Here is a 1,153,433-nt window from a genome sequence, read left to right as displayed (position 1 = left end):
TTATTTTAAATTAAATATTAATGTTTAATGTTGTGTACATTATTATTTATAGTGTTCAGGGTCAGTTAAATAATTTTTGGTATAGGGTAATTTTTTAGGGTTCTGGGTCAATTTTCGGTTTGTGAGTAAAGGTGTATTTATTGGGATTTGGGCGTTTTTTCAGGTTGTGGGTAAAGGTGTATTTTTTGGGGTCAGGGTCAGTTTTTAGTTTGTGGGTAAAGGGGTATTTATAGGGTTTAGGGTCAGTTTTCAGTTTGTGGGTAAAGGGGTATTTATAGGGTTCAGGGTCAGTTTTTAGGTGTTGGGTAAAGGGGTTTTTTTTAGTTGAGGGTCAGTTTTCAGTTTGTGGGTAAAGGGGTATTTGTAGGGTTCAGGGTCAGTTTTCAGTTTGTGGGTAAAGGAGTTTTTTAAAGGTTCTGGGTCAGTTTTCAGTTCTTGGGTAAAGGTGTATTTTTTGGGTTGAGGGTCAGTTTTCAGTTTGTGGGTAAAGGGGTATTTGTAGGGTTCAGGGTCAGTTTTCAGGTTGTGGGTAAAGGAGTTTTTTAAAGGTTCAGGGTCAGTTTTCAGTTCTTGGGTAAAGGTGTATTTTTTGGGAACAGGGTCAGTTTTCAGTTTGTGGGTAAAGGGGTATTTCTGGGGTTCAGGGTCAGTTTACAGTTCTTGGGTAAAGGGGTATTTTTAGGGTTGAGGGTCAGTTTTCAGTTTGTGGGTAAAGGGGTATTTGTAGGGTTCAGGGTCAGTTTTCAGTTTGTGGGTAAAGGAGTTTTTTTAAGGTTCAGGGTCAGTTTTCTGTTCTTGGGTAAAGGTATATTTTTTGGGATCAGGGTCAGTTTTCAGTTTGGGGGTAAAGGGGTATTTTTGGGGTTCTGGGTCAGTTTTCAGTTCTTGGGTAAAGGGGTATTTTTGGGGTTGAGGGTCAGTTTTCAGTTTCTGAGTAAAGGGGTATTTGTAGGGTTCAGGGTTAGTTTTAAGTTTGTGGATAAAGGGGTATTTGTAGGGTTCTGGGTCAGTTTTGGGCTTTGGGGTGAAGGGGTATTTTTAGTGTTCAGGGACAGTTTAGGGTATTTTGGAGTGCTGGTGTATAGTGTAAAATAAAACACTTATACATTAAAGCTATTACAGGAAAATGAAAGAAATATAACTTTACATTATTAAGTTTTACTTTTATCTAAAAAATATATGTATTAGCATCTTTCCAGACAGTAGCTAGAGTGGAGTTGGAATTCTAATTATTAATTGGTTAGTGTCCAGCACCAACACTGATATTACCTACACTGGAGTTGGATTACTAAATAAACATTGGTCAGTGTTCACCACATTTTATGATATTAGCTTGACTGGAGTAGCAATAGGACATATTAAATTGGTCAGTGTGCAGCACATTTGCATACATTTGTTTATTACTGTCTTTTAATATAAAAAAAAATGCTACATGGATGTTTTCAAAAAACTTTATTAAACAATTTTCAATAAATTTTATTGTGTACTACAATACAATCACAAACAAAAATAACATCACATTATTTTGAATTTTAGTATTCATAGAATAACTCATTTACATTTATATACATGTTGTCAATAATACAAATAAAAGTGTTTACAACATTATTTCAGTAAATTTAACATATTCCCATCATTCACTTACAGTTACAAGTATTTATATTGAAATACATAAAAAAATGAAATTTAATACATTTTGTACATTAATATTTAATAATGTTAATATTAAATATTAATATCATTAAATATATATAAAACATTTTTTATTTTAACAAGTAACATGACTATTATTACATTTGTTAGAAGAAATTGAAATACAAAATAAAATATTTGTTGGTATATTTCTCAGAAAATGTTGGTTTACAATTAAACATAGAAATCTATTTGGTTGTAAACTTTATAATTGTATAGGGAAACAATATGTTTAATTATAATATCTGGTATTGCCAAAATATTAGTTAAGCAATTATAACTTTTGTTATACTTAGAAATTATTGTAAAACATTTTGTAATAATTAATAAAAATAATAACTTTTGTATTTAATATTATTATTATTAATTGATAAACATAAACATTCATTTATTATTTTCTAAAAAACATACATTCACAGATAAAATAAAAACTTTTTTTCTGGCCATTGTTTATATAGTAAATGGTTCTAATTGTCATATTAATAACAATAAATAAGTTATATTATTTATTATTATTAATTATTACCATAAACATTTATAATGTTTACTGAAAAATAAACACAAACTTATTCATATAAATGTACACAATAAACAAATATTTACATCTTTTATTCAAAGTCTTACATATTTATTTAATAGTATTAATATATAATAAATATTATATATTAATTTATATTAAATATATTTATTTTTCTTAAATAAGGAAAATTGTAATGAGTATAGTGTATTAATTTGTTACATTATACATGTGTATGTATTATATTTTTAAACTATTAACTTGTATTGTCTATTATACTTTTACACAAATGGGTTAAGGGGACTACTTTTTTACCGCGTAAGGTTATTGCGCTCCATTCTGGACTGGAGAAGCTCGCGGTTGGGAGTTGCTTCGCGTGGAGAGAGGTAAGGTTATTTTTACCTACAAATTATAAGTAAGTGGTCATGTTTGAGGGTATAATCGAACTTTGTAGTGTATTTTGGTGTATGTTTTTATTGTTTAAGTAGCGTTTTGGTGAAAAGTCTCTGTTATAGATGTGTCGTGATTTTTTTGCTTCAACTGTTATTTTAAGTGTTACGAAATGTCTTCTTACATGGTTAATGTTAATTGTTAGTATATTTACAAATGTGAAGGGGGTATTTGTGGGTGGGTTTCGTTATGTATGTTATTTTACAGGTTCCGGTTCCTCGCATGAAAACTACATGGAAGGAAGCGTGTTTTTTTACGGAGAAACAAATGTTTGACTTATTATGCTTATATTTTGACATTTATCTCCTATTTTTCGTGTTTGCCAGGAGCGGTTTTAACACTTTTTCTACCTTTTTCGGGTTTTTTGGAGGGTTTCGATTAGGATTGATACATTGATATGCGTGACCGTTTTTTAAAAGTTGTGTGTATATCACTTCAAATACTAAAGTGTCCACACTACTGTTTTCGGGATTTCCAGGAGCGTTTTTTTAAGTTTTATACTTTATTTTCGGGTTTTTGAGGGTTACCCATATTGGAATTCTAAGATATTGGATTGGATTATATGGATTGCTTTTTGCTTGATTGCGTCTTTCTCATCTCCAAAAATTGTAAGTATTTAATTTACATTTATCATTGGGTGGGAAATGTTGACTTTTAATGTTATGTGTATGTGTGATGAATTTATAAACATTGCATATTTGTTACAATTTTTTTTTCTAAATTTTAATATGTTTGTCAAACAAATATGTATTATTTATAATTGATTATATATGTTTATGACATTTAAATTTTACGATTATTGTAAGAAGACATTAGTATATTTAGTTGACATTTTTATAGTAGACTTTTAGCTATTATTGACAGGTATTCTAATCCTCTAGTTGTAGGGTATAATGTGACTTGACTTTGAAGTAGTCGGAACATTTGTTTAGTTTGTTTAGTGAGTTTTGGACCTATTTGTGACACTGATTGTTCCATTCTTAGTTCCTGATAGCTTTGTTCTTTTTTCAAAGCTTCTAGAAGGTTATGGAATGTGGGTTTGCCTCTGTTTGTAGTTGCTTGGAAAGCATTATGCCACCCTTCTACACTGTTGTTTGTTTTAGCCTCTTGGTTTAAAGTACTAAGATAGACATTCCACCAAGGGATTTGGAATTTGGGCTGGCGTCGATGTCCAGATCTGTGCAACCTTCCCACCCAAGTGTCTTCAAAATAGTCCAGGAATGGGGTTAGTTTATCCTCATTCCTCTTGTAATATGTGCTGTCAATTAATAAATTGTAATGTTCCGCTACATCTGTAACTGGGACGTAGGCCAGGGCTATTAACTTTTTAACTTGATAGGCAAAGGTGCTATCTGTAGAATATAGTACACTCTAAGTAGATTTTTGGAGATGCCTCCATATGCTCTGATTAAAATGATAATAGCAACCCTGGATTGCTGTGTGGGGAAATGTTCTCAAAATGCTATTAATCATAGCTAATTCGAAATCAATAATTATTTTTTCAGGAAAATAATTATTGATTTCCGTTTTGAGAACATTTAATATTTCTGTGTAAGTGTTTTGCTGTTTGTTGGGTAGCAAACAGTAAATGAAAGGTATGTTAGAATTATGGTATAAACCGTGGATGGAATACAGTTGATAAAAAGGTTTTGGGCATGGTTTAAATGTTCCATCCATCATCCATTGGATTTTTCGTAAATTACTTGCAGTTGCAAACATAATTATTCTGTTTGTACTGCTTTCATTATCAAAAAGGATAAATTTATCTTTATTGTGTGTGATGGCCATTTCTGGTGAAATAATTATTTCCTCAAAAGTTGTTGGGTTGGGTTGGGTTGTGCTAGTGAGTCGTTTAGTGCGTGCAATTGTGCGTTTCAGGGAGTCAATAGAGGGTAGTTGACCTGAAGCATGGGCTGGGACTTTTACCAGTTCTTCTTTAAGGATTTGTGTTGTTGCTTTATCACTTTGTGTGCTAGCACTTTTAATACTTTCTAAAGCATCTCTAATTTCAATTTCTGTGACATTTGGGGGATGATTGTGTTCCCTAGTAAATAGCACATTAGTTTCCTCTGTAGTAGCCCTCCCATAACATTTGTTGGAGTAATATTTGGTACATTTCCAAAAAACTTTTCTACCACTTTGTCTTTCCTGATTATACACATAACCCATGTAGCATAATAGTAATTTATTTTTCTGAGACATGACAAATTCTGCACCTTCAGTCATTTTGATTTACTTGTTCTAGGAAAGAGTAGAAAGAAACAAAATCAAAACACATATTTTTACTTTTGTGCTGCTAACATCATTAATGATGTATTTATACTTACAGTTAATCAAAGTAGTAGTCACAAAAGCAGAAATGTCTTCTGAAGGATTTTCTTGTATGTATTTCTTTATTTGCTGTTGGTATGAAAATATAGAAAAGCCACGTTAATGTTTAAACATAACAAACGTATTTCCTACTAAAAAGCAGTTGTCATTTTTGCTTACTTGTACATTTGATATAAAAATTACATATACTTACTTCTTTAAATAGTACAGTTGTAGTAATTGGTGGAGTACATCAAGTTAGTACAGGTCTGATCTGTAGAGTAGATAGAAGAAATAAATGAAAATTATTATAATTTTTATATTGAACCATTTGAAAAAGGGAAATATTTAAAAGTATACTAACTTGTTAATAAGTCGTTTTCTTTGTTGTAGGCAGAATAGCTGTATGATGTATTCAGAATATCTGTAGAGGAAATATATAATAGATAACATGTTGTTAAGAACATAGTGTGTGTTATTTTCGGCAGTTTTAGAGAAATGACAAGTATACTTACATTTTTTACAAGGGTATTCTTGTATATTGGTATAGTTTGTGTTGGATGTTTTCATAGGATATGTAGAATAGATGTATGATGTTTTCTGAATATCTTTAGAGGCAATTCAAAATATATAACATGGTGTTAAGAATATAGTTAGCGTTTTTGTGACCAGTTTTAGACACATTACAATTATACTTACATTTTTCAGAAGGGTACTCTTGTCTTTTGTTATAGTTGATGTTGGATCTTTCAAATGATCTATAGGGAAGATGTAAAAAGCAAGATATGTTACTTAGAAATGTGCAATAAGAAAATTGGCAGTTTTATAACAAACACATCTATACTTACATGTGTAATTAGTGTATTTTTATCCTTTTTGGTGTAGAAATAGGACAATCTCAGTATATCTGTAAATATAATGTTTTTAAAAATTAAATACTCTTGTAAATTAGTGTTTAAAAACAGCAGTTGGTGTATAACAGAGCATTATTATATACTTACTAACTGATTTTGCACGTGAAGAAATATGACCATGTAAGTGGAATTGTGTTGGAGTAGTTTCTATCAGAAATGTAGGAAGAGAAGAAAATAAAATAAGTGTAAGAGTTAGGAGATGTAAGGGAAATAGTGCACTTCTAATTTAGATTTCTAAAAAATGCAGTGTGACTTACTTGATTAATTAGCTAGTGAGCTGGATCTTTAAAGATGTTTATTCTGCAACAAAATCTTCAGAGTGTTGGCATCTACTTTCCAGAGAGGTAGCAGCAACAAATGGTAGAAAGCATGTATCCCTTTTATAGTATAGGTATTATGTGTGCTTTGATTTGATTGGTTGTAGGATGTAAGGAAGCATTGTATAGGCTAGTTTGAATTTTTTTTAGTTAATTGGAGTGTTTGTTGATGTGAGAATGGTGGTATGTGGTGATTCCCGCATTAAAGCAGGTTCGTTTTTAAATGAAATAGATTTTTATGTGAAAATAAATAATGAAAATGTTTGTTAAATGCAAAGAATATTTTGAAAATGATAAAATGCATGTAATAGAATGTATAGCAAATGTTGAATAATAGTAATTTTATGTAAGTAACAGGTATTATATGTGAAATGTTTTTTGTATAGAGCAATGACTTTTATTGATGATTAAGATGGTATTTTGGAAATGAAAGTGTTCAGACATTAACTCGATATTTTTTTTAACGATATTTTGGTAGTCTATATTTTTGTTGTCGATATTTTTGTAGTGTTAGGGCTAATTTCATGTCCAACGATATATTTGTAGTCGATATTTATTGAAGCGATATTTATGTATTCGATATAGTAAGTACTCGATATTTTTTACTCGATATTTTTGTAATTTGTGTAATCAGTATATAAAGTCGATATTTTTGTCGTCGATAATTTGTCAACGATATTTTGGTAAGTCGATAATGTGACCGTCGATAATATTTCAGTGATCCATTTTACTGACTACCCTGCAGATGCTCCCACTCTCGCTGGTTTGAGAGTACATCTTTTACTGTTTGCAGATGACACCTTAATTTTGTCTAAAACACAAGTCATCTGCAAAGAGCCCCCAATAGATTTGGTCTTTTTTTGCAAGGACCATGATCTTGTTGTCAATGTTGACAAAAAAAAGTTCATGGTGCTGCATAAGTATAAATCTGTCAAAGCTAGAGTAGAAATTAACACTGAGAATCTTAAACAAACTGATTCTTTTACATATTTAGGTGTTACAATGGGCAAAAGGATGAATTGGAAGCCACAGATGGATTTGCTATTCCTGAGGCACAACCAACTGGTAGGGGAGCTTTTGAAAGAACACTGTTTATCTCAAACTAAACCAGTTGCTCACGTTTTAGCTATATACCAAGGGAAGGTCAGGGCCTCAACAATTTATGGTGCTGAACTATGGGGGTTTGAAAATGTAGTTTCTTTAGTCCAAGCGCAGAATACATTTCTTAGTGCATTGATCGGCCTCCCTCAGTCCACCCCTCTTAGGCCATTATATCAAGATTTGAGGTGTATTTCGTTTGAGGAGGCCGCGGGCTTTAGACCTCTTGCCTATTGGCGAAGGTTTTGGACTACCCCGGAATTAGCACCCTATGTGCAAGCTGTTAAGCATATTAGAAATGCTGATAAAACTAATAAAATATCTTGGTTACAAAGGATTACGGCTACCTTAGCGGACATGGGTCTCACCCATTTGTGGCATGACCCAGAAGGGAATATTTTCCCTTCAAAAAAACATTTTAAAGCCTTATATAGGGACATGGTAAATTTTAAATGTATTTTCCAGGTGAATGCTACTTCACTAACAGGTCTCTTTCTCGAACATAAAATTGATTACCGGTTGGAAGCCTACTGGGACATCATAATGAGTCCCGGTTATAGGAAGCTCTATCATCAATTTAGAGAGGGCACTCTCCCCTTAAAATCGTTTTCAAGTAAGTGGGGGACGGCAGAAGACTTAAAATATTACTGTTGCTCCTGCATGGAAGAGACTTCATCGCTTGTTATGTTTGTATGTCCTGCATATAAGGGTCCTCGCCATAAATGGCTCAAGCCAGTCTGTGCTAAAATCGGAACAAGATCTTGCCAGCTGCCTTACATATCTTGAGAACTGATACAAGTGAGGTCATAGTTATTGCTGTGGCTAAATCTTGGAGCTGGACGTGGATCCTTAGAAGTAACAGGTTGCAGGCATTATATAACTGATGTTATTTGACACGGCTTAATAGTCTGTATTTATTAACTTGCACATGAGAATGCGGTCCTTATGCAACCCTGTGTATTTTTTTTTTTTAACGTGATATGTTTTCATGGGACCTTTTACGAATTTTACTATGTGATTGTTTTAAAAGTCATTTCTGGATTCTTAATACTTAGTTTTATGTGTCTTTTATGATTGTTCAAATCGAAAAAAGACTAATTGAATTGGAGTTTATGAAACCTGCCCGTCTATCCCCCCATAGTCCTAGATAGTTTAACTATGAATGCTCAAAAGTGAATCACCAGTTGCAACAGGCCCTCGTGTCTAGGCCTAGGGATCCACAGGTGGTGACTTCCTTAAGGAACATGTAAGGCAGCCACTTCCTTGAGGAGGGAAGAGGTTCTGGACCAAAGATGGGATCTGCTGGCTTACGTGGCACAGGAAAAGAATAGTAAACTTATCTGGGCGGCTGTCAAGTACATGTAAGCAATAGATCAGATGTTAACGCCAATCAGTTGCCACATAATTAGTGAGGCCTGGAAGGTGCATTTCGCTACGATAGATGTGGTCACATCATTAGAAAGAGAGATACCTTTGGTGTCCATCCCTAAAGGGGTAACAGTGTCCCTGGCCGAAGTAATGGAGGTCATCGATCAGAGCGTGAGTGGCAAGGCCCCGGGACCTAATGGGGGTAACAATAGATCTTATTAAACAAAACCCTAATCTTTGGGTCTAGTTCCTTCTCAATGTTTTTAATAGTTTAACTTGCTCCCCTTACCATGCACCTGGTCAACTTCTGTTATCGTACTAATTTTTTAAAAGGGTGTTTGTTCGCAACCTGGTTTTTACAGACTCATTTCATTGATAGACTACACATTAAATATCCTGGGCAGGGTTCTGTACAACAAGATCAAAGACAGGGCTGAGGAGAATTCTATATTGCACCCTTGTCAACATAGTTTTATAAATGATGTGGGCACAGTAGATCAGTGTCTAAATTTAACTATAATTATTGGGAAATATACCATTGCTCAATGCTCACCCATCTACCTGCCATTTATGTATTTGACCTCAGCATTTGACTATGTCAACTGTTCAAAGCTGTGGTCAATCCTTTTAGACCCTTACGCAGGATGTCCCAAGAATTAAAGGGTCCATCCTGCCATCTTTATTGTGCACAGGCGATGCGGTTATAATGGGCCGTACCCGAACAGCATTGAGCCTTTTAGTACGGGAGTTAATGGATTTTATGGTCTCCCTAGACTTACACACTAATTATACCAAATCTTTATCATGTTATGTGGGCCAAGGAAGTATAAAAAGAATAACCTCTCTGCTGGTAGTCATAGTTTACAATGCACTAACACTTTTACTTACTTGGGATTGGTTTTATGCTGCTAACCGCCTGTGGATGGACCATACTGTTACTGCAGAAATATGTTTTCTAAGTCCTTTAACACAGTACTTAGTCTACCACATCCGAGGAGAGGGAGGCTATTTTACATATTATATTTTTTTAAGGCTCAGTGCACACCCACAGCAACCAATGGGGCTGAGGTTTGGGGCATCTCTAATTGTCGTAACATTCAGGTCCTGTCATAAGATTTTAGGGCTCCCAATTTCCTCTCCCCAAAATGTGTGTCATTGTGAATTAAATCTACACTATGTTGAAGATAATATTGGAGCCCGCCCTGCACTGTTTTGGCTCGCTATATGGAAAAAACAGTTGGCGTGTCTTACAAGAGACATAAAAATGGGCTGCCTCAATTGCGATAAAGGTATGAAAATTCCATGGTTAGCTGGGGTGAGATCCAGTTTGTGTCTTATGTTGGCTATAGATACGCCTTTGATAAACCCAAGGATTTTGGCACAGAAAGCAAAACGGACTTACATAAGAGTTATAACGAAGATAGAGTGGCCAAAGAGACCAGCAAACCAAGCATGACCTTATTCTTAAATATGGAGATCGATTATAAATTAGCTGGGTATCAGACCAAACCCATGAGCTGCTGGGAATGTAAACTCTTTTTTGGCCTTGGGCAGGTACGGTCAAGTACTTATTGCACTTTCCTCTGGGTTTTTGCGCTAACCTTGAATCCTCTCCCTGCTATGCGACGGACGTTCGGGCCAATCTTTTTTTGTTTTACATATTTTTATCGAAAAACACAATTTAAAGATACAATAAAAACAACCTAAAACGGAGCAATCGTCAGGAATAGCACATCATGTAAAATAAAATCATCACACATACGACTAGTGAAATTACAGTAAACAATAATAATGACATACAGGCACAGAATGATATTAAATCCTCAAGGGGACTCCCTATTGACATTACATGCAGTGTCCTTTGCAAAAGGGGTACATAAAAGTCCTCTGTGCTATTTCCATGGGCCCCATATTTTAGTCCATTTGCCTGGGCAACCTCTGCCTTCATTTATCACCCTTTCAGCTTGCATGCACCAGTCCATGTCTCCAGCCCAGTCCGTACGTTGAGGCACAACTCCCCCTTCCATGTTCTGGCAATGTTCCACTTAGCTATGATACAGCCAAAAGGGATCTATGACAGAATTTCGACAGACAGAATTTCGACTTACACAAATATCAGTGTAATTATATCGATTGCAAGAATATCGACGCCCTATGTACAACATGGTAAGTACCAAAATATCGAAAAAATAATATCGATGTTAAAAATATCGTTGTCAAATATATTGTTTTTTTGGGTTTAAAATAACATGAAAAATACTGTAAATAATACTTATAAATTACTTAAACATATTTAAATATATTTAATAATGCTAAAAAAAAATAATAATACATATTTAATAAAAAAAAATATTAACAAATCATATATAATATATACTTACTTAACAATAATTACTATTCCCACTCCAGAGGGTGCAACAGTAGAGAAAGTGTCGGATAGCGTAGGGGTAAAAATTACTATTCCCACTCTAGAGGGTGCAACAGTAGGGAAAGTGTTGGATAGCGTAGGGGTTAAAATTACTATTCCCACTCCAGTGGGTGCAACAGTAGGGAAAACTGACCCTGAACCCTAAAAATACCCCTTTACCCAAAAACTGAAAACTGACCCTGAACCCAAAAAATACCCCTTTACCCAAGAACTGAAAACTGACCCTGAACCCTAAAAATACCCCTTTACCCAAAAACTGAAAACTGACCCTGAACCCTAAAAATACCCCTTTACCCAAAAACTGAAAACTGACCCTGAACCCTAAAAATACCCCTTTACCCAAAAACTGAAAACTGACCCTGAACGCTAAAAATACCCCTTTACCCAAAAACTGAAAACTGACCCTGAACCCTAAAAATACCCCTTTACCCAAAAACTGAAAACTGACCCTGAACCCTAAAAATACCCCTTTACCCAAAAACTGAAAACTGACCCTGAACCCTAAAAATACTCCTTTACCCAAAATTAATTAATATTACATTTAAATTACTTCCCACCCTATTCCCCTATAAACCCACAACCCGCTCCAGTAGTAAAACATATAATTTAGTTAAAAATATACATAAATTATCAATTAATTATTCAATTAATCAATTAAAATAATTCATTGACAATTAATATTTAATTGCAAAATAAATTAATCATTAAAAAAATAATTATTTAATTACAAATAAATTACTTCCCACCCTATTCCCCTATAAACCTACAACCCGCTCCAGTAGTAAAACATATAATTTACTTAAAAATATACATAAATTATCAATTAATTAATAAATTAATCAATTAAAATAATTCATTGCCGATTAATATTTAATTGCAAAATAAATTAATCATTAAAAAATAATTATTTAATTACAAATAAATTACTTCCCACCCTATTCCCCTATAAACCTACAACCCGCTCCAGTAGTAAAACATATAATTTACTTAAAAATATACATAAATTATCAATTAATTAATCAATTAATCAATTAAAGTAATTCATTGCCAATTAATATTTAATTGCAAAATAAATTAATCATTAAAAAATAATTATTTAATTACAAATAAATTACTTCCCACCCTATTCCCCTAAAAACCCACAACCCGCTCTGGTAGTAAAACATATAATTTACTTTTATATATTTTTTATTTATAAAAACATATTAAACACATATTATAACAATTAATTTAAATACTTAACTAAAATTTCTAACACATATTAGTAAATCGAAATTACTTACATCGATATATATGCTATCGATATAAGTAATGTCGATATTACTTACATCGATATATATGCTATCGATATAAGTAATTTCGATATTACTTACCTTAGGGTCGATATTCTGGCCATCGATATTCTGGACATCGATATTCTGTCCCTTCGATATTAGCAACTCGATATAAGTGTAAGTCGAAATTAAAGATTCGATATTTTGACTGTGTACCAGCCAAAAGAGACCCACAGTTGTTCGGTGTGGTTAAGATTGCCTATCTTCTAAAGGGGATGAGACGGGGAGATCGAAACCTTTCTTGATGACTTTGGTAAGTGCGCTATACGCTTGTAGGTAACAGAATGTTTTCCCCTCATGTAGATGGTATTTTGCCTGCAATTCAGCAAATGAAATCACCGCCCCCTTCACCCACATGTCTGCGGAGAGGCCAATCATGTCCCATTTAACAAAACCAGAGAACCTCGACAGCATCCCAAGGTGGCAGAATTCCAATAATGGCGTAACTTGTGAGATTTTACACTTCCAGCCCAGCGTGGCTGTAGCCGCCTGCCAGATCGAGACTTTAGTGGAGGTGGCTGGAAAGACAGGGAAGTGCTTTGGTCCACCATACAGCGCCCTCATGTAATTGCCCACCGTCATGTTAAAGCGGTCCATTCTGTACGCTGGATCCGTAATGGGGCCGTGGGCCCAGTGATTGAGGACCACCAGCTGCGAGGCCCAGTAATATGGTTTAATTGCAAGAAGTGCAATTCCACCATCAGACCAACTATGTAGGAGTTTAATCAGAGCAATTCAGGGAGTGCCGCCATTCCATAATAGAGTAGGGACCTCAGAATCAATCTTGAAAAAATATTGTGGGGAGACAGGATAAGTTGTATTCTGCATGGTGTATAAAAAGCGGGGAAGCGCCATCATTTTGAAGAGGGTGGCCCTACCAAGTAGGGTAAGGGGCAGCGCCCTCTAATATTGCATGTCAGCCCGGAGGCGCCGCAAGGGAGGAAGGAGGTTTCTCCTGTGAAAGACCTCCAAGTCTCTTGTGGCATATATACCCAAATATTGGAAGCCCTCCATAACTATACTGGCCGCACAGCCCGGGGGAAGCCGTGGAGGATCACCAAGGAGGACATATATAATGGACTTGTGCCAGTTGATGGTGTAGCCCGAATACTTCCGAAAAAGGGTAAGGACATGGAGCACTGCATGGAGCGAAGACCAAGGTTTGGCTAAATATAAAAAAAGTCATTGGTGTAGAGGGATATTCTGTCTGACCAATCCGGAGACCAATTCAGCCCACAAATAGATGGGTCTTCTCTAATCCACACCGCCAAGTGCTCCAGTGCAAGATGGAAGAGCAGTGGTGACAGGGGGCAGCCTCCCTTATGGCCTTCCCAAGCGAAAAAATTGCCAATCGGCCACCATTGACCGAAACTCGGGCAAAGGGACTGGTATATAATTAACGCATCCAGGCCATAAAACGTGGACCAAAGCTGTATCTCTCCAGAGAGGCAAATAAAAAAGGCCATTCCATCATGTCGAATGCCATTTTACCATCTAAGGATACTATTATCGCGTCTTCTTGTATGGTGAAGGCCCTACCCAATACTCCGAAGAGGCAATAGAGGTTGAGCGCCGTGTTTTTGTTCGGCATAAAACCGGATTGGTCCGGGTGGATTAGCTTATGGAGATGAAGCGACAGAAGAAGGGCCAAAAGTTTAGCTAGGATTTTAACCTCTGGATCAAGGTGGGGAAATTGGTCGATAGGCACCGTATTGGGTTTCCCTTCTTTCCCATCTTTGTATATGACTATAATGTTCGCCAAACGTTGTGTCTCGAGCAGACTCTCAAGCTCTATGCTTTCATCATACATTCATATTAAATATGAAGTCAGAACTGCTGAGACCGCTTTGTAGAGCTCAATTGGAAGGCCACTAGGCCCCATGGACCTCCCAGATCTCAATGCACCAATAGCTTTGGACACCTCCTCGGCATCAAGAGGAGCGTCAAAGTCTGCCACATCCCGTGGGTCCAACCTTGGTAGGGGGAGTGTAGAAAGCAGGTCAGCGGCCTCCTCCTGCTTAGAAGTAGACGTAGGGACAAAGAGACGTTCCAAATGATTGGAGAAGACCTCTGCAATTCTGTCCCAATCACTATGTCTCTCTCCGTCCGGAGCCCTAATTTCAGCAACCCATCTGTAAGCAGTTTCCTGCTTATCTAACCACTCCAACAATTTACTGACCTTGTCTCCTATTTCGTACACCCGGCACTGGGTTGAGCGGTAGTGCGCCCGGGGTGCCTTGCTGGCTAAGTCATGATATTCCCTCTGTTTCACTGCAAGCCTGTTAGAAGTATCTGGAGAGGCAGTTGCGATAAGATCGCGTTCAAGATTGGCCACTTCCAGTTCAATGTCCTCTAGTCGCTTATGTTTCTCCTTTCAATGGCCTGCTACTGCAGCCACTCCACACCCCCTAATCACCTTCTTATAAATGTTAAATGTTAAATGTCGTATACTTGTAAAGCGCACAGCTGCCCCAGCAAAGGGGCGTCCCGGCGCTGTATACCGCTGGGGAACCCATCCTGGCTTTCCCTGTGAGATGGTCCCTCCTGGGCATCTCCAAGGTGAAGACAAGCATCCCCGGCGCTGATGGGGCCGTTAGTAGAGATTAAGCAAGCTATTGCCCAGAGTTGCTGAGTGGGACCCATGGTTGGAGTAGGCACCGAGGCGAGAATTATCAAGTCCGCTGACCATGGCCCAAGACCCTGCCGCGTCGGGAATCGAACCCTGGTCCCGGGTCGACCTCTGCTTCCGGGTCTGCCGCCTCTAACCAGTGACCCACACCACTCTATTGAGTCTATTAAGCCTCCCATAATGTCACATCCGAGTCGACGGACCCTAATTTTCTGCAAAATAATCCGACAGGCCTTTAGCAGCTCATCCCTTATCTCCGGGACTCAGAGGTACCATGGGTTAAGGGCCATGTCTCAATGAGAGCGGTGAGGAATACCGCCATAATGAGCCAGGATCGGGGAATGGTCAGATATGCCCCTGGGTAAAAAGGTTATGTCACTAAACATCGAAAGTTGAGAGGCTTGGCAGAAAAGATAATCAATACGAGACAGGCTGCCATGAACCCCGGAAAGCAAGGTGTATTGCCGATCTGAAGGGTGGAGTGTGCGCCACGAGACGATCATTTCTAGATCCGTTAAAAAGTCTGACAATAATTTCCCCTGTGGTTCAGTTCGTCGGGATGGCAAATGGTCCTGTTCTCCGACCAGGGCGGCATTACAGTCACCCCCTAATAAAATGTCCCCCTCTGGTAAGTTCAGCATGTGTGAGCCCTGAGCTGTCAGAGTGGAGGAATGGAGTTTGGGGGTATATATAGTGAGATCACATTGAGAGGCGGTCCTCCCAATCCTTGGACACAGTGACAAATCGCCCATAGGGATCACGTGTGATTGTCTTAACCTGAAAGGGAAGGGAGGATCGTGCAAGGATACCCACCCCGCTGGACCCAAATAATCGAGCAGTTTGTAGCCCCAGAGATTCAGTGCTTTGTATGTGGTGCCTGGGATATGTGTCTCTTGATGAAGTAAAAGGTCAAGGGAATGACACTTCAGATATTGTAAGACTAACAACCTTTTAATCAAATCACCTAACCCGTTCACATTCCAAGTGATCAATTTGAGTTGGGCCAGAGAGGTGGAGAATACAGGAGTGTCAATCATACGGATCATGAAGCAGGAGCCCCATCTCCCCACGGCCAAATAACAATAGTGCACAATGCAAAACAGAGTAAAAATATATAACGGAAATCACAGTGCGCATCAGCTACTACCGTGCACGTGTGCATAATCATCACAGACAGATTCTCAAAACAGGAAACAAAAAATAAAAAAGTCTCTTAAGAAAACACCCTGTAACCCTGCCCCCCCCCCCCCTGCCTCCCTGCAATGTGGACTCAGAACTGCCCACCACCCCAATTTGCAGAGCGCTTGGATACCCATAAAGAACCCAATTAGAGGGAAACATTGTGATTGCCCAAAATAGAGTGTATTGAATCAAATAGCTCCAAGTCAGACGACTATAGCCCCGAGCGCTTCAGAAAACATGTCCCAACATTTCTATTTCCTCGAGAGGCCTAGTCCCAGATAAACAAATGTCTTGAAATACTCATTTATGAAAGAAAGAAATACAGATTGACCTGTATACAATTAGCCGATGATTCTTATCCACAACAACCCAGGAGTGTGGCCCAGGGACACAGTCAATGTTGTCAATTACAAAATATAAAAAGTGAACCCCAGTTCGTGTTGAGTGTAGCCATATCTGTACCATATGAGTTCAGCCAATTTTCGCTTGAAGACGTTCGGAATTCGTGTGGGTGATCACGGAAAGCAGCGTCCCGGTCCGGAGATGATAGCGCCACCCCTCCAACCAGTCCCAGGCCTCCTCGGGGACTGGAAGAGGAGCGGCTTGGACTTGCCGTTCACCTGCACACAGAGCTTCTCCGGGAAGAGCTTGGTGTATTTCAAATTGTACCTCCTGAGAACACGTTTAACTTCCAGAAAAGAGTGACATTTCAGCTGCACCCTGTAGGTAAAATCTGGAAAACAGGTTGCACTTGAATTCTCGAATTTCAGGGGAGGTCCATTCCTCACAGCCTGGAGGATAACGTTGCAGTCATGAAAATTGAAGATTCGCGCCAGGATGTGACGAGGGGGAGAGTCCGGCTTCGGAGGGCCTCCAGGTACTCTCTGGATGCGTTCGACAGAGAAGTAGTTGGAGAGGGACCGTTGGTTCAGGCCAATCTTTATTACATTTTCTATTTTTCGTTGGGTATTTTGAGCAGTATACAAAGTTATTTTTACTCCCCTTTTTTAAGAAATATTTTAATGTTTTTTATACACGAAGGGGCTGTTTTGAAAACTCCTCTCCGAGCTCGTAACACGATGAACACTGTACGATTGTATTTTAACAATTCTGTAAGTCTTATTATTTTATGCGCTTTTAACAGTTGTGTATCTGTATGTTTGATTGTTTACACCATTTGTCTTTTATGGATATGTTTTATCCGGATAAAGTCATGAAATGTGTGACAAGGATTTTTCTAGCCCTAAAATCGAGTACGGTCCTCCCACCCAAGTGGGTGAGGAAAAACCAAACAGCTTAAAAACAGGTGGTGCAGAATTAACGCAAAAAACATGTGCTAATTTTGCTCCACCTTTGTTAAAGTCAGGGCCTAAGTGCCCCTAAGTGGCAACAGGCATGTTCACCTAATTTCTGTGGCATGGGGCACTGTGGTATTATAAAAAGGGCCACAGACACTTCAGTAACCCTGTCTCTAATACAAATCTTGCCAGAGCATATTTAGCGCCAAAGGAATGTCAAGGGGTGTTATCTCATTTGGCATGGGCCCATATTAATGAGAAAGCACGTTCCCTCGGTCCCATGTTACAGACATGGGCGCAAAGGATCTGTGTGGGTGGGGGGGGGGGGGGGGTCACTGACTGTGCGACACAATGTTGTGGAGCACACTCAATGCGCCCGTGAGACTGCACCTTGAAAGGGGATACAATGAATGTCGCCTGCACAGTGAAAGGCAGACCGTGGCTTCAAACTGACAGTCCCGCCTTTTAATAACTGTGCTGACCCCAAGGCAAGCACGAGTTAAATAAAGAGAATTGCTAGCGTAAACAGCGACAGGGCGCCCTGTTTGTAATTCTGGGCCCGGTTGATAAATACTTTGGAAGTCTTTTTTACAGACAAAGAGGTTCTCACGGTATTTGTATGAGCACCCAGGGCAATCACAGAGTATACCACTTCTCTCTCTCTCTCTCTCGGCCACCCTCTCTCCCCTCTCTTTCTCTCTTTCTCTCTATATCTCACACTCTCTCTTTCACTTGCTCTACCTCTCACTCCCCCGATTTATGACAGCGCTGGCTGACGTGTGCTACTGGTATCACTCAATGCAGCACTGTATTTAGTTACAAATATCTATTTCCATAACTTGATAAACGAGGGACACAGTGTAGAATGTTTCATTCTTGAAACATTTGTCTACCAGGCCAAAGGAGGTACTTTTCTTCCCTAGTTCAGATGACTTGCATAGTTAAACGCTTGTAAAAACAGCAGCATCGGCAGGAAGACCGAAAGACACGGAGCCACTTCAAAACCTGGACAAAACGGCAGTCTAAGGTTCAGCCCTAATCCTCATGACCTCTGTCAGCAGCACAGAACGTCCATTGACATACGCCCATTTTGTCGCAAATTTCCACCGCCCAATTGTGTTTTTTCACTCTGTCTCGTATATGTACTTCCAGATGTGCATCCCAGAGAATATTAAACGGAGTGAATGAAAGAAATGAGTTAATAGAGTTATAATAACTGGGCATGCTTGTCTAGTTAATGTCAATTGCAGATCACTCAAGCAGATTTAAACATCTCATTTCCTGTAAAGGAAAATAAATAGAGACAATATTTTTATATGAAACCATGTCGTAATAAACCTCTTCATCCTCATTTACAAGAAGTTTGACACTTTGCTTTGATGAAAGTTCTCCGTAGTCAGTCAAATTGAATGGAAAGATATTTTACTCCCAAGAAAGAATTTGAAGTAGATTCACATTTCAATATTATCTGTTTACACTGTGTTTGTACCATTTGAACCAAACATAGGGGCCTATCACGATGGCGGGCGGCACCTTAACGGAATGCGGGACCGTCTGCTAGGGATGCGGTGGTCTAACCGCCACTGTGGCGTGGCAAACCATCAGCCTGATTCATGTACGGGCCGTTTTGCGTGTCCCTAATAGCGAATCATAGCGATTCGCTATTGAGGACACGCAAAACGGCATTCATGTAGGAATTGCTACTTAAATAGCGATTCCTACATGTTCTTTATTTGCGAGTAGCAATTTGCTACTCGCAAATACTCCCCATTCATTCCTATGGGCCAAGAGGCCCATTGGAATGAATGGGGATTTGCGAGTAGCAATTTGCTACTCGCAACTGAGATAGCGATTTTAAGGGTGACAGGGGTGTCCAAAGGACGCCCTGTAGCACCCCTAAAATGCACTTTTGGACAGGTGTTGCGCACACACATGTCCAAAGGACATGTGTGTGTGCTACATGCAACTTTGAAAAATGCTTTTAAAAGCATTTTTCTGAGTTTTTGCTATTTACCGACAGGTCTGACCTGTCGGTAAATAGCGGCCCCAAATGTCCAATATCGCTATTTTGTTGTGTGTCATGAATAGCATTTAAGGAATCTCTATTAGAGATTCCTTAAATGCCATTCCACGCAAATATGCGAATTCCTAAATAGCGATTTTTGCATTTGGTATCATGAATACCAAATGCAAAAATAGCGCTCGCAAAGGGCCAGATTCTGAGAATCTGGCCCTTTGCGAGTGCAATTTAGCTACATGAATCAGGCTGCATGTTCCCAGCATTGTGGCGGGCAGTGCTTACAGCAGCGCCCACCACAATGCTGGGAATGCACATCGTGCATTTGCATGCACAACGTGACAGGCACCGCATGGTGCCTGCCACCTTGTGCATGCATATGCAGGGGGTACCACAGGTACCCCCATGTGCACCCCCACCCCCCCAACATCCAGTGGGCCCACAACGGGCCTCTGCAGGCAAAGACCACATGCATTTCCATGCTGCTACGTCGCCATGGAAAGGCACATCTCCGCAGGCATTGTAATATGGATGGTGGTGTCTTGCAGACACCGCCCCCATATTAACCTAGTTTTCCGCGAAAGTGGCGGACGGTCTTTCTGTCCACCATGGACCTCCAGCCTTTATAATATGGCAGGGGGTCTTTGCTGTGTGGATGACGGGCGGATGGCCTCCGCCGGCTCGGCGGTGACTACTGCCGGCCCGGCGGGGGCGATCCGCCTGCCACCCTAATGGGCCCCTTAGTGTGTCATACAGTTAAGCACCATCTTTGACCATAATTGTGAAGACTAAACGCTTTTCTGTCCGTTTGTTAACAAAAAAATAATTGGACAGTGTTATAGTGGTGGGATGTATATATCTTCTTAAAATTTGACCAAGTGACTGAATAGAGCAAGAGCACAAGAGCTCTGTGGTATTCTGCCCCAGAAGAAAATATTGGGTAAAAAGTCAGATCCAAATGGGGCATTTTAGTGCATAATGTTCACATAAATTGGATAAAAATTCAGAGATTCTGTAAGGGTTCTAATAAAATATCTCAATACATTTCAGTATGTCAGACAAATGCCTACTCTTCCCCTATGGTATTGGCCCTCACACACCCCGAAATTGCTTTGAAAAAATGGTGGTGCACGTATGGAATTTTCAATTTTTCCTTTCAAGATACCAGATTTTCATTTTCAATGAGTATATTTTTGGTTCAAAAACATCAGGGTGTCAAAGTCAAATGCATCTTTATTCGATTGCTATTTCATACAATAGTAAAAGCACATATATAAAACATACATATTAATTATAATAAGAAATATAAAGTGAACATCCTGTACATAAATCACTATTCAATTGATTGTTAAGGCAATAATAAAATCACTAAAAGCAAACACATTATTACATGAAATAGCAATAAAAGCATAGTTAAAATAGTTTGCAAATTCAATGATAATGCAAATATCATACTTTTCCTAAGGATAGCTACTTGCTTTAAAAACATTCCTACCTTCCAGATACTTTGTACATTATCCAAAACTTGTAAAGCAGCTGGGCGGCATTGTCTAATCCTCAAAAAATTAGGATTGGGACAATCCACACATTCCTCAATTCTCTCTAGAATTTACAGAATGAAAAAACACGTGTATGGTGGATTGAACTGAATGTTTGTCACATGGACACAGTTGCATTTCTCGAGCCTAGTCATTTGTTATTGGAAAACGAACAATTCTATGAAAGATCCCAAGCCTAAATCTTGTCAATAAAAACCGATCATAACCCCCAGGAAGACCTGTTTAATATGGCTGAATATTTAAAGTAGTTCAAATCAGCTGGTTCTGTGGACGCTAGGCTTTAAAATCTCTGATGACAATCTTAACGTGTCCAAAAGTTGGAGACCCTTTTTTTTCAAATCCCTTCTCCTAACCATCTGTAAGGTGCTTGGGTCTGTAAAGTATTCAGAATGTCTGAAATCCTCCATAAAATCACAGACATACCTCACCCAAGTAATCTTTAAGGTCCCTTCCAATTTCAGATTATCCGTCAAGATATCTATTTTTGTCGAGACTCTATACCACAGGAGGATGGGCTCTAATTTTATGAGGTCAGAAATATGTTGCAGGCCCAGTTCTGCATGACAAACATATGAGGAAGTACTGGTTGAGACAGACAAAATGCATCTTAAAAACGTGTTTTCTACTGTTTGCAACGGATACGTGTCAGCAAAGCCCCAGACACCTGCTCCATGCATAGCTGTGGAAAGGCTCTTAGCTTTGTAAATCTTGATAAGCTCCACCGGGGTCGCCCACCCAATTTTCTTGAGAAATTTACAAGTGCATTGGTATTTCTTGAAAATGCTAGTTTTGTTTGTTGATACGGCTTGAGCCCATAAATCTTTTTGATCAAAGAATATTCCAAGATATGAGAATCATTTGTGGGTTCTATCTTTTGTCTGTCCACAAACATGTCCTTACATCTTTGGCTTCCATGACCACACCTCATTATGAAAGTCTTTGATATATTAGCCCTAAGGCCAAGACCACTCATAAAATTAGAGAATTTATCTAACACCCTCTGCAGACCTACTTGCCTGCGTGACATTAGAACCGCATCATCCGCATAAAGGAGAGCTGGTATGAGAGTTAATCGAGGAAAATCATAGGTATCCTTAATCAGCGCCTCTTCCGGTACATTAATATAAAGATTCAAAAGAAAGGGGGCCAAGACACATTCTTGTCTGACCCCCTTCTTTATAGAAAATGGGGCGGTGCATTCGCCACTCAGACTAAATCGTACTGGACTTCACAATATAGGCGCCCAAGAAAAATAATTATTTGCGGTTCCACCCTCATCACTTCCAGAATCTCCCAAAGCTTCACGTGCCGCACAGAATCAAAAAGCTGCGGTGAAGTCCACAAAAGCTAAAAACAGCCTACGCCCTTTCACCTGCGTGTATTTCCCAACAAGGATGACTAAGTTTAAGCTCTGTTCAGTTGTGCCCAAGCCCTCAGGGAAACCATATTGGATATCAGAGAGAACCTTATTATCCTCAGCCCAGGCGCGTAAACGTTCTAAAATTATATGGCGCACAATGTTGACAAAAGAGTCCAGTAATGAAATGGGCCAATAACATCCTGGGTCCTGACCATTCCCCTTTTTAAAAATTGGCACAATAGTGGATTCTGTCCAAGTTTAAAAAAAGGGGGTAGAACAACTGGCATTAATTGGGCCCCATAGAGTCTAATTTGACTTAAACAAATCGACCGGCACCCTGTCCGGACTGGGTGCCTTCCCACCCAGGTTTGCAGAGATAGCCCGGTTAACTTCATCCAGTGTAAATTGGAGTTTAGAGTATTGGGTTATAGAATCCGAGGACATTTTCTCGTGAATGGTCTCAGGACTACCCACAAGATCATATATCCTTGCAAAGTGGTCAACCTATTGTTCCTCACTTATAGCAATTTCCATTGTAGGACCACCTCCGGGGTTCAAAAAGGATACTTTATCAGCTTTCCAGAAAGCCAAGCTGTCTCGCATTAATGAGGCATTATGCAGGGCTTCCCAGGCTTCATTTTGCAGAGCGATTTGTCTTTTCTTAAGCGCTAATCTATAGCCAGCTCTTGCCTGCCTCACACCATTTGGATTTCTAGGGGTCGTGTGTAATATATTTTTTAGCTTAGTATAGGCTTGAGTGCAGTTTGAAGCAAACCATTACTGAGTTTTCCTTTTTCTAGTATTCTGAACAAGTAATACCTCCCTTACAGCAGCTGAAATAAGTTGAAAGGAGGTCAGGATACTATCCGGGGCAGCTAAATCGCATATGCAAATCTCAAATGCCGATTTACAGTTCCTTAGGAGTTGTTTTGTGATCAGAAGAGGGTCCACCAGTGACCAGCGCAAGGTATATCCATTTGTCTTATCCATTATAATATTGGCTAGGGCCTGGTCAATTTTGTCATGCCTAACAGATTTACATATCAGCAATGAAACAGAAAAGCATAATGGAAAGTGGTGACTTTGCAAATTGTCACCAACAGTGAAAGAGCGAATTCTAGATGTATGGCTATTTGACAAACATACATAATCTACAGTACTATACAGACCTCTTTCATTGAAAGTATACCACATGGAAGCAGATCAATCATATGTCTCATTCGCAAAACCTAAATCAAAACTGAAGACCATTTCATTATACAGGGTCCCCAGTGCAAAAAGGCAAAAATGGGTGTTACTGGTCCCCTCTACATATGTAAAACCGCAGTTTTCCATCCACATTTGGGCATAGAGCACAATTAAAATCCCTGCTCACAATAACCATATCTTTAGTACTTTTACCACAGTTTTTAAATCCTTAGTCAATTTTGTTACTACCAGCCCCACTTTTTCAGGGGGAATATTATTATGAATGTTTTCCAACAAGGTACGTTGTTTTCTATCAAGGTCAATTACAATTAACTGGCAATAGATCTCCTCCAGGTACAAATCTATCTTTTTTTGCATTCAACATTTTTGCAATATAGGTACAAAGCCCTCCCTTTGCCCTTCCACTTAAACCCTCAACTGCCGGGTTGTGAAATGTTTGGTACCCATAATGTGAATTCCCTCTTTAGTCCATGTTTCCAGGAGGCATAATGTCATAGAATTCTATAAAAACACACCAGATACATTTAGTTAGCTTAGAATTCAAACAAGAAATGTTCCATGAGACAAGGTTGCAGATTGTTTCATCCCTCCTACCAGATGGAATAGTTAGCTCTTTAGTGGTTAATGTTAAGCCACCATCATTTGCGAGTACCTCAACAGGGGTTATGAGTTTAAAGGTGTCACGAACCAAGACAAGACCACCGGCGTCGATGCTGTACCCAACGCCCACCCACCAGTGCACCACCCGAAGGACTACACTCTTCTAGGCAGCGCACCAGCAGGGGGGAAAGGGGAAGTGGAGAAACAAGAGAGAGACAGCCTGGCGTGAATTGTCGATGTTGAGCACACAATGGAACAGCTGAGTTGCGTGTTGGCCTGTATTGAATAAATACCCTTTTTAAGCATACATGTGAATTTTGCATTACTTAGTATTTTAATTTTAATACAATACACACACTAGTTAGCCACTTAATCCAGACTTTTGCTTCTCTCTAATATGAACTGCATTTGAAGATGAATTTTGTATCTGCAATGACAAAACTATACTTAACTCTACTCGGGTTATTATAGTTGCCATCTATATTATTATTTTATTTAACTATTAGAGTACCTCTTCAATATACAGCTCTGTAGAAGTCAATTCTGTATCTCTTCAATATACTGCTCAGTAATAGTCAACAAATCCTTAGGTACTGTGTTTCAGAAATTAATAATGTCTTAATCTCTGAAACCAACTAATTACAATTGTTGCTAAGTTGTGAGCCTCGAATACTTGAAATAGGAGATTGTGTTTAAACACTATAATTGGTGTAAACAGCTCTCACCACAGCTGCGCAGGAACTATATACAATGTTGCCGTAACAGGACTTGGTTCTTGGCTTTGTTCTGGAGATGCGGCGTTGAATCCCACGTTGCGCATACATACTCTGGTAAAACTCACTACAGGAACTAAACTATACGGAAAATGAAGACGCGACTTGAATAAGCGCTTCAGTTCCAATACCATACCTCTAACAGGAACTTCTAGAAATTCAACCAGAAGCACAATAACGGAGACACCTTACTCTGGTGCGCTGACGTTTGAAGTGCGCAGTTCTTTTTCTAAATGGGCACATTAAGCACCTGGATGAGCGCGAGCCCATAAAGGCTAGAACGCTAACTTCCTCCTGTGAGGATGCCAGTCTCTGCCATGTTAGATTTCTGTAGAATCAAAATGCACTGTTTGAAAAACAGTCTAGTCACCTTTAATGTGTTTCTCTTGTGAAAGTCTTTCCTATTAGGTTTCAAACTAGATTTCTTACATTGTACTTGCTTCTGGACAGGGGTTGTTTGACAGGTTGTGACAGAACCTCCCGCCAAAGGAAGTTCCTCCACTTTAGGTTTTGATGGGAAGTTTTTATGAAAATCTTTTACTAACCTAGGAGCGTGCACGTTCACTGTTGGTTCCCAAGATCGTTCATCTGGACCAAAACCCTTCCAATCAACCAAATAATACAACTTCCCTTTGGTTAGTCTCAAATCCAGTACCTTGCTGACCTCAAATTCCTCCTCTGAATCAATTTGTAATGGTCTAGGGTTTCTTTTTAGTCTCACATGGGGTGGATTTTTTTTAAAAGGGAGATGTGAAAGGCAGGATGAATGTTTAACTGTTTTGGAAGCTGTAATTTCACCACCACTGGATTAATTTTCTTGGCTACCTTAAAGGGACCTATAATTCTTGGTTGAAACTTTCTGTACCCTTTTAGCCTCAAATGTTTAGTAGACAGCCAGACCCGATCTCCCATTTCAAAAGCTGGACCCACTCTCCTTTTTCTGTCAGCTAGTTTCTTGTATCTAGTCTTAGCCTTCAGCAAATTTTCTGGAGCCTTTTTATGAGAGCATTCCAGTTGCATTAACATGTCTTTAACTACTGGGACAGTGTCATCTTTTTTCCCTGTCATTAAACTAGGATGTCTTCCGGAATTTAAATAAAACGGGGTATAACCTGTTGAGTCATGCTCCGCATTATTATATGCAAACTCAGCTGTCCAAAGTAATTCTGACCAGTTTCCCTCGGTTCCAACAAGTAGAGTCTCAAATACTGTTCCATCTCTTGATTGACTCTTTCTGTCTGACCGTCAGTCTCGGGATGAAAACTGGTAGAATATCGCATGTCAGCTCCCAACCCCAGCATGTATTTTCTCCATGACTTGGACACAAATTGAGTTCCCCTGTCTGAAATAAGAATCTGCGGGATTCCATGAGCCCGAATGATATGCTGGTTGAACAACTGAATCAATTGGAGGGCAGTTGGAACCGTTTTCAATGGAATGAAGTGACTCATTTTTGAAAATGTGTCTACTAAAACCAATAATGTGGTGAACCCTTGACTAGGCGGAAGGTCAACTATCAAATCTAGGGTCACAGTGTGCCATGGGTGAGGTGCAGTAAGAAAAGGTTGTAATAGGCCTTGAGGTACTTGTCTGTTAGATTTTCCATTTAGGCATAGTTCACAAGTGGATACATACTGTGCTACATGAGCCGCCATGCCTGGCCACCAAAAATGTCTTTTTACTGAAGCTAGAGTCCTTTTAATGCCCTTATGACCCGCAAATAGATCGTCCTGACAGGCTATTAAGGCCTTGTCTTGTAACTCTTTGGTCTGTAGATACAAAGCTTCATCATAATATAGAACACCGTTTTTGAGTGTTTTTCTTTCATCGTCTGCAACCCATTTAGTTAACTCAGGAAGTGATCAATGATGGGTAATTTCTTCTGCAAATTCGTTTAGATGAATCACTCCAACAATTTTATTTAAAGGAATGATTCGATCTTCTGAAGGAGTTTTCACCTCTTCTGACATGTTCATGCAAGATAAGGCATCGGCCTTCCCATTCTTCGCTCCAGGTTTATACGTAATTACAAAGTAAATTCAGAGAAGTATAAGAGACCACCTCAGTTGGCGTGGTGTTAACGTTTTTGCCGATTTCAAAAACTGTAAATTACGATGATCAGTAAACACTGTTATGCAATGTTTGGCTCCTAAAAGGTAGTGACGCCTATCCTGAAAGGCTTCTTTGACAGCTAATAATTCCTTATCAGCTATCGAATAATTGATCTCTGGTTCAGACAGTTTTCTGGATCGATAGGCCACTGAATGAAGTTGACCCGTCTGCTTATCCCTCTGAGACAAGATTCCTCCTGTAGCAAAGTCTGAAGCGTTGGTTTCTACGAAAATGGCTTGTTCCGGATCTGGGTGAGCCAAAGTTGGTGTTGTATTGAATGCCTTTTTCAGGAATTGAAAGGCTGTTTCTGCGCTTTCTGACTAATCAAATTTTCTTCCCTTCTTTAACAGCTGTGTGATAGGAGAGACTCTAGCAGAAAAATTGGGAATAAACCTTCAATAAAAATTGGCAAGGCCAAGGAAACTTTGAATCTCTTTCACATTCCTTGGGGAAACCCAATATTGTATAACCTGGACCTTGGTGGGATCCATGGCCCCCCATCCTGCCAACAACACAAATCCCAAGAACTCTACTTGTTCCACGTGGAATGAACACTTCTCCGGCTTCACAAAAAGGTGGTTCTCTAAAAGTTTTTCCAAAATGGCTCACACGTGTTTTACATGATCTTCCAAGCAATCTGAGATGCTTAGGATGTGGTCAATGTAAACCACCACCACCCTGTCCAAAAATTCACGTAATACATTGTTAACAAAATGCTGAAAATCTGCTGGTGCATTGCTCAAACCATAAGGCATTACCTGGTACTCGAAAAGACCATACTTAGTGCGAAAAGCCGTTTTCCACTCGTCACCTTCAGCCACTCTCACCAAGTGATAAGCCTCATGAAGGTCGAGTTTAGTGTACACCTTTGCCCCTTTGACCTGATCCAGAAGTTGCGAAATCAAAGGCAGGGGGTATCAATTTTTTACGGTCACCAAGTTCAGGGCCCTATAGTCTATGCACATGTGGAGGGTTCCATCCTTTTTTGGCCGAAAAAATAATGGTGACGAAACTGGAGACTGTGATGGTCTGATAAACCCAATTCTCTGATATTCCTCTAGATATTCTTTTAAGTACAAATGTTCTGCTTCTGTCAAAGCATATATGCGACTGCACAGCAGATTTGCTTCTGGCTCCAATTCTATTTTGCAGTCGTATTCACGATGTGGGGGAAGACGCTCTGCATTTTTTTTTTCAAAGACGCTTACCAAGTCTTGATATTCTTTAGGAATTTCCTTCAAGTCTAGTAGGCACAAATGGTTTTGTTCCCTGAGCTAATTTTGTGGCGGCCGATTTCACATGCCTTTCTCTGACATGAGCAAATCAATTGGCTTTGCAAAATTCTCATGTCATTTCCATTGTACTTTTTTCCCAATCTATTTTTGGGTTGTGTTCTGACAACCAGGGCAACCCCAAGATTAGTTGAAACTGCAGTGCATCTATGAGATTAAACCTCAGGAACTCACAATGACCCTGCAAGCCGATCAACTCTAAAGTTTCAGTTTCCTCAACAATAGGGCAAGAAGTGAGATCAGAACCATCCACTGCCTTTACCATCTCAAATTGTTTCTTTTTAATAGCATGTATTCCGATCTCCTAAGCATATTGTTGATCACAAAAATTGCCGGTGGCTCCTGAATCAATCATTACTGACACTGCCTTCACTTCTGTGGACCCGAACTTGTCTGTAAAAGACACTATTAAATGTGGAGCAGCAGGTTGCAATGTGTTAGCTAATTGTTGAGATTCTTGAGTTAACTCTTTAACCTTTCCCATCAGGGCAACTCCCTCTACTGATGGGATCTGTCTTTTAACCCTTGGTTAGTCTTCGTTTTTTTCGGGCAGTCTCTTACAAAATGTCCCGAAGCTTTGCAATACATACAGACATTTTTTTTACGTCTCATCTCCTTCTCATCTTTAGTGAGAGGGCCTCCAATAGATCCAATCTGCATGAGTTCTTCTCCAGGGAAAGTTTCAGATTTACTGTTTTCGGTTTTAGCTCTATCAAAGCGAGGAATAAAACCACGGTAATCTTTTTCTTCTCGGATTTTCTTTCAAAAAGACATTGTTCTAATTGGAGCACCAGATCAATTAATTCAGATATTTCTTGCGGCCTCTTAAGAATTTGTACCAAGGCGTCTTTCAGCTCGTCTTTAAGACCACGATAAAATATCGCTGACCGTTTACTCTCGGGCCAGTTTGTTTCAACAATTAACTTGTTAAACTGAGCGATGGACGCCACCAGGTCTCGATTGCCTTGTTTTAAATCTAACAACTCGTTGTCAGTGGCCTGATTGGCTGTTCTTCTATTAAAGATTCTCAGAAACTCTTTCTTAAAACAATCAAAATCAAAAAGAGCTGGGTCATTGTGTGCAATCATGGGTATTTGGCGGCATCGCCACTCATGTAGGACAGCATAAAGGCAACCTTAGTTTGGTCCTCTGTGAACACAGCAGATCTACATAAAAAATAGAGAGAGCATTGTGTGAGAAAGACTTGAGCCTTACGTGGATCGCCACTGAATCTTTCAGGGGTAGACAGTGGAACTATAGGTGCTACAGAATGTATGACTTGAGTTGCTATCTCAGAAGATGATCTCCTATCAGTCCCTAATCTGGGCGAGGTGGAAGTTCCTGAGATTAATTCTTCCATCCTTAATCTAATTGGTTGAGTTTCCTGTTGGGACCTCTTTACCTCTCCCCTGAGACTCCTATGTTCTTCAGCCGACTGCGTCAACTGGTTTTGCAACCCATCTAGAATGCCCGCTAAAGCCTTAAGGTCAAACCCCTCAGCCATATTGACTCAGGTGGTAGATGTGGCACTTCAATCTGTCACGAACCAAGACAAGACCACCAGAGTCGATGCTATACCCAACGCCCACCCACCAGTGCACCACCCGAAGGACTATACTCTTCTAGGCAGCTCACCAGCAGGGGGGAAAGGGGAAGTGAAGAAACAAGAGAGAGACAGCTTGGCGTGAATTGTCGATGTTGAGCACACAATCGAACAGCTGAGTTGCGTGTTGTTAATTAAACAAGAAGAATCCTACTCAGAGTGCACACCTCAGGGATGGGGGACACTCAGTGTTGTGAAAAATACCCCTCACACACCAACAGGCCCCTTGGTGTCATGCTTCATCATCGGGGTCTTCGCATCCCGCTAGAGGGATGCGGCGTGCTACAACCAGCGACTACGCGGGAGCACTATTGGAGTTGACTATGTGTGGTGTGTGTTAAGTGCAAGTGATGGGGTATCGGAACATGTGAGTGAAGGGTGTGGTGAGAATTAAAAAGTACCTGGCTAGTGGGTTCTATGAAAAAACTTTATTCAAGACCCCTAGCTGGTGCTATTAAAAAGATGTGCAAAGTGAGGTCAGTTGTCTTTATTATGGACATTACCTCTGGTGTGCGTCGACATGTTTCGTAACTGGCGTTCCTTCTTCAGGACGGGGGCACAACTTCCCAACCCTACTCACGTGTTTTTAAGAAAAAAATGTTTTCTCTTAAAGTAGAAAAAAGTGAAATTATTTACAGTGAAGAAAAGAGGCTAAAATGTCCCTACAGCGGTTTTTTGGGGTCATGCAGTTGCATGTCCTAAAAAGAAAAAGAAAAAGGCGAGTCAGTTTGGTTACCACAAGGGGCTGGCTCAGACAGGTGCAGTCACCTGGAGCCCCAAACGGTTAAATAAACCTGTAAAAAGAAGGACAGACATAACACGCAACATAGATGACACATTAATAGTTTGTAATGGTTCTGTAAAGCATACTCATAATGACTGTTGTGTCCTGCCTCATGAGCATATCCAGAACGCCAGGGTAGGTAGGTGGATTTCTAATCTGTGTGGGTAAAGAGTTGGTTTCAATATTTTTACTCACTGTCTGGGTTCGTGCTAGGTAAGTCTCTGAAACTATGGTCAACAACAGCCTTATGGAGGCCAACAACAGCCTTTTTTAGGCACACGCCAGACCACACGAGGAAGGAACCGGAAAGGCAACACCGTGGCTTGGGAGGATCAGGACCAGCCCAATGCCCGGACAACCAGGAGCATGACCGGGTCCCTCCCCAACCAGCCATCGACAAGCAAGAGAGGGACCTAGTAGTCAATCTTACACCATTGACACTAACGGCGACACAGAAAAATGTATTGAACAAAGGACTAGGGTTTGTACCGACTCAAAAACCAGACATCTTCAGACTCAATATGGAACTGCAAGAGTTTTTTCGGAAACTGAAGCTACAAGCTTTCTTTAAAGACAAACCACCGCCTGAGGACAAAACAGATACGAGTTTAAAATTGAAATCAACCTTCACCCCACCGGATTCTACAATACCAGTAGAAATTCTAACATTTGAAAAAGCGGTCATCACTGAGGTCAATCAACTCAACATGAAAGAAAGGAACCCCTTCCACAACACGAGTGGTGATGAACAACAAGCACTGAGGGAGTTAACAAACAATAGCAAACTTGTTATTAAACCAGCGGATAAAGGGGGTGTCATTGTACTACAAACCCTAGAGGCTTATGACACGGAGTGCATACGTTTACTATCTGATGAACGCAACTACAAAATTTTGAACGATGACCCAACTGAAAGACTACGCATCAGGATTGGCGGCATGGTGGAGGAAGGCCTAGCCCACGACTGGCTAAGTAAAAAAGAGGCTGAGTTTTTACAACAACCATCACCGCGAATACCGTACTTCTATTGCATCCCCAAAATCCATAAAAACATCAACAACCCACCAGGGAGACCTATCGTCTCCGGGATTGGGTCCATTCTGGAGCCCCTGTCGAAATTTGCGGATGCATTTCTCCGTCCTTTGGTACAATCCACTAACACCTATTTGAAAGACACCAAGGCAGTCTTACAACTACTGGAAGACAAGGAATTTGATCCATCAAAACAGCTCCTACTAAGCCTCGACGTAGAGAGCTTATATACCAGCCTTCCTCATGAAGAGACATTGCAAATCATAGAGGAAGTACTCTTCAGCAATGTATGGAAATTCCAAACCCCGAGGAATTTGGTCTTGGAATGCATCTCCATGGCTTTGAAAGAAAATTTCTTTCAATACAACCAGACCCTGTATCTACAGACCCATGGAACAAGCATGGGTAGTACATTTGCTCCGAGTCTGGCTGGTCTGTATGTTTACCACCTGGAACAACATAGAATCCTACATACAGACAACCCATATCACTCCCAGATCAATACCTGGAAAAGGTATATAGACGACATTTTCATCATTTGGGATGGCGATTTCGACAGTGCTTCCATTTTTGTGACATGGCTCAACAACCAGAACAGATATCTGAAATTCACTAGCACTGTCTCCAGCACGTCTATGATTTTCCTGGATTTAAACATATACACGGAGGATGGTAGGCTGAAGAGTACAACCCATTTTAAACCCTCCTCCAGGAACTGCTTACTACGGTACGACAGCTTCCATCCCAGACACCTCAGGGAGAATCTACCGTATGGACAATTCCTGCGTCTCAGAAGAAACTGCACAGAATTGAACCAATTCAACAAACAGGCCAAAGATCTGAAAACGAAACTAATACAAAGACAATACCCCGTCAGAACCATTAAGAAGGCAATGAAACGGGCCAGGAACAATCACAGGGATGCACTTCTTGAACACAATCCACAAGACAAAGGAGTGATCAAAAGACCAATATGTGTTACGACCTACACAACCATGTCTAACGAAGTATCAAAAGTGATAAACAAACACTGGAGGATACTGAACTGTGGGAATTTGGATTTCGAAAAACCATTGTATGCACATCGCAGGGGCAGAAATATTAAGGACATACTGGTACATACAAGACCCCGTCAAAATCCAACTGGCAGACAGACCATCATTGGAGTCCAAGGACACTTCCCCTGTGGAGACTGCAGTAGTTGCCATTTGACTCAAAAAAGCAAGGTCATAACTTTCAGAAATGGTACATCATGGGAACAACGACAATTTTCGAACTGTAACACAAAAAATGTTGTCTACATGATAACATGCCCATGTGGCCTGGAGTATATAGGCATGACCACCCGACCTGTAAAAGTGAGAATAGGAGAACATAAAAGCAACATACGCTGCAAAAAAACAACCACAAAGATGGCGTCTCACTTTCTGGAACGACAACATTGTGTCAATGATCTTCATTGGACCGTAATTGAACGTTTGCAATCAGAAACCGGCCTCTTTCAAAAAGAGCAACGATGGGTTTTTCATTTGGGCACCCACATTGAAGGCCTAAATGATGATATTCCATGGGGCCATCTGTCCGGGTGAAACCTGAAAAACCTGAAGGGTTTGCAAGTTATGGCTGTAACTCTATTTTGAGAAACAAGGGTTATTATGAAACTGTAAACGTGCTTGAGTGGTCTCTTTTTCAAAAAAACTCTATGTTAACACTCACTGATCCATCCCATGCGTTTGTCCCAAGTACCGCATCACAAGTTTCCCAATAACCCACTCGAATTTTGATTTCAATAATATTGAAATGTACCTGTAGAATAGTGTAACCAACAAAAGCGCATATTTCATAGACTACACCATCTACCCATGCGTCCAGAAGTAGCGACTGACGGCCGTGTCTATGATTGGCGCGCATGCGCCCAACTGGCTCAACAGTCACTACCGGATCTAACATGCTCAGAATGACACATGTTACTCTGAAAACAGGTGCATGGTTATGATAGGCGCAGGGGCGGACGCTCCTTATTTGGTCTATGCACCATATCCGTCAATCAACGAATCAGAAAGCACCTTGAGGCCCATATATAACCTCACCCTGAACGCTAAGCATTACCAGCGGAGCAGCGTAGGGTGGTAGAAGGAGGCCGACTCAGGCGGATTTTGTGAGTATTCAAAGACAACCTTTCAGAGACTTACCTAGCACGAACCCAGACAGTGAGTAAAAATATTGAAACCAACTCTTTACCCACACAGATTAGAAATCCACCTACCTACCCTGGTGTTCTGGATATGCTCATGAGGCAGGACACAACAGTCATTATGAGTATGCTTTACAGAACCATTACAAACTATTAATGTGTCATCTATGTTGCGTGTTATGTCTGTCCTTCTTTTTACAGGTTTATTTAACCGTTTGGGGCTCCAGGTGACTGCACCTGTCTGAGCCAGCCCCTTGTGGTAACCAAACTGACTCGCCTTTTTCTTTTTCTTTTTAGGACATGCAACTGCATGACCCCAAAAAACCGCTGTAGGGACATTTTAGCCTCTTTTCTTCACTGTAAATAATTTCACTTTTTTCTACTTTAAGAGAAAACATTTTTTTCTTAAAAACACGTGAGTAGGGTTGGGAAGTTGTGCCCCCGTCCTGAAGAAGGAACACCAGTTCCGAAACATGTTGACGCACACCAGAGGTAATGTCCATAATAAAGACAACTGACCTCACTTTGCACTTCTTTTTAATAGCACCAGCTAGGGGTCTCGAATAAAGTTTTTTCATAGAACCCACTAGCCAGGTACTTTTTAATTCTCACCACACCGTTCACTCACATTTTCCGATACCCCATCACTTGCACTTAACACACACCACACATAGTCAACTCCGATAGTGCTCCCGCATAGTCGCTGGTTGTAGCACGCCGCATCCCTCTAGCGGGATGCGAAGACCCCGATGATGAAGCATGACACCAAGGGGCCTGTTGGTGTGTGAGGGGTATTTTTCACAACACTGAGTGTCCCCCATCCCTGAGGTATGCACTCTGAGTAGGATTCTTCTTGTTTAATTATCAGTGCCCGTGGAGTAAGAATCCTATCTCTATACTCTACCTCCCCCCATTGTTACTTTTTGTTCTAGGCAGCGCAGAGCTGCGGGAGTTTTTTCTCCGACAATATCACACACACATAGAGACACACACCATAGTTCAAAGAAGCCAGCGGTCCTTTCAAAATGGAAGACGAACACGGCCTCACCTTTGCAGAGGACGAAATTGATAAGTTCTATCAGACGGCAACCTTTTTGAAGGCTTAAGCAACCAGGAAACTGGTCCAAACACTAACGATTGGAATGAGTTGCTCAACTTAAGACGCAGCCAAATAAAAGCAGCCCTTCATGGTTTGTTCATGACCGAATACCTTCGCAATAAAATGGCACCACCAGGCCTAATTGTTAAAAACAAACCACTGATTTTTCAAAATGACTTGGTTTTTAAAAAGGAGTGGTCATTGATATCTTGGCACTGCTCAAGAGACTGGCTGGTACTAATAGTAAAAACTGCTGCCAGAATAACTCAGGAACTCAAAATTGAAATTAACAAAATAGAGGTCCAGCTCAACACGTACATTACCCCAGCAGAGTTGAAAACCAGACTGGACAAATTGAACCAACAGATGACAGACTTCGAATTCACCTTGAAACAGAGCAAAATGAACAAACTGGCCAAGGATGTGGCAAAATTTACACCCGAAAATGCATATCCGTATACAAAAGCGGATTATGTCTCTAAAAGTACCTACAGTGACGTGGATAGCGACGTCTCGGATAACGGCTCCTCAGGATCGAATTCAAGCAGCAATAGAGGATCCAGACAACGCAGAGGAGGATGGAGACAAAGGAGACAGCAATTCCCCAGACAAAGGGGATGGAGGGGTTACCAACCACAAACCCAATATCCACAATACTTAGGCCCAACGCAATTCAACCCTTTTCAATTTGGGCCACCACCAGGAGCACTGAGTTACCCACAATGGAACCCGGAGTATAACGAAGGTTACTATGGTCAACAACAGCCTTATGGAGGCCAACAACAGCCTTTTTTAGGCACACGCCAAACCACACGAGGAAGGAACCGGAAAGGCAACACCGTGGCTTGGGAGGATCAGGACCAGCCCAATACCCGGACAACCAGGAGCATGACCGGGTCCCTCCCCAACCAGCCATCGACAAGCAAGAGAGGGACCTAGTAGTCAATCTTACACCATTGACACTAACGGCGACACAGAAAAATGTATTGAACAAAGGACTAGGGTTTGTACCGACTCAAAAACCAGACATCTTCAGACTCAACATGGAACTGCAAGAGTTTTTTCGGAAACTGAAGCTACAAGCTTTCTTTAAAGACAAACCACCACCTGAGGACAAAACAGATACTGGTTTAAAATTGAAATCAACCTTCACCCCACCGGATTCTACAATACCAGTAGAAATTCTAACATTTGAAAAAGCGGTCATCACTGAGGTCAATCAACTCAACATGAAAGAAAGGAAAGGAACCCCTTCCACAACACGAGTGGTGATGAACAACAAGCACTGAGGGAGTTAACAAACAATAGCAAACTTGTTATTAAACCAGCAGATAAAGGGGGTGCCATTGTACTACAAACCCTAGAGGCTTATGACACGGAGAGCATACGTTTACTATCTGATGAACGCAACTACAAAATTTTGAACGATGACCCAACTGAAAGACTACGCATCAGGATTGGCGGCATGTTGGAGGAAGGCCTAGCCCACGACTGGCTAAGTAAAAAAGAGGCTGAGTTTTTACAACAACCATCACCGCGAATACCGTACTTCTATTGCATCCCCAAAATCCATAAAAACATCAGCAACCCACCAGGGAGACCTATCATCTCCGGGATTGGGTCCATTATGGAGCCCCTGTCGAAATTTGCGGATGCATTTCTCCGTCCTTTGGTACAATCCACTAACACCTATTTGAAAGACACCAAGGCAGTCTTACAACTACTGGAAGACAAGGAATTTGATCCATCAAAACAGCTCCTACTAAGCCTCGACGTAGAGAGCTTATATACCAGCCTTCTTCATGAAGAGACATTGCAAATCATAGAGGAAGTACTCTTCAGCAATGTATGGAAATACCAAACCCTGAGGAATTTGGTCTTGGAATGCATCTCCATGGCTTTGAAAGAAAATTTCTTCCAATACAACCAGACCCTGTATCTACAGACCCATGGAACAAGCATGGGTAGTACATTTGCTCCGAGTCTGGCTGGTCTGTATGTTTACCACCTGGAACAACATAGAATCCTACATACAGACAACCCATATCACTCCCAGATCAATACCTGGAAAAGGTATATAGACGACATTTTCATCATTTGGGATGGCGATTTGGACAGTGCTTCCATTTTTGTGACATGGCTCAACAACCAGAACAGATATCTGAAATTCACTAGCACTGTCTCCAGCACGTCTATCATTTTCCTGGATTTAAACATATACACGGAGGATGGTAGGCTGAAGAGTACAACCCATTTTAAACCCACCTCCAGGAACTGCTTATTACGGTACGACAGCTTCCATCCCAGACACCTCAGGGAGAATCTACCGTCTGGACAATTCCTGCGTCTCAGAAGAAACTGCACAGAATTGAACCAATTCAACAAACAGGCCTAAGATCTGAAAACGAAACTAATACAAAGACAATACCCCGTCAGAACCATTGAGAAGGCAATGAAACGGGCCAGGAACAATCACAGGGATGCACTTCTTGAAGACAATCTACAAGACAAAGGAGTGATCAAAAGACCAATATGTGTTACGACCTACACAACCATGTCTAACGAAGTATCAAAAGTGATAAACAAACACTGGAGGATACTGAACTGTGGGAATTTGGATTTCGAAAAACCATTGTATGCACATCGCAGGGGCAGAAATATTAAGGACATATTGGTACATACAAGACCCCGTCAAAATCCAACTGGCAGACAGACCATCATTGGAGTCCAAGGACACTTCCCCTGTGGAGACTGCAGTAGTTGCCATTTGACTCAAAAAGGCAAGGTCATAACTTTCAGAAATGGTACATCATGGGAACAACGACAATTTTCGAACTGTAACACAAAAAATGTTGTCTACATGATAACATGCCCATGTGGCCTGGAGTATATAGGCATGACCACCCGACCTGTAAAAGTGAGAATAGGAGAACATAAAAACAACATACGCTGCAAAAAAACAACCACAAAGATGGCGTCTCACTTTCTGGAACGACAACATTGTGTCAATGATCTTCATTGGACCGTAATTGAACGTTTGCAATCAGAAACCGGCCTCTTTCAAAAAGAGCAACAATGGGTTTTTCGTTTGGGCACCCACATTGAAGGCCTAAATGATGATATTCCATGGGGCCATCTGTCCGGGTAAAACCTGAAAAACCTGAAGGGTTTGCAAGTTATGGCTGTAACTCTATTTTGAGAAACAAGGGTTCTTATGAAACTGTAAACGTGCTTGAGTGGTCTCTTTTTCAAAAAAACTCTATGTTAACACTCACTGATCCATCCCATGCGTTTGTCCCAAGTACCGCATCACAAGTTTCCCAATAACCCACTCGAATTTTGATTTCAATCATATTGAAATGTACCTTTAGAATAGTGTAACCAACAAAAGCGCATATTTCATAGACTACACCATCTACCCATGCATCCAGAAGTAGCGACTGACGGCCGTGTCTATGATTGGCGCGCATGCGCCCAACTGGCTCAACAGTCACTACCGGATCTAACATGCTCAGAATGACACATGTTACTCTGAAAATAGGTCCATGGTTATGATAGGCGCAGGGGCGGACGCTCCTTATTTGGTCTATGCACCATATCCGTCAATCAATGAATCAGGAAGCACCTTGAGGCCCATATATAACCTCACCCTGAACGCTAAGCATTACCAGCGGAGCAGCGTAGGGAGGTAGAAGGAGGCCGACTCAGGCGGATTTTGTGAGTATTCAAAAGACAACCTTTCAGAGACTTACCTAGCACGAACCCAGAGAGTGAGTAAAAATATTGAAACCAACTCTTTACCCACACAGATTAGAAATCCACCTACCTACCCTGGCGTTCTGGATATGCTCATGAGGCAGGACACAACAGTCATTATGAGTATGCTTTACAGAACCATTACAAACTATTAATGTGTCATCTATGTTGCGTGTTATGTCTGTCGTTCTTTTTACAGGTTTATTTAACCGTTTGGGGCTCCAGGTGACTGCACCTGTCTGAGCCAGCCCCTTGTGGTAACCAAACTGACTCGCCTTTTTCTTTTTCTTTTTAGGACATGCAACTGCATGACCCCAAAAAACCGCTGTAGGGACATTTTAGCCTCTTTTCTTCACTGTAAATAATTTCACTTTTTTCTACTTTAAGAGAAAACATTTTTTTCTTAAAAACACGTGAGTAGGGTTGGGAAGTTGTGCCCCCGTCCTGAAGAAGGAGCACCAGTTCCGAAACATGTCGACGCACACCAGAGGTAATGTCCATAATAAAGACAACTGACCTCACTTTGCACTTCTTTTTAATAGCACCAGCTAGGGGTCTCGAATAAAGTTTTTTCATAGAACCCACTAGCCAGGTACTTTTTAATTCTCACCACACCCTTCACTCACATTTTCCGATACCCCATCACTTGCACTTAACACACACCACACATAGTCAACTCCGATAGTGCTCCCGCGTAGTCGCTGGTTGTAGCACGCCGCATCCCTCTAGCGGGATGCGAAGACCCCGATGATGAAGCATGACACCAAGGGGCCTGTTGGTGTGTGAGGGGTATTTTTCACAACACTGAGTGTCCCCCATCCCTGGGGTGTGCACTCTGAGTAGGATTCTTCTTGTTTAATTATCAGTGCCCGTGGAGTGAGAATCCTATCTCTATACTCTACCTCCCCCCCCCATTGTTACTTTTTGAGTTGCGTGTTGTGCCTGTATTGAATAAATAACATTTTAAGCATACATATGAATTTTGCATTGCTTAGAATTATAATTTTAATACAATACACACACTAGTTACCCATTTAATCCAGACTTTTGCTTCTCTCTAATATGAACTGCATTTGAAGATGAATTTTTTGTCTGCAATGACAAAACTATACTTAACTATACTCGGGTTATTACAGTTGCTATCTATATTATTATTTTATTTAACTATTAGAGTACCTCTTCAATATACAGCTCTGTAGAAGTCAATTCTGTATCTCTTCAATATACTGCTCAGTAATAGTCAACAAATCCTTAGGTCCTGTGTTTCAGGAACTAATAATGTCTTAATCTCTGAAATCAACTAATTACAATTGTTGCTAAGTTGTGAGCCTCCAATACTTGAAATAGGAGATTGTCTTTAAACGCTGAAAATTGGTGTAAACACCTCTCACCACAGCCGCGCAGGAACTATATATAATGTTGCCGTAACAGGACTTGGTTCTTGGCTTTGGTCTGGAGATGCGGCGTTGAATCCCACGTTGCGCATGCGTACTCTGGTAAAACTCACTACTGGGAACTAAACGGTACGGAAAATGAAGACGCAACTCGAATAAGCGCTTCAGTTCCAATACCATACCTCTAACACGAACTTATAGAAATTCAACCAGAAGCGCAATAACGGAGACAGCTTACCCCGGTGCGCTGACTGTTAAAGTGCGCAGTACTTTTTCAAAACGGGTGCATTAAGTACCTGGATGAGTGCGAGCCCATAAAGGCTAGAATGCTAACTTCCTCCTGTGAGGATGCCAGTCTCTGCCATGTTAGATTTCTGTAGAATCAAAATGCACTGTTTGAAAAAGAGTCTAGTCACCTTTAATTTGTTTCTCTTGTGCAAGTCTTTCCTATTAGGTTTCAAACTAGATTTCTTACATTGTATTTGCTTCTGGACAGGGGTTGTGGCAAAAGGCCTCCTGGGACACACCTAGAGACATGATACTTAGACCTCCACAGTCTTCCCCTTGCCCTGTTGGAACCTGTGAGGCTAATTAGATACCTACAGATGATTGAGGATTAGCAGGGATAGGTTCGTATGTATAGAGTTTATAGTCTCGTAGTCTCTTTGGGTCAAGCTCAGGTTTAGGAAAAGAGTATCCTGAATAAGCCACACAGTTACCCTGTCAGTCTATACCATCAAGCGAATGAAGAATTTCATAGCGATTACTAAGTAGAATCGCATTGCTGCACTGCCTAATCCCTGGGAATATTTGCCCCCACCACGATTGCCATAAATCTCTGAGGAGTTGCTAGACATACCCCAACTGGAGGATATTTATCCCCTGCGCCGTGATGTGACTATTTCCGTACCTATCCATGATTAGTTGCATGAGACTTGGAGACTTAAAGGTTAAGACCACGCAATCATCAGGTAGGGACTTAGATGATTACCCAACCCAACCCACTCGCCATGCCATTTTAAACTCAGAGAAGAGCATGTCTTTAATACCAGTCAAGGAACTCACTAGATGTAGACATTTGTTCCGCAGTGTTGACAAATGTTTAAGGACATTGGGTAATAAGAGTAGAACATTTGCCAGGACAACCACATAAGGAGGTACTTCCTGGGGGAAGATGCAGATTCAAATTTGGGTTGGTAGCAGCTCATTCCCTAGATCTCGAGAGGTCTGTATGGTCGAGTGTCTCACCCGGTCCCCCAATTTATGCCTCTCCTTAGCAGTTGAAGGCCTAATGACTTTGAGCCAGTTGAACCATGCTGAAAACCAGGTTGGGCTAACAGGGGGATGTTACTGTTTGATGCAGGGAATCAGCCCAAACTGGGTCTTTGACTCTACCAGCAGATGTACTAGGACGGTGATCATTATTAAGACCCATATTACTTGTAGGGACACCACTCTCTTTTCCCGTTTTGCTCATTGGTGCTGTGCCAATACCCCTGTCTGGGCATGCATCCATATGGCGTATGGAGATGTTAATGATAGACTCCTCTAACCTAGCAAGTCTAGCTTCAATTTGGGATAATTTATGGGATAAAGGGTCCAACAGAGCTACAATCATTGACTCTAACCTTTTCCATGGTTCCTCCTCACTGGGCCCTGAAAAAAATCCCATTTGCAATATTCGCTGTCATTACACTATGTCCCTGTCTGCATGCACTTTCAGTGGTGTTAACTTTTCTCCTATTTTCCTTTGGTGATTGTTGTTTATTTTCCAATAAGCCTTTGGCCTTCCTTTTCTTAGACGGCGGTTCATGGCTATTACCTTGGCATATTTTTGCCTTCTGGCACCTTGTTGTAACATTTGGCCCACTTAATCTTCTTATTGGCTCAGGGGATATATTTAACTCAAGATCCACTCCTATAGCCTGTGAGTGATTGCTTTGGGGGACCGTCCTTCTGATTGAGAAATCCTAGCTGTGGACTACAACTCTGTGAATGCTGTGGTTCCAAAGATAACCTGCGCTCTGTGAGTTCTATCTCATGGATCAGTGCAGATTCTGCCCCCAACAGGAAGGCATTGAGTGTCTCCACAACCCCTGCACCAGTTTTACGCTTTCTCATTTTGACTAGGCCCACGTATTTGAAATATTACAGTGTCAGCACAGTGCCTTCCACAAACTATGATCTTCCAGTCATTTTCATAATGTTAATACTATGGTCCAGCCCGGCCTCCTTTGGCCCGTCTGGCCTCTGAAAGGCGCAGACGGGCCACCCTTTGCCCTACCTTCGCCCAGGCGTGGGCCGGGCATGACTGCATGCGTTCCGCGCTGCGGGAGCCCGCAAATGCTTTTAATGGCGCCTCCAGGTGCTTGGGAGTGGCGTTGGCGGTAGAGACCGCAAAGGACCCTGGGACTGATAGTCCTTGTCCCCCAGCAGTGGCAACAACAAGTTACTGGCTTCCCATGCTGCGGGAGCCAGCAAATGCTTTCAATGGCGTCTCCAGGTGCGTGGGAGTGGGGTTGGCGTTAGGGACCGCACAGGATCCTGTGACCGATAGTCCTTGTCCCCCAGCAGTGGCAACAACAAGTTACGGGCTTTCCACGCTGTGCTGCGGGAGCCTGTGAATGCTTTTAACAGTGCCTCCAGGTGCGTGGGAGTGGCCTTGGTGGTAGAGACCGCACAGGATCCTGGGACCAATCGTCCCTGTCCCCCAGCAGTGGCAACAACAAGTTACGGGCTTCCCATGCTGTGGGAGCCCGCAAATGCTTTTTTTAACGGTGCCTGCAGGCGCGTGGGAGTGGCATTGGCGGTAGTGACCGCACAGGATCCTGGGACCGATAGTCTTTATCCCCCAGCAGTGGTACCAACAAGTTACTGTCTTCCCGCGCTGCTGGAGCCCGCAAATGCTTTTAATGGCGACTCTAGGTGCGTGGGAGGGGCGTGTGCGGTAGAGACCGCACAGGATCCTTCGACCGATAGTCCTCGTCCCCCAGCAGTGGCAACAACAAGTGACGGGCTTCAGGGTGTCAATTTCATCAACCACTCACATGCACTAATGTCACAAGTGGACATATTCTTTCTTTCATGTTCTACAATCACAATCAGATAACAGGGAAGGGCATCATATGGTAATGATTTTCACCTCCATTATGCCAGCATTGGTAGTGTAAGAAATTGGAGGCCATGTTATCAAGAAAGGGTGATACATTATCGCTGCTTTTATCGGCAGGAAACTGCTGCTAAAGCGGTGATAATGGGCTTGATAATATGCCCTTGTGAATTCCCATAGAAGCCCAGTTGAACACCAGAACCTGGGCTTCTATGGGAATTCACAAGGGCATATTATCAAGCCCATTATCGCCACTTTAGCTGCAGTTTCCTGCCGATAAAAGCGGCGATAATGTATCGCTCTTTCTTGATAATATGGCCCTGGGTTATTAGGTGTTGGTAGGAGGAGTAAGTACCCACCTCAAGCAACAATCACAATTCTAGTCAGGTTGGACCCTGAAAGCTACTACATTAACCTGAGCTCAGGACCCCTGTTAGCAATGGTACAGAGCAGACAGACTTAACTTGGAGGCAATGTGTAAAGTATTTATTCAATTCTGAAACAATAATAAAGACAAGATGCCAAACAATAAAATCAGAAAAATAGAGTAGAATTGACTAAGAAAAATGACACCAAAAATGTTGAAATCCAAATAAGGGGAACCGGGGTATGGATTTTTTATGCTTTAAGTAAAAATAGCACCAAAAAGAACAAAGTGCCAATGATTGTCAATAGTGGCAGTAGAGCAGGACTTAGCCTAAATTTGCTGCTGGCTGTGAAGAAGCACAGATTGGACACACCAACCAAATTTAACCTGGCCAAAATATTTTTCCTTCACACTTATGTGCTGATTTTGATGTGTATGTTAATATGGAGTAAAAGCAATTTTGGAGGCCGAAGTATTTCCTTCAGAATTGGTATTTGCATGGTACTTCTCTCCTTAAAATGTCTTCAGACTGCCCATTACCCCAAAATTATTGGTGATAATTACATTTCTTCCCTCAACAGTTTACCTCTTGTTGGAAGGAAAATGTTTTAGTCGAGTTATCCATGCATTGTATGTCTTAAGTTAGCATATGCGGCACCAGTTACATTCAGCTGCTATTTTGAACCATGACCGAGACCGAAACAAATTTTTGTCTCTCCTATGCTTGTCCCAGCAGAAAGCTGCTGCAATAGTATCCATTTCTCCAAGGTTGAGTTTTGCTGTACTAATAAATACAATGTCTTTGTCAGCACATACCTTTCCCACTAGATAGGCCTGCTCCCATCTATTGAGCGGTGGGTGCAGCCAGAGTGACCTTGGTGCTGAGATTGCATGTGCCCGGTCTCAGGAACAAAACCCAACCTTCTGTATATCCTCTGTTAGCCAGCTACCAACTGAAAATTTACAGTCAGGGTGTGTCTTCTTTGATTCTGAAACTGTACATAATGTATTATCATGCTCGCTAAAGTCAGCCCCTCTGCAGCAATTAAAGGAGGCTGGTCAGACCGGACACCACTCGAGTGTACCTGAAGTGACAAGGTTTGCCGGGTAACAGTTTTTAAGCTCTCCAACGTATGTACATATTAAGGAACTTATACTGATGAGGATCGAGAGCGAAACATTTACTGCTTCACATTTTGTAACTTTTCTCAAAACGTGCAGAAGTGAAACAGTGAAAACGGGAGCACGTGTCAACTGTAAAACGTGACACCTAAATGGGTGGAGCCGCATCTTCCAACCATGGACTACTCAATAGCCAAAAAGTATATAAACCACACCCGTTGTTCGATCAGTTTTGTTTTTGAGAGTTATTTACGCATGTCCATTCTGTGAGGCAGGTACCCTTTTCTAGCGTCGGATTCTTCTTTTGCGACAACAAAACATACTACGGAGTTGTAAGTTGTTTGATTATGGCATAGTAGATATTCATAATACGTAGCTGTTTGTAAATATTTAAAGATTTGTATTACGAAAAAAAAGTTATTGGTCATCTTTGCCATTTATATGTAACGTCAGAAGCTTGTATTGAGAAACACCTAGAACAGAGGAAATACTGTTCCTTTTCTGGCTCCTTTGAGGTTATATACTGTGACTATGTACATTGTAATAATCAGAGTATAGCAAACTTCAAAGGTATTGGTGACCCGTCGACGCAAAGACTAAAGATTCATATGTAACGTGAACAGCTTCTCCTTTTTACTCTGTTTCCCCCTTAGATCATATACTGTGAATATGTATATTATAAGATTCACTGTAATAATGATCTGAGAGGAGTTTCTGAGCTGTCGGCGTGAAGACAAAAGATTTCGAAGTTCTGAAAAAAAATCTTTGAACATATTCACCGCTGAAAAATATTTTGTTAATGATCTTGTTTTGTGTTTATGACTTTGTTTTCCTTTTCCCTTTTTATGTGACAACAGTGAAACTCTCTGTATTGTAGTAGAGTGTCATATTTTCACACAAGAGGAATTGGAAATTTGTCGCCTCCAGTAGGAAACCATCTGAAATACAGCTTACTGGCCTTTAAAACTTACTTGATCAGATATTTTTACAGTGAGAATATTTTTCGAAATTACAGTTTAAAAAAAGATTGTTACATAGATACTTTTTTACTGGATGCCTTTGATAAACCCTACATTTCTTAATTGATATTTTTGTATTTCTCTTTTTCTTTGTTGAGCTTCCTATTCTTGTTCTGCATATAGAATATATAAGAATAGTATTGTATATATTACTACTTTCCTATCTATTCTTAAAGGAGTATGTGATCTGTTAGCAGAGAAGTGAGCAACCTCTAAGCACAACGAAAAAACTTTCCCTACTTCTACAGAATAGAGATTGTAAAAAAATGTTTTTTTGTTGTGCTCCCTATTCTTCTTCTACTATGGAATACTATAAAGTCACATGTATTTTTTAATACTGTGAGCTTATAGTACTTCAGAGGGGTTAGAGATCTATCTCTGCGACATATTAACAACATTTACTACAGTTATTTTCGTTGCTAACTTACTACCTCACAGTTTGTAACACTGCTAATATTTTATAAAACAGTAGTCCCTAAAAAAACTTGTATACATAGTGCTTTATTTAATGTTTTGATGAAGCGTACATTTCTAGGTAATGTGATGTCATTTGTATTTAACAGCTTTTTACTTGTTATTGTTGTTCTGACCTGAGATGATGTAGTGCAGGAGTGTTTCTTGTAGCACTTCTTTTCTACTTTATCTAAAAGTAACTGATGCCCTCTTATATTAACAAGAATATGGGGCAACACTTTTACAAACTATGGGCGACAAAAAAATGGAGGGTGTGGCCACACTTAAGGGATATTTAATGGATTGCGTTTTTATTTGTCACCCCTCTGATATATACAGCTACACTTTCCTAAGAAAGTATATTTGTGATTGCTTAGTAAAAACAGTTTGAAACCTAGACTTAATTTTTTGCAGCGCAATCACACCTACTATTTTCTTGCAATGATATAGCACTACCCGCGACAGAAGTAAGCACCGAACTATAACTATACATTATAAGTAAAAATTTCTCCCGAGAAGTAGGATACTCAGAACCTTATTTAAATGAAGACTACAACAGCTCGCTTTCTTTTTCAACTCCCTCCTCCATATTATATTATTTGCTCCAATGATGTAGCACTCCAAGTCAAAAAAGTAACCACCATGTTATAAATGAATACTGCTCCTATGAAGTATCCCACCGCTGCCTTCATAGAAAGAAGACCGCAACACACTGTTATTTTCCCGGCGTGATTTGTAGGCCCCACGCAAGTTATATAAATGGCCCTTAAAATATATAAAAAACTATTTTTACCTTTACAGGCCCTGTCCACCTCCTTGTGACCACTATACAGAGTTAATAGTGTTCCTACCCTCCCCTCAACTACTTTGTTTTCCCGTACTCCTTTGAAGTTCATCACCAAATGGCTGACAACATTGAACCGTCCCCAGCCAATAAGGAGCAACTTGTACTGAAAACACTTTAGCCAATAAAAAATGTCCATGGTGTTCCGCAGGGGGGAATGGCTGCCAACACTTCTACATTTAATGGTTCACAGCCAATGAACATTAGGTTTGGGAAGGTCCTGCTTGGAACACGTTATCCAATGCCCAATGAGATGTCCATGATACTCCACGAAGGGGGAAGGATCTGCTGACAACGCCTCTACTTTCAATGATTTACAGCCAATCAACATTAAGCTTGGGAAGGTCCTCCTTGGAACACGTCAGCCAATCAGATGCCCCTCCTAACCTGCGGAGGGGAAGGGAATGGCTGGCAACACTTCTACTTTCAATGGTTTGCAGCCAATGAACATTAAGCTCTGGAAGGTCCTCCTTGGAACATGTCAGCCGATCAGATGTTCTTGCTACTCCGCGGAGGGGAAGGGAATGGCTGGCAACACTTCTACTTTCAATGGTTCGCAGCCAATGAACATTAAGCGTGTTGTTGGAACACCTCAGCCAATTAAACATTCATTTATTCCGCGCACAGGGAGAGAACATGCCCTTCAACATAATATTACAGTTTCTCTAACAAAGTGACACCTATCCTTGATAAAAGTGAACACCGCATTATAAGTAAACATTACTCCACATTATATTAAAGGAAGGCCGCAATATGGCGCATTGTTGTTTTCCCCATATCATTTCCACAGTCTACTGAACATTGCCGCAATACCGCCCGACGTTGTTTTGCAAACGTGATTTCCACGGCCTATGCTACATTCACACTACCTGTGTGGGCTTTCCAGAGCCTACAAAACCTTGCCGCAATACCGCGCACCATTGTTCTGCAGATGTGATTTCCACGGCCAATGCACCAGTCAAATTTCCTGCCTCTGCACCGTACGGCGCCATCTCAGCGCCATGTCAGCGAGCTACCAGTTTCACCACAACAGTGCGCTAGATACCAGTATCGTAAACAAAGTTTGGTTTTTTTTCGAAATGTGAGCCTGCAAGTACATAATGGTGGAGGCTCTGTAACCTATCAAGAAAAGAGGGGCCCATTTATACCCAAAAGGAATAGGGCACTATACAGTCGTAGAGAATTAAATCCCTTTGGGTAAATCCAATTAAAAGCTAATCATCCTACAAACGGTTTACCACACACATCAGATATTACACTCTTTTATCTCACTACTCTGCCACACTGAAGTTTTTACCAATATAGCCAAGGAAAACAAATAACAAAAAAGTTACAAAATTAACACATCCATTTATTAATCATAAAACACTATTTCATTCTTAAAAATAGCCCCACAGTCAATATGCATAGTATATTCAAAGCAATAGAACACAATACATTAAAAATCGATAGAACAACATATGTAAAAAAGAGAGTAAAATAACGAGACAAATATGATATGTCTTTACAGCATACACATTCGACATATAGCGATATCACAAGCACGGAGCTCAGTACTTTATATTTGGTATTCTTGAGCCATGCCTGAGTAGGCGGATTGTGTACTTAAAATTGGGTGTCAACGTATTTCAATGGTTCGGTTTGTAAGTCCATCTTTATCAAGACCTATGCATTAACTCTCTGTGTTTGTTAACCAAATTGTAGGGCCACCTGCATATTAAAATATAACCACAATTATTTCTATTCTAAAGAAACAAATTAAATAAATACTAATATGTGCATTATTTCTAATATAACATCAGCTAGAAAAAAAATGTCTAAACTAGAAACAATCATCTGTTTTTTTATTTTGTTTAGAAAAAGGCAAAAGTTAACCTATTTTCCACATGTGAAAAAACTTGTATAGCAACCAAACCTAGTGCTTAATATGGCACAAACTTCTAACAAGCTGTATTTCCAGTTTTATAGAGGAAAATGGGCTATTGGCTAATCCTTAACCCCATGGACACTCACAACTCTTCACTCAACATCCACATCCATACCAATGAAAAAAACGACATACCTCACCTCTTCATGCAAGGTAGGATCCCTTTTGTGGGCAATCAATTGTCTGTCACTCAGGGGTATGAATTAAATCCCACCCAAGTCTGTTGAGGCTTCCCCGTAATTTATCTGTAGGCAAAAAGAGTGGAGAGCATATTAATATGCTCCTACAATAGCATCAACGCCAAATTGTTCAATTGTGTTGCACATGTGATAGAAATGCCCTAAGGAAGCTTTAACCACACTATAAGTTGACGACTGGTATCACAATGAAAATGCTATAACTAGACTCCTTTAAACTGCAGATATTCTAGAAGGCTGGCAAAAATAATTTGCAAGATGGATACAAGGTCCAGAAGGAAACAGAATTATAGAAAAGTGTCAAAAGAAATAGCGATTTGAACAGGAAAGAACGATCAGTGTGGGTGGTAATTCCGCAATAGTGAAACAAAAAATAATTTTAAAAAAAACCTGCCACTAGCATTGCGGAACCTACAGCAAATAATAACACAGTATAAATAGCTTTGCAGATAGTGATGGACACCATGTTGGACGAGCACCACATTGTGCTGTTGGAAGGAGAGAGAGGGGTGTGTTCCTTTCCCCCATTGGTGGCCACCTTGGAGTGTGTTCTTCCTATATATTACACTCATGGCTTGCTTTGTTACTCCATTTCCGCATTGTTGATGGTGAATATTTCCTATATTGCCTTGTATGAAACGGTCTGCCTGAACGGACTACCCTCTGAGGTTTTTTGTATGAATCAGCCTGCCTGAACTGCCTTCCCTCTTAGGATTTATAGACACAGATTGCCTCCTTGGAGTTTGTTCTTCCGCATTTGTCCCACACATCTGACTGCTTAGTTTGCTCTATCACCGCATAGTTGAGATGTCTCAGAGTGGCGGTCCAGTGATGTGTCTGGAACGGACGGCGCAAAATGGTGGATCGCGAAAGGAGCCACCATTTTATTGTTTCTTGTCCTCTTCCTCTGTCGGTCGGGCTTCATCCTGCCGACTCTCAGACACTGTTCCTCAGCTGGACGGCCTTATCTCTTTCTCCCCTCCTAGGCCCCTGTCTCTCCTGCCACCTATCTCCTCTACATCCCCTCCCTCTCTCTACCCCCTTGGATGTCTTATTTCTCCGTTCACTCTGTTGAAAAGTAATATACAATCGTTTTTAGCGTAATCGTTGTGAAAATGGAACCCTGAGTGAATTTTCTATTTTGCATAGTTACAACTAATAGTATATGTAGTAGTTCTTTGTACTTTATATCACTAGTTTGTGATTCTGAGCTTTCCTGTTTGCATATCTCTCCTGAGTGACTTTACAACGTATACATTTCCTTTTCTGTTATCTGTATCTGTATCTCTTCCTTGTGTTACTCTTCAACTCGCTGACTCCCTCCCTTTGTCCTCCCTGACCCTTGCCTTTTGTGGATCCTGTCTTTTTCTGGATCGCTAATTTATCCTGCTATTGAATGTGTTTTCTTTCTGTAATTAATGCGATTTTCTTTTGCTGTTTGTTCCCCCTCTGTTGACCTGCCAGTTCCCACCCGCCCCCTTGCCCCCTGTCCCTTATTGCCCTTCGACTAAGCACTCCTTTTCCCCTTGTTTGGGAAATATCCAATAATCTTACTCTGGAGTCTCAGTGACCCCTCTGAGAGAGTCCACAGCGCTAAAGGAGCCACTCACAGTTGAGGCATGGTATGGCGCCCCTTACTAAAGCACTCCCTCTTCCCTTGTTGGGGAAGTATCCAGTAGGTAGGCCTTGAGGTCTCAGAGACACCTCTGAGAGAGTCAACTGTGTAAAGGGAACCTCACGCAGTGGAGATGTGGGAAGGATACCACTTCCCCTGGGATCACAGCTTACCAGACCTTGGACAAGGTTGTTACCTGTTTACCGGTTTGTGTCCCCTTTACCCTCCCACCTTTCATGCACTCTCATCCACCCCTACCGCTTTCCCTCTTTGATTCTTTATCTACTTCCCCTGCTCCTATTCCCTCCCCCTTAATCTCTCCCCTTGCCTACTACGCCGCCTAGCCCCCTGTCCCTTGTGCCCCTTAACTAAGCACTTCTTCTCCCCTTGTTGGGGAAAGATCCAATTACTTATACTCTGGAGTCTCAGTGATCCCTCTGAGAGAGTCCAAAGCACCAAGGGAGCCACTCACAGTTGAGGTATGGAATGGTGCCCCTTGCCAAAGCACTCCCTCTCCCCTTTTTGGGGAAGGATCCAGTGAGTAGGCTTTGGAGTCTCAGAGACCCCTCTGAGAGAGTCCACTGCATAAAGGGAGCCTCTCACAACAGAGTTGGGGGAATGATACCACTTCCCTTGGGATCACAGCTTACTGGACTTTGGCTGCAGCTATTACTCGTCTACCGGTTTTTGCCCCGTCACCCTACCACTCTTCGTTGATGCTGCGTCTCTCACCCTCCCCTCCTCTATCCCTCTTTCGTTCGCTGTCTACTTTCCCTGAACCTCTCCCCTTGCCTGCTCTTTCCCGTACGCATATTGTCCTTATTGCTTGTCTCAACCTAACATGTAACTATGTAGCTATGCTCTAATAACTATGTAACCTTTGTAACAATGCAACCTGCAAATATGGTCTGATACTCATGTAAAGCGCTCTGATACCTCCGGGTCTAGCCAGCTCTATATAAAGCCTTTCAAATAAAAATAAATAAAATAAAACCCTCTTATACAATTGTTCTCTTTTTTCCCCTACTCCTTTCAACTGAGTCACAAAATGGCTGTCACCACTTCCTAGTTTCAACCGTTCACAGCCAATGAGCCGCAAGCTCGTGCTCGTAACCCCTCAGCCAATCAGATGTCAGAATTCTCAAATATTAATATCTGTAAATTTGACATTTCTCAAAAACTACTGAACGGATTTACCCCATTTAAACAAAAGCATGCTTTCTGGACCAAGACCTTTCTCCCTGCCGACTTTGGTGTAATTTCATTCAGCAGTTTGACCTGTAGCCTTGTCTAAAGTTTCCCATGCGAATTGCATGGAGAAAACACGTTTTGGGACCCTCCTTTTTTCTCAGGCCCCTTGACCAATCACCCCCAAACTTTGAAGATAGGAGCTGATTTAAAAAGAGAAACTTTTTGGAACATTTTGTAAAGATTCGTCAAACTACGCCAAAATTATAAGCACATGAAAAAATGCTTTTTCTATGGGAACGTGGTCCTAACTATAACTAATCACTGACGGCTGCCAGTAGGTAATATATATATATATATATATATATATATATATATATATATATATATATAGATATATATATATATATATACACAGGGGCTGCTCAGAAACAAAATGTGCCATTTTCCAGATACTTTCAGCCAATTCCGTCCACAAACGCCAAAGTTATTAGACATAGAATTTTCAAAAATCCCATAGAGAAAAAATCCTAACTATATATACCTACTGGCGACCGCCAGTAGGTAATATATATATATATATATATATATATATATATATATATATATATATATATATATATATATATATATATAGGCAAAATCTTCAGACCTCCACTCAAAATCCTAACTATATATACCTACTGGCGACCGCCAGTAGGTAATATATATGTATATATATATATATATATATATATATATATATATATATATATATATATATATATATATATATATATATATATATATATATATATATATATATATATTCACTGAAAAAACCATAGGTTATAGACCATATATAGTTAGGGATTAGCATTTACAAAACCTTATTTTACTCGCATAAAACCATTGAAATTTCATATATAGTTAGTTGCGCTAACTATATATCGCGCACCCGCAATCCACTGCTGATGATGTCACATATTACATCATTCATGACATGGTCAGTGACATCACTGATGACATCACTGATGACATTATCCAGTGACTGTATGTTTCTGTAAAGTTAAAATATGTCTTACATATTGAAGAATGAGTGGATGTATAAGTGTCTGGATGAAGGATTTAGTAGGTGCATGACTGACTGTATGAGTGAGTCTCACTGAGTGCATGAGTTAGTGACTAAACTGTCTTAATTTGTGCATCATTATGTCTGTTGTTCTGTAAACTGCTGCATGTGTTGATCAGTAGCTATATGAGTAACTATATGGGTTATTGATTGGTTGCCCAAGTATTTGTATGGGACACTGAGTGTGTGTGTGGGTGGCTGGGAGGTGTATGACTCTGTGCATAGATGTGTGAGCAGTGGATTCACTAGATGTATGGGTTCAAAAGAGCATGTGGAAACAGCTGTATGGGTGGTTGACTGTGTGCATGAGTCTATTGGTGAGTGAATGGATATCTTAGTGCTACATGTCAAAGTAAGTACATATGTAAAACACAGTACATGTGAGAGTTGACATATATAAATAACTGTGCATGAGAGCCAGTGAATGTGTGAGTGGCAGTATGGATCATTGTGAACTTGTATCAGGGATTGTATAAGAGAGTAAATGTGTGTTAGTATATGTTTGAATAAGTAAGGTGTGTATAACTGTATAGTTGAGGAAATGGAGGTGTGATTGATTCTTTGCATGACTGACTAGGTGTGTGAGTAACTCCATGGATGAGTGACAGTCTGTGAGTGTCTGTTTACACTGATTGTATCTAAGGTTATATTAGAGTCTGAAGAGGTTCATCGTATTATCACATGAATGATATCATCAGTGATGTGATCAGTAATGTCAAATGAGATGTCATCAGTGATGTCATTTGAGATGTAAATGTGTAAATGTAAATGTAGGTATACTTATATAGCGCAACCTGTCACCACAAAGGGCATCCTGGCGCTTGCCTAGGGAACCCGTCCTGGTATTCCCCTGTGAGAAGCCCCGATAGGGTGTCCACAGGGTGAAAGTCAGGCATCCCGCCGCGAGGGGCCGTTGTGGAGATTAAGCAAGCTATTGCCCAGAGTCGCAGAGTGTGAACCCGTGAGTCAAGGAGGCACCGGGACGAGAATTATCGAGTCCGTGGAATTTTTAGCCCAAGACCCGCCGGGGCGGGGAATTGAACCCTGGTCCAGGACCGATCTCAGATTCCGGGTCTGCCGCCTCTAACCCCTGAGCCACACTTCTCCAGATGTCATCAGTGATGTCATTTGAGATGTCATCAGTTATGTCATCAGTGATGTCATTTGAGATGTCATCAGTGATGTCATCAGTGATGTCACTGACCATGTCATGAATGATGTAATATGTGACATCATCAGCAGTGGATTGCGGGTGCGCGATATATAGTTAGCGCAACTAACTATATATGAAATTTCAATGGTTTTATGCGAGTAAAATAAGGTTTTGTAAATGCTAATCCCTAACTATATATGGTCTATAACCTATGGTTTTTTCAGTAAATTTTCAAGGTTTTGTAAATGCAAATTCCTAACTATATATGTTCTATAACCTATGGTTTTTTCTGTGAATTTCATTGGTTTTTTAAAAGCTAATATCTGTAGCTGTAAAATGTATTCTTCTTTAAATCCCAAAATATATTTTAGATGTTTATTGATAATTTTTTTTTTTAATATTTGTTTTCTTCGCTTCCGGTAAGCGAACCGGGAAGCTTTCCGTTAGCTCATCTTGATGCCGCGACCTAGTCCGCGAACCGGTAAACGTTTCGTTAGCGCAACTGTGACGCGTCGCAGAAGCGCGACGTATCACGTTGTCGCGTAATGCGTCTTATGACGCGCCGCGTTAGCGCTCCCGGAAGTGCTCCGGACCGCGAACCGGAAACGATCCGGGACGCGGTGCGCACCGCGTAACGTAAGCGAAACAGGTCATGTGACTTGTTTATCAAACTTTTCATTGGTTCATTTCACTTTTGGTTTCCAAATGATGTATGACTAGGCCATGTGACCTAAAAATAACACTTTTCATTGGTTCAGAACTTTTGCTTTTCCCAAATCATGAAAACCCCTCCTTCTTTCCTCACTCTGACTTTCATCTTGGTGAGAGAAAGACCATTTTCCAGTAATTCAGCAATGGCTTCTATCCTTGCTTCAGCTGGTGGACCCCCACCACCACCTCAACCTCCTCATGAGAAGAGAGGACCACCAAGTCAATTCATCTCCAACAGAGAGGAGGAAGAGGAGGACCTAGAAGAAGAGGACATAGATGAACCTGAATTTATACAGGAGTTGCCCCGTGTTTCCCGAAGGAAAACAAGTTTTATATGGCAGTTTTTTTCCATCCCTCAAGGGGAGAAGAAGGTCAATGCGAAGTATGCCACCTGCCTCATCTGCAAATACCGATTATCTAGAGGCACTGATAAAAAGTATAGTATGGGCAACTATACTATGCATCGCCATATGGCCAGGTGGCATCCATTAAACTACAGCCGGGCAGAGTTAAGGGACCTGCAAGATAATCCCCCGACAACTCCTGTGGCCTGATCAACGTCAACTATCTCTTTGACAGGAAGAGAGGCACAGGAAACTGTGCCAAACATACAGCAAAACTTCAAACACATGAAGTTTACCTGCATATATTGTGGTGCTATGCTCTCATGTGGAAACATGAGCGTGAAATTAATCAACATTGCGTACGAAAACCACAAGTGCCCTAACCCACCCAAACAGTAATTTTTTTTTTGCTCCTGTTGAGCCCTTTTCAATGCCTGTTTTTTGTTGTTTCCCCTCCATGAAAAACACAAAAAAAATAAAACTGTTCTAAAAATACAAAAAAAACAAAAAATGTTCAGAAAATAAAAAAATAAAATAAAACAAAAACATTAAAAAAAAGTTCTTTTCAGAACTACCTCCCCTTTCAAATAAAATTGCTAGAATGTTTAGCACTCTGGCAAGCTCTATTTCTTTTGGTTCGCTTTCCGGTTCGCTGCCCGGTTCGCGAACTTGAAGCGAACCAAAAAAATATTTGTAAAAAAAAAGAAGAGTTAGTATAAGGGAAGTAAACAGAGAGTAATGTTAAAAGAAAGACAGCTATAGGGAGTAAACCAGAGATACTGTTTAATAGATCTATTTATTAATTCAGGATGACGATAAGGTGTGATCTCTCCTGAGGTTTGTTTAAGGTGAGACCTACTCAGGGTTACAGATCAATTTTACACTTGTTGAAGAATACAGAGCAGATAATGCATGTGAAGGCCTACCAATGAAGTAAGTCATGTCCTCTTATTACATCATTCATGACATGGTCAGTGACATCATCAGCAGTGCATTGCGGGTAAAAAGAGTAGAAAACATTTACCTTATAATTCTTGTTACCTTTTTAAAATATTTGTTCATACTTTCAATCTGTAAAAGAGAGAACAAACATTTCCAAAAATATTAAAACATGTATTTAAAAATTAGAAAAGAAAAGGGAAAAGGTTCAAGAAGAAACAGTTTTTCAACAACTTTGACATTTACAGAAGCCTCTGCTTCTCTACGCCCCCTACACAATCCTAAAGATATATATTTTAAACAAACAGTATCTTCATGCTGATGAACTGAGGCCTATTTTGGAACATGGTGCTTCTTTTGCACTCCTGATGTCTCACAATAGTGATGCAATACCAGTGCAAAAAAGATGTAAAGCCATCATAAAATTGTGTCTAACATTTTAAATGATTGTTTCAGGATGCAAATAAGATGTGTGCTTTCAAGAGCTTTCTTTGATGTGAGGCCTATTCCTTTTTTTAAAAAAAAACAGTACCCTGCAGTACAGCACTGTAAGCATTAAAATTGACACTTACAGAAGACTCAGTTTCTCCATATCTACCTCACATTTCTAAATGTATATCATAAGTACAAAAAGCAGAACATTAATTATACATGTTAAATGGTTTATTTTTGCTGTTCTCAGAATGTATCAAATTTCACTTAAATCAGTGACTTGAAGGTATTCATCATGTAACAGCGGGGAAAAAAAACCACAATCAAAATGATTGTGTTTAAAAAACCCATACAACCTAAGAAATCTGAATTCAAAAGTCCTTAAAATTAACTTACTTTCAATGACGTCGAAGGATGTCCTATGAACAGCGTCCACTCTGTTGTGCTATAAATATTTTCAGCCCGCCACTTTCTGAAAGAAAACCTCCATCGTTTTGAAAAATATGTTACATACAAGAAAAGACTTCTCACATTCTACCACATGTTTCCACTAGGCCAAATCATGTTGCAGCGATTCACAAGTCTTGTAATTCTTCCAATCAAATCCCGTCATTTTCTATTTTCGCAACTTTCAAAAAGAAAACATTTAAGATTATTTTCACAATCCTGGACTATTAATATCTCACCCTTTTTTGTCACTCATGTTCTCCTTTTCCTATGACACTGATACTGCTTACTATGAAGCAGACTTACTTGCATCAGGTTTATATAGTTGGATTTTTAAATTGACATTATAATTAAAAGTTTTGGACCAATAATCTAGACAGCATTGCAGACTTACATTCCCTCTACTTGATGAACCTTTTGCAATTCTTCACAGGAAATCCCGAGATTCTTTCTTTAAAATTTTGGTTTTAAAAACACCAGGTAAGAATTTTTAAGGTCAAACGGCAATTTTTTTTTGAAAGTTACAACGGAATCATTGCAGAATGACCAGCCGTTTCGAGACTTTAAATAAGCTGTATAATGGCCTGATGTTGTTGAAGGACCATCGTGATAGATAATTGCTACAGTTACAAAAGTCCTTCCTGATATTGACAGCTGAGAAGCCACAAAATTTTTTATTAAAGTTGACAATTTTGATCCATCAGGCCTACATCGTTGGATCATTAAAATGACATACTGGCCATATCTACGTATAAATAATGTTGACATCATTTCAGATTTACATTGGCTACACTCCATGTTGTGATCCGCTGCATTTACTAGCTTATTAAAGGAGACTGATTTACTGTCTGGCAAAGTTAAATATATAAATCTTTCTGAGTCTACACTAGTAGTACTTGATACCATACAGTTCTCGCAGTCATGCTGCCATTGATAAGAAAGCCCAAACAGGTGATCTACATCTACACCCTCATCTTGCAATACATCAAGCATATACATTAAAAACTCCTGACAATCTTGCTGATTATTTTCAGAGAAGTCTGTTTGACCTGAACATTCATCTAACAGATAACGAACTTCAGACACACTTTCTACTTTTGTTCGATCAGTGCTACATTTCTCAAAAACAGAATTCAACAAACAGCATAAAATTTGTTCTGAATTCAACAGAATCTGTTCTTTTAAACTCTCTAGTGAAAAGAGAACATTAACCACTACATTTGCATAGCAGTTGACACCAGAACTGTTTTCAAATTGAAAACCGACAACATCTTCAACAGAATCCACTTTCTTTCTGCTAACAATTTTCGGTTCATTGACTTTTGGTCTTTTTGCTACAACCTCCCTACTATTACTGATATTTCTACGTTTCCGGCCTACCACACGTTTCTCAAACAAAGGATATTGAGGCAAATGTGGCGCATACTCTCTTCTTAACCTATTGTATTCCTTAACACAATCTAGATCCGCACAAATGTTTGTGACATCACAGTCAATCAAGTACAATCCCGATAAAGTTCTAACTCGTGACAATGCCACATATGCCATACCCTCCTTGAACACAGAACTGCCAATATTCACCAATGCACTGTCTACACTTAAACCTTGCAATTTATGGATTGTCACCGCATATGCCAAGCAAACAGGAAACTGTTTACGGCGAACATATAAGTCTTTAACAAGCAAAAACCTAGCAGAACAACGACCAATTAGCTGTACTTCCTCAATGCCATCAAATTTAATTTTTAAAAATTCTATTCCATCTCTATTTCTGTATTTCTCAAAATCAACAACATTACCCATTGATCCATTTACCAGACCTCTTTCAACATGTAAATTCCTTCTCAAAATGATTCGGCAATTTAAACACACATTCAAAGTCTTTTCAAAACCCGCTGTTTTAGATATAGTCTTCTCTAATGAATCCAATTTTGATTTCAAACTCTCTGACAAAATAATTGTTGATCCCATATGCTCTATTTTGTCAATAGCTTCAAGTTTCACAATCTCTTGCTTTTCTAAATTCAACATTTTGTTGTTGAAGATGGCACATTCTGCAAGAGTTGGCATCAAACATATTCCGGATTTCTTCTCAGTAATTTTCTGAAAAACATTCTCAGGCACAATCTCTTGTTCGGGATATAAATTTGAAAGTAATCGTGCATTTAAAGCTTCTTTTCCATGCTCGGTCACTTTTCCAATTCTAATATCTTGTAGAATATTCTTGTAATCTTCATCCTTCGCCTGACGCATATTTTCATGCAGTTCAGCATAATTGAAGTTTAACCATATATTGACGTTGCCAATGCTCCCTAGGCACTTCCTGGTATCTTCATGCGTGAGTATTTTGAACACAGGTTGACCTTTTACTGGTGTCAGCTGCAGAAGATCTCCGAAAACAATGATGTGTTTGCCACCAAATAACACATCATATTCAGTTTTAAGTACTTCTTGCATTCTCAAATGCACAAAGGCAAGCATGACATTGGAAACCATGCTTACTTCGTCAATGATAAGTAGTTTCATTTTCCTCAAGACTCTTGAAACTTCACAGCAAGCATCCCCAGATAACTTGTGGTATTGTAATTTGTTGTCATGCTCCACTGGCAGCATCAGTAGACGATGCAAAGTAATACCTTTAATGTTATGTGCTGCCAGTCCAGTAGGAGCGGTGACAACACAAGACAGCGATGACTCAGTCCTTTCCTGCAAATAACAAGAAATTGCTTTAATGAGGAAACTTTTTCCAGTTCCAGCTTCTCCACTCACGTACAGTCGGACAGGCTTCAACGATGTACATGAGCACTCTTTCTTCTCATGACTTAATCCGTGCTCAATTTGCTTGGTAACTTCATCATATATTTTCCTCTGCTCAACGTTGAGTTGTTTTTCCAAGTCTTCTAAGTTAACTGAATCCTCCTGAGCATGTGCCATGGCTCTTTCCACTTCATTCATAGCAGTGGCAGCTTCATTTTCGATAATAGGTCCTCCAAGTGGATCTTGACTCAATGAAACAGAACTCTGACTATCCTGAGAACTGTCTCTGGCAATCTCGGCTGCAATCGTTGCTTCCTGCTCAATTTCCAAAGTTAGCATTTCTTGATATTTGGGAAAAGCAGGACATTTTATGGTCTCCTTAGCAGCAGTGAAAGAGTCTTCGTAACAGAGGAAATCTCCAAGCAGTTCCTCTTCTGCACGCCAAGGCTTGAAAAGTTGCAAAAGTGCTAAATAGAAAAACTCCTTTTTTTCTGGAGATTCGCCACTCAATTTTCGCATTTTCTTTGCTTGACCAGGCATCCCTCACTTCCAATTACAGCATACACTCCTTTCTCAATATCTTCTTTGATGTTCCTCTTGAATATATAATTTTGTAGAACCTCATATAGACAAACATTCTCAAGGTAACTGCTTCGATTTGGATAATATGTATCCAACATGTTGGTCTTCAAAATGTCTGTACTGTTTGGTTCCTTTTCTGCCAAATACTCAATTTCCCGGACAGGTTTTAGAACTCAATTTCGTGTTGCAGCAAGACCAAGACTCGCCCAAACGATACTCCTGGATTTGGCATAGAGACTTGCTGAAGACAATCGATCAGAACATTCGTAAGCTCCGATTTCTCGATGCGACAACATCTTCAGACTGAAACTGTACAACTTCTTGCTGAGGCTCTTTTCATGGGAAATGTCCTCCCACATATCCTTCAGTTCTGTCTTTTCTTTTTTGGTGATGTAAGATGTCACATACCGAGCCACAGCCATACAGTTGTCAGCCACAAACTGTATATCCATGTTAGCATTCCACATGGACAAAATCACTGGGTTGTAGTCGTTGATGTACTTGGACTCTTCGTTCCTTTTCAAATTGTATGTATTTTTGGGTGATTTCCTCGTCACATTATGTCGCAATGAAGACATCGAACTGTTCACTCTTCCTTTAGAAATCACCGGTCGTGGAAAGTTGAAACGACATTTGGTGTAGAACTTGTCCTTGTTTCTGAATTTACGACGACAGTACTTTCCACAACGATGGCTTTGGAAACGTAGAACTTGTTCTCTTAGGCTTTTCTTCTCCGTTGCATTTGGAACAGCACACGTAGAATACTGTTCTATGAAATTCATCACTAAGTCATCCGGATCTGTTCAAAATTTAGGTGCATCCTTGATCCACAACAACATATGTATATGAGGAGCACCTCTTGCTTGGTACTCCTTTCTCCAGAAGAAATCCAACACCTCTCCAAGAGGTGGATTCTTCTTATTTGTGATGAAAGACATCATAGCTTCAAATCTATGATTGAAGTACCTGCATACATTCACTGGATCAAAAGAACACAGTTCTCCAGGTGTCTTGAATTCAATGTTTTCAATATTTCCATTTGCCTCTCGTAGAAATTCAAGTAAGTCTTCCCAGCCATACTCGGCACAGCTCAGAGTGAGGAACCATGTCGGAGTTCCTAAGTTCCTCAGCATACATTTTAAATCACCATGACGACGGTACCAGTACTCATTAGTACCACGCTGACACGCCATGAGATTAATTAAGTGAGAATCCAAAATACTGTCTTGGACATTGATTTTATGCATAAAATCACTTGCCGAGATGTTTCGCATCTGTATACCACTTTTTAAGATGTGGTTCACTGCATATGACAGTCCAGACAGATCGCTTTCAAACAGGAGATGAAACAAATAGGGAATGCATTGACGAAACCTAGGATCTTCTGCATACAATCGTAAAGTCCGGTATTCAGATGCAGGAATTTGATGAGGTCGCTCATCATATCTTCCTCCTCGACCTGTGGGAAATAGCTGTGGGAAACACCGAGCTTCCAAACTTTCCTCCCAAACACTAATGGGACTCCCTTTGGCTTGTTTCATTTGAAACAACTCAATAGCATTCCCCATGACTTCCTTGGAATGCAAATAATGAACACTATAATGTTCATATATTTCTTCACTTTTAGAGGCCTCTACTTTCTCAATTTGGCCAGCACACAAATCGCTATCCTCTTCATCACTTACTTCCTCTTCTGCAACATATACATTCTTATAGTACTTATTATTTTTCTTCAAATACAATGTTGCCTTTTTGACTTTCCTAACATCCACTAAATCTTGCCATATTTTCTTATTCTTTGTCGGAACCCCATTAACCAAGATAACCAGAGGTTCCTCTTCCACTTTTTCTACTCCAATTGTGTTAATGTTTTTGTTCAAATCTAGAGGCAAATAAACAACTCTTCCCTTTAATCCTCTCTGTAAATCTGCTGGAGGCAACTTCCCTGTCTTTGGCTCCATTCTTACAATAGCCTGAAAGGGATGGATACTTTGAATCAAAATAGATTCATAAGTATTTAAATCCTTCAATTCAGAAGGAATCTCAACCAATTCCAGATTATTAGGAACTGCCCTAGCAGGCATCTGGTTTTGGTTTAATTTATTACAACAATAAGTACACACACGTTGATCCGATCCCAAATCAAAATAATTTTCTACCATCAAGTATGTGGCAAAATCCTTCCATTCACTATTATTTTCCCTTTCACTTTTTGCATATAAATCCACTAACTTAGTCTGATTCTTATAATAAGTGCGTCGACAACATACACAAGTGAAATTAGGCCTCTCACTTGATTTCATCTGAAACGTGGCAATTTCCTTCTGAAAATTATCTGTACTGGAAACCTGTACATTATCTTCAACATTACCCTCTACTTCTGGGTCAATTTGAACATTCTCATCTTTACTACCAAAGTAACAAAACTCAATTTCTTCACAAATATTCTTCACATCTATTTCAGAACCATAATTGCTAGACTCTTAGCATAATACAACATTCTCACTAATTTTCTCACTTTATTATGATGCACTGCTAGCATCCTGAAATGATGAAAAACACTCTGGCATACTCTCCTGGAAAGACAAGCCAGTGAATGACCACGCAAACCTGTCATTTGTCTCACTCTGCAAGGATCTAAATCTTGCAACAACTTCATTTTCTGCTTCAAACTTTTCTTATTAAATGTCCGTATAAAATCACAAAGCAAATTGATGGAAACCTGTCGCACACTGCAAATAGAACTACACTTCCAAATGTACACAGGACCCTTAGGACGTCTTCCTAAAACCTCATCACTTAGCGCCTCTTCTGTCTCTGTTGTCACAAGTTTTTCTTTTTCAACTGGACAACCATCCTTCACTTCATAAGCTCGACCACTGGTGTCAACTGCAAACACCAAATCATTATCCTGAAAATAACTCTCCTCATTAAAAAATGCCTCACAACTTGAACTATGCATCCATTCTCCGGAAAACACTTCACAAAAGTTACTACGATTTACTACTCTCTTCCATCTACTTTTTGTTTTGAAATCAGAAATTACCTTGCTTAGTTTCCTAATTCTATTAATTACCAAAATAAACAACTTTCGCTTAATTTCAAAAGCATGATCAATAATTTTCTCTACATTTTTCTTCTTCTTATAAAATGCCACTTTCTGTTGGCCTTTCTTAATATTTTTTAATAAATTAACTATTATCCCGTCACGGAACATTCGTTTTCGAATGTCCCTAAACTGTTGTTTCCTTCTACTATCATGCACAGAGTTATCTCTTCCTCTACCAGTAACATTTTTGATGGGTCTTTCCTTTACATTTAAATTGCTTTTCTTTTTCTGAACTGAAACATTTTTGGGATAAATTCTTTTTTTACTAAAAATATTTCTTAAGAATGATTTTGTGCTCTTACCCGGAGCTTTCTTGGTGTTTTGAAAAGTATTTGGGGAAGAGGACTGCTGCAATAAAAGATCATCCTGCTGTCTTTGACGTTTTCTAGCCTTTCTAATTCGATTTTTCGTTGGCATTTTTCAAATTAAGAAAAGATCTGCAGTTGAATCTGTGGAAAAATATAATAAAAAATGTTATTAACCACTATTACCAAACAGTAAATGAATAACAGTCATCAAAAACTTAATGCCCTACTTATTATTTAACATAGCAAATATTTTGCACCAGCACTGCATCACAAAAATGACACACAGTGGTACAAAACAGGCATACAACAATCATAAATCTCTCCCTAATATTTTAAATGATTAATTCAGGATGACGATAAGGTGTGGCCTATCTAAAGGTTTGTTTAGGCCCAGATCTTTGGACTGGGGTGAATGTGTTTCATTGATCCACATTCGGTCCATCACCTGTTTTGTTTGTTTGAGGTGAGGCCAACACATGGTTCCAGATAAGATTTTCACTGAAGAAAACAAAGGAGATAATACATGTGAAGGCCTACCAATGAAGTAAGTCATTATTTGAAATCAATTACATTTCTGGATATGTCCTGCTAGAGCTTCATAGGTTGTTTTGGGTCATATTTATAAGGCATTTGAGTGTCTATGATGTTATTTTACCCTTTTTAAATGGAAAGCGTACCTCATGGGGCAAGTTTCTTGTAAATACGCTTCCACTTGCGCTTGGCAAATTTAGATTTTGATTATGGGAGTTACATAGCCATGTTAATAATGTCCAAACAATGGTGCTAGGGCATTCCAAAAAACGCTTTCATGTGTCTCAAGGACATTTTCAGTCATTTCCTCTTGAATGCAGGTATACAATTGATTTATATGCTGTGTTTAAAAAACGATTTTTTGAAATCAATTACATTTCTGGATATGTACTGCTAGAGCTTCATAGGTTGTTTTGGGTCATATTTATAAGGCATATGAATGTCTATGATGTTATTTTTCCTTTTTAAATGGAAAGCGTTCCTCATGGGGCAAGTGTCTTGTAAATACGCTCCCACCTGTGCTTGGCAAATTTAGATTTTGATTATGGGAGTTACATAGCCATGTTAATAATGTCCAAAAAATGGTGCTAGGGCATTCCAGAAAACGCTTTCATGTGTCTCAAGGACATTTTCAGTCATTTCCTCTTGAATGCAGGTATACAATTGATTTATATGCTGTGTTTAAAAACGATTTTTTGAAATCAGTTACATTTCTGGATATGTCCTGCGAGAGCTTCATAGGTTGTTTTGGGTCATATTTATAAGGCATTTGAGTGTCTATGATGTTATTTTTCCCATTTAAATGGAAAGCGTACCTCATGGGGCAAGTTTCTTGTAAATACGCTCCCACCTGCGGTTGGCAAATTTATATTTTGATTATGCCCTTACACCATTTTTGGGACATTATTAACATGCCTATGTAACTCCCATAATCAAAATCTAAATTTGCCAACCGCAAGTGGGAGCGTATTTACAAGAAACTTGCCCCATGAGGTACGCTTTCCATTTGAAAAGGGTAAAATAACATAATAGACACTCAAATGCCTTATAAATATGACCCAAAACAACCTATGAAGCTCTAGCAGGACATATCCAGAAATTTAATTGATTTCAAAAAATCGTTTTTAAACACAGCATATAAATCAATTGTATACCTGCATTCAAGAGGAAATGACTGAAAATGTCCTTGAGACACATGAAAGCGTTTTTTTGGAATGCCCTAACACCATTTTTTTGACATTATTAACATGGCTATGTAACTCCCATAATCAAAATCTAAATTTGCCAACCGCAAGTGGGAGCGTATTTACAAGAAACTTACCCCATGGAGAAAGCTCTTCAATTTAAATGGGAAAAATAACATCATAGACACTCAAATGCCTTATAAATATGACCCAAAACAACCTATGAAGCTCTAGCAGTACATATCCAGAAATGTAATTGATTTCAAAAAATCGTTTTTAAACACAGCATATAAATCAATTGTATACCTGCATTCAAGAGGAAATGACTGAAAATGTCCTTGAGACACATGAAAGCGTTTTCTGGAATGCCCTTGCACCATTTTTTGGACATTATTAACATGGCTATGTAACTCCCATAATCAAAATCTAAATTTGCCAAGCACAGGTGGGAGCGTATTTACAAGAAACTTGCCCCATGAAGAACGCTTTCCATTTAAAAAGGAAAAATAACATCATAGACACTCATATGCCTTATAAATATGACCCAAAACAACCTATGAAGCTCTAGCAGTACATATCCAGAAATGTAATTGATTTCAAAAAATCGTTTTTAAACACAGCATATAAATCAATTGTATACCTGCATTCAAGAGGAAATGACTGAAAATGTCCTTGAGACACATGAAAGCGTTTTCTGGAATGCCTTAGCACCATTTTTTTGACATTATTAACATGGCTATGTAACTCCCATAATCAAAATCTAAATTTGCCAAGCACAGGTGGGAGCGTATTTACAAGACACTTGCCCCATGGAGAAAGCTCTTCAATTTAAATGGGAAAAATAACATCATAGACACTCATATGCCTTATAAATATGACCCAAAACAACCTATGAAGCTCTAGCAGTACATATCCAGAAATGTAATTGATTTCAAAAAATCGTTTTTAAACACAGCATATAAATCAGTTGTACACCTGCATTCAAGAGGAAATGACTGAAAATGTCCTTGAGACACATGAAAGCGTTTTCTGGAATGCCCTAGCACCATTTTTTGGACATTATTAACATGGCTATGTAACTCCCATAATCAAAATCTAAATTTGCCAAGCACAGGTGGGAGCGTATTTACAAGACACTTGCCCCATGAGGAATGCTTTCTATTTAAAAAGGAAAAAATAACATCAAAGACACTCAAATGCCTTATAAATATGACCCAAAACAACCTATGAAGCTCTAGCAGTACATATCCAGAAATGTAATTGATTTCAAAAATCGTTTTTAAAAACAACATATCTGTTTCAGCTTACATAAGAGACCATGGAATGGACTCCATGTACAACAATAACTTGTGTTACTGCATGCCAGAATGCTACACCGAATATGCAATTACAATTTCTCAAAGAAACAAAATCTATTTGTATATCACTAGAGACAAAGCCACATTTTAAAAACACAGCTTTCTTCATCATTTTCTCCTTAAATCATACTATTCTCTATCTAAATTAAATAAATCTTTTCTCACCTTAGCAAATACTTTTTGAGTTTTGAAAACAGTCTCAGAAATACACCAAATTGTCTTCAGCAGAAGAAAAAGGATGCACTCCAGAGGCTGCAGCTATTGAAAGCACAGAAATACAGATATTCATTTCACATATCTCTCATATTAGCCAATCATAACTCTTCCCTCACTTTTTTCAAATCAAAACCCTTCCCCCCTCTGCCCTCTCTGCCTTTTTTCCATAGCAACCACCTCCTGGAAGACCTCTCATGTTTGCAAATTCACACAACAATGTTTCAATTGAACTCTGAACTCTCAGTGCACCTGCGTATCCAGTGCAATCTTTCATTAAATGTTTCTTCCTTGACCATTCAAATTACATATTTCAAAGAACACATCCATGCACCCTAACTTTCTGTTTTCAGAAATGGAAATGCACCAATCACTGCTAATGAATCATTAGCATTGGAAATCCACAGTTTTTTTCTTTACAAACTCCTACTGTTTCAACTGCCCTTTCATTACCACACTTCATCTGACTGCAGCACAACCTTCTCCCGCCATGTTTAATGTCTGGATTGTTGGACATAGTTACATCCACTGGGCTCAAAGGTATGCTGAGAACAGAAATTTACCTAACCTCAATTTACAAGATGTGGAAATTAAGTGGTTGGGCCAAAGAGGATTAAAATGTCACCAATTGATACCATTGGTGAAAACCTTTATGCATTTGCCAAAACCTGACCTGGTAATTGTGCACTGTGGAGGTAATGATTTGGGCACTTTGACTGGGGTAGGTCTGGAAATGCTTTTAAAGGACACCTTTGAGCAATTAATGGCACTTTTTCCTCAAACTGCCTTGGTATATTCCAATATATGCCAAAGACAGAAATGGAGGTGGTCCAACCAATTTTGTCCACAAATTGAGAAAGCGAGGAAGCATGTAAACAAATCTGTTTCAGCTTTCATGAGAGACCATGGAATGGGCTCCTTGTACAACAATAACTTGCGTTACTACATGCAAGATATCTACAGAGGAGATGGAGTTCACTTCTCAGATGAGGGCAACAGAATTTTCATTCTGAATTTAAGACTGTGCATTGGTACCTACTTATAAGTACCTAAATGTACCATAAACCCAAAATCTCTTCTCAGAGCTACCCTTCATCTGATCACTCACAATTATTATTTTTTTCTAACTTTTTTCACTAATTTTCCACAAAATATGCTCCCCGGGCCGCTACCCGGTTCGCTAACCGAAAGCTAACCTCGCGGAATTTTTTTTAAAAATGTTTTTTTTCCGCACATATAAGCCTCCTCAGCCACCCTCAGAAAACCTAGGGGGTCAAGATAAGTCTACCATGACCCCTTCTACCCATTCTAAACATTATTTGCCCTCCATCTTGTATCTTAATGCGACCGAAACACAAAATGGTGGGCTCCCGTGACGCTTTAGGTTCGCGGACCGGACCGTTTCCCGGGAAGCGGTCCCAAAAAAAGGTGGGAAAGTAATTTACAGAAAACGACTAGAGACACTCTCACCAAATATAGATTAGCTCATACTACATAACAATCCCTTTCATTTTCACAAATTTGATTGAAATTTCATTTAGCCATTTAGCCTGTAGACCTCTCTAAGTACCGTGAGGTAAATTACTTCACAAAACACATCTGAAGTGTTAGAATTGACAACCAATGAAAATGTTACTTTCATTTTCAACTTTTATTACCTGACATTTGATTGGTTATATACCTGAATATATATAAAGGAAGAGAAGGAAACACAGCCATTTTGACTGCTACTTCGTGAAGTGCACAACAAAAAATCAACTGATAACTTCAACTTATATTTAAAAGGTAAGATATTATTTATAAAACTTAAGTATGTTCTGTACTGAAACCTAATTAGAAAAACATTTGCAGAGAATTATATTCTATCACTCTGTAATACTTATAGAAAAAAATAGACTTCTCTGTTTTAGTTATGGCAGGGCCATTCCAAGGATTTGCAAGACCATAGGCTAAAAAGGAACGTGCGCGAAGCCCCCTCCAATTTACATAAGTGGCCCCTTGCAAGGAGAACATTCACAGGCACTTCATAGGTGTGAGAATTGATTGTGGTCTAAAAGTTAAAACTGTGGGGGCGCAAAAATGCTGGACAATGGGCCCCCTCAGTGCCTGTGAATGGTCTCCTTGCAATTGAGGGAGCGTCTCCTTCTCCCTCCCCTATACCTCCTGACACCATCCATGGGAGGCCCAAGGAGGGGGCCCCCTGCAATAGACCTTAATTGCAGGCGACACCTTTCTTTGTGAAAAAAACACTATATAAATAACCAAACTGCCAATCTGTACTGAAACCCAACAATGCCCTTTTTGTACTGATATATTTTTTAAAAATTCATTTTTCAGAATTGAAAATGGAAGCACAACAAAAGAACATGAAAACTGAAACAGAAGAAAAAATTGAGACACAAGATGACATGGATTTCTACGACGACACAATAAATAATGAACTTGTGCAATGCGTAGATGCAGTAGATTTTCTACTAAAAAATGAAGAAAAAAATGATCACGATTTTTTAGATTTTCTTTTAAATTTTGAAAAACAAAATGAAAAATAAATTTTTATTTCTTAATTCAATAAATAAAAAAAAATACTTTTAAAATAAAGAAAACAAAAAAAACCAACAAAAACAACAAACAATTAACATACAGTATTAGAAAAGTCTATCATTCTTTTATCCTTATAGTACGCTGCCCAGAACGCTTTCCGGTTCGCGAACCTGGCACTCACCACGCAAAAAAAAAAAAATTTTTTTTTTGACCCTCCTGGGCCCTTTTAAAACCTCCACATAAAACCTAGGGGGTCAACGAGGATCTACTATGCCCCCTTATGGTAATTTCCCCCTTTGTTTTGGCCTCCTCTTGTCTCTCGATCCTACCGAGAGACAAGATGGCGGCCGCTCCGGACTGTTTAGAATGTTGACAGACACCGGAGAGCCAATCAGCTTCGCTTCGCAAAGTTCCGATACGCGAAAAGTTCGCGAACCGGAGCGCTGCCCGGAGCGCTGTTACAGATATATATCTTGTTTTAAACGTTAATTTCTCAAAATCCACTGAAGCACATATATTGAGACCTAGCAAAGGCACATCGGGCTAACAGTCCCTACAATTTTCCCAAGTTTTGTGGAAATCCATTCAGCCGTTCGGGCTAAAAGTGAGGCCAACCGCCCTATGGAAATTAACATGGGAAAAACGCGTTTTGGGACCCCCCTTTTATCTCAGCCCCCCCTTGCCAAAACCCCCCCAAATTTCCGGGAGCTGCTCAGAAACAAAATGTGCCATTTTCCAGAAAATTTCAGCCAATTCCGTCCACAAACGCCAAAGTTATTAGACATAGAATTTTCAGAAATCCCATAGGGAAAAAATCCTAACTATATATACCTACTGGCGACCGCCAGTAGGTAATATATATATATATATATACATATATATATATATATGTCCAAACACCTCCTTCACTTGAAAAGAGCAGAGGCCACCAATGAGGACAGTAAGGAAGCACTTTATTCAGATCAAACCGGCGAATGCATTTCGGCAGCCATTGCGCCTTCCTCAGCGCTATATATATATATATATATATTACCTACTGGCGGTCGACAGTAGGTAGTTATAGTTAGGATTTTTTTCAATGTTAAATCTCAAAATTCTATTTTGAATAACTTTTGCCCCGGTTGACAAATCTGCCTGAATATTTCCTCAAATTTGCCTCGTCGAGCTCCAGGCCTTCCATGAAAGTTTGGGGGGGATTCGTCAAGCGGGGGCCGAGATAAAAGGGGGGTCTCAAATCGTGTTTTCCCCATGTTAATTTCCATAGGGCGGTCAAACTCACTTTTAGCTCGAACGGCTGAATGGATTTCCACCAAACTTGGCAAAATTGTAGGGACTGGTAGCCCGATGCGCCTTTGCTATGTCTCAAGATATATGCTCCAGTGGTTTTTTAGTAATTTAGGTTAAAAAAATATATATATCTATAGGCGCGCCCCAGTACGCGCTCCGGGCACGCCACACGACTTGCGTGCGGAAAGGTGATTGGCTCTCGGGTGTCTGTAAACATTCGAAACAGTCCGGAGCGGCCGCCATCTTGTGTCTCGGTAGGATTGAGACACAAGAGGTGGCTAAAACAAAGGGGGAATTGACCATAAGGGAGCAGGGTAGACCCCCCCTGACCCCCTAGGTTTGATGTGGGGGCTTTTTTCGTTTTGCTCGGGGAGAGCACCCGGTACGCACACCGGGGAGCGCACCTGGGAGCGTACCATGGGGAAAAAAGAATGACAGACTTTTCAAAAATTGTATGTTTATTAATTGTTCTTTTTGTTGTTTTTTTTTTTTATTAAGTACCAACATGTAGGTACCAATGCAGAGTCTAAAATTTTATATACACCGTCTCCTTTGTAGATATCTTGCATGTTGTAACAGAAGTTATTGTGGTATATGGAATTCATACCATAGTCTGTCAGGAAAGCAGAAAGAACATGGAGGCAGAAGATGATAAAGAGATGTTAAATACACATTGTAGATAATATAGTGGGAGAAAAGAAGTAACTATGAGCAAACTTACTAAGTAACACAAACAAGTTGCACAGTATACTATAAGTCTCACTTTATATTATAAACATTTTGGAACTACTTGATGAATTACATATAAAAATGAATAATGTCTCGAACAATTTTTGATTATTAAATATAAATTTATTGTTCTGATTTTTCAAAATTTAAAATAACTTCTAACATTAGATCATCTGGTATGTCCTCATTTTGTTTGAATGATTCTATTGATTCAACACTGTCAAGTAATTGTTGGTCCAGAGACTGATCCATAAAGTCCAAGTCATCCATGTCTTCCTCTGGATTGTTCTCAACAACAACTTCGAAAGAAATATTAATTTTGTCGTGATTTCCTTCCATTTTCTTGCTGTAAATTGCATAAAAAATAACTATATCAGTAGAGTTAGGGTACTGTTGGGTTTAAGATCAGACAGGTACTTCTGAGTTTTTAACAGTGAAGTAATTTTTGGGTAGTGTATGGTTTCAGGCAGGAAGTAGAACTATTAAAAAGTGCATGTGGTGAAGCATAAGTAAATTCATAATTATACCAGAGAAGCCTAACTCAATTCATAAGTTTAACAGAGAATCCTATCTCAATCTATAACTATTACAGAGGGAAAGTATATATCTATCAGAAAACGTTTTGTCAAATTAACTGAAAGTGCACAACATAGTTCCCCTTCAAAAATATTAACTTACCTTTTTCAAAGCAGTTGAAGTTTTAAATATCCCTCAGGTACTATTTGTCAAAATGGCTGTGTTTCCCTCTCATTTTTCATATATATTGATGTACATAACCACATGTCAGTATATAAAAGTACAAAATGTAAGTAACATTTTAATTGGTTGCAAATTCTAACCCTTTCATATGTGTTTTTGTCATGTAATTTACCTCAGGATATTTAGACAGGGCTACAGTCTAAATGGCTCAATGGAATACCATCACATTTGGGAAAATGGTAGGGACTGGTATGTAGTAGGGTCTATTCTATATTTGGTGAAAGTCTGTCCAGTGGTTTGTATGTAATTTCGTTTCCCACCTTTTCTTAGGGAACGCCTACCGGTGCGCTCCCCGGTACGCGCACCGGCAGCGTTTCGGGAGTCCCCCATTTTGTGTTTCGGTACAATCGAGACACAAGATGGAGGACAAACAATGTTGGGAATGGGTAGAAGGGGGCACGGTAGACAGACCCTGACCCCCTAGGTTTTCTGAGGGGGGCTTTGGAGGCTCATATAGGCCCAAAAAAATTTTTTTTTTGAATTTTCTGCGGGGGGAGCGCCCGGTACGCGCACCGGAAAGCGTACCGGGGAGCGTACCATGGGGAAAAATAGTGAAAAAAGTTAGAAAAAGATAATCATTTGGAGTGATCAGAGGTAGGGTAGCCCTGAAAAGAACTTTTGGATTCTGTGGCTGATTTAGGTACCTACAAGTAGGCTCCAATGCACAGTCTTAAATTCAGGAGGAATATTCTATTCCCCTCATCTGAGAAGTGCACACCATCTCCTCTGTAGATGTATTGCATGTTGTAACGCAAGTTATTATTGTATATTGAACCCATTCCACAGTCTCTCATGTAAGCAGAAACAGATTTATTCACATGTTTCCGTGCTTTCTCAAATTGTGGACAAAATTGGTTGGACCAGTTCCATTTCTGTCTTTGGCATATATTGGAATATACCAAGGCAGTTTGTGGAAAAAGTGTCATCAATTGATCAAATGTGTCCTTTAAAAGCATTTCCAGACCAACCCCAGTCATAGTGCCCAAGTCATTTCCACCACAGTGCAGTATTAAGAGGTCAGGGTTTGGCAGATGCAAAAAGGTTTTCACCAATGGTATCAATTGGTGACATCTCAATCCTCTCTGGCCAATCCACTTGATTTCCACATTTGATAAATCAAGGTTGTGAAAATTTCTGCTAGCTGCATACCTTTGAGCCCAGTAGATGTAGCTATGTCCAGTAATCCACACAGAATACATGATGAGAGAAGGTTCTGGTGCAGTCAGATGAAGTGTGGGAATGAAATGGCAGTTGGAACAGTAGGAGTTTACAAAAAAATAATTGTGGAGTTTCCCTGCTCTTGAATCACAAGCAATGATTGGTGGATTCAGATAGTTGAAAACTGAAAGTTAGTGTGCATGGTTGTGTTGTGTGAAAGAAGCAATTTGAATGGTTAAGAAAAAGTCACTAAAAGCAATAATGCCCTGGATAAGCTGGTGTATTGAGAGGTCAAGCATCCTTGCTGACTTAATTTGCAACATTGTAGAATAAACTTTTGAACCTGAGAGTTCAGTTAGGAGGGAGTTGCTATGGTAACAGATAGAAAGGTCTGAGAGGGGGAAGGGTGTTGGTTTGAAAAAAGTGAGGGAAGAGTTTTGATTGGTTGAAATGAGGCATATGTGTGTAGAATTAGAGGTTTTCTCTGCCAGTCTTGGTTTCAGTGTATTGAGTGCACACCTTTTGCTCTGCTAAAGAAAAATTGGTGTGTGTGTCTGACACTGTTCTCAATCTCCCAAAGCATTTGTAATGGTAAGTAATGATTCATTTAATTTAGATAGACACTTGTTTGCTCTATGGAGAAGATTTGGAAGCAGATAGTGATAGTTTCAGTAGTAAAATTGAATGCTTGTACATAGGACTTGTGCTGTGTTTGTAAAAAGTTATTTAAAACACGATTTGGGGGTAAATGGATGGCTTATATTTTTGAGAAGAAATTAATAGTGTCTGCCTCTGTAAAGAAATATAGTTGAATGTTTTAGAATTATGTCACCTGCGTTATCTCAAATTAGGAAGTAGATTGAGATTTTTTCTTGTTGGTTTGTGGCATGTTTTTAGGAAATGCTTGATATTAAAATATGCAAGATAGAGGAATTGTCTTTTGTGAAATAGTGAGGTTTCAGTAGTGAAATTAAATGCTTGTACATAGGACCTGCGCTGTGTTTGTAAAATGTTATTCAAAAAACGATTTTGGGGGCAAATCAATGGTATTTACATTTGGGTGCTATTTATGATTGCCTTGGGGTGCTGGAGCGTCACTTTTAACATGGGAAAAAAGTGACGCACCAGTGGTGCAAGGCCTTCATAAATAAGGCCCTGAGTTTCTTTGCTGTTGGTTTGTGTCTTGCTTTTTGATAATGCTTGCTATGAACATTTGTAAGATAGGGGATTTGTATTTTGTGAAACAGTGAGGTTTCAGTAGTGAAATTGAATGCTTGTACGTAGGTCCTGCGCTGTGTTTTTTAAATGTTATTCCAAAAACGATTTTGGTGGCAAATCAATGGTATTTACATTTGGGCCTTATTTATGATTGCCTTGTGGCGCTGGAGCGTCACTTTTAACATGGGAAAAAAGTACTGCACCGGTGGTGGAAGGCCTTCATAAATAAGGTCCTGAGTTTCTTTGCTGTTGATTTCTGTCTTGCTTTTTGATAATGCTTGCTATGAACATTTGCAAGATAGAGGATTTGTATTTTGTGAAACAGTGAGGTTTCAGTAGTGAAATTGAATGCTGGTACATAGGTCCTGCGCTGTGTTTCTAAAATGTTATTCAAAAAACGATTTGGGGGGCAAATCAATGGTATTTACATTTGGGCCTTATTTATGATTGCCTTGTGGTGCCAGTGCGTCACTTTTAACATACGAAAAAAGTGACGCACCGGTGGCGCAAGGCCTTCATAAATAAGGCCCTGATTTTCTTTGCTGTTGGTTTCTGTCTTGCTTTTTGATAATGCTTGCTATGAATATTTGCAAGATAGGGGATTTGTATTTTGTGAAACAGTGAGGTTTCAGTAGTGAAATTGAATGCTTGTACATAGGTCCTGCGCTGTGTTTCTAAAATGTTATTCAAAAAACGATTTTGGGGGCAAATCAATGGTATTTACATTTGGGCCTTATTTATGATTGCCTTGTGGCGCCGGTGCGTCACTTTTAACATGAGAAAAAAGTGACGCACCGGTGGCGGAAGGCCTTCATAAATAAGGCTCTGAGTTTCTTTGCTTTTTTTTTTTTTTTTTTTTTTTAGTATTTTTTTTTTTTCTCATATTCGCCCTTGGTGACCATATAATAACGAATATTTAGAGGTAATGACTGAGACACTGACCCAGATTTACTGGGGGGGATTTTAGTGGTTCTTACCAGAGTATCCCACAGTGCCAAGCATCCATACCTCAATGATCGTCAGGTGGTACCAACTGGGCTAGCATACTGCTCAATACAACCCAAATTGTAACCGACATCTCCCTTGTTGGGTATGTATAACAAAAAAAGGATCGAGAAAAATGACCCAGCAAGTAGCAAAATCATAGGACATGGGGGAAAAAAAAACCCCTTAGTATTATAGTCTATGATTACCAGTTCAAAAGCAGCCAAAATGTTCTCTTGTGTTGGTTACCTACTCTAGCCATGTCTAGTTTGGACATCTGTAGCATTGCTGCACGCCAGTCAGTGAAGAGAGGAGGTGTCTTATCTTTCCAATGTCTGCAAATTTCTCTTCTGGCCAACAAACAGCTATAGAATACCAATTTTTTACACATCCCGTCAAGCTCTGGTATAATACCAAAGAAAACTAACATGGGGCTAGGGCTAACTTGTGAACCTATTGCTATCGAGAGGGAAGAACAAATTTAATTCCAAAATAATGATATAAACGGACACTCAAAAAACATATGAACATCTGATGCTGCTACCAAGCCACATCTAGGACATGCCACCTGATCATTATTGGGGAACTTTGATAGACGCAATGGAGAGTAATACACTCTGTGCAATGTGAACAAGTGATTACGACGGAGCCAAGATGGTTTAACAGTCTCTCCCAGTATCTTAAATGATTTTAGCCACAGACCCTCCACATCAGTATTGGTGATGTATGATTCCCATAGCGAGAGGGGTAGCAGAAAATCGCCATCAATCTCATCCAGAATAAGGTTGTACCAAAATGTAATCTCTTTTTTGAAAGGTGGTTTATCCTTCAGATGGGTAACTATATTGCTATCGATGCCTATTTTAAACCTACCCCTGCCTTGACTGTAGGCCTGCGACCAACTCTGGATTTGGAGGAACTTAAATTGTGAGAAACGAGTTCCTATTATAGAACTCAGGGTCTCCCATGAGAGTAAAGTTCCTTCAACAAACAATTCCCCCCATGATGTGAATCCGGCCTCTCTAACTGGGAGAGCTAAGCTATCTAAAAGCCAAGACGGCGCTCCTGGGGAGTCCCATAGCGGGGCCCTACCAAGATGGTAATCCAATTTGAGTGTTCGTCTTAGGCTCGCCCATGTTCTGGCAAGGTCTCTCAAGACCTTTAGCTTTACTTTTTTAAAGTATTTAGGGTCGCCAAACTTTAACAAAAAGTTCGTCGGCCCAATTTTTTCCCCCTTAAGGAGTGCAGAAAATAATTTCCCGCACCCAGCAATGTTAGGGGTCTTTAAGAGCATCCTGATATGGGAAAGTTGAAAGGCCCATCCATAGAATTGTAGATCTGGTGCTGCGAGGCCCCCTTTTTCTCGACGACGTCTTATCTTCTTCCAAGATAATCTAGGCGTATGACTATTCCAGATGAATCTATTTATTTCGGTTTGGAGTTTGGCAATCAGAGATGGATCAAAAAAAAGAGGGATAGTATTAAACAAAAACATAATCTTCGGTAAAATAGACATTTTGACCAAGTTGGACCTGCCTATCAGGGAGATAGGTAGGGCAGACCATAATCTCATCGATCTTCGAGCCTCCTTAGCCACCTGAGCAAAATTTAAGGGGACAATCTTATTTATGTCAGTATAAATGTTTAACCCAAGATACCTGAGGGTAGTACTAGGCTGTACCCCTGCGACCGGTACGGGGTGATTCCAGACCATGATGTCCGTTTTTGAAGCATTCACTTCATATCCTGATATTGCACCAAACTCTTCCGCGAACATCGTCCGCATACAATGCAACCTTCTTCTCCCATCCTTCGAAAATAAAAGGTTTTATATTAATGTTATCCCGAATTAATTGAGCAAAAGGTTCAATATATAAATCAAACAGAAGTGGTGAGAGAGGACACCCTTGACGGGTTCCTCGAGTGATGTTAACTGACTCAATGAGTTCACCGTTAACCAATAATGAGGCAGAAGGGTTTTTGTATAGTAGCTTAACAGCTCTCCTAAAATTATCACCTAGATTAATCTTTTTCAGGACTTCCTCTAAATATATCCAGTTTACCCTGTCAAAAGCTTTTGTAGCATCCAGAGTAAAAACAGCTAAGGGAAGCGATGCTAGTGTGGCCATGTCTATTGCACCGATAAGATCATAAGTCAATTCGTAAAGTTGCCTTCCCTTTACGAATCCTTTCTGGTCCACATGCAAGATGTTATGTGCAACTCCCCCCAATCTATTTGCAAGCACAGATGCAAAGATCTTGTAATCTGTGCTAAGGATTGAGATTGGCCTGTATGACCCACAGCTAGTTGTAGGTTTACCCAGTTTTAAAATCAAAGTTATGGAGGCCCTATCCCAAAATGCTGGAGGTAAGGCGCCATCCAATAGAATACTGTTAAACAGGTCCGTTAAGTGGGAGAGAGTTGTTGTGCAAATTAATTTATAAATTTCGGAGGGTAGCCCATCGGGTCCTGCAGCCTTACCTTTTTTACTTTTAGAGATGGCGGAGCTTACTTCCTCCTGTGTAATGGGGCGATCTAAGGCAACCCTTTGTTCTAAATTTAGGGTCGGAAGAGAGATACCAGATAACCAGTCCCTCGCTTGGCTCGGTTCTACTCTCTTATCCTCTTGATATATTTCAGTGAAGAAACTTCTAAAGGCTCCACTAATTTCCTCATCTGTAGAGTATAATACTCCATCCTTACAGATGGAACTAACATTGTTTCGGGCCCTATCTGTTTTAGACTTCCATGCTAGGAGCTTTCCGGCTCCTTCCCCATATTCAAAATGGTCCAGCTTGCTGACCTCCCATCTCTCTAAAACCCGAGCATTGAGAACTGAGGAGAGATCTCCTTTTAAGACCGTTAATCTGTCTTGCAGCTCCACTAAGGGGGTCCCTGATGCTACCGGACTTGAATCAATCTCTTTTTGAAGCCCTGCGATCTCTAGTTCAAGAGAGGCTACTGCTTCCCTATAGGTTTTGTTTTTATATGCCGATAGATTGGTTAAATAACCTCTTAGTGTGGCTTTGAAAGCGTCCCAGGTAATCCCAGGTAAGGCAGACCCCTGATTAGTCTCCCAGAAAAACATAATTTCCTGATTTAATGCTTCTATGATATTGGGTGAAGCAAGAATTGATCTATCAAAGGACCAATTTCTTAAAGAGGGGCTAGAAGGAGCCTCAAGTTCAAGAAGGATGGCTGTGTGGTCAGAAAGGTGAAAAGGTAAATGGGCGATTGATTTTACCTGTTTAACCAAAATATGACTGATCAAAATGAAGTCTATCTGAGACTGATGATGATATTTATAGTTCTTAAATGTGTACCCCCTTTGCGACCCATGAAGTGCCCTCCAGATGTCAATATAATTCAATGCTTTCATATTATTTAACAAAAACATCCTAGTTTTAGATAGAATTTTAGCCCTATTGGAGGATGATTTGTCCAATACTGGATCCAGAACTATATTATAGTCGCCTGCTAAGATAACGGGCTCTGGAAATAAATATAGTTGTGAAAAAAGTGTAGTCAAAACTGATGGATCGTCCTGGTTTGGGCCATAATATCCTACTATCCTAAACGATGCACCCAAGATAATAACAGAAGCTATTGCCCATCGACCATAAGGGTCTACCTGTTTAGAGATTAGCCTTGCCCTAATAGATTTTTTAAAAAGAATGGCCACCCCCCCTAATATGTGAAGTTTGTGATGTAATGACGCCAAAATCTATCCATTTGTTCTTACGCAACAGATTTTGCATTTCGTTTTCTGCCAAGTGTGTCTCCTGGAGCACTAGTACTTTCGCAGCAGAATCTCTAAGATATTGCATGATGATGTTTCTTCTTGGCGTAGTCCGAAGACCATTAGTGTTCCAGGATAAAATGCGTAAGTTATGCATTATGTTGGAAGAAAATTACAAGGACCGAGGGCCAATACTGCCAGACAAAGGAAAATGAGCTGTATAGGTTCATGTCTTTCCCCTCCAAAAAATGCTTTAAAGGACGTTTAAGAGGACAGTTTTTACTTTCCCCCCCCCTAGACCCCCTCCCCCCCAAACCCCCCACCCACGGGAAACCCCCTCTCTATCTATCTGGTCTCACCAGAGAGATAGCACACCGCTATGGACCCCTGCCACCACCAACCATGTACCAAAAATTAGGAGGAAAAACCTAAGTGAAGTAGAGTGAGAAATAGGCCCTAAGTGACTGTAAATCTTATTACCCATTTTATCAAAAAAGTGCTAACCGATAGTAAAAGTGTTCCACCTATATATTATTATTTTTGTCCCCTTTTTTTTTCCTTTTTTCTTTTTTCCCTCCCCCTTTTTTTTCCTTTCCGCCCTGTTTTTTTTTTTTTTTTTTTTCCTTCATCTCAGCCTGCCCAAGATTGTTTCAGTACGTACTATGTAACTCATAAATGTTCTATTTAGAGTATTTTAATCACTTTATATCAGTATAGATGAAAAGTCTAGGCCTTTTGAGATTTATATTAGCGAAGTCAAGATCGGCTTTAGTAAGCCAAAAGTAGACTCACCAGAAACCAGGCAGGAGCAGAAGAAGGAGAAAAATAACTAGTATAAGCTCAAAAAACAGATAGTATAGAGCTACATTACTTAGGAGACTCCGTCCTCCTTCCCATACTTAGGAGGAATTCGTCTGCGGCCTGCACTGGTGGCGCAAGGCCTTCATAAATAAGGCCCTGAGTTTCTTTGCTGTTGGTTTCTGTCTTGCTTTTTGATAATGCTTGCTATGAATATTTGCAAGATAGGGGATTTGTATTTTGTGAAACAGTGAGGTTTCAGTAGTGAAATTGAATGCTTGTACATAGGTCCTGCGCTGTGTTTCTAAAATGTTATTCAAAAAAACGATTTTGGGGGCAAATCAATGGTATTTACATTTGGGTGTTATTCATGATTGCCTTGTGGCGCCGGTGCGTCACTTTTAACATGGGACAAAAGTGACGCACCGGTGGAGCAAGGCCTTCATAAATAAGGCCCTGAGTTTCTTTGCTGTTGGTTTGTGTCTTGCTTTTTGATAATGCTTGCTATGAACATTTGCAAGATAGAGGATTTGTATTTTGTGAAACAGTGAGGTTTCAGTAGTGAAATTGAATGCTTGTACGTAGGTCTTGCGCTGTGTTTCTAAAATGTTATTCAAAAAACGATTTTGGGGGCAAATCAATGGTATTTACATTTGGGCCTTATTTATGATTGCCTTGTGGCGCCGGTGCGTCACTTTTAACATGGGAAAGAAGTGACGCACCGGTGGCGCAAGGCCTTCATAAATAAGGCCATGAGTTTCTTTGCTGTTGGTTTCTGTCTTGCTTTTTGATAATGCTTGGTATGAACATTTGCAAGATAGGGGATTTGTATTTTGTGAAACAGTGAGGTTTCAGTAGTGAAATTGAATGCTTGTACATAGGTCCTGTGCTGTGTTTTTTAAATGTTATTCCAAAAACGATTTTAGTGGCAAATCAATGGTATTTACATTTGGACCTTATTTATGATTGCCTTGTGGCGCTGGTGCGTCACTTTTAACATGGGAAAAAAGTGACGCACCGGTGGCGCAAGGCCTTCATAAATAAGGCCCTGAGTTTCTTTGCTGTTGGTTTGTGTCTTGCTTTTTGATAATGCTTGCTATGAACATTTGCAAGATGGGGGATTTGTATTTTGTGAAACAGTGAGGTTTCAGTAGTGAAATTGAATGCTTGTACATAGGTCCTGTGCTGTGTTTCTTAAATGTTATTTCAAAAACGATTTTGGTGGCAAATCAATGGTATTTACATTTGGACCTTATTTATGATTGCCTTGTGGCGCCGGTGCGTCACTTTTAACATGGGAATGAAGTGACGCACCGGTGGCACAAGCCCTTCATAAATAAGGCCCTGAGTTTCTTTGCTGTTGGTTTGTGTCTTGCTTTTTTATAATGCTTGCTATGAACATTTGCAAGATAGGGGATTTGTATTTTGTGAAACAGTGAAGTTTCAGTAGTGAAATTGAATGCTTGTACATAGGTCTTGTGCTGTGTTTCTAAAAAGATAATTTCTCTATGCAGCAAAATGTTTTAACCAAGCATTATGCAGAAATATGAGTAATCTGAGGAAACATAGATGACATGATTGTGAAATGTGTTAATATATTTTTTGAATCATGCAGATACTATCTAATCAACCTTTTTCTTTATAATATTCTAGTCTTGCGTTACTCTCTATTACACCTTTTGTCTGTTTTATACCGTTTCTCTTTCTCTTTCTGACTTTTTTTTATCTCTCTTCCTGGTACACCCTCTGTCTGTCCTATTTCTTGTAACATCCTGCCTCTGATTTACTTCCTCGTACTCCCTCTCTGAAACTTACTCTCTGTCTCTTCCTTTACAGGCTCTCTCTGTTTTAGTCTCTTTTACAACCTTTTCTCTTCAAACACCCTCTCTCTGTGTTAGTTCTTGTTACACTCTTTCTCTGTTTTATACCCTGTTACATCCTTTTTCTGAATTACTCCCTTTTTTGACTTACTTCCTTTCCCTATTACATTCTTTTTCTGTCTTTCAACATATTATACACTCTCTTTGTCTTAGTCCTTTTGTATGTTTTACTCCCTCTACCTGTTTCTTTGTCTGAGTCTCTGTGTTTTTGTGTTACTCCCTCTAGCTGTTTTCTTTGTCTTACTCCTAGTTATATAGTTGCTGTGGTATAAACTTAGATATGTTGTTATTTAGTGTTTATATTGTTTGCTTATTGTGATTGCTTTGTTGTTTGCTAATAGTGGTCTATAATGTGTTATTTTTTTCTTTACCACAGATTGAAATCAACATTTAAAAAGTAAGCAAAAATGCCGTCAAGTAAAAAGGGAAGAAAAAATACCATACGGAAAATTACAAAATTAGCAACGGAAGTAAAGGAATCCTCTACAACAAGTACTTCAAAAAACACCCAAAAAGGTCCTGGTAAGACAACTAAGTCTTTTTTTCGCAACATATGTAAAACAAAAAAAATTTTAACGGTAATGTGAAGATCCAGAAGGAGAGAGCAAATTTGAAAAGGAAGAAGAGGCCCTCAAAAAATGTCTCTATTGGAGCAGGAGAGAAGAATATGGATAGCAATAGAAGATTAAATCAATTTAGGGACATTCGTAGACAAATGTTTCGCAATAGAGTAGTTTTAAATTTGCTAAAAAATTAAAAGAAAGGTAAACAGAGAGCTGCTTTTTACAAGAAAAAGAAAAGTGTAGAGAAGATTGTTGATCAGGCTTTTGAAGTTATGAAAAAATTATTAATTTTAGTAATCAATAGAATTAGGATACCTAATAAGGCAATTGATGTTTTCAAATCGAACAGTAGATGGAAAAGAATAATTAATCGGAATAATTTTTGTGAAGTATTTTCTGGAGAATGGATGCATAGTTCAAGTTCTGAGCCATTTTTTTTTTTTGTAAAATCTTTATTTATGTTTTAGGAGCACAAAGAAAAACAGCGGAGACCCCGCACAATTCCCCACGCAGGGGGCACAATCAGAAAGTAAAGAGTCGCGGCATTCTATGATAGCGGATTTGCATCGAGTCCGAAGTCAGTCAATGCCATAAGCAGTAGTGCAATAGTGCCGGAGCAACTGCTACAGGGCAATGTACGCTAAAGAAAGCCAAAGATGGTTAATCTTCCGTGCCCAGGAATCCTCGTATCTAGATTGAGAAGCCTTGGACTTCCCTGTGGGTACCGCAACAAACCCAAGAACCAAGAAACTAAACAGTCCCCCCCCTCCCCAAACCCCCCAAGGTGGTGACTCCAGACATGCCATTCAAACACACAGATCCCACACTAAACCTGAAAGAGGTGCAGTGACCGCAATGAGGCTGGACAGACCGCAGAAGGCAAACCTTTAGAGAGATAGTTAACCAAGGGGCCCCTCCGGAACTGGAAATTCTTGAAATTACCCAGGAAGATGTCCGCCACTCTCTCCATGCTGAGCAGCCTCCAGAGCCGTGCGTGCCATAAGGAAATTGCGGGCGCCTCCGTCTTTTTCCATGCGGCGGCTAGAGTAAGCTTGGCCGCTCCAAGGCAGAGCCACAGGATCTGTTTGTCAGCGCGCATCTGATACTCAAGGTCTGGCTCACGAAGGCCCAACATGACAGAAGCCATAGAATCCTCCACAGGATAGCCAAGCATATCCCTGATATGTGAGAGAATCTCCTCCCAGTACGGTCGAATTACCGGGCAATCCCACCAAATGTGGCGGAAATCCCCAAGTAGGCCACAACCCCTCCAGCACCAGTCAGAGGTGGCCGGGTATATGCGATGTAGTCTTGCCGGGCATAGGTATCAGTTCATGAGCGTCTTGAGGTGGGCTTCCCAGATGTAACGAGTGATTAAACGCTGCTAAATCCCTCCACAGTGCCGACCATTCTTTATCGGAGATATATCTCCCCAAGATCTCTTCCCATTGTCCCATGTAGCGAGGACGAGGCGTCACCGCTGAGGTGAGCAAGAGCTGGTAGATAAAGGAGATGACCCCTTTCATGGCAGATGTCCGAAGTATGAAGGCCTCAAAGGGCGACAGGTGTCTCGTAGCCGCCTCCAGAACCCCAGGTGACGTGGCCCAGTGGAGTAACTGGATAAGGCGATATCGTTCCGAAGGGGGGAACCTCGTAGTCCCTCATGCAGTTAGCAAAGGAGAGGGGCTCTTGGCCGTGAAATAGATGGGTCAAAGCCCTGCAACCACCCTCCCTCCAAACATCGAAAGGCCCCTCTCGCAGCGCCGGCGAGAAGGCTGGGTTAAAGTGTAAAGGCGTGAACGGAGAAGGAAACGTGGTCCAGTGCTCATCAGCGGCCAGTGTATCCCAAACCTTCAGAGTGGTACTAGTTGGGGTACTAATGTAGGTGTTCAGAGGTCGGTCCCTCTTGGGTTTCCAGGCCAAGTCCCAGACCGATCTGCCAGTGACACTCCGGTCCATGTGCAGCCAGTGTTTCTCCGCCGTTTGTTGGGACCATTCCACCAGCACTCTTAGTTGTGCCGCTTTGTAATAAAGCTGCAAATCAGGAAGGCCCACGCCTCCCTCCTTCCTTGAACATCGCAAGACCGCGAAGGAGAATCGAGCCCGACCCCCTTGCCATACAAACCGTAACATCTGGGTCCTAAGGCGTCGAAAAAAGTCACTGTCGAGTGGAATGGGCAATGCTAGGAAGATATTTAGGTAGAAGGACCATCTTAATGGCATGGATTCTGCCCAGCCACGATAAGAATTTAGGTTTCCACCGTTCTAAGTCCGCTCGTGTCTTCGCTAATAAGGGTGGGAAGTTAGCCGAGAACAACTTCCCAACCGTCGGCGTCAGATGTACTCCTGGATAGACAATCGAGCCGGTGGCCCAGGCCAATGGTGTCAAGGGGCGCACTCGTTCCACCTCCGACTGTGAAAGCGTAAGGTTCAGGACATATGACTTGTCGTAATTGACTTTGAAGCCGGCCACCTCTTCATAACGCAACAAGGCCTCCCTGATACACGGTAGCTAGTGTACCGGATCCACGACAGAGAACAAGATATCGTCCGCAAAGAGCGTAATTTTATGTTGTTCCCCAGTAAACGGAAGGCCCCGGATCCCCTCGTGCTCCCGCACCGCTATCGCTAACGGCTCAATGCTCAGCGCGAAGAGCAGGGGGGAAAGAGGACAGCCCTGTCTAGTGCCGCGAGAGTGCGGGAAGAACGCCGACAGATGGCCATTCACCGCTATCCGAGACCAGGGACAGCAGAAATTCGCCTTCACTATAGTGATGAACTTATCCGAGAAACCGAAAGCCGTCAGAGTATTGAACAAGAAGCCCCAATTCACACGGTCAAAGGCTTTTGCAGCGTCAAGACCAACGAGTCCGCCGGGATTCGGAACCTGTCTACCTTTTCTATTAAGTGAACCACCCTTCGTGTGTTGTCGTGGGTCTGGTGCCCCTTAATAAACCCTGATTGGTCTGGGTGTATAATCGCTGGCATTAAATCCTGTAGCCTGTGTGCTAGGATCGCGGAGTATAATTTGGCGTCGATGTTAAGAAGGGCTATGGGGCGGAATGAGGAGCAAAGGGCGAGGTCCTTCCCTGGCTTAGGCAAAACCGATATCACGGCCTCCCCAAGGGAGCCGGTTGAAGAACCTGTACTGGCCATGTCATTAAAAAGGGAAACGAGAAAATCGCATATCTCCGTGGCATGCGATTTGTAAAAAGGGCGGTGTAGCCATCTGGTCCGGGCGACTCGTGAAGTTTCAAGTCTTTGATGGCATCCAGTACCTCCTCCCTAGTGATCGGGGCCTCCAACAGTTCGTTCCATTCCTTAGATACCTGTGGAATGGGTAGGCGCCGCAAATACTCCCGTTGATCATCCGCGTTGAGCCCTTCCCCCGCATAAAGATCCGCATAGAAGCCGCCAAATATGGCCGCTTTCGCTTCATCTCGGTGCTGCAAATCGCCCGACGCATCGCGGATCCCTCCGATATACTCTCGCTCCCTCTTATCACGCAATTGGCGAGCCAGGTGTCTCCCCACCTTATTCCCATGGGAATATGATAGTCTTCCCAGCCTCAACAATGTAAATTCTGCCCTGTTATTGTAATAGGCCCTCAATTTCCCCCGAACCGCCGTCAATGGCCGGAGGGTCAACCTCGAGGGGTTAAGCTTGTGGGCCTGTTCGAGGACTGCCAGCTCTGCTTCCAACTCCTCCCGCTCCCGGCGCTGCAGTCAATTGAGATGCGCGTTGAGGGCCAGGCAGGTGCCCCTGATCGACGCTTTAAAGGCATCCCAGGTAGTGGAGACTGAAGTATCAGACACCGGGTTGAGATCAAAAAAGTCCCTGATGGCTCTCCGCAATTCCTTGTTAGAGGTATCGTCCCTGACCACCGAAGCTGGGAAATACCATTTCCGCTGCCCGTCGCCAGCCGGCGACCAGCGTAGGTTGAGCACGAGCAGACTATGATCAGAGACTGATAATGGAAGAATGCTAGAGTCGAGGACATCTCCCCTAAGGGCTTGACTTAGGAAAATATGATCCAGCCGTGAATAGGAGTGGTGAACATGCGAAAAGAATGTGTAGTCCCGAGACATGGGGTGTGTGGAGCGCCAGCTATCAAATAACCTCAGTTCCCCCACCAGCTGCTGCGTTGAAGCAGAAAACACACCCGTGTCAGCCCTGTTGGCACCAGAGCTGTCTACCTCTCTGTCCCACACCAAATTAAAGTCCCCCATTAAGAACAAGTGTCCCTCAGCAAAGTCACCCACCTTCTGCAGCAAGCCTTGTAGGAACCCATTCTGACCCGCATTGGGAAGATACACCACCACAAATGTACAAGCCTCCCATGAATAAGACCCTTCACCATCAGCCAGCGGCCATCCTTGTCACTGCGCACGTCCAGAGGCTGAAAGTGCAGCGCTGCGCGGAAGAGGAGAGCCACCCTCCTATGTTTTGTGGATGCCGAAGACCTGTATATAAGGGGAAAGGCCCTATGCCGAAGGCGCAGCTCGTCCTTGCGTGCCAAATGAGTCTCCTGAAGACCCACAACATCCAACTGATGGTCAATCACATATTTCCATACCTTCTGACGCTTTTGCGGGGAATTCAAGCCTTTAATATTCCATGTTCCAATACTAAGAGGCATTTTGAAACAAGAAACCCGCCCTCTCTACAATCACCTCATGAGTCTCCCCTCCCATACCTCCAACCTCACCAACCACAGAAAAAGCAGGATAACGTCCCAGAGAGCCCTCCCAACCCCCACCAGCCAGATAGGAGTTCGTCAGCGACCCCGAGTCAAATCTCATCCATCCCATGCACACCACAACCATCCGCACGCGTTCCAGGTGCACACTCCACCACTCATCCAATTCCCCACCACCATCCCCCCTCCCCTTTCCCCCTTCAACTCCCCATCACCTCCCCACAGAACCACCCCCCAAAAGGAACCCCAACACAGATCCAAAACCAACAGAACAAGCAAAAGGTGTAAAGACCAAACCACCCCTGAAGGTGGCAGTCCAAGAAGTCCAGGAAGTCCTCCAAGGGGACACCTGTTGGTGCGTCCCATTGACCACATACTGGGGTGTCTTCCCACAAAGTACAAATAAACCCACGGTACCTGCATGATCATGTCCCTCCGGCGCCAGTCAGTCCACACTCCGCGGCTCATGCTGCCCCGGGGCCAAGCTGTGAGGCCACCAGAGTGGCCGATGTGACTGAAGCCACCACCTCATCCCTTTCTTGGAGACTGGTCGCTCGGTCTGGTATTCTTCGCTCCACCTCTCCGCCCACTCTCTGCCAAGAGGAGGACCGCCGCCGTCTTCGCGAAGGAGAGCCACCGCTCCCAGGGGGAGGGTCCGTGTCGTCAATGCCCAAGAGGTCCTTCGCTACCTGCAGTGACCTGATCTGCGCAAGCCTATTTTGCCATCGGAAAATGATGCGGAACGGATGGCCCCAGGAGTAAGCAATGTTGCGTTCCCTCAAGAAGGCGGTCACAGGTCGAAACTCACGCCTCTTCTGTAGAGTTGACGCCGCCAAATCCTGATATAATTGAGGATGATGACCCCGGGACTGCAATGAAGGAGTCTCCCGGGCCTTCCGCAGAATGCGCTCCATCAACTGAAAATCGTGGACACAGACCAAGATGTCCGGCGGAGGGCCCCCCGTGCCTGGGCAGCCCGACCCTATGTGCCCTGTCCATCTTGATCTCGTTGAGTTCCTCATCATCCAAAATCTGTAGAAACAGTGCCAGGACATAGCCCCTCAGATCGCCAGACTCCCCGTCCCAGGGCACCGATCGTATGCGGATGTTGTTCCTTCGGGAACAATTCTCCAGATCCTCCGCATGCGCTTGAAGGTCCAGGTTTTGCTCTGTGTGCCGAATCACATCTTGCTGCAACTGGTGCACATCGTTCGCCACATTCAAATCATGATCTTCCAAGGTGGCCACCCTCTCACGGATACCGTCCACATCCCTTCTCACCTCGCGGAGGTCCGACGCCAGCTGGGAACGCAGTTCGGAGATATCTTCCTTAATAGAGGTGAAAAGCTCTGTCATGAATGCCTTGGTAGCTGGAGCCTCATCGTCTCTTGATGCAGCCGAGGCGCTCGTCCCAGGAGACGGCGGCTGCTGGGATCCCTTGGACGGGCCGTCCTTGCCAGGCTTCCCTCTCCGCTGGGTAGCTGCCATCTCAGCCCCCCTGGCTGCTGAAAGCCGCTCCTGGTTGTCGTGCGAGTCCACCCCAATGCTCAACTCTGGCCGATGTTTCTGCTCGACGGATCACCAGGAGGGAACCCCTCGTCCAGACCACAAACTATACTCTGCACAAGTTAGATGCCTTTGTGCTCCGCCGCGGCCCACAGGAAGGTGGGTTACCACGACCGCCCCCCCCGTCGCGACCGGGCCCGAGCCGCCCGAGTTCAGCAGCCAGCTCCTGACCCTCCTTGAGCTAGATGGGCGCGGGTGCCAGGTCTCCCCAAAGTTTATTCCAGGCCAGGGGCACCCCCGCCGGGCCCAGCCGCAGTCCAGAATCCACGGAGCTCCGCAGGCTGACACCTGTGCCCAGGCCTCCAATCCTCAATGGCGTTCCCTCGCCGCAGCACTCACACCAGCCAAGCGGGGGGAAGGGCGTCCCCAGCGAGCCGTGTGGCACCTTGCTCCAGTCACCCTTAGATGTAGGCTAAAGACCGGTCGGGACACTGCAGAGCAACCCGCACTCCCCCGCAGGCCAAGGTAGATCCTCCTCACCTTCCCTCTACCTCGCGGAGAACCACGGTGGCATACAGCGCAGGATCAATAGGAGTGAAGGGCGCTGTACTAGCGCGGCGGGTCACCACAGCATCTGACCCTCCACCGACAGTCGCCCGCCACCGGTCAAGGCAAATCTTTCCCTCCTTCCCCCTACCTTGTGGAAAACCGCGGTGGAAGACAGCGCAGGTTCAAGAGGGGGGAAGGGTGCTGCGTGAACGCGGCGGGTCACTGCAGAGTCCGACCCTCCGCCGACGCTCGCCCTCCACAGGGCTGCTTCCAAGCTCCGGCCCCGGTGCGATCTTGAGGTCGGGGACCTTCAGGCTGCTCACCGACTCAGTCCTCACAGCGCCGCTGCTCCGCCGTGCCAGTCCCCCCCCGGCGTGGGCCCAAGACCAGTCAGGGCTCCGCTCCGCAAGTTATGGGGGGGGCGCCTCGTGGCAGTGCTGATGTCTCTCGCCGGGCGCCACGGGTCCCAATTGAGCCCGAACCTTTCGCCGTAGCTCTCCAACTGCAGGCCGGCTCCCCAGCTCCGGCGTCCGCCTCCTATGCGAGGGCGGGGATTCCTAGGCTGCTCTCTGCCTCCACCTCTGCGGCGGTCCTGCTCCTTCTTGCTGCCTCTTGGGACCCGACCACTCAGCCCAATTGCTCTCCTGGATGGCAAGAGCAGTCCTGGGGTGTGGGCTCCCAAATAAACACACTGCTCCGGGGTGCTAAACAAGGGTTAGCGGTAATCGGCGCCGGAGGGACAGCAAAACGTGTCTCACTCCGTCGCCATCTTGGCCACGCCCCCTCTGAGATAATTTTTAATGAGGAGAGTTACTTTCAGGAAAATGATTTGGTGCATGCAGTTGACACCAGTGGTCGAGCATATGAGGTGAAAGATGGTTGTTTGATGGAAAAAGAGAAACTTGTGTCTAGAGATGCAGAAGAGGTGTTAGCTGATGAAGTTTTAGGGAGACGTACTAAGGGTCCAGTGTACACATGGAAGTGCAGTAGTATTTGTAGTGTGCGACAGGATTCAATCGATTTGCTTCGAAATTTCTTACTTACATATAGTAAGAAAAGTGTAAAACAGAAGCCTTGCAGACTCAGAGAAAACACAGGTTTGCATGGGCATTCACTGGCTTGTCTTTCTAGAAAAGTATGTCAGAGTGTTTTTCATCATTTTAGGATGTTAGTAGTGCATCAAAATAAGGTGAGGAAATTAGTGAGAAGGTTGTATTATGCAAAAAGTCCAGCACTTAAGCTTAAACAGTTAAACAGTGCTCGTTTGCATGGATCTGAAGTAGATGTGAAGACTATTTGTGAAGGAATTGAGTTTTGTTATTTTGGGAACAAAGAGGACAGTGTAGAAATGGATATAGTAATGGATGGTAATGTGGTAGACAATGTACAGATTTCAAGTACAGAAAAATTTGACAAGGAAATTACCAAGTTTAAGGTGAAATCAAGTGAAAGGCCTAATTTAACTTGTGTGTGTTGTCGGCGGACTCATTATAATATTCAGATTAGGTTAGTTGATTTATATGCAAAATGTGAATTGGAAAATAATAGTGAATGGAAGGATTTTGTAAGTTATTTGTTGGTGGAGAATTCTTTTGATTTGAGTTTTGATCAGCGTATTTGTAATTATTGTTTGAAAAAATTAAATGAAAATAGAATGCCTGCTAGAGCTGCTCATAATAATCTTCAGTTGATAGATATTCCTTCCGCATGGATGGATTTAAATACTTATGAATCAATTTTGATTCAATGTGTCCATCCTTTTCAAGCTATTGTTCGCATGGAGCCTAAGATAGGGAAATTACCTCCTACAGATTTACAAAGAGGCTTAAAGGGAAGAGTTGTTTATTTGCCTCTAGATGTCAAGAAAAATATTGATACAATTGGTGTAGAAAGAGTAGAAGAGGATCCTCTGGTTATTCTAGTTAATGGGGTTCTGACAAAGAGTAAGAAAATCTGGCAAGATTTAGTGGATGTTAGGAAAGTCAAAAAGGCAACGTTGTATTTGGTCAAAAACAATGAGTACTATACAGATGTAAGTGTTGGAGCAGAGGAAACAGCTACAGAAGAAGACAGTGATTGTTCAGTTGGCCAAATTGAAAAAGTTGATGTGTCTAGAAGTGAAGAAATATATGAACATTATACTGTTCATCCTTTGCATTCCAAAGAAGTAATGGGGAATGCAATTGACTTGTTTCAAATGAAAGCAGCAAAAGGAAGTCCTATTAGTGTATGGGAACAAAGTTTGGAAGCTCGTTGTTTTCCACAGTTATTTCCAACAGGTCGAGGTGGACGATATGACGATCGACCAGTTCAAATTCCTGCAGCTGAATACCGGACTTTAAGATTATATGCTGAAGATCCAAGGTTTCGTCAATGCATTCCGTATTTGTTTCATCTTCTGTATGAAAGTGATTTGTCTGGGCTTTCTTATGCAGTTAATCATATACTAAAAAGTGGAGCTCATCTGCAAAATGTTTCTGCGAGGGACTTTATGGAGAAAGTCAATCTGCAAACAGTATTTTGGAATCTCAGCTAATCAATCTCATGGCATGTCAGCGTGGAACAAACGAGTATTGGTTCCGTCGTCATGGGGAATTGAAATGTATGCTAAGAAACTTAGGAACTCCTACATGGTTCCTCACTCTTAGCTGTGCTGAGTATGCATGGGACGACTTACTTCAATTTCTACGAGAGGCAAATGGAAACATACAAAATATAGAATTGAAAACACCTGGAGAACTGCGTTCTTTGGATCCAGTGAATGTTTGCAGATATTTTAATCATAGATTTGAAGCTATGATGTCTTTTATTACCAACAAAAAAAATCCTCCCCTTGGAGAGGTTTTGGATTTCTTTTGGAGGAAGGAATATCAAGCGAGAGGTGCTCCTCATATACATATGTTGTTATGGATTAAAGATGCACCCAAATTTGGAACTGATTCGGATGACACAGTTATGAGTTTCATTGAAGAATATTCAACATGTGCTGTTCCGAAAACTACACAAGAAAACAGTTTAAGGCAACAGGTTTTACGTTTTCAATCTCATCGTTGTGGAAAGTACTGTCGTCGAAAATTCAAAAACAAGGAAAAGTACTACACGAAATGTCGTTTTGCATTTCCACGACCAGTGATTTCTAAGGGAAGAGTAAATAATTTGATGTCATCTCTACGACATACTGTGACGAGGAAATCACTCAAAAATACATATAATTTAAAAAGAAACGAAGAGTCCAAGTACACCAACGACTACAACCCAGTGATTTTGTCCATGTGGAATGCTAACATGGATATTCAGTTTGTTGCTGACAACTCTATTGCTGTGGCTCGATATGTGACATCTTACATCACAAAAAAAGAAAAGACAGAACTGAAGGAAATGTGGGAGGACATTTCACATGAAAAGAGTCTAAGCAAGAAATTATACAGTTTCAGTCTGAAGATGTTGTCGCATCGAGAAATTGGAGCATATGAATGTTCTGATTGGTTATCATCAGCAAGTCTCTATGCCAAATCAAGAACAATCATTTGGGTGAGTCTAGGTCTTGCTGCAACACGAAACCGAGTTTTGAAATCTGTACAAGAAAGGGAATATTTGGCGGAGAAAGAACCAAACAGTACAGATATTTTGAAGACAAACATGTTGGATACATACTATCCAAATAGAAGTACTCACCTTGAGAACACTTGTTTGTATGAAGTTCTGCAAAACTACATTTATAAGAGGAACATCACAGAAGATATCAATAATGGAAAATATGCTGTCATTGGGTATGAAGGATTTCTAGTGAAGCAGAGAAAAGGCCATTTGATTAATCATCGAAAATTGAGTTGCGAAGCTCCAGACAAAAGAGAATTTTACTATTTAGCTCTTTTGCAACTCTTTAAGCCATGGCGTACATAAGAGGAACTACTTGGAGATTTTCTCTGTTATTAAGACTCTTTTAATGCAACTAAGGATATCATAGAATGTCCTGTTTTTCCAAATTATCTGCAAATGTTGAACGAAGAAATAGAGCAAGAAACCACAATTGCTGAAGAGATTGCTAGAGACAGTTCTCAAGACAATCAGAGTTCTACTTCATTGAGTCAGGATCCACTAGGAGGACCAATTATCCAAAATGAAGCTGCAACTGCCATGGATGAGGTGGAAAGAGCTATGGAACAAGCTCTAGAGGATGTAGTTAACTTAAAAGATTTGGTAAAGCAACTAAACGTTGAGCAGAAAAAGATATATGACGAAGTCACAGAACAGATTGAACATGGATTCAGACATGAGAAAAAAGTGTGCTCATGTACATCATTTAAGCCTGTTCGACGTAAGTGGAGAAGCGGGAACAAGAAAAAGTTTTCTGATTGAAGCCATTGCAACTTATTTGCAGAAAAGGACTGAATCACAGCTGTCTTGTGTTGTAACCGCTCCAACTGGACTGGCAGCACATAACATTAAAGGGATTACTCTACATTGTTTACTGATGTTGCCAGTTGAGCATGATAATAAATTGCATTACAACAAGCTATCTGGAGATGCGTGTTCTGAAGTCTTGAAGAAAATGAAACTTCTTATCATTGATGAAGTAAGCATGGTCTCAAATCTAATGCTTGCTTTTGTGCATTTGAGAATGCAAGAAATTCTTTGAACAGAGTATGATGTGTTATTTGCAGGAAAACACATTATTGTTTTTGGAGATCTACTGCAGTTGACTCCAGTAAAAGGACAACCAGTGTTTAAAATTCTTACGCATGAAGATACCAGGTAGTCCCTTGGAAGCATTGGAAACGTTAATATATGGTTAAATTTTAAATATGCTGAACTGCTTCAAAATATGTGACAGGCAAAGGATGAAGATTATAAAAATATTCTACAAGATGTAAGAATCGGAAAAGTAAGTGAGCTTGGGAAAGAAGCTTTACATGCTCGATTAATTTCAAATTTGTATCCAAATGAAAACATTCTTCCAGAGAATATTTTTTAAAAAATGACTGAGAAGAAATCTGGGATATGTTTGATGCCAACTCTGCAAGAATGTTCGATCTTCAACAACAAAATGTTAAAGTTGGAAAATGAAGAAATTGTGAAACTGGAAGCAATAGATAAAATAGAGCATATGGGTGCAACAATTGTTTTGTCAGAAAATTTGAAAACAAAATTGAATTCATTAGAGAAAAGTATTTCTAAAACAGCTGGTTTTGAAAAGACTCTGAATGTGTGTTTAAATTGTCGTATCATTTTGAGAAGGAATTTAAATGTTGAAAGAGGTCTGGTAAATGGAGCAATGGGTTATGTTGTTGATTTTGTGAATTATAGAAATAGAGATGGAATTGAATTTTTAGAAATAAAATTTGATGGCATTGAGCAAGTACAACAAATCAGTCGTTGTTCTGCTAGATTTTTGCTTGTAAAAGACTAATATGTTCGCCGAAAACAGTTTCCTGTTTGTTTGGCATATGCGGTGACAATTCATAAATCTCAAGGTTTAAGTGTAGATAGTGCTTTGGTGAAGATTGGAAGATCTGTGTTTAAAGAGGGTATGGCATATGTGGCATTATCACGAGTCAGAACTTTATCAGGATTGTAATTGTGAGTGTGATGAGACAAAGATTTGTGCAGATCTAGATTGTGTTAAAGAATACAATAGGTTAAGAAGAGAGTATGCTCCACATTTGCCTCAATATCCTCGTTTGAAAAACGTGTGGTAGGCCGAAAAAGAAGAAATGAGAACAATTGCAGTGAGGTAGTAGCAAAAGGACAAAAAGTAGATGAAAATGTAATTCAAAACAGAAAGAAAAAGGATTCTGATGAAAATGTTGTTGGATTTCAGTTTGAAAACAGTTCTGGTGTCAACTGCTATGCTAATGTAGTGGTTAATGTTGTTTTTTTTCTTCAAACTTTACAAGAACAGATTGTTGAAAATCAGGATCAAAGATTGTGTGGTTTATTGAATTCTGTGTTTGAGAAATGTAGCAGTGATAGAGCAAAAATAGAAAGTGTAACAGAAATTCGAAATATTTTAGATATGTGTTCTGGTCAAGATAAATTTTCACAGAACATTCAGCAGGATTGTCAGGAATTTTTAATGTATATGTTTGGTGTTTTGGAAGATGAAGGTGTAGATGTAGATAACCTTTTTAGCCTTTCTAATCAATGGCAGCATGACTGGCACAATTGTAGTTTATCAAGTACTACTAGAATAGACACTGAAAGATTTATATATTTGACTTTACCAGTTTGTATATCAGTGTCATTTAATAATCTAGTTGAAGCAGCAGATCATAATATAGTGTGTACCCAATGTAAGTGTCCAATGCTGTCCACATTATTTATACAAAGTTATGGTCAGTATATCATTTTAGTTTTCCAACGATGTAGACCTGATGGAACTAAATTGACTACTCGTATCAAAAATTTTGTGGCTTCTCAGTTATCAATTTCAGGAAGAACCTTTACAACTGTAGCTATTATTTATCATGACGGTCCTTTGACAACATCAGGACATTATACATGCTGCTTTAAATGTCAAAAAGGTTGGAGTTACTGCAATGATTCTCATTTGACTTATAAACAACGTTTGCCTTATGACTTTAAAAATTCTTACCTAGTGTTTATAAAACCAAAGTTTTAGTAATTGGCCTTTGAAGATGGGAGTAGTTAATAGAAGTTAGTTAGTTAGTTAGTCTAATGTTTATTTATTTAATTATTATCTCATATAGGTACTGTAAGTGGATCTCATAGTAAGTGATATCAGTTTTATAGGAAATGTTGAACATGAGTGATCAAAAAAGGGAATATGAATATTTTAAGATTGTGAAAATGTTATATGAGCTTTTCTTTGAAAACTTTGGGAAAACGGTAATTTTAGAGTTTAATTAGAGAAATTTAAAATGTACTCATATATCTGACACTGTTTGGCCGTAAGGAAAGTGTAAGGTATGATGTTCTTAGATCTTTTTTCATAGGAAGTCGATGAAATGGAAGTTTTAGAGAACAGCAGACTTTTTTTCCACCAAAAGGATCTTCACTATCTACTATTTGGCCTCAAGGAAAAGTAAGTGAATCAAAGATTAGTGAACATATTCTATTATATGTTTTTTTTTAAACACAATCTTTTAGATTGTGGTTTTTTTTCCGCTGTTATATGATGAAGAGTTTGAACTCACTGTTTTAAGTGAAATTCAATATATTCTGAGAACAGCAAAAATAAACAATGTAACATATTGTATAAGTCATTCTATAGTTTGCATTGTGTAATATATATTGCATTCCCATTGTCTCACACTCATTTTCCTTTTTCCACCCTTATTCAGCTCTCTTTACTCACTTACACTGCCTTTCTTTCACTTTGTTTCAACGCTGTTCCTTTACTCCACTTCTTTCACAACTCCTCAATCCAATTTCAACTGTCTGCATTTCCTCTCTCCCTTGCACCACTTTTCAGCTTTCTCATATTCTCTCAGTACCACTGCTTTAGTTCTCTTTCCCTCTCTTTCCTCTTTTGCTCCTTTACTCTTTTTCCTTTCTTCACTCATTATACTGCAGTTCACTCAGTCCTTCCCTTTGTCTTTCTGTGTACTTACTTTCTCACTCCTTTTTCCTCTATCGTTCTATATTAACCTTATTCCTTTCATCCTTTCACTCTGTAACTCCCCTTCACTCACTCTCAGTCATCTTCCATTCCTCTTTCTTATTAATGGATCCTCATTTAGACTCCTTTCCCTTATTTTCCTTTTACTTTCTTCTCTTTCCTGATTTCATTTTGGTATCTCACATTCTTTTAGTGTCTTACTTATCTTCAGTAATTTGTTCTCCTTCGATTTCTTTTTCCCTCTTTTTTGTCTTTCTACATTACTGTATTTCTGTTTTTGTATCCTTCACTCCTGCTTTATTTCTTAGTACACTTTTTTTGATTTTTTACCTCTTGACCTGTTTCTTCTATTTTAAAATATATATTTTACTAATTATAACTTGTTTTTTCTTTTGTCTTTCACAGATACAAAGTTTAGTGTAAACATGCAAGTAACTTTCCATTATTTATATGGTAAGTGTGACTACAAAATGTAGTTTGTCATCACCCTTTGCTTTAACCTCACTACTTTTCTCTCACCCTACCTCACCCCTGTTTCCTTAAACTGCTGCCCTCACTTATTCTTATCCTTAATGTTTATTTCCCTTATTCACTTTTATCCACTCTCTTTCACTTCTCTTTACTTACACTCACTGCTCTTTTCTTTCCCTCCGTTACCGCTGTTCCTTTTCTCTGCTTCCGTCACTACCCGTCATTCCCCATCCTTTACTTTCCTTCCTTTTACTTTCATCACCCATTCACATTCTCCCAGAACATCTGCTCTAGTCTTCTTCCTCTTTCTTCTCTTCTTTTGCTCCCTTATTCATTTTCCTTTTCTCAGTTACTTCCTCTTATACCTTTTCTCTGTTTTACTATCTGTTACACAGTCCCTCTGGTTTTCTCCCTCTAGCTCTCTTTCTCTTTACACCACTCTCTTTGTCCCCATTCCTCATGCTCACTCCTTCATTATTTTTTTTATTTTTGGGGGGGGGGGGTGCGCTGACGGGACGCGCCCCGGTACGCGCACCGGGGCGCACACCGGTACGCGCACCGGGAGTGCTCCAGAGTGAAATATAAAAAAAAATGAATATACTTTAAAAAAAATATATTATATTAATATACAATATAGGATTCATTTTTAGAAAAACATACCTTTCTAAGCTATAGACATTTGCTAATAAATAACCTTAGAAATTCACTAAAAAACACATAGGTATGAGGCCCTATATAAAGTTAGGAATTAGCAGTTAAAAAACCTATGAAATTCACAGAAAAAACATAGGTTTCACACCAGTTATAGTTAGGAATTAGCATTTTAAAAACCTATGAAATTCACTGAAAAAACCATAGGTTTCACACCAGTTATAGTTAGGAAATAGCATTTAAAAAACCTATTAAATTCACTGAAAAAACCATAGGTTTCACACCAGTTATAGTTACCTGGAAATTTTACTGACATAACACCATTGAAATTCCCACGTTATGGTTAGTTGGACTCACTATAACTTGTGCGTGTAATGCACTGCTGATGACATCACATATTACATCACTCATGACATGGTCAGTGACATCACTCATGACACCATCCTTGTGACAGAGTGACTGACCTCCTTTCACTATAAAATAACCCTTGAAACAAATATTCAAAAATAGAAACTAACATTTTCAAAAAAGTGGAGATACCGATACCAGTTACAACAACCAATTCAGTAATTCCACCATTTATATACACATCCACTCATTCGCCAACAGTTCTATATAGTCATTCATACATATACTCACTCATCATATGTAGTGAGAAACCTATACATCCGTTAACACACCGACAGTCTTCCAAAAGTTGCTCACACACATACTCACACATGCAAATAAACTATTGAACATCCATTTTTTTTGCATATACAGCTATACACACACTACCACCTTACTTCTAAGGAAACTTACACATACTTACTCTCTTAAACAATCACTCATAGAAACACATACTTATTAAAACAAGAACTCTTTCAATCTCTCACTCTCACATATACTCACTTATATACATCAATACTCACATATACTAGATTAAAACATATGTAGTTACTGATAAAGACACTAGTGAGGCAGTCATTCACTCACTAACACATACATATACACACTCATTCACCCATACAGTCCGGCACATATGCTGTCTTCAAAACACATACAGGGAGTCAGTCATTGATGAATCTATGTGCTAAGTAACACCCCCACCAAATCATACAGACACTTTTACTGGATACTAAAAAAAACCATCTAATAACCCATATACACACACATGTAGCTACTCACCAACCAATGCAGCCACTTATACACAAAGTGAAACACTGATACAAACATTTAAATATTTAAACAATACTCGCTAATATATGTATTCACTATGATACACTTAATAAGCCAGTTAACCAATCAATTTTTTTTTTTTTAAAACATCCATTAAGACACTTATTGAAACATTTATTCTTCCATTGACCTTTACATATACATATATAAAACATGTTTATTTTTCAGAAAGATACACATTCACTGGATGGTGTCATCAGTGATGTCATGAGTGATGTCACTGACCATGTCATGAGTGATGTAATATGTGATGTCATCAGCAGTGCATTACACGCGCAAGTTATAGTGAGTCCAACTAACTATAGCATGGGAATTTCAATGGTTTTATGTCAGTAAAATGTCCAGGTAACTATAACTGGTGTGAAACCTATGGTTTTTAGTGAATTTAATAGGTTTTTTTAAAATGCTAATTCCTAACTATAACTGGTGTGAAGCCTATGGTTTTCTCAGTGAATATATATATATATATATATATTACCTACTGGCTATCGCCAGTAGGTATATATAGTTAGGATTAATTCCCTATGGGATTTCTGAAAATTCTATGTCTAATAACTTTGGCGTTTGTGGACGGAATCGGCTGAAATTTTCAGGAAAATGGCACATTTTGTTTCTGAGCAGCCCCTGAAAATTTGGTGGGGTTTCGTCAAGGGGGGGCTGAGAAAAAAGGGGGGTCCCAAAACGCGTTTTTTGCATTGGGTTTTCCATAGGGCGGTTGGACTCACTTTTAGCTCGAACGGCTGAATGGATTTGCACGAAACTTGGCAAAATTGTAGGGACTGTTAGCCCGATGTGCCTTTGCTAGGTCTCAATATATGTGCTTCAGTGGATTTTGAGAAATTAACGTTTAAATCAAGATATATATCTGTAACAGCGCTCCGGGCAGCGATCCGGTCCGCTTACTTTTCGCGTTTCGGAACTTTGCGTGCAGAAAGCTGATTGGCTCTCCGGTGTCTGTCAACATTCTAAACAGTCCAGAGCGGCCGCCATCTTGTCTCTCGGTAGGATCGAGAGAGAAGAAGAGGTGAAAAACGAAAGGGGAATTTAATGAAAGGGGGCAAGGTATCCCCCTCTTGACCCCCTAGGAATGTTGTTGGGGTTATTAAAGGGTCCCGTGGGGAAAAGAAAAAAAAAATGATTTTTCACGGTAGAAGCGCTTCACGGGCCGCGAACTGGGCCGCAAACTGGTAGCGAAACGGGAATTCGCCATTTTGTGCTTCGTTTTAATTGTTTAGAGATAAAAATTATCGCCGCACATCGGCCACAATGCATGAGTATCGTTGAAAAGTCAGCGATATTCATGCATTATCCAGCAAATGCTCTTAGCCGTGTTATCCACCTTCCATTGGATAACATGGTTAAAAACTGCTCTGTGCGTGAGCTTTTTTTTTTTTTTTTTTGCTGCGTGACGTTTGTTAACGTTCGATTCGATGGAAATCAGGAAGTGTTGACCACCATTTTGTCACTGCGAGTAAATATTTTGTTATAAATGAATCCTTATTGAAAAACATTGTCTGCGCCATCTTGCCTTTTTGTCCAATGCCACAATTGTGTCGTGCACGGCAGCCATTTTAGATGCCTTGACCAGGCCCACTCTCTGCACGCCGCCGATACTCAGCATGGCTTCCCACCCTCGCAAGCATCTCCCCCACGCACTGGTCATCCCCGCTCTGTCTCTCATGCATGGGCCATATACTTCCCCCCATCTGCGCTGCTCTTCTCTGAGAATCACACCCTGTGCCCTCCCGACACCTCTCTTTCACCCTATTCACTACCGCACCCTCTGACACTCCTCTTCCTCTGTGTCCGATTGTCCAGGCCGGACCTAGGCTATCACCTACCCCTGCGGATGTAGTTTATGGCCCCAGCTGTAGAGAATTCAGACATGCCAACCCTCCCGATTCAGGCGTGTGACTACTGATTTCAGTGCTAGTCTCCCGCCTCCCGATTTCTGGAAGCAAAAACTCGGGGGCATATTACCAACAACTAGCGATAATTTTTGTCTCTTATTTGTTTAGAGACAAAAATTATCGCCGCACATCGGCGATTTTTATCGCAGATAAACCTTGCTATTATCGCAGAAAAGTCAGCGATATTCATGTATTATCGAGCAAATGCTCTTAGCCATGTTATCCACCTCCCATTGGATAACATGGCTAAGAACTGCTCAGGGCAGGTGTTAGATTTTGGAGATATTCGCGCTTAGCGCGAATATCTCCAAAAGTTGGTAATAGGAGATAGCGATGTTAGGGACTGTTTCCAGTCGCTAACATCTTGGCACGCCCGCTTTGCATGTCATTAGTGATAAGTATCACTGACATGCAAAGCGGGGCCCAAGATGGTCGCTATCTCCTTTTAGCTGTCACTAACTGGTGTTAGCGACAGCTTGGTAATAGGGAGATATTTTTATCTCCGCTTTCTTGGCTTTTAAAGCCAAAAAAGCGGAGATAAACCCCCTTGATAATATGCCCCACGATTCCTTGGGGGTTTCAGCTGACAGGGCTTGGTATTGTGTTACATGGTAATTTTTCCAGGAAACGTCAGAGGGTCGATGCAGGGGTTCTAGAAGAGGTGATAAACCATTTAAGCCTCATGAACAAGCGCATGGTCTTTTAAAGATTTGTGAAGTACTCGGGGCGGCGGTGTGTGTGTGCCCTCTTTCAGGAGCGGGCGGGGGGGCACTGCCAGCAACTTGCCAGGTCAGGTAGTGTTCAACACGTGCATCACCCTTTCTCTGCCTGCTATTGCGCTCCATGCTTCGGAAAGGTAAGAAAAAGAACGTGCATTTGAGTTTGAAATGTCCGATCCTGCAGCAGCACACTTCCAAAGCCCACACATGACAATAACCCGATTCAAGGCCCCATTCACCCGTTTTTAAAAAAATAGATAACACTCCAACAAAGTAAGATTATAAAACTTTATTAACTATTAACTATAACGAACGGAACAAAAACTAAAAACATTTAAACATTTTTCAACACAAAAAGCAACAATGGTTAGAAGCTGTCTTTTGTGCGAATAGTCCCAAGGCAGCACAACGTGCAGAGTTCTGGACGGCACCCAGGTGATGTCGCCTGGGTGCCGCACTGGTTTTGGGATCCTACAATGCAGCACAGAAAAACAGCGTGGGGCGTCCCGGGTGGTGCGGGGGGAGGCCTCGTCAGTAGCGGTCTGTTGTGCGAATAGTCCCAAGGCAGCAGAACGTGTTGAGATGTTGATGGGACTGTGTCCAGTGTCACATGGCTGACACAACATGTACGACAGGCACCCAGGTGATGTCCAGTAAACTGCCGCACTGGTTTTGGTATCCTACAATGCTGCTCCGAAAATTGGCGAGCGGCGGCCCGGGGGTGGGGGAGGCGGCGTGAACGGGCCTCCCCAGGTGGCGGCCATCTAGCTGAGTTGCGCTCGCTTTTGCGGCTACAGCGTCTCGCTCACCATGTTGTTGAGTTGCTTCCACTCTTGCAGTGCAGCGATAGGCGGCTGCCACATGGCTCTTAAAATGGCGGACGGCTCCTCGGTTTTGGGCCTGGTCCACTGAAATGGCCCTGGGACACCTTGGAACTCGGACGCTTGCCTGCTAGGGCTTGGGCTCCATTCTCGAAAAGCGTCCCCTCAGCCGTGAAGATTCTACAAAAGTTTTGGGGGCCCCCGACTCCCGCAGGCTTCCGGTGGGGAGCGGCTGCCATGATTGCTCGCGGAATGACCACGACGGAGCCACGAGATGGTGGTGCTCTCATGCTGACGCCAGTTTCAGTCTGAATGATCCAGAAACAAGGTGGGGCTTTCATCGTTTGGGAAAAAAAAATGTTCTAAACCAATGAAAAGTGTTATTTTTAGGTCATATGACCAAGCCTTCCATCTTTAGGAAACCAAAAGTAAAATGAACCAATGAAAAGTTTTATAAACAAGTCACATGACCTGTTATGCGGCATAGGGCTACAAAAAGCGTAGAAAATCCGTTGGCACGTGAGGCGGCGTCAGTAGCGGACCGATGTGCGAATAGGCCGAAGGCAGCACAACGCGCCGAGATCCGGATGGCACCGAGGTGGTGTCCAGCAAATTGCCGCACTGGTGTGGCCATCCTACAATGCTGCGCCGAAAGACGGCGTGTCCAGCTGAGTTGCGGTCACTGTTGCGGTACAGTGACTCGAACGCGCTGAGATCCGGATGGCACCGAGGTGGTGTCCAGCAAATTGCCGCACTGGTGTGGCCATCCTACAATGCTGCGCCGAAAGACGGCGTGTCCAGCTGAATTGCGGTCACTGTTGCGGTACAGTGACTCGAACGCGCCGAGATCCGGATGGCACCGAGGTGGTGTCCAGCAAATTGCCGCACTGGTGTGGCCATCCTACAATGCTGCGCCGAAAGACGGCGTGTCCAGCTGAGTTGCGGTCACTGTTGCGGTACAGTGAGTCGAACGCGCCGAGATCTGGATGGCCCCGATGTTGTGTCCAGCAAGTTGCCGCACTGGTGTGGCCATCCTACAATGCTGCGCTGAAAGTCGGCGTGGGGTGCCCCGTTGGCTTATGAGGTGATGTCAGTAGTGGACCGATGTGTGAATAGGTCGGAACCAGCACAAGGCGCCAAGATCCGAACGGCAAGTCCTGGATGTTGAGTGCCTCAGTTGAGAGTTCAGAGCAGTGCTTGTAAGACTATCTGAAGTTTATTATAAGAATCAGAGTAAGTTGAAGACTGTCTGAAGCTTATTTGCACCTTTTGCAGCTTCACTATTGCCCAAGGTGGTGTTCAGCGGAACTTTTTTCCTTTTCCTTTCTGCTTCTTTTCCTACAATCCGTTTCATCTGAAGACACGACCAGGTCCCTGAATGTGTGTAGGGGGACGCTATTGAGTGAATGAAAATGGCGGCTTGTCCAGCTGAATTGCGGTCACTGTTGCGGTACAGTGAGTCGAACGCGCCGAGATCCAGGACCGATGTGTGAATAGGTCGGAACCAGCACAAGGCGCCAAGATTCGAATGGCAAGTCCTGGATGTTGAGTGCCTCAGTTGAGATTTCTGAGCCGTGCTTGTAAGATTGTCTGAAGCTTATTTGCATCTGCTGCAGCTTCACTATTGCCCTTGTGTGGCCAAAGGTCGCACATGACATAGGCGGCCGGCTCCCGAGGTCCGGCGGAACTTTTTGCCTTTTCCTTTCTGCTTCTTTTCCTACAATCCGTTTCATCTGAAGACACGACCAGGTCCCTGAATGTGTGCAGGGGGACGCTATTGATTGAATGAAAATGGCGGCTTGACACAAAGCTGACTCAAGCGTTACTGTTGATGCTATACAGACAAAAATTGGTTTTCAGTTTGTACATTCTTCATGTTTTTTTTTTCCATCCAAGTCTGATTAAGAGTTTGTAGAAAAATGGCTTCAGATTTTCCACATACTACTCTTCAACATTCTTCCTAAATGTAACAATGTGAAACTCACTAGGAGAACGGCTGTTTCTGTTTCCTTTCAAAATGCTGCCAACAATATTTTCTGAATGGAAGACACCATCTTGTAGCATAAAGGGCCGAAAGGGGTTCTGGTCTGGCCGATGGTTGGTGGAGACATTTTGACTATATCTTGGACCTGCCCGGCCTCGCCCAAAATGGCGCCGGTATAAATGGGACTCGTAACTCCTTGCCCGCAAATGTATATCTAGAAAATGTTATTGTAAGTGGCCCTGTCCTATTTTAATTACAAAATGTATGTCCACCGATTCCGCAACTGTTAGACACCTTAGTTCTTGCAACCTAATGGCCCGCTCGTTACGTTCCTCTACAGTGTAAATGTCTCCTCATCATATACGATTTCAGTTTGCTCCGTGGCCGGCCCACGTGGTTATAGGCCCGTATTTGTATACTGACATTTTCACAATAAAGGTTTTTAAAACAAAACACGGTAGTAGTATTTACATTGGTAAAGTTTTTACTTTTAGTCACTGTTTTCGAATCAGTAAAAGGCAAGTGAAATAAAGCAGTCCAATTACATGACGGATAAAAGGTATAATATGTAGGAACGCAGTAAAGATAAATGGTCAAGGGCAGTTGTGTTTTTCATGTCTGCAACATAAAGTGATCGATAAGAATCTGATAATCAGGCGTATCGGCGACTAAGACAGCAGGCCGAATCTCTTTTACTCAATGGTTCCGTCATGGAAGGAAGAAACGCCCTTTTTCTCGAAAAAGGAATATATTTTACTTGTAAGACAGTTGTAAATTTTCCGGGAAAGTACATTAGCCTGGAATATTATAACATATGTTTGAAAAAAAAATATTCGAAAACAATAAAAAGCGTAATTTTTAGGTCATATGACCAAGCTTTTCATCATTAAATTAACAAAAGTAAAATGAACCAATGAAAAGTTTTATTAACAAGTCACATGACCTGTTATGCTTACGTTACGCGCTGCGCGCTGCGCCTCGGATCACTTCCGGGTGCGCTAACGCGGCGTGTCATATAACGCATTACGCGACAACGTAGGTCAAGAATATAGTCAAAATGTCTCCACCAACCAGCGTTCAGAACACAACCCCTTTCAGCAGTCCAAAAAGTTCTGTTAAATGACAACAGAGGGGACAGGCAACAAGAACCATCAGTCAAAGAGGGGAGGGCAAGTTCTTCTCTTCTGGGTCATGTTGGGGCGCTACCGGAACTGATCGAATTGGTAGTCTACAGTGTTTCTGGATGTTTCAGACTAAAGCTGGCGTCAGCATGAGACCACTACCATCTCGTAGCTCCGTCGTGGCCATTCCACGAGCAATCATGGCAGCCGCTCCCCACCAGAAGCCTGCGGGAGTCGGAGGCCCCCAAGACTTTTGTAGAATCTTCACGGCTGAGGGGACGCTTTTCGAGAATGGGACCCAAGCCCTATCAGGGAAGCGTCCGAGTTCCAATGTGTCCCAGGGCCATTTTAGTGGACCAGGCCCAAAACCGAAGAGCCGGCCGCCATTTTGAGAGCCATGTGGCAGCCGCCTATCGCTGCACCGCAAGTGCGGGAGCAACTCAACTACATGGTGAGCGAGACGCTGTAGTCGCAAGAGCGGGCGGTAAACAGCTGAATGGCGGAAGAGGCACAGTGTAGCAAAAGCGGGCGGAATGGCAACTAAAACGGTAAAGGGGCGCCCCACTACAGCTTGTCTTCAGGTGAAACGGATTGTGGGACAAGGTCCAGAATTGAAGAGTCATCAAAAGGCAAAAAGTTCCGCCGGACCCCGGGAGCCGGCCGCCTATGTCGGGGGCGATCTCAGGCTACACCAGTGCTATAAGACTTGGGGAGGGTGTCGGAGCCAAGCGTCTTATCCGAGTCCATGGCCATCACACCGCCCCTCAGGGGCCTCCGTCAAGCTGTTTAGGAAGGTAACATATCACATTGTTTTCTAATGCAGTCAGGTCCACAAACGACACTCACTTACTTTGAGAATAGTGAAGCTGCAGTAGGTGGAAATAAGCTTCAGACAGTGTTACAAGCACTGCTCAGAACTCTTAACTATGGCACCCAACATCCAGAACTTATGCTATTTGAGAATGGCAGTGACATCGAAGCAACTCAGGGACCAAAACCATTAACGTACTTTCACGTATGAAAATCTTACTTGGGGAGGGGGCAGGAGCGAAGCGCCCCCTCCCAGTCAGCGCCACCACACCGTATGTTGAAAATTTGAAGCCATTGTTCTACAAAGTCAACCAAACTTGGATTGAAAAATCTAGAAAAATGTACAAACTGAAAACCAGTTTTGGTCTGCTTAGCATCAGTAGCAACGCTTGAGTCAGCTTTGTGTCAAGCCGGCATTTTGATTCAACAAAGCACAGGCATTGAAAAAGGCTCAAACTCAGAACTCTGAACTATGGCACCCAACATCCAGGAGCTTGCCATCCGGATCTTGGAGCCTTGTGCTGCTTTCGATCTATTCACACATCGGTCCACTACTGACATCATCTTATAAACCAATGTTATGTAAATAGTTTTTTAATAAAATGTTTTACCCTGTTTCTTTGCTGGTGTGTTGTCTATATTTTTAATATTTGCATAGGGTTTGTCATTATTTTGTGCGGGATGGGTGATCGAGCCGAGCTGTCTTGCAGCTCTCATGGTGTGGAGCTCAGTTCATCTCACTATTTTCGTATTTCTCATGAAGGGTTGTTCCTAATATTTCTATTTTAGCGAGGTCAAAAAGAGATCCAATTAGTGGCCTACTGATTTTGCTCGATTACTTTTATTTTTTTACACGATTTTTCACTATCTGCAAAGACTAAACAGAGTATTGCGACTTTGTGCTTGTTTGTAAATAGAGAATGATCCAAAGAGAACCAATTCTAAAACAGTAAATGCTTGGACAACAATCAATCAAATGGAGAGACAAGCAGGCACGACGGATTACAACGGGGGCAAAGGCTTGCGTTAACTACCGTTCACTATCTGCAAAGAGAGAGTACTACTAAGACAAAAGAGGGGAGGGGGGGGTGCAGCGTTCAAAGCACATCAGCGTGCATAAATACGAAAATGTTTTTATCTATCACGTACTTGACATTTTAAAGCTTTTCATATTTGCTATTAAAAAAACAATGAAATTCACAGAAAAAACCATAGGTTATAGTGGATATATAGTTAGGAATTTGCATTTAGAAAACCTTGAAAATTCAATGAAAAAACCATTGGTTTTAGGCCATATATAGTTAGGGATTTGCATTTACAAAACCTTATTTTACTCGCATAAAACCATTGAAATTCCATATATAGTTATAAGCGCTAACTATATATCGCGCACCCGCAATCCACTGCTGATGATGTCACATATTACATCATTCATGACATGGTTAGTGACATCACTGATGACATCACTGATGACATCTCAAATGACATCACTGATGACATCACTGAAAACATCTCATTTGACATGACTGATAACATCACTGATGATATCATTCATGTGATAATACGATGAACCTCTTCAGACTCTAATATAACCTTAGATACAATCAGTGTAAACAGACACTCACAGACTGTCACTCATCCATGGAGTTACTCACACACCTAGTCAGTCATGCAAAGAATCAATCACACCTCCATTTCCTCAACTATACAGTTATACAAACTTTACTTATTCAAACATATACTAACACATATTTACTCTATTATACAATCCCTGATACAAGTTCACAATGATCCATACAGCCACTCACACATTCACTGGCTCTTATGCACAGTTATTTATATATGTCAACTCTCACATGTAATGTGTTTTACATATGTACTTACTTTGACATGTAGCACTGAGATATCCATTCACTCACCAATGCACTCATGCACACAGTCAACCGCCCATACAGCTGTTTCCACATGCACTTTTGAAACCATACATCTAGTGAATCAACTGCTCACACATCTATGCACAGAGTCATACACCTCCCAGCCACCCACACACACACTCAGTATCCCATACAAATACTTGGGCAACCAATCAATAACCCATATAGTTACTCATATAGCTACTTATCAACACATGCAACAGTTTACAGAACAACAGACATAATGATGCACAAATTAAGACAGTTTAGTCACTAACCCATGCACTCAGTGAGACACAGTTAATCACTCACTCATACAGTCAGTCATGCACCTACTAAATCCTTCATCCAGACACTTATATATCCACTCATTCTTCAATATGTAAGAGATATTTTAACTTTACAGAAACATACAGTCACTGGATGTTGTCATCAGTGATGTCATCAGTGATGTCACTAACCATGTCATGAATGATGTAATATGTGACATCATCAGCAGTGGATTGCGGGTGCGCGATATATAGTTAGCGCTTATAACTATATATGGAATTTCAATGGTTTTATGCGAGTAAAATAAGGTTTTGTAAATGCAAATCCCTAACTATATATGGCCTAAAACCAATGGTTTTTTCATTGAATATATATATATATATATATATATATATATATATATATATATATATATATATATATATTCACTGAAAAAACCATAGGTTTTAGCCCATATATAGTTAGGGATTAGCATTTACAAAACCTTAATTTACTCGCACAAAACCATAGAAATTTGCATATATAGTTAGATGCAATAACTATATATCGCGCACCCGCAACCCACTGCTGATGATGTCACATATTACATCATTCATGACATGGTCAGTGACATCACTGATGACATCACTGATGACATCTCAAATGACATCACTGATGACATCTCAAATGACATCACTGATGACATCTCAAATGACAACATCCAGTGACTGTATGTTTCTGTAAAGTTAAAATATGTCTTACATATTGAAGAATGAGTGGATGTATAAGTGTTTGGATGAAGGATTTAGTAGGTGCATGACTGACTGTATGAGAGAATGATTAAATGTGTCTCACTGAGTGCATGGGTTAGTGTCTAAACTGGCTTAATTTGTGCATCATTATTACTGTAGTTCTGTAAACTGCTGCATGTGTTGATCAGTAGCTATATGAGTAACTATATGGGTTATTGATTGGTTGCCCAAATATTTGTATGGGCGAGTGAGTGTGTGTGTGGGGGTGGCTGGTAGGTGTGTGACTCTGTGCATAGACGTGTGAGCAGTTGATTCAGTAGATGTATGGGTTCAAATGTGCATGTGGAAACAGCTGTATGGGCGGTTGACTATCTGCATGAGTGCATTGGTGAGTAATTGGATTACTCAGTGCTACATGTCAAAGTAAGTACATATGTAAAACACAGTACATGTAAGAGTTGACATATATAAATAACTGTGCATAAGAGCCAGTGAATGTGTGAGTGGCTGTATGGATCATTGTGAACTTGTATCAGGGATTGTATAAGAGAGTAAATATGTGTTAGTATATGTTTGATTAAGTAAGGTGTGTATAACTGTATAGTTGAGGAAATGGAGGTGTGATTGAATCTTTGCATGACTGACTAGGTGTGTGAGTAACTCCATGGATGAGTGACAGTCTGTGAGAGTCTGTTTACACTGATTGTATCTAAGGTTATATTAGAGTCTGAAAAGGTTGATCGTATTATCACATGAATGATATCATCAGTGATGTGATCAGTAATGACAAATGAGATGTTATCAGTGATTTTATCAGTGATGTCATTTGAGATGTCATCAGTGATGTCATCAGTGATGTCACTGACCATGTCATGAATGATGTAATATGTGACATCATCAGCAGTTATTGCATCTAATATATATGCGAATTTCTATGGTTTTGTGCGAGTAAATTAAGGTTTTGTAAATGCTAATCCCTAACTATATATGGGCTAAAACCTATGGTTTTTTCAGTGAATTTCAATGGTTTTTTAATAGCAAATATCAAAAGCTGTCAAATGTCAATTACGTGATAGGTAAAAACATTTTCGTGTTTATGCACGCTGATGTGCTTTGAACGCTGCCCCCCCCCTCTTTTCTCTTAGTAGTACTCTATCTTTGCAGATAGTGAAGGGTAGTTAACGCAGGCCTTTGGCCCCGTTGTAATCCGTCGTGCCTGCTTGTCTCTCCATTTGATTGATTGTTATCCAAGCATTTACTGTTTTAGAATTGATTCTCTTTGCTTCATTCTCTATTTACAAACAAGCACAAAGTCGCAATACTCTGTTTAGTCTTTGCAGATAGTGAAAAATCGTGTAAAAAAACAAAAGTAATCGAGCAAAATCAGTAGGCCACTAATGGGAACTCTTTTTGACCTCGCTAAAATAGAAACATTAGGAACAACCCTTCATGAGAAATACGAAACTAGTGAGATGAACTGAGCTCCACACCATGATGGCTGCAAGACAGCTCGGCTCCGCCACCCACCCCGCCCAAAATAACGATAAACTCTATGCAAATATTATAAATATATACAACACACCAGCAAAGTAACAGGGTAAAAGATTTTATTAAATAACTATTTACATAACTATTTTATACTTTTTGTTGCCTGATCCGGCTAGCTCAATCGATCGAGCATGAAAATCATGCACTCTGATAGCAAGCGTTGCTGCTGATGCTATGCAGACAAAAACTGGTTTTCAGTTTGTACATTCTTCAAGATTTTTCCATCCAAGGCTGGTTGAGAGTTTGTAGAACGATGGCTTCAGATTTTCAACATACGGTGTGGTGGCGCGGACTGGGAGGGGGCGCTTGGCTCCTGCCCCCTCCTCAAGTCATGTTGCCCTGGTGTGGCCTAAGATCGCCCCCGACATAGGCGGCCGGCTCCCGAGGTCCGGCGGAACTTTTTGCCTTTTGATGACTCTTCCATTTTGGACCTTGTCCCACAATCCGTTTGACCTGAAGACACGCTGTAGTGGGGCGCCCCTTTACCCTTTCAGTTGCCATTCCGCCCACTTTTGCTACACTGTGCCTCTTCCGCCATTCAGCTGTTTACCGCCCGCTCTTGCGACTACAGCGTCTCGCTCACCATGTAGTTGAGTTGCTCCCGCTCTTGCGATGCAGCGATAGGCGGCTGCCACAGGACTCTCAAAATGGCGGCCGGCTCTTCAGATTCGGGTGTGGTCCACTAAAATGGCCCTGGGACACCTTGGAACTCGGACGCTTGTCTGCTAGGGCTTGGGCCCCATTCTCGAAAGCGTCCACTGAGCCTTGAAGATTCTACAAAAGTCTTAGGGGCCCCCGACTCCCGCAGGCTTCTGGTGTGGAGCGGCTGCCATGATTGCTCGTGGAATGGCCACGACTGAGCTACGAGATGGTGGTGCTCTCATGCTGACGCCAGCTTCAGTCTAAAACATCCAGAAGCACTGTAGACTACCAATTCGATCAGTTCCGGTAGCGCCCCAACGTGACCCGGTAGGGAAGAACTTGCCCTCCCCTCTTTGACTGATGGTTCTTGTTGCCTGCCCCTTCTGTTGTCATTTAACAGAACTTTTTAGACTGCTGAAAGGGGTTGTGTTCTGACCGCTGGTTGGTGGAGACATTTTGACTATATTCTGGACCTACGTTGTCGCGTAATGCGTTATATGACACGCCGCGTTAGCGCACCCGGAAGTGCTCCGGTGCGCGAAGCGCAGCTTCCCGGAAGCGATCCGGGGCGCGGCGCGCAGCGCTTAACGTAAGCATAACAGGTCATGTGACTTGTTAATAAAACTTTTCATTGGTTCATTTTACTTTTGTTATTCTAATGATGAAAGACTTGGTCATATGACCTAAAAATTACGCTTTTTATTGCTTTCGAACATTATTTTTTCTTAAACATATATGTTATAATGTTCCAGGCTAATGTACTTTGCCGGAAAATTTACAACTGTCCTGCAAGTAAAATATATTCCTTTTTCTAGAAAAAGGGCGTTTCTTCGTCCCATGACGGAGCCGTTGAGCAAAAGATGCTCGGCCTGCTGTTTTAGTCGCCGATACGCCTGAATATCAGATTCTTATCGATCACTTTATTTTGCAGGAGTAGAAAACACAACAGCCCTTGACCATTTATCTTTACTGCGTTCCTGCGTATTATACCTTTTATCCATCATGTAATTGGACTGCTTTATTTCACTTGCCTTTTACTGATTCGAAAACAGTGACTAAAATTAAAAACTTTACCAATGTAAATACTACTACCATGTTTTGTTTTAAAAACCTTTATTGTGAAAATGTCAGTATACAAATACGGGCCTATAACCACGTGGGCCGGCCACGGAGCAAACTGGAATCGTATATGATGAGGAGACATTTACACTGTAGAGGAACGTAACGAGCGGGCCATTAGGTTGCAAGAACTAAGGTGTCTAACAGTTGCGGTGGACGTACATTTTGTAATTAAAATACGACAGGGCCACTTACAATAAAATTATCTAGATATACATTTGCGGGCAAGTTCCATGGGTGACGTTAATTCGAACTTTCAATAGTACAGTAATCAATAACACATCAGAACTTAATATCAATAGGGATGTCGAAATATTCAATCAATTCTCGTCCCCGCCCGCCATGTGCTTCAAAACTGCATACCTATCTCATGATATCAAGCAACCAGTACACAACAAGGAGTTACGAGTCCCATTTATACCGGCGCCATTTTGGGCGAGGCCGGGCAGGTCCAGGATATAGTCAAAATGTCTCCACCAACCAGCGGTCGGACCAGAACCCCTTTCGGCAGTCAAAAAAGGTTCAGTTAAATGGCAACAGAAGAGATAGGCAACAAGAACCATCAGTCAAAAGAGGGGAGGGCAAGATCTGAAGCCATTGTTCTACAAACTCTCAACCAGCCTTGGATGGAAAAATCCTGAAGAATGTACAAACTGAAAACCAGTTTTTGTCTGTATAGCATCAGCAGCAACGCTTGAGTCAGCTTTGTGTGAAGCCGCCATTTTGATTCAATCAATAGAGTCCCCCTGCACACATTCAGGGACCTGGTCGTGTCTTCAGGTCAAACGGATTGTGGGACAAGATGCAGAAAGGAAAAGGAAAAAAGTTCCGCCGGACCCCGGGAGCCGGCCGCCTATGTCATGGGCGATCTTTGGCCACACCAGGGCAATAGTGAAGCTGCAGCAGGTGCAAATAAGCTTCAGACAGTGTTACAAGCGCTGCTCAGAACTCTCAACTATGACACCACCTCCGTGCCATCCGGATCTTGGCGCCTTGTGCTGGTTCCGACCTATTCACACATCGGTCCACTACTGACACCACCTCATAGGCTAACGGGGCACCCCACGCCGACTTTCGGCGCAGCATTGTAGGATGGCCACACCAGTGCAGCAACTTGCTAGACACCACCTCGGTGCCATCCAGATCTCGGCGCGTTGTGCTGCCTTCGGCCTACTGTAGCCGCAAGTGCGGACGCAACTCAGCTGGATAGCGAGTGAAACACCAAGGGGCGCCCCACTGCGGCCGAGGAGCCTCCATCTTGGGGGCGACGCAAAGCATCACATTGCTTTCCAATGCAGTCAGATCCTCAAACAGCCCCCACTGACTGACGCGACCTCACAGGCCAACGGGGCGCCCCACGCCGACTTTCGGCGCAGCATTGTAGGATGGCCACACCAGTGCGGCAACTTGCTGGACACCACCTCGGTGCCATCCGGATCTTGGCGCGTTGTGCTGCCTTCGGCCTATTCGCACATCGGTCCGCTACTGACGCCGCCTCACGTGCCAACGGATTTTCTACGCTTTTTATAGCAGCGCGTAACGTAAGCATAACAGGTCATGTGACTTGTTTATAAAACTTTTCATTGGTTCATTTTACTTTTGGTTTCCTAATGATGGAAGGCTTGATCATATGACCTAAAAATAACACTTTTCATTGGATTAAAACATTTTTTTTTCCCAAACGATGAAAGCCCCACCTTGTTTCTGGATGTTTCAGACTGAAGCTGGCGTCAGCATGAGAGCACCACCATCTCGTGGCTCCGTCGCGGTCATCCCGCGAGCAATCATGGCAGCCGCTCCCCACCGGAAGCCTGCAGGAGTCGGGGGCCCCCAAGACTTTTGTAAAATCTTCAAGGCTCAGGGGACGTCCGAGTTCCAAGGTGTCCCAGGGCCATTTTAGTGGACCAGGCCCAAATCCGAAGAGCCGTCCGCCATTTTAAGAGTCCTGTGGCAGCCGCCTATCGCTGCACCGCAAGAGTGGGTGCAACTCAACTACATGGTGAGCGAGACGCTGTAGCCGCAAGAGCGGGCGATAAACAGCTGAATGGAGGATGAGGCACAGTGTAGCAAAAGCGGGCGGAATGGCAACTGAAACGGTAAAGGGGCACCCCAGTACAGCAGACGAGCCTCCACCTGGGGAGGCCCGTTCACGCCGCCTCCCCCCCCCCCCCCCCCCGGGGCGCCCCACGCCGTTTTTCGGAGCAGCATTGTAGGATGCCAAAACCAGTGCGGCAACTTACTGGACATCACCTGGGTGCCATCCACATCTCAGCACGTTCTGCTGCCTTGGGACTATTCGCACAACAGACCGCTACTGACGAGGCCTCCCCCCGCATCCCCCGGGACGCCCCACGCCGTTTTTCGGAGCTGCATTGTAGGATACAAAAAACCAGTGCGGCACCCAGGTAACATCACCTGGGTGCCGTCCAGAACTCAGCACGTTGTGCTGCCTTGGGACTATTCGCACAAAACACAGCTACTGACCATTGTTGCTTCTTTTTTCAAATTTTTTTTTTAATGTATTTACTGTTTTTGTTGCGTTGTATATATTTATAAGTTATTAAAGTGTTATAATCCTACTACTTTGTTGGAGTGCTATATATTTTTAATGTGACACATAATTGTAAAAACTTTGATGTACAAAGAGGCATCCCTGGAATCTTCCGCTTCAGGCTCAGACCCACACACCCTCACAGTGAGAATCCCCTCCCCAAGCACAATACAAGATGGTTATCAAATAGTAGGAACGCGTGTGGTGTGACGGATCTCATCGGGTGGGGGCCTTGATCTACTGTAACTCCTTTGAAGAGGGGTGATTCTCTACAGCTGGGGCCATAAACTACATCTGCAGGGCTAGGTGATAGCCTGGTACCGGCCTGGACAATCGGACACAGAGGAAGAGGAGTGTCAGAGGGTGCGGTAGTGAATAGGGTGAAAGGGAGGTGTCGGGCGGGCACAGGGTGTGATTCTCAGAGAAGAACAGCGCAGATGGGAGGAGGTTTCTGGCCCATGCATGAGAGAGAGAGCGGGGGTGACCAGTGCGTGGGGGAGATGCTTGCGAGGGTGGGGAGCCATGCTGAGGATCAGCGGCGTGCAGAGAGTGGGTCTGGTCAAGGCATCTAAAATGGCTGCCGTGCTCAACAAAAGTGTGGCATTGCAAAAAAGGCAAGTTGGCGCATACAATGTTTATCAATAAGGATTAATTTATAACAATTATTTTTAACAAAATATTTACTCGCAGTGACAAAATGGCGGTCAACAGTTCCTGATTTCCATCGAAGCGAACGTTAACAGACTTCACGCAGCAAAAAAAAAAAAACGCTCACGCACAGCCGCTGGAAGACATGTATCAACATATATGAGCCTCCTCAGCCACCCTCAGAAAACATAAGGGGTCAGGATACGTCTCCCGTAACCCCTTATACCTAGTAATTTAATTAAATCGAAACACAAAATGGCGAATTCACGTTTCGCTACCAGTTTGCGACCCGGTTCGCGAACCGAAAAGCGCTTCTACCGTGAAAAATCAAATTTTTATTATTTGCCCCAAGGGACCCTTTAATAACCCCAACATCATTCCTAGGGGGGTCAAGAGGGGTCTACCTTGCCCCCTTTCATTAAATTCCCCCTTCGTTTTTTTCCTCCTCTTGTCTCTCGATCCTACCGAGAGACAAGATGGCGGCCGCACCGGACTGTTTAGAATGTTGACAGACACCGGAGAGCCAATCAGCTTCGCTACGCAAAGCTCCGTTACGCGAAAAGTACGCGATCTGGAGCGCTATCTGGGACGCTGTCACAGATATATCTGTTTTTTTAAACGTTAATTTCTCAAAATCCACTGGAGCACATATATTGAGACCCAGCAAAGGCACATCGGGCTAATAGTCCCTATAATTTTGCCAAGTTTCGTGTAAATCCATTCAGCCGTTCGAGCTAAAAGTGAGGCCAAAGGCCCTATGAAAAAATGAATGGGAAAAACGCGTTTTGGGACCCCCTTTTTTTTTGGCCCCCCCTTGACAAAACCCCCCCAAATTTCCAGGGGCTGATCAGAAACAAAATGTGCCATTTTCCTGAAAATTTCAGCCGATTCCGTCCACAAACGCCAAAGTTATTAGACATAGAATTTTCAAAAGTTCCATAGAGAAAAAATCCTAACTATATATACCTACTGGCTATCGCCAGTAGGTAATATATATATATATATATATATATATATATATATATATATATATATATATATATATATATATATATATATATATATATATATATATGTGTATTAGGGTCCATTCTAAGCCTCCTTGAAAGGCTTCTATTGAGCATGCTGCGGTGAAGCCACACTGTTGCAGCCCGTCTGTAAATGTTCAATGTTCTCGGAATGGGGCACTTTCCCTCCTTGGAAAATACACTCAGCTCACCCCGTCCTGCGTCACCAGTAGTGCACCAAATCTTCCATTCCCTAATTTAATGGGAAAATGCAGAAACAAGGGTAAAATGGTAATAAGCTTATCCAAAGAAGTCCATCCCTAACTACACTCACTTCTCTTCTGGTGCACCACCCTTCTGTTGAGGACACAAATTGTACCTTTCTACTCCAGGTATTGTTTTATCTTGAAGAAGAATCTAAAATTCAGGGGGCATCACAGACTGAGACTCAGGTTTCTGTGAATCAGATGAAGGGGAAACCTGAGCAGCCTTAATATCTGGGGGCACTGCGGCATCCAAAACATCATTTTCTTCCTCTGTCTGCGTCCAAAATATTTGGGCATCCGAGAACGGAAGAAATCTGGGGACTTTTTCTGTTTTGTGGTCTCCAATGCCATCGCGCACCCAGGCTTCGTAGGGAAGGGGTAGCTGCACCTGTCGGCAGTAGGAAGCATGCTTCCAATGCTTCCGGTCTTCCACACTTACTGCTGTCCTTGTGATGAGGACCATATAAGGTCCCTTCTACCTATGCTCCAAACTGTCTCTTCTCTAGAAACTCTTGATCAAAATATATTCTCCACGTTGAATTGTGTGCCCAGGGACCTCGGATGCTGAAGATAACACCTTGTGTATCTGTTGGTGAATAGAGGGCAAGCTTTTAATGAGTTCATACGAATAATCAATCAATAGAGTTAAGTCAAGTTAAGATGATTTATTTCAGCCTAACAAGGCTATAAAAGCACGGTGTATTATTACATATCTGGTAGTCCTTATTTAAAATGCCTCCCCATTTATTTGTAAAAGCACATAGGGGAAACTGCCTAAACTGTAGATATAACTTTTTAGCAAGGACTGGCTGTATCTCATCAATGGCAGATTCTAACCTATATTGGAGTTTTACTTCCAAGAAGGTTGCTGTCAATGGGGCGCTAGGTGGCACATGACCAAGATGGCCGCACGCCTGTGAGGCTCTGGACACCTGGCAAATTGCCTTGTCATTTATGCTGATCAAATGACTGCATATTTCCACCTCAGCATAGAAATAGTCCATTGAGGATGCCTACTATCTGTCGCTCCAGGCTCAGCTTCTGATAGCGTCCGACAGCGCTGCCATTGGCTGGGGAAGCTGCTTGTGACAACGGTGACGACCTGTGGTGCCCAGCGTGCGGCTGTACTGGCTACGAAAGACTCGGGCTCTACACACGCCGCCTGGGCCGCGAGATTAGTGGGTCTTCCACTCCCTTGCCGAAGAGGTCTATCAGAACCACTGACGGCCCTACCTGAAGCCGCGAGGCCCGCAGCGGCGACATTAAACTCCCCAACCCCCCCGGACAAGATAGCGGTGAGTCAAACTGCACTTGCACATGCTCCTACCTGAGGCCGCTAGGCCCGCGGTGGCGCCATTCAACTTACCGACCCCGCAGATAAGATAGCGGTGAGGCTGACTGCACTCGCACATGCTCTGAGTGCATCACTCCTTTGCTGATGGCCTTTGGCGCCTGCCATAACTGACCGCTGGAACCTCGGCTCCCCGCAGTGTGCCGCAGCTCCTGATGTCCTGCTTCCCCCTTCACTCCGTGCATTTGCTGTGCTGCATCCTCTGGAGACTTCGCAGGGGCAGCAGTTTGAGATGCTTCCATACACGCTGCGAGGGGCTCATCTGCCGCCATTGCCACCTGCTGCGCCCACCGGAGCCATTGAAGGCATTTAGTACTTGGCGCACATTACCGCCTGAGGTGAGGCAATTTGTGACCCCAGCCAGACACGCCATCACACTGGCAGGCATTCTGTGACTACACCTGCCTGAATCTAAGTAATTTCTCAGCTTGTGCCTTGTGCCACGGTGAGGGAAACCCGAACTGGGCCCCCACACAAAATCTGCTGCCATTGCCACCTGCTGCGCCAACCGGCATCGCTGATTGTACTTGCCGCTTCTTACCGCCTTAAACAGGACAGTTATGGATTTGGCTAGGCACGTCACCACGCTGGTGAGATTTCCCTGAAGGTAAGTTCAAAGAGGACACTCTTCTGTGGTAAAGGGTGCGTGTATGTCACCCTAATTAGCAGAGAGAAGAAAGACTAAAATAGAGAAGAGGTAATAGAAAGTGGGTGAAAGAAGGAAGAGAGGCAGATGTGTATCCCCAGTTTCAAGGATTCAATCCTGAAGGGGAGGGCCAAGTCTTGCCTCTTATTCGCCCTCACAGACCCAGTAGGATGTCATGCTTCATCATCGAGCTTTTTTTGCTGCTCGTCAGGCCGGCGCAGCAATGCCTGACGGGCCCCGAAGGTTCTCTTTCACGGAAATCTTTTAAAGATAAAAAGCTGTTTGATGAATTCTGGTGTGGGGGTGGGGAAAGAGCGAGAAGGGGTTCAAAGAGAAGTGGTGGTGTAGTGCGTGCAAGGGAGGGTAAAATTACCTAGGGGTATCCACTATTGGGAGATTTATTCTTGTGGTGCCCCTGGTAGGCAAAAAAACCAAAAGGTTGGTGAGTTACGTTAGGGCTTAATGTGCCAGGGTAACTAAACACAAGGTTGACATGTTTTACGCTTATGGAAGTCCTAGTGATCTGTAGCATTTTTTTAGGACCTAAAAGGAAGTGTAAGTGCACGTCAGTGAGGAAGAAGGGGTTTTGTGGTGATAACCCAGTCAAATGTGTGTGGTAGCTCTTGGTGGACCCTAGGAAGAAGTACCTAGAAAAGTCAAGTGATTTCTATAAGTAGATCTGTCCACGTGATGCCCTCCTATAGTAGGTTGGGAAGTTTCCAAAGGCTACGCTTCACTGGTTGTGCCCGCATCTTGGTGAGGTTAAGATGGGTGCTCGCTCCAGTGCACCTACCCTCTCCAGCGGCTGCCTGAAAGTGAATTCTGTGAATACACCTGCCTGAATCTACACCCTTTATCAGCCTGTGCCCTATGCCACAGTGAGGGGAATCTGTGCCGTTCCTCCGCTCAATTCTGCACGCAGGTGGACCATCTGCTGCCATTGCCACCTGCTGCGCCAGCCAGCGCCTTTGATTGTACTGGGCGCTTGGTGCCTCTTACCGCTTCAAACGGGACAATTCTGGTCTATGCTACCACCACTCCGGTAAGAACTCTGTGAATGCACCTCCCTGAACCTACGCTTTTTATTAACTTGTGCCCTATGCCTCGGTGAAGAGACCCTGTGCCACCCCTACGCACAACTCTGCACGCAGGTGGTTCACGCTATTCTCTACTATATACTCCCTCAGCAAGGTACTGCTCGTCTGCTCCACTGATGCTGTTAACTGCACTGTGCCCTAGTTACATTGCTCCTGGCATCCACACCAGAGACTGACTTCTCGGTCCCTTGTTGCTGGACCCCCTTGCCCCACCCAATCTGCGGCTGTCATATACCGGGACCTCCACCTCTGCCGATGCGCACCAAACTGCTGACCCTTATCCCGGTATTAGCCTGGCCTCCCTCTCCGTCCCTCTTGTAGAGGAACATGTCCACGTTGGACTTTGCCTCCCTTCTGTACCAGGTCACTTTGCCTGTTAGGCAGACAACATGGGGAAGCCCGAAGGCTGACAAACTAAACTCCCCTTTGATGCCAAGAGATCTGTCACACGATCTTGCACTGAAGATTCGGATCCATCAACCGCAGCGTCTTCCCCGGTCCCCCCCAGCTCTGGAAGACGAGGTCAAATCATTACTACTGGACATGCACCTCAGCCTGACTGACCTCTCCACCAAAATGGACTCAATGAGCACGCGCATGGACTACATAGTCCAAAAGGTGGAGAAACATGATAAGTGGATCAAGGAGGCAGAGAAGCGTATTTCGGATAAGGAAGACACTACCTCGCAGATGTCCCGCCAAATGTCCCAGATGGCTAAGCTCTTAAAGGTGATTGCTGCCAGAACAAGGACTTGGAGGCTAGAAGTCGGCGCAATAACATCAGCGTTACAGGAATTCCAGAGAGCACAAACACCGGTAGGATGGAAGTTTTCCTTGAACATCTACTATGCACCACCTATGGAGCGGAAGCCTTCTCATCTCAGTTCATAGTGGAGCGCACCGATCCCTCATCCATGCCCAGCCCCGGGGGCTAATCCGAAGCCGATAATTGCTTGCCTACTAAATTACAGACACCGGGACGTTGTGCTGAGGCTGGCCAGAGATCATCAGAACTTACAATTCGGGGGCACCAGCTTCTCAATCTACCCCGATTTCACGATGGCGGTGCTGGAGGCCTGCCGTAAACTTCTTCCAGCCAAGCAAAGACTCTGAAAACTTCAAATTGAATATGCTTTGCTCTATCCAGCGCATCTGAGAGTCACCTACAGGGATAAGTATCACTTCTTCACGAATAAACAGCAGGTGGATGACTTTCTTCGCACCATCAAAAAGAACACTCAGACAAGGGACTCTCCAGAGCACCTCTCTGAATTCCCATCATTGAGTGCTGACTGAATTTCGCTTTTTGCCCCTCTGGTCGTGAATTACCTCCCTATTTTCTGTCCCGTGAAGAGCCTTGCCACCCAGTTGCAATTTGCCCTCCTATCTCTGCAACACACCAGCCCTACGTTGCTTCGGCCATACTGCTGGGGACTCTGGTGAGTGATGTCGAGTTGTATACACCCTTACTAGACCCAGATGGTTCAGGACTACACCATCCTATGCTCCTCTCTCTGGCCACAGATAAGTTCTGCATCTGAATGCATAATGACTGTATCATTTCACTGTTACAAGTTCTCACCTTTATAATGCTTATGTAGGCACTATCTGTCCCCCAACTACTGATGCCCCTTGGGGTTGTACTCCCCCCTTTTCTTCCCCTCCCCTTTTTTTAAGGGGGGGGGGGTCTGTAATTTCCCTCTTTTTTTAAATGTTGACTGTGATGTGCCTGGTGGTTGTTTGATCATGGTACTATGTTTGCCAAGTACCCTCTCCCTTGACCATCAGCACTGGGGGAGGCTTTCACTGCACACTGCCGCACCTCCACATGGGAGGTCCCCCTAGATCACTCTACTTTTGCAATGACTCTTTCCTTATTGCACAGTTGCAATGTGTTAGTTGTGTTTGGTGATGGTGGTACTGCTGGCACATTTGGGGTGCCGCTGTGGGGGAGAGAGAGGGATTTATGTTCACTGCATTGTTTTTTAAGCTTTTTGACAGGCACAGACTCTGTCCGATGGCATGCATGGTATGATATTCTCTGCAGGTCACTTATTCACCCTAATAGTGTACCCCTTCCTGTAACAGCATGCTGAGCCCCTATGCTGTACCCTAATCTCCTGGAATGTTCAGGGCATTCGGGACCCTCGGAAATGTAGGCACATCATCTCTTACCTGGACAGACATCATGTACACATTGAGGTATTGCAGGAAACCCACCTTGACCCCTCCTGCTCTCCCACATTTTCCAGTAAGTGGGTCATGAAAGGTGTTTTCTCCTCTTACTCCACATACTCTAGGGGGGTAGCCATCCTAGTCAAGGGCAACTCACCCTTCATCCTGAGAGGTGCACAGCAGGATCGCATGGGGTGTAGCTGTCTACTCTGGGGCATGCTTGGGACTCAATCGGTCACAATAGTGTGTAGTTACGGTCCAAATACAGATGACCCGCATTTTCACACCACACTATGGGGTCGAATTCTGCAAGTAGGCTCCACTCATATTATTTGGGGGGGAGACTTTAACTCTGCTTTCAATCTGGCGATGGACAGGTCAAATCCCCCCCCATTCACTAAACCAAAACACCGGCAACCATACAGGGAATTCTCGCATCCCATGGGCTCACTGATGTCTGGCGAGAGGGTACCCATTATACTGCCCTCCATGACTCAAGGGCCAGATTGGACTACTGGGTAGTTTCCTTGGGCGCAGTTTCCTGGACTGAGCGTGCCACCCACCTTGCCAGGACTTATTCAGATCGGGCGCCAGTTCTCATAACTATTGCTCCAACGGATATGCGATCCGCGCCCCAAATCTTGCGGCTTGCTCCAGAGGCTCTACTTGATACGTTGTTCAGAGTGGAAATAGGTGAGGAGATCACCTCCTTCTTCCAGACTAATATTGATTCTGTTACTCCGGTGGGTGCAGTGTGGGAGGCTTGTAAGGTCACAATACTGGGGGCCTGCATGGCCAAAAGCTTTGGGGTCCTGCGTGACCTGCGCCGTACCCTTCATAAACTTGAGAATGAATTTAAACAGAGGCTGAACTCTGGGGACTGAACTCGGGTCAAAAGCTCTCTACATTCAAAGAAAAGCTCACAGAATATAAGGAAATGGCTGCATCAGAAGCACGTTTTTGCGGAACGTGCTAAACTGCGCGAAAATATGGAGAGGACGAACGCCCAGGCAGGCAGTTGGTGCAAATGATACGATGCCCTAGATTTGACAATTATGTCCTTGAGATTACAGATTCTGAGGGAATACAGCACAAAGACAGTCAGGGTATTCTGCGCCCCTTCACTGACTTCTATGCTACATTGTACAGCACTTGTAGAACCGAACCCCCTGACTTTGTCCCCTTCCGGCAAGATATCACTTTGGGCTGGTTGGGTGATACGCAAAGGAAGTTCCTTGCTCCTCCCTTTGAAAATGATGAAATACACAAGGCAATCATGCAAATTAAATCTGGTAAGGCCCCAGGCTCTGATGGCCTTCCTGTCAATTTTTATAAAGCTTACATAGCCCAGCTGCTTCCCATCCCTAAATTGTTTTTAATGAAGTGCTGGAAGTTGGCTACCTGCCCTCCTCCATGAGGCTATCACTAATTTCGTCCCTTCTTAAGCCCGGCAAAGCGGCAGATTGCTGCGACTCATATAGACCCTTATCCTTACTTGATAGGGACACTAAAATCCTTGCAAAACTTTTAGCTAACTGCCTTAGGCTTCGGATGGATAAACTGGTGCTCCCCGACCAGGCAGGCTTTGTTTCTGGGCGAGCGACCTCGCATAATCTATGAACGCTTTTTTCCACTCTGCACACGATAGACCCAAAGATACCCATTGCTGCGGTATTCCTCGACACTACAAAAGCGTTCGACTCAGTGGAATGGGACTATCTTTTAGGGATCTTACAAAACATGGGTTTCCCACAGGGATTCATATCCTGGGTTCGCCTCCTCTATACTGAGCCCGTTGCCAAAGTCCTTATTAATGGTCACTCCTCGTCTTCCTTCCCAATATCTCGAGGTACCCATCAGGGATGCCCGCTATCGTCACTCCTATTTGCTTTAGCAATTGAGCCCTTGCAGCTAAAGTCAGGCAATACCATCAAGACAAGGCCCTCCACTGCCCATCCCGACATATCCTGATTTCTCTGTACGTGGATGATATCACGTTATGCATTAGAGAGCCCTAGACGAACTCAACCCAATGCTCCGTGAGTTTGTGTGATTTGGGGGTCTGTCTGGGATCCATATAAATTGGTCCAAATATCAACTCTTCGCCCTTAACTCCTCAGTTACGGAATTTGCCCCGGACTTTCCAATTGAGTGGTGCCCTGACGAGGTTACATATCTCGGAATCTGGATTTCCGGAAATCATGATGAATTGATGCGCCTTAACTATGGCCGTACTCTAGATGGGATACGGGACAATGTTACTCACTGGATTGTCCTTCCACTATTCATCGCAGGCCATATGTCCTTAATTAAAATGGTTATCCTTCCTAAACTCCTTTATCTTTTTACAAACGTACCATACAACCCAGGCAGGGATTTTTTTCGATGCTCCGCACAGAGCTTGTTCGCCTCACTTGGGGAGGTAAGCAGCCCAGAGTGCAGTGAGACACCCCCACTAACCCCTACGCACAAGGGGGGTTCAATATCCCCAATTTTGAGCTTTATTATATTTGCGCACAGGCTCATTATGCACACATCTGGTTCCAGCCCCCTAGGTACATGCCTCAAGTGGCAGCCGAGCACTGGCTCTCAGACCCCATCCCATTAGATTGCGCTATCTACGCTGCTGATGCTAACTGCACGGAAACTACAACCCCGATCACTACCACTGCCAGGGTGTGGCAACTTATTGTTACAAGAACCCGGGCCCTTATGCTCTACTCGCCTTTGCTTCCCTTGTCATACCATCCAAAAATGCCAGTCCTACTGGAGGGAATATTTAAGAAAACTCTAGCTAAATATGGGATTCGAACTTGGGGGGACCTCTACTAGGGCAAATTACGAACCTCTCAGCAGCTCTTCGCCACACTACCTCCCTCTCCCATGGACCTCTTTTTATACATCCGATTATGGCAGGGATTCAAAGAACACACTCCTTCCTTCCCCAATGAGCCACCTGAGGTCGCTGCACTTTGCCTTATATTGGCCGAAGATGCGGCACCTCATCTTGTTTCTTCCATCTATCACTCTTTGTACACCACTCAGTACGCTTTTCCAACCATTCCAAGGAAAAATGGTCCGCAGAATTGCAGCTCACCATAACGGAGGAGCAAAGGACTTACTGCTGCGGGCAAACGGAACATAACACCTCTAGTAGCCGCCTCCGGATACTCCACTATAAATACCTACACCGTACATATTATACACCTGCTAGGCTCTATCGCTTTCGATTGCGTGATGATGATAGGTGCAGTCGATGTGGGGATGCAGGGGCTGACTTCCTCCATCTGGCATGGGACTGCGCTGGTGTGCAGGGGTACTGGACTCAGGTATTGGAAGCCCTGGAACAATTGACATCGCTACAACTCCCACACATTCCCCTTTTTTGCCCTTCTTGGCTATACCGCAGCCATAGCAGTGACACACAGAAAATTCTTCTGCTTCAGCCTCCTCCTCGCCAAACGTCGTATTGCATGCAGTTGGGGCCCAGGCCGGGTGCCAAAGTTTAAGAAATGGATCTGAGATATGGTATTTTGGCAGGACCAAATGTACGCCTTTGCTGAGCTGCTCCCACTTCCCTCCCGGCCTGTGACAACTGGGGACCCCTCACAACATATCTGCTAACAAACCCAGTTTCTGAAGTTGATGACACACAGCCTAACACTGTGGCAACTGCCTGTGCCACCAGACCCTTGACAGGTTGAAACACGTTCCCCTGTTCCCCCCCTCAATCCACCCCTCCTCTAATCTCACCCAACGAATAAATACTGCTATTATGTGTCTTATGTGGTCTCTCCCATGATGTTGTCTCTAATGCCCCATTGTATAGATCATTTGTGTTTTAATGGCCCTCAGGTCAATTATGTTGGTCTATTGTACCCGCTTCACCTGTACACTTGCATTGATACTCTGTCTATACTCTTGCCTGCCTGCTTTCTATTTTTTTTTAAGTATAAATACATTTATAAAAAAGTTAAAAAAGGTTGCTGTCAATATGCCAGTCGCGGAACTCCCCTGCAATAAGGTGCAATAAGGTGAGATTATATTCCTTATAGTTTTTTAACAATGCCTTCCTGGATGTTGTCGGGCAACTATGTTTGGCACTAACCCATAGATCACCCATTCCCATAGCAATTAAGGAGTTTTTACTATGGGCCAACCATGGAATTTTGCTTGCTCCCTGTATGTTAACCACTTCCCTCTCTTACTCTCTACAAGTATATCATTCTAGAGTGCTCCAAAAGCGACGCCTGTATAGAAAGGGTCTGAGGGCGACCTTTACTTCAATTGGGCCAACTCCATGACCCATTTGAAGCGGTGTGAGCGGTGTGCTTTTGGGGAGACCCAGGAGTTGTCTGGCAAAAGAATTCTCAAGCTTAGAGAGACAGTCAACCCGCCAATGGCCCCAGCTTTCCGCCCCATACAAAGCAGCCTTATACATTTCTAATACCGGCCCAATCGTTTTATGATTGCACTTCCTCTGCATCTTTGCTAGCCTCCCCGTTGTCTGGGTCAATTTTAGACTTGCCTGTTTTATATGTACACCCCACTCCATTTTTCAGTAAGTGACAATCCTAAGTATACACAAACATAAACTTTCTCTAAAATGTCCCCATTTATCTGGGGATTGGGACTTGTAGAGTACCCTGCATTAAAAGCCATATATTTCGTTTCTGTGTATTTATCTCCAGGCCCCCAACCTTGCAGAATAAGTGGAAAGTGTCCAAAGCCCTCTGTATTCCTATAGGGGACTTTGACAACAGGTGGGTATCGTCGGCAAATATTAGGGCTGGTACCTTGCGGTTCGCCAACCTTGGGGCATCTATATCCCTATCTACAGTCAGAGCCTCCACTAGGCTATTGATAAATAGGCAAAAGAGAGTTGTGGCCAATACACACCCTTGTCGTACGCCTCTGTCTATGGGTATGCGATCATTAAGCACTCCATTTTTCCCATACCTAATTTGGGCAAAATTATGTTTATGAAGTCTTTTCAAATGGTAGCAGAGATTCGGGGGGCACCCAGTTCAAGTAATATACACCCACATGCATCAAACTCCCGTTTTGCGTTTCCAAATTTGCGATTTTTACCGAATCGCAAATATGGATTCGCAAAACGGGATGCATCATTGAAAGTGCTAAATATTTCCGATTCTGTAAAAATCGCAATTATAACAGAATCGCAAATATTATGCGCATTCAAAATTGCGTATTCGCTATTCCCATTGATTCCTATGGGCCAAAAGGCCCATAGGAATCAATGGAAATTGCGAATTCGCAATTTTGAATTTGCAAATGTTGATGCATTCCATGGGTGCAGGGGGGGGGGTCCAAAGGACCCCCCCCCTGCACCCCTGAAATGTATTCTTAAATGGATGTTTCACACACACATGTCCTAAGGACATGTGTGTCTGAAACATGACATTGTTTAAAATGTAAATTAGAACATTTTAAAAAAAATTCGCAAATTACCACGAGGTTCAACCTCGTGGTAATTTGCACTTGCAAACATTGTATTCGCAATTTCTTTTCAGAATGATGCATTGCATTTAAGGAATCGCAAATTTGCGATTCCTTAAATGCAATCGCATTCTGGAAAGTCGCAATATTAGCGATTTTCATAAAAAAATAATGATGCATTCCAAAAAGCATTTTTGGAATCGCAAACGGCCGATTTTAAGGAATCGCACCGTTTGCGACTCCAAAAATGCTTGATGCATGTGGGCAATAGTCCATAATTTCGCCCTTGGTACTAAATCAAATGCCGATTTTAAGTCCACAAAGATCATGTAGAGTCTGCCACCCTCAAAGATCACTCTCTTCCAGTGCAATACTTGCAACCTGAAGATTTGGTCAATAGTGGACATTTTTGCTTTAAAACGGCCTGATATGGACTAAGAATAGTATGTACCTCCATCCAACTCTGTAATCGGTCCAGCAGCACTCGCACATATATTTTCTGAGTAACATCAATGAGATTGATGGGCCGATAATTTGCTGGATGGAGGGGTGAGCCCTTTTTATAATTCTGGATATTTTCCGCCCTTAACCAAGTCGTGGGGATCGCCATTCCCTGAAGGATAGCATTAAATAGAGTCCATAAGTATGGGGCCCAGATACTAGGTTCCGTGCAAAAAAGATCACCGGGGATCTTGTCAAGACCTGGGGCCTTTGCAGGAATTACCCAACTTAAAGCCTCCGTTATCTCTTTTAGGGAGATTTATTTGGCATCAAAGCAAGATAACTGTGAGTGGGGACATTCTGACCTACATCACCCTCTACCCTAGAATATATGGACTGAAAATGGGCCTTCCAGATGTCTGCCCCTAATCAAATAAAATCATAGGATATTTGTTAAGAGCACACATCAATCGAAAGTCTCATGGCGCTGGTGGGTGACTCTGAGAAGAACTAGATTTGGTGCAGTTAGATGTCAAACAGCCATGTCTTTAAATTCTTACGAAAACAGTTGTGATCTTTTATGGTGCGTAGATGTGGGGGCAGTTTGTTGTTCCAGAAGGACAGAGCAAGGAAGGAGAAAGATCTCCCTCCACTTGTAGTGGTACAAATTCTGGGAGACGCGAGGAGTGCTTGGTTACTGGATCTCAAAGTTCTGCCAGGTTGATACCAGCTTAACTTTTTGGCCCAAAAACCTGGGCCTTTTACGTACATATTCTTATGCGTTAAGCAAAGAATCTTAAAGCGTATACTTTTTTTTTTTTTTACATTTATTTATGGTTTCGGAACTCAAATGAGATCCACATAAAAAGTTGAACAATTAGATACATTTACATACAATCATGAATAACATTCAGAATAGAAATTTACATTTACATACAATCATGGGTAAAATGCAGCATAGAAATTTACATTTCCAACATTTTAATATAAAACTAAGAAACATTTGAAAAAGTTAAAAATGTTATAGCAAAACATTTCATTAGGGGGGTTACAGATGGCATCTAAAAAAGAATTAGCAGAGGAAATGCCTAATTGGAGACAAATGGGTCTCAACCACTTGCGCCTGAACGTAAGTAGAGCCGGGCACACAAAGAGGACATGATTAATGTCCTGAATTGAATTATTACAGAGATCACATAAAGCTGAGGACCTGTACCATCTGGACATCAAATAATTCAACAGAAGTAGATCCTGCCTCAGTAAAAACAAGAATCGCTGTACTCCATGAGGGAGGTTCCAGGTGACATATGGTTGGGCTATTCTCATTTGGCAGGTGTCAATAGCCAGATGGACGCCTTTTTTCGAAGTACGTGATTCCCTATCCAACCTGAAGCTTAATTCCCAAGAGGACAACTTCAAGATGGATTTCAACTGATGTTTAGTTAAAGTAAATAGAACCGATTCGTCAAGTTGAAGGAGATCAACTACATTTCTAAAACTTTTTTACAATTGACGAATATTCTTTAAGGTTTCCAAGCAGCTCCGTTTTTATGATATATCTTAGGGTGCCTGGGTCCCCCTGTGCAAGATTAAAAACCCAACGCACTATTTCCGCTAAACCTTGAACCCAACTACTGCGTAGGCCGAATTCCAGTCTAAATGCGGCTATGGAGCTCGCAGAATTGACCATAGTAAGACTACGCAAAATTTTGCCTTCCGTAGAGTTTAAGAAACCCCAAGTTTTTATATGAACTATTTCCATACCATAAAGTAATGATGCTGGAATTTTTGCTCGGTAAACCTCCAGCAAGATTGAAAAGTGCCTTCTGCCAGTAACCTTATAAAGTGAGACTAGACTTCTGCCTTGAATAATTGTTTCCCGCGTAATATTGTCTAAATGAGCCTTCTCACTTAAATTGCCCATAACAACTTTTTCGAGGAAGACATGAGGTGGTACCACTTCCAATCTTTGTCCTCCCACCGATCATGGGAAATTAGCATGTTTCAACTTTTTCCTCCCCGTCATGCACATTACTTTGCTTTTTGAAACATTTGTCTTCAGGTGGTGTGCCTCGGCATATTTATGAAGAGCGTGCAGACAGTTATTTAGACCTTTAGGTGTTAAGTCTAGGATCAGTATATCGTCTGCATACATTAAACAAACAATTGGAACACCCCCCAACACCGGAGCTATTCCTTCACTTGCAGACAGAGCATGGGGGAGATCAGCTATATAAAGGGAAAACAATAAAGGAGCCAATTAACAGCCTTGTTTTAACCCATTGGCTGTAGTAATTACTTGCGAAAGACCTCTTTCCCCACCTAACAATACTCTGCACCAGGTATCCGAATGTAAAGCTCGTATTAATTCGAGGAGAGTGGACGGCATGCCAAGATTTGATCATTTCCACCACAGCAAAGATCGATCTAATTTATCAAATGCTGTGGAGAAATCTATAAAGGCGCCATAGACTCTCCCTCCACGAATCTTGACGTATTTCTCTGTTATAACCTGCAGTGCCGTCAGATTGTCTAGAGTGCTATGTCTTTGCCTGAACCCAGTCTGCTCAAAGGGCAAGATTTCATCCCTAGACACCCAATCATTAATTAATTTGAGGATACATTTTGTAAAAACCTTGCCTATGGCATCCAAAAGGGCAATTTGACGATAATTTTGTGGCATGTTACGGACTCCCTTCTTATAAAGGGGGACTAATATGCTCCCCCTCCAAGAGGGGAGAACAGTTTTACTAGAGAAACAGAAGTTAAAAACTGGAAAAAGAATTTTACTCCACATCTTACTATGTTGTTTTATAACCGAGATGGGGAGCTCATCCGGACCCATTGCACCAGAAGAGCGCAAGCCCTTAATGGCTAGTTCAGTGTCCTTTTCGGACGGTGGTCCGTAAGGAAAGTTGTCCACTTGTGATCTTCTGTTCTCATGGACCCTGCCATTACTAGCATATAAGTTCTCGATATACTCAACCCAAATGTGTTCTTCGATGGGAATTGGCAAAGATCTAGATCTTAATCCACAGCCCTCCCCTATTAATGACCAAAATTTCCTAGCTTGACCATTATGAGCAGCCTCCCTAAGTTTAATCCATAGGGCATCTTCTTTCCCCCTTTTTAATTTAGCCTTCTTCCTATTCCTTCGTCTTCTCAATTGGACTATTCTATGGTACCTTTCGGGGGTATATGCAAGGTATTACTCTCTTACCAATTTATTTATTTCAATATTTAAATATCGAAGACAGCTGGGGGCTGCTTTAGGATTTTTTGCAGGGGGGGGGTTTCTTTGCAATAGAAATTACTTTGTTCAAGAGGTCGGAAAAACATATTAATTCACATCCATCCCAGAGAGCCAAATTCTCCACAGCAGCCTCTAAAATACTCGTCAGGCCCTCACTGGCCTTAAAATTCCAGTAACATCTCCCAGAATTAACTCCGAAATTTACCAGTTCACTATTTATGAGCCACGTATCCACAGCAGAAGGGTTTAGATTTGCAGTGATGGCAAGTACCTTATGATCACTAAATTCTGTATCAATTACCAACAGGTCTTTCAAAAGATAAAAGGAAGTACTACCCACTATCACATAATCAAGAATAGATTCACTATTATTGGATTTACTATTGTTAGATTTATGTGTAAAATTTGCCGGTATATCAGAGGGAAGCCTTCCATTTATTATAAAGCAATCTGCCTCTAATGTTTCCTCCAGCAATAATTTCCCTCTCTTATTGGTCTTAATATCACCAGGGAATAAAGCTTGTGGTATATGCAATGATTCCTCCTTAAGCTTATTCCTAAACAGCTCTAGGCTACAATTAGAGATTTTACAATTAAAGTCCCCTAATAGTAATATGTGAGGGGGGAATTGAGAGTCTAAAAGATTCTGTATGAAGGAAAAGACCTTCTTTAAACCAACATTAAAACAAGCATCTGGAGGAATATAAGTATTTATCGTACCAGTGATTTTCCTGGGTCGTCGTTGACAAGGTTTGACAATGTTATTGGCTGAAACAATTTATCAGAGTCTAAAAAATTGTCAAAATTCCATCTTATTTTATTCGAGAGTAGACAAGCAACTCCACTCTTGGCATGGCCTCTCCTAGATGGGGTGGCAGTGCCATCCAACACATAATAGTCCTTTAACGTAAAAAAAATGTTCATCAACCCAAGTCTCCTGGAGACAAATTACGTCTGCTTCTAATGTGTATAAATAAGATAATTTTTCAGGACTGTTTTTTATTCCTGCTGTATTCCATGAAATTATTTTTAAATCAGTGTTAAAGATAGGAATACGGTTTAGGAATAGGGGTAGATTTGCTTGACAAGACACCTGGCAATCAATTCAATTTAAGACTTTCTTCTACTAAGTTTGGTAGACAAGGGAGTGGGTTTTTGTAAGTCACGTACCTTTCATTTTTTGAAATACAGATTTTTAATTCATCAGTTTTTGAGGACCAGTCTGTGTTGCCTGCAGTTACAGCAGGGAGTGAGGGCAGATTTATACGACTGTCGTTGCGAGGTTTCATGAGCGTATACGTTTTCTTACAGGCAGCCAGTGTAGAAGTTTCAGGCTGGGTCCGATAGGGATCTTGGTGGGAGATCAAGTACCAGCCTCGCTGCGGTGTTTTGCAGAACCTGCATCCTTGAAAGAAGGTTTTCATTAGTGGAAGCCAGCAGGGACGTTCCCATGGTCCATACAACTGATAATAAATCCCTGGGCTAGGGGTTTTCTCGCAGGAATCCATTTGAAAATGTTGCGCAAGTTACCCATAACACCAAAGCAGGAGCCAACTGTCTTATCAATGTGGTCTATCATTGACAATTTGTTGTCAATTTGAAAGTGCAGATTACGCACCGACTGAGTTGGAGTAGTCAAAGGCCAGGTGACCAATGCTCATAAGCCTTGCCTAAGAGCATTATCTTGGTTTTTCCTCCATTCAGCTGCAGGTGGTTGGTGCACATACACATCTCGATTTGAGACACACAGTCTTTGAAACGGGATTTAGATTCTAATGGGTCTGGACCAAGAGTGACTAGGATCTGAGTGTAGTCGGCATACAACACGACATCAAAGCCATAGGATCTAATCACTTTGGCCAGAGGGGTCACATAAAGGTTGAAGAGTGTCGGACCTAAGATAGAGCCCTGTGGTACTCCCATCCTGACGGATCTGCTACAAGAGATGGTATTTGCCACCTGTACTATCGTAGTACCATTGGTTAGATAGTTTTTGAGCAACAGTAAAGCCGTTCCCCTGACACAAATCTCCCAAAGCCGAAGTTCAAGAATGCTGTGGGAGATGGTGTTGAACCCTGCAGATAAATTTAGCAGGACAAGGACAGATGAACGCTCCCGTCCAATGCCAGCCTGATATTGTCAGTAACCTCCAGCAAAGCTATTTCGGTACTGTGGGCTGCCCTGAAACCAGCTTGTGAGGGGTCAAGCAATCCATAGCTATCAAGATGGACAATGAGCTGTTTATTGACTAGTGACTCAAGCATCTTACCGAAGTCACGGAGCAACAGACTTCTGCCTCTAGATTTGGCTCTATTGCAGATTTACCCTCTGTGGAGCCAGTATTTATAGGATTCCAAAAAGTCCTCATGTGCCTAGTGCTTAGTGCATTTCTCAGGCTTTCCCATTCTCTCTTCTTCCCAATTTCTTTTTGCCACTTTGGCAATATTTTTGTAAACTAACCGCTTAGCCTTTATTTGCAACTTGTCTTTGGGTTTAATGGCTAAGACAAGAGTTTGCTTGGCCTTGCGACAATTGCCATCGTACCAGGGGTGTCTAGCTACCCCCTTTTCCTTTAGTTGTATATTAGGAAAAAAAATATTGGCCAGTGCAGCTACTAAGCCTTGGTGGTTTTCTGCAATTTCAGTAAACGAACTGATAAAATCAGCATTCCCAATCAATTTTCAGCCTTCAAAAATGGAATAACAAGTTGATAGAGGGAGGCTAGCTTTTCTTGGGATCGACAAAGTGTACCCCATATTACTCTTTTCCTACAACTGGTTAAAGTTAGCCCAGAAGCAGTTGGAGAGTAGCCCTTAGAAGCATTTGAAGAATCAGTGTATTATGATCACTGTTGTGTCTGGGCTTGATCTTAAAATCTACCACCCAGTGCCATAATTTTGTGTCCCCCAGAATATAATCAAGGATAGAGGGGCAACCTGATCAATTATAAGTAAAATTGTCTGGGGAGTCAGATTTAAAATGCCCATTGCATGCCCTGAGAGAGTGGTTCAATGAAAAGGTGTTCATTTGGATTACCAGTGGTGTCCAAGCCTGAGTTACCGGGGCATTCGGCTCTGGGAAGGCCCAGTGCAAGTCCTCCTCACTGGGGTTACCCGCATCCAAATCTGTCAAAGGTTCATTCTGACAATTTAGATCACCAGCCAGAATTACCAAATAATTATCAAGAATGGTAGGCAAAAAGGATGACAGAAGGTCAAGAGTAGCCGACTCTTGGCCATTTGCTACAGGGCGATTAGTCACAGCTATCTTGAACCTGGCAGGAAAACTCAAAATAACACAAAGACTGTCACTAGAGAATGTCTCTACCTGTTTTCCTGAGCACCCTAGGTGTGTGGCAATCCAGGTGCAAAGGCCCCCCTATGCTGAAATTTACATAGCCATGTTTGTGGGTAACATCCCTGGCCCAAGTTTCCTGGAACATACAGATGTTGTTATTTGTATAAATGCTCCCCATTCCGAATTGTCTAGTTTGGAAGAGAGGCCTGTAATGTTTCATGATAATATTTTGTGCTTAGGTAGCGTATTCAATGACTGACTGGGGCCTCTAGACTTCTTACCTACTGGCCTTGGGCCAGTACCAGCAGTAAGATGATCAACTGCTGGGGTTGTCGATATTGAGTTCACCTGCTGGTGGCCTTTTTACACCAGCAGCATTAAACTTTCTTTGATACAAATATTAGGATTCCCATGTAATTCCTCACCTTGTACTCTTCCCACTCCCTTGACCTTCCCACGCCACTTGAGCTAGGAGGGCAGTATTTCCAGTATAGGCTTGTGCTCGGGCTGTGATTGATGGTTCACTATTATCTCGTCGGTTGGCCATGGAGCTACTCTTAGTGCATCTCCCTGAGGATATCCTCACATTAGGCCAGTGCAGTGACATGGGATCTACAGTCTCTTAAACTGTCAATTGATTGCTAGATGCCACTACGGTCAAATTGCCCCTTGGAGTATCCCTATTGGCAGCTGAATCCCCATTTGATGGCTGTAGTCAGTCATTTTTGTCTAGGTTATTGAGGTCATCATAGTAGTTATTCAAAGAAATGGTGTATCTCTGTTGTGTCCACCCCCTCCTCTGTCCCCCCCTAGTAAAGGCTGCATGGGGCCAGATGGCTTGTAAAAATAACCCAATGGTAATATATTGATCCTCCTTTGTTCTATTGACCAGTTACCTGCCCTATCTAATATTGTTTGAACTAGGTCTGGTGACCCAAACGTTAATACTACACAGTCACTCTCTAGTGACTTTTTAGATCTTCCTAACCAGCCAATACGTCTAACCATCTTAAACTCTGAAAAGAGCAGATATGTTAATCCCGACCTTGCACTAATCACATGCAACAATTTGTTTTTTTAGTGTTATCCAATGTTTCCTGGCACCGTGTGGTAACGTAGGTACATTAGCCAACACAATAGTGCATGGTGCAGCTTCTGGAGGGAGATGTAATGTGTTTATACCAGGTGAACCTTTCTGTGGCTGATTTTCTTGTCTTTGAGTACCTTGTGAGGGGGTTTCCTTTCTGGTTGCATAATTAGATCTACTATGGGGGACTTCCTTTGAACACTCAACAGTCGTTGTTGAATGGTACTTTGGGTCTGCGTTGTAACATGTGGCCTAGCCATATCCACCATGTGGTGGCACTTGAGTGAGGGATCCAATGGGGCAGTTTGAGATGCTTTCATCGGGCCGGGGCCAGAAATTCCTGGCTCTACACTCATAGATCCATCATTCCTATTTTGCTGGGCAGACTTAGTTCTACAATGACATATGTTGGTCAGGTGTGACTGAGTAGTCTCAGCGCCCATCATACTCATCTGGGTCAGTTGATTTATATGAGCACTAAATGAAAGCTTTTCTACCTTATCTATGCTCACTTCCAATGTGGATAACTTTTGCATCAGTGGTTTTAATTAGACTGAAACAACCTCTCCCATTTTTGACCAAAACGCCCGCTATCAATACTCAGTAGGGGGGGGCAAGTGATGGTATGATAGACTCTTGTTAGTGTAGCTAGTAGTTGTACGATGTCCCTCCTCCTCCCCCTCCTCCTCGTCCTCTGTTATTTTGCTTTTACGTCTTCATATTGGTGCAGGTGGGATTGCTTGTTAGAACCCTGTCCTCTTCTTTTCCTTGACTAGGTTAAGGGACTACTTCCCTGGCTGGTTTTACTTTTTTGCCCCCTGGTTTTTACTTTGGGCCGGGTTTATGTATCACTTGTCTTTGAGGCTTTATTGTGTTCAGGTACCTCACTAGGCGATACGCTGGTCAAAGTGAAACTATGTTGGGAGTTAGTGAGCTCTACATGGTCAGACATTGTAGGCTTGCTTAGTGGGAATTGTGACTCAAGTGACAATCTTTGCTCTGTGAGAGCGATTTCATGAATGAGGGTTGACTCTGCCCGTAATAGAAAAGCATCCAAAGTCCCCACCACTCCCTGACCTGTTAGTGATTTCTGTTTCTTCAATGTTTTCTGTGCCATTTCCTGTACTGATATCCATAGTGGTAACAATATAAAACCATGTATACACAATATAGAAATATGTAACAACTGAATTAAACCATCAAATCCTCGTAACTTAGTCCCAATATTCGCATTAGTGTCCATAAAAGTCCGAGTCCCCTGATATAAATGATCTAGCCTAGCCTCTTTCGGCCTCTGACGGGGTTGGAGGGGCCCGGTTTTGGCCCGCCTGTGTGACGTCCCATGCTGCAGGAGCCCTGGCATTGTTTTTAGGCGCCTCCTGGCGCATCTGGAGTCCGGTGCGGTGTGCGTGCCCCCCAAGGATGCCGGGAAATGAAGTCTGCTCACTGCTTCACTCTCGGCTCCCTACTTGCAGAGAAACCGGGTCCTGGTGAGTACTGATAGTAATGCCGGTAGTGGTGACTACAGGCAGCAGCAGGTAAACCAAAACAGGCATCAATCAATAGAGGATACTCTATTTCTGAGTACTTCTTTGGTCTACAGACACCCCACACCCGAATGACCAAATATCACCTTATAGGGTGATAATCCTGTTCTAGAATGGGCTGTCTCTGGTGGACAATAGTGCGAGAGGTATGGAATCTGCCCATAGAAACCCAGTACTTTCTTTGATTTTGGCCAATTTTAGCTTGAGAGTACTGTTGTGCGTCTCAACTAAACCTGCTGACTGAGGGTGACTTGCTGCCTGGAATTTTTCCTTGATGCACAGACCATCACACACTAGTTGAATCACGTTCACTTTGAAATGACTTCCGTTGTCAGTCCAAATCAAAAGGGGCAAACTGTAGCGCAGGAAAAACTCCTTAATAAAAGCCTTTGCCGTTGCCATGGCAGTGTTTTCTTTCGTTGGCTAAGCCTTAATCCATTTACTAAATGCACAAACTACCACTAACACATATTTTTAATTATCAACTCGCTGTAGCTCTATATAGTCCAGTTGGAGAACCTCAAAAAGGGAAGAAGGAGGTGTAAAACTACCAGAAGGTGTAGGGGTACCCTTTTCAGGATTATATTTTAAACAGATCATGCAGTGCTTCACTAAATGAGCAGCAGCCTTTGAAATATTATCATTTTGCCACACATGTTCTTATACTTTGCAAATGCCTTTAGCACTAACGTGGGCAGGACCATGTGCCTTTGTAACTACGCTTAGTATATATGCATCTGGTAGCATCCATCTCTCTTTCTCTGATTTATCTGTCCAGCATCCCTAATTATCTAGACGCCCTGTGCTCTCCTACCATACTGCCAAAACCTCTGCTGTTGCCTCACTTTGTATCCCTCTGACACTCTCCACTGAATTCTCAAACATACCAACATCAAGTACCCATCTAGGAGGACCTGCCATGAACATTTTCGCTGTTCTCGAACTTGCTGTCTCTTTCGTTGTCTGATCTGCAAAGGCATTTCCCCTTCCTGCAACATCCGTATTTGCTATCTGAGCACTACATGTAACTATTGCCAATCGTTTGGGAAGAGTCAAAGCTGTCAGGAGTCTCTCTATCAGCGGACCATGCTGAATTTTGATCCCAAGCGAAGTCATGAATCCTCTCTCTGCCCAGAGGCGTCCAAAATCATGGGCCACCCCTAAGGCATACTGGCTGTCAGTATAAATATTGACAGTCAGTCCTGTACTGGACTCACATGCACGCAAAAGAGCTATCAGCTCCACAGCTTGTGCTGATTGATGAGGAATATGTTATGTCTCAACTACAGTGCGCATTGTGGCAATAGCATACACCCCTGTAGTGGTGCCATCTGACAATTTGAAACAAGAGCAGTCGACATATAGTTCCCCCTGAGGGTCAGATACGGGAACATCAGACAAGTCTACCCATCCCTTTGTCTCCTCCTTTGTCCTAAACAGACAATCATGGATATCTGTGTCCTCTTACTCTGAAGGGAGGGGCAGTAACGTAGCTGGGTTCAGTGAAGCACATATTTTAACAGAAATGTGAGGTGCAAACAATGTTAATTCGTATCCAGTCAGATGAGCACTGGTCAGGTGCCGCGTCTTTATTTTATTCAAAAGTACATCCACAGCATGCGGTACCATTACTGTGAGATCATGATTGAGAGCGAGCCCTGACGATTGTCGTACAGAAACAGCCGCAGCTGAGGCGGCTCTTAAACAGCTCAGCAGGGCACTGGCGACAGGGTGAAGAGTAGCAGAAAAATAAGCACACAGCCGCTGCTTACCTCCAAAGGCTTATGTTAACCCTGAAAGTGCACACCCAGCCATTTTGTGTACATACGTAGAAAAACAGAAATTGGGGTATACCCAAATAACCCACCCGCCCCTGGGTGAGAAATACAACACTGCAAAAAACATAAATGGGATCGGAGGGATCAATTTTCCATAATTTTAAATGATAAGGGACTCCAAATTCCCTTATACTCAGAACAAAAAGTCTCCACACCAATTTTAATTTACATCAATGATTGCATACCTATTCATAAGCAGGATTATCAATTTTATTTATAGTAATCCATCATACAAGTAAATGCTTTTGGATAATCATATCAATAACATATAATTTACACATATATATACACATATATCACAACAAATATATACAACTTATAACAGAAACACACAAAAATTATTACATTCTTATCAGAAACATTTTCACCCAGAAAGTCGCACTAAAAAAAGACCAGTGCCCCCCTATTTGTTCAGGGAGCACACTAAGAGGTAGTCCTGTAAATACATAATCAATTCTAATAAATCCAGAACAATAAATCAACGAGTGTGATGAATCAAGATCTACTAATTAGAACAATATCGTCAGACTCCTCTTGTGGAATGAAGCATGTCGACGCGGACACCTTTTGGCCTCCAGGTATCTTGGCCTCCTCAGGATGAGGGTGAAATGAAAAAGTCCTAAATAAATATACCACAATTAACTACCAAGGTATGACACCTATAACTGTCAATATCTCTGTGACACCATTACCCGAAGTGAACAGGACCACCAGCTGCTAGTAAAAAAAAGATAAGGGCCAAAAGACCAAAACAGTGAATGGAAGCAACAGCAGTAAACTCCCCAAAAAAAGACACCAGACTTATGTTTGCCAAGCAAAGCAATGCTCCTCGTGAAGCTACTCGCCCAATGGAAGGTGCAAGGAATGATGCAAGACCCCAGTGCTCAAAAGTACCTAAATATAACTAATAACCCTGCAACTTCCCACAAGTGAAAGCAGTGAGTCCAAACAGCACAAAAGTGCAGACTTACTGATGTCCACCTCTTTGTTGGGCTTATAATTACTGTCGGGCAATTCAAGGGTCCTATTTCTAAAATAAATACGAGCAGTCATATATGTGGTCAGTGCTCAAACACCATTATCAAATCTCATTACACTACACCTTAGCGCAGGGGCGAGTGATTCTCTTACCTTAACACCAGGGAGAAAAAATCTCAGCCCATGGGCGCTCAACCCGGGAAAATCTCTTCCCTTTCATTTCTCAACGATCTCCCGATTCTGCCATAAAAGAACACATAAGTGGCTTCAGTACTAAAGTCGCATCTAACTTTTATCGAAACTACAGGTTACACCCCGCCCTACAAAATCATAAAATTCCATACCTGATTCCTAAATGATTTGAAAACGGGGACAGCACTTGCTTCTTACTCCTACCAGACGCACGCCGTAACTCAAGCGGGCACCATTAAAGTAACCGGCATTGATGCCTCACGTGATCAGGCTCCTAACGCCCCACGTGATCGGGTGAACTCAAAGTAATAAACAACGGACTAAGGAATTCCATTCTCTCCTACTTGCCAGTCCCAAACTGTGAACTCGCTAAAAGCTCACTACCTGAAATAATGAATCACGGTCCCATAACTATCAGACCTCCAGGGGATATGTATGAATGAGTATACACTACGCGGGAAACCCAAACAAATAACAGAAAGTCGAAGGAGGAAACAGAACCGAAACAAAAATTGAAGGAAGAAAAAATACACAATCACACTTCCATTCATAAAAGATATTAAAATACCACCAATATATCAAATATCGATCTAGCTAACTTTCTTCAAACCAAAACATCTGGCACATATATTTACATATTCACTGCAGCTAGTAGGACCACAAATCGGGGAGCATGGCAACACAGAGATAGCCTTCCAATCTATATAGTGTCAAATATGTATATACACAATTACAAAATGAATTTTACTTATCATACACGTATACACATACATACACAAAATACAACCACATATACAAAAAAAATGTTTGAAAAGAATTTTCTAGTATGTACAAAAAATCTAAAAAGGGGAACAACATCACTGACACATGTCTTAGCTCTATACAGTACACATGGCTAACAAGTGGTACATTAAATAGCGAAACCAACATTCTGTTACATCCAGGGAATCACAAAATGTCACCATAAAGTTTAAATCAAGGCCCATATTTCATCACGGTCATTTAAACCAAGAGTCGCAGTATGATACTTTTCTATCTTACGAGCCTCCATCCTGTTTAATGTTCTTTGTAAAGATACCCTGTTTTGTGATTTAATCACTAGGAGCACTGATGGCATTTTCACTGTGACTCTGCTCATTGAAATGTTGAACCAAGGGAGCCCCCTGTGTGTTACAACGAATTCTGGATTGATGTTGCATTATGCTCATTTTCACCGCTTGCGTTGTTTGTCCTATTTACACTTTGTCGCAAGGGCATAAGAGGCAATATGCAACATTTTTCGTGATACAATTAGAAAAGCCATTCTGTAAATGCTTCATGTTGTTCAACATCACATATTTAGAATTACTCGTATGTGGACAAACACTGCAGTTGTTACATTTGAAATGCCCAATAACCGGTGGGAGTCCTAACATTATTTCTTATGTCCCCTTTATTTTGTTTTTCACGCATTGCTTTTACTAGATGTTGTCGTATATTTCTTCCTTTACGGAAGCCAAACAATGGTTTAGGAATATCAAAATGTTGTATAAGCTTCCAATTCCTCAAAATAATCTGTTTGTTCCTATTAGCTTTCGGATTATATGTCAACACACACGTTATCCGGTCAGTAGTCTGTTTTTCCTTGGCAATCAAAATAGTGTCACGAGGAGTAAACCACACTCTTTTAAGTGCAGTTCTCACTAACTTTTTAGGGTAACCTCGATTACATAGCTTGATTTGTAATTTTTCTGGATTTTCGAAGTAATCCTTATTCCTCGAGCAATTCCGGCGGATCCATAAAAATTGCCCATAAGGCAAATTTTCTTTTAAAGATCTGGGATGGCCACTCGAAAAATGTAATAGTGTATTACCGTCCGTAGGTTTAGTAAACAGACTAACTTCTAGGGACCCGTCATTATTGTATACATACACATCCAAAAAATTGATTTTAGTGTTGCTGTAAGTGATGGTAAATTTGAACCGAACGTGTATTAAGCCAGTTATGGAACAACAGAAGCTGTTCTTGTGTTCCAGACTAAATCATAAAAATATCGTCGATGAAACGAATCCATCGAACAATATTAGTAGCATAAGGTGTGGCTTCCTGAAAAATAAAATTCTGTTAAAAAGCATCCATTACCAGATTAGCGATCCCGGGGGCAAAGCAACAGCCCATCGCTACTCTTTTAACTTGGATATACAAATTGTCCTTTAAGGCAAAGACATTTTTTCTAAGGCAGATGTTGGCCAAGGCAGAGATAAATTCAGTAGGTACACTATGGGGTCTTGGTCTCCCCTCCAGAATTCTTCCAATTACTGATAAAGCCTCGTCTTGCGAGATATTAGTATATAGGCTTTCGATATCGAAAGTGACCAACAGCTGTTGGTCACCATCAAATATCGAATTTTCCAGTTTGGATATAAAGTCCATAGTGTCTTTAATGTATGCTTTTGTCAAAGACACAAAAGGCTTCAGGAACACATCAATATATTTAGCTAGGGGCTCCAACAAGGAGCCACAGGCCGCGATAATGGGGCGCCCTGGGGGATGTTGGGTGTCTTTATGAATTTTGGGTAAAACATAAATATTGGGAATTTTGGATGTGGTGGTATTCAAATAGTCATATTCTTTTTTACAGATAAACCCCTCCTCTAAGACCTTGGTTGTCAGATGTAAGGTTTGAGCTTTTAAACCAGAGGTAGGGTTGTCAGTAATTCAGCGATAGTGTTCAATATTGCTAAGTTAGCTAAATACCACACTATCATAATCCTCAGCATCCCACAATACTATTCCACCCCCCTTGTCCGCTGGTTTATTAACTGTAAGGGGGTTACTGGAAAGGTTTTTTAGTGCCACCTTTTCTGAATGAGAGAAGTTGGATTCGAAGAAGGTTTTCTTTCTATTAAACTCATCCACTTCTGTCGAAAATAAGATCTTCAAAGAGAAGAATCTCATTCGGCATTGACGCACTCTCAAGGCAAAATGTAGATTTTTTATGTAGGCCACTGATATTTGTTTCATTAGGGACATCATTGTCTGAAAAGAAGATTTTTAATCTAATTTTCCTCAGAAATTGTAATACCTCAGTTTTAACGTTAACAGGATCTTGTCCAGCTAAACAAATGACAACCCCTTATGCAAAACCTGTGTTTCTGTTTTAGTCAGAGAATGTTTCGACAAGTTATAACTTGGGATCAATTCATTCTTGCTCCCCTGCTTCTTATTTGGATTGTTACCCATCTGTTGTAGGTTCTTACTCGGGTTCTGAAAACCCCCTGTTCTGGGGCTTGTGCTGGGGCTGGAGCTGGGGCTCTCCATTCCCCCTGTAACCCTCCCCCCTGTGGCCTCTGTCTAAAAAAGGAAGAGTTCTGGGATATTGAAAATAGGTAGGGTATGGTTGGTATGGTTGATAATAATTTCCAGAGCCCTGATCTGAATCAGAGGATGAATCTGAAAAAGTAATAAAGTTTATTCGCGATCTTGCTCTGTACTGTAAGTTTAAAGTACTTGGATTATTATTTTTGAAGAAATCTTCCTTCAGATAAGGATAAACAATCTCAGTTTTAAAATTCTTTATATCCCTTGTGACTTTTGTCGTTTTTAAATTCACTGTGTGTATTCTAAAATCTACAATTGTTTTCTCAATAGATTCTAACAGTGCCTTCGCATCTGGGATTCCAGTATCTGCTCCAATTTCTTCCTCTAGCCTTTTAATCTCTTTCAGTTCTTCCTCACTAATTCTCAATGCCGTCTGTATGGAGAGAACAATCCAATCTCTGGAGAATTTTGTCCCTATTCCACTAAAATCCAACAAGTAGGGCTTATCATTAACAAAGATCACCGTTATGTTCCTAACTTGTAGACCCACAAGGGTGGTATTATTTTACTTTTCAAATGGTCTAAAAGTACCTGGGCATGCAATTAAGTTCTAGTATTCGTTTTCGTTAGATGAATTAACCACTCCCCCTTATCGGAAGTATAGGGGCCTGATGTCACTTGATCTGATCCTAACAGAGAAGGGATCTGTAATAGTCTATTAATATCTTCTTCTGAATATTACACCATATGAGGTTCCGTCATGTCTTAGAAAAGTATTGCTAAGCATGCTGTTCTCCCAAATCTGTACATTTCTTTTTTTAGTGTGACTTTCTGGGTGAAAAGGTTTCTGATAAGAATGTAATAATTTGTGTGTGTTTCAGTTATCAGTTGTATATATTTGTTGTAGATATATGTGTAAAGTATATGTTATTGATATGATTATCCAAAAGCATTTACTTGTATGATGGATTACTATAAATAAAATTGGTAATCCTGCTTATGAATAGGTAATCAATCATTGATGTAAATTAAAATTGGTGTGGAGACCTTTTGTTCTGCGTATAAGGGAATTTGGAGTCCCTTATCCTGGAAAATGGATCCCTCCCGACCCATTTGTGTTTTTTGCAATTTTGTGTACATATAGCATGAAAGTCTTCTTATAATCAGGCGTACCAAGCACAGGTGCAGAGCAAAGCACAACTTTTAATTGCTCAAAAGCATGCTGACATTCATGCTTTCAGGGCAGGGGTTCATGCACTTCTTTGGTTTTTAGGCACAGCAAAGGCTGTATTAATAAGGAATAAACAGAAATCCAGTGTTGACAATACGAGGTGATGCCTATGAAAGCAGACACATCCCTCTGTGTCACGGGGACAGATATCTTGACAATGGCATCAACTCGTTCAGGTGTTAGCCTCCGACCCTCCTTTGACAGCAGCTGACCTAAATAGGTTACCTGCTGTTGACAATATTAAAATTTAGAATGGGACACTTTATGTCAATGCCCCGCCAAATGTTGTAACAATTTCACCGTAGCATCCCGACTACCCTCCTTGGTATCGGATGCTATCAAAATGTCTTCCACATACTTCAACAATACAATACCTAGCTATAGTACGATTGTAATTGTCATGATAGTACTGCCTTCAACAGGGATCGTCAAAGTAATTCTGAGTTGAACCGTCCCCTAAAGATGTATCAACGTGCTCCTCATCCTGACCAACCTGTCCATTGTCCCTTCTACCTGGACCCCGTCCTCTATGTTCTGTCAATTTCTGTAACAGTTCTGGATACTCGCTTTGCCAATGTTCCTCCTTTTTAGAATATACACACTGATTCAGCCCCAAGGGCGTTCTGCCTCTACCCGCACCCTGTGATCGAGGAGCCTGATCAATGCCTCAACCCCTACCAGACCCTCTTAAAACGTGATGAAATAGCACCTTTGTCTTCAAATCCTTACCCTTTTTCTCTACTTTATCCTTTTCCTCATTTTCTTGATTCTCATAATACCGAGCCATACTCAATATCAAAGAAGGGGAAGAAGTAGTCCAAGTAATCTCAGAAACCTGCATCCGAGCCACAATTTCAGGAAGTGAATTCGTAACAAACCTATTAACAAACAAACAAACACCACCTTCAACTGACAAATCCTGCCCACTGAAATCAAGGAACACCCCTTCAAAACGAGTAAAGAAATCTGACACACTCTCCTCTTTCTTCTGATGATATGCTGTTAACTTGTCCCAATCCACCCATCTAGGTGGAATAAAAGAATGCATATAAGTGATAATGCGACTTGGCAAAGCCAAGATTTCAGCTTTGGGGTTTTCACCAGCCTTTCTCTCCTTATCCCATGCCGCAATCTCATTCCAAGACCCACCCAGCTCCCCTGCATAATCCTGTGTATGCACGTGCCGCCAAATATCCCCTGGCACCAAAAGATAAAAAAACTAACCTTGGGCAAAATACTACGCTTCGCTCGTGTAGTTTGCGAAGTTTGTGCTACATCGCACTACGCGAATTGCACATAGCACAGTGCAAACGCGCGTAGCGTAGCATAGTGCAGTGTAGCAGTCATTTTTTGCTTGCTCGCAGTCCTCAACGTCAAGTTGGCGACTGCGAGCAAGCAAAATTATGTCTCGGCAAGACTTTTTCCTCTTTCGCGAACAGCAACATCAAGTTGGCGATCGAGAGCATTGAAAATAACCCCCCGGCCAGATTCCCAATGCGGGGGGGGGGGTCAGGTTTCTCATTGTGAGTGGTCGTGCATGCTCGCGACCGCTCGCAATGATAAACTACCAGCCTGCGTTGCCGCTCGAGTAGAAATCTACTTGAGCAGCAGAAAACGACCGCTTGCAGTGTGTAAGATGCGGTTTGCACTGATTGCAAAGTGCGGACAAGCATCCGGCACTGTGCAATCAGTGCGAACAGCATTTTGCACAGTGCACTAGGCAGTTCGCGTAGCTACAAGTAGCTTGCGTAGTGCAAAGCGCACACCACGTAGCTACGCCCAGGGTTACAAAAAACATCTCAATGTCCGCTAAAGTCATAACTGATGAGTAGGCAGCTACCGTTAATTCTTCATAATATGCAGTAGGAATTTTCCTAGGATCTGGTAACTGACTTTTAAGTGCAAGGACCTCGCTTCTCTTCCATGGGGTATAGACCCATTATTCCCTTAAATGAGCTTCTACCTTCGGTTGAACCACATCTCCATCCTGGTTACGCTGTTCTAGGATCTCAGGGTAAAAAAACAGGGTGCACCTCTCTCATTGGAAATTGGGACACTGTAGTTGGAGTACTGTAAAGTAATCTTTTTCAATAACTAAGGAGCTTTTCAACATTTCCACAAACTTCTGCACGGGCCATATCAACTGAATACACGATCTCGAATGTCATAACTTGCAAAGCTGTGTCTCGAAGACACTGTTCCCACAAATTATCAATCTAGCCAACATATGCTGTAGAGCATGCTGCTGTACAAATGGGTCAAAATCTTTCATCACACTCCATATATCTATATCTTCCACACTATAAATTGGACTCCGAACCCATTGTGTTGCCTGATTTGCAATCATCTTCTTCTCCTCTTCACCCACATCAGACCAAATTAATGCCCACCCCATTTTCTCCCTTGCTGCCACCCAATCTCCCCCATCTTACACTCTCATCAGTGTCTCAACACTCCCCAACATCACGGATGAAATACCTGGGACAGACATAAGAGGTACGGACACGGATAACAATGTCAGCAATGACTGCGTAGTGGGTGTAAGAGAAGGTGGAGAAATATGAGGGGAACTCTGCGGGGGTGCCTGCAGTTACCACACTCAGGATAGCTCTGTCTGGCCGTAATAATGTTTCTGTAGTTTTCTCTGGTGTACCGGTTGTGAGCCCCATTTTCAAATCTCTCGCATTGACTCTTGGTCCTTGCACTGTGGATTCGCCATTCTTGCTAATGTCCAATTGTGGAGAGAGATTAATGGGTTTAGATCTATTAAAGAGATGGCATGCCAGAATGTATTGCTCCCCAGAGGGCGTCTACATGACAGTAGGTCCAAATGTTGCATGCGCTATGCAGTGCCTGTCTAAAGATGCGCCTCTCCCTACTGAATTTAAAGATGTGCCACCCACAATGTGGGCAATGGGCAACACAGATGTGGGTTTGTTGCAGATATCACCAGTTTTGATTTGTGTCAAGGAAGGTGCTATTTGACCCCGTATTGCCCAGTATAAGATACTGCAGGCAGGTGAGCGAGCCTTGATTACAATAGTCCACAATTTGACCATGGTCATAAGGTATCCCTTTCCAAACTCCAGTATTGTCGTCAGGAGATCACCTATTTAGGTCACCTACTTTCGAAGGAGTGTAGGAGATTGACCCTTGAGCACATCAGTACAATTGTGAAAATGCCTGTTCCGCAAACTCAGAAAGATGTGTGCGCTTTAAGAGGTATCTCTTCCTATTGCAGGAAGTGGAAACCTGGATACCAAATGCTTGCCAAGCCCTTGCTTGCTCTAACACTAAAAGATGTGCATGAGCACCTACCATGGAGATTCTTCCATGGTTACCACCATGGTTCAGCTTGTTAAACTTGTTATATCTTTGTTATTTGTGGATTTTATTGTAAAATACACCTGCTTAAAAAAATGGCAGCAATAGACAAAACTTTGCAGACCAACTTTTTACATGTGATCGGCCAAATGATCGTCTGAACAGAAAAACATTTCTCTTACCTTCTTTCTGAACTGGCTAAATGTAGAATTAATTGTTCACAACAAAGTTCACAGGCCTGAATATCTGTCTCACGCTTCCCTTTTAACTCCACAAATCCGACTCCACACTCTTCTGTCACACACCAGTGGCTATTTCTAATTGTTTCTATACAAGCAATTCTAAATTATCGACAGAACAGTGACTCCATAAAATGTCCCTCATAATTACAGTGAAATTATGAGTAAGTAAATTTATTGTATAAGTTAATAAAAACATATACAAATATAAATCGCTGAAGGCGAGAGATCATCGAATAAAACTGCAATTTCATCATTTATGAAGTCCAACAATAAAAAAGAGTTGTGGGGCAGCTTAGGTTAACCCAATGTTTTCTTTTCAGCTGTCTTGAGCCGTGCTCCAATGGAGTATCCATTCGTCTGATGAGCTTTGGGCGGACCTTAATCTCCCCTTAAGACAGTCTTAAACCTGTAACATAAATACATGAGTAAAATAACGCCTATGGATTCCATGTATATAAAAAACATAACAAGATTAGTCACATCTATAGCAGCCTTGTAGTTAGATTTTATAATGGGGATACTGCAGGTTCTGATCACATTGAAAGGCATAAGGAATAACGGGGCTCCCGGCCCTAATGGGCTACCAGGTAGTGTTTTCAATGAAGATCGGGCCTTTTGGGCACCCCACATGCATTGTCTATTCAATTACTGCTACAAAACTCCAGGAGTACCAGACTTGTGGAAAGGCTCCATCCTGCAACCGATCTTTAAGAAACGAAACGCTTCACAGCCGAAGAATTACAGATGAATTGCTCTATTAGACTTTGACGAGAAGGCATATGCAAAAGTGCTTCTGAAAGAGCTAGAGGCATGGATAACAGACAACCAAATAATACCACAATATCAGACAGGATTTCGGCCGAACTCATCAACAATGGACAATGCGATTGCATTATCATACCTCACAACTAGGGCCATAGAGGGCGTAACCTCACCGCTATACGCCTGCTTCGTCAACTTTAGGGCTGCTTTTGATGGCATTGGTCGCAACATATTGTGGGCAAAGCTTGCAAAGTGGGGTATACCAAGGAAACTTCTGGTGGCCAATATGTCCCTCCACACCAGCACATAGGTCCGCACTAAGCTCACACAGGCGCAAACAACAGCCCAGATCTACACAAACAAAGGGCTAAAACAGGGCTGTGTGATTGCACCAACATTGTTCAAACTATATACTGTGGACTTAGGAGTTGCACTTTTAAAAACCAACATCTTCCCACCCAAATTGGGTCACCTTAGAATACCTATCATGCAACAAGCGGACGACCTTGTTGTTCTGGACCAAAGCAGAATAGGCATGAAAAGGGCTTTGGAGACTCTACATCTCTATAATATGGAAAACAAACTCCAAGCCAATGCAACTAAAACTAAGGTATTGGTTTTTGGTCAAAAACCAGAAAAAATCCTTGCTGGGCTGGAACATCGGACCATTAAGAATTGCCACCGTAAACAAGTATACCTACCTGGGAGTACAATTCTCAGATACTGGTAGAACAACACTTCAGGTCAAAACACTGGAGGCAAAAGCGGCCAAGGTCCCACACGCCCTATGCAAAATACACCAGAAGCTTTTGAGCCATTAAACAGAGGGTATCCGAAGAGTAATACAAGCCAAGCTAGTTCCAACAATAGGCTATGGCCATCTAGCTTTCCCAGGCTTGTTCTCCTATAAACGGGAGCATTTGCACATGATGGCTTTCAGAAACGTCTTTAGGTTGCCACTCTCGACAAGGCGCACAGTAATCCGACTTGAGTTTAACCTAACAGCAATGGATATAGAATGTAAAAAATATATAGTGAAACTGTATCATTGTGTGTTCAAGGCTGGCCCGGGCACCTTGAGGGAAGTACTTCAAATAGTCTCCACAGACAAAACTAGTTGATGGGCTAGGTACCTTGCGCCAGCTCATAGTACACTGTGCTTGCCAGCTGATCACACAACGATCATTGAACTGCCAATGGCTAGCTTAAAGTGTAGTGTAGTTCCTATATCCTGATAGGATCTGCGCCTTGGAATAATATATACTATAGTTTTGACATAGGACTGAGGTCAGTATGTCTCTATCGAGTACATTAAACGTAATTACTTGTGAGTGCCAGCTAACTCAGAGGTCACTAGAAACTTTCTCGAATGAACAAGAAGGGATTAGTTTTTGACAACCGCATAAACATGACAACTTTGTTTCCCTTAGAGTCAGAACAATCTCAGAGTTGTGGAAACAATAGATAACTGTTTCACTCAGTCAATCGTGCATGCTTCGTTTCTACAGAGTTTTGCACAAAAATAGGGAGACGGGCATTTCAATAAAAAGGGATTATTGAACAGTCTTCTTTCTCATGCAAGAGATATGAACTGCTACAATGGTAAGATAGAATGTGAAGTACAATACGTACAGCATTTGCAGTTAGATAAAATAATACAGTAATAGCATGGTTTGTAGCTATTATATATATTCATAACAATACATACATAAATAACACAGACTAAAATACTCAACTGGTGTTTCTAAAATAATCCTACCCCAGTGTACCTAACCTAAGTGTAGTACGAGCCAAGATGTAGGTGCTGTTTTAGTTATAGTCTAGTTTAGCTATAGTTGCCACGAGTCCCTCTAGGTTCTACTCCGCTCCATACCTTAGAATGAGAGAGGTTGGACTCTCTTTCCCGGGTCTCGATCTCTAACACCCCGCAAGGGGAGTCAGAAACCCTGGAGCTGGATTCTGGCAGCGTCTGGTCAATGCATCAGTTGGGGACTTGACTTCCTTCGGGACTTGCTGTGGCAAGCCGTGTTGTGCAAGTAGATAGCCGAAACACACTGTGCCTTGCCATAGCAAGTGAAGGCATATTTATACCTTGAAGGTGTTTAGGAATGCCCGTATTGACGTACAAGTCGGGCATAAGAACGTCATGAATGAACCCTTAAGGAATACATGTTCATGCATATTTAATGAATTCTCGGGAAAATCAATATCCAAGCAAGGGGAAGTCCTAAAGGCTTAAGAGTCTGGTTTTCCAAGAACTTTTTGTGACGAAGATAATGGATGTAGTTGATCATGCCTGTATTTGGTTAGCATGAGTAATGCCTAAATAAGAGCTGGATTTCTATGCCTAAATAACGGCAATGTGAATTGTACCTATATAAGGGCATGAATCGGGAAATCTATGTACGGTATCTAAATCGACACACAACACCCACTCCACTTTCGTATGAACGACATTACTAAATCCTAAACATGTTAAACATATCTAAAACATAGTTTTGCATGATTTGCTAAAATATGTCCAAAAACATATTTTAAAAAATGCATTTAAAAAGTGTTGCTGTACGCATTAAAGTAATGCTTCATTCTAAGCATATGTAGATGTTTGAATGCTACATGAATGAATCATAAACACATATACATGATGAAATGGCTCGTAAATACAGAAGAAAAGGGGCCGAAACCATTTCATGTTAGAATACATAAAACTGTTTTCTTGTGGTCAAGGACATATATTGTCTCTGGAAGTATTCAAAGTATTCTTGTTCTCTATGAATAGTTCTACTATAAGCAGATTACTTGTGCCAAAAAATTAAAAATACAAATTTTGAGTAAAAAATTAATCATAGGAAAAAGTTCAAAGTTAGTCTGTTGTTTTTGAAAAATGAAGGTCAAATTCAAAGTCTTTCAGAACAATGTGTGCCAAAATCAAAAGTCAGTGTTAGGGCTGGAAAAAAACATGAAATCTTCTATGCCTGTAGACAAAAAGTTATTTATCATTGTAGGTGAAATTTGGATTACCTTGTTTAGAAGACTAACCGTACATAGATGAGAAGCATCGCCTTCAGCATTGGTCGCATCAGCAATGTTCGTATCGGATGTTACCTGCACGCCTGTTGTTTCCTCTCATACCTCAGCAGTAGCATTTTGCGTCTGTGAGATCTCAATGAATGCTGTCATCAGGATTGGTAGCCTCTGAGGAAGACACAGAGCATGGGCTGTTACCAGGTCCAGCAGAGTATTGATATCTGTAGGCATGACTGATGGAAGTGTTAGACAGATGTCTAGCACGCATTGTTCACTGCAAAGCAGGCAGCAGAGAACAGGTAAGATGCAATCTTACCAGTAAGGTCTGAATGACAGAAACTGTGTGGTATTTAATTCTCGTAGATGAGGTAAATCTAGAATTTGGACGATGCGCTCACGAAACTTCATCTCCAATAGAGCTCGCTCTATGGTGCTTGGAGTGGCGCTGGAGATTTGGCCTGCCATATCGTAGCAGTAGGAGCAAAAATAGGATCCCTGCAACAAGTCCAAAAAGTAGTGGCAGTCCGCCAAACACAGGGTGCATGAAGCTGGGAAGTATTCCGAGGACTGCTTGAAAAGGTGCTAACAGACCTGAACATACGTTCTTATATAGATGTACAATACTGCTCGTATCAGATATGTTTAAGATACGTTCCAACATTTCTGAGGAATGTATAGGGCAATTTGTATTCAAAAGGGCATGGGCATGTATCATGGGGAAGTCTCTGCGACTTGTAGATCATAGGTTTCCTTGGCCGAGGTCAGTGGCACAGTTTTTTGTAAAAGAATGGCTTTCATTCTGCTTTGAGTATCAATTTGTATAGAAGAGATGTTCAGTGAAGGCCATAAAGGCGACTCCCTGGCTATCTTGGTTTGTGGAAGCAATACTTGCATACAGCAAGTGACCCTGGATAAAACAGTCACTAGATATGGAATTCCTGGCAACATGCAACAGCAGCTGTGATCATTCAACATTAGGTAACTCCCATTAGAAAGTAGTCCAAAAATTGGATTAATTACTGCAGCTGGTGAGCCTTGCAGTAGACAGGATAAGTTTGTAGTGGAACCATTGCAGGCCCCGTGTAACTTAATACCCTGACAAAGGAGAGAACCGCTTTTGTGCGTTTTCACAGTTGGAACCCCTAAGAAACACTTTACGTCCCCCCATTCCAACTTCTGTGTGTGTATGGTAAATCCTAGGATGTCTTGATGTATTCTTTACCCAACCTTTCGTATTTGCCTGCTGGTATATGTTTTAGGCAATACTGAAAATTGAAAATTGTAACAGGCAGAGTGATTTTACCATGTATGATCCACTCAGTAGCTGTTTTTTCTGCCACTGTGAATGGTCATTTTCCCGTTTTTCAATGCTCAACACTGTATAGTCTGCTCCCCTTTGTGCCAGTTGGATCTGTTTATCAGTGAGATTGAATTCTGAAAACAGTGACGTAGTGTTGATTAAACGCCAAGGCACATAGCCTGCATGCAAGTTTTGTACCGTCCAGCCTAATAGCATGATAGAACGTAATTGAGACTGACCATGTTGCAACATGACCAAGTCTTGTTCCATGATGTCTATGGCAGAAGACACAATGCTGTCCAATGAATATATCCTGGACGACAGAGTTGTTAACCCATTGTCTACTATAGGGAGAGATTTCTCTAAATTAATACGATCAATTTCTCATATTCGTTCTGCAGTCTCTGCTTGGGTAATCTTCCATATTTCGTTATAAGCAGCATAGATACCGAAATATATGAAACGTTTTAGACGTGGTTTTCTTGGTCCTAACAAGAATTTCCTACGGTCTGCGCCATCTTTAAGTAAAAATAAGTGTTGTTTTACATCCTCAAGTGCAGATGTCTGTAGCCAATCAAGCCATAGTTTCCCTACACTGTATGTTGTTACTACCCCAGGATGCTGTCTTTGAACATATCTTCGGTCTGGTCTATTGATAGTGAAACCCTGTGTTTTGTTCAGGAATCGATCTTGACAGTTGTTTGTGTCTGTGGTACAAAGCAACCCTTTTTTCCATTCTGGATCTGATCTGTTGTGATGCAAAATAGTATGTACGTCGACCTCCCCCCGTGTAGTGCTATTACTTGTAGGTACAGGTATGGTCGGTGTGTTCATGTATTTGATCTTGGCTAACCCAAGACGTTTGTTGGACAGTGTCATTCAAAAACATAATTTGCTTAGGGATGATACATGCTCTAAACAAAGCTTCGACCCCCTGCACTTGCCAATTTTTTGTACCCCAGATAGTTTTTGTCTCAATGTTGTCTTTCCAAAAGTCGAATCCCTGTCTAGACAGTTACGCAATAAAGGCTGCAGAGTAAATCAGTTTCGTATTGATTAACATTTTTTTGTTCCTGTTTTGTTTTCATTTTTATAATAAAATGATTCTGCATTTGATAAATTGAACCCTGAAAAATAAATTTCATTGCAAATGTTTTTGAGCTACCCTTTGAAGGTGAAGACAATATTCCCATTGGTTATACATATATATACATTTCTAGGTATTGCAGATTCGTGCAAGAAACAATGACCATAATGATTATAACAATACATTTGTTCATAGTCTGATGAACCCTCTAAATATTCATGATTTGTGAATACTGCAGATATTTCTAGATCAGACATCATGTTATTAACAGTCTCGAAGTCCCAATCATCAGAAAAGGTACTAGAGGTAATACAGTCACTTAATCAAATCTTGAATAAATGTGGAATCTTCAACAGCTCAGACGGGCCAAAAATGTAATATTCAGTTCTATCCCAAACTATACCATCTGGTATAGGAATGGCTGTGATGTTCACTGCTGATAAGTCTCTTTGCTCACGATGGGATGATTTGTGTGGCTGGAGTAGTAAGTTCACTCTTTTACTTGCTGTGTCCATTTGAATATATCTTCCATTTATCAGCATATCCAGAGTTATTATCAGAGCTAACCAAAGTAGAAAAAAAAGAAGGATATTCCCAAAACAATCCATAGTTCAATCCATGGTGAAACCAGAGAAGTCTTTTTCAGGAGATGAAAAAAGTCTGTTGCTTGTTCTTTGAAAGTTCTTTGTGCTGGCGTCATTTCAGGTTCGCTGGGATCCTCCGAAAACGTAACAAAGTTAATGAAATAGCCAGAGGCAGTTCTGTCAATGGTTGGAATTGCATCCAGATTTGTTGAAATCTCTGGAACCAATTGAACACTTGTTACTTCGTTGTAGACAGGGGAATCAGGATGAACTGTTATTTGGGTCTCAAGAGGAACGAGTTCCATAGCTTTGTTGCTTAGTTCTTCTTTTCTCACTGTAGAATCTTCAAAGGTGAGAATCTTTCAGTTTGAACCGCTTGGATTGTAGCTAGCGGAGTGCATCTGCTACATTGTCGGAGTCCACTTGGCCTACTGCTTAGAATCAGAAACATTGTGTGGTTTGATCAGGTCAATGGACACAAATTGTTTCTCTTTTTCACCAGCAAGGGTCGGAAGTATCACTGTTCTTGATCCGTGGATTGCTAGGACACGTACTGGTTGTCTGTAAGAAGGCCCAAATTCCTTCTTGTCTGCGATCTTTTCTTTGACTAGATCACCAAGCTTTGGGATCCAGACAGGCCTTGCTGAGATGGTTGTTTTTTCCCCAGTGGTGGTTGGCTTCAGTAACACGTTGCTTTGTTTCGATCTTAGTTCATTTAAGTCCTGTAAAACAGCCAAATGACCTTTGATATCAAATTTCTTATTTTCCACCACTGTTCCATGACAATCAAGGTCCGGAAGCAACATTCTTGTCCCAAATAGGACCTCACATAGAGTGACACCCCCTAGAGAACTTCTTGGCAAATTATTAAGACTACGTTGGGCCCCATACAGATGTTTGATCCACCCATCACCGAACCTAATACGCTAGCTGTAAATAGACTGCTTTATGTCCCGGTTTTTTCTTTCAACAACAGAATTTTCCTCAGGATGGAATGGAGATGAGTGCCGTATTTCATATCCCAAATAGGCCATGGCTTCTTTGTAAGCTCCAGAGCTAAATGCAGGGCCCTGGTCAGAGTGTAGTGTGCCTATTGCGTATGTGCTGATAAAGACTCGCAAATCTTTTATAACAGTTCGAGAGTTAGCCGAGCGTTGAGGCCACATCCAAATGAACATTGAACTAGTGTTTGTAGGACTGCATTCGTCCGGAGGGACACCTGCACGTAGATTGTCTGATGCTGTCTAACAATGGTCTGTACTGGGCTGGCTACGCTGTAGTCAAGTATCTGGTGGCATTCTGTTCTGCAATCTCTATTGCAGTTTATGCAGTTAATGACGAAGATGCGAATATGTGCATTCATCCCTGGCCACCAGTACATCTCTCTTAATGCTAATATTGTTTTAGAGTTCCCCTGATGTATCAGAACCCCTCACTGACGTGCTTCATAAATCAAAGCTGTCCTACGATTCATGTTTGGAATAACCCTATCCCCCACTCTAAGGATTCGAGCAAACGGAACGCTATGTATGAGTATTTGAGCGGAAACTTTTTAGGTAACGCTGCACCGCTGCCTTTGCTTGATGCATTTTTATATAAAAAAAGAACTAGAGCAAGTATCTGTTTTGGAGCAAAAGATAATACATTTTTATATATATAGGTGTGAGTCTAGGTTGAATTCTTGAAACTTATACAAATCAATCACTATAAATGTGGAAAAATACTTTCAGCTTATTTAATTTTATATTTTTTGTATAAAAAAGGAAACAAAATCATAAGTTCATTAATCATCCATATTACACATTTCTTTTGTGGGTCGTTTATTGTATTCTTTTTCATAGGGTTTTGGTTCATTATAGATACACATTTACATCTCATAACATATACAGTTTTTCAATGATATCAGTATTGATTTTTTTGAGAATTGATGATGTGATGATGGCAAGCGGTAAGGTTGAAAACTATCCGCATTTTGGCATTGCTGCCTTCATCAGGAACACAGTCTATGTATATACACTAAATATTAATAAACAAGAAAAATTATTTTATAAACATTATTTACAAGTGCAACCTAGCTCCTCCACACCAAAAAAGACAATATTATACATATACTTTAGGGCATATATTTACAATTTACTATAACACTGCAAAAACAGGGAGACAGTCTTGCTTTGTTTAATACTAGACTACTCCATCTGCAGTTTTAAACTTTACTTTCTCGATGGCATCATTGTTTGTAACACATAATTCGAACCAGTAGGTAATATTTCAAAAACTGTTATTTCAAAATAGAGATATATACTAATTTGTTTAAATACAAGAAACTTGTTTTATACATGATTAAACTCATTACTATATCGGGAGTGGTACACGGCTCAAGAATGAGACCCTCAAAACATACTAAAACATATATATGTGTCATCACAATTTAATAAAAAGAAAAGCAAAGAAGAAAAAAGATATAAATATATATGCAGAGAAAAAGGCTTCACAGTTTTTGCCCTTCTAGTTTTAAAGACATGACTATTATTTTTGCTGCTAAATGACAGTATTACCAACGATCATAGTCCATCTAGTTAAATCTCTAGAATACCCAATGTTTAGATTTGATATCTAATTTGTTGCTTGGGCAGGACTGCTAGTTCTAAAACCATGGTCTATCCATTGGCATGATTTAATCCATGCTTTGCTAACAGAATAAGCTATCGTTTATGAAAGGTAGATATCTAGGTAGTACTTACTTACGTGATGTATGCTGAATGAAGATATTGAGGCTTATGAAGATGGGTCAAGGTCAAATGAAGATGTGAAAAGATACCTGAAGGGGTGATGATTAAATTAATGTTGTAAGTTCCATTTTTCATAAGTATTTCTATTATGTCTACCGTTTGTCCTGGAAGATGTTAAACCTAAGTAATTTTCTCATTTATTAGGTGAATAGTTTTAATAGAGACAATCAAGTTTTTGCGATTTCCAGTTGACATCAGTTACAAACTGAAAGTATGGTTACCCCTTTTGACATTAAAAAAAGATGATAGCTAATGGGGAAGGCTTACTTGATATCCAGAGGTCAGTGTTCCAATCTTTTTATTTATTTATTCCAAAAGCCATGTCGGTTCCCACTATTCATTTAGTTTAAAATATTTTTTCAGGAATGGCCACGGTATGGATCACTACAATAAAATTATAAAAGAAAATATTCAATTCTGATCTACTATTTTAATGGAATTAGCTTAATCAATATATCCTGTATGGCGTAATAATTGAATACCTGGTAGCGATTCCTCATATCTGCCACAGAAATGTCCCCAGACATATTATAAGTATCGATTCATGTAGTTAAGAACAGGTCCACGCTTTAACTCACTATAACATAAATGGAAATATCTATTATGGATATTGTTGAGATATATTCACAGATGGCCATTATACATAAGTTTAGTGTTATAAGGTAAAGAAGGTACCTTGTCCTAGTGGTTTCTAACTTGACCTCTGTGATGGTAATGAAAAGATGTGCGCAGCGAGCGAAATGGAATTCTTGCCTCTATGCTGCTGAAAAGTATATGCAAATGGTAGCTCAAAGTTAATTTCTTATGCTGATAATATGAGCTCTCATTACCTGACATACGGTATAGCTAGTATTGTGCTTACCGTTTATATTATTTTCTGTACTCGGTGTGTCGGCAGCCTAATTCTGGGTTTATAATCGTATCCGATCGAAGTTTAAAACGGAACGCTTCAATTTTTATATTTGCTGGTTAAAGGGTACCCCGCTTACCGTTTTCTTAGTCTTCGCTCAGCATGATTCCGACTTCTGCGGATTATGCAAGCCAGGTAGAAGATATTATTCTATATATGTAATTAGGAAATAACGAGAAGTCTCTATTAGCTGCCTTTGTTGGAAAGGGATGCTTAAGCTTAAATACACGTCAGTTTAAGGATGCCACGCTTACCGTTTTTTTGATACACACTCAGCATGATTCCGACTTCTGCGGTAGGGGTGCTACGAAGTCCTGTGTCGATCTACGTAAAAATGATAATTTGTTTGGATGCTGTATTTAACGGTTGCGGGAGGGTTGAGCACCCAATGAGTGACACGCACATCAAAAGTGAAAGAAGACTCAATCAATATAGCACGAGCGCCAAATTTCAGCATTGTTAGTTTTAACGATACATTCTGATGTTTTCTAAAACCAAGTAAAGATATGACATGAATATTGCACATCCGGTGCGAAATCACCGGCCCAAGAGTGAAGTACATTCCTCCCAGAACCATCCGTATGCTTTATACAGAGATCACACCGGGCAGCGAGGCATATAGTCCAACACAAGGACATAGAAAGTGATGATGGACTGAATCTACACATTGCAAGCGCTACATAACGACGCCCCATGCTGAATGCTTAGCTCCCAGTTCACCACTGAACACAAACGGATATATACATTAGACTCAGAGTTTATGTCCTATCTGGATAGTTAGTTTCCTTAGTGTAAACGTTCATATAGGGATTATCCATTTAATACATAACCGATGTAGGGAGAAATATGGACTCAAACATAATTTATATGAACACTATATTCGAATATCTTTAGTTATCTTCTTAAAGACTGTTCTACTGTTATGGCCGACAGAAAGGATGCATTTGTATAATTTTATTTTAACCTATAATCGTCCGGCCCAGAATGCTTGAAGCATTGACAGCCAGTATTATTTCACTGTCTATTTTCGTTTTTGAACAAGTGATTGCAGCTACAGAAGCCGTTTGCACAGCCCCCTTCGTGGTTTCATCAGCCAATGAATTCCCTTCAATGTGAACGCTATCACGTTGATGACTCAGCGTGTGTATCACGTGAGTGTTTTGTAGTTAGTTTTGAAACTGATCTACTTATTCCTAAAGCGTTTTATGCTTAATTGTGCCACCTTTTGCATCTTTCAAACCATTTTGAAGCCAATTCGGTAAATATTCATTGTAAGATTTAACACAGAAAGAAACGCACACTATGAGTGTGGGGAATTTGCAATGCGTATTTTCAAGTGCCATTACGAATGCTTGTAGTTCAGCTCACTGAGCTGTACAACCTCCTAGAGATTGTGTTTTTGTGACCATAGGTCTAAATTTGCCATCTAGCATACAAGATTTAATGATCGCTATAAGCTTGTTTACCCCCCCCCCCCCCCGTAGCGGGTTGTGCAGATCCGTCAGTATAGATTATACATTCATACTGGTCTAGAGGTAGAATTTCATCAGGCAGAGGACATTTGTGTTCGTGTTGCAGGAATGCTTGTGTTTTAAAATAAGGATTAAAAACATATTCAACATCAGTTGCAGCAAGAGAATTAACCCATTCTATCCATCTCGGATGTAAAGCTGTTGTATTCAGAATGCTTTCTTTTGTAACTGCTGTGAGAAGTTAGCATGGTACTATTCTAGTGGGCACCTTGCACCAGTCCAAATGACCCTAATTGATGGTAGGTTTAAGACAACCTTTATAGACGGCTATCCTTGAAGGAATGTAAAGCAGCTTGTTTTACTAGTCTCTTGAATGATCAAATGAAAGTACACCACACAAGGTATATATATAAAATATATGTATTTATTCTAAAAACAACCCCTCTAGTCTCTTTATGAGGCTATAGGCTAAAGTACATTACAAGGAACTTAATTAGCATACAATAAATTGTCCAGTATACGTTTTTCCCTAGGGGGCCTCACAAATCATATACTAAAATAGTGGTATAAGAACCACGTGAAGGATAGAAAGCAGGCGTAGGGCCTGTAGAACCGCTGGGGCAACAAGGAACCACCCAAGGTAGGGATGCAGGAGACCCACGGGGGACGTGTGCAGTGTCAACCACAGCCACAAATCACCATTGACTTTCTATGAAGAACAAACAAATTCCAATTTTAAAGATTAAGGACACTTAGAGGTGAACTACCCTTTTAGACTTAGACACTTTGAGAGTCAAGACCCACTGGAGCACTGGAGTACTCATGTTACCTCACCCCGGGAAGCCGGGTGCATAGGTGCCTTTTGGTGTCAGGTCTTGTCGCCTATTCCAATGGAGAGCTGCAAAGAATTGCTGCAGGCGACCAGAGGAAAAGTGGTCGGGTGGATCGGAGATGTGAAGAACCTGAAAGCAGAGGGGACAGAGTCTGGGTCACCAGCCATTGACCAGGATGGCGACAGGAAGATGCCAGCCGATATCCTTTCAAGTGGAGTAGGTGAAGCTTGACTCTCCAGCCAAGAGGACCAGGAGGCGTCGATGACAACCAGAAGCTGCCTCATGAAGGATGTTGAGTGCTGCAGTGTCGGAATCTAGATTAGACCCAACAGCAACAGCAACCCACGCAAGGTGACAAGATTGGCTTTGTTGCAGACCAGCAAGGTCTGAGGGACTCACCCTTTGGAGGGGATTCAGAGCACGTCTGGAGCAACCAGAAAAGCTCACAGAACAAAGGATTGTCCTTTGTGGGGACCCACTAGCCAACGGACTAGGGATCACGAAGGAGCCTCAAGCTGCGGTGAAGAAAATGGGCCCACGGAGCACTCGTGGAGTGTAGGCCTCTCAGCTTCAATGCAAAAGGTGCTCGGGGCAAGGGCAACAAATAACCCAATGCGCAACTTCAGGAAACTTCGGGAAGACGATGCAGTTGCAAAATGTCAGGATGTCCAAGAGCTCTGGTCCCACGTCTCTCATGTCAGCTACAGAATTCAGCTTTGCTTGGGACTCGTTTCAGCCTTGGAGATGTCTGGAAGTCCATGTCCTGTGTCACAGATTGTTGGGATCCGGTGGGAGCCTCGAAAATGCAGACCGGCAAGATGCGTCTTTGGTGCCTGTTTGAACAGGGGGGGTCACTCCTTGACCCAAAGGGAGAGTCTTTAGTCTTTCAGTCGAAATGAAATGTCGAAGGTCCGAGATTTCTTCTTCAGAGTTTCGTCCAGGATAATTTAAAGTCCTAGGGACTGGGTTCCTATACTTATAACAAGTTTAGGGGTTGGGCTAACTCTGGGGTCCTACCTACTGGAGGACCTGGGGAGGGGGTGGTTACACCCCTTCCCCTTTGTCCAGTTTCACACCAGAGTGGCAGCAGAGTGCCCCAGCAATGGTTTGAACTGGAAAAATGCATGGAGCACCTTATGTGCCCCAGGCAGTGTCTGAAAAGCATTCACTGAATGCAACCCACCCTGCCCCAATACACTAAAGCCTGTCTGGGGAGATGCTGGCACCTCCCTGGGCAGGAAACCTATTGTCCAGGCCTCACCTGCCGGAGTTTTGTCCAGAAGCAGAAGGTCAGACTCGTGTTTGTGGCAGCAGCATCCATTTTGTGATGCTGGGGCTCTTTTAAACGTTAACCTCTAGAAGGGTGGAATGCTACCACCGCGCCAGAACTGGGGGGGGGGGGGTAGTATTCCAAAGTGTTTGACACCAAACACAACATGTTTTGATGAAGCTAAACCAAAGTTAGCATTAACCGCGAAGGGGCTCAGCTCATGCTAGGGCACCCTCTCACACAAAAACAAGCACTCTGCCTTCAGGATTGTTAAGGCCTGCCATAGGAGTGACTTATAGGTTAATATGTGTCTATATGTAAAGGTAGATATAGGTATACTATATCTAAGTAAGGGGTGCCTATACCACCTTAACCAGTGCAAGTGCAGACCTGTGGTGCCATTTTGGAAGGCTGCCCATGGGTGGCATAATACATGCTTCAGCCCCTGGTAGGCCTCTGGGGTACCTATGCCCTGGGTACCTAAGGTACCATATACAGGGACTCAAAAGGATAACCCAGTAACCAATTTGGTATGTACCTAAAGTACATGGTATCAATTTAGAGAGAGAACAGCTAGGCTGTGGTCCTGATTAGCAGGGCCAAAGCCATACTAAGTCGAAAAACCAGTGAAACACAGCAAAAAGTGGGGGTAACCATAGGGAGCAGATCCTACTTTCTTACAACTGCCTCTAAGGCTGGTACAGGTGTTCCGACCATAATGTGTTTCCCTGTGCTAGGGCTCTTTCTTTTGCTACAGCGGTTTGAGCTGCTGTCAGAATTCTGTAGAAGTGAATTTCATTTCTGCTTGTGTGTACAAATGTGATTTGTATGCAATTGGTATTTTTTCACCCTCGTTAAAAGTTAAGTAGGTTAATCCACATTGACCCTGAATGATTCAGATCACTAAGTTGCGTACATTTACGCATGTTTGTAAATGTTTTGTTGCTAACATGTCTGTTTGTAGTGAACGCACATTTTCTGTGTGTTTTTGTGTCCAATTTATTGTTTTAAAATCGGGTTTGATTAGTTCATAGGGAGGTATAAACCTTTTATGCATAGTTCAGAATGTAAATTCTTCCAAAATTCAGGAAACCTAGAATCGACTGTAAGTTTTACAGCGTTTTTGGAGGTTGGAGCAGGGCACACTTTTCTAAAAAGTTGGATGCCAGGTTTTTGCCTTCACTTGAAAGTTCATATCCTAGTAAAAGGACATTGAGATGGGCCATTCTTGATTTTTTTAAATTGAATTTATACCCTTCAGAGGCAAAGCCCAGTATAATGGTGTTTACCCTGTTCAAGTGCCTGTTCAGGTCATCGTCTGTCTGATATATATCATTGACATATGACAATGCCTCGTCATTATAAGTTTGTAGTAACTCTGTTACCCTTGCTGAGAATAACCCCGGACTATTCTTGAATCTTTGAGAGAAGTGAGAGAACTGATGCTGTGTCCCCATTATTGAGAAAGTGGGCAAATACCTACTTTCAGGTGCAATGTTTTGACAAAAGAAACTGTTGGAAATATCTAATGTGGTTTTATATTTTCTATGCACAATGTTATTCATTAATGCTGTACTTTGTGCACTTTGCACTGCCAATGTTTTACAACACATGTTTAGGTGTCTGTAATCCAAAACTAGATGATATGTATTGTCTGGTTTGGAAAAAGGAAACAAAGGATTGTTCATTGATGAGGTGCATGTTTCAATCACTCTTTGGTATTCAAGTTGACCTAAGATCTCCCTGGCCTGTTTTTTTTTAGCTTCTTCCTTAATTGGATACTGCCTTTGTGCAGTTGGTTGCTTTTTTAACTGGATTTTGAGGTGAGGTGAGTCCTCATCCCATTCTACATGATTTTTGTATAATGCTGGGGCTTGGGTAACTGCCCATTTCGTGGCATAAGTATACTTGAAATGTACTGGAATATGGTTGGAGAAGGCTGGCATAATTATTTCTTAGCCATGTGGGCACTCCCTGACAAATTCTGGTGGCCAGTCTTGTTCCGCTAGAAGTATATGACAACCCTTAGAAAGTCGCTCCCAAAAGAGTGCTTTCACTTTTCTTGGTATGTCTCCCTCCATCCGGAGTGTTATTTCATATAACCTATGTGGAGAACTAACGCTGGTATCTGCAGTTTCAACTTCAATGTCTTCATTCAAGTCCACTGTCTCCAGAAGTTTCTTCAGGTTCTGGCAAGCTATTAATACTTCTGCTGCGCTGTCCAACATTGTCTGAGCCCATTCTCCGTTCATGAGTTGTGTCCTCAACATCCTCGGCATGTCTGATTTTTAGACCTGCTACCTTCTTTTTGATGTATTGAGGTTTTGGTTTGCTTTTCTGAACGTGTTGATCGTCTTTGGACTTCACACTTTCTTCTTTGTTCTCTGACCGTTCTCTTCTTTCGGACGTCTGTGATGATATCTGAAAGGTACGAGAGGAACGTGTATCAGTATCTTGATACCTCTCAAATGATCCCTTTTCCTGAGGTTATACCTCCTTTCAGAGGGCTCCTTTTGAGGAGACCTACCTCAGGTTTGAGAATATTTCTCTCTTAAATGTTGTTTGGTATTTTCCCACTTCCTTTTAGAAGAGGTAGGAGTGCTTTTAGTAAAGACCTTTTCAGGACTTTCAGACAGTTGTGGTTTTAACTGTATAATTCTGTCAATCCTTGTATGTTACTAAGTAATTTATTGTCCGACATTGCTTCAATGTCAGGGTCAGGTGTATAGCTGGCTAAAATCGGCCATGTTGCTCCTGGTCTACCTAGTGGACCGAGCCTGGTAATGTGATTTAAATGTTTTAGGGCGCCTTTAAACCAGAGCTCATACTCCTGGTATGTGAGTGGAATTTCAATATCCTCGAAAGGAATATATTCCTCTGGTGGTTCATCTTCTTCGTAGAAGTGAAACAAATGTGTTACTGGATTTGATTCTGGGAATACTATCCATTAATAGAATACCTCTGTCTGGTGATATTCATGTGCCTCTATCACAAAAACTGCTCTACCACCTCTTGATGTTAGACCATGTTTTATAAGTTTGAGAGTGATGGCTCTCCTTATATTTGGAGGAATGATTATAGCGTTTTCATCGGTTTCAGTAAAACCTGTTAAGTTAAAAGCTGGTATGGTGTTGTCGCCTGTAGCTCTACCAGTTTTGGTATTATTGTCATTATTAGACATTGTTTAATGAAAATTGCAGAGCAAGTTTCAAGGGAACAAAGATAAGGTGCACAATATTTTGGAACACTGTATCCTTCAACGTTGAACAAACCAAAAAGCTAATACATAGGATTTTTCATCCTACTCAGCTATGGCGGATATTATCCATACCCACTCCAGATGTCTTGTGAAGTTTGATGAGTAGGGGTCATGAGAAAAGCATGACTGAGTTACTTCAGTATCTAGCGTTAAATTAGTGCCTTACCAAACCGTTGGGCGCCATGTAGTGTAGTTCCTATATCCCTGATAGGCTCTGCGCATTGGAATAATATACACTATAGTTTTGACATAGGACTAAGGTCAGTATGTCTCTATCGAGTACATTAAACTTAATTACTTCTGAGTGCCAGCTAACTCAGCCGTCACTAGAAGCTTTCTCGAATGAACAAGAAGGGATACGTTTCTGACAACAGCATAAACATGACAACTTTGTTTCCCTTAGAGTCAGAACAATTTTAGAGTCGTGGAAACAATAGATTACCGTTTCACTCAGTCAATCATGCATGTTTAGTTTCGACAGAGTTTTGCACAGAAATAGGGAGACAGGCGTTTCAATAAAAAGGGTTTATTGAACAGTCGTCTTTCTCATACAAGAGACATGAACTCCTACAATCATAAGACAGAATACGAAGAACAATACGTACAGCATTTGCAGTAAGATAAAATAATACTGTAATAGCATGGTTTGTAGCTATGACATATATTCATAAAAATACATACATAAATAACACAGGCTAAAATACTCAACTGGTGCTTCTAAAGTATTCCTACCCCAGTGCACCTAACCTAAGTGTAGTACAAGAGAAGATGTAGGTGCTGTTTTAGTTATAGTCTCGTTTAGCTATAGTTGCCTAGAGTCCCTCTACGTTCTAGTCTGCTCCATGCCTTAGAATGAGAGAGGTTGGAATCTCTTTCCCGGGTCTCGATCTCTAACACCCTGCAAGGGGAGTCAGAAACACTGGAGCTGGATTCTCTTCGAGGAGGATGGCAGCGTTTGGTCAGTGCGTCAGTTGGGGACTTGACTTCCTTCTGGACTTTCAGTGGGGAGCCGCGTTGTGCAAGTAGGTAGCCGCACCGTGCCTTGCCATAGCAAGTGAAGGTATATATGTTTAGGAATGCCAGTATTGACGTACAAGTCGAGCATAAGAACTTCATGAATGAACCTCTAAGGAATAGATGTTCATGCATATTAAGTGCGTTATTGGAGAAATCAATATCCAAGCAAGGAGAAGTCCTAAAGGTTTAAGAGTCTGGTCTGAACGAATGTAGTTGATCATGCCTGTATTTTGGTTAGCATGAGTAATGCCTAAATAAGGGCTGGATTTCTATGGCTAAATAAGGGCAATGTGAATTGTACCTATATAAGGGCATGAATCTGGAAATCTATATACGGTATCTAAATCGACACACAACAAAATAACCTGTTAAAAAAAACAGGGAAAGATCATTTCAAGGAACCAGGATCTAGAAAGGGTTAGTCATCCGTGGCGCAGAGGGCCTTGCCCACTCACATGAAATCACTCTATGCCAACCATACCTGAAAGCCGGTCAGGGCAGACAAGCTTTTCAAAATGTTCTGAAGACCAGGCTTCTAACTCTACCTATACAGGTCTACTGGGCACATTGTAAAACCACACCAGCTGGAAACAAAGGTTGTCGCTTATGTCAATATCACACAGAATCTGCAGAGCGTGTCATCTGTTGCTGTTCAGCTTTGGCAAGCCCAAGGTGCCAATACTAAAGTACAATGTTCAATCTAAACAAAGTAAGAACATGCAAGGAGGCTTTAACATTCATATATACCACGACAGTGCCAACGGAGCTTGTACGTGCCGAGAAGTTCTTTGTCGTTGCAGGAAAGACTTTTTGCCAAAAACAGGAACAAAAAATAACAGCATAATAATAATAACTACATGCCTACTGTCGCTGAGCATTACCATCACTATATGGAATGGCATTAGCGATCTTGCATTAAGCCTTATGGTTAAGATGTACTAATATTCAGGGCATCGACTTATGAAGCCTGAGGTCTTACTTCACAAATAACGACTGTTTCATCTTGCACTATGCTTTATCCAATAGATGCACCAAAAGCATTGCACTGATCAACAGATGTATAAGTCACTCACTGTTTTAAAACAAAAACATCTCTTTTTAGATGCCATTTTACTAACCTATTGTTTTAATCATGAAAGTAATATGCATTGTATTTGCAAATGATTTTAGGTAATCATACAATAAAGTATTTGTTTAGTTACTGCAGGTCTGTAGAGTGTATCCATAACAAGCACTTAACTGTGACCTTTTAAATTGGTTCATAAAGACAATTCCACCTCAGATGTCACACTAGAAATGGAGATAATTATTAGCACTACACCTTGAAATAAATCAGCACCTTAGTCTTTGAAGCTCTAATTATCCACAGGAGTAAACTTCTAAAAGCCCCAGTGCCTGAGAAGAGGCACTTAGAAACTCACAGGGTGTCAAGTGGAGTCCAGTCCAGGTCGATTTGCTACTGATCAGCTGGGCAGTTGAAGGAAAGGTCTCTTGTAGCTTGTTGTATCCCTATATCTTGAACAGGAGGTCAATCTTATGACCCTTGGTGTCCACTTATTTGTCCTGGGTACAAACAAGCAGGTCTAGTTCTCTGTAGCTCTTCCCAGCTTACAGGCAGTAGGTTCACTCTGCTGGTGTTCTTCCTCAGGTCTAGAAGTGTTCAGAAGTGGGTGCCTGGAGATGCCATATGTTTCTCTTGCACAAGCTAATAGGTGAGAATGACCCCTGGACACACCCTAACCTATCAGATAGAGGTTCCTCAGGTTAACACTATCTAGTTTGGGCTTTTTCAAGATGGCAAAAGTCTTTTGTCACACTAAACTTGGGCTCTGAGATAGAGCTGGGGATTTACATCAGAAATGTACTTTAGCATTCCAATTTTCCTTCAATATCTAACCCTAAAACCCTTTGTGGGTAGTCACTGTGCTCACAACAAACAGAGAGGCAGACATCTGGTGGAAGCTGAGTTGTCCAGCAACTAGAAACACAGATACCAAGAACTGTTTTGGCATCTTGTTCACACCCCTTGAAGTGCAGACCACATGTTATGTGTAAAACCCCAGCAATCCAATTAAACAGGTTTGACACTCCTGCAGTGTATGACACAAATATCAAAAATAAGCATTCAACAGTTGGAGTCTGGGTGGCTGGGGGTAAAAAAATAAGGGGGAAGACTTGGGTGTCAGCTACATCTGCTTGTTACAGGGTAGAAATCTTTGCAGTTAATCAAGTTCCTGGGCCCAGCCCACAGTCCATCTTGTCAAGGGAGCAGTATATCATCCTACACCCAAGGCCTACTGTCCCTGTCCTGGGAGCCACTCCACACCACATCTATTTTGGCTATTGAGCTCCCAAGTGACTGTTGGGGTTCATGCAAAGGAGGCTTCAGAGGATTTTGGCAGGTAAGATTTACATTTATAAAAGTAACTTTTCCTCATGAGTTATACAAAATTCGATTATACCACTAAATTGAATTTCAAATAAATATTTTTTTTAACTTTGAAATAGGATTCTAGCTGCTTCCAAGCTGAAATTAGCATCATTAAATGTAATTGTTCAACCGAATATTCTACTATGAAACAGCCAGTCTTGCAGTGAAATTACCCCCAGGTCCCTCCTGTCCTCGTCCCATTGATGACAAGTGGAGATAACCATTCCCCGATGTACAAAAAGAACAGAGGAAGGCTGGGACCCTAACTCCAACTCCTCCCACTGAGAGTACATAAGTAGTACTTATCCTGCTTTCCATCTGTTCATTTTTCTGTCTGTTGACAAGGTGCTGCTCCTTCTTGGCCTGAGTGGCAAATTTGCTTTGGACTGTTGCAAGGATTTCTGCTCATACACAGAACTGTGCACAGAGACCTAGGACATTAGTGATTTGTGGTAGACCAGAAACTCACCTCAGTACCTAGAAAACCCCAACCAGCTAGCATCAGTATCTCATTAGCTCCTCGTCCTACAGTAAAGTAACCAATGATTAGACAACCTAGAGTATGCGACTTAAGACCATCTCAGGAATAGTGGGAAGTGAGAACACTCTTTTGTTACTCTCATACCCGTCCAAAACAGGAGTAAAAAGAGACACGGTAAGGTTAAAATATTTATTTTAACGACGTGATTTCATGCGCAGTATTTTAGTCAACATACGCAGACATATGTTTAAAAATAATATGGTTAGCATGGTTACAACTCCATAAAATACAAAAGGAGGAATCACATTACAATGATGGTGCAAACAGGTGATATAGCGCCTAGTTTAAACACTCTCCCTATATAGGAACTATGTATTATAAACTATAGAAGGTCTCTTGAGCTCGTTTTGGGGGACCCCATTACCTTTCCGCTCAGTAAGTGTAAATTTGGATCAGCAAGTCTCTCTACATTCCTGGAATCTTCCAAGTATGTGAAATTATGGCAAGTGTGCTATAATAAAGGCGCTAGGATCTTGCTTGGCTCGCAGCTGCCAAAATGTTGTGTCTAGAATGGGTTACACGGACATGCCGATAAACAGGCTCACATGTTATGATAACCTTGATGGCTCAGCGCTCACTGTACAGACTGGGGGCACGATGTATGTCTAGAGATGTCGAAAAACAAAACTTTTCTCATGTATAGACCTTCATGAAAGCCAACTTGCAAAAACAGCTAAGCAGTGTAGTGTGCAAAAGCAGCAAAGGTAAAATGGCGTTTAATCTTCTAATAAGCCATGCTAACATAAAATGCACACAAAAAGAGGCCCATAAACCATACTACAGGACCACATCTGGCTGCCTGGCTGTTCTGGACGGGGTGTGTGCTGTTCTGGCTCCTGGCCTGCCTGGCTTGCCGGGAGGCTCGGTTTTCTGGATGACTCTTTGCGGTACGCGCTGCCGGCCCCTTGCAGTTGGTGCACCGGTGTCCTGGTTGTGTCCGGGTTTGAGAGCGCGGGCTCCCGAGGCCCGGCTGGGTGGTTGTCGAGTTGCATTCGCTGGTTGACTCCTCCGGGCTGTGCTGTTGGTGCCCCTACAATGCCTAGTGTCCGGCCAGTTTTGCATTCCTGCTGCCCTGGCGAGGTTGCTGGTAGTTTGCCTTTGGCTGGCTGTGGTTGTGGGGTGCTTTATTCAAAGTCTGCCGCCTACCTAGTGAGTACCACACAGTAGTTCACCTCTTTTCTCTTCCGATGTTGGGCTTCGGGAGTTGGGTGTTTTCCCCCATTGCTCTGGTGCTCATTCTTCCTTGGCCCTTTTTTAGGACCTACGGCATTGCCGCCCTAATGGCACCTGCTCCCTGCATGGGTGGTGGGTTGTGCGAGGGGAGATTCAGCTGGGTATATTTGGATGTGACGTAGGTTCGCTCTCATAAGCGGTCAGAGTACCGGAGCATGTTTCTCTTTTTGAGTTGTTGTGGTCACTGGTCCCTCCTTTGGGGAGCAGATGTGGATAAATGGCTAGAGAGGCTGACTTTGCAGCTGAGGAGCTTGGTTAGAGTCTGGCGGGGGCTCATACATCCTGTGGTTCTGGGTGAATCTCTTCATCTTCCTGTGACAACCAATGAATGCACCTATCTATCATGTGACTAGTTCTCATGTATGGCACTCTGATTCCATCTCCACCTGCTTTTTAACCTCTGCCCATTTCTCCCTGGTCACCCATGCTCTAGACTGCTTTAAGGGGTTGTGCTTGGTTAGACCTGGCTTGTTTTTGGGCCTATGTTCACCCACCCTGTTGGTGCCTGTTCTCTTGTGTTCTCAGGGATTCTTTGGTGTCCGCCTACGATTACCACATTCTGTTATGTTTTGTTCCCCCTGCAGTGACACTGTTGTTTGGTGTTCTTCTTGCTTTGGCCCTCTGTTGGCCTTGCTTCCCTGTATGCTTCTGTTCTCTCATGCCCCCTGGGCTTCAGATGGGTCGGGCCTGGTTGGTTTCTGGTTCGGGGTCTGCCGAGGATTGACATGTGCTGTGGGCTTTTGGTTTGTCTCTGGTGGGCCGCCTGGCCAGTGGGTTTGGTCCTGCGTGGTACTGCGGTGCTGTGCCGGGGTATCTGTTGGCCTCCCAGCCCTTTGCTTTTACCTCTGCTCTGCATGGTCCTTCCCCGGTGTGGGTTGGGCCGTCTGTTCATCCTGCCCGGGCTGGTTGCTTAGCTTTGGTTCTGGCTTCCCGCTGTCTTTTTCGCTTGGTTGACTTGCTGGTGGCTGGTTTCCTTGTCTGTCTTTCTGCCATGGGGGGGTTTCTCCCCAGCTCCTGCCCTCCCCTGGTGCGTGCTGGGTCGTGGCTTTGGTGTGCCTGTGTGGTGTTCTTGGCTTCCGCCCTGGCTTTTTGTTGCCTCTGTGGCTTTTCTGATTTTGGGGCTGTGGCAGTTGGCCCTTCTGTCTCTGTGTGAGTTCCTTGTTGGTGGCCTCTGGTGTTTGCTGGCCTGTCTGTGATTTGTTTGGCTGGCTGCTCTGTCCCTGTGGGGGCGTCTCTGGTTGAATTGTTGTTTTTTGCTGTTCCTTTTAGTCTTGGCCCTTCTCCTGCTGTTTTTGGGGCTCACTTGGGGTGCTCCATTGGTGTGGTCCTGGGATCGCCGGGCCGTTTCCTCATCTGGCTTTTCGCTTGGTGGGCGTGTTGTGCCTCTTCTTCGGTGGTCCGTGTGTTTACCTGCTCCAGTGAAGGGATTTCCTGCTCCGGTCAACTCCCAAGTTTCCATCTGATGTGTCCTTCTAAGGGTATGTTATTTGGGGTGGTGTTCCCTAATATGCCTCTAGCGTTACCTTGGTCTTGGTGGCCTTGGGAGTTTGCCTCGCCTGCCCATACTGCTCTGTCCTCCCGTGTCTGGCCCAAATCAGTTTCGGTCAGAGTCTGGTGGTTTCCGCCCCTTTGCCTTTCCTTTAGTTGGGCTCTGCTGCAGGCCTTTTTCCTTGTGGGGTGCTGGGGCTTCATGGAGTTCTGGTTTTTGGTTCAGTTGATGATGTGATCTGGCTGCCTGGTCCTCCTGGTTGGCCTTGCGGAGGCTGGTTTAGTTTTTTTGTGCTGTGCCTGCTCTCTTCTACGCTCTGGGGGCCTAGGTTGGCTGCATTCTGGGGGTTGTGTCTGAGTTTTCTCATCCTTCTGGTGTGTGCCTTGGCCTTTGCCTCTTGTCCTGTCTGCAGGCTCCCTCTCCGATGCTGGGTGCTTGGCGGTTGTCCTGTGTCGGCACTGCTGTTTGGTGCTGGACATTCCTGCCCTGGGGTCTTGTCCTCCTCTGTGAGTTTCAGTGGTGGTGTCCTCTGGGCTCTCTGGGGCGCCAGATCAGTCTGGTTGGGGGGGCTTGTGTTTGGTCAGTGCTTCCCTCCTTCCTGGTTTGGTATGTGTGGACCTGACCTTCGTCGGTCCCTTGGGTTTGTGCTTTGTCCTGTTGGCTGGGCCTTTTCCTCTTTCTTTTTGGGTTGGTCTCCAGTAGGTCTTCCCCGGTGCTGTTGGGATTTGTCCTGTGGTTGTCCCTTTTTCGCCTTCATGCCTGATTGAGCAGGGGATATGGGGGTCTTTCCTTTCTTCCTCTCATCTTTCTTTGGGGTTTGGGTGTCTGTTTGGCTTTCAGGGCTTCCCTTCCATTCTGGCTTGGGCTCGCTCTATGTCTGTTCTGCTGCCTGGTCGGTGCGGCTGCCTGGAGGTGCTGGGCTTTTCGGCCTTTTGTCTGGTGGGCACCCTTGTGGGGTTTTTTTTGTGTCCTGTTGGAGCTTCTCTTTTCTAGTCCTCTGGGTGCCAATGGTGTTAGTTGCTTCTGTCCTGTTTCCCTCCTAGGGTTTTGCCTTTGGGGTCTCTGTGGGTGTGTCCTTTTCGGCCCTGGTTTCTTTGCTTTATCGCCTTTGTGGCATGCTCCCTTCCCCTTGCCAGTTTTGGGTATGCCTTTCATGGGGCCTGGATGCTCTGTTTCTCATTTCTCTAATTGGCTGCCTCCTTGGTGCAGCTGTCACCTTCTGCTTTCTGGGTTCCGGGTTTCCGGGCCTTGGTTGCATTCATGTTGGCCTGTTCCTGGCTTGCTGGTGGGTATGGCCTTGTAGATCTTCTTTTTTTATGTGGCCTCCTCACTGTCATTCTGTTGTTGACGGCCTTTGGTGGTTTCTTGATGGGTTCTCCTCTTTCCTTGGTGGTTCAGTGGTTCATGGTGTGTGTTCGCTAGCCTTTGGGTGGTGGTGCTGTGGGTTTTTACAGTTTTTTTTGCTTTGGTTGTTTCCAGCTTGTTTTGGTTTGGTGCGACCCTGCGTTTTAGTGGAGTGCTTTCCGGGCTGTGTGCTCTGCCTGGTTTGCCCAGAGGTTCTCCTTTTTGCTCACCTTGGGTTACTGCTTAATGTCCTATCACTTACCGGTAATCTTCATTACTCTAGGTTCCGTTGTCCTTGTCCCATTCATTACTCCCTGCCCTCCCTCCCGGATGGCCGGGCATCCTTTTGGGGGCTTCGTGGTTCAGGTGGAAAGCTCAGTAAGTACTGTTTATGTACTCCCAGTGAGAGGGGCTGGGGTTAGGTTGGGGTTAGGGTCCCAGCATTCCTCTATTCTTTTTTTCAATCGGGAGATAGTTATATCCACTTGTCATGAATGGGACAAGGACAACTGGACCAGGAGTAATGACGATTCCCAGGAAGTCATAGGCCATTAGCCTTTTGAGTCTTTTACACTGTAAAGACATGTTTAAAATTACATCCCACCATGTCCTGCTTTCAATTGGCATTCACCCAGCTGAACGTATAATAAGGCAATATGGCTTAATTAGGGGGTGACTAATGTATTAAAAGGTAGGTTTTGACCGGCCAATGATTTTTTTTGGCAGATTAAAATTACAGTTTTAAAAGTGCAACAGTTAGGTCTGCAGCCATATTTACATTGTAGGTGCATTTATGCAGTGATTGGAAGTGCTCAAAGGTGTCGAAGCGCCTTTTAAGCATGCTACTCTGGAATCCAAAGAGAATTAAAGGTGAATTAGTATAGGGAGATATGAAATTATTTTGAGCAGTGGACATGTCAGTTTGGTATGTGGATGAAAAATTATAGTGGACTGATACAGGAGGGAAGGATTTGCATTTATATAGAACTTGCTATCCCTAATGAGGTGTTAAATTGCTTTTGGTGCTTAAACAGGATTAGTGGGGACTTAGTATAGGAAAACATTTAATTAGTTTGCACGGTGGACATGTTAGTCAAATCAAATCAAAATTACTTTATTTGGTAACTGAAAATTTTGCCCAAAAAAGTTCATATACATGATTCGATACACATTTAAAATACGAGTTCCTAATATCATAAAAATATTATAAAACAAGCATTTACAATGCAATGGTCTCGGCATTGTTAAAGTTAGAGCTATTAGCATTGCTCATGACAATTTTTTAATGTTTTGGTTTTTAAAACATAAATAAACGGCATTGTCATTTACAATGCCAATAGCTTAATTGCTCGCAAATGCGAGACCTATTGCATTTGCACCTACACAGAGCCACACACACAAAACCACCCACACACACATACAGAACCACCCACACAGCCACCCACAGAGTCATTCACATAGAGCCACCCACATACACACACAGAGCCACCTACACACACACAGAGCCACCTACACACACACAGAGCCACCCACACATAGAGCCACCTACAAAAAAAGCTACCCATACAGAGCCACAGAGACAGAGCCACACACACACAGACAGAGCCACACACACAGACAGAGCCAGTTCATGGCACATAGCTCATGAGTTAGATCACGGCAAAAACCTTTGTGAAGACTTTATGTTCACAAAATTTCTTTGAGAGGCCCAAAATGTATATAGTATATCAAGGCAAACTTGATATATGGGTCTGTCCCTGTCCAAGGACAGGCCCCATACTTTAAGATTACTCGATAAATGTTAGTTGAAGAGCCTCAGATTTTGAGGCCTGTGCCTTTCAAACAACACTCTTGCATCCTTACGTAGCACTCAAGGGTGTATTCCAGATGTCAGAGAATGTTATCACAATGGTGTAAATTGTCTGGACTGTGAATATGGCTAAATGTAAACATAACTCATCCCTTGGGTATGACTGAAACAATATTGTTAGCCGGCAAGCGAATCCCAACCAGGGACTCAGCCCTCCGTCAAACACCACTAATCGTGCCATGGAAATTTCTAATTTAACAGAGATTTCAAAATAGAGACCTGGATCTCTGTTGCAGATTACGCTCTTTTTGTGAATCACAGAAAATCGGGTTATCCTCTATTCAAGTGTTGCCCTATACAAATAAACCATGACCTTTCTTCGTCATCTAGCAATACACTGTAGAGAAATCCTGCAGAGAACATCTGAAATGTGCTACTAAACTCTGAAGGAATTCTACTTCTAAACCTTCTCAAATATTCTAAAAGAGCACAAAATCTGGCACAAATCGATCATCACAACCCCCGAACCACACTCAAATTTTAATCCCACACCATGTTTATCATATTGTGTGCAAGAGGTAGAGTGGGTTTCCAAAAATGTTTGCAAATGAGACCAACGCAGCAAAATAGGTGACCCTTGAGATCTAAAACGACCCGCCTCCATCTCCCAGAAATCGATTTGACTTCCCCTACTAAGCATGGATATTTTTTTAGTCCAAATACATTTCACAATTGAGGACTTGAGGTTTTTTGGTAAAGAAAGCAGGGGATGCCTCACATAGATATATTAAAACAGGGCCAGGGAGAACAAACCTTTTCACCAAATGTGTCCTGCCAAAAATAAGCATGGGCATTTTACAACATGTCGTATTCATGGTTCTTTAAAACAAGGGTTTATAATTCAGTGCATACTCCAATGAACATCCAGTCAAGACCCCCAAACATTCAACCAGATAAAGCATGTCGCTAAACACAAAGGCAGGTGGAACAAGGCCTCTATCTGCAATACTACGAGCACTTTATTTTGGTGATGCTGATACGGTACTCAGCATCCATGTTACATCCTTAAATGTGTGCTAAAATGTTCTCAGTACGGGGAGGCAGAGTGCAAGTTAAAGCATTATACCATCAGCGTAAAGGATATTTTGAACTACATTAAGAAGGTAAACTGTATCTCAGATGTCCCCAAACTCCACTTTCATCACAGCAAAAGACTCAATAAACAAAACGATCAAAATTGGGGACAGAGGGCAATCTTACTGGGCTGCCTTTAAGATGTCATTACTCCAGCATGAGAGCCACTGAAGAAGAGCTAAGCAGTTGTGCCTTCATAGATTTTTGCCACCAATCTCTTTTTTAGGGACATAAGAGCACTGAAACGATGCAAAGTAAACTGGACAGTCTTGGAACATTTCCAAGGGGCTGCATGAATGTCACGTTCACTAGGAAGAACACTGGGTAAGTTGCAAAAAGTCATGGGCAGTACGGCAACATTTCTAAGCCATATAAAAGAAGTAGTGAAAACTCATCATAACATTAACAAGCAGGGAAGCAGAGGCACGAAAAACCAGATCACAAGCAGGGAAGCAGAGGCACGAAAAACCAGATCACAAGCAGGGAAGCAGAGGCACGAAAAACCAGATCATAAGCAGGGAAGCAGAGGCACAAAAAACCAGATCACAAGCAGGGAAGCAGAGGCACGAAAAACCAGATCATAAGCAGGCACAAAAACCAGATCACAAGCAGGCTCAAAAACCAGATCACAAGCAGGGAACCAGAGGCACGAAAACCGGATCACAAGCAGGGAACCAGAGGCACGAAAAACAAGCAGGTTACAGAGGCACGAAAAAGAAGCAGGTTACAGAGGCACGAAAAACAAACAGGGAACAAAGGCACAAAAACCGGATCACAAGCAGGGAACAGAGGCACGAAAACCGGATCACAACCAGGGAACCAGAGGCACGACAAACAAGCCGGGAACAGAGGCACGAAAAACAAGCAGGTTACAGAGGCACGAAAAACAAGCAGGGTACAGAGGCACGAAAACCGGATCACAACCAGGGAAACAGAGGCACGAAAAACAAGCAGGGAAACAGAGGCACGAAAAACAAACAGGGAACAAAGGCACAAAAACCGGATCGCAAGCAGGGAAACAGAAGCACGAAAAACAAACAGGGAACAAAGGCACGAAAACAGGATCACAAGCAGGGAAACAGAGGCACGAAAAACAAGCAGGGAACAGAGGCACGAAAAACAAGCAGGGAACAGAGGCACAAAAAACTCCTGCACATGATCGCGTTATGTATGTTAGGCGAATAGTGTACCACAGCTACCACTGCCAATCCAAACTTAAATAGAAGTCAGGTTGCAATCAAGGCCCCAGAGTAAAAGAGGGGCCGCCAAAATGGCTGGTGGCAGTACTTTGAACAGACATATAGAAGTGGATGTACTCACTATTTGAAGTACCCGTTTTGTTCTGATAAGGGTAGGTACTCTCCTTTCAATTTAAAGAAGTGCAAGTACTCCGTTCCGGACAGTACCGGTCCCTTTAAATCACTGGTTGGGACTTTCCTGCGCCACGGTTTGCTTTCTCCTCTCTCTCTAGAAGTACAGGTATTGTTCATCGACTATGACATCACTTCATTGTGGCTCTCCAGTGTCATTCTCCAGTCACAGTGTTACTTGCCATGTCACAGTGCGACAATCACCATCACAATGCACAGGTCACTAGTACAATGTCACACTTGAAGAAACAGTCTACCTGGCTTGGTCGTGACCTTTAATATCATGTTTCTTGGTGAAAAACAAAACCAGCCAGTGTAACGAACCGAAACGGAGGGCGGGAGGTACTTCGTTTTTGAAAGAGCTGCCCTACCTGTAGAGGCCCCGGCCGCCATCAGGGCCCTCAGGGAGGGAGCCCCCGGCTGTTGTCTGTGACGTGACCCTTACCTGTCGTCCGACATCTCCTTGCGCTTCTCGGCCATGGCAGCTCCGAGCCCGGTCCGCTGCCAGGGGCACCATCTCTGAGTCCTGCGGCTCCACCAGCTGACACTTCCTGTGCTTGATGAGACGCAGCCTCCGGAGCGCTGCTGCTGGAAGAGTAGTGCCAGCCACCACTTCGAGTGCAGCGCCCACCTCCACCTCACCATCACCACCATGGCTATCCTCCGCGTTTCATCGTGCCGCCACAGGAGGGCCCTAGCCGACAACAGTCTGTGGAAGCAGAGACGTATGTTGTCAATGACGGAGGCGGTAAGGAGGGAGGCGATACTCGGCGGCGCCCATAGCTCATCCACAGATCCCAATTTGTTGTGAAGCCAAAACCCGGTATCGCTCTCGCTCATCGACGCCATCTTGGGAAAAAAAGTCAGCCATTCTCGGCTGGCATTTTATGACGCTACCTAGAACAACAACACAGCGGCTAGGATGTGAGCCAAAACGCCTGGGTAGTGCGATCCTCCGTATGCCAACATGGCGGCGCCCAGTAGGGGACCATTCTCTTCCGTACAATCAACGCCACATACATCGTTAACGTTTTCATCACATGGCCTGCGCATCTGCATGTCCCGACTGAGTGCCAAGCATGAAAGGAAGCCGCCAACTTTAAGAGCAAGTGCAAATAATTGAGATACTTTAAAAAGTTGATAATGTTCTTGCATCATGGAGTGTTTAATGCTGAGTTAGAAAGCCGCTCAGCGTTTGAAGTGCCGGGTTGCTTTATTTCTGAATTGCAAGGTGGTTAACCTTCTGTTGTATCTTAATTTTCTACTGTCCCATTGTTTGTTGAATCTCTGCGTGGCATTTTATTAATTGCTAACTCCAGTGCCTGAGAGAGAACAGACTCACAACGAGGGAACAGACGGCCATGACACCACCAGTCTTTCTCTGAGGCGAAGCAGAAATGCCTCGGAGAAAGCATCGTATTTTTCAGTTAATGGGCGTGGTTTTTGTTCTCTCCTCTTCCCATTGGCTGGAAGGTAAAATTCCAGCCAATGGGAAGAGGAGGCAGGACACATCTTACCACCAGGAGAACTGCTGCAGGGCGCTGGGCTGCTGACGCCACTGTTTCCTCCTGCCGCCGGTGCCAAACTCCATCCCGGCTGCCGAGGGGAGGAACTACGGTTCCCAGCGTCCCTTGCGGCTACTGACGACCACTTCCTGTCCCGCGCACCAGGAGGTGCATAAAATCACGGAACTTCTTCCGCGTCGCGGACGCGCGCGGACGGCGCCGGGCGGAGCCCGGGCAGAGGGCGGGCCGTCTGTGGCCGTCAGTGGTCAGCTGTGGTCGGGCGGGCCACCCTTCTAACATTGCCATCTTGATTGTGGTGAGTTCAATTCATTTACCATGGAGTCTGCTGATAGAGTTGCTACGCAGGATGATTTTCCATTCCCCCCTCCCACTTTTGAGTCCCTACTTGAAAATGCTCTTAACTTGGTTTCTAACGAAATAGCCGATACTGAAAGAAGAATGTCCTTGAGTTGCACCAACAATATTACACAGCCAACACCATTGTCAACTAGCTCAAGAATCCCATTATCACCAGCTGTTGTAATTACAAAACCGGTATTGGCACCCACACTCCCCGTACCCCTGTCGACAGAAGCTGCCTCCACTATTACAATTGACTCCCAGGAAGATGTTAATATTACTGGAACCAGGGAAGCCAACAATAAACAGGGAGGGGAAAAACGCAAAAGAGGTACCGCCAAGCCAAGTGCCAACAAAAGGAAACAACCATCAATTAATAAGAGCCAGCCCACGCCACAGAGTTTGTGGAATAAACAAAAAACTTCTGGGGGACAAACTATCCATGTTGACGATAAAGACTCAGTGGATGCGGATGACATTCCCACCGCAACCGCTAGTAACCCAAGTGGGAACGCTAATACGATATGGACACAAACAACACTAATGGGAGATAACTATAGTCTCTCTAAACAAAACGGAAATCTTATAGAAACTATAGTTGACACTATTTTTAATCGACTGGAGAAGCAAATGATCAAACAGTTTAATAATGTTTTAAAAAGACTCGACAGATTAGAAAACCTGGTTAAAAACGAAGAAGTAAAAAGAAAGGGGACTGTTATCCTGGATCAAATCAGAGCTGATCGTCTGCTAAAAGAGCTTGAGTCCGTAAGCAAAACTGTCACAGGAAAAGCAGGTAGCTCCCATTTCACTGGGTGGGGGTCCCAGCAACCCTGGATTATTATTACCGCCTATTGCACCACCTACAATTCAACCTCGACTTGTCAATGGCGGGAAGAACTTGGCGAAATCCAACTTACCTTCCAAATCTGCACCCACGCCCGCACCCCGTAAAGCTGCCCCCCCCGTTACTATTAATGCAAATACCATCAACCACAATAACGGTTCCTCCCAACCGATAACAGCAGCAAGGACAACCGCAGATAATAACAAAGGCACGGGGCAATCTGGGAAAGGTATGCCATTTAAGCACCAAGGGCCTGCCTTACATCTGCCACCGGATGATTGCCCTTTTGTCCTGGTCCTTGCAGGTGTACCACCGCTGAGGGAGGAACAGGGGGAATCGTGGGTACAATTGCGAAATAAATGTATAGACTGGCTAACCAAGCACAAAGGTGTTGGATATGATATTTCGAGAGAGATTCTATCGGCTCGCAGGGTGTCTTGGGTCGGGCCTTTATTTAAAGATAAGGAAGGCGACTGCATAGTTCTCAATTTTAAAAATCCTGGTACTGTAAGATATCTACTCAACAGAAATAATAACTGCTCTACTATTTCCACTGTTGCAACCATGTTACCTCTGAGTTATTTTTACAGACCACCCCCAATGCAATTTCGGCAACCACCAATGCAATTTCAGCCACCTGCAATACATTTTCAGCCACCTCCTATGCAATTTCAGCCAGCTCCATTTCCACTCAATATGTTTAACAGATGTGCACCCTTATCGGATTTGGACATGCTAGACTGACCATCAGTGATCAACCCAGTTGAACTATCTTTGATACCCATTTCTGAACCTCAGGATGTTCTTCAACTCCCACCGCGGACTGTAGTCAGTCAAAAATCCCCAAACAAAAGAATGACTGTCCAGGATTCCGAACTATCCCTCGTAAGCTGGAACATAGCGGGTCTTAATTCTAAATTGAAAATTAAGGAATGGTCAGAATGGGTTAATGTCAACTGTGACATACTGATGCTACAAGAGACTTGGTGCACAACTATGCCTACAATGGAGGGATTCAGCTGCTATAATCTAACGGCATCCCCCTCACTCATGGGTCGCCCTAGCGGGGGCCTATCTATCTGGATCAAAATAAAAACCGGGGTACAAACTAAATTGATCCCTACACAGGGTAAATGTTTTATGGCTATGAAGTATACTAACAGGATGAAACTTTGTATAATTAATTTTTATAATAATGATTTTGTTACCCGCCCTAATAACAATTTTTCGATATTATTTAATTTTATTGATGAAATTATGGAGGGGCAGAAGCATGGGTCCTTTGATGGCATTTGCATTGGAGGAGATTTTAATGCCCATATGTACCGCAATAGTCCACCGTGTAGAAATGGAGAGGAGTTGAAAGACCATCTAGCCTCCCATGACCTATTGAATGCTATGGAAATTGCAGGAACAAGTGGAAGCAATATATTGACATCTACATATATTGGCCAGGGCTGTGCTTCCACAATAGACTATATGTTTATCTCTCCAACACTAAGCGATATAATTTTAAAAGCAGAAGTCATCTGTTCCGCATATAGTGATCACTATCCACTTAGAATATACTTAAAAAATCTGCAGTTCACAAAGGATGTATCGAGAGTAGAGATTGGGGCACTAAATCTGGTAGTATCCACTGATAGATTAAGATTGATATGGAAAGGGGTGGACAATAAAAATATTTTAGCCAGAGCCATTAATAAACACCCAACGCTAGTTGAGATTTGTCTGTCGCATAACAGCCCAGGCAATGATGTGGTTGTTGCCTTCAGTAATCTTTGCGGGGTTATTAAAAGAGAATCCTCTAAACCAGCTAGGCCAAATAAAGATCATGGCCCAGCTGGTTTGATTCTTCCTGCTCTAAGGCTAACAGGGACCTGAGGGCGGCCCTAAAAACCAATCCAAGGGACGCCCTACTTGTGAGAGACCTAAGATCAAAATATAAAACCACGTTACGCATTCGATCTGAGGCCCTAGTGACTGATCATTGGGAATCTCTTTCCCGTACTGCTGCATTAAAAGACACGACAGGTTTTTGGAGAGAGGTTAAGTCCCTCAGATCCTTTGGTTCAAACATCAAACCAATTAATTGCAATATAACTGGTGAGGCGTGGGTGGAGCATTTCTCCAAAATTTATGCTACATCTGTCCCTTCTCTAGATACTGTCCCCCTACCCAATACTGCCGGATCACTGAATATTCTATTATCCGAGGTCGAAGATGCTATAGTCGAGAGCGCTAGTAATAAAGCTCCCGGCCCGGATGGTCTCTCAATTGACCAGATCAAATCTGAAATTAATTTCTGGGCCCCTTTATTATGCAATTTATTTAATAATTTATCTGACAGTTCAATTCCTGAATCCTGGTCGAATAGTGTTATCGTACCGATATTTAAAAAAGGTGATAGGATGGACCCTGCCTGTTACCGCCCGATTTCACTGATCGATAACACGCTAAAGCTCCTTGGAAGAGTAATTTTTAAAAGGATAAGGAACTGGGCTGAGGATAATAATGTTTTACATTGCAGTCAACTAGGATTTAGAAGTCATGTGGGCACCATTGAACAATGTCTTAATTTGAATTTGATCATGGCCAAGTATATTATTGTAAAAAAGTCCCCGCTTTATTTGGGATTCATGGATTTGAGTTCTGCATTTGATTTTGTTAACCGTTCTAGTTTGTGGTCACTTTTGCTTAACACCTTAGCTGCGTGTAAACATTTCTCCCCAGTGCTGCGCTGTCCATTAGAACTAGTGCTGAATGGACGTTCAATGGTCGTGCGCAGCACTGGGGAGGTAGCGCTGCTGACGACCATTGGCCGTCAGCAGCACTTAAGGGGTTAATTATGGATTGGATGACTCTCTGGTATATTTTCTTTCTTATTTACATAGGGATTTAAAGGCCAGAGTACGTATTAATAATGAGGGCAAAGTATCCAATGACATTCTTATTAAGCATGGGCGGAAAATCCGTTACGCTCGCGGATTTTGTGGATTTTTGGGAAATTCGCAATCCGCGAGATTTGCGAATTTCCCGCAAAATCTGCAAATTCGCACGCAGCGGATTTTTTTTGCGGCTCGCGTCGTTGGTGATACAATTTTTGCGGCGCACGGCGTTTATCATCGTTTGCCGAGTTGTTTTTCTCGATATTTTGCGAGTGCTGCGCCATTTTGGATCTTGCTGTGTGATCCCGCGGGAATTTGGCGAGCGCGATTACGTCATCGCGGCTTGTGAACTTGCACAGCGAGACTTTGTCAACGCGAGTACGGCGTGATCACGTCTCGCGGTACTTCGCAATTGCGAGATTTGAGATGCACCTAGCAGCAACAATCTCGCAAAAGCGAAAATATCAAATATGCAATTCTGCACAAGAAATCCACCAGCAAGCAGCATAAACCTTCTTGAAATGATGATTTTTATCTGAATAACTCCTTAGGTTGACATTTGCCTGCACTTTTTTAGCGAGGAGTCCATTTTGGGGAGGGGGGAGGGGGCTGGGAGGAAGGAAGTGCCCCACAGTCTTCAACTTCCTGTTCCTGTCCAGCAGGCTCCTCCCAGTGCTTTGTCCATCTCGTGGTCACTTTTCATTTGGATCTGGAGCTGGAAGGATTACTTTTTGTGGATGCTGCTGGATATTTGGATTTGAGGCCTTTTTGACTTTCTTTGGATCACTGTTGGATTAGAAATTTTACAAGTAAGTTTGTTTGGGGCATTACAGTTGCTGCAACTAAAATTTTGGGAATTTTCGATTTGTGGGCTGTTTTGGGGCCTTTTGCCCAGTGGTACTCAGTGGTGGGTGGACTGAGTCTTTCTGTGGGTTGTCTTGAACTTAAACATCATGAAGGGCATGAATGGATTGGGATTGTGCTGATTTTTCAGTGATTTTCGTTTTTTGGGGCTGTACTTGTGGCCTTTTCACCAGGGGTATTTGAGTCTAGCATGGGCCTAGTCTTTCTGTGGGCTGTCTTGAACTTAAACATCATGGAGGGCATGGATAGATTGGGATTGTGCTGATTTTTCAGTGATTTTCGTTTTTTGGGGCTGTACTTGTGGCCTTTTCACCAGGGGTATTTGAGTCTAGCATGGGCCTAGTCTTTCTGTGGGCTGTCTTGAACTTAAACATCATGGAGGCCATGGATGGAATGGGATTGTGCTGATTTTGCAGTGTTTTTCGATTTTTGGGGGTGTTCATGGGGAGGGACAGGCCATGTGGCTGGTGGCCATTTTGAGTGCTGCTACAGGCACTGGCCATGTTCTGGGAGAGGCAAGTGGCCATTTTGAATGCAGGCTTTGTTGTTAGGCCTGCAACCATTTTGCCTACTTTTCAACCTTTATGCCCAGGGGTAGTGAGTCTTGCATGGGCCTAGTCTTTCTGTGGGTTGTCTTGAATTTAAACATCATGGAGGGCATGGATGGATTGGGATTGTGCTGATTTTTCTGTGATTTTCGTTTTTTGGGCCTGTACTTGTGGCCTTTTCACCAGGGGTATTTGAGTCTAGCATGGGCCTAGTCTTTCTGTGGGCTGTCTTGAACTTAAACATCATGGAGGCCATGGATGAATTGGGATTGTGCTGATTTTTCAGTGATTTTCGTTTTTTGGGGCTGTACTTTTGGCCTTTTCACCAGGGGTATTTGAGTCTAGCATGGGCCTAGTCTTTCTGTGGGCTGTCTTGAACTTAAACATCATGGAGGCCATGGATGGAATGGGATTGTGCTGATTTTGCAGTGTTTTTCGATTTTTGGGGGTGTTCATGGGGAGGGACAGGCCATGTGGCTGGTGGCCATTTTGAGTGCTGCTACAGGCACTGGCCATGTGCTGGGAGAGGCAAGTGGCCATTTTGAATGCAGGCTTTGTTGTTAGGCCTGCAACCATTTTGCCTACTTTTCAACCTTTATGCCCAGGGGTAGTGAGTCTTGCATGGGCCTAGTCTTTCTGTGGGTTGTCTTGAATTTAAACATCATGGAGGGCATGGATGGATTGGGATTGTGCTGATTTTTCAGTGATTTTCGTTTTTTGGGCCTGTACTTGTCGCCTTTTCACCAGGGGTATTTGAGTCTAGCATGGGCCTAGTCTTTCTGTGGGCTGTCTTGAACTTAAACATCATGGAGGGCATGGATGGATTGGGATTGTGCTGATTTTTCAGTGATTTTCGTTTTTTGGGGCTGTACTTGTGGCCTTTTCAACAGGGGTATTTGAGTCTAGCATGGGCCTAGTCTTTCTGTGGGCTGTCTTGAACTTAAACATCATGGAGGCCATGGATGGAATGGGATTGTGCTGATTTTGCAGTGTTTTTCAATTTTTGGGGGTGTTCATGGGGAGGGACAGGCCATGTGTCTGGTGGCCATTTTGAGTGCTGCTACAGGCACTGGCCATGTGCTGGGAGAGGCAAGTGGCCATTTTGAATGCAGGCTTTGTTGTTAGGCCTGCAACCATTTTGCCTACTTTTCAACCTTTATGCCCAGGGGTAGTGAGTCTTGCATGGGCCTAGTCTTTCTGTGGGTTGTCTTGAATTTAAACATCATGGAGGGCATGGATGGATTGGGATTGTGCTGATTTTTCAGTGATTTTCGTTTTTGGGCCTGTACTTGTGGCCTTTTCACCAGGGGTATTTGAGTCTAGCATGGGCCTAGTCTTTCTGTGGGCTGTCTTGAACTTAAACATCATGGAGGGCATGGATGGATTGGAGGGCATGGATGGATTGGGATTGTGCTGATTTTTCAGTGATTTTCGTTTTTTGGGCCTGTACTTGTGGCCTTTTCACCAGGGGTATTTGAGTCTAGCATGGGCCTAGTCTTTCTGTGGGCTGTCTTGAACTTAAACATCATGGAGGGCATGGATGGATTGGGATTGTGCTGATTTTTCAGTGATTTTTGTTTTTTGGGGCTGTACTTGTGGCCTTTTCACCAGGGGTATTTGAGTCTAGCATGGGCCTAGTCTTTCTGTGGGCTGTCTTGAACTTAAACATCATGGAGGGCATGGATGGATTGGGATTGTGCTGATTTTTCAGTGATTTTCGTTTTTTGGGGCTGTACTTGTGGCCTTTTCACCAGGGCAGGGTATTTGAGTCTAGCATGGGCCTAGTCTTTCTGTGGGCTGTCTTAAACTTAAACATCATGGAGGGCATGGATGGAATGGGATTGTGCTGATTTTGCAGTGTTTTTCGATTTTTTTTGTGGTGTATAACTGAACTGATGTTCCTCTGTCTTCCATTGTTTTTAGGTGCACAAGACTCAAGAGAACCACCAGTGCCAGGAAGAAGTCCTGCAGCGGTGTGTGTGTGCAGCATAACGTCACGCGACGTCACGTCTGGCCTCAGACAACTCTACAATTCGTGCAACTGCGGCCTGCTGTCTGACCTGCTCTGAAGAAGATGGCCCCAAAAAAAGTTCTCCGTAGCTCCTCTAGCAAGAAAGTTGCTAGTAAGGAGCAGAAGAAGCAAGTTACCAAGGAGGCTGGTGTGCCACCCGCCACGGTTTTTGGGAGCAAAAAAAAAGTACGCCTGCAGCAGCAGGATCTGCTGGGGACCAAGCTGGGAGCAGCACCCCTGCTCCATTGGGTTCAGTGTCTCCACCACCACGCCAACTTAAGTCAAAGCCCTTGAGTGCTTCAGAGGCAGTCAGTGTACTTCTCCAATCACCATCGACCAGTGATGTTGGCTCATCGCAAGAAAGTAGCAGCAATGTCCCTGAATCAACACAGGTTGTTGTAACTCATCTGACAAGTGTTGAACAACCACAGCCGCAACAACAACACTATGTGCAAGTACACGCCCAAGTACATGTGGAAGGAGAGGCAGCAAAAGGAGATGCGCAAGCAAAGGTGCATGGAGGTTCACAAGTGCCCACAATAGTTGTTCCTCCCGAAGTAGGGGCACATCAGGAAATCGACAATGAAGCCGAGGTATTGGAAGCCACTCCTCCTGATGATCATTCATTGTCTTCCACATCCCTAGCAAGGAAAAGATCAAGGGGGGTGTCTACATCTTCTTCAAGCCCACCTCCTTCTGATGCAAGTGATCCGTCTTGGGAACCACAACTGCGGTCTGACAGTGAGGCACACCATGATCTGACAAAGGTACCTAAGCGTAAAAGGAAGGTCGTCGAAAAACTCATAGCTATGGATTGTGATGAGGCTCAACAAGAAGTGACAGATACTGCTGGTGATGAAGCCTCTCACGATGACGACGAGCCAGTCATCACAAAGGTCACTGCAGCCCCACCGGGCATGCAGCAATGAGACATTTTGACCCTATACCGAGAAGCTGCTGAGCGTGATGATGATGTCGACGAGGAGGCAATGGAAATGGAATCATTAGATTTGGAGTTAAGTAGTACACCAACACCTACCGCTTCCATATTTCTTCCTCGCAAGAAGGTACCCACCTCGACCTCAATTCGTGGTGGTGAAAGTGCAAAACGTACTGAAGTTCGGCAATCCACATCCTCCACTTCATCTGGCATTAGCAGCAGGACCACCACCACCAGTATCGCCGCCTCCTCCGGCCCCCAAAGACATTTCAAGTCTCCAGTTTGGGACTTCTTTAGTGTTTGCCCAAAAATGGAAAACGTAGCCATTTGTAGCATTTGTAAGCTTCGAGTTGGTCGTGGTAAGCTTGGTTCTAACTATGGTACCGGAGGCCAGAGAGGTCATCTTAAGAGAGCGCACCCTGTCCAATGGTTTCCGCACCTAGAGGCGTTTAAGGAAGCCGGAATTGCACGTAATGAAAACGTTGATTTTTCATCTGATGATGACGAGGAGGAAGAAGACGATTCAAACACTTCACTTACACCCAGTACCCCTGTCAGCAGCACACCCCATGTGAGGCACACTAAGAGTGTGGGAGAGAGTGAGACATCAATGCGGAAAAGTTCATCAGCGAGCGTAACTGGGTCGAAGATATCATCTTCATCCCGTAAATCCTTGGTCCAGGGTAACATTAAAAAGATGTTGTTTACAGAAGCGCAATATGAACGCAACCACCCACTGACGCGTCTGTATAACACTAAGCTGGCTAAAATGCTAGCTCTGGACCTTCTCCCTTTTTCCTTTGTAGAAGGGGTTGGTTTTCTAGAATTAGTGGCAGCGCTCTGCCCTAAATGGAAGGTTCCTAGCCGGTTCTATTTTGCCCGAGTTGCGGTTCCAGCACTACATGAAGATGTTCTGAAGGTGATTGGGGCAGCTTTGCAGAAGAGTGCTGTTCACACTATACATCTGACAACAGACATGTGGACCAGTGGCGCAGGCGCTGATTACATGTGCATCACTGCACACTGGGTCTCTTTTTCAGGGGCTAAAGCAAAGCTAAACGCAGGTGTTGACGCGGACATTGTTTTTAAAGCTGCTCGGAAACATGCAACACTAGCCATGTTTGGTTTGGAGAAACGTCACACAGCAGATAACATTTTGGATGTCTTTAACACAAAGGTCCTTAACTGGCTGTCCCCATTAAAACGCCAGGTTGGTTATGTTTCCACAGACAATGGCTCCAATATAGTTAAGGCCATGAGGGACGGTGACTATTTCAGAGTGCCGTGTTTGGCGCACTGTATAAACCTGGTTGTCCAAAAATTCTTGGGTAATAAAGGCAGTGCAGCGTACAGTGTATTGGACACCTGCCGAAAAATGTGCAAGCATTTCAGCCATTCTTTTAAGGCCCGGAAGCAGCTGAGGAGCCTGCTATATCAACGTCAAATGCCAGTGAAAGCACTCATCCAGGAGGTGGTAACACGTTGGAACTCAACCTTCTACATGCTTGAGCGTCTGTATGAGCAGTATAAGGAACTCGATCAATATTTCCTTACAGAGGGTACAGAGGAGCCGAGGATGGGTGCGGCGCAATGGAACATAGTTCAAAGCCTGACACGCATGCTTCGTCCTTTTGAGTTCTTCACGCGTGCAGTCAGCAAGGAGGACTCTAATTTGGGAAAAGCTATCCCATTGTTGTACATGCTGGAGGACCAACTGAAGGAGGTGTGTTCTGTGTTTGAAAAAGATGAAAAAAAACAAGACTCTTTGCTTCTGGCTGAGAAATTATTAGAGCTCCTACAAGGTGATGAACGTCTTAAAAAGATCCACTCAGAAGAGCATTACATTTGTGCTACTATTCTGGATCCACGCTACAAAAAGGCGCTGGCAGGCCAAGCATTCTTTCCTTTTGATGAGGAACATGTTCCAAAGTACAAACGTTGGCTAGCCTTGTCAGCCAAGAAGTTTGAAAGAGAACGGCTGGAAATTGAAGGAAATGGCAGTACATCAGCAGGCCATCCCCAGTCAAAACAATCCACTTCTGCACCTGTGGCTATGGCACAAGTGACCTCTCAGCCGTTAAAGACACCGGCAACCGGATCATCTGCACGAGACACAACAGAAACATTGGAGGCTGAAGAGGATTGCCTAGCTCTGCGTGGGTTTGGTTCTCAAAAGGTCAGAGGCACAGCAAGAGCTAAGCAAAGTGGAGGAACCTTGGATGAGGACCTTGAGTCGATGGTGAATGACTATCTGAATGACTCAACAGAGGTCTATGTTAATTCTGACCCATTGGCGTATTGGCATGGGAAAAAAGAATTGTGGCCACAGCTCACCAACCTGGCTTTAAACTACTTGTCTTGCCCACTCGCAAGCATGTCTTCTGAACGGGTTTTCAGTGCTGCTGGTGGCATTGTAACTCCCAAACGGAGCCGCCTCTCGCCCAAATATGTGGAGAGGTTAACAATGATCAAGATGAATCAGCACCTCATACCACCAGATTTCAGAGTACGGGAAAGCGTGCCGGATGAAGAGGAGGTGGCCAGCAAGATAGATGAGGGAATTTCTACTCTGTCAGGTGACACTGAGCTCACCCTGCCTGAATTCGCAGAGTATGATGACGAAGCCTTATTCTTATTCCTGGACCGTGATACCGAGCCCTGAAAATGAGACAACGAATCAATAACTTTCTTTTTCGTCCTTATTCACTTTTATTCCTGTGTGTCTGTCTTTCTTTGTTGTGCACAGTTAATATATTTCAAACTTTAATCAGATAATCACAAAATCAAGCACATCAGCAGAACTGTCTTCACCGGTTTGCTAATTGATTTGAAGTTGCCGCAGTCTGCATTCCTCAGGTTCACAAGTTCAGAAGAACATGCTCCTCTATCCTCCTCCTCCAGACTCCTATTTCCATCAAACCAGAGGGCTGGTTTACGCCCAATGAAGAAAGACTCAGCACTTGTGGGGGTGTTGTTGTACCTCTTTGCAGGTGAGTTGACGGCTCTGGGACCATTGTTGGGAAGCTCTAATACCGAATAAAAGAGGTTTGGACCAAATCCCAGGCGGAAATTTTTTTGTGTTTTTGATGACTTGCTTGCCTTTGAGGTGCTCTTAGGGGGGGTTCCGTCTGTTTGTGGGTGAGTTTCGTGGTCTGGGAGCACTGCTGGGACACTCTAATCTTGATTGCATTTGCTTTTCAGGAAATCCGTCGTGGCAACCCCGACTTATGGCCTAGCTACGCAGCGCGTTTGGACCGAAGGCCGAGAAATATTGCAAGTATGAGATTTTGCTTTTGGCCTGTTTGGGGGTGTTATGCTGCTTGGCGGGTGGGTTGGCGGGTCTTGGGGCATTCCTGGGAAGGTCTAATACCGGGTAGAAGTGGTTGGGACAAAATCCAGGCCGATTTTTTTTTGGCTATTTCTGACATTTTGCTCAATGTAGCGTTTTCGGGGGCCTGTTTGTGGGGCTTCCTGGTGTTTGTGGGTGGGTTTCGGGGTCTGGGCGCACTGCTGGCTATATATACTTTACTTTGCAAGAGGTCTGAAGCAAATCCATGGTGGCAGAGGGGAGGTAGGGCCTAGCTGCAGAGCGCGCGCGGAGTGATTTGGGAAATTTGTGAAAAATTGACAAAGTCCCCATTTTTGTACTTTTGCTCTTTGGCTGTTTGGGGGTCTTCTACTTGTTTTCTCCTGGGTTGACGGCTCTGGGGCCATTGCTGGGAAGCTCTAATACCGGATAAAAGTGGTTTGGACCAAATCCCAGGCGGAATTTTTTTTGTGTTTTTGATGACTTGCTTGCCTTTGAGGTGCTCTTAGGGGGGCTTCCTGGTGTTTGTGGGTGAGTTTCGGGGTCTGGGAGCACTGCTGGGACACTCTAATCTTGATTGCATTTGCTTTTCAGGAAATCCGTCGTGGCAACCCCGACTTATGGCCTAGCTACGCAGCACGTTTGGACCGAAGGCCGAGAAATATTGCAAGTATGAGATTTTGCTTTTGGCCTGTTTGGGGGTTTTATGCTTCTTGGCGGGTGGGTTGGCGGGTCTTGGGGCATTCCTGGGAAGGTCTAATACCGGGTAGAAGTGGTTGGGACAAAATCCAGGCCGATTTTTTTTTGGCTATTTCTGACATTTTGCTCAATGTAGCGTTTTCGGGGGCCTGTTTGTGGGGCTTCCTGGTGTTTGTGGGTGGGTTTCGGGGTCTGGGCGCACTGCTGGCTATATATACTTTACTTTGCAAGAGGTCTGAAGCAAATCCATGGTGGCAGAGGGGAGTTAGGGCCTAGCTGCAGAGCACGCGCGGAGTGATTTGGGAAATTTGGGAAAAATTGACAAAGTCCCAATTTTTGTACTTTTGCTCTTTGGCTGTTTGGGGGTCTTCTACTTGTTTTCTCCTGGGTTGACGGCTCTGGGGCCATTGCTGGGAAGCTCTAATACCGGATAAAAGTGGTTTGGACCAAATCCCAGGCGGAATTTTTTTTGTGTTTTTGATGAACTGCTTGCCTTTGAGGTGCTCTTAGGGGGGGTTCCGTCTGTTTGTGGGTGAGTTTCGTGGTCTGGGAGCACTGCTGGGACACTCTAATCTTGATTGCATTTGCTTTTCAGGAAATCCGTCGTGGCAACCCCGACTTATGGCCTAGCTACGCAGCACGTTTGGACCGAAGGCCGAGAAATATTGCAAGTATGAGATTTTGCTTTTGGCCTGTTTGGGGGTGTTATGCTTCTTGGCGGGTGGGTTGGCGGGTCTTGGGGCATTCCTGGGAAGGTCTAATACCGGGTAGAAGTGGTTGGGACAAAATCCAGGCCGATTTTTTTGGGGCTATTTCTGACATTTTGCTCAATGTAGCGTTTTCGGGGGCCTGTTTGGGGGGCTTCCTGGTGTTTGTGGGTGAGTTTCGGGGTCTGGGAGCACTGCTGGGACACTCTAATCTTGATTGCATTTGCTTTTCAGGAAATCCGTCGTGGCAACCCCGACTTATGGCCTAGCTACGCAGCACGTTTGGACCGAAGGCTGAGAAATATTGCAAGTATGAGATTTTGCTTTTGGCCTGTTTGGGGGTGTTATGCTTCTTGGCGGGTGGGTTGGCGGGTCTTGGGGCATTCCTGGGAAGGTCTAATACCGGGTAGAAGTGGTTGGGACAAAATCCAGGCCGATTTTTTTTGGCTATTTCTGACATTTTGCTCAATGTAGCGTTTTCGGGGGCCTGTTTGTGGGGCTTCCTGGTGTTTGTGGGTGGGTTTCGGGGTCTGGGCGCACTGCTGGCTATATATACTTTACTTTGCAAGAGGTTTGAAGCAAATCCATGGTGGCAGAGGGGAGTTAGGGCCTAGCTGCAGAGCGCGCGCGGAGTGATTTGGGAAATTTGTGAAAAATTGACAAAGTCCCCATTTTTGTACTTTTGCTCTTTGGCTGTTTGGGGGTCTTCTACTCGTTTTCTCCTGGGTTGACGGCTCTGGGGCCATTGCTGGGAAGCTCTAATACCGGATAAAAGTGGTTTGGACCAAATCCCAGGCGGAAATTTTTTTGTGTTTTTGATGACTTGCTTGCCTTTGAGGTGCTCTTAGGGGGGGTTCCGTCTGTTTGTGGGTGAGTTTCGTGGTCTGGGAGCACTGCTGGGACACTCTAATCTTGATTGCATTTGCTTTTCAGGAAATCCGTCGTGGCAACCCCGACTTATGGCCTAGCTACGCAGCGCGTTTGGACCGAAGGCCGAGAAATATTGCAAGTATGAGATTTTGCTTTTGGCCTGTTTGGGGGTGTTATGCTTCTTGGCGGGTGGGTTGGCGGGTCTTGGGGCATTCCTGGGAAGGTCTAATACCGGGTAGAAGTGGTTGGGACAAAATCTACACGGAAAAGCCTTTTGGCACTTTTTGTAACTTAGGGTTTGTTAGGGTTAGCCCTAGCAGCAGGATTGCATGTGTTTCGGGGTGTTCTAGATTTTTGCAACTGAGTTCTGGGGTCTTAGAGCACTCATGAGAATGTGTTATTTTGGTTGCAAGTCATTTGAAGAAAATCCATGGTGGGAAAGGGGGGATTTGGCATAGTTAAAGAAAGCCTTTGCCACTATTCTTAACTTAGGGTTCGTTAGGGTTAGCAGTATTTCTATTGCATGTGTTTGAGTGGGGGGGATTTCGAGTCTTGGAGCGATGCTGGCTATGGATACTTTTGCTTGGTTGCTTGCAAGTGGTTTGAATGCAATCCACGGTGGGTAAGGGGTAATTAGGAAGGGGGTACTTTGGCCTACTTTTACTTTCAAAGTAAGTTTTGTCACCAGTTTTCTGCTAGGCCTCGTTTTTTGAGATTTGATTGGGGGTCTTCTACATTTTTGCGACTGGCTTTAGTAAGGGTCTGGGTGGGAGCACTGCTAGGAAGATCTAATTTTGTTCTAAAACACAGTTTACAGTACACCTAGCTTGAGGGGAAAGATCCGCTACATTAATTTGCCCCTACTTATTTATCCTTCAAAAGGTGACTCAGACAGAGTACGCACTTTCAAAAATATTGTACTGTCTACTAGGAAAATCAAATTGTGACTTTTTGCACTCCACAGCCTACATACCTTATATTTATTTATCAGTGGTGTTGTAATATTATATCACTTCCTGTTTTTCGTTGAATAATTACAGGCCGGGTTTCAGTCTCTGCAATGGGGAAAAAAGGATGGAGTCAGGCTTCACATTAGCGAGCCACAATTCAGCATCAGGTAGGCAGTGGACAGGGTGTCTTCTGGTGACCAACATCGATGGACAAAGCGTCGGCTGCAATGGAGGAGTGCCGCTAATAAGAGGATTTTTTTTCTGCAGGCAACTTACTTACCACTTCCAACAGGACAACTACAACAACATAGATACAGTATCCCTTGCCTTTTTCTCTGTCTGTGACTGCATTTCTTGGATCTCTCTCTGCTTCTAAATTGATCCCTTAACACATCACTTAGTCCACTCCACTATCACATCTGCACCACACATAGTCATTTGTAAGTGCTCCTACGTAATTCGCAAGTCGCAGCACGCCCCAGCCCGTAGAGGACTGGGATGGCCTCAATGATGTAGCATGTCACCAAGGGGCAACCCTGGTGAGTGAGGGGACACCTAGAACAAAAGCAATTTCTCCTTTTCTATCTACTACACCTTCCAGACCAACCCCATTGAGTGTTGTTGTGAATGGATTTATAGTGACCAGCAAGGCTCTCAGGTATCTGGCTAAAGAGACCTTATGTTGAATATAGTTATCAATAATTCCACACACGCCCTGTACTGTCGCATTCTTTCTTCCACAGTTGTCGAAAGTACTACTTACTTTTCACTGACATGCATGCAGTAGTGCATGCACTTTCAAAGATTGATGGATAGGTTTGTACCCAAAGAATTGTTTATGTTCAATTGTTTGTCTATGCTGTGCTTTTTTTACAGGGTGTCTTCTGGTGACCAACATCGATGGACGAAGCGTCGGCTGCAATGGAGGAGTGCCGCTAATAAGAGGATTTTTTTTTCTGCAGGCAACTTACTTACCACTCCCAACAGGACAACTACAACAACATAGATACAGTATCCCTTGCCTTTTTCTCTGACTGTGACTGCATTTCTTGGATCTCTCTCTGCTTCTAAATTGATCCCTTAACACATCACTTAGTCCACTCCACTATCACATCTGCACCACACATAGTCATTTGTAAGTGCTCCTACGTAATTCGCAAGTCGCAGCACGCCCCAGCCCGTAGAGGACTGGGATGGCCCCAATGATGAAGCATGTCACAAAGGGGCAACCCTGGTGAGTGAGGGGACATCTAGAAAAAAAACAATTTCTCCTTTTCTATCTACTATACCTTCCAGACCAACCCCATTGAGTGTTGTTGTGAATGGATTTATAGTGACCAGCAAGGCTCTCAGGTATCTGGCTACAGAGACCTTATGTTGAATATAGTTATCAATAATTCCACACACGCCCTGTACTGTCACATTCTTTCTTCCACAGTTGTCGAAAGTACTACTTACTTTTAACTGACATGCATGCAGTAGTGCATGCACTTTCAAAGATTGATGGATAGGTTTGTACCCAAAGATTTGTTTATGTTCACAATTGTTTGTCCATGCTGTGCTATTTTTTCTTGTCTCCCAAAACCTTTCCCAAAAACCCCCGTACCCATCCATTTTTCAAACCCTAATCCTCTTCCCCCGGGCTGTGTGGTTTTGATTGATGTGTGACTAAATTACAGCAATAAATCCACACACTTGCTGGGGAGGATAAGGTGATAGCAACAGGCTGGTGAAGAAATCTGAGGATATATTCTTACTCTGCTTGACAAAGACCCATGGCTAATGTCAAAGAACTTCAACCGAATTAGTTATACTTTAACATTTGTTAGGCTACAATGTGGCACTGTTCTAGTGTACTTCTGTCACCTGCTATATTCTGTATTGTACCGTTGTATTGCTCAGGAGGACAAACCAGATTTCATTTTCTTTTTTTTCATAGGCAAGCAACTGCCACTGTGTCACACCACTAGTACCACCGCTATGAGGAAATTTTATCCGCCCAGGATTGCCAACCTTATTTGCTGTTTCCCGTGGAGCCAGCCCTGGGCCTAGCCCTACTTGCAAACAGAAATTACAGGTAAGATAGGCGTTTGGTTGGAGGTAGTATAATGGAGTATTAGGAGAGACGAGAGATTTGATTGACGGTAGTACTACTAAAGTCCTAGGACTATTCAGGAAAACAAACTTACTGTTATGTTAAACCCCCACCCACCAGACTCAAAAGCAGTAAAAAACAGGTATGGTCAGATAAAGTTTCAAAAAGTATATTTTTATAGCCCTAACAAAAGAATCTCCCGCAAGACCCTCCCTAACCCCAACGATTGTCCTTCAAAAGTCCCCAAAAATCCCAACTCCCAATTCCCACCCCCCAAAAGTCTCTAAAAAAGGGGCAAGGGACACTATGGCAGGGTGCTGTTGGAATTAGCAGCCAGGGCATCATGCTCCTTGCGGAGGGTGGCAAGTTCGAAGCGGAGGCCCTCCACCACGTTCTTATAGTTATGGACCTCCTGCTCCAGGTAGGACAGTCTGAGGGATAAGCGGCGCCGGTGTGCCTTGCAAATCCTGTGAGGGGCAGCTGCTTTCTTTGCTGCTGGGCGGTGGCGTTTGGCTTTGGTAGCCCGGCTCCGTACCGCTGGAGCACTGCGCTGGCTGGCACTGGCAGCCCGCACGGAGGAGGATGCAGCTGTCCCAGTGGACGTTGTTGTTGTACCAGACTGCGTCTCCTCCTCCTCCAGGGCCACCAGCCGCCGATATTCTGCGACAGTGGCATCCAGCCTCCGTTGCCGGGCCATTCGAGCCAGCTCCTTCCTCCTTGATGGTGTCTTGGATTTGGAAGGAGCAACTACATGAAAAAAGAAAGACATAGTCTGTAACCAATGCTCCTTAAGATTAACACAAAATGATTGAGCAGAAAGTTGTCACAGTACAAGTAGCAAATTGAAAGCACAGTACATAACTATTGAGGACAGTATCTATGTAACCTCCGACTTCTTCATCCTTGCTCTAACATTAGTGGGAGTTTAAGGAACAAATTCTACGAGCACTATGGACTTCTATTACAGTCGACTATGGCAGTACACCACTCTTATTCTTCTTCTTCTCTCTTGTTTAGGAAAATTGCTACGTTATCTTATGCAAGCCGGCATAATGCCAGCGCAGTGAACTTGCACCCGAGAAAAACAGACGCACACCATGGTGAGTGAGACAGACTTGCGTTACTGTACCGGTCCAGTACATGCAGGTGGTGAAGCTCTTACTTTTCTATTACGGGTGGCACTGAGAATACTCTGTTAAAAGGGCTACTGCTTAATTAATTTAGCTTTCACCCTACAGTGCAAATGAGTATTAGAAAAGGAAAATGAAGAAGCTAAATTATCTGATTATCTATCACTTCACATGGGATGTATTTGATGACATATGGGATGACTTTAGGTGCTTTGCTTATTATTGAGTGAACAGTGATACCCCCACACATGAATGACGTACTACTACTAAACTAAAGTTATTAAGGGAGGTAGGGAGTGTCCACCGTAATAACCGGATATATGCTGTGCTTGCAGTTGCAATACAAACTACAGCTACTATTCATGGTAGTCTTTGGACAACGTTACAACTTCTTTTCCTTGCCTTTCCTACACTGGAACGGACGTGCGGGTGCGGTGTTACATGCTCTTCAAAGTAACACTTAGTTCATCCAGTGACCGTCTACTCTCTCTAGATACACATATGCTATCTAAGAGTCAGATAGTACCATGAATGATCCAGGCATCCATCCATTCAAAGTATATTGCACACATACAGTTTCTGTCTCACCCACCCAGGCTGTTCTCCTTCCACCCATCCTTGCTTCATCATTCACCCAGCCATGCACCATACCATTTTCTTACCTTCCCAGCCACCTCGGGGACCAAGCAAACACATATGATTCTTCTTTGCCAGTCATCATTACATTTCTCGTGCTTCCACACTTACTTACACCCTTCTTTCGCTTTTCCTTCATCCCATCCATCAAGTTCACCTCAGATCTGATTGGGATTCTTCTCGCCAAAAACTTCACAGCTAAGTCGAAGTACATTTAGAGGAGGCTACTACCTGCTTTTTTTATAATACACCCGTGCAGAAAGCACACTCTGCAGTCTTCAATCTCAATGACTAAGGAATGTATAGCTTACCTCTGCCCGCCACCACCGTGTGAACCCTCACAGGCATGTCCTTGTCCGGCACTTGCACCGCCTCCTCCCCAGAGTTGTCCTCCTCGTCCAATGCCACCACCACCTCAGCGCTGGCCCCGTCTCCAGATGTTCCACCTACAAAGTACATTTAATAATGTTAGAATACACCACTCACTACTATATAATATTTGGTCTAGGAGGAAGAAAGAAATGTGAAAAAAAGTGTACAATTTAATAATTTTTGACGGTGTACTCTAGAGTAAAAATGTCCCTTTTTCCAGGGAAGGCTGTTGTCTTGCTGCACTTTTTGGCACAACTGATGAATGTTTGCTTTTTACTTTTTAACACGCACCACTTTTTCTCCTAACAGACAGAACCTTGACTTCTAAGAACACGAGCAGGATCAAGTTCAAACCAGGTGAGAGCTCGGCTCGACCACAAGAAATGTGTCCAATTAATCGTCAGCACTAAGCACTTTTCCATTTTCAGTTACACGTTCACTTTTATGACAAACTTGAATTTAATAAATGTGTTTACTTTTAATAAAGTTTTTAAACTTAAATAGACTCTGTGGTTTTTGGTCCTCCAGACTAGAGTGGATGAGCTAAAGGTTTTCGAATGTTTGCAAGCATGAGTCCGTGCCTCTGCCATCGGTGACTTTGGGAGCTAAATGACTCTGCCACACTATCTAGTCAGTAAGGAGATTGGGGGTTCAACTACAAAGTCTGTTATCACTGAGGTATGTGGAAAGTCTAACAGTTACAGCACCTATTATAATTGATAAGCTAAGCGATGCATTATTTAGTGTCCATAGTTCTGTTTGTGCAGATTTGCCCCTGCAACAGTAGTAGAATGGATTGTCCTCCTATCCAAACCAAAAGTAAAGTAGTATCTTATTCTTTCTTGGTGGTGGTCATTCACCTTTTTATTGTTGGCAATGGTCAAAGCATAAACATTTAGAATACTTGAAAAGACATTATGGACAATCCCAGAGGACTGCACTCAGTGCATAGAGCTATTGCTGACTAGAATGGGAGTCCAATGGAAATGCCAAATGTGCAATCTTAGTTAGCTACACAGACAGACTAATAAGAATAATCTAGTAATACCACACGGAGTCATAGTCGAGGCAGGATAAGAATTTAGATCCTGTCTACAAGAAGATCAAAGACGATTTAGAAAAAATCGAATGAGGAACGCTAGGAAAAAATAAGTACTCTATATTAAAATTAAAACTTACTGGGGCCAGCAAAGGAGCCCTCGACTGCCCGGTCCTGGCCTGCATCGACAACAGCACCCTCCTCCTCCTCCTCCTGTGTCCTCCTCTTGCCCCTGGGGGAAGCTGATGTACAACATGAAAGAAAGAAAAACAGAAAACATGGATGATATTTCTCAACCAAATCAAACATTTCAAAAGAACTAACAAAGTAACAAAATATTTTTGCGAAATAGCAAATAGGGAACGACTCCACGGGATATATTATTGACCAATCTCATGTGGTCGACTACGTCATTACTTTAGTATTGCTTGATTTGCGGACCGTCGAATTGGAAACTACCCTATGTAACTCACTAAACAAAGTACTAAAAAGGTTTGCCTAGGATTGGCAGGCAGCAGTCCGCAGCACGCAAAGTGACAGCCAAAGTCCATCGTGATTGAAGATCAGCGACAACACTAAAGTTTCCTACTACATTCACCAGTCATTAAAATACTTAAACTATTAATCCACCACCACTATTTCTTCTTATCGCCATGTGTACAAAGGAAGGACTGGACTTGAGTCTGTAGGGGCTGATTTAGAAGGCCCTTGCAGCTCTTTTGCTCCATTGTTGCATGACTTTTGTGACGCAGCGACAGCACAAAAGAGGCACAATGGTGCGGCGTATATTAACAACGTGACGCATATGGGAGATGCATCACGTTGTAAAGCCCTGCGCCAATAGGGGGCGTTCCGGCGCAAGGGAGGGCGTTCCTGCGCAGGAACGCATCCTAAAAGTGGCTGAGGGAAATCTACAAGATTTCAATCAGTCACTTTGAGGACAATGATGCGTGACTCAAACCCTGCGCCTGCTTGAAGCAGACGTACGGCTTGACGCAGCATTGGGGAGATAGGGCACCCCAGAGCATTGATGGAGCTGCACCATCGTTGCGACGCAACTCCAGCAATGCGCCGCCTTTACGGCACAGATGCGTAACGCTTTGGTGACGTTTTGGGCCCATGGTGCGCCGCATTGTAAATACGGCGCACCATGGGTGATGGTGGCGTGACGCACAATTACTGGCGCATCCCTGCAACTTTGCAGGGATGCGCCGGTAATTAAAAATCTGAACCTTAGTGTGTAGCATTACGCAGTTCTTTCAACTACACTCATACATATTTTCACAGGCCAATGAAATGAACACAAAATCTAAAACAAATAAGCATAGTAGCAACACTACTGAGAAGAAGGAGAGCAGTGTACCTGAAATGCACAGAAGATTTTGAAATAAAATTTACCTACAATGTAATGAGCAGCATTATTGCTCTTGGTAAAAAACAAAAATTTGCAATATAATAACACAGCAGGAGAAAACATAGTAGTAAAGACATAGCTACTACTACTCACCAAGCCCGGGGATCTCAAGGCCAAGGAGGTCGAGCAGATCTCGCTCACGGGTCAGGACATCCGTCCAGCGGTGGGTGGCCTGGTTGTAGGTGCGCCAGACCCGAGAGTGGTGGTAAATGGCCTGGCACACCTTCTCCCACCGCTTCCGGCGCTCCCGGGCCCCGTACCCGGCACTGATCTTGCCGCCTCCCATGATGGTCCTGGGGAGGCGGCGCTGAACATAAAAAATGAGTTGGGCCACCTCCTCCGGGGTAAAGATCTCCCGTGGCATCACTAGCTCCCCCCTCAAACGCCCGCACGGGAGCCGGACACGGGGTGCGGGACCCTTCCCCTTCTCGGGATGCTTCCCGGCTCCCTTCACCATGGTCTGGGCGGAAAGGAATAAAGAAAATAGAATAGGGAAGAGAAGAAAAGAAAAGAGTTTACAAAAGTAGTTTAAAATTAACCAAAAGTAGCAGTAAACACAAAAATATAGGGCTAGAAAAATAGAGGGATAGATAATAAGTAAAATAGATCAAAAAAAACTTCAAACAAGCAAAGGATGGCAGAGATTGACAGAGGATACAAAGACCATGCCCAGAACCATAGCAATGAATGAGAAACAAGAAGGCCGCGCCCGTTCATGACCGCGCGGGTAAGTTTGCGCGAGATTTTCCTTGCGAACACGCGCGAGACTGTACTGGCAAGCCGTGGACTTTGCGAGATTACACTTCGCGCCCGGAAACGGAAATACGTCAGGCAAACAAGATGGCTGCGCCCTTGAACGACCGCGAGGGTAACTTCGCGCCTTGCGCTACGAGCGGCTCGCAAAAACGCACAAAACTTTGCCAACTAACACGCCGCAAAAAAAACAAATTGCATATTCGCACGAATTTGCGGCTTCCGAATCCGATCTCGCGCATGTTCGCGCCCCGCGAACCCCGCGAAATTGCAGAAAAATGAGTTTTTCAAAACTGAAAGCACTCGGCAGGGGCAAGAGTTCAAACTCATCATTAGTAACAATTCCCGGTAGTGCTTCCTGACTGGGGCCCCTCCAGAATTCAGTTGCTAGTTGCAACAATTGTATGACCCTGCTCTGACCCTCACAGCAGGCTCATACAATAGCTACAAGTAGGCCACAAAGAAGGTCCTGGGGAAAAAAAATGCACTGCAACAGAAAGCAAAATTACAGATAAGGAAGCAGGTGCCAGACTGGAATTTTAAAACAGTGACACATTAATAAACTAACCCCAAATTAATTCATCTCAGTTGAAGCAGGGCTGGTGTGCTTGCTTTTCCCCCCATAATCTACAGTAATGATGAACCAGAGGGTGGCATTGATGTAACAGAGGGTTGCAGTGGTGAAACAGAGGGTGCTGGGAACCTGTGATGATGAACCAGACGTAGAGACAACATAATTTGCGACCGTTGCGTGCCGAAATGTAAGTTCGCAATTGCGAACTGGTACGAAACCCTCGCGAACTGGCAGAAATCCTTGCGAACACAAAAAAAAAATCCGCAAATTTGCAAAAATTCGCGGATTTTGCGGATTGCGAGTTCGCAAATCCGCAAAATTCGCGAACGCGAGATTCGCAAAATTCGCCCATACTTAATTCTTATTAGCAGAGGAGTTAGACAGGGCTGCATACTCGCCCCACTGCTTTTTATTCTATATATTAATGGGTTGAGCAGCACCTTGAGCAAGATCACCAAGGATGTACTAATCATAAATGGCTCCCCCATTACTGCTCTGCTTTATGCGGATGACGCAGTATTAATGGGGCGTACACCTAATGCTTTACGTATTTTAATCACTGGGTTCGTTGCTTTTATGTCTGATTTGGGTCTAAATACTAATTTTAAAAAATCATTTATTATGAACTGTGGACCTAACAAATATAACATTACCTCAATTAAATCATCTGACAACACTTTAAAATGCACTAGCACTTTCCCTTATTTAGGGCTGTTATTCTCTAACACAGGCTCATGGCAGCCACATGCTGCCTATGCGAGAAATAAAATTAGTAAGTCAATTAATTCAATTTTATCTCTCCGGCAACCTAAACAGGCTGATGTCACCACCCCTCTGCTAAGCATTTATCGTACTCAATGCCAACCAACGGGGACTTATGGAGCAGAAGTGTGGGGTTACTGTAATAACACGCCTATTCAGTTGGAGGAAAATAATTTTGCAGGAGGGTGCTGGGGGGAGGCCCCTGTGGCCCTACATTTATCTGTCACAATGAGCTTAAGTTGCCATACATTGCGGATTTTATTAGATCTAGGCCTGCTCTTTTTTGGATAAAAATATGGTTAAACCCAGCGGCATCCCTAACACGCTGCACAATATCTGACCGCTTACTATGCGAAAGATCCCATCATGTACCTTGGTTAAATGCCGTTGAGAATAGCCTCCTGAGCGTGGGACAGGGCTCTTTGTTTAGTTCCCCTAACACCATTGTTCATGCTCACAAGAACATTGTCAAACGGGCATTGCTTGACTTATATAAGGAGGAACGGATGAGATCTGAATTTGCTAAATCTGCTGTTATTAAATATTTGCCCTATGCCGATTCCGGCAATGATAACTTAAACAAGCCCTGTAGATATCTGTCAATTTCGATAGGAAGATGGAACCGGAGTCTTTTGTTCCGATTCCGGGACGGAAGCATTGTCAATCTATTAAGCTTCCCCCTCGGCTATAATAAAAATCTAGAACAGCTGGACTGTCCCTGCTCTGAAGGTGGGAAACAAAGTTTGTTACATTATTTTTTCTTTTGTGGTTATTATAAACTGTATACCCGCCAATATTTAATGCCGATCCTCCGCAAATACGACCAAAGGGATTTTACCCTGGCATTGAGAATTCTACAAAGGCTGTTAACAGATGAGGTGATATGTACTGTAAGCTGCTTTCTAAAAGCCTGTGTGAGAACAAGGGCAAGCATGGAACATGCCTGATGGTACAGTATTTTGTTACCGAACGCACATTGCACTTTTTATTATGATATATTTTGCACATAGACCGTACCGTATGCTTGGTTGGATGTAAATGACTATCTTAGGGAGAATATAAACTGAAACCTGTGATTTAAATCATCAGAACATTAAGCTCCTTTTGTATCATGTACTCTGCACTTTATGCTATATATGCTGCTTTAAACCTTATTGGTAAGGTTTTGTTTTTATCTAACATTTTAAAACATATGTTTTTATGTGCTTTTTAATGCGTTTCAAACTGTATGTACTTTTATGGATGTACCAAATTCCGAATAAAGATCATTTGACTTGACTTTGAAATGCCGCTGTTAAGTCGACAAATGTTAGATTGAAATTTTACCTTTTGGCCTTAGTATACTTGTCAATAGAAATGTGTAGGTTTAGGCCCTGTTCGACTGTGCTCAAGCCTTTTCGGAAGCCATATTGAAGATTGCTTAGTATTGGCTTCTCTTCGGCCCACAGCTGTAACCTATCTAGCAGGACTCGCCCCACGATCTTAACTGTAGAGTCCAGCAAAGAAATTGGGCAGTAACGGGTTGGGGTTACCCTGACACCTTTTTTAAATATAGGCACTATTATGGAGTCATACCAGGTCGGTAGGAAGCCTCTTGAGCAGCATGCATTGAAAACCTGCGTTAATAGTGGGCCCCAGAATTCTACATTAAATTAAAAAAGGTCTACTGGGATCCCATCGGGCCCCGCAACCTTTCCCCCTGACTTGAGTTAATGGTAGAAATTACCTCGCTGAGGATAAAAGGTAAAGGTATGTCTCTAGAAATTAAAGGGTGGTCAATTTCTACCTCAGTGGCCAAATTGTCCTGGTTTACTTGGATCGAATTTTGGTATAGGATTGAGTAATGAGTGATCCATTCGTGCTCGGTTATTGCTATCTCTATTGTGGAATTATCAATTTCAGCCAGGAAAGGGGCATTTACATTAGGGGTGGGCGGAAGTCACGGAAGGGACTATCGCGGAGAGGCGCGGAGATTGAACAAATCTCCGTGCCTCTCCGCGATATTTCTGTTTCACGAGCCCGCTTCCCGCCCGCCTCCTGCCTCCTATTTACAGGGTATACATAAAGTTAAATAAAACTTACCTTACTGAGCTGGAAACTTCCCCATTGCGGCTTCTTCTTTAAAACTGCGCATGCGCGGGAGCCTGCGCATGTGCTTTCCTCGCCAGGAATCAAATTGCTCTTTGGCGAGTAGCATGTTACTACAGAACCCAAACAGGATTAGTGGTGAATTAGTATAAGGAAATTTAAATTGAATTGAACGGTAGACACGTGAGTCTGTTAGTTGGATTGAAAAGGATAGTGGAAGAATGGAAGAGGGAAGGTTATAGAAAATATTTATTTGGAGATCATAGCAGTAGGAGGAGGTTTGGGATGAGTAAAGGAGAGATCGAGGGGGGTGAGTCTCTATAAGCGGGTTAGGCAGAAACATGAGGTATCAGAAGAGTCTAGGAGGGATATATGAGGGAAGGGTTTAGAAAGGCTTGTTTGGGAGTTCTGATTAGTAAAGGGTTTTGAGATGAGGCAAGAGTCTAGAAAGGGTTATTTTGAGGGCCGTAGTAGTAGAATGGGGTTTGGGATGAGTAGGAGAGTAAAGGTAGAGGATATCTTGGGAGAGGTATAGGGTGATAAATAGGTTAGTGCATTGGAAAGAGTAGTAGAATGAGGTTTGGGATGAATCAGAGAGCGGAAGTAGGGGATAAATTGAGAGAGATATAGGGTGCGATATAGGGTAGTAAAGTAATAAATATGAAGATACATAAGTACATAGAATTTATGTATGTATAAGGAAAGTCATATATCCAGATTTAAGTAGAGTTTAATAAACTCAGACTTTCAAGTGTTGCTGTACTGTAAGCTACTTCTTTTATTTTTAGGCACACCCTGAGTCAGTGCGCATGCGCTGCTCTGCGAGACTTGTTGTAGTGGTGTATGGAATAGAAGCCCCGCCTACTCTCTGCCAATATTTGTCTTTGGCTTGTGTCATTGTCCTTGATAAATGCTGGTTTTTGATTCATTAGTTGGCTTATTAGTCCTTCCTTTGTACCGCCTTATCTTCATTTGTTACCTCCGATGGTGCTTGCCCCTTTACTTCGGCTGTTACACAGTACGTCTTCCTTAGTCTGTGAGCACCTCTTTCATTAATGAGTTTCTCTAACTGCAGCCAGCACATGACTGACCGCTTTAATTTTAATCCCCTACCCACCCCGTTGATGCTAAATCTCGCTTTGTCGCCCTCCTTTGTTTCTCCCCCCCACAAATCCGACCTAAAGCTCTGCCTCCAACACGAGTCGCTTTGTTGCCGTTATCCTTGCATGTTATCCCTTGGTGTTTGAGAAGGAAGCAAAGTACCAGTGTTGCTGCTAGGAATGCCCCTGTAGACACAGTTGCAGACACAAGACCCAGGGAATTGCCTTTATTAATGGTTTTAAATTTCTGTACCTTGTAATGCCCTGAGCGGACTGCGAAATGTGCCTAACTGAATGTATTCAACCCAAGTTTGTGCCATAAACTGGAACTGTGATGGAAAACATAACAAAAGGTAAGGGGGAGGGAGCACACTGCCTCTGATCCCAGCCCATTGCATTCTGGTAAATCCAGTACGCTTACTTTAAAAGTTGCTGTAGTCTTTCACCAAAGTTGGTGCAGGTTTATTCTCTAGACATGTGTTTCTGGGTTTAGCCTGTCATCAGTAGAGAGCAAAAGTTAATAAGAAGCAGAAAAAAGTCACCAGGGTTTGCTGAAATGGTGCCCAAGTCTTCACAGGTCACAGTACCTATCCACAGGTGCATTCCAGGAGAGCTTGCCAGCTCGTTGGCTCAAGGGAGCCTTTTAAACACTGGGGGGGAGGGAGCACACTGCCTCTAATCCCAGCACAGTTCACCCCATTGCATCATGGTAAATACAGTACGCTTACTTTCAAAGATGCTGTAGTCTTTCACCAAAGTTGGTGCAGGTAGTACTGTTATCTCTAGACACATGTTTCTGGGTTTAGCCCATCATCAGTAGAGAGAAAAAGTTAATAAGAAGCAGAAAACAGTCATCAGGGGTTGCTGAAATGGTGACTAAGTCTTCACAGGTCACAGTACCTCTCCACAGGCACACAGGTGCAGCCATGGAGAGCTTGTCAGCTCCTTTGCTCCACAGAGCCGTTTAAACACGGGGGAGGGAGCATACTGCCACTCATCCCAGCACAGTTCACCCCATTGCATCCTGGTAAATGCAGTACGCTTACTTTCAAAATTGCTGTAGGATTTCACCAAAGTTGGTGCAGGTAGTGCTGTTATCTCTAGACATGTGTTTCTGGGTTTAGCCCGTCATCAGTAGAGAGCAAAAGTTAATAAGAAGCAGAAAAAAGTGATCAGGGGTTGCTGAAATGGTGCCCAAGTCTTCACAGGTCACAGTACCTCTCCACAGGCACACAGGTACATCCCAGGAGAGCTTGTCAGCTCGTTGAGGGGGGAGGGAGCACACTGCTTCTCATCCCAGCACAGTTCACCCCATTGCATCCTGGTGAATGCAGTATGCTTACTTTCAAAATTGCTGTAGTCTTTCACCAAAGTTGGTGATAGTAGTGCTGTTATCTCTAGACACGTGTTCCCTATTTGAAAAGGCTCCCTTGAGTTAACAAGCTGACGAGCTCTGGTTGATGCACCTGCGCATAGCGAGTGGTACTGAGACCTGAGAAGACTTTGGGCAGCATCTTCAGCACCCCCAAAAAAAGTTTTGCTCTCTACTGAAGAAGGACAATTAACCTCCAACACGTGTCTAGAGATACATAGTATTGGCTGCACCCACAAGGGTGAAAAACTAAAGCCTGACACAGAAGAAAGTGTTATCATGCACTGCATTTATTATGATGCATCGAGGCAAACTGTGTACTGGAGTGTGAGGCAGTGTGCACCCACCCCATCCAATATAACAAAAGGTGCATACTTTTACAGAAATTGATACAGACTTTTTAACGCACAGTGCAGAGGTGCAAAACCTGAAGTGTGCATGGTAATGCTTTAGCCTCACCGGGGTGGGCACCACTTGCTGGAATTCACTACTGTGATTAATCCACCTGCATCTGCCGCTGCAACTTGGCACGAGGCCACCTCCTACCCAGCCCCTCCACGAGCGACATCGGGGCACTCTGTCTTAGACATGAGTGTTTGATAAATACGGCTTCGGCACACGAAACCTCGTGCAAACAGACCCAACTCGGAATACCCATATATCTATCTCCAGGATGTTTGTGCAGGTTGTGATTTCGATGAGTGTTTTGGATTACGCCGCGTTCGATGACTTGTCATTCAGAAAGGCCGGTTTGGAGAGTGGCCCTAAAGTGTTAACCTCGTACTGCGCTGTGAGTTGAGTGTGTACACAAGAGCCTTTTTTGTTCACAGCTGGCAGGGTGAGTTGCATTCTTGCAGTGTTTTCGAGCAAATGTTCTCTCGTTAAGTGACTGCCTACATGGATGTGAAATGGTCGTGACTTTTCTACGTGTATATGTCTTATAAAATGTAGTGCTCCACACTTAAAAAACTTTAGCACTGAGAGCAAAGTCATGGGCATGCTGGGGTGCATAAGTGCTGCCGGGCAATGTCCTATTCCCCAGGTAGCCAATATATTTATCAAAAGCCAAACGTTTGTAAATATTTCAAAAGCACGTCTTTGTTAACAGCGCTAAATATTGTACTTTTGCGATATCTATTAGATCAGTTCAAGCTGAGGAGAGGTGTAGGTAGCCGAAGGGCGCGGTTAGTTCTCTTCCATTTATAGCGTACTCTATTAGCTCCATAAATTGACTTTCCGGGTGAGTAGAGCGCTATATAAATGTCATTGATTGATTGATTGATTGACTATAACTGTTTGTCTTTTTAAAGATCTGGACACTCCTGTTTTTTTTCCTGAGTTCACCATGTGGGATATGTGTTTTTGAAGCCTCATCTACTGTTTCCATGAACCCAGTGGGTGCAGCCAGCGCTTTTTGGTAGCTCTTCAGCCTACAAACAAAATCATAAATGTTTTTAATATTTGTATTGGGGGGACCAGTTGAATATTTTGTAATCCTTCTGCTAATGACTTGCTTTATGATTCTTTCTGCTGGTCCTTTCTTCGGAACAGTGCCTCACTCTGCACTGTAAAATTCCAGTACCATAGCCCTTTTCCGTGCTGCATCATCTGTCCTATAATTATTACTCAAACTCCTGTTCCTTACTATTTCCTTTAATTTCCATTACAACAATTGTCGGATATCTCAATCAATGAATCAATCATTTGAAGAGCACACTACTCACCCACGAGGGTCTCAAGGCGCTAAGGGGGGAGCTGCTACTGCTCGAACAGCCAGGTCTTGAGAAGTCTTCTGAAGGTCAGCAGGTCCTGGGTCTGGCGCAGGTGGATGGGAAGGGTGTTTTATGTCTTGACCGCGAGGTGGAAGAAGGATCTGCCACCGGTGGTCATTCGGCGGATGCGTGTAACGGTGGCGAGGGCAAGATCAGCACAGTGAAGCTGGCGGTTGGGGTTGTAGAAGGTGAGTCATTTGTTGAGGTATGCTGGTCCGACGTTGTGGAGTGCTTTGTGGGCATGGGTGAGGAGCTTGAAGGTGATCCTCTTGTTGACTGGGAGACAGTGCTGGTCTCTCAGGTGGGTGGTGATGTGGCTGTGGCGGGGGATGACGAGGATGAGGCGTGCAGAGACTTTCTGTATGTGTTGGAGGCTTTTCTGGATTTCGGCAGTGATTCCCGCGTAGAGGGCGTTGCCATAGTCCATGCTGCTGGTGACGAGGGGCTGGGTGACCATTCTGGTTCCGGTGGGGGTCCATTTGTAGATCTTGCGAAGCATGTGGAGGGTGTTGAAGCAGGAGGAGGAGACGGCATTGACTTGCTGGGTCATAGACAGTGCTGAGTTCAGGATGAACCCCAGGTTGTGTGCCTGGTTGGTGGGTGTCGGCACAGCTCTAAGCATGGCTGGCCACCAGGAGTCGTCCCAAGCGGAGGGAGTGGAGCAGAGGATGAAGTCCTCTGTCTTGTTCGTGTTCAGTTTCAGGCGACTATTCTTCATCCATGCTGCTTCGGCCTTCTTTCCTTTGTGGAAGTTGGTTTTGGCGGTGGCGGTGGCGGTGGTGGGGTCTTTGGTGAGGGAGAGGATCAGCTGGGTGTTGTTGTCATATGAGACGATGTTGAGGTCGTGTGAAAGGACGATGTTGGTGAGTGGTGTCATATAGATGTTGAAAAGGGTTGGGCTAAGGGATGAATTTATCTGGCTATCCTTTGGCAGTCTCCAGAGAGAGGCAAAAATAGAATGGTATGGAGTCTTAATTCCGTTCATACCCGAACCGTTTTAATCAATAACAACATGCGGTACTAGCACTTGCTAGTGCAGGGGGTAGCGGGGGCATCAGGCCTCAGTACTCTGTCCTTTCGTTCTTAACCAAAGGCATACCCTACTGTCTCCCATGGCCGTACAGGCGAATCAGTTCGTATTGTGCACTGTACTAAGACCCCATTTACTCACACTGCCATGCACCTCCAGGATGACTTAACAAAGATCGATAAAAGGACCTAATGGTCCAGCTTTTCTGCTTCTCAGTTTTGTGCTCAAATGTTTTCACCCTCCCAATATGGCTGATTGTAGGTCCTAAGGAGAGCTTTCATAAACGTTGAGCTCCCTTTGGTGGAAAGCCTTTTAATTCTATGTCTGAGAGCATTATGTGACCCCAGTATAAGGTATATGAATTAATAAAAAAACGATTGTAATTGTCATTTGGTAAATGCTGAACACTTCTGGGGAGTGACATCTTTTTTCTAAAAATATACTCTCACCACACCATGTGCCTCTCCTGTCATGTTGAGGAAAAGATGGGAGTTGATGATGCCACACATCATATTGCTTGCATTACATTGCGGCACAGAGGTCTTCTTTGGGTGGCGTGTGGGCATTCCCATGCATCCACCCATGGTTTTTGACACAATCCCAAATTTATTAAAGTCTTTAAACCTAGAATTGCATCAAAATGCTGCACCTCTATGACCAAGGTGTAACCAGGAGAAATATCTTTATTTCTCCTTGTTACTTCCTCTTTCTGTGCATCCTTCATTCTCTCAAACACATAGAAAGAGGAAAATGCCTCAAAGGATTGTTTTTGTAGATGAAAGAGTCCATTCGTTCACAAACAATCCCTCTTGTAACGCAGGCACCCTTACAGCATGGTGCAAGGGTGCCTGCATTGCCGCTAGGCTTCCACAAGTGCACCAGCTCAGGGAGACAGAAGAAATGCCCAATATCTTAGAAGATATGGTGCATTTCTGCCATCTCCTTTTTACTCAATGCAATTCAGCAAGTTGTCTGGCTGTGTTGCATTGCTTTACCTATTGGTAAATATACTCTTGGATGTGCAGGATGTGGGTTTTCTGCTGGTGCAAGGGTCTTTGGTAATGTAGGAGGACAGTGGACTGTATTACGCCTAGATGTCTACGCCGCACATCTAGTTAGATGAGTAAGTGACACTCTTTTGATTGGGTGCACTGCCCTGGCAACTTCTTAGGGGAAAAGTAGTCACCCGCTCTCTCCCCATAGTGAACATGTGTTCATTTCATTTCACAACAGTGATTATTCGGTGTACCCTCCAATTCCCAAGAAGCTCCTTTGACTTATGGCGCCCAAAAAGAAACTTGCACCTATTGGCAAATTCTTCCTAGAAATAAGTATGTCAGTTGTAAAAGTAAAGCAGAACTTTATTTACTTGAAAAAAATATGTGTTTAACTGTGCATAGGTATTTTATAGGTTTTGAGGTTGTTGGCCCCAAGGATAGAGAAGATTAGCAAGAGTTCTGGTAGCAGCATCTAAAGAGATTGGCGCGGACACTATGAAAGTGGTCCCGTATTTGCGAGAATTTGAGCTATTGGCATTAGAAATGACAATGCTTTTTATATATGTGTTGGTTTTGAAAACACATAAATAAAAGGCATTGTCATTTACAATGCTAATAGGTATCACAAATGCGAGACCTATTGCATTGTAAATGCCTGTTTTTCATTTTTTTTCTTTAATAATTCAATAGCGAAGCATTTGTGGATAAATAGTTATGATTAAAATGTATTTATTTATGCAGTGACCTATATACAAGTTAAACATAGAATAATATACCCATAGATAATATGTACATTTGTTAAGCAGATCTAACGAATAGCTATAGATTTTTTAAACATAATTACTATACATATTTATACAGAGGAATACACATATCTAAATATATACTTATAATTCAAATAAATGCTTATATACACAGGGATATACTGTACATTTATGTTTGAGTATGGTGGTTATGTGGGGAAAAGACAACTCTTGAGTAGTCTTCTGAAGATAAGATAGTAATCCGTAGATCTTATGTTGTATGTAGTGGACCAGTATAAGTAATTGAGTTATTAGTTGGGTGGGGTGAATACCCACCTTAAATAATAAAAAGAACCCTTGTCAGGGTGAACCCATAAAGTCACTAAATTATATGGAACTAAAACTTTGGTACCTATTTCACAGAGCAGATAGGCGTAACTTAGAGGCAATGTGTAAACTATTCATGCAGTATTCAAACGGTAGTAAATTCAAAACAGAAGAAAAATCCGAAAGTAATGTAGAAAAATAGAGTAAGGTTTAATAAATAAAATGACACCAGAAAAACAAAAACCAATGAGTTGAACCAGAGTTCTTAAGTCTAAAATAGCGTCACAAAGCATTAAGAGGCAACCGCTGTTATCTGGTTAAACAAGACTGGGACAAGGGTAAGTTCTGGGGTTAACCGCAATTGAGCGCAGGTCAGATACAAGATCCATGCTCATCATCCCAGTCAGAAAGTTACCTTGTACCCTTAGAAACTTTGTGGACATCAAAAGCCTTCGGTGGAACCACAGAGTAGGCTGGAATTGAGAGATGGGGTTCAATGTCAATGGACTCCAGCATGGGGACGGAGTTACTGTGAAACCATTGGTTTAGTTGAGAAAAAGCTCCACGAGGGAAAGTTCAATTTTCATGTGACAGAAGGCTTCAGCGCCGATTGGAAGCCCTTCAACAGGGGCATCAGTGAAGCTGCTAGAGCTAGGCTTAGAAACTGTTCTGTAGCACAGACGGACTCAGCAGTCCAAGGCTGCAGGCTGGAGACCAAGAGGGCTCAGTGTCAATGGATTCCAGCATCAACAGAAGAACATAGGTGGAGCTATAATGAACTCTGGCCCAGAAACAATACACTTCATCGAATTGGCTGAGAAGGTAGGCCTAGGTCTGTCAACAGTTCTTCTGTTGAAAAGATGGGAAAAGGCCTCTAAGTAACAGCTTTTTTGCTTAGGCAAGTTAGAATGCACTTTGATCGCCATGTAAGGTTCCAGGACCCAGGAGGCAGGACTTGGCAGTCACAACTGACTCCCGCAGAGGCCACAAGCAAGGTCCAGGGCAGGTAAAGTTGCAACCGGTCAACTGGGAGTGAAGGAAAAGGCCTCACGAAGCGTGTTGTGTCCCTTTAGCCCAAACAGGAGGTCAACCTTATGGCCATTGGAGTCCTCTTCTTTGTCCTGGGTACATGAGGGACAGTAGAGTCAGCCTTCAGGGCTCTTTTTCCAGGTCCAGTCCTCTTCTGTTCTTCTACAGATCCAGAGAAAATCTGAGGAGAGTACTCTGGGTGCTACCTGTATGCCCAGTGCCAGCCTCTGGGTGTGGGCAACTCCTCGCCACTGCCTAGTCAATGGAGTAAATGTCCTCAAAGGCCGACCCTTCAAACTTTTGCAGCACTCACTTCTGTGTGCCCTATTGGAAACAACCTGAAAGCCCTCCACTCCCTAAATCCAACATGGCAGAACCTTTCTTTAGCTGTTCAAGTCACTTTGTGCTTACTCAGAGATGTGGCTATAGGAATGGGCAAATACCTCCCCCGTGGACATTCCAAAAGAGCTCAGGATAGCTCCCCCTCCTGCAGGGATTGATAACCACCTGACTGGAGGGACAAAATTGGGGACAGGCGTAGGTGTGAGCTATAACTTCCTCCAAGAGCAAACCCCCTTTGAAGTCCACCAAGTGACTGGGCACAGCCTCCAGGCCATCCTGTCATGGAAAGGACAACCCACCACTCATTGTCACTGTCCTTGGAGCAATTCACAATTCGCTGGAGAGCAATAAGCTGCCAGATGACAGGTGGAAATTACAGAAATACCTTGGAGACTTTAGGTTGGGAAAAGGTGATTTGTCTAAAATATGTTTTCCCTAATAGCTACATACAATTTGGTGTACCATTATGTTGGATTTTTGCTAATGATAGAAAAGAGTCCCTTAAATATCTTCTAGCTGTTACCAAACTGAAATTAGCATTATACGGTGTAATGACATAATCCAGTGCTTCTCTCTTGAAGCAGCCAGCCTGCCACATTGAAAATCGCTGTTATGGGTGTTCACTGTAAGCACATGTGAAACATTAACCTTTCACATATCTTACTTTTGCATTTCATGCACGCTAGATATATGGGCACCAAGGCCTACATTTGGGTTGACTTGTTAGTATTTGAAATGACTGTTTAAGCCTGTAAAAACGGTTTGTTTTGAAAGGCTGAATTGCCAGTTTTAAAACTATTTGCCAGGGTACGGTGGAAGGCATGGATATCTTTTGAAGGTAGTCAGGGGTCGCAGCTGTGACCTCTGACTTGCTCCCTGCTACTCCTGGCACTTCCTTTGCAATCCCTGGCCTCAGAGGAGGCAAAGGATTTGCTCCCTCTGAGTTCAAGGGTTGCAAAGGAAATGCCAGGAGTGGCAGGGAGCAAGCTAGATGTTACAGCTGCAACCCCTGCCTACCTCCAAATAAAGCCCAGGGTGCTAGGCCTGGGGCCTTCTTTGCAGTGTCACTACAGTGGGTGACGTAATGTGCACTGCAGCCCCCTGGCGACTGGTGGAGGCCCTGGGTATGCATTCTATTATATAATAGGGACGTATAGGTAAGTTACAACTGTCAATCAGCTATATGCCAAGTTCATCATGTTTAAAGGGGTAATACAAGCTCGTCACCCCTGGTTAGCAGGGGCAAACTGTACAAAGTTTTATGGCCAGACAAACCCTCAGGGCAAACATCTGGTGGAATACCATGCATAGGATGGTCATTTACAACATCCGGTATGTAGAGTGAGGAGTAAAGAAGATAGGCCCATTGTGGGTTAATAAAAAAATCCTTGTCCCCATCCTACCCATTTTCTCCTCATATGTTACCAGAACAAGTCAAGAGGTGGTTCAGTGGGAAGGATTCTATCTATTTTGTGCCTGTATTTCATTCTTCCCTGACAGGAGACTCCCAATACAGTGAACCTTCTTGCTGACACTGTAAGACAAACATTATGCTGGACCAGCCTCGGAAAAATACACATAAGTCAGGAAATGCCTGAAAGTGGTCCCAGAGTTGGATTTGTGGAATAACACTTTGTCTACAAACTTTGCATAATTATGGGGCAACAACTATCAGGCAATGTGGCAAGATTTCCCCACCAGAATCCAGAGACCTACAGCAGTGCAGATCGAGAATCTCTTTCATACTCCACGTTTGAGGTTGCTGTCTGACAATTTCCCATTCACAGATTCCGAAACCTGGAAGCTCTGAAACCTGGCAGGAGAACAGCTCTATGGAGCTGCCCTGGAAGGAAGGAGTTGACTTGCTACGAAGGAGGGGCACTGAGATGAGCTCTGGCAGGAAGCCCTGGAACCTGCCCGCTGAATCCCCAGAATAGATCTGCATCACCAGGCCATGAAGTGAGGCCTTAAGATCCCGTTGTCCCTGAAACGTGCCCTGAAAGAGAATAAATGATGACTTCTGTGTTCTCATGAAAATTGCAAACACATATTGAGGGATCCAATGCATAGAAGATATAGCTCCTGTGACTATTTAGTGCATAGAAACTTGCCATCACATTTTGCTACCCTTGCTGAAGAACTGAAGCAGCTCAAGTAGCTTGGAGCTAGGCCAGATAACTCACTACAATCAGCGGCAAATCCAACCTCTGCCTCTTGATCACTGCTATGACTCAGTGTGGGATCTTCATTTTGTTGTGAGCTGGGCTATTGTTTTGGACCAAGAAGAATTCCCTCAGACTGTTGTGAATCTGATGTATGATGGAGAGACGTTAGCTGTGGCCCGCTCCAGTGGCCCAGGTTTTCACCTTCTTGGTCTGCCAGAGGTATGGGCAACCCCTTCCATCAGCCTCATTGCTTCTGACACTAGGCAGCGCCTCAGCAGAAGGTACCTCATGGAAAAAGGCTCAAATGGAGGAAACTGCTTGAAGACAAAAAACCCCTGAGAAGACACCGAAGTCATGAACTGGAAGCAGGACTTGAAGCAGAAGAAACTGCGGGAGAGGAAGAGATCCTTCCAGAAGAATTCCAAGGAGGAACCAGGGGGCATATTATCAAGGAACTGAGTTAAAATTATCGTCGCTTTAGCGGCAGAAAACTGCCGCTAAAGCGGCGACAATGGGCTTGACAATACGGCCTTGAGAATTCCAATAGAAGCCCATGTTCACAGCAGAACATGGGCTTCTATTGGTATTATCAAGGGCGTATTATCAAGCCTCTTATCGCCGTTTTAGCTGCAGTTTTCTGCCGCTAAAGCAGCGATAATTGTAAGGCTGTTCCTTTATAATATGCCCCAAGGAGAGGATTGGAGGAGCAGGATAGCCAGAAGGAAGAAGCATAGGATGAGAATTGACAAACCCCAAGAATCGAACTGCCATTCAATCAGGAGCACTGGATCAAGACAACATGTCTGCACGAAGCAATGCAACACAAGGAATGAACCAATGTCCCTCCTTATTTATATAGGCTAAAGAAACAGGAAATATGTAAGAGTCTATATTGGTGGGTAAAAGGTTGTAGACTTTAATTCTGTGATGGCCATCTAGAATTTGGTAAAATGCTATTCCTCAGAAATCCTCAAAATGGTTTCTAGGAGAGAGAAAGTATTATTGTATGGAGGAAATGATGGTGTTTCCAGACAGAGACCACCACAAGAAGAGTAAAAGTAGCATACATTGGTGGGCTGCCTGAAGGTAAGTTTAGATTGAGAGAGCAGAGGCCCGCCAGCACTCTCACAAACCTTCCAGCTCTGTGGGTACCATGCATCCCATCTACCCGGGATTCTAACAGCATTCACAGAGCAAGCCTGTCAAAGCACAGCAAAGACACAAATATACTGTTCAATGGTCAGACACTTGAGGACGACTATTGCTCAGAACTATCCATACTCTACGTAACCACAATCTCTTGGGGAACAATAGATGGGAGACAAGAAGACTAATCGGAGAACGTTGTCCACTTGTTGTTCCAATATTGGCTTGTGCCTTACTTCCATTGTGTAACCATGCAATAGATTCCCAATGAAGCAGTATAAGCTGTCTCTTCACTCACAGTAATGTTGGCATTAATAACTATTTACTCTTTTGAGTGTCCTCTGAAAGTTATGAACAACATTGTGCTCGGTGTCAAAAGTATAGTATTCTTTTCTTTTTTTAGTAAAAGCACAGTCTAAACCATGATTTCTTGACAGATATTAGATGTCCTACTGAGTTCTTGTTTCTTCCCTACACCGTCTCCCTGAGTAACTCTTGGGCTGCCCATCTTCGCCACCCTGAGGGTCAAGTGCTAAACAGTTTGTTAACAGGTGATTATCTTACAGTTTTTCTTGGTGTTTTGACAGGCAAAGTCCACTCTGCTTTAGCCAGGCTCTTGTAAGCGGGTGCTGGGTGCAGCCCAGTGCTTCGTGACACTGAATATAGTCTCAAAGCAGGTGTGCAGCCCTGTTTCTAACATTATGACTTTGCGCAGCCAGAGTGTGGATCACCACTTAACTCTCTTTCTCCTTCAAATTCAGTGTGATTGGAAGCCAAATAGTGCCCAGCTATGTTTTGAGCTAATTTTGGCACAACACTGTCTCTGGTGATTAAATGTACAGGAGAGAACAGATCTGCTAAGTTACAAATGTTGAAATCGGCCTTATAATTGTTTGAGGGACCTACTCCCTGGGCCGAGTTGCACCATTAATCACTTGTCCAAATATATGTTATCATATTTAACAGGAAGGACAATTGCCTTGTCAAAGAAAAATTATCTTACCTGGGGGGCGCTAGAGGGCGCACAAGCAGAATGGCCGCCATTTGGTGAGGCTCCTGCTGCCTGGATTTTAAATCCTTTAATTATCCTCAATAACTGGTTCGAAAGTTGGCTGCGAAGACGCCTCCATGTAGATAAATCCGAACCCCAGCTTTGATGAAAATTTGGGACAGATCCGAGCCCGCTTGCCAGAGCACTGATGCGAGGAAGTTCTCCCCAAGACTGGCACTGGGACAGCGAGTGGTGCTGCGTGCGGTGTCTGGAGGCAGGAAAATCAGAGGCTTGCCACGAGGGGAGCAGGCCCTAACTGAGAGAGGCGAATTTCGGAGTGACTGCAGCTGGCAACTCCAACACGACTAGAGCAACCTGCAGCGGCACGTAAGGAGTGGGGTGTGAACCGGAATACGGCGGCGAAGTATTTTTACCAGCTGGTAGCTCCGGATCACAGAGAAGGCCGGTAAGCGAGTGCTCATTAGGCCTAAATGTAATCGTGCTGGGCGGAGGGCTGCAGCGCTACACGAGCGCAGAGACCCGACTTCTGTCCCCCATACTTCTGTCCCCCATAGCAGCGCACTGAAGCGACTGGGACTGGTGCTGTGAGGCCATTGTGGTGTCAGGCTGATTAACTGTCCCTGTAGCAGACCATCAGCATAAGCGCATGAGTGAAAGTGAACTGTAACATTATTACAGTGAGTGATGACTTCCAAGCACTAGCTTACACACCAGATGAAGCCTTATACCGCGGGGAGCAACACTCGGGCTGAAACACTACCCCACAATTATCTGCCACTTGACGATTAGACCAGAGGATGTAGAGTGAGTCAGAGGATTACTACTGCAGCCCCATATTTCTGGTGACCCGTGCATCGTTTGCGGGGTGATGTCGGTGGGGAATCCTGCTGCACATAACCACATACAACTACGGCATATCTGACGGAGATTAGCAGGGAGGCAAGCCATACTGACAGCACAAAGGAATGGGAAGAGGGCCTCGGAGCGCTACTTGGGCAACTGCTGCTGCGGTGAATTGACGCAGCGATACGATATTGCGCTATCTGCCGGGAGTGCAATTTGCATAGCAGCAGGTGAGCGGTGGCACCCGATTGGCAGCGGCAACATATGTAATCCGGACCTCCGCCAACCAAAACTCAATTTTGAAGCAGTGAAAAAGGGGCCCAAGCCTGACTCAGTGGAAGATGAAGCAAACAATACGGATATGGTGGGGGCTGGTGCAACATCTACAGACTTGGATATGCGGCAGATACTGCAGGAAATGAGACAGGGGTTCGCAACCGTGGTGGATAAGGTGGATCGGATGTCCTCTAGAATGGACGCAATAGTGCACAAGGTGGACCAGCATGAGGAGCGAATAAAGGAGACTGAGATGCGTGTATCAGACAACGATGATATCACCGTTAGTCACACGACGCAACTAGCGAGGATGGACAAACTACTGAGGGTAATAGCAGCAAAAAATGAGGATTTGGAGGCCCGCAGTAGGCCAATAGGATCTGATGCTTTCTTTATCCAATTCATCGTTGAGAGAGCTCACAGGTCTCTTGGGCCAAAGCCGACACCCGGAAATCCAACGAGACCCATTATTGCGCGATTACTAAACTACCGAGATCGCGACGTGGCACTGCGTGCCGCGCGCACAAAACAAAATCTGTTGTATGAAGGAGTATCCTTTTCGATCTTCCCGGACTTCACTCCTGTGGTACAGGAAGAAAGGCGCAAGTTTATTGAGGTGAAAAAGAAATTACGTGCAGCGCAGATTGATTACGCTCCCGCACGACTCCGAATGACACACCAAGGAAAACAGCGCTTTTTCATGAACCCACAACAAGTGGTGGATTATCCTAGGACATTGAAACGGGCGGAACGAGGAATGAATGGTCGTGAACCTGCGCAACGAGGCAACGCACAGGAAACAGATGAGGAGGCTTGAACTGTGGCACCCGCCAAAAAAACTTTGATCCACAGGTCAACTCTTGTGGTGTTGCTGGATCCCGCCGAAGTGGCGAGACTGGGATCACATTATAGAAAGAATGCAAAGGACGTTCACAGTTATTACGATGGTAACGTATTCCAGGCCCCACTACCCCTCCTCGGACATAGATCAGAGGTCGCACAGGTTCCAGGGCTTGAGGAGGGGGAAAGTGGCTGTGTGACTAACTAGTGATGTCCCCCTACGGGTATTCCCCTATGTTTGAATGGTTTTCCCCTATGTTGGGGTTGCTTTAGTGGGAGGTGGGAAGGGCAAAGGGGAGAAGAAAGGTATATTGTTGTAATAACTCGGTTACTATTGATGATCGGGTGGTAGGGATGGGATGCCGTTCCTGATAATAAGGAAGTTGTGGTTATTCCTTAAATCCTAGAGCATCATAATATCATTTGCTATTCCAGCAGGGTGCTGAATGTTTTAGAATCCAGTTTCAGCCTCTCTTACCTGTTGTCATGGTATGTCAAATACAGGCGTGTGTCTTGTGGTGTATGTATTCATGAGGGTGTGCATTTTTCCTGATCTGTATTTGTGTCCCACTAGGCTTCATGAGGCGACAGGAGGTGATTGAGGAGATGTAATGCCAGGGCCGTTTACTTTCATACCATAAGGTACACAGGTGTTCTTTAGTGAGATCATATGAGAGTAGCCTGTTTTAATTGGAGTATTTCTAAGTATATGTTTTGTCGTTTCAGGTATATCCCTTCCCTGCTGGCCCTTCCCTTTCCCTTCCCTGTTCATTTTTCCCCTCACCTAATGCCTCAAATCCTCTGTGTAATTGTACAAGAGGGTTTGTGACGTTTGGAGGTGGACCCTTATAAGCATCAATCGGATTCCGTGGAGCAGAACTGGACACTATGTGCCAATGTTGTTGACACTGGACCCGACCACATCATATGGGGAGGGGATTTTAACATATCACATAACCCGACAGTAGATAGATCGCACCCGGCCCCTCACCATTATACTGAAGCGCGTGCTGAATTACACAAAACACTATAGGAAGATAATCTGATTGACACCTGGAGACACCTTCACCCTACCGCACATGAGGGCACACACTTCACTGAACACGCAGCATCCTGGGCACGTTTAGATTATATGTTTCTGTCATTGGAATTGTGCCCTGCGATCTCAGACGTGAAACACCTGGCTAGGACCTATTCGGACCATGCGCCAGTGCGACTTACTTTATGTGCAGAAGATATGGGGCCACCGGGTTCCTACTGGCGTTTGAAACCTACTATGCTGCTTGATACTGTCTTTCATGAGGAACTAAGGGAGGAAGTCCTGGACTTCTTTGAGCGCAACAAGGGGACTGTTGAGGATGTGGAGACTATATGGGAGGGTTTTAAAGTCACTCTGAGAGAGATTTGCATAGCGAAGGGTTCTGGGGTGCTTAAGAGTATACTGACCAAATTAACCAATCTCGAAACCGAGCTTAAATCACTTGAGGCGTCCTGGCCTTACACCAAGATGGGTCAGTTCAGTCAACAATAAGAGAGAAACTTACAGAGTACATGGAAGACGCCTGTAGAGAGTCCAAATTTTGGAGACGTTATTGGACAGCCCGCCGGTATGGCGAAGGAGATAGGCCAGGTAAGGCTCCAGCCTCAACGATTAGGCTGACGAGACGTACTAATGTGTTGCTGGAGATTGAGGAAATATATGGTTTGGTATATAGGGACACAGCGCATATTGTGAATGCTTTCGTTGCACATTACACTAAACTATATACTACCATGAGGACTGACAAACTCGATTTAAGTGACTTTCTAGAGGATGTGTTTCTTGGGCCGGTTGAGTAATACGCAGCGTCAGTTTTTAAGTACCCCATTTGAGCTAGATGAAGTACGAGAGGCAATAATGCACATGCAGTCAGGTAAAGCCACCGGATTGGATGGGATCCTAATTGAATTTTACAAAACTTACATTGATTTTATGGCCCCGATATTGCGGGAGGTGTATGAGGATGCATTAGAGGTGGGGCATCTACCCCCCTCCATGCGAGTGGCCCTCATCACGTCACTACTAAAGCCAGGGAAACCACAGCAGAGCTGTGACTCGTATAGACCTCTGTCACTACTCAATTGTGATGTCAAATTCTAGCTAAAATTATTGCTACACGCCTCAATCTCCTTATGAACAATTTGATCCTGCCCGATCAACCAGGTTTTTTCCTTGGCAGAGCAACGTCCCACAACCTGAGAACTTTCTTCACAGTCATGAATAACATCTCTGAAGACTTGCCTATGGCCGCCATATTTCTAGCTGCTACCAAAGCATTTGATTCGTTAGAATGGGACTTCGTGTTTGAAGTGATGACACGTATGGGGTTCCCTCCTATTTTCTTATCCTGGGTTAAGTTGCTTTATGACACGCCCACGGCTAAAGTAGTCATTAACTGTAAAATATCTCAGGAAATACCCATCACGAGAGGCACGAGACAAGGCTGTCCGTTGTCACCCCTACTTTTTGCGCTTGCAGTGGAGCCCCTAGCGGCCAAGCTGCGGCAACATCATAAAGAAAAAGCATTGCAGTGCAATATGAGACAATTTTTGATATTTCTATATGCGGATGATATCACTCTGTATATCCGTGACCCGCATCAAAATTTGAACCCCATCCTTAGAGAGTTTATCAGATTTTGCAGACTTTCGGGTGTTCATATAAACTGGAGCAAATCGTGCTTGTTTCCCCTTACGGCTGCGACAACTAGGTTCCCCATGGACTACCCCATAACCTGGTGTGAGGATGAGTTTGAATACTTGGGAATTCAGATATCAAACGACAGAGATGAACTAATGCGGCTCAACTACGGGATGACTGTGGTCCACATTTCGGATACAATCACACGATGGATCACTCTACCACTGTCTATGGCAGGTAGAGCATCCTTAATGAAAATGGTGATACTACCACAATTATTATACCTGTTCCTGAACATTCCTTTTTACCCCGGGAGGTATTTCTTCCATCAGTTGCGATCGGAATTGACCCGATTGGTATGGGATGGTAAGAATTCGTGACTCAAATGGGAGATTCTCACCAGGTCTTATATACAGGGGGGATTTGGAATTCCTGAATTTGAACTGTATTATTATAGTGCCCAAGTGCACTACGCTTTTTACTGGATACATAAGCCTCGGTATATGCCTCAGATAGCGGAGGAGCATTGGCTTGCTCTGCCGGTACCTATCGAAGGTGCACTGTATGCCCCCCCACTGGTAGGGAGAAGACACCGACGACGGTGATGAGCACGGTCAATGCATGGACTCAACTGAGCAAACTACTTGACACACCCCTGCTATACTCACCGCTCTTACCAATAGCATACCACCCAGACATGCCCCTATTACAGGAGACTATATTTCACAAATTAGCTGAACGCACGCATTTCCAAACGTGGGGGGACCTGTATCATGAAGGGACGTTCCGCACTATGGATCACTTGTTTCTTGGCATACAGCGGTCACCTCTTGAAACCTTTCTGTACATTCGTCTTCGTCAGGGGCTTAGATCAGTTACGCCTGACTTTCCTAATGAACCCCAAAGTTTTGTGCCACTGCAGCGGATTCTTCAAACCGCAATGGCCAAGAAGCTAGTATCCACAATCTATAAGACGACACATGAACTGAGAGTGCGGCCAGTTCCGGCAGCCAGATCAAAGTGGGATCAAGATTTGGGCGTAGACCTGATGGATAGGCGGTGGGATTTCTGTTAGCAACAGACTGAGCGAATATCGTCAAGCAGTAGACTTAGAATAATTCATTATAAATTCTTACGTAGGCTATATTATACACCAGTTCGCATGCACAGATACCACTTGCGAGAATCGGACCTCTGTGATAGATGCCACGATCCAGGAGCTGACTTTTTACACCTAGCGTGGGACTGTGAGGGAGTACATACATATTGGTTACAATTTTTTACTGCCTTGTCTAAGATGATTAACAGTGTGGTTGAACCCTCCCCAGTACTGGCACTCTTGGGCTATGTGGAGCCACTACAGGCAGCACACCGCAGATTTGTCGCGATGGTACTACTCATGGCCAAAAGGAGAGTGGCATGCCGGAGGGGCAGAGGGAGAGCACCCAAATTCAAGGACTGGTTAAGTGATCTCACATACTGTCAGGAACAAATAGCGACATACGCTGAGCTATTACCAGTGGCTTCCTGACCAACCAATATATGGGCCCCACTGAAATGCTATTTACTGGCGCAGGTTCACTCTGCCCCTACAGAGGGGACTTAATTCTTGTACATAGACTAACAATTAATAGTCAGACCTATAAGGAGAACAATATGCAATACCCTAAAATATGCTTTTCTTGGTTGAGGGTAATTATTTAAAATGTCTTCTGCAATTCAATTAAGGCATTTCCTTCACAAAGATTTTTTGGCAGTGGAGAACAATGGGCAATGTCCTAGAATATGCTGTTCCTAGTTGAGAGGACTCTCGAAATGTTATTTTGTAACTCAATTAAGGAACTTACTTCCTATTGTTGTTGGCAATGTGTATATAATCCATGCTCTAATCTCTAATGTAATTTCTGTAAAGTTTTGTTTATGAAGCCTGGCAATCTTTGTATGAGCGTAATAGCATCATTTTTAATGTAAATTTTAACCGTATGTCTTTTGTATATTGTCATTTTTTTTAAACAGCCCTGAAGAAGTCCCAAGAGGACGAAACGCGTCGGCTGTAGCTCCTGTGCGTGTTTTTCACTTTCGACTGAATTGAATAAAAGAACTTTTAAAGAATACAAGTAACAACTAATGTGTTTTTTTCTGTTGACCGTATCAAAGCCAACAGCGTCTAGAAACATTGAAGTGGTGCACCTTGACCTTGTTTAAAGTACTTTATAGTTCATGTTTTGAACCAACATTGTAACGGTGGGTGTTCTTTGAAGTGTGCACACATATTGTCCCATGTACTACAGTGTGGGTCTGAATTATTCTTGGGAGAATATTTGACTAGGTGCTGCTCTGTGGGGAATCCTCCACCGTTGCTTTCATTTCGAACTAGTCTGAATTTGTATTCATATGTAGTGATGGAAGATAAGATAAGATAGACTGCGGGAGAAGGTCACGGGGGTAGATCTATGATGGTTTGTTGACGAAACCTTGGCAGGACTCACCAAGAATGTACGAGAGGGGAACTAGTGAGGCCGTATTGGTATTTGTTGATTATAACGTTAACCCGAACGTGTGTTATTTGTACATTCAGTTACGAAGTGCATAGACACCTCAATATTGCATACATTTAAAGTATAATATTAATGTGACCGACGAGTCCTAATAGACCTGACTGCATACCCCATGATATGTATCTATGTACCAGTGTATTTCACAACTGCTGCCACAAGCTGTAAAAAGTATTGAACATTATGTTATTGATGCAATGTATGGATACAAGTGTACCATCTAAGTTTGTGCCAACAACAACAAAATGACAAATAAAGTTAAAAAAATAAATGATCTTACCTATGATAATATCTTTCTGTCAGGTCGAAGGAAATCAGAGCATGATGGTTATAAGCAACTAATATAGGTCTGTGCTCCCTCCACAGATCAGCTTGTAAACTGCAGGTCATGACGCTCCAATAATAGTAAAGTTCATTTAACATTTTGTACTTGTGGCGGTTTATAAAAATTAGACCAACATTTTGATTGTTAATGATCTTTAATTATGAAAATGATTCATGATAACGGGTTTTGTAAAACAATTCTATAAATTACATGTTATTGTCTTTCTTATTCTTCACTTAAGCTTTTTTAAGAGCATGATTTTGCTACCTCAGTACTTTTAGACTCCTATGAGGTCTATTTCCATTAGGTATATTACAAACAAAAATGGAGAGTAAAGGGATTTTATCCACCTCGGTGGACGGAAGGGTACTCCTAATCCCCTGGATAGGAATCTATATAACAAAAGGAGGAGTATCACCATAGATAAGGCTAAAGAGCGATATTGGTGGGATGGAATTCTAATGAAAAAAGAAGGAGTCCTTCTTTGTTTTTAATGAACCCCTCACTCACCGACATGGTCGGTGACATGCTTCATCATCGGGGCCACCTTGACAGCCGAGTGCCATCAAGGTGTTCTGCAACACCTGGGATACAGTGGAGCGGGTATGTGAGTGATGAATGTAAAGAAAAAAGGTATCAGTGAGTTAAAATTTGTCCTGGTATGGCTTATACAATATTTTATTCTAAGACTACTGGACAAAAAATAAAAACAGTGCGTGATCGATACAGTGATGGTTTTATTCTGACCAAATGTATCTGTGAGGTATGTGTGAGGTCTACATGTTTCAAACCGTAAAGGAAATTACCGGTTTTTCATCAGGACCAAAATAAAGGTGTTGGGTGGTCAGGGTACACTAACACCCTGCGGTACCTGCAACCCTTTGTTCCCAGATAACAAAATATGTTATAGGGCAGAGAAATAAGCAACCCAAAAGTGGTTGCATTAAAAGCAGAAAAAACCTGTGGAGAAAAAGAAATTTAATTTTAAGTCAACAAAACTAGTTACATGCCTGCAACGTAGTGACGTGACGGATCTGCTCTTTCTGTGAATCATCCCACATCCAATTAAAGCGAACTACTCAGGTGCGGTGGTTGAGTGTTGTTTTAACAGTGAAGGTTTTGGGTTGATTGTAGACACACCTATCAATATAAGTGTGAAAGGGAACGGGCAAAGTCTATTGACTACCGGTTCGTTACGGCTAACTAGTGCGTGCCTAGGTTTTACTCATATTTTAATGGTGCCAGGGATTACCGACGTGCTAAAAGTACAACTTGATCCAAAATAAACAATACAAAACAAACACACCACATAACACATATTGTAAATAAAGCGTGCTCACTCCTTTTTAGGGGTTTAGAATGCTTCACGGGATTAGAGGGAAGGGAGGCCACAGTACAGGAAACGTATTCTGAGGAATGGAAAAGTTTTTTGGAGATCAGCAAAGTGGCTGGGTGGGGTGCTAGTCGGCACCGTATATGATGTTTTGGTAGGGTGACTAGAAACAGAGTGTTTCTTTTAGTGCAGTCGGGATTTACTTACAGTTTCAGTGGTCTGTATACAGCCGTATACCTATTTCACCCCTCCGTAGGCCCGCTAAGAGCCAAGTGCGGGGTTGTATTTAAAGGTAGCCGCCATTGGATTCGGGGTGGGCGTGGCTAACATGACGTAAAACGTCATGCGGTCACATGGGAATCTACGGAGGCCCGTCAGGTTAGAGTTTACCATAGAAACGGAACACAAATTTTTCACTAGAGCTCCAGTAGGAGGAGCGTTCAGACTCAAAAAAGGGGGGTGGTCAAGGGAACGTGATCTCATACATGGAAACAGAACCAGGGATAGCCATTAAGCATGGTATGAAGGGATGTGTGTCACTACATGGCCAGACACCAGTATCTAGGAGAGTACATACGCCCAGGGTATATTATCGTTCAGGCCGTTCACGTGTGTGGATAATCTGTATATCCATCTTTGCTCTTTTTCATACAAACGTTTTTGTATGTTTGGTCCAGGGGTCATTTGCTCAATGATGGTCCAAAACATATCGTTTGGTGTGTGGCCTTTCTCAATGAAATGATCGGTAAGTCGGGTTGCATTTTTCTTGCAGGGTATGGTGCTGCGATGTTCTCATATCCTTTGTTTGACTTTTCGGGTAGTCATTCCTATATACCGCTTGTTGCAAGTGCACTCGATTAAATATACCACATTGCTACTGTTGCAATTGGTGTGTGAAATCTGCCTCCAGATTTTGCCAGGCTCCAGATCTAGTGTTTTGGTATTCCTTGTCAGATGACATACACTACAGTCTCCGCAGCGGTAGTGACCGACTATATCTGGTAAACCCCAGGTCCTGGCTATTGATGGTGTGGTTTGTACTGTTCTAGCTTTTGGTCTAGTGTTCACAAGTGTGTCTTTTAGACTTTGTGACTTCTTAAAAGAGAACAGAGGCTTCTCCCAGTGCAGATTCCCAGTGTTCACGATTGCCCAGTGTTTGTTTATGCTTCTGGTCACTTGGTTTGATATTGGGTTGAAAGTGGTCACACATGTCAAGGGTATTTCCTCATTTCTCTCGGTTTTCTCTTCAAGAAGGGCGTCTCTAGGCTGATTTCTGGCTCTCTTTTGGCATTTGTTCACTATTTTATTCGGGTATCCACGGTTACCTAATTTTTCAGACAGGTCCTTTGCTTGTTTTTTGTATTCAGATAATTGGCTGCAGTTTCTACGCAGTCTTAAAAACTGTCCGTAGTGTAGGTTCTCCCTTAGTGGCCGTGGATGGAAACTTTCGAATCTTAATAGGTTATTTTTTGAGGTAGGTTTGTAGTGAGTTCTTGTTTCTAGATGAATCCCTTCTTTTCTGATGACCACATCAAGGAACACAATTTCCTGCTTATCATAGCAGTTGGTGAATTTGAGGTTGTTGTCACAAGTGTTAATCCAGATAATGAACTGATCCAGCTGTTCAACAGGTCCTTGCCAGGACATCATCAATGTAACGTCTCCAAAAAGTTATATTCACGCGAAAGGGATTTCTCTCATTCAGAATAAATTTGTTTTCGAAGTCGTAAACGTACAAACCTGCTATACTGGGGGCAAAAACGCTTCCCATTGACGTGCCCCCAGTTTGCAGGAACAGAGTGCCCTCGAATTCAAAGTAGTTCCGTTTTAGGGCCAATTTAGCACATTCCAGGATGAAGGCTTTTGATGTATGGAAAGGCCAGTCTGCATTTTCCAAGGTGTTACCCAGGACTCGGATGGTGTCGTTCTGGGGTATGCTCGTGTACAGACTCTCTATATCAAAACTGAGCAAAAGTGTGTTTTCATCAACCTCCAGATTCTGTAATAGATTTAGTAGGCTCTTGGTGTCTTGTAGATAGGTGGTTGATTTCTGAACAATAGTTTTCAGGAAAAAATCGCAGAACCTAGAAAGCGGTTCTAGCAGGGAGCCAATACCTGAAACGATTGGTCGTCCAGGTGGTGGTAGTCTGCCCTTATGCATTTTCGGTAGGATGTAGAAATAAGGGATTTTGCCTTTGGTGGTACATAGGTAATCTGCTTCCTGTTTTGATATAGTGCCAGAGGTTTCAGCAATCTCAACTAGTTGGAGAATTTCAGCTTTCAATTCATCTGTGGGATCAGTGTCTAGTGCCTGGTAGTCCCTAGTATCACTCAAAAGGCGGGTACATTCCTCACGGTAGGAGGTCATGTCCATAACCACAAGTCCGCCGCCTTTGTCAGCTGGTTTTATTATAGTGGTTTCACAATCACGTAGCTCCTTTATTGCTGTTTTTTCTGATTTGCTCAGGTTCTGGAACTGGGAGGAAGTCTGCTTTTTTTCGACATCATTGTAAACCGCTTGTTCAAAAGCCATTAGTTCAACCGGGTAGTGTGTGGAGGAGGCATGAAGGTCGACTTCAACCTTAGTCCACTTTCATTTGCCACATCACTTTCCTTAGGTGGGCCCTGCTTTTCAAAAAAAGCCTTAAGTCTTAGTTTCCTGAAGAAACTAGCCAGCTCGCAGTGTAACTGGAATTTGTCCAAACGGGCAGTGGGGACGTAGCCAAGTCCCTTGTTTAAAACACATTCTTCAGTAGATGTTAGAGGTCTTGAGGATAGATTGGTGACTAAGGTTTCGCACTGCTCGTGCCTGCCTTGCTCTTCGTTCTGTTGCTCACCGGGTCGTCTTCCTCCCAGTGTACTTGGTTGGCCTGTCTGTTTTTTCCTCTTCCCCTTCTGCCCCTGTGAAAAAAAGGGGGCCGAAACTGATTTTGGTGGAATGGGGGAGGCTGAAAATGTGGCTGAAACGGAGGTTGCCATCCAAACATTTGGAAATTGGACGTTTGGTTGAAAGGGTCTTGAAACATAGGAGCGTTGAATCCAGGCCAAAAATTGTCTTGCCCTCTCCTACCTCCTCTTCCTCGCTGTCTGTTAACGCTGGTATTTGACCCACTGCTGCTGCCTGATGAGTTACTTGAGGCATCTGAATCAGATGTGACCTTCTCGGTGGTTTGAAGTCAGGGTCAGAATATGGATAGGTTTTGACAAACGAGAATCTTTTCAGATCCTTTTGAAATTTGGTGACTTTTTGTTGAGTCAAGTTATCCTTATATTCAGTCATCTCTTTGTTTATTTCATCAAGTCTCCGTTTATATCCAGTTATTGTTGTCTTGATATGTGTTTCAGTTTTCTGGATATCAATTTGGATAGTCTCCGATAATCTTATAGCCGTTTTCATAATTAGCATAATCCAGTCATGTGTGCAATGCCAGGCTATTAAAGCCCAGTCTTTTCGGAATTGGGCATCGTTAAGAAAAATCTGTGGGGCGTTTGTCACCAGAAGGCCCTTCGGGGCCATGTTGTTCGAAACATATTCTTTTAGAATGGTACCGTGTAGTATGGTTCTTATGCGTTCCCTTTTCATCTCAGTAAGTTTCTCCCAATCGCCTGTTTGTGATATCGTTTGTGAAATGCTAGCATCCGCAAAACCAGCGATCTCGCCCATGATGGTATCAATTTCTTCTGTAGAGAAAGTAAGGCCTTGGTTTTCCCCCATGTTGAAAAATATATGTGTGTTTAGTGAAGTGTCTGAGAAAATTAGATGGATCAAAGAAGGACTGAAACTCTCGCAGCTGTGCGCTGCCAAGGTATATTACAAACAAAAATGGACAGTAAAGGGATTTTATCCACCTCGGTGGACGGAAGGGTACTCCTAATCCCCTGGATAGGAATCTATATAACAAAAGGAGGAGTATCACCATAGATAAAGCTAAAGAGCGATATCTGTGGGATGGAATTCTAATGAAAAAAGAAGGAGTCCTTCTTTGTTTTTAATGAACCCCTCACTCACCGACATGGTAGGTGACATGCTTCATCATCGGGGCCACCTTGACAGCCGAGTGCCATCAAGATGTGCTGCAACACCTGGGAAACAGTGGAGCGGGTATGTGAGTGATGAATGTAAAGAAAAAAGGTATCAGTGAGTTAAAATTTGTCCTGGTTTGGCTTATACAATATTTTATTCTAAGACTACTGGACAAAAAATAAAAACAGTGCTTGTTCGATACAGTGATGGTTTTATTCTGACCAAATGTATCTGTGAGGTATGTGTGAGGTCTACATGTTTCAAACCGTAAAGGAAATTACCGTTTTTTCATCAGGACCAAAATAAAGGTGTTGGGTAGTCAGGGTACACTAACACCCTGCCGTACCTGCAACCCTTTGTTCCCAGATAACAAAATATGTTATAGGGCAGAGAAATAAGCAACCCAAAAGTGGTTGCATTAAAAGCAGAAAAAACCTGTGGAGAAAAAGAAATTTAATTTAAAGTCAACAAAACTAGTTACATGCCTGCAACGTAGTGAAGTGACGGATCTGCTCTTTCTGTGAATCATCCCACATCCAATTAAAGCGAACTACTCAGGTGCGGTGGTTGAGTGTTGTTTTAACAGTACTCTCCTAGATACTGGTGTCTGGCCATGTAGTGACACACATCCCTTCATACCATGCTTAATGGCTATCCCTGGTTCTGTTTCCATGTATGAGATCACGTTCCCTTGACCACCCCCCTTTTTGAGTCTGAACGCTCCTCCTACTGGAGCTCTAGTGAAAAATTTGTGTTCCGTTTCTATGGTAAACTCTAACCTGACGGGCCTCCGTAGATTCCCATGTGACCGCATGACGTTTTACGTCATGTTAGCTACGCCCCGAATCCAATGGCGGCTACCTTTAAATACAACCCCGCACTTGGCTCTTAGCGGGCGTACGGAGGGGCGAAATAGGTATACGGCTGTATACAGACCACTGAAACTTTTCCATTCCGCAGAATACGTTTCCTGTACTGTGGCCTCCCTTCCCTCTAATCCCGTGAAGCATTCTAAACCCCTAAAAAGGAGTGAGCATGCTTTATTTACAGTATGTGTTATGTGGTGTGTTTATTTTGTATTGTTATTTTGGATCAAGTTGTACTTTTAGCACGTCGGTAATCCCTGGCACCATTAAAATATGAGTAAAACCTAGGCACGCACTAGTTAGCCGTAACGAACCGGTAGTCAATAGACTTTGCCCGTTCCCTTTCACACTTATATTGATAGGTGTGTCTACAATCAACCCAAAACCTTCACTGTTAAAACAACACTCAACCACCGCACCTGAGTAGTTCGCTTTAATTGGATGTGGGATGATTCACAGAAAGAGCAGATCCGTCACTTCACTACGTTGCAGGCATGTAACTAGTTTTGTTGACTTAAAATTAAATTTCTTTTTCTCCACAGGTTTTTTCTGCTTTTAATGCAACCACTTTTGGGTTGCTTATTTCTCTGCCCTATAACATATTTTGTTATCTGGGAACAAAGGGTTTCAGGTACGGCAGGGTGTTAGTGTACCCTGACAACCCAACACCTTTATTTTGGTCCTGATGACAAACCGGTAATTTCCTTTACGGTTTGAAACATGTAGACCTCACACATACCTCACAGATACATTTGGTCAGAATAAAACCATCACTGTATCGATCACGCACTGTTTTTATTTTTTGTCCAGTAGTCTTAGAATAAAATATTGTATAAGCCATACCAGGACAAATTTTAACTCACTGATACCTTTTTTCTTTACATTCTTCACTCACATACCCGCTCCACTGTATCCCAGGTGTTGCAGCACACCTTGATGGCACTCGGCTGTCAAGGTGGCCCCGATGATGAAGCATGTCACCGACCATGTCGGTGAGTGAGGGGTTCATTAAAAACAAAGAAGGACTCCTTCTTTTTTCATTAGAATTCCATCCCACCGATATCGCTCTTTAGCCTTATCTATGGTGATACTCCTCCTTTTGTTATACTATTTCCATTAGGGGCATGTCCTTCTGTGGCAGGGATGCATCCAAATTGAGTCGCAGCCAACCACATCACAATTGTACTAAACAACCTAAACTTTGGAAGTGATTTAAAAAGATAGAAAAGGGTAAGCACTTAAAGAACTTAATAGGAGGAGAAGTGCCCTTTTCTGATGTAGACAGTGAAAATATTGATTGTGTTCTGAGCAAAACATGGCAACAATTTTGGTCCTGTGGCAAGAAAGTCATTAGGTTTAGTACAAGGAATAAAGATAGTGAGGACTTAACTGACATAATTAAGAAAGAACACACCGAGCACCAATATACAATCCTAGCAAAAAAAACACATAAGCATAATTTTCATTTAGTTTTGTAGACATATATTTTCTTAGGGCACCTACCAACGTCAGCAATTGTTCAAGTCTTTCTCAAGAATACTTATATTATTACCTCCTATCAAGGCCTGCGGAAGGCCCTAATTTATATAATAAGTATAAGAACATCTAACTTCTTGAAAGCTACTTCAAAATCCTAACAAGGAAGCATGGGATTCGTTTTTGAGTGTAACAATTTTAACTCACAAATTGTTATTATGCCAAACGTACTACATCAGTGTGTGCCGGCCAGACTTTTCTGCGCAGATACCGGAATCTAAATTAAATTGTAGCCTGAATGCCAGGTGCGGGGAGGGGGGGGGGCACGTGGGGGGGGGAGGCGAGATAGAGGGAGTGAATAAAAGAATAAAGAAAAAAATGAAAATCACTTACCTTGCCACCATGGAGGCCCGTGTCTCTGCTCCAAATCTCCTGCTTCCGATTTCAGGAACAGGAAGCAGGCAGATAGGCTCCCTCCCAAAAACAATGCAGCATTGTGTTTGGTCTGAAAGTCGTGACCCTGCGCTCAGCCAGGGGATGGAGGGGTGGGCATGTTCTCCATGCAGGCTGTAATGCAGCAGAAGTGGGAAAATGTGCATGACTGGTTTGTCTGTCCTGAGAGGGCCGGCCAAACAGTCATTGCTCACTCAGGAGTCAGGAAACCACTCCTCCCCTCCCCTGCTCCGACAGCAGAGCATGCCACGCCTACCAGCAAAGGAAACATAAAATGATAATAACTGAAAGTTATCATTTTATGTTTTAGCCTCTGGAACTGCTTGAAAGCACCATAGCAGAGGAGCCGTCACTGTCTAAATTGAAGGACAACATGTGTGAGCACAAAGTCAATGGTTAAGAGTTTCATCCCTGAAATCGGAAATAACTGCTTGGGTCCCGGAGTTACAAGGTGCTTTGCTAAGTAGTTTGTCCCTATATTGGCAAAAGAAACACAATGACATTTTATACCCGCTGTGAGAAGGTAGAAAGGCAGAAGTGCTGGAAGGAGGGTGAGGGAGGTTGGTGGGCAGGGCTCAGGGCACAGATTAGGGGAAGCATATCCTCTGGGCCCCAAGAGTGCTGCATGGGGGAGACAGAGGCTAGGCAATGTTGCTTCCCACAGCACTTGCCATGTGGCACTTGTAACAGCCTTGGTGTTTTCTAGCCTGGAATTATCATGTCCACAGTTTTACGACCAGATGGATAACTCTGGTCCCAGACACACTTGGACTTGTGACTTGGGGTATTCTACTCAAAGTTATTGCTCTGGGTGAAATACCCCAACTTATAATGAGGGCCTTTGTTGTGATCATTGGGAAATATGATTACTCTAAAATGAAGGTTCGTCATGGCTTCACATACCTAAATAAACATAATGGCACCCCATAGCAACTGCAAGTCTGGATGGCAATAAAGCCTTTGCCAGAGTCAATTGCCATTTCCTCAAGAAGACCATTGGAAAATGCATCTTTTCAACATTCCTTCTGGACCTAGTTAAAGTGATGTACAATATTTTATAACCGAGTGTCTCAAGTAATGTCCTCTCTTCCATCCTTTTGCTCCTAGAAAGAAACATCAATCAAAGTGTTGCCCTCAATTCCATATTAATCATCCTTGATCTGATGACACTGGCAGTAACTCTCAGGTGACTCACTTGTATTTTACAGAAGAAAACCCCATGAGACTACTGTATGTTCATTGCATGCTCTGTCTTTTATGCAAGCAAATCATTGGTAGAGCACAGCTTAAAGATTCCTGTGTGGTAAATATCTTAGAGGACACCTTCAAAGTCAAAATTCATTCTAAAAAGCCATTGGTAGCTTTAAAGAGGACTGTGAAAATATTAAGGGCCTGATTTAAGGTTTGGTGAGTGGGATACTCTGTCACAAAAGTGACGATTATCATGTCTCCAGTATTACAAGTGCAATAAGATATGTTGCACTTGTGATACAGCCAACAGGATCTCTCTTATGTTTCTGATGGAGGAACCTATCGGCCAAACTGTAAATTGGCCATAAGACACTGCTGCTTCTCTAGTGAATGTCCATGCTTCTTCTACACCTGGCACTTCACTACTTGAGTGTCAGAGTTGTCTTTCACTATTACAGGGAAGCATATTCCTTTATTGAAAACGTAAAAAATATATTTTATCTCATTATTTCAATAAAAGAGAAAACAAAACCATTATGCCTTTCATATTGCTCTCCCTCCATCAACAGAATACCAAAATGTTATCAATCTAGGCAGACTTCCTCAAGGTATAATCATGTACACACATCTGTGATCAGCCTTTCGAAACATAGCCCCAACCATTCACAAATTAAGACCCCTAATAGGCAAAAATCAAGTTCAAATGGGTTGAAGAATAATCTTACTCAATCAATGTTACTATTACTAATACATTGCAGAGCTCTCCCCCGTTTTTATTAACCTTGCAAGAAGTTGAGTCGGCCATCCATCACAGTAAGGGTGGCATAGCTCAAAGTTCGAGATGAGGTACCCATAAACTTATATAAATCCATGCCTGAAATTTGGGATCCCCTTATCACGAATAATTTTAGTACTTCCCTATCTACCACTATTCCCCCCTCATGGTCTACCGCAACAATAATACCCATATTAAAAGAGGGTGACAGTATGTCGCCCAAGTGCAATCAACCCAACTCACTCATTGACAGCACTATTAAAATTATAGGTAGAGTAATTTATGACCGTTTGGTTGAATGGGCAGTTCACAAGGACATACTCTCCCCATTTCAATTTGGATTCCAGCCAAAACTAGGAACCAACAAACAATGCCTGAATCTGGCTCTGACCATTTCAAAATGCACCAAGGAAAAGCACTACCCCATCTACTTAGATTTCATGGATCTATCCACCGCCTTTGATTCAGTGAACAGAACCAAACTCTGATTAATGTTGCTGGATCAAGGAGTGAACTCCCATTGGGGAATTTCTTTTACTGCCTGCACTTAGGCCTTTCAGGTAGGTTTGTTTAACTTTCCCTTGGGGAGCTTTCTTCTGACTTCCCTCTGAAGAGTGTAGTGAGGCATGGTTGTGTATTGGCACCTCTATTATGCATTCAACAATTAACAGCCTATTTATCTACTTCTCACACATATATACCCAGAATTGCAGATTCCCCTTTCCCCGCTTTAATGTAAGCTGATGACGCAGTATTGTTAGCCCTCACTCCAAAAGCACTGAGACATCAGGTGGACTCTTTTGCTTCCTTCCTGCACAATCTGAATCTAAACACTAATTATTCTAAGTCGCACTTCATGTCCTGTGGTCCGGGTAAACTAAGGCTAAATAAACTTAGTATCAATTAACATGTTTTGACGACTGTTGAGAAATGTTGTCATTTGGGAATAAATTTCAGTTCAACAGGGTTATGGGATCATCATTTTGCTCAGGCTAGTGTTAAATCAATTAAAACCACGGGCACAGTCTGCAACCGTATTAGACTGCATATTATGGGGACTGTGTTTCCACCACTTAAAGTTTACAATTCACAATGCATCAGTGTAGCCACCTACGGAGCTGGAGTGTGGGGTTTAAGTAAATGTTGTTCACTTCAGGCAGAGAAAAACTGATCTTTGTGATGGTTGCTAAGTACACTGCTGTCCACTCCTAATCTCATTACCCGCTTTGAGTTAAACCAGGGTTTTATTAAGGATAAGATTCAGCTTGCAGCACTTTTATTATGTGTTAGTATTTGGTTGAACCCTGCCACTAAACTCTGGAAGGACATTATATTTGATTACCTGACGCTGGATAAGGCAAGCTCCATACCTTGGCTGAGTTATATACAGGATACTCTTGGCTTCCTCAGTTTATCCTGGTGGTTTACAGAACCTAGTCGCATCCCCAAGAATACCAAGAGGGAGGTGAAAATAATATTTATGGACCACCCTGCAAATACTAGGCTAAAACATTAGTTACATAAACCCTTGGTGTTGCATTTTTATAGTATTTTATACACAGATGATTCCCCTTTGTATTTGTCACTGGGCTCTTGTTTGCTTGCTCACTTTGCCACTGGATTCAAGCAAGCCGGACTGAAGACGGCTGGAATGCCAGAAACCGGTCCTCGGAAGCTTGTTTCCGGTCCAGGGAAGGCATGGCTTGGCAGTTTGGGCTGGACTGTTCCCATGAGGCACAGGGTCAGACTGACTTGCATATAGCCATGTCTGAACTGGGGTGGCAGAGTGGGTTAAAGAACGGTGATGGATTTAACCCAGATCTTTTGACTGGGTGTGAGTGTTTGATTGGTTCAGATGCTCCATCCATTACCACCCCCTTTTGTACCGCTTTTGGCCGCCATAAGTGTGGCAGGGTATGCTCAGACGTGAGTCCCTTGCTCACTTTGCCACTGGATTCAAGCAAGCTGGGCTGAATACGGGCTGGAATGCCAGAAACCAGTCCTCAGAAGCTTGATTCCGGTCCAGGGAAGGCATGGCTTGGCAGTTCGGGCTGGACTGTTCCCATGAGGCAAGGGTCAGACTGATTTGCATATAGCCATGTCTGAACTGGGGTGGCAGAGGGGGCCAAAGAACGGTGATGGATTTAACCCAGATCTGTTGACTGGGTGTGAGTGTTTGATTGGTTCAGATGCTCCGTCTATTACCACCCCCTTTTGTACCGCTTTTGGCCACCATAAGTGTGGCAGGGTATGCTCAGACGTGAGTCCCTTGCTCACTTTGCCACTGGATTCAAGCAAGCCGGGCTGAAGACGGCTGGAATGCCAGAAACCAGTCCTCAGAAGCTTGTTTCCGGTCCAGGGAAGGCATGGCTTGGCAGTTCGGGCTGGACTGTTCCCATGAGGCACAGGGTCAGACTGATTTGCATATAGCCATGTCTGAACTGGGGTGGCAGAGTGGGCTAAAGAACGGTGATGGATTTAACCCAGATCTTTTGACTGGGTGTGAGTGTTTGATTGGTTCAGATGCTCTGTCCATTACCACCCCCTTTTGTACCGCTTTTGGCCGCCATAAGTGTGGCAGGGTATGCTCAGACGTGAGTCCCTTGCTCACTTTGCCACTGGATTCAAGCAAGCCGGGCTGAAGACGGCTGGAATGCCAGAAACCGGTCCTCGGAAGCTTGTTTCCGGTCCAGGGAAGGCATGGCTTGGCAGTTCGGGCTGGACTGTTCCCATGAGGCACAGGGTCAGACTGATTTGCATATAGCCATGTCTGAACTGGGGTGGCAGAGTGGGCTAAAGAACGGTGATGGATTTAACCCAGATCTTTTGACTGGGTGTGAGTGTTTGATTGGTTCAGATGCTCCGTCCATTACCACCCCCTTTTGTACCCCTTTTGGCCGCCATAAGTGTGGCAGGGTATGCTCAGACGTGAGTCCCTTGCTCACTTTGCCACTGGATTCAAGCAAGCCGGGCTGAAGACAGCGGGAATGCCAGAAACCGGTCCTCGGAAGCTTGTTTCCGGTCCAGGGAAGGCATGGCTTGGCAGTTCGGGCTGGACTGTTCCCATGAGGCACAGGGTCAGACTGATTTGCATATAGCCATGTCTGAACTGGGGTGGCAGAGTGGGCTAAAGAACGGTGATGGTTTTAACCCAGATCTTTTGACTGGGTGTGAGTGTTTGATTGGTTCAGATGCTCCGTCCATTACCACCCCCTTTTGTACCATTTTTGGCCACCATAAGTCTGGCAGGGTATGCTCAGACGTCACGCCCTTGCTCACTTTGCCACTGGATTCAAGTAAGCCGGGCTGAAGACGCTGGAATGCCAGAAACCAGTCCTCGGAAGCTTGTTTCCGGTCCAGGGAAGGCATGGCTTGGTAGTTCGGGCTGGACTGTTCCCTTGAGGCACAGGGTCAGACTGATTTGCATATAGCCATGTCTGAACTGGGGTGGCACAGTGGGCTAAAGAACGGCGATGGATTTAACCCAGATCTTTTAACTGGGTGTGAGTGTTTGATTGGTTCAGATGCTCCGTCCATTACCACCCCCTTTTTTACCGCTTTTGGCCGCCATAAGTGTGGCAGGGTATGCTCAGACGTGAGTCCCTTGCTCACTTTGCCACTGGATTCAAGCAAGCCGGCTGAAGACGGCTGGAATGCCAGAAACCAGTCCTCGGAAGCTTGTTTCTGGTCCAGGGAAGGCATGGCTTGGCAGTTCGGGCTAGACTGTTCCCATGAGGCACAGGGTCAGACTGATTTGCATATAGCCATGTCTGAACTGGGGTGGCAGAGTGGGCTAAAGAACGGTGATTGATTTAACCCAGATCTTTTGACTGGGTGTGAGTGTTTGATTGGTTCAGATGCTCCGTCCATTACCACCCCCTTTTGTACCCCTTTTGGCCGCCATAAGTGTGGCAGGGTATGCTCAGACGTGAGTCTCTTGCTCACTTTGCCACTGGATTCAAGCAAGCCGGGCTGAAGACGGCGGGAATGCCAGAAACCGGTCCTCGGAAGCTTGTTTTCGGTCCAGGGAAGGCATGGCTTGGCAGTTCGGGCTGGACTGTTCCCATGAGGCACAGGGTCAGACTGATTTGCATATAGCCATGTCTGAACTGGAGTGGCAGAGTGGGCTAAAGAACGGTGATGGATTTAGCCCAGATCTTTTGACTGGGTGTGAGTATTTGATTGGTTCAGATGCTCCGTCCATTTCCACCCCCTTTTGTACCGCGTGTTTGCTTTAGAGCAGGGACAATTAATTGGTCTCTGTTCTTCAAACACTCTTAAGACTAAGAGGGAAACATAGTCTCCTCTAGCCCTTGTGATAATCATTCCGCTAATTCACTATTGCCTTTCACGTTCTTCTGCAAATTGCATAGCCTAGCACAAAAGCACTTTCTGAGACCCTTGTTACGGAAGCTAGGCCTCCATTGCTGTAGGCCAGCTCTCCTTCACTTACAATCCCTGTCACCATGATGGGCCATTTTCATGCTCTCCTAAATGCAGCCACTGCATATAATATTGTAATGGAGCACTGATATCTGACTTCGACTTGCTCTTTTCAGCTCACTTTAAGTATGGTTATTTGATGTATTATTTGTTGTGTTGTTGAAACCCTAAAGTCCTTTTTGAGCTTATTTTTAACTGTTTTAAATGTATAATCCTTTTTACATTTTTATGACTGATTACAGCTGTAGGAGAGTAGGATCTGCTTACTATGGTTACCCCCACTTTTTGCTGGTGTTTCACTGTTTTTCGACTTTAGTCTGGCTGGGGCCCTGCTAACCAGGACCCAAACCTAGCTTCTTCCTCTCTAAATTGAATGCATGAACAATAGGTACACTCCAGATTGGTTACTGGGTTACTCTTGTGAGTCCCTAGTATATGGTACCTTAGGCACTAAGGGCATAGGTACCCCAGAAGCCTACCAGGGACTGAAGCATGTATTATAACACCCCTGGGAACCCTTCCAAAATGGCACCACAGTCTGCTACTGCAACCTTGGTAAGGTGGTGCATTCACCCCTTACTAAGATATAGGTTACCTATATCTACCTTATATCACTGACACATATAAACCTATAAGTCGCTCCTATGGCAGGCCTTAACAATCCTGAAGGAAGAGTGCTTGATTTTGTCTGAGAGGGTGCCCATACATGAGCAGGACCCCTCTGCAGCTTTCGGAATCAATTCTCTGTAGCTGTTCTGTGATGCAGCCAGACCATATACTCTTAAGTGCATTATAACCTTGCTGTTAATGCTAACTTTGGAATGGCTGTATGGAAACATGTCGTGTTTGGTGTCTAGCCCTGTGGAATTATAGTTTAAAAGAGCCCCAGCATCACAAAATGGATGCTGCAGCCACAGACACAAGTCTGACCTCCTGCTGCTGGGTGGGTCCCCGGCAGGGGAGGCCTGGACAATAGATTTCCTGTCACAGGGAGGTGTAACCACCTCCCAGACAGGCTTTAGTGTATTGGGGCTGGGTGGGTGCATTCAGAGAATGCTTTTCAGTCAGTGCTGGGGGCACACTTAGTGTCTCTGTGCATACCCCAGTTCAAACTGGTTGCAGGGGCAATCAGCCCCTGCTCTGGTGCGAAACTGGACAAAGTGAAGGGGTGTAACCACCCCCACCCTGGGTCCTCCCATAGGTGGGACCCTATAGTAAGTCCAACCCCTAAACTTACTATAAATATAGGAACCCAGTTCTTAGGAATTTAGATTACCCTGGACAAAACTCTGCAACATATATCCTGGAACTTCGACATTCTATTTCGAATAGAAGACGGAAGAATCTCCCTTGGAGTCAAGGAGTGACTCCCCTTTTCAAACAGGCACCAAAGAAGCATCTTGCTGGTCTGCATTTCCAAGGCTCCAGCCGGATCTGAACAGATTTGCGACACAGGACTCAGACTTCCAGACAATTCCAAGGCCGACACGAGATCCCAGCAAAGTTGAGACCCGCACCCCTCACGATTGACGTGGAACCGGAACCCCTGGACAACGTGCACATTTGCAAGTGCATCAACTTCCCAAGCTTTCCTGAAGTTGTGCATTAGGCTACGTGTAGTCCAAGCCCCGAGCACCCTTTGCATTGAAGATTGTGGGCCTACACTCCATGAGTGTTCAGTGGGCATGCTTCTAGCATTTCAGCTCAAGGCTCCTTCGCGATCCCTTGTCTGTCAACTGGTGGGTCCCCACGAAGATAACTCTTCTCTTTCTTGGGTTTTTCTAGTTGCGCAAGATGTGCCCTGACTCCCCTCCAAAGAGTGAGTCCCTCAGACCTTGCTGGTCTGCACCTAAGCCAATCTTTGCTTTCTGCGTGGGTTGCTGTTGCTAAGGCTTGTTGGGTCCAATCTGGAAACCTATACCGCAGCACTTGACATCCTTTGTGGGACAGCTCGAATCCAGCTCATGGTTGTCCTCGATGCCTTCTGGTCCTCGTGGCTGAAGAGTCAAGCTTCACCTTCTTCACCTGAAATCACCCGACATCGGTTGGTATCTTCTCATCGCCTTCCTGGTCCCTGGCTAGTGACCCAGACTCTGTCCCCTCTGCTTTCAGGTTCTTCAGATCTTCGATCCACCCTTGGATCCCCGGACACTTTCGATTTGGTCGCCAGCAGCACTTTGCAGCAGATCGCCATTGAAAACGACTACGAAACCCGACACCAAAAGACACCTATGCACCGGCTTCCCTTGGTGAGGTAACACGAGTACTCTGGTGCTCCTGTGTGGTATTGACTCTAGAACTGCCTAGTTCTGAAGGGGTTTGCTCCAAGTCCTCTTCTAAGTGTCCTTTATCTGTAATTTTCCAACCTCTATTTTCCCCATAGAAGTTAATCGCGGCTGTGTTTAGACCCTGCACGCATCCCCCGTGGGTCCCCTGTGTCACTACCTTGGGTGGTTCCTGGTGGCCTCAGCGGTTCTAAGGGCTCTGGGCCTTGTATCTATGTCAGTCGTGGTTCTTATACCACTTTCTTAGTATATGGTTTGTGACGCCCCTAGGGCTAATCATATATTGTGCTAATTTACTGTGTGCTTAATAAGTTTACTTTATGTACTTTTGCCTCTAGCCTCATAAAAAGACTAGAGAGATGTGTTTAGAATAAATACATATATTATATATATACCTGGTGTGGTTCTCCTTTCATTTGGTCATTCATGAGATTATAGACTGGTAAAACACACTGCTTTACATTCCTTGAAAACTTAGCCTGAAGGCTGCTCTCCACAGCTAACACTAGGATAGCTTTCTATATAGGTTGTCTTTAAACCTATCATCAATAAGGGTCGTTTGGACTGGTGCAAGGTGCCCACTAGAATAGTGGACAGCATATACCAGGCCAATTTCTGACAACAGCTATGTGCAATATTTTTATGTACTTTTATGGCCTATTGTTTTTAGACCAAATAAATGTATATTGAATTGAATTGTACTAATGAAGTGCACAATTTGCATATTGTTTCCAAACACCAAAATGAGTCTAAATATATTTGGCGGTGACAGTGAATGTTCAATATTGGCCACAGGGGCAATATTATTACCCTTATATTTATTTTCCTAATGATCAATGACATGAATAGAAAAGGACTAAAAACTAGCCTTCAAAGTTAAATTGAGAACTGTGGCTAGTGAGTGCTGAAAGCTGGAATTAGAACGTTTGCAGAGGGACTACACACATCCCCTAGCCTACTGCCACTTTCCCTTTGTCTGCATTCTTGGGACTGTCTCTACATTCTTGCACTCTACTAACAAGCATTACAAATCTCAATAGATCTGGCTTATGAATTAAAGTGCCTTTTGTGCCATTAATGGGTTTAGGGACTCAACAATTTTTAGTACATGCACTCTGTCACTCATCCTTACATTCACCCATACACTCATACATTCACTAACTAATTCTTGCATTCAGCCTCTGATACAAACCCTATAAAACACACACTCTCAACAACATATTCTAAATAAATTAAAAGAATACAAGTAGAATCAAGAAAACATGCTGCCGTCTAAACAACAGGAATATGCTTGCAACAACTAAACAACATTTAGAGGTGTGTGTCAATTTACAGAGCTATTTACATGGTCCACCTCTGTTTTCAAGTTCCAGCATGGTTGCCACATCTAGAACCAGCAGGAATAGTGAAGAAGTAATACACTCCAAAAACAGCATTCTTTATTGGTTGCCTGGTTTAGAGGAAGTGACCACATGGGATGAAGAGAACTGCTGATGAAATGAGGGGAAAGCAGGGGACCCATTAGCCAGGGCTTTAAGGGGGTCGAGTCCTGCCAGTGCTCAGCCCCAGCAGTTCTAAAAAGCTGGTGCTGAGATGGGTCCCTCTCAGGTTCTCCACTTTTGCCCTCACTCTCAGGGTGAAAGAAAAACTTAACTCTGCAGCAGTACCACCTTCACTTCTTTTGCTTTAATTTCAAAGAGACTCATTATAGTTCTTTCACAGTTTCATCATTTCAGAACAACTGAAGCATTTTCAATACTCTATACAATGAAGCACTAGTTGCTCCTTATTTAAGTTATGCAACTAACAACCATTGACAAAGACAATAGTCCTGGCTTGTTGTAGGTGTAATGAGGATGTCATGCAATGACAGAAGCAGTAAAATGCAAGTTGGGCAGCACAATTTGCTAACTACTGATTTATTAGCTCATGTGTTTTTAAGCTGCACCCTAATAGCATCAACCAAGCCCCTCTGAGCGAATCCCTCCCCCCGCCCCAGTTTTTTCACCCCACTTAAAGGCCACCATTAGCACTGTCTCGAGAATTGTATCCTCTTAAGAAAATTTAAAATAAAAAGAGGGCAAGAAAAGTAATGAAAGTGGAACTATTAAAGGAGTACATTGGAAACTATAGGAGTAGCCAATCAGTTCTGACAATGAAGTACATTCATTTTCAGGTGGATGTGCAATTGTGATTATAAACTGCTGTCATTCACAGGACAAGAGAACCAATGACTGATGTGCACAGGCAGTACACCGTAATAGAAGCAGAATGCAAATGGCACTCAGACAGAGCAATGGTAGGAGAAGGTTAACCGAAAGGCCCTCTATGTATTTATATGGATATATAATTAAATATATAGATGTATATATTATTTAATGATTTTTTATTACAAGATCCTGGCTGGCAGATTAACCTTTCAGGCATTCAGAAGAGATTCTAGAAAGAATCATTGCAGTGGAAATCTCCAAGGGGTAACCAACACAAAAAGCCTTCCCTACAAAGGTAATCCGTGAGATTTCTTGTACTAAAATACATATCTGAAGGCTTTATTACAAAGTAATAACAATCCATCCCTAAATGCCTACGGATTTTAACTTATGCTTTTTCATAATCATTATGTCAGGCCTACTACCATTATTTTGACTTTTTGTTATAAACAGTTTGGCCTATGAGCTTTTTCAGTGGAGTGTCAAAATAAGCAACTGAAACCTACAGCGTTAGTCATAAACTTTCCCACAGTTACAAATGTCTTCATAATTACAGTGTCAAAACCATATATAATCCCTACTAGTAAATCCTAATAAGGATTACCATAATGTAAATCTTCTGCCCCCATTATTTGTATGGATGGGTCACCAAATCCGTTGCTAACTACACTAATCTGTGAGGTTCAGTTTAACAAGATGCCAGCCTACAGGCTTTAGCACAGTGTCATAGCAACCCACCCCTAAAAACGTATTGCCTTTAACACATGGTTTTCACAATAAGGAAGTCAGGCCTACTTACTTTGTCATAACTTATCATTATAAACAGATCACTAGTAAGAAATATGTCGTACCTTTTTCCTGTGAACCAATAAGGCCTATCTATAGCTTTTATCGTTGACTTGACACCATAACTAAAAAAGGCTTACTGAGGTATGCATAAACTGGCAACCATCATGCATACAGTGACAATGTTGCAAATCTGTACAGAGTTACAGCTGGCATAACACTTTACAACCCTTCTCAATAGGGCCTAACAAGAATTATCAAATTAAAATCTTCTAATCCCAGGATGTGTTAGAGTCGGTGTTCAACACCAAACCATTTGCCTTCTATGGTAATCTGTGAGAGAGCAATAACAATCCAGTGATAGAAACCTATTGGCATTGACAAATGCTGTTCACAATAAATAAGTCAGTCCTACTGCCTTTACCTTTTTTCATAATAAACCGACAACACTTCTGGCATCTAGCAAATCTTTCCCTTGGGCACCAACTAGGCCTATATGTACGTTTCATTGCCTTGTGACCAGAACCAACTCAAGCCTACAGTATAAGCTTTCTCACAAGGCAACCATCAGGCATGCAGTCCTAAAATTACACATGTGCACAAGAACAGTTTGCAAAGCAACATCCTAGCTCCTGTATGAGGGCTTAAAAAGGATTCTCAGCGTGCAACTCTTCTATTCCCATGGTTAGTCAGAGGAGTTAGCCCAGTGCACATTTACGAAATTGCCAAGCAATGTGGGGCAGCAAGTCACCTTGCTATGCTGCACTGTGTGACAGGGAAAGGGCAGGAATGTGATGTATTTAAGTCAATATGGTGTATTCCAGCCTGTTCCCATGCACTGGTGCCCTATGGCAGCTCTGCACCATGATGCAAGGGTGCCTCCATTGAATGGAGGATTGTTTTTTGTGCGGGAAGTGGCACCTTCCCGCACAAAAACAATCCGGAGAGGCATATTGCTCTCACTATGTGTGCTGCAGAATGTAGATAGGGAAGTATTAAAGATCTGTACATGATTTACAAATATCCCATGCCTACCAATAATGTTCCTTTGCACAAAGGAATGACAGAAATGTATTCTGGAAAAGTAGTGGTTTTATAGATCTGAAAATTCTGCAGCTACGTCGACCCCTGCAGCGGTGCTCACCCCAGACAGATACAAGTCTACCCCAATTCCTTGCACCCCCAACTCTGCACCCACCATCGTCCCCTGCTGACACTTTTTTGCCTGCTCAGAGCATGTGGAAAATGTCTGCGGATTCTCCTCTCAACATAGAAAAAATGCATGATAAAGGACCCATTGTCTCCGAGTTCGTCCAGTTTCTCCCTATTTCTAGGGGAAACTTGGAATCAGATAATGTTGGTGCAGGATTAGCTGCCAGTCTCCAAAATCAGCAATTTCAGATCTCCAGTATCTCTACCTCAAAATCCGTAGAGGTCCTAGCGACGCCCTAAGTGTTAGCATCACCAGACTATACAAAAATGTTGTTATATCAGGTAAATACGTCTTTCATGCTGAAAATCATGTTAGACATTCCTAATGTTCTGGAAGTGTTGGCCTTCCCTAAAAGCGATGTATTATTTTATTGACCGATCGGTTTGTCTAATGGACAGAGCCATCTGCCTGCCAGAGACATCATCATACTGTCCGTTTTAAGCCTGTTCAATTTGAAGGAATTTACCTTTACTTGAGATGTCAGAAGGCTCAAAGACTTGAATTCCCTTTTATAGAACAAAATATGACTTGGCTAAAATTAACTTTTATCTTGGAGCCTACAAAGCTCAAATATAGTTCAGTCTCAGGACAGTACTTTTGTCTGACCATGAAAAAATACGATGCTCAACTGAACAGCAAAAATAGAGAATGTGTTGTTGTTTTCTTTACCCTGGGGGCTGATGAATGTAAGAAATAGACCGAACACAGGAAGGTCATTGACCTTTGCCCTTTGGCCTTTCCCCACATAGTGTGTCACCATCTGCCTCTCTCAATCCACCTGCGGGAATATGAAAGGATCCGTATGTCACCCATCATTCCACCCTGCTATTAGCCGTGTGTGTCCTGTCATGTTTTCCCACAATCGCTGTCTTATTTTTTGTCGATCTGTTATCACCGACGAACTACAGACTGACTCATCATGTGTCTCATTTTCCACACAAATTAACATTAGTAGAACAAATGTATTGCCACTAAGCTAAACATCCATAGCCACATTTCCTATTTGCTGTCTTTAGATAAATTCGACAGGGCAGGCTTGAAGTTGGAGAGTTCTACACCAATGATTTCGCGTGTGTTTGGACATGGAAATGTCTTCATCTTTCGTGCTTTCCGAAATTAACTTAATTTTGGGAACACAATTAGAATGGCGGTGAGTTCACAAAACGGTAACTCGCAATTTACATGCCAGTCAGTGTGCATAATCACTTGCACTGCTCACAAGTTCAACTTACAATGTAACGTGCATGCAGGAGGTGAGTTCCAGGGGGGTAGGGTGGATTTCATGGACCTAATGTAATCCAGGCAAATGGGTCATGTGTGATAGAACAATACAGACCTAATTGGGGTGTAGCAGGAAGCTCACAACATAGGACCCAAGTGGTACTAAACATGCAATTGTTTATCTAGGGACCTGCTGATGGTAATCCCGCCTGTCCCACAGTGGAAGTCAGGGTGTTCATTTACCTGCATGGGCAGAACAGAACCCCCGCTGGGAAATGCACAGTATTGTACCGTAGCATTTGTGTAGCGCTTCCTATCTCTATGTGAAGTGCTGAAGCACCTACCATACACACAGCAGGCTGCACCATGCTGGGAGTGTGATTGTAAAGGTGTTGTTCTTCTTTCGAGTTTACATGGGACGTGTTTACATGTGGTGCGTGAGGACCACCGAGGTACAGCTTTCAAGATATGGGACGCAGCACATGGCAGTGCAATGGGGAGGGTATGTGAGGGGTGCACGCGTAAATTAAAATTGTAAGAAGAATTAACCAGCTTAACCAAGGGGCAGTAGGATTCCCTGTGCCTGTAGATGGAATATCAGGTAATTAGAGAGGGCTCGCTAATCTAGATTGCAACATGAAACCAGTAGAGATGCTTTTGAATGAGCAAAAATATACCAAAAGGTCAAGAATGGGAATTGCTGACATAAACAGTAGTTATGCACTATTTGACTCAGGGGTTCATTCCCCTCGTCCCTCTCAAGCTCCTGAAGCTCCCAAAGGCGGATGGGCCCTGGTCTCAATGTCCTGAGACCCCATCCAGGCATCCTGCACATGACAAGCGTGAAAGAGGATTTGCTTGGTAGGCTGATGCCCTAACAGGGCAGGAGCAAATCATACTGCCTCATGCTATGCTGCTGTCCTTATCTCTCCATGCAAGCCCAATAATTTTCTAAGATCTCAGAGATCCTTGTTCTAACTTCTTTCTAGCGCACATAGGAGGCATCCTTTCAACCTTCTAGAATTTCCTCCTCAAACTTCCAAGTTTATTATTATTAATGAATGACATTTCGGGGTAAAAATAGATATTTCAGTTACAAGAGGCTCACCCTGCTTCCATTGTTTCAGCAAGGACAGCAGCATAGTACCAATTTGGTAGTTCTCATTCTGTTCAGTCTTATGCCAGCTCTTCTCCAATCTTCTTTTCAGACTGGGTTGGAGGTCACACGTCTTTCTACTCGGGTCAAGGATGGCCACCTCTTTAAGTTCAGCAACACATCAGGTTACTGATCCGACAAATTCCAGGACACAGTGCCTAATGAAGGTTACCACACTCACGCAAACCCCTGGAGTCTCATACTGCAGCTCTGAAAGGATGATTAGGTATTTATTTCATTCCCTTAGGTGCTGGAGAACTTGCCTTGATGTCTGGCTCCCATGATGCCATCGACTAACTCTATTGAAGGTAAGTGGGCTGTATATGCCTCAGGGAAGAATTCGGCATTCATATTTTAGTGTACCACTAAGCAGACGTTTACATACACAAATATGATAAACATGTACATGGTATCATTACTTTAGTGCACCATTGCACAAGAATTTGCATATATGGATATTGATGAATGAAATTATATTATTGAATAGTGCACGGAAAACTTGGGAATGTATGGACTACTGCGTGTTCTGAGATCTGCATGTATATTTTTGACATTCATAAAGGAGGGAGTCTGGCATTTTTCAGATGTGTGTGTGTCTCTCGCTGACAGTATATATCAATAACTGCTATTTTACTTTGTCCTTGTTACACTCTTAGGCAGGGCACAAGTCCTAAAAAAATTAGTGGGGGGACGCTGACGTCACGACAGGAAGTGAGGTCACGAAAGGTGGCTTGCACCATCAGACTCATTGCCTCCCCTCGCTCACCCCTTAGATACAATTGCATCAGAGAAGCCAGCTTGTGAGCAGCGTTCTGAATGGGCTCCGATCTCGCCCCAGAGAGGCCAAAGAGTGAATGTGTGGCTCCATTTGCTGCAGTTATCGAGCTCCCGGTAAAATAATTGGGGGGACGCCGTCCACCTGCGTGGTACCCCGACTCGAGCCCTGCTCTTAGGTTGATCAGCCTTATTCACATGAGATGTTTTTGGAGGGCTTGGCACTGGTGAACTGTTCACTAGTGGCTTCATATTTGTGGGTAACAATCAGTTGGTACTTCTATAGGGTCGGATAAAACAGTATTAAGTCCGGATGAAACGCCAATTGACCTAGTTGGGCATGTCTGGGCGTGAAACCTGACACAGAGGGGCCACTGAATAAATCATGTTCTGTGGGTCCTCTTAATTTTTTTAAACCTTGATTGGAATCCCTGCAAAAAGCATGCACACTGAGGATTCTTAAGTCAGTTTTAATTTGCACTATTTTTATAATTCACAGTCACCAGCCACTTCACTATAGCACTGATCACGGCATCAGGCAGTGAAAAGATATCCCACCAAAAGTGCCCTCCCCTTTTTGGGGGCCTTGCGGGGCTGTAGGATGGCAACAAATGGGCACATGTTGGACTTATAATTGTTTGACAGAGGCTTACTGGTGGAACATCGCATCTGTTGCTATATATATGCTGCGCAGGGGAAACAGCCCACGGAGATATACTACTGCATGCAGGAGGTAGGTAGAAGGTAAGCAACAGTAGGTTGGTGGATAATATGTCTTAAAGAGATGTGCCTTCAGCTTCTTTCTGAATTGTAGGATGTTCTGTCCAGTTCTGATGTCCAAACGGATGCTGTTCCGCATCTTGCCCAAAGAACACCTGTCTTTTGTGTCCTTTTCCTACTCTCATTTATTGGCCTCCAGTTTGGTGTTGTCCTGGGTTCTACCCCTAGTGTGCCACAATATCACCTAATTAGAGCCTGTGGCTGCCGGTGAGGGCATCAGTACTCTTTTTTTGAGGGACTGGCACTAATATTTCAATACTTCAGAAGAACAGGAGAGGAAAAAACAAATCAAGGGGAAAGAAGGAGAAAGAGAAAGACAGTCAAAGAACGCCACAAAAGGAGAAAGAAGGAATCTGCAAGAATGAGAAAAAGAGGCAGGTGCTGGCTGGTAGTTGATTAAAGAGGCATGAGGTGGGTTCAGACTACGCAGTTGTGGTATTTGGTGTGCTTACATGCAATAGTGCCTGCCGCGGGATTCCAAGCAGAGCTTCGGACATCGGCACTCTTTCTTTTAGAGATTAAAAACTAGCCACTTCAATAAGGAACAACAACTCATTAGCGTATAAGAAGTTCTTAGAAAATACTATTTGCACGTAAAAAAAAAACATGTCCAGATCTTTGCTAAAAAAGCATTATATTTTGTAAAGAAATAGCAAACTCTCTTACCTGGAAAAAGTCACCAAGTTCCATATTCCGTAATAAAACAGATCGAATATATTATGAGTATAACACCATTGTTTTCCCCTTCAATTTTGTATATAATTTCCACATAAGGGTTCTACAATGTTATCACACTTAATATCAAATTAGTGTAAATATCACAAACAAAAATAATTAGATATCTGTATTGAAAATGGCCCTTTCTGCAGGGTCACCCTTTAACTTTCTGCCTTCCTCCTCCCCTTTTTTCTGAATTTGTTTTTGTTGGCTTTAGGATTCTGGGATTTTTACTATTACTATCCAGCGCTAAGGTGTATATGCTCTGTACCCAAAACATGGTAACCTTAGCTTATCCACAATTGGCATATTTAATTTACTTATAAGTCTTCAGTAAAGTGCACTATTTATTCCCAGGGCCTGTAAATTAAATGATACTAGTGGGCCTGCAGGTTATTATGAAAACATTTAATAGAACCTTAGACAATCAGTTCTAAAGTTTACATACTTTATTTCACTTTAGCTTGAGTCTTTTTTTTAGCAAAATTAGCCCAGTCATTTCCTGTCATGAGATGGGCAACACATCATTTGGAAACCCATCATAAAAAAACACTTGCATCAAAAATACACAAGTACACATTAAAGCACTACACTTGTGATTAGACACCGTGTCAACAAGTCAAAACCAAACATAAACACAAGAGACATTCATGAATAGTACAAATAGCCAGTCCTTATTTGCACACTAGCACTAGGAGGACATCAATAAGTTTGGTACTCAGGTATACACCTACTATCCTGCCTGTGACATGAGTAATGGGGTACACAATAACTCTGGGTGTTGACTGAAAGGGGGGAACAATTCAAACTAATTCCCTCGAGGCACGCCCTGTGCTTGTTCACCCATTCTCTAAAGCTAAATCGTTGCGAACCCCAGGTGGCTAGGGGGTTCTCCTCAGGAGTAAGACTGGATCATGAAAACTGATTGTTGACGTTGAATGGGTCAAAGGTTGAATAATACTGAGATGGTGATCCTGCTATTGTAATGATGAGGCTTGAAGACCCCAGGCGGCATTCCCATTGAATACTTCAGGGTGTAGTGTAGTTCCTATTTTCCCAATAGGCCCTGCGCATTGGAATAACATAAACAGTAGTATGGGCGTAGAAGTGCGGATCTTCCAGGTCTCTACTGACTATGCTAAACTTAATTGGGTGTGTTACCAACTAGCTCAGAGGTCACTGGAAACTTTCTTGACTGAATAGGAAGTGATCAGCTTCCCTGGTACAGACAAGAAGGCATTCAGTTTTCCAACAACCGCATAAACATGACAACTTTGCTCCTTAGAATAAGAGTCAATCTCTAGAGTCGTGTGAAACAATAGACAGTTATTTTACTCAGTCAGTTTTGTGCAGATTACTTTCACCAACATGCAGAGAATAGAGAGACAGGCGTTTTCAATAAAAAGGTATTATTTATTGAACAGTCTTTCTTCTCGTGCAAGAGAAATGAATTGCCACAATTGCAAGACTAGTTATTATAAAAAGTGCATACAGTAAAATGAGTATTGCGAAATAATACTGTAAAAGCATTGATATGGTTTCTTAGCCATACAATGGTTTAAAATGAATAAAACATATATACAGTCATATATACATTCAGCTAACGTACTCAGCTGGTGCTTCTAACTACGCCTACCCCAGTGTACCTGACCTAAGCCTAATACTTGGGAGGGAGTAAGTAAGTAGCAGTTTTAGTTAAGTTGGTTTTGCCAAGGTTTGCTTCAAGAATTCTCTCTCAGGGTTTAGTCAACACCATACCTCTGAAATAGAATGTTGGAGGTCTGGTATCTCCTTCCAGGGACTCGATATCCCAGTTACTCGCAAGAGTAGGCTGGAAACGCCGGAGCTGGATTTCTCGGCAGGAGAAAAGACAGCGTCTCTCTCAGCGCGTTGAGGAAGAGGAGGGGCAGCGTCCGCGGGCAGCTTGCATCTGCTGGGCTCTGAAGGGGACAGCTGTTCTGCTCCTATGTTCACCACACCATTGTTCGCTGATGTCGTTGAGGCAGCGATAGCATCAGTATCAGCGAAGCAGCGTTTGCTTAAGGCAACGTTGGTAATATTTATACCTGAAAGGTGCCTGGTTTGACGTAAGTTTTTGGACATAAGACGTCAATAAAGATGTCACTAGGAAGTGATCGTCTCTTAGTGCTCATTAGAGTTCTATTACTAATCAAAACATAGCAAGCAGGGCTTTCCCAGGTTGCTGAGTTTTATCTTTTTGAAGAACTCGGAGTGTAATCTAGGAATCTTAGATAGTGGCTTCTGCTGTGTCATTTGCTCTAATGAGCTGCAGAGGAAGCTGCAGAGGAAGTGATTCTGAAATGTGGCTCTGATCGTTTATGCCAATGTAGGGGTACAAAGGGATTATAGCCGTATAGGGGCATAAGGTCACAGTATTGATCGGGGTCCTAGATTAGAACGAGACACCCACTCCACGAATTTATGTCCATCAATTTACTAAAACTATAGCAAAAGATGCATGTGTAACATTACCCACCCCAAAATACATATTTGCATATGAAATGGCGTATTTGAAATACATGGAATGTACTGTACGTCTTTAAGCATAGAAATCATTCAAAATTATAGCATATGTAATGAATGAACGATTTTGCGAAAAAAAATTACACATGAAATATCTCTTAATACAGAAAAGAAGGGCGAGATAATTTCATCACATATAAATGCATTTGTTATAAAATGTGCTAGAGGCTGGTGTAAAGTTATTATGTCTCTAGAATTACCTAAAAATAGAAGTAGAAGCTTCTGTTCTTTATGAATAGGTCTACTTTAAGCAAAGAATTTTGTGCCAGAAAAAGGTAAATATTTTTAAAAAGTGTTCAATTCAAAAAAATTCTTGTTGAACGAGGGAATGGAGTTCCAACGCTTTTTAGCAGTTTTTGTTGATCAAAACTGAAGGCCGAATTCAGAGTTCATGGGAACGCTGTGTGTCGGAATGCTTTTCTAAATTATTGTTTCTGTTCGGGTGAGAACATCATATCAGACAGGCTCTCAAAGAATTGGTCTACAAAATCAGGTGACAGTTCGACCAAGTTCGATAGTGCTGTAACTTGGCAGGTGTGAAAATGATTGCTATCATCAAAGTCTGTGTGGTATTGGGTTCCCAAGGCCTACATGCTCCGAAGATAACCCACTTACACCGAAAGAACTGTTGGCATGGAAACTGAAAAATGCAAAGAACAAGTTTATTAAAACCCCATGGGGTGGTGGTACATTCCTACAGCACCCTTCGGTAATGCAAGAAGTATCACACCGAACATTGGTGTGACTTACTCTTTTATACAGTTTTACAGGTAACAAAACAATGGGCGGCACAAAGTTACAAGCGTTATGTACATATAAGGTCATCTTTGGAACACCGCCAGCTCATTGGAGGGGTTACAACTCTGTTGGTCAGTTTAGGTGGCACATTCCAGAGGGGTGACTGGTCAATGGGGACTGCGCATGTACAGGCTTGACCAGTACTAAAAATAGCCTGTTGCTGGGCAAACTCAAGTGGTCAATGGCACGGACAACGGACTAAAGGCCATGCTGGCCACGAGGCCGCTTATGATCTAAGATGGCCGCCGTAACACACAAAATGGCGTTTCCGAGTATGTCCAATTTAAACGGAAAACGTGTAGCTACAGCTAAGCGCTAACTCGGCCATCGTCAAATTACGACAGACGACCCTTTTAGCGTTCAGCTGAAGCTACCTCATAGTGAACATAATCTGGGTGTTCATCTTCAATATCGATCAACATTATTTGGGTTACTTCTTTATGAAGCATCATTTTGTCATGAGCAAGAGCTCGCCTTGATGGTATACAAGCTGATAGGCACATAGAACACAAAGCTGGACCACATTGAATACATAGGCATACGCCAAACAGTATCCCCACAATAATACATAGAATCGTTAGCAATTTCCAACCCCAAGTGGTAAGCATTGACCAGATGTAAATTTCAAAATGGATAGCACTCCTCTTTTTATGAAATTATTGTTTTTTACTCTTTCTATTAACACAAGCGTGCTTCGGAGGTGGCACGTTTGTCCACACACCGTGCCTATAACGTATCAACCTAACTAGAGTGAATGAACCACTCAACCTCTGCGCACTGTTGCTGCTGGTGAGTAGATCACACCAGATACATCATCATATTTTCAGACATTCTAATCACTTATCAAAATGACTTACTTATTCACATATGACTTTTAACCAGTCTTACTCAAGATTATGATTTTTAATCATCAGTTCATTCTTGTAAATCTCAAACATATATTGAAAACAAATAATAACATTTCACTGTATCAACATCATCTTTCTTGGCTGTATACAGTTGATGTGGGCTACATCAACTGTATACAGCCAAGAAAGATGCATTGACGCATTGACCAGAACCACCCTGAAAGAGTCCAAGTTCCATTATCCGGATGTATTTCCGCAGCTATCTTATGCAGTTTTGAAATTGCATCATAAACGGATGGTGAGTTGTCAGGTACATAAACACAACAGCTGCTTCCGATGATTCTACATGCCCCCCCACGATCAGCTAGAACTACGTCTAAAACCATCCTGTTCTGTAACGTAACAATCCTAGAAATCTGAAGTTCCTCAGTAATGTTCCCCAATGCAATAGCAGTATCGTTCGCTACAGCCTCAACTACACGAGTCAGTCTTTGTATCTTCCGACTATTCAGAGCAGCCCCAACAAAGGAAAACAGTCCAAAATTGAAATCCACATATTGTTGCAAAGCAGTGTCTGTCTGGTCAATATCATCTAAAACAACGGCATGTTTAACACGGTTCAGTATGAAATCATGGTACAAAATATAATCATTATGGTACATTGGTGGGGCAATGAATACAGGAGGTAGTACAAAAGATACATAGCAAGTACCTAACCATCCCAAAGGGAGCTGATGATACCCCTTCGTTCCGCAAATAAAATACGTATTTCGTGATGCTACAAACGATATACCATTCGGGCTGTCAAACGTTATTGTGGTATTACATTCGCTTTTCCCAACCGAAATCGTGCCTTTATTACGTATACACAAATCAGCTTTCGTGGCAATGACATTTATAACATGTGAGCTGGAAACATTAATGTTACGTTGATTGCTGTAAACACGTGGGGCAGATATATTGTCGGGGCGGTACTCCTCCCATTCAAATCGAGTACCCTCAGCTCGCGGATACCCATCTCGGTCGTGGTAACATACTTTATTCAAACGGAAAAGCACCCCCCCTTTTGTTGGCCATCTCAAAGTGAAGAGCAGAGTGTACCAGGCATTGCAGGATCCATTATGTGAGAACGGGAGTGGAATGAGTGGAGTGCCCCCTTTCTTCTGGTGCCCAGGCAGCATCCCACACACCCAACAATTTGAGGTATTTGTCATATTATGTGTATGATGCAAGATCTGAATAAAGCTATTGTTCAGATAAGTGTGTCGGTGCCGTTCTTCATGGTAAGGCAAGGTGAAGTGAAAATGTTCAGATGGAGCCGGGGTAGTCGGCAGCAAATGTTTACGTGCGGGCACCACAAGTTCAACTACCCAGGCTATTACTGCTATCACCACAATCATTAGGACAAAAAGGATGGCACCAAGTATTCGTTTATCCCGTGATGCAGACGACGCCATAGTTCAATTATAGTTCAAAGTCTTAAATGTTCAAAAAGTTCAGAAAGTTCACAAGTTCTCAAATGTACATATGTGTGTATTACACCTAAAAAGGAAAAATACGGTGCTGAGCTCCGAGGTAGCCGTTGTTTTCTTCACCGGGGTCAAGACGGGTGTCGCTACTCTTGGCAGAACTGATCCCCCCCCCTTGAGATTCCCGGTTTCCGTTTCACAAACCCCAGAGCGGTAACCAACCAGTCTTGAAAAAAACCAAAAAAATCTTCCTATCGTGGCCGCAGATTGTAGTGCTCTCGTCCAGAAACAGTGTGGTCCGGGAAGGCTCCCTCAGCTTCGGCCGATGTCACAGCTGGGCTCTTTTCTTTCTCCAAAATGTCCTGGAAGTCGGTCAACACAGCAGGATTCACCAGATCAGGAGAGACACGACGGCAATGTGTTGAGTGAATCCACCGCTTCCTATTGGTCACTCGTACAGCTGTTCGAGTAGCAAGGAGGACCTGCTCGGGGCCTTTCCACCTCGGTTCCAAGCTGTTCGCCCTCTCAAACGACCGGATCATGACATGGTCGCCAGGGCGTAGATCATGGCCTTCTCCAGCAGAATTATCAGGGAGCGCTTCTCGAACCTGTTGATGAATAGAAAGCAAATCATTTGTTAATCGTGCCAAATAATCGTTCATCATTATACAAGGCACGTCATGTATCAATCGCGGCTTAGGCACCCCCCAGATATTCATAGGCCTTCCAAACACCACTTCATATGGTGTGAGGCCTGTTCGAGAGTGGGGCACTGATCTAAGAGAGAGTAATGCTAGCGGTAAGGCATCCGGCCATTTCAATGACGTGGACGCCACGATCTTAGCCAATTTTAGTTTCAACGTGGCATTATACCGCTCGACAAGACCTGCCGACTGAGAGTGGAACACAGCATGAAACTTCTGTTGGATCCCTAACCCCTTCAGCACGTATTGCACAATTTTCCCGACAAAATGAGGCCCATTATCGCTCCATAAAAATTTGCAAACTCCAAAGCGAGGAAAATACTCCTTGAGCAACACCTTAGCTGTTGTTAAAGCTGTACTATCTTTCGTGGGGAAGGCTTCAACCCATTTGCTACAAGCGCACACCACCACTAAGACATACCTAAGGTTATTGCAGCCCTCAAGCTGGATGTAATCCATTTGGAGTACCTCGAATGGTGCAGAAGGTGGAACGAACCCTCCTTTCGGAGTATGGGTCCCCTTAGCAGGATTGTGCTGCAAACATATCAGACAGGTCTGCACTACTCTCTTAGCTGTATTAGCAATCTCGGGATGCTCCCAAACTCGCGTTAACAATCGAGTAATTGCAAGAGCCCCCACGTGCGCTAACCCATGTGTCATTTGGACCATCGCTTGCAAGTAAGCTGCAGGCAATTTCCATTTCTCCATGTCCTTGCTTCTCCAACACCCTTCATCGTCTAGCACCCCATCAGTTGCCCATGCCGCAAGTTCTGATTCAGTAGCTGATTTCTGAATGTCTAATATTTCCGCTCTAGCATCATTCCATCGCTCTGCTTGGGATTTTGTCACGTACTTGGGGGAGTCAGCTCGGGACATAGCCGTTTGTCTCGCTATGCTGTCCGCAAAGGCATTTCCCTTTCCCACTTCATCAGTGATCTTTTTATGGGCGCTACATTTGATTATCGCTACTTTCTTTGGACAAAGCAACGCGTTTAGGAGATCACGCACCAACTCTCCGTGCATAATGTGTACTCCATGAGAAGTTAAAAACCCACGCTCTCTCCAGAGTAGACCGAAGTCATGTGCCACTCCGAAGGCGTACCGGCTGTCTGTGTATATGTTCACACATAAGCCAGCACTCAATTCGCAGGCTCTTGTCAGGGCTATCAGCTCCGCTGCTTGAGCCGATTTCTGTGGTATTCTAGCTGTTTCCACCACTGTCTTAAGTGTCATTATTGCATAGGCTGCGGAAGTTGTGCCATCTGGCAGCCTCAAACATGATCCATCAACCCACAGTTCCCCATCCACATCTGGAAGTGGCATATCCTGTAGGTCAACACGACCCTTTGTCTGTTCCTCGGTCAGGAAAACACAGTCATGATGTTTTTCTTCCTGACCATCCTCGACCGGATAGGGCAATAAAGTGGCAGGATTCAGAGTAGCACATCTTTTTAGTGTGATATGTGGCGCCAACAGTGTAAGCTCGTATCCTGTTAACCGTGCACTCGTGAGATATTGGGTCTTTGTTTGGTTTAGCAGGGCATCTACTGCATGAGGAACTAACACCAACAATTTGTGCGATAGCACTGTTCCCTCACTCTGCCGTATCGCTACTGCTGTTGCTGCAACTGCTCGGAAACATCCAGGTAACCCTCGTGCTACAGGATCAAGAATGGCAGAAAAGTATGCACATGGCCTCTGCTTGTCCCTGTGTGTCTGCACTAACACTGATAACGCGCACCCATCTTTCTCATGCACGTACAATGTAAAAATCTTCATATAATCTGGTGTACCTAATACGGGTGCAGAGCAAAGGGCTTGTCTCAGTTGATCAAAAGCATTTTGACATTCATCTGTCCATTCAAGGGGCATTGGTGTAGTTTTGGACAGTAACGCTAACAAAGGCTTGATAATATGCGAAAACCCCATGATCCACTGCCTACAAAAGGACGTCAACCCTATGAAGGCGCGTACATCTCTCTGTGTGCGGGGGACTGGTGTATCTAATATTGCCTGAATACGATCTGATGTCAATGCACGCCCCTCCTTAGACAAAAGATGACCGAGGTAGGTCACCTTGGGTCTACAGTATTGTAGCTTTTTCTTAGAAACCTTGTGATTATTCTGTGCCAAAAAGGAAAGCAACGCAATCGTACTCTCCTCACATTGCGTGTAAGAATCTGCAGCAAGCAGAAGGTCATCCACATATTGGATCAAAACAACCCCCGATTGGCTCGAAACCATGATGGCCGCCTGATCTCTCGGCTCCGCCGACCCTCTCGCCTTTCTCCCGTTTTCCGCCTCATCCTGTACTTCATCCTGCACACGAGTGGCGGTAGCGGAAACGGGAGGCGAACCCGGACCTGGCGATGTGCTTCTCTGCCCGATCCCGGCTGCGAGAGTGCCGAGACGCCTCCGCCTCCTCCTGGCGCTGCGCTGCTGTGCTGGGTCTTTGCTCTCTCGCTGACCGGCCCTGTCCACAACGACGGCCGCCATTCCAGGCATATCGGAATCGACCGACTACGCGTGGCAAGCGCGTCTTGCCCCCTGCATCCTGCCCTACCGCTTCGCAGGCTTTGGGCGCCGCCGCTGCTGAGGCAACATTGTATTCAATCCTCAGCCCGGGGACGGCTTACCTGCTACTTTGTTTCTTGGCGAGTAGTGCCGGGCGCCATTTTACAGCTTGCCTTTCTCTCCCGCGACGGCGGCTCCCGGGCTGCTTTTGAATACGCGGACATCTGCCCACGCTGCATCGGCACTGAGTGACCATGGGGTGTGCCTCCCCTGTCCCCTCGGTTGGGCAGTGCTGTGGTGTATATCGGGGTAGTGACCAGCTTACTGTGGAGAGTGATGGCGGCCGTATCCCGGGACAGTACTGCGACCGTTTGCCCAGTGGAAATACTGCGCCCTTTCTCCCTGATAAACCAGTACTGCTTGGCGACATCCTGGGAGCCCTATGTACTTTAAGAGCGGCTTTTGGTATCGCTGGCCGCGAATTGGGGGATCGGCTGGATGGTATTCTATCGACGACACCCTTGCCTGAACGCGGATGCCTCTGGGAGCAGGACACTATACCACACCCAGCTTCTACCCTCTTTCCCTCCTCTCCGGTTGCTACTGACACACTGGGGGTGCGAGACCCTACTGCTGCTGGGGTGCCAGCTGTTACTCCCTCGAGGAGGCTTGAAGTCTCTGGAGATGCGATGTGGCTGGGGAAAAATGTCCGGGCGCCACGTTTGGCGACTCCTCGCGGGGTTACTGGCACGACTTGCTCTTCTATCCTGGAGTGGTTCCTACTGACTGGGCTTGACGATCCTGGTGGTTCACTAAAGGGCGCTACATCCTCCTGTACTATTGTTATCAACATGGCTGTGTGTTGGATGGACTTTGATGGACACCCCCCCGCTCGGATGTGGTCACTTTGCTCGCTCGCCTCCTCCAAGATGTCTACCATGAGGCTGGACTATGTCGCTGCTTCGCATCGCAGGGGGCAGGGATGAGGTTGTCTCCTCGTTTGCTCGGACTGTTTTTGCTTGCACTGCTGGGATACTGATGGACTGCCGGGGATAATGAATATGGGTATTGAATTGGTCGCGGGGTCTGGGATCGAGCGGCCGGAGTGATATGTGATGGTAGTCTTGGGAATATCCGCTGGCCCTCCTCCGGTCTTATGTGTAACACGTTTTTCTTTTTTCTTCTTTCTTGCTTTTCTTTTCTTCCCTTCTCTGTTCTAAATTTCGGGTTCGGTTTGTGGGCGACAGGCACGTTGCTAGGGGGGGGGTTGGCCGTAGCCTCCGCATACGTGCAGGGTGGGGGGTTGGGGGTAGGGATTTTGTTTCAGTGTCAGTTTCTATGGGCCTTATTTTTCTCGTCTCCTCTTTCTTCCTTTTTCTTTCTTTTCCTTTGGGTTTTCAGGTGCCTTGGGGTAGTGATACCTATTCTATCCGCTGTTGATACTGTCATTTTAGTGGATTTGGGTGTACTGAGTCCGTGGGCGGGCGATGGCCAATATGTACTGTTTATTGTGCAACTATTCTGATGATTATTATCCTTTGTCGCTTTTCATGTCTTTCCCTCGTTTTGCTGCTAACTCGCAGGTTCGTTGCCTGGCAATTGCTCCCGGTGGATTGAATGCATCTGATCCTTCTTATCTACAAAACTTTTAAAAATTAACCTCACTTCTCCTCTGCCTAGCGGTCCTGCTCTATTTGTCTCACATCTTGGACACTTATCGTTTGGGTTTTCTTAGGGACCGCTGAGATGGACTATTCTTACTTTTTGTGCTACAGACTGCTTTCGAGGCCGGCCTGTGTGGTTGTGGGCCCGTATTTGTATGCTTACTATGCACAATAAAGGTTTTCAAAAATTAAAAAAAAAAAAAAAAACAACCCCCGATTGAAACTCAAAGGAATCAAGCTGTCTTTTCAAAGCCTGGCTATAGATACTCGGGCTCTCAGTGTAACCTTGAGGAACACGACAAAATCTATACGATTTATTATTTAACGTGAAGCCAAACAAATATCTGCTATCAGGATGGACAGGGATGGAAAAGAACGCATTTTTCAAGTAAATTACACTAAAAGTCGCGGCCGTTGGTGGTACCAATGTGAGCAAGGTCGTAATATCGGACACCACCGGATATTGGGGAATGACAATTTTGTTGATCTCTCTCAAGTCAATAATAAAGCGATAGACTTTGTCGTCAGTATCTCTCTTAACACCTTGGCTGCTAGGGGTTTTCCCGCTGGGTGCTGCAGATGCTACTTCCCCATTGTTCATGACAAAGCCAGCTCGTCATAAGCGCAGGGCAGGTAACACCCATGACGAGCTGGCTTTGTCATCAGCACTGAAGGGGTTAAGAATCGGGAGAATAGGGCTGTTACAAACATTATAAGGAACCTCTTCCACCACCCCAGCAGCTATCAAGTCCTGGACAATGTGAGTCAGGGCAATTTCACCTTCCTTCGAAATCTTATACTGTGGCACCCGTGGCAAAGAGGCCCCCTCCTTAACAGTAATATGAATAGGTGGAATACGCATCTCCCCCACATCCGTGTCTGAGGTCGCCCATAACGTGTGCGGGAGAGAGGCCAAAGCGGGAATGTCTGATATGGTATAGAACCTATTCGGATCAGGGTAATTGTCATTCAGGATAACCCGCACTCCTTCAGGAGCGCACCGTATCATTGCTCGAAAATATTTAAGCAAATCAAGGCCCAAGATATTATCTGGTGTATAGGGAGATAACAAAAATTGACCAAAACTAAAAAATTTGTCAAGACAGAGTGCAAGGGGTTTGGACAAAGGGCTAGGGGAGGGTGTGCCATCGAACCCTGCACATGTTATCATTTCGCCAGACAGGGGAGCCCTCGGAACCAATTTCTTTGACAAAGCGCTACGAGTAGCTCCGGTGTCGACTAGGAATTGATCAGTAGAACCCAAAATGCCCGCTGTTACATATGGACCTTCCTGATCTACCGGCACTTCAATTGGTTCCGCACCCCATCCTACGCAGTCCTATGCATGCACATAATCCTGATGCTCCACATTCTCACCCTCTGAAATCTGATATTGGTTCCGTCTATCAAAAGTATTTCGTTCATCCTGGCCACGGCCCCCTTGCTCAGCCCTTCCACGATCACCTCCGCCACCTCTCGCCCCCGCATAACCGCCCCGCGACCTACCACCTCCTCGACCACGCTGGCTACGTTGTTCCCGAAGTACCGGACAATCCTCAGCCCAATGACCAAACTCTTGACAGTAAGCACATTGATCCTCCGCAATATCCGTACGACCATACGACGTATTTCCTCCACCTCGTCTACTTCTTTCGTTCCCTCTACCCTGTGGTCCACGAACCTGTGCCAACATCACCTTCATTTTCAATTCTTTCGCTTTTTTATCAACACTTTCTTTAGCCTCCAACTCCTGCCGCTCATAATACTGAGCCATAGTCAACAAAGATGCAGGGGTCGCCGTGGCCCAGGAACTTTCACTCGATTTCAATCGTTTTGCAATCTCCGGCAGGAGATTAGCCACATACTTATCTACAAACAAGTGCCGACCTGTATCGTCTGTTAAAGATTGACCACTGTAATCGTGAAACGCCTCTTCGAAGCGTGTAAAGAAGTCTGAAACCGTTTCATCTGGCTTTTGTTTACACGAAGCTAACATGGTCCAATCTATCTTTTTAGAAGGTACGAGCGTTTTTAATTTAACCAAAATAGCCGTTGGAAGGTCTAAAATCAACTGGCAAGGCTTGCATGCCGGTTTCCTCTCTAAGTCAGCTTCATTTATCTCTTTCCATGTACCCCCAAGTATTGTCTCATCATTATTTTTACGAATTTGTCTCCACATGTCAGGCGGAAGTATTAACCCAAAAAACAAATCTATGTCAACCAGAGTCATCACACAAGACGAAATAGCCCCTTCCACCCCTTCATAGAATGCTGCCGGATTTTTACGAAGGTCAGGTAAAGAATTTTTCAACGCCATAACATCCGCTCTATTCCAAGGCGTATACACCCAATTATATACAAAATACCCCTTCGCATCCTTTGACCTTTTATCATCATCTGTACCTTCCCCCTTTGAAGGACTGGGTTCTGTAGGACCCAGCGGTGCCAGGGCACAACACCTGAAACCTTCGTGGGTAACCTGCTCCGGCGTACGAATCACAGAGACACAGGACACTTCCTTCGGCGTCAAAGATTCAAGGTTTATTTACTGCAGGGAATACAGTAGTCACGACAAGCAACACACGTGCAACTTGGGGAGACTGCTTCAAATTGGTTCTGTGGATCGCTCCTTTTATACAGTTTTTACCCATAAGACAACATGGCACACAAAAGTTTACAACCCGGTTCCCACCATCATCCTCCAGAGGGGTCGCTTTGGTCACTTTAAAACACACAAGGTCCGGATCATAAGTGCGGAAACATTTGGCGGTTCCCAACTGTAAAAACCCATCTTCCCAACATTAGTGTATTCCAATCGGTAGTAAAACAGATCGAAATAGGAACAAAGACAGGTGCAAAGGAAGACGGAGACAGTGGGGAGATCGGAAAGGGTGTAAAAGGGGAGGTATCGGGAAACACGAGATACAGGCATCAAAGGGACGTGCCTAATGAGATGCACGGCTGAGACAATAAGTCCGTGCAGCAAGATGAGCCTTGAGCGGCGCCATCTGCCTTACAGTAACATCCCCCTCGTCATAAAGACACTTACAAAGGACATGTGTCTTCCGCAAATATCTTGGGAGCCCCAGGGCCGCGAAGCGGACAGCGTCCGTTCGCTGGCTACTTGAGGGCAAGAGACAAAATGGATGCCGTATCTAAGATGGAACCCGTGGGTACAGATGAAAAACCCACATAACAAACAAACGGTTCAGGTTAGCACAGCGAAACTGCGCACACTTACTAAACTCGTCATTTGCGGTTCTTAGATACCAGACTCGACCATATTCGTACGAATCGAATGCACCACTTACAATCGTCACGGAACCTCAGACGCTCCTTTTGCCCTCATGTAGGCAAGCACTAGTCGGAATCATATTCGATATTCATCAGACCATCGAGATGTTGCTGTAGCATAGCTCTGTCCAATCGAGTCCCATTGGTAACAGGCGGCTGTCTCATACACGTTGTAGCACAGAGGCCACATAAGGCAGGACCGCACTGTACACAAAGGCAACACGTGAACAGGAACACCACAACGACTCCGATGATCATCAGAATCTTCCAACCCCAAGTCGACATCAGGCCCCAAAACCATCCAAGTAACGTCCAATCCCCTACATCCACGTGTATGGATTCGGAGATCTTATGTAACCTCGAGATGGCTTGATAGACAGTCGGAGCGTTATCCGGGATGAAAATGCAGCAGCTCGAATGGATCACCTTACATACCCCACCTCGATCTGCTAGGATGACATCTAAAACCATACGGTTTTGTAACGTCATAAGTCTCTCCGCCTGAAGTTCAGTGGTGATATTACCAAGGGCACTGGCAGTAATATTAGCTGTCGATTCTACCACTCGAGTCAACTGTCTCAGGTTCCTACTATTAACCATAGGTCCCCAAAACGGGAGGAAACCCTTGAAAAAGTCTCCTGCCTCTTGACCGGCAGTATCCTCTTCGCTAATTACGCCTCTCACAACTCTAGTCTTGTGATAATCGGCATCTACAGTGAACGTCGGAGGCAACAGATTTGCAATGAAGCATGAGCCCATGAAGTCAGCGGGCAACCATGCATATGCACGATCATAGCAGATAAAGTATGTACCCTTGGCAGCCAGAAACACAGGGGACGAGAACATTGGCAGAATGTAATTTTCAGTGCAAGCACTTGCTCCAAGTCGGGCTTGTGATCTTCGACCACGACCCATAAGACAAAAATTACCAGTGTGGGGTACGACCCATATTGGAGGCGAGCTTTTAAGCTGCTTTTCGTTAGTGAACGCACTATATTCACCTCTACTTAGGACCCTATAGGCTTGTACCTCTTCTTCGGGAATAAGCGAGGGATCATAGATATCGCTATCTAAATCCTCTATTGCTATTGACAAAGGTTTTTGATACGAGGTAGGACCAGAGTAGGGGGAACGTGGTTCTCGAATGGGGTGGAAACCCAGTGCGCTTCGAAACATTGTTTGAAATGCTCGAGCAGACCCTTGGGAACTATATGGTAACACCAGATATGGAATTCCCTTATCTGTAGTATGTGGCATCAACCCACACACCCAACAATTAGTAGTGTTAACCACTAACTGATGTTGATGAAGGAGCTGAATAAAGGAATTGTTGCGGAATTCTACACGTCTAGCCTGCTCATGTTCCGGTAACATATGAAAGGAATGAGGAGAAACAGTAGAGGTAAGGTTAGGGTCAGAAGTAGGAGTAGGTGTAGCAGAAAGTAAAAAGGAGGACATCGTGTAATACACCCCATCCGCCAAAAATGCAGAAGCAGTCAAAAACAATACAAACAGTTGGAATATAAAACATTTGGTACGACTGAGTTGTTGCAGCTTGAATCTATGAGCTTGTGCTCCTTCCAAATCGTTCAGCTTCGAGAATGCCATACCCTATGACCGTCCGCAACGTTTCTTGACGCACTTCGTTCTGTGTAGCAATAGTCAATCCCTAGGAGTTCCCAGGAACCGACGGCCCTTAACCTAGCGTCAAGACCTGCTATCCAGAAGGAAGTACGCGCGCGGCCCTACGGCCTTTAATGCACAATATGTATATATATATGCAAAAACAAAGTCTCTTCAGCTGTGGAAGCAAAAAGTATAAGGAATGAAGCTTAATATATATATATAGGAATAATTACAGTAATATAAATGTTCAAAACTGATCACGGAAAACGGGATAATGCAGTTGTCAATACAACAAAACAGGATCTTTTATTAGTTCTTAGTACGAGATCGCAGAAAGTATCGGGTTTTCCCAAGACGTGTCTGCTCGTCGAACAAAGGATCCGTTGAAGAGACAGCGTCCTGCTGATCAGTTGGGTGTTCTGGTCTTGAGTCCTTTGATGACAATTGTTCAACAGAGTCTTTCTGCTGCGCTGAGGATTCTCCAACAGGCTGCGCGTCACTGAAAGGTACAAACGCTGGCAATGCTTTGGTTTCAGTTGATGCAATGCCTTTCCTTACCCACGGGTCTGCCGGCAAAGGGATAGGGACCTTTTTGGTGTGGGTGGCATGCACCCAATTCTTACGTCCCTCAAGACGAACGGCAGTCCTCGTGGCCAGGAGCACCTGATAGGGTCCGGTAAACCTCGGGTCCAGGTTATTCTTACGTGAAAAATTTCTCGTCACCACCCAATCTCCGGGCTGGAGCTGGTGGCCTGGACCCTCCGTCGACGTCAGCAATGCGTCGTAAACCTGTTGGTGAATTAACCTCAGTTTAGTAGTCAAGTCATGTAGATAGTCGATCAACATTGGATACTCAAGATCAGAAAACATTCCTGGCCTAGGAACCCCCCACACATTCGCAGGACGGCCGAACACTATTTCATAGGGACTAAGCCCTACTCGGGAGTGTACAGTCGCCCTAGTTGACAGTAATGCTAAAGGTAAAGCGTCAGGCCACGAAAGACCAGTCGTAGCCTGAATCTTCGCTAGCTTTAGTTTAAGGGTGCCGTTGTACCCTTCAACCAAACCAGCTGACTGGGGATGATTGGCGCTATGGAATTTCTGATTAATTCCAAGGCCCTTACACACACTCTTCATTACACTACCCACAAACTCACTTCCGTTATCTGACCACACGACTCTAGGCATTCCGTACCGAGGAAAATATTCCTTCAGTAGGATTTTCGCAGTAGACAAAGCAGTATTGTCTTTGAGAGGATAAGCCTCGATCCATCGGGAAAATGCGCAAACCACGACTAAAACGTATTTCAGGTTATTGCATCGTTCCATATGGATGAAGTCCAATTGTATCACCTCAAAGGGACATGAAGGGGGAGCAAAACTGCCAGGAGGAGTTGGGGTTCCTTTGCCAGGATTGTACATCATACACATCATACAATTCTTCACCAGACGTTCAGCACATTTCGTGATACCATCATTCTTCCATACAGGAGACAGCAACTTACAAATACCTTTCGCGCTAATATGCGCTAACCCATGCGCCATTGTCACAACGGCCAGCACATACGCATCGGGCAACAACCATCTTTTCTGATCCGACAAATCAATCCAACAACCACTCGCATCCAACTTTCCCGTGCTTTCTTTCCACTTCATCTTTTCAGTCTCGGTGGCCTCATTCTGAATTTCTTTCACACTTTCGATAGTATCCTCACACATGGTCGATTCTGTAGGCCACCTAACCGAACTCGTCACATACATCCGAGTGCTAAGGTTCCGGGCAGTCTCCTTAGCAATCTCATCTGCAAACGCATTACCACGACCAACATCATCCGTCACCTTACGATGCGCACTACATTTAACAATCGCTACTTGCTTAGGCAACGTCAGTGCATCCAAAAGATCATTCACAAGCTGTCCATGTTGAATCTTCGTACCATGCGACGTCAAGAAACCTCTCTCTCTCCACAATCGTCCAAAACTGTGTGCGACGCCAAATGCGTATTGGCTGTCGGTAAACACATTCACACGTTTCCCTTTTGCTAACACACATGCTCTAGTGAGAGCAATCAATTCTGCAGCTTGGGCAGAATTCTGATTCAACCTTGCAGTCTCAACAACAGTATTCAACGTTACAACAGCATAAGCAGTAGTCACATCACCATTTGGCAACTTAAAACATGACCCATCCACATACAATGTACCATCCGGATCTTCCAATGGGGTGTTTTTAAGGTCCACTCGACCTTTTGTTTCTTCCTCTGTCCTCAAGTAGCAGTCATGCTCTGCTACTTCATCTGACTCTGTGCTAATTGGTAACAAAGTTGCCGGGTTCAGAACATTACAACGTTTTATCTGAATGTGGCTTGCCAACAACGTCAACTCGTACCCAGACAACCTCGCACTCGTCAAATGCTGAGTTTTCGTACGATTCAAAAGAGTATCGACTGCGTGCGGAACCATCACCGTAAGCATATTATCCATGACCAATCCTGCTGATTGTCGGATGGAGACCGCAGCTGCCGCTGTTGCTCGTAAACAACTCGGCAATGCTCTAGCTACTGGGTCCAAGGTCGAGGAAAAATATGCACATGGACGCTGCTTACCACCAAAAGGTTGCGTTAAGACACTCAAAGCACAACCTTCCCTCTCGTGAACATATAATGTAAACGGTTTGCTGTAGTCAGGAGTACCCAACACAGGAGCCGAACACAATGAATCACGCAATTCAGAAAAACTTTTCTGACATTCTTCCGTCCATGGTAAAGGAGTTGAAACATCCTTACACGTAAGAGCCACCAATGGTTTCGCTAGCAATGAAAAATTAGGAATCCATTGCCTGCAGTACGACGTGATACCTAGAAAGGCACGCACATCTCTTTGGGTTTTTGGCACAGCCATTCGCGCAATCGCTGCAATTCTCTCTGGGGTCAACCTCCTTCCCTCCCTTGACAATAAGTGACCTAGATAGGTTACTTCTTGACAACAATATTGGAGTTTAGAAGGGGACACCTTATGATTCAACTCACAGAGATGTTGCAGCAACGAAGCCCGTAGCAATTTTGCAAATGTCCTGAGTATCGGCAGCCACCAATAAATCGTCGACGTATTGGATTAAGGCCGCACCAACCGGCAACCTAAACGCATCCAGTTGACCCTTCAAGGCCTGACTGTAAATCGATGGACTTTCACAGTAGCCCTGAGGAGCGCGCTTGAACCGGAAGCTGCATCCACCGAGAGAGAAACCGAAAAGATCCCTGCTCTCCTCGGCAATCGGGATGCTGAAAAACGCATTTTTCAAGTCAATCACCGAAAACCACGATGCAGAAGCTGGAATCAGAGTCAGTAATGCCGTGATGTCAGGCACAACAGGGAATTGAGGAACCACAATTTTATTCACTTCCCGTAAATCGATAACAAAACGATAAACAGGCGGTTTGGAAGGATCCGTACGTTTAAGAATGGGCAGCACAGGGCTGTTGCACACGTTTCCCCGAGTCTCTTCAATAACATCTTTCTCGATCAAATCATAAATGATCGCTAACAACGCTCGTTCACCATCAAGAGAGATACGATACTGGGGAATACGTGGCAAACGCACATTAGATTTCAACTGAACAACATAGGGCGAGATATCAAGTAGGCCCACGTCATTCGGACCCGTTGCCCACAAAGACGCAGGAAGAGAACTCAATTCCGGTGGGAGCTTGTCGAAAGACAAGTACATGGGAGAGACAACCCTTTCTCCTAACGTAAGCTTTACACCCGCCGGGGAACAATACAGAGTTGCATACAAACGTTTAAGCAAATCCAGGCCCAAAAGGTTTTCACCACAACCAGTAGTCAAAATCAACGGAGCTTGAAGCTCACGTGGCCCAATTGTAAGGGGCAAAGGGCACGAAACTGGATTGCTAACGGGGGCGCCAGAGAATCCAACGGAAACATTTGTTAAGCCAGACAAAGGTGCGCCAGGGAGTTTCGAATGCTGAATGGAACTTTTAGCTGCACCAGTGTCCAACAGAAAAGGCTCAACGACGCCCGATGTAGCAACTGCGACGTAAGGCCCTCTCTGATCAACCGGAACTGATACCACTCCCTCTCCTTGTCTTCGGCTGTCCTAGTAATTACTGTCGTCAGTTCCCTGATCGACGTAATAGTCGTCTACATTGTACTGCGCAGATCGTCCTTGCGATGATCCACGTTGATCGAAACAATTATTATTATTAGAGGAGTTATCAGAACGGTCATTCTGAGCACCACGACCTCTACCACGTGATGCCTGCTGCGAACCACCACGACCTCCTCTAGATGAGTTACCACTATTACGTTCATTCAAAACAGGGCAATTGAATTTAATGTGTCCCTCCTGTCTGCAATAAGCACATTGATTGTACCCTAACGACGATCTTTGGGAGGAGGAATCATTACGTGTTTGTGATCGATTCGATTGCAACTGCGACCTATTCTGTTGGGATGCATTCTGATTTGAACGCGGAGGATATGCTTGTTGGAGCAATACTTTAGTTTTTAGTTCTTTCGTCTTTTTATCAGCACGGTCGTTCTCCTCTTTCTCTCTATTCTCATAATATTGTGCTGTAGCCAATATCTGAGCTGAGGTAGAAACGGCCCATGCACTTTCCGAATTCTTTAATTTATTGCTCAAATCGGGCAATAAGTTTGAAACAAATTTATCCACAAACAATCGCTGACCACCCTCGGTACCCATATCCTGTCCACTATGGTCAATGAATGCTTCCTCGAACCTCGTAAAGAAGTCGGAAACACTCTCATCCTTCTTTTGCTTACAAGCTGATAATTTATCCCAATTTACCCTCATGGCTGGCATAAGAGTTTTCATTAACGTTATTATTCGCTGAGGAAGAGCAGTAATCATCTGCTCAGGTTTAGCCCCACCAGTTTGTAACCCATCCGCCGCCACAATGGCAGCCCAATCACCACCTAATTCATTCGGATGATTTTCCTGCCGAATCTTAGCCCAAACAGGTTGCGGTACGACATTGCCGAACAACATATCAATATCGGCAAGATTCATTATCGTAGCGTCTACAAGCTGCGATAATTCCTTGTAATACCCTGTAGGATTTTTGCGAGGGTCAGGCAAAGATTGCTTCACCTGCAGCACTTCTGAGCGTTTCCATGGGAGATGTATCCACACTCTCTGGAAATGCGGGGGAATAACAGGATTAGCTGTAGCATCACCTGGCATCCACACCGGTGGCACTTCACGCATGGGAAACTGACCAGACTCATCTGGCAGTCTTTCAATATCCTCGATAAACAATGCATGAGGGATCGGAGCGGGGCGAAAAGATAGCAACCGCTCAACAGCACGTCGAACATTAGTATCCACTATCAGTCCTTTTGAGAACTGAAGCTGAAGATCAGACAAAGCGGCCAGCACCTCGTCAGGCGCATCAGCCGATATCTGATCGCGAAGGAACTTACACATTTCATCAAACACGTATCTTTGGGTTGGTATATTGAATTGACAAAATGTTTCGAGTACAACACGGGGCGGATTTCTAAGAGGGTTCACCATCCAACCCATCGCCATATTATATAGCGCAACGCGTTCTCTGTTTCCAGGAAGCTGACTACGTCTCTGAGGACCATTGGAGCTAGCGGACCCATGAACAGGTCCAAGCAAATGAAAGAAACTAGCTGCAAGAGGAGAATTACGAGAACAAGTCGAGGGAGAAGTATAGGACACAGGACTAACAAGTGAAGGAGTAGAAACAGTAGCAACAGCAGGAGTCAACAAAACAGGAGCAGCAGCGGGAGCAGGAGTATGTGGAAGCGGAGGAGCAGTAGGGATAGAAACAGGCAAAGGAGCAGGAACAGTCGGAAGAGCGGGTGCAGGCTGAGGAACAGGCGGGGGAAGAATAGGCGGAAGAATAGGTACGGCAGGAACCACAGGAGCTGCAGCTGCGGTACCCTGTACGTACGGAGGTGGCGACTTCATGAGATAAGACATTAAAGGATCCTCAACTGGCTCTTCCTTCTTTTCCGACTCCGTAGGCAAAGCGGGATAACATTTATCTACGGTCATACGCTGTAGTCTATCAAACACTTCCTTATCCTTATCCTCCTTATCACGCTGAAACTGCTCTGCTTTCTTCACTATGGTAGCAACATTATCTTGCTGACTACGTTTATTCTGTCTGATTTCCTTCTGTCGGGCTTCTTTGCGCCACAACCGAAAGGCATCAAACATGGCCGGCCTTGATTTTCTTTCGAACAGTTTAATCTCTAAATTATCTAAGATCAGGGCCTCGAAGCTACCATGAGGTGGCCAACGAAGGTCACCGTCCTTCTTCGTGTATTTAATCCAATAATCATTAAAGGTAATCGGACCTAGTCCATGTTTACTATATAGTTCATAAGTGGGAGTTCCAACCGGAGGTATCGGACACGAGTCCTCCAGTCGGGAATCCGTACCACAAGGTCTGAAACAACTAAACAAAGTACTGCGACCAGGCATCTTGCACACTAGCCGAGTTTCACAAACTTCAAGGGTCACGGGATTTACCAAGTCCCAGCAAAGAACAAAACCCTCGGTTTTTGGCGGCTGCAGTCGTCAAACAACACAACAAAGTACGCTAGCAAAGTGTCACCGACAAAAACACTCACACAGCGTTAACAACAAAAACACTCGCTAAAGTGTCAACAACCAAGAACTCTGGGAGCGACCCACAAATACTTAACTCAAAGATCAATGGCGTCACCAGGAAGGCCCGTCTATCGTCTCGCTATACCAAGGTCTACGCCAGGCGCCAAAACAGGTCTACAGTCAGGGCAGCAGTCCGTCGCAGCCGTCAGGAGGCGGGAATCTTCGCGGGAAAAGTCTTCGGGCCACTTATTTCGACAACAGGATCGATGAAGCGGGGTGCACCTTCCCTTGGAGATTTCACACGAAGTTCCTCACGATCGTCGGGCTTGGACCGGTACCACTGATGCAGCCCTACGTTGGGCGCCAACTGAAGGACTGGGTTCTGTAGGACCCAGCGGTGCCAGGGCACAACACCTGAAACCTTCGTGGGTAACCTGCTCCGGCGTACGAATCACAGAGACACGGGACACTTCCTTCGGCGTCAAAGATTCAAGGTTTATTTACTGCAGGGAATACAGTAGTCACGACAAGCAACACACGTGCAACTTGGGGAGACTGCTTCAAATTGGTTCTGTGGATCGCTCCTTTTATACAGTTTTTACCCATAAGACAACATGGCACACAAAAGTTTACAACCCGGTTCCCACCATCATCCCCCAGAGGGGTCGCTTTGGTCACTTTAAAACACACAAGGTCCGGATCATAAGTGCGGAAACATTTGGCGGTTCCCAACTGTAAAAACCCATCTTCCCAACATTAGTGCATTCCAATCGGTAGTAAAACAGATCGAAATAGGAACAAAGACAGGTGCAAAGGAAGACGGAGACAGTGGGGAGATCGGAAAGGGTGTAAAAGGGGAGGTATCGGGAAACACGAGATACAGGCATCAAAGGGACGTGCCTAATGAGATGCACGGCTGAGACAATAAGTCCGTGCAGCAAGATGAGCCTTGAGCGGCGCCATCTGCCTTACAGTAACATCCCCCTCGTCATAAAGACACTTACAAAGGACATGTGTCTTCCGCAAATATCTTGGGAGCCCCAGGGCCGCGAAGCGGACAGCGTCCGTTCGCTGGCTACTTGAGGGCAAGAGACAAAATGGATGCCGTATCTAAGATGGAACCCGTGGGTACAGATGAAAAACCCACATAACAAACGAACGGTTCAGGTTAGCACAGCGAAACTGCGCACACTTACTAAACTCGTCATTTGCGGTTCTTAGATACCAGACTCGACCATATTCGTACGAATCGAATGCACCACTTACAATCGTCACGGAACCTCACCTTCGGTGGAACATACAAAGGTGCAGCTTCACGAAAGGCATAACATGCATTGCAGAACTCTTATCTGAACCCCGGAGAGAACACTCCTTAGACTGCCCGTCGGATTCCGGCCCGGACTCCTTAATCCTTTTCCGCTCGTCCCGCAATCTGCTAGTCTCATCTCGCAGCTGGATCAGTTGTTTGTAAAAGGCATCGACATCTGCAAGAACAAATACACCTGTTTCTAGATTCTCACGATGAACTGACACATCCTTAGGTTCTAGCGTATCTGAAATTTTACGAAATGCGGTAACGACTTCATCTGCCAAAGTGGCCATAAAATACAATAACTCTTGGTCTGTCTAAGTACCCCTTTCAGAAATAATTTCAGACTGAGAAGCAAACTTCGTATTCACTCTACGAGCCCAACTACGTAAATGCGCGGATTTCTCAGCCGAAAACCTGAGACCAGATACACCCTTCTTTCCCGACTTATCCTGTCCGTCGTCATCCGATTCTGCAAGTGGAGCCGTAGGCGAAACGTACGGAGGCGGTGATCGATCTAGTAATGAAAAATCATCAATTTCATTATTAAGGACAGGATAAAACGGTCGACGAATAGGGAATTGACCAGTCGTTTGCAATTTACGTTTCCGTTCCTCCCTCTCTTTCTTTTCCTGCTCCTCTTTTTCCTCAAGCTGTAAAGCCTTATCCCGAGCAGCCTTGCGCTGCTCTTTGTCCGCCAAGGCAACTTCACGCTTCATTCGCTCACGCACCGCTTTCTCCCACATTCGCACACAATCAAACATGTTCTGTCTAGACCTTCACTGAAACAAACATTGCTCCACAAACTGTACTTTTCGCAAATCGAACGACCCATGTAGAGGCCATTGCAATTCAGGATCGGACTTGGTGTACTTATTCCATAATTTACTGTACATTATAGGTGGAAGGCCATGCTTTATATACATGTCCCTATTTGGTGTTCCCTCTGGGGGAGCCGGCTGTGCTTCCGCTAACCTAATTGTGGTACCATTTCCAAGACAGCACATCCCTCGGAGTGTGCTTAAAACAGGCATGTTCAAAAGGGTACCACGAAAGCGCGATACCGTAGAAAAATGGCACTTACAGTACTTCACACAAACGTGCCGCTCGAAGGAAAAAAACAAAATTAGAGAAACATCTCTACATGCCTGCCTATGTGAAGTGCACTACACATATATTTTTTCAAAGATCACAAATTCACAAATTCACAAATTCACAAATGTTAGCTAACTCAAATCAAAATCATAGATCATAGGACTTCGGCAAGCGTCCGAGGACTATCTTACCGATCACAAATCATAGAACTTCAGTAAGCGTCCGCAGACTACCTTACCGATCACAAATCTTACCCAAAGCCTCAAAGGTCCAGTTTCCAACTGCCAAGGTCTTGTAATCGAATCAGCCAAACGGCGCTTTATCCAGCAACACGTACAATCGAGGACTCAGTCGGAGACCGGCGCCACCTGGAAGGTCAGATCGGAAGGAAAGGAAAAAACACCGTGGGTGCCAAGACTCGGGTCACTCAGTGGCAGCGCGCGTCCATGGCGAGTATCCAGACCTTCGTCACGACCTCTCCTTCGGGCATCCGAGTCGCCGATGAGTCCCACCAGAGTCGCCAATGTGTGGTATTCGGTTCCCCAGGCCTACATGCTCCGAAGATAACCCACTTACACCGAAAGAACTGTTGGCACGGAAACTGAAAAATGCAAAGAACAAGTTTATTAAAACCCCATGGGGTGGTGGTACATTCCTACAGCACCCTTCGGTAATGCAAGAAGTATCACACTGAACATTGGTGTGACTTACTCTTTTATACAGTTTTACAGGTAATAAAACAATGGGCGGCACAAAGTTACAAGCGTTATGTACATATAAGGTCATCTTTGGAACACCGCCAGCTCATTGGAGGGGTTACAACTCTGTTGGTCAGTTTAGGTGGCACATTCCAGAGGGGTGACTGGTCAATGGGGACTGCGCATGTACAGGCTTGACCAGTACTAAAAATAGCCTGTTGCTGGGCAAACTCAAGTGGTCAATGGCACGGACAACGGACTAAAGGCCATGCTGGCCACGAGGCCGCTTATGATCTAAGATGGCCGCCGTAACACACAAAATGGCATTTCCGAGTATGGCCAATTTAAACGGAAAACGTGTAGCTACAGCTAAGCGCTAACTCGGCCATCGTCAAATTACGACATCTGGATCGGCAATGCTCACAGAAGGTCGTACCTGGGTGATGTTAATTTTATTTTTTTCTCCACTGATACCACCTAGTCGTAGCACAGGAGTCTCAACGAATGCCGTCATCAGGATTGGTAGCCGCTGGGGACAACACAATGCGTGAGCCGTTATCGGACTTAGCAAAGTATCGATATCCATTGGTACTGCTGATGGAAGTGCAAGACAGATGTCCAACATGCACTCATCTCCGCATAGCATACATCGAAGCACAGGTAAGATGCAGGTCTGCCATATCGGTCTGAATGAAAGAAACCAGGTCATGTTTAGATCTCTCAGCCTGGCCAATCCAAGGACTCTAGTTATTCTGTCTCGGTAGCGAATTGCTAGGATCGTTTCTTCCATCCTTGTAGGAGTCATGTCTGAGTTTTGGCTTGCCATATCGGAGCAGGAGGGTCAAAAATAAAATCCCTGCTACAAGTCCCAAAAATAGGGGTATGCCGCCAAAGACTGAATGGACAAAATTAGGAATGATTCCTAGAATTGCGTTGAATGGTGTTAGCAGTCCCGAAAAAATCGTCTTAAATATGCCTGGGATGCCTGTGGCACTAGACATGTTAAGGAGTTGGCGAAGCATTTCTGTGAAATGCACGGGCAATTTGTTGATAAAAGGTCATGAATCTCTGATGTTGTCCTTGCAACTTGGAGTTCATACAACTCTTTTGATGACGTGATGGGCACTGTTGTCTGTAAAAGCACAGACTTCATTCTGCTTAACCCCTTGCGTGCGGCGGGAATTCCCTGCTCATGCTGACTCCGCCTTGCGCGGGCGGAGTCATGACGGAACGGTTCCGTCATCAGCATAGCTCACCCGTAGCTGATGACGGAACCGCTCCGTCATCAGTATGCAAGGGGTTAAAGTATCAATTCGTATAGAAGAGAAATTCAGACGAGGCCATAAGGGAGTCTCAGTATCTCCAGGGCAGTTTGGAAACAATGCTTGCATACAGCATTTGACCATGGATGTTACGCTTTCGAGATAGGCTTTTCCTGGCAAAAGGCCACAACATCTGTGATCCGTTCTTAGAATGTAACTCCCATTCGAGAGCTGCTTAAAGAAAGGCTCTATCTGCGTTGCAGGTGTGACATATTGGTGGCATGAAAGGTTGTTAGAATTTCCTTCACAGGCTCCGTGTAAATTAATACCCTGGCACAAAAGTATACCGCTTAGTGAATGTTTACAGTTCTCACCACTAAGAAATACATTTTTGTTGCTGTCACTATAGCATGTGTGTGTGTATGGTAATTTCCATGTTGACTTAATGTATCCTTTACACAATCGTTCATACTGGCCAGTAGGTATGTATTCAAGGCATTTTTTTAATTGGAAAGTTGTTATCGGAATTGTGATAATCCCGTGTATTATCCATTCAATGACAGGACTTTCTGACATTGTCAAAGGTAATCTCTCAAGTTTTTCGATGCTCAGGATTGTATAGTCTGCTCCTTTCTGTGCCAAACTGATTTGTTTATCAGTAAGGTTAAAGATGGAAAACAATGACGTTGTGTTGATTAAACGCCAAGGCACATAGCCTGAACGAAGATTTTGCAGCGTCCAGCCTAACTGTACAAAAGAACGTAATTGTGACTGGCCATGCTGTAACATTAGCAAGTCTTTGTCTATTATATCTATGGCAGATGATATAATACTGTCCAGTGAATATATTCTGGAGGACAGAGTCATTAACCCATTGTCCACTACAGAAAGTGATTTTTCCAAATTAATACGATCAATTTCTCGTATTTTTTCAGCTGTTTCAATTTGCGTGACTTTCCAAGCCTCGTTGTATGCAGCATAGATGCTGGCCGCTATGACGCGTTTTTGACGCTGTTTGCGTGGTCCCATAATAAAATCGCGCAAATCAGCACCATCTTTAAGTAAAGATAAGTGTTGCTTAATTTCAGCCAGTGTGGATGATTCTAGCCATTCAAGGCACAGTTTCCCTACACTGTATGTTGTTACTATCCCTGGATGTTGTCTCTGGGAGTATCTAGGGTCTGGTGTGGACATTGTTAACCCCTGTGTTTTGTTCAGGAATCTATCTTGACAGTTGTTTGTGTCAGTAGGCCAGATTAACCACTTTTTCCAATCAGGATGTGTTCTGTTTAAATGTAAAATTTTTGATACGTCTATCTCAATATCTGTTGTTGCATTATCAGGTATTGGCTTTGGTATAGACGGTTTGTTAAAGTCTTTGATCTTAGCTATGCCAAGACAGGTTGTTTGTTGAATTGTTTCATTTAAAAACATTATTTGTTCTGGGATCATGCAGGCTCGAAATAGTGCTTCTAGGCCTTGTACCTGCCACTCTTTTGAACCCCAGATTGTTTTTGTTTCAATGTTATTTTTCCAATAATCAAAACCAAATGTCATCATTTTTTCATAAAATGCTTTTAAATATATCAATTTAGTATTTGTCAGCTTTGTTTTCAATCCTGCTTTATCTAACAGTTTATAATAAAACGTTTCTGCATCACTGGTGTTAAACCCTGAGAAGTACTGAAATTTCTCATAGAATGTTTTAGAACTGCTTTTAGGGGGTGTAGCACAATGTTCCCATTGGTTATACTTAAAAACATTTCTAGGCTGTGCAGATTTATGCAAATAATGATCACCATAGTGTGTGTAGCAGAACATCTGTTCATAACTAGACGCACCTTGCAAATAATCATGTTCTGTGAATCTAGCTGACATTACTAACTCAGACATCATATTATTAATACTTTCAAAGTCCCAATCATCAGAGAATGTACTAGGTTTTACAAAGTCACTTAATGAAACCTTGAATTGATGAGGATACTTCAGGATTTCGACCGGACCATATATTTCATAGTCAGTTTTTTCCCATACTACCCCGCCGGGTATTGGAATGGCTGTGACATTTACTGTTGACAGTTCTCTTTTCTTCACGTGGGATGATCTGTGTGGTTTGAGGACTAAGTTGATGTTCTGACTTGCTGTGTCCATTGTATTGTATTTTCCTTCAATGAATTTTCCCAAACAAAGTACCACGATGAGCCAAAGCAGGAGGAAAAATACACCTAGACCAAACCAGAACTCTAACCATGGAGAAATAAGGTAAATTTCCTTGAGTTGATGAAAGATTTCTGTTGCTTTTTCTTTAAAAGTCTTTGTTTCTGGCATCACTTCGGGGTTACTTTGATCCTCAGAAAAGTTATCGAAGTTGATGAAGTAGCCAGAGGCAGTTCTGTCAATTGTTGGAATTGTTCTTTCAATTTGTCTTTCGGTAGCACATTCTGATGCCACATCATTGTAGACTGGTGTTTCTTGACGAACTGTTTCAATCTGTGTCTCAAGAGGCACGAGTTCCATGGCATTATTGCATAGTCCCTCTCTGTGCACTGCAGGCTGATCGAATGTGATTAGTCTTTCAGTTTGAACCTCCTGGATTGTTGCAAGTTTGGGTATTCTGTTGTTTCTAGGGAGTCCACTGGGCCTACTGTTGATTATAGGCCACATGCTTGTGGTTTTACCAGGTCGATTGATACAACTCTGTTCTCCTTTTTACCAGCAAGGGGCGGTAGTACTACTGATCTTGTTCCGTTGATTGCTAAGACAGGTACTGCTTTTCTGTAAGAAGGCCCAAATTCCTTCTTCACCGCTATTTTTTCTCTGACTAGATCCCCCATCTTTGGAATCCAGACAGGCCTTGCTGGGGCTGGTGGTGCCTCGTCAATGGTAGTTGGCTGTTGCTTTAACTTTATGTTGCTTAAGGATTTTCTTGTTTCATTCAAGTCCTGTAAAACAGCCAAACATTCTTTGATGTCAAAGTCTGTTTTCTTATCTCCTACCACTGATATCTGACTATCTAAGTCCTGAATTCGCATTCTAGTTCCGAACAATAGTTCGTATGGGCTGAAACCTTTTAGAGAATTTCTTGGCAAGTTGTTTAGGCTTAACTGGACACTTATTAAATGTTTGACCCACCCAGCACCTGAACCTAATACCTTCGCTGTTATAGATTGCTTTATGTCCCGGTTTTTTCTTTCTACCACACTGTTCCCTTCGGGGTGTGACGGACAAGAATACCGCAAGCCAACGCCCATGCTGGCCATGGCCTCCTTATAAGCTCGAGAGCTAAAAGCAGGACCTTGGTCAGAATGGAACATGGAAATTGCGTATGTGCCGATAAAGACTCGCAGATCTTTTATAACCGTTCTGGGGTCAGCCGAGCGCTGGGGGCCACATTTTTTAAGTGGATTTACCCTTAATGGTATACAATGGGACGCGTTTCTCTTGTTTGATAGCGCAGATAGATTGCCTAATGCTTTCTATTAAGGCTTCTGACACTACACTGGCCGGTTCTCCACTGCGATCTCTATTGCAGTCTTCACAGTTTTTTGCAAATTCATGAATACCTTCACTCATTTCCGGCCACCAGTACTCTGATTGCAATTCTCTCAGAGAGTCCTTGATTGTTTGGTGTCTCAGACCCAACCCCATATGTGCTTCCTGTAATAGGAAACCTCTCTGCTTCATGTTTGGAATTACCCTATCCCCCACTCCAGGGATTCGAGCAAAAGGAACGGAGTTTGCATCGATTACGTATGCATAATTGAGTGGATAGTTCACGGGTAATGCTGCACAGTCGCCTTTTACGGATGTTTTTACTGCCAGCATGGTTTCCCCGTCTATGTATTTTTCTGAACGCTTTTTTGTGGCTACGGAAGCCGGTTTAGTTGCTTCCGCTATGACTGTATTAGCCAATGAATTCCCTGCAACGTGAACGCCATCACGTTGATGACTCAAAGTGTGTATCACGTGAGTCTTTTGTAGTTCTTTCTGTAAAAGAGCTACCTGTTTCCAGAGCAATTTATGCTTTATTGTGCCACCTGTGTCATCTTTGTAATCATTTTCAATCCAGCTCTGCAACTTATTATTGTAAGAGTTGACGCATAAATGAGAATCGCACACGATTAGTGTCGGGAATTCACGTTCTGCATTTTCAAGCGCCATCTTTAAACATCTGATTTCAGCTCTCTGAGCCGAACAGTAACTCACTGATTCAGTTTTTGTTAATTTCGGTCTGAATTTACCGCACAGCCAACGACCTTTAACAATCACATAGGCTGCATCGTAGGATTTGCTCTCTACGTTGAAATGCTGTACAAATCTATCTGTATAGATTATACAGGCGTACTGTGGGAGAGGCAGAAGTTCGATTGGCAGAGGATATTCTTCTTCATACTCTAAATCATTCAGTTTTTTTAATTGTGGGGCGAAATAGTATTTCACATCTTCCGCTTCAAGAGAATCTACACACTGTATCCATTTCGGATCCAGTGACACTGTAGGCAGGTTTACTGGGCTGAATAGCGCCTCGAAGGCGGATTCCGCTGTGAGGATATTGATCCTTTTGCCATGTGCTAGTTCTCGTTCATTCGCTAATGCAGTTTCTACTGCTTTCACAGTTTTTTCTGTGGGACTGAATGTTTTTTCCGCTTGTGTGTACAAGTGAGATTTAATTGAAATTGGTACCTTTTCTCCCTCATTAGAGGTCAGGTACGTGAATCCGCATCTTCCTGGGATGACTCGGATTACAAGATTGCGTGTGCTGTCACGTGTATCTAATTTTGTTTTTGCTAACATGTCTGTTTGCAGTGATCTCAAAATTTCTGTGTGTTTTTGAGTCCAGTTGATTTGTTTAAAATCAGGTTTAATTAGTTCATAGAGAGGTTTAACCCTCTCTGCGTAATTTAGAATGTAAGTTCTACCGAAATTCAGGAAGGCTAGAATCGATTGTAAATTCTTCAGCGTTTTTGGAGCTTGGAGTACAGCGCACTTCTCTAAGAAGTTGTCCGCTAGGCTTTTTCCTTCACTTGATAATTCGTATCCTAAAAATAATACTGTCAGATGGGCAATTCGAGACTTTTTAAAGTTGAATTTGTAACCCTCTGCTGCGAACCCAAGTATAATGGTGTTCACTCTTTTCCAGTGAGTCTCCCAGTCGTCGTCTGTGAGATAGATATCATCTACGTAAGATAATGCCTCATCATCATATATTTGTAGTAACTCTGTTACTCTGGCTGAGAATAATCCTGGGCTGTTCTTGAATCCCTGTGGGAGCCTACAGAAATTTCCTGAGACCCCATTACTGAGAAAGCGGTCAAATATCTGCTTTCTGGTGCAATGTTTTGACAAAAGAAACCATTAGATATGTCTAATGTCGTTTTATATTTTTTCCTAACTATGTTATTCATTAGTGCAGTACTATGCGAATTTTGTACTGCAAAAGTTTTGCAACATGCATTAAGGTGTCTGTAGTCCAACACTAGACAATATGAATTGTCTGGCTTGGAGACAGGAAACAAAGGATTGTTTATTTGAGAGGTGCATGTTTCAATCACCCCCTGGTATTCAAGTTGATCTAAAATCTCCCTGACTTGTTTTTCAGCTTCTTGCTTAATTGGATACTGCCTTTGTGCAGTCGGTTCACTTTTTAACTGGATTTTGTGAGGAGGAGAGTCCTCATCCCATCCTACATGATTTTTATATAATGCCGGTGCCTGGGCCACTGCCCATTTCCTTGCATAAGTATATTTTTTGTGAATCGGGATGTGATTCGAGAAGGCAGGCATAATCATTTCTTCGCCACTAGGGCACTCCCTGACAAACTCTGGGGGCCAATCTTTTTCAGCTAACAGAATGTCATAGCCTTTTGAGAGTTTATCCCAAAATAGACCCCTTATTTTCCTAGTCTTATCACCCTCTATACGCAATGTTATTTCGTATATATATCTTGTGGGGCTCGCTAAACTCTGGTGTCGGCAGTTTCTACTTGAATGTATTCATTCGTGTCCACTGTCTCCAGGTGACTCATCAAGATCTTGCGCGCTATACTGATTTCTGCTGCACTGTCTAACATTGTCTGTGCCCACTCCCCGTTTTTCAACTGTGTCCTCAGTATTCTCGGCATGTTCGATTACTCTAATACTGGCTACCTTCTTTTTCGGAAATTGAGATTTTTTACTCTGAGCAGGTTCCTTGTCTTTGGACTTGATGTGCTCTATTGGGTCTGACCGTCCTCTTCTTTCCGATTTCTGCGAAAAAGATCGAGAGGGAGGTGTATCAATACTTTGATATCTATCAGTCTTCTTCAAATCATCCCTATTTCTAAGGTTATATCTTTTCTCAGAGGGCTTCCTCTGGGGAGACTGGTGTTCTCGAGTCGGAGTTCTTTCCCTCCGTTGAGGAGACCTTCCTCTGGACTGGAAAACTTTTTCTTTGGGAGTGGATTGTTTATTTCCATCCCAGCTCTTTTTAGGAGTGTTTGAATTATTTTTAATAAATAATTTTACTAACTCTCTATATGCTTTTGTTAATTCTCTTATGTTAACTAAGAGTTCTTCACTTGACATTTTATAAATGTCTGGATGTGGTGTGTAGCTGGCTAGAACCGGCCACGTTGCTCCTGGTCTACCTAGTGGACCGAGCCTGGTAATATGATCATTGTGTTTTAGGGCGCCTTTAAACCAGAGCAAATGCTCTTGGTATTTTAATGGGATTTCAGTCTCCTCGAAAGGACCGTACTCTTCTGGTGGATCCCCTACTATATAGTAGTGGAACTCGTGTGTTGCGGCGTTTTCCGCTGGAAATCTTATCCATGAATAGGATACCTCTGTCTGCCGATATTCGTGTGCCTCTATCACGAAGACGACTGTGCCACCTTGTGTGGTCAGTCCATTTTCTATAAGTTTTGACGTTATAGATTTTCTTAAATGTGCCGGGATCATTATTGCACCCGGTTCATTAGTACCGTCGGGACCCTGCTGAGTCGCATCTACTGCGGGTGCAGCGGTTCCGTTTTCTCCTGGCATTGTATAAATGCAAGGTTTGCAGAGCAGGTCTCCAAGGAGACAAAGATTAGGTGCACAATATTTTGGAACACTGTATCCTTCAATGTTGAATAAATCAGAGCTTTACATAGGAATCTCTTCCTACTAAGGTCGGGCGGATTTTAACCTTTCACCCACTCCAGACGTCTATTGGAGTATTTACGGGAGAAAGGGGTCTGTGTGAAAAATGCACGACTGAGTCTTGCGTTAGTTTATCGCCTTACCAAACGTTGGGTGCCATGTAGTGTAGTTCCTATTTTCCCAATAGGCCCTGCGCATTGGAATAACATAAACAGTAGTATGGACGTAGAAGTGTGGATCTTCCAGGTCTCTACTGACTATGCTAAACTTAATTGGGTGTGTTACCAACTAGCTCAGAGGTCACTGGAAACTTTCTTGACTGAATAGGAAGTGATCAGCTTCCCTGGTACAGACAAGAAGGGAGTCAGTTTTCCAACAACCGCATAAACATGACAACTTTGCTCCTTAGAATAAGAGTCAATCTCTAGAGTTGTGTGAAACAATAGACAGTTATTTTACTCAGTCAGTTTTGTGCAGATTACTTTCACCAATATGCAGAGAATAGAGAGACGGGCGTTTTCAATAAAAAGGTATTATTTATTGAACAGTCTTTCTTCTCGTGCAAGAGAAATGAATTGCCACAATTGCAAGACTAGTTATTATAAAAAGTGCGTACAGTAAAATGAGTATTGCGAAATAATACTGTAAAAGCATTGATATGGTTTCTTAGCCATACAATGGTTTAAAATGAATAAAACATATATACAGTCATATATACATTTAGCTAACGTACTCAACTGGTGCTTCTAACTACGCCTACCCCAGTGTACCTGACCTAAGCCTAATACTTGGGAGGGAGTAAGTAAGTAGCAGTTTTAGTTAAGTTGGTTTTGCCAAGGTTTGCTTCAAGAATTCTCTCTAAGGGTTTAGTCAACACCATACCTCTGAAATAGAATGTTGGAGGCCTGGTATCTCCTTCCAGGGACTCGATATCTCAGTTACTCGCAAGAGTAGGCTGGAAACGCCGGAGCTGGATTTCTCGGCAGGAGAAAAGACAGCGTGTCGAGGAAGAGGAGGGGCAGCGTCCGCGGGCAGCTTGCATCTGCTGGGCTCTGAAGGGGACAGCTGTTCTGCTCCTATGTTCACCACACCATCGTTCGCTGATGTCGTTGAGGCAGCGATAGCATCAGTATCAGCGAAGCAGCGTTTGCTTAAGGCAACGTTGGTAATATTTATACCTGAAAGGTGCCTGGTTTGACGTAAGTTTTTGGACATAAGACGTCAATAAAGATGTCACTAGGAAGTGATCGTCTCTTAGTGCTCATTAGAGTTCTATTACTAATCAAAACATAGCAAGCAGGGCTTTCCCAGGTTGCTGAGTTTTATCTTGTTGAAGAACTCGGAGTGCAATCTAGGAATCTTAGATAGTGGCTTCTGCTGTGTCATTTGCTCTGAGCTGCAGAGGAAGCTGCAGAGGAAGTGATTCTGAAATGTGGCTCTGATCGTTTATGCCAATATAGGGGTACAAAGGGATTATAGCCGTATAGGGGCATAAGGTCACAGTATTGATCGGGGTCCTAGATTAGAACGCGACAAGGGGACACTGCGTTTTGTTTGAAGAACAATGTATTTCACTGTCTGTACAATCTTCTCGCAGTCTGCCACTTATGAAACTGTGAGGTAGAACAAGTTAAATGCTTCAGTGTGATTTCACTCAAAGCTTGTTTCCATGGAAGATGAAGCTCATAGTTCAAAGTGCCACCTACCTGGTCATCATGTTTGTTTGAGGATATTGTAGTGGTCCAGGCCAGGTAGTGACAGGACCCGAGCCTTGCTTGTTTATACAACTAGTGGGCCTGCAGCACTTATTGTGCCACTCACTCAGTATCCTTTTAAACATGGCTCATGCCTGCCTTTGCCGCCCCAATGTGTGCAGATTTAAACTGCCATTTCGACCTAGCAAGTTAACTAGCTTGCCAGTCCCAAACCTTCCATTTTATTGCATATAAGTCACCCCCTAAGGGTTGTGTTCTACCTACACACCCTCCTTCATGGTGCCCGGATTGAGCTTGATGTGTCTGCCCTGCCAGTGAAAGTCACCCTCTCTAATCCTGCAAAGACGATGCAGCGGTGATGGAAGCCCATTCGACGCGGGGCTCACCGACATCGTCAGCCATTCACCGCAAACCCAAGGGTGAGGCCCCACTGCGAGAGAGATTGTAACCTTTGTGTTCTTTTACTGCCATTGGACAGTCAAGTCTGTCCAGACTATGCCAAGACAGCTCAACATGGCCCTTCACTACACCAGAGAGTCTTGAGGTTGACATCTGGCTACTCGAGTGGAGAAAAGGTACTAGGTTCTATGAATCAAACCTGGCAGGTCCCTGTGGCCGTCCTGCAGGCTCGCAGGCAGCTGAGATTTCCTGAGTACCCCGTCCCCAAGTAACCAGTGCAAAACCGTCATTGTGTTCCTCTGTGTTTACTTACAACCTTGAAAGTCACATCTATGAAAGTGTTTCTTAGATTTTTGTGTTTTTAAGCTTATTCTGTTTATGATATAATAACCTATTTTTATAAACCTCTGTGGAGTCTTTTTGTGGATTATTCATTGTGTTACTGTGTGTGTGTTGCACAAATACTTTACATATTGCCTCTTATGTTAAGCCTGACTAGTTAGTTTAAGTATGTGATTTACTTACCCTGACTAGGATTGCCGTTTCTGTTTGAACCTCTGCCAACCAGAACTCGATTTCTCACACTGTGCATTTACGCTACCCTTCAAATATGCTTCAATGGAATGTATTTCACCAAAAGAACATTCATGTAATGTAATTTATATATTGTACATGTAGTCAAAATATTCTGTTTAACAGTAAAATCGAGTTTAATATCTAGTTAGTCTCTTCAGCAGACTGTTGTTGAGCACATTTAGCGAATAGTGTAGTACTGAGAGTGAGATTTTGGTTATCTTTTACTCCAGATTGCATGTGTTTTTCATCTATCTTATTTCCCTGCTCCTGATTCAATAGCTTTTATCCCTATTTTTGTGTATGATGTTCCCAAGGAACTTTTCAGTCTCCCTGTTTGTGGTCAATGCATATGGTCAAAGTCAAAGTCAAAAAGTAACATTATTTCGATTGAATTTACAATCATAAAAAGTACATTTAAAAACAAATATTTACAACAATTTATAAAAGCCATTGCATATGAAGTACTACTTCTCTCCTTCTCTAGCTTGCCCTCATCATCCCCCATCGCTCTCTAAATATTAAAAACAAACTTCTTCTACCAGCACCCGCTTGTAACCCAGTCCTCTATTCTCTGAGCACCACCCTCTAATTTATTGGCTAGTGGACATCTTAAAATTGTTTTTAACCATTCCAAGCGAGACGCTGGTAGGAGTCCATACAAATGTATGAATGTTGGGAATCTTTTAAAATAAAATCGTTTCAAGGATGGCCACAGAGGACCTGTTGCCTGTGAATTGATTTTCTTAAAGCATAAGGAAATACATTGAACAATGGCTGTCACAGATGAGTGTGCATCCATTGTGGCCACCTTTAAGTGGATTTTGTGAAGCATAAGAAATCGCTTTCAAAGATGTCTGCTGCAGATAAACAAGCATCAGAAGAGTTGACCTAGGGAAAAATAAGCATTGGGAAAATCATCGGGCTTCATGGTTGATACTTATAGGCTGTTCCAATGCTTGTTATAAGCATTCACTAATTGTATATGACAAAATGAGTGTGAATTTGTGTATATGTGAGTGTATGCATGTGGTTGTGTAAGAGGTAGCACACCATGGATTTGTGTTTGAGAGGAGAGACACCCAGGGCCCAATTCACAAAGGTAAATGTGCACATGTAATCATGTGAATATTTACACATTCATCTAGGAGTAACTGTCCACATTTTTGCCAATCATCATTTCCAGGTGGAGACTTATACCTAGACCTAGGCTTACAAGTCTCCATCAACTCAAATGAGGAAGTGGAGCCTCCACCTGAAATTACAAACGTAAAGATACTACTAGTAACTTTTCATCTATTGATGAAAATCTCTGTCCATGTGTGAAGATGTTTTATGGGAAAGTATAATGTAATTTAATAAAATTTATGATTTTTAAAAAACATATATATATATATATATATATATATATATATATATATATATATATATATATATATATATATATATATATATATATATATATATATATATATATATATATATATATTTTCCTCATATAAATGAATTTACAATATTTATTATTAGCTTGAAAATAATAAAAAATACAGCCCCTCAGCTCATTCAATAAAATGTGTATTAAATAATAAAATAAGTTAAGTACATTAATGTCTTCTATAAATGTTATTATTTAAGTAATAATAAAAAATATTAGCCCTCACTAACAATATATTTTTGTTTGATATTTAGAACAGTTGGTTAAAGTCTTATATTAATTTCACAACATTTTTATTTTTTCTTAAAACGTTTGAATGGATAATTACTTTTTAAAAATTGCATATAATATTAACTAAAAAAATCACTGATCATATATACATTTTTACACATAAAACATGTATAATTGTACAAGTCAAACTAATTTAATAAATATAAAATTAGATCTTTTCAGATCTTATTTTAATTCCCTGCCTTCAATGGGTTATATGGGACTGTGTTGCATCCCTGTTGTTGACCATGTGTGGTGCTTGACTTATTCTAAGGCTGTATATTTAAGCCAATTTTGACATCTTGAGGACTTATGTAGAGTTATTGGTGTATTTTATAATTTGCATTTGCATGGATTTTTTGTGGTTGTATGTTTTGTATTAGCATGTATCTCCAAAACTCCACCTTAAATTTCCTTAAATCTCTCCCATTTAGTAGCAATTATTTCCTATTTCTCCCTCCCCGGGTACTTACTTTTCTAGTCATTCATATACCTTCATATGTGGAGGTCTCTGCAATTGTGGTGGAGCTCCCCACACAAAAAAATATAGGAGTGGCGGAGGAGGAGGACTCCAGCCGTTGGTTTGTGAATTTTATTTTGTAGTATATAAGAAGTGAAGATGTAATGCTACTTTACATACTACAAAATGCATCTTGTGAATCATGCTTACTATGGCTTAAGCATGTACAAATGGGCACAATCAATTGTGTGGTGTTTTTACCAAGACAACTGAGTGAGGCTGTGTATGTCTTTAGCAAGCCTTGGTCATCGGACCTTCAGCAGCCCAACCTTGCAGCACAGTTAAGGGCAAGGCTTGGACCATTCTCGTCACATTTTCTCTGCCGCTTGTTTATATAATGTGAAATCCAGTGTCTCAAAGGTGTTGCAGCGCTTTACATGTCAGATTAATTTGGGGGGTATTTTTATAGAGTGCAAGCTCAACTGATCTAAAGGTATTGAAGTGCTTTACAAAAGTGCCATTTACATTACACAAGGTCAGGGTATATTTTTTTGTTGTAAGTGCACAAAGATTAAGATTAAGTGATGCTGAAGCCACCATGTTTATTCACTATTTACCCTCTTCCTGAAAAACAGGAGCATTTTGTTGTTGTTGCTATGTCCAATGCCCTATGACCAGGGGGCTGGGAGAGAGGGTGGGGCCAGAGGCATGCTGATAGAAGGGTGCCTGGTGAATAGAGGCTAGAGGGAGTAGGGATGTGATGTCTCTGCCATTGGAAAGTGCTTCACTGCTTTTTTTCATGGGCTGTTCAATACTCTAGTGATGCAGTCGCACACAGAATGTTATGGTGCTGTTGACTTGCATCAAGGCACTTGTCTTTCAGTCAGTGAGATAAAAAGCCTTGGAATTCTTCCATAAATGTTTCCTGATGCAAGTATGCATTCCTGAATCACACTGCATGACCCAGTGTGTAGTAATTGCATAGCTCTTTAATCCCTTGTGGCACAGCACCCAGGATAATGTGCTGCATGTCTAAACACTTATAAGGTCCCAAAAGCGAGACCTCGTGGCTATGTCAATGCTTGTTATTTGTAAGCGGCACAGGCATTAGACCTTGTTGTGTGGATGCAGTAGGGAACACAATTGATCTTGTTTGTGAGTGTATCTGTGTCTATGTGTTTTTCTATAGGTTCAATCTCAGTACTGGCATGCATGTGCAGATATATTGGCCTGGTCTGTGTAAGTGGGGCACAAAAAGGGGCTGATTTAGACTTTGGCAGACAGAATTCAGCTGCCCACCAAAATTCATTTTTTTTTTGTTTTTCAAAACAATCTCCTAAAGTGGGAGTTTGTTTTTGAAAACAAAACTGGGAAACTCCCAGATCTTGGGGCTCATTGTGCTTTTTGCTGTCTCTCACTGCCAGGATTTTAGGTCGAGCCTAGGCCGCATATGCGCTTCTCTGTGAGGCATGCTGTATTCAGATAGGGAATTGAGGCTCCGCCACTCTCCGCCCATATTTTTCATTGGCTTGTGTCACTGGCCACTGTAAACTGTGGCTGTTCATTGCTGAATAGGCTTAGTAATCCCTTCTTAGTGCGCCTTGTTTCATTTTGTAACCTCCCCTGGCGACACCCTTTGTTACGTGTGTTGTTTCTCTGTAGGCTTTAATTACAGCCTCCAAGCACTATTTTCCCAAATAGCTTTATCCTGCCTGCTGTTACAGGCAGGACACGCTCTCTCCTAATGCTTTTTTAAATTGTATAGCCTGGGCGTCAAACTCATTTGTAATGCAATAGGTCTCACATTTGTAAAGGGCAATGCCTTTTATTTATCAGTTTTAAACGCATTGATAATAGGCATTGTCATTTACAATGGCATTAGCTCAAACTCTCGTAAATGCAAGACCAATTGCACTGCAAATGCTTGCTCCTGGTGGTGACGGCCCAAAGAAAGCTAATACATTGTCCACCCTAAAAAGGCCGGGTGGTGCAATGCTCTTCCTCCATCATCCCTCCTTAATCTGGCCATCAGAGGAACATTTCTAGAGCCAATGGCGGCTCAGTCGAAGAAAGCATATGGCCTGTAGGGCAATGCAGGGCGCGCTACGAAATTTGTTTTATTAATTAAATAGTTCACTTACCTCCAATAATCCATATTCTGGTTTTTAGCACCCCCGCGCTGCCCCTCCCCTGCCCCGCCTTCCTGCCCCACCGTAACTCCCTCCACAGGCCGTGGCTGGAGTATAGTCAATGGAATCAGATTAATCAATGGTAGCCTGCATATTCATTGATAGGTTGTATGCAGACTTCGGCTTCCTACAATTATTGGTGGAAGTTATCACTAGCTGTCACCGTTATTACCGTCAATGAATAATTACGACAGAGAGGTCAAAATACTCAGCAACCCGTTTCACCTGCTTAGTTTCGAGAGGCAAACTGGCTGGGAAGTCACATATTTGCATCTTATGTGTTTGTTAGTGCCATGGCTTCGAAGTAAACATGAATTAAATTTTGTTACTGGCTTGCATATTCTTGCCTTGTAAAGGCGACAAGGTTTTAGATTAAAGATCAGCAAATCAAGTGGGATATGAAGCTAGTTATTCCAAGTTCAGTGATGAAAACATAGGCCACGGGTATAGAACCTTTCCACATTCCCGCTGACAACCCCCATTATGAATAACTGGCTAATGACTTATCAAATATCTTCAAAGGGTGCGAAAACATCATTTTGAAATGCAGAGCCTCTCACTCGCACGAAAATACTGCGAATGTGACAGAACACCTCATTCAAAGGGATGTGTAATTAATCGTGTTTTTAAAGGGCTTGAGTACATTACAGAGAAACAGTATTAATACCTGTAAAAGGAAACCATCCTCTCAATGGACACAGAAACCACAATATACGCAGCGTGAGAGTTTTAAATTAAGAACTGTTGAAAGAATACAAACACTAACGGAACACCTTTAATGTCCACCCAAAAAAGACAGGAAAGGCAGGACAATAATTGGAGCTGTTAAGTGATGTGAAGCCGTTAAAAGAGAGGACGGAGCGCCTTCCTGCGCAACAGACAAAAAAATATGCTCTCTGAAACTAACGAGGAGCGAGTTCTTGGCCGCAAAAAGAATACAGTCTGGGCGCTGAAGGAGGGACGGATTTAAATAGTTTATTTGACTGCAGTGAACAGATCCGCCTTTATCAGTCCCCCTGGGCACGTGTTTTAAATACTCCAGATCCCAGATCAGAACGAAGATTAATAATAAGTGTTTTCCTCTCTGCTAATTTCCACATTGCAAAGCACGCAAGCCATTCATTTAAAATGTACAATTGACAAGGAAATTGGTGGGGAGATAATTACAAAGCTGATCTGCAGCTGCTGGTCGTAGTATTTGTTGATGTCAGCAGCTTTGAGGGAGCGCCTCTCTGTCCCCACAGAGGGGCATTGTATCAGACTACTGCAGGGTCGGACTGGGACGGAAAATAGAACCAGGCACCCAATTGAAAGTGGCCCTCATTAGCAAACAAGCTATTGCAATGCAATAGGTCTCACATTTTCTAAACTTTTACTTCAGTCAGTCAGTCAATAATACTTTTATTTGATTTCATTAAAATCATAAAAGGGTGGGATAAACCACCAAGGTACATTGAGCATCAAGTAATCATTTAGTAAAACAGGGATTAAAAACACAACAAAGTTCATATCCTCAAGATAAAATTTTTTTATAAACATGTAAACAGTTCGATAGAGAAGTTCTGTACCTTGTCCAGTTCTTTTGCTGCAATATTCCAGAGTTTTATGGCTCCTCAGTACAGTTGGATCAACGAGCTTCCAAGGTATATTATAACTGCCGCTCTACAAGTCCTTATTTGTTCTCTCCTTAATAATTCTCGACGGTCGGTTTTTCGAATTTCTGATACTAATGGACAGATGCATAAAAGATGTAATACAGATCCATCACCTTGTCCGCAGAGACAGCATTCCTTTGTCGACCATGTCTGTTTCCACTTTGGGGTAAGATCTTTCGTGGGGAATGACCCCAGCCTTTATAGAGTCAAATAATGCTTTTTTTGGTGGAAAAAATGTTCGGAAAGGTATGGTTGAGGTTTCAGCGTTTTATAGGATTGTATCACTGCCCATGCGTGTTTTATTTTGCGAAGGCTGTTTTGTCCAGAGACAGTGAGATCCATTTGGTTGCGTTATTCAGTGCGTTTTTAAATCCGAAGTAGGTAGTGGTTGTAAGCCAGGCCTCCTGTACCTGTAGTTCCAAAAGCGATTTGTTTAGGGCTGTGAAAATGGATTTGTTGAGTCTGGCTTGATTTTCGATCTCCTGCCAACAATAATAGGCTAAGGCGTTATCTTCGGCTGTCCTTATTCTCCAGTAATATTTAGCCAGTGCCCCTTGTCTTGCTGGTATCTGGTCTTTTTTAAGCTGTATTGTAAATGTATTTGTGCCTGTGAGATGTGTTGAGGAATTAGAAACAAGTTCTTAAAGAGGCTAGATTGAACTGTGTTCATAACTATTGCGTCCTTTTTGTTCAACATTTCCGACCCATATGATATAGATGGCAAGAATTTGATGTGATTACCTTAAGCAGGTGACCTGTTAAACAACCTTTAAGCTTATTTTGTAAGGTTTTAAATGCACAGAGCAATTGTTTGGCTTTCGTTTTTCCTTGTTCGAGATGTTGCTTACAGTTGAAGTTGTAATCTAAGTGGAACCCTAGATATTTATATAAATGTACCCTGGACTGTTGTTTCTCATTCAGCTTTCAGACAAATTTGCTTTTTTTCTTTGCTTTATGGCATTTAGAGAAGCACATGACCTTCATTTTTCGATGGTTGATTATTAATTGAGCAGAGGTAGTGTATGCTCATAGATGGGCAATCAATTGTTGCAGGCCTATAGGTGTTTGAGTTAGAAGTACGATATTGTCCACATATTGGAGGCTTATTATAGGCGATTTGCCCAGTTTTGAGGGGCGCTCAGCATGGATTGAGCAGAGGTGCTTCGTTAAGTCGGCTGTATAGATGTTAAATAAACAGGGGGCCAGCACGGACCCCTGTTTGAGTCCGTTGGTTTTTGGAATTTTGTTTGTTATACTACAACTGTCTCCTTTCCTTATTTGAACCTTGTTTGTGAATAGAGATTGATAATTGCCTGCAGGAGTTTGGTTGGGGTACCCCAGATTTTAATTTTCGCCCATAGCTTAGCTCTCAGTACTTTATCGAATGCTGCTTTGAGGTCTACCAAGCATGCGTCCACAGTGCTCGATTTTGCGTGGGCTTGGTTATCTAAAAGAATTACCACAGAGATGTTTGTGAGGGTGCCTATCCCAACCCGGAATCCAGTTTGAGTATGTGGTATCAGATATGTTTGGCTGACCCAGTCCTCTAAGTCTACCAGCAGATTTGAAGCATACATTTTTGCCTCAACATCAACGCATGCTATCAATCTGTAGTTGGACGGGTCAGAGCGTGCGCCCCATTTGTATCTTAGGTGTAGGATGCTACCTTGCCAGGATTCGGGAATCTCTAAGATGTGTGTAAAAAGAGGGGTTAGACGGCCAGACCAAAATGGTTAGGATGCTACTTCGCCAGGATTCGGGAATCTCTAAGATGTGTGTAAAAAAAGGGGTTAGACGGCCAGACCAAAATGGTGGATCGTGTCACAATAAAGAATTTGGCAGGCCGTTAGGCCCTGGTGTTTCCTCAGATTTACATTTTTAAATAGTTTTCAATACCTGCTCTTGTGACAACTGTGGGGGGAGTTACTGTGATTCTGACCTGGTTTTGTCCTGGACTGTTGACTCCCCGTTGTCCTCCTTCCCTTTTTTTGATGTTCCAGGATTTGTGTTTTTCTTGCTCGCCTGGGAGGGGGATTGCATTGTATGTAGCTTCAATATGGGCTCTCCATGTGTCCTCCATTATATCCGAGTTGTGATGTCGGTTCTTGCTATTTGATAACTGATTGATGGTTTCCCAGAAGAGTTTAGAATCTCTTTGTTTGCTGGCATGGAGGAGTTTTGCCCAAAATTGTTCTATGTACTCTTTCTTGGCTGCCTTAATGTCCCTTTTTAGGTCTTTTTTTATTCTTGTTATTGACATGAGGGTTTCCTGAGAAGGTTCTGGGCCCCGAGTTCGCAGTACTCTTAATTGTGTGTTCAGTAGTTTTTATTAATCCTTAAGTTATTTGTATACCAAATTACCCTTGTGCGTCTTCTTGTTTTTTTATTATTGCCCTGTCTGGAGAATTTTTTGTTTGGGTCGCGGATAAATAATTCCCAGGCCTTTATTCGCAGTGGTTCGGCTTCAAACCCCGCAAGTAGACTAGTGCATGTCTCCATGATGTCACCTATGCTGTCCTTTTTCCAGGTGAGGCGTTTTAAGTTGTAACATTGAGTTGATCGAGACATCGCGTTGTCTTGGCCGGGTCTTTCAGTAGTTGTGAGCAATATAAAAGTTTGAGGATGATGGTCACTTTCTGCCCTTTCTTTTATTTGGAATTGCAGAATAAAAGGTAGAAGGTTGTGGTCCGTGAATGTTTTTACAATGGTAACATTTCTAGGCAACTAGAAACTTGGCGAAAATCAGGTCTTATAAATGAGAAATGAGAAAACACAGGCTCAGTGTACTACCAAAGGACAGTTAAGAACAATTAATTTTGTTCATGCAATTTTTTTTTTTTAAAGAGGTTCTACAATCCCATACATAATAGCATAACAATAACATAACATCCGATATAACAATACATAAAATACTATTCAATTCACATACATTCTGTCACAAAAATATACAAAAAACACATAAATATGCATAATGTGGTGGTATAAACCATAGGTGGTTAAGTCTTTGTAGATAGAGGTGTTAATCTCTACGCGCAATTTGGCGTGACATATACCTTCTTCAGGAGAAGCCACTTGAATTTCTGCATGAAAAACAAAACAATCATATAACATAAGATCACATATAACATGATGTAGTAAACTGAGTAATAACCGTTGGAATTGGCTCCATAGTGCACTATCAACAAAAACAAAGGATAACCCCAAATTGTTTCACCATCTTTAACACCTCATTAAAAATAATTTCCTGGAATGCGGCTGGATTCCACAGCAGCCCAGAGAAACTTGCCTTTTTATCTTCTCTGGGTGCGGATATATTGTGCATTCAGGAAACATGGTGCATTGACATGCTAACACCATCAAAAGATTTTTATGTCCTGGAAGTACCAGCTGCGCCCTCTAAGAAAGGGCATGCCAGGGGGGGGATTGCCTGCTTTTTGTCAAATAAATTGCAATGGAGATTCTCCCATTATATAGATCCTAGTAGACTTTTCCACACAATAACCCTAGAAAATTTGTTCCATAATGGTAAAAAATATCCTATGGTAATTTTTAATGTGTATATACCCCCTGATGAGTGTTTTAATGCTAGTCTGCAGCAGGTTCTCCGATACATTCAACAGATAAAAAATTCCCCATCTTCCCCTTTAATCTTGCTTGTAGGTGATCTGAATTGCAAAATTTCTAATGCTAGTCTGAAACTCTTCAGGAACAAAGTTAAGGAAGAGGTACATTTTATCCCCCAGACGCTTTTTCCTGAGAACCTGGTGACAAATAAAAGAGGGAAGATTTTGTTAAAAGAACTAGCGACTGGGGATGGTATTATTCTAAATGGAAGATTTCCATCCGACGTCCCCGCTAATTTTACTCATAAATCCCCCTTTGGGTCGTCTATTTTGGACTATGCTATTGCGGACTATGGCCTGTTTCCCCATATTCAGGACCTTAAGATTATATCTACGTCACTCAGCGATCATAGTATATTGTTTTTAACAATGTCTTTAAATTCTTCGAATACTGCGTCTTGGTCGCTTAATGGCAACGAGGCTACCTTCCATGCCTCTTCTGGAAGGTGCTTCTGGAACTCTACCGCCATTAATGGGGTACAGGACCTTTTGGCCGATACCCTAATGGTAATAAACGAGTGGAATGGCAGCAAATTAGTTTATTTTGAAGAATTCATGCGAAAGATTTTATTGTACGCAAAAAAAACTGTTCCCCCTAGGAAAGGAGAAGTAGTCCCCAATATATTGCGTACTCTGAATAGGGAATTAAATAAACTAGTTCGCGAACAGTATTTAGAAAGAGTCCTGGAACGTGGGAAAGAAATTGCTAGGTTAAAAAGAAAGAGAAGCAGACTCAAGCAAAAAATTAAAAAGGAAAGGGAGGATGAAGTTTGGATTAAACTGAGGGAATCTGCTGTACATGGTAATATTAAAGACTTTTGGGCAATAATCGGGAAGGGGTGTGGTACGCGCCATAGCCCCACCCCCATTCCTATACCAGAAGAGGTATGGTCCTCTCATATACGTGAGCTCTATGCAGGGAATGGGACTACAGGTATTGATAACTCCATATATGCCGCCCCTGAAGACCTTGTATTCCATCCCTCAGAGAAAGAAATCGAGACGGCTATAAAAAATATGCGGCCCTCTGGGGCCATGGGACCGGACGAACTCCCTATGACGGTCCTCAAACAAGATCCCTTAAGTTGGAGTAAAATTTTGTACCCCTTGTTTAAGGCGTGCCATCTCTCCAAAATTGTTCCTGCTTCCTGGAGAGGAAGTATTTTGGTCCCCATCTTTAAGAAGGGTACAAGGGATAGCCCTAGTAATTACCGCCTGATTGCACTCCTCGACTCCATCGGAAAGGTCTTTGCGAAATGCCTCCTTAGTTCCCTTTCCGATTGGGTCGAGGACGGCAATATTCTGCCGTTTGAACAGACCGGTTTCCGTAGGGATCATGGGACACTAGATAATCTCACTGCCCTTCAGGTGATTACAGATAAATATGTCCAGGTGAGAGGAGGAGTGGTGTATGCCGCCTTTATTGATTTCTCCACAGCGTTCGATAAAGTAGATCGTGGAACGCTGTGGAGAAAACTGGCGATGCTTGGTGTCCCTACCCCCCTGTTGGAACTGATTCGGGCTCTGCATACTGAGACCTGGTGCAGGGTCCTAATGGGGGGCGAAAGGGGGCTTTCGGCCAAAATACCATCTCAGAATGGCCTTAAACAAGGCTGCTTATTGGCTCCCCTTTTGTTCTCCTTATATACGGTTGACCTCCCTGCCGCCGTGTCTGCCAGTGAGGGGATTGCCCCGATGGTAGGAGGGACTCCAATATCCTGCCTGATGTATGCCGATGATGTTCTTATTCTTGACTTGACTCCAATCGGTCTTGCAAATCGGCTACAGGCTCTCCAGGCCTTTGCTGGTGATCATCACATGAAGATTAATATTACCAAAAGTAAAGTGATGTGTATAGCTGGTAAGAAGAAGTGCCGCTCTACAAATTTCGGTTGGGCGATTGGGGGGCACAGATTGGAGGTCGTAACCTCCTATATTTTCTTGGGAAAAATATTTTCGGCCAATATGAGTGAGAAACTCCATATAGAGCACTGCTCCCGCAAAGCTCTTGCCCATGGCAATGGGTTAAAGTCCCTATACCAGGCAACGGGGAGAAGGCATTTTTCCAGTCTTCTAGAAGTTTTTAGAGCAAAAATCCCCGCAACTATCTTGTATGGTATTGAATTAATAGAGGTGAAAAACTGGGACTTTTGCCATAAGATTGAGGGGAAACTCTTAAGATCCCTCTCTACTCTAAACAATGCTTGCCCACTAGCCGCTTGTAGGCTTGACTTTGGTCTCAGGAGTACCTGGGTTCAGGGTCTATGCGCCCTAATAAGATGGGTGGCCAGTTTGGCTAGAGCGGGAGATGGCACCCTGCGAGTTCTCCTCAAAAATGAACTATTGGGCAATTTTAAAGAGTTTTCTAAACTCGTAAGCAACTTTAGAAGGGCTGTAACGATACTTAAACTTGATGAGAGTGTTCTATTCTCCTACTCCCCCACGCAGTTAAAACATGTCCTTAAGGAGGCTTCGTGGGAGTTTTGTTTCCTCTCTGATAAAAAGTCAGTTGGTGACAAAAGGAACGTGGATCCTCTCATCTCTTCCTATAGGTTGAAGCAGCCACAACCCTATGCCCTATGGAATCTACCGCATGGGATACGTAGATTTTGGTTTTTGCTACGCTATGATTTAATTCCACTAAATCTACTGTTATCCAAATGGCATGGCACTTCTGCTATCTGCAATTTATGTAAACTGAACACCCAGGACTGTATGCATGTACTATTGATTTGTCCTATGCTACGTAATTTGCGCAATCGATGGCTAAAAGTAATTTGTCTCCGCCTTAGCATTGTCACTTTAAAGGATTTTCTTCATGCACTTTATTGCCCTCCGAACGAAATGTTCTGTTCCTATATTTTTAACTTTTTTAAAGGATTTTTAGCTATTTATTAATATGCAACTGGAGATATCTTGTCTGTCCGGCCTTGCTAGATTGATTTGCTGGTGTATATCTATCAGGGATTGAATTTTGTTCTTCAAACTTTTGGATCTTTTGTGTATTTGCTGTTGTGTATTGTATATGTTTATGTGGCCCTCTTTGAGAGCCAAAACATAATAAATAAATTTGAAAAATTTAGTAAACTGAGTCTGTAACATATTGAACGCCGTACATTGCAAGTGCATACTGGAGTGCTCCATATTTACAGTCAAAAGTCTAAAAACGGCCTCACTTCCCCTATTTTCCTTTTGCTTTGAAGGCCAGAAATATCCACTTTTCTGGTCGTTTTTAGACTTTTGACTGTAAATATGGAGCACTCCACACAAAGACTTAGCCACCTGTGGTTTATACCACCACACTATGCATATTTATGTGTTTTTTGTATATTTTTGTGACAGAATGTATTTTAATTGAATAGTATTTTATGTATTGTTATATCGGTTGTTATGTTATTGTTATGTTATTATGTATGGTATTATCGAACCTCTTCAGAAAAAACAAATTGCATGAATGAAATGAATTGTTCTTAACTGTGCTTTGGTAGTACACTGAGCCTGTGTTTTAATATTTCTCATGCATAAGACCTGATTTTTGCCAGGTTTCTAGTTGCATAGGAATGTTGCCATTTTAAGAATTGTTTCCCTGTCCTAGGAACTTCTAGCAGATTCAGGGGGTCCTTTTTAGGTTGAGCTATTTATAGCTCTGAACTATTGTAGGGGAAACAACACTCTTGAACAAGCGGATTCCTCCCAGTGCATGTTGTCTACTGAAGTGTGGCGCTTCGCCAGGCGCGCGCTTGACCTCACACCCCATCCCCATATGCTGGTTTCCTCCCTCGCTCGCTCCCCTGCTCCCCCGCCTCCCCACCCCATCCGCCTCGCACACCACCATGCTCCTTCCCTCCCACTCGTCACACCCCATATGCTGTTTCACTCCCACTCGCTTGCTCCCCTACTCCCCTGCCCCCCCACCCCCATCCGCCTTGGTCTCAAACAGAGGTAAACAAGCTTGTTTTCCTCTACAGCTTCGCATTTCACCTCACTCTTTCTCACCGGCCCACTCCCTTCCCACTCCGTTTACCTTTCATTTTTACTCTACCTCACTCTTTCTCTATTTTGCTCCTTTATCTCAATCTTTCACCCCCTTGCCCCGCCTGTCTCATCCCTCCATTCCTGTCTGGCATTCTGCCTCTATCTCCTCTCACCTTCTTCTTGAGAGCCACATTGTGTTTGCTCTGCCTGCCCCAGTTGCCTCTCCTTCAATCTATTTTCTTTCTTCCTGCTCTCTCCCGTGTACCCTCCCCCTATCAGCGGCTATCACACCTTCTGACTTTATCTGGGCCCCTCTCACCACATATGCTCCTTTCTGTTTACCACACTTTTTCACTTTTTTCACATCTCTCTCTCTTTCTCTCATCCTCTCCCTGCATCTGTCTCCTCCTCCCCTACATCACCCCTTCTTGTGTCCTCTCACCACCCTCCGGTCTCCCCTCTAGATAGAATTACCACGCTGAGGAATCGTTTAATCTGCGTGTATACGTTCTTTTTACACAAGCCAAGGCCTCAGTGCACTTTTCCCCTGAAGCATTTTATCACATTAGAATTTATTAGAATTGTTGCCTTGGGCTGACTTCAGCAGCCATACATCTGTGGCACCATTTGTGTAGGCTGCCAAGAAGCTCTCCACGTGCACTGTGCCGCTCCCTCTCCTCCTCCGATCTCCCCAGCTCCCACACCTCTGTCTCGCTCGCTATCATCCCTCTCTCATTCAGTTTCCTTCATAAACACTCCCTTTTTTTCCTCTACTGCCTTTGTATTTCACCTCACTCTTTCTCACTGGCCTACTCCCTTCCCACTCCGTTTACCTTTCCTTTCTCCATTTTGCTCCTTTATCTCAATCTTTCACCCCCTTGCACCGCCTGTCTCATCTCTGAATAACTTCAGCACAATATTCTTGGTGCAAAAACATCAACTGTTGCATGGCTAAACACTTATAAGGTACAAGGTTTAGCCATGCAACAGCTGATGTTGTTGCACCAAGGATATTGTGCTGCAAAACTATATACTTATAAGGTCCTAAAAGCGAGACCTATTGGCCATGTGATCTATAGAACCGTGACGCTTTGCCAGCGTGCGCCTGGCCTCACTCACACCTCATATGCTCGTTTCCTCCCACTAGCTTGCTACCCTGCTCCTCTGCCCCCCCACCCGACTTGAAAGGAAGACTCGCACACCAACATTTGTCGCTCCTACACCACCAGACATCAAAGGCTGCTGCTCCCCTGCCCACCCCTCCCACAGCAATGCCGAGAGCTTGTTGCTATTGCCTCTGAGTGTCTTTTAGTAGCTGCCCACGCTCGCTTTGCACTTTGGCCCCCTGCTGCCCCTCTCCAATCCAGCCTGTGCTGCGCCATCGTATTCAAACAATAGCCACACTCAAAAGACTCTCAAAACACTCAAAACACTCAAAGCCATCTGACAAAATAGAGTCAGAAGCAGCACAGGACCAAGCGCAGCCTCTGCTCCTCTTCCAAAACAAATAAACAGCATCACTCAACACCACAGCACCACTCAACACAACAGCACCACTCAACACCACAGCATGTCTCAACGCCACAGCATTACTCAATGTCACAGCATCACTCAACGACACAGCATCACTCAAAGCCACAGCATCACTCAATGCCACAGCATCACTCAGCACCACTCAATGCGACAGCACCAATCAATGCGACAGCACCACTCAATGCCACAGCACCACTCAACATCACAGCACCACTCAACAACACAGCCCCCCTCAACGCAACAGCATCACTCAACGCCACAGCATCACTCAGCGCCACTGAATCACTCAGCGCCACTGAATGCAACAGCACCCCTCAATGCCACAGCACCCCTCGATGCCAAAGCACCCCTCAATGCCACAGCAGCCTTCAATGCCACAGCACCACTCAACGCCACAGCACCAAGCAGTGCACAGCATCCCTCAACACCACAGCATCACTCAATGCTACAGTATCACTCAACGCCACTGCATTACTCAATGCCACAGCATCACTCAATGCCACAGCATCACTCAACGCCACAGCATCACTCAGCACCACTCAACGCCACAGCACCACTCAATGCCACAGATCCACTCCACGCCACAGCACCACTCAACACCACAGCACCACTCAACACCACAGCACCACTCAAAACCACAGTGCCACTCAACCCCACAGCACCACTCAACGCCACAGCATCACTCAATGCCACAGCATCACTCAGCGCCACAGCATCACTCAGCACCACTGAATGCCACAGCACCCCTCAATGCCACAGCCCCACTCAATGACACAGCACCACTCAATGCCACAGCATCACTCAGCACCACTCAACACCACAGCACCACTCATCGCCAGTGACCACACAACACCACAGCACCACTCAACACCACAGCACCACTCAACGCCACAGCATCACTCAACGCAACAGCATCACTCAGCGCCACAGATTCACTCAGCACCACTTAATGCCACAGCACCCCTCAACACCACAGCACCACTCAATGTTTAGCCATGCAACAGCTGATGTTGTTGCACCAAGGATATTGTGCTACAAAACTAAATACTTATAAGGTCCTAACAGCGAGACCTATTGGCCATGTGATCTATTGAAGCATGACGCTTCGCCAGCGCGTGCTTGGCCTCACTCACACCCCATATGCTCGTTCCCTCCCACTCGCTTGCTCCCCTGCTCCCCCACCCCCACCCAACTTGAAAGGAAGCCTCGCACACCAACATTTGTCTCTCTTACACCACCAGACATCAAAGGCTGCTGCTCTCCCGCCCACCCCCATCACAGCAATGCCGAGAGCTTGTTGCTATTGCCTCTGAGTGTCCTTTAGGAGCTGCCCGTGCTCGCTTTGCACTTTGGCCCCCTGCTGCCCCTCTCCAATCCAGCCTGCGCTGCGCCTTCGTATTCAAATAATAGCCCCAGCACTCAAAGCCATCTGACAAAATAGAGTCAGAAGCAGCACAGGACCAAGCGCAGCCTCTGCTCCTCTTCCAAAACAAATAAACAGCATCACTCAACACCACAGCACCACTCAACACCACAGCACGTCTCAATGCCACAGCATCACTCAATGTCACAGCATCACTCAAAGCCAAAGCATCACTCTGCACCACTGAATACCACAGCACCATTCAACACCACAGTGCCACTCAACACCACAGCACCACTCAACACCACAGCACTACTCAGCACACAGCATCCCTCAACGCCACACCATCACTCAATGACACAGCATTACTCAACGCCACAGCATCACTCAATGCCACAGCATCACTCAACGCCACAGCATCACTCAGCACCACTCAACGCCACAGCACCAATCAACGCCACAGCACCACTCAACACCACAGCACGACTCAACACAACAGCACCACTCAACAACACAGCACCACTCAACGCCACAGCATCACTCAGCCCCACAGCATCACTCAGCACCACAGAATCACTCAGCGTCACTGAATGTGACAGCACCCCTCAATGCCACAGCACCCCTCAATGCCACAGCACCACTTAACGCCACAGCACCATGCAGCACACAGCATCCCTCAATGTCACAGCATCACTCAATGCCACAGCATCACTTAATGCCACAGCATTACTCAATGCCACAGCGTCACTCAATGCCACAGCATCACTCAACACCACAGCATCACTCAGCACCACTCAACACCTCAGCATCACTCAATGCCACAGCACCACTCAACAACACAGCACCACTCAACACCACAGCACCACTCAACACCACAGCATTACTCAATGCCACAGCATTACTCAGCGCCACAGAATCACTCAGCACCACTGAATGCCACAGCACCACTCAACGCCACAGCATGACTCAACACCACAGCACCACTCAACAACACAGCACCACTCAACGCCACAGCACCACTTAACGCCACAGCACCATGCAGCACACAGCATCCCTCAATGTCACAGCATCACTCAATGCCACAGCATCACTTAACGCCACAGCATTACTCAATGCCACAGCGTCACTCAATACCACAGCATCACTCAACACCACAGCATCACTCAGCACCACTCAACACCTCAGCATCACTCAATGCCACAGAACCACTCAACGCCACAGCACCACTCAACAACACAGCACCACTCAACACCACAGCACCACTCAACACCACAGCATTACTCAATGCCACAGCATTACTCAGCGCCACAGAATCACTCAGCACCACTGAATGCCACAGCACCCCTCAACGCCACAGCACGACTCAACACCACAGCACCACTCAACAACATAGCACCACTCAACGCCACAGCATCACTCAGTGCCACAGCATCACCCAGTGCCACAGCATCACTCAGAGCCACAGAATCACTCAGCGTCATTGAATGCGACAGCACCCCTCAATGCCACAGCACCCCTCAATGCCACAGCACCACTCAATGCCACAGCACCACTTAACGCCACAGCACCATGCAGCATACAGCATCCCTCAATGTCACAGCATCACTCAATGCCACAGCATCACTTAACACCACAGCATTACTCAACGCCACAGCGTCACTCAATGCCAGAGCATCACTCAACACCACAGCATCACTCAGCACCACTCAACACCTCAGCATCACTCAATGCCACAGAACCACTCAACGCCACAGCACCACTCAACAACACAGCACCACTCAACACCACAGCACCACTCAACACCACAGCATTACTCAATGCCACAGCATCACTCAGCGCCACAGAAGCACTCAGCACCACTGAATGCCACAGCACCCCTCAACGCCACAGCACCACTCAATGCCACAGCATCACTCAGCACCACTCAATGCCACAGCACCACTCATCGCAACAGAACCACACAACACCACAGCACCACTCAACACCACAGCACCCCTCAACGTCACAGCTCCACTCAATGCCACAGCATCACTCAACGCAACAGCATCACTCAGCACCACAGATTCACTCAGCACCACTGAATGCCACAGCACCTCTCAACACCACAGCACCACTCAATGCCACAACACCACTCAATGCCACAGCACCACTCAGCGTACAGCTTACCTCAATGCCACAGCATCCCTCAATGCCACAGCATCCCTTAATGCCACAAAATCACTCTACGTCACAGCATCACTCAACGTCACAGCATCACTCAACATCACAGCATTACTCAACACCACAGCATCACTCAATGCCACAGCATCACTCAATGCCACAGCATCACTCAGCAGCACCCAACGCCACATCACCACTAAATGCCAAAGCATCACTCAGCACCATTGAATGCCACAGCATCACTCAGCACCACTGAACGCCACAGCATCACTCAGCACCACTGAAGGCCACAGCATCACTCAGCAGCACTGAAGGCCACAGCATCACTCAGCACCACTGAACGCCACAGCATCACTCAGTGCAACCATTCAACAACAACTGGTTCCATATGTTCTCTCAATGTTTCAAGCTTTATTACAAATGTCACAAAAAGATGTTCATATTTCACTGCTGTTCTTGGATTTTCATCACAATAAAATACACTGAACATAATCTTCCAAAAAGATATTTTCAAAAGTTTAAGCTATTGCCATTATAAATTACAATATCTTTTATTTAAGTATTAATTATTAAAAATAAATAAAAGCCATTGTTATTTGTAATATTAATACATCTAAGTCATGTAAATACAACACATTGCATTACAAATGCTGTAGGTGTCACGTTTGCGAAAGTTAAAACTATTGGCATTGTTAATGACAAAGCTATTAATTTCCCTATTTTCAAAACCAATACATAAATAAAATATTTGTCATTTACAATACCAATAGCTCAAACTTTCGTAATATGAGACCTATTGCTTTGCAAATGCTTGTTTGATACAGTCTTGGTCCGTGAATGTGTAATAAATAATAGAGCCTGTTTTATATGTTACTCTTGTGAAGGCTGCTGGGTTATCTGCCTACCCTCGTCTGTTGTGCACACACAAGTGAGAGGTCGTCCAGCCGGGTCTATGTTTTTTCCTGCCATGTTATAGATTTATTTTGAAGTCTCCAGACAGTATTGTATTGGCCTGTGGATAAGCACATTTTAATGTTTCTAGTGTTCCTATTAGTGTCTCGATTCTTGACCCCTTTTGTTTCGACGCAGGGTGGATTTAAATGTTCAAAATTAACAGACTGTTGGGAGATGAAGTGTCTAGTTTTATGCATAGCATCCAAGAGGAGTCGAGGTCTATACAGAATCTTGCCATAATATGTCTGTCGAGATAAAGATAGAAAGGTCACCTTTTGCTCTCCCGACTTTGTATCTCTCTTTGCTGGGTTCAAATATTCCTTGGAGCCTACTATTGACGCGGGATTTGTCTGACATGTTTCTTGGAGGAGAACTAAGTCCTACTGTAGAATAAATTCCATGAAGTTGGCTTATTCTAGTTTTGGGCTTAGGTCGTTCATGTTCCAGGAACAGAGCTGACATCCCTCGATCAGTTTTATGACCTTGCTTGGTTGTGTTCCTGCCATTCTCTGATTAGCTGGAAAAGTGGTCATCTGTCGGGTACCGGAGGGCATGGTTGCTTCATGATGAGCGAAGGTGATAGTGATTTTCCTTCCGGTTTGGGCATTTGCCATTTGTTATACTATGTTCGTCCGGGCCTTTAGCCCCTGTTAGAATCCCCTCTGGCTGGTTGGTTAAACTTTTACTAATTGGCATTGTATATGACAATGCGTTTTATTTATGTGCACTTTGTACTTCTAGGCATTGCTTACAGGTTTTCTAAACATATAAAAAAAAAAGCATTGTCATTTACAAGCCAATAGCTCAAAATCTCCCGAATGCGAGACCTATTGTATTGCAAATGCTTGTTATTTCAAGCCCAGGAAAAATTTGGAAATAAAATCAGCTTAATATAATACATTGTGTAGTGAGGGCTGGACCTTAATTGCGCACATTGCTATGTTAGCATGGCCTTGTTACAAGTTTAAATGCCATTTTACCTTTTTGCTGCTTTTGCACACAACACTATATGTAACTGTTGTTGTCAGTTAGGCTGCGTGAATTGCTTCACATAAGAATGGCTTGTTTTCAAAGTCCCTAGACCTACAGTTCGACCTTAGTCTGCACAGGGAGTGCTGAAGCCTCCAAGGTTATCAAAACAATGTTTGGTGTTGTTTGGGCTGATTGTCTCATGCACTAGACATAACATGCAAGCAGCTGCAGCTAGCTGGAATCCTGACATCTTTAATATCACACTGCATGCATGATTTAGACACTCTGAAAGGAAGCCCGGTTCCAGAGAGACAGAGAGCTATTGCAGATCCTGATGTGATTCACTTTTGCTGATCTTGGAGGTATGGGGTCCCCTATTCAAGCCTAAGAGATCTTCTATATTTTATAAACATAGTTCCTAGCTAGGGAGGGTGGTATACTAGGCGCTATATAACCTGTTCCCACCATCATTATAATATGATTTCTCCTTTTGTGTTTTATGGAGTTGTAACAATTCTGATCGTATTATTTTTAATCATATGTCAGCTTAAGCTCGCAAAAATACTGCATCTTAGAGCATGGCGTTAAAAGTTATATTTTACACTTTATCGTGTCTCTTTCTTTACCCATGTTGTGGACTGGTATGAGAATATAACGAAAGAGTGTTCTTGATTCCCACCATTCTTGAGAGTAACCTAAGTCGCATGTTCTGGGTTGTCTAATCATTGGTACCTTTGCTATAGGATGAACAGCTAATGTGACACTGATGCTAGTCGGTTAGGGGTTCTAGGCACTGAGGTGAGTTTTTTGGTCCACCACAATTCACTGATGTCCGGGGTCTCTGTGCACAGTTCTGTGTCTGAGCAGAATCCCTGAAACAATTTGTCTAATAAAAACAATCTGACAAGAGCATATTACTTTACAAGTACTATTTTCCTCAATTATTTGAAAGTAAACAGTGGGAGAACCGGTTATGTTAAAATAATTTTACAAAAATGTGTGTGCTACCAACCACCAGTTCTAGCCATGTACAAGATATAAAATCATTTAACACTCAGACGATGTTTATTTCTGAGAAGGCGGCAAGCCTTTAAGGAAGCGATATGAGCGTTTCTAGTATACTGAAAATAATCAGAGAATCATTTGTAACATTAACGGGTACTTTGACACAGGGAAGAGCAGGGACAGGTATACAAACCAGGTGCTGCGAAAGGGTGTATCTTTGCAGTGTAGGTGGGTGCGTCACTTCCAGGGAGCTGTTCAGCTGGCCCAGGGGAGTGGGAACGGTGACCCTTGCTACTTCCCGAGTGACAACGCTCACTTTTCCCCACTCGAGACACCGTGCAGCCCTATTTGACCTCCAGGAAAGCAATGAAGGTCTCTTGAAAGACCAGGCCTGTAACTTTGCACAAAGGGTGGGAGAAGTTAGCCTGGTATATAATATCCACTATTCTAGTGGGCACCCTGCACCAGTCCAAACGACCCTTATGGTGATGGTTGTAAAGTCAACCTGTAGACCTGCTAACCTAGCGGTAGCATGGACAAAGCAATCTTAGGCTAAAACTTCAGAGAGCATGTAAAGCCAGCTGTTTTACCAATTATAATCCCTTGAATACCAAATGAAAGGACACCACACAAGGTATATATCAAATATATATGTATTTATTACTAACACAACCCCTCTACACTCTTTTTGAGGTCAGAGTTCGAGATACGTTGTAAGTTACTCATTAAGCATACTATAAGTTGCACAAATACAATTCTGCCCTAGGGGTCTCACGAACCATATACTAAGTAAGTGGTATAAGAACCACTTCAGGAATAGTGAAAAGGCCTAGGGCCTAGGGAATCGCCGGTGCTACACTGAACAACCAAGGGATTGGAAGTAGGAGGCCAACGGGAGGCGTGTGCAGTATCTAAACACACACGCGAGTTACCATAAAGTTAGAATGGGAACGTAAAAATTACAAAGTAGTGGATTTTGGACACTTCCGGATGGACTACAGTAGAACCCCTTTAAACTAGGACACTTGGATATTTAAAACCCACGGAAGCACCAGAGTACTCAAGTTACCTCAGCCAGGGAAGCATAGGCGTTCTTTCGTGTTGGGTTACGTCGCTGATTCCTATGGAGAGCTGCAAGAAAGTGCTGCAGGCGACCATAAGAAAATATTCCGGGTGGGTGCCGCTCGTAGTTGTGTGGAGTGGCGAGAGGATTCCTGTAGCTGACCTGTGTCCCAGGCACCAGTGGATTGGGCGGAAGAAGAACCGGCGTAGCAGCGGGACTGCGAGTCCCAGGAATCTAAGCGACGTGCTGACCAGCCGCACCTGGTGACTCTTCCCGATTGACCGCGCCCCCCCCTGGGTGCCCAAAACCACGACTCCCGGCGCCCGCGCGTAGTTGTGTGGAGTGGCGAGAGGATTCCTGTAGCTGACCTGTGTCCCAGGCATCAGTGGATTGGGAGGAAGAGGAACCGGCGTAGCAGCGGGACTGCGAGTCCCAGGAATCTAAGCGGCATGCTGACCAGCCGCACCTGGTGACTCTTCCTGATTGACCACGCCCCCGGGGCTACCAGATACAAGATCACGCCCCCGGACGCGCATCGCGGTATGCGCGCGGGACGGCGCCGGGCTAATCCCGGGCAAAGGGTGGGACGTTTGGGGCCATTAGAGGACGGGTGAGACCGGACCGGGCCAACCCCTAAGTTTTTGCTCAGCAGGACACCTTAATTCTACAATTTTGCCTGGTTACCCTGAAGTACGGCGTGATCGATATGACAACTATGGAAATAAGAAGCAAGGCGGCCACCATGGTAACAGGTACTCTGGACAGTTTTCTTGCTAAGGCTAACACTGTGGTAAACAAGGGTCTTACAGTCTGAGAAAAACAAATAGCAGAAGGGATGGAAAGCTCGCACCTAGTTTTCCCAGGGTCATCTTCGAATGTTAGATCATCACAATTGCTGGATGCTACCCACTTATCACTTATGGATAGCATCGATCAAACTATAGAGTCAGTTCTGCAGCAGTTGAGGACACCATCTAACTCACATAGGGATCGAGAATCAGTTCATACCATCGATGAGGTGACATCTTCCCCGATTCCACAGATAGTTTTAACTAGGGACGTGGGGAATGTTTCTACTGCAACAGATCACATGGGTCTTCGAGAGGGTGCTATCCCGAAAAGGAAAAGATCGAGGAAGTCTAAAGGCGCTAAAAGGGCTAAAGTAGATTCCATTCCAGACACCGTTGATGACAGCACGGATGCCCCAGGAACATCTTCCGCCGTGAGCGTCATCGAAATGGCGAGTACTTTACACCCTGCCCCCAATCATATACCTCCGCATACTGGCCCATTCATCTTTAGAGGGGGACTCTCAAACACCACGGAGCACATTATTTGGTCCATCACTGACATTATTAAAAATCTCTTGGATCCCCTCTCGATTAAACTGGACTGCATTGAGGCTAGACTTCTAGCAATAGAAAAATTAAGTGGGGGTAGGGCGGACCAGCAAGGGTTGCGATTAAGTACTAATGGAGCAAATGGGACTAATAGTGGGATTTCTCTCCCGCCTAGTGCTTCTACTACTGTGGTTTCAACCCTGCCCACTACCCTTTCCACGGAGAACGTCCCTATAATCACCCCATCCCAACCTGTCCCAGTACCTCTCCCTAGGCAACTCCCTCCGGTCCCACCGTCAGGAAGTCGAGGTTACCTACTCCGGCTACCACAACTGGACAGGAGAGGCCGCCTAACGTAATGGCTGAATGCCCAAACCGTATTAGCAATAGCCTCAATCGGTGAAAAGCAGTTAACCTGCCTCCAGAGGTGGCGGCATATACTGTAATTCTGATAGGGGTACCTGAGCTCTCTAGCAACGTGGTGGAATCTTTTGACTCTCTACGTAACAAAGTCATTAGCTGGTTAAATGTTCACAGGCCCCTACCACCTAATCTGAGAGGAGAAGTATTGATGGTTAGAAGGGTCCCATGGGTTGGGTACACTGTTAAGAAAAAAGGGGGAGATTGCATAATTGTAAGTTTTAGGAATTCTCAGGTTGTGACCCACATCTGCAATTGGTTTGGGAGTTCAGGGAACACTTCCATAGAACTGGTCCCCCTGTCGTTTTTTCATCCTAATGTTGGAGACGCGACCATGGGGAAGGACGACGGCTGGACCAGGGTGGGATTTGCTATTGATGGGTCAAGGTATAGGCCCCCTCGCTATGATACCTTTGTCTATAGCAATTATGTTCATCCCAATAGATACAGTTGCCTCGACCAGGTTGACTGACTCCCGATGGGCGCATCTGATGGGGATACTCAAGGGGTAGTTTTCGAAACTGCTTGGTTGGGAACAGGAATAGATGCAATTGATAACACCAACCGAGACCCTGTTGCATCTCCTTTGGAGAACACAACTACCACCAGTTCTCGGGGCTATCCCGCCAATCTATCCCCGAGACCATTCTGTTCTAACTTAACATCTGAAGCTCCAACTGATTTGGGAGTGCTACCGGATAGGTCTGCATTACCATCTATAGGTAACGCTGCCGAGAGGAATAGGGGGACGGCATTTAAGTCTCCGGTAGGACCCATGAAGGTCCTCTCCTGGAATGTGGCGGGTATCGCCAACAAATTAGATTTAAATGATTGGGTTCCTCTAGTAAGCAGCAATGATATCTGTCTCTTTCAGGAGACTTGGGCTAGGGAACCCTTTCTCAGGGCAGGTTACGCAACCTTTTACATCAATGCTAAATGGAATGGTAGAGGGAGGCCTTCCGGTGGACTCACTGTCTGGGTGGCCAGTCATATTGGTTGTAGTGCAGAGATAATACCAACCTTCTCGGAGGACATACAATGTGTTCTTCTTAAATGGCCAAACGCCTTTAATCTGGTGATTGTCAATGTGTACTCGCGCCCAGTCAGTGCGTCCATGGAATCACCCACTTTGGATGATTTATCTTCATTTTTGGGGTAACTTCCCACCGATTGCAAGATATTGATGGGCGGAGACTTCAACTGTCACTTCGAACCCCTGGAAGGTTTGAAGGAGGGTGCCCTAACTGCTGAAGATGATTATTGGGGGATTCCTCCATGCCAATCCCCTCATCCAAAATCATGGTCCCCTCTAGCGGTGCAGATTATGTCCTTGACTCTGAACTTCGCCCTGAGGGCTTGTAATGGGCGTACTCCATCTGATACCCCTTCAGCGTGTACCTTTAATAGATAGGACCACGAATCGCGCCTGGACTACATCTTTGTAGATACAGACTTGTGGTCCAAGGTCCAGGATTTTACGGTAATAGAAAGAACAGACAGCGACCATAATGCCCTTTGTTTAGAAATGGCTCACCCTGCTCCTGAAGCAGGGTCGTCACCTATTGACCCCAGTGAAGACATAGGGAATTTGGTCCTATGCAACAATAGACGCAGGGTAAGATGGGGAAAATTAGTAAGCTCAAAAGAGTGCATAACTAAAATTTACGAATTGGCACTCCCAAAGTTAGATGTAATAGACGGACTAATTAACCAACCTAGAGCCATTGATTTTAATGAGAAATTAGCCAAATCCACACAGATTTAGTGGGAACTTTGGGAGAGATTTTTTACCCGGTGGTGGTGACCAGGAAGAAGAGGACTCGAACCTCAGCTTGGTATAATTCTACTTGTAAAAAGATCAAGACCGAGCTGATTTCTTTGATAAAGTCCAGCACTAATAAGGACAAGGTAGTTGAGCTCAGACGTAAAAATAGGGAAGCCATGGCACAGGCAAAGTCAGAATGGGACTGGAATAGATGGCAGGACCTATCCCTGGCACTGGAAACCAGGGATTCTAGAAAATTCTGGTCTCTGGTCAACACTGGTACAGGCGAACCAAAAACAGCAGTGGAACCAAATATCGCTGCCTCGGTATGGGAATCCCATTTTAGCAAATTGTTCCAAGATACACCTGAATTTGCTAATGAGGTGGCCCTTGATATTACATCTGATTCCGCAGATAAATTAGAATTTACATTGGGTGAGGTAGTAAACGCCATAGAGAGACTGGCGTTGGGGAAGGCCCCAGGACTTGACAGACTGCCCGGCGATTTGTTTAGATATCATCCAGAGATCTGGGGCCCGTACTTTCTAATCCTTTTTAATTCTATCTTGGGAGGGATGGAGATCCCCTGTACTTGGCTGGGGCAGAGGTAGTACCAATTTTCAAAAAGGGCTCTCCTCTGCTCCCAGCCAACTACAGGCCGATCAGCCTCATAGATGTACCCCAAAAACTCTTTTCCCGCCTTCTCCTGGACCATCTCCTCGACTGGCTGGAGGACAATGCAATTCTTAGTCCCCTCCAGGCGGGCTTCAGGAAAAACACGTCCACCATGGACCAGATTTTCCACCTCGTCCTTCTCTACTGGAAAACAGTGAGGATTGAGGGGGGAGTCCGTACATGGTGTTCGTGGACCTGAGGTCCGCATTTGACTTGGCTCCCAGTAAGACATTATGGGAGGTTCTTAAGGAGTTGGCAGTTCCTACACAACTGCTACAGGCTATAAGTAGGCTCCACGAAGGCAATTTTGCCCAGGTTAGGTGTGGGAGGGATGGAGCGTTGTCCTCTAGGTTTCCAGTTCTCAAAGGGGTAAGACAGGGTTGCGTTCTTGCGCCGACCCTGTTTTGCCTCTTTGTTAACAGTGTCATACTCCACCTTGACAATGTCAGGGACAACGACGCACCCTTGTTGGCAGGCAGGAGGGTTCCGGCTATTATGTTTGCGATGACACCCTCCTGCTTTCCAAATCCCCGATGGGGATTCAACGGATACTAGACGGGTTTGGGGATTTCTGTAGGACATATGGTCTGGAGATTAATACAGAGAAAAACAAATTCATGATAGTCAACCCCTCCTTTACAACTAGACCCAATCCAACACTGGGTTCTGCAAGGCTGGAAAGGGTCAGAACGTTCCAGTATTTAGGGGTAACTTTACACGAGAACTTATTATGGGGTCCTCAGATAGCTATATCCCGTTTAAAGTTGGCCCAAATGTCGGGGGCAATTCTGAAGGTCACGAATACATCAACCTTTAAACCGATTATTCCAGCCTTGGAGATGTACAAAACCCAAGCCAAAGCAGCCGCATCTTAAGGTGGTGGGTTGTGGGGTCATAAAGCCGGGACAGAACTTGTCCCGGCTTTATCAGACGCCTTTTGGTTCCCCCCCAAGGTACACCCTTGCTACCTCTAAGATTAGATCTGGGGCTCCCTTCAATAGGGGATGAATTGGCACTAAAACCGCTGAGGTTGTGGCACAGGCTCTTGTCCACTGGTGAACTTGCCCACTATAGGGAAGACCTTAAGCATGTTATGAACCTTAACCAGCGTGACAGAATCCCGTGGTTGGCTTACATCAAAGGAGAATTCTATCGCCGGGGACTTCCTGAGTTGTGGGAGGTTCCTGAAAGAGGTTGGCAAAGGGGGCTACGCAAAAGGCTCGTTGAAAAATTCAAGGAGAAAAGTCAAGGCTCTCGTGTGTGCATCCAAAGTCGGCACCCTAACTGAACAATTTCTGGACACCAAAAATTCTTACTACTTTGAAGGTTTTATGGACATTATATTTCCTATTTTGGCAAGGAAACTGTTCATTCAATGGAGGCTAGGCATCCTGCCCGTCAAAACTTTCACTTGCAAATGGACAGTGCGGGACGATAAAATCTGCCCTGGGTGTACTAAGAATGAAGAGGACGAAACACACGTGTTGTTTTTTTGCCCTGCATACACTAGACCGAGGAAATACTGGCTAGTGCCACTGTGTAGGAATTTGGGCATCAGAAACTATTTACACTCATACAGAATTCTGAAGACAAGTACCCTGCCCCATATAGTTTTTGCAATTACCAAGTTTTTAATGGCCATGTGGCAGATAAGGGGAAAAATACTAAAAGATTGATCTTCTGTAAAAAGTGTTATGAACTGTAATCAAATAGAGTTAATTGCCTCCTCATGCCCAGATCCTACAGGGAAATGAATTGGTTGTGAAATGCACCCTGCCTTGTTTTTATTGTGTGTTTGATGTGTTTTAAATGTTTTAATGAATCTTTTATGGTCTCAAATGGGCGAAATAAATAATTTTTGTTGGATTGGATTGGTTTCTGGGTGGATCCCAGGGTGGATCGGTGTCGTGAAGAACCTGAAAGCAAAGGGGACAGAGTCTGGGTCACTAGCCAGTGACCAGGAAGGAAACAGGAAGGAACCAGGCGATGTCAAGATGCAATCAGGTGACGATGTGAAGCTTGTCTCTGCAGCCACGAGGACCAGGTGGTGTCAAAAAAACCTCAGCATCTAATTCCCAACTTCTAATATTTATATTTTCTTATAATTATTCTTTATAGAAGCTGAGGTTAAAATCTTCATAGAACGCAGATAGTGGATTTAGTACCTATCCTTTGAAGCTCTCTGAACGTGAGTTTCTTTAAAACCAGCCTAGAGCATTATTATTATTTCTATAGCAGTAGCACTATCCACTACAAAATCGCTATCGTTTTTCTTGTATCCCTTAGTGATTCAAGAGGGGCTACCTTAGTACCGCGTGCTGAAACATTTTGATGTTTTTATATAAGTGAGTATTAATCTCTCTGTCCCACATATACAATGCACTTTTAGTTGGTGCCTTTATTAATTGGACGCATATATTTTGTCATAGGTCATGCTTTCTTCGCTTTGCTTTTGGATAAATATCCTCCAAAACCGCTGATTCCACATTGCTGCTTAGCAAGGGATAATTTTATGTAAGTATCACTTTTGTGAGCAATTAAAGAATAATAATTGTGGTGGAAATAATATTAAAAAAAAGATATTCTAATATCGCTCCTATTGTGACCCTAGATTTATACATATTCATCTACGGCTGAATCATCTACAGCGTAGGTCTATTACTCTGTTTACAACAAGTTCCGAAATGCACCACTTCGACAATCAGATTTACACCATGTGTCGGTGAAGGAGTCTATGTTCAAAAGAAATAATCCAAATAAGAGAACGCTGAGTCCAAAATTGCAAGCAAGTGTTCAGGGTTCCTTTAATTTTCCAATTGAAAAGCCAGCCAACGCGTTTCATTCCGTCAAGCGGAACTTCTTCAGGGCGTAATGGTAGTTGACGAATGTAGAGATTTTCTGAGCCGGGATCACAAACTGCCGTAAATATCTGTATCCTATGTCTGGATGTTGGTGAGTAAATACGGTCACCAGATGTCAAATTCAGAAAGGTAGTTGCCTTGTATCTTCCAAAAGAAATGCTCCTTGTGAAAGCCTTCCTGCTGTTTTTTCAATTTTTTCTATTATTTCTTATTTTTTCATTTCTTCATCATTAGTGACAATAGGCTGTGCAGTTTATTGCTGGATAATAACCTTAAAGTGTATGGAAAGTTCGTATTATTCACTGTCACCTGTTCAGATTCGTAGATCCCTAATCGACTCTGGCGAAGTAGCCACATTCAGGTAGTTACCTGTAGGGGTCCCATTCGATGCCCCCAGTCGGCGTTTCCACGGTACTCGCGCCAAATCTGCTCCGGCCTATAGAGTCTATTACTCTATACATGACTAACAAAGAAAAAAGTCAATGTAAGTAGTATACTTCGAGGGAGTGAAGTGATTAGCCTTAATATTAAAGAGATTGCAAATTGATGCCGTTCTTGTTTTGTGACTTTAGATCTCAAGTAATAGCCGATCACTTTTGTGTGGCTGACAATCGTTATAGGAAGAAGTACGGTTATCCTAATAAGGTGAGACACCTATTTATCCATCTATCCGTTTCTTCAACTGTTTTTGAGTTTAGCGGTACATTGTTGGCAATGTGAATACCCCTTTGTATGCGCGCTCTGTGCTTATCTTTTTCTACCCAAGAAAGTAATTGCTCAATGGGTATCATACTACTCACCATTATGAACCATAATGAAATATCAATAATACATAGGTCTCTAGATGATCATTGTTTAGAGGTCTCAAAGGTATAGGAGAATGTTGTTCCCTATAACGAATTGCCTTAAAAATGCCTTATACATAAGTAATGTTTTGTGATGTATGTCTGTATAATTTTCTCATTGTTTGATTGGTAGGTTATGTCCTCTGATTACTGTTTAATGTATGTATGATTTATAATGCATTTGTACCTCTTGCTGTTCCACAAAATAGGATACTGTTGGTTGATATTGCCATATTATGGATTTGTTTTTAGGTTTTGCCTGGCGAAAAGATGCGCTCTGCGCATCTTTTTCGAGCAGGCGAAAACCTATTGAGATGTATACGGGAGACAGGAACGGCCTCCGTCTTTCATTGGCTAGCTCCATAAATGGAGGCTAGCCATTGGAAGACGGGCCTGTCCGTCAATGCCGGACCAGATTCGGGGGCGTTCCCGAGAATTTTTGGCTTTTGGCTACGTCAGCCGAAAGCCTGTTCTCGGGAACGCCCCCGAATCTGGGTCTGCATTGAGCCGACACCCGCCTTCCTGCCGAAGGAAGCAGCCGTCCGTCTACAGCCAGGGCCGCACTGGGATTGGCCCAGCCGGCCGAGCCTCCGCCGTGTCATCGGGAGGAGGAGGAGTGGAGAGCAGGAAGCAGCCTGCGTCGCCTGTCCCGAGGCTCCTGAGCGAAGGAGGAGCCCCGGGGAAAGAGCAAGTCCCGCCTCGGCCCCGGAACGAAGTCCAGGTGAGTGCTTTGTTTGCTGGGGCTAGGGGAGGCTCCTTCCCGCTACCCGTGTGTCCGTTCCTGCCCCCGCACCCCCCCGCACCCTCTCCGTGTGTCCGTTCCATGAGTCAGTGTTGGTGTTTGCTCTCCAAAGCTCCTTCCTTGTTATGACATTTCCCTGCTTGAACACAGTCTGCTAGGAGGCGTGCAAAACGTGACTGCCTCGAACTCCCGTAGCCCTCAATTTTGCCCATGCGCCGACATTATTATTGAAAACCACAGAGACAACTGGGTACAGCAGGAATACAAAGGCACGTGAAATGCAACCCGTCGAGCTGTTACCTCAGGTAAAGTAGTTTGCTTTTGTTCACAATAGCGAACAAGAGATTTCATACGATTTCATACGCTACACGAGAATCAATGATGGCAAAAAAAAACTCCCACTGCCACCCCCTGCCACTTCATCCCAAAAAAAAATAATAATAAACCATTGAAATTAACTGGCAGCTGTGCAATGACTCCAGCATCTTCACAGAAACATTGGAACCCAACGATACAGTGGTTTAATTAGACCCTACGCCGCTATGGAAACGACCTGCTCGGTTTCTATGGAAACTCCAGGTGGCCACATTCATCGTCTGTCAGGAAGACAAAAGTTCCTGCTCCGAATCACGTGACATACTGACCCGGTGTGCGGAGAGCTGGGCACGGTGGGCTTGCACTGCCCATTGACTAGGGTGTCCTCCATGAAGGGAGCGTCGAACGGACTCCATATTGTCCGGGTAGCCACTCTCTACCTAACAACACAGCAGCTGGGCCAGCCCCACTGACCCCATACCAGGTGTTCCAGAGACAGCCAGGCATTAACATGGTAGAAGAGAAGAGCAAACACTGATGCGGAATAAAAAAGGGACAACCAACCTAAATTTGCACTTACGATGCGTGCAAAGCCTCGTGCTTTGGTCATCGTATTGTCATCTGCCAGAGTGACGTAACAGTTTAGCAAAATTCGTGATATTCGCTTTTGCGAAATTATATGATTTTTTTAAAATTACAAGAATGAACGTGAAAAGCAAACATCTGCAACAATTCTTTTTTTAACGCGAAATGATTCCTCACATCGATTTTAGCTTATGTAGCGCATGTACCGTAATTGTGCAATTACGGGACTTTCCCATTAGAAGCATAATGTGAAAATATGCAAATTAACACCTGCATAATTAAAATTTCACCGGGCCTAGATAGAAGGGAGCATCTCTGTAAAGCAGCTGCTGTGGGGTCGAGACCAGTGCTGAAATTAGGTTCCGTAGTCATTTATAATGGTAACTGACTAACCTTCCAGAGGCAACCTGCCTATTGGTAGAAATTGTAATGCCATGACTGTGGTCGAAATGTTTATATTTTTGGATAACAAGCCCGTTCTACGACCGCTGGGAATCAAGAACCACGAATCTGTAAGGCCTGGGGGAGTTACTGAACACGCCCAGGCTATAGATTCACATGTGTGAGTTCACGAAAACCAGGCAGGATTTCCTATGTAATTTCTTTTTACAGCAGCTAACATTCAGAAAACTGGATAGCCAGTGGGTGTCCCAATCCGGGAGCTAGACCCGGCTGCACAACATTTTCCACATGTTCGGCATTACCGAGACACCACAGCAGGGTTTCCAGTATCAACGTAAATTCTTTTACTTCCGAGCAATGAGTGGTGAAAGGTTGAGAAGAAGGCCTTGCCTACGGTCTGACCCTGAACAACTCTTCGAAGCAGACTTCCTTTCCTTTTATTTAATCTTCCCCTTCTGTGAACTGCTAGACATTAACTTGTAACACTGTTAATAGGGAATAAAACACCCGTTGAGGGAAATCACAACTCTTCTGATCATATTATTTCCCTACCTGGATTTGCACAGTCTACAACATACTAAATGTTAAAAATGCTTTTTTTACTTCTCCATGGGATTATTCCTACCAGTAATCCTTTTGAGAACTCCGGAAAAGCGTAAATAAAGGTAAATTCAGTCTTAAACATGTTTAAGACTGAATTTACCTTTGTGTATAAGACCATTAATATATACCTAGTCATAGAAAAAGACAGGGTGGCTCAGGTAGCTGAATATTTGCCGCTGACAAATGTGCCATTTAGAAGACCACAAGTCAGAATCCCGGCAAAGGCGAGGCAGGCTTTAATTTTGGTTGATGCAAACCTAGGATGGCTTTCCTAGACACAAACTGATCAATAAATGTGTACTATCTCCTAAGGCTGCTCCTGCACCTTCTATGCTAATTCAAAGTAATTTTCCACCATACCCTATCTTTTTGACCATTTATAGTCATAAGGTTTTTGGCGTTTGTGGCCTACACCTGTACTTTAAAAGTATAACTATTAGCCTAATCTTTGGGCCATTTCATCTACAGGAAAACATTGGCGGCCACCACCGTGGTCCCATTTTAGGATGTCAGTAGAGGCGCAAGCCATCAGCCAGCCCTCAAAATTCCAGAGTAAAGGCTGGCGCAGAATAACCTTTCCAGTTGTAAAAACATAGGTTTGGAAATACATTTGAACGCAGTTTCCAGGTATGTTATTTTATAACTGCACATGTAAGGTTAGCTCTCCTCTGTCTGTAACTTTTAGAAGGATTAAAAAGGGAGGGGAGAGTCTAGGTCTCTTACTGGTATCATAAAAGGTAAGGGAAACGGCGTGGTGGCTGTTTAGGCTTCAGGTTTTGTTTTACAGGTGTGTGTGTTGTAAAACAGTACAGACGGAGGTCACAACACTAATGCAAGAGATGATGCTGAAAGATCATCTGACAACATAATTGTCCTGTTAACCTCTATGTTCAATTATTTTCCATCTACTCTGGTATGCCAAGGGATCAATGCCATCCTCCAGTGCACAAGCCAACTCCGCCTCTCACCACGAAGGTAAACAAAACGTATTAAACGAGTGGGATGAGAAATGTACACCACCAGACCTAGAACCAAAAGAAGTCTTTGGAAAAAAATCCACCAGGCCAACATTGTGGCAAGTGATGATCACACCCAAGACAGTTCACACTAGAAGGGAGAATGCAGATTTTGGAAAACCGAGATATGAGAGCAAATTAGTTAAAGGAAAGGTGGAAAAAAAGAGAAAAAAGTGTCAAAAAAAGAAAGGGAGAACAGAACTAGCAATTGAGATAGGGAAGAACCAGAAATAAGGATGGCAGGGAAAGAATAAACAAGAGGAAGACAATGGAAGATGGAGAGAAATATTAAGACAAGATATAGGAATCAGAGGAAGGATACAGAATGAACAGAAAGAAAAACAAATGAGAGTTTAGGCGAACGAGGATGGAAAAATGAGAGAAAGAGCGGGAGGGGATAAGAATGAGTTAAAGGCACAAGGGAAAGAGACACATGAAGCGATAGGAAGGAGACCACGTGAAAAAAGGATAGATGAGCGAAGATGGAAAGAGGGAGAAGAGCAGTGCTTAATTTGGACCAGTGGTTTCCACCCCCGCATCTAGAAGTACGCATGTGCTAGGAAAAAACTAATGAGTATAGTATATGGGGCTTGGAATCCGCCCCTGTTGCCTGCTTGTGCCTCCGTGTGCCCCTGTTGCCTGCTTGTGCCTCCGTGTGCCCCTGTTGCCTGCTTGTGCCTCCGTGTGCCCCTGTTGCCTGCTTGTGCTGTGTGGGTGTGTGTGGAGGGCTCTGTGTGGCTGTGTGTGTGGGAAGCTTTGTGTGGCTGTGTGTGTGGGAAGCTTTGTGTGGCTGTGTGTGTAGGAAGCTTTGTGTGGCTGTGTGTGTGGGGGGCTCTGTGTGGCTGTGTGTGTGGGGGGGCTCTGTGTGGCTGTGTGTGTGGGGGGCTCTGTGTGGGTGTGTGTGTGGGGGGGCTCTGTGTGTGTTTGTGTGTGTCATTTGCTAGAGATAAAGCTAGTGGCATTGTAAATGACAATGCCATTTATTTATGTTAAAAAAAACATAAATAAAAATAATGTCAAGAGCAATGCCAATAGCTCTAACTTTAACAAAGGCAAAACCATTGCATTGTAAATGCTTGTTAGGTAACTGTTTTCCTATTTTTGGTATGTATAAGGACACATTTTGGAGCACTGTTTTTAATAACATTGTCATTTCTGTTTCTACTATGGATTTATCTGTGATGTATAGCATTGTTTAATCCTTTATTTTACAATGTAATTGGAATCTAAAATATAATTTGTTTAACTTTCAGAAATTAATTTTGGAAAGACAGCCAATATACTCCTGATGAAGGCGGCTGTATTTTAATGTCCGTTAAAACGCGTTGCGCTAAGGGGAGAAGTGCAATACACACTGAACAAGGATTACTCTGACTGTTGTAGAATTTTTACCTTGATTTTGCACCTCCCTTATTATTCTTAGGAAATGCTTAGGTTTAGAATGTGTAAATGATTTGTTCCGTTCTCATACTGTCTGTTTTCCCACATTTTATTTTATTCAAAATTTTATATTTGTTTGTTTTTAACTTGGTTTTTATATGAATAAATTGTCACATTGAATCCATTTGTTTTTATAGAACTGTTTTGTTGTATTTTGCATTGCTCCAACTGAAAGGTCCTGATGAATGAATGATATTTGTTTAGTAGTGTGTAAGAATTGGTGTCTTCTTCTAAAGCAACCCAAAGGGAATTTATCTTGACATATAGTCAATTTATCTTGACATATGGTGTCAACGATGACCAGGTACTGGATTCGAACTGTCCCACAAAGGATCTTGTTGACTGCGGTGTCCGTATCCAGATTGGACCCAACAAGCCTTGGAAAACGCATTCCAAGCAGAATGGGAAGATTGGCTTCTGGTCAGACTAGCAAGGTCTGGGGAGCTTCTCCTTCGCAGGAAAGCTGGAGCAAGCTGGGAGCAACTAGGCAAGCAGTGTAATTTCAAAACGAAGTCTTTGTAGGGCTCACTAGCCAACGGGCTAGCAATCGGGAAGATGCATCAAGCTGAAATGCAGGCCCCACGCAGCACTCGTGGAGTGTGGAGGGCTGAGCTTCTGTGCAAATGCTGCTCGGGTCTAGGGCTTCTTGAACCCCAATGCACAACTTCAAGGGTACCACAGAAGCTGCATGGTTAGCAAAGAGCAGGTAGTCCAGGGTGTCCGGTCCAACGTCTCTCGTGTCTGCCACGGGTCTCAGCTTTGCTGTGGATGTGGATCGAAGTCAGTGAAGTCTGAAAGTACAGTTCCCGAGTTGCTGAGTCTTTGGGTTCTGGCGGGAGTGTTGACAAAGCAACAGGCAAGTTACTGGTGGTGCCTGTTTGCACAGGGTGGTCACTCCTTGTCTTCCAGTCAATATGGAACGTCGAAGGTCCAAGAGTTTTGTTTCAGAGTTTCTTTCCAGGATAATATAATGTCTCTAGACACAGCTCCTATCTTTATACTAAACTAAAGGGCTGGATTACCTGCAAGGTCTCTCCTATGGGTGGAACCTGGGAAGGGGGTGGTTACACCCCTTTCCCTTTGTCCAGTTTTGCGCCAGAGCTGGGGCTGGAGTGCCCCAGCAACTGGTTTGAACCGGGCTATGCATGGAGCACCTTGTGTGCCCCAGGCAGTGTCTGGAAAATCATCTTTCCATTGAACCCACCCTGCACCAATACACTACAGGCTGTCTGGGGAGGTGCTAGCACCTCCCTCGACAGGAAACCTATTGTCCAGGCCTCCCTTGCTGGAGTTTCGTCCAGCTGCAGGAGGTCAGACTCGTGTCTGTGGCAGCAGCATCCATTTTGTGATGCTGAGGCTCTTTTTAACTTTAACCAGGTAAAGCAGTAACTACATGTCTAAACCCTCTAGAAGGGTGGAATGCTACCCCCGCCGCCAGGACTGGTGGGGGTGGGTAGTATTCCAAAGTGTTTGACACCTTACAATGCATGTTTTGATAAAGCCAAACCATCGTTAACATTAACCGCGAGGATTATAATGCACTTAAGAGTATATGGTATGGCTATTGTGAGAAGTTGGCCTGGTATATGATGTCCACTATTCTAGTGGGCACCCTGCACCAGTCCAAACGACCCTTATGGTGATGGTTGTAAAGTCAACCTTATAGACCAGCTATCCTAGTGGTAGCATGGACAAAGCAGTCTTCGGCTAAAACTTCATAGAGCATGTAAAGCCAGCTGTTTTACCAATTATACTCCCTTGAATACCAAATGAAAGGACACCACACAAGGTATATATCAAATATATATGTATTTATTACTAACACAACCCCTCTACACTCTTTATGAGGTCAGAGTTCGAGATACGGTACAAGTTACTTATTAAGCATTCTATAAGTTGCACAAATACAATTCTGCCCTAGGGGCCTCTTGAACCATATACTAAGTAAGTGGTATAAGAACCACTTCAGCAATAGTGAATAGGCCTAGGGCCTAGGGAAACGCTGGGGCTACACTGAACAACCAAGGGATTGGAAGTAGGAGGTCCATGGGAGGCGTGTGCAGTGTCTAAACACACACGCGAGTTACCATGGAGTTAGAATGGGAACGTAAAAGTTACAAAGTAGTAGATTTTGGACACTTCCGGATGGACTACGGTAGAACCCTTTTAAACTAGGACACTTGGATAGTTAACACCCACGGGAGCACCGGAGTACTTAAGTTACCTCACCCAGGGAAGCCGGGTGCATAGGTTTTCTTTCGTGTCAGGTTTTGTCACTGATTCCTATTGAGAGCTGCAAGTAAGTGCTGCAGGCGACCAGAAGAAAAGTGTCCGGGTGGATCCAAGGGTGGATCGGAGTCATGAAGAACCTGAAAGCAAAGGGGGCAGAGTCTGGGTCACTAGCCAGTGACCAGGAAGGAACCAGGCGATGTCGAGATGCAATCAGGTGAAGAGGTGAAGCTTGTCTCTGCAGCCACGAGGACCAGGAGGTGTCAACGACAACCAAGTGCCGGATTCGAGCTGTCCCATAAAGAATCTTGTTGACTGCGGTGTCGGTATCCAGATTGGACTCAACAAGCCTTGGCAAATGCAATCTATTCAGGATAGGAAGATTGGCTTCAGGTCAGACCAGCAAGGTTTGGAGAGCTTCTCCTTCGCAGGGAAGCTGGAGAAAACCCAGAGCAACCAGGCAAGTAATGTAATTTTAAAAGGAAGTCTTCTTAGGGCTCACTAGCCAACAGGCTAGCAACCGGGAAGATGAGTCCAGCTGAAATGGAAGCACAGGCCCCACCGGGCTCTCATGGAGTGAGGAGGGCTGAGCTTTGGTGCAAATGCTGCTCAGGTCCGAGGCTTCTCAAATCCCAATGCACAACTTCAAGGGTACCTCAGAAGCTGCACGGTTAGCAAAGAGCAGGTAGTCCAGGGTGTCCGGTACCACGTCTCTCGTGTCCGCCACGGGTCTCAGCTTTGCTGTGGATGTGGATCGGAGACGTGTGGAAGTCCAGTTCCCGAGTCGCTAAGTCTTCGGGTTCCAGCAAGAGCATTGACAAAGCAAACCAGCAAGTTACTGGTGGTGCCTGTTTGCACAGGGTGGTCACTCCTTGACCACAAGCGAGATGTCTTCAGTCTTCCAGTCGATATGGAACATCGAAGGTCCAAGAGTTTCATTTCAGAGTTTCTTTCCAGGATAATCTAATGTATCTAGACACAGCTCCTATCTTTATACGAAACTAAGGGGCTGGATTACCTGCTAGGTCCCTTCTATGGGTGGAACCTGGGAAGGGGGTGGTTACACCCCTTTCCCTTTGTCCAGTTTCACGCCAGAGGTGGGCCTGGAGTGCACCAGCAACTGGTTTGAACCGGGCTATGCATGGAGCACCTTGTGTGCCCCAGGCAGTCTCTGGAAAAGCATCTTTCCATTGAACCTACCCTGCCCCAATACACTACAGGCTGTCTGGGGAGGTGCTAGCACCTCCCTCTACAGGAAACCTATTGTCCAGGCCTCCCTTGCTGGAGTTTCGTCCAGCTGCAGGAGGTCAGACTCGTGTCTGTGGCAGCAGCATCCATTTTGTGATGCTGAGGCTCTTTTTAACTTTAACCAGGTAAAGCAGTAACTACATGTCTAATCCCTCTAGAAGGGTGGAATGCTGGGGGGGGGGGGGGTAGTATTCCAAAGTGTTTGACACCTTACATGACATGTTTTGATGAAGCCAAACCAAAGTTAACATTAACCGCGAGGATTATAATGCATTTAAGATTATATGGCATGGCTATATCATAGAACAGCTATAAGGACATGGTTCCGAAAGCTGCAGACGGGCTCAGCTCATGCTAGAGCATCATCTCACATAAAACCAAGCACTCTGCCTTCAGGATTGTCAAGGCCTGCCATAGGAGTGACTTATAGGTATATGTGTGTCTATATATAAGGGCAGATATAGGAATACTATATCTAAGCAAGGGGTGATTACACCACCTTGCCCAGGCTGAGGGCTCAACATGTGGTCTCAGTTTGTATGGCCAGCCAGGGGTGGCATAATTCATGCTGCTGCCCCTGGTAGGCCTTGGATGTACCTGTGCCCCGGGTACCTATGGTACACTATACAGAGGCTCACAAAGGTGACCCAATTCCCAATTAGGTATGTACCTAAAGTACATGGTATCAATTTAGAGAGCGAACAGCTGGGCTGTGGGTCTGATTAGCAGGTCCACAGCCACACTAAAGTAAAAAAAAACAGAGTATCACAGCAAAAGGTGGGGGTGATCATAGGAAGCAGACCCTAGTCTTCCACCCCCCCCCCCCCCCAAACGCAGGGACATTAAACTAAACTTGACCAGTTGAGTCTTCATGTTCTAAGTGGAAATATCTGGAGAGTCCATCTGCATTGCCATGGTCAGTTCCAGGTCTATGTTCCACTGTAAAGTCCATCCCCTGTAGGGAAATGGACCACCTAAGTAGTTTGGGATTTTCACCCTTCATCTAATTTAGCCACAAGAGGGACTTATGGTCTGTCAGAATCTTGAAGTGAGAACCAAACCATTATGGCCTCAGCTTTTTCAGGGCCCAAACCACAGCAAAGGCCTCCCTCTCAATAGCTGACCAACATTTCTCTCTAGGGGTCAGCCTTCTGCTAATAAAAGCAATGGGCTGGTCTTGACCATCTTTATTCAATTGTGAAAGAACAGCTCCCACACCCAACTCAGAAGCATCTGTTTGGACAATGAATTCTTTGGAGTAATCTGGACTTTTCAGAATAGGTGCAGAGCACATGGCCTGCTTCAGGTCATCAAATGCCTTTTGACAGCTTACTGTCCACTGAACCTTTTTCAGCATTTTCTTTGAGGTTAAGTCATTGAGTGGTGTCACAATGGACCCATAGTTCTTAACAAACTTTCTGTAATAACCAGACAGGCCCAAGAAAGCTCTGACCTGTGTCTGGGTGGTTGGAGGAGTCCAGTCCTTTATGGTCTGGATCTTGCTCTCCAGTGGTTGAACCTGTCCTCCACCTACAAGGTGGCCCAGGTACACAACCTTACTCTGCCCTATCTAGCACTTTGTAGCATTGATAGTTAGTCCCGCCTTTTGCAGGGCCTCCAAGACATTCTTCAGGTGGATCAGGTGATCCTCCCAAGTGGAGCTAAAGACAGCAATATCATCAAGATAAGCTGCATAATAGTCATCCAGACCTGAGAGGACTTGGTTCACCGACCTTTGGAAAGTGGCAGGGGCATTCTTCCAGCCAAAGGGCATTACCAAAAATTGGTAATGACCTCCTGGGGTCGAAAATGCTGTTTTGGCTTTTGCATCATCAGCTAGTCTGATCTGCCAGTAGCCTGCTGTCAGGTCAAATGTGCTCAAAAACTTGGCCAAAGCCAATTTGTCAATGAGCTCATCTGCCCTGGGTATTGGTTGGGCATCTGTCCTAGTGACAGCATTGAGACCTCTGTAGTCCACACAAAACCTCATCTCTCTCTTACCATCTTGGGTGTGAGGTTTAGGCACAAGGACTACTGGACTGGCCCAAGGGCTCTCTGAGGGCTCAATAACTCCCAACTCCAACATCTTTTGGACCTCTGTCCTGGTCAGGTTGCCTGTAGATTTTACTCTTCGCAGGCAGACTGTCACCAGTGTCCACCTCATGGGTGCACCAGTTTGTCTAACTTGGAGTCAGTGAAAGCATATGTCTATAGGCCTGTAGAACTTGTCTGCAGTCCTGCTGCTGTTGGTCAGTGAGACTGCCTGCCAAGGCTACGCCATCAACTGAGCCATCGTCAGGGTTCTGAGAAAGCAGAGGGTCGCTCTCCTCCTCTTGTCCCTCATCTGTAGCCATGAGCAAGCCCATGTCTGCCCTGTCAACATATGCCTTCAGTCTGTTGACATGAAGCACCCTTTTGCTCAACAATAGTGCGGGGTCCAGACCATTTGTCTTGGAGTGCTGCTGGGGCCACTGGCTCCAACACCCACACTTTCTGTCCTGGCTGGAACACAGTCAGCACAGCCTTTTGGTCATGCCAGGCTTTTTGAAGTTCCTGGTTAGCCTCAAGGTTTTTAGAAGCCTTTTTCATGTATTCGGCCATCCTGGAGCGGAGACCAAGTACATAGTCCACTATGTCTTGCTTAGGCTTTTTGAGAGGTAACTCCCATCCTTCCTTCACCAGACAAATGGGTCCCCTTACAGGATGCCCAAATAGAAGTTCAAAAGGGCTGTAGCCAACCCCCTTCTGTGGGACCTCCCTGTAAGCAAACAAAGAGCAGGGCAGAAGGATGTCCCATCTTCGCCTAAGCTTTTCAGGTAAACCCTTGACCATGCCCTTTAAGGTCTTGTTAAATCTTTCAACCAGACCATTGCACTGTGGATGGTAGGGTGTGGTGAACTTGTAGTTCACTCCACACTCTTTCCACATAGCAGTTAGGTACCGAGACATGAAGTTTGCACCGCTGTCTGAAACAACCTCCGTCGGAAAACCCACTCTTGAGAAAACTCCCAGGAGGGCTCTTACCACAACAGGTGCTGTTGTGGTCCTTAGGGGAATAGCTTCTGGGTATCTGGTGGCATGATCCACTACCACCAGAATAAACCTGTGCCCAGATGCTGTTTGGGGATCCATTGGTCCAACAATGTCTATCCCAACTCTTTCAAAGGGAACCCCCACCACAGGTAGTGGTATTAGGGGGGCCTTTGTGGTGCCACCTGATTTGCCACTGGCTTGGCAGGTGACACAGGAGCGACAAAACTCCTTGGTATCTTCTGACATGTGGGGCCAGTGAAAGTGAGGGACAAGCCTGTCCCAAGTCTTGTTCTGGCCAAGATGTCCTGCTAAGGGAATATCATGGGCTAAGGTAAGGAGGAAGCCCCTGAATGCCAAAGGTGTGACCAACCTCCTGGAAGTACCAGGCTTGGGGTCTCTAGTCTCTGAATAAAGGAGCCCTTCATCCCAATACACTCAATGGGTACTGTAGCATTCCCAGCAGCCTCAGCAGCAGCTTGCTGTCTGAGGGGTTCAAGAGAAGGGCAGTCCAATTGCGCCTGCCTCAGGTCTGCCCTTGAAGGTCTCCCTGTCCCAAGAAACTCAACCTGATCAGGCTCAAGCTCTTCTAGGACAGTTCCTTCTTGGGTTTCACACTCAGCTTCCTGGGAAGACTGATCCTCATCCTGAGGCAAGGGGGAAGGCACTACCTTAACCCTACTGCTATTTTTTTTGGAAGGCAAATGGTCCATAGTTTCAGGATCCAGTGCCTGTTCAGTTTGGCACTTTTAGGCCTGTGACCTGGTCACAGCAAGGACATGTGCTAATATGCCCAGCAACCCTGCATGAGTCCTATACTCCACTTCAGACCAGACTGAATATTCTAGATCATTGCCCAACAAACATTCTACAGGGAGGTCTGAACTTACAACAACTGTTTTGAGGCCAGTTACCCCACCCCAGGAGAAATTAACAATTGCCATACTATGGGCGGTAGTGACATTGCTAGCATTGGTCACTAGGTAATTATCACCTAGTATGATCTGTCCAGGGTCCACAAAGTTAGGTGTCACAATGGTGACACTGGCACATGTGTCCCTGTAGGCCCGAGCTACTTTATTATTGATTAACCACTTGGATGCTATGCTTCTTCTGCTGCTTCAATGTAATTTCCATTGAAATCAATGGAAACTCCATGACGAGTTACCCTTGTCATTAGCGCTGAAGGGGTTAAAGGTGTCTGTCTGTACTTGACCAGGTTACTGGGGCTCACAGTAAAGGACATAGCCATGTTCACATCACAGACCAGGACAGCTTGAGTTGGCACTCTGACTAGGCCAGAGTCCATCTCAGTTCCCAGGGTTAACCCTACTACACCCTTCTGTGAAATCCACCACTAGTAGCTGTACTAGGGGGAACAGTTGCCTTAGGGGCAATGGTGGCTGGAACTGTGTCCTTTTTGGTGCAAGCACTGGTCCAGTGAGTATTACTTTTACAAAAATTGCACCAGGGTTTCTTTGGACCTTCTTTCTTCTTGGATTTCTTGGAACCCTCCTCATTAGAAGCTTTTTGAGGGCCTGGCGAAGACTTCTGGTCTTTTGCTTTCTGATCCCCACCCTTTTGGTCTTGCTTCTTCTGATCACCACCTTGGTTCTGTACCTTCTGCTTCACCCTGGTTCTGACCCATTTGTCTGCATTCTTTCCCAATTCTTGTGGAGAGGTCAGATCAGAGTCAATCAGGTGTTGATGCAATAACTGGTTCTGACAGTTGTTAAGTATTTGTTCTCTCATGATCAAATTATACAATCCTGTATAGTCAGGTTCAGGTTTCAAGTCTTTATTTCGATTTGATAAATCATAAAAGACACATTATAGTACATTTATAAAAACTATAACTTAAAAAACTTTTTCCAAAAGGAAAAACATGTGCAGATGTGTTTGCTGTTAATTAAAATCTCACTACAACAACAACTAGATTCGAATATAAAAAGCAATACATTACTAGACGAGGACTACATTCAAATAAACTAAACAAGGTAAACCATACAATACTAATAAACCTAAGATAAATTATTTATAAGGAAATTTAAAAAGAGTATTAAACATCTTAAATAAGAAACCTGATAAGATCATAAAGATTGACAATTACATAGCAAACCATGACAATCAATGGGACACCATTCCATACAAAAAGTGCAAGAAGTGCGATCAGTGCAATCATATGGTTATACAGTAGGCAGAGAATACCGCCTTATGAGTCGGTATTGGAGGGCTCTAACAACTTTGACATATGTTTTGACCTAATGATCCAGGCCCACCCCAGATATTTGGCTAGACTCACTACAAACACCTCAGAGGTGTTAGTCTTTAGCGCCCAAATGGCCTCTGCAGATTTTCTAAATGGTAGACGCTGAAACAGCGGTTTTAACCATTTAGTTCGCGGCGCCAGGTAGCTAGGGCAGGCAAATAGAAAGTGGCCCTCTGATTCCTTCTGCCCCGAACAGCCTCAACTATCTGAGACACCAGTGGACCATTTATTTACAAAGGTGTTCAATGGCAAAGCACCTACCCGTAACTGGCGGTAGAGTTTCCTGTCCAGTGGTTTATTAATGACATCCCAATAAGGCTCACGGGACAGGTCTAGCTTAGAGGTAAGGAACCTGCCCGTGAGGCTGGAGATCGAAACTCGGTTTTGACGAAGGGACGCCCAATACAATGCTTTAAACTCTTGTTTGGAGGGAAAGGCACTAGTAGAGGGAGCTATCCAAAGTTGTTCTAAACCCATATCCACCAAGATGTTTTTTACCGCTTGGAGCCATGGGATTTTTCCAGAACCACCAATTGACCTGACTTCTGCTAATTCTTTCGCAAATAAGGACAGGTCAGGGGAGGTCCATATTCGCCTCCACAGGGCCACCAATCTGAATCTGGCCATCTCATTGATCGGAAGGCACCCCAGATCCAAGCAGAGAGGAATGGATGGAGACGACTGTGGTAGACCTACCAGGTTCCGTAGGAATTTACATTGGGTTTTAAAGAGATTTAAGAGGTCTAGCGTAACCCCCAGGTAAGTCATAGTCTCAACTTGCTCAAGGTTGACTCCACTCAAGCTCACAGTGCTCCGGACAGGATGGTTTCTCGTAAAAACCATAAACTTTGTTTTGCCCACGTTCACCGCAAGATTGTTAATGGCACAGAACTCCTCAAAGCGGTCCAGCGCCCGCTGTAGACCGCTACGTGTTCTGGAGAGGAGTAGGGTGTCATCGGCGAAGATGAGCAATGGGAATCTTGTCCCGGCCAACATTGGGGCATCAGTGGGGGTGTCCGAAAAAAATTTCACCACTTGATCAATGAACAGGAGGAAGAGTGTTGGTGCCAGGACGCACCCCTGACGGACACCTCTAGTTACGGGAAATGTTTCCGTCACTTGTCCCTGGCCTCCCCACCTCACCCTCGCATAATTATCCTCATGGAATTTAATTATGAGGTCAAGTAGTTCTGATGGTAATCCCAAATTTCTCATAACTCCCCACAGTTTATCCCTTGGCACAAGATCGAAGGCGGACTTCAGATCAATGAATGCTGCGAAGATGGTACCGCCACCGAGCAAGACCACTTTCCAGTAGATCAGACAAAGTCTGAACACCTGGTCGATGGTGCTTATGCCCGATCTGAAGCCCGCCTGCATAGGAGATAATATGCCCTCAGATTCAATCCAGCCCTGAACCCGTCCCAAGACCATACGTGCGATGATTTTTTGTATGGAGTCAATGAGACTGATCGGGCGGTAGTTCCCTGGGTTAGACCTGTCGCCTTTTTTAAATATTGGCATTATCTCGGCCCCCTTCCAAGATTTTGGAATACTAGCTCCTTTAGCTAATGAGTTAGCAATCATGGTTATATAGGTCAGCCACAAGGCGGAATTTGCTTTGAACAGATCCGCGGGGATGAGGTCCATACCGGGTGCTTTCCCTCGCAGGGTCACGCCTAGGGCAAGCTCAACCTCTAATTCTGAAAAGATGAGTTTCTCCCCGTAAATGTGTAACGGGGGTGCCTTTCCCAAGATTGGTAGGGTTTTGGGATTTTCAACACTGAATTGGGCAGAATAAAAAGTTACCCACTCTTCTGGAGGTACATGATTTGTGGGGGTACACGAATCAGGATCCTTCCCCCACTTGACTAAATCCCAGAACTTTTTCGGATTGTTCGAAGTGGAGGCATCCAAGAGATCCGACCAGAACCTGTCCTCCCATTCCCGTTTTGCTTCCCACCGGATTTTCCTGTATCGTAACCTAGCTACTTTAACTGCGCCCATATCTCGAGATTTGATAGTTTTGATAAGATCAGTATGGGCCTCCCTACATTTTTTGTTATAACATTTCTGGTGGTGGGAGTTGGCTTTGGTGGGAGCACTCCGACAAGGGAGAGAGAGTAGGGACTTTAACTGGTTGAAACAGCTAATATGAAGATTGATAACATTATTTGCCATTTCCGGACTACCCCCCAACAGATCAATTTTTAACATTTCATTACACACATTTTTGACCACTGTATTAACATTGCCCCATAAAGTTTCGTCCTCCACGACCCTGGACCATTTCAGCCTCCTCCTATCGTTAGTTATCAAGACATCCCCTGTCCGTGAGGTGGTAGGCTCCTCCAGTCTCTTTATACCTGGCAGTTTTAGTAGGAGTGACAAGGGGTTGTGGTCACTTTCTGGGTGCGGTATTACTTCCATGTCCACTAATAGGGGCCAATATTCCAGTTTTAACAGAACATAGTCAATACGGCTCCGCCTTAGGCCATTGTCAAAGGTACAGTTGGCTACTTTATCCGATCTTGTGCGGCCATTGCAAGCCCGGAATCCCCTATTTAGGCAAAGAGCCATCCAGTTCACTGCCGCCTCGGTCGCATTAACAGTTTTATCGACCATCAAATCAGGAATGTCCCAAGCAGCGTCCTCGGCCGAACCCCAGCTGTCCCCTAGGTCATACAATGGCTCAATGGTACAATTTAAGTCACCGGCTAAAAGGATGACATTCCCACTACCCATTTCAGCAAGCTTACGGTCTAAAACATTCAACAACGGGGGGCTGTGGCCGCCAGGTATGCCTCTGGCGTATATGTTGAACATGATCAGATCCCGATGGCTGGCCTTGCTCAACTTAATTATAAGGAGATCCGGGTTCTGAACAGGTAGCTCTATGGGATGGAGTCCCAATGACTGCTTTACCCATATCAATAAGCCACCTGATGCACGCCCTTTGCCCCCTCTGATCGCCGGTTTGAAGAAATTAACATAGCCCAACCTGAAGGCTGGATCGGGTGCCCAAGTTTCTTGGAGTAGGATGATGTCAAATTTGTCCACAAACTCCATCCAATCTTCAGAGAGCATACAGGCCTTAATCCCTGCGATGTTCCAGGATAGTATTTTCAGATTATCTAGGACAGAGACCTCAGGGGGGGTGGCAGGGCTGGAACTGCAGGAAATACCTGGTTGCTCCCACTAACCCTCCTGTTCTCCATGATCCTAAGGTTATCAATAGAATCCCCACACATCGTGGCCTCTGTTTCATCTTTGGATGCTGGTGAAGTAGTCTCCCTTGTAGCTAAGCCCCCCATGACTGCATCTAAATTATCAATAGAATGTGGGGTCTCCCTATTCTGCCTCGTCGGCTCGTGACCAACGAGTTCAGCAGGGGTAGTCAAACAGGGTGTTATATGATGTCAATCTATGGCCTCAAGGTCAGAAAGGGGTCCAAAGTGGTTGAAAAGAAATGGACGTTGCTGGGCTAGGGGTGTCATTTCCATGGGATGTCTTCTAGCTGGAGGTTGACCAAAGTTGGGATATGGATGAATTAGACTTTGTCTATGTGGGTAGAAATACGATAGGCCCAGTGTTTGGACGTCCCCCTGTCTAGCAAACCTAGCTTCTCTTCGAATGGTATCTACCACCCATGGGTCCTTAAACGAGATTTGGATGCAATCTCCCTCCAGATCCTTAGTACCATGGCCCACCCAGTCCACTCTCCTTACAAATAGTATTTCAGTAGGTGAGGAGGGGGGTATAGGTCGGTTTTTATTTAACCAAAAGATCACTTTGTTGCGAAGGTCCCCGTACGACTCCTTAGTACCAGGTTTTAAAGGAGCAACACCTGTTAATACTATTGTGTAGCGTGTTGCCTCTGCGGGTAGGTCAGCGCGTGGGGTGGTAAACCTTCTGTGCTTCTCCACCCTTTGGTTGGTATTACTGCGCTGGCTGGCTATATCTCCGTGTGGTGGAAGACGGGGGGGGCGGGATTGGGTTTTACTTGTGGGGGTGGCCTAGTGCTTTGAGGTCTACAAGAATTGTGGGGCATATTATCAAGCCTGTGCGCTAAAATTATCGCCTTTTTATCGGCCAAAAACGGCCGATAAAGTGGCGATAATGGGCTTGATAATATGCTCTGTGGAATTCCAATCGAAGCCCATGTTAGATGTCTTCACATCTAACATGTGCTTCGATTGGAATTCCATAGAGCATATTATCAAGCCCATTATCGCCGCTTTATCGGCCGTTTTCGGCCGATAAAAAGGCGATAATTTTAGCGCACAGGCTTGATAATATGCCCCTGTGTTTTTCAGTGACCTTCGTTTTAGAGGCATGTTTTAGGGTGCTCGCAGATGACTTAGAAGATGTAGCTTTTGACTTTCCCCCCCCTGTGGTCATATTGGTATCTACCCCTGTTGTTTTGTTGTGGGCAGGGTTACCAGTAGAAATGTTATTTATACTTGAGGTCTTCGGGGCTATTTGCGTTTTAATAACTCCCACAGAGCTGGTGCCGGTTAATTTTTATAACATGGCCTGGTTTGAGTTCACTACAGCCTCCATACTGTCTATTTTAGAGGTCATTAGCCTGGTCCGTTCAAGGACAGGTAGTAGTAGGGTTTTAAACATGGCCTCCATTTTAACTAGCAAGATCTCATCACTGTTAAGGCACATTGGACAGGGGTTCGAAGAGCCCAAGGTGGTAAGGGAGGGGCACAACACATTAGGAAATACAGAATGGATTTGGGTGTCTAAGGGATGCCCAGGGCCCTGGCTTCCATTATCTGTTGTATCTTTTGTTTTTGGAATCTTGCATTCTCTCCCCCCCCCGAGAGACTTGAGTCTTGTTTTCTCTTTCTAGAAGTAATGTCTGTACTGGGGGGATCTGTGGCAACAACGGTGTTGGAGACATTAAGGGGTAAATAATCAGATATCTGACTAGGTTCAGGTTCCACACTGACCTGTGAATCATCCCCCGTACTAGCTTGGGAGTCATCTAGGCTGTACGCATCTTCCTCCAAAATGCGAACAGTTGGGCTCTCCCCCACGCTATCTAGATGAACAATAGCTTCAGTGGTAATGGATTGTACACAATTGAATGCAGCATGTGCTACGGGACTGGTGGTGGTGGCTAGTCCGCCCAACGATGAGCGCTTTCCGCTAACAAGGTCAAGCGAGAGTCTTTTTTCCACCATCGCAATTTCCTTCTCCAATATCCCCGTGGCCCGTGTAATGAAAGCGTCCAGCGGGCCTGATACGACTCCCTTGGTGGTTTGGATTTGGACTGTGCGTTCTTTACCTGACCTTAAGGGTATGGTGGGATGTAGGTTGAATACAAAAATCAGGTGTTGATGCAATAACTGGTTCTGACAGTTGTTAAGTATTTGTTCTCTCATGATCAAATTATACAATCCTGTATAGTCAGGTTCTAGTTTCAAGTCTTTATTTCGATTTGATAAATGATAAAAGATACATTATAGTACATTTATAAAAACTATAACTTAAAAAACTTTTTCCAAAAGGAAAAACATGTACAGATGTGTTTGCTGTTAATTAAAATCTCACTACAACAACAACTAGATTCGAATATAAAAAGCAATACATTACTAGACGAGGACTACATTCAAATAAACTAAACAAGGTAAACCATACAATACTAATAAACCTAAGACAAATTATTTATAAGGAAATTTAAAAAGAGTATTAAACATCTTAAATAAGAAACCTGATAAGATCATAAAGATTGACAATTACATAGCAAACCATGACAATCAATAGGACACCATTCCATACAAAAAGTGCAAGAAGTGCGATCAGTGCAATCATATGGGTATACAGTAGGCAGAGTATACCGCCTTATGAGTCGGTATTGGAGGGCTCTAACAACTTTGACATATGTTTTGACCTAATGATCCAGGCCCACCCCAGATATTTGGCTAGACTCACTACAAACACCTCAGAGGTGTTAGTCTTTAGCGCCCAAATGGCCTCTGCAGATTTTCTAAATGGTAGACGCTGAAACAGCGGTTTTAACCATTTAGTTCGCGGCGCCAGGTAGCTAGGGCAGGCAAATAGAAAGTGGCCCTCTGATTCCTTCTGCCCCGAACAGCCTCTACAGAGATCTGAGACACCAGTGGGCCATTTATTTACAAAGGTGTTCAATGGCAAAGCACCTACCCGGAACTGGTGGTAGAGTTTCCTGTCCAGTGGTTTATTAATGACATCTGAATAAGGCTCACGGGACAGGTCTAGCTTAGAGGTAAGGAACCTTCCCATGAGGCTGGTGAGGCTGGAGATCGAAACTCGGTTTTGACGAAGGGACGCCCAATACAATGCTTTAAACTCTTGTTTGGAGGGAAAGGCACTAGTAGAGGGAGCTATCCAAAGTTGTTCTAAACCCATATCCACCGAGATGTTTTTTACCGCTTGGAGCCATGGGATTTTTCCAGAACCACCAATTGACCTGACTTCTGCTAATTCTTTCGCAAATAAGGACAGGTCAGGGGAGGTCCATATTCGCCTACACAGGGCCGCCAATCTGAATCTGGCCATCTCATTGATCGGAAGGCACCCCAGATCCACGCAGAGAGTAATGGATGGAGACGACTGTGGTAGACCTACCAGGTTCCGTAGGAATTTACACTGGGTTTTAAAGAGATTTAAGAGGTCCATGTAGCCCCAGAGGTCTGCGCCATATAAGATTGCAGTGCTGATTTTGGCGTCATAGATCTTGAGAGCTGGGGTGACCCGCTTAGTGATGGATCTCTTTTGCTCCTTTATTAAACAGCCAGTTAGCCGTGCTAACTTAAGATGTTGAACGCCAACTTGATCTTTCCATCTCAAGCGGCTGTCTAGGGTAACCCCCAGGTAAGTCATAGTCTCAACTTGCTCAAGGTTGACTCCACTCAAGCTCACAGTGCTCCGGACAGGATGGTTTCTCGTAAAAACCATAAACTTTGTTTTGCCCACGTTCACCGCAAGATTGTTAATGGCACAGAACTCCTCAAAGCGGTCCAGCGCCCGCTGTAGACCGCTACGTGTTCTGGAGAGGAGTAGGGTGTCATCGGCGAAGATTAGCAATGGGAATCTTGTCCCGGCCAACATTGGAGCATCAGTGGGGGTGTCCGAAAAAAATGTCACCACTTGATCAATGAACAGGAGGAAGAGTGTTGGTGCCAGGACACACCCCTGACGGACACCTCTAGTTACAGGAAATGTTTCCGTCACTTGTCCCTGGCCTCCCCACCTTACCCTCGCATAATTATCCTCATAGAATTTAATTATGAGGTCAAGTAGTTCTGATGGTAATCCCAAATTTCTCATAACTCCCCACAGTTTATCCCTTGGCACAAGATCGAAGGCGGACTTCAGATCAATGAATGCTGCGAAGATGGTACCGCCACCGAGCAAGACCACTTTCCAGTAGATCAGACAAAGTCTGAACACCTGGTCGATGGTGCTTATGCCCGATCTGAAGCCCGCCTGCATAGGAGATAATATGCCCTCAGATTCAATCCAGCCCTGAACCCGTCCCAAGACCATACGTGCGATGATTTTTTGTATGGAGTCAATGAGACTGATTTGGCGGTAGTTCCCTGGGTTAGACCTGTCGCCTTTTTTAAATATTGGTATTATCTCGGCCCCCTTCCAAGATTTTGGAATACTAGCTCCTTTAGCTAATGAGTTAGCAATCATGGTTATATAGGTCAGCCACAAGGCGGAATTTGCTTTGAACAGATCCGCGGGGATGAGGTCCATACCGGGTGCTTTCCCTCGCAGGGTCAAGCCTAGGGCAAGCTCAACGTCTAATTCTGAAAAGATGAGTTTCTCCCCGTAAATGTGTAACGGGGGTGCCTTTCCCAAGATTGGTAGGGTTTTGGGATTTAAAACACTGAATTGGGCAGAATAAAAAGTTACCCACTCTTCTGGAGGTACATGATTTGCGGGGGTACACGAATCAGGATCCTTCCCCCACTTGACTAAATCCCAGAACTTTTTCGGATTGTTCGAAATGGAGGCATCCAAGAGATCCGACCAGAACCTGTCCTCCCATTCCCGTTTTGCTTCCCACTGGATTTTTCTGTATCGTAACCTAGCTACTTTAACTGCGCCCATATCTCGAGATTTGATAGTTTTGATAAGATCAGTATGGGCCTCCCTACATTTTTTATTATACCATTTCTGGTGGTGGGAGTTGGCTTTGGTGGGAGCACTCCGACAAGGGAGAGAGAGTAGGGACTTTAACTGGTCGAAACAGCTAATATGAAGATTGATAACATTATTTGCCATTTCCGGACTACCCCCCAACAGATCAATTTTTAACATTTCATTACACACATTTTTGACCACTGTATTAACATTGACCCATAAAGTTTCGTCCTCCACGACCCTGGACCATTTCAGCCTCCTCCTATCGTTAGTTATCAAGACATCCCCTGTCCGTGAGGTGGTAGGCTCCTCCAGTCTCTTTATACCTGGCAGTTTTAGTAGGAGTGACAAGGGGTTGTGGTCACTTTCTGGGCGCGGTATTACTTCCATGTCCACTAATAGGGGCCAATATTCCAGTTTTAACAGAACATAGTCAATACGGCTCCGCCTTAGGCCGTTGTCAAAAGGTACAGTTGGCTACTTTATCCGATCTTGTGCGGCCATTGCAAGCCCGGAATCCCCTATTTAGGCAAAGAGCCATCCAGTTCACTGCCGCCTCGGTCGCATTAACAGTTTTATCGACCATCAAATCAGGAATGTCCCAAGCGGCGTCCTCGGCCGAACCCCAGCTGTCCCCTAGGTCATACAATGGCTCAATGGTACAATTTAAGTCACCTGCTAAAAGGATGACATTCCCACTACCCATTTCAGCAAGCTTATGGTCTAAAACATTCAACAACGGGGGCTGTGGCCGCCAGGTATGCCTCTGGCGTATATGTTGAACATGATCAGATCCCGATGGCTGGCCTTGCTCAACTTAATTATAAGGAGATCCGGGTTCTGAACAGGTAGCTCTATGGGATGGAGTCCCAATGACTGCTTTACCCATATCAATAAGCCACCTGATGCACGCCCTTTGCCCCCTCTGATCACCGGTTTGAAGAAATTAACATAGCCCAACCTGAAGGCTGGATCAGGTGCCCAAGTTTCTTGGAGTAGGATGATGTCAAATTTGTCCACAAACTCCATCCAATCTTCAGAGAGCATACGGGCCTTAATCCCTGCGATGTTCCAGGATAGTATTTTCAGATTATCTATGACAGAGACCTCAGGGGGGCTGGCAGGGCTGGAACTGCAGGAAATACCTGGTTGCTCCCACTAACCCTCCTGTTCTCCATGATCCTAAGGTTATCCATAGAATCCCCACACATCGTGACCTCTGTTTCGTCTTTGGATGCTGGTGAAGTAGTCTCCCTTGTGGCTAAGCCCCCCATGACTGCATCTAAATTATCAATAGAATGTGGAGTCTCCCTATTCCGCCTCGTCGGCTCGTGACCAATGAGTTCAGCAGGGGTAGTCAAACAGGGTGTTATATGATGTCAATCTATGGCCTCAAGGTCAGAAAGGGGTCCAAAGTGGTTGAAAAGAAATGGACGTTGCTGGGCTAGGGGTGTCATTTCCGTGGGATATCTTCTAGCTGGAGGTTGACCAAAGTTGGGATATGGTTGGATTAGACTTTGTCTATGTGGGTAGAAATACGATAGGCCCAGTCTTTGGACGTCCCCCTGTCTAGCAAACCTAGCTTCTCTTCGAATGGTATCTACCACCCATGGGTCCTTAAACGAGATTAGGATGCAATCTCCCTCCAGATCCTTAGTACCATGGCCCACCCAGTCCACTCTCCTTACAAATAGTATTTCAGTAGGTGAGGAGGGGGGTAAAGGTCGGTTTTTATTTAACCAAAAGATCACTTTGTTGCGAAGGTCCCCGTACGACTCCTTACTACCAGGTTTTAAAGGAGCAACACCTGTTAATACTATTGTGTAGCGTGTTGCCTCCGCGGGTAGGTCAGCGCGTGGGGTGGTAAACCTTCTGTGCTTCTCCACCCTTTGGTTGGTATTACTGCTCTGGCTGGCTATATCTCCGTGTGGTGGAAGACAGGGGGGGGGCGGGATTGGGTTTTACTTGTGGGGGTGGCCTAGTGCTTTGAGGTCTACAAGAATTGTGTTTTTCAGTGACCTTCGTTTTAGAGGCATGTGTTAGGGTGCTCGCAGATGACTTAGAAGATGTAGCTTTTGACTTTCCCCCCCCTGTGGTCATATTGGTATCTACCCCTGTTGTTTTGTTGTGGGCAGGGTTACCAGTAGAAATGTTATTTATACTTGAGGTCTTCGGGGCTATTTGCGTTTTAATAACTCCCACAGAGCTGGTGCCGGTTAATTTTTGTAACATGGCCTGGTTTGAGTTCACTACAGCCTCCATACTGTCTATTTTAGAGGTCATTAACCTGGTCCGTTCCAGGACAGGTAGTAGTAGGGTTTTAAACATGGCCTCCATTTTAACTAGCAAGATCTCATCACTGTTGAGGCACATTGGACAGGGGTTCGAAGAGCCCAAGGTGGTAAGGGAGGGGCACAACACATTAGGAAATACAGAAGGGATTTGGGTGTCTAAGGGATGCCCAGGGCCCTGGCTTCCATTATCTGTTGTATCTTTTGTTTTTGGAATCTTGCATTCTCTCCCCCCCGAGAGACTCGAGTCTTGTTTTCTCTTTCTAGAAGTAATGTCTGTACTGGGGGGGATCTGTGGCAACAACGGTGTTGGAGACATTAAGGGGTAAATAATCAGATATCTGACTAGGTTCAGGTTCCACACTGACCTGTGAATCATCCCCCGTACTAGCTTGGGAGTCATCTAGGCTGTACGCATCTTCCTCCAAAATGCGAACAGTTGGGCTCTCCCCCACGCTATCTAGATGAACAATAGCTTCAGTGGTAATGGATTGTAGACAATTGAATGCAGCATGTGCTACGGGGCTGGTGGTGGTGGCTAGTCCGCCCAGCGATGAGCGCTTTCCGCTAACAAGGTCAAGCGAGAGTCTTTTTTCCACCATCGCAATTTCCTTCCCCAATATCCCCGTGGCCCGTGTAATGAAAGCGTCCAGCGGGCCTGATACGACTCCCTTGGTGGTTTGGATTTGGACTGTGCGTTCTTTACCTGACCTTAAGGGCATGGTGGGATGTAGGTTGAATATAAAAACCACAATATCAGTTAATGTTACTTATGTCCGTCCCCACAGTACCAAGTACCAAGAGGTTGTAAAATGAGGTAGACCGCCTACCTTAGGTACATCAAAACGGCCAGGGGGAGTTGGGCCCGGGCCGGACTCCGCCGTACTCGAACGGCCTCAAACGGCCCGCTCTTTGCCCGGTCTTCGCCCCGAGCTGCGTCCCGCGCTGCGGGAGTTTGAGACTGTGATATAGGGTGGCGTGTTGGGCGGGGGCGGGCCAGCAGGGAGAGCAGACCGGATGCTGGTTACCGTTCTAGCAGGGACTCCTGGTTGTTGGAGTCCCCGCACAATCGCAGCCTCACCGAGCCTCACGCCCAAGCCGCCTTGCTGTTCCTCTGCCTTGGCTGTCGAAGCCCCACACAGTCCTGTGCGATGCGGCACCCGCGAAGCGGGTGCGGCGAGATGTGGCTGATATCACGTTGTACAAAACTGCCTGGTCAGAGATGCCTCCGTTGGTGAAAGAACTGGTGTTCCGCCGAGGGAAGGTGCAGGGCGCCTTTACAGCCCTCAGGTGGGAGGGGGCCGGGCCAGCAGGGAGAGCGGACCGGATGCTGGTTACCGGTCTAGCAGGGACTCCTGGTTGTTGGAGTCCCCGCACAATCGCAGCCCCACCGAGCCTCACGCCCAAGCCGCCTTGCTGTTCCTCTGCCTTGGCTGTCGAAGCCCCACACACTCCTGTGCGATGCGGCACCCGCGAAGCGGGTGCGGCGAGATGTGGCTGAGATCACGTTGTACAAAACTGCCTGGTCAGAGATGCCTCCGTTGGTGAAAGAACTGGTGTCCCGCCGAGGGAAGGTGCAGGGCGCCTTTACAGCCCTCAGGTGGGAGGGGGCCGGGCCAGCAGGGAGAGCGGACCGGATGCTGGTTACCGGTCTAGCAGGGACTCCTGGTTGTTGGAGTCCCCGCACACTCGCAGCCCCGCCGAGCCTCACGCCCAAGCCGCCTTGCTGTTCCTCTGCCTTGGCTGTCGAAGCCCCACACACTCCTGTGCGATGCGGCACCCGCGAAGCGGGTGCGGCGAGATGTGGCTGAGATCACGTTGTACAAAACCGCCTGGTCAGAGATGCCTCCGTTGGTGAAAGAACTGGTGTCCCGCCGAGGGAAGGTGCAGGGCGCCCATACAGCCCTCAGGCGGGCGGGGGGCGGGCCAGCAGGGAGAGCGGACCGGATGCTGGTTACCGGTCTAGCAGGGACTCCTGGTTGTTGGAGTCCCTGCACGCTCGCAGCCCCGCCGAGCCTCACGCCCAAGCCGCCTTGCTGTTCCTCTGCCTTGGCTGTCGAAGCCCCACACACTCCTGTGCGATGTGGCACCCGCGAAGCGGGTGCGGCGAGATGTGGCTGAGATCACGTTGTACAAAACCGCCTGGTCAGAGATGCCTCCGTTGGTGAAAGAACTGGTGTCCCCTGTATAGTCATTAACCTTACTGCCCAGCAACCAGCATTCCAGAGCCATAGTGGCACAATCAACAAAGTCAGTCCAGTCCTGAGTCTTTGTCTTCTGGGTGTCTCTGAACAGCAACCTATACTGCTCAGGGGTTAAGCCAAACCCATCTATCAGAGCAGTCTTCAGGACTTTGTAGTTGTCAGCATCATTATCACTAAATGTAAAGAGCTTATTTCTGCCTTTATCTGAAAATGAGAGCCATAGTATAGCTGCCCACTGACTCTGGGGTACCTGCTGTACATTGCAGGCCCTCTCCAAAGCAGTTATCCATTTGTGGATGTCATCCCCACTCTTGTAGGGAGGGACAATCTTACTTAGGTTTCTATGGTCATATGACCCTTCGCTACTTCTAGGGATATTGCTGCCACCAGTGGGTTCTAACCCACTTAACCTTTGCTCTCCTGCAAGAGCCAGGGTCTCTTCAGCCATGGCAACTTCTTGCCTCTGGATCCTAAGCTTGTCTTCTTTCATCCTAGCTTCATGCTCTCTTCTCTGAGGGGAAGTCATTTTCTTGAGAGCAGAGGCATCTGACCCTATTGAGTCACCAGAGTGGTGAGATTCCCTGGAAAAGGACCTCCTTCTTCTGGGCTCATTGTTAAGCCTGCTTGGGGGTCTAGATGGCTTTCTGCCCTCTCCATTCCCATGCAGGCTTAGGTTGATCTGGTAAAGTTCTGCTACTTGGACCTGATCAGTGTCATCATCATCATCATCCCCTATATTTTCATCAAGGAAATCTGTTGATGGATGGCCCTCCCCTGTACTGCCTGAAGGACCTGGGTTAGATGCCTTATTCGCATCATACCCTTCTAGTATTTCTATCAGGTGCTTGAGGGTAGGGTTTGACCCTTGTCTCAACTTTCTAGTTGTAAATAAGCTTCTCAGCTCATGGAAGATAAAGGTGTCATATCTAGAAGGTGCCCTGGGAGGATCAACTTCTGCTGGGAGGGATCCACTAGGTTCTCCTCTCAGAGACATGTTCTAGTGAGGTGTGGTGTGTGCACCTACCTACACTTAGTGTTATCTACTAAACCTCTCTAGGAGTTGTAGTCAGGACATGCTGGGCCCTTTGCTCTGCAACAACTAAGTTTAGTAGAACTTAAGTATTTAAGACTTGATGCATATGTACCTCTAGGTACCTTAATGTGATCTTTCAAATGATATCTTAAGATTATATAGTAAAACAACAGCAAACTTTTATCCCAACCGCTGCACACCAATGTGAGAAGTTGGCCTGGTATATGATGTCCACTATTCTAGTGGGCACCCTGCACCAGTCCAAACGACCCCTATGGTGATGGTTGTAAAGTCAACCTTATAGACCAGCTATCCTAGTGGTAGCATGGACAAAGCAGTCTTAGACTAAAACTTCACAGAGCATGTAAAGCCAGCTGTTTTACCAATTATAATCCCTTGAATACCAAATGAAAGGACACCACACAAGGTATATATCAAATATATATGTATTTATTACTAACACAACCCCTCTGCACTCTTAATGAGGTCAGAGTTCGAGATACGTTATAAGTTACTCATTGAGCATACTATAAGTTGCACAAATACAATTATGCCCTAAGGGCCTCACGAACCATATACTAAGTAGGTGGTAAAAGAACCACTTCAGGAATAGGGAATAGGCCTAGGGCCTAGGGAATCGCTGGGGCTGCACTGAACAACCAAGGGATTAGAAGTAGGAGGCCCACGGGAGGCGTGCGCAGTGTATAAAAACACATATGTGAGTTACCATAGAGTTAGTATGGGAACGTAAAAGTTACAAAGTAGTAGATTTTGGACACTTCCGGTTGGACTACGGTAGAACCCTTTTAAACTAGGACACTTGGATAGTTAACACCCATGGGAGCACCGGAGTACTCGAGTTACCTCACCCCGGGAAGCCGGGTGCATAGGTGTTCTTTCGTGTGGGGTTTTGTCGCTGATTCCCATGGAGGGCTGCAAGAAAGTGCTGCAGGCGACCAGAAGAAAAGTGTCCTGGTGGATCCAAGGGTGGATCAGAGTCGTGAAGAACCTGAAAGCAGAGGGAACAGAGCCTGGGTCACTAGCCAGTGACCAGGAAGGAACCAGGCGATGTTGAGATGTAATCAGGTGAAGAGTTGATGCTTGTCTCTACAGCCACGAAAACCAGGAGGCGTCGACGATGACCGGGCGCTAGATTCAAGCTATCCCATGAAGGATCTTGTTGACTGCAGTGTCGGTATCCGGATTGGACCCAACAAGCCTTGGAAAACACAATCCACGCAGGATGGGAAGATTGGCTTCAGGTCAGACCAGCAAGGTCTGGAGAGCTTCTCCTTCGCACGGAAGCTAGAACAAGCCCGGAACAACCAGGCAAGTGGTGTAATTTTAAAAGGAAGTCTTTGTAGGGCTCACTAGCAGATGGACTAGCAACTAGGAAAACAAGTCAAGCTGAAATGCAGGCGCAGGCCCCACGCAGCACTCGTGGAGTGTGGAAGGCTGAGCTTCGGTGCAAATGCTGCTCGGGTCTGGGGCTTCTCAAACCCCAAAGCATAACTTTGAGGGTACCTCAGAAGCTGCAGGGTTAGCAAATAGCAGGTCATTGACCTCGCATACCATCAGTCCGCATTTTTTCACAACGCATGTGCATTTACCACGCATGCCTTTACAACGAATTACGTTGTAAAGGCATGTATGGTAAATGCACTTGTGTTGTGAAAAAAAACCAGACTTCATGAACATGGAACCAGGAGGTGTGTGGAACCACGATGCCGAGAGAGGTAAGGGGGTTTGTGTTAATTTTTTAGGGGTGGGGGTCGCGCTGTGGTAGTGATTGTGTAGTGTAGTGTAGTGTTAGTGTAGTTTAGAGTTGTGGTGGTTGTGTAGTGTAGGGTCGTGCTGGGGGAAGTGTTATAGGGTTTAGGGTAGTGTTGTAGTGTAGGGTCATGCATGGTTAGTGTTTTAAGATTTAGGGTAGTGTTGTAGTGTTTGTGTAGTGTAGGGTCATGCTGGGGGTAGTGTTTTAGGGTTTAGGGTAGTGTTGTAGTGTTTGTGTAGTGTAGGGTCATGCTGGGGTAGTGTTTTAGGGTTTAGGGTAGTGTTGTAGTGTTTGTGTAGTGTAGGGTCATGCTGGGGGTAGTGTTTTAGGGTTTTGGGTAGTGTTGTAGTGTAGGGTCATGCTGGGGGAAGTGTTATAGCGTTTAGGGTAGTGTTGTAGTGTAGGGTCATGCATGGTTAGTGTTTTAGGGTTTAGGGTAGTGTTGTAGTGTAGGGTCATGCTGGGGGTAGTGTTTTAGGGTTTAGGGTAGTGTTTGTGTAGTGTAGGGTCATGCTGGGGGTAGTGTTTTAGGGATTCGGGTAGTGTTGTAGTGTTTGTGTAGTGTAGGGTCATGCTGGGGGTAGTGTTTTAGGGTTTTTGGTAGTGTTGTAGTGTAGGGTCATGCTGAGGGAAGTGTTATATGGTTTAGGGTAGTGTAGTGTCGGGTCATGCTGGGGGTAGTGTTTTAGGGTTTAGGGTAGTGCTGTAGTGTTTGTGTAGTGTAGGGTCATGCTGGGGTAGTGTTTTAGGATTTTGGGTAGTGTTGTAGTGTAGGGTCATGCTGGAGGAAGTGTATTAGGGTTTAGGGTAGTGCTGTAGTGTTTGTGTAGTGTAGGGTCATGCTGGGTAGTGTTTTAGGGTTTAGGGTAATGTTGTAGTGTAGGGTCATGCATGGTTAGTGTTTTAGGGTTTAGGGTAGTGTTGTAGTGTTTGTGTAGTGTAGGGTCATGCTTGGGTGTAGTGTTTAGGGTTTAGGGTAGTGTTGTAGTGTTTGTGTAGTGTAGGGTCATGCTGGGTTGTAGTATTTTAGGGTTTAGGGTAGTGTTGTAATGTTTGTGTAGTGTAGGGTCATGCTGGGTGAAGTGTTTTAGGGTTTAGGGTAGTGTTGTAGTGTTTGTGTAGTGTTGGGTCATGCTGGGGTGTAGTGGTTTAGGGTAGTATTGTAGTGTTTGTGTAGGGTCATGCTGGGGGTAGTGTATTAAGGTATTGTTGTAGTGTTTGTGTAGGGAAGTAAAGTGCTTTATGGCTGTGTTGGGGGTCGTGCTTGGTAGTGTAAATGTAGGAAAAGGACGGTGTGTCAAGGATGGGTGGTGCAGGGGTACTACATTAGTGTGTAGGGTAGGGTAGGGTAGAGTAGGGTACTCTTACTTACCTTTAAAACTTTTACGAGTATACCTTTAACATGCATGCCTTTGCGTTTTAAAGGCATGCGTGCTAAAGGCATATTTGTTGTAAAAGTTTTCGTTGTCTATATTTGCGGACTAATAGTACTTGCAGGATCATTTTTGCGGACTGATGGTATGCGGGATATTTGTGTGCGGATTAACGTCACATATTCCAAGCTGAGTGATCAGCCTGTGGTGTCAGTTTGGATGGCCAGCCAGGGGTGGCATAATTTATGCTGCAGATCCTGGTAGGCCTTGGATGCACCTATGCCCTGGGTACCTATGGTACACTTTACAGGGGCTCACAAAAGTGACCCAATTCCCAATTAGTTATGTACCTAAAGTACAAGGTATCAATTTAGAGAGAGAACAGCTGGGCTGTGGGTCTGATTAGCAGGCCCACAGCCACACTAAAGTCGAAAAACCAGAGTATCACAGGAAAAAGTGGGGGTGACCATAGGAAGCAGACCCTACTCTCCTACAAAGGGGTTTAAAGAAAAGGAGCATGGAGGACAGACACTGAACGTTTCAGTAGAGTCACCATCTTTAGCAATAGAGGAGGAGCGGAGAAAAAGGAAGGGCGGGCCAAAAAACAAGGGTGGAATAGAAGAGACTAATAAGAAGGGAGTTGTGGCAGAGAAGAGGAGAAATACACACCCAGGCTTAGAAACATGTAGCGCACACACAAACACACATGAAGAAACCCAGAGAAAATACTGACACACAGAGAAACACACATACACACAAAAGTATGTTTACACGAATATATATATGTGTATATATTACCTACTGGCGGTCGCCAGTAGGTAGTTATAGTTAGGACCTATTATCCATAGGAAATCCGCAACATTCTATTTGGAATAACTTTTGCGCCGGTTGACGAATCTTCGCAAATTTTTCAAAACTGGCGGGACGCTCTGGTATGCTCCTATCTTGAAAGCCTCAGGGTGATTCGTCAACCGGGGGCCGAGGAAAAAAGGGGGTCCCAAAACATGTTTACCCAATATAATTTCCCACAGGAACCTTTAGTTGCAGCTACAGACCGAACTGCTGAACAGAATTACACCAAATTGAACAAAGAGGTAGCCCTTGGTTCAGAGTCGTGCCTTTTGGTTAAATGGTGTAAATCCGTTCAGTAGTTGCTGAGAAAATCAAAAGTAAAATCACATACATATCTATGGCCACAGTGGATCCGCTCATCCTGAGAATACCCTGAGCACACCCTTATGATCATGAGCTGCACATGCTAATTGGCTGTCAACTGTCTGTCAACACTCCAAACTAGGAAGTGTTGGAAGCCATTTTGTGTCTTGGTAGAAGCGAGGCTAAAGAAATCAGTGGAACAAGTGTACAAAACATATAAAAGGGACAGGGTAGAAATACCCTGAGCCTCTAAACCTGCTTAGGGGGTCCCACAAGGACCCCCAGGGCCCCCCCAAATTGTTTTTTTTTAAATGGCAAAATACGCGCAGTGTGCACGGCTCCTGCGCTTCTTTCATAATTAGCCCCTGGGGGGACAAAATATTATATTTTATGGTGGGCCTAGAGGGGCCTCCAGCCCCAGGGCCCGCCACCCCCTGGGGCTACAAAATAAATGGGTGGGGGCTCAACTGCCACCCCCCAGCAAAATACATGGGTGGGGGGGCTCAAAGGCCTCCCAGCCCCGGGAACCACCACCACCGGGGATTTGTGTGTTATGGGAGGATGACCGCGTGGCCCACCTCCTGGAGCCGTCGAGGGCCCTGGGGACCACCACCCACCAGGGCCGGCTCCTGCAGTGTGTGGGGTGCCAACCCCCGGGACACTGCTGTTTGCTATGGCAGGGCGGGAGCCGAGGCTCCCTCCCTGTCATAGCAAACTTGGTTTGGATTTTGAAAGAGAGAACAGGGAAACCTGCTCTCTCTTTCAAAATGCAAACCATATTGCTTTTCCACACGGGGAGCTGCATCTTAGCAGCTCCTCTGTGGAAAAGCAATGCCGGCTCCTGAAGGACGCGGGGAGCCAGCTGGGACCGTGGGGGCATTGGGGCTCCCCCCATGGTCCCCAACGTTGTATGTAGGCCCCAGGGGATGGGGTCCCTGGGGAGAATAGAAATTAGTGATAGGTGCTTTTAAAAAAAATGTTTTTACAGTAATATTAGGAGTTGCGCACCCAGAGCAGAACTGGTGTGCATGCGTTGGGTGCACAACTAACTCCTAACGTGTAGGATGCGCAACTCCAGCACGTTGGGTGCACAATTCCTGTTGCGTTGGGTGCACAACTCCTAACGCATTGGGTGAGCGACTCCAAGCAAAAAAAAGTAATATTTTTCAGATATACATCAATCTTATGTGTTTAGATCTTGGGTGGCTCTAAAAAGAGCTGTTGTGGTTATTGAGAGATTTTGGTACTCACAAGTAAGTACCTATGCAGAGTCTAAGGTTGGAGGAAGACTCTGTTACCCTCATCCGTAAAATGTACAGATGAGATATAGATACCATCCATATTGAAACGCAGATTGTTGTGGTAAATGGACCGCATCCTATAATCTTGAAGGAAAAGCAAAAACAGCTTTATTGACATGTTTCCTACCTTTCTCAATCTGTGGACAAAATTGACTGGATCCGTTCCATTTCTGCCTTCGGCATATGTTAGAATAGACATAGGCAGTTTGAGGGAAAAGTGACATCAATACTCCAAAGGTGTCCTTTATAAGCATTTCCAGACCTACCCCAGTCAAAGTGCCTAGGTCATTCCCACTACATTGTACAATTATGAGGTCAGGGTGTTGGAGATGAAAAAAGGATTTAACCAATGGCATTAATTGGTGCCACTTCAATCCTCTCTGTCCATTCCATTAAATGTCTACATTTGGCAAAGATAGGTCTTTGTCAATGGCTCTGTTTTCTGCATACCTTTGGCTCCAGAAAATATAACTGTATCCCACAATTCACACTCTAAGCATCTTGAAAGGAGGTCTGGATGCACTCAGATGGTCTCTGTAATTAAAAAACGGCAGTTTGAAAACTAAGGTTTTTCTAAAATGGTGGCTAAGATGCAGTTTTGAAAAAAGAAAAGAAATGATCGACTGTTTGATAACATTCTAGACTGAATAGTAGGGTGTTTGTTTCTGTTTTTTAAAAGCATGTTTCTTATTGGTTAACAAAAACTGTTTGAAAGGAACATTGCATAGGATAAGGTGATATTTTGAAAAGGCAAGCACACTTGCTGTTTTGATGAGCAACATTGTGTGCTGAACTTGTGACCTGTGTGCTCAGTTCAGTGTTCCATAAATTGTTACTATGGTAACAGGCAGTAGGCAGATTGGGGGTAGGGTTCAAACTTATGTCAATTAGAAAGGGTTGAAATGTGTAACCAATAGAAATGTGTGTTAGCTTTTGAATGAATGTGAGAAGCAATGTGATTTGATATTTACATGTATATGTGTGCAGCAAGAGAGGGGAACGTTTGACCTTTTTTGGTTATGCTAAGAGCAATACAATACAGAGATTCTGTATAAGGCAATCTGGTGTGTGACTGAAATACTTCTTAATCTACAAATCAATTTGAAGTGTGAGTTATTAATTTATGAGGGGGTGTTTGTGGTGCCTTTGTTTTCAATAAGAGTAATGTGTTTCTCCTGCTAAAGTGCAGGGAGTAGGTTTGCTTGTCTAGAATCACATTCTGAGTCTGTCTGCATTTGGGCAACCATTGTGAGAGGAGCATTTGGTAAATTCATGTGTTTGCAGACAGATAACTGCTTTAAAACGTGTCATGTTGTCAAGTTTTAGTAGAATTACAAGCCAGTCATTCCTTATGCATTTGCAAAATTAGTGAAGCTTTTAGACGTAAGTGCAGTAGTGAAATATGTGCAATGTGTGCAGTCACCTTACCTCTTCCAGACTACTAAATGTGTTTTGGTAAAGTCCAAGGGATACTATTGCTTGTCTAGAATCACACTGTGAGTCTGTGTGCATTTGGGAACCATTGTGACAGAAGCATTTGGGTACTTCATGTGTTTGCAGACACATAACTGCCTAAAAACCTATCCTGTTCTCAAGTTTTGGTAGAATAAGAAACCTGTCATTGTTTATGCATTTGTAAAATGAGTCAGACTTCCACATTAAAATGCTGTACTAAAATATGTGGATTGTGTGCAATCACTTTACCTCTTCAAGACTCGTAAATGTGTTTTGGTAAAGTCCAAGGGATAGTCTTGCTTGTCTAGAATCACACTGTGAGTATGTGTGCATTTGAGAACCATTGGGACAGAAGAATTTGGGTAATTCATGTGTTTGCAGACACATAACTGCTTTAAAACCTATCCTGTTCTCAAGTTTGGTAGAAATAGAAACCAGTTATTGCTTATGTATTTGCAAAATGAGTCAGGCTTCCACACTAAAGTGCTGTACTAAAATATGTGGATTGTGTGCAGTCATCTTACATCTTCCAAACTAGTAAATGTGTTTTGGTAAAGTCCAAGGGATAGTCTTGCCTGTCTAGAATCACACTGTGAGTCTGTGTGCATTTGGGAACCATTGTGAAGAAGCATTTGTGTACTTCATGTCTTTGCAGACACATAACTGCTTAAAAATGTATCTTGTTCTCAAGTTTTGGTAGAATTAGAAACCAGTTATTGTGTATGTATTTGCAAAATGAGTCAGGCTTCCACACTAAAGTGCTGTACTAAAATATGTAGAATGTGTACAGTCACATTACCTCTTCCAGACTAATAAATGTGTTTTGGTAAAGTCCATAGGATAGTGTTACTTGTCTAGAATCACACAGTGAGTCTGTGTGCATTTGGGAACCATTGTGACAGAAGCATTCAGTCAGTATCCAAGTACTCATGCAGTGATTCAGGGCCTTAGCACATGGACTGCTACAAACTCTTATGCACTATGCATGTTGTCTTCTAACCACCTATACACTTGTGTTTGAGGCATTCAATTCCCTAGTCATTATCCATACACTCCTCCCAACACTCTGTTTCTGCTCTTGCACTCCTTTAGTAACCCTTTTAGCACCATGTACTAATTAAATCACTGAAGTAAAACTCCACTATTTATGAATTCACATAGTGTAGAGACTTGTACTACTCTATTCATTCAGTCAGTATCCATGTACTCATGCAGCGAGTCAAGCCTTAGGACATAGACTGCTTCAAACTTCTATGCACTATGCATGTAGTGCTCTAACCACCTACACACTTGTGTTTCAGGCCTGCAATTCCCTAGTCAGTATCCATACCCTCCTTTAAACACTTGTTACTCCTCTTGCATTCATTTAGTGACCCTTTCATCACCATGTACTAATCAATTCACTGCAGTAAAACACAACCAATTATAAATTCACCTAGTGTCTCTCCTTGTAGTACTGTACTCATTCAGTCAGTATCCAAGTACTTATGCAGCGAGCAAGACCTTATGACATGGACTGCTTGAAACTCCTATGTACTATATGCATGTGGTCCTATAACCACATTTACACTTTTGTTTCAGGACTACAATGCCCCAGTCAGTATCCATACACTCCAGTAAACACTCTGTCATTGCTCTTGCAATGACAGAAGTGACCTATTCAGTACCATGTACTAATCCATTCACTGCAGTAAAACACAAATAATTATACATTTTCCCATTTTCTCTCCTTATACTACTCTAATCATTCAGTCAGTATCCAAGAACTCATATAGCGAGCCAGGCATTAGGACATAGACTGCTTCAAACTTCTATGCACTATGTATGTAGTGCTCTAACCACCTACACAGTTGTTTTTCAGGCCTACAATTCCCCAGACACTATCCATAAAGTCCAGCAAACACCCTGTCACTCCCCTTGCCCTCCTCTAGTGACCTATTCAGTACCATATACTAATCCATTCACTGCAGTAAAACACAACCAATTATACATTCACCCAGTGTCTCTCCTTGTGGTATTGTAATCATTCAGTCGGTATCCAAGTACTCAAGAAGTGAGCCAAGCCTTAGGACATGGACTACTTGAAAATCCTATGCACTATGCATGTAGTCCTCTAACCACCTACACACTTGTGTTTCAGGCCTACAATGCCCCAGTCAGTATCTGTACACTGCAGCAAATACCCTGTTACTGCTCTTGCAATCCTATAGTGACCTATTCAGTACCATGTACTAATCAATTCACTGCAGTAAAAGACAAACAATTATAAATGTTCCCAGTGTCTCTCCTTATACTATTCTAATTTTTCAGTCAGTATCCAAGTACTCATATAGTGATCCAGGCCTTAGCACATGGACTGTGTCAAACTCCTATGCACTATGCATGTAGTCCTCTAACCACCTACATACTTGTGTCTCAGGCCTATAATTCCACAGTCACTATCCATACACTGCTGCAAACACCCTGTTACTTCCCTTGCATTATTATACAGTTATGTATAATAGCGTTTTTATACCCTTTAAAAACCGCCGCATTTTACCTTTGGGGGCTGTTAGATTAAGGGGAATTGAGAATTCAGGCACTCTGACACTCTTTACACTTTCTCTTCCTCTCCTTTCAGCCCAACCGCTTTTTTATCAACATTACTCGACGGTGGGCGCCATCTTGAGTGAGGAAGGTGAGGTCAGCGCTCTAGTCGCGCCGTCCTCCCGCCCTCCCATTGTACTTAGGTGAGCCCTTCCCAGCGCTCCGTGCCTTACAGATGCTCTCCCTGGTGAGGGGAACTGGGGCTGCGAGCTGCTGAAGAGCTTGGATGATTGCGATTTGAGGCAAATTGATTTTAGCTTTTCTTGCACTATATTTGGAGCGTTTTTATACCCTTTTTAAAACCGCCGCATTTTACCTTTGGGGGCTGTTAGATTACGGGGAATTGAGAATTCAGGCACTCTGACACTCTTTACACCTTCTCTTCCTTTCCTTTCAGCCCAACCGCTTTTTTATCAACATTACTCGGCGGTGGGCGCCATCTTGAGTGAGGAAGGTGAGGTCAGCGCTCTAGTCGCGCCGTCCTCCCACCCTCCCTCCTTCCCATAAAATGTGCTATCCATCCAGACGGCGCAGCGGGCTGGCGCAGCGGGCGCGCCGGTTGCGCACCTAAGCCAAGCCCGTCTGCGCCCTTCTGCGCCCGTCTGCGCCCGTCCGCGCCAGGACCGCGCCGGGCGCGGGCCATGCTGCCCTAAACCTTCCAGCTCTCAGGTACGACTCCAACGCACTGCTTTCAATGCGCCCGACAACAGCTAGCCACAATTGTAAAGTTCACCTCCCCACCGATCATCTCTGGGGCCCGTTTTCCTGCCGTTCCTGTAGATGGTAATCCCCGGGACACACTAACTCATTTTCTCCCCCTCCTCCCCCACCCCCTCATAAGCCGGTCACCTTTAATTGCGGACTTATTAATGCCAGATCTCTAGCATGTCATGGACAAGACATCCATGACCTAATCCTGTCTCACGACCTTGACGCCTTCTTCATCACTGAATCCTGGCTAAACGATGCTTCTAACCCCGACCTGGCAACCGCCCTCCCCCCTGATTTCACCATCTTCAGGCGGGATAGACCCGGCGGTCGGGGAGGTGGGTTGGCTATCATCGTTAAGAAATCCTTCAGGTGCCACACATTCGATCTTGCCTCTCTCAAGGACTGTGAGAGCATTGGCTTTGTGATCCAAATTAACTCCTCCTCCTCCCTTTCAGGAGGACTCGTCTACCGCCCCCCTGGGAACGCCACACCGTTCTTGGACTCCCTGGACGAGACTCTGGGATCACTTATGACCCACTATCCCACTTTCACCTTCCTCTGTGATTTTAATCTCCATTTGGAATCCTGCACAGACCCCCACACCTCTAATTTCCTACACTCACATGAGATTTTTGGCCTCTCTCAACGGGTCTCCCACCCTACTCACCTGGCCGGGCACACGTTGGACGGCATCTGCACAAACTTGGCTTCTCTAGATGTCTCTCCCCCGTTACCTCAAATATGGACAGACCACGATTTTATTCCTTTTTCCATCAAGGCCAAACCCCTATTGTTACCGCACATCAAATGCCCTCCCACCCCCTTCCCTACCAACTGGAAGAAAGTGGCCGAGCGCATTAAGTCGAACCCCCAGCTCTCGGTCCCCCCCCCCCTCCTATCGTCGGAGAGGCATCACAAGACTCTAAAAACTTTCATTTCTGGATTGACAGAGTGGTCTCTGCCAACTCCAACTCTACCAATCAAAAATCAGTCCAATGCAAAAGGAAGCCCAATGCCCCCTGGTACACCCAGGCCCTCACCGAGTGTCACCTAAAGTGCAGGGTCCTTGAAAGAGAGTGGAGGAAAACTTATGATCCCACTTCTAGATCCACATACATCTTGCAGAGGAAACAATACCTCTCCAACATAAAAAAAGCCAAAAAGGTATTTTTCACCTCAGCTATAGAGGAAGCCAAACAGAAACAACATACTATTTTTAATATAGTAAAGTCCTTCACCCACCCAAAGGCACTGGCACTTGAAATCCCCCATCACAAACCCTCTGTGACCAAATAGCAGATTTCTTCATCGAAAAAATCAACAATATTCATAAGGACTTCCCTCCCCCACCAATTCATACACAAGATACCGACACTACCATACCTTCTCTGAGTAACTTTACAACAGTTTCCCTGTCTCAAACACAAAAGGCTATTATGACCTGTAGATCGGGAGCCCCCACGGATTCCTGCCCCCGATCATTCTACACCACCTTATTGAGGTTGTTAACCCGTCAATCAATGCCATTGTTAACGAATCCCTTAACTCAGGCATTGTCCCTGCTGAATGGAAGAAGGCCATAGTTAATACCCTCATGAAAAAACAAAATAAATCCCCAACTGATTTATCCAACATGCGTCCAATTTCCCTACTCCCTGTACTAGGCAAAATCACTGAGCAGTTAGTCCACGAGGAACTAAAAATTTTTGTGGAAAATAATCACATCTTGCACCCACAGCAATCTGGCTTCTGCCCGGGCCATTCCACAGAAACCGCACTGATCGAACTATCGGATACCATTAAGTTCTTGCAGGATGAGGGAAGACAGGCTGTCCTCATCCTGCTCGACTTAACCGCAGCCTTCGACACCATCTCACATGCCATTCTCATCAACAGAATGCGTGAGATTGGTGTGTCGGGTACCGCTTTGGCCTGGATAACATCATTCTTATCCAACCGATCACAAGCTGTTTCTTTAGGCCCCTTTCTTTCTGGCGAAAGATCCACCATATCAGGTGTGCCCCAGGGGTCCATACTGAGTCCTCTCCTTTTCAATATATATATGGCCCCCCTCCTCACGCTGATCGAATCCCACGGGATTTTCGTGACTTCCTATGCTGACGACACTCAGCTTGTCGTCACCATAGATAAAATACACCCTGACGCTGCCCTGAGATTTCAAAATTGCCTCTCCCAAGTCTTTTCCTGGCTCAACCTGAACCACCTTAAATGCAACAGCGCCAAAACCGAAATAATACCCTTAGGCAAAGGCCTCCTCTTCTCCCCTAAAGACTGGTGGCCTCAAAACTCTGAAGCACCACCGAGTGCGGTCTCCTCAGCCCGCAATCTTGGGGTTCACTTTGACTCGTCCCTCATGCTTTGACGAGCATGTGCGCATTACCGCAGGGTGCTGTTTTAGCTTGATCAGACAGCTAAAGAAATTCTTTGACTTCCTTCCCATCTCAGCCAGGAAATCAGTCGCGGTTGCTCTCATCTTTCCCGGCTGGATTATTGTAATGGCCTCCTGGCAGGTATAAAGAAATCCTCCCTCAAGAAACTGCAAAGTGTCCAACACGCAGCGGCCAGGCTCGTTCTTAAACTCCCCCGAAGATCCTCGGCCTCTGCAGCCCTTAACACTCTTCATTGGCTGCCCCTCCACAAAAGAATTCTCTTCAAGCTTCTCGTCACGGTCTTCAAATCCACCAGGAACACTGGCCCTTCTTACCTGGCTAAGCGCTTCCTGCGTTACATTCCATCTCGCTGCCTGAGGTCATCAGGAGCCAATTTAGTTACTGTACCTCGAACAAAACTAAAAACAAAAGGTGGTAAGACCTTCTCATTTCTGGCCTCCAAGGCATGGAATTGTCTCCCCCCCCAACCTTAGGCATGCCCCCTCAGAAAGCCTTTTTAGGAAACTTCTGAAGACCTGGATTTTCCCTCAGTCTGACTCATCGGTCCTCGCAGCCATCTGATCCTCGCTTTCCATTGCTGGTTCTCTGTTTGCTCAGCGCCAAGATGCTCCTTCCGGAGTGATAGTCGCGCTATACAAATTCCAATAAATATCAAAATATCAAATGTATACACCTTGAATTACAATTTCAATTAGTGATGAGAAAAGAAAATGGTTAAATGGTTTTTAAATATAATGTGTTTGTATAGTAATAGAAAAGTATAATTTATAATAATTTATAATATAATATATATATATTAAAATACATGTATTTGTTTATTTTTTACAGATATTGTATATCATCTCTAAAAAAGTTATCATGCCTGAAAAATCAAGAATGAGAAAAGGACAGCAAAATGACAATTATCTGCAGAAAATGCAACAACCAGTGTTGGATGACCAACATCCTGTGGTATATTTAGTTCCTCAATCAAAGTGTTACTAATTTCAAAATTAATTTCCATATTGATCTGTTCTTCTTCCATAGTGAATATTTTAATGTTGTTATTCCTTGTAAAAAACATAAACACTTCATTTTATCATTTTTCCTAATACATAATATAAAACTAGGTTTATCAACTATTTTGCCTTTTAAAAATATTATGCAAAAACCATTCTCAACTACTTTATATGATTATACCAATGAAATTGCTTATATGAATTTTTTGTTTACATTTTTTTTCACATTTTCAAACCAGTTACTTTTTATCACTATAGAAAAAAACTAGGGCTATTATAAAAAAAATCAGTACTAAAAAAAAGACAAAATATATATTCATCAAAGGAGTTGATGTGTTGTAGTAAAATGCAAAAAATACAGGTATATTTTTTTTTTAATTTCTTGAAAAATGTTTAAAAGATATAAACCATCTTTACAAACGTATGTACACCATGGACGTTCTCTTACTTTAGGTCTGTAGAAGTACATCCCATCAATCATTTGTAACTCTTAGTTATACTTACCTTCAAAATAATAAATGTTAAAAAAAATCTTTTTTAAATTTAGCTTCTCTAGAAGACAAAAAAATACAATTACAATTTATCTTTTACAACACAAAATCATTTGTAAAGCATTTCAGATGCCTTTTTTGCTGTTCTCAGAATATATTGAAATTTACTAGAAACAGTGAGTTCAATAGTACTCATCACATAACAGCGGGCAAAAAAAAGACTATCAATAAGATTATCTTAAAAAAAACAACAACAATCTCAATAACAATCTTTTCAAAGACAAATTTCTTATGTAACTATAAGATATGGCAAAAAATCTTGAAAAAACAAAACACCATCATTAATTTTGTTCCATTATAAATAATGTTACTTACAAATATATGCTGACAAAATTTACAACAAAAAGTCATTAAGAGTTTCACAAACTTTTCCCCATGACCAAATAGTGTGTGTGAAATTCTTAGTTTAAAAGTTGTTCGAAAGAAACTTTGAGCGTCTGCCTCTCAGCGTTCAGATCCAAAACCACTGACATCATTTGCACCGTCTTCCACTACTCATTCTTCAGTCCAACGCTATTTGACATCTATATGGCCACCCATACACAAATGGCTCACCAACTGAACTACAACATTATCTCCTACATCGACGACACCCAGCTCATCCTCTTCCTCACCAAGGAGCCACATACCACCAAAAACAACTTCCACAACACAATTAAGCACGTCACCAAGTGGATAAGGAGCAGCTCCTTAAACATGATTTCACACAACATTAAGATACTCTTTCTCAAACTCACCCCCTTAGCTTCAGATAACTCCTGCTGATCAACTACAGTGTGAACAGTACCAACACCTACTGATCATGAACACAACCTATGATTCATATTGAACTCTTCCCTCTACAAATGTAAACAAGTCTACAGCATTTCCTTATACTGCTATATTACCCTCAACATTCTCCACAACATTTACTAGTACATCCTAAACAAAACAAGAAGAAACAGACTACACTGTGGCAACACACTCTACACAAGAACTACAGCCAAACACCTATAACGACTACAACCAATCCAAAGCACCTCCACCTGTTTGATCTTTAATGTCCCCTGTCATAGGCATATCACCCATGACATGAAACACGTACTCTGCCTCAACATCAACAAGAGGATTACCTTCAAGCTCCTCACCCTCACTTACAATAGACTGTACACCAAATGAATCTACCTTAACAGCAGTAATCCAGAAAGGCCAAATTTGTATCTTATAATTTTGGCTTTAAAAATATTAGATAAGAATTTGGTAGCTCTGTAGGCAAACATTGCTTAAAAACGAATTGAGTATCATTACAATGTATCGAACCTTTCAGACATTTTAAATAAACAGTGTAAAGTCCAGATGTTGTAGATGGTCCATCATGAAAAATTATTGAAACAGCTACAAAAGTTCTTTCTGATATTGAAACTTGACCAGCTACAAAACTTTTAATTAAAGTTTCCAATTTTCTTCCATCAGCTCTACAACTTTCCAGCATTAAAATAACATATTGTCCGTATCTTTATATAAATAATGTTGATTACATTTCTGATTTACATTGGCTACACTCCATGTTTTGACTTGCTCCTCTAACTAGATTGATAAAGGACACTAATTCACAATCTGGTAAAGTCAAATATATGAATATTTCACTGTCTATATTAGTGTTACATGAAAACAAACAATTTTGACAGTCATGTTGCCATTTATAAGAAAGGCCAAAAAGATTTTCAATATCTATACCTTCATCTTCCAGTACACTAAGCATAACCATTAAAAATTCCTGAAAATCTTGTTGAATATTCTGCATAAATTGAGTAGAACCTGAACACATGTCCAAAACATTTCGAATATCAGAAACACTTTGTATTTTACTTTTATCATTACTACATTTCTTATAAACAGAATGCAACAATGAGCAGAATCTTTCGTCCTGATTTTCAAAAATTTGCTGTTGCAAACTTTCAAGAAATAAAACAACATTAACTACTACATTAGCATATCAGTTGACCCCACAACTATTTTCAAACGGATAACCAGCATTCTCTTCAACACTGTCCTTTTTCTTTTTGCTTGCAGGCGCAACTTCATCTTGTTTTTTTCTTTCTCTACAGTTTCACTACAGATATTCTCAAATCTTCTTTTTCTACCTACCACATGCTTTTCAAATACTGGATATTGATCTAAATAGGGAGCATATTCTCTTCTTAACCTATTATACTCTTTCACACAATTTGCATCTGCACTAACCTTTGTCTCATCAAAATCAATCAAGTACAATCCAGATAAAGATCTGACTCGGGACAAAGCAACATATGCCATTCCCTCTTTAAACACGGTACTTCCAATATTCACTAAAGCACTATCTACACTTAAACCTTGAGATTTATGAATGGTCACTGCGTATTCTAAACAAATAGGAAACTGTTTTCTGCGTACATACAAATCTTTTACAAGCAAGAACCGAGTTGAACAACGGCTAAATTGGTGTATTTCAGAAATGTCATCAAATTTGATCTTTAAAAATTAAATTCCTTCTCTATTTACATAATTAACAAACTCAACAATTTTACCCATTGCTCCATTTACTAAATCTTTTTCCACATTCAAATTACGGCGTAAAATTACCCTACAGTTTACACATGCATATACATTATTTTCTAAACCAGCAGTTTTACTTATCGACTTCTCCAAAGAATCCAATTTCCTCTTCAACTTTTCAGTCAAAATAATAGTAATTCCTTCATGCTCTATTTTATCTATAGCTTCCAATTTTATTATTTCTTCATTTTCCAACTTTAACATTTCTTCATTGAATACAGAACATTCACGCAGTGTTGGCATTAAGCAGATTACAGACTTGTTTTTTGCAATTTTCATATATATTTTTTCTGGAACAATGTTTTCATTGGGAAACAAATTGGGAAGTAATCACCTCAGTAAAGCTTGTTTGCCATGTTCTGTCACTTTTCCAATTCTTACATCTTGAAGAATTTTTCCATAATCTGCATCATTTGTCCGACGCATATTTGTGATAAGTTGCTTATACTCAAAATATGACCAAACATTAACATTCCCAATGCTCCCCAAAGACTTTCTGGTATCTTCATGTGCCAGTGTTTTAAACAGTGGTTGTCCTTTTACAGGAGTAAGTTGTAGTAGATCTGTAAAAACTGTGACGTGTTTTCCTCCAAATAATAAATCATAGTCTGTTTTAAAAATTTGCTGCATTCTTAAATGTACAAAGGCAAGCATTACATTTGATACCATGCTTACCTCATCAATAATGAGAACTTTCATTTTCTTCAGCACTCTTGCAACTTCAAAACAAGCTTCTCCAGATAGCTTGTAGTATTCTAATTTGTTTTCATGCTCTACTGGTAGCATTAATAAACAATGTAAAGTAACTCCTTTAATATTGTGTGCCGCCAACCCAGTTGGAGCAGTGACAACACAAGACAAATACGAGTCAGTTGTTTTGTGTAAATAAGTTGAAATTACTTTGATTAAAAAACTTTTTCCTGTTCCAGCTTGTCCACTCACGTATAATAGGATAGGTTGAAATGTATATTGACTGGAGAATTATTAAGAGAGAGATATGATGAGAGAGGGAGGATTAAGAGGTCAGAGGAGAGACTATAAAAAAGAAAGGGGACTATTAGGAGACAGAAGGAGACAATAAGGACAGAGGGGAACTAAAAGGACAGGAGGGAGTATGAGAAGAAGAGGCACTATGAAGAAAGACAAGTGAAAATAAGGAAAGAAGGTAAATAACGGAAGAGAGGGGACACTATAAGCAGAGAGAGGTAGATTGTGAGAGAGACAGCTGAGATTATGGAAAAAGTGCAAGTGTAATTCTTTAATTTACACAGACGCTCAGTGTGATTCTAGACAAAAACATTTAAACCATGCATTTCCCCAAAACACATTTACCACACTAAAACATTTTAGTGACTAAACACATTCCATGTATATGACCACTACATTTCAATAGACAATCCTAACTCATTTTTCAAATACATTTCCAATTTGCAGCATTATTTTTTTGCCAACATTACATCCAAAAATGAGACACAATAGAACAAGAAAGAGGCCCAAGAGGCTTGTAAATCTGCCCAAGAGTGTATGCAGCCGTCTATGTATACTGACTACAAAATTGTAGATTTATAACACAAGCCTAATTCTACAGAAGCAACACTATTAAATATTCTGCAACTAAAAAAGTGACTGCACACATTCTACATTTTTTAGTACTGCACTTTATTGCACAAAGGTGACTAACTAAACACATTAACTTACCAAATGATTTTATCACAATACTTATCCAAATGCAGAGAAACTCCGAATATGGTTCTACAAACTTTACAGGAATAAAGACTAAGCTATAATAAAATACAACATATACACTCCTTTACAAGTAATCAACTCACCTTACAAACTGATTGGAAGATTAAGAAGAATGCCACTCACACAGCAGATAGCCTCACACAGAATCTCTCTGCTTCAGTGCGTGCAGCAGAACCAAACAAATGGCACATTTTCCCTCTCAATTTACACATATATACACATTAATAACACATCAAATTCCTTCACACAATAATTCAAATCCAAAGTCACATTTTCATTGGTTCAACATATCAAGCCTTTCCAACTGACATAACTTTCCACCCTACCCCCAGCAGGTCATGCAAAAGTTGACTGTCAACAGAGGTCAAAAGTTCAGCACTCTATAAAACAATGCTGCTCAATAAGTTTAGACTATGCATAAGCACTTACATATAAATACCAATAAATACAAAAGGTATAATTAGAACCAACCAACACATAAACACATAAACATGATAGGTATTTGTAAAATATATATTTTTAATTGACTTTTACTTGCTGAGGTACGCTCATGTGACGGCTTACAGTTTTCGCACCGTACGTCGTACGTGCGAGCATGGTACGCGTACGGTGAATCTACCGTAAAAAAAATAGCCTTTATCACAAAATTTTTATAATCCCCGGGGACCCCATCCCCCGGGGCTGAAAAATAACGTTGGGGACCGTGGGGGGAGCCCCAATGTCCCCACGGTCCCAGCCGGCTCCCCGCTACTCTCTCGTCAGAGAGAGCAGCAGACATGCTGCTCTCTCTGATGAAAAGCAGTTTGTTATGGTAGGGTGGGAGCCGCGAGGCGCCCGCCCTACCAAAACAAACAGCATTCCCCCGGACACTGTAGGAGCCAGCCCTGGGGAGATGGCGATCCCCAGGGCCACATAAGGTTCCAGAAGGGGGGGCCGCAAGGAAGGGTGGCTGCATGGCCCTCCTTCCAACAATAAAAAGCCCCAGGGTGGTGGTCCCCAGGGCTGGGGAGGGGCTCACGGCCCCCCATAACTAATATCAAAGCCCCAGGGGGTGGCAAACAGCCCTCCACAAACATATTCCTTAAACCCCGGGGTATGGGGTCCCCGGGATTATAAAAAATTAGTAATAGAGGCTATTTTATTTTTACGGTAAATTTACCATGCGCGTACCATGCATGCACCGTACAACGTACGGTGCAAAGTATGTAAGTCGTCTCGTAAGCGCAGAAAACAAAAAAAAATAGACATTGGGGATCATTGTAAAACATCCTAACTAACCCAAGAGAATCATGAAGTCCTATAGCAAACAGCAAACATTTGCTGTCAATCTACACATTCAATCCACAAACATATACAAATAAATAACAAATCACATTTATTCCCACATTAAATCAAAATGAAACACTCTTTTCTATTGCTTGAACTTTTGAACCTTTTCCAACTGACAAAACTTTCAACCCTTCCCCCAACCACATTCTGCCAGTTATCATAGAAACACTTCAGGGAACACCTTACTGACAACACAGGTGAAAAGTTCATCATACATTGTTGCAAATCAAAACAGCAAGTGTGCTTGGCATCTCAATATACCAGCTTATATTAAGTAATGTTCTTTTCTATCCCTTTTTCTTAACCAATAAATGACAGGCTTTTAAAAAACAGAAAATTTCACCCTACTTTTCAACCTAGTAACATTTCAAACAACGAATCACTTCTTTGCTTTTTTTCAAAACTCCACTTATCCACCATTTTAGAAAAAAAAATCTTCAAACTGCCCTTTCATTTACAGAGACCATCTGAGTGCATCCAGACCTCTCTTCAAGATGCTGAAAGTCTGGATTGTGGGACACAGCTATATTTTCGGAGTGAAAGGTACACACAACAGAAAGAAATTCACAAAGACCTAGGTTTACCAAATGTGGACATCAAATGGATTGGACAGAGAGGGTTAAAGTGGCACCAATTGATGCCATTGGTGAAATCCTTTATGCATCTCCAACACCCTAACCTCATAATTGTGCACTGTGGTGGCAATGACCTAGGCACTTCGACTGGGGTAGAACTGGAAATGTTTATGAAGGACACCTTTACAGAATTGATGTCACTTTTCCCCCAAACTGCCTTTGTCTACTCTAATATATGTCAAAGGCAAAAATGGAACTGGTCCAATCAATTTTCTCCACAAATTGAGATAGCTAGGAAACATGTGAATAAATCTGTTTCTTCTTTTCTCCGAGACTATAGAATGGGGTCCATTTACCAGAACAATCTGCGTTTCAATATACAAAACATCTATAGGAGAGACGGTGTACATTTTACAGATGAAGGGAACAGAGTCTTCCTCAAAAACTTAAGACCCTGCATCGGTACTTACTTGTAGGTACTAATAATCTCCCAATAAACACAAAGGCTCTTTTTAGAGCCACCCAACATGTAAACACATACACTTTATAAATATCTAAAAATATTTTAGTTTTTCTACCTTAGGTACGCTTATGGGACGTTTACAGACTTCGCACCGTACGTCGTACATGCGAGCATGGTACGTGTACCGTAAATCTATTGTAAAAAAAAAATAGCGTCTATTACTAACTTTTTATAATCCCAAGGGAACCCATCCCCCGGGGCAAAAATATAACGTTGAGGACCGTGGGGGGAGCCCCAAAGCCCCCACGGTCCCAGCCGGCTCCCCGCATCCTTCGGGAGCCGGCGTTGCTTTTCGTCAGAGAGAGCAGCTAACATATATATATATATATATATATATATATATATATATATAACGGCAAATGCAACCAGCAAGGAGAGAATATATATATAAATAAATAAATGAACAAAGGAGAAAAAACTTACAAGAGGGGTTTACCAAACTGTCTCCGGCGCAAGAGGTGAATTGCCTCTGCGAGAGCCGTTGAGACACATTGAGATCAAAATCGAAAGTAGACCCCAAACAAAACAACAAAGGGCCAACATCAAACGCCTCCAGCGCCGCAAACGCCACGAGAGGAAATACGGCCGGAAAGAAGAGGGGCAATCGAAGAAACAGGGGCAACTGGAACAGATTCCAAACACAAGCTCAAGCGTCAACTTCAACTCAACAACAACAATTATAAACCTGACTGACATTATTCTGAGTGCAAAAGAAAAGCAGATTCTGGGTTTGGGGTTATCCTACTGTCCCCCAAGTAATATGAACTATGCAAATCTTATGATGGATATTTTCCGCTTTGTTAGGAAGCTAAAATTGAGCAAATATCATCGTTTGCATCCATACAAAGTACGTGAAAATTTGGGTGCAGTGAGCCCTACACTGCACTCAACCGGAGTAGATGTGACACTCAACGAGATATGGGATTTGCAACAAGAGGGTCAGTTTGAAGTACAACCCCAGTCAACAGATAATGATGTTGGAAATATTCAGAGATTTACTTCCTTCAGAAAGAAATCGACTTTTTTGCCTATCATGACTCATGACAGCATAGATTTATATCAGGACTCTGTCATAAAAGACTTGAAGAAACTATATGCAGCCACAAATAAAAAGCATGCCATTTTAAGTCGGCAGAATCAATGTTACAACAACTTGATTAACAAACTCAAAGCTGATAAAAACATCATTTTAAAACAGGCGGATAAGGGAGGAAATACCGTCTTGTGGCATCGTGACGACTATGTAAAGGAAGCAAAATCCCAACTAAGCGATTTAGATTGTTACAAGAAAAGCAATCTGATTGCAATAAAGACAGCTTGGTCAGAACAAAATTCCAAATTAATGGCATGGAGAAGTGGCGGCCTCATTTCAAATGATGAATTTAAGTTTCTCAAAAAAGACTGTCCGGTAATACCCACCCTATATTTATTGCCAAAGGTCCACAAAAACGTATCTACACCACCTGGAAGACCAATCCTTTCGGCAATAAACAGTTCAACTGAAAACATTTCTAAATATATGGACTTCTTACTGCAAGAGTGGGTGAAAATACTACCGTCCTATGTGAGGGATACGACAGACTTTATTTGCAAGCTAAATAATCTCGAATGGGATGACAATTACATCTTGATGACATTAGACGTCACTTCTTTATATACGTCCATAAGACATTGTGACGGCATAAAAGCAGCTGAGCACTATTTGTCCAAACGCCCAGAAAACTGTTCTAGCCATAATCGTATGATTTTAGGCATGTTAAAACTTTGTTCAGAACAGAATTATTTCATCTTTAATGGACAGATTTACCAGCAACTGAGAGGGGTCGCCATGGGGGCTTGCTTCTCCCCCAGCTTCGCATGCTTACACATTGGGCCGTGGGAGGAGCGGGTCCTCATGGGCTTACATGGTGACACTATGAGAACAAATGTCATGCTGTATTTAAGATATATTGACGATCTCTTTCTAGTTTGGAGGGGCTCAAAATCCAGTGCAGAGGAGTTTGTCAAATTGTTAAATACGAATTCTTTGAATTTGCAATTCACTTCTCATATAGACAATGTCACTGTTAACTTTTTGGATGTTGAGGTGTTCGTCAAGAATCAAAAGCTTGGGGGAGGAGCCAAGATGGCGACCGGAGCGGACGTGTAAGCTCTCAGCTCCGCCGGTCCTTGAATCCCGCACCATCATCCTGCTTGATATCCTGAAGCAAATCACCTGCGGGATGTGCGGTAAGGTGTGCTGACTTAGCCAGCGTTCCTCCGGATCCTCCGACTGCCCGGTGTCCGAAGATATCCTGGATTTGCCTAACTGCCCTGGACCCCAGCTTGTATCGCTGCGCACCGCCGGACTTCTGAGGCTCCGTTTCGGCCGGGCTGCTCGCTTGGAGCCGGAGTGTGGGGGGCGCTGCCTTTGCTCGGGACGTAGAATGTCCTGCACAGTCTGCCAAAGATTACATCGCGCATTGAAATTGTAGCGTGAGTGTTTGGGGCAGACGCGTTGGGTGATAGACTCCTTTTTAAGGCGCTGACGGAGTGCTGCCTCAAACCCATCGCTGCTCCTGCCTGGCATCGGCGAGCCCCCCCCTCCGCCCTGACTAACTAACTACGTTGATGTGGCTCCATGCGAAAAACCGCTGGCCGTGAGATGACCCTGGAGACACCGAGGGCTTGCATCGATCATCGGTAGTGCCTCGCGAAGCCCCCACCCCCCAGCTCCAGCGCTATATTGTCGGCAAGATGGCGACGCCTGTTCACTTGTATCGTGGGGAGGATTGCCCGTCCTCGCCCTGTGACTGCGAACCCATGTACACACAGGGGGCCAGATCGCACTCATCCTCCTTTGATCTGGAACTAAAGGAACCGCAGCCTGCGTGGTCAATTGGTGATGTTATGGCTGCTCTGGGTGAATTGAGATCGGCGCTGGAACATGGCTATAGTACACTGGGCGTGAAGCTTGATGCCATTGTGATCGACCTGAGGCGGGAGCGGAAGGTCTGTCCCCCACAAAGTTTGGATCTGCCCGTACAGCTGGCTGACTGGGATACAATGTCTTCGAGGGTCCGCAGCAATGATGTTACTGTTTTCACCGGAGCTTGTAGCAAATCAAGGCCACCCGTCGGACCGGTTGGTGCTACTTTGTTTCCCTCTCGTTCCGAGACTGACTTTCAGCCTTGTTTAATATCGCCACTGTTTCGGGCACTAGTTACATGGCCTCTCGCCCCCTTGCTTGCTCTGTTTTTGAGGTTTCCATTCTCTCAGTTGTGGAACTTTTACCATCTGGATGTGTCGGAGAGACTTTCAACTGAAGACAGTGAACTTTTTGGAGGCTGGCGACGTCCATTTTGCGCTCATGTCCCTCCCCCTCTCTCAATGTGGCCATTTTGTTTCTTTGTCTCCGAAGGTATTGGATTTTCGTGGGGGGTGGGTGTGGGGGGACATCCACGATCGGGCCAGGGCTAGGCGACTTCCTTAGTGGAATTGACATACCGGCGGGCGGGGACTGGGTTGGGACTGCTTTTTGCCTGATTTGTATGCATATTCAGAAATGATTCACCCCATTTGCAGTATTGTTTGCTATTACTATTGTGCTGATGATAATTGGGGTGGCGGTTGTTTATGGGGCCGGCGGTGACCGGGAGTATGTGGAACTGACCTCCTCTCGACTTGTTTTTCTTTTTTGGGAGTTATAGATTAGAATGCTCTTTTCTTACTCCCTATATTCAGATGTTATAATTCTTCCTTATTCTTTTCTCCTCTTTCTTCCTTGTCCTATATTTCGGGTTTATTGGGCGACAGACACACTGCTGGGGGGGGGGGGGGTAGGCCGTAGCCTCTGCATGCGTGTAGGGTGGGGGGTTGGGGGATGGGATTTTAGTTTTCTTAATTCGGTTTCTATGGTGCCTTGAATTTTTTCCTTTGTTTTGTCTCTCTTTCTTTATCCTCTCTTGGGTCCGGGTTTGCTGCAGCTTTGGGGCGGGTGGCGGTGGACGTTGACATGATGGTTGGTATAACTCCTGTTGCATAAATTTTGAGCTGCCATGCTGCCGTGAGGAACTTGACTATTGGGTAACTTGATTGCGTGGCACACTTGCTGCTACTGTCATTTCACGCTTGCACGGACTCCACTTTCTTTGCCTTTCTTTTTGTATTAAAAAAAAACTGAAATGTCGGATTTCAATAGTTGCTACTAAAATGTAAAACAAACCTTCATGACTCCTGGGACGCGGGATCACACATCTCCCAGTGTAAATTTAAATGCTTGCATGTTGTATTAATGTGATACTGTGTCACCGTATTGCTTGCTTTGGTGCAACAAACGTATCCGTGGCCGGCCGGCCGGATGGTTGTGGGCCCGTATTTGTTCTTTGCCTAATGCACAATAAAGGTTTACAAAAATTAAAAAAAAAAAAAAAAAGAATCAAAAGCTTGAGACTAGACTACACAGAAAAATAACTGCAGGTAATACGGTACTCCATGTCGCGAGCCAACATCCGCGCCATCTCATCAACAGCATCCCCTACGGGGAGATGCTGAGGCTGAGAAGAATTTGTAGAACGGATGTTGATTGTGAAACGGCGCAACAGGAAAGCAAAAAACGCTTCCTGGAAAGGGGGTACTAAGAAGGTGTCCTTGATAAAGCAATAAGGAAAACAAGAGCAAAAACAAGAGAGGAGGCCTTAATACCTAAGATCAAGGAACCTATAGTCAACCCTGACAGCTCACATGTAAATTCTAGAATCATAGTTCCTTTTTGTCAACAGCATTCAGAGATTAAAAAGATTTTCCTGAAAAATTGGAATTTAGTGAAAGGGGATCCAATAATTGGGGGTGATGTCTCGATAAGACCTGAGATCACTTTCCGTAAATCTCCAACGATGGCGAATTTCCTAGTTAGCAGTAACCTGGAGACGACCATATCAGGCACATGGGAGGTCTTGAGTAAGGGCTTCAGCAAATGTGCCTTTTGCGAAGCCTGCAAATATGGAATAAACAAAACTCACTATGTAAGCCCATTCAGGGAGAATCCTATACCCATCACCAAACGACTGACGTGTAAGATGGAGTTTGTTGTTTATGTTTTACAGTGCCCGTGCGGCCTAAATTACATAGGCAGCACGCGGCCCTTGGCACATAAACGCATACTCCAACATATCAGAGCAATAGCTGGCAGAGACCAATCTTACCCGATGGCGCGCCACTTTGAAGCAATGCACAACAGTGACCCTAGTGGTCTTCAGTACTATCTAGTGGACACGATTTTGCCATTAAAACGGGGAGGAGATAGAGAAGGCAAGTTACGCCTTCTGGAAACAAGGTATATCCTGGAAATGAATAGCAAATGTCCGGCTGGACTTAATGATCAGGAGGATTTATATACCTGTTTAAAGGAACTATGACACTTTGCCAGCACAACATGTTAAATATTAATTCTTTAGGTCTATGAACTTTTGATTGTTATGAATAATTAGCTCTGTTCATTTCATTTTATATTGTGTGATGTTTTCCCCTTCCTTTTGCTGGGTATTGGAAGTTGCTCTTGATCATGTTCTGGTCAGGGATGTCAAATATACCCCGGCTGATGCTTTAGATTTATCTTGCTACAGCCATTGAACAGTCACAGGATTCGTTTAAATATTCTGGTATACGCAAATTCCATCTTTTCTGTGAAATGTTTTTTTATAATGAAATAATCCTTTTGTTTAAGTTAATTATGTAGCACGAGCACTTTATATTATTTTGGTATCATATGTTTTTCACAGCTGCTCTTGAGGCAATACAGACATATCTGTAAATTTAGTTAAATTACTCTTGTACAGTTATCCAGGAAGCATTATATTAATCATTTGATTACTACATATAGGCCAAGTATGGTTGTACAAATAGACAATCAATTCCCATAAGATATGTATACATGACTAATTTTAATGTGTATATATGTACATAGAAGTATGTCTTTTATATAGAGAGATTGAGATATATATATTCTTATATATATTTTTTGATATTTTTGATACTTTTGATGAATATATAATGAGTGTCTTCTGATAATAGTGTGTATATAGATATGTAATCTTCGATAGCTTTTTTGATGATTGATTTTTTAGTCATTTACAGATGTAATTATTTGTGTACATAGAGTGGGAATGAAATTACATGCATGAAATTCGACATGTTAGGATATGTAGGATTGAAGTCATTGGGTACTTGCCCTCAATTCTGATTTAAACTGACAAGAGATATATGCATTGGTCACTTTAAATAAGCATGATATGACGCGCCTACATTTGGGAGTATTTAAGACCCTCTTTTGTTTCACTGCACGTCATGTGATCAAGCCTCGTTTGAGAGGTGAAACGCGTTATGACGGATGGCTGGTATAATTGAATAAATCACCCAAGAACTAACACGAAAATCTGGGCTTACTCTCGTTATTCCTTTGGAAGAAATGGTGGTGAATGGCGTTTTCGTTATATATATATATATATATATATATATATATATATATATATATATATATATATATATATATATATATATATATATATATATATATATATTACCTACTGGCGGTCGCCAGTAGGTAGTTATAGTTAGGATTTTTTTCAATGTTAAATCTCAAAATTCTATTTGGAATAACTTTGGCGCCGGTTGACGAATCTGCGTGAAAATTTCCTCAAAATGGCCTCGCGGCGTTCCGGTCCTTCCCTGAAGGTTTGGGGGGGATTCGTCAAGCGGGGGCCGAGATAAAAGGGGGGTCCCAAAACGCGTTTTCCCCATGTTAATTTCCATAGGGCGGTCGATTTCACTTTTAGCCCGAACGGCTGAATGGATTTCCACCAAACTTGGCAAAATTGTAGGGACTGGTAGCCCGATGTGCCTTTGCTATGTCTCAAGATATGTGCTCCAGTGGATTTTGAGTAATTAAGGTTCAAAAAAATATATATATCTATAGCTGCGCTCCGGTGCGCGCACCAGGGAGCGCTCCGGGCGCGTGACGCGAGGTGCGCATGGAAAGCTGATTGGCTCTCGGGTGTCTGTAAACATTCGAAACAGTGCAGAGCGGCCGCCATCTTGTGTCTCGGTAAAATCGAGACATAAGAGGTGGCTAAAACAAAGAGGGAACTGACCATAAGGCGTCAGGGATAGACCCCTTTGACCCCCTAGGTTTGATGTGGGGCTATAAAAGGGCCCCGCGGGGCATTTAAAATAATTTTTTTTTTTCGTTTTGCGCGGGGGAAGCGCCCGGTACGCTCACCAGGTAGCGCACCGGGGAGCGTAAAATGAGGGAAAAAGATGACAGAGTTTTTAAAAAAATGAAGTTTTTATTTAGAAATTGGAGGTAGTTCTAAAAAGAACTTTTTTTTTTCTTCTTTTTGTTGTTTTATATTTTTTTTGTGTTTTTTGAACTTTTTGAACTTTTTTTGGCTTTTCAAAACAGTTTTATATTTTTTTTGTATTTTTTTAGGGGGAGAAACAAAAAAAGGGAATTGAAACTGGCTCAACTGGAGCAAAAAAACAAAAAACCCAAAAAATTACTTCTTTTTGGGGCACTTGTGATTATCACCTGCAAGGACGATGAGCTTAACGCTTTTTTCGCCATAGGCGATAAGCTTGCCACATGCAGAACAAGTGATTTTAAAATCAGCAAATCTCGGCTGAATGCAAGGCATCACCTCGGATGTTTCTGGTTCTGATGAGGTGGGTTGGTTTCTTTGGGAGGGGGTCCTTGATGACTGGGGGAGGTTACTGGCCAGTTCCCTGAACTCTGCACGAGAGTAGTTGTTTGGGTGCTTTCTGGTCATGTGCCGAATCATGGTATAGTTACCAAAAGAATATTTTTTGTTTGGGTTGCCCCGTGAAAGTTCATCATTGCAGATGAGGCAAGTCACCTTGGGCGCATTCACCTTTTTTTTCCCCTCTGGGATTGAAAAAAACTGCCATACAATGTGTGGTTTGGGTTTGTAAGGTGTATTTTCTTCTGGCAGCCATCTTCTTCTCCCCTCCTCCTCTTCCTCTTCCTCCTCCTCCTGTTCTTGACCACCAATATAATTTGGAGCTGGTCCTCTTGGTGGTTGTGGTGGTGGTGGTGGGGCAGATGCACCAGCTGATGCTACTACTGAAGCCATTATTTGGAGCAAAAAAGTAGAGAGAGCAACAAACAGGTCTTCCTCAGTCAAAGGACAAAGTCAGAATAAGGAAAAAAGGTGGGGTCTTTCATCATTTAGAAAAAAAAACTGTCCTGAACCAATGAGAAGTGTTATTTTCAGGTCACAAGACCAGGGGCTTCATCATTATGAAACTAAAACTGTTATGAACCAATGAAAAGTGTTATTTTCTGCTCACATGACCCGACGCGCTTACGCTACGCGCCCGGGGCGCGCCCGGGGGCGCGCCCCGGGTCGCGCAGCGTAAGCGCGTCGGAAGTTTACGTTGTGCGATCGTATTCGCTCGAGTACTTCCGGGTGCGCTTACGCCGTGCGTATCACGCGGTCGCGGCTACGCGATACGTCACGATCATGTTTTCGTTTGCGATATTGGCGCTCACGGGACGCTCCCCGGAGCGCGCCCGGGGGCGCTTTTCAGAAATACGCTTTTCGGGGCGCACTCCGGGGCGCGCTCCGGAAGCGCTCCCCCAAAAAATTAAAAAAAAAAATGGGATAATTGTAGGGACAGGTAGTCCTATTCTGAAGTGGTTTGTAAAAAAATTAACTTTAGAAAAATATGTATTGTGCAACATTGGGCTTAATATATGTTAGAGCCAAAATGTAGCCCAAATGTAGCCCAAAGTAGCCCAATGTAGCCCAAAGATGGCCACCAGAGACCAAAAATTGTAAATGTAGCCCAAATTTCAACTAGATGTAGCCCAACTGTAGCCCAATGACAGAATGTACCAGAGTGTTAAAAAGAACAACTAGAGTGCTAACAGTCTTATTTATAAAGTGAAACTTATAGTTAGGAATTAGCATTAACAAAACCTATGAAATTCACTGAAAAATCCATAGGTTTCACACCAGTTATAGTTAGGAATTAGCATTTAAAAAACCTATGAAATTCACTGAAAAAACCATAGGTTTCACACCGGTTATAGTTAGGAATTAGCATTTAAAAAACCTATTAAATTCACTGAAAAAACCATAGGTTTCACACCAGTTATAGTTAGCTGGAAATTTTACTGATATAAAACCATTGAAATTCCCACGTTATAGTTAGTCGGACTCACTATAACTTGCGCGTGCAATGCACTGCTGATGACATCACATATTACATCACTCATGACATGGTGAGTGACATCACTCATGACATCACTGATGAAACCATCCTTGTGACACAGTGACAGACCTCCTCTCAGTGTAAAGTAACCCTTGAGACACATATTCAAAAATAGAAACTGAAATTTCTAAAAAATGGACATACCTATATCAGTTACAACAAGCAATTCTGTACTTCCACTATCTATATACACATCCACTCATTCGCCAACAGTTCTATATAGTCACTCATACATATACTCACTCATCATATGAAGAGATACACCTATACATCCTGTTACACACCGACATTCATCCAAAAGTTACTCACACACATATTCACACGTGCAAATAAACTATTGAACAACCATTTATTTGAATATAGAGCTATACACACACTTCCACCTTACTTCTATTGAAAATTACACATATTTATTCTCTTAAACAATCACTTATAGAAACACATACTTATTTAAACAGGAACTCTTACAATCTCTTACTCTCACATATACTCACTTATATACATCAATATTCATATATACTAGACTAAAACATATGTAGTTACTGATAAAGACACTAGTGAGACAGTCATTCACTCACTAACAAACACATATAGACACTCATCCACCCATACAGTCCTGTACATATGCTGTCTTCAAAACACATACAAACAAAGAGTCAGTCACTCATGCATCTATGTGCTAAGTAATACCCCCACCAAACCATATAGACACTCAAACTGATACTAATAAAAATATCAAATAACCCATATACATACGCATGTAGCTACTTATCAACACATGTAGCCACTTATACACAAAGTGAAACACTAATATATGTATTTAAATATTTAAACATAACTCACTAATATTTATTTTTCAGAAAGACACATATTCACTGGATGGTGTCATCAGTGATGTCATGAGTGATGTCACTCACCATGTCATGAGTGATGTAATATGTGATGTCATCAGCAGTGCATTGCACGCGCAAGTTATAGTGAGTCCGACTAACTATAACGTGGGAATTTCAATGGTTTTATATCAGTAAAATTTCCAGCTAACTATAACTGGTGTGAAACCTATGGTTTTTTCAGTGAATATATATATATATATATATATATATATATATATATATATATATTACCTACTGGCGGTCGCCAGTAGGTATATATAGTTAGGATTTTTTCTCTATGGGATTTTTGAAAATTCTATGTCTAATAACTTTGGCGTTTGTGGACGGAATTGGCTGAAATTTTCAGGAAAATGGAACATTTTGTTTCTGAGCAGCCCCTGACAATTTGGGGGGGTTTCATCAAGGGGGGCCGAGAAAAAAGGGGGGTCCCAAAACGCGTTTTTCCCATGTTAATTTCCATAGGGCGGTTGGCCTCACTTTTAGCTCGAACGGCTGAATGGATTTGCACGAAACTTGGCAAAATTGTAGGGACTGTTAGCCCGATGTGCCTTTGCTAGGTCTCAATATATGTGCTCCAGTGGATTTTGAGTAATTTAGGTTAAAAAAAGATATATATCTGGGCGGAGCCTAACCACACATCTGATCTGATTGGCTGTCAGCACTTCATCCAAGAAGTGTTGGCAGCCATCTTGGGACCAATATACATGATAGCACCTCATTAAAAAGCATTGTAGTTAATAGAGGGTTTTAGGACTTTAGTTACATTATAAATCATTTGTTGATGGTACCATACTCGTTTTAGGAATTGTGGTGGGTTCTAAGGTGATTTTACCATGTGAAAAAACCTTCTGCTGTGATATCATGAATATTGTTTGAAAGAAAACTAATATCTCATGATTTTCCCACAGTGGTTTGGAAGGGGATCTATAAGCTAAACTGAAAGCATATTTTCTGTAAATTCACATTATCTTTCTCAGTCATGTGAAAATGAAGTCTGACATTCTCAGTAAAACATAAATATCCAACAAGGACAGAGACTGTCAGTTGATTCCTTTGTGTTCTACTGCAGCCTCCTAGAGTGTTCTAAAGAACAACTAGAGCGCTAACAGTCCTACTTATTACAAAGGTATGGCACACCTGAAGCCATCTTGATTGGAATAAAGTGGTAACTCTTAAAACATTTAATTTAAAAAGAAACAACATGAGGGGGTATATTTTGCCATAGAAAGTATGATTAGTGCTGCAGAATGAAAAATTAGGGCACATTTTGAGTGACTTCTCAAATCCTTTTCTATTTCATTAAAACATTCTGACATGCAGTCTCCCAAAATGGCCACCAGAGACAAAAGAGCCCAAATGTAGCCCAAATATCACCCAGATGTAGCCCAAGTATAGCCCAATGACAGAATGTCCCAGAGTGTTCTAAAGAACAACTAGAGCGCTAACAGTCCTACTTATTACAAAGGTATGGCACACCTGAAGCCATCTTGATTGGAATAAAGTGGTAACTCTTAAAACATTTAATTTAAAAAGAAACAACATGAGGGGGTATATTTTGCCATAGAAAGTATGATTAGTGCTGCAGAATGAAAAATTAGGGCACATTTTGAGTGACTTCTCAAATCCTTTTCTATTTCATTAAAACATTCTGACATGCAGTCTCCCAAAATGGCCACCAGAGACAAAAGAGCCCAAATGTAGCCCAAATATCACCCAGATGTAGCCCAAGTATAGCCCAATGACAGAATGTCCCAGAGTGTTCTAAAGAACAACTAGAGCGCTAACAGAACCTACTTATTACAAAGGTATGGCACACCTGAAGCCATCTTGATTGGAATAAAGTGGTAACTCTTAAAACATTTAATTTAAAAAGAAACAACATGAGGGGGTACATTTTGCCATAGAAAGTATGATTAGTGCTGCAGAATGAAAAATTAGGGCACATTTTGAGTGACTTCTCAAATCCTTTTCTATTTCATTAAAACATTCTGACATGCAGTCTCCCAAAATGGCCACCAGAGACAAAAGAGCCCAAATGTAGCCCAAATATCACCCAGATGTAGCCCAAGTATAGCCCAATGACAGAATGTCCCAGAGTGTTCTAAAGAACAACTAGAGCGCTAACAGTCCTACTTATTACAAAGGTATGGCACACCTGAAGCCATCTTGATTGGAATAAAGTGGTAACTCTTAAAACATTTAATTTAAAAAGAAACAGCATGAGGGGGTATATTTTGCCATAGAAAGTATGATTAGGGCTGCAGAATGAAAAATTAGGGCACATTTTGAGTGACTTCTCAAATCCTTTTCTATTTCATTAAAACATTCTGACACGCAGTCTCCCAAAATGGCCACCAGAGACAAAAGAGCCCAAATGTAGCCCAAATATCACCCAGATGTAGCCCAAGTATAGCCCAATGACAGAATGTCCCAGAGTGTTCTAAAGAACAACTAGAGCGCTAACAGTCCTACTTATTACAAAGGTATGGCACACCTGAAGCCATCTTGATTGGAATAAAGTGGTAACTCTTAAAACATTTAATTTAAAAAGAAACAACATGAGGGGGTATATTTTGCCATAGAAAGTATGATTAGTGCTGCAGAATGAAAAATTAGGGCACATTTTGAGTGACTTCTCAAATCCTTTTCTATTTCATTAAAACATTCTGACATGCAGTCTCCCAAAATGGCCACCAGAGACAAAAGAGCCCAAATGTAGCCCAAATATCACCCAGATGTAGCCCAAGTATAGCCCAATGACAGAATGTCCCAGAGTGTTCTAAAGAACAACTAGAGCGCTAACAGAACCTACTTATTACAAAGGTATGGCACACCTGAAGCCATCTTGATTGGAATAAAGTGGTAACTCTTAAAACATTTAATTTAAAAAGAAACAACATGAGGGGGTACATTTTGCCATAGAAAGTATGATTAGTGCTGCAGAATGAAAAATTAGGGCACATTTTGAGTGACTTCTCAAATCCTTTTCTATTTCATTAAAACATTCTGACATGCAGTCTCCCAAAATGGCCACCAGAGACAAAAGAGCCCAAATGTAGCCCAAATATCACCCAGATGTAGCCCAAGTATAGCCCAATGACAGAATGTCCCAGAGTGTTCTAAAGAACAACTAGAGCGCTAACAGTCCTACTTATTACAAAGGTATGGCACACCTGAAGCCATCTTGATTGGAATAAAGTGGTAACTCTTAAAACATTTAATTTAAAAAGAAACAACATGAGGGGGTATATTTTGCCATAGAAAGTATGATTAGTGCTGCAGAATGAAAAATTAGGGCACATTTTGAGTGACTTCTCAAATCCTTTTCTATTTCATTAAAACATTCTGACATGCAGTCTCCCAAAATGGCCACCAGAGACAAAAGAGCCCAAATGTAGCCCAAATATCACCCAGATGTAGCCCAAGTATAGCCCAATGACAGAATGTCCCAGAGTGTTCTAAAGAACAACTAGAGCGCTAACAGTTCTACTTATTACAAAGGTATAGCACACCTGGAGCCATTGTGATGGGAATAAAGTGGTAACTCTTAAAACATTTAATTTAAAAAGGAACAAAATGAGGGGGTATATTATGCAATAGAAGGTATTATTAGTGCTGCAGAAAGAAAAATTAGGGCACATTTTGAGTGACTTTTCAAATCCTCTTCTATTTCATTAAAATATTCTGACGTGCAGTCTCCCAAAATGGCCACCAGAGACAAAAGAGCCCAAATGTAGCCCAAATATCACCCAGATGTAGCCCAAGTATAGCCCAATGACAGAATGTCCCAGAGTGTTCAAAAGAACAACTAGAGCGCTAACAGTCCTACTTATTACAAAGGTATGGCACACCTGAAGCCATCTTGATTGGAATAAAGTGGTAACTCTTAAAACAATTAAATTAAAAAGGAACAAAATGAGGGGGTATATTTTGCCATATGAATTATGATTAGTGCTGCAGAAAGAAAAATTAGGGCACATTTTGAGTGACTTCTCAAACCCTCTTCAATTTCATTAAAACATTCTGACATACAGTCTCCCAAGATGGCCACCAGAGACAAAAGAGCCTAAATGTAGCCCAAATATCACCCAGATGTACCCCAAGTATAGCCCAATGACAGAATGTTCCAGAGTGTTTTAAAGAACAACTAGAGCGCTAACAGTCTTACTTATGACAAAAGTATGGCACACCAGAAGCCATCTTGATTGGAATGAAGTGGTAAGTCTGAAAACACTCAATTTAAAAAGGAACAACATGAGGGGGTTAATTTTGCCATAGAAAGTATGATTAGTGCTTCAGAAAGAAAAATTAGGGATCATTTTGAGTGACTTCTCAAATCCTCTTCTATTTCATTAAAAAAATTCTGACATGCAGACTGAAACATGCACTTTGAATACCAGCAGCAGACGTCCCTGGTGAGCAGTAGCTTTACTACAGTGATCTAATGTGCAACTAGAGTGCTAACATTCAGAATTTATGGCAAATGTGTGACACATCTGAATGCCTTCTTGATGGAACCAAAGTAAACAAGCATTGAAAATGCAATAGATCTCGCCCTCGTTTAAGTTAAAGCCATTCTGTTTGTAATGAGGTGGCTTTTTAGCTTTGCTTTTATTAGTGTTTTTTCAACTTTCATGTAAATAACATGCATCTGTATGCATATAAGTATATGTATGCATGCATTTATGTTTGTATTTATATAGATATACAGATGATATATGTTTATATATGTATGTATATATATATATTCACTGAAAAAACCATAGGCTATAGACCATATATAGTTAGGAATTAGCATTTACAAAACCTTGAAAATTCACTGAAAAAACCATAGGTTATAGACCATATATAGTTAGGAATTAGCATTTACAAAACCTTGAAAATTCACTGAAAAACCCATAGGTTATAGACCATATATAGTTAGGAATTCACATTTACAAAACCTTATTTTACTCACACAAAACCATTGAAATTCCATATATAGTTAGTTGCACTAACTATATATCGCGCACCCGCAATCCACTGCTGATGATGTCACCTATTACATCATTCATGACATGGTCAGTGACATCACTGATGACATCACTGATGACATCTCAAATGACATCACTGATGACATCTCAAATGACATCACTGATGACATCACTGATGACATCTCATTTGACATTACTGATCACATCACTGATGATATCATTCATGTGATAATACGATGAACCTCTTCAGACTCTAATATAACCTTAGATACAATCAGTGTAAACAGACACTCACAGACTGTCACTCATCCATGGAGTTACTCACACACCTAGTCAGTCATGCAAAGAATCAATCACACCTCCATTTCCTCAACTATACAGTTATACAAACTTTACTTATTCAAACATATACTAACACATATTTACTCTCTTATACAATCCCTGATACAAGTTCACAATGATCCATACAGCCACTCACACATTCACTGGCTCTTATGCACAGTTATTTATATATGTCAACTCTCACATGTACTGTGTTTTACATATGTACTTACTTTGACATGTAGCACTGAGATATCCATTCACTCACCAATACACTCATGCACACAGTCAACCGCCCATACAGCTGTTTCCACATGCACTTTTGAAACCATACATCTAGTGAATCAACTGCTCACACATCTATGCACAGAGTCATACACCTCCCAGCCACCCACACACACACTCAGTCTCCCATACAAATACTTGGGCAACCAATCAATAACCCATATAGTTACTCATATAGCTACTTATCAACACATGCAACAGTTTACAGAACAACAGACATAATGATGCACAAATTAAGACAGTTTAGTCACTAACCCATGCACTCAGTGAGACACATTTAATCACTCACTCATACAGTCAGTCATGCATCTACTAAATCCTTCATCCAGACACTTATACATCCACTCATTCTTCAATATGTAAGACATATTTTAACTTTACAGAAACATACAGTCACTGGATGTTGTCATCAGTGATGTCATCAGTGATGTCATTTGAGATGTCATCAGTGATGTCATCAGTGATGTCACTGACCATGTCATGAATGATGTAATATGTGACATCATCAGCAGTGGATTGCGGGTGCGCGATATATAGTTAGTGCAACTGACTATATATGGAATTTCAATGGTTTTGTGTGAGTAAAATAAGGTTTTGTAAATGCGAATTCCTAACTATATATGGTCTATAACCTATGGGTTTTTCAGTGAATATATATATATATATATATATATATATATATATATATATATATATATATATATATATATATATATATATATATATATATATATATATATATATATATATATTTCACCAAAGGTGTCCAACTGCTTAGAAACGCACTCCACTCAGCGAGTCTGTTCAAGACATTTTATTGGAGGAAACAGCGTTCTCATGCCCGTGTGTTCATTGTCTCTTGCCTGACTGGTTTCGTAGCCTCCTGCTCCTTACTCATAGGCTTGTCTGCAGCACCATCGGCCATCTCTGTCTGTGAAACCCATTCTCCTATTTCAGTGACTCTCAGTGGGTGTGGTCCTTCAATGGGCATTTTCTTCTCCCAGGTGAGTCGCTAAGCATGTTGGGACTTGTGGTTTCTTTTCACGGCATGACTTCCCCATTGGTGGGATTCCGATTTCTCTGCAGCTTTAATTTTTCTGTTTTTAGCCCTTCAGTGGGCTCCAGGCATGTGAGCGTTGTCAATTTTCATAAACGCTGTAGTGCTGTCAACTGGCCCGACTTGGTTCGAGTCCCGGCAGATCCATCATTAATTTCGATGGCGGTGCAATTTCCTGCGGCTTGGACGTGCCGCATACAAACATTTCACCAAAGGTGTCCAACTGCTTAGAAACGCACTCCACTCAGCGAGTCTGTTCAAGACTTTTTTTTGGAGGAAACAGCGTTCTCATGCCGTGTGTTCATTGTCTCTTGCCTGAGTGGTTTCGGAGCCTCCTGCTCCTTACTCATAGGCTTGTCCGCAGCACCATCGGCCATCTCCGTCTGTGAAACCCAAAGGCAGCATCCTTCTCCTATTTCAGTGACTCTCAGTGGGTGTGGTCCTTCAATGGGCGTTTTCTTCTCCCAGGTGAGTCGCTAAGCATGTTGGGACTTGTGGTTTCTGTTCACGGCATGACTTCCCCATTGGTGGGATTCCGATTTTTCTGCAGCTTTAATTTTTCTGTTTTTAGCCCTCCAGTAGGCTCCAGGCATGTGAGCGCTGTCAATTTTCATAAACGCTGTAGTGCTGTCAACTAGCCCGACTTGGTTCGAGTCCCGGCAGATCCATCATTAATTTCGATGGCGGTACAATTTCCTGCGGCTTGGACGTGCTGCATACAAACATTTCACCAAAGGTGTTCAACTGCTTAGAAACGCACTCCACTCAGCGAGTCTGTTCAAGACATTTTATTGGAGGAAACAGCGTTCTCATGCCCGTGTGTTCATTGTCTCTTGCCTGACCGGTTTCGGAGCCTCCTGCTCCTTACTCATAGGCTTGTCCGCAGCACCATCGGCCATCTCCGTCTGTGAAACCCAAAGGCAGCATACTTCTCCTATTTCAGTGACTCTCAGTGGGTGTGGTCCTTCAATGGGCGTTTTCTTCTCCCAGGTGAGTCGCTAAGCATGTTGGGACTTGTGGTTTCTTTTCACGGCATGACTTCCCCATTGGTGGGATTCCGATTTCTCTGCAGCTTTAATTTTTCTGTTTTTAGCCCTTCAGTGGGCTCCAGGCATGTGAGCGCTGTCAATTTTCATGAACGCTGTAGTGCTGTCAACTGGCCCGACTTGGTTCGAGTCCCGGCAGATCCATCATTAATTTCGATGGCGGTACAATTTCCTGCGGCTTGGACGTGCTGCATACAAACATTTCACCAAAGGTGTTCAACTGCTTAGAAACGTACTCCACTCAGCAAGTCTGTTCAAGACATTTTATTGGAGGAAACAGCGTTCTCATGCCCGTGTGTTCATTGTCTCTTGCCTGACCGGTTTCGGAGCCTCCTGCTCCTTACTCATAGGCTTGTCCGCAGCACCATCGGCCACCTCCGTCTGTGAAATACAAAGGCAGCATGCTTCTCCTATTTCAGTGACTCTCAGTGGGTGTGGTCCTTCAATGGGCGTTTTCTTCTCCCAGGTGAGTCGCTAAGCATGTTGGAACTTTTGGTTTCTTTTCACGGCATGACTTCCCCATTGGTGGGATTCCGATTTCTCGGCAGCTTTAATTTTACTGTTTTTAGCCCTCCAGTGGGCTCAAGGCATGTGAGCGCTGTCAATTTTCATAAACACTGTAGTGCTGTCAACTGGCTCGACTTGGTTCGAGTCCCGGCAGATCCATCATTAATTTCGATGGCGGTGCAATTTCCTGCGGCTTGGACGTGCCGCATACAAACATTTCACCAAAGGTGTCCAACTGCTGAGAAACGCACTCCACTCAACGAGTCTGTTCAAGACATTTTATTGGAGGAAACAGCGTTCTCATGCCGTGTGTTCATTGTCTCTTGCCTGAGTGGTTTCGGAGCCTCCTGCTCCTTACTCATAGGCTTGTCCGCAGCACCATCGGCCATCTCCGTCTGTGAAACCCAAAGGCAGCATGCTTCTCCTATTTCAGTGACTCTCAATGGGTGTGGTCCTTCAATGGGCATTTTCTTCTCCCAGGTGAGTCGCTAAGCATGTTTGGACTTGTGGTTTCTTTTCACGGCATGACTTCCCCATTGGTGGATTCCGATTTCTCTGCAGCTTTAATTTTTCTGTTTTTAGCCCTCCAGTGGGCTCCAGGCATGTGAGCGCTGTCAATTTTCATAAACGCTGTAGTGCTGTCAACTGGCCCGACTTGGTTCGAGTCCCGGCAGATCCATCATTAATTTTGATGGCGGTGCAATTTCCTGCGGCTTGGACGTGCCGCATACAAACATTTCACCAAAGGTGTCCAACTGCTTAGAAACGCACTCCACTCAGCGAGTCTGTTCAAGACATTTTATTGGAGGAAACAGCGTTCTCATGCCCGTGTGTTCATTGTCTCTTGCCTGACCGGTTTCGGAGCCTCCTGCTCCTTACTCATAGGCTTGTCCGCAGCACCATCGGCCATCTCCGTCTGTGAAACCCAAAGGCAGCATGCTTCTCCTATTTCAGTGACTCTCAGTGGGTGTGGTCCTTCAATGGGCGTTTTCTTCTCCCAGGTGAGTCGCTAAGCATGTTGGGACTTGTGGTTTCTTTTCACGGCATGACTTCCCCATTGGTGGGATTCCGATTTCTCTGCAGCTTTAATTTTTCTGTTTTTAGCCCTTCAGTGGGCTCCAGGCATGTGAGCGCTGTCAATTTTCATAAACGCTGTAGTGCTGTCAACTGGCCCGACTTGGTTCGAGTCCCGGCAGATCCATCATTAATTTCGATGGCGGTGCAATTTCCTGCGGCTTGGACGTGCCAAATGAGATGTCATCAGTGATGTCTCTGACCATGTCATGAATGATTTAATATGTGACATCATCATCTGTGGATTGCGGGTGTGCGAAATATAGTTAGTACAACTAACTATATAGGAGCAATTTCAATGGTTTTTTAAATGCTAATTCCTAACTATATAAGGCCTGAAACCTATGGTTTTTTAAGTGAATTTGCAAGGTTTTGTAAATCCTAATTCCTAACTATATAAGGCCTGAAACCTATGTTTTTTTAGTGAATTTGCAAGGTTTTTTAAATGCTAAATCCTAACTATATCAGGCGTGAAACCTATATTTTTTTGCAATAAATTTCAAAGGTTTTGTAAATGCTAATTCTATTAGCGGATAACGTTTATATATATGTTAATATCCTTCTGGGACCACCTGAGCAGCCATCTTGTTTCTCAGGAGAAGTGAGGCACAAGAGAGCACAAAAAAGAGTGGAAAACGCAAAAAGGGAGCAGGGTAGAGACCCCCTGACCCCCTAGCCCTTCTCAGGGGGTCCCAAGGGGTTAAGGGAAGAGACTGCCAGCGACGAAGGTTGTCTTTCAAACACTTGAACAGTGGAATAACATTTAAGGAACAAATCATCTCCGGAAGAAGGGCCACCCATATACCAAGGTACTTGAAGGAAAGTCTCCTCAAGGGAATATTTGTTTACCAGTCCACACATTCACGAGCTGCATAAGGAGGCACTGGACTGAACTTAGCTGGGTAAAGGCAGCGGCCTGATGCTCTTTTGAAGGAGTAACCAAACCCAACTCCTATTACTTTAATGCACAACTTGAAACTAGAGAAAATGCTTCAATTTCCACAGACACAAGAAAATGACCAATTTATAAAAGTAACTAACAACCACCAAGTTTACCACTAACGGAGTAGCATGCTAACAACCATAAAGTGCTTCAATGCTTTTTCACGGTTTTTTTAGCGCAGCATAAATGTAATTACAATACAATACTCCCACACTACTGCTCTACACTAGACACTACTCTTCCGAGCAATAAGCTATTGGCTGTAAATAAGCCACACTATTTGTCATTTAGGTTTTTGCCTTTTGAATTGCTTCAGCCCTTCCTATGAAATAACTTTCCTAGTCAGATCCGAGCTCCTACTCTACAAGATTTCAAGCACTTCCTCACTACCTATCTCTAGAAAAGACAGCCTGATAACCGCGTCTGCTCATCCTCCCAAGGTGGACTACCTTCACTTCTTCCACTACGCATGCAAATAAAATAACTTTGGAAAGTGTGTAACGCAGTGTTGCTTTGCTTAATCCCCGGCACTCAGAGTGAACAATCATGAATGTATTTTACCATAACTCTGCATCTTTATATATCCTTTAACATTTGTGTTAGTAGGTTCAGTTCTTCTGATAGCAGTGCTTTACTGAGGCAGGGGAGAGAGTGAGAGAAATGATGTTCGATTTTTAATTATGGCACACCTGTCAGGACTCAAGTGTCTTATTACTACAAAAGGCAAGAGGCATAGTCTTTTTTTTGGAACTGCAAGGCCTTGACACATAAATATTAAATGGGACAATATTCAATGGCTGCACTTGTTTACTTTTTAATAATAATACTTGCTGAGGTGCACTGAAGTCGCAATAAATTGAAACTATACCGTCATTGCAGACATAACATGAAGACCTTATTGTATGTTAAGAAACTAACACTAGATGTTTTTAGCAGGCATGGGCGTAACGCAGGAGTGCGTGTTCTCGAAGTCAAGTGCCCCTGAGAGACTGGCTATAGCCTACGGTGATTGATTTACAGGTACCACGGAGGGCCCGATTATGATGCATGTTGAAGGTGGCATTTCTTTCAAACCACCCACATCCTGCGCGGCGCCGCGGTGCCCCAGGCTTCTCATCACGGCGCACCGGGGTGCCGCGGCGCACACTTTGGGAACCACTGCCATAGAGAGTAGGCTGCCCCTCCACCATTTTGGCTCAAAGCCGGCCATTCACTGGTTACACTCAAATCATCACCTCAAGCCTCTTGGGCGCTCGGTTGCACCCAGGATGTCACAGATGAGAGCTTGAATGTTCATTAAGGGTGGTATTATCACAACATTTCCAAGTTTTTGGAGAATAGGTTCTCCCCCTCTTTGTTTTTGACACTACTCCTTGTCCCTGATTGGATCTGTAAGGAGACCTCCCTTATTTCTTTGACAGATGAGAGCACCTCATTGCTGGAGGTGCCCCAGCGACCTTGATACCTTGATATCACTGGAGGTGAGTTAGGATGCTGGTGGATCATTGAGGGGTCTGGAGCACTCCTAGAGTGCGACCACCAGTTTGGCTTGCCTAGCCATGCCCCCAACCTTTTTTTTTTTACAGTGAATATGTATATATGTCTAAATATAGATATATGTCTACATATAGCTATATTTAGACATATATATATTCAGTGAAAAAACAAAGGTTAAAGTAACATTATAGTTAGGTGAATATGTTTTGAAATAATAAAAAAACACAGAAATTCACCAGTTATAGCAGAGCTTACTATAACGTTCACCCCTGACATGCACTGCTTATGACCCCACATAGTACATCACTCATGACATATTCTATGACATAATTTATTACATCTCAGATGACATTTCAAATAACATCATTAATTACATTATCCAAGCTTTGTTTTTGCACATATTGCTCTATAGATCTGTATGGCATTAGAGGCCTGAAAGTAAGTACAAAATAGCTGAGGAGAATATCAGCCATCTTTACTGCCATCATAGACACAGCTCCCGTAGGTTTATAAGCATGCATTATATGCAACGTTGAGCCTATACCATACACATTACAGCTAGCACAGTTCATATTAACAACCAACCACAGATATATCGAAAACCCTCTTTGAATATGATGTTCAGTTTTTATACAAATATAAAGCCAAGTTCCCAAAAGTAGTGAACATCAGTTCCAAAACAAATGACCTACTTTGCACAGCTTTTATCTGTATCAAACAACTGAAACTCACCAAACTTACATTGAGAAATGAAGTTGACTTCAGTAGAGAACTGGTTAGCTAAACAGTGCTCATCCTATGGTGAAATGTTACTCTATAAAACACTGTTTGCGAGCAGTGAAACTTATATGAGAAGTACGCCAGAGAGTATTAAAAAATATCCACTAAGAACAGTGTAGACTCTATACAACAATTGTAAAAATAGACACTATTTGCTAAAAATATGCAGGACCTGAAGGTGCTAAACATCATACTGTCTGCACCCTTTATACTGTTGTAACAACTTTACAGATAGACCATCTTCTTAAGAAAAACAAGCACATGTATATAGGTTAGTACCTGGGGAACACAGTCTTCTAATTGTATATAGAACCTTATGCAGCCAGTTCAGGCTGGACTGTTCCCCTGAGAAACTGGGGTGTCGAAGTGAGCTAAAGAACGATGATGGATTCAACCCATATTTGTGAATTGGGGTGAATGTCTGAAAAGTAACCCTGGGCAAAGCACTACACTACGCTCGGTAGTTTGCGAAGTTTGCACTACTTCGCACTATGGGAATTGAACGTAGCAGAGCAAAGACGCGTAGGGTAGTGCAGCGGTCATTTTTTGCTTGCTCGCGGTCCTCAACGTCAAGTTGGCGACCACGAGCAAGCAAAATGACATCCCGGCGAGACTTTTTCCTCGTTCCCGATCAGCAATAGCAAGTTGCCGATCGCGAGCGTGGAAAATAAACCTCCCGGCGAGATTCTCAACCCAGGGAGCTCAGGTTTCTCATTGCGAGTGGTCACGTATGCTCGCGACCACTCACGATGAGAAACTACCAGTCCACATTGAGAAAGCTGCTGCTCGAGTAAACATCTACTTGAGCGGCAGTAAAAGACAGCTCCCACTGTGCAAGATGACGTTTTCAAGGATTGCACAGTGCGGACAAGCATCTGGCACTGTGCAATCATCGTGAACAGGGTACTATGCAGTTCGCGTAGTGCTACGTGTAGCTCGCATAGTGTGAAGCGCACTTTGCGTAGCTACACGTAGCGCTACTTCGCGAACTATGCCCAGGGTTAATTATGATATGGTTTTGGCCCTTCTCTTTCCGTGGCACATCTTTTTTCTTCATGTGTCCTCCTTCTATTTTATCAATTTTCACCCTCACTGCCTATATGATTTTTTTTTGGGCACACCCATGTGGGCAAGGCTTATTTGTTAGGCTATATCCTCTCACCATGACCCACATTTTTTGGCCCTGTCCCTTGTGTCATTATCTGTGTTTTGCGATGAGAAACTACCAGTCTGCGTTGAGAAAGCTGCCGCTTTTGCACTGTGCAAGATGCAGTTTGCATTGATTGCACAGTGTGGACAAGCATCCTGCACAGTGCAATCAGTGCAAGCAGCATTTTGCACAGTGTACTACGCAGTTCACGTAGCTACACGTAGCTCGCGTAGTGCGAAGTACACTTTGCGTAGGTACACATAGCGCTACTTCGCAAACTACGCCCAGGCTTACTGAAAAGTCCCAGGATACTTGTTTCTGGTCCAGGCAAGACCTGGCTTGGCAGTTCGAGCAGGACTGTTCCATGAGGAACATGGTGAATACTGTTTTGCTTATGGCTGGGTCTGAACTGGGTTGTCGAAGGGAGCTAAAAAATGATAATGGATTCAGCACAGATCTGTGGCTGGGGGGTGATTGTCTGAAAGGTTTCACAGCTCCGTCTATCATCTCCTTGTGTTTGCTTTACTCGCCTTAAATTGGCAGGGAATGCCAAGATGTGGGTCCCTTTCTCACTTTGCCACTGGATTCAAGCTAGCCTGGCTGATGATGGGTGTTACCTCAAAACCGGTCCAAGGATGATTGTGTCTGGTGTAGGGAAGACCTGGCTTGGCAATTCAGCTGGTCTGTGCCCATGAGGAACTGGGTCAAGACTGATTTGCATAAAGCTGGGTCTGAACTGGGGTGGCGAAGTGGGCTAAAAAACTATGATGGATTCAGCCCAGATCTGTGACTAGGCGGTGAGTGTCTGAAAAGTTTCAGCAATCCGTCCAACATCTCCTTGTGTTTGCTTTATTCACCCTTAGTTGGCAGGGTATTCCCACATGTGGGTCCCTTGCTCACTTTGCCACTGGATTCAAGCTAGCTTGGCTGATGAGGGGTGCTACACAGAACCCGGTGCCAGGATGATTGTTTCTGGTCCAAGGAAGACCTAGCTTGGCAATTCGAGCTGGACTGTTCCCATGAGGAACATGGTCAAGACTGATTTGCCTATGGTTGGGTCTGAACTGGGGTGGTGTGGAGTGCAAAAAAATGATGGATTTAGGCCCAGATCTCTGTACTGGGGTGAATGTATGACATTGTTCTCCATTCTGTCCATCAACTGTTGGTGGTGAAGTGAGCTAAAGAACGATGATGGATTAAACCCAGATCTGTGACTGGGGGTGAATGTCTGAAAAGTTTCAGCTCTCCGTACATCATCTCCTTGTGTTTGCTTTGTTCACCCTAAGATGGCAGGGTATGCCCAGGCGTGGGTCCCTTGATCACTTTACCACTGGATTCAAGCTAGCCTGGCTGAAGAGGGGTGTTACCCCCAAACCAATCCCAGGATGCTTGTTTCTGGTCCAGGGACGACCTGGCTTGGCAGTTTGGGCTGGACTGTTGCCATGTGGAACTGGGTCAAGACTTGTTTGCTTATGGCAGGATCTGAACTGGGGTGGCGAAGTGAACTAAATAACGATGATGGATTCAACCCAGATCTGTGACTGGGGGTGAGTGTCTCAAAACTTTCAGCGCTCCGTCCATCATCCCCCTGTATATGCTTTGTTCACCCTAAGTTTGCAGTGTATGCCATACATGGGTCCCTTGCTCACTTTGCCACTGGATTCAAGCTAACCTGGCAGATGAGGGTGTTAGCCCACAACTGGTCCCAGGATGCTTGTTTCTGGTACAGGGAAGACCTACCTTGGCAGTTCGGGCTGGACTGTTCCAATTTGGAACAGGGTCAAGACTGATTTGCTTATGGCTCCTTGTGAACTGGAGTGGCGAAGTGAGCTAAAGAACGATGATGGATTTAACCCAGAGTAGTGGCTCAGGGTGAGTGTCAGAAAAGTGTAAGTGCTCACTCTATCATCTCCTTGTGTTTGCTTTAAATGATAATATACCATGGGCTCAAATAAATTCACCACCGCCTAATGTACATCGCTAGTCTGCCCTGGGGAAATAGGTAGGTATAGAGTATTGTAACATGCACACCTTCAGTGCCTCGATAAATTAAAGAGATCACCATCCAACAATTTGAATATCCAGTGACATACGCCATTGCAGTGGTATATTTTGTACTCTTTATGAGTCTGCATTTGAGGGCATGGTAATTCATGCAGTGGCAAATCCTCACTATTTTGTGTTAAAAGTATAGACACATCACAAGCATTACAACAGAATTTTGCAAACTTAAAACATTTGAAACAAAAAAAATTACATTCACTATGAACTAATGAACTTGATGCACAGGTGTTTCCAATTATTTTCCTTCTCTGTGGTCCTTTCTCTTATCTCATCTCTGCAAGAAGTCCAGGCCTAAAACCTTTTGGCCTGTTTTTAGCATAACAAATCAATAGACAGGATGACTCTACTCTTAGCACTCATGCCATCACTCTAGGCCAATCGAGGTGTCGTCGGGAACCTAACAAAAACAAATCACCGCGGCAGCCGTATGGACGACCAAGACTGAATGTGTTCTGAGAGTGGCGACTTGCTGCGGGACTCTGGTACAGCACCTAGAACTTGAGGCCCATGAGAACCCTCCCTTTTGAAGAGGTCATGAGGAATGACGTTTCGGACTGAGTTGCGGGCGGTTGGGAGCGGGAGCTGGGAGATGTACTTTGAACAATGTGCAACCTGCCCCCTGGGTTCTCCTTTGACCTGTCCTGCATTGGCGCAATTGACCGGATTTACTTTCATGCACAGGGAGGGGCTCCGAGGACTACTTATGGCGGGATTTGGAACATGGGAACGTTGCTCTAATTCAATACTTTGTGCACGGCGGGGACGGGTGGAAGGCTACAAGAGTGTTCTGAGAGTTTTGGCAGAGTTTATGTCCCTAGGCTGCCCCTGCCCCTGCGCACTACGCACAGTTGTGAGATTGGTATGTTCGGTTTAAGTGTTGGGGTTGGGGGGGTGGGCAGCGGGAAACTGTCGGACCAGGTTGGGGAGTGGTTGGGGTGTGGGTGGGCAGGGGAGGGGATGGAGGGGGAAGGGTAAAGTTTGCAGAATGTTCGCTGGCCCATCCGGAAAATCTAACGAATGCTTGTGCTCCTGTGATTCCATACTACTGTATTGACTTCCATTGCCTCAGATGTCTAATGCTCCGGTGACGGAATCAGAAAATCCTTTCAACACCCACCGAGCTTTGACCTGGAATGTCAGAGGCTTGAATGACCATAGGAAGTTGAGGAAAGTGCTCCATTACTTACAGAGACACCACATAGACCTGGCTCTCATACAGGAAACCCATTTACCACTTACAAGCACAATGCTGCAACACAGAGGTCTGGTGGGGAACACCAATGTGACAGGGTTCACCACACACTCTAGGGCAGTTCTGACATGGGTTAGACACGGTCTCCCATGACATTCTCCTGCAACGTCTTGAGGAGATAGGGGTGATCGGCACTGCACACCAGTGGTTCCGTTCGTTTCTCAGGGATCGTTCCATCTGTGTGGCGTCCCCGCCCTACCAGTCCAAATGTCATCCTCTGTCTCTTGGGGTCCCACAGGGTTCCTCACTGAGCCCCACGTGGTTTAACATCTACGTGAGGCCGCTGGCTGAGGTTGTGAAGCTCTGTGGTATGACCATGGTGTCGTACGCAGATGACACCCAGCTAGCGGTCACGATCAGCGGGGACTCTGGGGTGGATGCCCCAAGATTCAGAGAAGGACTCAGGCGGTGGCTGGTTGGATGACGTCCAACTGTCTCCAACTAAACGCCAAAAAAACGGAGGTGATGATCTTTGGGAAGCGGACGGACCTATGGGGAGATACTTGGTGGCCCTCTGAGCTGGAGCCGACCCCCACTCCGGTTGCGGAGATCAAAAACCTTGGTGTTTGGCTGGATCCTTCCCTCAACTTCGTTGGCCACACCAAAAGGATGGCGGCTTGCTGCTTCAGCATCCTGCGCAATCTGCGCCCTGCCCTTAAATACTTCGATGCAGCAATTCGTCAATTGGTGGTGCAAGCAACGGTTTTGGCGAGGTTGGACTATGCCAGCTCCCTTTTTATAGGATTAAACCAGGCTGAGTTAACCCGACTTCAAAGAGTGCAGAACGCTGCGGCCAGAGCGATCGTAGGTCTTCCTAGGTTTTGCTCGGCCGGTCCATCTTTGCGAGCCTTGCATTGGTTACCCGTTAGGCAGCGGATCCACTTTAAAGTTTTGTGCCTTTCCTTCAAAATTATGAAGGGCCTATCACCTCCCTTACTGCACCAACTCTTGCGCCCTTACATCCCGGGCCGCACTCTGCGCTCGCTAGACCAAGAATTAGCGGTAGCCCCTCGGTTCAAACTCAGTCGGGTGGGGGTCGCTCTTTTAAGGTGCGGGCAGCCGCACTCTGGAACGCTCTCCCTTTGAAACTCCGGACCTTTGGTGACCTGCTCTCCTTCCGCAAGGCCGCTAAAACTCATTTATTTGCTGAGCTTTGTTAAATCCTTCACTCCCCAATTTCGTAATAATTATTTCTGTTCCCCAGTTGTGTTGTGTTCGCCACCTTGTCGGTGCGCCGGGACGCTCCTTCGCTGGAGCAGCCGTGCGCAATACAAATAGCACTAACATAACATAACATAACATAATCCACGTTCTAATCTAGATTTACGACTGGTTCGGGCTGATACGGAGGGTCATTTTTTGATATCAAGATGCATAGGGAAGGGCCATGACTTGATTGTAGTTAATGTGTACGGCCCGAATTACGACTCCCCAGTTTTTTATGAACAGCTGGCTCGGAGCTGCAGAGAATATTCTTCAGCGCACATGCTCTGGGGGGGGGGATTTCAACTTGGTGCTAGACCCGGAACTAGATAGGTCCTCTGGGCCCCAACGTAGGCCAGCTGCGGCTGCTATGGCTCTCCAGGCTGAGCTGCTGACACTGGACTTGGTTGATGTGTGGAGAAGTAGGAACGCTGGCAGGGGGGGGTCACTCACTACTCGTTATTTCACAACATACACACCAGGATCGATTATTGGTTGGCCTCCTATCCCATCACTAGCCAAATCTTGTCATGCACTATACTTGCGCGCACTTTGTCTGATCACTCGCCGGTAATGCTGGTTATGGAGACGCCGATATGCATGGTCCCCCCGTTTACATGGCGCTTCCCCCGTATGCGCTGTTAGATGATGCTTTTAGAGGGGAACTGGAAGAAGAAATAGATCTCTTTTTTGAAAAGAATATAGGCTCTGTGGATACCTTCCACACAGTCTGGGAGGCGTGCAAGGTCTTCATCCGGGGGATTGCTATGTCCAAACATTCTAGTGTCTTGAAGGCCATACGACAGCGACTGCGCTCCCTGGAGTCTCAATTTGCCGACCTAGAGAAACAACACTTGACTAATCCAGACCCCTCTGTAGCAGATAGAATCCGATCCCTTATCTCGGAATACAACGAGGAGGTGGATAGGGAGGTACGTTATATGGGGAAATATGCCACGGCAAGGACCTATGGTGAGAGCGAGCGCCCTAGCTCACTATTAGCCAGAATATTGCGCAATACCAGGAGAGCCCCTAAATTGACTGAACTTGTTACCTCGGGTGGGAGCATCGTCACGACGGATGAGGAGATCATGACGGAATTCCGTGACTACTACTCCGATTTATACACTACAAAAACGGAAAACTTAGAATCGGATATGAACGACTACCTGGAACACATACAGTTGCCGTTCCTGGCCCAATCAGACAGGGAGTTCCTAATGTCCCCTATACAGGCAGACAAGATCTGACGCATTAGCTAGCATGCGCTCCCATAGCGCCCCTGGGATAGAAGGTTTGACGGTAGGGTTCTACAAGACATTTAAGGATAAACTTATTCCCCACCTGTCTTCTTTATTTGATGAGATCTGCGAGGATGGCAGCATGCCACAAACTATGAGGGAGGCCTTATTGGTTACCATCTTGAAACCTGGCAGACCCTCTAATATCTGCAGCTCGTATAGACCGCTATCCCTATTGAACGAGGATGCCAAACTCTATGCCAAAGTTTTGGCCACTCGACTATCTCTTATCGCACCTGAAATAGTGGCCCCGGAACAGTCTGGCTTTGTGCCTGGAAGGAACTTAACCTATAACATACGCATAGTGTTGGGCACCCTACAGCATGTGAGGCAGTACGCGAAGGCTGTTGCCATCTTTTTAGATATGGAGAAGGCCTTCGACTCCGTAGAGTGACCATTCATGCTGAGGGTCCTGCGCAGGCTAGTACTGGGGGAGCCGTTCCTGCAGATGGTTGGAGCTCTGTATTGGAGACCTACGGCTAGGGTGCGCCTAGGAGACCGCGTTTCGGATCCTTTTAACATCAGTAGAGGCACGAGACAGGGCTGCCCACTGTCCCCGTTGCTTTACGCCCTTGTCGCTGAGCCACTGGCATGCGCGTTACGAGAGTATCACTGGCACCGGGGGGGTCAGTTTCCCAACATACAAAATAGTCATCTCGACATATGCGGATGACACGCTACTCTATGTGCGGAACCCGGACACAAACCTCTCCCCAGTTCTACGGGAGGTGGTGCGATTTGGGGCTCTCTCTGGCCTCAAGATCAACTGGGAGAAATCAGTCGTGTTCCCGTTGACTCCGGTGACTGACCACTTTGACATGGAATATCCTCTGCACTGGTCGACAGACCCGGTGAGATACCTTGGCATTATGATTCACACGCATGCGGAGGTACTGTTCCGCGAGAACTATGGTGTTGCCTTCAGTAAGTGTGAGGACGATGTAGAAAAGTGGTGCAAACTCCCTCTCTCCCTGATGGGCCGAATAGCTATTATGAAGATGGTGATTCTACCGCGATTTCTTTTCCTGTTCAACACTCTGCCAATTATACTCTCGAAAGCCTTCTTTGGGAACTTAACAAAACTGATGGTTAGATTGGCCTGGGGTGGTCGGCAACCAAGGGTCAAGTGGAGCACACTCACGCTTCCGTATGAGCTCGGTGGCCTTGGCGCGCCTGATCTTGAGCGATACTATAGGGTGGCTCAGGCTGCCCATTTGCATACGTGGATTCATGGTGAGAGGAACATCCCACATGTGCGGATGGAAGAACTCTTTGCGGACCCTCTTCCACTCCCCGCCACGGTCTGCACTCCCGCGGACCGCAGAATTGGAGTGCTGGACTCGATTACGGCTACAAAGCATGCCTGGAACTCGTTGCTGAAGGCCAGGGGAGGCGAGTTGATTTACTCCCCCTTAATGGCTGTGGAGTGGATGCAGTGGCTATCTCCTATCGAAGAGAAAGGTGTTGTCCGGGCCTTGCACGAGCTAGGGATTAAGACTGCGGGTGCGATGTTTGCGGAAGGGAAAGTTAAAACATGGGACCAGATAGCCCAGGGATTAGATCGCCCAACGCTGTTACAGCGGTTCCAGTTTCACAGAGTCCAAAGTGCCCTGAAGGACGTTCAGGGCCCAGACTTGGATTAGCCGCCAGACCTCCTGGAACTTTCCCATGTCATAGACACTGCATCATCACGACATATGACAGCGCACTTATACAAGGCCATTACCCTGCATAGGGCGCAGGAACCCTCTAAGGCCCGCCTCGCCTGGCAGAGTGACTTGGAGATCACGATAGATGACCCTATGTGGAACTACTGTTGCGTTAACACCAGAAAGCTGTCCCTGAATGGACGCCACAGGTTGATCCATTTTAAATTCTTGCAGAGGGTGTACTACACCCCAGAGAGGCTACACCGTTATGGCCTTCGGCAAACCCCTGAGTGCGAGCGTTGCCATGCGCCTGTGGCTGATTTCCTCCACCTGGGGTGGGGATGCCGCAGGATATACGAGTTCTGGGTAGCAGTAATGGCGGAGCTGAGCGAGATACTGAATTATGAACTTCCTGTTGACCCGGCCTTAGCACTGCTGGGCTATTCAAAGGCGTTACCGGTGGCATACAGGCGATTGACAGACATGGGCCTACTATTGGCAAGACGTACAGTAGCACAGTGCTGGATGAGGGGTCCGACGCCAACAAAGAAGCGGTGGGCCAGAGACATGGTATACTGCTGCACACAAACTGAACACTACAGCGAGCTTCTTCCCCCCACCAGTCGCCCCAAAAACTTCTGGGGTCTATACAACGCCTTTAGACACACCAGAGAAGACATTGCCGATACACAGCAGGAAGGGGTGGAGGGTACGCAGTGATTTACACATTGGTGAAGGCTCTTCATGGCGGTATAGTGAGAGACGTTAGATGGGGACCTGTTGGAGTCAGCGGTGGCTGGGTGGAGTATTGATACCTGGCCACACCGTAGTATGATGTCAGCTGTGGCATACACAGGTCACTCACCGGGGGAGCACTGAGCACACACTGCACACGCTGTTGCGGGTATACTCAGGACGGGGAGTCACGAGCATTATAGCACCACGTAGAGTGGTTGCATAGTTGGGGGGGTTTCAGGGGGTTTTGTATATAGAGGGGGGGAGTTTGCACTAGGAGAGGGGGGGGTTTCTTTCAATATAAAATGCACCTTAATTTCTTACTTCTGAGGATAAGGCTTACACGGACCTACTGTATCATTTATGTGGACTTCTGCATGATGCTCTGCCATGGTTCCAACTGTTCCTTGCGGTTAAAATATCTTCTCTTACGGAACCCTTGCGCCACCGTACCCCAGGGTTGACGGCACATGGCTGTGTATTACTAGACACATGATTGCTGAATATATATGTACTGTTGCACTGCCGGCCCGGAGGGGTTGTAGGCCGCAAGCCGTGTATGTACCTGTTTGCATTAATAAAGGTGTTTTATAAAAAATAAAAAAATAAAAACTTGATCCAAAGGACCCCCAGAGATGTGCATATAGGCAGGAAAAATAATAGTGGTTTTCAAGTTTTGACTTGCTACTCCGCCTGAACTTTTTGAATTATGGACTGGGGCTTTGACAACCCTTTTTGTTTTCTCAACTATACAAAAAAGTGCTGATGTATTATACACATTTGTAAATAATTGTTTATATGTGTTATTTGTTTATGTAATTCACATAATGAAAAATGTCATCAGTTTGTGTTGCCCTTAATGTTTGAAATGATTTGAATGTTAATGAATTCATGGAATATTAAATAAAAAAGTGAAATAAAAACAAATCACCCACAAGTGTTATTAATGTCCCACCCTGCTCCCTGAATATGCCTGTAAGAGACTGGTAAGCTTTCGGATGGCATAATACTTTTAACTAAATGCTTTTGGAGTAAAAAAAAATAACAAGTGATGGTCCCACACCAGCAACAGCCTCTTTTAAAAATAACTTTGATAGGACATTTTCTACATTTCAGGAAGTTGACATTTACTAGCCTGTAATCAGCACCCAGATCCCACAGACTGGTGCGACAGTATACATTGAAGTGTCTTGTCAGGATAATGGTGTGCATAGCTAAATTAGCATGGTTGAGGCACATACTCTTATTTGCATATCTTTTTGGCACATGAACAGGCATCTTAGCCAGATTGCTATTCCATCTGCAAAACATTATGTGCACTAATATAAAATTATATACTGATGTCAACAGTAAGATAATGAGGGCATGCAAGTGAATTTTTTTACCAGAAGATTTAATGTGCTCTAGTCTATTTTTTGGCAGAGTGTTTAAGGTATCAGAAATGTTTTGTGCAATACACTTGTTGCAGTTTAGCTATATCCAATTTTCAACTGACAAAGGGCTTTATCATGAATCTCATCTTAATTCCAGCAGGGTAAATAACAAGAATTACCCACCCCATCAAAATTACAAGTCTCCTGGAAACCCCACCAGTCTGGTTAAAGGCAGATGTAGACATATCATATAAGTGCAGCAAACCCATGCACAGGTAGTGCATGAATCATACTTCTGCAGAACGTGTATCTCTGTGGAATGCAGCTATAATTTTGATAATAGAATTGTCACCCACAATTGTGGGCACGTTTCATCATTGGGCCCTATCTCATAACTGGCATATCACTACAATCAGGATGGGCTCCACCATGCCTGGGAGTACTTACAAAAGTGTAGTGGAATACACATACCAATGGAAATAGGATGGAAAGGGGAGCAAGATGGTGCTCAGGTAACACGCCCTGCCGCACACCATTCTAGCCCAGCCTCTGTACCTCATCAGTTGGTTACCACATCTTAACTATGTAGTGGAGAGCCAGGAAAGTGAATGCCACCATCAAGGAGACTTTTAGCAAAACCGAAGCCACAGATGCCATGGGCGTAAGGGCAGAATTAATTGGAGGGCTATATCCTACAGGGCCTCCGCTGTGGCTCCAAGGCTGACAAGGTACTTTACCCACCTCGCAATCAAGCTGCTGTGGATGAAGAGAAGAGGTTCGCCTGAAGATATGGCATGGATGGGAGATAAAAACACTAAATCGTAACCTGCACCCTCCGTGACCTCCGCAACTGGTGCAACTAGGTCGGTTTCTAGACCTACTTTGCAAATATCGATTAGCCGTGAGACCAACAATGAAACTAAAGGCAGCAGGAAGGGTGGCGAAGTGTCAGGCAAAGGAAAGCCTGAGCCTGAAGCCGGAAAGAAACTGACACAGCGGCCGACCCAGGGAGTCAATTTGAAAGAGCGTGGAGGATCTCAGCCCTTAATAGCCGACTTGTTTGTGGCTACTAGCACTAAAGGTCTGAAAGGAGAGGCCCCAATCCCCACCAAGGTCATTACCAAGATACTCTAACTGAAGCCCCGGCAGCAATCCCGAGTAAACTGATAAATAACACTTACGGTGAGCTAAATGACATTTTAGTTCCCTCACCCGCGATTGAGTTAGAGCCATCAGAAGATATATTTGGGGGATAAACTGTAGAAGAAACAGAGATCAGAAAGGTCTCCTCCGGTTTGTATGTTACTGGGGGAAAGGGGGTTGCTATAGCTGTACCCCTGGGAGATACCTGTTTCCCTCTGATGACTCAGGGTAAGTCAGGAGGCACAAAGCAAGAAGTAATGTTTTCATGAGAAATAATGGATGATAAATTCTGTTCATCGACCGATGAATCTGAATCATCGATTGCTGGTAACCTATCCTCAAATTATGTTTTCCTCTCAGACTCAAGTGGTTGTAGCTCATTGGAGGAATCAATGCTACCAACTCAAAGAAAAACCCAAAAAGAAATCCTCCCTAAAAAAAAGGGGAAAAAAGGGAGCATGCGACAAGAAGAATAGAGCCAAAGAGATACGCCAAAAGAGACTTTTCTGCCACGCATTTGGCCTATCCAGATGAAGAGAAATCTGAGAAAGATCTGGTTGTGAAAGAACGGTCAGCGATAACAACTGGTGCAGTTGGGTCAGAGTTGAGCAATCTGGAAGAGCACTCTCTTACTGCAACCTTTTCCTCCATCAAACAGATGCAGTAGGAAGCCTGAAGTGACAGCCGTCAGGCCCGACAAGCATAGAAAAAACTACAGGGTGCGATAAGGAAGATGAGCAACACTTACTCATGGGGCTCAACCTCACTCAGCAAGTGTCCTCGGCCACACACATCAAAGGGCACACACTGGACCAAGTCTGGACAGTCAGATTCAACAAGTCCACTCTGTAGATTGCATCTTGCACATGGTCCGACCACCACCTAATTAAATTCACCATCGATAACATCACTCTGATCAAAACCCCTCCTACTGATGGGGGAATAGCAAAGAACTGTAATAAAATCAATAAAACTCTATTCCTTAATACTTTGGCCAATACTGTCCCGCCCTATCAACTATCCATCAACCTTAGTGATGTTAGCCTAACAACCTGGCTATCAGCTGCCAGCAACAAACATGCACCCCTAAAGAAATTAAATCTTGCCCAATGTCATGAAGCTCAGAGTTGGTTCTCTGTCGATCTAAAAGCTCAGAAACCAGCTCTCCGACAATTTAAAAGGAGGTGGAGACGCATCTACCGATCAGTGGACAAACAGACCTTCCTAGAGGCGATGAAAAATGACAAAAAATCTATTTTGGCCACTAAAGCCACCTATTTTTCCTCTAACATCTTAACCGCCACCAATAAGTCCAAAGAAATGTTTTCCATTGTTAATGAGCTGTCCAACCCTGATAGAATCATAACCAAACCCACCCCCTCCAAACCTTCTGTAATTCCCTGAATACTTTCTTTATTGAAGAGATTAAGAAAATTAAGGCTAGCATCCCGAAACATCCCAACCCCGAGGCCAGTCCCATTGCACGCAGAAACCCTTGCATCTTTAATCAATTTCCGATAATAAGCAACCAGACATTCTTGGATCTTCTACCCAAAATAAAATCAGGCTCACCTAGTGATTGCTGCCCTCCTAGCATCTTGAAAGAAGTATTCACTGCCCTTCCCGGACCAGCTCCCTCTCTATTGAACAAGTCATTGTCCCAGGGCTGCGTTCCCGCAACCATCAAGTAGGCAATCGTCGTCCACCGCCTGAAGAAATTTGAAGCTGACCCCCAAATCTTGACAAAATATCACCCTATATCCTTACTCCCATACCTGGCTAAGGTTTTAGAAGCCTATACGACTAGATGCCTGTCCGTTTTCCTAAACAGTCTGAGTACTTTGATCCCCATCAAGCAGGCTTTCACCCAGCACACTCCACTGAGGCCGTTATACTGTCGGTACTGGATACCCTCTGAATGGGGATGTACCATGTTACAACGCATACTATTACAACTACCTACTGTTACAACGCGACCATTACAACGCATACCATTACAACGCATAGCGCTTTGAGGTGCTGGATAGTGGTAAGTATAATTTACTATTCTAACTCCAGTCCCCGTGGACCCTAGGGAAGGTGTTGGATAGTAAATTATACTTATTCCCTATCCTAGAGCGCCCCCCAGCGCAATGCGTTGTAATGGTATGCGTTGTAAAAGTCACGTTGTAACAGTAGTGCGTTGTAACAAATGCGTTGTAACAGGTGTATACCTCTGAATGGAGATGGACAGGGGTCTTCCGCAAGCCCTGGTGCTACTTGATCTTTCTGCAGCTTTCGACACGGTCGACCATGACATACTGATCGACTGTGTCAGAGACGCAGGAATTCAGGGGTCCGCCCTCGGCTGGATCAGTTCTTTTTGGAAAACCGCTCTCGGTCTGTTTGTATTGCTCAGTTCACTGCTCCCAAGATGAGGACTTCCTGGGGAGTCCCGCAGAGCTCATCACTTTCCCCCCTCTTGTTCAACCTGTATCTTCTTCCTCTAATCCGAGCCTTCAAAGAAAGGAAAGTTTGCACCTTTAACTACGCTAATTACTTTAAACTAATCTTCCCCATCAGCAACTCTCGTGACTCGGTCCGCAACTTTCAGACCACCATGCTGTTCAATAGCGAGTGGATTAACAGTAACCACTTAAAACTTGATCCTGATAAAACTGAGCTAGTTCTAATTGGTGGACTCAGAACCCTTGAAGCACCACTTTTGGCCAATAGAATGGGGCCAACCCCCTTCTCCTTCTCCCTCAGCCAAAAGTCTCAGAGTAACAATCAGTTGTGATCTCACCATTAAGTCCCAAATAGGGTCAGCGATATCAACCTGCTTCCAAATGAGGAAAATAAGAAAGATCAGAAGATTTCTCACGCAGGAAGCTCTGATCCAGGTGCTCCTAGCTATGGTTATGTCCTACATTGACAATGCTGATTCTCTTTACTTTGGCATCCCACTGTACCTAGCCAAATGACTACAACTTGTATAGCAAACTGATTTTCCAGCAACCTAGGCAACAACATATTACCCCCCTCATGAGGAAGCTGCACTGGCTCCCTATCTCACAGTGCTGCGCCTTCAAAGTATGCTGCCTATCTTCAAGTCCCTCAATGGAAGGAGCCCAAATTTTTGGACAGCCTAATCCGAAGCACACGCCTATGTGCAACCTACGCTCAGCTCACAAACACCTTCTGTCCACTCCCTCTTATAAACTTAAGCAAAAGCCCGGGTGCGCCAGGTTTTCCGTCCTAGCTCCTATACAGGAATTCTCTCCCTGTCGAAATCCGCTCCTGCACCGATCTCCTGAGCTTTAGGAAGCTCCTTAAAACCTGGAAGTTGAGACATGCCTACGAGTAAATCCCCTGTGTCTTAGCTTCTTTCTAGGCAGTGTCATGTACGTGTGCTTTATAAAACATTTTAACATAACACATGCTCCGATGTAGCTGAACGGACAACAATGGTGAAAGCGCGGATAGGGAGCACCGAAATAGAGGTTGTTGACCTTGAAAACACAAAAGGCATCTCAAGAACCCATTAGGAATTATGTCATGTGGAAATTGAAAGACCCGGAAAACAGGCAAAGAAGAAATAACCTGAGACTACTGGGGATACCCAAAAGCACTAAAGGGGGCATCACCAGACTATTCATAGTGAATCTTCGAAAGTGCGCTTTTCCAGATATGACAAAATGGGACTGGGATGCAGAAATTCAAAGAGTGTATCACTTCCCCCTAATGCTAGAAAAACTATACACCAGCGATACGGAAAGGCCACAAGCAAGGCCGTATATTTCGGCAACTTCCTGTTAAGATAGCTTATTTATGATCTGGCTCATCCAAACGCTAAAAAGTATTTGAGAGTGTCTTTTTCGCAAAGCCATATTTTTCCCATGTTACAGTCAAGTGAAGATGGCGCCTACAACAGATGCTTGCTCCATTTCAGAAACTGGTAGCTGAGGTATATTTTCAAAATCCTGCAAGACTGAAAGTTATTGTTATTGGGCACATCCGCAGTTTTGTGTCTGAAATCCAAGTACTTAAAAGAATTTCCGGGTGGTTTCACTACATGAGTAAGGATTTAAATAGCAAAAGAGGATGCACAAGGACAAGGAAATGTAGCCGGAAATGAGTGATGTTGGAAATCACTTAGGTGGGGGACCTGGGCGGTGGGTTTGTTGCAACAAGCGTCTATCACGCAGGCCAGGCCTGATTGCTCACATTTTAGGGGAGGTGGGAAGGGTGGCGCTAGCGGGATAGTAGAGATTGGTTTTGCTTGTTAGGGGGAAGGGCCTTGGGAGCCCACACAATCGCGCGACAAGATCATGGAGTAAAGAAACTCTTAAGTTGAATTACGCAGAGCTTTGTGTCTCAATAGAGGTTGAACTTTGCAAGCAGGGTCTGGTACTTAAGATGACTGAATGTTAGGGAAAGAGAAGCTGCGGATTGCCACCATTAATATCTGTGGGCTGAATGATGTTAAGAAAAGATTGAGAGTGTCAATTGGTCTTCATACGCTGAATCCAGATATCATCTGTCTACAAGAGACTCATATTGAGGGGTCTTGGAGGGACATATTAAACTCACTTGAATATAGATTGATTGGGGGTATCTCATAAGGTGCTTGTTTTGGGGTGGCCAATCTTAGCCCAAAATAGCAGTATACAGTTCTCTTAAGTACGGGTAAATAAGCAAGTCAGATGGGTAATGGCGAAATCCCAATCTACAAACGTATCTAAATTTACTCTGTGCTCTGTATACGGAAGTATACTGGATGATTCTTGTGTTTTTGACTGGTTATTCAATGAGTTGGCACTCCGGCATTCACCAGTTATAATGTGTAGGGATTTGAACATTAATCTACCCAGTAATTCTGTTATGGGAGGGCCCCAAATCTATATAAGTCAGAAACCTAAAGTATGTCTGTTAGAAATGGGGGTCTCTAGCTGGCAATGGTTTTCACCTTTGTCCAAATAGGGGTCCTTCTTTCTAGTCAGGATAAGGGGGATACACTCCTAAAATAACCCCTGCTCACCCCCTTAGTAGCTTGGCACGAGCAGTCAGGCTCATCTCAGAGGCTGTGTGTAAGGCGTTTGCATATAACCAACAGTGACACAGTGAAAACACTACAAAAGGACACTACACCAGTTTACAAAAATACTAAATTCTTTATATATTCAAAACAAGACCAGAACGATAAAAATCCAACATACAGTACTTTAAAAAATGCACTTTGCAAGAATTACCTTAAAAATGTAGTTCCTTGAAGTCGATTGTTCTGTCCGACACTACAGTGGTGCTGTCCGACTGCATCGGTTATGATGTTGGCAGACTCATAAACAGTGGCTTTTCATTGCGGTCTATCACATTGGTGCGGGCTGGTCGTGGCAACTGCGACAGTTGTGATGTGAAGCATAGCAGTGAAGTGTCCAGTGCCCTAAAGCACGGTGCAGGCAGTAGTTCGGTGACAGTCATCCAGCGGTGTCGGTGAGCCCAGGGCTGTGGTGCAGGGTGAGGCATGCTTGTGGCGGAGCTAACAGGTCACTGTGCAAGTGACAGTGCTGGTTGATGGGAGCTGGCATGCGTCTGCCCAGACTATTGTGTGGTATGGGGTGGTGCGTTGTGTAACTTACGAGCGGTGCCCCCAAACCAAGGTGCGGTCATGGATGTCATGGTCAGCGGGCAGTGACTTCGTCTGCGAGACCAGGGCGGCAGAGTGAGGCGTAGTCGTGCAGAGTGCGGTGTCCACAGGTCACGGTGGAAGCAGCAGCTTAGTGGCGGCAGCAGTCTTCGTTGAAACCAGGGTTGTGGTGCAAAGTGCAGCGGTTCTCTCTCCGGTGCCTGAATAACTCATAACAAACAAGTGAGAATTCAGAAAAGAAAAGTATTCACAGGTCCTATTGTTTCTACAGGGAGATGTATAACTTGTTTTCTCTATTGTTTTGCCCTGTTTTAGGTTTCCCTACAGAGAGTACTAACTATTTATTGACAAGAGCTATGTATACCCACAGAGCTAATCCTTGTTAAAGAATGGATTGATTGTATGTCAGTCTTAAATACCTGGCTAATATTTGTTGCTTTCCTCCATTTCCTCCATTTCAGTGTTTGGCCTTCCCAAGGGGACTTTTTGGTGTTGCCATCTGTAGATTCATCATTTATCCTGCTCCAAACTTAACATTGCATCCAAGAAAGCAGAGCAATGTTAAAATGCTGGGGCCGTATTGCAGAAAGTGCCCGGGGTTGCAACAGGAATGTGCGCTTGCTTGAGTGCCCCCAGGGTACTTTGATATTAAAGAAGGGGCCGCAGGCACTTGTCGGTTGTTTGTCTAATACTAGTGCTGGCACAGATGAAGCGCCAGCACTATCTCAAGAGGAAGCTTCCTCATTTGTATCGGGGCATGCCCCAATGCAAATGAGGGAATTACTTTATTTCTGAACCCGCCCCATATTATTAAGGTGGGCACAGAGGCAAACAAGTGCCTACTAATGGCAGCGCTCCGGAAGGGAGAAAGGGAGGCCCATGGACTCCCAGGCATCCCCTTGCAGGTGACCGCAGTCACTCACTGCACCCACATGCATGGCCGGACTGGGAGCAGCAACCAGCCCTGGCAGATTGCTGCTTCGGCCGCCCCAGGAGCGGGGGTAGCTAGTGAGAAGCATCGCTCCCAATTTTGTTACAGGGGGGCAATATTGCAAAACCAGTCCCCAGTAAAAAGAAAAACGGCCACTGCTGGTACAAAAAAGGCTCCCAGCCCTCCGGCCCACCGGGGAAAAACACCCAGTGCCCGCTATGGTCAGTCCGGCCCTGCCCACCTGCAAGGGGATCACTGATCCCTCTTTAAAGTGACGATGGTGCCACCTGAACTGTTAAACACAAAGCAGCTTTGTAGCACCTGCTCCATATTTCACTTGAATATGCTGCCTCCAGGGCAGCGAGAGTTCATGGCTGCTTTGAGGGCAGTGTATTCACTATTATAGGCCACACTTTCCATGTTTCGCCACGGCGCACCTGTTTTAAAGTGCGCCGTGGTGCAAACAGGGAATGTGCACCTTGATCGTAATACAGACTAAGGTTGCTGTATTTCACTGCAAACTAGTGGTCACTAGAAAAACTGCAGCAGAAATGTAGAAAATTCAACATTGATGTTGACAGACATTGAAGACTAGTATATACTAGCATTGGCAACGTCAATTGACATCATTTGCATGTACATGTAAGGGAGACTGATTGGCATTTCCAATGCTTCTAATTGAAGTTTGTTATTTGGTTCTGCCCTTCCTCCCATTGAGTTCACACAATCAGCAACATGTATACATATTCTGGTAGGGGCAGTGTGGGCATGAGGGACTGAGGTGTCCATGCTGCTCCTGCAATTAATCAGGGAGAAGAATATGTCACAGATTCAAAGTAATGGCAGCCAGCAATTCTATTGCAAGGGCAAAATATAGCAGGGACATGGGGAATTCTGGTGTGTGCCTCCAACTACCTGCATAATGTTTAAGATAATGCCAGTTACTCTTATCCCAAAGACAGGGCTAGTGTTTAAGAGTTACAGCTAAGAAGGCCCCTGTCCATCATACTTTGCCAATATTGCAGAAAGCTTCTGAATGAGTAAGAAGTAAGGATCAAGTTAGTCTAGGCCCGGCAACAGTTAACCTGATAATGTAAAGGTCACACTAACACGACTTGTCTTGGCCCCTTCGGGCCCTGTTAGGTAACAGGGTCTTGAGAGTGGGGAATCACAATTTATTTGACTGGCTCTCAGGATCCATGACCTCACTCATATCACAGCCAATGTTAACACAGATCTGCTCATGAAAACATATCAGGCTCTTGTAAAAAATCCTCTAATATGTTTGTGGAGAATGTGTGGAAATTTCAAATCCGCTTTCTGCAAGAAACATGGGCTGAGCAGTGAGTGCCACTGATAGGGTACCAGGAATATAACGAGCAGCCAAGGAGAACAAGCACCAAAAGACCAAAATAAAGCAGGCCTTGCAATATATATCTCAGTCCTTCTTAAAAATAAGGTAGATTAAATCAACCTTACACAGAACTGGTTACAGGCTGTTAAATAGAGAATTGGGTAGAGGGGGTTAAATAACCTCTTTTTTTACCTAATGTACATATCTATCCTAATCCCATAGCAAGGACAGTCACAGTGAAACTTCTGGAAAAAGCAAAACCAAACCGATGGCAGAAAATGATGCACACTGCCTAATAATATTTGGAAATTTGTTTCAATTGGAGACACTAGATGAGAATATAATAGTCCAAATTTAGGGCCTGATTTAGATCTTGGACGGATTATTCCGTCACAACAGTGATGGATATCCCGTTCGCCAAAATATAAATTTCAATAGGATATTATGGGATTTATATTTCAGCAAGCAGGATATCCATCTCCGTTGTGATGGAGTAACCCATCCGCCAAGATCTAAATCCGGTCCTTAGTCTGGAACATTCCAGAGAGATGATGCCAGCATCAAGGCGAAAAAGTCACTGGGGCACTCAATTCGAATGCCTACTTGCAAGCTCTGGTCTTCGCATCTTGAACGGAAAGTTCACAGAGGATAAGCCCATTTCTGGACTCACATTTCGCACAAGTTGATGACCATAATTGACTATTCAGCACCCACCCTACCTCTGTTCAAATACATTGGCGGCTTTCAGATTGAGGAATGTGAGGACAGCGACCACAACATCCAGATAATCACGCTACAAGTCTGTCCATGTGTAGGCTATTCCGCCAGTACCTTTATTGCCAACACCACTGCAGACAATCTGAAGAGACTTAGGTGGCAAGGGAAGTTCCTGGATCAACTTGGGCAAGTCAGCATAGAGCTCCTAGAAGACTAGCAGTTTACAGTCCACAATGCGATTACCATATAGGTACGCTTCTGCAATCAATGCTAAGACAGTTCTGCAGGAATAAAATCCCAACGCATGCAGTAACCATTAAAAGGAAAACCTCCTCTTGGATCACTAAACACCTCATCTCAGCAAATAAATCATTAAAAAGAGAATACCATAAATGTAAAAAGTACATTACCTACCAACGCAGCAGGAAAAAGTAATGCGTCAAAACTACAAGCGGCCAGTGTGAACTGCTAAAAAAGGTTATTCAGAAAGGTTCTGTGCTCCAGTGTTCCATGGCCTGTAGAACAAGCAACTTTAAAGCCTTTTGGAAAATCATGAATGAAATTGATAAAGATCCAACATATTCCTATAACACAAACATTTCTGAAGAAGTATGGCTGCAGCATTTGAGGAAACATTACTCCATTATGCCAGCAACACAGGATAATGATAAAGCACCTGGCATTGATTTGCATACCTGTTAAGGAAACCCATCAGAGCCAATAGTGCTTTGCAGAAAAAGTGCATGCAGGAAGTTCATAGTTCAACAAGCATGTGTCTAGGTGATGTCAGCATTGGAACAGAGTCAGACAGGTGCTTTTAGAGACTTCTGGTAAAAACTTAAGAATCTTAGAAAACATAAAAAGAAAGAGTAAAGAAGAAGGTTTCCGGTCTCAACTGTCTGACCACTGCCCACTTTGGGTTTAATACTGAATATTAGGCGAGAAACCTTAACATTTTATACAACTCAGTACCTGAGAACTAGTTAATCTCTGACTCATAGGATGGATCCATAATTCACCCAATTTTTAAAGGTGGCAGCAGGAGTAATCCTGGCAATTATCGAGCAATAGTACTATTAAAACTAGACTCTAAATACTTTGCAAATCAACATGGATAAAGTCTGTGCATCTCATTAAATGGAATCAACCAGGCTTTCACTCAGGGCAAGGCACCTCATCAAATCTTGCTGCCCTCAACATCTGCATGAAAACTGCCTTTGCTTCCAAAATTACCGTTTTTACTTGTTTCGACGGGGTCCCCGTGATTTATTATGGTAGAAATTAACAAACGCTGGAATCCCGGTAACCATTATGAGTGCAATCCAAGTCTTGCATTCTGAAACATGGCTATGTATGAAGCTGTGAGATGGCACTAAACTCTCACTGAAGATATATACATCAACATGGCTGACGCAAGTCACACAATTTGTGAATCGCAATTAAGGAATCCCTTCCCATTGATTCCTATGGGCCTAGAGGCCCATATGAATGAATGGGAAGTCATTTTCAATTTGCGATTCGCAATTTGCGAATCGCAAATTCAAAATGCAATTTCAAGGGTGCGGGGGGGGGTCCAAAGGACCCCCCTGCACCCCTGAAATATAACTTTAAGTGCATTTTTCACACACACATGCCCCAAGGGCATGTGTGTGTATAAAATGAAGCTTTACGCAAAAGTTTACGCAAAAAAGTTTACGCAAATAACCATGAAGGTCAACTTCATGGTCATTTACCTCTCCCTAGTTGCGAATTCGCAAATTTAAAATGTTCATGCATTGCATTTAAGAAATCTCAAATTGTGATTTCTTAAATGCAATCGCAATTTTAGAAATCGCAACATGATTACGAATTCTAAAATTGCGAAAAACATGATGCATCCCAATTTTGTCAATTGCATTCGCAAACGGCCGAAAATTGCGATTCGCACCGTTTGCGAATGCAAATCACCATGATGCATGTGCCCGCATGCACCTTAGTAATAAACCTAACCTATAAGAGTTACATTTGTAATAGACATGGCACTGGCATTTCTATATATTCTTTCTGGTGCGTTTCCGTTATCATTCCCTTGACTACTAGTTTAATTTTGGCAATGCTAATGTTGGTACATATACATTCTCTATCTGCATTTTCTAGCCACACAAGAGTGTCTCTCTTCAAATGCTGATGTATGTTCTGTATGCTGGACATCGCTGGGATGTGCATTGGTGTGGATGAATCTCAGAAGTTCAGACACAATATCCTCTGGATCATATTTCAATTACCCATTTTCGGGGTTCATCTGAACTGTGTCCTCTGCTGCACATTACAGAAATACACTAATAAGCCCAGTGTGTGGCCAGAGAGCTTACCCTATCAAAACATGTTCAGTGAAGCATACTAGCCCATCATATGGTTCTCCCATCCGGCTCCTGCCAGTTTGCTCCGTATCTCCATAAGCACCTGTGTGTCCATGATTGATACAAAGTGCCATTCCAGTCCCATCATCAAGGTACATATAGATAGGAGTATCCCTGAGGAGTTAGAGATACATACTCTTCTAGCAAAAACATTGAATGCCCCCCAGAGTATTAAATAGGTATGTGCTTTGCCCTTATTATTGTGGAAATATTCTTCAATCAACTCTCGAGTTCTTCACGAAAAGCTGTTACAAGCAGCGTACCTATGAACTTTGAACACCGGCTCAATTGTTGAAGCTCTGACATGCTCTTTGCATGTCAGCATGAACATTCAAACGCCCCGGAACATATTCAACAATACACTGGTATTCTTGTAATTTGGCAGCCAGGCGTGCCAAACGAGCAGTAAGTGTTCTTCCACCCCCAGCTGCTAACATAATAATCAGGGGTTTGTGGTCTGTTCTTAAGCAAAATTTGGTACCCCACAAAAATTTACGAAAGTGTTACACCCCCCATGTACATGCTAGTAACTCCTTTTCGATGGTGGAATAGTTGTATTCAGCTCCACGTAATGTTCTAGATGCATATGAAACATATTCTTCGCCTTTGTTTTTCTGCATTAACACAGAACATAGACCAACATTACTGGCATTTACAGCCACAATACATTCTCTTCCAACCTCAAAAGGTCTTAGAAAAGGTTCATCAACAATCACTTTTTTAGAAGATCAAAGGCACATTGTTGTTCTTTGTTCCAGATAAATTTTACATTTTTCTTTAATATTGATCTTAAAGGATGGACTTTAGAGGCATAATCTTGTACGAATTTACTGTAAAATTCTGTCAATCCTAAGAAAGAAACAAATTGTTCTTTCATAGTAGGAGCAGGAGCATTAGAAATACTTTGGACATGATTAAGTTTAGGCTTGATACCATTACTAGAGATTTCAGGACCCAAGTATTCTACTTTGTTTTGTCTGAATTTGCATTTGGAAACTTTCAAAGTCAAACCTTTCTTTTGTACACATTTTAATACATTCTCCACATTTTTATTGTGTTCCTCATAGTTCATACCATAAATTAGAATATTGTCTTGGAAGGCGATAGCTCCAGAACATCCTTCCAGAACTTTTTTCATGAGCCTTTGAAAAACTGATGCCGCACTGGCTAGGCCGAATGGCATGCAGGAAAACTGAAACATACCTTAAGGTGTAACAAAGGTAGTCACAAATTTAGATTACTCATGTAAAACTACTTGGTGATATGCATTAGCTAGATCGATAGTGGAAAAAACACAAGCACCTGAAAGTGTGGAAATTAGCTCATGTATGTGAGGTAAAGAATGTCTATCAATCCATATTTCCTTATTTAGGCTACGAAGATCTACACATAAACGAAGATCGCCATCACTTTTAAGGGGTAAAACCACTGGAGAAACCCACAGAGAGGACTCGGTAGGCTCAATAATTTTTTTTTAAACTAGGTCAGACAAAATCACCTTCAATTTATCTTGATACGCTAAAGGTACATTTCTAACCCTGTGTCTGACAGGAATAGCATCATCTTTAAGAATAGTTTTGTGTTTGAAATTCATGAATTCACCTAAGTTATGCATGAAGATAGAAGGAAACCTGTTTCTTAATTCATTAGCGAGCTCCACACTACCAGGAGGTACAACATAAATAGGTGACAGAGCATTGGGATCTAACTTTATGCCCATTTCTTGTTGATGACGCAACCAAGAATAGATGCCCCTTTAGTGGCTATGCATACTTTCTCTCTAGTTCTTCTGTTTTTAAACTCAATATCTGCCCACATAAATCCATCAAGATCAATTTTGTGGCCAGAGTAACCACCTGGTTCAATATTGGGCGGGAATAATTTTTTAGTTCTCCAGAATTCATCAAAGATATCTCTACCTATAATACTGTACCAAGAACATGAATCTATCAGCATGGACATTTCTATACCATTTCCTAATATTTTGCCCCTTGAAAACCTTTGCAATTGGTATTGCCAACACACAAAAGACTGTTAATCCCCAGAGGATATTCACTCTCTTCATGTGTCCTAAAATTAATTTTTTGAGAAAACTTATAAACTTTGCCAAATTGTCCCAGTTTCTTACACTTGATACATATTTTGTTCCATGCAGGACACCATTTGTAACTTCCAACATGGTCAAAACTATTGCACCTATAGCAAACAACTTGAGATTTTTTCCCTAAAAATGTATTGTCTTTTCCTATAGTGTCTTTCCTAGGAGGTAAAGTGGCAGATTTTTGGGAAGTGGATTGGTCCTTTACTATTGATACTTCTGGAACAATTTCCTTGACTTTGACAACTTTACCCCTAATTTCACTGACAAATTTTTCAGATTGTTCAATCCCTTTAGCAATATTCACTACAGCATTGACCGCCTGATTCATCAACGAAAATAGCACTCGCAAAGGGCCAGATTCTGAGAATCTGGCCCTTTGCGAGAGCGATTTTTGCATTTGGGATTCAGCATCCCAAATGCAAAAATCGCTAATTGCGATGTCGCAAATGTGCGAGGAATTACATTTAAGGAATCTCTATTAGAGATTCCTTAAATGCAATTCAACATCCAATTTAAATTAGCGAATTCGCAATTTCTTGCCGCAATTTACCGCGAGGTCAGACCTCGCGGTAAATTGCGAAAACTCAGAAAAATGCATTTAAATGCATTTTTCTGAGTTGCATGTTACACACACACATGTCCTTTGGACATGTGTGTGTGCAACACCTGTGTGAAATTTCATTTGAGGGGTGCTACAGGGTGTCCTGTGGACACCCCTGGCACCCTTCAAATTGCAATCTTATTTGCGATTAGCTAATTGCTAATCGCAAATAAGGAATACTCCCCATTCATTCCTTTGGGCCTTTTGGCCCATAGGAATGAATGGCGAGTTATTCCTTATTTGCGATTAGCAATTTGCTAATCGCAAATAAGGAATCAGTAGGAATCGCATTTTATTATGTGATTCCTACATGATTACCGTTTTGCGAGTCCTTAATAGCGAATCGCTATGATTCGCTATTAGGGGCTCGCAAAACGGCCCGTTGATGAATCAGGCTGTAAGAGAAGATTCAGTGCCCATCCAAAGACGTTCTTGAATTTTCTTGCTCTTAGTTTTCATCATTATTTGGTCTCTTAAGACTTGTTCAAAATTGATAGTCTCAAAAGCACAATATCCTGCTAATGTGCGTAATACAGCTACATAATCCTCTATGGATTCATCCTCTTTTTGGGCATGAGAATAAAATGTGAACCTTTCTGTCGTATTTTGACGATGGCTGGGTTAGCGTTTAGCTTTGCTACACGTTTCTCGCTTAAATTAGCTATACATAGAAACACCATTTTGTATGTGGCGGCGGCCATTTTAGATCATGAGCGGCCTCGTGGCCAGCGTGCCCTTTAGTCCTTTGTCCGTTCCACTGACCACTTGAGTCTGCCCAGCAACAGGCTATTTTTAGTATTGGTCAAGCTCACACATGCGCAGTTCACACTGACCAGTCACTCCTTAGGAATGTGCCGCAAACTGACCAGTGGGTTTGAAACCCTCCAATGAGCTGGCAGTATTCCAAAACATGCCCTTATATGTACATAATGTTCTGTACCTTTGTGCCGTGTGTTCGTTTTATTACCTGTAGAATTGTATAAAAGAGGGGGTCACACCGATGTTCGGTGTGATACCTCTTGCATTACCGAAGGGTGCTGTATGAGTGTACCACCACCCCATGGGGTCTTAATAAACTTGTTCTTTGACTTTTACAGTTTCCGTGCCAACAGTTCTTCCAATGTATGTGGGTTATCTTCGGAACATGTAGGCCTTGGGAACCCGATACAACAAATTGGCGACCACGAAGGGACTCATCGGCGACTCGGATGCCCGAAGGAGAGGTCGTGACGAAGGTTTGGACACTCGCCATGGACGCGCGCTGCCACTAAGTGACCCGAGTCTTGGCTCCCATGGTGTTTTTTCCTTTCCTTCCGATCTGACCTTCCAGGTGGCGCCGGTCTCCGACTGAGTTTCGATCGTCTGTGTTGCTGGATAAAGTGCCGTTTGGCTGATTCGATTAAAAGACCTTGGCAGTTGGAATCTGGACCTTTGAGACTTTGGGTAAGATTTGTGATCGGTAAGGTAGTCTGCGGGCGCTTACTGGAGTTCTATGATTTGTGATCGGTAAGGTAGTCCTCGGACGCTTGCCGAAATTTCGTGACCTATGACTTTGGTTTGAGTTAGCTAACATTTGTGAACTTGTGAATTTGTGAATTTGTGAACTTTGAATCTATATGTGTAGTGCACTTCACATAGGCAGGCATGTAGAGATGTTTCTCTAACTTTGTTTTTTTCCTCTGAGCGGCACATTTGTGTGAAGTACTGTAAGTGCCATTTTATACGGTGTCACGCTTTCGTGATACTCTTTGAACATGCCTGTTTTTAGCACGCTCCGAGGGATGTGCTGTCTTGGAAATGGTACCACAATTAGGTTAGCGGAATCACAGCCGGCTCCCCAAGAGGGAACACCAAATCGCGAAATGTACATTAAACATGGCCTTCCCCCTATAATGTACAGTAAACTCTGGCACAAGTATACCAAGTCGGATCCTGAATTGCAATGGCCACTACATGGGTCGTTCGATTTGCAAAAAGTACAGTTTGTGGAGCAATGTCTATTTCAATGCAGGTCTAGACAAAACATGTTTGATTGTGTGCGAATGTGGGAGAAAGCGGTGCGTGAGCGAATGAAACGTGAAGTTGCCTTGGCGGACAAAGAGCAGCGCAAGGCTGCTCGGGATAAGGCTTTACAGCTTGAGGAAAAAGAGGCTCAGGAGAAAAGAGAGAGGGAGGAACGGGAACGTAAATTGCAAACGACGGGTCAATTCCCTATTCGTCGACCGCTTTATCCTGTCCTTAATAATGAAATTGATGATTTTTCATTGCTAGATCGGTCACCGCCTCCGTATGTTTCGCCGACGGCTCCAGCTGAAGATTCGGGTGATGATGGGCAGGATAAGTCGGAAAAGAAGGGTATAACTGCTCTCAGGTTTACTGCGGAGAGGTCCGCGCAGTTACGTAGTTGGGCTCGTAAAGTGAATAAGAATTGTGTTTCTCATGCTGAGGTGGTTGCGGAGAGGAGTAGGTGGACGGATCATGAATTACTGTATTTTCTGTCTAATTTGGCGGATGAAGTTGTTGCCGCGTATCGTCAACTTTCAGATATGTTTGAACCTAAAGCTGTGTCAGTATGTCGTGAGAATTTGGATAAAGGTGTATTTGATCTTGCAGATGTTGATGACCTTTTCAAGCAACTGCTCCAGCTGCGAGATGAAACAACCAGATTGCGGGAAGAGCGGAAAAAGAAGCAAAAGGAGTCCGAGTCGGAGAATAGCGAGCAGATTAAGGAGTGTTCTCTCCGGGGTTCAGATAAGAATTCTGCAATGCATGTTATGCCTATGCGTGAAGCTGCGCCTTTGTATGTTCCACCGAAAGGGGAAGGTACAGATGATGATAGAAGATCGAAAGATGCGAAGGGGTATTTTGTATATAATTGGGTGTATACGCCTTGGAATATGGCGGATGTTATGGCACTGAAAAATTCTTTACCTGATCTTCGTAAGAATCCGGCAGCATTCTACGAGGGGGTGGAAGGGGCTATTTCATCTTGTGTGATGACTCTGGTTGATATAGATTTGTTCTTTGGGTTAATACTTCCGCCTGATATGTGGAGACAAATTCGTAAGAATAATGATGAAACAGTGCTAGGGGGTACATGGAAAGAGATTAATGAAGCTGATTTAGAAAGGAAACCAGCATGCAAACCTTGTCAGTTGATTTTAGACCTTCCAGCGGCTATTTTGATTAAATTAAAAACGCTCGTTCCTTCTAAAAAGATCGATTGGACTATGTTAGCTTCGTGCAAACAAAAGCCTGATGAAACGGTTTCAGATTTCTTTACACGCTTCGAGGAGGCATTCCATGATTATAGTGGTCAATCATTAACAGACGATACAGGTCGGCATTTGTTTGTAGATAAGTATGTGACTAATCTCCTACCGGAGATTGCAAAACGATTGAAAACGAGTGAAAGTTCCTGGGCTACGGCGACCCCTGCGTCTTTGTTAACGATGGCTCAGTATTATGAGCGGCAGGAGATAGAGGCTAAAGAAAGTGTTGATAAGAAAGCGAAAGAATTGAAGACGAAGGTGATGTTGGCACAGGTCCGTGGGACTCAGTATAGAGGGAGTGATAGAGGAAGACGAGGTGGAGGTACTACGTCGTATGGTCGTACGGATATAGCGGAGGATCAGTGTGCCTATTGTAAGGAGTTTGGGCATTGGGCTGATGATTGTCCGGTACTTCGTGAGCAGCGTAGTCAGCGTGGTCGAGGAGGTGGTAGGTCGAGAGGAGGTTATACGGGAGCAAGAGGTGGCGGCAGTGATCGTGGAAGGGTTGAGGGCAGGGGCCGTGGACAGGATGAACGAAATACTTTTGATAGACGAAACCAATATCAGATATCGGAAAGCGAGAATGTGGAACACCAGGATTATGTACATGCATAGGACTGCGTAGGATGGGGTGCGGAACCAATTGAAGTGCCTGTAGATCAGGAGGGTCCATATGTAACAGCGGGTATTTTGGGTTCTACTGATCAATTCCTAGTTGACACCGGAGCTACCCGTAGCGCTTTGTCTAAAAGGTTGGTTCCGAGGGCTCCCCTGTCTGGCGAAATGATTACATGTGTAGGGTTTGATGGCACACCCTCCCCTAGCCCATTGTCAAAACCCCTAGCGCTTTGTCTCGACAAAGTTTTTAGTTTTGGCCAATTTTTGTTATCGCCCTACACCCCAGATAATATCCTGGGCATTGATTTGCTTAAATATTTTCGAGCAACGATACGGTGCGCTCCGGAGGGAGTGCGTGTCATTCTCAATGACAATTATCCTGACCCAAATAGGTTTTATACTATACAAGATATTTCAGCTTTGGCCTCTCTCCCGCACACGTTATGGGCGACCTCAGACACGGATGTGGGAGAGATGCGTATTCCGCCTATTCACATTACTGTTAAGGAAGGGGCTTCTCTGCCACGTGTGCCACAGAACAAGATTTCGAAGGAAGGAGAAATTGCCCTGACACATATTGTCCAAGATCTGATTGCGGCTGGGGTGGTAGAAGAGGTTTCTTACAATGTTTGTAATAGCCCTATTCTGCCGATTCTGAAGAGAGATACTGACGACAAAATTTATCGGTTTATTATTGACTTGAGAGAGATCAACAAAATTGTCGTTCCCCAATACCCGGTGGTGTCCGATATTACAACCTTGCTTACGATGGTACCACCAACTGCTACGACTTTTAGTGTAATTGATTTGAAGAATGCCTTCTTTTCTATTCCTGTCCATCCCGATAGCAGATACCTGTTTGGCTTTACGTTAAATAATAAATCATATAGATTTTGTCGTGTTCCTCAAGGGTACACTGAGAGCCCGAGTATCTACAGCCAGGCATTGAAAAGACAGCTTGACTCTTTTGTGTTACAGTCGGGGGTTGTCCTTATCCAATATGTGGATGACCTCCTGCTTGCCGCTGATTCTTATGCACAATGTGAAGAAAGTACGATTGCGCTGCTTTCTTTTCTGGCACAGAATAATCATAAAGTTTCCAAGAAAAAGCTTCAATATTGTAGACCCAAGGTGACCTACCTCGGTCATCTTTTGTCTAAGGAGGGGCGTGCATTGACATCAGATCGAATTCAGGCAATTTTAGACACACCAGTCCCCCGCACACAGAGAGATGTGCGTGCCTTCATAGGGTTGACGTCCTTTTGTAGACAATGGATCATGGGTTTTTCACACATTATAAAGCCCTTGCTAGCGTTACTGTCCAAAGCTACACCAATGCCCCTTGAATGGACAGATGAATGTCAGAATGCTTTTGAACAGTTGAGACAGGCCCTTTGTTCTGCACCCGTGTTAGGCACACCAGACTACACGAAACTTTTTACATTGTACGTGCACGAGAATGATGGGTGCGCGTTGTCAGTGTTAGTGCAAGTACACGGGGACAAGCAGAGACCATGTGCGTATTTCTCTGCCATTCTTGATCCTGTAGCACGAGGATTGCCTGGGTGTTTCCGAGCGGTAGCAGCAACAGCAGTAGCCATACGGCAGAGTGAGGGAATAGTGTTATCACATAAACTGTTGGTGTTAGTTCCTCACGCAGTAGATGCCCTGCTAAACCAAACGAAAACTCAATATCTCATGAGTGCACGTTTAACAGGATATGAGCTTACACTGTTGGCGCCACATATTACACTGAAAAGATGTGCTACTTTGAACCCTGCCACTTTATTGCCCTATCCGGTCGAGGAGGGTCAGGAAGAAAAACATCACGACTGTGTTTTCCTGACCGAGGAACAGACAAAGGGTCGTATCGACTTACAGGATATGCCACTTCCAGATGTGGATGGGGAACTGTGGGTCGACGGATCGTGTTTAAGGCTGCCAGATGGCACGACGTCCGCAGCTTATGCGATCACGACACTTAAGACAGTGGTGGAAACAGCTAGAATACCACAGAAATCGGCTCAGGCAGCAGAGATGATAGCCTTAACAAGAGCCTGCGAATTGAGCGCTGGTTTATGTGTGAACATATACACAGACAGCCGGTATGCCTTCGGAGTAGGGTATGCCTTCGGAGTAGGGCATGACTTTGGGCTACTCTGGAGAGAACGTGGGTTTCTGACTTCTCATGGAGAACACATTATGCACGGAGAACTGGTGCGTGATCTCCTAAATGCGTTGCTTTGTCCAAAGAAGGTAGCGATCATAAAATGTAGCGCCCACAAGAAGATCACTGATAAAGTGGGTCAGGGAAATGCCTTTGCGGATAGCATAGCGAGACAAACGGCTATGTTTCGAACTGACTCCCCCATGTACGTGACAAAGTCTCAAGCTTAACGATGGAATGATGCTAGAGCTGAGATATTAGATATTCAGAAATCAGCTACTGAAGCTGAACTTGCGGCATGGGCAGTAGATGGGGTGCTAGATGATGAAGGGTGTTGGAGAAGCAAAGACATGGAGAAATGGAAATTGCCTGCAGCTTACTTGCAGGTGATGGTCCAAATGGCACATGGGTTGGCACACGTGGGGGCCCTTGCAATCACTCGACTGTTGACACGAGTTTGGGAGCATCCTGAGATTGCCAATACTGCTAAGAGAGTAGTGCAGACCTGCCTGATATGCTTGCAGCACAACCCTGGAAAGGGGACCCATACTCCGAAAGGAGGGTTCGTTCCACCTTCTGCACCATTCGAGGTACTCCAAATGGATTATATCCAGCTTGAGCGCTGCAATAACCTGAAGTATGTTTTAGTGGTGGTATGTGCTTTTAGCAAATGGGTTGAGGCTTTCCCCACGAAAGACAATACTGCTTTGACAACAGCTAAGGTTTTGCTCAAGGAGTACTTCCCTCGATTTGGAATTTGCAAATATCTGTGGAGCGACAATGGGCCTCATTTTGTCGGGAAAATAGTGGAATATGTGTTGAAGGGGTTAGGGATTCAGCAGAAGTTTCATGCTGTGTTCCACCCTCAATCTGCAGGTCTTGTTGAGCGGTACAATGCCACGTTGAAATTAAAACTGGCCAAGATCGTGGCGTCCACGTCATTAAAATGGCCGGATGCCTTACCGCTAGCATTGCTCTCCCTCAGATCAATACCCCATTCTCGAACGGGCCTCACACCATATGAAGTGGTGTTCGGAAGGCCGATGAATATCTGGGGGGTGCCTAAGCCGCGATTGATACATGATGTGCCTTGTGTAATGATGAACGACTATTTGGCACGATTAACAAATGATTTGCTTGCTATTCATCAACAGGTTCGAGAAGCGCTCCCTGACAACTCTACTGGAGAGGGCCATGATCTTCGTCCTGGGGATTTTGTGATGATTCGGTCGTTTGAGAGGACGAATAGCTTGGAACCGAGGTGGCGTGGCCCTGAGCAAGTCCTTCTCGCTACTCGGACAGCTGTACGAGTGACCAACAGGAAGTGGTGGATACACTCAACCCACTGCCGTCGTGTTTCTCCTGACCTGGCAAATCCTGTTGTGTTGACCGATTATAAAGAGATTTTGGAAAAGGAAAAGAGCCCAGCTGTGACGTCGGCCGAAGTTGAGGGAGCCTTCCCGGACCACACTGCTTCTGGACGAGAGCGTTACAATCTACGGCCACGATAAAGAAGAGTTTCTTTTTGTGTTTTTTTGACTGGTTGGTTACCGCTCCAGGTTTGTGAAACGGAAACCGGGAATTCCAAGGGGGGGGGATCAGTTCTGCCAGTGTAGCGACACCCGTCTTGGCCCGGAGAAGAAAACAACGGCTACCTCGGAGTTCAGCACCATATTTTTCTTTTTTAGGTATACACGTATGTGTATTTGAGACTTTGTGACCAAATCGAACTATTTGAGATTCTGCAAGAACTTTTCTGAACTATGGCATCATCAGTGTAGGAGAGTAGGGTCTGCAATCCTATGATCACCCAGATTTTTTTGCTTTTGATTCACTGGTTTACGACTTTCTCTGGCTGTGGGCCTGCCAATCAGACCCACAGCCTGGCTGTTCTCTCTCTAAATTCCAATATGTACCCTAGGTGCATTTACCAATTGGTACTGGGCCACCTTATCAGACCCTGTAACTCAGGGCATAGGTGTACCCAGGGCCGCCATGGGCTGCAGCATGTATTATGCCACCCCTGGCTGGCCTCGTAAATTTGACACAACTGGCTGCACGACAGCTGGGGCGAAGACGTGTAACCACCCTTCGCTTTAGGTATAGTAGCTCTATATCTAACCATACAATGGACACCCGAGTTCCTATCTGTCACTCCTATGGCAGGCCTTAACAATCCTGAAGGCAGAGTGCGTGGGCTCGTGTGAGCTAGGTTCAGGCCCGAGCCGAGCCCGGCTGCAGCTTGCGGAATCAAGACCCAATAGCTGTTCCATGATAACGCGTACCACATCGGTAACTTCGGTGTCGCGTTATCAAGGCATGTCGAGTAAGGTGTCATACGAATCGGGATGCTGCCCTCTCACCAACTCTGGCGACGAGGTTAGCATTCCGCCCTTCTAGAGGGACACGACATGTACGTAACTGTGAACCCCGGTTAAAGTTAACGAAAGCCTCAGCTCCACAAAATGGATGCTGCCACCACAGACACGAGTCTGACCTCCTGCTGCTGGGAGTCCTTCTAGCGAGGAGCGCTTGGACAAAGGGTTTCCTGTCAAGGGCGGTGTTCGCACCGTCCCAGACAGGGTTTGTGTATTCTGGGTAGGTAGGGCTTTTGCGAGAAGGTGACTGCGGAGTGGCACCCCGGTGCTCACTACGCATCTGCCGGTTAGAACCAGTTCCAGGGGCGACAGCCCTGGCCTGGGGAAAGTCCGGCAGGGGAGAGGGGTGTAACTACCCCCCTTCCTGGTCCCACCCTTAGGGCAGGACCTAGTCATGTACCCACCCCTTTCTTTAGGATAAAGGCCGGAGCGGGGACCCTTCCAAATTAGATCATCTTTGAATCAAGAATACTTTCTACGAAAGGACTTCAAGACTCTTCTCAAGATTTCTCCCTTGTGGCTAAGGAGTAGTCACCCTGCATCAGCGGGCACCATCTAAGAACTCTGCGGTTTGCTGTAAGTCCTTCCTCAAGGGATCCGACGGCCCAGCTCGACGAGAACCGGCTTCCCTGGCACCTCTGACCTCTACCCACGTCATCAGCTCAGCTGTGATCTGTGGGTGCGACGAGACCTCGAGGGACCGGCCATCATCAGAACCTGCACGCTCTTAAAAACCAGCACGACCATCGAGGTAACTCTCTGGTGAGTGCTCTGGGGTCCGAGAAGCCCCGACCCTGAGCCGCTCCAGCACCGAAGTGCAGTCTCCCAGCATCTCCACGATCTGCGTGGGGCCCTTCTGCTCGCTGCTCAGCACGTTGTCTGGTCACTAGCCGCTGGCTTGTGCCCTTCTGTGACGACATCCGAGAATCATCACTGCCGGTCTGGTTGCTCCAGACTGGCCCTTGCTTCCATCTTTCCGAGAAGCACCCCGGACCCTCCTGGTCCACTCAAGACGCCGACAGCGACATCCGTCGTGGGACAGCTCGCACCTCCACCGTGGTCGCCGACAACGCCTCCTGGTCCGAGAGACTGCAGAGCCTAGCGTCGCCCACTCACCTGGTCGAGGTGACGGCCAACCGGTGCCTTCCTGGTACCCTCTGACTACTGGCTAGTAGTACGAACTTGGTCCCCTCTGCTTTCAGGTTTCATCAATCTCCGATCCAGGCTTGGATCTCTACGAACTGTTCAGCACTGGTCGCCGGCCAGCAAACTCCTTTTTCTTCCGGCTCCTGGCTCGTCAGCGAAGACCCCGACGCCTGTAAGACTTGTGCAGCCGCAGCCCTCGTGGCTAGGTAACTCGGCATTTCAGTGCCTGCATAGCCTCCTTACTCTAGGGTCCCGAGTCCCTCGCTTCCGACTTGCCTTAACCTTTCCGTGTCCCCGGACACTTGTTTTAAACTGTGCACTTGAAGTATTTACTAAAGAGATTTGGTTTGTGCTTAGTACCCTGTCCTCATAAAGAGTACAGGGCTGTTGTGATTCTTAATAAATATACTGTTTATTTTCATAACACTTGTGTGGTGTCCTTTCACTGGGTGTTCAAGGGGTACATGTGTGGTAAACAGCTGGCTTAACACGCCCTCTCGAGTCTTTAGCCTTAGACTGCTCGTATCCACGCTACTAGGATAGCTGGTCTATAGGTTGACTTACAACCAAACACCATAAGGGTCGTTGGAACGATACATAGCGGTCGCTAGAATAGCGAACGTTGCATATCGGGCCAACTTCTCACATTGGTGAGCAGCGGTTGGGATTTGAGCTTGCTGTTGTTTTACCACACGTATCCTAAGAATATCTTGTTGAAAGATCGCACAAGTACTGTTAGTACATATAACTAAAGCTTAGAATACTCTGAGTTCTACTGAACCAGCTGTTGTAGCTCCTCAAGGCTTAGCACACCTTGGCTACAACTCTTAGCAAGGGTACAGTAGGAAAACACATAGTGTAGGTAGGTGCATCACTTACACCACACTAGAAACAGTATGTCGGGCCAAGGAGGAAACTCTGAGTCTCCCCTTGTGTCAGTTGACCCTCCACAGGTCACCCCTTCAGGATATACTGTGCTGAGCTTCAAGGAGTTAAGACGATTATGTCACTCCCGGAAGATTCAGCAGGGGTCTAACCCCACAACGTCCTTTCTGATTGGTCTCTTGGAGACTTATGATGCCAGAAGAGCTGAGAAACTTCGTAGCTCTTCTAATCCAGAAGGAGACATGCCTCCCCTCGAGGGAACCCGGGACGATCCTGACCTCATTCACCTCGCAACCGAGAACGAGGATGTGGAGGAGGATGAGGATGAGGATCTCTCTGGGGACGAGGCAGATAAGGGACAGGTAGAAGTCGTCAGACTAACACGGTCCAACTTAAGCAGACACGATAGTGGTACGGGGGGAACCCCGGCGCTACTGTCGGTTCCGCTTAACCTGGGGAATGGACGAGCCCGATCTCTGTCAAGAGACTCTGGCAGATCCCTTCATACCAACGGCTCTCACAACTCTTCTCAAAGAGGGATGACGTCCCCTCAGAGGAGAGTGTACGAAGCGAAAGAAAGGGCAGCTAATCTAAGGATCGAAAGGGAAGAACTTGCCCTGGCCAAGGAAAAGCTTGCTTTCGCTAGAGAGCAACAGTTAAGTGGGGCAATCCCCACTGGTGGCAGCAATGTACCTAGTAATAGGGAAAAGAGTTTCGATACGAAACACCTTGGGAAGATAGTGCCCCCCTTTAAACAAGGGGACGACATCCACAAATGGATTACTGCTTTGGAGAGGGCCTGCACTGTGCAAGGTGTTCCCCAGAGTCAGTGGGCAGCTATCTTGTGGCTCTCCTTTGAAGGTAAAGGAAGAGACAAGCTCCTCACCACAAGGGTAGAGGACGCTAATAATTACCAAGTCTTGAAGAATACACTCGTTGAAGGGTTCGGCCTAACCACTGAGCAGTACAGGGTGCTGTTCAGGGATACCCAGAAAACGCAGTCTCAAGATTGGTCTGATTTTGTCGATTGTGCCACTAAGGCTTTTGAGGGCTGGTTGCTGGGCAGTAAGGTTACTGATTACAAGGGATTGTATAATTTGATGATGAGAGAACAAATTTTAAACAATTGTCAGAACCAGTTGTTGCATCAGCATCTTGTCGACTCGGATCTGACCTCTCCCCAAGAATTGGGGCAGAAGGCAGACAAATGGGTTCGTACGAGAGTTAAACAGATCCAGGGCCAGAATCAAGGTGGTCAGAAGAAAGCAGACCAAAAGGGTAAAGATTCTAAAGGGGAACAAAATGACCAGAAGTCTTCGACAGGTCCCCAACAACCCAAAGAGGGTGGGGGTCAGGCTCCCCAAAAGAAGAAAGAAGGCCAATCCAAACGATGGTGCCAGTACTGTAAAAGTAAATCTCACTGGTTTAGTGAGTGCACCAAGAAAGGAGGAGGGCAGACTCCTGCCACTGCAGCCCCTAGGGCACCTGTGCCCCCTAGTACAGTCAGCAGTGGTAGTGCGCCTCCCAAGGGTTTAGTAGGGTTAACCCTGGGTTCTGAGGGGCGTGACAACTTAGTTGGCACGCTCACTCAGGCTGTCCTTGTCAGTACAGGGGACGTGGACGTGTCCCCTGACGTAAGCCCCAATACCTTGGGCAAATACAGACAGACGCCTTTCATAAATGGAAAGATGGCTCAGGCCTATAGGGACACTTGTGCCAGCGTCACCATGGTGACGCCTAACTTTGTGGACCCTGGACAGATCATGCCAGGTACAGAATTCCTGGTGACCAATGCAAGCAATGTCACTACCAATCACAGTATGGCAATTGTAGCTTTCTCCTGGGGAGGGGTAACTGGCCAAAAGAAGGTTGTAGTTAGTCCAGACCTCCCAGTGGATTGTTTGTTGGGCAATGATTTGGAGTCGTCACAATGGTCAGAAGTGGAGCACCGGACTCACATGGAAATGTTAGGTTTGCCAGCACATGTGTTCGCTATGACTAGGTCGCAGGTCAGGAAATGCCCCACTGAACAGGTGCTGGATCCTGGAACAACGGACCAGACACCTCCCAAGAAAAAGAGCAGTAGGGTTAAGGCTGCGCCTTCCCCCTTGCCCCAGGTCGAGGATCAAGTCTCAGAGGAGGCTGACCTACAGGAATTGAGGGAAACTGAGCCGAGAGAGTTCGAACTTGATCAAGTTGAATTCTTGGGCTCAGGGGGACCCTCAAGGGAAGATCTGGGGAAGGACCAGTTAGACTGCCCTTCTCTTGAACCCCTCAGACAGCAGGCTGCTGCTGAGGCTGCTGGGAACGCCACAGGTACCCACAAGGTATACTGGGAAGATGGACTCCTGTACACTGAGTCGAGAGACCCCAAGCCTGGCATGACCAGGAGGCTGGTCGTCCCCTTGTCTCAGCGTGGTTTCCTACTTACCTTGGCCCACGAGATTCCCTTAGCAGGTCACTTAGGCCAGACGAAAACGTGGGACAGGCTTGTCTCACACTTTCACTGGCCTCACATGAACGAAGATACCAAGGAGTTTTGCCACTCCTGTGTCACTTGCCAGGCCAGTGGTAAGTCAGGTGGCACGACAAAGGCCCCCCTTATACCAATGCCTGTGGTGGGGGTGCCCTTTGAACGGGTGGGGATCGACATCGTCGGTCCCATGGAACCACCGACAGCATCAGGGCACAAGTTTATACTGGTGGTAATGGATCATGCCACCAGGTATCCTGAAGCTATTCCCCTTAGGACCACTACAGCACCTGTTGTGGCAAGAGCCCTAGTTGGAGTGTTCTCCAGAGTGGGCTTCCCTAAGGAGGTCGTCTCCGACAGAGGTGCAAACTTTATGTCGAGCTACTTAACTGCTATGTGGAAGGAATGTGGTGTCAACTACAAGTTCACTACACCCTATCATCCACAATGCAATGGGCTTGTTGAGAGATTCAACAGGACCCTAAAAGGGATGATTCATGGACTACCGGAAAAGCTTCGGCGTAGATGGGACGTCCTGATCCCCTGCCTCTTGTTCGCCTACAGAGAAGTCCCACAGAAGGGGGTTGGCTACAGCCCTTTTGAACTTTTGTACGGGCATCCTGTAAGAGGACCCCTGTGTTTGGTGAAGGAAGGATGGGAGAGACCTCTCAAAAAGCCTGCAACCAACATAGTGGACTATGTGCTCGGCCTCCGCTCGCGGATGGCTGAGTACATGGAAAAGGCATCTGAAAACCTTAAGGCCAGCCAAGAACTCCAAAAAGCTTGGCATGACCAAAAGGCTGTCTTGACTGTTTATCAGCCCGGACAGAAGGTGTGGGTGTTGGAGCCAGTGGCCCCAGCAGCACTCAAGGACAAATGGTCCGGGCCCTACACCATCCTGGAGAAAAAGGGAGAGGTCACCTACCTGGTTGACCTGGGAACTCCCCGGAGCCCCCACAGGGTGCTTCATGTCAACAGGCTCAAGGCATATGTCGACAGGAAGGACATGAGTTTGCTCATGGCCCTAGATGAGGGACAGGAGGAGGAGAGTGACCCTCTCCCCGACCTGCTCACTCAGAATCCTGACGATGGATCGGTAGATGGTGTTGTCTTTTGTGGCAGCCTCTCCGAACATCAACAGAGCGACTGTAAACAGGTTCTTCAGTCGTTCAGACATATGTTTTCTCTAACACCCAGCCAGACCGATTGGTGTACCCATGAGGTTGACACTGGTGACAGCTTGCCCGTGAAGAGTAAAATCTACCGGCAGCCTGATCACGTTAGAGACTGCATCAAGAGTGAAGTGCAGAAAATGTTGGAGCTGGGAGTCATTGAACCCTCGGATAGCCCTTGGGCTAGTCCCGTAGTTCTAGTGCCGAAACCTCACACCCAGGGTGGTAAGAGAGAGATGAGGTTCTGCGTAGACTACAGGGGTCTCAATGCAGTCACTAAGACTGACGCCCACCCAATACCAAGGGCAGACGAGCTTATCGATAGATTGGCTTCGGCCAACTACCTAAGTACGTTTGACCTGACAGCTGGGTATTGGCAAATCAGGTTAGCTGAGGACGCCAAGCCTAAAACCGCATTTTCAACCCCTGGTGGGCATTATCAGTTCGTGGTGATGCCCTTTGGTCTGAAAAATGCACCTGCCACCTTCCAACGGTTGGTGAATCAAGTCCTTACTGGGCTGGATGACTTCTGTGCGGCGTATCTTGACGATATCGCTGTCTTTAGCTCCACCTGGGAGGATCACCTGGTCCACCTGCGGAAGACATTGGAGGCGCTGCAAGCAGCAGGCCTCACTATCAAGGCCACCAAGTGCCAGATAGGGCAGACACAGGTTGTATACCTGGGCCACCTTGTAGGTGGAGGCCAGGTTCAGCCACTGGAGAGCAAGATACAGTCGATCAGGGACTGGGCTCCTCCAACCACCCAGACTCAGGTTCGAGCTTTCTTGGGCCTGACTGGATACTACCGGAAGTTTGTCAGGAACTATGGTTCCATCGTGACACCATTAAACGAACTGACAAGTAAGAAAATGCCAAAGAAGGTTCAGTGGACAGCGAGCTGTCAAAAAGCATTCGATGACCTAAAGCAGGCCATGTGCACGGCGCCTATCCTCAAGAGTCCGGACTACTCCAAACCATTCATTGTCCAAACAGATGCTTCTGAGTTGGGTGTGGGAGCTGTTCTTTCTCAACTGAATTTTGATGGTCAAGACCAGCCCATTGCTTTTATAAGCAGACGGCTGACCCCTAGAGAGAAACATTGGTCAGCTATTGAGAGGGAGGCCTTTGCTGTGGTTTGGGCCCTGAAGAAGCTGAGGCCATACTTGTTTGGCACTCACTTCAAGATTCAGACCGACCATAAGCCCCTCTTGTGGCTAAATCAGATGAAGGGTGAAAACCCCAAACTGCTTAGGTGGTCCATTTCCCTACAGGGGATGGACTTCACAGTGGAACACAGACCTGGTACTGATCATGGCAATGCCGATGGGCTCTCCAGATATTTCCACTTAGAACAAGAAGACTCACCTGGTCAAGGTTAGCTAGTTGTTCCGACGTTTGGGGGGGGGTCATGTAGGAGAGTAGGGTCTGCAATCCTATGATCACCCAGATTTTTTTGCTTTTGATTCACTGGTTTACGACTTTCTCTGGCTGTGGGCCTGCCAATCAGACCCACAGCCTGGCTGTTCTCTCTCTAAATTCCGATATGTACCCTAGGTGCATTTACCAATTGGTACTGGGCCACCTTATCAGACCCTGTAACTCAGGGCATAGGTGTACCCAGGGCCGCCATGGGCTGCAGCATGTATTATGCCACCCCTGGCTGGCCTCGTAAATTTGACACAACTGGCTGCACGACAGCTGGGGCGAAGACGTGTAACCACCCTTCGCTTTAGGTATAGTAGCTCTATATCTAACCATACAATGGACACCCGAGTTCCTATCAGTCACTCCTATGGCAGGCCTTAACAATCCTGAAGGCAGAGTGCGTGGGCTCGTGTGAGCTAGGTTCAGGCCCGAGCCGAGCCCGGCTGCAGCTTGCGGAATCAAGACCCAATAGCTGTTCCATGATAACGCGTACCACATCGGTAACTTCGGTGTCGCGTTATCAAGGCATGTCGAGTAAGGTGTCATACGAATCGGGATGCTGCCCTCTCACCAACTCTGGCGACGAGGTTAGCATTCCGCCCTTCTAGAGGGACACGACATGTACGTAACTGTGAACCCCGGTTAAAGTTAACGAAAGCCTCAGCTCCACAAAATGGATGCTGCCACCACAGACACGAGTCTGACCTCCTGCTGCTGGGAGTCCTTCCAGCGAGGAGCGCTTGGACAAAGGGTTTCCTGTCAAGGGCGGTGTTCGCACCGTCCCAGACAGGGTTTGTGTATTCTGGGTAGGTAGGGCTTTTGCGAGAAGGTGACTGCGGAGTGGCACCCCGGTGCTCACTACGCATCTGCCGGTTAGAACCAGTTCCAGGGGCGACAGCCCTGGCCTGGGGAAAGTCCGGCAGGGGAGAGGGGTGTAACTACCCCCCTTCCTGGTCCCACCCTTAGGGCAGGACCTAGTCATGTACCCACCCCTTTCTTTAGGATAAAGGCCGGAGCGGGGACCCTTCCAAATTAGATCATCTTTGAATCAAGAATACTTTCTACGAAAGGACTTCAAGACTCTTCTCAAGATTTCTCCCTTGTGGCTAAGGAGTAGTCACCCTGCATCAGCGGGCACCATCTAAGAACTCTGCGGTTTGCTGTAAGTCCTTCCTCAAGGGATCCGACGGCCCAGCTCGACGAGAACCGGCTTCCCTGGCACCTCTGACCTCTACCCACGTCATCAGCTCAGCTGTGATCTGTGGGTGCGACGAGACCTCGAGGGACCGGCCATCATCAGAACCTGCACGCTCTTAAAAACCAGCACGACCATCGAGGTAACTCTCTGGTGAGTGCTCTGGGGTCCGAGAAGCCCCGACCCTGAGCCGCTCCAGCACCGAAGTGCAGTCTCCCAGCATCTCCACGATCTGCGTGGGGCCCTTCTGCTCGCTGCTCAGCACGTTGTCTGGTCACTAGCCGCTGGCTTGTGCCCTTCTGTGACGACATCCGAGAATCATCACTGCCGGTCTGGTTGCTCCAGACTGGCCCTTGCTTCCATCTTTCCGAGAAGCACCCCGGACCCTCCTGGTCCACTCAAGACGCCGACAGCGACATCCGTCGTGGGACAGCTCGCACCTCCACCGTGGTCGCCGACAACGCCTCCTGGTCCGAGAGACTGCAGAGCCTAGCGTCGCCCACTCACCTGGTCGAGGTGACGGCCAACCGGTGCCTTCCTGGTACCCTCTGACTACTGGCTAGTAGTACGAACTTGGTCCCCTCTGCTTTCAGGTTTCATCAATCTCCGATCCAGGCTTGGATCTCTACGAACTGTTCAGCACTGGTCGCCGGCCAGCAAACTCCTTTTTCTTCCGGCTCCTGGCTCGTCAGCGAAGACCCCGACGCCTGTAAGACTTGTGCAGCCGCAGCCCTCGTGGCTAGGTAACTCGGCATTTCAGTGCCTGCATAGCCTCCTTACTCTAGGGTCCCGAGTCCCTCGCTTCCGACTTGCCTTAACCTTTCCGTGTCCCCGGACACTTGTTTTAAACTGTGCACTTGAAGTATTTACTAAAGAGATTTGGTTTGTGCTTAGTACCCTGTCCTCATAAAGAGTACAGGGCTGTTGTGATTCTTAATAAATATACTGTTTATTTTCATAACACTTGTGTGGTGTCCTTTCACTGGGTGTTCAAGGGGTACATGTGTGGTAAACAGCTGGCTTAACACGCCCTCTCGAGTCTTTAGCCTTAGACTGCTCGTATCCACGCTACTAGGATAGCTGGTCTATAGGTTGACTTACAACCAAACACCATAAGGGTCGTTGGAACGATACATAGCGGTCGCTAGAATAGCGAACGTTGCATATCGGGCCAACTTCTCACAATCAGCATCACGAGATAAGCGACTCTTGGGTGCCATTCTCTTTGTTTTGACTATTGTGGTGATTGCTGTAATAGCCTGGGTAGTTGAACATGTGGTACCTGCACGCGAACATTTGCTGCCGACTACCCCGGCCCCATCTGAACATTTTCATTTCACCCTGCCCTATCACGAAGAACGGCACCGACAGACTTATCTGAACAATAGCTTTATTCAGATCTTACATCATACACACAATATGACAAATACCTCAAATTGCTGGGTGTGTGGGATGTTGCCTGGGCACCAGAAGAAAGGGGGTACTCCACTCATTCCTCTCCCGTTTTCGCATAATGGATCCTGCAATGCATTGTACACTCTCCTCTTTACTTTGAGATGGCCCACAAAAGGGGGAGTGCTTTTCCGTTTGAATAAATTGTGTCACCATGACTGGGATGGGTATCCACAAGCTGAGGGTACTCGATTCGAATGGGAGGAATACCGTCCTGACAATGTGTCTGCTTCACGAATTTACAGCAATCAGCGAAGTATCAATGTATCGAATGCACATGTCATTAATGTTATTGCTACTAAAGCGGACCTATGTATACGCAATAAAGGTGTAATTTCTGTTGGGAAAAGTGAATGCAACACCACACTCACATTTGACAGTCCTAATGGTATATCGTTTGTGACATCCCGCAATACTTACTTCATCTGTGGAACGAAGGGTTATCATCAGCTTCCGTTGGGATGGTCAGGCACTTGCTACGTGTCTTTTGTATTACCTCCTGTATTCATTGCCCCACCAATGTATCACAATAACTACATTTTATATCATGACTTTGTTTTAAACAGTGCCAAACGCTCTGTTGTTTTGGATGATATAGATCAAACGGACACTACTTTGCAGCAGTATGTGGACTTTAATTTGGGTCTGTTCTCCTTCGTTGGGGCAGCTTTGAACAGTCGAAAAATCAGACGACTGACCCGTGTTGTTGAGGCTGTGGCTAATGATACTGCAATAGCACTTGGAAATATCACTGAAGAAGTACAGATTTCTAGAATTGTTGCGCTCCAGAACCGGATGGTTCTAGATGTAGTGTTAGCTGACCGTAGGGGGGCATGTAGAATTATCGGAAGTAGCTGTTGTGTCTATATACCTGACAATTCACCATCTGTATACGATGCTATCACAAAGCTACATAAGATAGCCGCTGAAATACATCCGGATAATGGTACTTGGACTCTGTCAGGATGGTTCTGGTCAATACTCACCACCTGGGGATGGAAACTGTTAACGATTCTATGTATCATTGTGGGGATTCTGTTCTTTGTATGCTTATGTATCCAATGTGGCCCAGCTTTATGTTCTATGTGCTTATCAGTCTGTGCACCATCGAGACGAGCTCTTGCTCATGATAAAATGATGCTTCATAAAGAAGTAACACAAATAATGCTAATTGATATAGAAGATGAACACTCTGATTATGTCCACTATGAGGTAGCTTCAGCTAAACGCTAAGAGGGTCGTCTGTCGTATTTTGACGATGGCTGAGTTAGCGCTTAGCTTTGCTACACGTTTCTCGCCTAAATTAGCTATACATAGAAACGCCATTTTGTATGTGGCGGCGGCCATTTTAGATCATGAGCGGCCTCGTGGCCAGCGTGCCCTTTAGTCCTTTGTCCGTTCCACTGACCACTTGAGTCTGCCCAGCAACAGGCTATTTTTAGTATTGGTCAAGCTCACACATGCAGCAGTTCACACTGACCAGTCACTCCTTAGGAATGTGCCGCAAACTGACCAGTGGGTTTGAAACCCTCCAATGAGCTGGCAGTATTCCAAAACATGCCCTTATATGTACATAATGTTCTGTACCTTTGTGCCGCGTGTTCGTTTTATTACCTGTAGAATTGTATAAAAGAGGGGGTCACACCGATGTTCGGTGTGATACCTCTTGCATTACCGAAGGGTGCTGTATGAGTGTACCACCACCCCATGGGGTCTTAATAAACTTGTTCTTTGACTTTTACAGTTTCCGTGCCAACAGTTCTTCCAATGTATGTGGGTTATCTTCGGAACATGTAGGCCTTGGGAACCCGTTACAACATTTCCATAACAGTATTAATTTTAATGCCAAATCTAGTACTCATTTTTTGAATGGTAACTTCAAAAACATTAGCATCCCCAGAGCCTTCGACAGGTGGTAAATTCGCTCATTCTTTTAAATCTGCCCCCCCCTAAACAGTTCCTTAGGAGAGCAAGTTTTCTTTTGGGAGAACAACCATCTTCTTTGAAAACATCAACATACGCTAAAAACATCGGATACTATAAATCCCACTCCATTTTGGGTTCACCAGCAACTCGCAGAAAATGTGGAGGTACAGCAATATTAGACATGGCATACATTGTAAGAGAAATAGAGCTACAATGAACACAAGTTCAGTAAGAAAAACCAAAATGGTAACAGTTCAGATTGTCCAACGTGTATAGAGCCTGAAATGATAGAAAACACAAAAGCAATAAGGTTACAAAATAATGAAACTAAAATAATAAATGTAATCACCGAAGTCTGACTGTTTCTAGATAAAATTACAATCCTTAAAGTTGGAACACCTTGTTGTGTGAAAGAAAAATTATCGTTAGCACATCACAGCATAAAATTACTGTGTGGGAATAGGGCTGATCGTGATATGTGGTGTGCACATCACCAATGAAAATGACAGTTCCAAAGTTAATTAAAGAAAGTACCTTGAATTCCTTAAAATAGTTATGGGTAAGAAGAAAATATTACGATTACTCATTGCTGCATTAAAGAGCTGGTTCCCAGAACAAAATGAAGATATTGACGTGACGTCGATGTGATGACATGGAACGTGTAGCGTCACGCATAAATCTCTGTGGAAACAAATCAGATCCTGGAACGTAATACGCAGTCAAAACATTGACGTGAGGCGTGCGTCAGAAGATCAGTTCACTCATGGAACGGCACCGCCGCTCAAACATTGCGGCCGGGAAGCACCGTTGAATAGAGCTGTACAAATGAAGAAATAAAAAACTAAACAACAGTGAGGTAAAGCACTATTTCTACATAAGTTGCAGTCAGAAATCTTGATGAATGAGAAAAAAAATCACTGCAAAAGTCGCAGTTCTATAGTCACTAGCACACAGTTGACACGAATATCCAGTAAAAACAGCAGAAAGTACTTCAAAGAGAATACGAGTGAAATTACGTTTCTTGTCCATAGAACTTCAGCTTAGTAAAAAGTACTCTCCTTGTAGTCAAATTGCAAACGAAAACATCCAGCTGATTAAATAAAGTCTTTTCTTGAAATACGAAGAATTAAATCAATATTCAATTTTACGAGATACAGCCGTATCCAAACAAAATCCACACTATACAGGAACGTTTATCCAGTTAACAGCCGCTGGTGCTATCAGGGCACAATAGTCGTAAAAAGCCCGCTGGTGCAATCAAGACACAAAATTAGGATAAACACCGTACCTGTTTTGTTGAAAAGTGAACGCTGTCTGTTGAAAATCCCAATCGTCGCCAAATTATGTAGTAAATGGGAAACGCAGGTTCATGAGTAAACGTAGTTTATTCTTGCAAAACAGCTTAAACATCCACGCTCATTGAATTCCAACCCTTCAGTCCTCAACTCCCACCAATAGAATGTACGACCAGAAAGAATAATAACATTTTATAGAAGAATATTTACCATAGGAATACCACACTTGGCTGTAAAATTAGATGCTGTATGTATAGTCGCACCTAACTGTGGAATTCAGTTCTTTTTAGGTGCATGTGTCATAATGAACGAATGTCTGACATAATATCGGCAGACAGAATATCGAAATACCAAAATATCGGCACAAAAATATCGACATCAAAAATATCGGAATCATATCTTCATAAAGGTAAGTACAAAAATATCGAAAAAATAATATCGTAGTACAAAAATATCGGAATTAAAAATATCGGTTTTTTAAATGTATTAATAATAATGTAAAAATAATTTTAAAATACATATAATTTTAAAAATATTAAATAAAAATATTAAAACAAAATTAAAACTAATACATATACATTTAAAATAAATAAAACACTTAATAATTGAATGTAATTTTTTTTTTTATTGTTATTAAATTGATTTAATGTAATTTTTTTTTGTTTTTACCCTGTACGCCTGTACCCCAAAAACCCAAAACTGACCCAGAACCCTAAAAATATCCTTGTACCCCAAAAACCCAAAACTGACCCTGAACCCTAAAAATACCCCTTTCCCCAAAACTGAAAACTGACCCTGAACCCTAAAAATACCCCTTTACCCAAAAACTGAAAACTGACCCTGAACCCTAAAAATACCCCTTTACCCAAGAACTGAAAACTGACCCTTATCCCTAAAAATACCCCTTTACCCAAAAACTGAAAACTGACCCTGAACCCTAAAAATACCCCTTTACCCAAAAACTGAAAACTGACCCTGAACCCTAAAAATACCCCTTCACCCAAGAACTGAAAACTGACCCTGAACCCTAAACATACCCCTTTACCCAAAAACTGAAAACTGACCCTGAACCCTAAAAATACCCCTTTACCCAAAAACTGAAAACTGACCCTGAACCCTAAAAATACCCCTTTACCCAAGAACTGAAAACTGACCCTGAACCCTAAAAATACCCCTTTACCCAAAAACTGAAAACTGACCCTGAACCCTAAAAATACTCCTTTACCCAAAATTAATTAATATTATTTAATTACCAATTAATTATTAATTAACAATAACAATAAAGTAAATATATTAGCACATTAGCTGTAATTAATTTAATTTAATAATTAATATTATTTTTCCCAATTAATTAATTAAGAATAACAAAAAAAATACTATAATTAATGTAATTAACTAATTAATATTAATTAATTACCCACTAATTAATAATTAAAAATATGTACAAAATTATATTAATTAATTAACTAATTAATATAAATTAATTACCATTTAATTATTAATTAAAATATGTACAAACATATATTAATTAATTAATTATTATTACATTACTTCCCACCCTATTCCCCTATAAACCCATAACCCGCTACAGAACATATTTATCAATTAATCAATTAATTAAAATTAATTAAAAATTAAATCTCAATTAATTAATTAATAATTCCTACTAATTAATAATTAATTTAACATAATTACATTACTTCTCACCCTATTCCCCTATAAACCCACAACCCGCTACAGTAGTAAAAGACAATATTTAATTAAATTACATTAAAAATAAATAATAAAACATAACAAATACAATATAATATACACAAAATGTATTTAAAAATTGATATTAGTAACATCGAAGTTATTTATTTCGATATTATTGACATCGATATTTAAAACTTCGATATTACTGATATACTAATATCGATATTAAGACTGTCGATATTACTTACCTTCGATATTTTGTCCCATCGATATTTAAACTTCGATATTATTGTATATCGATATTTAAAACTCGATATTTTGTCTGTGTACCATAATGAACACCTTTTTGTGCCTGCAGCTGTCCTTTTTGCCAGCTTTTGCTGGCTTTGCGTTTTTTTCTGAGAACGCAGAAACAGGGCTCCCCAAATTCTGTCTACTATCTCCAATTTTTAATGCATAGTCTACTTTTTCACTTTCTCTGGTAGTGTTTTGATGTGACTCCTTATAATACAGTGTGTATCTTAGATCCACTATTGCTCAATACTCCATTTTATTGTCTCAAACATTCCTACTTTACACAGCCCAGCTGTAGTCTCCATGGTGCTGAATCGTAATCACATTGTTAGGCACTCCAGCACTGTCTGTAGATTAAAGCAATGTTATATCATGTATTTCAGTTTCTAAATCGAATAACGTATTGTTATGAGGTATAACTCAACTCGCTACCCACTGTTGCTATGTCATAAAGGCCTTTCGGGCCAGGCTGACAGGGCTCTCTGGGAACCTATCAGTGCAGTGCTGATGTCTGCTTTGAATGAAAGCAGAAAGCACAGTAGTTGGAGGGGGGAGAAGGTGGGTAAGGTGCTGGGGGTGGTCTAGAACGGCCGGGAAAGTCTGTTTTTTTTAACCTTTGGGACAGAACTAGATTACAGAGGCCATGTTATGTGTTGCTCCCCCAATACTCCTCAGCCACTACGTGGCAATTAAAAGCAGAGTCATATGATTTTGGGGGCTATGCATAACTTAAAATGTTCTCCTTATTTATTTGATGCCACTCAGAACCCTATGGTAACAAATCATTCCTGTGATTCACTGTCACCTATCTATAATTCTATATGTTATTTATGGCTCTCACTCATAGTGATTCTGAAGCCCAGTTTATCAAGGTTTTGCGTCACCCATGCCCATGCATGGGATCACAATTGCAAGACAAACCCTAACTGAGATTTATCAAATCACGCAGTGCCACATTGTGTGGCCCTGAATGGCTTAATAAATATAGAGTAACACAAGGCCGCACAAATCACTGCCTTGCATTACTCTGCCCCAGGGAGGCATTCCATGGGTGGAGGGTGGGTGTCCCCCTGGATTTTGGCTCATTCCCAGATTTACCATTAGTGGTAGACCTGGGAATGCTTCAAAATGCTAAGCCAGCCCAGGTGAGGCGCAACGAGGAAAAATGTCTTTATTTTTCTGAGTTTTTTATATATATCACGAACTTGACACGGTATCGGGTATCAGAGCGCTTTACATCAGAATTGTTTATGTGCAGGAAGGTGTCCCTTCCTGCACAAAAACAATCCTACCTACAATGCAGGCACCCTTGAAACATGATGCAAGGGTTCCTGCATCAGCAGCCAAATGTGTTCAAGTGCTAGGAAAGGACAGGAATGCGCCATATGATGTTAAAAACGGTGCATTCCTGCCCTTTCACGCAGCACAGCAAGCTGGCTTGCTGCATTGCGCTGCGTGAAAGATTGATAAATCTGCACCGAAATTTGGTAATTCATTCACAGCTTTGACATAGCAACAGTTGCTAACAAAAGCTATTACCCACTGTTGCTACATCATAAAGAATTCCAGGCTTCTATGACTGGGCTCTACGAGAGACTGTCAGAGCAGCACTGGAAAGCAAGGGCACATCTTCTATCATAGAAAGAAGGGAAAGCACAGAGAGTTGTGTCTAATGGTGGCAAGAGGCCATGTATTTTATTTTACATTTGGGCTTGGTAGGAGAGGCCTAGTGATGTATAGCTCTCCAATTAGTCGTCTGCCCTGTTATAGTAGTTAAAAACAGGGGCAGATGATTTTGGGGGCAATGCACAGCATAAAACTATAGATGGGTAGAAAGTGAGTTATAAGTTGTTTTTCACCTTGGGGTCTGAGTGACATCATAGACATCTCAAGCTTCACTCTCATTGTTTAGTTGATTTCACTCAGAACTAGGATGGTATTGTGATACCTGTTATTATATTGTTTTACTATGATGGGGTGCTGGCATGTCTTGAACAGGTCTGAGTGCCAGTGAGCACTGGGCTCTTTCCACCACAGACAGATGTGAAAATTATTATCTGTTGAACAATTCAGTTAGCATTCTTTACACAAGTTTTCATCTGCCGCGTTGGGGTCATTTCAAGCCCTCCTACAAGGCTTATACATGTCTTCTAGTTCAGACTTTTAAATCTTCACTCTTGGTAATAATGAACTCTAGCACTTTCTCCATCTCAAATTATTTTGCGTTTCTAGTTACTGTATCAACTTCTACCTCTGATCTGTGATGATCACCCATATCAATCCGAGTCTGTGTTCATTAAATCTTTCATAATATTCATTGGGAGTATCAATGTGTCTTTCTTGCCATCAGTTGCTGACAGACATTTCTTCATATCAAGCTGTTTCCTCTGACATTGTACTCCTTCAGCATTTCTATCATGTTGAACACAGAGGCTGTGCCTGCAGTTTCCTTCTCATACTCCATTGTGCGTATTGTGCTTTTATGATCAAATGACAGCTTATGAGACGTTTGCTGACAGTTCCCAATAGTCTTCCGGCCATTGTTTGTCATAGTGAACTTGGTTTGACCCATTTGTCTTTCTGTGTACAAATTGCACCACTTTTACTGTGGTACTCAATTTGGGCGAAGGAAGAGCCAGCACTTGTCCGTACCATTACTTTAGACTGTTTTAAACTTGACTACATGTTGAAGATACCTTGCCACAGCTACATAAAAAAGCAGTTAGAGACTTTGGGGCTGGTGGACTGTTTTCATAATCCAGCTAATATTGCTAAGACCCCAAAAACGAAATTGAAAAAGGATCTCCTGACTTGTCTAAAGCTATCCAGTGAGCACCTAGAGATGGTAAAAAAGAGAGTCTCGGAACACTCGCTCCTAATACGTTCTCCAGGTGTTGAGCCTTATCTCTCTTTTTACTTCAGCCACACTAAATTGTTTTACCTTATCAGATTCAGGTTTGGCATCTCGCACTTTTTGGTCTCTTAACCCCATAAAGCCTATTGTGATGCTAAACTGGATCTGCGCCCTTGTGACTCCAAGTCTACACAGAGTACGCTTTATTTTTTGTTCTTCTGTCAACTCTATATCAAGCCAAGGCGTGATTTTATTATTCTTCTTCTAAAGTTTTTCAATATTAGGAAGTGTCGGCCAACATATATCATCTTCAGCTTCTAAATGATGAATTTATCTGTTTAATAATTTACAGCAACATTTCTTCAGCTGTTCGTTTGTGTAATGTTGTTGGGAAATTATCTTCTTTGTCCTGTCTGAATGATTTATTTATGGATTTAAGGGCGTAGGGGACAAGGGTTCCTCATGAAGTTTATTAGACACTGTTTTTAGTTTATGCTGCTATTTCGTAAAAAATATCAATTTATTGAATTATTCTTACTATATCCCGACTATGGATTATTACTGCTTTGAAGTATTTTACCCACTGTCTGTATCATATTTTTAACTCATGTTTTAAATGTTTTTTTTACGATGCATTCTTTTATGGCTGCAAGTCAGCTGAATAAAGATATTTAGGCTGGCTGACTGACAGTTTGAAATGTTTTTTGTCACTTTTCCCATGTTATCACTGTCCCAAACTCAGTAGCCCACTGCATTCTATGTCCCAGACCTACACACTGCTCCTTTTAAACACTATATCTCTCAGTTGCTTTCTACTTTTTAATCAATCACTTCTGTTGTGGCTTACACACCCCTTTGCCCATGTCTCAAGAGTTGGTCTTCGGTTTCAGCCAATTGTCTTGTCTCCTCTGACAGGTGTTGACTTAACAGCAACTGGAGCAAACACATTTGTGCTTCCACACTAAGCACCTCAGTCAATTATTTCATTTGAGGTGTCATCAGCGATGTAATCAATGATGTATTCAACATGTCATGAGTGATGTAACATGTTAGGTCATAAGAGGGTGCTTGGTGGTTGTGCAAGTCATGGTTAGCTCAGTAACCTTTAAGTGAGAATTTCAGAGAATTTTAGTTTTTTATATATTAGTTTTTACCTTATTACAACACCTAACTGTTTCCTTTACTTTAACCTTTGTTTAAGCAGATAAGAAGATGGGTAGGCTGAGTAAACAGATGTGCAAAGGGGATACTGTGCTTATGCAGATGTCTCTTTCTTTCACAGTTTTTTTGCTTTGCTCCTTTAAAATTACATTATCCTTCAAATTACTTTTTAAAAAACTCACCTCCCCTTACATTTTAATCCTCTGGATTCATTCCCACATTAATATCTCATCACGCATTTACTTCAGTCTGCTCTTAAGAAAAGACTTTAAATTGATGAGCTCATGTATTCAAGAGTACCTCACGTGTGTCTTGAATACAAGATGTTAGCACTCTAATTGTTGTTTAGAACTCTGTGGTGATCCTGCAGTCACTTGAAAATATTTGAAAACGCAAAGAAAATGTGACCTCGTTTTTTCCTTTCTATTGTATTGTTTTGTATTGTAATTGCATTTATATAGTGCTTACTGTGAGAAGTTAGCCTGGCATATGATGTCCACTAGTTCTATTGGGCACCTTGCACCAGTCTAATCGACTCCTATTGATGGTGGTTGTAAAGCAACCTTATAGAAAGCTATCCTAGTAGTTGCATGAACCAGCAGTCTTCAGGCTAAGACTTCAATAGGCGAGTTAAACAAGTTGTTTTACCATATATAATCTATTGAATACCAAATGAAAGGACACCACACAAGGTATATATCAAATATATATGTATTTAATCTAAACACAACCCCTCTCACTCTTTATGAGGTCAGAGGTAAAAATACACTACAAGTCACACAGTTAATATACGATAAGTTGCACAGTATACGTTTGCCCTAGGGGCCTCATAAATCATGTACTAAGAAAGTGGTATAAGTACTACGTGAGAGTTAGAAAGCAGGCCTGGGGCCTGTGGAATCGCTGGGGCTACACTAAACAACCAAAGGTTAGGAAGTAGAAGGCCCACAGGAGACGTGTGCAGTGTCTAAACACAGACGCGGGTTACCATTGACTTTCTATGGGAAACAAAGAAGATACAAATATGCAATTTAAGGACACTTCCGGATGGACTAGGATGGAACCCTTTTAAACTAGGACACTTCGAGAGTCTAGACCCACGGGAGTACTGGAGCACTCGTGTTACCTCACCCAGGGAAGCCGGATGCATAGGTGTCTTTTCGTGTCGGGTTTCGTCGTCGTTTTCTATGGAGAGCTGCAAAGAAGTGCTGCAGGCGACCAGAGGAAAAGTGTCCGGGTGGATCCAAGGGTGTATCCGGGATGTGAAGAACCTGAAAGCAGAGGGGACAGAGTCTGGGTCACTAGCCAGTGACCAGGAAGGTACCAGGAAGGAACCAGGCGATGTCTCATGCTTGAAGAAGGTACCAGGAAGGAACCAAGCGATGTCGCGTGCTTGAAGGTGAAGAAGGTGAGTTTGTCTCTTCAGCCACGAGGTCCAAGAGGCATTGACGATGACCAGGCACTGGATTTGAGCTGACCCATAATAGATCTAGATGACTGCAGTATTGGTATCAGGATTGGGCCCAACAAGCCTTGGCAACCGCAACCCACACAGGATGTAAAGATTGGCTCTGTTGCAGACCAGCAAGGTATGCTGCGCTTCTCCTTTTCAAAGAAGCTGGAGCAAGCCTTAAGCAACCAGAAAAGCAAAGTAAATTGAAGATGGCATCTTCAGGGGGCTCACTAGCCAACGTTCAAGGAACTGGGAAGACACATCAAGCTCAAATGCACAGGTGGGGCCCACGGGACACTCGCGGAGTATGTAGGCCTGGGCTTTGGTCCAAATGGTGCTCGGGGCTAAGGCTTCTTGTTCCCCAATGCACAGCTTAAAGGTTTCAGGAAAGGAGTGTAGGTAGCAAAATACAGAATGTCCAAGATGTCTGGTCCCACGTCTCTCATGTCCGCCAAGGGTCTCAGCTTTGCTGTGGATGTGGATCGGGGTCAGAGAAGTCTGGAAGTCCAGTTCTTGAGTCACAGAGTCTTTGGGTTCCGACAGGAGCCTTGAAACTGCAGACCAGCGAAGTTGCTATTGGTGCCAGTTTGAACAGGGTGGTCACTCCTTGACCACAAGGGAGTTGTGTTCCGTCTTCCAGTCAGAATGGAATGCCGACGGTCCAAGATATGTCTTTCAAAGATTCATCCAGGATAATCTAAAGTCCCAGGGACACAGCTCCTATACTTATACTAAGAAAGGGGGCTGGATTACCTACCTAGGTCCCTCCTATGGTGGACCTGGGAAGGGTGTGGTTCCACCCCTTTCCCTTTGTCCAGTTTTGCACCCGAGCTGGGGCTGGAGTGCCCTAGCAACTGGTTTGAACCGGGCTATGAATGGAGCACCTTGTGTGCCCCAGGCAGTGTCTAGATGCATTCACTGAATGCAGACCTCCCTGCCCAAATACACAAAACCCCTTTCTGGGGAGGTGCTGGCACCTCCTTGGACAGGAAACCTATTGGCCAGGTCTCATCTTCCAGAGTTTCCCCCAGCAACAGGAGGTCAGACTCGTGTCTGTGGCAGCAGCATCCATCTTGTGATGCTGAGGCTCTGTTTAACTTTAACCCGGTAAAGCAGTAACTTACATGTCTTGTCCCTCTAGACGGGTGAAATGCTACCCCCGCCACCAGAATTGGTGGGGGGTAGTATTCCAAAGTGTTTGATACCTTACACAACATGTTTTGATAAAGCCAAACCAAAGTTAGCATTAACTGCGAGGATTATAATGCAGTTAAGAGTATATGGTATGGCTATATCACAGAACAGCTATAAGGAGATGGTTCCGAAAGCTGCAGAGGGGCTCAGCTCATGCTAGGGCACCATCTCACTTAAAATCAAGCACTCTGCCTCCAGGATTGTCGAGGCCTACCATAGGAGTGGCTTCTAGGTGTATATGTGTCTATTTATAAAGGTAGCTATAGGTATACTATATCTAAGTAAGGGGTGATTACACTACCTTACCCAGGCTGTGGGAACAGACCTGTGGTGTCAGTTTGGAAGGCACACCAGGGGTGGCATAATACATGCTGCAGCCCCTGGTAGGCCTAGGGTACACCTATGCCCTGGATACCTATGGTACACTAAACAGGGACTCACAAGAGTGCCCCAGTAACCAATCTGGTATGTACCTAAAGTACATGGTATCAATTTAGACAGAGAACAGCTGGGCTGTGGGTCTGATTAACAGGTCCACAGCCACATTAAAGTAGAAAAAACAGAGAATAACAGCCAAAAGTGGGGGTGACCATAGGAAGCAAACCCTACTCTCCTACACTTACTACACCTGACGAGGCTTCAAAGCACTTTTTCTACAACTCTAACAATAATGTAAATGAAAATAGAAACCCCTTATTCATTCATTTACAGCAGTATCCTCTGTAGGAAATGCGTTCAGTTTTGCAGCTTTGATTGCATAAATATGGCGTTCAGGTGTGTCACACTATTGTCCCAAAATTTTGAATGGTATCTATTGCTCATCAAACTTTGTGGTAGACCTACAATTGATCACTAGAGAGCTAACTGACAGGTTGCTGCTGGTGCTGAAAGTAGGCCTGCATGTCTGATTTGTTTTCTGAGAATGGATGATGACCATATTTGAGTTCTGTTATCTTTTCTTGTTTTAGCTTTCTACTACACGAACACTAATTTCTATGTCAAAAAGAACCGTCTCATTTTGTGTATTTCCAAAGAAAAAGCTTTAAGTTTTACAGTTGTGATTCCATCAAGTTGGCTTCGGGTGAGTCACTCTTCATCCGAAACACTGTATTTCAGCACTCAAGTTGCTCATGAGAACACTCCTAGAAACTGCAGTTGATCACTGGGGAGTTAACTGAGAGACGGCTGCTGGTGTTGGAAGTGCATGTTACACTCTCCATGCCAGAATGTTTAACTGAAATGTCACAATGTTTTACTGAAATAGAAGAAAAAATATATTTGAGCACTCATAGAAAATGTGTCCTGATTGTAGCTTTCAAGAGCACGAACCATAATTTCTATGACGAGAAAAACAAATTATTTTGTTCATTTCTAAAGGAAATGCTTTATGTTTTACAGCTTTTGTTCCATCAGGATGGCTGGATTCTGCGAATCGGGATGTTTGTCACAGGCAAAAGCTTTGTACATGTGGCTCCTAATGAAAAAATTTGCTTTCTACTCCTTAAAAGCATAAAGAGGCAACTGGTGACATCTGGTCTTGCTTGACCGGGACCAAGTCAAAGTTTCAGGAGGACCACGATGGAGCGCAGGTCGGATATTATGGGTTGGTTGGAGATGGTCAAAATGTTACCTTTGCACTCAGTCTACTTTTTTGTTCTAGCACTTTTGATGCAGAGCAAGTCTCCTCAGCATACCAGGTAGCAGCTCAACAATGGTGGCTTTCTTCGGTACGAGGCCTCAGTGATTTGCGGAGGTCAAGGTTCTCATCATCGACAGCAAACAGCTCCAGAGTTTTCAGTGAGGTAAAACTGAACGTCAGGCCGAGTGACAGTTCGACATCACCGGCTTGACTCTCGCCGATGGGTCAGTCAAACTATGAAACTTTTTACCAAAAATTCTCCAAATGATTTCAAACTTCTGGATCGTCTTCCAGAAAGTCCTTTTGGGGTCTTGAAGGGTCCACAACACTAGCCAAGGTTCTAGAATCTTTCAGTTGCTCCTTGGTGAGTTGGAAACCACATTTCCCACAATCCACCTGGTTAAATCCTTAAAAGTACTCTCGAATCTGGTCAGCTGGTCTCTTCTTGATGGAGATGATGCAGGTGACTTTGTGAAGCTCTTTTATGTCTGTTGCTTTTAGGGAGTAAAGTCTTCAAACTTTTTTTTTAAACCATATTTTTATTTAACAGTTGATTCATGACACATAACAATCATATAGATCAGTGTTCCCTTTGTAGGCCCCTAACAGTAGGCTAGGTCTCCTTCACAATGTCAGTTCTGGCTTGTATTCATCTTCTGAGGAGTCATCTTTGATGGCTTACTACTCCCATTCCATTACCTCCCTCCCAACGCATCAAGTACATTTCCTGCACCCTCCCCAGTCTGATTAAGTACCCTCCAGTACTGCATCCAATGACCCCATATTTTCTGCAATTTGCATAGAAACCCCTGGTGCAATAGGTTGTCTGTTCTGCCTGCTGGCACCAGTCCAGGTTCCCCTTCCAATCTTTTATCACTTGAGGCCTCCCTGCTCCCCATAGCCTGGCTAGGTTGCACTTTGCCACTATTGCCGCCACTCCCAGCCAAGTATTGACGTGTCTAGGCCTCTTTTCCTCTACTGACATTGCAAACAATAGCCACTTAGAATCTAATGGTATATGCACATGTGTCACCTTTCTCATTGTTGCTACTATTCTGGACGAATAATTTTGTATGATAGGGCAGGACAAAAGTGTGTGACAAAATGTGCCCTGCTCCCCGCATCCCCTGGGGCAGCTGGCCGAGTCAATCCAACCCATTTTTTCACTCTTATCCTGAACAGGTAGGAATTTGTAGTATCCTTAGCTGCACTAGTCACAACCTAGCCCCCATTGCTATCTCTCCTGGGCATTGAAGTACTTCAGTCCATTCTTCGTCATCTATTTCTCCGAGGTTGGATGACCACGCTTCTCCTAGCAAACCAAGATTGTCAGGCATATTATGCACAATCTTTTTATATGTCAGGGATGCAGCCTTAAAGGGCATAGGATCCGAGAGCAGCCTATCCTCTAGGGGAGAGTATTCTGGAATTGTCTCCTCCTCAGGGAGATGGCTTTTTAAGGCATGTTGTAGCTGTCTGTAACGAAACATTTCTGTCTGTGCCAGGTCAAATTCAGTCATTAGTGCCTCGAAAGTAACCAGAGTGCCTGATCTCCATACATCCCCCAGCTTTCAATTCCAATCATGTGCCATTTCATGTATGCTCTCAATTTCTTGACTTCGCTTAGCCCATCACTGTCCCATAGTGGGGTTTCTGCTGTAAGCTTCCCTTCCATCCCAAGCATCTGTTGGCTGTCCTCCAAGCATTTACTAGCACAAGTGTGTGAGGTGGAAGCCAGTTTTGGCCTTCCCTGCCATAGAGGAATGCCGGGTAGTCCCTTCTTCCCATGGCCAGGTGATCCACTCTGTATCCCGGGCCCTGTCTATCTGCAAACAACCAATCAATCACTACAGCTAGTTGGGCAGCCCAGCAATAGGCCCTGAGGTCTGGTACTGCCAGACCACCTTCATAGACTCCTGCTGCAGTTTTGCCAGTGAGATTTGTGCTGCCCCCATCCCATAATAGGGATCGCAAGATACCATTAATTAGTTTCATATAAGAGTCTGGGATTTTGAATGGCGTATTTTGGAAAACATATAGGATTCTCAGAAGGGTCATCATTTTAAAGAGGACCCCTCTTCCCATCAACGAGAGAGGGAGTGCGCGCCAATGTCCCACATCCGCCTGAAAGCGATCAATCTGGGGAACAACATTGCGTGTCAGGAAGAAGTTTTCGTCTCTAGTTTTTTTCAATTCCTAGGTATTTGAACCCATCTGTGGTTACTGGGACTGGACACCTATTTGGTAAGGTCAGGGGTGCCCTGGGTGAGCGGGAAAATGAGGGATTTATCCCAATTGATTTGGTACCCTGGATAGCTCACAAAAAGATTAAAAATAGGTCAAATTCTTGGAATGGAGGTGCGGGGATTACTTACATACAAAAGAATATTGTCTGCGTTAAGTTACATTTTTTCCTCTCAATTGTCGTATACTGCCATTCCTCGTGTAAGCGGGCCCCGTGGACCCACGTCGCTAACTGCTCTAGAGCCAATGCAAAGATCATTTATGCTCCTCCACAGTTCTATTGATCGTGAGATACAACCATTCACCCTCAATGGCTCTCAGTCCCTCATATAGTAAACAAACTCATGCACAAAAATGTGGGCCTCCTCCTTTATCGAGGCAATAAGATAAATAGGTTATTCCATTCCATGCTATCAAAAGTCATTCGGGCGTCCAAAGACAAGACTACCACATCCTCTGCCCCACACTCCCTTGTTAGGTGTAGTACCCCATATAGTCTTCCTAGGATTGGACATGTACTGAGCTTTGGGACAAAGCCTGACTGGTCCAGGTGAATCAGTGAAGGTAGAACTCCTGATAACTTGTTTGCTAGGATCTTGGCTACTATTTTAGGTTCTACATTCAGCGGGAAAATGGGCCTGTGTGACGCACCCTTCCTCTGCGGCTTCCCTTTTTCGGGATCACAATTATAGTGGCGTTTTTTTGGTTCTCTGGCAGTCGCCCCTCGTCTTTAGCCTCCAAAAACATGTTCAGGAGCTGGGGTGCCAATGTCTGAGCTGTTTTCTTGAACTGCTCCAGGGATAGCTCATTTGGGCCCAAAGCCTTAACTGATTGGTGATCTCCCAGGGCTTCCATTATTTCTTCTTCCATTATATCACTATCTAGCGACTCCAAGTCATCCTTTGAGAAGGTGTTTAGGTTCATTGTTTCTAACAGCTCTGCACATTCTTCATTAGACCTAGTGGATCGAGGAGTATATACTTCCTCGTAGAAATCTGCAAATACTGCGGCAATCACCTCATCTCCATATATACCGCTCCTTCTAGATCAAGGATTTCCTTCACCCAGTTTCTTTCGCTATCTCTTTTCTCGAACCAAGCAATACGTTTTGTGGTCTTGTCCCCAACCTTGTAAACCCTGCTTTGTATTGACAATGCATGGGCGATTTCTGCTCCCTCTGCTAGTTCCCATAGTGCTAGCTTTAACCAGTGTGTCGGGCCCCCTCCTGGTCTTCCCTTCCCACCAACTTGGATTATATCATTATTATTTTCTGTTCAAGCTCATGGTATTTTTGTCTGTCCACTTTCTTTTTAATGCCTGCTAAGGCCTGGTATTTTCCTCTTATATGCTTCCCATAGAACAAAACTTAAGTCCACAGTGCCTTTGTTTTGTTGAAAATAATTCTCAGTGCCTTCTCGTATATGCTCTACAAATTATTTATCTATTAAATGCCACAACTCCAGCCTAGGCTCCAGCACACCCCTTTTTGTTTGCCTCTTGAACCAGGTGACTACCGGTGAGTGATCCAAGATGCCTCTTGCTAGTTGGTGTGTGTCTTGAAAACTTCCCACGTCCCGCCCTTGGGTGAACAGATAATCTATCCTTGATAAACTTCCATGTCTTGCTGATTGACGTGCATATTAGCGCTCTGCCCCATTGTGGGCTCTCCAAAGCTCTACCCAAACTAGTGCCCTTGCAAAGCCTCCCAGGAGAGTTTCAGTGTGTGTGACTGCCCTCCACGGCCATTTATCTTCTGATAGGGACATTACATAATTTGTGTCACCCTCTATAATTAGTGTGCCTATCAGTAACTCTAGCAGTTGTGCCCCTAGAGCTGCCCTTGTTTCATTCTGCAGTATTGGCGGGACGTATACTGAATCCAGGTTCAAAGTTCTGCCACCCCAGCAACTGGACAGCAATATAATTCTGCCTACTGGATCTGCCAGACCACCTTCATAGACTCCTGCTGCAGTTTTGCCAGTGAGATTTGTGCTGCCCCCATCCCATAATAGGGATCGCAAGATACCATTAATTAGTTTCATATAAGAGTCTGGGATTTTGAATGGCATATTTTGGAAAACATATAGGATTCTCAGGAAGGTCATCATTTTAAAGAGGACCCCTCTTCCCATCAACGAGAGAGGGAGTGCGCGCCAATGGCCCACATCCGCCTGAAAGCGATCAATCTGGGGAACAACATTGCGTGTCAGGAAGAAGTTTTCGTCTCTAGTTTTTTTCAATTCTTAGGTATTTGAACCCATCTGTGGTTACTGGGACTCGACACCTATTTGGTAAGGTCAGGGGTGCCCTGGGTGAGCGGGAAAATGAGGGATTTATCCCAATTGATTTGGTACCCTGGATAGCTCCCAAAAAGATTAAAAATAGGTCAAATTCTTGGAATGGAGGTGCGGGGATTACTTACATACAAAAGAATATTGTCTGAGTTAAGTGAAATTTTTACCTCCCAATTGTTGTATACTGCCATTCCTCGTATAAGCGGGCCCCGTGGACCCACGTCGCTAACTGCTCTAGAGCCAATGCAAAGATCATTTATGCTCCTCCACAGTTCTATTGATCGTGAGTTACAACCATTCACCCTCAATTGCTCTCAGTCCCTCATATAGTAAACAAACTCATGCACAAAAATGTGGGCCTCCTCCTAATCGAGGCAATAAGATAAATAGGTTATTCCATTCCATGCTATCAAAAGTCATTCGGGCGTCCAAAGACAGGACTACCACATCCTCTGCCCCATACTCCCTTGTTAGGTGCAGTACCCCATATAGTCTTCCTAGGATTAGACATGTACTGAGCTTTGGGACAAAGCCTGAGTGGTCCAGGTGAATCAGTGAAGGTAGCACTCCTGCTAACTTGTTTGCTAGGATCTTGGATACTATTTTAGGTTCTACATTCAGCAGGAAAATGGGCCTGTGTGACGCACCCTTCCTCTGCGGCTTCCCTTTTTCGGGATCACAATTATAGTGGCGGTTTTTTGGTTCTCTGGCAGTCGCCCCTCGTCTTTAGCCTCCAAAAACATGTTCAGGAGCTGGGGTGCCAATGTCTGAGCTGTTTTCTTGAACTGCTCCAGGGATAGCTCATTTGGGCCCAAAGTCTTAACTGATTGGAGGTCTCCCAGGGCTTCCATTATTTCTTCTTCCGTTATATCACTATCTAGCGACTCCAAGTCATCCTTTGAGAAGGTGTTTAGGTTCATTGTTTCTAACAGCTCTGCACATTCTTCATTAGACCTAGTGGATCGAGGAGTATATACTTCCTCATAGAAATCTGCAAATACTGCGGCTATCACCTCATCTCCCATATATACCGCTCCTTCTAGATCAAGGATTTCCTTCCCCCAGTTTCTTTCGCTATCTCTTTTCTCGAACCAAGCAATACGTTTTGTGGCCTTGTCCCCAACCTTGTAAACCCTGCTTTGTATTGACAATGCATGGGCGATTTCTGCTCCCTCTGCTAGTTCCCATAGTGCTAGCTTTAACCAGTGTGTCGGGCCCCCTCCTGGTCTTCCCTTCCCACCAACTTGGATTATATCATTATTATTTTCTGTTCAAGCTCATGGTATTTTTGTCTGTCCACTTTCTTTTTAATGCCTGCTAAGGCCTGGTATTTTCCTCTTATATGCTTCCCATAGAACAAAACTTAAGTCCACAGTGCCTTTGTTTTGTTGAAAATAATTCTCAGTGCCTTCTCGTATATGCTCTACAAATTATTTATCTATTAAATGCCACAACTCCAGCCTAGGCTCCAGCACACCCCTTTTTGTTTGCCTCTTGAACCAGGTGACTACCGGTGAGTGATCCAAGATGCCTCTTGCTAGTTGGTGTGTGTCTTGAAAACTTCCCACGTCCCGCCCTTGGGTGAACAGATAATCTATCCTTGATAAACTTCCATGTCTTGCTGATTGACGTGCATATTAGCGCTCTGCCCCATTGTGGGCTCTCCAAAGCTCTACCCAAACTAGTGCCCTTGCAAAGCCTCCCAGGAGAGTTTCAGTGTGTGTGACTGCCCTCCACGGCCATTTATCTTCTGATAGGGACATTACATAATTTGTGTCACCCTCTATAATTAGTGTGCCTATCAGTAACTCTAGCAGTTGTGCCCCTAGAGCTGCCCTTGTTTCATTCTGCAGTATTGGCGGGACGTATACTGAATCCAGGTTCAAAGTTCTGCCACCCCAGCAACTGGACAGCAATATAATTCTGCCTACTGGATCTGCCAGACCACCTTCATAGACTCCTGCTGCAGTTTTGCCAGTGAGATTTGTGCTGCCCCCATCCCATAATAGGGATCGCAAGATACCATTAATTAGTTTCATATAAGAGTCTGGGATTTTGAATGGCATATTTTGGAAAACATATAGGATTCTCAGGAAGGTCATCATTTTAAAGAGGACCCCTCTTCCCATCAACGAGAGAGGGAGTGCGCGCCAATGGCCCACATCCGCCTGAAAGCGATCAATCTGGGGAACAACATTGCGTGTCAGGAAGAAGTTTTTGTCTCTAGTTTTTTTCAATTCTTAGGTATTTGAACCCATCTGTGGTTACTGGGACTCGACACCTATTTGGTAAGGTCAGGGGTGCCCTGGGTGAGCGGGAAAATGAGGGATTTATCCCAATTGATTTGGTACCTTGGATAGCTCCCAAAAAGATTAAAAATAGGTCAAATTCTTGGAATGGAGGTGCGGGGATTACTTACATACAAAAGAATATTGTCTGCGTTAAGTGAAATTTTTACCTCCCAATTGTTGTATACTGCCATTCCTCGTATAAGCGGGCCCCGTGGACCCACGTCGCTAACTGCTCTAGAGCCAATGCAAAGATCATTTATGCTCCTCCACAGTTCTATTGATCGTGAGTTACAACCATTCACCCTCAATGGCTCTCAGTCCCTCATATAGTAAACAAACTCATGCACAAAAATGTGGGCCTCCTCCTAATCGAGGCAATAAGATAAATAGGTTATTCCATTCCATGCTATCAAAAGTCATTCGGGCGTCCAAAGACAGGACTACCACATCCTCTGCCCCATACTCCCTTGTTAGGTGCAGTACCCCATATAGTCTTCCTAGGATTAGACATGTACTGAGCTTTGGGACAAAGCCTGAGTGGTCCAGGTGAATCAGTGAAGGTAGCACTCCTGCTAACTTGTTTGCTAGGATCTTGGATACTATTTTAGGTTCTACATTCAGCAGGAAAATGGGCCTGTGTGACGCACCCTTCCTCTGCGGCTTCCCTTTTTCGGGATCACAATTATAGTGGCGGTTTTTTGGTTCTCTGGCAGTCGCCCCTCGTCTTTAGCCTCCAAAAACATGTTCAGGAGCTGGGGTGCCAATGTCTGAGCTGTTTTCTTGAACTGCTCCAGGGATAGCTCATTTGGGCCCAAAGTCTTAACTGATTGGAGGTCTCCCAGGGCTTCCATTATTTCTTCTTCCGTTATATCACTATCTAGCGACTCCAAGTCATCCTTTGAGAAGGTGTTTAGGTTCATTGTTTCTAACAGCTCTGCACATTCTTCATTAGACCTAGTGGATCGAGGAGTATATACTTCCTCATAGAAATCTGCAAATACTGCGGCTATCACCTCATCTCCCATATATACCGCTCCTTCTAGATCAAGGATTTCCTTCACCCAGTTTCTTTCGCTATCTCTTTTCTCGAACCAAGCAATACGTTTTGTGGCCTTGTCCCCAACCTTGTAAACCCTGCTTTGTATTAACAATGCATGGGCGATTTCTGCTCCCTCTGCTAGTTCCCATAGTGCTAGCTTTAACCGGTGTGTCGGGCCCCCTCCTGGTCTTCCCTTCCCACCAACTTGAATTCTATCATTATTATTTTCTGTTCAAGCTCATGGTATTTTTGTCTGTCCACTTTTTTTTAATGCCTGCTAAGGCCTGGTATTGTCCTCTTATATGCTTCCCGTAGAACACAACTTAAGTCCACAGTGCCTTTGTTTTGTTAAAAATAATTCTCAGTGCCTTCTCGTATATGCTCTACAAATTATTTATCTATTAAATGCCACAACTCCAGCCTAGGCTCCAGCACACCCCTTTTTGTTTGCCCCTTGAACCAGGTGACTACCGGTGAGTGATACAAGATGCCTCTTGCTAGTTGGTGTGTGTCTTGAAAACTTCCCACGTCCCGCCCTTGGGTGAACAGATAATCTATCCTTGATAAACTCTAATGTCTTGCTGATTGATGTGCATATTAGCGCTCTGCCCCATTGTGGGCTCTCCAAAGATCTACCCAAACTAGTGCCCTTGCAAAGCCTCACAGGAGAGTTTCAGTGTGTGTGACTGCCCTCCACGGCCATTTATCTTCTGATAGGGACATTACATAATTTGTGTCACCCTCTATAATTAGTGTGCCTATCAGTAACTCTAGCAGTTGTGCCCCTAGAGCTGCCCTTGTTTCATTCTGCAGTATTGGCGGGACATATACTGAATCCAGGTTCAAAGTTCTGTCACCCCAGCAACTGGACTGCAATATAATTCTGCCTAGTGGATATTGCCATGTCCTCTCCAGGAGATATGTGTCAGTGGCTCTGAGGAGGACAAGTACTTCCCGTGATCCTGATGTATACCTGGCATGTGCTAATAATTTATATCCCCACCTATCCAATGCTTTGTAGTTACCCCCTTGCAGGTGCGTTTCTTGTAGTGAAACCACATTCGGTTTGTGTCGCTTAAGGAACTGAAGTACTAGTGTGTGCTTTATTTTAGACCCCAAGCCATTTACGTTTCATGACTTAATTTTAAGCCTGCGCTGATCATGCATCTTTTACTTTGTTGTGTGTTCCTCCTTCTTGCTGCCCCTCTTGGATTTTTGGGGATGCCCCCTGAATTACTATTTCCTGTCATTCGTTTTGTGTCACATTCTTAGTTTTAGTATCTTGATCAACTACAATCACTCCAACTAACAAAACCTTATGGGCCATATGTAGGAAGCCTAATTGCGCTCGCAAATGCTGAAATTCAAAGATTAGGGCAGTGTGCTATGTAGCACACAAAAAGACACACGCAAAATAAGGAATCGCAAAATGTGTGATTCCTTATTTTGAGATTGCATTTAAGGAATTGCAAATTGCGATTCCTTAAATGCAATGTAGGAAGCACCCAAGTTGTGCGAATTGTGGCTTTAGGAATCGCAAAATACCACCATTTTCAGGTCGGTGGTAAATTGCGATTTCTTTGAAAAATACACTTTTTTGCACTTTTCAAAGTGCCATGTGGGTCACATACATGCCCTTAGGGCATGTATGTGGGCCACATGTGCACACATGTTAATTTCAGGGGTGCCTGTTCAGACGAATAATTTGAAGTTGTGACTCGCACACCTTGTTTTAGCAGGTTCATCATAGTTAATTCTCTTATGGAGCTATCCTGGTGAACGCTTCATCCATAAAGCGCCAGGCATATAAATCAAATCGGAACACTGATATACAAAGTACTATCAGTCCCAGGATGCATCACGCCATACAGGTTGGTAACCTTCTTCGTAAACCAATTAATCCACAGTCCACTGTTTATATTCCATATTTAAGACAGTTTATTGTTCGTTTGTTGTTATGTTCAAACCAAGGTGATTTCAATTTTCAAATGCATGTATAATGCCCAATCGCCTTTAATACAGCATGTAAAATCCCTTGCTCCAAGGAAATATGATAATGTTTAACCCAATGCATTTCAAGCCATTCTGGCCCTTCGTCAGGGGTCATATCTGTAAAGTTAAAATCAAATATATTGCCATTAACGTCTTAAACTTGTGTTCACATATCAATATGAATTATCAGGCAGTTTTCAGTGCCCCATTGCATACCATGTTGTACCTCCCATAACCAGCGTTTTCCCTCTATAAGCAAAAAGTGCCGTCTACATAAATTACTAGGGCAGTTTCATGAATTATGTCCTCTATACTTCTAGCTTTACAATAACGGTCTATACTGCAGATATACGACCGATAAACATGTGCTATATCAACGTACCGGGTTAAACATTATCATATTTCCTGGAGCAAGGGATTTTACATGCTGTATTAAAGGCGATTGGGCATTATACATGCATTTGAAAATTGAAATCACCTTGGTTTGAACATATCAACAAACGAATAATAAACTGTCTTAAATATGGAATATAAACAGTGGACTGTGGATTAATTGGTTTACGAGGAAGGTTACCAACCTGTATGGCGTGATGCATCCTGGGACTGATAGTACTTTGTATATCAGTGTTCCGTTTTGATTTATATGCCTGGCGCTTTATGGATGAAGCGTTCACCAGGATAGCTCCATAAGAGAATTAACTATGATGAACCTGTTAAAGCAAGGTGTGCGAGTCACAACTTCAAATTATTCGTCTGAACAGTCATCCTACTTGACTCAGCACCCGTAAAAAGTGTGGAATATCGAAGAACGACGAAAAGGCATGAACATTAACTACATACAATTTTGGAATCTATATATTGTAACATTTGACATAACGATAGAACATGGAATGTTTCACTTGTTTGATTTTGTATAAATGTTTTGCATATTTATTAGTTTGTGCCGGGGAACAGCTATTGTGTAAACAGCATAGCGATGCAACATCCGAGGGTAGGGCGGGGCAAAGAATGGTGACCGAGGGTGGTTGGATCCCAACATGACGTGAGTTTGAAGTGATACAATGAGGCCAGGAATATTTGGTAGATGGGCAGGTTCCAATCCAGAGAGGAAAGATGCGGTTCAACGAAAGGTGAATAATGTGGCGGGATTAAGGTGTTTAAAACATGAGATGAAACTAGAGAAGGACTAGAACAGGAAATGGGGGAGAAGATTCATAACGTTATGTTCGTAGCTGATTAGTGAAGAAAGGTACGTTGATATACCGCATGTTTATCGGTCGTATATCGGCAGTACAGACCGTTATTGTAAAGCTAGAAGTATAGAGGACATAATTCATGAAACTGCCCTAGTAATTTATGTAGACTGCACTTTTTGCTTACAGAGGGAAAACGCTGGTTATGGGAGGTACAACATGGTATGCAATTGGGCCCTGAAAACTGCCTCATAATTCATATTGATATGTGAACAGAAGTTTAAGACGTTAATGGCAATATATTTGATTTTAACTTTCCAGATATGAACCCCTGACGAAGGGCCAGAACGGCTTGAAATGCATTGGGTTAAACATTATCATATTTCATTGGAGCAAGGGATTTTACATGCTGTATTGAAGGCGATTGGGCATTATACATGCATTTGAAAATTAAATCACCTTGGTTTGAACATATCAACAAACGAACAATAAACTGTCTTAAATATGGAATATAAACAGTGGACTGTGGATTAATTGGTTTACGAGGAAGGTTACCAACCTGTATGGCGTGATGCATCCTGGGACTGATAGTACTTTGTATATCAGTGTTCCGTTTTAATTTCAGGGGTGCAACAGGGTGTCCTATTGACACCCTTGCAACCCTGAAATTGCATTCTCAATTTGCGATTCTCCAATTGAGAATCGCAAATTGAGAATGTCTTCCAATTCATTCCTATGGGCCTTCTAGCCCATAGGAATGAATGAGAAGGTAGTCCTTATTAGCGAATTGCAATTTGCAATTCGCAAATAAGGAATAATTGGGATTCGCAAAAAAATGTGCTAATCCTACCTACATTTCGTTTTGCGATTCTCTAATTGCGATTCCCAAAAAATCGCAATTTGAGAATCGCAAAACAAAAATTACCTACGTAAGGCCCTAAATCCCTTAACTCCCCCCCCCTCCCTGCCACCCTGCACTGTGGGACTTACACTTCCCACTACCCCAATTTGCATGTGCCTGTCGCCCAGAAATGCAATTCAACCATCTGAGGGGGGTTGGTTGCCCAGTTGTAATTGCTCTGTGTGCTTGTCAGGCCCACAATTACTACTTGCCTCTTAATAAGTGCATCCCCAAAACTCACATTTCGCCCTCCCCGCCCCAAACCCTGTGCTTCATACCCACATTTGACAGTTCATTCAGGACCGATACCTCCTACCAGTGTCTCTCAGCTTCCGTTTTCACAGTAGTCTCTCCATCAGTCCTGCAACAACACTTCCTCCCACAGCTGCCACCCGGCCATTTCTATGTGCCTTCAGTACTCTTGTCTGTTTTGGGGCATGGTACTTCGAGCACTAGTCCGTTCCCTTATATTCCCCCTTCAGGTTTAGGACCCAGCTGGAGACCTCTCTTTGTTTTGTGTCATTGCTGCTTGCCTAGCAACCTCCATCAGCTGAGACCCTCGGATGAGTCCTTCTTGGACCTTTCTGCTGTTTGTGACCTTGCACCCTCCACCCTTCCAGCCAGTCCCTTGCTTCCTCCAGTGTGGTGAAGAACCAGGACTTCCCATCTTCTATGATTTTTAGCTTGGCTGAAAACAGCATCATACATTTGGTGTCTCTCTCTCTCTTAGGAATCTCTTTAAATCCTCCAATCCCCTCCTTTGTTTTTGAACCTGATATGTGAAGTCAGGGAAGAAACTAATTGTAGAGTTCTCGTACTTGCGATCTCCCTTTGATCTGGCTGCTTGCATGATGACATCTCGATCCCTAAAGTTCAGCATCCTGTCTATGATGGTACGTGGTGGGGTTCCAGGTTTTGGACGTGGGCCCCCTCAACTGAGAAAAACTTTGACAGGCACTTGGGTTTCAAGTGATGGACGATCAAGTCTTCCACATAGAGGTCCACACTTTGGGCTTCTGCTCCCTCTAGAACTCCCACTGTACGTAAGTTGTTTCATCTGGATCTCCCGTCTTGATCCTCCACTTTCGCGTCCAACACTTTCTGCCTCTTGGTTAACTAACGTAGCTATTCCTCCACTGATTTTGATGAGGACTGAAGTTCACAGATCTACCTCCATCGTATGCACTTTTTCAGACATCTTTTGTACATGTGCTCAAAGGAGGCCCACCTCAGTTGTCACTGAGTCTAATTTAGGCTCCAGGGGGGACCGGAGGGTTTGAATCAATGCCATTATTGCTCCCAGGGAGGGCTCCTCTGCGGGGCGCTGGTCCCGTTGCCCCTGTGCCTCTTTCTAGATGTGTCCTTGGGCCCCCATACTTATCCATTTTGTTAGATTGCAGGAGTGGATTCCCTTTGGGCTTAATTTCCTCCTTCCTGCTGAGTCCTTAATGTATTGTTATTCCCCGACTCCATTCACTTTTCAAACACCGTTGTGACCCAGCCCTTTCTCTATAGGCAGATCTCCCCTGGGACTCCCAGGCCGCTACCCTCTGTTTCCGTCCAGAGCTCCCCTGCTGCACTGGGGGGGAGGCCCAGTCCTTATGAGTGAAGTACTTCTTGGTGCAGACCAGAGGTTCAGCAGGGCAGTCCTTCTTCTTGTTTTCAAGCAGAAATCTGAATTGCTGGGCAGCTCACTCATATTTATCCCGGTTTCTGGGCTGGCAAGAAGGGGGGTACCTCTGACCAGTGGGGTGCAGGGGGCCACCCTCGTACAAAAATCTCAATTGAGATGTCATCAGAGATGTCATCAATTACGTGATTTTAAACATCATCAGTGATGTCATGATTGATGTCAATGACCATATCATGAGTGAGGTCATATGTGAGGTCATAAGCAGTGCATTGTGGGGGCAATTAGCTATCTATACAGTGGTGGCTCCTTCATAGGGGCAAAAGGGCGGCGACGCCTGCAAACCTTCAAGTCTCAATCTGCATCTAATTGCTACGATATTACAGCTTTTACATGAATGGAACGATCTCACTGATCATTTGCTTACATGTAAAAGCTGTAATATTACCCTACACTAGAACAGGGCTCCTGGGGCTGTATTGCGCATGTGTCAGGCATGAGCTGTTACAGCCCGTCCTTTCACATAAGCAATACATATCTGACTTGCTGCACTAGTGGAAGGCAGTGCAGCATGTCAGATAATGGTAAATTGGTCCCTGTCAGTCATGCACCCTTATGCCCCATCAGAAGCCAAGGTGATGGGAAAGGACAGCCTCCCGTCCTATTTGAGCTTCTGATTGGGCATAAGGTTATGAGCCTCGCTTTGGCACCCTGTTCGTTAAATCTGGGCATTGGACTGTTGGGAATCGTGATTCGTGTTGTGCGTGTAAAGAACTACCTCAGATAAGTTTCACATTGTGTGAATGACTGAAAGCATGTGATATTGTGTTTGCCTGCACCAGTGTATGTGCGTGAGTTTCAACACAATTGTGTCTGTATAATACTTTAAAAAATGTCCTTTGTGGCAATGCTGCCTGCGTCGCTCTTCCTTGTCCCTTCACTCTGGCAGTGCAGTCTAGGTCCAAATCATCAAACTTCCCAGGACGCTACGGAAAACATTTTAAATGTTCCACACCTTCCCACAAAAATATTCGGACAGTGCACCACGGAAAACAGATAATACCAGAGATAGCGGTGCAGGGCACATAGCGGCCTCCTTATCTAACCGCCCATCAGAGCCTCGGACTCCGTTTGGATTTGTGTGATAGTGACGCTTTAACTTTTACTGCAAAACGCATGGTGGCTAAAGGGACATCTGTGAAAACACGTGAAATATACTCTCACAGTTTAGGCAGGGACCACCTCTGCTCACACACTGCAAACCAGGAAACGATTTCCAAAGCCAAGTTCAAAAGTTCGAAGCCAAAAAGACAGGGCCTTGCTGCAGGATCACCTGGGTACAGCGCTTAGAAACGGTAGCCGTGTGGGGGTGAAGCGCTGTATATTATTATCAGAACCAATAGTTGTATATTCTACTTCAGGAGGCTGGTAATTCCTCCAATAACGCTCGTTATTGGCCCGTGCCCACTGTCTAGGTGTGGGGAAGGGAACAGCTGTGTGAGGATAGCTACGGACTTTAACTAGTATTATTGACTCGCTCTACCATCAATGCATGCAAATTGGCTTGAAATGTCGAAGCATACATTACACAAAGTACCACAATTTACTGCATGTCAAATAACCTAATTGCTCGCGCGATGGCTGGCACCTCATGAACAAAAGGTTCCAAGTCTTAAATGTGGGTCGAATACGAACTGTTCGCCTCTTTCTTCCTGTTCCTGCTCCACAGTTTCAAAGATCTTAAAATGCAGTGAGAGAAAATCAGTTAACGCCCCCCCCCCCCCCCCCCCACGCACCTCTTCTCATTGGATGAACCACTCCCAGTGTTGCCCACGAGCACGAGGTGCCATCGCATACCTCCTGCTCGTAATTAGGATGATTTTGATTTTCTACAGGTTCCAGCATAGTCAGTTTTTCTTCATTCAATGAAGGGCTTCAAATAAAGCCCTTAAGAGGAATAGTGCATTGCTCGAGTATGAGGTGTGGCTGCATTTTGTTAGTGTCCTTTCGATATCTGGTGTCTCATGTGTTTATCAACCTATCGAGATGAGTCACATAGCTCTTCAATGACCTTGGTCAGAGCAATAGCGCCACTGTGCGTGTTGTAGGCACAACTCTACATGCCCTGTATGCACACATTGAGGGCGTCCAGCAAAAGCTTCCATTATCTATAGCGAGCTACAGGTCGCAGTAACATCATTGTTTTTGCTAGTCATTCAAGGAGCAAGTGTGCGCCAGCAAATATGTCACTTGCCACATAGGGATCGACCCTCCTTTTAGGCGTTCATCCGGCACCTTACGTCAGGAAGATGGGCATGGCCATGCTGAAATGATGAAGACGTTTACAATCTCTGCCGAGTCACAAAAGCACAAGTTATGTTAGCACCATTCACATAGCTCCTTACTGGTATTTCTGTGGCCTGGGAGCTCTCTTGGCTGCCTTTAGGTGCCTCTCCGCACAATCCTGTGCTTTCTCATTAATCTTGCCAGATTTTTAGTCTAGGCGAATGGATTTGTTGATGGATGTGTCATATGATCCTTTCTATTGTTTAAAGGAATATCAGTGATGTGGCTCATTTGGAAAATGTGTGATTTGTATTTTTGTTGTAAAAACTTTATTTCGGCCATTCAGGCCATAAAAGTGCATAGCAAAAGGTGATCTCCAAATATTTACACAATAAATTCAATAATTACACTTCCATGACTTATGCACAGTTAAAACTACTGACAGACGCATGACAGATTCGAAATTGTAAAAACAATCAATACAGTACACAGAAAGGTAGAAGAGAAATCCTCCAAATAGTCCTCCCCTATAATTTCTTTAAAAGTCCTCTCCTAATGTGCCACATAGCATTTAAAAAACGAGATACCGCAAATACAGTTGGAGGGTCAGTATCATATTTTAAAATGACAAGTCTGGGGAGGTGCTCCTTTAACTCATCCTTGTAGGGGGATAGCTCTGGGGTTACCCATAGCCGCCACCAAATTGGCAAGGGCCTATGGGCAATCTCTTCATCAATTGGCCTCAAGCCCATGTCCATAAGGAGGGGAACTAGTGGGGTGCTGCATGGTAGCCCTATAAGCTGTCTGAAAAACTTGTTTTCTAGTTTAACAAGGTCCCCAGTGGAATTATGCCCTCAAAGCTCCACTCCATATAGTGTAGCCCCTTGAGTTTGGACCTTAAATATCTCCACCATGGGAGCTGCTGGCTTGAAAGCAGATGTAGCGATTGTGAGCACGCCAGTTTAGCGGAAGCAGAAGCAGAGCAGAGCAGAAGCCGAGACAGGTAGCGGAGGTAGCGGAGGCAGTGGCGGCAAGAAGCAAGAGGGTCCTTTACCATGGGGGAGCCCTGCCCTGCCCTGCCCTGTCCTCAGCTCGACCCCCAGCCTCAAATCTGCATAGACAAGAGGCCAAGAAGCTACGGAGTCATATCACAAGCGCAAGCACAAGCGCGACCCGGGACCGGGGTCCCGTGAGCACACCGCTTCACAACGGACCGGCCTGCTCCAAGCCGTTGAAGGAGGAGGAAAGGAGCGGCTGGCGTGCCCGAGGAGCGTGGAGCCCAAGGAGCGTGGAGTCGAGAGACTTGCAGGGGCAGGCGAGTACGAGTGTAAGCGGCTCCGTAATTCTGCCGCACAGCGCCTCTGTTACTCGTATTTGTTATTGTTATTGATTGCAGCTCATCGCTCCCCCCCCCAGCTTGCTCCCATTACTCCTTGCCTGTTTGACGCCCGAGAGGTAGCTCATGGCCTCACTGTGTCTCAGGGACTGTGACGTCGAGAACCCGGGAAAAGAAGGAAAAGAAAATCTGTTTTCCCCCATTTAGCCCCCACTTTTGCCACTTTGGCCTGACGTTGAGAGGCAAGCAATAAGTGGAAAGCGCCAGGGGTGCCTTTTCAAATTTTAATTTATAGCTCATAGTTTTAGACCACCTTGACCACCTGGATTAGCGCAAATACTATTATTCCTCCCTCAGAAGCCACCCTCGCCCCACAACACTGTCTCGGGGGGTTCGGGTTTGGGCTCGGGTGTGGCAAATTCAGTCTACGAGGAAGCTTCCAAGATATTTAAGGAGCTTAAAGAGGAGAGGCCGGCCGAGTATAGGACAAGGCCCTGGGACCAGGGACAAAGCACGAGCGCGGCCACCGTTAGAGGCAGCTGCTAAGTGAGAGCCGGGGAGGTTGCTCAGGCCTATCTGGCTAGGTCCGATTTGGCTCGAGGCACCTCCCGAGTGCCCCCCTCATCCTCAGGAAACGGTCCCCTCACCGCTCCATCATTGGTCCATCTTCGCTTTATCTCGCAGTCTATCTAGCTTCCGCGCCAACCACAACATTTATAAAACAGAGCGGGAAAAAATGCATTCAGGAACCAAACGGCAGGCATCAATAAATAAAGCACCACACAGTAAAAAAATTAAGAAGACAGACTTATTAAAGCAAATGCAAGTAATTCCACCTCTAGTCGCTATAAGACAAGGGGGGTGCGACGGTGAGGGATCAAGTGAGATAGTACGATCCCCCCAGCCCCCAGACAGCCCTGGCCGACTATTAGGAACTCAGCAAAACATCAATAAATGTTTCTTTTTTAAAGACCCTGTATTGGTAACTGTTTGCAACAACAAGGGAAGCTAGGAACTTACCAAGCCCTATCCAACCAGACAAGACAACTAACCATAGCCACCCAGGTACCCCAAATTGTGGCAAACCACCGACGCCTCAAACTCAAATTTCAGAAATTCTTACGCAAGCTCAACCGGCTTTATTAATTGAGCAACCGCTAAAGCCTCTTCCAAAAAAAACTGAACTTGTCCAGGCAATGACTCATAACTCCAATTCTTCATTAACCAAAATCAAACCAACCAAGACTGGGCAAAAACTAGTCTTGCCTTCGCCTATATCCCCTGGCCAGAATTCATTGGAAAAACTTTTCAATGATTTGAACAATAAATCCAACTTGGGGGTAAATAATCACGTTATTGACTGTAATAATGTCCAAATTAAACCCGGACCAGGACGACCAAAAGCGCAATCAACCCAGAGCGTCGCAAACCATTCGGATAATGCGACACTGCTCCCAGTTCTAAGTCAATCCTTGCAAGAATTAAATCTAGATTTAAATCTGGACTATGACCAAATGGTGGAGAACCAAAACCGGAGCCCAGTGGCGTCCAGGCCTCACAACGCAATCGATCCCAGAGCAATCCATAGAATCCTAATCGATGACAGCTCTGCATGTAGCGGTCTCCAATTAAAAAAATCCATGCAGTCCCTTATATCAATCTCTTCAACAAGCACGCCCTCACAACTGGACGAGCCAAAAGTGAGCCATAGCAGCCAAGCGCCCTCCGGGTTCTGGTGGAAGACCTTGATTAGAACCCTGGATCAGGCCATAAAAGCACTCAATTTCCAATCAGATAAGATGGAGGTCCAGATAGACTTGATAAATGTCATCGCAGAACTTATTGCTCAACTCAGCTCCAAAACAGATACAATTATCACTCTTCTGACTAATAAAGAAATCTCGTATATTCCCCTTTTAAAACAGGTCACAACAGGCAAAGGCCCCTCAAGCCAACTGTCCAGCTGTGGCTGTGGGAGCATCATCGAGAAATTAGCATCACTCCCCGTAATTTTAAAAGACATTCTGGGAGCAGTTAAAACAGGAAATAATCGGATGATAAACCAAGCTCCATCAGGAAAAAATTACAACACGGGAAAATCACACATTTTAACTACTCACCCTTCATTACACAAGAGTCCAGACGGGGATGGGGATCTCGCCTCATCATACTATCTAAAGGTTAAGCATAAAGCATCTTCAAACTCGACTGTCCAACCATTTAAGGGCATGGAAAATCCCGGTCCATAGCCCCACGACAATCTTACGAAAAAGCAAAGGAAAAGAGCGAGAAAAGCCAGGTACAAACCAAAAGGTAACCAATGGATCACAATCGACAATTTCTTTGCAAAACCTTTGATTGATCCACTTAAAGACAAAGGACCAGTAAACGTCTCCTCAAACACTGCCACTAAAATATTGGAAGATAAACACCATCTTCAGGCAAATGTCTCGTCTGAAACCTCTAAACTGTGGGTACAGTCTTGCGACCCAGATCGTGCCTCTTCTGAAGGTCTGAGTAAGTCCCAGCAGGCATTGACCACTTGTACAAACTCAAAAACATCTTTTACGCTTTCACCAGCAACAACATCAAGGGTGAAATGCCCCCGTCCTACCTCAAAGGGCATGCAGACACTTGCACAAGGAGATCTAATTACAGTCGGGGTGGCCCGCCCAAAAAAAAACCGCCTAGTTGAGCCACTACCAACGAGCACTAATAGAGCCCCAATAACAACCAGGAAACAACAAAATAGTGATCCAACTCACGTTCAGGCAGCATATGACCTGACCCCTATAAAGATAACTAAAATAGGGAACGATCGGCAGTGTATTAAACAAGAACCAATGGACCCAACGGGATCAATCCAACACAAAATAGGAAGCCATGACTCCCTAAGGAACATTACGCCGATTAAAATCACAAAAATCGGACAAAATCGTAATTGTACAGCTCTGACAAATCCCCATCCCCAATCTAAAAATAATTATATGTCACATACCATTCATTCACTTGTAATGGGCTTCAGGGGTAAGGGTATCACAAGAAACGTGATTCAAAAAACAAAAAAACGTTCTCCAAGCAACTCCAATCACCTTGTTTTATGCCCACAAGACCCGTTAATAGTTCCAACTGCAGAATACTACCAATTCTGACTTTTACTCCTGAATACGAGACAAAGGGTATGCATGACATCCTAAATAGAGGAAACTATTTGGTCTTATTCCTGAGCTAAGAGGTATATCTACCCAAGATCTAGCTTCAGTTGAGTTTTGCCAAAAGAATGACCATACAAACACCGAAGTTTCTGTCACCACCTGGGCTTCCAAGGAGATAGCAGTAAAGATCTTTGCAAATAGAGGATCATTCAAACACTGGGGAATTACCATCACGCAACATAAGCGCCCGGGATATCCTTTCCCGCTCTCAAAAAGTATACTGAACTTAAGCAGGGAGGAGCCAACAAGCTGCAAACAAATCTCGTGCATCCAGGGTGCCCTCTCGGCTACTTCAGTCCAAGAGGTCAACGAACAAACAAACTCCTACTGCAACCTCGCATAGGTGGGTCACCTACCCAGGATTGGTCATGGATCCCGTCAACCCTTAACCAAAAGTATTCCTAAAAAAAACGAACAATCATCTCAATGCATACGGTTCAAACTTACAATCAAGGATAGGTACACAACGGCTAAAATAGGCATCGGCAGTTGGAATATCCATGTTTTTAGTAGTATGGACCAAGACAGTGAGACACAACTGTTCTTTAAAAAACATGACATCCATTTACTACAAGAGACCTGGAACTTGGTATCCCCCGCCATTCCCGGCTTTACTGAACATCACATTCTTGCAGAGAGAACGTCCAAGTTCGGGCATCCTAGTGGAGGGCTATCCACATACATCTCGCAGAAATTTAATTGGGAGCCGGAAAATCAGGACGTGGGTCTAAGCTGGGTTCAGGTAACAAAGATCTCTATAAAACCCCGGCACCAACTGCTATTAATAAATATTTACATCCACCCTGATCGTACCGGAAAAAAAAGAGAAACTGGCCACTCTTACCAAACTCATAAAAACACTTCAGAAATCAAACACCCAAAGTTTGCTGATACTATCAGGCGACTTTAATCTGAACCTAAATCATGAAGAGTCGTTTACTCATATCCCAAGACCAAAATCCCAGGTAGAAATGAATCCATTCACCCTAAAACAACTCACCATGCTGGGATTAACAATTCTAAAACCCACAAGGTCAGGCTCTTCTTCATTTGTACCCACGTACATGAGTGGTAAGGCATCGTCAACCATTGATTTCACCTTAATTAGCAAAAGCCTGCTTGATTCTGTTGAGGGCTACGATATAGCAACACGAACCGAGAGCGATCACTTTCCCCAAATTATATGCATCAATATAGGGGTGTTGGAGTCCGTACAGCTAACTGTCCTCTCTCATCAACCAGAGAAGTTCAATCTACGAAGACTGCGATGGAGGGGCAGTGGAACGAAAACCATCCACGAAACTGCAAGTAACTTCTTTTCAAAATATGAACATGAGCAAAATGAAGATCAGGTTTCAAACTGGGAAAACCTGCTAGAGAAATTGTCCCTTAAACATTCGGTTCCCCTTGCTTCGCGCCACGGTCCATTAGTCCTGCGGGAACCCTGGTTTAATAATAAATTAAGACAGGAAAAAAGAAAAATTGCCTGGGAACAAAGGAACAATAACAAGGGCCCCATGTCAAACCACCTACTCGTTAGGAGTATGAGAAAAAATTGTCGTAAAATGGCGTGGAAAGCAAAGACCAAACACTAAGAAGAGACGTGGGTAAAATTGTTAGTAGCCAGTAAAAAGCGAAATACGAGGGATTTTTGGGGCATTATTAATAAACTAAATAATGCCAATGCAATGTCACAGGACCCTGGCATTAGCAAACTAAGCTGGGAAGCCCATGTAAAAAAGTTCTACCTAAATAGGGAATCTATTCCTCCTGAAAAATATCATCGTTCAAACACAACAACAAAATCAAGTCACTTGAAAGGAGCCTTAGATACGTTAACATTCCCCACCGATATAGGTAGGATCAATAATCTGACGATTCAGCGGGGATTATTCTCCAGCGACAGAGTCAAAAGGCTCATTAACAATCTCAAACCCGAAGGCGCACCAGGACCTAATGGGCTCCCCAACGCAGTATTCAAATACAATGAGGATTTTTGGGCACACCATCTCTCCGCCCTGTTTAACCAAGTCTTTGCCGGAAAGCAGCAGCCCCCTTCGTGGAAAGGAAACATCATCCACCCGATTTTTAAAAAGGGAGACAGGAGATCACCACGGAACTATCGGCTGCTATCTCTAATAGATGTGGTAGCCAAATTACACGCCTCTTGCATTCTTGAGGAGATTCAGGAATGGGTGGATAATAACAACTTAATCCCCAACTATCAAACAGGCTTCAGAAAAGGAACGGGGACCATAACAAACCTTACGGCCATAGCCCTCCTGATGGAAAGAGCCAAAATGAAGAACGATCGGTTATATGGCTGCTTTATCGATATTAGAGCTGCTTTTGATCGAGTCAGTAGGGGGAGACTTTGGGAAAAACTCAAGGAGTGGGGGCTGTCAAAAAACCTTCTCAATGCAGTCATGCTCCTCTACACTGAAACTTGGGCAAGGGTCAAACAAGGTCAGGGATCAAGCCTAACGTCCAAAATTCCAACTGAGGATGGTTTAAAACAGGGCTGCGTCCTGGCCCCATGTTTATTTAATTTATACCTTGCTGACTTAGGAAAAAACCTCGGTCAAATCGTAAGCCATGCACCCAAACTTGGAAATATCTCAATGCCAATCATCCAGTTCGCAGATGACATTGTCCTCCTAAGCAGAACCCCAATTTGGCTGCAAAGGCTGATGAATGCGTTACAATTCTACCAAGACAAAGAACATCTGGAACTGAATAGAGAAACGACAAAAGTAGTACGTCTTATGGAGCGTAAGCCTATTAAATTTAGTTGGACATCTAACCTCCTTGCAATAGAGGAACAGCCATGTTACCGGTACCTGGGGGTTACACTTGGCAAAGACAACTCTAAAAAAGAACACTCTACGGTGCTAAAAGCTAAGTCCCAGACGTTAATTTATGGATATAGGCAACTTTCACAAAAACTGGGCGGCCCCAACTACACCCATCTTTTAAAAGTAATGGCCGCTCAGATTTTACCTACCTTATCGTATGGTCTGGTTACTTGGCTTGGAGGGGAGGCCGGTTTTCTAAACAACTTACAAAACAAAATTTACAAAGATGTATTTAAATTACCTAAATGCTCCTCACCAGCCCATGTGCTTCTGGAATTTGGTCTACAAAACCACATTTTTCGGTCTAAGTCAAGATTCGTCAAATTTTGCCACAAACTTCATGCTGCTGACTCAGACTCTCTAAATAACCTCTGTGGGCAAGTAATTGCGAATCTACACAGCCCTGGGCCATTCACTTGCAAACTTGCCTAACGGAGCTCGAACTGCTAGAAGCATAGAACAGAAAAATTGACCAAGCAACTTTCTGTAAAATAGTTAATGCCATTGCCAAAAAGAAATCATTACCGGAAGATAAACAAACATTGACCCATCGACGCCATGCCTGGACAGTTATTTCTCCATTTCACTTCAACAACCCCAGGCATACTTGGCAACTCATTTTAGCCAACATTTTAAAAAACCCTCATCGATTTCCGTATGAGTCTTCACGAAACCAAGGACTTAAGACCCTCCTGGAAAACTCAAGATGATTGCCAAAATTGCAGACTTTGCGGATATCAAAAAGAATCCTTAATTCATTTGTTTTGTGTGTGCCCAGTCCTCATGGTATCTAGAAGACAGTTCTTACGGGACATACTGAACAAATTGAACATAAGAACATGTCGGCAGACCGTTATTATCTGGCTGGGAGGTTCATCCCCAATCCTGACTTGTTGGGGACTTAAATTTATGATTGAGATTAGAAAGCAGCTACAGGTCTGTTAAAGAGCACTCAAAATACTGTCTGAGGCCCATCCATCCATCCTGGCGCTGCCACGTTCACTTTACAAATCCCTACGCTGCTAGCGGGAGGACCCGACGAAGAGTTTTAAGTTTTAATTTTTTTATTTCTACATTAATTCTTGGTTTTGAATTTAATGACATTTGTTATATGGATATAGGCCAAATTTATCTTCCTTATTGTAAGGATTTTTATTAATTCAACAATAAAAATATATTGTATTGTATTGTATTGAAAGCAGATGTACTGTATAGTTTTGTTATGCCCCCCCCCATAGTCTGGGTGAGCCTAAGCCGTGCTTTATCCATCTCTGGGCCCCACCCAAATTGCTGAGATAGTGTAATGCCCATATAGTCAAATATCCTTACTTTGTCAAGAGGAGTGCCATTGAGGGGGGTTTGGGCGCGAACTCTTTGGAGGGTTGAATACCTAGGAGTGACTTAGAGAGTAACAAGGTATTGTCCGCAAACATTAATGCTGGTATCTTCCATGTGACCAGCTTTGGGGCATCAAGGTCTTTTATGTTGTTTAGAAAAGCAATGAGCCTGTTAATATAGAGGCAGAATAAAGTGGGGGCTAAAACGCATCCCTGTCTCACACCCTTTTAACAGGGAAGCACGAGGAGAGTTCCCCAAATTTTCCACATCTGACTTGTGCAAAGTTATCAGTGGGTAATCTCACCAGCACATTAGGAAGATAGGGGGGAAGCCCAAGATCCCCAAGTACTTCCCAGAGCTTCTTTCTGGGTACAAGATTGAAGGCTGACTTCAGATCAACAAATATGAAATAGAGGCTGCCACCCTCCATCTTCACCATTTTCCAGAAAAGTAGCTGTAGTGTAAATATCTGGTCCATGGTTGACATGTGTGATCTGAAGCCGGCCTGATAGCGGCTCAAGACTACATGCTCCTCCATCCGCTCCTGCATGCGGGCCAATAGGACCCTACCCATGAGTTTTTGTGTGTTGTCAATTAAACTTATGGGTCTATAATTGGAGGGTAGAAGGGGGCAACCCTTATTTAATATGGGTACTATCTCAGCACCTTTCCAGGTGTCAGGGGGATTCATGCCCTTCAGATTAACATTACAAAGAGCACATAGATATGGAGCACAGACATTGGGTTCCTCCCGAAAGAGATCTCCCGTGAGTTTGTCCAGACCGGGGGCTTTGGGAGTATGAGAATTGATAGTGGGCGACCCAGTATACCCTTGAGGGTTGGGCAAAGAGTATGATGGGGTGAGGATACCTTCAAGGGATTTTAATAGACACAGAAATTTAGAAATCACTTAGAGGATGAGATCGTGTGGGCTTAGTGATTTGAACCCACTAATGCTGGTTATGCAACAACAAAACTGACATATATTCAAAGCTGTTACTTATTAGTAATCAGTCAGGGGAGAGAGCAAAAAGAGATTGAAAAACGGGTGTATATAAACAAAGAGTATTTAATCTTTTTTTCAAATCAAGTTAAAAAGTTGGGTACAAGATAAACAGCAAAGATGTAAAAGGTAAACACAGCCCTTATTACATCAATTGCTCAAGCTTCTCTACCTAACACAAAATTAATTGAATATTCAATGGAAGATAAAGCCACAGTCGACGTTTCGGTCTCTATTCTTTCGTGTAGGAGACCATCCTCAGGACATGGATTTCATATCTTGAGTACCCTAAAAAATTATAACAGATTAAAAAAAATGTAAATACTGTCTCAACCCAATGAAAGTCTAATCTACTCGATATATATAACGCTATATATATATACTCTGCTGACAATGTTGATGATGACATAGAATTGACATTATCTAGGAGGTGCACTCCTCAATTATGATATTATTTATTTAACTTGATGTTTAAATGGTATCTTTTAAATGTTTTCATGACATAAATGGAGAATTTACTCTTCCTTCAATTTGATTCAGAAACTGTATCTCCTGAATGTGATTCATGATGTAAATAATAGCTGTAACTCAAAAGCTTGCATCTGTTACTTTACCACTATTTTTTGACTGTGGTTCAACTAAAAGGTATTCTTAAATATCTGTCTTTATTTTTAGGAGTTGAGAGCTTTCTGGGTGTTTTATATATCGAGTAGATTAGACTTTCATTGGGTTGAGACAGTATTTTTAAAAAACAATTAATCTGTTATCAATTTTTAGGGTACTCAAGATATGAAATCCATGTCCTGAGGATGGTCTCCTACACGAAAGAATAGAGACCGAAACGTCGACTGTGGCTTTATCTACCATTGAATATTTAATTAATTTTGTGTTATATACACCCGTTTTTCAATCTCTTTTTGCTCTCTCCCCTGACTGATTACTAATAGTCAAGTCAATCTTAGTTTTATTCGATTTCTATATAAGAATCATAAAAGCAACAGCAGTACATAAATATACACCAATGCATTTCATCAAAATTAAAAATAAATCAAATCGATAAAATAAATCGGCTAAACATTCTAGGACGAGATAATGAGTCAAATTGATCAGACGTGGAGATGAATACAGCCACTTGGTACAAGACCACTCCTGCCCATCAAGTAGTTGTCTGTGGTTTATGACATTTCAACTAGACATATAATGATCTAGGGTAGAAGTCACTTATGCTCCTGATAGATATAGGACCATCTCCTATTTGAGGCTGCCAAGATTGGAGAAAAGGAACAACGTATTTAGTCCTGAATTTGACAAGTACCAGATCGCCCGCCAAGTCCTTGCGCAGAGGTTCTAGCCAACCCACCCTTCTGACACTTAGTATGGTGCCATCGATGTTGGGTGGTAGAGGTCTATTTTTGGTTAGCCAAAACGTAACCTTGTTTCTTAAGTCCATATGACTTTCTTGTTTCCCCCTTATAAGTTCAGGTACTCCCGAGGGGACGCACACAATAGGGGCGGCTTCTGGAGGCAAATGTAGATGATTGGTTTTGAGCAACATATTGTTGTGATTGACCACTGTTCCCTTATTTGATGTCAATTGTTTGTTTAGCTCCACTCTAGGGCGAGAGCTCCGTACAGTTGTGACAGGGGGATTAAAATTTTTCACATGTGGAGTTACTAGTTGGTTATGAATGGTCTTGCTTTGTATGAAGGTTTCAGGCATTTCTGTGGCGGCCGAGCGCTGTGATTGAGTGGATACTGCCATTGTTTTTACAAGTAATGAATTGGCCTTAATGGCTTCCTCAACACCCGTGAGCCTGTCCCCTAAACTAGCCATTTTATCCATCAACTGGGATATTATAGTCTTAATCATGTTCTCGATCGAAGCCATTAAAGAAGCATGGGTAGGTGCATTCGATATAACATGGTTGGGAGTGTTGGGTGGTACGGGATAAGGATTTAGTTTCTGATGCTTGGCCTGACTCCCCAGTTGTTTGACCCCACCTCTCTTCCTTTTAGCGATAGTGAGCTGAGGAGTCAATGCCGGATGCGAGTTTTCTTTTGGTCATCTTAAAGGGGGTGCATCCTGTATACTGTGAATTGGTTGAGGTTGACTGCAAGGCCGAGGGCTAGTAGTTGCTATGGCGCAGATAGGGGAATTAATTTGCACATTGTATGATTCCACAGGGGCATACGTGGATTTACACATATTGTTTAGTTCCTCCAGTAAAGATATCTCTGGAGCAACATCAGCAGTCTGTAAAGGTGAGCACATAGTGGGCGAACTAACCAGGGCTGGGGATCTCTCTATTCGCTCTAGTTCCCTGACAATGGGGAGCGTTACCCTCTTTAAATAGTGGTCCATCGTTCCTCTGAACAAGTCACTGTGGGCGGAGATATTTCTGGTACCCCCCCTGCAGGTCATATCATCAGCCATCTTCCAATGAAACCAGATCAACAGTACCACTATGATGGCGAATGGGAAGGTAAGGACCTATTAGTAAGAGGGGGATAGATAAAGGGTAGCAGTACCTTTAATACTATTTCTTCATCTCCTTCTTCAGAACCAAGGGGAATGGCCCCGTCCCGGCCTCCTATGGCCTCTGATGGCCGCAGATGGCCCCGCCCTTGTCCCGGGCTTCTCCCGCGCGCGATCCCACGACGCGGAAGGAGCAGCGTCCTCTTGTGCACCTCCTGGTGCGAAAATCAGGTGGTGGGCGGCGTCCCGGTCCGGCAAGGACTGCTGGTAGTTGGAGTCCTGCTCTCCCCGCTCGGCAGCCGTGATGACCAGAGCGGCGGCGGGGGAGAGCAGCGGAGACTGAAGGGCTCAGGTGAGTAGTGTGCTGCGTGATCCTAGCCCCCTGGTGACAACAAGGAGCTCCCGCTCCACCGAAGGAACAGCGTCCTCTTGTGCGCCTCCCGGTGCGAAAATCAGGTGGTGGGCGGCGTCCCGGTCCGGCAAGGACTGCTGGTAGTTGGAGTCCTGCTCTCCCCGCTCGGCAGCCGTGATGACCAGAGCGGCGGCGGGGGAGAGCAGCGGAGACTGTAGGGCTCAGATGAGTAGTGTGCTGCGTGATCCTAGCCCCCTGGTGACAACAAGGAGCTCCCCTTTGAATATATGTCAGTTTTGTTGTTGCATAACCAGCATTAGTAGGTTCAAATCACTAAGCCCACACGATCTCATCCTCTAAGTAATTTCAAAATTCCTATGTCTATTAAAATCCCTTGTTTGGGAGTAGGCTATTAATAGCATTTCTAACCTCAACCAACAAGATATCACATGCCCCCTCCTGTAGGGGGTCCAAAATTCTACTTGAGATGTCTGTGCTAAAGGGGACTTCCGCTTCACAGTCATACAAGGTCCCAAAGTGTGATTCCCATACTTCCGGCGCTATGTTAGGCTCTATAGCCATATGTCTCTCCCCCTCTCCTGAGCTCAGTAGCTTCCAAAACAATTTAAAATCATTGTCTTTCAAGGCGGTCCTGAGGCCCTCCCACCTTTCTGCTTCCCATTCATTCTTTTCTTGCAGCAAAATCTTCCTGTGCTTGGTTCTAGCAGTTTGATGGTTGGCCTATATTTGGCTTTCACCGCTTGCACAAGCTTTTGTTTTGCTTGGCGGCACTTGCTGTTGTCATTCAGGTTTACTATTAGCTCCTCGTGGATCGTTTTGATCTTATCTCTATTCCCCGCTAGTGCCTCCACCTGTCCCAGTTCACTCATTCTAGCTATCATAGGTATTGCAAGCTGGTAGACTTTTTGTCAGGAGGACTGAATGGTGGGATTGATTTTGTGTCTATCACGTTTCCATTCCTAGGTGACGTTGCATGCATAGGATTGAAAAGTGCACATAGGCGCTTTATAAAACATAGTATGTTGTCATTGTGTGTGTTTGGAAGTTGGGGGCAGCAGGGGGATTGCCAGCTCCTTGTGGACTGCAAGTGTCTTCACAGTGCCCCGCATGCCGAAGACCCTTTCCTAAACCCCATCGGTTAACTGTTCCAGTTGGCTGGTTCTTGCTGGCTTTGGCGCTGGCACCTCCTTCCTCGCTCATCTTTATGCACACTTTCTCCTCTCCTGGCAGAAGTCACTCAAGGACAAGCGCTTCATGGAATAAGAACTCCGAGGTTAAGCCTCTGTGTTTATGTTCACCCGACGACCCCTCACATCTCATGCCAGCTCGGAGGTCATCCCCGCCTTCTACAAGAACTTGTTTGAAATTCTTTAACTAATAGTTAGGATCTAACCAGATTTTCACACCTCCGAGTCTGGGCTGGAGGCTGGAAAATGCCGATTAGACCCCAGCGGGGGGCCTCTAAATTCGCAGTGGGCACTCAAGCAATTAATGAGGGCTGAGTACTTTCTTCAGAAGGCAGATGTGGTTGGGAACACAGGTTGTGTGAAGCTGGAGGATTTGCAGGGATATGGGCCATGAAAGACGTTGAGTGTAAGGTGAGGGGATCCGACCCCCAAGGCTTAAGGGTTGGGAGTAGAAGTCAGTCCTCAACCATGTAGGAATAGGACTAAGGCAGAAAAGCACCAGCAAGAAACTCCATCTGGCAGGCTCGTGTTAAGTAATTAGGTTTGGGGGATTTGTGAGTGATCTGCAGTGATGACCTGTGAGTTGTGAATATGTTTTCGTGGTTGTGTATATGAGTGCATATCAGCCTTGAAGCAAATTGCTTCGGTAAACAGGAGTCGATTAAGAGTTGCACATTTTTTAGGTTTTAGTCCTGCTGCAAGAGTGATTATGGTGTGCTCCCTACTCCTTGTGCTTTATCAGAGCTAGTGTGAAAGATTATGTGAAGTGGAGTTTAAAGCCTGCTTGGCAGCATGCAATATTGCTAACAGCCGACGGACAAACTTGTCGTTGGGAGGCATGCATCTGGGGCTACCCCAACAAAAAAAATACAATTTAGCCATAATGTTTACTCATTTGTGTCGGGGGGAAGCGCTGGAATCCTCTCCTGTCAATTCAATTCAATATATCTTTATTTCGGCATGAATACCATAAAAGAACAATACATTACAACAATAAAAACATTCCATTAAAATACATAACATACTGTAAAATTCATTCAGTTTTCATGTCGATTCTAAAATCAAGATTAAGAAATCTGAAGGTCATGGTAATTACTCTAGGTCAATAGAAACAAATGTGGGTGACAGAAAAAAATTTCATCAAGTACAGGCGACAGAAATGAGAGTTCATCAGTTGTCCCTCAGTTAGAACAAAAATCAATTATAACATGTCTACAACACTTTTGGTACATTATATTTTACAGTTTATGACCCAATTTTTTCCTTTGAAAGAAGATACTGTGCAAGAATCTACTAACACTAAATACAATAGGTTGACTACTATCGGTCAAGAGGATCCTTAGGGCCTGTGAGCATGTTCTTACACCTAATCTTAAACATATGGGCTTAATCCATCTTCTTCTCGCCTTGGTGTATATTGGGCAGAAGAAGAGGATATGTAGCTCATTTTCCTGTTGGTTACCGCCACACAGGGTACAAAATTCACCCTCTGCATGATTCGCCGAGTTTACACCATCAGACCAACGGACCAGTGTTGAACCGATTTGGAGGTTTCCATATCTGAATTTCAGAAATAAGGTCTTTGCTAGCGGTGGTTCTATTTCATCCAGAAACAACTCGAAAAATGGATCATCTTTGAAGTTGAGGAATCTTTGTACAAGTGACCCATTAGAAGGAGCGTTTATGATCATACCTGAGATATACGACCAAAAACACCTTTTAACCATGATTTTTGAATTTGGTGGAAGTATATCTGGGTGTTCCCAATAATGTGACAATCCTATTAAGGTGAACCAGAATTTAACATGTTTAAGCCAGGGTATCACATTAAAGCTATCAAGCTCCATGATTTCTACTAGCCCATTTTTATAAGCTTGCAACTCCGGTACACGCCACAGCCTGATCCATAACAATAAAGGACGTAGAATAATGTGATGGTCCGTTCTACGAAAGTTTAGATCAAGCTGGAGCGGAACCAGAGGAGTACTCCTAGGGACTCTGACCAGACTTCTCAGGAAGTTGTTGTCCATGACCCTAAAAACGTCTTTCGATCCTGGGCCCCAGATTTCCGAGCCGTACAATACAGCAGATTGGACCTTGTATTTAAAGAGTTCAACCGCTGGAGACACGGCTTTACTGGTGCTTAGTCCTTGTTCTCTTAAAATAGGTTTAGTGTTCTGGCTAAACAGCATCTTACATTTTTCTAATTGGGCTTTCCATGTAAAATTGGAGTCTAATATTACCCCCAAATAACCAAAATGCGGGACTGATTCCAATTTAGATCCATTTAAGGTTAGACAGCCCTTGTCGCTCTTGGTTGGATTTAGGACCATACACTTTGTCTTTTTCCCGTTAATCTCCAGTCCTTTCTTGTTGCAATAATCATAAAAGGAGTTTAAAAGAGACTGGAGGCCTTTTTTTGTCTGGGAAATTAGTATAGTGTCATCCGCAAACAACAGGGAAGTAACTTTTTCACCATTCAACTTGGGAGAATCATTGTTACATTCTTCCAAGTATGACGGAATGTCATTCACGAATAGCGAAAACAGTGTAGGGGCTAATACGCACCCCTGGCGCACACCTCGTTCAATTGGTATTTTAGGGGTTAGTTCGCCTTTTGGGCCCCACCGTACTCTGGCGAAGTTCCCTCTATGTAGCTCTTTTATATGCGCTATCAGGGTTGATGGCATCCCTGCTGAACTTAGTGTTTCCCACAGTAAATTGCGTGGAACTAAATCAAACGCCGCCCTTAGGTCGACGAACGCAACATGTAATTGACCCTTTTTAATCTTAATGTATTTCCAATAAAGGCAACAAAAGCGGAAAATTTGGTCGATTGTACTAACTTTAGATCTAAAACCCGCTTGGTATGTAGACAAAATTGCCTTTTCGTCCAGCCAATCATTGACACGAAATAAAATGTGTCTAGTGTAGATTTTTTGCAGTATGTCCATTAAGCTTATCGGACGATAATTTGAGGGGTCCATCCTGTCACCTTTCTTGTAAATTAAAACAATTTCAGCCCCCTTCCAGCTTTCTGGGAAGTCTAGAGTTCGGGATAACTCGTTACACAAATGGTTAATGTATGGAACCCAAATTTTTAGTTCGTGTTTATACAAGTCTCCCGGAATCTTGTCTAACCCAGGGGCTTTACCAGATTTAATCTGGTTTATCGCCAATTCTGTCTCACCTGGGGTGAACTCCAAGGTTTCTCCCAGAATGACATGGCTAGGAATGCTATCAGTACTGGGTTCCTCATATGCCTTATAAAGTTCAGAAAAATGATTTACCCAAGTCCGTTCGTCTAGATAGACATCCTTTACCACTCTACCTTGGTGATTTCCGTTTGCTATCAGCCTCCAGAAGGCTACACTATCTCGTGTTTTTGCTGCTTGTAACAGGTCAGCCCATTTTGCTTCTTCCCATGCAACTTTGCATGCCTTTTGGACCATTTTATAACTATTCCTGGCTGATATGACATCCATTTGGATCTTGGATTTGATTGCTATCAGGAGTGCCCTCTTGGACTCCCTACAGTCCTTGTTATACCAGGGTTTGCTATGGAGCAAATTGTGTGTCTTCTGCTGACTTTTTTTCGGCATCTTTGTGACTAGGGGCCTTAGTGCGTTAAAAAATTTATGGTGTAGTTCCATAAAATGACTGACGTGGCCTTCAGTTGGGATGACATTTGGATATACTCCAAAGATACTAGCAAAAAGCCCATAAATTTCTGTTATGATTTCACTATCGCCCAATATTAGTGGCCATTTGAGAGAACGTCTGTTGTTACTGATGTGTAACTCAATTTGGTCACCACTATTTCTGTCTCCTATTGATGGGGACACTGTATCTCCAAATAGGGAGTCCTCGACATGGAGGGCCAGAGGGAAATGGTCACTCTCTAGCCTTTCAGTTACCTCCATGTCCAGAAGGAATTCCCATGAAGACACAGAGGCTATTATGAAATCTATATTGCTTTTGTAGTTCCCTCTATAGAACGTGGGCTTCCTCATGATATCTGATGGTAGCCTTCCATTGCACGCTCTAGTGCAGTGTTCTGTACATAGTCTCGTCAATTGAAGGGCCAACGGAGAACATTTTACTGGTTTTGTAGTTTCTAAAGCAGGGATCCCATTGGCCTCGTCTTCTTCTAGGAAGATGTCGCTAAGCCCCACAATAGGCTCATAGTTACAGTTGAAGTCGCCTGATATGATGACGTAGTTTGCTCTAGTATCTAGATTACCCAATAAGAGGTCAAGGGATGTTAGTGTGGAAGATTCCCTAGTAATGGGGGTTGGTCTGTTGTAGACATTAACTAGGTACAATTTTTTCTCTTTACGAGCATCAATTTTCAAAATCAGAATATCAGGGGAGTTGGTATCCACCACTTCAATGTTCACTTTTAGGACTACCTTTACCCAAGTCAGTAACCCTCCCGAGGGTCTTCCACTCCTCGAGGGAATTGCATTGACACCATAAGATTTATATCCTAGCCTATGTATAGTTTCAACCGCCCAGGTCTCTTGCAACATACAAAAATCAAAAGAGTCAATGAAACTCGCCCAGTCCGGGTCAATTAAATTTTTTGATAGCCCGGCTATGTTCCAGGAAACAAGCTTTAAAGTTTGTCGAGGTTCCAAGACTTTTTGCATCAGAACATTTCCCCCCTCTGCAACCACTGGAAAATGACCTTCTCGATTAATGGCATCATGCTCTATAGACATTAGCTCATTTTGGGGGGCAACACTTCCCAATGGTATTGAACTATCCCCAATTATTGGAGCTATCACAGACGATAAGCTTACATTCCCCTCAATTTTGGCTTCATAAATATTAACACCAACTGACTGTAAACAGAGAACTCCCCTTTCCCCCAACAAGTTGGCATCCAACAATTCATTTCCGTTAACCCCCCTAGACACATGGCATCAATCACAGTCGTCGAGCCCACTGAAGATGTCAAATCTGTTAGTGGTTTCTAAAGGGGTGAACGGTTTTAAATGATCCATTCTTCTATTATTAGTGTTAGTTTGCCTATATGGGACACAGTTCCAGCCAAAAGCATTAGGTGCCGGTGCATGATTTGGGGGAAAGAAAGGCTCCGTAGGGTTAGGCCTAGTAAATGGTGGTATCATTTGGTGTATGTTACCAGCCCTCTGCGTAACTGGTGGATAAGAGCAGGGCATAGTTTGAGTTGTAATGTAGGAGGCTGGTTGTTGTTGGGAGGGAAAAACCACAGACCTTGGATAGAAAAAAGTCAAGGGTCTGGGTATTATGCAGTTGCTTGTGGTGCCTGGGGGCCAATTTAATACATATTGGACTGCATTGGGATCCCTAAAGTTTACAACCACCACGTCCCCCTCGATGTTTTTTGGTCTGCTTCCCAACCATTGGAGGCGTCGGACATGGACAATTTCACCATTTATATGGGGTGCTATTGGTCTGTATAGACTTAACCAATGCATGATCTTATTTTTTAATTGTGCAAAGCCCTCCCTCTTGCTAGTAGGTAGCACTGGGACTCCAGTTAGAACTACCACAAAGGGCACTGCCTCTGGTGGTAATTCTGGGTTTGGCACCTGTTTGGACCTTCCCCATGTTGGTTTTTGTCCCGTTGCATCAATTAATTGGCCTTCATTGGAGGAGCTAACTACTTTATTAGGTGGATTAATTTTGGTAGTAGCTGGCTTAGGGGCCAAATTATTTGATGAATTTATTGGTGATGGAGTTGGTTTAGGAGTAATTGTAGCATTCCCTTTGGGCACCGAGGTGGTAGGGATCGCCAACAGAATAGGGTTGGCTGTTGTTGCTTGAGAGGCTGAATTGGAGTTAGACACACTAGGTGCTTTGTGTGTTACTAAATTCGATGATTTGGAATTTGCCTCGCCCTTATTCCCCAATGCACGCTCAAGTAGATTTAGCCTTGACTCTATTTCAATCAGCCTTTCCAAGATTGATGCTGAATGGGTGTTAATTAAGTTTACTATCGAGTCTAAAGTGGCAGATGCGTAAGCAGTGGTGAGCGATTTGGGCAGCTCAGAGACTTCCATCATGTCCTCTACGACTATGGGTACGATGGGAGGCAAAGTAGATGTAATAGGAACTGGCCCTTCTGTGGCAACAGAAGTAGTAATAACACTAGCTTCAGGGGTCTTGGCTTTTTTACCAAAATCAGAGTGGCTTATTTTTGGTTGCAGTGGAATCCCCCCTTTCCGTCGTTTTTTGCATGGCGGAGGTCCATGTACCCTTGGAACTGGTATGGATTTCTTTGCTCTGCTTCGCACTATCTTTGATGGTAATGGGGAAATAGGTTTTAAAACATTAGGAGTACTTGTATGTGAGGTAACGTCGGGACCTATAATATCCAGATGGGGGGAATGATTTGTACAAGGGTTGGAAACATCTAATACCACAGGTTGGTTATCAATTGAATCAGTTGAATGTACAATGACATCATTTAACTGGGTATTTACACTAAGATTCACTGAAGGTGTGGATGTTGGCGACAAGCGCCGATGCTTTAAACTTTCAACAGAGCGACGACGCTCGGCACGGCGCTCTGCCAAAACGATATCTAATGGCATATCCGGGGAAGCTTTAGTGAAATAATCATCAAGGGTTTTGTTCAACAGTGCACCCTGTTTTTCGGCCATAGTACATACAGGTAAAGTCCCACAGCAATGGGTTACAAGGGCACGCAAAGTGACAGTTATGGTAACAATGGGTCACAGAATAAATACCAGGGATTTGGGTCCAGTCCGGTCTCCTCGGTTCTCGGAGGGTCTCAGAGGGTCCGCCCTTAGTCCGGGCTTTGTCCCGGGATGTGTCCCGCACACGCGTCCCGCTAACGCGCGAGTCTTCTGATGATAAGTCAGTCGCGCCTTGGGGGCGGAGTCACGGGAAGAGGCGGCAGGTGTGCTAGCTGGAACGCGCACAGCCTGCTGGCACTCGCAGTCCCGTCCTCGTTGCTGGCGACTCCCCCACGGTGATTACGACGCCCAGCGGGGCTCCTGGCACACAATAGCTTTGCCCTGCGGGGCTCCAAAGACCAACACGGAAACAGGCAGCAAGGACTCTTTCACGAGCGGCACCCGCGGAGCGGGGGCCGCGAGGAGTTTTCACAGTCCAGCGGGGGGCGGAGACACGGGAAGAGGCGGCAGGTGTGCTAGCTGGAACGCGCACAGCCTGCTGGCACTCGCAGTCCCGTCCTCGTTGCTGGCGACTCCCCCACGGTGATTACGACGCCCAGCGGGGCTCCTGGCACACAATAGCTTTGCCCTGCGGGGCTCCAAAGACCAACACGGAAACAGGCAGCAAGGACTCTTTCACGAGCGGCACCCGCGGAGCGGGGGCCGCGAGGAGTTTTCACAGTCCAGCGGGGGGCGGAGACACGGGAAGAGGCGGCAGGTGTGCTAGCTGGAACGCGCACAGCCTGCTGGCACTCGCAGTCCCGTCCTCGTTGCTGGCGACTCCCCCACGGTGATTACGACACCCAGCGGGGCTCCTGGCACACAATAGCTTTGCCCTGCGGGGCTCCAAAGACCAACACGGAAACAGGCAGCAAGGACTCTTTCACGAGCGGCACCCGCGGAGCGGGGGCCGCGAGGAGTTTTCACAGTCCAGCGGGGGGCGGAGACACGGGAAGAGGCGGCAGGTGTGCTAGCTGGAACGCGCACAGCCTGCTGGCACTCGCAGTCCCGTCCTCGTTGCTGGCGACTCCCCCACGGTGATTACGACGCCCAGCGGGGCTCCTGGCACACAATAGCTTTGCCCTGCGGGGCTCCAAAGACCAACACGGAAACAGGCAGCAAGGACTCTTTCACGAGCGGCACTCCTGTCAATTAGTAATGGGGGCATATTACACTTGTGAAAGAATAGCACACAGTGGCATGGGTGGACAGACACGTGGTAGGCTGGCGTCTGATATGCATCTGATTAGACTGACAGTTTAGCCAGTCATTGTCTTTGTTAGAAGAGATTCACAATTGCTTTATTAACCTTCCTGCTTTCTCAAATTTGCTTGGAAAGGCACCATTTGCCCACTCCTTTTTAGGTCTCGTCCTATTCCATTCCTCAAGGAATGAATAGGACGAGACTATTGGGGCTAAACTAAGAGCTAAACTAAGCTCTGAAAAATGCGGATTTACAGAAGTGCATGTGGTCTCGTGAACGTGCTTCTATCCGCCTGCCTCGCATCACCACATGAAAGCCATTTGTTGCTTGTTCACACTTCTTTCATGGCCGCAAGGCCGTGCGTGCTTCAAAGGGATCCGGTCACTTCTCCTCCCCCCTCGCCAAGAGCTTCACATTTCAAAGAGCTCTCACCTGCCCCACTCTGACTTCACATTCTTTATTCCTCTTTTTTTTTCTTTCTGTAACGTCCTGGCTCTGTTTTTCTTAGTCTCTGTCTTTCTTTTGCTTTCTCTCTTTTATGCCTCTCTGCCTCCCTTTTATTTCCTCATCTTTCTCTAGCCATCTGTCACTCTGACGCTCTCTCCCGGTCTCTCCATCTGTCTTTCTCTGCCACTTCCTGTCTGTCTTCTTTCTCCCTCTCTCTGTATCTTTGTGTATCATTGTGTCTGACTTTCTCTTTTCTCCCTATCTTTGACTTTTGTCCTGCTCTGCCTATCTTTCATTATCTCTCTCTATCCATATCTGGAATTCCTAATTTCTGTCCCTGATTTTCTTTCTTTCGACATCCGCCACCCCACCCTGCTGTTTATTTCGCTCTCTTCCAGGCACCGAGCTATGGGTGTTCTTAATGTCACGGACAAGCTACAAATGTTCGGTGCTAAGTGTTATTTTTGTGGTGCACGTGTAGTGAAAAACATCTGACATGAGCTGATGTGAATGACATGGGCAGTAACACTGCAGAGCTTTCAGTGCTTTCTTTTTGTGTTACTTTCAAACTGGAAAGCTTTGGTTGTAAACATTCACCAGTTTTTTTAAATAAAATTATTTTTGATTTTTGTGTCACGAGCTTCTCAAGCACTCTGCTGGCTCTGAAGGGACACAAGTGTTTTCATGGTTACTTCTTTCCCCACACCCGCATGGATAGTAGTCATTTTGTTGGCAAAAGTGTTTGGCACAGAAGCTTGGAAACACTTCTGTAGTCAAATGGGTTTAGCAGGTGGTATTAGTTTCACATTCTGATGGAAGGCCAACTTCGAAAGTAGGTACTTGCGTTAGTCCCACCTCATCAAAGTTATGTGACCTCATCAAAGTTATGTGTTTAAGGACACTTGTGAGTTCTTCCTTTCCCCATAATTCCCTTGTTTCCCTTGTTTTTCTGCCCTTCTGACCTCTGTTAGACTCGCTTTTTGTGCCTTAGACTCGTTTTTTGTGCCTTTCTGCCCCTATTAGACTAGTTTTTTCCAAATGCATTGTAAATGACAAAGCTATTAATTTAGCTATTTTCAAAACCAACACACAAATAAAAAAATTGTCATTTACGAGACCAATAGCTCAAACTTTCATAATGCGAGACCTATTGCATTGCAAATGCTTGTTCAAAATTTCCCTGTAGGTGTTTCAGACTCGCAGTGCACTAAGATAATTGTTTTATGGCTCACCACTTTAAAATGTCACCAACCACCACTGTATCTATAACTGATGAATTTCTCTGGTTTTATACAAGTGAAATGCAAGCCTATTTATAGTGTCCTTGTAACATTTGTTTTGTCAGTGAATTTGTATGTTTTTATTTATTTTATTTCCCAACTATAACATCCCTGTAACCTTTATTTTTTTCAGTTAATGTTTTTAAGTTTTTAATAATTATATTTCCTAACTATAATGTCCCTGTAACAGTGGCTTTTTTCAGGGAATTTCTAATGTTTGTCAATGTTTCATTCTGAACAAATAATCCTTGTTCATTCCTAACTATAACATCCCTGTAACCTTTGTGTTTTTACAGTGAATTCTATGTTTTTTTAATTCGATTTCCTAAGTAATGGAGAATGAAGGAGGGCCCTCCCACAAGCTTTCAGCAATCCCGCTGGGTGGGACTTACTGGAGGTAGCAAGAGGGGTTCTTGGCCCACAAGGGCCCTTAGCATCTAAGGGGACTTCATCCCTCAACAAGTAGTGTGCCAGGAGGAGCGTTTCCAGAGTGGTGTAGAAAGGGGGCGGGCCTCTGATGCACTATCAGCAATCCCACTATTTGAGACTTGCTGGAGGTAACGGGAGGGGCTGTTAGCTCCCAAGGACCCTCACCATCCAAGGGGACTCCATCCTTCAATAGGTTGAGCACCAGGAGGCCCCTTTGTAGAGCAGTTGAGAAAGGGGGTGGGCTTCTGACGTCCTCTCAGCAATCCAGCTGTGTGGAACTTACTGGAGGTAACAGGACCGGTTGTTGGCCCCCAAGGACCCTCACCAGCCAAGGAAACTGGCTCCCAACAAGCTATGCACCAGGAGTCCCCTATGCATGGTAGCTGAGAAAGGACCTCTGGCTAAGTCTCCCAGGCCGGCCTTTTTATATCAGGGGACCCCATCCCCAGGACCCAGACTTTTTTATAACATTTATCTTTATTAAAGGAGCACCAACCCACACCCTCCCACTGGCCCTATACCTGCGACACGGCCATTTGTTACTTTTTAAGAAACACATTCAAGGCTTAACAGTTTTTTGCCCAATCTCCATGGTGTAATAATATTTTAAATTAAGTGTATATTTTTATGTTTATTTTTACACATCACTTTAAACTCAAGAATCAAAACAAGTATCGAAAGATATAGCTTTCGAATGCTTAGTTGGGAACCAATATAGACGAAGAACCTGGGAGTGGTCCCATTTCACAGCGGCCATCTTAGAAGGTTGGCATTGTAGCCTTCTAGCGCACAAGGATGTAGATGCGACTTCTCTGGGTTCAGCATAACTGGCCCCGGTTAAGCCAGACGGCAACATTCAAGCGCCAGGCCAGCAACCCCTAGGTTATGACAGAAGGGAGTAGCCTTGGAATTGTAAGTAAGGCACAGTTGCTCTCAGTAGTGATGCTACACGAGCTTGGGCATTGATTAATATTACCATGCTGCCCAACTGAATCACACGTTATCTACTTTTCCGCTGAGTGTGACTGGAAGCGTCCCTTCCACTAGAGGACTCATGATGCCAGATTTAGGAATTAGACATGTATGTGGTGCATTTATTTTTACTTTGAATTTTAGTTCCGTGTCCTGGACATTTATGTTTCATTTTGGTTTCTTGTCCTTGATATCCAAGTTTGTTGTGCTCAGTGTAATGCCCTTGTGTCAAAAGGTTTTGGTTTCACTCGAAGTGGCCACCTCTATGAAAGTTTATTACTTTACCATGAGTTTTACACGGAGGTGCTTCTTCTTGATGAGCAAACACAAATTACCTAAGAATATCCATAAAAAGTATGTGTGTAAAATACATCGTAATACAGCCAGAGACTCCTGGCAGACTATGTTTCACATTATGTATTTTCAGATCACCCAAGCTTAACACCAATACGGTGCCGAATGTATATATCTCACTTTCCTTAGCGTGCGGATTGATTGCAGCTATATGGTTTAACAGGAGTGGTATCAGGGAGTAGATATCCTTGGTACTGAGGAAAAGCCTTGCCGTAGGGCTTGAAACATGTTGAAGAACCGGGTTTTAGAACCCAGCGGCGCCAGGGATAATGCCCGATGTCTTCGGATTCCCCTGCCTCGGCAAACAGAGACACGGGACACTACTTGATGACATCAAAGACCAAATTTATTGGCTGCAACCAGGAACAGAGGTCTACGAAGCACAACACGGGTGGTTCGCTAGAGACTGCACAAATTCATGGAGCGGAGCATCGTCTTTTATGCCAAAAATCACATTCCTGGCTAGCATCAACTACATACAAACTGACCAATGAAATGGTGACATTTCAAACATATCGTATGATGACAATCCCACTTTCCGTTGTCCAGCCCACCAGAAATGACCAAGCAAATTCCAATATTCCTGTTCGATCAGGCCGGACATACCCATCATAAAGACCTCAACCCAAATCAGTGATTAAGCCATAAAGGAAGGAACAGAAGCAGATGAGAAGCAAGATAGAAGGGTGTGTGCATGTACCATAAACTCAGCAATGTCCTGCTCTTTGATCTTTATCTGACCAGCTGCTTAACAAGGAACTGGCTCAGCGAGGTCAGCCTCGGGCAAGGGAGTCAGTTCGGCCAGGTCACACAAAAGTCAGTTAAGGTGTACATGTCCCAAAGACTCGTTCAGCCATAGTCATCGGCCTATGTGAGGGCAACCACAAAAAATGGCTGCCGCACACAAAATGGAACCCAAGGGTTCAAACGAAATCCCTGAATACGTAGTGTTTTCATTGATCGATTATGACAAAACACTTGTACATACCGCACTCGTGATTTGCGGTCCGCTGACACCAAAATCGTCTATATCCACGACCTTCATTGAACGGGTTCAGAACCTCCGAACCACAGACCCTCAGAGACCCTCAGAGTCACAGAACCACAGAACCACAGACCCTTCTTTTGCCCTTACATAGGCAATAAACCCAAACCCATGTCAGTCTGAATCCAGGTCTATATTCATCAGATCATCAAGATGTTGCTGTAGCATCATCCTAGTACTTAGCAACTCTCTCTGGACAGGTCTCCTCGCACACGAAGTGGCACAAAGACCACATATAGCAGGAGCACACTGTACACAGAGACAGAACAGGAAAAGGATAGCTAAGATCATCCCAATGACCATCAGAATCTTCCATCCCCACGTGGATATCAATCCCCAAAACCATCTCATTAAGGACCAATCTCCCTCGTCTATATGTACAGACTCGGAGATCTTATGTAGCTTGGAAATGGCCTGGAAGACTGTTGGAGCGTTGTCTGGAATGAAAACTCAGGAGCTCGATTGAATCAGTTTACACACTCCACCTCTGTCTGCAAGTATGACATCAAGAGCAACTCTATTCTGAAGTGTCATGAGTCGATCTGACTGGAGCTCAGCAGTCAAATTACTAAGGGCACCGGCAGTTTCGACTATGGTGGACTCAACCACTCTCGTCAACTGGCGAATGTTCCTGCTGTTAGCCATCGGTCCCCAGAACGGCAGAAAACCCTTAAATAAATCTCCCAACTCTTGCCCTGCGGTATCTTCCTTACTGAAGACACCTCAAGCAACTCTCGTCTTATGGTAATCTGCCGCAGCTTTAAAAGTGGGAGGCAACAGGAAAGAAACAAAACATGTGCCCGAGAAGTCAGGGGGCAACCATGTGTACGCTTTATCGTAACAGATGAAATAGGTACCCTTAGCTGCTAGGAACGCTGGGGAAGTCTGAGACGCAAATACATAAGTCTCAGTGCAGACACTCTTCCCTAACTGAGCTCTCGGATTCTTGCCATTACCTTGCAGACAATAAAGACCCTGATGGGGCACTATCCAAATCGGTGGAGAACTCTTCGCTCGCTGGTTAACACTCAGACTAACTCCATATCCAGTAACGTTCCCAAATGTTTGCCGGGCGACCAAACACTACCTCGTATGGACTCAAACCTATTCGTGAATGCACAGTCATTCTAGTGGACAAAAGGGCTAGAGGCAAGGCATCTGGCCATTGTAAACCAGAGCTCGCTTGAATTTTGGCTAACTTCAAATTTAGGGTGCCATTATAGCACTCGACTAGACCAGCTGATTGGGGGTGATTTGCAGTGTGAAACTTCTGCCGGATACCTAACCCATCACATACTCTCTTCATCACTTGACCCACAAATTCACTCCCATTGTCACTCCAGATCATTCTCGGCAAACCGTACCTAGGGAAGAATTCCTTAATAAGGGCTTTCGCTATGGACAAAGCAGTATTGTCCTTCAAAGGGTAAGCTTCCACCCATCTAGAAAAAGAGCAAACAACCACTAACACATACTTTAGGTTGTTGCACCTCTCCATGTGGATGAAATCTAGCTGCAAAGCCTCAAACGGATACGTTGAAGGAGCAAAATGACCAGCTGGAGTTGGAATTCCCTTACCAGGATTGTACATCAAACACACCATACAGTTCCTAACCAGATTCTCTGCACACTTAGGAATTCCTGCATTCTGCCATACCAGAGCCAACAACTTGCAAATCCCTTTCACACTGATATGAGCCAATCCATGAGCCATTGTAACCACTGGAAGCACATACGCATCGGGTAACAACCATCTCTGATGCTCTGACAAATCAATCCAACAACCATTCGAATCCAATTTACCTTGCTTTCTCTCCATTCATTCAACTCTTTCTCTGTGGATGGATTTCACACTCTCAATCGTATCTTCACACATACTTCCATCTGGAACCCATCTCGCCGGACCTGCAACATACATTCGACTCATCACATTTCTTGCAGTTTCTTTCGCGGCTTCATCTGCAAACGCATTACCACGACCAACATCATCCGTAACTTTCTTATGCGCACTACATTTCACAATTGCTAATTGCAATGGCAAAGTAAGAGATTCAAGAAGTTCATTCACCAACTGACCATGCTGTATCTTGGTTCCATACGAAGTCAGGAACCCACGCTCTCTCCACAAACGTCCAAAACTATGAGCCACACCAAATGCATACTGGCTGTCACTATACAGAGTCACTTGTTTTCCTTTCGCCAACACACACGCTCTCGTTAATGCAATCAACTCTGCTGCTTGCGCTGAATTATGTGGGATACATGCAGCTTCAACAATCGTATGCAAGTCGTAACAGCATATGCCGCAGTCGTATCACCATTCGGAAGCTTGAAACACGAACCATCAACCCATAAAGTACCATCACACTCTGGAAGAGGAGTATCCTTAAGGTCTATCCTCCCTTTCGTTTCTTCCTCTGTTCTAAGGAAACAATCATGTTGTTCGATATCGTCTGTCTCAATTGAAATCTGCAACAACGTGGCTGGATTCAACGTGTTGCATCTCTTTATATGCACATGACTCACTAACAACGTCAATTCGTAACCCGACAACCGAGCACTAGTTAAGTGCTGTGTCTTGGTACGATTCAACAAGGTATCCACTACATGTGGAACCATCACAATCAGTGTATTGTCCATCACTAAACCAGCAGACTGTTGAATAGAAACAGCCGCTGCTGCTGTAGCTCTCAAACAACTCGGCAACGCTCTAGCTACCAGATCCAAAGTCGACGAAAAATAAGCACATGGACGCTGCTTATTGCCAAACTGTTGAGTCAAAACTGAAAATGCACATCCCTCTCTCTCGTGGACATACAATGTGAAAGGCTTACTGTAGTCTTGGGTACCCAACACAGGAGCTGAACACAACGCAAGCTCTTTTGACATTCGTCAGTCCAAGGAACAGGATTTGGAGTATCCTTAACAGTAAGAGCTATCAAAGGCTTCGCAAGCAATGAAAAATTAGGGATCCACTGTCTACAGTACGATGTAATACCTAAGAAAGCACATACTTTTCTCTGTGTCGTAGGCACACTCATTTTCGCAATCGCTTGAATTTTTTCTGGGGTCAGTTTCCTTCCCTCCTTCGATAAGAGGTGACCTAAGTAGGTAACTTCTTGTTGACAATATTGCAACTTCGAAAGAGAAACCTTATGATGGAAATCGGACAAATGACGTAACAATGACAAAGTAGCCTCTCTACAAATCTCTTCATTGTAAGCAGCAACTAACAGATCATCAAAGTACTGAATAAGAGCAGCACCATCGGGTAAAACCAACAAATCAAGTTGCGTCTTCAAAGCTTGACTATAGATCGATGGACTCTCACAGTAGCCTTGAGGAGCGCGCTTAAAGCAGAAACTTCGTCCTTCTAAAGAGAAGCCAAAGATATCTCTACTCTCCACGGCAATCGGGATGCTGAAGAAAGCATTCTTCAAGTCAATTACCGAAAACCAAGTGGCTGTAGCTGGGATCAAAGTCAGTAAAGCGGTGATATCAGGTACAACAGGAAATTGCGGAACTACAATCTTATTCACCTCGCGGAGATCGATCAAAAACCTATATACAGGAGGCTGTGAAGAATCAGTTCTCTTCAGAACAGGCAAAACCGGACTATTGCACACATTACCTCTCGTTTCCTCAATCACACCCTTTTCAATCAGATCATAGATGATCGCCAAAAGTGCTCTTTCACCATCACTAGAGATGCGATACTGCGGAATGCGTGGCAATCTAGCATTCGCCTTCAACGTCACAACATATGGCGGAATCTCTAAAAGACCCACATCGTTCGGACCAGTAGCCCAAAGAGAATCAGGAAGAGAAGACAATTCAGGTGGAAGTCGATCTTTAGATAAATACATCAGAGAGATCACTCTCTTACCCAATGTAAGATGTACTCCTGAAGGAGAACAATATAGCGTTGCATACAATCTCTTTAACAAGTACAATCCCAATAAGTTCTCACCACAACCAGTCGTCAGAATGAGGGGTGCTTCGAATTCACAAGGTCCAACAGAAATAGACAACAGACCAGAAATCGGATTCGTAACCAGGGCGCCTGAAAAACCTACTGAAACATTTTTTAAGCCAGACAAAGGTGCGCCAGGGAGTTTAGAGTGCATGATAGAACTCTTCGCAGCACCAGTATCCAACAGAAAAGGCTCTGACACACCTGATGCAATCACTTCAACATAGGGTCCACTCTGATCTACTGGACCTGAAACAACTCCCTCTCTTTGTCTATGGCTGTCCTAGCAATCATTACCATCCACATCCTCACCTTCAACATAGTAATCGTCCGCATAGTACTGTGGCGTTCTACCAGATGCGCCATTCTGCTGATCAAAGCTATTCATAGAATTCTGTGGAGGCAAAGAACACGCATTCTGACCACGACCTCTACCTCTAAGAGCTTGTTGAACACCTCGACCTCTCACACCAGAAGCACCATTCGTGCGCTGTAACAGAACCGGACAACTACTCTTGAAATGGCCCTCTTCCTTGCAATACGCACACTGATTAGGGTCTATGGGAAAACGCTGTTGAGAAGACTCGAACGTTTGCGAGTTTCTCTGATATTGCTGAGGCTGCTGATAATCGCGCTGATTATTACCGGGCAGATAAGCTTGCTGTAGAAGACCTTTAGTCTTCAATTCCTTAGTCTTCCTATCCGCTTTCTCTATCTCATCCTTGTTCCTATTTTTATAGTACTGGGCAGTAGCCAAAATCTGCGCTGACGAACAAACAGCCCAAGCACTCTCAGAATCCTTCAACTTATTGCACAATTTGGGAAGCAAATTATGAACGAATTTGTCAACAAACAACCTTTGACCACCTTCAGTACTCATGTCCCGACCACTGTGGTCTACAAATGTCTCTTCGAACCGCGTGAAAAAGTCGGACACAGTTTCGTCTTTCTTCTGCTTGTACGCGGACAACTTGTCCCAATTAACACGCAAAGCAGGCATTAAAGTCTTCATATAATTAATAATCCTACCAGGGAGTTCAGCAATTATATCTTCAGGCTTAGCACCACCTACTTGTCTATCATCTGCAGCTCTAAGATTATTCCATATATCACCTAATTCTTGTGCATGATCCGAATGACTAATCTTTCCCCAAATAGGCTGTGGAACAACATTCCCAAACAACATATCTATATCAGCCAGATTCATAATACATGAATCCGCAGTTTGAGATAGCTCCTTATAGTACCCTGCTGGATTTTTGCGGGATCAGGCAAAGTCTGCTTAAGGGCTAAAACTTCTGCACGTTTCCAAGGGACATGTACCCAAACACGCTAAAAGTGTGGCGGAATAGCTGGATTAGCTTTTGCATCACCAGGTCTCCAAACTGGGGGATCCTCACGCATCGGATATTAATGCGCCTTCCTCCTAACCGACAGATCAGGCTCAAACAGTCGCTCAGAAGGAGATGCACTCCTAAATGACAACAACGTCGCAACTGCTTTCTCAACCTCGAGACCTTCAACAGTCCCTTTCGCAAACTCAGAACGTATACGATACAACTCAGGCGGAGTTTGTCCTACCTCACAATCTTCCCATTGTTCATGAATGAAAGAACACATCATATCAAAAACGTATCTTTGTTTCGGTGCTTCCCATTAATGGAAAACATCCATAACACCCTCAAGATCATAGTGCGAAGGATACGAAACCCATTTACGCGCTAAGTGATCCAACACTGTCCGTTCATTAGCATCAGGCAACTGACTACGCAATTGTCTACGCTCGACAACAGGAGACATACCCAATGAACCCAACAGAGGAGAAAATATACTAGCAACCGCATCAGTCATTCTCTGTCGAGCGGAAGGAGAAGGTGACAAAAGAACAGGAGACGGAGCAGAATGAGAGGAAACCAAAGTCGGAACAGTAACAGGAGGAGTAAATAAGACAGGCGTAGGCGTAGCAGAGGAAGGAGGTAGCAAAGGCGGCGGCCCTTGAGAAGGCTGCACCAGAGGAATAGGAGCCAACGGAAAAAGAGCTGGCTGTTGAGGAATCACAGGTGGCAAAGCTACCGGAGGTTGCGCAACTACAACTTGTGGCGGTGCCGTAGCATTCTGTGCATAAGGGGGTGGCGAACTCAATAGATGCGACATTAAAGGATCTTTCACAAGATTTTTCTTCTCTTCTTGTTGTTGAGGTGGCAAAGCTGGGTAGCATTTGTCTACCGCTAGTTTATGCTGCCTAAGCATCTGTTCGCTCTCTTGTTCTTCTTCATTATCCCTAAACTGTATAGCAGCTTGCACCATTGACATACCTCGTTCTCGTTTATTTTTCTTCGCTAGCTTAATTTCTTTCTGTATGGCTTCCTTTCGCCATATGCAGAAAGAGTCAAACATTGCCGGCCGGGCTTTCTTCTTGAACAGTTTAACTTCGAGATTGTCTAAAATCTCTGTTTCAAAGCTACCATAACGGGGCCACTGTAGGACACCGTCTTTCCCGGTATATTTAACCCATATTTCATTATACGCGATGGGGCCCACTCCATGTTTTACGTAGAGCTCATAGGTCGGAGTTCCAATCGGAGGAACCGGACATGAATCCTCCAATCGGGAATCCCTAGTACAACCAAAACCAAATATCTTTCCAAGTCTGCTAAGACCAGGCATCTTCGCTCACTAGTCTAGCTTCAAACTTCAAGGGAAATCTCAAAACGATAGTCTCGTGAATACACGAGTCCCTCGGCTTTGGGGCCTGCAGGTACCAAATCAAAGCGATCCCGAAGGATACCCAAACAAAACTAAGGACTGGGAGACGCTCCACTCATACTTAACTGAAATGTCGATGGCGTCACCAGAAGACCTGTCTATTGTCTCGCTCTACAAATCTCTAATGGCTCCAAGACAGGGCGACAGTCAGGGCAGCAGTCCTTCGTAGCCGTCGGAAAGCGGGGAACCTCGCAGCAAAGACTTTCGGACCACGACGACATACAGGGGTCAATGAAGTGGCAGGCCTTCCTCCAGAATTTCCACACAAAGCTCCTCACGATCTTCAGGCTTGGACCGGTACCGTGAAGTCGCCCCACGTTGGGCGCCAACTGAAGGACAGGGTTTTAGAACCCAGGGGCGCGAGGGATAACGCCCGATGTCTTCGGATTCCCCTGCCTCGGCAAACAGAGACACGGGACACTTTTTGATGACCTCAAATACCAAATTTATTGGCTGCAACCAGGAACAGAGGTCTACAAAGCACAACATGGGTGGTTCGCTAGAGACTGCACAAATTCATGGAGCGGAGCATCGTCTTTTATGCCAAAAATCACATTCCTGGCTAGCATCAATTACATACAAACTGACCAATGAAACGGTGACATTTCAAACATATCGCATGACGACAATCCCACTTTCCGTTGTCCAGCCCACCAGAAATGACCAAGCAAATTCTAATATTCCTGTTCGATCAGGCCGGACATACCCATCATAAAGACCTCAACCCAAATCAGTGATTAAGCCATAAAGGAAGGAACAGAAGCAGATGAGAAGCAAGATAGAAGGGTGTGTGCATGTACCATAAACTCAGTAATGTCCTGCTCTTTGATCTTTATCTGACCAGCTGCTTGACAAGGAACTGGCTCAGCGAGGTCAGCCTCGGGCAAGGGAGTCAGTTCGGCCAGGTCACACAAAAGTCAGTTAAGGTGTACGTATCCCAAAGACTCGTTCGGCCATAGTCATCGGCCTATGTGAGGGCAACCACACAAAATGGCTGCCGCACATAAAATGGAACCCGAGGGTTCAAACGAAATCCCTGAAAACGTAGTGTTCTCATTGATCGATTATGACAAAAACACTCGTACATACCGCACTCGTGGTTTGCGGTCCGCTGACACCAAAATCGTCTATATCCGACGACCTTCATTGAACGGGTTCAGAATCTCCGAACCATAGACCCTCAGAGTCACAGAACCACAGAACCACAATGTAGACCTTTAGAATCTCAGGCAGATTATTCCCTCACATCTGGTTCTTTTCCCCATTATTTATCCATACCGACTAGAGGTGCGAATAAAGAATATTTTACATACGAGGGAAGTATTTTTAAATTCTCTCAACCCCCCTCACTCCTATTGTGTACATTTAATATTCATCAATTATATTACACGTATAAGTGTTTCCACGGACCTCGTATGTCACAGCACACCCTGTCCTGCAGCGGAACAGGAAGTATGGTCAGGGTTATTTTTATAACATGGTATGCCCCTTCCGCCCCCTCCATCCACCTTCCCCTTATTTGGTCTCTCCCTCCTGTGGAATGTTGGAGTGAAGCTCGCCTTAGAATGTTGGGGAGCTCACTCCAGTACTTGGCACTGAAGAATCCGGTTCTATTAAACTCCTCATCTTCTCTCAACCTGTGTGGAGTATCCTACTTAACAATTTGGCGACTTAACCGTGCTGGGGACGGTAGGATTCTTTCCCCTGTGATAGCTGCCACTTACTAAAGTCAACGGAACTAATGAGAGGCGTAGCGGCGCTCCATTCACCCCTGTCATGGATCAAGCTTTGTGAAGTATCCATGTGAGATTATCTGAGGTTGTGTCACATCGGTGAGCAGAAAGAGTTTATGAGACCCTGCCGTTTCAACATCTAAGCAGCAGCCGGTCATTCTCTTGTGAACTGTGTTTGGGGTGCAAAGGAATTTCTTCGGCAACAGGACGCTGAAACCGTCCTGCCTGGTGTCGGCGTGAGAAAATACGCCGGTGAACCTGCTACGACCTTTTGGCATTTCTCAGTCTCGTCAGTTCCTTTCCAGCAGAGTTTCCTTGGCAACGGGACGCTTGTTTCGTTCCGACTGGTGGCTGGCGCGGGAAATCTACGTCGGAGAGCCTGTTTCATTTCGTGAAGTTCCTGTCACGTCAGTTTCTCTGCGTAGGACAGCGATCTGTGACGGACTGCTTCAAGTTCAAGAAAATTGTCATCGGCACAGTTGGAGCAGCCTGCGTGATACCTGCGATCCTCAGTACCACTTTGGTGTACCACCCTGAGGTAACGAGAAGAGTTGGCGCATGAATCCACGTATCCTGACATGAAGCGGTGACAACTTGGATGCTTCTGGGTTGTTTTGGTACTTAACTGTATCCTCCAGCTCGTACTGTTGAGGGGCAAAAGTGAGGTAGGAGACAGTGTGCGGGAAGCCCCCCTTCTTTACGGGTTCGGTCTGCTGGGCTTTTCTGCTTAAAAGGAAAGGTTGCATGACTGTAATGCGTTTTCGCTCCTGTCAAGGGAACGGTAATTTGCTTCTGGGACACAGCGGTTAATATTTCACGGCCAGTTCCGTTTTGCAGTAATAGGGAGACTGTGACTTACTTTCTTTCCATAGGTGTGTCATCGTAGCCAGTCAGGAATTGTTGAACTTTTCACCTACGGCCATTGACTTGCTTAGAGAAGGGGGTGCACATGTTTTTTCGAATCAAATGTGCAGTGAGTTATTATTGAAATGAGATTTGTGTGGAAACTACTTATGTGGGTGTTTTCCTTTATAGATTAGTGGTGTTCGCATAAGTAATCTATCTACAAAATCTCTTAGAGCTAATTTGTATTCTTTTGGTGCCATCAACTCAGAAAGATATAGCGTCATTTTGTTTACCCACAGGTGCCACTTTACGTTTTCCTCGCTTATTGGCACTGCTCTGCCATTTGTTATTTTTACCTAGGCCTGTTGAATTATCTTGTGTATGCTAGGTGGTGAGCATTTGTGGCGGTTTTCCCTCTACCTTTCAATATCTACCCACACTGGGTGTCCAATTTTCATCATTCTGGTTCCTTCTTTACCTTTGTTTTCTTCTTTTCTTCTCTCTCTAACTATTATCATGACAGCCTTAAATATGTCTCAGCCACCACCATTTTTGGATGAAGCAGGTGATCCAATTATTTCCTGCAAAAAATGGTTTAATTTGTTTGAATCATATTTGATTGCTATAGGAGGAAATAGATTTTCATCTTAAAGGAAGCAACACATTTTACTGCATAATTTGGGAAAATAGGGAAGGGATGTGTTCAAAGACTTAACAGAAGTAGCTGTTGATGGTGCTAATGTTAATGTGGGTGGTGATGGCGGGGTTCAGCCTGATGTGTATGAGGCTACCGTAAAAAAATTGGCAGAACAGTTTGGGAATAGGATTAATATAGTTCTTGAGCGTCACAAATTTTTCGTGCGGGCTCAAGGGAAAAATGAGAAAGTGAAGAATTATATTGCTGTGTTGAGGGGTTTGGCAGCCACATGTGAATTTGGTCTTCTTTCTGAGTCCTTAATCAGGGACCAATTAGTTAGGTGCACATGTGAAAAGAAAATTCAGGAGAGACTCCTAGCAGAAGCCCCTGACTTACAAAGAGGTATTGATATTGCCATCAGCATTGAGCACACAAGTTACTGTATGAACGAAATGAAGGAGGCTGGTGAGGTTAAACAAGTTAATGATAATGGTGTGAACAAAGTAGTTCAGAGAGATGTTAAAATTAAATCTAACCAACCTGAGGTGAATAAACACAGTGCTCAGCCCAACAAGCCAAAGTGCTACAGATGTGGTAACCCAAACCATCTAGCTAATGATGAAAAGTGTCCAGCGAGGGGAGTCACTTGCAGTAATTGTAAGAAAAGGGGACATTTTTCGAGGGTATGCCACGAAAAGAAAAGTACTACTCACATGGTGGTCCAAGAGATGGACCAACCGTTGCAAGGGGACATTATTTTTCAAGTGATGAACATTGGTGAACAAAATGTGAATGTATATCCTGAATGTAAAATATTACTGGACAATGTTGCATATGAAGCCTTTGCAGATTCGTGTTCACCTTACACTCTCATAAATGAGTCTGCATTTAAGGAAAATTCAGGTCATAAAGAGTATAATCTTTTGCCTCCTGATATTAAACCGGGGGGATACAATTGCGACCCTATTCCTTTGATTGGAATGTTGTTAATGCAGATTGATTTTAAAGATAGGTCAACATTGGGTAAAGTGTATATCACAAAAAATGGATCTAATTTGTTAGGGTGGAAACACCAGAAAGACCTCGGTATCAAACTAGACCCAAATGCTCCTGAACAGGTGTTGTTGATTGATAGGCCTACGGTTGGGAAGGAGGTGTGTGAGAAATTTCCGGAGGTGTTTACAGACAAGTTAGGGCAGCTTAAAGGGTTCCTTCACAAGATAAAACTTAAATCTAATTCAAAACCAGTTGTACACAAAGCAAGGTCGGTCCCTTTGTTGCTAAGAGAACCCCTTCAGGAAGAATTGAACAGACTGGAAGAAAACAAAATAATAGAGCGTATTGAAAGCTCAGAGTGGTTGGCCCCCATTGTGGTAGCGGCTAAGGGGGGGGAAGGGCATCCGCCTCCATGTTGACCTTAGGGATTTGAATGCCAACATCTGGGTAGACAGACACCCCCTCCCCAACATTAATGAAATGTTGATGGGAATTCAAGGAGCAAAGTATTTCACTGTTCTAGATCTGTCCTCGGCTTACCACCAGGTTGTCCTTCACCCAGATTCAAAACACCTCACGTCCTTCATAACCCCTTTTGGTGCATATCAGTTCACCAGGTTACCTTTTGGACTCGCTTCTGCGGCTGCTGTTTTCCAGCGCATAATGCAAAATATTCTGCAAGGCCTTGAAAAAGTTATCTGTTTCCAGGATGACATCTTACTCTATGGAGCATCTGAAAGTGAGCACAACAAAGTTTTGGAGGAGGTTCTGTCTAAACTCAGCAAAGCGGGAGTCACGACCCAGAAAGAAAAATGTAAGGTTGGGGTGCAGACGGTGGTGTATCTTGGGCACACTATTTCTAGAGAAGGTATCAAACCCAAGGCCAGTTTGGTGGACGCAGTAAAATTTGCTCCTGCTCCGGTAAATAAAGAGGAATTGAAGTCCTTTCTAGGCCTGGTTGAGTATATGTCGAAGTTTGTGAAGAACTTGCCGATCAAGTACAACCACTCCGTGAACTGCTCAAACTAGGAACCAAATTTGAATGGGGCACTGAACACCAACAAGCATTTCAACACATCAAAAAAGCCATTGTGAATGCTCCAATTCTGCACACGTTTGATCCTAATGCAAAGTCCACACTCTCAACTGATGCCAGTAATAAAGGGTTGGGAGCTTCCTTGACTCAAATGGTGAATGGCGAAGAAAGAGTGATAGCCTTCGCTTCAAGAACCTTGAAGGCTGCGGAAGCAAATTATTCCACCATCGAGAAAGAGGCACTTGCGTGTTACTGGGCAATTCACCATTTTAAGTACTTTTTGTGGGGAATTCCGTTCTGCTTAAGGACGGATCACAAACCGTTGATCCCGCTATTTGCCACCAAACTGATAGAAAATACTACTCCACGCATCTCCAAGTGGGTTCTAGGGCTGCAAGGGTACAACTATTCCATTGTACATGTCCCTGGCTCAAAACATTCCTTGGCGGACTGTCTTTTGCGTATGCCAGTATTGGAAAATGAACCTGAAGAGATCCAAGTAGAAGAGACCATCCTGGCTGTTGATGTCCCGGCCATAAAAAAGGATGAGTGGGAGAAGTCACTTCAGGAAGATGATGTGTTGCGCAAATTGAAAGAAATGATTTCAAATGGCTGGCCGGAAAAAAAAGAGGAGGTGCCAGAGGATCTCCAAGAGTTCTGGTGCGTGAAGGATGAAGTATCCATTGTGGAAGACCTGGTCTGGAGGGGTAACAAGATAGTCCCTCCGTCTGGAATGAGAGGTCATATCATACGGATTGGGCATGAAGGTCACCCGGGACAAAGTCTGACAAAAAGTAAAATTCGTCAAAGCTATTGGTTTCCAAAAATGGACACACAAATTGAAGAACTTGTAAAAAATTGCATTGAGTGTGGTACTAGTGATAAATCCAAGAATGTCTGCAAAGCTCCTTTGGTTCCTGTCACCGTGCCAACCAAACCTTGGGACAAACTGGGGATGGACATTATTGGCCCATTGAATATGTTAAATCTTTCTCAAAGATTCATGTTCGTTCTAATCGATTATCATTCCCATTGGATAACCACTAAGTTCGTCCCTTCCATCTCCACTGCTTTCCTCATTGAATTCCTTAAAGAGACCTTCTCTAAAGAGGGCATCCCCAGTGAATTGATAACGGATAATGGGGTGCAATTCACTTCAGATGAGATGAGGGAATTCTTGAATGACTTATCTATAATTTACATCAAATCTCCATTGTACTCACCTAAATCCAATAGGTTAGTGGAAAGGGCTAATACCATTCAACTAGCTGTGTCAACTAAAGAATCCGTGGTAGACTGTCTAAGAAAGATGGTGTGGTCATATCACATCACACCTAATTCTGTGTCCGGAGTCTCCCCGTTTACCTCTATTAAAGGCAGGAACCCAGGTTCAAAGCTCACCCCCAATTGGTTAAATGGAGGTTACCCTGTGTGGGTTGACAGGACCTAAAACCCCTTAGAATAAGGAAGGTAAACAATAACTCTGTTTTGTTAGAAGATGGCAATCTATGGAGCATGGATAGATTGACTCGTTGCACTAATGTTCATGTCTCCAAATCCACTAGCAATGATCACTCTGGTGAGGCGGTGGGTGATACAAGTATAGGAAGAGTTGCACGGCAAAGGAGGTTTCCGGCATGGCAAGCAAACTACAGCATGTAATGTATAAAATTCTGTGCTCTCACTGTTGTTCCTCCTACTGGGGTTCTTGCCTGTGGTTTTATTTGCAATTTCAATGTATTGTATTTTATTGCATGCAGTGGACCTTTCTCTCAAATGCAATTTTGAATCTTAGTTAGACTGTTGTCAATTTACCGTTTCTTTGCACTTACCAAAATGTGTTGTATACAGAGGGAGGTGTGTTATAACATGGTATGCCCCTTCCCCCCCTCCCTCCATCCACCTTCCCCTTACTTGGTCTCTCCCTCCTGTGGAATGTTGGAGTAAAGCTCGCCCTAGAATGTTGGGGAGCTCACTCCAGTAGTTGGCACTGAAGAATCCGGTTCTATTAAACTCCTCATCTTCTCTCAACCTGTGTGGAGTATCTTACTTAACAGTTATCTTAAGAAAACATTATGTATTCTAATAGGAGAGTTTTCACTATCATTTTTGCCAGTCACCGAGCAGTAAAACGGTACCCTGCTATATGATTGTAAAATATTGGAGCCAGTAATTCACCGCACCAGCACTTTGCCTTGCCTAGGGTACCGCATCCCCCAATAACCATCATGGCAGGAGGCGCACATGTGATCATTTTTGCGCACCGGAGGAACTTCAAAGGAGTCCTGGGCTCCCGTGGCTCAGGAGCCTGTAATTCACTACACCAGCACTTTGCCTTGCCTAGGCGACTGCATCCCCAGATAACCATCGCGCCAGGAGGTGCACACATGATTGTTTTCGCGCCATAGGTGCTTCAAAGAAGTCCCGTAATTCACCGCACCAGCACTTTGCCTCCTGGGCTACCCCTCAGACAATTACGCCGTAAGGATTGAGGGGCATCTTCTAAGGTTCTGTACGCCAAGACTGTGCCTTATATTTACTTACCATTATCTTGTTGACTGCTGTTTGTTGTTTAGGACTGTAGGAGAGTAGGATCTCCTTCCTATGGTTACCCCCACTTTTTGCTATGTTTCACTGGTTTATCGACTTTAGTCTGGCTTTGGCCCTGCTAATCAGGACCACAGTCTAGCTGTTCTCTCTCTAAATTGGTTACCTGTACATTAGGTACACTCCAGATTGGTTACTGGGTTATCCTTGTGAGTCCCTAGTCCCTATTATATGGTACCTTAGGTACCAAGGGCATAGGTACCCCAGAGGCCTACCAGGGGCTGAAGCATGTATTATGCCACCCCTGGGAAGCCTTCCAAAATGGCACCACAGGCCTGCACCTGCAGCCTGGGTAAGGTGGTGTAAGCACCCCTTACTTAGATATAGTATACCTATATCTACCTATATATATAGTCACATATTTACCTATAAGTCATTCCTATGGCAGGCCTTGACAATCCTCAAGGCAGAGGCCTTGGTTTTGTGTGAGAGGGTTCCCTAGCATGAGCTGAGCATGAGTACACACTTACTTACACGGGAAATGTTTAAAAGAGCCTCAGCATCACAAAATGGATTCTGCTGCCACAGACACGAGTCTGACCTCCTGCTGCTGGATGAAACTCCAGCAGGGGAGGCCTGGACAATAGGTTTCCTGTCCAGGGAGGTGCCAGCACCTCCCCAGACAGGCTTTAGTGCAGGGGTCCCCAAACCGGTCCTGGAGGGCCTGATCCATGCCAGATTTTTAAAATATCTACAGGTATCTCAATGGGGATATCCAAAAAATCTGGCATGGGACTGGCCCTCCAGGACCGGTTTGGAGACCCCTGCTTTAGTGTATTGGGGCAGGGTGGGTTGCATTCAGTGAATGCTTTTCAGACACTGCCTGGGGCACACAAGGTGTCCCATGCATTTCCCAGTTCAAACCGGTTGCTGGGGCACTCAGCCCCAGCTCTGGCATGAAACTGGACAAAGGGGAAAGGGTGTAACTACCCCCTCCCCAGGTCCTCCCATAGGTGGTACCCTAGAGTTAGTCCAACCCCTAAACTTAGTACAAGTATAGGAACCCAGTCCCTAGGACTTTAGATTACCCTGGACGAAACTCTGATACAGAAATCTTGGACCTTCGACATTCCATATCGACTTGAAGACGGAACAAATCTCCCTTAGGGTCAAGGAGTGACTCCCCTGTTCAAACAGGTACCAAAGAAGCATCTTGCCAGTTTGCATTTTCAAGGCTCCTGATGGATCCTGAAGAATCTGCAACACAGGGCATGGACTTCCAAACATCTCAGAGGCTGACACGAGTCCCTAGCAAAGCTGAGACCTGTAGCTATCACGAGAGACGTGGGACTGGAACTCCAGGACATCCTAATCATTTGCTAGTGCATCAACTTCCCAAGCTTTCCCGAAGTTGTGCATTGGGCTAGTCCAAGCGCTAAGCACCTCTTGCCTCAAGGATTGTGGGCCTACACTCCACGAGTGTTCCGTGGGCCCGCTTTCAGTATCTTCACTTAAGGCACCTTTGTGATCCCTAGTCTGTCGACTGGTGGGTCCCGATGAAGGACAATCCTTTGTTTCTTGGGCTTTCCTGGTTGCTCCAAAAGTGCCCTGATTCCCCTCCAAAGAATGAGTCCCTCAGACCTTGCTGGTCTGCACCAAAGTCAATCTTGTCATCTTGCATGGGTCGCTGTTGCCAAGGCTTGTTGGGTCCAATCCAGATACCGATGCTGCAGCACTCGAAATCCAACATGGGACAGCTTGAATCCAGCCCCTGGTTGTTGTTGACACCTCCTGGATCTCGTGGCTGAAGAGTCAAACTTCATCTACTTCACTTGAAAGCACCCGACATCGGCTAGCATCTTCCTGTGGCCATCCTGGTCACTGGCTAGTGACCCAGACTCTGTCCCCTCTGCTGTTAGGTTCTTCAGATCTCTGATCCACCCTTGGATCCATCCGGACACTCTTCACCTGGACGCCTGCAGCACTTCTTTGCAGCTTTCCATTGAAAACGACTACGAAACCCGAAACTAAAAGACACGTATGCACCCGGCTTCCCTGGGTGAGGTAACACGAGTACTTTGGTGCTCCTGTGGGTCTTGACCCTCGAAGTGTCTAGTACTGAAAGGGTTTTACCGTAGTTCACTCCTAAGTGTCCTTAAACTTTAACACTATGGGCTAGATGCATCAAGCATCCATTTTGCGATTCCTTATTAGCGAAAAATAAGGAATCGCTAATAAGGAATAGCAAAATGGAATGCATCAAGCAATCACTATAAAAATAGCGATTCCTTAGAATTCCTTAATTGCGACTCACAAATTGCGAGTCGCAATAATGAATACCTCCCCATTAATTCCTATGGGCCTAGAGGCCCATAGGAATGAATGGGAAGACAATCTCAATTTGCGAATCGCAATTAGCGATTCGCAAATTGAGATTACGAGTTCAAGGGTGCAGGGGTGTCCAAAGGACACCCTGTTACACCCCTGAATGTGATCTGTGCACATATGTTGCGCACACAAATGCCCTTAGGGCATGTGTGTGCGCAACATAAAACTTTGAAAAATGCACAAAAGTGCATTTTTCAAAGTTTTTGCAAATTACCATGAAGTTGTACTTCGTGGTAATTTGCGTGCCCTATTAGCGAATTCGCTATTTTTGATACTTTCATGCATTGCATTTAAGGAATCTCAATTTGAGATTCCTTAAATGCAAACAATCGCAATTTTGCGAATTCTCTATTTGCGATTTTTGCATTTGGGATGATGCATCCCAAATGCAAAAATTGCACTCGCAAAGGGCCAGATTCTGAGAATCTGGCCCTTTTGCGAGCGCATTTCGCTTGATGCATCTGGCCCTATAACTCTAACTTTCTCCAAAGAAGTCAATGGCGATTCGCTGCTGTGTTTAGACACTGCACGCATCCCCCGTAGGTCTCCTGTGTCCCTACCCTGGGTGGTTACTGGTTGCCCCAGTGTTTCTTCAGGCTCTAGGCCTGGTCTCTGTGTTGAGAGCGGTACTTATACCACTGTGTGGTTTGTGAGGCCCCTAGGTCAAAACATATACTGTGCTAATTTACTGTGTGCTATTTAAGTTCTTGTACTGTACTTTTGCCTCTAGCCTCATAAAGAGACTAGAGGGGTTGTGTTTAGAATAAATACATATATTATATATATATACCTTGTGTTGTGCTCTTTCATTTGATCATTCAAGAGATTATAGACTGGTAAAACAAGCTGCTTTACATTCCTTCAAGACTTAGCCTGAAGGCTGCACTCCACAGCTACTACTAGAATAGCTTGCTATAAAGGTTGTCTTAAACCTACCATCAATAAGGGTCGTTTGGACTGGTGCAAAGGGACCACTAGAATAGTGAACATATTATGCCAGGCCAACTTCTCACAAGGACAAACTATGGGTAAACGTAAGGCAGGGGCCACTGTGAATCATGATCTTAAAACAAAGAAACTAACGAAATCTGGTCCAGTGAGTCAAGGAGCTTGATCAGGAGCTTCTGCTCTTAACCAATCTACAGTAGCTGATATTGACACTCTAATTGATGAGGTTGAGCAGCTCCTTACATCAAGTACTTCAAGTAACTCTAGAGGTGAGGCCAAAGCGCCGAAAGTCCTGGCTATGTTTAAAGTAGTAGCTGCCCCTAGAGCTCTTACTTTTAATTCTACTTTGGCTTAGGCCCCTGGGTCATCAAGTGCAATGATATTGGGAAGCATAGTTACTGGGACTGTCTATGTTTCTGATCCGGATCCTGCTTTGCCCCAGTCTACTGAAGCCGACATTGCTGAGCAACCAAACAAGACCCAGTGCTCCTTATATCCCACCATTACAGTGATCCTGAATGTGCCTTGTCACAGCCGATTTCATCCTATTCAACCTACGGATGTTATGGTGGGAGTGGCATTACCGGAAGCTCCACTACAGGAAACTTTTTCTACCGCTGTTTTGCCAAGAACACATAGTGCTCTGTCAGTTATGATGAACAACTTAGTGGACAATGAATTGTTGTATGGTAAAATTAGTGAGCTTGGCCTCTAACTTGGGTTATTATCTTCTAATGTAATGGACCTTAAAGTGAAACTCTTGTGTATCTGTAGCAGTAGGAGCCTGGGACAGTCGCAAAATGGAAAGTCTCCTTCTTCTGGGGTGGGCAGGGATACAAAGTTACTACCCGTTACCACTACAAGGGCTGCTGATAAAAGTTTCCTTTATGGCACTATTGGCACTTCTGATAATAATGCTTACCTGATGACTCCAAGTCAGATTTGGAATAGGGAACTCAAGCCACCAGGTGTAATTCCCGACCCTGTCTCTGTCCCTTACCACCATTGCCCTAGTGGGCTACCCATCCGATGATAGCGAGTACATTTTCACCAAGAAGACCCATTGCACCTTCCTGCCTCTCATGGGTTTTTAGGTTTCACCTGTCAATGCGCATGCGCATTGAGCTTGCGAGACTACGGGGGCTTAAACAGACTTTAACCAACTTGCGATTCCATGGCGATTCCTTGCAGTGCCCGTCAAATTGAAGCTCAATACGCAAGCGCATTGACATTAAAAGCGCGTGCACATGAAAGCAATAAGGCTCCCTCCCACGGCTATCCCCACCCCCAGCCGCCAGCACCTCCCCTCTCTCTTCCCGCACACAGCTAGGCTCGCATTTCTCCTCCCCCTCCTCAGCCGCCAGCACCTCCGATCTCTCTCCCAGCACACAGCCAGGCTCGCATTTCTCCTCCCCCTCCCCAGCCGCCAGCACCTCCCCTCTCTCGCCCTGCAGTTTCACGGCCGTGTCTCGTCTTAAACCCTTAAACCTGCACAACTCATTTTTTGCCCACTGAAACAGACTATTTCTTAAACAAAATTCCCCAGAGTTCGCCATCTGTTCCCCAGCCGCCAGCACCTCCCCTCTCTCTCCCCGGGCACAGCCAGGCTCGCAATTCTCCTCCCCCTCCCCAGACGCCAGCACCTCCCCTCTCCAGCACCTCCCCTCTCTCTCCCTGCACACAGCCAGGCTCGCATTTCTACTCCCCCTCCCCAGCCGCCAGCACCTCCCCTCTCTCTCCCAGCACACAGCCAGGCTCGCATTTCTCCTCCCCCCCCCCAGCCGCCAGCACTTCCCCTCTCTCTCCCTGCAGTTTCACGGCCGTGTCTCGTCCTAAACCCTTAAACCTGCACAACTCATTTGTTGCCCACTGAAACAGACTATTTCTTAAACAAAATTCGCCAGCCTTAGCCATCCGTTCCCCAGCCGCCAGCACCTCCCCTCTCTCTCCCCGGGCACAGCCAGGCTCGCAATTCTCCTCCCCCTCCCCAGACGCCAGCACCTCCCCTCTCCAGCACTCCCCTCTCTCTCCCTGCACACAGCCAGGCTCGCATTTCTCCTCCCCCTCCTCAGCCGCCAGCACCTCCGATCTCACTCCCAGCACACAGCCAGGCTCGCATTTCTCCTCCCCCTCCCCAGCCGCCAGCACTTCCCCTCTCTCTCCCTGCAGTTTCACGGCTATGTCTCGTCTTAAACCCTTAAACCTGCACAACTCATTTGTTGCCCACTGAAACAGACTATTTCTTAAACAAAATTCGCCAGCCTTAGCCATCCGTTCCCCAGCCGCCAGCACCTCCCCTCTCTCTCCCCGGGCACAGCCAGGCTCGCAATTCTCCTCCCCCTCCCCAGACGCCAGCACCTCCCCTCTCCAGCACCTCCCCTCTCTCTCCCTGCACACAGCCAGGCTCGCATTTCTACTCCCCCTCCCCAGCCGCCAGCACCTCCCCTCTCTCTCCCAGCACACAGCCAGGCTCGCATTTCTCCTCCCCCCCCCAGCCGCCAGCACTTCCCCTCTCTCTCCCTGCAGTTTCACGGCTATGTCTCGTCTTAAACCCTTAAACCTGCACAACTCATTTGTTGCCCACTGAAACAGACTATTTCTTAAACAAAATTCGCCAGCCTTAGCCATCCGTTCCCCAGCCGCCAGCACCTCCCCTCTCTCTCCCCGGGCACAGCCAGGCTCGCAATTCTCCTCCCCCTCCACAGACGCCAGCACCTCCCCTCTCCAGCACCTCCCCTCTCTCTCCCTGCACACAGCCAGGCTCTCATTTCTACTCCCCCTCCCCAGCCGCCAGCACCTCCCCTCTCTCTCCCTGCAGTTTCACGGCCGTGTCTTGTCTTAAACCCGCATTTCACATCTTCGCATTGAATACTAAAAGATGTTGGAAGCCTCATGTTCTTAAAAGAATTTGGAATAACTAACACACATTAATTAGCCTTGTACCGAAAACAATAAATACACTACCCTAGATGTGTGCTAGTGAACGGCAGCGTTCCAATGCTGGTGAGCCCAACAAAATCAAAATAAAATGGCAGCCCTCTATCTGTTTCGTGTGCCTTGATGGGGTGGGGGCTGAGGGGGCTTTCAATGCGGCTTCCCTTTGCAGGCTCAGAACAATATCAAAATAAAATGGCAGCCCTCTATCTGTTTCGTGTGCCTTGATGGGGTGGGGGCTGAGGGGGCTTTCAATGCGGCTTCCCTTTGCAGGCTCAGTTTGAAGCCCTGGTCTTAACTATGCAGCCTGCAACTTGCAAAACTCTACGACTCCAAGCGAGCATGCACAACTCAATTCGCCAACCTTCGCCATCTGTTCCCCAGCCCCCAGCCGCAAGCACCTCCCCTCTCTCTCCACGCACACAGCCAGGATCGCATTTCTCCTCCCCCTCAACAGACGCCTTCACACACTCTCACAACCTCACACACCCTCACACCCTCAATCACACTCACACCCTCACACACCATCATTTACCAACACACCCTCACCCACAACCTCAACACCCTCACCCTCAATCACCCTCACACCATCACACACCATCACTCAACATCACCCCCTCACCCTCACACACCCTCACCCTCACACACCCTCATCCTCACCCACAGTCACAACCTCAACCTTCAAACTCGCACACCCTCACTCACCTTCACACCCTCACAACACTCACCCTCACTCACCCTCAAACTCTCACCCTCACTCACCCACACCTGTCACACACCCTCACACTCCATTAGCCTCACCCCCTCATGTTCACACACCCTCACCCCTTCACCCTCACACACCCTCACCCCTTCACCCTCACAACCCTCACACCCTCACACCCTCACTCATACTCACTCCGTCACCCTCACTCACCCTCACACACCATCACACACCCCCACACCCCCTGACCCTCACATCCACTCACACTTACACCGTCCAAGTCCACCCCCCCATTAGCCTCACCCCCTCATGTTCATACACCCTCGCCCCTTCACCCTTACACACCCTCACCCCTTCACCCTCACAACCCTCACTCATATTCACACTGTCACCCTCACTCACCCTCACACCCCCTGACCCTCACATCCACTCACCCTCACACTCACACCGTCCAAGTCCACCCTCACACCCTCACTCATACTCACACAGCCACACTCACTCACCCTCACACACCATCACACTCCCTCACACCCCCTGACCCTCACATCCACTCACCCTCACACTCACACCGTCCAAGTCCACCCTCACAACCCTCACACCCTCACTCATACTCACACCATCACCCTCACTCACCCTCACACACCATCACACACCCTCACACCCCCTGACCCTACATCCACTCACACTCACACCGTCCAACTCCACCCTCCAACTCAACCCTACAACTACACCCTACAACTCCACCCGCCAATATGACTGCGCATCTATGTTAATGCAAGCAAAGCTTTTGCTGTGCAAAAGATGTGTACCTTACAAAAAAAAAGAAAACTTTTTACATGGATAATATAAAAAAATGTTATGATGTGTTTGTTTTTGGATTCAGCGCTAACAACATCATCAATCAACATTACATAGGTCTCTATTAGCTTCTGAAACAAAGCTTCCCTACATTAATACATTTGAAGTGTCCAATATTCACAGAGAAAAAAAGAACACTTATAGGCATCATCACAACAACTCACACTCACACCCACACCCACCCTCACCCTCACTCATCCTCACCCTCCCTCACACCCTCACACACCATCAATCACCAACACACCCTCACCCACAACCTCAACACCCTCACCCTCACACACCCTCAATCACCCTCACCAACTCACCATCACACACCATCACTCAACATCACCCCATCACCCCCTCACCCTCACACCCCCTCACCCCCTCACCCCCTCACCCTCACCCACAGTCACACACTCAACCTTCAAACTCGCACACCCTCACTCGCCTTCACAACATCACAACACTCACCCTCACTCACCCTCAAACTCTCACCTTCACTCACCCACACCTATCATCACACACTCTCACATCCCATTAATCTCACCCCCTCATCTTCACACACACTCACCCCCTCACCCTCACACCCACACTCATACTCATACTCACACCGTCACCCTCACTCACCCTCACACACCATCACACACCCTCACATCCCCTGAACCTCACATCCACTCAACCTCACACTGTCCAAGTACACCCTCACAACCCTCACACCCTCACTCATACTCACACCGTCATCCTCACTCCCCCTCACACACCATCACACACCCTCACACCACCTGACCCTCACATCCACTCACACTCACACCGTCCAAGTCCACCCTCCAACTACACCCTATAACTACAATACCACCCTACAACTCTACCCTCCAACTACAACTCCACCCTCCAACTCCACACATAAATAGAGTTAGGCAACATTTATTTTAATACGTAAAAATCGGATTACACACTTGTAGCTATTCATAAATTTAAACTTAATGCAACGCAAGGACAGTGCAGCAATTAATACACAAAAATGAAGAAAGGGATTGTAAAATAAAACTTCTTTCACAAAGATCATAAATGCACACAAAATAGGCAAACATCTGAATACACAGCAAATAATACAACAATTTAAAAGTGGACAAAGCGAGCTAAAGGAAACAAATTCACTACATAAAGCACTTACTAAAGTAAGGGAAAATAAACCATTAAACAATGCCAGAAAAAAATCAAAAACACAAACAAAGTGCGTAATCACAAAAGCACGAGACTTCACAGCCTATTGCAATTCCTCCAAAAATACAACAAAGTATTTCACTCAAAGTAACAAAGGAAATCTAAACAATGCATTTAAGTATTCAAAAAAATAAAGAAAATAAACAGCAGCGCTAACAACAGCATCAATCAACATTACATAGGTCTCTTAGCTTCTGAAACAACGCTTCACAACATTAATACATTTGAAGTGTACAATATTCACGGAGAAAAAATGAACACTTATAGGCATCATCACAACAACTCTCACTCAAACCCTCACCCACCCTCACCCTCAGCCTCACACACCCTCACTCATCCTCACCCTCCCTCACACCATCACTCACCAACACACCCTCACCCTCAACACCCTCACCCTCACACACCCTCACTCACCCTCACCCCCTCACCCACTCACCCTCACACACCATCACTCAACATCACCCCCTCACCCTCACACCCCCTCACACACCCTCACCCTCACACACCCTCACCCACAGTCACACACTCAACCTTCAAACTCGCACAATCAATCAATCAATCAATCAATCAATCAGTGACACTTATAAAGCGCGCTACATACCCGTAGGGTCTCAAGGCGCTGGGGGGGGGGGGGGGGTGCCGCTACTGCTCGAACAGCCAGGTCTTCAGCTTCTTCCTGAAGGAGAGGTCGTCTTGGGTCAGGCGCAGGTCGGTCGGGAGGGAGTTCCAGGTCTTGGCGGCCAGGTAGGAGAAGGACCTTACTCCTGTAGTCGCTCTTCGGATGCGGGGGACGGCGGCGAGGGCGTGGTTGGCTGATCGGAGGTGGCGTTTGGGAGCGTAGAAGTTGACTCGCCCTCACTCACCTTCACACACTCACAACCTCACAACACTCACCCTCACTCACCCTCAAACTCTCACCCTCACTAACCCACACCTATCATCACACACACTCACACCCCATTACCCTCACCCTCTCATATTCAGACACCCTCACCCTCACAACCCTCACACCCTCACTCATACTCACACAGTCACCCTCACTCACCCTTACACACCATCACACACCCTCACACCCCTTGACCCTCACATCCACTCACCCTCACACTCACACCGTCCAAGTCCACCCTCCAACTCCATCCTACAACACCACCCTACAACACCACCCTACAACTACTACTCCACCCTCCAACTACTAATCCACCCTTCAACTCCAAACGTAAATAGCATTGGGCAACATTTAATTCAATAAAAAAACATCGGATTACACACTTGTAGGTATTCAAAAATGAAAACTTAATGCATCGCGAGGACAGAGCACCAATTAATACATAAAAACGCAGAAAAGGATTGTTAAATATAACATTTTTTACGAGAAAAAAAAATAGAAAATAGGGAAACATCTGAATACACAGCTAGTAATACACCAATTTAAAAGGGGACACAGACATCTAAAGGACACAAATTCACAACATAAAGCAGTTACTAAAGTAAGGGGAAATAAATAAACCATTAAACAATGGTGGAAAGAATCCACAAAACAAACAAAGTGCGTAATCACAAGAGCACGAGACCTCACATCCTAATTGCAATTCTTCCATAAGTACAATTAAGGATTCCACTCAAAGTACACAACAAAAAAAATACAATTTTTAAAGGTGGCTTCATACTTATACTTTGCCACAATTAATGCGCATCTGTAGTCGGAAATTTAAAAGGAGGTAAACATTGTCTCTAATGAGCAAACACAGACAAAATCACTGTGCATCTATGTTAATGCAAGCCTAGCTTTTGCAGTGCGAATTGATGTGTACCTTACAAAAAATAGGTAACTTTTTACATGCATTATATAAAAAACCTTACTGATGTGTTTGTTTTTTGATTCAGCGTTAACAGCATCAATCAACATTACATAGATCTTGATTAGGTTCTAAATCAACGCTTCACAACATTAATACATTTGAAGTGTACAATAATCACGGAAAAAAATGATCACTTATAGGCATCATCACAACCACTCACACCCTCACCCTCAGCCTCACACACCCTCACTCATCCTCACCCTACATCACACCCTCACACTCTCACAACCTCACACCCTCAATCACACTCATACCCTCACACACCATCACTCACCAACACACGCTCAGTCTCACTCACAACCTCAAACTCCCAGACACTCACATCCACTCACCCTCACACTCACACCGTCCGAGTCCACCCTCCAACTACACCCTAAAACTACAATACCACACTACAACTCTACCCTCCAAATACAACTCCAGCCTCCAACTGTACACATAAATAGCGTTAAGCAACTATTTGATATATACGTAAAACGCGGATTACACACTTGCAGCTATTCCAAAATGCAAACTTAAAGCAACGCAAGGAGAGTGCAGCTATTAATACACAAATATACAAACAGGGATTGGAAAATAAAACATTTTTCACAAAACGCATAAAATACACACATTACATCACTGTGCATCCTCTTAATACATTGATAGGGAAAATAAATACAGCAAATACAAAAACTTTCCTTTAATACATCGATAAGCTCAATAACATATAATCCGGCTACTTCAGCATCACAGGAAAAAAACAATGCAAACACAACATACATAAATATAATAGAAACTAAATAGCACTGAGGAGGAAGATGGCGGCGGACTGACGTCGGCCGGGAGGTGAGCTCCGTCCTGGCCTGGAAAGTGGTCGGCAATAATATGCACCTTTGAAGATACAACGTCCGATATACAACGCAAAGTATAAAGCGGTGAGCATATGCGGGCTTTTTATGATTTTGCTCGGAAATCCCCGCTAAACCTCTGCTTTGTGCCTTTTCTCTTTTGTCTCCTTGTTGCTCTGCTTCGGCTTCGGGAGCGGAGCGGGATAGCCGGTTATGCGGCATTAGGACCTGGGGGATTTTCGCCCGATGTTTGCAGACGCTGAGTTTCGTCGTGTCAGACTCCGCGACTCAGCTGCTCGAGGGGAGGCTGGTTTGGTGAATCAGTCCGGAGTCTGGAGAAGGATTGCATCAGCGGCAGCTAGAGTCTACCCCAGAGGACGCAGAGGACACAGTTTTACGGCGGTGAGAGGGTGCTTTTCAGTCAGTTCGGGTTTAGGGACGGAATGTAGTCCCTTGAGTCCCGTGGGTAGCGCCGTGAGTTATCGAGTTAAAGGATTAAAGGGCAATAGAGATATAAAATCAACTTGGTGTCCTCTCAGGGATAGAACATTTTTTGTTACTGGCACCGTGAGGAGCGTGAGGAACGTGCTTATTAGCCCAAAGGGGATGGACACAGTGGAGGTCGCCAAAGTTAAGAAATCTGCGGTTTTCACAGGGGCTTTAAAAGAAAGTGCTTTAAAAGAAAGTGCGCTAAATATAGAGGACAGTAATCCTGAGCCTATTGATCCGCTTAAAGTATCAGAAGAGGTAACGGTTGCTCCCCGTGTCCCTAAGAACAGATATCTCCTTTGCTCTCTGCACCAGAGAGATATACCTACTGAATTTGCATCCACATCTCTAGGTCAAGCGCCTGCATCAGAAAGAAATAAAATAGGAATTGTCCGAAAACAAAAGAAAGCTCAAGCTGTGTCAAAATCAACGCCCTCAGTGAAGGCGTACTTTCGAACAATGGAGAAAACTGTCGCCGATTTGGGTACAAAACAGGTGACATCGCAGTCGGGCTTACAGGCAGATATCATTTCTGTCTCAATTTCCGATTCTACACCCATCTCTCAACCTAGCATCAGCATGGATGTAAGTACTAGCTCTAATACTAGAGATAGCTCCTCTGTGGAGTCCCAGAATAGATATGGTCCATTGTTATTAGACCCTGAGACTGTTTTGGAGGAGTTTCCAGCTGATACTATACTGGAAAAAAATACCCAAGTAGCTGGTGAAAGCAGGGATCAAGTGAGCCAACAGTTTCATAGAGAGGAAGAGAGAGGTGGAGGGGCAGACGGAAATCTGGAGAGTTTTTTTAGAGCTATGCATGAAGATCTTTTGGCGAAATTGATGCCTAAGTTCGAAATATCTGAAGGAAATCAAAGAGAAATAGCTGAGAAATGTACTAATCTTGAAAATAAATTGGATGACATATGTACTAGAACAGAAGCACTTGAGGGTGAAGTGGCAGTCCTGAATAAAGTGTCAGAGTCACACTCGAAAATAATAGCTGACTTGAAAGCTCAGAATATGACTTTGCAGCAGGACATGGAGCGTCTTGAAATCCATGCAAGACGTAATAACTTGAAATTCCTTAAAATTCCAGAAGGAGCGGAAAATGGGGACGTAAAGACCTTAGTCTGTCGATTGTTGAGAGAAGGAGTTTTGAAGGATAGACCGGATATTAATTTAGAGAGCGAAATACAGCGTGCACACCGGGATCCTTTTAGACAGCATTCGGGTCGGAGCGCCCCCCGAAAGATACTTGTCAACTTTCTCTCATACTCAGTTAAAGAACTGATTCTAGGTAGGGCTCTCACTGACTCTTCTCTTCAAATTGACTCTACTAAGTACCTAATTCGCTCCGATGTGGGTAGAGTGACAGCACAGAGGCAGTGGGAGTTGGGGACCCGGATGCAGGAAATCAGAGAGTTGGGGGCACAGGTCATGATGAAGTTCCCTGCTGCTTTACGAGTTGTATGGAAGAACAAAACTTACAACTTTACTTCCCCTCTAGAAGTGGATAGTTTCATCATTTCTTTGAAAGAAGCTCAGCACATGGAATAAGTATTAGGACAAGGATAAGGTCACAGAACTTGGGTTAGACGAAGGGCTAAACATATAATTCCCACTTTGCTTACTATATTTCTAGATCATTGATGATAAAAAAAAAATAAAAAAAAAATAAATAAAAAAAAAATGCTCATATATAACCTATAAACAACAAAAAATATATATATACATATATATTCTCATCACGCATGATTAGTGCTAGTGTTGGTTTAGGTGCACTATAATTTTCTTTTGGGGAGGCCACAATCCAGGTTAGGGGTAGAGCTGACGTATGGCGATACAATCGCCAAGGTTGAAATGGGGGGGTTCCTCATGGGGGGTGGGGGGAGGTGATGGGAGGTGGATGGACAAAAAGAAAAAATATTTTCCTCATATACTGGTATTAGATGAAACTGACTTGTTAAGCAGAGTGAAATGGAGGCAAAAGACTCTTTCCTTGGTCATAACAAAATTGGATGATGGAGAATAAGACAAAGATAATTAGCTGGAATGTCAATGGATTAAGGGAAAATAGGAAACTTAATAGGATTTGTGAATTTTTGAATAAGTCTGGAGCCAATATCATATTCCTAGAAGAAACCCACCTAGAGCAGCAGGAATGCAAGGCAGCTTTTAAAAATCAAAAGTGGATTCAGGATCTCCTCTGCTCTGAACAGACTGGTAGTACCAAAGGTGTGGCCTTGATCATTAGATCCAACAGTGGGATAAGTGTGGAAAAATATCAAACCGATTATACGGGTAGATGGTTAACAGCATCCTTATTTATAAAAAACACACGGGTGACATGTGCTATATACTATGGACCGAATCAGGACTCTCCAGAAGCACTGGTTAATCTAAAAACTAGTTTTCAAAACTTAAATGCTCCTATTATATTAGGGGGCGATTTTAATTTAGTATTTGATCCTAAATTGGATCGTACGTCCCGAGCTATTTCTGCCACATCATATAAATCTAAAAGAGAGCTCAGAAACATGATGAGGGATTTTAACTTACTAGACATCTGGAGAGTAAAGAATCCAAATAATAGAGACTATTCGTTCTATAGCCATTGACACAGACACCACTCACGTATAGATTTTTTCCTTATTGATCAAGGACTACTTCCAAAGACTGTGTCTACCACTTACATTCCTGCCATCTTATCTGACCATTCTATGGTAGAATTAACAGTGGTATTCTCTCAATGTGTTCAGGTAAGACGTTGGACCCTAGATAGGTCCCTCCTATTACAGGAAGATTTAGAAAATGACCTACTAAAGCGTATAGAGGAGTATTTTGAAATCAATAACACCACTGCGTCCGAACAAATTGTATGGGAAGCATTTAAATGCCACTTAAGGGGAGTACTTTCTACCATAATGATACAGAGAAATATAAGGAGGAAGAAGACAGAGGAAGATTCGCTGTATAAAATCAAACAAAAGGAGCAAGAGCTTCAAAGAGCCGCACTAGAGCAACAAATCAACTTGCCTTCCATTCAGAAGGAGCTAGAGGACTTAAAAGTCAAATACCAGGCAAATCTTGATAAGACTATCAAAGAGAGGTGGGATGCTAGTAGATTGCAGAACTTTTCCTATGGCGAAAAATGTGGTCGTATTCTGGCTTGGAAGGCCAGGTCCGATCGATCTAGAAACCAGATAACCAGGCTAAAGATACAGAGTTCTGGCGAAATAACATTTAATAATGATGAGCTATTGGAAGAAGTTAAGCTATATATGCAGAACCTATATTCTGGTACAGACAATAAAACTTCCACTGAAGAAGCAGCTCTCTGGCTGGAAGAGCTCAACCTCCCATACTTAACTAACGAGGATAATTTGATGCTAGGCTCTTTGATTAAAGAGGGGGAGGTCCACGATCAGCTCAAAAGAATGGCCAGGGGAAAATCAGCTGGCCCAGATGGCCTTCCAGTTGAAGTCTACCAAATGGGGGCTGCTATAATAGTTCCAATTCTTACATCTCTATTTAATAAGATCCATTTCGAGGGACAGCCTATCCCACCGACCTGGCTGGAAGCCACAGTAACGTTAGTCCCTAAGCCTAATAAGGACCCGCTGACAGTTGCGTCATATAGGCCAATCTCGCTGCTAAATATAGATTATAAGATTTTTGCTGGAGTTTTGGCGGCGAGATTGACCAAAGTAATTAAGTCCTTAATACATGAGGATCAGAGGGGCTTTATGCCAGGCAGGCAGTTAAATGAACTGACATATCAAGCCATTGCTGCAATAGATTATGCTTCAGAGCAAAAAAAACCCTTGACTATTGTGGCAATTGATGCCGCTAAGGCCTTTGACCAGGTCCACTGGTTATATTTATGGGAGGCTCTATCTAAGTTTGGCATTCCAGCTAATTTTATAGCATCCATAAAAGCGCTATATCACAGTCCTAAGGCCAAGTTCCTTGTAAATAATCTGCTAACAGATTGGGTTCATATAACACGGGGTACCAGACAGGGATGCCCCCTGTCTCCTTTATTGTTTAATCTTTATATAGAGCCTTTGGTAAACCAGTTAAGATCTGATACTATGATTAAACCCTTCCAGATTAATGAGTTAGACCTGAGATTCGCACTATATGCTGATGACCTCCTAATGTATACATCTAATCCTGAGATATCCATCCACCGCCTATTTCGTCATGCTGAAAGTTTTGGGGTGATCTCAGGATATAGAATCAATAAAGAAAAAACGGAGGTCATGCAATGGAACTATGTGGATAAACTTCCGGAATCAAAACCCCGGATGAGATACCTTGGAATTCACTTAGTTCAGAACATCGTAGAAACATCCAAGGCGAACATGGACAGAGTTTACAAGGAAATCTGCGGGACTTTACAACGTTGGTCTGGCCTACCACTAAACATCTTTGGAAGGGTTAATTTAATTAAGATGGTTATTTTGCCAAAGGTTACTTTCTTATTTAATTCATTACCCTTATCATTTGATCCTAAAGATATCGCCAAACTACAGGGAAAAATCGGATCTTTTATCTGGAATTGTAAATCGCCCAGAATTTCTTAAAAAAAATTGCGACGGAAATTGAAAGCTGGAGGACTAGCTATGCCAGATATTTTGTATTATTGTCACTCTTTTCACTTTAAAAACTTTAGGTGTATGGCAGACAAAGCCGATACATCCTCTTTAGGACGGCTATTTCAGGCGCTATTACATGGTATCCCTTTAGGGCAAGAATTCTTTTTGTTCAAATTTGGAGATCCAAGATTCTACAAGAAGGTTAGATTAAAGGTGCTAGGAACTGCCCTGAGAAACTGGGTGTTTGTGAGAAAGAAACTGGGTATTCCCTATTACACCCCCCAGGCCCCTATATGGGATTCACCTGGGACGCCAGTATGTCTCAGAGACCAATTATCAATTCCTCTTAAAACAGCCGGTTTTATGCAATGGCAGGATTTTATGGATAACTCCCAGCTATTGGGGTGGGACTCACTCTCCAGGTTGACAAATGGAACTCTCACCAGATTTAAATTCTATCAGTTATCAAGTTGGTGGTCTACCATTCCATGGGAGTACACAACCAACCCAAAATTTGAATTTGTGACGAGAAAGGATAGATGGAAAAAGGAGATCTCCTTTTGGTATGAGGCCTTAAATGAGAAGGATGAAATCTCAGAGAGTGAACTTAACAAACTCTGGGGGGAGATAGACCACCTGCAATGTGATAACTTGCTAGCATTATGGGGAGACTCTTTTAAATTGTTAAATATAGTGGTGAAATCTGCCCCCTTAAAGCGCAATCATCTGTTCACCTTAAATAGAGTCTATATAACTCCAAAAAAACTGGTTAAAATTACAAAGCTGGAATATAGCTGTCCACGTTGTAAGGCCCCTGCAGCAGATGATATACACATGTTCGCAGAATGTCCAAGTTTGTTACTCTTTTGGACTAAAATTGTCGAGTTCATATCTGACGTACTCGGCATAAATTTTGAGATTTCCTCTAGGATAATTTTTTTTGGGTTAGGGGCAGAATACCAGCTTCAGGATTTGATGACTAAATTCATCTTTTATATAATTATTCTATCAAGGCGTGAAATCTGTAAAGCCTGGAAGTCAGAGAATGCCCCTACATTTACGGAATGCCTGAAATGTATTATTTATGTGAGTGAGTCCGATATGGCTTGTGATAGTTCTAGTCAAGATAAGATCTGGGCGGCCCTTGTGGCTTGGCGGAACCGATGACAGTATTCCTATGATTTCACCTGGGCACTGTTGGTGCTTGTTCTCCTGCCGTAGAAAGGGTCTTCAAGGTCGAAATGGTATGGAGCGGACATAGCAAACAGCCAAGTCTAGAGCGGGGTCTTCGCCCTTCCTCCCTACTAAGGATATAATCCTCTAAGTCTCGTGAATCGCAATGTAGGGAGGAGGAGATGCCCTAACTAGAATACCCAATCTGGTATATGAGGAATACAAAAAAAAAAAAAAAAAAAAAAAAAAAAAGAAACTAAATAGCACTTCAAAGTTCAAACAACAGCTCTTGTACGTCAAATAACAAACACCAGCTAAAAATACATTACATTACAGTTTTCGAAAACATATACATTACATATCGACGAATAAAAACAAGATTTTAATTTACATTACATAATAAACATTTACAAATATTACGATCGAAAACAAACAATGTCAACAGTTATAAAAATACACTCCTATTCATTTGTTAAGTTAAACATACTATAGATACTACATTACATTACATAAAAAACACTTTGGAATAAATTCTTACCTGTCAAACGACGCAGCAACGGCACAGGAACAAGAACACGCCTTCCGCGCACCAACATTCTCGATCTTCTGGGGAATTCCACTGTTGACGTAAGCAAATTGGAACGCAACGTCAAAAACGTTGCGCTCCGATTGGCTACAAATAAACGTCAAGGAAACGTAAACACTCACAACACAAAAAAAAACTAGAACGCTAACGTAGGGAACGTCAAGGTGACGCATTGCGTCGGCCATTTTTAAATTAAAACAATTAATACGGGACTCCACAGACACCAAAAACACACATAACACCACACATTAATTAAAACACACACACACAGTTAAATTACATAAAAAAATACACATAAGGCAGGACAATTACAAAGGGAAGCTCTATCACGTTTTTTTTTACACGACACATATTAAAAAGAAAAACAAAAAAAAATGATTATTAACATACACACACTCATAACATCACCCTCACACACCAAAACTCTCACACACCTTCACACACCCTCAATCACCCTCACACAACGTCACCCTCACACACCATCACACACCTTCAGCCTCACACCCACTCACTCACCCTCACCCTCACCCTCACACACACTCACACCCCCTCACACTCACACACACTCACACACCCTCACTCCCCTCAAAGACTCACACCCCTCACAACAATCTCACACTCACTACACCGGACAGCCTCACCCTCACACACTCACCCCCCTCACACTCTCTCACCATCAACACCCCTCAGCCTCACACACCCTTACCCTCATCCCCTCACCCTCACACACCCTCAATCACCCTCACACCATCACCCTCACATACCCTAACTCTCACCCTCAACCGCTCACACACACTCACACTCCCTCGCTCACCCTCACCCTCACACACACTCACACCCCCTCACCCTCACACCCCATCACCCTCACACACCCTCACTCCCCTCACACCCTCACACCCCTCACAACACTCTCACACTCACTACACCTCACACACTCACCCTCAAACACCCTCACACACACTCACCCACCCTCAGCCTTGTAAAATCTCAACATCAACACCCCTCACCCTCACACATCCTTACCCTCATCCCCTCAACCACATTCACCCTCAGTCACCCTCAAACACCCTAACTCTCAAACTCACCCACTCACACACCCTCACACTCCGTAACTCACCCTCGCACACCCTCACCCTCACACCATCACACACCCACACACTCACACTCAATCATTCACCATCAAACACACACACTCACCCTCACACACCGTCACACAACCTCATCCTCACACCACCTCACTCACCCTCACCCACACTCACACCCCCTCACCCTCACAGCCCCTCACACACACTCGCTACACTCACAACTTCACACCCCTCACAACACTCTCAAGCTCATTACACCGCACACCCTCACCCTCACAGACTCACTCCACTCACCCTCTCTCAACATCAACCCCCTCAGACTCACACACCCTTACACTCATTCTGTCACCCTCACACACACTCAGTCACCCTCACACCCTCACCCTCACACACCCTCACTCCCACCCTCACCCACTCACACAACCTCACACTCCCTCACTCACCCTCAAACACACTCACACTCGCACAACATCACACAACCACATCCTCACACTCCCTCACTCACACTCACTCACACTCACTCACAATGACTCACACTCACCCTCACACACCCTCACCCTCACACACCATCACACACCCTCTGCCTAACACCTCTCTCACCCTCACTCACCCTCACACACACTCACACACCGTCACACACCCGTAGCCTCACACCCCCTCACTCACCCTCACACTCACACACACACCCCCTCACCCTCAAACACCTTACACTCACACACCCACGCTCCCCTCACACCCATCACAACACTCTCACACTCACTACACCTCACACACTCTCAGCCGCAAACAACCTCACTCACCCTCACCCTCACACACTCACACACCCTCACCCTCACACCCCATCACCCTCACACACGCTCACTCCCCTCACACCCTCACATGCCTCACAACACTCTCACACTCACTACACCTCACACCCTCACCATCAAACACCCTCCCACACACTCACCCACCCTCAGCTTTGCAACTTGTCACAATCAACACGCCTCACCCTGACACACCCTTACCATCATCCCCTCACCCTCATTCACACTCAATCAACATCACACCACTCAAACCACAGATGGGTATGCGATGGGAGGACGTTCAGCTTGCAGGGCTGTGCTTCTATCCCCTGCTGCACTCTCCTGCTCTCTAGAAATGTGGCATAACAACAAAAGCTGCCATCAAAGTCACGTCAATACAAATCATGTGGCATTCCAAATGCTATAGGTGTCACATTCACAAAAATGAAAACTATTGGCATTGTAAATGACAAATCTATCAATGTAGCTATTTGGAAAAACTACACTAAAAAAAAATCATTTACAAGACCTATAGCTCCTACTTTTCTAATACGAGACCTATTGCATTTCCAATGCTTGTTCTTTCCTCCCATTATTCTTCCTGGTTCTGCTCCCTACCTACCCACAAGGAGTTACTCTCTGAAATCTGATCCCCAACTTTCTAGGAATAAACGGAAATCCAATAGGTCCATATATAAGGTATGGATCCCTAAACTGAAGCAAGGTGTCTGGGAGGATACTGAGGCACTGATTAATAAAGTGATCTTCTGGATAAGAGTGGAATTGCGTATCTATAATTAGATCTGGTATTTGCAAAAATGTGCACATTTCCATCTTCCCCTTATGACCATATCCATGTTGTTCTATGCTCCAACTTTCTGGCTGAAAATCTAATTAATTTTGAACTACGTACTTGCGATTATGTTAGGAGAAAACAAACGGGAATTAAATTAAAAGCATTCTCTCCACTATTGAGGGATTTGATGGGTCAGCATAATCAGGGCTCTGTCCAAGTACCTAATGTTTCTATCCCTCGTTCCTCTGCTCTGTTATCTTCCATGAATGAACAAGATTGACTACATAACATATTGTGTGTATGCATCCATGTAAGAGTTCAGGCCACACGAAATTTGGGGCACTGAGAGACATAGTGACTACTAGTGGTACTGCTCCTATAGATACTCAATTGTACCCCCCAGGCATTAGTAACATAAAGGAGGTTTTGTATGAGTGGGTACAAAGCTAATTCGAAAGATATAACAATGATGACTGTTATAATATACATTTCACTGACGAACCTGCCAGTTGACAAGATCTCTTAGGGCCCAAATCTAATATTAATAATGATGATGATTTTGGCATTGTTCCTTGTTTAAGTTTACTGTCTCGGAACAATGTTGGCTTAAGTGTGAAGTTATGTAATCAGGACTGGCTAAGATATATTAAGGACTTTGATGTGTGTCCCTTAGCATCAACGCTAAACCTGCCTTGCATTTTGGAAGAGTTAGTGGAAGGCTTTTGTCATTGGTAAAGAATGGTCGCTTTAGCACTTTAACTCCTTTGGAAATAGATTGCCCAGACTTAATGGGGACTTTGATTACACTGCCCTCTGGTCTCTCTTCGGAAGTATTTAATATTAATGTTAGATCGGTTAAGTCCAATGATATGTCCGCTACTTTAGCAGTGTTAGATGCCGTACTGGATGATTTCGGCCCTGATATGAGAATAATGGATATATGACGTTACCACGCGCGCGTTACAACGACCTACCATTACAGCGCGGTTGTAACAACGCAAGTCGTTACAACGACTTGCGTTGGGGGGGCGCAAATTTAAAACATTTAATTTACTATTCCAACACCAGTTCCCGTGGATAGTAGGGAAGGTGTTGGGATAGTAAATTAAATGATTTACTATCCTCGAGCGCCCCCCAGCGCAATTCGTTGTAACAACTTTCGTTGTTACAACCGCGTGGTAATGGTAGGTCGTGGTAACGCGCGCGTTGTAAACGTTGCATACCGAGAATAATAGTGGCCGGACATTTTAACACCCCCTTTGAACCCTGTTCTTTTTTAACAGAGATTACTACAGAGGAAGACGAGCACTGGGGTAATCCAGCATTGACAATGCCCCCAAGGAACAAGCATTAGAAATGCAATAGGTCTCGCAGCATTAGAGTTAGTGCTTTTAGAATTGTTAATGGTTTTTTTTGTAAATCTTTAGCATGAGGGTGAGGGTGAGTGAGGGTGAGTGAGGGTGAGTGAGGGTGAGGGTGAGTGAGGGTGGGTGAGTGTGAGTGTGAGTGAGGGTGAGTGGGGGTGAGTGTGGGTGAGTGTGGGTGAGTGTGGGTGAGTGTGAGGGATTGAGGGTGAGGGGTTGAGGGTGAGTGAGGGTGAGGGGTTGAGGGTGAGTGAGGGTGAGGGGTTGAGGGTGAGTGAGGGTGAGGGGTTGAGGGTGAGTGAGGGTGAGGGGTTGAGGGTGAGTGAGGGTGAGGGAGGGTGAGGGGTTGAGGGGTTGAGGGTGAGTGGGGGTGAGTGAGGGTGAGGGGTTGAAGGTGAGTGAGGGTGAAGGTGAGTGAGGGTGAGTGTGGGTGAGTGTGGGTGAGTGTGGGTGAGTGTGGGTGAGTGTGGGTGAGTGTGGGTGAGGGATTGAGGGTGAGGGGTTGAGGGTGAGGGGTTGAGGGTGGGTGAGGGGTTGAGGGTGAGTGAGGGTGAGGGTGAGTGAGGGTGAGGGGTTGAGGGTGAGGGGTTGAGGGTGAGTGGGGGTGAGTGAGGGTGAGGGGTTGAGGGTGAGTGAGGGTGAGGGGTTGAGGGTGAGTGAGGATGAGGGGTTGAGGGTGGGTGGGGGTGAGTGTGAGTGAGGGTGAGTGAGGGTGAGGGTGAGTGAGGGTGGGTGAGGGTGAGGGGTTGAGGGTGATTGAGGGTGAGGCGTTGAGGGTGAGTGAGGGTGAGGGGTTGAGGGTGAGTGAAGGTGAGGGTGAGGGTGAGTGAGGGTGAGGGGTTGAGGGTGAGTGAGGGTGAGTGAGGGTGAGGGGTTGAGGGTGAGTGAGGGTGAGGGGTTGAGGGTGAGTGAGGATGAGTGAGAGTGAGGGTGAGTGAGGGGTTGAGGGTGAGGGGTTGAGGGTGAGTGAGGGTGAGGGGTTGAGGGTGAGTGAGGGTGAGGTGTTGAGGGTGAGTGAGGGTGAGGGTGAGTGAGGGTGAGGATGAGGGGTTGAGGGTGAGTGAGGGTGAGGGTGAGGGTAGGTGAGGGGTTGAGGGTGAGTGAGGGTGAGTGAGGGGTTGAGGGTGAGTGAGGGTGAGGGTGAGTGTGGGTGAGGGTGAGTGTGGGTGAGGGTGAGTGTGGGTGAGGGTGAGTGTGGGTGAGGGTGAGTGAGGGTGAGGGTGAGTGAGGGTGAGTGAGGGTGAGGGATTGAGGGTGAGGGGTTGAGGGTGGGTGAGGGGTTGAGGGTGAGTGAGGGTGAGGGTGAGTGAGGGTGAGGGGTTGAGGGTGAGGGGGTAGGTATTTTGGGATGCGAGGTGACACCGCCACGAGACCTTGTCATAAATGCATAAAAACATATCCCTATAAAAAGAAAACAAAACACGAGATAAACAACATCCCTTAAGGAAAGTTACGTGCTGTGAGCCGCGGGGAGGGCTGTCGGAAACACCTACGGAACTGACATTTTAGAAACGCGTGGGCTGCAGGATTAGTGCCTAGCACCTCTGATCACGTCCCCTGAGCAAAGGCTCATACGTACATGCTCAGCCGAATCTGGCTAAATGGATTTAATTTAACCATGCCTGCCAACTAAGTCTTAAAAAAACCAACAACAAAAACACACACTTCATCACCACCTGCCCAAGATGCCCATTTGCTACAAATACGAGGATGCTTCAAGGCTTCGGGGGAAGTTTACTTCACTAGAACCAAGGATGAATGAGCAGTTACAGATCAAAACCATTAGCTCTTAACAACAATGGCCGAAGTACTGACCTGTAGGCCCTGGTCCAACGTTGCACGTAAAGGTCCTATTTGTTTACTTACTGAAACACCGGGAAGGACCAAACTGCCAACATGCAGCAGATACTCTATTAGAAAACAAGTAAACGAAATGACAAGGTAATTGTAGAAAAAGACACTCCAGATGTGTGGGTAAACAAAATAATGTTGAATCTGAAAGGGAGATCAATCAAAGGGATGAGAATACATTCAGCTGTATAAAACGTGAAAAGTCAATAGGGCTATGTGTGATATCACTAGTAGCGAAAGCTGATGTGCCAGGACGTGCTAAGATTGTTAAAGAAAAAGAATTATTGCGTGTAGTGCGCGCAAAATATTATGCCAAAACATTATTAATCTTACCAGTTGCCTCCACGGAGAAACGGTATAGACGGAGGGTCAGTAGTGATCAGGAAGACAACGTCCTAGGAACATAAAAAGGGGTCGAACGTCTAAGACACATACAATAACTTAATGGAGGCAGCATAAACAAAGGCTGCAGAGTTACGGGTGGGCAAGGACTCCAACTTACTTAGAAAACAAGACGGACGGACGGAAGACAGGGGAGGGGGGAGGAGAAATGCGACACGGAGGGAAGGGGAGGGGGCGGAGCGGGGAGGGGGCGGAGAGGGGAGAGGTTATGCCAAAACATTATTAATCTTACCAGTTGCCAACGTGAGCAAATAAATCGTGAAATATGACGTAAGTGGAGTAAAGTGCGTGATAAAGTGTTGACTGCTCACATGTCTAAAAATGCAATAACATCCGGCAACGAAAATATAGCGCCTAATGTCTATTTGTTAATCAGAAAGAGTAGTTGTGCGTAAATCTGGGTGGAACGAAGGCCGGAGCGGTGATATGCCGTCAAAGTTGGCTAGGCGTGAGTGACACGTTCCAAAAGGTTCAATGGAGGTGAATCATGAAATATAATTTCAGGGGCACGTACTTACTCAAGGTAGAATAATTGCCTCCACGGAGAAACGGTATAGACGGAGGGTCAGTAGTGATCAGGAAGAAAATGTCCTAGGAACATAAAAAGGGGTCGAACGTCTAAGACACATACAATAACTTAATGGAGGCGGCATAAACAAAGGCTGCAGAGTTACGGGTGGGCAAGGACTCCAACTTACTTAGAAAACAAGACGGACGGACGGAAGACAGGGGAGGGGGGAGGAGAAATGCGACACGGAGGGAAGGGGAGGGGGCGGAGCGGGGAGGGGGCGGAGAGGGGAGAGGTGCGACACGGAAGAGAGGGGAGGGGGAGGAGAAATGCGACACGGCGGGAGGGGGCGGAGCGGGTAAACAAAGAAGGACGTGCTCGCGCACGCGCTTTTAAGGTCAATGCGCATGCGCATAAGCTCAATGCGCATGCGCATTGACCTTAAAAGTCACGGGCACTGCAAGGAATCGCCACGATTCCTTGCAGTGTAGATAAAGAGTGGATAACTCGCAATAGTCTCGCTTGCTCGATGCGCATGCGCATCGACAGGCGAGACCTAAAAATTTTACTTTGTGTGCACTACAATTAGTCTTGTTGATTACCAGTGGAGGTCTGAGAGCCCTGACTGGTCACACCACCTCTGACTCTCTTCGAGCACCAACATTCAAGAGGGGACTATCTGCTAGTATAATTGATTATGTATTAATTGATGTGAGACTATGGTTTTTAGTGGCCGATATGGGAATTATTGTAAGGTGTGATCGCGATCACAATTCTCTTGAGGTGACATTTGCTGCAGAGCCTTTGGTGAAAGGGTATGCTGTCTAGCTCAAGGTTGTCCCTGCTCCAGCCGTAACCAACAATCGTCTCTCTGTAAAATTGCCCACGGTTATGGCAGATCAAGAAGTATATTCAGAACTCTATATGTACTTTCCTGCCTCATTAGAACAATATGAGGGGATAGATCCAGCTAGAATACATATTCTTACAGTTCATAAATAACTGTTTGGTGATTTACAAAAGATCTTCTATAAAGAGGGGACTGCTACTAATACCACAGGCTCTAAGCATAATGTATGATTCGATACTGAATACAAAGCAACGAAGAACTCATTGAAGATGGCAATAGTTGAGGGGGATAGAGTCAAAATGTATACTTCTGCTTAGGCAGGCTAAACGAGACCGGGAAGAAACATTTTGGCAGGATTTACTTGCAGTTAGTAAAATCAAGGATAGTAGATCATTCTGGAAACGTGTAGAGCAGAATAATCATGAAAGAGTGAAGTACCCTAGTTATAATATATCCCCTGACAAATGGATGGTTCATTTTTCATCCCTTTACTCCCCGAAAAAATCCGACGACCTCGCTAGTGCTGTAAGCGCATTTGAAGACATAATAGAATATCCTCCAGAGCAAAAGTCACATACCACTCCTATTTCTTTTATTTTTTTAGCCCTGAAGAGACAAATACTGCAATAAATTCTCTTAAATTAGCTAAGGCACCAGGCCCCGATAAAATTCAGAGCTACCTTTTTAAGACAGAGCCGCTCATCTGGGCAACTTTTTTTAACTTATTAACAAATGCAATTTCGGCTGGGGAAGATATCCCCGAATCATGGACAGTGTTGGATTGGGAATGAAAATCGGCCCGGGTACGCAAAAAAAAAAAAAAAAAAAAAAATCGCCCCACATTTGCATAATGTCATCCCTCAACTGACTGCTTCGGTGTAATCTTATTAAAACAAGCATTTGCAATGCAATAGGTCTCGCCTTTACGCAAGTTTAAGTTATTGGCATTGTAAGTGACAATGCCTTTCTATTTATTTTAAAAAAAACAAATCATAAATAAAAGGCATTGTCATTTACAATGTCAATAGCTCGAACTCAAGTAAATGCAAGACCTATTGCATTGCAAATGCTTGTTCAATGCAGTATCAGGGGCTCCTCTCCTGTGAGCTGGGAGTACTCTTCGATACAGAGATGGCTCTCTCGTCTCCTGTGAGTTGTGTGGAATGTTAATTCAGGGGGGAATGGAGCCATCGTGCCCTGTGAGCTGGGCTGTGCTCTTACAGGGAGGGCTGGAAGACTTGCCTCCTGGGAGCTGACAGATGATCTTAGAGAGGGAGCTGGTGAGGTTGTCTCTTGTGAGCTGTGTTGTGTGAGTCAAGAGAGGTATGGGGTCCTGGTAACAGTGCTGAAGCCTTAGTGCCCAGCCTGCAGCGATGCGGGAATAGCAACACAGAACCACGTTTGGCAATATCAGACGTCCCCTTCTGTGCTTCTGGAGTCTGTGGCGCTCTCTAACAGAGGGGAAGGGGGAATAGAAGACATCAGGATGAAGGCGACTAGGGGATGTGTGTGAAGCAAATATGTGTGAAGCGGTGCCTTTAAAGTCAGGAGATGAGTCCACGTAACATCACCCCCTACTAAATATTACACGTCATCGGGGACTCAATACTCCAGTTCTGGGCTTTTGCATAAGTGTAAGGAACCTCATGCATTCCGAGTGGTATGTTCCGTGTTACCTTAATAGAACTCATTGGTCTAAAGTCCCACATAACAATGTTTTGTAGAAGGGAAAACTGAACTGGAAAGTTGTGATCTGGAGACCTTAGTCCATGCACCACTTACCCTTCTCTGTGGGAGTGATTGGGTAGATCATGACTGCAGAGACACACGGGTCTTGTGCCCTGGGAGAGGTCCATTAGTGACCATTAACGTCCTATCTCTATGGCAAAAGGCGCTTATTGCCACAGACAAGGTCATGATGAGACCACCTCTAACACACCAGCTCTTAAAAACAAGCATTGAACGTGCAAGTCCTACCAAGTTTGCGCTTTATCAATGGTAAACACTGTATTCACTGCGCACGAGGACCGAACCAGCGGCTCCAACCATAAACTCTCAATCAGGTGTAAGAAAACATATCCTGTTTAGATAGGGCAGTACTCTGACAATCAGGGATTGGTTTGTTGAACTTTTGTCATGTGACTGGCTGGGAGGCTATTTTCAACTGTTCATTGGACAACAATGCTCTTAAAGTACACGGTTGTTGTGGATTGGCTGAGAGAGGTCTGCCAATGTATTATTGGTTGAGGGATCCCGGAAGACGACACACAGCCGTACGATTGGATGGCGGCATGCCCGTTAACTTTTGTGCGGCCTCTTGAGAGCATCTTACCGTCCCCGCAGCTTTTCACTTAGAATATTCCCTGCAAGATACCGGCGTCCCGACCCGTTCAGGTGAGACTGCTGCAGCGACTAGTATCACCTCCTTAAAGGGCGCGCCAGCCATGGTACGGGATGCCCGTGCATGCGCGGCATTTCTAACTTTCATTCTGAGAGCCCTGGCCCTGGTTAGAAATGCCGCGCATGCGCAGGCAGCCCCCGCTCTACTAGGTCCGACAGCTCCCGTCGTGAAGAACATCGGCGGGCAACCCCCACACTACCAGGTCCGGCAGCTCCTGTCGTGAACAACGTCGGAAAGGGGCGAACATGCGTAAGGGGAGAGGAGCCCGGTGAGTGGGGTTGAGGGTGGGGGAGTACGCGCGTGTCTGTTTAAGTGTGTCTGTACATGCGTCTGTCTGTCTGTATGCGCGTGTGTCTGTTTAAGGGGGGGTGCGTGTGAGTATGCAGTGTGTGTGTGCCTGTGTATGGCTGTGTATGTGCGCATGCGTGAGTGTGGCTTTGTTTGCGAAGGGGAATATGAGGCAGGAGAGGGGCACGGCGACGTGCGCGCTCCCGAGGTTAAATCTCGGCCAGAAAAAGCGAGTGGCACTCTGCTGTCCACATTCCCCCAAAAGTAACAACATAAGTTGTCTCGCCCTAGACAGCAAAAGCTTCGCTTTTGCTTTCGTCTAGGCGAGACCTAAAAAGCAGGGGGGGTTTAAATAATGCACACGTTAGTTTACACTGCTGAAACACACCTGGAAACAAGTGAGGCCACTTCTACTCAGGCCCCTGCCCCCGCTCAATATGTACACATGTTAAAGGCCCGGCCAGCTATACAAAGGGAGTGACACCTCTGCCTGTTGCTAAACAGTAGGTAATGAGCGCCCATCTGCCTCTAGAAAGGCCACTCAAGACACCCACTGGGCCGCTGGCTGTTCGAACAATAGAGACACCGACCAAATCGGCCCCCAGACTGCTCAAAAAAGCAGCCCACAGCAGGAATTCGGACACCGGCCCCTCGGGCATTGCCCGAATGCCCACGTTACCAATCCGACGCTGATCATGGAGGGGGGCAGAGATAAGAACTATTTTTAAGAAGGAAGATGCTAAGTTTAGCCCAAAAGCCTGCTAGATAATTCCCCAAAAATCTTCTGTAGGCAAATTTTGAATAAACTGATGGATTGGATGAACGAAAATCCAATATTGTCACCCTTTCAGGCCGGTTGTAGATCAAAAATCAGTACTATTGACCAGGTTTTTATATTTTTATTAGTATACTGGAAAAATGTTTTTTAAATCAGGGGTTTCTCTACTTATAGATCTTAGAGCTGCCTTTGACCTCATTCCCCATGCCAATCTATGGCAGGTATTTTCAAATCTATGAGTTCCCACCAATCTTGTACACTTACTGAGTAAACTACACGAGAAAAACATTACCCAAGTACGCTGGGGCCCGAATGGTAAACCAACTGAACGCACCCAATTGAACATGGAGTTAGGCAAGGCTGCTTGCTTGTCTCCACTTTTTTTCCTCTCCACTTAAATGACGTAGTTAAAGTATTGGGAAATAGTGTAAATGACTCCCCAATGTTGATGATTCTCTACTCATTTCAAAGTCTCCCATGTGTCTGCAAACCCTGATAAACAAATTCTTGGTCTTTTGTAATGATAGGTGTCTCGAGCTAAATGTTAATAAAACAAAATTTATGATATTGGATAAGGGGTCTCGGAAAGGCAAAATATCTATTAGGGTTGGTAACGAGATCCTCAAGAGGGTGGATCATTTTGATTACCTAGGGGCTTGAATCATGGACAGCTTTAACTGGTTGGATCAGATTATGAAAAATAAACTCCTTATTGAACATAGTTCAAATGCCATTTTGAGGACGCAAACAAAACGGTGTCCCATGTAGTGTCGCCAGTTTGGCAATCTATCGGGCCAAGGCACAAGAGGCTGCTCTCTATGGAGCTGAAGTCTGGGACTATGCTGATGCCCGGCCCCTTGCAATGTCAGAAAATAGCTTTGTTTGGAAAGCATTATGTGTCCCCCATGGTACACCTCTTATCCCATTGTATTTAGAATTGGGATTAAAAAGAGTAACTGATCTGGCTCCCTTGAAAATATTGGTATACTAGTTCAATCAATCAATCAATCAATCAATCAATCAATCAATCAATCAAGGCATTTATAGAGCGCACTACTCACCCGTGAGGGTCTCAAGGCGCTGGGGAGGGTGCTGCTACTGCTCGAAGAGCCAGGTCTTGAGGTGCTTCCTGAAGCTGAGATAGTCCTGGGTCAGTCGTAGGTGAGTTGGGAGGGAGTTCCAGGTCTTTGCAGCCAGGTAGGAGAATGATCTTCCTCCGGAGGTGGTTTTTCGAATTCATGGGACGATGGCGAGGGCGAGGCTGGTGGAGCGAAGCTGGCGGGTTGGGGTGTAGAACGAGAGTCGGCTGTTGAGGTAGTCTGGGCCCATGTTGTGGAGCACCTTGTGTGCGTGGGTGAGCAGTCTGAACATGATCCTTTTGTTGACAGGGAGCCAGTGGACGTTTCTCAGGTGGGTGATTATGTGGCTGTGGCGAAGGATGTCGAGGGTGAGTCGTGCTGCGGTGTTTTGTATGCGCTGGAGCCTAGTCTGGAGTTTGGCAGTGGTTCCTGCGTATAGGGCAGTCGACTGATGACGAGTGCCTGGGTGACTGTTCTGGTTTCTGTGGGGATCCACCGGAAGATCTTCCGAAGCATTCTCAGGGTGTTGAAGCATGAGGATGAGACGGTGTTGACTTGTTTGGTCATCCTGAGGGAGGAATCCAGGATAAAACCCAGGTTGCGTGCGTGGTCCGTGGGTGTCGGTGCGGTTCCCAGCGCCGGGGGCCCCCAAGAGATATCCGAGGCAGATGGGGATTGTCCTAGGATGAGGACTTCCGTCTTGTCTGAGTTGAGCTTGAGACGGCTGTGCTTCATCCAGTCTGCTACTTCTTTCATCCCTTCCTGGAAGTTGGTTTTGGCGGTGGCTGGGTCCTTGGTGAGGGAAAGTATCAGCTGGGTGTCGTCGGCATAGGAGATGATGTTGATGTCGTGTTTTCGTGCAATGGTGGCGAGGGGGCTCATGTAGATGTTGAAGAGTGTTGGGCTGAGTGAGGATCCTTGAGGAATGCCGCAGATGATTTTGGTGGCCGCGGATCGGAAGGGGGGAGGCGGACTCTCTGGGTTCTCCCGGAGAGGAACGAGATGATCCATTCCAGGGCCTTCCCTTGGATTCCAGTGTTGCTGAGGCGTTGTATTAGTGTGCGGTGGCATACGGTGTCGAAGGCTGCTGAGAGGTTCAGGAGGATGAGGGCAGCTGTTTCCCCGTTGTCTATCAGGGTTCTGATGTCGTCTGTGGCTGCGATGAGGGCGGTCTTGGTGCTGTGGTTGGCTCAAAATCCGGACTGGGAAGGGTCGAGCGAGTTGTTGTCCTCCAGGAAAGTGGTCAGCTGTTTGTTGACGGTCTTCTCGATTACTTTAGCCAGGAAGGGGAGAAGAGAGATGGGACGGAGGTTCTTGAGGTCCTTTGGGTCTGCTGTGGGTTTCTTCAGGAGGGCGTTGATCTCTGCGTGTTTCCAGCTTTCAGGGAAGGTCGATGACGTGAAGGAGCTGTTTATGACGTTCCGCAGGTGGGGTGCGATGGTGGTGCCGGCTATGTTGAAGATGTGGTGGGGTCAAGGGTTGGAGGGGGAGCTGGAGTGGATGGTGCTCATGACGTGGGTGGTGTCCTCATTGCTGATGGGGGTCCAGGAGTTGATGGTGTTGCTGGAGGTCGTTGGTTTGGTGTCCTGAAGTGGAGTTTGGGCTCCGAAGCTGTTGTGTATGTCTGCAATTTTGCGGTGGAAGAACGTGGTGAGGGAGTTGCAGAGGTCTTGCGAAGGGGCGATGTTGTTGTTGCTGGCATTGGGATTGGAGAGCTCTTTGACGATGCTGAAGAGTTCTTTGCTGTTATGGGTGTTGTTGTCCAGTCGCTCTTTGAACGATGTTCTCTTGGTGGCCCGGATCTGCTGATGGTATTCGGGGGTGGCAGTTTTGAGGGCAATCATGTTTTCTGTCGTTCGTTCTTGGCGCCAGGTCTTTGAGTGTTCGGCATGTTCTCTTTGCGGTTTTGAGGGCATATGTGAACCATGCGGGTTTTGTGGTGGTGGTCTTGTTGTGGGGGGTTTTCAGTGGAGTGAGGTTGTCGGCGCAGTTGTTGATCCACTGTGTGAAGTTGCGAGCTGCGTCGTTGGTGTCGGGTGAGTTGGTGTCGGCTGGTGGATTTTGGCTCAGAGATGTGGTGAGCTGGTCAGTGGTGACTTTGCTCCAGCATCTGTGGGGGATCCGATGTGTGTGATGGTGAGATGTAGTCTTCTTAAATGTGAAGTGTAAGCAGCTGTGGTCGGTCCAGTGTAGTCCTGTGGAGTGGTTGAAGGCGACGTGGTTACTGGCGGAGAAGATGGCGTCGAGGATGTGGCCAGCGAGGTGGGGGTGTCCACCAGTTGCTTGAGTCCGAGTTTGGCGCGATTGTTGTAAAAGGGGTCGTAGACAACCAGTAACCAAAGACCCTTTTTGTGTTGCCCGGCGGTATTGCCTCTATGACCCACCAATATTTACTCAATGAAGAAGCAGGCGCTGGAGACTGAAAGGCAGGAAACAAGGGTTTATTCTCTCCGGAGGAGAACACATCAATTCAGACAGCAAGTATCGTCACGAGGTGCTCTACCTGCATCTCTGAGGCCTGGCCTCTTATACTCAGGTTTATGATCTTTATTGCACGTAACACATTCTTGCAACACTTTGATATATGAAAGAACATCCTCGTAATCTCCCCCTCAGGCCCGTTCCCACATACATTTGCAGTTGAATTCCCCACCCCGGTCACAACAGGTGATGATTATCGCGCAGCAGGACATTCCGCCGATTCACGGAATGTGTGAAGTTTGATCGGATCTCGTAGGGTGGGGGCTTTGATCGGTTCGAGGGTATTTTGATGGGGAGGGGAGGCTTCCTACAGTACGGGGTAATAAACAGTATCCGCAGGGCCAGGTGGTGGCTTGGGAACAAGGAAGACAGACGGGCACACAGGAAAGAGGGGGTTTGCATCAAAGGGCCTGAGACTATGAAAGGAATGAAGGGAGGTGTCGCGCTGGGAACAGGATGGGATTCTGAGGCAGATCTGCGCTGAAGAGGGGTTTATGACCCAAGGAGAGCGAGGGGGTTGCCAGCGTGCGGGGGGATGTCTGTGAGGTTAAGAGAGAGAGAGAGAGAGAGAGAGAGAGAGAGAGAGAGAGAGACGCGCTGGCTATCAGCGAGGGGCAGAGGGGCCATGGTGCTCAAAATGACTGCCGCTTACGCGCAAGGCATGTGAAAGCGGGGGTGATCAGTGTGTGGGGGTGCTTGTGTAGGTGGAGAGCCGTGCTGGGGGTCAGGGGTGTGCAGAGGGTGGTTCTGGTCAAGGCAGCTAATGTGGTGGGCGTGTGCGGCGAAGAGTGTGGCATCGGGGCAAAAGGGAAGATGGCGCAGATAATGTTCACCAAACCGTATTAAGTTTCCACAGTCCTCCCTTTAACATTTCTAAGACATCTTGCTGGCCTATTTCCTATCTATGTCTACTGTTGTGGTCATAAGTAAGGAAGTGATAACCCAGGTGAAGGAACTGTACATAAACATCACATTTTTAAAATCTTTTCATCCAGTGGGCGGGCTCATCGTTAAGCTTTGTTGCAGGAAAGTCATAGTGATGCAATATCAGACAAAAATTATGCAGTGAGAGCGTTGGGTACAGATCATAGAAGCTGGTAGTCATTCGGAATAGGAGCCGATAGGTTACCAAGTAAGTAGGTTCTTTTTGTGCTCGGTTGGAGCATAGTCAATTCAATGGTGGTTGGGAGAGAAATGAGACATAGTAAAAACAATAAACAGTGTTCCCAGTGTCTTATAGTCGTGGACCATTGTTAGTCAGTTCTCGGCATTCTTTGTCGTCTTCTGTTGGCACTGTTGAACACCTGTATTACAATTCGTTCGTTAGCAGGAATGTTCATGTGGGTTGAGCCGTTGGAGGTCTGCGGGCAGGAGAGTGCCTTTGTACTGTTTCGCCAGGCCTCATGAGAGAAATGCGTTATGGTTTTGGAGCAGATGCATTTTCTTCCATAATCCAGAGAGTGGTCATTAGAAGGAGACAGAAAAGGATTGTGGTGAAGGGTGCAATTGTCTTTGAGTTGTGGAGTCTGTCTGTTCTTGGGTTTCTGTGGTGGGTATTTCCTGTTGCTTCCATCATCTTCAAGGTGCTCGGTACCGGGCAGAACCACATACTTCGTTTAGCTTCTCTTTGGGGTGACCCTTGGTGGTGTTTTAGGTCACCGTTCTGAGATTCAACACAGTTCGTGGTCTACTTAGTCAGGGCTCCCTCCTCTTTGACGCAGGAAATGCCCTTCTCCGGATGGCACAATAGGATTTAGAGGATTTTGGAAGTTCAGGTGGAGGGAGGGTGTGTGGGTGAATAGTCTTTATGGCAGGTCGGAGGAGGAGGGGATGGAGCAGGGCCAGGTCGGGAACAGACCAGAGAGACGGAAAATTTTAGACAGGCGGGTCCATAATCACGTTCAGAGAGCAGGGACCTTTCGGCACGCGTCGATCATAGAGCAGGGGCCTCAGGTCAGCCCTTTCCTTTAGGTTTGTCGGAAACAGTGCCTTGTCCTGCGACTCCTTACTGTTGTGGTCTCGCCTTGGCCTCCGTCGCTGAGGTTCCACGGTCTGCAGTCAGGCCGCGTGCTCCCACATCCGGTCTCTTTCTCCTCCGACAGTGGTACCCTTAAATGAGTTTGAAAAGACAGTCTTTAGAGATTTTGCAGAGGAAGGTAATTACGTAAATCTATTTCTCTCCCAACACCAAGCAACTGGGGTAAACATCCGCTACATTGAGGTTTGCAGCCAACGTATAAACAATTGATGATGGGTTTGCTGGATTCCCAACAACTTCCCTTTGTGGTTATTTCATTGGCGTTTTGTCGGTTTATTACATTCATTTTGTCGTGGTACGAGGTCTGATACCCATTTATTGCATTTGTTTATTACAGTCATGTCAGTTCTCCTGGTAGTGACCCATTTCCCTAGTACGAGTCTTGCAAGGCTAGACCGGTCTTCAGGGCTTGGTATTTTACGGAAAAGTGTAACGTGTTATTCACCATAGTCTGATGGGCATCCTTCTGAGGAATGAACACAGGCTAAACTATTCTCCATTACATTAATGCGTCTTATCTTTGGCTAAACATCTCATTTTCAACAAGGTTTAATACAACAAGTTCTTTCATTTTTCGATCTAATTTTAACTTTGTAAACATTCTAATCTCTACATCGTTTCTTACAACCTGGCTACTTCATTAAAACTCGGGGGGGGGCTTGCGATAACTATTAAACTCATCTTTGATGCGAGTGGGGTCTTATGGGAAACAACTAGGAACACAGTGAATTGGAGCAAGGGACATTTTTCAAATTCTCGTCTAGGGCAGCCGATACAAAACTGATGGCGTCCTGGGAAGGCGGGTGTATCTCGGTCGCCTTTGCTGATTGGGGCATTGATACAATTTTGGGACGGGGAAGGTTGCGCTACCGGAAACATTTTATCATGGATGCCACTGACAAGTAGTTCCCTCAAAATGGGTCAGATTAGAGAACCTTAGTCGTCTTACCTGTCCTTTTCCTTTCGGTCAATCTAGGTTTCATCAACATTTAGCAGGAAAGGAGAGGTAGTAACGTGGTATCGATGCAATTTATATTTAAGACAAATTTGTGCAAATACTTGTGGTATTTGGAGCCAATCAGGTGGTGCACCAGGGGGTAGTGGTTTGCCAATTAGGTGCCAGTTGCTAGAAAGAGCGAAAGAGTGGAGGAGAGAGAGAGAGAGAGAGAGAGAGAGAGACAGCTAGAGAGAGAAAGATAGAGAGAGAAAGATAGAGAGAGACAGATAGAGAGGGAGAGAGATCAACAATAGGCTAAATAGTACACGTGTGACATGGAGAGTGGCCATGTACTATTTAGGCTATTCAGTGCATTTCCCAACATGAAACATTTTGGGTTTGTGTTAGAAAGCATGCAGTTTGGGACGGAAGAGCATTAGGCCAGGTACATAAGGACATGCATTGAGTCGGGTGTCTTTAGGTGCCATCTTGCAGCGTAGGTCCGCTTCATGTATCGGACATGGCATGGCTCCAGATCTTTTACTATACCCTAGTCATTATTCCAATGTAACCTGTAGAGGGAGAAAAAGGGAGAAACGGGAGGGGGGGGAAACAACATTCGAGCATATCAAATGTACGGGCACGAAAGTTATTTACTTACCATATACTCGCACTTATCTCCTCGGGATATAATCCCTAGGGTCTTGGTTTCTGAAGTCAAGGGAGCGGGCAGTGTGATAGGTTGTTCGTGGGGGGGGTTCGAGGGTGGCGTTATAGGTCGGGTGTAGGGAAACGCTAAAAAAAGAGGAATCAGAGGCGCCTAGCGCGAGGTACCTGGTTTTGTAGATGTATCTAGCCACCGGGATCCTTAAATCATTCCCAAAGCTGTGATGTTCTAAGGCATATCAGTTCTTCGGTCAACCCTGTCCCTTAGTACCTTCGACCACCATACCTTTATAACGTTCTATCATTCACACCGCTTTACTTTACCCATTCTCAGAAGTCGAGGTCCTTCTTCATGCGTTAGTTCCTGAGCCTAGTCGCATATTTGGAGGCAGCGTATCATACCCTTTGAGTCGATCATCAATCCAGGGCCGAACAATCATTTTCTAATAACCTTGAAAAGAGAGCAGAACTGTTGCGCACAGAATAGCCTTCCCGCCAATTCCCACATTTACAGAAGTATGCGATACCTGTTCATAGTTTGGAAAACCTTTATTTGCGTAATCGTTTAGTAAGTAAATATGTGAAGGCAATCGTATTTGGTCGGACACGGCGATGGCTGAAGCACATACAATAGGGGGCTATTTTGCAGTATTTAAAAACATTGAAAAACGTCTACTTAGTTATTTGCAAGAAACTGAAAACGTCTTTTAACAATTGAGGGGTCATAGGGTATTTATTTCATAAATTGAAACACAGTCAGGCTAAATGCAATCACATTTCCTAGATGTATACCGTGGGCGTGCGTTGCAAGCTACGTTATGTATTGGTTACAATAAATATCATAATAAATCGTACATTGAAATCAACATATTAACGGGATCCTTTCAAATGTTCGCCAAGTGAACCCTCCTCTCCTCTTCGTCAAGTGTACAAGGGTTCACATACATAACTCAGAACATCAAGTCTTGTTAGTCAAAGAACACCACGAGGTGTCCGTAAGTTCCTATTGATACCGGCGCCATTTTGGGCGATGCCGGGTTGGTTGTACCAGAATCCTTTTCGGCAGTTCAAAAAAACCTGTGCTAACAGAGGGGCTGGTAATGTGTACCGTCAATCAAGAGGGGAGGGAGGTAGAATCTTCCCTACCAGGTCACGTTGAGGTTCAGCCGGAACTCACTCGAATTCGAGTCGTCTTACCTGTCCTTTTCCTTTCGGTCAATCTAGGTTTCATCAACATTTAGCAGGAAAGGAGAGGTAGTAACGTGGTATCGATGCAATTTATATTTAAGACAAATTTGTGCAAATACTTGTGGTATTTGGAGCCAATCAGGTGGTGCACCAGGGGGTAGTGGTTTGCCAATTAGGTGCCAGTTGCTAGAAAGAGCGAAAGAGTGGAGGAGAGAGAGAGAGAGAGAGAGAGAGAGAGAGAGAGAGAGAGACAGCTAGAGAGAGAAAGATAGAGAGAGAAAGATAGAGAGAGACAGATAGAGAGGGAGAGAGATCAACAATAGGCTAAATAGTACACGTGTGACATGGAGAGTGGCCATGTACTATTTAGGCTATTCAGTGCATTTCCCAACATGAAACATTTTGGGTTTGTGTTAGAAAGCATGCAGTTTGGGACGGAAGAGCATTAGGCCAGGTACATAAGGACATGCATTGAGTCGGGTGTCTTTAGGTGCCATCTTGCAGCGTAGGTCCGCTTCATGTATCGGACATGGCATGGCTCCAGATCTTTTACTATACCCTAGTCATTATTCCAATGTAACCTGTAGAGGGAGAAAAAGGGAGAAACGGGAGGGGGGGGAAACAACATTCGAGCATATCAAATGTACGGGCACGAAAGTTATTTACTTACCATATACTCGCACTTATCTCCTCGGGATATAATCCCTAGGGTCTTGGTTTCTGAAGTCAAGGGAGCGGGCAGTGTGATAGGTTGTTCGTGGGGGGGGTTCGAGGGTGGCGTTATAGATCGGGTGTAGGGAAACGCTAAAAAAAGAGGAATCAGAGGCGCCTAGCGCGAGGTACCTGGTTTTGTAGATGTATCTAGCCACCGGGATCCTTAAATCATTCCCAAAGCTGTGATGTTCTAAGGCATATCAGTTCTTCGGTCAACCCTGTCCCTTAGTACCTTCGACCACCATACCTTTATAACGTTCTATCATTCACACCGCTTTACTTTACCCATTCTCAGAAGTCGAGGTCCTTCTTCATGCGTTAGTTCCTGAGCCTAGTCGCATATTTGGAGGCAGCGTATCATACCCTTTGAGTCGATCATCAATCCAGGGCCGAACAATCATTTTCTAATAACCTTGAAAAGAGAGCAGAACTGTTGCGCACAGAATAGCCTTCCCGCCAATTCCCACATTTACAGAAGTATGCGATACCTGTTCATAGTTTGGAAAACCTTTATTTGCGTAATCGTTTAGTAAGTAAATATGTGAAGGCAATCGTATTTGGTCGGACACGGCGATGGCTGAAGCACATATAATAGGGGGCTATTTTGCAGTATTTAAAAACATTGAAAAACGTCTACTTAGTTATTTGCAAGAAACTGAAAACGTCTTTTAACAATTGAGGGGTCATAGGGTATTTATTTCATAAATTGAAACACAGTCAGGCTAAATGCAATCACATTTCCTAGATGTATACCGTGGGCGTGCGTTGCAAGCTACGTTATGTATTGGTTACAATAAATATCATAATAAATCGTACATTGAAATCAACATATTAACGGGATCCTTTCAAATGTTCGCCAAGTGAACCCTCCTCTCCTCTTCGTCAAGTGTACAAGGGTTCACATACATAACTCAGAACATCAAGTCTTGTTAGTCAAAGAACACCACGAGGTGTCCGTAAGTTCCTATTGATACCGGCGCCATTTTGGGCGATGCCGGGTTGGTTGTACCAGAATCCTTTTCGGCAGTTCAAAAAAACCTGTGCTAACAGAGGGGCTGGTAATGTGTACCGTCAATCAAGAGGGGAGGGAGGTAGAATCTTCCCTACCAGGTCACGTTGAGGTTCAGCCGGAACTCACTCGAATTCGTTAGCCCACAATGTTCCTGGGTGGCTCAGACTGAAGCTGGTGCGGACACGAGAGCACCACCGTCTTGCGGCTATGTCGTGGTCGTTCCAGTTGTTCCCTACCGGAAGCCTGTAGGGGCCGAGGGCTTCTGGGACTCTGGTAGAATCTTCAAAGCTGTGGGGATGTTGTCGGAGGTGGGGGCTCGTGCCCAGGTGGGCAAGTGCCCGAGTTGCAATACCGGACAAAGTTACTCCAGCGGCCTAGACCCGCCTTCCAGAGGGCCCAGACGCCATTTTGAGACCCTGCAGCCGCCGCCCTTCGTCGTGTCTTTCGGGAGTGGAAGAAACTTCTTGAGGTGACAAAGACAGAACACCATGCTGTTGGAGCAGGACATTTGGTTCGGGGCACCAGGGGGCAGCTGTGGAGCCTTCACCTGGGGAGGTGGGGGAGGCTTGTTCGCGCCACCTCCCTCTCCCAGCGCATCCCATGCCGTCCCTTCGAATCAGGGGTGCACATGATGACCACCCTACACCCCTGACTCCGACTCTTGGGGGACCATTGTATGTCCGGTGCTGCGAAAATAGATCCGTCGGACATTGTACGTTCTGTGCTCCGCAAATAGGTCCGTCGAACATTGTATGTTCTGTGCTGCGGAAATAGGTCCGTCGAACATTGTACGTTCTGTGCTGCACAAGTATATCCGTGGCCCGGCTGGAGGATTTCGGCGCCGGGCCGGGGCTGGGAAGCCTCCTATCTGTGGAGGTGGGAGAGGCTAGTCCGCGTCGCCTCTCCCTCCCAGTCCCCCTGCACCAGTTCGATGGAGGAATTCGTGATGGCCGGACCAGGAGATACGAGGGAGGGGGTCATCTGGATCCGCCCCTCCCTACTCGTGGCCAGGGGACGTCACCCCAGGAAGGAGAGTATGGGAAGACCATTTCATGTCGGCCCATGGAGCCTCCCGTACCCTCTCATCGGCTATTTCTTTTGGTCTATGGCTGATGACTGGCCCCGCCCCACACGTGCTATGTGTTTCACCTTCCGGATGGGCGGGACCGTTGACTCGTTACATTTTGAAGACTTTCGGAGTGAGCGTAATATGTTTTGTATTGTTCCTATTAGTACAGTTTACCTTAAAGAATGTTTTACTAGTTTTTCTATTTATCGTTGGTTGTGTGTTATCTCTATCGTAATTAAACCCTAAATTATATAACAGATGCTTGGTTTCCCTGAGTCCTTTTTCTAACAGGAGGTTGTCTACGCAGGCCTGTATTTGCTTTTGTTTTTCAGAGTGGGGGGCAACAGGGGGGGCAATCAGTCCCAGAACTCTAACATGTCGTTCAAATTGGTCTGACGAAATTTGTGCCATCGAGCATAATCGAACGTGGTGGTTCTATCCGTCCTGTCCGTGTTTGTCTGATTTGTTTTTGTCTCGCGCCTTTTCCCTTTCTGCCGGCCTGTTATTTCTGTCGACCCTCCGCTCTTACTTATGTTCTGTAGAGTCGGGCATTGGGCTTTCCAGTGCCCGAGACATTTACAGAAAGCACATTGGTTTTGCCTTAAATCTGTTCGTCCTGTGCATAGTGTCGGGGGATTACTTTTGGGTCGTTGTGTCTCGGGGTTGTCCCATCGGCACATCCCTTTGCACCGTTCTCTTTTTGTGTCTAATCCTCGGAACTGTGTCGTCCTTGGCCCTTCCTTTTGCCTACCAGACGTTTGGAGGATTGCCTGTCGCGTTTCTTTAACTATTTTGACTTCGTCTCTTTCTTTTCGTTGCGTAGCCTCTTTGCGCCACATACCGAGACTATCGAGCATAATAGGCGTTGTCTTGTTATTCCGAAGGGCTATTTCCACCGTTTCTATTTTGTCTAAATCGAAGGATCCTATCAGTGGCCACTGTTTCTCTTGGTTTGTTTTGGTATACTTGTGCCATAGCTTACTATAGGCTATGGTAATTAATCCATACTTTGTGAACATGTCTTTATTAGGGGTGCCTTCCAGTGGGGCTAGATGGTCCACCTCTAATTAACGGTCCGGGCTGAACCAGCTATCCATCAGTGGGGAGAAGACAGGCATGACGGATCACAATGGGGATAATAGTCAGCACTACCTATCTTATCACTGCGTGCAAAGACTAGACAGAATATTTCTATTCTACGTTGTTTGCAGGCAGTGAATACCTCAAGAACCAATATCGGGCAATCAGTGTTTGGTCAATAAAATAGAAAATAAAAAAATGGTCAATGGGGAGAATAAGTAGGCCCGCAAAGGTTTGCGTCACCTACCCTTTCACTATCTGCAAAGAGGGGACCTATTCTTTCCTGTTTGCAGACAGAGAGTCTCCAGAAAACAATCCGTAACAGTTAATCAATGGGGAGGGGCAATTGATCAGTGGGGGAGAAAGATAGGCACGACGGGTGCGTTACCTATCCTTCACTGCTTGCAAAGAGAGAGCCGGTTGTTTCTCCGTTTGCCGACAGCGAAACTCCAAATAAATTAACAAAGAACAAATACTAGTATTTTCCATCAATCATCAATCATTCCGCAATTCGTCGTGTTTACACGACCTTACCCGGACCGTATGGACAGTTTCTTGTCTTCCGAATCCAGCGCCCGATCGTCCTCTTTCCTTCGTACTCCTCATGGCACTCCTGATGGTTCCCAGTCAGGACCGTAGATCACTCGAGAGAGGTCTGTTCGGAACCAGTGAAGTTCGGATGATCGGCTGTCAGACGAGGGTCTATCGGACAGGGTACCTTCCGATCGTTGCAGTCGTTCACTCTGTCGTCAGGACCTCTCCCACTGGATCCACGAGTCGCTGATGGGCCCCACGCTTGGGACGCCAATTGTAAAAGGGGTCGTAGACAACCAGTAACCAAAGACCCTTTTTGTGTTGCCCGGCGGTATCGCCTCTATGACCCACCAATATTTACTCAATGAAGAAGCAGGCGCTGGAGACTGAAAGGCAGGAAACGAGGGTTTATTCTCTCCGGAGGAGAACACATCAATTCAGACAGCAAGTATCGTCACGAGGTGCTCTACCTGCATCTCTGAGGCCTGGCCTCTTATACTCAGGTTTATGATCTTTATTGCACGTAACACATTCTTGCAACACTTTGATATATGAAAGAACATCCTCGTAATCTCCCCCTCAGGCCCGTTCCCACATACATTTGCAGTTGAATTCCCCACCCCGGTCACAACAGGTGATGATTATCGCGCAGCAGGACATTCCGCCGATTCACGGAATGTTTGAAGTTTGATCGGATCTCGTAGGGTGGGGGCTTTGATCGGTTCGAGGGTCTTTTGATGGGGAGGGGAGGCTTCCTACAGTACGGGGTAATAAACAGTATCCGCAGGGCCAGGTGGTGGCTTGGGAACAAGGAAGACAGACGGGCACACAGGAAAGAGGGGGTTTGCATCAAAGGGCCTGAGACTATGAAAGGAATGAAGGGAGGTGTCGCGCTGGGAACAGGATGGGATTCTGAGGCAGATCTGCGCTGAAGAGGGGTTTATGACCCAAGGAGAGCGAGGGGGTTGCCAGCGTGCGGGGGGATGTCTGTGAGGTTAAGAGAGAGAGAGAGAGAGAGAGAGAGAGAGAGAGAGAGAGAGAGAGAGAGAGAGAGACGCGCTGGCTATCAGCGAGGGGCAGAGGGGCCATGGTGCTCAAAATGACTGCCGCTTACGCGCAAGGCATGTGAAAGCGGGGGTGATCAGTGTGTGGGGGTGCTTGTGTAGGTGGAGAGCCGTGCTGGGGGTCAGGGGTGTGCAGAGGGTGGTTCTGGTCAAGGCAGCTAATGTGGTGGGCGTGTGCGGCGAAGAGTGTGGCATCGGGGCAAAAGGGAAGATGGCGCAGATAATGTTCACCAAACCGTATTAAGTTTCCACAGTGTCGATCAGGGTGGTGGTGGTGTTGTTGTTGTCCAGGTGGAATTCATGTCTCCTAGGAGGATGTATTCTGGCGAGGCTAGGGCGTGCAAGCTGATGGCGTCAGCGATGGTTTCGCTGAATTGTGTGCGTGGGCCCGGGGGTCTATAGATGAGTGTTCATCTGAGGGTGGTCAGGGGGTCGGTGTGGATCTGGAAGTGTAGGTGTTCGGTGGCGGGGATGGTGGCTTCTGCGTTGGTCATGATGCTGATGGTGTTTTTGTAGATGATGGCGATCCCTCCTCCTGTTTTGTTGACGCGGTCCTTCCGGGTGATTTTGTAGCCGTCGAGATGGCTATGGCGTTGTCGGGGGCTGAGGAGGCGTTCATCCAGGTTTCCGTGAGGAAGGTGACGTCATGTGGTTGTGTCAAGGAGGTCCCAGAGTTCGATAGCGTGCTTGTGAACGGAGTGGGTGTTGAGGAGGATGCACTTGAGGTGTTTGTTGTTGCTGTTTGCTTTGGCGGGCGGGGGGGCGGGGCTTGAGGCAGGTGAATTTGCAGGCTCGACAGGTGAAGGGTCCGTTGGTGCGTCCGGGGCTGGTTTGATAGCAGGTGGGCGCTTGTCCGGTGTTGAGGACGTTGAGGGTGGCGCTGTTGTATGTATATTGGTGGGTTTGGGTCTGGCGAGGTCCAGGGGTCCTGGCACTGGGCGCGGTCCAGGCGCGGACGGGGGTAGACCGGCTTGCCTTTGGTGTGCAATTGGTGCACCCGCTGCGCGTTACCCCTGCACGTTCGTGCGTTCTCCGCCATAAATGGTGAAGTGGGAGGGAGGAGCAGCTGGGAGGCAGGAGCCGGGCAGCGCATGGGAAGCGGGATCGGTACAGAAAGAAAAAGGGGGCGGGCCGCAGGGGAGCAGCGGCGGGGAGCGTGGGGGGACACAGAGCGGGAAAACAATCATGGGGAGAGCGGCGAGGGGGCATGCCTTGAGATAATCAGTGGCACAGACAAAATTACAGATACAAAAGCCAAAACAGTGGCACAAGCAGAAAAAGGGCACAGAGCAGAGAGATGCACAATATACTTAGGGCAGCAGGAGCAGCGGCGAACTCGCGGCACCAGCTGTGAGACCAGGACACACGGGGGGCCGTGTGGTGAGTGGAGCGACCGGCCCTGCGAACAGCGTCAAGGGTCACAGCTCACCACTGCACGGTCTCCGCCATAAATGGTTCCAAATTTGGTGCACACCAGAGCTTGCTGACTACAGGGATTCCCTAAATGATGTTCTTAAACACCCAGGTGCTAGATCGCTCCCATGTTTTAAAAGAGTTCTCTTGGATGGGTAAGCTAGGTCTTCCTAGATTTTGGGCTGATCCTACCAAATTAAAGAAAACTGATATAAGCCTTCTAAAAACCACCTATTGGGCTTGTATTAACGAAGGGATAACAAGTAGAAGGTTTTTAGGATCTTTGACTACACAATTTTAGATTTTAAAATGTCTACCCCTTTTTGAGGAATATTTATACTTCATACCTGCAGTCTTTCCTGAAAGCCTTTTTATACGTTTTTGGTTGGGGCACTCCTATAAGATCATTTACCCACAAATAAAATAAAGCACAGGCAACATTGACCTGTCCTACGTCCAACCAGGGTGACTAAAGTGAATCAAAACAACTCTTTTTCTGCTCAGAGTATTCATTCCCCCCATAGTAAATGGATAATACCCATATGTCGGGAACTGGGGGGTACACGCGATCAAGCAGCATTAAGGATACTAAAAACTGACCTATCTTTCAGAATTGTTTTAGCTGTCAGTAAATTCCGAGAAGCAGTTTTGCACAAACGTACTGCAATTTTTAAAAATCAAACAGCATAATGATTATGGGCTCTATTTTATTTGCTACAATTGACTTCCTTTTTGTGTACTGATCTCATGGTGTTTTACTGTATTTTATTGATATACATTTAATGTGTTTCTATTCTGTATTGACCCTATTTATGGTGGTATTGATTTTATAATACTATTGTGGTACCAGCAGTTACATCATTTCTGAAGCACTTGGCATTTTAAACCAGAGGAACGACCTTGATGAGGGCTGCTAATAAGTATGCTGCTATGATTGTATATGGATACTAGCTATATGTATGTTTTGTATTCTTGTTGATTAGTATTTTATTTGTTGTGTATAATTTATATTGACAGTGGTATTTGATTCAAGGTGTATTCACTATGTACTAGAGGTGCTGCTGCTTCTTGCACGTAATGGTTAGGGCATACTAGGTAATAATATGATGAATGTTCTGTGTAATGTTCTTTTAATGTTTATTGTGTTTTGCTGCAAACTTTGATGGTTGTTACAACCGAAGTAACAACTACTACTACTAGATGTGGAGGTCTAGTCCATGATTGATGGACGGGCTCCTTTTGTGTCTTTGATAATATTAACAAGAGGACGAGTCCCTTTATTTCTTCCACCCGCGTACCCCCGCCCTTTGGGCCCGATTCACAGAACTAACTTTGGACAAAATCCTAAACTTACTACTTTTGGTATTCACAGAAGTTAGGATTTTGTCTTAAAACAGACTTAAGACAGACTTAAGTTAGGATTCTGTCTTAAGTCTGTCTTAAGTGTGTCTTAAGACAAAATCCTAACTTCTGTGAATACCAAAAGTAGTAAGTTTAGGATTTTGTCTTAAGTTAGTTCTGTGAATCAGCCCCTTTGTTCTGAAACACCAGATTCTAAACAATATCTGGGGGATGGTGTATAATCAGATTGGCGAATGAGCTTAGGTCAGCTCGGTGTTCCTAGAAACCCTATAAATGAACTCAAACCTTTAATGAGCAGGTAAAAAAATGAATATAGGTAACAAACAAATTCCGCGTGGAGTAATTTATTTCAGGTAATCATGTTACATGCAAGTTTTCTTCACAGTACTATGAATATGGTATAACTGCTATAGCAACTAATTCCTAGAGGATGTTTATAATGGAGACTCAGAACGGAGATTTCACATATATTGTCTAACGGGGTAATGTCACGTGGGAATGCCATTAGTGCTAAATGACAAAACGTTGCTCGGAAGCTTCTCACACTAAAGTTCTCGCTAATGAGAAAGGCAGAACCACAAGCGTGCTGCTTCTGTTCACAGTCAATTCTCTCTCGACAGTTTGTTCAGTCAGTCTGCGGAGTCTGCAGGACAGGAGTGTGACTGCTGGCTTTACAATTGCTTCCTGCTCCTATAAATAACCCCGACGAGTGTCACATCAAAGGAGGGGAGCTGATGAGAGGTGCTTCGGGAACCTGGTGTGCGAGAAGGGGGCGAGGCAATCAAAAGCACATCCCACTCGGCCACTTTGCATAAATAAATAAATCACCGCGCGCAGGAGGGGTGCGGGGGAGGGGGCATTACTCCGAGGGGAAAAAGACCCCGCCAGCTCATCTGCAGCTCGCCGTCCGGAGAGGGCGCTGCAGAAGAGCAGCGTGTGTCATGTTACAAAGGAGAGAGGGTCGGTCACAGAGCAGCCCCTGAGCAGTCCAGCACTACACCTCTCCAATGGGACTTCCATGCGCCACCAGGCAGTTACCCGGCCACGGAGCTGAAACTCGCAGGCGGGAAGCGAGTTAACTGGGGACAACTACCACAAACTTTTTGCTTTGGATTTTTTTCTGGCAGCTGAATCTTGCGTGATATTTCCTTTAAAGAACTGACTATATTTCAGTTCAATTTACTCCACCAGGCAAAAATTGGTCCTATTTGGAAACGCCCGTTTGGAATTTGTCGTCTGTCCCCGGTCCCTGGGGTGCCCATTCTGGAAGAGATCTGTGTTTTATTTATTGTATCTATTTATTTATTGTGTCCGGGGAGGGGATGGAGGAGGGAAGAGGCTGCAGGACTGCTGCCGGCAGCGCCTGGGCGCAGGGGTGCAGGGCACCCCACCGGAGGACAGGGGACGCGCAGAGGACCGGCGGAGCGTCCCTGGTGCTGGGCTGCGGGTGCGCGGCCGTGTCGTTGCTCTCCCTGGTTCTCAGCCTCCTTGCACAGTCCGGGACGTCGGACCTGCAGTCCCGGGTCCTGTCTCTGGAAGATGAAAGACGGGCTCAGCTCTCCGCCTTGCCCTCTGCAGACCGAATGGAGACGGCTATTTTGGGACGAGTTGATCAACTGCTGGAAGAGGTTTGTGAAAGTTTGCTTCTCTATTGGTGTGAGTGCTATGTGTGGGACGATAGACAGAGAGATAGAGATTGATTGATACAGGGCAGCCAGCAGCCACATTTGGTTCCAGATAGGTACTGGTAGTAGCATTTGGCAGCATCGCTAGGGACACAGCATATACTTGTGTAAAAAAAAAATCACTTCACTGACGCATGCCCGGTTCTACAAACTGTAAAATTGGATAAACTTCCGCCAGGTGCCCAGCGCTTCTGTACCCCACAAGAAATGCATCATTCCTGGAGACACAGCATGTGGGCTCCCGGAAACAAGCAACCAGAAATATGAATAAGGATCACAGTGGAATCGTCCTCGAGAGATTCACTTTTCTGCCTAATTTAGTCAATCCCAAAGAATCCAAGGTCCACGCACCCATTCAGTCAACGAATGCTCAGTTCCGTCGTTTTCTGTCATTCCCCTTGACTCCAGCTGTCAGTTCAGTTCTGCGTGGAGGCGCACAGGGACAGGCTGACCAGACGCGGGACATTCCCTGGATCAAAAGACAGACGGACTCGGCCTGCACTTTAGACTATCTCGGGCACAACATATTCAGAGGGGAGTAGGTGATCACTGATCAGCTGTTGATAACACTGAAATACACTGGGCAGAATAGATTCAGAAGCGTGGCAAGCCCCGGCTCCACACTGAAACATATTGGGCAGAATAGATTCAGAAGTGTGACAGGCCCAAACTGATAAAATACACTGGGCAGAATAGATTCGGAAGCGTGGCCGGCCCGGCTCCACACTGAAATACACTGGGCAGAGATTCAGATGTGTGGCAGGCCCCTGTTCCACAATGAAATACACTGGGCAGAATAGATCAGAAGGGTAGCAGGCCCCGGTTACACATTGATATACACTGGGCAGAATAGATTCAGAAGCGTGGCCGGCCCCGGCTCCACACTGAAATACACTGGGCAGAATAAATTCAGATGTGTGGCCGGCCCCAGCTCCACACTGAAATACACTGGGCAGAATAGATTCAGAAGCGTGGCCGGCCCCAGCTCCACACTGAAATACACTGGGCAGAATAGATTCAGAAGTGTGACAGGCCCACACTGATAAAATACACTGGGCAGAATAGATTCGGAAGCGTGGCCGGCCCGGCTCCACACTGAAATACACTGGGCAGAGATTCAGATGTGTGGCAGGCCCATGTTCCACAATGAAATACACTGGGCAGAATAGATCAGAAGGGTAGCAGGCCCCGGTTACACATTGATATACACTGGGCAGAATAGATTCAGAAGCGTGGCCGGCCCCGGCTCCACACTGAAATACACTGGGCAGAATAAATTCAGATGTGTGGCCGGCCCCAGCTCCACACTGAAATACACTGGGCAGAATAGATTCAGAAGCGTGGCCGGCCCCAGCTCCACACTGAAATACACTGGGCAGAATAGATTCAGAAGTGTGACAGGCCCACACTGATAAAATACACTGGGCAGAATAGATTCGGAAGCGTGGCCGGCCCGGCTCCACACTGAAATACACTGGGCAGAGATTCAGATGTGTGGCAGGCCCCTGTTCCACAATGAAATACACTGGGCAGAATAGATCAGAAGGGTAGCAGGCCCCGGTTACACATTGATATACACTGGGCAGAATAGATTCAGAAGCGTGGCCGGCCCCGGCTCCACACTGAAATACACTGGGCAGAATAAATTCAGATGTGTGGCCGGCCCCAGCTCCACACTGAAATACACTGGGCAGAATAGATTCAGAAGCGTGGCCGGCCCCAGCTCCACACTGAAATACACTGGGCAGAATGGATTCAGAAGCATGGCAGGCCCCGGCTACACATTGATATACACTGGGCAGAATAGATTCAGATGTGTGGCAGGCCCCCGTTCCACACTGAAATACAATGGGCAGATTAGATTCAGAAGGGTAGCAGGCCCCGGTTACAAATTGATATACACTGGGCAAAATAGATTCAGAAGCGTGGCAAGCCCCGGCTCCACACTGAAATATATTGGGCAGAATGGATTCAGAAGCGTGGCAGGCCCACTACACATTGGTATACACTGGGCAGAATAGATTCAAAGCGTGGCAGGCCCTGGCTACACATTGGTATAAACTGGGCAGAATAGATTCAAAGCGTGGCAGGCGCCGGCTCCACGCTAAAATACACTGGGTAGACTAAATTCCATAGTGTGGTAGGCCCCGGCAACACGTTGAAATACACTGGGCAGAATAGATTCAGACGCATGGCAGGCGCCGGCTATACAGTGAAATACACTGGGCTGAATGGATTCAGAAGCGTGGCAGGCCCACTACACATTGGTATTCACTGGGCAGAATAGATTCAAAGCGTGGCAGGCCCACTACACATTGATATACACTGGGCAGAATAGATTCAGAAGCGTGGCAGGTCCCGGTTACACATTGGTATACACTGGGCAGAATAGATTCAAAGCGTGGCAGGCCCACTACACATTGATATACACTGGGCAGAATAGATTCAGAAGCGTGGCAGGTCCCGGTTACACATTGATATACACTGGGCAGAATAGATTCAAAGCATGGCAGGTCCCGGTTACACATTGATATACACTGGGCAGAATAGATTCAGAAGCGTGGCAGGCCCACTACACATTGGTATACACTGGGCAGAATAGATTCAAAGCGTGGCAGGCCCACTACACATTGGTATACACTGGGCAGAATAGATTCAAAGCGTGGCAGGCCCACTACACATTGATATACACTGGGCAGAATAGATTCAGAAGTGTGGCAGGCGCCGGCTCCACGCTAAAATACACTGGGCAGAATAGATTCAGAAGCGTGGCAGGCCCCGGCTACACATTGATATACACTGGGCAGAATAGATTCAGAAGCGTGGCAAGCCCCGGCTCCACACTGAAATATATTGGCCAGAATGGATTCAGAAGCGTGGCAGGCCCCGGCTACACATTGATATACACTAAGCAGAATAGATTCAAAGCATGGCAGGTCCGGTTACACATTGATATACACTGGGCAGAATAGATTCAGAAGCGTGGCAAGCCCCGGCTCCACACTGAAATATATTGGGCAGAATGGATTCAGAAGCATGGCAGGCCCACTACACATTGGTATACACTGGGCAGAATAGATTCAAAGCGTGGCAGGCCCACTACACATTGATATACACTGGGCAGAATGGATTTAGAAGCATGGCAAGCCCCAGCTCCACACTGAAATATATTGGGCAGAATGGATTCAGAAGCGTGGCAAGCCCCGGCTCCACACTGAAATATATTGGGCAGAATGGATTCAGAAGCGTGGCAAGCCCCGGCTCCACACTGAAATTTATTGGGCAGAATGGATTCAGAAGCGTGGCAGGCCCACTACACATTGATATACACTTGGGCAGAATGGATTCAGAAGCGTGGCAAGCCCCGGCTCCACACTGAAATATATTGGGCAGAATGGATTCAGAAGCGTGGCAGGCCCACTACACATTGATATACACTGGGCAGAATGGATTCAGAAGCGTGGCAAGCCCCAGCTCCACACTGAAATATATTGGGCAGAATGGATTCAGAAGCGTGGCAGGCCCCGGCTACACATTGGTATACACTGGGCAGAATAGATTCAAAGCGTGGCAGGCCCACTACACATTGATATACACTGGGCAGAATGGATTTAGAAGCATGGCAAGCCCCAGCTCCACACTGAAATATATTGGGCAGAATGGATTCAGAAGCGTGGCAAGCCCCGGCTCCACACTGAAATATATTGGGCAGAATGGATTCAGAAGCGTGGCAAGCCCCGGCTCCACACTGAAATATATTGGGCAGAATGGATTCAGAAGCGTGGCAGGCCCACTACACATTGATATACACTGGGCAGAATAGATTCAGAAGTGTGTCACGCGCCGGCTCCACGCTAAAATACACTGGGTAGAGTAAATTCCATAGTGTGGTAGGCCCCGGCAACATGTTGAGATACACTGGGCAGAATAGATTCGATAGTTTCCTATGCTCTTAAATGGGCTACACGTGGTAGAATATGTATCGAAGAGTGGCTGGCTCTGCCTCCAAATTAGATTCCACTGGGCAGAACAGATTCAAGTGAGGCAGGCTCCGGCTCCATATTGGAACACGTTGGGCAGAATAGATTCTAAATCGGATCACGTTGTGGCAGCCGTTCGAAACAGAGTAGGCAGAATAGAATCCAAAATGAGGCTGGTATCTGCTCCATATTAAAATGCACCGGGTAGCATACATGGAAAAGTGTGGCAGGCTCCGGCTCATTAATGAAACACACTGGGTAGAGTAGTTTTAAGTGCGGGGGGGGGGGGGGGGGGGCTCTGGCTCCAAAATGAGGTGAACTGGCAAAGATACAAAAGTGGGGTAGACTCCGACCCCCTATTGGAGTATACTGAGTAGAGTAGATTCCAAAGTGGGAAGACTCCAGCTGCCCATTGGAATACACAGGGCAGAAACGTGAGGCAGTCCATCCTTGAAAATATATAATGCACAATACAATTTATCACCCAGACGGAAATACAATTAACAACGTAATCCTATAACTCCCAAATGTGGATCTATCCCACACTGGGGGGTGTGGTTGGTGGCTACAGTTTTTAGAGGAGCTACAAAGGCGGGTTAACGGAACTAAAATATGCTCACTTCATCAGCCTCAGAAGAATGAAAGGCTGTGCCTTTGAACTGAACCTGTAAACTACACGTTCCACAGAAAGAGCCTTGCCAAGTTGCCCGATACGCCCATGTCCCCACTGTAACCGAGCCATGCCAGGATTTGGCTTCCAAGTCATCTAGCTTCTGAACATTTGTATTCTTTTGGCCAAGCACATGTAACAATATTTGATAATAAAAAGAATGCAAGGGCGAAACACACTGTAGAACGTCGAGATTAACACCGGGCGAGTTTGGCAAAAGGAACGGGGCCCATCGTAATAACAATGAGTCTCAGAGCAGGCAAGCGCGAGAGTGGGAGGGTGAACAGATGCATTTCACATGCCTGGTGTCCAGTGAGGTAAAAAAAAAACACGTGAAGAAGTAATTCACGCGCCGCGTTTAATTCCAGACTCGCTTCGGAGCCATGCGGTTTTTCTGTGGGATTAGTCGCTTTTGAACAATGACTAAGAATAGGAGTCTAAAGCTGAGGGATCAGGCCTGAGAGGTGGAGACAGGCGCGCGCGGCCCGTGTCAGGCTTCCGGGCTCTCCAGGGCCGGCTGCGGTAGCAGCCCTCTGGGCAAGTTCTCGATGAGGGAAGGTTGAAAGCGGTGCGAAAAATCGCACCTCCGTGGAGGAGGGGCTCTAAAATGCGAATCCGCCTGCCCGCCGCGTCACCGCGGGCTTTGACTTCCAGTGTCGGCTTCTCCGCTTGACTACACTGTGTGATCCTGGTTCAATTCTGTTTATACCGAAATTACCAGGTTGTGGCAACATTTGGAATGCACCCGCTATAGCATAAAGTCAGAGGCTCGAAGCTTCGAAGTTATTGGGGGGTACAATCGGAAGCCCACTGAATTAGGCAAGCCTATGCCTAATTAATCATTGATACGCTTCCACGTTTTCTGTTTTACTTATTATTACAGATACAGAAAGAAAACCACATAGTTCACCGTATTTATCTTTTTATCCATGGAAAAAACTGAGGGTTATTTTTTCAAGTCTCTCAGTCAAGCTGCTACCTGTGCTAATAGGTATGTGACTTAATGTTTGGGACACTCTCTTCTAATGAAGCATAACAGGGGTAGAAGTTCCCGTGTTTATACTACAATGCCAATGTCACCTTCTGGTAATTTCCGCGCTTTATAAAACTGCACTCAATTAAAATAAATAATAAATAAATAAAAATGTGTTTTTGACTTCGTGGAGGCGATATGTGTTGGAGAGACACTTTTGTACACCGAGGGGGTGGGGGGGGGGGGGTTGCTGTGATTGTCAAAACGTGCCCTTATTATTCCTCATGAGTCATGCAGTAGTAGGCTATTCACACGGCAGCACTCGTCGGTTCACCGTCCGAATGCGCTTCCGCATCAGTTGTCACACTCGCTTCAGTTCAATTTCCTGCCCCGGCCCTTGCTGGGGGACGCTGCTGCGGCCTGTCTTCACAGACGACTGTTGAAGCAGCAGCCTCCATGCACCGCCAGTTTACCAGCCGCCGTGCTGACAGGATGCCAGAAAAGCAGCGTGTGACAGGCTCGTTCAAACGTGGGGGGTTGAAGGGTGGGATTATCTAAAAGTAGGGACCGGACCTCACCTGTGGCTGACTCTGTCCCAGCCATCAGACCCGCGGTGTAGCTATGAAGTATGAACAAAATACAGCCCGGTGAAATCTCACGATTTTGATATTTTAGGTATTTAGCAGCACATAACATAGCATAAAATACCTTACCATGACATCAATATATTGGGCTAGAGAGGGGACAATATCCTTGTTAATGTAGAGGGCCAGTGAAGGCTAATTAACACAGATCGTGAGCAATAGTAAGCAACGGATGCACTGTGTGTTCTTGGTAAGGCCACAAGTCTTTTGCAACCAATCAGCATGTGCTGTCTGATAGGCTCAATCTAAAAATGGCTCCCAGTCGCTGTCATCACCTGCAGTGGGGCACAAACAGGCTGCCTAGTGCAGCTCACAACCTTTGAACCCAAGGTTCAGAGGTGTGGATGATATCTAGCACAGGTTCTCTACGGGAAGAATACTCTTCCAGTACAAAGCCCTGACGCTAGTCGCATTTTTAAACATTCAGCACTCACATTGTATGAATGCAGTGCTGTGAGGCACAAATGCAATGTGGCGTTATGGCAAGATTTGCTGACTTTGAAACTGGGCAACCAGTTTTGAGTCTAGCGCCAGCTCAACATCTTGTGATTCTGGGCACAGGGGCGGCCTTAGGCATGTGCAAGCTGTGCACCTGCACAGGGCCACCAAACTCCAGGGGCCACCACGCCAATATATATCCTTAATTTAATAATCCTCTGAGGATGGATACATATTTGCGTGGCGTGGGATTTGGCGGCCTCCAGCTATAATCCACTTCCAAACACCCTGACCTCCCCCCTCTTCACTGGCCACGGCACTCCGCCCCGCCCGGACCCCATCTTCCGGGGCCCCCTACCTATGCTCCCTGCCCAGGGCCGCCATGAGCCTAGAGCTGGGCAAATCACTAACTCTTCCCTTGCCCCCACCGTCCCCCAAAAAGTGACTCTGTGTATGTAAAGTGCCCCAATACCTTTGTGTCGAGTCAGTGCTATATAAAACTGCACACCAAAAAAAAATGTGAGGAAATATAATAACTTTTCTAAATTAGTAACTGGTTCAAGATCGTGTTACTTTGTATTACAAAGCCTATCTTAGTCGATCACAAAACTTAAAACTGATTCAGGGGGTGCGAGTTTGAGGTCAATGAAGTAGTATTTTTCATTTTGTGAGCTGTGAACTGAATTGCTTATAAGCACTTGCGTGGATAAGAGAGCATGTGTTAAAGTTAGCAAATTACGGCAGAATTTGGGCCCTGGAGACTACCGTTCTGCAAAGCAGAATCCGTTTCTCACTCTACCCAGCAGTTTATGTGAGCCAGGGCATCACTGGCCTTTCTGCATCTCTAGCATTTCAGAAGGTAGGCTGCAGGCTGACTTTGGGTTCCAGGGCGGCCCTGGTATTGGCATCCATTGTGTTTGGTGGGAAGGTTGATCAGAACTCAGGACCCCACATGTCTTGCCCATCAACCTGAGAGCCCACTCTCTGGGTTACGAGGCGCTGTAGAATACCAGGTTACCCCATTCATCCATCTAGTACACTGATGTCATTCTTTACCAGAGTATAATTTTACACTGCCTACCTCTCTTTACTTTTAATCCATTTTTTATATACTGCTCTTACTAGTGGTAACGGATTGTGGAAGTAACTTTGCACCCCTAACTTTCTTTGGTTACTCTGCCAAATCTTCCAGAAAAATTCTGTATGGGAATTCCCTGTCTAGCATAGATGGTCTGAACAGTCTCAGTCCAGCTTGAGACAAGTGCCTAGAAGACCCAATTGGTGCAACCCTAAAGAAGAGGCCTTCATATGCAGGTCTGTGATTCAGTGCTGATCTGGCAGGATACATCCAAAAGTCGTTTCCATCTGGAGGCGTTCAGAGGCTAATGGCCTATAAGGTTGGCGGTCTCAGTTCACTTTTAAGGGGGCAGGTAGGTGTTGCTGCTCCCATGCTAGACCAATCACTTCAAAATAGGAATACCACTTAGCTCACTACTTGACATTTTTTATATGAGAAGATCAGCCAGGAAAGTCTGGGGTGATCCATTTTATGGTCCACTTTGCTGGAGGCTGTAATGTCAATTCCTGGACGCACATGCTTGGTACGCTAGGGCATCTGTCTAACACATTACTGACGAGTCTCTCTGTAATCCATTTTCCTTGCAGTCTTATTTTTTTTGTAGGGGCTTACTCGCCCCTTTTCCTCCTTTACAGGAAGCTACTGCCGTCCTCCCTTGTCACACAGAGCATCCACCTTGTAGTCCTTGCCTCTAAATTAGCACCAGGACTCGTTAATTAGAGGCTTATTTACAAGCCCCCTGCGTCACCAGAGCATCACTTTTATGAAGCTCCGATGACACAGATTACTAAATCCTTTCTACCATGCCACACAAAGCCAGTATGCGTGGCTTTGGATGGCCTCATAGATATGGAGTAGCGCTGATAGAGCGCGCAGTTCACCCGGGTCACCGAGTTCACCTATTTCTTACACGCACTGGGCCCACGGCGTGCACATAGATTTAATACACCATTGACTTTCGGGGTGAACTGGGTGATTTGGCTTCTGCTACACGCTCTTATGAGTAATTAAGGTTGGTTTCACCTCTGCTTACCATGTACCTGACTTACCACAGGCACAATTCCTACGACAGATCTGGAGCTTAGCAGGGAAAAGAGCAGACATGACTAGATCAAATACTCTCTAACATTAGTATCATACTTATCCACAATTTCTGTAAAATGACCACAGACACCTGATGAAGTTTTAAACTTTATATAAAGATTCAAAGAGAAGATGCCAAGACAATAAGCGATATGCAGAATAATATATCAAACATCAACATCAACACCAATATGTAACTTTGTATTAGAATTAGAACCATTAGAATATATGGGAAGACTAGGGGTAGGAATTTTTAGAACAGAACTAATCACTGCAACTTTATACTAGGACACGAGTTTAAGGTTGGGACCTAAAACATGTACTTATCCTCAAACTATTCTTACTAAATTCACTGCAACCAACTAAAGGTAAGGGGAAAACGGGAACATACTATTGAAAAAACGGATTTGACAATTTGCTAAGGGTGGGGAGAGAAGTGGAACAAACCTATTAAACAATCACGTATAGTTCGCAAAAAGAGAATAGAGTAATATCATTGGCAAGTAATGCTTTACTGAAAGAATTTTGAGAGAGAGAAAAGGAGAGAGAGAGAAAGAAGAGAGAGAGATGCAAACCCTCGGTCTAATAATTACCTAAGTTCAGATTGAAGTCCAACCCTGGCCACGGGTCGGATGGGAAAACGGGGACAAGGACCCTCAGGAAGGAATGCCAGAATGCAAGCAGGTACAGCTCGCGGACAGATCAGGACAGGATACCCCTCAGGTTCGGGTTAAAAGGACTGGGCCTCCCAGGGTACGACCAACACCCACAGCTTCGGACAGCAACGCCTGCGTTACCCCTCTCTGCAAGTAATCCGCCAATAACCCCGATTTGGGTTTCGAATTCCCCAGCAAAGTGCTTCGCCAGCACTTAGGATTTTCCACCCCTTAGGAGTTTGTGGAAAGTATGGACAGAGTGCTCCGCAGCACTTCAGATTGAGCACCTATAGAGTTCGTAGGGTCAGTGACAGGTCTGCTACTCGGACAAGTCGGACAATTTTCCTAAGCTAAACTAGGGCAATTATACAGTTTTGGGGACCCTCAGACCACCCACTAATGTTGCAAGTGACAGCTTCTCATGTTATGATTGGTCAAGAGAGGTGGTGCGATCATTACCACCTCCTAAAATTCAGCTTTCCCATATTTAATATTCAGGTTTGCATACCCGCCCCCCGGGTTCACGTTCCCAGGCATAGGAATACAGAATACAATACACGAGTTCAGTATATAGCAACAGTGTATGACAGTTCAAGGTATAATCTTGCATCTTCGGGATGGGTTCCCAGGCGCATCGAGCTTCAGGAGCCAGCTGGCTAGTTTTAGCTTCTGCGCAGTTAGGATTTTCCCTGGTCAGCTGACAGGGTTCAGAGGAGCCTCAAGATGGCGTTGCTCACGTATGCCCCAGCCCACAAATACGCGGTACATGAAAAATAAGCGAGAACAAATTAAAATCATATACAAAATGATCACACTGTATACCATGATGAGATATTAACCAACCCTTACTTTATAATGACTATAGCATTATTGTTTAGTGCGAAAAGACAGATAAGCAAAAGCAGCGGCAATAAGCGGAGAGCGTGGTGAGAGTCAAGCAGCCATATTTGCAACAGTGCGCATGAGCACAAAACTCCCTCCAGAATGCGAGTGCGTCACATCACATGGGTATGACCGACGCATGCGCAGACTGAATTTCAGCGAAGCAGCCGCTTTTAGTGCAAGCTTCGTTAGTATGAGAAAAGACATACAGGCAAGCATCCTGGGGACACCCGCGTGTTGGGAAAAACACTTTATAAATGACGAACAACAGTGTTAATACGATTATGCAATTTAGACAAGGGTTTTGCATGAGAGTAGGGCGCTTGCACGCGAATCCCAGCTCCATCAATCCCCTCTTTGATGATATTTACTATCATCACCATACAGAAGGAAACAGATGCCAACTTTTCTCACTCATCCATATCACTCATCGGGATCTCAACAAACTTATCGTTGAGTTTCCTTGCAGCTTCTCTATGAGAGTGGTGATTTTTCACCTTTTTGTAAATTTCACTCTTTAATTCTTCCAATTCTAAATCATCAATATTTCTTTTCACCCCCCTCTTATTTACTGTATATTTCTTTTTACACTTCTGGCATTTGCAGCAGATAAAAATGATCAATATAATTATACCTATTACAACTATTGGCATCAGTATTTTCCACACAATATTTCTACCTAGGTTAGCAAACCAACTACCTATAGAGGAGAGACCTCCAGTCAGTCTCGTCCAGGCACTGTCAACCTCCAATGGTTTGAGTTCTTTTTCCAAATTAGTTATGTTCTTCACATATTGTTTTAATTCGATACTTTTATCTGGAATGTAAGTGCAACAATGTTGCGCTTTCAGCATTCTACAGACTCCGCCCTCTTTTGCTAATAGGGTGTCAAGGGCAAGACGGTTTTGTAAAACCATTGATCTGATCGCAACCATTTCGGTATTGACCATCAGGAATCCTGCAGCAGTGTCCGTTGATAACCGGTCCACTACTGTAGACAATTTGCAGATTCTATGGGTGTTCAGAACTACTAAAAATATCACCTATAATTTCACCTACACTTTCACGTCTACTACGCACTAAGCCATTAGTATCTTCATCGCTTCCAGCTGCATTATTCACATGGTATATTTTCGGGAAAACAATGCCAAAGTAGCAGCTTCCATACCAGTGATCCGGCAATTTAAAATAAGCCTTGTTCCCACATATATAATATATTCCGGGAAACACAGGTTCTGACCCATTTTTGAAACCCCAACCTCCAATTACCTTGTAATTATGTTCACATTCGCTGGAACCGATGAATACATTGTTATAGTACTCTGTCTTTTCCCGATGGATACAAAGCTTCCCTTTTCGTTCAAAATCCAGCAACAAGGCAGGATTAGCTTCGCCTTGCGAGGTGTTATCCATGTGCTCAGCCCACCTAGGGACTCTATCCTTTTCGTCATTTGCTTTCTTTTGAAACTTTTCTCTCCTTCTGTCTGCCATCTTAATGAACATCTTTTCCTGCTCTTGCAGAGAACAGGTCAAATTAGATTCTCTAGCTTCATTTAAATCTATGTTACCTATAGTCAGAAAATATTCTCCCATATAACGGGTCACGTCACTTGCAGTATGTACACGGTTCAAGTGTCCTCTAATAGGCAGTTCAGAAAATACTACGTCATCATTTGAATAATAGTATTGCAAGGTGCTTCTATAGAACAAGCTAGCTAATATACTACAGGAGATTCCATAGGTCAAAGGTAGATGGTGGTATGTCACGCCTTCAGCCACTGAAGTTGGCAGCTTCATGCAGACATAACAGTCCTCTATTTCCATAGCTTCTACGTAATGCACTAATAAGTTAGCAAAAACATTTAGATGCGTCCTGTTTTTCATTTTGTGAAAATGTAGTCCATCCTCATCTGATGCTTCTAAATTAGGTCGTGTGTGTGTCAGTCTGATTTGGTTGTCACGTCTTTCTAAGCTTCGTGGTGTTTCTGCAGTCTGTACATCTCCTACGTCTACTGCTTCGGGTTCAGTGGGGGACAAGTTAGGATTTTTACTTATCATAAAAGGTAGAAAAACTGTTAGTCCTATCCACATTACTATTAGCATGGCTATACTACACAAGCATATCTTACAACAGGTTTTGAGACACCCACACCGGGATCTCCCAAAGACACTCGGATCAGACATTTTTAGCTTACAGGTGGCTTTCGCTACCCCTCTTCGTTTCTTTGCACCAAAGGCTCACTTCAGGGCTCTCTCAAGGAGGGTCTTCGTCCGAACTCCGATCAGCAATGGACTCGTCGTCACTGTTGCCACTGTGGTGTGGTTCGTCTATTTCTTCCAACACAAAGTAAGTCCACTCAGGGCTTCGATACCGTCGGTTCTGTTTCTTTAGTCTGTCGCTTTTTCTCAGCGATTTTCCTTGGGCTGCCCTTCTTTCACTTTGAGCCCTTTTTCGGTCTTTATCGTTTTCTTCGACTGTCTTTAGTCTGAGCCTTAGTCTCTTTACGTATCGGGGTGCACTTCTCCCTCCGTGCCTCCCAGTGGTTGAGGAGACTTGGCCTTCTTCGTGCACTCTTTTCACTTTTTGTTGTGGCACCTCTGTTTTCCTGCCTGTCTGACTAGTTCCAGGTCTTTCATCTACTTCTTCTGCCTGGTCCTTATTCTGACCCTGCTCAGATTCAAATCGCACTTTCTTTTTATTTTTGGTTACTGTTGTTTCCGTTGTCTGAGCACTTTGATCTAGTTCTATCTGTTCCTGTTCATGCCCTTCGATCTCTTCGCTTTCTTCTGCATGAACGTCAGCTCTAATTTCTAATTGTCCCTCTTCACTTTCTGGAGTCTCAGGAGAATTCTCGAGGTCTCGATCTGACCCTACTTGGCCTACTTCCTGATCAGGTGTGATGTGATTCTCGTTGACCTGACCTTCTTCCTCTAGTTCTAGCTCACCTGGACTATCCCACTCACTGTCTAAGTAGGAATATTTCCTGGTTCGTATTGGATCATGAACCTGTTCGTCGGCGGGATACCATTCAACGTCTCGACTTGTGCTCGGCAGTTCAATGTCAGCTAGATCCGGACTCTCTTCCTCAGAAGCGTCTTCAGCTGCGCTGCCTTCAGCTCCAGTCGCGTTTTCTCCAGATACCCGCTTCGTGTGGCTGGCGTGGATCCACTTCGGTACACCAGCACACTTTACAGCAGTAGTAGTGACGAGGATCACTTGTCGTGGCTTTCCCCACCTTGGCTTCAGGCAACTGCTCCGGGTGTGTTTCTTTAACGCCACCCAATCTCCTGGTCGCAGTTTATGCGCTGGAGTCTCTGGTCACTCGTCTTCTGTCTCTCCAATCTGCTGAGAGAGAGAACGCACTTGGTCACCCAGCTGCTTGCAGTATTCTAATACCATATCATCAGAAATGCTTAGCAGTTTGTGTCCGGGTACCCATGCCTGTCGCATCACTCTTCCCATCAACACTTCATGGGGACTTAGGCCAGTTTTTCTGTTCGGGATACTCCTCAGACTCATCAGCACAAGGGGTAAAGCCTCTATCCAGTTCATCTTTGTGGAGTCACACATTTTTCCCAATCTGGATTTCAGGGTGCCATTTATTTGTTCCACTACCCCAGAAGCCTCTGGACGGTAGGCACAATGCAGTCTTTGCTTCATTTTGAATGCTTTACAGAGTTCTTCTAGGACATCGTTGGCAAAATGCCCACCTTGGTCCGTTTCGATAGTCTCTGGGATTCCGTACCTAGGTATCAACTCCCTGAGCAATAGCTTGGCTGTAGTTAGGGCATCATTTTTCTTTGCTGGGTAAGCCTCCACCCACCTGGAGAACAGGCAAACTATGACTAGGATATATCTATATCCCTTGCATTTGGGCATGGTTACAAAGTCTGCCTGCATTCTAACAAAGGGACCTACTGCCTTTCCAACAGTACTTTGCTCTACTACAGTCCTCTTTCCTGCATTGAATTGCTGACACACTAGGCACCTCTGGCACAGCCTTTCCGCCTGGTTCCTGAACTTTGAGTTACAGAACACCTTGTCAAACACTCTGCACATTGCGTCTCTTCCCATATGTGTGGGTTCATGTATCATTCTGATCATGGGGTCAATCAAGCTATCAGGCAGTACGGGCACACCAGTCGGGTTTACCACCACACCATCATCCCTCAATTTGCATCCTTCTGCTGCCCATTTTCCCTTCTCCTGTCTGTCTGTAGCCTGTTGCAACTCTTTCAATTCTTCCCACGTTGACACATTCTCAAACAACATAAGTTGGCAGCTGGTTCCACTCCACAAGGCAATTTGGAGTGACATATGGTGTCGGGCACAAAATTGTGCAATTTGGTCAGCGTACCTATTACCGGCAGTCACATCATCATTTCCAGATCTGTGAGCCGCACACTTGACCACAGCCAATTCTTTGGGCAATTGAATAGCTTCCAGTAGGTTATGCACCACCTTTCCGTTTCTGATAGGAGTGCCTGAGGAAGTCATGAATTCTCTTTGCAGCCACAATTGGCCGAAGTCATGAACAACCCCGAAACAGTACTGACTGTCTGTGTAAACAGTAATTCTTTTGTTCTTTCCCCTCTTACATGCTCGAGTTAACGCGATGAGCTCTGCCACTTGTGCAGATTTCACCTCGCTCAGGTAGGATGCTTCTATTGTTTCTGTCAATGTAACCACAGCATAGGCAGCACTCAGACTCCCACTCTCATGTCTTAAACACGAGCCATCCACGAACATTGTCTTATCCCCATCAAGTAATGCTATTTCACGGATATCCGGACGGGGCTTTGTACTGTACTCAGTAAAATCGATGCAATTATGTTCCCCCCCCTCTTCATTTTCTACATCCAGAGGGACCGGTAACAGGGTTGCAGGGTTCAGGACGTTGCACCGAGAAATAGTTATATTTTCGGCGCCAATTAAAATTCTCTCATACTTAGTCAGCCGACTAGGCGTGAGGTACTGGGTCTTAGTCCGGGTCAGTAGGATTACAACGGAATGAGGAACATATACAGTGACGTGATGTCCCATGACAATGTTCTCACTCTGTTCCAGGCTGACGCAAGTAGCAGCCACTGCCTTCAAGCACCCAGGTAATCCAGCAGCCACTGGATCTAGAGTGGCTGAGAAATAGGCCACTGGCCTTCTAACCAGCCCATGCTCCTGGGTCAGGACCGAAAGAGCGCAATTCTCTCTTGTGTCACAGAATAGTTCAAAAGGCTTGGTGTAATCAGGCATACCCAATGCAAGAGCGGTACATAGACAGTTTCTCAAAGTTACCCAAGCATTCATGCTTTCGTTGTCCCAGCTGACGGGGTCTTCTACTCCTTTCTTTGTCATTTTTATCAGGGGTCTTGCTAGAGCCGCAAATCCTACGATCCATTGTCTGCAGTAACCCACGACTCCCAAGAACATTCTCACTTCTTTCTGAGTTCTGGGCAGTTCCATTGCTTTAATAATTTTAATTCTTTCGGAAGTGACTTTCCTGATTCCTTTTTCTATCTGGTGCCCCAGATATTTTACTGAGTTTTTACAGAATTGTAACTTGTCAGGCGACACTTTATGTCCTCCCTTTCCTAAGTGATTCAGCAAGGCAATTGTGTCAGTGACACAGTCAGTCTGGGTTTTAGACGCCACCAACAGGTCATCTATGTACTGCACTAAGACAGACTCTCTTGGCAGCACTAGGGACTCAAGGCACTTTTTTAGTATCTGATTGAAAATCGATGGACTTTCGGTGTACCCCTGGGGGACACGATTCCAGACATAGATATGGCTGTCAAATTCAAAACTGAAAAGGAATTTGCTTTCTGGATGCAATGGGATGGAAAAGAACGCATGGCACAGGTCGATGACAGTGAACCATTCTGCATTCCAGGGAATCTGATATAGAATCACTGCAGGGTTGGGCACAACAGGACAGCAAGGCACAACAATTTGGTTCACCTTGCGCAGATCTTGCACTACCCTGTACTTTCCACTAGGCTTTTTGATCCCAATGATTGGTGAATTACAGGGACTGCTCATCACTTCCTCTATTATTTCTGCTTCGAGTAGCCTGGTGATTTCAGTCGCCACTCCAGCTTTTACTTCTGCACTCATTTTGTACTGTCTGGTTTTCGGGTATATAGCATTTGCTTTTATTGCTATTTTAACTGGGTCCACATTTGCCATTAAGCCTACATCTTTTCCTGTGAAATCCCATACTTCTGGAACTACTCTTACTTGGAGCTCTTCAGGTAAATCCTCAATTGTCAAAGGCTTAATATCAGAATCTTGTCTGACTAACATCAGTTTGTACAGGCCATCTTCATCAGGGGTCTGAATTTCGACGCCATTTGGTGTGCAGAAAATGGTACAACGCATCTTGCACAACAAATCACGTCCTAACAGGTTTACAGGACTGGAATCACAGACCACAAATCTGTGCATTTCTTTGAAATTTCCTATAGAAATTTCCATTGGTTCAGTTACTGGAGTACTTATTATCTGATTTGAGACGCCCACTACTTGGATCGCTTCTCCCGAGAGGGGTAGGTTAGGAACATCCACTGTTCTTACAGTAGATCTGGTAGCGCCAGTGTCCAACAGAAAGGTGACATCTTTTCCTTCAACCTTTCCTTCAATGTATGGTCCAGTCTGGTCTACCGGTAAGGAGGCGCCAAGCACGCACTCCTCATCCTCCCCCCTCAGGCCCGTCAATCTTGATCTTCACAGAGGAAGGTATCATTTAACAAATACTGTGGAATGACTGCGTTTCTTTCACTCTCGACTTCCCATACTTCCGCCCTCTCATTCTGCTGACCCTGATTCTTAAAATTCTGTCTGGGAGCGCGAGGTACTGGAGGTAGCTTTACCTGTTGCTGGTTCTTTCTCGTCCCCTCTTTCGGCACCTGTGGATTTAAACCATTTACAGGGGCATTACCGGCCTGCAGGTGTGGACACTCGTCTCGCCAATGCCCCATCTGGCCGCACCCATGGCACGGAAATTTCTTCATGGCCTCTTCCCTACTCATTTTAGTGCGGGGTTTCCCTCCTCCCCCAGCAGTGGCATTTTGAGCATTGTTACCAGTGGTCAACTGACTTAACTGTTTTTCTTGTTGTTCAGCTAATTTTACCTGTGCCCACATGACCTTTTCCTTGAGGGCCTTCTTTTTGTTTTCGATTTCATCTTCGCAGTACTTAGCATATTTCAGGACATCATCTATGGGCTTTCCCTGCCAACTGATTTTGTTATCTCGAATCCATTGTGAGATTTCAGGTCTCAATCCTAGCACGAATCTGTAGCTAAAGTGAGTCATGTCTTTCATGTCTACGTTATCAATACCACTGTAAGTTTTAAATACCTGCAACAGCCTTTCATAAAATGAATGTACCGTTTCATCACGTTCCTGTGTGGTTCTATCTATTCGGGTCCAATCTGTCTCCTTTGCTGGCACTTTTTTCTTAAGGTACTGTATGACCTGGTCATATTTCCTCATTACATCAGGTGAAGGGGCTCCCGTTTTCTCATCTCTGGGATATTCATCATTAGGCCAATCAATTTCTATTTTACATTCAGTCCATAGGTCTACAGGGACAACAATATCGAAAAACCCATCCAGGTCTTTCAAGAGGCATTTCTGAACCTTTATGAAGCGTTCTACCTGCCTGTACCAGTCAACTGGCTTTTCTCGTAATTTCGGGAAGTCATTTGTAAATGACACAATATCCTGTCGGGACCAAGGGACATGGACATATTTCCCTCCCGGGACCTCTCTCATGGGGCACAATTTCTCTGTTGGTGTTACTTCCTTTAACATAAATTCTGAAGCCTGTGACTTCGCCCTGCTGTCTTCCCTTTTCTTTGCCCACCGGGTTCTCCATTTCCCCACCTCTCCCCACTTTTGCAGGAGCTTCAACAACTCTTTTACTTGGATCTGTTTCCCCATCACATTCAGGCTTTCTAGATCTTTGTCGGAAAAGTCTACTCTGTAGGGTTTCTGAAGAATTTTGGAACGACTGACATCAATTCCCATTTCTGTGGCTGTATCCATTATCCTTTCATGGAGCAATCTAGCACTCCGGGTAAGATTTTTGCTGATGAACAGTAACTCTTCTTCATTGTACGAGCTTAGGCGTTCAACTCCTACATTTCCAGCCATCATTTCTTCTATTTCTATTCTCAATTTATATATTTCTAATGCTTTGGGTTGGGGGGTAGTCTCCTTTTCCAGCTCCTTTGACCATCTGTCCAATTCTTCCGGGGTTACTACAGTAGCACTCCTAATCCCAGTCGCGCCTTCAATCGACACTTCTCTTATTCTAGGCTGACTTCTTGTCCCTATTGTACTAGTCCTAGGTTCTCTAATGGGCAAATCCATCAACACCACAGACTCACATTCACTTTCCTGGTCCTCATCTATGAATACTTCTTTCTTCGAGGAAGGGACACTAGGAGTAGGCGGTATGGGGGGAACAACAGGAGGATGGGGACTAGTCAGGTCATTTCTATACAGTGGAATAGCTGGGCCAATAGTTACTGGAATAGTCAGAGAATCAGGATGGGGATGTATCTGGGCAATGGTTCGAACTAAATCTTCCCGCTGTCTAGCCAGGGCTTCTTTCTCTTTTTCCCGTAATGCTTTTTCGGCAGAATTGTCATGCAATACCTGTGGTACTAAGGACGGATAAATACTCGGGGCAGTCGGAGTGACCACTCGAGGTGGACCTTCTCCGAACGGCTGATAGTTTGGGACCGTGGATTTAGGTCTGCAAAATCCATCTCCATCACTGGTTTTACTGTCTGTACCCGTTCCATCTGTATCACTATCCCTCCTACATCTAGGATACCTTGAAAAGGGATTTGGGGAATGCACAGGTTCTGACTCTGAAACATAGGGAGGTGGATTTTTCATTAACAAATCTTCCAGGTGCTCATCTTCTGAGTCCCCTACAGTCATTAGGTGATGGGTCTTTTCTTTACATGTACCTCCCTTTTCTTCTACTACCCCCATCATGGGAAACAATCCTTCCGTCAACATAGATTGCCTCCACTGTTTCATTTTCTGCTCTTTAGTTGGAGTAGGAAGCCTGGGATACCATTTACTCACTCCCTTATCCATCCTGGGTTTATCTCGCTCTGCAGCCTCAATCTCCCATTCCTCCAGAGCTTCGTACTGGGTCAGCCTAGGTCTGGGGTGTAATTCATTCATGCGGGTCCTTAGGTTAAACAGGATCCGACCATTAAATGTACCTTCAACAGGGAATGCTAGGACTCCGTCATCTACAGTATACTTTGCCCAATTTTCTAACCAGACACAAGTGTGATACCCTTTATCAAACAACATAAAAGAAGCAGGGGTATTCGGCGGGGGAATAAGCACACCTTCCCTCGTCCTAATGGGCTTGTCGGTTTTGAAAAAATTCTTTACTTTGTCAGTAAATGACAATTTCCTCTTTACTCCATACATCATGTGCGGTCTACCTCGTATAAGCTGATCCTTGTAAAATCCTAGGTGCTTTGGATTCGGTATAAAATCTGGATACCACATATAATTTTCCAGACTCTCTTCTAACTCGGCTTGATTAATTTTGTTTACCTTTGTGCTTCCAATGCTAGCGCGACTTTTATTTCACAATACCCAATCAGGTCAGTGATTACAAATTCCCTTGTCCAATGGGTGCGCGGCCTTTTCGCAAGACAGAGTCTCACTCTTCGGCACTCACCCCTCCTTCACAATTTCAGCTCCGCTACACACCCGCTGTTTTGACCAATACCAGCGCGGCACGGAGTGACGTCAGAGCAGCTCTCCGACTGACTCCCTCCTTCACAAGGTAACGGAAACTTTTTACTTTCCCTAAAGTGCGAATACAGAGTTTATTTACCAACACGCAACGTTTGCCACTATGTCTGAGTGTTCTAAAAAGATAGAAAAACTTTCTCTCGGTACAAGTAAACCACTTCTGTCTACTTCTCATTCACTCTGGATAGACTTCTTTGCCTGTCCCTTCACACTAGTAACATAGAACCCGTTATTCTTCTGACTCATCCACCTCAGTCGGGGATATGTACTGAGCCAGGATTTCACCAGCGAACTATCTTACTTACCAGACAAGCCTCGGAGACCCTACTACTCCTCCCGTATGCGACCCTTACTAGGTGATATCGCAATGAAAGTTTTATAAAGGACTCGTAGCTATCATTCACTCTAGAAAACAAAGGTCCTAATTAGTGCTTCCAGTTATCCTAACCCTGCACTAATGATTCAAACCCTAGTGACTTCAACAGCTAACCGGATTCTGCTCACCGTTAGCTAAAATACTTCCCCGGGGATTCGGACTACACTGAACATTCACAAACAATTTTCGGGTTAATATAACATTTATAGCAGCAATGGGAAAAAAAAAAAAAAATCATGTACATTTACATATAAATCCTTAAAACATTTAAAAAATATTTGAACCTAATACAGTAGCGAATCAGCAGCACATTTTATTTTTACTGTTTGTTTATGACTTATCCTGTCTACCTAATCTAACTAGTCCAAACCATCCTCTGGCTGCCAGAAAATTACTGATAGAGCGCGCAGTTCACCCGGGTCACCGAGTTCACCTATTTCTTACACGCACTGGGCCCACGGCGTGCACATAGATTTAATACACCATTGACTTTCGGGGTGAACTGGGTGATTTGGCTTCTGCTACACGCTCTTATGAGTAATTAAGGTTGGTTTCACCTCTGCTTACCATGTACCTGACTTACCACAGGCACAATTCCTACGACAGATCTGGAGCTTAGCAGGGAAAAGAGCAGACATGACTAGATCAAATACTCTCTAACATTAGTATCATACTTATCCACAATTTCTGTAAAATGACCACAGACACCTGATGAAGTTTTAAACTTTATATAAAGATTCAAAGAGAAGATGCCAAGACAATAAGCGATATGCAGAATAATATATCAAACATCAACATCAACACCAATATGTAACTTTGTATTAGAATTAGAACCATTAGAATATATGGGAAGACTAGGGGTAGGAATTTTTAGAACAGAACTAATCACTGCAACTTTATACTAGGACACGAGTTTAAGGTTGGGACCTAAAACATGTACTTATCCTCAAACTATTCTTACTAAATTCACTGCAACCAACTAAAGGTAAGGGGAAAACGGGAACATACTATTGAAAAAACGGATTTGACAATTTGCTAAGGGTGGGGAGAGAAGTGGAACAAACCTATTAAACAATCACGTATAGTTCACAAAAAGAGAATAGAGTAATATCATTGGCAAGTAATGCTTTACTGAAAGAATTTTGAGAGAGAGAAAAGGAGAGAGAGAGAAAGAAGAGAGAGAGATGCAAACCCTCGGTCTAATAATTACCTAAGTTCAGATTGAAGTCCAACCCTGGCCACGGGTCGGATGGGAAAACGGGGACAAGGACCCTCAGGAAGGAATGCCAGAATGCAAGCAGGTACAGCTCGCGGACAGATCAGGACAGGATACCCCTCAGGTTCGGGTTAAAAGGACTGGGCCTCCCAGGGTACGACCAACACCCACAGCTTCGGACAGCAACGCCTGCGTTACCCCTCTCTGCAAGTAATCCGCCAATAACCCCGATTTGGGTTTCGAATTCCCCAGCAAAGTGCTTCGCCAGCACTTAGGATTTTCCACCCCTTAGGAGTTTGTGGAAAGTATGGACAGAGTGCTCCGCAGCACTTCAGATTGAGCACCTATAGAGTTCGTAGGGTCAGTGACAGGTCTGCTACTCGGACAAGTCGGACAATTTTCCTAAGCTAAACTAGGGCAATTATACAGTTTTGGGGACCCTCAGACCACCCACTAATGTTGCAAGTGACAGCTTCTCATGTTATGATTGGTCAAGAGAGGTGGTGCGATCATTACCACCTCCTAAAATTCAGCTTTCCCATATTTAATATTCAGGTTTGCATACCCGCCCCCCGGGTTCACGTTCCCAGGCATAGGAATACAGAATACAATACACGAGTTCAGTATATAGCAACAGTGTATGACAGTTCAAGGTATAATCTTGCATCTTCGGGATGGGTTCCCAGGCGCATCGAGCTTCAGGAGCCAGCTGGCTAGTTTTAGCTTCTGCGCAGTTAGGATTTTCCCTGGTCAGCTGACAGGGTTCAGAGGAGCCTCAAGATGGCGTTGCTCACGTATGCCCCAGCCCACAAAGACGCGGTACATGAAAAATAAGCGAGAACAAATTAAAATCATATACAAAATGATCACACTGTATACCATGATGAGATATTAACCAACCCTTACTTTATAATGACTATAGCATTATTGTTTAGTGCGAAAAGACAGATAAGCAAAAGCAGCGGCAATAAGCGGAGAGCGTGGTGAGAGTCAAGCAGCCATATTTGCAACAGTGCGCATGAGCACAAAACTCCCTCCAGAATGCGAGTGCGTCACATCACATGGGTATGACCGACGCAAGCGCAGACTGAATTTCAGCGAAGCAGCCGCTTTTAGTGCAAGCTTCGTTAGTATGAGAAAAGACATACAGGCAAGCATCCTGGGGACACCCGCGTGTTGGGAAAAACACTTTATAAATGACGAACAACAGTGTTAATACGATTATGCAATTTAGACAAGGGTTTTGCATGAGAGTAGGGCGCTTGCACGCGAATCCCAGCTCCATCAGCGCGAGGCTGCGCAAATTGCTGCGCAGCCTTACCCTGCGTATCCTTTCTCTGTGCTCGGGAGATGTTCCATGAGCGTTGGGGTGGGTTTTTCCCACGCAACTCCCATGGATTTTGACACTGGCCCAGGTGTACAAGATCATGGAAACCTGGGGAAGCGCCAAATCCTTATGCCTCCAGAGGTGAGACATAACAAGGAGAAATATCTGTATTTCTTCTGGTTTTTCCTCCTTCTATGTGTGCTGTATTCTACAGCACACGTAGAAAGAGAAAAATGCCTCTTAGGATTGTTTTTGTCAGAAAGGTTCCAAATACAATCATGCCGCCAACAGAGGCACCTTCGTACCATGGTGCAAGAGTGCCTGCATTGGTGCTGGGCAGCCGAAACAGCGCCAGGGCAGAGAGAAAGGACAGGAACACACCCTCTTGCATAAATTAGGCGCCCTTTCACTTTGGCATAGGGCAGCACAGCAAGATGACTTGCTGCTCTTCCCTACAAAATCCCCGTAAATAAGGGCCTTAGTGCATCAGATTCTCATCCCGAACTTTCACTATTCCCACAAAAGATTTAAGGCTTCTGACTTCACTTCTTAACCCCTTCCACACGGGGCTAATTCCCCCGCGGTGCGGGGGGAGGGGACGCTTGCGGTACTCGTGACGAGCCCAGCTCGTCATGCTGCACAGTGGAGCTGTGCTCATGACGAGCTGGGCTCGTCACGACTCCGCCCACTCCTTTAGAACGCCAGCACAGGCGGGGAATTAGCCCCATGTGGGCCGTCCGCTGTAGTTATGATGAGCTGAGCTCGTTATGAGCACAGCTCCACTGTGCCTCATGACGAGCTGAGCTTGTCATAAGTACGAAAGGGGTTACAACAAAATTGTCAGACGTCTTCCCTTTGGGAGCTTGGAGAGGTTCCTGGTGCTGGGTTTGTGCCTGTGGCTACTGGTGGCAGGCACAGGGTTACAGGTGGTAGCATGGTCCACAGATTTGCATATCATAACACAGACAATCACTTCCTAGGACCTGGCTTTATTTGTCATCATCAGATTTTGACCCAGGAGAGGGAATGGCAGAAATAAGTAGGAAAAGAAAGAAAGGAAAACAGCAACAAAGGGAGAAGTCAAGTGTGAACCCAAAAGAGAGAGTGGCTGAAAAAGAGGCTAGAGGGAGAATCAAGACCAGGCAGCCTTGGTGTTCGACAAACCCGGAACAGGGTTGCACCTACGGCATGCTCCAAAGAAAAACTTTGGCTCTGGCACTTTTATTTTTTAAGAAATTAAGCCCTGGGGTTTCCCCTGGAAGGATGGTGTGGCGAAGGACCCCATGCTCTCATGATTAGGTCATGTTCTTCCCCTCTCTCCTAAACCCTGGGAGCAGTTCTCCAGGTTAGAGACAATGGCCTGTCCCAGGAGCTTGCTGAAGCACATGTAAAGGGCATCGAATTTTGCACAAGCGCGCTACCGTCCCAGGATACAATGGATTATGAGGAATGGGTCCAGGCTCATTTTGTTTCAGGCAGTAGTGGAATTTACCAATTGAACAGACCCAATGGCTGTATGTCTTATTTCCATGGGATGTTTGTTTTTCGTGTCAAAGAAATCTGTTGCTCGTACTTGTGAGTTTTACAGAAAAATGTCTGTCAGTGTGATCTCTTCATTATAATTCTGTAAATATAGTGTGTTCGGCTACTATGAAACAGCAACAATTTTTATATTTTTTCTTTTGGGTCAGGGCGCACGCACTACTTTACAAAGCAAAAGGTTTGATACACCCAAAAAAGAAAGAAAGAAACTAATGCATATATTATGGGAATGTGGGTGTATCCAGTATTATTGGAAGAGAATACATGACTATGGGAGGAGAGGCTTCTTGATTCAGGAATTCGACCTGAAGCTAAAAGGTGCCTCTTAAACGTGTGGAACCCACTGACTTGAGTAGCAAAGACTCAATATGGGTCACATTGGGACACATGGTGGCAAAAAGAAATATAGCACAATTGTGGGGTTCTGGGCTATTGCCTAAAGTTAAAGCCTGGAAGACTGATATGGACTGGTGTATGGCCAGAGAAAAAATGTATATGTGGGACAGGGATGCCCTAAAAAATGGTCCTCCAAATGGAGCAAACGGAACACCTATTTAGGCGATATATGTGTCCCACCAATTACCCCCCATTTTAAGGAATCCTCTACGCCATGACCGTTGAAACCTATTATATATCATTTCTTTTCTTTTCTTTTTCTTTGAAAAGTTTTATATAGCGCTGGCTAGACCCGGAGGTATCAGAGCGCTTTACATGAGGATCAGCAAGTTACAGGATACATAGTTATATCAGTTGAATCAGTGAGTTACAGGTTACACAGTTACAACTGTTTGAATCAAAGAATCACAGAGGGAGGGGGAGTGAAGGAGACACGAACGGGGAGAAGAGGAAAACAATGTCAGATGATCGGCTGGGTAGGTGAGGGCCAAGGGGCCAGAGTCCTCTATAGCTGCATAGGACAGCTCCACCAGGCATTGGCCAATTTTGCTCGGTCTCAGCGGTAGGTACAAACAGATTTGGTATCCGCCCAAGGGGTGTCGTAATTGTTCCATCGAAGTGGGAGAGAAGAAGACACAAAACGGGGAGACGAGGAAAAACAATGTCAGATGACCTTAACGAAAGAGGAGGGTTTTTAGGATGGGGGAAATACTGGGCGCTCAGCTTTGTCAAAGGCTGCATATGTTTATTTAATTTTGACATTATCCCCCGCTTTTGTAACTAGAAATGTTGATTCTTTACTGTTTAATAAAAAGAATTAAAAAAAAGGAAAAAAGAAAGAAATCAAGCAATATTAACCTTTTCTACAAGTATCACGCTTGGTTATACACAAGCTGATGAAGTTAGGTCTCCCTAACAACTGACCAAGAACAACTTATATCTTGCTGTGTACAGCCTATCAAAACTGTCTTGTTGAGTTACTCCATGCAAACGACTATACTTGTTATCACAGGAGCAAGTTTTCTTGGCCTATCGTGTGTATTTGGGGTGCATCTCCTAAGCATCCCTTTTTTATAGCAAATCTCAAACATTTTCTCATCAAGACGTGACCTTTCACGCTAGTGATCCAATTACATGATTTTGAGCGTCTACTGTGTTTACTGCACTTGCGTTGGAACACGTGTATTGTTGTTACAGATTGCCAAACGTTAAAGGGTTCAAATGAACCTTCTGCTCAATGGCTGTTGTAATTTCCGGTCCTGGGAAGATATAGCTTGGCAGTTCGGGCTGTACTGTTCCCATGAGGCAGAGGGTCAGACTAATTGTATATGGCCATGTCTGAACTGGGGTGGCAGAGTGAGCTAAAGAATGATGATTGATTAAACCCAGATCAGTTTACTGGGGGTGAGTGCTTGCAATGTTCAACACTCCGTCCATCATGCCCTTTGATTTTGCTTTGTTCGCCCTAAGTTGGCAGAGTATGCCCAGATGTGGGTCCCGTGCTCACTTTACCACTGGATTCAAGCTAGCCTGGCTGATTATGGCTGACTAGCCAGAAACCGGTACCAGGATGCTTGTTTCCGGTCCAGGGAAGACATGGCTTGGCAGTTCGGGCTGGACTGTTCCCATGAGGCACAGGGTCAGACTGATTTGCATGTGGCCATGTCTCAACTGGGGTGGCGGAGTGAGCTAAAGAATGATGATGGATTAAACCCAGATCAGTTGACTGGGGGTGAGTGCTTGCAATGTTCAACACTCCGTCCATCATCCCCTTTGGTTTTGCGTTGTTGTCATTTCCTGCCTGGTCAGCCTACATTTGTAACCCCTGCCCTAAGAGGAATCAGAAACGTGGTGCTGCCTACATCCATAGGAATCAGAAAACCATAATCCACGCCCATATGCTATAACTTCTTCTCTCTCATAATTTAATATAATCCTTGTTACAGTACCCTATGCCATCCATGCTTCAAAATACAATGCTGCTTCTTTATGACGGTTCATTATTTCGCCTATACAACCCAACAATTTATGTAATGTTTGCTTTCAGGATTTTCTACCTCATACTGTAGAGCGGTTTTCAATGGTTCCCTCTATAAATGCTACAACCAACAATTTGACATGCTTACCTTTGAAATATTGCAGGGAAAAGTGGTCCCAGTATACACTCCTAATGGAACAAAAACAATTCTTTGTGCTATACAAAAGCAAATTCTACATTGGATTAGTGAGTGATGTTGTTTATTCACATCCTCATTAAAACATATATATGGAAAAAACTTTGCATTAAACATCCACGTTGTGCCCTGAAAAAGGGAAGGAGACGGGAGAAGGTAGTGGTATTGTGAGGATTAAGGTTGTGTAGACAGTTCAAAGGATTCAGTGTGGTTACAAAATACACAGTTGACATCACATAGGCATATCATTTAGCCACATAGAAACTTAGACATTTGTTAGCCATGTCCATACAGTAAAACACAGTAACAATGATCTGTTGCTCATGGGTTGGCAAGCAATACAAAAGTCGACGTTTCGACCCTTGAGTAGCGTAGGCTGAATTCCACTTTCGACCCTTGAGTAGCGTAGGCTGAATTCCACCTTACTATGACGTCTTCTTCAGGACTAGGACATGTGGAAGGGGTGAAGTGGGGCACCTAGGGTAATGGAAACATGAAAACACAGTAAACTAACAATTTTGTACCTAATTGAGCAAAAGTTATGGCCAAAGAAGCTGCCTATTATTTCCATAGGGCCACCCTACATAGTGGGCTAGGTTGAGGGTTGAGGGGCATACAAGCTCCTAGAAAAAGAGAGCGCGTTGGAACCTGAAAAATAAGGTAATGTGTGAGTGGCCGATACATAGAAAGAGTGCCACAGGAGAAACGAGCCTATGCAGTTGCCAGTTTAAGAGCACAGTAAAAACTCATGCCAATGACTAAGCCCATTACTTACATAAGGAGGAACCGTGGGTCCCTCCACCAATGCCGATTACCTTATTAAACTGGTCATTGTATCAGAATTTCTAAAAAGACAAAACGGAGACGTGTGTGTTATATTCAGTAGATCAGTTAAAACAACTAAAGCGCAGAGCGCTAGAGACAAGACATACAATTGCCAGCATTAACTCAATACCTGTCCAAAGGTGTGCGCAATATTTCCAGCACGAGGACACACAGTCTAAAGGAAAAGAAACTTGGGAAAAGGGAGCATTACTCCTCCATCCCGGGACAAACCACATTATGCTTTCAAATTAACCAGACGTAACAATGTAGCCAAAAACTCACAGCTCATCGGCGGTGTAGTTCGCTGGAAACTGACAAAACCGTGATGAATCTAAATAAATCAAGAGATAGGACGGGTTCAGTATTACGATATAACTTCCTCACACCGTTCCACAATAAATCAGAAACTCCGGCCGTAAAAGTGTGTAAATTCTTACCGCGGTAAAGAATAGCAGGCCTCAAGGTCCGAATGATGCAAGTGCCGGCGGGTCAATGAACTCGCTTAAGAAGGTGTGCACGTTCGGCGCGTGTGCTTGCAGCCGCTGGATGCTAACACCACATCACCGCGTCCCGGTGTCAATAGACAGGGAAAATAGACTATAAACAAAGCACCCTGCACTTTATGCTAATTTGCACGCTATTTTTGAATCTCAGGGTTGTTTACTTAAAACCTTTGCTTGTAAAGTATGGTATTTTTAATGTGGAAGACGCAATGAAGTTGATTTATAATATGAACTCTGTGGACAAACGTTTTTATACTGCTACTTTTATATGTAAATCTATTCAATCTAGGAGAAGTATGATATTTTAACCACTCGTCTTTTTAACCTGTATTTGTTATATTGTAATACATTTTGTCTGTGTGCTTTTATGGTCATTGTTTTAATGTACCGAATAAAGCTTCATGAAATGAAATGAAAATTACTATAACTGTAATCTATTAGTGTTAGGCTATAGAATCCCGAATAACAACTCAAATGACAAGTATTGGCATGTAATGTCGTATCCTTGATAAAGAGATCTGCAAAGTTATTAAAAAACGTTTTTGGAAAAAAAGGAGGCAAACGATAGAATATGCCAAGATAAGTTAAGGCACAACACTGGCAAGCACCCACCACTTGATAAACTCTACCAGGGAGTGAGTGAGTCTGAGTTATGTCTAGTGGTATGGATGAATTCACAGACATACCAGCTGGAGAATATTAATTGCACTACTCTACTCGAATGTTAAAAGGACTCTTTAGAAAACTCGGTAATGGGCACTGAAAGATAACATGACCTTAAAAGGATTTACGACCGAGCTGGTGTTGAAAGCACTTAAAAAACACTCATCAGGGGTAGGAGGTGCAACATAACACATGACCCAAACGTGAGTGTACAGTAAACATCACATTGCACATTGTAATTACGACATAGTATCATGACCCTAGCAGCAGGTAAGGAATATTTGGCTATAAACAAATTAGGGGACTAGACAATAGGACGACAGTCCCCCGACAACATATTAAAGCAGATATACATTAATACAAAATTGCATGTAATCATGTTGTTGTCCGTCATTGACCTGTAGTGAGACAAAACACATCCAAAAAAACAAAATTCTGCACAGTGTTTTAATTTTACACGATATTTGATATAGGTCATGGGGATCGACATTCTCAACTGCAAGAATAGTGAGCAAGCCATAGGCCACTGTTTCAACTGAGACAAGCTAGCTGGGCATAGCTGGTATCTTGTTCATTTAGCCCGTTATTAATCAAGTCAAAACGGGTCATCCATTTACTTTCCCTGAGGTTCAGGATAGATCCAATATTGCCTCCCCTTGGGCCCAAAGACACTTTCTCTAGGACGACCCATTGTAGATCCTATGGTACATGACTAGCAATTTTAAAATAGTCGACCAGTGGTGCACCCTGGACCTCCCATCTTATTCTACTGCAGTGCTGCAGGATTCGTGCCTTGATCTCTTGCTGTGTTTGTCCTACATAAATAAGTCTACAGGGGCACATGATGCAATAAATCACGTTACTCGTGTTACAAACCACATGATTCCTGATGCTCTTTGCCTTTTTAAATGAATGCATGGGTGGAGACGGTTGTGCGATGTCATCAGAGGCCAAACCCCAATGTTTGTTTACAATCTTACGAATGGCATTACTCTGGGTGCAGTACGTCGTTACGCAAATCATTCTCTGTAGACTTTTGCCGCTCTTATCCTGTGCAGTAAGTAATACTTTGCGGGGGCTGTGCCAGGCCCTCTTCTGAGCTTTCTTGATCAGGCGTCTAGGATAGCCCCTTTCCAAAAGTCTGGCACTCAGATCTTCAGATTCTCTGAAGTAGTCTTCTTTTTTGGTACAATTCCTGCGGATCCGTAGGAATTGACCTACCGGCAGGTTGTCCCTTAAACCTCGAGGGTGGTGGCTGTCATAGCGTAAGAGTGAATTTCGCTCTGCTGGTTTCCAGTACAGAGTCATAGATAATTTATTATCTTCATGGAATATGGTGATGTCAAGAAAATCTGCACGGTTGTTATCAGACTGCATCCTGAACTGCATGTCTTGGCTTTGCTGGTTAAGCCAGAGGTGAAAGGAATCCAATTCCCTTTTGGTGCCTGTCCAGAGCATCAGCAGATCATCGATGTAGCATCGCCACAACGTGACCTTGTTGTGGTACGGATTAATCATATTCAGAACATGCTTGTGTTCCAAATCATCCATAAAAATGATTGCTAGGTCCAGCCCGAAGGCTGACCCCATTGCGACGCCCTTAGTCTGTAGGTAAAAACTCTCTTAAAAAAAAAAAGTTATTCATCATGGCAATGGCAAGCAAAGCAATAATGAAATTGGTAGGTACGGCCATAGGTGCCGGGCACCAGTCCAGAGCCTGCTGAATTACATCAAGGGCTTTAGTCTGCGGAATGCTCGTATACAGTGATACAATATCGCATGTCACTAATAATTGTTTCCCATTGTCAAAGAAATGCCCATCAAACAGGTTAATGGTCTGAAGAGTGGAGAAGTGTGGCTCACTGGTTAGAGCAGGCAGACCCTGAAGCAGAGGTCAGACCCGGGACCAGGGTTCGATTCTCGACACGGCAGGGTCTTGAGCTCAAATGTCCATGGACTCGATAATTCTCGCTTCGGTGCCTGACCTAATCATGGGTTCACACTCTGCAATTCTGGGCATTAAGCTTGCTTAATCTCCACAACGGCCCCCCGCGGCGGGATGCCTGGCTTTCACCTTGGGGATGCCCTGTAGGGGCTATCTCACAGGGAAAAGCCAGGACGGGTTCCCAAGGCAAGCGCAGAGATACCCCTTTGGGGGTCGATTCTGGCGCTATATAAGAAACATAATAATAATAAAAGAATGTCTCTTAAATATGTTTCAGTTGTTTCGGTAATAGGTTTCAAAAAGACATCGATATATCTACTGAGTGGCTCCAGAATTGAGCCACAATCGGTCTCCCAGGTGGTGTCTGCATGCTCTTATGAATTTTAGGCAGAGTGTATATTGTGATTCAGAAAAGGGGGTGGTGATGAACAGAGTGTCTGAATTAAGCAGACCACTCTTACCCAGTCCAAAGATCAGGGCTTGATGCATCACCGTTATTTATCTCACTGCACCATCCCAGCTCAGAACCTGGCTATATGCAAATCAGTCTGTCCCTGGCCCAGTGCATCATGGGAACAGGGCAGACTAAACTACCAAGCCAATTCTTCACCAGAAAGGAGACAAGCTACCAGGGACCGGTTTCTGGCATTTCAGCCGTCTTCGGCCCGGCTTGCTTGAATCCTGATGGTGCAGTGAGAAAGGGACTCATGTCTGAGTATACCCTGCCACACCTATAGTGGCCAAAAACGATTCAGAAAAGGGGGTGGTGATGAACAGAGTGTCTGAATTAAGCAGACCACTCTTACCCAGTCCAAAGATCAGGGCTTGATCCATCACCGTTATTTATCTCACTGCATCATCCCAGCTCAGAACCTGGCTATATGCAAATCAGTCTGTCCCTGGCCCAGTGCATCATGGGAACAGGGCAGACTAAACTACCAAGCCAATTCTTCACCAGAAAGGAGACAAGCTACCGGGGACCGGTTTCTGGCATTTCAGACGTCTTCGGCCCGGCTTGCTTGAATCCTGATGGTGCAGTGAGAAAGGGACTCATGTCTGAGTATATCCTGCCACACCTATAGTGACCAAAAATGATTCAGAAAAGGGGGTGGTGATGAGTGATGAGTGTATATTGTGGGCAGCCAAGGTTCGCTCTGGTTCAGGTAACAAAATTCGTGCTCACTCAGAAAACCTTGCTTTTTACCTTCCTTCATCTGGGTGAGTATCTCAAGTGACAGATCTTTAGAGGGGTCAGTGCGAAATTTCTGGTAGCTAACACCATCACCAAGTTGGTTGAGGATCTCCAATTTGTACTTTTCAGTGTCTTGTACCACAATTGCTCCCCCCTTATCTGTGGCCTTAATAACAATGTTTTTATTGTTCTTCAGTGTCATCAGGGCTTCGTTTTCTTCTTGTTACGTTACACCTAGTATGTTTGTATACTTCCAGTATTTTGGACACATCTTTAAGTACGGTATGTTCATATGCCAGAATCTAATTGGTCATTGATTTAGATGGTGGGTCGAAAGTGGAGGGTACTCGTAGTCCTGCGTTTGATACTCATAGACGGTGCATGGTTTCTGAAAAAATATCGTAGTCTGATCTTGCGAAAAAACTTCATAAGTTCAGTTTAATAGCAAAGTTATTTGGCTGTGCAGTGGACACAAAAGATAATCCCTTGCTCAGGACGTTTATCTCATCATCCTTCAAAACATAGGAGGAAATGTTGACTACGGGGTTGGGCTGTCTCTCTACCACCTGTGCACTTTCCGGCGTGTGGCTATTTCCCCGTGACTCTCTGATGAAAAATGAACTTGCTTCTGAGTCTTGCCTCGTCTCCTCTCCCAGTTGGAGTTGGATGGATGTCCTCATGGTGGTCCACTCTGCCAATTGCCTCCTCTGCCCCTCGGCGGTCACCATTGTCCTTCCCCTAAAAAAGGAAAAGGACCTTGAGGTTGATTCCAGGCCCCTGGATACCCGTAGCTTGTGCTCGGACCCCCTTGTTCGTTATCACTGAAATATAACATTTGGGCTTATACTGTGCACAATATTCCCTAGAAAAAACAAAATTCCTGCGCTTCCCTCAGACTTTGGGCAGCTCACTGTTCTGTTATTTAATATTGTAACCATTTTTAGATTTAAACAGTACTCTTAAGTACCTTGCCAATGTGTCTCCCTTCTCTCTGATACTCTTTGAGAGCCATCTGTCAATCACTTCCCTGCGCAGGAATTTAAAATTACTGCTGTACCAATTTCTTTAGTGACTGCCAAGAAATAGCCACAGAAATGACACCTGTGTACCTATCGTTGGCCTGTTAATAGCGCAAACACATACTAATCCTCTGACTCTAGAGGTTCATTCCCTTCATGCCTCCCACCTCAGGGAGCACATACTGCTCCCATTGCTGTCGTACAGCAAAACATTCTCCCCTGTTTACAGAGCAGGTCACAAAAGATTGAAGAGGGCAGGTGCTGTCCTTGTGCAGCACACCGTTCTACAGCTGGTCTCACCATTATGCAAACGGTATGAAAGTGTGCATTGGAATTGAAAAAATATGCTCTAGTTAAAAAAAAAAACAGTGACAGTAAGGAATTCCAGTAACAAGCAGACAATATTAGGAAATCGATGGTTAATTTTATGGAATTTCTAGCCTTTCATTTTTTTTTAACTCCACATATTTACACTCTACAGAAAACCACATAAATACACCCCACATAAATGAACTCTATGCCATATAGCAACAATCCACATAAATACTCTCCACACCATGCCACATAATTCCCTTCAACATAATTTCACTCAACACCACACAGTTCCATGCCTCACAATTCAACTCTATACATTTTCATCCACACCACATAATTCCACAACAAACCAAATAATTCCACTCCGCAACACAATTCTACTGCATACCACACATGTCCAATCCACACCACATAATTCCGTATCATGCCATAAAATTTAACACCATACCACATAATTCTACTCCACTACATGCCATTCCACAACACACAATGCCACTCCACATACTTACACTGCATGGCTCAAAATACGACTCCACATAATTCCAGTACACTCAATACCACATTCCTATCCACATATTTCCGCTGTACGCCATGCCCCATAATTCCACTACAAATAACTATACTCAACACTACACAATTACACGTCACACAATACCACAACAAACAATTCCAATCCAACCTACATAATTCCACTCCACAATACAAACATTGTTTCCACTCCATAACACATGGCTAAAAGACATTGTCATTGACAACACCAATAGCTCTCAAAATTCTGAGACCTATTGCCTTTGCAAATGCTTGTTTTATTTATTATTACATATCCTCTCACACCCTTGAGTTGAAGGAGAGGGTAAGATGTACTTCCCAGAACTTGCAGTACATTTTACAAAATACAGTGTTAGTTCTCAGTTTTCTGTTTTTACTGATTTCTACAGATTAATACAGCCAAAAAACAATTTATTTCCTGACTGTATATATTTTTAAATACAGAAAAATGACAAAAAAGGCCTTCTTTGGATGACTTTTTCTACTGTCAATCATGAGTGCCAGGTTAGTAGGTGTACAGATTGAGAGGTAGGGGAGATTAAAAAGGATAATAGATGATCTAATTAAGCTTAATTAAGTGCAGATCTACAGTTATTGATGCTATTCTACAATGAAAGTGTTTTCAGATACTGCTATTGCACTGTTTCCTTCTAAATACCTTTGAACATACAAATGCGAGTATACATTTATCAGTTAAATGTATGTTGAAAAATAGCCATTGCAGCTTCATTTATACAAAAAACACAAAATAAAAATAGATAAATACAGAAAATATGAGCAAAAAATAAATATGGATAAATACAGATGAAAATGTCAAAAAAAGAAATACCATAAAACAGGAAGCCCTAGTTATGAAGTACGATACACACTGACAGGCCAGAGGGAAGTGATTAATAGTGCAATAGCACCACCTGGAAGTCCATTTAATAGATGTATATAGTAAGAAAATTGTAAGTATAACATAAATGTAACTATTTGTACGGGTTCTTATTATTGGAAGCAGTTACATTTTGTATTCTGTGCCATATACATGCACCCCCCCCCCCCCCCCCCCCAACCCAGGAAGAGATGATTTGTGCTAGGTTTGTGTACTTTGGCAGTTCTGAATGTCTTCCATCAAGATTTGGGGTCTGACGTTTTATTTGAATGCCTACAAGTCATCGATCCTACAAAGCGGTTGGTACCTAGCAAAGCATGATAAATGTGAGTTGTTTTATGGGCATGCAGTGCGGTGCAGGGCTGTGTGAGCTGATCATGCTTGACCCACTTTTTGTGGCTTCTCTATTTCAGGCCATGTCATTGGTTGATTAGTTGTGTTTGCCAATCATTGTGTTGAGGATATTTGCTCAAACTCAGAGTCTTCCCTTTTCTGCTTTTGCAAGAAGATTTTCTTTGGATATTAAATGACTTTCCTAGATGATGGTGTGGAATTGAGGTCAAAAGCTGACCCAGAAACCATGTAATGCTTACAGTCTTTCCTGAATGCCACAACCTGACTCTTGATGGATTGCATCTGGAGGTGACAAGCCTTGCCTCTTTAAGTTACCGTTCACTTGATTTCACTTTGGAGTATCAGTATAATATTTATATAATCGACAGGTTTTCCCGCAAAGGTGGCTTACACTATATTTGCTGAACTTATATCAAGTAATCAGTAGATTTGTAGAGCGCTCCTTGCCATTCATGAGGATATTCAGCAGAAGACATTTATATTGGATCACAAATAAATACAGTTCTCAACTTAATACAGAAGTTTCCTCAAATTCTTGGTGGAGACAAAAGTAAGCTTAAAATAAGACTGGTAGTTTGATTACAACCCATATAATAAGGTGTGGTTCTTGAAGATCGAGTAGGGAATACCATTTTTCCTTAATATCGTAGACAAAACGTAGAGGACAAAAAGATCGGCAGGTAATCACGTAGAGATTTTTAAACCTAACTTCACATATATGTAACAAGACAATATATATAATCAAAGTGCATAAATGTGGAGTTAAGAATAGTAAATCCAACTTATCTATATGCACTCACCTTTTGGTATTTTTGTCCTCGATATTTTGGCTACGATATTAATGAATAACAATATTCCCTACATAATGTTCAATCAATCAAGAAATTTGTATAGCGCGCTACTCACCCGGTGGGTCTCAAGGCGCTTGGTGGGGGGGGGTCCGCTACTGCTCGAACAGCCAGTTCTTGAGTTGCTTCCTGAAGGAGAGGTGGTCTTGGGTAAGACGGAGGTGGATGGGGAGGGAATTCCAGGTCTTGGCTGCCAGGTAGGAGAAGGATCTTCCTCCCATGGTGGCTCTTCGAATGCGTGGAACAGCGGCGAGGGCGTGGCTGGTCGATCGTAGTTGGCGTATGGGAGTGTAGAAGGTCAGGCGGCTGTTGAGGTACCTAGGGCCTAGGTCGTAGAGGGCTTTGTGTGCGTGGGTGAGGAGGCGGAACGTGATTCTTTTGCAGATGGGGAGCCAGTGCAGGTCTTTCAGGTGTCCGGAGATGCGGTTGTGACGGGGGATGTCCAGGATGAGTCGTGCGGAGGCATTCTGGATGCGTTGGAGTCTTTTCTGCAGTTTGGCTGTGGTTCCGGTGTAGAGGGTGTTTCCGTAATCCAGTCTGCTGGTGACAAGTGCCTGGGGGACCGTCTTCCTGGTTTCGGTGGGGATCCATCGGAAGATCTTACAGAGCATGCATAGGATGTTGAAACACGATGACGAGACGGCGTTGACTTGTCTGGTCATCGATAGGGAGGAGTCCAGGATGAAGCCCAGGTTGCGAGCGTGGTCCGTTGGTTTGGGTGCGCTGCCTAGGGCCGGGGGCCACCAGGAGTCGTCCCAGACGGACGGTGATGATCCAAGGATGAGGACTTCCGTCATGTCTGAGTTCAGTTTCAAGCTGCTGTTCTTCATCCACTCGGCTACTTCTTTCATCCCAATACTTAATATTGTTACCTTTGAGCAATCTAGCCCACCTTTTCTGAAAAAACTTCGGACTATTATTGACATGGCCAACAGTTCTATCGCCGAGAGATTCTAATAGTAATTACACGTGGGGAACTGATAGCAATATCGGTGGCGTACAATAAAATCCACCAAGAGAAGAGCGAGAAATGGCAACGAGAAAGTGAAAGAACTGCAGCTTATTCATAAACTCACCAGGGCTCTGAGGATTTGGCAGCGGCCTGAAGCAGCACACGCGCAATTGAGGGGCCTGGACTTAGACAGGGCAGAACATACCCTTCTCTGAATGCGACACTCCTTTTGTGTTGGGGAAGATGGATGTGGTCGTTTGCTGACAAACTCTGGACCGAGCAACAGGAGACAGGGGTAGATACACTGCCGGCACTGGATGGTACTGATATCACTGGGGAGGGACCCATTGCAAAAGCTTTTCAAGCTTTTTATATAACTCTGTACTCAGCACAGAGGAGGGATTTAAATGCTACCTCCACAGGGTGCACACGTCACAGCTGACACCTGCACAAGCAGCAGAGTTAAACAGACCTATCTGAGTTAAGGAGGTTATCTAGGCCATAGCTTGACAGAAACCTCCTAAATCCCCGGGTCCTGATGGCTTTTCAGCACTTTTCTATAAAACCCTCCACACCATCCTTACCCCAGTCTTGAACAGGCTCTTTAACACTTTGGCAGAGGAAGGGATAATATCCCCTTTGATTATGGAGGCCTCTGTCATGGTTATTATGGAAGGACAGGAAGCAATGAGGCTCATGCCGCCCCACATCCCTTCTCAATTTTTATCTTACATTGTTTGCTAGTATTCTGGCGATACGGCTGGGTCTATATATGCTGAGGTTGGTGGACCCTAACCAGAGGACCCAAACCAAGCTGGGTTTGTCCATCACAGCCAATTTAGCGGTAATACAAAACAGATTATTCATCTTGTAGAAAAAGCTCATGGCTCCTGTAGGGAGGTAATGCTCCGGGCCATTGATGTTGAGAGGGCCATTGAGTGGGTGCATTTGCCTTACGTGGAGGTGATGCTCCGACACTTCGGCTTTGGTGAGAGGTTCTGTGCCTGGGTTTTTATCAACTATAGAGGGACAAAGGCAACTTCTCAGGTTAACAGGCAGATCACCACTCCTTCCCGATTGGCAAATGGACTAGACAGGGGTGTCGGCTATTGCCCCTGCTGTATGCTCTCTGCTTGAAACCTATGGCCTAGAGAGCGAAAACAACCTGAATATCACCCGGGTGCACTTTGGAGGGGAGGAACACACTGTCAGTCTATACGCAGATGATGTAGTCGTTGCATTTGACAACCTGGTATGACCTCTTCCGGCCTTTTTGCAGAAGCTGGAGGAGTTTGGGGGAGACAGCAGGCTTTCGCATTAACCTCTAGAAATCACAGGCTTTCAACCTAATGGTGATCTCGATTACTTTGCAGTCACTGGCCACTCAGTACACTTTTCAATGGTTGTCTTCCTCGATTCCGTACTTGGGGGTCCAGCTACTCCCAACAGGGAGACATATGGTGAATTTCAATGATATGAATCTGCCTCGGCAGGTAGGAAAGACCAGAGGAAGAACCACCATCTCTCTTGGCTTAGTAGAGTTGTGGTGCTAAAAATTAACTTTCTCCCGAAAGCCCTGTTCCTCTTTCAGGCTGTCCCACTGTCATATGGATACTTCATTACATATATTGCGTTAAGTTAGCATGAGTGTATTACATGTTTAAACAGCCGTTTTGCCTTCGGCTTCAGTTTTGCACACGACACGTACTTGTTGTTGTAGCTTTCACCCTAGAAGCGGTGAGGTGTTTTATTTGAGAATAATATGTTATTCCTATGCTATCAGCTTTGCCTCGTACACTTGGTACAACTGTCTGCACACTGAGAGCTGCACACTCTAAGATTAACCTAACACAAGGTTGCTGGGAAGTCTGATCCTCGCACCACATTAGACATTAGACATAACACAAATAATGTTGATGCCAACATTTTGGGCTCTACGCGGGTTTAAGATAGAGTTACACGGAATGAACGCAGACACTTGGTGCTGCGCATGGAGAGAGCTGGTAGCTGTTGATGTGAACTATTCCTACTGACATTGAGAGGTATGGGGTCGCCCTGCTAAAGCCCGAATGAGACCTTCTTAGATATAAAATAATATACTAGATAGGGTGCGCGAAATATAGGTGATATCGATTCTATAGGTTTTACATTATAACATGCTAGCACCTTTTGCTTACTATGGATTAGTGACTATGCTGCTAACTCTGATTTTTATAATCTGCATTTTGGTATTATACAAGATACTGCGTTTGAGAACTTTGCATTGAATAATAAATATTTCAAACTTGCATGTGTGTTCTTTGACTCCCAGTTTTGGTTTGAAATGATTATATAACGAAAGAGTGTTCATGTGTTCCACGACTCCTGAGGTATTCTAAAGATCATGTTCTGGTTTGTCTAAGACATGGTTCATTCCATAATGATCCATGAGACACTGTAGCTAGCTAGGTAAGGAGATTCCTGACACTGAGATGAGTTTTGGATCATCCTAACTCACTAAGGTTCTAGATCTCTATGCACAGTTCTGTGGGAGAACGGAAACCCTGCTACATGGCGCCCAACGGATTGGTTGGCAGTATTTCATGACACTCGAGTAGTATATCATTCAAAACCTTAACACCTTCATACCCGTTTCCGGTAAACGGTGGTGTCGGAAAAACCTACCTATTTTTGAAATAGGTCTTTTCAAGCTTGAATTCTTCTATAAACGGTTTCTTTGAATTACTACCCAGTTGTGCTACAAATTGTTCTTTGTCTCTTTTCGCTTCCTTTGCTGCCATGGCCGTGGAAATTGCGCAGCATAGCCGCATCGCGGTTCGCGACCACTTGCGGACATACAATGTCCCTGTGGACGGCTTGGCTGTGGTTCTAGTGGTGAGTGCGGAACATGAGTACCCGTACGAATTATTTTATTCCTGGGTAACATTTCCGGCTGTGGACGCTAATTCGGGCGTCTTCCATTCATACACTGCCTCGGCAGTACCGGCGGCTTATGCTCCGTACAGGGCACTGGAAGTACCTATAGACGCTTGGCAGCACGGAGTTTGGTTTGGTGGCGCCCTACCCCATTCTTTGAACGCTACGAGGTTAGGTCCTTTGTCCATTCCGGGCACAAATTGGCCCGCCTTGGGTGGATTTACTCCTCATCCTAATCGCGCCACTTGTAACGTAGGTGACCTGAGGCGTCTTCATGAGGTCTCGGTTGGCGTGATTAGGGCGCTTGTTCATTACATTAGTCGTAATATTCAAGGCGCAGCTCCCGCAGGTGCGCAGCTTCGTGCAGAACAGGCTGGTTTGAAAATCAGTCCTGTCTTGGTGAATTCCGTTATGGGCAGAAAGCCAGATAGTACGGATGAATTTCCTTACTGGCTTGCCGAGAAATTCGACCAGTTAGAGGCTGTGTTTCCTAATACGACTCCGAGTGAAAAACACCGGATTCTTACGCTTAGTTTACCGAAGGAAATAGCCCCGGAACTTGCTGACTGTGAGACATGGGGTAAGACTTTTGCAGCGGTTTACTCGAGGTGCTTTGGCACACCGTCAGTTTCGAACCTGTCTGCGATCCTCAAGCGTGTTCAGGATGATCACGGACCTGAGTCGGCGGTTGAGTTGGGTATGCGCCTGAACGGTTCATTTGAGACAGTTTGCGGTATTATCCTTGCCAATGTAAAAGGGGATGCAGTGAACTTTCAGGTGGCCAATGGTCTGGCGTTAGTACCCGATGCCGAGAAACCCCGTCAGCTGGCAAGAATTATTGTGGCGGCTTATAAAACGGTTGGCCGCAATTCTAAGGGTGCGAAGGTTTTTCTTGAAAAAGAAAAGAAGCAGCCCCAGGGGCAGTCTTCGGAAACAAGTGGACAGCCCAAGTCCAAAAAACAAACTTGGCCCAAAAAGCAGAATAAGGGTAAGCAACAACAACAACAGACACAGGTCTCTAGTCCGGCACCTTCACTACCTGCGCAGTCAGAGCGTGTTTATGAATTGCGCGATCGCGCTACGATTAAATCGCCTGAAAGATATCAGGCGTCTGACCAACGCTCTCCTCGTTCCTTTCAGGACTCATCGGCTCCGTCAACCGGTGGTGGAGGGGGCGGCAGGGGCAGGGGTGGTCAGCAAGGACGTGGCCAGCCCCGCACGCGAAGTGAAGGGGACCAGCGGGACGACTCTACACCAAAGAGACCGCAGTTTGCCAAGAAGAAAGTCGCTGCCTTAACGGCGCATCGATATGCCCCAGATAGTGAGAACGCGGCTTCGGAATCTGACGTGGGCTCTGACCTTGCTGGACAGCGCGGCGGAGATTACCATAGTGAGAGAGGCCCTCCGTCCACTGTTGAAGGTGACAGCGACTGACACTTATGTTGTAATCGAAACGGCTGATACACATGTTGCTCCCCCTGAAAGGCTTTTTGAAATTGTCCTGTTAATCGAAGGTGACATGCAGCGAACTGTAAAAGGGGTGTTTTGGGAAAATCTTTCAGATACGTATGACATTTTGCTTTCGGAGGCTGACTGGCCCCCACCTTTTGTTCTCGCAGCTCCGCGAGGGGAGGAGGTAATCCTCCCCAGTTTCGCGCACACTGTCTCGAGAGTGGAAGCGCTGCATTTTGCAGAAGAGTGGGCTCTGGCGCTTGCGCCGGCTGTGTACCGAAATCAGTGTGGCTGGGATAAATTGTCCCCTAGCCATGAGATTCCTTTACGGTCACAGCCTCAGCCACAACCCCAATATCCCATACGACGTGAAGCTAAAGCTTCGGTCGCGGCTATCCTTGAACAATTGGAATATCAAGGTGTAATTGAAACATGTGTGTCACCAATGAATAATCCCCTTTTTACTGTTAACAAGCCGGACGGCTCTTATCGTCTAGTTTTGGATTACCGGCATTTGAACTCGCATTGCCGTAACTGTGCAGTACAGAATACTCACGGCTCTGCCCTAGTGAATAGTCTTGAGCGTAAACGGTTCAAAACCACGCTTGACATTTCCAATGGTTTTTATGCACATAGATTAGATGGTCTAAGTTCCCAATGGACCAGTTTTACGTGCGGCGGCGTACAAAAAATGTTTAAACGACTCCCAATGGGATATAAGAATAGTCCTGGAGTGTTTTCCGCCCGCATTGTCTCTCTTTTGGAGCGATTCGATCCAGTTGCATGTTCGTATGTGGATGATATTTATCTCACAGACGACGAGCTTTGGGTGCATCTGTGTCGAGTAAACAGCATAATTTGTAACTTTTCAGACATGGGTTACAAATTTAACTTTGCAAAATCACACATTGCGGAGTACACAGTGTTGTTTCTAGGTTATGAACTTAACCATGAAGGAAAGGGGTTAGCACCTCACTTCCTGGAGAAGTGTGCGCAGTTGCGCTCTCCGACAACGCTGAAAAAATTACAGTCTTTACTGGGTTTTTTGAATTTCGGGAGAACATACATTCCGGAATATGCCCAGCGTATCAAGCCTTTATATGCCTTGGTACAACCATCTTTTTCCAAATCATGCTGGCTGCCTGAGCATTCAGCCATTCTGCAGTCCTTGCAGGCTGATTTGCTAACTTCTGACTACTTACAGACTCGTGATAACCAGACCAACCTGGTGATAAGAATTATCCCTGGGACGGTGGGTTTCACGTACCTGACTTTTAATGAAGGGGATACTGTACCTATTGCTTACAAGTCACACTTGTACACTTCGGCTGAACTGCGTTTTTCCACTGTAGAGAAAGTTTTAACGGCTGTGCAGATGGCAATTCTTAAGGAACGTGCCCTGTCGCAGGGAAAGCGCATGTTGGTTGTCACCCCGTGTCCAGCCTTGGAGGCGGTCACGAAAGCCAGTGTACCAAATTCTAAAGCTTTGCACCCTCGGTGGATTCAGTGGGCTACATCCTTGACATCTCAGGATGTCACGTTTATTTTTGACGCCGCTTTACGGTCGCAGGAGTATTTACAGTATGAATTTGTTCATCCTGCTCCTTTAGCAATGAGACCGTTGGAGGATTTCCACTGTATCATTTACACGGATGGTTCGGCGCAGGTTGCGCATGGCTCTAAACATGCCTACGTTTCCGCTTGCGCCATTGTGGTCGGTGCCATGGTGAACGATGAGTTCAAGTCCAGTGTTGTGCACACGCAAACGCTAGGGGACTGCACCGCACAGTTAGCAGAGCTTCGTGCTCTTATGCTTGCATTGGAGTACGCTGATCCTTGTGTGACGACTTTAATCGTAAGTGATTCTTACTACTGTGTCCAGTCTTACAATGAGAACTTGTTTTTTTGGATTCAGAATGATTTTCGTGATTCCAAGGGTAGCACAATAAAACATAAAATGATCTGGGTCCGAGTGGCGGAACTTAAAGAGAAACTGCCGCTCGTGTTTGTGATTCATACTCTCGGCCACCAGCGCGTGGGAGTCCACGCTGTTGGCAACTCGCTTGCTGATGAAGCAGCGAAGTCAGCGGTATCAAAATACTTAGTTGCAGCGGTCACGAGGTCCAAAAGCAAAATAGATGATGACATCTTGGCGGCTGTTGCTGCCACAGCGAAGGGAGGTAAATATCCTGCGGGGTTCCCTTCGAAGTACACATACCACTTAAGTCCCGATAAGGTTCCTTATGTGAAAATTCCTGAAGTTGGAGAGCGTTTAGTTCCCAACTCGGATCGCAGAGCTTCTCTGATTACAGCGGCTCATGAAGGTGTGGCGTCTGCGCATGCGGGCGTCTCAGCCACTGTATCTCAGCTACAACAGAGGTTCTGGTGGCGGGGACTGTACAAACAGACGCGCGATTATGTCCTTATGTGTGACATTTGTCAGCAGATTAAGCCTTCTACTGCTGCGCGTCCGCCTCAGACACAGTTGTGCATCTCTAATAAACCGCTTGGTTGCGTTTATTTGGATCACTGCGGTCCTTTTTCTTCTGATACTGCTTGTAAATACATCTTAGTAGCAGTTGACTCATGCACACGCTTTGTGTGGGTATGGCCGCATCGAAGCGCTGATTCGCGAACTGTCATTAAGGATTTGCGTGTCTTTGTGGGAATCTTTGCTTGTGGTACTTTCCATTCGGACCAGGGTCCGGCTTTCGCCTCTAAGGCGTATAAGGATGCTATGGTTTCGTTGGGAGTACAGGTGAAGTTTTCAAGTCCCTACAGGCCTGAGGGCAATTCTGTAGTAGAGAGAATGAACCGCGACTTAAAGCAATCTTTGACAGCACGTGTTATAGGCACTGGTAGAAACTGGCTGACCCACCTCTATGGCGTGCAGCGTGCGCTTAATAATCTCCCTAGAAGGTCTCTGGGTGGGCGGACCCCATACGAAATGCTCTTTGGTATCAAGATGTACGTCCCTGACCTTGATGGTGCAGACTGCCAGGCCCAGGCCGCGGCCTTTGACGTAGATGAACATTGCAATGTTTTACAGGATCTACAAAAGACCAGAGACAGTCTTGCAAAGGAACACTTGCCCTCCACGTCGGATGATGCGTTGCAGATCCCGGTAGTTGGCTGGCTACCCCAAGTTGGAGAACTGGTTCGAGAGAAGATCGATAACAAGAAAGAGTTTGGTCCCTCATTTAGAACGCCGGTTCGAGTCCTTGGAGTGAAGGGCACAAGAACAGTCATTTTACCACCACTTCCAGGTCGTAAAGAAAACAGATTTATTTCTATTGACAATGTCAAGATACACAGGGTGGCCGATTCTTCATAGTATGACACCGGCTACATCCTGTCCTTCCATGGTGAGGAACTCTGTGCTGGCTATTACATCTGGTGCAGATCAGGAGGTGTCCCTCGAGATGCCTGCTTTATCCAATCCTTTATTAAATACAATTCCTCTTGCTAACATTGATGAGCGGACATATGCAGATCCTGCTGATTTATCTATGTCTGATCTAAATGCTCGTTTGGCTAACCAGTCCAGATTCTCTTTTGACTCTGTTTCGGAACTTTCAAAGAAACCATCGACTATTGCAAAATATGCCACGTTATTTAAAAAACATTTTTTAATTCCTCCTTGGACCTACGTTTGGCTGATACTATTTTCATTTTATCTTTTTATGTCAATTGGTTTTGTGTTTTATTTTTTCCGCTTGATTGATGGCCATTATGTGAAAGAAAGAACAGGAATTCGGTACCTTAATGGAACATTGGCCCCTCTATCCTCCTCACATTCAGCACACAGGCTAAGGAGAGACTTGAAAACAGTACAAATTACTGCTTGGCCTGTCCTTGATGGGATTGTGTGGGATGCAGTTAGGTTTCAGATACATGGCCCCACAGAAGTTATTAATGTTCCTAATGTGCTTAGAGTAAACATGGGAGATGTGGTTAAGCAAAATATTCATTCTGATGACTGGGATCTTCAGGCCGTAGAAGCATTGTTCTCTGATTTAAAATATTATTCGGCCTTTGATGCTGAGGATTTGTACTTAGATTCTGTCAATTATGGTGATTTGTTTTGTTATCAACATTATGGAAATCATTTCTTACACAAGACAAGTTCCAGGAGGGTTCCTGTGAATTACACTCAGTGGGAACATTGCCCTGCTCCTTTACAGGGAAGCTCAAGTACGTTTCTGGGAAAATACTCTTATTTTACAGACTTTAACCAGTCAAATCCTGAGTCGTTTTATTTTAAAATAAACCAGAAATTCATGCCCAAAGTCAGACTTACTGATACAAAATTGCTGTATTCAAAGTCCTTTCTAGAAAGGTTATCTGTAGATGGCTATGAGTTATGGAAGGATACTGTTGACCTTAAATCGGTTTGGGGTACCAAAGATTGGCAGGTACAAGGCACTGAGGCTTTGCATCGTGCATGTCTCATCCCGAATCACATGTTGTTTTTAAATTCAACTATTTCCCAAACAACATGTTTTGGATTGGCTACATCTAAAAAATTAAATACCCCTACTATCCCTGATTTGGAAGAATATTCCGGTTGGAGTAATTTCAGTACATCGTCCATCAGTGAGATACAAGCACTTTTGCAGAACTCCTCCTTTAATGTTTCCCATTTCGACCCGGAGGGGTGGCTCTTGTGGCAAAGAAGCTCTGATGCTTGCCAACGTCGTTTTTTGGGTTTGTCTGAAGGGTTTACGCACATCAGGCCAGATCCCAGGTTTGAAACAGATCACACTGTTACTACTTATTCAGTAGGAAAATTGTGTCAGAACTGGTTACAACATTCCACTTTGGCTGCAGTTAAACTGCATCTGTCCCAGTTGAATGAAAATATAGACCTAAATGATTTTATAAAAGGCCCAGCTAGGGGTAGATCTAAACGCTTTCTTTATGCAATATACAATGAGATTTGGAAATTTTCACAAGTTGAGGCAGCAGAACGCCTGAGAGCTATTGATCAAGCAAATTTGGAAAAAGTGCTTGCAGTGGTCGATAACAGTATTAACATGCTTTCGTCCAGAATTTACACATTGGATAATATTGTTTCTTCTGTTGTTGATATTGTACATGATGAAGTGTCCACGTTATACCATGGTCAAAATCAATTGCGTTCTGTAATGCAGTTTGCATGGACGCTACAGACTCTTAAGGCTGGTCGAGTTCCCTGGACCTCATTGAACGTTTCATCCCTTTTTGCTCCTTTTAATCTTACTGAGAAACAGCGCATGCTTTCAATGCGTGATGCTTCATTTTCTATGCTACATATTGAAAGGCTAGAGTCCTTGCCTTTCTCTGTTGCTGAAACCACTACTGCCACATGGCTTATTCATGGATTAATTACATTACCATTCCCTTTATATAAATTTACTAACTGTATGCGTTATATTGCTATAGGACGATATGAACCGCTAGGCAATGCATTCCTACATGAGGCATGGTCATTACCATACACATACAGATGTCTGAAAGATGGCAAAGAGGTTAATCTTAATGGTGAGGAATGCACACAGTCACCTGACCATTCATTAATATGCAGACACATTCAGTTACACGGTTCTTGTAATCGGGACCGCCCAAATTTAGCATGTGTTTTAAAAGGCACGCCAGTTCCAGCAGTAGTGCCCACATTTACATTATTAGCTAATGGTAGTTATTTGCTTTTAAACAACGAATTATGTTGTGGTTTATTAATTGGTGTGGCTTATATAGTTACTGTATCAGAGCGTGTAGTGTGCTGCAAGAACGTGCTATACCCACCCACGCATGGCTCCTCAGATGTCTCCATCTGGCCACGGATCCCAACCTTGGAAGCGAAATTCAATGGTTTAAGCAGAATAAGGGCCCTTTTGTCTCAAAAACAAGTGACCCTGAGTTCGGCCCGGGAAACTTATGTCCTTCACATAGCCAACACCCGCACAGAGGTGCAGGCGCTCTTAAACACTGATTTGCCATTTCATTTCTGCGAGCTGGTACACCAGATTTTTAATGCTTCTTCAACGAATGGCCTTGCACATTTTTTTAAACTAGTAAGCAGTGGCCTCGTGACTACTTTTGAAAAAGTTTTTGGTATCATTCCCACGTTTTTCCACACTATTTTTTCGAGTTTGTTTGGTGGAATACCTGTTTTGCTGGCTGTGGCCGCAGGCTTTCTGTTGGTGTTTTTCTTCATAAAACATGGATGCCCATCCTGCGCAAGACGCCGTTCAACGCCTCCTGACCCTGTGTCGTAATCGGATGCTCAATTACTATGGAACATTGCCGCTTGCAGCATTAAGCACGGCCTATAGATTGTCATTTCGGTTCACCGACTTCACGTGTGTCCAACCTGTGTTTCACTGCCAGAGCTGCGAGTTCGATTGGGCCATTGATTTATGCCTATGCTTGAGGACTGCTCCTGACGTCGATTTTGATCAGCTAATGCGTCCCGTTGTGGCTCACGAGCTGATCTGTTCTGGCGAGAGAGTTATGGCCTTGGCAGCGATAAATGGAGTTCTGGGCCAATGGGAGATCTCTGCAGCGGCGAATGCCTTTCTGACACACAGCGATCTGGTGAACCCACCGAGTTGTCCTCTGACGTTGCAGGAGGATCCGATGCTGGAGGAACACGTATGTTCTTTCCCATTGCTAAATTGGATGGCTGAACTATTTTCGGATGATGGCAGTGATTTCATACTGGAGGCTGTTGCGACTTTCTTTGCATATACTTTCAAATCGTGCGATGCCTAGAAGGAATGCTTTGTTGTGAAATATAACTTTCCCCTCGCTGAATTGGAGGGATGGACTATGTTCAGCTGATGGAGAGTTCACTCACGTGATGTCGCTGGAGATAACGTCTAGGTGGCACATTGACTTTGGATATCGGATAAGTGCCTTGGTTTTTTTTCTTACAAACAATTGAAAGGATGCGACCTGGTCATACATCTCATAATTTTTGGACCTGGCGGAAGACTTTTGGTTCAAGACTTTTGCTATTTTTTAGATTTGAGGCCACTGTAGGCATTCATGCATATTCATTCATACATATTCATTCATACATATTTTTAGCTTATTTTAGCTCAAGATTATTGAATTTTGCTTTCAATTTTTGTATCTGATTTAGTATTGCCTTTTCCCTTATGATTGGCGGTGCTCGGACCAATGGGGGGGTGTCATATGGATACTTCATTACATATATTGCGTTAAGTTAGCATGAGTGTATTACATGTTTAAACAGCCGTTTTGCCTTCGGCTTCAGTTTTGCACACGACACGTACTTGTTGTTGTAGCTTTCACCCTAGAAGCGGTGAGGTGTTTTATTTGAGAATAATATGTTATTCCTATGCTATCAGCTTTGCCTCGTACACTTGGTACAACTGTCTGCACACTGAGAGCTGCACACTCTAAGATTAACCTAACACAAGGTTGCTGGGAAGTCTGATCCTCGCACCACATTAGACATTAGACATAACACAAATAATGTTGATGCCAACATTTTGGGCTCTACGCGGGTTTAAGATAGAGTTACACGGAATGAACGCAGACACTTGGTGCTGCGCATGGAGAGAGCTGGTAGCTGTTGATGTGAACTATTCCTACTGACATTGAGAGGTATGGGGTCGCCCTGCTAAAGCCCGAATGAGACCTTCTTAGATATAAAATAATATACTAGATAGGGTGCGCGAAATATAGGTGATATCGATTCTATAGGTTTTACATTATAACATGCTAGCACCTTTTGCTTACTATGGATTAGTGACTATGCTGCTAACTCTGATTTTTATAATCTGCATTTTGGTATTATACAAGATACTGCGTTTGAGAACTTTGCATTGAATAATAAATATTTCAAACTTGCATGTGTGTTCTTTGACTCCCAGTTTTGGTTTGAAATGATTATATAACGAAAGAGTGTTCATGTGTTCCACGACTCCTGAGGTATTCTAAAGATCATGTTCTGGTTTGTCTAAGACATGGTTCATTCCATAATGATCCATGAGACACTGTAGCTAGCTAGGTAAGGAGATTCCTGACACTGAGATGAGTTTTGGATCATCCTAACTCACTAAGGTTCTAGATCTCTATGCACAGTTCTGTGGGAGAACGGAAACCCTGCTACACCACTAGAGGATCCATTGAGCATGCTTCAGTCCCTGCAAGGGGAGCTTAATTGATTTGTTTGTGCAGCAGGGAGCCCCAATATGAGTCAGGAACACAGCTATCCCTCAGCCCGGGAAAGGGGCTGTGCGTTCCCCAAACTCTTGCATTACAACGAAGTAGTTCAGCTTCAATATTTCATGGACTGGAGCTACGAGCAACCAGTGAAAAATTGACTGTTGATGTACAGAGTGGTGGCAGGAGATAACTGGTGTAAAACCCTATTTTTAGGACGAGCACAGAGGCCTTGGGGGCTAAATTCTTCCCTGTTCACAAGAGCCACCCTGGAGGTGTGGGATTGAGTTGCTACACTCAAAGCCCTGACATCATACCAATTTCCATTGACTCTGATTCCTGGAAATGCTGACTTTACACCGGGATTGGACCAGTCGGCTTATCAAGTATGGCAAAGTGCTGTGTGTAGATTTGTCAGTCACCTATTCGACTCTGCGGATCGGTCGCTGTTGAGCAGCTCTGAAAGGACTTTGGACTGCCAGAGTTGGAGAGGTTGTGGTACTTTCAGTTCCATCATTGGGTCACCCATTCATTAGTGCATCCGGGTGGCACAGCGCTCACTTACCCACTTTGATAAGTGTCTGGTGACTAAGAGTTCAGACAGCTGCCTAGTAGTAGAACTCTATGCGCTTCTTCAAAAAGCCACTCAGGTGGTCATAACTTCGGGTCAGAGGAGATGGGAGAGTGAACTAGGTAGAATACTGATGTCCAAAGAGTGGGATGAGGTACACTACAGGGCACGGCACACAGCAATCAATGTGTCCAGCTTAGAGACAGCTACCAAAATTCTTACATACTGGTATCTCACCCCAGTAAGACTGCATAGAGATAACCCAGTGTGCAGTGCAGATTCTTGGAGAGGCCGCGGATCTCTGAGGACTCTGCTCTATCTCTTATTGGATTGCCCAAAGCTTTCACAACACTGTAATGCTGTCTTGTCAGACATATGTAAAGAAACATGACCCCTTGTAAATACAAGGGCAGGGAAAATATACTGTATGCAAAAACACCCTCAGGCAGTCTATATTTCACTCTACATCTAATCTTACATATACATAACCATATATCATGATACATAAAGAATATTTATGAACTGTTCTGTGTAACTACTGAAACATATATTTTGATATTGCTCTATATTTATAACAAGACTATGAATTGATATTGGATACATTGTTTTAGATTCCTCATAGGATAGCAGTGTATAATTTATATTTATAGTATTTATTCTCTATATTTAATTTAACATCGGATAATTAAAAAGTTCTATTTTCTTTTATAAATATGTGTTGCTTGACCTTTTTGATTACATATTTGTAACATTCTATTAGAGTGAAATATAAACTGCCTAAGGGTGTTTTTGCATACAGTCTTGTCAGACATAGACAACCACTTTGACATGCAATTACCCCGATATCCTGCAAGTTATTCTGGGCTTACCGAATGCCCTCACCTTCCCGCTCAAATCTCACAGGGGTCATCATATTGGCTTGCTGCTAGGGCCTGGTCTACAAATCATCCCCTGCAGGTTGGGGACAGATAAAATTCCCTCTCACGGGGGTTGGCTCTATAGGTTATGGTATATCCTGGGGATGCAGAGATTAACCCTGATTTAGTCTAATCAAGGGGAGTCTTATCAGGACCGTTGGCGTCCATACATAGCTTTCCTCTTGGCTGAATATATAGCACTGATCTGCCCTCGATACCTTTGTCTGTTAAGTTTGAGTGAGCCAGATTTATTAGAGGGAGGCCGGGAGGGGTTAAGAAGTGGTCACGCTGAAGGCATGTCATTTTCTAAGCGATGGATCCTTAGTGTGAGGTAGAGTAGGGATTGGGTGATAGTTTTGTTCTTATGATGTTGATTGGAGCGAATCTCACTCATTGTTATGAAAACCTGCTTGTGCTATGTGTTGTCTGCTGCATATAGGACAATAAACAGATTTGAACCTAAACATGTCTAAATATTATTTGGAAAATGAGGACTGAATTTGAAACTATTGCCCAGCAAGCTAAAGTACATGGCAAGAAAGAACATTTACATTTTATCTTCCCATTGTGCATAACTTGAATGATTTGTTCTCTTTCCATTCTGTGAGCGCGTTGGATTCAGCCATGATCCTGTGGTTTGGCTAAGAAGCCTGTTTTATAAATAAATCCAGGCCAGAAAAGTCTTGAGCACAGCAAAAAGGTTCCTATCTGAGGGGGCCTGTTTGGGAGGATGAATATTGTGTATCTTGGCTTTTTCTAAGAACCGGTGGACCATTGAGGGTTGGGGGTACATAACTAGTATCAAATGACATGCATTGATTTCCAGCTAGACGGTCAATCCAGTTTATATTTATAGGTTTACAATGAGAAACAACTAGTGAACAAGGGACACATATTTACAAGAAATGCTTAAGTTCAGTGAGATCTGGGAAAGTAGCATATTTTGAGATTTGAAAGGTGAGAGAGTGATCAAGTCTTTGTTGGGTATAGTCAGGGCCCCTGGAATTATGCGGCAATGGCAGACCAAAGTATGCTGCATATTTTGCGTAATTATGCAATAAGAACTGGTAAATTATGCAACATTATACAGCACTCATTGTTATTTTAACACGATGTTTTACACTATAAACATAAAATGTCACCACTTTTAATGCCTAAGTAACTCAATCTGAAAGGTGACTTGTTGTAACCCAGGTGATGCAATATTTTTAATTGTTAATGGGCTGAGGTAAGAACATATTGTTTTAGAATTTCAAATCTGAAGGTTTTGCTGTGGATGTTGAATTATTTGGCATACCAGATCATTTCTAGTGACAGGAGTGTAGAATTTCAGAGTCTGCATCTGTGCAGGGTTTTGACCACACTCAACCAGGAAAATAGTGGTTCTTGCTCGGATATAAATTTACCTTGGAAAAATGAAAAGACAAGAGGTGTTTGGCAAACAGAAATAGATTGGCTTCATTAAATGCAACGGCTGGGAGAGCAGCATCAGGGTCATGTCTGAAGACAGTCTCGGAAGTATAGAGTTTGCGGCCGGCATTATATACAGTTCTTGAAGTACAATAAACCAATTACACATTATTGTAGAGCATGTAAATCCGGGTCTAGCATTAAGCTCTAAATTCAACCACCTGATAAGGGGGCACAGGTGGCTCTCGACCTTGTGGAGACCCAATGTGGGCCAGTTTGTCTCTGTCCAGATGTCCAGCATGGGGAGTGCGCGATCACTGCATGTAGCGTACATGCTGTGTTTTGATTGGCTGAGTCTTCCTAACTACATGTGTCATCTGACTTTGTGCTATTTTGGGAATAATCGCTACTGTGGCCATTAATGTTTTATTGGGGCCAATGTCCTTGGACCTTTTGTGGTGTAGCTGCCTATCCCTTTGATCGATCTAGGTTTTCCCTGTTCACGCGTTTGTCTTCGGGCTAAGTGTAACCCCACCTGTGAGCTATCAATGGGTAGGCTTGAGTTTCGGTCACAACCCCTGTCTGACCATGTATCTTTAACTCAGGGTTGATTGGGAGGTCATCTCAGGTGGATTTGACAACAATAATATGAGTTTGTTATTACACATACACTTTACTTATATTGCATTAACCAACATTCTCATTATTAGGCGTACATTTGTCATGCCATATATCAATATCGTATTTACCGGTATTTACATTATTATGTGTACATAAATTATGGAGTACATTGACATTGCATTAACTAATATTACCATGGTACTGATTTGCATATGGAGACTTTACACAGGCATCTCTCAGGTAATCTTTAGATAACCTCGATGTTTGAATTTTTTCTCATCCTGCAATGTTACAGTATAGCACAGGATGATGAAAAGCACAGTCCTGCATAGGGCCTATTTTAACATACCTATACGCACTTTGCTACAAAAGATTTTATCTTGTGCACCACTTGCAAACCCAATACGTCTTGCCTATGAGATGATAAGTATTGGCTTTATCAATGTTTAACCATGTTGTACAGCAGCACGGCTGCCATGGAGCATGACTGAATCCTATGACCCAGCTAGCTCTGGCTGTGTCATAGCTTTTTATTTCTGTATTGCTTGTGAGCGGGAGGGAGGGTTGGGAGGCAACACAAAGGGAGAGGGGAGGCAATGCGGAGACAGAGAACATGGGGAAAGAGAGCACTATGACAAGACGTGTCATAGCAGTTTTTTTGTTATGGCAGGCTGGTGGGGGCAAGCAACATCATGGAGGAGCGTGGGAGGGCAGGTGGGGGCAAGCAAAAACATGGGGCTTGGGCCCAGACAACAACATGGACATGAGAGGGGGCAAAAGTAGACATGGGGACAGCTGAAAAAGACTCACTCTAGTAGAGTATTTAAGGATAAAGAAAAAAGTAGTGTCTAAAAAAATAAGCAATGGGAGGTCATAAGTGATGTGTCTATGCTCCAGGCAAGGGACAAACAAATGAAGAGGAAGGAAGCTTAAGGCAGCAGGCCAATAAGAAGCAAATAAATGAGACTGACAATGTAGCCAACTAGTGGTACGCAATGGGCAGTCTCGAAACCCACTGATAGAATACAAAACATCATTAAGAGACAGCGTGTGTGCTGTCTGGGTAAACCCTAAAAAAGGGGAGAGCAGTACAATTTTTTAAATCATTTAATTACCTCGCCCAGTAAACCCACCAGTGCTGTTTAACCCATTTTTTAGGTTTCGCCTAGTGTTGCAGCGCACATGCGCTGCTTGCTCGGCGAGGGCTATTGTGATCGAGGAGATTTGAGAAGGGGACTTGAAGCCCGACCCTCATTTTCATTGGCTAGCATCATCGTTTATGTAAAACGGTGGACTCCGATTGAAACTGAGGCTTCTTTGTTTACACCCTGGCTCCTTTTCATCCGGCCCATCCGGACTACATTGTCTGCTTGCCGGCTGTCATGACTGAATTTCTTATCTATAGGGAGCGGGTATGTTTACGAGTTAGGTTTGTCATAGCCGGGCCTCAGCTGCCCCAGGGCGCTGCCGTGGTTGTCGCTCTGTTTTTTTTTTGTTTTGTGCTGTATTGAAGCTTGTGTCCCTGCAGCCTCCCCTGCTCTCCGTTGGGGGCGCTCCCATTCCTCCCTCCACAGCACCCATACTTCCCGCAGACCTGGCCTGTGTAGGTTTGCTGACCCCATGCTGTGTGCCTCATGCTGACTCACCCCAGGAAATGGGTATCCAAGGCATCCCTGACTAGTTAGGACGTGCTCGGCTCCCCCGGGAAAACAACGCGAGATCGGGGATGCAGCGCGGCCTACTGAGTCTGTGGGAATTTTGAAGTCCATGTGAAGGTTTACCCCCACAAACCCTCAGCAGCGCTTGGCTCCCGCTGATGGCACTAGAAGAAAGATGCACTGTCTAGATAATGCAGAGCGTTGCAAAAACGATGTGTGGGCGCTAATTGATAGCACCCTTCCCAAGGCGGACAAGCAAACACGTGCTTCCAGCACCCTGCATTCCCTGGCACCGGAAACCCCCAGCATGTTGACAGTCGAGCGCATCAAGCAACTAAGTGCTTCAGCTTCACTACTAGAAATTGTAGTGCACATCACTGTTATAGTTTCTGTCAACTCAGCCAGCGCCGCCCAGGCCAGCAAGGCTGCGAGCCACCTGTTTCCGCACACACACGCAACGCCTGCTCTTTGCTGTGGGTGTGCTTCAGGACCCATGGGGGTGCCAAACATGCCGACAGGTCCACACTGAAGTAGCGCGCTGACAGGGTGGGGAGTGGGAACGGCGCATGTATTTATCTAAATTTCAGTTAGAAAATAGTGTATTGTATAGTGTACAATAAAAAAATCGCTCTAAAATCATACTTATTAATTAGTAATCATCCATCACACTGTTCTTCTAATAAAATATTCAAAGTTACAACATTTTAAAGCAAACTCTGAGGCCCACCCAGAAAAATCTTACATTTTCAGTAACAAAGCATTTCAGAATGTTCTTCTATTGCCTTGGAAGCAGGGGCATGAAAGGAGTTCTTGGGCCGCCACCAGATGTGCATTTCTTTTCATAAGAGATTATGATACCTTTTCGGTATGGGTGGGGAAGTCTTCTTGTATCTGTATACGATGCTCAAATTAAATATGTTTCCATCCCCTTCACTATTTCCATAGGTAAACGATGAGTCCGTGATTTCAGCCCCATTCATTTATAAAAGTATGGCCAAGTTGTGTTTGGAGAAAATTCCAGTGTTCCTTCCTCAAACAAGGATGCCTTTATTATTAATATTAAAACGGCTAACGTTAACAGGTTTAGACTTAAGGCGTAGGATATAACACATCATGCAACCTAGCAAGAAGGAGTGTGCATCAAAGACATTGATCAGTAAGCAGGCGTGATTTAATTCTGACTCACTCCTGATTTACTGCTGAATTTCCAGTAGTATCAAGGCTACTTAAGGAAAAACAAGATTTGTGAGTCAGGCTGAATGTTATTAAAACCACATTAGAGTTATATAATGGCCGCAGCTACAAATAGAATTACAAAATGTTATTTTACAATAGCAAAGAGAAAAAACTAAAAAACATTTTTTTCAGAACTGCTAAAGAATGAACCATGAGCAGGAGTCCATAGATTACACCAGTGAAGGTTTACTTTGTCACTGATTGATATTGTTGTTGATAACAAGATTGCCGGGGTGCTGGTTCAACTTTCAAAGTTCGCACTTACATTTGGACTGAACAGCACAGATGCAACCTACGCAATCTATAAATGTTGGTAATTTTGCAAAATCTTTGTAATTCATTGTCGTACTTGGTAACTTTACTCTGAACACCAACTTTTAAAATGACCAGAAGCAGATTTTGCTTTCATTTTGCAACTCGTATTAAATGTCTTCCAACTTGGTATAATGTGCAACGAGGTCCACTTGACACGGATCTAGTGCAGGAAGAGTCGAGCTCTAGGTACTAGGGGGCATATTATCAAAGACCGGTGTTAAAATTATCGCTGTTTTATCGGCAGGAAACTGCCGATAAAACAGCGATAATGGGCTTGATAATACGCCCTTGTTAATTCCCATAGAAGCCCATGTTACCATCAGAACATGGTCAGGAAAGGTTTGACAAAGGTTTGACAAAACGATCAAAAGAAAAAGAAAGCAAAAGTGATGACTGGAATGCCCGAATGAATCTCTTCACATGTAATTACTCAAGGCTGCATCCCAGTCCATCGTTATTTTGCACAACATGCCACCTCAGCGTGAACCCAGCCATATGCAAACAGGTCTTGACCCTGCTCTAATGAGAACAGTACAACCCGAACTGTCAAGCCAGTCCATATGGATATGGCTGGGTCCAAACTGAGTTGACATGGTGTGCAAAATAATGATGGACTGGGATAAGGCCCATGTAATTACCAGTGGCTGAGATTAATTTTACTCCATTAAAATGCCATAAATGACTAAAATACATACATCCTCTCACATTCTTTTAACCAGCTAGTTTCAAATCTCCATATATACCTCGTGTTCTTAGGCCGGCTCCACAGGAAAAGCTTTAAATTCAACAACTCATGTTCTTCATTAGGGTATCAATGTTGGCATGAATTTAGAATGCTGATTCTCTATGGCAAAACTACTTTAAAACACTGTAGAATCAAATTAATGGCTGCTGCTGTTGCTAGCTCATGATTAACTCTGCATGCCAGGCCTCATTTTCCTAACATATAAACGAAGATAATGTGAATTTATAGACAATGTATCCTTATTGTTGCATTCTAGGGCATTTACCATAATTTGTCTGATAAAATGAAACCCCTCATTAGGTTCACTTACTGCAGACTCCCATAAAGGAAATGATGATGATGAAATAATTTCCGTTCTAAAGTTCATATTTCCGCAACATGGCATTCAGGTGCGCCACACGTTTGTTATACATACAGAGGGGCAGATTTACTACTTCTGGCGCATCTCTGCTAGAATGATGCCTTACAAGGGAGCTTTAATGATTGGCATTGGTGTTAACAAAAGCTTCGTTTGCAGGTACATCTAATACTTTTGGAGGAGATTTCTGTCACCCATTGTAGGGAATGGGACTCCAAACTCTGTGAAAAATAGCCTCCAAATATTGGCTCCAAAACAAGGGGCATATTTAAGAACCCCTTGTGCAGCCGAAGGGTCACTTTTTGTGGTGGTCCAACGGGTCAAATCATATCTCTGATGCGATGCAAAGCCACTATGTGCTGCTTTGAATTCCCCATAGCTATGGAGTAAGCAAGGCAATGCAAATCGCTGTGTTGCCTTACTCTGCGCTCAGGAGATGTTCCATGGGCGTTGTGGTGGGTTTTCCCATGAAACACCCATGGATTTTTACACTTCCCCAGTTTTATGAGAGCATGTAAACCTGGGGAAGCGATCAAATCTTACGCTTCTGAGGTAAGGTGGAACGAGGAGAAGCAACTTCCTTTTTCCTTGTTTTTTCCTCTTTCTATGTGTGCTGCATTCAGCAGCACACGTAGAAAGAGGAAAACACCTCTTAGGATTGTGTCTGTGTAGGAAGGTGCCACTTCCTGCCCTTGAAAATCCTGCCAAGAACACAGTCAACCTTGCACCTTGGTGCAAGGGTGCCAGCGTTGGCACTGGCCTGCCAAAATGGCACCAGTGCAGGGCGGAAGGACAGGAATGCATCATATTCCATAAATACAGTGCAGTCCTACCCTTAAACTTTGGCGTAAGGCAGTGCAGCAAGCTGACTTGCTGTGCTCCCCTACTCCAGATCCCCAACAATGAGGGCCCAAGTGTTTTTGACATAATATTAAAATGAAGGGAATTAATGTTTACAGTACTCCACAGTGGTGTTTTTATGGCAAAATCTAGAAGTAAATGGAATGTGTGCTCACATAACAGGGGCAGGTGAAAACCAGACACAAAAAGTTTGCTCAGTTTCTACTTTGAGCCTAGCTCAGAATCTCACCTTTGGTAAAAACTGCACAGTGCTATGTAGACATAAATACTTACATATTGGGGCACATGGTAGGAGTTGGAAGTAGAGTGGGTCAGTAGTCCAGAGCAAGCCCCAAACTGTTGACTAAGGAACATTATCTGATGATGTGTCTGAGGAGAGAAGGTGTGCAGGTCACATATAGCCCCAGAGGTTTTGTTTTAACCTAGGTTACATTGGGGTTGTTTTATCATTTAAATAGGATCAAGATCATCTATGATTCAATGGATATGAAGTGAAGTATACTAGTTGTGCAGTCTGATTGTGGGTTGAGTATGTATGGCACACCATTGAGTATCCCTAAGATGTAGCCCTACGTCATTGGGTCTGGAAGTCCATATCCACCTTACTATTGGAGACACACAGCCCTGCCCCACTGAGAGAACAAGACTTGCCTTCATTAGCATGAGAATACAGTATTCTTCTATTTGGCAAAGAAGGTTTACTTTATACAATCCCGCTGCACCAGGGCATTCCTGCCCAATGTAGTAAAAATATCATACACCCAGATGGACATATTTTTGTACAATGAGGGGCTAGTGTAAACCGAATTTATTACAGTAGAGAATGCCACTTAAATGTCCAAAAGATAAACTGATATTTTTTCCAATTTTGCAGGTACATAAAAGTCTGTGAAAATAATTAAATATTACCTGAAAGAAAACCATGTAGATTTTCACTTTTTTCTTTCAGGTAATATTTGATTTTCTCACTTTTACGCTTTGTTATTGTGACAGCAAAATCATGTACTACTGAAATTGGCTATTGCAGTTGTTTTGACAACTAACCGTTAAATAATGTTATCAATTCTAATGATAAATGCAGTAATGCACTATGAAAGAGCATTGTATTCCAATGCAAATATATCACAATTTGGAAAATGTATTTATACGCATTTGATATAAGCACACCACCCTACTCTGGGCACAACATTCCCTACAAGATGTGTTGCTAAAAGACTCTGCTATTCTGCAGATAAATAACACAAAATAAAGTAAAGTGTCTAGGAACTAACATTTTTCAGGATTGGAACCTTAACATTTGGACATCTCAACAAAAGTCTTTGAAAATTGTCCTGTGACACAGGCTGGTTGAAACCTCTTAGAATACTCAGGGGCCTATTTACTTGCGGGGTAGCGTCACTCTTTCACCACGCAAGGTGGTGCTAGAGTGACATAAGCCTTAATTGAGATTTATGGAGCCATGCAAGGCCACTTTGCGTGTCCGTGAGTGGCTCCATATATCCGGAGTACAGCAACGCAGCACACTCTGCTGTGGGAAGGTGTTCAATGGGCGTTGCGTAGGCGTTTCCATGCAACTCCCATGGTTTTTGATGCATTCCCAGAATAACCATAACTGGTAGACCTGGGAATGTGCCAAAAATATACGTCTTCCCAGGGGCGGGGTAACAAGGGGAATTAGCTTTACTTCTCCTCATTACTTCCTTTTTCCATGTGTGCTGCAGAATGAAAGAGGAAAATGCCTCTCTGGATTGTTTTTATGCAGGAACGTGCTCCTTCCTGCACAAAAAAAATCCTGCATGCAATGGAGGCACCCTTACACCATAGTGCAAGGCTGCCTGCGTTGGTACTAAACTTCCAAAAGTGCACCACCACAGGGGAAAAGGCAGAAATGTACCTTATTGACTTAAATATCCTGCATTTCTGCCCTTTCCCTGTCACGTAGTGCAGTGCAGCAAGGTAACTTGCTGAGCTGCACTGCGTGACAAGTTCATACATAGGTCCCTCGGTGTGTGTGCTCGGTTGTTTACAGTATTTCACAATTGGTTACATAGCTAAATGTACGTTCAGATATTTTGTGCCGGTGGTTGCCCGTTCTGAGAACGGGCATTCATTTTTAGGGGTCTTCAGTCAACATCAGACTTTGACCTGCAGCAAAAGATGGGGTAAGCAACAATGAAAAACACCCTGCAAGATTAACATAATGAGACAGGCCGTGTAGAGTGGAGGAACGGATAAATGTGAGATGTAATCAAGCCTAGGCAGCAATCACAGCCCCTACGGCATCACTGGGAACAAACTCCTAAGAAACACTTTGATCCGCTGCATTTAATATTTTTATTATATATTTATTTATTTTACGAATGAAACAATTCTAAGCTCTAGTATGAATATACTATTGATGGGCTGGTGAAACATCACATACCAAGCGGATCTTTACAGCACTGGTGGCCAGTGTCTGCATGTTCAATGTAGGGTGAGCTGTTAGATCGGGTTTTAATGAAAATGTGAATTGCTTCAAGCAGAAGAATGACAAGGGAAGGGCACGGAAAAAAGGAGAGGTGAGACAATGAAGAACGAGTTCTTAAAACGCTTCTGATATTTAGATTGGTCTTTACCCATCGCAGGCATTTCCTTAAGGTCGAGCCAGGGATAGAGCAGCCACCGTGCCACACCCCTTAAAACGGTTGGACTCATCCACTTGGGAGGGGGCATGATATATGTTTGTTGCAGATGCTGACAGGTGGCAAGATAGGGTGAGGAGACCTCCACCCCAGCAACCATAGGAATGCACCCCACCCCTTCCCCAGAAGCTTTGCTCTGTCTGAAACAGTCTGAAATTGATCAGCTTTGGAGAATCCATTAGCTACCAACAGGGGGTAGATTAGTTGTTTTGTTTCCACTTAACCCCTTTAAGGGACAAAAACAACAGCAGCCCTTGGGAACCTCAAGCCTACCTCCAGATGCTATTCACCTCAAACTAATCTCCTTTGCATGGTGACAAATCTGGGAAAAGAAATGAAAGGTTTGCTGAAAATCTGACTCTTTGAACTGAGAAGAGGTCTTTCTTTTTCAAATGTTGAGGGTAAAGAGTCTGAGTGCAATCAAGTCGTGTCCTTTTCGGGTCTCGAGTTCAGTAACGGTATCTGTACGGCGTTTTAGGAAAGAACAGTGGCTATCACGGATGGATTAGTCACAAGATGCCCCCCTTTTTGAACTAAAAAAATAAGTATCCAGTTTGACTGGGCAGCAAAAATGTTTACTTTTTTTTAAAGACGAATCTATATTATCATATGAAATCGCATTATGGAACACGACTTGTTGTTGCTATGCCAAATAATTTGTTCAGTGTTAAATTTTGTTACAATTTTGCTACTAAGAATCTCAGATTTTACCCGCAGTTATCGTACACTGAATATGGCAAGAACGTTTTCAGACTATTTATTAAAAGGAAACCACATCTTTTTATTGTACCTTCCCATAGCCGCTGCCTGAAAATGTTCAGCTGGCTTGGCACTTTTCATGTTACATGTGGTCAGTTATTTTTGTGAAAGAGTGTGTGGTCTTGTCGCGATCTGGGTGTATTTGTTTTTGTTGTGTTGGAGGCCGCCGCAGGGATTTGGTTCCACTCCAGGAGCCATATTAGCAAGAACCTCGTTAAAATTATCGCCGTTTTAGCGGCAGGAAACTGCCGCTAAAACGGAGATAATGGGCTTGCTAATATGAGTTATAGAATTCCAATAGAAGCCCAGGTTAGATGTGCAGGACATCTAACCTGGGTTTCTATTGGAATTTTATAACGCCTATTAGCAAGCCCATTATCGCCGTTTTAGCGGCAGTTTCCTGCCGCTAAAACGGCGATAATTTTAACGAGGGTCTTGCTAATATGTCCCTAGATTCGGCGGAAACATGTCATGCCGTCGCAGTTACCTCATGTATAACAAACTCCTGCCTAGTACCCCGGCTGTCCAACATTTGTACTGAAAGCTTTGTTCCTTTTCGACACAAACAAGTTTTCAGTTGAGACGACCAATCTATCTATTCATAAGTCCAAATCAAACGACATACGCATGTTTGTTTCTGAAGAAAAGCGACGTTTCAAGGAGCCTTTCCGACAACAACCTATTGTGGAACCAGCACTGTAGACAAACAATATTGGACGCGTTTTTGGTGGCATTCCGCCAAGCAGCCTTGGCATGTTTGATAGAAAAGACTTACAAAAGAAATCAGTTTGTGAAATAACTAGCACATTTTACACGTTGGGCTGCTGTAATATTCTACCTTTTGAACTCTAAATGTGCCCACATGCAAGTTGAAACATCTGTGGTCTGTGTTGATGGTACATGCCCACCAAATTATAGCTTGTACGTCGGGAACAGTAAGAACAGCTACGGTCTAACTATGCACCTGACAGGTGGGCCAGCCATAGTCAAACCAGCAGCTCTTAGATGTGCCCAGGCCTTCTGTTGGCAAGGTTAAACCATTGCAAGGTAAACACTGCCTTTCATCTTTACACAGCAGACCGCATTAGCACCGATTATATAGGGGTAAAAATAAAAGATGTGTCGTGCACTTGCTTAGTTCCTTGGCAGCGTGTCAAAAATGTAAGGCTACTGAGAATGTACAGCATGCATGAATTTAAAAATAGTTGCAGGCACTGCTAGGGTAAAGGTTGGAGAAAGCAGTAATATGAAACAGAAAGAAATGCACTTGATCATGGAGGCATGAGGCATGCATCACTGAATCAGGGGTGTCCAACGTTGGTCCACTAGATCTTAATATATGCATATGTCCAGAACAGATTATTTTGCATACAATGAAGTAGAATCAACATCTGTGGAAAACCTGAAGGTATCTAAATGCCAACCTTACACCAAGCAGTCCTCCTTCGAAACAAAAAAGGCATTTTTTCATAATTTACTTCTACAAAATATAAAATTAAATTGCGTTGTGTTTGTACTAGAGCATCATCCAAGACCAAGAGGTCCGACTGTGGTGGGAGAACAATCCTTCGTTTTAGAGCATATCGTTTTCCTGCATGGAGACCACACATACAGACATTACCTAAGTGCTTGAAACATACTAGCAAACTGGCAGTCCATTTCCTGGTTTTGTGCCCCCTTGCAGTACAAACACTAATCAGTGTGAGGTGTTTGCCCCTCAAGAATGGACATGCCCTTTCTTGAGAGCGTCACCTTAAGGCTAACCAAAGACCTGATGAAGCAGGCTTAAATCACAGCATGTCTGGCTCAGCATATCACCTTGATGCAGTGAAATCAGCAAAAAGTAGTTGGAAATGACACTAGCCATTGCACAGGAATCAGGCATGTCCACTTTTCAAGAGCTGGATCCTGACATGTCTTCTTATGAATTGCGTATATGAGGCAACGTGTTACCTTGTGGCCTGGGCAAATGATTTTTCTCTGAAACAAGGGGCTCTATGGTGAAGGAAATGTGTAAAGTAAAAAAAACGCTGCAAATTCCAACCGACATGGCAATGCCTCGTCGGTATGTTTAGTTAACAAGGTGTCTATTGGTTGAACGTGACTCCAGTTGATTGTAGTACTAAGAAACTTAACAGCTGTGATAAAAACCTAAATATAAAAGACATATTGTCAGGACAGGATTTTGCCTAGTTGCCTTACCATGTTCATTCCCAATCCCCAGGGGATTGGGGAGCCTCTTATTGGCAATATGTTCTATCGATGCAACAATGGGGGCCTCTCCGAGTTAGTCAATGGTGCAAACTACAAATTCTAGAGTGAGGGAAAACAATTTCAGTAAGCACATGGGGCAGGAAGAATCTTCCTTGCCTGTTCCTTAAGGCAAACAGGATTTTTTTACTCGGCTAGTCTATGTGTACTGTAGGGTACGAAAACCATGTACGTGCATCCAGGACTACTTGCATGGATCTAGGTCTACGTATATGTATCCAGAACTACTTGCAGTCTTTAAATAGAATGAATCCTAGAGAGAGATTTTACATAAAACTGCAATAAATCATTGCTCCAATGGCTAATATTATTAATCACAACTTTGTCTCAGCCTAACAGCAACTCTAAACAAACTGAGAAGATTGAGAACGAAATCTCCAGGAAGCATTTGTAAATAAACAGGGGCAGGGTGGACCTGGGTGACATTGGCCATTTTTAAGTTGGGAAGAATATATGTCTTCCTGGGCATGACATAAAAACTGCAAAACATGATAAAATGTAACATGTTCTGCGGAAACTTACTGTCGCAGCCACAAGGCAAGAAAGTATGGGCCCTATTTATCCTCTAGGCTAGGCGAAAAGGTCCAGCCGGAACCTGGTTAATAAGAAACGGTCATATGTGCTTTTAACCCATAAGAGATAGGGCTCCATAGTAGGCACGGTTTTCAGCATGGTATTTCGACGTATACTAGTCTTCTTAAAAATGCCTTCTTCCCTCTCCAGCAATCGCCTTCTAAAAAAGTGATCTTTCACCCAAATGAGAGCCTTTTTGCAGATCTTGTCAGGATCACTAAATAAGTCACCCCTGCCTAGGTTCAGGAAGCAACCCCTGATGTATTTAAACCAGGGATGTAATAAAAGTGATCATGGACCAGACAATCTTTACGATCTCTTTGCTCCGATGATTCTCAGGCCTAGACCACATTTTCAGCCACACGGAAAGAGAGCGAAAAACCAAAATGTCCGATAAATAGGGCTCCCCCATTTCTTCATGAGCTACAAATGCCAGGGTACCTTGTGGAATGCTCAAAAGCTGTCTCAAAAAGGTATTTATAACATTGGATAGCTCATCCTGAGTGATGTAGCCCCAGATCTCACTCCCATATATTACTTTGGAGATACACACTTAGCCCTGTAGATCTGTAAGAGGGCCCACAATTGGTCTGCTACTTAGTTATAAACAGCGAAGTTCGCCCTGGTAAAATCCTCTTTTGTTCTACATACCAAAGGATGCCAATTCATAGCTGAATCAAAAAGCTCTCCCAAATAAAAGAATATACGTCTTTGGTACTAGGGTGGGCCATCACATAGGATTTGTTGTTATTGATCCAAATCCTCAATGAAACAGACACATAAGTTCAATAGGGTGCAAGCCCCCAGCCGTCGGGCCATGAGGACTGTGTCATCTGCATATTATTGTACCAACAGACGACGGTGCCCCCCTCTGGACAATCTACCTTTATGTTGGATAACACTTGTCTCAAGTTATTAACATAAAGATTAAAAAGAAATGGGGCCAGATGTCATATCATTGCAGTCCCATAGAAAATAAATAAACAACATAGACTTAAGTCCTAATCTCTCTCGCGCCCATTCGCTAAACCCATTTATCTTTGAAACTTCAAAAAAAGAGGGCAAATGTTTCAATATCTTGTAGAGGTGTACATTGTTTCTTAAATTCATCAACAAGTGTATACCTCAGAAGAGAGTTCCTTATTGGTTTTCAAAACACAGTTGAATTTTCTATTACAAGTATATTTTCTTCAGTTGTGTTTTGTGGTTAACATTTAAGCAGACCAATCAACTCCCTCACGGGAATAATCAAACTTTTTGTTGTTGTTTTGCTTTTGTTTATTGTTAACCCCTTAGCTGCGGCAGCTATTCCGCCGCAGCGCTAAGGGGGGCCGCGCGGTGCTCCCGTACTCATGACGGAACCGCTCGGTCAGGAGCCTCGGTGGGCTGTGCTTGTGACGGAACGGTTCCGTCATGGCCCCGCCCGCTTAATAGAGTGCGCCGCGCAGGCGCGAAATTCAGCGCCGCGCAGACACGGCGATCGGGCCACGACCGAACCGTTCCGTCACCAGCACAGCCCACCCGAGGCTTGTGACGGAGCAGTTCCATCACGAGCATGGAGCGGGTTAAACACCTTTGATACAAGATGAGCAGAGAAGGTAAGTTCATCAAAAGCTGTTTATTGAAGAAATCGCATGATGCAGAGAGAACAGGAAACAACTACGAAAACAGCTACTCCCAGACTACTCCAGCTGCCTCTCTGTCCAACCAGCCGCCCATCTAGAATCCTGCTCACGAACGTTCCTGAGTGGAACCCTCATGAGTCTGATTCAGACGTAACACACCTCCCCTCTTCACAACCCACAAATAAAAAGAAAAACTACATTGCTTAATATAATATAATAAAGCATTTCATTTCAGGATGATTAAAAGAAAACCCTATACTCATACAAAGTATTGATATACATGTTAAGATTTTGATAAATAAAGAAACAAGAAAATAAACAAGAAAATAAAATTGATACACTATATGAAAACAACAACCAGCATAAACTGGTACATATCATAGTTTTGGAATTCAGACTGCCTGAAAATTAACTCTGTGTGGTCTACCTTGAATCCTCTGTCCAGCTGACACTTTGCTTGTACTTAGTGGAGAATGACTATCAACATCCTTCTGAATGTATTTATATTCACCCTTCTGAATATGCTCCGATTTAAGATGTCCAGTTCCCAATTACATTTCTGCACATTTCCTGCTTACTTTCATAACTTTACAATAATCCCACCACTCGCCATTCTCCAATTTCACAGCACTTTAACTCTCACTAACCTCTTGAACTTTATGAGGTTGACTGAATCTCACTTCCCACTTTCTCACCTCGGGTAACCTCACTCGCACCCAATCCCCTTTATTGATTTGTTGCTGTTTTTCACACTTGACAGGATCGAACCTGTGGTAGTGTGGAAGTGATATTTTCTCAAATTGCTCTCTCTCCAGAACTTGGTCTTCCCACTGAAAATGTGCATGATATCAAAATGGTGTTGCAATAGTTTTGAACTAAGTCTAACCAAGCAGGCTGTGGCCTTACTAGTGCTTACATTGGAACAACTTAATATGGGAATCAGCCTGTTCCGATCCGTTCCAATAATGAGATATGTTCCCCAGACACAGCACTTAAATGTTTCTGTGGCTCAAATGCAGCCCAACATTTTGCATTCTATAACGGAATACATTCTTTCTTGTAGTTTCAAAGTAATTGATGCAAATGCAATGCTATTCTCCCTGCCTTCATATTCCTGCATCAAAACCGTTCCAAGTCCAATGGTACTAGCATCAATATTTAAATACATCATCCCTCATGGTGAGAAACAACTCAGGCATAGATTTTCCAACAGTTCAGACAATTCATTCCTAATGCTTAAATGCACACTGCATAGCTTATGTTTGATAGGCAATGCTTCTTCCTTTTGTAGAACCGTAAGTACCCACCTATGGGGTCTCGGTGGCAGGGGGGCCACCCAAGTCTACCATACCCTCCTTATGTAGAAAAAAGGGAGACATGGGAGCCTTCGTCTGCAGGGGGAACAAAGGTTTATTGGTATAGCCCGGCCTAGGGAACAGAGTCCCAAGCTCGTCAGTGACAAGACAGAGGCGGCTGCTGCTTCACTCTGCAGCGTACAAGCCTTATATACACATTTCCCCCACAAACATGAGTAGCTTAGTTATGCCAGTCCTGGTTCAGAAGGGGAGGATGTTGAAACAGGTGGCGTAACCAAGTCTTGCAAAACAGGATGGGTGTGTGCAGGAGTTCAGTCCGAGGGTGGTGAGAGGCCAATTCTTTGTTCCTTTTTTTTGGAATTGGCTTAACTGCAAGGAGCAGGAAGGGCAGGGTGGTCATGACAGTTAGAATTTTTCATCAGACATCAGCAGAAACGACCAGGAGGGTTGTGCAGAGGTGTTTGACATGAAATGGCAACCCAAAAATGCAGTCCTGCCACAAAATAGATGCTGACAAAAAGGACACTTTTCCTCACTTTAATTTGATATAGTGCTCAAAAGGCACCAAGAACTCCTCCCTTGCAAAAAGGGTCTACCCAAAGACCTACCTTCAAAAGACAGCTGTCTCCCGCTCACAGGAACACAGTTCACCAATCCTACCCTAGGCAATCGAAAAACAATGCAACCTGGACGGAATTCAACCTTAACCCTGAAGAAGAAGTCCACGAGCGACTCGGTAGCATGAAGCAGACATTGCATATCTTTGACCCGCTCCCTGCAGCGCATGCCAAAAATCTTAGTCACATCATCTCTCTTATGTGGAACAAAATCATTAACTCCTTCCTATCGAGTGACTCCATGCCAACCCCCTTTTAAAAAAAACAGAAGCTGACTGGAACGACCTTAACAACTACAGGCCCATAACTAATCTCCCTCACCTTGCCAAAACTATCAAAAAATGTGTGCTTGCACAACTCAACAGCCACATTGAAAAATGCAACTTGCATGACACCTTCCAATCTGGGTTCAGGAAAGGCTGCTTTACAGAGACTGTAATACTGCACATCATAGATTACCTGCACAGATCTCTGCATGATAGCTAGCTGGTTAGTCCTCCTGAACCCCTTGGTTTTGAGAATAGTGGTGTAGAGTGCATTGCATAAAGTGCAGTGATGTAGAGTAGAGTGGCGTAGAGTGGTGCAGAGTAGATTGCAGTGGGATAGAGTAGATTGTTTCAGAGTAGAGTGAAGAGGATTAGAGTGGAGTGGTTCAGGACAGAGTGGAGTAGTGCAGGGTAGAGTGCAGAGGTTGAGTGGCATAGAGTTCGGTGGAATAGAGTGCAGTGGCATGGAGTAGAGTGGTGTAGAATAGATCACAGTGGCGTGGAGTGTTGCAGAGTGCATTGCCATGGAATGCATTGATCAGACCCTCCAGCTTTTCACGATTTTGCGATTTGCAAAATAATCGCGAAATCGGCTGATGAGCGCGATGACCGCAATATTGGCCTTTTTGGCCGCGAAAAAGGTCTCTTGCAGGCATCAAAAAAAGATGGTGCCATCTTACTGGCTGTACGCGTCTACTTCACTACGTGGCGCTGTTCAGCTGTAATAGCCGCCTGCTTATACCTGCGGCATTAAGTTCTTAACATTAGTGTAAGTAAGGAATGAACAGGTGGGCTCCATTTCCCCCGGTTCACCCCTTTGCAATCCTTAAAACACTCCTCGGTGTCACTCAGGGCGGGATGGACAGATGCAAAACAGACGCATTTTATTTTCCAGCATGAAGTATGGGCTGTATTGTGTTCACTAAAGACAGAATGCAGCTGGAAGACACGTGTGAAGCTGAAACCAGGCGGGGTCGTCATCACTTTCATTACAATTACAAAAGTACTGGGGTGCTACACAACAACGGTGCAAACAGATTGCTCTCATTACAAAGCCACCTGTGGGTTGGACCCAGGGCCTGTCCGATGTCACGGGTTCTTACGTCATAAGTACACACATGCAGTTCAGCAGGGTGCACATAGGAACTGGTGCACGGGTGTCAGTCCTGCTGCACAACAACGGTGCAAACAGATTGCTCTCATTACAAAGCCACCTGTGGGTTGGACCCAGCGCCTGTCCGATGTCACGGGTTCTTACGTCAGAAGTACACACATGCAGTTCAGCAGGGTGCACATAGGAACTGGTGCACGGGTGTCAGTCCTGTACATGTGTGTATATATCCAAACAGGATACAAAGATTCTAGGAGATGAACCATGTTGTGTGTGACATCACAGCAAACCCACTGGCTTCTGGGTACTTTAATAATTTGTCAGTGATGTCCCAGCATAACATAAGACTTCAAAAACACTTGATATTACACTATAAGTCAGGCTTCTTGGAGCTTTGGCATTGTATATGGGATTTTACAATAGTATACAGGGCTTCTTAGCGCTTTAATGGTACATGTAATATGAAACCGTTTACAGGTTTCAAGGAGCTTTAACACTCAGCGTGCAATGACACAACAAGGCTCTTGGCTTCTGGGAGCTTTGCGATATGTGCATAGTGACATCACTGTACACGGCTTCTAGAAGTTTGGTCACTGTCGTCATAGCTGGCACGGCAACAAGATACAGGGCTTCTGGGAGCTTAACACCTATCTCATTCTTGCCTCATATTTTGCTGACAGGCTTTGCAGTTTGTGAATTCGTTAAATTGGTGAAAGACTCGAAAGAAACAAGTGCCGAAACTCTTGAAACAAGCATTGGCATAGCCAAAATGTTTCGCCTTTGGGACCTTATAAGTGTTGAGCCATGCAACAGTTAATGTTGTTGCACCAAGGATATTGTGCTGCATAACTAAATACTTATAAGGTCTCAAAAGCGAGACCTATTGGCTATGCCAATGCTTGTTATTTTATCCACTGGAATAGGAAACTCTGACTCAAACAGCAGAATCCTTTTGGCTACAGTAGATTTGTGCATACAGATATGGTTTCTGTTAATAATCTTTTCCGGGCCAATACAACGCGTACACACGTAAACCAAGCTTACATGCATAAGCAGCTTTGAGATAACTTTTTGACTCAGATTTAAAAATGAATAAGTCATTGAAATAGTACTCACCATATGTTTACAAATATAGCAAACAAGGAGACAGATGCACATTCATGAGCTGTCCAAAAATGACACCACGTGATCAAGTGGAGAATGCAACAGTGAACAGAATCTACACTAAAGCAAATGGAGGATTGCATTTCCAAGGGATAACAGCCTTCACTTGTGGGCTGCTTCCTCTGTTCCATATCCCAGGTTGTCTAGTTCAAAGTAAGTGGAATACTCTGCTAAAACAGTTTCCATTGATTTAGGCTGAAAATGAATGATTATCAGTAAAATAAAGTGCCGCACAAATGCTGCTAAATTGCCATATTTGTGCCGCTAAATTTCCCTATTTGTGCCGCTAAATTTGCAAATCCATGCCGCTATATCCTGGGGGGTCTGATTGAAGATGTAGAGTGCAGCGGCATATAGTAGAGTGGTAGAGTGGTGTAGAGTGCTGTGGTAAAGGCTGCAGTGGCATAGAGTAAATAGATGCAGAGGAGAGTGGTGCAGAGGAGAGCAGTGGCATACAGTACAGTGGTGTAGAGTAGAGTAGCATAGAGTGAGGTGGCATAGAGCTCAATAATGTAGAGTGGCACAGCAAGCAGTGGTGTAGAGTGCAGTGGTGCAGAGTAGAGTAGCCCTGAGTTCAGAGGCAAAGAGTGCAGTCTTGCAGAGTTGAGTGTCATATAGTGCAGTGGCATAGAGTAGAGTAGCGAAGTGTGGAGTGGTTCAGAGTACAGTGGATTGGTGTAGAGTGGAATATGCATGGTGTGGCAGCACACTGCCATTACTGACAACACAAGTTCAATTGCAATGACCATTACATTTGCAAAGACATACAATTTTACTGATTAAGGTATATCGAGCACAAACGATAATGTGTGGCAAGGTCATCACCTATGGGCATATTACCAAGAACAGGCAATAAAATTATCGCAGCTTTATCGGCAGGAAACTGCCTCTAAAGTGGCTATAATGGGCTTGATAATATGTCCTTGTGAATTCCCATAGCAGCCCAGGTTCTGGTGTTAACCTGGACTGCTATGGGAATTCACAAGGGCATATTATCAAGCCCATCATAGCCGCTTTAGAGGTAGTTTCCTGCCCATAAAGCGGTGATAATTTTATCGCCTGTTCTTGATAATATGTCCCCTAGTGTATTGAGCTGTTTTGATCGTATTAAAATGTATCTTTTCACCACACTTCAGAATTACCAAGAAATGTGCTTCATTTGTGTTTTCTAATGGCGATATATTCTGAAATATCTGCACAGTTCATTTAAAGACATTTAAATTTCGATGTGTGCTAGGAAAAAAAATCTCATGCAGGCTACCTTAAGCACTCCCTCAGTAGAAGGTATGTTTGTCACAAAAACTCTTACTCAGACGTCAGAGAAAGAAAAGTAAATACTAAGCTCCCTGAAAGACAGAGCCTTACATTTGATCTCTGTCTTTGAATGCACAGTAAATGTGACAAGATAAGAACAAGATTTAAAGGCCTGTTTGCAGAATTTCAGTGCTGGTGGAAGAATACAGTAAGAAGGGTTCTGGCAAGGAAAGGGACAAACTCAAGCTGGTCAGCCTAAAATAAATAGAAAGCAAGCAAATGTGAGTTACAAACTACAAAGCCAATGGTAAGCAATGGGTGGAATGTATTCCCATGGAAGCTTTCTGAGTGTCCCAAGATGTTATTAACAAACCAGACAGCTCTGCTGTCTGGTAGGCTACGACCTAAATTTGGAGGTTAAATACCCTACCAGATACTGAAACGCTTGGGCGAATGATGCCAGGTATCCGTTGTCCTAATGTCTGGTAACTTGCAGTGCCATCTGTTTTTCAGCTATCTCCATATATTTCCAGCTGTTTTCATCAGCAGGAAAAGTCATCAATTTTACTTACAATAAAACAATACATGTATTAAAGATTTGTGTTCTATTTAAAATACTTGAATACAAATACGAAGAAATGGGCTCCCACAAAGATATCTTAAAATTAATTTGCAAGTCTGAACTGTAAAGGAAGGTCATGCCGTGAATATTCAGTGTCAATGACCATTGAGGAGTATTAAGATAAAAGACTGCACCTGTGTCTTTGCTGTTGCTGACGAAAGGACATATAACAGACGGCATGGAGCATCACGGTCTGGGGAGCTAAAATATTTTAAAAGCAGTGACTTCGGAATGCTTACTCAACTCAAGAGTCTCTGACTTTCTTATACGTCTTTTGCTTATAATTCGAATTTCTCTTTCTTGTCTTACATTACAGCTGTAAAACTGTGAAAAATGAAAATAATGATTCTATAGAATGAAAATGGTTGAGATCTATAAGTTGGCTTAGAATGACACAGGAAGGCCTACCTGCAAACTTCACAAACATATTTAATATGTGCAGAGGGGGCGAGGTGTTGAATGGGGCGGGGATTTGTTCTGAGCACTACCCAAAAAATACTTGGCCCTTTCACTCTCTAAGCCCCCCAAAAAACTCACTAAAGCTTCTTAGGTTGCCATTCATAATGGACATCTGCTGTGCAGATCATCGACAGACACGCTGGAATTCCACTCTGTGCTAGGGCGTCCATCTCATTTGGTGCTCATCGTGTGATGTAGACTGTTCACTGGGTGACCAAGTGAAGCCAGTTGCAGCCAGCATGGAGAAGGGGAAAGTGCTCATGACTGGTTTGGACAGCCCAAGAGGGCCGACCAAACAGTCATTGCACACTCAGGAGAGGGCAAACCACTCCTGCCCTGCTCCGTAAGCAGAGCAGCACCGCCCACCCACCCACCGGCCAAGGAAACATAAAATGGTCATAACTAAAAGTTATTACCATTTGAAATTTTTTGCTTCTCACTCTTTGAGAAAGCAGTGTGTTTGCTTCTCGCGCTGTGAGAAAGCAGTGGAGCGCCCTCCTCCACCATAGCGGAGGAGCTGCCATTGTGTGAAGTGATTCAATATTGTGTGGCGCATGGTGGCACTGTGTGTGTTGGCAGATCTATAGGGAGGTCCCTTTTAATTTTAATGAGGCCTGTAATGACAATAATCGGCTCTATCTTGATTATATGAGGCACAGGAATACTGCAGACCTATGGAGTTTCATCTAGAGATCTCAGCTGCTCAAAGCAACTGGAGCCAAGTGAAACACTGGGGCACAATGATGAATCATTGGGGGAACAGAATCCGAATTTGCCTTTACCATGGCAATTCCTAATTTCTGAGAAGGACCGTCGGGTCTTGGTAACTACAACCTCAACACCTGGTATTAGTAACTGTTAAAGGAGGAGTTACAAGGAGAATTACTGGGACGCTAATAATGAAGCCCAGATGCCAGTGTAAATTAATATTAGGGTGGAATGAAATGAGAAACATCAATTGGATTGTAGCATGGTGTAGCTGGGTGATTTAAAAAAATGTTGAAAAGTTCAAATATGCTGGACAAATATATTTGCATCCAGCTACCACCACAGCTGACATTGAGTTGTAATCAGCACATAAAATGGAAAAGTGATATTTTCTCTGTCTGGCAAAATGGTTCAGTCAGACAGAAATGGGGCTTTATCATTTTATGAATAGCAAGACTAACAACGTAGCATTTTTATTCCATAATATCTCAAGTAGAATTTCCCCAGAGAGCAGGAATTGTACCACTTTACGTGGAGTTGCTAAGAGGTGTTAACACTGCACCAACTTAAGTGCAATGCTGCTTATAGGAGCTGGAACAAATACAATGCCACTGAAGTGTCTGTACTACTGTGCCACATTGAATGCCATTCAAGTAAGGTGCTGTTACTGCACAATGGTAAGTGTGATGCTGCTGCAAGGGGGTAATTTTCATTGTAAGCATAGTGCTGCTGGAGGTGCTCTTACTCTGGCATTTCAAGCATAACAGGGCAGATGAGACAAGGCGTCTCTGAACTCTGGTTTCATAGATAATAAAACCCAAAATTAGGTTTATTGGTTTCCGCTTTTTTCTCTACATGTCTTGCATACTCTGCTTGCGGAAAAAATAGCTTTAAAAAAACATAATTTCTTATATTTATGATTCCGGATAACTACATGTACGTTGACCGCGTTTTCTCAATAAATGTCCCATAACATTCTTTGCTGTAAAGGAGTAAGCCATGATATAAAAGCGAAGAATAAATGCCTTGTACACTTTCATTCTACCTTAATGTGCTCTATAAAACAGATGGCCTCAATTTATGTTGTTTAAAGATATACACCATTAAAAAAGACAATGGTAATAAAAGTACAGAAATTTAATAGTGCTTGTAGTAAAGTTGTTTTCTTTGTGTTGGAAAGAGGAGCAGAGACACGGGGTGTCTTAACCCCTTAAGTGCTGCGCCCGTCCAGCGGCCGACAGCACCACTACCTCGGGAGTGCTGCCGTCGGTCGTTGGACGTTCCAACTGCACCTGCGCAATGGAACGTTCAGCACTGGAGCTGGACGTTCCAAAGCAGCTAAGGCGTTAAAGGTGAACTGCCGCAAAAAAAAGAAAACGTAACTTCACGCAACATCAACATGCATTTTATTGAACTGATTTGCTCAAGATAGATCGATGATCTTAGGACTCGATAAGCACGTGATCAACAGGTACATCAAGCATTCCTGATTCCAAGAGCACGCTTGAATTCACAGGGGCATATATACTAACAAGTCACGCAGCGAAGCACGCAAAGTCACCTTGCTGTGCTCTGGTGCGTTGCAGGGAATAGGCAGGAATTCACTGTATGTAACATGATTCCTGTCTTTTCCCAGCGCTGGTGCAAAATGAGCTGCCTGGCGCCAATGCAGGCACCCTTGCACTGTGGTGCACAGGTGCCTGCATTGCAGCACACACAGAGGAAAAAAACAAAAACAAATAAAGATATTTCCACTTGTTACGCCTCCCCAGTGAGTGCATAGCAGTTTTGATGCTTTCCCAGAACTACCACTTATGGTAAATCTCAGGTTGCACCAAAATCCATGGGTGTTGCGTGGGAACACTCATACACCACACATGGAACGCCTCTCTGGGCACAGTAACGCAATGCAGTGATTTGCGTTGTGTTTTGTCACTATAGATTTATGAAGCTACTCACGGTCTCGCAAGAAAGCATAGCATGGCTTGATAAATCACACTGAAGGGTTGCGTTGCTTTTGCACCCTGTTGCATGGCTCAATTGTGACGCAACCATATGATAATCATGCCCCTAAATATATGATTTTCACAAGGTTTGGATTTTTCAGTTGTGCAGAGCATTTTTCCCTCTGTGAATTTTGGCAAATCAAACCTACCAATTTAGGTGGAAATGGCATGTCCAATACTAATGCAATCAAAATGTGGTGTAGGAAACTCTAATTTCTGCAAGTAATTCCTCATTTTCGCAAGGTAAACTTCAATTAGGAGGTATTTTCCATATCAGTTGAGTAGCGTAAGATGCAGTATAATTATTCTATAAGGTGCTGTAAATACCTCACACCAATAATCAGGACCTATGTGTTCTGGTCAGGCCTGTCAAACACAGATTCAAGCCTCATGCAGACATGATTCATACTTTCTGGATCTATCCCAATTTGTTTGATAAAAAATAACCTTGTGAAAACAGAACATTTACCATACTTATTTCAGTAATATCAAAGGTGTAATCGTTATTTAGAATTCAACACAAGTAAGTGTTTAGGTTTTAAAAGAATTGATTGTTTTTCTGATAATAGTCACACTTTAAAAAAAATATCAATTTTCATACAAGTTTGCAAGAATAATTAATATGTCTTTTCATAAACTTTGTGAAACTTGCTCGGCATTTAGAGAATCTTTGGATTAATGTATGTTGGATAAATTAATTTTGCTACACACCTATATTTTGCAACTGGTGATCTTAGACTGATAATTTTGGAAAAAATTGGATTTTTACAATAGGAGAGTCCTTCCTGTAATCTAAGAGTCAACTAATTCAATTTAGTTTGATGATGAAGACGTATGTAGGTGGTGGGGTAGGGAAGGTTTTGAGGGAAAGGCATGCGATGTGCTCTAACAAAATACTATTCAGAAAGTAGTTTATAGCTCCTCGTCATTCAATGAAAGGCACATGTAATTCGAATTCAGGCACTTAACAATACACTCACTTACTTTAGAACTTCTGAAAATGGTTAAGTGCTCTAGCAAAATGTTTAAGTCGGTTGGAAACATCAGTGTGTGGTTCGATGCAGACCATGATGTGCAAAGCCTACCTCTAGAAGTCTGTGATGATTCAGCGACTAAGGAGATTAACCACCACTAATACAGTTTGTTGCTTTGGGTTCTGAGCTGGAATTTTGTTCCTTTGTCATTCCTATTTTGTTGGATTGTGCAGTGAACAAAAGATCTGAAATTATAAGCCCTTGTGATCAACGTGTTTCGGTTTATTGGTTTAAGAGTACAGTCCGAGAATAGCAGGGCTTACTGCTGGTTGAGCATGACGTCCCTTGGCAGCGCTGTATGTGGTCCCAGGCCTGAAATAGCAGAGATGTTCATTTGAGGTTCACTGGCATTGCTGTGCGAGGGGCGAAGAGATTTCAATGCACCTGCCCACACTATGTCTGGCCGCATCTCAGGCAAGAAACAAGATCTCCCAGACTATAGAGGTGCAAAGACAGTCCATTTACTCCAATACATTCGCTAGCAGGTGCTCACAACAATCAAATTTAAGGCGCATCTCCACTAGCAATGATGTTTTTCCCCAAGCAGTTTGTAAGAACATTCACCTTTTTAACTTTCTTTTCTACTAACTTTTCAAAAGTCATCGAAAATTAACAACTAAAGAACGGGTGGGAAAATATTTGAGGATAATGCAAAGAGCCCTTCACAGCGGTTCAAATGAACAAAAGCGGTCAAGAGAGTGGGTGCCCAAAAACCTTCAATTACATCTTCAAAATAAGATGAAGCCTACGTTTATGCGCTCATGAATTCAGTAATCTCGGATGACCCATACCAACATATCAATGCCAATTGTTATATTTATATGTTGTATTTTTGCCCACTTTAAGCAAGAGCTTATTTGAGTCGGAGGTTGCACGTGGTGCCCACTGGCAATCATTTTTGGGATAGGCACATATTTTTCCGCATTAAACCCTGAACAAGAGAGAAAAAAACTAAAAAAGTGAAAGAAGGTGGAAGAGAAAGACGAAAAACAATGACAAAGGAAGAAAGCTGGGATGTAAAAGAATCTGATAGAGAGACATAAAGCAGCATGGAATGTTGGGTGGTGGATGCAAAAGTCATGAGGTGGAATCAAGACTCCGCAGCCTCGAAATTTTCCCCACAACATTCAATAGTGCATGATTCAGGGCAAAACTTTAGGACTCAGCATATATTATTTTACAAATCAAGCACTGCTTACTGCACATAAAAAGCAACATCTTGCCTTTTGTCAATAAGAAACCCAGATCCATAAAGAGCTGTGAAATTATTAAAGTACTACAGAGCCCTATTAAAGGTATACGTGTGCTATACAGTATTCATTTAGGCCCAACTGATGCTGGCCACACCCATCAGATGCCCAGCTAACTCTGCCACAAAGAGCACCAAGATATTATGCGAAGACATGCATAAAATCCACATCCTTTCACTACCATTGCAGCCATGCTATCTATATACCAGAGCAAAGTCTATTGTGTAAGAAGAACGAATATGGGAGCCTCTGTCTTTTCTATTAAACATAACCAAGAGTAACCAAAAACAAAATGCTGGTACTTAGCAGGATGTTAAAATGGATAAGTATCAAAGTGGAGCTATCGACTCGAACTTTCAAAACATACAAAAGTATAATATGGCTCTTCTTGATGAAATTTTAATATAATCTGGTAACCATCAGACCCAAGACAATTATTTTGATTAACAGGTTGCATGTAATAAAGTATTTTAAAATGCCAACTACATTAAAGTTGAGTTATAATTATTGAGGTAATAAATGTCATTCATTATTACCTATGAAAATTCCAAAAATGTCGAATTTCGATGACATATATTCCTTAATTTAACTAAGCATGGGCGGAGAATTTGTTCCGCTCGCGAAATTTGTGTATTGCGTGAAATTGCCCAAGAATCTGCAATTCGTGAGTTGGCGAATTTTTTTTGCTTGGTCGCGCTTCAAAAATACAATCTCGTGCACATGGCGTTTACTTACCGTGATTCCGAGTTAGCCAAGTTGTTTTCCTCCCGGTTTGCGTGCGCTGGGCCATTTTGGATCTGGCTGCGTGATCGCGCGAGACTTTTCGACCGCGAGTACGTCATAGAGTCCCGCCATCTTGCACTGCGAGACTTTGAGAGCGCGAATACATCATAAGGGCAAACAATTGCGAATACTTAGATGCGACGCGCATCTGACAACTTGAACAGCTCGCTTTCCCGAACTCGCAAAAATAAAAAAATCTGCAATCTTGCAAAAGTTCGCAGATTTTGCGGACTGCGAGTACGCTTTTGCACGAATTTGCGTACCGTGAATTCGCAAAATTCCCCCATACTTAAATTTTACCACTATTTCCAGAACCCTCAACCCCCTTTACTACCCTTAACACTACCATTCCCTTAACCCTCAAAGCCCTTACTACTCTTAACACAACCCTTCCCTGAACCCTAAAAAACACTGATTGCTTCTTAATGGTACCAATCTCTGAAATCTACCTACCCCTTACTACCCCTTAACACTATCCATACCTGAAATGTCTTTTCTTAGTCTCCATCTATTTCCACCTCACTGTATACTTGACTTTGCCCTATAAGGCACAACATTTTTCTAATTTCTTTTTGCAGCTGCCACTTTTTTTCATTCTGACAATATTTTCGAAGTGACATCTTTGCAGTCTGCTTTTATCCCCATGATCGTTTTACTGCAAACTGAATAACAGATTCAATCTTTCTATCAGGGCTACATTGTATTTAATTATCTCATCTTTTTCATTGTTCATAAGTTTGTTATGGCATGGTTACTGAAACAATTTGTGATGACAAAAGCAGAACACTAACTTTCACGTATCTGAATAAAGGTGCAAGAGGGTCAATACCAGGATTTAACACCAAACAAATGTCCAACGGCCAAGGAAGGTTTGGCAAATCTTTTAACCTCATCGCTGCTATATGAATCCTCCTCCTGTGCTGGGGCCCAATGTTAATGGGTGTGGTCGTGACGAAACCATTCCGTCATCAGCACAGCTCAACTGTGACTGATGACGGAATGGTTCTGTCACAAGCATCGACGGGGTTAAGAGTCCTTCATCTCAAAGGCACTGGTTTTAGATAATGAAATGTTGACAGTCATCAAAAGTTAAGAATGATGAAAACTGAGCCTGGTGGTCTCAGTCTAATTCTCACTGTCAGTGACTATTTATGTTGCAGGGATTTTGCTCGGGGAACAGAACTATGATTGGGACCATAGGGCACCAGCATGCAGGGACTGAGTCACCATACCCCATCAGTACCTATGGGCCAAATCCGACTAGCTTATAGTGTCTCACTTGCCCATCTAACCTTTCCAGAGAGACAAGTGATTTGGCACCCCAGAACACAACACTCTCGACCCTCTCAGAGACCGCGGTAGCATGTCACTCCCTTACGGTCTTTTTACTTTTACTTGACCACAATAAATAGAAAAGAGACAGGATAGAAGCTCACAATATTTATTTCAACTCTTTTGCTCTAATATGCAATAATTGCGCCACAATTAGAAAACAAATACAGGTTAATAATGTCATTAGAAAGATTAGCAGACCACATACAATGAAAAGCCCTGTCGTGTTAGCTGACAGACTTGCCTAAACCCACACTCACTACAGAAGCTAAATGAATATAGATCATAGATTATAGAGCTCTGGGTTTAGTGGTGGACCGCATACTTAGATAGAAGCTCTGCCTCTCAGCCTTAGCAGCCCTCTCTTCTCAGGATCTTAACTCTGTGTGTTTTAGAACGGTGCATTCTGGGTTATATGACAAAATACGTGTGTTCAAAAACAGCAGCTCGTTTTCTCTATAATGTCTAGGTGCTAGTGTCTGACCACAGAGAATAACAAGGAGATATGTTGTTTGACCTTGCCTAGGCTGTTCCGACTAAATCCCAGGAAAAGAACAATATGCAAAAACACGTTCTGACAATGCGTGAAAATACAATTAGGCACAAAAACAAATGGGATATATGGTAACGTGCAAAGCAAACGTGGCCTACACCTTGCATAGTTAGGCTAACATAAGGAAAACGACAAAGGGCTACACAGAAAACACACAACACTGCCAGCAACACATTCTCACACGTACACTCAACCTAACATCACCAATAATGGGAATATCATAGACAGTCTCACATGAGTACCCAAGAAGCCCACAAATATTATATCTAAATTACTGTCTACCCTCCATATTTGTCATGCTGCAGTAATTTTAAGAGTGGGTTGAGGGGAACTTGCACTATCTCTACTGATCATTTCTCTGGACTGTGAGTCTCCCCTAGTAGGTGTACTTGAGCCACAGGAACCATGAGCATTCGAAGGTCATCTTCCCCCTTTCTATGTCTCTAACTTGCATGATGAAGGGTTGCAGTGACAGGCCTTGGACATAGTGTGTCTTTCCCAGTGGACATCCTCCCAGTGCAAGGAAAGTGCAAAGCTATTCAGCAGATTTGACAACTCCTCTGGCAGCATCAGGTGAAGACAGGTCACTTTCCTTGCTTCCCTGAAATTAAATATCCAGAATAAAACCTTTGTGCACCCTATTTAATGTTGTTGTTTTGTCGTTATTTTTGATATCTGTAATATTGAATTGTTTTCCCCCAAAATAAAACACAAATGTAAAAAAGAAAATGTTTACTCAAGAGTGTAGAATAATCATCGTACTCAACTGCATGCTTTGGTTTAATCATATTTTCTGAAATTTTATTGGCAGAAATTCAAGTCTCACCTGCCAAAGCTTCGGGAAGCTCGTGATGCCCCTCAGAAATGCAGCTGTCCACCAGGTAAGAGCAAACAAACCGACACTGATGTGTAAAGACATGACTGCCTCAAAGTCCCTGGGGAGGTGGAACATTTATAGAGTCAAAAGGTGTCCCCTCTTTTTTCTGTGACGTCCTAGGCCGAACTACAGTGTACATAAAGTCAAGGCATACATAAATCGTTAAATGTATGTGCAGGTCTGTTCTCCTCTTCGTTAAAAGGCAATAGTGAACTGGCAAGAAGGGTATTTTCTAGGGAACTATCAATCTGGTGAAAGAGGGGAAAGAAGGAATAACCACTGTGGAGTAGAAGCTAGACCTCTACAGTAGATCCTCTCATTCTAAGTAAACAAATTGACAACAAATAAATCCTACAGAAAAATGAGTGACAAAGTCGGCCGACAAGCTCAGGCTCCTTAAGGGAAATGAGTGGACATTTAAGATATGTCGTGGGTAAAAAATACCAGTTTCAGTCTCACATATATATGCTAACACAGATGCTTTACAGAAACCTGCTTATTCCACTGTGCCCGGTATACTTTTGCCATTTTTAGGGAATATGAACTAAATTGATTGTGATTAATTATGGTGCTTATTAATAGCTGCACATTGAGTAGCTGTTCTGGCACAGCAGAGAGTAATATTTTAGGAGTGGTCTTTCTAAAAGGATGCTCCATAAGTCGCACATAAAAGCCGATATCCAACCTCTTATTTGGAGAAAACAGTGGCTGAAATGTTTTTTTGTTTGTTTTCATAATATGCTGATAAAATGTCTAAAGGAAATCGCTTAAATCATGGGAGTGTTGAAAAGATAGAACGCTTTCATCACTTTTTTTAAGTTGCATTCATTTTTACTGTGGGTTAGAGGCAATTAAGTGTTGCTAAATTCAAGCCAATATTGAGTACAACTGCCAGGTGAAAAAAGGATCACCCATAAATCCTAGTGGTTTTTAGGTTTCGCCTGGGGAACGGAGCGTAAGCTCCGCCCCCAGAGAAATCTATAGTTTTCAGTTGGGGACTCTTGAATACGCCCCTCTGTTCCATTGGCTAGCTCCATAAATGGAGGCTAGCCATTGGAACAGAGATCTGTCCGTCAAGGCCGGACCAGATTCGGGGGCATTCCCGACATTTTTTCCCTCTCCACCCACTTCTGTTCGTCATCACGGTGGTGGGTGTGTGTTATTTTTTTTTTTGGAGTCCGCCTGTTTTCTTCTTTTGCTAAGTGTTTGTTGTTGGAGTTGGCTGCAAGATTCGAGTTCCCACGAGGCGATCAGGTAAGGAGCATTTTGTTTAGAAGTATGCGTGCGCCGTGATCCTTCCCCCTCCTCCCGCTGTCCGTGCGCCGTTCCTGCCCCCCCCTCGCTGCCCTGTGCACGTTCCCGCCCCCCTCCCGCTGTCGTTCCTTTCCCGCCTCCCTCCCGCCGTCCGTGGCCTCTCCCGCCCCCCTCCCGCCGTCCGTGTCCTCTCCCGCCGTTCGTGTCCTCTCCCGCCCCCCTCCCGCCGTCCGTGTCCTCTCCTGCCCCCCTCCCGCCGTCCGTGTCCTCTCCCCGCCCCCCCGTGTCCTCGTCTCCAGTGTACTAACTGTGTTCAAATTATGGTATGGCACACAGGTATTCTAATCCTTGAGGTCATGTTTCCTTCTCTTCCTACATCTGTAATATGACGCAGCCATGCATGCTAAGACATTGACTCATTTGCATCGGTCCATGTCGCTCGCTATACTATTAAGGAAATAACACGAGCCTGTAGATTATTCACACCTTTGTGGTCCGGAATGTTTAGGTGTTTTCACGTATTTTGTTTACTTAATGCGTTTTGCTTCACCATGGTGTTCATAGTATAGAAACTATTTTTAGCCGCACACTAGATTGTTACGTAAACGTGTCTTTTTAAATAGAGTATAATCTTTTAATGGAAGTGATTGGCTGAAAATGCCTCTGCATAATAGTCCTGTATCGCAACACAGTTTGTCTCCATCTGTGTTCAGTCGACCTACTAAAAACGGGACGTGCAGAATAAAGTGAAATGTGCTGAGACCGATGATGAAAGAAAAAAACAAGAATGTCCCACGAAATCCGCGACCTCTGTTCACCCTAACTCCGAGCTTCATCTGGGTCTGAACATTTGTGTTGGGGCGTAAACTTGCGTGTTTGAGGCCGAAGGCTCAACTTTGTTTTGACCCGACTCGGCTGACTTTCCAAACCCAAAATATTGAAGAACCGAGGTGTCATCCGTCATGATCGCCACCTGTCCTGTTGGTGCGCCTTCGTAGAACATCACATTTGCGTTATTGAATGAAGGTGGTGATGGCGGCAGACGATCTTCGGTCGCTTCCTTGTCTGTTTTAAACTTGCTCCCGTCTCTGAAACAGAACATGCTACCCCTCACTCGACGACTGTTGTTGGTACCTGTATGTTGCTGTCTTTAGGTTCGTTTTAAGTTAAAGTGAGAATGTGACCCTACTGACATGAACTTATTTGTATTGTCAAGACTGGTCATTTGGGAAAGTGGCTGAATCTCGGTTCTGTTTGTGTTGCTTTTTGAGAATGGAACGTTTTCAAACTATTGAAGGCTATTTGTTTTTGCTGGCTACTCGGGGGGGGTGCGTAATTAGGACCAGAGGTTGGCACTCGTGGCCCAAGTGAATTTAACTTTTATGGGTAATCTTATGCGATCGGCTTTGGTTGGTCTGTGCTTCCTGCTATGTAGAATGTGACAGATTCCAAAAGCGAATAGGCTTCCTACATTTTATATTCACACGCACTAGTTTCCATGATATTTTTGGTCAGTGCTGTGGTTGTTTTGAGTGTTCCTGTGCAACAATTTTTTTATACTCTTGAGTTGCTGCTTGATGCACGGTAATTAATACGCATCATGAGTACTGATTCCACACCTGTTTAGTATTTGATATTTTGGGGATGAAAGGTTCCAGTCATTAGTAGGGGTTGAAGAGAACATTTTGATTTCTAACTGGACTGGCAAAAGTAAGAGTTTTGAGGAGGAGCAAAACTGTAAAGTGGAGAACGGAAAACAATAAGACCTTATTTTTAAGAGTTTAGCGCAGGAGGCTCAAAGCCCTCTGAAGGCAAATCACAGTACGACAGTCCTTTTAATTAACAGCCTGGCAATACTTAAACATTCTGACCTTCGGATCGCCGAAGGCCGAGGTTGCGGGTGAATGGAATGAATGGCACAACTCAGTAAACCCTCGCAAGTCTCTTTACTGTGTGTGCGATAAACTGTAATTGGGGTGTTTTTTAAAGACTAGCATTGGTAAGGATGTTGTAAGTTAGCTTAGTCTTAGTTCAGCGATATTACTATCTCCTTAAGCATCTTTTTGGGACTGAACTCTTCAGAGCGTAGCATATCTCTGGCATTCCTTCTTGGATGATATTCTCCATATGAACTGATGTTAGGGACACTTAAAAAAATATATATATATATTAAAACATATATAACCAGCCATCAGTTTCTGTATGACAGTGAATTGACACACATTTCTTATATTAGATTACCCAGTCGAAGTGCACATCTTCCTAGTTGCATCTCGCAATAGATCGTTTGTTGTTCAATATGTAAGCTGTTAGGGGCGTTCATAAGTCTCTTGGAAGTGAGGATGCCGGCAGCTCCTCTGCATATATGTTCTAGTTATCTTTATAGTACACCATATCCAGCAGCCAGTGCTTATATTTGGGTGCAGTTCTTTCCCTAATGTCTTGCCACGCTCCCTTTAGCCAGAAGCAGTGCCACCTCTGTAAACCTTTGTTGCTTGTAGCAGTTGGCATAGCCCCAATAGGCCCCTAATGCACTTTGCATCCCCTCTGTTTCTATTGTGAAGCGCTGGATTTAGCAGTGTCACTGTTGTGTTATAGAACTCGTCTGCAAGTAATTGCTGTCTGCTGAGCTCGTCCAGTAGGGTACAATAGGTCTCACATTTGCGAGAGATTAAGCTATTGGCAATGTAAATGACAATGCCATTTATTTATCTGTTTTCAAAACCAACACATAAATAAAAATGTTGTCATTTACAATGGCAATAGCTCTAACTTTTACAAAGGCGAAACCGTTGCATTGTAAATGCTTGTTTCCTTTGTGTTCTGTTGTTGGTTATTGGTTTGTTTTTACCAGTGCTGAGACCTGGTGGCTTTAGTTATGAGTAAACATTAAGAATAAAAAAGCAGCCCTACAAGGCGGTTTACTCATACATTATCTTGTACAGAATTCGGAAAAATGTATTGGTCATGATGAGCAAAATGAGGTGCTCCTACATCGATAATCAGCTTTTGTCTTATTATCATAGCTTTTTTTTTTTATTGGCCGACTTCACACTGGTGGAGAGAGAGATTCACCTCGTGAGGATGGTACAACATAACCAGCCAGGAAAAACACTTTCTAGTCTATTTTCATTGCACACCGCGCTCTTACTGCAGAGTTTTCTTCTCTCTTAGCCGCTGTTGTTTTTAAATGACCTTTTGTGGATGTATTTATTAATTTATTATTGTTGTGTTTGTTTTGTTGCCAATATTGTTAGTAGTATTAGTGGTAGAACTTTGGAGGAACCAGGTCCATGATGCAGTTTCATTCTGGTGAGCCTTGTGGTGTTCAATAGTCTGGTATTACTTTCTCAAGGCCCAAAAGTCATATGCAAAGAGGTATCTCACCCTATTAGATTGCACCAACGCGCGATCTCCATCAGTGCTTTTCGGATAACAGAAAGATTCTCATTCACGTAGAGGCATAATACCATTTGAATGGATCTCGGCAAAATGTAACGTAATTCTACAACTGTATACAATTATGTCAGCTGTGGGCCTTGTGCACATTATATAGCAGAGGCCACAACTGGTATTTAGTGATTAGGTTGGAAGATAGAGCATAGTGAAGCAGCCACGGCCCGTGGAGGGAGTTTCAGTGGGGCGGAGAGGCGGGGCAGGGGAGGGGCAGGGTGGGGGGGGTGCTAAAAACGGGAGTATGGATAATTGAAGGTAAGTAAACAATTTAATAAATAAAACGAATTTCGTAGCGCACCCTGCATTGCATTTTACGATGCAGGGCGCGCTACGAAATTCGTTGTATTAATTAAATTGTTTACTTACCTTCAATTATCCATAATCCAGTTATTAGCTCCCCCCACCCTACCCCTCGCCCGCTACGCCTCTCCGCCCCACCGAAAATCCCTCCACGGGCCTTGGCTGTAGTGAAGCCTAGTGGTAGGCAAAAAAGTAAGAAGGGTAAGGAAGGTGTGAGGAGTGTAGGGGTAAGAGAGGTATTTGCCCTTAATATGTTATTAATGATGGGAGGAAGTGAGATGAGAGTTGGGAGAAAGGGGCAAAGGGAGCAGATATATTAGTCAGTAGTGGAATAAAACATTGGTCTGATGCCAAGTGCTGCAAATATGAATTGATATTACTTAGGGGTTTTCCAGTCGGAAAAAATTCCCTTTGTCAACCCCTGCTCTTATATCAACTCTACATGCAGCAAGCATTCATAAAATATTTGCAAGTAATCTTTGGAAACCCCTCCCGTTGCTGGTATGTGAGGTACTGTTTTGATCTAAAACACGCGTTTTTATGGATGTTGCATGGATTTGAAAAACAAACATTTCTCTGCAAAATATCAGTAATTGATTCCCATACATCACAAATGTAAAAATATATTAACTGAAAATGGTATTTAAAACAATCTGTTTAAGAGTTATTCAAGGTCATCAGGGAATGACTATCTACAGGCCAGAGCTGGTTTTATCAGGGGGCCCTCAAAAAGGCTAGGGCCCTGGGCCAAGGCCCACTTTGCCCATGCCTTAAAAGGTCTCTTGAGTGTCAGTAAGTGAGATGAGGAGTCAGAGCAAGTGAGAATGAGTGAGCTAAAGAAACAGTGGCTGTGAGTGAGAACGAATAGAGAGAGTGAGTGTGAATGAGAGTGAGTGACAGCAGATGAGTGTAACTGTGAGCAAGAGTCAGAGTGATGCAAATAAGTTGGAAAGTAAAACTAAAATTGAGCGCAAGAGAATATGTGAATATTAATGTATGCTAGTTAGTGAGGATGAGCGAGTGAATGTGAGTGAAGGAAAAGAAGTGTAAATAAAAGAAATGTTGCAGTTGTGGTTGCTGGAGAGTGTGCCCAAAGAGACATTTGCATCCAAAGAGTTTCATTCTCTTTTAAATCCATTTCATAGAGGAACAAATTGGGAAAAGAGGGTAAGAGTCCTTTGTTGAAGTCATGGTTTTTAGCAAGTAAGCAGAGGAGCAAACCTAAAGCATATTCATGTTAACATAGATGTTCGTCCAAAAAATAAACACACCAGATCTAGCGGAATTTACATTTCACACGTTGACCTCCCTAAAGGCATCACTGAGTTGCCTCCTTCTGTCTCCATTGGCCCCTGATAAGCTCCCCATTTGGTACGAGTTACATAAACAACCCGGTGGTCACAACTGCGCATGAGAAACCCTGCTGCAATAAGAGAAACTCAGTAAAGAAAATAGTGCTTACCTACTAAAGAAGACATATTGTGTAACAACTGAAGTAAAAGGGCCATCCCTCATAGGAGGTTAGAAATGAAGACAAGGTGGAACTAAGGAGGGACTAACAAGCCTAATAACGAATCAGAAGCCAGCATTTACGAAGGACAATGACAGTGAGTGGGGCTTCAAGTACATTCAACCAATACTGCATTGCTCGCAGAGCGGAACATTGGCTGCTCAGGCTAAACCTAAAAGAATAGGGTCATCTTGTGGGGAGAGCCCGGTTTCATTGGCTTGGCAGTCCGTGAAAGTTTTTGAATATTTGATGAGTATCTTTTCAGAGCCTATAGCTTTTTTGCAAATGTATGTGCACATTATGCGTTAAAATACACTATTAGCCCCCATAGTTTCAACTTCTGCATGGGGGTGGGAAATAATCCTTGTAGATAAGCCAAATTGCCTTATTTAGATGTTGTGTTTAATATGTAATGTATACAGGGAAACATGAGTTATTGAACGGTCACTGATTGTACAATCCCTAACCTGTGTTGTATGTTTTTGTATGTGCATCTTTGCAAAGGTTTTAACCAACCAAACAAATAAAGTTACTTACTTACTATTAGTCCCCCTGATTTTAGGTCTCGCAACCTATCGATGTGCGCAAGCGCATCGAGCGGAGCGAGAATTCAAGTGGCGAAAACATCGTGAAACCAAAGGGCTTTCAGCCCCGCGGTTTTCATGCAGTTCCCGTGTACATGCAAGCGCATCGCATGCAAGCCCAGCCTCTCGCATTCCCAGGCTCTCCCGCCCCCATCCGGCATCAGGCTTCTCCTCCCCTAGCAGCACTCCTCCCACACCAGCAACTCCCCCTCCCACACCAGCACCTCCCCTCTCTCGCATTCACGCCCCCCCCACCAGGCTCTCCCGCCCCCATCAGGCTTCCCTCCCAATCCGCCTGCCTCCCCTCGCGCATTCACGCCCCACCAGGCTCTCCCGCCCCATCCGGCTTCCCCCGTAATCCGCCTGCCTCCCCTCGCGCATTCACGCCCCCCCACCAGGCTCTCCCGCCCCCATCCGGCTTCCCTCGTAATCTGCCTGCCTCCCCTCGCTCGCATTCCCGCCCCAGGCTCCCCCGCCGTGGAAAATAAAACCTGTAAACGTTACTTTTTTCTTCGGTGAACGGCACCGATTACCACTCATTTTCACTACTCCACCGCCTAGCCGCATGCGACTCTCGCTGTAAACAGGGTAGTAATTTACATGTCTAACAAATGATCGACAACGCCGCCATTCATTTCAAGGTCCACAGGCACAGGCAGCAGCTGATGCTGAAGGGACCGTCACCAAATTTCTATTTGTTTCTAAAAAAATTAAGTTTTACTCTTCGCTTTTTTCCCCACACCCGATACATTATTCTATTGTGTTTTCTTGTAAGTACGTGCGCAGAACATCGGTGCTAGTCCCGCCCCCCCCCCCCCACCAGGCTCTCCCACCCCCATCCGGCTTCCCTCCGGCCATTTGGCAGCATTGCGAGGCCAGCTGACATCTCCTAATCCGCCTGCCGCATGCCACACTTCTCCTCCCCTTGCTTGCATTCCCGCCCCCCCCCCCACCCCCACCAGGCTCTGGACTTTCGCATCTTGCAGCGTCATCTTCGGTCATAGGGTTGCATCGGTAAATGGTTGGAGGTAGATGTATCTGTTGTATATGGGTCACAGTTTTCTATTTTATGTAAGGTAGCTGGTTATTAATGCTTTTGTTACAGCGAGCCATATTTTAGCTGTAGGCCACTAGTTACACGTAGGTGAGTGAGGTATGTACCCATTGTTACATATACATGTAAACTACAAAAGATAATTGTTATTCATTAGTTGCAATTGTAAATAAATGTTTGGGCCGGTACTGAATAATTCTCATGGCTCACTCTACCCTTTGTGACTCCGCACCTTTCTACCACCTTCCACTAACCCCATTTGTGGCTTCCACATGAACATGGTTTCATCAGCAGTGCGTATTCCTATTCCTCCAAACTATGTACACAAAACTTTTTAAAAAAACATCGCCACTGCCGCTTTAGAAGCGGCTGTTGAGTGTTTTGTCAAATGCATCACAATTGAGTCGGTCAGAAACGGTATTCCGTGAACATCGTATAACCAGAAAAGGGAAGGCGAGGATGTATACAAAAATATCGATTAAGTGAAAAGTTAGAACTCACAAAGCCCCTATCGACTCTCGCTGTAAACAGGGTAGTAACTTACATGTCTAACAAATGATCGACAACGCCGCCATTCATTTCAAGGTCCACAGGCACAGGCAGCAGCTGATGCTGAAAGGACCGTCATCGAATTTCTATTTGTTTCTAAAAAAATTAAGTTTTACTCTTCGCTTTTTTCCCCACACCCAATATATTATTCTATTGTGTTTTCTTGTAAGTACGTGCGCAGAACATCGGTGCTAATGCAGTTTGATTTGACAATTAACTCCTCCTACAAGTAGGAGCTCTAACATATACACACAGAGGGTGTGCCCGAGAGGCGAGTTGTACTTTTTATCTCACAGAATAAGATCATCTCCGAGAAGTGAGACACTTGCATTGACTCGTGACGCAGATAAGTATAATGGTCAAAACAAAACAGCAGTGCGTTTGAAAGAAAAAGTGGGCTAGAGTAAACGAACCATTTCCTGTCTGTAAGAGCCATATCGGTATTTTACAGCGTGGCGGACAAAATATTCAGAGATTCGTGAACCGCAAATCTAACAGCATACAGGCCTTCCTGGCTTCCATGAACTGACAAACTTCCAGCCCCAAAGCAAGCCTCCCGCCACTGGCAGTATCCTCCTCGTGCAGCCCTGGGCAGTGAAGGGTTAATGCTTATCTCCGGGACGCTGGCACAGCTCATCCACAGCAGTGACTCATCTGCCCATCACCGGCAAACCCCTCCAGGCCCACACTCCCCCACCCTCGGGCCATTCCGATTTCCAGAGTAGGTAGGCAGGGACACGGCCACATACGATTTCAGGACACCTGCACCTGCCCGCACACCTACCAACCAGATAGAGGCCGGTATCTATGCATCAACCACACCAACCACCTCCTCACGCAGGCTGCACCCCCACCCAGAACTCCACATGAAAGCCACACACACTTCAAAGTCTCCACACCCCGCCCCCCGTCTGCACTTCGCACTTTCCGACATCCCCTCCCACCTCCCACGGCTCTTCCCATTCACGCGCTCGTTACCATTTGCTCCCGAGCCGCATTTCTCCCCCCCCCCTAATCTTAGCAATGCCAAGAGCTTGTTTTCCCCAAGGTCTCTGACTCGATTTCAGCTTGTTCTCGTGCTCGCCAAGGATGTTTCACCGTGATCAGTTTGTGCCTTTGATTTCTCCAAAGAGAGATCCGAGTCCAAGGGCTCCCTGGTAGTATTCTGAAGCAGGCAGTGATGTCTTTCGTATAATTCTGCAGCAGCAGCTGAATGACCCCTTAGTCGGCGGTGCCTGAAGATCTGCCAGTGTGGGGAAGTCAACTGTCCTTTGCTGTGCTGAAGAAGCTGGCTCAGGGCCGCCTCTCTTTTCAGGGTCTTTCTAGAGCTTTATTCTTCGCAGACGTGTATTTGTTGTCTCATCATCTGTGCAGCACCCACCACAAGTGAATTAAATTATTAGCATTTTACACAGTTGTTTTTGACACCAAGACTCAATCAGCCAGTGTTTTCGAAACACCAGCAGACCTGGCGCTCATTCATCGTAGCACTGTATTTCAAATAAAACCTATGCTGGGAATATATGTTTATATGCCAAAATTAGGAGGGAACTTCACTCTGCCTTGTGTAAATATAATACCACCGAACTTCCAACTTGCCACTCACCCACGCAACGCCACTCACCCACGCCACACCACTCACCCACGCACCGCCACTCACCCATGCAACGCCACTCACCCACACAACGCCACTCACCCACGCAACGCCACTCACCCACGCAACGCCACTCACACACGCAACGCCACTCACACATGCAACGCCACTCACACATGCAACGCCACTCACACATGCAACGCCACTCATCCACGCAACACAACTCACACATGCAACGCCACTCACACATGCAACGCCACTCACACACGCAACACAAATCACACACGGAACAACACTCACACAGGCAACGCCACTCACACACGCAACGCCAATCACACAGGCAACGCCAATCACACACGCAACGCCAATCACACACGCAACGCCAATCACACACGCAACGCCACTCACACACGCTACACCACTCACGTTGCCAATAGGTCTCGCAGTAGGAAAGTTGGAGCCATTACCATTGCAAATAACAATGCCTTTTATTTTTTTTTCATTTTAAAAACATAAAGGGCTTTGTCATTTACAAAACCAATAGCTCAAAATTTCCTACTGCGAGACCTATTGGCAACGCCAGTACTTGTTTTCAAAATGTTCTCATTGTGGAAACCTCCTCACCTGATTCCTCCATCGCGGAGGACAGACCTGAATCAATAGAATTCAGATAAATGTTCCTGTGGCTTTTTATGTCTGCACCCTAGTTTAAGTGATATATAACATACACATTTGTCTGTGTGGTGGTGTTATATTGCTCATGAAGATATTATGGAACTTGAGTTCATTATTCTGATGTCAACCTGGTTAATGTCATGTGGCATCTCTACCTGTTCAAGGCCATATGATGTCACTTGCTGCAATGTCATTAAGGTCAGAGGGTGTGTGCTATCACTTATGATGTACCCCTGGCATTTTGCTGAATTTATGGCAATGAGAATGTGGCATCCCACATGTGATGCTTGATGTTGCGCGTTGGGTGTTATGGACATTTTCAACAACCACAAATGCTTTTGCAGAACATGTGCAACCCTCCCCATGTGTGCGAAATGGCATGATGCGAGCCACTGCAAGCAAATTCGGTTCTTTCAAAGGGATGTATCAGCATTATACACTAATTCAACCACTTGTTCCAGTTGGCGTAAGGGAATGCACAAAGCTCATGGGGGTCGACTCTGAGCAGCGCAGGCATTGCAGCCCCGCTGTCTAGCTCGACCACATTTATTTTCACAAGTAACAGGTGTCAAGAGACATGTACATGCTTCCGCGGAACAGTCAGAGTGGCCCTTTAAGCATAGATTGAGTTTTTCAAACCGGTCCTGCATGGACAGCTTCTGAGCCGGCCGCAAACGAGCACACTGGAAAATGACGCATTTTGAATTAGGCGGAGACATAGGCATTTTGTAAAGACTTTAATGCGGTGGACCCTCTTTCTTCACCGGTAGAGCAGTTGGCTTTGAAACAGACACTCGCCATGATCTTTTCTCGTGTATTTTCCCTCAGATAACCTCTCTTCCCTCTCACTGTAAACAAAGTGCAGGGCTATTTTACTATGTACTGTCCTGTTATCTTAACCCCTGTTCCATACCTTTCTCAAAGTGACCCGGAACAGGCACGTGTGGATGTAAACACTAGCTATAAAACCATTAAATTGCCAAATGATCTTCACTGCCAGCCTCTGCCTCGGGAAATGCCCGGATGAGGACTTCTTTTGCATGCAAAAAACCTCAGAACGTTTAGGTTAGCAGCTGCATAAAAAATATTGGGGTAACACAAACAGGAACATGCTGTACAGAACCTAAACAACTTCTGACGTTTCTGTTGATGTATCAGCCTATTACATCAGCAGAAATGTTAGAAGTGTTTGTGAAGTCAAGGGGCAAACACTTGGTGAGGCTCTAGTTGGTTTCCCATCCATATTACAATTTGTAATTAAGGAAGCACGTACGTTGGGTAAAGGGAACCCAGTGTGTGTCTCCACCTAGTGGAGTTGCAATGGTAGCTGCATCGTAAAATCGGAGGCCAGGCTTTTTTATTTTGTAAATAGATGTTGTCATATGAACGTTAGGTGGGGGTGGACATTAAGTGCGGGGTCTGGGGCAAAGAGCCCAGACTGTGGAGGTCTGCCTGGAACGCTGATTATTAAGGAACATGTACAACTATCCATGCATTTTTTTTTTTACATTTTGAATCACATGCTATTGAGTTTGGCTTCCTGTAGGAGAATTGATCTAAAAGTGAAAAACATGCATGTTTTACGTCATGCATTCTTGACGCTCATCAGACACAGTGCATTTCCCAGCAGTTTACATTCATTCTGCATTCGCACTGAGTGTCGTGGATGAATTGACAGAATTTGTTCATGTTGGCTTCCAAGCATGTCTCAAGTTAGGATGGCAAAGGGAAAAACTCTTCTCAGCAGCTTTGGCCGCGCGCATTTGGAAGTATTCTGTGGCCATGAGAACCGTCTCCACCTCATGACTTCACGGGGACCCTCTTGTCTGACCAATCTATGTATTCTAGGTCTGCCAATAATCTCACAGAGCCCGTAAAAATGCTAACACAGTTGATGAAATATTAGAAGTATAAAGTCGTTGCCGGGCCCTGGGAGCACTAGGGCACACAACTGCATTGTGAGGGAAAGCCAGACTAACAGAACCTCTGTGGTAGCGAGCCCCACCTCAGCCCCGCTTTGTCTGGGTAATGGAATGTCTGGCGGAAGGGGAGGTGGTGTGGGGGCGGAGGGAGGGTGGGGGTGGCCGGGAAGGTAGCGGACCTTCTGAGGTCATCACTCTTCGACAGCAGCTATTCTCAGACCACCGACTCCACCTGTTGCCTATTCTAACACGACTGAGGCTTTCCTCTACAAAGACACAGCCATGATTCCAGGGATGATGGGTGTCATTTACTCTAGTCCTAGTTTGGTTGTAGGTTTGGGGGGGGGATTATTGGTGGATTCAGGGGGCTCTGGTGGGGTGCGGGATATATACAAAATCTTATGCAACTGGCAGCCCCTGTTCAGAAACATTCGTTTTGTCAAAGGGCACACTGTAAAGATAGCTGGTTAAAAAATCCGCGCGGGCCACTACACGGCCTGGATACCTTAGGTTAGGGATGTAAGGAGCAAAGCGTTCGTTTTATAATTTAAACAAGCAGTGGAAAAGCTAACAGATCTTGCCCTTTTACTGCAATTTAGACATATTAGTTTTGTCAGTCTGTTTTGCCAATGCTGTTAAGCATCAACAAAAATAGAAAAAAACATTCTTGTTGCCGATGTGCGGAGCTGGCCAAAAATGTGATTATGCATACATATGCAATTATTAGCACCCTAGTGAGATGGCAACACTGGGTAACCATAAAATACCCACACTTGCATAGCCATGCATATGCATGCGACAGCCATTTTGTATTTTGTTTTAATTTACCAGTCAAGATGAGGGGCTCCCAGCTTTCAGCAGAAAATAAAACAGAGTATACATAGTATGCAATAATACATTTTTGGGTGGGGGGATAGGGAAGAAGCAGTATGGCAGCAAATTGCAGCTTCTGGAATCTCCCCAAAAAGATTCTAAAAAAAAGAAAATAGTCAAGACAGGGAGAGGGTGCAAAGGTGGATCAGGCAGTTTGGTAGGGGGATGATAGGCCCCAGTGAATAGTTGGAGCAGGGGAAAAGTTCAAAGGAGATGGGGAAATATATATATATATATATATATATATATATATATATATATATATATATATATATATATATATATATGTAGCACAATCCTCGAACCTCCACGCCAACAGCGCAGAGCGGCGAAAGAAGAAGGCAGACCCCACGTTTTTAGGCAGGATGATCTTGTTTATTCACGACCCTTCAAGTGACGCGTTTCGAGTACCACGTACTCTTGTTCACATATATATATGTATCGCCGCTCCGTTGCACCAAAAGTAACCGGGTCACTCGCAGACGGGTGCCTCTCGTGGTGGCGCTCCACGTCACAAATTACCGCTCCGATTGTCTCTCGTTTCACAAGAAAGAAAATCCGGCACTCACAGGGAAAGTGTTCAGTTCAGTTTAATTCAAACACTCAGCAGACAAACGCGTTTCGGTTTTCCTTCGTCAGTGTCTACTATTGACACGGAAGGAAGCAGGTTTACAAACATTTCGTCACATTTAGGCATGTATATAGAAAGAGGACTGTCGTTTCTGCCCCGTGAGAGAAATATTTACATTCGTATATTACAATTTACTTTGTGTTCATTTCGAAAACACTTTCAAAGGCAATATAGTTGAAATTCATATCATAATTTCAAACGATAGTTTCAGACATGTTAAATAAACAATTCCTAAAAGTATTATATACAAATTTTTGTTTAGATTTAATTCGCCCACTGATAACAATACATACAGTGCTAGGGCTGGAAGGGGCAGAGGCAGAGGCAGAGGACAGAGCAACACTACTCCCAGGATCACGAGGAGCAAACGAGGAGCAAGATGGTAGAAGGCCAGGACAACCTAACAATCATAAACCTGACCAACAGAGCTCTTTCAACACTGGAAGAAAAGACTCTGAAACTGGGCTTATCCTTCTGTCCTAATGAAAGACTTGAATTTACACAAACAAGGATTGACCTTTTTACCTTTGTGCGGAAAATGAAATTACATAACTATTTCAAATTAAAACCTACAATGAAGGAAAATAGACAATTGAAATTACGGGAAACAGACATCCTAACAACGGATGACATCACAACTTGGGAGATTTTGGAAGAATTAAGAACAGACGAAAGGGTTTGCGAAGAGGAGACAGACTCCATCACACAGAGAACTAGAAGGATAGGAGTCGAACAAGAAGCACCAACCACACATTTCAAACCTCCCTCACAGTTTGTACCCGTAATGCCATACGACGCAATCGATGCCTTCTCGGAGGCTGTGACGAAAGACTTGGTGAAATTTCGAACACAACAAAAGAAAATGAAAAAGAAAACACCAAATATAACAAAGGAACAAAGAGAAATCTTAAAAGCCTTAGACAATGACCAGGACATTATCTGCAAGCCATCTGATAAAGGTGGCAACATCGTGGTGATGTCAAGAGAACAGTATTGCCAAAAAGTATATAGACAACTTGAGGACGGAATATCCTATGAGAAGACAACTAGAAAGATATACGACAAAAGTATTGTGAAATTTCAAATACTGTTAAATAAATGGCACAGCAATGACATGCTGGATACTGAAGAGTATTTCTTTTTAAAAAACAACAATCCGATTGTGCCCACCTTCTACCAGTTACCTAAAATACATAAAGACAGTAAAAATCCACCAGGAAGACCGATAGTTTCTTCCATAGGAAGTGTATCTGAAAATATGTCCATCTATATTGACCATTTTCTTTTTCAGAGTGTTTTACAATTGCAGTCCTACATTAGGGACACTAAAGATTTTGTAAATAAAATAGAAAATGTGGAGTGCAGATCATCTTACATACTAATAACTATGGACATTACCAGCCTCTATACAAGCATTGATCATCATCAGGGACTATCAGCCATCAAGTACTTCCTTGATAAAAGGCCCATGAAATTTACAAAACACAGTAAAATGCTTTTAGAGTTTATTGAATATTGTTTATTCAATAATATTTTTCTATTTCAAGGACAGATGTACAGGCAAGTCACCGGGACGGCGATGGGAACCTGCTTCGCCCCCAGCTACGCGAACCGATTCGTGGGCTGGTGGGAGGAGCAGGTTACCCGGAGCCCTGGCTTTGAAAAATGGGCTGAAAACCTAAAAGTTTGGTACAGGTACATCGATGACCTCTTCCTAGTTTGGGAGGGGTCGGTAACTTCGGCAGAAGAATTTGTGGCGCATCTGAATATGAATGAAGTCAATCTTAAATTCACAGCTGACATTAATGTATCAACAGTAAACTATCTGGATTTGAAAGTTAACTTGATGGGTACTAAAATTGAAACAGAACTGTTTAGGAAAGTAACAGCCGGCAACTCGGTTTTACATGCCGAAAGCAGTCATCACCCCACCCTAGTTAGAAGTATCCCTTATGGAGAACTTCTCAGAATCAAGAGGAATTGCTCTAGAGACACAGACTTTGCAAGGGCAGCAAGAGATAGCATCAGCAGGTTTCAAGCGAGGGGATACAATAGAGTACTCGTAGAAAATACCTTAAAAAGAGTAGAGAGAATTCCCCGAGAACAATTACTCAAAGAAAAGACCAAGGAAACCAAACAGGCTGCAAAACAGGATGGAAAATTCAGACTAATTACCACTTTCTCAGAAGATTCAAATCATCTGAGAAATATACTGAAAAGAAGCTGGCATATCCTTAAGACGGATCAAATTATAGGAAAGATGTCCCAGCTTTTCCCTTAATTACCTTTAGGAAAGGAAGATCCATTAAGGATAAAATTGTACACAGCCATCTGGCTGATAAAACAGTAACAACAGGAAGGATTAAAGACATGCCAGGATTTTTCCCTTGTGGTAAATGCAAGGCGTTCGAAAAGAGCAAGAGAAGAACGACATTTGAGATACCAGGGTCAGAAAGGAAAGGGAGAATATCCAAGTTTCTCACGTGCAACACTACCCATGTAGTGTACTGCCTGGTATGTCCATGCGTACTCAAATACATAGGCAGCACAGTGAAAAATGTCAAGTTACGCATACTGGAACACCAACGTGCGATTATGAATAAGGATTTCAACTATCCTGTAGCGAAACACTTTGCCATGAAACACAATAGCAACAGAGAACTGTTGCAATATTTTGCACTGGACCACATACCAGTAGACCCAAGGGGTGGAGATAGATTACGGAGACTAAGGAGGTTAGAATCCCGTTACATAATAGACCTCCAAACAAAGGCCCCCTTGGGATTGAATAGGAATGAAGAATTAGCATCTCATTTGGGAAAAGCATAGACTCTGGAAAGTAAATTTTGGTTAAAAATACCATACCCCGTGAGCAATGCCGATCCACGGCTTAATAAAACCTGTAACACCAACAAGGGCAACTTGAGGAAATAGCACTGTATGTATTGTTATCAGTGCGCGGATTAAATCTAAACAAAAATTTGTATATAATACTTTCAGGAATTGTTTATTTAACATGTCTAAAACTATCGTTTGAAATTATGATATGATTTCAACTATATTGCCTTTGAAAGTGTTTTTGAAATGAATGCAAAGTAAATTGTAATATACTAATGTAAATATTTCTCTCACGGGGCAGAAACGGCAGTCCTCTTTCTATATACATGCCTAAATGTGACGAAATGTTTTTAATCCTGCTTCCTTCCGTGTCAATAGTAGACACTGACGAAGGAAAACTGAAACGCTTTTGTCTGCTGAGTGTTTGAATTAAACTGAACTGAACACTTCCCCTGTGAGTGCCGGATTTTCTTTCTTGTGAAACGAGAGACAATCGGAGCGGTAATATATATATATATATATCACACATCCTGTATTAGATGCCACGTCTTCATTCACGCGCAGGAGCCAAACAGGACACGGACCCACGATTATCATGCTGCTTATTCCTTTATTTTAGCCAGATGTCAGAGACGCGTTTCACGGCGCGAACGCCGCTTGTTCACTCGACAAATTCATTTAGACATGAAGGCTTTTTAAAGTGACAGTGCTTTCAAAAAAATGTGAATCACATGATAACAGTTTGCCATGGACATGGAAAACATACTACAATCATCGTATAATACTTGGATTGTACCATCGGTTAAGACTGGCAGTTGCTGTGCAAAATATACGTTAAATATGCTTTAAAGATTTACATGCAACTTTACACATGTTATAAAATGCAACCCATTTAGCTTTTTATGTTTGTTGTTATTTTAAATTTCTGTAAAATACATTCGCCCTTTAACCTGTTACTTTGGCTATAGTATTTATCTCTCCAATTACCATGACAACATTCATCAATAAAGTGCTTATAAGTGATAGTGCTATTAAAAGAAATTCATTTCATTTACTGTTCTCATATTGTACAATCCAAATAATCACCAGTTCCTGTAACTTCAATCTCAACGTTCCTTTTATCATTACCACATGCACAATTTAGTTTTACTCATTATTTACATTTATAATTTATGGAACTTCATTGCACTTGCTATTATCTTTGAACATTATTCCTTGATTTGTATCATTATATATCTGTCTTTTTTGTCTCACATGTACATTACCGCTACCTATACCGATCTTTCTTGGTATCCCTTTGAGCGACAAATAATTGTATTTAATCACCTCTACAAAAATGTGTAAACTTTGTTTAAATAAACATTCATAAGATATTTACAGTTTTTAAAATCTTTTATACCCCTTTTGTTCATAAAAATGCATATATACATTATTTACAACTTAAAACACCTTGTTGTTCTTCATATATATCTGGTGATTTAATTTAAGTGTATTTTTCTATGGGATATCAAATTAATCTCATATTCTGAAAGATCAGGTGACTGGTTGTCTTATCCCTATTTCAAAGCTATTTCTCCTCATATTTAGCTAAGATAGACAAGTATATAAATCTTCTATAAGATTCAATCTATTCGGATGTTTTGAATCCAGCAGCAGAATGTACCTCGTCTCTAACTTCCTTAGTTTATTCTCACGGTCCCCTCCTCGTCTATTGGGGGGAATGGCGTCTATAAGGTAATATGTTAACCCTTTGTTGTTCGACCCGTGGAATGTTTTAAAATGACGAGACACCGGGTAGGTGTTATCCATATTAGTGATGGCTCGAAGATGCTGAAGTATTCGGACGTGTGCTTGTAGTTTACTTGAGCCCACGTAGTTTAACCCACATGGGCACGTTAACACGTATACAGAAAATTCTGTTTTACAATTCAGCATTTTGTTAATCATATAAGGTTTGGCTTTGAAGGGACTAAGGTATGTTTTTGTGTTTGTACCATGTGTGCAGGCTTTGCATGTGGGACATCTTTTGAAACCTTTCAGGCTTTGATACCAAGTAGGTTTGCCAATAATTTCTGGATCTGAAACAACTGGAAAGGGGCGACCATTCGGTCCCCCCGAACGTATGGTGGAGTACCACGATCCCCCCGGGAAGCCATCTTGGGCGGGAAGCGAGTCTCGGCTGGTATGCCCGAAGTGGCGTAGCCGGGGCGCGCCTTTTTCCCGCCCTAGAGTGGGCTGGCCTAGACACCGACGCGGCCGGCCATGCCCTCGGAGGCAGGCGGGGGCGGGTTTACGCCCACCCTGAAGACGGATAAAAGGAGCGGAAGCCAAGAAAGCATCCTCTTGTTCCTGTGCTCTGAAGCTGCACCTCCCCGCTGCACGTGAGCTCGAGACGGAACGAAGAGCCAATTTTGAGCGTTGTAATCTTTCTTTTGTCTTACAGATATCCCGTCTGAGAATGCCCAAGAAAGTCGGAAAGCGGGTCGGTACCGAGGAGATGCTCCGCATGCTCATGAAGGAGATAGCCGATCTGAAGAAAAAGGTGGAGGCTAAGGACGGGGAGGGAGGACCGAAACGGCCTTTGCAGGGAACAGTCCCCGGTGGAAAAAGCAAGAGGCCCAGAAGGGGAGCACTTGGGGGAGACACCCCGGTTCCCGAAACCCCACGGGAGGAGCCAGTCCCGGTGCCGAAAGAGGGGAATCCAATCCCTGTGGTGGTCACCCCCGTGAACAGGGAGGATATGCCCCCCGAGTTAGCGGCACAATTGGCAGCGTGGTTGGGAAACGATAGCGAGGGCGCCACGGCTGACGACGCCCGGGCAGTAATGAGGCAACTGCGGGAATCTAGGGAGGCTGCGAAGGCAACATCTTCTGTTCCCCCATAGGTTCCGGCGGCTGGAAGTACAGCAGGCCCAAGTTCGGCGACAGGCGCGGGGTCTACTTCAGGTAAGCGGCCATTGCCGATTGCGGGGGAGGGGTCTGTACCTTCTCGAAGGGAGAAGATTGCCCAGCACGTCCCACAAGAAATTAAGGAATTGATTTGGGCGGATAAATATGTAAACATGTTTTCATTGCTTACCGACCATTACGAGATAGAGCATGTGAAGAGTCAAAAGGAGCTCATGCATCCGAGTGTTTGGCGCGCGAAAATGGCCGCCTTTAAGGTCGACGAGACCATTGGTACTTGGGGCAGAGCGTGGGGCATTTTTACCTCCATCATGGGCGAGCGCAGGCCCGAGTTGCTGACCGAGTTACCCATTTATCAGTCGCGTATTATGGAGTATTCTGTGGCATATGGGGGCAATCAGTGGTTCTGCTATGACAATCTGTTTAGAAAAGCTAAAGAACACAACCCATTGTTGACTTGGGATTGTTACGACTCCGTGTCATGGCAAAAAATGGAGAGTACAGGGATGTTGAAGGTACCATTGGTAGGGAGTAACGGGGGGAATCTTCCCGCCAAAACTTTGGGACACCCTTTCGGACGGGTGCAGGTAACGAGTACCACTCGAAGCCGAGTGGCAACACAGGTAAAAGGGGGATCTGTTGGAATTATAACAGAGGGAAATGTACGAGGCCCCAGGGGTCATGCAAATTCAGACATGAGTGTGGAGGGTGTGGGCAGCCATCCCATCCTGAGTCCATGTGCAGAGCCAAAACGGGTGATAACGGTGGTAAGGGAGGCGCCAAACAGGTCTAATACAGTCCGAGGGGCGCCTTTACCTACCCCGATTGATACCATGGCAATGATTCCTTGGCTCAGCGAATACCCGGATCATGCTTCCGCTGGGGTGTTACGAAACGGGTTTTCATATGGTTTCCGCATCCCAGTGGGGGATTTTCAGGGTGTACCAAACTGTAAGAATCAACTGTCGGTCTTGCAGCACGCGGCGGTGGTGCAGGTAAAGATTGGGAAAGAAGTGACTCGAGGTCGTGTCGCCGGTCCATTCGATTTGCCACCGGTTGCTAACTTTGTTTGTTCTCCTCTAGGGGTGGTCCCCAAGAAGGACCCGGGTGAGTTTCGGCTGATACATAATTTGTCAGCCCCACGTGGTCTTTCCGTGAATGACGCGATAGACCCGGAAGTGTGTTCGGTGCGGTACGCATCTTTCGATGAGGCCGTTGCCATGTTGAATCGCCTGGGGCCCGGGACGCTGATGGCAAAATCGGACATCGAGTCAGCGTTCCGGTTGCTCCCGGTACACCCAGACGATCAGCGTCTCCTTGGTTTTCAGTTTCAGGGTCGCTATTACATGGATAGATGTATGCCAATGGGATGCTCGATTTCATGTGCCTATTTCGAGAAGTTCAGTTGTTTTCTGCAGTGGGTATTCACAAGGAAAACAGGTTTTCAACATGTTATGCACTATCTCGATGACTTTCTGTTTTTGGGGGCAGCCGGGGATCCTGAGTGTGGACAGGCTTTACATGAATTTTGTGTTCTAATGAATCAATTCGGTGTGCCATTGGCGCCAGGTAAGACTGTGGGTCCCTCGACCTTGATCGAGTTTCTGGGGATCGAGCTCGACTCGGTGGAAGGTTGTTTTCGATTACCCAAGGAAAAAGTGTTAAAATTCAGGTTATCCCTTGAGACATGTATTCGTGCAACGAAAGTAAACCTGCATCAATTGCAACAGGTGGTGGGTCAGTTGAATTTTGCCCTAAGAGTGATACCGATGGCGCGGCCCTTTTCCCGCTCGATTGCGCAATCCATGGTCGGCTTGAAGGAAGGACATCACCGCACGAGACTCTCGGCAGAGGTTCGCCAGGACATGCGCATTTGGATTGCATTCCTGGCGGATTTCAATGGTCGAATTGTCTGGAACAAACCAGCGGTGTCTTCCGAGGAGTTGGGGCTTTGGACAGATTCGGCGGGGAGTATGGGTTTTGGCGCCATATTGGGTACACAATGGTCGGCTCAAAAATGGCCGTCATGGTGGCATGAGTGCGGGTTGACGAGTAACATTGCTTTTCTCGAACTGTTCCCTATTCTGGTGGCTTTGAAAACATGGCCTGAAGGGTTTAGGGATCACTCTGTGGTGTTCTGGTCTGATAACATGACCGTGGTGGAGTGTGTCAATAGTCAGGCAGCACAATGCAAATTGATTCTGAGACTGCTCAAGGAAATTGTGTTGTTATGCATGCAACTGAATGTACTGTTTAGGGCGCGACACGTGCCGGGGGTGATGAACCAAGCGGCTGATGCGCTTTCTCGTTTCCGTATGCAGGCCTTCTGGGGTTTTCTGCCCACAGCGGACCCGGTGGCGGCACCCTTTCCCGAAGCTCTCTGGTCTCTCGGTGCCCCGAACTACAAAACCTCGTGGGAGAGAGTTTAGCACCCAGGACGAGGAAGGCATATGAAGGGGCGTTCCGTTCCTATTGGGCCTTTTTGGGTACTGCCGGGGGGGAGCTTTGGGGTCAGGAAGAGTTTGTAGTGAAATTCCTGCTCTCTTTACATCAGGCAGGCAAATCAGTAGCTACGGCCCAGAGGCATCGGGCCGCCATTTCCTTTATGGCAAAGGCTCATGGGATCCAGGACCCGACAGCGTCTTTCGTTGTGCAGAAAGCGCTACGTGGGTGGCAACGCCTTGAGGGTCGCAGAGTAGACGATAGGCACCCGATAGGTCTGGATAGGTTGACCCTGCTATTGTCCGTACTACCGGCAACGTGTTCATCACAGTACGAAGCAGTGTTGTTCCGAGCCGCATTTGCACTAGCATTCCATGGGGATATGCGGGTAAGCGAATTAGTGGCAAAGAACAAGCGAGATACGATGGGGGGACTGTGCCGGGAACACATTCAGGTCAGGGAGGAGATGATGACGGTCTCGTTTGTTAGGTCCAAATCCGATCAGGGTGCAATCGGGGACTGCGTAATCATTCAGAGGATCCCCGGGTCTTCCATCTGCCCTGTTGTATGCGTAGAGGAATATTTAGCGCAGAGGGTGGCAGCATGGGGGGGGACCTTGTTGAGACACGCTGACGCCACCCCACTGACGAGGTTTTAGTTCCGGAGGGTGCTCGCAATGTCTATTTCGGCCGCGGGCTTGAACCCCGGCGAGTTCGGGACCCATTCCTTTCGGATAGGGGCTGCTACTGAGGCTACAGCCAGGGGTCTGAGTGTGGAGCAAGTAAAACGTGTGGGGCGTTGGTCCTCTAACTGTTATAAAAGGTATGTGCGTTGCACATGTTGTGAAGCTGTAATGATATACTCACGCTTCTTGTCTCTGTTTGATTTTCAGTTACGCAAGCTTACGAAGCGGGGCGGACTGTACAGTCGACCTGACTCCTGGGGACCAGCGGTCAGAAATCACCGTCTGCGAATAAGGAGGTGTGGGTCGTGGGCCACTCATATGTGAGGCGTGCCGCGGATGTATTCAAAGCAGGTGATATGAGTCACGTGGCTGGGGAATACGGGTACAGGGTGTCCTTCTACGGAAAGGGCGGGCTCTGTATTGACCAGTTTCAATGCTTTTTTGAGGGTTTGTTAGAGCGGACGAGGTAACTGCCGTCTATAATCATAGTCCATCTTGGGGGTAACGATCTGGTGGCCACTGGTAGATGACTTCTTCTTGAGGCAATGCTTTCCACAGTAAGTTGGTTGGCAAGAAGAGTTCCAGGGTGCACAATTGCATGGTCCCATATGATCCCACGGAAAGTGTGGCGGGGGGCTATTTCGGTTACTGCACTGAATCATTCAGTAAGGAAGATAAATAACAAAGTGAGTAGGTTGTTTCGTTCAAATACACTGCATTCTGTTTCACATGGTTGTATCAAAGGGGACAGTATGTATTTGGGGGACGGTGTTCATTTGTCCCGGGTGGGGAACGAGTTACTCATAGGAGACTTCATAGCCTGGTTAAGGGGTTTACAGCATGACCTTTAGGTAGGAGTGTTTTGTGGGGGGTCCGGATAGCCGGTCAACTATCCGGCCTGTGGCGGTAAGGTCATGATCGGTGAGCAGTAATTCGAAGATCCCTATGAGGGGGCGTCACCCATTACGGATGGGAGCGCTCGGGGGAGGTGGCCAATTGGCCCCTCAACGAGGAGGCGGTCCTGTCTAAGGAGAGGCCGCCGGAAGGAAAGGAAAGGTGGTCAAGGCCCCTTCCTGGATAGGAGGGGCTACGGCCCCTCCTGGGGAATTTCCCGGGGCCAGGACATCTGCGACGGCAGATGGGTAAGTTGTGTGGGGTGCGGGAGGGGGTTTACGCTACCTTTTAGACACCTCACACGAGTCCTCGAACGACCGTTAAATGGCGTCGAGTTTATTGGGGCCCCCGTCAAGTACAAAGGGAAATTGGTAGATGCACTTGAGGTACGCCTCTGTGCGGTCGCTCCTCTCACAAGTGAGGGGGGTATGTCTGGTTTAGGGATCTGACACCGGTTACGACCTTGCCGTTGGCCCTTAACGTTAGGATGTACAATTTCAAGTCAAATGTTTTGTAGGATGTTAGTTCGGCTAGGAGAACCTTTGTATTAGAGATCTGTTAAGGTTAGCCAAACATCGTAATGTGGAAATGAAATTGTACATAATATGAAACTGTTATTTTAATGTTTTATTTTTTGTTTCATATTTTAATAAATATGGCCGGGAAGGGTAACTCCCTTCCCGCCTTCCAAAAGTTCAAGAACTGTTTCCGGTTTCCCAATTCTTGGGGATTGTGTTGAGAGGGGGTGGCGGGTATCTCAGCCATATGGAAAGGGGCGACCATTCGGTCCCCCCGAACGTATGGTGGAGTACCACGATCCCCCCGGGAAGCCATCTTGGGCGGGAGGCGAGTCTCGGCTGGTATGCCCGAAGTGGCGTAGCCGGGGCGCGCCTTTTTCCCGCCCTAGAGTGGGCTGGCCTAGACACCGACGCGGCCGGCCATGCCCTCGGAGGCAGGCGGGGGCGGGTTTACGCCCACCCTGAAGACGGATAAAAGGAGCGGAAGCCAAGAAAGCATCCTCTTGTTCCTGTGCTCTGAAGCTGCACCTCCCCGCTGCACGTGAGCTCGAGACGGAACGAAGAGCCAATTTTGACCCACCCACCAGCCCCTGAGGACAGCGATTCATTGTGAATACAGTTGATATAGTATCGTTTTGTTTTCTTTGTTTTCTTACAGGTTGTGATGATTGTCGTGAAATTTCTTAAAGATGCAATAAAGATTGGTTATTTTCAGTATATTTTGCAAATAAAGTAATTTGGAACAAGGATTGATCAGTATTTACGCTTGGTAATAAGTGATGTTGGCTTTGTAATCTGAGTAACTTAGGTAGAATTGTAGTATTTATTTTGGTCGGGCGGTAAGGTCATGATCGGTGAGCAGTAATTCGAAGATCCCTATGAGGGGGCGTCACCCATTACGGATGGGAGCGCTCGGGGGAGGTGGCCAATTGGCCCCTCAACGAGGAGGCGGTCCTGTCTAAGGAGAGGCCGCCGGAAGGAAAGGAAAGGTGGTCAAGGCCCCTTCCTGGATAGGAGGGGCTACGGCCCCTCCTGGGGAATTTCCCGGGGCCAGGACATCTGCGACGGCAGATGGGTAAGTTGTGTGGGGTGCGGGAGGGGGTTTACGCTACCTTTTAGACACCTCACACGAGTCCTCGAACGACCGTTAAATGGCGTCGAGTTTATTGGGGCCCCCGTCAAGTACAAAGGGAAATTGGTAGATGCACTTGAGGTACGCCTCTGTGCGGTCGCTCCTCTCACAAGTGAGGGGGGTATGTCTGGTTTAGGGATCTGACACCGGTTACGACCTTGCCGTTGGCCCTTAACGTTAGGATGTACAATTTCAAGTCAAATGTTTTGTAGGATGTTAGTTCGGCTAGGAGAACCTTTGTATTAGAGATCTGTTAAGGTTAGCCAAACATCGTAATGTGGAAATGAAATTGTACATAATATGAAACTGTTATTTTAATGTTTTATTTTTTGTTTCATATTTTAATAAATACGGCCGGGAAGGGTAACTCCCTTCCCGCCTTCCAAAAGTTCAAGAACTGTTTCCGGTTTCCCAATTCTTGGGGATTGTGTTGAGAGGGGGTGGCGGGTATCTCAGCCATATAGACAATCTCTCATTGAAGGACATCTACTATAGGTAATGGACACCCTCTGCGCGAGCAGGGGTCCTAATACTGGGTCACTCAACACTGTAGGCCATTCATCTTGAATGATTTTCTGTATCGTCTTATGTTGTTTACTGTATCCTAGGATCAAGCGAAAATTCTTTTCATCCAAATTTAGCTGGCTTGCCTGATGTTCATTATCTTGTTTATCGCGCTTATCTGTTTTACTGACCAGTAGAGTTTCCCTCTCAACTAACATTGTTTTCGCTATGGCTCTATCTATAATTTGTTTGGTATAGCCTCTGGCTAGGAATCTTTCTTTGCTCTATTTCTGGGCTAGTTGTAATTCCTCGTGTGTGCTGCATATCCTCTTTATCCTAAGCATTTCCCCGTAGGGAATGCTGTTCACTAGGTGATGTGGGTGTGAACTTGAGGCGTGCAATAGGGAGTTTCCTGCCGTTTTTTTCCGGTGTAGTGTCGTTTGTAAAGTGTTGTTATCTACAAATACTTCTGTGTCCAAAAAACTCACCCTTGATTTACTTATTTCTGCTGTAAATCTTAAATTAAGATCATTATTGTTCAATTCACACAAGAAATGTTCAGCTTCCCCCCTCGTTCCATGCCAGATTACGAATAAATCGTCTATAAATCTTAGCCACACTTTAACTTTCGCTGTCATAGTGTCACCATGTATTCCACCTAGGACTAGCTTCTCCCATTTGCCCATATGTAAGCATGAATAGCTTGGGGAGAAGCTAGCCCCCATGGCTACTCCTTGTGTTTGGCAATATAGTAGATGATTAAACATGAATGCATTGTTATGTAGGCAGAATTTAATCATCGCCACAAGCATCTTACTGTGTTGATGGAAAATAGGCTCTCTGTCTTTCAAAAAATATTCCACAGCTTCAATGCCGTCTTCATGTTTTATGCTGGTATATAATGATGATACATCCATTGCCATCATGATGTATTCACAGTTCCATTGAAAGTTCCTTAGTTTGTTCAAAAAGTCACTTGTGTCCCTAACATAGGATGCTAATGATTTGACATAATCTTGAAGGAAAAAGTCTACATAGACTGATGTTTTTTCTAGGAGGCTATTCCTGGCGCAGATAATAGGACGCCCCGATGGTTTCTTGCTGTCCTTATGTATTTTGGGTATAAAATATATTGTTGGTACAGTAGGATTATCATTCTTTAAATACTTATACTCATTCTCACTAAGGAGTTTTTTATTTCGCCAACTTGATAATTTTTTATAGTAGCCTTGATACATTTCTTTCAATTTCCCAACGTCTGTTCGAGAATAGCATTGTCTATCATTTAATTGGCTCATGGCCTCTTTCATGTATTCGTCATGTGGCCATAGTACTATATTTCCTCCTTTGTCACTGTTACGGATTATGACTTCCTTGTTGTTAGTGAGTTATTTCATTAGTTGGAAATACATATGGTCTTGATTGCGATGTTTCTGAATGCTTGTGCTGGTTCCGATTTTTTTGTTTAAATTTTTGATTTTTTGAGTGATAACTTCATGGAACGTGTCTATGGCATCATGCAGCATGATAGGGCAGTATTTTGATTTTGGTTTAAAGTTAGTTAGACCTGCTCCTTTATTTAACATATTTGCACCTAGCACGTCTGACGTTCCGACTTGTTCATTTTCTTGATTCCACAGTTCTTCTAGTTCCCGTTCCATATCTGCTTCTAGAGGTGGCATTGTCATTTGAGGAGTTTCAGGATTTTCTTGTGTACTGTTGAACTTATTTTTTTCATAGCATATAATTTTTTAAGTTTTAACTTTCTCACACCCTTGTATACATCCATCCGGGTATTTGGGTAGTCAAAGTTATTTGGTGGACAGTAAGATAATCCCAAACTTAAGGTGTTTTCTTCTTTTTGGGTTAATTTTAAGTTGGATAAATTGATTATTGTTTGTTTTACTTCTTTTTCCAGTAATTTTGTTTCCTTCGGGGCTGATTTGGATTTGTGCCTGTGTTTTGCTGCATTGCGCCTCTGCTTCCGCTTGATGTTTGCCCGCTTCCGTGTGTTTGTGAGCGGGTCATTGGCCTCAAAGTTGCCATTCTTTGTGCGGCTAAAATTTTCATCTCTCTCCCCGGCATGGTCTGGCCCCCGCTAAGGCTGTAGAGGCATTTCTCAATTCAGAGTCATCCTCGCTGTTGGAAGTATATTGTTCACTCGATGTAGTAGCAGCATCATCCTCTACTCGCCTTTGACGATTACTGGAAATACTTGGTATACCTCGCCCTTGTTTTTGTTGGTTTTTGCGTACAATGTCAAATTTTCGGGCAAAGGTAAAGATCTGTCCTACCTCATAATCAACTTTGTCTCGTTGGAATTTGTGAGTTTTTCTATCCTTTATTTTATCTTCCTCTTTCTTTAGTCGGTTTGTAATTTCTTTCCTGAGACGGGTCTGGTGGGTGTGCTGTTACGTTATCGTTTGGTTTTGTACCGCTGCTCGCTGTAGGGACGTCTTTGAACATCCCTGTGGCAGCCGCCTCCCTTTCTCTTACTATGTCGCTCGACATCTTGGCTTGTTTGTTTATTCTAGTTTGACTCGTTGGTACACAAGCGCGGGTCTTCTATCAGTTCGTTTTTTTACGCGCTTACTCAACAGTCATGCATACTCCTCCACCCCGCAGTGCCGCTTTAAACAGTACCTTTCAGTCCTGACCTCGGACCTCCTTGCTTTTTGCGAGTGCGGAAACCCTCGCAGCCGGCTGGTGTACTCGTGTCGATTCCGATGCTGGTACACAATCGTCGTTCTCGGTGCTGCTATATGTTTGTTTGTTTTTTAAAGATAGAAATTGATCAGGTTGGGGGTGGGGAAGCAATACAAAAGCATGGATGGAAGAATAGCAACGTGCAGAGCACTGGTGTTTTTAAGTGGGGAAATGTCATATTTCCCTAGACTAATTCACCACTAATCCTTTTCTGGTTCCGGAGTGGCGTGCTAATCACCAAAAAGCACTTCAGCACCTCATCAGCGGTAGCAAGCACTTTATAAAGGCAATCCTTTTCCCTCATCTATCCCTCCACTATCCTTCTCAATCCAAATAGCTGACTAGCATACCCACCACTCAATTTACTTTCATATTTCACTGTACTAATTCACCACTAATCCTTTATAGCAATGAAAGACGTAGAACAATAGCATGTACGCATTAATATACTGCACCATTTGCCAGAACATGGTAATACTTTTTAATTTACCATCTAGTGGTTGGTGCCAAAAAAACTCTTCTAACAAAGTTACATTTTTTGGTGTTACCATTGTCATAGCAAGTAAAAATCTTAAAGAAGCTAAACTTAGACACACATTACCTCAGCCCTTGAACATCATCTTTAGATTGTTTTTCTCTTAAGTGTGTAGTTGATCTACATCATGTATTATTAATGCCTGTTATCATTAGTCCCTTTCACTGGGTAGGGGAGATTCACGTGTGAATCTAGAAGAATTTCAAGTTGTAAAAGTGTCATATAATTAACTAAGGGCCAAATTGACTATATATATATGTCACAAAAAAACAGGTCACAATTTGCAACAAGTAATTTTGCGACCAGTAAATTACAAACTGACCTATATCCTAATAGGTCAGTTTGTAAAATTCTGAATTGGAGAGGGTTGCAATTTGGCCTACCTCATGAATATTAATTAGGTAGGTCATAATTGGAACTACCTCAGATTTGTGGCCTTTACATGGATGATGTCCATCTACGGTCAGAAAACCACCATGTCTGATATCTCCTTTAACTAAACTTTTTTTTTTAATGCAGTCCATTTTCCCTGGAAAAAATGGTGCTACATTTAAAAAGAAAAGTATTTCTTTTTTACTTTTCACTTTAAAAAAAGTTTGTGTGAGAGTTAGCAGGGGTTGCCCGGATCAGTGCCTAGTCCTCAACATCTTTTTGTAGCATTCACAACTCATCCCTTTTGCGAATGCCTTACCAACCCAACTCTTGAGTTGATATTTTTCAATGTTTTGTGACTGGATTTTTGTTGCAAAAAATTAATACATCTCATACTATTTGGAAGACACACCTATACTATGCTCTTTCCAAAAAGCAATTCAGTATGAAGTCCCATAGCCATTTTAGGTGTTGATTAAAATGTACTTACGCGATAGTTTTAGCTATAGCTTTAGTGCATTGTATCGAATGTTTTTTGGGTGAGATTTAATTTATCTGTAACCGTAAAAAAAACTTAGTACATCTGGCCCTAGGTTCTTTTGCTGCATGAACGTAATTTAGAATCACATGTTGTGCACTTTTCTGCAATGTAGTGGTTAGGTCACAAGGAATTGTTTGAAACATTCACCTCTTCTGTAAGAAACTTGCGTAGGACACCCAGCGGAAGCCGGCACAGGTAAGCATGGTGAGGCGGTGGGGCGGGGCAGGGTGCGGCGGGCGTGGCAGGGGGAATTCGACAGACGACGGAATAGGTATTATTTATTTAATTTGACCTATTCCATCGTCTGTCGACTTCTCCTCTCCCACCCTGCCCCGCCACCACGTTTACCTGTACCGGCTGCCGCTGAGGACACCCTGAGAAGATAGCCTCTAAGTGCTGATCTGCGTCACTCTAAGCACTAGACATACTGACTCTAACCTGTAGGTACATGTAAGATTCTGCTGTCAAAAATAGTGCACTGGCAAACGTTAGAAAAGAATACTAATTCCATCTAGCAAATAATTCAAAGTGAGAATGTCCATACTCGCCATTTCTACTCATACCATGTTTCTAGAGAAAAATCCTTCATTTATGACCTTTCAGGAGGATGCGTGGGACAACTGCACTTTGTACTACCAGTCACTTTCCGTTCGAACTGGCGCTGGAGTCCGCCCTGTTTTAAATAGTTTTAGATGCAAATATAAACAGAGAAAAGAGGCCCAGGATACACAGCCGTCCACAGCTGTTTAACAATCATCCGAATGATAACAGAGCCGGAAAACACGTTGTTTCTTTGTCCTCCTAGTCGTATTAATAGAAAATGATACGACTGCACGTTTACAAAGGGTCGTGGGATACTGCTAATCAGGAAACTGGCACTTTACGATCTGTAAAGCTTTCCTTGGGCTAACACCCAGATTCCGATACTGTCGGCTGGGCGTTTCCCTTGTTTGGGTTTAAGTGTCGTTAGCCTGAGAAAAGGACAATCACGCTTGGTGTCTAACATTATATTAGTCATTCGCTTGATGCTTTTCTTTTTTAAGGCAGGGTGTGTACTGTACTTGTGATTACTCCAAAGGTAAAGGAACAGGCACAGAGAGATAACTTGATTGGAAATTGATTTTTCCAGGTCTGTCAAATAACAAAGTGATGTGTCTAGTGGAGTGGTGTGGCTCACTGGTTAGAGGCGGCAGACCCGAGAGCAGAGGACGGCCCGGGACCAGGGTTCAATTCCTGACGTGGCAGGGTCGTGTACCAGGGTCAGCGGACTCGATAATTCTCATCTCAGTGCCTACTGTAATGAAGGATCACACTCGGCAACTCTGGGCATTAGCTTGCCTCATCTCCACAATGGCCCCCCACATACGCCGGGGATGCCTGGTTTCACCTTGGAGATAACCTGGGATGGTCCATCTCACAGGGAAAGCCAGGACGGGTTCCCCAGTGGTCTACTGTGCAGAGATACTCTTTCAAGAGTCGATTCTAGCGCATTACAAACCTACAATTAATTAATTATGCAGTGCTTCATTTGCAAGACAAATAAGTGCTAGGGCTCTCATCAGGAGGCCACTGCATCTTACACCACTCATTGCCCTGCTATGCTGCCAATGATAGTAATAACACAATTACTAACAATCCCACTCTTACAAGTGTGACAGAATGTCTTGGGCGGCACGGAATAGTCATCAAAGTATATTGAATTTCTAATTAACTGTTGTGGTAATCTCTAAATGAGCCAGACAGCACCACCTTTTGGCAGACTGTCAAGCTCTGGTGTTGACAATTAAGTGCCACTGGTGAGCACTGCAAACCACCGGCTCAAATTAAGAACTGGTCTATCGTTTCCTTTTTCAGTGGCAGACAACCCTTCAGATTGTTGTGTTGCACATTATGGAAGCCTTGCTTTAACCCCTCCCATGCTCATGACGGAGCCGCACCGTCATGAGTATCGGCTGAGCTGTGCTCATGACGGAGCAGTTCCGTCATGGCCCTGCCGCCGCGCCTGCACGGCGCGTTCTATTAAGCGGGCGGGGCCATGACGGAACCGTTCCGTTGTGAGCACAGTGCAACCGCGGCTCGTGACGGAGCGGCTCCGTCACGAGCATGCGGGCGCCGCTCGGGCCCCCCCCCTAGCACTGCGGCGGAATTGCCGCCGCAGCGAAGGGGTTAAAGAAAGATGCTTCACCAACCAGAAAACAAGCCTCAGGCATTTATTCTAATGTCTTATATAGTAAAGGTAAGAAAGCAAACAAATTACGAGGAGAGCGAGCCAGTGCCGACCCAGGGGTTGGATCTGGCTCGAAGAGGCTAACCACGCGCTGAACCCATGCAGACAATAAGCATGCAAGTCATGTAACAAAAATGATGTAAAAAATATGAGAAATCCTCTCCAAAATAAAAAAAGTGTATTTACCATGTGGGAGGGGTTCATCTTATTACATCACATTAGAACTCCACATTGGGAGCTAGTCATTAAAAGTGATAGCTTTTAACCATGAACTTAGAAACTTTCCAGCCCTTCCCTGACGGTAATGTCATTAGTTAACTAAGAGGCAAGACAGTTGTCACTTTAACGCCAAATGAGGCCTAAGTTCATATTATAGGTGTAGCAATATTGTAGGCTCCTAAATATAAAACAATTAAGGTTTTTGCACTATGCACATCTTAAACACTCATATTTGAAGTTGTTCTCGTAAGTGATAGTGAAGAAAAAGGAGGCTCAGTGAAATAAAGAACTTACCTGGGATCAGAAACACGTAAATTGGGATTGATCCCAGATTTTCCACCTTCACACTGTGTTATTCAGTCACTAAATTGGCACCTCTTCCTAACATCAAAAGTTAGCTCCTTGTCCTTAACTCTTGGCGCATGAATTCAGAGCAAGGGTAACAGGCAGAATCCACATTTTATTTTGGCAATTTTACACCGCAGAACTTTGCCGAAGCACATTAAAGCTTTTCAGAACAGACACAGGACCATGTTACACATTTGTTTGTCAGCTCAAGGAGATTTGCCAGAATTCACAAGGTACTGAACTGAGGCTAGAAATCAAACTTAGTTCCCCATGCTGCATGGTCAGCTTTAGTCACAAGGCCACATTGCATCCTGTGAAACCTCTACCAGTTTTGAGCTTGAGGTTACTTCCCATTTTTTGGTGAAGCCTACCAGATAGCAAAGATGTCTGGTTGCAAAACACCTATTGTCAGTTTACCAAGAAATTACAATAGGCTCTAACCCTGCCCAATGCTTACCATTGTTTGGCTTTATTGTCAGTCTCATTTGTTTCCTTCTTATTCCAATGCCTTTCCTTGTTCATCTTCTGTTTGTCCCTCCCTTGCAGCACAGTTTCGTACTTGTGTCCTTCCACAGCTCGTCCATGTGCTTCTATTACCCCCTATGCTTTGTGATACTCTCGCTAGTGTTATTCTTCCTTTCCACACATGTTGTGTTCTTCCGGGTGTGTGTCTACCCCATCGTCCTTGTGGCAACCTCTCACGTGTACTTTTCCCTACAACAACCTGCTCCTGCATTGCACTCACATCTCCACAGGTTCTATTTTTTCTATTTTATTTCAAATTGCTTCAAGCCCTTCCACTTTAGAAATAAAACTGCTTTCACACTTTTCATTTTCACATTTTTAGGTCTCACCTGAGACAGCGCATGCACTGTCACGTGTGAGATATTTTACAGGAGGCTTAGATCCCGCAAATTGCATATCACCGCTTTGCTTCATCATCATTCTCATTTCCTTGCTTCTTCTTAATTAGCCATGATGACTTCACTTCCTCTTCACGTTTTGTCCCTCCCCTAGAGCAAATCCCAAGTTCTGCTTCCTTGCTCAGCATGTGTCCTTCCACTGCTCATTGTACTTTTATTTTCTTTTAGCTGTAGCATTGCATGTGTTTGCAAGTCATCTTTGTTGTTGCTTCTTGCCCATTCATGGTTGTGTTGTTACTTGCCCAGTTGTTGCTTTGTCCCATCCCTCAACAAATGTTGCTGTGCTTCATTGTTGTGTTGCCCATATTGTGTCTTTGTCCCACCCCTCCTGCATTGTTGCTTTGCCCCATCCCCTTTAATTCCTGGTTTGCCACACCCCCAGACCCTCTCCTGCATTGTTCTTTGCCTGTCACCACAACCTCCTCCCGCATTGTTGCTCAGTGCAGTCGTAAATAGCCATCATTCAGATTTTTTGTAAGTACTCTTCACTTGCCCCTGTTACTGCTGCCAGGTTACAGTTACTCTTAAGGAAGTCAGAAAGTTTTGTGTACAAGATAAAAAGTTATAATTTGATTCCATATGTTAGGATGTACTTCCTAGACATTAGGCCCTTATTTATACTTTTAAATTAATGCTAAACCGTTACCTGAACATATTAAAACTTTGCTAGCTCCTTCCGTTTAAGTTTAGTTAAATCACTGTAAACATTCGGATCTTCTAATCAATGTTTTGTAGGCGTGTCTTGAAAATTTATTTAAACGTATTTAAATTCCTTTATCTCTCAGTCGTATATGCTAAAATACATGTTGGTCTTCAGACACCCCATCCCCAGCCTCCTGTAGCCTCCGGCCGTCCCCACTGGACTCCAGCCGGCTCAACCCCGCCTTCTCTCTACACACCCGCATCAGATACCCCAGATCCACGCACTCGCCCCCTCCTGCCACTGCACTCGTACCAACCGTCAAAGTAAAAGGAGCTGAATGTATCCCCCCACCCCCGGCGGCCGATGTGAGCTCCTCGCCAACATATCCTGCCAAGGAAAAAAGGTGGAGTCCAGCATACCGGGGAAAACAGGCCCTTTTTGCCCACCCACGCGCTACTCCCATCCCAACCCCACTGTGCCCCTCGGCCCCACCGCACCGAATTCTCCCCCCTCCGCACCGGGCACCCCCAGCTCCCACCCCCCAGATCCCCAACCCCACCCCTCCTCCCATTCCGGCCACTGCGGGCCGGCCCTACCCCCACCCCCGGGGCACCCATCCTGATCCCACCCCCCAAACCGTCCCCCCCACTCCCCTCGCCTCACCCCCGTCCCCACCTGCCAACCGAGTCCCCCCTGCCACCTCTGCACCTCCCGACCCCCTCCCCCCTGCCTCTCTGACGGGGACCTGCTCGGACCCACCACGCCCACCCCCTCCCCGGACGATGACCCCCAGTCCAGCTCACTCTCCGAGCCTCCTGGCCCCCCCTTCCCCCTCCCCCTCCCCTCCCCGCCCCCCACCTCCTCCATGTCTGACTCCTCTATTAATAGGGGCGAACCTGCTCCCTCCGTCTCCAGGCCCACCGCCCCACCCTCCCCTCCACCCCTTAGCTCCATCAACACCCCAACACCCCTCCCTTGGCCTTCCCCAACTCCTGCAGCCTGGGCCCCATCCACCCCCCTGACGCTCCCCCCGCCAACCTCCGGGGCCCACGCCCCCTCAACCGGGACCATATCACCGTCTCCCCCAGCCCCTCCGCCCCCCCTGCCCCACCCACAAACTGCAGTGCAGTGCGTCCCTTGGGGCCTCCCGCCCCCTTCGCACTCTTCGGCGCTTTACCGCGCCTCGCGGCCTTGCTCCGACTGCCTCCCCCTCCCGCCTCCCTCCCTCCCCTCCCACCACACGGGGCCCTCCGCGGTCGAGACCGCGGAGGCCCAAAAGCAATCACTGCTGCTGCGGCACCGTTGGCAGCGCACCGCGGCGGCCTTACCTGAAGGTCGGCCCGCACCAGATCCATGCGGCCCGCCTCCCCCAATAGCCCGATCGCCTCCTGGACCGGGGGTCCCCCAGCGCCGCCATTCCTTCAATACTCACGCAAAGAGCCTCGGACCAAGCGCTACCGCCTACTGCCACGAGGCCAAACCATGACCAAGAAAACCGTAACAACACGCAAAAACAGGTAACACAAGGCCAAAACAAGCAAAAACAAGGCCCCCAACGTTTAAACCTGGCTGCTGTGTCACAAGCCACAAAATGGTGGACAGTGACACGAGCCTACAGACTATAACCACCCTCAGCCCAAAAACAGCCCAAAATTAACCCAACTGCCCTCCCCAGCCCAAAATCAGCCCAACCGTCCTTCCTGTACGTCCTGGTCCTGTGTCCCCCTCCCCTCCTACCAGCCCCAAAACCCGGTGGGGGCATGCCTCCCGCTGGTCGGCTGCCCCCCAAATCCCCATTGCTCTGTTCCACTTCCAAACACCCTGAACCCCCCCCCTCGTTCACTGGCCTCCACGCTCCGCTCCGCCCAGACCCCCTCTTCCGGGGCCCCCTACCTACGCTCCCTGCCCAGGGCCACCATGAACCTAGAGCCGCCCCTGCTGGCAGAGCTGAAACCAAGCTCCATTTGGCGTGACGGTGAGCCAGAGAGTAGAGTATCTCCTTGAACGTCTCGGGGGCCGAGGCTGCGTGTCAGATTCTGTCACCCCACCGCGCTGTAAGGCAAGCTTCCCACTCATCTTCCTTCCCGCCCCAGGCGACTCTCGCTTTCTAGCCTGCAGCGAAGGCTGTGAAATATGATCAGATTCGTACACATAAACCCTGGGGCCTGCTCATAAAGCCGTAGCTCGCGGCGGCCTTGTTGACCGCACCATTACCCTCTCTCCCCACGGAGGCGCTCACATACATTCACGAGGCACTTTCATGAAAAATGGAGAGCGGGTGATGCACGTAAATACCAGAGACACTAAAAGGGGGTCTAGTTTTGCAGAGACAGCAGAATCGGAGGATTTGCAGTAGGCCACGTCATGAAACATAAAGGGATTATATGATACATTAGATTTAGGAACAGCAGGCCACAGTTTAGAGCTTCTAGGAGAAAAGTAGGAAGGCACAGTAACTGAGCGCCACAAAGCCACTTGGCAGTTGAGCGCTTTAGTAAGTAAGTATGTTTTAACAGCAGGGATAAAAGCGGCAGTACGAAAGACATGGCGTGTGCACAAAGAGAGAAATGAGGGCAAAACTGCAAACTATAGGCTTTGTGAAAATGCAAGGATCATTTATATGTGTCTTGCCAATAGTTCATTAACACCGGACAAAATATTTAAAACCATTTAGTACAACTGTCTCGATAAACTGTTTTCCACAAACGTTGGTTTGTATAAAATGACGAAAAAACATGCAATAATATGCACAAAATTATCAAAACTATCAAAAGAATGACCGGACCTGGTAGGTGGACTGCTCTCAAATGCTGAGCTTTCTTTAATTCAGAATCAAACAACTTTCTTTGATGTTTCACATGACAAGAGTGGCCTGAGCCAAGTAAAGTGGACACTGGCCAGTTTCATAATGTGGACACAGTTATAAACTTAAAGGCTTTGATTTCTTTCGATGGGACGGACGTGTCCCCACAAACATTCCAGAAATGGAAATTGTACGAATTTATGATCTGATTCTGCCACTTTGGCACCCTTGCTGAATGTTTTCTGATGCCTACTTCACATATATATCTGTGGTCTAAAGGAATATTAGGACCCTCAATGATATTTGCCCGAATTTCAAGACAATGCATTAAAGCACTTACATCAGCATGCGCTAATATTATCGGGTCCTATACTTGGCCAGTTCAGTCTAAGGTGTGCACTACACAAATGTTCAGACTCACTTACTTACCATCCGGCGTAAACTTACCAAAATGAGCACACTTCATGCTGCAATTCCTACTCCACATAACAGACTTGAGGGGAATTGTCTTCAGCAAGGGCAGCTGGGGCTTCGATTTGCCCCTAGCAACAATTTGAGCATCTAAACATTTCGAGAAACCTTTCATAATCTCATCCCAGTTGATGGTTCTGAGTCCTTTGGAAACAATAGTTCCATTCTTGGTCTTCCTCTTTACAAGTTGCTGAAGTGAACAAAACTGCGACCTTCAACAATGCATAATTGACTCAAATTAGCATCCAGGATAGGCGTCAGCGTGTCTGATGAGACAGAGGCATCTGACCACTCCACTTCCCTTATGTCAGAAACTAATGTACACTTTGATGACTGCACTCTATATTCATTCTTGGACATGCTCTGATACCCAGTGTCCAGGAGAGGTTACTGATATGCCCTCTGTCCTAAAACCACATATCCTGACAGGCAACTGACAAAAAGACCTGCTAAATAGTAAGCACTATTTTTTAAGAGAAGCGGTACCAGTGCTTTATTTGTACCAGAGGTTGCAGTTGGTGGGTATCAGCAATCATTTTTGTAAACCACAAATTATTTAATGTTTATTGTCGCACATGGTGGCACATCAAGAACGGCAAGGAGGGGGAAGAGAAAGACAGGAAAACTTTGACCAACGGTGAAAGAGGAGTGAACATAACATGTAAATGTCACATTTAAGTGAGGGGTGGCGGAAGAAAGAGGCATAGGTGGAATCAAGACTATGCGGCCTTGGCATTTAGCAACCGTGGCATCTGACATAGCCAGCAGCGGGCTGCTATGATAAACTGTGGGCGCTGCATTTTGTACACAAATTAAGCAGTAGGGATTCTGCCACTCACGCTGGCCATGAGATAAAAACTCTGACTTGTGATTTGAAGATACTGGGCAGGATGAGGCAGAGTCAGGGAAAGAAGCTAGGAGGGTGTGCGACTTCAAACACAGGAACTGTATGTGTAGAGGAAGTGGGATGAATCAGACGGCGTGGAGCACAGCCAACAAGAGGTGCCAGGCAGGGCCTGTAACTGAACCCTGCAGAGTTCACACAGCCGTGCCTTCTGCTCAGACAGCACTCGCTGCTCTGCCACACTAATGCCTGTTACCGTCTGATATATGCTCATGAGTAACGTTGACTGGAAGTTATCCTTTAGAACCACTTAATCCGCTGGTTAAAAAAAGATGGCTATGCTACCCAGAGGCACTATTTCCCAATGGAGGTCTCTGCTAAATGTAACAACATTGTCCATAAATTACCATACTCTTGGCTTGTGTTTCAAGTATTCGTGGTACTTATATCATGCATTTCTTTAAGTAGATCTGATTTCCAGCACATTTTGTTTCCAGTTATAATTTCCCAGCTCAATATTTGTTCATGAAATGAACCCCAGAACAGGGCAGGACTGGGAGAAAAAGCAGCTCTGTTGAATCCTTCCCTCTCTCGTCCCATCCACCATCCATTCCCTGTCTCTCGTCTTCTCCCTCTCTCGTTTTCGCTCTCCGTCCTCTCTCTATCTATCCTTCGTCTTTCACCCCCTCGCCGCTATTTCTTTGTCTCTTTCTCGCCCTCTCTCGCTCCTCGTGCCCTCCATGAGCCTGCTGCAATGACCCTCGGGGAGTTGGAGTGTGTAACAGACACACCAGTAGTTAGTGATTAACTTGAGGTGGGGCCCACCCGCATTTATTTGTGGGGACCGGAAATTATTTTTCCTCATCAGACTTTGACTCAAGGCGGGCGAGAGAGAAACAAAAAAAATGGGGAAAGCATGAAAAACCAAGATGAACGAAGAATGCAGAGATGAGGAAGAACCTACAAGGGTCAGCTAAAGAGCCAGAGAGTATCTGATAGTGGCTTAAAGAGGTATGAGGTAGAATCAAGACCTCACAGCCTTTGTGTTTGGCAAGCTGACATTCAGTAGTACCGGCCGGAAGCTTCTGAACAAAACTTTGGGGCCAGTACTTATTCCTTTACAGATTTAAATATTTTGTTAAAAAAAGATTTGCTCCAAAACATACAATCATGATTTTAAAAAAAGATGCCATATTTGTCCCTGAATTTCAGCTGGTTCTACTGAATAGAAACACTGTGCCAAATTCACAAAGGTAAACTATCATTTTTGGTCTAAATTTTGACCAAACGTCTAAGATTACCTTTGTGAATCGGGCTCACTATTTTTAATTAATACTATTATGCCATTCACTGCACATGTTTTTCTTGGATACCCTTGGAATGACAGTCATAGAAATCTCAAATTATTCGGCCCCTGCCTTTAATATGTTCTACTGTACTAAATAATAATGTACACAAACATTATTCTTTTCATCGATGTGATTCTGAAAAAAGTGCAACTATTTGGGTTCACTAGAATAGTTTGGTGTTAGGATGACGTTACCCCATTGGTCAGTTGAGCTACTCATTTGAATGTAAGTAATTTGGCATTTGGATAGCTGTCATTTACACTTGAATGTAATACAATGCTGAACTTTTGACGACTGCTTTGTATTGCCTTGGATTGGCGAGTTTCGTTTTGAGAACGTTTTTTAGATTGCCGTATATCATATAACCCTGGGCGTAGTGGGCGTAGTGGGGCTTCGCGGAGCTACGTGAAGTGGGCGAGAAACTACGCCCACCTCCGCACTCTGCGTAGCCCCACTACGCACCGCAGGCCTCCCTCCCGCCCTCCCTAAATACTTTAAATTAAATGTGTAAAAGAATTAAAAGGCACTTACCTTGCCCGCCACTGCCCGCCGCGTCTCCGGGGCACCCTCTCTTCATCGCCGCCGTCTTGGGTACTAATGCGCATGCGCGGGCGGCCGCGCATGCGCATTTCTCGTGAGAAATGTTTTAGTTCATATCATAATTTTATTTTTGTTATTATTGTTTATATAAAGGTTATTGTTTTTAAAATAAAGATTGTAATTTTAAGTGATTTTAATTAATTATTCGATTTCTAACAGTAAATTAGCCATTGCCAAATTTTAAATGTTGTAAATTTTAAGGCTGACTGATATTAATTGATAAAGATTGTTTTTGTATAGTTATTTTATAATAGGAAGATTGTAAAGATTTTAATTAATCATACAATAAACATTTTTGACTTGACTTGAAAACTTTATAGTGTTGTAGTGGTGTTGAGTTTGTAGGGAGATAGGGTGGGAAGTTAATTAAGAAATAATTCATTAATAATTGTTAATTGATTATTTGATTGATTTGAACTATGTCAGTTATTTAATACTTTATTTGTTTTACTTAAACATTAGTAGTGGGTTGCTAGGTTGTAGGAGTCCAAGGTAGGAAGTTAATTAAGTAATAATTAATTCAACACTTATCAATAATAGTTAACTAATTATTTAATGAATTTTAAATGATGTAAAGTGTGGAATACTGATTTACGTTACTGATATGTTAGTTGCAGGATGTTAGGTTTGTGGGGGTATAAGGCAGGAAGTTAATGCACTAATAATTAATTAATTATTAATTATTCATAATTTTAGTTTTTATTACTGAATTTAAATATTTAAAGTATGGAATGCCTATTTATGTTGATTATATTTTAGTTGCATGCTGCTAGGTGAGTAGGGGTCTAAACTGGGAAGTTAATTAATTAATAATTAATTAAGAAGTAATTATTGATTGATTATTTAATTACTTGTAAATATGTAAAATATGGAATACTTATTTTGTAAGTTATGTTTTAGGTGCGGATGGCTAGGTTTGTAGGGATATAGGGTGGGAAGGTAATTAATTATTAATTAAATAATAATTATATTAATTGATCATTATTTTATTGAATAGTAATTATGTAAAGTGATATTTACTTTTTTGTTTCTATTACATTATATATATATATATATATATATATATATATATATATATAATTATTATGCTTATTGATATTTTTATATTGAGACTGCAGTAAGAATAGTAAAACTAACTTCTTCTTTGTAATTCAACATTTTTCCCACTGTTTGTAGTGAGAATAGTAAATCTCACCTCTCTGAAATCCAGCGCTTTCCTTACTATTTCCTGGCTGGTGTTGGAATATTAAGGCCCTAATTGCAATGTTGGTCAGAAAGCCTCCAACCGCTGGTCAGAGGCTTTCCGACCAACATTGTAGGTTCCAAGTCCAACTGACGTATTATGATGATGGCGACTGGGGATTAAACTGACCAGGGAATCCGGTGCAGTTCCGATAGGCTGTAGGAGCTCATTGGTCAGTCAGAAAATCCTCATAATCGATAAAGGACGGCATTTCCGTCATCTTGATTATGATGTCGGGTTCGGACAGCCAGTCCATGTCAACTTCCCGACATGGATTGACTGTTGGAAACTGACTTTAGGGTGTCCTAACAGGGCCCCCTTCCACCCTGTCCCTCTGCATTTAGCCCCCAGGGCACCTACACATCCCTGCACTGAGTGGCAGGCACCATGAGGGAACATCAATTTTTTTGTGGGCGATTATGCTGCACGTATTTTCCATCCACAGTAGAAGCTCCCATAGAAAAATTGATGTTTCCAACAACACTGTGTGTGGTCACATCCAAATTATGCGTCCGGAACCGCCAATATGTTACCCTTTCAAAGTCCAGCACTTTTCCTATTGTGGAACTGTTTGGAGTTGGAATAGTACATTTTACCCCTCTGAAATCCAATGCTTTACTCACTGTTACAGAGACTCAAGTGGGAATAATACATTTTACCCCTCGTAAGTATAACACTTTCCCTTCTGTTGTGTTGACTGGAATGGGAATGTCAAGTCAAGTCAAGTCATAGAATTTGTATAGCGCACTACATACCCAGAGGGTTTCAAGGCGCTTAGGAAGGGGAGGAGGATTACTTGTCAAATATCCACGTTTTAAGTTGCTTTCTGAATGCTAGGTGGTTCTGGGTAAGGCGAAGGTAAGCGGGGAGTGAGTTCCATGTTTTAGCAGCCAGGTATGAAAAGGATCTGCCTCCCATGGTGGTCTTGTTGATGCGAGGTACAGTGGCGAGGGCTTGGCTGGAAGAACGTAGTTGGCGGGAGGGGGTGTAGAAGGACAGTCGTGAGTTGAGGCAATCTGGTCCGATGTCGTAGAGTGATTTGTGTGCGTGGGTAAGCAGACGGAAAGTGATCCTCTTATTGACGGGTAGCCAGTGGAGGTCTTTATGGTGACCAGAGATGTGTTCGTTGCGTGGGATGTCTAATATGAGCCTGGCTGAGGCGTTTTGGATTCGTTGGAGTTTCTTCTGGAGTTTTGCGTTAGTACCTGCGTAGAGGGTGTTTCCGTAGTCCAGTCGGCTCGTGACCAGAGCGTGGGTGACTGTTTTCCTTGTTTCGGAGGGGATCCAGCGAAATGTTTTTCTGAGCATGCGAAGAATGTTGAAGCAGGAAGAGGATACGGCGCTGACTTGTCTGTTCATTGAGAGTGAAGAATCCAGGATGACGCCTAGGTTCCGTGCGTGGTCTGTCGGGATGGGTGCTTTTCCGAGGGCTTCTGGCCACCAGGAGTCGTCCCATGCAGAGGGGGATGTACCTAAGATGAGGACTTCTGTTTTGTCCGAGTTCAGTTTCAGACGGCTTTGTTTCATCCATTCGGCAACTTCTTTCATTCCTTCGTGTAGGTTAGTTTTGGCGGTGCTGGGGTCATTGGTGAGGGAAAGGATCAGTTGAGTGTCGTCCGCGTAAGAGATGATGTTGAGGTTGTGTTGGCGTGCGATGGCCGCGAGGGGGCTCATGTATACGTTGAAGAGGGTGGGACTGAGTGAGGATCCTTGTGGTACGCCGCAGATGACTTCAGAGGCCTCGGACTTGAATGGAGGAAGGCGGACTCTCTGGGTTCTTCCGGTGAGGAACGAGGTGATCCATTCAAGTGCTTTTCCTTGGATTCCGATGTTATTGAGGCGTTGTAAAAGGGTGCTGTGGCAGACTGTGTCGAAAGCTGCAGAGAGGTCAAGGAGGATGAGGGCGACTGTGTCTCCATTGTCCAGTAGAGTTCGAATGTCGTCTGTTGCTGCAATGAGGGCGGTCTCAGTGCTGTGTTTTGCTCGGAAGCCAGATTGTGAGGGGTCGAGGGATTTGTTGGCTTCGAGGAAGGCGGCGAGCTGGTTGTTGACAGCTTTCTCGATGACTTTGGCCGGGAATGGAAGAAGCGAGATGGGGCGGTAATTTTTGAGTTCGGTGGGGTCTGCTGTTGGTTTTTTCAGAAGGGCGGTGAGTTCAGCGTGTTTCCAGTCTTCCGGGAAGGTGGCGGAGTTGAGGGAGCAGTTGATGACGTCTCGGAGGTGCGGTGCTATGACGGAGTCTGCTTTGTTGAAGATGTGGTGAGGACATGGGTCTGTGGGGGATCCTGAGTGGATGGAATTCATCAGGCGGATGGTGTCCTCAGTGGAGATTGGGTTCCAGTCGTTAAGGGTGTTCACGGGGGGAAGATGATCAGCAAATGGTAGGGTGGGTTGGTTTCCGGGTTGGTTGTCAAAGCTGTTGTGGATGTCTGCAATCTTGTTGTGGAAAAATGAGGCTAGGGAGTCGCAGAGGATTTGAGAGGGGGTGATGTCGTTGGAGTTGGCCGAGGGATTGGAAAATTCCTTGACGATGTTGAAAAGTTCCTTGCTGTTGTGGGCGTTGTTGTCAAGTCGATCCTTGAATGCTGTTTTCTTGGCTTTTCGGATCAATTGGTGGTGAGTGCGGGTGGCGCTTTTGAAGGCGTCCTTGGTGCTGGTGGTTGGGTCTTTTTTCCAGGCCTTTTCAAGGGAGCGACAGAGTTTCTTGGACTTCTTGAGATCATCGTTGAACCATGAGGCCTTCTTGCTGCCAGGTTTGCTTTGACGTTTTTTCAGTGGTGCTAAGGTGTCGGCGGTGTTGGATAACCATAGGGTGAGGTTGGCGGCGGCTTCGTTGGCGTTAGAAGAGAGGGCTGGGGAGTTTCGAAGGAGCGATGCGGAGATTTGGTCCGTGGTGATTTTGTTCCAGTTTCTTTGCAGGGTAGGTTGGAGGTGGATGTTGGGTTTTGGTTTGTTGTAGGTGAAGTGAACGCAGCTGTGGTCAGTCCAGAGGAGGTCCGTGGTGTGGCTGAAGGAGACATGGTTGCTGGAGGTGAAGATTGGGTCGAGTGTGTGACCTGCGATGTGGGTGGGGGAAGTGACTAGTTGTTTAAGTCCGAGGTTGGCGAGGTTGTCCACGAGGGTGGCGGTGTTGCGGTCGTTGATCTTTTCAAGGTGAAAGTTGAGGTCTCCCAGAAGGATGTAGTCTTTGGAGGGGAGCGCGTGTGGAGTGATGAAGTCCGTGATGTCTTCACTGAATTTAGCTCGGGGTCCTGGTGGTCTGTAGAGGAGGGTGCCTCTGAGTGTGGTCTTGGGGTCGATGTGTATTTGGAAGTGGAGGTGTTCGGAGTTGGCGAGGTTGGCGTCAGAGCTGGTTGAGATGCGGATTGATTTCTTATGGACGATAGCGATCCCTCCTCCTGTGTGGCTGGTACGGTCTTTGCGAGTGATCTTATAGTCTTCAGGGATGGCAATGGTGATGTCTGGTGCGGAGGAAGCGTTCATCCATGTTTCCGTAAGGAAGGCGATGTCCGGAGAAATGGTGTCTAGTAGATTCCATAGGTCAATGGCGTGCCTGTGGACTGATCGGGTGTTGAGAAGGATGCATTGTAGGTGATTGGGGTCGGGGATCTGTGGTGTGGTCGTAGCGGAGATGTTGACGGTGCCGCTGAATTTGCAGGAGTGGCATGAGAAAGGTCCATGGGTGTGTCCAGGAGCGGCTTGGACGCAGTTGGGGGCGCGACCGGGGTTAAGGGCTAGGAGGGTGGCGGCATCGTAGGTAATGCGGGAGGGCTGGGGAGCGCGAGGGGCAGGGGGTCTGGCGCTGGGCGCGGTCCAGGCGCGGACGGGCGTAGTCGGGCTTACCTTTGGCGCACCTTCGGCGTGGCCGTAGCGCGTGGACGCTGCGCGTGGGGGCATTGGCCATAAATGGATGGTGGAGTGGGCGGAGCGTCGGAGGGTCAGCAGCTGGGAGGCGGTAGCGGGGAGGAGGGGCAGGGAAAACAACAACAGCAAACAAAATGGAGGTCAGAGGGGAGGCGAGGCAGGGGCAGTAGGTCGCCTGGGACAGCGAAAAAGAGATTAACACAATAATACACGTTGCTGGCAGGTGGGCAAACACAGCTAAATGCAATGCAGGGCGGGCGGCGCTACAATCACATGCGCTATGAGCTATGAGTTTCAGAAAACACAGCGCAAATTGGCCAAATGCAGGCGATACCGCTAATTTACTAAATGCAGGCGATACCGTGATGTCAGTCAGCAGTGCGAAGATCCCCAGGTAGACAACAGCAGTACTGGGAGAGGAGCAAGGAGGGAGCAACCGGTCAGGAGCGAGTCCGGGCGGAATAGTAAATTTCATCCCTTCAAAAACCAACGCCTACTCTACTGTTGCACAGACTGGCATGGGAATAGTATATTTTACCCCTCCTAAGACGAACACCACTTCCCCTACACTTGCGTTCTTTGGAGTGGTAATAGTAAATTTTATAAAATCCAACACTTTCCGTACTGTTGCACAAACTAGGATGGGAAATGTAGATTTTACCCCTCTGAAGTCCAATACTTTCCCTACTATTACATAAACTAGAGCAGGAATATTATATTTAATATTCTCAGACACCAATAGTTTTCATGATTTCAGCTAATAGAGTTCATAGCATTAATTGTTGTATCTTTTATATTTAACATTATTTTGTTATTATTTTACATTTATTTTGTTTTATATAGTCTTTTTGTTATAAAAAAAATTGAGGATTTTTCAATTTGTAATATTTTATTTATTGGGTACATTCAATATTTTTTTCACCTCATTCAAGTTTTTTAAATTTATATGGATTTATTATATATGTATGATTGAGATATATATATATATATATATATATATATATATATATATATATAAAGAGAATCTATATAGGTATTTAGATATAATATATTTTCACATTACTGAATGTACAATATTAAATGTAATACAATGTAATATAGTGTAAAAGACATATTTTTATTGATTATATATATATAATTTCATAGCAATACATTTAAAATATAAAAGATTATAATGTAAATTATATATTTGTATTAATCATGGTAGTATATATATAATTATAATTATATATATATTCATATGACCATTAATATAAGCACAGTTTATGTGTTTGCATGCTTATAAAAGTATATATTTATATATAGTTTTAAATATTAGAAGAATATATTTAATTCACATGATATTAAAATATTTAACATTAACCTCTCTAAACTCTATTTACATGAAAGATCAATATGTTTGTCTATTTTTTGACGAAATTAGTGTCAATTATATTTTTCTACTTTCCATTATAAGTATAGGATCTCGATATTGTGGTAAAGAATATTTTTGCGAGGTTATTTTTGGCAACAATATTGTTAATCACAATATTGTGTCAATGATTCTCCACAATAGAATGTGTGCATCCAGGATACCAAAGGGCTACACCACTGAGATATTTCAATGAGTGCTTTAAACTGATTCCTATAAGCATATGCAGATGAACTTTGAGAGTGAAAGCAAAAAGGGAATTCCTTACTTCACCTGTCGTTTTCATGTTATTTCCAAGACTATAACAAATTAATTTACTTCACCCTCGGTCTAGTTTCTCTATCAAAATCTTTGTAACTGCGGAATCATTTTAATACCCAACATTTTTACCATGACAATAAATGGATGATTCTTCATTGCAATTAAATATTTCAGTGTGCCGTTACACCTCTCAGGGAGTACCAAACATTTGTAAATGGCAGCGTATCATAGTAATATGTACTCTGCTCCACAGGTACATTCATCTTAAGAATCTACTGTCTCACAACTTCAGCATTTTATTCTGAGCAAAAGTTGGAATGATGTTTAATGCAGCATTCACAGTTTTTGTTTCAGTGGTCTAATCCACCAGAGGGCTTTCGCACAGTCCTGGGAGGGGATGAAATTGTATTAGTATGTAAAGGGTGTACTTGTTCCATTATTCAACAGAAAAGGCAATGACGGCCATTGACATCAGGATTGCTTTTCAGCTGAGCTGTCAGGTCAATGCTGAAGAGGTTAATCTGAGGGATTTTTGTGTTTAGATAAACAATGTGCCATATCATGCAGTGGAGATGAAGATATCGTATTTGAAATATTCACCAACGTGTCTCCCATTTTGGGTGTTTAAGAGATCTCTTGTAGTAGCATAATGCAACGCCTTCGCAGCATAACTACGTTGCTGCTTGAGTTGAATTTATATATATATTGAAATTCAATGAAAACAAGCATTTGCAATGCAAAAGGTCTCGCATTTGATAGAGTTGGAGCTATGGGCAGTGTAAATGACAATGCCTTTCATTCATTTGTTTTGAAAACCTGCAAGCGGTGCATAAACATACACTTTGTACGTATAGTCCTTGCTTACGAGAAGCAAGGCTGTCAGTAAAAGAGAATGCCAGCTTTGCTTCTCATAAGCAAGAGCTATAAGTACAAAGTGCTTGTTTACGCACAGCTTACAGGTGTTCAAAATCATAAATAAAAGGCATTGTCATTTACAATGCCAATAGCTCAAACTTTCGTAAATGCGAGACCTATTGCATTGCAAATGCTTGTTTAATAGGTAATTTACTTAGCCGTAGCATGTAGCTGGCAACCTGGTAATAGTCTCGCCTGCTATTTAAAGCCTTTAGCAAGGCAGCGCAAGCCATTGTCATCATTAAAATTATTTAGGTCTGTTGACGGACGGATATTTTGTTGTGCTCCGTGGCACTGAAGTCTTAAAATGTATCCCACGGGTTTGAAACCCCAGAGGTGCAGGGCCAGTGTACACCCCTCTGCACAGCCAGCGGGACACGGGTACATTGGATCAGTGTTTCATCCTGAGTGAGATTGTTTAAATTCTCATTATAGAGCCCACATTTTTATTAGTGAAGTAGTGTGGCTCACTGGTTAGAGGCGGCAGACCCGAGAGCAGAGGACGGCCCGGGACCAGGGTTCGATTCCCGGCGCGGAAGGTTTCTGGACCAGGGTCAGCGGACTCGGTAATTCTCTCGCCTCGGTGCCCACTCTGATCAGCGATCACACTCGGCAACTCTGGGCATTAGCTTGCCTCATCTTCACTAACGGCCCCACCAGACCGCCGGGGATGCCTGGTCTCACCCTGGAGATACCCATTAAGGGACCATCTCTCAGGGAAGCCAGGAAGGGTTTCGCAGCGGTCGAAGTGCCTTGGGACCCTCCGGGTAAGTAGTGCGCTATATAAATGCCTATACATTACATTACATTACATTATTACACTCAGTGCGCGGGTTCATTCATGGTCCTGAAGTGTAAGAATACCTCAAGGGTTGTGCGTGTTCGATATGACATTGCCCTCAATGCAGAAAATGCGTTTTTGTTATGATCACGTGCCACGGGAATTATGCGGCTTGGGGAAGGATCACATTATGCGTCAGGGTGAACTAAATTATGCGGCAAGAAAAGACAAATTATGCGGCGTAATGCGCAACATTCAGTGACAGTATTACTTTATTTTACATTGTAGCACTCTCTGCGTAAATGTTTCACCCCATTAACGCCGATTTAACACCCAAATAAAACAAATGAGCAACTGAAAGGTGACCAGTCAACTTTTGCCGAGAGCCTTCCCTTGCATTGCAACACGAGTCCTTGTAATTTTAGCAACTTGTGATCAATTTGAGCTAGAAACATTTTTGAGGAAAAGTCGGAAGATTATGCAGAAAATAATGGATTATGTGGCATATGAGGCAACCCCACAATTATACCTAAAACGTAGCGGCCGCAGAAGCGCACAATTCCTGTGACCCCGGATGATACATGAAACTTTAAAGTGTTCTACAAACTGGTGGTCTGGGGAGGGCGTGGGGGTAAATTAAAAACCTTGCTGCAAGTGCAGCGGGCGATCTCTTGTTCTCAACCCCGACAGGCCTTGTTTCCTTGCAATAAAGTACCATGGCATGTTTTGTTGTCACCTCCACTACGAAGTGCATTAATGGTGTTTTTATACCCACGCCAACCTCATTATGTTGTATCGTCGTTTCGCTGTGTCCGGGCCAGGTATTATGTACTTGAAGGGAGCTCATTACAGGGCATCCAAAAAGCACAAGTCTTAGTTGAGAAGTGCACATACTAGTCGGAGTGCTGCTGGTAGGCAATGCTGATAAGTTAAAAGTTGATATTACTGTGCGAGGCCACCTGTGAGCCAGCAGGTGTTACTAGCACAGAACACGATTGTTTCGTGCGAGTTCTAAAAGGATTTCTAAAAGAATGTCTGATTATATGCAAGTACCTCTGTCGAATGACACCCTGATGTTTAAAGTAAACCGTGGCATGTTTTGAAAATATCAGAGTATCACGCCCCGCAGTGAATTTCACTCAGTTGCCAAAAATAGAATATGCGGCAAGTTTCGTTTAAGACAAAAGAAGGTGTCCCTCGTATACAGCGCTGAAATGAAGATGGCTGAAGTCTGAAAACGAAGAGGGAGAGGTGTTGGTGGAAGGCAGGGGGAGATGAAATAAAGTGTAAGCAGCGCTGTGGCTGCGGCGAGGAGAGGGCCGAAATAAAAACAAGTGAGAAAAAGCCTTTGATGTGTGAAAGCCTTTGATGTGCGAGCGAGTGAGCAAATGGTGAGGGCCAGTGGAGAGGTGAGGGGGGAGTCACGGGGAGATTAAGGGAAAGAAGGCAAGCGGCCGTGAAGTGCAGGCGGGGGGCGGGGAGCAGAGCCTTTGAAGAGCCAGTCAGTGAAAGGCTGATAGGCAGAATAGGCAGAAGCTTGTGCACGAGGCGTGCACTTCCGAAAATCCGGATCGTAAAAGTCAGCTTTGTGGATGGACGGCATTAGGTCTCTCTCTTCGCGAGACCTAAAAACAAAGTTTAAGGATAAGTTATAGTTGGGAAACTTTCGCCTTCTCCATACACTGCTTATTTTTTTCATATTAAATCACTTAAAGCATGTGAAACCATGGCATTCACAATAACACTTATTACATCTTGAATGACATAATTTGTGACGATACTTTGCATGGTAGAGAGCCGAGTTAAAGTTAAGGTAGTGTTATAAGTGATCAGGCAACACTGTGAATGGAGGTGCTCGACTTAAAGTAATTTGAAAAAGTGCATCAGTTATACATTTAATAACTCTAAATAGATTTTATACAATTGGGTTTGAATAGAAATAGTAAATTATAAATGTATCTTATAACTATAACTTTAGAATTTCTAATGTTTGCTAGTTTAAGTTGGGTTTTTATAGAAAGAAAAAATAAAGTTTTCTTAACTATAACTTATTCTTAGCCATTGTTTTTTCTGTGAATTTCAGTGGTCTTTATTTTTTATAAAAATATGTTTCAAATCGTAGAGTGTATTGTCATTCAGTGCAGTGTTATTTAGAAGAATAGAGGAGAGTTTCATAGAGTGTAGTGTTGGGAGTGGACTAGAGAGGAGTGGAGTGGCATATTGTTCAATGGAGTGGCTTGTTGTACAACAGGGGCGGCATGGTGTACAGTAGACTTGAGTGTCGTATGGTCAACTCTACAGAGTGTAATTTTGTGAGTGGACTAGAGAGGAGTGTAGTAGAGTGGAGTGGCATGTTGTACAATGGAGTGGCATGTTGTACACTGGAGTGGCATGTTGTAAAGTAGAGTTGAGTGTCGTACAGAGTAATTTTTTCGACTGTGGTGTTGTGGAGTGGAGTGTCGTAGAGTGTAGTCTCTTTGAGTGAAGTGTTATAGAGTATAGTGGAGAAGAGTGTCCTAGAGTGGAGTGCCATCTCATAGTCGAGTGGCATGTTATAAAGAAGAGTGTAGTGAAATGTTGTAGAGTGACCTGCAGTGTAATAGTATGGTATACAGTGGACTGGTATAGAGTGGAGAAGAGCGCCATGGAGTGGCATACTGAGTTGTAGAAGGCAGAAGCATGCAGTGTAGTAGAGTGGCATGCAGTATGTTAAAGTGTCATACGGGGAGTAGAGTGGATTTGCGTAGCGTAGAGTAGAGTAGAGTGTCATAGAGTATAGTAGTGTGGCATACAGTAGAGTGGGATCAAGTGCAGTAGAGTGGAGTGGCATAGTAAAGTGTCATAAAGTGGAGAGGCATGTTGTACAGTAGAGTAGATTGTCTATTGTACAGTATTGGAAAGTGTTGTATATAGAGTACAAGAAGTAGCATGCATCGGAGTAGAGTGTTGTAGTATGCAGTGGCATAAAGGTGAGTGTCGTAGAGTAAGGTTTAGTGGAGTGTATAGACTGTTATAGAGTCAAATTGCATACATGGGTGTACAATGGAATGGCATACAGTGGATTAGTGGAGTAGAGTGGGGTACTGTGTCATAGAGTAGAGTGGAATAAAGTGGAGTAGAGTGGTATAGAGAGAGTTGTGTAGAGTGTTCTTGAGTGGTGCAAAGTATTGTAGAATGGCATAGAATGGGGTATAGTGTTGTACAGTGGCATACAGTGGAGTAGAGGGTTGTACAGTAGTGTGTAGGGGTGTAGAAAAGAGTACATGGGTCATAGAGTATAGTAGAGTCTATAGTAGAGTTTAACAGAGTGGAGTAGAGTGGTGTACAGTAGAGCGGTGTGGCGTAGACTTTGCTGCAGCCTCATACAGTGGAGCAGGGTGGAGTGGTGTACAGTGTCATAGCATACAATGAAGAGATGTAGAGTGAGGTGGCAGCGAGTGGAGTGAAGTAGAGTGGAGTGACGTTGCATGGAATGGCATAGAGGGAGTTGCATAGAATGTCATGCAGAGCAGTACAGTGTTGTACAGTGGCATAGAGTGGAGTGCAGTGTCGTAAAGTGGAAGGATGTGGAGTGAGGAACAATACATTGGCATAGAATAAAGTGTAGTGGCATAAAGTATTGTGGCGCAGAGTGCAGTGGCATTTTCTAGTGTAGAGTGGGGTGGCGTGTCATGCAGTGTTTTTGAGTGGAAGGGTGTACAGTGGAATGGCATACAGTGTAGTGTCATGTTGTACAGTGGCTTGGTGTCTTGTACAGTGCAGTGATGTTGAGTGTCGTAGAGTGGAATGTTGCAGAGTGGAATGTTGCAGAGTGGAGTGTCGTAGAGTGGAGTGGTGTGTCGTAGAGTACAGTGACATGGCGTCTTATAGAGTGGCATGTTGGACAGTGTATTGGAGTCTACTGGCATAAAGAGTGGAGTATGCACAAAAGACTCAGCTCCCGGAGAGGGAGAGAGAGGGGGTCACAGGGAGAATATTTAAAGACCAACCAGTTTTAGTCCCCAATTCTAATCATGAAAAAACACATTGAAACTGGTGGTCTAGAGAAAAAATATATAAAAGTATCACAGAACAAGAGTTAAACTAGAGGAGCCGTATATTGTGAATCTACTGTGGTCCAGTTGGACTAGAGTATAGAATGGAGCGGTGTAGCGATGGCATCTACGGTTTTAAAGCAATTGGGTGGGGTAGAGAAAGCGAACATCTTCGCTGTTGTCATTCAAAAAAGTACCCTCAAGAAAGAATTTGCTAAATGTAAGTAAACTGTCTGACATTTTAGAAGGTGTACTCCCTAGAGTTGCAACGGGTGGCCAATTTAAAGTGACCATACCCATTTAATGCAACGTACGTTGTCCAAGGAGCGAAACCAAAGAGGGTTGTTTAGGTAACGGCAAGATTAGAAAACGTATGAGGTTAAACCAAGAAATACTTCCCCAATTATGGAAGCTTTGTGTTATTGTCAGCCTTAAACCAATCAAATGTCAAAAGAACGACATCTTGAGAGTTACACTAGGCATTTAAAGAAAGACAAATGGTTAAATTCTAATTCTGTCTCCACCCCCACATGTAGATGCCAACATTTGAAGAAAATCCAAGTGGGGCTGCCCGCCATTATAAGTAAAGATAAAGTGTGACATAAAGCACTGACATGTAGAAGATAAAGCGGGCGGGCTCCATATTTAAAAGTGTAGAAAAAGACACACAATTGATGGACAGAATGCAGAACAAATCTGAACATTCACCCCGGCTGACTGTGCCACTGGATTCAAGCTATCCTTGGTTGATGAGGGGTGAAACCCCGAAACCGGTCCTAGGATGCTTGTTTCCAGTACAGGGAGAACCTGGCTTGGCAGTTTGGGCCGGACTGTTCCCATGAGGCACAGGGTAAAGACTAATTTGGTAATGGCTAGGTCTACACTATCCCCATGACTACACAGGATAGTAATTGCCTCTCAGCATTTTTAGTACCTTCACGGGAAATAATATGCCACATAGCAGGAAGTGTTAAATCGGGCTCACCTAGTGATCCAGCACCTCCAAAAAGACTCCATGGCAGCATAAACACTCTGGAGCCCTATATTAGACACCTACTCGCTCTCTCCTTCGAATCAGGGCAAGTACCTATTACATGGAAGAAAGCAATTGTCCTCCCTCTGAGAAAAAAGCCCAACATTAGTTATAGAGAAATTCGAAAATCTGCGGCCCATTTCCCTTCTCCCATACTTCGCCAAGATCGCAGAGAAAGCAGTCAATAAACAACTCTCTGCATTTGTTGAGACTAATGGACTGCTCCATCCCTCTCAGTCGGGATTCCGCGTGTTACGCTCGACTGAGTCGGCCCTGCTATCCTCGACGGAAGTCCTACGAAAATATGCAGACGAAGGTCAGACGCGGCATTGATTCTCCTTGACCTCAGTGCCGCTTTAGACACTGTAGCTCATCACACACTGCTACAGTGTCTTAAAAAGGGAGGAGTGAGAGGCAAAGCTTGGGAGTGGTTGGAATCATTTTTAACAGGCCGCAGCTTCCAGGTCGCACAGGGACATTTCAGGTCCAAAGAAATACAACTTAAACAGGGAGTGCCACAAGGCTCTAGTCTCAGCCCCACCTTATTCAATCTGTATGTGGCACCAATTGGAGAGATCACTGACAAATTTGGGGTTGAGATACTGTTGTACGCAGATGACACGCAACTGATTGTGACCTTGACGCAACCAGCGGAGCAATGCCCTGCCAACTTCGCGATCTGCTTGCAAGAGCTAGCAAAGTGGATGGCGGACAACTGCCTCCGACTTAATGGGAATAAGACAAAGGTACTGATTGTAGGCAAATCTCCATCAGTGTGGACCTCGGCCTGGTGGCCGGACAAGCTGGGTGAATTGCCCACACCCAGCAAACTAGTGAAGAACTTAGGCGTCTGGCTAGATAATAATATATCTCTCGACCACCAGACCAAACAAGTGGCAGGCACTTGTTTTGGCATGCTACGGGTCCTTAGGAAAACATTGGACCTTATGCCCGTGCCGGTACGTCAGACCCTAGTCCATGCCCTGATAACATCTAGGCTGGACTATGGAAATGTACTATATCTAGGGGCCAGCGCAAAATGCTTCTAGAGATTACAATGCATACAAAATGCAGCTGCTCGTTTGATCTTACAACTACCTAGAAGGGCATCAGCACAAAAAGCACTGAGGACCCTTCACTGGCGCCCGATTAGGGAGTGGGTGACTTTCAAGGCCCTCTGTGTAGGACACCGTATCCTCCATGGAAAAGGCCCCAGATACCTGCATAGCCTTCTTAATCAGTACGAGCCTACCCGCCAGTTAAGATCTTGTGGCAAGTTCAGGTCCCGAAGCTTAAAAGAGTGAGAATGGGTGGAAGATCTTTCAGAGTCATGACCGCCACGTTATGGAACAAGCTGCCAGAGAGGCTGCGTCTGGAAACCTCTGAGCTCCTCTTCTGGAGAGAGCTTAAAACAGTCCTGTTCCCTAAAGGATAGTGCTCGGTCGAAGACACTCCCCTCAATCATGCCTAGACTGAACTGAATGCAGCAGTAAAGCAACCAGCGCGGGGACACACTTCCTAGTGTAACCAAGCGCTTTACAAGATGTGTAAATAAATAAATAAAATAAACTGGGGTGGCATACTGAGCAAAATAATGATGGATTTAACCCAGATCTTTTGGCTGGGGTGAATGTTTTGATTTGTTCTGCATTCCGTTGATCAATTGTGTGTATTTTTATTTAAAAGTGTAAGTGCGTCCATTGTGTAGACACGTACTGCTGTTTACACAAGAAGGCGGCATTAAGCTGCTAGACGGGTTACCTCTGGATTAGGGGAGGGGCCGGCAGATGGTTTGCTGGAGGGGTGAGTGGGTTGAAGGGTGAGGGGTTAACTATGAAGTATATTTTACGTTATTTATTTATTTTTAGATTTTTCTATAGCACAAACAAGACCCAGAATAGGGTATCAGAGCTCTTCACAGTGCCGAGTAACAAATTCGAGACAGTTTAGTAGGGTCTTAAGAGATGGAGATCTGGCATTTGATAAGTACAAATAGATAAAAACATAATAGGTAGACATAGGTAGTTCAATTCAGTGCATTAGGACAAGTTCAAGTACAAAGAAATCATATTTAGTGAGGCAGTCCTCAAAGGTATCATAAAGACGATTTAGTATAGTGGATAGGTCCATTGTAAGCAGGGATGTAATCAAAAGTAGAACTTCCTCAGGAGTTGGATCTTGTGATCAAAGAAATGGGGAGTGTCACTCAAAGAGAGGGGCATGTCAAAAGTTTTTATCTGTTGAAGATTGACAAGCCAAGGTGAGTGAAGAATGCTGAGGATTTAAGGGAGCAATCTGCTTATCAAAAAGGTTTTAGCTTCCTTTTTAAATTTTGTTGATGAAGAGATTCCTTTGATGCTCGGAGGGATTGAGTTCCAGATTCTTGGTGCAGCTCCAGAGAATGCTCTATCATATGTTTTTTTCTTGCTGAAGCATGAAGGTTTTAGGAGATGATTGTTGGAGTTCCTAGTGAGTCTGTTTCCTTCTGATATTATAAGTTTCTGGGATAGGTATTGGGGGTTTTATAGTGTTAGGCTTTATGTGTGATGCAGGCCATCTCTAGATGTATTTTGGCTTTGTAAGGCAGCCAATCGAGTGCCTTCAGGTGTGGCGAGAAGCGGTCACATTTTCTAGAACCTGTTAAGAGTCTTGCGGCTGCATTGAGACACGCTTATAAAGGGGCTGTTGAGATCTTGGGAAGACCCAATAAAGTTGTACATCTGCATTCCAGCCTCGAGATGACTAATGCCTGAACTGCAATTTTGAGCTCCGGATTTTCGTCAAATGGTTTCTTTTTTCTGAGATAGCTCAGGTGAAAGCAAGCATTTTTAGCTATCATGTTGATGTGTGTTTACATATTTAGGTTCTTATCCAGCATGATTCCATTCAATTTGGTGGAGTCCACTAGGATTGGGGTACAATTTAAAGCAGTGATCAACTTGGTACAATCCGTTATCACCGAAGAGTTTTTTTTAGAGGAAATTAGAAGCAATTCAGTTTGTTGAAAGTTTAGCTTAAGGTAGTTGGCAGTTAGCCAGTGGACGGCTTTTCTAGAGCTTGATTCATCATTTTGATATCTTCAAGGGATTGATCTTGATATACAACTGTGTGTCATCTGCATACATGTGGAAGGAGATATTCACCTGCTGTAATAACTCAGTTAAGGGTTCGACATAGAGGTTGAATAGCGCAGGGGATAACGTAGAGCCTTGTGGTACTCCTAATAGATTGGGGGATGGAAGAGATAAATATGTATTCACCATAAACCTTTGCATCCTGTTTTAAGAAGAATTTGAACAACCATTCAAGGACTGTGCCTGATAGACCCATCCTGTTTTCTAGCCCCACCAGTATTTTTACATGGTTAACTGTATCGGAGGCAGACGTGAGGTCGAGCAGCAATAGCAGACAAGTTTCATTACGGTCGAGAACGAGTAGGGCATTGTCTACAATATGTAGAAATGCCGTTTCGGTGCTATCCTTGTGTCTGAATCCTGATTGGCAGCCGTCCAGTAGCTTGAAATCCATGATGTGTTGGTTTAATTGTTGTTGAACACAATTTTCCAAAACTTTGGCTAGCATGGGAATGTTGGTTATTGGTCGGAATATATTGGTGTACGAGGGGTTTTCTGTAGGTTTTTTAAAGAGGGGGGTGACTTGACCAATTTTTAGGCAGTCTGGGATGGAACCTAGTGAAAGCAATGCAGTGATGATTTTGGTCCAGAGAGGGGTGATGATATGATAGATGGGAGACAGGCATTTTGAAGGTAGAGGGTCACTGAAGTGGATATTGGGTTTGATAGTAAATATAGTTTTGCAATATCACTGAGATCCTGAAGTTTGAAGGATGACCATTGAGCATTATTTTTGGGCGATGGTAGAGCAGGTTGTATTAGATCATCAGCTTGAAAATTCTTTGGGGAAGCTAAGTTGTTTGCGGCCATCAGGAGGAGCTCATTCTATAGGAAGTTGGCTTTAGCTGTGAAAAAGGAAGAGCATTCTTCACTACTTAGCTGCAATTTTGAAGTCAGGAGTGTGGTTTTGGCCAGTTTATGTGATTGTTGTTTTAACACTTCAAAGAGTTTCTTTGGCATTGCCAAGTTCCCATCTAAAGAAGTTATTTTTTGATTTTAGAATACTTTTGCTATAGGAGTTTAAATATTTTTTTAGCAGTTTGAGATGAAAGAAAGAGGGATATTGTCTCCATATCCGTTCAGTTAGTCTTAGTTTGCGTCTTTTAGGGCTCAGTTGAACCACAGGTTTTTGTCTTTGTCCGGTATTCTTTTGAGTTTGGTGGTCAATTAGTTTGGTCATTATGGAGTTGTAATGATCCATGAGTTCACTGACGTCTGACAAGTTATCAAGAGGAAGGAGTTCTTTCTTGCAGCAGGCAGCTAGATTGTTCTAGTTAAGGTTTTTAGTGTCTCTGACCCAATGTCTGGGCTTGATTTGCTGTGAGGAAGGTTTCCTTTTTGTGGCGGATATTTGGAAAGTAATAATATGATGGTCTGACCAATCGCATGGGATGATCGAGATAGATTAAACCACTTTTTCTTTGGAGGTGATCCAGTCAAGTGTAGCACCTTTGGAATGAATTGGTAGTGAGCAGGCTTGGGTCAGAAAATGGTCTGCTAGGAAGAATTTTTCAGCATTGACCTGATTATCTTGAAGAGACCAATATCCACAGGGTCAACACAATCTACTTAATAGAAGAGGGGAGCATGCAACCCCCTCCCTGAGTTTTCTTGAGACCTCTGGGACCCTATCCCCTGGAGCTGATGAGATAATTTCCGGTGAGGGGAACCAGGATACAGGGGGTCACCACAATCTATTTGATGCAGGAAGGGGTGAGCAGACCCCCTCCTTGAACCTATTTGAGGCCCTAGGCCCCCAATCCCCGGGCGTGATCTTAATCTTAAGGGAGAGAGATGTGCAACACCCTCCCCAAGCCTCTATGAGGCACCAGGGACCCTATCCCAAGGGCCAATAAGCTTAATTAGGGATGGGTGTGTGTGGCCCACCTCCCCAAGCCTCTTAGAGGCATGGGGACCCCATTGCCTGGGGCTGACAGATGTTTTTGGGAGGGGGCAATGAGCACCAGAACACCACCACAAAATACAAAAAAGGCAACAAAAAAAATCCATTATGTGGTAATATAAAGAGCCTTAAGTAGAAAGTGATGAGGATTTTACTTGCTTGTCACTGCTCTATACATTGGAGAATAATTTGTTGTTGAACTGCAATCTAAAAGGTCTAGCATCTTTTAACCACTCTTGATAGTACAGGAAGATAAGGATGGTATTTGCCCTACTCAAACTAGGTGTAAACTCCGCTCTGCCCTTACTTGGATGAACTTTGTTCTCGAACTGAGGCTTACAATCACAAATTCAACAATTAGTGACAGTGAAGCAGATTTTGCCCCACAGTAATGACAGAGGAGGGTCACTTCTCAAACCATGAAAGTTTATCAACATATTAGTAAAGTTACAATCTCAAATCAGTAAATTCAATCTTAAATTAATAATCACAAAGTTCACTTATTTAAATGCAGAAGTTACTTACATGAGTGAAGATTTAGTTCTCCTTGAGGGAAATACCCTATGCTTTTTTTAAGTGATGGTTAAAGTCGAGAAGCTTATAAAGTATAAAGTCAATTGGGTCTTTGAGAGAGAGGAGGGGACATGGGCAAGGGTAAACTAATTAACTAACTAACTAACTATCTAGCTAACTGACTAACTAACTCAGTTCACACAATTAAAACTTGAAATTAATTCTAAGAGATATATTCTAAAGGTTTCCACCTAATAAGAACCAATTAAAAACCAGTGTTGTAGCTGTACTTGGTATCGACCTACTTCTCACAGATAATTCAATGCAAACTTCTCCCATCATCCGGCCTCCAATGCAGATAAGTAAGAAATGAATAGGTGCATTTTAAGTTAAAACATCATTAAGAACAAGAAAATGATGGTGGCCCTGTGTTACTACTCTCAACAATCAACAAAAATGTTGATTTTTGTTCCATAAAGTTAATGCCTATATTTGGGCAGGTCTGTGACCTTTAAGGGAATCACAAATTATCGAGGAGTATTCCAGGATATTTAAGATAGACACAGATTTCACAGAGTCCTCCAAAGCAGAAAATGCACAAATGGAACTTCCACAGGTGAAAAATTCTATCCATGGAAAATGAAATATAAAAGTGCTTTAACACGTTACTTTTATTTTGGATTTTTCTCCATTGAAAACAACCCCCCCCCTCTCTTACAACACTGTTAAGTTGCTGGGTTTCTCCGCCTTCCAATCCTAGCAAGACACTTAAATTTCCCCAGTGACATGACCACATTTACATGAATCTCAAGGGTGGGAAACTACCAGCAAGAGGTCAGTCAGTCAGTCAAAAAAGTTTTACTCAATTTAAATAAGGCATAAAAGCACATAATACAACATTTCATAAAAACACAGTAAAAAACATCAGGAATCTTCACAATAAAAATTAAAATAACATCACTTTACTTGTTCAATACAATTTGGATCAACCCAAAGAGAATTCACCAAGGCTTTCTTAACTATATTTCTTTCTTATTACAGACCAGTAGCCCCGGCCCTTGTGGTTTATGAGGGCAAAGCACTACCATCGGCTCTCCATGGGTCGGAACTTTGGGGATTCGAGAACATAACTGACCTAATAAAATCGGAAAACAAGTTCTATAGAGGTCTGATTTCCCTCCCACTTTCGACCCCATTGATACTGCTCCGCCAGGACTATGGGAAACGCTGTATTAAAGACATCGCAAGGCTTCGCCCCTTATTATTTTGGGTTCGCTTAAGAAGGACCCCAGAATTGGCAAACTATGCTGCTGCCCCTAGCGAACTTATTAAATTGGATACAGGCAACAAGATCAAATGGATTTGCAAATTAGACAACTTGTATTAGACATTGGGCTTGGGGAGGCGTGGGCTAGCCAGATTCCACCACCCAAACAAACAATAAAGACAGTCTATTGGGAATGGGTTCAAGCGGACAAGGCTCTCAACTCTAGCCAGGGAATTCTTACAGAGCAGTTCCTGGACCATAAGCCTGTCCGAAAATTGGAACCCCTTCTCGACTTTATTCAATCTCCAACAGATAGGGCACGCTACCTGAAGTTGAGGTTTGGAATTCTCCCACTTAATGAATTTACAGTAGGCTCGAAACAGCACATCGTAACGTCTTCTTCTTGCCTTGGCTGTGCAGCCCCCTATGAGTCCATTCCCCATTTTCTTTTTGCCTGCCCAGCATATAGGCTTGCGACAAGAAAATGGCTGAAACCCGTCTGTAACAATTTGGGATCCAAAAACTTTAGGGAGGCGTTACGTATTTTAAAAACTGATACTCCCTCCCTTATTATGATTTGCGGGGTAGCCAAGTTCCTGGGCAGCGCTTGGCTGACACGAACCAAGCTGCTAAGGGACAACAAAAGCTAGGTTTACCTTTTATGCTCTGTTGTTTTTACTGTCTATACTTCATATGTTTTTATTTTATAGTGCATTTTTGTAATGTAAATTTCTAGATGTGTGTTTAATGCGGTTGTATGGAATAATGTATTATTTATACGATGAATTTCGATTGTACATGCTTTTATGATAACTTTTTATCGGATAAAGTACATACAACAACAACATTACAGAGGGTAAGCCATCAGAAAATGAACCAAGGACAGATGAAATTTGGTAAGACAAAATCTAAATTGAGGATTCATCAAACACATAAGGTAAAAACGGGGTTGATTGTTCATGTTAGTTACATTTAAATTACTCATTTAATTCTGCTGATTCAGCACCTGCAAGTGACATAATTTTGCCCTAGGAAAAAGGCAGTTTTAATAGTACCTTTAGCTTGATTGGACATATTAGTAAAATTATTAAACAGATCATTCAGATCCAAGTCCTTAAACATACGCTTGAGGTAGTGAAACCATGGAATAGTATAAACTTTGGCATGAGAAACACAGTCCAATATAATGGATCTAGTAAATTCCAATTTAGGTGTATCCTAAATGTTAACCCATAGCAATAGAGGCAGGAGACATACTCGATCCTCCTGTAACTCAAGGTCCAGTATAAAATGACAGAAGAAAGTTGACGCACTTTTTGGAACCGTCTGGAGTTTTTCTCTATTATCTGGAGCTTGGAGCAGTTAGTATGGCCCCACATCTCTGCCCCATAAGTAGCGATTGCAGAACTCTGTCCCTTTAGAGAGTCAACAACTCTTTCAAAGGCTTCTGACCCCATTGGGCTGCAAATCTAAAAGATCCCTCCAATACTCTTGAACTCTGCAGTGCTATTAGGGTGGGTAAAGAGTCCCTGGAATGCTGAGAGTTAAAAACAATTCACAATAGGAAAAGATGTTAACCTTCTCAAGCTTATTCCCCTGGAAGACAAATACTTTGGACTTTGTTCCTTTGAGTCCACACACCATAACATATGATTTTTTTAATAATTTACTTTAAGAATCAAAGAGGCCATAAAACCTACAAAAGCGTCCAGTGATTCCTGTAGACTGTTTGCAGTCCTTGCAATGGGGACAGCATTGTCTGCGTATAGTAAGGATGCAATAAACTGCTTCCCAACCTTAAGAAAATCAAGATTTTTCCTAACAAGTATGCCTCCAACCCATTTCTATAAATAAGAAATAAAAATGGGGCAGGGATACATCCTCGACGGACTCCTTCCGTACGTAATATGGACCTAATTTTCTTCTGTTAATACCCTGGCAAATTTTAACTGTGGTGTTTGAATGAAGCCTACATAATAAAAGGACCAGAGTGCCTCAACACTCATGTCCCTCAACATGGTCCACAATCTGTCACGATTAAGAGAGTCAAACACACAAGATAAGTCCATGAATGCAAGATGCAGTGAGCACTTCATGGACATGGTGTACTTGCTGACATTCAGTGACAAATTGAGGCTGTTCTCGTGTGCCCCTTCCTTCTCTAAAACCATATTGGATTTTTGACACTAAATCATTCTTAGCTGTCCAAACTTCCAAACGAGCTTAATGAACCGTCACCAATACCTGTAGTATTGAATCTATCAATATTATGGTACTATAGCACCCCAGGTCATTTTTGTCTCTCTTCTTAACCCTTTGGCTGCTTCCGCTTTTTTGCGGCAGTGCGGCCGTTTTAAAAAACCATTGGCCGCACCAGTGGGGTTGTGCTGCCGTCGGCCAATGGCCGACGGCAGCAGCCAACGGGTTAAAGACGGGAACCACTGTTGCCTCTTTCCATGAAACAGGAAGAGGCCTAACAATGGTTGCTCGAATTATGTTAGAGGTATGTAAATAACTTGAAACAGGCTAACCCTCAGAAACACCAACTCCATCCTTAATCATTAGAGTAGTGGGAGAATGTCCACATTTGTAACTGCATCTAACAAACATAAAATTCCACACAATCTAATTCTGCATATCAAGACATATAAATGAGCATTAAGTATTGTGTACGGTAGAGCTTTGTGTGGATGAGAGCTCAGAGCTGCATACATGCTTGTCAGTGAGCAGGCAGTTGTGACCGGACTAAGGACAGTGTGGATGAGACTCACTCGAGTACAATGGCAGTAATCAGAAGTCTCTGGGCCGTAAGCCAGTCCTAAGTAGAAATAGACCTTCCATAGTTCCTCCCACTGAGTGAGCAGCTTCATGAAACCTACATGACTAACAGGACGAGGGCATCTTTGCACATGGGCCGGTGCCTGTGGAACACATATTCCCCTGAAGGTGAAGACAATCTCAGCTGGCAGTAAAGGCAGGCCATTTATTCACAGTAATAAAAAAAATCTATCCCTGTTTCCTGTTTTCCTTCAAAAGGATGACGGTGATTGCATCCTGCATCTGATATGAGGGTACTCTTGGTGACGTACACGAGACTATCAGATGTTCTTTGTTGTCACTTTATCTGAGGCAGTCTCAAGGCAATCTTTCTTTTTAGAGTGAAGGACCACCCAGCCATCACTTGCATTGGAACAGAAGCAGCACAGTGATAAGTTTGCACTTGTGTAGGGTTGGTGGAAGGAGGGTCATAAGATGTGTTACTTTATTGAAAGCTATTTGCTGGTAGGTTTTGTGCAAGAGTTAGCCTAGCAAAGTATTGCAGTTGACCAGCAAAATACCCGTGTAGTTTCAAATGCATGAAAAGCAAAACCCACTGCAGATAACAGAGAGCGGCCTAGTGATTCATATGTTTCACACACTATTTCCATGGAGACTCAAGAATATTAAACAGTACGATTTACAAATCATGACTGAAGATTTTTACGGAACGAGTTTTCTGAATGTTTAGCTGCAATACTTTCTACGTTTTATCAACCGATATTAAAGATCTTTGTCCCTTATGACGATTAGTTCGTTTTGCGTTTGTTAATTTATGGTGGGACAATGTTAGTGAATTGTATCTGCTTTTTACAGTGGATCCAAGATCTGTATGCATTTGCAGGTTAAGTGTGCTAATTTCAAGCATATCATGCACTCTACTGGAGTCCAGTGGAATATGCTCCTGGTCTGTGTGATGCTCTCTAATGCCCCAAAAAATATTATAAATATACATTTTGTGCTTTGTGGACCTGATAAAAGAGTTAGGCAATTCTCCATAAAATACATGGCATCCTGCAATCCCTGTATAAAAACTCGTCTCTAATTTCCTTATTGTAGGCAACTTGCGACACACACTGTCGCCTGTAATAACGAAATGACGTAGCCTCTCAACTGTAGTAAATCATTTCAGTTGAGTTCTATAGTACCAATGCTGCCAGCAGCCATGGGAAAACGTAGGATTATAATTAAAGCTGCTGTTTCAAAAACTGTGGAATATTTTGATTGATATTTCCAATAACATTTCATAAAGCATGCAGCAAACGCATTCATGAGACTTTCCTCATTCCAGTACCCACACACTGCGGCACCGGGTCTGTCCATTTTGATAAATTTTAAATGAGAGAGATTCCTGTGCCTTGATTTCAACAACACGAGCACTGTAGGAGAACCCACAGTGTACCAGCACTTTATATCTGCCCATACCCAGGAAGCCGTAATTGTTTCCCACCGGATGGTCCCCTGTAGGAGTATCATATTGGGGTCTTGTCTAGATATAAAACTCATTGCCACCACTCTTTTTAGTCTGCTACCCAAGCCATTGACATTCCATGATGGAATTTTGGGACCCAATCTTTGAGTTGCGTGTTGCCTCCCTGTGATTGTTGCATAGCGTCACTGGGTGAACCTCTGTGTACCTCTCCAGCCTACCCATCTGGGTGTGCCTGATAGTGTCAGCCTTATCATCCCTCCTAAACGTAGCCTCCCTCCCTACTACCTCATGCCAGGGGTGTAACACAGGCCCGCATCCCCCAGGGTGCAGGCTCCCCACCCCCAGCTGCAGGGGGCCCCCTCAGCACAGTACTCAGGTCTGAGCGCTTCAGATAAAATCCTGAACGGTGGCCCTCCATGTACATTGCAGGGGGGCCCCTTAAACATTTGTTACGCCCCTGCCTCATGCTGCAAGTTTGTTACTACCTGCCACCCCAATGAATGAATGAGACTGTTGCCCACACACAAAACATCAAACCTGTTGATAGCCTTTGCAGTGCTCACTACTTCTCCCGTCTTACTTTACAGGGAATGGGGGACATTTCACACAATGTGTTCAGTTGAATTTGCCTCCTGACTCCAACTTTGCAAGCCTTGCTTACTTATCTTCTTGTAATACATAGTTTATCATGGCTCAGGTGGTCTGAGCACAAAGTCCTTACACATAGTTACTTCCACATCCATCTCTGCTTCCATTGTCATCACCACTTGAACCACTTGAACCACTTCCTTTGGAAGATGTTCCTGTCCCCGTGTCACTTGTTTTCCACTGGTCACCATCCCTCAAGCCATTTCCAGGTGTCATTTGGCAAGATGAAGAATCAAGACTTACCCTCAGCCAAGATCCACACCTTTGCTGGAAACACCATCATGTATTCAATATTTCTTTCATAGAGCTCCACATTCACCTTATAAAAAGATGACCTTTTTGGTCTGGACTTCTTGGGTGTAATCCGGAAATATAATGATAGTTTGTTTTGTGAACTGTAAGGGTCCATTTCTCTCCCCCTGCATTGTTCCTGCAGTATACTTGTCAATCTTACTGGACTGTGTGACTTTACATCTCTTTTCACAGACCATCTTTGATCTTTATGTTGGAGCTGAGCACAAGTTTATATGGAAAGGGGAGAGATGCTGAAGTGATGGTCTGTCCAGTCTACTTTAGGTTCTCAGGGAAGTCACACCATGGCTTTACTGCACCCGCACATGAATGGGACCCCCCATTTGACAATATTCCAGTTGCACTAGAGGTAGAAGGAAGGGGTGGCTGCGTGGGACCTACAGACAGCTGGAAGGCTGCACCAGTGCCCAGAACAGTCCCTCAGTACGGTCATGCCACTCCTCAGTGACTTGAAGTATCCTCATAATGTATGGCAGAGGGTACTTTATCCTATATATAAAGGGTTCACTGACAAAACATACTTTACATAAATATAGATAACAGAAATATCGAACACACAAATAAAAATATCATAGTCAAAAATATAGATGTACAAAATATCGATTTATATATATATATATATACAATATATTAATTATATATTAAAATTAATTTTCAACAAAATAAATTACATTTAATTTTTTTTTAACAAAATATAAAAAATAAACTTAATTAAAAAAGATAAGCACAAAAGCATACAATTATATACAAAAATATATACAATAATTTAAAATCTAAGAAAAAATTCTATAATAAATTAAAACATGAAACAATTAAAAAATATTTAAATACAAATTTCTCCACTACAATAAGTGCAAAAGTAGGGAAACTGTTGGATAGAGGAGAAATACAAAGTATTATTCCTACTCCAATAACTACAACAGTAGAGGAAGTGTTGGATAGCGAAAGGATAAAAAATACTATTCCAACTCCAATGAGTGCAACAGAATTTAGAATTTAGAATTTAAAAACATTTATAGAGCGCTCGTATACTAAAGCAGTTTCTTGGCGCTGGGAGCTACAGTGGTAAAAACAAACAAACGGGGGACGCGGCTAACCAGTAAATGCTTGCTGGAACAAGAGGGTTTTTAAGGCCCTACGATATTCCATATAGGATGGTAGGAGTCTAATTGAAGGGGGAAGGGCGTTCCAAAAAGTGGGGGCCAGAACTGTGAATTTCTGACCACCGGCTCTTTTCTTTTTAAAACGGGGTACTACTAGCAGGCCCAAAGAAGAGGAACGAAGGGCTCTCGGCGGGCAATAGTTTGTAACGGCAGAGTTGATAAATGCCGGAGCTGTGCCCGCTCGGGCTTGAAATGTAAGGCATCCTAATTTGAACAGAGCCCGTTGCTTGATAGGGAGCCAGTGAAGGTTTTTTAAAAGGGGGGTGGAATGGTGTGACTTAGCCAGGCCATAAACCAGGCGGGCTGCCTGGTTCTGGACCAGCTGTAGACGGTGAAGGGCATATGCGGGGGCACCATTGAAGACGATGTTCCCATAATCAATTTTTGACAGTACCATGGCCATGACGATCAGTTTAAGTGCTGACACAGAAAAAAAACGGGAAATTTTCCTAATAGTCCGTAGGGAAAAGAAACAAGAGGAAACAACTGAACTAATATGTGAATGTAAGGTGAGTTGATGATTAAGAGTAATGCCCAGCGTTTTAACTGAAGGGGAAGGAATGGGAGGGGTGCCTAAGGATGGGGGCCAAAAAAGAGGTGACCATGGATTTGCGACCCCGCCCGTCAGAACCAGCTCCGTTTTGTCCGGATTTAATTTGAGATGGTTAGTATTCATCCAATCACGGATGAATAGCATCACGGACTGGAAGCTGGTTTGACCTGGCGAGGTCGGGGATAAATCAAAGATGAGTTGGAGGTCGTCGGCGTAATTGTACACCGCGACCTCCATGTGCTGTAAAGCAAAAATAAGGGGAAAAATATATAAGTTGAAAAGTAGAGGGGACAGCGAAGAGCCCTGAGGGACCCCGCACGTGATTTCACGAGAAGGGGCAGCAAATTCTGCCAGATGGAAAGACTGGGAGCGACCAGACAGGAAGGACTCCAGCCAAACCAACGGAGGGCCCTCGATGCCCGCCAACCTGACACGGCGTAAGAGGATGGAGTGATCCACCGTGTCAAAGGCGGCGGACAGATCTAATAAAACGAGGGCCTGAGGTACGTTGGAGTCCAATCCCTCCCTGAGTCGGTCCAGAACTGAAATGACCACCTTCTCTGTGGAGTGGCGGGGACGAAAACCCGCTTGGCAGGGAGCAAGATAATTACTATCCTCGATAAAGGAGCTAAGGACCTGCGTGAGATGGGACTCGGCAATCTTCCCAAGGAAGGGGAGGAGGGAGATTGGACGGTAATTAGCCGGGACGCCAGGGTCCGCCCCTGGTTTCTTCAGTATCGGGATGATTGTGGCGGCCTTGAAAGAAGGCGGGACAGTACCCTGTTCAAATGATTTATTTAGCAGGGTGAGGGCAGGGGAAGGGCAATCTAGAAAGATCTGGCTTAATATGTGGGCTGGGCAAACATCAGCGGGGGAACCAGATTTCACCCGTCTGAGAAGAGGTGGAAGTGGATCCAGAGTCAGGGGGGGAATATGAGCCAGGGACTGGCTATTGATAGGAATAAAGCCCTCACAAAAGGACGGTGAGGGAGGGGGAATGTTTGCCTTAATAATGGCCACTTTTTCTATAAAAAAGTCGTTGAGAGAGTTACATAAAATCTGTGAGGGGGGGACTTTAGTCTGAGTCCTGTCGGAAGCCGCAAGCTCATGGACCATCGCGAAAATCTCTCGAGGCTGATTCTCTGCGGCCAAGATGCGTCCAGTGTAATAGTCTTTTTTTGCGGCTGTAATATCTAGTTTATATTCAGACAGGGCTAAAACATAGCGCTGTCTGGCTAATGGGCAGTAGGCACGACGCCAGGCGCGCTCGGCTTGTCGCACTGCAAGTTTCTTGGCTTTTAGAGCTGGGCCAAACCACTTATTAGCATTGTGAACACGGTTAATAGTTACCCGTTTGAGGGGGGCTATGCGATCACAAGTTGTAACAAGCCAATCATCTAGTGTGGTAGCATGAGAGTGTAAAGACAGACCCTCAAAGGTCGGAAGGGAAACGCGGAGTGAGCTGCACAAGGTGGAGATATCAACTCGACTCCAGTTCCGGGTCAAAATGTTTTTAGGTTGGCGAGAAGGGGCTGGGATGTTGAGAGCCAGCGAAAAAGACAAGAGGTGATGGTCTGACCAAGCGCATGGTAATACCGAGGGCGTCGAAATGGGGATGTTAAGAGACCATATCTGGTCGAGTATGTGCCCCTGCCTGTGTGTAGGGGTATGGACATGTTGTAAGAAATTCAAGCTGAGGAGCAAGGCCGTAAATTCCTTAGATAGTGCATCCTCAGCAGAATCAGTAGGGTAAGTGTTGGATAGATTAGGGATAAAAATGTCCACTCCAAATGAGTGCAACAGTAGGGAAAGTGTTGGATAGCAGAGGGGTAAAAATTACTATTCCAACTCCAATAAGTACAAAAATAGGGAAAGTGTTGGATAGTGAAGGGCTAAAAATTACTATTACCACTCCAGGGTGTGCAGCAGTGTTGGATAACGGAGGGATTACATTCCCTATTCCAACTCCAGTGACTGCAACAGTAGGGAAACTGTTGGATAGTGGAGGTGTAAAAATTACTTTTCCCACTCCAATGAGTGCAACAGTAGGAAAAGTGTTGGATAGCGGAGGGGTAAAATTACTTTTAACACTCCAGTCAATTCTAAAATAAAAACTAAATAAATATTTTAAAATAACAAAATATTATTATAAAAATTAATTAATAAATACATGTAGAAATATGTTAAAAATTAAAATACAAACTATTTAACATATTTAGTATATAAAATGAAAACATATTAAACTATTAATTACATATAACAAATATGTACAAACGTTATATAAGATAGAATAAGAAATAAACTTTCCAAAAATAAATATTTTAAAATAGAAATTGTTTACAAACTAATATATTATTTCTTTTTTAAATGTATTTTCTTAATTTCCAACCCTATAACATCACACAAATCACAACAAAATTTTACATTATGAAAACGATATTTACTTCCATAATTGACATAATTATTTACCAATTAAAAAATGAATTTACTACCCACACTTTAACCCTATAATTCTCACAACACACACCTAAATTAAACTGTAAAATAATAAATTACACAATTAAAAATTATTTTAAAATTTCAAACTGTTACTATTAAACAACTAATTATGAAGTAAATAACATTTATTTAATACCCACCCTTCACCCCTTTAAAAGTAAAAAGAACACACCAAAAAATAAACAATTAACCAAAATAAATATACAACAATTAACATTATTTAACAACTGTATATTAATTTAAACACAAATTACTTCCCACCCTTTACCCCTATAAACACCACAACACACACCTAAAATGAATTACATAACTACCATAATAAATTAATTAATAACAATTAACAAATAATTATTAATACAAAAAAACTTGCCACCCTTTACCCAATAACCCACAAAACACACCTAAATTAAACAATTACCATAATTCATTTTTAATCAAATTAATTAATGATAACGAACTAATAATAATTATTAGAAAATAAAATAATAACTTGCCACCCTTTACCCCTAAACCCCAAAACACACACCTATAGTTAATTACACAATTACCAATTCATTAATTAACAATTTATTAATTAATATTATTAACAACCAATTATTATTGAATAATAACACATTTAGCATTATAACATCTCAAACAAATATTGATAAATGTTTTATTCATTTGATATATTTAAATTACTTCCCACCCTATTCCCCAATAAACCCACAACCCGCTACGGAACTAAAACACACAAAATTCTAATTAAGAAAATATTAATTACTAAAAGATTGCATATATATTAAAAAATATAAATACCTATTAATCAATGAATAATAAATAAATGTACAAATTTAACACTATAAACTCAATTAATTATATATTTATAAATAAAAAATAATCATTAATTTAATATATTTAAACTACTTCCCACCCTATTCCCCTATAAACCCACAACCCGCGACATAACTAAAAAGTGCAAAATTCAAATAAAAACAATGAATGAATGAATACTAAAAATGTAAAACATATATTGAAAAATATAAACAATTGTTATACAAAAAATATATCCCATACATTTAAAATATATACTAATACATATAACATTAATTAAAAAAGAGATATTTTTAACAACTATATTTTTACCAACGATATTAAACACGTCAATACTTTTAAAATCGATATTACTTACGATATGCTTGACCACAATATTCTTGCTGTTGATATTTCTTTTTCACGATATTTGTGACTCGATATTTCTTGCTCTCAATATTTTTTACTCAATATTCTGTCTCATTGCCTATATAAAGCACAGCAGTCTGGTCAAAAGTTGACTGCACCTTGTTTATTGTTGCCCTGTCTTTGGTATTGAATTCTGAGGTTGTTTTCTTCAATCTGTACCAGTGAAAGCAACATTTTTAATCAACTTGGAATATTTGTGCTTTTTAAGTTTTGGATGTTGTCTGAATGGAGGTTGATCCACAAAATGTAAGATATTTTTGACTCACATTCATGTGCACAGATTTGTGTATATTTTCATCATATAACTGACAGCAGTTCAGAAGATATGCTATACTTGAGAAGAGTGATTCCATGTACACATTAAAGAGCACAGTGAATGACAGCGATTAAGGGTGAACTCCAAATTTCAAATGTGATTAAGGGGATATAGAATGGCCTTGAATAACTGCTTTGAAGCTCTAGTGAGAAAACTAGAGAGAAGTACCAAACCTGGTGAATGGTGATTGAATTGCACTGTGTGAAAGGAGTTGGAGTTATTGGTATTATAAATGCCAGTGTTTTTTACCTAGCCATGTTGCAGGGTGCAGTATCATATGTGGCCAAAAGAGGTCCCATGTGACCTCTTTTGGTCACATATGATACTGCACACTGCAACATGGTTAGGTAAAATAAATTGGCATTGATAATGCCAATAACTCTAAGTCCAACTAATGTGAGACCTATTACATTTCTAAAGCAAACGGTCTCACATTTGTAAAAAAGTTAGAGCTGTTGGCGTTGAAAATGACAATGTTTTTTACTTTTGGCTTTTTATACCAATGGCAATAACACTATGCAAATAAAATTACTCCACTGCAAACAAAAAAAACTAAAGTAAAAAACATTGTCATTTTCAACGCCGACAGATCTAACTTTAACAAAGGCTAGACCTATTTTATTGCAAATGCATGTTTGTATTTGAAATGGAAATATCAAGGTGCTGTATTATCTCAGTACCAGTTTGCAACTGAGAATTGAAATGCAGTATACTTCCATTCATTGCAGGGTCAGAGTGTTGTTCCCTCTTCCCTTTATTAGGAATGATTCACTTTGGCAGGCTAGGTGCATATTTTCTGTTCTTTATTTGCGTGTGTTTGATGCCTCATGAGGTAGGTAACATTTGTGACGCGGTTGCAAAAAAGACTTCCGTTCCGTATCTTTACTGGTGAAAAACAGGGCGTTAGAAAAAATGCTGTGTATGTTGGGGCTGATGCAAGCATTTTCAATATTTAGAGCCTGCTAGACCCAGAACTTTATAAACAGGCAGCCTTTCATATTGCAGAAAAGAATTGCACTCTGTCAGTCGTTATTGCTCCTCCAACTAACTCCTATTTGCAACATTAGTGTAAGAAAAGATGGAGAAAAAAATGGTTATATTCTGGATTAAGCTTTGCTGTTTGCAAGCAGCCTCTTGATGCCAGTTCATATTTCACTGAGTTATATTAGAATGATTATGAATTGTGACCTTGAGATAGCAACATCAGCTGCGCTTTAGAAGCTGCAACTAACTGACCTGTCTATTTATACTACAAATCAGTGACTTGCATGTTATTCCTTATGTTTTGCAGCTTGTACTTTAACCTTCGATACTATTTTATGAGGAGCAAAACCAGTGACTAAACTGCACAAAGATTTCTCTGACAGTAGATTAATCATCAACTAGATCACATATCTTCTTTTCCTGGGGTTGTATAGCAGATTAATATCCCTTTAGAGCGTTTTGTTGCTTAAGAGAGGTAATTTCTGATATTTATATCTCTACTTGGACTTTAATGCCCATTTTTACTTGTGAGAAAGTGTCACTCAAAGTGTCAAACATTTGGCATTAGAATATCACTTATAAGTACATTTAAAGCATGCAAATGTCTCACAAGCAAAATCTGGAAGCCTGGCAGCTATGTATATGAGACTCATGACATTCTGCAGACAGTGGGCCATAATTTAGTATTACGCCACTGCATTTCTCTGGGCCAGCCGGTTAGGAGTCAGGACCAATCAGCGTTCAGCAGTGCCATGACGACAAATCAAGTTAGATTTCAGTAAGGAGACACATTACTTGCTTGGCGAGGAGCTGAAAGGTGAAGCGCAGTCTGATTCTCCATTAGATTTGCATTAGGGAATACATCAGGGCCCACTGATGACACAGACTAAGTGAATTGTAAATGTAAATGTAAATGTATAGGCATTTATATAGCGCACTACTTACCCATAGGGTCCCAAGGCGCTTCGACCGCTGCGAAACCCTTCCTGGCTTCCCTGAGAGATGGTCCCTTAATGGGTATCTCCAGGGTGAGACCAGGCATCCCCGGCGGTCTGGTGGGGCCGTTAGTGAAGATGAGGCAAGCTAATGCCCAGAGTTGCCGAGTGTGATCGCTGATCAGAGTGGGCACCGAGGTGAGAGAATTATCGAGTCCGCTGACCCTGGTCCAGAAACCTGCCGCGCCGGGAATCGAACCCTGGTCCCAGGCCGTCCTCTGCTCTCGGGTCTACCGCCTCTAACCGGTGAGCCACACTACTTCACTATTGAAACAAGTTCCGGCGTCCCACGACCTTTGCATGGGGCTGCACCCTTTCTCAAAGTGAAAGCGTGCACAGTGCGCTGCTAATACAAATAAGCGCCCATCATTTCCAGCATCCTGTGAGTGCTGCATGGGGCGGCACCTTTTGTCAAAGTGAAAGCACGCATGGCGCGCTGCTAATACAAAGAAGTGCCCCACATTGTGTGAGTGCTCCGTGAGGCGGGACCTTTTGTCAAAGTGAAAGTGTGCATGGTTTGCTCCTAATTCAAAGAAGTGTCGGCCATTACCGCCATCTCACGGGTGGGGCAGCAACCACTGAGAAAGCTCGCATGGTGTGCTGCAAATACAAAGAAGTGACCAAGTTTGCTTTTGAAGCTACTGATGTGGCGTAGCTTACAGAGCTGCTGACCCTGTGTGTGTGGAACCTGGTTCGAGTCTCACGTCGGCTCTACAAGACAAATGACAGTCTGAATAAATAAAATTAAACTCCTAAGCAGTAAATTGAAACTTGTGAATCTTAAACAAATGGTGCAGAGAATCTTGCAGAGCAATTCAAAGTCGGGTCTGTTAGGAAGGAAGCGACTGCCATTGCTGGAATCCCACGAGTCCTGTGTACATTAATGAAGTAAATAGTTCTCCGTACGGCTAATAAAAGCTCCCGAGTAAGAACACATGTAACAAGCATTTACAATTCAATAGTAATTTTCCACCAGTACCTTAATTATGGAGATACGGCACTATGCAGAGGGGTTCCTTGCCATAATCAAAGCTGATATCTTTCACAAAATAGTATGGTTAAAAAATCTAAGAACAGCTCTAGGTGACCTCGGCCTCTCTAATCTATGGGATAATCCATCTGGGGAACCCTTTCCAAGTAAAAATATAATTAAGAGTTTATATTGGGATTGGATAGATGGTAAACTTTGGAGCAGAACGAGGTCAGATACAATGGCGGGGCGCTTCTTAGAAATCAAACTGTGTCCTATACTGGAACTATACTGGGACAGTATTACTAACCCAGGGGACAGGAAGCTTTTCTTCCAGTTGAGATCAGGTGCCCTCCCTCTGAGATCATTGACGGGTAGGTGGAGAAGTGTAACTACCTCGTGCTGCCCGGTTTGTGGTACAAGCAAGGAAAGTATAGGTCACTTTTTATTCCTGTGCAAAGCTTATGCCACCCCGAGAAGAGTTTGGTTAGCTCCCGTTTGTAGAAATCTAGGGAAATCCAGGGGTGTTGAGGCACTACAAATTATTTGCACCGCCACTGAATTGCCTATTGTTCTAGGAACAGCAAAGTATTTGGGGTGGGCATGGTCTATTAGACGGAGGGCAATTTCTACCAATGTAATATAATTAGGGTAACAAGGGATCTCTGTGTAAATGTATACTAAATATATTCTTTTATTGTCTATGTATGTACAAATGTTTTAAAAGTATGTATAAATAAGGAAAATATTTTAATGTGATGTATTTTAAATGTATGTTTGTGCTTTTATGAGTATATTCCTCGAATAAAGCCTTGACTTACTTACTATTATTATTACTATCACTACAGAGTAATAACAGTAATAATTGTAGTGGTGGTTATGGTACTTGTAGTTGTAGTGGTGATGGTGGTGGTAGTGGTGGTGGTATTGGTACTGGTGGTGGTGGTCTTGGCAGTGTTAGTTGTGGTGGTACTGGTGGTCTACATGGATTTTATTTCATTACTTATGCTACTGCTGTATTATTTTTAACAAAAAAATTCAAAAACTAACAAACATTATCATTTGCAACGCCAATAGCTCAAACTTTTAATAATGCCAGCCCTATTGCATTGCAAATGCTTGTCTTATGTTGCAGTCATGAGGTGCATCATCTACTTCCCAAAATACAATCTTTGATTTGTAGACACTAGTAACAGACCTATGGTAGGAGGCAGTTGTTCAGTAAGTGAAAGACTAATAGCACAGACAACTTTTCATTTTGATACCTGAGGTTTTAAATTACAATAAATGTAGTAGACCTCAGGCAGGATACTTGAGTTATCAGTAACTGTGGAAAGAGCAATAACTTTAGAAACTGCTGCTTTATTTCACCTTTTCCGTGGTGTGAAGGTTACGTAACTGTTTTATTGTGTTAGAATGGGCACAATGGGGCTTATTTACAAGTCCCTTGCACCGCTGGTGCTTCACTTTTTGTGTGGGAAAAATTGCCGCAGCGGTGGCACAAGGGACTTGTAAATAAGCCCCAATTTCCTGTTTCTCTGCCTCTAAAGCATCTTTGCTGACTTGCTTCTCTGGCTCTGCAGCGGCTCTGTTGACCTGGTTCTCTGGCTCTAAAACAGCTCTGCTGACCTGGTTCTGTGGCTCTAGAGCAGCTCTGTTGACCTGGTTCTCTGGCTCTAAAGCAGCTCTGCTGACCTGGTTCTGTGGCTCTAGAGCGGCTCTGCTGACCTGGTTCTCTGACTCTACAGCAGCTCTGCTGACCTAGTTCTCTGGCTCCAGAGCAGCTCTGCTGCCCTGGTTCTCATTCTCTACAACGGCTCTGCTGACCTGGTCCTCAGGCTTAACAGCAGCTTTGCTGACCTGGTTCTATGGCTCTACAGCAGCTCTGCTGACCTTGTTCTCTGGCTCTAAAGCATCTCGGATGACCTGATTCTCTGGCTCTAAAGCAGCTCTGCTGACCTGGTTCTCTGGCTCTAGAGCAGCTCTGCTGACCTTTTTCTTAGGCTCTAGAGCAGCTCTGCTGAACTAGTGCTCTGAAAGAAGGGTGGGGTTTGTAATCAAATAAGACTGCATTGTGAGAACCCCCTTTTTTCTCTAAATGCTGGACGATGCCCCTGGTAATTGTGGTGGGTATAAACAGACTGTGTTTATGAAAGTGCTGAGGAGATCTTTGTGAGGAAGTAGAGGTAGGCAGAGCGCGTGCATATGTTTTAGCAGAGCGTGTGCACATGTTTTAGCAGAGCGCATGCATATCTTTTGTCCTCCGTGCGGAGAGAGGAAGCAACTGAGCAGAGCCATAAGGTTGCACATCTTGTTTAAGCCGTACGCGCACATATGCTGTGTCTTCAGCTAATCTGTTAGACAGACGTACGCGTGCACATGTCCTGTCTTGAAAGCATGCACACATCCTGTCCCCCTTCGCCCACAAACCGACAACAATAGGTCTCGCCATGCGTGCGTCGTTGGCGAGACCTAAAAAGGGCTAGTCCTCATGGGAGGTGACAACAGAATAAAGGAAGGTACTAAGGAGGGACTAATAAGCCTATTAAAAAATCAGTAAAGAACATTTACAAGGGACAATGACACAAACCCATGAAAAATATCGATTGGGGGTGGGCTGAGCTTCAACTCCATACCTGAATACAGCATGCCTCGCAGAGCAGTGCATGAGGTGCCCAGGCTCGACATAAAAAGTACTACCTACTGTTCTGCCCACTTACCACTCTAATCTCTTTTCCTTCCCCACCTGAAGCAGCTCTCTACAGCAGGCACCGCATTGGCAGTTGCTCTGTGAGAGACGCATCAGCACAGTCTGGAATCCTCATGTCAGATGCAGGTCCCTGGGGACGTTGGCTGACAGGAAATGGGACATTTGGGGGCACCAGATCAACACCTACATGCCTTGGCCTCCCTAAGATCTGTTGAGCCCTGAGAGAGAGAGAGAGGAAGGCCAACGCAAAATTATTCTCTGCCGTTCTGCTACTTTTCATGGAGGGTCTCTGAAGACCAGGGTGAGGCCACAGAACACCAGGCCAGGGAGCAGGGGTGGACTGGCCCTAGTGGGGACCAGGTGTTTTCCCAGTGGGCTGTAAGGGCGAGGGCTGGTTTTGGACCGGTGGGGGCATTTTTTTTTACTGGGTCCCAGTTCTGCACTGCAATACTGGGCCGCTGTAACAAAAGCAGCAGGAGTGTAGCAACAGCAGTGGTTCCACCAGCACGCCATGGGTGGGTGGGGTGTGCAGGGGTGGAGGTGCAGTCTGAGTTAATTGCAATGGCTGGTTTGCATTCCCAGTCCATCCATGCCAGTGAGTGTTTCTGTTAGTAATGCAGCAGCAGTGGTAAAATAACGTTTTTTTCTAGTATCACAATGCCTTAAGGGTAAATTATTGGATGCAGAATAGCATATTCTTGCTAATGGCAGCTCCCCTCCCCCCCTCCCCCCCCCCCCCCGCCTAGGGACGGGGGGCCCTTAGTGGCAGCTCGGGCGTGAGTCGACTTCCGGTTGAAAGGTGGCGGAGAGAAAGGGGAGTCATCAGGATTGCAGGAATGTTAGAGGGGCGTTTACTAGGTGCAGATGATCCTCCCAGAACACAAAGGAGATAAAGGGCTGGGGTCTCAAGGGGGAAGCCCTCTTTGTCTGCTCACCGCCGTCTCCGGAGGATTGGAGATGCAACGAATTGCCCACCCACCCATCCCTTGGTTTAGGGGTTGGAGGGAGGAGTGGCGGGGTCCCGGGCAAGAGAAATGCCAGGGACTCCGGAGTGGCGGGCACGGTCTGATCCTGGAGCAGCCGGGCGGACGGTAGATGAGGCTCCGGGCTGGCTGGAGAGGGTGCTGACCTGCTGGTGGACCTGGACTCTCTGGCCCTACCCGAGATGTTTGTGCTTGTTGTGAGAAATGTTGTGGCCACGTCTAGGGGATAGACGGCAGGTAGTTATCCCACAGGAGAGCTGTGAAGAATTGGGTGTGGCCTGCTGGCGCAACCCAAAAGGAATTAGTTGTGGTCGGCTGGCGCAACACGCATCAAGTGTGGTTCTGGAGAGACTAGCTGCAAATACAATATATATAAACTTTAGCTGTATGGTATATTTCACAAGCCTATTGCATATATCTTTGTGTGTGGATTTAAAAAAATGTAATAAAATGGTCGAGGGTTGACTGTGCATCAACCAAGCAAGGATAGCGTTTACCTGAATTTAATAAAGGCTACGCACGAAGACCACCCATTTGCCTAGTTTCAATTAGTGGGGGGAAAGGTGATTGGGATATGGGGGTGCTATGGATGGGGCGAATCGCACGCCGTATGCCCACTATGGCTCGTCGCTGAGGCTTGGGGGGGGTTGATGTTAATTGCTGATGTGTCTGGAGCTGTAACGAGACACCAGGCCCTCTACCAGGCTGCAGAAAATACTGTCCACTGCATACCTTAGCTTGTATCCACAAATGTAAAACTGTAATAAGATAATGAGATGCAGCCAATTATTAAATCATGCTGCTTTCAGAAAAAAGTCCTTTACCCAAACGCATTGAATGCTTACGAGCGCTCGTTTCAGAATAGAGCTGTACCTGCTGATTAAAACACTGAATAATTTAAGAGACTTAGACCTTGCCATGTGTCTAGGCTTCTCTAAAGCTGAGAGCGCAACTATTGACACCATTTTTGAACCGTCCCTGTTTCCTGCAGTAGGCTCTGGATCGTAATACCCCATTGGAATGTGTGTGCTCCCCAGAGACTCTTACAAAGAAGGCATGGCCGTAACGTGCTACTTTACGTATCTTGAAGCATATCTTGTTCCAAGAGAATGCAAAAGATCAAGAACATCACACACGGGTTTCTCCTGTTGTCCTCGACACTACAGCTCCTTAATTTACTATACTATTGCCTTTATTTGTCGTGGCCCCTTAAAAGCCTTGGAATTTCCAATCCTCGGAATTACCAATACCGCAGGTTCTGTTAATTCTTAATGTGGCTAAATTACAGGGTTTAGAAGATTTTGGAGAATAATTTACGGGCATTGGTGTTCCTGCGCTGATTCCCCACCTACTTTTCCCCCTTGGTGTTTCATATGGAGATTGTGACAGATTCAGCTGCTGAAATTTCCATATGAGATATATGGGCCCAGCCACATCATTAACGTATCACTTGTACAAGTTGGGCCAACCCTCCTTTGTGTATTTTCTTGATTCCTACAACCGTGCCCCAGGTATGACATGTACTCCAGACTTGGTGCACAACACGCAAGCAAGCCCTGCTTTGGCAAACACAAGGGGCGGCTACAGAAGCATAGAGGACTGGAGTAAGTGCCTGCACGCAGCTCTGATGTGCAAAATTGCCTCTGTTTGGATTCAGCTGGACGCTCAGGTATGAAGTACTGATGAAGCCGGCACCCATTTGTATGTATTTCTTTATTTCTATACTAGAAAGTCGACTGGAGATGAGGGTAGCACACCACCCTGGTAAGGCCAGCTCCTGTAGGAAGAGGATGTTACATTGATGATCAATTGCACACACATGATGTTAGACTATTTGGTAAAAGTGACTGCGGCAAAAAGTGAAAGCGATTGTACCATGGAAGTGATTACTCATTGTGCCCTAGAGCACATTGAACAATGTCTCTCGAGACATAAGGCGCACACAAGATTTCATGGGTCGAGGCACACAAGCACCGCTCGAATTTTCTTTCTATTACAAATTATGGGGCAGTTGTATCAATTTCTTATTTTGCTTAAGCATTTAAGGAATCGCAAATTTTGTGATTCCTTAAATGCGATGTATGTAGGTTTTCGAAATTGCAAATTTGGGTTAAGAAATCGCAAATTACCACCAACTTGTAGTTGGTGGTAATTTGCGAATTCTTTTAAAAATGCCCTATTTGGCATTTGTGAAGGTGGCATGTGACGCACATACATGCCCATAGGGCATGTATGAGCGCCATATGCACACACATGTAGATTTTAACGGTGCAACATGGTGTCTTTGAGACACCCCTGCACCCTTGAAATTATTCTCAATTTGCGATTAGCAAATTGCGAATCGCAAGTTGAGAATATTTTCACAATCATTCCTATGGGCCTCCTGGCCCATAGGAATGCATGGGAAATTATTCCTTAATTGCGAATTCGCAAAATGCGAATTCGCAAATAAGGAAGACTAAGAAATCGCTAAAAATAGTGATTTTCTACATACATTCCATTTTGCGATTTCTAAATAGCGATTCCTTAAAAATCGCTATTTAGAAATTGCAAAATGGAATTTTGATACATCTGCCCCTATATCTCTAACATTTGAAATGTGAAGAGGTACTTTTAGATTATGTTGTAAGCTTTACATACTGTTCTAACTTTCAATGTGAGGCTTGTTAGCAATAAATCACAGTTTTCACTGAACAAATCTCTGCCTTTCCTCATGTGTTTTTAAGTGCTACACAGGGAGTTCCTGAAGAACTTCGAGAAATAATGAAGATGAAAAAAAAAATTGGCTAAAAAAGAAAAATGGTATGTCAGCTTGGATGGGCATATATTTTAATTGGGAAAACATTTGTACCAAATCGAGCCTGGCCTATCACAGCAGATTGCTGCTGCGTGCAGTACCAGAACTGTGTCCCGCTGGGAACAAGGCCTACCTGTCTGGATATAATTTGGACCATGTACGTATAAACAAACATGACGGTCTGGAATTTGACTCAGAAACTAGCTTCTGTTAAGAAACTTAAAGTGGAGGAGGATGAACACTTCCTGAGGTATTGGGAAGAATTATCATAATAGAAGCACCATGTCAGTGTGGTAAATGATACGCATATCTTAAATAATTTATATTCCGTATTCATTTCAAGAATGAATAAATCTACTTCAGTTATATTTGAACTGAAGGGTCCTGCTGGGGGAAGATTAGCTTTCAAAGAGGTGTTGACAGACATCTCAAGGGCTTTGGCGATTTTCACATGTATGCATCTTCTCTCGTGGTCTTAAATAGGCATTATAGAGTAGGTGCTGTGTTACTCATGCATTCAGTTTGCAGAGGTAACATAGGGGTGTCTCCGAGCTGGAGACTTTTCTGCCCTAAAAGTCAGCAAGAAAAAACCTTGTCCACAATGGTAATATTATCTTATTATACATACCTCCTTTAATTTGGCTAAGATTATCATGTTTTTCTAATTCATGGTAATTATAAAAAAATATCAATATTGATGTCAGCATTGGTCATTCAAATAGACAACTTGAAATACTGCTTTTTCAGTCGTAGGTTTAGATAAAATACTATTTGAGAGTGAGCCCTAGAAAAATAATGCCGTTGCCCTATTTACATGCAATAGGGAAATGTCCTTCTTTCCCATGTATGCTATTAGGTATGCTTATTGCAATGAAAACATTGGGGCCTATTCACGAACTCCATTTTGTGGTATGTTTACTAGTACTACAGTTATACTTTGAACATATTACAAAATGTTATTCACACGCCTACTTGCTGTCAGCTTCTCAGCCTCACGTATCTTTGCTTTACAGAGATCTCAGGCCCAACTGGGGAAATCTTAGGAAATGTAATCATACATTTTAGTAATAAATGTGGGAGGAACAAAGGGGAGTGCCTTGAAAATTGGGAATACTTACTACTAAAGAGCAGTGAAGAACCATTTATTGAATGCTAGGAAGGAATTAAGGATGGACATGCACCCTCCTATAAAAGAGTAACCCACTGCTATTCACAAACTGCACTTCTATATGTGCAACAGCCAAAAAGTACCCAAAACAGTTGTAATTATACTCCAGCTCATAGCAGGAGTAACTCCAGTACCACACATTGCCAAACACTGGTACTGTAACACCCTCCAATAAGAAAACAATTGTTTGCAATTGAATAGGTCTCGCATTGTAAATGACAATGTATTTTTAGTTCTCGCCTACGCAGCGCACATGCACTGCATAGGGGGACCTTTAGCCATTGCTCTGCTCTTTTTGGAAGCACACACAGAGTACCATATTACATCTGAGAGTTGCAAATATTGGGCCAGATGTATCAACATTGGATTTTGCGAGTCTATAATAGCAAATTTTACCAATTCGCTATTATAGACTCGCAGAATGCAATGTATGTAGGTTTTTGCAAACATTTTGCGTTTCCTACGCATTCCTTAATTGCGACTCGCAAATTGCAAGTCACAAATAAGAAATGGCTTCCCATTCATTTTTATGGGGCTAGAAGCCCATTGGGATGAAAGGGAATTGCATGATCAATTTGTGTGTACCCAATAGGTACTCACAAATTGAGCATGCAATTTCAGGGGTGCCAAAAGGACACCCTGTTGCACCCCTTAAATATGCATGTGTGCACATTTGGTGCGTATATATGCCCTAAGGGCATGTATATGCGCCACATGGCACTTAGAAAAATGCAAAAAAGCTGCAATGGTTTTGACCGCTCTACAAGGTTCCTGCACAGCATGGACTCATGACATGTTTGCTGCGCTAAGGGACTCTAAGTGTAAGGATTCCATGCTCCAATGGAGGAGGGTCCACCATCCACATTTTCTGCATGGCTGCACTAAATCGTGCTTTGTCATCTACAGCAACGCTGGATGTGAGCAGGCAGTCCCTGGGCTAAGCTCGGGCCAAAGGGTGGGCATGTCTTGTGCCCTACAATGCCCAGAGGATTCTGGGTTCGGCCACCCCTGACATCTGCAAGAATGGAAGATAATCCCAAGGCTTGGAGCATAGCTTCATATTTTACTATGTGGATTTTTTGCCATCTATTGGCTGGAGGAAGCTGGGGCTGGTAAAACTGTTTCAAAATTTTTTAAATAGCTCCTGGTGAACTTTTTAGATAGTGTCCAGCTACATTTCATAATGCAATGGGGAAATGTAACCTTCTGGTTAGCACAAGCAAGCCCCACACTAGCACTTACCTGGATGGATTCTCACTGTGTGCTGTGAGGGTTCTCAGAAAAGAAATTGAACTAACGGGGCATCGTCTCGATCTTTTTTCACTTCCTTGCTCGCTGTCTCTGGATTTTCCTCAGGAGGGCTCTTGTCTGGATGCTGTGACCTCAAGTAGGGTGGCATGTACACTAATCAGCTATCAAAAGCACCAGTCTAACGTGTATAGCTCCGACTAACTCTCTCCTATCCATGAACCATTCAGGTTCCCAAATGTTATCCTTTATTTTATTTTTATTTTTTATTTTATTTATTTGAGTTTTATATAGCTCTGGCTACACCCTGAGGTATCAGAGCGCTTTACATAAGGATCCACAAAATTAAAGAATTACATCAGTTACAAGTTACATCAGTTACAAGAAAACATGTAAAAGGGTGTCGGAAGACAAAATAAATGGAGCTTAAAAGGGAAAGCTGGTGGGGTAAAGGTGTAGGAGGGAGAAAGGATGGCGATAGGTTGGATGGAGAGACGAAGGAGAGTCTGCCCAAAGTCCGTCTGGGTAGGTGACGGCCGAGGGGGAAGTCCACAGCCTATATCCTCTATAGCTATCAGGTAGCTCCACTGGGCATCAGTCAAGCGGCTATGTCTCAATGAGAAAACAATTAGAGAGCAAAGAGGAGGGATAAATGGAGCGTAAAGGAGAAAGTGGGTGGAGTAAAGGGGTAGGAGGGAGAGTACAACGGAGAGACGAAGTAAGGTCTGCCCAGTGTCCGGCAGGCTAGGTGACGGTAGAACGGGTAGCCCACAGCCCATCACCTCTATAGCTATCAAGTAACTCCACCAAGCATTGGACAAAAAGCTAGGTCTCCATGGTCAGAAATAGGTTCAAGATTCGGTATCCTGAAAGTAGGCCAGGTGGGGGATGTGTCGGAGGTCTGGTCCAAGTCCAGGAGTAGCACGATGTGGTAGGAAACATTGTGGCAGCCATGCTGGGGTCAGGCAAGGAATTAACAGGTAGTAAGTAACAAGGAGGGCTTAAAAACGTGCTTGCCAAAAAAAAATCCTGGTGGTCCTCATGTCCCTCATTACAGACCTGACCTTGTGGAGCATTCATAGAAAGAATGTGTATCGGTAGCTCCCTTGCAGAAATGAGCACTGACTCAATCCCAAGGCAGCAGATGTTACCCCGAAACAGGCTATAGGGACTGATGGTTGGTAAGGAGATCTCATTTTAGAGCCAGGTGCTGACCTGAGAGTTCATGCTACCATGCCCAGATTGCACCATGTTGCATGCTTGGCTCTGTCTCACATCGATTTGTAGCCTTAATTTGAAGCACGTAGCAAAGATATTAGGATCCATGGACAACCACAAAACAGAGTAAGAAGCACGGTCTTTAGGATCCTCACATTGCTTGCATCTAGGACGCTCAGCAGGATTCTCGTGACCCCTTCCCTTGCGTTGCATAGTTCCATTGGAATAACGATCAGCGCATGATAACAAACCCTGCCATCACAGTGTCAGTAATCAACCAAGTCTGGGTCAACCCACACATAAAGGGCGCAGTAACGACACCCCAGTACTAGCTGGGAGCCAGATGGGGTTCCGAGAAGCTAACATCAAGAAAAGATACACTATGCAGTTGCAGGCGTACATGAGGTTTATCCTCTCATAGTACATCCACTAATGGTAGACCTATTGTAGCTGCTAATGGTATAGCAGCTATTTTAAGCTCAGATGGCAATGGAGAACTCCCTTTAGTGTAATCTTCTTGTGTTACAGCCACAGATGCTTCTCCTTCTATTCAATTAGCTAATCTAGCAGGTATCCTCCTTTGGAACATTGCAGGGAGTAAGTTCAAGTTGGGCAACCCAATATGGGGGCAATTTTTCGATAAGCACCAAATATGCCTTTTGCAAGAGACCTGGGCTACAGCGCCAATCTTCAGGTGTGGTTTTAAGAGTTTTTTAGATCCCAGTCAGTGGTTCCGTAGCAGGAGGTCCATCAGGTGGGTTACTCGCCTGGGTAAGCACACCACTTTCCTCTTCTGTAGTTGACCTCCAGTCAGGATCCAAGGGCTAATTTTTACTTTTTCAAGGTGAGTGCCGCCTATGCTAATTAATATCTGCAATAGAAGCATAGGAAAGTGCTGTGATTTTCCAACTCTCCACACACTGTATAAGATCTTGGGGGTCTTTCAGGTTCTCATTTCACTTTCCTCTTCTGTAGTTGACCTCCAGTTAGGATCCAAGGGCTAATTTTTACTTTTTCAAGGTGAGTGCCGCCTATGCTAATTAATATCTGCAATAGAAGCATAGGAAAGTGCTGTGAGTATCCAACTCTTCACACACAGTATAAGATCTTGGGGGTCTTTCAGGTTCTCATTACATGATTTCTGTAGGGGATTTTAATCTTACATACAAGCTGAACACCATATCACAGGATCTAACCAATGAAGAGGACCAACTATGGAGCATTCCAGAGTTAACAACACCATCTCGAAAAAACTTGTTTAGGGCTTCCCTCCAGGTGCTGGATGTTACTCTAGCCCATAGGCTAGGAGCATTCAATGGCCGCTTGCCCTCTAATGGGATACCTGCTCCAACATTTAGACACAGGACCTATGTAAGTTTTATTGATTATGTTTTGCTATATATTAGGTTATGGAAGCAAATGGAGGACATCATAGTGTGGAAACCGGATTCCTTTAGTCTCCACCTTACAAACAAAGAGGCCAGTAGTTAGAGGTTTGCCAAAGTATCTCGTATTTATTATTAATGTGTGGGTGCACATATTCGCAGCACAAGGATGGCTATGAAAAGAGCGGACAGCCTACAAAGATCTGCAAGGTTATTTATACATGTACCACGAGCTAGGTATGTGCAAAATATTTCCAGAAGGAACAATTTCTGATTAGGTAACAAGGATATGACCTGTTTTCTTTAAGTTTCTTCATTTCCTGAAAGATAATCGAACAAACGAGTATAAACATTACAAGTGGGCTTTTCTTGTTCCTTCTCATACATTGGCAGACAATCGAACAATCAAGTATAAACATTACAAGTTCACATTGCTTGTTCCTTCCCACACATTGTCAGACAACCGAACAATAAAGTAGAAACATTGCAATTGGTTCATGGATTAGTCTCAGATGGGCAAAGTACAGATATGTCAAAACCAGTTGTGTAAGGATATGAGAAAAATAAGTCTGTTTGTGCTGACTTGAGACAATAGTAAAAAGGCACCAAAGCTCGTGATTCAATCCTCTCCAGAAAATACAGGAATGAACGAGCTGATGCTCAAAATAACAAATGAAAATGTTTTTTTTACACTACCAGGAAGAGAGTGATCATGATCCCCTAGTACTACATATCCATCAGCTGTTATCACTAGTTTCTCTGACCCCAACTTGTATGTATGATTAAATGTTGAAGGTCACAAACAATAGCAGGAATGTAGAAGGGAGGTTGTAAATTCTTCTCTAGTAACCATGTTGAGCTTGTGTTTAATCCTCACCACACAGATGAAGGTCATGCACGATAACTGGGGATAGTGGAATGATTATTGCTGAACATATAAATCTTGTTTAACAGACTGAAAGATTTCTTCATTTCCAGGCGAAGTAGCGCAGGGAGGGAGAAAACTGATCTGGTGGTTTTTAATCTCTGTAGAGAGGCTAAAAAGAGTCTACTTAAAGCAATTAAAAGAGGAAATAGCCATGATATTAGATTGAATAGAGCCCTTTATAGGTGGAAAATAAAGTAGGCTAAAGATGTTTGAAAAAGTAACGTTTGTGCTGACCTCCTTGAGGCCTCTTCGGCCATCGCCGAGTAAAATTTCCGGCTGTTATATAGTGCTGGTGGAGGGAATTTGCAGAGTCTTCTATATTGCCTTGTAGCTGGGTTGATCATTTTAGCAAACTCCATTCAGGCCCACTAGACACAGCTAATACCCTAAATGTATCTGCTATTCTACCTAGCTGGGATGAGACCTCTGTTCCAATAAAGTTTTTTTTAGAAAAGACTGCTTTAGCGATTAAAGCATTGAAGCAAGGGAAAGCACCAGGCCTGGACACACTTCCAGGTGATCTCTATAAATCAGATAACACCTGAGTCCCTTACATTAACACCATCACTAATGGGATTGCAATATGGGCACTAATACCGCCCGCATGGAGGGGGGCCGAGATTGTTCCTGATTTTTAAAAGGGAAATCTGGGTGTTCCAGCCAATTACTACCCCATTAATCTCCTGGATAACCTTCAGAGTGTTTTTTGTATACACTTTTTGGAGAGGTTATTGGAGTGGATAAACGCCAACTATCTGATCTCTAATTTGCCAGCAGGATTTAGAACAAAGAGTAGCTCCATTATCCAGTTCTTTCACTATGTACAAGTCAAGTGGAAAACAGTTTATATAATAAAACTTTGGTATTGATTGAAACAGAACACAGCTACCTCCATACATAATATGGCCCTCTGGACAGAACTCAAAAATGACATAAAATCACCATATAATCAATACCTTCAAAAAGCTCCAACAACTACTGGCACAGGCGAGTTATAGAATAACAGTCTGTCTTACTCGACCTTTAAGCAAGTAATAAATAAAAGAGCAAAACTTCACTCCTTGTTATTGGACAAAAATATCTTCAGTTTGAGATCACATGCCTGGATGGTGATAACAAAATGGTAAGACCCTTGCACCGGCACCTTGTTTAAGTATTACATTCTTGATCTACTTAAAAAGACAACTGATGGCCCTACGTTTTGGAAAATTACAGTAGATTGCAGACCAACAAACCTGGGACCACAAAGGGCCACACAGTGCCGACTGCGGCAGTAATAAGGAGGATTTTTTAAATTTATTTTGCACATGTCCCTAACTTTACACTGCACAAGTCACTTTATTGAGAAAAACTCTAAACAACAGAGGAATAAGGACATGCAGAGTGGCCATAATAACAAGACTAGACCCGTCAGATCCTCAAATCAATTACAAATTGATAAACTTTGTCAATCTTCATGATCAGGCTTTGAAGATTCAAATGGTGACAATAAGTAGAATGTGAAAAATATAAATTAATAAGACATTTTATTGAAAAGGATTTGACAGTGGATACATTCTCTCAACTTCATGATCATGCCTGAAAAGTGAACTCTTAACTGTACCGTTAAATGCTGAAATTTTAGGATTTAGCAAAAATTTTATTGTATATGTTTTGAACTTCGTGTGAGGTATACGAACATCATTAATCATTACAACTGAGAATGTAAGTCTATAATGTTTTAAAAATCGGAATCTTTTTTACTTCCTTTTTGATGCAAAATACTGTTAAGGTTTTAATTAACTAAACAATAAACATTTATTATCATTATTATCAGTTGATATAAGGGGCGGTGACCCTTTTGTGGTGTTCATCGACTAACCTTCGTGCCGCATTCAATTTGGTCACAAGGGAAAAGCTATGGGTGACATTGCGGGACATGGGGGTCCTGTGTGGCCTGCTAAAGATTATAATATGCCTCCATGAAGGAAACTATGCTCAGGTTTTTGCGATGGAGTGTCTTTTGGCCGCCACACTTTTTCTCCTGTACATTAATAATTGTGTAAAATACTTAATTAACTGTGCCAATGACTCTCTTACTCTTGTTGGGCAGAACATCCCTGGCCTTTTTTATGCTGATGACACTCTTTCTTTGGCAAAAACATGGGCGGGTCTTAAAAACCTTGGTGACAGCTTTTTAAAACATTTTTATGGCCTTGAGATAAATGCTGCCATAACTAAACTGATGGTTTATATGAAGAGGAAGAGGGTGAATGGTACGGTAAAACTGTGTAATGAGGTATTGGAGAGGGTAAACAAATTTGATTACTTATGGGTTGTATTGATCAATTCCAGATTCTGGGTGCCGTTGATTGCCAAACCCGTTCATCAACTGACTTTCATGCTGCATTCGATTTTGTCCAAAGGGAAAAAGTACGGCTGACATTGAGGGACATAGGGGTCCCATGTGGCCTGTTAAAGGTTATAATATGCCTCCATGAAGGGAACTATGCTAGGATTCGCTGTGGCACCAAGGGGAAATTGACCAATCTAGTTTGTCTAAATGAGGGTGTTTGCAATGGAGTGTGTCTTGACCACCACGCTTTTTCTCCTGTGCATTAATAATTGTGTAAAATACTTAATTAGCTGTTTCAATTACTCTCCTGCTCTTGCTGGGCTGAAAATCTGTGGCCTTTTTTATGCGGATGACACTCTTTTTTGGCAAAAACAAGGGCAGGTTTTCCAAACCTTGTCGACAGCTTAAAAATTTTTTTTTTATGGCCTTGAGGTAAATGGTGCCAAAACTAAACCTATGGATTATAGGAAGAAGGTGAATGCTACGGTAAAGGTGTGTAATGAGGTATTGGAGAGGGTAACCTAACTTGATTACTTAGGGGTTGTATTGACCAATTCCGGATCTTGGGTGCCGTAGATTGCCAAAGCCTTCCATGCTGTAATCATTAGCATGGCCAAAAAGGCTCAATAGTTTACTATTGTCCTCTCAGTAGAAATGTATAAAATGCTGGTGCGAGAAGCAGCACCATAAGGGATGGAACTATGGGATTACTGTAATCTGAATGCCTTGGGTATCAAAGTGAACACATTATTTTGAGCTATCATTGGATTGGGAAAGGAAACCCCTCTGCTGCCCTTATCTTTGGATCTTGGCATTGTCTTTGTTGCAGAATTGGCGGCTTTGAGACCACTGTTATATTGCGTGCACATTTGGACCACCAGCAATTTTTATCATTACAGATTGGGCCTCATTAACATTATGACACTTCAATTTTCCTCCAAGAACAAGAGGCTGAGTAATGTAAAAAAAAGCATGGATAGAGTTCGGTCTGCCGGAGTTTTGGAAGGACCCCTCGTCCATTACAGCCAATGTAGCCCAAATGGTTAAATGTAAGTATTGGGAGATGACATCTGCCCAGAATGAACAGTCAAGCCATAGAGGGAGGCACTCAAGATGTTTTTTAATGTATACATTTGTGCCAAGAGCTGAGGAATGTTTTAATTATACCCACCAAGTGCATGCTCGCAGTCGGTTTCTTCAGTTTGGATACAAAAAATAAAAAATAAAACTATATTTAAATGTTTGTGTTCTCTCATGAGCGTCACAGCGTTACCATCTAAAAACACTTCTGTGTCATTACAGTTGTAAAGTCCAGAATGATTGTGCCTTTACAACCTATAAGAAAAATGCAATCCGCTGTTACAATTAGTCGTCCTTTTAGTAAAAATGACCCCAGTGTTCCAATATCCTGCAGATTGTGAGTCAGTTTGGCATTTTTGCCCGAGTAGCGTCAAGAATTCTAGCTAGCCTTGAGTTCAATTGTGGCAATGAGGGAACAAAACATGCCCAAACTGCTTGTCTCCTTGTCGTGATCCCTCTTTCATTAAAGGGAGTTCTTAGCAGCTGCCTCCTTTCTTGACGCATCTCTGTGGAAGTGCAGATGATATGTCTGATGTCACCGGTATCCTTTTTGCACAGGCTGCATAGAGTGAAAGCCTGCACCCTTTTCCAGGGAGGGAGCTGCTGCGTAGCTGGTAACACTCCCAGCTGGAGCTTTAAGAATTTTAATTTCAGTACTTTTGAGTATCCCAAGTTAAAATAATGTTGAGGGGCTAAGGTCTTATATGAGAACAGAGTCATCCAAGCGTGCGCTCTGACAGAAAAGGTCGCCTTGTCCTCTAGCACTGAGTGTGTCTTCAGCGTCTTCCACACCATCATGAACGCTGAATGGAGGCAGTGTGTGTCCCATTAGGGGGAAAGGCCTGTGATTGTCAAAGCCTCCTGAAGATATTGACCTGTGGGTGCGTTCTGCCTCTGTTGCATCTCTTGCCATGGTTTAATGTGTGGGAGTTTGATGACCTAATGTTGTGCCAGCAGCTGATGAAAGCTCCATAGCCGGCCCAGGTTTGCTTTATCAGACCAAACTCCAATCGAATTTGTGCCGGTGAGGTGTAGGTCGGGAGGCTAAACATTGTTCTATATACTTTGACAAGTGTTTTATCCAGGAGATTGCTGACTCTCCCACACAGTGCCTCAGTACCGTAAGTAATAGAAGGTAGTATTTCAGCCCGGGCTACCATCAAGAGTGGACTCAGACTGGGGCCAATCAGTTTAGCTGATAAACCTTTCATGGAAAGTGCAAGGATCATCTCTTTCCTTTTAATCTCCTCTTGCTGGCGACTGAATGAACCTTCTTTGTCTATATAGATTCCCAGATACTTGTACGCCTCTGCTGTCTCAATATGTTTGTTACCCAGTCACCATAGGTAGCTCTTTTTTGTTTCCTGTTGAATGTCATGGTCCTCGTTTTGCTTAAGTTTATTGAGAGAGAATGTTTTCTTCTGCGTAGACCTCTAGGCGGTTCAGAAGATGTTGCAGGCCCACTGCTGTGTGACTGAGTAGGACTACATCGTCCGAGTAAAGTAAATTGGATAGTGGGGAGCCCCCTAGTCTCGGTGCATGTGAATTACAGTTGTTAAGTGCCAGAGTTAAGTCTGCCATGAATAGATTGAATAACATGGGGGCAAGCACGCTGCCCTGTTTAAGACCTTTAGATGTTTTGATTTTTCTTGAGAGATGCGTCCCTGAGCCCAATTTGACTTGAACCCAGGTGTCGGAGTGTAGGAGCATTATCATTGATAGAAGGTTATTAGGGATGATGCCCCATCTGGCTAGCATAGACCACAGTTTGGGCCTCTCCACATTGTCAAACGCGGTGCTGGAGTCAATAAAGCAGACATGGAGCTGAGTTTTCCTGATTTTTGCCATGTCCATTAACAGTGACATTGCCATGGTGTTAGTTATTGTGCCAGAGTTTTTTCGGAATCCTGTCTGGTTTGGCAGGATTATTTTGTTCTTTTCTGCCCAGATTGTCAATTTCTCCAGTAATGTTCCCACAAAGTATTTGGCTTCATTATCGATCAGGGCTACTAACTGATAATTGGCTGGTAAGTTCTTGCTGCCAGTTTTGTGGATTGGGATGATTGTCAACCCTTTCCATGATTCTGGAATTATGCCCAGATGTCGTACTTCCAGAAATAGTGAATGGAGTATTTCTGCCCAGTCATCCGGCTTTTCCTTAAACACTGTTGGTGGGATTCTGTTCGGCCCGGGCGCTCCCTCCTTTCTTCCTTTCCTGATCTGTTTTTTAATTAAAAGCTGTTCAGTGGCAACATTTGTCGCTGTGCTGCTTTCCTCCAGCAGGTTGAAGTGTACTGATTGCCATTAGACGTAAAATCGCTGCAGAGTTTACAGAAAGGGTGCTACTGATTTCCCTGCTCCTATTGATGGTGTCAACTGCACCATGGTGCAAGGGTGTCCTTGTTTGTGCTAGTTTGCTGAAATGGCTCTGTGCAAGGGGAAAGAACAGGAAAACACTGCATTGAAAAAATACAGTGCATTTCTGCCCGACACAAATCCCCGTAAATGAGGGCCTAAGTCCCTTTAGCCTGTCTCTGCTCACATGATTGGGTGTAGTTAGCAGTTAGGCTTTGTGTATTCCTCCTAGACAGCCACACATAATAGGAGCTAGGGTGTGGCTGGATGGGGAATTACTGGCAGAATGGGAGGGAGGAGATGGGCCCAGCCACACTTATACCTGAATAGACTGTGACCTGTCTCCACATAATGGGCCTAACGACCCTGCAATGTCTCTTCAGGCAGCTTGGAGACAGGGCAGGGAAGGTAGGGAATTCCATGTTCCTCAAAGACACTGTCTAGAAGCTTCTTCAATGTTTCAGAACCAGGGCACCAGCCTATAAAAAGGGGACCTCAGACACCAACTCTTTATTGCACTTCCGGACCTAAGGATTCTCTGCCGGGAAGAAGGACTGATGTGCTGCTGAGAAGACTGTCACTCTGCTGGACTGCTACTCTGAAGGAGCTGCTGCCCTGCTGTGCGGACCTGCTATTTGTGGCTCTCCTTCCTGGAGAGAGAGAACAGGACTTGCAACCTATCTTAAACCCATAACCCCAGAGTAATTCAAAGGGCTAGTCTGCTGGCCTCTTGAACTGAGCCTCAGAGAAAATAAAAGGCTCCCCAACGGGTCCTGGACCTGTTTTTAGTGCGTTCCTGAGCCCCAAGTGGTGCCCCTCAGGTCCTGCTGGATCTTTATTGGGGCTCAGCAGGTTCTTAAATCAAGCTTTTGGGGTCTTCGTGACTGCGAACAGGCCCGTTTGCACCGGAATTACGCCGCTCACACTGAAATTCAGCACTAGCTGCCGCGACCCTGTTTCTTCGCACATCAAGCATTGATCACCCATGGAGTACCACCAACTCAAAACATCAGCTGCCTATATTCGACGCCCAACCTGCTCCTCGCACCGTGCCAACCATCACCTGCGACACTCTCCTTGCTCCCTACCACCCTCTCTAAAAGGAGCAGGACTCATGGTACAAAACTTGAGAAGGTAAACCTTCAGTTGGACTAATCTGGTACTGTTTCCAACCCACGCTCCATCACGGCTGGCTTGAAGTTTTGATTTTGACCCAGTCTAGCATGACCAGATAGCTGTGGTTGGTGCCTTTTGCTTTTAGGTGCTATTTAAGAGTTTATTGTTTAAAGATTCATAACTCTGGTTCTAATGATTTTGGACCTATTTATTAAATTCAGCTCTATTTTTATAACTTTGTGGGGGATACTTTTGTGTGGTGTTTTCCTTGTTTTACTGTTTGAAGTGTTGCAAAAATACTTTACACATTCCCTCTAAGTTAAGCCTGGCTGCTCTGTGCCAAGCTACCAAGGGACGGAGCACAGGTTAATTTGGGGTTTGCGTGTGTCTTACCCTGACAAGGACTGTGCGTGCTGCTTGACCAGGGCGCACACCCCAGTCAACCTGTAACCCAATTTCTCAAATATTGCCAATGCTTGTTTCCTTTTACCACACTGCTTGCTCAAAGAGAGAGAGAGGGAAGCACCCTTGATTGTGGTTTGTCCTTCGCTTGGGCCCCAGAGCTGAGCTAGAGTCAAACCTTTGGTGAGAGCCCAACTTGATCTTGCCATGGCTCGTCCACCCGTGAGTTCATTGATGCAAACTCCTGGGTCTCTTTTATGGATGAGTTTGCACATGGATATGTACTGCATGGGCCTGACTAACCATTCCTCTCTATGGGTTCCTATAACTCTTATTGCATTCAATAAAAATAAAATATGGAAGTGGTGCAACGCATTATGTTTGGGTTTCATATGAGATAGGAGAGCTAAGTTCTTATGCGGTGGTAGGGCTAAGGAAAGAGCACTAATGATTAGGAAACTGAGAGACATATTTACAATGGCTTATCCCCATGAGAAAGTCACTTTTTTGATGTTCTGGTGTTGATAACTTCTTCGCCTTATTTACAAGGCGGCATTAAGCCACATAACGTGGCTTAACGTTGCGTTGTAAATAATGTCCCTTTCACGCAGCACTTAGTGCGACAGGAGCTGGCAGTGGGTGTTGCACTGGTCTTTCCACCGCAACACACATTGCTTTTTGACGCTGTCAATATTTACATGGCTGGCGTAATAAAGGGGCAGCACCAAAAATAAGACCAGTTAAAGCCTGGTCTTAAACTGGCGCAACAAGGAGAAATTATTAATTTCTCCTCTTTTTTGCTGTTTCTATGTGTGCTGCATTCTGCCTTTTCGTGATTGTGGTTGAACATGACCTACATTTCCTCATGTTTGGAAAGGCAGTATCAGGAACTGTTATTTTGCAAACATGTGGTACAGACATGGCTTACTTTCTGAGCTCTGATATTCTTAAGTTGGAAAACCGCTTGCTGCAAATGGCCCACAATTTAATTTACTAGGTTATGGTTCAAGATTTACAGTTGAGAAGATAACACAAGCACCTCCCTTTCCTCATGTTTAGCCTGGTGTCAACCCGTTTGCGTCTCACTCTGTGACACACAATGATTCTACTTGACAGCTTTTTGTCTGTAAAAATATGTTGAAGAATGCTGTTATCCTGCACCCCCTATAAGATACTCTGAAGCAAGACTTGTACAATTGACCTAGATTTACCTTTGAACTTATTGAATGATAGCAAAGACTTCTGAGCTGTTACAGAATACTCAAACTCTGGCATGTAAGACCTAGAATATGAAACAGGCCTACACAATAGACCAAATTAAATTAAAATGTGCAATAGCGCAATTTCCTACTAAAAAGGTCTGATGTTCTTCTTTGCCTCTTTATACGTCGGAACACCTTATACTAAGTAAAAGCCTATGTCAGATGTACTTTTAAAACACTGGCTTATTGTGGAACTTAGAACTGTAATCATTTTAATCTTTGTTGTGTTGTTAGGTGTGTTTTGTTATGCTTTTGTTATGTTCAATTGCCATGCTACTTTATGTTGTATATGATATAAATTACCACTTGCCATACAATATAAGGATAATGCAAGTCACCAAGGCTTTTCGTGAACATACAGAGGAACTAGGTCATAGGCTTTATAAAACCATGGAACTCTGAGGTGACTTGCAATATCTTTGCTATAGTAAATTGCAGGAAAGTGCCTCTTTTGTGATGGTTAGCCACCACTTTGTGGCTGGTGCATGATGTGATTTTGAATGAAAGTGCACTGGGTCCTTGCTAACCAGGTTCCCAGCACCAGATCTCTTTCCTAAAACTATACAATGACTGGCACAACTTCAGCAACCCCTTTAAGTCCCTAGTCAATTATACTCCTTGTACCTAGGGCATTGGTACTGAAGAGGGCCCTCTAGGGCTTCAGCACAAATTTACATTTACACAAATTGTGCCATCCTAGGGCCCCATCACCAAGACTATGCAAACTGCCATTGCAGGCTGCATTTCTTGAGGCAGTGAAAACTGAAGAGTCGACATGGCACACAACCCTGTGTGCCATGCCCACAGACGCTGCATGAGGTATAGGTAAGTCACCCCTATTGCAGGCCTTACTGCCCTAAGGCAGTGTGCACTATATCCCATGTGTGGGCATATCTGCTTGAACAGATATGACCCTACAATATCTAAGTCCATTCTTGGATATTGTGAATTCCCAGGGAAGTCATGGAGAGTATATCTTTTGGATACTTGTCATTACGAGTTTTCTAGCTCCATGATCACTTCACTCTACCCTAAGGTACCAAACATCTTGTCTTAATAAATCCTCACTGATGCCAGTGTTGTATTTAATAATAAATGCACACAGGGGAGATCCTAGAGGGTCCCCTAAAAACCTACCAAACGATGATGTGATCTCTGACTAGTCTTAGCCAGCCTGCCACCATCAGACCTGTTTCTGACCTCATGAGGCGAGAGACAGCACTCTCAGAGGTCAGAAACAAAGCCAGCTCTGGGCGGAGGAGCTTCCCACATCCCCCTGGCAGGAATGGACCTCCAGCGCAAGAAACCTCAAAGGCTATGCCACCTTTGAAATGCAACTCATGCATCTCCCGGTAGTTAATGATGCCAATCCCCTCCTTTCCTGCTCCACATTTGGATGGAGGGCAGGTTAGAAAATTAGTTAGAATAGGAAGTGTACCCACATTCAGCCAGCACCACCCCTAAGGTGGGGTAGGTGATGTGGACACTACATTTCCAATTGCTCTATATTGAAATGGCAGGAATTAACCTATCAGGGCTAGAGTACTGCCCCTTACCACATAAAGTGGTTCCTTGGAGGGTGTAGGCACCCTGAAGGTAAGTAGTCCATTGGTTACTACCTGTCACTCCCTTTAATGCCTCAAAATGTTGTATTTAGGTGACATCACCAGACCCTGAATTAGATTTGAAGGATACAAAGAAGACACAGACAAAGAAGAGATGCTGACCTGAGAACCAAAGACCTGCTGCAGAAATTTGGTGTGAAACCCTGCATACTGTTCCCAGGGTTCAACCATCGGGGTGCTGCCTCATCCTACAAGTGTGAGGCTTCCAAGAAGCCTGTAGAACCTCCAGCCCTTTGCCAATTGCCAGAGAACTCCCTTGGGGTAGAGGAACTACTCCTCTGCAGTCCACAGGCATTGAACCCTCAGAGTCCGGTTTGCCTATTTGCTGCTCCCCTGTGACTCCAATGCAGCATCCAAGCAAAAAGAGAAACACCAGCTCCAGAGGGTCATATCTGTCTCCCCACTGAGAGTGAAGACACCAGGACCTATCTGAGATGTTCTGCACCAATACCCGGTGTACCGGTCCCCCTGGAACCTAAACCAAGATGAAAAGCCCAATCTGGACTCCAACTGCCCAGGAAGCAAGCACCTGTTGAGGGACATCTAAACCCTAAGACTTATATTTTGAGTGGTCACCTGTCCCAGAATCGTCCCTGCAATTTGCATTCCCCTGAGCGCGAAGACTTCTTGACGCACGCTGCCCTGCTGACCTATCCGCTCTGCGCCCAGCCTGGGTACCAATGAACCAGCTGTGCTCATGTGATCCTTAGGGCCTTGTGATCTGCCCCCACAAGTGAGACCGCTCAGATTTATCTTTAAGTCCCCTTGGCAGTGTGTTTTCTAGAGGCCCCCTTCTGCATAACGCCTGCTAGTACTAACCACCTCAGTACCCTGCTCCCGGCTAAATCCAGGACGCTCCTGACAGTCCACTGGTCAAACATCGGACCTGGCCTCACTAAGTACCTAAATCCAGAAGGTGAACCCCAGCATCTAACTGTATGATTTTATATGCATTTTCCAGTTTTTTCCCATAGCCTTCTATGGTGTGCAATTGTTCACAAAAGTGTGTTATTTTGTGAACTTTGAAAACCCATATCTTAAAATGTATTTACCTTAGAACAAAGTTCTTTGTCTAAGAAATTAGATAGAAATGTAAATTATTTTTACAAATTGGTCTTGGATTCATTCCTGAGTGTGTATCTCATTTCTTGCCTCTGTGAGTACAATAAATGCTTAGCACTACCCTCTGATAAGCCTACCTGCTCACCCACACTATCACAAATAGAGCGTTAGTATTATCTACTTGTGCCTCTGTATACACATCTGGGATCCACTGGACTGTCTGTACAGCAGCTGTAATTGTACTCCATGACCCACCTTTCTGTTTCACCTTGCCTGCAGTGGCTGCAGGCATGGTGATGGCAGAACTCTAATTTATTAGAGTTGAGAATATCCATGATTTCTGTATTACAATGCACTATTGATGCCAAAAGTCACCTGTAATAAGAGAATCAGAGCTGGACTTTGTACATGGATTGTAGACTCCCAAATATGCTGTTACATCATGTTGTGCAATGTTGTTATGTTATGCTATGCTGTTTTATGCTATGCTCTGTTACACTATGCTATGCTGTGCCATGTTTTCTAATGCCACGTCACATTTGGAGGTATTGTACAGCACTTTTAGTCCCTTGAGACACTTTTAAAGAGCAGACACTAACCACATTTGGTGAATGTTACCCTCTTTTTAGTGGTATTCACACACCTAAAAAAACAAATGTCCTCCATTTTTATGTTTTAATGGAGTATGACAACTAGGGGTGTCAAACAGGGCTGTGTGCTGGCCCCACTTCTTTTTTCTTTTTTTTAATCTGTTTATTGCTGACTTGACGACAACTTTAGATGAAACTAATAGTCACCCCCCAAAGGTGGGTAGTGTTCCCATAAGCAACCTGCTTTACGCTGATGACCTAGTGCTTCTCAGTCTAACATGTGTTGGTTTACAAAGGCTCCTGGTAAAATTATACAATTACACCACTGCAAACCTGTTAGAGGTTAACCTAAAGAAAACTCAAGTGGTTACCTTTGGAAAAAAAAGGAAAGTTGGGGGAAGATGGTCATATAACAACATGACCATTGCAGTAGGAAGTGTATACAAATACCTAGGGGTCAATCTCGACTCAAGGGGCAATTTTGCGAAACAGTGCAAGGAGATATCTGCTAAAGCTGTGACCCTACAGGTGACCCTCTCCAAGCTCTCCAAAAAATTGTCTGGCCCAAGTTTAACTCCTCTACTAGAGGTCATGAGAGCAAAAATAGGCCCGACACTGTCATATGGTAATGAGATTTTCAGGGGTAAACTGAACATAAATTTAAACCAACACGTGACCAAAATTTATAAAAAAAGTCCTTTGTTTGCCCAAAAATGCCTCTGCTGCCCAGATTAGGCTAGAATTTGGTTTATTAAACTATGAAGCCTCCAGCATTGGCACATTTCTAAATCTCTGCCACAAATTCAGACAAGCAGACACAGGCTCATTGGAGTCACTAGTTTGGCAAGACATCTTTGTGAAAAACTCAGGGGGCACGTATGGACGCCTCTTTAAGGAGTTCATTCAAGAACTCTCTGCGGGTGACCTATGGGATCTCAACCCCAGTATGACAGTATTTAAATCCACCATTAAGAAAAGCGTCCGAATAAGTTCCCTCATTATGGATAAAAATCACTTTGCCAAACGTAGACACGCCTGGGCCATTATGAACTCGTACGGGCGTTTAGCTCCTGCAATCTATCTGTCCTGCACCTACTCCCTGCACCTAAAACTCAGTTTTATGGCTATCAGACTTGGTGACTGGCAATTTTTAAAAGATCTGCCAGGCTGGCGTCGCACGTCAGATGAAATATGGTGCAGAGGGTGCGGCAGGACGGCTGAAACTCTGGAGCACGTGGTTTGTCTTTGCCCAACACTCATGGCACAGCGCAGACGTGAAATTGAAAGTGGAATGGAATAGGTTGGGAATCCGGTCCTGCAGACAGGCAATCATTGCGGCCTTATGCCCAGAAAACACGGCTTTAAATATCGGCCTTATACTGTTTATACGCTTTGCATACCGCAACTTTTTGCATGCTCCCCTCATGTTGGGAGCAGCCTAAACCAAGTTGTATCATCTGTAATTTTATTTTATTTACCTTTGCACTATCATGATTTGCTGCTATTGACCTGCTGTTGCTATTTTATCTGATCTCTTTTTTAACATTTGTAATTATTTATTAACGGCGGGTGGGCCTACAAGTTCAATACGGTAAATCACTGTATAACAAACTCCATATCTTTTATCTTCCTTTTAAAAAAAAAAAAAGTCATTTTTAAACGTCACTTGGATTGTTGAAATAGGGAAATGCACAATGCAATGTGGGAACTTCTATCCACTTAAGTTGATCATTGATGTTATTTTTGTTCTTACAATGTGTATTGCTGTTGGCACTTCTTTTAAGGATTTTATTTTATATCCAAATAAAGATTATTATTGTTGTTAATGGAGTAGCCCCTTTAAAAAACGTGAACGCTCTCCAAAAAGAGTTAGTATTCTTTTGCGTTGCGCCTCTGTTGTAATTCCGCCCGCGTCTTACACTTCCTATCATTTGCTGTTCTTATGTCTTCGGGCCACGGTCGCGCTATATTAAAAAAAACATTCAGAAAATAATAGGATACAAAAACACAGAGGAGTCCGAGCGTTCTCTGTACTTACTCAGAGGCCCAGCTCGCACACGTGAGAGATGGTCAGCTGTCTAATGTACGTCAATAACCGCATTGCTTCAGTGGCTGAAGGGGCAATGGAACGATGTTCCCAGGGACTCATTTGTACTCGCTCTAAAGGGATTAGCTGAGCTTCACCGCTTTGATACGTGATTGTCAGCCTGTGACCTCTGGCCACCTCCTTGGCTGCCGTTCCATGGACGCCAGCCAGCCTCAGATCGTATTTGATTGCATATTTAATTTCTGCTTGTGTTGTTTGGAGCGAGCACCTTGTGGAGTGAGTGAGCAGTGAGCTGAAGCCCACTCTGATGTAAAACCCACACACCGGCTCGAAAAGCACAAAAGAGCCTCGTTTTCACACCGCGCTTATGTAGGTCAACGCATGACTTTCTTCTCAGATGCTCCGAGCGTGGAAAGGGGACCAAATGAACCACGAAGAATCTTCTTTCTTGGGCGAATGCTGCCATTTATATTTTTTGGTCTATTGATTGTCGATGAAATGCAGCAAAGAATTGCACACGTTTTCTCGACCTTTTTGGAGTTCTCACGTTATTAATGTACGTCTGGTTGAAACACTTAAAGAAATTATGTGGTGAATGCATCAAAAACTAGTGACTGCTACATGTAATGAAAAGCTGGCATCAAGGAACAGGTGTGAATGGCGAAATCCTAGGAGTTGACAGAACAAACAAAAAGTGCAAAAGGGAAAAAAGTTCGGCATGCGCATTCAAGAGAAACAAAGGCGAATCATTGGGCCGGATCGCGACAGCGAGTCTGGGAAGTGCTCATTTAAGGCAGGATCTATTCTGATCCAAGCCTTTAGACAAACGCTCACTGCTGATAAATGCAGTGTTCTGAAGGGCATGAATTTAGTCCATCAGGGCAAACTTAGAACTTCATTTGTCCCCGGTCATTAAATCTGGTACAATAAATCTGGTATTGGTTCTATCTGTTATTTACAGTTCTTAAAAATCACAGATTACAGCTTGGAGCACCACATAAAACAGGTTAGTATTAAGATATAGGAATATAACACAATATACTGTTGTTTCCTTTGGAAGGATTATCAGTGGCACAGACACATTTCTTTTGTGTATGATACTCCTCCAAGCAAAAATACGAACGGCATTTGCAGCTGCCTCATACAATAATGCAAAATACTGCAGATTGTCAACTAGCTGGGACAGAAAGGAACAGTGGGAACTCTAGCCTCAAGTGGAAATGGCCAGGAAGAGATTAGGCTTACTGACAGCAAAAGAGGGGGGTTATGTCTCTCGAACCCTATAGTAAAACAACCCCCCCCCCCTCCACTAGCACTTCAGGCCGAAGTCATGTACTCATATAAATATTGCTCTGAGGATTAAAGTACTCTTATTGGAATGGACTGGGCAGGGCCCTCAGATTTGTCTATGGGCGAAGAGAAGGTCTAGGCTTTCTGTCAAATCAGACATGAGTTCTCTTCCTGGTTGCCACTTGGCCACAATTTAGCAATCTTGAGCAGATCTACTTCCCTCGGTTTAAATTCCTTAACCCTCCAAAGTTGGAAGCACTTGCAAACAGGACGAAATGCTTTGGTACCAGAGTAATTTAACCACAAATACCTTCTGAATGAAATATTGCGTTACCATAAATACCATCCCATTGAATTTAATATTTGAAAATCTACACCAATTGTCACATTGCTTTGTAAACAATATTTAGGACACAATATTTCTGTCAGGCAATATTTTTGCTAATGGTTACTCTGTGATGCAAAGGACTTACAACACCAGTACTATTCAATATTAGAAAAGGAAGATTGAGAAGAAGGGGCCAGTCAGTTGACTGTGAAAGGGCTTAGAGACAGATCAGTGTTTAGTGTTTCACAACAGAAGCCGCCATACTGATATACTGGTCTGCCCTACCTTTGTGCCTCCCCAGCCAATAACCATTTGAGAGTCACTTTCTCCCTGACAATCTCACCCAAAAACTGCAATAACTAGGTGAACTTTAGCTGTGAGTAAGAAGTGATGATATCCTAAGTATCACAAGCAGTTCAAGGTGTTCCTCACATGAATCACCTACCCTAACTAAAGGAACATTAACAACATGATATACCTATACAAATCCTATCTATGCTGTCATTTAAATGGCATAATCCCCTATACTTTGTTGGGGGAGAAAGGAAGAAACAATGACAGGGTTACATTTTCCGCCCCTAAATGGATTCCCAATTCTTAATCGGAATGGCTATGAAATTTGAAAAGATGGTGATCATGACTGAAGTTTTTTTAACAAATCTTCAAGCACCAATCTTTTCACATTAGCTGGGAATTACATTACATATTGTCCCCAACTTAGTGCAGCCTAGCACGTTTTTTTTAGGTTGTGGAGTACATTGTCGCTCAACAATCTAAAGGTGTCTTCATCCTAGAGCTACTGAGCCAGGCTCGAAGAATTATCTGCAGAACAACATTGACTTTTGTCCGCATACCATACGGGGGTGAGGGGCAGGTAAAAGATAGCATTGAAGAGAAAGGAGCGCAGTAGGAGTTCTATTTATGGTCGATAACCGTGTCTATTTTAGCGATGTTCTTTGTTTGGATGAATGTGGAGGCTCAATTTCAAAGTTATTTTTGTAAAACTATCTTCCACTTCTGAAATTTACAAAATATGGGTGACTATGGTGAGCAGATACTTTTCAGGAGGTGTTGAGTAAGAGGCTAGAGTTACACAAATCTGAGCACTCCTTTTTAGTTTTATCATGTTCTGTGGCATCACCGTTTTTGCTGTTGATGTTGCACTCATCACATAGGTTAATATTATACTATTGAATCCTGTTAAATATTCATTGACATTTCATTTAAAGGGAATGCATAATACCAAAAAAGCAATGGCAAACTTAATAGGTCTCTTCTCCGAGAGCTACTAGCTTTGTAATTTTTTTTAGCCATGTTGTGCAGCATTGCTGAAAGTTGAAAAAAACACTTTGAAGTGGCCAACGCTGGCTGTATCAAATCATTTTTTTTGTATTGCGAGCCAGAGCCAGCACAGAGACAGGGAGGATGTGCGGGAGGGGCTGCGAGAAATCAGACAATCACAAATTCATGCTCTCGTATGGAGTCTGTCAACGAAAAGAAACATTTACCTCATACAACCCAAGCAGTGGAAGTACACAAGTGCTTTGGCTATGCATTAGTGGAGTGGTAAACACAAGAAGAGGATGTGAAGACTGCAGGGTTAACAAATAGGAAGCAAGCAAATGACAGAGGCAATGAAGACAACCAATAGTTATCAATTGTTGGGCTCTAAGACCACTGTCAGGCCCGGACTGGCCGTTGAGGGCACCGGGCAATTCCCCGGTGGGCCGCATGGTTGGGGGCCGGTTTTGGGCCCCTGGGGCCGTTTATGTTACAGGGCCGTTATGCTGCAAAAACGGCCCTGTAACAAAAACGGCCGAAAACCGGCTCTGACACAGAGCGCGGTCGCACCTCTCCCCCCTCCCCTCTCCTCCCGGAGGGGGGAGGGGGGCCGGCCGAGCACTTTGCCAGGGCCGGTTCTGGTTCCCAGTCCGGCCCTGACCACTGTAAGATAACAAAGTGTCTCTCAGAGGACAGCGTATACGCCATTTCAGGCAAGAAAAAAAGAGAAATAAGTGTAATATAAAATAGGTTTGGGAAAAATGCGTTTAAATATATGAGTATACATTTCTAAATAAACTGACATAAATAATATCTGCTGCTTCTATTTACAAATGAATTTGTTTACTCCTCTGTTGCCCCATCATCATGCACAACAATTGAATTTAGGAAAAATTGCATCTTATGGGAAGTGCTGAAGAGAACAGATAATTTAGGAAATGTAGAAGTATAAAAGGGTGTTCACATTCATAAATAGGTTTCAAAAAGTGCGTCACATTTTGTTTGTTTATGCTTACCTTGGCCTCCTCTTTCCTAGGCAAGGGATTCCAAGTGGCCATGATGTCAATTAAAGATCCAGGAATGGCGCCATTGGAATAGTACCTGTGATTTGCATTCATATCTCTTTTGCAAGGTTGTATTAAAAACGAGGGCTGCCCCAACTCCTCTGCAGGTAGCCAAAAAGCCTTAATCATATTCAGGACCACTGGAATTATGTGATTGTGCGGCCGCTGCGATTTTTGCATAGTTATAGATTTGCCGCATTTGCAACATAGTACATCATCTGCCATATAATGGGCAGATTAAAAAATATATATTTTCCAGCTCAGACCGTTCAAAAGTTACTAAAAATGCAGCAAAATTCTCACTGCGCAGAGGAAGGCCCTTTGCAGATCTGGACTGGTCACCTTTCTGTTGCTTTTTGCTAATTTGGGTGTTAAACATGTACTAATGAGGTGCAGCAAATGCCCAGACGGTGTTATTAGGTTTAAAAAAGATAGAATAATGAAGGTATACTGTGAGAAAGTGCCCTCTTTCTGCATGGTTGTCTCCACTTTATGCTGCATTGCTGATGTACTTTGACTGAGTGTGCCCTGGGCTCCTGCTAATCAGGCACCCAGGGCCTATGTTCTATACCTAAAACTGCATTGACGCCTAAACACAATTGGCATCTCTGGCCACAGGTCAGCCCCTGGAAAATGGCACCACAGGTACCCAGGCCACTGTGATCAGAGAAGGCCTCTAAGGGCTGCAGCACTAATTGTGCCCTCCTTAGAGGTCCTGTACCACTACACTCACACACAGCCTTTGCAGGCTGTGTGTTTTGGTGCAGAACAAAGTAAAGAGTCAACATGGCACACATCCATGTGTGCCATGCCTACATCCCACTGCCCTGGCATAGATCAGTCACCCCTCTAGCTGGGTGTACTATACCTGTGGTGAGGGTACAGATGCATTAGCCCTGTACCCCTACAGTGTCCAAGTCCATTCTTAAACATTGTAAGTGCAGTGCTGCCATTAAGAGTATATGGTGCTGCGAGTTTGTCATTGTGAACTCCACAGCACCATAATGGCTATGCTGAAAACTGAGAAGTTTGGTATCAAACTTCTCAGCACATTAAACCCACACTGATGCTAGTGTGGGACTTAATGAAAAATGCACACAGAGGGCATCTTAGAGATGCCCCCTAAAAACGAACCCACCTCTAGCGTCCTGGCTGAGTGGCTGCTTTCAGCTGCCATCACCAGACATGTTTCTGGACCCCTGGGTCAAGATCCTGCTGCTCTCCTGGGCCTGAAACAATGCACATCCTGTTATGAGGTGCCAAGCCGTCTCCCCAGGATGGACAGGGTTCACAAAGGGGGAGCTTCAAAGGCTTGCTGCCTTTATGAGCTTCCCCAGGCCAAATGGTGCTTTCAGCAACTGTTCCCCACTGTTTCTGACCCCCACTTTGGGCGGGAGAACCGGTAGGAAAAACAAGTGAGGAAGAGAGGTGTGCCCACCTTTGCCAACCCCACCCTTCAGGTGGGGGCCCGAGGTAAAGCACAACTCTCAGTCAGTCCACACCATCTTGAAGATTTGGTGACTCAGCCAACCAGGGACAGGCACATGTCCCCCTCCTAATGGAGGGTGGCATAATCAAGGGTGTACCCACCCCAGGGAAGGGACCGATTGGTCCCTGCCTTTTAGCTACCTGTAACTCCCCATAATCTAGTATTTAGGGGCACCCCTCAACCTTGCTTCCTCGGATCCAGACAAGAAACAAGAAGAAAAGAAGAAGGACCGAACAGCCGTGCAGCAGCTAACAAGAGGAAGACGCCCACTGTCTTGGCCCCAGCCCAACCGGCCTGTCTCTCCCTCGAACCTGCTCCTGCAAAATCCCGGTGTGTCTTGCAGTCATCAACCTCAAAAACCCCTGAGGATCTGCCTGCCTTCACTTTCAAAGACTACTTCTCCCGTGAACACTGGATTTGTTCAACTGCAACCTCTGGCAGCAGCCGGAGACTGCGAGTCCGCCCCACTCTGCACCCGCTGTCCACGGCCCGAGGTCAAGTGGGTAAACACAATGAGGAAGTCACCCTGGCAATCCTGAACCAAGGTCTGGTGACCCCTGACCTACCTCAATCCTCCAGCTGACGCCTGCAGACTAAATCCAAAATGCTCCCCTAACCATGACCAGGATCTGGTAATAAGATCCGACCCCAAAAGGCACCCCTGACCCCGACGCCCCATGGCCTTGTGTGCCCAAACCAACGGTGCCTAACCAACCCCTAACTTCCCCACTTACCTCTCGAAGTGCCTAACTAACCCCTAACTTCCCCACTTACCTCTCGAAGTGGGGGTCGCTCCCAGAAGTCCTTCATCTCCCTGCCTGCAGTGCTTTTGCAAAACGGAGGTCTGCCATTGGAAACAGTAGGGCTTCTGACCTCGAAACAGCACCCTGCACCCTGCCGCTGAGGGTGCACCTTTGGTGCTTATTTGTTTCCCCATTTGCCCTGAGCTAAAGTCCAGGAGCTTTGCTCCCACAACCCAGTGGCCTGCTTGCCAGCAGCCACCAACCGGAGTTCCCCTATCCCCCATTGGATAACAATGGGCCTCAACACTCTGTACCCAGCCGGCCTAGTGCGGCTGAGGGTGTAATGAGAGCAAATCCTTGACCCTGGGGGAACCCTAGTTCTAACCCCAGCTCCTCACCTCCAAAGACCGATTACTAACCTTCAAACTGATAACCCCATTTTCCTCCATAGGATAACATTGACTGTTTGGAGTTTGAGAAACTAAACAAATTCTTTAAAATTGCATAATCTAACAAAAACTATTTTACTTACCTGTTTTCAGGAAATGTCACAGAGTAGTATCAAGGTATACTGCTCTGTGTAAGCCTAGTAATCTCAAAAGTTACTTACCTGCTATTTTATTAAAAAGCCTATTCAAGTCTATGTACTGCAGTTACTAAGTACTGCATTTCTCTGCATCCATACTGTAAATCAAATCAAAGTGCATATACCATTGCTATTCAAACTGTATTTCAATTGCATTACTACTGTAAAGTACTTATTGCTTACCTGTGCCAGGCTTGCTTGGTTCTAGAAAATAAAATAACTAAAGGAATATTTTTTTATACAAAAACAATTAGTTGGAAGTTCAATCTTTGAGTGTGTGAATTTAATTGCTGACTGAGTGTGTACAACAAATGCTTAACACTGTCCTCTGATACTGCTTTACTGCTCGACTACACTACCACAAATAGAGAGTAAAGTTCCATCTAATTTTTCATCTGCCTACCCTTGGGGTTCCTCTGGACTCTGTGCACACTATACCTCACTTTGGTGTAGTATAGTATATACATAGCCAGCTTACCACATATACCATTACAAAATGTGGTGCATTATGCCACATAATTTGTTTTTTCTTGCTGCATAATTTACTCAACCCTGCCGCTTGATTTGTCCCTCTCTTTGCACGTAATTCCCGTGGCCCTGATCATATCTGCACAGTAGAACAATTGAGATGGATTCTAGATGCCTAGTAAAACAGTAGGAGTTTAATTAGCCCAAATTCCTACTGATTCTCTGGGCACGTCATTCAGTGCAACCACTTGATAGTTTCAGTGAATTTGGTAGTTCACATCCTTAAAAAGTCTTTGCGTTTCTCAAATGTACAGAACAAAATGGGATCCAGTGTAACCAGGTTCACCTCATAGCTCACTCCAAGACCCATCTGATTCTTAGATCCATGTCAAATTCCATCTCTCTCCCACAATACACATATGCTGTTAGGTCTCCATGTTTATGCTCCTAAACTATTATAGACAGAAACTGAACATTATTTTCAGCCATCTGGGTTTGGTGGGCAGGCTCCACAGCTAATGAAGGCATCCCTTCAAAAGGAAGCGCAGACCACATGGAATGAGTGAGTGCCAGGAAATAGTAGCAATTTACCAGAATGAAAGGCTCATTTTTAAATTATAAACGTAAACACAGTGAAACAAACAGTCATCGACAAATTGTTGACAGCGCTAATACGGTGTTGTGAGGACTTTAGACCAAACCACAGAACAACAGGCTGGCTCTAACAAAACCTATGGCTGGGAAGTGACTTTTGCCTCCACAATGAGAATGCACCAGTAAGATCAACTTAGAAAACTTCTAAGAAATATGGTGGGCCACAGAAATAAAATAAAACAGACAGAATAAAAGGATATAGAAGGCAATTATTGGTAATAATCGTAAAGGAGGTTTGGAATACAGTTTGCACTGGTAATATGTGTACCCTACAATTTAAGGGGCTCTACTTATTAGAAATTCCCCCTCTTTTGTAGCACTAACAGTATTGCTTTTTGGAACCACTGTGTGCCTGTTAATCGACTTAGTGGTTTTTTGCCTCAAAGGTGACATCTTGTCTGCCAGCTACAGGAGCAATCAAGTCACCTACACCATTTATAAAAACATTTACTAAATGTCAAAAAGTGCAACACACACATAGTGGGTTTGTGAAATATAGAGAAAAGGTACCGGTTCAACCAAAAGTAGCTGATTAGAGAATGTAGATTGGTTTGATTCGATAAGGCACAATTTTCGATTCATTCTGGCTGTATTATAGCTATTTCCAGGGAGGCTGGGTTGGGAGTCTGGTGTCTTAGTGGACTAATGGGTTCCCTATAAGGACCTGTGTTTGACCTCATGGTTACAGGTTTAAATCTCAGTGGGTTCACCCAGCCCTTCCTCCTCCCGAGGTTAATGAAATGAGTACCATTGAGTTGGCTAACAATAAACATCTTTCATTCAGAACAGAGATGTACACGGGAGAACGTGCACTTGACAAATACACGTTATGTGTCCTATTACTTGTCTTGTCCAAAATGTAGGACTAACTACAGATTTTGAGGCTGTGCCCTCTCACCTCAGTTGGAGGTTTATGGGGCAATAACAGATGCAGGACCGTTACATGGTGCCCAACGATGGGGTTGTAGTAATCGGATATCTTTAGCCCCACCTGATAAGAAGTTCTATTGATTTTATTGGCCTAACCTCATTTTACCACTCACAGGAAACAATGGCACTGATAATAGGGAATGTTGCATTTGTGTGGATCAGACAGTTTTGTGCCCTGAAAGGTTTGTGAGGATCAGAGTGTAGTGCCTTTAAATGAGTTTGAAAGTTCATTTGTTGATACCTGGTCTAAAGCAATAGCAGATTGTTGTAGAGGAAAAAATGAATGCATGAATAAATACATTTGATGATGATATACAACAGCATTTTGCCATCTATCTGTTGAAGGGTTAGGTATGTAGAAAAATGTTTTTCTACAGTAATGCATGAACTCCATTTGCTGTATGCTCACTCATATTTCAGACGTTACTCGTCGTAAACAAGTATACCTCTCTGATTACCTACTGTTGACATGTCTTTAATCTTGATCTGAATACGGTTCACATTATTTGGTTTTGTTTATTTTGTTTTGCTAAACGTTTTTATTTACATTTGTTATGCCCCAAAAAAAGGAATTCATCAGCAAGCTACACACAACAAAATGTATCTACGGAAATGTAGACTGTATCTGGGAAACATTGTACAATTAAGCAATACCCCTTAATTAGAATAAATCGATGTTCAAGGTTGCATGCAATCTTTCCCCATCAGCCACAGTGTTGCACCCATTCAGCCCCACATCCTATGATGTTCTTGGAGGCAGGTTCTTTCCTCTTACGTAGGGGCCTCAAGCAGTCTACGTTCAACGACGCCACGGACTCACATTAATTTCAATCAATACCCTTCCAAACATTTTCTCTACCCATAAGGGATGTATTCTCTTTCTTTCACAGCAAAAGTTTTATTTTTCAACACTGAAGAGCATGTTGTGATGTTTCTACTGCTGTTCTCTTCTTTTTGCAATTATACCACTGTTATCACCGACGTGAACTCCTTCCGAGCACAGGAATCCAATTATGAGTCTATTGTTTTAGCATAAAGCCATCAACTTTCCTAAAAAAATTTTTTTTTAAGTTTAACAGATCCGTAATTCATAGAGTTTGTAATTTAGACAGATCGATAGCTTGGAAAAACGTCAGAGGAAAGAAAAACGCTGCCATTATAAGTAAGTGCTTGGTGACTGGAAACTGCAGAATGTTAACACTACAGGAAAACTATTTTCCGAAATAAAACCAATTACTGCTATAATGATACAGATATGACCTATAATTTAGGTTACTTAATTGTATGAATGGTATTTTCACAATTTAAGACATATGTTCTTTAAATACTATTCATAATGTATTCCTTTCATTAGTTGTCAGATGTATGAACTTTGTAATACACACAAGTGCTTGTGTTTGTGTACAGTAGCCTCTGTAGTACTTTGAGCCACTAATAACCTCAGTACTAACAGTGTCTTGGACCAACTCCAGCACTAATTATTTCCATGGCAGCGCGTTATTCTCTCTCCCGGGAACAGCCCAGAGGCAGAATGACAAATTTACAATAAATGAAGCTAGTAAACCCAAGATTTTCTCTTGTTCGTGTATTTGCAAAGTAGGTAACTACAAATGTAGAGCAAAGGCATTGTAAGGCTGGGATCGGGGAAAGTCGAAAACTGAGCCATCGAGAACAAATTCTGACTTCTTTGTAACAAAGTAACATGGCATCTGCTCTTTAAATGCTCCTATAAATTGTGACTATAGTTAGTTTTTGGACTAACAACTCGATTTTTTCTCTTTAACTAGGGCCACCAGGAGCAAAGGGCAAGAGAGGACAAAATGGAGATCCAGGTATGTTTATGACAAGGTTAACCACAATTTTTCGTTTGTGAGATTCTTTCTACTATGTAGGCAATCCCAACAGGCAAAACGTGCAAGGGTAAAAGTGGATCACAGCACCTAATATTTAAATCTTGATTCAGAGAATCAGGATTTTCTTCCTGGAATACACGTATTAAAATGTAAAAGTCCACCTACGGGTGGAAAATTTCCCTTTGAGGAAGGAGGAGGAATGGCTGGGATAGGTCTACTTTTGTGAACAGCCTCAAAGACAAAACTATATCAGATTTACACATGTTTTGAAGCTAGTTGCCAATATCTGAAATATAAGAGAACAAAAACTGTGATGTATATTTGTGTACAAAGTGGGATGGTGGAAGGTCACCCTAATTTTCAAAAAGAATTTAGAAAAAGAGGTCTTGTAGTACATATGGTAAAAAAATTAGATGAAATACAGTGAAATAAATGCACTACTTCCCTAATGATAAACTAGCAGACTTTTTGTGGTAGAAAATCCACCTGATATTGAATTAGGATATCCCGGTGCATTCCTTCAAATCTTCAAGTAGTGTAGGGCTCCAAGACCTACTCCTGGAAAACAAAATACGCTTTGAGAGTAACTCAAACATCAAAGATATGAGGCTATAGCTACTTGCTTCTACTCACCATTTCATTGTGAATTGCCTGCCTCACAGTGACATTTGGTGGCAGGTCTTTCCTAGGTTAACAGCACCAACAGAATCCATCAAGTTACCTTGTTATCAAACACAATACTTGCATATAGACAGCAGAAGAGGAGAATGGCTCTTGGTAAAACCTGTGCTTATAGATGCAGATGTCTAAATTGAAATTATTTGCACACCGTTCACCTAGGAATATAAATATATCTCTTTCAAACCGGCCTGAAAATGGAAGTGCATATCTTATTGGCTACCTAATATATATGAAATGCAGTATGAAGACTACATTTTTTTGGATAGCAATACGCATTTACTATAAGTAAAGTATTTAACTTGTTAGATTGCTTATTACCATGACAAAGAATGTGACCACCCAAAACCTATTGGGAGTTGTGAACAGCCCAGGCTGTGTGTCAATCACTAACACCACAAAATCAGCATAAAAAGCGTTAATATGGCTTCAATAACATCCATCACCTGTTGAAATCGTTCTCTCGGCTCAACTGGCTACACAGAGTAAGATCAAATACAAAAGTACGCAGGGCAATTTTTATTATCAATTTCCTCCATTTGTATAGACAGATTCACTTGTCTGTAAAAAAAAAACCCATGCAAAACGCTGAAATTCACTCCTACTTATTTTGCTGTGATAGATTTCAAAACTTTTGGCCGGCAACGAGGCACCAATTTGTATTTCTTTTTTTTTTTAACGTCTCTAATGCACAGACAGGCTAGAGGGCATTGTATGAAAAGCAATACATCAAATAAAATAGGTGCAAAATAATCCATGAAACATACAGCAATTTGTTTTAGTTAAACGAAGCAGTGAGAATCTAATGACAGTATAGCAATACTAATGATATGACGCCATTTGGTCAGTGTCTGACTACTATCTGAATAACCACTTCTTTGTCATTCATCTCCAGAAAACTATTGAGATCTGCTGACTAGGGTCTATTCATAATTTCTAAATTTAAAATATATTAGAGCATTCACATGTTTTTGTCAATTATTGGGGACACATTTTAGAATGCTCCCACATAAATCTTGGGTAGGAAACCAATTTACACATATTTACAAAGAATTTGGAAATATTCCCTTTTACAGAGCATTGGATTGGAGTATTTTTCTTAAGAAACTGAGTGCATGCATACCAGTCATAGGTTTATGTGATATAGAAGAATAAAGTGTAAACATAGTTTCAAGGAGATAGAAATTGCCCTTGGGCAGTGTTCTGTTCCATACACACAGTATCTGGTCAGGACAGAAACTGAATGTGCTGCTGACATCCCCTCTCTAAAGTACAAACAATTCAAAAACAAAGATGCTGAACTTTATTGTGAGATAGATTGACTAAATAAAATTATGAAAAAAGTGTTTGGGTGTGGTAAATAGAGTTCGTGTTTAGAACGTTGAGATCACGGTTACACACTGAGCAATAAAGATATGTAATACTAAGCTCCATGTGTGGCGTATTAATTTACGAGTACCCAGGCTGGGGAGAATGCTACAACTTTTGACGAGGATGAGATACGTAACCTGAAGTTCAACAGTTCTCTCCCAGTGGGTTTGCCATGGTCCAGCATGCCACACGGGCCTTAGTCGAAGTGAAGATAGACATTTGGTGTATGTGGAGTCAAAGTGCCAGTCCACCTACTGTGAAGCATTTGATGATAACAAAAGGGTCACTGAGAAGTATACTCAGGATTGGTCAGAAAGGCAATGAAAGAGATACTATACCACTACACAGCACTGAGCCACATGACATGCAGAACGTTAACATTGAAGGCAGCAACCACCAGATACAGAGAAGTGTGAGAAGCAGCAACAGACAAGGGCGAGAAAGTGCTAGCAGCAAAAGAGCCAAACACAGAAAAGTGCTAAAAACTAGATTGACAAATTATTGTATTACTTTCAAAAGCTGAGTAAATACAGTTATCATACCACCTCTGTGGGCACAGTGACCCAAGTAGAATGCACAGGCTGTTAATACAGAGTTGTTGACCTTTGAAGAGGACACCACCGAAAGTGTTAAGTGTGTCCACAACTTGAGAGTCCTTCAAGAGTTGAAAAGCTCCAATGGCCACACGAAAAGAAGCTTTACCCATTATTATTGGTTATAATGATCCTAAAGCAAGCACATCACAAGGACTTGCCAATGGTATGAATGGTGCAAGTTCAGGTGAGCAGCACAGACTCTCACTATCTCTATTTGACACTGTAAAAAGGAGAATATTGGTAATAGATGAACTGCCTTGATTAAAACGTAAAGTCACATACCATCATTCAACGGCAAGTTAAATCTCAATTTCACTCTGGTGCCAAATGTCATTTATGAAAGATATATTTTCAGTCAGGAATGACAGAAAGCTGGTAGAACAATCAACAATTTTTTGAGAGACTTATACTCTCATTAAACACTGTAAGTTCAATGAATTCAATGATGGGGTATACCCCTCCGAGTTATCGACGGATGTCTGTCAGATTCATGCTGAAGTTTAATGCTGAGAGAAAACCTTAGTCTAGAGTGAGTTCTCATGAATGCCAGTGCTGAGGAATGTGCTGATCGACAAGCTGCTGTCATGGAGGCCCGTGATGCCAAGAACGAGTCGGTCATGAAAGTGAAAGGTAGGCAGAAACACAAAGCTGTAGGGCACAAAGGGATGGATCTAAAGGAAAATAAACTGTACTTGAGATGTGAATTTTCATTTCCACATGCAGGTAAATGTCCTGCCATTGGACAAATATGCAAAGGTTGTGGGAAGGAGTATCATTTTGTAACAGTTTGCAAGGTGAAGGGAAAGCTAAGTGTTTAACAACGAAAAAACATAATGGACGGCAGAATGTTTTTGAAGCGACTTTCTATGCATGTCCACAAGGCCAAGCAGAAACACCAGCTAAAGCAAATCAACACCAAATGAAGTTGATCATTGTCGGAATCGTCATCCAAGAGTTTTTCTGTTTCCTTGTCAAGTGACAGTGAGAAAGACCGATGTGCAAAGTGGATGTTTACCTCAGAAAAATGTGCGCATGTCTGACCTGCTGCGTGCAGAGAAAAATATGAGTCACAGAAAAGTCGCCGAGTAAAATCACATGTCATTCAAACATTGTCCGAAAATTGCAAATAAATGGTTGCTCCATACCTTTTATTAGCGACAGTGGTGCGTTAATAAGCATTATGCCTGAGGACAAATACAATGAACTGTCTCAATTGTCCCATCTCACACCATCAAAGACTAAAGGGTACACTTGGGCTGCATCAACACCATTAAAGAGGAAAGGTTTATTCATAGCAACCATGAAGTACAAAAGAATAAAAATATAAGCACCTGTTCATGTACTTCAAGGTACTGTGTCAAGTGACTGTTTGCTCGGTTTCAATACTGCTACTGATATGGGACCGATATCTGAACTGCAACATGAATGTTCATCACAAAACAGTAAGTCAGTGCTTGCCATTGTTTCATGGATTGGGAAAAATGAAGACGATGAAAGTACAACTGCATATGAATGAGGACATTTTCCTGTTGTTCGAAGACATAGAAGAATTACATTTAATCTAGAAGAAGCTGTTGTGAAAGAGATTGAGACATCACTTAAGCATGACATCATTGAGTGATCTACTGACCCAACTCTGTGGGTTTCACCATAGTGGTAGTGCCCAAAAAGGACAGTGAAGGAGCTGTATGAATCTGTGTTGATATGCATCAAGCCAACAAGGCAATTGAAAGAGAACGATATCCCATTCCGCACATTGACAACACGATCACACAGTGAAATGGTGCCAAAGACTTCTCTTGCCTTGATCTGAACAAAGGGTATCATCAATTAGAACTAGAAGAAAATTGCAGGTACATCATCACCTTTTCTACCCTTATTGGTTTGTTCCGATATAGATGATTAAGTTTCGGTGTGTCATCAGCTGCTGAACTTTTTCAAGATGTCATTTGACGTATAATGCAACCTGTAATGAATGCTTTCAATTAGAGTGATGACATTATTCGTTTTCGAAGCTACATAAAAAGAACATGATAAAGCTCTTACACAAGTGTGTTATTTACTTGCTGATGCAGGTTTAATTTTGAATGCTGAGAAATGTGAGTACCACAAAACAAAACTCAAATTATTTTGCCATATCTTATCTGATGGGGGTATGACATTGGATCCATGTAAAGTACAAGCTTTGTCAGCCAGCAATCCCCCACAAGATGTTTCCATGTTACGTTCATTCCTTGGCACGGCCAGTTTCTGTTCCAGATACATACATGATTTGGCTATAGTAAGTGCTCCTTTGAGAGACGTAAAAAAAGAAATCCTTTATTTTACTGCTCACACGAATGTGAACAAAGTTTTAAGAAAATCAAGCATGCAATTGAGAGTGCCACTAAAATGGCCTACTTTGATCTAAAGCTCCATTCTGACATTGTTATTGACGTAAACCTGGTCGGGTTGGGCATGATCTATGCTCAACACAGTGGACACCTAAATGCTCAAAGGCATATTGTGGCCCATGCAAGCAAACTTTTGTCATGAACTGAACTTGCCTATTCGCAACTGGAGAAATAAAGCTTAACAGTAGTTTGGGCTTCTGAACATTTCCATGTACTCCTATATGGAAAACCTTTCACTCTTGTAATGGATCTTTATGCATTGCTTACGAACTTTGACATCCCAATAGTCAAGATGCTTCCTTGAATTGAACGTCGGTGTTTGCAACAATAGGAATATGACTACACTATTGTTCACTGACCAGGGAAAGCTCAAAACCCTGCTGACTACTTTTCACAAGTGCCAGTACAGTGTCCTAAGAACATTTCCAAAGCGGCCAAGGCCTACATTAACCTCATCGTAAGGTCCAATACACCTGCCGCTATTTCATTATAACAAATCATTGCTGCAATGAGCAAAGATAGTGGCTTGTGAAGGACTGGGTTCTGTAGGACCCAGCGGTGCCAGGGCACAACACCTGAAACCTTCGTGGGTAACCTGCTCCGGCGTACAAGTCACAGAGACACGGGACACTTCCTTCAGCGTCAAAGATTCAAGGTTTATTTGCTGCAGGGAACACAGAGATCACGACAAGTACACAGCGTGCAACCTGGGGAGACTGCTTCAAATTGGTTCTGTGGATCGCTCCTTTTATACAGTTTTTACCCATAGGATAACATTTGAACACAAAAGTTTACAACCCGGTTCTCACAATTATTCCCCGGGGGGTCGCTTTGGTCACTTTGAAACACATGAGGTCCGAAACATAAGTGCGGAAACATTTGGCGGTTCCCAACTGTAAAATCCCATCTTCCCACCATTAGCAAATTCCAATCAGCAGTAAAACAGATCGAAATAGGAACAAGGACAGGTGTAGAGGAAGACGGAGACAGTGGGGAGATCGGAAAGGGTGTAAAAGGGGAGGTAACGGGAAACACGAGATGCAGGCATCAAAGGGACGTGCCTAATGAGATGCACGGCTGAGACAATAAGCCCGTGCGGCAAGATGAGCCTCATGCGGCGTCATCTGCCTTACAGTAGCATCCCCCTCGTCATAAAGACACTTACAAAGAACATGTGTCTTCCGCAAATATCTTGGGAGTCCCAGGGTCGCGAAGCGGACAACGTCCGTTCGCTGGCTACTTGAGGGCAAGAGACAAAATGGATGCCGTATCTAAGATGGAACCCGTGCGTACAGATGAAAAACCCATATAACAAATGAACGGTTTAAGCTAGCACAGCGAAACTGCGCACACTTACTAAACTCGTCATTTGCGGTTCATAGATACCAGACTCGACTATATTCGTGCGAGTCGAAAACACCACTTACAATTGTCACGGAACCTCAGACGCTCCTTTTGCCCTCATGTAGGCAAGCACTAGTCGGATTCATATTCGTAATTCATCAGACCATCGAGATGTTGCTGTAGCATAGCTCTGTCCAACTGAGTCCCCTTGGTAACAGATGGTTGTCTCATACACGTTGTAGCACAAAGGCCACATAAGGCAGGACCACACTGCACACAAAGGCAACACGTGAACAGGAACACTACCACAACTCCGATGATCATCAGAATTTTCCAACCCCAAGTCGACATCAGGCCCCAAAACCACCCCAGCAGCGTCCAATCCCCTACATCCACGTGTATGGATTCAGAGATCTTATGCAACCTCGAGATGGCTTGATAGACAGTTGGAGCATTATCTGGAATGAAAATGCAGCAGCTCGAATGGATCACCTTACATACCCCACCGCGATCTGCTAAGATGACATCCAAAACCATACGGTTTTGTAACGTCATAAGTCTCTCCGCCTGAAGTTCTGTGGTGATATTACCAAGGGCACTGGCAGTAATATTAGCTGTCGATTCTACCACTCGAGTCAACTGTCTCAGGTTCCTACTGTTAACCATAGGTCCCCAAAACGGGAGGAAACCCTTGAAAAAGTCTCCTGCCTCTTGACCGGCAGTATCCTCTTCGCTAATTACGCCTCGCACAACTCTAGTCTTGTGATAATCGGCGTCTACAGTAAACGTCGGAGGCAACAGATTTGCAATGAAGCATGAGCCCATGAAGTCAGCGGGCAACCATGCATATGCACGATCATAACAGATAAAGTATGTACCCTTGGCAGCCAGAAACACAGGGGACGAGGACATCGGCAAAATGTAATTTTCAGTGCAAGCACTTGCTCCGAGTCGGGCTTGCAATCTTCGACCACGACCCATAAGACAGAAATTACCAGTGTGGGGTACGACCCATATTGGAGGCGAGCTTTTAAGCTGCTTTTCGCTAGTGAACACACTATATTCACCTCTACTTAGGACTCTATAGGCTTATACCTCTTCTTCAGGAATAAGCGAGGGGTCATAGATATCGCTATCTAAATCCTCTATGGCTATCGACAAAGGCTTCTGATACGAGGTAGGACCAGAGTAGGGGGAACGTGGTTCTCGAATGGGGTGGAAACCCAGTGCGCTTCGAAACATTGTTTGGAATGCTCGAGCTGACCCTTGGGAACTATACGGTAACACCAGATATGGAATTCCCTTATCCGTAGTATGTGGCATCAACCCACACACCCAACAATTAGTAGTGTTAACCACTAACTGATGCTGGTGAAGGAGCTGAATAAAGGAATTGTTGCGGAATTCTACACGTCTAGCCTGCTCGTGTTCCGGTAACATATGAAAGGAATGGGGAGAAGCAGTAGAGATAAGATTAGGGTAAGGAGTAGGAGTAGGTGTAGCAGGTAAGAAGTAAGACATCGTATAGTACACCCCACCCGCCAATAATGCAGAAGCAGTCAAAAATAACACAAACAGTTGGAATATAAAACATTTGGTACGACTGAGTTGCTGCAGCTTGAGTCGGTGCGCCTTAGCTCCCTCCAAATCATTCAACTTCGAGAATGCCATTCCCTACGACCGTCCGCAACGTTTCTTGACGCACTTCGTTCTGTGTAGCAATAGTCAATCCCCAGGAGTTCCTAGGAACCGACGGCCTTTAACCTAGCGTCAAGACCTACTATCCAGAAGGAAGTACGCGCGCGGCCCTACGGCCTTCAGCACACAATATGTATATACAAACACAAAGTCTCTCGGCTGTAGAAGTGAAAAGATACAAGGGAGGAAGCTCAATATATATATATGTATAAAAAAAATCACAGTGATACGAATGTTCAAAACTGATCACAGGAAACGGGATAATGCAGTCGTTAATTCAGCAAAACAAAAAAATTTTTATTTGTCCTTAGTGCGAGATCGCAAAGAATATCGGTGTTTCCCGGGACGTGTCTGCTCGTCGAACAAAGGATCCGTTGAAGAGACAGCGTCCTGCTGATCAGTCGATTGTTCTGGTCTTGAGTCTTTTGCTGACAATTGTTCAACAGTGTCTTTCTGCTGCGCTGAGGATTCTCCAACAGGCTGCGCGTCGCTGAAAGGTACAAACGCCGGCGATGTTTCTGTTTCTGTTGACGCAATGCCTTTCCTTACCCACGGGTCTGCCGGTAAAGGGATAGGGACTCGCTTCGTATGGGTGGCATGCACCCAATTTTTACGCCCCTCAAGACGAACGGCAGTCCTCGTGGCCAGGAGCACCTGGTAAGGTCCGGTGAACCTCGGGTCCAGATTATTCTTGCGTGAAAAGTTGCGTGTCACCACCCAGTCTCCAGGCTGGAGCTGGTGGCCTGGACCCTCCGTCTGCGTCGGCAATGCGTCGTAAACCTGTTGGTGAATTAACCTCAGTTTAGCAGTCAAGTCATGTAAATAGTCAATCAACATTGGATACTCAAGATCAGAAAACATTCCTGGCCTAGGAACCCCCCACACATTCGCAGGACGGCCGAACACTATTTCGTAGGGACTAAGCCCTATTCGGGAGTGTACAGTCGCCCTAGTTGACAGTAATGCTAAGGGCAAAGCGTCAGGCCACGAAAGACCAGTCGTAGCCTGAATCTTCGCTAGCTTTAGTTTAAGGGTGCCGTTGTACCCTTCAACCAATCCAGCTGACTGGGGATGATTGGCGCTGTGGAATTTTTGATTTATTCCAAGGCCCTTACACACACTCTTCATCACACTTCCAACAAACTCACTTCCGTTATCTGACCACACGACTCTAGGCATTCCATACCGAGGAAAATACTCCTTCAATAGGATTTTCGCAGTAGACAAAGCAGTATTGTCTTTGAGAGGATAGGCCTCAATCCATCGGGAGAATGCGCAAACCACAACTAAAACGTATTTCAGGTTATTGCATCGCTCCATATGGATGAAGTCCAATTGAATCACCTCAAAGGGATACGAAGGAGGAGCAAAACTGCCAGGAGGAGTTGGGGTTCCTTTGCCAGGATTGTACATCATACACACCATACAATTCTTCACCAATCGTTCAGCACATTTCGTAATTCCATCATTCTTCCACACAGGCGACAACAATTTACAAATGCCTTTCACGCTAATATGTGCTAACCCATGTGCCATTGTCACAACGGCCAGTACATACGCATCAGGCAACAACCATCTTTTCTGATCCGACAGGTCAATCCAACAACCACTCGCATCCAACTTTCCCGTACTTTCTTTCCACTTCGCCTTTTCAGTCTCGGTGGCCTCATTCTGAATTTCTTTCACACTTTCAATGGTGTCTTCACACATACTCGATTCCGTAGGCCACCTAACCGAACTCGTCACATACATTCGAGTACTAAGGTTCCGGGCAGTCTCCTTAGCAATCTCATCTGCAAACGCGTTACCACGACCAACATCATCCGTCACCTTACGATGCGCACTACATTTAACAATCGCAACTTGCGTAGGCAGCGTCAATGCATCCAAAAGATCATTCACAAGCTGGCCATGCTGAATCTTCGTACCGTGCGACGTCAAGAAACCTCTCTCTCGCCATAATCGTCCAAAACTATGCGCTACACCAAAAGCGTATTGGCTGTCGGTGTACACATTCACACGTTTCCCTTTCGCCAACACACACGCTCTAGTAAGAGCAATCAGCTCCGCAGCTTGGGCAGAATTCTGATTCAATCTTGCAGTCTCAACAACAGTATTCAATGTTACAACAGCATAAGCAGTAGTCACATCGCCATTCGGCAACTTAAAACATGACCCATCCACATACAGAGTGCCATCCGGATCTTCCAATGGGGTGTTTTTAAGGTCCACTCGACCTTTTGTTTCCTCTTCAGTCCTCAAGTAGCAGTCATGTTCTGCTACTTCATCTGACTCTGTGTTAATTGGTAACAAAGTTGCCGGATTTAAGACATTACAACGTTTTATCTGAATATGGCTTGCCAATAACGTCAACTCGTACCCAGACAACCTCGCACTCGTCAAGTGCTGAGTTTTCGTACGATTTAAAAGAGTATCGACTGCATGCGGAACCATCACCGTAAGCATATTATCCATGACCAATCCTGCTGATTGTCGGATGGAGACCGCAGCTGCCGCAGTTGCTCTCAAACAACTCGGCAATGCTCTAGCTACTGGGTCCAAGGTCGAGGAAAAATATGCACATGGACGCTGCTTACCACCAAAAGGTTGCGTCAAGACACTCAAAGCACAACCTTCTCTCTCGTGAACATATAATGTAAACGGCTTGCTATAGTCAGGAGTACCTAACACAGGAGCCGAACACAATGAATCACGTAGTTCAGAAAAACTTTTCTGACATTCTTCCGTCCATGGTAAAGGAGTCGAAACATCCTTGCACGTAAGAGCCACCAATGGTTTCTCTAGCAATGAAAAATTAGGAATCCACTGCCTGCAGTATGACGTGATACCTAGAAAGGCACGCACATCTCTTTGGGTTTTTGGCACAGCCATTCGCGCAATCGCTGCAATTCTCTCTGGGGTCAATCTCCTTCCCTCCTTTGACAATAAGTGACCTAGATAGGTTACTTCTTGACAACAATATTGGAGTTTAGAAGGGGACACCTTATGATTTAGCTCACAGAGATGTTGCAGCAATGACAACGTAGCAAGTTTGCAAATGTCCTGAGTATCGGCAGCCACCAATAAGTCATCGACGTATTGGATCAAAGCCGCACCAACCGGCAACCGAAACGCATCCAGTTGACCCTTCAAGGCTTGACTGTAAATCGATGGACTTTCACAGTAGCCCTGAGGAGCGCGTTTGAACCGGAAGCTTCGTCCACCGAGATAGAAACCGAAAAGGTCCCTGCTCTCTTCGGCAATCGGGATGCTGAAAAACGCATTTTTCAAATCAATCACCGAAAACCATGATGCAGTAGCTGGAATCAGAGTCAGGAGCGCCGTGATGTCAGGCACATCAGGGAATTGAGGAACCACAATTTTATTTACCTCCCGTAAATCGATAACAAAACGATAAACAGGCGGTTTTGTAGGATCTGAGCGTTTAAGAATAGGCAGTACAGGGCTATTGCACACGTTTCCCCGAGTCTCTTCAATAACATCTTTCTCGATCAAATCATAGATGATCGCCAACAGCGCTCGTTCACCATCAAGGGAGATACGATACTGGGGAATACGTGGCAATCGCACATTAGATTTCAACTGAACAACATAAGGAGAGATATCAAGTAGGCCCACGTCATTTGGACCCGTCGCCCACAAAGACGCAGGAAGAGAACTCAATTCCGGTGGAAGCTTATCAAGAGACAAGTACATAGGAGAGACAACCCTCTCTCCTAACGTAAGCTTTACACCCGCAGGAGAACAATACAAAGTTGCGTACAAACGTTTAAGCAAATCCAGGCTCAAAAGATTCTCGCCACAACCCGTGGTTAAAATCAACGGAGCTTCCAGCTCTCGTGGCCCAATTGTAAGGGGCAAAGGGCGTGAAACTGGATTGCTAACAGGGGCGCCAGAGAAACCAACGGAAACATTTGTTAAGCCAGACAAAGGTGCGCCAGGGAGTTTCGAATGCATGATAGAACTTTTCGCTGCACCAGTGTCCAACAGAAAAGGCTCAACGACGCCCGATGTAGCAACTGCGACGTAAGGCCCTCTCTGATCAACCGGAACTGATACCACTCCCTCTCCTTGTCTTCGGCTGTCCTAGTAATTACTGTCGTCAGTCCCCTGATCGACGTAATAATCGTCTACATTGTACTGCGCAGATCGTCCTTGCGATGATCCACGTTGATCGAAACAGTTATTAGAATTAGATGAGTTATCTGAGCGATCATTCTGAGCACCACGACCTCTACCACGTGACGCCCGTTGCGAACCACCACGACCTCCTTTAGATGAGTTACCACTATTACGTTCATTCAAAACAGGGCAGTTAAATTTAATGTGTCCCTCCTGTCTACAATAAGCACATTGATTGTACCCTAACGATGATCTTTGGGAGGAGGAATCATTACGCGGCTGTGACCGATTCGATTGCGACTGCGATCGATTCTGTTGTGAATTGTTCTGATTTGACCGCGGAGGATACGCTTGTTGCAACAACACTTTAGTTTTTAGCTCTTTCGTTTTTTTATCAGCACGATCATTCTCTTCTTTCTCTCTATTCTCATAATATTGTGCCGTAGCCAATATCTGAGCTGAGGTGGAAACGGCCCATGCACTCTCCGAATTTCTCAATTTATTGCTCAAGTCGGGCAATAAATTTGAAACAAATTTATCCACAAACAACCTTTGTCCACCCTCAGTACCCATATCCTGACCACTATGGTCAATTAATGCTTCCTCAAACCTCGTAAAGAAGTCGGAAACACTCTCATCTTTCTTTTGCTTACAGGCTGACAATTTGTCCCAGTTTACCCTCATAGCCGGCATAAGAGTCTTCATTAACGTTATTATTCTTTGGGGAAGGGCAGCAATCAACTGCTCAGGTTTAGCTCCACCAGTTTGTAAAGCATCTGCCGCCAAGATGGCCGCCCAATCACCACCTAATTCATTTGCGTGATCTTGCTGGCGAATCTTAGCCCATACAGGTTGCGGTACGACATTGCCAAACAACATGTCGATATCGGCAAGATTCATAATCGTAGCATCTACGAGCTGCGATAATTCTTTGTAATACCCTGCAGGATTTTTGCGAGGGTCAGGCAATGATTGCTTCACCTGTAACACTTCCGATCTTTTCCACGGGAGATGTATCCATACTCTCTGAAAATACGGTGGGACCGGAGGGGCAGCTGCGGGGTTACCTGGCATCCAAACCGGTGGAACCTCTCGCATGGGATATTGGCCAGACTCATCTGGTTGGTGTTCAATATCCTCGACAAACAATGCATAAGGTATCGGAGCGGGACGAAAAGATAGTAACCGCTCAATAGCACGTCGGACATTGGTATCTACTATCAGTCCAGTTGAAAACTGAAGCCGAAGTTCAGACAGGGCGGTCAGCACCTCGTCAGGCGCATCGGCCGCTATCTGATCATGAAGGAACTTACACATTTCATCAAACACGTATCTCTGGGTTGGTATATTGAATTGACAAAACGTTTCGAGGACAACACGTGGTGGATTTCTCTGCGGATTTACCATCCAACCCATCGCCATATTATATAGCGCAACGCGTTCTCTGTTTCCAGGAAGCTGACTTCGTCTCTGAGGACCACCGGAACCAGCGGACCCATGAACAGGTCCGAGCGAATGAAAGAAGCTAGCCGCAAGAGGAGAATTGCGGCTACGGGTAGAGGGAGAAGAATAAGACACAGGGCTAACAAGAGAAGGAGTAGAAACAGTAGCGACAGCAGGGGTTAACAAAACAGGAGCAGTAGCGGGAGCAGGAGTATGAGGAAGCGGAGGAGCAGTAGGAATAGAAACAGACAAAGGAGCGGGAACAGTCGGAAGAACGGGTGCAAGTTGAGGAACAGGTGGAGGAGGAATAGGTGGAAGAACAGGTACGGCAGGGACCACAGGAGCTGCGGTACCCTGTACGTACGGAGGTGGCGACTTCATAAGATAGGACATTAAAGGATCCTCAACTACCTCTTCCTTCTTGTCCGACTCCGTAGGCAAAGCAGGATAGCATTTATCTATGGTCATACGCTGTAGTCTCTCAAACACCTCCTTATCCTTATCCTCCTTATCACGCTGGAACTGCTCAGCTTTCTTCACTATGGTAGCAACATTATCTCGCTGACTACGTTTATTCTGTCTGATTTCTTTCTGCCGGGCTTCTTTGCGCCACAACCGAAAGGCATCAAACATGGCCGGCCTTGATTTTCGTTCGAACAACTTCATTTCTAGATTATCTAAGATTGACGCCTCGAAGCTACCGTGAGGTGGCCAACGAAGGTCGCCGTCCTTCTTTGTATATTTAATCCAATAATCGTTAAAGGTAATTGGGCCTAGCCCATGTTTGCTATATAGATCATAAGTAGGAGTTCCAACCGGAGGTATCGGACACGAGTCCTCCAGTCGGGAATCCGCACCACAAGGTCTGAAACAACTAAACAAAGTACTGCGACCAGGCATCTTGCACACTAGCCGAGTTTCACAAACTTCAAGGGTTACGGGATTTACCAAGTCCCAGCAACGAACAAAACCCTCGGTCTTTGGCGGCTGCAGTCGTCAAACAACACAACAAAGTACGCCAGCAAAAGTGTCACCGACAAAAACACTCACACAGCGTGTACAACAAAAACACTCGCTAAAGTGTCAACAACCAAAAGCTATGGGAGCGACCCACAAATACTTAACTCAAAAATCGATGGCGTCACCAGGAAGGCCCGTCAATCGTCTCGCTATACAAAGGTCTACGCCAGGCGCCAAAACAGGTCTACAGTCAGGGCAGCAGTCCGTTGCAGCCGTCCGGAGGCGGGAATCTTCGCGGGAAAAGTCTTCGGGCCACTTATTTCGACAACAGGATCGATGAAGCGGAGTGCACCTTCCCTCGGAGATTTCACACGAAGTTCCTCACGATCGTCGGGCTTGGACCGGTACCACTGATGCAGCCCTACGTTGGGCGCCAACTGAAGGACTGGGTTCTGTAGGACCCAGCGGTGCCAGGGCACAACACCTGAAACCTTCGTGGGTAACCTGCTCCGGCGTACAAGTCACAGAGACACGGGACACTTCCTTCAGCGTCAAAGATTCAAGGTTTATTTGCTGCAGGGAACACAGAGATCACGACAAGTACACAGCGTGCAACCTGGGGAGACTGCTTCAAATTGGTTCTGTGGATCGCTCCTTTTATACAGTTTTTACCCATAGGATAACATTTGAACACAAAAGTTTACAACCCGGTTCTCACAATTATTCCCCGGGGGGTCGCTTTGGTCACTTTGAAACACATGAGGTCCGAAACATAAGTGCGGAAACATTTGGCGGTTCCCAACTGTAAAATCCCATCTTCCCACCATTAGCAAATTCCAATCAGCAGTAAAACAGATCGAAATAGGAACAAGGACAGGTGTAGAGGAAGACGGAGACAGTGGGGAGATCGGAAAGGGTGTAAAAGGGGAGGTAACGGGAAACACGAGATGCAGGCATCAAAGGGACGTGCCTAATGAGATGCACGGCTGAGACAATAAGCCCGTGCGGCAAGATGAGCCTCATGCGGCGTCATCTGCCTTACAGTAGCATCCCCCTCGTCATAAAGACACTTACAAAGAACATGTGTCTTCCGCAAATATCTTGGGAGTCCCAGGGTCGCGAAGCGGACAACGTCCGTTCGCTGGCTACTTGAGGGCAAGAGACAAAATGGATGCCGTATCTAAGATGGAACCCGTGGGTACAGATGAAAAACCCATATAACAAATGAACGGTTTAAGCTAGCACAGCGAAACTGCGCACACTTACTAAACTCGTCATTTGCGGTTCATAGATACCAGACTCGACTATATTCGTGCGAGTCGAAAACACCACTTACAATTGTCACGGAACCTCACTTGTTGATGCTAAAATACATTATTGCACATCAACCCTGGAAATAGCACATTCCACCTCTCACACGTGACAATGAGTACGTTATGTGGCCTGAATCTATTGTCTAACCACTCCAGCGTTTATTTTTTGAAGTTTACTTCGTCCTCATAAAATTGTGTTAATAGTAGACATTTGTATCCTCTCTGATATTTACTCATAGTCTTTTTCACTCATGCTCTTAGGATAGATCTGGACAGCAGAGCTTTATTGCCTACAGAGAGCCTTGACATTCCCACTGCACCTCCTCGCACTAGTGAAGCCGGATTAGTGATAGAACCATGTCACCACAAGCCCAGCAAACTTGTCAGACAGAGCTCAGTCCTACACGAACATTCTTCATCAGTCCGAAGCATAGGCAGAGCCAGACAGAGAAACTCTATCTCTCCTCACACATCTCAGAGTGATGAACTCAGCCCCCAAATGTGATGAAAACAATCTGGGACCACTTCAGGTTGTGGAGGCATGCCACTGCCAGCTCGTCCGAACTCAAATCACAGTAAAATAGACCATTGATAAGAGTCCTCTGTGTGATGTGAATAAAAAAGTTTAGTGTACATCTGCGCATCAAAACACTTACATCCTGGACCTGAGAGTGTATGATAAAATCAAATCAAGCAAAATTTGAAGGAGGCGTCTTGTAAGTACGATTTCCCACTGGCCACAGTTAAGAAATAACTGAGCCCTGTGTTCAGCAGCCACGTTGTTCCATTTGCTTTGACATACCCTGTCGCAAATGTCACACTAGTACAGTAATACATTTGGGAGTTGGGTTATCCTGCTTATTCTAAAATGCTGAACCATCCTTGAGCCCAAGGATGTTTCAAATAACAAATTATGACACCCCGAAGGCATGCGTCAGAGAACTGCTGACTCGGGTATAATGGAAGAGGAGAGTAAATAATTTAGAAATGTGTAGCAGGACTAAGAAGCGCACATAGATTCAAAGTAGCTGCAATAACTACTGACCTTTTTGTTGAAAATGTTACTTACAAATACTGAAATCATTATTTTCAATTACGTGTTGTCTAAAAAATACTATTCTGACAAATCTGGCATTTTGGTGGAGGAGTTGGGCATGAAATATGTTGAACTGTCAGAAAGGCGTATAGACTTTGATATTTCACTGGGGGGGGCAGAGATTTTGATATTTCACTGGCATCACATTTCTAAAATCTGAAAGGGCCAGTGTTTATGATAGCACTGCAAAATCTAGGCCAGAAGGGTGGCATTTAAGTGCCAAGGAACCTAGCTAGAAACACCAGCTGTAACAGTCAGTGCAACGTCATACATACCAGCAGTTTTTATACCCTGCCAGCATACGGGAAGGAGGCCAGCTCTCAATGCCTCCCGCGACTGGCCCTGCAGATGGTGAAATACATTCTCCCTGAAGTGACGAACCAAAATTATTCAGCAAATTCTAAGTGGCCAAGCCATCTAGAGGCCCACCCCTACCAATGGGCTGCATTTATCCTGCACGTTTCACGTGAATCGCTAAAGATCTGTAGATTCCTGTTTCTTTTTTTAGTTTAACGCACATCTTTGGTGAAGTAAAATGTCACAACTTTGTCATTTCTCCTCATTATAATGAAAAATAGCTAATTTAAAGATCCGGTGGAGATGGAGCGTACAAATACGACTGGAGTCAGCAACAACAGATGGGGATTTAATCCCATCCTATAAACAGAACGAATTTCTTTCAGGCCTCAAGAGATAACCCTGAACACATACACCTCGTCCTTGAAACTCGTGGACTACTAGAAAGCGTAATACCGATCTGTATACAGATATGGCACTGTTACCAGTGGAGGTGTACGCATTTATGAAGTTCTTTTTCTTTACAACCTTCAAAAAGGTCAATATTTATAATTTAGTAGTTATTCGTGTTTTTTGCTCTGGGATATAGACATGAAAATTACGACATTTGGGAATATTGATATTGCCTTCGTAGTTATATATGTTCGAAAAACATGATTCTGCAGAAGATGCACTTTAAAGAAAACAGTTCGGATGCTGGAAAGATTCAGCTAACAGAATCATGAATGTTTATGACTCAAATATGCAAGCATCAGACACAATATACTTTAGAAGAACTTTGCAAAACTTAACTAGAGGGGAAGAAAAGTCAGCACACCCCTGGTTAACAGGAATAATTGGATCTGGTGTAATGCCCCTGCTTTTCTTTGAGAAGGTGGCCAATAGTTGGACAAGAGGATGAAGCTCTGGAATACCCACGGTCGAACATCTCATATTAATAGCTGATGGAGACATCATTGTTTTGTGACATCAACTTTCTCACATGGGAGTCTTTAGCTGTCACCCTAAACAGGTGTACTATAGAGAGCACTGCCATGCCACCTCACGTTCCTGTGGCAATGCCCTGCTGTGCCGAGTATAAAACAATGACGTCTTCTTGCCCTGGCCTTCTGACCAATGCTATTCAGATGAATTATCTGAATTGGTTTTTTTATTTTTATTTCAAGCTGTGTAGGAGAGATTAGGGTTTTGATTTAATGTCTGGATTGCAGACTTACTTTAGGCTTCATTACAAGTGCTCTGGTCAGATGGAAGAAGTATCACACCCGATCAAATCTGACACAAAGGTGTTTGGAATTTAAGGGTGCAATATTTATTGCCTATTCTGGCTTTTTTGGAGAATAACATAACTATGTTGGTGCTTAGGACACCAACATCTGCATGTCTCTGTGCATGCAGGGCCTGCTTCCCTTGTTGAGTTCTGACATGCTTGGCCTTCCAATATTTTGTGGAGGATGCAAACTTTATTGCCTCCAACAGTTATCAGGAGGGGCGGGGTACATTATATTATGTCTAATTGTGATTGTAGGTGGAAGAAACATCCTATCTCTTCTAACTACAGTTTCTGCAGGGATCAGAATATTTAAGAGGCTGCTTGTAAGCAGGCCCTTAAAATGTGCCAATGGTTGCAGGTAGTGGATACGAGCACTCATTTTTGTGGTCCATTATTTGTTGGCAAGCGAAATCACATAGGATGGACGTGGTTCACCTGGAAAGTCATTAACAATCACTCTTCTAGCACGAGGAAGTAGACTTTGAGTGTAGTCTTGCTCACGAGGAGTAGGGTGTGTGCTCTTAAATCAACCTGAACCAAGTTTTAGCTTAGAAGTGATACAACGTTTTCAAAATTGAACTTTGATGCAGCCCTCTGGAGTTGTTTAAAAAGGTTTTAATGACTCGGCATAGATTACAACTGAGGAAAAAGATGGTGAGAGATCCTGAGATATTTCAGAGGGAGGTTTCATTGATAACTTTGAATACTTGGATCTGTAATTTACACAGAGTCCTTCTTTAATGGATAACCACCAAACCTGGTGAAGACAGGGAGAGGGAGGTGTATTTTTGGAAAAGGTTATACTTCAATCTCCTTGTGAAGATTTAAATTTTATCCTACTGGTAACATGAGTAGGGAAAGAAAGGGACCAGTATTATTGTACAATAGTCGAGTTTACACAGAGTCACTTCAATTACTGCACAATTCAAAATCTGTGTTAGGGGAAATATGCATACAGTATGATTCCTCCATTACAGGAGCAAACACAATAAAGATAAACATGTATAGTTCTATCTCATTATACTCAGGTCCACCATATCGACCTACAAAAATTTTGTAGCCACTACATTGCCTACCATTAAGCCACAGGATAAGTATATAGTTAATATTTGAAACTCTTCTTACTTGTCTTCACTTACTACCTGATTGGTTATATGTCAGAAAAGTTATAACAGAAATATCATCTGACGTAAACATTGTGTCCTAAATTATGTTTACAAAAATCCCCTTGGATATAGAGTTTCAAATATCTGATATTTCAGGAGAGTAAATTTAGGACAGAATAATATGGACAAACGATATACTGACAACAGCATTCTGTTACTACACCCACGTGCTTACACTAAGGTAGTGATTGTGATATTATTTCATAACACGTACATTATAGTTAGTATGTACCTCATGTATGAGTCCTATAATCAACTACTACTTACATTTAATAACAAGCATTGAAAATGCAATCGGTCTCGCCTTTGATTAAGTTAAAGCCATTTGCTTTGCTAATGGTATTGTGTAGCAAAGCAAATGGCTTTAACTTAATGGAAGGCGAGACATATTGCATTTTTAATTCTTGTTTTTTTTGTCTTTCTTGCGATAATTTTCACCCTGTACAATCACAGAACTCGATATTCAGGAAAATTGGTAGAACCGTTAAAACGGCTGCAGCTTTGAAAGGCCGACAGAGCAAGGGCAGAAAAAGCTGGTGTTTTCAAAAAGCCCTTTCTAGGCAAATGAATGAAGGTTTCGCAGAATGGTGGAAAGAAATTCCTGGCAAAGTCAGAAGCTCTATAAACAGTGACCCGCCTGGGAAAAGGCGAAAAAAGCGGCTAAAAATACCGGAGTGACGCTGCTGGAGTCAAACCAATCCATTTACTCACCGAGAGGAAAGACCAACAAAGGGTTTCTCAAGCAGCAGGTCTGAGCACCAGGACAGGATGTCGATTATAAACAGTCCTCGCATGGGATGGTGCGTGGCCGTGAGCCAATTCTTCCAGGAGGAACAGAGACAAAACTTGCGATAGTTCAGTGCGTCACGTGCCAACGAATTGACCAATAGCAGTCTCAGTTTAGATTGAGGCTTTCAGCATTCCAGGGAAGATTAAAAAGTGGACCACTAATGCAACTAATAGTGGGGTCTGTCATTATACGTTGCTAAATTAACACAGGTTTAAATATAAAGGGGGAAAAGACAACATTAGCAGCCCTTTTACCTTTTAAGTAAATGTGCAAATAGTGGATGGAGCTTGTGAAATGGAACAGCACATAGTCACAGAATAAAATAAACAGCAGACCGATTTCTCCTTATGCAACAGGCATAAAACAACCCAAGGCAGGGTTGGCCTCCCTAACACACCAATCAGTCAGTAAAGAAATAATGCAATCTTCCCTTGGGCTGATCATGCAGTCAATAGAGGCTTTAATAATGTAGAATTTTAAACAAACCAACAGTAAACCAACACTACATTAAAACTCTTTTCTTTAAAGGTTATTTCGTCATCATCACAAATTGCTCAAGCCTCCAGAACAAAGGAAGACATGTCCACAGACGTTCAACATGTGCGTCGAAAAAAAACCCCAAAAACAATCATGACCCAGGCGGCCCACGCTCACAATGTGCAATGTTTATACCGGCGGGGAATGGATGCTTTGCTGGCAGTGAAAAAAATGTCTCCAGAGTGTCACACCGCCAGTAAAGCATCCAATCCCGGCATGCACATCTACTGTCTCTTCTGTCTCTCTGTGTGCACATTTTGGAATCCGTATCGATTCCAAAAGGCCCTCATCATGGCGAGAGCAGCGCATGCGCGCTGCTACCGCCAGATGAGACCTAAACACGATTAATACCTTTTAAAAAAACAAACGTTCTGTGGGTGGAGGCAATAGGGGCGAAAGTTCAAAGCATTAAAATGGGCCAGCCATATCGCTAGGTAAGTCTTATCCACTGAAGCTCCGTACCAATTTCTCTTTTCTACAGAATTAAAAGTTGCCAAAACAAAAAGTTGCAGGAGTGCATGCGCTTGGTGGAGAAGATGAAGATGGGTAACATTGTCAAATAGGAGGACTATAGAGAAAAGGCAAGGGGTGTTGGTTAAGAGTATTTTCAAATTTAAAATATTTAAAATGCACTGAAACAGATTAAAAGACTAATATGTTATTATTTCAGTAATATACAGACTTACTGAGTCGTTGAACCAATCAGTTTTATGAGGTAGGGATGCTTTCTAACTCTATATGTTTAGACTTTGGTCAGAGGTGTTCATCCATAGTACACCAAACTGCGCACCTGCTCTGTTTTGGATGATATTGGAAAAGCTGTAAAGTGTGTTTAAGGGAAAAGGTCTATACCCACAGGCAAAATCTAGTTGGTTAACAGAACAACATGCAGTACCAGTTGCTATAGAGCAGGTGTGGGAAGGGTGGGAAGAGCAGAGGTGGGAGGGAACAAAACAAAAAACTGGATGCAGCCGGCCAGCTGGCTGGCTGCCGCCTCTCCTCCATCCTCTTCTCTTCTTCTGGGGCAGCAGGAAGCACGCAACCTCCTAGACTTCCCTGACCAATCACAATGCTGCCGTACAGCAGAGTTGTGATTGGTCTGAGCGCCACAGTTCGCCTTAGAGGGGATGTTCTCTACACAGGCTGTAATGCAGCTTGGGTGAAGAGCATGCAAAGTGTGTATGGCATTTTGGCTGGCCTGAGACGGCCTACCAAAATGCAATGGGCACTTAGGAAGTGCCTACCACTCCTCCCCCAGCCCCTAAACAGCCAACCTTAAGTTTTATCAATTTATTTTTCCGTTTTCAATTGTTCAGTGGGGCGATGTTCCTCCCGTTAGTGGAGGAGTCATCACTAATAACATGTCTAAACTTCTTATGTGGGTTCTGATCATCACTTTGAGCAGAATATTCCCATTTAGGACAAACCGCTGCAATTTTTTAATGTGAATTTCTCATTTAAATCAGATCTGCAGTGTAACATATCCTGTTGTTAGTAGAAAATGCTGAAGCATGGAAACAGTACGGTGTGGAAAGCAGTGGAGAAAAAGACGTGAAAGTAAAGATTTATGCATATGCACCAAAGAGCTACAAAACATCAATAGAGACCTTAAGTCAGTGCTTAATTTGTGTTTGTGCTTTCCTGTGCATAGCACCAGCCCTTATTTCTTAGAGCCGGGTCTATACTGGTATCGATTTGTGCATAAAATATTTCAATTTGGAGCCCCCACCGCCAGCCTTCAACTGCCCGGGTGAGGTCCCTTCCTCAAGCGTAACAAATAGCAATAATAGTAGCGTTAGTGCCCTGGATTGACCACCTTCCCAGGAGGGAGGCACGTGCAGTCCCAGGTCCCAGATTTGGTAAGTGAGCTGTGCGAGATCACATGAGCAGAAGGCCGCACTAGACCCAGTTGCCTTGTATGTCCAAGCCGCCTCAAAACCCTCTCTGAAGAGCGCACCCCAATACTGACTGAATACACTAACCGTGAAGAACTGTGCGTGAAGGGTGTGGAGGAGATCAGATGACCTCCTTTGGTGGTGCAGAGTGCAGATACACTGAGAGGGAATGGGGAGGCACATACCATGTAAGCACCACAGGCCCATAGCGGGGCACTGTCAAGGCTCAGTCACCGAATGCTCAGCGAACCCCCAATACGCTAGATACTGAATCAACCACACTGGACCTGCAATGCATGTGGGTAGCAGTGATGGCGAGCCGGAGCACAGCCCAGCGTTGTGCAGCTAAGAATCCCTGTGGGTGGCAATGTCCCAGCCCCAGCGCAGTAAGCGGGGCCAGCCCAGAGGCCCCAACCGCAGAACAGGCGGCGCTGCACCGGGGGAGTAGGCAAGGGCCCATGCAGCCCCACTCACAATCAGCGGGACACGCTATCCTAGGCCCAGGCATGTCTCCTACCGGCAAAAATGCCTGTGCCTGCTGCTCTCAGATGCAGGCCGGCCTCTGCGCAGGCAGTCTCGGTCCTAGCCGCCATTCCATTAATGGTAAAACGGCCTATGGGCGTCCTCCCACCTAAGGCTTTCAGCCCTGCGAGTGTGAACTCGGCCCTGCTGTGCAGTGCACAGCCACCAGTCTCGCGGCAGGCAGCAGGCACAGTGAAAAGTGCTTCACTGGAGGGCACGACCGGTTGAGAAAATACAAGCTGCAGCTGCGACAAGCCCCGACCACATACTATCCCCCCGCATAGACATGTTTTTTGCTAGTAACACAGTTGTACCAGTCCTTGTCTCTATCAATGTCAATGAAGAATGGATTAGCCCGCCCGTCTGTTGCTCTTTAGAGCTGAATCATCTTTCCTCTCAATGAGCCGGACCAATGCAGATTAGACCAGTGTCCCGACTTTTTGCCCACCAAAGCGTACTGCGCAGCTGCAGCAGTGCTAGTCAGTCGAACGAGTCATCTCAAAAAGCAATCAGCCTGTGTCGCGATGACTCGAGCAGCAGCAGGCCTCTCATTAAAACATAAGGCAAAGTAAGTACTTATTTCATTTTAACATGCGCTAGTAGTACTTTAGTGTGAAGCAAGTATGCTGTTTTAATGGCTGAGGTAGGTGCACGGAAAAGTGCACCTCTCATTTGCTGCACGTCACCTTTATGTAAATGGCCTGCCATACAAACCTGATTGCCGGGCTCCCCGAGTAATAATAATGATGCCAGTAGCACAGGCAAGAGTTTATTATGGGCCTGACACCTCTGCCCGGTACTGCAGCAAACACAGAGAGCGTAGGGATCACTGGGTGTATGTAAAAAGCATTCTTTCACCAGAGTGCCAATGTAAGCTTTTAGTGTTATTTCTGCATCCTTAATATGCTAAGGTTTTTTATTTTATATAATTTTAGTTTCCCAAAAAAGGTCAGGATTTTAGTTCCCACGTTTGCTTTGCAGTTTAGTTCCATCTGCAGCCTCCCTACACATGTGCAGCATTGATTCAGAGCTGGTCTCTGGCTGATTGTGATAAGCAGAATCCCAGGGCAGAGCGTAAGATGTATGTCAGTACTTTAGCTTCGCAGGCCTCATTCAGCCATGATCTAGTAGGGAGTTTATGGCAAAGGTTTTGGTGCCTCACAAGAGTATAAATCTACGATGTCTGCTCATTGGTTGAGGAGAAATGATTTGTAAGTAGGGCCCAAGCTCCCACAAATTGTCAATTCGCCGTAATAATTTGGCTGAAATAATTTCCATATTCTGGTTTTCAGGGCACATGTTCATTTTATGTCAAAAGAGTTTTTGTTTCGGATATAAACCAAAATATATTTGGCACAAAACCGAGTGAGTCAGGGAGCAAAATGTTGTTTTTACTACTAAATCATGTGTCCTTGCTACAAATCTGTGTTTTGCTCATCATTGATGTATTTTTGTCATGTCTTTATTGGTGTTTGTTACAAATTATTTAGGCGTTTTTCACAATTTGACTTTCATGGCGGTTTTTAGATTTGTTTTTCCACACGGATTTGTTTGTCACAAAAGGATGTGGGTTTGTAACCAATCATCGAAAACCATTTTGCTGATGTGTTAAATAAATGTGCATCAACAGGGTTGGGCAATAATATAACAATCAATATATGACAATAATTTTGGGGCCGTTTTAGGATGAGCACTTAGCTCTATCCCATTTGAATTAAGAAAACTTAGAGATATCATTCATCTCCTATAGACCTTATGTATGCTGTAGGTCTTGCTCGCCGAATAGAAACGTATGGCCAGTTAGCGCAGAAGATGCAAGCATTGTCCACAGTAGAGAGGAAAGTTTTAACTGCCTGACTAGCCTGTGGCTATGGATCAACCAAAGGTAGGCTTGGGGTTGATTAGGGTAGCTTGCCAGAGCGAGACACGAGGTGGGAAGCTCCGGCCACCAGGATTTTAAAATGTATTAACCGGGATTAACACAAAACTGGAATCTGCATGTTTGGTGCCATCCAACCCACAGGAGATCAGCAGCTCCTCTGTTATTAAATGGGAACATGCCGCCCCTTCTGTTCCTTCTTGGTGTGGAATCGTCTTACCTCTGGAGAAGTCAGACCAGTTTCCCCACTTTTTCACCACCCTGGAGTACTGCACAGCTTCAGCAGCGATAGTCAGTCGAATTGACTCAAGAAGCAAACAGCGTGTGTCACGTTGACTCACGCAGCAACAGGCCTTTAATTAAAACTAAACGGCAAAGCAAGTAATGATTTAATTTTAACATGAGTTAATACTGAAGTGCGAGGCAAGTATGTCGTTTAATGGTTGAGGCACGTGCCCGGAAAAGTGCACTTCTCATTTGTTGCCCGCGCTTGTTTTGTATGTAAATGACCTGCCGTACAATTCTGATTGCTGGGCTACCCGAGTAATATTAATGTGTCTGCGATGAATATATTAAGTGGGGCCAGTGGAAGAAGTAGGTGGAGCCGGGGAAGTGGGTTCGGCCTCCTACTAAAATCTGAGCACCTGGACTTAATATTTTACAAAGGAAGCACTGCCTTAAGTAGTACATTGCGAGGCACGTAGATTCCAGATATATGTCTTTTTGGGGTAGTGTACTTCTGCATTTATAGTATACAGTTCCAAACTACTTATGCCAGAATGCACATACTACCCATGAACTAGGGGCACTACCGAGGGAAAGTTGTATTGTATTTCATAATTTTGACTTCAGGACAATGTGTTTGTAGTCGAGATTGTCGTGTTTATATAAGTGCGGGTCCATTTTCTATCATCAGTCATGTGGTATTGTATTGTATTGTAATTACATTTTTATAGCGCTTACTACCCCTGACGAGGCATCAAAGCTCTTTTTCAGTGAGTAGCACGCTACTCCGGGACCCATAGAGGATTAGTGTTGAATTAGTATAGTGAAACATGCAAGTACATTTTAAGTGTTGGATATGTTAGTCAGTTATTTGGATTTGGAAGGATATCAGAAGGATAGAAGAAGTAAGAAGGTTTGTATTTATATAGCGCTTCTAACCTCTGATATAGTGTTGAAGCGCTTTTTTTGGCGATTAGCACACTACTCCGGAAACCCATAAAGGATTAGTGGTGAATTAGTATGGTGAAATACGAAAGTAATTTGAGTGGTGGATATTAGTCAGTTATTTGGAGTGAGAAGGATAGCAGAGGGATAGAAGGGAAAGAAAGGTTTGCATTCATATAGTGCTTGTTACCCTTAATGGGGTGTTGAAGCGCTTTTCTGGCGAGTGGCAGGCTACTCTGGAACCCATAAAGGATTAGTGTTGAAAATTAGTATAGTGAAATATGAAGTAATTTGAGTGCTGGATATGTTAGTCAGTTATTTGGATTGAGAAGGGTTGGGGAGGGGTAAAAAAGGAAAAAAAGATTTGCATTTATATAGCGCTTGTAATCCTGATGAGGTGTTGAAACGCTTTGTTGGCGAGTAGCACCCTACTCTGGAACCCATAAATGATTAGTGGTGAATTAGTATAGTGGAATATGGAATTAGAGAAGTGAACATGCTAGTCTGTTATTTTGATTGAAAAGGAGGAGAAGATAGGAGATAGTGGAGGGATAGAAGAGTGAAGGATTTCATTTTTTAGGTCATAGCAGTTGGAGGAGGCTTTTGGATGAGTAAAAATGGTTTTTGTAGGGGAAGAGTCAGAGGGAAGAGTTTAGAAAGGTTTGTTTTGGGGGATCGGTATAGTAAAAGAGGTGTCAGATGATGCAAGGAGGGGTAGAGTAGGGGAGGGTCAAGAAAGGGTTATTTTGGGGAAAATAGTAGTGGTATGGGGTTTGGGATAAATGAGAGAGTGTGTGTAGAGGATATAATGATAGATGTATAGGGTGAAAGATAGGGTAGTGAATTGCAAAGAGTAGTAGAAAGAAGTTTGAGATGAGTCAGAAAGTTGGGTTAGAAGATATATTAAGAGAAGTATAGGCTGAGAAACAGGGTAGTGCATTGGAAATTTGAAATTAGAAGAAAGAGATAAATATATAGATCCATAAGTGCATTGAAGGTATATAGATGCATAAAGGAGGTAAGTATATGCATGTTAAAGATATTGATAGAGGTAGCGGGTGAGAAATAGGGTAGTGCATTGGATATGCTTTTTCAGGAGAAAAGTAACAGACACACAGATCTAAGTACATGGAGGTACATAGATGCACAATAGAAGCAAGAACGTGTAGACCAAAGATGTTTTTCTTTCTTTTGTTCAGTGGCGGTTTCTCACCGAGGGCGTCGGGGCTCCGCCCCCGTTACATTCTACAATATTACAGCAATGCCCACATACATTTTATTTTAATTAAAAAAATCCCCCTTTGGTATTTGGTAATGTATAGTGTACATACTTGTTGTATTTGGAACACCGGGCACTGTCTGCCTCATTTACTGACACCGCGGCGCTGCGTTGTGCAGTGACCCCTGTCACGTGACTCTGCTTGACTGCTTGCTTGCTCAGTCTCTGAAGCTTAAGCGTTTGCCGGCTGAAAACCTCACAGCCCTGAAGTCTGTGAGGTCATCAGCTCGGCAAAGACTGAGCTTCAAGGCCCAGTCTCCACCCCCTGATGGCGTGAAGGTAGAGTTAGCCCCGGGCGTTTTAATTTTAAGCCCGGTATCGCAAACTCTCCACGTCAATCAGAGAGTGGAGACTGGAGAGCTTGTTACCCCTCCCTTTTCCAACTCGTCACAGGGCGTGGTGGGAGTGAACCCACCCTGTGACGACTTGGGAATGGGTGTGGCTGTGGCAGGTGAAGTCTGCGCAGACTCTGAGTATACTTCCCGCGCACGAGTCTTCATCAATTAAAGTGATGGAAGCCATTTCACTACTGCTGTCTGTGTCTCTGCAGAAGTTCAGACTGCTTGGATTTAGAGCCGAGGCCAGGGCCGGAGGCAGTCAATCAGACTCGTATTCAACGTTACGTTCCGGCAGTTCACAAAGTAAGGCTCAGGCGGGCATTTTTTTTTTACTTCTGTAGGTCCGTTCAGCCTTAAGGCCTTGTCACATTGATTGATGTCAGGGTGGGTAGGAGGGCAGACACAGTACATCGCCAAATATTTTACTTCCGTTCAGAGTTCAACAATTGCATATCTATTCTTTGCCCTTCATAAATTAAACGAAACGTTTATTCAAACGATGTATTTTTGTGCAATGCAAACACATCTTTCACTGACTAATCAAACAATGGTGAATGTATGGTGGGTGTTACATGTGCGCTCTTGCTACATTACACAAGCTCAGAGGTTGTTTGTAAGCACCACGAGGCTAAGCGATTTGCCCAGAATTACAGGATCTATTAGAGCCAACAGCAGTCTGCAGGAAACCCCTTTCTGCTTCCTCCTACGAAGATTGGATTACATGCCCAGTAGGATAGTCCCAAAGGCGGGAGCCTATAAAAGGACTGAAGACAAGGCATATTAATGATGTCCAAGCTCTGTGTGGCCTGTGACTGACTCTGTCCCAGCCTCACCAGCCGTTCAGAAGAATAGGCCTGACTCATGTCATGATTTCTCCCACTGGACTGTTACCTGTCGCACCAGCAACCTTAGAAAGCAGAGACTCGGACCCCAAACCTACACACGTGCTGCACTTTCGCCTGTGGCGTTGACTTCCTTGTTTACTCACAAGATGAGAAATGGTTGCTGCACTCCGAGATTGAACTGCGCCAAAATTCAGAATGAATGATACTGCAAGTGTGTATTGTGATTTGGGAGAATAGTTCTGGAAGCAGATTGAGTCCTGAAAACTAGGGGTGAGCTGCCAGCTCTGAAAGCCTGTGGGAGACAGTTCCTTCAGTAATGATTTCGAGCCTTCTAACACAAAGTGTACCTCTTATTCATCAACTCATTGCAATTGGGAACTTCTGCTCTGCTTGACATGGTTTCAAGAGAACTGTGACCTTGCACATCTTTCTACAAAAGGTGTCCAGCACTTAGTGCTATTTCTTGAGCTTCCGTTTCACATTGAGTCGTGTGCTACATGTATACATATTTATGTACAGATTATAGCTCCATACAGTGAAAATATTATACATGTAACACACGAGGCGAACTGGAGATTTGTGAAAAAAATAAACAAAATCAGTGAGCGCTGTTTAAGTCTCGGCCTCACCCTATTCATTAGGATAATTAAAAGTCTCACAGACAAAATGTGCTTGAGCTGGCAACGTCTTTATCTCACATTTTTCATAACAATTTCGAAGGAGTGTAGATGTCACTGGAATTCAATAGTAATCTCTCGAAGCTGGAACAATGTTTCTAGGTGCCTGGATTGTGTGTATGTAACAGGACTGCACCATCTATCTTCTGCATGGCATAAAAGAGCTCTGCGTATGGCGTACAGACAGCATAAATATTGAAGGCTGCAGAGTCTTGGGAAGCTAAGAGATTTTATTATATGAATGCTTGGGAAGGGGCTTGGCATTTGTCCAAATCAGTGAACCCTTGATTGTCGCAATCAAAAACTGTAAATTGCTGGTTTTATTGTTGGGAAGTCATAAATTGTGAGCTGGATGTGTCCGTCCCTGGTCAATGCTGCCTGCTGGAGTGTGTAGACTAGAGTGAAATTAAAGAGGGGAAAGGTGAAAGCTGGTCTGAGGTGACATTCACATTTGGAACAATTAAGTTTCTTTTTGTGAGCTTTTAAGCTTTTTAATTGCTAATTGGTGATCTGACAGTCAAAGTGTTTGTTTACAGCTGCCAAGTCTTCAGGTTGCTTATGTGTGACAGTTCGAGTTCTGGTGTACTAATGTCCACTTGTACAAGTGGCTCACTACAGAAACTGTTGAATGTTTTTAAGGCAGTAAGATATGGGTCAGTTCTGATATGTTTAAATATTTTACCACCACGCGTTCACAATTGCTATATAAACTTACTTCCATTCTCAAATTTGCTTTAAAATGTACTATTTGCCACTGTTTTCTTTAAACTTTTCTCTGGGGAAGAACCCAAAACACCCTTTCTGTTGGTTGGGCTTCTGCACTTCGCACGCTTGCGACATAACACTTATACCCAGCATTTACGCCCCACCTCTTTCAAATGTCACCAGCCGCCACTGCTTTTGTTTTTGTTTTTATAACAACATATTTATTGTGCATGTATATATAAAGCAATACACAAAGATAGGCACATATCTATAGTGAAAATAAATGCTTGTATACAGAGGGACAAATACATAGGGTGGGTATTAATGAATCGGAAAATGGGCAGCATTCCTGGCCCTAGTCCCGACCAGTCTCGAACAGGCTCAAACAGGCACTCACCCTTGTCCTCTCCATCCTTAGCCTCGACACCCAGGCCGAGACGCCCTAAGCCTTGGCCGTTTCTGGCCCTAGTAGTCAGGTGACCCCTACAGCCAATGGGAAGCCTAGCCCTAACACTATTCAATCACAGCACTAGCCCTAAAATCTAGAACCAATAGGACATGAGGACTTTACAGCCAATCTTAGCCCTAGTCCAAGCACCCAATCACTTAAAAAAACCTGCTCTACGTCCAATAGTGTCTCTAGCGCTAACCGTAGTCTCAACCCTAGTCCAAGCAACCAATGGCACAGGAAGCCCTAGTCCCTACTTCCAATAGAAAGCCTAACCCTACTCTAAGGTAGAACACCATGCTTGACAAGTTCCATCCGAAACTCGGCTGCTATTGACATAATCATGAGTCATGATCCTGTGATCATCAATTTCTTCAAAATTATAAACTTTCAGTAGTTAAGCTGTAGCTTGATAGCACTTCTTTTGGAACCAGCAAAAGTTGTACTGGTCTAATGTTGATTTGTACTGGGTACTTCAAGCAGAGTCAACATGATATGAATATTGCTAGGTAGGAGTGGCGCAAGGATCTACAGTGCTTTAGGTAATATAAAATTTTGCCTTCTGAAGCACCCCACATACACTGAAAAGGGAGCCTTTTGTAGTAATTTGGTGCCACCACTTAGCGAAGGTTGCTGCCTTACCTTGCTGTGTACATTGAGGGTAGATACATTATTTTGCAGCATGAACATTTTCTTGATTCATGTGCTGGGCATTATTATGCCGTATAGTGGTTGCATGTAAATGTTTCCCTTTTTTGTCTCATTTTTATCTTTTTTGTTGTGAGCCACCATTTGGTGGTATGCCCATACCTTTGTGATGTTGGACGTACTCCCCAAACCCCCCTCCCCCACAAGCCCCTGTGTATGGTCACCATGTGCAGATTCTAATTTCCACTGTTGAGTCTGGAAGTAGAAACTGCAGTTCCAGGAGTGTGGTGAACTCAGCTCAGAATCAACAGATTGTCACGCAGAAATGGTGGAATATGGTGAAAATGCATGCACAAGGAACAATCAATCATGGCCAACTAATAATTACAGTGCATAACCAAAGAAAGTAGGTGCACTATGTGGATAGTTGCCCTGGGGGTCGAAGAATGTGCATCTGAGGGATGGGAATCGTCAAAAGAAAAGGAGAACACCTCTTTTAAATTGAGTCCCGAGTACGGCCATATATTTGCTCAAAAAGACAATCATAAGGCTTGCGACCATTGCTGAGAGACCCAAAGGCTGAGAAGAGTGTGCCAAGTTCCAGGCAAGGACTCTTTGAATCAAGGAAAAGCAGAAGAGGGGGCGTTATGCCACAATCCAGATACTGAAGAAAGACCATTCTTCACTCAAGGACTAAAGTCTGACAAGCAACAACATCAAGAACACAGGTGGCTCAATGAGAGCTCCGATGTCAATAGAGACATTATCAAACCAGAAAGAAAAGAGTTAATGAAGAAGACAACAGAGGGAGCGCATGAGAGACGTTTTCAGGTAACACAAAAAAAGCATAGTGGATCAGAGCCAAATCGTTCAGACTCGATGACCTTCAATGCCAAAACACTTAATGAACAAAGGGAAGTCGAAACTAAAAGAACCCCATGGGTCCCGACACAAGGGCACCATTGGAAAACATCCCTTTCGTTGAGGATCAACACTGAGAGGTAATCGAAGTTCAGACAGCAAAAAGGAGTCCGGACAAGACACCTCAAACCCAAAGAGAAAGCTATTGAGTACCCTTGATGCTCAAAGTTGAAAGGCAAAAGAGACACCCAAGTCCGAAATGGATGTAATTCTCCACAAGAAGAAGGATTTAAATGAATCCTTAAAAGAATTGCAAAGCCAGGTGAAATGCTTGAATATCGCTGAGAATACAACGATATTCACGCATTAGCGACAAAATGCTGTTAGCCATGTTATCCACCTCCCATTGGATAACATGGCTAAGAACTGGTCTGAGCAGGCGTTGGTTTTTGGCGATAGCGGGAATATTTCCATCGCTACGCCTGCCTTGGTAATAGGCGATAGCGACGTTAGCGACTACTTTCAGTCGCTAACAGGTTGGGTACACCCACTTTGCATGTCATTAGTGATAAATATCGCTGACATGCAAAGCGGGCCCCAAACCGATCGCTATCGCCTAAAAGCTGTCGCTAACATCAGTTAGCGACAGCTTGATAATAGAGCGATAGAATTATCGCTGCTTAGCGGCAGAAAACGGCTGCTAAACCGGCGATAATTGCCTATCGCCACCCTTGGTAATATGCCCCAATATTCGCGGGACAAACACTTTTCATGTTTGCCCTCCCTGACGTCTAATATCTTAAATAGCAGCCTTGGGACTTGCACTTGATAAATGGAAGAGCGTTTGATCCTACATGGAGTTTTGTATAGACAGTGTCATTTGGATAGTCACAAAACTGAAACTATGTATGTACTATGAATGCCAGTAAGACCCTTAACCTGTTGCTTTCCTTTTTTTTTTTCTTCTTTTTCAGGTCCGCCAGTAAGTAGAGAATACAACTATGCAGTTAATCTACCAACGCTTGATGGTAAAGGGGTCGAATGGGGGGCGGGTATGGCCCGGTGTTTATTTTGATATGTTTAGCTCGATATTTTACTGTGCCACGGGGAGCAAACGCATGTGTTTTGCAATTTTGTTTTACTGTGCCGATTTCCTGATACAAATAGACACCTGTTTCCACAAGGAAAGGTGGTGGTGGAATTCTTTTAATGAAGCAGTATGAGAGTGACTAAACAGTACTTACAGAATGACGGACTAAAAAAAGTCCAAATTGTTAAAGCTATAACAAGGAGGCAGATCACTTCTAAAATATACTCACAGCCACGGCAGTTGTACGATTCTTCATTGGCAGACCATTTGCAAAAGTTAAATTATTCTTCTACGAATTCTGCTGCATTATGCCAAATAAATTGCCTTTTCGGGCCTCTTAATTTAGCCAAGTCTGCTAATTTTACCCCCACTGCCACATAACGTCAGCTGACCCATGTACACTTTTGTAGAAACTTGAATGTTCTAATTTTGAGTTAACCTAGTTAGTTGAGTCAAACTGGTAAAGGGCAAAATAAGGCGGTCGTGCCTTCTCTTTCATCGCTCCTAGAGTGTGGGCCAACCTCCTGCTACACATAAGAGCCTCGTCCTCACTTCTTAAATTTGCAAGAAGCTGAAACCCTGACTTTTCAAATAGTCCCACTAGGCCCTAGTTTTGGCTAGACCCACACCCGCACAGCACCATGGTACCCTCCCAGGGGATGGTGCACTCTACAAATCTGCATAACATCCAAAACCCTAAAAAGCAAACGTCATTGACTTGAGTTTTTTTATTGTGTTTGTGTGTTGCTTTGGGAACCAGTGCCACAAACATTAAAGTCATATTGGAATAAGTCCTGTGTTTTTCTCCATTGTGAAGATAATAGGTATTTGCCTCATTTCAGAAACATGCTAGGTGAAGGCTGTCCCTGGAGAAAGGCGCATGCATATTATCTGTCCTAAGTATTATAACATTATACTAGTTGGCCTGAAATATTTCACAAAACGCAGTCTTCAAATTCTTTCCCTGGCTGTGCAAGCGCTCCGGGACACCAGCACCCCGAGTGGTAGCATTGCAAAAGTGTAACAAAAACACAACGAATAGGGCGGCAAAGCTCTCCGAATAATCAGTCACTATATAGGGAGGAACTGAGGTCTATGGTCTTAATTAAACAGGATGCACTTGAACCGGACTGCATATTGAGGCAACAATTAAGATTGATATAGGTTGCAATGGTGCAGGTGCAGTTTTGCAATGACTCTTGACCTGCCTGAAAAGCCCCATGCTTAAATTAGACCAAAACAAAAGTGGCCTTTTATGCCAGGCAGTTCAAATGCTGGTTCAAATATTGAAGAAAAACTACATCAGTGACAACGTATGTATTCTGGGCATGTTGCTGCCAAATAATGTAATGCAGCTCGACCTACTTTGCTCACCACCTTCCTGTTCTCTGCATACAGGTGTGAGTTCGGTCCCATCATTCTTGTATGGCGACTGATTGTCGTGGTAATTATATCTTAATTCTGTTTGTTATTCCAGAAACAATATCATGGTGAGTTCAATTCATATACAGAGCTTCAAACGTCAGAACTGGAAGTAGCGTCCTAACACGTTCTCTACAAATGTATATGGATTGCAATTGTATGTTCCATCAGAACAGTTATGCAATCCTAAATGCTTCGCAGGTCTGACAGTAAAAGCTTTAGGGGGTGACTTAACTGGTTCTAATAAGAAGGCTTGTATGACAAAATGAGCATCATCGAAGGGGCTTCAGGCAGTCAACACATCTGTACTACGAGGGAGTCTTGATTGACTCAGAACTGAACATACAAAATGAACCAAATAACAATGTTTTACTTACCCACCAGTACCGTAGAAGCTTTAAAGTGACACATGGGAATAAATACAAGTGCTTCAATAGAACAAGCGACAGGGTTTCGACGTATGTGGTAGAACCTGGCGCCTGCTGCAAGTTTACGTATATCTGGTTGATGTTTGCTTGGGACGGTGCCAACAGGAAGGGGGAGACCCTGAACCCCCTGAGTTACAGACCAGTGGTCTAACAAAGTTATTAGAACCCTGTGCACACGTCAATATTTAGTTGCAAAGTAAGTACTCTGTATCACAAAGTTTAAAGTCAATCTGTATTAGGAAAACAATAAACACTCTGAAGTTTTTGTGTTCTTCTTTAATCCTGGACAATTGCCCAGCCAATACGTGTTTCCTCAGGGCAAGTATCCCACGACTTCTTCGGGGTTTCTGGCTATATGAAGATGATGAAAGATCTCTCTGCTGGTTGTAATTCCGTCCCGGCTGGATTGAGGGTGAGTATTCTAACTTGTCGGTCTGATCCGGATTTAGGACCATGGACGATTATGCAGCCAGAAGAAGCTTCACTCTATACCGGTTATAATTCCGTCCCAGTTCTGGGATGAATGCGGAGTATATGGACAGCTGTACGGTCCACTGGATGCACCGGAGAATGGAGCCAGGGTAATGGCTAAGCTAAGGTAGTGAGTACGCTGGTTTGTGGAAGCGGTCGCAGCGTCTGGGGCCGCTTCTGGCTGCACAATCGTCCATGGTCCTAAATCTGGGTCATACCGACAAGTTAGACTACTCACCCTCAATCCAGCCGGGATGGAATTACAACCTATAGAGAGATCCTTCATCTCCATCATATTGCCAGAAGCCCTGAAGAAGTCGTGGGGTACTCGCCTTTACGAAACACGTGTTGGCTGGGCAATCGTCCAGGATTAAAGAAGAACACAAAAACTTCAGAGTGTTTATTGTTTTCCTAATACAGATCGTCTTTAATTCCTATTGATGTTAAACTTTGTGATACAGAGTACTGACTCTGCAACTAAATATTGACATGTGCACAGGCCCCTAATACAAGTGCTTCAGCCTATCCCTTGAAGCCTTTGTTAAACTCAATGTCTGCTTATCTAAGGTTTCATTGCCTGACTTCAGGCTCTCCATCCAATACATATCAGGTGCCAAAAAAACTGACATTTTGATGATGGAAACACAGCAACAACCATGCTCCAGAGCTTTGCAACTCCTTGCCAAAGATGTCAAACGCTACCCAAATGCAATTGAGAAGCGACTCAACTAAATCTATTGTTTGCACTCTGTCTGTTTAATATTAACTGCTATTTTGTCAATTTATTTGTTCTTCTTTAACCTTTTGTAACCTGGAATTGTTTCAGGGTCCTTCTGGAAGACCAGGCCTTCCAGTAAGTATACCTCATGTATTTTTTCACTTTATACTGTGTGGGTCTTGCCGAAAATATTATGACCGCCCTCAATGTGGTGAGTTGCCGTTTATATTCAGTTTGTGAACTAAGGGGTCTATTATAATGGCGGGCGAATCACCACCGCCCGTATGGCGGTGGCGATCCGCCCGTCATTATTCACCGCCCGCATGCAATTTACCCCCACCATATTCCGTCACGGAAAGGCATGTGGTTTTCGCAGTTGGGGGCCCGTTGCGGGCTCTCAGGATGTTGTGAGGGGTACCCTCCTGCATTTGCATGCACGGCGTGGCAGTCACTGCACGGCATGCCTTTTTTGCATTGCAGCGGGTGCTGCTGACAGCACCGCCCTCCGCAATGCAAAAAATGCAGGATGCGCCCGCCAGTGTGGCGGGCGCATCCTAATTTTATATGTGGGACCACCGCACACATTACGAGCAGTCCCATTTCCCGGTGCGATGGCGGGCGGAGATCGTAATAGACCCCCTAAGTATTTTCCTATTTTCATCTAGTGTCTCAGCATTCCATGTACCCTCCCTATTTCTAATGCAGTTTACATATTGACAGCGAAGCAAGAATATAAAGTAATATTGTCAGCATTTTACCTAACACCTTTCATGTGCCCTGAATCCCGATTCTACCAAAGAGCCACCTCTAAACGCTCATATGCACTTAGGGGTGCAGATACCCCTAAGAAAAATCACGTGCAGAACCATGTGCATGTCATTTTATGCCCATTGTTCCATGCATGCTTTCACGTTGTTGTTAGAACTAACTTTAATCTGACTGTGAGGCAGTATTCCATCACTGAGTCTTATTTTGTTTTTTTAAATCTGAAGAGTCTGAAGACTTTATGTGCTACAATATCTGCATCACCATACACAGTCTGAGGTCTATACTGCCTAATTTGGCCATTGTGATATGACAGATATGTGAATATGACAGCGCTTTGCAGAAAGTAAAAGTTTAGTTTAACTTTGATTTGCTAAAGTTACAATAATAAGTTACGGTATTAGTATGTGAGTGCTAAAACTTTATCCATAAATAAATCTTCCCATATAAATATAAGTTGAACCTCCCCCCTCTGCACTTGGAGTTATGCTCTAACATATTAAATGGAAACTGTATTGTTTATTGGATGACTGCAATGCTTTTAATTCCCCCTTCTCTCTTTTAGATATTTTTCTCTGTCTTGCTCCCACTTAATTACAATTCACCGAGCCGCAACTGACCATTTTCACAAGTGGGAAGTCTAAAAATGGCCATAGTTCGTTTTTGAGCTTACAAGTTAGTTTTCTAACCTACCATAGCTCTCCCAAGCGTCTTGCCACCAGTCATGAAGACAATCTGTAATCTGACTACTTGTCTTTGGCTTTGCTTCCCCATCGATATTCTTCAACGGGAGGCACATAGATCCATAGTACACCAAGTATTACTCCAATTACACTATTATTTTACTGAACCACATATCCCACCTACGCTGTGCACACTTTTATAGCATTTTGATGTCTGTCAGTGGCCCACTTCATGGTCTCTAAAACCGTAAAAGTAAACAACTGAATAATAAATATGAACGAGTTATAATTATGCGGAAATCAATAGTTGTTTTCTAGTCAAACAATTAAAGAATGTGTGTGGAAAGGAAGCTTCCACGATACTATGACATAATATTAATTTGTCTTAATATTAGATCACAGTTTCATGCTCCTGGAGTCCATTTGACCCTGTCCAGGAGTAACTTGTAGTTACATGTTTCCTTGATGACCATCCATTGTCTACCTGAAGGATGGCACCTGTCACCCCGCTCTGCTCCCCAAATCACATTTATCAAGTACCTGTGCCTTGATGAACACAGTACGAGAAGAGTGATACTGAAACCACGCTCAGTGTAATCTAGTAAACATATTCCGTGTGCGAAATTGGGTTGCTGGCTAAGGGGGTGAGAGCCCTTCTCAAGCAACAGCCACAATCCTTGTCAGGGTGGAGCACAAAGACCACTAAAATGAACCTGGGCTTAACTCTCCGGTAGCTTGGCACAAAACATAGAGGCAATGTGTAAATTATTTATGCAGCACTTAAACAGTAACAAAGTGAAAATACAACATAAGAAACACTCCACACCTATTTAGTAAAATCTATCACATTTTAATAAATAATTTGATAGCAAAATGACAAAAATCCAATCAGTAGAACTAGAGATATGGAATTTCAAAGATTTAAGGTAAGTATGGCACCTAAAAGCACAAAGCACCACTCACAGTTGTAAACTCTTGCAAGAAAGGGTGAAAGTCACAAGTTCAGGTCAAACTCTGATGGAATGCAGGCTGGATACAGGGATTAGGTCGGCCTGAAAGAATTACCTTCTAAAGTCCTGTACTTTTTTGCTCTCGGTGGGTGATGCCTCCAGGAGCAGGGAGAGTGTAGCGAATGGTTGTTGTTGTAGCAGGAAGAGCAGACTGGGCGTTGGAGATGGTTGATGCAGGAGATTTGCATTGGCAATCACTACGGGCTTTCAGTGCAGATGTTGCACTGCTGGTTGTTTCTGGCAGTCGCTGTAGCATGAAGATTTGTGTTTTCCAGAGCTTGTCATTAGTGGTCAGCATGGGCGGTAAGATCTTGGTGTGAACTGTCACGAAGAGCCCATCGCTACAGGATTTCTCCTTTTATAGTCATAGGCGTGCTCCCTGATGCCAGCCATGTGTCTAGGACCAGGGAAGGCACCTCTTGGGGATCAGGGACTCACTTTTGCAGGGGCCAGCGGGGCTCAGGCAGTTCCAGTTGCAGGTCCTGGTAGGTGATCCAGGCAGCAGGTCAACTGGGAAGATGCAGGGAGGCCTCTGGAGCTTATGTCACTGTAGCTCAGAACAAGAGGTCAGTCAGCTGACCCTTGAGTCACCCTGCCTGCGATGAAGGGAGCAGGTCCAGTCTTTCTTCTTAGCAAGTAGGGCAGGCAATAAGCAGCAAGAAGTTTTTCACTAACAGTGCATGTAAAATGTAAAAGCACATGTCCCACTTATGAAATACACTGCATCCTGCCCTAAGGGCTGTGTGGGGTTTACCCTAGGGGTGACTTATATGTATTAAAAAGGAAGGTTTATTTTGCCAGGTCAAAATGGCAGTTTAAAACTGCATACAGAGGCTACAATGGCAGCAGGCCTGAGGCAGGATTTAAAGGGCTACTACAGTGGGTGGTACAATAAGTGCTGCAAGCTCACTGGTAGCATTTACATTTCCAGTCCTGGGTATATGGTAACCATTTGTCAACGGGAAGGCGAAGGTTTGCAGACTTTAGGGAACAATAAACCTTCTAGGCATTTCTGGTTTTTGGTAACAGAGTATTCCAATTCTTAGGTTCCAGATTTTTAGAAGACAAGACTACCTAGCATTTACTGGGACATGCAAGGCTGAAAACGTTGTTAGATGATTTCTTTGACATTGTTGCCCATTGACTGGCGGATTACTTATAGCCAATAACGATGATTGATTATTTAAAATTTTGCTTCTATAATGCTTCTAAGTATATATATTTAGGATGATTTCTGGTTTTCTCAATAATCTCTTTAAAGGCAAACACATTGAGTCTAGAAAGTGGTAAAGCATTACGTGATTTTATCCATATGATTCTTGAAGGGCTTCTTTGGGCCCAATTGTTTCTTATTTTATACACAGAAATCTCAAACAGTAGGACTAGTTTGACAGGGCACCTCCTAATTTCCATCTTTGTAGTGACGCAATGACATGCAACTGCAGTCGCCATGAAAGGAAGTAAAAGCGTCTGGGAAGTTTTTACTGAGGAATTATTGTTATCTCTTATCAACACTGGGGTTTCCTAAGAAACAATGTTTCACATGCCAACCGCCCGCTGCCTTCCCATACTGTATCTAAAGTTTCAGGAAGCACTTGACTCAAATGTAGACACTAACATGCAACCAGACATCTGTGGTGCATTTGTCATTTACAGATCGGCGCGTCTACAAACGCATTGTAAACTAGGGTCCATGTGTCCTAACACATTATCGAGATACAGAGAAGGGGAACGACCCTTTCATTCAACAGGCCATTGTATATTATATTGTAGCAGTAGAAAACGATTTTTATACATGTCCCTGCAAGTCAACAGGACCGTGGCCACTTGCTGGGGTGTGATCAGGACGCTCAATAAAATCCGCGGATACCTATCCCCCCAGGCCCGTAAACAGGTTGCAGTCGCCCTGGTTGGCTCAAGGTTGGATTACTGCAACTCCCTGTACATGGAAGCCAATAAAGGCCTGATACATCGTCTGCAGATTCTCCAGAACGCTGCAGCACGCTTTGTTTTGGATCTCCCGAAAGCATCTTCTGCCACCTTAGCCAGGAAGGAGCTTCACTGGCTCCCGGTGCAGCACAGAATTGCCTTTAAAATTCTGTGTCTGACCCACAGAGCATTGAAGGATGGTCCTGCTAGTGCTATCGGATCTCTTCTTATGCGTTACGTCCCCACAAGAAACCTCCGATCTGCGGGACTCTGTCAACTGGTTGTTCCTCGTTTCAAACTGGCCAGATGGGGCGCCAGAGCTTTTTCCGTGGTGGCTCCGCAGCTGTGGAACTCCATTCCCACAGAAATAAAAACGCTCCCGACCATCGAGTCTTTCAAAAAGGCTCTCAAAACCTACTTTTTTAAGAGGGCCTACCCATGAGTAAATAGGACTTTGTAAGCTTGCTAGCTTCTGCATTTGATTTAGGCGCCTTGACGCCCATTGGGCTAATTCTGCGCATCTACAAGAACTGTTTCATTCATTCATTCATATGCTAATTTCAGAGCCTTAGCTCTGGGCATTCAGACAGCACAACTACAGTCTGTTGTAGAAACATGTTATAAACTTCCATTATTGTGTCTTCTGCTCTCTAGGTCTCATTGGTTCCTCTTTTTATCCTGTTACCTGCTTGAAACTGATCATGCCCCATTAACTCCACCCTGTGCTGGCAGACACTTCCACCTTCCTCACCCTGCATCAACTGAGCACACTGCTGCACATTCGCATTAAAACCTTTTCACGCCCCATCTCTAACCCATCCTCTTTACGACGTATAATTTGATGATAGTGGATGCAATGAGTGCTGCCATTTCGCCCTTTGCAGCCTGAACACTGCTGGTGACAGCATTATTATTTGTTAGCCAGAAGGCGAGACTGGACCAATAAGGTTAATGAAACCTAATGCGCTGAAGGAAATCCCTGTCCACCATTTAAATGTCACATGTTAGAAACGTTCTATCTCATGATATGTAGCAATAGACCTGTTTAACCAAAAGGTGAAGAATTCTAGGAAAATGGATAAAGCAAGACGAGTGATTATCGCTTGAAGGTATTGTAACATTGTAGTACTAAATCAAATACTCATTTCATGGTATAACCTCATGGGGGGCACAGAATAACAAATGTATGGGCGCCTCTAACTTCCTCAAAAAATGTTTTTATTTACCTTTCATAGAAATGCTAGTTCTGTCCATCCTCTTTGAAACTGTGTCCACCTCAGCGACGGCCCGTGGAGGGAGTTACGGTGGGGCAGGAGGGCGGGGAGGGGGAGGGGCAGGGTGGAGGTTGCTAAAAACCGGCATATGGATAATTGCAGGTAAGTAAACAATTTAATTAATAAAACGAATTTCGTAGCTCGCACTGCATTGCATTTTGCGATGCAAGGCGCACTACGAAATTCGTTTTATTAATTAAATTGCTTACTTACCTGCAATTATCCATATGCCGGTTTTTAGCAACCTCCGCTCTGCCCCTCCCCCTCCCCGCCCTCCTGCCCCACCGTAACTCCCTCCACGGGCCATCGCTGGTGGTCAGAAATCCAATCTTGGGTGCAAACTCTCCCCTCCCACCCAAAAAACAAAAGTTACATTTTGGGCACAAATCGCTTGTGTTTGTGATTTCCTTATGGAATTCATGGCATCAAATAGCGCACATGCTTGAGTCACTAACATAATACACATGCTTAACCGAATGGGGACTAACATATAATATGAGTGTGCCATTCCTTGGTCTGAGGGGTCAGACTCAGGATCACTTACAGATTGCTCACCTGCTACTTAGAGCACTGTGTGCTAAAACAAACTAGTGCATGCACAAATAGCACCTGCATTTTGCAGGACCATTGTAATCTGGTCCTCCTCGCTTTATTCTCTCAACCAACCTCCCACTGCTTCTTACACTGCATATTCCATTGCAACACGTCACTCCTTTAGATGAGTGCGCCCTGATTACCAGGTGATTATCAACGGATTCCTCCTTCTTTTCCACCTTTCTAGTAAACAAGGCACATGCTCTTGTATTGCACAAACCCACTGTCCTTTCAAGGTATTCTGCTTTTGCACCCTGCCCGTGTATTACAGCATTCCCTCCCCTAATCCATAACAGAACATTTAGGCCTACATCTCCCCTCATTATTCTCTCTCAAGCTGTTTTTCCCACCAACCCCTGTCTCACTTCGTAGGTGACTGCTTCTGTTTATCAAATTTAGCGCGTGCCAGGTCACCATCCTGTTGCACTTAAATGGTAAACTGAGTTTCCACCGTTTCACCCTGCTAGGAGAAAAAGCTTGATCACGTGCACGTCTAGCCTTCGAAAAGGTCAACTGGCTCCGGTCCACAGGGCAGTCTGTCTGCAGGTGCCGCCCCACCCTAGGGCCGGCTTGTAAAATAAACACACCCACTGACCCCGCAGGCTTTCGACGTGATCTGTCATGGGTATGTCTGCACTGCTCCAAAAAGGGAAATGGAGAAACAAAACAGAAACACTTTAAAGTGTCTTGAGGGGGTGGGGGCCGGAGAGTGCCAGATGTTTAGGATGGAGGAGGAGGGAGAGCCGAGCCTTCAAAGAGCACCCTCTCAAGGAACGGCATTCTGGGCCCTGCTATTCCCATGTTTACTGCCCAGTAGTACATGCATGGCACGCACGCGGTGCTGCTGGGCAATGGGATAGAACAGCTGGCAGAGTGCATGATACAGTATAAAAGTGAAAAAAGCCTATTTATAAACCTCAGCGGTGTTTCAAAGCGTTCATTACCGAGAAGAGCTATCGGCCTCGGTCATTCTGTGAAATCATGTGTCATATTTTCCCATGTGTTTCCTGAAGTTGCTATTTGGTGTGCTGCGGACTGACATGTAAATACCTGAATAGGAAGCCATGCAGGCAGTGCACAGAACTAACCAGAGTAGCTCATTTGTATATAGTGTATAGTGGTTTGTTTCCAAACTAAAATGTTGAGTTTACAACACCTTTGCTTTTTGATTTATCAATAAGGGTGACAAAGGTGGTCTTGGGATCCCCGGACGGATGGTGAGTTTTACCTGTGCCTGTTTGTACGACCGTTTTTAAGCATCTAATCTGCCCGGCGTGTTACACATTTATAGATGCACTCTTACCCGCTGTACATCCCATGGTTGTGGGACTTGAACAAGTATACACAACTCCCATTTATGTCCGGTCACTTCTGGAAACTGCACAATTTAATCAAAGCCCTATAGCCAACTTAGGGTAGGTGAAGGATTAAACTCCAAGCAACAAATAAAATGCTTACCTAGACCTATTCTTTACATTACTCAAAGGACAGTTGAAGCCCTGAAAGGCCCTCAAAGTACAACCACCAAGCAAATGTAGAGTGTGAAAAAAAAGAATTGTACTATACATCGATAGGTTGCTTGTCAAGTTGTAGAGGCCATTTTAATATCTAAGTATCTTTCCATGCTAGGATTTGATTCAAGACTTCAAACGAACAAACATTTAGCAGTTACCTCATTTGTACGTCTTTTTAAACCAAAGTTTTGTACTTGCTAGTTTTACATTGAGGTTTGTACCCGAGACATCATCTAAATTAATTATTTGACGTTCTCCTGTGCGATGACATGTTTCTACAGATGGGCACATTGGCAGCAGCTGCCACTGGTGAAATTTGGCCCAGCTGTAGTTTTTGTTTGCCCACTTCCCAGGAAAGAGGATGTATTCTGAATAAAACTCTGACATAAAAATAACCGTTGTGACAGTAGAACAGGAATGCTGTTTACAAATGGATATTTTAGCAGGAGTTATAATTTTAGAGTTATTTGGCTGATTTCAGAGGTCCTCAAAACCTGTGCTGTTACTGTATCATTTACAAAACAATTTTAAGTGGTGTAGAAACCTTTGCACAAATGTGATAGCATGGCTTTTTAAACATGCTTTTTTTAGTTTGTCCTCTTTTGATACGGCAATGGCACATACTGTTTAGTCTTTGTCTTCAAATTCTGTACATTGTGCGTGTCCTTCCATTTTCTAAACTCAATGTCAAGATGTAATATATCCAAAGAGCCAACCAAGGAATAGCATACACCAGTGAAATACCTGACTCTCCACCCATACGTTTCTTGGAAGTGGCTCAATCTTCTCACTTTGACCTCTATTGCACTCTCCGGTGCGCAGATGCACCCACACAAGGCCACACAAGTGCTAGTTGAGTTATACAGATAACCTACACCAAACCTGCACATCTTATGCCTAGACCCGATATGAAGGAATCAAATCCCCAAATAAATAAGTGTCAACTCGGACTGTCTGCTCCATCAAAGACTTAAAGAATCACATTTTCAGACTATAGCTCCTAAATGAAACGCTATTATTTTTAGTACTTTTGGGGCCCGATGTAGGTAATCTCAATTTACTGCTTCTTAAATACCGAATTTTACCGATTCGGTATTTAGGAATCAGTAAATATGATGTAGGTAAAAAATCTGTAAAATTTACCGATTATGTAATATTCCTTGTTACAGAATCAGTAGTACCGATTCGATAAATAATAAGGAATAATTCCCATTCATTACCTATGGGCCTGGAAACCCATAGGAATGAATGGGAAGCAATTCACTATTACCGATTCGGTATTACCGAATCAGTAATATCGGGAGCATATTCAAGGGTGTCAGGGTGTCACATTGACAACCTGTTGCACCCCTGAATCGTGCATGTGTGCACATGTGGCGCACATACATGCTGCCACATGGCACTTTGGAAAAAGCAAATAACTGCTTTTTTAAAGGTATTCAGTATTTACCACCAACTTGTAGTTGGTGGTAAATAACAAATTCTTTAGGTTTTAGGGATTCGCTAATTTACCCATTCCTTAAAATAAGGAATCAGTAAATTACCGAATGCTTATTTACAGCCCCCTACATTAGGAAGTGCAAAATACCGGCCGGTAACAGGACAATCACCGATTTTCGGCCGTTACCGACCGGTATTTCGCTACCGACATCTGGCCCTTGGTGTTTTGTTTGTTTCTGCACTTGTTATATTTTGGTTATCTGTAAAGCTCTCCACTGCCTTTACAGCTACGTTCATGCTATAAAACATACTGCACACAAACGAATAAATGCACAAATAAATAAAAAATACTGGGTGACATAATTAGCTATGTTCTAATTTCCCTATCACTAGTTTTGGATTATCAGAGTTGGGCTCTGGGTAGTCATAACTCGTGGTAGGGCTCCTGGTAGTTGCTGCAGCTGGCCTGGCATTCTCTTCCTCTTCACCGACCTTTTTTTAGTGCATTCCACAGTTTATCACTGAGCGAGGTCGCCTATTAGCATTCAGTATATACTATTTTTCCCACAGTAGACAGGCTGTGCCCTCAGGCTCCTCCAGTATCCTGTTATCCAACTCGTTTTCAAGTGTATGAATACAACAAAACTAGACAAAGAGTACATCCCAAACAGAGCCACAGATGGTATCATGTTCAGAGGGCAAGAATAGTCCCTTTTTCGATCCATAAAACCATTAAAAGACAAGTGAACACTTACCTCACTTTTTAAACCAAGATATACATTTCTTTTTTTTTTTAAAGACAAACAACAATATTGAAGAGCTTGATTGTCAGTGGTCAACTCAACCAAAACAAATTGACATTAGACTGGAAGGCAAAAGTCCTTGCGCTCTGCTGTAACCATGTCTTTATTGTCATTTGTTAAGCAGGTTTCTGCTGACCATCAGTGATTCTTTGTAGTAAAAATAATTAAATGTCCTTCGAGAGATAGATTAGGGCCCTTGCTGCCTTTTCAGGTACCCTTGCTCGGCTGTCCCCTCGAGCCATCGCACTCTATCATGGCCTTCAGCTATCCATTGTGCTCCCATGTGACCATTACTGCACCCTGTATCTGGATTCTATCCAGATGACTTGCACCTCATCTTCCCTGCTCCTTTCAAGCAGTGCCCCGATTGGAGCCCCAATGGTCAAGTGGCCAAGAGAAATCATCAAGAACTCCGTGGAGTAAGAACTAATGCCAAGCCAGTGCCAGGCCTCCCACTGGAAAGGGGTCACTTACTTGTCTCTAGTAGGAACAACAATGTAAATGAGTTAAATAAAATATACAAAGAACATTCCCCTATCACATCCACATCTCTGAACCATCTGTGTTTGAATAAAATTGTCTGTGCTTACAATTTTATGGCACCCAGATTAGGGTAATCACTACCACCTTTGCTTACTGGAGGCTCAACAGAGAGCTTAAAATATTAATAAAGCAACCTGGGTGATGGGACACTGCATGCAGACAACCTGTACGAGGGGAGTCGGGGAGCCAGAAGCATTGTGAATGGGAGACCAAGTCAACATGGCATGTTAACACAGACAATGGTACAAGTAAACCTGCTAAGTTAGTTCATGTACAGACATGGCCATACCTCTCATGAGCTCCATCTAATTTCAGGTGGCACAGGGAAATCACAATCATGGAACACAACAACCTAACCTACAGACTCCCCACTTTGAGGATCAGCCATATGAAATTCCACATTAAGACATACCCCACTAAACAGGCAAATGAATTGTGTCACAATAAACCAAGACCTGACCTACTTCCGAAATTTAGGATATGAAAATTCACTAAGTGAACATGACCCTATGAAAACATTAACAAGTACAGATAGTTGATAGACCACACACTTCACACTTCTCTACCAAATAGAAACCTATCATCACTATTCACATACTGCACCTAATTAGTGTTGGAACGGTTACAAGACCTGACAACCAAACTTGGCTTGACAGTAAGGAAACCAGCAATCAAGACGCAACCCAATGAACACTGTTAGATATATGTTGGTGATGGTCACAGATCCAGCCCCTTACAGGGTGCTTCCTTCGGGAAACACAAGTTAAGTATAAAGTATAAAGTTAATACCATGGCTGCTTGAGGTATTTATCTCCTGTGATGGACCATAATAGAAACGAGTGTGGTCATGACGAGCTCAGCTCGTCATGAGCACAGGAGCACTGTGCCTCATGACGAGCTCAGCTCGTCATGAGCACAGGAGCACTGTGCCTCATGACGAGCTCAGCTCGTCATGAGCACAGAAGGGGTTATGCTACTGCAGAGGTTAGTTGCAAGTTCCAAACAAAGTCCAACACTACTGCAAGACTCCACAGGACTCCAACTAATGGGAAATGCACAACTCGCTTCATCCTGAGGCATCCACACAATTGCATGTGTTTCTCTTTACAAGAACCAAATAGCATAATGTTATATAACAAAACATTTTCAAAGAGAAAAGCGCACATTCTCAACTTAGCCACACTAAACTTTTGTCCACCTCTTATCATGTCTGGAGTGCTCGGAAGAACAGTTTTGTTGAATTACTGACCACCAAACCAGGTATACATATAAACAGGGCCACTGGATTTATGCAGCATGAGAGGGTCAAATTAAGTGGCAGGGTTGAGTAAATTATGCTTCAAAAAAGGCAATTTATGCGGCATAATTCAGCACATTTTGTAATAGTTATACTTTATAATTTCATCATTTTTAAACTATGTTACACTGTGCACTGCCTGGGCATTGGTCGCACCTCATTAGTACTAGTACACCTAAATTTAGTATTAAACAAAAGAAAAGCGGACAGGCCTGCTTTGTGAAGGCCTTCCACTGAGTAGCAAAATGTCTCATTACATTTTTAGTAACTTTTGAACCACATGAACTAAAAACAATTTTGTTAAAATCTGCATATTATGTGGAAGATTATGGATCATGTGGCGAATACAGCAAATCTATAAATCTATAATTAGGTGAAAATTGCCCCACACTTGCATAATTCCAGTGGTCATGATAAAAAAGTTACTCCTCTCTCTCTCTATATATATATATTATATATATATATATATATATATATATATATATATATATATATATATATATATATATATATATATATATATATATATATATATATATATATATATATATATATATATATATATATATATATATAATATTCTTCGCAGAATACTGCTTACTCCCAATATCCTCGCTGGACACAGTAACACACGAGCGTCAATCTTGCTTCAAAAGCAGTCTTTTATTCAGCAAAAATCCATAGGCAATCCAACTCGATGCATTTCGGGAAAAGTTCCCTTTCTCACGAGTTATATATATATTCATATATTAACATAATCACTTCATAAGTGATGTAATATGTGAGTTTATAAGAAGTGCATTGCGGGAGTAAACGTTATAGTTAGCTCAGGTAACCATAACTGTTGAACTTCTATGGTTTGTGCGGGTTTAATTTCATCCTAACTATAACGTCCCTGTAACCTTTGTTTTTTCAATGAATTTCTAAGATTTTTCAAATTCTATTTCCCAACTATAACGTCCCTATAAACTTTGTTTGTTTGAGTGAATTTGGAAGGTTTGTTATTGTCATTTCCTAACTATAATGCCCTGTAACTTTCGTGTTTTTAGTGAATTTCAAAGGTTGTTGATTTTTTTTCCTGAATGTGACCTGTAACCTTTGAGAATGGGCCTGTGAGTGGCTGTATTGGTCATTGAATGGGTGTTTGAGTGCCTGCATGGGTCTGTGAGTGGGTCTATGAGTCGCTGCATAGGTCTGTGAGTGGATGTGTGAGTGTCTACATGGTTATGTGAATGGTTCTGTGAGTGTCAGCATGGGTCTGTTAGTGGTTCTGTGAGTGTCTGTGTGGATCTGTGATTGGGTATAAGAGTGTCTGTGTGGGCCGGTGAGTGCCTGTGTGGGTGTGTGAGTGGGTCTATGTCTGCCTGTGTGATTCTATGAGTGGGTGTGAGGTGAGAGTGCTTTTGTGGTCTATGAGCAGGTGTGAGAGTGAGTCTCTGGTTGGGTGTGTGAGTGCTTGAGTGGGTCTGTGAGTGGGTCTGTGAGTGTCTGTGTGGGTCTGTGAGTGGGTGTACAGGTGCATGAATGAATCTCTCAGTGGGTTTGTGAGTGTCTAAGTGGGTCTGTGAGTGGGTGTATAAGTGTCTGTCTGGATGTGTGAATCGGTGTGTGAGTCATTTTGTGGGTGTGTGAGTGGGTGTGTGTTCCTGTCTAGCTCTGTGAGTGGGTCTGATAGTGCCTGCATTGCTCTGTGTTTGGGACTGTAAGTGCTTGTGTGGGCCTGAAAGTGGCTGTGTAAGTGGATGCATGGGTGTGTGAGTGGGCATGTGAGTACCTGCATGGGATTCAGAATGCGTCTATAAATGTGTGCATGGGTATATGAATGTCTCTATGAATGCCTGCATAGGTCTTTGAGTGGGTTTGTGAGTGGATGAGTGAGTCTGTGAGTGCTTGTGTGGGTCTATGAGTGTATGTCTGAGCACCTGCATGGGTTTGTGAGTGGGTGTGAGAGTGCCTCTGGGGGTTTGTAAGTGGATATTTAAGTGGATGCATGTTTTTGTGAGTGGTGTGTGAATACCTGCATAGGTCTATGAGTTGGTCTGTGAGCACCTGTATGTGTGTGGGAGTAGGTTGGTCAGTGCCTTCATGGATTTCTGAGTGGGTGTGTGAGTGCCTGCATGGCTCTGTGAGTGCCTGCATGGGTCTGTGAGTGGGTGTGTCAATGCCTGCATATGTCTGTGAGTGGGTATGTTTGTGCCTATGTGGGTCTGAGAATGCTTGCTTGGATATATACATTTCGGTTAGCAGTCTAACTATGGAAGGTGCTCCAAAAGCTAAAATGATAGCATATTTTCTGTAAATTCGCACAATCTTTCTCAGCCATATGAAATTTAAGTCTGACATTCTCAGTAATCATGTACTTCCAACAGTAGCAGTCTATCGGTTGATTCCCTTGTGTTCTACTGCAGCCTCCCAGAGTGTTTTAAGAAAAGCTAGAGAGCTAACAGTGTTACTTGTGACAAACATATGGCACACCTGAAGCCATGTTGATTAGATCAAACTTCTAAAACTCGATACATTTAATTTAGAAAGGAAAAACATTAGGGGATTCTGTTTGTCATAGAAATTATGGTTAGTGTGTAGAAACAAAAATTAGGACACATTTAAGTGAGTTCCTAAACATCTTCCTCTTCTATTTCATTAAAACATTCTGACATGCAGACTAAAACATGCACTTCCAACACCAGCAGCAGACTGCCAGTAAACTGCCTGGCGATCAGCAGCTTTACTACAGTGTTCTAAGGAGTAACTAGAGCGTTAATATTATGAATGTATGCCCAAAGTGTGACACATCTAAACGCCATCTTGATTGCATCGATGTCCAAAATTGAAAAAATTTTCTATTAAGGCTACTGCAGTAAAAGAAGAAATTTGGATGCTTTATGACAAACAAAGTCTGTCAAGATGGCCACCAGAGAAAAAAGAGCCCAAATGTAGCACAAATATCACTCAAATGTAGCCCAAGTACATGCCAATGACAGAAGTGTGCAAACACCTAATATTTTTGTTTTTTTGCTGCTCTATATATCGCAGACTTGACCCGAAGGTATTGAAGTGCTTCACATGAGCATCAGTTACATTATACAAGGACACATTCATTTTGATTCTAGGAGTGGGGAGATTAACTGATTTGCTCAGAATCCAAGGATGTCGAGTTGACGTCGAAACTCAAACCTGGTTCTCCAGTTGCTACGTCTATGGCTCTAGCCATAATGACACATCCTCCCCCTTAAGTGTAACATATGATCAAGTGATCAACTGAATGAAAAAAAACACAAAGATTGCAAATTATTTAAAAGTGCTTTGTCACTATTTGAGAACTCAGAAAATAAGTCCTCATTTGTTTTTTAGTTGCTTAGAGCACTAACCATAATTTCTATAGGAATAAGACCTTCTCATGGAGGACGGTACAGAGGCAACAAATTTAGCACGCTGGACAGGCGGGAGGGCCAGTGGCAGCACAACGGACCATGGGGGGCAGGGAAAAGGGGGGCAGAGGCAACAAACCAACAATACAGTACAGGTAGGAGAAGTCTGGCAATATAAAAGACAATTGAGGACAGAAAGAAGAGGCAGTGGCAGAAGAACAATGCATGTCAATAGACCCGATTCAGGCAGGAGACTCCCAATGTTGTCACACCCAAAAGGGCTTTATTTTTATCTGTCTCCTGCCTAAAATCTCATTTTTTGATGTAAGTCAATGGGGAAAATACATTTTCAAATCTCCCTCTTACCAAGTTCAAAATGTGTGCAAGTAAGGTACATTGGATCAATGAGGGGGAGAGGAATAGGTTAGGGATATGGACTCAGATAACGGAAGGTAGGAGGGAGATGGGCAGGGGCACAAAGACGACCTTACTGGGCAGGTGTCAGGAGTTGCAGCAGCATAATACACACGCAGGGCAAGTGGGGTGGCAGTGCAGCACAACAGACCATGGAAAGCAATAGGGAAGGGACAGGGACACGCACATGGACAACAGAGAACAGAGGGGAAAAGAGACAAGGGCAGCAAGCCTACCATACCGGACAGGCAGGAGGTACCGTTTCAGCATAACGGACCATGAAGGACTGGAGGAAGGGGCATCAGCAAGACAACGGATCAGAAAAGGCAGGTGGGCGGGGAAAGAGTTCTGCACATGGAAAATGGAGGACAGAGGGCAAGGGGAGAGGGCATTGGCAGCAAGCTGACCATGGAGGGAAAGGGATGGGCACTTGAAGCACACATACCATGGAGGGCAAAAGTGAGACTATAATGGCACATACACAGTCACCAAAGGGAAGGTGGGAGGGGGTCATTGGCAGCAAGCCGACCATACAGGTCAGGTGGAAGGGACCGTGACAGCCCAGAAGATCATGTATGTCAAGCGGGCGGAATAGTGGCAGCACAAAGGTCATTGTGAGGGAGAGGGAGGGGGCAGGAGCATGCACAAGGGCCATAGGGGACAGAATGGAGAGGTAGGGGCTGGACACAGACAAATAAATACAGGGGAAAGGGCTACACGTCAGACCATGTAGGTCAGGCAGGAGGAGCAGGTGCAGCACAACAGAGAATGGAGGACAGAAGGGAATGGCAGCATAATAGACCATGGAGTACAGAAGAAAGGGGATAGGGGCATGGAACTTGTACACCCATGGTGAAGATGACAGGGACAGGCAGCAGTAATCTGTCTATGCTAGGCAGCTGTGATGGGCAGTGGCAGCTCAACAGAGCACTCAGAGTAGATAGGAGGGTGGCAGGTCCATGAAATATGGTGGGCAAAAAGGAGGAAGCAGTCGCATGCACACAGACATTGGAGGGCAGGGGGAAGGAGAGTAGTGACAGCAATCTAAGAACAGAGGCTAAGCAGGAGGGCAATTATGGTGCATAGAATTGGGCAACTAAGGGCATAATGAGTGGCCAGGTGCATGGACTCAGACAGCAGGTTGTAGGGAAAAGGTGGATAGGACAATAAGCTCATTGTTTAGGGCAGGTTGTAAGGGCAGTGACAGGACAACGGTCACACACAGCTGCAATGAGAGAGCAAGTTCATGGACTTTGACAATGGATGGCAAGGAAGAAGGGGCCAGGAGCAGCAAGCTACGGTGGGGGAAACACAATGCCATGTCAGCCCCCCCCACTGTGCAGTGAGACAGGCATCTTATTTAATGTTAAAAAAAAATAGAAATTCACAGAAACAAACCTAAAGTTACAGGGATGTTGTTGTTAGGAAATAGAATTTAAAAATCCTTAGACATTCACAGAAAAAAAGGTTAGAGGGACGTTATAGGAAGGTTCAGATATCACTTGTAAAAAACCAGTGAAATTCAGCAGTTAAAGTTACTTGAGCTAACTATAACTAATGCCCCTGCAATGCACTGCTTATGACCTCACACATTTTAGCACTCATGACATGGTCAGTGACATCACTGATGACATCTTAAATTACATCACTGATGAAATCACCGATGACATCATCCACAGAACAAATCACACACCCACACAACCACACACATATGCGTACAAGTACTCACACAACCACTCACTCCTCCATAGTCACTCACATACCCACTCACTCACTCAAACATCCCCCTCACACAACAGCCCATTCGCCCATAAAGCTACATAAATTCTGGCATGTATGCCTTTGATTCATCAGACATTCAGTTAATATTGTCTATTCATTAAATATAATTATGTGGGAAAGTCACAAGCCATCTCGATAATAAAAAAGCACTGGAGGTGAAACTTTACTGACACCTACCACTGTCAACCAACCCATGTCAGATCCCTGCCACAAGAATATTGCTAACATTGTGCAAACTCACCACCAAGCCCTTTTCTCAATTCCACAGCAATTTGTCCTACTCCTTTGCTCCTGTGCTTTACAGTTCAGCAGGCGCTCTGAATGCGTTATACAACATTCAATTACTGGAATTCTGCCTGTCCTTTCCCACGTTTTTGGTGAAAGAGAACTTTTTTAAAAAGTCTTTGAAACAGCGATGGCTGGGTCGGAGAGTGCATCTATAAATAAATCATGCTTCCTTCGAGTCTATCGGTACTGCTGAAAGTACTCTTGTTTCTGTTTGCGTTGCAAGGAAGCATGACGTTTGCAGTGGTTACTGTGCTTCCCCGAAATTAATGATGTTCTTTAGTACAGTGTGGTTCTTAGGTCTGTTTTAATGATGTGCGGTGTCCTCTTTCATTTTAGGTGCATTTATGCTGCATGGATAAAAGCCTGTCAGGGGCTTCAGCTCTGTTTCTTTAATGTTTCCCACTTGACTTCTTTCCAGGGCAAAGAATATTATTGTGTTTGCTAGAGCCTCTCACTTTGAGGCATTTTTTTAAAATTCTTTTTTCAAGGTCTTGCCGCCATAGAGTTTGTCTTTCTTTCATCCTGAATCATCGCCTCGTCTCTTTTCTGCAAAAATTCATGCTGTAGTTAAAAAAAATGAGCGCAGCTTAGTTGGGCAGCTTTTTAATATGTTTGAGATCCATGCTATTTAATTTTGCAAATATGCCCAGGCGTTGAAGCACATTAGAGGTCAAGTGTAAGGTGAGAGACCTTCACTCAACAGCATCTAATACAAGTTCATGATATGAACGACCATTATTCCATTCACTCCTTGGGGTTCCATCCTTTGACTACAGTGATTTTAGTGATTTTGTTTATACTTAAAAATCAATAAACTTAAAAAAATCCACCTCTTAGGTGGTCCTCACTCATACTGCTCAGGAGTGCCAGTGAGTGATAACACAAGCTCACAGGAAATCTTGGAAGGGCGCTAGAGAAGACGTGCGCCACACGTTACACAGAGGTACTGCCTGCCAGCACCTCCACACTGGAACAAAACCCACGTGGTCCATTTGTAAGAGGTCTCGTTAAACAAGTGTGAAAATGTATGTGCTGCCTCAGGAGTGAGAGTTGTCCTTGCAGTAAACCTTCAGTGAGGCAAGATATCAGTGTCTGACTCTCTAGTCATGTCACTTCATTACCCATCCTCTGTGGGGATCTCTGGTTCAACGGGGTCCTAGGTAAAACGTCTTGAGTGATGAGCACCCTGCAAACCTGATGCCAGATCTCGATCGGCTCTTCTGCTCTGCTCAAGATCAGTTGCCTGCCTTTGGGTTTTGGGGGATAGCCATTATCATTTTTTCTCCTCCCATGACTCCACATTTAACTGCTGTAGGCAGTCTCATCACTTTAATGGACGCCATTTGTGTTGTACATCCCTCACAGCAGAGCGGAGTACTCAGAAAATGGGACCATAAATTCAAGCAAGTTTACCACTTCAGACTCGACTGTGACCTCAAACCATCAACCTGGCACTTCTAAATTTCGCTTCCATCTGCTCTACGTTTTGTTGAAGCTGGTACACAGCCTGGCATAGCAGTAGTAAATTCCCAGCAATCACTCTTATGGTTCCCTCCTGTTAGAAACGGGTAACGTGGTGCAGAGGGGGTGGGCCAAACTTCGGAGGAAATGTATAAAGCATCTGAGCAGCACACACAGGCGACACACCAGGCACACTACAAAAAGAGACTCCACACCAGGTTACATGAAAAAAACAGCATATGTATTATGCAGAACACTTTAGGATATTATCACAAGTGTGAACACGGTGCCAACTGCCACCCTGCAATCATTTACATGGGGTTATTTACAGGGCAGGGCCAATTGGACCGCTGCCAACATCATCACAATATAATTAGGAGTAATGTAGGTGTAAGGAACAAATTAAAGTCCAGTAGTAATAATAAGGGAACATCAGCCAGTACCTACTGGCAAGGCCATGCACGTAGCAACATCACCTTTGCATAACCCAAGTAGGCATAATCATGTACCCTCATAGCATTAGCATGGTAGAAATCAGGTTGGCCTAAAGTCCCTTCGACCTAAACCTGTGAGCACAAGGAAAGAGCATTAGGGAACAGTAGCATGAAGGCATTTGTATAAATCACAACGGCCTAAATAAGGATAGGCATAAGCCACATTAACTCAGGTATAAACATAGTACCTCCTCCTGGAGCGCAAATCAGCATAGGCGTAAAAATGGGATCCTAAGGCATCCTCATTAACCTAACGTCCTGAGCACCACACTAGACATAACATTAGGTATAGCATTAGGCATAACATTTGGCGTCACTATACTCAGATGGGGGCTAAACCCTCATCAGTATAAAAACACAACAGCATGAAACCAATAGACATGAAAGCATTAGGCCGAAACATATGGGATCAGGTGTAATCCTAAAACATCATAACGTAACATGCACATTAGGCCTAATCCCGTAAGGCATCTCAGTCGGAGCCTAAATGACATTTGCAGTGGGATTAGAGTGAAAACATCACTGCCTGGCATCAGTAGTAGGCATCAGTCACATTATGCTCAACCATCAGCCTAAACTACATTACGCACGTCTAGATGCCCTTTGCTGTAGCTGCCCACTGTTCAGCGAGGTATCTGTGCAGGGTACAACCAGTACTGCCCAATTGGGGCCGCCCCCAGGACTCCAAAAGTAAAGATGGCCCTGAAAAGAATGTTGCAGCGGCCTGCAGCTGTGGCGCCACTGTGTAGTCCACGGGACACTGCGTCCCAGTTCAGGCTGGACCCACGCGGTCCCCCAAAGCAGCAGGGGCCGCATGTTGAAGCTGCCCCCTGTTACGCGGGGCAGCTGGGAAACCCAGCACGACCACTTCGGTCCTCTGGGAAGGACCACCGGGGGCGGGCACCAATCGTATGCCCCGTTGCCCCCCCACCACCAGTTCCCCACTGCTCCACTCACCGGGCTTTTGGGCAGGCTCCCGACGTCTCCGAGTGCAGAGCAGGCACCGACAATGTGCCTCGGCAGTCCCTGCCCGACCGGTACCTCTCCTCCCGTTCTCTTCCTGCAGGCACGGCCACGCACAGGTGGGGTGGGCTCCCACCTGGCCCAGGCTCTTCTTAATGGCACATGTGGGGCTCTCACTGACCTTCTTGAGCCCCGCTTGCCACCCACCGCGCCGCACTCCACTGGGCTTCACCCGGGCCCCCTCCTGGGACCCGGGACTTCGAGGACCTGCGAGGCTCCGCACTTCCCGCTTCCCCTGTCGCTGGGCGGGACTTCCTCTAGGCGATACCGCCGGCGCCAATCCCAGCGCGGCTCCCCTGACGTCACGGGCGTAACCCATGCAGGACTCCGGAGCCTCCCGGGCCAGCGGCAGTGATTTTGGGCAGCTCTGCAGTGCGGGGTGGGCTACAGCTGTAGTTTAAAATAGGCAGTTCTTCTCATTGCGGCTCGGCCGCGGCAGTGATCTTCGGCGGCAATGAGGGGTAAGCTCCCTCCAAACTTGCAATACCAAGCGGGGTGGGCACCGGTTCATATAATATGCATAAAGCAGGTAGGCACCCGCTGGGGAGCACAACAATGCGGCAGGAACGTGGGGTGGGCTCCCGCTATTTTTTTACATAAAGACCTCCCGCCAGCAAAAATAAGCCTGGAAAGCGCTGCGAAAACACAGGGTGGGCACCCATGATATAAATAAGCACAAATGCGGCAAATGCGCGGGGGGTCAATCTCACACAGCAGGATTTACTCACAGCACGGCAGCATCACAGGGCTGCAGGATCTACGCTCCTTCCCCATTAATTTGAATATAGCGCTCACGAGGCACTAGGTCCCACCAGAAGCTTCAGGAACAACAGAGAGCGCTCCTCACCTCCTGGGCAATGGAAATCTAGCGCTCCAGGGACAACAAGATTGGACCTCTCTCACCTGGACCTCCACATGCAGTGCTCACGAGGTGCTAGGACCCAGAGGCACAAAGTCCCACACAGCAAAGTAGCGCCCACGCTCCTCACCTCCGGAGAGTACAGTCCAAACCAATATAGCACTCTCAAGGCGCTAGGTCCCACAAAATAAAGCGGTAGCGCTCACGAGGTGCTAGGGCAGGAGAGCAGGCAGGCAATACTGGGCAAGTTCAAGAGGCAGGGGGCACTCGTCAAGACAGGACAGCAGTTCCTGGGAACGGTTATTTCTCCTCCCGTGGCACTCCTCCCTGCACCGCAGTCTTCACTCCAACAAAGGGCTCTCAGTAGCCCGAGGGACAGCAGAGGGGTTACAGTTGAGCACAGGGGCCAGCACACAGGCCCATGCGGCGGTACCTCCTGGCAGAGTGTCTCCTCTTGATCAAGTCCACGCACCGTCTGAGCACATGGCATCCCAGCTCCGTTATTTTTACACCCCTCACCCCACCCCCCAGAAAGGGCTAGAAGCTTCCACAAGGTTCCCTTGGAAACTGGTCCCAACTGGTTTAGGGGAAGGTGTAGAGCACCCTGGGTGCCAGGCTTCCCTCCAAAAGCTGGAGGTGCTGGGAGACAGACAACTAGACCGCTAACCCACCTCAGACATGCAGACCCAAGCACTCAGCAATGGCGTCCATTTTAAAAGTAACATTTCTTTACAACAGTACAAATGAATCTGTGCATGTCATTGCGCAGCAGATATTATTTCACACATGGTAAGAAGGCTAGGGGGAAAAGCAAAAAATGTTAGGACAATAAGGGCCAAGTTGAAGACCTCCCCTCAGTGATGGGGGGGCCTCCTCTGCCAATATGGTCTCACTTAGTTGCTCAATCTCCTGTCACTTTACAGTGGCCTGATTGTTATCTATCTTACAATGTAAGGAGTCCATGAATGCCATGCTCTCCTCTGGCTGGCCCTTTGTTGTTTGGTTGAGCCTAGTCGCAAAGCCTTCATTCCTGTCAGTACTCCTTGGATGTACTCTTGATTCCTCTGGCTTCTACCTCCATCGAATTTGGCACAAGGGGAAAGGGTAGGGTGACCCCAAGGAATCCCCCCCATGTTTGTACATTTTTAGGTCCTACAGTAGCACAAGCACCGCCTGGCGGCTATTAACCTGATAAAGTCATCTTTCATTGAATGAGAATCACCAATGACAGTGTCCAACAATTTATCTGTATACTCAGCCATCTCCAGTATTATTCTTTTCTGTATGAAGAGCGCCATCACACAATCTGAGCACCATGTGCTCAGGAGCAACCTCAGTGCTGGACTGTGCTATGACACTGCTCAGGGCAGAAACACCGAGCTACAGTGAGGCAAGGGCAGTGTTCACATGCTGCAAGGAGAAGCTGTGCTCTTTTGTCCAATCCCTCATGACTACTTGCATAAGAAAACTTTATTTCCAATGCTCACCTTGCTAGAGTTTACCCAACATTTCCCACTTACGTAATGGACTTCTTAGTTGACAAAGAGGGGGAAATCAGTCAGAAATTGAGTATAGATCAGCTGTAGATGAACATGCGGATATTCAACCATATCTAATTTCAGCTTGCTCCGCGTTCACTCTCCAATCTTTTCTTAAATGCACCTAGGTGTTAGGGCTCTTCACACTCCAATTACCACTTGTAATTTTGGGCACTTTGCTATGCCGTTAAAATAAATAAGGCTAGGCTTGTGACATGACGCATAGGGGCATATTTACAAGCCTCCTTTGCCACCACAACGTCACTTTTAGTGACGCTGTGCTGGCGATAGGGCCTTCGCCTTATTTACAGGGCAGAATTAAGTCACTTAACGTGGCTTAACGCTGCCTTGTAAATAAGGCACCCTTTCATGCTCAACTTAGGGTGAAAGGGGAGGGCAATGGGTGTCACAGTGGGCTTTCCACTGCAGCACCCATTGAGTTTGGTGTTGCCCCCTATTTACAAGGGTGACCTAAATAGGAGACAGCGCCAAATTTAAGACCAAGGAAAACCTGGTCTAAAACAGGCAAAATGAGGAGAAATGCTTTATTTCTCCTCGTTTTTAGGTCTCGCCTGTCGATGCGCATGCGCATCGAGCAAGGCGAGAGTATTGGCACTTATCCGCTCTTTATCCACACTGCAAGGAATCGTGGCGATTCCTTGCAGTGCACGAGAAATTTAAGCTCAATGCGCATGCGCATTGAGCTTAAATGCGCGTGCACATGCCCCCAGCCGCCTACTCTCTCTCACAGCCTCCCCCAGCTCCGCCCCCTCACTACTTGATTGCACGGCCGCTAGGCCGTGCCTCCCCTACTCTCCTCCCCCCTCCTCCTCCTACTCTCCTCCCCTGCCTGCCTGCCGTGTCGCACCTCTCCCCTCTCCGCCCCCTCCCCTGCCCGCCCCCTCCCCTGCCCGCCGTGTTACCGTGAAAGGCTTGTTTCCGTTTGTCTCTCTCCTTTCAGGTATTCCCTTCCTGTATTCTTTTTCCTCGAGCTTTACAATATTTCTCCCAAGTGCCCCCACCTTCTACCTTTGTCCCTCAATTTAAACATTTTCCTTCGGCCTCCTTTTCAATTATGCTCCTCAATTTTCTGCCTTGAGGTTCAGTCGCCCCCTTCAATGGCCTTCCTCTCCTCGTCCTTCCTTCCTCTTGCCTCTCTCCTCCGTTCCCGGTTCCCACGCTGCCTGTCCCTGCCTCCTGCCTGTCTTTGGGGTCTCCGTCTTCTTTGGTTGTCCCTCCCCTTCCCGCCGTGTCGCATTTCTCCTCCCCCCTCCACTGGTCCCCGCAGCCTCCTCGAGTGAAGCCCCTGCCTGCGCCAGCCCTGCCTGTGAGTACCGCGTGCCTGCAGCAGCTCTCCGAATTCGACTGCCTCCTGCAGGCGACCCCTCCCTTACATGTTACTGCTCCATGTCTGTGACCGCATCGTTTCTCTCCGCCTGTGACTGCTCCTGCCTGCGATTGTGCGTTGACTGTAACTGGTCTCCAGTTGTGTGTGTGCGCTCTGTAACTGCTGCACACATGAGCCTGCTCCTGCGATTGCTTCCTGTCCGACTGTTTCTTGTGTTTGTTTAACAGTTTATTCTGACCAATTGATTTACAGTTCACATTCGGGATTTCACACGGTTTGCGAAGTTAGCTGGAAACTAAGTATATGCTGGGGCTTTGTCAGGTACATGCAAACGAGAGCAAACTTACTCAAACACAACTCCAGACCTTCCTGAAGTAAAATCCTTGTCTGACTGGCGCAGAGTTAAAAGAGGCGAACGCGCTGTCGTCGTTTGCGTTCCAACTTAAATATATCGCGCCAAAAGATTAAAAGCAAAGAAGAGCTCACTCACGCGCACACACGCAAATAGTTGTAACTTTTACAGCGCGTGCCTCTTGAATTTACGTAGCAAATCTCGCGTCATTGTTGATAAAAAAACACGTGCTCAATTATACTATATCCAATCCTGGCTGCCCCGCTACAGTATTTGCACTGAATTATTGCTCGCCCATGTCAGGCTTCGTTTAGCGCTTGCAAACGGATGTAGATTTAATATAATGTTACCCGTCTTCAGCCATGGTTCTTTCCTTCGCGTTTTGCCGCGTTGACTCTGCGAGAACCCCTTTAACTTCCACGGCTCAGAACCGGAACGCAGCAGCCAGTCGGATACCAAAAGCAAACGAAGCCATAATCGTTGTCGCCCCACCGTCGCTCTCTTCCACAGGTTTCCCATCTCTTCGGACATCCGCTTCCAGGAACATACAGTTTCCTCTTTTGGTCACCATATAGCAGTGGGAGTCTAATGCTAAGCCTGCAGCTGCGTTTGGGTTTGAAGTCGAGCAGGCTGTGATGTCCTCGCTTCCAGGCACTGTATCTGACCCTCGGGCGCTCTCTGCTAATAGCCAGTCAAGCCCCAGCACTGTCTGCTCTTATTTTTTTCTCACTCACCCTCACTCACCCTCACCCCCTCCCTCACCCTCACTCACCCTCACTCACCCTCACTCACCCTCACTCACTCACCCTCAACCCCTCACCCTCACTCACCCTCACTCACTCACCCTCAACCCCTCACCCTCACTCACCCTCACTCACCCTCACTCACCCTCAATCCCTCACTCACCCTCAACCCCTCACCCTCACTCACCCTCAATCCCTCACCCTCACTCACCCTCACTCACCCTCAATCCCTCACTCACCCTCAACCCCTCACCCTCACTCACCCTCAATCCCTCACCCACACTCACCCTCAATCCCTCACCCTCACTCACCCTCAATCCCTCACCCTCAATCCCTCACCCACCCTCACTCACCCTCAACCCCTCACCCTCACTCACCCTCACTCTCACTCACCCCCTCACCCTCCACCCTCACTCACCCTCAACCCCTCACCCACCCTCAACCTCAACCTCAACCCCTCACCCTCACTCACCCTCACTCACCCTCACCCTCACTCACCCTCACCGTCACTCACCCTCACTCACCCTCACCATCACTCACCCTCACTCATCCTCACCCTCACTCACCCTCACCCTCACTCACCCTCACTCACCCTCACCCTCAACCCCTCACCCTCACTCACCCTCACTCACCCTCACCCTCACTCATCCTCACCCTCACTCACCCTCACTCACCCTCACCCTCACTCACCCTCACCCTCACTCACCCTCAACCCCTCACCCTCACTCACTCACCCTCACTCACCCTCACTCACCCTCACTCACTCACCCTCAACCCCTCACCCTCACTCACCCTCACTCACCCTCAACCCCTCACCCCCTCACCCTCACTCACTCACCCTCAACCCCTCACCCTCACTCACCCTCACTCACCCTCACTCACCCTCACTCACTCACTCACCCTCAACCCCTCACCATCACTCACCCTCAACCCCTCACCCTCACTCACCCTCAACCCCTCACCCTCACTCATCCTCAATCCCTCACCCTCACTCACCCTCAACCCCTCACCCTCACTCACCCTCAATCCCTCACCCTCACTCACCCTCAACCCCTCACCCTCACTCACCCTCAACCCCTCAGCATCACCATCACCCTCACTCACCCTCACTCACCCTCAACCCCTCACCTACCCTCACCCTCAACCCCTCACCCTCACTCACCCTCAACACCTCACTCGCCCTCACCCTCACTCACCCTCAACCCCTCACCCTCACTCACCCTCACTCACCCTCACCCTCACTCACCCTCAACCCCTCACCCTCACTCACCCTCAACCCCTCACCCTCACCCACCCTCAACCCCTCACCCTAACTCACACTCACCCTCACCCTCACTCACCCTCAACCCCTCACCCTCACACAGTGCAATAGGTCTCGGAGCATTTGAGTTAGAGCTTTTAGAAATGTTTATGGCTTTTTTTTTTAATTCTTTAGCATTGGCTACAGGAAACAAAAATGCTAAAGATTTACAAAAAAACCCATAAACAATTCTAAAAGCACTAACTCTAATGCTGCGAGACCTATTGCATTTCCAATGCTTGTTGTTGTTTCCATGTGTGCTGCCTTGTGCAGCACACATAGAAGCAGTAAATCGCCTATGATTGTTTATGTGCAGGAAGGTGACCCAACCTGCAATAAACAATAAAAATAAAATGATGTTTTGCAACTTCTCTGTGTGCTGCATTAAGCACCACACATAGAAGTTTCAAAACACCATGAATTATTGTTTATGTGCAGAAAAAGAGACCTTCCTGCACATAAACAATCACTTCCCCCAACGCGGACACCCTTGCACTATGCTGCAAGGGTGCCTGCATTGGCACTTGGCAGCTGAACTCAGTGCCAGCGCCAGGGAAAGCACAGCGGTGCGCCACATTCTTGTGAATATGGCACATCTCTGCGTTTACAGAATGAAGAAGCATGGCGTTAGCAATGTTTGCTTAATGCCACGCTTCTCCATTCTGTTGTGAGATCAGCAGAAACTGCTTCAGAGCCATTTTTAAACAATTTGATAACACTTCCAGGTCTTTTTGATTTTACATATTACATGGTAAATGGCTCTCTGAAGGTAAGTGTTCTTTAATTGCTGGTAACGGTGGGAGGGAAAAGTTAGATGGCTGGAAGAATCGACAAATACGGGACCGCGTTTGTTAGTTTTTCCTCGATGCTTAAAGGAGACGATAGTTTCCTGACACCGAGTGGTATTTGTACATCTATGGTTGGCAATAGGTTTCTCAGTGAAGCGTGTTGGTAGACTGGTCTGCTTTTTGAGATGACGACATATGCAATCTTCAGGCCCGGACTGGCCGTTGAGGGCACCGGGCAATTCCCCGGTGGGCAGCATGGTTGGGGGCCGGTTTTGGGCCCCTGGGGCCGTTTTTGTTACAGGGCCGTTATGCTGCAAAAACGGCCCTGTAACAAAAACGGCCGAAAACCGGCCCTGTCACAGAGCGCGGTCGCACCTCTCCCCCTCCCCTCTCCTCCCGGAGGGGGGGAGGGGGGCCGGCCGAGCACTTTGCCAGGGCCGGTTCTGGTTCCCAGTCCGGCCCTGGCAATGTTCTGCATGCATAGCCGTGCATGAGTACTGTCTACTGTGAATGGATTGTGTATTCGGATGCTAGTTTACGACCCAGGCATCAATGTGCCCGTTTAAGTAAGCAGATATTGCATGGGGTCGCTGAAACGTGCAGCCTCTTTATGGGATTGTGTCATAAGTGCAAATCCCCCGCAAGTCATGCTATGTATGATTTTACCATATGCCACCCTCTGTATTCTGGGATGGCTCTTCAGTTAGTATTGATGCTGTTTTAGTAACGTAAGTGTCGATCTATTGAAATTGACATGTAAGTGATGAATTAATGCAATCATTTGATTTCTCCTCTTATCAAAATAAGAATACCGTGTGAGCATGCACGTCATTGCTGAATACCTTCAAAGAAAATGTCACACTTTTCGTAGTCCTTAAAATGGTACAAGTAACCAGAAAACCCCTTTACGATTTTTTAGACTATAGGGACAAAAGCTTGTTGATTTTCATAACTATGCAGTATTTTAAGCAATAACAGCTTACACTACTGCAGGACCTTCTATCAAGACAGAATGTAGGCACAATTCAGTGGGAGTACTGAATCTTTCGAATTCTACATTAACTTATGAATCGAAAAAACTAACTGCAATAGTGAAGGACTACTGAATAAGGAAGCAGTTTTTGGATAGACTGACCATGTATCGCCCTAGCCCTTCTTTCGAATCTTGGTAATCGAATGTATGAGAATGTGCTTGAGCTTCTTCCTAGTTGGTAAAAGAGCGTCTGTTCTACTGATTGCTCTGATTTTGTGATCTCTCGAAATTATTGTCAAATATTTGTTCACACACTTTCCGAGCCTTGTGTGATTCACTGATGGCAAATTTGCTTTTTGCATGTTGAGTTGCACCTCAAAATATTAAATAACATTTTGAGAAAAATCCAAGAAATCCGTCTACATCCCGCATTGGGGCGATGAGTTGGATGGACAATGTTCAATATATAAAGGCTGATACCCATGACTTGACAGTTTCCAGAGGAACTAATGGATTGGTCGATACATGTTATGGTGTTAATTTAAAGACTGCCATTACACTTCGCTGTAAATCTGCTATTCCTTAGTCTCTTGTACACCATTCCTCGTTTTGAGCAGATGCCGATCTTCTAAGGAAGTCGTTGCACTGCCAGTGCTCAGAAATTAAATAGCTTACGCTTTGGTTCTGTTCATCTTTTGAGATGTTCACATTGAGCAACTGGCCCTCTCCTGCTCCATCTACATTTCTTCATAACATTTTTCTCCCTGACACTGTTCTTGGATATAAGATCTTTCGCTAGAAGATGGCACGTTGATGATAATTATTGTGTTGTCTATGGATTTGCTGGCTCTATAAGACAAATTAAGACATTTCTTCTGTCTGAACGTGTTCAGTTGTTATGTTTTTATCTAAAATTATGGTTTCATTAAAAGGAAAAACACGAAAATGCTTCACAGTTATCTATAAACGAAAATGACTTATTAGTTATCCTATATCCAGAGTAATGAGGGAGAATAGTGTGTGTTTTTAAGCTGTGCCGCTGGTTAAATCTTATTAAGCCCATGTCACTAAAACTGAAGGTGTAAAAAGTAATTTTTCTGTTTTGTAACATCAGTGGTAATTGAAGGGTAATGCCTATTTGACGTTTAATCGGTCTACCTTGTAGGAGATGCTTTCCTCTATTTATACCTACCTCAAAAAGTCATGGGTAAGCTATATACATTGGTGTGTGTATGTATAGTGAGACATATCCCAGCCCAAGTATCCAGGAATTCAAATGTTCTCTGTATATAAAGAAGGGTGAGGAGAACCTGAGAAGGGGGTTCTTTGCTTCACTGTTGGTTTATATTTCACCACCGCCCCTATGGAGCTGAAGTGAAATCTAACGACGTTTCACCTGAGAGGAGCCTGTCTGCGCTCATAAGGGGGGGATCAGAGGATGAGCCTCTACACTCACTAGCTTCTATGTGCAAGAGGCAGAGGTGAAACCCAAAAGTAAGGTTGGAAAATTTATAATATATGAATGACTTCAAAAAATCTTCAACTCCCAAAGTTCAGCAAGAGATGTGGAGCCACTAGTCAAAAGCCTGAAACCTGGTGGGCTTCTTAGTCAAAAGTCAGAGACCGGTAGGGCACCTTGATGCTTCAACAGAGAGGTGCAGAGTACGATTTGGAGAGTCTGTTATCTTTAGCTTCATTCGCTTTCTGCGAATCTATGATTACAAAATGCAGAAAATGGTCAGGATTGTTTTCTGTGTGCATGCAAGGTGGATATCTACTGCATTCTAAGGAATTATAGGTACATTGCGATACATTATAAGGCAAATTAATGTTGCTGGAACAATGGCTCTTGATTTTTATGCCCACTCTTTTCAGAGAGAGTCAACATTCTCTTTTTTGTATGAAGCGCGAACAGCATAATTATGAAAACCGAACAGAATTGTGAACACTATTTAGTAGTTCTGTGACATACATGTTTCGGCGCATTGCATGATGCACCGTGAATTATTGGCTCTGCATCTCCAAAGAGCTCTACAGACACGCATGTCGGAAAAAACACCAACATGCCCACACTTCTTACTGTGCTCATTATATTTGCCACCTCATTCCCAAAGGCAAGATGGCACAGGTCTGGTGATCATCTAAAGAATTCACAACCAACAGTGATTAATGCCCAAGTGCAGTCAATAGGTGTTGTCCTGCTCAGCTTGCAACGGTTCCTTCCATTTTGGAATTCCTGTACCTTGTTACTAACTGTTCCCTAAACATATCAATCACAACTTCTTTCAAAGTTCCCTTTTGAGCTCAAGACCGTCACGCTCACATGCATCTTGTTATTTATCTGATAATGACCTAGCAGCTAATTTGAGATATTGAAGAGTGATTGAGTTTGAGGATACTGTACATTGTTATTAATCTTGACAACCTTTCTGACTGATTCCAAACAATTAACCTTAGCTAAAGCATGCTTCACTCTTCTTTTCATTAGTGTGCCATTAACTCTCACTCCTTTGTTTGTATCTCTTTCTCTCTCCTCACTTCCCTTCACCCTTGTGCATGTGGCTGGCGGTAATTGACCCAGGGACAAAAGGGGCAGCCCGGAGAGAAGGTGAGTAAGTCAGCCTGTTTACTTCTGGTCCTTGGCGAGAAGGTTCTTGCGCCACTTCTGGCACTACTTTCAACAACTGAAACAAAGCCCCAGTTTTAAGTTTCACTAAGCATGCAGTCTATTCATGTCCATTTTATGTTACCACCTGACCTCAAAGAACAATTAGAGAGCAGAACGCAGCACAGAGTAAACAGATATTAACAAGCACTGGCAAGTCCATTAGGTCTCCCCTATGTGAGATATATTGGCTTTGGCAAAGTTCCATAGCCATGTTGTACAGCAGCGCGGCTGCTGGGTAGCATGGCTGAAAGTAAAAAAAGAGTGCCCTGAAATGGCAGCATTGACGACGAGATTTATTGGCTTTGGTAGTGCTTGTTTAATATCACATTTTATGGTATGTGATGACATAGTAATGATTAGTTGGTTCTGCTTTTTTCATAAAGCAAATAAATTGCTCTTTACATTGAACATTTCATTAAAACTAGAACTTGCTTTCATAAAATGAGAGGTAACAAGGAATAGAAAAAATAAGAATACCTGTCATGGGAAAATACTGAACTTGTTATAGTACCCCAAATGTTATCAAATATCTGCAATGTAAATCTAAAAATGCAACTCACATCTGCATTCTGGCACAGAGTTTTTGGGTACCCAAGATTCACTGGTGCTTCTAGAAAGGACGGTGTAATATAAACCTAGCAAAATCCAGAACTTGCGACAGCAAGAACATTATTGCCACCTGAATATCCATCAATCTGCTTCAGCCAGGGTCGAAGATCTGAGAGCCCTTTCTGCTATGGAGCAGGCTTTCCTGTGTAAGTCAGTGAGCATTTACATGCTAAACCAAGCCAGCACTTCCCAGGCATATTTGAATGAAGTGCAATGGAATAACCATTTGCAATGCAATAGGTCTCGCATTTACAAATGTTAGAGCTATTGGCATTGTAAATGACAATGTCTTTTACCTATATGTTTTGGCTTGGAGTGTAGTGGTTGTATGTAGCGTGGAATGGAATTATATGGGTTGCATTGGAATTGTTGTGGAATTGTGTGGTGTGAAATTGTGTTGTGTGGGGTAAATTTGTGTAGTGGAATTATGTGGCATGGCGAATAGATGGGGTGAAAGCTGCACAGAATAGATGTAAAGAATGCTAGAGCCGGATAGGTAGTTTGTGCAGGATGTGATGAATGAAATCGAGACAGAGGAGCAAAAAGAGTGAGTGAGAAAGAAGGGGAGAGCAGGCCATAGACACGTATAAGGGAGGGCCTGTATACGCAGTAAACACCCTACGAAAAGGAGGATAGCGTGAGTTTGAGGGATGGAAACCTTGAAAAGGCACTGGAAATAAATTGTGCTTAGTATGTGTGAGCAGGCAGTACAGAGAGAAGTTAGGGAGTGTGGGGGTGGGATGAGAGGGGGTATGGCATAGCAAGATGAAGGGGTGTAGTGGCAGTGTGAGGTAGAGATGAGAGGGGAACTCAGTGTGTGGGAGAAAGTTGATAAAGTTGTTGGAAGCGCAAGGGAGATGTGTTGGATTGGAATTGTTGTGGAATTGTGTGGCATGGAAAAGTATGGTGTGACGTTGTGCAGTGGAAATAGGCAGCACATTAGCCTGGATACAACATCTGGTGTTACTTCACATGCCACTGGTAAACAGCAACACACACCCAAGGATGGGCTTCTGTACTATTTAAAGAAAATATGATAAAGTCACTTCAAATTTCAAAAAAGTGTATTTCTTTAACATAGAAGCTTTGACGCTAATAGTCACATTATAGTACTACATTGAGAAGCACTTATTTGAAGTGTTATTTTTGTACAAGTGGTAGTCTGTATCAACAAATCTGCCAATCTGTTTTTTTCTTAGATCTTCTTTGTCGAGAGAACATTAAGAACCATTTACAGACAGTACATTTATTAATGTCTAAGTGCTCAATGTAAATAAATGTTTTTCTATTCGGACTCCCCAAACAAAGGGGGTCATTACAATGACGGAAAGACCACCACTTCCAGCCATGCGGTGGTAGGCCTTCTGCCATCAGACTGCGATTTTCCCCCAGCACATTACGATGGCGGGGGGATCCAGACTGCGACCGTGGCAGCGGCAAGACTCTCCGCCACGGAACCATCACAGGCAATCGTTATGATTGCCTTGCGGTGAGGTCTGCATCTATTAAATAGTGGCGGTGCCTAACAGGACACCATCCGCCAAATTAGAATGCTGTTTTCAGCCACCCGTTCCATGGAGGCAAAACTACCATCGAAATGCTGGAGGGGAGTGGTTTTGGTGGCCCTTTGTGGGCCCCCATTTGTGTTGGGGGGAGGTGTGGTTGTACTGTGGGGGTACCCATGGTAAACCCCTACATTTAAATGCACCAATTGGCAGGCGCCGTGTGGTGCCTGTCACGTAGTGCAGTGAAATGCACAACATGCATTTTGGACATCGCAGCTGGTGCTGCAGTCAGCAGCATCGCCCCAATGTTAAAGTGCAAAATGTAACCGCCATGGTGGCGGTCGCATCCTAATTGGGTGTGCGGGACCGCCGCATGTATTGCGGACTGTCCGGGTCATCACCACGATGGCGGACAAACTCCAGTCCGTCCGCCATCGTAATCGGCCCCCAAGTGTGATATTAAAATATGAACTGGATTACATTGTACCCGCTGCTAACAAGAATATGTTACTGGAACTGCATATACTTCTGCTTATATATATATAGGTTCACCATCCAAATATGGTAGTTAAAAATATAGAAGTAAAAAATATCGATGTAAAAGTACAGAATGCAAAAATATCAACTCCCTAAGCTTAAAAAGATAAGAACAAAAATATAGAAAAATAAATATCAATGTAAAAAATATAGTTGTACAAAATATCAAATTTTATATATATATACATACACATATAAAGAAAATTAAATAAACTTAATATAAAAAATAAAGTAGATTTGATATAAATAAAAAATATATAATAAATGAACTTAATATAAAAAGTTAAACACACATACATATTAATTCATATACATTTCCTTTAAAACAATGAATAAACTATTAATTTTAACTTTTTCTATAATTTTAAAATTATATAAACATTTACAAATATTTATACATATATATATATGTGTGTGTGTTTGTGTGTGTATGCGTGTACTAATAACATATACTAAAAAATTCTAATATAAATTAAGACATTAATCTATTTAAAAATCTTCAAACTTAAATTTCCCACTCCATGAGTCCAACAAATGGGAAAGTTTTGTATAGCGGATGGGTAAAAATTACTATTCCCAATTCAGTGAGTGCAACAGTAGGGAAATTGTTGGATAGCGGAGGGGTAAACATTACTATGCCTACTCCAGTGAGTGCAACAATAGGGAAAGTGTTGGATAGCGGAGGGGTAGAAATTACTAATCAACTCCAGTGAGTGCAACAGTTGGGAAAGTGTTGGATAGCGGAAGGGTAAAAATTACTATTCCCACTCTAGTGAGTGCAACAGTAGGGAAAGTGTTGGATAGCGGAGGGGTAAAAATTACTATTCCCACTTTAGTCAGTGCAACAGTAGGGAAAGTGTTGGATAGTGTTGGGATAAAACGTGCTATTCCCACTCCAATAATTGTAAAAGTAGCGAAAATGCTTGATAGCGGAGGGGTAAAGATTACTATTCAAACTCCAGTGAGTGCAACAGTAGGGAAAGTGTTGGATTTCGGAGGAGTAATAATTAGTATTCTCACTCCAGTCAGTTCAAAATTAAAAACAAACAAACTTTTAATAAAAATAAAAATATTTAAAAAAACAAAATACATAAGGAATTATATAAATATGTTACAAATTAAAATACAAATATATTTAATAGTTTTAAAAATAAAATTACAATGTTAAAGATATATAACAAATATTATCTTAAATAAATTAAAAAACAATTTCCAAACAACATTTTTGTAAATTAAAATTTATTTAGAAAAAAACAACAGTTATTACATAAATTTACTTTTTTAATTTCCTACCCTATAACACCACACAATTCACAACACACATCTAAATAAAAAAACTGTACTTCCTCAAATAACATAATTAATTACTAATTAAATAAATATTATTAATTAAAAAAACTCCTAAAATGATGTAACTTCCCACACGTTACCCCTATATTCCACACAACCCACAGTAAAATCTAAACAATAAATAATGTATTACACAGTTAAAACTTATTTTCAATTTTAAAAAACTAATAGTATTTAACAACTAATTAGAAAGTGTGTAGACTTAATTTACTCCCCACACTGTACCCCTATAACAATTAAACCTACACACCAAAAATACAAACAAATACCCTAATTAAATAGAAAATAATTAATTAATATTAATGATCAACCAATTTTTTTATTAATTAAACAAAAATGACTTCCGCCCTTTACCCGTTTAAACCCCTCAACCCACACCTAAAATTAATTACACAAATTAACTAATTATTAACTAATTTAAACAATACTTCGCACCCTTTAACCCATAAACCCCACAACCCACACCTAAAAGAACCCACAATTACCATAATTGTCAATTAATTACTTGATATAAATTAACAACGAATTATTAACTAATTAAACATGAATTACTTCCCACCCTTTACCCCTATAAACCTCACAACCTGCATCTAAAATTAATAACACAATTTCCATAATTATGTTTCAATTAATTCATCTAAATTAACAATTGATTTTAAATTAATCAAAAATAAATTACTTCCCACCCTTTAACCACATGAACCCCACAACCTGCACCTAAACAAATTACACAGTTACCATAATTATTTGTCAATTAATTAATTAATATAAATTAGCAACCAATTAATAATTAATTACTAATAAATTACTTCCCACAAATAACGCTATGAAATCAAAAATTAAATAAATAAAAAATGATCATGAATTTATCATAAATAAATTACTTCCCACCCTATTCCCCTATAAACCCACAACCCACTACAGAACTAAAAATAAAATTCCTAACTAGTAAAAATGTAATACATATATTGAAAAACATAAACAATACTTGTATAAAAAAATAAATCACATACATTTAAAATATAAACTAAAATACATAACACTAATAAAAAACTATATTTTAAACATCTATATTTTTGCAAACAATATTAATGACATATTTTTTTAACAATATTTCTTACATTAAATTCGATATTCTTGACCACAATGTTCTTGCTGTTGATATTTCGGAATCACAATATTTTCAACTTGATATTTGTGTAAGTCAACATTTCCAACTCCCCCTTCCCACGTCACCGCCCGGCAGGTACTCCCACCACAGGCCGCGGCTGCCAAATATAGGTTTAAAATGTTATTTTTGGAGAAAAAAACAATTGTAATTTAGCAATGAACATTTCTGGAGAGGTGATTCGATAGCTACGATAATGCATTTAAACAAAATAAATCCACTTCCTTAAAGGCCCTGGGATTAACTACTCATTGCCCTATTGAATTGAACTTAATAATTATCTGGCACCCATTTGTCTTAAAATCCTGAAGTGACTCAGGTCCGCATCAGTTTTCATCAAAGACCGCTGTAAAGGTGCAGAGAGTCTGGATAGCTTTATTACGCACTTGGTTTCGGTGAGGGTGAGGGAAATTCTGCATTTTAATGGCAGCCTTTTTCAAACCAAAATGTACAAAAACTCTCAAATAAACTAAGGACTTCATTGAACTTGGCAGGTATCTAGGCGCACCTCATAAAAATCAGTATTTATCAGACTCCACAAGCCAAAAGAGGTTGACAAGTCCTTAAGAACGTGCGATCCCTGTTGAGAAGTGCTAATGTGCACTAATACAAATATTAAAGCCCAAAGGTAAAGTGCAGGGATTAAATATTAACATACGTCATCTCTGCTAAGAAGTACAGAGGTGGTAGGTACTGTGTAACTAAAGATGTTTTCGTGTTTTCTTAATTACATGATGATCAATTGCAAATACATTTACCTGTGGTGGCTACTTCTTCACTACATACGAAAATAACAGATATTTTAGAACAGGGTAAACCACAGGTGGTGAGAGGTATAGAGGATCGGACCCCGGCTACACAAGCCTGCTGTAAGGGAATTGAATCACCCCACACGACCACTGTCCTGACCTTTACACACCTAAAGAGGATGCCACTAGTAAGGCCGGCAGTGTTAAATGCCCCAGGGCCACTCTGCATGCCTAGATGATACCATTCACCGTCTGCTGAGGTCGGAGCCACACCGGGCATGAGGCGACAATACGGACACCTACAAACAAATGAAAAACATCAGGAAAAGGGAAAGAAAATAGAGAACAGGTGTAATTAAAAGTTGCAAATCTTATAAATATAATATTGACAGCCAAATGGCAATGCAATGGAACAAAATATCCAATTCTTTCTTAATCATGCATAGAATCTACACAATTTAACAATGTCTTCAAGGAGGTTTGGCCACTTCATCATCATTTGGGATGGTACAATAATTAGATGACAGAGATGTTTTTGTAAAAGTGTCTGTCAAAAGTAAAGTAATAGTGTATTATTTTTCGTGATAAAAGGAAAATATTTGATAATATAAAAGTACCACAGTATATAGATGTCTACGTACACCAGGGGCACACTATTCGATCACTGCTGAAAATGGCATGATGAAGAGAAAAGTAACACTGAATACTGTGCTTCTTTGGATGCTGGAGAGCATCACCCGGTCACCAAGTGTTTACTCAGAAGTCATCATTGAGGCTTTCATTGGAACAGTTAAGTCACGATCACTACAAAACAAACTCCATAAAAGAATGATGCTTTGTCAGGGCATGGTAACATTTTACAATGAGAATTTATATGGTGCTAGAAAAGCTGGATCCCAGATGAGGGAACAGGGGAGGAGGCTGTAGGTCGTGGCTGCAAAGGCTGTTTCTCATTTCGCTCTCAGACTTATGATTCCAAGTAGTAGTTGGCTTGGAGCTCAAAGGGCAATGATAGCAATAACATTTAAGTATGACCACTTTTCACTGCGGGGTATGCCGGTGAAGCTGATTGATTTATCCCAGCTTCCCAGCATCTGTGCTTGTTGTAAAGAAACCAAAATTCGTAGTAAACAATCCGGTGTCTTGCCCGAACAGACCACAAACTTGCCAATATCGGCTCAATGCAACATGTCAGGAAATGGGACAACAGCTTTAAAACAACTGTATGCTTTACTTGGTGGCCAAGTTAAATATATATCTTGGTTCACATAAAATATTGGCAGATAAGTGACAAATTGCCATCCCACCTTTCCCTCATCCAAACCTGCTTTAACTGCTGGATCTTAGGTATTCATTTCTGTTTGTTCGCTCATTACTTATGTTCCACTGTCTTCATTTCAAATGTTCCTCTCACACTATTTCTATCTGCTGTCTATTTGTTTTTTTAATTCGGTATCTGATATTTCTCCCTACACATATGGTGAAAGGAATTCAATGCACTTTCTACTATATCCTTAACATGCTTGCCTAATGCTACTCCTGTGACATCCCCTGACAAGTCTTATCGTAGACCCCCGTACTCTAGGCTTTAGTACCATTGAGGAATGCAAAGGCGCCCATTACATAACCACACCTCAAAACCAGAAGAATATATCTAGTTACTTGCAAGTCTCTTTTTAGGTTTTCTATTGAAGATATTGCCCAATCTTGATATCACTCTTTGGACTTTGTTTTATGTGCAATTGCATTCTGGGTATTTTTTCTAGAACTGCACACAGTGCTCCCTAACATATCTTAATGTTGAAATGTGCAGTAGATATTCAGCTTTATTTTTTCCACCCGTCAAATATCTCCCCATTCTGCCCTGACTTCATGAGCACCTGCCGAATGAAGTTGCATGCTACTGGGAAACTTTCAGATAAGATAATTTCAATATCTCATTGTGTCTTATACCTCTGCCTCCTACACTAAACTACACACCAGGATGTCTCTTCTTCAAATGATTCACTTTAAATTGGCAAAGTTGAATATGGGACATTTTCTCAATGAGCTGCTCATTTATACAAACACATGTGGCTCTTCTTCCCAGTGTTTCTTAGAAATGGGGCCTCTAGTTGGCAGGGGGTTTCACCCTGTCCAAGTATGGACCTTCCCCCTAGTCAGGGTAGGGCAGTTTCATAGCTAAGATTACCCCTGCTCACCCCCTAGGTAGCTTGTTATGAGCAGTCAGGCTTATCTCAGAGGCAATGTGTAAAGCATGTGTACACACACATAAACACACAGTAATGCAGTTAAAACACTACAAAAGGAGTCCACACCAGTTTAAAAGTAGCAAATATGTATCTGAATAAAATAAGACCAAAACAACAAAAATCCAACATACAGAAGTCAAGATATCACTTTTAAAAGATTAAGCAAGTTTAGTCCATAGAAATCAATGGATGAATGGATGCGTTTGTTTAAGAACAAAGTACCTTAGATGCGTAAAAAAATCAAAGATGGTGCAAGGATCAGGGGAGGTGAGGTGAGGTGAGGTGCTGAAAAAGCATGGCAGGGGAGGTAATGTGTTTGTTCTTTACTGTTAGGCAGAGGTGGTGATGTGCTGATTCCTTACTGAAAGGGGAGGTTTATGCATCGTTTCCATACTTGGAGGGGTGGTGTCGGATCAGCTTCCGGACACTTGGCCTCGGTTCCTTACTGTGGTGCAGAGTTGGCTTAGAGGGATGATGCGTTGAAAATCCAGATGTGCTGCGTCAATGTGGCAGAGGCGATGTAGGCGATGCGTCAATTTTCCAGCTGCAAGGCAGGCGTGGCATTGATTCTTCAGCCGCAAGCAGGTGCGGCATCGGAGTCCAAGCGGGTACCGCGGACATCAGTTGCATGGTGCTCTGGACTCACCCTGCGCCGATTTTTCTGATTCATGATGATGGTGAGCTGTGGCCTGCAGTGAAAGCCGCAGTCGATTCATCAGAGGAAACCACCCTTCAGTGCAGGTAGTGGTGATGCGTCGATCATTTGCAGCGAAGCATCAAGAAAACAGGTGCTGGAAGTCGATGCATGGATTTTCTCCTTAAGATCACCAGATTACACTTCCAAGGACCCAGAAAGATTTGGAACCACTTAGCAAGGACTCTCAGCAGAAGAGCCCAGGCACTGGTAGGTGAAGTCTTTGATTGCCCTGAGACTTCTTAACAGGAGGCAAGCACACACAAGTCCTTGGAGAACCTTGGAAGCAGGGTGTAGACAGCAAAGTCCAGTCCTTTCACTTCCAGGACAGAAGCAGCAAGCAGCCGGCAAGCACAGTAAAGCAAAAGGCAGAGATGCATTTACTCCTACAGCATTGAGTTCTTCTTCCTGGAAGAATGTCAGTCCAGATGTGTTCTAGTTTTGGGCAGTCGGCGATCCAATACTTATACTCCTTTCTACCTTTGAAGTACACAAACTTCAAAGGAAATTCTTTGCTGTGCACAAGATCCTGCCTTTCCAGACCTAGCTCCAGGCACACTACAGGGGTGGAGACAGCTTTGTGTGAGAACAGACACAGCCCTATTCATGTGTCAGTGACAATGCCTCCAACCATTCTAGTGTAGGCAGCCCACCAGCCTGGTGATTGCCCAACAGGATATGCAAAGCACACCTCAGCTCTCTTTGTGTGACTGCCTAGAGTGAATGCACAAGAACCCAACTTATCCCAAGATATGTATTATACAAACAGGCAGAGGCACAGAATGGTTAAGCAAGACAAGGCACTCTCACTAAATGTGGCATTTTCAAGCATGCAATTTAAAAACCAACTTCACCAAAAGATGTGCTTTTTAATTTTTAGTTCAGACACCCCTAACTCAAAATCTCTATTTACTTCCAAAGTGAAATACCTAAAAGATATTTCAAGGCAATCCCCATGTTACCCTATGAGAGAGATAGTCCTTCCAATAGGGAAAAACTAAATTAGCAGTATTTCACTATTAGGACATATAAAACATACCTTTTAAATGCACTGCACCCTCCCCATGGGGCTGCCTTGGGCCTACCTTAGAGCTGACTTACATGTAGTAAGAGGGAATGTTTGCGCCTGGCAAGTGGGTGCACTTGCAGGTCGAAATGATAGTTCAAAACTGCACACACAGACACTGCAGTGGCAGGTCTGAGACATGTTTGTAATGCTTCTCATGTGGATGGCATAATCAGTGCAGAAGATCCACTAGTAGCATTTGATTTGCAGGCCCTGGGCACACTTGGTGCACTTTATGAGGGACTTATTAGTACATACAATAGACAATCATAGATAAAAAACACACCAATACAATTTACATAGGGAGCACTTGATTTTAGCTTTGGTCAGCAGTGGTAAAGTACCCGGAGTCCTTAAACCAGCAAACACGAGGTCAGAAAAGTACAGGAGGAAGGCAAAAAGTTCAGGGATAACCCTGCAAAAGTCCAACACCAGTGTTTCTGCCAACCGAATAATCTCTAATTATAGAATTTAGTTTCAGGTAGATTTCTTTTTATTTCTAAACCATTTTGTATCTAACCTCATCTAATCTATCTACTGACAAACTACTTGATGGAACTTAAAACTGTTAATACACAACCTTGATTAATTTAGGAGAAAAATGAAGCGCTTGATATCTGTATTTGCCAGACACATTTTTCTCAAAATGTCAGCACGACTATTCCCCTGGGATCAGTCTTTCAGATGTCTGACTAGGATCCATATTGACTACAAATCGGACAATATCAAAATTAATTACTATTGAGCATTGACTTTCCCATGGCCATGTAACCTTTGATTGTCTGCAAGAAAAGTATGACCATAAAATTTGCATTACACATATGTTCTTTTTACCATTTACTGGAGGTTGTATTGACATTAGTGAGAGCGATAAAAGTGTAACGACCTTACAAAACAGAGTTCGGTACCATAACCACGTTGATAAGATTCATACCCATCCAAATTATGATGGCAGCAGCTACCCAACCTAATTGGTCCTGAACTTCTCTCCTCTGTTATGTTAATTATGTTATGTTAATTATTCATTTCTATAGCGCTCGGCTACTCAAAAAGAGTGTCCCGGCGCTTTATTGGAGAAAGAGAAAAAAACTGCGACATACTAACATAACACCAGAAAAAAGAATAAAAGAAGTGTGAACCAAAGATTCACGAGAGACCGGCTACTGAGTGAACAGCCAAGTTTTAAGGCCTTTCCTAAAAGCCAGCAAGCTAGTGGCTCCCCGCAGAGCCAGTGGCAAAGAGTTCCACAGCTGTGATGCCAGCAATCCAAAAGAGCGGCCTCCGAGGCGCGCTTTCTTTACCCGAGGGACAACAGCAAGGTGCAGGGATTCCGACCTCAGAGACCTGGTCGGTTGATAAAAGACCAGTCTCTTTTGGAGGTACTTAGCTCCCCCCTTGTGAAGAGCTTTATAGGCCAAGGTCAGCGCCTTAAAGGCGATCCTCTTGCGGATGGGAAGCCAATGCAAAGTTGCCAACAGGCCCGAGGCACTGGAGCGCCTACTAAGACCGAAAATTGCCCTGGCAGCGGCGTTCTGCACCACTTGAAGCCGCTGCAGCAAGTACTCTGGAAGGCCCAGGTAAAGAATGTTGGAATAATCCAACCTGGACCCAATCAGAGCCTGGACTGTCAGCGTCCTATGTTCCACGGATAGCAGAGGAAGGAACCTCCGCAGCATCCTAAGGATGCCAAAGCAAATGCCCGACACCCCCAGGATCTGGGATTTCAAGGTTAGCCTGTTATCCATCTTCACCCCCAGATTCTTAGCAACCTGAGAGGAGCAAGACGGAGGGAACATATTCATTGGCCACCAAGTCTGCCAATCTGGCTCTGTGTCACACCCAAAGAAAAGTACTTCGGACTTGTCGGAATTGCACTTAAGGCTGTTCAGATGGAACCAATGAAAAACAGCCCCAAGGCAATCCCGAATACTCTCCCCATCAAAGTCACCTCCTCTCTTACAAGAGAAGAGGAGCTGGATGCATTAAACACGAAATAGGAAAAAGCCCCATTCAAGACAGGGTCAAAATAGCTAAGGACTGACATAAAATGTACCCAGAAGATCGATCGTGCTTTGAAAAATGTTCTATTGCTGCTCCACAAATGATTTTAAGATATCGGTTATTTGCTTCAATAAGTTCATATTTTAGGTTGGGGAGTAACAGTCAGGAAAATGTGACTTTGGCCTGCAGTTCTAATGGACAGCCTTCATACGTAGTTCTTCCCAATATTAACGAATGGTGTTTCCCTTTAGCCTTGTGTTTACTTCACATGATCATTAATACACAGATAAAATGTTTGTTTTTTCCTAGTTATGTTAGGTTTCCTACCTGGTCATTCATGTTTTAATTTCCTCCTCCGGATTGGACTGGCAAGCAGTGCCATGATGAAATGGCTGGTTGCTATGACGACAAGTGAATAATGTATTCTGAACCCTATTCAGAGGAGAGGATGGGTTAGACATATCCTAAAACAGTGAAACATTCCCCTTTCACCGGAATATGTAGCAGGGTCTATTTTTTACCCCATCGCTTTTCCCTATCAAAGAAGAATTTCCTAAGGAATTATAGAACAAAAATCACTGACTTTGCTTATCTGATGTTCTACGATTGAATATGAGTGTAGATGATCTAAAGGGAGGGCCAATGGAATAATGCGCAATGGTGGATCAAATCATGCTACAGGATTGATTAAATTATGCAACAAGAAAAGGAATATTATGCTGCGTTATGAAATCCATTTTGTGGGAGCATACTTTTGCTCTGTATGGGGCTGAACTGTGGGGCTTACAGAAAGTTGATACCCTGGCCCACCTTGAAAATAATTTTCTCAAGGATTTGATGAGGTTGCCCCACAGTACTCCTACAATCCCACTACTGTTAGATACAGGCACCCGCCCAATTTGTGAGCAAGCTAATTTACGACCTTTGCTTCTCTGGTCCCGGATTTGGAATGTCCCCGAATTGTGCAGCTACGCTGACGCCTTAAAAGACCTTCTGTCGCTTCCAGGTTGCAGTAAGATACCCTGGTTTAGGGAAGTCAAACGCCTCCTTTATGAGCTGGATTTGGGTGACGCCTGGGTCGACAAAACCGCACCCCCTAAACAGTTCCTGAAGAAAGTGTATTGGCTATGGGTACACAATAAGAGAATACACAATTCCAACCACTGCAAATCTGTCGCCAAGTTCTTGTTAGTCAAAGAGTTCCCCTATAGGGAACCCTATTTGGACCTGATTCACAATTCTGGAGACAGATCTCTGTATTTTAAATTTAGGGTGGGAGTGCTTCCCCTAGGCTCGTTTACCTCTACCTGGAAACCTCCACTTCAAACGCTTCCACATTGCCCGTTCTGTGCTTCAAGGGTTGAGTCCATCGCCCACTTATTGTTTGAGTGTAAGGTTTATGCAGCACCCAGATCGAAATGGCTAAAACCATTGTGTAGGAGCCTAGGAACAAGATCACACTCAGAAGCCCTACGCATACTATGCTCAGATGCCCGCCCATTTTTTGCATGTTGTATGGCTAAATTTTTAGGTTGGGCCTGGCGTATAAGAACCTCAAGGAAGCTGCTACTCCAGTAAAGTGCCCCTTGATGAACTATATTTCGTAAGGGTGCTCAAATGTTAATGTTATTCTTATTTGCACATCTCGCTCTTATTGCTTTTACTCTTAAATCTGAAGGTATTTTATATGATGTAAATTGTATCGTTTTACTTGATGCTTTGTATTGCTTTTATGATATGCACTGTATCGAAATAAAGCTTACTTACTTACTTACTTACTTTTGCTCTGTAGTCACTTAGCACATACTAGCTCAAAAGCTAAACCTCATTGGTATCAATTTGACACCTGAAAACTGCAACTGTAACTGAAAGTTGACCTCATAAGCTTTGTAAAACACGTGTGCACCTGCGCAGCATCCTGCATGGTGGTTTGTTTTTTATGTAAACTTTAATATGTTCGCACTAGAAAAAAATATTTTTTGAGATCGGGAAATTGTGCCACTGATAGTAGATTATGTGGCAACTTCCATAATCTATGCAGGATGGAGGTCGATAATATCGACCTATAACATTATTGCATCTTGTGCATCACCTACCACTAATTATAGTAAGTGTGTAATTACTATTCTCACCTCCACATTTAATGATATATGTTTAATACTGCGATTTAGTCATTGGTTTGAAGTAATGTATGTGATATTAATGTCTCGTGATTTAACACTAGCAGTTTAGTGGCTTTGCACAATGTGTGACGTTCTAACTGTGAAAAAGCAGCATACCTGCTGGTGTTGTCGGTGACACATAAAGAGTTTGACACTGATTGGTCCGTGGTCCTTGATATTTAGTAAATTATAAAATGTATTGATTTTGTGCAGAAGTAGCAGGCGCTGAACAGGTTTACTCAAATTGTGTGTGGTGCATGTTTTGAAATTCAAATAGGGAGCCTAGCACCCTGCCCTAACGTGTTTACTTCTTTACTTCTAATAACGCTGTTAATACTTCAATTCTTAAATTAAAAAAATAGCATTAAACAAACCTTTGGTTTTGTCATTTGCAAGTCCGTCACATGGTCTACTTACTGAAACAAAATGAGGCCGAGCCTTTAATCAATGTCACCTCTTCTTTTTAGCGACTCTCGTAATGTCTCAACACTGAAGAGTTAATTTGTGTGTTCTGCATCCGATTTTACGTTTGGTAATATTAGGAGCCACGCACAATTTAAAAGTAGATGTGAGCAAAGAGAAATAAAGTTAATTAACTCAGTGGTAAAAATAAATTGGTGGTGTAGGGCATTTTTAGTCTTTAAGGAAGGGCGCGTTTGCGCAGCAACATCTTAATAAGACCTAAATGGGGAAGGTCGGTGGTGACACAAGGAATTTCTTTTCTCAGATGTATCTGCCTTTCAGCAAGACAAGGTGGGCCAGAATCAGTATAATCATTACAAATTGTCTCCCTCAGACACAGATTAATAATAATAGTTGTGATAAGGCCAAAACCATAACCTGAAATTAAGAATGGTATAAAGTGATAGCAGGAAGCAAAGAAAGTGTCAGAGTAGATGAGTCCCGATGTATTTAACTGTGGTCACTATCTGGGTGTCTATTTACCAGTTCTCGTCATAGACATCTCAGGGTAATTAATGGGTTGGCCTTCTAAATGCTTGGGTAAATAAAAAGTAGTACACTTTTCTTTTTTAATATTGTGTAGTCATTTGTGTGGCATTGGATTAAAGTACACTTTTCTTTTTTAATATTGTGTAGTCATTTGTGTGGCATTGGATTAAAGTACACTTTTCTTTTTTAATATTGTGTAGTCATTTGTGTGGCATTGGATTAAAGTGCTGTAGAGATGGTAAAAGGCAATATAAGCTTTCTTCTCCTTTTCTGGAGGAGCTTTTCTAACTCTTTGTCTGCATTGCCATCATTCTCACCAGGCAGATAGAGAGAAAGGTGCATGGTTAATCAGAATAAGTGTCTTGTTTTTCCTGCTGGACCTCATAGGAACACTCCCCGAATTCATGCATCTTCCCAAGCAGGGAACTGTCTCATCTTTGCAGTAGCTAGTACAAAGGAGCTGGTAGATATTGTTGACATAATTACTGTTAACATGACTATTTCTGTTCGCATGACACCTTTTTTCTGTATGCAGAATGTAATTTCTATAGAGTATATGAATTCAATTGTTTGAACATGCTTAATCAGTTGAGGTATGCTTTTTTGTGAACGTGCAATATGGGTAGCAATATTCTTCTAGTATATTACTAACTTACCAAAGAGGCTGGAGTACACATATTTATATTAATAGTAAGTGTTATGGTTTTGAAGGTGTTCTTTGCTGATATTATAGAGTAGAGTTAAGGTCTCAGGTAGGTTGTAATCTGAACCCCTCATCCCTACAAGAGTGACAGTTTAGTGACTATGAAAAGGTTACCAACTAACTCTTTGTAACCAAGGACACAATGCTGTGGGTCTGGACTTCTGCTATATAAATCTTTTTTCATAGGAGTATTAATTTAACTACATCAAGTGAAGTGAAATGACCCAGAATTCATTGGCCCAAGAATGAAGCATTTCATTCTTGGTGACATGGAGTTATCTGGTCATTTGACCCAAGAACGCGCTTTGAAATGTAAATTATATCTTCAGCATTTGGGAGTTACTACAACATAAATCTGCATTACTTTAAGCTGCCCTTGTTCTTCTTCATCTCTAACATTTTATTTCTAAGATCGTGTTTTGTTCATCTACAGTATTGATTTGTCCTACTTCTTTCATCTGTGCTCCTTTTTTTCTTTCATTCCTCTTCCCTTCACTCTCTCACCCATATCCTTCCACTCTACCCAGCTTTCTTTCTCTAACTGTTTTACTCTCCTCTCACACTTTTGTTTTGTTCTCTTTCTGGCCTTATCTTCATTTTCTCTCTTGCACAGACGTTTGTCTCTCAATCTACGTTTCCCACCCGCACCATGCTTCCTCAAGCACCTCCTTCTTCCAAGCTCTGCGGTTCTTGGTAATCTTTATTTCTCACCTTTTCTTTTTTTCCTTTCTCTACCTTTCTGTCTCTCTACAGGGAGCCCCAGGAGAACCTGGCATATCCATCATAGGACCCCGTGGGCCCCCTGTAAGTGTCGCCTCTATTTTTATAAGTATATGACTTTTGTGCCAGTGAATCATGTCAATATAATAATACAAGAGGCGAAGACTCAACTATCACTTCTAAACAAATAATACTTGTATTACAGGTCTACTTAGCTCAGAAAGCACATTTGTACTGCAACGTCTCCCAGCATTTAGAAAAGTATCTTTTTTCTATTTGCCGTAGTTGTTAAAAGGATGCATTAAAAAACATTTATTGTCTATTCGAGGCTTCTCCAACGAGTAGCTCGTGAGCTACTGGTAGCTCCCCGCCTGCCTGTTAGAAGTACTCCTGTGTGCAACCCAACCTGCTTCTATTTCGTTGAATTAATACATGTATACTAAACTTGAAAAGTGTGTATTTGATATGAAAATCTATTTCAGAGCCAATCATTTCTAACGTACATTTAATGCTGAGATTTTAAAAATAAATCATGCAGCATTAGTAGACCTATAACTAATATTATTACTTTAAGTGCCGGGGGCATTGCCGCTGTGGCTGTTATTTATTACCCTTGTAAAAGCATTCCAAATTGACTAAAGATTTTTCTTACTTTAATGTTGGCAATCCTGCACTGAAGTGATTACGGCTGGTAATCTTGCATAGGGAGGTCACTAATATAACCTAGTCTGTTCTGTACAGCATTAATAATATTAGTAGCTTTCTAGTTAGTGAAAAGGTTGGAGACCCTTAGTTTCTTGAATGCATGCTTTGGACTCCCAATAACATACTTGCAGAAGATAAGAGTATCATAGAACTGTGAAGACCATTCCGGCCTCATGCTTTTCAAGTTTCAAAAAAATCATAATAAATTGTGCATGCAGGAAATTTCCTGGAGCACTTGAATCTCCCTTCATGGACCATCAGTCTGCTAAACCATCATTCATATTTTGCATTCACCCACCCACCACACAACATTGATAATAGATAAGGCCACTTCATCCTATGTCTCTCTTCACTGTGAATGTCAGCATTTTACTAAAAAGTAATCCACCAGCTAAGGCTGGTGTGCCAAACTCTATTTTCTTTTCTGCTTTCACTTCATGTTTTTGAAAATGTTTGCTGGGGGTTCCTATGTACCTATTGTTTTGCAGACATATGCAGGCCACCTTTAGACCATGACGTATGCATTTTAAACTTTTAATACCTATTTTATACACTTGCATAAAATAAAGAAACAAAAACTTTGCAGATTTAGAAAGGCAGGACCCCTAGGCTTTGTTAATGCCTGTTTCATTACTTAACCAAACATTGCAACCCTGTCAGGTTTAACGTAGGCCGTAGGCAGGCCTTCTTCAGTCCCTAGCTTATTTACTTTTTCATTTTGCATCAGAACTGCGGGCATCTGCAGTAAGACATGCTGTGGAGAGAAAGTCAAAACCATAACAAGAAACAGCAGCACTCACTCACTCCTAGAAGAGATTGTAAATTATTTAAGGTTTGGCAGACTGTACTCCATTTTTTCTGGGCAACTGAGGCATGTACTCGGCAGCCCTGCCAGGCTACAGTCTGCCACATTTCAGAGATGTGCACCTGACTGCAGCTCCTCTGAAGGTTGCCGAGCGACCACCATGTTTCATGCAGCCATTAAGCAAGCTTTTTTGTTTTCCAAAAAATAACTCCTGAGGCTGAGGTTTATTTTAACAAAGAGATGAATGGCGCTTACCTCCTTGGAAGTTTCTCCCAGGGAATGCAAATCATTTATTTTTCTATACAGTTCTGCCAGGCCTTCCGAGGAGGTCAAGAACGAGACAAGAAATATGGCACAACTTCTGCTCTAAGTAGGTAGTGAGACAGCCCTAAGTCTGTAAGGCTGTAAGTCTAAGGTTTCCATATGTGGAGCCAATGGGGCACCACCAGTGGAAGCATGGTGGTCTACCCGACTGTAACTGGAGCGTGCGGCCACGAGTTTTGCAACCATGTCTGTCAAATTCTCAAGAACTTCTTTAACATCTAAGGAGCATTTGATCTAAGTAGGCACTAATTAAGAAAGTTTAAGGCCATGTAGACAGACCTGTGCTATGGTTCACATGAATAGGGCACCTTTTGGATCAATTATGCAAATCTAATAATCAAAGTTTTTAATCTATGACAAGTTGAATGTGTTCCTTTGGAAATTATAAAAACATGAACACTGAGCACATTATATACAACAGTTGCAAAACAGACTTTTGAGGTGCTAAATCATAAACAGAAGCAACATGACCAGGGTCCTGGTGATAGGTCGTACGGGTCTGGGATATCAATAAAATCGCATTGGATTTTACAGTTACTGTGCAGTAATGTGGGACACCTGTTTCCAGTCATAAAAGCACACTAAATGCATAATTCCATGGTGTTTTACCATGTACACTTATCACATGCTCTGACCAGGTGGTGAATGTATGTGCAGGCCGGTGGATGAAATGGGGTTGTGTGGTGGCAGTAGGGCAGGGAAAAGGAAAGTATTTTCTTGCAGGTGGAATAGTGAATGCTGCCTCAGCAGGAACATGGGTTGACTGCTGCAAACCAAAGTCTTATGTGATTACTCTGACCAAAAAATCAAGACAGGATCTCCCACACCACAAAAACAGATGTGGAAAAAACTGACTAGGAATTATTTTAGGGAATTCCGCGCCTTATGACTCATAATCAATATACCTTGAATGAACCCCACTTGGTGGAACCTTGAGGTGGCAAAACTGGAGACCCCAACATACCTAGAGCTAATTAATTGATTCAAAGTGTATGTTATATGTATAGTGTGCTTCCACCACTACTGTGACCTCTGGTCTTGTCATTTTGACCGTTACGTAAATAATCTGGTGAGATGTATGAGATTATGAGAGGTGCTGTAAACATGAGGCTGGTACTAGGTATGCTTGTGTCCTGACGAAATGTGGTGAAGACATGGTCACATAATCAGGTGTATTTCTGGCCACTTTTGTTTCAGTTCTATCTAGATAACAAGGGGAATGTAAACTCAAAAGCTGTGTAACCCTGCAAGCAACTTGATGCTTATAAAGTGGAAGAGAATGATGATTTCCTATTATTTTTTAAGGAAAGTCTTAATTTTATTAAAGACAGGGAGGCGAGCGTTATGCTTCACTAATCTTGCTTTTATTAGATATCAGCAGTCAAGAACTTAAAACACTACAAGTCCCATGAGGCTAAGAGAAAGCTAGCCAATGGGAAAACGAAACACAGCTTATGCCAGCAATCTCTTGCATTTCCTGGACTTGGGTGCAGGACTTCTTAACAACATTATAGGCCCCCTGGCAAAACAGTGCACTGGGCCCTACCTGCACAACTACTCACAGGAATTAAACTGTTTAACGGAAAAGTTAAGGTGTTAAATTCTGGTCTGCATAGGGCCTCTATGCTCGTGGGGCCTCCGGGCAACTGCCCAGCAGACCCATGCTTTAAGACGGCACTGGTTGGGTGGGCATCATAATGGCATCTGAGTGTCTCAGATTACAGCAGCATATGTCTGATGATTGTGGCACACTGCTAGCTGTCAGGAGAAGGTGTGTGGAAATGCTCCATAGCCCTACAGGGAACAAGGAAGAAGGAGTGAGGGAACAAGTGTAAGTACATAAGAACAGCTGAAGACACCATGTACGATTTATGGTTTGTTTTGGTCTACCTCTGTCCCTCAGTATTCCTGCAGCTTGAGTTTTCCCCAATAGATAAGTTCAGCAACTAGCCCTGGCAATAAGCAGGCAGAATGCACAACTGCAGAAGACTAGTAAACTCATAATTCATAAAAATACATATTCCACCCATTCTTCTGCTGTACTTTAGGCAGATACGTCTATCAATCTGAATAAATCTATCTATCTAAGGTTGCTGTAATGTCAGGTCTTCTGCTTGGTGACCTTACTAGAGGATTGTCGAGATTTCCAAGGCTTCACTTATCCCTCTAGTCATATGCACAACTCTGTGGAGAAAGGAGGTGTTCTTCACTTGCATACAGGTGGCATATGACAAATATACCTAAAAATTAATCACTTCTCAATGGCCTTTGTGTATCTGTGGTTGATATCTATGCATGTACATAAATGCACATTAAGACATTACTATTAAGTTGTTAAAAGCATAAATTGCCATTTGGTGCCCATAGAGATTGCCACTGTCTTTGAAAGTGACCCAACTATAGCCAGCGAAACATGACTCTGAGTCCTTCTAACAGGACTGATGTGCCCGTTCACAAGGAGGGCGCGAGCACTGATTTTAACCCCTTCGCTGCGGCGGCTATTCCGCCTCAGCGCTAAGGGGGCGGGGGGCCGCGCGGCGCGCACATGCTGGAGACGGAACGGCTCCGTCACCAGCCGCGGTCGCGCTGTGCTCATGACGGAGCGGTTCCGTCACGGCTCCGTCCGCTCAATGGAACGCTCAGCGCAGGCGCGGAATCCACGCCGCGCAGGCGTGCAAAGCGGGCCGTGACGAAACCGCTCCATCATCAGCACAGCGCGACTGTGGCTGGTGACGGAGCCGTTCCGTCACCAGCAGGGGAGGGGTTAAAGTGTGTGGCACTTATGCTGAATGAGAAGAGGAAAAGGCACAGTATACAAGAGCTGCCAGAAACCACACTACAGCCAATGACACCAAGGTCAGCCGCGCTGAACTGATGGAGGGCGAATAACTCTTTAAGAGCATGAAGGCTTGATGTCTAACAAGGCATTCTGGAGTCCTCTGGACTTTTATCATGACCGTAGCAAAGCAGGGAAGCACTTTACTTGAAGAAACATTAACCCCTGTGTTCTTTATTTTTCCGATCGCTAATTGGCATGTTGTCGAGAGAATGAAGTTACAACACCCTCTTTCGGAGTTCCTCTTTTGATTACCCGGCGAGGAGCGACATCATTGACCTGGAGGGGTCTTCTCCTGCATAATTGACTGGCAGAGGTTAAGTGAGACCCAGGGCGACGGGGACAGTTCTATATCTGGTTTCCCACCTCACTGTCAAATGTCCCATAATTGGCTTTAGTAATGAGAAACAGATTAGCCCTCTCCGTGGCTGGGTGGCGGGGACCTGCCCCTCGGCTCTGGAGGTGGATAAATGCAGGAAAAAAACTCTTATTAAAAGGACACTTATTTTAAATGTGACTGTACAATGTCAGGCAATCACATTTTAAATTCGGATTTCAGCTAGCTAGCCAATTAAAATACAAAAAACACCTATTTCTGTTTCATATCGGAGCAGATCAATGCTTAATTTGTAAACAAAACAGTAAGTGCCAGGGTCCTTCTCAGGCGGCCACTGTAAATTACATCTCTCATTGGCCCTGCCAGCAAGACAATGACATGCAAACACAATTACTAGCCATCGCACTCCTACAAGTATTTTATTGAATTGTAATTGCATTTATATAGTGCTTACTACCCCTGATGAGGTGTCAAAGCGCTTTTTCGGCGAGTAGCACGCTACTCCGGAACCCATAAAGGATTAGTGTTCAATTAGTATATTGAAATTTGAAAGTGATTTCAGTGGTGGATAGGTTAGTCAGTTATTTGTATTCAGAGGATAGCGGAGAGGTAGAAGAGGGAAAAAAACGTGCATTTATATAGCGCTTGTTATCCGTGATGGGATGTTGAAGCACTTTTTTGGCGAGTAGCACACTACTCCGGAACCCATAGAGGATTAGTGGTGAATTAGTATAGTGAAATATGAAATTTGAGAAGTGGACATGTTAGTCTGTTATTTTGATCCAAAGGATAGTGGAGAGATAGAAGACTGAAGGATTTTATGTTTTTAGTTTTTGTTTTGTTTTGGAGGTTATAGCAGTAGGAGGAGGCTTGGGATGAGTAAAAAGGGATGTGGAGGAGAAGAGTCAGAGGGAAGAGTTTAGAAAGGCTTGATTTGGGGATCGGTATAGTAAAGAGGTGTCTGATGATGCAGGGAGGGAGAGAGTCTAGAAAGGGTTATTTTGGGATCATTGTAGTGGTATGGGGATTGGGGTGAATTAGAGAGTGGATGTAGAGAATATATTGATAGAGATATAAGGTGAGAAGTAAGGTAGTGAATTGGAAGGAGTAGTAGAAAGAGGTTTGAGATGAGTCAGAGAGTTGAGGTACAAGATATATTGAGAGAGGAATAGGGTGAGAATCGGGTAGTGCATAGGCTATGCTGAATTAGAAAAAAGTAATAAAGATATAGATCCATAAGTACATGGAAAGTATGTAGATGCATAAAGGAAGTAAGTATATGTAGATTAAAGATATTGATAGAGGTGAAGGGTGAGAAATAGGAAAGTGCACTGGAAAGAGTAGTAGATAGAGGTTTGAGGTCAGTCAGAGAGTTGAGGTAGAGGATATTGAGAGAGGTAGAGGGTGAGGAAAAGGGTATTGCATTGTATGATTTTTTAGAAAAAAAGCAATAAATGTATAGATCCAAGTACATGGAAGGTATTTAGATGCATAAAGTAGGTAAGTATATGTAGATCAAAGATCCATTAGATAAACTCTGGTTTTCAAGTGTTGTTGTACTAAAAAAAAGATTTATTTATTTATATTAAAACATAACTATTATACATGTTTATACAAAGCAATACACATATATAGGTGCATATCTATAAAACAAATACATGTTTATGTACAGGGTGGTATGCTGTATATTTCTGTTTGTGTATGGTGCTTATGTGGGGAAGAACCAATTCTTGAGGTGTTTTCTGAAGATAAGGTGGTTTTCCATGGATCTTATGTTGGGGGTAAAGAGTTCCATAGTTTGGCGTTGCCTGAACAGAGAAGGATGTGCCACCCATGTTTTTTTTTCTTGTATTGTGGGATTTTGAGGCCCTTGTTGCTTCTCTTTTTTTATATATATTTATAGTTTTATTGTTTTCTTGCAAGGAAATACAGCAATACATAAATAAAAAGAAATCCAGCTTGAATACATACAGCATACAAGAAAAAATTCAAACAGTATGGTTAAATCCAATCAGCAATAGGTGCCATCCCTTGTTGCTTCTCACTGCCTTGCTTGCTCCATTTATTCAATCCACACCACTTAAAAAACAAGCATTTGTAATGCAATAGGTCTCGCATTTGTGAGAGTTTAAGCTATAGGCATTGTAAATGACAATGCCTTTTATTTATCTGTTTTGAAATTAACACATAAATAAAAGGCATTGTCATTTACAATGCCAATAGCTTAAACTCTTGTAAATGCGAGACCTATTGCACTTCAAAGAAGCGGCCGCCATTTTCCCGGCCTGGCGGGAGAGTGAATGTGCACAGAGAATGCTGAATGTTGCAGGAAAGCATGTTGTGCCTGCAGTAGGTGAAACTCATTATAGAAAATAGTGCTTACAGACTAAATAAGATGTACTGTGTAACAACTGAAGAAAAAAGGGCCAGTCCTCATGGGAGGTTACATAGGAAGACAAGGCGGTGCTAAGGAGAGATTAGTCCATTAATGAATCAGAAGTCAGGATTTAGGAAGGACAATGACACAGGCCAATGACAAATATGGGCAGGGACTGGGCGTGGCATCAAATCCATACTCGAATACAGCATGTCTCGCAGAACAGCGCATGAACTGCCAAGGCTCGACCTAGAAAAATGCTTTCACGTTTTGGTTTTCTTTGTAGTTTCCGATCCAAATCAGATCAGTAACTAGGAAGGAAAAAAGCAGCCACGCCAATATGTAGGCATGCATACCGACAAAATCTCGGGTGATGCATGCCAAAAGCATTCCTTTACCCTCTTTACCATGAGTTGCATCATCATATATGCTGTGCAGCATGGCTAAAAAGGATCAGCAAATCCAAAGGTCTCAATGGCGACATCTATTGGCTTTGCCAATGCATGCTAGAATTCTTATGAATACATTAAAGTTGAAACCAAAATGATGAACTGTTTACTCCATGATTACGTAATTTATGCCCTTCATAGTGTTACAAAGTACTGCCACATGCTTTCTTCTTTTTTTCTTCAGATACGTTTTCTTAACCACATGCGTGCGGGGGTTATTTTTGCGCTGTGCGGCTTTTTTCGAAAAACCGCGTTACATGACGAGCTCAGCTCGTCATCCGCACACGACCACAGTGGCTGATGATGAGCTGAGCTCGTCATCAGCATCGAAGGGGTTAATTTTAAACCAGGGCTCACTAGAATTGTATTGCCTCATAGTGTTTTCTGTGTTACAATGTTTGCCTGGCATTAAATGTTGTTCCTCTAACTACACATAATTTGTTTACCAGCCGTGCCCCACAAGAAATGCGTGACAAAGCCCAGTCAACAAATACGGCCCTTGGGTTCCAAACACTCGGCTGGTGCACCTCAACTCTGACCACCAGCATATTGCATTCTAATGTGGTCACTCGGATTCAACACAGTCCTCTTTGGTGACATCACAAGTTCTAGGAAGCAGGCCATGGGCAAGAGTAGTAGCACCATTTCTTTGGGTCCAACTCTGCCACACCCAAGGTATAAAGGTCACAGACCTTCATTAAGGCCATCCACATGTGTTATGTTAAGGGACAAAAGAGCAGTGCAGGCTGGATTAGCAGTCATGAAATAATGTAATCCTCACTGTAAGCAACTCTTTCCCCTCCTCACGTGACAGTACGGGTGGATGATCCAACAAATTAAAAAGGTAGAGCCAAGATAGAGGTGAGCTAAGGGTCTTTCTTGGCTCTAAGAGCCCGTGTATTAGATGAGCCTTGGGGTGTTTAGAAAAAGTCATAGTTTTAAAATGAACTTAGAAACATTCTTCCTGTGCCCGCCCAGACAGCTATGTCGTTAGTGAACTAAGAGGCAAATGAGTTGTCATATATGCCTTAAATGTGGCCTTGATTCTTATTATAGATGAAGCAGTATTATAGTCTGCTAAATTAAATACAAGGTTTTTGTACAGCACACATCATGAACACATGCATTTGAAGGTTCTCTCATATGTGATAATGAAGAAAATTGAGTCTCAGTGCAATAACATATTTGCCTAGAATCACACCATTTGAAAGCAGGGAAGTTGGGATTGATCACAGTGTTCTTGTCTCATATTGAGCAGTTTACTCACTAGATGGCTATCTTTTTCTGTCTCCTGATTAACATCAAAGGTTAATGCTTTGTCTTTAAATGTTGTGTCGTCCATTTCAGACAAAAATGCATCAAAGTTCTAGACATGGCAGAAAATATTGAGTGTATATAGAGAACAACGTGCTGATGCCTATTATGCTTTTACAAACATGTTTTCCCTCTAAAAAATGGCTGTTTATATAGATCTGTTGCAGAACAAATTCCCTGCGTTCACATAGTACATGAAAGAAACATTAGCTGTAATTATGATTATTAAAATGTCGCAAAGTAATAGGGCTATTTTCAGCTATCAAAACAAAGTAAACCTCTGCTTTGAAAGAATCCAATCTTCGGTTCTCCAATGCTTTAATGTTTAGGGTTAGCAGAAGCAAGCACATTGATGCAATATATCTAAGAGGATTTTGCCAAATTAAAAAAACAAAGAATCATGCATGTTTCTTTTGGAGTAATACTAGGAGAAAGCAAGGTTTTCCCAGGTTGCTTTATCTTCTAACAAACCATAACATTGCTGAATGAAGGCGCCCTCACTGGTGGTATTGAGTCATTTGCCACCAGTTGGCTGGTGTCAGAGAAGAATCCTTGAACTTTCATGCTTAAAGTGGTTAGGGTAGGGCCATTCGTTACAACTCATAGGTCACCCTCACTTCTACCCAAGTGGTGGTCTGGAAGTGTATGCTTAAAGCTGCAGGGAAGCTTGTAAACAGAAGGCAGCAGGAAGTAGAAAGTGGAACTATCAAATTCTAAGGAAGAGAAGGATATGAACTGCAATGCTGAAAGTCATAAGGGTAGGGTCATACGATACAACTCAGAGGTCACCATCACTTCTACCCAAGTGGTGGTCTGGAAGTGTATGCTTAAAGCTGCAGGGAAGCTTGTAAACAGAAGGCAGCAGGAAGTAGAAAGTGGATCTATCACATTCTAAGGAAGAGAAGGATATGAACTGCAATGCTGAAAGTCGTAAGGGTAGGGTCATACGATACAACTCAGAGGTCACCATCACTTCTACCCAAGTGGTGGTCTGGAAGTGTATGCTTAAAGCTGCAGGGAAGCTTGTAAACAGAAGGCAGTCGGAAGTAGAAAGTGGATCTATCAAATTCTAAGGAAGAGAAGGATATGAACTGCAATGCTAAAAGTGGTCAGGGTAGGGTCATACGATACAACTCAGAGGTCACCATCACGTCTACCCAAGTGGTGGTCTGGAAGTGTATGCTTAAAGCTGCAGGGAAGCTTGTAAACAGAAGGCAGTCGGAAGTAGAAAGTGGATCTATCAAATTCTAAGGAAAAGAAGGATATGAACTGCAATGCTAAAAGTGGTCAGAGTAGGGTCATTCGATATAACTCAGAGGTCACAATCACTTCTACCCAAGTGCTAGTCTGGATGTGCATGCTTAAAACTGCAGAGAAGCTTGTAAACAGAAGTCAAGAGGAAGTAGAAAGTGGATCTATCAAATACCAAGGAAGAGAAGGACAGCCATGATACTTTGTTTTGAATAAAGATAACAGAGGACAATGCCTTATATGGAGAATGGAAAAAATAAAGTTTTCTATGTTAAGAATAGTTTATGATGATCAGTGCCTAAGATACTGAGTTTCATCGATAACAGGGATTAAATATCACCACTAAACTTGAATGATATGTACCTCTATCATCTTGTGGGTAGCTCCTATAATTTGATATCTATGAATATGCTTATTATAATCTACTTGGCTTCAGACAGACTCAAGTAACATGAATTTAGGCAGGGGCAAGCCAAAATCTCAGTCAAGAAGTAGAACTCTTCTCTTAACTAGATACCTACCTACCTTTTCAAGGGCCGCTCTAAAGTAGGAGGGGCTGGAGGTCTGGTTTATCCATAGTCAGTGTCTTCAGAGCATTGAGGGGAGTCAGGTCATAGAACAAGGTGAAGCGTTTCCTAAACCAGAGACCATATTGACCTTCAGTATTATTTTTTTTGGCATCAAGCAGGGTGCCCAAAATAAGACTTTAATGATTCCTGAGGGTCCTGAGCACAGGCCTTGAAATGTTGCCAAATGCTTACTTGTTGACGCAGTGGGGTGTTTCAATAAGCCATATCGCACCAGAACTATTTACATATCTTGTACTTACAATTCGACACATTATATTTGTTCTCGAATGAGCCATACCCCCCATCCTAAGGACTTCGACAGAAATCTCGAAAGTTCCATGTAGGACTTCGAGTGGAACGATGGTAAAGCCTATGCTGCGAGGAAGCAGGACAGGGGCATTCATTGTAACCAAAAATGCTTATTACCTTTTTTGTATGTCACAAAACTGGAGGGTAACTCTCAAATGACTTGCGTTTACCTGCTTCGTGCCTCCATGCTGCCAAGTTGTACTGGCGGGGTTAAAACAATGCAATGAGAAGACTAGGTTCAAGTTATTCTGAGAGAATAACGAAACCTGTGGTTTTGCCAAGCAGCAAACTTTCTCTGAAATGGGCCACAGTAAAAACATCCGTTATTTCATAATTTCCAAAAGCTCTAAATGCAAGAATTTATTTTGTCTTTATTTTGCTATATGCTGGGTCAGAATGAAAACATGGTTTATGCGTAGATTGTGCCACTGGCTTAAAAACTAAATTTCCTCGCATATTTGGATGTAGTAATGTCATTAAACTTCTTAGAGCTGCAGATCGTGGTACAGTAATGTTTTAATTAATTAAAAATGTAATAAGTAATTGTAAAATTGTAAATTGATACTTGTGTAGCGCACTACTCGCCCGCAAGGGTCTCAAGGCGCTTGTACGAATACCGCTGTGGAACCCATCCTGGCTTTCCCTGTGAGGCGTCCACTCCTGGGCACCCCCAAGGTGGAGGCCAGGCATCCTTAGCGTTGTGGGGGCCGTTGTGGAGATTAAGCAAGCTATTGCCCAGAGTTGCAGAGTGGGACTCCATGATTGGAATCGGCACCGAGGCGAGAATGATCAGGTCCGTGGAATTTTGAGCCCAAGACCCGCCGAGGCGGGGGAATTGAACCCTGGTCACAGGCTAGACCGCTCTAATCATTGGGCCACACTTCTCCACTAATGTACCACACCTTATGAGCTGGAATGTGTGATAGACCTATGGATAAAATATAAAAAATATATTAAACATTATAGTAAATAAACAGAGTCTGAAATACTGCCTCCCTCTAGTAAATTACCTTCAGCGAAAACGTCAGGTACCTTTGAATTACAGGAACACGGTTGAACGGTGTTTGCAAACAGCGTTCTATTCTCATTTGTTCCACTGTTTTTTGTTGTTTCTTTAGTTTTAGAGCAATTCCTTTTGTAGAGGAAATGGGGGAGACCATTTTAGAGATTACCAACTTGTCGGGTCAGAGTGAAGGTATCAGAGCTCGAACTGGGAGGTTTCCTGTAGTGTGTTGTGTTTATTATTGGTCCTTCCTGTTCATAGGAGTGGTCGGAAAGCATTGAGTCCTTAATGATTCATAATTGCCTTCCCCTGGAGGCATTCGACTGTGGACAGATGCTCGGATTTATAGGGCAAGCCAGCCGACTCTCTGTAAGGCTCGCACCTAATTAGACGTTTCCTGCCCCGTCAAGCACAAAGGGCTGGATTCGCCTCCACGAATTCCCCAGGAGCCAGTCCTGCGTAGAGCCAGTCCTGCGTAGAAATACTGCCACCGTACGCTTAAGAGGCACGTTATGTGTAAGAGGCTTGCAAAGCATAGCGGTTTATTGGTTGTTAAACAATGGACGCTGCACTTTCTCCTGCAAATGTGTTTGCAGACCTTGCAAGATCCAGTGACAGAAGGGTCTCTTGTCTCGGCACAAGGTAGAGAGGTGATGTGCTCTGTCTTGATTTATACATGTGGGGTATTTTGGGTATCCGGTAATCCTGGTGCACACACGGGAATCTGCTACTGGTGTTGCTACTGACATGCTAGAAACCTCAGCTTTCAAGTTCCTCTCGTAGGCCTGAAGCATGCAGCTTGCCACGAGTGCAACGTCACAGCCTCGCGGATATATAGAAACAGAAATAAAACTGGGCCCACAAAGGGAAACTGTAAATCTGCATCAATCAAAGTACACTTGCACACAGGTGTGGATTTATGATGCATACCTAAAAAGCTGCAATAGTCACAGCTTTCCAGGCTCACAATAGACAATATCAGCTGACACATTTTTTGTGTTGTTTCCCTAGTTCAGAATTCTGCATGGGGAACAATGCTGAATAGAGGAAAGGCTGCCCAAATATGCAGTGGCACATTTTCCTCACCGGAGTCTATATCCCGGGCTGACATTGCTAAAACTAAAAGCAACATGCTATTGAGGCTATCGCTAATAAGAGAGGAAAAGGAATTAATAAAACCTTTGGTCAGAGCACACCTTTTGGTTGCAAACTCACCGGGTCCTAAATTCTACCTCACTCTGGTTAACCGGCCCTTTCATAGGTTTTTATGAACTCGTTTTCGCCTGAACACGATTCATTTGATATTAGGCCAGTACACATCCTGGTGTAAACCTGATGATGTTCTTCCTTGTTCTTGTGATAGCTTTTCTATCCAAGATACTATGCATTTTATAATGTTTTGTGGGCATTTTATAGTGGAAAGGAGGAAGTATCTTGTGCCAATCTTAAAAAAGGCAGGGTTTCTGCAAGTTAGACCTGCACTTCTTTACTTGCAGCTGCTAAATGACCCTAGCATTATCTTTCATGTAGCCAATTATCTGGAATCTGCGGTGCGCACCAAGAAAGGACTTATGGTGAAAGAGAGATTGGACACATTATCATGATGTACTGCACCTTGCACTTTACTGGTCAAATATCATCTCAATTATATACCAGGTTTACGGGGATGGCGGCACAATGTTTTTTAACCTTTTGTATGACAAAGTTAACAGTGATGATTTTAAAATATCTGGAGTTTTGTTTTTAATTAAATTATGAAATGTGATTTTTTATTCTAAAATTGTATGTTTTTTAATATTGTATAATGTATGTTTCTTTATTATGAATGTATGCTTCTTTGTACTGTACCTTTTTTTGATATTCATTTATCGAATAAAAGATCTTTGACTGACTGACTGACATTTTCCTCCACATGAAACAAGCTTTTCCATGTACTGAAACCCCTTCGTCTTCCTTTAGGCCAAGTTTGAGGACATTATGTTCCCCTTTCCATGCTACAGAAGGGGATTTACTTCAGCTCTTCGCAGGACTAAATATCTCACCATTTCCTGGGTGAGAAAGGGTCAGAGAGGAGCTCTTGGTATATACAAACTCATAAGGCAAACCAGGCCTTGATCCTACCAGTTCCCACCACTTGTGTGAAACCGCTTCCCGCATATTTGTAAGCAGTTGTAACATGCAATTATGTAGAAGCAAATGTATTTTTGGCAGCAAGGCCAGGTTTTGCTAGAATGCCTAACAGCTGTTGATTCTTCCATTTGCACTCGTAAACTTTGGGGCATATTTATGAGAGCTTTGCGTCATGCTTGCACCGTGCAACATGGTACATGCGTGCTGCAAACCTCTAAGTCAGATTTATGAAGCCTCGCACAGGATCTTTGTGTGGCTATGAATGGCTCCCATTGAAAAATTTGGAGTAAGGCAACGCATGTAAAACTCTGTGCAAAGGAGGCATTCAATGGGCGTTGCAGTGGGTGTTCCCACGCAATTCCTAGATTTACAAAGACTTGTAAACCTGGAAATGCGCCAACATTATACACCTCTCTAGGAGAGGTGTAACGTGGAGCAATATCTGTATTTCTCATCATGTTTCCTCTTTCTGTGTGTGATGCATGGAAAAAGCCTCTCATTATTTTTTGTGTGCAGGAAGGAGCACTTTTCTGAACAAATCTAATCCTGCCTACAATGCAGACACGCTTGCACCATGGTGCATGGTGCAAGGGTGCCTGCGTTGACCCTAGGTTGCCAAAACGTCGCCATCACAGGGGCAAAGGACAGGAGTGCACCATAGTGTAGGGGACATTCCTTCCTTTTCTCTGTGATGCAGGGCAGTGCAGCAAGGCGACTTGCATGGTCGGATTGGAAACCAAAACTGGCCCTGGCAAAGAGCTCGGCCGGCCCCCCTGGGAACGGCCGAGCTGTTTGCCAGGGTCGGTTTCGGCCGATATTGTTACAGGGGCCGATTTTGCAGCTATGCTGCAAAAATGGCCCTGTAACAAAAACGCCCCCAAGGGCCCAAAATCGGCCCCCATCCTAGCGGTCCACCGGGGAAATTCCCAGTGCCCACTACGGCCACTCTGGCCCTGGTGACTTGTTGCGCTGGTCTGAGCCACAAATTTCCTAAATATGGCCCTTGGTTTACACACTTCTGCCAATCAGAAACACATCATACATTTGTGAAAAGCTCTAGTGACATAAAACTAAAGCTTCTTTTGTCCATCAGACTCTGTAACAAGAGATAAGTCTGGCAAGTTAAGATGACATAGATAATGGAACGTTAGTCACCTCCAGGATAAATTTCGCCAATTCTTTATGTCTCGGCAATGATAAAACGCTATTGTATAAGCTAAAGCTGGCATAAAATGCAATAGATTATGTGAAGAGAAATCCTAAAATGTGCCTGCATCACCACAGGGAGGAAAACGCTGCATTGGCTGTAAATACAAATGCCTTCATTTGATAAATCGCTACTACCCAGGCACTGTCCCATTGTATCTCTGTGAATAAACGTTTACTTCGAGTAGAAAGAAGAGTACTGCCCTTAAGGCCAGCGGGAGTCTTTAAGGTGAGTGGGAGGCCTTCTTAGTGCTCTGTAGTAGCCAGGTTTCGTCCGCAGTTTTTAATAAAGATGTGGAATTTCATTGGAATGTTGAGGATATTCTCTGCATAGCTTTCTTTACACCTTCATCGCTACATAACTGCCTAAAAGCTAGGTTTGTATTCCATCATTCGTGGTAAAATAATATATAGCAGGTTGTGCTATTAAGCAAGAAATAAAAAGTCCAGCAAGGAACAATTTAGCGCTGATGGATAGGATGTATTACATTCCCAGGAATTTGAATTGCACAACTGAAGAAAAAGCGATGCAGCAGAGCATATAAAATGGAAATGAAGTGTGGGCGCTGTGTGATCTAGAGAGAGGCCCATTGAATAGGAATTGTGCCTTTCAAAGCCTACCTGTAACACAAGCTAGAACCATTGGGACAGGAACAAAAAGCTGAAACAAAACGTAACTACTTGGAGAAGCCAAGAACCATCACACCATCTAGATTTTAAAATGTGTAGCCTACAAGCAACGCAACAACTGCATTCATCTGATTTTCTAGCTAACAATTGGCATTGGTCTAGGCTCGAAAGGAAAAGTAATTGTCAAACCTCCGACTAGGAATGTGAATAGCAGCAAAACACAGAAAAGTCATCAGGTTTGAATTACGGGTTAGAAATTCAATATAATAACATTTTGCTCAATCACTTTCACCCATCAACATTCTCTCTTTCTTACCCCTTTTAAGGGCCAGCCTGGAGCAAGAGGGTTTCCGGGATTTCCTGTAAGTAGACTTGTTAAAGCCATATGCTCTGCTTGTACATGCTGCATGATATTATATACAGTTGCTGATGTTGTCTGCAGAAAAGTCTCATTTTAACATCGCTCTAGATTCACATTGATGTATCAGAAGCTTTTTGTCATCAATGCAAATGGCATTTTAGTCATGTTGAAGTATTAATTTCAAGTGTTCTTTTTTTGAAAAAAACGCATACAATTCAACACTAATTGTAATATTGCAAGTTTCGTGATTAAAAGCACGTTGGTGGCAATATACACATGTTTACGGCCCTGTGCAAAAACAATGTTTCATGTTGTGAATGTAGGTATATTTGTACTCTGCTGAAGTGAACACCGAATCAGTAGATTTATGTTATAAGAGAGACATAAACGCTTCAATATCACCATATATATGTATTCCGGATAAAAAATGCACAACTTAAAAAAAAGCAAATAAATTAATATTTTATAAATGAGGAATTCCAGGATTTTCCAAATTAGCATCAACAGTTTGTAGTAGAAGAAAACGCGCATAAGAAGGAGCAGCCACTTGATTTTAACGTCTCCAAATAATGTTCATATTAAATGATGAAGTTCAAGGATTGCAAGAAACCAAAGAGTAACAAATAAAACTCCAATCAAGAATTACCTAAACTGAATCATTAAAATAATTTCCCCGCGATTTCTTCAGTCAACTCAATTCTAGGTGGCAGTACTATACTGCCAATGCTAGCATTGTTGCATTAGTCATGCACCTTTGTCCTTCTAGAAATGTTACATTCCAGTACGTTTACATTTCATTGGGCTCTTTGCCTGGATTCCCAAAAGACCAGTAGACAAATATTGCATTTTTGTTTCGATATGTCTAATTCCTTGTAGTTTCCCAATACTTACCTGTTCTATACAGTTTTTCTGGTTCACTTTAGTTTTCTTTTCCACAATATGGTCTAGAACAGTGGTCTTCAAACCTTTAAATGCTGCGCCCATGTGTGTAAAAAAATGTAATCAGGGCCCACAAACGTTTTTTTCTGCAGAATTGACAGCTCTCTACAAAAGTTTAATCGTTCAGCCATTTTAGTTATCCCCTTTAAAATTACAATTACATTCATGATTACCATCATGCTATTGGCTGGCTGACCTCCCCAAAGTGTAAAAGTATCCACAGAGTGATTCTTTTTCAGAAATGGGGGTAGGGACTTGGAGTATTATTTGTAGCCAGCGTCGCCTACTTCCATCTAGAGTATGAGTGACAATAGATGACCCTCTTCAGAGTGACTCATTGTCACTTAGTTTTATGTCAATCAAAACACAGCATCGTTTTCAGCATGGTGCTCCTCGTGTCCAGTACCTTTTCACTTTTGTGATGAAATAAGGCCACCAGTGGGTCTGGCCTATCAGTCTGAAGACCTTTGGTCTAGAAATAGCAGCTCAGAATACCAAACTGTATTCCTCAAAAATGCTGCTTGCCATTATATATGTCCTAGTGACTTTTTGCTGTACAATAAAGAACATTTCATTTGTTCAGATGGACACACCAATCTTCATTTCACCACTTTAAGGCTTCATCTTGACAGACGCATTTAACCCAGGACCCCAGGACCATAGAATCCATGGCATCCTGAATCCCACCTACTTGCCCCCTTACAAAGAAAAGGTCAAGTAGATGATGAGTGTGATCATACTACAAGCACACTTAATAAACTCATATGAAATTAATGGAATCGAGTTTTTATTCAAGATGAAGAACACAGGAATATAGATACAATCATCAATTGATATAACAAGAGGAATACAAGTATAAAAACCGCAGTAGCAATCATAAATTGAATACAAAGAGGATAAAGATAATAAAATATGTTAGCACTCTTATAATAGAATTCCATAACATTGAATCTAAATAAAATTTGAAGAACATTGATGTACCAATGTGTTTGTAAGTCTGCATTGTATCTGTCTCCATTACTCTCTTAATATTGTTCATGATCTGAACTCCTTTCCTCCTTTCTCCAAATATTGTTCCCATGTCGCCTTTTTGCTAAGTATTGTGCTTTGTTGCTCACCGGCTTGGCAGCACTATAGAAATTCCATAAATGTTGCAAATGCTAGTATTTTAATTAACGTACAGGTTGAATTTGAGAAAACTCACGATGTAGTATTTATTTACTGCAGTTCATATTCTGTGGACAAAACACTATGGGTGATAGAACAATTTACATGGTGACCATTTCAAACAAAATAGTATGATAGGTGTTATATGCAAGAATTAAACATAAAATAGTGGCATGCATGACGCAGTAATATGCAACAATTAAACAGCGAATAGGTTAGGAAAGTTCACTCACAGATGGAAAGAGAAATATTTTCTTCACAGAATCCATTCTGAAATGTATCAGAGGGAACAAATATCTTTAATATGTGGAAGTGAAGATGAAATAAACATCCTCTTCAGCTCTTTAAAAAAAAAAAAACCTTATGAAGTGGGATTGTCCTAGTGTCCAGTTAAACTGACTTCTATCCCATGGGTGCACACCGTAAGAGGGATTACCTCTCACAACTACCTTTATAGTCCATTACATACAATCCACACAATACTGAGCCCCACTGTACCTAACACATCTGATATAAGATTGTAATCCATTACCCTTAAAAGTCCTTGCCATCAGTTGTAATGCACCTTTTCACAACTGGCCTGTATATTGATCTTTGATGAACGCCAAGAACATTATGAGAGAAAAAAATATTGCATTGTGTACTTTTCCCTACATAACGTAGGTAGAAAATAAATAAATGGCAGTATGTTGTGACAGTGTCTTTGTTTTGCAGGTGAGGAAATAAATATAGCCAGATAAAATGCAGGTGTGGGGGAACATGAAGTTATATTACTACGTTATACTAATACAATCATTCATAAAAGCTGTCTTGTGTTGTCATACTTGGAAAAACGCTTCAGCTTCTTTTCAGACTTTCTGAGCTTCAGGTGAAGAACATCTTGTGAAGTTTGTATTCCAAAGCTATAAAATATAAATCAACCATAAACAAAGCCTTCTTTAAAAATATGAAATGCTTCGATCAGTGAGGCGAGTCTCTAAGTAGTGACTGGTATCAAGGACTGCTCCTATGAATGAATGCTTGTCACTTGGACACATTGCAACTGGGAAAGCTGATCTAAAACCCACACGGTGGAAGACATCCACATAGAACTACAATCTTTGAGCAACCCCTGAGAAGAAAAGCTTTATCAATCATTCATCTATGTTAAAGCAAGCATTAATGTCAATACTTGATATTCACTACTAAGATTACCAGCAAATCGCGTACACTTCTAGAAGTTGTTTTTAAACTAAACATAAAGGACTGTCAACATTGACAATTACCTTGCACCCGAAAGTAAAGGCATTGCAAAGGACCCTCTAAAGTTACCAAATGAAAATGGTTCCCATGGATATCTAGCGATAAAGGGAATTTCCCTCTTGGGACTGTCTATGTAATGTGTTTCAGCATTCCCTTTCTGACCCGCCCTATATGAATGCTGCAGTCTGCCATTGCATACAAGTTTAAGACACAAGATAATCCTTCAAATGGTCACAGGAGAGTTCCGGTGTCACCAGTGGTCTTTCACTAATCTATCATACAAAATCGTACTTTAGCAACCCAAATCTGGTTCTAAAAGTAGTGGATGATCTAATTAATCTAATCACCTCCAAATACCAATTTTCCCCTAAACGTTCTACTAGACTTTTGGAAACTTCTGAAGTGGCATTCCCTAAAGAGGCCAGTGCTTGCAAAATGTGTTCAATAAGTTTATTAAAGTTTTAAAAGGGTAAACAATCGTTAAATATAAAACATAATGATACAGTTACTGGAGAAAAGGACAAAATACATAAGTTCATTATAATATTCGATCAAATGAGAGATAGATTGTCACAAATGATATTTAGATAAAATATGAAGTAAAATTAGCAGGATCACGTTAACGAACCATAAGGAACATCAAATGTATCATTACTATAGAAGAAAGAAAAGGAAAGAAACTAGGAAAGAGCTGAAATAAAGATAGTAAATGTAAACCACAGCACATGAATACAATTCAGATCAAAAGCCCCCCTCCCTAAATCTTTATCTTTTTTTTAAAGTGTATTACCAGTGGGGTAAAGGGAACATATCCTGAATACGATCATTATGCTATGGTGTATACTGAACGGAAGATGAGGAAGGACCTTTTAAGGTTGCAATGATATCAGGTTGTTGTCCTCTTATTATTGTGTGGGTGTAGCAGATCATGTCTTGGGTTCAGGTCTTGCTTGCCAGTGCAGCTATCAGTAGGCATAATGGTTACCAGTGCTTACTTTGAGCAGGTATTTTCCAGTGCTTAGCAAAAGCACATTAATCTTGAACACCGGCTCTTATAGCGTGAACTTGACCCAAAGGTATTGGAGCGCGGACACATTGATTTTAGGTATGCAACGGAGTTCTGTTTTAGGCAGCGCTTACAGGAGAAATGGGCTGGTGCATGCTGCCTTCTGACGAGAGCCCTAGCACTTTTTTGTTTTTGACAAATTAACCACTGATGGTTACAAATTCTTAGAATGGGATTTGGCTCCACCCTGAGGAGAGGATTATTATTTCATGCTGTTGGCTGTTTGGTGTATCATTCCACCTCCTTGGGAGTATTGTAATGTATGAATGACTATTTTTCCATCTTGAAAATACGCTAAATCACTACCAGCTGCGGTCGGTAATGGGTGTACCTGCAGGGCGGTGACTTGGGGAGTGGGAGGGGCAGGGTGGGGGGTAGTAATCTATGGATTACGTAGCTTTACAGGTAAGTAAGCATATAAATAAATAAAACTAATTTTGTTGCATGCACTGCATCCCCAAATGCGATGCTGTGCGCGCAACGAAATTTGTTTTATTTATTTATTTATATGTTCACTTACCTGTAAAGCTCCGTAAACCCCTCCCCACGTCACCTCCCTGCAGGTACACCCAATACCGACCGCAGCTGATCATTACACTTTAATTTCCTTATGTTATAGTTGCATAGTATTCAGAAAATAATTCGTTTTTCACTGTTTTAATCAGGACTCAAAAAGGCAAGCTAGACATATGACTTTTCCAATGCTTGTTTCATGAAATAGTTTAACAAGACATATTCAGGTACACCTCGGCAATGTCAATGACTGGCAGGATCATGGTAAGGAGAAGGCATAACTGTAGGGTGCCTTAAGAACTTAAAAGTGCTCCTGGGAATTCATTCACAAAACCTAATGTGCTCTTAAGTTTCACTTAAGTTCACTTAAGGCTGGATTCAGGTTTGTAACTTGCAAACCCGGATTTAAAACTACATGATGTACAAACGAAACTTCCTCTTACTTATGTGGGAAAGTACTTACTTGATTGCCTTTTCCATAAGAGTGAATTTATGTTGGTGGAGGTGTTACTGCGGAAGCAGATATGCTTAATCTTCTGACCTTGAAAGTTGTAGCTTTGCCGGTGTTCATAAATGTTTACAATTGGGTCTCCACATTTGAAGTACGTGGAAAGTTACTCATTCAAAAAGAGTCAAAATGGATGTTTCTAGGATGAGAAGGGAATGGCAATTGCCACTTATAATAGAAATGCTTGGAAAGGGGGTTCTCCATAGGAAACGCGATTGCTCTTTTTTAGGTTTTGACTAGCAAATGCTTCCGTACGAAGTACGCATGCGCTAGGAAAAATCTTATGATCTGTGTGTGGAGTCGGGTAACAGCCCCCTCCTCCCATTGGCTAGCTCCAGAAATGGAGGCTAGCCATTGGGAGAGGGCTCTGTCAGTCAATCTCAGAACAGATTCGGGGGCGTTCCCGAGAATTTTTGGCTTTTGGCTACGTCAGCCGAAAGCCTGTTCTCGGGAACGCCCCCGAATCTGGTCCGGCATTGAAGGCACCCGGAAGAAGTCCAGGTGAGTGCTTGCTTTTTTTTTTTGCCCCCGGACCCCGTTCCCGCCCCCCTACCGCTGCCTCGCTCTCCGTGTCTCCCCGGCCCCGTTCCCGCCCCCCTACCGCTGCCTCGGCTCCCGTTCCCGCCCCCCTACCGCTGCCTCGACGCTCTCTCGGCCACTCTGCTGGCTCTCCCGGGCCCTGTGCGCTGATTCCCCGATCGTGGTCCGCGGCGCCGCCTGCCCGGAGCCCCCTGAATCCGAGGGGCGGACAGAGGACCGGGGCGGTGACAGCCTGTCACTGGCGAACTCCGGAGAAGCAGCGACAACTTCACCGGGTTTCAGGGGAAGAGCAACAGTGCGGCGGAGGCAGCAGCCGCCGCGAAGAGGGGATGGGCACGGGCCCTGGGCGCCTTCAGGAGGTGAGACCACTCCACGGCAGCAGCACGTTTCCACGGAGACACCTGGAGTCCAGCTGGAGAGACAACTGCTTCAGGGTGACACTGCAACCGCAGGAGAAGAGCAAAGAGCACCTCCACGGCGCCAGTGCCCCCGGGCAGGAGGCTCCAGGGGGAAAGCAGCGAGCCGGGGCGGTTGGGAGACAGCAACTCCACGCTGGCACAACACCACCCACGCTGGCACAGCACCACCATCCACGGGGAGAACAAAAGCGCTGCTGTCCCCTTTAAATGCTCGGTGTGATAACCGCACTTCAAAGGGACACCGCCACCCCTCTACGAGAGCAGCTCCCCAGGGGCAAACAAGTCCAGGAGGGCACAAGTGCGCAGGGCAGGAGAAGCACTTCAGATCTAGGGGAGGAACAGGGCTGACTGTAAGTTTACGGGAGGGAACAACTTACCCATGTGGTCAGTACATGCAGTGGAGAACAGTAACTACACAGGTTCAATGAGAGAAACAACAAACTCATAAAGGGGTCACATTGCCAGGGAAGGAAACCGCGACTTAAAGGGAAAAAATTGCAGGTCGCCAGGGTGGCAAGTACACCACAAGAGGAAAAACACATTTTCAAAGATCACTATAATTTAAGCGTGGATATCAACGAGCCGACGGATATAAAAGACTATAGAGGTCGAGGAAGACCAGCAAGTCCCACCTGGGAAACAAAATCTTTGAGTGAAAAACTCCACCAAGGGATAGAGAAAATCCTCAGGAGATAATTCCAACTGGGGAAGAAAACTGAAATAAAGTAAAGAATATTTTCAATAGTGGACAGAAATTCTAGAAAAGGGAAAAATAGCTTGGGAGCAGGAATCACGATCTAGTAGGAGAAAAACAGCTTCACGTGTGCCCTGAGAAATTCATTGAAGAGGACAGCAACTGAGGGCCCAAAGAATGACTTGAGTTATCACAGCTTCTGAGGAAGGGAAGAGCATGTCTGGATAGAAAATTGTCTGATAGAGAGCTTTGGTTTATCCAAGGGGCTCACTGATGTACTGGTGATTTCTAACAAGGGGCACCTTATCGTGGGAGAAAACAGACAGCATGGGAATGCCAAGTATCTTGAAAGGATAGTTGCAGGACTGCAGCAAAAGCCTCAGGATCCCAGGGTGAGGTGGGGCTCTGTATGAGAGAAGCAGATTTCACGGCAAGCGAGCGTCAGAGATGTTGTAACCAAACTGATAGCTCTGTAAATCCAGGAGGAATTGAAAAGGGGCCCCACAGCTCTTCCCTCGAGGTAGAGCCGCTGCCTGGCCCTGTTGCAACAAGTGTGGGCGAGGCAGGGACTTGCCTGCTGCATATCATCCACACCCCAGAATCCCTGTGTGCCCTTGTTGCCTGCTTGTGCCTCCGTGTGCCCCTGTTGCCTGCTTGTGCTGTGTGGGTGTGTGTGGAGGGCTCTGTGTGGCTGTGTGTGTGGGAAGCTTTTTGTGGCTGTGTGTGTGGGAAGCTTTGTGTGGCTAAAATGTCATTTTTAACCCCCCGCGCGAGTCCCCCCCCCCGCACCCCCAAGTCCCGTCGTCGTCGTCCCCCGTCCCGTCCCCCCCACCCCCAAGTCCCCCCCCCCTCTTAACCCCCTCTCCCCCGAGTCAATGCCAATGGCTCTAGATCTTGCAATTGCCGGACCTGTTCAATTGCAAATGCTTGTTATAGAGTTCTGATTAGTTTCTTTCTTTGGCATCCTAACCCCTTTTGAGGCCAAAATGAACTTTCTGAATTGTGCTTTCTTTGAATATTAGTTATCTTCATCCAGAAGGTTATTCTTGAAAAAGGAATTGAGCTTGGGACAGATCATTATTTTATTGAATATACTTTTGCCTTTCATTTGGGCCGTACAGATGATGGCAATTTATTCTACCATAGTTAACATATATCATTTGGTCTGATGAGAATAAAGACGATAACAACTCTGGGTCCTGTCTCATCAGGATGCAACTTGAACCCAGATCATACGCTCTGACTTCTCATGCTTGTTGAAGTGGCCTGAGAGATTACCAATTTTAAGAACTATTTCTTTCGAAGTCTGGAAATGAGGAGGTAAGTCAGACTTATTGTTGATACAGTCTGCATATTTCACAGAACTTCTTTGCAGCTACCTTAAGTCAGTCCTTTTGACCCTGTTGTAACCTTTGGTGACTTTGATGATATCGACCACCTGATGTAACCAAGCTGTAAAAGTGGGGTTGGTGGCAGCAATCCTGGCATGGCTTTGGTATCTGTTTGGAATGACACACTTTTTATTTATCTAGAACAGTGCAAGGTAAAAAAAATGTTTAACACATGTTCTAATATCTTGGTCTTTGACTTGTGTTCGGATTGGTCTATGTGCCATATAGTTCATGGGATTTCTGAGTTGCTGTTATTAAGGGGATGGAAGCTTCTGATCATTTATGGTTGTCCGTCCTTATGTTCCCATTTTTGGTTTATAACTTCTTGAACTACAGTAACTCATTATTCCTCTAATAACTAGTATATCTTTTCCGGAAAACCAACTGGCTCTGCAGATTTTCCTTTATTTATTCCAGTATTTTCTAAAGTGTTAATTTAGGGAATTGGATATCCTTAAACAAAGTAGCGTAACTTCCTAGTTGAAATATTCTCTCTATAGGTCAGAACTATGATCTTGAAACTCCAAATATATTTCCCTTACATGTTCTATTGTTGTTGAAATATTATTTCTACTTTTTTTTGCCTTGGTCTTCTACAATAGAAGGACATTCCTAGCATACAATTCTCCAAAAGCAACCCCACCTCAGCTTAATCAAATTATGATTCAGAATGCCTTACGCCTAAGAGCTGTTTACGTGCCTCTGTTGCCTGCAATGTGTGGGGGCTCTCAGTGTGTGTGGGGGCTCGCAGTGTGTGTGGGGGGGGGCTCGCAGTGTGTGGGGGGCTCTGTGTGGCTGTGTGTGTGGGGGGGCTCTGTGTGGCTGTGTGTGTGGGGGGCTCTGTGTGTGTGTGGGGGGGGGCTCTGTGTGGGTGTGTGTGTGGGGGGGGCTCTGTGTGTGTGTGGGGGGGCTCTGTGTGGGTGTTTGTGTGTGGCATTTGCGAGAGATTAAGCTATTGGCATTGTAAATGACAATGCCATTTATTTATGTTAAAAAAAAACATAAATAAAAATAATGTCAAGAGCAATACCAATAGCTCTAACTTTAACAAAGGCAAAACCATTGCATTGTAAATGCTTGTTTGTAAGTATTTTCCCTGTGTAGAAAAAAACATCCGTGAATAACAAGATGCATTATACATCCACTCTCAAAAGTCGCTAAGGTTAACCTTACACCAGGAAATCCTCAAACATGGTACATTTTCTGCAGATAACACTCAGGATTTCTATTATTCTGCAATATAGAGAGTGAAACTAGCCAAGCAGAGTTAATCCTACTCACTCATATGTATTCTTATTTGTGAATGAAGACCTTGTGGAGTCATCTGTTACCAAGCCACCAAAGCTTGGCCATTTAAGGAGTGGTGACCTGTACTTTTGTATCTAGAAGTCGTTTGTGCCGCTGTTGACCCTGGTCAGCAGTTGTATTAGCCAGGAGCACAGAGGAGGGTTTCCTTTTGTTGTGATACACGTCCCTTTCAGAATATATTCAATGTATGCCGTTGTTGCCCAATTTCGGCAGGGCTCAATGACGTCAAGAGGTAACGGAATGCCTTTCGTCTTCTGCTTCACAGAGGACTGAACAGGGAGTGCAACACCGATCACTGACCAGGGCCAGATTGGGAACTCAAAGCTGCCCTGGCAATTTTGTGGGGCTGGCCCTAACCCCGGAGAGAAAGGGAAGGGGGGCAACCGTGAAGCACTTCTGCCTAGCAAACCCGGCCCCCAGCACTGATGTGATTTTTGTTCCATGCAAAACAGGCCCCCAGGAACAAAACCAGCCCCCACCGCTCCAAAACCGGCCCCACTCTTTTAGCCTCCCTGGCAAACGCCGATGCCTGCTACGCCCAGTCCAGCCCTTCCACTGACCCAAATTCTATTAGAACCAGACCATGGCTGGTGTCTTAAGTATGTGACTCCCATTTTACCAAATTAGCTTAGAGTCATTGAAATGGCTGGTAAAACACCTATACTAGCTCACCTAACAGAGCAACTATTGGATTTTGGCCACTTTTACTTGCTTTCTGTTGCTAATTTGGAAAGAAAAACAGATCTTTCAACAGCTGCAAGCAAACACGCTAAAGTCAGCTTTAAATAAGTGCCCGGAACTCCTTCTATTTGCCCCAGTATTTCACTCCCAGAGTTTCCCCCAAACCCAGGACCCGGGCCTGACCTCAGTCATCCCTGTTTTTACCACAGAGAGAAACATTTCTGTCGAGGCGTTCCCCATCCGACACCTTAATGCAGCTCTGCCAAAGCTCACTCCACTCCCTTGAAATTCAGTAGTGCATATATATTTCGATAAATGTCAAACAAGATATTACTAAAACTATTAAACTAGGCCGAAATGTCAAACGCTGACATGTAAGGAAAAGCAATTCCTGTAAGTTCTGGCAAGGTCCGTCCCCGTTTCATGCATTCCAGCATTTAACAGTTGTTTCATGGTCAGAAAGCCAGTCACTTTGGGTACGCTTATAATGTACTTGGTGGAATGGATATGTAAGAAAAGGAGACCAGAAAAGTTAATAAAGCATACTATTAAATTCTCAAACGTGAAACCTTCCCGCCTAGAACGGCGTGGTTAGAAAGTATGTCACTCAGCTCCTGCGGGGCTGATCACTGACTGTGCCCTTGGCGCCCCTGACCTCATCCACAAAGGGGCCGCTGCTTTATTTCTGTCTATTTTATTTTCCATTGTGTCAAGTGAGAGGAAATGCACATGACAACATGTGCCTACCAGAGAAGCCGTAGGATTATTCCATTGCTCAGTTGGGAGCGGGCTAGATTTACTTCAATATGAAAACTATGATGTGTATAAGCTACTGCCGGAGAGGGTGGCTGGCATCTACCGGGGCTGCTGTTCCAGGTTTGCACAATCAGTAGTGTGGGGGCTCCCTCTGCGTCTCTGACTCTACACGATAGCTCCTCACAAACACGCTGACCTCAACTCAAAATGTAGCAGCAAAAAAAAGTATATTACCTAAAATACACAAAAAACATTCCTCACGAGAAGGAGGTGATGCTGTGGCTGCGGCGCTGGGAATAAAAACCACTTGTTCTCTCTTGCACATAAAAATGTCACTACTATTAATAATGGAAAGTCAGCAGCTGTGTTATCTAATATTAAGAACATAAAAATGTTTTATTGGATGGTCAGTCGGTTTTGTTTGACCATATCTTAGAAATGTATAACATTTGTATTTCTTTTTAATAACTTGTGCACGCATCTTAAGTGACCTTACCTGACACATGCTTATTGTAATACAACGTAATGGTACTCATTTTATCGATTTTTGAAGGATAAAATTCTGAGTGCACCTGTCAGGATTCGAAACCAAGATCAAAGAAAGATTCATGCTATGGATGCCTGAGTATACTGAGCCACCAGAGGTCATAACTTAATGTCAGTGAGCTTTATATGGGCAAAGGCCAGGTATTCAAATATCTCGTGCCTTCAATTTACCCAGGAAGTGCTTTTGTTATAATGATTCTAACATAACGAGTCTCTTCGAAATAAGGAGATTTTTGAGTATAGAAAACACTGGTTGATTACTAGAAATGACCCATCAAGCCTTTCTTTGCAAAAGCCCTAGTGGATGAGGTTTTACTGGTGATATATTTTGTACATATCTTTAAAACCCTGCAATGACGCAAACATGTTCTTTTCTGCCTACAGGTTGGTATAATTGGGAATACAAATTAACAAGCATGTGCAATGCAATAGGTCACGCATTTGTCAGAGATAGACCTATTGGCGCTGTAAATGACAATGTATTTTATCTAAGTGTTTTAGTTTGCAATGTAGTGGATGTACAAACAGAGACACAGCTGCAGCATTGTGTTGAGAACTTAGAATGAGAAATTACCGATGGGATAAAAGATGCAGCACTGCCAAGAGGACTTAGAATGACGAATCACGATGAGACTAGAGACGCAATTAGCAGCACTTTCATGAGGACTTAAGTGAGGGCTTACCAGTGGGATCAGAGAAGTAGGTAGCAGCACTGCCTAGAGGACTAAGAATGAGGAATTACCCCTGGGAACCAGAGAAGCACCAGCAACATTGTCTAGAGGACTGAACATGAGGAATCACTGATGAGACTAGAGAAGCAGCTAGCAGCGATTTCTAGAGGACTTAGAATGAGGAATTACTGACTGGACCAGAGAGGCAGCTAGCAGCTCTGTCTAGAAGACTTAGAATTAGGAATTACTCACAGGACCAAAGATGCAGCTGCAGCACTGTCAAGAGTACTTAGAATGAGGAACAACTGATGATACCAGCGAAGAAGCTAGCAGCACTTTCTAGAGGACTGAGAATGAGAAATTACTGACGGGACCAGAGAAGCAAAGCAACACTGTCTAGAGGACTTAGAATGTGGAATTACAACTGGAACCAGAGAAGCTGCTAGTAGCACTGGCTAGTGGACTAAGAATGAGGAATTACCACTGGGAACAGAAACACAGCTGCAACACTGCCTAGAAGACTAAGAATGGGGAATTAACCCTGGGAACAGAGACACAGCTGCACCACTGGCTAGAGGGCTTAGAATGGAGGGACTACTACTAGGCTCGACCTAAAAAGAGGGAACAGTAGCCCTAACACAGGCTAAAAAAGGGCAAGTTAATGAACTGAAAAAATAACAAAGACAAAAATAACAAATGGACAGCCATTATATGTTAGGTTGGTATTCATGTCAAAAGTAGATTGTTATCCACTGTTAGCTTGCTTTATTTTTAATTATTGTTAGTACCTTCGCCTGTGCTACAATAGTATACAAGTCAAGTCAAGTCAAAATATATGTTTATTATGACCGTGGTCTTTAAACAATGCAATTAGAATATCACAGAATGGAGTATGACTTATTATTTTTAAAACTTTATCCATATACGAGGTTCGAACACACCATTATCAAAAATACAAAAAGACAATAAAATTTACAGTTATCTTAAAACTTAATTTGTCTAATAAAACCTATTCCTATTCTTCTTACTCCGTACAATTACAGTCTGCTAAAAACTCATACAGTACTACATGTTATTCTGTATCTCTCAGTGCAGTCAGAGACACCTTTAAAAATTTCCCGAGGGCAATTGCGATATCAATGAAGGGGATTTCTGTTAAGAGACTGGCTGCCTGTGATCTTGTTTTTACATCGTATTTTATGAAGACAGGACGCAACAAAAGTTTCCTAAGGTCTAGGAGTGTAAAGCAGTCTAACAAGATATGCAGCGGTCTCCCTTTGTCCCCAAGTAACACTTGCAGTGACCTTCCTTATCTAACATTTTTGCATTCAGGTCTCTGCTTATTAACCATGGGTTGATCCCAATTCTAATTCTGAGGATTTCTTGCCTGTATCCTCGATTGGGTAATCTGTCGAGGTAGGGGAACCAATTATCAAGTGACCACGCATTTAGCATGTGTACCACTGATTTTTTCTTTCTTAAATAGCCTCTATCACGCATTTTCGAGACTTCTTTTCCTCTTTGCTTCAATTCACCTTTGGTACTAGTGATTTGCAATGAGCTCAGGTCCCAGTCGAGCTCCAGAGTGTTACAGATTCCCTTCACTTTATCCCTACTGGACTTCGCCCATTTTAGCTCGCTTTTCTGGATTTCTTTGCGACACCAGTATGCCACTTTTTTTGTTTCAGGGTCTTCTAATCTCTTCCAGAATCTGATCACTGCTATCTGGGTTAATATCGCCCAGGACTTTGTGCCTATTTCCGTTCTGATGGCTTGAATCATGGCAGATTTAGGAAGTGATAGGAGCCTTTTTATGCAATTTCCCTCCATGACGTCCCAGGATCCCTTACCGCTCAAATAAAGGATCTCTGCGCCATAAAGAACTTGGGGGGGGGATCATTGCCTCAAAAGCTCTGAGCATTGGCCGGTGTGACATCTCGCCATATTCCCTATTGAACCTTTTAAGTCCGCAAATGGAGGAGAGAGCCTTTGCTTTTTGCGTTTCTAAATGGGTGTTCCAATTTAGTGTCCTATCAAACCAAATACCCAAGTAACGGTATTCATTTACTGTCTCTAATTTAAGGTCACCTATGTACCAGCTAAATCTACTTTGCTTTTTCCCGAAACATAGGGTTTTTGTTTTATCCAAGTTGATAGTCAGGAATTTTTCAGCACAGTAGGTATTAAAAGCATTGAGCTTCCTTTGGAGGCCTCTCTCAGTCTGATCTACTATCACCAGATCATCCGCATATAATAGGCATGGGATTTTGTTTCCATCCATTTTTGGACTGGCACTGCCCTCCACCTCTAAATAGGCCGGGAGATCTGACAAGTAGATTGAAAAAAGCTGAGGGGCCAGCACGCAGCCCTGTCTTAACCCATTAGCTATGGGTATTTTGGGAGTTAGGGAGCCCCTCGTATCTTTAATTACTTGCCCCCAATTTTCCCTGTGTAGTTCTTTTATTATGGTCAAGAGATCTGTCGGGATATTTAGTCTCTTTAGTGTCTCCCATAGGCAGGCCCGATCTACAGAATCAAAGGCTGCTTTGAAGTCGACGAAACAGCAGCATAGTTTGCCGTTCTGTTCCGTCGACTTCCTCGCCAGCGCCCATAGAGCAAACCCGTGATCTATTGTCGAGTGGCCTGCTCTGAATCCACCCTGTTCTGTGGGGATTATTTGGCACTCTTCTACCCATGTATTCAGTTGTTTTAAAACGATTTTAGAGAACACTTTTTCTCCAATATCTAGGAGGTTAATCAGCCGATAGTTTCTTGGCTCCTCTTTACTCCCTTTCTTATGTATCAGCCTGATTATGGCCCCCTTCCAGGTTGGAGGCATTGCGCCATCTTTTAACACTACCTGAAACATATTGGCCAGGAAACTTGCCCACCATGTAACCTCGGTCTTCAGAATTATTGCAGGCAGATTGTCTGGGCCTGCTGCCCGGGTTAGCTTGAGTTCTTTTATTGTGAGCTCTACTTGTTCTACGTTGAATTTGGCAAGGCGATCTTCAGAAATATCTTGCCATGATTTAGTCTCCATCTCCTGACTAGGAGTCCTTGCCCCGTACAATTCCCTTATGTATGTATCCCATGCTGCCTCACTCACCACACAGTTTAATTCGCCCTCTGAAGTGCCAGATGCTGTCTTTACTAGTTGCCAGAATTTCCTTAGATTTTTATTCTCTATGGCTTCCAAAAGTTCTAACCAGCATTTTTCTTTATGTAACCTTTTAGTAGAGAGTACCATTTGCTTGAATTCTTTTTTCAGTTTTACCAGGTGATCATGTCTCTCTTGTGAAAAGGTCTTTTTTTGTTTCCTCTGTGTTGCTCTTATCTCCCTTTTCTTGTTTTGACATACTACTGAGAAGCCTTTACCATAATTTCTTTGTTTTACCCTATTGGGATCTTCTCTTTTTAGTTTTATCTTGAGGCATTGAACCAGTTCTTCTAATTTTAAGATGAACCATTCCAGTTTTTTATTTTCAAAATTGGCAGGTGCCATTTTTATTTGCGTGGCCTTCACTTTTTCCAGATATTCCTCAGTTAGACGTGTCGTTACTCGTTTGGGGTACTCAACAGCCTGGTTTATCACTGTTTCTCTCTGTTGTTTCCTACCCCCCATTATTACTATATGGAGGAGTTTGTGATCGCTCATCACATTTTGAATTAACTTGAAGGATCTTATCTGGTGAAAATTCCAGGCCTGCAGGAATATATAGTCAATTGGGCATTTCTGCTGCCCTTGAATAAACGTTTTTCCTGCTGGTGTATCTGATTCTATTCTTCCATTAACACAGTGAAAACCCCTGCCTCCTAAGATATGTATTAATTCCTGGTCTTGTTTCGAGGTTTCCCCTACTGGGAACCTTGCCGGGTTTATACCGTATGCCTCTAGCTGTTCCATATTATAAAGGTCTGCTATTCTTGGATTTAGTTTATGATTGAAGTCCCCCAATATCACTATTGTGTCTGCGGAGTATTTTTCTAAAATACTGTCTACATCCTCCTTAAAAAACCTCCTTTCCCTTTCATACTCCTCCCCATTTTCCCACTGCATGTATACATTTAATAAAATCATCATTTTGTGTTTTAGCTCCACCGTCAAGAGTTCAATTCTGCTTGATTGTACCCATTTACATTTTGTGTTCAACAGTTTTATTTCCCTCATTACTCTTGTTGATACCAAGGTCATGAGGCCCCCAGAGGGCCTCCCACGATTTTTCTTTATGGCCGGCTGATGTAACTGGGCATAACCATCAAAGGTTGGGGTTTCGTCGCATAACCAGGTCTCTTGCAAGCAGGCAAAGCACCAGCAACATTGTCTAGAGGACTGAACATGAGGAATCACTGATGAGACTAGAGAAGTAGCTAGCAGCGATTTCTAGAGGACTTAGAATGAGGAATTACTGACTGGACCAGAGAGGCAGCTAGCAGCTCTGTCTAGAAGACTTAGAATTAGGAATTACTCACAGGACCAAAGATGCAGCTGCAGCACTGTCAAGAGTACTTAGAATGAGGAACAACTGATGATACCAGCGAAGAAGCTAGCAGCACTTTCTAGAGGACTGAGAATGAGAAATTACTGACGGGACCAGAGAAGCAAAGCAACACTGTCTAGAGGACTTAGAATGTGGAATTACAACTGGAACCAGAGAAGCTGCTAGTAGCACTGGCTAGTGGACTAAGAATGAGGAATTACCACTGGGAACAGAAACACAGCTGCAACACTGCCTAGAAGACTAAGAATGGGGAATTAACCCTGGGAACAGAGACACAGCTGCACCACTGGCTAGAGGGCTTAGAATGGAGGGACTACTACTAGGCTCGACCTAAAAAGAGGGAACAGTAGCCCTAACACAGGCTAAAAAAGGGCAAGTTAATGAACTGAAAAAATAACAAAGACAAAAATAACAAATGGACAGCCATTATATGTTAGGTTGGTATTCATGTCAAAAGTAGATTGTTATCCACTGTTAGCTTGCTTTATTTTTAATTATTGTTAGTACCTTCACCTGTGCTACAATAGTATACAAAATGGCCTAAACAGACCTTTCCAGTTGACTGGTGCAGCTGTTAGCATTCTCAAGAATACACCACAGTCTACAACACCAAGCAGCAAAAGTCCACATTTGATGAGAAGTTACCCTTAGACACTAAACAGTGTTGATGTTCTTCTGGCCAGAATAATGGCTCCACATCTGCAGATGGAAATTGACTAGAGAAAGGCCATTCTCTCTGAAATGCATCTCCTAGATTCTAATAATTGCTCTCTTAGAAATCACTGATGTTCACAAATCACAGCTTTTTCTGCTGTGTAATATTCGAGACTTCAGAATGACATATATAAACTATTACCCTTCCTCAAAATGTAGCTGCAGTTTGTCATGTTTTTTTGTATACAGGGATAGGATTCCTTCGAAAGTTTGGACAATAAAATGTAGTAATTAAAGTATGACTTAGTAAGAGTAATTGATTAATGTATTACTTAATTGATTGACTGATGTGCCTATACTCAAGAGTGAATGGTAACTGGAAATCCACATGACCACTCTTAAATGGTCGCTGTTTGGTGTTCACTGAACCCTAAATTCATACTTATTAGGGGAGAGGATGTAGCCTTACAGCTAGAGCGGTCGACCTCAAAGCTGGGGAACCGGGTTCGAGTCTCGACAATGACGCTCAACATCCTATGATTCTGGGCTAGTCACTTAATCTCCCCGTGCCTAACAAAAATAAATGTGTCCATTTATAATGAAACTGTTGCTCATGTAAAGCGCTCTGATACCCGATGTCTTGGGTCTAATTCGTGCTATATAAAACTCTAAAAAAAAAAAAAAAAAATCTAAGGACACTTGCAAGCAGAGAGATGAAGAAGAGATACCTGGGGGATTTACAGCTGTACTTACACACTTCTTCTCTTTCTTTCAGGGCCCAATTGGATTAGATGGTAAACCAGTAAGTGCCCTATTTCTCATTAGTCTTCCAACACAGAACCTTTCTTCCTCTCCTCTCCCCCTCTGGATTTGGTATTGTAATTTGTATTTTTTAGACTGACAAAAGAAAAAGGAAGAAGGTAAAAAGGATCAATGAAAAGATACAATAGGCTTTTTGTGACGTGAGAAAATTATGAGGTTCAATGGCTAATCAATTTAAATATTTGAAATGATTGTTACATAATTAACGACAATTTTCTTGTGAGACTTCTTTAAAAAATGTATTTATTGAATATTTAATACATGAAGAACTATGTCAGCAACAACATAACATCAAGTAAAGCACATCACGCAGAGGTACAGCAACAATATCATAAATATGATATAGTTGGGGTATAAAAAACATAGGTATATTCATTTAAGGCATTAAAATCTTGTGAGATTATTAAATACAGATATTCTCAATTTCAGGCACATTTTGGAAGCAACTATGTTTAGTAATCCCTAGCACAGCACTTCTCAAAGTCAATATTTACGACCAATGTTTTACAGCCTTTACGCATAAATGTTCAGTCACAATAGACTGTTTAGGATAAATGCCTCAGTGTGTAGGCCAAACGAGACACACTCGAGATGCAGAGGAGGCATTGCTTTAAAGAAATGTAAGCTGCTTCCTGTAGGGTGGCTTAAGATGTACACGTTATCCTCAAGGAATGGGCTGTTTAAAGCAGTGCAAAATTACCTTAACTTGGGCCACTTCCATTTTGTACCTGGCTACTGTCTATGCAATGAAGGCAGTTAAAGTTCTGTGGTGCTGGTGCTTGAAGTAACAATTAATTCAGCTGTCTCACAGCCTTTGATTTCAAATGCTTGTAAAATAAAACAAGACATCATTTGTGCCATTTAAAAGACATTCGTTTGGAGATTTAGAGTTGTTCAACCTTATGCTTTTTTAACTTCAGAAGCCTTCAATGTAGTAAGTCTTTTACATTCATGGCAGAAACCCGCTTCATGTTTCTTGCTTCTTACATCATTCAAAGCTGACTCTTGTGAATAGCATCATACATGCAGTATCCTACGTGCATACATACACACATACAAGATCTCATCCATGCATGCATACATACATACATACACATATACAAAGTTCAGAATGAGCTGACAGCAAACAGGATGGGCAAGAGAAGTAAGGTTTTCGAGATAGATTCTCAACCTAGCTATTTTTATGCCTCTAGGTACTACACCCATGTCATAAATTTGACTGGTCATAAGAGTCAAAATAGAGGATACTATTCCTACCAAAATCTTCATGATATTAACTAGGAGAGAATTCATTAGGGTGGAAGAATAGCCCAAGTTCACAAGCAGTCAGTCCACTTGTTCATGGTATTCCTGCTCCTAGTTTTGCAGTTGTAGATGAGGCTAGCACACAATGTGGTGTTCTCGGTTGAAGTATCAGTGCAGTAGATATGAAAGAGACAGTTCTGACTTATGTTTGACCACTCACTCAGAAGGGGCCCCTGAAACTATAACAGGCAGAAGAAACAGGGGAAACTTAGAAATACAATCAGAACAAGATTTATCTGCCTGTGTATATAGTCTAGAGTGCTAAAACTGACTGATATAGGTGCTGCCAATATGAGACACTGGCCTACCAGAATATATTACACAGGTGCATTGGATACAAAAATATATCAAATGTATTTATTAAATATAACATTGCAATTATATGAACACAATAGATGTAATGCACCATAAGTCAACCAAGCGCATCCTAAACCACACACACACACAAACGTTCATACAACCAAGTACATACCCGCACATACCCCTACGTCCTACAGAATGAGGGTTCAAAACTTTCAGTGTATCAATATATACATGGAGACAAAAAATCCCACCCCCCTTTATTTTACAAGAGACAAAACATGACTTTGTCAAAACCCCAAAGATGAGACAAATCATCCAATTCACGAGTACATCAACAAACGAGGGGCAAAAAATGATACAATTCATGGTTGAGATTCAATATCTTATTGGTATGTTGGTCACTATAGGGGGAGAAAAACCAAATTAACACAGAAGCTCCAGCTGTACACAGGCAGAGAAATCTTTTTCTGACCGGATTTATGTTTGAACCTCATGATACAAAAGTTAAGATAGTGCTTAATGAGGGCTGCTGTGTGGAGGAGGGGAGCACTAGCACTCGTTTTGGGGACAGGGACTTATTTTTTATCATCCGACTTTTTGCAGGGCTAGGGAAGCAAACAAAAAAGGCAAAAAGGGGATAAAGGAGGAAGAGGAAGATAGAACAACTGTAAAAGAGAAAAAACTTGCAGAAAAAAGAATGTAAAAGGCTGAAGTAAATAGACAGAAATATAGGGTGGCGGAAAAGTACCAGACGTCTGGTAGAATCAAAACTAGGCACCCTTGGTATTTGATAATCCCAGCATTCCGGAGCACCAGAAGTGGGTTCCTTGGAAGAAATGTGTGGCCACTGCTCTTGTTTATCTATGCGTGTATGTATGAATGGGTTCATGTACTGAGCCTTTTGCACTCTTAGTGGAACTCCAAATAGAAGGGAATGTGATGAGGATCCTTATAGGATTTTTTTTAAGTTTCATTTTTATAATGTTTTGGAATAATACATTTATAGGTAGTGTGGTTGGTTATCATGCCTGCTTACCAACCTCATTCTGAGTCAAAGGGGAAAAACTAAGTACAAGGATCCATTTTTTATTAACATGACAGGCTTGTACTGTAGCTGCTGAAGAGCAATAAGTTTAGATATGAGCTCACTATGCCCGCTTAAGGATATAATATTAAATTGTGTCCTCACAAACTAGGGGCGTGTGCATCAGTGTACCACAGCTTCACGAACACCCGTCTGTCCCCTAACCTTTTTGTTGTTCAGAACATTTGCTGGCCAACAATGAATGAAGAGGTGGCATTGATCTGTACAAAAATATCACGTTTTTTTGAAGTATTTCAAAAGATAAATTACAAAATTACCTATTTTGCAATCATTACTTTGCAAATCATCTCCGAATCAGCAAGGTGAAATATAAATACATAAATATTAAAAAAAATACTAAAATCACACATTTTATGACAATTATTTATAAATAAAGCTACGTTTATGTTCCTTATTCACGATATGTATAACACATTGAACAGCGGATTGTCACTAGTATCTTGCCAATGTAATCGTTGATGTAGAGCAAAATAACTGCCTTGCATGACAGTGCGTGAGTTTTTAAATGTAATGTGTATGGCATTTAATTTTTTTTTATTGTGGCATAGCGACTGACGCCACACTGTAGTTGTTTTACATTCCTAATAGAAAGATAAGAAACAACAATTTTCTATACGTTTTACCAATGGTTAATCTTTTTGCTCAGAAGGGGGCCCTCAAAAAAGCACATTTTGGGTACAAGGCCTGTGTCAGCAATCTCTTCTAGTCTTGGGGTTAAGTGAAATAACAGTACAACTTGGTTGGATTTTAAACGAGTCCAACTGCACTGTCACTGTGAGTTCACATAGCCGCACCGGATGCCTTTATTTTCCCAAGCTGCTTTGCATGACGGAGCATGTACAATGATGCCCCGATTTTTGAGCATTGCCAGTCCTGATTATCCACCCATGTGCCATAAATCAGAGCCACTTCCATGCTGATTAATTCCACGTGTTTCATTAAAGTGCTTGCCTACGTGGAACTCAGCTAACGCCTTGACTGCTTTGCTTAGCTCCAGCGCGCATGTCTTTAACAGCAGCCTATGATGTGAATCAAGAGTCGTAGAAGTGTGACATTGACACTATGTAAAGGCCTAACCTCTCTACGTTTGAAGTGATACCTGTCACGTCCATGAATTATCTGTTTGACTTGGATGTGAAATGTACAACCACACAGTACGCACCGTGGCATGATTTCACCGAGATTTTTTAAAAGGACTAAAGGCAAGAAATTGTGTGTATTTGTGCAGTATGTAGCGGGGATTTACTTGACCGTAGGCCATCATGGTGTATATTTGACTGGTTGGCACTTGTTTCTTAATCCCAAAGAAAACTCCTTCCTTTCCCTTTTACCTTACAGGGTTACCCTGGACCGAAAGGAGAGAAGGGGGAGATGGTAAGTTTAGAGATGACTCTGTTATCTCAAACAGGTGCTAATGAAATGCTGTACCTATTGCAAAGGATAGCGCTTGGCGCTAATAATCAAAACACCAAACCCACATCAACTGCGGTGATATATGAATTTCACATTAGAGCTCAATTTGATGCACTTCCTGTGTCATTGTCCATGACCAATCAAAATGTGTCAATCGAAACGTCCCTCTTATGTAAAGCTATTGTTGAAGTTCTTAAGTAAAAACTACACACATGAAAACGTTTGAGATGCTGCTATACTTTCTGTACTGGGGCTGTACCTTTGTTGAAATATTCATGTGAAGGTAACTTCCAATCAGTGCTGTGGTTGAACAAGAATGAGTGCCGGTGCATAAAGCGCTGCTAAGAAGCCCATGGACTGTGATATTAAATTTCAGTGTGCAGAATACTAAAATTGTGTAACCTTGAATCCATTCCAGGCCTCTAAAATCCACTGCCGGACTCTCCCTGCCCCTTTATCTCAGTCATGTGGGTTCCCTCTTTTCCCCACGGTGACGGGGTTTCCGTCATTCTCTTTCTCCTTCTTTCCACTTTGTGGGTTTTTTCCTCTCTTGCTCTCGTGAAATGTCTGAGGAGGAAGAATAAGTGGCGGTCCCCATAAATGAGTATCGGTGGTGCCACCAGCAACCACCAGCTCAAATTAAGCACTGCTTGCCGTGCTCTGGAAACTTTCATAGAGAGCATTTAACTCTTTTTTCTCTTCCATGCCAATGCTATCAGTAACTTCTGCAGATAAAGTATACAAACTTTGCCTTATCATATTAACCCCTTCCTTGCTGCCGTCAGCCATTGGCCGACGGCAGCACTACCTCCCCAGTGCTGCCGTCAGCCAATGGCCGACGTGGCCCCGCCCGTTTTGCGGAAGTGCCGCACTGCGGGAAAATCGGGGCCGCAGTAAACGGGTTAAGAATAATACTGGATGCGGGACATCAGCACAAAGCGGTTGATGTCTCATCAATCCTTTTTAAGAGTGCATGGAGGTCCTAAACACCCTAATTAGAGCAGAAGTGACATTCACCACTTTTGAACAGATTTCCCACATCTGCCAAACTCACAATTAGGACCAAAGTCATATTTTTCTCAATAAGCACTAATTGAATGGAGATAAAGCAACATGGCATATTTGGAATTGTCCAGAAGGCTAAAGACTTCATACAAAGTATTCTTGTGACTACATCAGGGCATATGAAGTGGCCTAGAGCTGTCAACAGTATAACAGGGCGACCATAGTTGTAATCCAGATCTTGTCACTTGGACAACTGTTTGATCACTGCATCACCATGTGACTCAACTCCCTGGTCAAACTAGGGAGAGGAAATCGCTCAGGTCGAGTCTTATTTTCAAAACCTGGACATTTAACATTTAGTAGTAGGATTGCAGAAGAAGAATCCTTAAACATTCCCCAACACTCTTTGGATTAGAAATGTTGGGATATAGAAGTCCTTTGCATGGTAATGGATGTGTACACCTTCCCTGTGGGTCCAACTGTACTATTGTCTGGAGCCCTATTGCTCATTTATATGAAGCATGCTTGTGTGCTATGCTATGCTATGCTATGCTATGGTGACTTGTATAGCGCACGGCTGCCCCAGCGAAGGGGCGTCCCGGCGCTGCAGAAGGACAGTTTACAGTGAGGAGGAGACGTTAAGGATGAAGCTATTGTTGAAAGAGGTGTGCTTTGACAGCCTTTCTGAAGGCTAGGAGATCTTGTATCCCACGGATAGCTTCAGGAAGACTATTCCATAACTTGGCCGCTAGGAAGCCGAAAGAGCGGCCGCCCATTCTAGCCAGTCTGATGCGGGGGATGGTCGCCAGATGCTGCCCCTCTGACCGGAGCGATCTCCTGGGGATGTACTCTGACAGAAGTGGGCGAAGCATTGGGGGGGAGGAGGTTTTAAGGATTTTGAAAGCGAGGCACAATGCTTTGAACTGGACCCTTTTGCCCACTGGGAGCCAGTGCAGTTTCTTCAAGGTTCCGGATACCGAGGAATGGCGCGGGAGACCAACCAGAGCCCTGGCAGCCGCATTCTGAACTCTTTGCAATCTAGTGATTTCAGCTAGATTAGCCCCCAGTAGAAGGGGGCCATGACAGAGGCTTGCCGTACGGATTGTGGTCCTGTTGGACTGGGAGGGGCACCCAAAGAGCTAACCTCATACTGGTGGAAGGTTACTGCTTTCACCAGGAGTTAAGCAGCAGGAGGGCAGTGGTGGCATCTTACCATTTAGTGAACAGCTCCTTTTAACCTGTGTCACTGGAGTGAGGCCTACCTGCTCACACTCCTTTTAAAAAATGTCGCTGCTGTGTGCTTGACTAACCCTTGGCCTACATCAGTTAGATGCAAAGTGCTGTGCAGAGCAGGAGTGGTGACTCTGCGCTGGATGTATGTGTGCCTGCACAGGGCACAGTGCAGGAATAGAGCAGTACTGTACTGTGCAGTGCATGCATGGGGAGTACATGTACTCAGTGTCTGTATACCTGTGAGGAATAAACTACATGAGAGATGTAGTATTGTGCGGTGTGTTTGCAGTAAATGCATAACATGGGTGTATGTACAATACATGAAGGGAAATGTGTTGTGCAGGTCACGCATGGTGAATGTGTGTGACAGCAGTGTGTGTGCTTGCAAGTGGCATACCTTGACACAATACAGGATGGCTACAATACTGAGCAGAGCGAATATGTGTGCTGATTGATTATGGCACAATACATGGAGGTATCAGTATGGACAGTGTGTGTGCTGTGTATATACACTGAGTGCCTGTGTGCCTGTAATAGAACATTCCATGGAGGACACTGGTTCCATTTTGGGAAACCCAGTCCTGCCTGGTGAAGACATGAGCAGAGGGATCCCCTCAGACCGAATTGTGTATTGCTGCATCCTATGAGCTGGGAGGGACACACTGGAGACATAAGAGTAAAACTACCCCTCCACATTTCAAAGGTTGCTCTTTAAATTAGTGACCACAAGAAAAGGGCCAGGACACATCTCAGTAAACAGATGGGCATGATAAGGGAATCATAAAGAGTAGGTTTGGGCACCCAGAATTAAGCTTTTGATGCACATATCACTGTGGCTGACATCCAGGTGTGAACTCTAGTCACTCCCATGCCTGGGTTGTGGGACTACCAGATTCAAAGTCTCTTTACTGTGAAAGATAGTCTTTCAAGAGCAAAAGGGGAAGAGAAATGTAAATCTATTAAGACTCAGGCTTTAAATCGAATACAGTGTCTGGAAATGGACTTTAACTCCTTGGACACTCATGACGAGCTCAGCTCGTCATGGTGTACACCACCATACACTCATGACGAGCTCAGCTCGTCATGAACAATGGGAAAATCAAATGTCCAGCAAGGGAGGAAAATAACGCTAGCATCGATGTGGATAAGAAAGGGAGGCTGAGACCCCAAAATGTGTAATCTGCCAAGCATCCAATGTGGCTGTGTGAGGAGGAGAAGTTCTGTAAGACTTCTTCCTGTGACCAGGACTCGGGCCAATGCTTGCTAATCTAACTGCTGAGTGAGTGGACATCACCCATAAAAACCAAAACCACCTGATCTGGAGCGTAGAGAACCAGTCCGTGCCTGCTTGATTTGAGGAAGAAATAAGCGCTGGAGCGAGCTAGGTCTAGCTGAGAGCCCAACCATGAGGAGAAGACAGCTACACCAACTATTGGATTGCTGCCCATGAGCAGATTCCAGTCGGCGACCCCGTATGCCAGAAGAGGGCAGCAGTGAAGATAGCTGCGAGCAGAGTACCACCTGAGCGATTAAAGTGACCATGTACACCTGGAAGGGTCACTGTGAAAGTTATTTACGTCTCAAAAGAGCCAAAGCTTTGCGGAGCTTAGTGGCCACCCTGTACGCCAGGAGGGGCTGCCATAGTATGGAGTAGTATGTGGTGAGGGCCTGTCTGCTTGCCAAGATCAGCGTTCCCTGTGAGGAAGAGTAGAGTGTTGGAGAGAGCGAGGTCTAGTTGGGAGCCCAACCGAGTAGACTACCTAGGCGAGATGTGACGAGACAGCTGTAGCACCGATCATGTCATTGCCTATGTGCATGTTCAAGTTGGTGTCCTCGCATGCCAGGAGAGGGCCACCCTTGAAGATAGCCATAAACAGAGTGCTGTGTTGGGCCAGTGCACCCTGTGCGGTACTGGCTGCACTGCCCCATATGCCAGGATGGGCCACCATGAAAATTATTGTTGGATTAAAAGGGCCAAAGATGTGTGGAACTAAACGGCGACCCTATAAACCAGGAGAGACCACTGTGGTACGTACTACTGTGTGGTGGGGGCTGGTGTCATGGCCAGTTGGTTTATAGCAACCTCATATGCTAGAAGGGGCTGCCGATACCAAAGTTGCTGAGTATCAGGCTTTATCTCTAGAACTGTTTACCGTGTGACTCACATCGAGAATTGTGCCTGAGTTGTCCTCTAGGAACTGAGGAGGATGCCATGAGTGTTAGGCCACGTCACTAGGACCCCCGCTGGGAGCATCGGAATCCAATCCCTCTGCCCTTCCTGTTTAAGAGCACAAAACTTACCATGGGGCAGGAGCACCGGACCACCTTCCATCATTGCTGGCGCTAGCTGCATAAACTCAGGAGAAAGCCTGCGTCAAGTGTGCTGCTGTACTTCCCTTTTGAGGCCGACTCTTTGGACAGCACTGGGGAAGTGTGAGTGTCTGTGGTCAGGGCGCATCCGCTGAGACTCTGCAAGCTTCCGCGCTGCATGAGCGGGTAAGGCTGGTTACGGGCCTATTTGCCCCCGGGAGAATTGTTGATAAGGGTGCTGTAGCCCCAAGACAATTTTGACAACTTTGCCAAGAGTCGGGGTAGACTCTTGAGTTAAGGCCTATAGTGAGCATTCTCCGGATGTGGCTACAAGTGAATGGGGAATAACCCCTACCACATTGCAAAGAGCGAGTCGGACAGAGATGAGCCAGCTCAAACTGGAGCCCCAACCTCGAGGGGAAATGTGTTATTGTTTATATATGTCGTAACATCACTTTGAGTGCGCAGAGTTTGAAAGTAAAATACTTATTTTTATCATTAAATAAGCAATTGACCGGACATTGATTTATTGACATTGTTGTGTGCTCTTTGATTTATGAGTCATATTCCTGTATTCACACCCTTCCCATGACCACCCCCATAGCTACCACTGAGTGTAGAAGGGGTACTTGGCCTAGGTGTTCAGGATCCATAGTATGTCAGGCCCCAGGACACCAGGCGTAAAAGACCTTAATCCCCACAGTTGTTCCCAGTTCCCACCGCGTGCCCCGTAACCCTCTGAAAGTTGTTGTGACGAGAGATCCACTGGCTTTTGGGCCTACCGGACAGATCTGACTTCGCGGTAGCATCTCGTGGTTTTCTGCTAAAAGCAGGCGACGGCACTTTGACTAGAGGCTCTGGTTTCATGGAGAGACTCCGTGTGAAGCGCACGCTGAGATCACTGAAGAGCGATCGAGAGAAGGAAGCAGTAATTCAGAGAATGTGTCTTGAAATAAACTGACCTTGGTGCTCTGCATTAGGTGAAACAAAGTCGAGTCTGTTATTTCCCGTCTCTTGCGGCCCACAGACCTATTAGACTGATGTTTGGCTTGGCACGATGTCTACACACCATCAATTTTATACCATTATACAAACTTATTGTCGTGCTCGGTTGTTTATTGCTTCTCCCTGCACTGCTGTTCTCACAGTGACCTCCACTTACAAAGGGACAGAAGGTAGAAGAGGCCAAACCCTCGGACAGTAGACAGGAAATCAGTTTCTAACGCCATCCTGTACCAAGCGAAAAATAAGATATTCGGTGTGTTCCGCAGATTTAGTCCTGTGGGCTTCCTTTCACGGACATTTTCATTCATCCTACACCTCCCAGTCTGCATAATGAGAACTGAGCTTCATTTGAGGGCCCCCTCTGCCTGCATCGTCTCCAGTTCCGTCCCAAGCCTCGACAGGCAGCCTGTAGAAAACACGCGCCAGACCTCCCTCGCTCACTCTCTGTAGCTCTCTGAGGAGTAGAGATGCGAGTTCAGCGCTTCACAACATCTGTGAATAAATACATTCGAGGAAGCACGAGTAGTCTTTCTGCAGTGCCAGCATGAGTAAGGATATTCCACCTTGAGATTCCAGTCAGAATTGAAAAAGTGCGATATTGTTGTCTGATACTGAAAACCATCCGTTTTTTTCTGTTTTTTTTAAAATTTAAAGTAATGTATTTATGCAACCTTGGCCCTCAAGCCCACTCACTGTTGGTTGTGCTAATTATCCTGCCCTTAAGAGTGTTTAGTCTCCGTCCCCGCTCTTCTCTCTCTTTCACTCCGCACCTGCACGGCTGCCTTTGAAACAGTCTTCCTATAAACAGGGATCAGACAGATCCTTGGAACGACAAGACAGAATTATTTCCACTTAAAAGCAGAGCCCTCATGTTAATTGACCAAACACAGAGATCCGGGATGGGACTGGTGGCTTTTTTTGAAATCATCATAGATTGTAACAACAAATAAACGCTTCTTGAAGGAGAAACTCAAAGAAGGAACAAGGCACTGAGTTTGACCAGGCGTCCCCAAATCAGTCTCACAAAGTAAAAGCATAGGCGCTAAGCTGCGTGGCAATATGCATATATCAGCCTTGCCCCTCACACAAGCTTAATATTATAGTATTTTAGGGTGGCAAAGTAGTTTAGTGGATTAAAGTGTCCACAGAAGCATTCTATTTGAAAACTGTAGGTCACAGATTTGAAAGCTAGGGGCCTATTTATGAGCTTGTGACAGAGTGCGTGACAGGAAAAGGACGGGAATGTGCCATATTTAAGGCAATACAGCGGATTCTTGTCCTTTCTCTTTCCCTGGCGCTCTTTTGGCAGCTTAGCAGGCATCATAGCACCATAGAGAAGCACAAGGGGAACTCAGTTGCATGCAAGATTGTTTTTGTGCAGAAAGGGGCACCTTTCTGCTCAGAAACAATCCAGGGAGGCATATTTCTCCTTCTATGTGTGCAGCAGAAGGCATCAGCCATAAAAAGACCAAGAAACAAGGCGAAATAGGGATATTTCTCTTCGTTACACCTCCCCAGGGAAGTGTATGATTCTAGCGCATCCCCAGGTTTACAAATTCTTGTGTCACAATCCATGAGAGTTGCAGAGGAACACCCACGCAATGCCCATGGAATGTCTTCCCAGGGCAGAGTTATGCAGCGCAGCGCTTTGCGCTGACTTGCGTTACTCCTGATTTATGGAGCCACTGAGGGCCACGCAAAGTAGCTTTGCATGGCTTCAAAAATCTGACTTAGAGGTTTGCGTCATGCACATACCACGTTGTGTGGCTCAAACATGATGCAACCCTCCCATAAATAATCCTCAACTGTCTTCACACATGTGCATAAAGGAGGGGAGAACTAATGAAAAGGGGGAAAGGTAGGAACGCAGGTCTTATTCAAAAGAGAGGTGAGAGAGAGACGCGTAAAAGGAGGGAGAAGAGGAAGGGCATGGAATGAGGAGGGAACAAAATTGACAAACAAAAAGACAAGATAGATAGATAAATGGAGAGTAACACGAGTGAAAGGGGTAGAGAGGAAGGAAAGAGGAGAGAGATAGCAATTCTACATATTTTAGGGGTCAGAATATATACGCTGGGAACTGGACGTCCGCGTTCCATTGTTTAACTCGTTGCCTGCTGATGACGGAACCGCTTCGTCATCAGCTGCGGTGGCGCTGTGCTGATGACGGAGCGGTTCCGTCATGGCCCGATTGGAGCGCCTGCGCGGCGCGAATTCCGCGCCTGCGCTGAGCGTTCCATTGAGCGGGGCGGGCCATGACGGAACCGCTCCGTCATAAGCACAGCGCCACCGACGCTGGTGACGGAGCGGTTCCGTCACAAGCATGCAGCCGCCCCACCCCCTTAGCACTGCGGCGGAATAGCCGCCGCAGTGAAGGGGTTAAAAACTCCATACACAAGGATCATCAGTCCAAAAATTTGGGGGTGAATATGCAAAAAAGCAAACTTTCCTTACACTATCTGAACAAAGTTTCGCTTCTACCACCCATCGATTTTTAAAGATAACTGACCTATAAAATGTTTGGTTTTTCAGGGCCCTCCTGGTTCCAAAGGACAGTTGGTAAGTACTGAATTATATTTACTATCAATGAAAATTTGATTTCTGTTTTATTTCAAAGCATAGTTGTGAAACATGTATTTTTGTGTCTTCTAGGGAACGGCAGGACAAAAAGGAGAAAAGGTAAGAGCTGCGGAGCAAAAGTTTGATTGTAACATGGGGTGCAAACTTTCCTGATTTTGTTAGACATTTGTTGGAGATGTCCCGGTCCTTGAAAACATGTATATGTTAGAAATCCCATAAAATGATAACAAAGGTGTGTCATATGTTGTTGGTGGAATGGGATGAGCGTACATTCAATAGGTAGAACATGAAAAATAAATTCCTGTCCATAATAATTGACAAACAATATATTGACATAAGGTAGAGAAAGCCAGAAATCGATTTACTACATTTCGTAACATTTGTAGGAGAACATCTTACCAGATGCCTGAAATATCTCAAAGTTACTCTGACCTTTCTATCGTCAGTCACTAAGCTTTACTAAGACGTAAATCCAGATATGCCCAAGGCATCAAAGGCTCAGGAGTACATACAAATAAATCCAGCCCTGGTAAAGGCAAGACCTATTTAATTTCAAAGAAGCGGCCGCCATTGTCCCGGCCTGCTTGGAAAGTGAAAGTGTGCAAGGTGCGCTGAATGTTACAGGAAAGCATGTAGTGCCTGCAGTAGGTGAAACTCATTAAAGAAAGTAGTGCTTGTAGACTAAATAAGACATACTGTGTAACAACAGAGGTAAAGGGGCAGTCCTCACAGGAGGTTACAAATGAAGAGAAGGCAGTACTAAGGAGGGACTAATAAGCCTATTAGCGTATCAGAAGCCAGCATTTATAAAGGACAATGACTCAAGCCAATACAAAATATCAATGGAGAGTTAGCGAGCTTCAAGCCCACACTGGAATACAGCGCGCCTCGCAGAGAAGTGCATGCAAGGCCCAGGCTCGACCTAAATATGCATAACCAGTTTTGCTGCAGCCCTTCTAAATCATCGTTCAAACCCACAACACACGGAGTCTGACACACTCTGAGGAGCATTCCTCATCCCTGCTTTCCACAAAACTCACACTCAGATCTGTGACAGTAACCTCAGAATCATTTGGAAAGCCATCACGAAATACAGAAAGTACTTAGATGCCAATTAATGGCCGATTTTGCGCTATATATATGACACATACCAATTACAAGCTACTATTAACCCCTTGCCTGCGTGGCTGATTCCCCCGCTGTGCTGGGGGGACAGGGGGCACGCATAGCGCCCCCCTGCTCGTTACGAGCTCAGCTCATCACGCAGCACAGTGGCGCTGTGCTCATGACGAGCTGAGCTTGTCACGGCCACACCCGTTTCTGTGGAACGTTCAGCACAGCGGGGGAATTAGCCCCATGTGTGAGCGTTGTGGCCATTATGACGAGCTCACGGCCACCGTGGCTCATGGCGAGCTGAGCTCGTCATCGGCATTGGGAGGGGTTAAAGACCATAATCCCTCTCTGTTTATAAACTGTATTTGCCATACTTCATAGTGTCGGGCAGTGCGCTATACGGATACCTATATCATTATAAAAATTGCTTCTTTCCAAATGCTGCAGCATTTCTATTAATCATCTGACCTAACAATAGTTTCAGTTTGAAAATATCTTTTGCTGCTGATGTACCTAAACAAGAAATATCAATTGCATTGTATGAAATGGAACTAAAAGAGTCATTTACAGAAAACAACTTAAAAAAGTAGGAGAGGGGAACACAAAATTCAGAATAAATAAAGAACCAGGGTAATAATACACATTCTTGTTTCAACTGGGTCCACAGTGTGTCAGAATTCAACATGATGTTGTAAAGTGATAGTGGATACATGAAGAGAGGAATTTATTTTCTTTAAAGAAGGAAGCGTACAATGCCCGCACCTCGTTTCTAGGCCGTAAAACAAAGAATCATTCAAGAAGAATATTTATCTTAAATACAAAATTGGTTATAAAATCTTTAAAGGACCATCATTTTTTTTTAGCAGCAGTGTCTATGCGGATAGCCTTTTAAGCTAGGGTGTGGGTGTTACATCAACAAATCTTAAATAAAGTGAGGAGGAAGTAACCTTGGACCTATGTATTAGTTCATGAACTTTATGAACAATTAGACATCCTTCCTGGGTTTAATAAACACAGATAAGGCACCTCCGATTGTCAGGTCAGGAAGAGAGACTTTTTTTTCTTTTTAATAGAAATGTGTTGTCAGTCTGGTTCTTTAGCTAATGATTATGATATAGTGTGACATATGTGCACAATAATATTTTAAAAGAAACTGTTTGAATACTATTTTAAGACGTACGAGAGCTTGAACAATTAATGCTACCAGGTGACACCATGTCTATATACTGCAGTCCAGTGCTTACTTCGAAAAACAATAGTAACTTAGAACCTGAATTCAGTTGGCTCAATTATCATGAACCACGGCTGCAACTCCCAGCGTGCTCTGGGTTACTGAATGAAAACCCAGAAACGGGGCACGATGCCTCTGGTGGCGCAGATATATCTGGTATACTCTTGCACAACATTTGGCTACGTTACGGGTACCTCGAACGTTTTCTTCTCTATTTCCTGGACATACTACTACTGCACAAGTGTGACATCTTATTTTTAGAGAGAACAGCCTCTGACAGGCGTTTAACATTTAGGTTAATATTAACCTTTCAGTTTATCAGAAACATTCTACACTGAAACATGTCTTTTTTCAACAAGTAACACAACAACAACGCGTTTCGTGTGTACGCTTGCTTCTCCAATTGGTGCCAGAAGGTTTTCTGCCTTTTGACGCTTTGTTTGAATGTGGTAGTTCACAGTGATGTCATCGCAAATGGGGGTAGGCTGTAGGTATCTCTTCACTGAGTGGTCAAGAGGAGTGGACCTGGATTTACTGCAGCTCTTGAATTGTGGCACTAAATCTACTTTCACCTCTAATGTCATCCAACCAATGGGTCAGCTGGGAGAAAACAAAAAAAAAAGAATCCATAATGTCAGGAGAAACATTCCACTAAAACATATAATACACAAGATCCGCTCATGAAGAAATTATCCGTGGAAAAGTATTTCCCTATTTTTTCACAAATGTGTCCAATATATAGAGCTGTGCAGATTTTATTGGATTTTCGCCATTCCTACACTCAGGCAAACTGACGAACTTCAACAAACTTGGTTGCATATTTTCATTTTCAGGTTTAAAAAAAAAAGATTTGTTGGGGTCTAATGGCTGTCACTTGATTCCATACCACAGAGGCTATACACATCTAGATACAACTCCAACATAGGGGTTTGCAGTCCCAAATAGAGTTTGTTTCACAGACTAAACAAGATTGCATTTTTTGTATTAAAGTTTCTTCTATAATGCTCACATTAGGAAAAGGGCTATGAAATATGGCAAAAAGTTCTTTCCATTGCGCTGTATGGTTTCAAGATACGTATAAGTGCACTGCTATAATGACATAAATCTAATTTGGTAATTTATAGCACAGCAGTATTATGACAGAAATGCATGCCATCAGACATAATGGTTACTTTAAATCCCTTTAAATCTGGATGCAAACCTCTTGAGCGCGGAGTCCCACAAGGCTCAGCGCTGAGTCCTTTGTTTTTCAATGTTTACCTAGCCCCGCTAGCCAGGGTAGTGGAGGCATGTGGAGTCAGGGTGATCTCATATGCTGATGACACACAGCTGATATTCTCATTTAGAGATCACTCTGACTGCAGCCTCTCCAGCTTCCGCCATTGTCTTGGCGAAATCTGTTCGTGGATGTCCTCGAATCACTTACGGCTTAATACTGACAAGACTGAGGTCTTGTTTTTTAATCAAAAGATGACCATTCCACCCCCACTTTGGTGGCCAACGGTACTTAACCCCCCTCCAGTCCCGGTTCACTCTGCACGCAATCTGGGGTTCACATTTGATGACACCCTCTCCTGCAGCCCTCAAATCAATAAGGTTACTGCAACCTGCTTTGGCAAACTAAAAATGATGAGAAAGATCTTTCCATTTCTGCCAATGGAGGCTCGCAGAACCGTCACTCAGGCCTTAATTACCGCCCATCTGGATTACGCCAACAGTCTTTATGCTGGGGCCCCTTTATATCAAATTGAACGCCTGCAGGTGGTTCAGAATGCTGCAGCAAGACTGATTGGTAATATCCCATACAGACACTCTATCTCTGCGTTTCGCAAGGAACTCCATTGGCTCCCTATAGCCAATCGTATCAAATTTAAAACGCTTGTTCTGGCCTATCGAGCTCTGAACGGCTCTGGCCCAGAATACTTAAGAAAGAGATTGAGACTGTCTCACTCAGTCAGAGACCTTCGCTCTAACAATCTGCGTCTCTTGCTTGTGCCTAGATTCCGTCGCTCAAGAATGGGTGGCAGAGCATTTGCTGTCTTAGCTGCCAAACATTGGAACGGCTTACCGATCGACCTTAGATTCGCTCCATCTGAAGCTCTGTTCCGAAGACGCCTGAAAACTTGTCTATTCGCTTCTAGCTAGATTGCTCTTCTCCTCCTGCAGACAATTTTAGCGCCGGGACACCCCCGTTGGGGGTAGCCGTGCGCTTTATAAAATCCATAAATAAATAAATAAATAATACTTACTTGTGACCAAACCATGCCGATAGTGAATCCTAACAGTGTTCCTCGTGACATATACGGAAGGGGTTTGTGATCAATATGCAAGAGTATTAAGGTAAAAAGAAAAAGAGCTCTCATCCACCAATAAGTGGCAAGATTCTTCATAGGGCCCCCTCCTTGCACCTGTGGAGGGAGTCCTTGTACCCAAATGTTCTGAAGTAGGTGAGGCCACATCGTGCTGTAGTGACCTAAACACCTTTGAATGGTATAAAAAATCTTTGGCTAATCGAACCATCCAAACGGATCACACCCTTTGTAAGACAAAAACCCTATTGAAACTTTCTCAGACATGTGTGGCCAGGAAGATTTGCCACAAAGACCCTCACAAGAAATGCTTTATTTGCCTGCGTTGAGCTAATCATGTGACAAGAAGCTGTGAGACCTGCCAGATATTTAATCACAAGACTCTCCATGACTTGGAGGCGAGTACTTAGCAAATTCTTTGTGAGATAGGGCTTGGAACAATTCAACAAAGCTTGTACCTGCAGATTTGACCAAGAACCACAAATGAGAGCTGGTAGGAGCCTCAACCACAGAAACTCAGGTAGCCCTCTACCCCTGAGCCCTCTGATCTTATCTCTAAAGCGCACACTTCTGGTATGGTTGGAGAGCTTCTAATGAGGGTCTCAAAATCCAAGGCCTTCCCCACTTCAACAGCATCTCCTCAGCTTCATTTTCTTAGGAACCTCCTTCCCCTAAACAAAGACAACTTCAACAACATCATGTAAGTTCTTGTGTTAAATCAATATGATACTGGTGCTGAAGGTTTATTGTTGACTGTACTGTTTATGATGGAGGCAAGTTTGCTTCAGGGGCAACATTAACAACCTCATTGTAAAGGGTTCAACCCTCTTCTACAACCATCCCAACGACGACCTTGTGACTATTGAATCCACTTTGTCGATGACATTGTCAAGGTCCTTACATATGATGACAACCCATTCTTTAGTTTTAGATTTGTTACACTACAGACAACATCTCGATTAATAGTTTCACCATAGGTGGCACCTCGAACGATATCCTCATCGACAATTTCACCATTGACGACACGCCCATCAATGACCTTTTTTCCATCGGTCCCTTGAAAGTTCTCTTGATCTGAGCCTATCCTTAATGGAGTCTTTTTCACCAATTAATATTACTCCACTAATAAATCCTAAACGCACCTCATTCATATGATGGAGACATCAGTGCACTGGGAACTGACCCTTAGGACTTTTTTTCCTGGGATCTGATCTCGATCATTATAGTGGGCCTTTTTACCAGTAGGCCACTGTGCTAAAGTTAGCAGTGGATTTCCTAGAATTTGTTAGAAACATCATGGAGAATTTTGTGATTGCTTACTCCCACTGGTGTTTCAGATGCCTGCCATGAGTCAGAATCGTCTGACCAACCCTAATTTAAAATATCTTCAGGAGAAGATCACCCCCTATCATCAGTTGTTCATTTGTAAATGTGGTTGCAGGTGATGGGCACTGCACTTATTACTGGGGACTATGAAATATTTTCATCAGACTTTGACACAAAGCAAGAGAGAGAAAGTCAGAAATGGTAGAAAGAAGGAGTAAGAAAACGAAAGAAAAACATGACAAAGCAAGAACACAGGAATGAGAAAGAACCTACAAAAGCTATACAAAGTGACATGAAGTGTAATGTGAAGAAAGATGCATGAGGTGGATTTTGGTAACCCTGAATTTCTACTGTGCTGGCAGTGGTCTCGAAACAATACCTTTGGCCCATGCAGTTATGTTTTGAATGTACTTCTGCCTATTATGCTATATGGAGTTTACTTTCAACAGAAAACAGTTTCTGGCCCATGACCATTGTGACTGACCTGCAGGTGGGAGCCAGAGCTGTACTGTACCAAATCTCAAATTTCACAATACCCACCAAATCTCAAATTTCGGAATATTCGACTGTCCCATTTGCCACAGGATTCATCCTATGAGACATTTCAGGCTACTTAAAATTGACTTCTTTCATGTTCATGGATGGCATATTAAATGTACAGCGCCTAGTAAAATCTTTAACTTAACAATAATTGAAGTGGCTATGGTAACACAATATTTACTATGTTATAGATGTACTTAACTCTTCTAAACTGTGTATTGTTTATTACCTTTTGGATTTATAGTATAAAAATGAACCAGATCGCCCCACTGAAGGCGAACTTGTATTTAAACACTGTATAGCACTTATCAACAGAAGGCTTAACAAGCAGTGGCATAGATAATTGGTCTCGGCAATGGGAGTGCCTAATTACAGAGATGGTGAAAGGGTTGTTGTGGCAAGAATCAAACAATTAGCATGCAGGCTGCTGCATATGTCCTAATGGAAAATGCAGAATCTGATGCGGGCAGACATATAAAGCGTAAAAAGACGTGCACGCATATGGATCACACACACACAGACTTGGGCCCACTAGAAATACAAAAGTACATTTAAGGCATACCCAGAATACACGAATCCAGTCAAAACTGACACACAGACAAAGCATATGGATGTGGTTTGACCGGGCAGATATGCACAGTGTATCCCTGGAGGCACCTACTGATACATACGTGGAGTAAATGCACACACTGATACAGAGAACTCAGATGTTATTAAATATATGAAGCAGAGCCTCGTTCAAAAGCACCAAGTTGATTTAGATTCTAGCAGATATAACTAAACAAAAGAAAAGTATTATATAAAAATATAGGCGTAAAGTCAAACATTATAGTTTGCTGTTATGAAGCACTAATCCTCACACAGCCTTCCATATACATGCACAGGAATCTTATGCATGATTATGCTTTTTTTAAGTCACTTGTAGTGCTCAATATACACCGAGCGGTCTCAGGGCACTCCTCTGTGTTCCGACTTCTTTTGCGCCATTCTTCTGTGATGTACCTGTTTGTCAGGCAAACTGTTTGTTTATTTAGGCCTTATTATACAGAACAATTTCTTTATTTATTATTTGTGTATTTTTATATATCAGCGGGCATTATGCCAAGGTTCTAAAGCGCTTTACTGTAAAACTAGGTTATTAGTAAGACACAAGATTACATTATCCTAAGATGTTGCTACATTTAAATAAAGTAAAAGCAGAGTGTGGTATAAATTGCAGCAGTCATAATATTTGTATAACAGGATGTGGACTGGCAACAAATGTAGGACAAGTCTAATGAAATGAGGTAGAGAGTGACGCCTCAAGGCACCGATCAGTGTAGAGACTAACCCACAGAGGCAACATCCTAAAAAGAGATTACAGGGTCATGTGGGCCAAGACTAGTTAAGACACAAGGGTTGGGTGTGCTCCCTTCGCTTCGAGCAATCACTTTAATTAAACCAACGCACTGTAAATTACATTAAATATATCTCAAATTCAATCAAGGTTTATTTAACAAATCTGTCACATGTTGAACTGCAGCCTCAGTCAGGAATGAAAGCTACAAAAAGGAGCGTTTCCGAAAGCTTCCTCTGCCTTTCGACCTCCTCTGCCTTTTAGGATGTGATGTGTCCTGCTGGACACATTCCAGTGTTTCTGCCAGCCACTCCCCAGAGGGCTGGCCCACACACACACACAACCTCACCCATCCAACACTGGTGTCACTGAAAACACAACATTTGAAAAAAATATTGTCTACGGGTGCTCTTGGAAGACCATTTCTATGGACTGGAATCTAGAGAATGGTAAAGTGATTCTGGTATTTTACTTACCTCCACTGGTCATTTTCTATCAAGAAAGTTAAATAGAGGCAGTTGCCTAAAAAATAAAGAAAAAAAGTCCCTCAGCAGAAAGCAATTCATGTATTTTACTGACTTCTACTGGTCGTTTTCTATCAAGACAGTTAAATAGAAGCAGTTGAATAAGCAGAAGGCAATTATGGTATTTTACTAACCTCTACTGGTCGTTTTCTATCAAGACAGTTAAATAGAGGCAGTTGAACAGAAAAAAAGTCCCTAAGCGGAAGCATACAAGTCCTGGGGCTGGTCTCCAGAGCCTACAATGTACATACACATATAAGTATATACTAAATTATATACAAGAGGTCTTGAATGCTCGACCTAAAAACATGTTGTGCTTTAAAATGTGGCCCATGACTGCTCACTCACTCAGAGTTCCGAAAGCCACCGCTATGGCAGTTGTAGATGGACAGCACAGGACGAGGTCGCACATCCGTGGGCTCCAGCATTTTCTACAATAAACTTGGAAAGAGGATTTACACTTGCCTCGGAGTCTACTTGTCAATGTTACACCTGGCGACAAGTTGTTTGGCATAAGTCTACCCTATTTCGTGCACTTTCCTCCTTTGGGAAGCATGAAGTACTGCGATTAGTCCCTTGCAGTGCACTGCAGGTTTACCACTTCATTGTGTGTCAATTCCAGAGTACGAGCTGGCCCTTGAGTGACTTGCTCAGCACTTTGGCTGAAGTAGCTTACCAGCCAGTGCCTTTGTGACCAAGTGTCATTTGAAGCAGACAAAGGACTCCTTCCAGCCTCATTTGCTGCTGTGCAACATGTGACCAGTGATGTCAACACGTGATGTGCTGTGGCCATTTCAGATTGCAGCATAGTTCATTGCTACACATAGGAAAGTAGACTTTTGAAGTGGTTTCCTCACATTTTGTGACTATTTCAGAAGGATTTCAACCGTTTTCACTTGTTTTGCAACCATTCCTTGGACAGTTCTGTGGCACTGTCTGGCAGGTTTACTTTTTATACGTTCAGGAGTATATGATCTGCTGGGGTTAATTGGCCTAATCTTAAAAGAGTTAATAGATTTGCCATTTCTATTTGAGCAAGGTAATCTTGGGGAGGGTGGAGTGGTTGAGAAGTTATGAGCTGGAGCATACAAAAGTTCAGTTAACCTTTTGCTGGCCATAAAGCAACACAGCATTTTCTTAGTATGAGAGAAATGTATGTTTCAGGTAGACCACTCTCAAAGCTCCATCGACTGAGCAGAGCTATACTGCAATTCTAATTCTGCTACAAGTTCTACAGTCAAGCTCAGGCTGCTAATCAGATGATCAGGTTGGAAACTGGCAGAAGTTTATTTTAAGTTTCTAACTAGTCGCACCCATAACGTTAGGCTTTGCCTTTTCAAAACATCTGGAATTAGGAGGAATGCAGGGTCCCCAAAGGTTCTCCACTTAACCACTTCTATTGAACATCTTCAACAAGCCGCTGTTAATCATTAGGGAAAGAACCCTGTAGTTCCATTTATACAGAGATGCTGTTTTTGCAGTAAAACAAAATAAGTACATTTAATAAAAGTAGAGCTGGTCACCTCTAGGTAAATAAAAGTGAACAAAAATTGAATGCCATAAACTTAAAGCTTCAGCTGTTAAGATTAGGCACCAGAATGGTTTGTAACACCCACATTCCTCCGAATTATTTGGGCATTGTATGAATCACAAACCTCAACTTTCAATCCAATTTACACAAGTGGCCAAATCAACCATCTTTTGTCTTACAAAATTAAAACAAATAGTACCTTAAATTGACAAAATGAGCCATAACAGCAGTCACTCTTAGAAGTTCTAAAGTAGATTATGCTATAGAAGTAGTGGGTGGTGGCTCTAACAGTCAGACAACATGGCTTCATGATGTCCAAACAAATGAGCAAAACTGGGTCTTAACTAACAGAAGGAAGAATTAGAAATTATCAGGACTGGCCTAAACTTTTGAAATGAGTTGGCCTTATTCAAATGGAGGTTTAAAATGACCTGTATGGTATTTAAATATATTCAATCCTTCAGTTATTTGTATAAACCTTGATCTATGAATTTGCATTACCTAGTAGGAGCCATTACTTCAGTAATGAATAAGGTCGCAGACCAATGCTTCATCACTCGATGGCATATTGGTAGTAAACAATAAACATACTTCTTCAGCAGAGGTAACACTCGCCACACCTTAAGCGGAGCTGCTCCTCTAAAAAACAAAAACAAATAAGGTACAAAAAGGGTTAGGCTACATTGTATAGGTTTACATCTAAATCCTCAATCGTTAAACCTGGAAAGTACCTGAGCAATGTATTTGATAAGGCTTGATTGAAGACTGTAAATCAATGCTCGGTTTGAGAGGAGATTTATTTATTTTTTAAACATAAAGTTGATGTGAATTTGTCCTCTCCAGGTAAGGAAATGTTCGGAGTTGGGCTGCTTGCAGTCACTGTGCATGCGATATTCATGGACTAGAATAGTGGCTAGGTTACAGGTGGCCAGTTAGTCATTAGTGCCTGTGGCAGGGTAAACTCATGGTTGGCTTCAAGGCAGGTAGACACCTGCATTAGACATACCAATACTTCTAGCAAATTCTTGATTAGCGCATTTTTCCCCAAACATTGTCAGTGGATCACTGATAATAAGGTGGAGAGGGGGGATTGGAGGTGGGCGCTTGTGCAACTGTACATATCCTTTTGTAGTTACTCTATAGTATTGCCCTGGGGAATTTGTTAGATGGTTCCTGTGCCAGAGGACCAAGTTATGGCCCGGTTGCCAAGGCTTCCTCCCTTAGGGTGCAAGAGGGTGGTCCCTCAGGGTTAGCTCTGGCATGCTTGTTGTGGGCGCAGCTTTCTAGTGGGCCCGGCTCCCTCGTGCATGGGAGCAGGTGAGTTTGTCCAGAGTTACAACTTTGTAAGAACACCAGGAGTTAGCAGAAGGGGCCCTATTCACTTCTCCAGGGCTGAAAGGGTCAGCCCGGTGGTCAACCATGACTCTGGATAGAGAAAGGTTAAAAGATTGTCTAGCTAGCTGTGCAGGTTTTGAATTATTGGTAAGTAATGTGTATTGTTGAAAATTGTATATGCAATGTTTATTCTCCTATTTGTAATAATTAAGATGTAAGAAGTGCTTTCTCAAAACCAATGAGATGCGTCTCAGGCTAATTTTTCTAACTCGTCTGCATATAGGATAATCACAACATGATTCCAAAGTCTAAGCCAGTCTATCAAACGCCTACTGGCTTGACCGCCATTATCAGACTTTGCATGGGCTTCCTGAATAACCCTTGAAAATCTCACGTGAAGATACTCCACCCCGTTCATAATTAAGTTAATAAAACAATGAAATATTACAAACTTGAAGGTGCCCCATAATCCTCACGCCAGTGCTGTTCTGGACAAACAATAAAGACCCTGTCTGGACAAATACTCAGCTGCTTATGGCAGAGCAGGTAGGAGTACAAACCCATGGCTGAGGCACCGTACTTCTATACCAATGGGAAAACCAGACTGCATAATTACAAAAGGTCTCTAACAAAAGAGAGGGACCCAAAGAACCAAAGGGGTAGGGTACCAGAAGACAAAGCTGTCAATAAAGTTTTCCCCTTTGGGTGAACTTAAGAGCAAACCACAGTTTTATACTAGACATACAGAGAATTCACCCACTTCAACACAATAAGGAGCAGTTAATGATAAACATAAATCAGTCATTCAAAAAACTTGTACATTTTATTTAGGTAAATTTAAAAGCAATTTAAAAAACAGAACATTGTGACACATCATAAATTCATTACATAAAAAATGGGACAGTACATAAGGAAAATAATACCAATTAAAAGGGAGAAAAAGAACACCAGTTTCAATGAATTGATGAGATTTACTCCAAGTTGTATATTCAATTCCACAATTATAGGAGTTTCTTATTTCTATCACTTAGTGCTTCTCCACCACAAAGTGCATCGACGCGTTTCGGTTATGGCAAATAAATGTTCAAGGCCAACAACCTTCCTCAGGATTAAAATAATAATATCCCACTTAAACACAATATCTTGATGATTATCAAGCGAATTTTGCTTACAGTAAACCGCCTCTAATAATCGGCCACCTTCAAGATGTATCTTCGAGATAATAGTAATGTGCGTATAGAAATATACTGCAAATTTTCTCAGAGACGTCACGATCACGTCTCATATATCGGGGACCAACGGGATGCTATTGTCCTCGTTCCTAGTCAGACCGCCCGCAGCCTGCTAGTTGGACTTATTGGACCGCAACGTGGGGTACTGCGTAATGTCAAAGGGTCTCCATGAGCAACTTGCACATTATTATGCCATGACGAACCACCTCCGATTGCAAACTAAGGTGAAGCAAACGTTGACAACTACAGTATGGGTAAAAGTTAGCTACTTTAACAATACAATCCATTTTCACAGACCACAGATCATACAAAGGAATCTAAACCGGTTTATAACCATACAACTGCTTTGCACACATCAAGTAGGACAGATATCCTCCCCACTGTTCTAGCCAGATCTACACCAGACCTTACTAAGAGAGACTGCGTGTGCACTTCTATGCACCCTAAATATCAAATTCTATTTTCTGAAACAGATAATGGCATTTATTATATAATGATTTTAACAACAAAATACCAACATGCATGCTACAAATCCTAAATTTGAAATAGGAATTTTAATATGTGCCCATCCCACTACCAGAGAACAGCAGGACTTATCTGTAGCAGAACAAACATGTACAAACAGAGGGCTGAAGGATGAACACAAAGCCAGATACTGAAATAAGACGGCTATTTCGAAAAGCGTGCAGAACGAGGCACAACTATGCAACGCAGTTCATACAATTTTACAAAGAAAAAAAAAAGCTTGCTCTATGAATCACACCCCAGCCCAGGTTCCCCAGCATCAGTTATGCCTTCGTAGGATAAAACATCCCAAGAGGCAGGGGCGATCTTTCCCTATCCTAACCAACAGAGACTCACTCTCCCGAACAGGAAGGAAAGGCTCCAGCCAGGGCCGGCCTTTGGCATCAGACAACAAGGTTAACCTAGGCCTGGGCATCAAAATCAAAGTGTCCCCCATTAGAGAACCAGGTTGCTAAAAAAGTGGCCACATTTGCAAGTCAGGACAGTTTTGAACTCATGAAGACACCTGCATGAGTATTTTGCAAGGTATGGGAGAATGCATGCACTTGTTTGCTGCAGGCAATGTTTGTGGTTACTTCAGGTAAACAACCTTAAAAACCAGCCAACCTGTCCATATAGAGGATCACAAACTTCTAAAAACTGCCCTAAACACTGACCTGCCAGATAAGCCTATTGGACACTACCAGATTGTGCTATAAACCAGTCAGACCCGGGTGGGAATTCCACCAACAACAAGGGCCTCTCACAAGTAGCGGGCCCCTGCTATAGGACCGATTTGCAAAACTTTTGTTTACACTTTGTTTGTGGCAAGCCACTTTTCTGTATATAGGTCTGTGATCTGTGAACCTTCACAAAACCCAGGACTAGATACTTGGGGGAGATTTCCAAAAGTGAAAAAGCACTTTAACAACTTTCAACCCGCATACAAACATATTCATCAACAAAATTAGGTGTGCTAAATGTCCTTGAATGGAGCATCACTACACCCCCTTACTTCCCCTAGTGACCCTATTCAGTCCCGTTCTCAGTGGTAATGCCTTCCCTCACATCCCTTACCTAATGCCTACCCACGCCCCTGGACCACGCTCAACAACAGCTTAAAATCCATCACCCTGTGCTCTCCTACAGCCTCATAACAGCAACTCACTGCCTTCCGTTGGCACCATTTATCACTCTGCCAGTTCCCTCAACCTGGTAACAGGTGTGCTCCATCTCTCGGAAAAAACACCTTTGTGCCACTCAGGGCACTCACCAGTGTCACTCTCCTCAACTGCATCTGACCAGGCTTCCCCGAAGCTTCCAGCCATACCGTATACTGCATGCCTCGCAAAGCCAGCAGTGCATGCGCTGCAATGCTAGGCGAGACCGAGAAAGCACGCTTTCTGGACCAAGACCTACCTTCTTGCCACATTTGTTCTAATTCCGTTCAACAGTTCGGGCTGTAGCTTTGTCTAAAGTTCCTAAGGAAATTAACATGGGGAAAATGTGTTTTGGGACCCCCTTTTATCTGGGCCCCCGCTTGACGAATCACCCTGACACTTTTAAGATTGGAGCTGACCTGAGTGAACTATTAGTTTGGAAAATGTCGTGAAGATTCATCAAACGGCACCAAATATATTGGCAAAAGAAAAAACACTTTTGAATAGAATGTGCGAGGGGTTAATGCGATGTGTGGGGACCGGAGGAGACGCCTTCACAATACACAGCAGGATATTGGACATTGAGCAACACCACAGTGAATCCTGTATTCCGACATTTTCACTATGAAGCGTATTACCCCTGCAACACTTACCGGGATTGAGTGGATTCCTGGGAAATGTAGTTCCTACGAACAGCATGCAAGTGTGCCATTACGAGGGAAGGGGGCGGAGCAGATCCCCACCAATGGGGAAAGGACAGGACTAACTTATTTAGGTGTTTTCAATGCCTCCTGATGATTATTAACCGGCATCTGAGGAAGGCCGACATCGGCCGAAATGCATTATGCCACACCTTGTAATAAGAATAAGAACAGTTCCCAACAGGTATTATGTATAGACAGTTTCAAGAGTGTATGCAATATGCATTACAAGAAAGGAAAGCCAAGGAGTCAAGGATTTGGAGAGAGGGTAGTCTTATTTTCATAAGTAGTAGGACAAAAAAAAACTTTTCAAGGTTCAATACAGTTAAGGCAGCACTGTACAGAGTGGATCTTGTGACAACCCGGTGACACTTGGTGCAAGTGCTATATACAATCTGTGACAAGTGAGTGTGCAAGTGTTTAAAAACAACAGCATAGGCGACGCATCAATCAATATATACACATCAGATAATGGCCCCAACAGAGACAAGTAAGCATTACTTGAAACACATTAATTGATATGGGAGCACAAGACGTGAATTGCGTCGTGAAATTTGAGCTGTCTAGTCGACGGCGTTTCGATCCCGGTTGGTTGGGATCCTCATCAGGACTGGGTTGTCGATGAGAACAGTGACTTAGGCTCTGGCAGGATGATGTGGTTTCAATCCTGGATAAAGACTCGATCGTCATGGGGTACTTAGTGAGGCTTCCATCTGAGCAGCGAGTGGCACTGGCGAGACCTGATTTAATCAGGATTTAATGCCGTAACCGGGGGTCTGCTGTCACAGCGTGGATAGGGCAGTGAATGCGTAACCTAAACGCGGCAGTGAAAGCACCCTGATATGAATCATATATATAGCCAAAAACTCTTCATCGACGACGGCCCCCGATCCTGCAGGGCAGCCTCAGCTGACGGGGATGGAGCTTCTCGGTAATTAATTACACACAAGAGATTTGTAGGTCGATTCATGGTTTCACCACAGCTTTGACTTCAATTGATAAAATGGCTGCATGTAAATTATCCTTCCTTACTCGTTTCTGCGAAATGCCTTGATCACAGGAATAGAGGTGTGCAAACACTTCACAGGTGCTTTAAATACATTTCACGGCAAGATCTAAAAATTCCTACTAGTCCAAAGATGCATCGGCGTGATCATCCCAAAAACTGTATTTTAGTATCTGTTAAATACCGCTTAATGACCCTTCCTGGCGCGTTTCGGCGAAATGCCTTGATCACAGGAATAGAGGTGTGCAAACACTCAACAGGTGGTTTAAATACATTTCACCACAAGACCTAAAATTTCCAACAAGTCCAGAGATGCTTCTGCGTGACCATCCTAAAAAAACTGTATTGCAGTATCTGTTGAATACTGCTTAATATCATTCAGTCACGACAACAATTCAAAATTCATCCTTGTTGTTTGTTGTTCAGTACATCCGGATAATTAAAGTGGTCACATGCAAATTCTTGAAATTGACAGTCATTGCACACTTCATCATTCTTACAAGTGAAGAATCCGGAATCACCCGGGAGAGAGAACCTCTACCATCTCCCTTTCTCATCTCCAACATGTGGTATCTGGTATTATCCGTTTTTCCATGTGTAGGTCAGCAGGTCATGTCCCCCAATCAAAACACTGCTAAAAACTCTCCATTGACAGGGAGCCCGACCCTGCAGGGGGGCCTCAGCTTTTTTAGAATGATCACACAGATGCATCTTGGGACTTTTAGGAATTTTTCATGTGGTGAAATGTATTTAAAGCACCTCTGTTCCTGTGATCAAGGCATACAACATGTCATGAGTGATGTAATATATGAGGCCATACACAGTGCATGTAGGGGGTGCAAGGTATAGTTAGCTCTGCTAACTATAACTGGGGGATTTCTGTGGGTGATTTTAGTTCAAAACATTAATATTGCCACTGACTATTCACCTAACTATAGCGTAAATTTAACCTTTGGGTATTATCAGTGAATTTCTAAGGTTTTTTAAACAAAAACAGATAATTTTATCACACTTAACTATAACGTTCCTTTAACCTTGTTTTTGTTTCAGTGAATTTCTTGTTTTTTTAAAGTATATCAATATGTTATTATAATACCTAAAACCTTTGGTTTTTCTTATACTTAATGCAGATTGTTTGCATCTACAGTACGCTCATTACTAGAATTCACTCAATAGCGTGGCATGGCCCTGTCTCTTTTCTTGCTTTAACTTTCGACCTCGCACTGTAATGAGGGGCTGGTGCCATGTGGTCATATGTCATTCATGCATGTGCTATAAACTGTCAATAAAGAGATTTAATACTAAAGCCAAATCCCCGCTATGCACAGCTTTCAGCCATGCACAGCAGGTAGTTGGCAAGAGGGTCTTCTCTGAGGCCAGGCCCTGCGGCCAACCCACTCGGCAGCCAAATTCCCACACAGCTAACCCCACTCTACATGCAACATGGGATTGGCCACAAGGCCTGGCTTGCTGCCATACCCTGCATCCAACTCCTCACAGGCAGTCACCCGGAGGCAGCCAAGCCCATGCCACGCATGGCCTTTGGTCATACGCAGCATGGGTATAGCTTCTGGGCCTGTCTTGCAGCCAGGTCCTGCTTCCAACTTCCCGCTAGGAGACAATCCCAAGCTCCACACAGCCTTTGTCCATCAGAGCAGGGGTTGGCTACAGAGCTTGGTCTGCCACCAGGCCCAGTGGCTAAACCCCCAGTAGCCTGCCAACCCTACATTGCACACAGCCTTTGCCATGCGCAGTGGAGGGTTTTCCTATGGGACCAGGGACCCCACCCCCTGGATCAAAAACATGTATAATAAGGGGAGGGGGCCATGCAGCCATGCAGCCATCCTCCCTGAGCCTTAATAGAACAGGGGACCACATCCTCCTGGGTCCTAATACAATACAAAGGGGGAGGGAGCTATGTGGCCTCCTTCCCAAGGCCAGAGTCCCACATCCAAGGGTCAAAGTCTAAAGGGAGGAGGAGCATGCAGCCCCCCTCGCTGATCCTTCTTAGTCTCCAGGGACCCCATCAGAATGCTCTTTTTTATACCTGGTGCTCCCACAAAACTCTCACAGGAGTCCCTCGGAGTCAACCATCCAGATATACAAATATTTTTAAACCTTTACTTCTCAAAAACTGCTTAATGGATTCTCACCAAATCACAAACAATATCCTTCTGGGCCAAGATCTAGCTCCCTGTCAATTATGGTGAACTTTTGTTCAGCAGTTTTCACAGTAGTACGGTCTAAAAAAGTCTATAGAAAATGCATGGGGATTTTGTGTTATAGGATCCCCGCCTCTTTTTTTCTTGGCTCTTGCTTGATGGATCTCCCTCAAACTTTCCATGCACCAACTAGGCAAAAAAGAGCACTTTTTTGAAATTTTTTGGGGCGAGTTATCAAATGATGCCAAAGATATTAGCAACACAAAAAATGCATTTCCTCTGGAAATGCGTACCTAACTATAACTACACAGTGGCGACTGCCGCTAGATAAGATATATGTATGAAGAAACTATGATGACTGGAGTCCAAATATATAATCCAACTAAAACCAAGTCCCCTTTTGCCTTTCACAATGATGAACTTTTTGTACACCTATAACAAACACGAGAAAATGTTGCTGCATCAGTGTATTCTGAGTGAGTACTCAAGATTGATTTACTGATGAAATGGTACTATTTGATACATAAAGTGTAAATTGGTTGCCTTACAAATTTGTGTCTGGTTTGTACATTGCAGGATTTACTTTGAGCCATATGTGTGATTTAAACAAAGACTACTGTCAAATGAAAATGTAATTATACAGTTATGGATTTCTACCACCAATTATTATGTGTTGGATACATTGTTGTTACTAATTGGTTGCATGAAGAGCCTTTAGGCCACAGGTCCACTTACAATCATACAGTGGCTTCTTTGACCAAGATAATATTATATTATATATTTTTTGTATATTTCTTGTGAGTGCATTATATGAGCACAATGCATTGTCTGCAATTAGGTGGATTTCACCCACTATGAGTAACTTTTTTTAATTGTTTCATTTTGCTATATGTTTTCTTGTGACTACAGCACCCAAAATACTTCACTGTTGGCAGGCAGCGGCAGGTAAATATGTTGGGATGCGTCGGGGTGGGGCTTAAGTCAACAGATGACAGAAGAGGTATCATTAAATAAATAAATAAATAAATAATACCTATTCCGTCATCTGTCGACTTCCCCACTGCCACGCCCTGCCCCGCCCCACCGTGCTTACCTGTGCCGGCCTCCGCTGTGGGCAGGGCTAGTGTTCGTTTATAAATTGAAAGAGAAAATGGACTCACCTAGCTTGAGAAAGACCATGGTAGTCAAAACGCATCTGCATTGTTTTTTTAATTAAAGGTGTTATTTTTACAGTTCATGGAGTTCAGTGCAGTGATATAAAAAAAAGAAATCCACAAAGCAAAGGGAACTCTAAAATAGGTTAAATATTTTGTGCTTGCCTGTTAAATGCAGATTTCATTGTCATAAGAAGTGCACTTAAACCACCCTCTAGAGCTTTAACATTGTCAGGACTAAATGAAATGAAATGAAATACCAATATTTCTAAAGCGCCTGGTACCTCCGAACTGGTGTTCCGGCGCTGGGGGCCGTCGTGAAGATTAAGCGAGCTTTTGCCCAAAGTCACATGGTGCTGGGCTAACCTGTCGCTGGCGATCGAACTGTGAACCCCATAGTCAGCAGTCTGGCACCCTCGCTACGCTAGTATCCTGCGGCATGGTGAAACAAATTATCTGTTAAGTTTCTCTGAATTTTGCAGCAAAAACAACAAAAAAGTGGCAATTTTCTGGTGATATTATGTTCTTACATTTGAACTAAAAGCAACATTTTTAGTGAGATTTGCAAAATGTGAAACTTCTGTGGTAAATTATGCTGCAAATACCACGCAACTGCATAAATCAATTGACCCGCCACTATTGCCTATTGGGTTATCATCAATTTAATGAAGAAAGATAAACAAAATCTAAACATACTAATTAGAAGTCAGTGCACACTGATAAACTTCTCTTAAAGGAATTATAAGATTGCAATAATGGTAGCCTCCGGTCTTGCCATAACATTTAAAATTGCATTTTCTATGGAAAGTCTGGCTGAACCTTAACTATACATTGGCGACAGCCACTGAGTGTGTGTGCGCGTGTGTGTCTGTGTGTCAGAGTATTATGGGTTATTTGGAAACCAAAAAGCAAGTTTTGAGTGGCTGGATGGTACTGCATTGTGCTTTTTTCTAATTTTAGTTTAATAAAAAAAAGAGTTATCTTGTTTAAGAGATAGGACGACAAATAATATTGTTATGAAAAACATAAAAGTTCCTCCTGAGGCATCTGAGGGTAGTGCTAGCTCGAGTTCACTTATAAAAACATAAAGAGGTGCCGAGAGATGAGGGTCAGGACAGGATCTCAGTAGTTCCAGCTGGGATTAGTTGCTTGCATGCCGTGCCATGTCTTAAATCTCTTTTCCTTTCTCTCCTCTTTTTTTCCAGGGTCAATGCAGTGATTACACGCACAGGGTAAGCAGTTTCTTAAATTAACCTCCGAGAGGCTTCCTGCTCTTAAATCCTGACTTCCATTTGCGCAGATTGCAACTTATTTTATTTGCTTTGCAATTTTGATAAGGCCGATCCATGTAATCAACAGCCTTACCAGAAGAACACCCACAAATGTATTTGTGAGCAGGAGTTCTGTTTTAAGGGCAGTATTATGCTTGCATGAACGAATATTTTGGGTCCCTGTTGAATTTGCAAGAGCCACATAAAATGGAGTCCAGCAGGGGCGACCATGAAGCATAGCGAAAGGGAGGTACATTTGGGTAAGATTGGCAGAAGTCCAGGAAAGCCTGTTTCTTTAGTCACACAGATGCAATAGTCAAATTATATTATTTAAACATCTGATGCTCGGAATTATAAATAGAGGAAAGATGCATGAAGTAGGCCGCTTTCAGAGATGTACATATAAGCGATACATGTGCACAGGCACCTCGGCCCAGGGGTGTAAGGGGCCCTTTGCAGCCCATACATTACTGTCTTTTAATTAGCAAATGAATGACACAAATGCCATTTTCCCTGCTAGCATCACGACCCATGGCACAATTGTTATTCCACTGGCTACTATGTGTCTATGGTTAGTAACCACAGAACAAGATCCATTTTAGAAGGAGAGGAGTCTAGAAAAAGGACAATGTGTCAGTGAATCCACGAAGAGTGAGACAGCCCTTTAATTCAAATTCTGGAAAGGACTGTGGCACCCATACCATGTATCTGGCGCTGTGTGGTTTGTGGTTTTTCACTCACAAATAATATTTAAATTAATTAGTCAAGCGGAATCCAGCCACGTCCACACTATCCGGATTGTGAACTAGTAACATGGAGCACATGGTGTTAGGAGGCCCTTCTAATCCATAGCACACGTCATATTATATATTTCAGTCATCCTGATAATTTGGCCGAATCAGCACCACCCTAGCGTCCACTATGGTAGCGTGGATTGCGGAGATTAAAGCGGCATAGACCTACCGACTGCGGACAACATGCACAAACAAAACAAACCCAGGCTGACATTATTTTAAAACGCATGAGCACATTGTACAAAGAAACAAGGTGGACTGTGGCGTGTAACCTACTCCATCCGGAGAGAGGGGCTTAAGAGCTTTCGGCTTGTTTGTATTTGAGCTCTCTAGGCAATTAGACATGGCTTCTGGCCCCGGGCAGGGCGGTGAGAAAGCGGCATCCTGCCGCGGTATGAAGCCAGGGCAAAGGCAGGCATTCTGTGAGTGACATGGCAGAGGGAGCTTATATTTCAGTCCCAATACAATAATAGATAGGTCAGCTGTGTTTATATTGCAAAGCACCCTCATCGGATTGTTATGCTTTCGAAAAAGCACATGAAATGCTCCTCTGTAGATGCAGGGGTTTGGTTACAATCTGTGCTCTGGCATGTTCCTTCTGCTAAGGTGGGACGAGGACTCACCGCACACTCACCTCACAGCAAAGTTTCTCTCAGTGTTTTCTGCGTATGGAGTGAAAAGGTGGGATATCATGTAAACATTGGCAGCTTAGATACATAACAGCAGAATGCACGGTTCCTCCTTGCACTGTTTGGGGCTGCTGCCCCCAACTAGCGCATTCAAAAGGTACTGCCCCTCAGACTGAGTAGTCAGACCTATTAAAAGATAGGTCAGATCGCAAAATAATGTAGTGGTTACAAACTGTGACCAGTATTTTGCAACCACATCTAAATACACCTGATCCAAACATTGCTCTGCAAATTGGTCAAGCCTCACCCTTTGATGCACATTAATATAAGATCCACACCATTGCACTCAGTACAGGCGTGCAGAAATGGCTTAGTGGCAGATTTCCAGTCAAGTGTTTGGAAAAGACACTAGGGATGGTTTTAGACTTGGTGTATTTGAAATAGTAGATTAAATGAACAACACAATACAGGAAATATAAAGCCATATTGATAAAAGCTTGCAGACATTCTGGGGCAGATTTATGTTAACTGGCGCATCCCCAGGGATGCGCCAGTTAATGTGCGGCACAGTGCGCCACAGCTCCGCCACCCATGGTGCGCCGCATTTACAATGCGGCGCACCATGGGGCAAAAACGGCTCAGATGCGTGACGCATCTGTGCCGGAAAGGTGGCGCATTGCTGGGGTTGCGTCGCAAGCACAACGCAGCTCCAGCAAGGCTCGGGGGTGCCCCATCTTCACAATCCTGCGTCAAGACCTACGCCTGCTTCAAGCAGGCGCAGGGTTTTGACGCAGCATTGGCCTGAAAGTGACTGAGTGAAATCTCATAGATTTCACTCAGCCACTTTCAGGAGGCGTTCCTGCGCAGGAACGCCCCCCCTGCGCAGGAACGCCTCCTTATGGCGCAGGGCTTTACAACGTGACGCATCTCCTAGATGCATCACGTTGTAAATAGGGCGCATTGTTTGCGCCGCCGTTGCGTCAATAAAGTGACGTAATTGTGGCACAAAGAGGCGCAAGGGCCTCATAAATCTGCCCCTCTATTAGCAAGATATGAATGAGGACTTTGAAGGAACACAGCGGGACACGGATGGGTTAGGGTCGTAGAAGGTTTTGCGGCTTGATTCTTGTCTGGGTTAGCATGCTGTGCATTATTCCACCACCTAGTTGTTCGATCCAACCTAGTGACTTAGTCCAGAAACTTCATCTGTAATTAAAAAACTCCTTTTTTCCCTTTTCGAAATTGACCATAGGCCGAGTTTTTATAGCTCATTATAACACTGAGTATTAGTTCAGAATGCCAAAGTACATGTAGCCATCTTTAAATTCTGTTTTTCATGTAGTTACATGTCACAAAGTGTTAAAAACCAGATGTCCCTGCTCTCATAGGTACATCAGCTAATACTTCTGGCATACAGCTGGAGAAAGGACAAGAGGAAACCATTTTCTTTCTAGAGACATTGCACTGAATGCAATAAAAAAAATATTTACCTTCTTATGCTACGTAGTGTACTTTAAAAGAAAAAAGAGGTCTGTAAAGACTCCGCGTCATAAAAGGCAATGACATCGAAGGTGGAGAAAACTTACAAGCCATCTCTATAAGACCCTGTTTAATAGAGGTAATGTACCTGTTGGCTCACTCATTGGGACTATTGCCAGGAAATTAGTGAATGCACAAGCATCTCCTGGACCGTACCCAGATAAAGATAGCAAAAGGCTAGATGCTGTTGGAATAAAGTGGAGGGGCGATCAATCACATAGTAGAGGATTGATACAAGAAGACAAAGCAATCTACAACACACTAAAATCTTCACTAGATGTTGCAGGCACTGCAGTTATCAAATGTGCAGAGGCACCACACTTAGAAGACAAGCATGGCTATGGATGTCATGATTCAAACCTGAAGTTCATGGCAATATCATTGATACCCTATTCACAGGGGAGAATCTATGTGGCAGTGTCACTTATGATTAACGTAAACAAATGAAAAAGGCTAAAGACATCATGAGAGCCATGGAAGTCCTACTAGCAAAGAGACCATTTACAGGGGGAAGGTTACCGAAAGGAGAAGTAAGGGTCAAACCCCATTTCTGCATAAGTAATTTCTAGTGACTTTAGCGTTAGGAAGTCAACAGTAGCAACAAACAAGCCATGTCAAACACATCATTTTATGGCAGAGAAATGGGACAAGCCCAGTTTCCAGAGGCATGGGCCAAAACAACAAATGATTCTGCCATAGCAGCCCCTAAAAACATCATATGGTTTTATGCAAGAGTGAAATTAAACCACATCAGACATGTAACTAGTATAACATGGTTATTACAAAGCATTGGAAGGGAAACCTCCGGGGGGCGTGGCTTGGACGGCAATGCGGACGGGTGCCTAGGTCCGTTGTCTCCATAGCCCGATGCACATAGCGGCGAATTAAGCTCAGCCAAACGAGTTCGATCCAAGAACAAAGAACAGCCTCCAACGTCGGAGGACCTGGGGAACAAGAAGAGCCCACCAAGAGTCCTCATAGGCAAAAGAAGACGAAGTACGGGCCGATCTCCTCTCCCGAAGTTCGGGAAGACGCAGCCCAACCAAGATGGCGATCGAGTAGACGGGAGGCAGAGGAGGTGAGTGCTGACCGCGAGCGACCCGCAACCCACAAGACCCGGCCAGCACCCTCCCACCTCCACAGCCACACATACGGCCCAGCGCAACCCACAAAGAGAGAACAGGCGACACAAAAGAACGCCAGGCATACAGACTGTGAAAATCCGATGCAAGGCGAAAGCGAAACTATAAACAAACCAAGGGCGCCGCCATCTTACCGGCAACAGCCGCACCTATATGGCTCCGCTCCCCCTCAACCACAAAGCATAGGGGGCGGACACAGGCTGATCCTCCCCCCCGGAGAAAGCGCTGAGCAAGGCAAACCCACAGGAGCCCTGCTGGACCCGCAGAGACAGCCGGGAGTGCACAAGCCATAACGGGAAACCGGGTGAGCACAAGACGGGGAAAATAAAACCGAAAGCAGCGCCGGGGGCGGCCATCTTGCAAGCTCACACATCCTCTTCAAACGAAAAGGAGGAAACAACGCACAGGCCTTAAAACGACCAACAAGGCTACGGAAGGCCCCCCCCCCCCACGGAAATTGAGCGCACACGTCCACAAGCTCCCGCAAAAGACCCGGCCCAACCGCAGCCCATGCAACTTCTGAAAATGGGCTAAACGAAGCTCAATAGAGCCCAGACCTCCCCTCCGAAATGAGAACGAATACACGCAATAAAATTGAACGCAATTGGAAGCAAAAGACCACTAGTGACAAAGAGCAGGCTCATCGCAGACATGCAACTGCCGATAACGGATTAAACGAAGAGCCAAAGGAAGCTCGTGGGGAAACATAATCTAACGGCTTCAAGTACGAGAGAAACCAAACCACAGTGCCTGGCAGAGGTCACAACGGGGCCACCAAAGGATCCGATCAGGCCTTAGGAGCACTATGCATAACATACTACGCCGTAAAGGCGGGGGGACCAGAACATAGCAGAACATTAAGAGCATTAAGAGCGGGGACGAAGAAGGAAGGGGTCAATAAGGGACAATAAGAAGCAGGCAGCCATGGTGCATCACAACACACAAGTAGGTGCGCCACATTTGAGGAGCTGGCAGGTGCAAAAGAAAAGACGAGGACAAGGAGTATCAGAGAACCCAGCAGGTATAGAACCCACCACACAATCTCAACCCCAAGAGGTGAACCAAACAAGACCCTAACCTCGCTCCAAAAGGAGGGCAGACTAGGCTGTTTCCAATCAAGAAGAGGCCTAGACACTATGGCGGGACAGGCAGGGAAACCCTCCAATGACACCAAAAAGCATAGGAAAGACACACCAGAATCACCCCTGAAACAAAGGAACGAAACAACCCTGGACATGATCCTAAAGAGGGTGAATGAAGGATACGAGGTGGCCAAGTCAACAAAAGGAACCATCGACAACATGCAGCTCGAACTAGCATCAATAAGAGCCGACCTACACAACACGAACACCAGGATAGAGGCAGCAGAAAAACGCATCAGCGACATTGAGGACGTAACGCTAAAAAGCAACAAATCGCTAGCAGAGAACACCAAGATCTCAAAAGCCCTCCAAAAACAGCTGGCAGAGCAGGAGGATCAAGCAAGGAGAGGAAACATCCGCATCCTTAGCATCCCCGAGGGCGCAGAGGACAAAGCCGGTGCCTGCACAACCCTGCTTGAAGAAATAATACCGCAACTAACTGGCCTCAAATTCGATAGACAATTTGAAATAGACAAGGCCTACAGAGTGCTAGCTTTGAAACCACCACAGGGCAAAGGACCACGGCCAATAATATGCAGTCCGCTGAGATCAAATCATACAGAGGCGATCTTCGCTTTTGCTCTGAAAAACCCGAACCTGAGATGGGAAAGCAGGAAAATTATCCTCATACAGGACTTTTCGAGACAAACAGTGGAAACCAGGAAGGGTTTCCTATCACTGAGAGACACGCTACGCAGAAACAACATCACCTTCAGCTTTGCGGGCCCAGCAAGATTCAAAATCTCTGACAAATAGAGAACACTGTCTTTCGACGACCCAAACGACGTAAGGAAGTACATCCAAGGCCCTCCAACAGAGGACATGGAGGCCCAGAACCTAGGAGCTGCTAAAAGAAGTGCATCACCAGACAATGCGGAGAAGTCGGAGTGAAGGCTAAAGGAAGCGTCTATCATACTTAGGATCCTAACGAACAGTGCTACCTCTCTACCGATCTACCTCATTCCTTCTACCTCTTGACGCATCTGCGCTAGGTTTATACATAGCCAACCAAGCTACCTCACAACAGATCTACCGCACAACGTACCTACCACTAGATGCGAGGAACCGGACGAGCACACAAAGGAGAACTGAGAAAGTCTCACATATATCCTTTATGTTATGCCGATTTGTTTACAGGGCGCGTCACGACAGAACTTGGGAAGAACTCAACACTGTGCCTTGGGGGAAATGGGGCAGGGAACTTTGCTGTCGCACACCCACTCAGCAAGCAGCGAGGGGAGGGGGGAGGCGTGGTTTTGGACACCGGGTACAGCTATATGGGCTTCCTACATCTACTAATCTATTCTTCACTTTCCTTTTCTGCATCACCTACCCACTACTTGGGAGTGAACACAAACAACCAACAAACAGCTTGGACAGGCCACACCGCCACAAAGGAGGGGGCACAGTAAGGACAAAAAGGTCATGCAACCTTGCGCTAATACAAACCAGCACACACAGAGTAACACGAACCAAGCGCGACACTCAACACATAGGATGACACACACCCAACAAGATCAGCTCCTAGCCAATATCAAAGTAGTCTCCTTCAATGTTAAAGGACTCAACCACCCGGTCAAAAGAAGGAAGGTCATAGAGTACCTATCCAAGCTAAAAAGCGACATGTGTGTCCTCCAGGAGACTAAACTATCTGCCGACGACTCAAAGCGGCTCAAAGCAAACTGGATAGACCAATCTATAGGCTCACCAGCATGCCATAAAAAGAGAGGGGTTGTCAAAATGAAATTCCCACTTCTGTTAAGTTTGTCGACCTTGTTTTTTCCTAGGTGGGTGGATTGTTTGGGTTGTTCTGTGCTGTTTCCATAAGAAGAATTCAGAAACATTTCTAACTCCGCCTCCCCCTGCTAAGGCAGACCATAACAACATTGCATTAATGGCGACATTAACTGAGCTGTCGGCATGATTGCACTACCTCACTCACACAATTTTAAATTGGGAATATTTACAAATTAAACATCCGCACCCAAAGCATTGCTTAAAACCATTTTAATGTTACAGAACACACCATACATTTGGAAATGCATTCATCAATAATATCATTAATCCTATTTACCTTTTCTAGGGTGGTAAAATCAATCGTTTTTACTTTCTTTTTCCTAACAAATGTTGTAAATAAGAAGTATCAGTTTAGATTTCCCTAAAAAGAACTGCATTCTGGGAATCCGTATTTAATGACTGTTAGATTGTTTCATTTTATAAAAATGAATCACACCTTGTTTTAGTCAAGGCGAATTCTGGTGCATTCTGCAGCACACATAGAAAGAAGAAAACGCCTATTAGGATTGCTTTTTGTGCAGAAAGGTGCCCCTTCCTGCACACAAAAAATCCTGCATACAACGTTGGCACTCTTGCACTAAGGCGCAAGGGTGCCTATGTTGGCGCTAGGCTGCCAAAATGGTGCCAGCGCAGGATGAAAGGATAGGAATGCATCATATTGCATAAATGCATTGCATTCCTGCCCTTTCAAGGTGCCTTGCTGAGCTGCCCTACCCCAAAATTCCATAAATTAGGCCCTCAAAAATTATATTTTTTCAAACTAAACAATCAAAGGTATAAGCTGCAGAAAGTCGCAAAACCATTAAAATTCAGTAGGTGTTTACCCCATAAAAAAGTTAGAAAGATTTAACTGAAGCTCTGTAGTTGTATGATGCACAAGTATGTTGTTAAAAGGGTCAGTGAGCTATATCTAATATCTTTTTAAACAAAACCTTAGCAAATACTTAATGAGAGAGCCTAAAAGTGATCAATCAATCAATTTAACACTTTAGATTGGCCACTGGCCAGACACTATTAAATTGAATAGATTTACTACTAAATATAAAGTAATTGATAGTTCATGACAGAAAGATACGTAGTCAGTTATGGGGTAAGTGTGTTACTAGTGTGACAGACAGACAGACATACAGACAGATAGTTAGATAGATAGATAGATAGATAGATAGATAGATAGATAGATAGATAGATAGATAGATAGATAGATAGATAGATAGATAGATAGATAGATAGATAGATAGATAGATAGATAGATAGATAGATAGATAGATAGATAGATAGATAGATAGATAGATAGATAGATTTTCACATTGACCGGCTAGCATTTTAGTTCATTGAAGGTAATGTATTCAGGAACCTTGTAGATGGCTTAGTAATAATACATTACAATCGCATCGAAATTTAAGACTACCAGCATTTAAACAAAAAGTTCACAGTTAAATGCTATGACAAAGTAAATTCCAGAGAAATCAGAGATTTCCATTAATGTTCCATCTATTTCGTGCTCCAACTTTGCCTCCCAACTGTTCTCTGTCCTTATGAAACTATTTCTTTTTTCCTCTGTTTTCTCTTTTTCAATTTTCATACTTGCCTGCCTTCTCTGACTTTTGGTACTCTGCTGACCTCCTCTTCCATGCAACTATTCCCCCTTGCCTTGTGAACATCTGCTTTGGCCAACCTCTTCAGTTGTTGCCGCTTCTCAATGCTGTGCGGGTGGCTCAACCTTCGGTCATAAAAAGACGCATCTACCAGGTAGACCCCTCCTTCTCACCCGCTTTTACACCTATTTATTAATCTGCTTGGAAGGGTGATAGAGATCATAGGAGGGTTATTTATGTCATGTGTGTGTGCAGCTATTTTGTGTTTCATTGTAGCCATTTGATGTATTTGACTCAAATGATGAGTGCTGTAGTTTATGGTAACAATTCTAGAGTCTTGGATGATCGTTACATTTAAACTTAGGACCTCGTTATGTGTATCCTCTGAAAGCTGTGTTGCCCCCCAGTTACCCACAGAGTTTCAATACCAGGAGTACCAGTAAATCCTTGGGTGGAGTTAAAGGAGGATTACAGTTGACGCCCTTAGGTTCCACTGAAGAATGATAAATTACTACGGTAATTGTCCATTCTTTGTCTCATACACTCAGTGCTTTCTCATTTTTCACCAGAACTTCACCCGGGGAATCCATCTGCTAATGGCAGGAGGAGAGTCTGGCGGTGAGACATGAGATCACAGTTACTGCAGATCTTGTCATTCTGAAGGGGCTGTAACTCCCCGCAGCATCACCATTGGAATAAAAAGGATGCTCACAATGAGGGGCGACTTAGGGCGGAGTTTACATGTAAAGTGCTAATCTATTGGTTGAAGACCTTCAGTTGGGCTCTATATTACTGTCTTAAAGTATTTTAAGCAATAGTTGATTAGAATCATTTTTACACAGTTGCTCTATTATTACTGAAATAGTATCTCAAAAAAATGAAACATATACTATTGTACATGTGCTGTTATGGCTTTCTTCATGTCGCTGCCGGTCGATGCGCAGTAGCTTTGTATTCAATTGCAAGCCGTCAACTATTAGCGAGGCTAACAGTCAGGCTGGCATGTACATTAAACCTGTAAAAAATGTCTGGACAATTCATCTGAACTTAACAAGTGCCCCAACTGGCTTCTCTGTCTCTCATCATCAGAGAAATGCTGCTGCAATAAAGCTAGAACAACTGGTGGCTCAGAATAGCGTGCATATGTTACGCAGTATTCGGCTTATTTTAAGAATATATCATGCGTCATGCCAATGAAATGAGGTTTAGGGACAAATATGAAAGCACTTGAGCTGGAATCCACGTTAACTATTGTAGAAGAATCTCTGTAGTTGTTGAGCTCATACAAGGGTTTGAGTCGAACAGTAATTCATATGGCAGCCGGTCAGTAAACGCTGTCTGCGCATTCTCCATTTTTAAGGCTGGTGGGTTTTGGGACCATTTGGTTCTTGTCCCACCAGGCCAGATGATGAGATACTCCACTGTAGGAATTTTGCCAAACTCAGGGAAAGGGCTGATTGTTTAATGGGGTGGTTGGGCTACTGGAAGGACTCACTAGCCTTGGCTATCAGTAGATACAGAGAAGAGATGGGAACGATAACGACTCCTCCCACTCTTGGTGGAATGAAACAAAGCCCCCCTGAGATTCTCGGTTTTTCTTTTGGAAACCAGGCTTACTGTGGCTTGGAAGTGAAATCAAGCACCAGCTTTAATTGGTCTTAATTAGTCTGCTATTCCAGACTAATACCAGCAGCATATGTTGGCTACAAGCAGCTTTTGACTGCCTGCCCGTAGCTGGCTTGAGGTGAGCTCCCCCAGACAGCGCAGAGGCCAGGTAGTACCTAGACGCCATTTCCATCCCACTGGCCAGCCCCGGGCGCCTGTTTCAGGCAGGGATGCGGGAAATGAAATGAGATACCAGCATTTGTAAAGCGCATAGCTACCTCCGGAGAGGTTAAGCAAGCTATTGCCCAGAGTCACATGGTGCTGGGCTCACCTGCCGCCGGCGCCAGGGATCGAACCGTGAACCCCGTGGTCTGGAGTCAGGCACCCCGGCCGCAGCGCCACACCTCTTCTACCAGGCTAGGGTAGGTAGCAAGGTGGCAGGTAAGGATTGCTACCCTTGAGCATGTAATAACGCAATAATTCTGCAGGGGGAGATCCGAAACACTGCCCCCTTTAGAGCAGGACTCCTTTACTTACCTATGAGACTAGGTACAACGGGGCAGCAGGATGGAGTGAATGCAGTGCAGCTACTTATAATTGAGATGGTGTCATCTAAATCCGTTAATACTCTGTGCCCATTAAACACTGGTCCATTAACAACACAGTTCATTTGACATATCGTACTACAAGCCACTTCTCCTTGCTTTACTGCTTATGATCTCAAAGTAAGATTTTGCGTATTCTCATAGACACGTTATTCACATACACATCCCATAAATAATGATGCCGGTAAACAGAATCCTCGTGGAGCACATGCCACCAAACAGGATTCAGGGCGCTATTGGCTCATTCAAAAACAGGCCCCGTTGGCCATTAAGGTTTGGATGTTAGATCTGACTTCTCACCTTTGGTCTTTCAAGAGAAGCTAAAGGTCAGCTAGGGTGCTCCAGTCTTGTGACTTCCTAATTTTGTTACAATAAATATGTAGAGCAGGGCATGTTAAAGTGTTTGTCTGTGAAGCCTCTGTCATTCCCCATTTCCTAAACCTGTGGTGCTTGGTTCATTGTGTGCTGCGTGTGCGTTGTAACAGGTGTGTACCTTAGCAGTGACCGTGAGCAATGTGACCTTTTTTTAATATTCCTTGTTCTTTTCGTGAATTCTAGGGTGAACAGGGGCAAGCGGGGGTCCAAGGCCCGCCAGGTGTGCCAGGGCCCCCAGGCCCCTCTGGACCCCCAGGAAACCCCGGTGTGCCTGGTCTAACTGGACAACCTGTAAGTGCTTATAATTACATTTTATTAATGTGCATAGAGTGCCAGCGTAAAATAAGCAACGCCCCTATCGAATGGTGCTAGGTTTATTTTTCCATTGGCCATGTTTTGTTTCTGTCTCCCCGTGCAACTGGGGTAAACTGGGCTAGGGCAAATAGCTGCCACCGACGTGTTTTCTTTGCCCCTTCTTCTTCAAGGCTATCACTATCCAAACACATATGTTCGAGGTTGACACCAGTGTTATTTCCTCCTCTCCAGACTCCCGCTGAATACCGCGGGAGGAAGTAACACTCTGGCTGTAATTATCCCCTTCTCAGCAGAAAAGCAGACTAAAAAAAGCCCCTGGAGCTCTTTGATGTTTTGATCCCGGTAGTGGTACTATTCCCAGGCTGTCACAGAGCGCCTAGGATGGGTTACAAAAAAGCCGCGAGGAATTCACGGTGGCAGGTTCAATAATTCGCTCTTCCGTCATTTTTTTTTTCAACAGGGTAAAGCTGGCGAGGCTGGAAAGCCGGGGAAAGATGGCAAGGTATGTTGACGTTCTCTGCGTATGACGTGCGTATGACGTTGTGATAGCTGAGAATGCAGCGCTTCGAATGCACGCTCCCAAGACACACCATTCTCATGGGAATATAAGCAGCGTTACATTTGTACAATAAGTGCCTGGGGGCCACTGCAGCTTGCACCTCCAATGTCCCCTCATCTCTGCTAATGGCGGTACCAAAACAACTCCTAACCACCTCTCTTGCCTGCAAGTGAAGTGCGACAGGTCAGGTTAATCCGGGTCCCCAAACTAAAGCAATGGCTGGGGAGGCAGGCATTAGAATTTTCTAAGGTATATTGTATTCATAAACAACAGTTGTTCTGCTCATTAGATGAGCAGTGCCACTATGTAGCAGAGTGCAATAAGTGTGGTAATGACAATTAAGTGCTGGTGCCTAGCACCAGAAACCAATTAAGTGCCCGTGCTGAGCATCGGAAAGCACCGGCTCAAATTAAGCACTGATATAATGTTTTTGGACAAAGTGCATAACACCACCAGTCCATGCTTCAAGGTCAACAAGCACTACAGGGTTCTATGCTTGGTCCTACGGTTACAGGTTCAAATTGTAGTTGATCTACTCAACCTTTCTTCCTTCCAAGGTTGATATAATGAGTACCATTAAATTTGATAATAAACATTTTTCGTATGCCAATTGGGCCAAGAGATGCTTTGAAGGTGAATATATACATTCTACAAATACCCCTGCTATGTTGGGCACACGAGGATATGCAACTGACCAAAGATTACAACATTATAATTCATACGTTTGTAGTCGCAGGTATACAGTGAGGCACAAACATGTTCAAAGTTTCATGGAAATGACATCACAGAATAGAACAGATGAATACAAATTACCAAAGTTCATAAGCCAGAACGCATGTGGGCAAGCTATAATAAACATTGCACTTTTTTATGTATAGCGAAACACAGGAAGTGGAATATCCTGCTAGGTTTCCAGGCATATTCTATGTATGTCTCTAATATGGGATGTCAAGTGGTCGCATGTTGCAAACATGGAATTTGAAGTGTCTTATTACCATGCAGATGCTTAATCTGTACTCGTGGTTGTGGGTGGTGGGTAACAGCATTCATTTTTGGAGACAGGAAATTATTTTTGATCATCACAATCAGATCCATGACGAAAGAAAGGAAGCAAATGGCCAAAGAAGAAGAAAGAGAGCAAACCAATGGCAAGAGGAGAATGCAGGAATGAGAAATAACTTTTAGGAGCGAGATAAAGAGATAATAAATGTAAGGTGGTGGTAGAAAGAAGCGTGCAATAGAATTAAGACTAGTCACCCATGGTGTTCGGCAACCCCAATATTCGGCAAGAGCCAGTGGCAAACTTCTAGGGAAATCTTTAGATCCTGGGATGTTTTCTTTTTCATACATTATTCCCTGCAGCAGGCGTCTTGTCTAGTTCCGATGACATGAGTCCCTCTTGATAGTTTTGCCACCACCCACCAAACCATCACAAACCACCCTAGCACTCAGTGTAATCACAATAAGTTGACTAGGAAATGCATATGAGCACTAATGATTTATTTTAATTGCCTTGGTATTGCTAACAGCCCTTTCATATTCTGATGTACTAGGATCTTAGGTGGCATACCCAGAACAGAAAACTAAAGGGCTAATTTAGAGTTTTCCAAACGGGTCACTCAGTCGCCAACGGGGCAATATCCCGTCCACCTTATTACAAGTGCATTATCTCTGATGGCTCTTGTAATATGGCAGACGTGGCATCTGTCATGCTTGGACAGAGTTCTCATCCACCAAACTCTAAATCAGGACCTAGGTTTGACAGATGCCCATTTAACCCAAAATATCACTAGTACAATGATACTTTTTGCTTTAAGTGCTAAAAAATGTAACTGGAATAGAGTGCATTAACTCCTTAGCATTCTGCAATAGCCACGAGGTCTTTACTGCTCTGAAAGGCGTGTGCATGTTTGTCCATTAATTCTTTGATCAGCAGTGGCTTAATTCATCTTCAAAAATATACATTTGTTTGGGGTCATTCACAAACATCTGTGTGCAATGTGTAAATTGTGCATGGTGTAATATGTTTAAGGAAATATGTGTGAAGCACACAAAACATTTGCATTTTCACCAGGTGAAAAAAGTTTGATTTACCTCAGCATTTACAAAAATGTGCGATACCAGTGGAGGGGGTTCCTTTTTCAGAATTGATTTAAAAAATGAAGGAAATTGATTTAGGTTTGCCCCATTTCAATCCCCGGTTACATTAGGCTAGAACAGGTAGAAGGGGGGAACAGAGGCAATTAATTTGCTCCTGTTGTGTAAATCAATTAATTAATTTATGTGCAGAATATGTTCATTGCCTGTTATTTTCACTCGCTGAATTACCCCGTATTGCATATTCAAATTATCACTTTTTACCATTCTTAGTTTGGTATTTGTAAGATACCCTTAGAAAGAGTATATTAAACACACAAACAGTAAGTGGCAGGTTTTTTCACCCTATTTTGGTGTTTATGAATTAAAAACCGCAACACACAGGAATAGTACCCGGTAAAACGTAACTGCCGGTCTCGGAGTACTGAAGAATCAGATGGCTGAAAAGTAATTTCGAGAAGGTTAAATAAGCACACGTGAGCTTCAAGTCACACCGCTAACGAATAAAACAGAAAACCAAAGGTCTGGTCTTTACAATAAGCCTATTATCGCAGTGTATACCATAGAAAAATAATCAAACTATTACTTAAATATTTTCAAGTGCAGGGAGAGGGAATAAAAAAAAGACAGGCTTGTTCCCAAATTCCAGACTGTTTTCCTTTTTCCTGGGAGACTAAGCAGAGGAGCGAGAGATGGAGTGAGCAGGAGAGAGGCAGATGGAGTGAGTGCATGTTGTTATTTTAACACTGTAATGGGACAAACAGCAGGACAATGAAGAAAGCAGAGTTGCAGTTTCCTTTTCCCTTAGGGTGACTGTTGTGAGACCGAGGTGCTTTAAAAATGAAGCTTTGTGGCGAAACTGAGATACAGACATGGGGAAAGCCAGTTGATGGTGGTATGGAAAAATCAGCATGCTTTCTGCAAAAGAAAGGCAAATAGTTTTTTTGCAGGATACACTTTGAATCTAGAGCAAACATTGTTCTCCAGACTTTAAATAAATGGCGGGTAATTAAAAGAAGGGCAGTGGAATGTGTAAATTGAGATTTACATTGGCGAAACACAAATCTGTGTTTATTCTTGCAGGGCTTACCTGGGCTTCCAGGACCAAAGGTAAGGAAAATCTCATAACTGTTTGAGAATGCTTCTTTTGTACAGCTCTTCTTTTCTGAAACCTGTGGCTGAAATGATGGATGATGTGTCTTTCTTCGGCCGAGGCATCATTTGGCCGCAGTGAGCCCATTACAACCCTGAGCCTCGGTGTGACCGCACCTGCGGCACAGATATAGCTAGGATTCGAATCCACAGACTAATAGTAGGTGTTTTCTTATTTGGAAATTCACTGATAATACCATACAGCTAGCCACGCCCACAAAGGCGCATCCACTGTCTCCTGTAAGGAGAGGATAAATGTCTTAATTCTTAGGGCGAAAGGGAAAATGGCTGTAAGAGGGAAGGTAGTTCTGAAAATACAGTGCATTAAAGTGTAACAGCATTGTGAACATCTTCATATATTTTCCACAGAACAAAGTCAACAAGGTCACAACGAACAATAGTGATACATATTCCAGCTCCTTTCGTGCATTTTTTAAACCCAATATGTCACTGTCCTTCTATATGTCTCCCAGTCACAATACATTTTTAAAGCCATTAAATAAATTAAAGCTACAAATCTAGTATGAGAAACCGACTCTGCACTATTTTTAACAAATGGTTTACCTCAATTGCCCCCAGGGTAGTTAAGCACCTTATTGCAACACTGCTCAATGGACTGGTCCGTGAGCCAGGGAGTCAGCCAATAATTATCCCTACTTAAAAAGCCCTCAGTGCACCGAAAGGGCCCATTCAATTACTGTCCCATCAAAAAGCTAATCTTCTACAGGATAATAGTATATAGCATTATAACCATAGCTGCAGAAATTTACAAACCAGCCTAGCATATTCTATGGCATGTGTTCTGGATACAAACTCACAAGAGCAACCAGCACAACACAAGCCAAAATAAGGACACCAATTTTGTGCATTGAGTGAGCAACTTCCTGCAGTCACAGGTCTGTGTTACCGTATGGCATAATAGACCACCACATCATACTTAATTGCCTGTGAGAATTGATGTGAGGCTCTGTTTTATCCTTATTCTAGTTAGCTGCAAAGCCAAGTTGCCACATCTGAATCATCCAGTCATGGTGATGATTGTATGTCTATTGAGATCAACAACATCCAACTACAAAAATATTGCATCCACTACGTTGCCTAACACTATCTTGTCAAGATAATTCTATACCTTAGAAATATAGTGGTAAATGATGCAGTACAAGCATTATTTTTGTCATTTGATATATCAGATGTAATATAGCGACCCTCCACCGTCTTCTGAATTGCCCAGAGATATGTCCCCCCACTCCTTTTTCGTATTTTCTATTATTTCAATCAGCCCCTCGCACTATTTTTCTAATGACAATAGGCCATTATCAAACTTCAATTACTTCTATTACTGGATGGAGGAAATGTTCAAATTCCTCGAATGATCATATTTTGGTATGGCTGCATACCAACACACATACAATTATCAGAAACAGAGTTTCTGCTATTAGGTACCAGAGCCTTGCAGTTGCATTTCTGAGAGTCTAAGTCCTTTTGTTTGGGCACAACACGCAAATTCAAACAGTAAGACTTTGCTTATTGTTTCTGAGTGGGACCTCTCCTCTCAACCCAAATTAAAGTGTTAGTCACTTGTAACAATTCCCACCTGTTCAAGTTACAAAAGACCATTCCCTACTAGAAACAAAGAACCCAATTGTATTCCCAATACTAGCATGCCTTGATTCTATGTCATGTCTACATTAGTCTCCTTAGGCTGACAGGCTACAAAGAACACCACACCAACAGGCTGAAAGTTACAAGCACACTAGAGCCACACAGAAGTCACCCACTGGCTCTTGGTTAAATACAGGATTAACCACCAAGTTGTTCATACACGAGCTAATATACAGACAAGCAAAGATAGAGTTACTAGCTCCCCCGAACGCTGGGTTTACACATGGACTATGCATCTGAGTGATTTGTTCTACTCACCCCTTTGCAACTAAATATTGAATGGAGTAAGAGGTTCATTCTGCCTGGAGAGGCCACAAAAATAAATTGCAACTAACAATATTAGTACTTGACTGACCGCTGTAAACTGAACATATATCTGATCAGTGAACACGTTTATATCGGTGTTGGGAGAAGGTTGATCGACCTTCTCTCTCCACTTAATAGTTCCACCAAAGTGACACATTCAACAGTGGAGCACATGATAAATGTAACACACTTAAACATGTGTTACAGAAGATTACAAGACCTAACTCCATGGTTGGTTTGTTCATAGGCATATCCACAATAACTGAACACAGTGCCAATAGAACGTGCTTATCCGAGTTATGGGGGGAAGATTGCAACAACAGCACCCTTATTGAGACTGCCAGAGTACGGAAACCGGGAACCTGCAGATGACATTCTACATCCTGGGATATCCAACAACACTTAGAGCACAGCTTTCCAAACTTTTCATGTTGGGGACACACTTTTTGGAGATGCATCATTTTGGGACACAGTAAGGCAGTGTAGCGAGCCCGAACCACCTAAGGGGGATTCGTCGAGGTTCTCACTCACTCTGTCTGTCTCCCTCTCTCTCTCCCCCACTCTTTTTCTAACTGTCTCCCTCTCTCTGTCTCCCTCCATCTCCCTCACTCTGTCTTGCTCCCTCTGTCGCCCTCCTCACTCTGTCTGTCTCCCTCTCTCTGTCTCCCTTCCTCTGTCTCCCTCTCTCTGTCTCCCTCTCTCTGTCGCTCTCTGTCTGTCGCTCTGTCTGTCGCTCTCTGTCTCCCTCTCTCTGTCTCCCTATGTTTCCGTCCCTCTGTCTCCCTCCCTCTGTCTCCATCCCTCTGTCTCCCTCCCTCTGTCTCCATTCATCTGTCTCCCTCCCTCTGTCTGTCTCCCTCCCTCTCCCTCTGTCTGTCTGCCTCTGTCTGTCTCCCTCTGTCTGTCTCCCTGTTTCCCCCCTCTATCTTCCTCCCTCTGTCTCTGTATCCCTCTGTCTGTCTCCCTCCCTCTGTCTGTCTCCCTCTCCTTCCCTCTGTCTCCCCCTGACTGTCTCCATCTGCCTCTCTACCTCTATCTCCCTTGCTCTCTGTCTCCATGTCTCCCTCCCTCTCTCTCTGTCTCCCTCCCTCTTTCTCCTCCTGTCACCCTCTCCCTCCCTCTTTCTCCCTTGGTCTCCCTCTCCGTCTCCCTCTGTCTCTTTCTCTGCCTCTCAGTCTGTCTCAGTCTCTGTCTCTATCTGTCTGTCTGTCTGTCCCTGTCTGTCCCTGTCTCTCTCCCTCTATCACCCTCTCCCTTCCTCTGTCTCCCTCTGTCTCCCTCCGTCTCCCTCTCCGTCTCCCTCTGTCTCCGTCTCCTTCTCTGCCTCTCTGTCTGTCTTAGTCTCTGCCTCTATCTGTCTGTCTGTCCCTGTCTTTCCCTGTCTCTCTCCCTCTGTCTCCCTTTCCGTCTCTGTCTGTCCCTGTCTCTCTCATTGTGTATCCCTCTCTGTCTCTGTCTGTCCTTGTCTCTCTCCCTCTGTCTCCCTCTCCGTCTCTGTCTGTACCTGTCTCTCTCCCTCTGTCTCCCTCTCCGTCTGTCTGTCTCTGCCTCTATTTGTCTGCCCCTGTCTCTGCCTCTATTTGTCTCTGTCTGTCCCCGTCTCTGTCTGTCTCTGTCTCTATCTCTGTCTGTCTCTGTCTCCCTCCCTCTCTTGCTGTCTACCTCCCTCTCTTGCTGTCTACCTCCCTCTCTCGCTGTCTCCCTCCCTCTCTCTGTTTCTCTCTCCCTCCCTCTGTCTCCCTCTGTCTCACTCACTCTGTCTGTCTCCCTCTCTGTCTACCTCTCTGTCTCCCTCTCTCTCTCTCTCTCTCTCTGTATACCTCTCCATCTCCCTCCCTCTCTCTCTCTCCCTCTGTCTCCCTCCCTTTCTCTCCCTCTGTCTCTCTCCCTCTGTCTCTCTCCATCTGTCTCCTTTCATCTCCCTCCCGCCATCTGTCTCCCTCCATCTGTCTCCATCCATCCGTCGCCCACCTCTCTCTGTCGCCCTCCTCCCTCTGTTGCGCTCTTTCCTCTGTCACTCTCCTCCCTCTGTCACCCTCCTCCCTCTGTCGCCCTCCTCCCTCTGTCCCCCTCCTCCCTCTGTCGCCCTCCTCCCTCTGTCTGTCTCCCTCCCTCTGTCTGTTGCCCTCTGTCTCCCTCTCTCTGTCTCCCTCTCTCTGTCTCCGTCCCTCTGACTCCGCTCCTCTGTCTCCGCCTCTCTGTCTCCCTCCCTCTGTCTCCCTCCCTCTGTCTCCCTCTATATGTCTCCCTCTTTCAGTCTCCCTGTCCCTCCCTCTGTCTACCCCGGACTCCCTCCATCTGTCTTCCCGGGACTCCCTCCCTCTGTCTCCCTCCCTCTGCCTGTCACCCTCCCTCTGTCTCCCTCTGTCTGTCTCCCTCTATCTGCCCCCTCCCTCCATACCTCCTCTGTCTCCTTCTCTGTCTCCGTCCCTCCGTATCCGTCCCTCTGTCTCCCTCCCTCTCTGTCTACCTCTCTCTGTCTCCCTCTCTCTCTGTCTTCTTCCCTCTTTCTCCCTCTGTCTCCCTCCCTCTGCATGTCATCCTCTGCCTGTCACCCTCTGTCACCTCACCCCAGCTTCCCCAGCACACACACAGCCACACCGAGTACTTTGCAGGTCTTTAAAAGACCAGTTACTTGTTAATGGGCTTTGTTGTGAATCATCCGGCACCCATAGAGCAGAGTGTCTAAGAGTCTGCGCTGCTGTGGCTGACTCCGAGACACTTTTTCAAAGGAATGCCTCCTAATTAGCAGCAGTTATGTGCTAAGTGCCCTTAATACTGGTGTCATCCTGCGACACACCCACCATTTGCAGGCGACACAGTACTGTGTCGGGACACACAGTTTGGAAAGCTCTGTCTTAGAGGCTGTGATAATAGCAAGCATGTGCTTTATAAAAACATTTTAACTCTATGCAAGTCATGTTGCAGAATGGAAAAGTTAAGTAACAGCTATAGCTCGCCTTATATTAGGATCAGCATATCATAGAAACACAGGTAATCTCAATTCCATGTGAAACATACCCAGAAGAAAACATATGAGCATTTTTCTACCACAATATTGTGTTATAAGGTGGTAAAGGGAAAGTTTAAAAATTGATCAGTTCATAAAGGTATCTAAAAGCTACAATCCAATTAATTGAAAAGATAGATTTTGGAAGGGGGGCACATTGTACTGTACCACCAAGCTTTATGGTTATAAAATGCTTCTTTTCAGAATAGGTCAGAAAAAAAGTGTATACATAGGCGAATCTCACCCTAGAGATAAAGTGACATATTGGTAAGTAAGCTAATTTTAATTTACTCGAAAGATGAAGGAATCAAAACTGAAACACAGAATACAATTTGTTGAGATAATAATGAGTTCAAACATGTAGGGATATACAGCTAGATTCATCAAAGAGCCGTTTTGCGAGTCCTTAATAGCGATTATTAAGGAGTCGCTATTAAGGACTTGCAAAACGTGATTCATGTAGGAATCGCTAAATAAATTGCGATTCCTACACATTCCTTATTTGCGATTAGCAAATTGCTAATCGCAAATAAGGACTAATCGCAAATAAGATAGCGATTTCAAGGGTGCCAGGGGTGTCCAAAGGACACCCTGTAGCACCCCTGAAATGCAAATTTACACAGGTGTTGCGCACACACATGTCCAAAGGACATGTGTGTGTGTAACATGCAACAGAGAAAAATGCACTAAAGTGCATTTTTCTATTTTTTCGCTATTTACCACGAAGTCAGACTTCGTGGTAAATAGCGGCCAAATATTGCGAATTCGCAATTTAAAATTGGTTAATGAATTGCATTTAAGGAATCTGTAATAGAGATTCCTTAAATGCAATTCCTCGCAAATATGCAAATAGCGATTTTTGCTTTTGGGATGATGAATCCCAAATGCAAAAATTGCGCTCGCAAAGGGCCAGATTCTCAGAATCTGGCCCTTTGCGAGCGCAATTTCCTTTCATGAATCTAGCTGTATGTACAGCACTTTGCTACCTTTTAGTTAGGTTTTGGGCTATATAAATACCATATACATTTATTAATACCTTACAAAATTAAGTGCTATTCAATAAAGTATGTATGTCATTATTCAAGGGACACACTTAGAGGAGTCGGTAGCACTTGGATCTTCAAATAAATCACCCACAGATATTTTACATCTAGAGATGCTTGTGGTTGTTTAAATATGAAAAATCTTACCTTCCAGATAAGATTTACATTTTAATTAAGACATTGAAATAAGGTCATTTGCAGCTTTGTAGTGCTATATTTTGTTTATGCGCAAGACAGGTGCATAACTCTCTTGAGATGAATACTGGATATATTTTTGAAAACGTTATAGCCCCATTTACTATGTATAAATAATCTACCCATTTAAACCTTAGTGTTATTTGCTCGGGAATATATCCACTTGCATTTTAGCTAGCTGTGCTTACATGGCGCAGTTGATTTTATACAACAGTTACCTTCGACTCAAGCCACCTCTCCATCATCAAAATCATGAGGGGCAGCTATTCACCACTTTTTTCATGCAGCGCGGTGCAGCAGCCACAAATGCTGCCCTCATTGGCGTAACAAAACTAGAGGGGGCCCCCCTGCGAGGTACTTTGAGGGGCCACCTCCAGACTTAAGACCTATCTGACTATATTACTCGGCTGAGGGGGCCCCCTGGAGCTCACCCCCCCCCCCACCGCATTGAGGGGGCTGTGGCGGCCTGTGTTACGCTCTTCTTTTCCTTTCCCAAGTCCCGGTGCTGAAATCAGCTGCCGTGCGCCACAGAGACACCATTGCGCCATGGTGCAAGGGTGTCTCCATGAGTGTAGCATAGGATTTGTACTGGAAGGAACTAGTTTCCCTCTTTGTGTGTGTGCTGTACAGTGCAGCACATGTACAAAGTCGGAAAAGTAAGGAGAAATGAAAGCATTAGACCTTCCTTGCAACTACTTCAAAGGAGCACAGTTCTCTGACGTTAACCCCATGCATGCTCATGACGGAGCCGCTCCGTCATGAGCCGCGGTTGCGCTGTGCTCATGACGGAGCGTTTCCGTCATGGCCCTGCCGCCGCGCCTGCGCTGCACGTTCTATTGAGCGGGCAGGGCCATGACGGAACCGCTCCGTCATGAGCACAGCGCAACCGCGGCTCGTGACGGAGCGGTTCTGTCACGAGCATGCGAGCGCCGCTCGCCCCCCCTAGCGCTGCTGCGGAATTGCCGCCGCAGCGAAGGGGTTAAACCCCGTCTACTTTGTTTAGTAAATGGGGGATCCTCCCTGGACTTTGATTGCTAGTGATCATTACGGTGGTCACATGATTGAGATTTTCTACCTTATAATTATAACAGAATATTTGATTTTGTCCTGTATGTGAAAGATATGTTTCTTTTGAGATTGCTAGCTTGTTGATGATTTTGGAGCTCAGGGAGGATCCCCCATTTAATTCAATTACGATCATACCTTGGTATGGTCTCTGAAGGTTGTCTGGTAATCGCCCCTTTTCTCCCTTTGCAGCACCCTTTAGACCTATGTTGACTTACAACTTGTATCCCTTGCACCAGTGTTGAGCGCCCTTTCCTTGCCTGGTTACCAGAATTTTTGTTTTGTACTTTATTTAGTAGATTAAGTTTAGGGTCAGAATCCTTGGGGAGTTGTATGGGAAAGCCTACCCCCCCCCCCCCCCCCCCCCCCCCCCCTTGGTGCTAAGTAATGTAAAGCAGTGCTATGGGCTGCTTTGCGTTACTATCACGTTATTTCCAGTGCTAAAGAAGTTTAGCACTGGAAAGTAAATTAAAAAAAAAATTGCGCTGATTTGGTGACGCAAACACTGCGTAAATTAAGAACATCTCCCCTGAGTTTTTTCTTGTAATTTTCACTTCATATTTGCTTAGGCAGATTTTCCTTTGGTTCAGTAGTCCTTCTTAATTGCTGCTGTTTCTGGGAGCACTGCCCTTACACCGTCAGCATGCCTTTTCTATTCTTTTCTTTCTCAGGGCGAGGAGGGGGAGCCAGGTTTACCAGGTGCAGCAGGCCTCCCCGGACCTGCGGGCGCGAAGGTAACGCTAACGCTGACTGGCCCTGCTGCGCTACCGTAGTTATTCTTTGCCTCCGCCTGCCTGCTCTGCATGCTCCCTAGAGTGAGTTCCTTTTATAGATTGCATACCGCTGGACGGCTGCTCGCTTTGTACATGTGTCCGTGCATACTTGGGACGCCTTCGCTTCTAGTATAATTTACACTCACAAATTCTTTTCTCGTTTCGTGTGCACACACAGGCGTCGTGCATGCCTTGGCTTCAGATTTCGTTTGCTTATTGTATGCGCATGTGTACCGTGATTCCAATGCCTTTCGTAAAATATGCTCGATTTGTACACAATGAAGAGAGTATCGAAACACCGTCTTTTTTCTTTTGTATATAATTTCATGCTCCCAACAGAGGGTGTTCTAGCCTGCCTCAAATGTGACTTTAATGAGTTTGCAAGCATCATTATTAGAAATAGATCTCACGTTTCCTTGTGTGCTCTGTGCACATAACGAATACGATAGCTGTATTTCCCAAAGCTTCACTTCAAATGGACACAAAATGGCTGTGCTCTTTGGCTCACAATGCTAGCTTTCTTCGGAACCAGTGCAGAAGCTGTCCCTTTAAAGGCAACACAGAACTGCAAACAGGTGCCACGGCTCACTATTGGAAAGGAGATTCATTAACTCCTGCATTCAGACCATGCAAATAAGCATTGAAAGTGCCACTAACCTCAAATCCAGGACACAAATCCCAACCATTTTTTCAAGGACCATCTATCTATTGGCGAATGCCAACTACCCACATTAATATCTTCAGAAAGGGTTGCTCTGCCGTCAATGCTAACATCTTGGATCTGCATGTTGCTAATGAAATACAGTTTGCTGGACTAGACGACTGAAGTTTAAGATACTGCTGACATGAAGCTTTGAAAAAAGTAGTGGCTTGCAGTGCCAGGTTCCTAATGAAAAGACACTTGCCAGACCTTTGCAGCCCACTTCTCCCGCTCCTAGAAGAATGCAGCAGATAGGGTGGGTCATTAAAAGACGGAGCTGGACTGATTGGTTTTGACAGCAACAGCTGATCTGAGCCTATGCTGAGCTGCTACGCCAGGTGCAATGTTAATGCTTCCTCTTGGCTCAAAGTGCCATTCCTGAATGTTGCGCCAAGGGGACATTGATAAATGTACCACACATATTCCACTCCAGATCTACAGTTACGTCTGCATGCTACATGTAAGCCATTTTGGAAATGGTCATGCAAGCGTACTGGTCGAAGGCATGCATGGGCCTGTTTAACTTCCATACCATCATACATGCACATATGCACCCTCGCCCACCACGTGCTGGCATTCTACATCATAATACAAAAGCTGTACAGTTCATCGGTCTCATATCACATTGATATATTTTTTTGTGAAACCAAGAATATGATGCTTTCAGTATATATTAAAGCTTGAAAAGAAAATCTCATAAAACAAAACCTGTTAATCTATATGTTGCTCCGCATGGTTGTGGACGGAATTTCACCAATTCTTTTTTTTAGGAAAACCTAGATGAGAATGAGTTCTCAGAGGGTGAATACAGAGAGTGAATACATGTGGTACATTAGTTTTGATTTCCTGAAACAGGGTATTCGCTTGTGGAATTCCGTTTACAACACCATTCACATTGTCCTTTTTCTATTGTCACTTATTTGCACTGTTAAGTAGATCTTAATCTGTGGTGCCGGAGAATCTTCTGTCCCTTAAGCAGGGGGAAGTGTGTTCCCCGAAATGCGCTGGGCGTCTTCGCTGCAGCTCATTCAAATTTGACCTCCAATGATCACACGGCTTGTGGTTTTCATGTTTTGAACATTTGTGAACTCGGTGTGTGTCCAATCTGGCTTCGCCCTCCTCCAGAAACAGGCTCTGACTCCGTGGGTGTAGAACACAAAAAGATTTATTTAATTAGAAAAACCATGACGCGTTTCGGCTGTCTTGCCGCCTTGTTCACATAACGAGTGCCATTAACACAAAAACCTTAAATCCTCTACTCGAGCAAATTGTCATGGCAACAGCGTTGCCTGCCTGCACATATAAGAGTTCTGTATTCAAGGAAGCACAGTGTATCCACATCGTAGAAACATTGTAAATGATAATATTTTAACACATATACATTCAATAAATTCAGGTGTATGACTTAATCGCAATCGTACAAATATTAAATAAAAAGCAAATTGTTACCACTCGAAATAAATTCTCAACAAAGCAAACAGTAATATTACTGGTTGCAAAGATAAAATAAAGAAAAGAAAAGAAATTAAAAAGGAAAATATAAGCAGGGAGAACTGTGTAGTAGAATACGTACACACACCCCAACTCGTATGTTCTTCACCTACTCTGACAGATAATGCCCCAGTTACTTACCAGTAATCTTCATTACTCCGAGTCCTAGTCTTCCTCGCCACATATGTTCTTCACCTACTCTGACAGATAATGCCCCAGTTACTTACCAGTAATCTTCATTACTCCGAGTCCTAGTCTTCCTCGCCACAGTAATTACTAATGAGCATCCTGCTCCCACAGAAACTCCAAGCAAAAGTTAATTTACTAGTCTCCCTATCCCTCCAATATGGCCCCCAGTGGCAACCAGCAATCACATGAAAGGATACAAGACCCACACCACGACCCGTAAACCAAAGCCATATACATGAAGCCACAACAAAGGGCCGAGAGGGAAGGGAAACTATACTGTGGCGAGGAAGACTAGGACTCGGAGTAATGAAGATTACCGGTAAGTAACCGGGGCATTCACTCCTTGTCCTTCTTCCTCGCCACAGTAATTACTAATGAGCAAATATCAAAGCAATATCAGCTTCATGGATAGGAAATACAGCCCACACATGGAAGGCAGCACAACAAAAAACGTCAGCGACAACAAAGGAGAGAGATACACCTCAAGAAACCACTGAGCACAGAACCAAAGAGGCAATGGCAACAGAAGCACCAACCTCAAGCCGGTAACGAGAAAAGAAGGCATGAGGGGAAGACCAAGTGGTCAACCAGCCAAACACCCATGGAAACAACCAGAAAGGCGGACCAAGAAACCGCAACAAACCAGAAGAATGCCCAGAAACGAACGAGAGGGAACTACCGACGGAAACAGGCACCAAAAGGAGAGCCACCCAAATCCACCGGGTGAGAGCGGAAGAGATGGCAACAGACCCCTATGGAGCAGCTAAAATGACAAACAAGAGACCACCACAGAAAAAGCAACCGTGCGAGACCAAGAATTCATCAAGGCATGCTACACAACCAAAAATGTGCAAAGGAGTCAACAGGAAGCAACACCCCTGCCAACATACTAAGAAGAGCACAAGCAGGCACAAAAGAAGGAAGCCAAAACCTTCCAAACATCAAAAACAGCAAGTCCCCATACTCCAACTGACCAATGGAACCCCGTGTAATGCACCAACACCAACGAGAGGTCCCACAGGTAGGAGAAAACCCAGGACAAGGGGGTAGAAGGGCCGGAGACACGAAAGACGAGCCTCCAAAAGGCCCCACAGACACAAAAGGTGAGACCAAGAAAAAAGCTCCAAAGGTAGCCCCCCCTCAAACATGGAGGGTAGAAACGGTCAAGCCTAACCAACACCGACCCCCCCAAAAAATATCCAGGACCCGACCAGGAGCCAAATCATAGTGCAGACCCTAATATCAAAGGAGACCCAAAGCGTAGCGAAAGACAACAAAGCAGAGGGGCGCCCCCACAGCGGAACAAGGCCCGCAACTCCAAATGAACAATCATTCAGGAACAGGGAACACTGCACAAGAGCGAACCCAGAAGGAACACATCCCGGAACAACGGAAGATGAACCGGAGGGTCCAACAATTGGAAATGAAAGGAATGGCAACGCCCAACCCGGGCGCAACGCCGCCACAACAACAGAGGAAACCAAGGGGGCGAAGCCAACCCGGAACCACCAGAGACACCAAAGCCCCAACACACCCAAACCCCAGCACAAGTGCCGGAAGTAGGGGAACCAGAGGAAGGCGGACAACAGGCCCCTCGGCCACTGGAAGGACATCGTATCCACCTCCAAGCCCACGGAAAAGGCATAAAAGAGGAGAAACAACGGAACGTGCCAAGGACCGAAGCAGCAAACAAGTCCACCATCCTAAATTCAAAACACCACAACAACGGCAGGAATATCATCTGTAGCAGATAAAAAGACCCCACGGAGGGAAGATCCCACACAGACAGCCCGTCAACACACTCCCCCAGTACAGGAGAGAAACCGCAGACAGTGAGGCCAACCATGACCCCGGCCAGGAACAATGGAGTCGACAGAGGAAACTGAGGGAACGAACAACATAACCCTCCCTACGGAGAGAAGCAGAACATGACAACATGAGAGTCCACCCAGACACCAACACGGCGAACCTCCAGCAAGGCTGATAAACATCCAGCGGCTCAACTGAACAGCCTCCAGCCCCCTGCAATGGACAACAGGAAAGCAGAGCCACCGACCACCAGTCCGCAACAAACAGTCATCCAGAAAAGCCCCCCAAGGGCACAGACAGACACGCGCAGTGACCGTCCGAGAGGGAACAAACAGAAACGGACGACATCGGAACAGATGACTGACATCCAGCCACCAACACAGAACCACCCTCACCAGGCAGGCACAGGAACCCACAGATCTAAATCCAGACCATAGGGGCGTTGAAGAGAAAAACAAGAGAACTCATCATACGAGACAAAGGGAGAGGAGCCCAAGGCACTTTCACCAGCAAGCAGGCGGACAGAATACCCGGACCCCCAACCAAAGTCACACTGGAGGGCAAGTCCTCAACACCAGGGACCGAAAACAGACACCAAAGGCAAAGTCAGTGTATGATGCCCGAACACCAAACCCAACAGCGTCCCAAGTGAGCCCCAATGTACATCCGATCCAGCGGAGGAATCAGGAAGCAAGAGAAACCATGACCCACGAGGACCAGGCAACCCTCACAGACATGGAGCATTGCCTCAGAGAAAAAAAGCAGATTCAACCAAACAACCAGATAAGATAGAACACAATCCCCCCATGAAAAAGACCAACCAGAGGTGGTAGAACCGCAGCAAATACAGGAGGGGAGGAACACAGGCCAAAAGGCAAACCAATACGAGAGGTCAAAAGGACAGGGGCATGGAGAGAACCATCCAGCAAACCGAAGGAATACAGAAGCCCAATGAATGAGCAGAGGCAGGAACACCTCCAAGGACACCAACTGGCATGTGACGGAACCAAAACATCAATCCAACCAAGGCAGAGCTACCATCGGACATAGGCCTCCATGAGACATCCCACCATCCACATCAGAAACCAGGGGAAATCCAACGTGGACTCAGGAAACAACAGGAAGGAATGGAGGCGTCAAAGAATAACCCCAAGATCCGACCCCAGCATAAAAAGACCATGAAGGTCCACAACTTCCTCCCTTACCGTGACACGGGAAGGACCCGAAACACAGCTGGCCCACACATGAGGGGGAAGCGATTCCCGAACATGCAAGACAGCCGCCACCGCAGGAACCAACAGCTGTGAAAACAACGCAAGGCAAGGGACTGAGTCCAGAGAATCAGAAGAACCCTCCGCGGCCGCGGAAAAAGAATGACCACCAACATCGCCATGGCAAGTGCTGCACACGATTCAGGAACCACAAATCAGTAATAATTAATAAGAAAATTGACCAGCCTGTAGCCAATCATTTTAACCTTGTGGATCATTCACTATCAGATTTGAAGATTTTCCCCGTGGAACATGTCTCAAAGAAAGAACTACTGGACTCCAGGGAAAACTTCTGGATGTACCATTTAAAATCATTGCATCCAGATGGACTGAACATTACTGACATTACAACCTGATTACTGCATATCTCAAGAACTCTCAGGACTTCATTGATTCCACATTCCAAATGGAATCTTTACTCATGATGCTTTTTGAAAATTCAGCTGTGTCATCTCTGCAGCCACTGAGCTTACCATCTTGAACCTACCTGAGGAAGGCGGAAGCTGAAACGTTGTAGTGGAAATATATTTTTGTTCTTTGGTGAATCTATCTGTTTGAGTCACTTCTTTCTTGGATATTTTATTTCTTTGTGACTCATTGTATCCTTTTGGATCCAGATTTTTGCCCTGGCTGGCTGTTGTTTTCTTGTGATCCTTCATCTTCAAGTATATATATATATATATATATAGGCCTCCATGAGACATCCCACCATCCACATCAGAAACCAGGGGACATCCAACGTGGACTCAGGAAACAACAGGAAGGAATGGAGGCGTCGAAGATGGTCTTACCACAAAATATACAAGTGATCTTGTATTGGCCAAACTGGGGTTGTATGTTTGGGACCATCTCCCTTGCCTCTGGTCCCGATGGAGTCGGTTGCTTTCTTTTGGAGGTGCTGGGTGAAGATTGGGGAGGTTTGTGGCCAGTTCTCGGACCTCTGCCGTAGCATAGTTGTTGGGATGCCTGCGCTGCATGTGGCGAATCATGGTGTTATTGCCAAATGAGTATTTCTTGTTAGGGTTCCCCCTTGAAAGTTCAATTTTACAGATTAGACAAGTCACCTTTGGCGCATTCACCTTTTTGAGGCCACTTGGGATGGAAAAAATCCCCCATACAATGTGCTGTTTTGGCCTATATGGGGTATTGTCTTCTGGCAGGAATGTCCTCCGCCCCCCCTCCTCCTCCTCCTCCTCCTCCTCTTCTTCATCTCCACCACTGTGGTGCTGTGGTGGTCCTCTTGGTGGTGGTGGCTGAGATGTTCCTGCTGCTGCTGCTACTGAAGCCATTTTTCAGTCCAAAAAAGTACAGAGAGGTCTTTCAACAGGTCTTCTTCACTCAAAGTACAAAGTGAGAATGAGGAAAAAAGGTGGGGGCTTTCATCATTAGGGAAAAAACTGTCCTGAACCAATGAAAAGTGTTAATTTCAGGTCACATGACCAGGGCTTTCATCATTTGGAAACCAAAACTGTCCTGCACCAATAAAAAGTGTTATTTTTAGATCACATGACCCGACGCGTTTACGCTATGCCCAGCGGCGTGTCGAGTAAGCGCGTTGGATGCTTACGTTGCGCGATCATATGCGCTCGAGTGCTTCCGGGTGCGTTTACGCCGTGCGTATCACGCGGACGCGGCTACGCGATACGTCACGATGATGTTTTCGTTCGTGGCAAAAGCGCTAACGGGACGCTCACCGGTACGCGCCCTGGGGCGCGCGGCAAGACTGCGCTTTCCGGTGCGCTCACCGGGACGCGCACCGGGAGCGCTCCAGGGCAAAAAATAAAAAATAAATAAAAACATGAACAATATACATAAAAAAATAGTATTACATAAATATACATTATAGGATTCATTATAAAAAACTACATTTCATAGCTATAGAAATGTGCTATTAAAAAACCTTTGAAATTCACTGAAAAAAACCAAAGGTTTCACACTAGTTATAGTAAGGAATTAGCATTTAAAAAAACCTATGAAATTCACTGAAAAAACCATAGGTTTCACACCAGTTATAGTTAGGAATTAGCATTTAAAAAACCTATTAAATTCACTGAAAAAACCATAGGTTTCACACCAGTTATAGTTAGCTGGACATTTTACTGACATAAAACCATTGAAATTCCCACGTTATAGTTAGTTAGACTCACTATAACTTGCGCGCCTGCAATGCACTGCTGATGACGTCACATATTACATCACTAATGACATGGTCAGTGACATCACTCATGACATCACCGATGACACCATCCTTGTGACAGACTGACAGACCTCCTTTCAGTGTAATGTAACCCTTGAAACACATATTCAAAAATAGAAACTAACATTTTCAAAAAAATGGAGATACCCATACCAGTTACAACAACCAATTCAGTAATTCCACCATCTATATACACAGCCACTCATTCAGCAACAGTTCTATATAGTCACTCATACATATACTCACTCATCATATGTAGTGATACACATATACATCCTGTTACACACCGACAGTCATCCAAAAGTTACTCACACACATACTTACACATGCAAATAAACTATTGAACATCCATTTATTTGCATATACAGCTATACACACACTAGCACATTACTTCTAAGGAAACTTACACATAAATACTCTCTTAAACAACCACTTATAGAAACACATACTTATTTAGATAAGAACTCTTTCAATCTCTCACTCTCACATATACTCACTTATATACATCAATACTCACATATACTAGATTAAAACATATGTAGTTACTCATAAAGACACTAGTGAGGCAGGCATTCACTCACTAACACACATATATACACACTCATCCACCCATACAGTCATACATATGCTGGTTTCAAAACACATACAAACAGTGAGTCAGTCACCAATCCATGCAGCCACTTATACACAAAGTGAAACACTGATACATATATTTAAATATTTAAAAATTACTCGCTAACATATGTATTCACTAAGATACACTTTATAAGCCAGTTAACCAATCAATATTTTATTAAAAATAAACATCCATTTATACACTTATTTAAACATTTATTCGTCCATCGACCTTTACATATACATATATAAAACATATTTATTTTTCAGAAAGACACACATTCACTGGATGGTGTCATCAGTGATGTCATGAGTGATGTCACTGACCATGGCATGAGTGATGTAATATGTGAGGTCATCAGCAGTGCATTGCAGGCGCGCAAGTTATAGTGAGTCTAACTAACTATAACGTGGGAATTTCAATGGTTTTATGTCAGTAAAATGTCAGTTAACTATAACTGGTGTGAAACCTATGGTTTTTTCAGTGAATATATATATATATATATATATATATATATATATATATATATATATATATACATACATACATATATATATATATATATATATATATATATATATATATATATATATATATATATATATATATATATATATATATATATATATATATATATATATATATATGAGAGACAATCGTTCAACACTAAACCAGTCACTATGGAGGTATTTATAAGTTCAGCTAGTACGGGTAGCACATATTGACTGATCCCCTAGAGCAGATGGGATGGGCTCAGGAGTAGTGAGAGGTCGGTCTCCTCTTAGCAATGGTGTTGATCATGTCAGGTTCTATAACTATGTGAGAAGTGGAGCAGAAGGTTTTTGATTTGTGTTTTAAGGTTCAATTATTAAGATCCTTTAGTGGGAAGACTCAGGAGAGCTCACTCTTTTAAACTTTTTTAATGAGCAGAAGAATTCCTCAAATTTTTCTTTGGAGTAGTCTGACAAGTTTCCCGGCATCTGCATTTGTGGATTGTTTAATGATTACAAAAAGTAATTGCAGTTGCTTCTTTGCTAGTTTGATATCTGTTTCCATGAATGTAGATTGGGCTTAAAAAAAGATTTTCTTGAATTTATGTACTTTTCTGCTGTAGTAATGTCTTGGTGTTTTAAAGTGTTTTAGCACCAAAGCAGTTCCATGGCCCTGAGAGTTTTCCTTTCTTGATTGAGTTCTTTTGATAACAATCAGGATACATTTTTCAATGTTGTCTTTTAACGGTATTTGGCACCATCTTGTCTCTGAGTAATGGTTTATCAGATCTTTCATCCCATGAGTTGTGGTTGATCTTGTGTAATGCATAGGCAGCATGCAAGTAGTGAATGGCTTTCTCAACGTTCTTGAGATTCCTGACCCAGTGTATAGGTCTTTTTGGCTGTCCTCACAAGGCAATGTTCGTGGAAGTGAATAACATTGTGGTCAGACCAATCTACTGGTATTATGGAGTCTATTTGTATGGTTCCCTTTTTTTGCAATCAGTAGATCGAATGTGGATGGATTTGTGTGCTTGGGAGTTGTGTAGAGTTGGCTACGGTTGATATTATCAAAGTGTGAGGTTACAAGGACACTGCAGAGTTGTTCTGGTCACCCAAGATAGTCGAATTATGCTTAACAATAAGCAAGCTGTGTGTGTCCACAACAGTTCTCTCAGCTTCATCTCCATATAGATGACCTTGTTGAATTTCCAAGTCCCTGGCTACAGTCCATCCAGGCTACTAACATTCATCTGTAAAGGATGCAGCACCTGCCAAACATCTAGAGAAGCTTAAAGAGAAAGTTTCTGCACCATTGCTCATATGCCATTATCACATTACTCCTATTCTGAGTTCTCTTCACTTGCTTCCTCGGTGTGGCAGAGTTCTTTTAAAAATCAGTGTTTATTAGGGAACATATCAGTCTTCTCTAGATGTTATTGCTGGCAGGCTCAGGTGATGCAGACCCAATGTGATCAATCTGCTCAGCACAACCAGTGCTTCTTAGAGTCCCCAAAACAGGTCTACTTCCTTTAGTGACAACAGCTTTTTAGTTACAACTACCAAGACATGTAACTCTCACCCACAGCAAACTGCCTTTCTGATTAGTAGCCTTTATGAATTGTAGATCTCTTCTACAGACAGCTTTTAGATGTCTGTTGTTAAGACTATTGTGGACAATACCAATATTTACAGTGGCTTTAAGTCAGCATGTCACTTACCATAGGTTAGCTATCTCTACAATTTCATTTGCTTGCTTTTTATTTCATGATTCAGAAAAGGGGGTGGTGATGAACAGAGTGTCTGAATTAAGCAGACCACTCTTACCCAGTCCAAAGATCAGGGCTTGATCCATCACCGTTATTTAACTCACTGCCCCATCCCAGCTCAGAACATGGCTATATGCAAATCAGTCTGTCCCTGGCCCAGTGCATCATGGGAACAGGGCAGACCAAACTACCAAGCCAATTCTTCACCAGAAAGGATACAAGCTTCCGGGGACCGGTTTCTGGCATTTCAGCCGTCGTCGGCCCAGCTTGCTTGAATCCTGATGGAGCAGTGAGTAAGGGACTCATGTCTGAGTATACCCTGCCACACCTATAGTGGCCAAAAACGATTCAGAAAAGGGGGTGGTGATGAACAGAGTGTCTGAATTAAGCAGACCACTCTTACCCAGTCCAAAGATCAGGGCTTGATCCATCACCGTTATTTAACTCACTGCCCCATCCCAGCTCAGAACATGGCTATATGCAAATCAGTCTGTCCCTGGCCCAGTGCATCATGGGAACAGGGCAGACCAAACTACCAAGCCAATTCTTCACCAGAAAGGATACAAGCTTCCGGGGACCGGTTTCTGGCATTTCAGCCGTCGTCGGCCCAGCTTGCTTGAATCCTGATGGAGCAGTGAGTAAGGGACTCATGTCTGAGTATACCCTGCCACACCTATAGTGGCCAAAAACGATTCAGAAAAGGGGGTGGTGATGAACAGAGTGTCTGAATTAAGCAGACCACTCTTACCCAGTCCAAAGATCAGGGCTTGATCCATCACCGTTATTTAACTCACTGCCCCATCCCAGCTCAGAACATGGCTATATGCAAATCAGTCTGTCCCTGGCCCAGTGCATCATGGGAACAGGGCAGACCAAACTACCAAGCCAATTCTTCACCAGAAAGGATACAAGCTTCCGGGGACCGGTTTCTGGCATTTCAGCCATCGTCGGCCCAGCTTGCTTGAATCCTGATGGAGCAGTGAGTAAGGGACTCATGTCTGAGTATACCCTGCCACACCTATAGTGGCCAAAAACGATTCAGAAAAGGGGGTGGTGATGAACAGAGTGTCTGAATTAAGCAGACCACTCTTACCCAGTCCAAAGATCAGGGCTTGATCCATCACCGTTATTTAACTCACTGCCCCATCCCAGCTCAGAACATGGCTATATGCAAATCAGTCTGTCCCTGGCCCAGTGCATCATGGGAACAGGGCAGACCAAACTACCAAGCCAATTCTTCACCAGAAAGGATACAAGCTTCCGGGGACCGGTTTCTGGCATTTCAGCCGTCGTCGGCCCAGCTTGCTTGAATCCTGATGGAGCAGTGAGTAAGGGACTCATGTCTGAGTATACCCTGCCACACCTATAGTGGCCAAAAACGATTCAGAAAAGGGGGTGGTGATGAACAGAGTGTCTGAATTAAGCAGACCACTCTTACCCAGTCCAAAGATCAGGGCTTGATCCATCACCGTTATTTAACTCACTGCCCCATCCCAGCTCAGAACATGGCTATATGCAAATCAGTCTGTCCCTGGCCCAGTGCATCATGGGAACAGGGCAGACCAAACTACCAAGCCAATTCTTCACCAGAAAGGATACAAGCTTTTGGGGACCGGTTTCTGGCATTTCAGCCGTCGTCGGCCCAGCTTGCTTGAATCCTGATGGAGCAGTGAGTAAGGGACTCATGTCTGAGTATACCCTGCCACACCTATAGTGGCCAAAAACGTTTCAGAAAAGGGGGTGGTGAGGAACAGAGTGTCTGAATTAAGCAGACCACTCTTACCCAGTCCAAAGATCAGGGCTTGATCCATCACCGTTATTTAACTCACTGCCCCATCCCAGCTCAGAACATGGCTATATGCAAATCAGTCTGTCCCTGGCCCAGTGCATCATGGGAACAGGGCAGACCAAACTACCAAGCCAATTCTTCACCAGAAAGGATACAAGCTTCCGGGGACCGGTTTCTGGCATTTCAGCCGTCGTCGGCCCAGCTTGCTTGAATCCTGATGGAGCAGTGAGTAAGGGACTCATGTCTGAGTATACCCTGCCACACCTATAGTGGCCAAAAACGATTCAGAAAAGGGGGTGGTGATGAACAGAGTGTCTGAATTAAGCAGACCACTCTTACCCAGTCCAAAGATCAGGGCTTGATCCATCACCGTTATTTAACTCACTGCCCCATCCCAGCTCAGAACATGGCTATATGCAAATCAGTCTGTCCCTGGCCCAGTGCATCATGGGAACAGGGCAGACCAAACTACCAAGCCAATTCTTCACCAGAAAGGATACAAGCTTCCGGGGACCGGTTTCTGGCATTTCAGCCGTCGTCGGCCCAGCTTGCTTGAATCCTGATGGAGCAGTGAGTAAGGGACTCATGTCTGAGTATACCCTGCCACACCTATAGTGGCCAAAAACGATTCAGAAAAGGGGGTGGTGATGAACAGAGTGTCTGAATTAAGCAGACCACTCTTACCCAGTCCAAAGATCAGGGCTTGATCCATCACCGTTATTTAACTCACTGCCCCATCCCAGCTCAGAACATGGCTATATGCAAATCAGTCTGTCCCTGGCCCAGTGCATCATGGGAACAGGGCAGACCAAACTACCAAGCCAATTCTTCACCAGAAAGGATACAAGCTTCCGGGGACCAGTTTCTGGCATTTCAGCCGTCGTCGGCCCAGCTTGCTTGAATCCTGATGGAGCAGTGAGTAAGGGACTCATGTCTGAGTATACCCTGCCACACCTATAGTGGCCAAAAACGATTCAGAAAAGGGGGTGGTGATGAACAGAGTGTCTGAATTAAGCAGACCACTCTTACCCAGTCCAAAGATCAGGGCTTGATCCATCACCGTTATTTAACTCACTGCCCCATCCCAGCTCAGAACATGGCTATATGCAAATCAGTCTGTCCCTGGCCCAGTGCATCATGGGAACAGGGCAGACCAAACTACCAAGCCAATTCTTCACCAGAAAGGATACAAGCTTCCGGGGACCGGTTTCTGGCATTTCAGCCGTCGTCGGCCCAGCTTGCTTGAATCCTGATGGAGCAGTGAGTAAGGGACTCATGTCTGAGTATACCCTGCCACACCTATAGTGGCCAAAAACGATTCAGAAAAGGGGGTGGTGATGAACAGAGTGTATGAATTAAGCAGACCACTCTTACCCAGTCCAAAGATCAGGGCTTGATCCATCACCGTTATTTAACTCACTGCCCCATCCCAGCTCAGAACATGGCTATATGCAAATCAGTCTGTCCCTGGCCCAGTGCATCATGGGAACAGGGCAGACCAAACTACCAAGCCAATTCTTCACCAGAATATATGCTTTTTATTTCATGGCTTAACTTCCTTTTCCGTATGTATGGTTTCCCCTGGAGCAAAGCTTCTTTACCATCCTGTTGGATGACTTGTATCCTTCAACTGCTTATATTCAAGAACCAACTTTTTTCTTTTTCTTTCGGCACTCCATGGGAGTTAATGTGTTGCCTTGCTCCCTCTCTTGGGTGTTGCTTTCTTTCTGAACTCCTCACACTCCTCTACCTCTCAGTTCATCTGTTGTTTTTCATGCACCTCCAGTTCTGGCCTCCATGCTGTCCGTGTTCTGCCCCCCCTCCCCCATCCCCCAGCTAGTCTGCTGCTTCTCCCAGCCCTCCATTTCCTGCTTGGGTTTCCTCATTTTTTTAATTTCCCCACACTCTGCTTCTTGGATTCTCCCCCTCTGCTCCCTACTTGTACTTCACTTCCACCTGCTCCGATACTGCCCCAGTGCACACTTGTTTTAAAACAAATCTTTTTAGGGGGGCCAGGAGCTGCTTCTGGGTCAATCCTTCATATAAAAAATGTGCTTTGGCACACTTTCTAAAATGTTCTATGCCGTTCCAACATGGTGTCTGCAATGCTGGAACAGGCCATCTTGTAAAAGTAAATAAAATAGGAACCTCATCATGTTGCCTGAGCGCAAATGCTTGATGATGCACGCACATGCATGCACGGCGATGCTGGGGTCACTGTAGTATCATGATATCTATATGATACATATATGTGCATAAGATTGTCAAACAGCATTCCAAAACCAAAAGGTCTGCATTGCAGCCAAAAGATGAGACTTATTTGCTTTGCCAATACCTAGCATAGTTCTAGTCTTGTAGCCTATTTGAACTGAATCAGTTTATTGGCTCCCTTTTTATCACCTAATCCTAGTTTAGGTATTACTGTGTAGCACCAAGAAGCTCAGCCAGAGGATAAGCAGTTTACTCGTAACCATACCTTAAAGATGACCCACTTCAACCACAGATAATGCTACAAGTACAAAACCAATAGGAACATGGCCGTTTTTTGTCACAGAGCTTTTAACACTAAGGCCCTCACCTCAGATTGTAATTCCGGTTATGCTTCATAAACTAAGAATGTTTGTTTCTGTGGCCTTCAGTTTGTGAAACGAGTGCCTGTGTTCATATTTATCTATGCAGTTTTCTATAGCACTATCTGTCCTCAGACAAGGATGTTACAATGATGCAAGAAGACTAATATGCAAAGGAGTGACACAGCGATAAATACATTACAGTGTTTTCAATCTCACTCCAAAACGTTTTCAAGGGCTTCAAGTTTACAAGAAAAATACCAAACAAAATAAGCTCTAAAACTTGCAGAAGGTGGTGAAAGTGTACACCCATGCTTGAGATCCTCGGGGTGGCATTTCAGACTTTAGAGGCACTTTCCAAGAAAGATTGTGTAAGGGTTCTCTTCTTTCTAAAGCTAGGAGATCTGAGTAGGAGCAAACAACATGTTAATTACCCTGCTTAATTCACGAAATTTGGGAATTTCGTGTTTTCTTGTTAAGCGAATTTCCAGAAATTACACCATCACTCCAGTTCCATAATTGCGCCATCATTTGCGGTAAGAATATAGCAGGAGAACATCATGAACAACCAGATTGTGAGAAGCTGTTGTTCGCAGCAATTAGACTTGTCATGCACTAAATGATGAATTTGTATTTCATGTAATTATGCATAGATTCCCTAACAGCCGGATTCATGAAGTAAAATTGCGCCCGCAATCGCTGCGAAAATGCTATTGCGGGCGCAATTTCCGTAATCGGCATTCAACATTAAAAAAGCGAATTCGCAAACACATAATAGCGAATTCGCTATTATATTCGCAGAATCCCGGCAGGTGAGCATTAGCGAATCGGAAAATGCGAGAAACCACGGATTCTACGAAATAAATAGCGAATTCGCTATACAATCGCAATCGGTATTCAAGAAAAATCGCAAATTGCGAAAAACCCTAAAATCGCTTTTTGCGCCGTGCAAAATAAGGACAACTCAAAGCAGGTGGTAACCATAAAAGCCATGCAAAAATTACATTTAAAAAACCGTTGTCCAATCACCAACAGGTTCAGGCCTGACCAATCACACATAAGGACAATCATCAGCAGCAGCATTAGGAGTTCCACAATGCCAGGAATGTACATGGTGGTGAGGCGTCGAAGGCTACAGCGATTAGCACGGAGGAGACGCAGGATCCAGGACAGGATATTCCGCCAGCGGGTCACCTTGCTGGGCCAAACCAGAGAGCAGATATATGCAAAATACAGGCTGAATGGGGAAATGATAATGCAGCTAATACAGGACCTTGACCCCCTGATGCAGCACCCAACAAGCCGTACCAATGCGGTGCCTACACATGTGCAGGTATTGTGTAGCCTGCACCTCCTGGCCTCCGGTAGTTTCTAGGGGATAGTAGCGGCTGCTGGGGGGATATCCCAGCCCACCATGTCACGCTGCCTCCACACTTTTGTTGACGCCATGCTCACCCAGCTACACCGTCACATCAAATTCCCCACCAGCCAACAGGAATTGGACATGACCAAGCTACAATTCTACAATGTAGCCCATTTTCCACATGTGCTCGGATGCATAGACTGTACCCACGTCGCCATCTGCCCTTCAGCTGCCATGGAGTATATGTTCCGCAATAGAAAGTCCTACCACTCCCTCAACATCCAGATGGTCTGCAATGCTAAGACATACATCACTGACATTGTCGCACAGTACCCAGGGAGTAGCCATGACTCCTTCATATTCCGGCACAGCGGCCTCCACACACGACTGGTCAGGGGAGAGTTTGGGGAAGGACACCTACTTGGTAAGTACACTTTGTCGACAATGTCACATTGCTAAGATGTAACAGCGCAGCACAGGCAATCACCATCTTCTCCTCTCATTCAGGTGACAATGGCTACGCCCTCCGTGAATACCTCCTGACCCCATACCTCAACCCTGCTACACCCCAGCAACGGCGCTACAATATTGCACACATACGGACAAGGAATTGCATAGAAAGGACATTTGGCCTGCTCAAGAGCAGGTTCCGCATACTGCACAAGACAGGTGGGGCCATGTATTACAGTCCTGCAGTGTGCTGCCGCATTGTGGCTGTCTGCGCAATACTACATAACATAGCACCCAAGCGCCGGATACCTGTCGACATCTCTGGCAGTGAATCTGAAGGGGACAACCGGCCACCAGCACATGCGTGCCATGCACGCGGGAAGAACCCAGCTGAAGGCCACAGACGTCGCAACCACATTACAGTGAACAGTTTCTAGTGCACCCTCTTCCATCACCCCACAAATCAATAATGCATGCAAAATGTAATAATGACACAACGCTAATGTGTGTAGCAAAATAAATGTATTTGTTCAAATCACAGAAAAGGTTTCAGTTCTACTAACTCCCACTAACAGTATTGCAGCATACTGCAGTGTCATAGGACAGGGCAGGCTTAAAGTCAGCCTGTGCCTGTTATTGTCTAATGTACTCAAGTGCGCCTCCTGCGTGTTCCGCCCAGGCGCCTCTGAGGCGCATCCTCTTCCGGGGCTTCTGGACCTGGCGTGGGCCTGGTGCTGCGGCTGAGTGGCGGGATTTGTGAGGCTGAGTGGCTGCTGATGCTGGATGCCCCCTCACTAACATCATCACCCCCCACAGTGGCTGGTATTGCTGGAGGGTGTAGTGCCGTAACCGCCGTGGTCAGGTGCTCCAGGACCCTGGTCATGTCCTCACAGCACTGGACAAGTTGGTGCTGCTGTGCTAATGAGCGGCGCGACAACTGAGAAGTTGCATTTGCAGCAACATAATTCGACCTGCTGTAGGAGGCCAGCCGGCTCATGAGTTGATGGTGGCGGCGGCGTGCTGCACTGCGCTGTGTGGTCATCGCAGCAGTGTTGGCCTCCATGGCTGCAGTCATGCGGGCTATTCCCTCACCCACACCTGCCATGGCTGCAGTCATGTTGTCCATGCGCTCCCCCATTCCTGCCATGGCCGCCGTCATGCGGTCCATGCGGTCAGCGACTCCGGCCACATTGCGCCCTATCTTGTGTAGCTGGAGCTGAATGGCACCTTGCTGTTGTGCCCGGCGCTGATGTATTCTCAACATGCGTCTTTCGACACTCAAACGCGCCAGCCCATGTCCATTGCCCCTCCTGCTTGCTGGAGTGGTGTGCTGGCGAGACCTGCCACGCCTGCCCTGCTGGCCTGACACTGTGGCTGGCCGCTGTGTCGCAACTGCCGCGGGCCCAGATGTTGTAGCGACTGCTGGTGGTGGTGTGACAGCTGGCGTTGCTGGTGCGCCAGATGCAGGGGGCTCAATAGTAGCTGGCCTGGCTGCAGCTCTAGGTGGTGCGGCTGTTGCAGGGGGCACAATAGTAGCTGGCCTGGCTGCGGCCCTAGGTGGTGCGGCTGTTGCAGGGGGCACAATAGTAGCTGGCCTGGCTGCGGCTCTAGGTGCTGCACCAGTCGCAGGGGGAACACTGCTCGTGGAGCTGGCTGCTGGTGTAGTAGCAGCGGCAGGGGCTGGTGCCTGGATTGGTGGTGGCACCTCCTCCTCCTGGACCTCCTCATCAATTTGCAGCCTCTCACTGTCGCTGCTTTCGTCGCCACCTGTGAGGGTAAGTGGAGGATCATTAGTTGCATGTATCTGGCAGACGTGCAGTTTCTACATGCATGCTGGGTGATATTCCCTGAATGGCTGTGGCTTTGCGTACTTTGGAACGTCTGGCTGCATTGTGGCACTACTACATTGTGGCCACACTACATCTCCCACAATGCTTCAGGGCATTCCCTGATGTGCAACTATGGCATGCCTATGGGACATTAGGGGAGCCTATTTGGTCATGGACATTCATAGGGGGCAGGGTCGCAGTCGCATGCCACTTACCTTGGGTGTCTTGGGTGGTGCAGGATGAGTCGAGACGTGTGAAGCCTATGCAGGCCTCCCTCTCAAGGGTGTTCTCCACCTGGTCCTCCATAGGTGTGTTGGGAGGGACTGTAGGTCCGCCACCTCCAGTGCCCGATAACTCTCCAAGGCGCTCCGCCACCTTCTCTTTGGCACGACCTCGGAGGTCGTACCATCGTTTCTTCAGCTCCTCTAGGGACCTATCGGCCACTCCCACGGAGTTGACAGTGGCGGCAATCCCCTGCCAGATCCTCCGTTTTTCTTGCTCCGGGACCCTCCTGGAGTCTTTTCCAAAGAGTTTGTCGTGGTTGGCCACCACCCCCTCAGTCAAATGTTCGAGCTCCTGCTCGGAAAATTTGAGCTTCCTTTTGCGCCCAGAGGTGTTGCTGGGGCCAGGAACAGGTTCCTCTGACATATCAGCAATGTAGTAGATGTGTTGAAATCACAAGAATTGCAGCAGCTCTCCCACTAGCTCCCTCCAGGTCTGCCTCACTGTGGTGAATGGGGGTCGGAACTGGCTGCTTCCTGGTTGTGATGTCATCACTGGGCTCGAAATGCGACTTCCCGTTTTCCCGATCTCGCGAGTTTGCGATCTCGCAAATAGCGATATCGCAAATAGCGATATCGCTATTTGCGAGTTCGCAATCCCGGCGCGGGTAGCCGAAAATAGTGTTTTTTCTGCGATTATCGGTAATCGCTAACGGAATTTGCGCCCGCGTGCGAATCACATTTTTTTCTCGCTAATCTTCATGAATTCAGATTTGCGATTTCTCAATAGCGATTCGCATTTTTTCGCTATTAAGGAATCGCAAATCCCGTTTTTCATGAATCAGGCTGATAGTTTCCCCAAATTGTTTCAAAATTTTTATGTAATTTTCCAGAATTCAAATGTAATGAATTTTGCACACCCTTAGTTCTGAGGTATTTTGCATTCTTACTATTCAGTAAATGTTCTCTCCCTGAGATGGTCATCTTGCACAACGTTTAGAGGGTATTTAGCTGAACTACTTTGTAGAGCAGGCAGTCTTGAAGATGGGTCCACCCGCCCTTGGGAAAAAGTTTAATGTGGACAGGATTGGTGTATTGTGGTTGCAACAGCAGACTGCAGCAATTCGCCTCACTGCAGCATGTACAATAGCTTGTCTGATTTTTTTTAAACTAGTCGGTGAAGAGTTCTGTAATTTAATCCTAAACTTAAAAGAGCTTGAATCATTGATGTGACAACTGGTTCAAGGATAAAGTAGTGCCTAATTATCACTAGCATGCAAAGGTGAAAATGTGTCCCTTTGACACTCTTTATTCGCAAGCCGAGGTGGTGAGTACAGTTAGGGGGTTGCCACTGGTGTTTCAAAGCTTAAGACTATTTCATTCCATTTGGATATTTGGAGTTTGAAATTTGTTAATTTTCCAAACTTTTCTCGCAAACGTTGCTATAGTGAGCGGTCAAGGAGCTGGCATTCTTGTTTATTTCAGGGGTGATACCTAAGGTGATGAGGTACTCTAGACTTTTCTGGACAGTGGGATGCCAGGGGGAGAAGGAGAGGTGAAGGAATTCAAACTCATTAGGTCTGAGGTTGAGGCAGCATTGTGCCATTCAGACTGTATGCCAAAAAGTGTTCTCACCTCGAAAAGTAATTGTATATATCAGAGTGTCACCAGCATATTGGTACTGTAAAACACACATCACCAATCACTATTAATGATTAGTTATACAGGTTGTAGAAGACTAGAATGTAGCCTTTTAAGACCCGAAATGGGATATATGATGAGACGTCATGGATCATATAGTTTTGATGCTTTGGCAGTCCATTTTCTAGTGGGAAGCTGTCCATGTCACACAAAGCCACCATTGATATTGCACAGATTGGAAACCTTTGATGTCAGATTCTTCAAACATGTCAAGGACACAGCTAACAGGACATTGAACCACTTTCTCATTGCCTTGAGTGGGTTTGATGGTAGCTGATGGTCAAGCAGAGGAAGCTTATCAAGTCTTTTTCTAATCCGAACATATTTTTCAGGCAAAACAATAATTCTGATCCTTTTGTTGTGCAATATCAATGTGTTTTCTCTCTGTTGAGGTTAGCAACACTCTTAACTTTATATTTATGGCAAAAGTCAAGGGCATACACTCATCCATTGTGGAAATAAAGACTGACATTACATCCTATCTGTTTAGCTTATGGACGAATCAAAAACTGTGCTTCATGCTATTCTTTCATCAATACTTGGCTTGATTATACACCATGTATACCAATGTAACAAAGCCAGTTAACCTCACAGTCCAATCAGGGACGGCCTTGCAGATTTTTAAGCACTAAATAAGGCACATTATTTTAAGAAATTCACACTTGATCCGTGCATCTTGAGGCAACTATCACCCTACTACAGAAGAGAACAATGGTGGGGCATGCCCAAAACTAGATTTCAACCAAGACACGGTGGATCATTTTTTTATTTATGCACATGTGTATGTTTGAATAGCTAATGTAACTCTTTGGCTCAGAGACGAAATCACAAAACTACTGATAACAAGAATCTCGCATGATTGTGGACACGAGATACAACTAAGAATATCTTAAACCATCACTATAATTTCCTTAGTCCCTAAAGGAGACAAGGGCCTAGATGTATCAAGCCTTTTGCGATTCGTTAAGGCCGAAATTCGCAGAATTTCGGCCTTAACGAATCGCAAACCGACATTTTGCATCTTTTGGGATGTAAGAGAAATTAGCAAAATAAGGAATCGCAAAAAATTGCGATTCCTTATTTTGCTTAAGCATTTAAGGAATCGCAATTTTGCGATTCCTTAAATGCCATGTATGAAGCAATTTCAATTTGCGAATTCAGGTTAAGAAATCGCAAATTAACACCAATTTCAAGTTGGTGTTAATTTGCAAATTCCATTCAAAATTCACAATTAAGCAATTTTGAAGGTGGCATGTGGCACACATACATGCCCATAGGGCATGTATGTGGGCCATATGCACACACATGTAAGTTTCAGGGGTGCAGCAGGGTGTCCATGAGACACCCCTGCACCCTTGCAATAATTCTCAAATTGCTATTAGCAAATTGCGAATTCGCAATTTGAGAATTATTTCACAATCATTCCTATGGGCCTCCTGGCCCATAGGAATGAATGGGAAATTATTCCTTATTTGCGAATTCGCAACTTGCGAATTCGCAAATTAAGAATAATAAGGAATCGCAAAAAAAAACCAATTTTAAACATACATCCCATTTTGCGATTTCTTAATAGCGATTCGGTAAAAATCGCTATTAAGAAATCGCAAATGGGAACGATGATACATCTAGCCCCAGATTTTTTGTTGTGCATGGTGCATTATAAGTTGTAGGAAGAAAAAGTCTGTATCAGACCATGATATGGAGTAGGCTAATCTATTTTGGGGGATACCGTTTATTAGTGCTCAACAACTTGATTCACAAAGGTTTTGTGGTCTTTTTACAACGACAAAAAAATAGATTTTATAGCCATAATCCCCAAAAACTAATTTAGAATCAATATGTACAACAAAGTCTGCTTCCTACTGCAGAAGAACCACACGATCCTTGGGAAATGAAAGAAAAATTGATGTTTCCAGGGAGTAGAGATGTAAATGTTGGAAAACCCACAAGATTACAATAGCTTAAAATAGACTACAAAAATAGTCTCTGTTACGTGTCCCACAGAATTTATATATGTATCTGCAGCCCTGAAAAAGGCTGGAGAAACGTCTAAATAGAGTGAGAAAATACCACAAACACCTCACTCAATAGGTTGAGAGGTGTAGGGGAACGGTTTACTCCTGAAATAAATATATTTTCTGAGCAGAGAAAAATCACAAAAGGCCAAATGTTTGAATTCCCATTTCAGACATATTTACATGCAATTTGTTCTCACTGTGGATTATCCAGATAAATTCAGGGTGGGGTAATTTCCACAAATTGAGAAATTATACACAAATCGAAGTGGAAAATAACAGTTAGCACTCTTTCTTGAAGGATGTTGTGCCACACGTGTACAGCTGATGTACAAATTGTGTAAACTTTTTTCACAGAGCTCTGTGTAAGAACTCACTGTTCTCATTAGTATGCTTACCAAATTGACTTTGAACCAATTTGCATATGCAATTCAGAGCTGAATAGGAAGCACAGTGCCGTATCCTAACCTACATTTTTTATGAAGGCAGATATCACTGTTACTTGACTGTTCTGCTACATTGCAGTGCGTGCTAGAGTGGGCAAATTTCCACTATTGTTTTACTGGACACTTTGCTCATGCAGAGACAGACAAATTGCATGCATAGAGAAACTTTGTGCATGCATCACAAAATGACTGTTGAGGAGAAATTAGGGATTTCATTCTCAGGGTGGCTCTTCTGCAATGGCGGAGGATCTTCGCCCCACAGCTCACACATACGCACGTAGGTATCTCTAACCTGACTGCAGTTAACAGTTGGGCTGGAGAAACCCCACAGACTCCCTGACCTGACCCATTGGACAGGAAGTCCTTGACATGGCCCCAGTGCCTGCTGGGACCAGGAAGAACCAGCACAGAGGCGCGATGCAGGAGGCTGCCGACAGCAGGTAAGTTTAACTTTTTATTATTAACCCCTTCGAAGCTGATGACGAGCTCAGCTCGTCTTCAGCCACGGGGGCGTGTGCGTATGACGAGCTGAGCTCGTCATCTTACGCGGCTTTTAGAAAAAAGCAGCGTAGGGGAAAAATAAACGCTGCAGCGATGCGGTTAAGAAACTCCTCCCCTGCGCTCCCCACCCCGCGATCACTCCCCGCATCCCCTTCCCCCGCCCAACCACTTTATTTATGTGGCGGCTACCACTGTTCATTCTAAATCCACCCTTCTCTACAATAGGCCATCTTAAAGATATAAATTGGCCGAAGATTAAGTTTATCAAGTGGGATTACTATGGCACTGGATTTGACTTCTAATCCCTTTAACACCTTAACTGCTCGCTATGGATACGTTTGAGAGACAAGTTTAGGAAATTAACAATTCTGGTATCCAAATGGAATAAAAATAGCCTTAAGCTTTGAAACACCAATATCAATACCACCACACGTACTGCCGAGTAACCACTTTCTACCACAGGACCCAAAGAAAAGAAGCGCTGTTAAAAAAACCTTGACAGGATCCATAACAAGGTGGACAAGTCACTGGGGTGGGCAAAGAACAGAGTTAACTGATAACAAGTGAGTATGTCTTAGTGATGGAACTGGAAGACTTGACATTTAATTCCAGTTTTACCATTTTACCTAAATATTCTGGAAATAAGCACTGTTTTATAAATCTGGGCAAGATATTTCCCTCGGGCTGCCAAGGCCTTGCTACCAGGATCACTGTCACCACAACAATCGCCTAGTGGATGTGGGCTAGGCAGAAACTGCGGAACAAGAAGGCATGGTCTCCCATTTGGCTAAATTGTGTGCTCTTAAGCAATTAAGTTAAAACATATTTCACTGCTCCTTTTTGCAAGACACGGAGTATTTAAAATCAAATATAAAGTTGCTAGTCAAGTGTGTAGTTAAAACACGGAATGGATATTACATAGGGGAGGGGAGGAGGAGTTTAGTCTCTTGGTATATCCACCAACATTCAATATGGTGGGAGATTTACGGCCTTTGCAGTATGTAGGAGTGCGCTGCTGTCTTAGGTCTATACTTCACGAAAGTGTCTGATCTTGGGCAAATCATACTCTCCCTCTGCCCACTAAGCTGAAATGATGTGACCAGCCTGAAACTGGTTTAGTGTAAGAAATAAACACCAAGGGCATCCTCCACCCCGGACAGGTCCGACTCCCCATCATAGGTTTCATTCACGCATTCGGAGCTGTTTATCAGCCGGCGGATGTGCTTTGCATCAAATAGGTAAACATGCTCCTGAAGTTGCATTGTGCAGGATATTTCCTCCTAGGAACTGACAGTCACTGCTTTTACAGTTCATATGGGGTTATAAGAGTAAATGTTATTGGTCCTATGAGAGGGTTAAAAGTGGCGGGAAACCAACACATTGGACAAATGACATCCCACAATGCGTCTATGCGAGCAACATGATAGGAGCCGTGAATGCACAATAAAACTGCAACTTGAAGGATATCTGTTCACTGTAGTAAATACGTGGGGCACATCCTGGCAGAAGAAGAAAGAGACAAATAGAGAGACACGGAGTGAGAGGTGTAGCAAGCAAGGGAAGGAAATAGTGAGTGTGAACGAGTGCAGGGGAGTGGGTGTCATGAGACCAAGACAGCGACAGATTTAATCTAAAAAAGAGAGACAGGGAGAAAGCGGCGGAGACAGAAAAAGAGTGCGAGAGGAAGAAAGCCCCTGGCAGAGACAGGGAGTCGTAGAGATCAGAGAGAGTGTTAATGAGGGACGGGGAGATCTAGATGGAGGGAAAGTGATAGCGCGAGAGACTGAGGAAAAATAATGCAGAGACCAAAGTAGAGGTAGCGAGAAAAAACTGAGAGAAGTTGGGAGAGAGTGAGAGAGCAGCTCAAACAGTGAGAGCTAGTGTGTGAGGGAGGAACAGCACACGGTGAAAGTGAGAGAGCGAAAGGGGAGTGAGAGGGAAAAAAGAGAGAGGGGTAGACAGAGTGTCACACTCACAGTATCTCAAGATACAGAGGGAAAGAGGAGGGCGAGAGTGAGATTGAGTCAATGAGAAAAACAATGCAGACAATTATAAAAGAGTGGGGGCGATAGAGCTAGAGGCAGGAAGAAGATGAGGAGTTGAGGGAGTGGGCGAGTGAGAGCGTTAGAAAAGTGAGTCGAGAGCGAAGGAAAGCAGGGGAGAGAGAAAGGCAGAGACATGAGTGGGAGCTGTCGAGACAGCTCTCAAAACAAGAGCAGGTGATGTCTGTGAGCATGCCGCGTGTGGCCGTCTTAAAAGCTGCTGATATAATCGCGTAATTCATGACTTCCGATCCATGGATGATCAGAAGCAGGTTTCAAGTTTCACTTCAGAGGCTGGAAGCTCACAGAAAACTGAAGCCAACCAGCGGGAAGTCGAGGAGGACAAATTGCAGGTGCCGGGGTCCAAGCACAACAGACCTTCTAACAGAGATCCCACACTGCCATCTGCTGGCTGGCTTTAAATAATGTTAAATTCAGCTAAACTCCGCTCACATTTGTTATGCTAGTTCAGGTTATTTTTGATATTTAAAGCGCTGAACATTCTGAAGAACACATATTCGCGGAGATCCCGCATCATATTAATTGACATGGTCTGTTTAATGAGAGGATCGTGATACCTTGCACGAAAGCGGTGCTATTTTATCATCCACTGGCCCAGATTTGAAAACCTGTCACACAATGCAGTACAACAAACCTGTCACACAATGCAGTGCAACAAACCTGTCACACAATGCAGTGCAACAAACCTGTCACACAATGCAGTGCAACAAACCTGTTAAACAATGCAGTACAACAAACCTGTTAAACAATGCAGTGCAACAAACCTGTCACACAATGCAGTGCAACAAACCTGTCACACAATGCAGTGCAACAAACCTGTCACACAATGCAGTGCAACAAACCTGTTAAACAATGCAGTACAACAAACCTGTCACGCAATGCAGTGCAACAAACCTGTCACGCAATGCAGTGCAACAAACCTCTCACACAATGCAGTACAACAAACCTGTCACACAATGCAGTGCAACAAACCTGTCACACAATGCAGTGCAACAAACCTGTCACACAATGCAGTGCAACAAACCTGTCAAACAATGCAGTACAACAAACCTGTCACGCAATGCAGTGCAACAAACCTGTCAAACAATGCAGTAAGACAAACCTGTCCCGCAATGCAGTGCAACAAACCTGTCACACAATGCAGTGCAACAAACCTGTCACACAATGCAGTGCAACAAACCTGTCACACAATGCAGTGCAACAAACCTGTCAAACAATGCAGTACAACAAACCTGTCACGCAATGCAGTGCAACAAACCTGCCAAACAATGCAGTAAGACAAACCTGTCCCGCAATGCAGTGCAACAAACCTCTCACACAATGCAGTACAACAAACCTGTCACGCAATGCAGTGTAACAAACCTGTCACACAATGCAGTACAACAAACCTGTCACACAATGCAGTGCAACAAACCTGTCAAACAATGCAGTGCAACAAACCTGTCACACAATGCAGTACAGCACCCAACGTTGTCGTGCTACCATGGGTGACACAGAGAGAGAGCAAGAAAAGTCGCATCTACCGAGGGCCGGTTCAAGGATTCTGGGGGCCCTGGGCAGAAAGGGAATATGTGATGCCCCTCTAATTTGCATAGATGTGACACATTCTGGGCTGCCTGCATCTCAATAGATGCCCCTGCTCCTGAAGCTGCAGCCCCTCCCTCTCCTTAAGTGCCTTATAACAGCTCATAAAGGGCTGGAGGTCTGAGGGTTGCTTATCTGCAGAGACTGACAGGGAGCTAAACAGAGGGACAATGAGTGGGGGGGAGTGGAGACCTAATTGTCGGACAAACCTGAGAAATGTGTTTTCCTGCAACTGTGACTGCCCCTCACCCTTAACCCTCCTCAGATTCGCTTCCCGACACCAAAGCAATGAGGCCAGGTGAGGGGGCCACCTAAGGTGGCGGGGGCGCACTTGCAAGGTTGGATCTTTAATGCCATAACCTGGCTGTGTTTCATTGGTGCGCGGCCCCAAGTTGTAGGGCTGAATATGGGGCCCTGGGCAGCTGTCCACACTGCCCTTGCCTAGCGCCGGCCCTGCATCTATAGATATATGGCACTACCCCGCCCTTTCCCTGGCGCCGGAGTGAAATTATACCGCGGAGTGCAATGCACACATCTTTGTACCATTGTGCAAAGGTGTCTGCTTGAGTCTAGCATAGGTTTTGGACTGGAATGGTACCCTTGCAGTACAAAATGTTGTGCTCAGACTAACTTTAAACCTTTTCCACTTCGGATGTGTGCTGTACAGTGCAGCTCAAATGGAAACTGAAAAAGTTAGGAGAAATGAAAGCATTTCTTCTATAGAATGACTGCTTTCAAGTGGCAGTAATTTCTGGTGCAAAACCCTTTTACTACAGTGAGTAGATAGGATTTTGTGTCAAAAACCAGGAGTGGTTGCTTTTGAATACCCATGTACCATCCATGCAACGCCACCGTGATGCAGAGTGACAAAAAGCAACACTTCACGCTGCTTTGCATTATTTTTTCTTACATACCTACGTAAATACCAATTTGTGTTAGTTTGTAAACCCCAAAAAGGATTATGCATCAGGTCTGCATAAAAAAACAGTAACTCAAACTCAACAGAAAACATTTGTAAAATGAGGCTTTAATTTTAGTCTTGGCTATGAGTGTTCAAATGTCAAGCCACAATGGTGATTTTGCAGAGCACTTCTTTAAGAGTGCAGATACTACAATATATATGGAATAAATTACCCCTTGCCATGCATTATAAGGATAGTCCAAGGAGACCAAAGGTCAGGTTCTTTAATACGGTGATGGGACTCTGAGGAGAACTGCAATATCCTTCTAATGTAAGGCAGATGGCCTTTCATACCTTGTAATAAATGGTCACAATATCACCTTTGCCTTAAACTGTTTAAATCCTGTTGTCTTGCTCTTTCATGTATATTGCCAACATGAAAAATAAAAGATAATTGTGTACAAATTAAACTCACCAAAAAAGCAGTTACTAATTTTAACAAAAATATAACAGAATCTGTTTAATGTAAGGTAGGTTAAAAATGCTGTCACTCAGATTGTGTAGAAACATTCTGAAATTCTATCCTCCAATGACCAATAGCGTGAAAAAATTAAACATGTTGCCATAAATATCTCTGCTCTGCTTTCAGCAAAAATGTGTTGAGGACAAGGAAACCCTCAGATACACATTATGCCATTCAAATTTGTATAGAATCTTCATCTGTAGTTTTAGCACTTTTATAATCTGGGCATAATTTCCACACTGTTGGTATGCTGATGTTTAAAAAGAGAGAAAGACAGAGGAAGAGAAATGAAAGCAGTGTCTTTGTGGGGGGTTGTGAGTCTATAAGTCTGGTAGTAGAGTCTGGTCTGTAAGAGGACTAAAATTGATGGCATCATAATAGAGTAGTACTAGAGCTATGAATGCTGGGAAATGTAGTGCTTAAACCGAAAGGCTATTCCTTTCCACCACAAATACTGCATTATGGGGCACAAAGTTCTTATCAAGTAATCAGACGGCAAATAAATCAACCCACTTTTAAATTCTTGATCTTTCCGACTGTCACTGTGCTGGACTCTGCTGTACTCTGGCTCTGCTGTGCTGACCTGCTGCCTGCTGTCCTTCTTGCCTGGGAGTGAGAAGGACTGGATCTGCATCTCTACAGCCGAGAACAAAAGTGACTCCTAGGGCTTGCTGACTTGCCTCCTGTTGGAAGTCTCAGGGACATCAAAGACTTATCTACTCATCCACAGCACCTGGACTCTGCCATCTGAGAGTCTTGCCCTGTCTGTAAAGATGTGGGTAAAAGTTCTGAAACTTCCAAAAACCAAGCAACGCCACCATTGCCCAGCTCAGAACCAGCGTATCTCCCTCAACATCGACGCATTGCAGCTGCCGCAAGGCCCAGAGGCTTTGCATCACCGACTGCGCTGTGTATCACCTCCAGTTCTCAACACATCCTTGATTTGCGGGGCTCGACAATGAAGCATCACCTACATCTTGGGGTTCGACGACGATGCATCTCCGACTTGCTCAGATCAGAACCGATGCCTCGCCTGCATATGAAGGGATTGACGACAACGCATCACCTCCTCTGCTCCCCGCATTTTGTCTTTGACACAACCGCAAACCAAGGTACTGTTTCTATGGGCCAATGCTGGTCCCAGTGTCCGACCAGCGCTCCATCACAGTCAGCCATAACTTTTGGATTTGACTCTGTCTAGCATGACCAAATAGCTCCGGTTGGTGCTTTATGATTTTAAACCCTACATTTCAGTTATACTTCAGTTATACTTATTGGATTTTTGTTGTTTTGGTCTTGTTTTGACCAAAAAAGTAAGCTCTGTTTTTCTAACTAGGTGTGGTATCTATTTGTATAGTATTTTCACTGTTTTACTGTTTGAAGTGCTGCACAAATACTTTACGTTTGCCTCTTAAGTGAAATCTGTATGCTCTGTGCCAAGCTATCAGAGGGTGGGCACAGGTTAAATTTTGGTGTGTATCTGACTTACCCTGACTAGGATTGTTGTTCCTGCTTGGACAGAGTGTACACCTCTGCCAACCAGAAACCTCAGTTCCTAATAACTAATATCCTCCTCCTTTGTTTATGCTTAATGAAGGCTAACTCTGCTTCATAAGAGGCTATAATGAATTGTAAAATAACCTTTTCAAAAAATCGAAAGCTCTTATCAGTCTAAACAAAAAATGTATTGCTAATTTGACTCTTTACCACAAAAAAGGCACAGCAATCTCCATTTCTGTAACATAATGTTCTTTTATGTATATTTGTATAGCGCACTAATCACCCGTGAGGATATCCAGGCACCTGAGCAGGTGCACAGTTGAGGGTCCTCTCAGAATAATTTGACTAGTCAGGTCTTCAGCTTTTTTTGGAACTCAAGAAGTGAGGAGGAGGCTCGGATGAGTTGTGTGAGGCTGTTCCATGTTTTTGGTGCAATGTATGAGAACTAACAACCTCCTGTACAGCTCTTGTGAATGAGGGGTGATATGTGCAAGTGAGAGTGAGGCTGAACGTAGGTGTCTGTCAGGCTAGTGAAAGTGTATGTGTTGGACCAGTGATGTGTAAGGCTTTATATGTGTGCTTGAGGAGTTTAATGTGGCTGTGTTTGTGACTGGGGAGATAGTGAACCTCTATGAGGTGGGATGGCATTACTGAAGGTTAGTAACTTGTTCATCTGATAGAGACTTCTAGCCGCATATTCCATACCATAGAATAAATGCTCCAGCAATATCTCCCTCAAGGTGAGTCAGCGAAACAGATTCGAGACCGAAAGGTCGTGCAGGACAAAACAGGCAAAATGCCCATCAGGATGGGCCTGACTGCCCAGGCAGTAGTACTTAGTAAACAAGTGAAGTAATGCCCACATTTTTGCTTGACGGATGTCCAGGACAGGGACTCTGCAAGCTGATACAGTAGTCGCAGCCTTCGCTCAGGTGGAATGAGCCCCCAACCTGTCACAGGGTTGTTTCTTGGCTAATGTGTGGGAGATTTTAATATAGAGCACTATCTATCTTGAGATGGCCCGTTTCTGCTCGACCTTACCTTTCTTGGCCACGGCATATCCTAAAAAAAATTGGTTGTCCACCTGTAACTCTTTTATGGGATCAAGGTAGAATGACAATTGAATTGAATTGGTAACACTATTTTTAGGTCCAGGCTGTGGAGTTTCTTCTCTTCTTTAGAAGCATGAGAGGGAGCAAAGAAGGTAGGCAAAGTGATATTTTGGCCTACATAAAAATATGTCCCAACTTTCAGAAGGAAGGTGGCAGGTGTTCACATAACCTGCTTTTCTTGGTAGAAACTGGTGTACAGAGGCTGCAGAGAGAATGCCTACAGTTTGCTGAGCCTCCTGGCTGATGTTAGGGTCACCAAGAAAGCCGTCTTAATGGTTAGTAAAGGGACAGGGCAGTTGTGTAGCAACTGGAAGGGTGTGCACACGAGAAATTTAGGGACCAAATACAGATCCTACTGCAGCGTGATGATTATTCTAGGAGCAAACATATGCTGTAAACCTTTCAGGAACCTAGTCACAACAGGTGACTTAAACAACAAAGGTTGGTCCGGCAACCACAAAAATGCCAAAATGGCAGACAAATAAACTTTGATCCTGCCCAGAGCAGAGTTGGACCAAAGTCAGAATAAACAATGAGACTTGGGATAAGGGTGCAAGAAGAGGGTTGATAGAACAAAGGCTTCTAAAAATCCTTAAGCACACACTGGATGTTTCTATTATGATGTATTTCACTACTTGTATTCCACTTCTACCCTTTTGTCTAACCTGTCACACGCTATCCTATTACTCTATTCTCTTTCTACTCTCTGACTACAGGGCGAGAGGGGAATGCCAGGGATTCCAGGAAAACATGGAGTGAAGGTACCTTGCAAGGAGTGGATCAATATGTGTTAAACCCCCCCATATACCTCTCAACTGTGTGTGATAGCCGACAAACCCAGCAGTTCACATCTGAATGGAATGCTCTTTTCACTAGCTCAATCTGCTTTGCTATTTTAATACTGCTATCCCACTAAAATCTGTCATGTTTCGTTATGTTTTTAACTATAAAAAAGAGGGTCTTCCTATGCTGTCTGTTTCTGTGTTCTTGCACGGCATGGCAACCCTGATTTTCATCTAGTCTGGTATGGCCGCACATCACTTCCTATAAACGCACACTCCATTTTAAAGAGTGAACCCCTAATTCTCCTCATCCTGCTAATTAATCCATTGATCACCTCTTTCTTATTAATACAATTTCAAGAAAGTGATCTTCTAGAAGTGCACTTTTGAGCTCAACCTAATAAACTTAAAACACGAATTGGCTGATTTTTGTTACCTGTTATGTACCATGGGTATATGTTTGACATGTACACCTCAAAGTAGTTATGCTCATCGATATGAATGAATCATGGAGTGTTGCTAACTTCGTATAAACACATCAGACAAAATACGATGATGTTTACTGTGCACAGCAACCAAGTCAGCGATATTTATGTCCCAAGTTACCTTTTACGGATTAAATAAGAAATGTGGGTGATGTTTGACCCACACGTTGTCTGAATGTGAAGCCAGCTAGCTCGTTTAACACTGGATTCCACAATAGTTCCAAGCATTAAGACTGCAGGATTTCAGACCTGTTACTGGATATTCTCAATTCCTGATGTTTTGAGTTTGGTTGTCAGTGCACCTACCAAACCTTTACTAATATCAGCATTCTGAACTTTGGAGGGATGCAAAAATAATTTATTGTGCCAATTGGAAGGTTAGGATAATTAAAAAGTCTCAAAAACAAATAACAAATAACTAAATGCATCTGTAGAATGAAGTGCTTTCTTTAGTGATACACTTTGTGCTAAGTTCAGAAATAAGAGATAATAATTACACTGTCTTGGAATCTATACATAATAGTCTGAATTACTTCCAACCTTTCTGTGAAGTTAGAAGTGTCTCTCAATTTGTTGACAGGAACACAATTATTAACAGTCCATTTAATCGTATTTCAGGTTGAATAATCAAACTATCACTCTTAACGGCATGACTAGAGGCAAATGTGACAACGCCTTCAGAGTAATTAAAACGTGTGTAGATTGATAATTGGTGCACATGCTCTAAATGTACTCTACATGTTCACCATCTCATATATGGATAGCATGGGGAAGCTTTCATTAAAGTTTTAAAAGTTTTTTGCTCTTCATCAACTTCAAGAATACGTGTTGTAAAACATTTCAGAATGCATCCTCAATCACATTTTTGAGAATAGAAATTCATTACAAAAGGCGACCATACCTGCTATTTTGTGCACTTCACCCTACAACAATTCTTTATCTTTTGATCCTCAACCATCCCCCCACGAAACATATTCACCGGTGTCCTACGTGTGATGTCTAGGAATTCAGAGGCCACACGTTCTATCTGTTTCAGGGTGTATCTGTGCACCTATTGCCATGGCAATTGGAAGATGTGCCCTCTGCAATAGGTACAGGTAGAGAGAATCCTCTTTTTAGGAATACGCCCAGCCATTAGTAGTTTGATCTGTAGGATCTATTCCTGCAAATATGCCATAAACTCCCCACCTCATTTCCGTATGGCATCATCTACAATCTTCCTTTTTTGTAGACAACTACAGTTTTCACTGCTAGTTTTATCCAACAAATGTTTCATGCTCTTTGGCTGGGTTTCTTGGATTATTGTACAGTAGATGTTGACCTTTGGCATACAGTCCCTACTAATTTAATTATATAAAAACATAGTTGTTTTTTGTTTTTAAATTTTAAACAAGAGGTTCATTTCAGTGTTATCTACAGACTCGTGGCGCTTCAGACTTTTGATTTATAGTGCTGCACTTGGCAAATTTCAGAAGAGGTGATTATTTTGCTAATGATGAGAATATGGATACATTCTTGATTGTGTGGGTCGGCCATAACTCATCATTCCCCGGACATATTGCATGGAGCCCTGCTTAAGGGCACAATGTGGTGCGACAGTGCGACAGTTCCATACACGTAGCTTGGCGTCCAGTTGTAGGTGGGCTCACATAGCCATTATCAGATAAGGTGATGGTCACAGTAGTGAGAGTAGGGTGGGAGTTGTTACTATTATCTCAGTTGTAGTAGCAGTCTGCACCAGTGGTCAGGAGTCTTTCTCAAGATCCCAATCATGACAGGGGGCTGACAACAAGATCATCTTGGGGGTAATGCTACCACAAGCCTGCTCCCTGGATGACTTCTTGTGGCTTTTGCTTATTTAATTAGGCGTTTTATTAGGTGCAAATTGCTATTTTACAATTATTTCAGAGTGCTAAGTAAATACAGAAAATCAGGAAAACAAAGATACACTGTTGCGTGGACTCGTTCCGAACCTCCAACACTCTTTATTGGTGGCACCAGGGATAGTCTTTGGCAAAGGCTAACTAGAAATACTTGGTTTTTAATTTTCCTTTTGAATGTGAGGTAGTTTAGTTTGGCTGAGTCTGGCTTACAGAGTTTTCCAGAGTTTTAGACCCAAAACTGCCAAGAATCCAAGGATCGATGTCCCTGTTTCTAACAGCTAAAGGGGTGAAATGGGATCGGGTGTGAGGATGCTGAGTGAAGATCCCTAGTAGCAATATGGCGTGGTGCCACGTTTTGCACCTATGAAGGCTTTTATTCATATAGGCCTCGTGAATGATGCGGGCCATGTGAGTTTAATCCTAGCAACCTTTGGAATACAATAAAACATTTTAAAGGCTATCTAGTTGGATCAAGTTTACACGCTTTCATGCGCATCTTGTTGGCTGTATTTTGGAGGCTTTGCAGTTTGCCAATCAAGTTCTTAGGCACGCCTTTGTAAGTAATTTGACAGAAGTCTGACTGCCCCAAAATGCGACATCTTGTAATTTTTATATGATGTGAGGTTGTACGGGAGGATGGATTTGTGAACCAAAGGTAGCTATATGTTGACCCCCTTTGTGACGATATTGATAAATGTGAGTTTTGAATGAAGGTTGATCCCCTGGTTTTTAGGTTTCCTTGTTGTGGGGGAAGGAGGTCCATACTTGGTCCAGCATTGGAACAGTAGACAGGCTTATCTTGGCCACCTACAATTTCAATTTACACCGAAATAGGGTTAGCGAGCAAGTACTGAAATAGGAGACATTGTCTGAGGCTGGCAAAAAGTCGATGCTTATGCCAGGTTCACAAGATGGCTGTAGTAACTAATGGATCCCCTGTTTCTTGTTTCATAGAAATTCACAATATATGTAAATATATTTCTTACTTTATACAGCTTTAAAACCAGGAAGTGCCTATACTGCATACATTTTTATTAAACACGCAATATGAAACCCATTCAGTCATCCATTCACTATCAATATTTCAGCGTTTGACCACAAAAGCCTTTTTATATGTAATAATATGTTCAGGCTACTTAACACAATTTTAAATATTTTAAATTAATCGAAAGTGGAAATAAAGGAGGCCTTCGTCTGTGTAATTTAAAATCCAGTAAGAAAAACTGGTTACTTTCCAAATTGGTCTTAAATGCTGCATTTATGCAATGTATTTACTCCAGTGTATATGTGAACTACGATGTCTGAATCGATGATTTTCAAATAAATATTAGGCTTGGGCTGCAGCACCGCAAGATGCAACGACCTAGACATGTGTGTTACTAATATGTTACTGTAGTGCACATATTTGCTTTAAAGCTAATTTCTCTCATTTCTTTCCTATTAGGGGGTCCCGGGGACAGCAGTTGCAGGGATTAAGGTTAGTCACGTTTTAAGGAAGAAACACTTGAACGTTATGAAAAGCTCTTGGGTAGTGAAAATTAGATTTTTTTCCAATACTGGTGTAGAAAGAATGATTTAGGAAAAAAAATCCATTGTGAAAGATTCCGCCGGCGTTTATATTCCCAGCTTTTTTCCCTACTGTGCTAGTTTATTCCCTCCCCTGTGGGTGACGGAACCGCTCCGTCACCAGCCGCGGTCGCGCTGTGCTGATGACGGAGCGGTTCCGTCATGGCCCGCTTGGTACGCCTGCGCGGCGCGGATTCTGCGCCTTCGCTGAGCGCTCCATTAAGCGGGCGGGGCCGCGACGGAACCGCTCCGTCATGAGCACAGCGCGACCGCGGCTGGTGACGGAGCGATTCCATCACCAGCTTGGGCGCGTGGCCCCCCGCCCCCTTAGCACTGCGGTGGAATAGCCGCAGCGAAGGGGTTAATTCATATCTTATATTTATGCATGTCTACACCCCAGCACCTTGCTGTTAGCTAAAATGAGGCTTGTCTTATGTATTACCAGTAATGAAATGCTATGTTAGTATTACAAGGAATACACATTGCCTTGGCAAACCAGACTACACATTTCTCTCATCTCGTAGTATACTGTTTGAAAACATTTCACTTTATCTGTGCCCTGATATACAGCAAAAATAAAGTCCACCATGTTTGCAGATTCAACACCAATTATAGCAATACAAATTGTGGTCCTTTAATTTTCCAAATGATTGTATATTTGGAGATATGAAACCCAGACAACAATCTTCTGAGTGCATGATACATTGAAATTGTCAGTAGCACATTATAATACTGGATGAAATAAAGTTTAACCCCTCCATTAAAAACATAGCTATATTGGTGGGGAGTATTTTGGCCACTGGACAGTATAACCAGGACTGGCAGTGAAACCATCTCCCAATGATTGTCTCTGAAAACGTATTGTTACTGGAGAAAGATGGTGGAACTACATGCCCGACTTGTTTGTAAATACTAGTAGGCAAAGGTGTAGGTCCTGTATCCCTAGAAAGCTTCACAAATTAATAAGTAAATAAAGGGAGTTCCTTTGGATTGGCTCAAAATAAACTTTTGTTGGCTCTACGAAGGGGCCTTCGTAGGAGTGAAAATACACCCAAAGTCATTTTCGGATCTCAGTACATAAATTAGATGAATTAATGAATTGCAAAACATTATTGAATTGGTGACCAACAGAAAAAAACATATGCGATGTCCTCATTGAAGAACCAGAATGTAATCAGTCAATCAAGTTTATTTCGCGGGAATCCTCCATAAAACTGTGAACAAAGTAAAATATTATCACAATAAAAAGTACTATACAGTTCATATTAAATGCAGTTGAAAATGAGTGTCAATAATAATTTGGGGAAGCATATAAGACAGTGAAAACAGGCTATTTTCAATTAACAAAGGCTGAGGTTTTGGCTGCATTCAAGGCGTCTTCCAAGAGGCTATGCCCACATAAGGACTGTTCATGTAGCAAAGACAATTGTTTCAGATGTGTCAGACTTGAAGATTCTTAAAGCCTGCCTAAAGTGCCTAAGGCACATCAGTCTACAGAACGGTAAAATCCATTTTGCCCTAAATAGTAAATAATGTGAGCAAAAAAATAGAAAGTGATCAACTGATTAATTTCCAGTACCGCAGGCAGGGCAATAATCATTACAGATGGCATTAGTAGTCCATTTAGAGGTAAAAGACAGTAGAGGACCGATGCCATATCTGAAACGTATGCATAATTTTTGTTGTTGCTGCAAACGGTTGGATACTATCCACATAGGACTCTTACATTTGTGAGTATTAGTGGGATAAAAATACTTTAGACAAACTCCCCTGTGCCATTGTTCACAATTTCCATTTGGCTCACAAATATCCAATAAGAATAATTCCCACTAGCTTTTAACAGCCTTATTATTTTTCTTCAACCAATATTGCCTGCAGGGATCTTAGATTGTGAGCAAGATCGTCAACACTCCATATCCTAACCCAATATAATAAGGTTCAAAGATTTGCAATGTGGTCAACTCTATTAGCAAAGTTTTTTATTTTACATGGCAATGGACATCTGGCTTGTGCATTTGTTTGGGAGTAAAGATGAATGACAATGAGAGACGTGGCCTTCAGAGTAATTATTTGTATGTATGTCCTCATGGGCAACAATGTGCCAGAACAGTTTGGAGTCATTTCGTTTCATAGGTTCCAGCATCTTTAGCCAATTCTCATCTTCTCATGCTCTTTTGATAGCTGTCAAAGTTGCTTTAAAAAGTCCCCAAGCCTAAATTATCTCAGCTCTCTTTGAGTCTTTCAGAGCTGCCATCAAATTAGTCTTTGTTAGTCTGCAATGCTTGTTGTATCAAAGGGGAACATTCCCATTGATTGAAATAGGCAGCTTCTGCTAATCCTTGACAAACAGATCTTTAATTAGGCTAAAAAGAAGCTCCTGGGCAGTTGGAACAGGAATGGATTCTAGAGGAGAATCCACATATGGATCTACCACCTAAGAAAAGATGCAAGGTAAAGTTGTTTTGTCTTCTACCAGTTTTGCCCATTTAATGTACCTGAGATTTTTGCCTATCAAAGGTAAAAGTGTGGAAAAAGATGGTGGAGCAATGATAGAGAGCCCCAAACCACTCCCTGCAAGGGTGACTGAAGAGCATTAACCCCTTCGACGCTGATGACGAGCTGGGCTCGTCATGGCGTAGCCTCCTCGCATGCTGATGACGAGCCCAGCTCGTCACGTAAAGTGCGTTTCCGCAAAACCCAGCGTGCGAGCGGAATTCCGCTAGCGCGCATGGTGTTAAGGTCACAATTGCTGCAAGCAATCATTTTCATGTCTAGCAGGAGGCGTCACAATCTTAGATCTAGAATTATATAATTGATTTTACTTCTTCAAGAGCCCCTTTAAAGGTATATACCCCTCCTGGGTCTGATTGCATGCACCCATTGCATGCCCTCAAACCTCTGGATATGGTAAGAATGAGATGATGCTGCTCTACTACAGGCCATTTCTTAATACAAGAAGGGTTAATTCAGGTATTCCCCATTCGGCATCCCCTGTTATGGTAATTATAGACAAAGTATCTAGGGGCTTGTATGTTGTATTGCAGTCACCGGCTAAAATCACTAGAGAATTTATATCAAAGGTATCTATTAAAGAATACATCACACCAAGAATTGCTGACTCACACCTATCTTGAACAGTACTATTATAAAGATTTATCAAGTATAGGGACTTTCATAGAACTGAGTAAGGTCCCCAGCGAGAGTCAAACACAGTGCCAGAATATTTGGCTAGCCAGAATCCAGGAGTTGAATATTGCATTTGAGCGAGGCCTTTACGCAAATCAGCACACCTTATCTCAAGGGAATAGCTGAATGAAACAAATGTCCTTATCTACCAATTCACACCACATTGGGTCATTCAACTTCATACTGATACCAGCTATATTTCAGGATAACAGCCCCCCTACAGTACTGTGACTTTGAACAAGGACATCATTTATATACATGGGAGAAGGGAATTTATTTGTAGTTAACAATCCCTTGAGTCAGGTATTAACCCCTTCGAGGCTATTGACGAGCTGGGCTCGTCATCGCGCTTACCTGTCCTGCTCGGATGACAAGGCCAGCTCGTCACGTAACGCGGTATTTTCGAATTTGCCGCGCACAGCGGGAAAAGCCGCCGCAGCGATGCGGTTAAGTGGCTCCTGCAGTTTCCCTTGGATACTAATGATGTCTGGTGCATTTTATTGGACAAACTTCACTAGGGTAAAATACTGAGCTTGTATAAAAATGCGGAAAATGTTGTCATAGCATTTGTCAATCCTGGAGTTGTATGCTAGAGACATGAGCATCTCACTACCTTAAACCATAGGCGTCCGGCATAAATGGAAATCCTGGAAATCCATACTAAAGAATGTTATCTGGATAAAAAGGTGATGTGTACTTGAAGCGAATCCAGGGGGTGTAGTGCGCTGGTCTAATGTGACCAATTGGCTCAGGGCTCACCACAGTGCGTTATCCTATTTCAAAAAACAACGTCCTCAAGGATTACGAATCGGAAATTTACCGAATCCAGTGAATAGGCTTATTTCTTAAAGATTCAGTATCTTCCCTTGAATTAACATCTATTCTTGAAATTTTGGTTAAAACCCAAATCCTCCTTTCTCCTTGTGGGAAACGGTTATCAGTCTCCATTTTGATTGAAAAATGTTATTCATTCCGTCAATCATGCAATTTATCTCAGTATGGGCTTGAGTAGCAGACAAAGATCCTGTTACTTCTCTGCTTCCTGCCAGATTGTTGCGGTGTCTAGGATTTGGAAAGTAGAATATATCCCATTGTCTTTTATTAAACAATTATCTAAATGTATGTTATGGAGAATTGTACTCCCGGTGATATTCTGTGGCCCACATTGGCTGTAACCGCATCCACCTATTCCATGGCCAGCAGTCTGGTTTAGGCATATTGGCATATTCTCACCCTCTGTACTCTTTCAACTTGTTATAGCTGTTGTTCAGAACTTTAATATTATGGACCAGGCTTAGCAGCTTCTGTCTGTTCATCAAGCTTTCCCAGAGAGCTAAAATAATTGCCTTCAATTCTTCAATCTCCTTGCTCATACGCTCTCTCTCTTGTTTTCCAGGAAAGAGCTTTGGCCATCATTAGTAAACAAATTGGTTTGTGATGTGGTATCAGATTTTGTAAATGATTCCCTCTGCTTATCACTATTGTCAGATAAGACTGACATTTATTTTGGCGGATCACTAGTGGCTGAATATGAGTACTAATACTTAGAACGTTTACACTGCCTATGTTAGACTGATGCACTGCCATGTTGGCCAAATTGGGCCCCGAAAACCTTGGGGGGAATTTCAGACATAGTTTTCGATCTGGTCACCTGGGAGGTATTAGCGCAGTAACTCCGTAGAACCTTTGTTACTCGTTTCTTCCCTACAATTTTACTCTCCTTGTTGAGCATATCCTGTACCTCCTCTATCAGCTCATTGATTTTCTTTAAAGTGCTATTTTCTGCTGCATGTTTTGTGGACCTTTTTCAAGTTGCTCGGTCCTACAGAATTATTGACAGCCTTATGTTTCCCGGTATGTAAAATAATAATTAACCATACACAATATTATATAAATAAAAGCGATAACAATCGGTTTAAAAATCAACTTCTATATCAGAAGAACATCAGGCTCTAAATAATTCCTTCAGAATGAAGTGTGCTTGCAGTTTGGTGTCCATTAAAAAAAAAAAACTAAGGAGGATGGCCCTGCCCTGCCTCTTCCTGATGATGACGGGTGTGGAAGGGACTGCTCATGTCCCGGGCTTGGCCCTGTCGCCTCTTGCACAATGGTTGTTGTTATCGCACATTTTAAGGAGCCCTCCTGCTCCACCTCCTCCAAGCAGCACAAAAGATCTTGGGAGAGGAAGTCCCACTCTGCCTGTCAGTGGCCAGCACAATGGGTGTAGTTATGATGCTTTATAGCGCACTGGTGCCTTTCAAGGCACCACCTCCACCACTCCCTGTAATCAATTTAGCTCAAAAATCAGATCATCATAAATGCATTAAGGGCATATTGGTCAACAGTGCTGCCAAACATTGTAAGGGTGGCAGCACAGTGCTCAAGGGAATAGGTTGTGTGACACACAACAAGTGTCTGTTGAAAGTAATACAAACAAAATACATAAGTTTGATGCATCTCTCGATTTGTTTCCTATTTTATAATTGTTTAATTGTTTGAATTGCCAGGGGGAGCCCGGGGAGCCAGGCAAAGCAGGGCCTCAGGGACAAAAGGTACTGTTTTCATTCATCATGTATTTCTGATAACATTTTATTATGATTCTAAATAATATGTATCAATTGATGAGTAAACAATGTCACTTCTCTTTATTTTCAGGTAATGGGTTTACTGCTAGTATTGTGGCGCATTAAACAGAGAGTAAACCAATGATATCGCTGGCTAATTAGCAATCCCCCAAAACCCTTCTCTATCACCATTCAAACGTTTGGTGCACAGGGTAAAGCTCTGATTTGCGTAGCACAAAAGCACTCCCATAACCCAGATTTGGCCATTAGCCAGTGAGGCAGCGGTTGGTAAAATACTAAATTTGCACTTAAACGTTTCTCATACATTGGCAGAGAGCATTAAGAATCAGTTCCACAGTGAGCTGGCTTTTAGAGAGGACTATTGACTAATATGAATAGTCCAGCAAACTTTCATCCAGCACCAGGGAGAAATACAACCATAGCATGTGTTTTTGTGTAAAGGTACAACACGACAGACCTTTCAAAAAAGGGCATATGATCTGCCCGAACACATATGTAATCTTGGCCTCTCCCGAGTGCTTACTAGAAATAAAAAAAAAACAGTCTTCAGCCAAAAGAGCAATTATCACCCATCCGTAATAGCTCATAAACACTACCTGGCATGTGATTGTCAATAGCCTACAGGTTTTTTTTCATACCCATTATTTTCATTTTCATACACATTCGGCTTTGATACATGATGATCAGAAGGCATTGAACAGTTAAGGCATCCATGGGTAAAGGGTACATTCAGAAAGTTATATTTAGCAGAATACCAGCCCGGTGGGAGCACTTCGAATTCCCTTTGCAATCGGCCGTTACCACAACAAAGCACAGTGTCAACCTCTCAAGTCGGCCCCAGCCATTCTTACCCATCCTCTTCCACACTTCCATCTGAGCTACACTCCTCCACAGAGTTGGTGTAAGCATCCGGGTATATTGCTACACTACTGAGCTCTCTCCAATTTCCCAGATCATCAGCCATTTTGTCACCCCTCCTGTTCAGTTTCATGTGGGACTCTTCTGCTAAGGCCCATTCCAGTACATCTGGTCACCAAGGGCCTCCTTTATGAAAAGTGACGCATTGCTGCGTGAAAACAGCGATGCGTCACTTTTCATTGCGCCCTCCTTGCGACACAAAAATGATGCGTCACATTTACAGTATGACGCATCATGTTGCAAGGAGTTACAGATACGTCAGTATTTCTGATGTATCTGTAGGCGCAAAAGTGATACATTGCTGGAGTGTGTCACAAAAGTGACGCAACTCCAGCAATGTGTCCTTTCACATGGGGCAAGCCCCCTGTGAAAGGGCTTGCGTCAGTCTTACGCCTGCTGTGACGCAGGCATAAGATTTTGACGCTTTTGAGTCCTAGAAGTGGCGCAGTGAAATCTCATAGATTTTGCTGCGTCACTTCCATGACCCTTTCTTGCGTCAATACGCCCCCCTTGCATACATTATACCTAGTGCAGGTATAATGTAGCGCAGGGGTTTAAAAAGTGACGCATCTACCTAGATGCGTCACTTTGTAAATATGGCGCAACAAGGTGCATTTTTATGCCACTGGTGTGTCACAAAAAGTGACGCACCGGCGGCGTAAAAGTGACGCACAGCCTCATAAATGAGGCCCCAAGAGTCCATTGTAGGGAAACGCTGTCCCATCCACGTAATAGCCACCCTCCGTCTAGCTAATACTTAGGCCAGGTGCAATATTTACAAGACATTTTATGCTTATTCAGTCTCGCAGCGTGGCTTATAGTCTCAAGATTAAGGGTGTTGACAAAGAGAGTAAACTGGTCCAATGCATGGGGCTCCACTGTTGCCCCTGCAGTGGTAGTGCCCTGCAATTAGTCAGCGTCATTGGCCTAAACTGTGAAACACACACTTGTTTTACTCTGAGACAGAACTTTATAATTTGCATATCGACCGTGAGTTCAACAACCCAGAACATTACCACAGCACATACTGCTTGATGCACGCAAATTTGACTGGAAGATTATGGCAGTTGCAACTGAATGAAAATGTCAACATGGGTGTACGGGACCATAAGTTCTTAAACTATATTACAACAGATCCACTACATAATGAAGCATGGAGGCGGGGGTTGCTTTTATGAGGAGGATCCGCTGAGGGGTTGTTTTATGGGTAGGAGGATCCACTGTCCGGTAATAATAATGAATCATTTAATGTCTAGAGTTAAGCAAACAGTTGATATACGGTTTTAGTACATTCAAAAAGGCATAATGATGCCTTGAACACAGTGTCAGCTAGTGGATGGTAAAATTGGTAGGGCAGAAAGTAACAAACATCTTTCTGCGTTACAGCACAACAAGATGTAAACACGCTCATACTTGTTGTGAATCAATGGTCATTCTGATTCCATGCCTAGATGAACTGACAGACGGAGCTGCAGGGGAATGTCGTACTTTATGGGCAAAGGACGGAAACATGACCAATCAGTGTGTGGCTTCAAACAAATCCACACAATGATTGGCCATGGTCTTTAATATGGTCACCCCGCATTGCACTGCCTTGACTAAAGCTCGTGGTTACATCACATCCAATCCTTGCATTGCTACCATGCTGTTTATAGTAATAAACAGCATGAGAGCCACGCAAGGATTGGTTGGAGTAGCTACAGCCAGCACTCCGAAGGAAACTAGGTGGCTGCGCTGCCTTCCCCCTGGGTGCCTAACACAGCACAGGATTAAGGGGCTCAAGCATGCATTCCGGGCTGGACACAGTAAGGGGCATATTATCAAGCCTGTGCGCTAAAATTATCGCCGCTTTATTGGCCGAAAACGGCCGATAAAGCGGCGGTAATTTTAGCGCACAGGCTTGATAATATGCCCCTAAGAGACCTGTCCAATCCAAGATGCTCACCCTTAGTTTATCCCAAGACTGCCAATTAGAGTGGCTATGCCTAACACCCTACCCAAACAAGTTTTTTTTTAACATTAACATGATGAACATTACAGCATGTGGCAGCTGGGGGGGGGGGGGGGCACTGAGGCCACGTTCCTATGCTCCTTTGCTCCTTAGGAGAAACCGCTGCTTCTTGGACATCTATTGAAACAATTGAGAAATAAATTGTTACTTCTTAAAATTTCAGGTACTGTGGGAGGCGTATTAATTCATTCAAAGTAGTTGGTTAGCTTCACCGAGCACCGAGAAATCATAAGTAAAATTGTGAGAAACTGCATTATTATCAGTGATGGAAATAGCTCGGTTTTTACTCCCCTACGACAATTGAGCTGCATTCAAATATTACATAATCAAGTCACGGTCATGTGTGCAATATGCTTAAGTTGAATTAATTTTAGTAATTAAATGCCAATGACCCAGCTTCCGAACAATTTATTAGTTTTCACATTTTTGTTAGCTAAATAGTGTGTAGTGTTCTTGTTTTATGTTTTAATATTGTCTATGTTGTGCACCAAGATGAAAAAATAAAATTAATGAACAAAAATAAAAAAGTAATCATATAATGGCATTGTCCCTCAGGGAGAAAAAGGAGAGACTGGAAATGTACTTGGTGGAGTTAAAGGGGAGCCTGGCCCTCCAGGGCCTCCAGGATTCCCAGGACCAAAGGTACGTGTACGCCCCCAGAGAAACTTTTTTCAGTCTTGAACGTAAAACTCCTCTATAGTGGTCTGTACATGCATTTAGTTGATAGATTCCAAATGGAAACCATCACAAGCCATGATAAGGTGAAACCCATGAAGCATTTATTTTGATTCATGAAAATGGTTTCCTAGTATAATATTGCATGAAGATAGGAGTAAAACGTTTTGGAACTAATAAAATTGACAGCTGCAGTGTCTATTCACAATCACCAGAACAAAAGCGTCACTGGTTTAGTAAAGGCTAATTCTACTGTAAAGAAAACAGGGACTAACTAGACAGTTTACTGAGCTACCATACATTCTGGGCAAAGTGTATAATTATGTTGCAAGGTAAAATATGCTATAGGTTTCCTTATGTTACATTTTTAAATGTGTTATCTCTACAGGGAGAAGTTGGTGACATTGGCAAGCCTGGAATAGCAGGACTGCAAGGGGAAAAGGTATTTGATAAGACTAAGTAAATACTGTAAACGCTGCATTGAGAAATGAAAGGATAGGGCAGAAATGTTGCTTAATTGTCCCCCGTCATTTAGAGTACCTTGGACTCTTGATCCTTTACCCACTCCTTTCGCTGCTACCTCCTTGATATCACCCATGCGTTCTTAGAAAGGAGAGCAACAGATGTGGGAGCCAAGGAATATAGCCCATAGAACTGGCTCATGCTGTGGGAGGCAGCCAAATACCCTGCCACTCACCTGCTCTTAGGTCTGTTTCTTTGGCATCACACTCACTTCTTCTACATGAGGCATGCCTTTAATGTTTCGGAGCTTCCAATTTATTCAAAACTTTGACTCCTTGTTAGGTCTCGTCTATTCCATCCCGTAGGGATGGTAGGCGAGATTTATAGTAAGCATTCCGAAAAGCTTCTACCCAGCTGTGAATCGCGTACAGTTCATGTGAGCAAGGCGCGTGCACAGGAATTCGCTCCCCCTACCCCTCCCACAAAGCAAGACAAGACAAGAACATCAAAGCGACCGCGGCCGCTCTAATTCCATTTGCCACCAGTCACTTCACGCGCTCTACAACAAAAACAAGACCATCTGCTCGTTAATCAGAATGCTGGCATGGTTGCACAGCCCCCCACCAGCGCTGCCTTTCCTCTGCCATTCTATGGTTTCCAATACGTCTTACTAAAAGTGCACTTTCCCTGCTCCCTAACACAGGCTTCTCCATTATAACCCTCTTTTCGTTAACTTTACTCAGCTCTCATCTTTAATCCAGCCCAAAGACACACACACACAGAGACACACATACACACACACCCCCGCTCCCCCCCTGCCGCGCAATGCCGAGAGCTTCACTGATACTTTCACTTTAATTCGGTTCTGTAAACGCAAACTGCGTTCATTGACTGTAACATGTCTAAAAGTATTTTAACACCTTGGCTGTTGAGGCAATTCACCTCCTGTGCTGAAATTGCTTGAATCCTATAGTTTTATGACGAGCTCAACCGTGCCTCATGACGAGCTGAGCTCGTCATGAGCATCGAAAGGGTTAAGGTAAATTTCACACCATTTTGATTTAAAGTGGAACAATGCACGTGCCTAAATAGTAGTACAGCTTTTTCGGATGAAATTGGCGGCGAAAACTCTCAATGAGAAAATTGGTCTTGTGCACTTTCCCTGCTCCCTAACACAGGGTTCTCCACTATAACCCTCTTTTCGTTAATTTTACTCAGCTCTCATCTTTAACCCAACCCACAGACACACACACACACACACCCCGCCCCCCATTGCGCAATGCCTAGAGATTAAGTGACACTTTCACTTTAATTCAGTTCTGGAAACTCAAAATGCGTTCATTGACTGTAACATGTCTAAAAGTATTTTAAGGTAAATTTCACACCGTTTTTATTTAAAGTGGAACAATGCATCTGCCTAAATTGTAGTACAGCTTTTTCGGATGAAATTGGCGGCGAAAACTCTCCGTGAGAAAATTGGTCTCAAGAACCAAGAAAATTTTCGGTGACGTCATTTTGCAGCACTCATTTAAAAAAATCGTAAATCCTACTTGCTACAAATAAATATAATTTAATTTGAGCACGAATTGTGAAATTTTAAAAGTCACTCTGACAACAACAATGCTTTTGCTAGGTGGAAGTTCAATGTGTCACATCACAGCACGCAAGAAATTTTTTTTTTTGGTGGGGGAGCTGTGCAAGCACGAGGTGCCTAATTGACAGCGTGCTCTTAGCGTGTGAACGGAAACATCAGCCGTGGATGGCAGTGGGAGTACCTGCAGGGCGGTGAAGTGGGGAGGGGGAGCGGCAGGGTGGGGGATAGTAATGTATGGATTATGGAGCTTCCCGGATAAGTAAACATTTGAATAAATAAAATGAATTTCGTTGAGTGCACTGCATTCCCAAATGCTATGCAATGCGCACAACGAAATTCGTTTTATTTCTTTAAATGTTTATTACCTGGGAAGCTCCGTAATCCATACATTACTACCCCCAACCCGCCCCTCCCCCTCCCCACTTCACCACCCTGCAGGTACTCCCACTGCCGGCCGTGGCTTGGAAACATAACATTTTGCAATCCCGAATGTGAAGGAATGTACAGAGTGAGCGCTCAGAGAACAGATGTCTCGCGGAATGACAGATGAGAACAGCATGGGGAAAATTCTCTTGTTAACATTAATACGGCTCTTGGGATGGCTTCACGGTGGAGGAATGTGCCTAACCCGTATCATTTCATTCTATCGGAATTGAACCCTTGCCAAGTAAATGAAAACAACAACATTTCAGAGACACCGTGGCCCAACCTCACTCACCCTCACACCCTCACCCACCCTCACACACCCTCACTCACCCTCACCCTCACACCCCCTCACCCTCACATCCCTTCACCCTCACATCCCCTCAACCTCCATCGCACCCTCACCCTCACACCCCCTCACCCTCACACCCACTCCCCCCACACCCCCTTACACTCACACCCCCTCACCCTCACACACCCCCTCACCCTCACTCACCCTCTCACCCAGCCTCACCCACCCTCTCACCCTCACACACCCTCTCACCCTCACACACCCTCTCACCCACCCTCACCAACCCTCACCCTCACACCCCCTCACCCTCACACCCCTCACCCTCACAAACCCTCACACCCTCACACACACCCTCACCCCCTCACACCCCACACCCCTCACACCCCCTCACCCCCTCACCCTCACACACACCCTCACCCTCACACCCCCTCACTCTCACACCCCTTCACACCCCCTCACCATTACCCACCCCCTCACCCTCCAACACACCCTCACCCTCACCCCCTCACCCCACTCACCCACTCACCCTCACACACCCCCTCCTCCTCACACCCCATCACCCTCACACTCACACCCCCTCATCCTCACTCACCCTCTCACCCACCCTCGCCCACCCTCTCACCCTCACACACCCTCTCACACTCACACACCCGCTCACCCTCACACCTCTTCACCTCACACCCCCTCAACCTCACACCCCTTAACCCTCACACCCCTCACCCTCACACCCCCTCACACCCTCACCCTCACACACACCCTCACACACCCTCTCATATTCACACACCCTCACACCCTCACACACACCCTCACCCCCTCACACCCCACACCCCTCACACCCCCTCACCCTCACACCCTCACCCTCACACACACCCTCACCCTCACACCCCCTCACTCTCACACCCCCTCACACCCCTTCACCATCACTCACCCCCTCACCCTCCATCACACCCTCACCCTCACCCCCTCACCCTCTCACCCTCACACACCCCCTGCCCCTCACACCCCATCACCCTCACACTCACACCCCCTCATCCTCACTCACCCTCTCACCCACCCTCACCCACCCTCTCACCCTCACACACCCTCTAGCACTCACACACCCTCTCACCCTCACACCCCTTCACCTCACACCTCACACCCCCTCACCCTCACACCCCTCACACCCTCACCCTCACACACACCCTCACACACCCTCTCATATTCACACACCCTCACACACTCATCCTCACACCCCCTCACCCTCACACCCCCTCACACCCTCACTCACCCCTCACAAACCCTCTCACCCTCACACACCCTCACCCTCACCCCCCTCACCCTCACACCCTCTTACCCTCACACACCCTCACCCTCACACCCCTCATCCTCACACCCCCTCACTCTCACACCCTCACCAATACCCCTGACACCCTCACCCCATCACCCTCACTCACCCTCACACCCCCTCACCCTCACCCTCACACCCTCACACCCTCACCCTCACACCCCCTCACCCTCACAACCCCACACCCTCACCCTCACAACCCCACACCCTCAAACACCCTCACCCACCCTCACGCCCCCTCACCTCACACCCCCACACCCCCACATCCTCACACCCCCTCCCCCTCACACACCCTTCACACACCCTCACCCTCACACCCCCTCACACACCCTCACCCTCACACTCCCTCACCCCCTCACCCTCACACACCCTCACACCCCATCTCCCTCTCACACCCTCACACCCTCTCACCCTCACTCACACACCCTCACCCTCACACACCCTCACTCACCCTCACCCTCACACTCCCTCACCCCCTCACCCTCACACACCCTCACACCCCCCTCACACACCCTCACACCCTCTCACCCTCACTCACCCACCCTCACATCCCCTCACCCCCTCACCCACCCTCACACCCTCACCCTCACACCCCCTCACCCTCACAACCCTCTCACCCTCACACATCCTCACCCTCACACCTCCTCACCCTCACACCCCCTCACCCTCACACCCCCTCACCCTCACTCACCCTCACACACCCTCACACAGCCTCACCAGCATAGCATAACAAAACATAGCATAGCATAACAAAAAAGAGCATAGGGTAGCAAAACATAGCATAGCATAGCATAACAAAACAAAGCATAGGATAGCAAAATAAAACATTGCATAACAAAACAAAACATAGCATAGCAAAGCACAACAAAGCATAGCATAGCATAACAAAACACAACAAAACATAGCATAGCATAACAAAACATAGCATAACAAAACAAGGCATAGCATAACAATAACAAAGCATAGCAAAACAAAACATAGCATAGTGTAACAAAACATATCATAGCATAACAAAATGCAACAAAACATAGCAGAACAAAACATAGCATAACATAACAAAACATAGCATAACATAACAAAACATAGCATAACATAAAACAAAGCATAGCATAACAAAACAACAAAACATAGCATAGCATAACAAAACACAACATAGCATAGCATAACAAAGCTATGCTTAGCATAGCATAACAAAACATAGCATAGCAAAGCATATCATAGCATAACACAACATAGCATAACTAAACATAGCATAGCAAAACAAAGCATAGCATAATAAAACACAACAAAATATAGCATAGCATAACAAACCATAGCATAAGATAACAAAGCATAGCATAGCAAAACACAACAAATCATAGCATAGCATAACAAAACACAACAAAACATAGCATAGAATAACAAAACAAAGCATAGGATAGCGAAACAACACATAGCTAAGCATAACAAAACACAACAAAACATAGCATAGCATAACAAAAGAAAGCATAGGATAGCAAAACAACACATAGCATAGCATAACAAAACATAGCAAAATACAACAAAACATAGCATAGCTTAACAAAACACAACAAAACATAGCATAGCAAAACAAAACATATAATAGCATAGCAAAACATAGCATAGCATACCGAACACAACAAAACATAGCATAGCATAGCATAACAAAACATAACATAGCAAAAGAAAGCATACCATAATAAAACACAACAAAACATAGCGTAGCATAACAAAGCATAGCATAGCATAACAAAGCATAGCATAGCAAAACATAGCATAGCATAACAAAACATAGCATAACAAAACACAGCATAGCATAGCATAACAAATCAAAGCATAGGATAGCTAAACATAGCATAGCATAACAAAACAAAACATAGGATAGCAAAACAAAACATAGCATAGCATACAGCATCACTCAGCACCACCACAGCATCACTCAGGGGCACCACAACCTCACTATGCGCTACCACAGCATCACTGAACGCCACAACATCACTCGTTCGCCATCACAACATCACTCAGCGCCACCACAGCATCAATCTGTGCAAAAATTCCACAACAACTGGTCCACATATATTCTCTCAATGTTTCAAGCTTTATTACAAATGTAACAAAAAGTTGTTAATATTTCACTTCTGTTCTTGGATTTTCGTCACAATAAAATACACTGAACATAATCTTCACAAAAAAGTTATTTACAAAAGTTTAAGATATTTCCATTATAAATTACAATAACTTTTATTTAAGTATTAATTATTAAAAAAATAAATAAAAGCCATTTTTATTTGTAATATCAATACATGTAAGTCACGTAAATGCCATATTGCATTACAAATGCTATAGGTGTCACATTTGCGAAAGTTATAACTATTGGCATTGTAAATGACAAAGCTATTAATTTTGCTATTTTCAAAAACAAAACATAAATTAAAAAATGTGTAATTTACAATACCAATAGCTCAAACTTTCCTAATGCGAGACCTATTGCATTGCAAATGCTTGTTATATTATTCTAACTCTTCCAGCTTTTATTTAAGTAAGTCAGTCCTAATATTTTGATAGTCACCATAGTGTTTCATTATTACACCACTTATTTGAGGCTCACTTACTAGTATATGCTAACTTTCATGGTTTTCTAGTTATTCAGTTATGGCTCTCAACCCCATGAAATATATACATTTCTCAAAGCTGTCAAACCATCTCAAAATATCAAGCAATAAAGTAGAAACTTAGAAAATCAAAGAACATTTTACATAAATATCATCTTTAAATAGGTAAAGAGTTGACACAGAATTGTGGGGCTAAAAACATAGAGCCAGATTTACAACTGTTTTTTGCGGTAGCAAACGGGAAATTGGCCCATTTGTGAGTGCTAAAAAGGGTCTTCGCTTGTACATATGCTATTAGGGAGGGGCGTCCCTTCCTAATAGCGAGTCACAATGGAATATACCAGTGTTTTGCGACTGCATTTGCGGCTGCAAAACACTTGCAGTTTACCACCTACTTCAAGTATGTGGTAAGCCACTCGCAAACGGGAAGGGGTCTTCAGGGGACCCTTTGTTATTGGCTACGAAAATATTTTTTAAGAGCAGGCAGTTGTCCCAGGAATTGCTAGCCCTTCACAAATTGCACCTGCCTCATGAATATAAATGAGGCATGTAATTTGTGACCTCAATAGGAGTCACAAACAGTGTCTGAGACACTGTAGTACATTCCAAATTGCGAGTCACAAATTGCGAGTCGTAAAACAGCACAATTTGCGACTCACAAATTGATATGGTTGTACATCTGGCCAGTGTGATCTGTATCAGTTAATTTAGCATAAAACAAATTATTTAAATCTTATAGGCAAAAGCATGCATATCAATGGGGCATGATCAATAAAACCATACTAAAAGTGACTCACCCAGTACATGTCTTTCAAATTCCAGGCATAGGTATTATCATTTATCAAGCATGCATATTCTAAGTGTCAATGCTAATTAGTCTAACAAGAATCCTATTGAGTCAACAAGGATTGCAAACCTAAAGCAACCTTCTATTCTCTGAGATATGTTCAGCAACTGTTTGCAGGTTTAGAACTTGTCTGGAAGGTCTGTTACCAAGAACACATTATACTAATTGAACACTTAGGTGTGAGCAGAGGCACCTAAATTTTATCTCAACGTACTATGTCATGTGAAGGCCCATCCTGTAATCCACTGCATTGTGTTATTGGTGAAAAATACCTTATCAGGTTCTAACCATCACCTGGACACTTTCAACATGGTAGTGATACAGTGGTGAAAAGTGCAAGGCCACCTTGTTTGTTGGCATTTTATGTTAAGCATCAGTGGTTAGTCCTTCCAGCCTTAGTTGCAGATAATGCAGTTGAATGTACAGTCTGGCCTTTTTGGCTTATAGTGTCTTTCCTGATGTTAATCTCACAATGCTTTTGTGCAAATATGATCCGACTCTAGGAAAGCACTTTGTAAAACTATATACACATATGTATTGCTGCAGGGAGAGCCCGGAGTGCTTGGAGAACATGGACCAGCTGGACCCAGGGTAAGTTTCTGATGAGAACATTCAGAATATATTTAAAGCCATTCAAATCGGTTACTTAAATAGAACCAAAAACATATCAACTCTTCTTTATATCAAGAAGAACAAATGATGGACGGAATGCTGAAAAAATCCAACATTCACCCCAGTCACAGATCTGGGTTTCATCCATCTTTTTTTTGCTCTCCATAACACCCCAGTTTGGACACAGCCATAAGCAAATCAGTCTTGTCTCTGCTCCCCATGGGAACAGTCCAGCCTGAACTGCCAGGCCAGGCCCTCCTTGGACTGGAAATAAGCATCCTGGGACCGGTTTCGGGGAAGCACTCCTCATCACCCAGGCTAGCATGAATCCAGCAGCACAGTGAGCACGGGAGTCACGTCTGGACATACCCTTTCCACTTAGGGCAACAAAAGCAAAAAGAACAGATGATGGACGGAATGCTGAACAAATCAAACATTCACCCCAGCTTGTTTCCGGTCCAGGGAGGCATGGTGTTAGACCTGGTACCAATGGCGTGAGTCTCCCTTCTATTTTTCACTGATTGCCTCCTCTGTTTTTGATATGTTTTGCTGGTTTTGATGCTTTGGGCACTGTGCCACTGCTATTCAGTGCCACAGTACAAGTGCTCCCTATGTTAAATTGATGTATTGATTAGTGACTCCATGATTGGGTTATTTGATGTACTTCTCAGACCCTAGTACAGTGCACCATGTGTGGCCAGGGCAGGTAAATCAAATGCTGCTAGTGGGTTTGCAGCACTGGTTGTGCCACCCACAGAAGCTGGTTGTAAAGTGTGTCTCAGGCCTGCCTTTGCAGAGCCTGTGTGCAGTCTGTGCCTGCCATGTCAACTTGACAAGTACACCCACTTGCCAGCCCCTAAATCTTCCCTTTTCTACATATCAGACACCTTAGGGCAGGGTGCATTGTATGTAAAAGGTAGGTCATGCCCTGATGAGTGTGGCATGTCCTAATAGTGAATTACAGCCATTTCCGTTTTTCACTATTGCAAGGCTACTTGTCCCCATAGGCCAGAATGGGCAGTTTGATTATAACATCTTAGAATCCTAACTGACCCAGGGAACATGGTAGAAGTTCAAGTTTAGTATGGCTGAACTCAGAATGATAAAATACATCTTTTAGTGAAGTTAGTTTTAATATTCTGTGTTTGAAAATACCACTTTTTGAAAGTAGGCATTTTCTTACCTAACCATCCAGCCTGCCTCTGCTAGCTTGTGTATTGTATGTCTGGTTTTGTGAGTGACAGGAGCTGGGAGGCTCCAGGAGACAGCGTGAGTCAGCACAGGGCTGAATAGACCTATCTGCATGTAGAGTGGTGGAAGGAATAGCACCTGGGTCTGAATAGGGCTGTGCCTGCCCTCCACAATGCTGGCTCCACCTCCTGTGGTGTGTCTGAAGACCCTGGACCACACTGACAAAGGAAGAAGGTGCGCACTAGCAGAATACACCTAGAACTGGTTTGAACTAGGTACAGGACCCTCTGCCTTCTGAGTACAAAGAATTTGCTAGTATAAATATTGGGGCCCAGACCCCAGGACTTTAGATCACTTCTGGAACAACAAGACAAACCTTTGCCAACGAGAAGAACCAAGGAAGCTGCAGGAGTTTGGATTGCCCCCCTGCCAGTGTACTGTGTTGTTGGGTTGGCCTGTAGTTGTTTCTTTATTGCCAAGAAAAGGAGAAGGAACTTTCAAAGAACTTTCATCATCTTGCAGAATATGTCTCCAAGGGCTTGTACTTGTGCTTGCCTCCTGCTGAAGTCCCAGGGACAACAGACTTCACCACCAGCTCCCTCTGAATTTCTTTGCTGGGAATTCTGTCTGCAGAAGTTTGCGTGTCGCTGGGAGATGGAAGCGCGACTCAACGAGAAGAAGCATGTTGCAGTCGCAGCTGTTGCCGTCGCATCGCCAGAGAATCGTGTCGCCACCGCAGAGGTCGCCGCCGCATCACCAGAGAAGCGTGCCTTCGTCGCAGCTGTAACTGGGAGATCTAGCAATTCCTCCCTACATATAGATTTTCTGAATTTGTTAAGTGTAGCTACATATGTAAAAGTCCACCAATATTAATCTATGAATCAGGAAGTGGAATTTACATTCTGAAAGTGTTGTTTTTACACACCCAAGTTCAACTTCATTGTGCAAAATGTGCAAAATGTGTGAAACATTGTGAACTGAGCTACTGTGCCGGTCCTTTACACATCTAATACTAAATCGGTTATTCCTGAATATCTTAGATGTGGCAACTCAATTTATGTTTTAAATTCATGGCTGTGACACTTCTTTTGAAATCTGTCATATTGTACAGGGGCCCAAAGGTGAGCCTGGGAAGCCGCCAGAGCAGATGGAATACAATGGTAACATCAACGAGGCACTACAGGTAAGAACTCTCTACCTATTCTTAGAAACTTTGAAGCATAGGCAGATTTTATTGGCACCTTTCTGTCACGATGTCCTTTTTAAGCAAAAGGAACACTATAATCTACATGTCATTACACACATTATGGTCTTGAACAATACATCATAATATGCTATATAAATAGGATACTTTGTCATCTGAGCAATCTTCAGTCAAGATTTGCATACGGTTTAGGCACTACTGTTTTTATTTTCTTTAAGCACTCTGCAAAAGTGCATGCCTTCTTCTCATCCTCTCTTCACGTAGCTCTCTATTGCCTATGTGCTTCTCCCTGTCCTCATCTGTGATGTAGTCACCCTGATGTGCTCCCCTACCTACATTGCTTTTTCATCCATGTACTTCTCCCCCAGCGGCAAGTCGTTCTCTGTCTTGCTCCTTTGCTGTCTCCCTGCCCTCCGCACTCCATGCTGCTCTCCCTCTCACCTGTTTGCTCCCCTCCTTCCTCCATGTTCCATCCTTTCCCCGCAACTTATGTGTTGCTCTCAGCCCTGAGTGTTGATCCAGCCCCCACTGCCCCCTCGTGTTGCTTCCATCCCGCCTACCTGTGTTCCTTCTCCCCATTCGCTTTCACCCCTGTGTTGCTTCGGCTCCCCCATGTTACTTACCGACGACCTGCTTTCCAAAAGAAGCTACTGCATGTTTTTTTATGTATTTGTCGATCTGAGTTGGATTGGCAAATACAAAGAAAAAACATGGCGGTGTCATTTTGTGCGGGCACGCAAGTATGGTGCACACGCCTACAAAATGACGCAATAGTTTCTTTTTTTTATTTAGCCTTGTTGCACAGCATTGCGTATGGTGTAGCATTGGGTATGGTGTATAGGATGGCTAAATCTTATTGACAAAGCCAATAGGTCCCAAAGGCTAGACCTATTGTCTTTGCTAATGCTTGTTTAACTAGGTAGTGTGCAGGGAGGACGTTATGTGGCATATATTTGATCAATGAAGGAAAATCGAGATAATAAACTTCTCTTCACTTAGAATAGTCTGATGCTAGATCATTACTTCGATTATCTAATAAACTATTTTTTAGTGGTGTGTGCCAATACTTGTTGTTGTTGTATGTACTTTATTCGATAAAAATTTATCATAAAAGCATATACATTCTCGACTCATAAATAAAAAAAACATTTTTTACATACAGCCAATGTATAAAATCTTATAAAAATGTTCATAAAAAATATGTACAATAAAAGTCAATTAAACCAGTTAATATACAGCCAATAAAAACAATAGTTCAAAATGGGCCCCCAGCCACTTGCTCTTCTTTTTCGTTAGCAGATTGGTGCTGGTTAGCCGAGCACTGCCCAAGTACTTGGCTAGCCCGCAGACCATGACAAGGGAGGTAGTGTCAGATTTTAAAATGCGTAGCTCCATCCTGTGATTCCTAAAGCCCAACTTTTTACAAATGGGTTTAAGCCATTTTCTTCCCGCTACCCTATAGGCTGTACAGGCAAAAAGGAAGTGGGCAAGGGACTCAGTAGGGGCTGCACGGCCAGGGCAAGAAGCAGATGCTGGATTGCACTGCATCCATCCTGCTGTTAGTTCGTTGAGCGGAAGGGTTCCAAACCTCAACTTCAAATAGAGTGTCCTGTCCCTAGGAATTTGGATGAAGTCCAGAAAGGGTTTGAGCTTCCGGACAGACTTATGTTCTAGATACTGCTCAGTAAGAATCCCCCAATTGGAACTGAGCGTCTCCTCCGCTTGCACCCACTCCCAATATGCTTTCTTGATTACTTGCTTAGGTGGCGGAGTCTGGCTATCCCAAGTTTCCCCCCAACCCTATGTCTGATAGGAGCTGTCTAAGCTTGCATATCCACTTAATCTTATTGCATGTATCCAATTTGATGAGTTCGTTAAGGGCAGCAGCATAATTGGCCAATTCGGGGGTCCTTCTTAGACGTACCCAAAATAATAAAGGGTGGAGCCGAACAAAATCTTTAATGGAACGTTTTCCCAGATCCTGCCGAAGTGGCTTCAATGGAGTGGAAGATGGGAGTGAAACCAGAACTCTAAAGAACTTGTTCTCTGATCTTACTAGGTCAATGGTGTTCTCAAATCACCATAATTCAGACCCATATAATGCAGAGGTTAATGCTTTTCCCTCATGAACTACAAGGGCCAGGGCCACTGGTCTGCTGACTGAGGATTGTTGATCTCTTAGGATTGCCCCTGACACCCGCTTGTGGTTGAGAAGCATTTTGGCCATATGGGACTTCCAGTTCATCAAATTATTGACCCGAATTCCCAAATAGTCAAACGACTCAACTATATCTAATGGAGTACCCTTTAGGGTGATACCATTCCTGAATCGTTTTGACGGGGATAGGGTCATCAGCTTGGTCTTGGTGGTGTTAATACAGAACCCCCTTGTATCGCAGAACAGGCTGAACCTATCTAGCAGTTTTTGCAAGCCTCTGTGCCAATACACTTAAGTCAGATGTGATCACATTTTCATTTTCCAGATATAAAGTTCAGTATGCTAGGAAGTCTGCTGAAGGACCTGTTCTTGCTCTTGTGCCCTTATTGCGCAGGCCATCCTGCTAAGGAGAGGGGATTTCTTATCAGGCATTGTACAGCAAAAAACAGTACTAAACATGTTTTCTTTAAGTGAAGTATCTGAAACTGACTAGTCAAATAAGTGGGGAAATAATTAAAACTATAAAGCTAACAATGTGCTTGTTCTCTTCATTTCTTTTAGGAAATCCGAACATTGGCCCTTATGGTAAGTTGCACTGTTTTTAATGTGCAAATGAAAACATAGACTAAGATTTTCAAGCTTTTTGATCAACAAAATTTACCTTTGTTGCTAAAAAACATTTGTAAGAGGAAATTCACAATCCTTAATCTCAGTAAAATTGTATCCTCAGAAGGGGATATTCTTCCAATGTGAGGGTATTTCCACAGAAGCAAGAGGGGTTGGCTTTATTGACTTTCCTAACTTGGTCCCGCCTTAATCAATTGGCAATACTCCTGACCGTTGCAATTGTAGGAGAGTTAGAACATTATTATTTGTCTTATTTGATTGTTCTTCAATAATACATGTCTTTCTTTCAGGGGCCACCAGGCCTACCAGGACCTTCTGGGCCAGCTGGCCTTCCTGGAGCACCTGGACATAAGGTACATATGTGTATATTAAAAGAACCCAGTTTCGGATTATATATCATACATATTGACATTAATAGAGAGTTAGCAATAATATCAAAATGTGCCACTTGAAAAAGTATGGAAATGGTGACAGATATGACTCCGCAAGAGGAGCCCTAGCTAGATTGAGGTGGGTGACTATAGAACACAATCGATTTGGGGTATTTTTAATTTTATAACCTGAAAGTAGTAACCAGTCACTAGCAGATCATCCAATCTAGTGGACGGTCACAGCCACCTTTGTTTCATGAGGGACTTCTTGTGTGGCATTTCTGAGACCATGATGTAACAGATCTGTTGAGTACAAGCAGACCTTTCGTCATGGATCCCGACAGATGTAATATATTAAAAAGCTCTCTATAGGTTCATACAGGTTAATGTAGATTCATTGTTGCTTCCTAGGTTTCACAACCAAAAAATGCCTCAGGTAGTTGATATGGGAGAAAAGAAAATATAGCTAAATGCATTATGTGGCCTAGAGTTCTACTTTAATTTGTAAAAGAAACTATAACTTTATCCAGGGAAATTGCATCTTCGCCTTCCTTAATAAAATATTCTTAATACATACATTTAAGTTAGATCTCCTTCAGTTTAGTGGTAGTGCCAGGTTTTAGGAACACATAATAGGCTCTTTATAAGAGTTGTTAGATTCTGAGCAGTGGTCTGTCTAGAATACTTTCCTCTTAAATGTTTATCTGGCATAACTTGAATGAAGCATGCAGGCACAATATCTAGTGACCGATATAAAATAATTTCTTTCTGCATGAAATTAATATGCTGTTTCGTGCAAAGTTAAATATATGCCTGTAAGTGCACCAGAACACGCAAACAATAACTAAGGGCCAGATGTATCAAGGGTTTTACCGTTAGCAAATTGGCCAAATCACAAAATCGGCCCGTTTGCGAATGGTAAAAAGCCTTTTGGGATGTATCAACTCAAAAGGCATTCGCAAAATAGGTAATTGCAATTTTTGTGATTACCTATTTTGCGAATGCAGTTAGGGAGCTGAAATTTGCGATTCCCTAAATGCAATGCAAGTACCATTCTCAGAATGCGACTTGCATTAAGGAATCGCAAATTACCACCAACTTCAAGTTGGTGGTAATTTGCAAATCCTTAGAAAAATGCACAAAACTGCTTTTCGAAGTGCCATGTGGCGCATACACTTGCCCTTAGGGTGTGTTTGTATGCCACATGTGCACACTTACCTTTTAGGGGGGTACATCAAGAGGGCCTTATGTCCCTCTGGCTCCCTTGTAATTGCATTCGCGATTACCTATTTGGTAATGGCAAATTGTAAATGCCTTTCCATTCTTTCCTATGGGCCTCTAGGCCCATAGGAATGTTTGGGGAGGCATTCCCTAATAGCGAATCGCAATATGGGATTGGCTAATAGGGAATGTTAAGGATTGGCCCAAAAAATTGCAAATCCTACATACATTGCATTTTGCGATTCTAAAATAGCGAATCAGTAAAATTCGCTATTTAAGAATCACAAAAGCAATTCTTGATACACCTGGCCCTAAGTGTGTAAAAGAAGATCCTGCACTGGCAAAAGAAGGTATTCACATTGCCTTTCTTAACTTAGCACTAGGGAATTTAAGCCATAAATGATAGGAAACATAATAAACCAATTCACAATACTTAAAAATGGACTTAAAATGAGCCATTATGGATTTTAACATTTGATGTTAATAATTTCATCCGACAGGGAGACATTGGTTTGCCTGGTGTGCCTGGTCATGACGGTGAAAAGGTGAGACAACTTGTATTTGTTACTCTGTTGTTTGATTTTTGATTACTGCAGATACTGGCTGGCAAACAGAAAGGGGGTACAGTAGCAATTACATAATTTAATGCTGTGTTTCTGCTTATTCCTACAATCTTATACATGGTTATCAGAAAGCCACAAGGTGAGGTACTTACCTTAAGACTATTTTTTAACATTCTATATATTTGCATTAAATGTAGACCAAAAGTGAGTTTATAATAAGGCAGTACTCTTTGTTCCCAAGGACATCATTTTATAATAGGATTGCCTGGTTCAGTTACATTTATTTATTAAAGTACCCACTTTAATGATGTTGAGACATACAAATGTGTAAAAGCTATTACATTCACTACATCTGAATTATTCATATTGTGATGGAGTTATTTCTCATATGACAATATTACACAGCAGCTAATGATCCATGGTGGGTATTTGAAGAAGCAAACACCAAGCAGCATAGTAACATCTCACTGATAAAAAAAAAAAATAAATCTATCAAGTTTTATGACCGCTTGCTCTTTAAAAACATTTCCCATTAAAAGGTGTTTAACATTCATCTATTACCCAGAAGATTGACTTACAAAGTACAAAAAATTTACATTCTCCTTTCGTTTTCTTTTGTACCAAGGCTTATTTCATGTCCCTCACAATCTCTATACTGCTATTGTTCTGCACTGTATATTTATCGTTTATTGGTTTTAGGGTCCACGAGGTAAGCCAGGAGAGGCTGGACCTCCTGGTCCACAAGGACCATCTGGAGAAGACGGACTTCCTGGAGTCAAGGGTGAGACTGGACTTATGGGTTTTCCAGGACCGAAGGGAGATAAAGGAGCCGCTGGACAGACCGGAGCTCCAGTAAGCAACAAGAATCTGATTTGCTTTCATGTTATACCATACCTATCCTTACTTGGATACCATTACAGATACTGATTAAATGAATAATGCATGTTTTGTGTATGTTTTGTGCTGTATTATATTAAAAAGCTCTCTATAGGTTCAAACAGGTTAATTCATTTGTCATCTGAAATAATATTCCATGCATTAGAATAAAAGACAGCCATCATTTTGAGACTTTTGCTTTATATCCTCACTGTTTTGTTTCAAAAAGACTCTCTCTCTCTATTTTAAGGCACCTTAATGTAGATCCAAAAATGAAAGTTGGGGTATTGGAGCGATGCATTACAAAAAAAATTACATGCCCTGGGTGACTGTGTACCATATATTAGGAAATTACAGTTAAGTTAGTCATTTCCAATTGGATATAGCCAATTTGACATACACTTTAGGCTCAGGAAAAACCATTAGCATCAGTCGAAAATACATTTCTATACAGGGGTACAAATGGGAAACCTCACAATCAGGGACATATGCAGCCCAACAGACCCAGTCAAACACATAAACCTGCTAGAACTCAAGATTGTGTTCCTGGCAGTGAATGTCTTCCAGGTGCATGTAATGGGAGAGACAGTGCTAATCCAAATAAGCATTATGTCTGCAATGTTCTCCCTCAGCAAACAAGGAGGAGCAAGGTTGTCTCAGCTGTCAAAATTAGCTCAGGAGGTATAGAAATTGCCAATTTAAAGGAAAAAAAACATGGTGGCGCTAAACCTACCAGGCGTGGAAAATGTAGAAACAGATCAGCTAAGAAGGAAGGCGAATGTATCCCACAAATGGGAGCTAAAACAACAAATGCTGGACAGTTTTTTTCTCACATGGGGCACCCCAGACTAAGATCTGGTTGTAAGCCCAGAGAACTTAAAATGCCAAATCTTGTAGTCAGGTATCCACACCACAAATCCAAGGAAATTCCATAGCAATAAACTGGTCAGGAACATTTGTGTATGCCTTGCAACCAATTTAACGAATTCCAGTGGTAATAGACAAGTTCAGGCACTCATATATGGTGCTAATTCTGATAGCTATGCAGTGAGCCACGCAGATGTGGTTCTCAGACATAGTGAAGATCTCGTGGGGAGCAAGGATAAGCCACCCAGCAGCACAGTATCTTTTCAAAATTCAAGGGCAACAGGTGTGCCACCCGGAACCAGCTAGTCTCCTGAGTACATTTGTAAATTGGTCACTTTGATCTTCTGCAAAGAACCATACAGATCCTCAAAGAAGCCAGAAGCTTGAGTAGGTGCAAGTGCTACACTGAAAAGTGAAACATTCATCTGCTGGTGCAAAGGACATGGTCCCATCAGTAATAGAACTGAAAGTGCCATAGTCCTTACATACCTAAACCACTTGTTGGATGAAAACCTAACCTATGCACCGCTAAAAGTTCACTTGTCCACCAATGCGGAGACTAAGGGACTCAAGGGGGAAGCCTTTCACCCTCAAGTCACAAAGAGGTTCCTGGAAGGTGCGAATGGGAAAGCACCACCAAGGTCTGCACCCACGCCCAAGTGGAACCTAAATACTGTACTCGCTGAAATAATGAGGTTGCCATTCAAACCAATGCACAAAGCTGAACATCTTTAAACCTAAAGATAGCCTTTCTCATAGCTATAATTTCTCTACATAAGGTCAACGAGCTTCAACCACTCCCCACCCTATAGTCGTACTCACAAATTCAATAAGAACAGAGTTGTCATGAGAACTAACTGAAATTGCTCCCTAAGGTGGTGTCACATTTTTTTTTATACAGACTATTCAATATCTGCGTTCTTCCAGAAGTCAAAATGTGTGCTGAAACAACCCTCCACTTACTAAATGTATGGAAAGCAGTCATGTACTATCTCCAGGAAAGAAAAGATCTAGGGGAAGGAAGTCATTTTTTTGTGTCCTTTGCACAAACAAACAAGGGGACGTCAATTACCAAGGGAACTACTGCACAATGCATATGGCAGACAATTCATACTTGCCACAAATATGTGGGAAAGTCACTGCAGGATAAACCAATGGCATAGACTACAATGAAAAAGGGAGAAACCCTTGCCTTTCTAGAAAACATTCCCATCAATGAAATTTGGCTAGATTGTCCTCCTTACACACAAAGCATTACTGTCTGAACATTCAAATGCTAATAGAAGCTCAAGTTGAACAAATGGTACTGAAACGCCTTTTTTCAAATCCAAGTACTTTCAACCCAGCCTCCCTGAGGGCACAGATACGGTCATGAAATTAATGCACAGAATCTAAATCCAGAAATTATTCATACTAAAAAATGAAAAGGTTACGTAACTGTAGGAGTAGTTTTCAGCTTGAAGACTTTCTGGATTCACATGAGGCCCTCCACCAGAAGACAAGTGTGAAGATTTGCAACAATAAAGAGGGACAATGAATCAAATATGATGGACATTACAAACACAGGGACACAGGAGAAAATAATCTGAAGATGGCAACAACGCAATGGAGTTAACAGGGTGAATGTCTGATGTCGTCAGGGAGGGATAGAGCACCAAATGGTTGATGATGAAGCCCATCTGGAATAATGCGCGACTTGTGGATCCAGAAAGGCTTCAGGCTGTAGCCTGCTACTCCTAGAGGTAAGTAACCATTTTGTTCATAACCCTAAAACCTCTTTTATAGTGGCCATTACATTGTTTCACAGAGTCACTGAACTAAAGGGACTCTCAAAACAGGAACCATACACAGGTACACAAGTTTCTATGCTAATCAAACAGTCCAACTACCAATTTTCTTTCAACAACCAAAGATGCATGTAAATTAAGCACTATGTACATTGGAAGTTAGGAGAACAGCTATGTACTGTTTAAAAAAAACTGTACAGAAATGGAAACAAATGACCACTTTCATTTGTATCTGCAAATGTGGGAATACCAGTCAGTCAGAAAGAGAACTATTGCAGGATGGATTGTACAGGCCATCAAAACATGCTACGAACAAGTGGGGACCCATTACATGAGAGACAAAGGGCACACGCTACTAGGAATAAGCATTTGCAAAAAGCTATTAGCTTTGCCAATGCTATTCCTTATTTATTTTCTTTAAATCTTATGTAGTGGGGGCATGGCTTGAGCCTGAGCAAGATAGCTGCTTCAACCGTCTGCTCCACAACAGTCCTGCAGCTCTAAAGATTCAGAGTTCTCCATGGCGGGCTGGCAAATCCATCTACTCCGATAGGATCAACTAGGTGGTGGGATTCAAGAACTGTTTCTACCCATAATTCGCACGATCTGTGTGGATTGAACAGATGAGTGATTTTCGTGCGGGAGAAACAAGATGGCAGCTACCTGCGGCTCCGAACATCTCGGAGAACCCCTCACCAGGTATTTAAAAACAAGCTTTGGCAATGCCAATAGGTCTCGCCGATGGGAAAACTATTGGCTTTGTCATCTACCCTGTGTGCCTATAAGGGGTAACGAATGCATGCTATGAGTCAGCTGCCATTATTGCGTATGTAAGTTGAACTTAGATGCGCACGTCTGTGAACGAGGCTCTATGCTTTTTTCACATATCTGTGAAACATTGAGTCACTGGACCCTTCAAGGCTACCTCAGCAATGGGAGCTCAGCCCAATGGGAATGTGCTGATATACCATTAGTCCAAGAAAATACTTGCATTTGACAAAGATATCACACAGCAGGGGGTTCTGGTAGCTTCAGCAATTAAAAATACCTGTACTGCGCCACAAACAAACAAACATCTGGTGCCTGCAGATAGAGCTGCCAATCTCTCTTGCTGTGCCCCAGCATGTGCTGCAAAGTTCTGGAATGCAGTTTTTGTATGCAGACTGCACTGGTATAAATAAGGCAGAAGCATTTGATGCTTTCTTATGACCTACATTAACCATTTGCATGTGACCAGAATACATATTAATGTGTTTAGTAACCAGAGTACGTTTCCTGACTTTTTCCCCTAATGTATGGCACGCAACTGTGTGTAATTATAGTAATACTTCCAGGCAATAACCTCAGTTGATTTGTAAGCATTTCTTGTGGAAAAACAAATAATGTATTGCACATAGAAACACAGCGGCTTTAAATATTAGAAAAGGTCCGCTAGTCAGCAACAAATGAGAGAGAGAGGGTCAGGCAAGCAAAACAAGCGAAAACACGGCGTGTTGTGTGGCAATAGTAACCTGATCCACGAGGAATGCAGCTGCCACCCTGCGAGCCGCTGCTCGCTCCCGAGAGCAAAACGCCGTGGGAGTGAACATTAGAAAAGAGGTGGGACATCCACCCACCTTTAGCAATTTGCATTCTTTCATTATTGAAAGACACACACAAAAAGCCAATCAAATGTGTAGGAGGAGTTAGACCTACTCGGAGAAGCCACCAGAAGCCTGACAAGCCACAGGAAGCCTCGCAGACCAGGGCATGCGCGCTGCTAGGCTCAACCTAAAAAGGAGGTAGGAGGCATTAACCCCCACCAACACATGGAGACCACCCTGAAAATCACCTCAGCCAACTAACTTAGATTGGGGAGAGAGTGCTATTTGTTCCGCATTGAGCCTCAGAAATCTAGGGGTAATTTTTGATAGGACAATTAGCTTGGAATCTCATGTCAATAAGATGGCAGGGACCTGTTTCTTATTAATCAGAGCACTATGTAAGATTCTTCAACTACTTCCTATTTTATTTAGAGCACTAGTGGTTCGCAGTGTGATCCTAAGTAGACTGGACTATTGTAATGCCCTACTGCCAGGAGTGCCTGATGACCTGATCAAGTGGCTACAGAGGGTTAAGGCAGCAGCAGCCAAATTAGCCCTTAACAGTCTGAGAAGATCCTCGATATCATTGTCTCTGAAAGGTTTACACTGGATAAAATTAAAACAAAGATTAATATTTAAGTTCCTTTGTATCACTGTTAAATCCCTTCGTGACCTTGGTTCGACCCCCCTGCAAAAGAGTCTAAAGTGATACGTCGCTGGCAGGAGCTTATGCTCCTCTTCAGTCAATCTAGCTAGTGTGGCCAGGTTCAGAAAAAACAGACATGGGGGACATGACATGAGTGAAGTAGCTCAGCTATATCAACTTCCGGATGCCCTGACTTTCCTCTTATCTATTACACTTCAGGCAGGGTAGCAAAACATGGCTTTTCCCTAAAATGAGAATTTTTCCCTAAACTAGTACTCTCACCCTAAATGAAACTTTTCTTCTTCTCCTTTTCCCTAGTATCTCAAACAGCACCAGAATACCTGTTAGGTGTCAGTTGTGCTATACAAGTGAGATAAATAATACATTAAATCAAACAACTGTTGAGACATGGAGAAAAACAGTAACACTGAGTAAATATATATATAACATTGGAGCCATAAAGGGTATGCTTGGTAGTGGTAGGCAGGGAAAAGAATACATTTAGGAAATCTAGGTCTGCTGTCAAATTCAATATTGCTAATTTGCATGTGTGGTAATCAACAAAGGTAATTTGTATGAACATCCAGTCACGGCTGAATGTTGGTGGAAAAGGATTTGACATAGAATATCTATACCCTACTGTCTGCCTCATGTGGTAGACATTTTCTACAATGGTTGCACAGATGATGTTTAAATATTCCTTTGACATTTATGCATGTGCCAAATATATATGTCACTGGGATGTATGTCTCTTTATGATGTATCTATAGATGCCAATAGGGAAGATAAGGGTTAATGACTGGGTTGCTTTTTTCAAATGGTGAGAGATGATTATAAGTCTTTTTCTTATTTATTCTTCAGGGTCTTGATGGGCCAACTGGTGAGAAAGGAGTGCAAGGGGATCAGGGACTATCAGGTCCACCAGGACTACCAGGACCAATTGGACTTCCAGGACTTACAGTAAGAGTGAAGAAATAGAATTGGTCCCCAAAATTGGGGCATATCTACTTAGATGTGGGCAGGATCCTTAGTTTACTAAACCTGAAGTGAGGGGTCTACGCATATTTAGTGATGATGGTTAGAATGGTTGTAAAAAAAAGAAATAGAGCCTTGCATACAAATGTTTATCTTTGGAGCTGTCAGAATCCCTTACAGAGGAGCACACGGGGTCACTTAGGTAAACTGTGGTGGTTGAGGCCTTTTACTCCTAATGTTTACTATGGATCCAGAGTACTCTCAGTGGTAGCTGTGGAGGAACAGTGGAAGGCTTTCGCGGGTGAGGATGTGTGAATACAGATCAGTGAACACGACTCAAAACTCAAACAGCGAACAGCACTGTCAATAAATCAATGTTCAGTCAAATATTTATTTTTATAATAAAAAGAAATATATAGTGGGGGCGTGGCCAAGGAGGCCAAGATGGCAGGCACAGATTAAACAAGTATGAAACTTTATTCCTCACCTGGCAGCCATCTGCTTCTATAGCTGCACATAGGAGTTGTCATTGGTGCTGAAAAGAAAACAGCTGCTCGCACAGGCTGTGTGTCACCCGTCGATGGTGCGCTCTTGGGCCACGGCCTGCTAGGAAACTGCATGGCCCATCACAGCTTAAGGAGATGTAATGCTGGAACGACTATCACCAGCTGTGAACAGGTGATCCCATTTCCATCCCTCCCCAACTCATGATCACCTCTCAAATATTTCAGAGGGAAAGGGTGAAGAAAGCTGTACGCCGCTTGAGACCCAGAGACTCTGATAATGGGGTCCACTGCCACCTGGCGTGTGGGGGCTGCCAGTATCACAGGGCACTAGCTCCTTGCAGTGTCACACCCACTAGATGCCACAGGAGATGGGGAGCAGCCCAGGTGGAAGTCATCTCAGTGTGGATCGGTGAGCAACCATTGTAAACCTTACTTCCTTTGAGCTGCGAAGACACTGCCATGGCGACCAGACAAGACTAATCTGATGAGCGGCGCAGGCAGTCTACGGGTGGCTCCATGTGCTGTCAAGACCTTCCCTGATCAGTCTACTCAATATTGAATTTTATGGGATCCCTACTCTTTATGACCTACTTAGGAATTCCTGGTGCCTGATACGCCCTTTATTGGAACCACTGCCCATGCATCTGCTTATACTTGGGGTGCCTCAAGGAAACCTATAAGAAACTTCCTTCCTGCTTGGTGTCTCCCCCCATTGCTGACCTTCTGTGAGGGTACTTAGGGGTCCTCGTTGTGGGCTGCATGACCTCACCTGGTCTTCGGATTGTCCCTGAACTGATCCTGTGGAATAGTTAGGCTGTAACACTATCTGGACACCACTGCAGACTCTGCCTTTCACCAGAGGGTGTGATATTCAGCAACAACAGGAGCTTGCTGGGACCCTAGGCTGCACGTGCTCTGGGGTGTCAATGTCCAAACTGGCAAATACAAGTAGGCCCAAACCCGCACTGTACTATCACACTCCCTGACAAAGCTGTAACCAAAGCTCTAATGATGGGACGCTTAAGGTCCGGTACCCATCCCGCATTCTTACAACTGCCAATACCATCAGTGGGTGCTCACCGGGCCATAGACTCAATGGGCCAACCTTCCGGACCCACCTCAGTTGAAGCTAAACTTGCAGAGATAGAATGATGTTTGGTTTTCCTGGGAAGTAAAATAGATGCAATGGCAACAGATCTAATGCTACTGAGACAATCATCAGAAACTTTCTGACAGGGTCCACTTGATTGAGCAATCACTGGCAATCATCCAAAGGTGAGCAAAAATCATGCAATCTCACTTGCATACTCTATGCCAAAGGGTCTGCTCTCTTTAGGAATGTGGTGAAGATGTTGAGGGTAGGTTGAGGCAAAATGACATACAATTTGTGGGCATGCCCGAAAACATGGAGGGCCGTGGTGTAGAACTTTTCTCGAGTCCTTTATTCACAGCTTTGTCCCCACTGCGGCCTACTCACCATTCTTCTCAGTAGAGCAGGCTTACAGGGTGTCATCACTGAAGGCTCCACCAGGCTTCCCGTTCATACTGCTGGTAGCACACCTCATGCACTACAAGCCCAACGATTTGGTCTTGAGCCAGACCCACAAGCACAACATTCTGGCAGTGGACAATGCCAAAGTGCTGATTTTTACAGACTACTCCCTGGTTGTCCAGCACAAGGGTCATACTTCTTTTGCAGTCAAGTGTAGGCTGACAGAACTTAACATCAAATACTTGCTCCTATTCCCGGCCCATCTTCATATCCACGCAGTGGGCAAAGCACACTTCTTTGCGGACCGCAAGGACGTGTGAGCCCGGACATGCAAGAACTGTCCATGAACCTGATGCACTGGAGATGTCACCGTCCACTGGCGGGGCCTGACAGAGGCGCAGGAAAAGGGACTCACTGACTCTGCTACATGTACCTTTCTTCTTGAACCGGGAGGAGGTCGTCCATGGGAGACGGAGGTTGTTCCCACCCTGCCCTCTATTGCAGACAACAATGACCTAAAATCCTCAGGAGATGAGGACTCTTTGAGTTCAGGCCTCTTCCCTTGACCTTCCCTTGACCTTCTACCTCTTCCTCCCATGGTGATGCCCATGATAACCACTCAAACAGCAGGCGATATATTTTGAACTAACTTATGTTATAAATGTGTAAGTCTAGCCTTCCAGGCATGGAGATCCCTCCTGATTTCTCCCTCTGGGCTAATCACTGTCACTTTTTGAGACAATAGGGGGTATAAGCTATGTTATCTTATATGCATTTATATCGTGCTCGGATACTCTGGAGTGTCCCGGCGCGGTACCTTGCGAGCAAATAGGAGTCAGCCTTTGGAGTTCTATACAAAGAGCAACATTTTCAGCCATTTTTTGAACAGCTTGACATCTTGGATGCAGCGCAGTTTCCAAAGGGAGTGAGTTCCAAGCCAAAGCAGCCTTATAGGCCAGAGAGCTACCGCCCATTCTCATCCGGTGGAAACGTGGAATCACTGCGAGGAACTGTGCCATAGAAAATAGGTTTCTTTGGGGGCACATAGAATTTAAAGCACTTCCTGAGGTAGTAGGGCCAGACTGATACAGAGCTGTATGCACTGTGGTAAGGGCTTTAAATCTCACTCTTTCTGCAACTGGCAGCCAGCGGAGATCATGCAGATGTTGTTGTATGCTTGACCTTCGAGGGCTTTTCACTATAACCCTGTCTGCGGCATTCTGGATAGACTGAAGTTTTTTCAACTGGTAACCAGGAACGCCCACATGAAGAGCGTTCGCATAATCAATGCATGACAATATTAGGGTGCAAGTGACCATCTCTTTAGCCGGCTGTGGTAGAAGTGGCAGAAATTACTTAAGAGATCTTAGGACACCAAAACATTGTCCGGCTAATTTTTATATCTGGGTGGTAAACCTGAGATCCTTATTAAACCAGATCCCCAGATTTTTTACAGGTTGGCCCTCGGAATTGGGTAAAGGATATTCAGCCGGCCAAAGGGATCCCTTGAATTGAGAAGGAAAGGTACAGTTCAAGAGGATTTTGGACTTATCCTCGTTGCACTTAAGCTCCGCAGCATGAAGCCATTTAAAAACGGCTGTCAGACTGACTCTGGCCTGAGCCGGGGAAGAGTCATCTTTACTCCAGGTAAAGAGGAGCTGGGTGTCATCAGCATAGGCAATGACCTTAGCCCCCAGCTCCTCTGCCAGATAGATCAGAGGAGTCATATCAATATTAAAGAGACAAAGGCGTAGGGTAGATCCTTGAGAAACTCCAGTGGACAGAGCTTGTGACGTAGAGATGAGTGGGGCCAACCAGACTTGCTGTGAGTGTTGGTCCAAAAAAGAACCAACCCAATGCAGCGCAGACCCTGTCACCTCAATGTCAGCCAACCGGGCCAGCAACAGCGAGTGAGATACGGTATCAAATGCTGCAGAGAGGTCTAATAAAATCAGAGCAGCTCTGCCGCCAGCATTCAAAAACTCTCTGATGGCCTCAGTCACTTCAACCAAGGCCAACTCCATACTATACTTGGCCCTAAATCCAGATTAAGCTGGATGGAACAATTGCGAAAGAATCTTGCAGAGTGATGGAGGAAAAAGCAGAGAAAACAGAGGATCCATGAGGTCTCCCTGGCACAGCTGATGGGACAGCACCCTCAACTGATAAAGTTATGGTTGAGGATATCTTAAAATTTTCTTTAATTACCAGAATTATTTTGCTGAAAAAGCTCTATAATTTCTCACACCAAGCAGCCGACGAAGGAAGAATAGTACTTTCAGCCGTGGGTGCCTGGAAACTCTGTACAATTGAGAAGATGTCCTTAGCACTATTTTTTGAAAGAGCAATTCTCTCAGCATAGTACATGCTTTTAGCCTGCAGAAAGGCAGCATAATACCGTTTTTGAGCTATCCTCAATAGCCCTTTAGCCAGGGGGCAATAGAATTGACGCCAGCTCCGCTCTAATTTTTTACATACCCTCTTCTGAGTTTTGAGCTCCTCAGAGAACCAAGATTTCGAAGGGGAGTCTCTGCTTAGTCTGTGGGGGAGAGGAAGAGAAAGTAAGCTTGGCCGCCTAAGTGATCCAGCTGTTAACATTTTCCCAAGCAACCGCCACATCTTGGGCTAAGTCTGGCTTAGACTCTGCCAAGGCTGATCTGAAGGCGTCTGGATTTATTTTGGGCGCCAGTCTGTGCTGGGTGTTTTTTTTTTGGGAGGAGAGGGTCTTTAAAACACCAGGAGAAAGGAATAACCGCATGATCAGTCCAGGTAACTTGAAAAGGGGGCATAATAATAATGGGAAAATTAGAGCAAATAGTGTCCAGGATGTGACCTCCACAGTGAGTAGGGGAATTAACCCATTGGGATAGCTGGGCCAGTTGTAATGAATCAATGAACTCCCTTGTATCCCCTTCCTCAGTACAGTCTAAATGGATGTTTAAATCCCGATAAGAAGAAAGTGGGAGAAATGCAATGAGTGAGGGATAATAATGTCATCCAATGTTTTCAAAAAGGTGCCTGCAGGACCACATACCCCCCCAGTGAGAATTGTGGGGAGATGGTAAGGGAAAAATCCAAAGCATCTCCATCTCCAATGCTCACAATATCACCTCGTTGAAAGGACCACTTTTCCCTATACACCACCGCAACCCCACCTCCTCTGCCCATTATGCGATCGACCCGGGACACTTTAAAACCCCGGGGAACAGCTAATTCTATAACAGGGTTGGCAAACTCATGGAGCCACGTCTTTGTGATGAAAAGCAGATCCAGAGGCTAATCCTTGATAAGGTCCCAAACGCCCTGAAAGTGGCAGACCAAGGAGCGAGCGTTAATAAGGGCTGCCTGGATAGAGGGGCCCGCGTAACTGTCTCCTCCTAGGAACACTGGGGCGGGAGTGTTTGTGGTGCGCAATGAAACGTTACACAACTCACAAGTAGTGTCAGGGTATTCCAAGACATCGCAAGGAAGGCACGGGCAATGAGGAGTACGAAGCTCAGCACGGCCTTTGGGGTGCAACAGAAGGTTGTGGAATGAAACGCTCATAGTGGCTGACGCTAGCCGCTTCCGGGATGCTGATGGGTGCAGACGGGCTTGCCTTAGGCGTGCCTTTGGCACGCCAGCAGTGAGCCCGCTGCGCGCACTTGCAGCGTGCATTTTTATATGCCCGCCTCCCCTAACAACTAGAGCACGCATTGCAAGAATGGCGTCTCTAACCTTGAGCCCAGAAATCAGACCAAGAAAGAAGCGTGCAGGGAGGGGAGGAATCTCCGCCCCAAAGTGCAGTGCAGGTAAGATTAAAGCATCAAATTCAATTTCTTTCAAAAGTAATTAAAAAAAGCAGTTAAAACAAGAGTGTATAAAAGTTTTAAAAACTCAATTTAAAAATGCCAGAAAAGATGTAAAATGCTCCACGACCCAACCAGCCCACTAAGGTGTTCAATCCCCTATTGCCACCAGAACGTCACTTTTTTGGACATTCCTGTGGCAATAGGGGCTTTACCTTACTTACAAGTCTGAGTAAAGCCATTTAACGTGGCTTAGCGCTGCCTTGTAAATTACGCCCTCTTTCACGCTTTGCTTAGCGTGAAAAGGGTGGGCAGTGGGTGTTGCGGAGGGCGTTCCACTGCAACACCCATTGGTTTTGACACTGCCCCCTATTTACAAAGGTTACGTAAATAGGAGTCAGCGCCAAAATTAAGACCAATGAAAACCTGGTCTTAACTTGGTGAAATGAGAAATAAAGCATTTCTTCTCGTTTTTGCAAGGCAGCACACGTGGAAAAAGCAAACGTCTTGAATTGTTTATGTTTAGGAAGGTTTCCCTTCCTGCATAAAAACATCTTTTAGAAAAATGCCATTTCATAACTTATGTGTGCTGCATAGAAGTGACAAAACGGCATTTTAAGATTGCTTATGTGCGGGAAAGGACACCTTCCTACACATAAGCTATCTTCCCCTGAATGCAGACACCCTTGCACTATGGGTGCAAGGGTGCCTGCATTGTCGCTAGGTAGCTAAGTGTAGCGCCAGCGCAGGGGTAAAAGCAAGGCTGCACAATATTCTTCTAAATATGGTGAAGCCTTGCGTTTCTGAAGTGGCGGAGTGGGACGTTAAGCCATGACTGCTAAAGCCTCACTCTGCCACTTCTTTGTACATATGCCAATAGGATGCTCCAGGGGTCAGCTCTGTATATTGGGACATGACCCCTGCTCACATTTTCGACCTGGGCAATTCTGCCCCCCACCCAGTAGGAGGAGGATTCGAGAAGGCAAGCTATACTCATGCTTACTTCTCCTACCACACCATTGGCTCAACCTGACCCCCCAAGAAGCCACAGACAGGAACACCCCCACGGGCAGACCCTGTGCAATTACATTGCATTATGGTGCCCCTGGGGCATGCTGTACAGAATGGCTGAGACACCCTGGGAACTCACACCATTTGGCTGTGTTGGGCAGGTGTGCTTCACTCCTCCTAACTTCCTTCCTACGCCTATATAATCATGTCATAGATTAGCACTTCCCTTGATTGCCCTTTCCCCAGCACACTACATGAGTGGTCTGATGGCCGTCAAAGTTATCTCAGACGGGATGTGGCCACAATATAATCACCTCCCCTGCCACTGCCAATGTCCTAACACCAGCCCCTTCACACTGGCCTCTCTTTCTCTATAGGTTGGGACAGATGCCCATTGCATCCCTGCTCTCATTGGTATTATATGCTGTTTGCATTACAGGTTGTCTTTTTCTTAGTTTTTTGGTTTCTTTTTATGACCTGCACTCAACTTGTTATATGCACTCGGGACTGGTCAAGCGTTTCCCTCCCAGGCTGGACTGAGCGCTACCTATGTCAAACCCATCACAATGACTGCCATCAACATTGTGGAATGTCCGGAGATGCACACCCCTTCCCGTCGATGCACTGTGTATTCATACTTATGCCACAAAGAGACACATCTAGCGTTTTTACAGCAATTCCACATTATGCAGATTGATGCCCTGCAGTTGCAGAAGAGTAGGAGGGACAAGCGTATTTCACTAACTATTCCTCCTCACACAGTCATAGATCCAGAGGTGGAAGGCTACTTGGACAGCTGACAAGTGCTACTCGGTACAATATATGCACCCAACACTGAACAGGCGCTCTTCCTAGACTCGTTATCTATGCTGTTGGCATGGTGGCTTGGGCCCCCCTGGCTGCTAGGCGGAAACATCAAAGGTGTCCTTGATGTGGCTCCGGATCTCTCCTTTCTGCCCCTGCCCCGCACCTCGGTCACCGCAAATGCGCTCGCATTAACCACATGGCTGCAACACTAGGGCCTACTAGACACTTGGCACCAGCGTGGCACACACACACAAACTCATTCTATTCACATACACACAGATTGCATGTCCGCATAGACTACCTTGGTAGGACCCACTCTGATCATAACTCATTACAGCTGCAACTAAAATGGGAATGTGCCTCCCGATTCCCACGTGGCAGCTGTAGGAGTCAACACTAGAAGATCCCCCATTATGAGCACCTGCTGGTGCTAACATAACCAAATACTTTGACCTCAACACTGAAAGCGCTAACTCCAGAATGAGAGAATGTGACACCTTCAAGGTGTCTGTCAGGGGTCACTGCCTGGGCAATGCGCTGAACATGCGGCGTCAACTTGACAGTGAAATATCCCACTTTGAACAGTGGCTACTTAAACTTGAGGATCAGGCTCTATCCTTGGAATCAGGCAGAACATGGCTAAACAAAGCCCAGCGAGATCACACTGCACTGCTGGAGAGGCTGACTTGTCTAAATTACGTAGCACATACTGCTAAGACACAAGCTGAAGCTGACAAACCAGGGGTAATGTGGGTGTGGCTAATACACCGGGAGCAGCCATGACGTCCCATATTATCTATTCTGTCTGACGCTGGGCTCCTTCTACATACACAAAGGGAGATACATGCTGCATTCACACGCCATTATACACATCAGCAACTGTGGTGACATAGGAGAAGATTGGGGAATTCCTCATCAATGCTCTCCTAACCCAGGCCACATTTGAGCAATGAGAGGAACCTAACAAGGACATTACAAACTTTGAGATAGAGGAATCCATATGTTGCTCGCCACGGGCGAATCCCCCAGCCCTGATGGACTGCCATCTGAATTTTATTATTTCTTTCCATCATCGTTGGCAAAACAACTAAAATAAATATATGATTAAACCTTGTCAGCAGCCTGTTTACCACCCACATTAAATGATGCCTTACTCATCCGTTTCCCAATCTAGGGAGGGACACACAGGTCCTAGAGAACTACAGACCCCTAGCACTTCTAAACACCGACTATAATATACTTGTGAAGATCGTAGCTGGGAGCCTGGCCCCTTTGGTCCCACAGCTGGCCACCCTGACCAGAATGGCTTAGTGCCAGCCTGGAGCTCATCCTTGAACCCATGCCACTTTTGTCGGGTACTGGAAAATGCCCCACAGATGCATTCACAGTCTGAATGCCTGATCTTCAGTCTGCAGAAAGTATTTGACTCCCTTGCATAGCCCTGTCTAGTCGAGGTCCTCTCCCGCTATGGTACCTGCTTTATTTGCCTATTCAAACTACTGTATGCTAGTCCAATAGCCAGGGTTAAGATTGGTTATCACATATCAGATCCATTGAAGATATAGAGAGGCACACGTCAGGGTTGCCCACTAGCCCCACTCTTGTTCTCCCTGGCAATGAAGAGTTTAGACCATTTACTTCATGCACAGGTCCAACGATGGGGTATACTACTGAGTGATGACACACAATCTGTCTCACTTTACGTGGACAACATGCTCCTTTACCATCAGAATAGCCATGCAATCCCACTCCCCATTGAACATCTGCTTACTTGATTTGCTACAGTATTGGCCCTGATAGTAAAGTGGGACAAATCTTGTCTTTTCCAGTTCAAGACCACTACACCTGACCCACCTGCCTGCATCAGTGGCATCCGTTAGGATATGTTTCGATCCAAGCTTAGATATCTTGGTATTCGTATTGATCATGCACCCGAGGAACTTTTGGATGGTAACTTGACCACGCTGAGGGTGCAAATAGTGTTCTGACAGACCCTCCACTATTGGTGGCAGGCCAAGTGGCCCTCACGCAGATGGTTATGCTACTGCACCTGCTTTACTACTTTGCTACCCTGCCCTTGTATATCAACAAACTTTTCTTCCACTCTTTAGAATGTTTAACAGGCAACTTTATATGGCACAGCACATGGCAAAGGGTGACCCTCTCTAAACTCTTTCTCCCAGCCGAATGCGGTGGGCTAGGTGTACCTAACTATGAACATAATTATCTAGCCTCACAACTACAATAGGTGGCGCGCTGGTCCATTGGATGCCAGTTGTAATGCACTGCGTCCATCCTCCTTCAATGGGACCTGGAACATGTACGTCATGCTTTCCCATCTGCTAGCTAGGACACCACTGCTGCAGGCACTCGTGCCTTGGGTTGCATGTAGTGGCTTGCTTGGGTCCCTTTATCTCACCTGTTCGGTGACACAGTACACCCCTGTGCTCTCACTGCTTGGCATGCCCCTGGGAACTGTGACAACCTCTGTCATGTGGCAGTTTCACATAGTGTGGGACTTGGGACTCTCCAGTGGAGAGGAAGACAACATCACCGAAGGACCAGAGGACACCATACCCCTTGAGGTCGAGAAGAAAACACCGAAGGAGGTAAGAGAGTCGGCGAAGCCCAAACAATCCACTGATACTCGCAGAAGTGAGTCACAGCCCTCGAAAGGAGCATGGCCGTCGAAACACTCGACGTCTGTAACTACATCCGAAGACAGACAGCCCATCGGTTCCTTCAAAAAGGACTCCCAGACGGGGAAAACCCAAGAAAAGGGGAAGGCGTCGAAGAGCAGCCACGTAAGAGAGGCCACAACGTCGAAAAATGAAGGCCTGAAAGCGGCTACAACTTCGATGTTGGCAAGCGCGAAAAGAAAAGGCGGAATCCTTGACGCTGAACACGCAGCTGGGATTGAAAAGAAGAAGAAAAGGCTTGAGGTCAAAATGGCAAGCATCTTGCAACGATATACAACATTCCGTCGAAACCTGCGGCCAAGCCCAAAATGTGCATCGAGGAATTTCAACCACCGACCACATCATAACCTGGCGAGGAACAGGAGGAGGAAGAGCTGTACTACGGCGACGCCGAAGGGGAGGAAGACGGGCAAACTTACCAGGGCTCGACATCCTCGGAGGCACCGGACTTGCCGTGGCATGTTCTTAATGCCGAATCCCCAGAAGAAGGTGTAAAACCGTATCCCTCGAGGCATTTGCCACCAGACGACATAGGGATCTTCAAAAGAGCTGCAGACACATATGGAGTGCAGCTAGAGTAAGAGAAACCCCAATCTTGCTTCCTCTTGGAGACATTGTTGTCATCACAGACTAGAAGCCAGTTCCTGCCCATGCTCCTAAGTGTGCTGGACCAGGGGAAGGAGGCCTTCAAGGAACCTGCTATGTGTAAAGCAGTAACCCCAAGAACAGAGAAGAAATATAAACATTCTTCAAAGGACCCTATGTATATTAGTGGATCAGTACCTGCCGACTCAATTATCACATCCACGGCTAGGAAGATGGCAAATATACCCACAAACACAGGACCACCACCAGATAAGGAGAGCAGGAGAATGGACCTAATGGCGAGGAAGATGGAAAGAAGTGCGGCGATCCAATGGCTCATCGCCAATTCCAATGCTCTCATCAACAGGCAAGCATACTAGCAATTGGATGAAGTGGGCGAACTCCTAAAACACCTGCCATGCAATACCAGAGAAGGGCGAGCCACCTGGCAGAAGAGGGAAAGAACATGGCAAATACATGTTTGAAGTCCACCGTAGATGCAGCGGAGACATCAAGCAGGCAGATGATGCTTGGAATAACAGAGAAGAGGCATGCCTGGCTAAGGATCTCCTGTTTGAAGAATGAAGTTCAGAACAACATTCTCAACACACCCTTCAATGGGGAACAGCTGTTTGGTGCTCCAGTTGATGAAAAATTGAATCAACTCAAAAAGGACAACAAAACAGCTAGGTCCATGGGAGCGCAGCAGTTCGGAGGTATGAGAAGAGGGACACCATCAAGTAGGCCAGCGGGTGGGGGAACCACCAACCTGTGGCACCACACCGAACCTTCCAACAAGGTTATCAAAGAGGTAACCAGGGATAACAGCAGGGATAGCAGCAGCAAAGCTATCAGTACCAGCCCAGAGGACAATCCTTTCTAGGGCGCGCACAAGGAAGGGGAAACGGACAGAGAGGGGGTTAGCAATCCACATCCTAGTGACTCCTTAGTTGAACCAACGCACACCCAGCCAACATCTCTAGGGATGCAGAAAGGTACAACACAAGGATAAAGACCAAATCAAGATCAAATCAAATCAGGTTTTTGTTAAGCGTGACTACTCACCCGTAAGGGTCTCAAGGTGCTGGGGGTGTTGGTTCGCAGGGTCCAGTCCATCAAGAAGGGGGTCTGTCGACGAGCCATGTTTTGAGGTTTCTTGCAAAGATGGGGGGAGCGATGTTATCTGTCTGAGGTGGAGCGGAAGGTCATTCCAGGCACTGGCCACGCGGAAGGAGAAGGAGCGGCCTCCGGATCGGGTCTTTCTGGTGCGTGGGACCACGGCGTAGGAGAGCTGGGCTGATCGTAGGGTCCTTTGGGGTGTGTGGAATTTGAGTCTGCTGTTCAGGTATGCTGGTCCCGTGTCGTGGAGGGCCTTGTGAGCATGGGTTTGCATCTTGAAGGTGACTCTAGCTTCAATGGGGTGCCAGTGGAGTGTGCACAGGTGCTGGTAGATGTGGCAGTGGCTTGGAAGGTTGAGGACCAGTCTTGCGGCGATGTTTTGGATGTTCTGTAGCTTGCGGTTGAGGTTTTTGTTTATTCCGACATAGAGTGCGTTGCCGTAGTCGAGCCTGCTGGTGACCAGGGCGTGAGCGATTGTCTTTCTGTGTTCGAGGGGGATCCATTTGAAGGTCTTACGTGGGTGACAGAGGGTGTGGAAGCAGGAGAACGAGACGGAGTTGATCTGGTGGTCCATTTTGAGCTCTGAGTCCAGGATGATTCCCAAGTTGCATGCGGGGTCCATGGAGGTGGGCGGGCTTCCGAGGGGGGGGGGGTCAGCAGGTGTCGTTCCAGGCGTCTGGGCCCATGATGAGTACTTCTGTTTTGTTTGTGTTTAGTTGTAGGCAGCTGTTGTTCATCCATTTGGCGACGGTTTCCATGCCTTCTCGAAAGTTGTGTCTGGCGGTGTTGTAAATTGTAAATTGTAAATTGATACTTGTATAGCGCACTACTCACCCGCAAGGGTCTCAAGGCGCTTGTACGAATACCGCTGTGGAACCCATCCTGGCTTTCCCTGTGAGGCGTCCACTCCTGGGCACCCCCAAGGTGGAGGCCAGGCATCCTTAGCGTTGTGGGGGCCGTTGTGGAGATTAAGCAAGCTATTACCCAGAGTTGCAGAGTGGGACTCCATGAATGGAATAGGCACAGAGGCGAGAATTATCAGGTCCGTGGAATTTTTTAGCCCAAGACCCGTCGAGGCGGGAAACTGAACCCTGGTCCCGGGCTAGATCTCTGCATCAGGGTCTGCCGCTCTAACCATTGAGCCACACTTTTCTACTATTCATTGGATAGGGAGAGGATGAGTTGGGTGTCGTCTGCATATGACACAATGTTGAGACCATAGGTTAAGACGATAGGGGCGAGCGGAGCCATGTAGACGTTGAAGAGTGTAGGGCTGAGGGAGACCCCTGGGGGACTCCGCAGGTGGTAGTTGTAGGGTCTGAGAGGAAAGGGTGGATTCTAAACCACTGTGTCCTACTGTTAAGGAAGGAGCGGATCAAGTCGAGGGCCATGTCTTGGATCCCTGCGTCGTGGAGTCTGCATATTAGGGTGCGGTGAGAGACTGTGTCGAATGCCACTGAGAGGTCGAGGAGGATGAGGGCTGCTGTTTCTCCTTTCTCCAGTACGGTACGGATGTCGTCTGTTGCGCCAAGGAGGGCGGTTTCCGTACTGTGTTTTTTTCTGAAGCTGGATTGGGAGGATGTTGTGCTCTTCGATAAATGTGGCGAGTTGACTGTTGATGGCTTTCTCAATGACTTTCGCTAGCAAAGGGAGCAGGGAGATGGGTCTGTAGTTTTTGAGGTCGGTGGGGTCCGCCGAGGATTTCTTCAGGAGGGGGTTGATCTCAGCGTGTTTCCAGTCATCAGGGAACGAGGTGGTTGCCAGGGAGCGCTTGATGGTGGGGCAGAGCATGGGTGCGATGGTGTTGGCGGCTCTGTTGAAAATGAGTTGGGGGCAGGGGTCCGGGTCCATGGGGGCCCCGGAGTGGATTGACTTCATCGTCTTCAGTGTGTCTTCAGTGGTGAGGACTGTCCAGTTGTCGATCGGTGGCTTCAGGGTGTCGGGGTGGTTGGTGGTTGGTGAGTGTTCAGTGTGTTGGTTGTCTACGTCGAAGTTGTCGTAGATGCTCTTGATTTTGTTGTGGAAAAAGGTGCTGAGTTTGTGGCAGAGGTCTTGTGAGGGAGGGATGTCGGTGGGCTCGCTGGTGGGTGGAGTGAACTCCTTGATGATGTTGAAGAGTTCTTTGCTGTTGTGCGCACAAGTGGAGATACTGTCTTCAATCGCTTTTTTCCTCGTTTTTCTGATGAGTTGGTGGTGGGCGTTGGAGGCGGCTCTGAAATTGTTGTGGGCTTCTGTGGATTTGGTCGTCCTTCAGGCCTTTTCGAGGTGGTGGCAAGTGCGTCTGGACTCTCGAAGTTCGGTAGTGAACCATCTATCTTTCTTGATGTGGGTGTTGTTGTTTTTCTTGAGGAGGGCTATGGTGTTGGCGCTGCTGGAGATTTATCTGTGCAGGGTTCAGGCTGCGGTGTTGGCATCGTTGATTTCCACAATGGTTGGGGTGGAGTTGCTGAGCGATGAGGTTAGCTGGTCGTTGGTGATTCTGGTCCAGTTTTTTCGTGGGACCAGGTGCTGGTGTCTGTGGATGGTGCGTGTTCTGAAGGGGAAGTGGACGCATCGATGGTCAGTCCATGGTAGTTCGGTGATGTGGCTGAAGATCAACAACAGTTCCTCCAGCACACAACACCAGTAGGAGGCTGGATAAAACACTTTATGGGATCTACTCCACCTACTTCCACATACCAAAAATGGACAGAATCTTACGGCCAAATCTGGATCTAAGATTCTTGAACAGGTTCATAAAAACTCAAAGATTCAAAATAACAAAACTCCAAGAGGTCATACCCCAGCTACAAAAAGGGGATTACATGGCAACTATCAACTTAAAGGACGCTTACTTGCACATTCCATCAACAGCAAACACAAACATCTACTAAGGTTTATGATCAACAAGACTCACTACCAGTTCACAGTGCTGGGATTAGGACTCAAATCAACACAAAGGGTTTTCACAAAATGCCTGGCAGCAGTAGCAGCACACTTAAGGAGGCAAGCGATACATGTATACCCATACCTAGACGACTGGCTGGTAAAAGCAAACTCATACAGCAAGTGCAAGCAGCACATGGAAGTAGTCCTACAAACATTAGCCCAACTAGGGTTTTCAATCCATTGGGGAAAATCATCAATAGAACTAGAACAAGTATAGATATTCTTAGGTGCCGAGATCAACACCATACAGAGCAAGGTGATTCCAAGTGCAAAGAGAACCTTGTCCATATTGAAGGAGACACATCTGTACCAAAAGGGGCAAGTTCTGACAGTGAGGACAGTCAGCAAACTGATGGAATGATGGCGTCATGCATACATTTGGTCCCAAATATCTGACTACACATGAGGCCATTCCAAGAATGGATCCAACAACAATGGTCACAAGCAACAGGGACTTGGAAAGATGTAGTGGTTGTCACGCAAACAATACAGCACGATATAGCGTGGTGGAACAAGAGGAACATTACACAATGGAAACCTTTCACACAACCAACTCCAACGGTGACCATCACAACAGATGCCTCCCAGAGGGGATGGGGAGCACACACAAGCACCCTCAAGGTGAGGTGACTGTGGTCACAACAGGATGCGATAAAGCACATCAACTACCTAGAGCTAAAGACAGTGTTCCTAGCCTTAAAAGCCTTTCAGAAACAACTGTACGGACACAGGTACTAATCCAAATGGACAATGCAACCACAATGTTCTATATCAATAAGCAAGGAGGTACACAGTCAGTGACACTATCAGTGCTGGCACAAGAAATATGAAGGTGGGCAATTCCAAGACAAATAGACTTGCTAGCAATACATCTACCAGGGAAGGATAATGTGGAAGCAGACAGACTCAGCAGACAGATGTCGGCATTCCACGAATGGAAAATCAATCAACAAGAAATCCAAAATATATTCCACAAATGGGGAACTCCGCAAATAGACCTATTTGCAATGCACCAAAATGCAAAATGCCAAAACTTCGCATCCAGACAACCGTGCAAACGGTCCCTAGGGAATGCGCTACGGATAAGCTGGTCAGGGACATTTGCCTACGCTTTTCCACCGATACCACTGCTACACAGGGTACTAAACAAATGCAGATTCAGCAACATGACGCTAATACTGATAGCACTGCAGTGGGCCAGACAAACCTGGTTCTCACAGATCATGGAGATGGCACAAGCGCCCGCACACAGGTTCCCCACAAGAAAGGACCTGTTAACAATGCCAGATGGAAGGGTTCTACACCCAGAGCCGGAGAGCCTCAGCCTTGCAGCATGGCTCCTGAAGACCTAGAGTTTGCACACCTCAAACTGCCGGCAAGAACAATGGCAGTGCTCAGAGAGGCAAGGAGACTGACCACAAGAACGTGCTACGTAACAAAGTGGAAAAGATTCTCTGAATGGTGCATTATGGAGAAACTACAAACAAAAGTTACCAAGAAATCAACTGTTCTAAAATACTTAATGCATCTACTACAAAATAAACTAAGCTACACATCTCTAAGGGTGCACTTAGCAGCAATAGTGGCTTACACAAGAGGAGAAACGGGGAAGAGTTTCTTCAACTTCCAAGTAGTAAAGATATTTCTAGAAGGGGCAAAGAGAATCACACTTCCAAACCGAATGCCAGCTCCAGCATGGAACCTCAACTTAGTGCGAACACAATTGATGAAGGCAACATTTGAGCCTATTCATAAGGTAACGCTGCACCTGCTCATGCTAAAGACAGCCTTCTTAGTAGCTATCACATCGCTACAAAGAGTGAGTGAATTACAAGCGCTAACACTACAAGAATCCTACCTACAAATACACAATGATAGGATTGTAATGAGAACGGACCGCGATTTCATGCCAACGGTGGTGGCAATTCCACATCAATCAGACATTTCAAATATCAAATTTTTCCAAAAACCACCCACAAGCACAGAAAGAGTGTTACATACACTAGATCCCAGGAGGGCAGTAATGCACTATATAGAAAGGACAAAGGAGTGCAGGAAGACAAAGCAATTCTTTGTGTCTTTTGCCAGCAGTTTTTTGGGACGACCAGTTACCAAAAATACCATTGTATGATGAATTGCACAAACCATACAATTCTGCCACAAACAAGCAGGGCAACATTTACAAGGAGCAGCCCATGCTCACTCAACACGGAAGAAAGGAGCAACAATTGTGTTTCTAGCAAACACACCTATACATGACATTTGCCAAGCCTCGACATGGTCATCAGTGCACACGTTCACTAAGCACTACTGCACAGATATTCAAATGAACAAGGAAGCGCAAGTGGGACAGAAGGTCTTACAACACATATTCAGTAAACAGAGCTCATCTTCATCCCAGCCACCACAAACCTAACAAACTGCTAAAAAGTCTATGCACAGCATAGTGAATCAAGAAAGATTCCCGCGGCAAAATATATAGTTTCTTACCTGTCGGTGTAGTTTTGCAGCTTGAAGCTTTCTGGATTCACTAGCGATCCCACCCTCCTCACCCAGAAAGATGAGACAGGAGGAAGACTATTAAAATAGGAAAGAGACTTTAAAAGGAGAAAAGAGAAAAAAAAGGAAAAGGAGAAAGAAAAAAGAATCCAAAGATGGCGACCAAATGTGGGAGCTTCCGTAGGAAGCGCGTCGACGTCACGAAGGCCACCAAATGGTGGTATGTCGACACCCACCTGGGCCACGAAAAAAAAAGAGAAGAAATACTACTATTACGTACCCAACCAGTAAATGGTGGAATAATGCACAGCATAGTGAATCCAGAAAGTCTTCAAGCTGCAAAATGACACCGACAGGTAAGAAACAATACGTTAACCTACGCTAGTATCCCGCAATTCACACTTCAAATTAATACAATTGCATATTTTACACAGAACATACCTAAGTCCTCACAAATTCTATTTTAAATGCACAGATGCAACCTGTCACCATTGCCTTGCACAAGATGCAGACTATATACATACGTTTTGGAGCTGACCGTCGCAAGTCTGAGAATTGTCCCTATTGGGTTTGCTACCTCATACCAAGAAAAACCAGGCTGACACACTTCACACACCTGGCCCTTATCCTAGCAAAACGCATGCTTACCAAAGAGTGGAAGGAGGTAAATACCCCCACTTATTCTACCTGGGGCTTATCCGTGGTAGTTAATGCACAGGTAGAGAGTAAAGCCTTACATTGAGAGGAAACTAGAGGCCTCCACAAATACCCTATCACTGACAGTTGGGATACTCTCCCGGAGAAATTCCGTGGAGGTCTGCAAGCTAAAGAAAAACCTTTCTAGTCCTCTTTGTGAGCTATCAACCAACTGTACAGTATCATCTGCTGGTGGTTGGGAGCCTGACTGCCCACAGCACTCCCATAACACATTCCTGTGTACATGCTGGTCTGAATTCAGTTGCTGTCGCAGTAAACCTGTCGTATACGGTGATTGAGGGTCTGTTAAATTAATTACGGTTGCAATCAGTTTCATTCTATAATACACTTGGCATCAACTAACATCACCTGTGCAAAGGTGCGTCCACATATCTACACCTTATACCTTTTACAGCAGATTAACACTGATGCAGTGGATTTTTTTTACCCTCAACCATTTAATTTACTGTGCTGTTCATAAATATGTTGCATCAGTCGTACTGCTCATGCTGAGCACACTGCTGTGCAGTCTTTACAATGTCAATGAAAATGCTAAAATGCCAATAAGAAATAAATAAAAAAAAGATGCATTTCGCTTTTTAATTTACACATTTAAAGAAAGGTTATGATATTTATAAACATTAACACATTTCCCCTTGAGGTCGGGCCCTAGTGATTCACTGCCAAATCTCTACCCCACCGGCTCTTTGTAATGTGTCGGGGTCATTCCCCATTTGCTGGTAACTGCATCCAGGGCATGTTCACTAGTAGGCCTTTATTCAAGAGTTTACTCAAACTCTTGGAAAATAGTCAAAAATGTCTTGGAACTGCAGAGCTCTGAGAAGCGAGCCCCCCGGGGTCTGGTAGGCCCATAACCAGTCTTGCTCGTTCCAGCAGAGGGGTAGCGCGCAATGTCTCAGTGGGTGCCCCAGTTTACCAGCTCTCGCAACGCTCCAGTACTGTTCAGTGAGTAGGCTGAACACAAGATGCATCGGAGCACCTGCAAGTGCAGGCTCTCCTTTGAGCTTATATGTTCAGCTCTGGCAACAATTGGAGGCATTCTGCTGCTCCTCCGACACAGTACGGTCAGCATGCCCCAATGGGTGAGGGTTTTTGATTCCAATGCTCCGGATCTGTAATGTGATGATGCACCCACAACGTCCACCTCAGTTATCAGGGGCAGGTCAGGTGAAATCCTCAATGCTTTCTTGTGACTCAACGGTCACACAACTTCACAGCTCTCGGGAGGCAGCCTGATCCTCACAGCACTCTTAATATGGGCAGCCCCTTCTGGCATACAGAGTTGCTGCAACATTACCAACCAAAGGGCCGGCCCTCACCACATGGCAGTCCAAACCTCAGTGGCCCCTCCTGGAATATGGAACCGCCTCTAAGGATCTGCTCATACTTTGACTCTCGTCATCCAGCAGAATCTTCTACAGTGGCCCCTCCTAGCATACAGGGTCTCTCGAATTGTGCCACACAGGCTTTACTCTTCCCGCATGTCAATCTGCCCACAGCTATCTGCACAGCAGGTCTCTCCTAGGATACGGAGTCTCTTCCTCCTCACAGGACACCTTTGCCTTGGAAAACAGGCAAGTGCTTGTGCTCCAGGCTCCAGAGCACATGCTCCTTGTTTCCATGGGTGACATCCCCTCAGCCTGTAAGCGAGACCAGCAGGCCATAGTCCCCAGTCTTGGTCACAGGCAGAAGTCTTGGAGAGTTTCCCCTCTTCAAAGAGTCAGTCTGGCTGCTTGGCAGATTAATATTTTTGGCATCTCAAACTCCCATTTTTATTGTCCGTTTGTAGACACCAATGTGATTCAGGGTCTCGGCCTTTTACGTCTTATGCTGGGGTGCTGCTTCTTCTAAAGTAGCCAACTGTCACAACAATTGAGGCTCTGAAGCTGATGGTCTAACAACACAGACCAAGGGGATAACTAGAGTTCACACCTGGAGGTCGGTCTCAGTGAAATGTGACTCAAAAGGTTAATCCCGGGCTCCCATCCCTACACTTTATGATTCCCTTATCAGCCCCATCTCCTTCCAGAGATGTGTTCAGGCCCGTTCCTTGTGATCTCTCACTGAATCAAAGAGAACCCCTTGAAATGTATTGGAGGAGTCTCTCTCTCCCTTTTCCACTGTGTCACACTCAGTTCAAAGAAATGAAGCAAAACACAAATCTGTCTGGGGATCCCTCTACCTCCTCACGTCTTCACCAGGCAGACTTGAGCTTCTCAAAAAGGCATGTATGAAGTTTGAAATACAATGAAACTCAAATGCATCACTGGGAAATGTATTAATACAGTAGTTAAAACACAGAGAATTGCATTGTCATACAAATAAGATTTTTGGGACTAATAGAGAAAAGTGTGATTAAAATATGGATTTAATTAACTGAACATGAGAGATTGTCTCTCATTAGTATCGTATGCTTCTGCGGGTAAAATTGACCACATCCGTTTAGTCTTTCAGCAAACTAGCAGGCTATGGGAATAACAACCTGGCACCCATTAACTGATTACATTCAACAAAGGGTATTAAAGGTCAATTGTCTAAATCAGAGGGCATATCTTGGTTGACTTACATTTTGATTCTGTTTTAGAACAAAGACTGTATGATGCCTTGCGGTAATTTAAGCCGTTAGGGATTCAGTTTTCAATTTTATCAAAACGGGTTAACAATTGCCACTGGTACCCTGATATTCTCAGCATTGCCACACCCAAATATTTATTCGCACACCCGTGCTGTAGAAAAATAAAATGAATTATGTACATCTAAAAACATAATAATCCAACTTTCAGATACAGAAACATGAATTGCAGATTATTAAAAATATATGCATGCTATGCCTTTCAGCCGAAGCATCAGCATTAACTCTACTCTCGCATCTCTCCGATGACAACATGGGACTGATTCTGCACACATACATTCTCGGTCCCTTAAAGCTCTTAATTAATACAGGAACAAACACATACAAAGACGTCGTGGCATACATTAAACAGCGAACACATTTGAAGCGTTTTAGCCCTTGTTCTATGCTTTTACTGTTTATTAAGTGGCTAAATATGAAGCTAGAAGTGAGAGCCCTGTTATAATTGTGTTGTTCTCTTTGCAGGGAGACAAGGGAGAGCCTGGAGAGATAGGGAGCCCTGGGGAGTCGGTAGGTAAAGAGACAGCATATGTCTGCTTGTTTTCATGCGGCAATCTGTTGAGCTCTCCCATGTCACTAACAATTTGATAATTGCATGAGAGCACTGTTATGCCAATGGTCCTATGGGACTAGTTATTCTTTTCTATTTATTCTTTTATAATGAGTCTATGCTTCAGGTTGAAACATAGCATTGTTCATAAAATAAATATAGAATGCAGCAGCACATTTAACCCCTCACAAAAAAGTAGAGGTTATTTCTGCGAGGATGAGGTACAGCCACTAACCGGAATAGAGTGATAGGCATATATGCATGAAATTATGACATACTGTTAATGGCCTGCATTAACAAACAATTTGAGGCTCCAGTTTGATTTTTTTTTCCAATAATTTTTCTTCCCCATACAATGTCCTTAGGTGGTAGGACCAGCTGGAACACCAGGGGAAGATGGAACGCCAGGACCTGTGGTAAGAAATTCTGATTTTAAGCCTGGAACTTGAGGCGCATCTTGTCTATGCATACTCCCCAACATTACCAACTTGAATCAATTAGATACTGTACTGTGCTGATTAAACTGCAAAAAAAGGATACTCTAACAAGGCTGGTACAGCTTAGCTGTACGTTATGTTATCTTCGTATTTTATTTGCGCCACATGTCAGAGAGTCCATTTTAAGATTACCTCAGAGGAAATGTTGAGACAGTTTACTTCCCTGTATGTTCATTCCAGTTACAATAATTTGGAAACAGATGGGTTTTGATCAGCCTCATTATTTCATTTCAGAGCCCCAAGTTTCTCCAAATACCTGCTAATGGAAGTCCATCAAAGCCAAAGCCACATCCCTTTTTGTTGCTGGGTATAGACAGCTTTACCTGGCTTATGTCAGCACTAATTACATTCATATCTCAGGTGGAAGAATTATATTGTGAATGAAGCAGAGACACAGTCATTGTCTGCTTCCCAATTTCAGATACAAGATTTAATGGTCCTACTATGTTTTACTGTGGTTATTACATGCGAGCCAGGTGTAATGCTTTTGCCTATGCTTGGGTTTCTTGTGGTCGTGAATTATTACCTTGTGTTTAGAATCTGCAGCAAAGGCATGCATGGATTACACCTCTTATTCAAGTTATCTGAAGGTCTGGTTTTTAAAGCAAGACAGAAACCTGTTCCCATGGTTCTCATTTAGGGGGTCACCATGGGGTCGCAGCTAATTCTCTGGCTTGTCCCTTGTTACCCCTGGCCCTGCCTTTCTGACCCCTGAACTTAGATGTCCTAAAGGACATGGCAAGATCAAAATTTAAACAAGGACTCTCATAAGCCTCATTTACTTTCTTTTGGTAACACCCTGTGACCACTGCATCTTTAAACGTGTAAATTTGTTCAAGAGTAGAATGCACGCTGCAATGAAACATAATAATGCTGTGCTGAAATGAGGGCCGGACTGGCCATAGCGGCACCGGGCAATCCCCCGGTGTGCCGCAGGGTTGGGGACCGGTTTTTGGGCCCCTGGGGGCCGTTTTTGTTACAGGGCCACTTTGCCAGGGCCGGTTGTGGTTCCCAGTCCGGCTCTGGCTGAAACCTGATTATGGGACTGTTCGTGGCCTGGTAGCACTCCTCTGAGGTGCCCCTCAGCTAACTTTGCAGCTTAAGAAGGTATAAACAAACAATGAAGTCTAAGGATTGCCGTAGAAAGTAACAAACCTGCAAAATATTTGTATTATTTTGCTGGTTAGGAGGGCCAAGGCAAAAAGGTATCTCCGTGTCTCTGCTTGTTCATGAGCATGATGTGAGCATGAAAGGAAATGAGACAAATGTGAGAGCGCAACAGGTCAATAGGGAAGTTGAGACATATGAGAGAGGTGATAAAAAACCTAACAACATATGAGAAAAACACAGTAAGAAGGACTGAAAAAAGTGAGACAGGTGTGAGAAAGAAGCGATAAAAAGACAGATGAGAGACCGCTGAGAAACAGGGTAGACAGGTCAGTAAGAGAAAACTCAGGGGGAAGACAGGTGTGTAAGAGGTGATGAAGAAGAAGACTCCTGTGAGAGATAGCTCAGAGAAAGAGTGTACAGACAGGTGAAAGAGGGGCATAATACAGAGAGAAATGAGAAAGAGGGCGAGGCAATGAAAAAGCAGTGAGAAAGAGACAGCGACAGTTGAGAGAGCTGGGGAGACAGGCGATATAAAGACAGACAGGTGAGAAAGAGATGGATGTGAGAGTGGGGCAGAGTGGAGTGGAAAACTGGTGAGAGAGGCTACTAAGAGACAGGTGAGAGAGATCATATGATGTCACTTCCTGTGATGCCATTGGTTACAAAGGACATGTGATGTTACCCCTGGCATTTTGGTGAATCGACAAGCGTGTCTGCAAAACAGATCAACATGCATGAATCCACATAGGTTTCCAGAATTATACTAGAGGTATTCAACAGTAACTGGTATTTCTGCATGGGAACAGCGGTGAAAAAAAGACCTTCCATTTACTTTGAAGATGTTTTCATGAGGAAATATGCATGTGTATATTTAATCATACAAAATGGCAATTGACAAAAGCTTTGCAAGAATATACCTTTCCACCTATCTCACCCCAGAAAGGAATTACCTATTCATAGGAGAGAAGTTTGTTAACACCCCGTAACGCATTTTTGCACATACACATGGAGAATTGTGATGGAAAATCATCATGGAGAATTATTAATACTCATGGAGAATATCGGAGCTGTAAATAATGGAAAAGCTATGATTTTTGCAATTGAAATTCTGTACTTAATTCTGCACAAGACCTCTTGTGATTATTGCACCACTCATCTTCTAGTTTGTAATGCATGTGAGGTTCCAACGCCTAAAGAACCACAGCCAAGAGACTTGAGGTAGCCAGGAACTGTGCCAAAGGGGTTTTTCATTGGTGATGGGTTTGTGCCATTTGATGTATATAAGAACATTGTGCAAACATGTCAGGGGGGCTCGAGTGGGCTCTGGCACCCCCTAAGCACCAGTGTGCCATAAAGGATCTTCTCTAGGTCCCTTGTCTGAAGGGTGGTGTGTTCTAGGTGATATGTCAGGTCATCACGGGCTTCAAATTTCCAATAGTTAATTATGATTAGCTGCGGTGCCCAGTAGTATAGTCACATGTCCGGGATCCCTAATACCCCATCAAAGGGCGCATGTATGCATATGACAATAGCGACCTGTTGCTGTGCACCTGCCCATAGGAACTTGGTTAGGGTTGCAATAATTTATTGAAGAGAGAGGGGTGAATGATGTAGGGGAAGTTCTGGAGGGTGTATAGCAAGTGTGGTAGTGCTACCATCTTTGGCAAGACTCCCCAACAATGATTGAGATGGAGAGCTCTTCCCAGGCCGTGAGTTCCCTATGTGTGGCGAGGAGCAGTGGGGCAATGTTGGAGCTCCTTCATAGTTGCTGATCAGTAGTGAAATGTATCCCCAAATATTTAAAGGGTGTGACTATTACTGGAAGAGGGTGAGTTGCCTCTGCTTTGGGGTAGGGTCCTTCTATAGGCTCATGTTGTGATTTGTCTAATTTTACGTGTAGGCCAGAGGCTTTGCCGTATATATGTAGGATGTCTAGCAGCCTGCGGATGACTGGGCTGGCCTTTGTATATTAACCAACAAGTCATCTGCGTAGAGCGATACTCAGTCTTTAGGTGGGGTATCCAAGTGGATCCTAGAGAAATGGACATCTCAGCAGATCCATTCCGTTAGGGGCTCAACCAACAGTGCATAGGTGGGGGGAGAGCACGAAGCCCTGTCTTGTGGCTCTTTCGATTGGAAACAGGGAAGACACTACCCTGACACTTGCCTAGATTTGACTGTAGAGTTCTGATCAACTGTATGAAGCAGGGGCCAAAGTTCATTCAACAGAGGATATGAAACATGAAGGGCAAATTCACCCAATCAAACACTTTCCCAAGATCAATGAACCCAAGGCCTGTTGGCCCCTAGAGTTCGCTTGTTCTGGCCAGGATTAGTTGAAGTTGTCGGATACAGTGTCTGGTCGCATGTCCCAGTATGGAGTCATTTTGGTCTGGTTGAAATACGGAGGGTATGACCCTTATTAGCCCGGTAGCAAGAATTTTCGTTAGTATTTTTGCTTTTGTATTGAGTAGCAAGACCGGGCAGTGGAAGACATGTTCTGCAGGGTCTTTTACGGTTTTATGAATAACAACAATAGCTGCTCCTCTTATGTTGTGTGTTAGGTGAACTTTTTCAACCGTCTAGTTTGGGGCTAGCAGGGAAGATTAGGGCTGCTAAAATTCTCCAGAAACCAATTTGGGCCCATAGTCTTGCCAGACTACAGTGAGACGATGACTGATTGTATTTCCTCTAGTGTAAGTGTAGCCTCAAGCTCGCCCCTCTGAGCTGTGTTGAAAGGTCGAATTAGTAGATCATTAGCTGTGGGAGCAGGGATCTCTATGTTAGGTAGGGTGCGACTCACATCTAGCTTGGAGTAGTATTCAGCGAAGGCCTGATAACATGAGCTGTATATGCGAGTTGTCCATTGTCTCGGCGTATATATGGGATCACCCTGTACTCTTGATCTCGGGCTGCTAGCCAGTACAGCAGGAGGCCTGCTTTATTCCCCCATTAATAAATACGGTGTTGGGCTGTTAACCAATTGTGTTTGATTGTGGTCAGACAACCTGGCTGCGTAGTCCTAAATCTACCTCAGGCCACTTTAATCCACTACCAGACATTCTCTACCCTTTTATCTCACTCTTGTGGGTCCCATGCTTTCTCTCTCTGTGACGGTATTTATGTCTTTCACTACCTCCTTCTTTTCCCTTCATGTGTTTTCCCTCTCTTGCTCTCTGGAAATATTTAAAGAGTTAAAATAGGTGTGGCTGGACCCACGGCAACCACCAGCTCAAATTAAGCACTAGGGAGAATAAATTCTGAGGGAACCTTCACAAACAGGCTGTTACAACAGCCTAATTTGCTAAGCACCTGAGAATTGATTAATGCCTGACCAGTGAGAGACATGGGTATATATTTTTTTTATCATTTCTTGGAAAGATGCTGCAAAAGCTGTGACACTTCCTTATGCATTGAAGAATTAAAAAATACAGGTAGAATTCTAAATGAGGAGGAGCTGTGCAAGCTATTTGGCAGCTATTTGGCAGTAAGTGGATAGACATAAGCAGGGGATGGGAATAGAAGAGAAAAACGTAAAGTGGAAGACCGCTTTGTTGAATGAGTTAAGCATGAGGCCCAAAGACCATCCAAGTGTCAAATTGCAGTGACACAGTGAGAAATGCTTAATTAGAGGTGGAGTGATTTTTTTCAGTGGGGTTATTACCACAGGTGACTTGAACCATTGGTGGTAGATCCCTGTTGATAATGATTCCTAATTTATAAACATGCAGCAGTGACTGCAAGGGGCATCCCATCACTGGTGAAACAGCAAATTAAAAAAGTGAAGGGACAGAATTGTGATTGTTCCAAGCTCCAGCAGGAGGAGATCCAATCTGTAGGAGACTGTTGGGCGTAGGCCCAGGAGGTCCGAACTTCTGCTTTCATGAGGAGTTGGGTTTAGTCTGTGTTAGGGCTCTCCAAAGGCAGTTCTAGAGTGCCATATGCATGTAAGATTTTTAAAATGACTACATTGATCTAAATGGGAATATGATAAAAATCTGGCATGGATCCGGACGGACCTCCAGGACTGACTCTGGGGAACCCTTGTCTATGTGGAAGATCGGATAAAACTTGTCCCACTCCTCCTATGGCTGTTGGTATGGCAAAACTAGCATACCTCTTTCAACCGTGATGTGATCACAAATTGTTTAGCTTGTGACTTTGGCTATAAAATCCCATGGTCGGGCTATATAAAGAGCACTGCGGGGGAAGCTTGGTAGGCTTGATCTGTTTTCTTCCCCTCACACGCTGGGCAAGCAAGAGTGTACTAGAGTCAAGGCACTATTTATGGGGTCTGCTGCTACTGCGAAAGAGAGTGGAGAACTAGACGAATCAACCTTGAGAGGCTATATGTTCCTTAAAACAAGTGGGGGGCCTGAGCCCTATCTTTCCCTGGTAAAAAAATGTTTGGGAAAGGTCCCTTATAACTTAGTCCGAGGCAGGTTCACTCATAACTCACCTTTGTTTTAAGTTAGGACATTATGGCCCGAAATCCATATTGGTTTGTCCCTGTGATAATACCTCTTTACAGATCCTAAAGCACTTCACTTTGTTTTGTAATTATTATGAGTCTTTTCAGCATAGAGACTTATTACCTATTCTTAAAACTTATAGCTTTCACCAATACCGACCGGTTCTTTATTTTCTTGGTATGGAGCTTGAGCTGATGTCTGCTACTTTGTGAGATGCTTTCAAAAAGGGCATTGTCCTGGTGCAACATTATGATTTTTTTAGATCCTTCTAAGAGTGTTTTATATTCTGTACTGTTTTGTTTTATTTTAAACCTTGGTAGTTCTGATAAAGATATGTTTATGCTACATTGTGATGTTCCTTATCTAACTTAATGAATATGTACGATTTATGATCTGGATTTCAGCCAATATCAATTTGTATTTTATTGTTGCTGCTCTTCTATGATTATTTTAATAGTTGAAAAAAAAAGAGATGAATTCTTTTACAAGCCAGGCCTATCCTACCTCAATTACCGATGTTCCAAAATGTGTGCATCGGTGTACGGTGGTCCCCAGGGGTCTATTCTTAGCCCACTACTTTTTAACATCTATGTTAGACCCCTGGCTACCATCGTGGAGGAAGCCGGCTTAATTTTATTTTCGTACGCCGATGACACGCAAATTATTTTTTCCCTATCTACTAGGGAAGGCAACAATACTTCGGCTCTTAGACTGGGCCTGTCCCAAGTGGCAAGATGGATGCAGACACATTTTCTTAAGTTAAATGGCAATAAAACCGAGATTGTGATCCTGGGCAAGGATAAAGATCTCTGGGGCCCCCAACATTGGCCCGAGAGCATGGGTCCTACCCCGAAGCCCGTGACCCAGGTTCGCAATCTCGGATTTTTAATTGATGAAAAACGTACAATGCGACAACAGGCCGTTAAGGTGGCTTCTATTTGTTTTGCCACATTAAAATGGCTCCAAAAAATTTTGTGGATGCTTCCAGTCTCCACGCAAAGGACGGTGGTCCAGGCTTTGATAACATCTCGCCTGGACTACGGGAATGTCCTGTATCTTGGTCCCGATTTGACAACTGTGAAAAAACTTCAGGTTGTTCAAAATGCGGCCGCACGGCTGTTACGCAATGTTCCCCGGACAACATCCACCTCCCTAGCCCTTCGCGATCTGCACTGGCTAGATATTAAGAACAGAATTACATTTAAGGCTCTATGTTATATCTTCAAGATAAAACAGGGCTCGGCTCCTAGATATCTTCAAAATCTCATCCATGCTTACATACCTAGCCGCACTCTGAGATCCGCAGGAAAAGGAGATTTTGTTGTTCCTAGATTTAGGCTGGTGAAAATGGGTGGCCGCTCATTTTCCCATTTAGATTTACAAAAGGGGGTGGTGATGAACAGAGTGTCTGAATTGAGCAGACCACTCTTACCCAGTCCAAAGATCAGGGCTTGATCCATCACCGTTATTTATCTCACTGCCCCATCCCAGCTCAGAACCTGGCTATATGCAAATCAGTCTGTCCCTGGCCCAGTGCATCATGGGAACAGGGCAGACTAAACTACCAAGCCAATTCTTTACCAGAAAGGAGACAAGCTACCGGGGACCGGTTTCTGGCATTTCAGCCTCTTCGGCCCGGCTTGCTTGAATCCTGATGGAGCAGTGAGAAAGGGACTCATGTCTGAGTATACCCTGCCACACCTATAGTGGCCAAAATCGATTTACAAAAGGGGGTGGTGATGAACAGAGTGTCTGAATTGAGCAGACCACTCTTACCCAGTCCAAAGATCAGGGCTTGATCCATCACCGTTATTTATCTCACTGCCCCATCCCAGCTCAGAACCTGGCTATATGCAAATCAGTCTGTCCCTGGCCCAGTGCATCATGGGAACAGGGCAGACTAAACTACCAAGCCAATTCTTTACCAGAAAGGAGACAAGCTACCGGGGACCGGTTTCTGGCATTTCAGCCTCTTCGGCCCGGCTTGCTTGAATCCTGATGGAGCAGTGAGAAAGGGACTCATGTCTGAGTATACCCTGCCACACCTATAGTGGCCAAAATCGATTTACAAAAGGGGGGTGGTGATGAACAGAGTGTCTGAATTGAGCAGACCACTCTTACCCAGTCCAAAGATCAGGGCTTGATCCATCACCGTTATTTATCTCACTGCCCCATCCCAGCTCAGAACCTGGCTATATGCAAATCAGTCTGTCCCTGGCCCAGTGCATCATGGGAACAGGGCAGACTAAACTACCAAGCCAATTCTTTACCAGAAAGGAGACAAGCTACCGGGGACCGGTTTCTGGCATTTCAGCCTCTTCGGCCCGGCTTGCTTGAATCCTGATGGAGCAGTGAGAAAGGGACTCATGTCTGAGTATACCCTGCCACACCTATAGTGGCCAAAATCGATTTACAAAAGGGGGTGGTGATGAACAGAGTGTCTGAATTGAGCAGACCACTCTTACCCAGTCCAAAGATCAGGGCTTGATCCATCACCGTTATTTATCTCACTGCCCCATCCCAGCTCAGAACCTGGCTATATGCAAATCAGTCTGTCCCTGGCCCAGTGCATCATGGGAACAGGGCAGACTAAACTACCAAGCCAATTCTTTACCAGAAAGGAGACAAGCTACCGGGGACCGGTTTCTGGCATTTCAGCCTCTTCGGCCCGGCTTGCTTGAATCCTGATGGAGCAGTGAGAAAGGGACTCATGTCTGAGTATACCCTGCCACACCTATAGTGGCCAAAATCGATTTACAAAAGGGGGTGGTGATGAACAGAGTGTCTGAATTGAGCAGACCACTCTTACCCAGTCCAAAGATCAGGGCTTGTAGCTTGTTTCCTTCCCAGTGTAAGAATTGGCTTTTGTAGTTTGGTTTGCCCTGTTCCCATCATGCACTGGGACAGGAACAGACTAATTTGCATACAGCCAGGTTCTGAAACTGGGATGGTGCAGTGAGCTAAAAAACGGTGTTGGATCTAGCCCTGATCTCTTGACTGGGTGAGAGTATTCTGTTTAATTCAGAGACTCTGTCCCTCACCACCCCTTGTTGTAAACATTTTCCCATTTAGGCACCAAGTCCTGGAATGCTCTGCCTGTAAGGCTGAAGTTGGAAACTGATCTCCTTCGGTTTCGCAAGGGCTTAAAAACTTGGCTTTACCAGCAATAATTTTTTAGAACTGTTTTTCAGGTGGCACCACTCATTGATTCCTTGTAGCTCTTTCTTCTCCAGTCTGTCCCTTGGCTCCGGGAAACCCACTGCGGGTAGCTGCGCGCCTTATAAGTTTAAATTAATAAATAAATAATGTTGACAGAGTTCTGAACTTGCCATCAAGTTGCCTGTTTTCTTAAATGGTGCTATGAGAAACAATATGATTTGAATCTGACATTGTATTCTCTGATGTGCTTTTCTAGTTTTTGATTATTGCTTGTTCCTTATCATTAATTCAGCCCAACATGCACTTTATTGCCATTTTTGTTTATGTTTCGATTTTATATAGAACAGTATTGTACCACATTTGGTTTACTAGTTTTAAACCGAATAACGAACTATTGATTGATTGATTGTACCATGAACCTAGCTGCTGAAGAATTACTAGAGGAGGAGAGTTACATCTTTGAATTGCAAAATTACAGTATACAAATTTACACTGTATTTCACATATTTACACATAGACATTTAACAATATGCCTAGAATCACGCATCAAGTGCTAAGGCTGGGTTTATAAACTTCACCTTCTAGTCAGTAGCTCAACGACAAGACTACTCTTATTTGCACACATGTAGGAGTGTCTTAAGATTTTCCTATCAGGCTTTGAAGCTAATATGCAATAACTACAATCTTTTCAGTTATATAGATGGCATTAAAAATATTTTTACCAAATAGATTTTAAATATCAATTTGGAATCTAAATATCATAGTAACAGGTTTCTATCAACACCATTTGAGCTAATGCATTACTGCACAAAAATCTAAATAGGGAGTTAACGTTAAGGTTATATTTATAGCTGCTAATCATAGAGCAGGCAAGTACTTGAGTTACAGCCTCTATCAAAAATGCAACCTCCATACACATGTATACAAACAGTATTCTAAGACCACACACAAGATTCCTCCCAAAGAGTTCTGTCTATTCTTAGGATAACCAGGCAACAGAAATATATACTTTGGCACCAATTCTTAGTCTCAAGCTAAGAGGTCTCTTCTTACATTTGGTGTGCACTGATGTACTACTGAGACAGGATATGAAAAATGTAATTCAAATTCAAAAACACTAATTGGTTCATTTGATCAGCAACACAAATTTAACACTTTAACAAAGATGGGTCTTGTTATATAGAAAATAAACAGCATCCACATCGCTTAACAAATTTGCTAATAAACAAATTTTGGCTTGATTTTTTTGGTTAACAGTTCTAAAAAGATATTCGCAATGTAGCCACATATAATTTGGTCAAATCTTTGCTTTGTGTACATACAAGGCAAGGAATAAATGTCAATGTAGGGATGACTATATTTAGAAACCTTTTTACTACTTAAGTCAAGTCAAAATATCTTTATTCGATCTTTAGATAAAAATCATAAAAGAGCAAGATAAAATTAATCACAGGAATACAATAAAACACATCTTAAAACTATAAAAAGGTATTACAAGACCAATTAAAAACATAACTTAAATGCAGTAAAAGCTACTACAATAAATTGTGTTAACTTAGCAATGAATTCACTGCCATTATCCCTCCATCGGATAACTACTTCTTAGAGACATTTTGATGAAACAACAAACACTCAGGCATGGCCGTCACAGGTAACAGTGGTGGGGTGGTGGGGCAGTGGGACAGGGCGAGACGGTGGGGGGGAGTGGACAGACAACAGGATAAGGAAATTAAAATTAAAAAATGTAATAAAACCACCTATCTTGCGCTCACCTCATCAACTCGAGTCAGCGATGCAGCGAGCGCAAGGTATGTGGTTGTATTTTATTTGAGTGGTGTTCTGCTAGTGCTACATTGGACCTTGCTCACCTTAACTCCTGGAGACTGGTCCTGTAAGTTGCTGCACTGTTAATGAATGCATCACTTGCTTTTCCTCCCATAGGATAACAAAATGGCCAATGAAAGTTGCACTTTTTTTACTACAAAAGGATTTCTTTTGAAAATCGTACTTACCTGAACAAATAACTTCTCGTGCCAAATTTATATTAAGATATGTGTTATTTTTATAAATTGGTGTGGATCTCCTTACTGAGTAGTGTGTCTCACTTATTGACTATTGTGTGTATTTGAGAATATCAAATACTCCCCTCTAATTAGCCTAGGGCTGCTCGTCCAGACTACCCCCCTAGAGGAGCACCTTGGGATTGCAAGAGCAAGAACCTGTCCACTGATAAGGCAACCCCTGGACTCTTTACATAATATATCTCAATTTGATATGCCATATAAAGAGCCAGCTTCCTGCATGCATGTCTACTGTTACTCTCAGGCACTGAATGTTAATCGATAATAGAATAATGCTGCAGTAGGAAAAAAACATTGCATGTTACAAACATTTGCAGCTTTTATCCGATTAAGGAGTTGTATGTGACCAGCAACACACATACCAAAATTATTATTTGATTATAATGTGCGTTTGCATGCATGAATACGACATTCAGGAAATATACAATATGAAGACAGCGCGTAAGTGTGGGACACTTTCAGTTTTTGGTCAAGTTGTAGTGAGTCTTTATTGCATGACAAGTGTCACGGTCTTCTTTTATATCACAAAATTCAAGATTTGTTTTTGCCCAGCACTGGATGCTGGAATATGTGCAACATGTGAATATATTGTATTTTGGATAAATGCTGCGAAATTACTTTAACAGATAAGTATTATTTCCTTCCCACAGTAACAAAAAACACACAATATTACACTTTAACAGTGAAGGCTGCCATATTTAATTATCTGTTCTTTTGTCTGTTGAAATGAATGATAGGAAGAATTCTTCAGTTAAAGAAACAAAATATTTTTTCTTGTTCCTAGGGTCCTCCTGGCCTTCCTGGACCAAAGGTAAGGCAACTCTGAAAGAATACTTTTATTTATTTTGCTGTCTTGTTGTAAAATATATTTTTACATGGAAAATTATTCACAAAGCCAGAACGTTTTAGGTGGGATGCCTACTCATCATAACACATCTGAACGCCACAGATAGGTTTGCTACTGGATAGTAATATTTCAGTGCAAGTAAATAACAAATAAATAATAAAGAAACAGTTTACAGTGGAGTAACATTCCACTACTACTAGACTAGAAAACAATGCTATTTCCATTTTCATATTTTGTAGAAAAAAGTTAAAAAGCTTTAATCATAATATATCTAGAGATCATAATTATTGTTAAGTAACAGCATTTGTAATTGCTAGAGTATGTAATGAATGCCTCCCCTTTTGAACATAATGATCTATAGTGACCTAAGAATTCAGATTTTTCTTAGCAAACACTTTTGATTGTATTAAAGGCTGTTTACGACTAGCCTAATATTTTTATGAGACTCGTATAAGACATTGAACATGTGTGACTTATTTTTGGACCAAATTTGAAGCCAGCTAATAGTCTTCATCTTTTGAAAAGAAGAGAAAGAGGTGCTCAAAGTCAATTGTAGAAAGAACAATTGATGGACAGAATGCCTATCAATGTCAAACATTCACCCCAGTACAGATCTAGGCCTATATCCATAGTTTATTTTGCTCCCTATGCCATTCCAGTGTAGACCCAGCTATATACAAATCAGTCTTGGCCTGTTCCCCATGGGAACAGTCCAGCCCGAACTACCGGACCAAGTCCTTCCTGGACTGGAAACAAGCATCCTGGGACCTGTTTTGGGGCATCACCCCTCATCATCCAGAGGCATGGAGAGCACGGGACCCACGCCTGGGCTTACCCGCCCCACTCGGGGTGACAAATAGAAAAAGAACAATTGATGGACAGAATGCTGATCCATGTCAAACATTCACCCCAGTACAGAGATTGGGCCTAAATCCATTGTTTTTTTCTTTTCAATTGTCAATTGTATGGCATGAACTGAGAATGTGAGGAACCAGGTCAAATACATCACTGTATTCAATATTAAAAGGTATTGTTATCTATTGTGCATATTCACAGTTTTACACAAATAAGTGGAAGAAACATCCCCAGAACAATAACATATAGTGAATTTCAGAGCATTAGGCAATAACGTTGCTACTGTCAAGATATCACATTATGTTCCCCCAATTTCCTGCTTGAGAAAGTATATTCCATAATTCAGTTGTTTTTTTTGGTTTTCAGAAAAAGACTCGTCAGTTTTATTAGTTAAGAATTGTTATCTATCTCTCGTGACAATATCAACCTTGCAGTTCCTTGAAAAGTGCAAGCGAGGGGGGGCGGGGGGTACCGAGGCATTTGTCCTTCTCTTGCAATAGCAAACAAAATAAAACAATGGTTTGTGACTACTATTTTGGTTGCAAGGCACTGAATATATATGACTGCCCTTGTCAGTCAGTAACCACTGTGCAGTCAAAGAAGATCATGAAGAACAGCTTTAATGTGTGAATAGCAACAGTGACATCCGGGAGAAGCAGACAGCAGACCAATGGGCTGTTGCATGTTCACCCAGGTGCCTCTTTCATAGAGTGATACTTTTATTCCAACCAAATTCCCTTTAAGAAATAAGGGGGTTACAATATTTGCAATTTGTGAATGCAAAGGCAGAGAAAGGGGTTCTTCTTTTCCTTTAAGATCCCCAACACTGCTCTCAAACTATTGGCAAGGATTCACACACATAATTCTGCCTCACTAATTGGTGAGAACCATCCTTTTTGCTCTGTGCAGGAATGAAACATTTTGAATAGTGCAGCGTGTTTGCATCGCAGATTCTGTGCATACTCAGAACTGCAATTAGACTTAGATACATAACATATTTTATCAAAAATACTAATTGGTTTACGGTTTGACCTCTTTCATCTTCTTCTTGCCCACCCAAGGGGGCAGAGCAAGGGCCAGAGTTTGCTGCCCTCTGGCGGCGACGGAAAGTCTCCACAGGACATGCTCCATTTTTTTTTAATGTTTTGTAGTTTTTATGAGCTACTGAAGAAGACTTATATCATCCCTATTTTTTAAAAAAGGCTCTCGTTTGGCAGGTGCACCCTGCCTTTACCTTTTTAATAATTGTTTCAGGTAACATCATTTTACGTTCTTAGCTTTTTAAAGTCTGCTATTAAACTCAGATCTAGCTGTGAATAACAAGTGGAGGGCATATCACAGCAGGATGTGAGCTGGGTATCCCCTTTTTATTTTGGATTGTGTTCACGTACCTTTCAATCCTTTTAAAAACTAATCAAATAAGTAAAGTTACAATATTTATGGAAACCGAACCTGATGTGGTGGATGTTTTTATAGATTTGATTGCCTGTATATTTTTGCCAATCTGGCATTCATGTTTTTTTGAAAAAGCCGAATAAAGTTGTTGTTGAGTAAGCATACATACACTAATCTTAACTCCGCATGTATGCACATAAAAGAGGTATACATAAATTATCAATGTACAAAGAAGTGAAGTTAAGTATTCTAAATCTATTTTTAGTGACGCATTTATCATCAAAATATTGTGGTACTTAATATTCTGGTGACAATTTACCAAAATGAAATGTTAATATGTAAGACTCAATACTATGGTAGAACACCACTGGTTAGTGAACAGTATATGATACATCATGTCACTGATTCAGTAAAACCTATTGCTGAAAAACCACACTATATAATAGGTAAAATTAAATATTTACATTTCAGATGGTCTAACCTTGATTAGGCTCAGAGGAAAAGCACATACATGAGCACCCAGCCTTACTTACAGCCACTGTCAATTTTCGGCTTATGTTACTGGTGTGTCTTTCTCAGTTCTTGTGGACTCCAGCTGATATCATACAATAAGCAGCAAGAATGTAAGAAGGTATAGGGCATATGTCAGTTGGAAACTGTCAAACTCCTGCTAGCCTTCTGGGAGGAGTAATGGGGTGGACTAGGTGCTAATGGTGACAAACACACACAAATTAATTGAGGAACTGCACTCCATGAAAGAGGAATGTTCTGCTTGGGGAGAAAGCACTGTAAGGTGAGGGGCGGGGAGGGAATTCCTGGGCTTTTGAAAATATTTTATGTCAACATATTCCAGAACATTACTTTTGTTATTACAAGAGTATAATCTGTCCATAACCGTGGTCAATGGTCTTCTACAAAGCAGAAATAAAGGTTACATTTATGTCAAATCTATGATTATTCTGCAATTAAAATATTAATTCCAAGCATTTAGTTGGAACTTAAAGCCATTTATACCAATCTTTTTGTGAGGTCGTAAATGTAGAAAAGCGAAATTGTGATTTGGTATTTGGAACGGGCGTGTTTAGGGCATCCCTTCTCAATACTGAATCCCACTGGTAAGTATTATTGTATTGCAACTGAATTATGGCCGCAAAGCATACATTTTTTACTAACAAATGAAAAGTAGTGGTAACTATTTGCAAACTGGAAGGGGTCCCATTTGAGAATCTTAGACAAAATATTTTTAATAACAGACAGTGATCCCACAGACCACTGCCTACTCTTAAAAAATAAAACTCAAATGTTTCCTTATTTGCTTTTCAAACACAGCGTGTTTTCCTTTAAGGAAAATAGGCTGCATTTAAAAAAATGATTCATTTAAAAGCAAAGATAGCCATGTGGTCTGCTGAAACTGTGACTACCTCATTAATAATCATCAGGTAGGTCGATTTGCGACCCACTAGGAATTGCTAATTAAGTGTTTCTTACATAAGGAATTTCAATTTCCTAATTACGATTTGGTAAGAATCACTATTTGGAAATCGCAATTCTGAATTTTTGCACATCTAGCCCTTGGTGTGATTTTGTGTTTGTGTCTCCATTGACCTACTTCAAATTGCAAAAATAAAACATATAATAAAAATACAACTCATAATTACTGAAACAGAAGAATAGTGTCTGTCAATCCTTAAGATAGTCAGTAGTGAAAACAGCTAATTAATGCCTTAATTTTCACATTCTACCCTAAAACACAGTGATAAAACAAAAGCAATTAGATGTATTCCTACATCCCTGCCATTTCCTCCTCTCCTCTACTGTCACATTCACATGAACTACAGGTGGATATTGCAATGAAAAATCAATTTCTTTTAGCATGGGTTTTCATTTCTCTACGGTGTGTGCAGAGAACTGAATCACTCTGTTATCTGAATCTCATCAGTGCTAGATTCTGTATTTCATTCCTTTTATCCATTGTTCAGGGAGAAGCAGGACTTGATGGTGTGAAAGGAGAAAAAGGTGACCAGGGTGAAAAGGGAGACCGAGGTCCACTTGGGTTACCCGTAAGTATTATGAGAATTAGAACTTTCACCTCATGATAAACTGTTAGGGGAATAAGTTCAAACTAGAAACTTTAACATGCAAGGAATAATTAAAACCCATAACTAAGTTAACAGTGCTTTTTATATTTGCTTTCAAGAAATATTTAAAATGATTTTGTCTTACACATCCTTCACCACGTTTGTTTTTTGCTGAACCACTCTTTCTCCTTAACCATTAAACCCTCCTACCACCCTCAACCATTCCTATCAACAAACATCCTTAGGTAGCAAACATCTAATAATTACAGTTTGTGATATAAAAGAACCTTATACTTTAATCATGTGCTCTGTCTGGATGACAATGCTTGTCCTTATTAACCTTTTTTCCCAAAGAGGGCACAGAAATTAAAAGTTTAAGCAACAAACCAGAAAACAGCACTTTGAAAGTGGTGTTGATATGAGCAATAATATAAATCTCAACTCAATCAGTATACTCCCATGCATATGTACACAATTTATTGCAGCAGGTATCTTTCTGTTAAAGAAAGCCATAGTGATGACATCACTGTGGAGTAGTTCAAGGTTGTGGCCAGATAATTTTTTAATCTTCATATCCAATTACAAAACTAGAAATAGAATCTTTGTATTATCCTCGTTTACTACCCCAACTCAAAACGAAAATCCCTCATTCCTCATTTACCCCATCTCTCTTGCAGTAAGTGGAATAATTTATCCGTATTCCTCATCAATTTACCTTAAAACTAGGAATCTCACGCTCAATCTGTTGGGGAAATTGATGAATACTTGAAGTTCTGGTAAGAATTTCCAGTCTGTAATAGTGACAATTAGTTTACATTTCTTTGAATTCTGTGCACTTTAGATATTCTAATGCCCATATGCAATATCATAGGGTGTGTACTATTTAACTTTAATAAACGAAAAAGAGGCAGGAGAAGACAGACACACCAATATCTTAAGCTACATTGCTAGTGTACATCAAAAGAAAAGTACTGAACTGGTACTTTTATATCAGCAAAATAGCAACTCTTCTGAATAAAATATTGTTTTTCTTTAAGTAATTGTTCACTTGAAGCTAATTCTCTATTTAGCAAAATTGTGCCTGGTGAGTGCCATGTGTTTGAGCATAACAAAAGCGTATGGTTCATTAAACAGTGATCAGTATGGCTAAAATAAACAGACCGTCTTAACATTTTGCTCGATATTTTCTCAAACACAGCACCAATCACTTACTGGATTTTTTATAGTATGTTATAGATGGACAAAGTGAGTTGTTGCTTGCCACCCCCTTTTGTACTTCTTTGTATCTAACACACCAAAATAAATGCTGTATACAATGAGGATACAAAACACTCTATTGACATCTGAAGGACCTTACCTTTTTAAACAGTATGCCTTCAACTAGCCTGTATTCAGATTTTAGACTTAAATCTAACCACAAATCCATGAATTCCTCAATATTTACTGCAAGCTGTCTACATTCTTTCATCACCTTCAATCACCAAGAAAAATAATTTGATTACATATCTTCTTCAATGCTATGGAACGTTGCATGTTTGGTGACCACATATTATTTAGGACTCCACCAATTTGAAAGTGATCTTCTGAAAATCATTGATTAGTATGGTGATGGCTGGACAGCCATCAAGTAAGGTGTTAATAGAGCACACTTTTGCATCCTTCTCTCAAATCCTGCTAAAAGTATTAGAACATGGGAGGAATTTAAGGAATTCACTTAAAATGCATGGCTCTTGATCAGAAATCAATATTCAGTAGAACTGTTCAATCAAATCCTAATTTGTCCCGGGAACTTTAGAAAATCATGGGGTTGTATGGTTCTTCTTGTTTATTACATACACTCTCAAGAGATGGTCGTTGCATAAAAAGAGGGCCAGGTTGCGCACTAAGAAAGAGTACTACAGAATATGTGGCCATGAACACCTAGGCTTTGAAACTAGGGCATGGAGATAAGTGTGGAGGGCCTCAATTGCTTTGCAGAGCACTCCGTCAAAGCAGAGTATGGATGTCAGCACCGGCCACATATGTTGCTACAAAATTAGGTTCTAAGAGGCTGACATCTGGATCATGTGCTCCATAATGTCCCAGTAAAAGATTGTTGACGTGAAGAGAAGGGCTCAATTCTCATCAAGCTAGGGACAGCTAGAAGGTCCAAAGATATGTCCATAGTTGTCCAGGGAGTTAGTGAACTCTGAGACGTTGTCCAGAGAGTTCCCAACATGCAATGGAGAAGTTTGACCAAAGTGAATACATTGTTAATTGGGGAAGATAGTGGGGGATTCTCTGAACAGCATTTGTTTAATCCAAATGTGCTGTTTGGCTCAAGTGCAACTAAGTCTAAATCCGTTTTTCAGCTATTGTCAACCACTGAGAGTGTTATGATTGATTAAATTAACATCTTGTTAATGATGATATTTCATTTAAAGGGCCTCAGAGGTACTTTTCTTTTTTTTATATATATTTTTATTGATAACATGAGGACAAGGTTACAGCCAATAAAAAAGAAATTCATCATACAATAATAAAAAATAAATGAAAAAGAAACTGGCATTTGTGGCAAACAACAAAGATTAAAGTACTCTGACACGTCAAACACAGAATGAATAATCTTGCATAGAAATAAAGGGCTCAAAATGCATATGAAGCAAGCATAACTTCCAATAAACCAATAAATTAATAAACATAAGCAATTTCCTTAACACATTCCTAAACAAATTCTCCCCAAATTATTTTCAATTTACATAGTGCCCCTACACCCCTAACTTTAGCTAATGCATCAATATTGTATGTATCTGTTATTATTGCCCACCACTCTATCATCAAAGGTGGGTCTCGTGCGATCCATGCTCGTGCAATTGTTAGCCTAGCACAGGCCAGTATAATACTCATAAGTTCTCTCGAGCTACGGTCACATGATTGTGGGCCCAATAATACATCTGTGGCAGTAAATGATATAGATCTATTAAGTTTAAGGGACACAGCCTTTTACAGACCTCTCCAAAAAGGTAATGATAATGGGCATGAATAAAAACATGCGCATTAAGTCAGCTGCATATAAATCAAATGTTGGGTATCTAGCCCGATCACTACATGAGATGCTTGTTGCACATTTCAAGATACGTGCAGGGGTATAATAAAGAAAACAAATAGTCCTATATGCAGCCTTAAACTTGATGAGTGTACTGATTTACGGATAGTATCCAATGCAGAAGATATCAAATTAGCGGTGATATTAGAATCCACTTTCTGGCTCCTGCGTATGGCTAGTTTCCTACAATCACCATCTTTCTGGGAGTTAAAGCTTTTATATGCAGAAGTGATCAGTGATTTATCTTTGGCTAAATGGATACATTCCCATATGCTAGAGTCTGATAATTCAATAATGTTGAGACTACGTATATAATAGTCTCGAATTTGATAATATTTTAGGCGCATATTTTCTGTCACTTTATAAAGAAGTTGAAGTCTCTCAAATGATAAGAACCCAATATTATCATATAAATCACCACGATTTTTAATACCCAGTTGTGCCCATAATCTCCTTCCCCCATCATGGAAAATTCCTGGAAGAGCTGGATTGTTCCATAAAGGGAATCTGGGATGATATAACGACGTTTGGAATTTACAAATGATGGCTCTCCACAGATAAACTATATCTCTTGCAGTTTAAAATTTGATCCTCTTGAAGTAATTCAGATCAGTTATACGGTATAAAAACATTTTAGATTAAATTCCTAGCATAAATGTATAGTAGAAAAATGATTCCTTATAGGGGTGTATCAAACTGCGAATGCGTCCTATAAATGTTGACCAGAAGTATGCTTTGAAATCAGGAAAGTCAAGACCGCCTTTTCCATAATGAAATTTAATTAAATCAATTGCCTGGAGTGCTTTTTTATAACCCCATATAAAACTGCTTAGTATGCCATCTAGGCTTTTAAAAAAAAGATTGTTAATATGAAATGGAATGGATCGAAATAAGTAAATACATTTGGGAGAATCTTCATTTTGATTAAATTTATCTTGCCAATTAAACTTAGTGGAACTTTATTCAATTTTTTCAAAACAATAGCTGTATCTTTTAACAGTGATTCATAATTTAGCGTAGCTATCTCTTCTGGAAAAGCAGAGATTTTTACGCCAAGATAGGTAGCAGTTTTACAAACTCCCTGAATTTGATCCTTCGGTTTATAATTCATGATAATTTGCGTCTTATTAGTGTTCAGCTTATATCCAGATACTAAACCAAACATCCTGGCCTCCGCAATAATCTCTATCATTGCTTTGTCTACATTTATTGTTTGGCCCGCAATATCATCCGCATATACCGTAATTTTGAGGGTATTTAAACCAGAAGGAAATTGTACTATACGCGGATTCTTTTGTATTGCAACTAAAAACGGTTTGATGGATAAAGCAAATAATAAAGGCGACAGTGGGCACCCTTGACGGGTACCCCGCAAAATAGTAAATGTATCCGACTGCATCCCTGCATAACAAACTTTTGCCCTTGAATTATCATACAAGGCCTTTATCCATTTCACAAATGAGCCCTTAATGCCAAATCTATCCAGCACAGCCCAGAGGTACTCCCACCTCACTCTGTCAAATGCCTTCTCAGCATCAAGAGTGGGATGGGGTTTACCCTGGCAACATAAAAAGCAGTAAAAGCCATATTAATATGAGTCGAAGTATCCCTACTGGGTACAAATCCATGTTGTTGTGGAGAAACCAGGGCGAATATTATTGAGGCAAGTCGGTTAGCCATTATTTTGGCGAATATCTTCGTGTCAGTATTTATTAACGAAATCGGCCGGTAAGACCCACATTCATCTGATGCTTTATCCTTCTTAAGAAAAAAAATAATTTGCGTGATATTCCATGATTCAGGAGCTTTCCCCTCTTGTCCAATAAATACAATCACCTGGCTAAGTATAGGAGCTAATTCCTCTATGCAGTGTTTATAAAGCTTAACCGGAACCAAATCTTCACCTGATGATTTACCCAAAGGTAGAGCAGAAATTGCAAATCTAACTTCTGCTTGAGTAACTTCTTTATTCAACATATCCGCTTGCTCCATGTCAATATAATTCACTTTATTAGTCTGAAGATATATATTAATATCATCAAGACCCGGTCGTCTTTCAGAGGTATATAGTTCCTTATAGTATCTAGCAAACTGTTCTAGTATTTTAGAGGGATATTATATGTCACATTGTTTGGGCCCTTAATAGCCCTAACCAGTGTTTTAGCCTTTTTTTCTGCTACCTTATAAGCCAAAATCTTTCCTACTGTTTCGCCACTTTCATATTGGGAAAGATGATATTTATTTAATTTGACAAGGCTCTTTTTTCTCAGTGTCTGTTTTAAATCAGACTTAAGGCCAATTAAAACAAAGTTTAGTTCTTCTTCTGCATTAGACCCTTGTAGCAGCAGTGTTGCTAATTGTTTTTCTACATGTAATATTTTCGCTATGGTATCACCTGTATCCCTTTTCTTTTCAAAGTTCTGCCTGAATATGTACTGCTGAGTAAAACCCCTAATGCTAGCCTTAAAGGAATCCCAAACCATATTATAAGAAGCTGAGCCAATATTAATTTCCGGAAAATCTTTTATGTGGGTCTTAAGTTTAAGTATAAAATCTGTATTAAGCAGTAGATGTCGTGGGAATGAGAAACGGCGATACTCGGGTGTCTTCGTAAGTATTTTAAAAGAAAGGATGATAGGGTTATGGTCTGATGTGACTCGCGGGCATATCTTCATGCTACTTGTTTCCAGAATATTACTAGACGCCCATGCCATATCAATGCGGGAGCATAATTTATGCGCCGCAGAATAATAAGTATAACCAGCAACATCAGGGTATAATACCCTCCAAGCGTCTTTAATGTTGTGGATATGCCCAATTTCTAAAATTGCTGCCCTAGTTTTACACATCCTCCTAAATCTCCCCATCTAGTAGTATCTATATCATAGTTAATGATACAATTAAAATCACCGAATATCAAATGCTCCCCCTCCCATTCAAGAAGTTCAATATTTTTCTTATTCATAACAGTAGGGTCGTCTATATTTGAACCGTAGACCACACAGAACGTGTATTTCCTGTTTTCTATAATTAATTGGGCAATAGCCCATCTACCATTTTTATCTGTCGAGGTTTTAATTGTCCCAGCTTTGAAAAATTTATTTTGTGAAATAGCAACTCCCCTAATTGACACATTTAAGTCGGAGCTAACAACAACATTGTAACCTAATTCTTTGAGTACATTACGATCCTTATAACATATATGTGTTTCAGATAATAGAACTATATGCAGGTTATACATACTTAATTCCTCAGAATATAAGCGTCGCTTGTTCTTACTGTTTAGCCCTGCTACATTCCAAGCGAGACACCTTACTTTGTCCATAACACTGACTTTCTAACCTCCCCCTGCGCATACAAAAAGAAAAAAAACATAAGCCAAACACTTTGCCACATATTGTCTTTTGAAAAACTCTCCTCATGTCAGTTTTACTAGCTTTACCCACTCCAAAAAAAAACACCCCCAGACCCTCTTCCCACCCCATTCCTTACCATCCCTACCCACCTCGCCCATCCCCTGCTTCTTCATAGAGGAGGAAACCTCTCTCTAACCAGCTGCCGTTGGTTTGGGAAGCCATAAAAGTTACAGCAGTTCCCACCCCTTTCTCCCAAGAAAAGCCTCCACCACAAGTATCTCCAATACGGCTATAATTAACATAGAGAAACACAGAAAAATACTTCATTACCTCATTATCCTAAAGCCGTTATCTAGCACCATAGAGAGAACAAGGCAGAAAAAAGAGAGAGACCTCTGTCAGTAATTTTTAAAACCACTAACTGCATCATTTTTAACTCTTTAACATTGTAAATCATTTTATATAGTCAGACGTTCTTTTACTGCTCTGCTGATTTCTCAGTAGATTCTCCCTGCCATTTTTCAACCATTTTTTCCACTTCTGGATCATAAGAAAAAAATGTATGACCATTCTTAAAGACTTTTAGACGCGCTGGTTCTTGCCAGAAAGCTTAACCACCCATGGCCTTAATTTGTTCAATAAATTGTCGTAGCTTCCAGCGCTTCTCCATGGTAATTTTGCTTGAGTCTGATCTAACAAAGAAAGTTATCAACTCTATGGTGACTGGTCTATTAGGTCGAGCTTTCAACGACACCACCTGCCTTAGCAGAAAATTACCCATATAAATCAGAAAGGGCCGGGGGTTTTGGTTATTTTTGTTGCACTGAACTAAGGGTAATCTATGAACCCTTTGCAGTTGCGAGTCCCAGTCCCAGTCTGATAAATCCGGAAATGCTTTTTGGAAAAACTGCACCATAAATGCTCTCGGATCTCTATCCTCAGCCCCTTCTGGTATGCCGAAGACTCGGACATTTTGTCTTCTTTGTTGATTTTTCATATCCTCAATTTTATTTTGCAAACTTGCAATCTGAATCTCATGTTTGTTCACACATGTTTGTGTGCGGCTAGAGAGTTCCTCAGTATCAACCACCCTTTGTTGGTGCTCTGATACCTCTTGCGTGAGACCCCCTAATTTGTTTTCCAAAGTATTTAGAGACTGCTGCATTTTATCATTATCTACATGCATCTGCGTATAGTGTTACTGAGATTCAAGTCTCTGCTCATTGAGGAGTTGGGCAATCATAATAAGTGATGCATCCTCCTTAGTGGCCCCAGTCTCGGTTATGCTATGTGATTGGACCGTTGTTTGGTTCGAGCCTGTGTTCAGACTATCCATATCATAAGTCGTACCATTAGTATCTAGTGTAGTCTGAGAACGATTTTGATCAGGTACTTTTGATATACCATTGTCAGGTGTATTTATACATTTAGGCTAGGATTCCTTAGGCGCATCTTCCCCAGGGCTGTTCCCTGATAGCCGTACTACCATCGTTTTTACCCCGCCTTTGGCTTGCACCCATTTTTGTAAGGGACTGTTATCAGCAATAGTTTTCACTTTTACCCCACTTTGCGTGTGTGTTGTTTTTAAAAATAATTTGTTTCTTGATTTTCCTTTAGCTTTTTTTGCAGCTGAACCTTTATTCATATAATGAGTTTTCCCGGGAATGACTTCATCCACATCTTCGAAATCGTCATTAAATTCAGAGTCGATTTGTGCGTCATCCCCTATAGTTTCTCTGTCTATAGCTGTACATAGCTCCTCCCCTAGCTTTTGTGTTATGCTTAACCCAGAATTGTTTGGGAAGAGTTGTTCATAATAAGTACAGGTGGATGGTATTGATAGATCCGGGCAGAGAAGCAAATCACTCCCACATACAGTTTCGGGTAGATCTATATAACCTTTAGCTGTGAATAATGTTGAGGTTATGCCTTTTACATCCATTAGCAGTGACTCGTTGTCCATAACTCCATCTGTATCTCTATCTACGTCTACCTCTATCCCAGCAACCTTTGTCAGTACACTAGTCAGTTCCGCTGTTGTTTCCCCTGACTTTCTAGCAGGAGTATGAGTTTGAATAAGAAGTGGGACGATAGTCGTACTACAAGACAAGTCTTTAGGAGTCGCATCGTTGCCCTGTTGCAAAGTTGAGGTTACAGTATTGCTGTTGTTTGACATTTGTATATCCCCACTTCCATTTTTACTACCCAGATCTACGGATGCCTTTGGAAGCTGTAGTATTGGGGGTTTAATCAGAGGCAAGCCGGTTCTTTCATGTGCAGTGGTTTCATTTGCACAACTATTGGCTTCTTCAATTGCCACATTTTTACCAGCTCTCGTAGATCTCGTCGGATTTTTAGGTGTCATCACACTATATTGAGAATGTTTAGAGTGTTGTATCTTTATCTGCGCAGTTTGCTCCATTCTGGCCTCTACCGGGCAAGAGACTGGATAGATGACAATATAAGCCAACAAAGATGGATCCAAATGGCCTGAGCTTTTTGCAAGAAACGGGTATTTCGCCCATAATAATATCCACACACGAGTCCCTTTCAATCGCAGCATCCGAGGGTTTCCTCCTCTTATGTAGTACTAATGTTCTAGGTCTTCAATTGGATGAGGTTAATCTATTGATGTGCATCAGATCCAAGTCCAGACTCGCCCCCCAGTGCCACTAGATCACTTCCAAGTCCACTGGGAAGCCAAGTGTCCAAATAGAAGCACCAGGTGTAACAAAGGATTTTCTTTAAAAAAAAAACCACAGGGTTCTTTTTGCCTCCTTTTTCCCTCAACACTTCACCGCTTCACCATAATTAATTATTAGCCACAGTACACCTTACACCATGCAATGTGGCAGTATAACAAAGTAGCAGCGTGGAGATTTTTGGGCAGATTTTTTGGCAGCAAGTAAATCAAATATCCAGATGCTGGGGTTGAGCAAAACAAAAAAGGAGGAAAAAAAGAAAAAACTAATTTTTTATCTTTTTCACCTGTGTCTTTTATCCTCCAGGCCACCTCAGTACAATCTCAAGACTCAAAATCCAAAAAAGAAAGCCAAAAGTTGCCAAGAGTGCCGATTTTCAAGGCTGTGCCTAGATGAGTTTTCTCAGCCAATTGCCACTGTTCCTCCACGTTACAATGTGGCCCATGTAATGCAAGACATTATCAGCAACGTATCAACAAAAAAAAAAAAATGAGTCGATTTTCATGTAGACTTAAGCTCCTCTTTTGGCCCGCTGGGTCAGGATCTTAACACTTGCTATGGCTAACTATGCTCTCAGTAACTGGCGGTTTCACCCGCTTCAGCTGTCTTCAGTTGTCTTTCCCGACGCTTGCTCCCAGCGCGGCTTGCGATGGCTCTCGGCTCTTAGTGGTTCCTCCCGCCTTAGCCGGGTGTCCCGATCCTGCAGCCTCCAGAGCCTTTTCCGCGTCCAGCATCCAGCTACGAATACATACCACAACTCCGCCTCGGCTCTGCTCAATCACAGCTCTCCACTCCATACTGCGGTCACCTGGCTGCAGATCTGCTGTTCCCGGAGTTCCGTCCCGGCGGCTCGTTCTCAGCTCCTTGCACCCTGCATACACCACCATTGATGGCGGCGGCTCAGCCCAGATCAAATCAGGTCAGTCTGACCCCCGCACATCCTCCAGCCACCTTCTGCCTCAAAGATTCACCTCGTCCACCTTCAAGTAAGTTTTCCTGGGGCGCTTAAGCTTCGTGCGCCATACTCCACATCGAGTGGGAGAGAGGGATACTGCTGCAACTCCGCTGCGGCTTCAGTCCGCCATCTTACTCCTCCCCTTCCTCTGTGACTTCCAGGCCTCAGAGGTACTTTTCATTATTTAAATTGAGCCTTGGGTGACATTAGCAAACATTAAATATATTTCTGAGGATTGGAGGATAGAATGCTTGGAAATTGTAACTAAGAAGCTTTACCTACAGGATGAATAACTGAAAGATTCAATAGTTCATAGCATCAACATACCACCAACACGATTAGAAGACAATGAATAATCGTGTTAGAGGATTCATTTGTGAACACTCTTCCTCTCTTGAAGCAATGACTTTGAGAACACCAAGAGTTAATAACCATCAGTGTAAAGGAAATGTTTATTTTCTCTACATTCCCATTGGTGTTGACTTGCATTTATCCAGAAAGGCAGGAGGTTAATATATTGGTAAGAAAAGGTATTTTCACAGCAGGCAGTTCAAGGCTTTACAGCAAAACCATCATCAACATTGATCCTGCAACTGTCATTATCTCAAGGTATAGATCATAGCATTGATGTGACTTGGTGATAAAACCACCTTTTTAGTGTATCAAATGCTTGTAATGTTCTTTTTTCTTGAAAATAGAAAGTGAACACTTATTCTGCCCATAGTGGAATATGAAGACTAAATGCAATGGCAACATTTCTGTATTTTACTTTGAGTGCCCTAAATGAAGCTCCATTCATTAGGACTAAATCTCCACATGGGTGCTGTTACATCAAAGTGTGCCATTGGTGCTTCAGAGTTACACATATTAATCAACCATTAACTGTAATCAATAGCAATCACCAACAATAATTGATCACACTGATGGATAGCTTTACTTGTGTCAAAGGAAACACCAAGGGCAAATCATGTTCAGACTGACTTAGTACTTTCCAGTTTATTAATATATGGACCAACTGTCCATTGTATTAGTATGAGAACACTGTTACCAGTTAACCTGAATGAAACTATAGTGAAAGTGATTAACAATTATTTCTGCTAATGCTACTAATTTATTAAATGATTCCCTATTTCAATGGTTTCTGTTATAGGCAATTCTCCTTTGCAAACCAGACAATGTGAACATTCTGCCTGACCAGTCACATACAACCTATTATGTCTAATTATAGCACATATTATATACATTTCCAATAAAGCCACACTATCAATAACTAGTGTAATCTGCTCTTCAGCTTGTGTAGTAAATCAGTGCTGCTAGTATGATTTACATTTTATCCTTGCGTTCTGATGTAAATAGCAAAGGCAACATACTGTCTCATTTTGTGTACACGGCAGTGCTAGTTAACTGTATTCATTGTGTCATTGTCGTTGGTTTCCTTTGTGAATACCATTACCTTCCCTTGATATCCTTTTGTTATATTTACAAACATTCTTATGTCCTGATTCATTGCTTCACTCACTTCTCCCATCCCTTCACTGTTCTCCCCTCCTTGTTTTCACCTTCCCTTTCCTATCCACCCACCTGCCTTTATAACCCTTTCCCCCTGTTCAGGGTGCTTCAGGTTTTGACGGCAGGCCTGGGCCACCGGTGAGTTTCATCTGCACTTCCCTAAATACCTCTTTCCTAAAAATGCAAATGTGTCTTGTCTGTTCAACAGTTACCCGTTTACACTATGAGCAACTGTCTCAAGAAAATCATTCCAATTTGTGTTTGTAATATGTTCTTACTGTGCGTTTACCCAGATGTTATGCTGTTGGACTGTTTTAACCAATTAAATCACTTTTGTTACGCCCTATTTGCTCTCCATTATTCTGTTTGTCTATCTTCATTCTGTGTTGTCCTGTCGACTTAAATAAGTATTGCTTATTTTGCGTCTATTAGTGATTGCCACCCAAACCTAGTCAGAAAGTTTAAATTACATATCTTAAATGATCAACAGGGCTTTAAGCACAGGGTTTAGAAGTACACAGAAAATGACAACACCTATGGGATATCATAAATCAACATACTCAGTTTTATGCGTTCAGGCATCATACAACCACTATGAGTTTTATCGAAAACCGCTCACTTACTTAAATGGTGTAAAATGCACCTGCTATCTAAACATTTCCATGACTTTAATTATAGACTTCACGCTGACTCGCACTGCGGTAGGATATTCGCGAAAACGGGCGAATTGTTCTTCTTAATCAATTTTAGCAAAGTCATTGTGGACCTATGACTTTTTAAATCCCCCTCACTTGCACATTAAAAATTTGCACCTCACCTGCTGCTTAAGCGGGATTCGAACCCCCTCGAGGCTCCCGAGTGATAACCAGCGCCATCTTGGGTGTGGGGTTGAGCTGTCCACCAGTGAGCACCATTTTCTTTTACGCTCTAGTGGCTGGCTGGCTGCTTTCGCCCGCCTATTTAGGACGGGGCTCTGCAGGCGCGCGGCGAACCAGACTTGAATTATAGACTTCACGCTGACCCGTGCTGCGGTAGGATATTCGCGAAAACGGGCGAATTGTTCTTCTTAATCAATTTTAGCAAAGTCATTGTGGACCTATGACTTTTTAAATCCCCCTCACTTGCACATTAAAAATTTGCACCTCACCTGCTGCTTAAGCGGGATTCGAACCCCCTCGAGGCTCCCGAGTGATAACCAGCGCCATCTTGGGTGTGGGGTTGAGCTGTTCACCAGTGAGCGCCATTTTCTTTTACGCTCTAGTGGCTGGCTGGCTGCTTTCGCCCGCCTATTTAGACAAGGCTATGCAAGCGTGCAGCGTGCGGGCACAGCGGGCGCGCCGATGGCGCGCCAGAGGCAAGCCAGTCTGCGCCCGTTCGCGCCCCAGATGCGCCTAGCGCTAGCCATGCTGCCCCACCCCTTAGAGAACAAGGAAGGACAGCATACTCAAGTGAACAACTGCTGGAAATAGGTAATAGGGAAGTTAGGGGGCACAATCAGCATTTACCTAAAATAGGTCAGGCCAACAAGTCCCTGAACTGTGGGATGATTAATTGTAGATCCCTTGTTAAGCATCATCTGGAAGTTTGCTGTATGATTGAAGATATGGATCTGGATGTTCTCTTTCTAACGGAGACTTGGTCCAGCCTTGATTCCTCCATAGAAATGGGATTTGCCTGCCCGGGGGGATATAAAGTCTTTCATAAACCCAGGCTTGTGAGGAGGGGTAGGGGTTATTTTTAAGAAGGACTGGAATTTTGCGCCGCTAGATTGATGAAGTAAAAGGAATTGAAATCCTGGGCTTCTCAGTGCAAGAGGCCAAAGGTAGGCTGTTTACTGGAATGATTTGTTACAGACCCCCTGGGCAGGATACGCACTTCCTGGCACTTTTGGATACCATCACTAACTTGAGCCTGACTCACTCTAGATTGGTGATAATGGGTGATTTCAATTTATGGGATAATGGCAGCCTGGACAGCCACCTGAGAGACTCGAGGAACTCTTGTCTGAACCTCAACTTACATCAATTGGTTCAGCAACCCACTCATCAAGGGGGGCATGTGCTGGATCTCCTGTTTGCCTTAGAGACCGAGACGGAGGTGATAGAAGTATTGCCACAAATCTGGATGGATCACTATCTGGTCCGTTTTAGGATCAGGGTCCCCAGCCCTAGGAACAATGATATCTGCCCAGGAGCATATAGAAGAGGAAGAGAATGGGCCAAACTGGGAAGGAACAACTCACAGACTTTCAACAAATGTAAATCTCTTCTCCCCTTCACCTCTGTAGAGGAGAACTATGAAACTTTCTGTAATCACATAGCCAATACTCTGGACCCAATAATCCCTGTAAAAAGCCTCAAAAATTATGCTAACTCCATCCTACAAGCTTCTAACAGCACTAAAGCTCTGTTTCAAATTGTCAAGGAACTTTCTTGTTCAACAGGCGCAAGCAAGAAGGTAGCTGCCTCACAAGAACTGTGCAAGGAGATTGCTGCTCACTTTAAAGATAAAATTGTTAAAATTGTTGGAGATCTTCACCCTAATAATACTAGGGATCTGGACAACTCTGCCCGGAGGCCAGATGAAGTGGTCCGGGCAAACACCTCCTTGGACAAATTTCCTGCCCTCACGGCCGATTCTTTTAACAACTTGGCCAACAGTGTATCCTCTGGCTCCCCACTTGATCCTTTTCCACACAAAATCTGGAAGACTGTTGGCCAAGGAACTTTTCCTTGGTTGCAACAGATTTGTAGCCAATCCCTGGAAGCTGGAACTGTTCCAGAGGCATGGAAGTTAGCAGTAGTAACACCTTTGTTAAAAAAACCCTCATTAGACTCCAAGGCACCAGCAAATTTCAGACCCATCTCCCTTTTACCTTATCCAATTAAAATCTTGGAAAAGGTAGTCAGCAAAAGCCTCTCTTGCTATCTGGAGGATAACCATCTGCTGGATAGGGAACAATTTGGGTTTCGCCCAGGTCGCAGGACAGAGACTGCCTTGGCGACCGTATTAGACAATCTACGAATGCGTGCCGACAATGGGAGTGACACCATTTTGGTGTTACTCGATATGTCAGCCATATTTGATACGGTGAGCCATGCAATACTGTTGGGAAGGCAAGAGAGTACAGGGGTGTCAGGGCAGGCCTTAAAATGGTTAAGGTCCTACCTATCAGGAAGACAACAGATGGTGACTCTGACACCTTTTACCTCCAGTAAATCTCTAGTGCAATATGGGGTAAAACAGGGCTCTGCGATCAGCCCTGTTCTGTTTAACATCTACTTACAGCCCCTGTTCCCCATAATTAAATATTTTGGGATTGACCTGTTTTAATTATGCAGACGACACTCAGTTGGTGTTCTCCCTTGAGGGGAGACAAGCAGTATCGATGGATACATTCCAGGAGTGTATGCGGCAGACGGCTGGATGGCTTAGGAGTAATTCTTTACAATTTAATGGAGGGAAGCCAGAGGTGGTCTATTGCCCAACGGCTAGACTGTCCCAACAGTTACCCCTGGAGTTCAGGCTTACACCGGAGGAGGAACCTTTGGCTCCAGCTAAAACGGTGAACAATCTAGGAGTCCTGGTGGTCAGTAGCCTTCAAATGGAATCGCAGGCCAACAAAAACTGTGGGGGTTTGCCTTTCCCTGATGCGTATGCTACGTCAGATCCTTCCACTACTCCCTAAAGATACGCGCGCCCTTGTAGTGAGGAATATAGGGCTTAGTAGGTTGGACTACTGCAACTCCCTGTACTTGGGAGTGCCGCAATACATCTTTCAGGGGTTGCAGAGAGTCCAGTCCATGGCGGCAAAGATGGTGCTAAACAGACAACGCAGATCCTCCACAATGCTGGCTTTGAGAGACTTTCATTGGTTACCCATCAAGGAAAGGGTACACTTCAAATCACTTTGTATTTTATTCAAAGCTGTGCACAACCTCGGTCCCGTCCCTCTACAAGAGAAATTTACCTGGTATAACACCAAAAAGGCAGCTCCGATCCTCTAGCACAGGCCTGCTGCTGACCACCAGATTTAGGCGTTCTAGGATGGAGGGGAGGGCCTTCAGTGTGGCAGCCACCCAATTATGGAATGGACTGCCGCAGAACATCAGACAAGCTAACTCCCTGATTGAGTTTAGAACGAGCTTGAAAACCTGGCTGTTCCCCAGGACTGACTTCTAAGCCTGCCCCTACTGCTGATCTGGTCTGTGTTTAGGTCGACCTTTTTAAGTCTGACCGCCAGGATACCCGTAGGGTGGTAGATGCGCTATATAAAAGGTTAATTCAATTCAATTCAATTCATAACCACAGATGATGAAAAACAATTGGGCTTTAAGATGAGAGTTTGGAACTATTGCTTCACCTTTTCAGTTTAGAAATGCTCACTTCCTCAGTTGGTATTAAGCTTGAGTTTTCGGCCATTTTCTGCAACTACCAACAATTCATATAGCTTGGCAGCTTCTTCAGCAATGGAGTCTGTGCCACAAACATTTTTGAATTAGAAAAACCCATACAGTTCTATTCACCAAAGTAAACAAACATAGTTTTTTAAAAGTAGAAAAAGGATGGTCATATCTCGTTATGCTTTTTACGTATTTCCAACTTTTTGCATGACGCAAGTCGTTGCAAGGCAACATGAGTCCTTAACTGGGATTTACTAAGCCACACAAAGCTTTGTGTGGCTTAGTACAAAAATAGAAAGTAGCACACAACAGCGTATAGCACTGTCTTGCGTTATTTTTCTTCGGTAGACGTTACATAGGTCGAACATGGGAGTTCCCTTGCATCCACCCATGTATTATGACACAAACTCAGACTTGTAAACCTGACTTTGCACCAAAATGGTGCAGCTACCCTACAGAGGCGTAAGGAGGAGAAATATCTTCAGTCCTGGTTGTTCGTGAAGAAAAGTACATTTGCATATTCTGTTGCTAGTCAAGGTTTATCATAATGGTATTTTTTTTATAGTGGAGATGTATAACATGCTGTACTTGTCCAAAAGCATATTCGTAGAATTCTTTAGAGATGTAGAGGAGTCAAACAAATCTTTTCCCATTTGTACTTAAACAACACAAATCTACTAGAATGTACGACTACATATACACACGCACTGTAGAAAATGTCAGGTCATTCACCAAAAAGTGCCAGAACAAAGGCTAGCTTGCCCTCAAGATGTCTCCATTGTCTTTGCAATCCATTTACATTGGAAAGAAAAGTGAGTGTGCCATTAAGTCTTACACCACAATCCATCTTCTTCTCAATGTACATTCCTATAAATGGAACTGCATCTGGATATACTGGCTGATGACTGGGAAACAGCTCATTCTTTTGTCCTAAATCAGGAGTCAGGTGGACTGGTGTAGACGGGAAAAATGCTGGAATGCTCATCCTATCATATTTACTTCTGCCTATGCATACATCTCTGTAGCATGACAATGTTTAAACTGCATGCTGCTCAGCTGCCTTGGCAAAACAAAATGATGCAAGTATTTATTTTTAACTATTATTTTATTTACTGACATGAAAATGCTTTAAACTATACCTAAATAAACCATGCTCTTACCATTGTACAGTTTTCATCCTTGTTTGGGTTACATTGTGAGGGTAATAGATTGGGGTAATTTACTAACAAATACTGTGCATTTAAGTTGGTGGGAAAAAAATCTTTGCTCAAAAGAAAGATTTTTAAAGTCGATAATGAGTGAGATGCCGAACCTAACAAGTGTTTGCTGTGCACTAATTAAATTACTATCATTCAAAATGAATGGACAAAGCTGAAAACTGTAGATGGCCCAATATAATTTGTCTGGTTGCATAACTGTATTATCTTGCTTACCTTTGCTATTCTCTCTGGTTTACATATTGTAAGACTTTTTAAGGCAGCCTTAAAGCAAATGTATGTTTTTGCAGGGTAACCCAGGGCCAATTGGAGTTCCAGGACCTGCGGGACCGAAAGGAGAGAGAGTGAGTACCACTTAATAACATGGGTTAAAGTTGAGAATTTCCGAATAAGTGTAACCAAAAGGAAGAACCAGGTGGGATCCTTGACAACATGGAACAAACGGCTGCTAGAGCAGAGAAAGACAACCCAAAGTAGAATGAGAAGAGGGGATGATTGATGCAGTAGACACTATGACACATCATAACAAAACATTTAAAGAAAAGATAAAGTGTGAATATCAGTATAGTAATGACACAATAAGGTACTCAGAGGACCAGCTTCATTTATAAGCAATTCAGTGACTCTCCCCCATTTGAGTGTAATTTAGTGTAATCTTAACAAGCATTGCCCCAGCAAATACGTCTTATCTGTGAAACCTAGTCGCTTTCAAACCATTTTTGTCTTCTGCATGGCCATTATACACATGCACACACGATGTCCACCTTTGTATGATTTCTCTTTTCTTTTAAGAAACATCATTACAAGGTGCTACAGTGCATGTACACAAAATCATGGCAGTCAATCTTGAAAGCTGAACCAAAAACATTCAAAGATGGCCAGCTCACACATACTGGCTGACCATATTATATCTATGACTGGAGGTGAATGTTTGATTTGTTCGGGATTCCATCCGTCATCAGTTTTCTTTACTTTCCTCACCCTAAGTGGGAACGGTATGCCCAGAAGTGGGTCCCATGCTCACTTTACCACTTGATTCAAGCTAGTTTGGCTGAGGAGGGGTGATACCCTTAAACCGGTCTCAGGATGCTTATTTCTGGTCCAGGGAAGATCTGGCCTGGCAGTTCGGGCTGGACTGTTTGCATGGGAAGCATGGTCAAAACCTATTTGCATATGGCTGGGTCCAAACTGGAGTGGCATGGTGAGCAACAAAAACTGTGGATTAAACCCAAATCTGTGATGGGGTGAATTTTTTATTTGTTCAGCATTCCATAAATCATCAGTTCTTTTTGCAGGTGATGATATTAATCATTTGTAATTATTGAATAGAACACTTATGCACTGCAATCTACATTATGGAATCCACATCATAAGCCTGCAATGAAACCCAAACATGTCCTCTCGATGGAGGCCAGCCCTGAAGCTGTAAGGGAAATCTCAAACTGTTGACCACAACACCTAGCTTAAGTCCAGGGTGCAGCCTGAACAAGCATAGTGCACTTAACATCGAAAACTTGGACAGCACTAAAGTCTGTCTGTTTTGGCATGTGTTATCTTATATAAAATTTTGGTAACTAAAACATTACTCATCTGCAATCCAAGGGCCAGATGTAGGTAGCCCTTTACCGATCAGAATCGGCCGAAAATACCGATTTTCGGCCGTTTCCGATCGGTAAAGGGCTAGGGAGATGTAGGTGCACATATTCGGTAATTTTACCGAATCGTTATTATTACCGAATCGGTAATAAGTACCGATTCGGTAATATTTACCGATTCGGTAAAATTACCGAAAATGCTATGTGGGTAGCCAATTTTCTATTGGCACATGGCTTACAGAATCGGTATTTTACCATGGAATACAAATCCATGGTAAAATACCGATTCCTGTGTACATGCACATCTGTGCATGTACACATGTGCCATGTGACAGACAGACGTGCCCTTAGGGCATGTCTGTGTGCCACATTGCACACATGCCCGTTGCGGGGGTGCTAGAGGGTGTCAAAGTGACACCCCCTGCACCCTTGTGAATTCTTTAATTACCGATTCGGTAAATACCAAATCGGTAATGCCTAATCATTCCTATGGGCTTCAAAGCCCATAGGAATGATTAGGCATTTACCGAATCGGTAATTAAAGAATTGTTAAGGATTCTGTAATGAATCCAGATGTTGGGACCTACATCCCATTTACCGATTTTGAAATACCGAATCGGTAAAATTCGGTATTTCAAAATCGGTAAATGGGATTTACCTACATCGGGCCCCTAGTTCTCTATTATTGGTATATTTAATAAATCCCTTAACATCTCCATCTACTTAAAGGATTTCAGAGTGGTTTTAACAGTGCAAACTATCTTAATCTCAACCAGCCTGTCTTCGGCAGAAGCGGTCGCTCCCCCCGGCCCCTGGCATCTCCTGGTATCGTAGTGCTGCTCTTGCCGCTGCTGCCATAACGATCCTGTGCCTGTGCCTCCTGGTATCGTAGCGCTGCTCTCCCCGCTGCTGCCTTAACGATTCTATGCCTGTGCCTTTAATCTGTACCTGAATATAATCTGTGCTTACCTGCGCCTCGCATTGCTGTAATTATTGTCTTTGCCTGTGTGTATTCCTGGCGCTCCACCGCTTGCATTGCCTGCATTGCTCCCTGAGGCTGCCTGACTGTGCCCACAGCAGTATTTGCCATTATTCACCCCCAATATGGTCGTATTGCATTGTTTGTGTTGCTGCCATTTTGTTGTGCCTCCAGCCCGTCCTTCCCCCCACGCTACCGCCTCCCTGCTGCCCCTCCCACGCTCCGCCCACCTCCTCTCTCCATTTATGACAGATGCACCTACGCGCAGCGTCCACGCCCACCAGACGCGCCCCATGCGCGCCGAAGGCACGCCAAAGGTAAGCCCGTCTACGCCCGTCCGCGCCTGGCCCGCGCCCAGCGCCAGACCCCCGGGCCCCCGCAAACCGCACTCCCCCCGCATAACGTATGCCGCCTCCACCCCCCTAGCCCTCAACCATGGATGCACCCCAGAATGTTGCGTAGCTGCCCCAGGACACACCCACGGACCCTTCGCCTGCCACTCCTGCAAGTTCGCCTGCATCAGGTCCCTCACCAAACCCTCTAACCCAAACACAGCTCCGACTCTAACCACCTGAAGTGTATCTTGCTGAACACCCGCTCGGTCCACAGACACACCACTGAACTCTGGGACCTACTCGACACTGCTTCACCGGACATCGCCTTCCTCAAAGAAACCTGGATGAACGCATCATCAGCACCCGACATCGCCATAGCCATCCCGGACGCTTACAAGATCATCCGAAAAGACCGCACCAACCAAACAGGAGGAGGCATTGCCATCGTCCATAAGAACACCATCAGAATCACGACCAGCTCCGACGATAACCTTGCAACCGCCGAACACCTCCACTTCCAGATCCACACCGACCCCAGGACCACACTTAGAGGCACCCTCATCTACAGGCCACCAGGAACCCGTAATCAATTCAGCGAAGACATCACTGACTTCATCAGCCCACATGCCCTTGCCTCCGAGAACTACATTCTACTGGGAGACCTCAACTTCCACTTGGAAAAGAAAAACAACAGCAACACCACCACCCTTCTGGACAACCTGGCCAATCTCGGACTCAAACAACTTGTTGACACCCCCACCCACCTTGCCGGACACATGCTCGACCCTATCTTCACCTCCAGCAAACACATCTCCTTCGATCACACCACAACTCTCCATTGGACAGACCACAGCTGCGTTCACTTCAGCTACAAAACTACCACGATCCACAACCCCCCACAACCTATTCCTCGTAGAAACTGGAACAAAATCACCACTGACCAACTCCTCACTTCGCTCAACCAAAACCCTCCCGCCCTCTCATCGGACCCAAACGAGGCTGCCACCAAACTCAAACAATGGATCACTCACAGCATTGACGAATTAGCACCCTTGAAAAACAACCAGATCAAACAAGGTAACAAAAAGGCCCCCTGGTTCAACGATGACCTTAAAAAATCCAAGAAACTATGCCGTACTCTCGAAAAAACATGGAGAAAAAACCCAACAACTGACAACCTGACCACCTTCAAGGCAGCCACCCGCAAACACCACTAACTGATCCGAACCACCAAGAAATCAGCATTCAAGGATCGACTCGACAACAATGCCCATAACAGCAAGGAACTATTCAACATCGTCAAAGAATTTACCAACCCCACTGCAGCCTCAAACGACATCACTCCCTCCCAAGACCTCTGCGATTCGTTATCCTCCTTCTTCTACAACAAAATAGCTGAGATACATAACAGCTTTGAGAACACTTCCAAAGAACAGTCCACTCCACCCACCTCCGAACCTAAACCGCCCTTTAACAACCTTAGAGCCTGGAACCCAGTCTCCACTGAAGACACCATCCGCCTAACAAACTCCATCCATTCTGGTTCACCAACCGACCCCTGTCCCCACCACATCTTCAACAAAGCATACTCCATCATCGCACCTCATCTCCGTGACATCATCAACTGCTCCTTCAACTCCGCTACCTTACCAGAAAGCTGGAAACACGCCGAACTCAGCGCCCTCCTGAAGAAACCTACAGCAGACCCGTCTGAACTTAAGAACTACCGCCCCATCTCCCTCCTCCCATTCCCTGCCAAAGTCATTGAGAAAGCCGTCAATAACCAGCTCGCCGCCTTCTTTGAATCCAACAATTCCCTCGACTCCTCTCAATCTGGCTTTCGAGCCAAACACAGCACCCAAACCGCCCTCATTGCAGCGACAGACGACATCCGAACACTACTGGACAACAGAGAAACTGTTGCCCTCATCCTACTAGACCTCTCCGCCGCCTTCGACACAGTCTGTCATAGCACCCTCATACAACTCCTCAGTAACTCCGGCATACAAGGAAAAGCCTTGGACTGGATCATCTCGTTCCTCGCCGGGAGAACCCAGAGAGTCCGACTTCCCCCATTCAAATCAGAGGCCACCAAAGTCATCTGTGGAGTACCACAAGGTTCATCTCTCAGTCCCACCCTCTTCAACGTCTACATGAGTCCCCTCGCATCCATTGCGCAACAACACAACCTTAACATCATCTTTTACGCTGACGACAACCAGCTGATCCTTTCCCTCACCAAAGACCCTAACACCGCCAAAACCAACCTTCACGAAGGCATGAAAGAAGTAGCCGAATGGATGAAAAACTGCCGACTAAAACTTAACTCAGACAAAACGGAAGTCCTCATCCTAGGATCATCTCCCTCCGCCTGGGACGACTCATGGTGGCCATCGGCCCTGGGCACAGCACCTATACCCACAGACCACGCACGTAACCTTGGCTTCATCCTAGACTCCTCACTCTCGATGACCAGACAAGTCAACGCAGTCTTAGCCTCTTGCTTCAACGTACTTCGCATGCTCAAAAAAATCTTCAGTTGGATCCCCTCCGAGACTAGAAAGACTGTCACCCACGCACTGGTCACCAGCCGACTGGACTATGGAAACACCCTCTACGCCAGAATCACAGCCAAATTACAGAAAAAACTCCAACGCATCCAAAACGCATCAGCCAGACTCATCTTGGACATCCCTTGCCAAGATCACATTACCGGTCACCTGAGAAACCACCACTGGCTCCCCGTCAACAAGAGAATAACGTTCCGTCTCCTCACCCATGCACACAAGGCCCTCTACAAACTAGAACCCGAATGCCTCAACACACGACTGTCCTTCTACATACCCAACCGCCAACTAAGATCCTCCAACCAAGCCCTCGCCGCAGTTCCACGCATTTATAGATCCACCATGGGAGGAAGATCTTTCTCCTACCTGGCGGCCAAGACCTGGAATTCTCTCCCCACCCACCTCCGCCTTACACAGAACCACATCTCCTTCAGAAAGGAACTTAAAACATGGCTATTCGCTAAATAATGCACCCCCTCCCACAAGCGCCTTGAGACCCTCTGGGTGAGTAGTGCGCTATACAAATTCCTGAACTTGAACTTGAACATAATTTTTAATCAAATGCCTGCATAAAGGCACATTGTCAAGAAAGTTTAGAACATGTCTGATTTGTATTAGAAAACAAAGAGGGATAAAACACTCTGCCTTTATAAAAGTAAAATGTGTACGAAAATGAGCTGGACACACTGCTGCATCGCTAAAGAGTAATTTGATACTGTCATATGAAGGTAACAGTCTGCTCCAAGCTAACAGAATGTATTGTGAGTTGGGCTCAGTTGACTATGATAAGTTAGTGTTGGAACCTTTATGATTCTTATCTTATCCATTCTTCTTGTTGTCATAGGAAAGTTGTTTGGTTGTTTATGAATGTAATAAAGATACCCCTGATAAACAAAATAAATGACAAATTATTTACTTTTGTCATGTGAGCGTCATTGGCCTTCATAAATAAACATTGAATAGAAAGCTGAATGCTATATAGAGCAGGGGAAAGCTAAGAGAATAGATGAGACCTGATCCACGCAGGAGGTGAATCTGGAGATAGTCACAATAATCTATTACTCAGAGAAAGAACTCTACTTGAGTGGCAATGGCCTATGTATACATTATCAGGACTGTGTGAACAATACTGCAAACAAGACAAAAATTAGCATACATTTTCTAGCTTCATTTGCTTTTACTCTGAGGTGTGAAGCGGTATCCTGGCTCAAGAATACTCATTTAGAAAGCCCCAAACACTTCATTTAGAAAGAAACACTCAAACAATGATAGATATTGATCTTGGATATCATCGTTATTTTTGAGACATAAAATATTGTTCACAAGAACATTGAGTTTGTATTTCAACAATATTTCCAGCCTAAAATGAAAGTCACTAAAAAGGCGAATGTAAAAACAAGTAGCAAATCACATTTATATATATCATCTAGAAAAAATGTGTTGCTCAAACTGGAAAAGATTTTGCATTGGAAAATATTTCTAACTAGTCACTAAGATATCATTGCTAACAGGAATATGGAAAAAACTGTAATATCCTATACCGCCACAAAAAGAAAATCCACTCCCTGCTTGTTACTCCTCTTAAGTCATTTCTAAAAAAATACACTTTCTTTAAGACATAACATTGTGGGATTGGCATTGTAGAAACATTCTATAGGTAGTAATTAGTTAACCTGAAAATCTGTAACAGAACCATCTCTGCACAACTTGTTCTAGCATAAACCTCCTTATCTAGAAACAGTATTTAGAATGTAATTCCTTTAATGAAAGGAAAATCCAAAATGAAGGGTTATTTACAGTTTCATAAAGTTCATGCAGCCTAAATGAGTTAACTCAGTTTAATGTCGTTTTTTCAATACAGCTAACAGTTTTATGAATGAGTGATTCAAAACTTTGGCTGTAGAGAACAACATTTTGTAGCATATTTCTTTTACTGGTTTCAAATGCTTTGCATTGTTCCGCCATCTGAGAGTTGGGTCCAGAATTGTTTCTGTATCCTTTTTTCTGTTTTTCATGGGTGTCCTCGACCACAATTTGGTGCTAGGTCCATCCCTTGTGTGATGTCAGATGGTGCCTAGGAAGATACTGTGTGTGGTTGCCATCTTCAGATTTTTTTTCTGCCCTTTGGTCTGGAAACAAGGGAAGTGACTCTAGATTATTGGATGAAGACTGTCGTTCTGGTGCTAAAAGCATTCCAAGCCCATATAGCGGGGAAAACAGTATTGATCCAAACGGACAATACTACAACAATGTTGTTTTCAACAAACGGGGACGAACGAAATCATTTACCCTAAGCAAACTAGCTCAGGAAATGTGGCAATGGGCTATACCAAAGAGACTCAGTTTGCAGACAATTCACCTGCCATGTAAGGACAACACAGAAGCATATCTGCTCAGCAGGCAGAACCGCAGCTCACACAAATAGGAGATAAAGCAAATGAGTCTGCAAAAGGTATTCAACCTCTTGGTGACACCAATCAATGACATATTTGTAACAGTGGAGAACAAGAAATGGCAATTATTTGCCTCCAGGATTCAACACCGCCTTTCAAAAGGGAATGCCCGTTGCTAAACTGGTCAGGGACATTTGCATATGCTTTTTGTTCAGTTCCAGTTCCTTCACTACAAAGGGTACTGGGGAAAGTCAGACAATCAGGAACAAGCCTAATTCTCATAGTACCCTCACTGGGCAACTCAAACCTGGTACTCAATTCTACTCGAACTGCCCAAGGGGCACATGATCAAATACAAGGCAGAAAAGGACCTTTTCACAATGTAGGGGGTCAAGTATTTCACCTGGAACCAGAAACACTCAGCCTAGCAACCTAGCACCTGGGTACATAGAGTTTGAACATTTGAACTTGCCACATAAACAATGGAGATACTAAAAGAGGCAAGAAAGCCAACCACGATACAATGCTACCCAGCTAAGTGGAAATGGTACCTCATGTAGTGTATGGAAAACAATACCCTTAATTCGATATCTACACAGGAAACAGTGCTAATAAATCTTACCCACTTGCTAGACAGTAAAATCAACTATGCAATTCTCAAGGTGCACTTATCAGCAATTGTAGCTTACACCAAGGGAGCTTCATGCAAACGATTTTACTCATCACCAGTCATCGAAAGGTTCCTAGAAGGTTCCAAAAGAATTGCTTCCACAAGGATGGCTCCAGTCTGTATGTGGAGCTTAAGCACAGTTTAAACACAGCTAATCACAAAACCGTTCAAACCCATGCACAAAGCAGAACTCCGGTAGACCACAATAAAGACTCCATTCTTAATTGCTATAACATTTCTACAGAGAGTAAGTGAACTACAAGCATTAACTATTGAGGAACCATACATTCAAATCCACAAGGACAAAAATGTCCTATGGACCAACCCTCAGTTCCTACCTAAGTTAGTAAGCAAATTCCCCATGAACCAAAGGATTCAGCTAGCAGTTTTCTTCAAAACTCACAAACATGACTAGAAAGAAGCCTGCATGCCCTGGATTTAAGAAGAGCCGTACTATACTATCTGTAGGAGGCAAAACTATTTCGTAAAGGGAATCAATTGTTTATCTCTTAATATAAGTCCAACAAATGTGCATCTGTTACAAAGAGGAAAATTGCACGTTGGACTGTAGAGCCAATTCAGGTATGCTATCCCTCAGTGGGAAAAAGATTATATTCCTAGCCAAGAACTCACTCTACTAGGAAATAAGCGGCAACCCTAGCCTTTATGGCCATTGGGCCAATAAACACTTTATGTGCAGCCGCTACATGGGTATCTCCACACATGTTTACCAATCATTATTTTGTGGATATACAGATGACAAAGGAAGCTCAGGTGGGACAATACCTGTTCGCAAAGTCTTCCACAACTTACCCCAACCATCCCAAGGAACGGACACCGCTACATAATGTAATGCACAACATGTGAATCCAGAAGAGGATTAGTGCTGCAAAATTAAATGGTTACTTACCAGTAGGAGTAGTTTTGCAGCTTGAAGAGTTTCCTGGATTCACATGCAACCCACCCACTTCCCCAGAGATGAGGAAAGCAAACAGTTGGGAGAAAATATCAAGTAAAAGAATAAGAAAGAACTAAAAACAAGAAAGGTAAAGACATACCCTTATTTACAAAGAAAAGAAAAAAATCTGAAGATGGCTACCACATACAGGAACTTCCAGGACACCGTCTGACTTCACACAAGGGACGGACCTGGCACCAAATAGTGGTCGACGATGCCCAAGAATAAAAAAAAGGGAACAGAAACAATTCCAAACCCAAACACTAAATGTTATAGAAAAGCACTCTCTTTATTGTTCTTTACATTATATTATGAGAAGACATTGAAGAGGTGTAAGATTATGCTTAATTTTGTCATTTTCCTACTTGTGGAAAAGATACCCTAAAATACATTTTACCTTGCCTTTTAACATAAATACAATAATAGGCCGGTGTCCATTAGAACAAAAAATGCTTCACATGAAATGGTTTCAGTGAAAAAAGACATGGGGCCAAACATTTTGGGGTTCACATACATTTGCTTGACAAAGCAGAAATATTGACTGATTCTGCACTTTGTGCTGAGATAGGAAAGACATATATTTTCTTAGTTTAGCAGTGTCCTATACCTCTATAATAAGGCTGTTGCTAATCTAGTCAAATTTTCTTTATTTTCAAGTTTCTTAGCCATATTGGTTTACATTTAAATTCTATTAAGAGTTAGTTTAAAATGAGAGAGTAGCTGTTGCTTTCATATAGGCATCTGTTTACAAATTTGTTTAGCAATATATTTTACTCTTTGTTAAACATTTTCTAAAGGCAACCTCATAGACAAAGATATTCAGGTGTTTATAATTAATAAAAATGGTCCTACGATGAGAACCAAACTCTCACTTATTTACACCGAATGTAGATCACTTGCTGTTTGATTATTGGAACTGATAAATTAATGGCTTAGATCAATTTCTTGCATCAAGCCACTGGTAAACTTTTCTGAAAGTGTAGTGGGCTCAGATAAGATAGCTGTTTAAGAGTTTCTTTGAAAACATGAATGAGACAAAGATTGATGAATATTTCATATTGTTAAATCTTGAACGGAAATATGACTAAATCCCCATATCAACAATTTGACCATTTTCATAGCCAATTCCACAGTGAATGTACCAGAACATTCTATGAAAAAGGTATGTGGACAGCATTCTATTCACTGAGAGTAATATTAATTTACTGTCCTCTTTCTAACAAAGATAAAGCAGAGAGCAAAGAAGGAAGAAATTCGGCAAGACTGATCAATGAGGTAGCCACTTCCTACTGACATTTGCTGTGACCTGCAGCTCACAAGTTCAAATCCTGACAATGTCTATGTATTCTTCCATCCTTTGTAGATTTAAATTGTGTACAACTAAGTTGGTCAGCAGCAATATCATTCTAGGGGATAAAATCTAATTGTTATTATTATTATTATTCGTATAACAGCATGGATCCAAGGTGAAAGACTAAAGGACACACTCCATTATTATTAAATTAAATTTATAAGGCGCTCAGCTACCCAGAGGTTTCCCGGCGCCCAGGACACAATCGAGACCAAAAAAACAGCACTTACTGGTTGAAAAGCCAGGTCTTAAGGCCTTTGCGGAAGCTTTTGTGGCTCACGTCGTGACAAAGTAAGATTTTCAGTGAAAGAAGTGCAAAAAGCCATAGAAGATACTGCTGGTGGTAAGGCCCCTGGCCCGGACGGGGTCTCTGCAGACATGTATAAGGCACATTCCCACATATGGTCTGTAGTCCTTGCAAATGTTTTTAATTTAGCATGTATGGACAACTTTAGTATACCTTCCTCCTGGTCCCACTCCATTATAATCCCCGTTTTTAAAAAGGGCCAAAGGGGAGACCCAAGGTGTTACAGACCGATATCATTGATTGGCTCGTCTTTTAAGATATTAGGTAAGGTCATCCTAGAAAAAATCAGCAAGTGGGAAAAAGATAATGAAATCTTGTGTAACGCCCAATACGGATTTAGAACTGGGAGAGGCACGGTAGATCAGTGCCTTAATTTGTACCTGACTGTCAGTAAATATACTGTTGCCTCCAGGGGGTCGATCCATTTGGCTTTTATGGACCTGTCCACAGCCTTCGACCTAGTAAATAGGTCGAAGCTGTGGACAATGCTTTTGGAGCTGGGTATGGACCGGGCACTTGTAAACTTTTTAGCATACCTACATAGAGACCTGAGAGCATCAGTGCGTATGACACAGGACGGGAAATGTACTGCTGGGTTTAGATCAGTCAGAGGTGTGCGCCAGAGGTGCATTATGGCCCCCATGCTGTTCTCCTTGTATATCAACTCACTGAACAAAACTCTATCTTCAGTTACTCCAGATATACCCAACATGGGAGGGATTCCACTACCTGTTCTGTTATATGCCGATGACACGGTCCTAATCTCTAGGACCCCAAACGGCCTACAGCAGCTCCTTGATTCTTTTGGGGCCTTTATGCAGAATTTAGATCTGGTAGTGAACATGGAAAAATCACATGTCATGTCACTGGGGAAAGGGAAGAAAAATACGAAAACCCTACACTGTAATGGCGTAGTGTTGTCAAAAGTCAAAATATTCACCTACCTGGGAGTGATATTCGATGACATGGGCTCCTGGACCCCCCAGATTGCAAATAAAGCGATGGCAGTGCGAAGATCGTCGGCTGCCATACTGGGTTTTGCGAAAAGGTTGGGAGGGAAACCTATAGAAGCCATATTAACCTTGCATAGAGCTAAAACATTGGCTCTAGCAAGGTATGGTGCTGCGATATGGGGTTGTAGAGATTCTACCCTAATACAGAAAGAGGAGAACACATTTCTGCGTCTACTATTGGGCCTACCACACTCTACCCCATCCTTCGCAGTACATACGGAACTTGGGATAGGCTATATTGAGGACACACTTAAAATGGCCCCACTACTCCTCTGGATGAAAATATGGCTGAACCCAAGTTTAACATTAAACCATAAAATTATTAGCGATTGTATGGGGCGAGACAAATCAAAAGTTATACAAAGGCTCACAGACATTAAAGCTACTGCCACACAATTAGGCCGGCCTGAACTTTATTACAATCCCGAAAGCCTGAGTAAAGATGACATCTCCTGGGTAAAAGTACACTTCATGGATAGTAGAAACCTTTACCGTGAAGCCCAGGAAATTGAGAAATCAACAGTAAGGGCACATTATTCATTGGTATCCACTATGGCAATACAACCCTACCTGACAATCGTGAATAGACCTTACCACTGATGGCTATTAACGAAATTTCGTTTTAATCAGGTGCATTTCTTACTGGGTGAATATACGAAATGGTGTAAACCAAGGGAAAATGATCCATGTAAATGTGACAGCATCTCGGATCAAGACTTGATATATTTAGTATTTCTTTGCCCTTATTTTGCAGAGGGCAGAAAGAAATATATTATACCACTTTTGAGGGACAAGGGATTTAAGCAGGTGAAACCTGCTTTGATGTTCTTACAACTTATGGTGTCCCCTATAGTGATGTTTGGGGTTGCAAATTTTTTGGTAACATCTGTACGTGCTAGACGGAATAGACTGATGAGAACCCCAATGATGGAATGTACACAAGTTTAGCATAATTTTATTTTTCATGAGTAGCCTATTTTGGATTATAAGGAATTAAGTAACCCTGTAAAATGAAATTTATAGATAACTTCTTTTAATATGAGATGTTATGAAAAAATGAAGTTTTTTAATGACTTTTAACTGTTTATTACTGTTTTTAAATATTACTTCCCAGCAATTGCTCTATAATGAATTGAATTGACGATATGTGTATATTTGTATGTGTAGTATACTTTTATGATTTTAAATTAATCGAATAAAGTATTTTTGACTCTGACTCTGACAAAGTAAGGAGGGTAGAGAGTTCCACAGCGTAGGAGCCAAATACGAAAATGAGCGACTGCTCATAAGTTTAAATCTGGGCACTAGGAAATTAGCTTGGTATGAGAACGAAGTAGACGGGTGGGAAGATATGTCTGGGCTAAGGCGCATAGGTAATGAGGTGCTTTGCCTAATTTAATTGTATGCATATAACATAAGGCCTTAAATTTCGTTTGATGCTCAATCCCAAGCCAATGAAGGTCACGCAAAGTGCCTGAGATGGGAGATGTTTTGGGTGCATGACGAAGCAGCCTGGCCGCAGAATTCTGTACTACCTGCAACTTACGTACTAACTCCCTATTCGCTCCTAGATATCGGACGTTGCCGTAATCCAGCCTTGACATAATCAAGGCCTGGATAACCATTCTTTGGGTGGGTTCAGGCAGCATTCATAATATCTTGTGGAGCTATTCGAGAATAGTGAAACAAATGGAGGTGGTCTTAGCTACTTGCTGTTTCATAGTAAGCTGATCATCAATCACTATGCCCAAGTTACATGCAGTCTGCACAGGTTTAGGAAGTTCACCCATTTCTGGTGGCCAATGGTGCGGGCCCCAGAGATCTTTATCTTTTCCCATGATCAAAACTTTTGTCTTTCCTCCATTAAGCTTTAAACAGTTATTGTTCATCCAACTGGCGATTTTATGCAGCCCTTCCTGAAGGTATGAAACTCTGGAGTTTTTATTGGGGGATAGTGAAAAGAGAAGCTGGATGTCATCTGCATAAGAGAAGATTGACAACCCAGCTTCTTCCGCAATGGTGGCTAAAGGGCTGACATAAAGATTAAAGAGCATAGGGCTGAGTATTGAGCCCTGTGGTACTCCATAAGGAGATGCATTAGACATGGAGCACGCTGATCGAGAGAAGACCTGAAACGTCCTGTCAGTCAGGAAGTTTTTGATCAATTCCAGAGCAGAACCAGCAATTTCCAGGGACTGGAGCGCTTTTAAAAGGGTACGATGAGACACTGTATCAAAGGCGGCACTTAAATCTAATAGAATAAGTGCCACCATTTCCCCTTTATCCAAATGCTGTCGTATTGTTTCTGGAACTCCAAAGAGAGTAGACTCTGTGGAATAACCGGCTCTGAAGCCTGATTGGGATCCGTGTAGAATATTATTAACTTCCACAATCCGTGTAAGCTGTTGGTTCATGTGTTTTTACAAGATCTTAGAAAAAACAGGTAGTAAGGAAATTGGACGGAAGTTTGAGGGCACAGCTGGATCCGCATTTGGTTTCTTCAAGAGTGGGAGAGCCATTGCGTGTTTCCATTATGCTGGTAAAATGGCTTCCCCCAGTGAGGTATTAAGTAGTTCCATAACAATCTTTAATGCAGAAGAATTAGGGGGCATATTATCAAGCCTGTGCGCTAAAATTATCGCCGCTTTATCGGCCGAAAACGGCCGATAAAGCGGCGATAATGGGCTTGATAATAGGCTCTATAGAATTCCAATCGAAGCACATGTTAGATGTGAAGACATCTAACATGGGCTTCGATTGGAATTCCACAGAGCATATTATCAAGCCCATTATCGCCGCTTTATCGTCCGTTTTCGGCCGATAAAGCGGCGATAATTTTAGCTCACAGGCCTGATAATATGCCCCTTGGTTTTTGAAGAATATTAACTGAGAGAGGGTCGTTAGGGGAGCCAGACTTAAGACTATTTAAAATAGCATGAAAGGACAAAGAGTCTGAGGATTGCCAATTAGTTATTTCCACCTTAGCAGCCGAGTCCGGGGGCCCAACTGGGTTGTTACCGGCCAGACTGGGAGATGGATCCATTGTGTGCTGTTCCTTATTAATATTTAACGTCTCAAGTTCATCATAGATCTTTTCGACTTTTTCGATAAAGAACTTCGCCACAACGTCGCAGTGTGCTTCATCAAGTGTGGGAGGCGAAGGTTGTCAATTTGCTCCTGAGAGCTCTCCAACTAATTTGAATAGGGCTTTGGCATCATTATGCACAGATGTAATAGTTCTATTCACATAATCGGCGCACACTGCTTTACATAGAGAATGATACTCTCTCTTGGAAGTTTTATAGCAGTGTTTGGATTCTAGGGCATAATCCTTCCTCCAGCATCTTTCCAAAGCCTTACATTTGTTTTTTTCGATTTTTAATTTTTCGGTAAACCATGGGGCAGGAGGGCGGGGATTATTTAGTTTCTTAAAGGAAATAGGGAGGCAGATGTTCACAGATGCCGTAATCCAAGTGTGGATGGCCACTGTATCCAAGATCTGGATGGAGGAAACATCAGGAATATTGCTCGCAAGATGTTGATTTAAGGCGTCAATATCTAGGTTCTTCCAATTTCTATTCCTAACTTTAGGTAATGAGATTGCCAGGCTGCTATTCCATGAGTCTAACTCCAACTTACATTTTACCAAAAAATGGTCAGACCAAAATATGGGGAATGGTTTTTTGGCTTGAAATATTAAGTAGGTTAGAAAAAATGGGGTCTAGCAAATGACCCCCCCCCCCCTATGAGTAGGGCCTGAATTGCAAAAGGGTATATTCATAGCCTCGAGATCGGCAATCTGGCTAGAGCCAATCTTACAAGTAGGGTCGTCAAAATGGATATTAAGGTCTCCTATGATGGTGAAATTGGCTGCATTGAGTAAGAAAGAGGCAATGATGTCAGGAAAACTTGCAACCCATGGACCTGCTGCACTCGCGGGCGATAAACCAGAAAGCCTGTCAGCGTGAACTGGGGAGTAAGAAGGAGTCTAAAAAAAACAGCTTCACAACCTTCACAAGATGAATAATCTTTTATAAAAATAATTGCGATACCGCCCCCGATTTTATTTCCTCGTCCTTCCTGACCATTGTGTAGGTTGACGGTAAGACTGCTGCAATATCGGGACCGGAGCTGTCATGAAGCCATGTTTCCATAAGGAAAATTGCGTCTGGCTGAGGTTGTGAGTTATCGAGAAGGTCAAAAATGGGCAGTCGAGTTTAAAAAGAAATAATTTGCCTCGGGTCTCATGCGCAAACTATTAAGGTAACCGGGGGAATTTTTCCTTGCCTCTTTAGAAAAAGGGGCAAGGGTTATGGCCCCTGGTCCCGGTCAGGCGCGGACAGGCGCAGACGGGTTTGCCTTTGGCGCGCCCGCTGCACGCGGCCACTGCGTGGAAAAAGAGGCATGAGTTTTAAAGCCTCCAAGGTCAGCTGCCTGCTGATGTCAGTGCTCCTCCTCCCCCTGTCTCTGCCCGGGAAGATAGAAGACCGCTGCACCCTGTACAACAATCAGGTGAACCCGTGGTGGACCGAGGAGCAAGCGGCAGAAGAGGACAGGTAAGGGAGTGTGCACAAAAGTTAAAAAGTAATTCTCCCAAGAAATACGTTTTTAAAAGAATCCCACAGCTAGCACTACTGCTGCTTACAATCGCGCGGAGAAAGAGGCAGAAATTTAAAGCCTCCAAAGTCAGCTGCCTGCTGACATAAGTGCTCCGCCTCCCACTGTCTCTGCCTCGGAAGATGGAAGACCGCTGCTCCCTCCACAACAATCAGGCGAACCAGTGGTGGACCGGGGTGCAAGCGGCAGAAGGGGACAGGTAAGGAAGTGTGCACAAAAGGTAAAAAGTAATTCGCCCAAGAAATACGTTTTTTAAAAGAATTCCACAGCTAGCGCTATTGCTGCTTACAATCGCGCGTCTGCTGCGCGCAAAAAGAGGCAGGAGTTTTAAGGGCAGTAGTTGGTGACTTTTCACAACCTCTTCATGATGAAAATGTCTGCTCATTTCTGCCAAGTATGTCTTTTGTACTCATTTGACTGCTGGCCTCAATAAGCCCAGTTCAAATGTGTCCCAACTGTGATCCACAGAATTAAGAAAAAACAGCAAGGTAATCTGAAAAAAAACAAATAGGCACCTCATATGTATTTCAATCCATTATATGTAATGATATTTACTGTAATTTACATTTTCCATTAGCATAACATATTTAAATTATTTGTAATTCCATCAACCAAATGTACACCTGACAATTGAAATAAATACAAAATTACCTTTTTGTTTCCAAAGAAGTTACACTTGAGTACATACACTCATTTCATGGCAGAGAGTTCAGAATCTCACCTAAAACAGCATTTCAAGTGAAGGAGGCTAGCAAGATTTGAGCCTCTGTGTAGGGGTGTAGCTTAGTCAGTGAGATTTGGGGGGGGGGGGGAGTGGTCTCAAATTTCCCAATTTAAAAAGCATTGTGCCGCAAGGTACATGGGTGAGATGACCAAGGTTCAGGATGGACTGTTTCCATGAGGAAGAGGGCACTCACTGATTTAGCATTAGGTGGGCCTCTGGAGCTGAGTTAGAGTTAAGTGGGCCGCTACTCCATTGCTAACAGTGATGGAGCACCCTGTCTGTACCCTGTCCACCAAATTCAAGGTCCACCCACCTCATTTTAAGCCGGGCTGACTGCCCATGTTACAGTAGCGGAGTAAAATATACTCCATTGTAGTAAACCTTTCTCCAAAGGCCCATTAAACTAAGGTCCATCGGAGATAAACCACCCAACCATCTGATCTATTCAGAGTGAGCAGTCGGATGTCTTTTTAAATGTTTTACTGTTTGTTGGCCCTAGGTATATCCAGTGGTGAGGGACGCTAAAAAAAGAAAGATAAATCCCACACTGCCGCTTTGGAAGTTTGTTTTTGAAAAAATACAAAACATTGGAAATCTTTGATGGCCAGCCATCGTGTTTGATGGAGCTGGCCCTAAAACATTCCTTGTACTCAACGGAACTCCATGAAGGTGGTTCTTGCCAATGTATAGAGATGAGGCTGCAGACAGTATAGAGATGAGGCTGTAGACATCTCTAAATCGGGCAGGTGGAGTAAAGGCAGGGTGGCAGGCCTAAAGTCCTCCACCACTCTGTCTGTCTTTACTCTCCCTTACTCTAAATCAGGCCCTCTGTCTAGTGCGGCACAGTGGGCGAAAACTCATCTTTTGGAATTCCACCAAAACGATTGCCAGTGGGTAGACTATTTGCAAGCATTTGTCCTATAATTTTTTGTGGGTTTGATTGCTAGTAGAATAGCTGTAAGCCTGAGGCTGGTGCAGCTTTCCAAGCCTACTATTGCCAATGTTTGTGAATTCCAAATAGTGGTAAATATGCATACATTCAAAGAGTACTCCTATGGGTGCAGATCTGATATTTGTTTACTAAGCAGGTCACTATATAAATATATATTTAAGTTCTGGTCCAAAAATGTAACAAGTTAAAACATTCTAGTGAAATCAGGATAAGAATAAAAACAAACACAGGCATAGGGGATTTGACTCAGGGCCCCCAGACCAAGCTGATAAGCCAAGAAAGCATATATTTGGGGGGTTTCACACTCCCCCCCCCACCCCTCCCCCCAAAGGTAAGCCCCTGAGGTAAGCTCCTGACTCTTGGCAATAAAATAAAATATTGCTGGAAGCCTCACCGAAAAAAATATGTCAGTAGCAATGGAGAATAATACTGTTATCTTATGCAGATTTTCTGCATTCGCCAATGACATTTTGCTGGTGATGGGAAAGTTGCATGCCAAAACTGTTTAGTAAGATGTCAGTTAAATTGTGAACTAACAGAATGTATAGAGCAGGCAATGAAAGGCAGATGCTGCCATATAAAATGGCAATATTGATAAGATCCTAATCTTCCTCTAATGTTCATTGGTGCGAAAGTAAGAAAGGAAATCTTCCTAACAACTGGCACGTTGATTTGAAATAGTACATATTAAGAAAGCTGGTTCTAATTAAAATGTTTTGTACATACTACAGGGAAATAAAGGAGACCCTGGTACGATAGGACCAACAGGACCTGCTGGACCTCCTGTATGTATTGCATTTTTTTTCTGCATTTTAATTAGCAATAATGCCTTAAACATATTAACATTTTGATTTGAACATCTTGTTATAGGGTGCACAAGGGCCACCTAGTGAAAAAGGAAACCGGGTAAGCAACAGTTTAAGTTTTCTTTTGTGATTGCACACATACATTTATATCTAAATTACCCTAATAGAAAAACATAGTTCTGTCAAACATGCAAACATTGGATCCTGGATGCCAAGTTCTAAAGTTACAATTTTATTGTCTCTTGCTCTTCTGCCAAGTATTGGTGTCGACGAGAAGAAGTGAGAGGTGATAGACTTACCTAAAGATATTTCTAACTGAATATAGTTTTGTTTCATTACGTGCTCAACAGAGCAAACCGTGTGCACCTTATATTAGTATCATTTATTTAAAGTAACAGCCTGTGACCACGTTAGTCCATTCCTCCTTTGCAATAGTTGGGCAATACATAACATTCAGGTAGATAACAAAGTCCTGAGACTGGGCAGCCGTTTCTTTGTGTAGCCGTTTTAGGCTCCAGGTATTTAGGAAAGCTTTACTCTTTTCCACTAGCAGCAAAAGTAGAAAGAATGGACGAGTGCACTATGGGCAACCATGATTTAGAAATAAGTTATTTTCACTGGTGCACCAAACAAAAATTCCCCGAACTACATTTACGCCATCTTCTGTAGGACCTTCTTGGGCATTTGTGTGTTTTATGTAGCCCGACTTTGTTTCCATCAAATGTCGTTTTCATTTTTTTATGGGTATGCATTAGGGGGACGTAGGTAGGAGAAGAAGGGACCTGAGATTACCTCTCTCCACCCACTTGTTTTCACATAGTGCTTGATATTGGAATCACCCTAGTTATTCCTTCATTTCCAGTAAAGCATAAATGGTATCTGATTGCAACGTGCTGTCACGCTAGACCGCACTTCCACCTAACAAGCATATACCATGGCACAAAACACCACTTTGAGATTCACGTGGTTAGAAGAATGCTGCTAATTTTAAAGGCACTGAACATTTGAAAAAAGTTTTTCCAACAGTAAGCCTGTTAGTTTACTCACATTTCTGTTTTCTGGGGGTAAAAAAGAATGTCACATGAACAAAAATCTAAAAGTTAATTTTATATGCTGTTCCTCATTGACGCAGAAAAAACAATTTACAGTGCACAAGCTAAACTAGCAAGTGTGAACAATTTCCTAAAGGTCACACAACAACAAACATATCTATCTTCAAAATCATGCTTACTAAAGTTGCCATATGAACCTTCTCATTACTTTATTTAATAATCATTTGTGTACTCCTAAACATTTAAAATCTAGTTGATTTTAAATTAATGGATGTCGTTTTTTCTATTAGGGTAATTCTTGGATTAGGCATGCTGAAAGAATGGATTCTGACTAACCATTAACTTTTTCCTTGCCGTGCAGTACCAAGTTCATGTGTCTGTAAGATTTACCACTTTTGTAACTATTTCATCTCTGGCTTTAATTAACATCTGTTCCAGTGTATTACCTTTAGGTTCTTCGTCCTCATTTCTTTATTTCTCCTATTGTTTTAATTCACCCTAACAGATTTGGCAGGCGTTTTTCAGTTGGCTTAAATCTAGATGAGAGAAAAAAGGTTTAACTGTTGTCACTTCGGTGAGAATTCAACCCGCTAATAAACGACACTTTGCATATGTTTAATTCAGTTGCTGCTGAGAGAGTCTGTAATAAGCATGTATAAGAGGGAATGAGAAACACAGTATAATTGGACTTGGAATTGGCTCAAAATAGTCGGCTGATAGTGTTGTGCTCTCCTAACTTGCTACATTTTGGCAATGCATTTGCAGCTCAAAATAAAATGTCATAAAGACATAAGAACTGTTCCTTGAAATCTAATAAACAAGCAAGCAGAGGACTTGGAAACCCATGTGGTGTGCCAGTACAAACTGAACACTGGACCTATATACCTAAACCTAACTCCAAACTGCATGTACATTGAGATAATCTGGACATCTGTGAGACAATGTTTTGGTTTCTGTCCTGCCAAAATACAGATCAGTAAAACTCTTAATTGCTATTAGGAAATCCATTCTGAAAGCTTGCATTTTTTGTTTTACTTTTCAATGAATGCTTTCAACTTGTACACACAAACACACACGCGCCCGCACACGCACACACACAAACATACACACACACTGGATGTATTATACATGCTTGTATCATCTCACTATTTCCATGTAAATTTATACTGCCCAAATTAGATTAAAAACACATATATGCATTGCAGTGCAATTTACAATAGCAAATTACAGTTGTCCATGTCTATTCAGTAAGCACCGATGCAAAACCATGAACCTAAAGAAGGCATTGCATTTCTGAGGGATATGCTGCTGCATTACACAATGATACATATTTAAGCATTAATTGTTAAAGGAGTTATCAGAAAATGGATTGTTAGTTGGGGTGGTTGGGAGACCTCACCAAGTAATAACGTAACTACTCTGTATCAGGGTCAATTAGGTTACTTAAACTAAACCTTGGCTCAGTCTTGGGCAGCTGTGGCACAGAGCAGTTATTATTACCAAAACAGTTAATAAGTCGAACACACAGCCCAATAAAAATCCCACTCCAATTTATAAAAATAGGATGAATTTAATAAACAAATAAACACCAAAACATTGAAAATCGGATTAGGGGAACCAGACATATGAATATTAGGAGTTTTACAAGTTTCCAGTGCCAAAAAGCGCAAAGCACCAACCACGGGTATCTGGTCATGCTAGACCGGGTCAAAGTCAAAAGTTACGGCCAACTACGTTGAAGCACAGGTTTGCTACAGGAACTTGGTTTGTCCCGGTGAAAAGTTTACCTTCTGACTTAGGGCTTATTATGATCTTAGTGGATGGGATGCTCTGTTAAAAACGTGACGGCTATCCTGTCCACCGTATTACAAGTTCCATAGGATATAATGGAATTGTATTTGGCAGGTGGGATATCTGTTATATATGTGACAGAGTAACCATGTCCGTCAACATCGTAATCAGGTTCTTATTCTTTTTGTATTTGGAGGAATTTTCTCAGTGGCAGGGTGCTGGATGGATACGATGAAGGGCTCAACGACGATGGAGTTCTGCCTGGCATTGGTCATGGTGAAATCCTCCACATTGGGACTTAGAAGCGTTTCTGGAAGTAGAGCTGCTCTCAGCGTGGCAAACTAGCAAGTTGAATCCGACTGGCAATGCAACAACGGTGGCTGCAGGTCGGCAGTAGTCCTGTGGTAGCCTCTGGTTCTTTTAAGAAAAAGTTCATAAAAAATGTCTAGGTGTGCCCTTTTGCAACCTTGAGGTGAAGAGAGTACACTCTACCACCAGCCATGGGTCCAGGATCTTTTGGGCACCACTTGGTAAGTTAGAACGTAATATCTAAGTAGCCACCAGCAGGGTCAAGGGCAACTCCAGTTGGAACTGGAACGTTTGCAGCATGAATCCTTCAAATGCTGTGCATTGTTTCTCCATCTAGTGGTTGGGCCTGGATTTGTCCCTTTAATTTTCGCCTTTTTCTTTCTTTTTCTGTGGGCATCGTCAACCACAATTTGGTGGTATATCTATCCCTTGTGTGATGTCAGGCAGCACCCTCGATGTTTCTGTGTGTAGTGGCCATCTTCATATTCTTTTTTATGTCATTGGGTCTGGAAGCAGTGGAGGAGCTCTGAAAGTTTTCTCAAGAAATCAAAAGTTTTTGGGAAGAAAATCAACTGATTTGCCAAAGACTGTGAAAGGAACAGTAATAAGAGAAAAGGAGACCCTTCTCTCTTCCAACCAATAGGGGACCCCGTTAGTAATAGCGACATCGTAGGCGAATGAAGGCAGCTAGGGATCATAGATAACACACCCTTTAAATTCTGCCCCAACTGCATCCACAAGTTTCCCTAGAGAGATTTCAATAAGGTCTGTAATCTCTGCCTCCCGGAAGACCACCAAGACGAGGACTGCGAGGCCTATGCTGCATGTGTACCTAAAACGCTAAAGCTACAACGAAGACAGAGGCCAGAACACTACACCACCATGGTCCTCACTCAGAAGATACAGGTTTTGCCTAAGGCCCCTGACCCGTCCAGTGACAATTAGGAGTACATTGAAGAAGCCGAGAAAACAAATGGAGGGGAGTTGGACGTCAACATCTATGTGGCTGGCGCTGAGTAGAAACAAGTCCCGAAATGGTCGCAAAGGACACCAAAAAGCTTAAGGTAACAAAACCGCAAAAAACTCTGACCCAAAACCTTCTGACAATAAGTCCCATAAGGAAGCCTCGGCATCGAAACACTCCTCGACTTAAGTCAAGCCTAAACCCAAGGAGCCACAAAGATACTGACTGAGGGATACAGATGGAAGCAAGACACCATTGAAGCCTTCATTGATTTCATTAGCTCCAGATGAAGCAAGAGCTTCAAGAGCTTCAAGAGGGGAACAGCCTTTACGACGCGGCTGTTACACCGCCGTGCCTTTAGAACACGGTCTTTTCAACGCAAGTCGTTACCACGACTTGCGCTGGAGGGCGCTGCAGGACAAGGAATTTTTTAATTTACTATCCAACACCTTCCCTACTGTACGTAGGCTGGTGTTGGAATAGTAAATTAAAAAATTCCTAAGTCCGCACCCCTCCAACGCAAGTCGTGGTAACGACTTGCGTTGAAAAAACCGCGTTGTAACGGCACGTGTTGTAAAAGTATGCGTGGTAAAGCCGTACATCCGCTTCAAGAAGACCAAGGTTCCAGAGACAGTAGAACTGTCGATGTAAAAAAAGAGAACTTTGCCGACACCGAACAGAAATCGCTCAAGGTCAAAAACCAGAATAGAAGGGTCGAGGCCAAAATGACTGTACTCCTGCAAAGAAAGAAGGACTTCAATGACTCCTTAAAGGATTTTCGGATCCCAGGAAAGCTTTCAACGTCAACTGAGGACAACCAGGCAGCCTTGGAGGCCCCTGCAACAATAGAACCTCACAAAGAGGAGCAGAAACATTCTACAAACTCATGGAGGCTGAAGAGGCTGCAGGCTTCGAGGAAGAATCATGGCATAATCCCAACACCGAGTACCCAGAAGAAGGTCTGGACAGCTACCCTTCAAGGCCCTCTTCTCTAGAGGACCTATCCCTCCACAACAGTTTTTTAAAGAGGGCTGCAGAGACTTATGTGATCTAATGAGAGGAGAAAAAAGGAGACTCATGTTTTCTCCTTGAGACCTTAATGCCATCAAACAAGAGAAATATATATGTTAGAGGCATATGAGCAGCAGATTACACACTATTGCATAGATCGCTAGTGTTTTTGCCCGGATGTTTGCACTTGTTTTTGTCCTGAAAGTTCATTGGAAGTCACGAGATAGGTGACTCCTCTTTTGGATCACATTGCGCATGGGCATCGGCTCCATCCTCAGATTGCTTTTTTCCACCATCGGACTCGGATGTGTTTCCTGCGCTCCGGTTTGGAACTGAGTTTTCTTTCGGCACGCAATCCCTCACCCATTTTGATGGTATTGTTTCGAACGCGTTTCCCTCTCGACGCGAGTCTCAACAACTTCGAAGTCTTCGATTCCGATCGTCGACGAAGGCCTTTGGGCCTACCTAGGCCTTATGTTCTGGCTCATGAAAAGGACACCATTCAAGAAGTGTCGTCAATGTGAGTCGAAGTTTCCCCACACCGATCTCCATGAGGTGTGCAACCTTTGCCTCTCACCAGAGCACGAGGCCAGAGACTGTTCAGCTTACGCCTCCTTCCACTCCAAAAAGACAATTCGGGACGGACGAGCTCGAAGGATCATGGCTCGCTCGACAGCTTTGATCCCCGACGACTTCTTTCAAGAGAGCGTCGACGTGCCAGAACAACAGCGGGCCGAAGAAGACGTCAGCTACTCCGAAGCCGAGGACTCAGACGTCGAGGACATCACTCCCGCACCGCTGGTCGTAAGTACACACGTCAACCCCGACCCTTCCTCGCCACCCTCCAAAAAGGCCTCGGTCACACCCTCACCTTCAGACCCGGGTACACACCAAGAGATTGCTTCCCATGCCCCGCCTTTGGGCTCGGTAAAGAAGCCTACTAAGCCTTCAGGCGACTCGGGCTCGAGTCAGCCTACACCCGGTGCCGACACACACCTACCAGCACCGATAAAAGAAGCCATCTTCTTCCTCATCCACGCCGACCGCTGCTTTGACATCCAAGCACTCGGCACCGACTCATCGACACTGAAAACACACTCGGAGCCGACCAAAAAACTGCCACCTAAGGGCCCCGACTCCCATGCTTCGGAGCAAAAAAAGGCCTAGGAACCGAAAAAACAATACGTTCTGCCGTTAAAGAGACTGAAAAAGGTCACGTTTTGAAGCCAAAAGAACCTAGAACAACTACCGAGTCGGTGCAGAGAAAACCTCCGGAACCAAAGGCTTCGACACAGAAGCATCTGCCTTATACAGAGGAACTTTTTCAACCAGATCCTACCCAAAAGACTCTTGTAAAAGATCCTAGGACTGGCCAATCGGCTCTCAGCTCCAAGAAGCGACACCTAGATGTGCCTACACCGGCTCCTCCTCCTAAAAAGAGAGACATCGCAACCTCTCCATTAAGAGTCCCTTCTCCTCCTCCTCCTCCTCCTCCTCCTCCTCCTCCACTTCCTCCCCCACCACATCACTCTCCTACACCATCCCCTACTCCAGTAGGACATGATGATGAGACAAGGGGAGGTGCGGATGATCCATTAGGGAACCCTAGTCCTCCTGACTCCCCTACCCAATGAGATGATTATAGCATCCTGGGCATCCCTAATGTTCCCCAGGATGATGTATATACCTTCAGGCCTTCCCCCCCAGAGGACACTATGGGCTTTAACCAACTTGTCCATAGGGCTGCCCAATATCATGGGGTTGACCTACACACTGACATCGTAGAGGAAAATTTCCTAATGGACACTTTTGACACCACACAAAGGTCCACTTCAATTCTATGCGTATAACAAGAGGGAGAGAGAGGACTAGTTAGCTAGTCCGAGTCCCCGAGGGTTTATATGGGATTAAACAAAGAAGACTAGCTTAAGTTGACCAAAGTGTTACAGTACTCAAATTAGTTCTGTCACGGGCACCTTGTTGGTGTATTCATGAAGCCCTATCCCACCAACCTAGTTGGTGGCATGCTTCATCATCGGGCCCACCCAGTGACACCTAGTATGTCCCGGGTGTGCTACGACGCCTGATTACAGCGGAGCTGGTATATTGCTGAGAGTGACAGAACTAATTTGAGTACTGTAACACTTTGGTCAACTTAAGCTAGTCCTCTTTGTTTAACCACTTCAATTCTACCCATGCATAAGGGGGTCATTAAGCATGCAGCAGAGGTATTTAAAGATCCAGTCAGGGCTCGAGTCCTCAACTCCTGAATAGAGAAAAAATATAAGGCTGCCCCTACAGATCCAGTCCATATTAGGGGCCTGCACCACTAGACTCCCTTGTAGTCTCCAATGCACGCAAAAGGGCCAATTCCCAAACATCAGGTGAGGCCCCCCACCAGATAAAGAGTCTAAACTCCTTGACGCCTCTGGCAAACGAACGGCGTCACAGGCAGCAAACATATGGAGCATCGCCAACACTCAAGCGCTGTTAGTAAGGTACGACAGGGCACATCATGATGAGCTGGAATCCATAATGCAGCATCTCCCAGACAAATATAACAATAGGGCCAATGTAAATGTAAATGTAAATGTGTTTCGATTTATATAGCGCAACACTTTAACCCAGGGGTCTCAAGGCACTTGCTTAGGGAACCCGTCCTGGTATTCCCCTGTGAGATACCCCGGCCGGGTATCCACAAGGTGAAAGCCAGGCATCCCGCCGCGAGGGGCCGTAGTGGAGATTAAGCAAGCTATTGCCCAGAGTCACAGAGTGTGACCCCGTGAGTCGAGTAGGCACCGGAGCGAGAATTGTCGACTCCGTGGAATTTTTGAGCCCGAGACCCGCCGAGGCGGGGAATCGAACCCTGGTCCACAGCCGATCTCAGCTTCCGGGTCTGCCGCCTCTAACCACTGAGCCACGCTTCTCCACCAATGAACTCATACAGGAAGGAAAACTATCACTAATACCTCCATCTGTTGTGCCCTAGATGAGGCAGATACTGCTTAAAGGGCAATTAACTCCAGCATCCTTTTGCGTAGGATTGCCTGGCTACGTATTTCAGGTTTCAAACCTGCAGTCTAATGTTCCATCCTCAATCAACCATTCGATGAGCAACACCTATTTGGCCCTAATGTTAATGTATACCTTGGGTGCGACAAATAATTTAATCAGGTTACTGTCTTGAACTAACATCTACCACCCCAAACATACCACCCAGACAGCGTCCAATGTCACAAGAGCATCTATTACTGCTAAAGCAAGAGGTAATATCCCTCTTACAAAAAAGTGCAATAGAACCAGTTCCCCTGCACCAACAAAACAAGGGAGATAACTCCCTGTACTTTCTTATCCCAAAGAAGGATGACTCTCTAAGACCTATTCTAGACCTCAGACCCCTAAACATATACATACAATCAGACCATTTCCACAAGGTTACACTCCAGCAGGTCCTTCCTCTTCTTTCACAAAACAACTTCCTTGCTACTCTAGATCTCAAGGATGCTTACTTCCACATTCCCATTCACACCGCTCACAGGAAGTATCTCAGATTTGTAATAGACGGTCAGCACTATCAATTCAAAGTACTCTCATTCGGAGTCACAACAGCACCAAGGGTGTTTACCAAGTGCCTAGCAGTAGTGGCGGCACACTTAAGAAGACAGCACATTCACGTCTTTCCATATCTAGAGGACTGGCTCATAAAAGCGAGCTCTTACAACCAGTGTGTACAACACACTCACGCCACTATCCAACTACTTCACGACTTGGGGTTCACAATAAACCACATCAAGTCCCATCTGCAACCGTCCCACATTCAACAATAACTCGGTGTCACAATTAACACCTCAAAAGCGCTAGATTATCCCTCTCCTGTCAGAATAGTAAACATGCAAGTGCTTCTCACAAAATTTCAACCGGAACACTCCCTTCCAGCTCGAGTGTTCATGCAACTCATAGGGTTGATGGCCTCTTGCATATTTATAGTGCCTCATGAAAGACTACAGATGCGTCCCCTTCAAGAGTGCTTAGCACGCCAATGGAACCAGGCTCAAGGTCAGTTAACAGATCTAGTGTTGGTGGACGGTTGTACTCATCGCTCTCGGCGACCGTTCCTAGAGCCAGTTCCTCAGATAGTCTTGACAGCGGAAGCATCGCTCTCCGGCTGGGGAGCACACTTATTGCAACACACCATGCAGGAAAGGTGGACGCCACAACAAAAGTCACTCCACATTTACTAGCCATATTCCTACCCTTAAAAGCATCCCAAAGCAAATATCAGGCAAGACTGTATTAGTCCGCACCTACAACATGACAGCCATGTATTACATACTGAAACAGGGCTGGACACACTCTCTGCAACTCTTTCAGTTAGCACAGAACATATGGCAGAGGGCTATACCTCAGAAAATGTTCCTCTTAGCTCAACATGTTCCACGGGTACAGAACACCATGGCAGATCTGTTGAGCCGTCAGACACAACAGATGCACAAGTGGGAACTTCATCCACAAGTTCTTCAACCGTTCTTTCAAATGTGGGGACAACCTCAGGTAGACCTCTTTGCTACCCACGAAAATGCCTAATGCCCAAACTTAGCCGCCAGATATCCACACCCGCTGTCCAAAGGCAATGCGATATGGATGAACTGGTCAAGCAGATTTGCGTACGCTTTTCCGCCTCTCCCCCTCATGCCACTAGTAGTGTGCATACGACAGCAACATTCTCGAACCCTCATTTTGGTTGCTCCAACGTGGGCCAGACAACCGTGGTACATCACACTGCTGTAACTTTCTGTAGTACCGCACCAAAAACTATACCTATCTCCATGCCTCTTAACCCAGAACCATGGAGATTTCAGACACCCGGACTCAGCTCAGCTCAACCTTGCGATCTGGCTCCTGAGGTCCTAGAATTCGGTTACCTTAACCTTCCTCCTGACTGCATGAACGTTATTAAAGAAGCTAGATGTCCAACCACTAGAGCATGCTATGCAGCCAAGTGGAAACGTTCTGTAATATATTGTCACAATAACAACATCAATCCCCTAGATGTGTCTATTCAACACATCATAGGCTACTTACTACACCTACAAAGATGTAACTCAGCCTACGCGTCTATTAGACTGCATCCTGCTACCATAGCAGCATATCTACAAAATAGACAGCCTCTATCACTTTTCAGAGTACCTGCTATAAAAGCCTTTATGGAAGGCTTTAAAAGAATAATTCCTCCTAGAGCGCCGCCTTCACCGGTGTGGAATTTAAACATTGTTCTCACACGGGTAATGGGACCTCCCTTTGAACCTTTACATAACTGTGAACTACAATTCTTAACATGGAAGGTTGTGTTCCTTGTAGCTATTACTTCTTCACGGAGAGTTAATGAACTACAAGCACTAACCATTCAAGAAAATGCATCATAATAAGTTTGTTCTCCGTACTAATCCTAAATTCCTTCCTAAAGTCATTTCACCCTTCCACCTCAATCACTCTGTGGAACTGCCCGTTTTTTTCTCGCAGCCTGTCCCAGGCCTGAACGTATCCTCGGAATCGAATTGATGCTCTAGTGGTCCACCTCTCAACAGCCCCTAGTCTGGATACTAAATTAACACAGACTAAAGGGTGGTTAAGCGGGGGAAGGGAAGGATGGGGACAGCAGGGAGGGAGACCAGTAATAAGACATAAATAAGAAGGATTAAGTAAGGAATCTATCACTTCTATCTCTCTTTCCCTACCAACCCTTAGTACTCATAATTCCACTAACCTGTAAAGGAAAATAACTGTGACTTGTAACAGGGGTGTTGAGCGTAGAACCTCTGTTCATTCAATATGCTGAAATTATACAACAACATATAAGAACAACTTTGTTATTCAATAGTACATCTAATGCGTCCATTTCTTGAGGGGGAACATCGTTTACAACAAAACGTTTACCACGCACTACCATTAAAACGCAGGAATTACAACGAAAGTCGTTACAATGACTTTCGCTGGAGGGCGCTGTTGGATAGGGAATAGTTTAATTTTGTATCCACCACCTTCTCTTCTACCCACGGGGACTGGAGTTGGAATAGAAAATTAAACTATTCCACTATCTTATTTGCAGACGCTCATACAGCAGTTCCTGGGGTTTGGCACTACCCAATCCCACAGTGCATCTGTTTGCCAAAATCCAAGATTTCATAATCTTTGTTCCTTGGGTTAGAGTTATGGACACACCCCTGAGGTGTGTCTTTGGAACTAAGGAACTCACTGTGCAAAAACAGTTCTGGGTCATGGTTTTCCCCTACTGGCACGGGTCCCACTTTAGCAAATTAGATTCTGATAGGGGCAGGCCTATGAGTGAGTTACATCTGCCTGAGACACGGGGTGCCCCTTAATCTTTGACAGTTGGTGGGCACATCCCCAAAGCCATCTTGTCCACCTTGGGCACACCTCCTCCCAACCAAGGCCCTTTTGTTCCCATTCCTTAGGGCAATTCACACCTCTTAAGAGACTACCAGGTGACAATTGGGGACATTCTTAGAAAGGGCTACTGGAAGCTTTAGGAAAGTTGGCATTGTTCCATCTAATTTAAAATCCAACATGTCTATTCCCAAACTGAAGTTATACATTATAAAGTACCATAAAGTAACCTAGTGCTTTTCCATGGGAGAGCCAGCTGTGTCACAGTTAAAAAAGACGTTGGAGACATTTCACTGCCAAGATATGTAAAACTTAAAAACACATGTTCAACTTTTTAAATACGATGCACCCACAACCTAAGGGGACTTACAGCATATCTTAGGTGCGAGTCACCAGTATAGAAAAGGAAGGTTTTGGCCTATCAATAGGCATAGTTTTCCAGGTCAAACTGCAGTCCAGTAGTGACAGTTAATATTTTGCTTCCCCACTCCACATTCCTCTTTCTATTTATTTTTTTCCCTGTGCCCTCCATGTTGGTTTCCTCCAACCACGCCCCTGTGTTGGCACCCCTGCCCTCTTGCTGCTTACCCATCCCTGCCCTCCATGTCTGTCTTCTCCATGTTACTTCCCCCACCCACGTTGCTTCGTCCACCCGCTTGCACCACTTTTTTGGGAGTTTTTATTTACTGAGCCAACTCAGATTGGCAAAATAAAAAGTAGTTGTGCCACTTTGTAGGCATGCACATGCTTGGTGCAAGAGTCTACAAAATGGTTCATATATTTTTTTTCTCTTTGTTAGCCAGGCTGTACCTTAAAGTAGTACTCCATTCTATTTTATTCCTAGAACAATTTATTTGTAGTGCCACGCATGAATAATTTTGAACTGAGAGCTATACATTCATGGTATCTATACTATCCACTGGCTAATTTCTTATTCGGAGTCAGTCCGGTATGGGAGATTGGTCAAACAACATGACTACCAGTCTGGCATCAGATCACACAGAAGCACGTAGACAATGAACTCCTCGTCATATATGAAGATGACCCCTGCCTCCTGATATTGCTGCAACACAGATGAAGATGACCACTGCCTCCTTATATTGCTGTACATCCTATCTGCCATCAACAGAGTCAACCATTCCACCCTCATTAGCACCCTGGAGTCTTGAATGGAAATAAACGGCAAAATCCAACCCTGATTCTCCTCTTCTCCTTTTACCTTTCCAACTGACACAACTATGTTCATATGGGCACCTCATACAGATCCCTCTCACCCGCTCAGCATCCAGGATTCCTAACTGCCTCCTGTCATCTTAAACCTCTACATGGATCTGCATGATGTTCTACTCACAGAAAACACCATCAAGATTCAGCAATACGACAATTACACACAAATCCAGTCTCGGCCGCTGCAGGTAAGAGTGGTGGGAAGGTGAGGCCGGGTTGGGGGAATTTCAAGAGATGACCATGAGGGAAAATTAATTATTTATTTAATTTTTCCCCGTGATCGTCTCTCGAAACCCCCCTCCACCTGGCCCCACCGCTCTTACCTGCAGCAGATGCGACTGTACAAATCTACTTAAAGTGCCCTCTGCTTTACATATCCAAGGCCTCAAATGCTGCCTGCACATCATCCAGACTGAAATGTCCAGCTCCTACCTGAAACTCAGCCCAATCAAGACAGAATTACTTTTATTTTCCACAAACATCAATCAAGAAACAGTACAAGCTGTTTCATCCAGAAAACAAGTTCATCACTGATGTGCAACTTGTATTCTTATATTTCGATGGTGGTAATGCCCTGCTTAAGGGCTTCCCAGACATCCACAATGGTATCCCTTAGGGGCATCCTATAAGCAACAGCACATTTTGTCTACCACTTGAAAAAAATGTATGACTTCACTCCCACCCTAATGAAACTTCATTGGCATTGGCTTTCCCTGCTGTCCTGCACCGTGTTCAAAATCAGCTGCATTGGGTACAAAGCTATAATGACTAACACACCCACTTATCTGGCAGACAAGCTCACCAACTCTGGTAGTTCTCAGCACACCTGCAGCCAGAATACAATCAGACTGCAGACTAAGAATTGTAGAACAAAATGAAAATAATAGTTCATTTGGCCTTTTCCATTATGCCCTTAGGATCTGGTACAACAACCCTGTATTTATCAGGACCGTCCCAGCTCTGCTCCAATTTAGCGAATAGTTTAGGATGCATCTCTTTGAAGAACAGAACATCACAAAGCATTACCCTTCTACTTTTCAGCTACCTCTCCTATAACTTGTTGACTTTAGGCTTTACGTTGACCTTGTACAGACCTGTACAGGCCATTTGGCCAGTTCACCCGATAAAAAATACCACATACATACACAGAATTTGTTCTGGTCAACTCACCTCTGTATTCCATGAGTACAAGCTTAATACCATTGACTCCTCACCCACATGAGTAGAACTCATCCATTTTATGTTTGGATCTTCTTCAATCTAGCCTAACCACCAGTCATTAAGTTAGAAACCCAGACAACCCTTGTCACCCTCATGGCCACTCAGTCATGAGTTGTCAGTAGTTCATCCATCTCTTGAGGTTTAGGTACAGACTACACATGTCTCCTTGGTACATTCAGAATCAGGCATGGACTTGTAATTTGTAATCTTTTGTAAGCCAAACTCAAGCAAAAACAGAGTCATAATGGTAATGAATGCACTTTTAAATCATCCTTGGCCCCTTACAGTCACATACCCACAGGTATGGTTACAAAAGAATAGCACTGGAATCAAATTTACACCTAACTATGTCATCTGACGCGAAACACCAGTATGTCCAAGATCTCAATCAGATGTTTTCAAATAAGCATCATCCCAGGCTCATATCATTCAGTAGAACCATACATTCATTAGAACATACTCACTTAAATCATCAGAAGCCATACACATAGAAGAAACATTTCAGTTGTCATACCTTATATACATCTTCTGATTTAGTCAAGCTGTATCTAACACTGTACCTTGAAAAACATAGGAAGCAAATAATGCAATAAAAATGGGAAATGCTTCATCATTTTTTGACAGGGTCAGGCTAGTAGCTATTGATCCTAGACTTAATGCTCTAGCCTTCTAGTATGCCTTATATGGAGGTTTTTGTTATTAAACATGAATCGAGTACCCATTTATAAAGACAGAAAATACATTTACTTGGTTAGGAAACATTGTGGAAGGTCTATTTTACTGAATGGTAAAATTGTCTGGACACATATGCAGAGGTATTTTCTAAACTGGTGATATAGTTCAACTTCCTTAATTCTCCAGCTACATAAGGATAGTTGTATGGGTCTTGCTTTTAAGTACCCCTTGATTAGATACCCAAACCAGAAGCACAGCTTAGCAAATACTTGTAGTTAGTATGTATGAAGTAAAAAAAATACTTGGATTAATTTGAAAAATGCTAAAAAGACGACCTGCATATCACTCTTATTCCACTTAAAATGTGTATAATAGTTTATAATACAGCACAAAACAAAGATTGCAAACATGCATGTGACATGCTTAACTTTAATTATTTAGCAAAAAGTGTTTGTCAATCACACAGGTCAGACCAAATTTGCCAGTATGAGAAACTTAATTGCTGGTGAAAGATTTCCATGTTTATAACGATATTTAAATGATTTGTTCTAAAAAGCAATGAACATAAAGTTGAAAAATTATGTTTGAGTGACAGGTATTATTTTGTAAGGCAGAATAATATATTATTCATCTAGGTTGCAGACCAAGCATTACTAGTCAAGAGAGCAAATATTCTGAAGTGCTAAAGATGTGTACTTTCTTTAACTTAGATAAATAGCTATGTTTCTGGGTTACAAAGGGCAAGAGTGGTTACAGATCCTATAAGTAAAGATGATGGATAGGCCTAGAATCCAACTTACTCCAATGTTTTGATGTACAATCTAGATACAAATAAAAATCAACAAATAAAATACAATGAAAAATACATGTAGGGTCAAATGGGGTTTGAACCTACTTTAGAAATATAAATGTTGTATTGCATAAATAATATATGCCATGTAGCTCCCTTTTACTAAATGTACAAAGGAGGCACGTGTAGAACAAAACCCTCCAGGGTTCCCTCCAGACCCAAACTTTATTTACATTACAAAATTCTTATGGGATTCTTCAAGTTTCACAGATAGTGGACTACATACTGAGGAAATTGTATGAGCAGTGTTTACAACGTATCTATGGTGCAAATATGTGCTACTCACAATAGTCCTTATTGAGGGTCTCAGGATAATACTGAAATCCGATCATTTAGTTCAGTAAATGTAAAACAAGCATATCAATAAATGTTTGAAAATGATATTGATGCCAATACTACTACTATCTACAATTTGAACAGTGTAATAGCATAAAAATCCAACTTGGAGCTAACTATAACACGTCTCCAATCTGTGTCTATACAAATCATAATATTTAATATGGTGATTGCTTTAAAGTTGCAGTCTTATACTTGAAGCATATCCCTTAAAATCCAAGTCCTACTTCCAGTGGGTGTCCTTTTCAAACCACACCATTATTTAGATTTTGAGGGTTTGATAACAGTGTTGTCACACTTCATGGCTTTTCCATCTTTTCCAGTTTTACTATGTTATCGTATAACAGTCCACACAATAATTAATCTAGGCATATAACTCAAGGAAGTACATCACCAGAAACTGTCTCTCTTGGAGCCTGTAAAACCTGTGGGAAAAATGACATTAACATCATCGGTGCGGTGCAGATTTACCCTGTACGCTGACCATCATTGATTCCCATTGTTCATGACGAGCTCAGCTAGTCATGAGTGTACGAGAGGTGTACCTCATGACGAGCTGAGCTCGTCATGAGAATCGAAGGGGTTAAGACAACCATCATCTGATTCAAACCTATTCATTGATGTTGTCATTTTTATAAAAAGGGCTGTGTACATATCCTGGTACTGAAAGGCTAAATGCATTGGGTACCACTCAAGAGGAGCTGATTGGCATGCAGGAAACTATAATAACTTGTTAAGCAACACAGGCCCAAAGGTTATTAACTTTCATTTGATTATTGATGATTTGCAAGACGTTTGATGTCAAGAGAGAGAGAGAGTTCTAGGCCCTACTATCCTAGAGAATGAAAGCTCTCATACCGATCTGTATTTTGTTGCACTTAGGGAAATTGGCAAACAGAGATGTGCTAATCACAAGTTTACCGTCAAGGAGTATAATTAAAGTTTATTGAATAAGAAAGAGGGATTCTGAAGATTGACAGCCTGAAGCATAATCCACAGTGTTTTAAAAGAAATATGGAGTACACTCAACTAATACAGGTACTATAATACAGAAAATGAAGCATACTGCTGTACTCCATGTTGTAGTTGCCTGTAGATGACTTTAATAAAGGAAAGATCCATATAATATGCTTGAGGTGTAGATTCCAGCTTTAACTTAACCTTTAATAGCTCTGCATCTATCAAAATAATTACAAACCCTAAACATGACCCTATTGTGGTTAGCCTGATCCCAGTTGCAACAAGCATTTGCAATTCAATAGGTCTCTCATTTACAAGACTGTGAGCTATTGGCACTATAAATGTCAATAGCTTAAAAAATGCAAAACCTTTTGAATTGCAAATATTGTTTGTTTCCAATAGTCCCATGACATGCTCGCACTTAATAGAGGCCACTCCCCTTTCTTTAGACGAGCCACGTCTAAAGAAAGTGGCATGGCCTCTATTAAGTACAAGCCCAGCATGGGGCGCTTGGAAACAACCCAAAAAATATATTTGTAAAGCAATAGAACTTGCATTTGCGAGAGTTTAAGCTATTGTCAATTACAATGCCAATAGCTTAAACTCTCCTAAATGCAAGAACTATGGCATTGCAAAGAAGTGGCCGCCATTGTCCCGGCTGCTTGGAAAGAGAAAGTGTGCATGGCGCGCTGAATATAAGGAAAGCACATTGTGCTTGAAGTAAGACAAAACTCACTAAAGAAAATAGTGCTTACAGACTAAATAACACAGATGGTGTAACACCAGGCGTAAAAGGGCCAGTCCTCATGGGAGGTTACAAATGAAGACAAGGCGGTATACTAAGGAGGGACTAACAAGCCGATTACAGAATCAGAAGCCAGCATTTACAAAGGACAAAGGCAAGCCAATTAAAAATATGGGCAGGGAGTGGGTGGAGCTTCAAGTGCATACTCTAATACAGCATGCCTTGCATAGCAGCACATGCGCTGCCCAGGCTCAACCTAAAAAGGAAATCTTGTGTTCTGACACCATTATTTTAATCTTCATGGGTTCATCAACAGGTGTCTCTTGCACTTTCAATGATCCACAGCTGCTATGCATTTTGCAAAGTTATGACCATTAGTTATAGTTTCTTCGATTTATGTATTATAGTATAGATGTATACTAGTATGCAATATGAAAGAATAAATCTGAACCATTGTATCATTTATAATTGAGAAATAATGGTAAGAGCAGCAATTTCTGTCAAGGGTAGATCACTGCAGCTCCACCGTGGCATCCGGTATTCCTTAGAATAGAGTGTCTTTTAAGCCCAGATGACATATACAACAAACAGAGGTGTTACTCATTGAAATTATCTTATTTTTAGGAAGTAAATATCATATACAAAGTAAATACATGACACAAGATTTTACCTTTCATTAGCGTATACGAGTTACAAAACAATTGACCCATATCTCATGCTCAATAAATGGCACTGTTCCACTGGCTTTGTTTGCATGAACTCTATTTTAATAAATAACAAGAGTAGCAAGGCACCACAAGTCCAGCTGAAAGGGTATAGATACTTGAATTGATCTGTCAAGCCTTGTTCTTCATTTCCTTTTAATCTGTACATTTTGTTTCCTCTTCTGTTTGTCTGTGTGTCTATTCATTGCTTCTACAGGTCTACCTTAGTCCCCTTTATCCCTTACATCTCGTCTGCCTTTTTTCCTGGGTCTTTCCTCCTCCTGCTTCCTCTGCAGCCCGCTCCTCGTTTTCTCCTGGATTATCCATTTTCGTTTCAGTGTTGAATTCTTGGTGATTTATCCCACTTCCTTCCTTATTCCTCAAATTATTTTCTCTTGTGAACCTAGACATATCCCTTGTCTATTCTAAATGCCTTTGTTGCCTGATTTGTATTTGTAACATCTAACCATTACCATCATTATGCTATGGTGAATCCCATATATGTCAATATTTAATTGATATAGGAACAATAGGAATGCTAATTTCCTAACACAGAATTCTACCCATTTTACAAGTAAACATGAATCTTACCACATTTATTAAATGTAATGACCTTTATATGCTGATTGGTGTTTTATGAAAAAACAATTCTATAATTGTCATTGCTTCAAAGTGCCTCATCTCAGAGGAAAATGTGGCAGCAGCAATTTTAAAATAATAAAAAAAGATAGGTCAGGTCAAAGGTAGCTTATTTTACATACACAAATTGGCCTTCCGTCAAAGATTATTTGGTTATTTTCTTTTACAGTCACAAATATCATAGTGCCTGTTGTTTTAATGTAAAAGTAGTGAACTCACACAACATCAGAAATTGCCAACTACAATACTTTCTTCTACCTTCTTAGTGACCTTGAACTGTTTGAAAAATATTTAAAAGCGAGCGCCCATGCATTTGTTTAAGTGTCCACAACTGCATGTAAACATCCAAGTCTGCTGCATCGCAAAAGGGTTTACGATTTATAAAAGAAAAAGGTTTTTGGTTTGTTTTGACTTGCATTGTCTCAACAACTTTCACGTTTTTCCTCCTTATTCCTGTGATCCCTGAATGCCTCCACATTTTAAGCCATTACCTTATTCTTGTGTATTAAACCAAAATATAGCAAATGTTAAAATATTCTCTAGTCTGTAGAGTGTTACGCCTTTGCATATAACACCCCAAGGACAAGCACAAACACCAGGATGCTAGAAGATGTCCTGGTCTCCGCACCAGGACAAATTAGGACAGAAAAGCTTTAAGCATTTGTAAGCTATTTCCAAGGGGGCCACGTTATATTTTTTTTCATGCACTGAACATGACAATTATAAAGAAACATCAAGAACCCCAAAGGCAAACATAACCAGTGTCAAACAATGATGAATGGGTCCCCTGTGATTGGGGGTAGTGCTTTTAGGGTGGGTATTTTGAAAGCATAAAAACTCCTAATCCCTAAACCTGAAGTACTCCTTTTTTAAGGGTGAGGCAGAAAAGTGATTAATACCTATAGTGGTGCATGGAACGGGCGACTTTCCCTAGATCTGCATGGGTTGACATATTTCTGCCTTTATAACTGCCCTAGAAAGGGTCCCTGGCTTTGTTCAGGACCCAGACCCTCCCTTCCCTAATATTCTACTATAGTGGTATTCAAGCGTCCACACTATACCTATAAGTACAGTCCTGCTGGATGTAATTTGCGGAGTTTGCTACATTTTGTTGGTCCTATAGGATGTGTAAAACATAAGACACAAACCATAAACATAACAAATTAATACATAACATTGGAGACACAAAAGAAGAGAAATAATAATAAAATCAGACAAAAACACAGAACTATGCTGTTGTGAACTATTTTTGAGATTGTTTGTCGCACATGTGATGGATATACATTGCAAACCACTGCAAATACGATAAGGTGTATTCATTCATGTTGTAGATTGTCTTAACCAAATGTAAACTAGTGAGGTCCTCATGGTGGAGTTAGAGGACAAACCATTGTAGCCACACTCGTATATCAGATAGTCTATTGGGTATAATTATTGCCTACTTTCGATCAGCCAGCAAAGGAAGTCTCCTGTCTCCTCAATGGGTCCCCCGTACACTTACTTCACTAAAGGTTTACCCTCGGTTTTACCTATGCATGAAGGCAGACCCTCTAGTAGTTTCATGGAGGACACCTCTTACAAGGCATCTTACAACTCACCAAATTGGGACTGTCACATCATTTGACATTACGCAAGGCACATATTGATGTCTTTACGGAGCGGGCGTAAGGAAAATGTTGTAGAAGCGCATCACTCTAATAATATTGTTCATTAGTCAAGCAAGCATATTCTTTATATCGTGAGGGAGTGGTCCATTTGTCATATAAAATTGTTAAACAAGTACTCACAGAAATGGAGAATTTTGGGAAAAGGCGAGGAATCTCCTAAATGCAAGTGTTTTGGGATGGTGCTTCCTGCTTATATAGTCAAATATTTCCAGTTAAAGTATGTTATGTATATGTAAAAAATACATCCGGTCCCAATAAAGTATTTTCATTTTCCAACACAGTGATAACTCAGGAAATTCTTACTGCTCCCTACCAAACTCCATAAGTTCTATTGTGCCAAATGTCATGCTACATAAAACATTCTAATGAACATCACCTCTAGGCAAGATATGTTATCAGTCAGGCCATCACTTTGATGGCTAAATCAGGGTTTTCCATAGTCGATCCAGGAGGCTGGATCCATGTCACCTTTTTAGCATATCCTCATTTAGATAAATGTAGTTCTCTTAAAAAATCTGGTATCGATCTGGCCCTCCAGGACCTACTTTGGAGAACCCTGAGCTAAACTATAATATACCTTGGCTACAGGTGATGATCAGATGAATTCCATTAGTTTAATAGAAATTATAGAGTTCGGTAGATGGCAGTGCGAATTTCTTAATGTATCACTATTTTGGAAAATGAAAATACTTTGGTGGGACCCTGTTAAAAAAACATCAAAGTATACATAGTTTACCTTAAAATATCTGACTATATAACAGGACGCCCCTTCCGGCAATTACATTTAGGAAACTCCTCGCCTTTTCTAAAAATCATTCCTTTTTGTGAGCACTTGCTTTACAATTATAAAAAAAACAACCAGAGAAACCCCTCGCTAAAGTGCTATGTTAATTGAGCTCCTATGGCAAAATATAAACTCAGACAATGAACTTTAAAAAAAAAATCATAAAATGAGTGGACCACTCGATCCCGATAACAGGAATAGGCTTGCTTGACTGCCAAACGAGTATCCCACGGGTATTTGCGCACTCGACAAATTGTTAAAATAAACGAACAAACTGGAAAGGAGTGGGGCACTCTTACACATTTTCCATCTGCCCCACTCAGTAAGGACATCAGTACGAGCCTTGTCTCATCACGTGATGCAGGCACTCCCAGTTTGGTGAATGGTAAGATGCCTTTAAGTGGTCTCCTGCAGGCAAACTACTAACATCCAGAGGGTCTGCATTGATGCATAGGTACAACCGATGGAAACAGCTTTGGCATAGCAAGTGTATGGGGCACCCTCTGGGAAGGGGGCAAAAGACTTCCTTTGCTGACCAATTGAAAGCAGGCGTTAATTATCAATCAATCAATCATTTACTTTATTCAGTATGAACAACCATAAATGAACATAAAACAGTACAACACAGCACACATAAATACACATAGTGGTTGAATATATGTAAAGGTCAGATTAAAAATGAGATTACAGTTGCATAAAAAAACATAACACAGTTAGTAGATAACTTGTATTAAAAGGTATAAGAGCCACAGTAACAACCCAAAGGCGCGCAGTCCATGTATTATAAAATATAGGCAGGGCATATCCAGAGCTCCTATGAGAGAACATGTGCAACAGCATTAGGAGGAAGATGGTAGGTTAGAAAATAGCCCCACTGTTGCCAGTCTTCACTGTGCACTATCCCAATTCCTCTTCTCTAATGGACCAGCTCCAGTGTAGGTATTTGGCAACAGCACAGACAATGGACTCCCTTGTTTCTGTGCGAAAATGCCTAAGCATCGGAGATACTGTCTGCACCTCAGCTGCCTGCAGATCGAGAAGGGCCAGCTTTTCCTGGGCCAGGTATAGCCATGACAGAAAAGATTGAAGTGTGGCAAGGATTCCTCTGCCCACAGATATTCCAGGCACACATCATTTTTGTTGAAATTGGATTTCCATTTGGAACAAAAGGGCAAAAGAGGTAGAGTGCCATGTCAGAACTTGAGATATAACTGCCAGGCACCAAGTATGAGCAGGTTGTCAAGAAAAGACTTGAATTCAGTGTGAAATTTGATATTGAGAAAGGCATCAGTGAGTGAGCCATGGTCCACATTCCTTATGTCCTGTTCCCACATCTAATGCCAAAATGTTTCTGTGAGTGCTTCACTAGTGAGCAGTGGGGAATTATCAGACTCACCAAGGCTAAGGTCAGTCAGTGTGTCTTTCCCATAGCATACCCATTTGATTTTGCTGGATTTGTCCAGTGCGACTATTTCTTTAAAAGTGTGGTAATAGCCATCAAGGGCCGGGTATGATTAATCTGTGCCAATATAGCGAGGGCCTTAACTGAGCCGTATGGGCCAGTGACACAAGACCCATGTCCTGTAGCATTGGTAGTAAGTGAGTGCTTTTGGGGAGTCTAACTAGGGCTCTAAGCATGTTGATCTCTGCCACACACAGCTCGGCCATGCTTGTGGGGCCCCAGATCTCTGCCACATACAGTGCGCTGCCCCCTGCTGTAGCCCTTTATAGTTTTAGGGTGGGTAATATACGTCTGACTTTGGAAGAATTGTAAAGTCTTAGGATTGCAGCAGTTGGTGAGTTAATTTCAGGGCACTTATTTTAACCTAGGGAGACCAGGACATATTCTTTGATAGAATAAATCCTAGGAAATTAAACTTGGATACCCTATTTAGGGGGTTCCCTTCGACCATAATGGAACCTCTAAAAGATCTAGGGGGGGGGTAGATGGTCAAAAATATTGTTTTTGAGTGATTGATGATCAGCCCTTGGTCATTACAGAATGTCACAAATCTGTCAACAAGCGTTTGAAGGCCAGCCCGGGCTTTATAGATCAGTAAAGTATTGTCTATGAATAGGAGTGAAGGGATATTTCTGCCCGCCACCCTGGGAGAGTCTTTCTCGCTGTCCTCCAGTTAGGCAACCATGTACTTTAGATATAAGGAGAACAGTGTTAAGGTGAGAGTGCACTCCTGTTGCACACCTTTGTTTTATTCTATCCATTCTGTTACTTCACCCTCGGCACCCCATCTGACTTGTGTAAAGGTGTCTTTATGTATGCAGATGTCCAAAGGTCAAGAGGCACCTTGCTGTCTTTCAGGACCTCCCATTAATTTACAGGGGGGACCAGGTCAAATGCCAATTTCAGGTTAACAAATACTTGGTATAGATGGGATTTTTTAGTTATGACTGTCTTCCAGTAGATAGCCATGAACCTAAGGACCTGGTCGATTGTACTTATCTGGTTTCTAATCTCAGCTTGCAGATAAGACAGGGATCTCTCGTACTCTATCCAATGGTCAAGCTGGAACAAGATCTGTCTACAGAAGACCTTCTGTATTACGTCAATTTATTTATTTATTTTATTTTGAAAGTTTTATATAGCGCGAACAGGATCTTTGCAGATATCAGAGCGCTTTACACGGCTGGGAATGCCAGCAAGAGAGTGGGGTTACACATATGTAGTACAGCACATCAATAATACAAATATAACGGTTAAATGTGTGCATAGATAGTCAGTAGCATCAATAATCCAGGTGGGATACATAGTCATAGAGTTCGAACAGCGAGTTAAATGTGTGCGTAGATAGTTAGTAGCGACAATAATTCAGGTGAAATACATAGTCATAGAGTTCGAACAGAGTAATACAGGTCGGAGTAGGGTCTTTCCAAATCCACGCTAATAGGTCAAGTGTATTTGGCCATAAAAATAGCTTTTACTTCCTTCTTAAAAAGTGTGAAGGAGGAGATGAGTCTGGTTTCAGGAGGGAGTGAGTTCCAGAACCTGGGTGCCATTCCTGAGAAAGAGCGTTTATATGTTTTTGCCTTCCGGAATCTTCGAGGTTTTAGCAGAAGATTGTCTGTGCCTCTAGTGATTCTAGAGCCGCCAGAGATTGACAGCTTCTGAGTGAGATATCCGGGAGAGCTCAGATGTAGAGCCTTGTGTGTCATGCAGGCAATTTTCAAATGTTTTCTGGCTTCAAAAGGCAGCCAGTCCAGTGTTTTCAAATCAGGGGTGATGTGCGAGTGTTTTTTTGATCCAGTGATGAGTCTGGCTGCAGCGTTTAGAGAGGCTCTTAGTGGTGCAGTGCTGGTTAACGGGAGACCGCAGAGGGCGGTGCTGCCGTATTCAATTTGTGGGATTACTAGAGCTTGTACTGCAGTTTGGAAGTCTTTGGCTGGTAGGAAGGGTTTAAGTTTCCTCAGTGTATTGATTTGGAAGTTCGCTCCCTTAGTAGCCTTGCTGATATGATGCTGCATGTTAAGGTTGGAGTCGAGGGTTATGCCTAAAGATTTTGCTAAGTCCACTATGATGGGTTGGACATTGAGTGCCGTTAACTGTTTAAGCCAGGTTTGCGTGATGGGGATCTTCGCGGGAGGTGTGATCAGCAGGAATTCTGTTTTCAGAGCATTGAGTTTGAGGTGATTATCAGCAAGCCAGGATTGTGTGCTTCTAATCGTAGAGTTCAGTAGTAAAATGTCGTTGGGGGATTGTAATTTGAGATATAGTTGGGTGTCATCTGCGTACATGTGAAAAAGTACTTTGGATGCTTGAAGCAAGGTGGTGAGAGGTTCCATAACTAGGTTGAACAGGGTTGGTGATAGGGAAGATCCTTGGGGGACGCCTAACGACACAGGTATTGGAGAGGACATCAGGTTGTTACTCTTGAATTTCTGCGACCTGTTGTGTAAAAAGGAGGTGAACCACTTGAGAACAGTCCCAGAAAGACCCATTCTTGTGCTCAGAAGATCGAGTAACTTCTCATGTTTGACGGTGTCGAATGCCGAAGAGAGATCAAGCAGGATGAGGAGGCAGGTATCACCTTGATCTAGGATTTGAAGGGCGTCGTCAATTATGTGAGTCATAGCAGTTTCAGTGCTGTGTCCTGCTCGGAAGCCTGATTGATGCGGGTTGAGGAGATCAAACAGGTCGATATGTTTAGTCAGTTGTAGTTGAACGCATTTTTCCAATAATTTGGCGAGAGTGGGAATATTGGTAATGGGACGGTAGTTGTTTAGGTCGGATGGGTCGGCAGTAGGTTTCTTTAGCAAAGGTGTGACTTGTCCAACTTTGAGGGAGTCAGGGATGGTTCCTTCTTGGAGCGAGCTGTTGATGATTTTAGTCCAGAGAGGAAGGAGCAGTGGGATGAAATCTTTGACAGCGTTAGCAGGGAGGGGATCCGTGAGGTGATTGGAAGGTTTCAAGGTGTTGAGCAGTTTGCCTATTTCTTCTTCGGAGTAGGTTTCAAAGGTTGACCATGTTGCATTGTTTTTAGGTTCGGTGGGTGTTATGCAGTTGAGTGTGTTGTGGAGTATTGCATCAGCGCGGAGATCATTCTTTATGTTGTCAGTTTTTTGGGTAAAGAAGGTGGCGAAGTCTTCACAGGAGGGTGCTTCGTGCAAGGTACTGAGAGGTTGGGGCTGTTCCTTGGCTTGTGTTCTGATTAACTCAAAGAGTTTTCTAGGGCGATTTTTTGCTTGGTCGAGCTGGAGGCTGAAGAAGTTTGCTTTTGAGCGCTTTATTTTCCTGAAGTAGGCGTTTCTCTTTTTCTTCAGGGTTTTCAGGTGTAGTGCAGAGGGAGCTGACCTCCAGGTGCGCTCTGCCAATCTCATGGCTCGTCTATCTTCATTGAGACTCCCGTCGTACCATGGTTGGAGATTTTAGCGGAGACTCTTTTTAGCTGCATGGGAGCAGCCTCATTAATTATTGAGGTCACGGCGCTCAGATAGTGGTCAGTCAGGGATTGGACATCTGTAACGCCAGCAGGGGGGAGTAGGAGGTCGCGACTGTTCGGGGGTAAGGATAATGGGTTGAGTTTTTTCAGGTCTCTTTTCCAGACTTTAGGTCTGGTGGGTTGAACCGAGTTGAGTTTGACTTTTTCATTGATGTGAAATGTAACAATATGATGGTCTGACCAGTCACAGGGTTGAATAGTCTCAATTTGAGTAGCGCCCTCTTTGGCGATGATAAGGTCGAGGATAGAGCCTTTCTCGTGGGTCGGGCTGTTGCATAATTGTGTGAGGTCCAGTGCGCTGAGGAAGCTTTTAAGACTATTTACCACCGCATCGTTAAGGTCGTTCCAATGGAGGTTGAAGTCACCCAGGTATATTTGGGTGAGCTGTCGTCCTGCGTTGGTTGAAATCAGGTCCATCATTTGTTGGGCGAAGATGAGGTGGTCTCTGGGAGGGTGGTAAATGCCATGGAGAGAGCATATCGGTTTGCCATCACTGATGATATTGAGGCAGATGTATTCGTAGGAAGTTGGGGAGGGTAGGGACGGCACGGAAACTGTCAGTACAGAAAGGCTGTTCCTGTATATGCATGCGATTCCGCCACCTATCTTGCCAGACCTGTCAAGCCTAATGATGTGGTAGTTAGGGGGGACCAGAATGTCCATTATAGGTGTAGAGGATTCGGTTAACCAGGTTTCAGTCAGGATGATTAGGTCAAGGTCCAATCTTAGGATGAGATCAGCGATGGCGGAGGAGTGTTTAGAGGCCGATCTGCAGTTTAGGAGAGTGCATTTGAGACGGGGTGTGTCTGGAGAGGAAGAGGGTACTAGAGAGAGGGGGACTTTTCTAAGGTTATTTGGGACGGATATTCTGTTGTTAAGAGTGGAGGATCTACGGGGATTTGAGTGTATTGTGGGGATGGGGAGCTGCGAGGCAGTTGTGATGTTTAGGGGAGCTTGGTCGTAGGAGCGGAGGAGGGAGAGGGTGTCGAGGTCCGAGAGAGGGTTGCATGTACGAAGGGGGCGGTTGTTGCGATTGTGGGCGGGGATCGCGGTCCAGTGAGTGCGGCGGTTGTGCTTGTTGCGATTGTGGGCATGGATCGCGGTCCCGTGTGAGGGACGTGGCTTAGGAGCGTCGTCGGGACGGGAGGGTAGCAGGTTGAGAGGGGGGGTGGTGGTGAGTGAGGCGAGTCTAGGGGGTGTGGTGAGCAGCTCTTTGATGGTGTGCATGTCTTCCTTGATGGTGTGAATTTCTTCTTTGAGTTGTAGGAGGAAGGACATAATCTTGTCTAGCGTGGGGTGAGTATTAGTGTTGGGGGTGGACGTCATGGTTGGGTGGATGACCTGGGGCTTAGCGTGCGGGTGGGAGCGAGGGTTAGTGTTCATGCAGGGCTCCGTGTTGTCGTTGTGCGGGTTGGTGTTAGGGAGAGAGGGTAAGGGGGCGATGGGAGTGGATGAAGTATGGAGGAGGTTGGAGGCGTGGAGACGGGGATTCATGGCAGGGGGAGAGGGCGGGGTGGAAGTGGAGTGTATGATGGTGGTGAAAGGGGAGCCTGAACGGAAGTGAGGGCTGAGAGTGGGGGGGGAGTTGAGGTTGGAGGTGGTCCTGTCGTGGGACTGGGGAGTTAAGATAGTAGATGTGGTGTGCTCTGCATGCTTAGTTAGCGTGTGGAAGTGGGGGCTGAGAGAGGGGGGGGACAGGGTGTGGGATTTGTCGCTGAGGCTGATTAGTCTATAGTTAAGGGGGAATCCCTGGGCCATTCTTGTAAGCGGGGCTAATCTCAGCGCTTTCCAGCTATGCAAGATTTCTGTCCCCCTCCCACTATAAAGGTGGTTCACTTATTTACGTATAGGGTGCAATCCTCAATGTACGATAAGAAGAGATCCCCAGGGCCCCCTTCTGGCGCGCGGTCATACCAGGTGCTATGGACTTGATTTCCATTGCATTAATTGTACCTAATACAGTACCCAACATATGCTAATTTATTTATACAGTGTGACTACAAAGGTTTTCCCCTTTACCTCCTCTTTGAGGGCCTCACTAGTTTGGGCAAGACAACCTACAACACGAATGAATGAATAAATACAGCATGAATTTTCAGATTCACAGATTTGCAGTGGTTTGCAGTGTGTACCTATCACATGTGTGACAACCAATTACACAACTAGTCCACAACAGCATGGAATAAAATTAACTACCTTTCATTTTTTCATTTGAGCTTATTATTATTGCACTCCTTTTATGTCTCTAATACAAGGTATTGTCTTAGGTTTTAAACATCCTACAGGACCAACAAAATATTCCAGTGTCAGTGAATATTATCCAGTAGGGCTATACTTATAGGTATAGAGTGGATGTGTGCTGATAGATGTAAGAATACCCCTATCGCAGGAAATTAGGAAAGTGAGGACCTGGATCCTGAAGAAAGCCAAGGACCCTTTCTAGGGCTGTTAAAAAAGCATGCTGACCCATTCAGATGCATGGACAATAGGCAATAGCACGCATCACTGTGGGTTTTAATCATCTCTCTGGCTCACTCTCAATAAATAGAAATACCTGTGGTTTAGGGCTTAAGGATTTTTATGCTTTCCAGATCCTGGTTTCATTAAATACTCTCCCTATAAACACTTCTCACATTCACAGGGGGCCCATTCACTATTCTTCTAGACAGGGCCATTCACTATTCTTCTAGAACAATTATGACATTGACGTTTAGGATGCAAACGTTGACAGTCCCTTTTCCCTTTCATTCCCCTGCACTCCCTACTTATTTGGAAAACAGGTCCATTTGTTGTGTAGATCCTATAAAGAAACAACACATCAGCTTAGTTTGTAAGTCTAGTTAGCCAAATACTTCATGACATATTCAGCTGTTTATGCACTGGTAATTTGAGGGTCTGTAGTCACATGTTAAATAAGTCACATATTCTACTGCTAAGCCATACAGTGCAATGACAATTTAGTCCAAGTCGTAATGCTGTCCAAGAATAGTAGCTGCTTGTATTTTCAGGCCAAATGAAGCACATGACTAAATGGGAACCAAGAACCCAATCCACAAATGAATGAATTAGTTTATAAATGAATTATAGATTTTAGAACATGTAGCCCCAAACACATCTGCCGATCAGTAGAATCCATCATGATTTTTACATGCTGATTCAAAGAAGTCATAATTCTGGAATCTTAGTAATCCTAACGTATACTAGTGATAGCGGTTTTCAACCTAAAGGACAAGGTTTTTCACTTTCGTAAATTTGAGATTAGTTAAAATAGTTTCCCACTATGAAAAAACAAACAAATGTACACTCTTTCAAAGGAACGGAAAACTCCCAAAATTTAGTGGCAGTCATAGGTGAAGAATTGTGTCAGTAGAGGAAAAAAACTTGCTCTGTGGAGTAAAAAAAAGGTTTGATGTACATATGAACAATTCTAAATCATTTTCTCATGCCGATTTTACATCTAGTGCAACATCTGCATAAGATAAATTTGCTAATTAGAGTACTCCTGGAACACTGGCTATCGCAGATATCTATGAGTGCTCCTAGGATTCACATACAAATAGGATATGCTTTGGGCATCAGGTAATTATTCCAGTCATTGCAAATAGTGCTTATTTTTAACACTCTTTAACATTCTAAATCAAATCATGTTCCAATACTCCTACCTTTGGTATAGTGTTCTTCACCTATACTTTAATCCAAAAGAGGTTTATTTATAAATGAAAGCACTATTTGTTACACTGTGTTTAAAAAAAGAACATAACTATTACACTGAAACCCATAGCCCTTTTACTTGGCCATTTGTTAATTAGTTGGCAACAAAGACTGTTAAAACCCAATAACTTGAACAAATAAACTGTTTTTATAAATCTATTGCAGATTATGGTGAACAGCAGCCTCTGTGGCTGTATTTTTTGTTATTTCTGCTATTTATTTTAAATGGATATTCCTAAATTTTCTGTGTATTTCTTTTTTTGAACTGAATTATTATTTGCAGGGGGAGAGGGGGAAGAAAGGCTCTAGAGGGCCTAAAGGGGATAAGGGAGACCAAGGAGCGCCTGGATTAGATGCACCATGTCCATTGGTATGTTTTGCTTTTTACTTTGTACCATTGTATGATTTGAAAATAAGAAGAAAGAAGGAAGCATTGCATTGATCATGTACTCCTTTTATAAGATTACTAGTCATGAAAATAACACTTTATGGTTCTTACATTACTTATATTAAAATCCCATGAGAATATCGCTGTATGGTTCCTAAACTATTTATATTATAATCCTTACATTATACATATTTGATAATATATTTTTATATATAGCCTATAATTGTATTGTAGCCCTTATATGATATATAAAACTGTAGGGTCCTTAAATTGTGCTAGTGAATTTGATTGGGAATCAAAGCATTACTACTTCCAAACTTATTTCAATATAACATTTTAAAGTCAAGGTAAACTTCTTTCTTTCTTCACCTTCTCATGTGTTAAAGATATATAAATGTATGCATTTCCCCATTTGGTAATGTCATAAGGCACCTCACTGTGTGACAGTTCTTTTAGAAGGTAAAAATGTAGTATAAATGATGCAATAGGACGTTCAAAGCATAACCCATAGTAATTACATTGCACCTATATGAGATGTTGTGATTCTTGAAACCTAAACAAAGGAAAACCCATTCTCATTCAAGTAATTACGAAAAAAAAACCTATGAATTCCCAGAAATGTGTTTCTTTGAAGCTTTTTTCATATAATTAGGAACTGCACACCTTGAATTCGGTCCCAGTTAACAGCATTGATTTGTGAATTACTGTCCTGTATCAGAATCATGTTCAAAAACTACAGTGTGATTTTCACTAGAAAGAGGCAAATTCAAAATAAAACATTTTGACAATTCTGAATAAAGCTTAAGACATTACATCTTAACTTGTCCCAGGATTGTACACATAAATAATGGTGTCTTGTGACAGAGCCAGCAAAGGACTTTACATCCCCAGCCATGTTGGTTTGTATCTGCTATAATAATCATGGTTAGTTGATTTTATGAACAGGGCCTTCGAGGTTTTAAAGGCGAGAAGGGTGATCCAGGGGTACCAGGGCTGGACGGGCTGGATGCCCCTTGCCCATTGGTATGGCTTTACCTTCCCTTTTTCCTGCATGCTTTTTCCTGCACTGTTCAGCTTGCATTTTTTTACATCACAATTTAACCTCTACTTCTGTTGAAACCTATAATTCATTCTTTGTCTCCTCGCTCTATTCCTTCACACAATATACTATTGTCTTGCTACCCTAAAATCAATTTATTTTGAGAAGTATTTTCATCAGTTCCCGATATTCACCACCTCCATTAAAACAAGATATATTACCATATTTCTTTTATTACTTTCATTTTATCAAGCACACATGATGCCAAATAGAAATATGTTGCTAAAATAAATACTTCTGTAATTACACATTTGCCCAACAGCATCTGAGATAACATGCATAAAGTAAACCACTTCAGTGATCTTTATCTGGCCCCTTCTCTCGACCCTTGCACTTAATACACAGCACTAGGAATTACACGGAAATCATTCTATGCTATTGGCCACACTTTAATGCGGAACTCCATGCCTTTAAGAATCCAAGCCACTGAGACTTATCGGCTGTGTTGTAAATTGGCAAACACATGATATTCTTAAGGTAGTAATAATGCTCAATACATTTTCAGTAGCCTCTGATCAAGCCTAATGCTTTAAAGCAACTTTTAGGATGATGAACTAAAATAAATTGACAAAGACCGAATGTATTCCTGTAAGATGTGGCATGTGTTAAATAAATACATTAACACCATTTCTAGTGTTGTGACAGCAGCATTTGCACATCAAGTTTCCATGTCTGTTTACATCCTATTGGAAAGCACTTAACTTTATGCAGTGGACATAAATAGGTGCAAGTTTAAGAATTGATCTTTCTCTTCTGTTAACCTCAGGAAAACCCTTTACAATCAAGAAAATAAATATATTGCACGTGTCTAGTTCATTATATAACCTACATCTTACATTCAGCTACTTGTGAGCCACATTAAGCACACTGCCATAATGCATCCTAAACACACTGCTACCTTTTAAATGTTGGCCAACTCTGAGCTGACAAATATAATAGTTACATAATTGGGTTTATTAGTCCCTTGTGTGTTAAATAGTTTGTTTGCTCACATCTTAATGTAATGGTGGTAAAGATGACTACAAATAGTTGAAGCCTTTTTCTGTCTGCCCACCATGGTCTCCTTTCACCTCCTTTTTTTAACCTGCACATGTGCATGAAATAGTATGATATGTTTTCACACTAACTGTTTCCAAATGGAGAATTTCCTAAATGAATGCACTTGTGTTCCTAATAACTGGATTATTTCAACAAAACAATCTACACTCTCTCAGCAGAGCCATCTACTACAATAGATTTCTGTCCTAAATTCTATATATATCTCTAATTCCTAAACTAAATTGTTTCCTTTTGTACCCTTCTACACAACCAAATCCCCACTCTCCTAACTTTTTCTGTTCAATTAGTCACATACCAATGGGAAAGTTGGAAAAATAAATCACAATTTCCGGGAGCAGATTATCATGCATTTATATTGGTGTGCACGTATTTGCTTATCTACTTAAAATGTTCCTTCATTCGTACTTGTATTTGTACATTTCTAAATCAGAGCTCTACAGTATTTTTGTACGTGAGAAAAATCATTTTTTTTATGTGATGGATTGCATGTCTTTGATGAACTCTTGTAACTATAAGGCAGATTTGAAGATGATAAAAGTGATGCATAACGTTTTCTTTCTCCAGTTTCCAACATCCTCTTGTACCCAGACACAGGTTCACCCTGGTGTAGTATTATCTAATATCAATTCCTCTCCCTTTGCTGTAATATTTGCCACATCCATGGATATTCATTCATTTGTTTAAATGAAGTGTACATGTCTGACATTCAGCTCATGTAAATAAAAGAAAGTCAGTAATAAAATCCCCATGCTTATACTCTGTGACCTAAATGTTGGTGATACAGTAACATTTGCAGGTAACTTTTCTAAATTTGTAATATTCATGGACATTATCGTCTCAAGGTTCATGCTAAATGATAAAAGTGTCATTGATGTGGTCACACACATAAGGAAGATTGCAGTTCGAGGTATGCCTAGGGCAAAAATAAAACATTTCATAATGCAGCAGTCATGCTGTACATAGTTTATCATCTTAACTACATAGCACACTTTTGGAAGCCTTCAACCAGATAAAAAGAAGATCACTAGAGAAACAGGGGAATCAGACATACAACATTCTCATGAGTTTTGCTGGCAAAGCCTGAAAAATCTCATGTGCCACTACTAATGAATTCTAAAAATGTAGACTGTGAGTTACCCAGATAATACTGTATACAGTGCAGAGCCAGTTGTAATCATGTGTATTGGTACACTGAATAAATATATCAATTAGAAGTAATATCTGTAAGAAGTTCAATAGCTGCCCTTGCCCTACTGTCTAGCTTCTTCTCTTTATCAACTTTTGCAAATGGATTATCTTGACTAAAGGAACTTTTGTGTATTGGTAGCCTAAGCATGCCTTTCAATTACCAGGAAAGAACAGTATCCCCCAATACATCACCTGCACATCACTGATGGGTCACTACATGAAGGCCATTACATAAATGTGATTGCTAAACAGATTATGAATAGAAACTAATACCACAAAATCGTTATAGTTAAGTAGAATAACATACTTTAATCAATGGATGAGGGCTAATTTAACATTATTTATCAAAATAAAAAGGTTTTACAGTTAGGTATTTAATTTATTATACCTTTAAATTAATTAAGGGTTAAATTAATTGAGGGTAGGCAAATGTATACATTCACTTTCCTTTATACTATAATTTAAACTGATTAAGAGTTATGGTCAGGGCTGCTATTAGGACTAGGCTAAGATTCGTTTTTCATAAATGAATTAAATAAGGACAGGAAAATGGTTAGTATTATGGTCAGGTAATTATTCAACTAAATGTTATTAAATTAAGTACATTAAGGACAATTATGTTTGTAGCATGTGTGGCTGTAGATACACCATACTCCAGCCATCTAGTGTGGGCTTGGACTGTTGCAACTTGTTCTTCTTCAAAGAAATCTTTTGAGTCACGCAGCATCAGTGACTCCTCCTCTGGTAGTGAATGTGCATGGCCACTGACTCCATTGTTAGTTTGTTTTATTGCATCAATGCGTTCGAATGTATATTGACGCTGCTCTCAGTCAAGACATGTTTGATGTTGACTGTTGTCATTCCTGTCTGTCGCTGAGAAGACTTATTGACTAGTCTACGATTTCTTCACCCTTCCCTGCTTGGACTATCCCAGACATTGTTGTCAAAGGGCTGGGTGTCATGGCCCTCAGGGCCTTGGGTTTTCCTTACCAATGCCAGAGAATGAAAATGTTGTAAAGTTAATGGGAAAAACGCCTTCAAGAGATGCTCTCAGTGCCACTCAAAGTACCCCTGGGCTGACCTCCACACTGTCTGTAAACTTTGTCACTGCAAAACACGTCAAGACCTGTTGTGACTCTTGCTAGCCTTTCAGTCGTAGAAAGGCCATTAGGCAGCAGAGGGACAGGTGGTGAGTCCACAACAAAATGTATCTTTAATCCTCGAAGAATTGGAACATATTTGGAAAGGCAGACCTGCTTGGCACCAATGAAGAGGAATTTGGTGAGTCACCTAACCTTCCAACTCACCAACCCAGCCCCAAGACCTTTGGATTTGTCTCCTTGGAGCTCATGCTTCAAGCCACTGATCCAAACACATCATGTCTACCTGCCCTTCGATAAGGAACACCTGTTTGGCTCATGGGTTGAAGAGAAGTTGAAAAAAAATAAAGGACACCAACACCGTTAAGGCCAGGATACCCTTCATGTCCCTCCTGTCGGGACTTCTTTTGAAGGCAACATACAAGGGCTGGGTCCAAGGCCACTTCCCCAGAACCAACCCAGTCCTATCAATGCCAGTTACAGGATTACCACCAATAGCACAGGACAGATTACACACAGGCACCTTCAGAGGTAACAGCTCAAAGGGTTAAGGCAGAGGCAATCCTGCCAAGAGAACCTGCTCGCACTACACCTGATGACGGCACTCCAAGGATTTCTTCCCCCGCTGAAACTAGATGGGTTGTAATCATCATAGAGCACAGCTACTGTTTCAAGCTGATTTCAATCTCACCAAACACCCACCCTACACATGCACCTTCAGCCCAGAACACCTTGCCCTACGGCAAGAGGAGATTCAGGCGCTCCTTCTTAAAAGTTCTGTTCTAAATGCAGTCTTGGGCAAAGCTCACTTGAGCAATCAATGGGTGGCAGCATTCGAGTAGCTTCTGCCTCTTTTTCAGACACTCCATCCTCTCACAGTTTGACAGTAATGTGCCTCCTGTGTAAGATGGCTTGATGCATATCAATGCTCCATATGTATCTCCTCCTAGAGTGTCTTTCCGATCAAAGATAACAAGCGGAGGGTCACTGGGAAGACCTCGTAGTGATAAGGGCCAACACCCATTGCTGGCTGCTCTTGTGGAATAGCAACAATCTGTTGTGGGCAGACTCTTCGCAGACCCAGTTCCGCAGGTGAACATCACTGCAGGTGCATCACTCTCTGATGTGGGCGCATCTGAACAACATAACAGCTTAGGGTCTATGGCCACCTCTTCACCCCAACTATCTGGCTCATGCAATCCTAGAATTTGGTTACTTTAACTGACCTCAAAAGTGAGCAAACTGTCTGGAGAACTCTGTTTCAAACCTCTGTACCACCCACTGGCTAGCCACCACGTAGGGGAGCTCTAGCTTTTCTTTTACAATTGATGCAGAGCATGTATATCTACAGCCACACATGCTACGAGTGAATTACGACACTTACCCTGCAAGCATATGTTGATTGCATGTAGGGCTGTTGATTCACATGCGCCCATCTCCTTCTAGGATGCCAGTGTTTGCTACACATATCTTCAACTTATAGAATTATTTATTACATATGCATGGCCACGGTCATATCCTATTCCCTACTCTGTGCCTACTCTCACCTGCTGAGCAGAAAACAATACAACAAAGGAGTTGGTGCCCATGCCCGTTTAATACCAGAGGAGAAGTCATCCAGACCTTGTTACTCAAAAGACTCGTTCAAAGAAAAACATTCCAGCCCAACACTAGATGGCAGGATTATGGAGACCATGTGAATCTACAGCACTATATGGAACAAACAGAAGCTTACAGGGTAAGCAGCATAATTCTTTGAGAACAATTTTTAATTCATTCTAGTTTAATTTGAATTAATATTTGGTAATATTAAGATTAGCTAAGATTTAGATTGTTCAATCTGTTAATTGTAAGTGTAGGTGTTGGGTTTAGGTTAAGTGTTTTGATTTATTTTACTCTACTTTAAATTAATTAATGGATAGGTTTAGCACTAGCATTAGGGTTGCATTAGGGTTAGCAATTAGATTTAATGTATTTATTTTATTTTAAGGATAAGGATAAGGATTCAATTAAGGTTTGGAGTGGGTTAATTAGATATTTAAATACAAGTACATTTAATATATGTATCTTTAATTTTAGAAAATCAATATTGCTGTATGGTTGCAGTACTAGAGTTGAAGTAATGTTAAAGTACAATAAACACTTATCTTAACAATACACTGTTAGCCAAGATAGTGGCAATGATAGAGTTGTACTCCAGGGCATTGTACTTTTAGTGAATAAGGTACAACCGGAGAAAATAGCTAGACCAAATGCAACATTCATTCGGGAAATCCCATTCAAAATACAGTGCTTACATAACACCTCTTAAAACATCTATCAGAAATGGTGACAGAAGTATACAACTTCTATAGATGGAAAAAAGGACCACTTTTTCATTACACAACATCTATAATTCTTAGTTTTAAATTTCTATTTTGCAGTCTCTCCAGCTTTATAATCTTGGGAGCACTTGGGAGAGCGTTAAACAAGAAAATTAATCCATAATAGTATTATGGGGAGTGATGGCACTTAATGAAAAATTTATCCATTATGAACATTATGATTAGTGCTCCCGGTATTTTGGCAATTTTCTTTAAACATTTCCGTCTGTATTTGACTATATTTATTTTTTAGGCCATCCTATTGGCATTTATCCACATTTATTTTGTGCTTTGTGAACAATTGAGGTGATTACTAGCATGTTTCCGCATTTATTTAACAGCTAAACATGCATTCATACTTTGATGCCTGTCAGGTTTTAGCACATTACACAGTCAAAAATAATAAGCTCACAATAAAAAATTGCATATTTGCACAAATATATGTATACAGTAATTCAAGAAAATCTCATTGAGCTTTTTGCCTCCCCATGGTGCCAATATGTATAGCTATTGGCCTGAAAGTCACTAACCTCAACTTGGGGTGTCACTCAAAAGACGCCACATTTTCTGCATATTTCTGTTTTTAAAAATAAATACACACAGGAAGCACAATGTTTTCTGTCTGTATTTATCTGTAAAACTACGTACAAATGGAAAACAGGAAGCCCTAATTATGATTTAAGGATATAGTTGCAGCCTGTAGTATACCCCTTCCCATTCTTTGCTGCTAAGTTCTATGCTGAGGCCCCTCTCCCAGCATACATGGTCTGCATTGTATACATGTGTGTATCGAGTGATCAGCATTTTATATAGGTCTGAAAGCAATTACTTGTTTGAGGACCGTGTAACCAGCCACCGTTCATAAGGGGTGAGATGTTTGCGTACTTGCGGCCTGATTTCCGGGTGTAATGCCCAATGTCTTATCGGCAAATAACACAGCCTTTTAGACTCGGGGAGGACATAATCGGATCTAAGCTGGGTGAAGGAGATGATGCCGTCCACATCAAATAAATGGCCCAGCGCACAGCACTCAGAGGCTCTCCATAGTTGAAAGGACTTCTCATCTACCTCTGGGCTGAAGTCTGGATTGTCAAAAGTGGTGTAAGGGGGAGGGGAAGTTAGTCAGTCCATATCTCCTACTGGTCTGGTCCCATGTAGATAAAGTGGTGCGGTGATGTGTGAGGCGTAAAGATTGGGCAGTCTCTGGGATTTCTTAAGGAAGGGGATCTTCATAGGGGAAGGGCCTACCACTGCTCGGTCCAGGAATAGCCAGTGCTTCTCTGATTCAGTGCGGCTCCAGTCAACCAGATGCCGCTATTGCGCAGCTTTATAGTAGAGTGTGAAATCTGGGATCCCCAGTCCCCCCTCGTTAGGTAGCAGAGAGCTGACCGTCCTCTTCATTCTTGGTTTACGGTCCTGCCAGATAAAGAGGGAGAGTTCTGACTGTACCCGTCACAGCCAGCCAGTAGGTGGCTGCAAGGGGGAGAGTCTGAAAGATGTAGATGATTTTGGGTAGGACAGTCATTTTGTTAGGTGCAATGCGCCCCAGCCAGGAAATAGGATAGTGTTTCCATTGCTGCAAATCTGAGCGGATTTGCGTGTGTAATTTGGCACAGTTTACCAATGCCGTGGCATGTAGCAAGATAATTCCCAAGTATGGGACAGTGCCGTTCGACCAATGTATGGGATGCTGGTTTTGGAGGCAAGTCTGCGCATGTGGGGACAGTGACAGATTTAAGGCTGTGGATTTTGTGATTTTTTTTTTTTAAACAGGATGATTTTGGAAAAGCATCCAATCCCCCAGAAAGGATCCCAAGGCGGTCTCCGGGTCCGCTATGGTAACGAGGACATCATCCGCATATAGGCTATTAGGGTGGGTGTCACCTCCAAAATGGATGCCTGTGATTTGTGGGTCCATCCATCTGTTCGGAAGAGTCGTCTCCTGTAGTTGAGGGGTCCGCTGTGGCACCGCCCAGTGCACGTGCGAAGAGCTCCTTTAGCGTTTTGGCCTTCTTTCCATGGGTAGAGGACATATTCTACCTTTGCAGAATGGTATGTGCAGGGCCGATCAGAGCCCGGTATTTGGTCTCCTGGGCTATAACGTGGAGGCGTAGAGATTTCGCTTGGCCTCTCACTGAGTGTATGACATGCTGCTGCCGACCTGCTCCGTCTCTACCTGCCTCCACTCGTGTTGGGGGATCGCAGTGCGTGCCCAGTGAGATCAGTATGTCACAGGGGAAGGCTGATAGGTAAAGCGACCTCGCTAGTATACATCATCATGTTGATAGGCACCAATTGCTGTAAGGGGTCCCTGCTGAGGTTGCAAGGGGTCGCCTCTCATCGGGCCCGCCAACCTCTTCCTCCCAAAGTGCCTGTGCTCCCTTTGGCTAGGGGTTATGGAGTCTCACACCCTTGGGAAAGCCCTGCGGACGTGGTGCTGTGTAATGGCTGGCTCCTTGCTGCGGTGATCCAGCTCCGCTGGTGGGTCTCAGGCCCACGTGCTTCTTATGTGGTGGCCGCTCGATTCCAGTAGAAAGGCCATGACCCAGTGCCCCCCCAGCTCCAATCCGTAACCAGGGCCGAGCAGGGGGCCACACGCTACGCTACGCCCACAAGCTGCACCCGTGCCTAGCCAGGCTACTTCCGTAGGCCACCGGGCCCCACCCTCGGCGATCACCTCTAATAACGGCCGCGCACTAAATCCCCCGGTCCCAGCCGTGGACTCCCGCAAGGGTGAGCTACTGCCCTATCGAGGCCAGGTGAGTCCAGGAGATGGGAGAACCACTGGAGTGCTGCGGGTCTATCGCCTGGAAGCTACAGGCTGTTTAGACCAGGCATACCAAGCCGGCATCTGGTGTGTTGAGCCACCCCATAGCGCTGTGCTCGGGTGACTCCCCTTTGCGCGATGTGGGGTCATCTCTTGTGCCTTTTACCCTAAGTCCAGTGGGGGGGAGTGCTCTGGGCCGTGTATGCGTTGGCCGTTCCCCTGGCTCCCAGGCCTGCGCTGCTGTGCCAGTCCGACTCTCTGTGCCAACTCCTTGCACCAGTCATAGACTGCAGGCTTCTCCTGTTACCCCCTCACTTGCCTGCACTGTCCTGACTACGTTTCGACACCTTGGATATAGAGGGTGTTTTTTTTCCTCACGTTGGGGTCTTTGTCACGGCAGGGCTGGAAAGAGCACTTGTATAGGGAAGGCCGGTCAACGTGCATTCCATTGTGGGCTATCAAGTAGCTCCTAATGTGGTTTTGAACTGCTCCCTGATGTCACTCTTGCTATTAAAGAGTACATAAGTACCTTCTTCATGAACATCTCAAGAAGCCGAAGGCTATGGTGTGACAGTACCACTATGAATGGCTTGCAGATAGGGCAGACATGTAGGAGGGAGAATCTGTTTGCTCTGTATGATGGCCTGAGAGGATATTTATGGATTAATCAGCATTGGATAAAGTTTACTGCAGAGAAAAATGTAAAGAAATGTGCAGGTCTAAGGCCATAGCAAATCACTTGCTGGAACTTTCTAATATCATTTCAAGGATCTGGATAATAAATCTGGAAGCAGGGCTATCATTCTCAAAATGGTTTGGATAACACTTAAGGAAACTCTGCATCCCCGCTAATCCAGTTTCTAACACCACTTCGAGCAAGACCCAGGATGCTGAAACAAAAATTATCTTCACTATCAGTGTCAACTGCCTGGAAATCTGCAAAGCATTTGGCATCATACAATTTCTGGCAAGCTTGGCTAAAATCATAAAAAGGATAGATGCACTGGCCATTAACTCTTGGAAACACACTTGTTAGAAAAATATTTCCAACAGTCAAAACACTCTGCAAAAATCCCATCAACCTTACAGGTTGGCAGAAATGCCCATGTGACAAGGTCAGCATTGTACAAATATTTTTATATATGGGATAAAGTACCCTGTGCCGTCCATCAAAAGGATATTGCAAGTCACTGAGGAGTTATGTGGCCATATACAGGAATAAGATCAAAGGCTGAGTCCCTTTATAAGATCAAGGAACTCTGAGCTGACTTGCAATATCCCCATAGTGCACAGCAGGGGTACTTTATTCCTTATAATACATGGTCGCACCGTAATACGTCCCTCAAACCACTTGCATTGCTGGTGTGGTGCTCTTTCATATGGATGAAATTGGATACTGGTAAACATGAGGAATAAAATTTGAATCTCTAGTGCAAAATTAAACACGTCCGAAAACTGTTAGATATTTGGTGCAAAAAGGTATTAGAATCAGTGAAGTGTAAATTAGATTTAAAAAGAGTTGTAGCGTAGAATTTTCTATGATTACCTACAGCATGGAATAAATAAATATATTGCCATGAATATCTCCTTTCTGAATTTCCCTGTTCAGCTAGACAATCAGATCGAAAGAAAAAAAACTCACATTTTGTTTTAGCTTTTTTAAAGTGCAGCTTTAAATATGCTCTGTGAGTTGCCTTTCCCTTCAGCTGTTGGTTCTGGCAGCAGGCACAGTGGCATCATAACTCAAATGTTATTAGTTGAGTGGCAATGACCTTTCTTTATTACAGTGACTGGGCGCATCAATAGTTGCTTTTATTAAGGAAATTTGAGGTGGGCTTTTATCCAGGGACTAAATAAATTAGAAATAAGGAAGGAAACAGTCAAATACATGAGAACATTAGTGTTTCCCTTAAGACAAACGTGTATTATTTACTTTGGAAAATTGCGGACACACCTTTAGCACAAAATGTTGGGGTTACAAATTTCAAAGGCAGGATGCCGTAAGGTAATGATATGGTAGACACAAATGCAGCTGCTTAGAATGGCCTTAAACCAAACAGAGTTTGGAAAGTATATAATGCTAAATCTCTAACAAGGAAGAACCTGCTATGTTAAGGCCTTCAAAAAAATCAACAACTAATAAGGAGAGTAGATTTATACAAATAAGTGTCCTTTCATTAGTCCACACGATTATACTACCTCAAAACAATCCATCCAATATTAATGATTCAATGCAATGTAGTCATTCAGGAGTCTTGTAAATATTTTTGAATCCAACTTTATTCAATATTTCAATTCACAGGAGTAGTTCAATCAGCCCAGCCAACACGTTACGTCCCTTTAGGACTTCATCTGGGTTGTAAAGTCATCAGTGTCAATTTACTGAAAGGGGTGTGATCATCTCCTTGTTCCACTATTCTTCACAGAGAGATATTCATGGTGAATGGTGGTATATTACCTCCAGTTCTATCTTCATACTCTGTGCTTTCCGGTCATAATGCCACAGAATTAGCACCTAACCCCTTCAAAACCAGGGTTACTTGCTGATATACAAATCACTGCCGTAGTAGAAGTGCTGACAGATCACTTGCATAAGTATCAGTATAAGGATTATCATTCTGAGAGTTCTAGTATTAGTTCCAGTGTGTAATATTAAATTGTGAATTGCTGTGGAAATCTGCGTTTCTGCACCATATTGTCAGATAATTCCCAATTTCCAGATTTTTTTCAGTGGAACTATTATGGTAGATTATACAAGGTAAATACATCTGTGGCAAACCTAGAGAGTTTGTTAATACCACCTAGGGAAGTACTGTATATCTCTGAATATGGATTTATCCATTTACTTTTGCTACTGGAAGAATCAGAAATGCATAGAAATTCAGAATGGGGTTCCAATTTCAACACAGACAGCAAACTTGCCCATGCATACCTTTTGACTACATACATCCGTCTTTACAAACAGGATAATATTTTCTTCATAATTTCCTGGGTGCACTAGCAATGAATGCCTGAAAGGTTCTGCAGGAGCACCATGCAAAAATAAACATGCATTTAATCTCATTTCCATGCATGGTCCATGGAACCTCTCAAATCCTAGGAAAAAGATACCCATACTCCTGCCTCTTGAAGCCAGGTCAGCTCCTCTTGAAAGCTTACTGGTTGAATCATAGAGACACCTGTTGTCAAACATGACACATTCCAATATGTACAAAAGTCTGAAAAGACCCCTTCAATTCCTAGTCACACCCTCATCCAGCTACACATGTGCACAACAGATATCAGAACTACTCTCCCTAGTTCTCAAGAGCTAGCTATTCAGATTTTTTAATTTTGGGTTTACAGTCCACACAGTTATATATTCTATTCAACTAAGGAACACAGCAAAACTCAAGAACTACATGTCCAAATGCCTTACCTGTGCACTTTCCATGACCAGGCCTCCCTGCAATCATATAAACATACAGTTGAATCATAACGTACCCATATAGGATCCACCATGTCAGTCACACCAGAGGCATCACATTGTGATCAATTGCAGCTTCATAGTCCCTCTTCCACAGTGAGGTGAAGCACACTCAATAGCATTTTGGATCCCATTTTGGCCCTGAAAAAATGTCATACTTAACTTGAATCAAATACACATACATGACCTAGTCCCATTAAATGCCCTCACAGACATGCGTGCTTTGCACATTCACAGTCTTTAATTTTGACTCAGCCAGCAGAAATATTCCACTTTGTATCATCTCAAAGTCACGTTAGCACAATTACTTCACTCTTTCTAGACTCACATTGCCACAACAGACAAGGGAAGATAGATAAACAAATGATTACATTTCCCAAAAAGGAAAATTAGTAAGAAATCATACTTTAAAGAGTTGTACACATTATTTGCATGACCAGCGCCCCTGCTAGGCACATCACAAACCAGAATTTCTGTTTGCATAAACAAGGCTCATCTACGCCTCCGCCAAACGTCATAGAAAACAGGCACATTATCGCATGAATATAACACGCGCTCAATTGGCTCTGTAAAGTTATATTATGTAATTATCTAAAACATTTTAATGGACTTTCTGTATTTTCAATGTTACTGCAGCTTTCCTCCATTACCCCGTTTGATTTTGTAAACACTTGGCCAGGTTCCATTACTCCTACGTGCACATGCTTATGCTCTATGTCAAATGCCCTATTGCCATTCATGGCACATTTTATATGTATACTCAAAGAAAAATAATTAAAAGGCAGTATGGGCATAAGGAAAAAGGCACAAGTGCCCAGTGTCAGCGGCTCTGAATTCTGAGCCCTCAATAAAGCAGAGTAACTCCCTTATAGTTTGCAGGTTTTGGATAACTCATCTGGCAGGCCCAGTACTTGTGTGTGACTGGAGTATACCAGAAAGCAAAGAAACCTGGTATAAAATAGAGTAAACAATATATATAGCCCACACAAAGCAATTCAAAATTGCTCAGAAAAATGATGTCAATAATATTTATTTATATTTATAATTGTTCTTTTTTCTCTAACTCATATAAAAATTCAATACATGTGCCTAATCAAAAATATATGTTCGAGGCATGTGAGCTGTAGATCACATGCCTTACATAGCCCGCCATCTAGTGTTGGGTCCGGATGTTTGCACTTTGTCTTTGTTCAAAGAAGTCTTTTCCAGTCATGAGGTGGGTGACTCCTCCTTTCGGTGATAGCGCGCATGGGCATCGGCTCCATTGTAAGATGCTTTTTTTCCTCCATCGGGTTCGGATGTGAATTGCTGTGCTCCGTTTTGGCACAGTTTCTCAGGATCCCTTTGACGCGCAATCCACTACCCTCTACGGTATTGATTTTCGATCGCGTTTACCATTCTCCACGTATTTTTTTGACTGAAAGAACTTTGATTGGAAAACTCTTGGAAGGCCGTCGGGCCAACCCGCGCCGGACTCACTAGGAGTCGATGGAACAGACTCCATTCAATCTGTGTCCCAGGTGCTGCGCTAATTTTCCACGCACCAACCAGCACGAAATGTGCAACCTTTGTTTATCCCCAGAACCCGACAAGAAAGATAGGGACGCATACCGATTGTTTTGATCAAAAAAGGCGCTCCGTGATCGTCGTGCTCGACACCACGAGATGTAACACCAAGGTGGCTCCGTACTGGACATCTTCGGCAAAGATTCTGACCGAGAAGAAATACAAGCTCAAGGAGTTGAGGAAGAATAACACATCTCCGTGTCCGAGGTTGACTCCAACATTGAATAAGAGGAGCAAGTTACACCGGGTCAGCGTACCGTGAGCACAGAAGCCCCCTTGCCCCAACAATACAAGACCAAAAAGGTTCCGGTCGGCCTCAAGAAAAAGTTTTGAGCGCTCCGCACAAGGAAGGCAATGAAATATAAGGAGAAGTCTTCTGGCTACGGCTCGAGTCGGCCCCATGCCGGCACCGAAACTAAATCCTTGGCACAGAAATCAAAGCATGTCATGGTCCACGTTCCATCTTCATCGAAGACTAAAGCTTTGGTACCGAAGAGTTCGGAGCCAAAACTTTTGACGCTGAAAGACTCCGCCAAAAGAGCCTTGGTCCGATCTTCCACCTTCGGTTCCGAAACAGAAAAAACTGGTTATAAACTCAGACACTGGTCATATCCATGTCAAATTGCCTGAAAAAAGAAAAATGGGCCAACAGGAAGAGTTAATGTTAAAAGCAGTCTAGCAATGCATTGGAATGAAGCGAGACACAGCATAACACAAATGTAATTTTCGGTACTTGAACAAGTCTTGATCTCTGAAGGTACGAATTGGACCCGATTCCTCCTGCAGAGAGAGACTTTCTGGATTAAGAGGCTTGGGACCCAAGATCCTAGGGGGTTAAATGAATGCATAGATTTTGCGTGCTTTCTGTAAAATGCATTCATATGTAATCTGTTTGTTCAGTATACTGTTGAAATGTGCAGAGCTTAAAACAATTCATGATGGCTTGTATTCATGTATTTATATGACTAGCATACCGTTTTCTCTAAGATACTTAAGCATCCGGATTTTTCCATTCACTTTTCTGTTTTAGCACTTTTCGATTTGTTTTTCCACAAACACAGTTCACTTCTTAGAGTAGGATAGTTGTAGAGTGTTAATAAAGTTTAGTTGATCGTTTTTGTAACGAGTGTCCTTTTAATATGGCGTTCAAGATTGAGTCCTTTGTTTATTTCGATGCGCGTGTTTAAGGTGCCCACTGGGAAGATTCATGAACCGAACATTGTCGAGAGATCTTGCGAGTCGCAGTTTATTGGAAGCTATTGTGACTTTTGAGTTGTATTAGTACGATTTTCCGTGTTTCTATGCGCAGAGTTGGTTTACTCGGATTAGTTTTGCCCATCATTTGAGAGAAGCGCCTTTCCAAGATGGCGCTCAGTTTAGAGTCTGTTGTTTGTGTCTATATATACACACCAGTATCAACACACATTTGAACTGGCGTTTAGCGGTGGATTTCAACGAAGAATAGAACGCGTTGATTCAAGCTTTCTTTGGTGAGGACCTTTGAATTCAACAGTTTTAGAATGGTGGTTTGAGATTTTTTGAGAACAGCGCACTTACGCTTTTAGTTTTTTAACAGCTTTTGAGTCCTCTTCGAACTAGTACAGCATCCTTGTTTTGAACAACCTGTGATATTTTGGTAAGAACGGTTGCAAGATCATTGGGTTTAACTTAAGTATCGGCAATAGTGGCATTAGATTGACCATTGTATACTATATATTTTGCAGGAGTTTGTGACTTGTTTTGAGTTTGAACAAGTAAGCAAGTTTTTATTTCGCTTTTCACGACGCACACACAGGTGTGGTGGTGGTAATATAGCCTTTCAAAGGTTATTTCAGGATGCATCAATGAATAACTGACGTATAATTTTTGTCTTCATGCTGAGAGAAGTTACTTATGACTGTGTATAACATTGTTGTTTATAGATAAATATGCTCCTGATGAAGGGCCGGCTTTGGCCCGAAATGCATTGAGCCAAAGAAGACATACAGATGAAGTTGTTGAAACATTTTTTTCTACGTTTATACATTGTGAAAGTTAAATATTTTGATATATGTTAATGGACTTCTGATGAAAAGTTTGATAAAATGACAGCATTCATGGTGTGGAATTAAAACAAAAGAATTTGTTTTCCTAAAAATCAATATATGGGTTGAATTAATCATGAGCTACTGTGCGTAGAGGTCGAATCCTCACGGATTCAAGATAGATAGGTTCAGTTTAGAGGTACGGGAAAGGCAACCGTACTACCTCTTCAGCACGCTGATAAAAAGTTTTAAAACGCACAACGAATTTCCAAAAAATGTATATAAATTTGATTACGGTGTGCATCTCCGCTATAATTAGAACCAACAGGAAGAGAACCAATTCCCTTAAAGAGAAAAAATATGGGTACTAACCCTTCACCCTCATATATTCCACCTCCTTCACCCACCAATCCTCAATTACTCATCACACCCAGTAATTCACCACCACTGCTTTCACATGACCCACAGGATCAAGGGGGTGGGAATGGGGATGAGGATAGGTTACAGGATTTTGTCCCATGGGTGAATTATGACACTGACCCAAACATGGACAATGACCCTGATTTGTATCCGTCCAGCCCGTCAGAGCTAACATACAGACCACAGGTGAGGCCCCTCCTCCTGATAAGGAGTCCAAGTTAATTGATGCCTCCGATAAAATGGCAGCCTCACAAGCGGCTAGGCACTGGTGCATCGCTAATGCTCAGGCTTTGTTAGCCAGATATGATAGGGCTCATTAGGATGAGTTAGAAAAACTAACTCACTTCCTTCCTGATGAACATGAATCTAAGGAAAATGATCTTATTCAGGAGGGCAAACTTATCACCAATACCTCCATCAAGTGCGCCCTAGACGCAGCAGTCACAGCAGCACACGCAGTAAACACCAGCGTACTGCTACGCAAACATGCATGGTTGAGAATTTCAAGTTTCAAACCTGAGGTACAGTCTCAACCAACCATTTGACAAAGAACAACTCTTTGGTCCAGCAGGTGACACCTCACTAGAAAAAATGAAAAAAGATACCAAAGTAGCAAAGTCCATGGGGGCTTTGCAGTTACCTGTGAATAGGGGTTCCTTTTGTCGCTCCAAAAATATTTCTACAGAAAATCCCTCCTCCTCTTACAAGGCCAACAACAAATTGCCCTCATCAAGAGGCTATTTCAGAGGAGGTTTTAGAGGAAACAATGGTAAGGGAAGAGGTAGAGGCAACTCCACACGCACTTCCCCCACAGATAACAAGCAGATAACAAGCAGTTACTTCCTTCCGCTACCCCCGATCATTCCACTCCTGTCAGGGGACGTCTCTCACAATTTCTCCATGTCTGGAACACAATCACCTCAGACAAATGGGTTTTACAAATTATCCAATATGGTTACTGCCGGGAACTTACAGACACTCCCCCAAGCATTCTTCCAAGATCACATGCATTGTCACAGGAACATCTTACCCTTCTAAAGCAAAGAGTTCTCTCTCTGTTACTAAAAGGAGCAATAGACCAGTTCCATTAAAATATCAAGGGGCAGGGGTATACTCCCTGTACTTCTTAATTCCCAAGAAGGACAACTATCTATATCTATGCATTCAGTCGGACCACTTTCGCAAGGTTACACTCCAGCAAGTGCTCCTGCTCCTTCAACAAGGTGATTTTCTGTCCACTCTGGACTTAAAGGACGCCTATTTCCATATCCCAATACACCCTGCCCTTCGCAAGTACCTCAGGTTTGTAGTAGCAGGCCAGCACTGTTAGTTCAAGGGGCTCCCATTCGGAGTAACCACTGCACCCAGGGTTTTCACCAAGTATCTGGCAGTAGTTCCAGCTCATCTACGAAGATAACACATTCACTTCTTCCCAAATTTGGACGACTGGCTCATAAAAGCCAGCTCACAAAAGAGCTGTCTACGTCACGTTCACAAAACAGTGCCTGTCCACAATCTTGGATTCACAGTAAATCTGTCCAAATCCAATCTACAACCATCCAACAAAAAAGGCGTATCTGGGAGCCACAATAGATACACAAAAGGCTTTGGCCTACCCCAATTCGGCCAGAATCTACAAAATACAAACTTTACTATGCCAGTTTCAGCCTCAACACCAGCTCGAGTGTTCATGCAGTTACTAGGGATGATTGCGTCTTGCATTCTAATAGACCCTTACGCAAGACTCCACATGCGTCCCCTTCAGGAGTGCTTAGCACGTCAGTGGAACCAGGCTCAGGGTCTCTTATCAGATCTAGTATTGGTACCCATCGCTCTCTGCAAAAGGGAGGCCCTTCATCGACCTGGTTCCACAGATAGTGCTAACTGCAGATGCATTGCTCACTGGTTGGTGAGCTCATCTCCAGACGCATATAATTCGAGGCATGTGGAGACTGCAGCAAAAGTAGCTTCACATCGATCATCTAGAACTGCTAGCGATTTTTCTAGCGCTCAAAGCGATTGAAGTACATCTAGTAGGCAAACGCTGTCCTGATCCGCACAGGTAACATGACAGCAATGTACTACATACAAAAACGGGGTGACACACTCTCTCCAGCTGTCACAACTAGCACAGACCATCTGGAGATGGGCCATACATCACAAAATGTGTCTCCTTGCAGAACAACTCCCAAGAGTAAACAATCAGATTGCAGATCTACTCAGTCATCAAAGACAACAGATTCACAAATGGGAACTCCACCCTCATGTTCTCCTCCCATTCTTCCAAATGTGAGGCTTTCCGGGCACAGATCTGTTTACCACAAACCTAAATGGAAAATGCCCAAGCTTCGCATCCAGGCATCCACACCCACTGTCCAAGGCAATGCACTATGCATGAATTGGTCAACGATATTTGCCTAAGCTTTTCTGCCTCTCTCCACTCATTCCATTATTAGTTCAGAAGCTCAGACAGGCATCCTTGACAATAATCCTATCTGCTCCCGCATGGGCTTGGCAACCCTGGTTCACAACACCGTTGAAGCTCTCATTAGTTCCTCACCAAAAACTTCATCTCACTCCCAATCTTCTCACTCAGAGCCATATAAGACATCCAGATCCCAGTTATCTCAATCTTGCGATCTGGCTCCTGAAATCTTAGAGTTTGGCTACCTTAATCTACTGCCAGACTGCATAAACATCATCAAAGAGGCTAGACGTCCTACCACAAGAGCAGGCTATGCAGCAAAGTTGAAGACATTTGTGATATACTGCAATAACAACACAATCGATCCATTGGACGCTTCAGTTCAAAACATCATTTGCTATTTATTACATCTGCAGCATTCCAATTTACTCTTCCATATACTTATATCTTGCAGCAATAACTGCCTACCAAAAGAACAGACAACATCTGTCTCTCTTTAGCCCCTTCCACGCTGATGACGAGCTGGGCTCGTCATGGCGTAGTCTCCTCGCACGCTGATGACGAGCCCAGCTCGTCACGTAAAGTGCGTTTTTAAAAATCTCAGTGTGCGAGCGGAATAACGCTAGCGCGCATGAGGTTAGAGTGCCTGTCATTAAAGCATTTATGGAGGGACTGAAAAGAATCATTCCTCCAAGACTTCCACCTGCTCCACTGTGGAATCTCAACATTGTCCTTACCAGACTGATGGGTCCACCCTTTGAGCCATTGCATAGATGTGAACTGCAACTTCTCACTTGGAAGGTAGCTTTCCTCATAGCTATCACATCACTGAGGAGAGTAGGTAAGCTTGAGGCACTAACAATAAAAGGACCATTTTTACAAGTACACCAAAACAAAGTGGTTCTTAGGACCTTAATTCCTACCAAAGGTAATTTCTGCCTTTCATATCAACCAATCAGTTGAGTTGCCTGTGTTCTTCCCTCAACCAGATTCTGTGGGAGAATGTGCTCTGCACACTTTAGATATCAGAAGAGCACTACTTTACTAGATAGAAAGGACAAAACCTTTCCAAAAGACAAACAACTGTTTGTCGCTTTTGCGGCACCACATAATGGCAATCCAATATCAAAATCAGGCATTGCAAAATGGATAGTCAAATGCATTCAGACATGCTATGCAAAGGCAAAAATAACACTGATAATTCTCCATAGGACACATTCCACATGCAAACTAGGGGCTTCTAAGGCATTCTTAGGGAATATACCCATAGATGATATCTCCAAACTTCAACCTGGTCTACATCTCACACATCCACAAAATACTATTGTGTAGATGTGTTAGAAAGACAGCAAGCTAGTGTGGGCCAAGCAGTTTTACGCACACTATTTCAGAGGACTGCAACAGGTACAGGTTAGCCACCACATTGGGAGATAACGAACACATAGTCTATGCAAAGCATGTGATCTACAGCTCTCATGCCTTGAACTGAAAATGCTACTTACCCAGTATGCATCTGTTCTTGGCATGTAGAGCTGTAGATTCACATGCGCCCACCTGCCTCCCCGGGTACCTATACCTGTTGCAGTAATATCTTACTTAGATGCATATATACATGAACATCTCCTACTACTCTTACTAACTCCATTAGCACCATCTAGTGCAAACAATCTAACAACGAAGTCGATGCCCATGTGCACTATCACCAAAAGGAGAAGTCATCATCAAATCAACTTTATTTGAGCCTGATTACACAAGACATAAAAGTACAAATCATTAAGAATATTACAACACCTAATATGGCCAGATATACAAGTTAAAAATGTAGAATTCAATCAAGCAAGATTTGACAAACGTATGATTCATAATAGCCCATTTTATAAAACCCAATTAAAAATATTAAGATACTATAATTGGTTAAAACAATATCAATCTCTTACAAGAAATTAAAACCTATGTTATAAAGTTAAACCATTTCTATTTTCATTTCTAATTGTTAGTCTACTACCCCCAGCCTTCCTTCTTCTAATACATGACCATAAAAATAATGCTAGGGAAAAACATACAAACGGGTCACACAAGGTCTTTAAAAACTACATGGCCACCCTGCATTGTTTAAATTTCTGGTACCTCATAAATGGATAAATAAATGTTTTCCTTTCTGCTATATAAAACTTGCAGAATAATATCAAATGAAGGTCTGACTGAGGGGAATAATAATTACATGGGCAAGGTGGCTAGTCTGAAAATTTGTACATTTTTCCGGGTAGCCTAACATTAAAGGGATCAGATTCATTCGAAACCGTAAAAGAATAAATCTGTGCTGGGAATTATTAATGGACGTGAGGTAACAACAACTTTTCTCCACTCTGGGTGGAATTAAATCATAGGCAAAAGAAGAACTTTGAGTACAATTTTTTTCCCTTCTGACAGGCTTTGCTCTTTGTAAAAATAGCTTGGTTAGCCTTTTCTTTTTAATCTTTTCACAGTTTTCAGGGTCCTGAAATAATTCGCCTAAGCCTAATACAGTCAATTGTGTCTCCATGTAGTTTAACGAGCCAATCTTCTTATAATGTTCCAATATACAGCAGTCCTTAATAATGCACTGGTTCAGATCTACAGTAGACCTCCGCCAGATCGAAAGCCACAATAAGAGCCAGGCTAATGCAATCACTCAGGTATGGTAACCCCAGTTCCAAATGCAAAATATAATTGGAAGAAGATTGGGGTAAAGATACCCGGTTTTAAAAAAAGGTGTCGTCCAATTGCTGAAGATATTTAACGTTTACCATCCGCCAGACTCCCGCCCCATAAGTTATAGCAGCCTTGGTTTTTGCGGAGTAGATCCTTTTGACTGAATCCAGTGGGCTCGCCCCTAGCTTCTTTGTAAAGCTTTTAATGCCTTGGAGACACATTTCCATACTCTGGGCTCTTGCTGTCACCAAGTTAGACCACAAGTGATTTGCTTGGTAAGACTGAAGAAAGCAGAGCGGGTAGCGCTTACCTTAAGCTTTGAACTAACTCTGTTGCCAGAACCAATTAAATTTTAAAACCGTGATTACAACATTTTACCACTGTATTGTTTTAACCTTGCACATGCCAGCATAATTAACTGGAAATTGTACTTTGCTTAGCCTGTCTGTAACCGATAGCCTCCTTTTGCACAATTGATTGAAAAATTGTACTATCTTTTGCCTGACACCCAATTACCTGTTCCGCCGCGGGAAGTCCCATTTGAAGTGGAGGGATAACCGGGCTGTTCAAAAACCTATCAGCCTACTTAGACATGACTCGGCCGGAGGCTCAGCACTAAGACGGAAGCAAGCAGAGCGGGTAGCGCTTTCCTTAAGCTTTGAACTAACTCTGTTGCCAGAACCAATTAAATTTTAAAATCGTGATTACAACGTTTTACCACTGTATTGTTTTAACCTTGCACATGCCAGCATAATTGACTGGAAATTGTACTTTGCTTAGCCTGTCTGTAACCGATAGCCTCCTTTTGCACAATTGATTGAAAAATTGTACTATCTTTTACCTGACACCCAATTCCCTGTTCCACCGCGGGAAGTTCCATTTGAAGCGGAGGGATAACCGGGCTGTTCAAAAACCTATCAGGCTACATAGCCACCATCTTAGGTGTGGTGGGACTGATGAGACGCGCTCTAGCAGTCTCAACTTCCGGGCTACGTGCCTACTTAGCCCTATGTTCTCCCGGATGCGCAGCGGGCGCGCCAGCGGCGCGCCAAAGGCACGCCAAAGGCAAGCCCGTCTACGCCCGTCCGCGCCGGACCAGCGCCCAGTGCCCAAATCCCTGCCCATTTTACGAAAAATATATATTCATTAGAAGCATTAACCACTCTAAGGCCTGGCGCCTGCTCACATGCGCTATTACTGCATGACAATGGCATGCTGGGACATCGCAAGTGCTCCGCGTGCGGATTCATGCTACAGGGAAAGTCACTGTGTACGCCCCTTAGCCTGCATAGTCAGAGCACAGTTTCAAGCAGGCCCCACACTCAATACCATGGCGCAGATAACCGGCGCAACTGTAATATAAGGACTCTAAAAAACATCCTTATAAACGTAAGATCGATGCCCAAACATAAGCATGAAATAGAAGCACTAATAACTGATAATGCGGCTGACTTAGCTTTCCTAAGGAAACTTGGGCCTCGGAAGCGTCAGGGCCCGACTGGAACAGAGCAGTACCCGCGGACTAATCCGTGGTACATGCTGACAGACCGGGATCTATGTGCGGTGGAATAGCAATCATTCACCGCTCGCACCTTAAAATAAGCATCCTCCCGCAACACGTACTGGAGGCTGAGTCCATATCCTTCACTGTCAAACTGAGTAACCAAATAATAATTGCGGGCCTCCTGCTCTTTAGACCCCCAGGGCCTAGAGGTCCTTTCACCAAGGCCCTTTTAACTTACCTGGAATCTACCCTAGACCAACCAACATTTACGGTACTAGGTGATTTTAATTTCCACCTTGAGGAGAATAATTCTGTGGAAAGATCCACCCTAATAGAAAACTTTTGTAGTTTCGGTTGTAGTTTCGGGCTGAACCAATTAGTCGTAGGGCCCATCCATATAGCGGGCCACACGCTCGACGCAGTCTTCACTAATAACAAGCACGTAAAGGTCACCTCAATTACCCCAGTTCCATGGTCTGACCATGCAGTCATTCATTTTAACCTTAATATGACTCTCGTAAACATCAGGCGGAGAGATTTCTCTCTCCCAATAAAAACCCGCCCATGGAAGAAGCTCGAAGCTGCTCAACTCTCGAACGCTCTATCAAGAGATCTTCCCTCACTCGAGAACTGTGATAGTAATAATGGAGCTTACAAACTCAACACATGGATTAGCCACGCGGTGAACGAGCTAGTCCCTGAGGAAACTAAGAAGCCCAGGAAACGCTCAGCCACTTCACAATGGTACACCCCTGAGGTGAAATTAATTAAACTGAAATGTCGGCGCCAGGAAAGATTATGGTGTGCCGACTATAGCCCTCACACCAGGAAAGAGTACACAGAAACCCTACATGTATACAAGACAGCGATAGAGCAAGCCAAGGCGGCTTTCTACTCAAAAAAAATCCTAGAATCCTCAAATTCCTCCAAAGAACTGTTTAAGACAGTTGCGCACCTAGCCAAAATCCCCAGGGACCCTGTTTTCATACCCGACCAGGATTTTGTGGAAAACATAGCACAATTTTTCCAGCAAAAGGTCCAGGCGGTTTATGACGGCCTTCACTCCTTACATGCCAGAGTGGTAAATCCCCACACAACAGATTTGGCACCTCACATTTCCAATCTCTCGCAATTCTCACCAGCCACTCTCTCTCAGGTAGCCACTCTGCTTTTGCAGACCAAATCGGGATCACCGTTGGACCCCTGCCCCCCCTATATACTGCATCACGTCCCAGAAACAATCAGCCTAGTCCTTACCCCGCTCCTGAACATCGTCCTAAGCTCCGGCTGTTTCCCCGGTAGTTAGAAGAAAGCATGCATCAGGCCCATTCTTAAAAAGGAGACACTGGACCCAACGGAATCCAAGCACTATCAGCCAATATCTTGTCTCCCCTTCCTGCCAAAATGCTGGAGAGAGCTATGAACCAGGAGCTCACTAAACACCTAGATCACAACCATCTTTTAGATTCCACTCAACATGGCTTTAGGGCCTGTCACTCCACAGAATCCGCTCTGATCGTAGCTACAGAAGACATCCGCAGGACCATGGACGATGGGGGTAGAGCCGCTTTGATCCTACTGGATCGTACAGCGGCATTCGACACTGTTAACCATGGGGTCCTACTTAACAGACTGAGGGCGCTGGGCATCACTGATACCGCCTTAGCTATTCTCGAGTCCTTCCTAGAGGCCCGCATACACCAAATCCACTGGGGAGTTCCATCTCAAATGTGGTGTCCCTCAGGGGTCGGCTCTATCACCCACCCTATTTAATCTGTACGTCACTCCCCTTGCTTCATTAATAAAATCTCATGGGCTGCATTTAGTGTTATACGCCGACAACACTCAATTAGTGGTGTCACTTTCCCATTTGGTGGAAGTCACAGCTGCTAGTTTCAGGAACTGTCTGTCTGACTTAAAGAAGTGGATGATCGATCACTTCTTAAAACTTAACACTGAAAAGACTGAAGTGATCGAATTTGGCCAAAAACCATCCATCTGGAGTCACCTATGGTGGCCTCCAGAAGCGGGCAGCTGCCCTGTCCCAGCCAACAAGGTCAGAAATCTAGGCTTCATAATAGATAAGGATCTTACCTGCACAGCACACATTATTCAGGTTACCTCAGCATGTTTCTACACAATGAAGGTACTTAGGAAAATCTTACCCTAAATACCGTTTTCTCTTAGAAAAACAGTGGTGGGAGCTCTAATCATGTCCAGGGTGGACTATTGTAATGCTCTCTATCTGGGAGCAGGTGAAAAACAGCTTTCCAGGCTCCAGTCCATCCAAAACAGAGCAGCAAGAGTTCTACTCAACCTCCCCAAAAGACACCCCACCTCTAAAGCCATACGGGAACTCCACTGGCTCCCAGTTAGGCGCAGAATCCAATTTAAGGCCTTGTGCCTGGTTCACAAATCGCTGCATGGGAACATATCTGAGGAGCTCACCAACCTTTTCCCTCGATATGTGCCTGCGTGCACCTTAAGATCCTGTAGTCAAGACCTACTCCAAATGCCTAGAATAAAGAGAGCCCGGTGGGGCGGTAGATCTTTCTCCCATCTAGCCCCAAAGCTATGGAACAGTATGCCCATCACACTGCGCTCTGAAAAGAACAGAGCGAGTTTTAGAAGTGCGCTGAAGACCTGGCTCTTCACGATGCCGTAACCGTCTCTCTACTTCCCTTACGTCTCACAGCGCCAAGACGCCTCGGCATAAGATCGCTTAAATAATAATTCAGTCAGTCAGACATCGAAAAGTACTCCTAGGTATGAAAAGCAATTGACCACCTTGATCTTTTTTGATGCCAAATTAAAAGTGGGGTATTTTTCCCCTCTTGCTGCCCCTGCTACTATTATAAAGGACTTAGTTTCATTTACCTTTATATCTAGGGAAGCCATGAATGTTGCGTAAGCTGTAATTAGAGATTGCATTGCTTTTCCCGTTCTAGCCATTAGTACTGCGTCAATATCGGGAGGGGGCTGTGATCGAATTTAGGCACGACCCGTGGTGTAGCAGGGAGGGCGGCCTCTACCCCGTTTGTATAAATAGAGAAAAGGAACGGGCGAGTACACATCATTGCCTCTCTCCCTTTTCTATCTTGAAGGAGCGCATGCACTCCCCATTCCTACTGTATCGTACGCAAGCGGTAGCATTGGCATACAGCTGTCGAATAAAACTTATTATCGGTGGATAAACGCCCATCCCCTCCATCATAGACCACAGTCACAGATGCGAAACGCAATCAAAGGCTGCAGTCAAATCTATAAAGGCCATATAGATTTTCCCAGTTTTTTCCTTTGGTGTATTTTCCTATGGATAGACAGAGGTATAGGCATTGATCCACCTCTAATCTAGCTAACAGGAGCCGTCCCATGAGCCTGGCAGTAGTATCAAGGAGAAAAATTGGGCGGTAATTCATTGGGGACCCCCTATCGCCCTTTTTTGTAATTTGGTCCTTCTATCTGAATGGAGTTAAAAACGTTAGTTAATAAAGGGACTCACATATCATAGTTCTCCTGGAAAAGATCAATTGGTATGCCATCAGGCCCTGAAACCTTTTCCGAGGCATATGATTCCAGCCCCTTTATACCCTCTTCTATAGAGAAAATTTACCCACCCTGTGCTAGAATCGTTGAGCTGGGAGGAAGAGAGTAAAGTGGGCTTGAGACAAAAAAAAATGTCAAAGTGTCCCACCCAGGCATCATCTACGTGTGAATCCAGGGTGGGATCGTTGGAATCTTTAAAATAGGGGGCATTCACTATTTTCAGAAAATCCCTACTACTACCTGAAATGGATGCAATTTCAAGGTCCTCCCACGCCTGTTCCCTTAAATCATTCTCTCTTTTCACTCTTGCTTTCTTATAGTCAATACGCAATGCTCGTATCTTTATAGAATCTCTAGGGGATATATTTAAAGCGTTTACGAGAGTTTTTTTGCTTGCGAGCATGCAGGATCAAACCAACGAAGGGTTGGGATGTTAGACGGTGACTTTGTACCAGTGAGTGCTTCTTATAATTTCATCAAAAGGGCCGTAAACTGGGTTACCAACAATGTGGTCGGGGGGTTCTCTTCCAGACACAATATCATTTCATTTTTCGTTTGGGCTAGTCACCTACCTCGTGACTAGCAAAGACTTCTTCGAACAAAAACAAAGTGGAAACATCCGGACCCAACACTAGATGGCGGGCTAAGCACAGGATGTAAATCTACAGCTCTACAGAACAGATGCATACTTTCAACAAAGTCATAAACATCCCACCAATCAAAATACATATCACTCAGAATTAACACATACTATTCATACCGATTACTACACACAATAGTTCATAATATAAAAACAAAACATACATAGAGCTTTTGCATGGAAAATCCATAAAAGAATCATCTTAGACGGGGGTCATAGAAAAAAAACAAAAGTGTATCAGTAATTCATCTGTTATGACAACTTGTCTATATATATAATATACATTTGTTTTTTTCTCCTTATATATAATATTAACTTGATATACGTTTTAATCATTGATTTGTGTCCTCAAGGCTCTATTGCTGGTGCTGTTGTGCGTTTTAGTGGTGGTGATAAGTCAACCTCCCACCTTTGTCTGGGCACTCACTGATGGTGTACGGGTAAACACAGAAGCTCAAGCACACCTACACACATTCATAGACCAAAATTAGTCTCAAACCAGTGTATTAACTAATTCACTGTGCACGCGTGCAGACCTCCATGAAAAAAGTGCTACCAATAAATAAAACGTTTTACCTTATAGCCCTTCAAACAAAACCATACTAACCAATAAAAGAGTTACCCTATATAACCCTTCACCCTCACGTGTCGACAATGTCTGGAAACACATATAGCAGAGGGCGTAAACAAGACTTGCAATGTCTGAAACTGAATTCAAGGGGGAACCATCCCTGGCAGGTAAGTGTAGGGATATCAAGGCATCCACACTTCTGTCTATTGAAGAGCATTTTCCCATGGGATGCGCTCATTGCGACCTTTTTTTTACTGTATCTAAGTAAAATATTGAAAAAAGTTCATCTTTTTACTATACGCTGTACTATCTTTGTTTCTTATTTCCACAGTTTGTTCTAAGATAGTCCACCTTAGTTGGTTCTCGGTATGATTAAATTGTATGTACAAAGCATTGTGTTTCTCAGAAACAATACTGTAAGTCAAAACAAAGTGAATTTACAATTACAATCCAAACTGTATATTTACTGCAAAGTTTGTGTCACTTACCTGTGCCAGGCTTGCTTGGTTCTAGAAAATTAAATATCTAAAAGAATATTTTTATACAAAAATAATTGGTCTGAAGTTCAGTCTTTGAGTGTGTGAATTCATTTGCTGACTTAGGGGCTGATTATGATGGAGGATGCGGAAAATCCTCTGCGGACCCACCAAAGACCCACCGCCACATTAGGATGGCTGGTGGGTCCTGGTTTCAGTCTGCCGCTTTACCGCCGCGGTTGACTTACAAACGCGGCGGAAAAGCTGTAACATGGCTGGCGGTGTCTATCAGACACCGCCAGCCATATTAGGATGGTGTAAAAGAGATGCTTTTCCACAGCGGCTTTTCCGCCGTGGAAAAGCATGTGGAACTTCACTGCGGGGGCCCGTTGCGGGCCCCCTGGGTGAAGGGGGGTGGGGGGTGCACATGGGGGGTACCACCCTGCATTTGTATGCAGAAATCGGCAGGCACTGCACAGTGCCTGCCGCTTACTGCATACAAATGCAATGTATACATTTTTACCATTGCGGCGGGTGTAGCTTGAAGCCGCACCCTGTAGCAATAGTAAAAATAGAGGATGTGACCGCCAGGGTGGCGGACACATCCTAATTGGACAGGAGGGAACTCCGCAGGCCATGCGGAGGTTCCCTCCTCCTATATGGTCGCGGACGGACTCAAGTCCGTCCGCGATCATAATGAGCCCCTTAGTGTGTTCAACAAATGCTTAACGCTGTCCTCTGATAAAGCCTTACTGCTCGACCACACTACCACAAATAGAGAGTGAGGTGCTATCTACTTTACCTCACTTTGGTATAGTATATACAGAGCCAGCTTCTTACACATACCGCCAAGTCAGATCTTCTATACCTCTTCGCTGGGTACCCTAACATCAATGGGATTAAGTTTAAATGGAATCTCAGCAAGATGTATCTGTGCTGCCCATTTCCATTGGTATATAAAGAGGAATAATCCCCCTCTATTATCGGTGATAATCAGAGGTATAGCATTACTGATTTCTTTTGTGATTTCCTTCTTGGTACTCATATGCCGCCTTTGAGAAGATTACCTTCAGCTTTTGCTTTGAGATTGTTTGGCACATGTTGGGGTTGGTAAACAATTCCTCTAGACCTAAAGCAGCTAGGTTTAACCTCACATACTTAAGCCAGGGGATTTTCTGTGCATTATCTGAAGCAATGCCATTTTTAATTTAAGCTGGGTTCAATTTACAGTATCTCTGCGCCAAATAGAGTGCCACATAAAAAGCAGGCAATCTTAATGGTGTCTGTTAGGCAATCCTGGTTTCAGATGACAAATATAGTTCAAACACGAGCTAGGGAGGGATAACACCTTCTTATTGAACCAATCCTCTAAAATGTAAAGTTGCATTATCGAAACCATGTCCCATATGCCTGCTCCGTATGTTGCTGCTGAAAGTGTCTTTGCTTGATATATCTTCTTTATGATGGCAAGTGATTTTAAGCCCAATCTATTTACAAAGGCATTTATAACTTCCATACTGCAACCCTAATTACCAGAAGGAGTCAACCACCTCTAATCTCCTAGATCCTAACTCAAAGAGTTGCAGTCTCTTTACCACAGGAGTCCCTACTATAAGGACAAAAGACTTGTCTTCATTTACCCTTATACCCTTTGAGGCCATATAAGAAGCATAGGAGTTTATTAATCATTGAAGGGCCACCCCTGTGCTGGCAATTAATACAGCATCATCAGCATATGTAAGTATCAGTACAGTTAGGGAGTCAAAGGCAGGGACATCGTATGAAACTCCAGTAAGTGCTGCTTCAACCCCGTTAGTGTATATAGAAAATAAAAAAAGAGCGAGCATGCACCCTTGCCTAACACCCCTTAGGATGTTAAATGAGCAACTACACTCCCCATCTTTCCCTCATCTGACATTAGCAGTAGCTTTTGAATAGCATTGCTGAATAAAGCAAGTAAGTTCAGGGTCTACCCCCATTTCCTCCATTATGTTCCACAGTCGGAAGTGGATCACGCAATCAAATGCTGCGCTTAAATCCATGAAAGCCAGAAAAATCTGACCTCGTTTGGCTCTAGTGTATTTATCAATTATCATGGTTAAGTTGAGGCACTGGTTTATAGTGCCTCTATCAGCCTGAAAACCATATTGCGCCTGCATCAGAATCTGCTTCTCCTTTGCTCACTCTTCTAACTTATTTAAGAGTAGGCACCCCAGTAGCTTTGCAGCGGTATCCAATAATGAAATTGGTCGATAGTTCTGCAGGTTCTGTTTGTTGTTCTTTTTATATATTGGAGCAATAATGCTAATATTCCATGAGGCCAATGGAGTAGATTTAATCATTTCATTAAAAACTTGTTTAACAGTGGTGCCCATAAATCTGGCATTTTGTAGAAAAAAATCTATAGGAACACCATCGGGACCTGGTGCCTTTCTGCTGGAGCACATTCCCAATCGCCTGCTAAGCTCCTGAACGGAAAAAGTCAAAGGTTCAATCAATGATCTTTCTGCGCTTGAGCCATCAAACCCAAAGGTGTTATTTGAGTTAATAATCTCTTTGAAGTGGGCTACCCATGGATCTACGCTAACATGAGAGTCTGGTTAAGGGTCACTGTTTTTTTTTAAAAGGGGAGCGTTAATCACCTTCTAAAACTCTTTACAATTCTAGGAAGCGCCCACTTTATCCAGATTTTCCCATGCTTCTTCTCTTAAAGCCCTTGTGTCTCACCCAGTGTGTCTTCAAGACCACAAATTTTATTAAGTTTGTGCTTACCTGGCTGGACGTTAAAATCCCCCATCAAGACTATATTTATATCTTTCTTCCTCTTTCCTCTGATGATTTTTCCTATTTGACTATCTAGGGAACCCACCACTGCTTGAGGATCTCTAAAATTTTTATTATAAAAATTTACTAATAACCATTCCAAGTCACCAACCCCCTCTACCAGTAAAAAGTGAAATTGTGGGCTAGGCGACACAATTTTTTAATTTTAATAGATAAGGTATTCGCTATTAGGATTATCAGACCTCCTCTTGCCCTCCCTGTGGGGGATGGGGCAGCATTAGCTTGATATGAATGGAACCCATTTAGATGAATATTTTCCAGGGACCAAGTATCCGGGAAGCATTCAATATCCTGGTTTTGCCACAGTGCTAACCATAAGAGATTATTTGGTTTTATGCCTATACCTGCCAGAGCCCAAGAGGTTATTTGTACATCTGTTTTATAGACCACGCTCCGAGGCATAAGGGAATACCTGGTCTCTTTGCCCAATATACCTCTTTTTGGTATACTGTATAAAAAGCCAGCTTCCTATATTTCATAACTCTAAAACTACTGGACAGATTTATGCTAAATTACAAAAAAAGCACTCTTTCTGGAACAAGGTCTAGCTTTCTGCCAAATTTGGTGCAATTCTATTCATTGGTTCAGCCTGTGAAAAGCGTGTTTTGGGACATTCACCCTGACTTTTTCCAGACAGCAGCTGAAGTGAGTGGCAAATCAGTTTTTGAAACGTTTGGGAAGATCCGTCAAAAGGTGCTAAAGTTTGTAGCAAAATAAAAAATGGTTTTCCTAGGGAAACTAGAACCTAACTTTAACTACATACCTAATATAAATATTGAAGTGGCCACACGGCCGAAATGCATACGCCCGCTGCCATGTTAATTGGAATCAAGAATCTCCGTCTTGCTTCCCCACTGTGACCTCTGCCTTTCTTTGTTGGAGGGGTTTTCGACATTTATACAACGCCAGCCAGTGGCGTACCACAGAGGTTCCTGCACACAAGATGGCTGGGTCTATACTGGCGATGGTGTTTCGGCAGCAGTACTTTATTTTTCAAGTTATTGAAAAGACCCAGCGCCACCTCTCGACTTCAGGTGGAAAAAGAAGCGGTGTCGGAGTCACTGTATTCCGCGCTGAGTGAGATGCACAGTCATACTTACCCCCGCTGAAAAGATCCCTGGAAGAGATGGTTGTGCCGTCAGGGGAATCGAAGAGATGACATATTCCTGAAGGCAGCGCAGGATATCAGTAGAAGGTTTTACAGAACCCTGAAGTTTGCGCAACCACTTGGCCGCCCGATCCTGACTCACAACTGCATTCTGGGACCTGCAGTAAATTCGACACTTCAGGACCCTACACAGGTGATACTAATCACTGATGGAGGCAGAGCGAACTTTGTACTATTTCGGTTGGGACAAGACACACCTTGCAATTAAACCTCCTTTTCCTGTTTCACTCTGGGCGCTGAGGAGGCCACACGGCCGAAATGCATACGCCCGCTGCCATGTTAATTGGAATAAAAAATCTCCGTCTTGCTTCCCCACTGTGACCTCTGCCTTTCTTTGTTGGAGGGGTTTTCGACATTTATACAACGCCAGCCAGTGGCGTACCACAGAGGTCCCTGCACACAAGATGGCTGGGTCTATACTGGCGATGGTGTTTCGGCAGCAGTACTTTATTTTTCAAGTTATTGAAAAGACCCAGCGCCACCTCTCGACTTCAGGCGGAAAAAGAAGCGGTGTCGGTGTCACTGTATTCCGCGCTGGGTGAGATGCACAGTCATACTTACCCCTGCTGAAAAGATCCCTGGAAGAGATGGTTGTGCAGTCAGGGGACTCGAGGAGAGGACATTTTCCTGAAGGCAGCGCAGGACATCAGAGAAGGTTTTACAGAACCCTGAAGTTTGCGCAACCACTTGGCCGCCCGATCCTGACTCACAACTGCATTCTGGGACTTGCAGTAAATTCGACACTTCAGGACCCTACACAGGTGATACTAATCACTGATGGAGGCGGAGCGAAATTTGTACTATTTCTGTTGGGACAAGACACACCTTGCAATTAAACCTCCTTTTCCTGTTTCACTCTGGGCGCTGAAGAGGCCACACGGCCGAAATGCATACGCCCACAGCCATGTTAATTGGAATAAAGAATCTCTGTCTTGCTTCCCCACTGCGGCCTCTGCCTTTCTTTGTTGGAGGGGTTTTCAACATTTATACAACGCCAGCCAGCGGCGTACCACAGAGGTCCCTGCACACAAGATGGCTGGGTCTATACTGGCGATGGTGTTTCGGCAGCAGTACTTTATTTTTCAAGTTATTGAAAAGACCCAGCGCCACCTCTCGACTTCAGGCGGAAAAAGAAGCGGTGTCGGAGTCACTGTATTCCGCGCTGGGTGAGATGCACAGTCATACTTACCCCCGCTGAAAAGATCCCTGGAAGAAATGGTTGTGCAGTCAGGGGACTCGAGGAGATGACATATTCCTGAAGGCAGCGCAGGGCATCAGTAGAAAGTTTTACAGAACCCTGAAGTTTGCGCAACCACTTGGCCACCCAATCCTGACTCACAACTGCATTCTGGGACTTGCAGTAAATTCGACACTTCAGGACCCTACACAGGTGATACTAATCACTGATGGAGGTGGAGCGAACTTTGTACTATTTCTGTTGGGACAAGACACACCTTGCAATTAAACCTCCTTTTCCTGTTTCACTCTGGGCGCTGAAGAGGCCACACGGCCCAAATGCATATGCCCGCTGCCATGTTAATTGGAATAAAGAATCTCCGTCTTGCTTCCCCACTGCGGCCTCTGCCTTTCTTTGTTGGAGGGGTTTTCGACATTTATACAACACCAGCCAGCGGCGTATCACAGAGGTCCCTGCACACAAGATGGCTGGGTCTATACTGGCGATGGTGTTTTGGCAGCAGTACTTTATTTTTCAAGTTATTGAAAAGACCCAGGGCCACCTCTCGACTTCAGGCGGAAAAAGAAGCGGTGTCGGAGTCACTGTATTCCGCGCTGGGTGAGATGCACAGTCATACTTACCCCCGCTGAAAAGATCCCTAGAAGAGATGGTTGTGCAGTCAGGGGACTCGAGGAGATGACATATTCCTGAAGGCAGCGCAGGACATCAGTAGAAGGTTTTACAGAACCCTGAAGTTTGCGCAACCACTTGGCCGCCCGATCCTGACTCACAACTGCATTCTGGGACTTGCAGTAAATTCGACACTTCAGGACCCTACACAGGTGATACTAATCACTGATGGAGGCGGAGCGAACTTTTTACTATTTCTGTTGGGACAAGACACACCTTGCAATTAAACCTCCTTTTCCTGTTTCACTCTGGGCGCTGAAGAGGCCCCACGGCCAGAATGCATACGTCCGCTGCCATGTTAATTGGAATAAAGAATCTCCGTCTTTCTTCCCCACTGCGGCCTCTGCCTTTCTTTGTTGGAGGGGTTTTCGGCATCTATATATATATATATATATATATATATATATATATATATATATATATATATATATATATATATATATATATATATATATATATATATATATATATATATATATATATATATATATATATATATATATATATATATTCACCAAACATCCTCCTTTCATAGGGAAATTAGCTGCACTCCGCAACGAATCTTGCATTCATTTATTAGTAAAGCAGCCGGCAGTCCTGACATTTTTCGTTCTCCTTGGTGCGCTGCTGACATCAATTTAGGCAATAATGAACTAGCAAGAAAGTCACTCTATTTCAAGTGCTCTCCCCCTTGTGGACGCCCACGTTGTGTTGCAATGCCTTGTGGTACTTGCGGTTCCCTCCTATTACTTTTAACCCTCCAATTGGTGATGTCAAGATGTTTAACCCCTTCGCTGCTCATGACGAGCTCAGCTCGTCATGCAGTACACTGGTCGTGTGCTTATGACGAGCTGAGCTCGTCATGAACAATGGGGATCATGCATATGCAGCAAAGGAGGGGAAAAACTCTTGCAGCCAAGGTGTTAAAACCTTTACTCTGCATGCAAAGTCCATAGAAGACAGACAATGCATTTCCAGTTGATGCTAGGCATAGACTTTCTTGCTAGTTCCTTATTGCCTAAATTGATGTCAGCAGCGCACCAAGGAGAACGAAAAATGTCAGGACTGCCGGCTGCTTTACTAATAAATGAATGCAAGATTCGTTGCGGAGTGCGGCTAATTTCCCTATGAAAGGAGGATGTTTGGTGAATATATATATATATATATGTATATATATATATATATATATATATATATATATATATATATATACACACACAAACACATAGAGTAAGATTATAGATAGTTGGATAAATACATATTATTTTAGAGTTCAACATTATATATAATTATTAATAAAACACTTTCCAATGAATATTTTAAATTAAGTCAATGTATAACTTTTAACAACATTTACAAGATTTTAAATTAAAATTAATCAATTATAAATTAATTATAATTAGAACACATTTCAATTGATGAGTTGATGGGCTGTAGAATTTTATTTTATTGACTTTGGTTTTCAAATACATATATAAAATTCATTTCCATTTATATTTATATTAAAATATTTGTATAGTTCTTTAAATAATAATACATTTAAACAATTTTCCCTATAATTTCCCATAGGGATATATCTGCCATGGTGGTGGAGATCTCCACCACCTTGTGCAAAGTTGCTAACTTTACAATCGTAAATCATTTTGTAGGATGCTCCACCCCCTATTTAAGGGGTTGGGGACATGCAAGTCTACACCTAAATGAAAATATACTCTTTGGAATATTGAATAGTAGAAAAAGTGGAGAGGTGCACCTATGTATAGTAGTAAATAGACACATCAGTAAATATACATGTTTATACTTACTATTGTGAATTGGATTGGAAAAGGGCCACTCAATTAATCTGACCAGCTGGTTAGAATTTGCCTGAAATATATATATATATTCAGGCTGACCGGAAGGCAACACGCCAAACTACTATTTGAATATACAGCAGGCAGCTGTCGAAACTCGTAGATATTGCCATTACTTTGAAAATAAAGAAGCGAGTACAAATTTACCTCACAGAGTGCTGGATTTCTGCTGTGCGAACGGTGATCTATTGTATATAAATATATTTATATATATATATATATTACCTACTGGCGGTCGCCAGTAGGTATATATAGTTAGGATTTTTTCTCTATGGGATTTTTGAAAATTCTATGTCTAATAACTTTGGCGTTTGTGGACGGAATTGGCTGACATTTTCAGGAAAATGGAACATTTTGTTTCTGAGCAGCCCCTGACAATTTGGGGGGGTTTCATCAAGGGGGGGGCGAGAAAAAAGGGGGGTCCCAAAACACGTTTTTCCCATGTTAATTTCCATAGGGCGGTTGGCCTCACTTTTAGCTCGAACGGCTGAATGGATTTGCACGAAACTTGGCAAAATTGTAGGGACTGTTAGCCCGATGTGCCTTTGCTAGGTCTCAATATATGTGCTCCAGTGGATTTTGAGTAATTTAGGTTCAAAAAAAGATATATATCTGGGCGGAGCCTAACCACACATCTGATCTGATTGGCTGTCAGCACTTCATCCAAGAAGTGTTGGCAGCCATCTTGGGACCAATATACATGATAGCACCTCATTAAAAAGCATTGTAGTTAATAGAGGGTTTTAGGACTTTAGTTACATTATAAATCATTTGTTGATGGTACCATACTCGTTTTAGGAATTGTGGTGGGTTCTAAGGTGATTTTACCATGTGAAAAAACCTTCTGCTGTGATATCATGAATATTGTTTGAAAGAAAACTAATATCTCATGATTTTCCCACAGTGGTTTGGAAGGGGATCTATAAGCTAAACTGAAAGCATATTTTCTGTAAATTCACATTATCTTTCTCAGTCATGTGAAAATGAAGTCTGACATTCTCAGTAAAACATGTACATCCAACAAGGACAGAGACTGTCAGTTGATTCCTTTGTGTTCTACTGCAGCCTCCTAGAGTGTTCTAAAGAACAACTAGAGCGCTAACAGTCCTACTTATTACAAAGGTATGGCACACCTGAAGCCATCTTGATTGGAATAAAGTGGTAACTCTTAAAACATTTAATTTAAAAAGAAACAACATGAGGGGGTATATTTTGCCATAGAAAGTATGATTAGTGCTGCAGAATGAAAAATTAGGGCACATTTTGAGTGACTTCTCAAATCCTTTTCTATTTCATTAAAACATTCTGACATGCAGTCTCCCAAAATGGCCACCAGAGACAAAAGAGCCCAAATGTAGCCCAAATATCACCCAGATGTAGCCCAAGTATAGCCCAATGACAGAATGTCCCAGAGTGTTCTAAAGAACAACTAGAGCGCTAACAGTCCTACTTATTACAAAGGTATGGCACACCTGAAGCCATCTTGATTGGAATAAAGTGGTAACTCTTAAAACATTTAATTTAAAAAGAAACAACATGAGGGGGTATATTTTGCCATAGAAAGTATGATTAGTGCTGCAGAATGAAAAATTAGGGCACATTTTGAGTGACTTCTCAAATCCTTTTCTATTTCATTAAAACATTCTGACATACAGTCTCCCAAAATGGCCACCAGAGACAAAAGAGCCCAAATGTAGCCCAAATATCACCCAGATGTAGCCCAAGTATAGCCCAATGACAGAATGTCCCAGAGTGTTCTAAAGAACAACTAGAGCGCTAACAGTCCTACTTATTACAAAGGTATAGCACACCTGGAGCCATTGTGATGGGAATAAAGTGGTAACTCTTAAAACATTTAATTTAAAAAGGAACAAAATGAGGGGGTATATTATGCAATAGAAGGTATTATTAGTGCTGCAGAAAGAAAAATTAGGGCACATTTTGAGTGACTTTTCAAATACTCTTCTATTTCATTAAAAAATTCTGACATGCAGTCTCCCAAAATGGCCACCAGAGACAAAAGAGCCCAAATGTAGCCCAAATATCACCCAGATGTAGGCCAAGTATAGCCCAATGACAGAATGTCCCAGAGTGTTCTAAAGAACAACTAGAGCGCTAACAGTCCTACTTATTACAAAGGTATGGCACACCTGAAGCCATCTTGATTGGAATAAAGTGGTAACTCTTAAAACATTTAATTTAAAAAGGAACAAAATGAGGGGGTATATTTTGCCATATGAATTATGATTAGTGCTGCAGAAAGAAAAATTAGGGCACATTTTGAGTGACTTCTCAAACCCTCTTCAATTTCATTAAAAAATTCTGACATACAGTCTCCCAAGATGGCCACCAGAGACAAAAGAGCCTAAATGTAGCCCAAATATCACCCAGATGTACCCCAAGTATAGCCTAATGACAGAATGTCCCAGAGTGTTTTAAAGAACAACTAGAGCGCTAACAGTCTTACTTATGACAAAAGTATGGCACACCAGAAGCCATCTTGATTGGAATGAAGTGGTAAGTCTGAAAACACTCAATTTAAAAAGGAACAACATGAGGGGGTTAATTTTGCCATAGAAAGTATGATTAGTGCTTCAGAAAGAAAAATTAGGGATCATTTTGAGTGACTTCTCAAATCCTCTTCTATTTCATTAAAAAAATTCTGACATGCAGACTGAAACATGCACTTTGAATACCAGCAGCAGACGTCCCTGGTGAGCAGTAGCGTTACTACAGTGATCTAATGTGCAACTAGAGTGCTAACATTCAGAATTTATGGCAAATGTGTGACACATCTGAATGCCTTCTTGATGGAACCAAAGTAAACAAGCATTGAAAATGCAATAGATCTCGCCCTCGTTTAAGTTAAAGCCATTCTGTTTGTAATGAGGTGGCTTTTTAGCTTTGCTTTTATTAGTGTTTTTTCAACTTTTATGTAAATAGCATGCATCTGTATGCATATAAGTATATGTATGCATGCATTTATGTTTGTATTTATATAGATATACAGATGATATATGTTTATATATGTATGTATATATATATATATATTCACTGAAAAAACCATAGGCTATAGACCATATATAGTTAGGAATTAGCATTTACAAAACCTTGAAAATTCACTGAAAAAACCATAGGTTATAGACCATATATAGTTAGGAATTAGCATTTACAAAACCTTGAAAATTCACTGAAAAAACCATAGGTTATAGACCATATATAGTTAGGAATTCGCATTTACAAAACCTTATTTTACTCACACAAAACCATTGAAATTCCATATATAGTTAGTTGCACTAACTATATATCGCGCACCCGCAATCCACTGCTGATGATGTCACATATTACATCATTCATGACATGGTCAGTGACATCACTGATGACATTTCAAATGACATCACTGATGACATCTCAAATGACATCACTGATGACATCACGGAATTTCAATGGTTTTGTGTGAGTAAAATAAGGTTTTGTAAATGCGAATTCCTAACTATATATGGTCTATAACCTATGTTTTTTTCAGTGAATATATATATATATATATATATATATATATATATATATATATATATATATATATATATATTCACTGAAAAAACCATAGGTTTTACACACGTTATAGTTAGGAAGTAGCATTTGAAAAACCTATGAAATTCACTGAAAAAACCATAGGTTTGACACCAGTTATAGTTAGCTGGAAATTTTACTGACATAAAACCAATGACATTCCACGTTATAGTTAGTTGGACTCACTATAACTTGCGCGTGTAATGCACTGCTGATGACGTCACATATTACATCACTCATGACATGGTCAGTGACATCACTCATGACCTCACTGATGACACCATCCAGTGAATGTGTGTCTTTCTGAAAAATATTTTTTTTTATATATGTATTTGTAAAGGAAGAATAAATGGTTAAATAAGTGTGTAAATGGATGTTTTTTTTCAAAAGAATTGATTGGTTAACTGCCTTATTAAGTGTATTTTAGTGTATATATATATATTAGCAAGGAACTTTTAAATATTGTAATATATGTATCAGGGTTTCACTTTGTGTATAAGTGGCTGCATGGGTTGGTGACTGACTCACTGTTTGTATGTGTTTAGAAGACAGCATATGTACAGGACTGTATGGGTGGATGAGTGTGTATATGTGTGTGTTAGTGAGTGAATGGCTATATCAGTAACAAGATATGTTTTTATCTAGTATATGTGAGTATTGATGTATATAAGTGAGTATATGAGAGAGTGAGAGATGGTAAGAGTTCCTGTTTAAATCAGTATTTGTTTCTATAAGTGATTGTTTAAGAGAGTAAGTATGTGTAAGTTTCCTTAGAAGTAAGGTTGTAGTGTGTGTATACTTGTATATGCAAATAAATGGATGTTTATTAGTTTATTTGCATATGTGAGTATATGTGTGAGTAACTTTTTGATGACTGTCGGTGTGTAACAGGATGAATAGGTGTATCACTACATATGATGAGTGAGTATATGTATGAGTGACTATATGGAACTGTTGATGAATGTGTAAATGTATATATAAATGGTGGAATTATTGAATTGGTTGTTGTAACTGGTATGGGTATCTCCATTTTTTAAAATGTTTTAATTTATATTTTTCAATATGTTTTTCATGGGTTACATTACAGTGAAAGGAGGTCTGTCACTCTGTCACAAGGATGATGTCATCAGTGATGTCATGAGTGATGTCACTGACCATGTCATGAGTGATGTAATATGTGACGTCATCGGCAGTGCATTACACGCGCAAGTTATAGTGAGTCCAACTAACTATAACGTGGAATTTCATTGGTTTTATGTCAGTAAAATTTCCAGCTAACTATAACTGGTGTCAAACCTATGGTTTTTTCAGTGAATTTCATAGGTTTTTCAAATGCTACTTCCTAACTATAACGTGTGTAAAACCTATGGTTTTTTCAGTGAATTTCATAGTTTTTTTGAATGCTAGTTCCTAAGTATGTAATCACGTTCGTAACTAGATAGTATCACCGCCTACACGTCCTGAGAAGCGCATGTAAAGTCATGTGACTTGAAAACAAGACTTCCAATTGGTTCTTAGTAGTTTCTGTTCTGGAATTTACACGCAGCACTCCACCCACTTTCCTCACAATCTTTTCTACTCTCAAGAGACAACAACGTCGAGCATCTTCCGGAAGACTTTGCTGAAATGGCTGCCCTACCAGATTCATCTTCCGAATCTGAAGGAAATGAGCGACCACCTTTAAGAAGAAAAAAGGAATCTTTCATTTGGCAATTTTTCACTTATCCTGAAGATCAAAAGAAAGTGAATGCGCCAAAAGTAACCTGCACGATATGCAATTCGGAGCTCTCAAGGGGAAATCCAAATAAAAAATATTCCTTTTCTGCACACACCATGCAGCGGCATGTTAAACAAAGGCATCCTGAGCATTATGCTAAAGCATCGACAAGAGCCCTGGCCACGCTATTACCATCAGAGGTGGCCAGCACATCTTCTGGTGGACGACCTGTATCTCCATCGAGTGCTGAGATGGACTTGAGACCATATCTTGCGAAGGTGCATATGAAATGCAACGAGTGTGGAGAAATTCTTTTGTATGGAGAGCAGAGCCTCGTTCTTATTAAACTGAAAATTGAAAGTCACAAATGCCCCAAGAAAAGATAAATTTCTTCACTTCATTTTCAAACTATTACATACTGAAAAATGTAGTAGCAACTTTAAGAAATCGAAAGCATTATAACACTTCTTTCCCCCCCAAAAAAAAAAAAAAAAAAAAGTTCTTTTCAGAACTAACTCTTTCCACCAAAACATGCTCGAAGAGCATATTATAAGATGTTTTTTCGCCGCTTTATTTTAGTGCGAGACCGGGTGCGCGCACCCTTCTATCGCGTACAGGACCTGACACTCCCATGTGAAGTCATGTGACTTCTAAACAACACTTCTAATTGGTTCTTGGTAGTTTATATTCTGCAATTTACACGCAGCACTCCACCCACTACCATCACTTTCTTTTCTACTCTCAAGAGACAACAACGTCGAACATCTTCCCGAAGACTTCGGTACAATGGCTACCGTTCCGCATTCATCTTCCGAATCTGATGAAAATGAGCGACCACCTTTGACAAGAAAAACGGAGGCCACGCTATTACCATCAGAAGTAATCATCACATCTTCCGGTGGACGACCTGTATCTCCATCGAGTGCTGAGATGGACTTGAGACCATATCTGGCGAACGTGCACATGAAATGCACGAACTGTGGAGAACTTCTTGTATACGGAGAGCAAAGCTTTACTCTAATTAAACAAATAATTGAGAGTCATAAATGCTCCAAGAAAAGTTAAATTTCTTCACTTTATTTGGATAGTATGACATACTGAAAAATGTCGTCGCAACTTTAAGAAATCAAAAGCATCATAACACTTGTTTCCAAAAAAAAAAAGTTCTTTTCAGAACTAACTCTTTGTACCAAAACAAGCTTGAAGAGCATAGTAGCTGATATTTTCTCGCCGCTTAGTTATAGTGCGCGACCGGGTGCGCGCACCTACCTATCGCGTTGAGACGCGCATGTGCAGTCATGTGACTTGAAAACAACACTTCCAATTGGTTCTTACTAGTTTCTATTCTGCAATTTACACGGAACACTCCACCCACTTCCCTAGAAAACCAGTTTATCGTAAAACTTTTAAAGCCTCCTCTTATGAAATATTCGACATCAATCACATAGCAGAGTACTAAATAGCACTATATACACTCCGTCCCTTAATTATAAGAGACGTATTGCTATGTAAAAGCAACTTTTGTTTTCCAAGATAATGTAAAATGCTGAGCCTAGTACATAATTTTTTTTCACATATATGTTACTAGTCTCCTTCGAGTACTAACACCATAGAAAATACCACCAATAGCGGTGATATTTTTTACACCGAGAACGGGCGATTTCTATCGCTTACAGCCCTTACAATTATAAAGTTTCATTTCCTAAGTCTCTGATCGCCAACTGTGCAACGTAGGTCCCCTGTGTGTCGCAATAAGGTACATAAACAAAAACTACAGAGCCAGCATTATAAACATACACAGAACCACAAAACGACAAGAGCCACCATGCTAATATATATGCTTAATATAATAAACCTCTGAGAATAAATACATATTTCCGTGGCAGCCCATAACACAAATGTGGCGTCCTCTGACTCTGCTCCATTACCAAACACTGTAACTCCCCGCCCCCCTCACTTTTCACTAAACTCCGCACTCCACCCCAGCCGAACCCCCTATTACAAACCCCCAACCTACCCTCCCTGCCCAAACCCACCATGAACCTCAAACCGCCCCTAGAAAACTTATAAGACACAGGATTACTAAAACTCAAAGAATACGCAACAGGCACATAATGTAAATAGTACATAAAGGCACATATTTTTTCCAAAATACTATTTAAAAACATGTTCTATTTTTAATAAATCTATCATGCATCTGACCCTCTAGAACTGCTTTCAAAACGTGAACTATAAACCTCTACTTTTCATTTTCAAACCATACACTTTCTTCTGACCCTCTAGAACTGCTTTCAAAACATGAACTATAAACCTCTACTTTTCATTTTCAAACCATACACTTTCAATTACATTATTTTTTTTACACAATTCATGTAATGTTACAAACCTTTTCTAAAATACACCAGTCCGTATCATTTATAAGGATTTATTTTCAGTCTTCATCAGTGACACTTTCTTCACATATAATAGAAATCACTGTAACTTTTTAAACGACAATGCTAACGCGGTAAAAATAACCCTTCATTTGCTTTCCTTTAAGAATGCACACTATGTACCCCACGCATGCGTTTCTTAATCTTTGTATTTGGCAGCGAATACCGACCTTGAATCGGAAGACATGAACAAGACCGCCATTGTCACATTTAAAACTGAACGTTGCATCTGCTCACACACATATCTTTCACTAAGCTAACATTCACAGAAAACAGCATTGATGTAAAAAAAAATTGACCTTGCTTTACAACTCCCTCAAATCACTCCCTTATTTTTTAACGCATCCTCCAGTTCAAAAAAAGCTACTTTTTTAATAACCACTAAGCAATATATAAGTGACTAAACTCTTAGAAAATGTATCAAGTCATTCTGCTTCTCTCCACTGCATAGCCGGCGACCTAATTCTGTGGAGTTGCTATACAACCAGCGGTGCTGTGCCGTTTCCTTTACCATCTTGGGAAATTCAAAATGGATGTCCCTCCTGCCTTCGCAAACGAGCCGGGCCACTTAGAACTATTTCGCCAGAGGATGCTTGACTACTACGGCATCTTACCACTCTCAACTTTGAATGCATCATATCGATTATCATTTCGATATTCGTATTTCACCTGTGTGCAGCCTGTATTTCATTGCCTGAGCTGTGATTTCACGTGGGCCCTGGATTTATGTCTCTGCAATTTGGTACCTCCTGAACCGAATTACAATCACCTCATGAATCCGTTACTTGATCATGAACAGCTTTGTTACAACGGAGGGTTTATGGCCTTTGCAGCGATACAAGGAGTTCTGGGTCATTGGAATATATTCGCAGCGGCGCAAGATTTCCTAACAGAGAGCTACATCGAAAACCCACCGAGCTGCCCAATGATGGTAAAAGACGCTCCAATAATGACCGATCATGAATGCTCCTTTGATCTTCTCAATTGGATGGCGGACATGTTTTCAGATGATAACAGTGATTTCATGTTAGAGGCACTTGCTGCATACTTTGCCTACACAATGGACAATTAACTCTTTCCTAACAGCGAGCTACATCGAAAACCCACCGACCTGCACTCTAATGGTAAAAGAGGCTCCGATTATAAGAGATTATCAGTACTGCTTTACTCTTTTCCATTGGATAGCTGACATAATTTCAAATGATAAAACTGATTTCCTGTTACAAGCAGAAACTACCTATTTTGCCTAAACAATGCTTCAATAACTCTCAAACAACCCATTGACGTCCTCATTTCCTTTTGGTTTTCTATATTCTTCACGTTATTTTCCATATTTTCTTTTGAAGAACAGACCTATTTGCTTTACTAACAATGGACATTATGATTTCGTGTTGTTTGACAGCTGATTCATAAAGTAATGATGTATAACCACTTGCATTTTCATATATCGTTCCTAAACTGAAAGGCCACAAACCTTCTTCCATTTATTAAAATATAATATACTTCCTTATAAGACTGAACAATGTTTTTTTTCCAACTATATTCATTTTTCTTCAACTATAGCGTTTGTATTCCATGTACTACTGACAATACCAATTACTGTGTTTTTTGCAATTTCTATACTCAGATTACATAATGATTTGCCTTTAAAATAGTACATTTCTAAATAAACATTTCAAATATTCACGGTTTCTCTTTTAATCCATAATCTCAACTGAAATGATCTCATATTGAAAAACTATTCATGGGTTCCACATAACCTTAACTGTAGACACTGAGGACCTTATTTATGAAGACCTTCCGCCGCCGGGGCCTCATTTTTTAAAATGGGAAAAAGTAACGCACCGGTGACGCAACGCCTTCATAAATAAAGTCCTGAATGTTTTCTTTTCTCGAACTCACTTACTGATACTAGAACCTCCAAGCCAATTACGGCCCGTGAACTCTTTCTTAGTAGGTCGCGCACCGTAAACACAGTTATACCACTGTTAACATTTTTTTTTTACTGTTTCTAAGCACCGACACAGTTCCGCTTTACTCAGAATTAATCACTGCTCCCACGCTTCTACAGGCCAGACGCTATGCCGTATTTCTCTCCTTATCACCCTTTCATCTCCACAATAACAAACAGTTGTCCTCCAGCCACCAGAGAACAGACTCAGATGCAGAGGCACCAAAGAGTGAACCCATCACCAACTGCCATCTCCGGCTGTTTCCATGGTAACACCTCATTCTGCACCTTGCTGAAGGCAGAGGTCAAAGGTTCATGTCTCAACGTTCTACAGCTAACTAATAACACTATTTTCCCTACAGAAACACCTGCCAATCCACAACTCTGTTACATGTCTTGTTTTTTCACACCCAATAGTACTTTTCGTTTAACATAAACATTAACATGCAACGTACTGTTCAATCTCCACTTCTTACAATCAACCAATCATTTTTATTTTTTAAACCACACCCAGCCTCTTCCTTTTTCTTTATTTAGAATTTCAACTTCTAACTCCCATTCCACTTCCAGAACCGATCGGAGGACGACTACAAATCCCTTGAAAATGAAGGTCTGGCTAATAGGACACAGTTATATTCACTGAAGTGAAAAATATGCAGTAAGCAGACGAATTTGCAACCTCAGCTTACCAAATGTACACATAACATGGATTTCCAAAAGAGGATTGAAATGTCACCAATTGATTCCATTGGTGAAAACTTTTATGCATCTCCCAGAACCAGACCTTATAATTGTGCACTGTGGTGGGAACGATCTAGGCACAATCACTGGGGTAGGTCTGGAAATGCTTCTAAAAGACACCTTTCGACAATTGATGACACTTTTTCCTCGATCTGCCTTGGTATATTCCAATATATGCCAAAGACAGAAATGGAATTGGTCCAATCACCATTGTGCACAATTTGAGAAAGCAAGGAGACATGTAAATAAATCTGTTTCTGCGTTCCTCAGAGATTATAGCATGGGTTCTATTTACCACAACAACTTGCGCTACCACATGCAAGACGTCTATAGGAGAGACGGTGTTCATTTCACGAATGAGGGAAACAGAATCTTCCTCTGCAACATCAGGCTCTGCATCGGTACTTACTTATAAATGCAGAAAACACTCAATTAACACAAGGGCTCTTTTCAGAGCCACCTTATATCTAAGCACTCAAACTTCTGATTTACCTCCATTTTCACACTCTTGTACATAGGTGTGCGCGACCGGGTGCGCGCACCCCGTATTTTTTTTGGGGGGAAAAATTATATCTTTTCGCGTTTAAGGGCCTTACTGCACACCCTGAGAAAACCTACGCAGGAAGACAATCTCTACCTTCTCCCCTTTCCATGTTTCAACGCTTTGAAATGAACAATATATTTACTCGCAGTGACAAAATGGCGGACAAAACTTCCTGATTTCCTTCGAATCGAACGTTAACAGACGTCACGCAACAAAAAAAAATTCCGCTCACGCGCAGCCGCTTTAGTGCGCGCATGCGTGCGCGCCTATAGATATATAATTGACTTTAACTTTAATTTTCTCAACAACTACTGAACGGATTTACACCATTCCAAAAAAAGCGTAATCTGCGAGCCGGACTGTACAGTTTTGCCAAATTTCTTATAAATCCATTCACCCGTTCGACCTGTAGCCGAGTCTAAAGGTCCTATGGAAAATAACATGGAGAAAACACGTTTTGGGACCCCCCTTTTATCTCAGCCCCCACTTGACCAATCCCCCCAAACTTTTAGGGAAGGAGCGCAGCGGACTGAGCCATCTTCTTTGAGAAATTCGCTAAGATTCTTCAACCAGGGCCAAAGTTATTCCAAATAGAATGTTGAGGATTTCCTATGGAAACTAGGTCCTAACTATAACTATATAATAATAGTAATTACCTACTGGCGATAGCCAGTAGGTATATATAGTTAGGATTTTTTTCCTATGGGACTTTTGAAAATTCTATGTCTAATAACTTTGGCGTTTGTGGACGGAATCGGCTGAAATTTTCAGGAAAATGGCACATTTTGTTTCTGAGCAGCTCCTGAAAATTTGGGGGGGGTTCGTCAAGGGGGGGCCGAGAAAAAAGGGGGGTCCCAAAACGCGTTTTTCCCATGTTAATTTCCATAGGGCGGTTGGACTCACTTTTAGCCCGAACGGCTGAATGGATTTCCACGAAACTTGGCAAAATTGTAGGGACTGTTAGCCCGATGTGCCTTTGCTAGGTCTCAATATATGTGCTTCAGTGGATTTTGAGAAATTAACGTTTAAATCAAGATATATATCTGTAACAGCGCTCCGGGCAGCGCTCCGGTTCGCGAACTTTTCGCGTATCGGAACTTTGCAAAGCGAAGCTGATTGGCTCTCCGGTGTCTGTCAACATTCTAAACAGTCCGGTGCGGCCGCCATCTTGTCTCTCGGTAGGATCGAGAGACAAGAGGAGGCCAAAACAAAGGGGGAAATGAAGGAAAGGGGGCAAGGTAGACCCCTCCTGACCCCCTGGGATTGATGAGGGGGATATTATAGAGCCACGCCGGGCCCAAAAAAAAAAAAAAAAAAATCCGATTTTTTCGCCGTAGAGACGCGTCTTGGTTCGCGAACCGGGCAGCTAACCGGGCAGCTAACCGGGAAGCTAACCGTCAGTGTAACCCAAAAAAAAAAAAAATCCGATTTTTTCGCCGTAGAGACGCGTCTTGGTTCGCGAACCGGGCAGCTAACCGGGCAGCTAACCGGGAAGCTAACCGGCAGTGTAACCCAAAAAAAAAAATCCGATTTTTTCGCCGTAGAGACGCGTCTTGGTACGCGAACCGGGCAGCTAACCGGGCAGCTAACCGGGAAGCTAACCGGCAGTGTAACGGGAGTCTGAGGAGTAGCTGATTGGCTGTCAATATTGTAAACAGTCCGGAGCGGCCGCCATCTTGTCTCTCGGTAGGATCGAGAGACAAGAGGAGGCCAAAACAAAGGGGGAAATGAAGGAAAGAGGGCAAGGTAGACCCCTTCTGACCCCCTAGGATTTATGAGGGGGATATTATAAAACCACGTGGGGCCAAAAAAAAACAAACAAAAAAATCCGATTTTTTCGCCGTAGAGACGCGTCTTGGTACGCGAACTGGGCAGCTAACCGGGCAGCTACCGGGAAGCTAATCGGCAGTGTAACGGGAGTCTGAGGAGAAGCTGATTGGCTGTTATCATTGTAAACAGTCTGGAGCGGCCGCCATCTTGTCTCTCTGTGGGATCGAGAGACAAGAGGTGGAAAAAAAAAAGGTGTAAATGAATGAAAGGGGTAAGGCAGACCCCTCCTGAACCCCTAGGATTGATGAGGGGGCTATTAAAGTTCCCTGGGGGGTGAAAAAAAAAAATTTGCGATTTTCGCGGTAAAGGTGCTTCCTGGTACGTTAACCGGGCAGCTAACCGGCAGCGTAACGGGAGTCCGACATATTGTGTTTTTTGAACGTTTGTGATATGTGCACGTGTGGATTTTGTCTAATTAAGGTTAAAAAATATATATATATCTTTAAGCGTGTTCTGGCGCGCTTACGTTTTGGGTTTGGTTTGCGCTGCAGAGACGATACGTCACGGTTATGCGATGCATCATGAGGCGTCTCACGGGCTACGTGATACGTCACTTAATAAAGAATATATTTTACAGCTATAGATATTAGCTTTTAAAAAACCAATGAAATTCACAGAAAAAACCATAGGTTATAGACCATATATAGTTAGGAATTTGCATTTACAAAACCTTGAAAATTCACTGAAAAAACCATAGGTTATAGACCATATATAGTTAGGGATTAGCATTTAAAAAACCTTATTTTATTTGCACAAAACCATTGAAATTCCATATATAGTTAGTTGCACTAACTATATATCGCGGACCCGCAATCCACTGCTAATGATGTCACATATTACATCATTCATGACATGGTCAGTGACATCACTGATGACATCACTGATGACATCTCAAATGACATCACTGATGACATCACTGATGACAACACCCAGTGACTGTATGTTTCTGTAAAGTTAAAATATGTCTTACATATTGAAGAATGAGTGGATGTATAAGTGTCTGGATGAAGGATTTAGTAGGTGCATGACTGACTGTATGAGAGAATGATTAAATGTGTCTCACTGAGTGCATGGGTTAGTGATTAAAGTGTCTTAATTTGGCAATCAATATTTATGTTCTTCTGTAAACTGCTGCATGTTTAAATCAGTAGCTATATCAGTAACTATATGGGTTATTGAATGGTTGCCCAAGTATTTGTATGGGAGACTGAGTGTGTGTGTGGGTGGCTGGGAGGTGTATAACTCTGTGCATAGATGTGTTAGCGGTTGATTCCCTAGGTGTATGGGTTCAAAAGTGCATGTAGAAACAGCTGTATGGACAGTTGGCTGTGTGCATGAGTATATTGGTGAGTGAATGGATATCTCAGTTCTACATGTCAAAGTAAGTACATATATAAAGCACACTCCATGTGAGAGTTGACATATATAAATAACTGAACATAAGAGTCAGTGAATGTGAGAGTGGCTGTATGAATCATTGTGAACTTGTATCAAGGATTGTATAAGAGAGTAAATATGTGTTAGTATATGTTTGAATAAGTAAGGTGTGTATAACTGTATAGTTAAGGAAATGGAGATGTGATTGATTCTTTGCATGACTGAATAGGTGTGTGAGTAACTCCATGGATGTGTGACAGTCTGTGAGTGCCTGTTTACACTGAGTGTATCAAAGGTTATATTAGAGTCTGAAGATGTATTATCACATAAATGATATCATCAGTGATGTAATCAGTAATGTCAAATGAGATGTCAGTGATGTCATCAGTGATGTCATTTGAGATGTCATCAGTGATGTCATCAGTGATGTCATTTGAGATGTCATCAGTGATGTCATCAGTGATGTCACTGACCATGTCATGAATGATGTAATATGTGACATCATTAGCAGTGGATTGCGGGTCCGCGATATATAGTTAGTGCAACTAACTATATATGGAATTTCAATGGTTTTGTGCAAATAAAATAAGGTTTTTTAAATGCTAATCCCTAACTATATATGGTCTATAACCTATGGTTTTTTCAGTGAATATATATATATATATATATATATATATATATATATATATATATATATATATATATATATATATATATATATATATATATATATACCAACAAGTTTGCCTGCAGGAAAGGAGGGGCCCACAAGCAAGGTAACGTTCAGCCTTTTAATAACCTTGTTGGAAGCAGCAGTGAAATGGATGCAAATTTCAGCAACAGCATAGAAGTCCAGCCTGACGCGTTTCGTATCAGAGGCTCGGGCTTGTGTTCAAAGGTAAACGATTTTAGGCAGCTACACAGCATTATAACTCCCGCCTCAGAGGGCGTGACCAGCCAGATGGCATCCTGGTATTTGTAGTTACCTGTCCTCCCCAGTGGGTAGCCTGCCCTTGAGCACACAAATTGTCAAAATTAATCCACAGTGGGGTGTGCTGCATCACATCACAAAACGCAGCTGTCCTTAATCTACCAACAGTGGCCCCTTGCTCCCTCTCGGTGGCGCTGTTAAGGCGTCTCCATGGTGGGCTAGCACAGCCCCAGGGCTCCCTCCACGGCTCAGGCATGTGATCGGCCACGCCCACTAGGGCGGGTACCATTGATGTAATTTGGCCTAGAAAAGTGCTTGCCTTGAAGCCCCAGTCATTGCCTCTGATGAAGTAGCAATACGAAACGCGTCAGGCTGACTTTTCACTGTTTGCTGTTTTTTGCATCCATTTCGCAAGCTGCGCTCCTTCAAAGAATAAAATGCTGAATCCTTCACCTTGCTTATGGGCCCCTCTTTCCTTCGGGCAAATTAAGTTTGGATTTTGCAGCGGCGTGCCTGAGCCGCGGAGGTCAGCCCTGGGGCTGTCCAAGCCCCCCACGGAGACGCCTAACAACGCCACCGAGTTGGGAGTGAGGAGCGTTTGTTGGGGCATTACAGACAGCTGCGGTGTTGTGATGGAATACTGCATACCACACTGTGGTTATATTTTTCATTGAACAATGTGCTTCAAGGCAGGCCACTCACCAGAGAAAGACAGGACTTTACACTACAGGTACCACGAAGCCCTGCGATCGGCCACGCCCACTAGGGCGGGTACCATTGATGTAATTTGGCCTAGAAAAGTGCTTGCCTTGAAGCCCCAGTCATTGCCTCTGATGAAGTAGCAATACGAAACGCGTCAGGCTGACTTTTCACTGTTTGCTGTTTTTTGCATCAATTTTGCAAGCTGCGCTCCTTCAAAGAATAAAAAGCTGAATCCTTCACCTTGCTTATGGGCCCCTCTTTCCTTCAGACAAACTAAGTTTGGAGATATATATATATATATATATATATATTTCCACAACCCATTTCTAACCAGAAATGTGACGACTCCAGGTAGGTTGAATAAAAAAACATTTATTTCAACTTCGAGGCAGGCTGGCAGTCCATTCCGAGCGCTCGCCCTTAACTCCTTACGCGTTTCAGCTTCACTTTCAGCCTTGGTCACAGGAGGGCATTTGCATCAAACTCGTACAAGGATCACGTGCTTATGTAGCTCATCAGACCATCCTATTGGCGAAGGTCTGACCATTCAAGTGTCCGTGTTTAAATGCACACACATTCAAATTCAAAGAAAAGGGTTCCTTCAACTGCTGACTGATAAAAACAATTGAAAAAAACAGTTTTCTTGCATCCCTTGCCCGACTTTCCTTAACAATTTCATCTGGGCACAGTCCCGTTTTATATATATGAATTGTATAATATTATAATACCTATATACACACATACACTTATATATATATATATATATATATATATATATATATATATATATATATATATATATATATATATATATATATATATATATATATATATATGTACACTCATAAATATATATGTATACATATACATGGATTTTCATATATATATATATATATATATATATATATATATATATATATATATATATATATATATATATTTTATATATATATGTATATATATATATATTCCTGTTGTTTGCAGTGTGAACGGGTTTAATATTGTCTGCTTGCTGAATCACCCTTCTGTAAACATAAAAAAGGTTCTTATTCTTTTGTCTATTGCAGGGTGAAGATGGGTTGCCCGTACAAGGGTGCTGGAATAAGGTAAGACAAATTAGGAGTTGTGTGACTGCAATGTATCACTTGTACTGCTGAATCCTCTATCTCCTATTTTAATGCGAAACCAGTTTGTGACTTATACTGTTGTAATATACCTGTAATCACAAAATACCCTTGCATGAATGTTGCGAGGCAGGGTGGCCAAAGATCTATTAAAGTTAGATATATAATGTAAATTGAAAGAAAAACAAAAGAATTAATGCATGAACAGAATGTAGAGCAACCGCACACTACTTAGTGCTAAATAATGATTATTTAATTGCTTTTTTTGCAATGTTTCTTGTTGGTTTCCTTGTCCACTTGCTGAGTAGCGGCTCGCCACCTGCCAAAGTGATGGCCACACCAAAGGAGGGCGGTGAGAAGGGGGTGAGAAAGGGACAAATAAAATACAAAAATAAAATAAAATAACTTACCTGAACAAACACCGCTGCTGCCCTCCACTTTGAGCTCTTCTGCTCTTCTTCTGAGCACAGGCTCCCAGACTGCACTGCAATCAATCCTGACGCTGCATGAAAGCAGCTTCAGGATTGGCCTGGGAGGCATCAACTTCTGTCCTTGCTCTCTCCAGCCCCAGTACTGAAGCTGGGGTGGGAGAGGGCTCCAGTGTGCATGAGGGATTGGCCAAACTGAGACAGCCGGCCAAACCTTCATGCACACTGTAACAGTGCCCACCACTACCTCACCAGCAGTGTCATCCACCTGGACCCGCCCCCAAGTCTCAAAAGAGGCTTGGGGGGCGGGTCCATGGCGATTATAATAAAACAGGTTTGTATCGGTTTATTTGAGGGTGGTGGCAAGGGGTGGCGGCACACCTCATGGAGTGTCACTGCCCTTGCTTTAAAGGAAAGTTTCACAGCTTAGAATAATAAGGTGAAGAAGTCTTTAGGTCCTCATCTAAAAGACACTAGTGTGTTGTGAAAATCATCATGAACAGCGACTTATTAGAAAGGAGTAAGAGCCATCTACAAAGTTCAAGAAATGTAAATCTAGCAGTTTTGGCTGCATCCTAAAACAAACCTAGTTACATAATTTTTTGCTGATGTCTTTTGAGAGTACACCAGCGTTTTAGAAGGACAATGTAAAATACCACTACAATTCTTCAGGGATATGCTTTGATCTTGTTCAGACATATTATAAGTTGTTTATAGGTAGGAAAGTGAAAAATTCTACTCCATTGCCACCTTCTTCTATAAATAACTGCCACTATTTACCATCACTATATGTTATAATTAAAGGTTTAAACCGGTAGGAGAAAACGTGTCCTATTTTTTTTTCGAAAATGGCTATTTAGTCATCATTCAGTATATTTTTCTTCTTAATTAATTTCTTGGACTGCAGCTCATGTTTAGTACGTTTTTTTTAAGTGCGGCCCACATGGAGGAATTGTCTGCAGGTCTACATAGGGTTCATTTTGTGACCTTAAAACCTTAAGAGCAGTGTAGCAGGTAATGGATCCAGAAAAGGCATGAATATAATGTTACCTTTCGAAGCTCGTTTACTATCACTGAACACAGAAAACAACTAATTAAAAGGAAAATTGTTTTTTTTTCGTTTCAGCTTTTGCTTAATAAAATAGTATACAGAGTGGGCACTCATTTACAGAGATCATAAGTTGTAAAAACTAGCAACTTAAATACGAGTCAAGGGTGTGCGTACACAGACCTAGTTATTACTCTCATAATTAAAGAGCAAATTAATACCTAGGAGCAAACTCAGTAGTTATGATTGTCCACTAAGGTCAAAATTGTGACTAAGTTATAATAACAGACAATGGAACGTCTACACTATGTTGGGGTTTTGAAAATATTGAAATACTTAACACACCTGTGCAACACATTTTTAAATGGGAAACGGTTCCCAGGTGCTGTACATGAGAACAATTTCTCAGCATTTACAATCATAAGACAACATTATATTAGATTTTGACTGAAAAGTCAAAGTGGAACGTTCACACAAAATGTCACTGTTGTCAGAGAAACATGTTTATGATGCAAGGCCTGGAAGAATATTAGCAGTTCCAATTCTGCCGAGTGTATTTACATCACATTAATTTTCAAAGCAAAACATGTCAAAGTTGGTGGAAATCGTTTCAATAAAATGCATGTGTCTATGTGTCTGCCATTTTAGGTTGTAGTTCTTCTTTTTCCTAGAATTATATCTGTGGGACCCGTTAAACTACTTACAGCATCAATTGTACTAGGAAAAATTAATGAATTTTTCCAGAATACCATTCCCTACAATGAGTAGGCATGCACCTAGAGCAATACAGACAATCCAAAATAAACACAATTGAACCAATCTTGGTGTTTTGATTTTATAAATCACGTATTATGGTCGTGCAATTCATATTCAGTGTACAACAAAAACGTAAACCATACGGTTCCATGTTTCTTAATGGAATGTATACTGTTCTACTACTTCATTGTTCCTTTAGAGATCAGTACATCAATTTCATTTCAGATCCTCTTAACATTGTAATTAACATTTATTTGGTTTCTATTTCACCCACTTAAAATGTGAGTGATTTCCACAGAGTGCTTTTGCTCTGCACCTTCCCCAGCAATTCCCTACCGTCTTCAAACCACCCACCACAATTGATCCCCTCCCTCTGTCTTTCCCATTTAGTTCCATCCATTTCTCCCAATAGTTATGGTTCTCGGAGACCTTGCTTGCTATGTCCCCAACCCACCCATCAATGATCAATGTGTGGGGAGTGCATCAGTCTCCATTCACATTTAGGAAGTGGATAAAGGCAATCAGGGTGGCAGATTACTTCTTGTTTTCATTACTAAATATTTCACCACTGCTCCACTCTCCATAAAGAATACTCAATAAATGCATTACAAACTAGAACCGATAGTCTAGTTTGATAGTTAACTGTTAGCTTTGATCTGTTTCTATAGTGAGTGCACTTCAAATACACAATGCTTTTCAATGAAACTTAAGCATAAAAATCCCCATACATAATAGAATTCATAATTGAATACAGTTTAGCTTTTAAAAATAACCCTCAATGAGGAATGTCACGTTGTATTCATGAAGTAAGCCATCAGGGTTATGTAATTTGCCATGTTCACTTCCCCAAAAACTATTTCTTAACCCAGCACAAAGTGCCATTGTTACCTTTGCAAAATATGTAGAAAATGCAAAAACGGCCACCCTGCCCGTTATACTACTTTTAATACTTATTCCAAAATGTTTGCCTTAACACTAACCCGAGATTATGTTTTCTTTTGCAGTGATGGTTCTAATCTTGGATTGCCCTGTGTGTTTGTACATAGAATATTTATTTTTATACAGTGTTCCTTTTTCAGAGTATTGAAATTTATGCATTTTTTTACAAATTATAAAAAAACAAAGTGGCATATTTTTTGTACATAAAATACTAAAGATGTTCCCTCGTTTAAATGCTTTTTGTATACATGTACATCTGTGCATTGCTAATTTTGTTGCAGAATTCAGCTGTAATAATTGCATGATATTTGTGCACACTTTAAGTATTGGGACTTAATAAATTATTGCATTCCAGTGCCATAAGAAACAGTTCAGCACAGAGATGCTGATCTGTTTCACGGGTTGAACACATGGGTCATGTGTCAAGCCAGGAGAATATTCAGCTGCCATACTGTATATAGTAATAAAAAATGACTAAACCTGGTTCATTGAGTTCAAATATTTAAGTTGGGCATTATGAAAAATGTAAGGACTTGTATAGCTACTTTAATGCAGCATCTCCTCCAATCGTATACCAATAAGCCATCTGTTTAGAAGGTGAGTAGATAAATACTGTATCCTGTTGAAGCGAAACTTGTATCTTGTATATCTGTGGGGCTCTCATAATCACATACCCCCATTTGAGTTACTGATCTCATGTTGAACTCTTAGAATGATATCTGAGTTGCAAGATATTTCTTTCCCAGTGGCTCATATCCACCCTGTATTTTCTTATGCATACACCTCTGTCCGAGTTCATTGGACAATGCCAAATCAAGAAAAGAGAGGGTTCTGACATTAGTAGCGGGCAAGATGACATGTAAGTAACTTTTCATCACTCTGCCTTCAAGGACAGATGCCTATTCAAAAATAACCCTTGGGGATGTTTACATCATAACACTTGGGGATATTTACATCATAAGACAATACAAAAATTAAGTGTAGAGTTGGTTGTGCCTCCTAACTGTATTGTATCTAAAAACAACAGGGGTTTGCCCTAATTCCCCCTAGAAATCTGGGCAAAAGCATACAGAAGCAATCAGAAAAAAGATGAGTGAAAAATGAGTGGGGATCGCTCCAACTAATTACAAGGTAGGAAAACACATATTTGTTCCTACAGGTGGGAGCCTGGTCCCCAGGTAAATTCTTTCAATAATTCAGATACAGAGCCTTCCCCAACTGTTTCATCCATCAAATTCTACTTTCCCAATATTTCACAAAAGTAAACATAAAATTTGATGGATGAAACAATCGGGGAAGGTTCTATGAGTATCTGAATTACTGAAAGAATTTACCTGGGAACTAGGCTCCCACCTGTAGGAACTAATTAATTTTTTGCCTACCATGTGCTTTGTTGGATCGATCCCCACACATCTTTTTTCTAATTGCTTCTCCTAATTTAATTGGCCAGTAATTTACACAATATCATAAATATGGAAATACTTTAAAGTAGTGGCATTAAGGAAATTAAAATACTATTGTGCATATTCTTAGACTTACCACCCTTCAAGTCAAGTAACTTATTTTTATACACCACTACATGCAATAGTTTAAGCCATTCGTACGCACTGTAAATAGCAGGTATTATTACCCAATTTAATTGAACTGAATGTATGGAACTAATAAAGATGAAAAATGACTTAATGCTGTGACTGGTGACCTGTAGACCAATTCAGATGATATCAGTTAGCATGTAATGAGCTGAACCATTGGCCAGTGTAAGTGGCAAAAAGGATGGGAAAGATTCTCTTTTACACTCTCTAGTGTGGTCAGCTTAGGCATGAAGAGCATTCCTAAGGTCTTAATTCGTGGTCCCAGGAAAATGGGATGTTAATTTTACACCCCCAGAGTTAACTATAACTCTCTGGTGCCAAATAACAGAATGTATTGTTTGAAGACTTAGAATCCTCTGAGGAATGAGAAATTACCAGCGCAATTCGAAATTCCAGGTCCAGTTTCCTCAGATATACCCCATTCTCCCCTCTAGTTTCCCCAGTTATTTCAATTGATTTAAGCCGTCAAACTACAGTGTGCAACATTAAAGGTCAGTAGTATATCTGTGGACCTCAAAATTCTCAATGCAGCCACTAATTGGGTTACGGGGCCCCATCAGGACAAACATGCCTTCTGCAATGCGGACCTTAATATCAAAATCATTTAAGATTGTTTGTGAGAACCAAGGTCATTTTTTCTGTAATTAAACTAATTCTATATGTCAAAATCTTTGGTTTTTGATCAAACAGTCCTACTGGAATAACATTTTTTTTTTTTAATTATTTTTCAAATTTAAACATTGAAGATTTCACATTTTAATAATGCTATTTAGAAGTTTATTTCGAAATATTAATTAAGGTTTCTCCTTAATTTCACGGAATTCTTTACATATGTCTATACTCCAGAAATATTATAGAATATAATCTTGCCTTGAACAAGAAGCAATTGGATTTGAGATGTATTGCTCAACCAACACACATGAAAGAATAATCCCTGAATTTCAAGTGCATCAATTCAATAATGCATTATCTGAAGAAATCATTTTGCTGTTGAAAAATATACTATGAACTGTTGCTATATTATCAGAAAGTCCTCCATTAAGAATCTTAAGCGATCTTCATTATTTGAGAAATCTGGAAGTGATTTATTTGAAAAAGAGCAAAAAACGTTACATCTCTTATGACATTTGGGCGTATAGATTTTTAGTAAGATACACTTCAAAATGGCTACTGCATGCAATTCGAATTAAAATGGGTAATTCCTTGTTATATTTTCAAATAAATAAAT

The 1,153,433-nt window shown here is 43.6% G+C and overlaps 2 protein-coding genes across 2 annotated transcripts; both read left to right on the top strand.

The window, feature by feature from the left end:
- Positions 1–551,949: 551,949 nt before the first annotated feature.
- LOC147711405 (uncharacterized) lies at positions 551,950–782,921 on the top strand. Its single transcript, XM_086919479.1, has 6 exons — positions 551,950–552,414; positions 634,180–634,249; positions 746,348–746,392; positions 779,753–779,806; positions 781,346–781,358; positions 782,777–782,921. The coding sequence occupies exons 1-6, from the start codon at positions 552,109–552,111 to the stop codon at positions 782,919–782,921; spliced, it is 633 nt and encodes a 210-aa protein (XP_086775605.1). The 5' UTR covers positions 551,950–552,108.
- Positions 782,922–783,021: 100 nt separating this feature from the next.
- COL13A1 (collagen type XIII alpha 1 chain) lies at positions 783,022–1,151,099 on the top strand. The gene is made up of 38 exons (XM_086922128.1): positions 783,022–783,042; positions 790,344–790,379; positions 814,072–814,098; positions 830,659–830,709; positions 847,197–847,232; positions 865,604–865,630; positions 869,702–869,737; positions 877,862–877,888; positions 877,982–878,008; positions 898,279–898,305; positions 907,071–907,136; positions 909,751–909,858; positions 910,343–910,384; positions 913,622–913,648; positions 921,643–921,705; positions 953,562–953,606; positions 957,440–957,472; positions 963,255–963,299; positions 966,817–966,903; positions 967,325–967,378; positions 975,037–975,081; positions 977,405–977,476; positions 980,217–980,240; positions 980,573–980,635; positions 982,375–982,419; positions 983,137–983,289; positions 989,058–989,156; positions 1,010,420–1,010,464; positions 1,010,870–1,010,920; positions 1,022,608–1,022,634; positions 1,026,900–1,026,980; positions 1,038,708–1,038,743; positions 1,044,516–1,044,569; positions 1,063,418–1,063,471; positions 1,063,557–1,063,592; positions 1,093,782–1,093,868; positions 1,147,386–1,147,424; positions 1,150,679–1,151,099. The coding sequence occupies exons 2-38, from the start codon at positions 790,377–790,379 to the stop codon at positions 1,150,679–1,150,681; spliced, it is 1,845 nt and encodes a 614-aa protein (XP_086778254.1). The 5' UTR covers positions 783,022–783,042; positions 790,344–790,376; the 3' UTR covers positions 1,150,682–1,151,099.
- The last annotated feature ends 2,334 nt before the right edge of the window (positions 1,151,100–1,153,433 follow it).

The sequence above is a fragment of the Lissotriton vulgaris genome, chromosome 5 (assembly GCF_964263255.1).
Source record: "Lissotriton vulgaris chromosome 5, aLisVul1.2, whole genome shotgun sequence".
Taxonomy (NCBI): Eukaryota; Metazoa; Chordata; class Amphibia; order Caudata; family Salamandridae; genus Lissotriton; species Lissotriton vulgaris.
Note: the sequence above shows the minus strand (reverse complement) of the source record. Positions and strands in the feature narration are given on the sequence as shown.

Bases quoted from the DNA above. Each gene is read 5' to 3' on its own strand.
- LOC147711405 (XM_086919479.1), top strand. From the start codon at position 552,109: ATGGAGGAGGGAAGAGGCTGCAGGACTGCTGCCGGCAGCGCCTGGGCG. The intron at 634,250-746,347 runs GTAAGAGCAAAC...CTCTTTAACTAG, and splicing joins GAAATGCAGCTGTCCACCAG to GGCCACCAGGAGCAAAGGGC. The intron at 746,393-779,752 runs GTATGTTTATGA...CTTCTTTTTCAG, and splicing joins AGGACAAAATGGAGATCCAG to GTCCGCCAGTAAGTAGAGAA.
- COL13A1 (XM_086922128.1), top strand. The intron at 907,137-909,750 runs GTAGACCCCTCC...CGTGAATTCTAG, and splicing joins TAAAAAGACGCATCTACCAG to GGTGAACAGGGGCAAGCGGG. The intron at 913,649-921,642 runs GTAAGGAAAATC...TTTCTTTCTCAG, and splicing joins CTGGGCTTCCAGGACCAAAG to GGCGAGGAGGGGGAGCCAGG.